The sequence below is a fragment of the Phycodurus eques genome, chromosome 2 (genome assembly GCF_024500275.1).
Source record: "Phycodurus eques isolate BA_2022a chromosome 2, UOR_Pequ_1.1, whole genome shotgun sequence".
Lineage (NCBI taxonomy): Eukaryota > Metazoa > Chordata > Actinopteri > Syngnathiformes > Syngnathidae > Phycodurus > Phycodurus eques.
The window spans coordinates 9755989-10814718 of NC_084526.1; the positions used below are offsets into that span (position 1 = coordinate 9755989).

Below are 1058730 nucleotides of genomic sequence, written 5' to 3' on the forward strand. Positions count from 1 at the left end.
AGATATGGCCTCAGTCCAGGCGATGATTCATTTTCTACACACATTTGCATACCAACGGGGTCGGTAATGCGAGTTAACATCATGAAAGGCTAGCAGCTGTGTGAAGAAAATCAAAGAAATAAAATAAAATCAACCAACATCCTCATCGCTGCACATCAAAATGGATAATTATGCACACTGACCGGCAAAACATTTACAACAACATAATCTAATGAGGTCCGACAAATATTCAGCCTCCATTATTATGCTACCTTATTTAGTGACAGGAGAGGAAATCTCAGTATAATGCTGTGAAGCTCAGCACCAGCGCAAACTACAACTACAAAAATGGTGCGTGTTTCTAATCCGACGTGTGCTGGAGCTGATCTCAGCTGACTTCACACCTATGGACAATTACAGTCTTCAGTTAACCAAACGCACGTTTTTGGAGTGTGGGAGGAAACCGGAGTACCCGGAGAAAATCCTCACAAGTACGGAGAGAACATACAAACTGCACACAGGAAGGGCGGAGCCGAGACTTGAAACAACGGCCTCTAAAATGCGAGGCGGTCAACTAACCACTTGACGGTTATCCCTCTCTCTGACATCTAACTCTAATCCTAACCCCAAACCATAATGCTTCGGTCAAATCCTGACATAACATCACATCCTAAACCTTAATCCCTAATGTTTCTACCCTCACCCTTCCTTGCCCCTCTTTCTAACCTCAAACCCTCAACTTTATTACTGGAATACAAAACAAATGCAGCTGTAGCAAAGTGGAGTACATTACAAATATTGGCCATGAAAAAACAACAATGATAGATCAGTGATTCCCAACCAGTGTGCTGTGAAAGCCCTTCAGGTGAACCTCGGGAAATTATCAAATTTTGCCCAGTGAATTTGGTCAGAAAAGTATTTATTTACAACAAATAATGTATCTTTGTTCATCTACCAAAAGTATTGTGACAATAAATACATATACATATATATTCTTCTATTAGATGGCAGAAAGTTTGCTTGGTGGTGTGATGTGCCTTGGCAGATAGATGATAGATGACACTGTATTATCACAATAATATGTTCATAAAACATTATTTTGTCATTAAAATATACCTCTTTAAAAAAAAACTCTTGCAGCGTCTCTCCTGTGTCAAATTTCTCACTTACCCCAAACCCAAAATGCATGTCTGCTTCACAGTCAATAAAATCAAACGATTTTATATTCTGATAATCAGTGACAACAAAGTCAAGATTCCTTTTGGGTCCTGAACTAAAGTTTGGGGAAAAGAAATGTTAGCAGCGACATCAGGAAAGAACACACACACACACACACACATACACACCTTGTAGTATGTGCACAACTCAGATTGGATCACACTGGAGTGTTAACTACAAAACACTTGTGTGTGTGTGTGTGTGTGTTTGTGTCAGACATAATAACCTCCACACATTTTAGACGTAGTGTAGGATTGTGCGCGTGTGCACGCACACTCTCTCTCTCTCTCTCTCTCTCTCACACACACACACACACACACACACAAAGAAAAGAGTTAATCTGGGAGAACACAGCTTCAATCTAAAATTTGCCCTGGGTGATCTCCCATTTTTTTCCCGCCCCCCCCATATGAAATTGCCACTGATTTCACTTCACCGCGTTTTGCTCTTTGCGAGAACTGTTCCCCTAACTTGCTGCCATGTTGAATATCCCCCGTCATGCGGCTCAGACGAGCAGTGGGAGAAGTGAGAAAAGGACGGAACAAACAGACAGGAGTGTAGGAGAGTGGAAGATGAGAGAGAGACTCAGGAGGCCGTGCCCTGAAGGAATCCTTCATTCGCTGTCACATGCACACACATATGTGACGAGGGAGCGAGATAGCAAAAAATTATTCAGCCACTCTGCCAACTGTGCAAGGCTGCCAAAATGATAATCGTGCCCCAATCCGTGCAATGATGCCAAACCGCGCTGCCATTTTCCAGTTTAGGCTACAGGCCAATACAATAAGTACATAATAGCATTCCAGTCTTTCCCCAAGATATGTTTTCTGGTTGTGTCAAAGGCCCCCTGAAAAAAAACATGTAGATGTGTTACTAAAGCTCTCCATTGATAGAGTTGATGAAATGCTGGGACGGCGAACCTTGTGCCAAAAAAGTTCTCCTGTTATATAAACAACTGGTTCAACCTGAAGCAGCAAAGGTTTTAATCTGTGCTGATTTTTATCATGAGACAGATGCAGCCTACCTGATAATGACTTCCAGGCGGACTCACTGCTGCTGATACATTTATTTACAGTTATTTAAAGACTCATCAACTTAACGATAGCTCTATGATAATGTTCACATCAGATAAAGATGAAGAAATATGAGCTTCACATATTACAACGTTCCACTTTTATGTCTTGTTCGCGGTTCCCCTGCAATCTTATTGTGATTAACTTGTCAATTTTGGACCTCTTCTCCACACTCCGCCACCTGGCTGCATTGTATTTTAAATAGAAGAATGTATTTACATCTACTGTCGTATGGTGGGCGGCACGGTGGCCGACTGGTTAGAGCGTCAGCCTCACAGTTCTGAGGACCCGGGTTCAATCCCCGTCCCCGCCTGTGTGGAGTTTGCATGTTCTCCCCGTTCCTGCGTGGGTTCTCCGGTTTCCTCCCACATCCCAAAAACATGCATTAATTGGAGACTCTAAATTGCCCGTAGGCGTGACTGTCTGCTTGTATGTGCCCTGCGATTGGCTGGCAACCAGTTCGGGGTGTACCCCGCCCCCTGCCCGATGACAGCTGGGATTGGCTCCAGCACGCCCGCGACCCTAGTGAGGAGAAGCGGCTCAGAAAATGGATGGATGGATGGATGTCGTATGGTGTTTGTCGGTCAGGACTAATATTCCGAGATGTTGTATACTTTAGCACTTGCCATGTCTCGTCTTTCGAACATTCTGTCGTGATTTTGGTACAGTATACATTTTTTTTTTTTTTTGGTACAGTATACATTTTTTTTTCACTATGGCATCCAATCGTAATGGAGGTGGGAAAAAAAAAAAGCAAGCGCATTAACCTTAGGATTGGTGAAAAATTGTAACTTATTAAGAAATTGGAGTCAGGAGTCTCCGTGGACAGATTAATTGAGGAATACAGCATGTAAAAAAACAAACTAATTCCAAGCTTTTTCAGTGAAGTTTGACGTGCACCCTACCCAAAGATAAGATAGGTGTTATGCATAAGCATAAGCGCATTCAAATGTGTCAAAATAGGGACCAGGAGGAAGCTGTGTACAAATGGCGTGTGCAACGGCAATATTAGACCATCACACCAATGTTTAAAGGTACTGTAAGTTTGGATAAGCTTGAAAACTTTAGAAACATTTTCAAGCTTTCGTTATATTTATTTATAAAAATGTACGGTACTGATTGTTATAAGGCCACGAAAAAAGGTGCGTCAAATTAACGGACAAACGGCTTTAACGGACAACCCCTCCTCCCTATTAGGCCGTTATTTCGAGGTTGCACTTTACGTATACAATATATATATATATACATATATAAATACAGTATATTTGATCTTTTACTGTAACATCATCTCCATTCTTTTAACCGTGAAGCAAAATCATTAGTTTTCACGACGTACTGTATCTTGCCGTCTCGTTCCTGTCGCTGTTTTTTAATTTGAATTACCAGTGGAGTAAAATGGCAGTCGGGCATTTACCGTGACAAATGTTGTCATATTGACATGACTCATCCTTTTCTAATTTTGTGCTTAAGTTAATTCCTCAAAATAATTTTCTTAGACTGCGGAAACAAATTAGGTTTAGTTATCCCTGGTGGTGGGACCCAAGTGTAAAGAAAGAAATTGCACCTTTTGATGCCAGTCAGGAAATAAAGTCTTTACTGAGGCCCAACACATGGCAAAAAGAGATGTCCTTTTGTCTTTTGACTTAATTAGACATCTGTAGGGCACTTGTAAATTATACAGGTTTTTATTTTTTTAAAGATCATTCAGATGTGGTAGTATGACATTTTCTTGTCTGCTGTCAAGGATTTTATTGAGGCTGAGCAAAAGCCAAAAAGTGAACACTCTCCATGGTTGCTCTGGCATGAAATTAAAGAATTCTACATGTGTCTCTTCCATGTTTTATCCCCAATACAATCTGTGTGTCAGATCCAAAGTTGTTAACTGATCGCCAACAAATGTCATAGTAGCACTTATCGCTGTAATTGCAGAAGCTGCTTTATGGCTGTTTCATTCATGAATGCCAACATTTGGTGCACAGCACCAAGTGTGTAAATTCAGCTTTATTTTACATTGTCGAAAAGACTCGTGTCAATTTAGTTTCATTGCTCGTTCCGTGCATCTTAATGTACTATTTCTTTTTAATAGTCTTTCCTGTTGGTGGTTGCACTCAGAAATCAGGCTGTAACTGCAAATATAAATACAGTTTTATCATGCTGTTCTACATTCCTAAGCATGCTGGAGCTGACAGCTCATGCTATTCTCAGACGGATGGAATCTCTTTACTTGTTTATTGTCTCTCAATTCTCACTGATATAATTTGTGGCCAACCTGGTGGTAACCATGGTAACCTGCTTTGGGTTGCATTTCCTTACGAGTTTATGAATGAAATGATGAAGACCTGGTTGGATCTGAGGAGGCCTTCTCGTATTGGAGTACAGCAGAAATGGTTAAATGACCGTTGACCTATTAACAGGCTTTTAAAAGCAGTTAAAAGCATATTGTATTGTATTATTTATATTGTAATTGCAGAAATGCAAGGAAACTGGCGTGTATGCCACAGCATGGCAACCCCTAAAGATACCAATTGCTAATTTTGGATTAATCATTTTAGTACATTTTTGACACATACATACTCTCCATCCATCCATCCATTTTCTGAGCCGCTTCTCCTCACTAGGGTCGCGGGCGTGCTGGAGCCTTTCCCAGCTGTCATCGGGCAGGAGGCGGGGGACACCCTGAACTGGTTGCCAGCCAATCGCAGGGCACATACAAACAAACAACCATTCACACTCACAGTCATACCTACGGGCAATTTAGAGTTGTCAATTAATGCATGTTTTTGGGATGTGGGAGGAAACCGGACTGCCCGGAGAAAACCCACACAGGCACGGGGGAGACCATGCCGGGTCCTCAGAACTGTGAGGCTGACGCTCTAACCAGTCGTCCACCGTGCCGCCTCTCATTTAAAAAAATATATATATTAAAAAACGACTCTTTATCACTAAAATGGCACGTAGTGTACCTTAGGGTGAGCAGCCATAACCAGCGGATTCAGAAGTTTAACACCCTGCTTTTGCCTGCCTGCCTGCCGGACTTGGACTGGAATCTTCCATCATGCTGCTCTTCGCGTTCAAGTTGGACGAAACGTCACCCTGAAAGGAGCAGCGGGTTGCGGGCGGCATGTTAGGGCATTACAGAAAGTGTGAATAGTTGTGTTTTTCACTGAATAGTTATTAATTAGGTTCTACAAAAAAAAACAAATTGTGAGTAGGTTTGTTTACCAATGGAGAATCACGAATCAGCGGGGGTTCACTGTAATCCTCCTTGAGCATGTTTGTCATGAAAAAAAAAACAAGTTAAGGGTGAGTACACAGTTTGTAATATACAGAGGACTACCTTCTTTGTACATTTGTATGATGTCTAAGAACATAGTCCCGATAATATCACTTCTTTGACTCCTAAAGTTTAGTTTCAAGTGAGGATTGGACTCCACCAAGGCTGCCCTGGGATGAGCCCTCCAAATCAGAGACCATGGTCGTCAGTCAGAAAAGGGTGGAGTGTCCTCTCCAGGTAGGGGATGAGAGCCTGCCTCAAGTGGAGGAGTTCAAGTATCTTGGGGTCTTGTTCATGTGTGAGCCAAGAATGAAGCGGGAGATCGACGGAGATCGGTGCAGCGTCTGTCGCGATTAGGACACTGCATCAGTCTATCTTAGTGACGGACGATCTCCGTTGCCACCCTCACCTGTGGTCACGAGGTGTGAGTTGGGACCAAAAGAACAAAATTACGGATAAAAGAAGCCTAAATGAGTTTTCTCCACACGGTGCCTGGGCTTTCCCTTCGAGATAGGATGAGAATCTCAATCATCCGGGAGGTTCTCAGAGTAGCGCCGCTGCTCCTCCGCATCGAGAGGAGCCAGATGAGGTGGCTCGGGCTTCTGGTTAGAATGCCTCATGCACGCCTCGGTGGTGAGGCGCTCCGAGTACGTCCCATCGGGAGGTGGCCCCGGGGAGGAACCAGGACACGTTGGAGAGACCTCGGCTAGCCTGGGAATGCCTTGGGATCCCCCTTGAAGAGCTGGACGAAGCGCCCCGGGCGAGAGAAATCTGGGCTTTGCCGTTTAAACGGAAGAAAATGGCTGGATAAATGGACAGTTTGACACTAGAATGCACGATTTATATTTCCTTATTTTCAGGAAAGCAGCAGAGTGTTGGGCTGAATTTGAATTTCAATTCAACGCAGACCAGAGCTGGAGTCAATCCAGGTTTGGGTCATTTGTCACAGTGCTTGCAAACCTCCATGGAGACAAACACATAAGTCCACAATTAATGTGGTGTGTGTGAACATTATCAGACTGTGTGAAGAGAGAACACACGAGAGAAGTGCAATCATGCAAACTCCACACTGGAAGGCTTCCGCTGCTTTGAATCTTGGACCTCGCTGCTGTGCATCAATCACGCACAAACGCATCACCTGATTTGTTGTTTCACATACGCCCTCTGCCGCCATAATTGGCAGGAAACTTTACAGATCGATGCAGCACACAATGCAAAAGTGGTTCTTGTATAAAAACTTTATTCTCAAATAATATCTTCAAAATAGCTGATAAAGTATGAGGCTCTTTGACAACAGGTTATGAGGCTGCATTCACACACTGTACGCTCGCACACATTAGGACTCCTCACGTTATTTATTGGCCTCTTTAAATCTTTACCAGAGGACATAAACATAGCAAACGAGCATTTGGAATATTGCAAAATAATCAAAATTCAATTGGAGCCTCCATAATCTGTTAACTTGTTACCCTCATCTGTAACCTTATCCCGTCTTAATGGTGGCTTCATGTTTGGGCAGACATGACAAATTTGAATTTGTGAGAACTGTTGTCCGAATAGCAATTACAAATGTATCACCTTGAGCGACTCTTACACAAGAACACTTTGGAAAACCATCTTTAAAAAAAAAACAAAAAAACAAAACGTTACTGTCAACTCATTCATTTTTAAGACGACACTAAAATATACAATACTGTGCTAAAGTCTTAGGTCACCACTGTTTTCGTCATCTTAGTAACCCTTTTCCACAGCAGTCCATCGTAAGCGTACCCTTATGAACGATTCTTAAATATAATATATAATATAATAAGTGTTATAAGACATGAGACCATGAAAGTATTGTACAGTCTATTTCCCCCCAAAATGCTGAGCCATAGAAAACTAATAACATTTTGGTGAGAATCTGGATGGTGACACCAATTAGCGGTGACAAATTCTTTGTTTTAACATACTGTACTTTGACAATTAAGCTTTTAAGATGAAATGAATATTTGAGTCACTATTACATGGATGAGTCCAGCCCCCAAAATTCCAATGGCACTGCCCATTTGTCCATCAGCCACCATAAAGCAGGAAGTAGTTCGTGAACATTTTCTTCCCATTTCTGTTCCCCCATCCAGCCTTGGGGAAGGTCTGTGCGCTACTGGCCGATATTCTTTATTATATATAGTCAGTACAACAACCTGTTTGCAAAAACAATGATTCTAATGGTGGCCCAAGACTTTTGCACGCTTTTATTACCCTATTGCTACTTTGTTGCACCAAATATGCTAATGCTCCCCAAAATGGATGATTTTGCAGTTTTCCAGCAAATGGTTTTCATGTTCCTGTGTAAGAACATCATCACTCATTCTGATAATTGCTCCTCACTCTGAATCACTGTCATTGGGTTATAATACTAAAAACATTTATTTCAATAAACAAGGTGTTTGCCAACCTACATCATTGATCATAAAAGGTACAGCATGTTTAATAATTTGTAGATTTTCTTTTTTTTAAAACAATCTCTCCATAAAAAATATATTTCTGTACAAAAATGTCTCATCTGTTGCACCTACTTCAAGTTAAGCGGCACGTGACGACGGCAAGGCGACAGAAAATGACGATGATGATGTGAGGATGACGCTTGAAACACGGCTGACTTCCTGAAGGACCTCCTATGTTTTAAAAAAATAATACACTCATAAATGAGCCACTGAGAATTTGTGGGTTGACTCAAATTTGCCATTTTAATTAAGTGCAGAAATGAATAAAGAAAACAATTTTTTTACAGATGACTACTGGTCTCAATCAAGGTTTAGTTCTAATGTCGTTGCACTCCGCCATTTTCCTGATTCATCAGTGCAACAACTGGGCCAACTGCTACTTCCACGACTGTCACACCCGGACACCAGGCAAGGCTTCACCTCCCGCAAAAAAACATCCCAGAAAGTGCGATTCAGAGATTGATAGAAGACCTTGGGTGCCAGTGTGTCTGTATGTCAGTCAAAGTGAATCTTACTTATCATCTTTGGCAAACCTTTGATAGATTTGATGGGTGTGTGGAATAAACGAAGCATCCAAAAGAAGTAATCATTGCAACATAAATCACCAAGCTGTAAATCCCTCAGATTTCATTGCGGCCATAAAAACAATCACTCTCCTACAAAACGACAAACACGGAATTAGTCCACTCTCGTTCTCAGTGGCTCAAATATACAGTAATTCACACTAAGAAGAAAAAAAACAAAACAAAAAAAACAAGAAAGGGTCATTTCATCGTAACGTGTACCAAAAAACAACAACAAAAAAATACAACTCCTCTTTTGCATTGATTCAGTGAAGCAAGGTTGCAGTCAGCTGATATAAAGCACACACAAGTTCGACAGTATGAGAAGCTTGTCCAAGATGGACTGCTGAAAATAAAAAGGTACAAGGAACATCTAATTCAATAAGTAATTGCATAAAGGCTGAGAAATTTGAAAGGGTTAAATCATAAAAATAAATAAAATGCGGACTGGATTTTGAATCAGTACTTTCCAGCTGGGAAAACCCAATGTTTTCTTTTGGACTACATGTACTTTTCTAATGTAACAAACCATCGGTCAAATTAAGATATCCACGTTAAAATAAATGCACATGTACCTCACTGCTGGTTATTGAGAGGAGAACATATTACTTAATTGTTGTTGCTGGATAAAACCCAAGTTTATTTTACAGAGATTCTGTAACAAGTTCAGATTGTGGCCGCAGGCTGGAGACCCTATTATGGCACGAGTAACCTTTGCGGATGCGCACACACGCTCACTGTGCATTTAACTCAAGTTCTGCGGGTGCACGACCTCCCAAATATAACCTCTTGCAGCGCAGCTCTAATCTTCTACACGGCAGGATAAACAGGAGTCACATTTTTATTTTGTGTTCGGGCGCACTAAGAGATCAGTGGTGTGCCATTAGCAGATAAAATTAGACCTTTTATTACGCCTGTGGAAACCTTGCAGCCTCTTAATTTCTGGCTCCATTACGCCCTCTTGGCTGTATGGAAAAATCTCAAATGATTTAATGAGATCAATTCAATGGAGCCACTGTGTGCATGCCAGCAAGCATGGAAAAAAAATAAAAAATAAAACCAGCTTTTGTAACAAAGTATTGTTTAGATGTCAGTAAAAGCTACTGTACACACAACAGCAATCTTGATTCCGTGCCGCTCTTTTGGGTCATTAAATTGAACATGTATGTTTGGATTTGTTTTCTGTTCATTGTAAAATTAATATCACAAATAAATGCATTTATTAATGTCATCTCACTTTGCAGGATAAATGAACAATGTTCTGATACAAAATGTTTTTTGGGGAGTAACTGAGCTCTTTGAGTTCTTAACTTTCAAGATTGTTTTCTAGCAAACTTAATTCTAATGAATGTGAATTCTGCCAGGTAGGATTTGTAAGATTTTGTTCGATGGATTGAGGCGGACTCATTTAAAAAGCAACACACCAAAATGCTGACAAAGTCATGCAGGTTAAAGAAAAACGCCTCAAGTGCCAACCCTAATGTGAGAATGTTGTGTGCGGAGTGTGAAACTAGCCTGCAGACACTGGAATACACACACTTGACAACAGTTACGTCTAAACTCAATGCAGCATCTTTGGGGAGAAAAAAAAAAAAAAAAAAAGATACTTTGACAAGCTTGCGAGTCATTTCAGACACGTGGATGATGTTAGATCGTGCAAAATATACCGTGTAAGTACAAAGTTTGGAGTTAAAATGTCAAGAAATCAACCGCATGCTTGCGTCTTTGCTTGGCACATCACTGAATATGTTGGAACTTACTCTCTGCAACACGAGCTGTTTCTGAAACTATTAAGGAGCTCAAACGCAATCTAACAACAATTGTGCATGTTGTCTTCATGTCATTTTGAAGCAACTAAACCAGTGAGTGTCAGCTCATTTCAATAAGGCTTCTGCACTACTGCTAGCAAGACACTTTATGATTGGGGTGCTTTTCTTTTCTTGGTTGTGATGTCAATCGAAATAGAGATAAGGTGCCCAGTGCATCCACTAAATTTAAACCCATCTGAGGTCGTACAATTTGCAATTTAAGCAGTCCCTGTAATTGAATGCGTCTTTTATATGTACAGTGGTGCCTTGCAATACGAGTTTCGTTTGTTCCGTGGTCATGCACGTAATTCAGAAAACTCTCAAATCATTATCCTCATTGAAATGAATCAACATGCCATTAATTGGTTCCAGCCCGCCGACACCCCCCAAAAAGCTCAGGTCCTCTGTAAGCCACAGTAATTTAGTCATTAATTACAAAGAATAAAGAATATATGTATGTGAGTATTATATTACATGCCTACATGTGTTGCTTCACAATTTGTGTTCCAATATCCTTTGCTTGAAGGGTTAAAACACAGCGACACGATGCTATATGTTAGCAAGTCTATGACACTTCCCATTATATGTTAGTATTAAGCGAGTAGACCTTAAGTTGTGTGGTTGTTTTAAGCACACGTTTAATTCTATTTGTTTTGTGTTACGTTTGAAAGTGAACTTCAAGTGGGAGTGGCTAAAAAGCTTGCAGCCTCTTTTTTGAGACATTGTTTACTATCCGCCGAACTGCTGCTTGTTGCCTCGCTCAGCTGAGTTGAATTCACCGCCGCCATCAGCGATCGTATCTCAAAATGTTGCTTCCAAGTCAAAGCAAAAAAAAAAAAAAAAAAAAAAAAAAAAAGCCGAACGACAGCTCCTATCTTGAAAAATTCACAAGTTGGGTCGCTCATATCTCAAGGCACCGCTGTATAGTTATGTATCACTCTGCACTTTGTAGTAAATGTTAAGGAAGCGTTATTAGCGTTATGTTTGTTTTAAAGCGTTATGCGTTATGTTTGTTTTAAAGTGTTTACATGTGTGACAAATAAGAATGTTAAAAAAAAAAAACGAGTGTTATGACCAATGAGAATCGAATGCGCCTTCATCAGCAAAGTTCGGGTTGCTCATTGTTGTACGTCTTATTTGCATTATTTCCATGGCAGAGTTTCCCGAATTTATAGCCAGGACTGAAAATTACTGGGATGCTATTTGTTTATGTAAAATGAGAACAATGCTAAAATGCTGCAAGCTATTTTGTTGATCATCAATCAGGCACGCAATTTCTTGTCAAAGGGGGTTCTACAGAGCCAACATGAGTTAGCCTCTTGTATTCATAATCTCACGCTCTTAATTAGTCCCCTAAACGGGACCATACCCGGAGGTGAGTTTTGGAATGAGACCTGACTGATGCATTGAGGGTTAGAGAGTTTGTTTCTCGCAATCTGTGTGGAAAATTGAACTTTTTAAAGATACGCTGCCTCGTATTGATTCAAAGTCTGAAATACAGCAATAAACAGCTTGTTTGTTTAGATAAATTGCACCTTTAAGTGATGAAGTCTCACAGACTGTGTGCTCTTTAAAGTCGTGTGTGGGGGGGAAAAAAAGTGTATTAAAAGATGTGAAATGGGTGGCGCATGACAGTGTGAGTGGTGGAGCATTAAACATCTTTTTAAAGACCTGTTTATTTTCTGAAAACTTCTACTGTCTACAACTTTTAATGAAGTAGACTTGTATACCATGTCATCTTAGTGTAAAGCATCACACTGTGTGCTATTTGGGTGAGCGTTAGAGTCGTAGCAGAGTTCAGTATGAGCTTTCAGAAACAGACATGGTCATTAACGCATCATGGTGCCATTACAACACAGGAGGTCCACAGGTAAACTCATCTCAACTTTCTGGGTGGGCTAGAACGCTGTCACGACAACAAAATAAACAGGGGTATAGCAGGTGCTCACACCTTCTGTGGGCGTTTGGCGTGAATTATAAATGTATATATACAAACACTCTGTAACCCTGTATTTAGCCATCTGTGATCTTTTCTTTGAAGATAGAAGCTTTGAAATAAATTCTCTTAATTTGAAGGACTCTTGTTTCCAAACCCATTTCAGACCCCAAAATTATTAAGATTTCTTTTTCATAACCCAGTCAGAAAAACACACTAGTGCAAAATTTGTGCGATTTAAGAGTCTATATAAAGTTTATAGTTGGAGGGTCCCCAGCAGCAGCAAATTGGGAAGTCCCATTGGGCCACTGGGTTTTGAACATAAGAGTTTGTTCATGAATATCTTCACTGAAGAAAAATGCCAGCAGAGACAATTTGCCTCGGTTTCCATAGCAACCTGTCCTTGTCCCTCGTTCCGAACAGAGAACGTCTAATTTCACGCAGTCATCTGAGTCCGTTTATCTGCTTTTGTTTTTGTGACTGACTGGTGAAAAATATCACCTGGCTGATATTCTCTTCCACCGGAGACTTGAAGTCGTTTCCTGGGTCGACGATCCTGACAGTTTATTGCTCGCAGGTCTCCCCTTGTTCAGTCAGCAAGCACGCAATCCTGGCTGATCCAAGTATGACACTCAGACAATTTGATTGTGTTTGACAGCTCTCTGGAAACCTCACAATTGTGTATAGCATCACAATTATTTGAATTTCTGGTTCATGGTAGTCTGACTGTCACAACAGGGGATTTTGCTGTGTTGGAGCTTTGTAAGTGTTTATAGGGGGTTTAAAAACAGATCTGGGACTAACGGGTTCAGGGTCACGGCAGGGGCTTAAGTCAGCCCATCTGAGGGCAAAAGGTGGGCTACACCCTGGACTGATCACCTGTCATTCATAGGGTAATTTTGTACGGGGGAATTGAGTGGGAATTTACTCCACAACATCAGCAATGTGAGCTACAACAACAGGTAGGAAACAATTTGCAAATTTGTGAATGTTTAGCGAGAGCCTGATTGTTGCCAGGTCCTGTGGAAAAGGCAATGACGTAACTCGTTGAAGGTAGCGACAATCACCGAAAATCAACTCCTGTGATTGTTTTGCTATCATAAACTGAAATCTTCTTATCCAGAAAGCCACTAATCCAAGCACCAATGATATGTTTATGTTCCGTACTTCAAGAATGCTTCAGGTAAATAAGTGAACCGGTGGAACTTCAGTCACATTTACTGGATTTAGAAGGCAATGTCACAGCAGTCTGCGTACGTTCTGAATAAAAAGCTCTTTGCCTTTAAATCCAGGTTTAGTCGTGTCAAACTCATCCCGATGCCCAGTGGGAGAAGTTTGTCCTGCACCATTTGCGTTGAGAAATATGAACCATCTAATTAGGACTTTAAGCCTAGAGAGGTGAAAGATTGGTTCCCCTGTGGGTCCAACCTACACATCAGTCAAAGACATCTGGCCTGCAGCAGTGGAGCTATTAAGCTTTTTTACCACTGTGCATATACGTGCGTATATTTGGCACAGGGCTGTGGGATTAGATTGGGGCAAACATCTATCAAGTGTTGGAGGAAAGGTATCAGAAGGCCATTGGTGCAGTTTAAACCGTTCTAAGTTGGAAGTGAAGAACGGTAGGACGTTTTGAGTTGTCTGTTTTTCCTTCATGTCTGAACAGAACACGTATCCCCTGACTATTAACTAACTTTTTAATGACATCACTGTCTAATTTTGCCGAAGGAGGAGACGGTGGATGCTCGTGTAACGTGGGACCAGAGGCACATCACTGTGCAGAGTATGCTGAACAGCATGCCACCGCGCAGACTGCTACACGTGACCAGTGTCAATCATGAGTTTGCATGTTTGTCCTGTTGGTGAAACCGCATCGTTGACAGCCCGGTTGGACTGCACCACTGCACAAAGTAGCGGCGGGTGTGCGGGACTATACCACAGTGCATACTGTATTGAGCGTGGTGTCGAATCGAACGGCTTTAGCCTCAGTGGGCTTCATGTTGGTGTCGTACATCGGGTTTTCAAATGATGCTTGACCATTGGTGCTTTCATGGCCGACGTAGCCATTGAACTGGACCTTAGGACGGCTTCTGAAAATCAGAAGAGAAAATGCCGTTATAGAAGTATCATTTACAAAATGACATACTGTACATACGTACAGTGGAATTCTGACCTAAGATGTCCTGACATTTGGAAGAATTTTGAGGAAAAAGTACATCACATAAGAAATTCTGTATCAAATTCATCCATCCATCCATCCATCCATCCATTTTCTGAGCCGCTTCTCCTCATTAGGGTCGCGGGCGTGCTGGAGCCTATGCCAGCTATCATCGGGCAGGAGGCGGGGTACACCCTGAACTGGTTGCCAGCCAATCGCAGGGCACATACAAACAAACAACCATTCACACTCACAGTCACACCTATGGGCAATTTAGAGTTGTCAATTAACCAACCATGCATGTTTTTGGGATGTGGGAGGAAACCGGAGTGCCCGGAGAAAACCCACGCAGGCACGGGGAGAACATGCAAACTCCACACAGGCGGGGCCGGTGATTGAACACAGGTCCTCAGAACTGTGAGGCAGACGCTCTAACCAGTCGCCCACCGTGCCGCCGTATCAAATTCAACATAATTAAATATATATCTGCCACAGAAACCTGGGATGCAGAAACATTATCAGATACTGTATGTTATTAAATTTACAGTATGGATCACGCTTAAGTGTTTGATGAGGAGTAGTTGTCAAGTCTACACATTTCAGAGAGAAACGTCACGCTTCAATGCTTTGAACTGCCAAGTACCCATCGTCTTGCTGTGAGTGCATGCATGTACTGTAGGTTGCAATCGTCCTGCAAATTTTAACCAAACGTTTGATTTCAAACCAATATGTCATTTCGCCATCTGCCAGAATGAGAACTGGAATGTAAATGATATTTAATGAAAGGTGACTACCCCCACCTGGTATGTCTGTTGCGTTACATTTTAGTAGAATTATGGTTTGTAATCCATTTACACAGCAACTCCAGCACTGTGGAAATACACTAGTAGGAAACCTTGTTGTACACTTTTCACTTTCATGGTTAAAGAAAAGAACAACACAATGGTCACTGAAATAACTATGGAATGTTCAAAGTAATAATACATTTTTTTTTAAGATCAGACATTGGCTTGCATTGTGGTCCAACAAGATTACATAAAAAAAAAAAAAAAAAAAAAAAAAAAAAACCTCTTATGAAACTGGCTTAGATAAAAGTGACCAATTAACCAATTATTTTGCTGCACAGTTGCACACCTTTTGACGCAATCCAAGGATTTCAGTCACTGAAACTTCTGCACCTGTTGACGTGTATTTTGGCAGACTCCTTTGAAGCATACTGCTCCAGCTATCTCCAGTTTGAAGGAGTCCAGACTGCAGATATTCAATAGGATTTAGCTCAAGACTCATAGAAGACTACTTCAATTTTTCCACCAATTTTCTTCCAAGCAATGTTTGGGTGTTTTAGCTGTGTGTTTTGGGTTGTTATCCTGTTAGAGGACCCAAGACCTGCTGATGAAAGAAAGCTTTGCGACACTGTGCAGAATAGCTCCAGAATCCCTTGACATCATTGTACATAGCGCAGAATGAAGAACCCCTGTGCCGGATGAAGAAAAGGCGTCCCTCAACATCGCCTCCTCCATGTTTCACAGTATGCACAGTCTTCCTTTCTTTGTATGCGTAGCTTACAGCTGATGTGACTTGCCAAAAAGCTCTACTTTCCAAGGACATTCTCCCAGAAGGTTGGTGCCTTGTCAATATGTATTTTGACAAATTTTAGTCACACCAGTTTCAAATTATTTCAGTGACCATTCTGTCTTTGTCTTTTTTTAATAGAAGGCTACCAACAGTTGTGCCTGCATTTGTATGTGGATTCTGCAGCTGAAACACTCTGACTCTGATCTCATTAAGTGTGTGCGTGCGTCTGCGCGTGCGTGTGTGTGCGTTTGTGTGTGTGTGTTCGCGCACTGGTAAAATCCAACCCCCGGGAGCCACAATGCCTACCTTATGGGCTAAACCTATTACTATACAAAAGTGCACACACACAAAACCTCACAACAATGACTCCCCTGCATGGCAGTAGTTCAAGTCACTGCATTAGCTTCCGTTTGTGGCTCTGTGTGCAATACTTTAATTTTATCGCTGGGATGAAAAACAGCACATGTAATTGCTTTGACAGTATTATAGGGTCTGCACAGGCATACTGGCTAAAGCAGGACAAACTGCAGGAGACACTCTCTCACTCCAGACTTTCATTAAAAATACTTTGCTGTAAAATGCAATGATAAAACACTATACTATAATGCAAAAATATTGTTTCTGTTGGCATGGCGTTATGGGAGATTGTTTTAGCATGCAAATGACCATGAACTGGCAATGTGACACATTTGGCAGAGGAGTCACAGGGCAACCACTGCCATGTGAGGTGTGTGGCATGTAATCTCACAAACACATCTTGCCAAGCTTCAAGCTGATGCGATGATAAGCCAAAGATCAAAAAGCAGCATTTGAATTGACAATGCCCAAAAATTAATACAAGGCAAAAATGCATAGGAGGGAAAAGGTCTTAAAAAACAACTTGTAAGGCATTATCATTGACAACCACAATGTACCACGTTTTCTCAAGCTTGTCAATACAAAAGTGGACACAGAGGTATATTTCGTGTAAAACCTGATCAACCATATCACAAAAACGGTCAAAATTAAAGAAGAAACATACATCTCAAGCATTTTTAATGAAATTGTAACCTGTGTTCTAGAAACAAAATGAGTGGTTGCACAAGGGTAAAAAAATGCAACCTGGTGGGATACATTTATACTCAAAGCTAAAGCAACATAATTCCTTAAACACCTAAATACTTCTGCAAACACTGTCAAATAAAATGCTTGTCTTCTTGCTGAGTTGCAGTTAATGTCATAAACTTAACTTACTGATAATTCGAACAGCGAAGATTTTCCAAAGCCAAATGGCGTTCGCACAGACGACAAATACATCCGTCCATACGTTTTCAACACCGCTTATCCTGGTTAGGGTCGCGGGACGCTGGAGCCTATCCCAGCTGACTTCGGGCGAAAGAGGGGACTACACCCTGAACTGGTCGCCAATCAGTCACAGGGCACATATAGACACGGACAACCATTCGCACACACATTCACACCGTCACTGAGTGGGAACTGAACCCACGCTGCCTGCATCAAAGTCAGGCGAGTGTACCACTACACTATCAGTGACTACGACAAATACAAATAAAATAAAATGAATAACTAAATAAACAAAACGATGGAACAATAAAACCGCAAAAGAAAACTAAACAACAACAACAACAAATGTTTTAATTTTTTTTTTAAAGCAATCATTTGCTAGAATTAACCTTAAGCAGGCTACAGACTGTTTGTTCCTGGTGACATCATGCTGACAGAGAGATGACAATGAAATTAAGGACAAAATATAATTTGCATTTCCGAGCTTCAAATGATTGCTGTTTAGACACAGTAGGGCTGCACAGCTTTAGTAACTTCAAAGCAAATATAATGCCAATAAATGTTATCCCATTTGAACAAAAGTGGATTTTATGTTTTTATTTTGATTTACTTTCAATGTATTGCAACACACATTAGACATTTACCCCCTCCCCCCCCCCCCGCATTGTGCAGCCATACTACGAAGCATGAAATAAATCTAGGAACAAGCAATGGTGAGGTTGGTGGAGGGTGTGGTGGCGAGCGGAGGTCTGGTTGCCAGTGGAAACCAGGTCAATGACAGGCGTCAGTCTTACCTGCCGCCAGGCCCCCAGGTGTCTTTTGGTCTTTCATTGTCATCTGTGTCAGCAGACAATGTCCTGCATACAACCATCAGCTTTAACATATACACTACATCTAGGCAACATGGCACACCGTGAGTGCTAAAGCAGCTACGCCAGTGATTCTCCAAGTGTGGTGTGGGTACCACTGGTGTTACACGGGGTCCCTTTAGTGCTACACAGAAAACTGATTTAAGTTTTGAGTCGCTACCGGACGAACCTACAGCTAGAAAAACTGCAGTCTACTTACATTGAAACTTCAGCTGCTGCTGCAGCCAACGTGACTGATGTCATGCACGCTGCTATCGCAGGATTACAATTTCAGCTTGTTGTGCCCTCAAACTGGTCAGCAGAAACTTTCTTACTCTCATTGACAAAGAACAACACGCAACGTGTTGCTGCTGCATTTGTGGTCTATACTGTAAATAAAATGTAGTTGAGTAAACCCACACAATACATTTCTAAGTACAGTCCAGTTTTACTTAACTTTGAAGTACAATTTATTTGCATTTAATCTTTTAGAACTGTTTGTTTTCTAACACTTATTCAGGTAACATTTTTGCTTAAGTTTAATACGCAACATATTTTCATAGAATTATTATGTAAGTAGTATTTTCCTATATTCAAGTACAGCGTTAATGTTAAAACTGCATGTTGCAGCGGCTTATAATAATATTACATATACTTTACGATAGATACTAAGTATTTTTTAGGTGGCACTTGGTGTAAAAAGTTTGAGAACCACTGGATTAAGCAGTCAAATGGGGTACACTGCAGCTGAAGTCCTATAACTTGGATTTTAAGTACATTTTGTAAAAATACAGTGAGCAGAAAAAGTGGTCGAATCACCGTCATGAAACCCAGTCAACCTCAACGAAAAAGTGTGATTTGCTTTTTCTTTCGTTGTGATGTGACAACAGCAACAACACTATCGTGAAAGCTGACAGGAATAAAAGTGCGATGTTGTATAGAAGTATGTATTGAAGTATTATTGTGACGAAGGAAAGCAGTTCACGTATCTCCGTCCTGGCTGTTCAGTGCAATATGGCTAATGGAAAAGTAATAAGTTTACTGCAAACTGACCAGGCATAGTGATTCAACCAACCCTACTTCTCTCCACTTCCATAGATACCATGGGTCAGTCACGCATCATCAAAGTTGTTTTTTTTTTTTTTTTTTTAGACTTGTATGACAGTTGCTGAAGTTGAAGTGTTGCCTGATGAGCGTTTGACAAGAAATGATAATTTATACTTTCATTATTTTCCATGGTAAATGTTGATTCCAAATATTAAAATCGAATTGTCTAGTTAAGAGGCTCCACTGTAATCAGTGGTTTCCTAGCTGTATTAAATTACTCTCATTTAGCTTAAGTGAGAAGTGTGTGAAGTCTTATAAATACGTAACAATTAATAAATAGTATAATAGGTCATACTGTTATTTTGTTTCTTTAACACAATGGCTTTTAATACATGTAATAAAGGCAGTCTAAGCTAATTTCAATTAAACAATTTCAAAGGTTCCAGTTAATACCAGACTGCTATTTATTTTTAATTTTGAAGAACCAAGTGACTGTGATAGAATGTAACGGTCAGTGAGCATTTCCTGCTTTTCATGAAAATAAAAGACAAATATGCCGCCACCTATTGAGTTAGCTATAATAGATAATAATAGTTAATTCCCATGCGATCCAGCCATTTTTGGATGCATTGTCATTTCATTGTGTGAGTCACTCCAGCTTCTTCCAGTGCTTATATTGAGAGCACCTACACAGTATTCAATGTCAGTGTCTTGAACAAAGATGTATACACACAGTAATTAACTAGCAGTCTGAAGAGACCGCTGTGCAGATGTGTTTGTAATATGGTAGAGAATGAGCTAATTTCAGGGAACTGTATGACATTTCTTATTGAATTAGACAAAACAAATTAGGGAATAGCGGTGCACTGAGGAGAAGTGATTATGGAGTCAAAGTAACCACTGTTGTGCATTTCAAATTTCCATGCTGTATTCATAAATGAGAAGTAAATGTGGATACCTTGATGTAACTGATACTAAGTGAAGGTTGTTGGTGTTAACTTTTATTTACATTGTCCTCTCACAATCGCGACACTGCTAGTTTAAACTCAACTCCAATTTAAAGATGTAGCTTTATATTCTCAGTTAGTCGTCATCTTCCCGGTGTTCACATTGCACATGTTGCCTACCTGCGCTTGTAGAGGTAAAAGGCGAATCCCGACAGGATGAGGGCAAAGAAAGGAACCAAGATGGCTGCTGCCACAGAGCTGCTGTTCGTATAGGGGTTGGATGGGTCTCTCGCCATGGTTAGAGGCCCTAACATCATAAACATTCATAAAGCTACAGCGAGCTAAAAATTCTCTGCATTTCAAGTTTGAAAACTTAAATGAAACAGAAAGTTTATTAATTCTCCAGTTAAAAAAATGACAATATTATCCATCCATTTTCTGAGCCGCTTCTCCTCACTAGGGTCGCGGGCGTGCTGGAGCCTATCCCAGCTGTCATCGGGCAGGAGGCGGGGTACACCCTGAACTGGTTGCCAGCCAATCGCAGGGCACATAGAAACAAACATCCATCCGCACTCACATTCACACCTACGGGCAATTTAGAGTCACCAATTAATGCATATATTAGCCTTATGGAATAGATAGTTGGAGGTCCCCGCAGTTATATTCACGTACCTTGCCTTGTCAGATGGAACTTGCCAAAGTCTTTATTGTGAATATGCCCTTGGTAGACAAATGTTTTCTGGTCGGATTCTGCAGTCACCTTAAAGCGAGAACATTAAGGAGTTTTAGCATTATGATGTGATCAGAAGTAATAGCTATACAAAACATACAATATACATACAAACTCACCCTCGTCAGGAAACCGGCGAAGGCAGTAACAGAGGCCTTATACATTGTGGAGGGTGTATGTTTTATAATGTAGTCTTCATTACATCATATTGTATCATAAAAAGCTTTACACTGCAATGCACAGCTATAAATTCACATTGCCTTGTGAGATTTACAACATGAAATAATTGTGTAGCATGAACCACTATTTGTTTCTATCCAGCTAATATATGTTTAAGGTGCAGTGTGGTACATGCACTTGCAATGAGGTTTTTTTCAACCTCCAATGCAATACTCAATAAAATCACGATAGCACACTTTTACTGGACTGAATGAACCACAATAAAACATCATGATCCAGCAGCCTGAATAACGTTTTATTGGACAGGCAAGAGGTGAGTGAATAGTAATGTTTCAATTTTAGTTGTTTGGGGAAAAAGAGTTAACTTCTAAAAGACTTGTGGAGAAAGAATATCTTACTTAGTCATAACGTATTTACTTATTCATGGTCAAAAATAAGCTAAGAAGTAGGGATGAGCGAATGCATTTGAATGAATTATTTCACATAGTGTAAACCCCAACATTGATTTAAAAGTAAAATCTGGATGAGATAATTTTGTGGAATTACCTGTTCTGGCGTTCACAATGACAACAAAAGCTTTTTAGTAAAGCATGGAAATCTTTCTTTGAAAAGATAATTAGACTTGATTGTATGCCATTGCAACGAGTTTGCATAATGTGACAGACAGAGGAAATGTCTGGAATTTTAATGCACTTTGTGAAGACCCAATGAAAGAGACTTATAGTTTTGGTCACACAATAATATGAGTGGACAGAGCCTATTCCAGCGGAGTTAGGGTGAATGGTGGACCACCCTTGGAATGGTCGTCAGTCAATGGCCTTGATAGATAAATAGCTACTCCAGTAACTTGATACTTTATTTTCAAAAGAAGTGTTTTTTTCTTACATATCCATCCATTGCCCAGTTGTCGTTCTTAAACTTGCTGTAGTAATGCTCTGTGGGCCCTTTGACTTGATAGACCTTCAGTAGAAGCTGGTTCTCTTCAGACTTGTAGGTACCTGTGGAAGATGTACGCAGAGGTTGTTAAAGATGCAACCAACCAATGTTACGACTGTTTTTTTTCTAAACACAATTTGTTTGGGTTATGCCGGTACTTACAGGAGTTGGGTAAAATTTGAGCTGATTTTATAATGTGTTTGATGACATCAAACATCATTGCAAATGTAGTTCACTTTGGGCACGCCAGGAATTGTTTCATGGTGCATATTTGCATATAGAGCGGCATAGTTGTGAAACGACGCACTTCTATGTGAATGCCAGATAGACTGTCAACCGGGAAGACAAAGTGGTGGGCAACCACGCAAGTTGATTGACAAACAGAGCAAAGGAGACATTTTGACATTTTCAAAACCCATATCCCATCCAAGCACCTGACAAACTGTCTGTCTGGGAATGAGAGACGTTTAGTGTCCAGAAGCACAGCTCAACTATTGTGTGCTAGCAAACGTTGTTTTATAGAACTGACAGAAAACAAACCACAAAAATAAATAAATTGAGTCTGGATATCTGCATTTGTCAGCATTGTCTGCATTTTGTTACTTCCCATGGGCTCACCGCCTGTGGGAGGGGCCACAGGGGTCGGGTGCAGTGCGACCTGGGCGGTGGCTGAAGGTGGGGAACTTGGCGATCCGATCCCCGACTACAGAAGCTGGCAATAGGGACGTGGAATGTCACCTCTCTGGCAGGGAACGAGCCCGAGCTGGTGTGTGAGGTCGAGAACTTACGACTAGATATAGTCGGACTCGCCTCCACATGCAGCTTGGGCTCTGGTACCAGTCTTCTTGAGAGGGGTTGGACTCTCTTCCACTCTGGAGTTGCCCATGGTGAGAGGCGCTGAGCAGGTGTGGGTATACTTATTTATCCCCGAGAGTACCCGCCCTTTTTGGAGTCCTTGGAGGGAGTGCTGGAGAGCACTCCCGCTGGAGACTCCATCGTTCTGCTGGGGGACTTCAATGCTCACGTGGGCAATGACAGTGAGACCTGGAAGGGCGTGATTGGGAGGAATGGCCCCCTCGATCAGAACCCGAGCGGTGTTCTGTTATTGGACTTCTGTGCTCATCACGGATTCTCCATAACGAACACCATGTTCAAGCATAAGGGTGTCCACACCTGCACTTGGCACCAGGACACCCTAGGTCGCAGTTCGATGATCAACTTTGTGGTCGTGTCATCGGACTTGCGGCCGCATGTCTTGGACACTCGGGTGAAGAGAGGGGCAGAGCTGTCAACTTATCACCACCTGGTGGTGAGTTGGCTGCGATGGTAGGGGAAGATGCTGGTCCGACGTGGCAGGCCCAAATGTATTGTGAGGGTCTGCTGGGAACGTCTGGCAGAATCCCCTGTCAGAAGGAGTTTCAACTGCCACCTCCGACAGAACTTTGCTCACGTTCCGGGGGAGGTGGGGGACATCGAGTCCGAGTGGACCATGTTCTGCGCCTCCATTGCTGAGGCGGCAGACCAAAACTGTGGCCGTAAGGTGGTCGATGCCTGTCGTGGCGGCAATCCCCGAACCCGTTGGTGGACACCAACGGTGAGGGATGTCGTCAAGCTGAAGTAGGAGCCCTATCGGGCCTTTTTGGTCTGTGGGACTCCTGAGACAGCTGATGGGTACCGGCTGGCCAAGCGTAATGCAGCTTGGTTGCTGAAGCAAAAATCCGGGTATGGGAGGAGTTCGGTGAGGCCATGGAGAAAGACTTCCGGACAGCTTCGAGGAAAATCTGGTCCACCATCCGGCATCTCAGGAGGGGGAAGCAGTGGACCACCAACACTGTGTATAGTGGGGATGGGGCGCTGCTGACATCGACTCGGGACGTTGTGAGTCGGTGGGGAGAATACTCTGAAGACCTCCTCAATTCCACCGACACGCCTTCTCATGAGGAAGCAGAGTCTGGGGTATCTGAGGCGGGCTCTCCTATCTCTGCGGTTGAGGTCACCGAGGTGGTTAAGAAGCTCCTCGGTGGCAAGGCCCCGGGGGTGGATGAGATTCGCCCGGAGTTCCTCAAGATCTCTGGATGTTGTAGGGCTGTCCTGGTTAACACGCCTCTGCAACATCGCGTGCACATCGGGGACAGTGCCTCTGGTTTGGCAGACTGGGGTGGTGGTCCACCTTTTTAAGAATGGGGACCGGAGGCTGTTTTCCAATTACAGGGGGATGGAGAGGAGGGTCCGTCAGGAAGATCCAGGAGGAGCAGTGTGATTTTCGTCCTGGCCGTGGAACAGTGGACCAGCTGTACACCCTCGGCAGGGTCCTCGAGGGTGCATGGGAGTTCGCTCAACCAGTCTACAGTCGGGAGTATGGGGTACCGAACCCCCTGATACGGGCTGTTCGGTCCCTGTACAACCGGATTCAGAGTTTGGTCCGCATATCCGGCAGTAAGTTGGACTCCACCAAGGCTGCCCTTTGTCAGCGATTCAGTTCATAACTTTTATGGACAGAATTTCAAGGCGCAGCCGAGGCGTAGAGGGGATCCGGTTTGGTGGCCTCAGTATTGCATCTCTGCTTTTTGGAGATGAGGTGGTTCTGTTGGCTTCATCAAGTCATAATCTCCATGACAATCAGCACCTCCAAATCTGAGACCATGGTTCTCGGTCGGAAAATGGTGGCATGCCCTCTCCAGGTCAGGATGAGATCCTGCCCCAAGTGGAGGAGTTCAAGTATCTTGGGGTCTTGTTCACGAGTGAGGGAAGAATGGAACGGAAGATCGACAGGCGGATCGGTGCAGCGTCTGCAGTGATGCAGACTTTTTATCGATCCGTTGTGATAAAGAAGGAGCTAAGCCGAAAGGCGAAGCTCTCGATTTATCGGTCGATCTACGTTCCTATACTCACCTATGGTCACAAGCTGTGGGTCGTGACCGAAAGAACAAGATCCCCGATACAAGCAGTGTCCAGGCTCGACCTTAGAGATAGGGTGAGAAGCTCGGTCATCCGGGAGGATCTCAGAGTAGAGCCGCTGCTCCTCCACATCGAGAGGAGCCAGATGATGTAGCTGGGGCATCTGATTCGGATACCTCCCGGACGCCTCCCTGGTGAGGTGTTCCGGGCACGTCCCACCGGAAGGAGTCCCCGTGGACGACCCAGGACACGCTGGAGAGACTAAGTCTTTCGGCTGGCCTGGGAACGCCTCGGGATCCTCCTGGAAGACCTGGATGAAGTGGCTGGGGAGAGGGAAGTCTGGGCGTCCCTGCTACAGCTACTGCCCCCACGACCAGACCTCGGATAAGCGGTAGAAAACTGGACTGATGGATGGATGGGGATCAATTTATAGTAGACATAGGATGTCAAAACTTGAAAGTATGCAGTGTGTTCTCACATACATTTTCCATGAAATTGTGGCAAAAAGTAAAGCGTGATATTACTTTGACCTGCATGCCTTAAATGATCACAATCAGTCAGGATCCTGATAATTTATGACGGGTACATTCCAAGTATGTCCCATTTAAATGTTTGCGAAAGTACACACATTGCTAATGTCATAAAAAATTTAAAAAAGGCCCTATCCTTTTACAATGAGAAGCCCTGTCTGATCCAGATTGCACATTAGAGCAGTGTAAAAAAACACAAAAAAAAAATCCATGGAACATGTTTAAAGAATGTTGTCTAATTATTCCAATTTGAATGCTATTTGTTATGTGTGTGCATGATCAAAATTCGTAATGTCAAAAAATGTTTCATCCAGATTGCAGACTGTAGCAATGTAAAGAACACATGGAAGCTGCTTTTATGATCACGCATATTATAGCTCACACCTTGAGACATTTGTAAAGGGCTATAAGAATAAAACTGAATTGAATTTAAATGAACTGGAGACTATCTACCCTGCCCAGATCTTATACGATGCAACTTTTCAACAAATCATTTTCAAAGGTGATGCACATTATTGCTCAAATCAGTAAGTAACCCCTGTAATCATGATTACAGGGGTTACTAAGAGGAGAAATTTGATGGAATTCTGGAGAGGCACAAACCTTTCAGAAGTTTTACACTTCCCACCAGTGACCATATATCAAATCACATCATATCATATCATACCATAAATTAAGCACATTAACAAACATGACTCTAGGTTATACGGTCTCACGGAAATTTTGAATATTTTTTCTGCTCTGCCTACTGTGATTGTGCTTATCAAATACGATATCACATGAGCTTCAGCCTACCATCAGTCAAGTGTGGATAATAAGTGCGAATCAATGTGGGATCTCTTAAGCATTAACACCTTGAACATCCTCTGTTCTTCTTCATGGTGGATTTAAAACATAATTTATACTAAAGACAAGATAAGTGATGCCATTTGCTTTTAAATCTCACTAAGAAGAAAACTATGGTTTTGCAAAGACTTACACAAGACCAAATGTAGTTTCCTTTTGATTCCATTCAGATACGGTGTGAATGGCATGTCATACAAAGCATCTGTCTGTTTGGGTGCATATGTTGATGTTGTTGTCTTTGCATGCAGTTAGGACCTGAACCACAATTTCTTTTGTTTTACCTGATAGTCTGATGGACACTCCACTGGTCTCCAGTAAAGTGATGTTAACCCTTCCGCTGCTAGCATTGAACCCAGTCACTGTCAATGTGGTGGCCTGTCTCTTGCTCAGATACTCGTAGAAACCTCTCCATTCTGAGTTGGGGGAGAACACATCCACTGGAACTGGGAGGAGGAAACAAGAATTCTATTAATTCCCTCTCTCTCTCTATCTATCTATCTATCTACGCTATTGCATAAGGCAGATGATAACTTTCTGTTCACGTGTGTTATTTAAGACCTTGCTTAGGAGAAATACTTAAGACACTTTTCAGCAGGATCCATCCGGGTTGTATTAAATGTTTCCTTGCGTGCAAGTTTTATCAAGTTATAGCTCTCATTTTTCTAAAAGTACTTTTCCTGTTTCTGGTCTAATATAGGGGTTAATGTTAAAAATGTCAAGCCACCAATCCAACACTGCCTGAATCCCCTCCATCATTTACAAAAAATTCTGAATTCAAAACTACTGAGAGCTACATTCGGGTTCCTGTAATAAACCAAACAATTCCTTCTTCTACGAGTCTAAATCTCCTCCCTGTCTCCCTCCAGATGCACAAATGCATCACAAAAACCTTACTTCAAAAAGAAAATATGTTGCTTACTCTTTCACCTGAAGGATTTTTTTGTTACTTATTTATTGACATGGTATGAACTTGCATACACACCGCTCGCAAGAAAAATCACCACCAGCCTATGAAATGTGCATCGGCAGCTCTTGTTTAAGAGTTTTTACGTATGCTGTACTATTAACAAACTGTAACTGAAACTGTAACAATAGAAACCATGCAAGTAGAATGAACAAATGGAATGTGTTCAACAGTGTGGCCCTGTTGATACCTCGAATTTTGTTCTTCTGGATGTCTGTCTCTCCTCTGCTTTTAGGATTGACTTTAACTCCAACTGCAATGTAAACATAATTCTGGTGAGTTGATTTGGGGTGAAAGCAATTCCATGTGTGTCAAGAGAAGAGAGCAAAATGATTAATAACTGTGAAAATTACAGTATGTTTGTGAGGGATTGCCCTGTCAATTTGCAGTGGCATTTGTCATTGGGGAGGTTTTCTTTACGAAAAGGAATTAAAGTACAAAACAACATCTTGTGTTTAACAACAGAACACCTTTTAACCGTGGTACAATTTCCACATAAGCTCAGGCGAAACTGGTAAAGAAATGTATTCATATTGAGGTTCTCCCCCAAAAAATTCTATGTAGCTTGGATCGAATATTGTCACATTTACTGTAATATGAATGCTATTTTTGACAGCTTCTGTGTTAAATTGTTTTGTAAGTGACCCCTAAAGTGGTAGTTTTATGTTAATACACATGCCTAGTCCATTTAAAGGAGAAGCAGAAATGTTCTTTTATAAAAAAAAAAAAATAAAAAAAAGAAATCCTGGCTACATCTACCTTTTTTTGTTTTTAAATTATTATTATTATTTTTTTAGTATTAAACCACAAACCACAATTATAGCCCACTAAAGCATGTGACTTGTAGTCACCCTGAAAATGAAAATGAAATGAAATGAATTTTTTTTTTTTCTTTGCTACAAGCCAGTTTACTATCAAGATGATTTGAAAGTTGTAATATTAAGGTCCAAGTTTTTACATTATGTTAATTTAGAGGAAGCAGCACATTTTATTTATGTGTCAATTTTAATACCTTTACACAGTGGTGGTTTTCCCGACCATCTCCCATCACTTTTACATGTTCTGTGTTCTGATCCTCCAGCCAAATAGAAACCATCTTGACAGGTGTAGATAAGGGTATATCCCAATGTTGGCAGATCCATGGAGCGAACATCCACATTACTGGGGGTCTCGGGCTGTCGGCACGAGTGGGCTGAGTGACGGATGAGAGACGAAGGGTTATCTTCGATAGTGATTTTTATGCTTTTTCAGTTAATAAGGGAATTTTCAAAAGCAGAACAGCAAAAATACAGTCCACAGACCAATAATTGGACTGGTTAATTCTCACCAATACATTCAGGTTGTGTTCCACTCCAGGTGAGATTTTCCAAACACGTTCTTGTGGTGGAACCAAGGATGTGGTAGTTCTTGCGGCACTTAAATGAAATCTTACTTCCAACCTAAAGAAAGAAAATATATACTGCATACTGTATATGTTTTTCAATCACTAACCAAAACCTTATCATATTTTTTCCTGTAAATAACAAATACTAATATAAGTAACATGTAAATAATAATGTGATGACTATTATTTGTTCAATTCAGAGTAAGTACATGTAAGTAATATTAAATAGACAGTGGACTATAATCTCTGACCTGAAGGCCCAGGGCTTGTACTGGGATACCGTAAACTGGTGTTCCTGGGTCACGACAGCTGTTGAATGCAGGGTCTATACACACACACAGACAGACAGATACACACACACAAACACACGTACACACACACACACACACACAATTTTTACAGTCATCTTTGGAGGACACTTACTTACTATAATATTTGTAGCCAGGAATGACATAAAAACTGAAATAGCTATGAGGCTGCTTAAACCTCATTAAATTATAAGATTGCTTTCTTTTTGTACAGGTGGTGAACCTGTATAAACAAATGTAATTCCTTAAAAGGAAAATAAACAGCCTGCTTTCTTTCAAAAGATCTTCAAAGAAATCCAATGGTTACATCAAAACTTTATCTGGGGGAAGATAACATCTTAAGCTTGCGCAAGTCAGGAATACAAATGGTAAAATGTGTCACAAACTCGATCACCGATAATGGGTTTTCATGTAATGTTATTCATTATTGCTGAAACTTTTTCCTTTGCACACAAAAATGTCGAACACATTTCTTTTTATATTTTAACTTTGATGTTTTGTTCTAATATATTATCATCAATAGTATATCTATGAAATGTATTAACTAAGATGTGAGACTATTCAATGGCGAATTATTATACTTTTATAATAGCTAGATAGTAAATAGCAAAATCATCACACCAAACTGCAATGAACATTGTGATAAACAAATTTGGGCGACACATATTTCCATATCACTATGTGATGTGGTCTTTACCTATACAGGCTGGTTGTTGGCCACTCCAAATGCCATCAGCCTGACACACTCTGGAGGTGGAGCCAACCAACAAGTAGGGAGTATGGCAGTAGAATCTGACCTCTGACCTATAGATGAAAACACCCCAACCCCACAGCAATATCAAAATCCATCATACAGCCTCCCATATATCACTTTAACTGTGAAAGATGTTCCATCCTGCTCCTCTTTAGATTTTACGCCGATCTGATCGGTGTTATCGGTATCGGCCGATAAGTAGCATTTTATGGTGATCGGCTGATCGGCTTTCATGTCATAAGTCGCCGATCCGATCAATGACGTCATTGATCGGCTCCGGACAAGACATTTAACTCCGCGTCTTTGTGGCGTATGAATCCAAAAGCTTTATTAAAAGTTTATTTTTAGCCTTGTCACCTGTCTTGTCGCGCAGGACTGTAACTATCTGACGGCTAAAGTTTTTTCAATCTTGTCAGTGAAAAAACCCGTCGTCGGTGTGGGACTATTTTGCAGTGTTTCAGACAAACAACACATAAGTTATTTGCAGTCTGTGCAAAACTGAAGTACGCCGTGGGGAATACAAATAAAAATAAAAAGTCAAACGGACTCGAACTCTGGACAACACCCGTCCATATAGCTGGGACAGTGAGAAAGTTAGAGTAAGCATGTCATGAACAGTATTTATTAAAGTAATTTAATTGCAATAAAGTAATTTAATTACAGTAAGTTGGCACCCATTATTTCTGTCATGTAATGTTGATTTGACGTAAATATATGTCAGTGGCCAATCCTTGAATGGCCCCTAGAGGTCATTGGTGTTTTAACTTTTGTCTAAAATGCTAGAGAATAATTTGAGCTGGGACGCCCGCAAACCTAGTGAGGATAAGATGTACAGAAAATGGATGGATGGATGGATGGATACAGTATACAGTACACGTGTATATACAATAAATGAACAATTCATGTAAATAGACACATTGCTCCATCTTGTGATCAGATCGGTAATCGGTTATCGTTTTTTTTAAACTTTCTGATCGGTGATCGGCCCCAAAAATCCCGATCGTGTAAAGCCTACTCCTCTTATTGCACTTCTAAACTCAATAACCGATTTTGATGAGAGAAAGAACACCTACTCGTCTTAGAGCCATATAAAAGCCCAGTTGGCCTTTGCGCTTTATACACTGTCCCAAAGAATAGCCACCAACAGTAGTGATCATGAACAAGGAACCATAATTTCTCGTGTATAATGTGCACGCATGTATAATACGCACCCCCAAACGTTGACCTCAAAATTCTAGAAAACCCTTCTACCTATGTTCAATGCATTTTAACAATGCATGATTTTGCTTCTACCTATATGATAGAAAAATATTATCTGTATTTTGTTAGTTTTCCCCCCCAAAGAATTATTATGAAGTTAAGCACTTTATTTTAACATGCAATCCCTTTTTTAAATTTACTTGCTCTTATTTTGAAATTCACAGCCCTACTTTTATTTAGTAAATTAGAAAACACACAGTTGTGCTCATATGTTTGATTACCAGGGCAGAATGTCTAAGATGGGTACAATGCTTTAAAGAAAACATAAAGGTGTCACGTACGTGGTTAAGGCGAGGGCGAGTAACGCAAGGCAAGAACATGGTGGACCCAATTGCAGGGAAGCAGGGAGGCAAGGCAGGAGTGTGGGAGTCTCAAAATAATATTTAATCTTCAAAAAGGGAAAACTAAACAAAATACCAATCAAATCAAAGTAACAAAGAAACACTCGAATATCTAAAACTGGAAACAAACTATGACCTGTGAGTAAGACGTGGAATAGAAAGGGAGAATGACACCTGACAATAACATACCACAATGATAAAGACAACTGACGACTACTAAATACAAACAGATAGACGAGACAACGAGGAACACCTGGACAAGACATGAGTGGCTGGAGAGAGCTGATTGGTCGACACAAAGCAGACGAGAACAGGTGGACACAACAACTTAATGAGCACACGACAAACATGGAACACAGGAAAACATGGAACAAAACTAAACACAACCCAAACCAAAACACAGACCATGACAAAAGGACCAGGCGAAGCACATTTAATTTTATTTTAATGGGATTCAAATTAATAATGATATAATAATAATAACATCATTTATAATATTAATAATTAGGCGGCACGGTGGACGACGGGTGAGCACATCTGCCTCACAATTCTGAGAGGGGTTCAAATCCCGGCCCCACCTGTGTGGAGTTTGCATGTTCTCTCTGTGCCTGCGTGGGTTTTCTCCGGGCATTCCGGTTTCCTCCCACATCCCCAAAACATGCATGGTAGGTTTATTGGAGACTCTAAATTGCCCTTAAGTGTGAATGTGTGCGCGAATGGTTGCTTGTTTTTATGTGCCCTGCGATTGGCTGGCAACCAGTTCAGGGTCTACCCCGCCTCTCGCCCGAAGACAGCTGGGATAGGCTCAAGCACACCCGGGACCCTTGTGGGGATAAAGCGGTACAGAAAATGGATGGATGGATTCAAGCACACCCGGGACCCTTGGGGGGGTCAAGCAGTTCAGAAAAGCATTATCATTAAACAAAACATAACCATAAAGAAATTAATAATAATGGTTGTTGTTCAGTCATCAGTCATCTATCCATCCATCCATTTTCCGTACGGCTTTATCCTCACAAGGGTTGTGGGCGTGCTGGAGCCTATCCCAGCCATCTTTAGGCGAGAGGCGGGGTACAACTTGAACTGGTCGCCAGCCAATCGCAGGGCAGATATAAACAAACAACCATTCGCGCACACAAGGTGGCGATGGCATTTTGGAATGAACGCGTACATAATTTTCATAACCACGAGCTGGCGGCATACATTTATAAAATGTGAACGTTACCCCCCACCCCATTTTCCCCTATACCCATGTATAATGTGCACTATTGACTTATGCCAATTTTTTTGGGGGGAAAATTTTTTTGCATTATACACGATAAATTACGGTACTAGTCAGTCATCAATATTGTTTACCACTGACCGGTAAGTAAAGATAATTCCTTCTCGGAATCCGCCTCCAGGAGAGCCTGGATCACCACACAGCATGGCTGGACACACCAAAGAGATCAAGTTAGATTTTGAAGGGAATGTCATTTGCATTGTTGTTCAACAAATAATACGAGTGAAAGCCAGCTGACTTACGCAGACATTGCGGTAAATCTCCGGTCCACGTTCCATTCCCCTCACAGGTCAACACAGCTGGCAAGGACAATTGGTAACCATGGAAACAACTGTAGCTAACGCTTGATCCCCACGAATATTCCGTTCCTTCTACTTCCCCATTTTGCACTTGAGGTGGAGGTCCGCACTGGATCACTGAAACACACACCCATGTTATATTGTGCATTATAGCTGCATTGTGACACCAAACGACACTGTTTTTCTTCCTTTATAATATGTACTTTATATTTCACACATATCAGGGATTCAATTGCCAGACTCGTGTATACATAAACTTTCATAATCCTTGATGTGATCTGTTTAGATATTCCTCAGTGTTCCTGCTGGGTCTCAGCCTCCTAGTTTGCCTTCCAAACAACCTTGTGGAAGTAGACTGGCGCGTTCCAATTTTTAGTCATTGGGTTATTGGTAAATACTTGCTAGCAACAGGTGTCTGAGCAAATGTGATACATGACCAGAAAAAAAATAAAAACAAAAACTAAGCATTTGTGTTGATATATATTCATCTGTCTACTTATAGTTTGATTGTAATGTTTTGTAATGAATGGAGCATAATTTTTTATGTCTGCGCCATTTATAACATTGACATTGGAAGAGACATTGGAATGTAAAAAAAAGAAAGAAAAAGCACATCAGACAGAAATAATGAGTCATGTTGTTTTCTACCCAAGAGGACGGTGTCCCGTTTCCTTTATGTTTACATGTACATGTTTACAATCGTAATAGATCCTACATCAGAGTTGAATTAAGGTTGTGTACATCTGTCTTGAGGATTATTGAGAAATGTGTGGGTGCAGATGACCAGAATGTATTCACTAAATCAATATTTCTCCAGAAATATACTTGTATCCAGTTTTTCAAGGGTCTTTAGGATTATATGTGAAGTATATATATTTTTTGCTTTATCCCATACATTCCTCCACTGGATCATTACGTCAGCCTAATATTATTTCTGTGAAAATTCATTCGAAATCATTCTCTACACATGATGTTAGGAAGGGTCGAGAGATACAGTAGTAATTTGCCGGTTGGTGCGTTCATACACGCATGTGCACAAAATGTCATAACATAGTGATAAACATCAGCAGCGTGCACACGCATGAGTGTGCGTCTCCCTAACTTCCAAAGATAATAGCTGATAACCATCTGCAGGATCCCCGGCATCTAATAAAGTCACAGCAATTCCCATCTAACAAGCAGACAGATGGCTTCACACTCCATTCACTAACACACAAGCATCCGCACAATGCATACATGAGTCATCCATCCTCACATCGCACATACATGTTGCAACGGCGAGCAAGAATCAAAGAATGGAAATAAAGCAATATCCTAACAGTTGTTGCCCACCCAGCTACACCAAGAAACACACCATATGGGCATGTTCCTCCCCGCTTGCTTTAATGAGTTCTCCTGCCCTCCCATCTCTCCACTTAGTCTACTTTTGCCTGCCTCACCACCTTGCATTTTCACCACACCAATGGGTAGCAGGAGAACAATTGAACTACAAAGAAATTACAACTTGCTCTTGTTTCATTGAGTCAATAGCACTATAAGATAAGATGCCTATGGAGACTTCCTCATTTCACCCAAAACAGTTGAGACTTCCCATTCATTGTATGTGATGCTCTTTCAAATGCATATTGGTCAAGCTCTGACACTTAAATTTAAAAAAAAATTAAATACTGCAAGCAGACAGTGTACATGCAAAGATCAAAATACTCTATGTGAGGTTGCTGAAGGGGGTGGACAATAACAGGGTGGACATTTTTGGCTCATGTGAGCATTTAATGAACAATTTCTGCTATTAAGTGATATTTCACTACGACATAGTGGACATGTCAAATTTGACAACATCCAACTACAGACTAATCTCAATAACCTGTAACTATCCGCTGTTTCAGCCTCCATTGAAGGAAGACAACATGCTTTTTGTAATTACATTGAAAACATCAGTGGGTTTCTTTAAGAGGCAGTTTACCCCATGATGAGGGGGTGGACAGCAATTTCAGGGACGTATGCAAAATGTCCAGTATGAACAGAATATAAAAATAGAATATGCATTGCCAAAATAACTTGTGGACAATAAAATCATGTTAAGAAAAATATCATTTAACCACTTATTACACACACTGTAGTTAGTGTGTGTGAAATATGCCAAAATCACTTACTTATAATGAATTTTTAAAAATATAAAATTAAGGATTTATTTATCATTTTAAGACACTTATAATTGTACTGGTACGTGTGCAATTATCCAGCCAACCTGAGAGATTTATTATGCTACAGTTACATGAAGACTGACTGTTTCTAATGAGGACACAAAGGCACTTTAAGTAATATTGACCCTTTTGTCTACTGCAAAGTCAAAAGGGTTGAAGAGTCTGACAATGTAGTCCTAAAAGCCTCACAATGCCATCAGACAAAACTACAATGCCAGGACAAAAAGGTTATTGACTTTTGGATGTAGCTTGTTTAATTTCACAAAGTCGGAAAGCTTGATAACAAAACTGTTTAGTTTAAAAGTTTATTTTAAGAGTACAATCGAAATTCAAACAACCATGACGTTGTGCAATAAGGAATTCAAACAACAATTTCCGCCACTACCATGCATGACATTATGTATGTCAACAAATACTACAAGACCTCAGTTCAGTAAACAGCCATCCATCCATCCATCCATCCATCCTCTACCGATTATCTTGTTCATCCTGCACTGTAGATTGTAGTTCAATTGAATGTACACTGTACTGCGAAAAATGCTACAGTATTTACAAAAATCTATATACAAAAACACTGAATTGAGTGCATCTCAGGACCCTCCACACTAGAGCCATTTCAAAATGCCCCGCTGGGCATCACATGATACAATTTCTCATTTATCTATTTATTTTATAAAATACAGGTCATTTTAAGCATATCTAGCTCGCAATTAAATTTTGTCCACAATGTCCACTCATAAATATGCCATTAGTGATGGACCCGCTCCATCACAGAACAACAACACATTTTTCAGATAACAACGCTTAGTTGTTTAATATTAGCCAGAAAATATTCTTCCAGATTTGACAGATTGATATTTTTTGCTTCTCCATTACTGTCTCCAGTCTCATCTTGCTTGCTGGACTACTCTCTACCGTTCTGTGACTTTTTTTTTCTTTGTTAGAATTTCTCCACATTATTTGTTCCCTCCTTTGTCTCCTTCCTCCCCCTTTTTATTGAATTTCCCTACAGCCTTTCTTGCTGGTCCTTGTGCCATGGCTCCTGTCCATTTTTAATTTCAATCTTCTCACATTGCTCTTGTGCTCTCCTTCTCAAATTATTGCTCTTCTTGCGCTCCACCCAACTCCCCCTCTTTTGTCTTTCAGGCATATCTTTCTTGGTACAATTCACCCAGTCAACACATTTTATAGGCCCATCCCTTCCCTCTTGTGTGTTTACAGGTTTGGGGGCAGGTATTGATTTGCCTCTTTTGTTTCTCCCATAATGTGCTTCCTCTCTCTCTTCCGCCTCCCTGACACGGTCTTGTTGCAGCCCCATCATGGCACCTTCACTCTTTTTCCTGTTTTATTCATCCGCCTTGGCTCTCATGTTTCCTCATGTCCCTTTTTCCCCCTCTTATATCCTCCATCACTTTGTTGTTGTGTCTTTTTAATGACTCTTTTTATTTATTTATTTTTTTTAACAAGGGTACATACACTATGGTGTTCATTATTACAGAAGAACCTCAGGGCATTCTCTGATTCCCTTGTAATTGAATATAGTTTTTCCTTACGTGAAATGGAATTTGTCTGTTTGAGAGTCAAACTGTTGCCATCATAAAACTTTTCAGTCAATGCTTTAAGTAACATTTTAATATACCTAATTGCCACACAAATGAAAAACTCATATCGTGAGTGCATCTGCTTCGCAGTTGAGAGATTCCGAGTTCAAATCTCAGCTCGGCCCTTCCAGTGCGGCGGTTGCATGTGTTCCCTGGGCTTGTGTGGATTTTCTCTGGGTACCCCGGTTACCTTTCACATCCCAAAAACATGTTAGTTTAATTGAAGACTAAATTATCCATAGGTGTGAATGTGAATGGATGTTTGTCTATATGTGTCCGGCGATTGACTGATGAGCAGTCTAGGCTGCTGATAAAAAGAAGCTGATAACTGCTTGCGGGTGGGAAGTGAATCATTTCACATAAACATTAAAAACAGTTGATTTGCCACTTTGCATATCTGAGTTGTTTTATTATTGATGTGGACTTAGTTCTGGTTTAGCCATATTGTACTGAGCAGCCAGGAGAGCGACGCTAGGTACATTTCCAGTTCTGTGGTCAGTTTTACTCTGTCCCATTACTGGTAACCCTCTGTAGTCACACATAAATAAGTAAATAAGTAAGTAAGTAACTAAGTAAGTAACTAAGTACTGTAAGTAAGTCACCAATGGTGTAGTGATACATTCGCTTGACTTCGGTGCGGGCAGGGTGGGCTCAGTTCCCACTCAGTGGCGGTGTGAATGGGAGTGCAAATGGTTGTCCATGTCTATATGTGTCCTGCGACTGATTGGCGGACAGTTCAGGGTGTAGTCCACCTTTTGCCCAAAGTCAGCAGGGGTAGGCTGCAGCACCCCCGCGACCCTGAACAGGATAAGCAGTGTTGAGAATGGATGGATGGAATGAGCAAAACTAGACTTAAAAACCATCATAGAATTAGATGCTTAGTGAGATGAAGTTTCACAAGAATTAATATGTACTGTATGTATATGTGACATAAGATGACGCACGGTGACGCTTCAACCTTTTAGTTTTTGAGGAAAATTTGTCCCATGAGCCCACGACCCTAGTGATGATATGCGGTAAAGAAAATGGATGGATGGATGGAGCTTTGGGTTTCAGGGTGTTCATTTTTGGAGGTTTTGCACCATACGAGTTTGCCAGTCAGCAGAATTACACATCATCTATCCTTGACCAGTTTTCATTAAAAAAGGCGATTTGTTTTGCGGGGCACTTTCATTAAATTCTATGTAAAATTGAGTTGGGCCTTGGCATGGGCCAATGCTCTTAGTTATCTAATGTTCATTATTGCCACGCCCCTTCATTCCTTTAATTCCCCCAACCCTTCACTTACTTACTGTATTCATTTTCTCCTCTTCCTCCAAACTCTCACTTGATTGATTTTGCCTGTCAGGCCACGCGCTGAAAATGCCTTTCTTTAGATTCTTTATTAATCCCTGAGGGGTTTCATTGAGGCGTAGACACACACGCACATGCAGAGATGTGCGCACACACAGATATGGAGGGGTGAGAAGGCACTGTCTAGGGAACAGTTGGGGGTTACATGGCTTGCTTCAGGACAACTATGAGGAGAAAAAAAGTGCTATTGAATAACAAGTCTCATCCTACCCCAATCTGTGAACACTTATGGAGAAACAGCATCTCTAAAACGTGAGAGCTTTTTGCGTTTCTTATCTCTCCTCGCTTTGCCCATTCTCCCGTTCTCCGTCTAATTTTCCCGTTTTCAATTTCCAGCCTCTCTCTCATTTTCGATCACCTACGGTATCCCCCGCTTCTCTGTTTCCCCTCTCTGTGCATCTTCTCTCTGCTGGCTTTCAGAGCTTTTTCATCTCAGTTCAAAGCCGCAGCAACTGCAAGAGCCAGCTGGAGATTTCATGTTTGTGGGATGAAATGGTGGAGAGAGATTCAGGAAACATTACTTTTAATGTTGTTGAGAACTGTGGTCCAAACTCTAAATATGGACTCTTGTAAAATCTCAGGCTCATTTGGTTTTAATGCATTCTTTTTATTTTCTTCCTTTGTGGTTGTGGAGAACACAAATTGCTCTGAAAATAAACCAGCACTTAACAATTTGTTATTTTAAGTAGCAAGATTTAATCTTGCCTCAGCCGTGATTGGCTATTGTTATGTTATTCTACTAGCCCACACAGAAAATGTCTTTGTCGGGCTTATTACTACATTTTAACATATTATATCAATGCCTAATGTTTCACTGTGTGTTTATACCACTTTTTTTTCATATCCACACATTTTGTATATCTCTGAGGCGTAATAAGTATGAAAATCTGAATTTAGTGTCTGATAAAATACATACGTTTAAACAGCTTTTTCAAGAAAAGAAAAAAATAAAAAAAAAACTGTTTGAAATACAGCCCAAAAGACTGTTTGACAGTTTCAGCACCAGGATTGTAATTTTAATATTTTTAGACTGCATGTTGAATGTGAAATGGACATATTTTTGTTTAGTTTCTTTAAATAATGGGTTTCGGTATCTCCTTCTTTTCAATGTTCCTTGCCTGTAACAATGTGTAGCAAGGTAAATGCCATGTTTCCACAAACCAGCATAACTACCGTAATAGTTAAGTAGCTAGATTTGTCACCTAATTTTGTCAATCATCATCTTCAACTTTATACTGTGGATCTAAGTAAGGCTGACGGCATTTAACCATAATACAACAAAGAATATCAAGTGGCTCTGTTGAAACTGTTGTCTTCCTGATAGAGGAAATGGTGAAGGACCTGGACTGAATTAAATGGTTAGTCACTTTTGGTTGCTAATGAACATGTTTGGAATAATTGTATTTTGAGCATTAAACATGCTGTGCATTTCATCACCATCAATGCAGTATTATTTTTTAACTTTCCTTAATACTTGATTTTTCCTGAGAATTTTTTAAATTCAAACTAGCACTAGCGTTTTGGTGTAAAAGTGTCTTACCTTTACAACTGGGTTTGGTTTGGTTCCACATTCCATCTTTAGTGCAGCGTAAAACATTGCGACCAGGTGGTTCCAACAGGTGACCCGGGCTACAACGGTATGCCACTGTGTGGTTGAAGGTGAACTCACGTCCCAAGTAGACGCCATTGGCTATCGGCCCTGGGTCTCCACAACTGATCACTGCAGGAAGTGAGAGAACATTGTGTTATGGATAGTAATGATCTGATCTGCAGAATGTTATGGGAACCCCTGATGTATCTAAAATAATTATTTATATACTTTCACTTCTTTTTTTTCACTTTAACTTCTCCTTTTACTTAACTTCCTCACAGAAACTTCTTGAGTGTCCCAGAGGTGCTAAGTTGCCTCAATTCATCTGTTCCCCCCCGCCCCTCAAAAACCTCTTTGGGCCTCTTTGTTACAGCTACAGCAGACAGTAGAGAAAATGAAGACATATTGAGACAACATGCATTAATCACTTCTTTCCCCTACCAGTGCAGTCTGGTGGTTGTCCTGTCCATGTCCCATTTGTTGTGCAGTGTCTGGTGGTCAGGCCCGATGTTTTGAACCCTTCCCAGCACGCATACGCCACTGAGCTGCCGAAGGTGATGCCGTCACTGAAGACGATCCTGCCTTGGGCTGGGGTGCCAGGGTTCCCACACGATACAGCTGAGAAGTGATGGCATATTCCACAATAATGGTTAATCTTATTAAAAATGTCAGAGTGAGCAACACTGCCTTGCTGTCACGCAAGGTCGATCGGGTGTATTGTCTGCAATAATGAGATTATCGCTGGAGCCAGATGGAAATAACATAAATATGTCCTTGAGGTAGTGAGGCTAATTAATTATTAAGGGTTGTTGGATAGATTCCCACCACTGAATAGCAGACAGTGCAGTACTTTAGCAGTGAGCTTCAGGCCAAACACACCTACAGTATCCACAGTGGTTTTAAACTGCTCCTTGTTGGTTTTGTTCAAAATACAACTATGCTGTAAATATGCATGAGCCAGTCACGCTCACTGGCGATACAACATTTTTACACCTGCATAATGTAAAATAATGCAATACAGGAGCTGTATCAAATATTCTGATTTACAATGATAATAATCCTCTATTTTGATTGACATTTTCAAAGAAAGTATTCAAAAATATGTATGTTATTATCATACTGAGGAGCGCCTCCAACATTTTAAGAAACAACTCTTGGTATGATACAATCCAGACCTGCATCATTGCAAACCACAACTACAATAATAAACATATTCTTCAATTAATAGCTCAAAACTGAGCACCGTTTATTCAGCTAAGGAGGTTATGTTTTTATCTGCATATGTTAGTGTCCTGTCTATTGTTTTTGATCTACTGTGTAAGTGTGAATTTTATGGATATGATGGCAAAGTATTGTTTCAAGCATGTTGCCATTAGTTTTTAGTGAAAATCCACAAATGGTGTCATGACAAAATATTTAATATATAATAATACAATCAAAATATTTCAAAAAGATAAATAGCATTTATAATGAAAAGTAATTCAGACGTCTTCCAAATCCTAATTAATTTGAACATATTTGTAAGGTTATATCCGTGTGAGGCATGTGATTTTTAGTTTGTGGTGATTTTGTGGCTTATTTCTTGTTTTCGCATGAATCCTGAAGAAATTCTCGATCTGGATGAAATTTTACCACCTTTACTACGCCGGTGACTGATGTTTAGGCTTTGTGTACTACTTCCTACTTTTGCAAGTACTACTACTTAGTACTACTTACTTTACTTACTTTTTTTACTTTAGTACTTACTTTGCTCTCCTTGTGAAGGCAGAACTGTTGCTACAGCTCATGTAACTATTATTGTGTCAGATAAATAAATACCACTGTATATGATTAGGGAGACTTCCCATGGGCTCACCACCTGTGGGAGGGGCCATAGGGGTCAGGTGCAGTGTGAGCTGGGCGGTGGCCGAAGACGGGGACCTTGGCGATCCGATCCCCGGCTACAGAAGCTGGCTCTCGAGACGTGGAATGTCACCTCTCTGGCAGGGAACGAGCCCGAGCTGGTGTGTGAGGTCAAGAAGTTCCGACTAGATAAAGTCGGACTCGCCTCCACGCACAGCTCAGGAGTGGAAGAGAGCGCCTCTCACTGTTGCCCACAGTGAGAGGCGCCGAGCAGGTGTGGGTATACTCATTGCCCCCCAGCTTGGGGCCTGTACGTTGGGGTTCACCCCGGTGGGCAAGAGGGTAGCCTCCCTCCGCCTTCGGGTGGGGGGACCGGTCCTGACTGTTGTTGGTGCGTATGCACCAAACAGCAGTTCAGTACCCACCCTTTTTGGAGTCCTTGGAGGCGGTGCTGGAGAGCGCTCCTGATGGGGACTCCATCGTTCTGCTGGAGGACTTCAATGCTCACGTGGCCAATGACCTGGAAGGATGTGATTGGGAGGAACGGCCTCCCCGATCAGGACCCGACCAGTGTTCTGTTATTGGACTTCTGTGCTCATCACGGATTGTCCATAACGAACACCATGTTCAAGCATAAGGGTGTCCACGCATGCACTTGGAACCAGGACACCCTAGGTTGCCGTTTGATGATCGACTTTGTGGTCGTCTCATCGGACTTGCGGCCACATCTCTTGGACACTCGGGTGAAGAGAGGGGCGGAGCTGTCAACCGATCACCACCTGGTGGTGAGTTGGCTCCGATGGTGGGGGAAGATGCCGGTCCGACGTGGTAGGCCCAAACGTATTGTGAGGGTCTGCTGGGAACGTCTGGCGGAATCCCATGTCAGAAGGACTTTCAACTCCCACCTCCGACAGAGCATCGCTTACGTTCCGGGGGAGGCGGGGGACATTGAGTCCGAGTGGACCATGTTCCGCGCCTCCATTGCTGAAGCAGCCGACCGGAGCTGTGGCCATAAGGTGGTTGGTGCCTGTCGTGGCGGCAATCCCCAGACCCGTTGGTGGACAACAACGGTGAGGGATGCCGTCACGCTGAAGAAGGTGTCCTATCGGGCCTTTTTGGCCTGTGGGACTCCTGAGGCAGCTGATGGGTACCGGCTGGCCAAGCGGAATGCAGCTTTGGTGGTCGCTGAAGCAAAAACTCGGGCGTGGGAGGAGTTCGGTGAGGCCATGGAGAAAGACTTCCGGACAGCTTCGACGAAATTCTGGTCCACCATCCGACATCTCAGTGAAGATGGGGCGCTGCTGACCTCGACTCGGGACATTGTGAGCCGGTGGGGAGAATACTTCGAAGACCTCCTCAATTCCACCGACACGCCTTCCCATGAGGGAGCAGAGCCTTGGTTCTCTGAGGCGGGCTCTCCTATCTCTGGGGTTGAGGTCACCGAGGTGGTTAAAAAGCTCCTCGGTGGCACCAGGCTGGTGGTCCCCCTTTTTAAGAAGGGGGACCGGAGGGTGTGTTCCAACTACAGGGGGATCACAGTCCTCAGCCCTGGTAAGGTCTATTCAAGAGTGCTGGAGAGGAGGGCCCGACGAGAAGTCGAATCTCAGATTCAGGAGGAGCAGTGTGGTTTTCGTCCTGGCCGTGGAACAGTGGTCCAGCTCTACACCCTTGGCAGGGTCCTCGAGGGTGCATGGGAGTTCGACCAACCATTCTACATGTGTTTTGTGGACTTGGAGAAGGCGTTCGACCGTGTCCCTCGGGGGGTTGTGAGGGGGGTGCTTCGGGAGTATTGGGTACCGAACCCCCTGATACGGGCTGTTCGGTCCCTGTACGACCCGAGTCAGAGTTTGGTCCGCATATCAGGCAGGAAGTCGGACTCGTTTCCGGTGAGGGTTGGACTCCGCCAAGGCTGCCCTTTGTCACCGATTCTCTTCATAACTTTTATGGACAGAATATCTAGGCGCAGCCGAGGCATAGAAGGGCTCCGGTTTGGTGGCCTCAGTATTGCATGTCTGATTTTTGCAGATGATGTGGTTCTGTTGGCTTCATCAAACCGTGACCTCCAACTCTCACTGGAGCAGTTCACAGCTGAGTGTGAAGCGGCTGGGATGAGAATAAGCACCTCCAAATCTGAGACCATGCTCTTCAGTCGGAAAAGGGTGGCCTGGCCTCTCCAGGTCGGGGATGAGATCCTGCCCCAAGCGGAGGAGTTCAAGTATCTTGGGGTCTTGTTCACGAGTGAGGGAAGAATGGAACGGGAGATCGACAGGCCAATCGATGCAGCGTCTGCAGTGATACAGACTTTGTATCGATCCGTTGTGGTAAAGAAGGAGCTAAGCCGGAAGGCGAAGCTCTCGATTTACCGGTCAATCTACGTTCCTACACTCACCTATGGTCACGAGCTGTGGGTCGTGACCGAAAGAACAAGATCCCGGATACAAGTGGCCGAAATGAGTTTCGTCCGCAGGTTGTCCGGGCTCTCACTTAGAGATAGGGTGAGAAGCTCGGTCATCTGGGAGGATCTCAGAGTAGAGCCGCTGCTCCTCCGAGTACGAGAGTAGCCAGATGGGGTGGCTGGGGCATCTGATTCGGATGCCTCCCTGGTGAGATGTTCCGGGCACGTCCCACCGAGAGGAGACCCCGGGGACGACACAGTGCACGCTGGAGAGACTACATCCTTTGGCTGGCCTGGGAACGCCTCGGGATACCCCCGGAAGAGCTTGATGAAATGGCTGGGGAGAGGGAAGTCTGGGCGTCCCTGCTAAAGCTACTGCCCCTGCGACCCGACCTCGGATAAGTGGTAGAAAATGGATGGATGGATGATTAGGGAGACACCCAGCAGTTCTAAACAAACCTTACACGTAATTATGGAGACAACACATATCGTCAAAGATCTTCAAAGTGGACAATGCCTTTGCATTTGATGTTGTGGCACATTGGTGTTTCTTTGTTAGCACGCTTTGTAGCCTGTAATCCTCATTAAGATCATGCTGTGTGAGCGAGGCATTAGCATCATTCAACCTCTGTTTTTGCAGGGTTAACAACTGCTTCATCAAACATCCGCCCAAATCCCCCCTGCAAGAAAGGAACCATGGATATTTAGGCCTTCTGCATTCAATTATAAGTAACAATTTTCAAAATCCATGGAGCCACACTGAACATGAAAAGAACATTGAAGAAGTAGCAAGCCACCGCAGCACATTCACTAATGAGAACATGCCAGCTATCGACTTTAACAATTGAACACCTATTGATGAGAAACATCAATTTGTGGCACATTAAGGAAGACTGTGTGTACTTTCTTTGTATTCTCAGATGGTGTCTGTCTGCCCACAAAGAGAGAAGGAAAACTGTATAAACGACAAGATGGATGTGTGTATGGATCTTTTTATGTCTCAGTGACAGATATACCAGCCTTTCTGATTCAGCTTTTAACTACCATTAGCGGAATGAAAAACAGACAAGACACAAAGAATTAGTGTCACACAAACGGACACTAGGATAAACTGGGATGGGCATTTAAAAAAATATATAATGATCCAATAAATGGCAGAAAGTGTTGTGATATAACCCACAATGTCATAAACATTTTATTGTTTTAACTTATAATAGAGCTCAACAAGATGTTGACAGGTTGCAGACACAGTATATAGATAACGTTGGGAAGGGGAACAACATTCCACCCAGCCAGAGTTTTAGGTCACATGATCTATGCAATTTCCATCCATCCATCCATCCATTTTCAACACCGCTTATCCCGGTTAGGGTCACGGGGCGCTGGAGCCTATCCCAGCTGACCTCAGGTGAAAGGCGGACTACACCCTGAAATGGTCACCAGTCAGTCGCAGGGCACATATAGACATGGACAACCATTCGCACTCACATTCATACCGTCATTGAGTGGGAACTGAACCCAAGCTGCCCGCAACAAAGTCAGCCGAGTGCACCACTACACCATCATTGACCAAAGTTACGCGACTGTTTTTAAAAAGAAGGTGATTAGCGTGGCCATTTCAGAAGGGAACCGTGCAGCAGTTTAGTAGTTCGACAGACGAAAATAATGTGATATGATGAAGAAAATCCAAGGAGAAACTTCTACCCGATAAGACTAAATGAATAAGCTAGTTATGGTGTGTGTGTTTATTTCAGAGTGGTTTTGAATGTATCGCGCTTCTTGGTGTGTGTGAACGAGGGGAGAGATGGAGAGCGATAAAGCCCAAGATAAATACCTCTCCAGTGGTCATTGAAGATGCTGCAGTACAGTTAAAATGTTATATTTACCATATTGATTATTGATTTGAATCGGTCACCGTCTTTGTTCTTTGCTAATATGAGAACTCAAGTAGAAATGCATGGTGAGGAAGCGACACGAACGTCAACATGCACACAGAGAACACTGCTTTGAAAATTCTAATAAAATACAAATGACACTTCATATTTTGAGCATGGATACAAGGAAATTGATGGTGGGTATTATACATACAGCAGGTGAAATAAGTATTTAACGTGTCACCCTTTTTCTCACTAAATATACTTCCAAAGGTGCTATTGACCTGAAAATTTCACCTGACCTTGGGAACAACCCAAGTAATCCATATATACAAAGAAAGTAGAACAAATAAACTCAGAAATTAAGTTGTGTGTAAAAATGTGAAATGACAAAGGGAAAAAGTATTGAACACATGAAGATAGGCAGGTGCTAAAAAGCATGGAAAGCCAAGATAACACCTAAAATCTATCAATAATCAAACAGCAATCCAACCCCTTGTCAGTGCAAATGAATATCAGCTGGTTCAGTCCTAATTGATGGCCTACAAAAAGATCTCATTGCCAAGGTGTAAGTCAAGACACATCTCCTGATGGGTAAGAGCAAAGAGCTGTCTCAAGACCATAGGAAACTAATTGTTGCAAATAATAATGATGGCATTGGTTACAGGTGCATATCTAAGCTTCTGAATGTTCCAGTGAGCACGGTTGGGGAAAGCCAATGATACCACCATATATTTGCCTCGATCAAGCGCTCCTCACAAGATTTCTGACAAGAGGGGTCAGAAGAGTGCTCCAAGAGCCACCTGTGAAGAGCTTCAAAAAGACCTGGAATTAGCAGGTACTGTTGTCACAAGGAAACAGTGAGTAATGTACTCCGCCGCCATGGCCTGTATGCACGCTCACCACGCAAGACCACATTGCTGAAAAAAAAACGTGTGTCAAAGCTCGTTTAAAGTTTGCTGAACAACATTTGGACAAGCCAGTTCAATACTGGGAGAATATAGTCTTGTCGGATGAGAGCAAAATGTAACTGTTTGGATGCCATAATGCACACCACGTTTGGAAGAGAAATGGCACTGCACATCCCCCTAAAAACACTATACCAACAGTGAAGTTCGGAGGTGGCAACATGATGGTGTGGGGGCTGCTTTTCAGCCAATGGTAGGGGTAAATGTCACATTATTGAAGGAAGGATGAATGGGCTAATATACCAAGACATTCTTGACAAAAATCTGATGCCATCTACGAGGATGATGAAAATGAAACGAGGGTGGACATTTCAGCAGGATAATGATCCAAAACATACTGCCAAGGAAACTCTGACTTTGAATCTAATCGAAAATCTATGGAAAGAAGTGAAACTCAAGGTCCATAAAAGAAGCCCACGAAACCTTCAAGATTTGCAGAATGCTTGTGTGGAGGAATGGGCCAAAATCACACCAGAGCAATGCATGCAACTAGTTTCTCCATATAGGAGGCGTCTTGAAGCTGTCATTGCAAACAAAGGCTTTTGTACAAAGCAATAAATAATAACTAGTTGGCGTGTTCAATACTTTTCCCATGTGTCATTTCATATTATTACACATAACTTAATTTCTGATCTTATTTGTTCTACTTTGTATGTATGGATTACTTGGGTTGCTCCCAACATCTGGTTAAAGTTTCATGTCAATAGCACCTTTGGAAATATATTGAATGAGAAAAATGGTGACGTGTTAAATACTTATTTCAGCCGCTGGATATAGAAGCGAATTCCTGATTTTGAGGGGGGTCGATTTTGAGGGTGCGTATTATACTTGAGAGTGTACTATAAATGAGAAATTACAGTATTTGTCTTGGTTCCTCAGAGAGACTTGTGCCTGGGATTCTGTCACGTGACTCTGTTTTCACCAATTTAACGTAACCACTAGCGACGTTTTGACTCATTTTCAGCAATTAAACTGAGCCAGGCAGTCACATGCCCTAAGCAGAAGCAAGGTTTCCAAAGTGCCTAATTTACATGAAGCATGGCAGAAACAACTGAGGAAACAATGGCCTACATCTTGTAGTTGTAAGAGGCACTACACTCATGGCCACAAATTCAATCTATGTTTACCCTACAGACGACAAAAAAGAACAGCTATGCGCTGTCATCTGTCTGCTCTGCCTAAAACGTTTCACATTTTAGCCTAAAAGAACTCCAATTCGAAAGTGAGAAAACAGATTGCGATTTAAAATTACATCTCTTTCTGGTGAGCCAATTGGGCTGTTTCACAAGTGAAAACAGAGAATGTTATTTTGGCAATATTTGATTCATGTATGGTTTCGTCAAAGTGATATTGTTGGGCAATATCTGAAGTTTCACAAACCAATTTTACATGTTTGTTCATGCTGTTATTAAAAACAAACATCAGAAGTTACTCACCAGTTACTCAATACTTGAGTATTTTTTTTCACTGAGTACTTCTTTTACTCAACTAATTATCTGGAGGACCACACTTTATCTTTACTTGAGTCATAATATTGTAAAGTGACAGTATTCTTACTTGAGTACAATTGTTGGCTACACCACCAAACATCTGATGGAGATACATAACACACTGTAGGTGAGATTAGGGAAATCATGCTGCTTCCTTTTTTGGGTTCGCTACAGTGCTATGAGGACCCACTTTAATTTTCTCTAAACTCTCAAGGGTTTGAGAGGCGTCTTTGGAAACTGCCTTTGTATAGGGATCCCTTTGTTAGCACATCTTGGGAAATCCAGTGCAGTCACAAGCTGAAATCCTCTATATCTAGGCCACACACGCACGCACACACCTCAGTAGTTTTTCTTCTGTTACCCCCAAAAGGAGCTTCATGCACCTGCAGCTTCATTTCAAATGACCTGCAATGGCACATGCATTTATTGTTATAGTTTTAACCCCTGTTGCTGTGTAACGTTTCAAGACTTATAGTGCAGATCGATCAATATCTCTAAATTCTGTGCTCATTTCACAATAATGGAATATGCAACAAGAATTAAAGGCCTACTGTGACTAACATGCCAAGTAGCTGGATAGCACTATATTCTTTTAAAGAAGAGATTAAGTTGCTCAACTTGGAAGCTAAGCTGATTTATTTTTTACATACATTTCAGAATAATTAAGTCCATATTTCAGAAAGGCAAAGAGGTTAACATAACATTTGCATTCCTTCCAATTTTGGTTTAGACCAGCATTTTTCAAAAGTCTGAGTTGATAAGGTTAATTTGCTCAAAGATTTGTTTGCATAAGAGAGCCACCCTTAACCTTTAAAAAAATACAATAAATTTTTTTTTTTTTTTATTATTAATAAAGTTATATATATATATATATATATATATATATATATATATATATATATATATATATATATATAGCCGGCACGGTAGAGTACATGTTAGCACATCTGCCTCACAGTTTTGGGGACCGGGGTTCAAAACCCCACCCCGCCTGTGTGGAGTTTGCATCTTCTCCCCGTGCATGGGTGGGTTTTCTCCAGACACTCCGGTTTCCGCCCACATCCCAAAAACATGCGTGGTTGATTGACTAAGGAGTCTAAATTGCCCGTAGGTGTGAATGTGAGTGTGAATGGTTGTTTGTTTCTATGTGCCCTGCAATTGGCTGGCGACCGGTTCAGGGTGTACCCCACCTCCTGCCCGTAGATAGCTGGCATAGGCTCCAGCAACCCGCGACCTATGGGGAATTTAGAGTCTTCAATCAACCTACCACGCATGTTTTGGGGATGTGGGAGGAAACCGGAGTGCCCAGAGAAAACCCAGGCAGGCACGGGGAGAACATGCAAACTCCACACAGGCGAGGCCTGGATTTGAACCCCAGTCCTCAGAACTGTGAGGCAGATGTGCTAACCAGTCGTCTACCGTGCCGCCCTGAGTTTTGATCAAAAAGTTCTATTTTGCTTTCATCTGACCATATGGCATTCTCCCAATCCTCTTCTGGATCATCCAAATGCTCTCTTGCAAACTTCAGATGGGCCTGGACATGTACTGGCTTAAGCAGGGGGACACATCTGGCACTGCTGGATTTGAGTCCCTGGCGGCGTAGTGTGTTACTGATGGTAGCCTTTGTTAGTTTGGTCGCAGCTCTCTGCAGGTCATACACTTGGATACAAGTGTATGACCCCCCGTGTGGTTCTGGGATTTCTGCTCACCATTCTTGTGATCATTTTGACTCCACGGGGTGAGATCTTGCACGGAGCACCAGATCGAGGGAGATTATCAGTGGTCTTTTATGTATTTTTATATTTAATTGCTCCGACAGTTGATTTCTTCACACCAAGCTGCTTACCTATTGCAGAATCAGACTTCCCAGCCTGGTGCAGGTCTACAATTTTGTTTCTGGTGTCCTTTGACAGCTCTTTGGCCTTGACCATAGTGGAGTTTGGAGTGTGACTGTTTGAGGTTGTGGACAGGTCTCTTTTAAACTGATAACAAGTTCAAACAGGTGCCATTAATACAAGTAACGAGTGGAGGACAAAGGAGCCTCTAAAAGAACAATCTACAGGACTGTGAGAGACAGAAATCTTGCTTGTTTGTAGGTGACCAAATACTTATTTTACACCATAATTTGCAAATAAATCCTTTAAAAATCAGACAATGTGATTTTATGGATATTTTTTCTCATTATGCCTCTCATAGGTGTGGTATACCTATGATGAAAATGACAGGCCTCTCTCATCTTTTTAAGTGGGAGAACTTACACAATTGATGGCTGACTAAATACTTTTTTGCCCCCCCCTCTCTCTCTCTCTCTCCCTCTCTCTCTCTCTCTCTCTCTATATATATATATTATAATGCATTAATCGTGATTAATTAATTACAAACAAACAAACAAATTTAAAATAACATTTTAATCACATTTTGTGTTCCAAACAACACAGAACCTGTGTGTGAATTGAGGAGTGAGTCTTTCAAATCACTGCAGGTTCCCTGTGTAAATGCTTACTGCTGGGCTTGCTCACCTTGACACACAGGTTGCGTTCCACTCCAGGTGCCGTTGTGGAGGCACGTCCTCTCTGCGGAGCCAATCAGATTGTATCCTGCCTCACAGCTGAAACGCAGCAGGCTCTTGGTTTTAAACTCTTCCCCTCCTAAACGGGCACCGTGGGGAGGAACCCCCGTGTCCCCGCACATCCCTGGACTCAGACCTTAAGTGAGAAGAGATAGAGTTAATGTTCCTAATACTCTAAAAGCTTGGGAAGGTGCACAAACAACTGGGAAGAAATAAATGCAGACAGCACATACAGAGAACCTCAAAATGTATGTTTATTTTATGTGTATGTAAATGGACAGACGTACACATGGTGTGGCAAATGTGATGTGTTGTTCATGGCCCATAGAATAATTATTACAATGGAAACCCTCCTCAAAATTTTTTTTTTTTTTACGCTGTATGTTTCAACTGGATTTTCTAAATGTAGCTTTACATGTGTATTGAAAAAAACCTTGTGTCATTATGCCTACACAAACTGACTGAACAAATTTCCACACAGCTTAGTGGGCGATTGGAACTTACAATCCATTTTGAATGTACAATATAACTTTTATGCATACTGTAGGTATTATGCAAATAAATAGCTGGTTCTCACACTGTACATATTGGGTATATTATAATTCATCATTATATCACTGTTGATATTGTTATACTTTCCGCTTTGCATTCATTGTACACTGTACTTATCATATACCAGCATTCGTTTTCCTTTTTAGATTAGATGTAAATTTCTTTATATGCTTCCTCAGTGGTCCTATTTGTTTCTTTGTAATGTGTGAATATTGCTGCTGTAACAATGGAATTCCCCTTGCAGAATGAATAAAGTATCTATCAACCTATCTAAGATAAAGGTGCAGAGCAATTTTCCTTATTTACAATCCAATTCAATAATACAAGGTGTTTTGGGGGAAAAGGCATGCATGACATAATATAATTGTATAGTCTTGATTGCAGAGATACACATACTGTATACTGGGGCTTTTATATACACTAAGACGCTCACACAAACTAGCATAACTTTAATAATTAAGGTTATGCTAAATTGTTCTAGCAGCGAGGGAGTGTGGCCCAACTTTAGGAGCTTTAATTCCACCGGTAGGGATTTGTGACTTTAAGAGCTCCCTTCGAGGCTTCCTGCATCTCAATGAGATTCTCCAGCTGCAGGATGGATTCTGTCCTGCTGAGCCTTCTGGTCCGAGGCCAGCCGAGCGAGCTTATTGTGTTCCGGTTGTGGAGACAGTTGACGCTGGCTTTGGAAATGATCAGTTGTAGTGTTATGAGGTGTGCATAATAGCTGCACTTGACAACATGAGTAGCAAACCAGGGCTCTTCCTCTTGTTCCCTTCATCTTCTTCGTTTTGATGTTGACTGGGAATCATAAAGTAAAATGAAAACGGTAGAGTTGGACATTCTTTTGACTATGCGGTATCCTTTAAAATTAGAAATAAATTTGATGACCTCTCTTAGAAAGACATCAAAAAGTCAGTCTGAAAAAAAAAAATTCTTTGGAGCAAGTATTCAATGTCCTCAATGAGAAGAGGCCTTGGAGACATTATGCCCGGGTGCAATACATATTTTTCATGTTTTGGAATGACTGAATGAAAAATTCTAAAAAGAATGACCAAGTCCTTTCAAAAAAGTTTTTCATCTCAGCTGGTTGGTATGCAAGCTGAATGCTAAAATACACAACATATTATACATGAGAGCTCAGGCATACACCAAATTCATAATACTGGCAGTATTACTATCAGTGTACTGACATTTTTTCTTCTCTCAAATGTGATTTATTCCACTTTATTTGGCTTTTTGTTTCAGTTCACCAGGTGTACAGATTCCCCCCACCCCAGAAATTTGATTCATTCCATTTTATTATGCTATTCAGTTCATTTTATTGCTTTGATTATTTTTACATTCATGAGCACTATGTGCTGGTAAAGTCACTTCGGACTTTCTCCACTTATTTATTCATTTATTTATCTATTTGAGGGGGAAAAAAAGTTTGTTTTGCTGCTTTCATCAGATCTGATACGCATCATATTTCCCTTCTGGCATTGATTTGAATTGGGGAGCTACTGGGAGATGTTGTGACCTAGTAAGCTTGTAGATTCAGAAACAACCTGCTTTGCACACCAAAAACATATCTTCATTGTTTGCTACAGCTTGTATTTAGAACAATATTTGTTACCAACTAAACATCCAAACTTATGTGCAACTTATACACATTTGGGTTGAAGCTGTATAGAGCCAAGAGACTTTACCAGTGCAGTAGGGCGGTGACCCACTCCAAGTGCCATCCTCTTGACAGTGGCGTGTAGCATTGCCCACCAGCATCCCTCCTGGCACGCAGGAGTACTGAAGCATAGAGCCATATGTCCAGGTCTGAGTCCCAGGCACGACTACATTTGGGGGCATACCAGGGTCACCGCAGGAAATACCTGGAGAGACGGTTGAGGGAGGTTGAAAGAGAGAAAAGGGGAGTGGTGTTAACATACAAGGGAACGTATCAAAGTATGGATTGCATCTACTGCTGCATTAAGTATTACAGCTGGGTCATTGCTGGAGGAAGACATATGGAAGGGAAGGAGAGAAAAAGGAAGATGGTGAGGAAAGGTGGGTGAGAGTGTGAATAATGGTCCGTGTTTTTGTGTATTTCAAGGCAATAAGTAAATAAATATGTTAACAAGCAAATATCTAGAATGAATGAATAATCATCATAATACATTTGGGGTGGCCGACTGCTTAGCACATCTGCCTCACAGTTCTGAGGACCGGGGTTCAAATCCCGGCCTCGCTTGTGTGGAGTTTGCATGTCCTCCCCGTGCCTGCGTGGGTTTTCTCTGGATACTCCGGTTTCCTCCCACATCCCAAAAACATACATGGTAGGTCGATTGAAGACTCCAAATTGCCTGTAGGTGTGAATGTGATTCTGAATGGTTGTTTGTTTATCTGTGCCCTGCGATTGGCTGGCAACCGGTTCGGGGTGTACCCCGCCTCTCGCCCGAAGATAGCTGGCATAGGCTCCAGCACGCCCGCGACCCTAGTGAGGATAAGCGGAACAGAAAATGGATGGATAGAATACATTTGGAATCAGATATGTGCCAAATCGAATCACACTACATGTCTTAAATTTAAAAAAAATAATAAAACAAATACATAAACAAAAACAAAAAATATGACTTAGAGAGCTATAATCTAACTCAAGCAAAAAAAAAAAAAAAAAAAAAAAAAACATCTTGGGATTTTTGTGGGGTGTAGGCCAAGCTAGCTAGCTAACTGCACATCACAACTGCAACAAAAAAACGCCGATGCAAACAAAGGTGCTCAATTTCTTATGTACTGGGGAAGGGGTAACTAAGGCTGGACTCAAGCACGTCACATGGCACCGTTTTAGCCACGCACACAAAAAAAAAATCAAGAAATCAAAAAGAAATCGTGAAAACTGAAATGGTGAAATAGTTTAACGTTATATATACACAATCTTAGCCAGTCTTAGCACATTTTCCCAGCAATTATCTTTAAACATGAATAATGTATTTAGAAATAAATTTGGGAATTTACTTTACAGGCTCTTTAAGGAGAAATTCTAGAGATTTGTGTCAAGAAGATACACTTGAAAGACATGTCACAACAAGTCTTAAATTGGTTAATATGTTTTTATATTGAGTGTCAATTAAGAATGCTATGAAATGAGATACACACATCTACGAGTTCTGCTGTATTTTGGGCATTGGTTGATATCTAAACTTGCCCTGGTTGCATGAAAGACAGCTACTGTATGTGTGCCCTTGTCTACAGTGCCCCCATGGAAGAATAGAATAACACTTTAGAAAAATCTCAAATTCTAGACAGGAAAATGCACACATACAAAATGACACTTATGCCCACACAACATGGTCTTTCTTCGATTTTATTCACAAAAATCGCGAGCTCAAAGCTAACACACAATGAATAAAAAACACCGTTAAAGAGCTAATGAAAATTTCCATCAAACTTGTGGCACTAATACCTCTCAAAATAATGAATATTAGTACACAAACACTGTATAAACACATACAAACAGGCAATATAACAATACTCTCTGGCATATATTCTTCAAACGCTGTGAAAAACGAGCTACAGCAACAATATTCGACTGTGACTTCTACTTTCTTTGCTACCGCAAGTGTGTATCTCATTTTGTGTACCACACTGTCCTTCAAAGGTCAAGACATGCACAGCTGTTACTTTATGTAACCCATTGGTTAATAATAAATGGGTCAGTTTTTCTCATACCTACCGTTGCTGATTATTGTTCTCTGTTTGAATAATATCACTTGATCAAGCCTTTTCCAACATTCCATTCTACAAAATAAGTTAATTATGTATGAGTATTGCTGAAATTGGATCGGACTGATATCGGTGTCGGCCAAAACTCAAAGCTGGATTATCAGGATCGGATCGGAAGTGAAAAAGTTGGATCGGGACATCCCTCGTGAGCACTAATAATTTATTTCAAATGAATTTCACTTTAACAGCAAAACTTTTAAACTTTTATCTCCTTGAAATCCTTCCATAATGTCAATGTGCGGGACATCACAGAACAACATTTCGTCTTCAATTTTGGAAAAATTTACATTTTACAGAGGTCAGGTTAGCACAGCTCTAGATGACACAGATAAGAAATTGCCCTCGATATTTCTGTTTCTGCCAAACAATTGGTCCAGTGACACCAAGCCAAAGTTGGATTACTTCATCCTCTCCTTGCCCCCCCCCCCCCCCCCCCCACCAATCTTTTGATAAGACCTTGTTCCTGGAATTGAATGCCCCATGCTTCACATCTATCTCACATTCTTTGTCCCATTCCTCATTTCTACATCCATGCTACCATGTACTCATTCTAACATGTTGGGGCTTTCAGAATAAGATATGTTCCCTCTATTACATTTCACTTTAATCTCTATTGCTTATCAGCCACATACACTCTGTTCCAAAAGTATTGGAACTTTAGATTCACTGGAGATTGAAAACAATTGGGCATGGCACCAAAACTTGATGTGACATTTCAGGGGGTGTAGTTCGTTTAAACGTTTAACTAAGAACATTATTTAAAAAGCAAGCACCAATTTTTTAGGTGATGGAAAGTCATTGAAACAGATAGACAAATAGATTAAAGTAAATACGATTAATGACATGTTTTATTACTAAGATCCCAAATAGCATGCACACACTGTGGTCTGCATGATCTACTAAGATTTCAATCTTCTTCTAAGATTTTAAATAGTTGGCACTAAATTGTGTGTGTACTCACTCTAATAGATTGCACATGCAGTTGGCAACAGGTGTAAAAGCGCTGAAACCTGCGGTATTTAAAGCAGGGTTTTGCATTCTAGGCAGGGCTTACGGTTTTTCCGTGGAACAATTGGGAGACAGAGCAACGCTGATGGATGGAATTAGAAGTGGTGGTGAAAGAAAAACAAACATATTACTGAGTTTCAAGACATAAATTGATTGTGCCAGTAATTTTGGCATACAGGCATGATTTCTTTATTTAACTCATCCTGAATGTTTGGCAATGAGATGTAGTTTGTGCTCATCATGCATAACATTACGTTTAAACAGTACACCTGAAAAACTGCTGTAGTGGAGGCCAGCACTAACTGTCACAGCTTGCTGATATGACCCGGACACATGGAATCTTGATCTCCCATACCGTATTCATCTTTTGATGTGCAACCAAAATGGTAACCAAGTCTCAAGCATGAGGGCTGTATTTTCATCGACGGGGATCCACGGCGGAGCGCAATACGGATGTACGGTATCTTGATTTTTGTGCAACCACAAGGCTCCCTGCGCATGTTTGCCAATTTGGCAGACCAGTCTGCGACAAGCTGGGCATACCAGCACAATGAGGGTGTGTCCTTCGACATGCGCCCAAGCGCGGTGACAATTTGTTGGCAGAAAGTTGGTCTAAACTTACCCCTGCCGGGACCATGTATATGTCCAACGTAGGTAGACCGCTGGTCTAACACAATTTTGGTGAATTTGATCAGGGTACAGGTAGACAGATTCTGAGCTACGCGGACAAGTGTAATGGATGTCAGACGTTACTCATTCATAAATATGTGAACAGCTAGTATTAAACCCTCTGAATCATTGTAGAAATAAATTTGTGGAACGCAGGATAAGCGGTACAGAAAATGGATGGATGGATGAATGGATTATTATTATATTTTTTACATCATCTCACTGGCCGGCACTGGAGGGCAACACGAACAATCGTAGGTGTAGGGTGGTCTTTAAGTCCCCTCTTCACGGCACAGATATTTGTGCTCTCCTTTACATCATCCGTCCGTGGAGGTCTGCTTGCAGTTCCGTTTAAACGTACATTGTGTGCTTTGACCTCCTGGACTCACGCAAATCAGTTTCTTCTGCTGACATGTCAAAGACTGTGAGTGCGGTTCTGGCCCACCACATTTAAAGGGAATGAGAGGAGCCGCTTTGATTGGACAGGATTTGAGTCGGCAGGGATCATGCTCCCGTAGCGCAAATGTCCCTCTTTTAAGATACGTTGGGGTGCACTGGTCTAAAAAATGATCAATAATGGAAGGAATGGAACCCACCTCCGTCCAGTTATGCCACGCGTTGCGCCGGACATACGCCAGTCACAAAAATAGAGCCATTCGTCTTCCTTTGAAGGTCTGTTCAAAAGTGTGATTGGGCAGAAATGTTCTCCTTTTCCAAATTGTTATTTAACCCTACCCTCACACAAAATCACACACCCACATGAACAATTCATAACTTTTCAGGCTCTCCTTTGAACCCACTCATGTTCTCAAGTCTTTTAGCTGCATCAAAAAGCCATTCATCTCAGATAACATAAATGATGAAGCCCTTAATTGGGCAAGGTAGCATATGTGATTATTTGAGTTGGTATTCAAAGAGCATAAAAAAAACCTCTCTATTAGGCAATAAAACAACCAAAAATTATAGTATGTATAATGAAAGCTAATGAAGTACAGTACAAGATTTGACATTTTTAGGAAATGAATAGATTGTCTTTTATGGTAGCCCTCTATCTACCCATTGTTTGATGATCATTAAATAAATTGTTGTGACAATTTTCTTGAGTGTTAATTGATTGAATTTGATTTTAAGGTAAAACTATTTTTAGGAGGATTAACAGTCTATACTCACCCAAGCATCGAGGAGTTGGCCTGTCCCAGCGTCCATCATGGAGGCAGGTGAGGAGCGGGGAACCGAGTAGGTAGAATCCTCGTTTACAGTGGATGGCCACGGTTATACCGTAGCTAAAGATTTCTGGGTAATGTAGTCCAGACTGCCGTACACCATTCTCCACGTGCCCTGGATCAGAACAGTTTACCACTGGCAAGAAAGGAGGACAAATGAACAAGTTAGAAAATATAATTTGATGGAACAAACCTAACAAAATAGATGTTTTCTGTGTGTGTAGCTCCTTTTCGGGTACTTTTGACTATGTCGTCATTCTTTGTGAAACTGAGTAAATTTTAACTTCACTCGAAGTATGTTTCAACTTCACTCACAGTATGTTATGCTTGAAATAATACAAATGTGTTCTCCTGAAACATTTTTCTTTTTAAAAAGTCTTGTAGTATCATGTTATATATCTTTTCAGTGTGTCCCAATACTATTTTGTATATTTTCCTGTCACTAAATAATGACACAATTAGTCATTCATTTTTAGGAGAGGTCCCTCTGATGTCCATTAGCAAAACAAGCAGTATTAAAGAAGTCTTCAAGGCAGCGGGTCCATTTTGTTCAACAGTCTTTGGCCTTAATGTCAGTAAAAAAGTGTAGTTTTGTTTTCTACATGTCACTGGGGAGACGAACATATACTCTGATTCAAGTCCAAGGGGGGAATATGAATATGAGTGTTTGTGTGTGTACAGTATGTATGGACACCCAAGGGGAACAAAAAAGCCTCTTAATTGACAGTTCCTACTGAGAGGAAAGAGATGGCGGAGAAAGCAAAATGTGAGGGAGTTAGATAAATTCCTTGAATGAAAGACATATGTGTACAACTCTGCCGTATCGATCAGCCCCCGTGATCGAGCAGCGCATCCGAGTGTTTGCATGATTTAATACATCATAACTGTTAAACCACCACAAGTTTAGTGGGGATTGGTAATGTTAAATCCACACACGGTTAGCCGAGTAGAATGTGTCTCTGGAAATATATCGTACATTATGTGTGTATGGGTGAATTTCTATGTTGAGACTCACATACGGTACCACAGAAACACACACTGGTCATAACATTACGTAGACCTGAACAACTAGTCATCCATTCTCTACACCACTTTTCCTGTTCGAGACGTAATACTACACCCTGGACTGGTTGCCAGGCAATTACAGGGTACATATAGAGACAGACAACCATTTACACTCTCATTTGCAGTCACTGAGTGGGAACTGAACCCACACTGCCTCCACATAAGTCAGGAAAATGAACCACTACACCTGCACAAATGAGGATCAACAAAAGACCTGCATTCAACTCTGAAAAGATAATAATCTTCACTGTGAGCTTACACATGCAATTTGATAATAATGGTAGTGTATTAATTATAAAGACATAACTGCATAACAATATAACACAGATAAAATACTTTTAAGGCTAAATGCATTTTCATTCTTCACACTCATATTTGATAGTGCATACATATGCATTCATTAACATATTGCTTTGTTTATCTTGCTACCTTTGCAGAGAGGTAGGGGGCTGCTCCACTGGCCATTTAGTCGACACTGAGCGCGTGCATTTCCACTAAGGATGTAACCTTTATTACACGTAAAGTTGACAACATCGTTGAGGTTGAACTCGCTGCCGTTTGTCTGCCCATTGACTGGGTTTCCAGGGTGACCACAAGTTATGGCTGAGGGAAGAGAGTAAAGCCGTGACAAATTGTCAGTGAAACGTCAATTGAGACAAATTGATACTCGGTCATTAAGTACATCTGCACAATGGAATTCAAGCCAATACAAGAGTTATACAAAAAATAATCACTCTCAGCGTCAGAAATATATTTATACCTATTCTTATTTTGACGAATAAGTAAATTTATCGTTGATATTTATTCTTCTTGGTAACTACAGGCTGATCTGCATTTGAAATATCACATACAGTACTTACGGACACAAACAGGTGTTGTTCCAGACCACCGATGGTCTTGTTGGCAGATTCTGACTGATGTGCCAATCAGGCGATATCCCAGCATGCACTGGTACACCACTGTGTCGCGGTAACTGGAGCCATCACCGCTAATGTGCCCATTGATGATAGGATTTGGAGAGTCACAGTGGCCAGCTAAAGGGGGGAAAAATCAATTAGATTGGAATTCTACATCAAAAGATGCATGCAAGTTACGGAAGTGAAAAGTCACAAAGATGTATATGTTTTGATTTATTTTGTTGACCTTGTGGAATATAATTTTTTGAAGAGCGAGTGCTCAGATGGTGGCACGTGCTATGTTCGCACGTGCAACATCCAGGCTGAAACACATTCAAATCACTTTAGATGGTCTTGAGTCAGTGCTTTGAGGGGTGAATAGGGCATTATGTGATCAAATGTGTCAGTAGTAAGTCATCTGAGTTCACTAGGGTATGTCAGCGGATTTTCGTGTTTTTGGTTGATCTAAATTTCATTGATCACATCTAGACACACACAGCTACTACTGTATGGTCAAAAATATTGCAACACCTTGCTATTCTACCTAAATAAACTGAGCTTTTCCCACTTTGCAGCCACAGCAGCAACAGGGAATTTTGGAATGTGTCTGTGGAATGTTTTGTCTATTCATTCGGTTGAACAGCGGTCACTGATGTTGGACCTGAGAGACGGCGTTTCTCGCAATCTCTGTTCATCTCAAATGTTTTTGATGGAAGGCTTCTATCACATCAAACTCACCTAAGCATGTCTTTACGGATCTTGCTTTGTGTACTGGGAACAGAAAAGTACCGTCATTTCTCGTGTATAATGCGCACCTATGTATAATACGCACACCCAAAGTTGACCTCAAAATTCTGGAAAACCCTTCTACCTATCTATATATATTACAATACGTGATTTTGCTTCTACGCATATGATCAAAACATTAAGTATTATCTGTATTTTGTTAGTTTAGAATTATTCTTAAGTTAAGCACTTTATTTGAACACATAATACTTTCTTTTTATTTATTTGCTATTATTTTGAAATTCACAGCCCTACTTTTATTTAGTAAATGAGAAAGCACACAGTTGTGCTCATACGTTTGATTACCCAGGCAAAATTTGTAAGATGGGTACAATTCTTTAAAGAAAACATGAAGGGCCAAGGTGAAACACATTTAACTTTATTTTAATGGGATTCAAATTAAACTGTCAAGCATTTCACAACAGTATTATCATTAAACAAAACATAACTATAAAGAAATTAATGATGCTGGTTATTCAGTCATCAGTCATATTTAAAAAAAAAAACAATATTTCACAAATTCTGCCAGGGTATGTAACTTATGAGCACAACTTTATATATATGCAGTCATACGTACCCCTGTTATATTGGAATTAAAGTGTAGGCTACACATTTTTCATAACCTCTAGGTGGCGGTGGCATATTTTAATGAAAGTGTACACCTTTATTATAACCTCTAGGTGGCAGTGGCTTATTGGAATGAAAGTGTACAGTTTCTTCACAACCTCTAGATGGCGGCATACATTTAGAAAATGTGAAAGTTTTTTTTTATTTTATACCTATAATGCGCACTATTTACTTTTGACAGTTATTTATTTTGGGGGGGGTGGGTGAAATGCTCATTATACACAAGAAATTACGGTACCTTACAAGATACCTTAGTTAGTAAAACTAATTATTAAGATTGAGGGGTAACTGCGTAGCGCACACCAAGTGGTGAGATTGTTTGCTTTACAGCTCTGAGGTTCGGGGGTTCAAATCTCGGCTCCAGCTTTCCTGTGTGGAGTTTGCATGCAGGGTGAACCCCACCTCACCCTAAAGTCAGCTGGGATAGGCTCCAGCACTGTTGCGACCCTAATCAGGACACGCAGTATAGATGGAAGGACGGATGGATGGATGGATGGATAGGTAACTGAGTCTAGCCCAGCCCCTGATTAACTATTAATATAGAGAGTTTTACAAATAAAGCACTGTGTGAAGTGGAGTGCTTAGTTTGGACATAATGGGCATTTGTAATTCTAACTCGTTTTATTTAGACTTACCAAGACACCTGGTCTCAGAACCACTCCACAGCCCATTGGCTCCACATTCTCTGACATGAGACCCCACCAATGTGTAACCATGATTACACATAAAGATTGCAGTTGCACCAAATGTGGTCAGTGTTCCTAGTTTGGTGCCAAACGGTGGAGAAGCAAGATCCCCACAGGATAAGACTACAAATCACAATAAGAAATTCATATTGACAATGTAAAAAAAGCCAAGATGTTAAATAATAAGAAACATGGCAATATGTAATTCATTTTAAAATACGTGAGCCTCTGGAATAGAGTGTACTGTACAATGAAATACAATTATAATTCCAAATAGAACAAAACAACTAAACCTACAATAAAACTGTGGGAAATCCTTTTCTGCAGCTACCTGTGGACACACAGAACTTACACTTACTCTTGCATGCTGCTGGGTCATCTGACCCCTCCCAAGTCCCATTGGCGAGGCAGCTTAGTGTCCGATGTCCTGCCCCGAAAGAATACCCTGTTAAGCATTCCAACATAGCCATGGAACCAAACTCTCCCAGTGTACCAGACAGCAGACGGTAGGTCACGTGATCTGACAAGGCGCCCTCAATGCTGGGACAGTGGATGGCTGGGAAATACATATAAGGTCAAAAGAGTTGAAATAATGAAGGGAGCAGTTAATGATGGTGGCTGCAGCATAGCTTTTGAGGAGCTGACTGATAGGATTTGCTTTAAGGACAGGAATGTGGCTGGTTTAAGACAACAAATATATATATTTAAATTGTAAGTGGTTGCTGGCAAGCTTCCTGAACTCCGCCGAGGTGCCCTTGAGCAAGACTACCGCGTGGGTGGTGCTAATGTTAACTGACAATAAATGACGAGAAGAAAAAAGCCTGTCCTAATGTACTCGCATTGGCCCGCATGACCGAGTATTTCAGTGCCATGCCAGCCAGAGATTATTTGACATTGAGCCAGATGTTGACTGTTGGGAGCCAAGTGGATAAGTTAGCATAGTGAAGAATCAGTGAAGTGCAGTCAACTGCTATTGTTAGCTGCTCCCGCTAGCCAACCACTTGGCTAGCTGCTATTGTTACTCGTCATCAAAAGTTCAATATGAATGTTAAAGAATTGCCCATGATTAATACAAATTTAATGATGGCAGCAGTTGGACTCAAGAAAAACTGCATTTTATTTGGCCTTGCAGGTGGCCATGTGCCACTGTTATCATGTTAGAATACTGTATTAGAAGTATGACCAATATAGCCATCAAAACGAAATCTTGCTCCTCTCCTTTTAAGGCTACAGGTTTACCTCTCTTTACTGCAGCCACCCACTAGGAACTTCATAATTTTACCATGAACAGAATATGATGAGTGTGATGCGATAGAGGATTCTGAACATTCTTGAAATAAATCACCCACATACTGTAGCACTCCCTCTTTCCCTCCAATCACAAGAAGTAATACTTACAGAGACACCTTGGGGGTGAGGCTGAATTACTCCAGCTCCCATCCTCCAAACACATTGCTGTAGCTGGAAAACTGGGCTCAAGGTGATAACCGTGTTTACAGTGGTAGGTCACCTGACTGCCCACGTTGTAATGGTAGGCATAGAAGCTGCCATTTCCTGGTGACTGGGGGATTCCACAGGAGATAGCTGCCAATCATAAAGAAAAGTGTTGTGGAACTACTCATGCAATCTATCATGTGAGAACAATTGGCCCTTTTAAGACTATTGGATAGCGGTGCCTTGAGATATGAGTTTCATTTGTTGCGTGACCATCCTCGTAACTCAAAACGAGCACATCTCAAATCATCGTTCTCAACTGACATGAATGGTAATGTGGTTTTTTTTTTAAATGAGAAAAATGGCACTCTAGACTTTATAAAACCAAACAGTAATGCCATAATTAAATAGAATCTAAAGAATTAAAAGCATTTTTTGCTACATTTTTGTTGTTCGACATTAAGCTGTATGTGCATCACGGCCACCTGGGGACAGCAGAATTCAGACATGGCGAGTTTCATGACTGACTCAGTAACTGCAGCAATATTAGTCATTTTACGCAAAGGATAAAGAATAAATGATTGTATTATGGTGCCTGTCTACATGTGTTGCTACACTGTTTGTGTCCAAATATCCATTGCTTAAAGGTTTATACAACACCATAACACCAAGCTAAAATGACTATTACGGCAAAAAGTATGTGGTTGTTTTAAACATGCGACACGTAATTCTCTTTGCTATATGTTTAGTTTGACATTAAACTTCAACTGGGAGCTTCTTTTAGAAATTTTTTTCACGATCTGCCAAACTGCTGCTTGTTGTGAGGTGAACAGAGCTGAGTTCACTGACATCGTACAGCACCTGCGTCTCAATTTTTTTGCCCGCAAATCACAGCAAAAATTCAGCCAAACAATGGCACATATCGCCCAAAACTCGCTGGGTTACTCGCATCTCACAGCACCACTATACTTACAAGTGTTTATAATATTACCTTGACAGAATGGTGGAGGTGTGTCCCATTGGAAAAGCCCATCGGGGTAGAGTCTACAGGTAGAATTTGTAGAGCCGACCAGACGGTAACCATGGTTACAGTAGAATTGGAGTCTGCTAACTGGTCGGAGTTTGGTTCGGTTGACAACGCCTCCATTTGCTGGGGGATCATTAATACTACAGTATGCAGCTGAAGAGACATCGAGAGATAAAGCCAAAACAAAGAAAGAATCAGTACGTTTTGGCATTCAAACAGCAAACCTTTTCAGGGTGGGTGGAATGACTACTCTCCCACACATGACAACGGAGTCAGTAATTATCATTTCCAAGTCGGATATTCATCCATTTAAGAAGTATCTTACATCAGCCTCTCTCAAATATGACTCATATGGCCTTTCGTCTTTCATTAACATCTGTTTGAAAATGCACCTGCTCTCTCTGCACCACGTTATACAATGCAAATCGATAGGGGATAGGTACTGGCTTCAAGTACAGTACTTACTCCAATAATACTACTGTACAGGAAACCAAATTGGAAATATTTTACCTCTACCAATCTTTACCAAATTTCTTCAAGTTAAAAAAAAAAAAATAATTAACTAGACTCTGCTACCATGGTGGCAAGGGTGGCAAGGGGATCATTAATAGATTCAGGTCATGTCATTCAAAAGCCAGTTAATAGTTCCATCATTGGAAGCTGACTTTTGATGAAGAACTCTTACCATACATATCAACTTGCAGTTAAAATTATTAAAATTTCACTGTAAATTACACACATTTTCAAATTGTGGTAACTTTTGACAGATACTCCATTTTCAGTAAACAGTGATTGCTTTGTGTTGCACTATTTCTATTGTTCTTATTTTTGTGGTTCAATGCAAATTATACATAAGTTTTTACATTCTGTAAATAATTATAATCTATCAAGGTGGTTGAGTAAATACAACTTTACTTAGACTATCATTAACAATTGGAAGGGGCCCAGTGGGATAAATTGTCTATCACCATATATTTCTACAGTATAAATAGCAAGTAGTGTCTACATGCACTTTTCTGATGGGCACGTTGATCAATCAAAAAAAAAAGAAAAAACAGAAAAAAAAATGTCTTCGCAATTTATACTGTATAGCGTATAGGAGTGCATGTACCTGTATATCGTATCTTGAATCCTCTCTTGTTGGTTGCATGGTCAGTGGACCAACGTAGGTAAAGCTGATTGGTTTTTGAGGTGAAGTTGAGCTGAGATGAATGATTTCCACTGAGAGCCACGAGCAAAGGGCTCTGCCCCGAGGATCCTGCAAGGAGCACATGAATAAAACACCCGATGAAGCGACCACTGTGGACAGAGTCAATCCTACGTTACAGATTGCATGGATAACTGCATAATTTGTTTTTTTCACCTGGGTAGCAGTTCCATTACTATCATAATCCAATAATAATAAATGTGCAATATTGTGCCAACCAAAAGAGATGAAGCAAGCCTTTCAGTATGTTTAAATTATGTGCACAAATTATTGCTATGAATGTGATTTTTGTAGTTGTTACATTGTTTTGCAGTTATTTATTCATCAAGCTATTGCAAACCTGTGACACCTATTGACTTATTGTTCTCATCTGTACCACAAATGCACAAGCTTTTTTTTGGCAGAATCAAAAATGCCATAATTGTGTTTATCGTTTTAATGTAACAGCCAGCAACCACTGAAGAAGCTTTAATAAAGATACAGTTTAATGTTGTTTTGTTCTTTCCCGAACATCATTAGTTTTTGTGTGGTGAAATTAAAATAAATTTGTAAACATCTAAAGTTATCAAATCTCTATAAAATACACATGCGAGCATGCGCACGCACGCAGGCAGGCACGCACGCGCGCACACACACACACACACACACACACACACACACCCACACACAAATGTGCTCTGCAAACTTTTAGATTTATTGTTATGTAACAGATTCGGCTCTCCTGGGGGGAAATTTTGCACATTGCAAATGAGAGCTAACTACTGTGACTCTTATTAGCGGTGGTGATGTTTTTCATGAACAAATGAAATAAGCAGATGCGTGTGTGTGTGTGCGTGCATGTGTGTGTTTGTATGTGTGAAATAAGAGATGGAGAGGTCGGCTTTGTGTACCGTCAAAAATTTCCAGCTCGTCAAATTGCTTCTCACTTTGGAACATCTCAACGTAGATATTGATGATGTATCCTGAGAGACAAGACAGCCATTTAACTATAGGCAACTATGAGCTGTAGAAAAATGAGGATTGTTTATTCAACATGTTCATGATTAAGGTTGTAGAACTGCAATGCAAATTTTGGTTCCCTCATTTAGCAACGTGATAATAGAAACACAACCATAATAAACATACTAACTTTCTGAAAACCTCAATCAATTCTGAGCACTATTATCGCTGCAAAGGTAGAAGTTAAGTTGATCTCACAGAATACAGGTGTACCTATTGACGTGGCAGGTGATTGTTAACACAATGCCTACTAGGCCAAGTGTACCTGGAAGCATGTGCAGTAGCCAGGAGCAGGTCTGACTGTTGGGATAGTTGCTGGGAAACATAGGACTCAGAATGACTCCTGATGATGAAGACCGCTCCTCGTTGGCTGGACACTGGGCTGGAAGGGTAAGTACGCACTAACATGTTATAAACCATCTCAGGATAATAAACTTTATTGTGCAAACTACATCTCCAAGTAACACGTTATGAGGTTTTCTCAAGGCTTCATTCAAGGTTGTCTTCCTTTTTACAAGTCCACTCGGTATACTTACCCAAAGTCTAGTAACTGGTTTTATAGAAATTCATTATCTGTTTACACTGGATGTGTGACAATCAAACAGTGTGCGGATGCAGTCTTCTCCATCCATTCATCAGCCTTGAGTAAAAACAAGTACACTGGAAGGACCACTCTCTATATGTGATGACTATTATAGAGGCACATAAAGAGGAGGTGAACTCTAATTGCGCCCAAGGAGCACTTCAGTTGCTTGATGCTATTGTAAGAGCACAGTGTTCCTAGCTTTTAACACAACGGAAAACAGCAACGGTGAATACCATGCCTCTCAGCAGCTCTTCTGCTGCAAAAGGAACAAAAAGTGATGCATACTAGAGCTTACTTTTCTGACGAATTCCACAAACCGCATCAAATTCCTTTCCGGTCTACGTGTTGATTTTCTCGAGACTCACAGAGTCTAAATGCTACATCATTGTCTAAATGATTAAAAGAAGATACATAAATGTACATAAGAAAATCAAAATAGTTTATTTAGCAACTGTGATGTCAAAATAATAATAAAAAAGTGTGTACAATAAACAGAAAATTGTATGTTTTCCCTCATTTTTTCAGATGTGAACGTCTGGAACAATATGTTTTGCATTTTGAGTGAAAAATCAATAAACATTTCTGGGACAAGATGTATAATTTTCACAAACTATGATCTACTGTGGCGGCACGGTGGACGACTGGTTAGAGCGTCTGCCTCACAGTTCTGAGGACCCGGGTTCAATCCCCGGCCCCACCTGTGTGGAGTTTGCATGTTCTCCCCGTGCCTGCGTGGGTTTTCTCCGGGTACTCCGGTTTCCTCTCACATCCCAAAACCATGCATGGTAGGGTAATTGAAGTCTCTAAATTGCCCCTAGGTGTGAATGTGAGTTTGTTTATGTGTGCCCTGCAATTGGCTGGCAACCAGTTCAGGGTGTACCCGCCTCCTGCCCGAAGATAGCTGGGATAGGCTCCAGCACTCCCACGACCCTTGTGAGGATACGTGGCTTGGAAAATGGATGGATGATCTACTGTAGGCATAAAACAAATCTATTTACATTCTGTTGTTTCAGTGTTGTTGTTCTTTTGAATTCCTTTGTCCCACACAGAATAATGAGAAAAAAAACACAAAGAAAACTGTTCACAAACCACTCGCACTAATGGTGATTTTGATATGACACATCATATTTTCACACTTATTGAAAAGTGTAAACTGACAACAGCCGCAAAATTCATCATTTTCATGCAGCGTACATTAATGCTCACAATAATGCATCTATGTTAATACAGGAATTCTCTGTCACTATAGCTGTACAATTGTGTTTCCTTTTCATTGTGGCCCTAATGTTCATTCTCTCACATTCACACCTACGGGCAATTTATTGTCTTCAATTAACCTACCGTGCATGTTTTTGGGATGTGGGAGGAAACCGGCCTAGCCGGGGGGAAAACCCATGCAGGCACGGGGAGAAAATGCAAACTTCACACAGGCGAGGCCGGATTTGAACCCAGGTGTGAACATTTGCATACATTAAATTTATGATTAATGTATGATTTGGAAGTCACATGCTGCCTTACCTTGACATGTTGGTGGCGGGGCCTCAAACAGTAAATGAGAGTTGAGCGTACACATGAGCTCCGCCTTTCCAACAAGTGTGTATCCAGGGAGACAGCGATAAGCCACAATATCGCCTTGAAAATTGCATATAAAGTTAATGTTTCATTCATTCATTCGGAGTAGGTCTAAACATGGGGATATTTAATGAGATGTAGTACCACAATGAGCAATGAAGAGTCCATTGAGCATAACACCAAATATGTGATCATTTATAAAACGAGTACTGTCCAATATATATATATATATATATATATATATATAATATTTTTATTTTATATATATATTTTTTTTCCCCGTCACAGTAGAGAATATGTTGTTGATTTATTCCAAGCAAAGTTGGGTCACACGTAAAAACTAATTGACGGAGAATTGAGTGCTGATGACAAACAGACACTCAAACGTGGGTAGAAATCCAAAATGTCATTGATTTCTGTGTTTGGCTGCATGTAAGGGAACAATATTCTTTAAAGTTTGAAATGTATTGAGCTGTCTTGATTAAGGTTTGCTATGTAATTCAATGTATGGCATCATGCAAAACTATTGTTGCAACTCTTTCTAAATGTGTATACCTTGATGTTTCCTTCTCATTGTTGTGTTAAAAAGTACAAATATTTCATGATATTTCTTTTGATTACCAAGTAAGCAACAGCTTTTTCTATATTAAAATCTACTGATTTTTCAAAGCAAGTGAACAGCAATGAAAATGTTTGGTCACACTTTTGATGTTTTCTTTGCGCAGGGAGATGAGGACATATTTGATCACAAAAGACTACATTCTGCATACTTCTGACAGGGAAAATTGATGTTTGCTGTCAGATTATGTTCAAAATTACACCTACGGTTGATCTAAAAGGTCACACAGGCTGAAAAGCAAGAGGCTATGAGCACATTATATAACAAAGTGCTGAGGGAAAATAGAGACCTTGACAAGTGATTATTTCCCCAAAATGGATGTTTTTCAAAACCTAAGCAAATATTTTATCACATTGAAAGTCTAGGCCCATTTGAGTATAGATGTTATACATCATTAGATGGGAAAGACAATGCATTTCAGAGAAGACAATCTGACAGTATTTAGGCTGAAGAATGAATCTTGAACTTTGATTCCCCCTCACACTTCATTACAATATTAATTGATCATATATATTTGTCTGGATCATTACCTATTAGGAAGTCTTCATCCTCATAGATTATCTCAGCATTCTTCACTATAGGCGGAGGAGGGCATTTCTTCAGACGGTAGGCTGGAAAGGTGCATAAATAAAGATCACAACTTCCCAATGTTTGATGAAAGACTATAGACACAACAATCCATTTTCATATTTTTATACCAGTAATATTTCTGAGAAGCTGCACAAATTGTAGCTACTAGTTGGATATCAAATTAGAGGCACAAGATGGGACTGATTTTTCCACAGGTCATATTTACTGTATCATGTAGTACTGTTAAGTCATAATGACTGTTTTAACAAATATAGAAAAATACGTGTTTTTCTTTTTAATTGCAAGCAAACAACCCCTTTAATACCTCGAAGGAAAAAGAAAATATCTAATGGTGGAATAACGCAAATTCATGTTGAGTGGCATAACCCGCAGAGACATTCTGGGCACGTTTTGAGCTCCCCAGAGTTTGAAAAAAAAAAAAAAAAAAGAACAACAGGCGAATGTGTTTGTGTACCATGGAAGTTGAGTATGAAGAATCCTCCAGTTGAAAAGTCAGAGTGAAAGCGGATCAGAACATTGGAGCTGGAACTGTAGGCCGACTCCAATGCCGTGTTGCCGCTGAAGACGCCCAGTTGAGGACTGGATGCATCTGGACCGTCCCTGCATGAAGACCAAGTGGGATTGCACATGTGACAAAGACACTTCAAACTGACTGCACAAGCAAAAGCATTGTTATCTCATAGACACGGCATTGTTACAGAAAACCATATGCCATTTTAATGATCCAAATGTATACTCACTCTACCATCACTCAGTCTGAACAATTTGAGCTCTTAAAAACACAAGATGACACACTGCAAACTAATTATTACCAGATGCTATTTTAGTATTATTACCTCCTCTGACATAACTTTGATTTGCTACCATTGAGTTGCATTTGCTGTCTAATTTTAACAGTATATTTACTGTTTCATAATGAAACAAGGCACATCTTGTTCTGAAGAGGAAGTAGAAAGAGAACAAATGAGAAGCTATTATATATATACTTCATTTTGGTACCTTTGTTTGCGTTTTCACCCTTTCCCAAACAAGTTCATTGAACAAAGCCCTTGGATTAAAGGCTTCATTTAGCTCATTAAATATTGAATGTTGTTGAAAGGTTACATTTTCTAAAGTTCCTAAATGCACCTTTTTTGTTTTTAATGAGCATGCATTTGGATTAAAGAAGGGTTGTAAAATTTTAATTCAAAAAGAGTGCCTGGAATCTCTTGACTGCTCAATAATTCAAGGTCCTCTGTAGGTGTTGGAACTTTAATTTAGTGAATCAAATTGTACCATTTGTCTATTTAAGTACAAATTGAATCTAGAGTGTGGTGGAGTGGTTCTTATTTTTCTGCCTGAAATGCAAACAACCACTGTATTTAATTAAACACATTTTTGGTGGCTATCTATACGCTTATTTTGAAAAGTAAAGAAATTATTCTTTGGCTCAATAAAATCTTGTACTTAGCTTGAGCTGTTTGCTCAAATCTTTTATCACGGCATATCTTCCAGCTATTGCATAGTATAAGCAGTTGAGCTAGTTTGTTGTGAGTTTGTTTTAACAGCTGATCCCAAATATTAACAGGAATGATAGTCATATAGTACATATTGTACATGTTTTCCTTCATCAAGTTTAAGCTATTTCCACACATTAAGAAAAGACAAGACACTAAGATAAATGTGACCCCCAAAAAGCATTTCAAAGTAAATTGATATCCTTCCTGGACATGCAAAACCTACATGTAAGAATTGTGACAAAAATGCTCACTGTAAAGAGATATAAAAATGTGAACAATCAGGCTAGTATTACGATCTTGCAATGTATCATGGCTGTCATCTTTTCTGGCTCAGAAGAATGTAGAGTGGAATATCTCAGTATGTGTGCCAATGTCTTGCTTAATCAACGGACAAACAATCCGTATGAAATGACTGGAGTATATTCGTCAAATAGAGTATTGTAAAAGAAGTTAACATACAATCATCATAACGAGCATGAAGGTTATATTCATTTGTTACATTGTGTTAAACATAAATAAAATCTGAATACAATTATTTGAAAATCATGTTCAACCTATGTTTAATTGAATACATGACAAAGACAAGATATTTAATGTTCAAACTGATAAACTTGATTGTTTTTAGCAAATAAATATTAACTTAAATTAATTTTATGGCTACAACACGTTCCCAGAAGACACTAATTGTTGAAGCTTTGAAGGTGGAATTATTTCCCATTTTTGCTTGATGTACAGCTTCAGCTGTTCAACAGTCCGGGGTCTCCGTTTTCGTATTTTACGGTTCATAATGCGCCACACATTTTCAATGGGAGACAGGTCTGGACTGCAAGCAGGCCAGTAAACCTCGCCCCATCTTTGCTTGTGAATGACTGAGCAATTCAGGGAAGCTCCTTTTATACCCAATCACCTGTTCCCAATTAGCCTGTTCACCTGTGGGATGTTCCAAACAGGTGTTTGATGAGCATTCCTGAACTTTCTCAGTCTTTTTAGCCACCTGTCCCATCTTTTTGGGAATGTGTTATAGCCATAAAATTCTAAGTTAATGATTAGTTGCTAAAAACAATCAAGTTTATCAGTTTGAACATTAAATAGCTTGTCTTTGTCATGTATTCAATTAAATATAGGTTGAACATGATTTGCAAATCATAGTATTCTGTTTTTATTTATGTTTAACACAACGTCCCAACTCCATTGGGGTTGTAGAACAAGGATCGAGGACTCCAAACCATGATTCTTAACAAATTTAAAACTGCTTTTGGAATAGCTTGAGTAGGCCAATATTAAGCTTCTGGAATGGCCAACCCAAAGCCTCCACCTTGGGAAAAGAACTGATCATATACATCATCAAAAGTCTAAAAGGGAAACAACATACATGCCCATGATGAGGGTTGGGAAACCTCTCAACACAACTGTATGCACTTGCAAATAATCATCTATCGCCCAATAAAATAAACGTTGTGGTGGTGTCATTCAGCAGAAAGCAAAACACAATAGGGACAGTTTGGCAACGTTCCCTGACATTTGGATGCAGTTGCTGCTACCGTTACTCAGGAGTTGATGGGTATGCCAGGCCGAAAAGCAGCAAGCACAAATCAGTGAGATATGAAGAACACAGCAATGCACAAGACGCGACATTCAGCGCTAGTATGATTAATGAGAACATAGAACAAAAGGACTGGTGAAGGGAGAAGCCAGAATCAATGCTAAAAAAAAAACTTGCATGAAAAGCAACATTAAGTTCGGGCAGCACATGTTTTTTAACCAAGTGTGCTTCCCATAAAAGTGACATGTTATGCAATTTTCTCCCTCAATTTAACTGTTACCATGTGTCTTAACATGTTTGTGGCATGCTTTTGTCAAAGTACCACACGGATCAAGAATTGTAGACATATTTTTACAGCATAATTCTTGCCATGTGAAATTGGCTCATTTTAGGGGCGAATGTGTCTCATGCAGTGCGTCAGCACTCATCCCACCCTACATATTGCTGGGATATACTTTTACTTTACCAATGGTGAGTCGAAATTTAGCTTTTGTGTATGTAGCGTGCGGACATATAAGTCAAGTAAGTGCAAAATGTTTTCAGCTATCGCTAATCTCTGCATTCAACAAAACACGTGTGCAAAATCACCACTGGCTAGGCTAATTTAACCGTAGCCCCCACACACGTTAAAAGCAAGAACCCATAGAGATCCCATTGGATTATCACATGCAGTATTTCATCACAAAGTCACAGAGGTGGGAGTAAGTCACATACAGTATGTGCAAGTCACAAGCAAGTCTCAAGTCATAACCTTCAAGTCTCAAGCAAGTCCCACGTCACTGCGGGGAATAATCAAGCAAGTCAAGTCGACTAAAGTCATTACTTGATTTAAGCAAGTCACAAGTCAAGTCATACAATCTTGCTCCAGTCGCAACATGTATCCATCCATCCATCCATTTTCTGAGCCGCTTCTCCTCACTAGGGTCGCGGGCGTGCTGGAGCCTATCCCAGCTGTCATCGGGCAGGAGGCGGGGTACACCCTGAACTGGTTGCCAGCCAATCGCAGGGCACATACAAACAAACAACCATTCACACTCACAGTCATGCCTATGGGCAATTTAGAGTCTCTAATTAATGCATGTTTTTGGGATGTGGGAGGAAACCGGAGTGCCCGGAGAAAACCCACGCAGGCACGGGGAGAACATGCAAACTCCACACATGCGCTGACGCTCTAACCAGTCGGCCACCGTGCCGCCCGCAACATATATTGGAGTGGAAATAAAAAAAAAATAATTTCCACAATTTCTTTCCCCCATAAATCATACCACTAAAAAAAGCTGAGATGATGTTTGATTGAAGTAATTGCAAATTGTATTTCAAAGTAAATTTAACTGAACTTTATTTCTCAACAAACTATACCATGTACTTTTTGGTGACAGCCGTGTAACTCCTACGGTTCATAAGAGAACACAATTAAGCAAAAGCCAAGACTGTTTTCTGTTGGTCAAATATAATTAGATGTGTACCGAATGGGCTAAAGGAGAATGAAAGAGATTCATAATTAAGGGAATAATACATGGCATAGAAATGTTGCCATCCTTCAAATATAAAAGTAATGTGAACAACATCTGCATTCGTCCTGTGTCCTTACTTTAATTAAATCACTCAGTTGGGTTTGTTCATTTTTTTAGGAGCACTGACTCTGGACAACTGGCAATTGTCAGATTAAAGGTTATGTTTGACGTTGTTGTTGTGTCTTTAATGGGCGAGTTGGAAGCCAACTAGCAACCCTTTACTGCTCAGTGACTGTTTGTTTTTTTGTCAATGTCTTTATGTCTCCAAAGTGTTCTGTAAATTGACTGTCTGTTGTCGTACTAGAGCGGGTCCAACTACCAGAGACAAATTCCTTGTGTGTTTTGGACATACTTGGCAAATAAAGATGATTCTGATGAGGTTGCCATCCTCTTTTTGCAGACTTCATTGACAATATGATCCTTGAATCCAAATTGTATTATCTTTGGAGCTCCTTCCTTCGTTGTTCATGCAGGTGGCTACGTCACACTGGCAAGTGTGTAACAGCGTAGACTGTGTTGCAAGGTTGGGATGAAAGACCCCTCAAAACGTTTCTTAATTTTTAAAAAATAAGGCAAACTGTCTCAGTTAAAATGCAGATTTCCAACTCAAAACGAGTTGACTTGTCAAGTCATGTAGTTCAAGTCAAAGTCAATTCAAGTCTTTCTTAAGTATTTGTCAAGCAAGTCGCAAGTCATAAAACTGGAAACTCGAGTCGAGTGAAGTTATTTGACTCGAGTCCCCCCATCTCTGCAAAGCCACGAGTTAATTCTTGTAGTGATGCAGCACATGACTTCGCAAAGCACAAATATCCCTCACTCCCCCGTCTATAACTTATCGGAAAGTTATTATCACATTATTTTAGACTCTAATGCTGGTAACACTGATAGATAACTCTACACTGCACCAACACCACAGCTCATTTTAGCTTTTACATGATTTTACTTTGGCCGCCGCCTCAAACTGATTCTTTCGTTCTGGAACTTCGCCGAGCCTTTCTGCCAAGTCATTAGCTTAAAACACGGTGTGGGATGGTTATTATGTTAGTTAGCCATCTGTTTGTATTACAGTGGAATGGTAGTGCGAGAACTTTTTGAGAAATAGGCAGATTTATTTGATTATTTAATTTCACATGAGATGGGTGGGCAGATACTCCAGACCTACAATTATTTGTACAACCCCAATTCCAATGGAGTTGGCACGTTGTGTTAAACATAAATAAAATCAGAATACAATGATTTGCAAATCATGTTTAACCGATATTTAATTGAATACACTACAAAGACAAGACATTTAATGTTCAAACTGATACACTTTATTGTTTTTAGTAAATAATCATGAACTAAAGCTGGGACAGGGTCATGTTTACCACTTACATCACCTTTTATTTTAACATTCAATAAACCTTTGGGAACTGAGGACACTAATTGTTGAAGCTTTGTAGGTGGTATTCTTTCCCATTCTTGCTTGATGTACAGCTTCAGCTGTTCAACAGTCAGGGGTCACCGTTGTCGTATTTTACGCTTCATAATGCGCCACACATTTTCAATGGGAGACAGGTCTGGACTGCAGGCAGGCCAGTCTAGGACCCGCACTCTTTTACTACGAAGCCACGCTGTTGTGACACGTGCAGAATGTGGTTTGGCATTGTCTGGCTGGAATAAGCAGGGACGTCCATTAGACTTTACACCGATTTTATCGGCCTGATCGGTATCGGCCGATATTTAGCATTTTATGCTCATTGGCTTTAATGTCTTAATTCGCCGATCTGATCAATGATGTCAATTATTCATACCCGGCCGGTTCAGACTACAAGACAAATATGTTCTTTCACAATTGCACTATGTCAGACTACAGCAATAAAATCTTGTATTCCGATACCACCGATCACTGGGCTTTATCTTGTCAACTCATTACTCGTTACCAAGGTGACGACAACAAGAGTGGATCGCGCCGACTATATTATAAGGACATAATCGGGAAAAATGTGTGCTGGTGGTCACCGGTGGATGAGGACGTTCGTTTAAGGCTTGCTTGAGGTATGTTTCCGTACTTTGAATACGATACAGCTCGCAAGCAGGCAACAAAATGTTATGTAGCCTAGCAAGCTAGTGGTAGCATGAACGGTTGTACGTAAACATGCCGCCGTTCTGTCGAATCATGCTTTAAAGTTTCGGTGTGGGTGAAGTAATTAAAAATAAAATAATTTAATAACAATAAGTTAGCACCCATTATTTCTGTCATGTTGTAATGTTGGCTAGACCTCACAGATTAAATACACGATCTGACGAGAGCAGTGATTTCCAACCTTTATGGAGCCATGGCACATATTTTACAATTGAAAAATCTCACGGCACATCAACAAACAAAAATGTCACAAAAAGTGGATACATTAATGACTGTATGTACTTCCTGCCATCGAATAGAAGACCAGTCATTTGTTCTGTCTGTCACTATGCCTCACTGGCATAAATAGAGGAACAAAGATACATTATTTATTGTAAATATATTTTTTTGGGAGAAATTAAGTACACAAGTATATACAGTAAATGAAAAGGTCATTTAAATAGACACATTCCTCAATCTTGTGATCGGATTGGTTATCGTTTTTTTAACTCGCTGATCGGTCCCAAAAATCCTGATCGTGTAAAACCGAGCGTCCATGAAAAAGACGTTGCTTGGATGGCAGCATATGTTTCTCCAAATCCTGTATGTACCTTTCAGCATTAATGGCGCCTTCACACAGATGTGTAAGTTACCCATGCCATCACAGATGCTGGCTTTTGAACTTTGCGTCCATAACAGTCCGTTCTTTTCCTCTTTGGCCCAAAGGACACGACGTCCACAAATTCCAAAAACAATTTGAAATGTGGACTCGTCGGACCACAGAACATTTTTCCACTTTGCATCAGTCCATCTTAGATGAGCTCGGGCCCAGAGAAGCCGGCGCCATTTCTGGGTGTTGTTGAGAAATGGCTTTTGCTTTGCATAGTAGAGTTTCAAGTTGCACTTACGGATGTAGCGCCGAACTATATTTCAGAATCAGAATCAGAATCATCTTTATTTGCCAAGTATGTCCAAAACACACAAGGAATTTGTCTCCGGTAGTTGGAGCCGCTCTAGTACAACAGACAGTCAATTTACAGAACACTTTGGAGACATAAAGACATTGACAAAAAACAATTGTGCAAAAAGATGCAGAGTCCTCTAGCACTTAGAGCAGTGACTAATGACTAATATTGCAATAGTCCGGTGCAATGACCATTGTGCAAAGGGCACTGAGACTTCAAGGAGTGTATGCGGTATAAAGTGACGAGTAGTGCGGTAATCTGGTACAATGTTGGTTGCGCAAATGTTACAGATACTCCTCAATCAGTGTGCAAATGGAACAGATGCTTCTCTGGCATGAGTGGCCAGTATATGCAAATAGTGCAGCATGGCGAGACAACTACAGTGAGTGCACGAGTAATACGTAATTGGCCCCACAGAAATGTGACAACGAACTCAAGTCAAAAAATTGCCAGCTTATTGTAATGGAATTATAGGTTAGGTGTTTAAGAAGTTGATCGCAAGAGGGAAGAAGCTGTTGGAATGTCTACTAGTTCTAGTTTGCATTGATTGGTAGCGCCGACCTGAGGGAAGGAGCTGGAAGAGCTGGTGACCGGGGTGCGGAGGGTCCGAGAGGATTTTGCACGCCCTTGTCTTAGTTCTGGCAGCGTGCAAGTCCTCAATGGTGGGTAGGGTTGTACCGACAATCCTTTCAGCAGTTTTGATTGTCCGTTGCAGTCGGAGTTTGTAGATGGCGCCTACCAGTGTGGTCGCCTCGGGAACGCGCTCTCTAGTATTGTCTTTGTTTTTGTGTTTTTCGTCCGTCTTTGGAGACCTTACACGACTCACTTACACAAGGGGAGACCTGCTAACCATCAAGGAGGCTACTCCGGACTTTCTGTCACCAACTTTCGAATATCCGCTCAGTTTTTTCCCCGAGTTACTCACCGGAGCGGCGTCCGCGGTTTTCGGCGCATGGAGACGGAAGCGGCGCCACAGAGGGAAACGAGCCGGCATTCAGGTGAAACTCCGCAAGAGAGGGCACAGATTGGGGTTCCCGTCGATCCACCTCGCGAATGTACCTTCCCTAGCCAACAAAATGGACGAGCTTCATCTTCTGTTAAAGACCAGTTTAGACTTCGGACGTTCCGCGGCCATGTGCTTCACGGAGACCTGGCTTTGCGAGGCTGTACCCGATGGCGGCGTCATGCTTCCCGGCTTCAACATTCATCGAGCGGACCGCGACATGGAATCATCGGGGAAAACAAAGGGCGGTGGGATATGCCTCCATATCAACGAAAAATGGTGTACGGACGTCACGGTGCTCAGCACACACTGCAGCCTGCATTTGGAGTCGCTATTCTTAAACTGTACACCATTCTACTCGCCACGTGAGTTTGCATCGTTCATACTGGCTGGAGTCTATATTACGCCTCAAGCTAACACGAACGCCGCATTGCTAACGCTCGCCGAACAAGTCAACGAAATTGAAAAAAAAACACCCGGACTCACCCCTCATTATTCTCGGGGACTTTAACAAAGCTAAACTCAACCACGAACCCCCTAAATACAAGCAGCACATCGACTGTCCTACCAGGGAAAATAATACTTTAGACCACTGCTACACTACGGTAAAAAACGCATACCGTGCTATACCTCGTGCAGCCCTGGGCTCGTCTGATCACTGCTTAATTCACGTAATACCGACGTACAGGCAAGAACTTAAATGTGCGAAGCCTACAGTGAAAACAGTCAAAAAGTGGACCAATGAAGCCAAGATGGAACTTCAAAGCTGTTTAGACTGCACAGACTGGAGTGCCTTTGAAAATTCAGCTGGCAGCCTGGATGAATATACGGACACTGTCACATCCTATATCAGTTTCTGTGAAGAGGTTTGTGTACCAACAAAATCATTTCGCACATTCAACAACAACAAGCCGTGGTTCACTGCTAAACTTAAGCAGCTCCGCCAAGCTAAGGAGGACGCATATCATAGCGGGGACAGGGCCCTGTATAATCGAGCTAGAAACCAGCTTACTAAAGAAATTAACATTGCAAAGAGGATCTATGCAGCAAAGTTGGAAAAACAGTTTAGCGCCAACGACTCTAAATGGCATGCATTCCAATCGCTGACTAATTACAAGCGACGATCCCCCCAAGCTGAGAACAATAGCACACTAGCCAACGACTTGAATACCTTCTACTGCAGATTTGAAAAGGACAGTTTCACACCACACACTCACCCGGCTGCACCCGCGACCACAACCACACCTCTGACTTCTGCGTTAACCATCCATGAACAGGATGCGAGACGTATCTTCAAACAACAGAAGATTAACAAAGCGGCAGGCCCGGACCATGTGTCCCCATCCTGCCTCAAAGTCTGTGGGGACCAGCTCGCTCCAGTCTTCACTCAGATCTTCAACAGATCTTTGGAAATGTGTGAAGTTCCATCCTGTTTCAAACGCTCCACCATCATTCTAGTCCCCAAGAAACCTGCAATCTCTGGTCTGAATGACTACAGGCCTGTCGCTTTGACATCTGTGGTCATGAAGTCCTTTGAACGTCTCGTGCTGGACCACCTCAAGAGTGTCACAGGTCCCCTGCTGGACCCCCTGCAGTTTGCATACCAAGCGAACAGGTCTGCGGATGACGCAGTCAACATGGGTCTGCACTTCATCCTAGAACACCTCGACAGTGCAGGGACCTACGCGAGGATCCTGTTCGTGGACCTCAGCTCAGCGTTCAACACCATCATCCCTGAACCCCTTTCAACCAAGCTTCTCCAGCTCAGCGTCTCACCTGCCATCTGCCAGTGGATTTACAGCTTTCTGACGGGCAGGACACAGCAGGTCAGGCTGGGGGAGGCCACCTCATCCACACGCAGCATCAGCACTGGGGCGCCCCAAGGTTGTGTCCTCTCTCCGCTGCTCTTCTCTCTCTACACGAACGACTGCACTTCAGCGAACCCGACTGTCAAACTCCTGAAGTTTGCAGATGACACCACTGTCATCGGCCTCATCAAGGACGGTGACGAGTCTGCATATCGACAGGAAGCGGAGCGGCTGGAGCTGTAGTGCGGCCGACACAACCTGGAGCTGAACACGCTCAAGACTGTAGAGATGATCGTGGACTTCAGGAGGCATCCTTCGCCACAGCTGCCCCTCACGTTGTCCAGCTTCCTTGTGTCAACCGTCGAGACCTTCAAGTTCCTGGGAATTACAATCTCTCAGGACCTCAAGTGGGCGACCAACATCAACTCTGTCCTCAAAAAGGTCCAGCAGAGGATGTACTTCCTGCGGCTTCTGAGAAAGCACAGTCTGCCACCGGAGCTGCTGAGACAGTTCTACACAGCGGTCATCGAATCAGTCCTGTGTTCTTCCATCACAGTCTGGTTTGGTGCTGCTACAAAAAAGGACAAACTCCGACTGCAACGGACAATCAAAACTGCTGAAAGGATTGTCGGTACCCCCTACCCACCATTGAGGACTTGCACGCTGCCAGAACTAAGACAAGGGCGTGCAAAATCCTCTCGGACCCGCCGCACCCCGGTCACCAGCTCTTCCAGCTCCTTCCCTCAGGTAGGCGCTACCGATCAATGCAAACTAGAACTAGTAGACGTTCCAACAGCTTCTTCCCTCTTGCAATCAACTTCTTAAACAGCTAACCTATAATTCCATTACAATAAGCTGGCAATTTTTTGACTTGTTCGTTGTCACATTTCTGTGGGGCCAATTATGTATTACTCGTGCACTCACTGTAGTTGTCTCGCCATGCTGCACTATTTGCATATACTGGCCACTCATCCCAGAGTAGCATCTGCTCCATTTGCACACTGATTGAGGAGTATCTGTAACATTTGCACAACCAACATTGTCCCATATTACCCCACTACTCTTCACTTTATACCGCATACACTCCTTGAAGTCTCAGCGCCCTTTGCACAATGGTCATTGCACCGGACTATTGCAATATGAGTCATTCGCACTGCTCTAAGTGCTAGAGGACTCTGCATCTTTTTGCACAATTGTTTTTTGTCAATGTCTTTATTTCTCCAAAGTGTTCTGTAAATTGACTGTCTGTTGTACTAGAGCGGCTCCAACTACCGGAGACAAATTCCTTGTGTGTTTTGGACATACTTGGCAAATAAAGATGATTCTGATTCTGATATATAGGTTTAGTGTAGTGTTCCGCGAGTGCAAGCACTCATGTTTGTGGGCCTCCCCATACATGTACCGATTGACTCTAAAGGCCATCAAAATTGAAACCAAGAGCTCACCAGTTGCATCGTCAATGTATGACTTTCCAAGTGTATTTGAACTGGTCGCTTTATGGCTTGACTCATGCCCCCATAGCAAATGGTCATGCCATTTCCACTTGATTTCAGTTTCACTCAAAGTAAATTCACCAACATTGGGCCAACTTGCAACTAGTCAGTGAGAATTGTCTTGAGGTGACCCAAACTTGTCAAATTCAGCCAAGTCCCACTGTATTTGTGATCTCAGCCCCAGTACTCCTTTCATTACATTCCCCACTCCTCACTGAATCTTATCATTACTACCAGTGTTACCGAGCCCTCCCTGGGCTCTTTTGTGGCCGGTCCACTGAGTCAGATTAAATTGGTCAGTGGTCCCATTGTAAATGCATTGCTCTCACACTCCCTGTATTACAATTTTAGCCCCACATAGAATCCCATTATAGCTCCACCAGAGCTAGGGTGTGCATAAAGTAGAGTATGTACCAGGAGGATATGTAGTAGGGATCCTTGCAAATCCACCAAAGAACAACCAGTACAAAGAGCCTCATATACTGTACTCATGGCAATAACATTTGATACACTTCAACCTCTAATGAGATGTCTCGAACATTCTGTCATAGAGCATTGCATCATATTCACAGGGTGTCAAATATGGAATATATGCAATAATTTTAGATATATGAGAAGGGAAAACATAACTCAGTATGATGCAGTACACTTCTACACAACTGCAAAATACAGCCCATAGATCAAAAGAAGTTACATTTTATTTCTATATTCCAGTGGTTTCATGCTTACCATACAGCAATGTAATCAGTGACAGGCTCAGTCTGCAACAAGGTAAAGTTGATGTAAACTCCATGTCCGTGGGGAACGGTGATGAGCCAGCTACAGTCTTGGGAGTTGGGGTATTCATTGGGGTATTGTGGCGAATAAATGGTCCCATTTTCAGCTGTGACATTGTAGCCACAGGGAGCTGTGAAGGCAGAGTCATAAAAGATTATTTATTTGGAACTAAAGGACAATTTTAAAACATGCTGGGCCTTCAAGACTTGCGAGGAATAGACATAAAAGAGTTGGAAGATGGCATCTAGCAAAAAGCTAGGCCTCAAGGAGGAATATGCATTACAATCAGTTCAAATATTCTAAAATGTGAGGAATTGATTGCTGATTAACTGTCTTAAAAGAACAAGAAAAAAGCGCATTCTACTGGTCTGCAACAAACAAAGATGCTAATCATTTTTGTTTCAATGTGGTTGCAGTCTAAAGAACCACATGACATCAGCTGTGGGAAGTGGTGCTACATCTATGTAGACATCTGCCACAAATCCTGGAAAAACACGAGAACTGAAAATGGAGGAGCGAGATTCTGCCATTTCATGAAAAAAAATCAATAAAAAATTGACCTCAAGTTAGCAGAAGACATAAATAATAGATATACAAGATTTTAAAGGTCCCGTATTTTACCAAACCCCTTATTTTTCTCGTATTTGGGATGTTATATTGGCTCTACGGTGCCTCAGTAAACATGTGAAATATGAATTTAAATCGTCCACGCATTCCTGAGTCCCACACTTTTTTTCTGCTGAGAGGCCTGAAATCAGGTCATTTGAATTTCTCAATCTTATCCACGTCACTAGCGAAGATCTCCGCCTACCTCTGTGCTCGTGAGCCAGCGCTGTCAGCATAACAAGCATGTGTGCTCTCATAAGTGGGTCTTCTACACGGAGGCAACCAATCAGAGGAAAGAGGGTGGTCATAGCCAAATATGGACAAAGCGGATACAAAACTGGGTCAAAAAGAAGTAGCTGCCAGAGTGGCCTTTTCTGGACACGCGTATGACAAAATCAAGGTGTTTTTATTAAATGGAATTGACACTTTTATACTAAGTCCATGTTAGAGAGTCACTCTATGGAGGTCTAAATAGCCAAAATATGGGACCTTTAATGCGCCATATGAGTTGTTCTTACATTCACAGTGCGGAAATGGGTGGTTCCACTTCCGGTTGGTCCCGTGCAGACATGTGAGGACTGGGTGTCCAATCAAAACATATCCAGGATAACACAGGAATGTTATTGACCGGCCAGCACTGTAGTCACTGTTGATGATGTCGCCATTGGTGAAAGGAGAAGGATCCTGGCAGTTTTGAAGTTGATAAGCTAAAAATGGACAATATATTAGTACAGATACATTATTTAAAACTGTTTCATACACAATAGTACTTAATATTGGGAACAACAAATTAAGTCAGTAAGATAAATTGGATCAAAACCATTTCAGGGTGACCAAAATAGCACTGCTGGCTATTGATAGGTACATACTGTAGTTATGTGGCCCATAAGGATATGCATTTATTCGCATCATGGGCTTCAAGAACATCTCTGGTCTATTTTGGGCATGCAACATTAAACATCATAAATAACAGCAGGGGTGAAAAAGTAAGTAACACTGTAAGTATTGCATAATGGAAGGGCACGACTGGTTAGCACATCTGCCTCACAGTTCTGGGGACTGGGGTTCAAATCCCGGGCCCGCCTGTGTGGAGTTAGCATGTTCTGCCTGTGGCCTGGGTGGGTTTTCTCCGGGCACTCCGGTTTTTTTTTCTGGCCCTACTGGACAGGGGTAAATTATATATATATATATAATTTATATATATATATATATATATATATATATATATATATATATAAATATAAATTTATATATATATATATATATATATATATATATATATATATATATATATATATATATATATATATATAATTTACCCCTGTCCAGTAGGGCCAGACAATAATCTCTGTGCGGACCATGGGAGTTAGCAGGCACATGAATCAGAGTGACAGGACTTGATCGTTGCAAATTGGGGTGAAAACAGGGGCAATTATCTCATGCCTGTAAATGTAGGTGAGCTTGTGTGTCCTTTAGCAAGCCAGGTTATGCTGGCAGGAAGGCCCACAGTGACATGTTTTGTGTTTTTGATGAGAACCACTCAAGGTTAAAAGTAAAGTAGACAAGATGTCAGCCCCTCATGAGGGCTTTGCTAACATTCCATCCCTTAATAATGATTAGAGCAAAGACATAAGGTTGCAATTAAAAAAAATAATAATAATAATTTCTCCACTGAAGAAAGTTTAAAACCTTTCATCATACTCTCCATTAATTGGACTTGGCCGCTGAATTTGGATACTAACCAATTGTAATCTATCTGTACCATTCATTGAAGCAGGTTTTTAGTTCATCATTTAAACAACATGAAGTGATCCCTAACTGGAGTTGAATTAAACAAAACAGATGGTTCACGACTGTTTGGCTTTAAGTCATTTTCAACTAAAAGCGTGGTAATTTGCTGTTTGGCGTAAACTGATTTCTGTGACTTGTTACAATCAAAGGTGAACCCACCTTGATAAGTGAGTTTGAATCCCATCCTGTTCTCGGAATGGTCACTGTAGAAGTGAATAATGGTCTGGTGGGTGGTACTTAGAAGGGAGGGTGGGACTTGCGAACCAGTGAACTGTCCAATAAGGGCTGAGCTGTGCTGTGTTCCTGACCGAACCTCCAGGAAGTCATGGTTATCTTCAGATGAAAAGTTTTGGAACTGAATATGCGCTCCTAGAATTAAAAAAATAAATAAATAAATAAAATAAAATACAACTGTAAAATTTTAATAATGAATAAATGAATGAATCTGGCTACAACAACTTTGAAATAACAAAAATATATGAAGTATGACCAATATATACACAATGAAACAAATGTGCTCACTGCTACTACTTAGCAGTGTGATTTCATAGTCCAAGAGCAAACACATTTGTTGCACACATATTCCAAGCATATATAACCAGACGTTATCGATGTCAAATTTAAAACATAACGCATCAAGCGCTTGCTTCTAATTAAACACGCGATAATGCTTTTAACCATGTGTCACTCCTGCTAATTTTGCACCATGAACTATGTCAACAGATGTACTGACAGTGCCTCATCCTTCTCCTTCAGCCCATAATGCTTACCATATCCTGTTGGCAAGATAATTTGCCAGGCGCAGTCCAGGTTGCCGGGGTAGTTGCCGGGGAAACCGGGACTCAGGACCACTCCTGTGACTTCAGACAATACCCCACCACAACGAGCTGATGGCATGAGAGAAAGCAAGGGTAGTGATAACAAGGCAACACATCCACATAAACACAAACAATATTAAATGAGAAAAAAAAACAAAAAAAGAAGCCTACTAATTCTAGTAGGAGACAAAAAATAAATTTTCTACTTCGTGTTGATGATATATAACAATATTACCCGATAAATAAGTGTATACTGTATGTCAGATCTCTACGAAAACAACTGCTAGTCTCAGACTGTTACATTTCAGTTTGTACAAAAATTAACCGAACATTTTATGTTGCAACATTATGATCTTATGTTGGTGATATTAAGACCCCTATAAATTGTCCGTAGGTGTGAATGCGAGTGTGAATGGTTGTTTGTTTATATGTGCCCTGCGATTGGCTGGCCACCAGTTCAGGGTGTACCCCGCCTCCTGCCCGATGATAGCAGGGATAGGCTCCAGGACGCCCGCGACCCTAGTGAGGAGAAGGGGAATGGAAGATGAATGAATGAATGAATATTAAGACCCCCACCACATTACATAACTACTTTATTCTTGTAATTTAATGCTTTAATGTTTTCCCTTTTTTTTTTTTTATTTCCAGTATTACAGTAATATTGGTTTATTATCTGTGACATTAGTGGACATTTCAGCAGGAGAGACACAAACACAGTAACAGTAAAAAAAAAAAAGGGAATTTCTGAGTTGCATTGCATAAAATTACTTGATAAAGTTAACATATTATGGTTTAAAATTCATATTGTCATGTTGAATGCAGGTAAAGAAGCATTTGGTTGTAGAACCACCTGATGTTAATACACACACATTGTAGCTAAGTATAGTTTGTCCTGGTCAAGGTTGATTTTAAATGGAATTGACCTGCTACAGATGTTCAGCGAGAAGTAAAGTATTAAGGTCATAACACATCCACCAATGTAATCAATTCCTTTGTGTACAAGTTCAGAAGCTTTGGCTCTTGGCTCAAAACTGCTTCCACAGATCCTCTCGTCCTCAAGTATGTAACTGCGAATCAATCAAAAAGTTACTATGCTCTATTGGTTGCAGTGTTCATGCAGGTGGATGTTCATTACCAACATTTTTGTATCTTTTATCATGCATAACACTAAACAGAAGAGCAACGGGTATGTGTTTGTGTGTGTGTATATGTACCTATGCAAAGAGGAGGAGGGTAGTTCCATCGACGCACAGTTCCAGGCATGCAGGAAATATGAGAATGGCCCTTGGAGTGAAAAAAGTAGGTGAAAACATTAAATAAATAAATTCGTATTGTAATGGTGGGTGCCGTTAAGTGTAGGTGTTACCTGTAAAGTGTATCCAGGCTCACAGGTGAAGGCCACTACCTCATTGACCATGTATCTATCTCCGGTTTTTATGCCGTTTGCTGGAATCATCGGCTCCGGACAGGTGGTGAGACCGACGGCTACAAAAGATTTAAGGTGAAAGAATAACTTTAGTGGTGCATACCCACATGGCAGTATTCACATACATGTTCACACCTACGGATAATTTTGAGTCTTAATTTACCCAAGAAACATGTTTTTGGGACGGGGCAGTAAACCAGAGCAGCTGCCAAAACACCATACAAGCACGGGGAGAACTCACAAACTCCGCAGAGAAAGGCAGGAGCCAGGAATCAAACCCCCAACCTCAGAACTGTGAGTGGGATAGCAACTACTCCTTCTGACTATTTTGATGAAGATGATGATTATTATTACAGTGGAGCCTTGAGATAAAAGTTTAATTCATTACATAACTACACTCATAACTCAAAGCACTGATATCTCTAATGATCTTTCCCCACTGAAACAAATCAAAATGCCCATTGATCTGTCCAGACTCTTAAAAAAAAAAGCTTGTAATGTTTTTTTTTTTTTTTTTTTTGCCAGCGGGGGCAGTACTCTACAGTCATGCAGACACAAATGAAGACGTTTCGCAACTACTCTAAGTTCCAGTATTAGTCATTTTTCCCCAGAGGATAAATAATATTTTTATTTACTTATTTATTAAACATTAAGCTTTATCTAGGTATATATATATAAAAAAAATCATATTTATTGTGCAAGTGTACATACTGCTGCGGGTTGTAAGCATACTTATTGTTCGAAACCAACATCTTATTCTGAAAGGCTTTCTTATGTTTTTCTTTTCCTTCTTCGCTCATTGCACAAAAACAAACAAAAAAAACCCCCAAAAAAACAAAAAAAACAGCACTCTCATTTCCAGACCAGTTGTTTACATAACACATGATAAATGAGTCTCACATTAATCACCATTATTCAACACTTATGAGTAAATTATAATACTTTGATTAATTTTTTGAGGAAATCCACGTGGCAGATAAATACTACATTCTGCTAATGTTTTTTTTGCTGTTTCTGTCGTTGACATGTAATATTACAGCACTTTATATAATACTTTTGGGATGGAGTGAAGTGACTAGGTACTGTACATATTTCCCAACACAATAGATTCACTTTGACAGTGGAGAGCTCTTTATCAAATAGCGTTAGAAGAAAGGTATCTCTGCGTATGTGTGTGAGTGTGCTCTATTTGTTTGTGTGTTTCAGTCCCAAACTTTTGCAGGAGATTGCCCTGGAGTAAGTGGTTACCATGGCAACACTGGTGCCGAAAAGGAATAAAGGGAGGAAGGGTAGAGAGAAGTGAATGTGGGTGTGTATGTGTGTGTCTCGTCTTGTTTGTTCATCATCACCTGCCTACCAGCAAAACAACGTGATCCTGCAGAGCTCACACACACTCATGCACATGCATCCACAGTATTCACACACACACATACACACACACACACACACACGCGCGCGCGCCTTGTGTACGTGCGCTGACATTTGGGCGCACACTCGCCTGCATGCATGGGATGGAGGAAACTTCTGTATGATGAGGCACAAGTGAAACAGGTGCATGCCACTTTCGCACTATTAGTCGGCGCATCAGCAGGCTGTCATGACAACTGATCAATGAAACTAGTCCATTTGGCTGACCATCCCTCTTTCTTGTGCTCGCTCTCTATCTCTCCCTATAGAGGGATATAAGCTCTGATACCATTTAAAATGCTGACAGCACGACAAAGCAAGCCTCCATGGGCACTCGGCAACAGCTAGACACTGTCAGCATTTTACTCTAAACTGACGAGATTTACTAAAAAGAGCCTTCAGTCAGTGAAAAACGAAAATATTACTTGTCACAAGTCCCCTCCAAACGTATATAACATATAATGCGTGTTTCAAGCACATTGGCAACAATAGTAGCCAATCTTTAGATCTGTGGCTAAATTTCATCGCAATTAATTTATTGGTAGCACGGTGCGTGCGTGGTTAGCATGTCTGCCTCACAGTTATGAGGTCTGTGCTTCGAAGGTTGGGTCCGTTTCCCCAGGTACTCCGGCTCCCTCCCGCATTTCAAAAACTTGCATGTTAGGTTCATTGAAGACTTAAATTGTCCATGTTGAATTTCATAATTGTCAATTTTCTATGCAGTGTGCGCCCTGTGATTGGCTGGTGACCCATCCAGGGTGTAACCCCGCCTCTTGGCTAAAGTTAGAAGAGGCAGGCTCCAGCTCACCCATGACCCAAATGAATGTAAGCTTTATAGAAAATGGATGGATGGATTTGTTAGAAATTAATTTTTTTTCTAGTTATTTTAAAATGTGCAATGAAGGAACACTTTTAGTTGATCATCTTATTCTTATATTTTGAGATCATACTCATATTTCTCTGACTGTATTTTTGTAGTATTATGGCTTTTTAAAAATTCATTTTCAGTTTGGCCCTGATACTCCTTTGTGATAAAGAAATCACATTGTAAAATGTTTGTTTTAGTCACATGTACATCAACAAGATCACCGCAGAATGTTGTTGTTTAGTAAAAATGTATGGTTTGTAATAGATCAAAATGCGAGGTAAGAATTCAACTCAATTTTCATAAAACTGAGCTGTTCCCACTAATTCTTGTGGGTAGTAACGATCATAATTTTAGCTCATCATAACAGCTTCAAGACTTGTTACAAGGAAACATCAACCTTTTTATTGTCATGGTGATTTTACAGGTCTATAATAATAGAAGACCAATCAGGACACATCTCAAGGTGGTGTTTTTATTGTGCAGATGTCAAAGTGCTTATGCCTACTTTTCTAAATAATCACAAAATGGCGTAGTGCCAAGAAATAACTGTATTCATTTCTTTAAAAGATTAAATACTTATATTCCTTTCCATAAAAGAGTTATCAAGAGTAATAAAATAGTTAATAACAGTGTTTTATAATGTTATGTATTTTACACCACATACACATACACAAAGGTATTTGGACCTCACTGAAAAGAACAAAAATAAAGACTATATGCTAAATTAATGGATTTTCAGAATAATAGTTTAGTATCCAGAGAATGTAAAGTTGTAATTTTACAAGAGTGAAATTGTTATTTTAGGAGAATAACGTTGAAAAGAATTTCAACATTTACTGTGTAAAATTACTATATACACAACAATAACTTCATTGTTGTAATACACGATTTCTAACAAAACAGTATAGCATAATATATTTACTCTCATAAAATTACAAAATTATTATTGTAACATGTAAATTTTTTTCTTTTAATTTATTTTTTATTCTATAATATGTGGGCCTAACACTCCTAAGCTAATATCACATTTTTATTATTTAAGGTTCACACCTGCTACAGTAAACAATGACTACTTTAAAAAGAAAAAAAGATAATCTGCAAAGACATATCCACAAAGTAATCCGTCCTCCCAAATTTGGTAAATCAACACAGAGGCAGCCAGCAAAAATATAGACAAAGAATTTAAAAATGAGTGCAAGTTAGCACCATGGACTCACAAATACATGTCGGCAGGCAAAAAAACCCTCACACATTTTCACAAAAGGTGACATGTTCATTGATCTAGAAATGATTCTGAGCCAAAAGAACAACAATGACCTGAAAAGCACAGCCATGACCTGACAGGTGTGTATGTGTGTCTAACTGTATGTTGTTATTTACTACTACAACTTTGTATGTGTATGCACATCCGCTAGTAACATAGAGGTCTATTATTCCTGCATGCATTATGACACAAGCATGTTGACAATATTTGTGTTATAAGCGTATGTTTTGTGTTTATGCACCTGCACCTTTAGGCATGTGTGTGTGTGTGTGTGTGTGTGTGTGTGTGTACGTGTCCTTTTGCAGAACTAGTTCAGGTCACTGATTCCTGTTATTTGATGTTGAAGGTTTGACTCTATTATGTACGCGTGTCTGCGTGTGCGTGTGCGTGTGTGTGTGTGTGTGTGAGTGATACGTCTGTGGGTGTTTTGGGCGAATGAATTCTTTCGTTCATAGGGGTCCCTGTATTCAAGCATGCTTTGTTTTCCATTAGCAGTCTGTTGTTTTTCTGGCTATCAGACATCTCTTTCTGTGTATGTTGGAAGCTTTAACTTACTTTTGTATTCAAGGTGAAAGCCTGCAGCCACAACACTAATGTCACTCTGAAAGTGCAAGAGAAGCTGATTGGATGTGGAGTTAAGAAGGGCAGGAGCTGTAGTTCCTGCAAAAAAAATAGAATAAAAAAAAGAATGAATGACAAAAGACAGGAATATTTTTCATTCTTATAAAATTCTAAGTATTACATACAAAATACTAAACACGACATTCACCAGTCACTTCATTATGTATCTGTATACAGGATTTACACAATATAATAATATTAAACACAAAAGCTGTATCCATTATTATGACAAAGATAGCGTTTGAATCAATTGTTATTATTATTATAGAGGTTGCTGTGGTGCATGAAACTGAGTGAGGTTTCTAAAAATTTAATAAATCAAAAAATAATAATAATAAGTAAATAAATGCTAACTAAATAATAAATAAAAATATGATTGCGCCTTTCCAATCTGGTTTTAAAAGACTGCACAGCACCGAATCAGCGAGTTTTTAATTACATATTTTTAGCTACTGACTCTGGTCACTGTGTTGTCCTAGTACGTTTAGATCTGACTGCAGCTTTTGATACAGTGGACCACGACAGCCTGATTACTCGTTTGAAGCAGTGGGTACAGCACTTGAATGGTTCAGGTCCTACCTGTCTCAGTGAACCTTTTCACATGAGGTGCTACAGGGTTCTGTTCTTGGCCCTCTCTTATTTTCCTTCTATTTACTCCCACTCAGCTCAATTCTCAGGAAACATGGTATTTCTTTTCATTGCTATGCATATGGCAGTCAGATATATGCCACCCTTAAAAAGTCAGACTTCTACTGAGCTAAGCCATTGCTAGAGTGCTTACATGATATTAAGGCCTGGATGTCTCTTAACTTTTTAAATTTGAATGAAAAAAAGACAGAGCCCATGGTCTTTAGTGGCACTTCTTTGACCACCCCCCCCCCCCCTAGTTGATGTGGGTCCCTTAGCACAATATCAAAAGTCCATCATGAATAACCAGGGTGTAAAAGTGGACTCTGATCTTAAGTTTGACACCCAAATGAAAGTCGTGGTTAAATCTAACTTTTTCCACTTAAGCCAGCTAGCAAAAATCAAACCGGTCCTTCAGAAACAGCACTTTGAAATAGTAATCCACGCCTTTGTGACCACTCGGCTGGATTACTGCAATGCACAATATATGGGGGTGAGTGGGTCCTCCATTGCTCGTCTGCAACTGGTTCAAAATGCTGCGGCTCGTCTTTTAACTGGCAGGAGAAAGTGTGAGCATGTATCACCTATTTTAGCTTCACTCCACTGGCTGCTGTTTGTTTTAGGATTCATTTTAAAATTATTTTACTTACTTTTAAAGCCTAGAATGGCCTTGCCCCATCTTACCGCTCTGAGCTGCTGCACCCCTACATTCCCAGCTGCTCCTGACAGAGCCCAGAGCCAGGCTTAAATTTAGAGGTGAATGAGTATTTGCTGTTGCAGCTCCAAAACTGTGGAATATTGAACCACTCCACATCAGACAAGCCTCATCACTGTCGCATTTTAAATCCTTGCTTAAAACCCATCTTTTTACCCTAGCTTTTAACACCAGTTAGGGTGTCTGACGTGATATATTTGCGTTGTGTGTGCAGGGCATTTTATTTTATGTTGATTTTACCTACTTCATTTTCTGTAGTTTTTATTTCATTCGATTTTATTTTATTGTTTTTATCCTTATTTTATATTTTTGCTGTGTTTTTATTGCATTGTACAGCACTTTGGGCACCTTGTGTTTGTTTAAATTCATCCATCCATCCATTTTCTGAGCCGCTTCTCCTCACTAGGGTCGCTGGCGTGCTGGAGCCCATCCCAGCTATCATCGGGCAGGAGGCGGGGGACACCCTGAACTGGTTGCCAGCCAATCGCAGGGCACATACAAACAAACAACCATTCGCACTCACATGCACACCTACGGGCAATTTTAGAGCTGTCAATCAACCTACCATGCATGTTTTTGGGATATGGGAGGAAACCGGAGTGCCCGGAGAAAACCCACGCAGGCACGGGGAGAACATGCAAACTCCACAGAGGCGGGGCCAGGATTTGAACCCCGGTACTCAGAACTGTGAGGCAGACACTCTAACCAGTCGCCCACCGTGCCGCCTTGTTTGTTTAAATTGTGGTATATAAATAAAGTGGATTGGATTGGATTAGATAAATCATTAGCAAGAACAGCTAATTCATTTTTTAAAATGTTCTTAGAAAACAATACAAATAATTTAAAAAAACACAACAAATTCAACAAAAAAGAAGAGACCAGTTGCCTCGAGTCAACCTTTGCGTCTTCCCATGACCTAGAAGGCTGAAAATGTACACAGACATTTAAAAAAAAAAAAAAAACACACACAACTTTTAGCTAGCGCATGCCTATTATTTATTAATATTCTAACAGGAGGTTTAAAATGACCTGCTTATGCTATTAGGCTAACGATAATACACTTAGCTAGAAAGAAGACTCAAACTAATTAAATCACCTTTCAGTATGATGCAGTACAGTTCACAATAATAAACATGCTAAAGGCAGGGTATGCAAGTTTCAAAATGCTAGCAAGATTAGAATCTTGCCTCATTTGAGTCCCTTCCCCAAGTTTATTAAACAACATTTTTGTAAAATTAGCTGTCAGGTCATAGAGACACTTTTCACATCCATCCATCCATCCATTTTCCTTCCCGCTTATCCTCACTCGAGGCGCGAGCGTGCTGGAGCCTGTCGCAGCTATCTTCGGGCGAGAGGCGGGGTACATCCTGTACTGGTCGCCAGCCAATTGCAGCAATTTTAACATATATGACAAAAAAAGTGTTGTTTCTTTTAACTGCAAATCCCAGATTTCAATTAAAACTTTGAATCTTTGATAGCTATCTTCTGTTGGACCTAATTAGATTCTCAGGGTGTACCTAATGGTGTGGCCTGTAAGTCTAGGATAGCGTTAAAATATGCATAAACTGTGGGATTCTGGCCTTAAGTGGTGTTTACATCTCAAGTCAAGCTGGGAAATACGAGGATTGTCCCTCTATGAGAAAATCCTCATCAGGCCTCACGCTCTGTGGCAAACATCAGATCACTGTGGTTAGAGTGGGCGGCTCCCCAGTGTGCCTTGCGGAGAAGGGCACAGTCATTTGCGTGTGTGCTGCCCAGTGGGCGGCATGTTTCATGTGTGATAGGTGTGTGACAGGTATGTGCTTGGGGCAGGTCACAGGGGAAACACCGCTGGGAAATTGTAAAGGTTAGATTATTCTTTACCCCTCCCTGTCCTCCCTCCCTCCTTCCAGGCTTCACTCAAAGTACAAGTGAAGCTTCTCCGCTCTTTCGTCTCCTCCTCCTGCTCGCTGTTGCCACAGAGGACTTCTTAACGCATCAAAAGGACATTTAAGATAATATCACATTTCTTGGTATTACAACTCATCCATTATATATCTCTGGTGTGTAGTGTTATGTGTGTACATGTGTGTGCACAAAGATTAATAACTGTCATAGCTAATTCATCATATATTTTCGGTGTGTGTGTTTGTGTGGGTGTGCGCATAAAGCTATAGTTTAGGAGCTGTCATATCCCATCTATCATAGACCTGTGTGTGTGTGTGTGAGCATATTGTCATACCAGAAAATGACCCTAATTTAGGAGCCGTCATGTCTCCCCCATCGTAGATCTCCAGAGAATCCCAGTTGTGCTCAGTAGCAAATGTCATCACTTGAATCTAAACAGCAAATAATGAAAATAAACACATTTTGCATCGAGGTTCCCAAGCACAGTTGGTATATAAATATTGAAAATCAAGCATTGTCACTGATACAATTATGCATGAAATAAGCACATTTTTCTTCTCATCATTTCTTTTCTTATCATTTCACTTAGCAGCTGTGGCATTGCGGCATGTCTCCCAGTGGCTCCAATGTAACTCAAATACAGTCGAACCCCGCATATTTGCGGTTCGGCAATCGCAAATTCAACTATTCACATTTGGAACGCCTTTATCTCCCTACTTGTGTTTGTTTGTGGCAAAAAAGTCTGACAATTTTGTATTTATTTTTTGGGGAGCAAAATACTTTTTACAGTCTGTAATCCATGTTAAAATCTTGTGTCACATCTTCACCTGTATCCCAGCTCCTTCGCTGACATGGATTCTCCACAGACAGTTGAGACTGTTTGGGTATGGCTCCGGAAAACCAGGAGACAATATGGTGCCGCGGCGCTCTGTCAGATTCCCACTGCAGGGAACTGAAGAGAAGACAGAAATTACAGATTTTTTTCGTAAAGCTTATTAAACAAATAGCTGGGGGGAAATGATAGGCTGTTCAAAAATTACTGTACACCCTTCCAAAATACAGTGTGCAAATGATTACGACACAGAGCCAGAGGAGACAAAGTGACTCCATCTGATCTATTAAACTGAAGTGACAATTAAAAGTATTTGCAGCAGAAATAAATGTCACACAGACATACATTTTGTTGGACAGCATTAGTATTAAAGTCTTGATGATGATTTAGAGCTTTTGAACATTGTATAGTTACAGACAAATATGAGAATAAAAATAGAAAGTGCCATAAATCTACCTTTCTCAGCGAGGTAATAATTAACAATATAGCGATTATTGAGGTTGTAATTAGCAGTGGTGTAGCGGTTTACTGTATCGTACTGATTGGATAACATTTTGATAAATTTATTTAACTACAAGCAAAGGCAAAATATTAGTAAACACCTTCTACATGCTAAAAATAAAGTCATTATAATATTTTGACTCTCTCAAGCGGCTGACTAGGCTAACCCAAATAAGAGAAACATCTCAGTACAACATGGTAGAATTATACCACTACAAAAATAAAAATGTTTTCAAATAAATACCTGTTAGACAAGGTCAGTCAAAACAGCGCATGGTTATTTTAAGATTAGATTGAATTTTTGGTGCAGCTCCTGTATTGATTCTCAATAGATTGCGCAAGTGTACCTAATGTTGTGGCCAGTGTGTGTATATCTCAGTGCTTTACCGATACAGCTTGGCGTCGTTGAATTCCACTGTGCCAGAGCACCAGGTACTGCCTGGCACCGGATTGCACTGGATCCCTTGAGCAGATATCCCGGACTGCACTCGAAACGAACCACCGAGCCGGCCGAGAACTCTGACCCGATACGCCTGCCGTATCGAGGCTCTGGCACCGAGCTACACTGACTGTCGCTCGTCCGAGGCACAGCTTCAGACAGCAGTAATTTACAGAGTATGAGAAAAAGGTGGAACAATCACAATATAACTCAATTCAATGAGCCTCATTCACCACCAGTCCTCATGAACAATTCTTTTTACGTAATACCTTTAAGGCCTTCCAGTTATTATTGTTCATTGTAGTGCCACGAACAAATCAATGGTGACTTGGATTGACTAGCAAATCCCAATTTTTTTTAAAAATCCCAAAGCAGAATTTTCGCAGTGTCAAATAATAAAATATGTTTTACTTTATTCTGACGCCGCCATTTTGACTTCTGCACACGTGTGCATTGTAGCTTCACCAAGATCTCCATAAATTTGTTTAAAAAAAACAATTGGCCCTCCGCTGAAGAAGGCTTGCGGTTAGCCAAGCTCTCCAATGAGCTCCACGGATAACATGGAAGCGCTTCAATGGAAGCCGAAAAGGAGCCATCAATGGAGAAGGCACAGCGGGAAATATAGTGGGAGGAAGTTGATCCGACACAGCGTGAAGCTAGAGTGGCTAGGTAGCCAGCAAGGTAAGTCAAGTGCAAGGTACCAATCGGTACCAAGTGCAAGGTATCGCTGTACCTTGTGACCAAGGTACAGCGAGGGATCCTGGTTAGTTGCTCCCCGTTAATTGCTACTTTCAAGGAAATGGATTTAAAAACATGGGTTTGAATGATTCTTTTCTTTAACAACTCACCATTAATCAGACAGCACTCTCAAGGAAATTAGTTGAAAAATACATTTATGATATTATTGGTGAAAGAGGCCCATTAAGAGAAAATGCTTTGGTAGCATTACCTTGGTAGACGAAGTGAAAACCTTTAGCTGGTTGGCCACTCTTGGCATTGAATCGCAGCATTATTTGATGGGAAGTTGCCAAGGGTAATGTCTCTCCTGGGAAAAATAAATGACACAAACCCTTAAAATCTTTGGTTTAAAAAAAAAAAAAAGAATATATATATATATATATATATATATATATATATATATATATATATATATATATATGCAGGAACAGTTAAATTTGACCCAAATTCTTCCAACTGCATTAACTACCTAAGCACACAACAAAGATACAGTAATTAATGCTAACTTATTTTTCTTCATCTTCCCATCCTTTGGTGTGCAACCAGGATCTGATTTCAGGCTTCAAAGAATGAAGTATGCCAACATATGCAGCTCTTCATCTAACATCTCAATGTGGCTGCCTTTTCTCTGTACGTTTTCTGAGTCACGTAAAAATGGCAAGCAGTGGCTATTCTTCACGACTACTTTTGTGAAGATCAGTGAATAGCCACCACAGAAAAAGAAGTACTATAATAACAATGATAAAGCCTAACAACATCAATTATAATAAGGACTCCTTCAGGAACATAACTTTTAAGACAGACACCACTTCCTTCTTATATTCTAGAAACCTGAAACACACAACAAAGATACAGTAAATATCGTTTCCCCCCCTCTGCCATCTACATTAGTCAAAAGGATAATTTCAAACTAAAATTAAGTCAACCATTCAATAAACTGCCAATTTTAAGTTTGATATATCACAGTTGGAATAAGTAGCATCACATGATCCCCCTTATCAGGGACTAGTCTTAGTATAAAACCTACACTTCGTATCCATGCAAATGATGAAATGACATGTAAAAACAGAGAGGTTGCACGTTTTAAAATTTGTTTTTACCCTCATGTTCTAATGAATATATTTTACAGGCTATTGCAGATTTGTAATTAATTAGATATCTACTGTTGCATCACATTATAGTCTAGAAAGCTACGGCAGAAGAAAATGTCACTGTTGAATGTCTCAATTTGTAGAGTAATATTCACAATTCCCTTTCTAAAGAATCTTCCTCGTCATTAAAAATATTCATTTTATTTAATAATCTCTCAACTGCACCACATACCTGACAATTTACCATACCGTTAATGGCTGCATAGATAGTTGGATTTTAAAGCCACGCTGAAGGTGTTACTCTGTACTGTGATGAAGTTTGCAGTATATGTATGGATTGGTATGTAGAATACAGTACAGTAGCCTACTGCTACATCTTGCACGGCCCCAGTGAGGCTGATGCCGTCTCAAAGATGAGCAATAATGGATTCTCACTAAATACATCACTGGCAAATACAGTATACTGTGGTAACACCTCCTGGTGCTGTGGTCTCACGGCCCCCAAGAGTGGCTTTTTTTGCAGGCAATTTCATTACATTCCTCTTACAAAGATGTGCTGGGGAACTCCTAAAGAGCAGAATTTATGGTGTCTCTTCCTTAAAAAAAAATAAAATAAAGAAACATCATCTTTAAAGGGTGGGTTCACGTCTGAACTGTTTGAAGCGGATTATGTTGCGAAGACTCAGATGCAGGAACAATCACACGGGTAGAGATCAGTGAGAAAGGTTGAGTTGCTTCTGTTGATTGCTATTTGATCTGGGAATGCATGAATAAGGGTATGACTTCAGTTGAATAAGTTGCACTGTACGTAGAGTATAGAATAAAGGTAAACAAATCGGCTCCAATTTAACTGTCTTTTGATAGAAATTTAATCAATAAGAAAATGTGTAATAATGTCAACAAAATTGAAGAAATCTCCCTTCTGTGTAAGAGGGGAAGAGGCGCACGGTTGTTCACTTTTGTAGCTGTGCAGATTCTCCTATCAACTGTCATTTTCATTTTCAAGTCAACACACAAACTGTCATTTTGTCATCATTTTCAAGTCTGTCATTTACTGTAGGTACCTTCATGCCAGCTATGCACTCTGGAAGGGGCAACCCTAAAATGTAGGCGCTCCCTGTCAAATCTGGCCTTCCGCATATTCTCCCGTCGACTTTCCCTCGACCATCACTTCTCCTGTTATGCGCGTCAGAGGCTGTAGTAAAGTACCCCAGGAAGATGAAACTGTCTCGACAGTTTCGGTCTCGCTGTGCAGCAGAAAGAGGCAGGCGCCCTCCTCGATAGCTGAGACGAACCCGCAGGCAGGAGGAACTGCCGCGCGCATGAACACTGGCGCAAGGCGGGCGGGTGGGGGCCGTTCGATGGTGGGTCACGAATGCCAGTCGGTCGGAAAATAATATATATTTTATTGATCATCAGTCTGAAATCGGTTTTATTTTGAAAATCACATGTGTAATATGTCTCAACAGGCTTGCATATAGGTTGGTGAAGCAAAAAAAAAAAAAAAAACTGCTCCAACAAGTACATTCAACAGCATGATGAGTTGTATATCTAATAATTTATTTTCATTTATTTCTATGCTGGTCTAGTGGTCGAAAAAAGGTTGGGGTCTGGTGATGTAAGGCCTTTCAAAGTTAAAGTGTCATGCTCCTACTCTCCTAATAATAATAATATTTATTATTATTATAATTATAATGATACAATAATTTTATTATCCATCCATCCATTTTCTGAGCTACTTCTCCTCACGAGGGTCTCGGGCGTGCTGGAGCCTATCCCAGATATCATCGGGGAGGAGGCAGGGTACACCCTGAACTGGTTGCCAGCGAATCGCAGGGCACATATAAACAAACAACCATTTGCACTCACATTCACACCTACAGGCAATTTAGAGTTGTCAATTAACCTACCATGCATGTTTTTGGGATGTGGGAGGAAACCGGAGTGCCCGGAGAAAACCCACGCAGGCACGGGGACAACATGCAAACTCCACACAGGCGGGGCCGGGGATTGAACCCCGGTCCTCAGAACTGTGAGGCAGACGCTCTAACCAGTCGCCCACCGTGCCACTAATTTTATTATTATTATTACTTTCATTATATTGTTATTATTATTATTATGAATATGTCATGTTTTGTGTAAAGTGCTTTATTAAAGGAGAGCAAGCCAAGTCTTAGGAAAAGCCCATATTCCACTGGTCGTCATTACCAAGGAAAGCCGGACTCACCATTGGCCCAGTACTATGTGGGGGGGTATGAGGGATGATGAAAACAAGCTGTTTTCATCAAGATAAGAAATATAGTGCATACACTATCATCCTTGTAGTATTTTGACAAAAGCATATCACACAAATGTTATTGAGACACCTGGAAACTGTCTAAATTGGTGCCCAGTGGTCCGCACTTTTGTCCCAGTCCTACAGGCTACCAATGGGACATTAATAATTTCAGCAACCTAAATATTGGACCAAATGTTCATAAGCTTTCTTCAAGCTCCTGCAGGCCAGACAGGAGAGTAGATCAACCCACTGAAGGTTTTCAGACAGAGCTGTTGTCTTCTGCGATGAATTAATATGACATTTCTCCATGAATAGCATTTTATACCCCCAAAAATATAGGACTTTATCATTTCTCACCTGAATGTGATCCCGCCAGAGAACTTAGCAATCGAGAGTTTTCATTGGCTCCATCAAATAGCTCCACCGAGTCATTCATCGCAGTTTGGAAAATGGCAAACTGACCAAAAACAACTAGAGAGGTGGAAAAGGAACAGACAAGAAAATGAGGACATTGTGAAGCTTTGGTTTTCGTAATTTATTAAATGCCATTATTCACATACCAAACTGTGGAGGCACTGTAATGTAGTAGGCACACATTTGTCTAGTGGTGTAGTTTAAAGGGTAGTTTGGAGACAAAACTACTCCCTCAGATCCTCCATACTGTCCACCACATGGGGCTACAAAAACAGAGGAAGAGGATTAAGGATTGCGCACGTGGAAGGATTATTCATAAAAACTACACAAGAGATTTCAATAAAACTTTGTAGTAGAACGGTAGGACATGTTCCAATCAAGAACCTGTTTGAGTCACAGCAGAAACTTAGCCTTTTCCTCATATTGATAAAGATTCATCTTTGTCTTATCAGCCCACCCCCGAGCATTTTTAAGGCTCGTCTCGTACTTTTAGGCAAATTTCGACCCTGCAAATAAGTGGTTTGTATATTGTAGTACAGAATCTGTACGATTTTTGTTTCATGTTCATGACTTTCACTTCTGACAACTGGATCTTGTTACACTAACAGTGGTTTGTTGCTTAGCTTTCACCCATAGACTGCTATCTGGTTTACATGTTGGTTACACCGCTAACATAGGTAAATTCCAAATATGAAACTGGAAATACAAGCTGAAATGTTGATCTGTCTCAGATTTAACTTTTGATGCCAAACACAAACCTTAAAATACACTTTGTCACTTATGCAAATTACCTTGCATTATCCTGTTTTTTGTCTGATTGTTAGTGAGATGCCACACACGCCACCATTTTTTTCCAATTTGGTGATGAGTTGTATCAAAGGCTAAATGGCATACTCAATTTTGGGAGATTTTGCTGAAGACTGCATTTGTATTTCACTGGTGGCTCATGGCTGCACTCTCCAACTTCATCAAGATCATGCAAAACTCATCCACCAAGTGTCCATGCTAGACTTATTGAAGGGTTGGAGAAATGAAAATAAATGTTGACATTGCATCCCTTCTAGTTTTTATATTCCATAGCCTGCATAGACCACCTTTTTGCTTTTGTATGTAGGCTAATGATGAGATTTCACATAAACATCACAGAAAGAAGGGATTTGAAACTTATTTATGTAACAAAATGATGTTGCTCATACATAGCTTTAGTAAATATTTTGAATCCCGTGTTGGACAATCCCATACCCATGAGTAATTGTAATGCTTTGGATTTGCCTTCATTCACAAAATACATTTTGTTCACTGACTGTAATATGCAACTGTTTCGCGAGTCAAATTCTGATTTTACACAGACAGCCAGTACAAATTGCCTGGGTCTGCTCGTGTCAGCCGAGTTTAACTGTGATCCACATTGCATTTGGCGAGAAACACACATTTAACACATTTTATGTCATATTAGCCCATCCATCCATCCATTTTCTGAGCCGCTTCTCCTCATAAGGGTCGCGGGAGTGCTGGAGCCTATCCCAGCTGTCATCGGGCAGGAGGCGGGGTACACCCTGAACTGGTTTCCAGCCAATCGCAGGACATATTAGCCATTTTGCATTTTTTTAATGCTACATGCAGTAGGATCAGTGAAAAAAAATAACTTCAATATTTTAAAGACAACTAATTAAAATGATTAATTCAATATTTTTACATTTATTTCAACCCTGTAAAAATATATAAAACATATTTACAATATAACATATTTAAACAAACAAATATAGTATATTAATAAATAAAGAAATCTTAAAATGTCTAAACATCTAAATGACTGCATGCTTCATAATAAATGTAAAATAAATAAAAAAAAATTTTTTGTAGCTTTTAGGGACATCGTGTTGCAATAAAGCATTCGGACAGATCTTAATTGTGTGTCTTGATTTTCTCTTTTCTGTAGCTGGGAGCAATGTACCCATTACACTCAGAGTTGGCAGACGTGGTGGTTCTCTAATCTTTTATGCTCATGTTTCACAAAAAAAAAAAAAAAAAATCGAGACAGCTGCATTTGGAGGCAAAAAAAAAAATCAGTTTGGTTTTCCAGAAAAAAATTATTTTGTAGCCACGTATCACTAGGACCCCTGTGGCCCTCAAAGTCTTGTTACATAACATCAAAAAGAAAAGTCTCCGTCCTAAAACTATGGATTTGTACATTAATCATTTCATTGGGCAGTGCAAGTTAAATACAGCCACAAAATGAATGTGTTGTTGTAAAAAGTACAGAAGGTTAGTGTTAAATAGGACAAAAGTTTGCAAACTATTAAGGCACGTTTTAATGACTGGAACTATTCTGTGAACCAGAGAACTCACAACACATTTATCATTTTGCACAAATAGTATATACTGTACTCGCTTGCTCGTACACTTGCTCACTCACCGGCTCACTAAATAAACCAACCTAACAAACAGTCCGATCTTTTGCATTGCAAAGGGAGCTACTGCACATGTCAGACTGTTATTGAGAGTCCATGGGCAAAAATTTCAGCACTGCAGACTGGAAATGTGTCATTTCAGACAACTAAAAAAAAAAACTTGACATATCATTAACTGTATACCATTTATCCTGCTCATCTAAAAAATGGTATACTTACATTTAAAGGTCCCGTACTTGGCCAAACCAAGTTTTTCTTGCATTTGGGATGTAATATTGACTCTATGGTGCCTCAGTAAACATGTGAAATATGAATTCAAATCGTCCACGCATTCCTGAGTTCCAGGCGTTTTTCTGTCTTGATGCCTGAAATCAGGTCATTCGAATTTATCTAGCTTATCTAGCGAAGACCTCAGCCTACCTCTACGCTCCGAGTTAGCGCAGTCAACATAACAAACAGGTGTGCTCTCACAAGTGGGTCTTCTACACGGAGGCAACCAATCAGAGAAAAGGGGGTGGTCTTAGCCAATTATGGACAAGACGGATACAAAACTGGGTCAAACAGAAGTAGCCGTCAGAGGGGCCTTTTCTGGAAACTCGTATGACAAAACAAATGTGTTTTTTTTAAATGAAATTGACACTTTCATAGAAAGCCTATGTTAGAAAGTCACTCTATGGAGGTCTAAACAGCCAAATTATGGGACCTTTAAAATATTTATATTTTACCATGTATATTTTCAAGGAAACTAATATGGTGCCGAGCCTGCGTGGTGGAGTGGTGTCTTCGCGCCCTCTATTGACGAGCTGCTACTAATACACATACACAAAAAGAACTGACCTCAACTCAGTTTTATTTATATAGCACTTTGTGAACAACCGCAACTGAAACAAAGTCCTGTACACACAGTAAATACAAATATACAAGAAGACAATTCAACATAACATAATTTAGAAACAATGAAACGATAACAAAGTTAAAACAATAATAATAAATAAGACACCAAAACAATGGCACATTCTCTCCTGTGGTAAATATAAAGGAATATAGAAATATTTTTTTTAAATAGGCAGTGAGGGTGCCTGTCTGATGTGCACTGGCAGGTCATTCCACAGTTTAGGACCGGCAATGGAAAAGACTCTTTCCCCTCTAAGCATTCGCTTTGACTTTCTTACCTCCGGGAGGTGCTGGTCAAGTGACCTGAGAGGTAAGGCAACACATACTGTACACATCCACACACAATAACAACAAAAGCCTGAGGGTACAAAATACATACGTATATATTGAGGTCTGGACCACAGGGACCTCCTGACTAGCAATGACATTTGTGTGGATAATGTGCATTGCATGAAGGGCTTAAAAGGCCTACCTAAAAGACTATAGGCGTTTTTCAGTGTTGCAAGGGGACATTCCTCAGTGTGACCCTGAAGTGGTCTCAAAACCTGTACACATTACTAAGCAGAAGAACTTCAGACGCATTGTTGTCCCTATCCAAGCAGTAAGCAGTGGTACTGTGTTGAGCACTCTGCATGCACTGCACCTGAGCTCCAACATGACCATTCCAAAAACTACATCACTGAGCTGAACATCTGTTAAGAGATCACAAACTTTGAATATGAATGGGCTTCCTGGATGAGGCTCACTTAGTAAATAGATACAAAAAAAAAAAAAACAGCTAAAATTGTTTTTGTTTCCATTTCCTTGCGGGCAAATGCAATGGTTGGCCTCTGGTGCCCTACTTTGCCTTCCACCCTTCCCTTTTGCTTCATAAACCATCAGAGTAATCATCTGCTTTCTTCCTGCTCCTCTTTATCTCCACACCGACTGATATTTTCTGGACTGATTCTTGCTCTGATGCTACATTCTAACCCTCAGGTCTGGAGGTGCTTTCTTGATCTACCCACAATATCCCAGTGGTGTTGCTCCAAGCTCAGGTGCTAAAAAGCCTCCACACAAATGGGCTTTAATCACTCATGCTCACAACACACTGAAACACGCACACACATTTGAGACTCATGGGCGTTCAATCGCCAACAAACGCACACACATAAACGCATAATTCTCTGCAGCAAAGTGATGATGGTGAAACAAAAAAGAAACTAAAAATGTCCCAAAGGTTAAGGTTATCTTGAAGCTCCTCCTGGAGTTGATATTTATTTATTTATTTTTAACAAAACTAGCTAACATACTTTTTATTATGACTTATATTTTCCAGGGATTAGATTCATCACAGGAAAGAAAATAACCTCAAACTCGTCTTGCACACTCACACTTTAAGAAATAGAAATTTAAAAAAATGTGTTTGTGTTTTTAAGAGGAAAAATACCACTCGATAATATTGTATATAAAAAATTATAAAATATAAATTTGGAAAATATTTATTTAGCACTGACATTCCAACAATGTATGGGTATGTTTGAGCAATATGAGGAAAAAAAATCCTATCACAATTTTCTTTTCTTATCAGTCGATATCGATACATGGCACTATATGAAAAAAGAAATACATTTTCCTAAATGTTTCCTGTTACTCTTAACCTTTTGATTTAAATATTTTTTGTCAAAAGTTGAACATGACATGGAACATTCTAAAAGTGTGTTAGACAAATAAAACATGTATATACAGTGGAACCTCAATTGAACGTACTAATGGGGGGTGGGGGGAATCCGCTAAATGTGTTGTCCGTTAAATTAAATTAAATAAAACTTTTTTATCTGTGGCCTAGAAACACACAGCACAGTACAATGATTGCAAATAAATATAAAAAGCTTGAAAATGTTTAAAAAGTTTTCAAGTTGGCACGGTGTCCGACTGGTTAGAGCGTCAGCCTCACAGTTCTGAGGACCCGGGTTCAAATTCGGCCCCGCCTGTGTGGAGTTTGCATGTTCTCCCCGTGCCTGTGTGGGTTTTCTTCGGGCACTCCGGTTTCCTCCCACATCCCAAAAACATGCATTAATTGGAGACTCTAAATTGCCCGTAGGTGTGAATGTGAGTGCGCATGGTTGTTTGTTTGTATGTGCCCTGCGATTGGCTGGCAACCAGTTCAGGGTGTACCCCGCCTTCTGCCCGATGACAGCTGGGATAGGCTCCAGCACGCCCGCGACCCTAGTGAGGAGAAGCGGCTCAGAAAATGGATGGATGGAAGTTTTCAAGTTTATCCAAACCTACCTCGCTGGTGCATGGGGGGAAGGGGGGGGGATTTTGAGTTCCAACTGGACACTATTTTCTGTCCGTTAAATCGGGGTCCCTTAATTTGAGGTTCTACTGTATTCATAAACATGAATAACCTGACCACACAAATGTTTTTAAGTTTTCCAATTCCAATTTATGCCCAGTGGAGTTGTTAACGAGGGTGCATCACTTTAAGCATCCACTTGAATGTTGTCAATAGTGCTAACTGGTAACATGTTGTTTGCGATTCAGTTTGTTTGCTTTTTTTTGGGTGGGAGATGCACGCTACTCTGTTTCCTATCAGACTTCATGAAACCAAAATAAATCCTCACTGCCAAACTTTCGGGCCTTTCTTGGGATGTCTCTCATTGTTTCTTCTGAGGGAACACTCATTTTCTTTTTCTTTAGTGCTTTCCTACGGCAGCAGCAATAGGCTACGCCTGTTGCATCTCGCTGCTAATGTGCTGTGTGCGTCAACCTAGCTTGGCATGGTTCTATTGACGCCACATTATTGGTTCAGTGCGGAGCAAATGGCATAATTAACGGCTACTCTAACTATCTGTCAAAACATGGATGAATGCGATCTATCAAAGTCTATTGACCGAGTCTCAAATATTTATCAAAGTTATTTTGAGATATGTATCTTTACCGTTTTATTATCGGTCAACCTAATTAAGACATTTTCACGGACCTTCGTAGCCACAAAAGAGCGAGACTAAGACGCCTATGAAGCACACCAACTTGTTGGTGGCCCCTCTGAGCTTTATACAGAGAGGGGCGCTTTCCCTTGCGTCATCACAACTACATGTTTTGGCCATGTTGTTTCGACAACAAAAGTCTTTCGGCTGAAAAACGAAACTGCACTTTTGGCCAATTTTCCGTAACCAAATTTACGGCGCATCTCTAGTAATAACATAATTAAATACAATGTAAAGAATTAAACAGTTTGAGCATGATGAGTTGATGCTTCTATCAATTTATTGTGCTGCACCTTCTGTTGTTTTGGCCACTAGGGGGCTGTATAATGCAGTCATGCAAACACAAATGAACAAGAATAGTAACTACTGTGACTGTAAGCTGCTGTAAAAATTTGTTGTTTTACGCAAAGGAAAAAAATGCCTACATTTGTTGCTCCACCTGTTGTGTCCAAATATTAGTTGCATAAAGGATTAAAACACCATAACTATCGATGCCAAGTTTTAGCCAGTCAATTGTGTTTTCCATTTTTTGTTAGCATTAAGCTAGCAGGGGCATTCTTGAGGCAAAGATTATTTGTTTGTTTTAAATTCACACTGTGTAACTCTTTGATTTTTTTGTTTAGTTTGACAGTAAACTTCAACTGGCAGTGGCATTAAACAGCTTGAACTCTTTTTTCGAAGAATTGTTCCTTATTTTCCAAACTGCTGCACATTACGAAGTGAGTTGAGGGCTCGTATCTCAAGTTTGCACTCGCAAGTCAAGAAATTTTTTTTTTAAATTGGCTCGTATCTCGGAAACCGCATAAATTGGGTGACTCGTATCTCAAGGCACCACTGTATTAACATAAACGTGTGAATACGTAGATTAGCCGATAGTCACACAGGTTAACTTTTTTCACATTAGTAAGATTTAGTAAGATTTGACCAAACTCTAAAGGCCTCTTTATACTGATGAGGGTTTTTTCATATCGGGACAATCTGATGTTAGCGGTCTGCGGAGGGTTAAGGCCTCTTTATACATCACGTGACTGACGCACTGGGCCGCACGGCCCTTATACGACACTTGACGTCCACACGGCACAAATTGTCGCCGCACACAGAATGCCGCAGAGATCATCTCTGCTGATTGGTCCGTTTTAATCCCATGCTGTGATGATGTACTCAGCTTTCCCCTTGGTTCCACATACCACCTACGCCGCCGCCTTCTTGATCGATTTTACAATATAATTAAACACATCATCTGGTCATCGAGGTCCATTTGTTCTAGCAGGCAATGTTCCACAGTCGCCATTGTTGTTGCTTTGTTCCCTGTTCCGGAAAGTAAAAACGGCAACCGGAATTGGCCATAAAATGCAGCGGAAACTCCACCCTGTGGTGTCTGAGCCAATACCAGCTGTAGCGACACCCCCGACTTGGAGGAGAACTGCAGCACATTTTCAAAACAGCAGGTGTGGGTTGCGCTCGAGTATAAACGCAAATTTCGCGCAGGACAAGCCGCAGTGACGTCAGCGTGGTCGCTGCCAGCGCTACGCTTTAAGGCTAGTCAAACATTGAGCATTCAGTTATCATTACTGTACGTGATCCATCTAGGTGGAATTCACAGCCCTCGTGCGTCCCACCCTCCACACACACACACACACACACACACACACACACACACAGACACACACACGCACACACACATGCCAGAGCGAGAGAGAGAGAGCGTCCATCAACGGTCACGAAGAATTCCCTCTTCCTTGCAACAGTTCTTAGTTACCATGGGAACCAATAAAAGAGCATTTCAAGATGGGAGGTCTGTGTGGTAGTGAGAGAGAGATAGAGAGAGAGAGAGAGAGACAGAGCAGCAGCAGCAGAGAGCAACAGAGTAAATCAGACAGATGAGGTGGGAGAAAGACAGTGCAGGAGAGACAGTTGGTGATAAGTCGTTACATGCAGAGGGAAAGAGAAAAGGGGCCTTGCACAGGGACGAAAGGTGAAACGAGAGGAGACGGAGGGAGTTTAAGTGGAGCTGTATTATTTAAGGGGGTCTCAACCTGTCTAATGAGCCTGGTCTAAGAGCCCCCAGGAGCTGGCCCGAGACACAGAGACAGAAAGGGAAAAAGAAGTGCCCAAACTATGTGGTGAGAAAAGTCAACGTGGAGAAGAATTGCGGCGATGGAAGTGGAAGGAATCAGTAGCTAAATGAGGAAATAGAGCAAATGCAATATTTTTTATACAACTGTTGTGTATATAACAATGGACAACTGTATTTGAATGTATGGGTGTAGCTACACGGCGCGGTGGACGACTGGTTAGAGCGTCAGCCTCACAGTTCTGAGGTGCGGGGTTCAATCCCCGCTCCCGCCTGTGTGGAGTTTGCATGTTCTCCCCGTGCCTGCGTGGGTTTTCTCCGGGCACTCCGGTTTCCTCCCACATCCCAAAAAACATGCATTAATTGGAGACTCTAAATTGCCCGTAGGCATGACTGTGAGTGCAAATGGTTGTTTGTTTCTATGTGCCCTGCGATTGACTGGCAACCAGTTCAGGGTGTACCCCCCCGCCTGCCCAATGACAGCTGGGATAGGCGCCAGCACGCCCACGACCCTAGTGAGGAGAAGCGGCTCAGATAATGGATGGATGGGTGTAGCTACTTTCGTGACTGGTAGGAGTCTAATCATTCTTGACAAAGCTTGAGCGGTTTATTCACTTACATGAGGCCTAAAGGAGAGGTTTAATATGGGTTATAACCCCATGATGTGGTCTTTCATGAATAAGCTCTGTCAAGAGTACAATATCAATACTCAGCTTCTGTTCATAATGTATCTCACGCAATACTCCACTCATATAATCTCACAAAATTAACATTTATCGAGCTGAATGCAGAACTGCTGAATGAAGCCATGCAAGGCATCAACTTGAGGAATTGTTATTTTACCTTCACTGCTGGTGGAAAAAAATAAAAAAATAAAAAAGTACATGCTGCAGCACTGTCGTCCTTGTAAACATCTTTTTTGTGTGTGCTCTTGAATTACAAATGACAGTGACTTTGTGTATGAAAGAGCCGGGTAGACAGCAAAAGCTTTTATCATGATAAAACATCAATGGATGTGAACATGATATAAACCCACTTTGGTTATTTGCTGCCGTGAGGGAGATTTTATTAAACATTCTATTGTGTTCATTTTAAAATTGCTACTTGATTGTTACCCTGCACCGATTAGCAGAGAGTAGCCAAAACATTTACTCCGGTAAGTGTACTGTTACTTTAGTATAATATGACTAAAGTAAAAGTACCGTAATTTCTTGTGTATAATGCGCACCCATGTATAATGCGCACCCCCAAAGTTGACCTCAAAATTCTGGAAAACCCTTCTACCTATGTGTAAAGCATTTTTACAATGCATGATTTTGCTTCTGGCGGCACGGTGGTCGACTGGTTAGAGCGTCAGCCTCACAGTTCTGAGGACCCGGGTTCAATCTCCGGCCCCGCTTGTGTGGAGTTTGCATGTTCTCTCCATGACTGTGTGGGTTTTCTCCGGGCACTCCGGTTTCCTCCCACATCACAAAAACATGCATTATTTGGAGACTCTAAATTGCATGTAGGTTTGAGTGTGAGTGCGAATGGTTGTTTGTTTGTATGTGCCCTGCGATTGGCTGGCAACCAGTTCAGGGTGTACCCCGCCTCCTGCCCGATGACAGCTGGGATAGGCTCCAGCACGCCCGCGACCCTAGTGAGGAGAAGCGGCTCAGAAAATGGATGGATGGATGGATTTTGCTTCTACCCAAATGATCAAAACATTAAGTATTAGCTGTATTTTGTTATTTTTTTCAAATAATTATTCTGAAGTTAAACACCTTATTTTAACACACAATACTTTAGTGACTTTTAGTGACTTGCTCTTATTTTGAAATTCACAGCCCTACTTTTATTTCGTAAATGAGAAAACACACAGTTGTGCTCATATGTTTGAAAACTTATGAGCACAATTGTACATATATGCAGTCATATGTACCCATGTCATATTGGATTGAAAGTGTAGTCTACACCTTTTTCATAATGTCTAGGTGGCATACTAGAATGAAAGAGTACAACTTTTTCATAACCTCTAGGGAGCGCTGGCATAGAGGCATGAAAGTGTACATATTTTTCATAACCTCTAGATGGCGGCATACATTGATAAAATGTGAAAGTCTTTTTCATTTTCTCCTTTACCTGTGTATAATGCGCACTATTGACTTTTGACAATTTTTGGGGGTAAAAAATGCGCATTATACACGATAAATTACAGTAGTCCTCAGTGAAATAAAACTAAGTACTGTTCTGAGTTTAAGTAGTGCATGAATGTTAAATAGACGGTGGCACGGTGGACGACTGGTTAGAGCGTCAGCCTCACAGTTCTGAGGACTCGGGTTCAATCCCCGGCCCCGCCTGTGAGGAGTTTGCATGTTCTCCCCGTGCCTGCATGGGTTTTCTCCGGGCACTCCGGTTTCCTCCCACATCACCAAGCAGATTACAGATTAGGCTGCAGTGAATATTAAAACTCTACACACCCCTGTTCGAATGCCAGTTTTTTGTTTTGTAAAATAATTTTGATCAAGATAAATCATTTGAAAACTTTTTCCACCATTAATGTGAACTAGAATTTGAGCAAATCAACTGATTTATTTTTTTATCTTTTTGAGAGGTGAGGTGAAAATAAGCAACTGAAATAAACTTGAACGTGATGGACTTGGATTTGACAGGTCTGGACAGGTCACATTGCAAAAGAAATGTAATGTTTTAACTGCTCTTTTACCTTGTTAAATAAAGTTTAAATAAAATAAATTAAAATATATCTGGTTGCACAAGGATGCAGTTCCTCTTATAACTGGCGAGTGGCTTTGTTAAGAAGTAACAAATCACATTTAAACTCATGTTCAATGGGAGTCCACACACCTGCCACCTTTCATTTTTTAAGTGGACAAAAACAACACATGCATAGGCCCTTAAAAAAATATGATTTGCTTTATCCACTAAAAGAAGCTGTTTGCTGACCAGACTTAGTGATAAAGTGCGTGTGTATGAGAGAGAGAGAGAGAGAGAGAGAGAGAGAGAGAGAGAGAGAGAGAGAGAGAGAGAGAGAGAGAGAGAGAGAGAGAAGTTGATCTACAGTCACTAAGAAAAAAGAAAGTTACTTGTGACCAAAAAATAGGGCTAATGTTACCATATGCACCGCCAAAACAACAGCAATAACATCTGCAACGTACTGCCAGGTGTTTTGTCAAGTTGGCTGAAATATCTACGTTTGGGCAATGACAAAACAGTACTGGCATGTTAAAACTGTTGTTTTTCGTAGTCTGTAATGTAAACACGAGTCTCGCGCAGCTGTCACAACTCACTTTGATTGGCCCGTGAAGCTCAATAGAAGACTTTGTGTGTGGACGTGTGACTTTCTTGTGTCATCTGATTGGTGAACTTGAGTCAAATGTCACTGTGGTAATCACGGTGGATTGGCGCAACGGCGCCCTATGTGGAGGTCGAACAAAAGTCTAAAAATAGATCGCACACACCATGATTGACAAATGAAAGTAGCGAGTGGCATGTAGATTATTTTAATGGAGTAAAAGTACCATTTCTTCATAACATTAATACTTGAGTCAAAGTAAAAAGTATGCTTCATTAAAACTACTCTGACAAGTACAATTTACCCAAACTGTTACTTGAGTAAATATGACGGAGTAAATGTAGCGCGTTCTTACCCTCCTCTGGACACAATAAATGGTTTTACATTAGCTTGCTTTGTTCACACACGTGAAACAGCATAATAGGCTCACCAGGCAGACATTATTCATTATTGTAATTTGATTATACTGAATTTTGGGATTCAACCATATTTATCAGGAATGCTGACATCTGTTTCATTCCAAACAACAACTTAAATTCTATGGACTAACATATTTATATTCAGTGCTGTGCATACCTTGTGGATTGCTTCGACTCTATCTTCCTTTTGAATGCACACAACCCTTTCTACAGTGAGAAACTCAGCGGGTCTGATTGGGTAGGAAGGACTTCAATTTGCATTCACATGCTGCGGATGAACGGCTGGCTTTATTCCTTTGCAAACACAGACTGAGACAGTCTTTTGTAAGGTTTTCACGTGAAGTTGAAGTGAAATTTTTGTACACTGAAATAATGACATTTTTAGGCAGACATAAATGACAGCAAATGGCATAGCTGTTCTTTTTTTGGGGTCCATCCATACATTTTATATACCGCTTATACGCATTTGGGTGAGCTGGAGCCTATCTGTAGGTAAATATAGATTTCTGCCATGTTTCCCATAAATTAGTGATTTTGATAACTTGGTTTTTGTGAGTGGCTGCGGTGCATAGCGCCGTTTGATTGGTCAAATGAAATCCCCAGTAGTTACGTTGGATTTGGTGAAACATCAATTTGACACATCTCCCTGACAAGCCAAAATAGATCCTGCAAGCATTAATAAATACCTGTACATAAAAATACAAGTAGCAAACACAATCTAGCTCAATGTAACATCGTAAAGGTAGCACTTCTTCCTACCAAAATTACTCAAGTAAAAGTATGTTGCATTAAAAATACTATGACAAGTACAATTTATCCCAAAAGTTACTTAAGTAAAAATAACAAAGCAAATGTAGCTGGTTATTATCCATCTCCGCTGATTTGTGGCCACAGGTCAGATTACTGTCTTACATATTTCTGAGATTCCCTTATATGCACACTCCAACAGAGACACACACTTCATATGACAAATACACTACAAATGGCCATTTGGCAGGTGTCACTGGCTGGGCTCTGTCAGCCATTAATCAAATAGACAGTTGTGACAGCTTGGCCTTCCAATCCCTGACAGAATCTGTCTCAGATGTTCACACATGCAAGCACTCATGCACACACACACACACACACACACACAAACACGCGCGCGCGTGCACACGCAGACTCACGCAGCAAAGCACTCACCAATTTGAGCACTAATTAAAGAATATACACAGGAATAGGAACAACTAGACAAAACGGATAAAACCAAGACAGAATGGTATGTATTGTCACTGGTTACTGAGTAATCTCGATATATTCATGCTGTAAATTCTCACCACATTACTGTATGAAACATAAATTGAACTTTCTTTGACAATGTCAATCATAATTGCAAATCATTACCACCATCAAGAAGGCAATTGGCAGTGTGTGTATGTCCCTGTGTGTTTGTGTGTATGTTATCAACACTTTGTGAAATCAGCTGTCTGAGGAGACCAAACTTATCTTGATGGGTTTGAGGTCAGGGCTCTTTAGTTCTTCCACAGCAAACTCCTCCAAGCATGCCTTTACGGGCTTTGCTTTGTGCACTAAGAACGGGAAAAGGTCTCCCCCAAAGTGTTCACACAATGTTGAAACCATAGAATTGTCCATAATGTCTCAGTAAGATGAATAAATACTGGCAGTCTAACAAACTGCTTGATTAATTCACTATTTTTGTCTGTATAGTATGCGTGGTGTGACCTCTTATCTGGTTCCTACAGTATGTGTGTAACAATTTGTTTAACCACAAAGCTCTCCTACCTTTACATGACGGCAGAGTCTTGTCCCACACTGGCTTCCCATCCTGCCCCATCACACAGGTTATTGTTTGGCCGCCCACTGTTGTGTAGCCAAGGTGACAGTTATAGGACACCTGAGATCCCAGTTTATAGTCATAGCCGGTCCTGCTAGCATTCATGATGTTACCAGGATCAAAGCAGGCCTCCCTTGGCTTTTCTGAAAGAATACAAAAAGTGAGTTTAATGCATTTATAAAATAATATACTGTACGATAAATACCTTTATGACAGCGATACTGGACAGAATATGTATGTTAGCTCAACAAATTCATCTTGTTAAGTTTAACATGAAAATGTGCAGGCCTGATTATTCAGCATTCTCTCTTTTGGATCACACAGTTTTGTTTTATAACTGAGTACACATTTCTGGCAACTTTTCCATTTTAGTCCATAACGTTTGCTAAATAAAAAAAAAGTGTACTTTTTCTCAGTCAAATTTACCCCGTTACTACAAAATAGCATCCGAATAAATTGTTTGTTGACGTAATGCCTGAACTGTGGCGCACACAGCTGAGGAATTGTCCTGCCGGTACTGATTTGCTCGGGATACCAGTACGGGGAGGTCATGAAAACGAGACACAGATAATCAGGAACTCTTTACAGTACAGCAGGGGTGTCAAACTCATTTTTGTCTCGGGCCGCATTGTAGTTATGATTTCCCTCAGATGGCCATTAGAACAGTAAAACCATATAAATGCTTAATCACTAAATCATATTATTACCATTACACAACAAATTGAGGGATAACTAGTTTTGAAATCAGAAGACAATGATGATAGTTTGTTCAAGTATTGTTTAAGTTACTGTAGAAGAAGGGTTTGGTAACAGAAAAATGCAATATCTCAACATTACTGTTTTATTATTATGACAATTTGGGTACAGATTTGAGCAAAAATCACGGAAGTTGACACCATGATTTGCTTTTGTGGGCCACATAAAATGATGTGGTGGGCCGCATCTGGCCCCCGGGCCTTGAGTCTGACACCTATGCAGTACAGTATATGGACACACCAGTAGTGTCTCGCTATCTCTGTTGCTCTTTCCGGCTTAAGAAGGAGGTTTGTCGGCGCCCTCAACAACGGACAACATTGTGTTTATTCATTTGAAGAAGTATCACCTAAGTCAGGGGTGTCAAACTCTTTCTTTGACCCGGGCCGCATTGTAGTTATGTTTTCCCTCAGAGGACCGTTAGAACAGTGAAACCATAGAAATGCTTAATCATCACCAAAACATATTATTACCATTACACAATCAATTGAGGGGTAACTAGTTTTGCAATCAGAAGACAAGGATGAGAGTTTGTTCAAGTTGTCTTTAAGTTATTGTAGAAGAAGGGTTTGGTAACAGAAAAATGCAATATCTCAACATTATTGTTTATTCTTATGACAATTTGGCATTTGGGTACAGATTTTAGCAAAAATCACGGAGGTTGACGAGCATGATTTGCTTTCGCGGGCCACATGAAATGATGTGGTGGGCGGGATCTGGCCCCCGGGCCTTGAGTTTGACACCTATGACCTAAGTGATTATGTGGATTTCATATTACATTTAACTGCACGTATTTATAAAAAGAGGAATAACACAAAATGACTAGCTTGTTCTCTCTTCTGTCTTGTATCCTGACATGGCCTTGCACATGGTGTGGTAATGGTCAACAGGTAAGGAACCTGTGCATTAGGAGATACAGTATACTGTACATGTACTGAAGGTGAAACTGCAAGACTGCAAACAACTGCCCCTGGAAAAGGTACAGTATGTCCGTATGTTGGCATAGCTGCAGTTTTGTCAGAACTGCACTTACATGTCTTTATTAAAACAAACCCATCAATTTCTTGACAGAAAATGTTTTACTCTTGATTGACTTAGTGGCTGCTGTCAAGCACTACGACGTTTACTCTCTATTTTTTAATCTGATTGGATGTGACAAACAAAAAGAGACCCTTTACGACACATCCTCTCTCTTACATTCATGTTGTCAAGGAAAAAGAAAGGGGTAATGAGTGTAAGCTAAGAAGCAAGATTGATGGAGTAGAAACTAACTCAAACAATGTCAAAAACTGTCTTAGCTCTAGTGTTGGTCCAGGTTGTTTGCTTTTCTGTGATTGCCCAGCAAAGAATCAAAGAAAAAAGGAAAAGGGAGAGAGATGAGAGTGTGTGTGGGGGGGGGGAGAAGCAAATGACACAGTGAGATGATTAAGGTTGCATTTTAATTAGAGTGATGGCAGATGAAAGGTAGTGAATTAATGACAAAAGTACAGAGGTGTGAGGTGGCCTTCCGAGGCAGACAACAGAGGGGGAGATAATCGTTTTTAATTACAGATAAATGGAGTGAGATAGACAGAAAAATGAAAATGGATTTTATAAAACTTGACAGAGGAGATCTAGTCTGCAGTAAGACGATGAAGTAACAATCAGCTTCGCTTTGACAATAGCTGTTAAATCACAACCAGTCAAGCCGCTTCTGTAAAACCAAGATGAGTCACAATCTGTGGCGGTAAACAACTCATGGGCTGACACGGAACATTATGCCCTTTCTGTTGAAAAAGTCTCATGATGTGATGCTCAACTGAATAGAGTTGGCAGCTTTAAATATTAGCCAGTCTGCAGATGCAGCATCTCTATATCGACATTTTAATATTCAAGCCAAGTAAAAAAAAAACAATATCGTTATGATAATACAGAAGATCACAAGAGATGTGATGTAGCTTTGATTTGTCCCACAGTTCAATGACAAATAATCCCAAATAATGCTCTTAAGCATCATGTAAAGGTGATCTGCTTTATGGATGAAGGTTTGGAAATGTCACTATTGATTGTCGAATTTCTACTGACTGAAAGTGTTTTCAAACTCACAGCCATGGCATACTAAAAGATAGTAAAATAAAAACAGAACAAAACTACTCTGGCCTTGTTATAATCCATACATAGAGAGACCAACCAGTTCATTCATTTGTGGTAAACCACCTGCATCCAAAACAGTACTAGACACATTCAGATAGGTATTAATTAACAGCATGGTTATTATTATAGTTCGGTGGACTGCACTGCATCATAATTGGAGCAGTTTCTAATGGTAGTTTCTCTCGTTTGCTATATGTACACGAGTGAAACATGCATAAATAATAAAATGAGCAAGAAGTAAAATGCCCCTGTTAATACATGTAATAATTATAGTGGATGTAAAAAGTCTACACACCCCTGTTCAAATGCCAGGTTTTTGTGATCTAAAAAAAACAAGACCGAGATAAACTCTTTCTAAACTTTGTCTCCCAATAATGTGAACTATAACCTGTACAACTCAATTGATTTTTTAAAAATTATTTTTAAGAGGGGAAGTTCATAAACAACTGAACTAATTTGCACAAATGTGTACACCAGCGTATAACTGGGATGTGTGTTTAGAATTAACCAATCACATTCAAATCCATGTTACTGGAAATGGGTCAGCAAACACCTGCCACAATTTAAAGTGCCTCTGATTAATCAGTTGTCCTAGTAGGCTTCTTTTTTAAAATTTTTAAATTTGTATTGCTTTTTGCTTTCTAACAAACATAAAAAAAAAAAAAAATCAAGGTTGAACCTTTTGGAATTTTGGCAAGGCCAAAAGGTTCAACCTTGATTTCATCTGACCATAACACATCTCTCTGTATTTGGGAGATTGGTCCAATGAAGCCAAAATTGAACCTTTTAGCCATAAATCCAAAAGGTACTTTGGCACAAACACAACACTGCTCTTTACCAAAAGGGCAGAATACCTACAGTAAAGCATGGTGGTGGCAGCACTTTTTCTTCAGCTGAAACTTGGGCTTTAGACAAGGTGGAAGGAATAATGAACCATTCAAAATAGCAGTCACTCTTAAAACAAAACCTTCAGGCTTCTGCTAGAAAGCAAATGAAATGCTAGGAAACGTGGACTTGAACAACTGAACTCTGTTTGGAGTTAATCAGAGGCATTCAAATGATGGCAGGTGTGTGCTGGCTCCCACTTGACCAGAATTTCAATGTTAGTGGTTAATTCTAAACAGCCACATCCCAGTTATACGAGGGTGTGCACACTTGTACAATCACGTTATTTTAGTTCGTTATTTTAACGTCCTTTCTTGAAAATATTTTGGTTTCAATGGAGTTGTACAGGTCATAGGTCACATTTATGGTGGAAAAAAAGTTGTGCAATGATTTACCTTGGTCTTATGTTCATATACATAAAAGAAAACCTGGCATTTGAACAGGGGTAGGCTTTACATCCACAGTATATGGACAATCTACCAGGTAAAAGTGACCCAATAGCCATATCACCAGTGCCGTGATGAAGCAGACTGTTTTGTTGCTATAGCAATACTGACTTATTATATAGCTATTAATTTCAAACTGAAGAAACAAAACATGTTTAACAGCCAATATTTAACCATGTTGGAGGTCTGATGGTCCCCTGAACTTTTAGGTGATCTTTAGCTGCACTTTTACAGACAGTCATCAGTCTGTACATTTCAGTCTTTGGCTAAGAAATATTAGACACCATTATATAAAAAAAGACAGTAATGTAAAGATAAAGGTTTACCTCTGAACTCAATGGCGAAGCCAGACATGCCCAGTGAGGCGTCCGATCGGAATGCCAGGAAAAGACTGTTACCACTGCTCTCGATGCGCTCTGGGGCTTGGTTGCCTTGGAGACTCGCCAGCAGAGGCCCATTAGAGTCTTCGCCCTCGTAAATGTGCAGGAAGTCATAACTGGGCTCCATGTTAAAACTGATAGAATGAAAACAGAGATCGATCGCATCAAAATAGGTTGTGTACACTGTTTGTTCTGGTAGGAATAATTGCCATTCATGACTAGATTTTTAGTTGTAGACATGGGAATTAAAAGGAAAATATGGAAATGAACAGTAATATTTGGTAATTTACACTAATCAATGGAACAATGCAAATTAGAGAATTGAAATATGACAGCCACATTATTTCCCCGTTTATCCCTCAATTCCATTGTCCATGTACATGCTCACATTCAACACACAACTTCCTGTAAGGTTATTGAGGCCACACCCACAGCATGTAGTCTTCATTCCTCCATCACATCTATGGAAGATTTTTATGTGAAAGCAATTAATGAAAGTATAGCAGTACTCATAAATACACATTTCATATGTCTGCTTGTCATAAAATAAAATGCTGGTATTGGTTTGTGTCCATATTACCCCCAATTAACAGTTACATCAGATGTGAACCTAGCTTTAAGGAGGACGACGAACTGTGCAACTGCACACATTGCTCATACTAGAAACCACCATGGAGTTACATTCTATAAATTCCCATACCTTCCCCAGTTAAACTTAATTTAATTTCCAAAATTCCCCTGCTAAATTTTACATGGAAAGTTTCTGAAAATGTTTCACCAAGCAGCCCAATTAACAACAGTGTGCATATCATTCTAGCCAAAATCTGAGGAGGGGCTTTGGCTGTTTTTCTCATTTTTCTTTTTTCTCATTTTCATACATTAATGAATACAATTCAAACATGTAACTGGATAAAATCATGTATAACAGAGTGCACACATACACGCACTCGCAAGCACACACACGCATCTCAAAATGTTCATCCTGGCAGCAATTATGTTAGTCTTAGCGCCCACCTGCCAGTTAAACAAGCACACACACACACACCTATACCTCTATGTTTGCATTGGAGTACACATTTATATTTGCTTTGATTCTCCACCTGTCTAGTTAAGCTGGAAGTCATGTGTTGTGTTTGAGTGTGTGATTTTGTGTGACACTTGTGAGTGCAGAGAAGGACCAGAGGGATGTTAAAGTCAATTCCATTGTCAGCTCATCATCATTTTTTTTTTTTTTATGCCACATAGCTTATGATTACTACTGCCGAGCTGATCTTTTTGTTGTAGTTTATTCGTCTGTTATTTTACAAAATTTATATTTTCACTATTCAAGTAGAAGCTATGTAGATAAATGAGAAGGATAATCAATAATAATAATTTAATCAAGACAAAATTCAGGTTAAAAAAGTGAGGCTGTGCTTGTGATTTTATAGTATTTAGCCTTATTTTGTTTGCATCAACATGCTTCTTTCTTGGTATATCACGTATAATTACAATGGTCAAGGTGTGTTTTCTTTCTGAAAAAAAAAAAATCTCACTTTTGCAGCATGCACTTTCGGACTTCAAGTGTACAGCAATGTGCATATCACAGTGTTCTTGGAAAATAATATTTTTCTACTGTAGTTTTATTCACTTTTCTGAGAGCATGATCTATTATGGCATAATACATCCCATAATCACCTAATGTAATCATTTGCAAGGTTAACATAAGCCCTGTGAATGGTAAGGCCTGTATTTATATCTGATTTTGCAAGAGCTTAACTGCACATAAGCCCCTCTGTACTGACAAAGCATTAAAGTGATCCTTACAAATACATTTTTCTGTACTGCCACATTCCAAGTGTAAATGTCATGAAATGACAAAGCAGACAGAGCTATAACATTCAATAGAGATCAATTATAATCTTAGCATAGCATTTAAGTCACAAAGGTCACTTTTAATCATTATACATGCTAATTTAATTAGCAGAAAGAAGATTTGTATAACATAGAGCATGTTCTAGAGAGAGACCAAAAAGTCAGTGTCGTAATCGGTAGGAAACACAAATGAATTTTTAAATTCATCCATCCATCCATTTTCTACCGCTTATCCAAGGTCGGGTTGCGGGGGCAGTAGCTTTAGCAGGGACGCCCAGACTTCCCTCTCCCCAGCCACTTCATCAAGCTCTTCCGGGGGAATCCCGAGGCGTTCCCAGGCCGGCCGAAGGACGTAGTCTCTCCAGCGTGTCCTGGATCGTCCCCGGGGTCTCCTCCCGGTGGGACGCGTCTGGAACACCTCACCAGGGAGGCGTCCGGGAGGCATCCGAATCAGATGCCCCAGCCACCTCATCTGGCTCCTCTCGTACTCGTGGAGGAGCAGCGACTCTACTCTGAGATCCTCCCGGATGACCGAGCTTCTCACCCTATCTCTAAGGGAGAGCCCGTACACCCTGCGGAGGAAACTCATTTCGGCCGCTTGTATCCGGGATCATGTTCTTTCCATCACAACCCACAGCTCGTGACCTTGGGTGAGGGTAGGAACGTAGATCGACTGGTAAATTGAGGGCTTCGCCTTTCGGCTTAGTTCCTTCTTTACCACAACGGACCGATACAAAGTCCGCATCACTGCAGGCGCTGCACCGATCCGCCTGTCGATCTCCCGTTCCATTCTTCCCTCACTCGTGAACAAGACCCCAAGATACTTGAACTCCTCCACTTGGAGCAGGATCTCATCACCCTTTTCGGACTGAGGACCATGGTCTCAGATTTGGAGGTGCTGATTCTCATCCCAGCCGCTTCACACTCGGCTGCGAAACGCTCCAGTGAGAGTTGGAGGTCACGGCTTGATGAAGCCAACAGAACCACATCATCTGCAAAAAGCAGAGATGAAACACTGAGGCCACCAAACCGGACACCCTCTATGCCTCGGATGCGCCTTGAAATTCTCTCCATAAAAGTTACGAACAGAATCGGTGACAAAGGGCAGCCTTGGCTGAGTCCTACCCTCAACGGGAACGAGTCCGACTTACTGTCGGATATGCGGACTAAGCTCTGACTCGTACAAACTAGTACAGGGACCGAACAGCCCGTATCAGGGGGTTCAGTGCACCATAGTCCCGAAGCACCCTCCACAGGACTCCCGAGGGACACGGTTGAACGCCTTCTCCAAGTCCACAAAACACATATAGACTGGTTGGGCGAACTCCCATCCACCCTCGAGGACCCTGCGGAGGGTGCAGAGCTGGTCCACTGTTCCACGGCCAGGACGTAAACCACACTGCTCCTCCTGAATCTGAGATTCGACTTCCCGACGGACCCACCTCTTCAGCACCCCTGAAAAGACCTTACTAGGGAGGCTGAGGAGTGTGATCCCCCTGTAGTTGGAACACACCCTCCGGTCCCCCTTTTAAAAAGGGGGACCCCCACCCCAGACTGCCAATCCAGAGGCACTGTCCCCGATGTCCATGCGATGTTGCAGAGGGGTGTCAACCAGGACAGCCCCACAGAAAGGAATATAAAGTTTATTTATTCATTTAATTATTTAAAATGTTATTGTGGGGACAGTCTAGTTATCATATACAATATCTAGTTTGCTACATGTGAAGCAGAATCGTTCACACTACAGACTGAAATAATGTAAATAAGCCTACGTTGACAAATGTTTTTTTTTTTTTGGCCATCGAAGAAACAAAATAATATTTAGTAAACTGAGAAGTACACTATTTTAATGTGTCTCAATTGAATCAGGTTAACTTACGTTTTTGTAATTTGTTCCTCAATCAGTTGAAATCAGGATCAAACATGATGGTGTCCTAGTTAAAATAATAATAAAAAAACAATGCGTGAATGAATTCGTTAGAAATTAAAACATGTTTGGCCAGGGCTCAGACAGCCCTTTGGACAGCACAATTGTATGCAATTATTCTCTTTCATTCAAAACAACTGCTGGCATCAGGATGACAGAGGAGACCTTTTGCCTTAATTTTGTTGCACAGTACAAATACTTTTCCTTTCACCACAGCCAACATACTCAATGTCATTTTGATTGAGTTTAGTAGCATCGGAAAATAATGTAATTCTTTTAAATAAGAAAAGTCATTTGAGGACAACAGTCAGTAATGTCGCTGTTAGATAGATTGTTGAGATTTGTAGGATTTTTCAGTCTCTGTGTAATGGTAACAGAATACTTTGTGTCTACAGAAAGGATCTCTTCCTAATTTTATGTGTGGATGGTACAACAGGGTAAGTTTATTGACATAATAAAAAACACACAAAAGAAAACCCACGTGAAATTTCATATAAATTTGATATAAATAAGATATCTGGAAATGAGACTGCAGTGTAAATAGACAGTGAATATACAGTATCCTGTCAATATTAGTGTGGTGTCATCGGAATGCATGATCAATGACAAATAAAACATGCCCGAGTACCCAATTGACAGTAAACGTGGGGAAAAAAACACCTGGAATTGATCAAAACTACAGCGAAAGCATGGAACATTTCAACCCTATGTTGTAAATAAGGTACATTAAAGATACATAGACCGTTAAAGACAATTAATGATTGCTGACATATATTAACCACCATTAAAAAAAAAAAAAAAAAAAAAAAAAGTGCTTAACTGCATTCACTCAAAATATGTACCATGACTCATCTTAAGGACTTCATATTGGCATTAGTGAGCCCATTAAATCTTTTAGCATGACTGCTTATTTTTAACAAATATTGGTTGATCACGACCTGTTATTATGATGTCGCAGCTAAATACGTCAAAGACATCCCTGCCTGAAGGAAACTGAAAACTGAGCTAAAAGGATGTGCAATGCTATTTCGATCTAAATATTTCATTACTTAAATCACATGTTAGAAACACCAACAGAGGTGTTTCTGCAGACTCAAAATTCCACTTGCAGACCGAGAGCTTAGAGTGCATTTTTTGACAGTTACACTTTTATTAAAAGCCACCGTGTTCACGCATATTTTGGGCCCCTACCTTTTGAAGATAAGTGCAATGACAAAGTCTGCGTTGACTCGGATTCGCCAATCACACTCTTTTCCTGGGGGGTAAGGCTGGGGGTAGTTAGGAGACAGGATCACTCCAGACGGGCCACTGACGTTACCACCACAGGTTGCTGGGGAGAAAACCCAGAAATAGAGAGATGATCATAACACAACAAGCCTTCTGCAGGGAGAATCACCCTTTGACTGAACATCCATATCAAGCCAGAGATCAAGGTAGAGTAGAAGAGGGTTAGCTACTGATGAGAGGTGTGGCAAAGGGTTGAGATGAGAGAAAATAACACCTAGTGGATGACTGATATTGCCTTCACAGATTGCTAAAGAGTGAAAAAAGGAGAGAACCAGGGCTGTGAAATTTGGAAACAGAGTGAGGCTGCGGTAGTAAACAGTAAAATCACCCCTGGTGGTCCTGTTATACTACAACAAAAGAGTAGGAGAAATATTTAGCACCAGTGATCAATTGAGGCACCGATGCACTGACATTAAGGATGACTCAGGGAGGCAAGTGGGTGTGAACACATTAGCAACGGTGAGCTCAAGGTAAACAAAGGCCTTAATCGTCAAGTAGATTACTCACACACAAACATACACTTCCCTAAATAACCTGTATAATGCTACTCCCGGGAGATGCATAATATTAAAAAACAAAGAGAGAACACAGAAGGGTATTTAAACCGTAAAAAAGGTGAGGAGAGTCAGTGGCAGCATTGGGAACAAAAGCCGTGTTTCCATTGTAGAGTGTTTGGATTACAGCGTTTCAATACAATATTATTGCAATATTTTGCCAACGCTAGTTAAAAGAAGATGAAAGTGTTGATGTGGTAATCATTATATTGGTAGAAAACCATCCACCGCAACTCACAATATCTGTGTAACTGAAACTCAATTATCATTATCCACAGTGAAACGAGAACTGTACTTCGCCAGAGGGAATTGGGGAGACAAAATGAAGGAAAGCACACCTGAAAGTTGGATGGTGTAAAACCAACTGCAAAAGTATAGCGGGAATGCAATGTGGGGTTGGTTGGGGAAGCTTTCCAGGCACTTGGTAGAAGGTGACTCTGATGCTAGTTATCATGGTGGAAAATAGCAAACACGTCGTGCTTTAAACAACAGACAGTGAAATGTTCTGTCTGAAACTTTTAGAAGAATTCCCTTCACTGCTCTCAATGGTTAGTATTGTCCTCCATTGCAAAGAACGTGATGACCCCATGTTCTTCCACCATACCTGCTTAACTTTACCCAGAGCAAGTTTTAAGTGGGGTGATGCATACAGTATTGGTACCTTCTAAAATGTATGACAGTCTGTACGTTATTGTTTGATACAGCAATAGCAGTAAAAGTCACAGTGTTGGAGCAGCTTCTGGTTTCTCTCCAGAGGAGGTTTTAAAGCTGCGTCATTTGGGCTGAAGTATTTAACTGCCTTATATGCAATATGCAATATGCCATCCAATAATTTCTGGAACTACAAGCCAACTCAGTATTCTATTTGACTAAGATAATGACTGAACATTCATGATAGCATGTCTTCAAGGTGACGTGACTGTTAATACTTCAGTCAGTCCGTGTCAGGAGAGAAAGGGGTAGAAAAGAAGATTGGTAATCCAGAGAGTTTCACTGATTTGCTTGATACAGTAACCTTCCCTACTAATAAGAAAGAAAGACATGATGCATCAAGTGTAAACAGCGACAATGACTTAGTAGCAGACAGTGATGTAAAAGTCAACTATTTGTGTTTGACATTTTTTTTAATAAGGGAAAGAATTTATTTAAAACTGTTATCAAAGTGCCAGGACACATGGCCGGTGAAAAATGACTCAATGTGGAGCAGAGGCAGCACACAACTAATTGTGTGAGAAAATGAAAAATGTATCTTCCCACAGCCTCAGCTTCAACAGCCCGTATTTCAGTAAACAAACATCATCTTGGCCACTTGAGTATAAAACTGGATGAGATCTGTAAAAGAGAGCATCTGTAACAAATCTGCGAGGTTGTTTTAGGGGCTGCTGATGAGTTATTTCTAGTGACTGCCACACCCCCTGACTGGAATCCACCCAGACACCCAAAACAAGGGCATATTTTGTCATTATGGAGCCTGTTGTCAAGAGATTTTGTACAGAAAATAATGGACTGTGATTAGTAGAAAATATTTTGGCAATACTGGATATATGGCCTAACTGAAGTTAACACCCTGGACAGTTTTGTGCTAGGACAAGGCTGGGCTGAGTACCAACAAAGTAGGTGCAAAAGAACCCTCTTTGGGAGCAATAGCACCAGGGAACCCAGAGTCTCCAATCACAGGTACAGTAAATAATCAGTGAGACTGCCCAAGCCTAGTCCAAGGGACTCTGCACTGTGTCGCTTCGTCACAGTCCTACATTGGCTGCACCAGGACACTCACAAGCCAGAGCCAGACAGCCAGGCACAATGACAATACAACCTACGGTATAAGGAAACACTGGAGCTGAGAAACAGGATAAATGAAACAAAACTGTTGCTAATGAATACACGTAGTAAAATGAATTACAATCACTACACTGTCAGTAAAATTAATGAAAGGAATAGTGATAAAAACACAGGGTTGAAGACAGGGAATGTGGGTTTTGTAAACGTTTTTCTATGTGGGCTTCAGAATAATAAACATTGTTTTTTTTAGACTTTTTTTCCTGGTGAAGCTGAAGGCTGTTTGCTGCTACCCATGATTCTTTATCTAAAATAGAGTTATAAAGGCAGTGATCACCAAAATAACGCACACCTACCCATACACGTTGGAGGGTCAGGCTGCCAGTAGAATCTGTTATCCATCCGGACACACGTGATGGTATCAGGACCTTGAAGCTGATAGCCAGGGTCACACTGAAATGTCATACTGTCACCGGGCTCCTTACTGTCCCCGTATCGAGAGCCATTTACTGGGATGCCAGGGTCATTACAGGTCGTCGCTGTTGTGGCTAGACAAAGTGAGACAAATCAAACACAACAGCATTATCTGTCTGAAAACAAAAAAACACAATTTCGAGACACACAATAGTCCATTATGTGGTGAGTCCAAAAAGGCCATACTGTCATTGTATTGAAAATGCAGACAAAAATGTTGCATATTGTGTACGGAATGTATTATCTGCCATGTCGGTTTTTGTGTCAAGCCGCAATATAACCCTGTTTAGAATGTGTTGCAAACTGCAGATCCTTTCCAAAATGCAATGAGCGATATGCCTTTTTTTTTTTTTTTTTTTTTGTGGGGGTGGGGTGGGGGGGTTAGAAGGCATCATTTAAATTTTGACAAATCAGCAGCACTGTCAACATTCAAACATGTTGGCATCCTGAATCACGGAAGCGAATAGAAATAGGGAAATAGAACATGGCTATTTCGGTTTAAAACTAAAGTAATTGTCTTTACTTTTGATGGTTCTACGGAGTAAGTAATATTTTCAACAGGCACCAGATATAGGCTAAAAGAAGACAACCATCAACGTGTAAAAAAAAAAAAAATAAAAAAATAAAAAATATTCCAGCCATGGGGTGTGTGTTTATATGAGTCGTTTGAGTTGTTTTTTTGTTTTTTTATTTTCGTCGAATACCACACCTGAGCTTTGATGTTTCGCTGTGTTTTTGATGAGTCCCTGCCTGGGACAGTGTTTTCCCATGTGGAGTTCTGTTGATTTTATTTAAAGTGTGAGGAGCTTGCGTCTAGACCTCCCCAATATAAAAAGCGCCTTGGAATAACTCCTGTTCAGCTGGTAAACTAAAGTATACAGGAAAATAAAATGGATTGAATATACCCATAAATCATTGTGTTTTCATCACATGGGTTGCTGAACTTAATATGTTGTTGATAATGCAGGTAATCTACAACTCAACTGTTCTTCCATTTAAAATGACAAAAAAAAAAAATATCCATCCATCCATCCATTTTCTGAGCTGCTTCTCCTCACTCGGGTCGCGGGCGTGCTGGAGCCTATCCCAGTTATCATCGGGCAGGAGGAGGGGTAAACCCTGAACTGGTTGCCAGCCAATCGCTGGGCACATACAAACAAACAACCATTCGCACTCACATTCACACCTACGGGCAATTTAGAGTCTCCAATTAATGCATGTTTTTGGGATGTGGGAGGAAACCGGAGTGCCCGGAGAAAACCCACGCAGGCACGGGGGAGAACATGCAAACTCCACACAGGCGGGGCCAGGGATTGCACCTCCAAATCTGAGACCATGATACTCGGTCGGAAAAGGGTGGCGTGACTTCTCCAGGTCGGGGATGAGATCCTGCCCCAAGTGGAATAGTTCAAGTATCTTGGGGTCTTGTTCACGAGTGAGGGAAGAATGGAACGGGAGATCGACGGGCGGATAGGTGCAGCGTCTGCAGTGATGTGAACTTTGTATCGGTCCGTTGTGGTAAAGAAGGAACTAAGCCGAAAGGCGAAGCCCTCAATTTACCGGTTGATCTACGTTCCTACCCTCACCTATGGTCACGAGCTGTGGGTCGTGACCGAAAGAACAAGCGGATACAAGCGGCCGAAATGAGTTTCCTCCGCAGGGTGTCCGAGCTCTCCCTTTGAGATAGGGTGAGAGGCTCGGTCATCCGGGAGGTTCTCAGAGTAGAGTCGCTGCTCCTCCACGAGTACGAGAGGAGCCAGATGAGGTGGCTGGGGCATCTGATTCGGATGGCTCCCGGACACCTCCCTGGTGAGGTGTTCTGCGAATGTCCCACCGGGAGGAGAGCCCAGGGACGACCCAGGACACGCTGGAGAGACTATGTCTTTCAGCTGGCCTGGGAACGCTTCGGGATCCCCCCGGAAGAGCTTGATGAAGTGGCTGGGGAGAGGGAAGTCTGGGCGTCCCTGCTAAAGCTACTGCCCCCATAACCCGACCTCGGATAAGCGGTAGAAAATGGATGGATGGAAGGATGTATGGATGAAAATAATATAATAATATATAATTATAATATACTCTCAATTTTATTTAAAAAAAATATATATAATTGCTGGGTCGCGGGTGTGCTGGAGCACACCCGTGACCCTTGTGAGGATAAAGCGGTACAGAAAATGGATGGATGGAAATTTCTGATGTCCTTTTATTGGGTTTGTGAGATAATTTGGGTTGAAAATGACCAGGATGACCTTTTTCAAGCTATTCTAGTTGGTATTTTATGCCTTGGCAGTTGAGATGGCCAGATTTCTCATTAGTATTTTATTATGTCAATAAGCTTTGTTCTTATTGGATTGCTGATCTCCCCAATATAAATATGGAAAACAGCTTCGCTCTGATTGGCCGTCGGTAATATCTCACCATCTTGCGGCGGCCATGTCGGAAGAATTCAACTCGTACATTTGATCTCGGCCGCCCTGAACAGTAATCCTGTAGTACATACTACACATTAAAGGTACATAAATGAGAGTACCGCCACTAACTTTATGGAGACCATTGCTGTGCCACAAACTGTGACTACTGAGGCAGTTGATGAACTTTTGGATAATTTCCCGTGTTAACTCCCAAATGTCATGAATGCTGTCGCTCCTATTAAAACTAAGACAATCTTGAGGCAACCAAGAACACTGTGGAGGAGCACAATGATGGTAAAGACCTCGGACCTAGGAAAGCAGAACGACCTAGGAAAGCAGAACGTAAGTGGACAAAAACTAAACTCCAAATTGACTTTGAGCTGTACAGGCAGTCTTTGTAATTTTAACCAAGAGTTAGTCAGGGCTCGACAGCAACACTTCTGCTATCATCAGTAAGAACTTCAACAATACTCGCACTCTGTTTGCTGTGGTTGAAAGCTCACAACCCCCCCCCCCCCAACCCTCCGAAACAGATAGCTCTAGAACTCCTAACAGCAGATAAATGCAATGAATTTGCTTGTTATTTTAGTGAAAAAATACAATCAATCAGGTTAAATATGAGCACAAATCAGCAAACTTGATAAAATGATACTACATCTGAAGCCACCCAGGAAAAACTCTATTACCATGTCAGAATTTGATACAGTTGACCAAAAAACTGTAGAGAAAACGGTTCAGCAGCTGAAACCATCCACGAGCTGTCTTGACTCAATACCATCTGACATTTTCAAAGCTATTGCAAAGTCTGTGCTAGGTGAGTGGGAGCAAATAATCAATTGCTCACTTCAGTCAGGCAAGTTTCCTAAAGCTCTTAAAGTAGCTGCCATTAAGCCTCTGCTAAAAAATACAACGCTGGGCGCTTCCATGTTAGCAAACTATAGACCCATCTCAAATCTCCCTTTCATAGCCAAGATTGTTGAGAAAGTTATTTTTAATCAACTCAGCAATTTCTTGAACTTAAATGGACTTTTTGACACATTTCAATCAGGGTTCCGAACTCATCACTGTACAGAATCTGCTCTTATCAAAGTGCTAAATTATATAAGGTTGAATACTGACTCGGGAAAGGTGTCAATTCTGGTCTTGTTAGACCTCAGTGCGGCTTTTGATACGGTAGATCATAATATACTGCAGAACAGGTTGGAAACGTGGGTAGGACTAAATGGAACAGTTCTTAAATGGTTCAGGTCCTACCTGGAAGAAAGGAGTTATTTTGTAACCATTGGAAGTGTTCAATCTCATCGAATAGCAATGACCTATGGTGTCCCTCAAGGGTCAGTTCTTGGACCCCTCCTGTTCAGCCTGTATACGCTACCCTTGGGTCAAATTCGTCAGAACTTTAATTTTGACTATCATAGATATGCAGATGACACATTTATATCTAGCAGTGTCTCCAGATGACTACAGTTCAATTGAGGTTTTGTGTCACTGTCTAAAACAGATAAATATCTGGATGAGCTAAAATTGTCTGCAATTAAACCACAAAAAAATTGAAATAATTGTTTCTGGCAATAAAGAAAAGAGAATTGTTGTTAGTAAATACCTGGAGTCACTCTTTAAAAACCAAAGACCAAGTCCGAAACCATGGTGTTCTGATAGAGTCCGACCTGACTTTCAACAGTCATATCAAATCAATTACTAAAACTGCCTTCTACCATCTGAAGAACATATCCAGAGTGAAGGCTTGCCTGTGTCAAGCAGATCATGAGAAGCTCATCCTTGCTTTTATCTCAAGTCGACTTGACTATTGTAATGGTCTTCTGACTGGACTCCCTAAAAAGACCATTAAACAGCTGCAGCTCATTCAGAATGATCAGCTCGGGTTCTGACCAAAATAAAGAGGTCAGCGCGTATTACTCCAATTCTAAAGTCTTTACACTGGCTTCCAGTCAGCTTTAGAATAGATTTTAAAGTTCTGCTACTGGTCAATAAATCACTAAACGGTTTAGGTCCTGAATACATGAATGAAATGCTAATGGGATATAAACCCAGTAGGGCTCTGAGATCGACAGACTCAGGTCAAATAGTGGAGCACAGAGTCCAAAGCAAACATGGTGAAGGAACATTTAGCTATTATGCTGCACACAAATGGAATAAGTTGCCAACAGAAGTGACATCAGCCCCAAGTGTGCATATTTTTAAGTCCAGGTTAATGCCATGCTTTCTCGAGCATTTCCACTTTTAAATGATATTTCTTGCACTGTATGCAGTTTTAATTGTATTTTTATTTGATTAGATTTTTTCCCCATTTGTTTTAAACGTTTATAAGCTCCTTTTTTCTTTGTTTTTAAATGCTTTTAATCATGTAAAGCACATTGCGTTACCTTGTGTATGAAATGCGCTATATAAATAAATTTGCTTTGCTTTGCTACACAAGCAGTATATTGTACATTATCAGTTTTATTAAACCATAAAGACAGAGAGAGATAGAGTAGCAATCGCAGATGGACCGGATTTATCAGAGGACGCGGGTGAAAATAAAAAGAGAGAAGGATCTTTTAGGAGGCTGGTCCTGCACTCCCAATTCATTTTAACATAACTGGCGTGTGATGTGCGTTGCGTCCCCACATTTTGGCGACAATGACCACAAGCTTTGCTATTTCATCCACAGTTACATGATAAATTATAAATATAGTTAAGTTCTGTTGTTAAACACAACACATGTATGCTTTATATACTGTTTGTATGGCTTGGCGGCGCGTGCCCGGCTGGGTTGCTGGCTCAAAATCCGAAAATGCACTTCCAGCGTGTGTGAAAGCTTATGTTTATGAAGTCATCCTCCACCAAATCAGCCAGAACACAGCAGAATTCTGGTTCCAAAATGGTAGGAATTTCTCCAAAAGCAAATTGAAGCCATTTATTCTGCAACGCCTCTGATGTCGGCAGTTGAAGCAAAGCCTTGCAAAAAACACAGCGCATTGTCTCTCAGCCATTTTTCCTGAGATGAGTGGGCTATACCAGCCACAAAGTGGGCAGGTACTTGAATATTAATTGATGAAACTAAAGCTATTGCAATCAATCGACAAAACCACACAGATGTCAAACTTAAACCAAGTCACAGAGTCATCATGACCTATGTTATGCATAAAACAGTGGAACAATTTGGATTTGGATGGAATATGACCTTCAATAACATACATCATTATGAAATACAATGTACACACACTTAAACTTAATAAAAATACGATTTCCATAAGGATTCCACATCTGACAATAACACTGACAAGATTATATTTTGCAAACCAGTATTATTTAGTACCGGATTAAATATCACCTTTACCTAATCGTAAATGAACATGAGGGAATAGAAGGAATTAACATACTAATGGAACAAATAACCAGACTTTGATTAGCATGTTAGTGTCAATATTTGGAATTAAAAAATAAATGTGCCTGAGAGAGAGACAGAGACACATCGTTCTGCATATAAATATTAATAATCGGCAGTAACTCAATAAAATGCAATTTAATGTGCTATTTTGTGTAGACATTGCTGCTGCACTCATCATTAGCCCTTACACACACAAAAAAAAAGTCATGTAAAGATGGGCCAATCGATCTAAAGATTGAGATATTCATACTACAATACTATTGTAAAAGACCAATACAAAATATTAACGTTTGTACCAATCTGGGAAACATGTTCAATTTATAAACCTCTAACATGATTGGAATGAAACAGGAAATCAGATCAAACAATATTTTTTTTTATAGTCTGTTTGTTTTACTAATCTGTGCACTGAAATGCACACCCATAATTTTCTCCAGTGGCTGTTATTATAGAGCAGGCTGATATCTTGGCAACACACACACACACACACACACATATACTTATGTTTGTGTGGACTGGACCACATAAGCACTGGTTTACTACACTTCATTTCCAGACTGAGCCTTGCAGCAGCATTCCTGTCAAAGCAGCCATTTCCTTCTTAACATATCCAAGATGGACATATGTCACTGCTGTGGAATTATTCTTAAAACAAATAAACAAAGAGAAAAAAACTACCAAGCATTTTAAGTCAGGCGACATGTCTGAGCCGAGGCTGGACACTTTAACAGCCTTTCACCTACAAACCCCTGTGGATTGGCCCAGAGTAATGGCCTGGCAGATGATGTTGGTTCATAACAATGCGGATCTATCAACAATTATACCAATTTGCCGCAGACATTTCATCACCCATTTACTCAATCTTAAATCTGTTTCAAGTGAACTATGTCTTTATTTTTATTTTCAGGAAAAAAAAGAAAGCATGCAGATAAATCCCTCAACCACCTCTTCAAGTAATCTGGTTCTCACTCCTTTTGGTTGAGAGTTCATGTGACGGTTATATGCTTGAACCTCACAGATAACAGGTATTACGTCTCATTGTATGCATAGAGTATGTCGTGTGTGAGAACTGTACTCGGAAAGCAGTTGATGTACCGTAATTTCTCATGTATAATGTGCACCCATGTATAACACGCATCCTGAAACTTGACATGAAAATACTGGAAAACCCTTCTACCTATGTATAATGCGTTTTTACAATGCATGATTTTGCTTCTACCCATATGATCAAAACATGAAGTATTATCTGTATTTTGTTAGTATTTTCAAATTATTCTGAAGTTAAGCACTTTATTTGAACATGTAATACTTTCTTTGTATTTGGATTTTAATAAGTATTTTAATAAGTATTTTACTTATTTTGAAATTCACATCCCTACTTGTATTTATTAAATGAGAAAACACACAGTTATGGTCATATGTTTGATTACCCAGGCAGAATTTGTAAAATGTGTACAATTATTTAAAGAAAACGTGAAGGGCCAGGCGAAACACATTTAATTTTATTTTAATGGTTTTCAAATGAAACTTTCAACTTGCAAAAATTACAGAAAAGTATTATCATTAAAGAAATCATAACCTCAAAGAAATTAAGGATGGTTGTTGTACCTTCATCAGTCGTATTTAAAAAAAACAAAAAACAATCCTTCACAAATTCTGTCAGGGTATGTAAACTTATGAGCACAACTGTACATATATGCAGTCATTCGTACCCCTGTCATATTGGAATGAAAGTGTAGGTTACACATTTTTCATAACCTTTAGGTGGCGGTGGCATATTCGAATGAATGTTTACACCTTTCTTATAACCTCTAGGTGGCAGTGGTATATTGGAATGAAAGTGTGCTGCTTTTTCGTAACCTCTAGATGGCGGCATACATTTATAAAACGTTAAAGTTTTTTTCATTATACCTATGCATAATGTGCACTATTGACTTTTGAAATTTTTTTTAGGAAAAAAAAGCACATTATACATGAGAAATTACGGTATTTCTTTGAACAGATGAGAAAACGCAATGGGGGAACAGTTATGTTCTTCGTACCCTCACATGGGACTGACATCAGGGCTTATCAACAAAGGGGTAACAAAAAACAAAAAAATAATAAAGTTAGGATGGGCGGAACGGTGGGCGACTGGTTAGAGCGTCTGCCTCACAGTTCTGAGGACCGGGGTTCAACCGCCAGTGTGGAGTTTGCATGTTCTCCCCGTGCCTGCGTGGGTTTTCTCCGGGCACTCCGGTTTCCTCCCACATCCCAAAAACATGCATGGTAGGTTAATTGACAACTCAAAATTGCCCGTAGGTGTGAAAGTGAGTGCAAATGGTTGTTTGTTTGTATGTGCCCTGCGATTGGCTGGCAACCAGTTCAGGATGTACCCCGCCTCCTGCCCGATGATAGCTGGGATTGGCTCCAGCACGCCCGCGACCCTAGTGAGGAGAAGCGGCTCAGAAAATGGATGGATGGATGGAAGTTAGGATGGTACACACCTGGAATGGATGATACCAAGGGTGAATGTTTAATTATAAAACATAACCTTCCGAGTGTGTTGTCACTAAACACTGAGCTTATGTTTAGATTTCAGAACACAAAACAGTGTGTGTGCGTGTTTATGCGAGTGAAACGAGCGCTAAAGGTACATGGTCATGACGGCGCGTCTACTTTCTTATTCGGTGTGCTTGTGATTGATTTTTGCTGCCACAGTGGATTTCAGAGACACGGATGATGATTCTAAAAGGATGGGGCAGAGACATTTTTGGGTTGAGTGGCTCATAACAGCAAAGGCCATCACTGCACTGAAAGAGCAAGTTATTGCACAGGTTAGACTTTTTCATGAAGGCAAGTCATACATTGTTTGTTCCATGGTGTAAAAGATGGTCTTTCCACAAAATTGTCAGAGATATGTATCATTTTCAAAAAAGTAAAAAACAATGAAAATGTACAGTACTTCATTAACACAACTTCTTAGAACTATGTTGACTATTTGTGGGCCTTTCCAGACAGAGGATTTCACAAATTCATGTTTCGAAATTTGGGCATGGCATGAATAATTTTGGGCTGTATGTATTAGCTCTTTGGAGGAGTTTTGATACACGAGTAAATAACTCTTATAATCAGAGATCTCCAAATGTACCATATGCACGTGTCCAATGGCGCTGGTAATGAATGAAACTGAATGATTTGATTAAAAAAAAGAGGAAAACCAATTAAAAAGTATGAGGTTATGAATGTGATAAAAAAAAATTGATTGTTGTTTATATCATTTCATTGAGAATTAAACAATTAACCTTTTATCGCTTTCACATATATTGTTCAATATTGAGCACCATAGAAGGGTGGCTTGTCACATTTTTTTAAGTCAGTCATTGATATGGTTATTTAACATTAAAGAAAAGAAGGCGAGCACACTCACTGGAAAACTGGATGGAAAAACCTTGCTTGCTGATAAAGTAGTCAGCATCAAACTGAAGTGTAAGTATGTTGAAAGTCGAATGGATATCTTCAGGTAAGGCTGGACCGGACCATTCCTTCAAAAGGATCCCGACATCCGATGGCCCAGACGGTCCATCCCAAACTCTAATGATGTCATGGTCGATCTCAGTGTCAAAGACGATAAAGTGGAGACTGAGGAGGAAATAAAAAATAATAATAAAAGATCTGCATGTTTGCTTCATCTTTGCTTTTTCTGGATTTTGGCTTTTTTTTTTTTTAAACACCTGAAGGACTCGTTTGAACAAAGAATGTGAACAGAGGAAGAGTGTGTGTAGAATATAGAATATTCACTGGAAGTTATAATGTTTTTAATATTAACTGTGATTCACTTATTTTTAAAATGTTATGATTCTTACGACGTACTAACTTCATGTTACTAGTTACCTGATAGTCTTGCCAGTATCCGCCTCTATAGTCCAGGTACAGTGGAGATTGTTGTCGTATGGGGCAGGGTATCCCGGAGACAGAATTCGTCCAGACACTGCTCCAGTTATGTGACCTCCACACTCCGCTGCAAGGACACAAGACGGTGACATTGTCAAACGCTGCTTGTATAACCTACTGTACAATTTACAGTTACTGCGGACTTTTGCTTCCATTTGTTTTATAGAAAAAAATAAATCTTATAAACCACAAACTGTTGCATTGAATTATAGTAAACAAACTTTGCAGATGCAGTTGCTGACTTACTACTGTTTCAGCTATAAATTTCATTGAAGATGTTTGAAATGTCGTGAACAAACATTAGCTGTTATAAGATTACTTCACAATGACAATAAGCCTATAAATCGTCATACTTTTAACATTGACTCTCATTATTGTGGCCACGTGATTACTGGTATCAATAATTGTAGTGTTCAAGTCTTCTTTTGCCATACTAAGCTGCTCAACTCAATAAGCGGTTTCTTCTCTATTTGTCTGTATATTACCAAAAGGTATGACGGTTGAAATAAATGAACAGTATGGACAGGCTTGACTCGTAAAATCAACCTTGTATTGCCAAAGCTCCTGTAGAGTATTTGTTTTACTTCTAAGGATCTCCCAGGAGTGCTAAGAATCCAGGAATAAATTAACGCTTAATACATAAGAGATATCCGGCATATCGTGTTTTTTTTCTTTGCACTAAATTGTCCAATATAGTAGCAAGAAAAGGACAGAATGTTATTAGAGGAGCCATTGCAACAGATCTCTTGTGATTAGAAAACAGCTTGGTTAAGAAAGAACTTAATATGTATCTAGGTATTTCTTTTCTTTAGAGGAACCACGATGCGTTCAGTAAATCAACCTACATTATTGCTTCAACTTGACTGCCTCCCAATACAGAAATGGAAAGGGAGAATGACAAGCCCACACCTATCCAGTAAATAACGGTTTCCCAAAATCAGTATGGTGAAGAAGACCACTTTGACTCAGTTTGGGGAAAGATGTGGAATAGGGACAGTATAGAAATTGTTCTGGGCAAAACCACCTCATCTACATGGCAGTAAAAGCAACAATTTTACTGAGCCAGACAGAGAGGGAGTGAGACAAACATAAATGTAGAGTGAAAAATGTTCCAAAAGAGTGACAAAGGAGGCAGATGCAAAGGTATTTAGCCCAGGGACCTGCCAGCAAGTATTCTCCTGGTTGCTGGATTACCTGAAATAAGACAGCACCAAAGCTGCTGCAAATTAATGCTGGACTGTGATGAAACAGAGAGACAAACACACACCTACAAACACACGTACTAGGCCGACAAGTGTATGCACACACATAGATTCTTTGTAGTTTCTATTAGCAACCGAATCAGGCCATGTCCTGCCTCTGGAAGCTCAGGTGTGCAAGCGGGTTAGAGAGAGACAAAGTTTGGTTCAACATTGGGGAATTACAAATTAAAATGTTCCAGAAGCCCACACAATCCCTACAATGAAAGAAGACTTTCATTTGTTGAATATGCAAAGCCACATATTAAAGTCAAGTTAAACTGAATATTCACCAAGCTGACTCTATGAACTTAGACAAGAAGGGGATATTTCTCGATGGGCTTTCTGATGACCAAATTATGTCTGACCTGGGGCATAGAAGTGACCTGATACAAAATTATACTTATTTTACAGCAGTCAACAAAATGTTCCAGTAGAACAGGGGTATCAAACTCAAATTCATGGTTGGCCAAAATTAAAAATTGGGACAACGTCGCAGGCCAAACTCAATATTTAATGAAAATTCACTGCGATGTGCATGTTTCCCTTCTCTCCAGAAATGTAGCGTTAAAGTTTATCATATGACAACAAACTTAAATTTTGCTTAAAAACTGAATCTGAAATAAACAAACTTTAATATTATAAACACGAGAAATCAAATTTGTGATAAAAGACATCAGTGGTATTTGTCTGCTATTTTGTATATAAATAGATAACATGATTTCTTCTCTCTCCATCTTCTATTTATCTGTCTCCAACTACCTCTCTTTTCGATGTAAATCTTTTTTCAAAGGCCAACAACAAAACAACCCAAAAAAATAAGAAGGTCCTTCAATAAAAATCCAAACTTCAAACTATTAACAGTCCCTGCCTACAAGTTGATAAAGGGCATTAAAAAAAAAACATTAATTCAATTATGTTATATTCTTTGTTACAGCCGCGTTGCTCTGCACACACAAACAGGTCTGTCTTTTACTTTAGTGAACAGACAATCTGCCTCCCACCTGTCTTGGAAGTTAACTGTTTTCCATCTTTCGTTTGGCCATTTTCAGGAAGGGGTAGTGTAAATTTGCTCGAGGAGACTGGTAGCATAGTTGCTAACGACTGCAACAGAAAGCGAAGGGGCGCTCACCGGTCTAGACTAATGGGCCAACACACGAGCAAAGCATTCTGGGATTTGTAATATTAGTGGCGCATGTGCTATATACTGGTGGGCCAGCTCTAATACAGATTTGATACGGTCTTCCGGGCCAAATATAATTACATCGCGGCCAAATTTGGCCCCCGGGCCTGAGATTGACATATATGCAGTAGAATCTCTGGCTCGGATTTCTTCTTGACTACAAATGGCACAAGCAATACTGATGGTTCATATTTTCACACTTTTTTTTTTTTTTTTTTAACAGTATGAATAATTCCAGGATCAATGACGTGTCCCTGTTAGGCACTGTAGTAGATACCCATCTTGGACAATGTAAGATATGAATCATAGATCAGTAAGTATCTGTGCCAGCACATTCTGATCCACAGGTTAAGGTGAGTAGAACCCCAAATGGCGATGTGTTGATGGGGCACTGAGAGCATGGTGCGCAAGAGCCGTGTTAAACACAGAGATTTTTGCAGTCTCAAGGGATTAAAAAAAAAAAAAAAAAAAAAAAAAATGCTCAGTGTCTTGGCTTTATCAAAGCTGGTGGGCACACTGGTGTCCGACTCGGTTACTTATGCACCGTGTTCCGATGCTTGCTTCGCTTCAGGCCTAAACATCTGGCCAGAAATGATGGACAAAACGTGTGTAGTCTGTCCTTGCCTTCCTCCAAAAACTGGGACTGTGCAAGTCAGGCTTGGTTAAGGGGATGTTCCAAGCTTTGAAAGCCAAACGCTGTTGTGGTGAAGGTAGAGTTCAAGAGCTAGGCATCACTCCAGCAGTAAGGGAGGTCTGTGTCAGAGCTAGAGCACGTAGGAATGATATATATCGCAAAAAACGGCAGTCCTCCACAATAGCATGGGTAGTGAGCATGTGGTCAAAGTGCTTTATCAGGAGAACAATATCAGACAAGCAAACATGGGTCAGTGGCTGACATTTGGTCTTGGCCGGGCAGTATTTGGTTCCGCATAAAAGCACAAGCCCTGCAGCCACTTGATAGAGGGAAGAATGCAAATTCACAGTGACAGTCCTTGGATGCTTTGGTACCCTTTGGTACCCAAGTCCCTTTTGGCTTGTGGTTGCCTTGGACATGAAACTACTAAAGGCCAGTATTTTGCATTCCAGGGCCGACACCACAGCCTACTTACAGACTCAAATATGTCGCTTTAATTCATGAGTGCGATACCATACCTGATGGTATTTATCTTGGACAGCACATGTTTTGAGTGAGTGTGTGAGCTTTGTGTGACGTGCACAAGAAGGAAAGAAGGCGGAAGTGTGCACAGCCAGGTGAGGTTGTGGACAAGTTGTATGTAGCCGGAGAGGCCAGCTTGGCAAGCCGAAGGTGCCAGTAATGTTAATTAATATGCTTTGATGGCGGGTGTTCGTGTTCGCTGCTGAGAAGGACACAATAAAGCCTGTAGATTGAAAGAGCACGACAACATCCTGTTCTTCTTACTGTAAGTTGTCAAAGTCACTGGTCTGAGAAGCTAGTTACGAGCTGAATGAGCCAAATAAAACAGTCAGTTTGCCCCTTATTATAACCTCGGCTTTCGTATGATTCGGGTTTCGAGGACTTTTACGCCAAAATTTGGTCCCGGTTTGCGTACATCCGCTCAGTTTTCGTACAAAAAAAAAAAGATTTACCGGAACCGATGTGCCAGGCCATGTGCTTGTGTGACTCAGTTTGCCTTTGTTTCACGTCGACTGACCTTTAACCTGTGTGTTAATTTCGTAGCATTTCGTAAGTTGTGTAATAGGGTTCAACAAATTTGTAAGGCTTACTTAAAAATGCAACTCAAGGCAATAATAACCCTCCCGCTCTGCTCTGCAACACTCGGGCAATATTGGCGTAACACATCCTGTCAAATATCAAGTCTTCAAAATAAAAGCAGGCGGCGTAAAACAGTTTCATCACACTTTCTTTGGCCCCATGGTGGCTTATTTAGCAGTCACACTCAATAAAGAAGCACATAATTGTTTGAGTGTGGCTATTAAAAAGGACAACATGGGGCCAAAGAAAGTGCGGTGAAACTGTTATTTCCTGGTATTATACTGGTGTGCTTTTACTTTGAAGGCCTGACTTTTGACAGGATGGGTTACACTGATGTTGTTTATGACTTCAGTTGTTAATAAAAGCTTGCATTGTGGAATACGACTTACCATCTGTTGAACCCTTTTTAAACAATACACCAAAGTTCAGAGTACCAGCCATTTGATAAAGAAGTAGAGAAAACAGGATAGAACTCAAGAAAGAACTAGTAGTAAAGTCTCTCTCCGCTCTTCACCATCTTCCATACGCCGTCAAGTCTTCAGTAAAGGTAAAGGTAATGTTACATGTTCATTTATGCACTTCATTAGTCATTAACATTTACTACCGGTAGTTATCTTCTGAGAAAAAAAAAAAAAATGGTGAATATTTTTGGATGTCTGGAATTGATTAACTGAATTTACATTATTTCCTATGGGAAATATTTGCTTTGTTTTCGTATGACTCAGCTTTAGTCATACTTTCTGGAACAGATTAATCAAGACAACACAGGTCCCACTGTACTGATGAAAATGTAACATATAATTTCTTATGAGTTGAACTAAAAGGTCATATAATTTTCTAATTATCTTTTAAGAGAGTAAAAATGACATACAAAACATTACGTCATCCATCCATCCATCCATTTTCTGAGCCGCTTCTCCTCACTAGGGTCGCGGGGGTGCTGGAGCCTATCCCAGCTGTCATCGGGCAGGAGGCGGGGTACACCCCGAACTGGTTGCCAGCCAATCGCAGGGCACATACAAACAAACAACCATTCGCACTCACAATCACACCTACGGGCAATTTAGAGTCTCCAATTAATGCATGTTTTTGGGATGTGGGAGGATACCGGAGTGCCGGGAGAAAACCCACGCAGGCACGGGGAGAACATGCAAACTCCATATGTAAGAAATAATTTGTGTTTGTGTTTGTGTGTGGTGATATATGTTTCTTTTCTCTTTTATCAAAAACATTATGTACATCTGTGTAAATAACTGTCTTAAGTCATTGCTATAGACGAGTTAGACTAATACAATTAACAACATAATTTTGTTGTCTTTATATACCAATCGTTTGCATTTGTATCCATTTAGAAACAGGTTTCCATAAAGAAAATGCTACATGCATTTTTTCGAAGGGATATTTTGTTGACTATTTAACTAGCTTCAATCAGACACTTGCTGAAGTGTTTCTATTGCTTTGAGTTAAGATGGAAACCAACATCAAAGCGAACTGTTGGTTGGAGTAGTATATCAAGTGAATGTTGGAGAAGTGTATTTGGAACTATACGCAAGTCAACACTGCCTGGTATCAGGAATGATGCTGCCGATATCGATAGCACTTAAATGTTTGATCAAAAGTTAACAATTTGTGATAAATTATTGTTTTTACTGACTGATCTCCAGCAATACATTTAGCTAAATTGCTGAAATGTGTGAAAGGGTAAAAGGTAGGGGGGTACTCATAGACTGAAATCGTCATTGGCATACAAACCTATACAGGATGGAAGTGGTTTGTCCCAGACACGCCGGTCCCCACTGAGACAGGTCAATGTACTACTACCATGGAGACTGTAGCCAGGGTTGCAGGAGTAAAGGACAAATGTGTTGGCATAATGGCCATCGTCTTGGATCTTGTAGCCATAACTAGGGATACCAGGCTCTTCACATCGTACCAGGTCAAAACCTAGAAGAGACAATGTAAAGAGAATGGCTAAAAAGTAAAAACACACATTTTTCAGCAACAACTACAACAACAACATTTTGAGAGAAATCAGGTTTATAGGTATCAATTACTTTCTTAAGTTACAATTCACATTAATGTATCCAGTTGAGATCATTACTCCATAATTCTATTGTAACTGGAATTACTTTTTCCAGAGCCAAGGTATAGGTATGTTCTGAAGCTATATATATGTATATATATATATATATGGAAAAAAAGTGCTAAAGGTATGTACATATTTGTCAAAAACATTCTTTATCATCTTTACTGTCATGAAATTGATTCTATGTACTGTACATATTCACAAAATGGCTCTTCTGCATTTATCCCATCACAATAGTGCATCACTAGAGCAGAGAGGCACCCATGGAGAAGGTTTTGACGAGAGTTTTGGCACCTTGCTCCAGAGCACTATGGGTGCCCTATTCATTACTCTTCAGCCTAGACTGCCAGCCACTTCACCTACGTATTTGACTAACTATTCACCCATCATTGGTGATTGTTTTACCATTTTTTTTTTTTGTTATGCAGTAATAGTTTTCCTAAAAGTCGCCTTGACTAAAATAGCAGCTGGTCTTGCCCTCTTGACATGCGGTCTTCAAACCCATTAAACATGTGGCTGTGTTTTAAAAATACTTTTTTTTTTGGCAGCTCACTACTCTTGCACTTTGGGCTCAACCCTCAGCAGAAATTGCTTGGAAATCTGAGCGCAAGACTCTTTTCGCCTGTCAGAAGTGCAAGAAATTAGTGTTTTGTTGACTGTGAAAGAGTCTCTTCAAGAGATTTATAGTACATGTCACATTTCTGTTTGTGCTGTAACAGTAAAAGGAATTACTTGACCAAGCAAGCTTACCCAATAACTAATCATCTACTTCCCAATATTTGTGAGAGGAAAAAGAAGGACTTTCTTAAAGCAGTTTTACACAAATATCATCATTGTACATTTTTGAGTAACAACAATTACAGTGAAACGTTATAATTTGAAGCTACATGTATGTACTGCACACAGTAGCAAGAAAAAGTAAGTGAACCCCTTGAAATCAACTGGATTTTTTAACAAATTGGTCATAAAACGTGAGCTGATCTTCATCTAAGTCACAACTAAGACAAACAGTTTTTTTTAAATACCCCACAAACAATTACCATTATATGCCTTTATGTTTTTATATAACAGCATATAAACATCACAGAACTGGGTGGAAAAAGTATGTGAACCATTGGATTTAAATACTTGCTGAACCTTCTTTGGCAACAATGACCTAAACCAAACATTTCTTGTCATTGTAGAGCAGACCAGCACACCAGTCCGGAGGAAAATTGGACCATTCCTTTTCATGAAACAGTTTTACTTCAGCAACATCCTTGGAATATTTGACGTGAATTGCACTCTTGAGTTGATGCCGCAGCATCTAAATTAGGTTGAGGAAGTCAGGGCCCTGACTCAGCCAATCCAGAAGGTGTATTTTCTTCTGTTGAAGCCATTCTGTTGTTGAGCTACTTCTGTCTTTTGGGCCATCCTATTGTTGCATCATGTATATTTTGTTGGGTTTCAATTCGCAGACAGAAGGCCTTCAGTCCATCCATCCATTTTCTACACTGCTTATCCTCACTAGGGTCGCGGGTATGCTGGGGCCTATCCCAGCTAACTGCAGGCGGGAGACAGGGTACACCCTGAACTGGTCACCAGCCAATTCCAGGGCACATATAAACAAACAACCATTCACACTCACATTCATACCTACGGACAATTTAGAGTCTTCAATTACTGTAATTTCTTGTGTATAATGCGCATTTCCCCCCCCCAAGAAAATTGTCAAAAGTCAATAGTGCGCATTATACAGAGGTAAAAGGGAAAATGAAAAAGCTTTCACATTTTATAAATGTTTGCCGCCATCTAGCGGTTATGAAAAATCTGTACACTTTCATTCCAATGTCACCGCCACCTAGAGGTTATGAAAAAGGTGTAGCCTACACTTTCATTCCAATAAGACAGGGGTACGTATGACTACATATACTGTATGTGCTCTTAAGTTAACATAGCCTGGCAGAATTTATGAAATATTGTTTTTTTAAAATTTGAGTGAACAACAACCATCATTAATTTCTTTATGGTTATGTTTTGTTTAATGAAAATGCTTTTCTGAAATGCTTGACAGTTGAATTAGAATCCCATTAAAATAAAACAAAGTGTGTTTCGCCAAGCCCTTCATGTTTTCTTTAAAGAATCGTACCCATCTTACAAATTCTGCCTGGGTAATCAAACAGATGAGCACAACTGTGTGTTTTCTCATTTACTAAATAAAAGTAAGGCTGTGAATTTCAAAATAAGAGCAAGGAAATGAAAAAAGTATTACATGTTCAAATAAAGTGCTGAACTTCAGAATAATTCTTTGAAAAAATACTTAATGTTTTGATTATATGGGTAGAAGCAAAATCATGCATTGTAAAAATGCATTGTACATAAGTAGAATGGTTTTCCAGAATTTTGAGGTCAACTTTGGGGTTGCGCATTATACACGAGAAATTACGGTAACCTACCGTGTATGGTTTTGGGATGTGGGAGGAAACCTGAGTACCCGGAGAAAACCCACACAGGCACAGGAAGAACATGCAAACCCCACACAGGTGAGGCCGGATTTGAACCCGGGTCCTCAGAACGGTGAGGCTGATGTGCTAAGCAGTTGTCCACCGACTCCTGTAAAATTGTTTTGATAAACGGAATTATATTTTTCACCAATGATAGTGATAAGCAGGCCCTGAGGGAGTTTGCCAGTAGCACTGTGGAACATCCAAAAGCACTCTTTTGCAAAGGTCAAACTTGTAGCATTGTTAGCAGTGGTTTCCTCCATGGTGTCCTCTAATAACTTACATTCTTGTTTAATATTGTACGTATTGCAGATTTGTCACTAGAGATATTGGAATCTGCCAGAGAAGTCTGTGTCAGAGATGTCAAGTCTTTGGACGACACTAGGATTTTTATCTCATTGAGCATCATGTGCTGTGCTCTTGCAGTCATTTTAACACAACGGCCATTCCATGGGAAGGTAGCCATAGTGCTAAACTTTCTCCATTTATCGACAATCTGTTTCACTATGGACAGATGAACATCAAGGTAACAAAGATATTATTTTTTTAAAGCAAAGCAAAAGCAAAGCAAATTTATTTATATAGTGCATTATATTCCATGAGCATTTATTTCATGTATTCAGAACCTAAACCATTTAGTGATTTATAGACCAGAAGCAGAACTTTATTATTCTAAAGTTGAGTGAGAACCAGTGTAAAGACTTTAAAGCAAAGCAATGCAAATTGATTTATATAGCACATTTCATACACAAGGTAACTCAATGTGCTTTACATGATTAAAAGCATTTAAAAACCAAGAGAAAAAAAATAAAAGTTCACTTAAAACAGCACACAGTGCAAGAAATAGTTAAAAGTGGAAATGCTCTAAAAATGCATGAGAAAAAAGAAGAGTTTTTAACCTGGAATTAAAAACATTCACACTTGGGGCTGATGTCACTTCTGTTGACAACTTATTGCATCTGTGTGCAGCATAATAGCTAAATGGTGCTTCACCCTGTTTGCTTTGGACTGTGTGCTCCACTATTTGACCTGAGTCTGTCGATCTCTGAGCCGGACTGGGTTTATATTCCACGAGCATTTATTTCATGTATTCAGGACATAAACCATTTAGTGATTTTAGACAAGTAGCAGAACTTTAAAATCAATTATAAAGCTGACTGGGAGCCAGTGTAAAGGCTTTATAATTGGAGTAATATGCTCTGACCGCTGTTTAATGCTCTTTTTGGGGAGTTCAGTCAGCAGACCATTACAATAGTCAAGCCTACTTGAGATAAAAGCATGGATGAGCTTCTCCTGGTCTGCTTGGCACATGCAAGCCTTCACTCTGGATAGGTTCTTCAGATGGTAATTTTGTAATTGATTTGATATGACTGTTGAAGGCGGCACGGTGGACGACTGGTTAGAGCGTCAGCCTCACAGTTCTGAGGAGCGGGGTTCAATCCCCGGCCCCGCCTGTGTGGAGTTTGCATGTTCTCCCCGTGCCTGTGTGGGTTTTCTCCGGGCACTCTGGTTTCCTCCCACATCCCAAAAACATGCATGAATTGGAGACTCTAAATTACCCCTAGGTGTGCATGTGAGTGTGAATGGTTGTTTGTTTGTATGCGCCCTGCAATTGGCTGGCAACCAGTTCAGGGTGTACCCCGCCTCCTGCCCGATGATAGCTGGGATAGGCTCCAGCTCGCCCGCGACCCTAGTGAGGAGAAGCGGCTCAGAAAATGGATGGATGGATGGATGACTGTTGAAAGTCAGGTCGTAATCTTACAGAACACCAAGGTTTTCGGACTTGGTCTTTGTTTTTTAAAGCGAGTGACTCCAGGTATTTACAAGGAGCAATCCTCTTTTCTTTATTGGCAAAAACAATTATCAGTTTTGTTGCGGTTTAATTGAAGAAAATTTTGGCTCATCCAGTTATCTGTTTTAGACAGTGACACAACACCTCAATTGAACTGTAGTCATCTGGAGACACTGTAAGATATAACTGTGTGTCATCTGCATAGCTATGATAGTCAAAATTAAAGTTCTGAAGAATTTAACCCAAGGGTAGCATATACAGGCTGAACAGGAGGGGTCCAAGAACTGACCCTTGAGGGACACCATAGGTCATTGCTGTTCGATGAGATTGAACACTTCCAATGGTTACAAAATAACTCCTTTCCTCCAGGTAGGACCTGAACCATGTAAGGACTGTTCCATTTAGTCCTACACATGTTTCCAACCTGTTCAGCAGTATATTATGATCTACCGTATCAAGTCGCACTGAGATCCAACAAGACCAGAATTGACACCTTTCCCAAGCCGTGGCTCTATGGTTAAGATCATCGCCTGCCACCATGGGGGACCTAGGTTCAAGACCCAGACTGGACCATCCACCAACATCCCCTGGACTCATGGCTGTGGTGTCCTTGAGCAAGACACTGATACCCTGAAATGTTCCCCGGGCGCTTCAGCTGCCCCCTGATCCAGTGTGTTCACTATGATGGGTAAAATGCCATTTCGTGTGCACGCATGCATGTTCATGACAATAAAAGTTGATTCTACTTCTTCTTCTTCAGTATATAACCTTATATAATTCAGCAGATTCTGGACTGTGATGAGTTAGGAAACCTGATTTAAATTTGTCAAAAAAGTCCATTTAAAGTTCAAGAACCGATCAGCGTTCTATTTTTTAGAAGAGGCTTAATGGCAGATACTTTAAGAGCTTTAGGAAACTTGCCTGACTGAAGTGAGCAATTGATTATTTGCTGCAAATCAGCTAGTACAGACTTTGCAATAGCTTTGAAAAGGTCAGATGGTATTGAGTCAAGACAGCTCATTGATGATTTCAGCTGATGAACCATTTTCTCTTATCGTTTTTTGGTCAACTGTATCAAATTCTGACATGGTTTTTCCTGATTCGCTTCAGATGTAGTATCCTTTTATCATTTTGCTGATTTGTGCTGATATTTAACCTGATGGATTGTATTTTTTCACTAAAATAACAAATTCATTGCATTTATCTGCTGTTAGGAGTTCTGAAGCTATCTGATTCGCGGGGTTGTGAGCTTGTCAACCACAGCAAACAGAGTGTGAGTATTGTTGAAGTTCTTACTGATGATTTCAGAAAAGGTGGCACGGTGGACGACTGGTTAGAGCGTCTGCCGAGCAGTTCTGAGGACCGGGGTTCAATCCCCGGCCCCGCCTGTGTAGAGTTTGCATGTTCTGCCCGTGCCTGCGTGGGTTTTCTCCTGGCACTCCGGTTTCCTCCCACATCCCAAAAACACGCATGGTAGGTGAATTGAGAACTTTAAATTGCCTGTAGGTGTGAATGTGAGTGCGAATGGTTGTTTGTTTGTATGTGCCCTGCGATTGGCTGGCAACCAGTTCAGGGTGTACCCCGCCTCCTGCCCGATGATAGCTGGGATAGGCTCCACCACGCCTGTGACTCTAGTGTGGAGAAGCGGCTCAGAAAATGGATGGATGGATTTCAGAAAAATTTTGCTGTCTAGACCTAACTAACTCTTGGTTAAAATTACAAACACTTTGTCTGTAGAGGTCATTGTCAATTTGGAGTTTAGTTTTTCTCCACTTACGTTCTGCTTTCCTAAACTTTGATTTAGAGGTCGTTAGCATCATTGTGCTCCTCCACGGTGTTTTAGGTCGCCTCAAGATTGTCTTAGTTTTAATAGGAGTGACAGCATTCATGACATTTGAGAATTTCCAGGTGAAATTATCCAAAAGTTCATCAACTGTCTCAGCATTCACAGTGTGTGACACAGCTAATGTCTCCATAAACTTAGTGGAAGGACTCTCATTTATGTACCTTTTATTAATAGACATACAGTAGAGGTTGTCTGAACTTTTGGGAGAATTTGTAATTCAAAGAATACACAAAAATGGTCAGAAATGGTCAGAAATAGCCATATCCTTCGTGTCAACCTTGAGTGTGGGTTGGACTCTTAATATGTGGAGAGAGGTCAAATGTGTCCAGTATAGCAGAGAGTTCTTTCGATTTTTTTCCCCATGTTATTTTCAACATTAATGTTAAAGTGCCCCGTTATGACAAAATAGTTGTAGTCAGAGCAAATATCTGACAGCAGTTCTGAAAAATCCTCCATAAATGTTCTATTGTACCTTGCAGGTCTATAAATTATTAAAACAATAACCTCTGGGTCATCTTTAACGAAAAAACAGAGATATTTAAAGAGCTCAAATCAGCCAGCATCATTTCTTTATATTGAATTAATGACTTAAAAATAACAGCAATACCACCACCTTTTTTCCCTCTTCGACACTTGTTCATAAAATAAAAATTTGCTTTTTACCCTTTCCAGGTTTAGCCAAGTTATTATTTCTTAATTGTAGGTATTCTGAGAGCTCTTTTGTGCAAAGGATGGCTCACACTGGGAAATGTTTCTTGAAAAGATAAAACAAAAATCTGGTGTGTTTTGTAACAAGGCACATATTTTATGACCACTACACTGTACCAATAGACCTTAAATCACTTTTTAACTTACTTGTGTATGTGAGGTGAAAGCCCTGATTTGTTCCAGAGGCGTTGCTGTTGAACTCCAGCCACAAGTGATTGGAGGTACTATTGATGATATGACCCATCATAACTTCCCGGGTGAAGTTCCCAAGGAGACGAGATGAACTGTTCTCACCATCATATACCTGTCAATCATAACACATGATAATCAGGGGGACTAAATGGAAGACTTTGTTGATTTTCTAACTTGAGAAATCAACACATTTTTATCACAAGTGGGAATAAATGTAAGTGATCAGTGGAGAGTTAAAACTATTTCAGAGTTTAGAATGTATCCATTCACGATTAAGTTAACATAAGCAACAACTACCAAAGAGAACACTACAGTGATACATGGTACAAACTATATGTATACATTTTGTATTTGTAAAGTAAAATAAACAGCAATCCAATTGAAGATGATCTCTAGTTTTGATTGTGTGCTAGCCTGATTCTTGATTGTGTATATACTATGTTGGCATCAGTTTGTATGTTCAGCAGTTGGATTTGGTTTTACGTGAATAAAACGACTCAAGAAGAGTCATTTTATGGTTGGACGTTCTTGTTATTTGACTGCTACTTGAAGGGAAGTATTTTCAGTCTGCAGTACCAATCCGCCATAACAGTATTTGACACTGTGCCACATACTGACAGATTAGTGATCACACATCTGCAGGTAGAGCAGTATTTCCTTCCCTATTTCTGATTACCTAAAACTGTCCCCGAAAAACTGCAGTTATCTTTACATCTTCTGTGTTACATCTCTACAAACGGCAAAGGCCTTATGAGACTGAAATTAAATCTAGAGCACAACCTCTGCCATTATGTGCGGGAAATATTACAGGTGGTACATCTTGTTGTCAAAACTCATTCTAAGGTCAACATTGGATCAGATATGTAAAAAATATATAGTAAAGCTTTCAATCAAATATTTCTGCTTTCTACTGAAACATGTTGGTAGTTGTCAAAGTTGTGAAAATAAAACAGAGGTAAATCCAGGATTTCATTTAAAACACTGCCTTGACTTCTGTGTTCATTTTGCAACCTTTGCCAAAATTAGTCAGTCACTCACTTTTCATTGGGTTGCCCTTTATAAGTAAAACATTCTAAGCAGGCAAATATTGTCCATAGGGTTCAATATGGCATCAGTCCACAGCTTTAACAAAACCTTTGTTATGGTTCAGCATACAAAGAGATTTTGGACAATTCCATGATCCCAACTTTGTGGTAACACCTTCCTATTTCAACATGACTAGTGCACAAACCAAGGTCCATAAAGACACGAATGAGAGAGTTTGGGGCAGATGAACTTGACTGGCATGGCCTACACAAGAGTCCTGACCTCAACCCAATAAAACACCTTTGAGGTGTATTAGACCGGAGACTGAGAGACAGGCCTTCTCATCCAAAATCAACATTTCTCATGAACAGACTCCTAAACCTTGTTAAAAGTCTTCCAAGAAGAGTTGAAGCTGTTATAGCTTCAAAGGGTAGAGCAAAGTCATATTGAAGCCTATGGATTAAGAAAGAGTTGTAAATTAAATTCATGTGAGTCGAGGCAGATGAGCAAAAATGTTTTTTTAAGCTCACTACCTTTTAATAATGTCACAAATGTCCAGTACTTTGCGTTAAAACCGTTTTTAGTTAATTTTCTATATAATAAATGTCTTCTACTGATTTGCTATAAACTGCCAAAAAATAGACCTGCCAAAATCCAAATCTAATCTGCTTTGGCGTAGGACTGTATAACGTTGTGACATGAGGTAACAGATCATTTCACCATGGGTAGAAACGAAAATATTTGAAACAATGGACGGAAATTAATCAATGTAGAAAAATATGTTCAAACTGTTTTTCCTTATTCCTCACAACCAACACCCTCCCATTTCCTGTCACAAGCTCCGAATTTTCCTTCTCTCTCTCACGCTCAATGCTTATGTAAAACTCAGTATGGTTGATGAAAATCCCTGCAGCTCATAAATCATCATGTCACCATCAGCCACCCCGTTCCCTCTCGGACGGAACCTTTTCTCATACAACAATTCCAGCACTTGGTTTCTGTCTTAATCTTCCTTTTTGACCTCAGGGTCGGGGTATTGGAACAGATTTTGTCAAACACATAATTATGTCTTAACAGTACTAGGGCAAAAAAGTTAGCGTTGTAATGCTCTGTTCACTTCTAACTAAATATTTGTCCTGAAGCTTGTAAAATGATAAGTGTTTCAATTATTCACCCAAAGCCTCAGCTCATTCAGAATGTTTAAGCATCCTACAATATATCTAAAAGCAAGCAACCTTGAAGCAGGAACTTTTTCAGCCTCACAACTTTTTTTTTTCTTCTTTAAGTCATTGTCCAAAGTTTATGATCAAAGTACATAAATTAGAATCATAAATTGAGAGCTTTGGCTCCTGGCTGAAATATGGACACTCCACAAATCTACCTGTATATATATATATATCTATATATATATAAATATTATACCATATTGGAACCTTATTTGAGTACAAGGGCTGAAGCGCTTTGCTCACTTAAAACCTGACACATTACTGTATGACAATTTGGAAGATGGATTATCAACAATTTTAAATTAACATATACAACATCAATATTGTCCTGTTGTACACCCAATGCTAGTAAGCCTCATCTTCACTGTTCAACTTTTGGGTAGGATATTTGCTTACAGTTCCTACAATGGAATCGCTAAAGTGCAAATTCAAACAAACTTAGAATAAAAAAATCCATCCATCCATTTACTGACGCTTATCCAAGGTCGGGTCACGGGGGCAGCAGCAGAAGCAGGGAAGCCTAGAATTCCCTCTCCCCAGCTACTTCGTCCAGTTCTTCTGGTGAAGTTCCCAGGCCAGCCGGGAGACGTGGTCTCTCCGGTGTGTCGTGGGTCATCCGCAAGGCCTCCTCCCGGTGGGACGTGCCCTGAACACTTCACCAGGGAAGCGTCCGGGAGCATCCTAATCAGATGCCCGAGCCACCTCCTCTGGCTCTTCTCGAGACGGAGGAGCAGCGGCTCGCTTCTGAGCGCCTCTCAGATGACCGAGCTTCTCACCCTATCTCTAAGGGAGAACTCATTACACTGGTCACGACCCACAGCTCGTGACCAGGGGTAAAGGTAGGAACATAAATCGATCGGTAAATTGAGCGCTTTACCTTTCGGCCCAGCTCCTTCTTCCCCACGACAAATAGATACAATCTGGATCACTGCAGAAGCTGCACCGATCCGCCTGTCGATCTCCCGCTCCATTCTTCCCTCACTTGTGAATAAGACCCTGAGATACTTGAACTCCTCCATTTGGGGCAGGATCTCTTCCTCGACCTGGAGAGGGCATTCACTCCACTCTTTGCTGACTAAGGACCATGGTCTCAGATTTGGAAACTCTTTCTGACAGGGGACTCTGCCAGACGTTCCCAGCAGATCCTTACAATACGTTTGGGTCTGCCAGGTCGGACTGGTATCTTCCCCTACCATCTGCGCCAACTCAACACCATGTGGTAATCGGTTGACAGCTCCGCGCCTCTCTTCACCCGAGTGTCCAAGACATGCGGCCACAAATCCGATCAAACGACCACAAAGTTTATCATTGAACTGCGGCCTTGGGTGTCCTGGTGCCAAGTGCACATGTGGACATCTTTATGTATCTCTGAACATGGTGTTTATTATGGACAGTCCATGTCAAGCACAGAAGTCCAATAAAAGAACATCACTCAGGGTCTAATTGAGGGGGCCGTTCTTCCCAATCACGCCCTTCCAGGTCTCACTGTCATTGCCCATGTGAGCGTTGAAGTTTCCGAGCAGAATGAGGGAGTCCCCAGCGGGAGCACTCTCCAACACCCCTTCCAAGGACTCCAAAAAGTGTGGGTACTCTGAACTGCTGTTTGGTCCAAAGGCACAAACAAAAGTCAGGACCCTTTCTCCCACCCGAAAGCGGGGGGAGGCTACCTTTCGTCTACTGGGTAAACCCCAACGTACAGGCACCGAGCCGGGGGGCAATGAGTATTCCCATACCTGCTCGGCGTCACTCACCGTGGGCAGCTCTAGAGTGGAAGAGAGTCCAACCCCTCTCGTGAAGACTAGTACCGGAGCCGCAGCTGTGTGTGGAGGTCAGGCCGACTATGTCCAGTCGTAATTTGTCGACCTCGCACACCAGCTCAGGTTGGTGACATTCCACATTCCTAAATCCAGCTTCTGTAGCCGGGGATCGGACCGCCAAAGTCACCGTCTATGGCCACCGCCCAGCTCACACAGCACCCGACCCCCTTGGCCCCTCCCACAGCTGGTGAGCCCATGGGAAGGCTATCCCATGTTGCATTTTCCAGCTGTGCCTGGACGGGCCCCATAGGTGCAGACCTGGCCACCAGGTGCTCGCCATTGAGCCCCACCTCCAGGCCTGGCTCCAGAGGGGAGCCCCGGTGACCAAAGTTAACAATGTCCTTTCGCCATCCTTCCTGTCATACTGTGTTGTGTGTTTTTGGTTCCACATTAAGGACAAAAGTCCTGTTTTTGTTTTAATTCCCCATTTAAAAAAAAAAACACCATTCAAGCAACAGGTTTTTCCTCATGTTTTTGAGATTGTAGGGTGAAATTTGGAGCTGATACTCGTGTGGACTGAATGGGTGGCAACAATGGGGAAATGAAATGCCAGTATTTTCTAGGATAATACCCCATCAGCAACATATTTGGGGAAAAAAATAACTATGAACTGGTTAATTTTTCCAACAATGAGCTCAACTTTGAGCTAGTTTGCATTAAAAATGAACTTTCGCAACACTATTATTTCACATCGCAATACACAGTATATCACAAGTTTATACAGTTTTATTAAAGAAATGCAAGCCACTTTGTATGAAAGAAATCGGTAGATAATTTAATAGCTGTACATGATGGAAACATTGAATTAGTGCTAGTACAAATGTGGGCGATTGACTGTAAATGAGATTTGTCAATATGGTCAAACATTTATATATATATACACACACGCACACACACACGCACACACACACACAATACACAGTGTAAACTCGATATAACGGACTAATAGGCACGGGGGTCATCCAATATAGCATTACATTAAAGCGTTTTTTTTTTTTTTTTTTTACTGTACAGAACAAAATTGTTTTGTAGGTTTTTTTTGTGGCCTAAAATGGCTAGTACAGTACAAAGTTATTGTAAATAAATATAAAAAAAAGCTTGAAAATGTTGGAAAGTTTAACATTTTATCCAAATTTGCCACGCCGACATTGTTAACGTACAGTACTCATCATCGGCGAGATGCTTTCATGAGCCGCGAGGAAGTCATGTGCTTCTGAGTTCCAAATCCGTTGCCAAAGGCGAACGGCTTGAAAAACAACAGTTACTCTACCAAAAATAGCATGTTCCAGACTCCAGAGACTTTTGTTTGTATTCCTCAGAGTTAACACTGCCGCCATTCCGCTCTGTCGCTCTCTCCGCTGCGAGTCTATGTACAATAGACAATAGATATATCCATCATGACATGACTGCCACTGCAAAGCCCCACATTCAACATGGGCCTCCACGTAGGCACGTCTTGGAAATGTATCTTTTTTTTTTTTTTTTTTGTATACTGTACGTATCTGTGACTCAGAAATACATCAGTCCCATGCTCTGCCTGCATTGCGCCACAGCGCCAGTAAACAGCCGGGGCCAATTCTGGAACTAACAGACTTTGTCAACGGCAGTTTAAGTGACAAATGGAAACTATTATTGGACCCTGTTCAGTGCTGAAAGTCCGTTTTATCTGATATCCATTATATCGGGGCCGTTTTGTCAACTCTGTGTTTGTGTGTGTGTGTGTTTGTGTGTGTGTCCCAGCAATGTATTGACGCAGAAATTGACATGTGGAACAAGAGACTGGAGAACAGTCAAGTACCTAATCAAAACAACAGAAAAAAAGGGTATAATAAACATGTTATGTTTGTTGTGTGTGTTTACGTTGTTCCGTTTTGTTTAGCCATCGTTGCAGATAAAAATAAATCAAACGGTAGTTCACAGAATGTCTTTTGTGTTTTTGGAAGAATTTAGTGCTAGATTCTGCCAGTTGCTACACACTAATAATGTACTTGAATGTTTGAACATTTTTTTTTAGTTAATTTACAAATGTAATCTGGAGTTCTGTATGACTTAAAATTATCCATGGTTTGGGATATGTTGAGCATGAGATCAATGTCTGAGTATTATTATTTTTAGTAGTAGTATTAGCATGATTGAGGCCAGCCACAGTAGTACCTGAGCTACTTATCTAAACATAGTTTGAGTCATTCATATCACAACATTATCATCTTTACAATAATGAGTTGCATGATGATGTTGAAATAATAGTAGTGGTGTATCTGAACTAAATCTATTTTAGTAATTAGACAACAGTTGATGGAAAATCCAATGAAGATTAAAGATAACTACGTGTTTGCCAGTAACAATTTTCTAGGACAATTTGGAGCCTTCCCCTCCATAGCACCATGAAGCTTTGGCGAATGAGGACCCAACGGGAGAGTTGAGCTATGTGCCTTGCCTTTGGTTCTTCATTTCAACCGCCCAGTCGTCGGATGAAGCAGGAGGAATCATTGAGTTACCGCAACCTTATCTAACACTTTGGTCCCTGCAAAGACAAAAACTACAAATGTGTGTATGTGAATTTGTGGAAGTAGACCTCACAAAGTCTGGAATACTAGAAACACGGCCCCACAGGTGACCAAAAAAACCTTTTTCATATTGATATTTGTGATTGGGATTTTCTTTTTTTTCCCCTGATTTTTTCCAGAGCTGTAGAACCACTGGAAAGGGTGGACCCCACAAATGTATAATTTCAGTGTGGGCCTCACAAATGTAGAAATGCGAGAATGTGTCTGTGTGTGTGTGAGCGTGTGTGTGTATATAAAAAGATAATCATATATATATTTATATATAACATCACATCTGGCCATTCTCTGTATTCACTTGTGCTTTTATTTTAACAGGGGATTTAATTCAATTGTTTGCAAAAACTCAACTACAACAACTACTACTACTACTACTACCCAAACTCATTTATTCTCAAAAGCACAATGACACTAATAGCTGCCTTGAACAGAAGATGCTAATATTATTTTAAGTACATTTTATAAGATGCATAGAAAATAATATCAGCATCTGAGGCTATTTTAGCATTCATCAGAGCTGTTTTAATCATGTTTGCCATCCTGGTGTCACCTCCCTAACAGGATTGCTTCTTTTGTACTGCTTATCCCACTGGGAACATTTCCATTTATTTTTTTTCCAGTCACGTTGAGCCTCTTTTAAAGTCAGGCAGAACCCTGTTAATACAATCTAACCACAGACGGGCTCAGTCTTTGCTTGGGGGCTAATAGTGATAATACACTCTAACCACATACTGGCTTAACTATAGCCTTAGGCCTAATACTGCTCAGAAGTTGTGAATAGAAACAGTTTTAGATGGTGTCAGTCAGAAAGTGTTGTGTGACTGTTAAATTAGCTCAGATGGAAAATGGATGGATGGATGGTCTGTTCTTAACACACACTGATGACTGTCATAGTAGATGTGAAGATTGAACACCTAGAGATGATTTGACATTTTCTGAGGAAAATAAATGGTGGTAAGTGCAGGAATTGTAGTAGGGTGGAATGAAAAGTGCATACTAGTGTCACTAAGTGCTGAACCACTGGCTCAGTGTCAGTTGACATTTCTTGATTAACCATTATTGAAATATGAATTGAAAAATAAATGGCTCCATGTTGCAGTGGTAAGATTCTAGCTGAGACATAGGGATAAAGGGGTGCTGAGATAACCCTCCAGTTCTGCAATAACTGAAGGTAATGTGCTTAGGGTCAACAGGGAAAGAATCAATCCTTTTGTGCCATTGTTTCCTTTGCGTTCATTCAGCTTTTGTGGTTATTGGAGGAGGAGCACAATACGTGTTAATTGAAACACGGATAATACATCCCTGTAGGTGTGTTGGTGCTTTTTGTACAAGCATGTTAACATATCCAAAAAGAGGGTGAACCTGGTGGATTAAGCCTGGCTATGAATTGGCAAAACAAAGATTCTAGTGGACATATTTTATTTTTTAATATTCAGAAATTTGTTGATGATTTCATCATGAATTGCATTTGTTAGTTGGTGGTTGTTAGTCATTTGGATCATGCAAAATACAAACCCCAATTTCAATGAAGTTGGGACGTTGTGTAAAACATAAAAATAATAAATACAATGATTTGTAAATCCTTTCAACTTACATTTAATCGACTACCCTACAAACACTGATAAACTTTGGGTTTTTTTTGCAAAATATTCACTCATTTTCAATGTGATGTCTGCAACACATGCCAAAAATGCTGGGACTGTGGCAAGTTTACCACTGTGTTACATCACCTTACCTTTTAACAGCACTAAATAAGCGTTTGGGAACAAAGGGCACTAATTGTTGAAGCTTTGTATGATAAATTATTTCCCATTATTGCTTGATGTACAACTTCAGTTGCTCAACAGTCCGGGGTCTCCGTTGTCGTATTTTGCGCTTCGTACTGCACCACACATTTTCAGTGAGAGACAGGTCTTGACTGCTGGCAGGCCAGTATAGTATTCACACTCTTTGTCTATGAAACCATGCTGTGGTGACATTTGCAGAATGTGGCTTGGCATTGTCTTGCTGAAATAAGCAGGGACATCGCTAAAGAAGAAGTTGTTTGAATGACAGCATAAGTTTCTCCTAAACCTGGATCTACCGTTCAGACTTAATGGTGCCTTCACAGATGTGCAAGTTACTCATGTCATGGACATAAACACACCCTCATACGATCACAAATGCTGGCCTTTGGTCTGGAGATTTTCTCCACGATTTCCAAAAACAATATGAAATGTGGACTCGTCAGACCACAGCACACTTTTCCAAATGGCGTCATTCCAATTCAGATGAGCTCAGGGGCAGAGACACTGGAGGCGTTTCTGTGTGTTGTTGATACAGTATATGGCGTTCGCTTTGCATGGTAGAGTTTAAACTTGCATTTTTAGATGTAGAGACGAACTGTATTAACAGACAATAGTTTTCTGAAGTGTTCCTGAGTTTATGTGGCAATACCTTTTACATAATGATGCCGGTTTTTAAAGCGGTGCCACCTGAGGGATCAGAGACATTCAATGTTGGTTTTTGGCTTTACTGCTTACGTAAATTGATTTCTCCAGATTCTCGGAATCTTTTGATGATATTATGGACCGTAGATGATGAAATCCCTAAATTACTTGCAATTGTATGTTGAGAAATGTATATTCTTAACCTGTTGAACTATTTTCTCACGTAGTTGTTCACAAAGTGGTGAACCTCGCTCCATCCTTGCTTGTGAATAACTGAGCCTTTCAGGGATGCTCTTTTTAAACCCAATCATGAAAACTCATCTGTTTCCAATTAACCTGTTCACCTGGGTAATGTTATAAACAGGTGTCTTTTGAGCATTCCTGATCATTTCCCAGTCTTTGTTGTGTCTGTCCCAGCTTTTCTGGAACATGTTGCTTAAATTCCAAATTACAGGATATTTGGGGGAAAAAAATTAATTAAAAAAAATTTTCAGCAATTTTAACATTTAATATCTTGTCTTAGTATTGTATTCAATTGAATATAGGTTGAAAATGATCTGAAAATCATTCTATTCTGTTTTTATTTACATTTCACGCAACATCCCAGCTTCTTTGGAATTGGGGTTTGTACTACTTGATGTACTGCATACAATGCCCTGCCACAGCATTATGACACAATTTAACATAATCCAATACAATAGCAACACTATGCATTAATTTACACTAACAAAACACTATTGATTAATAAGTTCATTATTGTGGTTGAAGACTTGCAGTTTGCAGTTGTGATGCAAAAAATATCACGCTTTTAAAAAAAATCTAATTCTAAATTTAATAATTATTTTCAATAATAAAACTGTAATATTGTGTAACGGACGCACAGACGCCAAGTGAGTTACAAGCCAGAAGCATCAAAGCGTAGTCACAGACACATGGTTTCGAACGCGGACGCTAAGTGAATTACAAACCAGGAGCATCAAAGCTGAGACACAGACAACTGGTTTCGAACGCGGACGCTAAGTGAATTACAAGCCCAAGGAGCATCAAAGCGGAGTCACAGACACATGGTTTCGAACGCGAACGCTAAGTGAATTAGAAACCAGGAGCATCAAAGCGGAGTCACAGACACATGGTTTTGAACGCGGACGCTAAGTGAATTACAAGCCCAAGGAGCATCAAAGCTGAGTCACAAACAACTGGTTTCGCACCAGAACGCTAAATTAATTAACTTCCACCACCAGCCAGCCTGAAGAGGCTCACCAACAAAGAGTTCTCCTTCCTGCTGTGTTCCGTGACACCTGCCCATGTGGGCTGGGACAAAGGACGGAGCACTAGCGACACCCACAGGTGGCGGAAAGGCACTGCAAACCCGGATTAACTAATCACAATCTTCACTGGACTCTAATGTGAAGAAATTTACATGAACGCCACTAGTGACTATTTCTGCAAAATTTGAATGTCTGATGTCAAATCTGTTGTCAACTGAACCAGATGAAATGTTTCACCCCACACAACACAAATGCCACATTGCAAACATTAGTGCTCTCAACAATCACATACACTTGAAACATTCTTTACCGGGATTAAAGATGATGGACGCGTGATAATGGTCCCGTTATCTTAAATCCAATAATTAATATTTTATTCCACTGGGTTTAAAACACAAAATAATCCTAAAATGGAAAAGTAACATTCAGAGGCGGTCCAGCTTCCCTTTGGTCCCGGAGGTGGTGGGAAAGGAAGGGGGGACCACCCCCTTTGCGCCTGGCCATAAAAAGGCTCCGAGCTACTCACGAGCGCTGCTCGTCTTGTCCGACCAACTTGCCGAAGACTGGCCCAGCCAGGACGGCCACCTCACACCACGAGGTGGCGAGGACACATCGGACCCTTCCCAACTGCAGAGCATCCCGCCAGCGCTCCGAGCTACCCCTTTTTGGGCGCCTGCGAAAACTCTGTGGGGACGGAAGCGGGCACCACACGTCCGCTCCGAACGTCTTGCGAGCAGAGACACCAGGGCTCTGGTCGTCCTGCCTGCGAACTTTTTGTGCTCCTTTTTTTTCTCTTCCTCCTTTCCGCCAAATCCACCTGTTCCCCGTGCGGACCATGCCGGCCGAACACCCAGAAGCTCGACCCGCCTGCCTCAATCGTGTTCAACACACGTAAATCCAACATTGCAGTCTACTACAAGTACAGATTAGTGCACATTTGGGTTTAAACTAACGAGAACAGGAATCCCAGCTATACGCATTGTCATTCCATGCTCACTCGAAACCTCACATCACAAGTCAGTTTCTTTTGCCAATGTTGGTCTGTTCTTTGTTTTGTTTTTTTCTCTCTATTGTTTCCCTGTAGATACGCCATGTTAGATCTCATTACATTTTCCATAAAATTCACTACCTGCATTGTTACGTGTGTTTGGGTTCAAGGAAAAAAACCTCTGGTCGTCTACAACTCTTATCTAATTCATGTAGCAACCTTCAATTACGAGACTGAGGATACAAGGTTTGTCGTCACTTTGTCCTGAAGTTTTATACATCTAAAAAGTGACGTGGCGCCCTTTACTAGATAAAATAGCTTGACATGCTGGTCAAGCTATTTTAGCTACCGGAGGCAAATTCCTTGTGTGTTTTTTGGACATACTTGGCAAAATAAAGATGATTCTGATTCTGATGTATAACGCTGTAATTTAAAATTACGCTAAACTGGAAGTAACGCAGGCGTCGCTTCCATCTTATTCTTTTCTCCCAAATTAATTAAATTTTTGTTCAACTCATATACGCTACAATTGCAAAGCACCCTTTATCTTTCATGAATAGAATAATCCAAAAGTGGAATAAATGAAATACGTAGATTATTACATAAATCAATGTTACCAAAATTAGCTATATGCAGTACACAGAATTGAACAGTATGTCTTATTTTTACTATAAAAGGATTGTTGTAGATATCTACATTTCAATACATTTGCTGTTGTTGTTCAAACAGGAACATTATGTACTGTATGTACAGTACAGTAATTGTTTTTAAGTGTGTTAAAGTAATGACCTTCTATGTCAGAATCTACATTTAGTCGTGCGTGTGCGTGCATTAGTGTCTGTGCGTGTGTGATGTGTATATTTGCACAAACAAAAGTAAGTGAAGTAAGTAAAGTACCCTGAGATAGTCTCCATCATGCAGAGAGAAGCTCTCAGCTTTCAGCCCGATTCCTTTTCCCTTCTCAGTGGTCACGCGGTAGATGCATTCGTGATTGTTGTCATAGTTGGAAGGGAAGTTCGGGGAGACAAGAACACCTTCTGGTCCCAGAGACGTGGCTCCACACTCAGCTAGAGCAACAGAATAACGGTGGGCAAGGGCCGACACACCGTGGATCAAAATGAGTGCAATTTTAGCATATTATCTTAGAGCAGTCACATATCTGGTTTGGCTTTCTGTGCGTTGTGTGAAAGACCATGACAAGAGGCTACAGGGGAGAGAGAAAACGTCGCTTAATGATAACATCAACACAGCCTACATGACAACAGTGATGACAATCAACCAACCACAAAAACTTAATGAACTTTGAATATATTTAAAAATGTATGTTTTTAAAGCAAAACAAAATCAAAGTCCAGATGACATAAAATAATAATTACAAGCACAGTCAAATGAGCTCCAATACAATAGCTGTGTAAAAATGTTGTCATTGCATTATTTGATTGACACTGTCAGAGCGTATAAAACAGTAGGTATATTTTAGGTTAATTTATTTCGCTAGAACACAGGTCTACACAACCGCAAACTACAACCACAATTAACAAATATAGACTTGGACTTCTCCTCTGACAGAAGTGAACACTATTTTCTTTTCTTTGTGAAGGCAGATTGGAGCTCATCCTGCACAGGTGTACCTAATGGTGTGTCCGGGGAGTATGGAGAAAATAGATTTACCATGTGCATGATTTATCTTTGCATTGGGTGCAGATACAGTTTTGTAAAAGGAGTAAGTCGCTTAAACTTTGAGGACTACCATTTGAACAGAGAGAAAGGCAATTGTGAACATCATGACATAAAACTGAGAAGGCCGAGCAACACAGCACGCTAGATATTTGAGGATAAAACAGTGCCATGCTCATAAAATGTAAGTACGTTAACTGATATGTGACATCGAGGACAGAATATTATAATATTGTACAACCAATAGTGCTACCATTAGTGGGAAACATTTATTGTATTAAAAAAAATAAAACATAAAAAACACTGAAGAGGAAATGACAGACGGAAGGAATGAGGTGGAAACAAGGTAAACAAGACGCTTTTTAAAAATATGCATGGATAAATTAGAAGGGGGGAAACGGGAGTGACTTGAGTTTCATAATGCTCTAATGATCTCCCCATGGAGAGTCTGTTGCAAGGCAGGAGCGCTAAAGTGAGGGACATTTACGAAGTGGTTGAACCCAGGCAAGTCCCCTGGGTCTCCTCCAAAAGTATTGGAACAGTGAGGCCAATTCCTTTATGTAAAGTAAAAAACATTTGGGTTAGACATCAAAAGATAATTATGAGACAAGAAATAAAATATAAATAAACACTTCAGATTCATCTTTACATGTCAAATCCAAATATATTCTGTAAACAGCAGAATTAAAGGAATTGACCTCATTGTTCCATTATGCTTGGAGGTGAGTGCATTAAAATACTTAGGAAAAAAAAACGCCGACTAATCAAAGATCTTTACAACTTTCACAAGAAGTACATTCAACAGTCCACCAGGAAATGAATGAATGCCCCAATTTTGGAAGCTCCCAATTTATCACACTGTGGATACACACACTGTGGATACACTTCTTTCAAACTGACATTGGAAAAAGAAAAATGCAACTAAAAGTTTGTTGCCACAACTGAAACACAATGTGCTTTTGGAAAGCTATGCAATGATACGATCTGTCTTTAATTTGCCATAATTTGGTGTGTATAGTCTTTTGTCTCACCTATACATCTGGGCAGTGTGTTGCTCCACACTCGCCTGCCTCCACCGAGACAGGTGATCTTGCTGTCCCCATCGAGTCGGTAACCGTGGAAACAAGAAAAGGCAAGCGAGTCACCAACTTGAAAGCGGAATCCTGTTCGTCTGCTGAAAGCTGGAACACCCGGATCCTCACAAGGTTCCAAATCGTATTCTACAGATTGGGAAGACATCAGGCAAAGACATAAATTATTATAATTTTTTAAATACTTAAATAGAAATACACATGACTTTGGGGAGAGTCTATCTTAGCCTCTGCATACTTTATATTCTTTCTAAGAAGACAACCTTTATTAGTTCCACAATGGGGAATTTGCTTTTTTGACAATATATATCATGCATACAAATTCTTACAATCAAAAATCTGAAAGGTGTTGTCTTACCTGAGAATGTAATATTAAATCCCTCATAACTCATGGAGAAATCTGATATGAATCGTAGTTGAGCACTGAAATTCCCAAAGAGCCCCGCTTTGACACTGGGGGGCAGCACGGAGCCAGTTAGTCGGGCAACTGGAACCAGAAAATTTTCGTCCTCTGTGATGGACAGGTAGTCATGGTTCTCCTCCAAATGGAAAGTATGGAAGACCAGGTGGACTCCTGGGAAAGACACGGTTAAATGGAGGGAGTGACGCACAGGTATTTGAATGATTGGATGACGAATGCACAGACCAAGTCACAAAATAGATAGCTAATAGCTCATGCACACATTTTGGAGAAGATAAATCAAAAATACATGAAAATATTTAAAATGCAAACATTTACAAGAGAATAAGTTAAGAGCTATGTTTTAATGGGAAACAGACCCTAATTTAGAACAGTTAGGGTTAATAGTTAGACAATATTTATTTCAACAAAGCTTGCCAGGTAACCTAAAACATTTTTTACTAATTATAGCGCAATGCGTTTCATATGTAATCCTATTGGGAATTCCGATGATAACATTATACAGTATATTTTTTTAACATCAAATAGTGTATCATGAATACAGGCAGTAATTTAAAAAAAAAAAATCCTCAATATCAGATAAAAATACAGTATGTAATCTTATAACACTGCAGCTGTTTAATTATGCGAGCTGTTTCCATTTCAAGCAAACTGTAGGCAAGGACTAGCGAATCCTATTAAAGGGCTGGTGCATAAAGTCTTGCGAATGAACTCAACCCATGTTAATGACATTTAAATTATACACCAACAAACCTAAACTGTTCCAATCTTCGTAAAACTGCTTGGGTGCATGAAGGCTCATGTTTCTCTCAAACAAATCACAATAGAATTACCATTGTCAATTTGTTCTCTTACCTTTACCATGAGACACCTCTATGGTCCAGGTGCAGTTCAGAGAATTGGGGTAGAAGTCAGGAAATCCTGGCGAAAGAATCGTGCCCATTTTCCCAAAGACATAGCCTCCACAGAGTGCTACAGAGAAACAGAAATTATTTTTAAAGGCTTAAGCAACACAGTTCTATATTTTAAGTGCAGACAGGTCCGGATTTAATGATAGATTTCCCAGGAGAAAATTTCCACTTCCTGCACCACTGCCAAGATAAATTAGATTTTATTTTACATATGCAAAATTTATTATTGTTGGACCTTTGCGTAGTGAGCTCCGAAATGTTGTGATGATCACGCAAAGAGCTAATAATCCAAGCAGCAAAGAGCAGAAGAATTGTAAATGAGAGCAATGTATACTGTGAAATCGAACATTTATTCAGTATCAGGGCACACAATATTATTTAACTGAATGTATTCTTAATGAGCACTGAGCTACCTTTTTAGTAGTGTCGGAAACATTGACTCTTTGTCTCTCATCTCTCATTGAAATTCAATTATTTTGAAGTGCTCAAAGATAGAAACACACTGCCGAGTATAAACTAAGTCAAAACAGTGAATTGTTTTCGCAAATTTTGCTGATGTATGTATACTGGAAAGGATTGGAAAATAACATTGCTCTCTTAAATGAAGATGACATGTGCAATGAAAAGTTTGTTAAATCCTTATTGGTTTATTTTTATAAAGGACGACACCTTGAAGCCATTATCTTGTCTATGCACGGAGAGCTGCTGCCTCCCCCGCTGATCCCTTTGTTTATCCACTGCTTTGCTACTATCTTCTTCCTTGTCATATTTCAATATAGCTGAGTTGAGTTGCAATGTGGAGTCAGATCTCTTTTCGCTCTTTTCCCGACAAGCAGTGATAAACCGCTGTCATGTTCGTCACTCTCCAGTCGAGATTCAGCTCAAACTAGGACGTCGTCTGAATAAATGACCCTCGTTGAAAGAAACATTTGTGTGTAGACATTATCTGCTGAGTTTGAAACCGCATACTTAAGGGTTTATGAATGATATCAGCAAAAGAGGAGATGAATTGTTGATGTATTTATGTGAGGAAAAGTGTGCTGTATGGCACGGCGAATAATAAGGAACGGCGTGGCAGACATAAAACTATATGCTTTTTTTTTTTTTTTCCTGAAACAAACAAGGAAAACAAATACCATGTCATTGCATCCTTATTCCTAGTCTTATTTTTCTATTCAGATATAATGTTCAGATAATACACCTTGATGACTTTTCCTTTGTGGATAAATGTGCCTATGAGGCTGGCCATATTTTCCACAAAGGCTACTAGCCACAATCCATGCCACTTGCGAATAGTAAATAGGATAAACAAAATATTAGAAACATCTCATACACATCAACACATTTACGTAGCAACTTTCTGACAGTATTGATCAAACAGAGTAATACTACTGTACGTATATTTGCAATGGCTGAATGTTTGATACAGCTGTTGTCGGTTAGCTTTTTAGTAGCAAAGGTCTTTCGTGATCATATAGTGGGAGTACTCTCGGGTCTGCCCGGTTGTGGTGGTGGGAGTGATCCATGCCGGACGCTGAAGCGCATTACTAGGTGAGGTTGTAGCCACGCCCAAAGATTCACAAAAAGTGAAATGCTGAAAAATGTTTAATGCTCTCGAAAATTCAGTATTATATAGTACTCATTTTTTGCACGTTCTAGTGATGTTCAAACATGTATAAAGTATTTAGAAACAAATGTCTGAATCTACTTTATAGGGGCTTTAAGGACACGCATTCAGGTATGTCCAGAAACATCAACAGCTTATGTAGTACTAGCGAGCAACATGATTTTGGGAGCTATACAATACTCGATGTAAAATGTGTTTCTTTGTGCGTATGAGGGGTATTTACTGTTTAGACAGGAATAGGTAGGAAAAATAAGGAGAGATGAAGCTGAAAAGCATAACTTTGGATGATGACATATTATTTGTGGAGATTATTTTCTCTACAAAACCACAATTTTGTGGTCTATTTACATGTGATATATGATTATTATTATTTTTTTTAATTTAATAGAGCAGAACGATGACCACAACTGCAATTGCAATCATTTGTTTAGTATTGTTCTGGTTGTTTGTGATAACACAGCGCTGTCACTACATTTGTCCAACAGAATAATTTTGCAGCAAGAAGCTTGATTATCTATAGGCAATTTAGAGTCTTTAATCCATCTACCATGCATGTTTTTGGGATGTGGGAGGAAACCGGAGTACCCGGAGAAAACCCACACAGGCACGGGGAAAACATGCAAACTCCACACATGCGAGGCAGGGATTTGAACCCCGGTCCTCAGAACTGTGGGGCGGGCATTTTACCGGCATTACCAGATAACTAGCAACCCTTAATTGCTCAGTGACTGTTTTTCTCAATGCCTTTAAGTCTTAAAAGTGTTCTCTGTCAATTGACTGTCTGTTGTTGTACTAGAGCGGCTCCGACTACCGGAGACAAATTCCTTGTGTGTTTTTTGGACATACTTGGCAAGTAAAGATGATTCTGATTCTGATTTGCTAACCAGTCGCCCACCGTGTCACCCCCAATAGTACAATTACTAAAGGTTTTAAACGTAGTGTAGCGGACATGCGCGCCGCAAAACTCAACCACTTATTAACCGCACTCCTTCGATCACTTTCCCTGGCCACGATTGGTCAGCGGAGCCTCAGCGAGCAGCTACCAGCATCCCGTACCGGTCCTACATGCCTCTGAGGGCCAGAGCTCGGCACGCCACCAGTTCAACCGGCAGGAAAGTTACGAGCGCATCCCAAACAGGACAACAACTTTCCTTTCCTATTTTTTTTTGTTTTTGTGCATCTTGTTTTTCTTCAACCAAACCTGCTTCATTTCTGCCTGAGGTCCGGAGGAAGACCACTCCCCAAAGACCATCTGATCTGCGTTCGTGAGTCAACACTCCAATCTGTACTATGATGTACAACATCAGTGCCTAATAATTTTGGGGAATTTTTTATTTTTTTTTCCCCTTCTCTCGCAAAATTAATTACATTTTTATTTGGCCAATATACGCTACAGTAGCTTCTCTTTTAGAAGCTCCACCCAAACTTGTCATTTTATCGTAGCTTAGCTAGCTGCATTTTATTGTATTTTAGCTAGCTGCATTTATCTGGTAGGAAGCTTCAGTGCAGTTACGCTACATTTATTGGAGAATAGCTCATAGCTCAGCTCACTACATTTTACAAGCAGCTTCCCCTACACTGGCTCTTGTATTGGATCGCATTAAATTATGCATGTGTACCTAATAAAGTGTCTTCTATCTCTAAATGGGATTATTGTGTAATTTGCATACACTGCTTGGAGTATAGCTCAGGGAGACATATTTCATTTCCTTCTTTCCAATCTATTTCTCAGTGGGCTTTGTAATTTATTCACCAATGGTTCATTGCTGAGTTGTGACATTCTGTTGTATCACAGCACCTTCGCCAAATGAAGAGGCACTGAGGGAGGAGAAAAAAAAAAAGAAAGAAAAAACCTTTTAAAATGAAATAATATAGTGAGGTGTCTATTAGAGTTAATGGAGCACAGTGTTGGTTTAGGCAGGGCACAAAGCTGACAAACTTGCAATCTCAGCTGAGCCAGCGCCAGCCCATTTCAGCTGATCATTCAATTGTTACCTTCTAAGCATTCAACTGGCCCAGCTGATTCCCTTCCACACACAAACTATCTTTGATCCAGGCAATAAAGGAGGGAAACAACTGAACTATTATTTGTGGTTGTGTACTAGTCTTGTGAGTTTGTTGGGTTTTAGGGTGAGGTTGTTTGCCTTTGCTTGAATCTGAAAGGTACACATAAATACAGCCATGGAAAATATTATTGGACCAGACCCTTTTTTCTTCAGCTTCTTGTTCAACTTTAATGCCCGCTACAACTACAGGTACATTTGTTTGGACAAATATAATGATGACAACACAAATAGCTTAAATAGAGCTTAATTTACGAGTTGTTATCTTGACATTTTCTATGGTTTTCTTAAATAATTGGGAATACAATTAACCTTAAGCATGTCAGAGAGGACAAAGTACATATTATGGAATAAGCTGCATTTTTGTTATGTTCATTGTATTCTTCAGGTAATATACCTTTAGTGGGACCCGACATTAAAATTAACAAGGGTGGGCTACTATATATTTTTTACATGGCTGTTTCTTTGTATAGTCTTAGTCTTTCAAGCCATGGTAATTCAGAAAAGCTGAAGGAAATTTACATAGTAACAGGTGGACTGTTTTTTGGTTGTTCATGACATTTCACCTTGAAACCAAAAGGCTTTTTTGGTTAAAAATGTTATTTCAAAACTTGGTGGGTATGTCCCCTAACTAGTGGTTACTTGGGGGCTGTTGCTGTTCCCAGGTTTGACTGGTGAATTACCATTTTGCATAACGACCAACATTAATCTGCCTGGTGGCAGCTTGATTGCGCCAACGTTTTTGGGTTGTGAAGTGCTGGCAGAGATAGATGGAAGTCTTCATACTGAAGTCGACAAAAAAACGACCTAGACAGACCAGTACCTACTATTGGACTCCCATCATCCACTGGAACACAAGCTCGGAGATGTCAGAAGCCTCATCGACAGAGCAGAGAAAAATCCCAAAGAGAGAACAGATGACAGAAGGAGGAGACACACATCAAGGCGGCTCTAACTACCTGTGGGTATTCTAACAGGGTCCTAAACCCGCCAGGAGAAGAAGGGCAACTACAACCTACCCTGGGGATACAAACAAGAGGCTGTTTTGCCTGATAAATTCTGAAGGATTTTCTCTAAACATAATACTGTATACTGATGCATTTCAAACCCAGCAACACCCTAAGACAAAAACTACTTCACCCCCAAGGACAATATTCTTGGATGCAAACTTAGCAATGTTGTTTATGCAGTGGAGTGTGGTGAAGAGTGCCGTGACCTTGACATTTTGGAGACCAACCCAGAGGTGTAGCTAGCCATTCCGGGGCCAAAAGCAAACCCAGTCATGGGTCCCTCCATATCCACATGTAATTGTAATCACATTTTCTCATGTACTGTATTTTTGTTCAATTTTGATAAAGGTGAGTATGTAATTGAGGCCACTTTGTACTGCTTTTGAGATATGTTACAATTATATATTGACTTAAGTTACTAGTTACATAGCCCTTATGTTTACCCCTGTCCAATGAATATTTATCACCACAGATTTTGCATAATAATATATATCATCAATTAAAAACCATGAATTTTAGAAAATCCACCTATATAAAGTCCTTAAAATCGTTCTTGATGATTATTATCTAATAATTAAATCAGAGCGTTTACTGTAATTGATTTAAAACTTTTTTTTAAAAAACTCATCATTTAATGTAGTTTACCATTTCAACCACTTTAACACATTCACTGCCATTGACGGCTTTAGCAGTCAAATATCCATGTTAACTGGGAAGGCTGGCAGTGAATGAGTTAATACAATTACTGCACTCACTCTACTTCTTCTCCACTGCATCCTCCTCAGCTAACACTGACCACAGTGCTATAATAACATCTGGCTCATGTAGTTGTCAGTTATGCATATTTGTCACGTGAAAAAGGTTGAAACCTTTTGTAGTTTTGATGAAACCTGTTTTTTTTCCCCACTCGCTTTGTCTATTTCTCCACTCCACTGGAGTAACGAGTCTCCGCTTCATACTCACAACTCCACTAACAAGTTTGCTTAGCAGCCGTCTTCCTGAATCAAGTCTTCATTTTCAGGAGTATGGAAATGATATGGTTTGTTGAAATGGAAGAGCAAAGATGGCAGAAATATTTGTATTCACCTATTTCCTAAAACAATGTGGTTCGGAGACCCATATTAGTTGTTTACACTCTCCAGTGAACTTTTTTTTTTTTATTAATCCTCCACCACATATCTAACCCATTAAATTGTTGCACATTCACAAGGACTGGTACTCACATTTAGGCCTGTCCAAATCAGTTTGTTGGGAAAACAAGAGGACCATAAAATTCACAGGTAGTACGTGTGTGATGGTGCATATTAGACGATTATTGTGAAACTTATTACACACAGAACAAACACACAGCTGGTGGCTGCAGGAGGTACTGTTCTAAAAAGGTAACCGTAGCCAACAAAAAGTGCTGCTGTGGATCTGAGGACTATTCGGGATGTATTGCCTTTGTTACTAAGTACTTCCACTGTTGAATGACCTAAGCAAAAGTTATTTTATATTGAGACCCTGACTCAGACTGATAAAGTTGCACATCCAGATATAAAACAACAGTGGGATAAAGTTTAATGCACCAAAAGTGGTACAATTTGGACTCTACCAACATTTTATGGAAAACGTGTCTTAAAACACATTGTATTCCAGCCGGCATCAAGGTTATATGAAATGCAAGCATCATTTTAGAGGGTTAACTCATTGTGTCTGTTTTAGATTTTCTTAGGCATTTTTTAAAAGGTTTTCTGACGCCACCATATAAGACTACCAATGCTGGCAAAGGGGAAAGGCGTGGTAAAACAATAGGTTGTGAAATTGAATTTATTGCGACATTTGGCTACTCAGTACATTATGAGCAATGCAATTATTAGAGTGAACAAAGGTTATATGATGATGACAGTTTGAGCCTGGAATTTATTAATTCACTTTACATTAAATTTAGGGCCAGGGGTTTAGTCTCAATAAAATAATTAGAGAAAAGAATAATAAAAAAAGAAGCATTTAATACCTTTTTTTTCTGTACTCCAGGCAACACAGAACTTCTCAAGGCCTTAATTCATGTGTTGTGCGGTGTGCATGTGGCTCCTTTAAGATTAATTGAGAGAGAAAGAGTGAGGTGGACAGCAGCTAAGTATGGCAGAAGTGTATCAGTCAGTGTGTGTGTATGTTGCATGTACTGTAAATAATAAAGAACTTGGCTTCACACTATCATATAATAACCAAGAAAGGAAAGAACTAAGTGAGAACTGATTAGAAGTAAGAAAAGGTAGGTGAAAATATCAAACCGTTGTACTAAGAAAAACATTTCCTGATATGACCGCTGATCTGAGACACAGTATCTTGGTTATATTGTGGCAGATATCCTTTAAATTGGAGATTGCTTTCCAGGAGGTACAGAGAAAACATGCCCTGAAAGCTTTGGGAAGGATTGTTGGAAAACTGTGTCCATCAGAGTACAGAAAAGGCTGAAGAAAATGTACCTTTCGATCAGAGCTTGGACCTCTGCTACCCGAGTCATATGGGATGTGACATCCTTCAAAAAGAATAAGAATATCTTGCTTCGACCGAACAATAATTGCACTTACCTCAAATATATCAGCCACATAACTACAGTTGTGCTCATAAATGTACGTACCCAAGCAGAATTTGTGAAACGTTGGCAACTTTTGGGAAAATATGACTAAATGGGGACCATCCCATTATTATTATTATTTTTTATTGCTATGTTTTGTTTAATGATTGTGCTATTCTAACATGGCTTATCGTTAAATTTGAATCCCAGTTAAAATTAAACAAATGTGTTTGGCATGATTACTCACAGGTTTTTGTTTGTTTTTAAATGGTATATAAGGGTCACCAATGTGGTGCATTTTGATTTTCTAGCAATGTTGTGATCATTTTAAAATGTAAATAGTTGCAGAGATTTATATATAAAAAAAAGTGCTGCATATTGATTCTTGTCTTCTAAATATTGTAAGCAATCATGAACATGTAAAATGTAATTGTTGAAAGTTTTGCTAATTTATTAAAAAAGGAAAACTGAAAAATCACAGCCCTAAGTATTCAGACCCTTTGCTGTGACACTCATATATTTAACTCGGGCGCTGTCCATTTCTTCTGATCATCCTTGAGATGGTTCTACACCTTCATTGGAGTCCAGCTGTGTTTGATTATACTGATTGGACTTGATTAGGAAAGCCACACACCTGTCTGTATAAGACCTTACAGCTCACAGTGCATGTCAGAGCAAATGAAAATCATGAGGTCAAAGGAACTGCCTGAAGGGCTCAGGGACAGAATTGTGCCAAGGCACAGATCTTTCTGCTGCACTTAAGGTTCCTAAGAGCACAGTGGCTTCCATAATCCTGAAATGAAAAGACGATCAGAACCCTTCCTCATATCATAATTACTAGTGATGTGCGGATCAATAATGACATATTGATAACTCCGACACCAGATCTTTATGCGTCAAAATGGATTCCCAAATTAAAATGGCAAAATGTTTGATACTTCAGTCTTCCGAGCAGTAATTAACCATATAACACTAAAAGTGATTAATCTGATGTCTTGTATTCTTTATGAAGCTATGATTTAAAATATACTACTTTTTTTTTATTTGTCAGACACATTGTGTGTAGTTGCACAAAGTATCGGTTTCGCCGATTCCAACTTGAATTTTTATTCAGTATCAGATTTTTTTCTTGTTTTGTGAAAATGTTCAAATATTTAACAAAATTGTGCCAAAACCTATGACCAAAGCTTTGTGACAGCATGATAATGAGCCGCAGTTAAATTCACATCAGCTGTTTACGTAAGAAAGATTATCTCTTTGCAGATCCCCAAAAATTATAAAATCATTGATGCATCCTCACCATCACAGCTGGGAAGAGCGTGATTCCACTGATGATTCTGCTCGCAAACAATGGGGTCCCGATCACTCAAAGTATATCCTGGGTCGCACGTAAACGAGACACGGGAGCCAATGGAAAAGCTGCTGCCATGGCGACGCCCATTGACTGGAATACCGGGGTCAAGACAAGAGTCTGACTCCATTTTCACACCTGGAATTCATATCACACATGCATATATATCTCAGAGTCAAGCGGGTCTTTGCATGCGTGAGCATACATGACAAAGATATCATTACCCAATCGTGACCACGGGACTTGAGCAAAACCTTGATATTTTTCAGTGCGTGTCTGCTAAATTGTAATACTCCAGCCAATTCTTACTCTCGTATCTGATGCTGAAGCCCGCCGCAGAGCGACTGTTGTCAGTGGTGAACAACAGGAACAGAAAGTTGGACGTGGAGATCAGGAAATGAGGTGCTTGGGTTCCGTGATATTCGCCGATCAGGGGGGAGGAGGATGAGGGGCCGTCCCTGATCTCCAGCGTGTCATAGTTGACTTCTGTCTGAAACCTGGATAGCCACACAAGAATAGGCAACATCATCAGGATACAAACAGCAAATGTTTATTCACAGGCAAATGTTTAGTCACAGGCTAATACTTTTCATTAGAATATTAAACAGACAGAAGATTGGGTTGTGGTGTTTATATTTTGAATGTCAACAATTGTACACAAAGTTAACAACTAAAATTGGCTTCCCATAAATAGGCAAAAGGTGACTACTTCGGGTTTACCTGTTCCTGTTTATTTAGGAGACCGCTTCCCGCCTGCTTATATTCCTATCCAAGAGACACTAACTTCTTAAACAACTTTCTTGGAGTCAAGTGGCCTTGACTTCACAAAGCTATCATTATGAAAGAGTAAACATTTTAGGGATGGACTGTTATTTGGATGCAATTAGCAATTTGCCGGGATAGAAAACAATATAGCTGACTAGTAAAAACACAAGCTGCAATCTAAGATGACCTGAATATTTTCATACAAAACCGAACACAAAGTTGTGTCTGCACAAAACATTTGCATGAATGCAATCCTCCACAAATGGAATGCCTCATAGGCTGTGCGGGCGATGTGGCCTTTATGTTTAAGTTCCAAAATAGATAGATTCCAACCATAGCAATTTCATGCTATGCTGCTTCTGCTTGAGGCTCATTGCCAGAAAGAAAAGTGAAACTCCAAAATTAATCATTTATTGCAGCACATACTACTTTTACATTTACCTGACCATCTGATGGCACCAGACTAAATGAAAGAGTGACTGAAATTCCCATAAAAAGTGCATGTGAATGCTGGGGAAAATATTTCGAAACGCTGTTGCTAAACCAAAGGCTCAAGAGAAAGATATTGACTCTATTGTTAGTTAATATAATTATAGCATGCTAGCAATGGATACTAAATACTATAGAAATATAGCCAATAAAGGAAAGAAATAATCAGGCCTAAGTGTAATGACACTATGCAAATAAAGCTTTAAGGAGATTTGGCCTCCTGGTGAGCACAACAGCTGCGGTTTTACCCAAGAGCATATTTTAAAAAATCAACTCCACTTACAGTAACCATTTTTTTTTTTTTTTTTTATTTAGTTCAAGACCAGTATTAAAACGTTGTGTTTTCAGTCTCAAAAAGCAATACTGTCATGAGAATGTGTGTGATCCTGACCAGAGGAGTTGTGTCATAGTGGCGATCTGCATGGATGTATCTTAAGTCCCCTTAACTGATGCCATTTCATTCTTCTCCATTACTAATTTACCATGTTGTCACTTTTTTACATACTGTGCAACTTCAAATGTAAAACAAACAAAAACACATATCGTGTAACACCAGAGAAAAGGTGGCTTTGACAAAAAAAAATAGATAAAAACTAACCTGTCAAAGTGTATCTTCACAGCGTGATCATCTTGCGATTCAATCACCCACTTGCAGTTGAGAGAATCCTTATAGAAAGAAGGCCAACCAGGAGAGAGAAGAACTCCTGTAGGGGCAGTGAGATGGCCTCCACATGGAGCTACAGTGAAAAGAAGTACCACAGAGTATAGAGACAAACATAGAGGGAAGACTTCATCTTTTCTTTTGGTGTCTTGTGGGATGTGCACAACACCCGTTTTTCCCAACCTCAACAGAGTCATCCTTTGCCCCATTAATTTTAACTCCTTTCAAAATGTCTACATTGCAGAAACACACAGATTCAGATTCATAAATAATAGTAATCTGAGCCAGAGTTGTACATACTCAACAGAGCCCAAATATTACTAGTTAGATTACTGGTGGTAAAAAGCAATATATATATATTTTTAAATTATTACAGAATGTTTTTTCACTTTATTTGCAGTTCAGTTGGCTGCAGGAACAAATATTTATATCCCCATACAGTTGGTATACTATACCAGTCCATTAAAGGCGCTATCATTTGCATACACACTTCATATATTTGTATGGCATATACAGGAAGTCTTCGAGTTACGACGTTTCAACTTTACGACGCCCATGCCTCGTCCACCATTTTGTCCCAAGCACCATAGTGTTTCTGTTTCGCTAGTGCATAGTGCTTGTCTGTGTTTGTGTGCCGGGAGTATCTTTGCCTTTTTCGCCCTCCTTTTTTCCACACTCTCAGGAGTAATGGTAAGTACAGCATCTAATTTTTTTATTTGAATGTATTTTTATTTCTTTATACGAAGTGTTAACCTTTCCTGCTACGGTCACCTAACCGTGGTCGGGAGACGCAGGGAAGACGCCTTCTCCAGGGCCGAGGTTGTCCTCCTCGGGGTTAACTCCCTTCTCTCGTTGCACAGCTGAGCTGGGTGGCGGCAACAATAAAGGCACGAAGCACCGATTTGCTGCTTTAATGGCTTTATTAGCTCCTCTGCACATTCGACGTCAACGGGTCCTCCGCTAATCGCTACTCTTCCCCGGTCGCCGTCACTACACTTGCCACTGTACACGCGCGCACTCCTTCCTCCTTCACAGTCCCGCTGCATTCATTGTGCATTAATTATTACTTGCACTTTTGACCTATACATTATATGTGTATTGAAGGTATGCTGTGAGTGTATCATGAATACATAGCTCTCTAACCAATGCAAATGCAAATCAAAGCGTATTGTTGAGAGTGAAAAAGTTTGCAGGCTCAAAATGAGGCTATTCGGGGGACAAGCAAGAGGACATAGTGCATGAGTAAGTTTAAACCAAGAAGGAGGCACATTTGAAAATGCTTTGTAAACTTCTCCAAGTGGTATATTTCAAATAGTAATTCATTACTCGTGCATATCAAAAACAGAAGGAGAATGTTTACCTTCACAGCGAGGCACGGCCGCAGACCAAACAACATTTCCATCTTGAATGTTGCAGGTGACCTGATCTGACCCCTGGAAATGTCATTTATGTACGCTTTACAAAGTCTTTTCAATTTAAAAGTCATTTTAATCTTATGCTGTATTGGGTTTTTAATAGAGCGGAACATTTTAATATCAATTACCTGGGTCCTGATGAATCCTTGGTCACAACGGAAAGCCACAGAGCTGCCGAGCTGAAACTGGTCCCCGTACCTTTGACCATTGACGGGAACGCCGGGATCATGACACTCATTCTGGCCAAATGCTTCAAAGAAACACAATTACAAAAAATGTTAAATACAGTAAAATCTTTGTCCATAAATATTATACATATAACATTTTCACATTCGTGACTTAACGCTGTAAAGAATACTGTGTCCCATGGCCACTGCTTATAATATTTAATGCACATAAAAAAAAAAAGACATTCATGTCCTTGCATGAAGATATTTTTTTCTGCTATCGAAAGATTACTGCTACCAGTGTAAGTCATAGAGGAAAGTTTGTGCATGTAATGTTGCCACTGAGTCAGTTTTCTGCTGCTCTTTCCTTGATGTTCTGTCTTCACATCCTTGTGTTTTTTGTGTGTGTCTCTGATCAGTTGTTGTTCACCTGCTCCTGATCTTTGCCTGCTGTATTGGAATTTTCGGTGAGTTTTCAACCTTGGAGCAGAACGTTTTTCTTCCCCTGCTGCCTCTGTCAACTTCAGTGAAGTCTTTGTTCTGCTTAGCTCCTTCCTCTATACTGTCTTTCTGCGTTTGGGTCTTTTGTCTAATACCGTGACAGATTCTACAAAAATAAGTCTATGCGATAAGAACAGGAATGCTGACTGTAAAATGTACTGAATGCAGCAGGGCTAAAATGAAACATCATAAAACTGACATTATTATGGTCAGAATTGAAACATGTCTCTGAGTAGCTTGAAAGAAAAGCCTGAAGGGCGCATACTTGTATAGCTGATATTGAAGCCTTTTCCAGTGTTGGAGTGATCTGACTGAAATTCCAGTCTCATGATGTGTCCATGTGAGGCGATTTGGGATGGCACATCCTTTCCGGAAAACGTCCCAAATGTGGTAGGCTCAGATAGACCTGAAAGAAATATATATATATATATATATATATCAGCTTGGTGACTTTATATCTATGCTATTTTATGTCAATAGTATATGTACACATTTTAGAAATTCTCCATTGTGAGTTAAAAAAAAAATATATATATATTTTAAAATACGCATCTGCAGGCTATAAAGCACGTTAAAATAAGAGCTGAAACACTCCTAAATGTTTTGCCAATTACTCACATACAGACATAGTTGGAACAAGGCATAATCAGAAGAAGAATGGAGATGTGTGGAATGATGGTAAGGTGGGAGTTACTCCTGAATGTCACACTTGAATACGTTAACAAAATAATTAATAACAATGAAGGTGAACTAAATTAAAAAAACAAACAAACACATGTGCACATCTGCTAATGTAATTTAAGAAAACAAACAATAACACAACTACCATTTCACAATCACATGATCAGTAAAGACTTCATCCCTGGAATTCATTAAAAATTAAATTAGTTGGAGCGACCAAAGCGAGTGCATACCCGGTGGCCAGTTATGACTATAAACAACGTCATAACACTTTCAGCCCATTCAACACTAGTGACTCAACAAAGGATCTGAGGTATCAAGCACCAGGCAGACATCAGTGATTCACACAACAGGTTGGATGGCTGATGACAGTTTCCACAGATGCAGCCTATGAATGCATCCTAAGGAGACTGACAATAAAGGGAACATGATGCCCTGACCATTTGAGCTACTGTATTTTACCCAAATGACTCTTCTCATATGAATTCCTGGAAAATTCTGTCTCTCTGACAGAAAGCCTAGTCCAAATTACTTCATCATGTCCTTGGAGGCCTGTGGCACAATAGCTCTGAAAGGACTGACTGTATACCTATTTCATTAAGTAGAAAATAGCGCACATCTATCACGGGTATGAGCGAATGTCTGTGCAAATTAGCGTCATTTCTGTCACAGATGAGTTTGTATCACTGCTGGGACAATTTCTATCAAATGGAAGGTATTCAGGGGGTTCTTTTCTGTACAGCGCTATGTTTCCGAGGGGAGATTGGGTTCGGTGTTGTCAGGGACTCCAGTGAACCCAAAAGAGAAACCATACAGGATTACTCTCAATTTCAGTATATAGCCTTTGCCATTTGATGTTTCCCTGTTCATCCACAAAAGGTCCTCATGTCCCATATTACAGGTAGAGTTTGTGGTCCTGATTCTAATAATAATAATAATAATAATAATAATAGGCGGCACGGTGGATAGGCTCCAGCACGCCCGCGACCCTCGTGAGGAGAAGCGGCTCAGAAAATGGATGGATGGATGGACTAATAATAATAATATATTTTAAGTTTTAAAACCCTGAGAATGCTAGGCAGATCAATTAGCATAATAACATACAGTGCATAAACTGAACGTTTTGTATTTCAAAATTATAATTTCTGAAACATTATTATCATTATTATGTATTCATGACATGTTCCTGGTTATTCTAATTAGTCTTCGAGATCAATTTGTTAAATATACAAATGAAAAGTTACACTGACCATTTACTCATTTATAACAGTTATTATAAAATGAAGCTTTCCCTGGAATCCATCCTACAAAAAAATGTATTCATAATAAAGAAATCAATTATGAGAACTGCTTTGTTCTGCAACAATTGAAATGCTATGTGACTTAAATGTTAAATGCATAAATGTGTATTGTAATAATATTACGGTAAGGGAATTATGATTCGCAATTTACGTGGGAGCCCTGAGCAATTAACTCAATTATTCCTGCCAGTGAATTGAATGCAACATTTGTTTAATTAAATTGAAATGCAAATGTTTTTATATTTCGTACATACAACTTTATCACACTGTCCAAAATGTTGCATGGCAGTATTTTTTCCAGGTAACGTGTCCTGATTAAACGAAGTGAAATGAACTGGAAGACTTTGGCGCTTTGAAACTTTCATTTCAGTTTGCCCAGTGCAACAGTCCTAATTGCCCTGCAATTTTCAACAACATTGTCAGAGAGATCAAAATCTCTGCAGAGACAAGTTTATCGCCAGTCAATTAAACCCAATTTTTAGTGTAATAACCAGCCAGTCGTGGGCCCCCGCGACTCAATTCAGTTTCAATCACTAACCTATAATACAATGGGCAGCAACAGAAAGATTCTTCTGTGTTCTGAGCATAATGACAAATGGTTTTAGTGCAACATACTGAAACAATTCTAACATAAGAATACAATTATCATGGACTTTGCCACTCAGTTATTTTAACCACTGGTTAACCCCTAACCGGCGGTTAAATTCTAAACCCGTCGTGAGCTAACCGACCGTTAAATATGCGTTGTTCAAAACATGGTTAGTCACGCCGTTACTTAACGGCACCGTCAAAGTTAACCGTGTGGTTGACGTCACTGGTCAGCGCCAATATGTCACACAATTCCTCATTTCCGGCTTAGCAAAAAAACTGTCGTGAGCAGATCCAGGCCATTTCGCACAAATGTTGGTGAACTTTCCTGTAAGATTAAACAACCATAAACTTATTATTCTTTTGGACACTGTAACATAGTCTACAGGAACAATTATAGCGTGCCTATATTTATAATCGGTATCATATTGAAATTAAATTCCCTGAATTTATCGGTACTATTAATGTTCCAAACACATACAGCTCTCTGTTTTGTACACAGAGAAGGAGCATCACCTATGACTACTCGAGATTTTATAGACGATTCATTGAATTTATGCTTCATATCAAACAATAATTATCATATCCCATGTTTCATTTTGATAAGGATGGTTTGAAAAAAAAATGAACTCATCTCTTTTATCATTATTATACTGAATGCCAGTTTATGTTTCATTGTACTCTCTATTGTTTTTTTTTGTATTTATTTATAATATTTTGAACTATAATAATCAATCTAAACAATAATGACTTTTACATATATTTATATAAAAGGCATCGTCATCGCCATGTCTCTTTGAACAAACTTTAAATGGTATTCAATGATCCGGTGAAAAGAGAAAATCAGTAAAAACTTTACAGTCGATATTTTCTCTTACTGAAAAACTGACTTCATTGTGGGACATAATCAACTATTCTTAATAAATCCATGAGCTAATTCTTTTGGCTTGATATATCTATTTTAACCTATATTATTATATCTAATTGAATCCAATTTTAGACTGTTATTCAAGTTACCGTGGACAATATAGACATTTTACGGGTACTTCATATAGACTATCATGTTTCTCTATTTCCAATATTTCTTTTTGAATTCATTATGTAAGATCGTTCACATGTACAAATAGATCACAGTCATGTCTTATTTATTGAATAAATCAATGAAATATGATATTTTCCCAACTTTTAAAGTCCAATGTCTTGAGATGATACACACCAAGTTTGAACGCCATCTTGAGAGTTAACCACACTGTTAAAATGTTAGCGGAGGTCCTTAGGTGTGTTAACTTCAACATCAAGTTAACAGCCGGTTAAAGTTAACCGAGTTTTGGACGACAAGATAATGGTGCCATTAAAGTTAATGGTCGGTTAAGTCTACTTAACCAGTGGTTGAAAAATAACCGAGTTTTGAACAACCGGGCCCAGAACATGAGAAATGCATCCACAGTGTGACAATTAAAAGACTGTCCCCCAAGTTTTGACACAAATAAATACAAATTACAACAACAACAACAACAACAAAAAACAGTCAGAAACGATATTATTAACCGGCAGTAATTAAACAATTTTCATTAATTTCATCATATGTATTTGTATAATTTTGCTAATTGACTTTGAGGCACCCATTCTTAAAACCTACTACAGTAACTATTACGGTTAATTGGCTCATAAGAGCGCTCCTCACCTTCATCTTTGACCACCAACCAGTCAAACTGTGGCTCCAGGTCAAAGTCAGAGAAGAGCAGATGAATGCGGCTCCCTGGTTCAGCAATGATCAGCCATACACAGTTGAGATTGTTCCCGTATTCCTCGGGATAGTTCGGCGACAAAACCGTTCCTGATGGGGCCGTGAAGTTGAAGAAACAAGAGACTACGAGGATAAAGGACAATTGGAAAGAAATGATGTTGTATAAAAAAGGTAATTACGTGAGAATACAGACAGAGATGAAAGGGAATGCAAAGGGGAAACAAAAAAAACAAAAACTTAATTAATTTTTTTTGGGGGGGGGGGGGTAGAGTAGAAAAGCAATTTATAAGATACCACACGAGTACTTACAGATGCAACTGGGTTTATTACCAGACCACTGGTTATTGTGCTGGCACGTAATGCTCCTCTCTCCAACTAATTCAAACGCAGACTGGCAAAAGAAGGTCAGCACATCCCCGTGTTGAAAGCCATCGCCGCTCCGACGACCAAACGCCGGCACGCCAGGATCACCGCAGCCTCCCCGTTCGATCTCTGCGTCACGCCGAGATAAATATAACCCTGCTAATTATTGTCAACATACAACACAGTGACATTCCAGGTGCGTTTACACCAAAAGAAAAACTGAAAACAACTATAACAACGTATTAAGGGGGACAAAAGCTTAGTAAAATTCCCATCCATCCATTTTCTATACCACATATCCTCATGAGGGTGGCGGGTGAGGTGGGGCTTATCCCAGTTTACTTAGGGCGAGAGGCGGGGTACACCCAAGACTGGCTGCCAGCCAATCACAGGGCACATATAGAAAAACAAGCATTCACACCCCACATTCACACATATGAACATTTTACAGGTTTAAATACGAAATACAGTACTGGGTAAACGGACACATCGAGCTTCGTTTTAGTTCCCCTTTTCATGGCAGTCATTTTGGAATAGTAAAACCAAAAAATAAATAAAAAGGCAAAATGCTTGACTGCAGATTTGGTGGATAATAAAAAGGATCTAGATTTTTAGGGTTTTGGAAAATAGCTTTTGTACTTTGAGTATATTAAGTTATTTAGCGACATGACAAGGTATGTCATGTTTCAACTAATACCTCTCTGAGAGTGTTAACCAAAAAGAAATGACCATTATAATGTGTTCAATTAATTAAACTCTTGCACTGCATCTCATTAGATGTGCAGGATAACTAAAATGTTGTACCGTGTTTATTCTTAAGTGTGCTGGTTGGTTATTTAGTCAGAAAACTATACTACTACAATTACGCAAAAAAACTAACAAACACATTGTTGCCAATTCCTACAAAATGTTGTGTCAAGTAGCCAAGAAATTAGCAAAAAAATTAAAATGCTGAGCCAAACAAAGGTCCGATTAAGAGTAAATTCAGTATTCTCTGTTACAGTCAGCTTGTATTGGAACCAAGTGGAGTAGCGAAGCAGATGGAGCTGCAATGAATAAAAGCCCGAGTGATAGCACCCATTTCTAATTTACCATCACCTACGTGACTCGAGTAGAATCCAATCACTCTGCACAATGTGATTTTCCAACCAAGTGAGTCAATCAAGCATGTTGAGAAATTATAGATTTTTGTTGTTGTTTTATTTTATTTTTTTCCAATCACATAAATCTACAATTCTGTAAACGACAGCAGTGACAGTAATGAATGCTCATTTCTTCTACTCTGGGAGGCTAATCAAAACTAGAGTGAGCGCTCCATACTTTACATGCTGACCTATGAGCTGAAGCTGCTTCATGTTAATAAAAAGGTCAACAGAGGTGCTTTGGGGTTTTGGATCACACCACGTCCACTATGCCGCCCCCCCCCCCCCCCCATGGAGATGTTCCGACCAATTCTGACTTGAAACTTCTTGGACGAGAGCCCAAATGTCCTGCAAGGTTTTCTTTCCAGATGCAGATGAGAGAATGATGTGCTTGCTATTTCGCTTAGCTTATGCCAGTGCGACCTGGAAACTATTTTATTCAACATTTACATCCCTCCATTACATGTCTGTTAGGGTTATTTATGTGAACTGAAGTCCTTGTGAAGTGAAAATAAATGGCTCTTATAGAAGAGTATTGTTAAAAACTGTGCCAAATTCAAATGATTAAAAAAGTACTTAACTGAGGCTTCAAAATGGTGATAAATCAAGGCCCAGCTCAATTGTGATTGCATGGTCATAGTTGTGTTGATGGCAAAATCGTAAAACAGTTTTGGGATGTTGATTTTTCTTCTGACAGAAAAAATAATATCTGGAAGTTTGAAGGTTTTCGATGTGCGAAGTTGACGTTTGATAAAATAGGTTATGGTTTCGTTAGGTGTAAGTGTATGTTTGTCCTGGTGTGACTGAAAACTATTAGACACCGTCGACTCAGCTAATGCCATATAGGGAAAATGAGGTCCCACTCCTCAAATATAAGCAAAAGCTACTTTCTTTAGAAGCGAGCTGACAGCATCCCTGATTGGCCTGTCAACAGTGTGACAAAAACACTGCAGGGGACACCAGCAGCCAAGCTAATATGGCTATGTCAAGTCAGAGAAAATGGGCCGATTTGCGAGTGTACGTGTGTGTGTGTGTGTGTGTGCATGTGTGCGTGTGTGTGTGTGTGTCTGCGTGTGCATTTGTATGTGTGTGCACTGCAGAGCTAATGAATATGATAGAACCTGTTAGAGGTCCATTCTAACGTGTTCCCTCTCCCGGATAAGCTGTCTACAGGGACGTTGAGGAGCAATTTAGCTTTAACTGTGGAAGGCAAAACAATAAGTGGCGGCATGCTCCTTTAACTAACAGGATGATATTTATGACAGGGAAGAAAATATGCCAGTATGCTGTAAACACACATTCACATGCCCATATGATCACACTCTTGTTTCTTTCCTGAATGTTAGTTCTTTTATCCTCCCTCTCAAATAGCCAGCATCCCTCAATTAGATAAATACTCTGTGCTTTGTTGGCCAACAATGACACATTAGCAAGACTGCAGTTGGATTCTCATTCGATGACTTTGGCAACTTTTTCCATCCCGCCCTACCTTAATTGGAAAGGTTTTTAATCAATGGCATTATTTGTATCGATACTTTTTGCATTCAAATTTGACATACCAGCTGTCTGGTAACACATGCTCCACCATGCTCCTGGAATAGCTTTGGGCAAATATACCTCAAGGTGAGCTACGCGTGAGCACGTGTGTTTTTCTGTGTGTGTGTAAGTGTGTGCGAGAGAGAGAGAGAGAGAGAGAGACAGATGTCTATTTCACTCCTTACCATTCTTTAGGTTTCTTACATTTGATTAAAGAATATTACTGGAGTGCATCATCCCAATATGCATCTCAATTCTCAATTCATATACCTTCTTTATTTTGTCTTTTCATTTTGCATCCCGATAGACTCTTATCGTGCAAATTAATCTGCATAATCAGGCAAAGGGAATAAAACACCAAAGGAATTTTTATAGGGACTATCACACCAAAGGAAATATTATGGGAAATATAACACCAAAATAAACTATGGCCAATGAATTCCAATGTTATGCAGGAAGAAAATGGATAGACAAATAGATTTTTTTCTGGATAGTTTGACAAGGTTTTTCGCCGGTTACCACAAACCTGCTTGCTTTACTGCCAATGAACACATTCACCGCCACTGACTGCTTTAGAAGTCAAATATCCATGTTAACTGGGAGGGCTGGCACTGAATGAGTTAATGAAGCCACCTGTACATGTTTTTACATAAGGCATATAGTTCAAACATCTTATTTGAACAGTCATTACTCAAAAGGGAAAATAATATAACGTATCTACACAATTGTGATGTCAAATGTAAATTAGATATTCCTAATTACCACAAATTATGTGAGAGCACACGGCTTCCGATAAAGCCATGCCCTGCTTACTTTTAGTACTTTGATCAGTCGAAAAATAAAATATATTATTCACATTGAAGCAGCCTTCGCAGCCAATTGCCTTCAGCCTGGAATGCTGGCAGTCACAGTTCACTGAAAGCCTCAGTTACTGAAATGTGCTGTGTTTCTATATGACGTTAACACGGCCTTTCTGTCTGCCCACAAACTTACAAAGTATTAATTGTTGAAATATGTTAAGTTATTCAGCAGCACACATACTGCAAACATATACAGTAGGTACACCCACTAGCAGTGCTGAATAACTCTTAGGGTGATACACGGCACCAGGTCCTTAAAAGGATGACACAATAGGATTTGACATCATGGCGGTGACACAAAAGACAAACCAAAAGCCAATCGTGTAGTTGTCCTAAAGGAAAATGTCGGCTTCAAGACTATCTCGGAACCTTAAGTGACTTCATGTAGTGTGTTTGCTTCTCTCGCCTTTCATGTTATCGCTTGTAAATTTCTGAAGTAAACACTGACTTTGTCCTGTTTGTCAGCATTAAATCAAAAGTTCAACACATCAAAGTTTTCACCAGACTGTGACAGGAGAGCAGACTTCATTACTCTTCTTGAGAACCTTAAATATTGAGAGGCGAGCTGCTCTTGGTTGTGACTCAGCTATTTTCAACTGGGCAGTCAGATTATAAAACAGTTCACCAAAATATGTTTCTGAAATATAAAACTACAGGAGTTTGAAAGAGTCTGAACTGTTTTAAAAAGGGAAGGCAATTGCGAAAGAAAACATTTAACTTGATGGATATTTGTGTTATCTATTTTGGACCAAACATATCAACAAGTCGTTAAATACATTCTGACAAAACTGCTGTTAATGGAATATCCACACTCATCTCTTTTTCTTACTGTGCCACTTCAGTCCTCCAAATAGCAATAATGGTAATTACAAAGCACCAACTACCAAACAAAAAAGCTAATAAACCACAATCTGTTTTCATAGAATTTGAGCTTTTTCAATGCTATTTGGGGCTGGGCAATTATGCAAAAAATAATAATCCTGATTCTATTAACTGATATTGAAATCGAGATTAATAAACACGATTATTCACTGATTTTGAAACTTGGTATTTAGCTACCAAAATTTAGGATTAAATATAATTTAAAAGAACAACCAGAAAATGAATTTATACTCTAATAATACTATATTATATTTCTTAAAATAATAATAAATTAAAAAAAAAAAAAAAACAATAGATAAAAATAAATACAACCCTGGTTCAAACATTGGCACACCTGGGGTAACGGTATTTTCTATTATATATACTGTATTTGTCTAAAAAAAAATCCTTCTCTCAATATCCTGGGATTTAGCTAATAGAAATCATGTTGGTATTCCTAAATGACCTAAAACAGAAACATTTTAGTCTGATTTCATGTCAGACAGCCGGGGGGAGCATTTGCGTCTTTTTAGACTGTCCAAAGCCATGACTGTATCTGCTGTTTCTGCTGTGCGCGCCATGGCCTCTTAGGGGCAGTGTCGTGTGCTGCATGCATGGAGCTGCACATTTCCAGCAAGCTATGAAAAGTGTAGAAGAAGAAAGTCACAATAAAGCTTTATTGATGTCGTTTTTCTCAGTTTAGGAAGAATATATATATATATATATATATATATATATATATATATATATATATATATATATATATATATATATATATGTGTGTGTGTGTGTGGGGGTATTTCTATATCAGCTGTCTCCATGTGTTACTACGGCGTTTGTGTGTGAATATTCGTTATTTCAAGGTAAATCGCTCCCGTAATGCTAATGGTAGCTAGCCCTTCAACAGGGTTTTCAATTGACTGTTAGCATTAAGCTGGTGTTTTCTAAAACAATGTGTGTCTTGTATTTAAACACACAATGTGTGCAATTCTTTTTGCTGTGCGTTTAGTTTTACAGTAAACTCCAACTGGAGTGTCAATAAACAGCTTAGGGAGGGCAGAAGAACATGCGTCACATGCTTGCTACATGCAACACGGAGTGCGTTCAGGGTGCGTTTACAATGCTGGAAATTGCATACACAACCAGTGCAGCAGCACAGTATGATTGTGAGTAGCCAAAATCGAAATCATGATTAAATTTCGATTAATCGCCCAGCCCTTTGTAGGCCTTGATACTGTGTGCACAATTCCATGAAGAGTGACTGATCCTACTGACTGACCCATTGTTAGCAAGAGTGGTAGCAAGGACCAAGAACACACACTTGATCTCTTTCAACTCGTCTTTGACTCGAGTAAGACATCTATAACTTCTCACTCAATTTGTCATTTTCTCCCATTCTGACAATTCTCAAAGTCCATCTCTCTTTCTGCCTCTCCCACTGCCAGGATCCAATTACCTCCATCGTTACCTTTCTGGGCCTTTCTGCCACTTGTATTCAATTTAGCTTACAGGGCTGCACTGCAAGTTAAGAAGCTGTATTTAATCACATGTATCTATAAAATGCATGAAGTGTCCTAAATAATGAATTCCTCTCCAAAAATGTGCATTGTCCCCTCTCACCTTCACTCTGTCTTCATGCTTTATCTCTTTCTCTCTCTCAGTGTCAGCTTGTGGATAATATGAAAATAACCAAGCAAAACGATCAACTGATTGACTCATAATTCATTTATTACCATCTTGTAATTCACCACACACACACACACACACACACACACACATCTAAACACAAGTATACAAACACGCACACACTGCGATAGAAAAAAAAAAAGAGGTTGTGTTTATGACTAAATAAGAGCATCAGCAATAATTTGACTTTCACACACTGTTATCTGAGCGGCGTGTGTGTGTGGCTAGAGACAAAAAGTTCAAGGTGTTCCAGGACAACATACCTTCATAGACTGCCTTGAACCCAGCAGAGCCGATTGTGTCATCTGACTGCAAATGAAGCCACATCTGATTGGACAAGCTCACAATGATGTCAGGTACAGTGGACCCAGTGAGTCTATACAGAGACACATAGATAAACAAAGGAATTTTTAGTATGAATATTTTTTCTGTGACAGATAAAATACTCACCGGGCCGACACCATTTAATGTAATCCATCCATCCATCCATTTTCTTCCGCTTATCCGAGGTCGGGTCCCGGGGGCAGTAGCTTTAGCAGGTAAGCCCGGACTTCCCTCCCCCCAGCCACTTCCTCTAACTTTTCCGAGGGGATCCCGAGGCGTTTCCAGGCCAGCCGAAAGACGTAGTCTCTCCAGCGTGTCCTGGGTCGTCCCCGGGATCTACTCCTGGTGGGACCAGGAACACCTCACCAGGGAGGCGTTCAGGAGATAACCTAATCAGATGCCCGAGCCACCTCATCTGGCTCCTCTCAATGCGGAGGGGCAGCGGTTCTACTCTGAGCCCCTCCCAGATGACCGAGCTTCTCACCCTATCTCTAAGGGAGAGCCGAACACCCTACGGAGGAAACTCATTTCGTCCGCTTGTATCCATATCTTTTCACACAAGCAGGTTTAGCTCCTTCTTCACCACAACGGACCGTTACAAAGTCCGCATCACTGCAGACACTGCACCGATCCGCCTGTCGATCTCCCATTCCATTCTTCCCTCACTCGTGAACAAGACCTCAAGATACTTGAACTCCTCCCCTTGGGGCAGGATCTCATCCCCAAACTGGAGAGGGCACGTCACCCTTGTCCGACCGAGAACCATGGTCTCAGATTTGGAGGTGCTGATTCTCATGCCAGCCGCTTCACACTCGGCTGTGAACCGCTCCAGAGTTGGAGATCATGGCTTGATGAAGCCAACAGAACCACATCATCTGCAAAAAGCAAAGTTGCAATACTGAGGCCACCAAGCCGGACCACCTCTACGCCTCGGCTGTGCCAAGAAATTCTGTCCATAAACGTTATGAACCGAATCGGTGACAAAGGGCAGCCTTGGCGGAGTCCAACCATAACCAGAAACAAGTTCGACTTACTGCCAGCATGGCGGACTAAACTTTGACACTGGTCGTACATGGACCGAACAGCCCGTATCAGGGCGTTCAGTACCCCATACTCTCGAAGCACCCCCCACAGGACTCCCCGAGGGACACGGTCAAACGTCTTCTACAAGTCCACAAAACACATGGAGACTGGTTGGGCGAACTCCCAGGCATCCTCGAGGACTCTGCCGAGTGTAGAGTCCTCGAGGACTGTGCATCAAGCCGTGAGCTCCAACTCTCACTGGAGCAGTTCGCAGCCGAGTGTGAAGCGGCTGGGATGAGAATCAGCACCTCCAAATCTGAGACCATGGTCCTCAGTCGGAAAAGGGTGGCATGCCCTCTCCAGGTCGGGGATGAGAAGTGGAGGAGTTCAAGTATCTTGGGGTCTTGTTCACGAGTGAGGGAAAAATGGAACGGGAGAACGACAGGCGGATCGGTGCAGCGTCTGCAGTGATGCGGACTTTGTATCGGTCCGTTGTGGTAACGAAGGAGCTAAGCCGAAAGGCGAAGCTCTCAATTTACCGGTCGATCTTCGTTCCTACCCTCACCTATGGTCATGAGCTGTGGGTCGTGACGGAAAGAACGAGATCCCGGATACAAGCGGCCGAAATGAGTTTCCTCCGCAGGGTGTCCGGGCTCTCCCTTAGAGATAGGGTGAGAAGCTCCGTCATCCGGGAGGATCTCAGAGCAGAGCCGCTGCTCCTCCGCATTGAGAGGAGCCAGATGAGGTGGCTGGGGCATCTGATTCGGATGCCTCCCGGACGCCTCCCCGGTGAGGTGTTCCGGACACGGCCCACCGGGAGGAGACCCCGGGGACGACCCAGGACACGCTGGAGAGACTACGTCTTTCGGCTGGCCTGGGAACGCCTCGGGATCCCCCCCGGAAGAGCTCGATGAAGTGGCTGGGGAGAGGGAAGTCTGGGTGTCCCTGCTAAAGCTACTGCCCCCGCGACCCGACCCGGATAAGTGGTAGAAAATGGATGGACGGATGGATATATGTGTATATACAGCTCGTGTATTAGCTGTACAAGTGTGCTTAATGGTATTGTATTTCCATTTCCATAATTATCAATGAATACTCATGTATTAGCTGTACAAGAGTGCTTAATGGTATTTTATTTATATATTTATGTATTTTATTTATATATTCCATAATTATCAATGAATAATACAAGTTCAGGTGTAAATTCTTACGGAGTTTGAATATTACTTACACGTAAAGTACCCGTCTAGTGTCTCCTATCTTCCCTCCATCGCCCACTGTCAGTGTATCGTACCCTCGTTCCAGGTCAAACTCTTCAAATGACAACTTTATAACCTGGAAAAATTCAGAAAAACTGTTATCTGCTGAAAGCTAAAAACCAAAGAAAAAGGTTTAAAAAACTACACCAAGACCAAATGAAAAGCATTTTAGATATAAGAGTAATGACTATAATACCGCCTTCATGACAGAAAGAAATACTATAACGTTTTGTTTCATGATGTGAAAATTGTTTTTCATTTAATTAAAAAGACCTATGCAATACAATTAACTGGATGGTGAAACCTTTTTTGATGAACATAATAAAATAGTTCAATGAGACAAAGCACGTGCTTTTATTTGGCAGCCTTCTCTTTTACATTCATAGTTCCAAAAAATGACTTTGGAGGCTAGCGACTCTTCATTGTGCAGCCTCTCGCTGTCTGAGCCAGGCAAACTGACTGCTAAATGCTTTACTTGCAGGCACAAGGCTTCAGTTGCATGCATACTGCACTGGATCATCAATCAACCATGCACTCTAAAATGCTGTAATACTGGTATTCCATTATTTGCTGCTTTTAAATTATTTATTAGCTGTAAATCATACAAGTGAGAGCATGAAAGATGGAACATTTCTGCTGTGCTCAGGAAACCTCAAAGAGAGCAGAACTGGTCTCAGCCAGAGCCTCTGGTTGAATAGAGGTCTCCAGTGAAGCATGGGTATGAGTGCATGAGAATGACTAAGTAAATCACACTACACTCAATAAAATTTGAATTGAAGTAAAATGCGGATGTTTGGGCACACAGCCATATTTGTTTAATTACGTATACACTAAGATGCACAATACTCAAACAAACAAATGTCAACATTCAAAATGCCAAAAAATAAAAAAAAAAGTTTGAAAATTGGAATCTTAGATCGATACAGTCTAATAAATGAGAAAGCATTTTGCTTTCTCATGACACACTGACTGCTACTGCCTCAGGCCATGTTTAGTCAACCAATAATGGCTCAATATAATGCATCAAAGATGCAAAACAACTTTGAGAGTTATTATCTTGTGGTAACCAACAAAACACAGGGACTGTTATAAGAAGGGCTTTCATGCATAGTTGTATCTTAGGTTTCAGGGAGTAACTTCCACAACCATGACAAAACCAAGCACTGCATTATCTCATTGGTTTCATTTGGTTTTAGCCACATCTGACTTCGAAATTTGTACTAAAGCTTCGTCCTAACACAATCATGTTTAACACAGAATTTTACCCAGTGACTGCAAAATAATGAAATTTGTTGAGCATTCATGCACAGTGTAACTTGTTAATTCAGTGACACACAACGTTGTACAGTTAAGAACATCCCAAAAGTTGCACATTGTCAAACCATCATACAGCGTGACATCATGAGATAATTTAGTTTTTTGTTTTTTGTTTTTTTTATCTGTCCTGTTCGGCTGTTAGGTCAAGCAGAATGGAAAATCTGTATCATTTTATGACAAAACAGTTTTACTGTGTCACAGTGGAATTTTTAAGCTTCCGCTGTGGTATTATAATTGAGGTTTATTGAGAACACCCAGAGTCCTAGGCGTGTGTGCCTGCGGATACATGCAAGTGAATTGATACTGTTTTACATGCACAAAGACTGACAGAAGTGTCCTGTAATTGCTATGATCGCACCGCGGTGGCTGAGGACCCCACCCAATCAATCGAGGGGCGGGATCAGGGCCAGGGTCCACCCGAGAGCAGCCCCGCAGATGGGACACGTCCCACAGCGAGGGACCCAGGGCGGTCCGCCGGCCCCACTGAGGCGCCCCGAGAACCGGCCACCTGGCGGGGGGTGTAGGGACCCAATGCCACCCGACCAACAACCCCCTCCACCCCCAGGACAGCCAGACGCCCCCCCCCCCCCCCCCCCCACCCCGCAGGGCCCGCGATGCAGCCAGTCCCCCCAGCCCGAGGGTGGGAGAGTGTACCTTGTTTGTTGGAAAGGAGAGCGAATCGGGGCACCCGACAAGGGGACGATAAGGGGGTGGGTGGGGGGGGGGGGGACCCAAGGAGCAGCCTCGGGCCATGATAATTTAGCTTAGTGAGCATTAGCTCTACAATTGTTTTGCTTTTTGTTTATGTCCATTGTTCATGTGATACCAACACAGAAGGGTACTACAAATCAATCAATGTCTTTCCTGCATATAGAATTTGAAGGTGGTTACCTCTGCCTAAATTCAGGCCGCCTCCAGCTCTAAATATAACCGCTGACAACTGTTATCTGACCAGCATTGCATTAGTTGGGTGTGACTTTGGATTTGTTTGGAAAAAAAAAAAAAATACTGTAACTTCAAGCAGTTTTCCACCTCATGCTTTCAGCTTTTTAGAGATGTCTTGTAAAATAAACTGGTATTTCTCAAGGCGAGTTGACGACGGGGACAGTCATGAGTGCAGGTGAAACCACGCAGATAATAAGGCAGTCAAAAAGGTAGAATTTGTGTTATTGATTCGAGACAATCATTTGTCAGGTCTGGAAGTAGCAAGCCTCATGAAATAAGAGTGGAAGAGTGGCGGCGAGAGTTCAGGAAAGGACACGGGTGAAGCGAGGGTATTCAGTTGAGAAGGATTTATACCAACACAAAGCCAATGACACATAACGATATATCTATAAATCAGCAACAGACAAAAAAAAAAAGGTAGCACATAAAAACTGTTTATTGTAAAAGTTACAATAAAACTTGTCGTTTAAAAAAGTGCCTTTACTCCGTAGGGAGAGCACTGGAGCAAACTATAGCTGCAGAGGTGGACCACAGAGCCCTGGAAGGCTGATTCAAAATTAAATATGAATGTCTCAAGCAAAGGTGGCCACACCCCACAAACTATGACACCCATTATTTGCTTATCCAAGCATTAGGCTGTGCTTCTTTTGATAAACTGAATATAAATTCTATACTGTAATTAATTACATGATTTTTAATTAAACATTTTAAAATAACTTCAAACTGGGCTCCTGCCTTTTTATTTTGAATTATAGTATGATAAACGTGCGGATGATTAGAATGTTAGCACCTCTGTTTCATTTTGAGACAGAAAAAAAAATGGTCATGATGACCATAGAAACAGAAATATATTTCATTGAGTATAGGAATTTAGCGGCACGGTGGACGACTGGTTAGAGCGTCAGCCTCACAGTTCTGAGGTGTGCGGTTCAATCCCCGTCCCCGCCTGTGTGGAGTTTGCATGTTCTCCCCGTGCCTGCGTGGGTTTTCTCCGGGCACTCCGGTTTCCTCCCACATCCCAAAAACATGCATTAATTGGAGACTCTAAATTGCCCGTAGGCATGACTGTGAGTGCGAATGGTTGTTTGTTTGTATGTGCCCTGCGATTGGCTGGCAACCAGTTCAGGGTGTACCCCGCCTCCTGCCCGATGATAGCTGGGATAGGCTCCAGCACGCCCGCGACCCTAGGGGGAGAAGCGACTCAGAAAATGGATGGATGGATATAGGAATTTAACTGAGTATAGGAAGATGGTACACACATCACTGTCCTGGCTACTAAGTGCACCGCTGCAATATGCCTAAAGTTACAATAGGTTGACATCAATAGTACATGAAGTTCACCATACAAACGAGAAAGTCTACTGCATTTAATCTGTATGAGACGAGACGCATCTTGCAAGCACAAGCAAGTCACAATATACAGTAGATTGGAAACATATTATGCTTGTAGTTCTATGGTTTCAAATTGGAAAATAGATTTTTCCAAATTCAATCGAATGTGAGGTTGACCAGCATCCTAGAATGGATTGTGCTCGACCTTAGAGGTTCCGCCATATTAGTTGACACACATGAAATCAACAACAACATTTATACATTGAAATACCAGCAGTATACTGCTTAAAATGTCACATGCCATCCATTTTTATCATAATCTTTAATGTCGTTTTACTGGGTTTCCAAGATAATGTGGGTTGGAAATGCCACATTAACCTGTTCCAAACAGGTGTTTTTTGAGCATTCCTTAACTTTCCCAGCCATTTTTGTAGCTCCTGTCCCAGCTTTTTTGGAATGGGTTGTTGGCATCAAATTCAAAATGAGAGAATATTTTCAAAAACACAATTATGTTAGTCAGTTTTGTCTTTGCAGTGTATTCAATTGACTATAGGTCAAGAAGGATTTGCAGCAAGTATTTGAACCTGATATTAATAAAGGCTCCGGTGTGTCTAATGCAGCTGTTGCACACTGTAGCAATGTCACTCCCTTCTGAGAGAACCTTCTCCAAAACACGAGGCAATAAATCATTTCCAACAGAAGAAATCGGATCAGCTCCTCAAAGATGTCTTAATCTTAACTACTACTAAGTTATCTGAATGCAGATGTTTTGTTTGTTTGTTTCATGTATTTTAATTTATATTTTGTTGTGTTGTGTGTTTTGTAGTGATTCTGTTGTTGTGTCACTTTAAAGTTGTGTAATAGAAAAAAGTGAAAAGCTTAAAGTATGTAGTCGTTCAACTGTAAATAGTTTGTTTTTGTATTTCGTTGTATTGTCACACCATAATGTTATCTTATTTTTGTGTAATAAATTAATTTAAGTAACCGAAAACGTGAAGAGCTGTTTGGAAACCGAAAGAGCTGGCTCTTTTTAGTGAGCTGATCCTAAAGAGTCGGTTCTGTCATGGGTGTGTGTTCCCCTTGTTGTCTTCCCCCTGTCTCGTACACACCTGCTCCTGAGAGCATCTTCCCCACCTGTGCCTTATTTGCCCTAAATACCCCATGCATTTAACCTCCTGTCACATTCTTTCTGGTCGCCAGTTCATTGTACCTTGTCACGTTCCAGCATTCCTTGTTTCCACATCACCGACTCATAGTAAGACTAGACCCTGTTCTGATTATTGACCTTGCCTCTTTGCCTCACGTTTTTTGGATACAGTTGCCTTTTCAGATTGCCTGCCTGTGTACCGACCTCTGCCCGTTTATTAAACCTCTCTTTTTTTAAACTGTCCATTTGTATTGAAGTCGTGCATTTTAGGCCCTGTCCTCTGTTCCGTTCATGAGTCTGGGAATATTAAGCCATTCATCACTCAGTGAGAACTCCACTTTGAGCTGCAGGCAGCTGCCTTCCCCACCGAGCGGGCAAAGATCGCTTTTGTCATTTCCCACCTGACTGGTCGTGCGGAGGCCTGGGCTACTGCTGAATGGAGCCGCAATTCCGCCGCGTGTCATTCTTGGGCTTCTTTCGTAAAGACTAAGGAGCAGGTTTTTCAGTATTCCACACCAGATCGTGAGGCAGCTTGCTCCCTTGTCACCTTACAACAAGGCAAGCGCACGGTGTCAGATTACGCGATTGAGTTTCGCATTCTGGCAGCTGAGAGTCAGTGGAACAACAGGGCACTACTCGATGCATTTTTTCAAGGACTATCCCCCACCGTCAAGAATTGTTTGGTCCCACTAGACCTGCTGACCGACTTGGACACTCTCATTGCTCTCGCCGTAAAGATAGACAAAAGGCTTTTAGATCACAAGCTGTACGGAAATCAGCGGAAGGATGCGTCACCGCGCACCTGGAGGACGAGCCTCGGTGACCAGCCAAACCAAGGCAGATCCCATGTTGCCGGTCTCAATCCACTGGCAAGCGTCACCACGGATGAACCCATGCAGGTTTCGTCTCTCCCCTGAGGAACGTCAATGCCGGCTGAGGGAAGGGCGGTGCTTCTACTGCGGTCAGTTGGTCATTCCGTGAGCAACTGTCACGTCAAGGTTGCCGGTGCCGCTAACAAGGGTATGGGAGCGTTGAGTCTAAATATCATTAAGGAAGACCCTACCCGGGTTCTTCCTAAAGTGACACTATGCTCTCCAGATCAAGAGATTCATACATCTGTATTGATTGACTCTGGTTCTGATGCAAATTTACTCAACTCCCTCCTTGTTAGACATATGCACCTTAGAACCTTTCAAGTAAAACGCAACCGCAAAACCTATGCTGCAGACGGCAGACGGTTTTATGGGCAAGATCACTCACCGCACCCTAACACTCACATTGACATTTCCTGATTCTCACTCGGAACGGATTACTTTTCATGTTTTTGACGCGATGAATTATGACCTTATTTTAGGGAGCCTTTGGTTGAAATTACATAACCCCCATATTGACTGGTCCTCTGGGCATGTTATGTCATGGGGCAGCAATTGCACCCAGAACTGTTTCAAGCCTCCATGTAAAGTTCAGGGATATGTTTCTAATGAAATTCCAAAGACCCCATCTGGGGATCCTGACTTATCTCAAGTGCTCACCTGTTACCATGACATTAAAGACGATTTTTCTAAGTCCAGAGCCAAATCCCTTCCACCCCACAGACCTTATGACTGTGCAGTTGACTTGCTGCCTGGAACCACACCTCTGTCAGGGCCGGAACACAAGGCTATGAAGGAGTATGTGGAAGAATCACTGGCAGCTGGGATAATTCGCCCATCTTCATCCCCTGCGGGAGCGGGATTTTTCTTTGTGGACAAAAAGGACAAGACCCTGCGACCCTGTATCAATTACCGGGGTCTCAACGAGATAACTGTGCAAAAACAGGTACCCTCTTCCTCTTATCTCCACCGGAAAACAACATTCAACACACCAACGGGACATTATGAGTATTTGGTAATGCCTTTTGGACTCACTAACTCTCCAGCTGTTTTTTTTTAACCTCCTGTCTCATTCTTTCTGGTCGCCAGTTCGTTGTACCTTGTTGTCACGTTCCAGCATTCCTTGTTTCCACATCACCGACTCATATTAAGACTAGACCCTGTTCTGATTATTGACCTTGCCTCTTTGCCTCACGTTTTTTGGATGCTGTTGCCTTTTCGGATTACCTGCCTGTGTACCGACCTCTGCTCGTTTAAAACTCTCTTTTTTTAAACTGTCCATTTGTATTGGAGTCGTGCATTTTGGGTCCTGTCCTCTGTTCTGTTCATGACAGGTTCTCTAAAAAGAGCCGGAATTCCCATCACTATTGTGACGAGGATCAAACTTACATGAAAGAAATGTGTTTGTCTCTCAAAGGATAATTGAGGCATTTTTATGTTGAGGTCATAAGTGAGCAGTAGGGCAGCGAAAGGTGGCTCAATACGCCGTTAAAATTAGTTAAGAGCATTGTGATGTCCCAACTCATGGTTTTATACCTTCATTCAACTCAAAGGTTTCCTGGGGTAGTCTCACAAATTCACAATGCAGAAAAAGAGCTTCTGCCACTTTTACAGCCATTCAAGTTCTTGTTGACTCAAAACAACTAAAAGCTAAAACGGATGATACTTGTCATAATCTGCGTTTTTATTGACCTTCGCAATTTTGGAGTGATTTTATTTCATGACATCTGGGGTTTTGTTTCCCTTTGTCTTGTTTGTACCTTCCCTGTATGGTCATTATGTCTTTGTCACCACCAGGTCTCATCATTCCTGCTCCTCTTGTGTATCAGCTTTGCCTCTCCTGCTTCTCTTCATTGGGGTCTACACCACCACCTTGAAAACCCCCAAAATCCTGACAAGACTGACTAAAACTAATGAATGGATGTTACAAATTATCTTCTATTTCATCACTATGGCATTGGTAGCAAGAGTCAAATCAACTGAGCAACAATAACTGTGAGCAACTGTTATTTAACAGTTAGACACTGCACTGCAGGGTCAGACACAGACAAGGCACAAGGTGTTTCATTATCCTGCTCTGTGGGGTTTCAGGAAATGATACATGAAAATGACCAAAAATAAGCATGCATGATAGACATACTGTGTATGGTTATGTAGGCCCAGACGGATAAGTTAAAGGACAGCCATTCTTTAAAAAGTATGATTTGTTTGTTTGGGACTTATTAAAAATGTCGGCAGAATGAGATGAAGTGACCTCCACCTCTTATCTGAAATGAATAGGACTATGTATGAAAAAGTTATATACTGTAAATAGTTGAAAAATTGTACACCTAAGTACTAAGAAACCTCTCAATTTGAATGCCTTTGATCCCACAATTGGAATTTGAAAATAAACAATGGTAAAAATATACCTCTAAAGTGGCACAACTTCAGAGTTAGAATCGCTAATATTTATTTCTTCACAAGTATTTCATTTGCAGTATAATCCAAATTATGTGTACTTTGCAACTCATTGCAGCCCAAGAGAACCCTATAAATCCTCTTTACAATGGCTCTTTCAGCCATTGTTAAATTTACAGTGGATACAAAATGCACTGCCAAGCAATGAGACACAAACATAGAAGCCAGCAGCATAGTGAAACACTGCTTGTAGTTTATGTATGATAATGTGCTTCTGCTTGTGTGAAAATGTACTTAACTTTAGCATTAACTGCTCTTCTTTCTTTTTGTTAATTTTTTCTCAGGTTCTCACTGGCTCTGGTTTAGCCACCGGCCAGGGAGCAGGAAGTGACCCTCTACGGATGGCCGTGCAATCACGAGGATAACAATTGTAACACAATCACTAATTAAGTGTCTACCTGAGTTGAAAGTCAATGGATCATGTGACAAAACGGGATCACAAAAAAAAACGAAAAACGAGGATCGAAATATATTTTTCAGCAGCTACCTGAATTTGTTAATACTGTACACTCTGGTCACAGTATTTGGTATACTTAGTTAGGTCCAATAAAAGACCTTTAGAAGCCCAAAATTATTTATACCTGAGCCAAATTTAAACTTATTGTGTTTTTTTTTTTTATATTGCATGTGAGAAAAAAAATAAATAAAAAATGTTTTGCATTTGTTTTTTCAGAACTGTAAATTATTCATATGCCTAATTTTATCAGAAAAAAACTTGAAACAATATTTTGCAGTATTCTCAAAGATCTTGGTAACGGCTGTCATAATATAGAGCATTTTACTGAACTGCCATTAATAATTTTGTGACGAATCGACTTATATAAAACAAAAATGTACCTGCTGTCCCATGAAATGTGTGTGTTTCTGGAACAGTGTGTCTTTTTTACATTTTTGGAAGAAAAATGTGGAAATACATTCATTTCACTGGAGTGATTGGAAAAATGTATAATGGAAATTCTAGTTTGCAGTGGTGTATAACACGACTGGATCACACCCAGAGGTTTTTCCAATATTTTCATTATGAGCTATGTGTTTAGCTACATGAGAAGGGAACAATATTTGAAGCAATAATGCAGGAAATGAAAAACACAATATTAAGTAAATACCTCTCGGGCAGTGTCAACCAAAAATAAGCATTATCTTTGTAAAGATTTGGATTCAGCTAATTTTGTATTGCGCAATTCGAGCTAATGAAGCAATCACTGAGTATACGTGAATTAACATCTAACCCCCCCCCTCCCAAAAAAAAAAAAAATTAATGAATGCAATTTGCATCTGACAGAATGGAGTGAAACATCCTTCCATCCATCCATTCTCTGAGTCGGTCATTCTCACAAGGGTCGCGGGAGTACTGGTGCCTATCCCAGCTGTCATCGGGCAGGAGGCGGGGTACACCCTGAACTGGTTGCCAGCCAATCGCAGGGCACATACAAACAAACAACCATCCGCACGCACATTCACACCTACGGACAATTTAAAGTCTTCAATTAACCTACCATGCATGTTTTTGGGATGTGGGAGGAAACCGGAGTGCCCGGAAAAGACCCACGCAGGCACGGGGAGAACATGCAAACTCCACACAGGCGGGGCCGGGAATTGAACCCCGGTCCTCACAACTGTGAGGCAGACGCTCTAACCAGTCGATCACTGTGCCGCCTAGAGTGAAACAGAGGACTTTAATGTAATGCCATTAAAAACTAATCACAGTAATTGACATTCATAATTGATGACCAGTGTCACCAGTCAAGCTGGCGCATTCAGCGGATGTCACCTCAACAGAGACAAAAGATGAAAGACAAGAGAAAGTTTGAGTGACTAACTTGAGATTTGGCCACGGGGGATTGATTTCCTAACAGAGGGGAACGTTTTAAAAATAATGTCTAAACTGCGCCTGAGGAACTTGTGAACAACTGGGCCAAATGTGATGCAATAGGAAACCAACCAATTGGTTGAATTCTCTCTAGTATATTTGAATGTATAAAGTATGTTATTTCATGCTTCCACATGATAACCAATACGAGCCAAGGAACACAACCCTATTTTCACCTTTCAGTCGCAGAAAGATTATGGGTGAGGGATGAGAGCGGCAGACAAAGCTAATTCAGTAAATTATGGTCTGTCAGATGAAAAATACAGTCAAAATACAGAACAGCTAAAAGCTTTGAATTGAGATAATGTGCTAATTTTGGCGCTATTAGGGGATGCCATTTTGATGGCGGTGTATTCTGATCAGTCAATGTGAGCAACCACAGTGATGTGGCCCGCATGTTGTTTCAAATGCACTGTTGCAGAAATTATTGTATCTACCTCGTGTGCATAATTGCCACAATAAGACCAAAGGAAATGCGCTCCCAAATTTACTAAAGAGGGATATTAGATGCTAGCAAAAATTGTCATCAAGTCACAGCTCATAAAATTGCATCCAATCAGCCACTCTTGTTGCACACTTGAAAGTGGGGAGGCAGCAGTGATGGCACTTAGTGCACTTAATGGCATGTAACCCACACGTCCACAGAACACATCTTCTATAAAAATAGAAAGGTAAAAGATGGGGACAAAAGTGTACCAAAGAAGAAACACGATAAACTGGCAGACAGGATGCTTTATTTCACAAGAATATTGGCTCAAAAATCCACCTGAGAAAACGCCAACAGAAACTTCCTGGAGTCCAACTTGCCTGTAGTTGAAGACAAGATTAGGTGTTCTCGTTCTTTTTTTTTTCATGAAGAAACACTGTCCAGATTTGATAAAACAGATGCTCATGCCAGCGGCATGGAGTGGGCTGCTCGGACATAAGACTCGATAAGCAGTGGAGCTGTAACTCCATGGGGCCATCAGCCTTTTTTGCCCTTAAGAGCCACCATATTTCTTGCCTGTGTTCGGCAATGAACAGGCGAGCCACATCACTGTCCTAACTATTCCATAGAATATGAGTAATATAATTAATTTCTTACTATTAATTAGTATCTGGTTTTACTAAGATTATTTTACCAAGCAGATACTGTTTCACAACCAACAATGTTGAGAATGAATTGTTTAAAGGGTACTGTGGTGGGAACAATAGAACAGAGTCCATCCATACATCTATTTTCTACAGCACTTGTCCTCATGAACCAATTTGAACGTAAAATAAATGTGTTGGTCTTCATGAAATTATCTGCCAAAATTATACGTTACAAAAATGAACCTGCTGTCAACAGAAAAAAAAAAAGGAAAAATCCAGAAAAAGTGTGCTTTTCAGTAAAGGTTAGAATAATTATAAATCAAAAGGTTTATTTGATCTTGACATTTCGTCAGAACTGGATACTTGGCATCTTGGCAACAAGTTTGTTTAGGTTTGGGGTAAGGTCCTGTGTTGTAAAAATTCTTACGAATGCAGGTGTTCATCAGTGAGGCAATACAAAGAGAGGATCTTATATATCAATATTCAAAGTACCTCACAAAAGTCAGTTACTGATAGTGTGTTTTACATTATATGTATTTCATGTCAAGTAAAAGTCCCCGCAAAGAAAGTCCAAGGTCGATTTTTGGTACTCGATCGCTATAGGGGGCAGTTTTACTCCAGAAAAAAATCCATAGTGTTAATGTGTATGTAGAGGTGCTGCTGTATCAAAATGAGTTGTTTTCCCTCAGAAATTAGGCTCATGATATGTTTATTCCAATCCATTCCTCTTTTGCTGTTGCTCAACATTTAAATACCCTTTATTAGATTTTGATGATTCAGTAGACTTTCCCAAAAAGTGTTGTGCTTCCATTGCAGAAATATGGGAATGAAATTGTGTTAAAATGTGCAAAACTGTGAAATTTCTCTTGCCTGGCCGGGAACTTAGAACCCCGAGACCTCTGATCCCCCTGATTGCGGGTAGACAATATTTCGCTAAGGTAGCTGTTGTGCGGTATAATGGGATTGTAGCATGATTTGCTGAGATCGATTCAATGCCCTGAGAATGATTTGCTTTAGTTACAATTATTACGTTTGACCGTGTGATCATGCCTAGTTAATGTGTTATTTTGTGGCGTGTCTCTAGCTGTGTGCAGTTCAATTATTTCTACTTTTAGTAGTGATGAGTCTGGCACTATAGGTTAAAAGGTTAGTGTTATTCATGACACTCTGGTCTCTTGCAGCATCAAGGAAGCACGTGTAGTTGTGTCAAATATAAAATAATTGTCTGTGAAAATAGCAAAGACACCTAATGTTGATAGTCTTTTATGATTACTATGCGGGCCTGCTCCACGCTGATTATGAAATTGATCTGTAGCCTGGGTGTTTTTGCGTGCAAAGCTAGATGTGGTTGGGAGTTTAACATGCATGGTTTAGAGTCTTGTAAGTTTCTGAATGTGGAAGAAAGCCAGCAGAAAACCCAAGCAAACACGAGAAAACATGCAAACTCCGGACACGTGGGCCTGAGCCAAGATTTGAACCTTTATTCTCTCCACTGCGGTGCAGTTGTGTTTACCAAGAGGTCATCCTGTTGCCCTGGATCATCATTGATTTCATAAGGAACAACTTGGAATCAGAATTATCAGAATCATCTTTATTTGCCAAGTATGTCCAAAAGACACACAAGGAATTTGTCTCCGGTAGTTGGAGCTGCTCTAGTACGACAACAGACAGTCAATTGACAGAGAACACTTTTGTCAATTGACAGAGAAAACATTGAGAAAAACAGTCACTGAGCAATAAAGCGTTGCTAGTCTGTGGTCATTCACCTCAATGTCTGCATTAGATACAATTTGACTTAATATGTCCTGACTTGTGATGACAGCGATGAAGTAAATGATCCATGAATTAAAGTGACCAAATGTGTAAATTTAGAGGCCCACACACTTGCGTGCACACACACACATACACACACGTACGCACGCACGCACACACACACACACACGCACACACACACACACACATTGATATGTATTCCAAAAAAGGTAGCAGTGATTAGACACCTAATGAGTTACGCCTGTGAGCAGTCAAGCATGCCTCAGACTTAAACAAAATAATTATCTTCTTGATACTGATGAATTCAGTGACTGACATGCACGCACACACTCTGTGTCCTCTCTTCTCCTGAAGTTCAGTATTCCTAACAACTACCTTAAAGATAACTATTTCCCCTTCCACGTTTTAAACATATTCTCACAAAAATGTAAATGTATATTTATTAACTCCATCCAGCCATCCATTTTCCTCCACTTATCCAAGATCGGGTCGCGGGGGCAGGAGACTCAGAATCAGAATCAGAATCATCTTTATTTGCCAGGTATGTCCAAAACACACAAGGAATTTGTCTCCGGTAGTGTGAGCCGCTCTAGTACAACAGACAGTCAATTTACAGAACACTTTGGAGACATAAAGACATTGACAAAAACAATTGTGCAAAAAGATGCAGAGTCCTCCAGCACTTAGAGCAGTTCGAATGACTAATATTGCAATAGTCCGGTGCAATTGTCCGGTGCAATGACCATTGTGCAAAGGGCGCTGAGACTTCAAGGAGTGTATGCGGTTTAAAGTGACGAGTAGTGCGATCATCTGGGACAATGTTGGTTGTGCAAATGTTACAGATACTCCTCAATCAGTGTGCAAATGGAGCAGATTCTTCTCTGGCATGAGTGGCCAGTATATGCAAATAGTGCAGCATGGCGAGACAACCACAGTGAGTGCACGAGTAATACATAATTGGCCCCACAGAAATGTAACAACGAACTCAAGTCAAAAAATTGCCAGCTTGTTGTAATGGAATTATAGGTTAGCTGTTTAAGAAGTTGATTGCAAGAGGGAAGAAGCTGTTGGAACGTCTACTAGTTCTAGTTTGCATTGATCGGTAGCGCCTACCTGAGGGAAGGAGCTGGAAGAGCTGGTGACCGGGGTGCGGAGGGTCCGAGAGGATTTTGCACGCCCTTGTCTTAGTTCTGGCAGCGTGCAAGTCCTCAAGGGTGGGTAGGGGGGTACCGACAATCCTTTCAGCAGTTTCGATTGTCCGTTGCAGTCGGAGTTTGTCCTTTTTTGTAGCAGCACCAAACCAGACTGTGATGGAAGAACACAGGACCGATTCGATGACCGCTATGTAGAACTGTCTCAGCAGCTCCGGTGGCAGGCCGTGCTTTCTCAGAAGCCGCAGGAAGTACATCCTCTGCTGGGCCTTTTTGAGGACGAAGTTGATGTTGGTCGCCCACTTCAGGAGGGAAGCCCAGACTTTCCTCTTCCCAGCCACTTCCTCCAGCTCTTCTGTGGGGATCCTGAGGCGTTCCCAGGTCAGCCGAGAGACATAGTCTCTCCAGCGGGTCTTGGGTCGTCCCCGGGATCTCCTCCCGGTGGGACGTGCCCGGAACACCTCAACGGGGAGACGTCCGGGAGGCATCCTAATCAGATGCCCCAGCCACCTCATCTGGCTCCTCTCGATGTGGAGCAGCAGCGGCTCTACTCTGAGCCCATCTCGGATGACCGAGCTTCTCATCCTCTCTCTAAGGGAGAGCCCTGACACCCTGCAGAGGAAACTCATTTCGGCCGCTTGTATCCGGGATCATGTCCTTTCCATCACAACCCACAGCTCGTGACCTTAGGTGAGGGTAGGAATGTAGATCGACCGGTAAATCGAGAGCTTCGCCTTTCGGCTTAGCTCCTTCTTCACCACAACGGACTGATACAAAGTCCGCATCACTGGGACTGAACAGCCCGTATCAGGGAGTTCGGCAGCCCATACTCCTGAAGCACCTCCACAGCAGAGGTCTACTAATTAGAGTCACAACTAGGAAATCCTATGGCAACATAATTTCCTAAAACACTGTCAAATCACCGCAATTGCAGAACTGAGCAGAAGCGGACAAAACGGCAACGACCAGGCAGTGCTACTTATTGACTAGTTAAACATTAAGGTGTTAACCAACATAGAGGTAACAAAAACGAACACACACTTCAATAGCATCATTTGGCTCAGTCTTTACACGGTAAAGATGAAATAAGTCATGTGGAATAATAGTGAGGGAGGACAAGGGACAATGACATTCAGAGGAAAGAAAAGAGAGGTCGACAGAAAGATGATTGTTATTCATCTTAATACATGTTAATTTCCTCTCTTTGAATACTTTATTATCTCCTCTGGCCCTTTCAGCACTGTCTTTCTCAAACGGATCACATAAGGACCCAGGGAGCATTTCTTCCTGGGCAACACACTTCACCGCTTTAGAAAATGCATTTAATCATCAGGAAAAGTAATTTTGATTATCCCCACAGAGGATTTGTTGCACAATATTATCATAACTATGACATTATTTGCAATGTAAGATTACCTCGGGTAATTTATTTTTAAAAAGTCATAAAATTAGGGCAAAAATTGTGCCATGAATGTGTTTTCCTGGCATCTTAAACATATGTATTGCTAAAATTTAATGGTTTGTACATGCAACAACTATGAACAAAATTCCATGGAAATCAGTGGTGAAGTTTTGTCGTAATACTGTTAACTAAGACACAATCCAACCACCAGGGGTCAAAACAATGCCTCTTGCCTTTGCCTTTCACAAAGTTAACAAAGCTTAAATGAATTTTGTTGAAATAACTACAGCCCTCCCCTCAATGTGATCTTCAAGAGTCGTGACCTTGAATATCTATCAAGTCACAGTGGTAGCTTCCAGATTAGTTTGTGGATGCTGCTCATTGAGCCAATCTCCATCATGGCTGAGAGGACATTCATTTGTTCTGGAAATTCATGTGCTCGTTGCAAATTGTTATAAATTATGATTGGGAGGGGAACACTAAGCTAATTGTATTATCTTTTAAGCTTCGAGCACATCCTGGCGCTACTTCTTCCTTCCTCCCACTTGTTTTAACCGCCACGTCCACTTCCCGTTCCATCCATCCATCCATTTTCTGAGCCGCTTACCCTCACAATGGTCGCGGGAATGCTGGAGCCTATCCCAGCTATCATCGAGCAGGAGGCGGGGTACACCATGAACTGGTTGCCAGCCAATCGCAGGGCACATATAAACATACAACCATTCGCACTCACATTCACACCTACGGGCAATTTAGATTCTTCAATTAACCTACCATGGATGTTTTTGGGATGTGCGAGGAAACCGGAGTGCCCGGAGAAAACCCACGCGGGCACTGGGAGAACATGCAAACTCCACACAGGCAGTGTCAGGGATTGAACCCCGGACCTCAGAACTGTGAGGCAGACGCTCTAACCAGTCGTCCACTGTGCCGCCCACTTCCCGTTCCCTTGCACAAAAACCTAATAACGGAACCTTTGCATCATAACTACAATTTACTCTGCAAACATTTTACAGATACAGTGCTCTCAAACCTCAAAAAAACAAAAAACATGCTGCCAGATTTACAGTAACAGTCAAAGTGAATTAAAAATGTGGCAGTACACTGTGTGCACCTTCTGCTGCTTTGTTGACAATTGAAAAAAAAAAACATTTATTCACAATTAAGTCATATTAATCAAACCCATCACACTAGCATCTGTGATGTTAGCAAAATAAACTGTAATGACAGCCAAGAGCCAGATACAACTCAGAAGTCAATGCCAGGCGTGAGTTACTGTACAAACCGCTGACTATTCTATATTCAGTATATATTGTAGGTGTGCGACTACAGTACTCTCATGCTACAGTGTTGTGAATAAGTATAATAATTATCATTTAACTGCATTTAGTGTTTGCTACTATTACTTCACTCATTTGGTCAGTAACTATCTCGATCCTTCTGTTTGTCTCTGTCTTTGTCTCTTCCGGTGTGTATATCAACAGTGACACTGTAAATGTCAGTAGCTGCGGTATTTTATAATCTGTCACTACAGCACATTCCTAATTTGTTGTTATACCGAGGTAATATACAGTACATCATTAATCATAACCAAGGCAACACATACGCAGACAGTTTTAAACGTCTGAAGCTAGGATGGGCAGAAGAATTGTATTAATTAGTGTTGCACTGTTAAGAATTGTGATGATTTCAACACATTGTTCCTACAGAGCAGGGCTGTCAAAGTTAATCGCACAGAAGGCCAAAACTCAAAGCAAACATTGGGCTCTATTATTGTTGACAGCGTAGCTGCAGTTGACCGTAAAAAGTGGCGTATCTTTATTTTCGTGCAAGCGCAAAACTTGCTGCGTGTTTTTGCCAATTTGGCAGATAGGTCTGTGCCAAGCTGGGCATATCAGCACAGCGAGGGTGTGCCTTCGGAGATGTGCTTGGCCAAGTGAGAAAGTATTTGGCCATCTTTTCTTGGCAACAAGTTCTTTTATGATTGGGGTAAGATTCTATGTTGTAGAGATGTGGATTACAGGTGTCCATCAGTGAGGGGACACCAGAAAAGCCACACAGACCAGTACCTGCTGTTTGACTCCAATCACCCACAAGAACACATGCAATAGGGCTTATCAAAACCCTCGACGACAGAGCAGAGAAAATCCCTACAACCGACAATGGAACACAGATGGAGCAAACACACATAAGGAAGGCTCTTACTAACTGTGGGAATCCGAACTGGACCTTTGTCAAATCCAGAAGTTGGAGGAAGGGCAATTGCAGCCATGCCTGAGCATAGAAATGTGGTAGTCCCTTTTTTGGCTGGTTCATCAGAGAAACTCAGAAGGATTTTCTCAAACAATAACATACAGATGCATTTCACAACCACAAACGCCCTCAGAGAAAAGCTGGGTCACCCCTAGGACAAAATCCAGAGAAGCAAACTCACCAATATCGTTCATGCAGTGCAGTATAACAAGGAAAGCAAAGACGTCTACATTGGAGAGACCAAGCAACCCTGATAATAATACATGGTACGACATAGTAGAGCAGCTTCTTTGCATGTGAAGTCGGTAGTTCATTTTCATCTCGAAAGACGGGACAATCCTTTGAGAACAACAATGTCCAAATCCTGGATAGAAAGGGCCGCTGGTTCGAAAGAAGTGTGAAAGAACCCATTTATGTCAAAAACAAAAAGGCCCTCTCTAAATGGCAGAGGAGGTTTGCACCAACACCTATCATCTGCTTACAACATATTGACCTTTCTCTCCCAAAGATTGGCTCATTCCATTGGAAGAGTGGCCACTAACGAGATGTTTTGCCACCAGGCAGGGGAACAACCAGTTGGAATGCAAAGTTCACCATTCAGGCAGATGAAAAACTGCAGAACCAGCGACACTTGGCAACAACAAACAGGAACAACCCTATTGTGACCACTCCCAGGGGACACATCGACCACAAATAGGGAGACTAAACATTTAGAATTTCCTTGTATGAAGTAGTTGGCTGAACACTTAGCCTCGTTTGGCTCATCTACTGTATACTTCCAGCCTCTTTCTTTTGTATTTTATAAATGAGCTCAATTCCATTTTGCTCTCATTTTGTGTTCCCCGTTTCTACTTAGACTATGTTGAGGTGGCTAAGAAGAAAAAAAGAAGGCGGGATATGCAGATGCTAAACGAGTGGTGCAGAAGATGGAGGGATGGGTGGAGAATAAAGGAGGCATAAAGAGAAAATGAGGCAAGTACATTGTAATGGGAACAGGGACGGAACAAGTAGAGAGCGGGGACAGGAGAAAAGAGATGGGATATGTGATCAGACATGAAGAGAAGATAATAGTGTCAGGGAAACTGGAAAGACTTGAGATGTACGGAAGCTCTATGAATTATTCATGCAGATACAACAATGACTCAACAACAAAGCTGCTTTCACAAAATTGTGGATGTGTGGTGACCTTGAGCTCAGCAATTGAGAATCATAAGGAAGCCCAAACAACACTTCAACTGGCTCTGCACTAGAGTCTAGGTCTAGTGACTAGACCATACTGATGTGTGGGTAGTACAGTCCAGTGTTGTACAGTATATCTTTATGAATACTACTTTCATCAACATTTTTTAGAATGCTTATTCAAACCCAAAAGTTCACCTATTGTTTATATAATTCTCTTGTATAAATTTACATCGCCGCCTCCCGCCCAAAGATGGCTGGGATAGGCTCCAGTAGCCTGCGACCCTAGTGAGGATAAGTGGTAAAGAAAATGGATGGATGGATGGATGGACAGATGAATTTACATTCATCAGTTACAAAATACCAAGTACCTCTCTCGTGTAAGAGAACCCACATTTAAAAAAAAACAACACAAAACAAACAAACAAAAATTCTAAAAACCCTCTTGGTGTGATGAAGTGCAGTTCTATAACCACCATCAAAATATTTCTCCTATATGATTTTTTATTTTTATTTTTTGTAGTTAGCAGGTTTACAGAAAAGGATTTTACCTTCAGGTGTATTCAGGTGGATACTTGTGAAGGCGTGCAGGTTGGCGTTGATCAAGTACAGTCGACTCGACGATATTATATCGCGACCAACGCGGCATCGGTGTTTATCTATGACATCATGCAGCGAGTGCTCAGACAGTACGACTGTATTGGCTTACAATTCAGTCATGTCGGCTCCCGATGGAAAGTAAACAGCGAGCATGAACACTTAACTACTTTGGGAGAGAAAAGGATCTGCACTTTTCCTTCAAAACTTCAATGTCCGTCAAGGAGTACTTCTCTTTCAGTGTTGCTAACTCTGCCATCCAAAGCAAATGTGCCAGTTTGTGTGTATTCCTCTAACTTCAATGGTGTATCGCAACACTTGGGACTAATTTGATGATTCAAAAGTGACTCCAGTTCGTCTGATCAAGAACAACAGCAAAAAGTGGAGGTGTGAAACCGACGACATGCATTGCCCCTTCGAGACCTTCCCTCTTGAATCCTATCATACTGTTTTTTCTCTGACCAACGGTGTGACACTTCCTGCATTATGTGTATTGATATGAACGAATTTTCATATAGGAAAGTAGAAAAATCAGTGTTTGAAATCTACTCTTGGCCAGTCCTTCAAGATGCTGCATGCTTCCATGTAGAATTGTCTGAAATCTGTGCAAAGATAAACTGTGCCAGTAACTTTGTCTTCAAGTATTTGTTTCAGCTATTCTCTGACTGAACAAGTAATTTTTTCCACACCACCACTAAATCCATGAAATTAATGAATGGCAACTAATACAAGTCAATAAAAATTATCCTGAATAAAAGAGAAATCCCAAACTGTCTCTTTTGAAACTGTCCCCTACTTGAGCATAAAGCTCAACCAGCGGACATGGGTGTTGTATAATCCCTTTACGAGTACTTTAACTAGCCTGATAGTGAACACACGCTAGGGCACTTGATTGTAGGGACAAGTCAGTTTAAAACTAATCAAATTATGCGGCAATACTTAGAAGAAACAAGTGGCAATGTCTCCCAAGCTGATAACTACAACTATCAGCAAGAGTCCAGTTTCATGCACTTCACCCTGTCAGACACCTCAAGATAACATTATCGTAGCTGTAGCTAAAACCAAGGCCACCCAAAGACGCTGATGCTTCTGTGGTATTTCGTGCAAGAATAAGCCTGGTGGCTGCACCTCACAGTCCTGTCAACTAAGAAGGAGATTCTCTTTGACACCCCAATAACACCCCAGGATGTCTTTGGCACAGCTGTCATGTCAATGCAAAAGATGTGTGAGGACAAAGAGAAGGAGGATGAAGCCCCGAAGTTGTGTTCACCAAGAAAGTCATCCATCATCTCCCCTTCAGCTCAACTCCAAACTTTCGCCTGGGCTGTGGTCTTTCCATCTTTAAACCATCAGCATCTCCACACTGCCCCAAAACATGCATATCCTTGGTCAGTCTTACCCTCCTCCTACTCCCTGCATCAGTGGCCAATAAAAGTTAGGAGTTTTCTGTTAAGGATATGAATGACACTTGTCAATGTCTTTGTCTCAAAAGTGTTCCCTGTCAATTGACTGTCTGTTGTCGTACTAGAGCGGCTCCATCTAACCGGAGTCAAATTCCTTATGTGTTTTTTGGACATACTTGGCAAATAAAGATGATTCTGATTCTGACACATACAGTAAATTGCAGTTCAGTACACAACGATTACCTTGTTCAGCAGGAGAAAGACAATACTGGCTTTAAACATGGTTGCCCACAAAACCCACAGCTCTCACAATGTTTCTGTCATCAACGGATTCTGTTTTCCTCGAGCTACCTGTTGGTTACATCTCTTGAGTAGTACCCTAGTGGTTTCTTTCTTTGGGGTATTCCAAATGGTTGTTTTACTATGGCTAATGTTCACTCTGAATGATTTTCCATCTTTCATTCCATTAAAAATTGCTTGTTTTTTCACTGATATATAGCTCTCTAATTTTAACATTAGCCTTCAAAGGCAAAACCCAAATTGGAAACTGAACATAGAAATTCAGTGTTATCTATTGTTTAAATCATAGGACACATTTAAGCAAAAACAGACATCCCCATTGCATGCTCCAATACTTTTGCTCACTTGAAAAATGAGTTCAAACAAAAAGTGTCATCTTCAAAGTTGTGTATCAAATCCAGATGTAAATAAAAATGGATACCTTTTTTCATATTAATTGTTTGATTTCAAACCCAAATGTTCTCAGTCAACAGTAAAAATATAGGAATTGGCCTCACACACAAGACATTTGGAGAGGCGTGTATGTGAGGCATTTCAGCATTTATTATTGAGGGCTATAAGGATGGTGAAGATGGGGAAAAGACTCACCCTTGCAGAATCCAGTGCAGTGATTACCCAGACACAGTGGGCATTGTTCTCATACTGGACAGGGTAGTTAGGCGATGTTATGATCCCTCTGGGCCCCCTTAAGTTGCTACCACAGGTACGGGCTAGAGGCAAAAGACAGTAAACAGACAGTCAATCGTTTTCAAAAAATAAAGAGTTATAGGATTGGCATCAGCCGTAAAAACTGTGCCAAAATAATTATGCGAGTGACCTGCTGTGGCGACCCCTGATGAGGAAAAGCTGAAAGTCACTTCTTCTTCTTCTTGTACTAGTAGCAATAATTATAATCACTGATAATAATGAAAATAATAATGACTGGAATCAAGAAGGAAATAAATAAATAAATAAAACCTGGTCATACTATACATGAGTGTTTTACCATTATTGATGATGATGATAATTGGCCGTATCAATGTTTCATCTGGCCAACATTTGTTTTGAAACCCATCCATCCATCCATTTTCTGAGCCGCTTCTCCTCACTAGGGTCGCGGGCGTGCTGGAGCCTATCCCAGCTGTCATCGGGCAGGAGGCGGGGTTCACCCTGAACTGGTTGCCAGCCAATCGCAGGGCACATACAAACAAACAAACAACCATTCGCACTCACAGCCGTGCCTACGGGCAATTTAGAGTCTCCAATTAATGCATGTTTTTGGGATGTGGGAGGAAACCGGAGTGCCCGGAGAAAACCCACGCAGGCACGGGGAGAACATGCAAACTCCACACAGGCGGGGCCGGGGATTGAACCCGGGTCCACAGAACTGTGAGGCTGACGCTCTATTATATATTATATAAAAAAGTGTTACATCCATTTACATCACTCATTTCAAGTTTTTTCATATTTTTCAAAAGAAGACTATTTACAGTTGTTGAAGTTATAGCCATTTCTGGGGGGTGGGGGGGTTAAAGTATGCCCAAAGAATCCCAAGGAGTTGCATAAAAGCAAGGAACAACTAGTCTTTAACAGAGACAGCCTAAGAGACATTTAGCAGTGAAAAGAGGCTGAAAGAAGAAAAAGGTAAGAGGAAGTGCGTGATGTAGAAAGGGCAGAAAGGTTAGCAAGAGAAAGAAAAAGGACTGAAAGAGAGGAGGATGTCAGGATGACTGCACTGCCTGTTAATTAGAAAAGGGCCGAAACTCGCTGTGGTGAATGTATACGCACGCACACGCACACACATACACACATTAATGGCTATTCATTCCACAGATCAGCTTCTAATTAACAGTTAGGTCTCAGAGGAGAATAGGCAATGCTCATGGGCTGCAGTCCCTGGAGAGGGCCAACACCAGACCAGACACACTCAGTGGAGCAGTTACAATACGATCATTTTGTATGCTTGTGTCAGCGCATCAAAGCACACAAAACTTTCTGACTCGAAAGTTCAAGAGACGATCCGTCCCTGTTGACAAAACATGCCAATTAATGACGGGCTGTGTTCTTGTGCTGATTGGGTTGAAGAAAACTGAGTACGGTGTGGCTTACTGTCAACATAAACTTTGCAGAGGGGCGCCCACTGTTAAATTCCCATTTGCAACAACTTCTGTCATTCATGATGGATCCGAAGAGGTGCATATTAAGACGTGCGTGTGTATTGTCCTCGCTGTATTAAACATGTGGCTGAATAATAATAATAATAATAATCATAATAATTGAGAGAAACAAACTCATAATACTGTATATAGCACATGTGCTTGTCACAGAGAGGCATTACTAAATTCGTCAATGAAATTCTAGCATGTTAAAATGGCAATTATGTGCTTTGTCTTGTTTTGGTGAAAGTAAGAGAGATACTGTAACAGATTTCAATTCCGAGACAGTAATATTGCAATTCAGTGAACCCTGCCATAGTGCGGTTCATCGTTCGGCCCTTGTAATAAGGGGTTTAAAATGATGAGTATTGTTGCACGCTCTGTACCGTATTGGAGCCGTACAATTCTAAGTTAATGATTATTTGCTAAAAACAATCACGTTTATCAGTTTGATCATTAAATATCTTGTATTTATAGTGTATTCAATTAAATATAGGTTGAACATGATTGTATCATTGTATTCTGTTTTTATTTATGTTTAACACAACGCAGATTTTCACCGATCACGAGCGGGTTTGAAGCATATCGCCCACAATAAACAGGGGTTCACTTTACAGTATATCTGATTACTTTCAAACGGCAGTACACAAAAGTTGTAACCCATGTAACATTTTATTTTGGTGGTAATTTGCCCAAGGCTCCTAGTGTAATATCTATTACAAGTTTAGAATGGTATTTTTGAAGGGAAAAAAAACATTCTGCATTCTTTCATATCGGTCCACATCTCACTCGCCCTCCAGCTCTTTGTCTCCTCCTGACATGAGTGGCCAGTATCATGAGGGCGGGCGGGTCTCTGCAGTCACACACTGACTTCTCGATACAAACCAGACCCCCAAACACACACAAACACAGACAGTGTAATACAATGTGACAGGGATCTTACAGTATGTGTCTGAGCACAGGCACGGCCTGTCCGTCAAACATACACACATACACACACACACGGCTCAAGGCAAGTTCTGCTGCAGAGGTGTGTGACACGATCGTTTGCTGTCAATGTAGGCGTGTGTATCTGTTTGTGTGTGTATTCTGTTTTGTGTATGCCGGCTGTCTCCCTTTCCATTGTGGAGCAATAAAGGCAAGTGGGTATTGTCAGTAACTACGTGGGCAGTGAGAGCCCCTGCATCATTGCTTTGACACTCACACAGCAACCGGTCGTGCAATCATCAACACACAACATATCATATTTTTCTGATACTGGCAAAGCAAATAGTAACAATACGCCAATGTCAGTCTCACAAAAAGCAATTGAATCCTCAGAATCCACTCCTTTTGTTAACACCTTCAATGAATGTTGATGATGCTATTTTATACACGCTAAGCATGATTTACACTCACAAGCCAATTTATTAGGTACAGCTGCACAATATAACGACATTTAACAGAAAAGCTCTGCTTTTTTTTTTTTTTTTTTTTTTTTCATTTTTAGTTACACTGCCAGAGAAGTACAAACAATATATGTACTATTGTGGCTGTTGGTTGTAGAGCTGAACTGTACTCATAAGGAGAGCGTTTTTCAATGAAATTTAGAGCAACATTTTTCAGCTAGATAAGAGGGACAAAATATTAGACACTGCAGACTATCCATCCATTTTCTGAGCCGCTTCTCCTCACTAGGGTCGCGGGCGTGCTTAGAGCCTATCCCAGCTGCCATCGGGCAGGAGGAGGGGTACACCCTGAACTGGTTGCCAACCAATCAATACTGAGAATTATTATCCTGTTAACGGCAGATTGTTGAGGTGTACCGAATGTGGCTGATGAGTCTACTTCATTCTTCAAGACAATAGACCATTTTCTCCAGGAACGTCAGACAATTTCCTTTGTGTCTTCTCTTAGAGTTCTCTACATTTCTGCTAATTATTCTCTAAGGCAGTGATTCCAACCCACAGGGCTGTGGCGTCAGGTGTTTCGCAGAAAATTGTCCAATTTCACTTAATTGGTTTGAAAATTATTATTTATCCATTCCAAATAGCAACAAAAATAAAGATATATATTTGTTCATCTGTCTATGCCCGTGACAGACAACAATTAAATGCTCTTCCACTAGATGGCAGATGGTACAATTAACCTGTTGCTATTCATCCAACAAAATAATAGCTTTGTGTTTAACTAAAAAAAAAAAAAACATATTTCACACTAAGTACTATTTGTGAGTAAATTGAGATGAGACAATCATTAATTTTTTGTGACATATTTGAATGGTGGTGTGCCCGTGACATTTTTCTATTGTAACATTTCTGCCTCGGCTCAATAAGAATTTGGAAACATTGTTCTAAAGTAATTAGGTTTAAACAAATATAACGTAAGAAATGAAAAGTGGAATTTATTAAGTCTGAATTTGAAGATGTTGTGGATAGTAGTGGAGCCATTGCAATGGTCCAGATTGCAAAGCATTACTACTCTCTCTCTCTCTTTCACAATCCATTGCAGCCCAACTGAACGATCTGACGATGGTGATCCACAACTAAAAGAAGCAGTAGACAGAGAACACGTTGACTGAGAAAAAAAACTGTGCTTGCAGACTGTCTTGCTAAGCAAGCATAAACAGTAGTCAAGCTTATTGTTTCCTATTGTTGCTGCAGATATGTACAATTAAAACAGAAGAAATCCTCTTGGTGCTTGTTCTAGAGCTCCATCACGAGAGCTCAGCGAGCATTGTTACCCCACATGTAACAGCCACCATAAATATTTCTGACAGAAATCTCCATAGCACTTTTTCATTTTGTCCTTCAAGCTGATTGTTTAGAGTACCATCAAAAAGACGGGGAAAAACTCTGCTCTCATCCTTTAGCCTTGTTATCAAGTCAGCCTCTAAGCTTTTCTACCATCAGAGAATGAACTGAAGCAGTGTGATAAGTGCACTTACCCAACACATCCTTCATCCTTGTTTCTATTTGTAGTTACAAATACAAATTAACTGTTGCAATTCAATATTTATTTTGTCTTGTTATTCATTCTAAATGACTTCCTATATCTTATTTCATTTATTCGCCCTGTTTGCTTCTCGAACAATTTCCCCAGAGGGAGGATCAATAAAGAATTAATCTTGGGGGAAAAGAAACATTTTGAAAATGTTCTTATTTGTCTTGGCTGTGGAAAACATCTTGCAACTGTAGCTGCACACACAGCCAGTGCAGTACAGTTTATCATGACATCAATTAAGATTTCACGGAGGTGACAGGCATGGCAACCTACTTCTGCAGATGGGCCTGTGGTCACTCCAGGCAGCCAGCGTGTCCGTCACTCTCTGACATGTGATACTTTTGGATCCTTGAAGAACGTAGCTGTCGTCACAACTGAATTGGACGCTGGAACCGACTCTATTTTGGGAGACAAAACAGTAATGATGTTGTGTTATCATGTAAACCAGCGGTTTCTGGCATGTGCGATATGTGTGGCCGCACAGGGCGGCATTGGGGCACCTCTGTGCACTCCCTGAATTGGTTTTCTATTGTGTGCAGACATGATCTGTTTACCATTGGTGTTTGCATGGGGAATTTGCAGCCCCTTTTAGAGGCGCCCACTGTAGGAGTACTTGGAAACATACATGGTGATGCACCGTCTCAGTATGTGGATTTGTTACAGAATGAATGTGAATTTCAGGGCTCACACTGAATTGTGGACTAACCCCCCGGAGTTACAAGTTGACGTTCACATAGCATTTGCAGCGACAGTAAGCGATTACAATTTTTTGTCAGCCACCTGCCCCATCCCTTTGACAATAGGGGATAAGGGGTACCACCTCGGGGACTTCACACTGGGCAAATTTAAGGCCAGCATCACCGCTGCTGCTACTACTACTACTACTATTACTATTACTACAGGGAAACAACAAAGAACAAAACACATCGTTCTTAAAACTATTTTATGAAATCCCGCTAGGTATGCTAGGAAGTAATAGGGGCATTAGGACTGCCAATGCTTGTCAGTTAGACTGTAGAAACAATGTCTTTTGAATAAAAATCACAATTTCAAGCCTGAATACATTTTATGTCCCTTCTGAGAAAAATTGCACACAACTACAATATTTAGTAATTGTTCACTTGTGGTTTTAATTTTAATTTGGTGTGCTACTGCCTGTTTTCCTTTGCTGTCGCTTGTCTTAGTTCTTAGTACTTTTGTATCTTGTCTCTCATCATTCTCTCAGTTCACTAATGTTTTAGACACCCTGCTGTCTTAACATGTGAGCGGGACATTCAGCCGCACGTCAGCACAAGTCCACATGACGTCTTGCCTGTGAAGCTCAATGTCTCTTCCCTGCTGAAAGACACAACAGTTTACCTCCTGGCCCAGTTTCTACACAAGCTACTCGTTGTTCAGGGGCTCCACCCCATTGTTAAACACTCAATAGTGAACACATCTCTCTGTGTGCATGCATAATTGGGTCATAACTTATGTGCAAATTACATGTATGTGGGTATGAAATTTGCAGCAATAGGAGAAAAAGTTGTGGTAAATGGAAAATGCATTGTCTGTGTCATAAAACTAATTAAATATTACACATTGTTTTTCAAAAAGGTTTTCCCTACTCTCAGGTAAGAACATATACTGGCATTACACATGTAATTTTTAAAATCATATCTAAAATATATATGCTTTGCAGCCAGTCAGTCGTACAGTATGCTAAAGTAACAAGTGACGCTATAACTACAAACCTAAGAAGGCCATTTCTGGAGGCGACAAAATAAAACTTGAGGAAATGGATACTCACACCTGTGGATTGACTATAATTTGGAGATACTCCTGAATATCAATCTGTAGGACTAACACATCAAAACAATAAAAGAGCATTCCTTCAATTGTTTATGATGCTGCATATGTATGTTTAGCATGAAATGCGTTTCACTAAATCAGGGCAGTGCTGAGATCTTCAGTACTGTTTGAAACACACACAATATAAACATGCTCCAACTGTGTTCTGTGCAAGAAAAAAATGAATAAAAAATCTATACCGCTATAAAACTATAGTATCCTAGTTTCATGAACTGTGATGCAAAGTGAACGTGAACAAGGAAAACAGTAACTTGGAACATCTTCACCATGGGCATGTTTTCAGTTTGAAGTAACCTCAAGGGGGAAGCCACAGAAAAGGGCAATTTTTTTTTTTATTACTTTGTTCTTTTATCCCCAATTTCCCAGCCTAAAAAATGTGTTTTCTTTTGCACAATATTCTTTGTTCTCTCCATTCTTTATCACAGTTCCAGTTCCTCAGTGCTTGATAATACTTAAATACAAACGCATAAGCACCCCAAATACATCCAACAAATCTATGACATGCATGCGCGTTTGGTAATGACCTCACACAAGCTCACAAACTCCAATAATAGTCAAATTACATATGTGCAGCCGTAGTAACTAATGGCAGTGAAGAACAGCAGGAGGCCTAAAGGATGATTATCATTTAAAAGTTTTTAGGCCTGAAAAAAAAAAAAACATTCCTTGAGTCTCTGGTAATTACAAGACAAGATTATCAGCTCCATATGCCATGCTCTGACGATAATTGCATCATACAATAAGATCATGAATTGTCTCCTTTGGTGTTAGTTGACACACCATCTCGAGAATGAGTCATCAAATGACTTTGTTTGTTAGCCCTTCATGTTGCACCAATCACCTTCTTCTGACACATTATTCCCTCTCACAACAATCACAAAAATACTAAGGGAGTCGGGAGGCAGTAACAAAATGGCAACGTGTCGTACGTGATTTACATCACCGTCCTCGGCCCTGTTACGTTGGATAGTATACTGTAAATCAAAACCTATAGGGTTATTGTTTTGACATGAATAAAATGATTACAAACGTGAGAAGACGAATGGGTGAATGTTGTGTAAAGATAATTTCTCTTATTTTGGCTTCGCAGTCAGCAAACAAAATAACTTTCTGTAAAACACCTTTGAGGATTGTTTATTACATACACATTACATATTTCTAACAGAAAATGCTCCTTGGACAGATCAGATCAACCATATCTGAGGATGTTTGGAATAGAATGAAAACTGGACTCACTGGAAGGCAGATCCCATTCTCTTGCCATTTTCTGGGACACCAGGATCTGGACACACATCTCCAGCCAGGCCACTTTGACTCACTGAGAAACAAAAAACAGAAAGACTGTCACGTGTGCATGCTTAATTACACACCATTTTAGCGCATTGTTCAGTGCAATGTATTGATTAGCATTAACAGAGAGCGGAATAATGCAGTGTAGCTGTTTGAAATGACAATAAAGATAATTGAAAGTGTAACTGTAACATTCAATTACAAGGGAGGCTTTTTTGGCAAAAAATATTCCTACTGATTGAGATACTTCAGATCTTCACTGAACAAAGCCTTTTGACATGATTAAACCAATTAAAACAAAATAAAACACACTTTAAATCAATTTTCTTCACCACCTATCCTCATTAGGGATCCGCACTGCATGGTTTCCAGTCAATTGTAGCGCACATACAATGGAGACCAATGACCATTTAAATTCATATTCTCTCTTATGGACAATTTCGACATTATCCTAAGATGCATGTATACAGAATGTGGGAGGACGAGAAAAACTACGCTAGCATGGGGCGAACATGCAAACTCTACATACACTGTAAAAAAAACAACCTATAGAATTTACCCAATAAATTTAGGGTAACAATTTGCAGCCACTTTAATTGGGTAAATTTAAACCAAACATTTAGGGTGAAGAATACCTTAATTCAATAGCGATAAAATACTTACAAAACTTGGATAACGTTTACCACACAGTTTTATCAAATGAAATACGCATATAGCCTGCTAACACGGTTTTATGAAATGAAATGCACATATAGCCTAGCCTGCTAACCTTACCTGACACACTCATAATCCAAGCAGAAACTAATCTAAGTAATGATCAATGCTTAGCTAAACTTGTTTTACCATATAGTGCATTCTTGTTTGTCGTTTGTTTGCTTTTATGCGGATTTGCTAGCTAACAACCAATCAGAGTGATCAGTTGTCACTGATGGGCGACACCATTTTGTGGTGCTGAGCCGATGACACGTCAGCCAATTAGTGTGGCATGCATGCGTCACATGATGCATATTGGAGTACCAAGGGCTTTTAGGTGGATTTTACTCCATTTTACACTGTTGTCAAATAGGCAGTGTAAAATTTACCCTAATTTTTGAGGGTACTTTACCTATCTAAAATGATCATGTACATTTGAGATGATTTTCATTGATGATATTTACCACTATCCAAATCATTTTTGTACAGTGCAGGTAGGCATGAGCTTAGATTCGAACACGGATCCTTTCGATTGTGAGCCACACGTGCAAGTCTTTACCTCAGTGTGCTGCCTTCAAATAAACAAGCACCCGCAATTTCAAAGCAAAAGCAATATGGAAGGCTATAAAACATTTGCCAAAAAGCCAACATGACGGTCGCAGTCAAAGGGCATGTCTTCGTCTGCCAGAAGTCATGGTGAACATGCAGTGTTGGAAAGTATCTTCGTACATTTGCCTGTGCTTGAAATTCAAAATAAACCCCATCTTGTTGTCCACAAAAGGCGTAGAAGAAGAGTTTGAGTCCCCAGCTAAAAGTAGAAGATGGAATAACTTATTGAATTGACGAGCATGAACAAATGTTTTTCAGGAGACGTTTGACAAATCTTAGAAGGGAAATCACAGCTATTTTGAACACATCAGTAATGGCGCCAAAATATTAATGTGACGGTGAGTCAGCCTGCCCAATATAAGCACTCTTAAAATGAATCCAGCCTTCATCCTTTTTTAAAAAAATGGCAAAATGGGCTACAACTGAGTGGCATTTATACTTTAGGGAATAGGTGTCAAACTCAAGGCCCGGGGGCCAGATGCGGCCCGCCACATCATTTTATGTGGCCCGCGAAAGAAAATCATGCTCGTCAGCTTCCATGATTTCTGCTAAAATCTGTACCCAAATTGTCATAATAATAAACATTAATGTTGAGATATTGCATTTTTCTGTTACCAAACCCTTATTCAACAGTAACTTAAACAATACTTGAATAAACTATTATCCTTGTCTTCTGATTTCAAAACTCCCTCAATTTGCTGCGTAATGGTAATAATGTGTGGTGATTAAGCATTTATATGGTTTCACTGTTCTAACAGCCCTCTGAGGGAAATCATAACTACAATGCGGCCCGAAACAAAAAAGAGTTTGACACCTGCTTTAGGGTATCTTTGATAGCTTGACTCTTCAACAAAACTTTTAAAAATAAATCAATGTATACAAGTAATCAAGTTTCTAATTATAATATGGAAATATGTCATGATTGCAAACTAGAACTAGTAGACATTCCAACAGCTTCTTCCCTCTTGCGATCAACTTCTTAAACACCTAACCTATAATTCCATTACAATAAGATGGCAATTTTTTGACTTGAGTTCGTTGTCACATTTCTTTGGGGCCAATTATGTATTACTTGTGCACTCACTGCAGTTGTCTCGCCACGCTGCACTATTTGCATATACTGGCCACTCATGCCAGAGTAGCATCTGCTCCATTTGCACACCGATTGAGGAGTATCTGTAACATTTGCACAACCAACATTGTCCCAGATGATCGCACTACTCGTCACTTTAAACCGCATACACTCCTTGAAGTCTCAGCGCCCTTTGCACAATGGTCATTGCACCGGACTATTGCAATATGAGTCATTCGCATTGCTCTAAGTGCTAGAGGACTCTGCATCTTTTTGCACAATTGTTTTTTGTCAATGTCTTTATGTCTCCAAAGTGTTCTGTAAATTGACTGTCTGTTGTACTAGAGCGGCTCCAACTACCGGAGACAAATTCCTTGTGTGTTTTGGACATACCTGGCAAATAAAGATGATTCTGATTCTGATGATTTGGTTGATAATCACTGGATAAATTGCTTCTCTGAACAATATCAAGAAACAAGCAAATGTGGATAGGAAAACCAGCATAAACCATGTCTTCATTACAATTTGCTCTTTTTACGTGTTGCTGTTCTAAAAGGAGCGGTTTACGATTATTATTATTATTATTTTTTGTCATACTGGTTAAAAAAAACATTACTGTCAGTATAACCTGACAGTAATACAAGGGAGAAATGATCTTTAAAATAATCAGCCTTCTCTGGCCCCAACTTGTACCTCTATTTTATCTTTAAAAAAACACTGCACCCAAGGAAAAACGACCAATCAGAGGCAGCAGGAGTGACTGATGAGGTGTCAATCATTCTCACACTCACACAGGCATACCCACAAGGCTGCAAAGTTACAATGTTACCTGTTACTTTGGGCTTGAGGAGCTTTGCTGAAACTATCGTGGAATATCCACTTTCGGCTAGTAAAAAAAGTTAAAATGTACGAATTAGACACACCCCGAGACTAAACAAGGGTGTACATAGGAGCTGCCTTTCAGAGATGAATGGGCCACAGGTAGCGGAGAGGATTCTGAACTGACGCGGAATTAGCAACATTTCTGCACGACAGGTAAATTTATCACATCTTTTTGATTTTTAATTCACTGTACATTCCCAAAAAAATAAAACTTCAAACCGATAACATTTAGAGCCCTATTTTTGTGACCGGGGTAATCCCGGTGCTGTGGGCGGCGCAACTGTTAGACTAGTGTTGGTAATTTCGTAGAGAAGCGCAACCCGGCGGATTCAAGAGTGCGTGAGCTGGGTGGGTGTGTTTACAGCCGCCGTCATTCGCGGCTACTCTCATTTTCACTAAATGGGGCAAAATCACAGGTCCTCAGAACTATGAGGCAGATGTGCTAACCAGTTACCCACCGTGCTGCCGAGACAATGTGAGTGGGTACCCTAATTAAATATAGAATGAGCAGCACCGCTGACAACTCAAATATGTCCATGGACCTCAGTATATGTCTGCCTGTGTCCTGACGAAATTCACCAAACTCGCGTTAAACCAGCTGCGCCGGCAGTTCGAGATGGTTTGAGCAGGGGTAAATTTGGTCAGACCTGCTGCCACCAAATTGTCACTCCGTTACGTAAAATCTCCAAGGACACGCCCTCTCTGCTACAGAATGCCCAGGTTGGTGCAGACCGATCTGCAAAATTTGCACAAAAATCAGGATTCGCTGGCTACGAAAATAGAGCGTGAGAGTGATATCGTAACACTCGATTATTACAAAGTCATGCTACTAACGTAGCAGCCGTGGCTAACGTGGGCTTGTTTACATTGCACGTCTCATGTAAAGTCTCAAGGGGGGAGGGATTCGTAAATTGAGGCTACATTCGAATCTTGCAATCAGTTTTAAAACTGAAAACTCCCCCTTTAAGTAACTGAGCAAGACAGCGGGATTCACTTCTTGCTATCGCAGGGGGTCAAAAATTGATCACTGCATCAACAGAAGAACAATAACAGCAATAATAAAAGAATGGCAGCAATAATAGCAACAACATGAACAAAAATGCAATAGAGGGGATGTTTTTTCTTAAAGGTGCCATATTTTACCAAACCAAGTTTTTCTAGTATTTGGGATGTAATATTGGCTTTATGGTGCCTCTATAAACATTTGAAAAATTAATTAAAATCGTCCACGCCTTCCTGCGTTCCAGATGTTTTCTGCCGTTAGCCCTGAAATCAGGACATTCAAATTTCTCGAGCTTTTCTATGTCAGTAGCGAAGATCAACGCCTCCCTCTCTGCTGCGAGCCAGCGCTGTCAACATAACGAACACGTGTGCTGTCACAAGGGGGTCTTCTACACGGAGGCAACCAATCAGAGGAAAGGTCTTAGCCAAATATGGACAAAGTGGATACTCAACTGGGTCAAACAGAAGTAACTGTCAGAAGGGCCTTTTCTGGACACTCGTATGACAAAAGCATCCATCCATCCATTTTCTGTACCGCTTCTGTACCGTGCTGGAGCCTATCCCAGCTATCTTCGGGCGAGAGGCAGGGTACACCCTGAACTGGTCGCCAGACAATCGCAGGGCACACATAGTAACAAACAACCATTCGCACTCACATTGCAATTACATGCAATTTAGAGTCTTCAACCAACCTACCAGGCATGTTTTTGGGATGTGGGAGGAAAATTGGAGTACCCGAAGAAAACCCACACAGGCACGGGGTGAACATGAAAACTCCACACAGGCGGAGTTGGGATTTGAACCCCGGTCGTCAGAACTGTGAGGCAGATGTGCTAAGCAGTCGACCACCGTGCCGCCATGACAAAGAGAGCCATTCTCTCTGACCCAAAATCCCAAAATATGGGACTTAGCACTTGTAAGTTTACTTCTTAAACTTCCTTTTCTCACTCATACATTAGCTGAAATGTACACAGGGGTGCGAAACTTTCAGAAAGCAAGGCATAAAAAAAATAATAATAATAATAATAATTTTCAGATTTGTGTGCTTGGGGTTGCGAGTGAATCGACAATTTGTATACTTGGATGTTTGTGTGGGATATGATGCAAACAGAACAAGCTGTCTTGCAGCGCTACTGTGGTTTTGATGTTCTGTCCAAAAACACATTACACAAGCATACACACATCCTGAAAACACGCACACACCCTCTCAGCCACATTCCTCTCATCCCTTTCACCTCACACATGTTCAAATGACATTCATTGGCATCCTTTACAAAGGTTCATTTGCCAAATAAAGCTCATTCGAACAACATGAGATTGTTACAGAAAAAAAGCTGGGCCGGTGACAAAAATTCTCAAACTGACATAATCCTGTATTTGCACTTAAAAGACCATTCAACATTGAAATACAAGCTTATGATGCATAATGTCGTTTCCATATCTTCAAAGTGCCTTCACCAGACCTTTCATCTTTACCCCTCAACTCTTCAGGAAATTATAGAAAGTGATTTTCTCTTTGGTGTCCATATACTGTACGTATGTTGCAGAAAACTCGCACCAGAATAACACTCCACCTGTTTAAACCTACAAAATATGCTCACCATTCCATTTGATTTCGGATAGTAGACTAATTCACCTCTGATCAGTAATAATTGTACAGTAAGAATCAATAATTGGATTTAGAGAGTAAATATACATGTATATAGCGGCACGATGGACAACTGGTTAGAACATCTGCCACAACTTCTGAGGACCGGGGTTCAAATCCCGGCCCCGCCTGGGTGGAGTTTGCATGTGGCACCCGTGCCTGTGTGGGTTTTCTCCGGGTACTCCGGTTTCCTCCCACATCCCATAAACATGCAGGGTAGGTTAGAAGACCCTAAATTGCCCGTAGGTGTGAATGTAAGTGCGAATGGTTGTTTGTTTATATGTGCCCTGCGATTGGCTGGCGACCAGTTCAGGATGTACCCCGCCTCTCGCAGGAAGATAGTCGGAGCCGAAGACCGCATGCCGGTGTCCCTAGTGAGGATAAGCGGTACAGAAAATGATGGATGGATGGATGGATATACATATATGTAATTCCTTGAGATACGAGTAGAATTCCTTCCGTAACCAGTCGGCCACCGTGCCGCCACAATTTCAGCAGAGAAGTTTAATTTTCATTTCTTTTATTTCAATTTAACGGGCCACTAAAAAAAAATATTTTATTAAGCGTGGGTTAATGTTGAATTTTCATGTGTTTTACTTTAATTTAATGGGCCACTAAATGGTGATTTTATTATGAGAAGGGTTTCCTTATTTACTGAACCATTGTCTGCTGCCAAAGCAGCAGGATTAATGGATTTATTTCTTTTGGCCAACAAGTGTTTTAAAGAAACACTATGACACGTAGTGCTAATCTTCCAGGCCACTTTGTCAATTTTACACCTTGAAAACACAAATTATGTTGAGAAAATGTGAAGAAATGAGTATGGGGCATGATGAATTTAGATGCTCATATCCACGCAGAGAGGCCATTCAAAGTCAAGAAAACTACATCCTATTACATAAACCAATATATAGGATATTGTTGTAAAGTGGAACCTAAATACAAGAAGCGGAATGAGAGCAAATTGTTATACTTGGGGGAAATTCTCACATACGTCCTACTGTATATAATCCCACATACACAACATGATTCCATATGCATTAGCCTTAGCACTAATGGAGTGAAGTTTTACAGTGACAGCATTGCACAAATGGTATTTTGCCCCTAAGAACCTTGAAGGGCTTGAGGCCACCTGGCTCAAGGGTATGCTGGGAGGAGTACCGAGTAAGTAACCCAGCATGTTTCTAGCAACGAGTACAATTTACTGTCATTTTTGTCAGCACCATCTGAACCTCTGGTACAAAACCCAAGGTCAGAAAGGAAGTTCTTATGGACTGAATCGCTACTCCAAAGTACATCAATACAAGTTGTATAATGTTCATTAACACGTTTTGGTGGTTGAAAATGTTGACATAATGGAAGTAGTAATTAACTTGAAGGCTAACCATAACCCTATTAAAGAAGTGTCTGACCAGTACAAATAATTCCAAAGGTGCTCTATACCGCCCACAAAATTCTATAAATGAATCCAAGAACACCATTTTGTGTGCCAACACCGGCAAATTTTGATAACCATGGCACAGATAACATCAATTACTGACAGTTGAAGATCTGTTGAAAAGCTCTGAAAACAACATTTACTGATTTGACCTGATCATGTCATGATTGATAGTATTAGATGAACAATGAAGATCAGTAGAGAAGAACTATGGAGTACTAACATGGATGGGTGCTCTGTGGTTACAAAAGATGTGGTGAGCCAGTGGTTTTGTGGGATGCCATTGAGTATTTATTGTCACCACAAAATAACTTGTCTGCTGAGTGGTAGTAGCTGTAGTCACATATATTTATGACACGTGAAGCTACTTTATTGGATTTTTCTATGGCTGGGATTCTTCTTAGAACATTAAGTCAGCCCAATGGTGCCAGTGCTATTTCAGGAATATTTATTCTTTATTCTAACGATTTATTCTGATGCTCATCCTTTGAATCTTAACATTTGTTGTCCTCTGGCATCAGTACAGTACAAGTATTCATTTCGTTCCTGTCTAATTAAACAGTGTTGTGTTCAATTCAGTTGTGCATAAAGGTTTTATGACTTTCCTCTATTGCCTGTCGTTCATTCACTGTGTTTACTGTAATCCAGGAAAATGTTGTTTTAAAAAATGTGATTACCAATGTTATACTGTCCTGGATTTGCATGTTTATTGGAATTGTCATCATCCCAACCCTCCACAAAGTTTCAGAGAAATTGCCATAGCTTTGCACAGTCCTAACAAGCTAAAAATAACAATGAAATATGCTTTACCTCCTTAGAGGAGGTAACGATCATCAAAATTGGCAAGAGATGGGGAAGGAGCAAGGCAACATGAGAGCTTGTGCGAAACTGTCTGAAGGTGTTTCTGTGAAGAGCTTTTGAGCTGTTCTTCAGGTAGCGACCAGATGAGAAGAGTTCTATTTGTAGTTTGGAGATGTGCTCTCTTGCGCTGGGTGCCTCTCAACTATTCTGTCATCTCTTTCCCCTTCACTGTCTCATACACACAGGTCAGTCAGGCCCAAGACCAATCTCTGCAGTCATATCTCCTCATGGAACACACAAGGCACTTCATGCCCACGTAAAAACACAGATGCACACTGAAAGTAATTTGCAATAAAGTAAACTGCATGGAAGAAAACACCTGGTTATTACACATACACGAAATAAAAATTCAATAAATTAAAAACTTTGCCCCTCATCAAAGCATGTCTTTATGGACTTTGCTTATGCACTGGGAACAGAAGAGAGCCTTATCCAAACTGTTCTCGCAAAGTTAGAAGCATACAATTGTCCAAATGTCTTATAAAAGAAGAAAGCTATAGAGGCGAACCAAGGAGATTAAAAAGATTATTGATTGATTACGTCACGGATTAGGAGGTATGTCGAAAGACGTTTGAGCATCGTAATATGTGTCAACATAATGCAACTGGCTTCTGGTCGATATCCTGGTTATCTTTTCCATAATTTACAAACACTTTCTACAGAGATGTTTAGATACTTTTGAGATTAGCTATGTCTATTATTTTCAAAATGATTCTTAAATTTGTCGTTAAAGCACATCATTTCATTAGATTCATTTGGTCAGTATCATACATGCAATGGAATCAATAGTGAGCCTTGGAATCACGAATTAATGTGACACGACACTCCTCGGCTTTTACACTTACTCTCACTCTTCGTCTACACTTATATTGGACCAAGCTCTAATGTAGGCTGAAGGCTGTTATAGTCTATTAGATTATGATTAATATGAACTCTATTCTATTGATGGCGAAAACTCATCATCTTCATTCTGTGCATTGATATAGTGACTATAAATTATATAAAGATTGCACAATAAATACTGCACATGGTTTGCTATACAGCTAAAATATTACCACAGGGAGTTGTACACTATTCAAATACTGCTTGGGGACCAAAACAAAAAATAAATGGACTTTGTCCTCTGTTTTGGAACGTTTTAATGGTGATGGTTTTCTATTGACCTCAATGCACTATGTTTGGGTAATCTCGAAGACCGCTTGACCCAGTGTGTGACGCATTATTTATACAGTTTTCATCTCCATTACAACAGTGCTAATATTTGTTTTAATGAGCAGCGATCCCACAGTGAGAAATTAAATTCCTCATTTTGTTCCGGGGCTGCACGAAGCTTGAAGCATCCCTGGACAACACGTTTAACCGTTATTATCCTCGTTCTTTGGCGCCACATTATTGCAGATAGCAAGCATGTTTTCTTCTTTGAATTTCTAATTTAGTGCAATGGTTACTCTGGGGTGTGTTTTAAAACACAAGCAGGACACAGTGGAGATCATTGTAATGTTACTTAAATATTACACAGAAATCCTCAAAGAGCAATGTTCCGTGAGCCATGGGGCAGGTGCAGCAAAGTGTTTCACAAGTCATAAGGTTAACTGACTTCTTGCGGCTGTGCTGAGCTCAGTTAGTTTTAAACATTAGTATCATATATATTTAATAGACATCCAGTGCCACTTTTCTCCAAGTCTCTTATGTATTCTACCATAATAAATTTACTATATTGCCGAAGGGAAACATGCAATGAGAGTCATGACACAAGGGTGCCTCTGTATAATCTAAACTACTCACCAGGCATCACATTGACGAATATTTAAGTCACACATGCACATCCGCTCACACGCGCACACATAAATGATAATTGCAGCAGCACATGCTTGACTGAGCATGTAAATGGACCGATTTATTGATGAGAGTTTTATGATGAAGGTGAAAGCTGAGGAACACTTGAATCATGATCTTGGCCTTTTTGTAAAATAAAAACGATGACTCACATGACCTAAATGCTGTTTCAGTGTCCCATAGCAACCACCCAATTGAAAAGGATGGTTAGTTATTATTAAAATAATGTAATAAAGTGTAAATTACTTCCTTGTAATTGGTATAGTATTTTATATGTATAATAAGTCCTATTTTTTTATGTATACAAGAGTGCCTTGAGATACGAGTGACGAGACTTACCAGTGTTTTTTTTTTAGATAAAAGCCATCATTTAGACAATGTTTTGCTTTGACTTGCGAGTAGAAAGTTGCAAACTGAGCACTGTATGGTGGCAGATAACTCAAATCAACTCACTTCACAACAAGCAGTATTTGGTAGATAGAAAATATTATTATTATTATTTTTTTAAATGGCTTTGTGCTGTTTATTGTCGAAGTCGTGTATTTAATTGTCTATTTTTATCTCTGTGAAACACTATGGGTTGCATTTTGGTATGTATGAAAAGTGCTATATAAATACAACTTAACTGATTGATTGATTTAATACAACAAAATAGTTTTGTGATAGTCCGATTAGCCAAATGCGGACAAATGATGCAAAACACCATAGATGGGCTAATGAATAGCATCTGTTTCATAACCCTTTTATAACCCTTTCAGTAACAGATATTCTAACACAAACACTGGAGCAACAGATGTAGCCAGACAATATAGCAAAACTCACAGGCATATTTTTATTTATCTTTGCTAAGAATGATTCATAATATTGCAAGTTTACCAAGTCAGTTATGAATCTCTTCTTCATGTGTGTCTCCATGTCTGTATTATACTGCCTCCAGGTGGCCAAGAGGCAAACTACAGAAAAAGCTGCACAATTTTCAATGAATTGAAGCAAAAAATGTGGCAGCAACTGTTTAATTCTTTGCATTCTTTTTAATTATGATATTAATTGTACAGTACGTTTGAGCCGATCCCCGGGTACAGAGGCTGGCTCTCGGGACGTGCAATGTCACCTCCCTGGCATGGAAGGAGCCCTGACTGTTGTTTGTGCCTATGCACCAAACAGCAGTTCAGAGTACCCAACTATTTGGAGTCCTTGGAGGGGGTGCTGGAGAGCGCTCCCGCTGGGGAATCCATCGTTCTGCTGGGGGACTTCAATGCTCATGTGGCCACTGACAGTGAGATCTAGAAGGGCGTGATTGGGAGGAACGTTAAAATGCGATGAGAGTCCCTCAAGGCTCTGGATGTTATGGGGCTGTCCTGGTTAACACGCCTCTGCAACATCGTGTGGACATCGGGGATAGTGCCTCTGGATTGGCAGACTGGGGTGGTGGTCCCCCTTTATAAGAAGGGGGATCGGAGGGTGTGTTCCAACTACAGGGGGATCACACTCCTCAGCCTCCCTGGTAAGGTCTATTCAGGGGTGCTGGAGAAGAGGGTCCGTCGGGATGTTGAATCTCAGATTCAGGAGTTGCAGTGTGGTTTTCATCCTGGCCGTGGAACAGTGGACCAGCTCTACACCCATGGCAGGGTCCTCGAGGGTGCATGGGAGTTCGCCTAACCAGTCTACATGTGTTTTGTGGACTTGGAGAAGGCGTTCGACCGTGTCCCTCGGGGAGTCCTGTGGGGGGTGATTCGGGAGTATGGGGTACCGAACCCCCTGATGCGGGCTGTTCGGTCCCTGTACGACCGGAGTCAGAGAATAGAATGGAACGGGAGATCGACAGGCGGATCGGTGCAGCATCTGCAGTGATGCAGACTTTATATCGATCCATTGTGGTCAAGAAGGAGCTAACCCGAAAGGCGAAGCTCTCGATTTATCGGTCGATCTACGTTCCTACCCTCACCTATGTCCACGAGCTGTGCGTCGTGACCGAAAGAACAAGATCCCAGATACAAGCGGCCGAAATGAGTTTCCTCCGCAGGGTGTCCGGGCTCTCCCTTAGAGATAGGGTGAGAGGCTCGGTCATCCGGGAGGATCTCAGAGTAGAGCCGCTGCTCCTCCGCATCGAGAGGAGCCAGATGAGCTGGTTGGGGCATCTGATTCGGATGCCTCCCGGACGCCTCCCTGGTGAGGTGTTCCGGGCACGTCCCACCAGGAGGAGACCCAGGGGACGACCCAAGACACGCTGGAGAGACTACGTCCTTCGGCTGGCCTGGGAACGCCTCGGGATCCCCCCGGAAGAGCTGGATGAAGTGGCTGGGGAGAGGGAAGTATGGGTGTCCCTGCTAAAGCTACTGCCCCCGACCTCGGATAAGCGGTAGAAAATGGATGAATGGATGGATGTTTTCCTTTAAAAAACACATTGCAAAAATGTTTGTTGTTTTTTTGGGGAGATGCTGGAACGGCTTAATCGTATTTATAAATCACTACAAGTACAATAATAAACATTGCTAACTGAGGACCTCTCTAATAGTGTCAATCAAAATTTGATACAGATTTATCAGGTCTAGCTAATGTTCAATGCATTTATATCCAGAGCACTATAACAAGTGGTTTAAAACCTCGCTGGAGAAACTTTTTCTCTTATCTATATTTTTTCGGCTGATTTAGCTGTTTTGCTAGTCTGTCATTGCTCCCATTGGGTCATTATCACAAACAGCATCCAGCTCATTTCCACATAAAAGGTCTTTTAAAAAAACAAACAAAAAAAAAACACTTTGCACCGCCTGCAAAGGACCAAATGGCAAAACAGACTTATTTATGGACAAGCTGATAAACATTGTGGAGCAGGCTGAGGTCTGATATTTCCCCCAGGAGGTAATAGAGACCATAAATGCAACTTAGGGAGAGGTGATATTGGACTTCCTTTCACTGGCTTAAAGGGAAACAGCTCCATTAAGTTGCAACTGCTGGGTGTGTAAATAAGCTACCATTTGGTATCAAATGGAATATGTCAAAACACAACTATTAATAGATTCCACACTTCTTGTGGGAAGGAAGTGGGAGGCACATTTCCAACCAGTACCGTATATCAATCTAAAGTAGCTATTTGGAATGTATGCATTTCAAATACTGTATTTGTGTTTTACAAGACGAAAAGACAAACTCACCTCTATTATATAATTGCTACTAATACAGTTGTCTCTTCTCATCTTTAATATGACACGAACCACAACACGCCTCCATGTTTTTGTTTAAAAAATGGAACTGTTGTCCAATATGACAATTTGTGTGTGTGTGCGTGTGTGCATGCGTGTGTGTGCGTGTGTGTGTGTCTGCATGTGTGTGTGTCTGCATGTGTGTGTGTGTGGGGGGGGGGGGTCGGATTATACTTACAGACTGCATTTTTGTGACTGGAGTCTTTATTTGGCATCATCTTCACTCCTCTGGACTTTAACTCTATTGCTTTCTTCACTGCAGGAATGAAAGGAAACGCAGCTCATTTTATTACAGAAAAGGGGTTATAATGAAAAAACTTGGTTCAAACTTATTTTGCTGATAAACTCTTGATCCGACCAAAAGCTAGTGCACCAACCAGTACGATCACTGATAAAGCATTAGACACATCAGCACTATCCGATGAGATCCAATATAAGTGCTGTATCAAAAATTCCCATAATGTTGTTAAATAGGTTGATAGAATATGGGTTAGGTGTTATGTCATTAGATTGTGGGTTTGTAGCTATTGTTGTGGCAGGTGTGTGAATGTCTGTGCATTTGGGAAAGTGTACCCATCCCAAACATGGCAATAACTATAAAGGCAGAGCAAATGAAAAGTTAGGACATACAAAGGGAGACGAGATGAAAGCAAAAATTCAGACTAGCAAGGACAAAAAGAAAGCGAAAAGTTGGACAACAGCACTGAAATTCATTGCTTTTGTATTTTTTGTTTTTTGTAGAACTGCTTTGCAGAGGACAACAATAACGTGTTGTGGTGCAACAAGGCTGCATTCCACTGAGAAATACTCAATGTGCAAAGCCATATTTCTTACTTATATGGACGCAGACGAGACAGACAAAGACAGAGAAATTTTAAATAATAATAATAATAATAATGATGAAGACCAATTGTAGGGAAAGGCAACGGTAAAAACAAAATTTGGAAGTGGACATGTTGATGCACTGGGGGAAAAAAAGACCACTTAATCTGATCCATTCAGATGTCATTTAATATGCAAATTATGTCCATCCGAGCACTCAATAGGAGCGAATGGAAGCAACAACAACATTCTCATTTTAGCCTTCTGTCACAGTAAAAACTCCAATATGTACTAAATGCAATTACAGTAACGCAAGCATATGCCTACATGCATTTTGTCTTTTCATCTGTGAATGAAAAGGTGAGCCCCCATTTACTTTTGACTTTTGCATGTGGTCGCTCAACATATTTCCTATTTTGTTATGAAAATGTCTACCCATGGTAGCCATGCAAAGCACATCTCCACCAGGTGTAGAATGCATACAGTGTGACTACATCCAGAGCAGAGAATACAACCCGTGTTGTCAAGGTCACCTAATTATACTGTGCTACTAAACTGAACAAAACAAATTATGATCCACAATATCAGTGGCAAGATCGGTCTTAGTTGGTGAAATGTGTTTTGTTGACTATTTTTCTTTCCCTGTAGGCTATGTCTATTCGACTGACCAGATGTGCACATCATCATAACATGATGTAGATCACCGTAAGGTTTTTAAAAACACATTTTATAGGCTTTCAAGTTTCATTGTGCATACAAGAGGGGAGCTGGCACATATGGAGGAGCAGTGTGTTGAACATACCTTGGTACTGAGCACTGAATCCTTTCCTTCTGTGGTTGCTGTCTGACGTAAAGTGTATCCGCAGCCAGTTTTTACTTGAAATAACTGGTGAAGGCAGGGTTGTACCAGTTAGCCTGAAAGCGAAACAAATCGAAGATTATATGGTAATGAACTTCAGATTCATGTTAACAAAGTTTTTACATTTTTTTGTGACTGGATCAAATACAAAGATATTTGCATTTCTTGGTAGATTGCATTTTCTATTAAGAACTGCAGCCTTAATGAAGCATCTCTTACAGATATGAATGAATGATGAAGTGAAACTCCAATGAAACTTGCGCAGTAGAGGTAAGCAGCTAAATAATTAGCAACAACTAGCTATAAAGCATCATGTGAGGTCCCTATTAATATGCATCATATAAAAATAGAAACAGATGTCAGTGTGCTGTTAAATACCCTTGTAAACTACAAACAAAATAATAAACATATTCTTAGATGAATGCATCTGTGACAGTGTCAAAATTGGCAATGATTATCTGCTGCACTGAAATGCTTCTAGAGTTGGAAAATAACAGAAAAATATAAGTACTGTAGTGAAAATAGTAAAAGTCATAAAAGTTCCCATCTTTCAAAACGGATCACCGCTGTGACTGTGTCGGTTGCCGATTGTAAGTCTTACATCAGCTTCAGCTACTCTCACCTTTCAGTTACCAAAGACAACTCAGGCAGGGAAGAAAAAAATTACAGAAAAATGAGACAAAGAAAGAGGTGGAATAACTCAAAAAATATGAAGTGATGTACAGACTGCACGTTGCCTGAAATTCAATGGTCTACCACCTTCCTTTGAGCAATATGAGTCAATGTAACTGCCCTTTAATATTACCACAGGTAGATAGATGGTGGCATGCGGATAAGGAACAGGTCAGGAATAAGAGGTTGTTTGAAAATATTAAAAGAACTTTATTGAGCGCTTATCATAAGAGATGCATACCTGGGAAGGTTATCAGGTCCAAAAGAAAAGGAATGAAAAAGACAGCTCAAGAAAATCTGGCATATCAAGTATGAAAACGAATGTGCCGCGCTGCCACTGTGTAAGCCTAAAGGCAGTAGCAATCTAGTACACAATGACTCCAGAAATGTTTTATCTCCTGTGTACACGTTATCAGCTGAAATATGAGCCCCATTTAAGTCTTTGAACAAAACTTCGAGGCAAGCAAAGAAAAATGCATAATAAGTGTCAAACAATCTGTCACTCTTCACATAAAGCTGGAATATGTCACATATGACATTAGGCCTGGAGCAAACTGCAGTGTTATTATCATACCCGTATAGAAATAGACATTTGTTGATTTGGCGATGTCTGTTAAGAGAACAAAAGAATGTGAAACAGCATATGAAACACCACCACATAGATCTACTACTGCATATAAACAAGAATGTTGTGCCGGGGAGGCAGGTGGTCCATCGAGGGTTCATATTACCTTGAATAATACAACAACAACAAAATAGAAAACGGCTTGCTAAAATAGAAATATCTATGTATGTATTTCTATATGGCCAGGATAAATATTATATGATTAATGCTGAGTAAAGCTGTTTTGCTCATGTGTTGTCTTGTCCGATGAGTGCCACATTTCCGGTCTGGGCCGCACAGATCTTCATCTCTCGTTTAAAATTGGACATTCACAATTGTGCCTCCTCATTACAAGCGGTTGGAGAACAGTGGGCCGCAACATTTGCTTTCCAAGGTGGCCGGCGACACATCTGACAAAGTACAGCTCGGACTCGATCTATGCACCGATGCGACACTTGGGCGTTTCGGTGTTAATGTGCATTATTCAGTTCGTCGTCAAACTCATTCAACTTTACTCATTTGTTTGCTGTTATTACCGAAAGTTCCCATCACTGATATACAAAAAAATTGTCTGGCACTGAAGCGCAACTCCGCAGAATAAACTTAAAAAGGGTGTCAAGTTTTATGGCTCATTTTATGGCCTCTGAAATGTTGGAGGTAGGTTTGCTAACAATGGTTGCTAGAACTACAGGTAGTATTTTGAAACCAAATATTTTGCTAAAAAGCCACCCCCTTGAGCTACCACTGGTTGTGCCCGTGACAGCGTCATAATGTTTGATGTGTAAATCCTGAGTTGTTGTACACCTGCTGAGATAAAATGTGCACAGCTCAGTGTAAGTTTTTTTTTTTTTTTTTTTTTCCCCCCCACTAGAAAATTCCACCAAATAATACTATGAATTTTGAAAACAACCAGCTGGCGCACCGCATGGGTTCTTCTATAAGCTTATTTGTGTCAACAGTGTGATGGCGTGAGCCAACCTGCCCATCATGAGTGTGAAAATGACAAGCGATAGAGGTCAGATAATAAAGTCATAAATAGCGCAATGCATAACCATCGTCCTATTTCCACTTCAGATATTATGAACATTATGTATCATTCGACTTGTGTTTATATTTTTAAAGTGAGGTTTCAAGTTTAGCCCGATCAAGAGCTGCTTGGTTCAAACTAAGGTTGCATTGTGTGTCTTTTCTTAATCCGTCCTTTTGCATGTTTGCTTCGTTTCAGATCACCACCTGCCCCTCTTTGCTTTGACTCTGTGTAAATAGAATTCTTGAAGGCTTTTTTCCCCACCATCTAAAATTACCAAGCAAAATCTAGCAGCAATACTTCTGGGAGAATGTGACTTTTCTCATTGGAGAGGTTCTCACTTTCATTTACAGGGAAAGCTCATTCAAAAGAAAACGACAGCAATGAATCTGACACTATTGTTTCGCTTAAGAATGCTCACAAATTTCCATGTTAAATAAAATGTGACATCTGACCGAGTGTTTTTGTTAAATTTGGATAAAGTTCTTGTGGAGGACTGTCACTGTGTACACGAGACGTTTGCACAATTGAACCATTAAATTTAAATGCCCCTGAGGTTGGCGCGGGGGTAAGATGCCATCTCATGATCACAGTGAACTCCTCAGGTCGTCCGCCGCAGTCCATGTCAAAGTGTCCTTGGGAAAGACACTCACTACTAGCTGGAAGTTTGCATGACAGCCTCCACCATCATAATCGTATTGGACAGTGGGTTTGTGTATGTGAACTGTTAAATGAGAGCATGTGGTAGACTGTGGAACAAATGATGTATTGGGTGAGGCAACCGATGCTATTCTAAAAGTGAACAAAGATTTTACATACAAAGGCATAATGCTGTTACCATTCTTTTGTATTTGGTCGTGCGTAGCCAATGTTTTAGATCACCGATTAAAACCAACCTACCCCCAAGTGAAGGATGGCCTGCCTTTATCTCAGATGCAGTGACATGATTATACTGCAGATTCTTAGGAGTTTAATCTTTCAATATGTGTAAACTTGGCAGCTTTGACGTACTGAAAAATCCAATACCCCCTAGTTTATAAATGTAAAGCATGTAACATCGCAACGTTTAAAGTTCAATATAATGTCTAAATAGTCAACAAACAACAACAAATTCATTGAAGAGCAAAGCTTCAAATGGAGACAGAAACAGATGAAAAAATGGGGGAGAGACATGCTGCATCTGCTCCATTATTCATTCGGACTGACCAGCCGCCTGACACTAGAATGAGAGAGCGACTAGAGGTCAGAGAGGAGGAGGACTGAGAAGAAGATGCAAATGAGAGGTCACCACAGATGGATCCTGCAGGGGGGAAAGAGAGGAGCAGAGCAAGCTAATGATGTGCGGATCTGTCTGAAGCCAGTCGTGATAAAGCAGGTTGTACGAAAACAGATATAAATGTCAGGTGGCAAATATATTAAAAAGAGGTAGATGAGGAGGAGATCACGAGGAGAGACGTTGAGCTCAAGGGCATGGAAATCCACTTAAATCAACAGACAGACAGACAGACAGATAGACTCAGAGAGAGAGAGAGAGAGAGAGAGAGAGAGAGAGAGGTTGGAGGAGTAACCTCAGGAGGGAGGTTACAGTGGCTGTGAAGTGTAAATGAGTTGGGACAATAACAAATAAGAGAGCAAGTAAAAAAAAATAAAAAAAAACGGAGAATGGGGGAGGCGATGTGGGGGCGGACACTACAGAAGAAGGGTGCAGAGAAGAAACAGGTGGATAAGGATTTTTTTCCCATAGCTAGTGCACACAATTGTCTTCACTGCCAGCCTCACAGTTCTGAGGTGCGGGGTTCAATCCCCGTCCCCTCCTGTGTGGAGTTTGCATGTTCTCCCCGTGCCTGCGTGGGTTTTCTCCGGGCACTCCGGTTTCCTCCCACATCCCAAAAACATGCATTAATTGGAGAGTCAAAATTGCCCGTAGGCATGACTGTGAGTGCGAATGCTTGTTTGTTTCGATGTGCCCTGCGATTGGCTGGCAACCAGTTCAGGGTGTACCCCGCCTCCTGCCCGATGATAGCTGGGATAGGCTCCAGCACACCCGCGACCCTAGTGAGGAGAAGCGGCTCAGAAAATGGATGGATGGATGGATGGATGTTACTAGTGTACCCTCGAGCTGCTGTTGTTTTGGCCTCTATCCTTCCTGTTGGCTGCAACATCTAACTGGTACAGTAAAGACATTCGTTATATAGAAGTGGAGAAAGGTTGGAGGGAATATTATCAACCACAGACGTGATCATTTGGAGTGTGGAACATAGAATGTAAAGGAGAGGAAAAGCTGACCAAATAAGAGAACAAAGGCACATTGACACTAAAAATGGATCAAAGCTGTAGAAGTCTGGACAGTGATGTGCTGGCACCATTTTGTCACCCACCTTGACATAATGCCAATGTAATGCAATGCACTTGACTATTTCCAAAAGTATACTTTTTGACCAGGTGTCATCTTGACTTTTTGATCACAGATGGATCCACACGTCTCGTCGGGATGAGTGGAACAGTCTTTAGCCACATAGCAAATAAAAAAGGCAAAACACGACCAAGGCAAACTCAAAGCAATGCTGGGATTAGAGACCCAGTTTACAAACACGGCGTCCATAAACAATGTGACGTGAATTTAACCAATGACAGCGCAGTGTGATGAGTTCAAAGAGCAACTGACTTTTTCCAGACAACTTTGAAATGGGTGATATGCTTTGGCACGCTCAAAGATCGGATTGTGGAAGTGTGAGGGCTATGTGTTGTGTCCATTTCATTGGCCTCAGCATGGATGGAAGAGGTGGGCTGGAATAAAAATACATAAATAAAACACTTGCTCATGCAAGGTCGTGGAGCATATAAACATGCCATATAATCAATGCAATTATTCCTCCCACAACTGCAACCCTACATAAGAGAAATAAACACAATTTAAAACAAGCCACAATGTAAGGAACGTTTTACAGTGTTGCATCACGAGGAAATCGCAGGGATAACTGCGCTAAGGAAGGGTAAAATGGAAATGGCCCAGTTTAAGTGCACCCTGAGAAGAGAAAGAGGGAGGCACAAGGCTGATTAAATGGTGAGCAGTCCAGGGTGTACCGCAGCTCTTGCCGAAAGTCAGATGAGATTAGTATCCTGCTCACCTGTGCGCATGAACAGGTTTCGCAGGAGAAAATGGACGGAAAAACATAACGTTTACGACATTGTAATGATGTTGGTGAGTTTCTATCATTGTGGCAATAGAGGTGGCACATCAGGACAGACCGAGTCACCAAGTTTTAACCTTATAAGTATGTTTCCCCCGAGGAAGCGTACCATGTTTACAGTACTATAATAGGAGTCACATTCTTGCTTAACCTCACAGATGTAAATTTGATTCACCTTACAAGGTGAACAGATATTCTTCAAAGTCTCGCCTTGTGTTTTGGGCTGATGTAGAATGTCTGTGCACTCCTCTCTGTGGGAGTATCAGGTCTCACAGCAATCAAGTTGTTTGAAGCAGGGAAGTGGTTGCAGATAGGGGTGTGTGACTTTCTGCTGTTTGTTATTAACAACGATGGGCAATCCGCAGGGATATTGGGTTGGTATTTCTTCTGTTTGCTGATGATGCGGTATTGTTGATTTCATTAACCCGCAATCTGCGTGTGTTGTGACTTCTGGTCTCAAAATGGACTAGAATTAATGGAGGCTGACAACCACTTCAGTAAAACTATGTTTTGATACTTATTGGTTCTATACATACCATCAGTCTTATTGGAATTGAAGGCCAAATAAAAATAAAAGTGTCCAGAGTAAAAAAAATAAATAAATAAATAAAAATACTGAGTATACTATAGGGAGCTGCTAGACTGGAATATATTATGGATAATAGTTTCAGCATATTATCAGCGGTGATCCTATTAGCACATTAATATAATAATTGGCAACCAGGGTTTTTAAATTAGGTTAAGGTCCGGACGTCTGGAACGGCTTCACTTGATGTGAACATTTAGCGATTCCATCAGCCTTTCAAAATTAGCATAAAAACTGCTGCTTATTAAAATGGTTGACTATCTCTGTGATTTTACTGTATATAAGAACATTTTTAAAATTTTAGTGCTGGCAACTGTGGTGAAACGAGTGTAAGAAATGTAGTGGACAGCGGGGAACAAAATATGATTAATTGCTTTTCCTTTCACTCCTTGATATAATGGCCTTTAGCCCAATAACAAACCATCCAGTTGAATAAAGCGACACTGCAGAAGCTTTGGGCACTGAGGTACAGGAGGAGAGGAAGATGGTAGGAAAGGAAATGAAACATTGGAATGCTTGGACATTCAATGTATTACGATCTGCTCAGTTGCTTTCCTTTTATACTGGATTCATTAGCAATGAGTATTACACATGTCAACCAAGATTACAGGTTTGGCTGTCAATATTCATCATAATTACAGTCAACAGACTTATGTAAAATATTTGTACATTTTACAGAGAAATAAATGCATTTCTGATAAAGCAGCATTAGCAGTAAAAAGAAAATTCTGACCTGAGCTCTAACACCAGCAGACAAAAAAGATTTACTTTGATCTCGATTTTCATTGTGTTGGTAGGACAAACTTTCAGGTATAGTTCCATTCCTACTAATTTGGTCTTATGAAAAAAAAAAACTACCAGTCAGTACAATTGAGCTTCTAAGACATTAACGGAGACATTCAATTATACAACTTCAGAAATGGAATTGCAGTATATGCTCACATGTATGTTAAAAGTCTGGTTTCAGTCACACTATGCCAATAATTCACTTGCTGTAATGCCATGAAAACACATTGAGGGTTTCAATGCTCAGAGGGAATAAAATACTGCTACATTTATTCTGGTGAGCAAAAGAATATCCCAAGGCCAGGTATGGGCAACACATCCATCCATCCATCCATTTTCTGAGCCGCTACTCGTCACTAGGGTCGCGGGCGTGCTGGAGCCTATCCCAGCTATCATCGGGCAGGAGGCGGGGTACACCATGAACTGGCTCCCAGCCAATCGCAGGGCACATACAAACAAACAACCATTCGCACTCACATTCACACCTACGGGCAATTTAGAGTTGTCACTTAACCTACCATGCATGTTTTTGGGATGTGGGAGGAAACCGGAGTGCCCGGAGAAAACCCACGCAGGCACGGGGAGAACATGCAAACTCCACACAGGCGGGGTCGGGGATTGAACCCTGGTCCTCAGAACTGTGAGGCAGACGGTCTAACCAGTCGTCCACCGTGCCATGGGCAACACAGATAGATTAAAAAAACAAAAACAAACAAACTCAAAATGGTCCCAGTCCAATTGCGCATGTGCGTACGTGCCTGCCTGCATGTGAGGGTGTGCAGCAGTGGGTGAGGGTGCACGTGTGACAGCCAGTCAACGTGACATTGAACCTGCCAGCTAGCAGACAGAAACATGGAACAGGAAATTGCTTTTGGGACAACCAATCAGAAAAAAAAGATGCCTTTAAACAGGAACAACCCGTCACAGTGGTCCTGTCATGTGTCAATCATCCTCACAATGACCTGCCCACATCATTCAGTGAAGCAGTCAGTCATGTTTTAATCCCACGTCTGGAGAAAAGTACTTTGTGTTACAAGGGATCATGCATAGCAGAAGCCGACTGAAGCATTTTGTGCAACCGAATTGTGTTTTCCATGCAGATGGAATCAATAACATTGTTTTTTGTTCTGGTTTTATGAGGCAATGACCAATAGTTCATTGGTTATTCCAATAACTGTTGACAAAACGAGAGTAGGATTCACTTGACATCCCTCAAGGTGGAATTGAATGGTTAATTATTGGACGCTAAGGTAACTTTGGGCCTGTTTTCATCAAGCCCAACGGTTCAGAAGGGCATTTATTTGTGTGTTTGTATTGTTAAATGTTGAGAAAGATAGCAGAATAACAAATTCCGCAAATTATAGTGGTAAAAGGTACTTATAGGGTGGAATTGGACACACGAACATTGTTCGTTAACAAATCTACTGTCACGCCTTGCCTATAGTGGACACAAAAAGACGACACACCCTTGTTCAAATGCCAGGTTTTTGTGTAAAAAAAAAGAGACTAAGATAAATCATTTTATTTAACTTATAACCTGTACGACTCAATTGAAAAAAAAAAAGATACGTTTTAGAGAAGGGAGGTTAAAACAACTGAGATAATGTGGTTGCACAAGTGCGCACATCCTCATCACTGGCGATGTGGCTGTGTTAAGAATTAACCAATCACAATTGAAACTCATGTTAAATGGGAGTCAGCACACACTTGCTATCATTTAAAAAGCAAAGTTTTTGCACTTGTTGTTGATCCAGTCTTTTTACGTAGAGCCCTGAAATCAATCTCAAGCAGCTTTGACAATTAGTGTCCCAGGTGAGCCTAATTAAAGGAAATTTACTCAAGGAGGGTGGTCTACATTGTTGAGGAAGCCAAAGGTTTTTTGTATAATGGGTAAAAATAAGGACTTGCCTGAAGGTGGGAAAATCGCAGAACAGTAAAACGGGAAGGCGCGAATGAGTGAAAAAACAGGATATTTCAATGTAATTATTGTACTGATAAATAATTTGTGTGTGAACAAACATGTTTGTTATGATTAAGGAACATTTCTCTCAGGCAAATAAATTGAATTAAGAAAGGCGCTTTTAAAAAGCCACTGATGAGCATCAAGCAGGTTTTTGAAGGTTGTTGAGACTCTCTAGAGTCTCAACAACCTCTCGATGCAGCATCCTCCAACAGCTTGCAATCAAGTATAATCGGAATCAGATTCAGAATCCATTTTATTGTCAGTGGAAGGTACATTGAAAACAAGGAACTTTTCTAGGTCCGATGGTGCAACATGAAACATGATATCTGCGCTCCAAACCAGGTGACAGCAATGCATCTTAAACTGTTTGCCCACCGCCAATAAGCAAAACACAAGAAGAAAATTTAGTGACACGGCAAGTGCAGATGAGACAGCACGTAGAAGACCCACTGGCTTAATCTAAATCGGCTGTGGGTTTCCTGTAGATTACAACGGCGATGACGTTCGAGTGCGGGATCGGACAAAGACAGTGCATCGGCGTTGTTCAATAGCTGTGCGGCATATAGACATAGACACACGCGGAACATGCAACTGCCTATGGAATTGTTGGGCATGTCGTCACCAAATGGTCACGTGGTGTGTCGGTTGGCAAAAAGGTTGTGGAAGCGAAATAGTCCAAAATAGATTTAAGCTTACCTTGCACAAAGACTCTATAGCTTACTGTATACCAAGTTATCTCAGGTATTTCTAAATGTTCTACTACTACTACTACCTGCGCTACTATCTGCTGAAAACAAATGAAAAAAAACCTAGAGTTACAAATTTGGGACTTTTTGTTGCTTTTTTTCCCATTGTACCGAACTTGTACCGAACCGTGACCCCAAAACCGAGGTAGGTAACGAACCGTGACTTCTGTGAAGTGTCGCACCTCTACTGGCATCCTTATTGTTATGCATAAACTTTGTGGTGTCTCATTATTGAAATTGCTAAATTGTGTTCTTGTACTATGCAGGACAACTGACTACTACTGTGTATTGGAAGAGTGGGGACATTACGGTATTTTCAAAAGTAACACTATCAAGTTAAAAGGGTTCAGTTGCTGAAGTTGATATTCTGAAGTTGTCACCTAATGTGCCTTCAGTAGCCTGCGCCCTGCCCACCCTCACGCCCCTTCAATTCCGGCACTGCAGAGGACTAGGCGATAGTGGTCTTTGAATGTTAAGCTTTCACAGATAAGCCAGGCGAGTTTGTGCGTGCATACGTGTGTGTGCTACCTGTCAGTGCCTGGGGACAACGAGCAACAGCTGAAGCGGGCCACTTAAGACCTGACACCGACATGCAGACATACACAAACAGTATCATGAGAATGCCACACTTGATGTGTAACCACTCAACTGGCGACGGGACTAAACATACAATTATTCTCCCATCCTTTTGTTTCCTTCGAGCGCCATCCTCTTGAGCCCCCTTCACGCCGCTCATTTATCTGTCCAACAATCAATTCCAATCCCGCCACACGCTATCAGATTTGTTTTCTTCAACAGAAACACATTGTTCTTTAACAAGGGACTGAAGATGGTGATAAATAACGATACAAGTCCAATACAGTCACAGTTACACAGCATGGAATAACCCGCTCTGCCCTTTGCATGCAAACACCTGGTCTCACTGATATTTGTATTTAATGAATGAGACAAAAAATGCCACGTCACCTTGCGCAGCTGTGAGGACGCTTCTGTAATATGAAAATAAGCCTTGGCTGAATGATTGCATTCCAGAGCATTATATTAATAAACGTTGGAGAAGAATGATGTGTATTGTAAGATTTCTTAACTGATTTAATCAATGCTCTCATGAAAGCAATTTATTTTTTATCAGTTGAACACAAAGTCATTTGTCTTACTGGAAGAAGCAGAGGAAAAAGTGGTGTCACAAAAGGCTAATGAGGTCCCTCGGGAGTGGCGGCATTTCAGCATTTCCTCAATCAATTGATTTATGAACAAACTCTAACATCCACCTCAATAAAGCCTCAAATCACCATGAAGACCAACATTACCAATGTTATTTTCTCAATGCAAATGGGCCTCACAATCATCTTTGTTGTTGACATGATGGACACAATCCTATGTTTAAGCCTTTCTACATTTCCTCAGTAACTTGAAAGTGCAGCAAGACTGCATGCTTAACTAGCAGGCAGCCTCCACCACTGCTCAAACGAATTACGCCTTTAGTGAAGACGAAGGCGTGAATTCCAACAGTGTACTAAATTAGGGAAACAAACGTAACAGAGCTGTTGGAACAAACTGCCAATTTTGAAACACAAACATTGTATATAGGAGTGGAAAAATAATCTGCCATCTTCCCTGTAGACTTTGAACAAATAAGGAGCTAGAAGACTCTACAGCATCAAAGTGGTTCTGAGGTGGAACGCACAAAATCATTTCCATTCCATCCATTTTCCGTACCGCTCATCCTTGTACAAAAAGCTATGTACTCCAAGTACTTAACAGTTATATGATTATCATATAATAGAGCTACACATATTAAATACATACAGACATAAAGTGTCTCAATATATCTATGTATAGGAGCCCTCGGACAGTACGCTCTGCACGGTATGCACTTATGGGCTGCATTTGTTTTGTTTTTTGTTTTTTTTGGGGGGGGGGTGGGGGGGGGGGTTGCAATCGGGTACGCACTCGCAAGTGAAATAAAACAAAACGTCTTTTGAGCAGTTGCTGGCTTTCCCCAAATTATTGGAGCGATCAATTTATTTTCTGTACGTCAGTACTGTTTGTTTTCCTCTTCCAGTATCAAAGGGCAAAGCCTTTTTTAACGATGGGATACATGCTGTCGGGATGTTTTGTGTGCAAAACCACGGCGTTGACAAGCTGGGCTAAGGTCCTCTTCACTATCCCTCATCACATGGCCATCCCTTATGGATCCAAACAGCTTACTACTTGAAATCACAACGCAAGTTAGACAAAGAAAAAGAAAAAAAACAGAGAAAATGTTGGGCTGATGTAGTTCGTGTTTCTTAAAGATGTACGATGAACGTATATTGAACTGGACCGAAAACCGTAACCACAAAACCGTGATATGAACCGTACAGTGGATTTTGTGAACCGTTCCACCCCTAATGTTTTGGTCTGCACAGGCACAAAGCAGCAGCTGATGGTGGTGGTACTAGAAAACAGTTCATTACAAACATGAGCATTTCAAGTCAGTCATGAAGCACCTTGTAATAACGAAAGTAATGTAATTTTGTCTTATTTACAGTGCAAGACCAGGCTGTGGGCACACTACATTTGAAATATAAATAAAGTGTGTAATTTTCTGTGGACAAATTCTCACCATATGCTGGGTGCCTCGGTTCCGCTGATTTCCAGGAAGTCATACTTGTCTTCCAATAAAAAGTCATTGAAGACAAGGGCTATCGTGTCCCCAGGTTCAGCAAGGATTGACCACGTGCAGTCCACATTGTTTTCATACTCTGCAGGGTAGCCGGGACTGGTTATTGAACCTGCGGTGCCTCGTAACGTGCCGCCGCATGCCCCCTCCGCTGGAGAGAGAAGAATGAGAATGAACAAATGCGGTGATGTGATGGATCGTTTGTACACTTGCATGTCTGCATACTGTTTTCAGTAGTTTATTTTCCCTCTCTATTGATGTGAGATTATATCCATCCATTTTCTATATCACTTATCCTCATTAAGGTTGCGGCTGAGGTGGAGCCCATCCCAGTTGACTTTGGCGAGAGGCGGGCCACTGAACGAGTCACCTGTCAGCCGTAGGGCACATTTTGACAAACAAGAATTCACATTCACATTTCCGCCCATGGACAGTTTACCCTGTGAGGCAGACATGCTAGTCACTAGTCCTCCGTGGAGCCGTTGAGATTAAAATATGAATCCGAATACATTGAGAATGACAGAAAAATAATACAGTAGAACCTTGATAGAAAGGACTAATGGGGGCGGGGTATCATCTGATATAGCCTATTGTCTGTTACATTGAACCATTTTTGTGGCCATCCATCCATCCATCCATTTTCTGAGCCGCTTCTCCTCATAAGGGTCGCGGGAGTGCTGGAGCCTATCCCAGCTATCATCGGGCAGGAGGCGGGGTACACCCTGAACTGGTTGCCAGCCATTCGCAGGGCACACATAAACGAACAACCATTCGCACTCACATTCACACATAGGGGCAATTTAGAGACTTTGATTAACCTAGCATGCATGTTTTTGGGATGTGGGAGGAAACCAGAGTGCCCGGAGAAAACCCACCCAGGCACGGGGAGGACATGCAAACTCCACACAGACGGGGCCGGGGATTGAACCCCGGTCCTCAGAACTGTGAGGCAGACGCTCTAATCAGTCGACCACCGTGCCGTTTTTGTGGCCATATGCACCCATATTACTTACTGCACAGTATACAATGATTGTTTTGTAGGGTTTTTTTCTAAAACGCCTAGTACATTATAAAGTTATTGTAACTAAATATAAAATAAGCTTGAAAGTTTCACATTTTATCCAAACTTACCAGGCCGGTGTGCTTGTTCATTGTTGACGTATAGTACTCATCGTAGGCATGTCGCTCTCATGAGCCGCGGGGAGTTTGTGTGCTTCCTAGTTCCAAGTCTGTTGCCAAAGGCAAAAGGCTTGACGAAAAAACTGTAACTGTACCAAAAATAGCATGTTCCGAACTCCAGAGACTTGTGTTTGTATTCCTCAGCGTTAACACTGCCATCTCTGCGCTTCTTGTCTACGTACAATAGACAGTAGAGATTTCCAACTGACATGGCCCCGATGTCAATGCACCACATTCAACATGGTTGCCACATAGGCATGGGAGGCAAATCCTTTGGAATTGGATCTATTTTTTCTGTGACCTGGAAATACATAATCCCATTCTCTGCCTGCATAGCGCCACAGCGCCAGTAAACAACAGCAGCCAATTCTGGGGCTAACACACTGTCAACGGCAGATTAACTGCCAAATGGAAACTATTTTTGGACACATTGTTCAGTTACGACGGTCCGTTTTATCCGATATCCGTTATATCGTGGTCCATTTTATCGAGGTTCCACTGTAATAATAATGATAATGCATTACGCTTACTGTATATAGCGCTTTTCCAGACACTCAAAGACGCTTTACAACTGCACATTATTCACTCAGTCCACAGTCACACCTAGTGGTGGTAAGCTACATGTGTAGCCATAGCTGCCCTGAGGAAGTCTGAGAGAAGCGTGGCTGCCATTCTGCGCCTACGGCCCATCTGATCCACCAAACAACAAACCATATTTATTCATGGGCAATGTGGGTTAAGTGTCTTGCCCAGGGACACAGTGACGACATGCACTCGGAAGGGGGTACAAACCATGGACCCTTGGTTGCAGAGCGTACTCTAATCCTCTGCGCTTAGAATACAACTGTACAATACAATACAAGAGTTTCATAGAAAATACTCAGTTTAATGGGCTCCCTCAGAAAAATATCAATTTATTTATTATTGGGATTGTTGTTTGCTGTAGTTTAGAACAAGGTGTGGTACGAGTACCAATAGTGGTATGCAGTCGCCCTCTAGTGGTGTGTGAAATAATCACCAAAATTAAATAATCCAACTGTGCATAATGTTACAGTGGCTTCAGTAATCCAGAACAGCATTTTTTTTTTTTTTTTTTTTTTTACCCCCCAGTATATTGTTCAAGAGGCGGCACATTCCACCACTGCTTCGCACATCTGCCTCACAGTTCTGAGGACGGGGGTTAAAATACCGGCCCCGTCTCTGTGGAGTTTGAATGTTATCCCCGTGCTTGCGTGGGTTTTCTCCGGGTACTCCAGTTTCCTCCCACATCCCAAAAACATGCATGGTAGGTTGATTGAAGACTTTAAATTGCCCGTAGGTGTGAATGGTTGTTTGTTTATATGTGCCCTGCGATTGGCTGGTGACCAGTTCAGGGCGTATCCCGCCTCTCGCCTGAAGACAGCCGGGATAGGCTCCAGTACGCCCGTGACCCTAGTGAGGACAAGCGGTACAGTAAATGGATGGATGGATATTCTTAAAGCTTCAGTACATAGCATCAGTCGCCCCCTAGGCTGGAATTCTGCCTCACAATAACGGAGCCATTGCATTGATATAACGTAGGCTATGCCTAGCCCCCAGCTCCCCACTGTGTGATTGCACAACATTTGTATTCTGCTTTGAAGGACAGCCGGTGGGGTAAAAAAATGAAGTCTTCAGAGGATCTAATTATTGTATGATTATTTTCTGTAAATGCAAAATAATATGTTTAGTTAGAATTTTACAAACGGGAGACTGCCCAGTGTTAGGTAAAATGTCTTATTTCCGGTCTGTCATTTGTGAATTATGCATGTAGGATTGAAGTAAAATAAACATTTGAGGCTTAGTTTTCCTGGGGAAGTTACTCTCTGTTTTTTGTCATGTCAGTTTAGAACACTGATATTAATCCCAGACAGATTTGAACATTTGCATCACATTTGAGCCTGATTAAAGGAAATTTATTTTAGGAGGTTTTTCCATATTATTATGCAAGTTTTTACAGTATGGGGTAAAAGAAGGTTCTTTCTGCTTAAGAAAAATGTGGAAATGTCAATAAAATCATCACACTGTTTTTCATTACATACATCTTTATGACTACAAATAGATAAAAGCTTTTATACCTCATATACTGCAAATGTGGATATATGAAACATGTACCTTACTGCAAAGTACGTAAAGGGATTTAAGAATACGGGGCATCAAATCACACTTGAAGACCTAATGAAGCTGAACCAATAAGAATTTTGCAGAGATTGCCCCTGAGAGTCTAAATCCTTCTCTGAGATTGTTCACCCGACCCGTCTCTTTGCCAGAAACATCCACAAGTTTCTTGTTGTTTGCACACTAATTAACCATTCGAAGAGCTTTGCGTCGGGATATGGGACTCCATCTGATTCATAGCATGGTTTGTTACATAGTTTAAACAAGGCTTTACTGTGATTTTAGGGACTCAATACACAGAAGCTTCTTATCCTTCTCCAGCCAGTGACCTCATGATTTTCATGAGGTCTCTCCATTCTCAAGGACCATGCAATTAGTTTTATGCAATTTTGGGGTTATTTCTGGAGTTTCCTCATGAATTACCAGCAGGTAGACAGCTCCTTTGGGAGACAGCATAAGTGCTTATTTCAGTCAAGGATGAGAAATAAAGAAAGGCAAAGTTCTCTTACCTCTACAAAATGGTGAAGGGAAGTCCCACTGTGCTCCACTGCCCGGTGATACGATACATGTGAGGACATTATGTCCCTCCAGGACAAAACCAGACTCGCAGCTGTAACGGATTTTGTCCCCAATGTTGTAGCGCGCACCATGGATGACTCCATTTGGAATGAGTCCGGGGGTGCCACATGTATGGCTGGGCAGGACTGAAACGACATTTCAAGAATGGTTTAGTGATTGCATAATATCAAACAATTTAACTTTTAAAAAAAAATATTGAGTCAAAACACCAGAAGTATCAAGCTGCCATTGGCTTCATAATCATCCAAAACTTTAATGTCTGAATATTTCATTTGAGAGCTTTTGAAATGCCCGAAGAGATCTGTGTTCCTACCCTTCAGATGAATCAAATTAACAAGATGATGTATTTGACCTTTAATTAAAAAGGTGATCTCATTGAGATCAGAGATCTCTTTTGCAAGAGAACTGGCCAAGATAGCAGCGTGGAATTACAGGAACATAAAAGGGGAAAAGAACTGAGTAAAAGCAACGTAAAAATAGAATAAAAGAAAGAGAGAGAAAAAAAACAACAACTGAATAAAAAGAACTTAAAAACATTACAAACAAGGTAAAAACAATAACGTGACTTGTTCATCAACACAGCTGAAAGGAATATGTATTGGTAATGCTTATACTGTATCTGTATTCATAACTAATAAATCAATTATACCTAATTTATCTAGCACTATGTTCTGGATGTATTCTTAACATAGTCACCAAGTTTTTTATGTATTATTATTATTGTTTTTTTTTTTTTTTTTTTTTTTTTACAATAACAAAACAGATAATGAATAAAAGAAATACAATGATGTAAAAATAACCAAATAGAAAAGCATAAAGATAGGACATGGATAGAATTTACTTACTACGGTGGTCTCTAGTTATGGTAAGGGAAGTATTTGTTTCATGTGCATCCTTCCAGCAAATAATTGAGAAAAAGTATCTATTAGAGTTCCACTATTTGAAGAAATACAGTAAATACATGCAATCTTCCCGAAGCTCTTATTGGAATGATTACACAGAATTTACAAAACGTCCATGCAACCATTTAGCCCAGTTATAATGTTAGGGCCACTGCAAAACAAATACTAACAAAACAAAAAAAAAAAAAAAAGGTATGATATTTGGTTGTGTTCAAAAGTATTATAATGATTTATTCTTCATGAGCATGTGTTGTCACCAGTTGTTGGATGACACAGTGGCAGCAGCTACAGGGAGTTTGTGTTCTAACTGGGCCAAAAATCAATCTGCGGCTGGAGCCAACATGCCTCGGCTCCACAAAGAGGGCAGCAACACGGTCAATGAAATACCAACCTGGAAAAAATCCACAGATTCTAACCCTGGTGTACACAGTGTGTTATGTGTGCTTGTACAACTAGAGCGTGTTAACTTGTTGAGTGTGTCATGTGTATCTAAATGTCCTGTTGTGTGCGTGACTGTGTGTATAAAATAAAGCCTGTCTATATTTAAGGGATACTCAGTTTAATCGGTTGGCTGTTCCAATTAAACACTGGCATGGTAATTAGACAAAGCTTCACCATGAGACCCTGAGAACTAGGACAGGAAGAAAAAGAGGGGCGAATGGTGAGGAAGATAAGTTGTCAAGAGGGAGGAAAGAGGAAAGCAACAGGAGAGACCAGAGATGAAGAGATGAAAAAGACGCGAAAAGGAAGAGACAGCTCATCAGACTTAGCTTAAATGGAAAAATGTGCATTGCAAAGGGTTGCTGTGGGCCCAAAACATATGTGTACAGTAGAGTAATATAAATAAATACAGGCCTATGCCATTGTGTCCTAAAGTCTTCAGGCCATCACTATTGTTGTTGTTTTGGTGACCTTTTTCACAGGAAGATGCCACAAGTGGGGTCTAGGACATTCCATTTTAGTAAGTCACATACTGTATCGTTGCTGTCGGGCGGAAACGTCTTATGTCCAAATATGATCCATTTCATATTTCATATTACAACTCTAATCTACGCTACTCCCTGCTATGTCCCCACATCATCATTTTTATGCATTGGTAACCAATTTAAAGTGTGACAAATAGCATGAGAACAAATCTATTACGTCTTTTGAACGCTCAACTGTCTGAGAAGCGATATAAAACTCCCCGTCTTCCTTCATTTTGTGGGAGCCGTGCGCCATTAGATTAGACGTCTGGATGTTTATTTTAGACAGTACGGAGTGAAAACGGTTAGGTTAGATACATTTGAGTAAGTCTGTTTTGTTTAAAATACATTTTGATAATGCTTCGGTGCAGAAGGAATTGGTCAACCACGGAGGTAAGTGCGTGCTCCACTGCATGGCACTAAGAAAATTGAGAAAGAGTTTGGGAAGATGACGTAACTACAGTCCTTTGCTTTTGTAAAGTACTAAAGGCTTTTAGTCTGGTCGCGGGCTCGGCGTCAGCGCAGACTTTGATGTGGACAGCTGGAGCTGGCGACATGCTGCCTTCCATTTGAATCGATGACAGCGTAATAAATTAGTTATTGAATGTGATTTTGGGGTGGTTCGAAGGGGTACATGAGGTATAATACCAACTTGAACGATGCGGTGTTCGGTAAGTTATGCAAGATGGGGTTATTTTTATTTGCAGAAAAGTAGTGGTTTTGGAGATGCAAGGAATCCGATGAGCGACGATAGAGCCTTGATAGCATTGCTTAAACACTAAATCTAATGGTGCCCTAAGACAATACTGCATTTACTATACTGTATATACTTGAGGACAGGCTAAATGACATTAATTGTATGAAGTCAAACATCTGAGCGGAGTTACGCACACTCAGTTGACCAACCATCGCCTGTGCCAACATGGCGCCTGCTTCACTCCAACAAACTCAAAGCCCTTACGGCACCGAGTGAGGCTGGGACGAGACAATAAAAGGACTCATGTGTCTCAGCCAAGTGATTAGTCACACGTCGGTGACCATACAGCCTTGTGTTTGCCAGACTGCTGCGTTTCAGGCAGTGCACAGCACAAAGGTAGTCCCTCATTTAGGCCAGTGTCTGTTGTTTTGATGCCCACTCGAACCCATTTGGATGCCCCTCCCAGGTGGATGCCCAGGGACACCGCTCGCATCTTTCTACGCCACTGGTCACAGTACAACAATAATGTGCCAAAGTACATAATGTTACATTATGCTAATTCCATTCTGACAGTGTCACTCCAGATTGATCATAATTACCTTGGTAAAAGCCAAATTTCTGGTCCACATCTTGCACTATATTATTAGATGCAGATTTATTTATTTTCCATTGAGTGTAGGCATCTCTACTTGTACAATTAAAATACAATTTCAGTGAAATACGGCAGCGTAGTGTGTGAGTGTGCATTGCTTTGGTGAGTTCATAAGAAAGGAACAGTATTGCGACGCATGTGTAAAAATTCTAAATTCCATTGAATTTGAATACGTTTTTACTGTGTTGTGAGAATGAACAATGTAGTATCTTTTGTGTTTCTCCCTGTGGGCCGTCCATAGCCTGAGGACACTTTGTGATGCTACTACAGCTCAGTATGAAGCAAGAGGTAAATTATAAAGGTGAAGAGAAAACTTTAAGACAGAAACAAATCAATTAAGGATTAAGGGAGTATGAGATAAGAGCTAGCAGACTGAACTGGATTTTAATATTAGTTATAAAGATATTTTCAAGTGTCACGGAACATGTGGGTGCACATCTGCCTCACAGTCAGAGATTTCACACTCTACCATTGTTAGTGTCCTAGAATATAGGTTTTTTTTTTATTATTATTATTAGTAGGCACTATATAGATGAAACAACAACCCGGCAGACAAAATTCAACCCCACACAGTCAACAAAAAGATGACTTCACATTTGAATCCATCTCATAATGTACAATACGATGTACAATAACCACAATGTAACGCATGTTTGGGTGTGATACAGTTATAAAGATTCTGGCAGTTCCTTTCAGACAAATAATCAACCTGACTGGGGTCATCTGCAGTACCACCACACTTTTCTTTCTCTAGGTATAAATATAAGGTGACGCATATTCGCAAAGCACATGCTAAAAATAGCTTAGCAAACAGCTTTTTGAATATGCTTTTACGGAAACACTGAGGCAGTTGCCGCCGGGTAAAAGCCAACCTGCAACCTGGATGGCTTCTTAATGCAGTCACCCCACAGCACATAACACATGAAAAGGCAGGGCCATTCTACATGAGTAAATCTGTCAAACTAAGCCAGCAGAGGAGCAATTATCGCCTTTTCATGGTTTTTGGTGTAATCATTGGTGGAGAAGGTGAATGCAAGGAAGTCAATCAAGTCAGGTAAGTCATTATCGAAAGCTTATATCAACACAGTGTATATGTTTGTGAAAATGTGTATTTCTATACACTTGGCAAACTGCTTTACCATCATAACATTGAATGCAAAGTAATGCATCGTCTTGAAAACTAAGCAGCTAGAAAACAATGGCAGAACAGAAAGAATGTCATTTGTAATTAGCAGCAAGGACACTAGGTTGAAAAATACAATGCTGACCTGGACTGACTTTCATATCCAGCTATGTACGTAAAGCTCGGCTTTTGGGGATTTTTCTCTTTTTTTGGACAAAGGCTTCACAAATGCGTTGTTTAAGACTATACACTGATACATAGCAAAAACTATTGATTTGACCTTTATCTTTTACCATTTTGTTTTAACATCATTAAAAATAATGTTCCTGGATAGGTTGAAGCAAAGTCTGGACACACTGAACTCACCACACTCCTTTGTCATTGGTTAAATAGGCATCACAGGGTTTATAGGCACCATGTTGTTGCACGGTGTCTACATTTCCCTGATAGGCATGCGGTTAACTCAGGTGACTCCTGAGGTGGTTTTTGGATTTTTGTCCAAATGGTTTGTTGAGTGGCTGTATCATTTCCAAAGAAACCCAGAAAGACTATGTATTAGGCTTTACACGATCAGGAGTTTTGGGGCCGATCACTGAGCAGCAAGCTTAAAAAAATGATAACCTATTACCAATCCGATCACAAGATGGAGCGATGTGTCTATTTGACACATTGACATGGATATACTTGTGTACTGTCTGACTTGTTCATTTATTATATATACTTGTGTACTGTATACCGAGTACTGTATCTTCAAATTTATTCTCTTGCATTTTAGACAAAAGTTAAAACATCAATGACCTCTAGGGGGCATTCAAGGATTGGCCACTGACATAACTTTAGTTCAAATCAACATTACATCATGACAGCTATAATGGGTGCTAACTTACTGTAATTAAATTACTTTATTGCAATTCAATTACTTTAATGAATACTGTTAATGACATGCTTACTCTAACTTTCTCACTGTCCCGGCTATACGGACGGGTGTTCTCCAGAGTTTGCGTCCGGTTGGGCTCGGCGAACTATGGCATGAACGCCGATCAGCCGATCAGCATAAAATGTTAATTATTGGCCGATACCGATCACACCGATTAGATCGCCGTAAAGTCTACCATGTATTAGTTTTAAAATTAAAATATCGTGGCTATTTCTTTTTTATATATGAGGCTGTTTCTTTATGGTGAGTACGAGGTCGTCGCTGTCAAATATTGCTCACATTCAATTGTTTTCGATTGTTTCAGCATATTAGAAATTAACTCGTACTGGACGTACTTCCGGCGGCACGGTGGACAACTGGTTAGAGCGTCTGCCTCACAGTTCTCAGAAAATGGATGGATGGATGGACGCACTTCCGTCTTAGCTGTGACGGCATGTTTACGTTTATTCAAACCACATACAGCAACCAAAAAAACATAAAAAGGCATGTATTAAATATATAATTTCATATTGTTTAACATTATGCACTATTAAATAGTGAGATTCCTTGAAGTGAAGTGACCATGAATACTGGTAGGAATAAGCTGACAGTAAGATAATGCAATTATACGGCCCATGCTGGTATAAGGTGGGTAACAACATAGTGCCCGCCCACATACAGTAGCTGGCCAAATTTTCTTTATATACAACTTTGGGTTGAAGGAGATTAATGTAAGTGTGTGACTGTATGAGCATGTTACATTTGCCATATTTGCTCTGATATAGAACAAATAAATAGGCTTTATGCCAACACTGTAGGCTTGCAACATGAAATCAGTAACTCTTCCAAGGCTGAAAAAAGGTAGATATTCAACATCAAAGTTTAATCCATCTGTTTAATCTGTGTAACCTGCCATAAATCAAAGTTGGAGCAGATGTTGTGTTAAATCTACCCTCATTCGCCTTTGCTGGTAAAAATCACAAAAGTTCACGTTTGGTTTCCCAGGGCTGTAAAGTTAACACCAAGCAGAACCAGAATAAATGTCAGACTCAGAGCACGTTTTCCCGAACTGGGATTTGACCAGATGCAAGAGACAATTTATCTTTCAGAATGATTAACACCTTGCCAGACTGAAGCTACACCGCAATCGTTATTACATGGCTTAGCACAAAATCCCTCGCAAAGAAAATCATCTCGAAATCTTAAAGATTTTTCTCTCTCTTTCTCTTGCATTCAACTCATTGAGCATGTAAATTTCAAGTGCCAAATAAACTACAGTATATCCTTAGGAAACTACAGTATATCCTTATGCTATCATCTAAAATTCAGATTCTGTGATGCTCTGCTGTGACGCTTAGCAGCAAAATCAATTCTAAAATCTAAATGTCAATACTTTTGATACTTCAGTCATTTGAGAAAAAGTACATCATTTACAGGAACACAGTGGAAAGCAACTTAACTATTGCCCTAACCCCTAACCTCTAACCTGGTGGGTGTGAACTCAACTTGCTTGTTGTCAGACGCCAACAGTGGTTGCTCACGCTAACTGTGTCATCCAACAAAAACCTTTTGAAGGTCTGCTTATCTTTTGGATTTGATATAGTGTGATACACTATGGGCGGCACGGTGGACGACTGGTTAGAGCGTCAGCCTCACAGTTCTGAGGACCCGGGTTCAATCCCCGGCCCCGACTGTGTGGAGTTTGCATGTTCTCCCCGTGCCTGCGTGGGTTTTCTCCGGGCACTCCGGTTTCCTCCCACATCCCAAAAACATGCATGAATTGGAGACTCAAAATCGCCCGTAAGTGTAAATGTGAGTGCGAATGGTTGTCTGTTTGTATGTGCCCTGCGATTGGCTGGCAACCAGTTCAGGGTGTACCCCGCCTCCTGCCCGATGACAGCTGGGATAGGCTCCAGCACGCCCGCGACCCGAGTGAGGATAAGCGGCTCAGAAAATGGATGGATGGATGATACACTATGTCACATGAAAGTTCTGACGTCAAAGGAACATACAGAGAAATAGGCAGATAATCAAATATTTAATCCCATGCTTGATGGGTGGGTAGGTACTCCAGATACCCAAATATTTATATACATGCAAAAAGATTCATAATACAGTTTGTAATAATTCCGTTTTAAATGAATGCTTCTCCGACAATTTTTGTCAAAACTGAACATTACATTCTTTGTAAAGGCAGAATATTTGACATCGTTCTTGTGTTGGATATTTTGTAACATTAACTAACTAATTAATATTACTCCAATTGTAAATATTTACCCTGGCTCCCAGTCAGCTAAAGAATGGACTTTAAAGTTTTGCTTCTTGTCGACAAATCACTGAATGGAATATAAACCCAGTATGGCTCTGAGAGCTGCAGACTGAGGTCAGATAGTGGAACCCAGAGTTCAAACAAAACACAGTGAAGCAGTATTTAGCTATTATGCTGCACACAAATGGAATAAATTGGCAACAGAAGTGAATTAAGCCCCACGTTTGAAAGGTTTTAAATCCAGGTTAAAAACTTTGGGGTTTTTTTCTCCATCATGATAACGATAAAGTTGTATTTATAACATTTAAAGTAATTTGAAAAAATATTTTTCTTGCACCGTACATTCGTTTAGTCATTTTAGATGTCTTTTATTTCTGTACTTTGTTTTTAAATGTATTTTGCGCTTTGTTTTTTAAATGCTTTTAATCATGTAAAACACATTGAGTTACCTTGTGTATGAAACACACTTTATAATTAAAGCTGGCTAATTAATTACCAGTATGGGGCACAGTGAATGAATAAGAGTTTCCAACAAATCGACGTGAATGCTCACAATTTGAACAGACAAAAAGAACTTCTCTCCACTCTCAGATTTTTAATACTAAACAAGCCTTGCTGAGAACCTGAGTTCATTCAGAGCGCTCAAAGGCTTTAGGGAGATCATCCATTGACACCGCATGGGTGTGCAGAGATGTTGGAAATATGCCAAAGCGCGAGAGCTAAATGGACTCCTCGACGTCAATAGTGCTCCCAAGGAGTAAATGTACAATGTATAAACATCCTCACTGGGACATCATATCACTGACAAAACCAACCTGAACAACCTCGGCTTACCAAAAAGTGTATTGACAGTGCTATGACATCTTCAGCCCTACCACCTGTTAAAAGCTTAGCTCTTTTTGTCTGAAAATGTAATGTACGAGACTTGATGCGAGACAATGAACAAAGTTTTGGGAGCACATCACCTCACAACACCTTTGCTCTTGAACAGAAACACACACCTGACATGCAGGGTTATTAACAGCTCAATTACAGTACATCACGGTTGCATCTTGTACAACAGAAACAAGATGTGAGAAGATAAATATGACAACGATGTTATTGTACATTTGGTCTGTTTAACACTAATCAAACTTGTCAGTTTCTGAGTATTTGTTTTATATTTGATAATAATAATCAGAGTTTATACTGTAGAATCACATGTACGATGGTAAACAAGACCAAAGGATTAGCAATCTAAAGGCTTTTTTATACTCACGGTGACCGCGGTAACGTCACTGCGGCTATCCCGCGCGCAGTTTGCCTTTATACTCGAGCGTAACCCACGCGCGCTGTTTTGAAAGTGTGCTGCAGTTCTCCTCCAAGTCTGGGGGTGTCGCTACAGCTTTTCTTGGCTAGGACGCCACAGGGTGGAGTTTCCACTGCATATTTTGGCCATTTCCGGGAGCCGTTTTTCATTTCCTTTCCGTAACAAGGAACAAAGCAACAACAATGGCGATCGTAGAACAGTGCCTGCTAGAACAAATGGACCTAAATGACCAGATGATACATTTAATTGTGCTGCAAAATTGATCGAGAAGGCGGCGGCGTAGGTGCTATGTGGAATCGGGAGGAACGCTGATTACATCATCACAGCATGTGACTAAAACGGACCAATCACGAGAGATGATCTCCGCGGCATTCTACGCGCAGCAGCAATTTTTGCCGTGTGCGTGTCAAGTGACGCAGAGGGGCCGCGCGGGCCAATTCGTCGCTCACTTGATGCAATGCGGGTGTTGTCGTTGCATATAGAGGCCTTAACACACTGCATTCAAAGTGGCTGCCTAGTGCCTATTGTTGTAACCTGAGCAGCGTGTAAAGGCTACATTACTGTGTTACCACTACACTGTAAATTTATTAAAATGTCCTAACAATAGTTTCTCTATGTTCCCTTGGTGGAAATATATTAGCAGGGCAAGTGACATTTCCAGCAGTGCTTCTCATCAATCACCCACTAAACAAAGTAATCACTGTAGCAGCCACAGTCTGTTAAACACCCACCCTGCACAACCTTTCCAGCTAAAGTATAGAGCTCAGAAAGGGTCGCTAATATAGAAAGTGGCCCCATTTTGATAGCCAACAGTGGTCACAGATTGACCAGGTGTATATCAGACTTTCGGAGCAGAATACATAAGTACAGAACAAGGGTGATTTCAGATGTATCTAATAATTCAGCTAGACATTTCTTCTATTACTGAACGTGATTCCAATTACTAGAGTGTTTGAAATTAACACTCTAACCAGCTAAATTGAAATGCATAATATGCTAAAATAATTCTAAGAGTGGTTTAAAATTTTTTTTTTAACAATGTCAAAAGGTTCACGCACAATAGACAGTCACCTCTTTCATATACACTGAGTGGGTAGCACAGAATGGGATGTGGTGGATGTTACTGTTACATCTCTGCACATCAATTAACACTCATTTGATTAATGAGGGCAATTATCATGTTTTGATATATTATGATGGACTCTTTAGGCCAGCTGTCCAGGTGATATGCTACCTGTGAATCATCCAATAATTGGGTTATCACATACAGTAAGACATCTAATATATAACATTTAATTGTATTTATTTATTTTTCTCCTGGGAAGGGGTGAACATATTGCAGCAGTCAATCAGTGGCTGCACGGAGCAGATGCTGTCTGTTGCTTCTAATGTTAAAAAATGTATGTACGAGCTATTGTACCTTACCGATGTACATATATCATTTTGACATACTTAACGCAAAGCAAAGCAAATGTATATATATAGCACATTTCATACACAAGGTAACAACTCAATGTGCTTTACATGATTAAAAGCGTTTAAAAACAAAGAAAAAAACGCTTATAAACATTTAAAACAAAGAGAAAAAAATAAAATTAAAACAGCGTACAGTGCAAGAAATATCATTTAAAAGTGGAAATGCTCTAAAAAGCATGGGAAAAAAGAAGAGTTTTAAACTGAACTTAAAAACATGCACACTTGGGGCTGACGTCACTTCTGTTGGCAATGTATTCCTTTTGTGTGCTGCATAATAACTGTGTGTCATCTGCATGGCTATGATAGTCAAAATGAAAGTTCTGAAGAATTTGACCCAAGGGTAGCATATACAGGCTGAACAGGAGGGGTCCAAGAACTGACCCTTGAGGGACCCCATTGGTCATTGCCATTCGATGAGATTGAACACTTCCAATGGTTACAAAATAACTAATTTCCTCCAAGTAGGACCTGAACCATTTAAGGCCTGTTCCATTTAGTCCTACCCACGTTTCCAACCTGTTCAGCAGTATATTAAGATCTGCCATATCAAAAGGCGCACTTTCCTACAGGCCTTTACCATCATTGTGCTCCTCTACAGTGTTCTAGGTCGCCTCAAGATTGTCTTAGTTTTAATAGGAGTGACAGCATTTATGACAGTTGAGATTTGACAGGTTTACTGTCTCAGCATTCGCAGTTTGTGGTACAGCAATGGTCTCCATAGACTTAGTGGTGGTACTCTCCTTTCTGTACCTTTTCTTAAAAGACAGACATTGTCTGAACATTTGGAAGAATCTGTAACTCAAAGAATACACAAAAATTGTCAGAAATAGCCAGATTCTTAACGTCAAATAATAGAATTTCAACATCCTTAGAGATGACCAGGTCTAAGATGTGACCTTGAGTGTGGGTTGGACTGTTAATATGTTGAGAGAGGTCAAATGTATCTAGTAGAGCAGAGCAGTTCTTTTGATTTTTTTTCCCATGTTGTTGTCAACATGAATGTTAAAGTTTCCCATTATGGCAAAATAGTTGTAGTCAGTACAAATAACTGACAGTAGTTCTGAAAAGTCCTCCATAAATGTTCTACTTTATCTTGGAGGCCTCTAAATTATTATAAATTAAAACAATAGCCTTTGGGTGGCGGCACGGTGGACGACTGGTTAGAGCGTCTGCCTCACAGTTCTGAGGAGCGGGGTTAAATCACCGACCCCGCCTGTGTGGAGTTTGCATGTTCTCCCCGTGCCTGCGTGGGTTTTCCTCCCACATCCCAAAAACATACATAGTAGGTTAATTGACGTCTCTAAATTGCCCCTAAGCGTGAATGTGAGTGCGGATGGTTGTTTGTTTATGCGTGCCCTGCGATTGGCTGGCAACCAGTTCAGGGTGTACCCCGCCTCCTGCCCGAAGATAGGTGGGATAGGCTCCAGCACTCCCGCGACCCTTGTGAGGATAAGCGGCTCAGAAAATGGATGGATGGATGGATGGATAGCCTTTGGGTCACCTTTAACTAAAAAAATAGAGATATTCAAAAGAGCTAAAATTACCCAGGAAAGGAATATATTGCATTTTTCAAGTCAATGTCAGGAGCTTGGCTTGTTACATCACCTGGACTGATTAATTGCTCAGAAGGTGTTAGGCTTTTCCAACAAATTCTTACTTATAATGCATAACAAACTGACATAATAAAGGTTGTCATAAATTTGAAATATATTTGAATATCTAATGTCTAGCTGGATTTTGTCACTAAAACTTGGGGTCTTTGAGAAGCAACCAAACTAATATCTTGTTGTATGTGAAATAATAATTAAAAAATACAATTAATAATTACAAACAAAAAAAAAGATCTGATCAAACATTTTAAAGCTGGGCAAGCTAGGTTTAGGCATCAGTCAAATCAATAAGCAGCAAGGTACCACAAGCTTGCAAAAATTTTTATTTAGATTTTTTTCAGTACATGTGGGGGCTGTAATGACCGAATTAAGTACTGTTGCAATTTGGTGAGATAGCTAAAAGGTCCCCCCCCAATATATTTTCATTTCTGCTCAGACTTTTGGAAAGACAGCACCTTGAGGCACCGTGAATGATTAGCGGCCAGGGCTTTTCGGTTGCTTGAGCGTCTGCCGGGGATGTTGAATAGGAAACCCTTCACTCTCTTATCAACTGTCATGTGCTCTGCGACAGAAAAGAATGAATAATCAAGGCTTACATCAGCTTTCAGCCACCATGATGACAGTGACACACGCCTATTTCCCCTGAAGGGCTTCCAATAAAATATATCTTGACTCGACTTGATTTGAGGAGCTCAGGGACGTGAGTTCGAAAGCAGCTGTGGACCGAACTCAACTACTACTCCTGCTCCTACTACAGATTTTAGTTTCATTAGTGATGTGCCCTTGAGCAAGGAACAGTATCTACAAAAACACAAGTAGGCCTACAGTTGAACCTTCAAGGTAGACACAATCTGTTCCGGGACACTTGTCAACCTCCAATTTGTTTCGGATCAGGAAGTAACTGTTGTGCCCATAGGAAATTCAGTATTGAAAAGGGAAATAATCCATTCTAGGGGACAACCTTTACCGTCAGAAATGCTTAATGGTAAAAAATTAAGTAAAATGTTACCATTCGTAATGGTCTGTGTTCTAAAACATAGAATACAATACTGCTGCCACTGTCTTTGATGACAAGGGCATAATGCTTGTTGGCGTCACAGTATAGATAAACATGAGGCATTGATTTTTTAACATTTTCAACTTTCAAGAGTAAAAAGAAGTAAAAGAACAACAATAAAACATTTGACTTTAATAACTGATGAGGTGTGTCGAAGTCGACTCAGCTCAAATAGTAACTTGCTGATGACTGGGGGGCGGCACGGTGGGCGACTGGTTAGAGCGTCAGCCTCACAGTTCTGAGGACCCGGATTCAATCCCCGGCGCCCCCTGTGTGGAGTTTGCATGTTCTCCCCGTGCCTGCGTGGGTTTTCTCCGGGCACTCCGGTTTCCTCCCACATCCCAAAAACATGCATTAATTGGAGACTCTAAATTGCCCGTAGGTGTGACTTCAAGTGCAAATGGTTGTTTGTTTGTTAGTGCCCTGCGATTGGCTTGCAACCAGTTCAGGGTGTACCCCGCCTCCTGCCCGATGATAGCTGGGATAGGCTCCAGCACGCCTGCGACCCTTGTGAGGAGAAGCGGCTCAGAAAATGGATGGATGGATGGATGATGACTGGGGTCTCTCTCTCTCGCTTTCTCTCTCTTCTAACTCTTTTGTTTTGTTTTGCTCTAAAGACATTTTTCATGTAAATTGCCATTTGTCCTTTTGGCATAAAAATATATTTAGTTCAGCGAAAATTGAACTGGGCTTTAAATGCATCATTGAAGACTCTAACTCATCCTTCGGTGTGAATTTGAGTATGAATGGTTGTTGGTCTATACAGTATGTGCCTCGTGATTGGCTAGAGACCAGTCCATCGTGTACCCCACCTCTCTCCCATCAGCTTGGACAGGCTCCATCAAAATGAAATAAACAGTTCAGAAAATGGATGGATAGATGCAATTGATTCATTCTTTTATTCCGTGTTACATCTGTTGTAAGAAAAACAATCTACATTCAAGTATACAGTGTCATGGGTGTGTGTTGCGGTTTTTGTCTTTCCCCTGTTTCACACACACTTGCTCCTGAGAGCATCTTCATCGCCTGTGCCTCGTTCACCATAATTACCCCTTGCATTTAACCTCGTGTTTAATTCGTTCCTGTCGCCAGTTCGTTGTACCTTGTCGTCGCGTTCCAGCATTCCTTGTTTCCACGTCAAAGACTCACAGTAAGACTAGACCCTGTTCCGATTATCGACCTCGCCTTTTTGCCTCATGTTTTTGGATACTGTTGCCTTTTTTGGATTGCCTGCCTGTTTACCGACCTCTGCCCGTATATTAAATCTCTCTTTTTTTAAACTGTCCATTTGTTTTGGAGTCCTGCATTTTTGGGTCCTATCCTCTGTTCCGTTCATGACATAACGAACTGGCTATAACGTGGACCCAGCAGACACAGACCCGGTGCGCAAAGCCCTTCAAGCGCAGGGGCAACGCCTCTCGAAGCAGGATGAGCAACTTGCTGCCCTCCACCTTCATCTAGATGGACTGTCAGAACATCAAGACAATATGATGAGACAGGTGGCCTCACAGTTTGCAGTTCTTATGAAAATGATTCTAAAGAAGGAACCAGGAACACCCGATACCGCCACGGTACCAACATTTCCATGTGAAGCAGTCACCATGCAGCCACCTGCCACCTCCGCTGCTGTCTGCCCACAGCTCTCTCGACCGGAGAGGTTCTCTGGAGATTCTGGGAACATTAAGCCGTTCATCACTCAGTGCGAACTCCACTTTGAGCTGCAGGCAGCTGCCTTCTCCACCGAGCGGGCAAAGATCGCTTTTGTAATTTCCCACCTGACTGGTCGTGCAGAGGCGTGGGCTACTGCTGAATGGAGCCGCAATTCTGCCGCGTGTCATTTGTGGGCTTTGTTCGTAAAGACTATGCAGACTAAGTTTTCCACACCAGATTGTGAGGCAGCTCGCTCCCTTGTCACCTTAAAACAAGGGAAGCACAGGGTGTCAGATTACGCGATTGAGTTTCACATTCTAGCAGCTGAGAGTCAGTGGAATAATAAGGCGCCACTCGATGCATTTTTTCAAGGACTATCCCCCGTCGTCAAGGAACATTTAGTCCCGCTAGACCTGCCGACCGACTTGGACACTCAGCGCTCTCGCCGTAAAGATCGACCAGAGGCTTTTGGATCGCGAGCTGGACGGAGTTCGGCGGAGGGCTGCGTCACCCCGCACTTGGAGGACGAGCCTCGGTGACCAGCCAAACCAAGGTAGATCCCCTGTTTCCGGGCTCAACCCACTGGCTAGCGTCAACACAGATGAACCCATGCAAGTGTTCGGATTCCGTCTCTCCCCTGAGGAACGTCAACGCCGGCTGAGGGAAGGGCGTTGCTTCTACTGCGGGCAGTTGGATCATTCTGTGAGCAACTGTCATGTCAAGGTTGCCGGTGCCTTAAGCAAGGGCACGGGAGAGGTGAGTCTGAATTTCATTAAGGAAGACCCTGCCTGGGTTCTTCCTAAAGTGACACTATGCTCCCCTGATCAAGAAATTCATACACCTGTATTAATTGACTCTGGTTCTGACGCAAACTTACTCAACTCCCTCCTCGTTAGACGTATGCACCTTAGAACCTTTCAAATAAAACGCCATCGCAACACCTATGCTGCAGATGGCAGTTTTATGGGCAAGATCACTTACCCCACCCAAACAATCACATTGACATTTCCTGATTCTCACTTGGAACGCATTCGTTTTCATGTTTTTGACGCCATGAATCATTACCTTATTTTTGGGAACCCATGGTTGAAATTGCATAACCCCAACATTGACTGGTCCTCTGGGCAGGTTATGTCATGGGGCAGCAATTGCTCCCAGAACTGTTTCAAGCCTCCATGTGATGTTCAGGACTATGTTTCAAATGACAATCCACAGACCACATATGGGGATCCTGATTTATCTCAAGTGCCCTCCTGTTACCAGGACATTAAAGATGTTTTTTCCAAGTCCAAGGCAAAATCCCTTCCACCCCACAGACCTTATGACTGTGCTGTTGAGTTGCTGCCTGGAACCACACACCCACGAGGGAGGTTACTCTCACAAGGCTATGAAGGAGTAAGTGGATGAATCACTGGCAGCCGGGATTATTCGCCCATCTTCATCCCCTGCGGGAGCCGGATTTTTCTTTGTGGACAAGAAGGACAACACTCTGCGACCCTGTATCGATTACCGGGGTCTCAACGACATAACGGCGAAGAACAGGTACCCTCTTCCTCTCATCTTCACCGCCTTTGAGTTCCTGGAGGGAGCCAAGATTTTCACCAAACTGGACTTAAGAAATGCGTATCATCTAGTTAGGATAAGGGAGGGGGATGAATGGAAAACAGAATTCAAGACACCAACGGGACATTATGAGTATTTGGTAATGCCTTTTGGACTCAATAACGCTCCAGCTGTTTTCCAAAACCTTGTCAATGATGTCCTGCTTGACATGTTGAATGTGTATGTTTTTGTCTATTTGGACGTCATTTTGATATTCTCCCTGGATGAGGAGACTCACATTATTCATGTCCACTCTGTATTGCAGCGGTTACTGCAGAATCAACTATATGTCAAGGCTGAGAAATGTGAGTTCCACAAGGCGTCCGTTTCTTTTCTGGGTTTCGTGCTGGCTCAAGGTGAAGTCAAAATGGACCCTTGCAAAGTCGATGCCGTGATTAATTGGCCTACTCCCACGTCACGCAAAGATGTACAAAGGTTCTTAGGGTTCGCAAACTTCTACAGAAAATGCATCAGAAATTTTTGTTCTACAGTCTCGCCTTTGCATGATTTTCCCTCGCCACACAGACCCTTTGTGTGGAACCCGGTTTCTCAATCAGCTTTTCAGAAATTAAAATCAAGCTTTACCACTGCTCCCATCCTCACTTTGCCAGATCTCAAACAGCAGTTTGTGGTAGAAGTTGATGCGTCTGATGCCGGTATAGGAGCAGTGCTCTCCCAGAAATGTCTCAAGGATGGTAAATTACATCCTTGTGCTTATCTCGCTAAAAAACTGACTCCAGCCGAGAGAAATTATGACATAGGTGACCGTAAAATGCTGGCGGTTAAGGTGGCTTTGGTGGAGTGGAGGCACTGGCTCGAGGGGGCACAGACTACGTTTTTAGTATGGACAGATCACAAGAACCTTGAGTATATTCAATCTGCTAAAAGATTAAATGCGAGGCAGGCTAGATGGGCTCTGTTCTTCACGAGATTACATTTCATGTTATCCTACCGACCTGGTTCTAAAAATCGTAAGCCAGATGCTTTATCACGCATTTTCTACAAAGAGAATTCTTTGTCCAACCCTAAGACTATTTTGCCCAAGTCATGTTTCATTTCTGCTTTTGTTTGGGACGTTGAAACTGCGGTTAAAGAGGCTCTGAAGAACACTCTTACCCCTGAAGATTGCCCTGAAAACAGGCTTTATGTGGTTCCGACCTTAAGGGGAAGAGTCATCCACTGGGCTCACACTAACCGTACCGTATGTCACCCGGGCATTGCCGAAACGCAATCTGTGGTCTAACAGCACTTTTCGTGGCCTAATGTTAGGAGGGATTTTAACGATTACATCAATGCTTGCCAGGTATGTGCTGCTAACAAGCCCTCTCGTCAACGTCCTTCTGGGGATTTGCGACCCCTGCCAATACCACAACGTCCTTGGTCAGACATTTCTGTGAACTTTGTGACAGGATTACCGACCTCTCAAGGTAATACCACCATTCTCACAGTTGTTGACAGGTTCTCTAAGATGGCACACTTCATTGCACTTCCGAAACTCCCCTCAGCTAAAGACACTGCCGAGTTGATAATTAATGAGGTATTCAAGTTACATGGTTTTCCCAAGAATGTGGTATCTGATAGGGGCCCCCAATTTATTTCAGGATTTTGGAAGGAGTTTTGCAGTCTAATAGGTGCTACCATCAGTCTGTCATCTGGGTTTCATCCTGAAACCAACGGACAAACCGAGAGACTGAACCAGGACCTGGAGACTGGGCTCAGAAGCTGGTTTGGGTCGGGTGCTCTCACAATTCCCTCCTCTCTGCATCTACTGGTCTATCGCCTTTTCACGTTGTGCATGCTTATCAACCATCTCTATTTCCTGCCATAGCCCCAGAGTCCACAGTTCTAGCGTCATTGACCTTGGTGAGACGCTGCAGGAGGACCTGGGAGCGAGCCCATCAGATGCTGCTATGCCAGGGACGGTCCTACAAGACTGCAGCTGATCGTAGGAGGACACCGGCCCCGAACTACAAAGTGAGTCAGCGAGTTTGGCTCTCCACCAACCATATTCCACTCCGAGTGGAGTCCCAGAAGTTTGCTCCCAGGTTCATTGGGCCCTTCCCCATCACAAAGATAATCAACCCTGTCACCGTGAAGCTTAGGCTCCCTAAGTCAATGCGGGTCCACCCTGCTTTTCACGTCAGCCCGCTCAAGCCCGCCCGGGAGTCCCCTCATGTTTTTGGATACTGTTGCCTTTTTTTGATTGCCTGTCTGTGTACTGACCTCTGCCCGTATATTAAACCTCTCTTTTTTTAAACTGTCCATTTGTTTTGGAGTCGTGCATTTTTGGGTCCTATCATCTGTTCCGTTCATGACATACACTGGGTACGTAAAGTTTTCAGATCCCCTTAAATTTTTCACGCTTTGTTATATTGCAGACATTTGTTAAAATCATTTAAGTTAATTTTTTTACTCATTAATGTACACATAGCACCCCATATTGACAGGGAAAAGAAACGTAATTGTTGAAATTTTTGCTGATTTATTGAAAAATAAAAACTGAAGTATCACACAGCCATAAGTATTCAGACCCTTTGCTGTGACACTCATATATTTAACTCAGGTGCTGTCCATTTCTTCTGATCATCCTTGAGATGGTTCTACACCTTCATTTGAGTCCAGCTGTATTTGATTATACTGATTGGACTTGATTAGGAAAGCCACACACCTGACTATACAAGACCTTACAGCTCACAGTGCATCTCAGAGCAAATGAGAATCATGAGGTCAAAGGAACTGCCTGAAGAGATCAGAGAAAGAATTGTGGCAAGGCACAGATCTAGCCAAGGTTACAAAAAAAAAAATTCTGCTGCACTTAAGGTTCCTTAAGCACAGTGGCCTCCATAATCCTGAAATGGAAGACGTTTGGGACAATCAGAACCCTTCCTAGAGCTGGCCGTCTGGCCGAACTGAGCAATTGGGTGAGAAGAGCCTTGGTGAGAGAGGTAAAGAAGAACCCAAAGATCACTGTGGCTGAGCTCCAGAGATGCAGTTGGGAGATGGGAGAAAGTTCTAGAAAGTCAACCATCGCTGCAGCCCTCCACCAGTCGGGGATTTATGGCAGAGTGGCCCGACGGAAGCCTCTCCTCAGTACAAGACACATGAATGCCCGTATGGAGTGTGCTAAAAATGACCTGAAGGACTCCAAGATGGTGAGAAATAAGATTCGCAGGTCTGATAAGACCAAGATAGAAATTGTTGGCCTTAATTCTAAGTGGCATGTGTGGAGAAAACCAGGCACTGCTCATCTCCTCTCCAATACAGTCCCAACAGTGAAGCATGGTGGTGGCAGCATCATGCTGTGTGTGTGTTTTTCAGCTGGAGGGACAGGGAGACTGTTTGCAATCGAAGAAAAGTTGAATGCGGCCAACTACAGGAATATCCTGGACGAAAACCTTCTCCAGAGTGCTCAGAACCTCAGACTGGGCTGAAAGTTCACCTTCAAAAATGCCAATGACCCCATAAGCACACAGCTAAAATACTGAAGGAGTGGCTTCAGAACAACTCCGTGACTGTTTATGAATGGCCCAGCCAGAGCCCTGTCTTAAACCCAATTGAGCATCTCTGGAAAGACCTGAAAATGGCTGCCCACCAACGTTCACCATCCAACCTGACAGAACTGGAGAGGATCTGCAAGGAGGAATGGCAGATGATCCCCAAATCCAGGTATGAAAAGGTTGTTGCATCATTCCCAAAAAGATTCATGGCTGTATTAGCTCAAAAGGGTGCTTCTACTCAATACTGAGCAAAGGGTCTGAATACTTATGGCTGTGTGATATTCCAGTTTTTCTTTTTTAATAAATCAGCAAAAATTTCAACAATTGCATTTTTTTTCTGTCAATATGGGGTGCTGTGTGTACATAAATGAGGAAAAAAATTAACTTAAACTTAAATGATTTTAACAAATGGCTGCAATATAACAAAGAGTGAAAATTTTAAGGGGATCTGAAAATGATGATGATGATAACCTTGACAAGACCTTGACAAGATGATGAAACTTGAAAGCCACTCATCCAAAATAAATAATAAACAATATTGTATTTTTCCAAATCCGCTCTTCTGATGGCATGTGTAACAATGAAACTTTTCAGCAATGGGCTCCAGACCAGTGGTTGCTATGGAAACAATGACCTTGCCTGGGGCTAGAGCGTACAGCAGGGGACAACCTGGGGAGACATCAGTCAACCTCCTCCAAAAAAATGCACCTCAAACAGACAACAACACAAAAACACACCCAATTATTTGCATTTAAAAGACACATGCACCAAAGCACATTTGCATTTTTATATATTATATGTATATTTATATATATCTAGGAAGAGCACGTTTCCCATTTTACTTCAAATAAAATTTTAAAGACTTACATTGTAAGGGGGAAAAAAAGTGCCGGTAGTTGAGTTGCTCGTGGCTTGATGTTAATGTAATAAAGGTTAAATTCTGCGGACCAACAGGCTATGGGCAATGAATCAGCAGGTTATCATATGAAAGTTTTTAAACTGAGTAATAGTTACGATACAACAGAAATTGCAACATTATTCAAGTTGATTTTCTGCTCATGTTACTGTGTATGAGCCACACGAAATGAAAAGGCTAGACCTCCAAAACCCTAGAGAATAACTCCATACATTCTCAGCACGGCAGACAGTACTGCTCAGGGGAGCTCTGGGAGATAAAACAGCAACTGAAGCTTTAAAATTGCATCCCTTCCCACTGTTCCTTATCACTCCCCCCAGCACAAACCCCGACTTTTCAGTCACTGTGACACCTGTCAGTATTGCTATGAAAACTCTGACCTGAGCGGCAGTGGGCACAGTGAGAGTGGTCTGCCGTTGGGCTGTGCTTCACAAGGGCTGATCGCTTCACAATCACATGCCATCGGGAGTATGTGATATATACTCACCTTACATACAATGACATACAGCTGTAACTACTGAGATCCAATTCAAAAAGCTTCATCAAATATGCATTTGATATATACAAAGTGACAAGAAATGCAGGGTGGTAGATGGCCACAAGGCAAGTTGATATTGTTCCATATATTCCACGATTATTTATTATTTTTCTAAATTACAATACCTTTCTATGTATTTATTGAGTTAAACACTATAATATGTTCCAGTAGTCTGTAGTCCTCCAGTATTACAATAAATGATGAAATTGAGTAAAGTGGTAGGATTACATATATTTATACTTATTCCTATTCCTTTTAGAGGATAGGATGAATGCAATTTGCAATTAAAAAAACAAACAAACACTTTTTGTCATTTTTGTTAAAACAGTCATTATGACTTGACAGTTGATAGTAGTACATGATAAATAAGATCTGGGCCCATCTTCCATCCATCCATTTTCTTTACCGCTTATCCTCACTAGGGTCACAGGCCGCTGGAGCCTATCCCGGCTATCTTCGGGCGGGAGGCGGGGTACACCCTGAACCAGTCGCCAGCCAACCGCAGGGCACATAGAAACAAACAACCATTTGCACTCACATGCACACCTACGGGCAATTTCGAGTCTTCAATCGACCTACCACACATGTTTTGGGATGTGGGAGGAAACCGGAGTGCACGGAGAGAACCCACCCAGGCACGGGGAGAACACGCAAACTCCACACAGGCGGGGCCAGGATTTGAACCCCGGTCACCAGAACTGTGAGCCAGATGTGCTAACTAGTCATCCACCATGCCAGCTGATGCCATCTTGTGCCTCTAATTTGATATACAAGAAATGAGTTGTATGTAAAAACAACAGGAAATAGGAAAAACATCAAATCAGAGACAGAAGGCATGACTTGCGAGGTGTCAATCATTTGTGTCGCACTCATGGGCACACTCATTGGGGGCACAACCCTCTGACCTTACGCTGACCTGTTACCTAGTAACCTCAGAAAAGCACCTTATTCATAATGAAGTGTTACTATAGTAACACTAAGGGCTCTATTTTCGTAACTGACGTAAATCCAGTGCGGAGGCGGGCTCGACCCAATGTGGGTAATTTCGTGGACCAGTGCACCCTGGCACATTTAAAAGAGTTATTTCTGCACTACAGGGGACATGATCACAGCTAACTTCAATCCTGTCCAATCAAAGCGGCTCTTCTCATGCCCTTTAAATATGGTGCCAGAACAGTGCACTGACAGTCTTTGATATGGCAGAAGAAGGAACTGATTTGCTTGAGTCTGGGAGGTTGACGCGCGCAAAGTAAGTTTTACAGAACTGCAAGCAGACCTCTACGAACGATGTGAAGTTGGCTTGGGAAGATATCACAGATTTATACCGGCAAGTGGGCATTGAAGACCGCCCCAACCCCGGTCATTCGTGTGGCCTCACATACTGGCCAGTGGGATGATTTAAAAAGTATAATAATGATGATAAAAATAATCTGTTCAATGAATTGATTTCTACAATGATTCAGAGGGTTAGATGTTTGCTGTTCACACACAGTATTCATAAATTGATTCTGTCTGACATCCACCACACATGTCCACGGAGCTCAGAATCTGTCTGTCTGTGCCACGATCAAATTAGATGAAGAATTAGACATTGTCTCAGCAGGCGTAAATTGAGACCAACATTCTGCCACCAAATTGTCTCTCCGCCGGGCACATATCAGAGGACACACCCTCGCTTTGCCTGAACGCAAAGCTTGACATAGACTGGTCTGCCAAATTGACAAACACACACAGTGAGCCTTGCGGTTGCATGAAAATTAGGATACGCGAGCATTTGTGTTAAGCGCAGTCTACAAAAATAGAGCCCTAAATGTTATCGATTTAAAGTTCAACTTCAGTGCAGAAACTGAAACCACAATAACATTGTTGAATGAATACCTCACTGACAGTGTTGAACCTTTTACCATTAAGGTGGAATTTTTAAAACAGCTGCTATATGGTCGTGGAGTTGTACATAACGTTGTGGGTGCTTAGTGCATGAAGACGTGTCATGAGGCTACCCGAGCATATTCAAGCACTGTGTAAAAACAGATTATTGAGATATTATATGTGCAATGCATTCATTAGCATGACAGATTTATACAGTACCGAGCAAGATTTACAACACTAATGACACACGCTTGGAGGTGAACAAAGTAGAGCATATCAATACAATAGGAACGCATGTGTGCATTGCTCGAATCCTTAAATAGACATTTATCATCGCCAGCTCTGCTGCTTGAGGCACATCTCGCTTGCCTAAACGCACACAAACACGCATACACATGCACAAAAAAACAAGGTCTAATGCATCTTCATTTAGTCTTGCTGTCCTCTGGGCACATTTACATCTGTCAACTCACTTTGCCGAATGGATGGATGGCCTTCTGTGAGTGTATGTGTGTGTGCCTTTGTCTGCCTTCCTTCTACATGCATGTGTGAATCAATGTCTTCCTTTTTGTTTTTTTATTTTTTAATGGCTATTAAGGACGGTTGCATCTCTCTGTCTGTATACACTTGCGAGGACCTGAATGTTACTCGATCTAAGTCTTTAAACACAAAAAACTGTGTGTGTGTGTGTGTGTGTGTGTGCATGCATGTGCGTGTGTGTGTGTGTGTGTGTGTGTGTGTGCGTGCGCAAAACAGTCAATTTCCGTGTTAGGTGACAGTTCATGGTCCTCTGGGCAGCGTAGAGTTGTGTGTAAACTCGAAGTCACAACTATTCCCATTTATCATGACGCTGACAGGAGGTCCGCACACACATAAACAAATTGTACACGCAATATGTGCACCCATGCAAAAGTCACATTGTTTTTCTACTAAATATAAAGGATGGGCCAGTGACAAGGTCCTTTTCAACCTACTCACCACCACCTCATTCCACCCTCATCATTCTCAGTCCGTAGTCTTTGTTAACACGAGAACCTCCTGCCTGCTCTGATACAGCATGTGATATGTCTCATCACAACTTTGTGATAAGAGACAATGGAATATTGTCTTATATACAGTACCTGTAACATATTGGCTGGATTGCTTCAAGTAACACATTTTCGTTTCACCAGAGTGCCCCAATTCACACGTAAAATCAGATATCCACAGATCAGAGTCACCCCTCTTCTAAAAGGGGCTCAAACATGGATATCAGAATCAGAATCAGAATCAGAATCATCTTTATTTGCCAAGTATGTCCAAAACACACAAGGAATTTGTCTCCGGTAGTTGGAGCCGCTCTAGTACAACAAACAGTCAATTTACAGAACACTTTGGGGACATAAAGACATTGACAAAAAACAATTGTGCAAAAAGATGCAGAGTCCTCTAGCACTTAGAGCAGTTCGAACGACTAATATTGCAATAGTCCGGTGCAATGACCATTGTGCAAAGGGCGCTGAGACTTCAAGGAGTGTATGCGGTTTAAAGTGACGAGTAGTGCGATCATCTGGGACAATGTCGGTTGTGCAAATGTTACAGATACTCCTCAATCAGTGTGCAAATGGAGCAGATGCTACTCTGGCATGAGTGGCCAGTATATGCAAATAGTGCAGCATGGCTGCAGAATTATATGGTGAAAAAAGGTTTTAAGAATTTATTCAAGAGTGGTAAACATGAAGTTAGCCCTTTGTCTCCCCTTTAGAATCCTGAATGTTGGGACAGTCACTCAAGATTTTAACTCAGTGGACAGTAAAAATTGACAAATGTCAGTACAAATAAATGAATAATAATAGGGCCCAAAAGATGTGACAATACAAACAATAAAATTTAATAATATATTAATCAAATCAAAACAGGTAGCATTTGTTTGCAGAAATTGTATCCCAAAGCTCCCTTTGCATGTCAGCATCTGCATTTTGGGAAATTGATTGTACTCCTATTATATTGTTATTACTGAAACCATTAGACCTGTCTATGAGTCCGATTTCTCCATACAGGAATATTGAATAAAGTTATTCACTCATCCAAGCAGACAAAAACATATAAAACAAATAATAATAATTTCATAAATTAACTTTATAGTCAGCAAACGCTCAGTAGTTATTTGATCTCCTAACTGACATACATGCATTTGAGTCTACTACAAAATGTAGTTACCTCCCAAGTAACGATGTTGCAGTACGCATGCTAAGCCAGTAGTCTATCATGTATATGAATGTGAGTGAGAAAGTGTCAGTGTGTGGCTTTTCTGTATCAATATGGGCAGTGTTTGGGGAAATAAAGAGCCCCTTTAGGGTTTTATGTGATAAATCTGAGCATGCACACATTCCCTCTAAGGGAACTATAGTTCAGTGCTCCAACATACAGTATTTTTGTAGGATAAGTGGATGACTTGTGGTGAAGAGTGTGAAGCTGTGTGTATGTCCATCTCAAAGGGTACGTGTGTGTGTGTGTTAGATGCATCTATGCACCTACTGTACTGTATAAGAAACACGACGGTGCCAATAAATAAAGCTGCCGTGTCCCAGATTCTCAGATTTGCATCACAATATCGAGCCAGAGAAGAATGACAGAAATGGTAAATTAACATGAACCATGCTGTGCCGGCCTAAAATAAACATCAGAAATGAGAACACCAGTAGCTGCCTGGTCACTGTATCCTGCATCACCTTGTCATAACAATACCACAATAAAAGAGCATACATTAAACATGCTCGGCACACCCTTGTTTATTTGTCCTCTTCTTTGCATTTATACTTCCTTTCCCACAAAGTATTTTTTGTTGTAATTTTGGTTCAAATATTTTTTTAATACAAGTTCTCTAAATGTGTTAATAACAAATGTATGGATGAAAGGTCATCACTTTGTTTCAAGAGCTTTGTTTACAGACAGAAATAGTAGATGAACTCCTCAGAGTATGTCTGTGCGTGTCAGAGAGTACGAAAAGAAGCTGGTTGTGGATGTGACTAATTGTTAGCGACGCTAGGTTCAGATATTCCGATCGCCACTAGTCTTAAAATATTCATACTCGCGGGACGACGGCACTTATGGCGAGGAACGAGGGCAGCGGTTCAAAGCGAAGCGCCATCTTTGTCCAATAATGTATGAGCACCAACTGTATGATAACATGAACTGTGTCTCGACATGCACCAACAGCATCCAACTTGTGTCATTTTGCGACGCTGTGTGGCAATACTTGTCACAATACGGCATACAGTATGCTGCAAGCACGTGGAAATATTTTACCAAAGATTAATAGACCAGAAGCAGGGTCACTAGCAAAAAGATGCAATTATATCCTCAAATACAATAAAAACACAAGTACAAATAGTGAAAAAGACAAATGCTTACTATTTTGGAGCCTGGCTACGATGTCCCGTCTTACAATACGCTATGCTATGGAACCCAAGATGAGACAGGCCAGCTCTTTGAATAGAAACACATGCGCAGGGCTCCCAGTATTTACACCAACCACCTTCAGCATAATGATGCGTTTTATTTTTAATCATTTGTTTATTTTGTTCCTATGTCACAGCCGACCGGCGCTGTGGCCATAAGGCGATCGGTGTCTGTCATGGCGGAAATCCGTTGGAGATGCCGTCAAGCTGAAGAAGGAGTCCAGTGGACCAGCTCTACACCCTCGACAGGGTCCTCAAGGGTCCATGGGAGTTCGCCCAACCAGTCTACATGTGTTTTGTGGACTTGGAGAAGGCGTTCGACCGTGTCCCTCGGGGAGTCCTGTGGGGGGTGCTTCGGGAGTATAGGGTACCGAACCCCCTGATACGGGCTGTTCGGTCCCTGTACGACAAGTTTGGCCTGCATATCCCGCAGTAAGTCGGACTCGTTTCCGGTGAGAGTTGGACTCCACCAAGGCTGCCCTTTGTCACCGATTCTGTTAATAACTTTTGTGGACAGAATTTCGAGGCACAGCCGAGGCATAGAGGGGGTCCGGTTTGGTGGCCTTAGTATTGCATATCTGCTTTTTGCAGACGATGTGGTTCCACACCTCCAAATCTGAGACCATGGTCAGTCAGAAAAGGGTGGCGTGCCCTCTCCAGGTCGGGGAAGAGATCCTGCCCCAAGTGGAGGAGTTCAAGTATCTTGCGGTCTTGTTCACGAGTGACGGAAGAATGGAACGGGAGATGGACAGGCGGATCGGTGCAGCATCTGCAGTGATGCGGACTTTGTATCGGTCCGTTGTGGTAAAGAATGAGCTAAGCCGAAAGGCGAAGTTCTCAATTTACCGGTCGATCTATGTTCCAACACTCACCTATGGTCACGAGCTATGGGTCGTGATCGAAAGAATGCCTCCCGGAAGCATCCTTGGTGAGGTGGTCTGGGCACGTTCACCGGGAGGACACCACAGGAACGACCCAGGAAACGCGGGAGAGACTACCTCTTTCGGCTGGCCCGGCCAGGAACGCCGGAAGAGCTGGATGAAGTAGCTGGGGAGAGGGAAGTCTGGGCGCATATATGGCGGTAGAAAATGGATGGATGGATGTTCCTATGCCAGTCCGTAGAAATGTGTCTGATGAAACCAGCCCATGGCGCAAAAAATGTTGGTGACCACTGTGTGCTAAAACAATATCATGATGTGACGTCATCGATTAATCGACTTAGACTCGACTACAAAAAATCTTGTTGTTTAGCTCCTACTGTTTGTGTGTGAGTGCATGTGGTCCATTCGTGTGTGTGTACGTGTGTACTGTATATGTGTGTGTGTGTGTGGGGGGGGGGGGTTATGGAGCAGTGAAAATATTCTCAAAAGATTGACAGTGCAAGTCTGAACCTTGACCCTACTGGTCATTGAACATACCTTGGTTTTACAGAATATGTATGTATGTATGTGTGTATGTATGTGTGAGTGTGTGTGTGTATGTGTGTATGTATGTATGTATATCCTGTTGTTGCATGGTCTTTCAGAATGGTGGATCTGTATGCCTTTGCGCTGGAACAGTTTTGCTGTGCTGTGGAAGGCGGGGCTCAAAGGGGGAGGAGCGACCCCCACCCATCCGCGGTCCGACAACTGGAGGTGCAAGCCCCAGGAGTCAAGCCAAGAGAAATGTGAAAACCTACTACCCACCCTATTACTATGGTTAACAGGTCCCCGACTGGCCACTATTATCCCTGTACCGTGATTGTGTGTGGTGGGGTATAGTTCATTAAAATTAGAGAAACTGTTGAGGGTGAGGCAAGACGGTCACAGGGCAATATTGACCTGCATTCGTCACCCCCACCCAGACCAACCAGCACCCCAAAGATTTGCGAATGTATGTAGTGCATTAAAAATCTGCAGGAGAAAGGCATGGTGGGCCAGAGAGCAGGACACCTGCCCGAGTGTCCTCCCCAGCCCGACCCTGCCCTCCTCCCACAGATGGGTGTATGATGCATTAAAACTGGAGGACCGGCAGAGCTGTGAAGGGGGCGAGCGACCAGACCGGAAACCAGCACAGATGTGCCAGCACCCGGCCTGGCGCCTGCCCCACCATACCTAGTGCCAGTCCCCCAGGGGACCCTGAATGAGATATGAGTGTGCCCAATGTGCGGCACATGTACAGTGTGAGTACTAAAAATGTGCAGTGTGTGTGAAGTAAGAGGCTAGACTCTTGCGAATGCGGACAAATTTCAGAATATTATAGACTTCTCACTGAAATTAAATACGCCCGGAAAAACTCGTGTCTCTGAATTTGCATACAAGCCCATACATAGCTCATACATAGGTGCAATGACCCCTGAACATGGGTATTAATGATGTAAGTCTCACGGTAAAACGAGACTGGGATAAATGGCACCCAGAATCAGTCACTACACTTTTTCACAAATGCATTAGAAACACATGCAAAGAGACACACAATGGCAAATGACGCACACATACACAAGCACACGTCCACCTTCTCTCATACACACATACATCAAAAATCACTCATTCTGTCATTAACCTCTTTGCTTCATTAATCCATCTCTCAGTGGAGGGTGAATGATGGCTGGTGCAAACAAGAAAGAGAACAAACACAAAGTCTTCATGGCATTGAGGAAGAGATACTGTTTTCCCAAACCAAAAGGAGAGAATATAGTATTTATTATGCCAACGACGTAACAAAATGAAGTGATGGAAATGTGGATACAGGTGTGTATTTCAGAATTTACACTTTAACAACCGGCTTGCATTGGGTCCGAGTGGTATAGTGACCCACCAGATTCAGCAGGTGGTGCGGTGGTGAAATAAGTCTCAGTGTGTCTTTAGGTACAAAGTTGGTCATGTATATTCCTGCCACTTACATTACTCGACAGTGCTAGTGTAGTTTTAATTTCAATATGATAATTTAGAAGGAGATAATAAAAATGTAGATGGGATGGATGGATGGAGATAGATGCGAGGAAATGCATCTGAAAGTAATTTTATCATAGGTGTCATTGCATGACTCCTTGTTGTGACTGGCTCCAAGTCAGCCCATAGATCATTCAAAAGCACCACAGTTGCTTTGCCGAATGATATTTCTTAACTTTTGTTTCTGGTACTGTATTTCAAAACATTTTACAGGTGAAGAAAAAAAAACTGTTCTACCCGTCATCTCTCATTTTGCCAGCACCTCTTAGTCATAGTTAGGCAAAGCAGTGGAGTTTGCGCCTGCCTTATAGACGCAAAATCAGCCAGCCTCCCAATTCATCTCAGGGTTGATAAATCACATTGGATGTAGTAAATTAATCTTTTATATATATATATATATATATATAACCCCTCCCATAACTCAGAAAATGAACTGCATGGAAATTTTGCATATATGCAATCTGAGTATCCCAAATGAGTATCCCAAGTGAGATCAGCTTGCGTCTGTTTTTGCATATGCAAACCTCTAGTAAATCAGAACCTGAGAGTGAGAGGAGTTGGGATGTAAAACAGAAAATAAAGGAATGGTAAGGTCATAGGAGACACAACGATGGGACCTTACGGATATTCCCACTGGCAGGGTGGTGGTGGTGGGGATGATCAATGTAACTCAATAAACCAACCAGCTCGTCGAGACAATTCACATGCAGGCACTGCGATTGAAAACAAGCAAAATATAAACAGTCCAATCAAGAGACCCCATACAAACTGGGAGCGCCTCTTATCCATTTCTGCAGATGACATTACTGACAACATCTTTAATGAGACACAAAACAAAAGACAAACACAAGTGAATAGGAGGAGTGCTACCCATATAAAGGCTAATAATTATACAAATACGAATGAGATTTTAAACCCCATGAAAATAAATTACATTGGGCCTCCTAAACCAGTCAATACTATGCCATAATATTTATTGTCTAAACAGGGAATGGTCCAAATGTCGTAATTATTCATCTTAATTATCAGTATTATGGTCTCTTCTTTGTAAAAGAGACCAGTATCATCAATATACAGCACTGAACACGACAACACACTGGCAATTTTATTATCTATTTATCCCTTTTCTATTTTCTTATCTTCTTTCTTATTATCTCCAGTTCTAGGTCACAGCAAAGGCCTCCATTCCCAGATTTTTGCCTCACAACAAGAAGGTCCCCAGCTTGGACTGCCCCTAAAACCTGGCATTGGGGCCTTTTAGCATGCAGTTTGCATGTTCTCTCCACGCCTCAATTTTACCCTTGTCCTCCGGTTTCCCCCACAAAAACATCTACGTTTAATTTCTAGTCAGTTCTCATGACCAAGGCGCTGATGCAAGATATGGATCTGTTCCCTGGACGATACAAGACTGCTGTCCACTGCTCCCCAGAGTAGGGTCCGCTGCTGAGAATAAATGTTGCTGTACATTCTACATATGACAAATAAAGTACATTTACCTTTTATACGCAAGACTGGTTGTCAAGTGAATCATAAGCCAATTCAGCTCTAAGGGGAACTAAACCCAAGATGTAAACATTTTCTCGTAGTTTAAACGTGCATACCTTCTTAATCCGCTGCTGTTTACTTAATTCTACGAAGCATTTATTCTCAAAAATACTGAAAATCTATATTTTTTAAATATTGCATCTGCCTTTGTGTACTCACTTATAAGGGCTGCCATGTTTAGGTCTTTTCACTCTTGCGCAAGTGCGAATTTGCGAGAATGTGACGTGAATTCGCCAGTTCCTTTTTTTTAATGCAGATTTACTTACAAAGAAAACCATGCAGAGTTAGTAAATATTCAGCAAGAACAAGCTAGTTATCATCCCTATCGGCCGGAATCCTCGCATCTCCAAAATCACTACTCTACAGGAAATTAAAAGAAGCATAATATTGCTTGAGTTACTAAAGACCTCATCATTCAAGTGGGTACATTTCATCTTTATATCATATTTCGTTGTGTACCAACATCAACAAGACCTAAAAATAGAGGGAAAAGGGACAAAAAAAACAACCAGCCGGGGACCACTGATTCGTCTGCCTCATAGTGCACCATGGTCGGCCACAAGTGCTAGCACGCCTCGGTGAAAAGGTGCATGGTGTGTGGTTGGTACCATGCCCATAATATGTAAAAATAACAGATGACATGGGGACAGAGCAATAGTATACTACCTGCAAAATCCATCGCACTCTGTAATTTGTCATTTGATACACTCCAACTGAGCACTGTGATAGCAGGCAACTCTCTAATGACGCTTTGTCGTCACTTATGGTCTGCAGCTGATAATGATTTCGCCCCACATGCCACCCCCCCAATGCTGATGAACCTTTCTGTTGAATTCTTATTCCACAAACTCTATATTAATCGGAGTACCGTGTTTTGACTAGTGCAGGCATATAACATGTATTCCTGCTTTAAAAAGATTGGGGTTTAGTTCCCCATTAAGGCAGTTAATGGGAATCGATCTTGTGCTAGCAGTAGGCCTTCTCTCTGTGATTTGTTTTGGGTTTTTTTTCATTTCTAATTCATTTTTTATGTTAATGTCATATCAACCAGTCGCCACTCTCTATCTTGGCAAAACATTCTCAACAGCTCTTACAAAGTCATTCCTCCCACTCCTCATCAGTTTGTTTTCAGAACTGACAAAATTATCCAAATTAACTCAAATCTAAAGCAGTTTATGTGAACAAAAAACCACACACAGCAGGCACTAGAAATGACAACCAATCTGATTAATGGATATACAGTAGCATACACAACTACCAGCCAGGGCAGAAGATATATTAGAAGAGAAACCACCCACCATATTAATTGTGCAACACATTGTGCTCAACATATCAGTAGACGAGAGACAGATGTGGTGTTAGCAGGTTAATTTGCAAATAGTAAAAAGTAACTAGCTTTGAGTGCACTAATTGCATGAAAATTAATTTTAAACTGTGGGATACTTCCTTGCCTATGAATCACATCATATCAATTCTTTTGTTCAACTTTCACTCTTACGATATGAATAATTCTGAATGATGGATGGTGTCCAACTGGATCTCTAGTGTTTTAATTATGCAGTTTTTACCTTTGGTCAGAATATTTCCAAGGAGTATTCTTTCCAGGGGCTTAATTTTCTTTGACATTTGTAGCCTTCTTGAAACTTACTCAAATAAAAGTATTCTCTCCCTGAGGAGATGCATTCTACTTGTGGCTGCATTGCAGTGACACTGGAGCAACCTAGGTTGCAACGCAGGTAAACAGCTGGAAGAACATTGCTGTGGTACTTTCAATCTAATTATCAGCCATTGTTCTTTTCATTGCTGCTGCTAATCAGTACCAGACAAGCCCTGTGGCACTGCCACCAAATAGAGGGGACAGAGTATATGATTCCTCATTTCATATTTTCTTAATTACATTTCATAGCTCAGGGTCAGCTGCTCATGTCACCACTGACCAGACCTTTACACAGTGACTGAAATGTTTCTTAATTCTGCCAAGGAAGTGGAACTAATTCATTTGTCACCAGGTTGTGGGAGCAAAATCATTTCTCCAGACAGCAAATTTCACACACAAGTAAGAAGGACATTAAGACTAAAGATAGTACAAAACCTTAGCTACTAGACTGGCTTATCTGAGTAGGCTATTTTACTGTTCATCACTGGTTGTTTTGATTCATATACAGTATACTCCAAGTACATGGTCAATGGTATGGCAATATATGACATACAGTATTTAGTAAATGTGGTTCCTGAGGAGGGAACTCTTTCTAATTTGGGTCTATTTTATAAACCAAGGTGTAGTCTGCCTGTGAATATTCTCATTCATCCGGGTCAATTCATTCTCAGGGCATTGAATCAATCACAACTCGACAACCAGAGCATTCCAGTTGTGATTAATTCAATGCCCTGCGAAAGAAGGTGTAGTTTATTGTTATGGGTTTGGTTTATTAATTCTAAACTGCATGTTGGGAATTATGGACGTGTTACAGCCAAATTTTCTAGTTCATTTGTTTTACCAAAACTGAATGAAAACTCAGTTGTAAACAGTGTCAGTGGTTGCATTGCTTTACCTGTACTTGGATGACAGGTGAGTAGCTGTGGAGACACTACTTGTACTTGAATGCAGAATCCCGAAAACATTCATTCAACAGCATGCTGAGAAAAGTAAAAACACTATGACTGCTCCTGCATGAGGCCAGGCGAATGTAAAAATGAACAACTGTCAAAAAGAAAGGTTTGACTTTTAGCAAGCAGAATTAATCAATAACCACTGTTGACACATGATTGCATGGTGAGTTGTGTAAAAGGGGAATCTTATAGTCATGAACCCACAGAGGATTATCATTGACTGCTTGACTTCCCATCAGCTGTGTTTGAGACAACATTAAATCCACTCTTGTTTTTTTAGGCCTGCAGCTAAATGCGAGATTTTTCAGTTATATGTCAATAAGAACCCTATGAATTGTAAAGTGTGTCTGAATAATATTGTTTGTGGTATCTGAACCCAATGGTCAAATTTGAAGGCAACTATTTTTTTTGTGCACCACTCTGTGTAATGCAATGTTTAATCATTTGAGAGAAAGATTGATTAGTTTTACAGTAATGCCTCAACTTACGAGTGCCCCAACTTATGAGTTTTCGAGGTAAGAGCCTTCGCTTGGTCGATTTTTTGCTTTGTGTTGCGAGCCTAAATTTGAGTTATGAGGGACCTTAAGATACGCCGCCACTTGAGATACTGTACGTGAGAAAAAAAGGAGAGTCACTTTCACCGATGTACTTTCAACAGTTTATTAAATGGGGCAAACCATTTAAGCCACACATCAACACGAGTGCGTGTGGCGGGGGGCGGGGCTTTTGGCTGTATTACACTTTATAAAACCAGTTTATTTCTTTACATACATTTTTCTTTTTTCATATTATTATTATTATTATTATTATCCATCCATCCAGCCATTTTCTTCACCGCTTATCCTCACGAAGGTCGTGGGCTGCTGCAGCCTATCCCAGCTATCTTCGGGCAGGAGGCGGGGTACACCCTGAACTGGTTGCCAGCCAATCGCATTCACTCCAATGGGGAAAATTTATTGAAATCCGAGTTAAGGGAGTTACGGGCTGTGTACTCGTAAGTCTAGGTACCACTGCATTTGTATGTCAAGATAGGCACCTTGTTGATTTTGAAAAATACCATGCCAGACGCAAAACGTTTGATTTAACACATCAATTTGGTAAATGTTCAATGTCAATAGTGACATTATCCAATAAAACCAAAACACACCTGTACACTGACACCAAAAAGCCACTTTTTCACAATCTGCAAGACTCCTGCTAATTTTGATTGGCATTTGTCAGTACCTGCTCTGTACTGATGGAAAGTTAATGAGGTAGCTTGGGTAATTAAGAAGACGAGCCGGTTGCTATTCGTTGTAATCTCTACACTTGGATTTTTTTTTTTATACATTTGTTGGGTGGGTTTGTTCAACAGATAAAGATGAAGCCTAAAGAAGGGATGAAAGATTTGTCTGTTCCCACAGTGGTTACCTTAAAAATACATAAGGACAAGAAAGCTAAGAAAGCTTATGTCTTCTGGATGAACAGCTCGTCCCTGTAAGGTAAAAATCAATGTCTTTTAAATTTGACACACCCCAGAGTCTTCTTCACAACACTACCAATTTGAATAGTTAAAAACATCGGCAAGTATATAAAACGAAGCTTCGAAGTTGTGAAAAAGCAAGACATTATCTCTGCTCTCAAACACTATAGGGTGTCCGCTGAATGGGTAAAACCATGCCTCGTTGAAAAATTGATGGACGGGCAGCTGACTTGTCCACAGCATTACGTCTTCGGTTCAAAATCTAAATAACAACACCGAGCTGTTCTGTAAATTGTGTCATCCTTGGAAGATCAATTTGTGGTGTTTAGAAATACTGAAGCTAGCTAGCTAACTGCATGCTGTAGTGATATAAATGAGCCTAGTCATATTTACTCAGTAACTCAACAATTGCGCCGGACAACCACTGATGCGACCGATTGCACTCAAGTTCTCGTATTGTGGAGGACAGGGGGATTATGCCGGATGCCCAAGTGGGTCACTGGGTGCCGTTTTAGCTGTGCCCCCCTAGAAAAAAATCAGGAAAACTGAAATGGTGAAAAACAGTTTCACAATATTTCGCCGCAATTTTGTACTACAGAGTTCTCATTCTGCAGATGTTTTCAGCAATTATCTTTGAACATATTTAATATTTATATATATATATTTTTTTAAATCTCTGAATTCATTTTACATAGCCTTTAAGTAAAACTAAAATCCTAATGTTGCTCATTTTTGCAGATACTTTGCTTTATGTTTGGCACTGACTTAATTTTTAGGAATGACAGGATATCAATGTGCTGCTTTGTGTTAGCTACACAGAGGATGCTTAACCTCCTTCGAGGCACTGCACATTTAAGTTACGTTCATACCGATACGTGTCAAAGTGAGGGTGAAGAAGACGTTGATGAATGACGAGGATTTTAATTGCTTGCAGCATTACTCAATGTATGGCGCTTTTATATTGCTTGCACGTAAAGCTACACACATTTCAAAGATAAAAACACGCACAGGTATGCACACCTAATTTTATACTGACCCGGTTAACGAAGGGAAAGAATGGCAGCACTCATGCCCATGCTTTCATTTTTTTTGTCTCCTTTTTCTTCGATCCACTTCCTCTGACCCTTTTCTTCATTAACAATGTCATCCTCACCCTTCCTCATTTTCTTGCCGTTTCTCAGTACTCAGTTCTTGCATTATTGTCTCCACCCACTCGTGCATTATTGCCCCTCCCACATAAACACCCACCCACACACACACACACACACTTTTACACACGTTTCTGAGTCCATATTAACCTTTGAAAGCTTTACTTCATCTCTCCATTCTTTGTGGCTTCCCCATCTGCCCTTTGTAAAGTGCCTTGATGTATTAGCTACCTCATGATTGACACTTTTGCATTTGCATCACTTTATCTCAAGTTCTTACCTTCATAGCGTATCGGAGTAGCCCGTTATCTCTGCAGAACCTATACATTCTCTCAAACCGCCATTTCATCTTTTTATGCATCCATCATTTTGTGGTGGCTTATTCAGCATTTGCAATTTAATTTCAATAATATCCCCACAGCACCTGTGCATCACATGTTTTCCATTAACTGCATTTCATTATCCTCTTTTTCTTTGGAGTTACATTCACCAGCTCACCTCTGGCATTGGTCTGATTTCACCTCAAAGTTTGGTATTTAGTCAATATGGTGTTTTGGTAATATACTATCATCTTCAGTACAGGTATGTGACTTCAAATATGTTGAATTACAATCATGTCGTGGCTTGACAAAAAAGCATTATACTTTTTGCATGCATTTTAATGGCCCTTTAAAGGTACAATTTGAAAAAAAAAAAAAGTAATATTTGTGAAAGGTGTCTGTATGACCTGACAGTTAAATATGATGAAAATGATCTTTTGATAGCCCAACCCTCTCTGGCCCCATCTAATGCCCCAAATTTAATTTAATTATTATTTTAAAACTTGGCACAACAGGTCAAGAATAACCAATCAGACACTGTACAGAATGAAGGCGTGACCTTGGACTATGTTGATCATTTTCTTATGCACGCACAGAAACGCCAGCGGCTCCGTGGGAACAATGGCTGTCAGATACGGAAGCCCCAGATAGTTTAAGAAAATGTCTGATCTTATTTGTTCTACTTTCTTTGCATGCATGGATTACTTGTATATTTAGTGATAAAAAAATGGTGACGTGTTAAATACTTATTTGACGTGTTAAATACTTATTTCATATATATATATATATATATACATATATATATATATATATATATGACTAATACCACCTCCTTTCTCTCTAACTTTTAACGGCACACACAGTCCTATATGTAGATTAGAGCGACATTCTTCACACTCTGATCCCTCTCATGCATTACAGATTGTTATGTTTTCTACTGAGGTAGTACTGTGTGATGAGTTTAAGCACTCTTCCCCAGTTCGTTCTACCGATGACAAGTCGAGAAATAACTACCAGATTCCTGCAGCATTAATCTCTTGCCGCACCCACAGCAACTCGAAATATTAATACAGGTTCTAGACAATGCAATCTTAATAATATTACTACCATGAATACTCTGGGAGCAAATAGCACCGATCAGCCCACTTTAGTAAAAATCTGTTTTATAAAATATGAGATCACTTTCCTCAAAAGCTTTGCTATGCAAATATCTTTTCGGAGACCGTAATCTTAATATGATTGGTCTTTGCAAGAAACCAAATGAGTTTTTACCACTTAACGAGGCATCTCCCCCAAACTTTGTGAGTTCTCATATTGCACGTCCTATTATGAAGGGAATGGGTATCACCCTCATCTCCGAATCCGTTTTCAGCCTTATTACTAGGCCAAACATCGACTTTAAAACATTTGAGGCTCTCATAATGCAATCTCCAACACCAGTGTCATTCTATCTTGCAGTTTTTTTACTGCCCCCCCTGGCCCTTACTCTGAGCGCAAATAGGGTGCGACTAAACTTCAGGTCTTCCGTCAGGCATGGCGGGATAGTTTATTGAAATACAAACAAGCTCTCGTTACAGCTGAAACTAATTATTTTTCCTAAAATAATTTCTTCATCCAAATAACACTAAATAATTCCATACTGGATTGGTCGTCGCCCGGGTTCGTTAACCTGCATGGTGCCGTTGGAAATTCAGCTACTGTGGGTCGAAGTCAAAGAAGAAGAAGAGGTGGAAAGCGGGTTCTTCTGCAGAAAGAGAAGAGGAAAACACAGAGCCTAGAACTGAATGTGGGGACTTTGAATGTTGGGACTATGACAGGAAAATCTCGGGAGTTGGTTGACATGATGATTAGGAGAAAGGTTGATATATTGTGTGTCCAGGAGACCAAGTGGAAAGGCAGTAAAGTTAGAAGTTTAGGGGCAGGGTTTAAATTATTTTACCATGGTGTAGATTGGAAGAGAAATGGAGTTGGGTTATTTTAAAGGAAGAGTTAGCTAAAAATGTCTTGGAGGTGAAAAGAGTATCAGATCGAGTGATGAGGCTGAAACTTGAAATTGAGGCTGCTATGTATAACGTGATTAGCGGCTATGCCCCACAGATAAGATGTGACCAAGAGGTGAAAGAGAAATTCTGGAAGAAGTAGTTCTGAGCATCCCAGACAGAGAAAGAGTCGTGATAGGTGCAGATTGTAATGGACATGTTGGTGACGGAAACAGGGGTGATGAAGAAGTGATGGGTAAGTACGGCATCCAGGAAAGGAACCTGGAGGTACAGATGGTGGTAGACTTTGCAAAAAGGATGGAAATGGCTGTAGTGAACACTTTTTTTTCAGAAGAGGCAGGAACATAGGGTGACCTACAAACGCGGAGGTAGAAGCACGCAGGTGGATTATATTTTGTGCAGACGATGTAATCAGAAGGAGGTTACCGACTGTAAGGTAGTGGTAGGGGAGAGTATGTTAGAATAATACAGGACATGTGCGAGGGCAGCAGAACAGTGGTGAGGTGTGCTGTAGGTGTGACAGCGGAATTTAAGGTGGAAGTGGGACTGCATCAGGGATCAGCCCTGAGCCCCTTCCTATTTGCAGAGGTGATGGATAGGCTGACAGATCTGCCGTGAAACCAGGGAGCAGGTGGAGGAACAGTTAGAAAGATGGAGGCATGCACTGGAAAGGAGAGGAATGAAGATTAGCCGAAGTAAAACAGAGTGTATGTGCATGAATGAGAGGGATGGAGGGGGAAGAGTGAGGCTACAGGAAGAAGAGATAACAAGGGTGGAGGAATTTAAATACTTGGGGTCAACAGTCCAGAGCAATGGTGACTGTGGTAAGGAAGTAAAGAAACGGGTCCAGGCAGGTTGGAACGGGTGGAGGAAGGTGTCAGGTGTGTTATGTGACAGAAGAGTCTCTTCTAGAATGAAAGGCAAAGTGTATAAAACACTGGTGACCAGGTTGGATAAAATTAGAAATGAGCTCATCAGAGGGACAGCCAAGGTTCGATATTTTGGAGACAAGGTTAGAGAGAGCAGACTTCGATGGTTTGGACACATCCAGAGGAGAAATAGTGAATATATTGGTAGAAGGATGATGAGGATGGAGCTGCCAGGCAAGAGAGCTAGAGGAAGACCAAAGAGAAGGTTGACAGACGTCGTGAGGGAAGACATGAGGGCAATTGGTGTTAGAGAAGAGGATGCAGGAGATAGGCTTACATGGAAAAGGATGACACGCTGTGGCGACCCCTAACAGGACAAGCCGAAAGGAAAAGAAGAAGCAGCAGCAATGCTCACACAAAAGCACCCTACTTCCATCAGCTCCTCCTTTTCAGTTGATGATATAATGCATTTTTTTTACTAAAAAAAACCCAGCTCATCTCATTAGGAATGAGATTCAGGACATCGTGCCTCATGCCCAGTTGAATTCTTCAATCACTGAGACAAATATGAGCACCATTGCGGATACCCGTGCGGCTATGCTCTGTCATTTTGAAGAAGTACCCCTTGACAGACTCACGAAACTCGTTAGTGGGGCAAAACAGACAACATGCTTGCTCGAGCCTCTTCCTGGGAAACTCGTTGAAGAGATGTTTTTAATCTTAGGACATTCAATCTTAAATAATATACTGTAAATGTATCAGTGATGTGAGCAGTACAATTCTGTTTTTTTTTTCATATCCGACCCAGGCCTCCTTCATATGTGGATATAAATCGGATATGTATCGGACACGAGTGCAGTATGGCTCATGGGACACACATCCAACCTGTTCGTCATCAAAAGGCGTCAAATGTCACAATTGTTGGACAAAACAGACAAACAGCAGACAAAGGAGAAGAAAAATGTCAGTGGCCAAAAGAAGATACTTTCGAACTGAAAAAGATAAGAAAATGTTGCCTCCGGTTGCACAAAATCTTTGAAATTACCACAAATGCGTAATGGCGAGACCTATGCGAGGGGGCATATTTACTTCTCGGCCTCTCGTGGCCGTGAGCAGGTGCAATGTGAGGTCCTGTTTTATGCGCAGGCATGTGACGTCACTGACCCGTTCCGTCCTCAGCAGAAGCCGTAGTTGGTTTTGTAATGTGAACAACTACATAAAAAGATCGGATTTAACAAAAAAATCCAAATTCGGCATCAAGCAATCCAGTGTGAACCGAGCCATAGATAAGCTTGAGAAACTCAAATCACCTGATTTCAGGGCTCTCGGCAGAAAAAATGCGTGGACTACTGAGGCACCGTAGAGCCAATATAACATCCCAAATAATAGAAAAAAATGGTTTGGTAAAATATTGGACCTTTAACAACATTGTTACAATTTCAGTTCATAGAACAATAGAGTATGTGTTTCTTCAGGTACAAACTGTGTTTTTATTTATTGTTTGAATCATTTTAGGTGAAGAGACTGTTGAAGTTGCATTATAATTTATAAGGAATTCACATGCTATTTTGTTTGAACATGGAAATGAAATCTTTTTTCACTAACAACTGGGAGAATGAGACATGAACAAATTTAAACATGTACTGCAAGAAAAATGTGTGTTTCTCTGAAGAAGTTCTGTTCCCCCCCCTGAGGTGGTGCAAAATGGCTGCAGGCTGAATGGAGCCGCGTGGTGTTAAATGGATCACAATGACTAAGAGTACTGTATTATTAAGAAAAATAATTTCACAAAGAAATGGCTCAACTACATAATTACTTGGGATGAGACTGAGAATAAAAGTCAGTTAATTTAGTATACTCGTAATATAAATTTTCACTGACTGAATTGTAGTCCACAGAGTCTTACATTTATTTAGTATTGACTGACCTTTGAGTTTAAAAATACCAGCGTCTAGAGCTGAAATAGTAATATATTACAACCTTTGCAACTGTGACAAAGCAATCCTTTAAAGGCTGTTTCACCTCCCTGACATGATGTAAAAATGAGTAAATGATGTAAAAATGTAAGAATGTCTCAGAAGGGAAATGTGTGAGGCTATCTGTTCATGCTTCTCATCCTGAGCATCACTCTCTTGGGATTTGAGCAAGATGAGGTGTGACAAAAAGATACATTTCATTTCATATCCAGGAAACACTGGACAGCTACAGTATTATCTGCTATTCACCCAAAACAAAATCAGAAAGAATCTGTCTAATATTGCAAGTGGCTATCACAGCTCATTTTGACACAAATGTATACCATTTTTTTTTTTAAATGAAAAATAATGTATAGTAATTAGCCGAACATTAACTTGAAACTACATCCAATTCTTGATAAAAGAAAGTTGTTGTTTTGTTTACTGTTTTGATCAACATGATACATAATGCAGTGGAACCGCTATGTTGAATGCCCGTATGGTGGTACAATTCAGGAAAAGTCAAGGTTAACTCTGTGCATGTTCGGATTTTTCTTCTATTTCCTTTCAACATTCATTCCAAAATAATTACCATTCTTCTTTGTGTTACGTGAGGAACATGATAAGAAAAGAAGAAGAATATAAAACAGTAAGACTCCAGCTGTGCCGCAATAATAGTTTCACCATGTGTGGGGGTCACTTTATTACAAACTTCAAAAAGTCAAGCAGAACATCTTTTTACAGTGCAGGTTAACCTGTTTGTACACTTTAACACAATGGTGTAAAATGGTGACTATTGCACTGTCCAACCCAAAACTCTGTAAACCGAAATAACAGACAATTCTAAATCAAAGTTGAAGTTTCCAGGCTTTCTTAGGCCTTTTTCAAGTCTCCAAATAAAAAGACATTAGAGAGCCTTGACTCGAACAGCACAGAGTAATCCGAGACCTTGGTTAAGATGAATGTGCTGCGGTGGTCCTTTAAATTACGTTGCGCTGTTATTTGTCCTCCGACTGTATTTGCTGCATGTGTGTGTGAGTGTGTATTTGTGTTTCAGAGTGGAAATGTATTTAGATCAAACTGCATGGCCATCCTGCACACTCTTATTGCTGTTCAGGAGAACACTGTATTGGTTAACAAGCATTATTTCCCCCAGGGAAATGTCGGTGTTACAGTGAATCAGTGCGTTGTTCAACACCAAATAGCCCACAATGATTGGACAACACTGACACATTTTATAGAATGTATTTAAAAAAAATAATAATAACAAATAAATAAATCATGATGTTAGAATGTTTAACATACACATTGAAAGCTGTTTTACAAAGCCACATTAATGATATAGTACTCTTTCTAATACAGTTTTGATTCAGGGTGAAATACAGTCATACTAGGTGGCCTATAAATGACACTAAAGGAATGAGGTGAATTAAAAAGGTTCAGATGAAATATAAGTCCAGCTGAAAGCAATAGTCAAGTGCCATTACAGAACTGCATACCTTCCAAGTAGTTTGATAGTGAATCCCATCTGTGGGTCTATTTACCAGCTACCTCATCTATTACACCTTTGAGACATATACTTATAGATGTAGTAATAATCTAAATGAATAATGTGCGTATGTGTCTCTATGCGTGGAGGGAAAAAAAAAAACTTCTTTAATTAGCTTAAAAAAACTGATGGGATGTTTAAGGCACTTAATCAATTTGACTTTTTATTTGTATTTTTTTCTACTTGCGCACCTATGACGCAAATCACTTTTGCATGACATCATTTGTCATTAAAAACTGTCTGTTTTGTACATTTTTAGACTAACACTGGTTAACTTCTTTTGTAAATCACAGATCACAGACGTGCACTGACTGGAGGCACTTACTCACTGAAAACAATTAATAAATGACGTTATCAATTAGTCGACATTGACTCGACTATCATCCCCTTTGTCAACTACAAAAAAGTCGTTCAAAATCCTGAAAAATCAACCCAATGTCTCCTCTCTCAAATGCTATGAATGTTTCAGCTGAAGGTGTGAAACCAAGCCCCACTGAAAAATGGATGCTACTTTGTCTACCATCTTTTATATGTCTACACATTCCTACGTTTGAATGTAAAAATAAGCCTCCGGTGGCAGGAATATATTACACTGGTTGGTCACGGGGAGTTCCACGACGCGCTGAGAGGCGCTAGCCACCAGCTAGCTTGCAAGCAAATGGGCTTCCGGGGCTCATCATCGGTCGACAGACGGGGTTCGTGGGCCGGATCAACTCCTCACTTGGGAATTCAAATAACAACAACGAGCTGTTCTGCAAATTGTGACATCCATGGAAGATGCATTTTCGGGGGTAGGCATAGCTAACTAGCTAGCTAACTGCATGCTGTAGTGGGCCAAGTAGTCATAACTAACTTGCAGTTGCGCTGGATAACCACTGATGTGATCGAAGGAACTGAAATTCAGAAGTTGTGGCGCAGGTGGGACTCATGCACCGAGACAGTGAAAAACTGTTTAACACTGTATCTCCATAATATTAGGAAAACCACATAGTTTTCAGTCTTTAAACGTGTTTTCAGCAATTATCTTTGAACATGTATAATGTATTTGGAAACAAATCTCTGAATTCAATTTACAGAGTCATTTGTTTTAATGTACTTAAACATCCATCCATCCATCCATTATCTGAGCCGCTTCTCCTCTCTAGGGTCGCGGGCGTGCTGGAGCCTATCCCAGCTATCATCGGGCAGGAGGCGGAGTACACCCTGAACTGGTTGCCAGCCAATCGCAGGGCACATACAAACAAACAACCATTCGCACTCACATTCACACCTACGGGCAATTTAGAGTTGTCAATTAACCTACCATTCATGTTTTTGGGATGTGGGAGGAAACCGGAGTGTCCGGAGAAAACCCACGCAGGGACGGGGAAAACATACAAACTCCACACAGGCGGGGCCGGGGATTGAACCCCGGTCCTCAGAACTATGAGGGACGCTCTAACCAATCTCCACCGTGCCGCTTACTTAAACATTGTCAGAATATTTAAAAATAATTTTATGACTGCACAATTTGACCCTGTAACATATTTTTGCAGATTTGTATTATTTCCTATGGAAAATTATTCCAAATCCGAACAAAATGGGAGGATGACCAGCTTCCCAATATGGGTTGTGTTCACTTGATAACCCAATGAAGGGCTCCAAATGATGTTTTCTGCATCTGTGATTTAGTTAAAATTCGGTTGGATTGAATAATGAATGCAGCAACTTAACCTTTAGAAAACAAAGAGGCTTTGTGTGCTAAAATATGACCAAAAGCACACATAACTTGAACTATTACACTGTGAAGCTGAAGCAAATAAAGCCTCGGGCCATTAATGAAGGGAGTCATGTAATTATCTGAAGACATTGATGAAGTTCCCTCACTAAAAGTTTGTTTTTCTTCCATGGAGGACTTTTCTTCACTGGCTGCCGGAAAGCTATCATTAGTGCGTCTGTTGCAGGGGACCTGACTCTCAGGCTAGCAAGCACCGCTCTTCAGCTTCTACATATATAGTGTGTTTATAGAGGTTGTTGGCCTCCTCAGCTGTGCCACTTTGCATTATAAACATTGTTGTGTTGTGTTTTCCATATATTTTTTTTTAAGTCTAACCACACTTGTAATTGCTTTCTGCTCAACTGTCACCATCACACATGACTAATGTTCCGTGAGAGGTCACCCAGTTGTGCTCTCAGGTAAGTTGCAGACAAATTCATTACCTCTGCCAATGAAGTTTATTTTCTCTGGCGCGACACTCAGTCCTCACTTCTCGCCAACATTTATAAATACCACATGCGTGATTTTGTTGCTTGGGTTCCTTAGGTCATAGTTCAAACGGCTATGCGCAACTTTAGAGGAATTTTTGGGGGCTGTAAAATTTGAAAATCAGGGCATTTATCTCATAGTAAACTATATAAGGCATATGATTGCACTGTCTGATGAAAAGCGAGTACCGTATTTTCCGGACTATAAGTCGCTCCGGAGTATAAATCGAACCAGCCAAAAAATGCATAATAAAGAAGGAAAAAAACATATAAATCGCACTGGATTATAAGTTGCATTTTTGGGGGTAAATTTATTTGATAAAATCCCACACCAAGAACAAACATTTCATCTTGAGAGGCAATTTAAAATAAAAATATAATAGAGAACAACAGGCTGAATAGGTATACGGTATGCTAACGTAACACATTCAGCTAACGTTACATGACGCAAAAACAACGGACTGAGAACCTGGCTGGTATGTTAACGTAACATATTAACAGTTATTCAGATAACTATAGCATAAAGAACATGCTAACAAGTTTACCAAACCATCAGTGTCACTCCAAATCACTAAATCCAATGAAATCTTCATCTTCAGTGTCACTTCTAAACAACTCCGCCAATTTCGGCGGTAGACGATGCGCCGCTTCCTCTTCTACGTCGCTTTCGTCAGGCCTAGAGTGCCCTCTTGCGGTTGTCAGTGTGAAAATAACACGTGAAATGATACAATAATGTCTTAATAATTCCGCATATAAGTCGCTCTGGAGTACAAATCGCACCCCCGGCCAAACTATGAAAAAAAATGCGACTTGTAGTCCGAAAAATACGGTACGTTCAAACAGTGTACAGTATTTCTCCGAATACTAGAACAGTTTGCAATTCTGGACATAGATGGAACTTTTCCTACTCTAAGCTATTAAGATCCTAAATTTAACTAACCATCCATCCATCCATTTTCTGAGCCGCTTCTCCTCACTAGGGTCGCGGGTGTGCTGGAGCCCATCCCAGCTATCATCGGGCAGGAGGCGGGGTACACCCTGAACTGGTTGCCAGCCAATCGCAGGGCACATACAAACAAACAACCATTCGCACTCACATTCACACCTATGGGCAATTTAGAGTTGTCAATTAACCTAGCATGCATGTTTTTGGGATGTGGGAGGAAACCGGAGTGCCCGGAAAAAGCCCACGCAGGCACGGGGACAACATACAAACTCCACACAGGTGGGGCCGGGGATTGAACCCAGGTCCTCAGAACTGTGAGGCAGACGCTCTAACCAGTTCCGACCATGCCGTCTAAATTTAACTAACCTATTATATTTTGACAAATGTTTAAACCTTGGCAGATGTATGCATACTCTACTTACTAGAATCCCGAATGGTGGTTGTTTGGTAGAGTAAAAAGTAACCAGGATCAAGATCACTCTTTTCTCAATATCGTAGTAAATACCATACATCTTGACATTCACAAGTATTAATTTACACCTCTTTAAGAATAAAAGACTGAGGAATGGCATCCGCTCACATATTCTGACAGCCCATTATGAGGGATGCCCTTATTTTCTTCTTCGAACTCGCTCCTCCTCCTTTTCTTCAACGTCTTTGCTTCTAGATAGCCCCAATGACTTCAGAACAGATTGAACGGAATATTAATTGCCCTCCTAATTTATGTTAATGTAGGCTAATCTACACGCTCAACGACTCTCAACGGGCTCGTTATCCAGATCATTTAGTATAGATAGGATGGCATTCAGTCTGTGTGACCCTGAAGGTTGCCAGTTCAATTCCCAAAGAGCGGAGCCTGGGGGCTTAGCAAGTCTATTTAACCCTTTGTGCACTGGCTTAAAGCTCTCCTCCTAAACTGGGTGACATACACCTTTAAATATCAATATTCAACTGGAATACACGTACACTGTAACCACATGCAGAGAAAGACTCCATTCATACAAAATGTCAAACGGAGGTTATGTGGAAACTCAAAGAAAATAGACTTACAAAACACGAAAAGGTCTGAGAAATTTTACACCTGCAAATCATTGAAGTACTTTCATCCAAGGCAACATTTAATGATTTATTTGACAGTGCTGAGGAGAAAACAGCATATGTCATCGTGAGCCCCATGGTGTGCATTTAAAATGTTTTAATAATAATTACAGAGATACCAGAAAGCTGTGGAAGACACAGTATTATCAAAAAATATTGCTGAAATCTGCTAAATGTTTTCTTACTATCTTCCCTGCACAAAAATATTATTTGACCACCAAGGTTATTATTGTGGTACTTACTGCCACCTCTAACCACAATTATAAATACATTGTTGAATTAATACCATTCAGTCAATACTTTTCAGTCAAAACCGAGCATTTTTGTCTTTTTAAAGGCAGATTATTTGAGAGGGCGGTTGTGTTAGAATGTCCAGTGTACCTAATGAAGGATCTAGTGAGTGGATATTTAGCTTTTCTGTGTCAATAGCAATCTCTTCAGTTGGCCAGATCAGTCTCTCATAATAAAGGAAGTGTCAGCATGTCCTTGAGCAAGACTCTAAACTGCTAATTGCTCCTGATGTACTGCTGATGAGTGGCTGCGCAATACCGTGAAGCGCTTTTGTCCAGAAATATCACCACCTCAAAGAAATATCCCTCAGAGTGAAAAAGCAGTGATATGTTCTACTTAAAGCATCTCAAACTACACTGCACGGACAAAGGTTCTGAGACACGCCTCTTAATTAATCAATCAGGGGTAGACGACTTACTCCACCTTGAATCTTAATCTTCGTCTTAAAGACACATTTTGAATATTTACTTCCAACGTTTTGGAAAGCCATTTATGTTCTCATTTGATGTCGATAAACTTTGAGCCCCGACCTCAACCCCATCAAACACTTTGAACTAGAACAGAGATGGTGAGAATGTTGCATGAATGGACAAAAATTCCATGGAAAATCCCCCACAAATCCTTCCCAGAAGTGTGGTTACAGATGCAAGTTAAGTGTAACCGCCACACTTTCTCCACAAAATGTAACAAAGGAAGACTTAAAAGTTCTAAATAAAATACACTAAAGCAACCCACAAATACTATTAATGCTATTATATGGTTATTTTTCATGTATCACTATGAAAAACATCCTGGGGAAAAAAAAAAAATTAAAAAAAAATCACAAACCAATGATTTCTCATTTTCAGATTTAATGAACCCCAGAGCAAGGCACCCACTCTAACACTTGCAACAAAACAAGTTCGAACACTTTGGATTTGGAAAAATAGACTGGAATTATACAGATAACATGCTTGCCCTTATGTGTGCTTTTTTGTGTGTGTGTGTGTGTGTGTGAGCGCTGCACTGTGAAGATCAAGCGGCATTGAAACAGACGGAAGCGTCGTAGCGTGAGAGTGTTTCTGTTGTGGTTTTGGATGATGGAAGATTCGGAGAAATCCTGTTGCTCTGCAAAGAAAACAAAAATGCTTCCAGAAGCAGAAATCATGGCCAACACTGTTTCATGTCAAATATGTGAAAGCCCTAAAATGTGCTGGACACACAAAAGACAACAGAAACAAAAGGATTGCAGGTGTAAAGTTGAGGTTGGCTGCCAAGTGCACAAACCCACACATTTTTTATTAGTGACTTCCTTTGATTTGTTTTGGCTGGATTCATACTGCAGCATTAATTTCCTCTGAGATTGTTGGACCTTAAGTGAGAACGAGGCTGGTTGATTTTGCAGAGCAGTATAATGAAAAAACTCACTGTTTTCAAAATGTGGATATCTATAGATTTGTAATATACAGTTTTCAGTTTCTTGTTACAAGTTTTAGGTTAGAGGCAGGTGGGGAACTTCCACACCAGATCCAACAGATGGCACTGTGGTGAAAAAGGGTGATAATTAATATTGGGTTGGGAGCAAAACCGTACAACACGTTTTTCATCTAGAGTAGTGCCTTAAAATAAGAGTGACATGACTTTTTTCGAGATACGAACCGTCATTCGAGCAGCACAATTAATCATGATGTACTAACTGTTTATTTCTTTATATTGTGTTTCATTTATTACTATATGTTTTTATGAAGTATAATATAGTGCTATTTTCCTCATTACAAAAAACACGTTAAAAAATGTTTGTTGTACAACCCCAATTCCAATGAAATTGGGACGCTGTGTTAAACATAAAAACAGAATACAATGATTTGCAAATCATGTTCAACCTATATTTAATTGAATACACGACAAAGACATTTAATTTTATTTCATGTTCAAACTGATAAACGTGATTGTTTTTAGAAAATAATCATTAACTTAGAATTTTATGGCTGCAACACATTCCAAAAAAACTGGGAAAGGGTCATGTTTACCACTGTGTTACATCACCTTTTCTTTCAACAACATTCAATAAACGTTTGGGAACTGAGGACACCAATTGTTGAAGCTTTGTAGGTGGATTTTTTTCCCATTCTTGCTTGATGTACAGCTTCAGCTGTTCAACAGTCCGCGGTCTCCGTTGTCGTATTTTACGCTTCATAATGTGTCACACATTTTCAATGGGAGACAGGTCTGGACTGCAGGCAGGCCAGTCTAGTACCAGCACTCTTTTACTACGAAGCCATGCTGTTGTAACACGTGCAGAATGTGGCTTGGCATTGTCTGGCTGAAATAAGCAGGGGCGTCCATGAAAAAGACGTTGCTTGGATGGCAGCATATGATTCTCCAAAACCTGTATGTACCGTTCAGCATTAATGGTGCCTTCACAGATGTGTAAATTACCCATGCCATTGGCACTAACACAGCCCCATACCATCACAGATGCTGGCTTTTGAACTTTGCGTCCATAACAGCCCGGATGGTTCTTTTCCTCTTTGGCCCGGAGGACACGATGTCCACAATTTCCAAAAACAATTTGAAATGTGGACTCGTCGGACCACAGAACACTTTTCCACTTTGCATCAGTCCATCTTAGATGAGCTCGGGCCCAGAGAAGCCGGCGGCGTTTCTGGGTGTTGTTGATAAATGGCGTTTGCTTTTCATAGTAGAGTTTCAAGTTGCACTTACAGATGTAGTGCCGAACTGTATTTACTGACATTGGTTTTCTGTAGTGTTCCTGAGCCCATGTGGTGATATACACATTGATGTCGGTTTTTGATGCAGTGCCGCCTGAGGGATTGAAGGTCATGGGCATTCAACGTTGGTTTTCGGCCTTGCCGCTTACATACAGTGATTTCTCCAGATTCTCTGAACCTTTTGATGATATTATGGACCGTAGATGATGAAATCCCTAAATTCCTTGCAACTGTACGTTGAGGAACATTGTCCTTAAAGTGTACGACTATTTTCTCACACACTTGGTCACAAAGAGGTGAACCTCGCCCCATCTTTGCTTGTGAATGACTGAGCAATTCAGGGAAGCTCCTTTTATACCCAATCATGGCACCCACCTGTTCCCAATTAGCCCGTTCACCTGTGGGATGTTCCAAACAGATGTTTGATGAGCATTCCTCAACTTTCTCAGTCTTTTTTGCCACCTGTCCCAGCTTTTTTGGAACGTGTTGTAGCCATACAATTCTAAGTTAATGATTATTTGCTAAAAACAATCAAGTTTAGCAGTTTGAACATTAAATATATTGTCTTTGTAGTGTATTCAATTAAATATAGGTTGAACATGATTTGCAAATCATTATATGCTGTTTTTATTTATGTTTAACACAACATCCCAACTTCATTGGAATTGGGGTTGTATTTTTGGGGTGTGAGACTGGAACAGAATAATTCCATACATTTCAATGGGGGAAAATTATTCTTATTATTTGAGATATGAATGTTTTAAATTACAGGCATTATCACAAAACAAATTAAACTCGTATCAGAAGGCATCACTATACCTCACTATACATCACTATTTCAACGCTGGAAAAGACAATATTGCTGTCACAGGTGCAGTTTTAATAAATAACCTTGGTTTTCTAGTGTAATGTTTTGAGCAAATGATTCCCAATAACCAGATAGCCAGATATTGTACTCAAGTGAGAGTACTGTTACTTGACAATAATACAACTCAAGTAAAAAGTAGTCATCCAAATATTTACTTGAGTTAGAGTAGAAAGTACTCAATGAAATTTGTAAGCAACTTCTGATTTTTTATTTTTTATTTTTTGGATCAGAGCACGAACATAAAATTTTAAAAAATAATATATGGGAGTCGACACACACCTGCCACCATTTAAATTTTTAAATGCCAAAAAAAACAACACGTGCATTGGGCTTTACAGAAAAATGATTTGCTTTTGTCACTTAAATGACTTCATGAAGAAGCTGTTTGCTGACCAGACTTAGTGATTGTGTGCGTGTGTGTATGTGTGTGTGGGTGCGCATGTGCTAGGTTTGCCACATCCACTGCCAAAACAACAGCAACAACATCTGCAACTTACCGCAAGGAGTTTTCTCAAGTTAGAAGTGGGCTGAAATTTCCAAGTTTGGGCAGTCACAATTTAAGAACTGAATGACAAAGCTGTTGTTTTTTGGTCTGTAAATACACTCATGCGGCTGTCCCCCCCTTAAGTGAGTCATTTTAATTGGCTCGCATAGGCTCCATGCATGGTCATGTGACTGCATTGTGTCGTCTGATTGGTGAATTGGAGTCAAATGACATTAGTCACAGGTTCACATTTGATTGGCACAATGGGCGCCCTTATGCAGAAGTCGAAGGTGGACTCTAGAAAAAGATGCGCGCACACATGAATGGCCAAATAAAAGTAGCGAACGGCATGTTGATCATAGTAACGGAGTAAAAGTATCGATCCTTCTTCACATAAATACTCAAGTAAATGTCAAGCTTTTAAAGTACTCTGACAAGTTCAGTTTATCAAAAATGTTACTTGAATAAATAGCGCGTTACTACCCACCTCTGCCAACAACACACAAGAATCACTGTGAAGTATGATGCTAATTTGTGGAAATGTCAACACATACCCACATACACTACACACACAGATGGTTTTGAAAAGATAATTTATATTTCTGGTGCTAAAGCTAATACTAACAGTTATTCGTGAAACGCTTTCATGAATTAAATGAAAACAGAAATATGACTGTACAATTGCCGGGCTGTATATTGTAAAAACATAAACGATGGTCCAATGAACTTCAAAGTTGAAAAATACTGCTCTTCATGGCAATATTAAGTATCTTAAGTAATCTGCCTACAAGACCGCAGGTTTGCCTTGTTAAGTTCCACTGCAAAATGAGGAAATTGAGGAAAATACTGTCTTCCTCCCAGGTAATGCAGTTGTGCTCTGGAGCAAGGCATGAAGCTCTCAAATACTCTGGGCACTTGTCTCTGTGCAGCCTCCTCACTCCTTAATGTATTCTCTAAGTGCATGACGTACACAGGAGTGTATGGGAGTGCATGTTTTTTTTATGTCTGGCCCATATGTCTAGGGCATGTTCATGATCCATAATGGTATGGGGGGGAAAAAAATTAAAGCAATGTTCTTGACACACACACATTTAGTGTCTTTCTACCACTTTAATTAAGATAACTTTTATATTCTGCATATTCTCTTTTACTTTCCTTGTTGTACTTGACTTTTCTTCTGTCAGTATATCTTAAATGGACTCACACACACTCACACACACACCTAAACACCCACACAAACAAAGGTTCGTCCTGTCTTCGGGCTAAAACAAGGATTGTCAGTGAGTCATGCAAGGTTTCAACTCAAGAACGTCAAGCAAACACGTCAGATTAAGGCAAGGCTGGCTGCACTAGATAGCACACACCCAGACACAGACTCACACGGGACTGTTCGCATGTGTACGCATCCTGTACATACACCTGCGCAGTCTCAATGACACAAACACTTGCTAAAACTTAGGCTGAGTGACACATCAGGCAGGAGTGAATGGCAGTGAGGGAAAGGAGGGAGAAATTGGGGCGAACATCTGGGAGAAAATGTTTCAAGACAGAAATGTTAAAGTCAAAGCAATAATGACAAAAATGAAGCATAATCGAAGCCAAAATCACTGTAATTACATAATATAGCACCGCTAATTGTACTCCTGCAGGAAGACTGTATGGGCAATTACTGTATATTGTCAGGTGGTGCTTATGGGAGATGCAATGATGAAAGCTTTTCATATTTGTATACAATGTGTTGCATGTGAAAGCACAGCATATTCTTTACTGCAATCGTTAAACATATTGTCCCCTTTAACAAACGCATATGGATTTTGTAAAATAAAACATTCTAAATAAAAAATAAAGTGGGATTCAAATTAAATGGTCAAGCATTTCAGAAAAGCATTATCATCAAACAAAACATTACCATAAATAAATTAATGATGGCTGTTGTTCAGTCATCAGTCGTATTTAAAAAAATCTATATTTCACAAATTCTGCCAGGGTATGTAAACGTATGAGCACAACTGTACATATTAAGCGACACCTTTTTCATAACCTCTAGGTGACGGTGGTGTGTTAGAATGAAAGTGTACAGCTTTTTCATAACCTCTAGATGGCGATATACATTTATAAAATGGAAAGTGTTTTCCCCCTTTACCTATGTATAATGTGCACCATAGACTTTTGACATTTGGGGGGCCGGGGGGGGATATGCATTATACATGAGAAATTACGGTATGTAAAATCAATTTTCGCCAACCCTACCTAACCCACGAACACTTTGAAATTTGATTAAAATCAGGCACCCTTTGGAGAGTGTTGCAGTGGTTTGTGCAAACAAATTAGGAGGGGATCACCACACACATTTATTGCATTTAAATATATCAATGAATAGAAAGTCATAGGTGCGCATTATATATATATATTTATATAAGAAAGGTTTTCCTGAGTTTGGAGTCAATTATGGGGGTGCGCATTATACTCGAGACCGTATTATACAGGCGAAATTGCTGTAGTTGTGATACCTCTCTCTGTCTGTGACAGTAAATAGCTCAGCTCAGCTCAGTTCTACTCCTCTTGGTTTTCCATTTCAAAATAGTACGGTGGGATACTGTGAAATCCATGCGGCATTAAAAGTATCAGTCAAAAGGAGACTCAGTCACAAACAACAATCGTGAAGGAAAATGAATCTTCTGTATCTGCTTCTTGGAATGCAACCAAGATGAGGAAACAGTCTCCTCATCTTGGTCACATTCCGGGAAAGAGACTGAGGGCAGCAAGAAAATAGAATTCTGTAGTAAAGTGGAGACTCCACACCAATATTACACACTCAAGGGCTTAAGCCCAGTAACAGGGTAAGCTATTGCTGGTCGAGTGGGTAGCATGCTGTTGAAAGGGGACATAGTTAAGTCTTATTGAAGGTGTTGCTAGCTACATTCACCTTTGTTGAACCGTTTAGTGTTTTGAATGGACAAAAAGAAATGTTGATTATTGCACTCACAAATGAGTATAAAAATAATGAGACCAAGCCATTGATTGATTGACTGATTGATGGTGAACTACCCAAATATCTTGCCAATACATGTGTGGATCAGTGTATGGGGTCTGGAATCTTTGCATTGAACCCTGTTAAATGCAGTACTTGACCGCTGCCCGCACCACGTACTGACTTTCTGTCTGAATATTGAAAAGCTAACAGCATTGTGGACATTAATATTAATACCTTCTATGCAAGTATAATAATCTCTGGTCATCATGAATTCAGCGATTCCTCTGGAGGGATACTATGACTTGATGAACAGTGAAAAATATCATTTTTAATCACCTCAAAATTTAACCAAGGTGAGTAAAATTTTGCTTTATGTCTTGCATTTCAGTCGTATGTTGTCGTCTTGTGTACACCGTGCTTTGCAGACACTCGTGGGGTTGAATAATTGAAGTTGCGGGTGCACTGGGTCGCATTTAAAATAGAGGTGATGTTTTCAGTGGAGCATTTGATTTCTGACCTCTTTAACCTTCCAGATTGAAGTCTGGATAAATCCTCTTCACAGCGTTGCCAAGCTGAAGCTTGCAGAGTCGTTAATAATGCCAGCCATCATTTATGTCAAAGTGAGTTCCCGGGAATTTCCAGACAATGCCATGTCAAATTTAGTCATTCCTCATGCTTGAAACTTGTTGCATTTTGGGGGTAAAAAAGTTCTACCCTGTTTTTTTTTTGTTTTTTGTTTTTTTTCCTGCAAGCTAATTGCTCTTGCCTCCCTGCCCTCCAAACCCCCCCTCCAGAAATACAGTTTAACAAGTGAAACACTGTCATCATGAAGTGTGCAGACAAGAGCTGCCAGCAGAAGTGGAGGGGAAAGTAGCGTAGAGTAGATCCTCCTGGCCTCAGCTGGCAGTCCTGTCTGGACATCAACCTTCTCACATACTTTCACACACATCCATACCCTTAATACACACTGTTATATAAAAGCCTACATACGCAAAGAGAAGCAGTCGAAGAGGCTAAAATCCCATACTGCATACTGCAAGTGTTTGCTTCTAGACTTTAAGACGATCTGATCGGTTTGATTGGTATCGGCCGATTATTAGCCTTTTATGCTAATGATCGGCCGATCAGTTTTCATGTCATTATTCGCAGATCCGATCAATAACATCATCAATCGGCTCCGCAAAAGAGATTTACTCTGCGTCGCATTGCGTATGATTCCAAAAGCTAGTTTATTTTTTTACCCTTGTCACGTGTCTTGTGGCATAGTACTGTAACTATCTGATGGCCAATAAAGTTTTTTCAACCATGTCGGTGAAAAAACACGTCATCGGTGTGGGACTATTTTGCGGTGTCTCAAATGAAGTACATGGTGGGGAACGTCATCTAAATGCTTCAACACAATAAATTTTATCGGGCATGTGAAGAATGTACACAAAGAGGAGCATGCCACAGTCAAGCAAAGCAGCATGGTAGTAAAAAAAAAAAAGAAAAAAAAAAAAAAGAAAAGCCAAACTGACGCAAACTCTGAACAACACCCGTCCATATAGCCTGACAGTGAGAAAGCTAGAGTAAACATGTCATTAACAGTATTTGAATTTAAATTTAAATTTAATTTTTTTTTTTAATTTAAAGTAATTTAATTGAAATAAAGTAATTTTATGACAGTAAATTAGCACCCATTATTGTTGTAATGTTGATCTGATCTAAACTTATGTCAGTGGCCAATCCTTGAATGCCCCCTAGAGGTCATTGATGTTTTAAAGGCTGTTTTAAAGATGTTTTTAAGTCTAAAATGCTAGAGAATAATTTTGAAGATACGTACTCAAGTATACAGTACCCAAGTATATACAATAAATGAACAAGTCGTGTAAATAGACACATTGCTCCATCTTGTGATCGAACCGGTGATCGCTTATCGGTTTTCTAAACTTGCTGATTGGTGATCGGCCCCAAAAATCCTGATCCTGTAAAGCCTATTTGCTTCTATTGATTATTTACAGGACTGCAACAGACTACTGGCCGGCATCTAAATTCAAAAAGATGTGTTCATGTGGAATATTCCTGTGTGTGTATGTGTACGTGCACCAATAGCATGACGAAGGTTGACTGCCAACACACACCAACATGTCCTACAACAGCGATTTCCTCTGGAATTTCACCTGAAACTGTTTCTGTCACTTCTGTTTGACAGCAGTGTTCATCTTATCTTTTAGTAAACAAGTCAAGTTCACAACTCTGCACGCTAAAGCAGTAAGACTGCTGCACGAAATAGGGACTTATTCGAGTAAGGAGAATACAAAAGACAGTAAGTTTTATTTTTTTTAATGGGCATATATTGTTGGTGAGCGTGGCTTGTGCGTGCTCCTAATATAAGACCTTCAAAACGGCATGTTTTCATGTTTTGAAACATGATATTTTAAACTAAGTAAGGCAGACATATTTCTGGGATTACTAGAAAAGTAAAAACCCCTCGTTTAGTGTTCTCATATATTCACGATTCATTGCTGGCGAATTCACCTATTCTAAAATTTCTGGGGGGAACCTATACTCCTTTATTTGCTGAAAAACTCAAAATTTTCTCTGTTTTTGTGCTCAGCCAAAAGTATTGTCTAATATAAAAGTTGTGACTTGACACCATTTGGCCGCGTCAAAAATGCAATTATTGGGCGGGGCGTCAATTACTCAAAGATTTTTACTATTTGCAGCATGGCTCGGTCCGTCTCCCTATATACTGTATAGTAAAAATAATATTTAAAAATAAATGTTAATGCCATCCATTCTTTCTCAACATCGCTTATACCAGCTGACTTCGGGCGAAAGGTGGAATACACCCTGAACTGGTCGCTAGTCAGTTGCAGGGCACAGAAATTATAATCATCTTGTAAAAATATATTATCATGTTAATAAGTATATTTTCCAGTATTATGACTTATATATAGATTCATAGAAATGTTGCCATGTGTTTCATCCAAGCTTCAGAATGGGGTATTTACCTGGCTTTTATTTCACTTCCCACAACCTAAAGAGTTCATCTAAGCACCTAAGCGCTAAGCTTTTAGATTTTTTTTTTTCAGTTCTGTAACACTGAAGGTAGTTTTTTTGTTTTTGTTGTTTTATCTCTGCTTACTCAGTGACTCTGATAGCAGAAGTCATGGATAGACATCTCTGGTAGCTGACTGGATGGAATTTGATTTGTTGCACTAGCAAGCAGAAAGCAACCAAAGCTCCCACTGCTCTGGTTCCCACACTCAGACACACACAATTGGAGAGTAGTCCTTGACTGATGTCAGCTAAAGCCACAACTGGACTACTTTACCAGCAGAATACTATTAGTGTGTGTTTGTGTGTGTGTGTGTGTGTGTGTATTTAGTTTGATGTGGACAGTGACTTTGTTGCACACCAGTTGTGGAGAAAATTTGACTGCCGATGCTCATGGCAGCCCAAGGTGAAGCCAATAAATGTGTGCGCGTGTGTGTGCATGTGCGTGCGTGCGTGAGTCATTGGTGGTGAGAGAAAGCGACATTTGGGTGAGCAGCAAGTGACCTGTACCGCAGACGGGGAAAGCACAACCGGTGACTACACTTACTCAAACTCAAAGGCACACAACAAATTTCATGGTTCTTCCATGCTTGGATGAGTTGCAGAGGAAGACCTAAATTATCAAGGGCATTGGCATGGAATATATCAAATATAAAAGACAATTAAGGTGACAGTGAGGACTTTTATTTAACTCTACAAGAGTGTGCAACTATTGATACTTTTACCCCACTTTAAAAAACAATCAGTTGTGAGTGGCATGCTGCTTATGTGCCGCTATCTTAAATAAACTCAAATTCCCCGTAGTAGAAAATGTCAGCCGCACCTAATTTGCCATCATTCCAAATATGTGAAAAATAATTCAGCATAATGTTTGTTAAATCCTCTCGCGGATGCTCAGACAGTCACATCATAAAGCAATATTCATACCGAGTTCCCTGGTCGAAGGAATATTGTCTTCTGTAATATTTCCAGCCCTTCAAACAAGCTGGTGGCCAATGCACAAATCAGCGAGGACATAATGTGCAATCAGTGGAACCCTCGCATGTTTCTAATTTCAGGAGACGTTCTCGCCACCTCAGATTGCTAAGATCTGAGAAAACCTTAAGGCAAGGCCCCTGAGGGACATAAGCAGCCATGATAGCGCACATTGACAAGATTATACAATGGAGAATGAAATAATTAGCTCATTAAAGATGATAAATGGATTATGAAGCATATTTTGCACAAATATTTATGGTAACTATTTCTAGTTCCACACCATTGTCTTTGTCGAACAAATTTAAATTGGAGGAGAAATAAAGTGATATCAGGCAAGAGAATGGAGGACACGTACTCATACACGCATGTCTTTGTCCAATGCTACCTATAGTATGTGTGCTAGTGTGTTTTGATCAGTGAGGTGACCATGCAGTTAGCATTGTTAATGCATCCGACTGGAAATGATGCTCGAGGTGCGAGAAAGGGACAAAGGCATTATAGGGAGAGAGAGCAAGGCAGAGGGAAGGAGACAGAGGATTCAGGAAACAGGAGAGAGGAGGGCCATGTTCAGACCAAACTCTGACTCCGGTTGTACAGGGACCGAACAGCCCGTATCAGGGGGCACTCCCGAAGCACCCTCCACAGAACCCCCCGAGGGACATGGTCGAACGCCTTCTCAAAGTCCACAAAACACATGTAGACTGGTTGGGCGAACTCCCATGCACCCTCGAGGACCCTGCCATGGGTGTAGAGCTGGTCTACTGTTCCACGGCCAGGACGAAAACCACACTGGTCCTCCTGAATCTGAGATTCGACTTCCCAACGGACCCTCCTCTCCAGCACCCCTGAATAGACCTTACCAGGGAGGCTGAGGAGTGTGATCCCCCTTTAGTTGGAACACACCTTCTTAAAAAGAGGAACCACCACCCCAGTCTGCCAATCCAGAGGCACTTTCCCCGATGTCCATGCGATGTTGCAGAGGCATGTCAACCAGGACAGCCCCACAACATCCAGAGCCTTTAGGAACTCTGGGCGAATCTCATCCACCCCCGAGGCCTGGCCACCAAGGAGCTTTTTAACCACCTCGGTGACCTCAACCCCAGAGATAGGAGAGCCCGCCTCAGAGAACCCACACTCTGCTTCCTCATGGTAAGGCGTGTCGGTGGAATTGAGGAGGTCTTCGAAGTAATATCCACACCGACTCACTACGTCCCGAGTCGAGGTCAGCAGCTCCCATCCCCACTATACACAATGTTGATGGTGCACTGCTTCCCCCTCCTGAGATGCCGGATGGTGGAACAGAATTTCCTTGAAGCCATCCGTAAGTCTTTCTCCATGGCCCCCCCGAAATCCTCCCATGCCCAAGTTTTTGCTTCAGCGACCACCAAAGCTGCATTCCGCTTGGCCAGCCGGTACCCATCAGCTGCCTCAGGAGTCCCACAGGCCACAAAGGCCCGATAGGACTCCTTCTTCAGCTTGACGGCATCCCTCACCGTTGGTGTCCACCGACGGGTTCGGGTATTGCCGCCGAGACAGGCACCGACCACCTTACAGCCACAGCTCCGGTCGGCCGCCTCAGCAATGGAGGCGGGAAACATGGTCCACTCTGACTCGATGTCCCCCGCCTCCCCCTGAACGTGCGCAAAGTTCTGTCAGAGATGGGAGTTGAAACTTCTTCTGACAGGGGATTCTGCCAGACGTTCCAAGCAGACCCTCACAATACGTTTGGGCCTGCCACGTCGGACCGGCATCCAGGTCTCACTGTCATTGCCCACGTGAGCATTGAAGTCCCCCAGCAGAACGATGGAGTCCTCAGCGGGGACGCTCTCCAGCACCCCCTCCAAGGACTCCAAAAAGCGTGGGTACTCTGAACTGCTGTTTGGTGCATAGGCACAAACAACAGTCAAGACCCGTCCCCCCACCCTAAGCCCTTGGAGCCCCACCACCCTAAGCCCTTGGAGCCCCAGCCTGGCTCCAGAGGGGGGCCCCGATGACCCGCGTCCGGGGAACGGAAAACCTAGATCCATTTGTTTCTTTCTTCATAGGGGGTTTCGGAGCCGTGCTGTTGAACAGCAGAAGCTTTACATCAAGCAAGAATGGGAACGAATTCCACCTACAAAGCTTCATTAGTGTCCTCAGTTCCCAAATGTTTATTGAATGTTGTTCAAAGAAAAGGTGAGGTAACACAGTGGTAAACATGACCCTGTTCCAGCTTTTTTGGAACATGTTGCAGCCATAAAATTCTAAGTTAATGATTATTTGCTAAAAACAATAAAGTTTTAACATTAAATATCTTGTCTTTGTAGTGTATTAAATTAAATATAGGTTGAACATGATTTGCAAATAATTGTATTCTGTTTTTATTTATGTTTAACACAACATCCCAACGTCATAGGAATTGGGGTTGTAGTTCGATAACAACAAACAGACAGAAGTGGTGCCAAAGAAGCTAAAAAATGTATGATGTATAATGTATGTAATAATGCTGTGGAGTCCAGTCTGTTCGTTCATGTCTGTATAAGCTGTCTGTTTTTGCCAGACTGTTGAACTGATTTGAAATGAAGGCCAATCAGGGAGTTGGAACTGACCTCTTCTTAGATGTATGTCCAAAGTTGCTTAAGAAAATTGGTGAAATGTAACAAGGAATGTAATGCTAGAGGGGTTCCTTGTTATCTCAAAAGCAACACATGCCCACATCCCTTTGATTGATGTGTTTAATGCTACAAGTGAAGACTTGTCCTCAACTCAACTGCCAACAAGGTGGCAAAAATGACTCATCCTCAAAGAAACGTAATATATAGCACATCTTTTATTCATTAAATGCCACCACCAGACACGCTGTCAGAATACGAAAATCAGCTTTTGCCGTAATGTGTTAGGGTGTCAAGTGGAAATTGACGGCAACAATGTTGAGGCAACTTTACAAATTGCATGTCCTGAATTTTAGCTGCAGTCCAAAGAAGGTTTTGCCTACAGTGACGAGGGAAAAAAAGAAAAAAAGTTGTAGTGCTTGAATACAGACACTATATTCAACCCCCGTTAGTATATATGTAACATGTAAGGACATGGTAGCCCCTGACATTAAGGTTTCTTTCACACCGACTTACTCTCTGGTCCAAATATGTGGATGGCTTCTTACTTGATTAGGTACTACAATTTGGTCTGTTTCCCTCCTGGTTTACACTATCTAGAAGCTCTTCCCTTATTGGTTGAGGTGAGTGAAACAGCAACACAACATACTGTATTGAACTGGTGGTTATTGTTAACATTTCACACAGATTATTGTATTAGAAAAGAAGATGCACTGCATTCCTATCTTATACAATATGGTAAACAGTGAAAGACAACAAATAGTCGGGTGAAAAAAAAAAACGGTCTTTTAAGACCAACTGCAATAGCTGCCTAGGATCAGCTATAATTAACGCTGGTATTGTCCTGACATACAGTCGAGGCAAAAATAAACGGGCATTTACTTAATATTTGAGCTATAAGCCATCGCTGTCTTCTTGAATCATTCACTGCTAATAGTGTAAGTCTGGAAGGTAACTGGATGACAACTTCAGCAAGGAACAAGTACCTATATGACCTAAGACCTTATTTACCTGACACAAGTACTGACCCTAGAAAGACTGAAGAGTTGAAGATTATGACTGGTTGACCCCTGAAATGAAACCTCAAATGGCTGAAATGACTGATTGGCAACACATTAATCCTATGAAAATAATTGAACAATATATCATGAGTCCATGCTTATGACTGTGCATGAGCATAAAAAGGCTACAGTATGAAATATATTCCAATCAGTGAATCTATCAAATGTAGAGCAGAGGAGGCACGATCATTAGTGTCTACCTACTCATGGACTTACCATCCATACCGCCGTACCATTTATGCACTTCCTGAGCTAAGTCATGATTTTTCGAAAAATAACAGCCAATGGCCTGACAGCATTAGTACAGTGAGGTAATAAAGTAGGCCCGTTATCTTCAGCCCATTAAGAGTTCCTTGTGAAAATAAACTACTCAGACATGGAAGACAGGCAGCGCGATGAAGAGAGGGTGTGAAGGGAGGATGGCAAGTTACGACTCTTAGTGATAAGGCATGTAAAAGAAAGCAGGAAGGCTGCAAGTTGACAGCAGTTGACTGTCTTTGCTTCATATCACTCGCCTCGCTCATTATCTGCTATTTATTGGATAATGAGTGCAATTAAGCCTTTTTTCATGGTCGTATTAAGTCGAACCCATAACCCAGACAGCATGTGACATCTGTTTGCTGCAGATGTAAGGCGTGGTAGTGTAACAGATCTTTCACAGAGAACTCTTTGATTTTATATTTGGAGTTTGTTGTTTTTGTTATTTTGAACAACTAATATGCACAGCGGGCGATCAGGGGGAACAGTGTTAGCTTGCAGCTACAGCAGCAGAAGGCAGGTAAATTGAAATAACCATGTGGGTATTATTGTCCTCCTCAAGTCCAAAAAACATCCCACAACAACAATTAAGGACTTAGACTATACAAGAATGTTTTCTAAATAAATCAACTAAGATTTGATTGAAGCAAGATGAGTTTTAATACTCGGGTGGAAATCGATGGGGGTCAATTAATGCCTCAAGGAAGGGTCACCAACATGATAGCCCCCAAGGACCACATAATTTAAACCATTAGGAATAATCGTCAACATGATCAGTGTCTTTACATAGATGAATATTAATTAATTCCAATAACATACAGTGGGTACGGAAAGTATTCAAAGCCCCTTAAAATGTTTACTCTTTGTTATATTGCAGCCATTTGCTAAAATCATTTAAGTTCATTTTCCCCTCATGAATGTACACACAGCATCCAATATTGACAGAAAAAACTGAATTGTTGATTTTTTTTTGCACGTTTATGAAAAAAGAAAAACTGAAACATCACACAGCCATAAGAATTCAGACCCTTTGCTGTGACACTCATATATTTAACTCGGGTCCAGTCCATTTCTTCAGATCATCCTTGAGATGGTTCTACATCTTCATTGGAGACCAGCTGCGTTTGATTATACTGATTGGAATTGATTAGGAAAACCACACACCTGTCTCTATAAGACCTTACAGCTCACACTGTATGTAAGAGAAAATGAGAATCATGACGTCAAAGGAACTGCCTGAAGAGCTCAGAGACAGAATTGTGGCAACGCACAGATCTGGCCAAGGTTACAAAAAAGAATTCTGCTGCACTTAAGGTTCCTAAGAGCACAGTGGCCTCCATAATCCTTAAATGGAAGACGTTTGGGACGACCATAACCCTTTCTGAGAGGTGGCCGTCCGGCCAAACTGAGCAATCGGGGAAGAAGAGCCTTGGTGAGAGAGGTAAAGAAGAATCAGAATCACTGTGGCTGAGCTCCAGAGGTGCAGTTGGAAGATGGGAGAAAGTTCTAGAAAGTCAACCATCACTGCAGCGCTCCACCAGTCAGGTCTTTATGGCAGAGTGGCCCAATGGAAGCCTCTCCTCAGTGCAAGACACATGAAAGCCTGCATGGAGTTTGCTAAAAAAAAAAACACCTGAAGGACTCCAAGATGGTGAAAAATTAGATTCTCTGGTCTGATGAGACCCAGATAGAACGTTTTGGCCTTAATTCTAAGCGGTGTGTGTGGAGAAAACCAGGCACTGTATACACATTTCAAAACTATATGTGTATAATGCGCACCCATGTATAATACACACCCCCAAAGTTGACCTACAAATTCTGGAAAACACTTCTACCTATGCATCATGCATTTTTAGAATGCATGATTTTGCTTCTACCCATAATCAACAAGTATTAGCTCTATTTTGTTAGTTTTTTCAAAGAATTATTCTGAAGTTAAGCACTTTATTTGAACACATAATACTTTATTTTTATTTGCTTGCTCTTATTTTGAAATTCACAGCCCTATTTCTATTAGGGCTGTGAATTTCTATACTTCTATTTCGTAAATGAGAAAACACACAGTTGTGCTCATATGTTTGATTATCCATCCATCGATTTTCTACCGCTTATCCGAGGTAGGGTCGCGGGGGCAGTAGCTATAGAAGGGACGCTGAGACTTCCCTCTCCCCAGCCACTTCCTCAAGCTCTTCGAGGGGATCCTGAGGCATTCCCAGGCCAGCCGAGAGGCGTAATCTCTCCAGCGTGTCTTGGGTCGTCCCCGGGGTCTCCTCCCGGTGGAACGTGCCCGGAACACCTCATCAGGGAGGCGTCCAGGAGGCATCCGAATCAGATGCCCCAGCCACCTCATCTGGCTCTTCTCGATGTGGAGTAGCAGTGGCTCTACTCTGAGATCCTCCCGGATGACCGAGCCTCTCACCCTATCTCTAAGGGAGAGCCCGGACACCCTGGGGAGGAAACTCATTTCGGCTGCTTGTATCCGGGATCTTGTTCTTTTGGTCACGGCCCACAGCTCGTGGCCATAAGTGAGGGTAAGAACGTAGATCGACCGGTAAATCGAGAGCTTCGTCTTTCGATTTAGCTCCTTGTTTACCACAACGGACCGATACAAAGTCTGCATCACTGCAGACGCTGCACTGATCCGCCTGTTGATCTCCCGTTCCATTCTTCCCTCACTCATGGACAAGACCCCAAGATATTTGAACTCCTCCACTTGGGGCAGGATCTCATCCCCGACCAGGAGAGGGCACACCAACCACCCTTTTCCGACTGAGGACCATGGTCTCAGATGTGGAGGTGCTGATTCTCATCCCAGCCGCTTCACACTCTGAATTGGAGATCACTGCTTGATGAAGCGAACAGAACCACATCATCTGCAAAAAGCAGAGATGTAATTCTGAGGCCACCAACCCGGACCCCCTGTACGCCTCGGCTGCGCTTAGAAATTCTGTCCATAAAAGTTATGAACAGAATCGGTGACAAAGGCCAGCCTTGTTTGATTACTCAGGCAGAATTTGTAGTATCTGTACAATTGAAAGAAAACATGAAGGACCAGGCAAAACACATTTAATTTTATTTTAATGGGATTCAAATTCAACTATCAAGTATTTCAGAAAAGCATTATCATTAAACAAAACATAACCATAAAGAAATAATGATAGTTGTTGTTTAATCATCAGTCGTATTTATAAAAATAAATAAATAAATAAAATAAAATATTTCACAAATCCTGCCTGCGTATGTAAACTTATGAGCACAATTGTACATATATGCAGTCATATGTACCCATTTTATATTGGAATGAAAGTGTACACCTTTCTCATGACCTCTAGGTGGTAGTGGCATACTATAATAAAAGTGTAGACGTTTTTCATAACCTCGAAGGGGCGGTGGCAGATTGGAATGAAAGTGTACAGCTTTTTCATAACCTCGAGATGGCGGCATACATTTATGAAATGTGAAAGTATTTTTCATTTCCCCCTATAACTATGTATAATGCGCACTATTAACCTTTGACAATTTTTTTTGTGGGGGGGGGTGCCCATTATACACAGGAAATTACAGTAATCTTATTACTGTACAGTAAGTAGTCACATCACCAAAAAATACAAGTGAGTCCATTGTGTTAGACATGTTGAGCTGTACCTTTCCTTCGCCATCCTACTTGTCTTCCCATTATTTTTATTCAAATTTACCTTGGCTTCATCTGTTAAAAAAACTAAACAAAACAACGCTGCGGACGGCATAGCGATCGTGGTGGCAGTTGAAGCACTTTTTGTGTTCGCTCCATGAACAGGGCAGGATAGGAGATAGCCGATCATGAACGAGATAGAAAGTGCTTCACCAGTTGTTTACGGTAAAATTAGCAACCAGCTTCGTCGAGTGAGCGATCACGAAATAGTTTCACAGTGGGCAGCCATTGCTGTTTGAGCTACGTGTTCCAGAAGTTGGGTTTGGTTATTGTGGTATTTTTAAGAATCAGTCTCTAGAGGTTGGCAGCTCTGTGGTCATAGCCATAAATGCAGTTTTTCTAATAATTGGCATAATAATTTCTTTCTGTTTCTGGCCTTGGGTTTGTCATTTTCGTTTTCTGTCAAGAATTTTCATTATGGTGCATCACTAATTTTGAGATCATTATACCTATATTTTGAAAAACTTACAGGGAATAGTAATGTATTTCTGTGTGATGTTTATAATTGTTAAATAAACCTACTTTATAGTGTAAATCAACTTGGTCAGGTTGCCCTGCGATTGGCTGGCGACCAGTTCAGGGTGTAGACCCCGTCTCTTGCCCGGAGATAGCTGAGATAGGCTCCAGGACGCCCGTGAGCCTAATGAGGATAAGCGGTACGGAAAATGGATGGATGGATGGAACTTGCTCAGGTCCAGTTTTTTTACATTTATAAACTTCAATACAATAAATACGGAGTCATATTGAATATTGACATTAGGGGGGGGGGAATATGATTTCAAATTTAGGCCATATCGCCCAACACTAAGTGTCTAATATACTACCGTAAATAAACCCTTTTTTTTCCCGACACACCCCCCTTTTTCTGATTTTTTTTTGTAGATGCTGTCCTGTACCTTTCTGTCTTAACTTGGGAAGTTGCTAAAACTAAATTACATTCAATTTTCGAGCCTCTAACATTTTACTGTGATTTAAAAAAAATAAAAAAAATAAAGTACTTGGGTCGTGGACGTGGAATGCAATGTAATTATGCATGTTTACTCGTGAAAACATAATCAGCTATTCCTTCACTGAGGTGAAAAAAAATGATCTCTAAAAATGTCAGCCCAATTTCAAGCTAAACAAATATTTTGTTTTTGTGAAATCCAAAAGGTTGGTTGATGCTTTTTACATGCTCTTTCCCTTGAAAATGTGTCTCAACTTGCATTATTCATTCAGATTACTGCAAGATGTTTGTGGGCTCTGAACTAATATACTGTACGTATTTTACACGTCCAACTTCACTTCAGAGAACGTCGTATTACTTTTTCAGACCATTAATTAGCAATCGGTGTCTTCATTTGCCTGCAGACAATCTCCTTTTGTTTTCATGTGTCTCCTCTTGCTCTGGATAGATACAAAAATATATATAAAATAAAAAACTACTTGTGGCGGTTAGTTGTGTGCGCCTGTATACGTGTGTAGCTTGTCTGTAGTGTATACGTCTCAGTGTGCATGACAGTGAGTCCACCTCAGGGAGAGGTATCTGCATTTGTGTGTATGTGGTCTATTTTTAGGCATATCTCAAACAGAATGCATCTTGGGAAAAGGTACAAGTTCAACCAAGTGAGTATGATTCTTTAGAAAATAAATACATATTTTTTTCCCCATTCTTTGCTCTCTCTGTACTCGTTTTATTCTTCATTCCTAATGTTCCCACTTGAACTAATCCTCTCATTAGTATTTTTCTTCCTGTTCGCCTGGTGTTCCATTGAGGAATGAGTATTTGAAGTAATGCCGTTAATAGCTTACCAAGGAAGTTAACAGCCAATGATTGAACTTTTTTTTTTTTTTTTTTTTAAACAGCTATATTATATAGTATTACAGAAAGGGTGTCTTTCTTCCTCTGATCAGCACAGTGAAACATTCGGTTGCATGTTCACTCGGTGCCTCACAGTCATATGTTCTGGGTTTGAATCTCAGCTTGGACCTTTCTGTGTGTATGGACTACCAGTATATCTGTTTGCATTTTCTCCCAGTGCCTGCATTGGTTTTTATCCAGAAATATGGTTTCCGCCAACATACAAATACAGTGGTGCCTTGAGATACGATTGACCCGACGTACTTACTTACAGGTGTGAATGGTTAATTATCTACAAGCAGGGGTGTCAAACTCAAATTCACGGTGGGCCAAAATAAAAAAATTGGGACAACGTCACGGGCCAAACTCAGAATTTAATGAAAAATCACTGTGATGTGCATGTTTCCCTTTTCTCCAGAAATGTAGCATTAAAGTTTATCATTGAAAACAAACTTATATTTTGCTTAAACACTGAATCTGGAATAAACAAACTTTAATATTATTAACACGAGAAATCAAATTTGCGATAAAAGACATCCATGGTATTTGTTTGTTGTTTTGTATTTAAATAGATCAAATGAATTATTCTGTCTCGCTATCGTCTATTTATCTATCTCCAACTGCCTTTCTTTTTGATGTAAATCTTTTTTCAAAGGCCAACAACAAAACTGTCATGGGTGTGTGTTCTGGTTGTTGTCTTCCCCCTGTCTCGTAAACACCTGCTCCTGAAAGCATCTTCCCCACCTGTGCCTCGTTTACCATAATTACCCCATGCATTTAACCTCATGTCTCATTCTTTCTGGTCGGCAGTTCGTTGTACCTTGTTGTCACGTTCCAGCATTCCTTGTTTCCACGTCACCGACTCATATTAAGTCTAGACCCTGTTCTGATTATTGACCTTGCCTCTTTGCCTCACGTTTTTTGGAAACTGTTGCCTTTTCGGATTGCCTGCCTGTGTACCGACCTCTGCCCGTTTATTAAACCTCTCTTTTTTTTTTAAACTGTCCATTTGAATTGGAGTCGTGCATTTTGGGTCCTGTGCTCTGTTCCGTTCATGACAGAACAAACTGGCCATAACATGGACCCAGCAGACTCAGACACAGTGCCAAAGCCCTTCAAGCGCAGGGTCAACGCCTCTCGAAGCAGAATGAGCAGCTTGCTGCCCTCCACCTTCATTTAAAGGGACTGTCAGAACATCAGGACACTATGATGAGACAGGTGGCCTCACAGTTTGAAGTTCTAATGAATATGGTTCAGAACAAGGAACCAGGTGGCACAGCACCCGATGCCACCACTGTTCCACCGTTTCCATGTGAATCAGTCACCATGCCGCCACCTGCCACCTCCGCTGCTGTCTGCCCACAGGTCTCTCGAACGGAGAGGTTTTCTGGAGATTCTGGGAACATTAAGCCGTTCATCACTCAGTGCGAACTCCACTTTGAGCTGCAGGCAGCTGCCTTCCCCACCGAGCGGGCAAAGATCGCTTTTGTCATTTCCCACCTGACTGGTCGTGCGGAGGCGTGGGCTACTGCTGAAAGGAGCCGCAATTCCGCCGCGTGTCATTCTTGGGCTTCTTTTGTAAAAACTATGGAGCAAGTTTTTCAGTATTCCACACCAGATCGTGAGACAACTCGCTCCCTTGTCACCTTACAACAAGGCAAGCGCAGGGTGTCAGATTACGCGATTGAGTTTTGCATTCTAGCAGCGGAGAGTCAGTAGAACAACAGGGCACTACTCAATGCGGTTTTTTCAAGGACTATCCCCCGCCGTCAAGGATCATTTGGTCCCACTAACCTGCAGAACGACTTGTACACTCTCATCGCTCTCGCCATAAAGATCGACAAAAGGCTTTTGGATCGCGAGCTGGACCGAGCTCGGCGGCAGGATGCGCCACCGGGCAATTGGATGACAAGCCTCTGTGACCAGCCAAACCAAAGAAAATCCCCTGTTGCCAGTCTCAATCCACTGGCTAGCGTCACCACGGATGAACCCATGCAACTGGGCAGGTTCCATCTCTCCCCTGAGGAACGTCAATGCCAGCTGAGGGAAGGGCGGTGCTTCTACTGCGGGCAGTTGGGTCATTCCGTGAGCAACTGTCACGTCAAAGTTGCCGGTGCCGGTAATAGAGGCTACGGCAGCGGTGAGTCAAAATATCATTAAGGAAGACCCTACTCAGGTTCTTCCTAAAGTGATACTATGCTCTCCAGATTAAGAGATTCATACATCTGTATTTATTGACTCTGGTTCTGACGCAAATTTACTCAACTCCTTCCTCGTTAGATGTATGCACCTTAGAACCTTTCAAGTAAGCCACCGCAACGCTTATGCTACAGATGGCAGTTTTATGGGCAAGATCACTCACCGCACCCAAAAACTCACATTAACATTTCCTGATTCTCACTCGGAACGCATTAGTTTTCATGTTTTTGACGCTATGAATTATGACCTTATTCTAGGGAACCCTTGGTTGAAATTACATAACCCCCACATTGACTTGTCCTCTGGGCATGTTATGTCATGGGGCAGCAATTGCGCGCAGAACTGTTTCAAGCAAAAAAAAAAAAAAAAAAAAAAAAACAGGTACCCTCTTCCTCTCATCTCCACCGCCTCTGAGTTCCTGGAGGGAGCAAAGGTTTTCACCAAACTGGACTTACGAAATGTGTATCATCTCATCAGGATGAGGGAGGGGGCTGAATGGAAAACAGCATTCAACACACCAACGGGACATTATGAGTATTTGGTAATGCCTTTTGGACTCACCAACTCTCAAGCTGTTTTCCAAAACCTTGTGAATGATGTCTTGTGTGACATGTTGAATGTGTATGTTTTTGTCTATTTGGACGATATTTTGATATTCTCCCCGGATGAGGAGACTCACATCACTCATGTCCGCTCTGTGTTGCAGCGGTTACTGCAGAATGAACTTTATGTCAAGGCTGAGAAATGTGAATTCCACAAGGCGTCCGTTTCTTTTCTGGATTTCGTGCTGGCTCAAGGTGAAGTCAAAATGGACCCTTGTAAAGTTGATGCCGGGACTAATTGGCCCACTCCCATGTCACGCAAGGATGTACAAAGGTTCTTAGGGTTCGCATATTTCTACAGAAAGTTAATTAGAAATTTCAGCTCAATAGCCTCGCCTTTGCATGATCATACCTCGCCACACAGACCATTTGTGTGGAACCCGCTTTGTCACTCAACCTTTCAGAAACTAAAATCGAGCTTTACTACCGCTCCCATCCTCCCTTTGCCAGATCCCAAACAGCAGTTTGTTGTAGAAGTTGTTGCGTCTGATGCCGGAATAGGAGCAGTGCTCTCCCAGAAATGTCTCAAGGATGGTAATTTACATCCTCGTGGTTATCTCTCTAAAATACTCCAGCTGAGAGAAATTATGACATAGGTGACCGTGAACTGCTGGCTGTCAAGGTAGCTGTGGTGGAATGAAGGCACTGGCTAGAAGGGGCTCAGACTCCGTTTTTAGTGTGGACAGATCACAAGAACCTTGAGTATCTTAAGTCTGCTAAAAGATTAAATGCTAGGCAGGCTAGAAGGTGTCTATTCTTCACAAGATTTAATTTCATGTTATCCTACCGACCTGGTTCTAAAAATGGTAAGCCAGATGCTTTATCACGTATTTTCTGCGAAGATAATTCTTTGTCCGACCCTAAAACCATTTTGCCCAATTCATGTTTTATTTCTGCTTTTGTTTGAGACATTGAAACTCTTGTAAAAGAGTCTCTGAATAACACTTGTAGCCCTGAAGATTGCCCTGAAAACAGGCTTCATGTGGTCCCGAAGAGTCATCCACATTCCCAAAATGCAATCTGTGGTCGAACAGCGCTTTTGGTGGCCTAATGTTAGAAGGGATGTTATCAATTACGTCAATGCTTGCCAGGTATGCGCTGCGAACAAGCCCTCTCGTCAATGTCCTTCAGGGGAGTTGCGACCCTTGCCAATAACAACGTCCTTGGTCAGACATTTCTATATACTTTGTGACAAGATTACCGGCCACGAAAGGAAATACCACCATTCTCACAGTTGTTGACAGGTTCTCTAAGATGGCACACTTCATTGCGCTGCCGAAACTCCCCTCAGCTAAAGAAACTGCGGAGTTGATGATAAACCAGGTATTCAAGTTTCGTGGTTTTCCCAAGAATGTGGTATCTGATAGGGGCCCCCAATTCGTTTCATGATTTTGGAAGGAGTTTGGCAGTTTAATAGGTTCTACCGTCAGTCTGTCATCTGGGTTTCATCCTGAAACCAACGGACAAACTGAGAGGCTGAACCAGGACCTGGAGAATGGGCTCTAATGTCTCGCTTCACAGGAGTCACAATCCTGGACTCGGAAGCTGGTTTGGGTCGAGTTCTCTCACAATTATTTCCCCTCTGCATCCACTGGTCTATCGCCCTTTCACATTGTGCATGGTTACCAACCATCTCATTTTCCTGTTATAGCCCCCAACTCCACGGTTATCTCTGTTGGTAAGACCCTGCAGGAGGACCTGGGAGCGAGCACGCTGAATGCTGCTATGCCAAGGAGAGTCCTACAAGACCGCAGCTGACTGTTGGAGGATACCGGCCTCGAACTACAAAGTGGGTCATTGAGTTTGGCTCTCCACCTAGCATATTCCACACAGCGGGTCCACCCTGCATTTCACGTCAGCCTGCTCAAGCCCGCTCGGGAGTCCCCTCTGGTCCCGCCTTCCAGGCCCCCCTCCTCACCCCCGTTTCGTGGACGGGGGCCCTGTCTTCATGGTGAGGCGGCTGTTGTCGTCTCGTCGGAGGGGGTTTCAATATCTGGTGGACTGGGAGGGCTATGGGCATGAGGAACGTTCATGGGTGCCGCCTGGGTTTATCGTGGATGACTCAGTCATTCGGGACTTCCACATTGCGCATCCTGGCGCTCTGGGGCCGTTTGGGGACGGCCATTAAGTGTGTGTGTGTGTGGGGGGGGGGGGGGGGGGGGGGGGGGTTACATCCATGGGTGTGTGTTATGGTTGTTGTCTTCCCCCTGTCTCGTACACACCTGCTCCTGAGAGCATCTTCCCCACCTGTGCCTCACTTACCATAATTACCCCATGCATTTAACCTCGTGTCTCATTCTTTCAGGTCACCAGTTTGTTGTACCTTGTTGTCACGTTCCAGCATTCCTTGTTTCCACGTCACCGACTCATAGTAAGATTAGACCCTGTTCTGATTATTGACCTTGCCTTTTTGCCTCACTTTTTTTGGATACTGTTGCCTTTTTGGATTGCCTGCCTGTGTACCGACCTCTGCCCGTTTATTAAAACTCTTTTTTTGAAGCTGTCCATTTGAATTGGAGTCGTGCATTTTGGGTCCTGTCCTTTGTTCCGTTCATGACAAAAACAACCCAAAGAAATAAGAATGTCATTCAATAAAAATCCAAACCTAAACCTAACAGTACCTGCCTAGTGGTTGATGAAGGGCATTAAAAAAAACATTATATTATATTTTTTGTTACAGCCACATTGCTCTGCACACGACAAACAGGTCTGTCTTTTACTTTAGTGAACAGATATTCTGCCTCCCACCCTTCTTGGAAGTTAACGGTTTTCCATCTTTTGTTTGGCCATTTTTGGGAAGGGGAAGTGTAAATTTACTCGAGGAGACTGGTAGCATAGTTGCTAATGACTGCAACAGAAAGGGAAGGGACGCTTGCCGGTCTAGACTGATTGGCCAACACACTAACAAAGTATTCTGGGATTTGTGATATTAGTGGCGCATGTGTTGTATACTGGCGGGCCAGCTCTAATACACATTTAATAGGTCTTGCGGGCCAAATATAATTACATCATGGGCCAAATTTGGCCCCCGGGCCTGAGTTTGGCATATATGGTCTACAGCATATGTCAGCCCGTGATTGACCAGTTACCAGTCTAGGGTGTACACCGACTCTCGCCCAGAGTCAGTTGAGATAGGCTCAAGCTTACTTTTGACCCTGTTCAGGAGAACTTTCATTAGTGGATTTACTGTGGGTATGGAAAGTATTCAGACCCCATTAAATTTTTCACACTTTGTTATATTGCAGCCATAAGCTAAAATCATTTAAGTGATTTTTTTTCCCTCATTAATGTACACACAGCACCCCATATTGACAGAAAAAAAACGGAATTGTTGAAATGTTTGCAGATGTACTAAAAAAGAAAAACTGAAATATCACACAACCATAAGTATTCAGACCCTTTGCTCAGTATTTAGTAGAAGCACCCTTTTGAGCTAATACAGCCATGAGTCTTTTTGGGAATGATGCAACAAGTTTTTTACACCTGGATTTGGGGATCATATGCCATTCCTGCTTGCAGATCCTCTCCAGTTCCGTCAGGTTGGATGGTGAATGTTGGTGGGCAGCCATTTTCAGGTCTCTCCAGAGATGCTCTATTGGGCTTAAGTCAGGGCTCTGGCTAAGCCATTCAGGAACAGTCACGGAGTTGTTCTGAACCCACTCCTTTGTTATTTTAGCTGTGTGCTTTGGGTCATTGTCTTGTTGGAAGGTGAACCTTCGGCCCAGTCTGAGGTCCTGAGCACTCTGGATAAGGTTTTTGCCCAGAATATCCCTCTACTTGGCCGCATTCAACTTTCCTTCGATTGCAACCAGTCGTCCTGTCCCTGCAGCTGAAAAACACCCCCACAGCATGATGCTGCCACCACCATGCTTCACTGCTGGGACTGTATTGGACAGGTGATGAGCAGTGCCTGGTTTTCTCCACACATACCGCTTAGAATTAAGGCCACAAAGTTCTATCTTGGTCTCATCAGACCAGAGAATGTTCTTTCTCACCAACTTGGAGTCCTTCAGGTGTTTTTTTTTTTTTTTCTCTCACCAAGGCTCTTCTCCCCTGATTGCTCAGTTTGGCTGGACGGCCAGCTCTAGGAAGGGTTCCGGTCGTCCCAAACGTCTTCCTTTTAAGGATTGTGGAGGCCACTGTGCTCTTAGGTGTGTGGCTTCCCTAATCAAGTCCAATCAGTATAATCAAACACAGCTGGACTCCAATGAAGGTGTCGAACCATCTCAAAGATGATCAGAAGAAATGCACATCACCTGAGTTAAATATATGAGTGTCACAGCAAAGGGTCTGAATACTTATGGCTGTGTGATATTTCAGTTTTTTATTAAATCTACAAAACTTTCAACAATTCATTTTTTTTCTGTCAATACAGGGTGCTGTGTGTACATTAATGAGGAAAAAAATGAACAATGATTTTAGCAAATGGTTGCAATATAACAAAGAGTGAAAAATTTAAAGGTGTCTGAATACTTTCCGTACCCACTGTATGTGTCACTAGTAGGAAATACTAGTGACACATTTTGTCTTTTGGGGGTAGAGGGGGAATCAAATGTAAGACTTTTGTAGGATGCGCAGCCAGCCTGCATCAAGTGGTATGATTTTGGCTCACGAGCTGTTCATTTCCTTCTCCATACTTTTCTCATCCCATTGTTATGATTCAAGATGACCTTGCTTTCATCTGTCCAAAGAATCTTGATCCAGAACACTCGAGGCGTTTTTTTATGTTTTCTGGCAAAGTCTCATCTGGCGTTCCTATTCTTGAATGTAACTGAGTACTGCCAGGGTCAAACAAAAGAAAAATTCCAGTATTCCTCACATTGCATCAAGACTACTAAACAACAAAACACACCTGACATGAACATTAAGTGACATTTCTATTTTTGACTACAAGCAATACTTTGGGTATAACGTGCAAATATCTAAAACACCTCATCATGTTTATTCTGTTTGGTATTCTGTTGTTGCCCTCTACTTTCTCTGCAAGCGCTCCTTTCGTCTTTCTCTCTCAGCTAGAAAAGTGTTTGGTATTCTCGGATTGTCTGCTTCTCGCTTCTTTCCTCTCCACTCTGCTCTGTTGCTCAGCTTTCCCTTGGCTCTTTTTTTTACTCCTCTTCTCCAAACACCTTTCCTCGAATGCATCATGATGCATTATCGTAGTTCTCACCGCTTCTCCCTCGTCTTACCCCGCTTTTTAGCATCCTCCGTTTTATTTAAAGAATGCATGGAGCAACATTCAGCCCTGCTAATGTTTTGTAGACACTCCCAATGACTGGTTGTTATTCTATGGTGCAAGTCACATATACTCATCTCATATACATGCGCGCGTGCCTTACTATGCATCCCCTGCATTTAATTATCTGCTTCATCTGATCCAAGCCAAAATTTCACTTTATAGTATACAAACTCATAATCATGTGAACATATACATGCGCCCACTTGGTCAGGGTCGAGCATTACACACAGATGAAGTTTAATGCTGGCATGCTTGACTGGAATTTTTCACTCTGTAAAGAAAACAAAGTGTTCTGTGTTGTGTAGTTGTTTTAAAGATATTGGCTCGGGAAAATGATGTGACTGATGGAGGTGGTTTTATAGTTTAAAATGACTTTGTATTGCAAGTAAAATCACATTTTGAAAGTTTTTGCAAAACATAAAATTGGATGCAAATAATTGTTGTACAATGAAAAGCATGTAACTCCAATGTTTAGTTAACACGTTTTTGTTTTTTTTTAAAACAAAACTCACAACTTTTTAAAATGTTTTTGTACAGCAACTACATAGGCAATGCATATAGTCATGCACTGGATGTGTAATGGGAATTCAAAGATAACTTAAGCCAGAATCAAACTTTGTCTTTCTAAGGACTCAACCTCATTCAGCCATCCATTTTCTATACCACTCGTCCTCATTAGGGCCGCAGGTGAGCTGCAGTCTATGTGCAGCCGCATATCAAGTGTGTTTAGTCATATCAGGTTCCATTTTGAAAATGTCAAAAACCTTGCATGTACAGTATATCAGTTTCTTCTGTGAAAAACTAAAATACTTTATCCAATAGGAGTGCTGCAGTGAATGCAGTTTATCTCCTACTAAATTGAGGAAATAATGTTACTGTTGATTTCAGCGCCAATATTTGGAAGGTTTTAGGAGACTGAAGACAAAATCAATCTGAAATGCTGTTGACTACGGTAGCAGTAAAATAGTTTTGTGACTGAAACAACAGCACCTCTACTACTTGCACCCAAGTAGTGCACTTAATTCCACCTCAATTTATTCTAGACATTATTCATAAATACGCAATTGACCAAAATCAATTGGCCAAATGTTTAATGATCAAATAGTCAATGAGTTTACCCAGCTTCAGCGATAGTGGAATAGGCACAGTTAATAAAGCTTGCAACTTGAAAATACTTAGTATGACATGTTAAGTTCTGTTGTCTATCAGAGATGCACAGCCCTCTATTAGCTCTTGACTAAGACCTGACACAGGAGGATAACCTCAATTTGAAATTTGCCAAGGGAGTGATGACCAGGATGTCAGATTGCATATAGATAGTTTTTGAATAGTCTCAGCCTGAACTTGATAATAAGAATCTTCCCTTGGATGGGAGTTGTGTTAGAGATTTAAGGTGTGAGACAGAGCCAGAGTTAGAAAGCCAGAGATAAACGCCAGGGGGGGGACAGAAAGCATGCACAGAGAAAAGGAAACGAGTGCGGCTTAAATGGTGGAAAGCAAACATTTTGTTTCACCAAGATTTCCACACTGATTTGATGAACTTTGCTTATCAAAGAGAGAAAGACAAAGTATAAAATGGGGACACACAGATATGAAAAAGCTTATCTCTGTCCTCCAACTCTCATGGAGACTATTATAGTGAAACAAGTGGACTGAATTATAACTGGGGAAGATTACTAAAAAAATATCTTGTCCAAAAATTCTTCACTACAAGTATGTGTAGTTTCACTGGGTTGGCTCAAAACAATAACAGGATGATGGACTTACAATGGGGCAGCACGGTGTGTGACTGGTTAGCACATCTGCCTCACAGTTCTGAGGACCCGGGTTCAAGAAGTATTCACACCCTTGGCAAAATATGTTTACCTTTGGCAGCAATCACAGCCTCTAGTCTTTTTGGGTATGTCTCTACAAGCTTGGCACAACTGTTTTGGGGCATGTTCTCCCATTCTTCTTTGCAGATCCTCTCAAGGTCAGTCAGGCTGGATGGGCAGCATCTGTGGGAAGCCATTTTTAGGTCTTTCCGGAGATGTCCGGTTGGATTCAAGTCCGGGCTCTGGGTGGGTCACTCAAGGACATTCACAGGCTGCTTCTGAAGCTACTCCTTTGTTATCTTGGCTGTGTGGTTTGAGTCATTGTCGTGTTGGAAGGTAAATTGACGCCGTAGTCTGAGTTCCAGAGCAGTCTGGAGCAAGTTGTCTTGAAGAATTTCTCTATATTTGGTAGGTGTCATCCTACCCTGTATGCCAGGAGTAGGTTTTGGCTCAGGGCCCACATTGACTTTAAACATTTCCCAGGCGGGCCAAGCCAGAACCAGATGCTTACATATAAAAAATAAACAAAAAATAAAAGGCATTGTAGTGTTAATACTTAGATTTACTTTTAATGGGAAGAGTACAGTGTTGTTTTGTTGATCACCGTTTTTTGCCAGTGCATCAAAGTCTGGTGTTAGTTTTGTTGTGGCATTTCTCAGAACACATCTGAGGTGTTCATCACTCAGCTGGGATCTGTAGGATGTTTTGTTAGTGTTCGGCACACTAAAAGACTGTTCACGCACATGTGTAGAGCCAAACAACACCAGCATCCTCTATACCATCTTACGGATTTTTGGAAAATTGCACTTAATGAAGCATAAACCTCATCCAGTTTGAGAGTTTAACTTCTCTTTTAAGACAGTATGACACAGGAGATCAATCAGTTCCATCTGCAGCTCCCGTGGTGCTGTTTCTGGGTCTTGTGTGACTGAATCTTTGATGGCAGTTTGTTAGATAAAGGTGTTTTGCTGAGACTGCAAGCTTGATTTTAACCACTGAGCCGTAGCCATCAGTTCCTGCGTTGATTGGCTGTTAGCATAACCAGCATGCTTGTTAGAAAAGTGACGGCTGATGTTATATACCTCTAAAACCACAATGGTTTCTTAACAAATTAGTCATACAGCCTTTGACCTGACTTCAGTGAAAACGTATTTAGTAGTCCATTCTATATTAAACACTTGGCAGTCACTGTCGACTTTTCTGTTCTTTGGCCCACTCATGGTCGAAGAAGGGTTTAGAGCAGTAGCAGAGTAAAAACAGAGCAGTCAAGTCAATGTATCACTATACCTACTGCGCTTCCTGGTGGAACCACTGGGCATCACAGGACAACCTGGTGGAACCACTGGGCATTACAGCACAACCTGGTGGAACCACTCGGCATTACAGGACAAGGTCAAATGAATGTATCATGATTTTGATATGATTTGGGCGATTCTGTACCAATCTTTGGCGGGCCGGATTGAAATGATCAACAGGCTAGATGTGGCCCTACAGCATGATGCTGCCACCACCATGCTTCACGGTAGGGACGGTGTTAGCCAGGCGATGAGCAGTGTCTCTTCTTCTCCAGATATGACAATTGCAATTCAGGCCAAAAAGTTGAATTTTGGTTTCACAGACCAGAGAATTTTGTTTCTGCAGGTCTGAGAATCCTTAAGGTGCCTTTTGGCACACTCCAAGCAGGCTGCCATGTGCCTTTTAGTGAGAAGTGGCTTCCGTCTGGTCACTCTTCCATAAAGGCCTGATTGGTGGAGTGTGTCAGCAATGGTTGAGCTTCTGGATGGTTCTCCTATCTCCGCAAGGGAACACTGGAGCGCCGTCTTAGTGACCCTAGGGTTGTTATTCACCTCTCTGACCAAGGTCCTTCTTCGCTAGTGACTCAGCTCGTTCGGACGGACAGATCTGGGAAGGGTAATTATGGTTCAAAACTTCTTCCATTTCCGAATAATCAAGATCACAGTGCTTTTCAGGACCTTCAATGCTCCTGAAATAATTTTGTATCCTTCCCCAGATTTGTGCCCTGACACAATCCGGTCTCTGTGGTCTGCAGACAATTCCTCAGAATTCATTGCTTGGTCTCTGCAATGATTTGCACTGCCAACTGACTATACGACCTTATATGGACTATTATGTCCCATTCCAAATGATGTTCAATCAACTGAATTTACCACAAGTGGACTCCATTCAAGTTGTAGAAGCATCTCAAGGATGATCAGTGGAAATCAGATGCACCTGAGCTTAAATTTGTGTCTCATAGCAAAGGGTGTGAATACTTATGTATGTATCATGTTTGAATGTTTACATTTTTTGATAAATTTGCACATATATCTGAAAATATCTGATAAATCTGAATATCGAAATATCTGAAAAATTGCTATGGGATAGTATGTAGATTTTTTAAAAAGAAAAATATACTCAAATTACCTTTAGAATGGGTCTGTATCATAGGAACATGTAGAAAACGTGAAGGGGTGTGAATACTTTCTGGTGGCACTGTACATCGGTTATAGGGCTGTGGACCAGATATCGCAAGGCTAGGAATCGGTTGCCTTAGGCTTTATGGTTTTTATCTCGTAAAACAAGCGCGAGAGGTCTCACGCTGTGCTCAGTAGGTAACGTTATGTTTTCAACTAAGCACAGCAGTAGTGGATACTAGCGACACTACTAGTTAAACTACATTTCTCCGTAGCCTCACTATTTCAACATCAAATAGCTTTTCAGTAGTTAAGCTACGTTTGTGGTCACAACAGTAGCAATGTAGCGTTCCCCCAGTATTGGTAAACATTGAATGCAACGTCACTTTACGTAGATTATCACAAGTCCGCTGTCGACTTCGACGAAATGTGCGTGACAGGTTGTAAACAGGGAGACAATATGGCAAAGGTAGGTAAATCTCGGCAATTTCTTTGGGCTGTAACTCAGCAAACTAATGCTTCTTCTCGAGTCCTCACGGTCCACATATATGTTAGTGTTGGTCCAGTTTTCCAAATTTTACAGTGCCATAAAGCAACAATGCACAGGATTAAGTGGTCTTTTACATGTTTTAAAATAGGGTTTGACAAATGTCATTTTATAGAATTGGGTTAAGTCAAGGTTCTTTATGATGAGCACGTGCAAATGTTAGCGATCACATTATCGCTCCCATACTAAATTGAATCGTATCGAATTGTTATGCCCGTAAAGGCTGTGGATCTAGATATGTATATATTCCGCCTCCTGCCAGATATTCCCAACCCCAGTTTCCTCCTAAATCCCAAAAACATGCATGGTAGGTTAATTGAAGACTCTAAATTGCCGGTAGGTGTGAATGTGAGTGCAAATGGTTGTTTGTCTATAGGTGCCCTATGATTGGCTGGCGACCAGTTCAAGGTGTAACCCGCCTCTGGCTCAGAGTCAGCTGGGATAAGCTAGGCTCCAGCACGCCACCGGCCCTAGTGAGGATAAGTGGTTCGGAAAATGGATGGAGTGATGGACGGAATTACAATGTCACTGCCATCCCATGCTCGACTTAATAAGGTAAATTATCATAACTTTAATATGAACATTACTCGATTTGCCTCTTTGCTAATTTTACAATGTCCAGTAGGAGTACACCTTGTCCTAACATAATATATAATATACACGTATTATAAGATATCCAGCGTGGGTCTTTGTGACTTTGAAAAAACTATTTCCGGAAGAATATTAAACAGGAAAATCAATAGTACCACAGCATCTTTAGCCTCACATAATCTCCTTCATGCATCATTAACTTAAGTGTTCAACGACAAGTACGGCATTCCACTCATCTGTGTGGGCAACCTAAGGTTCACCACTCCTTTTAAAGTAGGGCCAGCAGCATCGGAAGGCGGAATCGAGGCCTACGGTTTTAAAAATCAATGAACCAACCTTGAACCTGATTGCTTGGCCATGAATGAGACATTATCTGTTTCCTAAATGAAGGGTTATATCTTCTCATTTTCTCACCTACAATTCCTAACTAGACTGACACGCTTCAGTGGCTAAATTGTCAATACCTGTACGAAATTGGTGTCATCTGACCAAAACACAATCGATGGCCGCGTGAACATTTCCTTCCTATGAATGTCACACAAACAACAGAATTAATTAATTACTGTTAATAAGCTTCCCTATGTTCAACACAAAATGCAGGGCTCCCTTTTGATATTCAGTACGAAGCTATAAATAAATCATGTGATACCACTACGCTTTGTGAGACTCTCAGAAGGGTAATGGGACCAATTAATGTTTTACACTGAATGCATTTGATTTCTTGTTCAGAAGAGTTGATCATTTAAGGTGCATTTTGAGGAGGTGATCTGGCAATGAGAAATTATATTGTGATGGGAATCATCTGAATCTAATAATAAATGCAAGAGGTCATGCATTATTATGACTGTAGAGGTAATACTGTAGTTCATGTATGCATGCACATGAAAATAAAATAGTCCTAACAAGGTATGAATGTGTTCACGATATTAACTTTTCAGGTTCTGAAATAGACTTTTACTCCAGCGCGTAAAAACAGCAGCAGTCCCGTATTGGTCCAAACAGGCCAAAAAAACTTAAGATGTCATATTGATTTCACTACATGGTCAAAGACGGCTGATTATCACCTCATCCTTCTAGCTACAGGGTTAGTGTTAATGCGTCTGTGCATGCGTGTGAGAGATAGAGTGGGAGTTGGCACAGACCCAAAACGCAGGTCTTACGGTCACCTTTGGTCTAACATAGCCATACACACACACGCGCACGCACAAACACACACTCACACAGTAGGACGGTTGACATTGCAGCCTTGATTGTTGTAACCGACTACTGCTGGCATCAGACACAAAAGTAATGTGACCCGGCCCGCCGTGCATGGCACCCAATGATGTTGCAGTCGATACGGTTTAGTGCTGCAACTGTCCGCCAACACAGCCAGACATACACAAACATAGTTAGACAAATATGTAGTGGGATCTGATCATCAAATTTCTCAAATCCCTTTATACTTTTTCCCTCAGGTTTAACGATCTGTTTGCGCCAAGAAACCACCCCTGCTGACTCCGCTGGCATGGACAACACATGTTGTTGGGTGTGTTAATATAACCAACTGCAGAAGGGACCAGACGTACCGTGTATAAAACTGGATTTGTCATAGTCTGCCATGTCAGCCATCACAGTCTATCAGCCAATCACAGTCTGTGAGCCACAGTCAGCTACACCCCCCCCCCCTCCCCCATTTAAGGCTTTGCTGATGACGCAGTCATTATCAGATTGTTTTGGCAGCCGTACATGCAAGACGCTACAACGCTATCCCATGAATTCACTCCGCTTTCCACCCATGAGCACCAATTCTGCCATATCAAGTTTGTCTGTTTCTGTGGCTGTTTGCCCAGCCTTCTGCTTCCGAACTCGAGTTCTGCTTGTGTTTTGATTGTTTCCCCGTGGCTGGATTCTGCTACAAAGACAACAATTTTGTGAGTTTTCCTGTCCTGCGCTCTGTAAATTTGGAATTACCACAATGAAGTGTGACCATTCCTGGCATGCTGTCTGTGGATTACGGAGCATTACATGACTTTGGCCCAAGACCTCACCAAGGCCTCACCCTCTGGACTGTGAAATTGATGGTTCTGTATCCCGGCTTTGAAGTGACATGCAACAGTTGATCTTAAAGTCATAATTAAAGCCATTTCCAATGGGGATCAGTGTGCTGCATTTGGGCCCTACACCAGACTCGCCTCGTGTCAGGATTTACACTACACTACATGGTTGAAGTGACAAAATTCAAATGTCCTTCTGTTAACCATTCAGATATGTGTCATGAAAGCATAAGGCAGTTTTTTTTTTTTTAATTGAGCCACTTTTCCGACCCCTCTCGCGGCTATTGTAAGGCCACCCAATCGGACCCCCTCTACACCTCGGCTGCGCCTTGAAATTCTGTCCATAAAAGCCCCCGGGGCCTTTCCACCTCGGTGACCTCAAACCCAGAGATAGGAGAGCCCGCCTCAGAGAACCCACACTCTGCTTCCTCATGGGGAGGCGTGTCGGTTGAATTGAGGAGGTCTTCGAAGTATTCTCTCCACCGACTCACAACGTTCCGAGTCGAGGTCAGCAGCGCCCCATCCCCACTATACACAGTGTTGGTGTTGGACTGCTTTCCTCTCCTGAGATGCCGGATGGTGGACCAGAATTTCCTTGAAGCTGTCCGGAAGTCTTTCTCCATGGCCTCAGCAAACCCCTCCCATACCTGAGTTTTTGCTTCAGCGACCACCAAAGCTGCATTCCGCTTGGGCAGCTGGTACCCATCAGCTGCCTCAGGAGTCCCACAGGCCAAAAAAGCCCGATAGAACTCCTTCTTCAGCTTGACGGCATCCCTCACTGTTGGTGTCCACCAACGGGTTTGGGGATTGCCGCCACGACAGGCACCGACCACCTTACGGCCACAGCTCCGGTTGGCCGCCTCAGCAATGGAGGCGCGGAACATGGTCCACTTGGACTCAATGTCCCCCGTCTTCCCCAGAACATGAGCAAACTTCTGTCGGAGGTGGGAGTTGAAACTCCTTCTGACAGGGGATTCTGCCAGACATTCCCAGCAGACCCTCACAATACGTTTGGGTTTGCCATGTCGGACCGGCATCTTCGCCCACCATCGGAGCTAACTCACCACCGGGTGGTGATCAGTTGACAGCTCCGCCCTTCTCTTCACCCGAGTGTCCAAGACATGCGGCCGCAAGTCCGATGACACGACCACAAAGTCGATCGTCGAACTGCGACCTAGGGTGTCCTGGTGCCAAGTGCACGTGTGGACACCCTTATGCTTGAACACGTTATGGACAATCCATGATGAGCACAGAAGTCCAATAAATGATGAGCACAGAAGTCCAATAACAGAACACTGCTCGGGATCTGATCGGGGGGGCTGTTCCTCCCAATCACACCCTTCCAGGTCTCACTGTCATTGCCAACATGAGCATTGAAGTCCCCCAGCAGAACGATGGAGTCCCCAGCGGGAGCGCTCTCCAGCACACCCTCCAAGGACTCCAAAAAGGGTGAGTACTCTGAACTGCTGTTTGGTGCATAGGCACAAACAACAGTCAGGACCCGTCCCCCCACACGAAGGAGGAGGGAGGCTACCCTCTCATCCACCGGGGTGAACCCCAACGTATAGGCGCCAAGCCAGGGGCAATAAGTATACCTACACCTGCTCGGTGCCTCTCACCCTGGGCAACTCCAGAGTGGAAGAGAGTCCAACCCCTCTCGAGAGGACTGGTACCAGAGCCCAAGCTGTGTGTGGGGGCGAGTCCGACTATATCTAGTCGGAATTTCTCGACCTCACACACCAGCTCGGGCTCCTTCCCTGTCAGAGAGGTGTCATTCCACGTCCCTAGAGCCAGCTCCTGTAGCCGGGGATCGGATCGCCAAGGTCCCTGTCTTCGGCCACCGCCCAGCTCACACTGCACCCGACCCCAATGGGCCCTCCCACAGGTGGTGAGCCCATGGGAATGGGGACCCACGTTACCCTTTCGGGCTGTGCCCGGCCGGGCCACATGGGTGCAGGCCCGGCCACCAGGCGCTCGCCTTCGAGCCCCACCACCAGGCCTGGCTCCAGAGGGGGGCGGCTGATGATGAGGTAGTTTTAATTGGGCACACATCATTAAAGCTGATCGGCTTCCCAGTGATGAGGACTGGCTAAGTGTGGCTAAAGGTTTAGCCACATGAACACACAAGATGTTGTGGCTACCTGCACACAAGTGTGGCTAGGAGATTTGTATACTGTTTAGTAGGGCTGCACAATTAATCAAATTTGAATAGTGATCATGATTTTGGCTGCCACTATTATGCTGCTGGTTTGAGCATTATTTTCACCTGAAATAAAAACCTTCAACCACACACGAGAAATAACTAATGCATCTTGTGCGTGCCTTCAATTATGTCTCACACATGCATGGGTGTGCATTCTTATACTCTCACATATATCAAAGCAATGATCATGGCCAGCATATGATGTTTACAGCCAACCACTTCAAGGAGTTATCATATTTGTACAGATGACCACTTGCATCATTGCGCACACACCCTCCAGAATTCCCTCAACAAGCTAATCAAGAGCAACTCCAAATGAATTTATTTTCCCTCACACAGATGGAGGCTGTGCTGCTGCTGACAAATCTACAAGCTTAATAATTCTCCTGCCTAATGAAGGTTGTCATCATTGTGAATCGTTAAAAGCTTGACATAGAAAAGTAGCATTTAACGGCACCAGTACTTAAAGGACTTTCAGAAGTAGCCAAGGCAATAATTGTGGCACCTATAGACTCGATATGTACAAATGTAGTGCTTGTGATAATTTTGCCTCTCTTTTTTTGTATTTAAAAACCCATTAGAATTATTATTATACCAGTCGCCCGCCGTTTGCACACGGCGGGCGACTGGTTAGAGCGTCTGCCTCACAGTTCTGAGGACCGGGGTTCAATCCCCGGCCCCGCATGTGTGGAGTTTGCATGTTCTGCACGGGGTTTCTGCGGGCACTCCGGTTTCCTCCCACATCCCAAAAACATGCATGCTCGGTTAATTGATGACTCTAAATTCCCCCTAGGTGTGAATGTGAGTGTGAATGGTTGTTTTTTGTATGTGCCCTGCGATTGGCTGACAACCAGTTCAGGGTGTACCCCGCCTCCTGCCCGATGTTAGCTGGAATAGGCTCCAGCACGCCCGCGACCCTTGTGAGGAGAAGCGGCTCAGAAAATGGATGGATGGATGGGTTTGCACACAAGAATGTGGCGATTCTTGGGGAATTCACATATTTTCAATGTATTAGTAAAGAATGGACAGTTTATTTGAAGGTCGAACCGACCTTTGTTATGCTCAGAAGAGGGGAAAAGTCACAAAGTGAAATTTCATATGAAGAACGTGCGTTAAAAAACAAAACAGCTGATTGAGTTCCAATTTTTATTGTGCTAGATGAGATAGTTGAGCTTCAACGTTAGGAATTCCAGTCATTGCTAAATATAAGATTTTTAATCAACGTTTTAACACAACTCCATTGTAAACTAAACACAAATATATGACCATTTTAATTTGCTTGACCAATAATACACATAATTCAGTAGTTGCAGTATTTAGATTATTATGAATTGTTGTTGTTTTTGTTTTTTTTCCCATCCACTGGCTAAATTTAAAGACATGCTACAGACATACTGAGGACAACCACAGTCAGCTGATCTTTGGGATTCATGACAACAATCTGACTTCCACAATAGTAGAGAGCATATTTAAATATTAAAATATTAATAATTGATGACTCGAGGAATGGCAGACTCAGGACTATACCTTGAATAAAATAATGCTGTTGCATGTAACACTATTATAAAATACTTTCCTTAGAAAGCCTTAATCAAAGTATCTCCTTTAGATATCTTATTGTCAACATCCCATATATTTTCTAAATGATGTTAACAAATACATTTAAGTATTGCAATCTTCTGCCATTGCTATTTGCTTCCTATTTCCTATTATTCTGTGCTTGTTATTTGAGTGTTTGTGAAGATGAAACTGTAGAATAAAGACACCACCAAGGAAAAGATGTGGCTGGAGGCTTCAGAATAAACTACAGATGAAAAATATTTTACTTGGCGTAACAACATGTCAAAGGACCTAAATTCCCTCAGCAGAAATCTGTGATCCCTTTGCCTCCAAAAGTCGTGACTGTGCTGGGCTCTTGGCAGTGTTGGTGCAAAGCTCTACATCAAGACGGCAAGATTATGGAAGCTGTTCCGAGTGGGTGTTTATGAGTCCAGACTCATGAAAGAAAGTGAATAATACTGTAACGAGTAATGGAGGGGGAAATAAAAATACTTAATAGACTAAAGTTCTCAGTCCAATACTCAATTAAAGTATGATGTAGAGGAACTTGAGAAATAGCCCTGACCTCATCCCCTAACAAACATGTTTGGGATCAACTGCAACAGAGAGTGTGCATCACCTGGCCCAAAGTCACACAAACCCACTCCAAAATCTTGGAAGAAAGTTGATCCAGAAGAGTGTGAGCTGTTTTACAGTGGCTGCAAGGACTGGACCCCATTAGGTTTTACTTCCTGTAGGTTTTGTAGCGACATAATATTTTTGAGAACTGTATGCTGGATGACTCTAAATTGCCCTTAGGTGTCAATGTGTGTGCGATTGGCTGGCGACCAGTTCAGGGTGTACCCTGCCTCATGCCCAAAGATAGCTAGGATAGGCTCCAGCACGCCCGTGACCCTTGTGAGGATAAAGCGGTACAGAAAATGGATGGATGTATACTGGATAACTGTACACACCATAGAACAAGCTACATTGGGGCAAAAAAGTATTTCATCAGCCACCAATTGTGCAAGTTCTCCCACTTAAAAAGATCAGAGAGGCCTGTAATTTTCATCATACCTCACCTATGAGAGAGAGTATTAAACACCTAAGTTGAATAGAAAATGCAAACAGGAATGCAAACATCTAAGAAATAGCTTGCATAAAATCAAAAGCTTAGTTTACAAAGTAAATCCCGTTTTTCTCAAGATAAAATTATTTTATCATCCATCACCGAACATGCTCAAAGATGCACATGAAATTAACTTACAGCCATTGCTTTCTGAAGGATGAGCAAAGGCTGCAGAATGCAATATTCTCACAAATCTTGAGCAAAAATGAAGCTGCACTGAATTACTTCCTATATTTGTTCTTCTTCTTTGGTCAAATGTATACAGTGTCAAACAAAAGAGCATGGCAGCTATTGAAGGGAATATAGAATACTTTATATTCTAATATGTAATTATAACTAGTTTGGAAGAGAATGTGTATTGGAGTATAGGAGTATATTGCAGGAAGGCCCCCATCGGGGGGTATTTGGCCCCCATCAGGGGGTATTTGGAGACAGATGTCAAGGAAGAAAGGAACGGCAGGGAGCCACTATAAACATTTAATGCAGGAGACATCTGCAGGCGGCGTCTGGAGCCAGATCAGATAGTCATCATTCGGCCGAACAACGATGACGTCAGATTACGGACCAATCAGACGACAGCGATTCCATACCGGCCTGTTTGAAACATTGTATAAGTCTGGGGTAGAGTCAGATAGTTTTTGGTTCGACAACTGTATCTGCTAAGGATAAGATAGGGTAGTTACGAACCCAGAGCTCTGCAAAATGTATAGACTCCTCTGTCAGGAATAAATTGGTTGTTTTTTATACATTGTTGTGAATGAAGTTCTTTCACGAAAACGAGCACGCTTGGAACCACGGAAGTTAGGAGATTTTAAAATACAGGTTCCTTTACTACCATCTAGTGTTTAAAATTAGAATTACACCTAAAATACAAAAAGATGGGGCAGAATATCTTATGTCCTCTTATTTGTTTTCCCTCTGTAGAATTCCTAAGTAATCTCCATCATTCACCTACAGTATGTTTGCATGTGTGCATGTTTGTGAAAATATGTTGGAGCAGGTTTGACTGTATGCATGTGTTTAACATCCAAAGCTTCTCTCATGGGCTTCCAAGTCATGTTGCATTCAGGTTCCAAGAAATTCTGCAGCAAATTGAGGGAATAGAACAAATACGAATTTACAGGCGCTTTCTTAGGCTAAAAGATGGTGATAGGAGTAATTGTATTTATTTTTTCTTCCGACGGAGATGCCTCCCACACAGTGAAATGCAGCTACAAAATTACGGATGATTTGTAGTTATTAAGTCTGACAAATTCAGGCATCTTTGTGCAAATGTAAAATGACAATTATGAAATGTACTTTGTGGTAATGTAAATTAAACCACATTTACCCATACAAACAGCTCCTAAATTTCAATTAAATATGCTAATAGTCATTATTTTGGAATTATATATTATTCTTCCTCATGTATAGTTATAATTGAACACAAGGAATGTGCATTTATCTTTTTCGATACAATTGGGTATAAGAGGCAAAATGATAAATTTTACCTAAAATTACGCTTATTTTTAGCACATCAGCCTCAATTCTGAGGTTTCAGGTTCGAATATTGGCTCTGACCCTTCTGTGTGGAGTTCCCATGTTTTCTCCGTACATGCGTGGGAGCTCTCCGGTTACTTTGACTTCCTCCCACATTTCAAAATCATGTATGATAGGTTAATTGAAGACCATAAACTGTCCCTAGGTGTTAGTGTAAATGATTGTTTGTTTATCGTCCACTGACTGGCAACCAGTCAAGGGTATACTTTGCCTCTCCCCCAAAGTCAGTTGGGATAGAATCCATGACACCGAAGAGGACAAGTGGTATAGAAAATGGATGAGGTGATAAATTGTGACCTATATAAAACTATTTTGGTCCATTTTGGGAATCTGCAGAAATCTGTCCTGTGTGAAAACAGCTTTTAAATTACCAGCAGCACAAATAATGTCGCAAGTTCCACAATATTTCCTCAGTGTGGGACAGTCCTGGCGCTGCCTTTGCACTTTCACGTAGCAGCACTTAAAAAATGCTCAGGGGAAATTCTGGCACTGGTCCTTGTTGCTAAGCAACAATTTGAAACTCATTTGAAGAGAGGCAATCTTTTACTAAAGGTATGTATACGTTTTAGCATTTGGCACCATGAGGGCAAAACAAGCATTTAAGCTTTCAGCTTGAACTTGGGAAACAGTGGAGGGACACATGAGGCAAGATACAGTTACATCTCAATAAACTAGAACAGTGGCAAAAGCTTGATTTAGTTAGGTACACTAAGTCAATTCAAAAAGTGAAACTCATACTAAAGAGATGCACAACACATACTCACTCTGGTTAGAGCGTCATCCTCACAGTTCTGAGGACCCGGGTTCAATCCCCGGCCTCACCTGTGTGGAGTTTGCATGTTCTCCCCGTGCCTGCGTGGGTTTTCTCCGGGCACTCCAGTTTCCTCCCACACCCCAAAAACATGCATGAATTGGAGACTCTAAATTGCCCGTAGGTGTGAACGTGAGTGGAATGGTTGTTTGTTTGTATGTGCCCTGCGGTTGGCTGGCAACCAGTTCAGGGTGTACCCCACCTCGTGCCCGATGATAGCTGGGATAGGCTCCAGCACGCCCGCGACCCTAGTGAGGAGAAGCGGCTCAGAAAATGGATGGATGGATTTTTAATATACTGTTTATGTATAATTTTGATGATTATAGTTTACAGAAAGCAGAAACCTAAAATTCACCACCTCTAGAAATTAGAATATTACTTAACAATCAAGAAACAATGAAAATGATTGTTAATTTAGAAATTAGGCGGGAATTTGCCCACCCAGGAATTTGAACACCTTCGACTGCAGATTTTAAAAGAACACTTTCACACCCCTCACCCACCCAGCCGCACCATCAACCAACATCACACCTCTGGGTCCCCCTCCTGGGTTGACAATCCACAAACAGGATGTGAGACGTATCTTCAAACAACAAAAGATCAACAAAGCGGTAGATCCAGACATTGTGTCCCCATCCTGCCTCAAAGTCTGCGCAGATCAGCTCGCTCCAGTCTTCACACAGACATTCAATAGATCTCTGGAACTGTGTGAAGTACCATCCTGTTTCAAACGCTCCGCCATCATCGCAGTCCCCAAGAAACCTACAATCTCGGGTCTGAATAACTACAGGCCTGTCGCCCTGAGGTTATGAAATCCTTTGAATGCATAGTGCTGGACCACCTCAAGAGCGTTGCAGGACCCCTGCTGGACCCTCTTCAGTTCGTCTAACCGAGCAAACAGGTCTATGGATGACACAACACCTCCATGGCGCGGGGACCTACACGAGGATCCTGTTCGTGGACTTCAACACCATCATCCTCGAACTCTTCTCCTCCAAGCTTCTCCAGCTCAGCATCTCGCCTGCCATCTGCCAGTGGATTTACAGCTTCCTGATGAGCAGGACACAGCAGGTGAGGCTGGAGGACACCACCTCATCTACATGCACCACCAGCACCGGGCCACCCCAAGGTTGTGTCCTCGTTCCACTGCTCTTCTCTCTCTCCACGAATGACTGCACCTCAACACACCCGGCTGTCAAACTTCTGAAATTTGCAGATGACACCACTGTCATAAGCCTCATCAAAGACGGTGATGAGTCTGCGTATCGACAGGAAGTGGAGCGGCTGGAGCTGTGGTGCGACCGACACAACCTGGAGCTGAACACGCTCAAGACTGTAGAGATGATCGTGGACTTCAGGAAGCATCCTTCGCCACAGCTGCCCCTCACGCTGTCCAACTGCCTTGTGTCAACCATCGAGACCTTCAAGTTCCTTGAAGTGGGAGACCAACATCAACTCCGTCCTCAAAAAGGCCCAGCAGATGATATACTTCCTGCGGCTTCTGAGGAAGCACAGCCTGCCACGGGAGCTGTTGATGCCGTTCTACACAGCAGTCATTGACTCAGTCCTGTGTTCATCCATCACAGTCTGGTTTGGTGCTGCCACAAAAAAGGACAAACTCCGACTGCAATGGACAATCAGGACTGCTAAAAAAAAATTGTTGGTACGCCCCAACCTACCCTTGAAGACTTGCATGCTGCCAGAACTAAGACAAGAGAATGCAAAATATATGTCAAAAACACACTTGACAAATAAAGATGATTCTGATTCTGGATTTTCTTTCAATTTTCTTCCCATTTTTTAAACTACTTTTCAATATATATATATATATATATATATATATATATATATATATATATATATTTATTTATTTTTTTTAATTCTTTTGGGGTTTTTTTCTTTTCCTTTTTTGGGAGCAACCAACCCTGAAAATGCTTTGTGGTGTTTTATCCCTGCTATTTGAAGATTTTTTTTTTTAAATAAAGATGATTCTGATTCTGAAAATTATTTTCCCAAGTGTTTAATCAATCTATTCAGTATAATGTATGAGTACAGAAATAAATTGACTTTTCGACCATATTCAAAATTATTGAGATGTAGCTGTATATGAACGTTACAAATATACAGTATGACCCTTATTAACTTCAATTTATTTTCCATTTTCCAAGTCGGCGGCACGGTGGACGACTGGTTAGAGCGTCAGCCTCACAGTTCTGAGGACCAGGGTTCAATCCCCCGCCCCACCTGTGTGGAGTTTGCATGTTCTCCCCGTGCCTGCGTGGGTTTTCTCCGGGGACTCCGGTTTCCTCCCACATCCCAAAAACATGCATGAATTGGAGACTCTAAATTGCCCGTAGGTGTGAACGTGAGTGGAATGGTTGTTTGTTTGTATGTGCCCTGCGGTTGGCTGGCAACCAGTTCAGGGTGTACCCCACCTCGTGCCCGATGATAGCTGGGATAGGCTCCAGCACGCCCGCGACCCTAGTGAGGAGAAGCGGCTCAGAAAATGGATGGATGGATGGATTTTCCAAGTCTTCTTTTTTTAAAGAAAGAGTTGATGAGCTGAGTGAGATGGGAGGATTGCATGTGACACAAATCCCTTTTGGATCTTTGTATCCATTACATCAGGATACAAATTTGCTGTTACTTTTAAGTTTGATGTTGACAATGATGGTGAAGTTCATACCATTTCCCCCCTCTGATCTATTAATATTGAGTTTTATCCCTAATGTCTGATTACAGAAAGATACATTCCCCTCTATGCATCTCCATGCTTCCCTCACGTTCCCAGTCATCTCCCTTCTCATTTTAAATGTCTCCATTCACACCTCTCTCCCGCTGCTCTCCTCTGGCTTTGGGGCCAAATGAATTGATGATTATCTTGTCTTTGCAGGGCTGCTTTGGAAACTTGGCTTTTTAGCAGCAAGGGATTGCTTGCCATTACTTACAGGATGGCTTCATTTAAAGCACTCATCCTTACTCTGTACCTCTTTTTTCCGCAGACTATGTACCTCTCTTAGGCTTCATCTATTAGCAGTGTGTGTGCACACCTGTAATTCAATTTGGCCTCCTTTCATAAAATCATGGACTTGTTTAACTAAAGCAGAAATGTTAAACAAGAAAGCCATTCAGTCGAGGTGAAAAAATGGTGACTGGAATATCAATGCGAATAATTCCTGTCAAAAAATTTTAAACAAATATTTGTATGAACATTGGTAATTACCCCTCCTTGAGCCGTCACCTTATCGTGGTGGAGGGGTTTGTGTGTCCCAATGATCCTAGGAGCTAAGTTGTCTGGGACTTTACGCCCCTGGCAGGGTCACCCATGACAAACAGGTTGTAGACAAAGCACGGCTTAAAGACCCTTTATGATGACGACAAACGATGGACTTGGTTTTCCCTTGCCCGGACGCGGGTCACCGGGGGCCCCCTCTGGAGCCAGGCCTGGTGGTGTGGCTCGAAGGCGAGCGCCTGGTGGCCGGGACCGAAAAGGGTAACGTGGGTCCCCCTTACCATGGGCTCACCACCACACGTGCACTTGGCACCAGGACACCCTAGGTCGCAGTTCGACAATCGACTTTGTGGTCGTGTCATCGGACTTGCGGCCGGATGTCTTGGACACTCGGGTGAAGAGAAGGGCGGAACTGTCAACTGATCACCACCTGGTGGTGAGTTAGCTCCGATGGTGGGGGAAGATGCCGGTCCGACATGGCAAGCCCAAACGTATTGTGAGGGTCTGCTGGGAACGTCTGGCAGAATCCCCTGTCAGAAGGAGTTTCAACTCCCACCTCCGACAGAAGTTTGCTCATGTTCCGGGGAAGGCGGGGGACATTGAGTCCGAGTGGACCATGTTCCGCGCCTCCATTGCTGAGGCGGCCAACCGGAGCTGTGGCCGTAAGGTGGTCGGTGCCTGTCGTGGCGGCAATCCCCAAACCCGTTGGTGTCCGCCGTCAAGCTGAAGAAGGAGTCCTATCGGGCTTTTTTGGCCGGTGGGATTCCTGATGCAGCTGATGGGTACCGGCTGGCCAAGCGGAATGCAGCTTTGGTGGTCGCTGAAGCAAAAACTCGGGCATGGGAGGAGTTCGGTGAGGCCATGGAGAAAGACTTCCGGACGGCTTCGAGGAAATTCTGGTCCACCATCCGGCGTCTCAGGAGAGGAAAGCAGTGCACCACCACCCTCAAAAAGGCCCAGCAGAGGATGTACTTCCTGCGGCTTCTGAGAAAGCACAGCCTGCCACCGGAGCTGCTGAGACAGTTTTACACAGCGGTCATCGAATCAGTCCTGTGTTCTTCCATCACAGTCTGGTTTGGTGCTGCTACAAAAAAGGACAAATTCCGACTGCAACGGACAATCAAAACTGCTGAAAGGATTGTCGGTTCCCCCCTACCCACCATTGAGGACTTGCATGTTGCCAAGAACTAAGACAAGGGCTAGCAAAATCCTCTTGGACCCTCCACACCAGCTCTTCCAGCTCCTTCCCTCAGGTAGGCGCTACCGATCCATGCAAACTAGAACTAGTAGGCATTCCAACAGCTTCTTCCCTCTTGAGATCAACTTCTTAAACACCTAACCTACAATTGCATTACAACATGCTGGCAATTTTTTGACTTGAGTTCGTTGTCACATTTCTGTGGGGCCAATTATGTATTACACGTGCACTCACTGTAGTTGTCTCGCCATGCTGCACTATTTGCATATACTGGCCACTCATGCCAGAGTAGCATCTGCTCCATTTGCACACTGATTGAGGAGTATCTGTAACATTTGCACAACCAACATTGTCCCAGATTATCGCACTACTTGTCACTTTAAAACGCATGCACTCCTTGAAGTCTCAGCGCCCTTTGCAAAATGGTCATTGCACCGGACTATTGCAATATTAGTCATTCAAACTGCTCTAAGTGCTAGAGGACTCTGCATCTTTTTGCACAATTGTCAACAAAAAATAAAAAATGTCCCTGCATTACCAGATAACTAGCAACCCTTTACTGCTCAGTGACTGTTTTTTTTTTGTCAATGTCTTTCGGTCTCCAAAGTGTTCTGTAAATTGACTGTCTGTTGTCATACTAGAGCGGCTCCAACTCCCGGAGACAAATTCCTTGTGTGTTTTTGGACATACTTGGCAAATAAAGATGATTCTGATTCTGATTTGTATTCTTGCTCTACTACAGCAGAAGCACTGCTGAGTCATTCTAAAGTACTGTAGTTTGTTCCAAAATAAGACCAACATGACACCAACATTAGGAGATTGAGCTACAGCCATTCAGACCCTTGCTATGACACTTCTCCTGGCAGCATTATTCTGCTCACTACAACATTGGCATCTAAACAGGAGTTCAGAAATGCTGCTATTTGTTGGAGTGTTTTCTTTTTTTGTTTTCACCTGATTTTGCAAATGCTAAATATAATGACTCAGTTACGCATGCATGAAAAGTATGACCTACACAGGTTAGAGATTATCACTGTTTTACTGCTCAAGCAACATTCCATTATGGAGGAAAGCTCTAAAGGTTTATAAAGTATGTTTTTGTCCAGGATGTGTGTTTCTTTTGGTAGGAGGTCAAGGAAGGTAAGCAGTTTTCCCCCACGTGCACCGTGGCTACGTAAACCAAGGACCAGATGTGGGTTGTAACGAGCAGAAGTTGGTAGCAATGCGTTTACTGCATTATATTTACTCTAGCAACATTTTGGATAAATTGTGCTTGTCAGATGGTTTGAATGCACCATACGTTTTACTTTTACTTGAGTAGACCCTTTCCAAAAAAATTACAATATCATGGAAAACTTTATTTACTTCCCTAATTCCATTCAAAAAGTTTCACTTTCATAGATTATAGATTCAGGGCACACAATTTAAACAATTTCAAGTATTTATTTGTTTATTATTACATAGTTGGGCCTCAAGCTAAGAAAATCCACAAAATTAGGAATTCAAAAAATTAGAATACTGTGAAGAAATCAACCGAAATTTTGCAGGGCATAAATGTTTGAAACTGAGTGTCACACAACAATCATCTACTAAACTCAAAGCACCTGCACGTTTCCCCAGGTGTCATTAAATTGCTTCAGTTTGGTTCAATTGTCTCAGTTGGGTTCAATATGACGAAGACTGCAGATTTGACAACTGACCAGAAGACCACCATTGATACCCTCCATAGGATGGTAAGCCACAAATGTTCATAGTTAAGGAGGCTGGCGGTTCACAGAGTGCTGTGTCCAAGCATATCAATGGAAAGTCTAGTGGAAGGACAAAATGTGGCAGCAGAAGATGCAACGGAAAAAGAGATGACCGTGGGGTTCAGCGGATTATCAGAGTGGAATGAGGCGGGAGTCACAGCTTCAAAAACACATTTCGATTCATCCGGGAGATGGGCTACAACTCTCGGGTTCCTCGGGTCAAGCCACTTCTGAGCCTGAGCCAATGGAGGAAGCCTCTCAACTGGGCCAAGGAGAAGAAGAACTGGAGTGTTGGGCAGTGGTCCATGGTCCTCTTTTCCGATGAAAGTAAAGTGTGCCATTCATTCGGGAATCAAGGTCCAAGGGTTGGAGGAAGACGGGTGAAAAACAGAAACCAAGCTGCTTGAGGTCCAGTGTGAAATATCCACAGTCAGTCATGATTTGGGGTGCAATGTCCAGTGCAGGTGTTGGTAAACTTGTTCTTAAATCCAAGGTCACCGCAACAGTCTACCAGAATGTTTTAGACTTCACGATTCCTTCTGCTGAGGATCTGTATGGAGATGCACATTTCATCTTCCAGCAGGACCTGGCCCCTGCCTATACCGCCAGAAGCACAAAAACCTGGTTTGATGCCCATGCCATCAAAGTGCTTGACTGGGCACCCAACTCGCCGACTCTAAACCCCATTGAGAATCGATGGGGTATTTTCAAGAGGAAAATGAGTGGCACCAGACCCAAAAACAAAGAAGAACTGAAAAGGAAATCTGGGCTTCCATAACTCCCAGGCAATGACACAGGCTGATTGCCTCAATGCCACAGTGCATCAAGTCAGTGATTAAAGCAAAGGGATTACCAATCAAGTACTGAAGATTAACATATCGTTTTGAAAGTACCATCCATCCATCCATTTTCTGAGCCGCTTCTCCTCACTAGGGTCGCGGGCGTCCTGGAGCCTATCCCAGCTGTTATCGGGCAGGAGGCGGGGTACACCCTGAACTGGTTCCCAGCCAATCGCAGGGCACATACAAACAAACAAACATTCACACTCACAGTCATGCCTACGGGCAATTTAGAGTCTCCAATTAATGCATGTTTTTGGGATGTGGGATGAAACCGGAGTGCCCGGAGAAAACCCACGCAGGCACGGGGAGAACATGCAAACTCCACACAGGCGGGGACGGGGATTGAACCCCGCACCTCAGAACTGTGAGGCTGACGCTCTAACCAGTCGGCCACCATGCCCCCTGAAAGTACCATATTTTGATTAATTTAATGCGACCCTAATTTCTCTTTTTTTTCTACAAAAACTGAGAAGTAAAAGGTGATATCTTTTCCATGATATTGTAATGTTTTTGGGAAGGGTCTTTATGTATGTTAAGAAGAATCGATACTTTTACTCCGAATCGTTACTTTTACTCCGTTACAATGATCGACATGCTACTTTTATTTATCCATTATTGCATGCATCTATTTTTAGACTTCATCTTCGACTTCTGCATAGGGCACTGTTGCGCCAATCCAACGTGATCACTAGTGTCATTTGACTCCAATTCACCAATCTGACAGCACAAGGCAGTCACATAACCGCACACAAAACCTTTGCAGGATGACTCTTTTTTTGGGGGTGGAAACAGCCGCGCGAGTGTTTTCTTCACAGACTCTGAAAAACAACAGCTTTATGATGCAGATGTTGATTATGATGACGGAGTCTTGCGTCTGCCCAAATGTGGATATTTCAGCCCACTTCTAAATTGAGAAAACACCTTGTAGTAAGTTGCAGATGTTTCTATTGTTGTTTCAGCAGTGCATATAGCAACTTTAGCCCTATTTTATGGTTATTGCCATGCTGTAATATCTCTCTCTCTCTCTCCCTCTCTCTCGTTCACAAACACACACATTCACACGCTCACACGCTGACACACTCACACACACACACAGACACACATCTTTGCAGTCATATTGAACAATTTAAAGTATAAAGAATTTTAGAATTGCAATTGATGGCGATCAGGAAATTGGATGCTACTGCCCATCTCTGTCTGCCACCTGCGTGTTCAACGTGTGTTTGTTTTTCTATGAGTGGCCTTTAGGGACATAATTCAGGATTGGCTCTCACACAAAGCTTTTGAAACACTCTCATTCACATGACTGAAATGCTCTCACACCGAATCCAGATTTAGTTTTTGCTTATAAACACGAGTTAAATGCTCATACACAATACTTAAACACTCTCATACACACAACTGAATGTCTTTCACTCATGCAAACTACTGAAACGCTCTTATACACACTACAGAAACACTCTCATGGCCACTACTGAAATGCGCTCGTACACAAATCTGACACACACTCTGGTGAGCGAGCACATGCTGGCGACAATATTTACATCACGCCGCCATTTCCCCCGGACACGTCACGGAGCACATTGTAACCTGGGTCTCGTCACGAGAGCGTGTGCACCAAATGTATTCTTAGTATGTGTGTAAAGACATGTATATATACACATATAAATGGAAATATATGTCTTTCAGTAGTGTGTATAAAGCGTTTCAGTAGTATGTATAAAAGCATTTGAATCGTGTACAGTATGAGAGCATTTCAGTAGTGTGGATGACGAAAGCTATTCAGTCATGTGTATGAGAACGTTTTAGTATTGTAGATGAGAGTGTTTGTTTATGAGTAGAAAAAAAAGTCAATACAGTGGACCCCCCCACACCCGAGGTTCGGCATCTATGGATGCACCTATCTGTGGATTTTCTTTCAATTTTCTTCCCATTTTTTTCAACTTCTTTTCAATTTTTGCAATTTTTCTTTTTCTTTCTTCTTTTGCAGTTTTTTTTATTTTTTGTCAGGGAACCAACCCTGAAAATGCTTAGTGGTGTTTTATCCGTGCTTATTGAAGAATTTTGTGGGGGGTTTTCTTTTTGTTTTTTGTTGTTTTTTTTCCCCTTTCTCAAAACAAATGTTATAATGGGTGTCAAATATCCACGAGTTTTCACTATTCATGGTCCGGCCCAGTCCCTATCCCCCGTGGTCCACTGTATTGTGTATGAGAACATTTCAGTCATGTGAAGAGTGTTTCAATAGTAAGTGTGGTGGTAATCTTGAATTATGTCTCTAATGGTCCCTCATAGTTTTCCTATCTTCTCTTTAAGTAGCTATACCTGTTTACAATGCTGATGATCAAGACTGGTTACAGGGAACAAGACCTGTGCAAGAAATCTCGGCTGACTTTGGACTGACTAACTATAATGACTTAACTAGATACACAGACATCCACACTGCGTAAGTATGCATATATGGTCATTTTTGTCTTTGATATTTGGAGTTAATGATTCATAAATGAACTCCTGTGATACAACCCTGTGTGTGTGTGTGTGTTTGTGTGTGTGTATGTGCGTGTGTGTGTGTTTGTGTGCGAGTTTGCATTTGTATGTCTCCAAAATGTCAGGCGCAGCGTCCCAATAGGCATGCCAATATCTAACTATCTATCTATCTATCTATCTATCTATCTAAGTGTTGCTGCTTGCATAGAGAAGGAAGTCAACACACGACAAGCACTCGCGGTGGTAGCTGATGCATATCTCAGTGCAGCAATGAAGAGTACACGAGTAAATGAACAGATAGCCTTACATTTACACTGTGTAAACACTCACACAAGCTCCAACTGATACTGGGGAGACCAAGACAGCAGCAGCGAGCTGTGAGTCGCCCACACAGAACCATTAACAAGGGCAGCTTTTCTCATAAATCACCAACAGAGCCCAGGCTTCACTTGCATCCTCCACCTGGGAAAAATATGGCCTATTCAACACACAAGATGCTGCCCTCTGATTTGTCTGTTCTAAAGACTGACACCAATGCCATATGCAGTGTACATACTGTATTTCTTGCCCTTTTTCCCCAGGCAAACACAGGAGGATTCCTAAATGATATTCTTAAATATCCAGTAAATTGCAGTGGTGTTGAACTGGGGGCACAAAGGTTGCCTGGTGATCCTAGTAATAGGGTGTGAGGTGGGTAGTCACTACTAGGCTCATGGCATGGCATGGCGTAGGGGGGGGCACCCACCATACACCGGGAACACTGCCTGGCTCATTATCTGGTCCCATGGAGTCCTATTTTGTTGCTTGTTGTGTCCCTTTCTCACGGGGTGTAACACTGCTTTTTCCCAGTCCACATATGGATTAAAAAATAAAAATAAAACTAGGTAATGTCATTCTTGTACTGTTGTGATATTGTTATTGTTGTCTGTTGTTTTTACTCAGTTTTCTCTTTTCTCTCTCTGTCTGTCTCCGCTCACACCTTGTTCTGTCCGCCTGCATTTCTAATAAACATTAATCTCAAAACAACAAATAACAACAGAGGGAGTACATCAAACTCTCATGTAGCACAGTAAAACTGTTCTGGCATGAAAAGGCATGCAGATCCACCATACTGCACGACCAAGCAGCTGAGCAGTACAATCCATCCATTTTCCGAGCCCCTTCTCCTCACTAGGGTCGCGGGCGTGCTGGAGCCTATCCCAGCTAACATCGGGCAGGAGGCGGGGTACACCCTGAACTGGTTGTCAGCCAATCGCAGGGCAAATACAAAGAAACAACCATTCGCACTCAAATTCACACCTACGGGCAATTTAGAGTCGTCAATTAACCTAGCATGCATGTTTTTGGGATGTGGGAGGAAACCGGAGTGCCCGGAGAAAACCCACACAGGCACGGGGAGAACATGCAAACTCCACACAGGCGGGGCCGGGGATTGAACCCCGGTCCTCAGAACTGTGAGGCAGACGCTCCAACCAGTCGTCCACCATGCCGCTTGAACAGTACAAGTTAAAATAAAATAAAATAGAATATATATAAAATAATAAAAAAATAAAATATTAAAATATTACCAACATCACAAACTGTGTTACAATGTGGTCCAGTTAAACACTGATGCATATTACAACCACAATATTAAAACTCATTGGGAATCTAAACTCTGCATTATTATCATCATAAATCATAATAACGAGAAGGTGCTCTTTCTTCAGAAAGGAGAGCGTGCAGGTGAAGGATTTTGACTAAAATGGTGAAAAAGACGGGGACTTTCAACCGCCATGTCTTGTATAGTGAGACTGTGTCAAGGGATCATTGAAACATGCACTCGCAGAAGTGCGACCACATGAAAGCTTTACTCACACACACTGAAAAAAGGGTCGCATATCCGACCATTTTGGTCGCAGTCACAAGCCCTGCTCAGTGCTATCAAACAATGCACACTAATACCAACGGACATTCTGCTAGCTTATTCCCTCTTTCCATTAACTTCTTACTAACTAACAATTTCATTCTGACATGTTGTCAATTTTGCACATCTATGTTGGGACACTATTACATGACATTATTACTGTACACATTGTAGTAGCTTCGTCACTCTGTTATACAATTGTCAAATGTATCAGATTATCGATTTAAATTGCTTTAAATTGCTTGACGGCTGCATCATTTGCACAGTTGTCATTGTATCAGCATTAGTACATTACTGGTATCCTTTTATGGCTCAATGACTCTCCGTACGTGTGTTTTTATGTCCTAAATGTATATTTTGTCACAGTGGATGGGTTTTGTCGTACTAGAGTGGCTCCAACTACCGGAGACAAATTCCTGGTGTGTTTAACATACTTGGTCAATAAAGATGATGCTGCTTCTGATTGGGCCTGGAATGGATAAATAGCATTTCCATTCATTTCAGTGAAGGAAGATGATTTGAGATGTGAATGCTTTGAGTTATGAGCATGGTCACGAAACAAATTAACATATCTCAAGGCACCACTGTATATTGTGCAATTGTACCAAATGTTGTGGCCACCACATTTATTATGGTATTATTTGTAGGTGATATTTGGTTCCCATGTCCGATAACCAGACAAATTTCGCAACCCAGTTGGATCAATAACCGGGGGCCTCATGTACAAAAGGTGCTTACGCACAAAAACGTGGCGTCCGTTCTTTTTCACGGCAAAGTTCAGCTGTATCGAGAGTGACATGACGGTGGAAATGTGCGGTGCATTATTGCAGCCTTTGGTGCTTTGCTTTGCCACTTAAGAGGTGATGCTGGGAAACTGTTCTCATAAATCTGCACACCAGAGACACATGAATAATTAGCACTGATGAACAATTCATGCCCGGCAACATTTGATTTCAACAATGCAATTGAGGCAAGGACTGAGAATTCATTTGTTAACCAGTGTATTTAATGAACCAATGATATTTGTGAGGACACCTATTAATTGATCGAGGCGATCATTTATGCCGCCTATTGCCCTCCCAATCGCTTTGTGACTCTAGCACATGCACTGAAAAGAGTCCTTTGAATTTACTTCATTTGAACATGTGCATCGGTTGCACATGATTAAAATGTGTTTAAAGTGACATAATTTACCCCTCTTCTCCTAAAAAAAAACCACATGATTTTTTGTCAGTGTGCGTGTCCTCTCCTGTGTATTGAAATAATAAATTGAGTAATCAAAAAGGAGTCAACATTTTTGATATCCTCTTTGATATGCTAATGTGCTTCTATTTGAATTCAAAAGATTTATTACAAATACCACACATACAACACTTACGCATGAACCTTTATCTCACAGGGCTGAGTGTAGGTTACTGTATGAACACATTTGTAATGAGTTCTAAAAATACATGCTATTAAGCTTGTGAGGTGATCATAGTCAGCCACGTCCTCCCATCACCCCTGAGAGAGCAGCGTCACCCATGATCGCAGCGATTCTCTCCTCGAACGGGGTGAGGCCCTCCGCGCCGGTTCTTCCGCCTTTTTTTGGCCACACTTTGGCAGTGGGCAGCTGTCCTCCGCTTCACATCCACCTTAATGTCTGACCATTTCTTTTTTAGTTCAGCGTGTGCGCGCTATTCGGTCTCCACAGCATTGACAGCCGCACACGCGCTGCAGGTTCATTTAAATATGATTTGCATATTCAAATGTGGGCGTGGACAGGGAGAAGTCGGCTACTCCAACATGTGCGCTCATTTCCACATTGATTGGAATGTACGACGGAAATGTGCTTGGATTCATGAGTATGCAGAGTTTCATACATCTGAATATTTTTGTGCGTACGACGTTTTCTGGATTTGAGCGTACGCCATTTTTTAGGAGGAAATCCATGCAAGTCTTTGTACATGAGGCCCGGGGTGATTGAACAACCAGACCATACTCACGCACAGTTCAAACATGATCTTACCTTCGTAGACAGCTTTGAAGCCTTGTGCACTGACGGCAAAATCGGTGGTAAACCACAAGGCCAATATAGAGCCAGTGCTGACTATAGGAGAAGGCAGCATGAACCCCGACAACCTACAAAACACAGAGGAAAATGTTGAAATTATTTTCAACACAGCAGGATCACCTGGTAAAATACAATTTGAAAACGTTGAAGTGCAGTATAAACTATTTGGGCTTGGGATTCAAACTATTATGAAGGGAATTTTTGCATGGAAAGCATTCAAAGGTAACAGGAAGGTTAGATAACACAAACAAATAAAAGCAATGTACATAGAAACTGCATTGAAACTGGTGTAACGGACACGCCATTAAAGACGATACCAGCACCCCCAGTCTTGTGCTGTTCCGCGTACCTTCCTCGGCTGCCCCGTGGAGTCAGTCTGTATACACAAAAGACATCTAAATCAAGTATGGCCTAAGCATCAAAGCGGATACACAGACATATCTTTTCGAACGCGGACGCTAAGTGAATTACAAGCCAAGGAGCATCAAAGCTGAGACAAAGACAACTGGTTTCGCACCAGAACGCTAAATTAATTAGCTTCCACCACCAGCCAGTCGGGAGAGCCTCAACAACAAAGACTTCTCCTTCCTGCTGTGTTCCGTGACACCTACACATCTGGGCTGGGACAATGGACGGGACACGAGCGACACCCACAGGTGGCGGAAACTCACTGCAAACCCGGATTAACTAATCACAGCCTTCACTGGACTTGAATGTGATCTAATATTTTAAGAACTTTACATGAACGCCACTCGTGACTGTATTTCTGAAAATTTGAATGTCTGATGTCAAATCTGTTGTCAACTGAACCGGATGAAATGTTTTACCCGCCCCACAACACGAATGCCACATTGCAAATATTAGCGTTCCCAACAATCACATACACTTGAAACATTCGTTACAGGAATTAAAGAGGCGTGACAGTGCCAAGTTGGAAAATGGTCTCATTATCTTAAATCCAATAATTAATATTTCATTCCACTGGTTTTAAACCACAAATTATCCTAAAATGAAATGTGATTCTAGAGGCACGGTCTGCCTTCCGTTTGGTCAAAAGGGGCCGGCCTCACTCTCTGAAGTGGATAAAATGCCGAAGCTCCTTTGTCTCGCTCTCTCTCACTTGCTCTCTCACTCTCTCGTTGTTCCACCTGCCAAAGGTCTGGCCCAGCCAGGGAGCCCCCACCTCTCACCACGAGGTGACGGAGGCTGGGAGACACCGAACTTCCCTGCTGCGCTACCAAGCGTGGACCGCAGGAAGCACCTGCCAACTCCCCGAAGCTACCCTTTTGGGTGTGGGGCAGTTTACGGACGAGAATCCGTTGGGAAGTAATTGCGGTGCCAGCTTTTCCCTAACCGCGTAGCAAGCATTGCCCATGCCAGCGCTCCGGCCAGCCTGCACTTGAAGTACGTCTTTTTTCTTTTTCTTTCCTTTTTCTTCAAACCATTTCTCGTGAGCGCTCTTGCCAACCCCCTGTAAGGTCGACCCACCTGCCTGAATTGGTCAACACACGTAAGTCACTACTAAAAGTAGTGACTTACTAACAGATTAGTGCAGATTTTAAACTAACGCGAACAAGAATCCCAGCTATAGGCATTGTCACCCCATTTTCACTCCCAACCTCATATCACAAGTCAGTTTCCTGTCAATGATCGTCTGTCCTTTGTTTGTTGTGTTTTTTCCTCTGTATTGTTTCCCTGTAGATTCCCCATGTTAGATCTCATTACATTTTCCATAAAATTCACAACCTGCATTGTTGTGCATGTAGACAAATTATGTACACTTGCCTTGCATTATCAGGTGATGAGTGCAAAATTGCTGTCATAAAGCAAATAAATGCTCAGTATTGAATGGGTTATATCCATCCATCCATTTTGTGAGCCGCTTATCCTCACAAGGGTCGCGGGAGTGCTGGAGCCTATCCCAGCTGTCTTCGGGTAGGAGGCGGGGTACACCCTGAACTGGTTGCCAACCAATCGCAGGGCACATAGAAACAAACAACCATTCACACTCACATTCACACCTAGGGGCAATTTAGAGTCTTCAATTAACCTACCATGCATGTTTTTGGGATGCGGGAGGAAACCGGAGTGCCCGGAGTAAACCCACGCAGGCACGGGGAGAACAAGCAAACTCCACAGAGGCGGGGCCGGGGATTGAACCCCGGTCCTCAGAACTGTGAAGTAGACGCTCTAACCAGTCGGCCATCGTGCCTGAATGGGTTATATATTTATATTATTTTATTTGATTACACAGTGTACCTATCGACGTTCTTTTATATAAAATATATTGTTGGGTAAAAGGTAGTGGTGTATCAGCACCTGCAAATTTGAGGAACGGTGCCCAGATGTGGTTCACTTCAAGTATTTGGAAGTCAAATTACCTCTGCAGATCAACAGTAAGTTGTAATCATTGCTACTATTCTTGTAAGTCGAAACTGTGTGACTGATTGATTGAGATTGTTTTCACTTAAAAGATTAGTGTAACCATTTAGAAGGAGGTGGGGATAAGTCCGCTCATCATAAATGTATAGTAAAGATACAGTTGGAGTGATTCTATATAATATATATAATATTCTGAAATAGATGTAGTAACCTAAATAATTTTTTTAGAATACATTTAATCTTTAACACAGTGCTTGTGTTACAGTCATCAAGTAAAACACTGGTAGTATTGCATTGCATGAAACTGCAATTACAGTGGTGCCTTGATTTACAAGTTGAATTTCTTCCATGACCATACTTGTAACTGAAATACAAATGTATTGCAAATAATTTTCCCCCATTGAAATGAATGAAAATACCATTAATCCAGTCCAGCCTCACCCCCCAAAAAAAGCTTGAAAAAGAAAGAAAAATAGCAGTCTGTAGAATTGTACTTTAAAAAACATTCAATAGCATAATTAATTACAATATTGAAAAAAATATTAGTCTGTGCATCACAATTAAATCATCGTGTGGTTCCTTCTGGTGTGCGCACCTTAGACACGATGAGGCAGTATACTAGGGATAAACATGGTGACGGTCATAACTGCTCAGTAAGCTGCAGTAATATTAGTCATTTTTCACAGGGAATAAAAATATATGTACATGTTAGTGTTGTTATATTGTATGTCAACGTGTTGCGGCACCATTTTTGTTAAAATAGCCATTGCATAAAGGGTGAGAGCACAGAGACATTGATGCTATTGAGTAGCCCGTCTATGGCATTGTTTGTTAGCATTAAACAAGCAGATTTTCCCAAGGTAAAGTTATGCTTTGAATACACAACATGTAATTCTTTGTTTCATGTGTCGCTTAAACTTCAATTGGGAGTCCCCCAAAACACTGTCAAGCTTTTATTGTGTTCACCATGTGCCAAACTGCTGCTTATTGTAAAGTGAGTTGAGTTTGGTAAAGTTTGGTAAATTCTCCCCATTTTTCAAAAACAACGGGTGATCAAGTTGAGGTATATCTTTACGCTGGAAATCCAGTTGTCTTTGGGGGGTGCTGCTGACGAAGATTTCACCGTTCTATGCTGCTATAGAGTATATGCTACATAAGTGATCTATATCTATTTGCATTTAACCAATTTGACACCTGAACTATATTACGTCATTGTTTGGGAAGACATGTAAATGTGTATGTATCAATGAGGGCCAACAACAAATAAAATACAGGAAAGGAACAATACACATTATTTCATCTCACTCTTTGCTGAAAGACAAAAAAATAATCTGAAAAATACAAAGGGAAATTAGAATTTTAACAAAAACATAATTTAAAAGCTAATAGAATAAAAGCGGTGAGAATAATGATAATCAAACACTATGAATTGATCACTTAGAGTTAGCCAATGGGTGACAAAGGCAACCTCTAAAAAAGTACATACGGGGACAAAGACAAAAATCAAAGTCATCAATCCAAAAGTAACATAGAGGTCTACGAAAAGAGAACAGTGGAAAAAAATAATGATTTGGCCTCAAAGCAAGGTCAAAAGGGACAGACAAAGAAAGAAAGAAAAAGATCTTGTGGAAAGCAACAAACAAAAAAAAACAAATTGAAATAGAGTTAAGAGACGAAAAGGGGGAAACTGACAAAGGGCAGGATGAAGGGGAGTGACGTATGTGATGAGGATGGCAGACACAATGTCTTAAATCATTTTGTTCAGTTGTACAGTTTATAATGTACAGTATACAATTAATTATACATATAAATTGCAGTAAATGTTTCTAAAACTGAATAAACCATTTCTGGATCAATGTGCGTAATAGTTTAAAACTTTAACAAGCAATAAAGAGAAATGTCAAGCAATTGTGTACGTATGCAATCTTGTGTATAATATTATTCTCAAGTGCAATATCCAGAGGAAATCAATTTTTACCTTTTAGTTGTTTTACTTGCAATAATGCCACCCAAAGGGTGATGCTGTGCCACAACAGAGGCACAACGTAACATTACATTTGTATTTAACAAGTACAAAAGAGCTTTTACTCGGCGGGATTCTACATTCATCTTAATTAAACTAATTAACACAATCATTTGAAATAGCTGTCAACCTAGTATAAGGTCATTGCCCAATTCAAGCAGGCTTTTTGTATCCCTTACAAAGTTATTGGAAGATTTTATTTAACTGTTGAATTATTGCCACTTCATTCTTAATTACAGCTAAAGAGTCCTGCCTTCAGAGAACAAGAGAAATGCTCCTGTACCATTTAAACACGAGTTATTTTTCACACTGGGACAAATGGGGGGAGAAATAAAAACATCACAAAAAGTAACATAACATCAAACATGAATTTATGTAATACCATGTTTCTGTTGTTTTCATGGATTAAATGGGATTGGGTTTGCTTCAGTCGGTTGCGTGATGTATACTTTTGGAGCCTGTGCTGAAATTCTGTGAGCTTTTATTTTTCAAAATCAAAAAGGAAACTAGGGACAGCAGTTGTTTTCAGACAGGAATGCTTCATTTTCACGTTAAGCCAAAAAGAAGTAGAACATTGGTTTTAATCCCAGATACACTACATTGCCAAAAGTATGCGCTCACCTGCCTTGATTTTTATGATTTTATGTGATACCTATTCTAAATCCATATGGTTTGATATGATGCTGGTCTACACTTTGCAGCTGTAACAGTTTAAAGTGAGTTTATGGGATTTGTTTCCCCTTTCCTCCAGGAGCATATTTATACACAAATCAAGTTTCATTAAGACATGGATGAGAGAGTTTGATGTGGATGAATTTGACAGGCCTGCACAATCCTGACCCCAACCCCATAGAGCACTTTTGGAAGATTTAGAGCGGAGACTGAGAGCCAAGCCTTCTCGTCCTACATCGGTGTGTAACCTCACAAATCAGCTTCTGGAAAAATGGTCATAAATTCCCATAAACCCATTCCTAAACCTTGTGGAAAACCTTCCCAGAAGAGTTTAAATGGTAACTGGACTGAACTTACATAGCATTTTATCTACACCATCACAGTGCCCAAAGCACTTTACAAAGCCCCACATTCACCCATTCACCCACACATTCATACACCAATGGGCAGCTGCTGCCATACAAGGCGATGCCAGGCCCACTGGGAGCAAATTAGTGTCTTGCCCAAAGACATTTCGACATGCGGACAGTTGGATCCGGGATTTGAACCGGAAACTCTTTGGTCACTGGACAACCCCCTCTACCGACCGATGTCAAACCCTACGGATTAAGACTAGGATGTCACTTAAATTCATACATGAGTCAAGGCAGGTGAAGGAATACTTTTACTTTTACCAATATAGTTTACCAATATAGTGTATGTACATACATTCAATGCATCCATCCTACTGCTTATCCTGTTCAGGGTTACGGGGTGCTGGAACATATCCCAGCTGACTTCAGACGAAAGGCGGACTACACCCTGAACCGTTCGCCAGTCAGTCGCAGGGCACACACCCAGACAGATAACCATTCAAACTCATATTCACACCGTCACTGAGTGGGAAGTGAACCCACACTGCCTGCATCAAAGTCAAGCAAATGCACCACTACACGATCAATGCATTTTTTTCCCTCTACTTTGGAGTAAATCAGAGCAATGAACTGTGTACTAAATGTAGGCCAAGACACACACACACACACACATATATTCTTCATGGCAGTACAACAAAAACACAGCCCTCATTCCCCGGAGGCCAAAGAGCCTCTGGCTAAGGCAGAGGGTGCTAAGAATCACCGGGTTAATTATGGCTGCTTACGGACGCCGGACTTGGCTACGCTAGACCAGAATACGGTTACTCCTACAAATTTTTTTTGTCAAACCAAAGGACAAGCTTTTGAAGTAGCAAGAAAGAAGCAAAAAAGACATAACGCACGAAATCTTATTTTTGGGAAGCTCAAAGTGCGAACGCTAAGGGACGATTCTCGATTAGAAGAGCTACAACATGAGCTCAAAGCCATCAAATGGGATATAATTGGGCTTGGTGAAATATGTTGGAAAGATTAAGCTATGTTGACTCTCAATAATAGCTATTTATTTTATTACAGAGGATCAGAAAGCGGACGCAATGGTGGAGTTGATTTCATTATTAATAAAAGTATCGCCAATTACGTTACCAGCGTCAAAAGTGCTTCCGATAGAATCGCCACATGTACCATCTCTATTAGAAAGCGTTACTCTCTTCAATTGATGTAAATATATGTGACGACCATCAGCCACACCGACGATGAGGTGGAAACATTTTACGAGGATTTATCCCGTCTTTATTGCCAATCGAAGCACAAATTTTGAATAGTCATGGGTGACTTTAACGCCAGGATTGGACTCAACTCAGCCGAGAAATCAATTGGATCCTACGGAATGGGATCAAGAGACGAAAGAGGAGAACGCTTAATAGAATTTGCTGAACAAGAAGGCTTATACTTTATCAATTTGTTCTTTAACAAGAAATGGAACAGAAAGTGGACATGGATAAGCCCCAAAGGTAACACTAGCATCATAGATTACTTCCTGTCCACCGACAAAGGGGTATTTACGGATTGCACCATCCATCTATCAATCCATATTCTGAGCCGCTTATCCTCACAAGGGTCGCGGGAGTGCTGGAGCCCATCCCAGCTATCATCGGGCAGGAGGCGGGGTACACCCTGAACTGGTTGCCAGCCGATCACAGGGCACATATAAACAAACAACCATTCGCACTCACATTCACACCTACGGGCAACTTAGAGACTTCAATGAACCTAGCGCGCATGTCTTTTGGGATGTGGGAGGAAACCGGAGTACCCGGAGAAAACCCAGGCAGGCACGGGGAGAACATGCAAACTCCACACAGGCGGAGCCGGGAATGGAACCCCAGTCCACAGAACTGTGAGGCAGACGCTCTAACCAGTCATCCACCGTGCCCGGATGACACCACCCTAAACAAATTTGACATTGGAAGTGACCACAGATTGGTTCGGGTCAAAGTGCAAATCAACTGCCAACTTGAACGAAAGAAACTTCTAAAGAGCAAGCTTACTAAATTAAACTTAACTCAAGAAAGAAGTGACAAGTTTCAAATACGTTTGGCTAATCGCTTTAAAGCTCTTCTAATGCTGAAAGACACAGATCTGTCAACACACGACGAAATTGTAAACGGGACTGTTCAAACTGCACACAAAGTAGTGCCATCAACGAGAAAGACGACAACATTCAGAATATCTAAAGCTACTCTCAACTTAATGAAAAAGCGACAAGAAATTAAGAAAAGGGGCAGCATTATCAACAAAATTTAATATGTTGAATTGTGCAAGACGATTCGGAAAAAGATACGAGAAGAATACAGAAAGCTTACAACGTTCGGCTTGTTCAGAAAACGCTTGAAGCGGGACTTAGAATAAAAAACGTAAAACGTGCATTAATTCACCACAAGAAAATATTTTTTGGTTTGGAAGATAGAACGATACTTCACAGCCGCCAAGAAATCGTACGAGTTAAATAATTTTATACCAACCTATACAGTGACCCTCACCGAATGATTACTGAAAAGCTAGAAGCAGACCCAGTTCCATGTATCCTGAATGAAGAGTTTGAAAATGCTATCAGTTCACTTAAAGCCGGAAAAGCTTGTAGTCTGGATTAAATTTCTGTTGAAATGCTTAAAGTAGGAGGGAACGAACTTAATAAAATCCTTGTAAAACTATTTAAACGCTGGGCGATAGAATGGATCTAAGAAATTATCTCCCAATAAGCCTGCTCTCAACGATTTATAAAGTCATTGAAAAGATATTGGACAAACAAATTGGAATCAAATCAATCAGTGAAGTACAGCCGATAGAACAAGCGGGTTTTCGTAGCGGTTTTAATACAATGGGCCACATACAGACAGTTCAACAAATAATCGACGACACAACGAGTACGAAATTTCTCTGTGTGTAGCCTTCATCGACTATGAAAAAGCGTTTGACTCAGTCACCACCACTTCGATATTGGAGGCGCCAGTAAATCAAGGGCTAGGGCCGACCTATATCAACATTCTACAATCAATATACAACGATTCTTCAGGTTCAATACGAATTGATGGTGAAAGAGTGCGAATAAGTCTAGGAAAAGGGGTCAGGCAAGGCGACACACTGTCTCTGAAGCTATTTACAGCTCGCCTTGAAGAAATATTTAAAAAGCTCAATTGGGAAAAAGAAGGACTAAAAATTAACGGCGCTTATTTGAGCCATTTTTGTTTTGCAGACGACATCATTTTATTCTCCTACGATGCTGAACAACTACAGCGTCGTATTCAGGAATTAGAGTTAGAAAGCCGTCGCTCAGGTCTGAAAATGAACAAAAGCAAAACAAAGGCCAAGTTCAATCGTTACTGTCCACAAAAAGATATCAAAATGGAGGACTATGTCCTAGACGACGTCGCCAACTACATCTATTTAGGACAACTTGTAACAATGGATTGAAATATAAGCACTGAAGTTGAACGCTGCTTAAAGCTTGCCTGGCAGGCTTATGGAAGGCTTAGTGTTATATTCAAGAACAATCTTCCCATTTGCTTGAAAAACAAAGTTTTCGATCAACGTATTTTGCCAGTCCTCACTTAAGGTAGTGAAACTTGGACTACGAATGCCAAAGTTATACAAAGACTACGTGTAACCCTAAGGAACATGGATCGCCAAATGTTGAAAATAAGCATTCGCGACAAGAAACGATGCAGTTGGATAAGACAGCAGACGCGAGTTACCTAAGTCATTCAAAAATATAAAGCCTTACATGGAAATAGGCTGACAAAAGGTGGACCACAGAAACTATCAATTGGACACCACTGGACACAAAGTGACCACGGAGAATACCTAAAAGTAGATGGATAGATGAAATCATGAAACACACCGGAATACACTGGCAACAAATTGCAAAATGTCGTAGTAGTTGGAAACGTGAAGAAAAGGCCTTCATCCTGCAGTGGATAGATAATGGCTGCTGATGATGATGATGATGATGATACACACACACACGAACACACACATACAATTGTCACTCAGGTAATGAGCAGTAATCGCCCGTACAGATGGGCCATCTTGGCTTTGTCATTTCTCTCTCTCACCTTCTTCGTTTGTTCTACTGCACACTGCCTCATAATCAGGACTACACATTGATCCTGAAGCTATTTGACATCCATTCAAAAGCTTGCTTTTAAATATGGGACAGATGAAACCGTCGGTCAGCTGTCCAGTCAGTCATCCAGCTCATGCGATGAGACAGCCGCTCCGTGAGAGTTATCTTTAGCTTGCCTGTGTGCTTTTTGTTGCTGCAGCCATCTGTCTTGACTGCCCAAATGCATCTTCTGGTACATCTCCAGCTCTGAGCGTCTTCTTTTGCATCAGTGGTTATCCGACACAATTGCTACGTGTGGTTAGCTAGCTAGTAATACCTAAACCTCGAAAATGTATCTTCTCTTCCGACTGTCCGCTGGCGTAGCCGCTTTAGAGCACCTCGTTGTTGGCCATGAGTGTGCGCAGGTCACAGAGAGAAGGTGGAAGAGAGAGAGAGGGGGGTGGGGGGTAAACGTCCGACCTGACAGCCAGCTTGGGGACGGAGACTTTGCGCTGGCATGCTCGCTTTAGATGGGATATATATGGGATATAAATATATATAGGCTTTAAGTGGATATATTTTTGCGGTGCAAATGTGTAGTTATATCTTGGCATAAACAAGATGCTAGACGAAGTTGCATGTATTTTTCCAGGTCTTAGTAAAGGTGTTTGACTGACAGTTAGTTGACAGAGGCATGGTTTCAAGCGCATTCAGCAGACATGCCCTCAGCATCTAAGAGTCCAGATAAAGACTTATATGATTTTGAAGCATCATTTTATATACTTGCCGGTATTTTTAATCATTCAAAATGTGGCAGGGTTGTTAACATTCTTCTCTGTAGTTGTGTCAAATTTAGAAGACATTTATTTTATACAGGGACTTTAACTGGAATAAACATTACATATCTTACCAGGACTTTTTAAACAATTCCATTCTTACAAATTTACAAACATTCTTGCTTGTTTTGATTTAAAATAAGGTCCATAAAGGCATACGTGGAAGAGTTAAGTGTGAAGAACTTCATAGGCTCAACCACATCGGACACTACTGGGATAAACGAGAGAAGAGATTGTGTAAAGGCCCTCTCTCAGGTCCAATATCAGTGACCTCTGACCTCATAAATGTTACAAGACATGCCAACATTTTGCATAAAAATATTCTCAGAAAAGGAGTTTATGTATACAAAAAAAAGTTATTTATCAGAATTTATCTACCACAGTCTCAGAAGCTCAGTGTTTCATCTAAATATAAAAGAACGATGTAGCAAATCTTGTATAAGAAGTGTGCAGGGTTCTGGTGAATAACTAGACAGAAGGGTGAGGCTGTGCTTCAAAATAGACATTCCCATTTTGGAATCAATGGTGCTTTAACAATTGAGGGAGAATAAGTGAGTCGTGGAGTTCAAACACCTGGAAAAAGACGCAACTGGCCCACAAAGGCAGACATTCACAATTCTCAATTGATTAATCAATTTTCAATAATTCATAATTAAATAGCATAATACTGGCTGAACAAAAAATCTTTTTATAGTAATCACTATACAATTCCATTAACTTTGGGCTGACAAAAACTCTTATTGAGTTTATTGAGTCTTATTGAGTAATAGTTACTTATTGAAACTATTATTGAGACATGTCATGGAAATCAGTTATTCATTGGTGCTCAGCCAGAGGTGCATGCAGCTTCTCCTCGTAGCTCCTCGCCATCACAGTGAATACATATTTAAGATATGCAAAACTCAAATCAGCTAAACTATGAAGTATGACAACATTTATCTCAAATTTGGACTGGCGGTGACTGTGGCTTCTCTGAGTAAGTAAGTACACATCACACGTCTGTGACGTCACAGCACGGCACAGCGCCTCAGCTTTCTGCATTACTGCATTTTAGTCATATTTAGTGTTTTGTGGTTAAACAAAGAGGAATAGTGAGAGGAGAAGGAGCAAAACAGACACAAACACACAAGATTAGAGTAATCTAGCAACCAATGTTATCAAAACTTGCCTCTAAAGATTGCAGCGCCAAGATGAAACATAAAACTTGTAACCATTTTTACGTTTACACTGAGGAATTGCACTGCAGGGCCGGACAATTCTTCATATGAATTCATAGTAACTTTCAGTAATTCCAGCAGACAGTATAATACAGTACTGTATTGCAATCCACTGATGGATATCAACCAAGAAAAGCAGCAAAAGCTTATCCAGGCTTACAAATGTAATCATTTTACACAGGAACATGCCTCGAGGAAACTACGGTTTTAATGTTCCACCTTAATTTCATGTTACTATACAAAATTTAATGACAAATGGAGCCATTGAATCAGTTTTTGTTTTCAATGACACTTCGCAGTGACACTTCTTAATACCAGACAATACATTTTTGTCAGTCACAAACTAAAAAAAAGAGCACCGAGCAAATATAACCTCTCTGCTCAAGTCTTACAAAGCAATCGGTGCTTTCTTGCCAAGAACACTTACAGAGTAGATATATGTCCCTAGGGTGAAAGTGTTTGTTTTAACGTGTCATTCTGAAAATGTGGTCCATTTTTTAAGGTCTATCTAGGGGAACTAGTAGTTTATCAGTGACACTACACAAGAGTGAATGGATGGACGGAATGTGCTTGTTGGAGACAACTGACTTAGAGACAGTGAAAAAAAAATTGTAAGGGAGTTAGCAGATAAAATATATTGAACATACTGAAACACTTAAAAAATTTAACCTAATTAAGCAGTGAACTAGATTAAATTGTAGATGAAGAAATTCAACTGGCGGGGATTCATGTACAAACTTGTAATCTGTATACAGGGCATTATAAATCATTGACAAGGCTACTGTTCATTTTGGGATATTTTAAGACCAGCTGGGCAAGACACACAAAAATGGGAGTAAGAGGTATTGAATAAATGTTTCTCCACTTTTAAATGTCCATTTGCTAACACAGAACCTTTGTGACTGGGACTAGGGATATGGAAAATAATTAATTCATTATTAAGGATTGGTTTGATTGTGTGGTATTGGTCGTGGGTGTAAAATGCCGTGCACTACTTGGCTGCAACCAGCAGAGACGCTGCTGCTCAATACAACACTGGAACTAAACCAGAATTTCAGGAGTTCAGAATTCTCCAGTCCCTATAGAAATAATAATCAAAAACAACAATTCATCGATTAACTGATTATACATTTTCTCCACAGTCATTTAGGAGAATGAAGTCGAACGCTCCTCCCAGAATGAGACAACATGAAATCATGTGACATGACAAGCAAGCTGTCACAGCTTCAGAGATAAGAGTATTAATATGGAATCAGTGGGGGGAAAAAAACATCCATCCATCCAACTCCACACAGGCGGGGCCGGGGATTGAATCCCACTCCTCAGAACTGTGAGCCTGACGCTCTAACCAGTCGTCCACCGTGCCGTATTTACCACTTTGAAGACACCTCGTTTTTCGGGACAATTACTGTACATTTTCTGTTGTAGACTAGACAGAAGGCTATGAAATGTAGGCCACATTAGCCCTAGGCAAATTCAATTTTACAAGAACGATATTGTAAGTACTCTATGTAACAACATGGGTTATTCTCAGAAAAAAATACAGGTACAGGTATTTTGCCTCAAGTCTAGTCTGCGTGACCCACTGAGATACTGTACAAAGGGAATTGGAAAAGTACACAAGATCACAGATCAGTGTGGAAGCTGTGCTTCAAGGTTTAGGAGTTAAGTGCCACACTCTACACTTGACGTATATGAAAAGTGGTTTAGAGCCCTGTGATTCCCTGGTGTCCTTAACAAACAGAGCAGTGCATTCTACTTATATTCAAACAAGCACTGAATCAAACGAACACAGTTCATTGTCAAGAGCTTTTTTCACGAGGTGTTAAATGTTAAAAAAATAAAAAATCACCACTTGAGATCATGTGAGACTTCCTTCTTATCCAGTGCAAATTCCTAAAAGCTCAATGCAAATAAATAATATGAAGGTCTACAAACGGATCATGGTTTTATTACATTGATTTGTTGGTTTAGTGCTTTATTTTTTAAATGTACTTCAATTTTTTTATGCTGTATGAATTAAAATAAATACTTATTTTCTTCTTGTAATGAAAAGAAATACTTATTTTCATTCATACCGCATGAATATTATTAATAATAATAATAAATTGCTGCATTGCTTTGACAATCCTAGTTTAGGCAACCCCTTTCAGACACATTGGCCAGTTTTCCTCCCTGGTAATGGTTTTTGGTCTGGGGACCTGCAACAAGGGAGACATTTTTCCTTCTTTTTTTTTTTTCATAATCTTAACGCAAATTAATCGCACGGTAACAACAGTGTGTACCCCTGAATGCCATAGTAATTATTTTTGAAACATTTCAACCTCAACATCTGTATTTTCTCAGTCCAGCTGGTTTGGATTTTAGGACCACTTGATATATTTACAGTAAATGTTCATCCATTGTGAGTAGCTAGAAATGTGCCAAGTGATTCACAAATAAAGTGACTGATACAGGGATGAAGAACTTTTATGATTAAAACTATGTAAGGATGTTTTAGTCACCAACCAAGAATTCAGGTATGGTAAAACGTCAGAGTTGACTGATATCAATTTTTACTTTATTTAAAACTCCTTGAACTCATTTCTTAAAGGTTTATAACACATACATTATTTTATTAAATCATTATTAAACAATTTAAATACATTGAGCTTCACCCCCCCCCCCCCCCCAAAAAAAAAATAAGGTAAAAAATAGAAAGACAATTTGTTCCAAATATAGACTGTTGTTAGTTTTGTGCTGACACTATTTTTAAGGTACATTTATCGAGAGCAAAGCCCTGGTGAATCTTAACTATTTTGGAGGGATTTATGATCTGTCATAAGCTCATAATAAAAAAAAACTTGCCATATATTCAATGTCATCTTTAACATACAGTATGGGGTTTCATCACACTTTTTGGGTTACGGAAATGTTTGCGTGCAACAGTGTATGGAAATCTCACAAGAACAAAGCTGTGTGAACTCAGGCAACAGCATGTTGAAATTAAGCTCCATCATCGACCAGGATGCAAAGCATTTATTTCGTCGCTGTATCGAAAGATCTGCTTTCATAGGAATTAGTTTAAAACCCCGGTACAGTTTAATTCAGTCAGTCATGATTCAGTGGTGAAGAGAACAGTTCAAATGTGACAACAGAGTTCTAAATATTCTTTCGAAAATTCCATTGTGCTTGGCAGTAGCAAAGGTATGTGGGTAGTCATACTCATGGCTCAAAGCCAATGCTCTTTTTGTGCTTCAGGCTGATGTATTTGATAAATCTCTTCTTCCTTTTTTTTAGCACAGACCTGTTTGTTTTGTCGATACAGGCGTATTGGACTTTACATACTAAACATCTCCTGAACTTCATCAAACACTGGAATATGACAAACAAATATTGTAGGTTGCATAACATGCATCTGTGAGCTAACACGGTCTTATGTATGTGTACGTGTGCATGTCGCAGACAACCATATTTAAAATACTTAAAAATATATATTTTTTGAAAAAGTCCCTAAATGTGTTGGTTTTCATGTACCGGTATCTGATGGTGGCATTTAATGCTATGTCCACACTTACACAGATATTTTTAACAACTTATATGTTCTTACCTCTCAGGGAAAAACACTTTCAAGCACATTTTGGCCACTCAAAAGAAAAAACAACCTCAAGTGAGTCATGTATTTTTTGACCTCCATTACTAGATGCACATCATTCATCCATCCATTTTCTATACCACTTATCCTCATTAGGGTCGTGGGTCTGCTGGAGCCTACCCCAGCTGACTTCGGGCAAGAGGCGGGGTGCATCTTGGAGTGGTTGCCAGCCAATCCAAGGAATATGAAATGAATATGAATAGGAATATATACGCTCTCAAAACTGTCATGAAATTCTATGAAAATGAAATCAGCACAGATAAGCTGAAAATGTCATTAGACATGTTACATTTTGAAATAGCATTTAAATAAATTAGGTCTGAGGTCTGCCAACATTTGATCAAGTAAATGACAAAGATTAAAAATACATTAACATAGTAGGTTTAAGTGTTCGTTAAGGTCATCATGTCTCAATTTTTTTTATTTTAATTTTTTTTTATTTTACATGCCTGGCTTGCACACCTTCTCCCATCCAGACTTCTGACATAACCACTGTACATAACCTGTAAATTTGTGCGCAGCCACAGAAGAGGCGTGCCTCATTGAAGTTTTCCTTGGACTTGTGAATGTCCTAGAAATTCATTTGGAAAACATAGTACAGTTTAAATACAAAAATACAATGAATGTAGTGGGAAAGATGCACTTTAAAAAAAAAGACTCCAAGACTGCAGCAACATATTTTAAGCAGGAAGGCTCCTGGCAGGTGAAAAACAGTCTGCTGGTGCCGATATTTTTTGCCATTTGATATGATACATTATGTCGACCTTCAACCATTACAGCCGTTGGGCGATCGGTGCGCATTATGAGCTAGGTGTTTCCTGTACCGTCAGCACGAGTCTGGCTCAAGTCTAACTGGCTCAAAACGTGCAATGTGATGTTTCATCTTCATGGGGCGCTGTACTTACTACAGCCTCTAGAGTGCGGAAGAGAAAAAGTGCTTAAGTCCACAAGAAAATGCGCACAGCAACCACACAGGGACAGTTTTGACAGAGAGCGCCCACATTTTAGAGTTTTGCTCCACCAAGGGTGCGTACCTGGCTTGTGGGTGCATAGAATAACAAAATTGAGTGGAAGGGAGAATGTGCACAGCAAGAAATGCACGCAGCTATGCTCCTCTTCTGACTTACACAAGAGAATAAGACCCTAAAAGTGAGAAAGAGGTTTTATTCCATCCATCCATCCATTTTCTGAGCCGCTTATCCTCACTAGGGTCGCGGGCTGCTGGAGCCTATCCCAGCTATCTTCGGGCGGGAGGCCGGGTACACCCTGACCATTCGCACTCACATTCACACCTACGGGCAATTTAGAGTTGTCAATTAACCTACCATGCATGTTTTTGGGATGTGGGAGGAAACCGGAGTGCCCAACCTACGCAGGCATGGGGAGAACATGCAAACTCCACAAAGGCGGGGCCGGGATTTGAACCACGGTCCCCAGAACTGTGAGGCAGATGTGCTAACCAGTCGCCCACTGTGCGTTTTATTCCAACCATCCATCCATTTTCTGAGCCGCTTCTCCTCACTAGGGTCGCGGGCGTGCTGGAGCCTATCCCAGCTATCATCGGGCAGGAGGCGGGTTACACCCCGAACTGGTTGCCAGCCAATCGCAGGGCACATAGAAACAAACAACCATTCGCACTCACAGTCATGCCTACGGGCAATTTAGAGTCTCCAATTCATGCATGTTTTTGGGATGTGGGAGGAAACCGGAGTGCCCGGAGAAAACCCACGCAGGGCACGGGGAGAACATGCAAACTCCACACAGGCGGGGCCGGGGATTGAACCCGGGTCCTCAGAACTGTGAGGCTGACGCTCTAACCAATCGTCCACCGTGCCGCCGTTTTATTCCTAAAAGGAATATTTATTATTATAAGCCACTGCAACATTATGTGCAGTCTGAAAATTAACATTGTGCTTAAATGTGCAAAAAAAGAAAAATACTTAAAATGGTTTAATTAAAATTGTAATGGTCATTAAAGTTCAATAAAATTGTACTTCAGGAAAGTAAAGTGAAAGTACTAATTTTAAATGCAAATGTTTTGTACTCAAAAATTAAATAAAACTGAACTGTAAAATCTAAAAAGTAAAAAATGCATAGTGCATTCAAGCAAACAAACAAACAAAAAACTACCGTTCTTTTTTTTTTTAAGTGTAAACAGGCTGCTTCATTTTCAGCTTCCTTTTAATGTCTCAATGCACATCATACATGTATTGTATACATGTATTTAATTCAGTGACTCTTTCACATACCACGAGGAGCCCATGCACCACTACTGGTACTCGCACCACACTTTGAGAACCATTGCATTCGATAATGCTGAACATTTAAATTGTCTACACAAATGCTGAAAAAAGGATTTTTGGAAAGTCTGGAGTTTTCCAAAAACTCTGTTTTTATGGACATAAATCTGTTTATGTGTGGGCAAAAGGCCAAAATCCATATAAGATATATAAAAATATACATTTTTGAAAACATCTGTCTACGTGTGGAAAGTGTCCTGGTCTGCATAGGACATTGGTTCATAAAATAAATTAATAGGAACAAAATGGAGCCTGGCCCAAAGCCCAACACTGGCTCTTTTCCATAGCTAATGTGTGTGGGACATTAAAATGTTGTGAATGTGAGAATTGGGTACAAGCCAAACACCGTCACTCTTGGCAAAACTAAACATTTATAGTAATCACCAAAACTAATGGTCCACCTAAACAAGAACGTGTTAAATCCAAAGCAGCTAAAAAAATTATTTAATTATGGCCAATGGTTCGTCAATCCAAAACTGAGTTTTGTGACCTGTAACTTTTGAAAATGTCTGTAAGTTTTGAAAATAATAACCTTTTCCTGCTAATTACGTAGTCTGAACATGCAAGTTAAGTGTCCAATATGGGCAGGTGCGAATATATTACAGCCAAAACCACAACTGTGTAACACAACAATGTAGTGCTTGTAATGCTTCTTTAGCAAGTGTACATTTAAGAAACCGTTACAGCAGCGACGTGCGGTCAGGGTAGGCAAGTGAGGCAGAGGCCTTACTGCCCCCTGGTGGTCTTTCCTTTCCACTGCCTGTGAATAGTAAAAAAAAAAAAACCTTATGATTACATTAAATTGTTCCATTTTAGTTCTATAGTCTGTGCTTTGCAATGATTTTCTTTTTCAATCCAATAATTTAAATGATGTCATCATTAAAATAGCTGAATTTCCATATTTCCTGTTCAAATGCATAGGAAGCGCAGCTACGAGTCACGTTGAGTCATCGCTCCCATGATGCTTCAAGAGACCACGAACACTTCCATTCAGGCAGGCTGTGATTGGTCCGTGGCTTCACACAAGAGACATTGGTGTTTCCTCATTACACCGCCAATAATCAGAATCAGAATCCGACGTTAATATACGTTTTATCACACATGTACTGCACTTACTGACATTTAACAGACTGTCTAATATATTTAATTAAAGTGTGTAACATTTAGTCTTTCTTATCGAACAGAAAAGCCACTAAATGTGCACAGTGGAGTCTGTTATGTACGGTGCCACAATCAGCATGTGGCAGTGTTCAGTTGACCTTCATAGAGCTCCAGAGGTCACATGACTAGTCAGTGCCTCACCAATCATGAACTTCACCGCACGTCACAGCGTTACAGTATACAGCGGAGTCAATTTTCTTACTTTGGAGCGTCTTTGTTGACACATACATAATACACCAATGAAGAGTATGCCACACGCGTGTAGTATTACATAATACTATTGGCATGGCATGCATATTAGTCATCAGTCATCTTTACAGCTTCAAGCAGAGGTGTAGACCCGAGTCATAAATTTTATGACTTTTGACTCCACAATATGTTAAAAGACTTGCAACTCAACTTGGACTTGAACAGCAGTGACTTGAAAATACTTTGACCCAGCACTGAAAAACCAACACAACATAGCTTTCTTTATTTGTAACTGTATGTACAACACACTGTGTTATTGTAGGATTACATAATCAATGTCAGAATTATGCTAGGATGTGAGAATTTTGACGTGTCCAACCTCATTATTACTAATGTGGTGCTATTTCTCATTATCTTTCAACAGTCCACACCCTGTTGGGCAGACCTTAGTAGAGGAGTTTGGCAAGAGGTCATTCTTTCACACTACCTAAAGTGATTATTTCATTTAAAAAAAAAAAACATTCATCCATCCATCCATTATCTGTGCCGCTTATCCTCACTAGGGTCGCGGGCGTCCTGGAGCCTATCCCAGCTATCTTGAAGCGAGAGGTGGGGTACACCCTGACCCGGTCGCCAGTCAATCGCAGGGCACATAGAAACAAACAACCATTCAATACAACATACATCAACAATAAAGGTGACAGCTAAGTAAAGGTACACATTGCAAGAGCCATTGTTAACATGTACAGAAACGACGACAGTTAACGTAATAAGGACGTTGACTATTGGAAAAAATAAAATCCACATTGCATTGTGGGAATCGCGCGGTTTGATGTCACGTATGCATGTTTATGTTAGCATTAGCAGCTAGCTTTGTGCACGATCACGCAAATAGTTACACGACGGGTCGGCCATGCGCTGTCTGGGCTTCCTTTCTATAACAGTCTGGTTTAGTCAGTGTAGTGTTTTCAAGAATCAGTCTTGTACTGTATTTCTTTTTTTATTCACTTTATTTACTAATCGATCGGCACACATCGAGCATTTATTCAAGATGAAACTACATTTTTATTCGTGTCCTTTTCTTTGCCTCTTTGGACGTAATATTTTACATAGTACCCCCTAGTGTTCCAACTGAGATACCACAGTTGGATAATATTGTACCTTTATAACAACATGACAAACTTGTGTTCCTCTTGTTTAATTTCATGCCTTATGTTTTTGATACTCACAAGAAATACCAAGTTTAAACTGAAATCTATTTATAGTTGTGTTTGAAATTGCCTCACAAGAAAGTTTGGAGACAAGAAAATGCAGTTTCCTGTTATATGTACAATGTGAATTTAAGAAAAATACTGATGATCTAAAAGAGGAAACCAATTGGTCGTTAATCATTAAGTGAATGTCTTATTTTATCTTGTGTATTCTGTTCTTTAACCAACCAAAAATATATTTTATCCTTCATACTTGATTGTTTCGATAGACTTTGTTTGTTTATATGTGCCCTGCGATTGGCTGGCGATCAGTTCAGGGTGTAACCCGCCTCTCGCCCGAAGATAGCTGGAATAGGCTCCAGCACGTCCGCAACCCTCGTGAGGATGAAATGAATGAATGAAAGTGAAACCCTACTATCAATTGGTTTTGAAGGGACAATAAACTAATAAATATATAAATGCAGTATATAATATACACATACATTACGGTAAACAAATATCGTTTAGGACTTGCGACTTGATTCGGGACTTTAGCGCAAAGACTTGTGACTTGCAAAGCAATGACTTGTTCCCACCTGAGATTCCAGTGAGTGACGACAAAAACTTTCCTATTTTACTAGGTCATTGTGGTCAAAAATAATGGTAAAGAGTATAAAAAGATTATTCATTATAGACCAATAACACAGAGTGTAAGAAGAAACTCAGTGTATGTATGGTACATTATTCTTAATCTTGCTCACAGAGACAGTAAAGCAAAGGTAAAGGTTAAGGTAGTAGGCGGCAACCATGTAGAACCAGGGGACAAATCCAAAGCTTGTTGTCGTCAGCCCCTTGGTAAATGGAGCTGACTGGAATATTAGATTTACATGTAGAGTAGTTGCGGGAGAAAACTCCAGAACACCTGCTAAGAACTCACGCAGGCATGGGGAGAACAAACAAGCATAACAAGGACCTCCTTGTTGTGAAGCAGAACTCTGTCACCATGCCACCCTCCAGTAAAGTTTCAGTTTTTAGGCTTGATGTTAGGTAATTTCACTGTTTTGTTTTGTTTTTAAATATGTCCTTGCGCGCTCTCAATAACATGGTTCCTTAACATCGACTTGGCCTATTTCTTCAAACAGGGGTGGGCAAACTATTGCCTGCGGGTCACATCTGGCTCGTTCCTCTTTTTAATCCGGCCCGCTGAAGATTGGTCCAGAATTGGATAAATCAATTCATATCATGAATTGCAGTGCATTCATTTGCCCTTCTCCTCTCGTGCCTGCCGGTCCAACAGGTGGCACATTAGGCGCAGCGATACATTGACTTGAGTTTGCGGAGACTGGGCTACTCTGTTACTACTCCGCAACTGCTTTGAACTGCAACAATGACTGGGCCAAAGAAAAGAAAAGTCTACCGTAAGTGCAGAAGGTTTATGAACGAACAACTAAATACTTTCTCAGTGTAGTCCAGTCAAAGATTGTATATCTTATTTGCCAAGAAACCGTTGTGGTTTTAAAGGAATACACCAGCCGTCAATTTCCCATCACACATGCTAATTACGCTAACAACTTGTAAATGCAAAAATGGAAAACTAACCCTCATCTTTTAATTTTTAATCACACAGATTAACTCATTCTCTGCCGTTATTCATCAACTGGTATCCAACCGCCTACTGCCTCCGAATATACTGTGTTTGTCAGGAAAGTTTTTCAAAGGGTAGGCTTGGAAGAGGGTCTCGCCCAGCTTGTCTGTGAAATTCAGTTTTGTATACTACTCGAACTCTATTAATCCCAGTTGACGGCAGCGTTGTACCACTTTGGATCAGCGAAGCTTTTGAGTTGAAGAAAAAGATTGTGGGTAAGTCTCAGCTTGTCACGTCAATTACGAGGGAGGGAAAGGTCACGTTGGAAGTCGGACAAGTTTAGGCACCTGACAGTCAAACAAAGAATACGTATATAGTATAAAAACAGTTTGGGTTAGTAGAAAGTGTGTGTCAGGATTGTGAGAAAGGATGACGCAGTTCATGGAGTGAATGCCATATAACAAGGCCTTACTCACACCATGCGGTAAGTCAGCATCGCTCGCGGCGTGTTTCTTAGTTGTATATCTGTATATAAATATGTTTTTTGCCATTGAAAGTCCTTTCTCAGCATTGTTTTTGTTGTTTATCAGAATGAGTTGTCACAAAAGAAACACATATTAGCATCAAAGTCAGTGTTCTGCTTGACATGTTTCTTTTCACAAAAAAAGGTCCTTTTCTTCACTTTTTGGTCAGTTTTTAGTGAAACCAAGCCATGATCTGCAGCTGGTTACTAAAAAACTGAAAAATTTAGAAATTTTCGGTGCATCTATTTTCACAGAACATTATATTCTGTGGGTTTTGAAAAATCGGTCAAGTCAAAATGCTCTAAAACAGCTGAAACTGGGTAGGCTTATCATGTTTGGTCCCATGTACAGTATGTGTGTAAACAGACTTTTAGTGTGATGACCGCCAACAAAACGCCCCACAGATTCCAGTTAAGTGATGAAGACCTCAGAACTGTTCTGAGAGTTGCCACAAAAAAATCTAAGACCAGACTTTCATATAATTGCAAAAAAAGGGTGATCAACAATAAAGTCAATGTGACCCCTAAGCCAAAAGGTTTTCTCACCTCCCTTACACCCAATTCACCCAATCTCAACATCTCACCTCCCATTAATAAATCAGATGTGTGAATAGTTAAAGTTGACATAAATTGCATTCATTTAGTGGATTTTTTTAATGTCTCACACTGTAGAGAAAGAAACACATATCTCCACAAACCTTGATTTTACTTCTGTCTGTCAACCTAAATTACTCACTCTGTCTGAGCAAAAGAAACATCCATCCAATTGCTTATAGATAAACTTCACACGAGTGCGCACACAGATATATGTATACAAGCTTGAAAGTCATTGTTAAATGTGTCAAACCCTAACCATGAAATACAATCTACAGGGACACAGCTCAACACAGCTGTCGAACTGGAAAGCTTCCATTGTAATCAAAGAAAGCTGCAATGTTAACCATGTGAGACTCACCTATCCACGCTGCAAATGTCTCCTTTTCCTTTCTATGCTGCTTTGTGGTCCTCCAGGCACAAACTTGGCAAAAACCTCCAAATCTGTTCGTGGCAGGGCAGCTGTGCAATGTTCTGTCTTTCATTACATTTAAATGAATCGCATCAATGTGCATCCACGACCCAACGTGATCGAGTTAATTAATTCAGAACAAATTAATAAGGCCTACATTTCAAAACCCTGCGTAACTGGATAATCACTTGGCCAAAGTCAATATGCAAGCAATGATGCTGAACATGTGGATGAATGCTGGGAATGTAAACAGAAGTTGCCTCCCAGGTGTCCTGCACAAAGAAATTAAGAAAACTTTTAAACATTGAAGACAAACAATCAAATTAACACACTAGTAAAAGCACATGAACACATAGTGTACTGTGTTTATTCAAGCTCCAATCAAAGAACTGAATCCGAAATTCTGCCTTTACAAGGAGAACAGTTTTGATTGACACTGTCTGTCAGAGAGTTATGAATTGAACAATATGTTTGTGACTGTGGTTGAAGTATGTCCAAAATACCATGAGCATAAAAAGTAAATGTTACATAAAATAAACAATAACGATAACGATAATATAGAATGAAGTCATATTACTCTAAAAATGAAGACGACAATAAAGTTGTAATTATTACAAGTATAAATTTAAGCCTGTGTTAAAATGAAAACTGTCAAGTTTTACAAATAAAGACAATTTGCTTTATTTTTGTGACTAATGCAAATCAAGCGCGTCACTTGGCGTAACTCTCTGAGGGGGGCGGGCCAGACCCGGTTTTGGTAATTTTGTGGCCTGGCGTACTCCGAGCACTCGTGTGGGTGTCACAACAACCGACTTCAATCTTGTCCAATCGAAGCGTTTTCTTTCATACACTTTAAAAGCAGCGCAAAAATCGCGCATGGCAATGTCGCTACCGTATATGCGGAAGAGGACGCAGCGATCCGTGCGTGACTGGAGCAATGAATGGTTCCCTTCGTAAATACAGAATGAGCAGTTGAAAACTGCTGATAACTTAAATATGTCAAGTGACCTCATGTACCTAAGTACCCTCCAACAATCGTTTGTTTCCACCCCCACCCAATGGATGCGTGCCGACCAGTACGTGGGATGATTTAAAAAATATAATGATGATAATAATAACAATAATAATGCGTTCGATAAATACATTAGCTTTCTACAATGATTCAGAGGGTTCAATGTCCGCTGCTTACATATTTATGAATTAAATACATCATGTCTGTCTGCCTGCACCTCGATCAAATTCACCAAAATCCTGTTAGACCAGCGGTCTACCTTGCACCAAAAGTTAGATGTGGTCTGAGCAGGTGTGAGTATAGACCAACTTTCAGTCACCAAATTGTCACGTCCCTGGCGGATTTCAAAGGACATACACTCGTTATGCCTATCTTGGCACAGACCAGTTTGGCAAATTTGTAAACACGCGAAGCGAGCCTTACGCTTGCACGGAAATCAAGATACGCCACCATATGTGCTTGGGCGCATGTTGTGCATTCTACGAAAATAGAGCCCTTTGTCAAAGTATTTGCCCATCAACACCTAAACTATGTAAATAGTCATTATTTTATAATAAGTATACATCGTTTAATTTGCTCATGTGCAATGTGCGAACATTCGTCTTAGTTCCTAAAAAAAGGCATGCGCGGAAATCAACTCTTTTGTTGGCTTTGTTTGAACAACAACCAGAACAAGTATTAAATAATATTACTTGTTTTAATTGTCAGGTGTCTAAAGCGAGACAGAAGCTCCAGGCCTAAAAGTGTTGCCCTTACAGCCATGTGGGAATTTTGCCCATTTACCTTGCATTCAATTGATTAAAATATCATTGCAATTTTTTTCATAATACTACGACCTTATTCTTTAACTTTCTCTTTAAATACCTTTATACTTGTATTTTCACGATTGTTTACTTTCCGGTGTCTTTGTCATCACCTACACACGCGTGTATGCGTGCTTTTGCTGTGCTTTTCTGCATTGTTGTAAATGTGTGTTTCGGTGATTATGTGTCAGATCACAATGAAAAGCATATAATCCGTTGCTATGGGCAATATCAACAGAGGAACGACTGCACTAAAGTAGGGCAAACTTCCCTTCCACACACACACACACACACACACACAGACACACAATCAAGGCATCACCAGTCCACTGTGGGGGGAAAAGCATTTTTTGACAAACCGTTCAAATGAATTCTCTTTGCTTCTGAGAGAGAGCAAGAGAACAGAAGAGATGGGGGGGGGGTGGGGGTTAGAGGGAGGAAATGAGCATCAGGAGAATCCCTCTTACCTCTATGTTCTGTCCTCCACGCCCCCCACCACTTATATCAGCCTGTCCCCTGTGTCAGGTGTGGTTTACAATCCCATGACACGTGTCCTCTTCATGCAGGTAACAGCATGTCTATCTATATGTGTGTGTGAGGGTGTATGTGTGAGTGAGCGTGCATGGCTGCATCTGTGCATATTTCTGACAAGGTGTGCACATTAAAAACCTTTAAAGTCAACTACATATCCCTAAAGGCCATAAGGCAAGGGCACTTTTGAACACTCCAGTAACACACATAGTACGTGTGGACTTCATGCACTTTGATGTAAACTCAACCACATACAAGCATGCCTATGTATTAAAACCATAACAAAAGCCCATGTAGGTGGCTTTGCTTTATGAATTTAACGCTGGTAGTGTATATTGTTTGGAGACAACCAAACGAAGCAGTCTTGACAAATGTTAAAGCTCAGAATACTGATAATACCACAATACTGTTTACCATACTTTTATTAGACATTAACAGAACTGTGTCCTGAACCCCTAAAACTGAAGGCACAAGGGATTGTATAATTCTGACAAATTCAAGATTAAGTTTCAGGAAGAACATTGCTCTTAAATTCTTCCATACGTACATCCATTCATTCTCTTTCCAGCTTATGCACACTAAGGTCGCGGGTGTGATGGAACGTAGCCCAGATGACTTTTGGGCGAAAGGCAGGATACACCCTGAACTGGTTGCCAGCCAATCACAGGGCACATTTAGACAAACAACCATTCACACTCACATTCACACCTACGGACAATTATGAATTTTCAATTAAGCGACCATGCATGTTTTTGGGATGTGGGAGGAAACCGGAGTACCCGGAGAAAACCAACAAAGGCACGGGGAGAACATGCAAACTCCACACAGAAAAGCCAGAGCCTGGTTTGAACACACAACCTCTGAACTGTGAGACGGATGTGTTAACCGGTCACCCACCGCCGGTTCTTAAGTTTGAACCGCTATCATATATATGACGTCATGAGAGACATGACCATACTGTGTCACTACGCTGTATCTCACAAGACCTCATTTCAGCAAGCATGAAACAAATTCTGTGAAAAAGTATTTTCCCCCTTCTCAAATTCTTATTTTTGTTTTTGCATAGTTTCCCCACTTTAATGATCATCAAGTAAATATCAGACAAAGTTAAACCAAGTAAACATAAAATGCTGTTTTTAAACGGTAATTTTATTTAGTAAGGATACAAAACTATTCAAAGCTACCTGGTCCTGTTTGAAAAGTAACTCCCCCCTAAACCTAATAACTGGGTGTGCCACCCTCAGCAGCAACAAATGAAATTAAGGGTTTTCTATAACTGCTATTGAGTCTTTTACATGTCTGTGAAGATATTTTGGCCCACTCCTCCTTGCAGAATTGTTTTAATTAAGGAACACTGGAGGCTTTTTCGAGCATGAACGGCCTTTTTAAGGTAATGCCACACCATTTCAATCGGATTCAAGTCTTGACATTGACTAGGCCACTCCAGAACCTTAATTTTTTTTTTTTTTTTGGAGAACCGATGGTCGAACATGCTCCTTTAGGATTTTCTGTTGAAGAGCAGAATTCATGGTTCCGTCAATAACAGCAAGTTGTCCAAGTCCAACAACCCCAGACCACACTACCACCACCATGTTTGATTGTTGGTGTAATTTTATTTTTCTGAAATGCTGTGTTACATTTACACCAGATGCAACAAGATACACACCTTCCAATAAGTTCGACTTTCATCTCGTCAGTCCGTGGAATAGTCTTCCAAATGTCTTGGGAATCATCCAGATGTTGCAAAACTAGGATAGCCTTTATATTATTTTTGTTCAGCAGTGGTTTTTGCCTTGGAACTCTGCCATGGATGCTATTTTTGCACAGTCTCTTCCTTATAGTTGTGTCATGAATACTGACTTTAACTGAGGAAAGGGAGGCATGCAGTTCTTTAGAAGTTGTCCTGAGTTTCTTTGTGGCCTCCTGGATGAGTCATTACTGTTCTCTCCTAATCCTGGGAAGTAGCCGGCCTACTGGAAAGTAGTAGCAATTCTCCATGTTTTCTCTATTTGTGGATAATGGCGCGCAGCATGGTTAGCTGGAGTCCCAAAGCTTTAGAAATGGCTTTGTAACCCTTTTCAAACTGATAGATATCAGTTACCTTATTTCTTATCTGTTCTTTAATTTCTTTGGATCGTGGCATTTTGTTGCAGCTTTTTGCCATCTTTTGGCCTTTATTTTGTCAGACAGGTTCTATTTTAGGCGGCACGGTGACCAACTGGTTAGACCGTCAACCTCACAGTTCTGAGGACCGGGGTTCAATTCCCGGCCCCACCTGTGTGGAGTTTGCATGTTCTCCCCGTGCCTGCTTGGGTTTTCTCCGGGCACTCCGGTTTCCTCCCACATCCCAAAAACATGCATGAATTGGAGACTCTAAATTGCCCGTAGGTGTGAATGTGAGTGCGAATGGTTGTTTGTTTCAATGTGCCCTGCGATTGGCTGGCAACCGGTTCAGGGTGTACCCCGCCTCCTGGGATAGCTGGGATAGGCTCCAGCACGCCCGCGACCCTAGTGAGGAGAAGCGGCTCAGAAAATGGGTGGTTGGATGGGGTTCTATTTTCGCTATTTCTTGATTGAACAGGTTTGGTGGTAATAAGGCTCGGATGTGGTCAGTGAAAATTAGCTCATCTTTACAAAATGTGATTAGCCACAATTTATTCATAATTTAACAAAGGGGACAATAACCTTTTCAGTGTCTAATACTTACATCTGTTTGAGCTGAAACATTAAACTCGGGAAACTATGAAAAAAATATAATAATTTGAGAGGAATCTGAGCTTACAACCTTGTTCTTCAGAGATTTACTATTCAAAGGTGGCATTTTATGGAAAGCTGACTTTAATTTATTGAATACAAATAACTCTGGAGTGCCTGCCCACCCATGAAGTGTGAAAGTCAGAAAATCTATCTGTGACAGCACAGTCAACCCCACACTCTAGTCAATGTCTTGGCAGGAACCTGGCAAAAGCTCCGCCAAATTTTCTTTTCTCACAAGTGATGCAGACTACACAGAAACACTATGTCAGCAGTGGGCAGCTGTGGCCAAGCAATTAAGAACAGCACCTACCAAAGTGGGAATCCCATTTCACAACCAAGGCTGTGGTGCCCTTGAGCAACGCATAAAAAAAATAAAATAAAATAAAATCCTCCCCAGGCCTTACAAGTCGCCCCCTGCTCCTGTGTGTTACTGCTGTGCTCACGGCTGTGACTGGGAATGGAAACAGTTTTAAATGTGTGGATAATATCTCTCCTTTCAGTAAGAATGTTAAAATTGTACTTCAAAAATTGACAGTTTTAACCTACGTTGAATTATTTCGATTTCTATTATTATGTAAGGGACGTTCAAAGCCCTAACCCTGCATCCAGAAACAAATAGTTTCAACCACGGAGGATCCATTTTATATGAAGATTCTGACATGAAATCACAAGTTGCTACATCTACTGTTTATCTCTTACCTTCGCAAAAAAAAAAAAATCACCGGTACACCCATATCATTATCATTGATCATACTTACTTCATAGATCTTTTCCTTCACTGCAATTGTTACTTTCAAAGAAGCACGTGACTCAGCACCCTGTTATAACACCTCCGCTAACTGTCTTCTTTATTTTTTGCACTTGTACACCATTTTTTACCATTTATTGTTCATTTTGCATTGGATTTTGTACTATTTTACAGCCTTTTAGCCGTGAAGTTGTTTTGGGTGGGCGCTTGTTGCCATGTATGCCTGTGGATCAGAAATTCATTTACAACAGCCATTGTCTAATTTGTTTGTACTTTGCATCCTCTTTATTTTTGTGTCATGGAAAACAATGTATTCTTAACATTAATTATTACAGGGTTTTAGCCGTGAGATTTTATTGAGCAGAAAATATCGTACAAATTAAACAAAGTGAAGCGAGAGAGATGACTGAATGGAACTAGAGATTTTAAACATTCATTCTGCGTGTGTGCTACTTGTGAACGGACAAACTAACGGCTGCTAGAAAACTGCATTTGATTGTTTACATTCAAACTTCAGCTTGCAGCTATCATCATGAGTGACATCATGCACGCCCTTGTCTATCGATCTATCTATCTAGCTATCTAGCTATCATTATTCCTCTTATATTTATTGTGTTTCATGTTTGTTTTATCTTTTTATCTTACAGTATGTACAGCTCTTTGTACAGCTGTGGTTGTTTTTTAATGTGCTATATGAATAAATTTGAGTCAAGCTGAATGGAGTTTACATGTATATTATGTAAGCCAGAAAAATCTATGATCTATAAAATTTTCATAAGCAGGTTATTAATGTGTTTGTGCGTTATTATGATGAATACCGTTATTGACCGTCATACTGTACATTCTTTAATACACAACTTTTATTAGATTAGACTTTGCTGCATTCCTTAATTGAGCTGCCAACAATGAATGCAAGGTTAAATGTATGGTTTAAAGACACAACTATGTGAAAAATAAATTCTGTCTGTCCCCACCCCACCCCACCCCCCCAGGTATGAAACCTGATTGATGTGGGATAATTCGTCCTGCAGCAGCACCACCAGACAGAGTGCACATCCCAAGTACCCGTTTTGAATGTTATTACTCTGTGAAATGGCCGCAGTGTTGTTCTCCAGACCATTAGAATGGTTCAGATGGGGAATCCAATAGGCCTAAGGTTGTAGGCACTACAATGAAATGCCTTCTGTTTCGCAGAAAAGGTTGAATTTGTACTTACTAAATAACCAAATGCACTCGAATCTGCAGGATTCCAATTAGACTAACACCCCCATCTGTGTCTGTATTGTAGTTCATTTGGCATTACGACAATACAAATCTACATGCTCAGTCAGCAGTTGAGAGTTTATTTAGGAGCCAATTCATTTTGGTAACAACTGCAATTAAGGCTCTTTTATATATCCTAAAAACATCCGGAAGGATTATTGACTGACAACATACATAATACACAAGAGCTGTGATGCATAAAGATGGAGGATACAGATGGTGTCTTCAAAGTCTGTAAAAAAAGAAAAAAGATTGAAAGGAATTTCAGTGGCAGCAATCCCAGCACCTGATAACGTAAGTCCAACATCATTTAAATGTAATTGGATAGTAAAAGATTTGATGTCATTTTAGAGTAGTCAATTTTATCCAGGTCGTCAAAGTATACAAAACTGAACAAATAAATGCTTTGTTTCTCAGGTTATAGTAAGAAATTAGTTTTTTCTTGGGGCATAAAACTATATTTGTTCTTAGAAAAATGTAGCACTGTATATATTTACATATGTTTACCAATTTTGGGTACCAAAGTTGTTACTAACAACGGATCCACTTCCATCCAGAGCTCTTATCCTTTTTACAATCCATGTGAGCAAAAGGACGGCGCTCCACTATGCCACTTCAGTGGTTGAAGAATCAAATGTTTTTATCGTCACTGAGTACTACAGCACACATGAAAGCTTAGCTCTGCTTAGCTACGTTTGGGTTTGGTTGGTTTCCACTTCAAAATATAACTCCAGCAAACTGCAAAAAACACACCCCATTGAACGCATCACCCTGAATGAGAAATGCTAACAAACAATAATGGGGCACAATGAGACACTGGTAGTGACACGGGGCACACACATTCCAGTGTTAAACCTGAGCACAAGGATTTGCAATCGTAAATACAGCATTGAACAGGTTTAACATTCATGACTGTCTCCCTCGACAATGTGGATGCTAAAATCCGAAAAAAAAAAAAAAAGAAAATTATTTTCTGTAAGTGAGCACCCCATTTTAGCTAAGGAGGAAAATTTAATTTTACAGGAGACGCCGTATAAATAATACCGTGTGTCCATGCCTCAGACACAGCAAAATGTTGGGACCGGAATTGAACTTTCAAGACAATGTAGTGAAAGTAATGTCTAAGTTGTGCGAGGACGGTGCATGGTTGGCCTTCTCCTGTGGCAGCGGACCTAGTTTTTATTATTTATTTATTATTCTGATTTATGTGAACATCATCTTCATCCTAGAGTTTGTATGGTCTTTGCCAGGAAAGTACAGATCCTACTAAAAATGGACTTAATAGTGTGACCAGCATTATCTTTGTGTATTTTCCAGGACTTACTGTAAATGGGACTTTGCATATTGAAACTCACAGCAAAGAGAAGTTGTGTTTCAGAAAGATGATTATACCTTACTGCAAATGTGGCTTAAGATTGTCTCGCATGTTGAAGCTACTTCTTGCCGTCTAAATCATGACTCCAATCTGGACCGATTCACATCCAAAATAAATTGCCTTTTTGTATCATTTTTATTCAAATGATATCCGAACATAAGCCCCAAACCTGACATGATACATAATTGGATGCAAAGTTGATATAAAGAGAAGTTAATTGAGTCAAAAAAAATTTTTTCAAGGCATGAAAAACATTTCTTTAAATGATGCCATTAGCATTTGACATTTTTCCCATTCTAAATTCATTCTTTTTCCATCATTACATTGGATTTTATCTTCGCTCCATCCATCCATTCATTATCCTCCGCTTCGCCGAGGTCGGGTCACGGGGGCAGCAGGCTCAGCAGGGAAGCCCAGACTTCCCTCCCCCACCCACTTCATCCAGCTCTTCCGGGGGGAACCCGAGGCGTTCCCAAGCCAGCCAAAAGACGTAGTCTCTCCAGCGTGTCCTGGGTCGTCCCCGGGGTCTCCTCCCAGTGGAATGTGCCCAGAACACCTCACCAGGGAGGGGTCCAGGAGGCATCCTAAACAGCTGCCCGAGCCACCTCATCTGGCTCCTCTCAATGCGGAGGAGCAGCGGCTCTACTCTGAGCCCCTCCCGGATGACCGAGCTTCTCACCCTATCTCTAAGGGAGAGCCCGGACACCCTGCGGAGAAAACTCATTTCAGCCACTTGTATCCAGGATCTTGTTCTTTCGGTCACGACCCACAACTCGTGACCATAGGTGAGGGTAGCAACGTAGATCGACCGGTAAATTGAGAGCTTCGCCTTTCGGCTTAGCTCCTTCTTTACCACAACGAACCGATACAAAGTCTGCATCACTGCAGACGCTGCACCGATCCGCCTGTCGAGCTCCCGTTCCTTTTTTCCCTCACTCGTGAACAAGACCCCGAGATACTTGAACTCCTCCACTTGGGGCAGGATTTCATCCCCGACCCGGAGAGGGCACTCCACCCTCATCTGACTGAGGAGCATGGTCTCAGATTTGGAGGTGCTGATTATCATCCCAGCCGCTTCACACTCGGCTGTGAACTGCTCCAGTGAGAGTTGGAGATCACGGCTTGATGAAGCCAACAGAACCACATCATCTGCAAAAAGCAGAGATGCAATACTGAGGCCACCAAACCGGACCCCTCTACGCCTCGGCTGCGCCTAGAAATTCTGTCAAATTCAGAATGGGTGACAAAGGGCAGCCTTGGCGGAGTCCAACCCTCACCGGAAACGAGTCCGACTTACTGCCGGCAATGCGGACCAAACTCTAACTCCGGTCGTAGAGGGACCGAACAGCCCGTATCAGGTGCTTTGGTACCCCATACTCCCGAAGCACCCCCGACAGGACTCCATGAGGGACACGGTCGAACGCCTTTTCCAAATCCACAAAACACATGTAGACTGGTTGGGCGAACTCCCATGCACCCTCGAGGACCATGCCGAGGGTGAAGAGCTGGTCGCTTCCAATCCAGAGGCACTGTACCCAATGTCCACGCGATATTACAGAGGTGTATCAACCAGGACAGCCCCACAACATCCATAGCCTTTAGGAACTCCGGGCGAATCTCATCTACCCCCGGGACCTTGCCACCGAGGAGCTTTTTAACCACCTCGGTGACCTCAACCCCAGAGAAGGAGAGCCCACCTCAGGGAACCCAGACTCTGCTCCCTCATGGGAAGGCGTGTCGGTGGAATTGAGGAGGTCTGCTTCCCCCTCCTGAGACAGGAGGGGGAAGTTTTTGCCTCAGCGACCACCAAAGCCGCATTTTGCTTGGCCAGCCGGTACCCATCAGCTGCCTCAGGAGTCCCACAGGCCAAAAAGGCCCGATAGTGGTCCACTCGGACTCAATGTCCCCCGCTTCCCCCAGGACGTGGGTGAAGTTCTGCCGGAGGTGGGAGTTGAAATTCCTTCTGAAAGGGTAGTCTGCCAGTCGTTCCCAGCAGACCCTCACAATATGTTTGGGCCATCTTCCCCCACCATCGGAGCCAACTCACCACCAGGTGGTGATCAGTTGACAGCTCCGCCCCTCTCTTCACCCAAGTGTCCAAGACATGATGCTGCAAGGGCAGCCGTGGCCCAATGGTTAAGATCATTGCCTGCCACAGTGGGGGACCTAGGTTCAAGACCCCGACTATACCATCCGCCAACATCCCCCGGACTCAAGGCTGTGGTGTCCTTGAGCAAGACACTAATACCCTGAAATGCTCCCCGGGCGCTTCAGCTGCCCCCTGCTCCAGTGTGTTCCACTAACATGTGTATGTGTTCATTGTGATGGGTTAAATGCAGAGAACAAATTTTGTAGGCATGCATGTTCATGACAATAAAAGGTGATTCTAATTCTAAGTCCGATGACACGACCACAAAGTCGATCATCGAACGGCGACCTAGGGTGTCCTGGTGCCAAGTGCACGGGTGGACACCCTCATGCTTGAACATGGTATTCGTTATGGACAATCCGTGGTGAGCACAGAAGTCCAATAACAGAACACCACTCGGGTTCTGATCGGGGGGGCCGTTCCTCCCAATCACGCCCTTCCAGGTCTCACTGTCATTGCCCACGTGAGCATTGAAGTCCCCCAGCAGAACAATGTAGTCCCCAGCGGGAGCGCTCTCCAGCACCCCCTCTAAGGACTCCAAAAAGCGTGGGTACTCTGAACTGCTGTTTGGTGCATAGGCACAAACAACAGTCAGGACCCGTCCCCCCCACCCAAAGGCGGAGGGACGCTACCCTCTCGTCCACCGGGGTGAACCCCAACGTACAGGCAGTGAGCCGGGGAGAAATAAGTATATCTACACCTGCTCTGCGCCTCTCACCGTGGGAAACTCCAGAGTGGAAAAGAGTCCAACCCCTCTCGAGAGGACTGGTACCAGAGCCCAAGCCATGTGTGGAGGCGAGCCTGACTATATCTAGTCGGAACTTCTCAACCTCACACACCAGCTCGGGCTCCTTCCCTGCCAGATTGGTGACATTCCACGTCCCTAGAGCCAACTTCTTTAGCCGGGGATCGGATCGCCTTCGGTCACCGCCCAGCTCACACTGCACCCGACCCCTATGGCCCCTCCCACAGGTGGTGAGCCCATGGGACGGGGAAACTACGTTACCCGAAAGGGGCTCTGCCCGGCCGGGCCCCATGGGTGCATGCCCGGCCACCAGGCACTCGCCTTCGAGCCCCACCTCTAGGCCTGGCTCCGGAGGGGGGCCCCCTCTTCACTCCATCAGCCATTTTTCAACTGCTTTCTCTCTCTCATCCATATCGGCCTAATTGATCTCTATCTCTCTCTCTCTCTCTCTCTCTCTCTCTCTCTCTCTCTCTCTCTCGCTCTGTCTGTCTCTCTCCTGTGTTTTTCCCTGCAGTTTTTCCCTTGACCTTTGAGTCTGTTCTTTCTTGATGTTCTGCCTGTTTGTTAGCCTACATGTCCCAGCCTCTCCTTCATAACTTTAGGTTTAAAAGGGTCATAAAGGTGTTCTACCTTTCAGTCGGATATTATCACCATGGCTGCAGACCCGATATCCTCCGTAGCAGGAAAACATGTTCACTGTATACTGTGTCATCTTTCCCAATCTTCCTTCAATAAACAAACATAACTTTGTCTTCTTGCCAGCCCACACCAAGCCTGCCTTCATTCCCTGTTCTTGTGACATCGCAATAAATTATTAGACACTTCAGCAAACACATTCAACTGTTATAAAAAGGAATATTCTTTTTTTCATGAAAGCATCAAGGTATTGAAAACATATTCATGTGATGTTTTCACAAATGTTCCCTTTCCATGGACAAAACTGAAAGGGGGAGTTACCAATTTAAAACAAAGACACTTTTGGTCATCTTTGTTAAAACTGTCACTATAAAAAATGGTCCCTCTCTGGCCCCATCTTGGAACTATGCTTTGATTTCTAAGATGCCACCACACCTGAAGAAAAACAACCAATCAGAGACAGAAGGTGTGACGGATGAGGTGTCAATCATTTGCCGTACACTCGCAAACACACACCCCCAAAGTCACGCTGACTTGTTTCCTTAGGCTTCAGGAACTTTGATGAAAACAATATGGCAGAATATCAACTTATGGTTAGCAACAAAAAGTTAAAAAGAAGGAATTGGATGGAGACAAAACAATGGCGAATACAGAAGTTGAAGTGGAGGGGCCACCGGCAGGCAACCTACAAACTGAAATGACCTCTTTGTTAGATTTGAGTTTTTTTGATAAACATTTAAGTTATTACCTGATAGAGAGAGAGAGAGAGAGAAAGAGAGAGAGTTGGCAAAGACCAAAATGCAGGTCTGACAGCCAGAATTGGCCTAACATAGCCAGACACACACAGAAAGTACTTGTTCTTCGGGACATGGCCTTAAGTTTCCAGTGTCTGCTCCAATTCAATGATTGCACATGAGAATCTGATATATTGCTCTGTGGACTAGTACTAACTAGTTCCTTGGATATGATATCTGCAGCAGTGGCTCTCCAGTGAAGTGATTGTTTTAACACAAAAGTGGCAGCTCTAAAGGTTTGATGGCCAAGGTCAGTAACGCAGCCAGGAGAATGTTCAAGATGCCATTACCTTAGCCTGCCAACATCCAATCTCCATTTGCTCTTAATAGTAAATACGTTTACAAGCTCACATCAATCTTCGCTCTATGTTTTCAAGCTAACACCGCCTCAACACATAACCTACATTTTTCCTTCAATTGTTATCTCTCCTTTTCTCCTCCATGTCAGTAGCCCCATGAAACTCAACTAAAACAAACTTTTTTTCAGACTAACTCTGAAGTAGTTTGCGATGTAAGAATTCTGGAGCAAATAGAAGATGGTCAGTTTGAAGATACTTCCTGAAATAGTCATTCGAGGTGAGTCACGCGTGACAAATCACCCTGACCATTCCATTGGATCTGGCAGCTGTCAGTCATCAATCATGACTAATTTCTCTTCTACTATAGCAGTGATTCCCAACCAGGGAACCGTGTCACACCTAGCGTGCTGTGAGAGAGCATCAGTTGTGATGCAGGAAAATATAAAATTTCAGAATGATGAAATGTTTTTCCATGAGATGGCATAAGGGTACAATTAACCAGTTTATCCACCTGTTGCAATTCAAGCCATGGCTTCCTGCGAGTATACAAGCTGTGTATTAAAGCTAACAGGCCCAGATTTCACACAGACTAAGTTCATTTGTGAGAAAAACATTATCATATATATATATATATATATATATATATATATATATATATATATATATATATATATAGTATTATTTTTGTGATGTTTTTGTTTGGTGGAGTGCTGTGAGATTCTTCTCATCTAAAATGGGTGCCTTGGTCCAATAAAGGTTTCAAAACAGTTTTGGTTTTTTTTTGTTTTTTTTTTAAAGACAGCTGACTTATTGGCCTATTCCAGTTTTTGGGTGGTAGGGCAATATTATACTCAGACTCAAAGAACAGCAAACTCATGTAAGCCTTATGATGTAATTTGGTTGCTCCCTTCAATATAAAGTTGAATATTGGGTTTACCGTATTTTCACGACCAAAAGGCGCTCTTAAAAGTCTTAAATTTTCTTCAAAATGGACGATGACGAGCACTGACATCCGTATTATTGGGAAGCTTTTATTTTGAAGGTGGCTTTCGCCTCGAGTTGGCGACCTATTACCGTAATGCCTAGTATGAACAAAATTAGGGGCGGCTGGCTTGACCTCAGTTGAAAATGGCACCTACGAAGAGACACGCTTACGAAGCACAGTTTGAACTGCAAGCTATCAGTTACGTGGAGGAACACGGGAATCAAGCAGCCGCGAGAGAATTCAAGATCAACGAATCCATGGTTCGCAAGTGGAGGAAGCAGGAAAACGAGCTTCGCCAAATCACGAAGACGAAGCTGAGTTTCCGCGGAAACAAGGCGAGGTGGCCCAAGTTGGAAGACCGACTCGGACAATGGATTAATGAGCAAAGAACAGCCGGGAGAAGCGTCTCTACAGTCACCAGTTGACTGAGTGCAATAACTCGGAGCTTGACGAAGGAACTCCAACCGCTGGACATCAGTGTAAACAGGGGGTTCAAAGTGAAGTTGCGAGTGGCGTGGGAGCCATGGATGATAGATGGCAAACACATCTTTACTAAGACTAGGAGGCAGCGCCGGGCGAGTTACGCCACAATTTGTGAATGGATTGTGGATGTTTGGGCTAACGTGTCTGCTTGCACTATTTGTTCGAGCTTTCGTAAAAGTCGGCATCATTTCTGAGGAGTCGCACGGCAACGAGACTGACTCCGACAATGACAAGAGGGAACCTGCCGTGTTTGATGGAGAACTTGCCCGGCTGTTCATTTCGGATACAGAACGTGAGGACTTTGATGGATTTGTGGATGAGGATTGATCAAAAAATACAGTACAGTTCATTGTTAAATACTTCAATAAAGTACAACCGAACCCAGTTTTGCTCCCGCTGCCTTTTTAAAAACATTGTTTTAGCATGCATGCATGCTACCGTATGTTTTAAGATACCATATGTTTTACCATACCTGCGCTTAATAATACGGTGCGCCTTATGTATGTGTTAAATGCAGAAATAGACCCCGTAACTGAGACTGCGACTTTTAATACGGTGCGCCTTATGCTTGTGAAAATACGGTAGTGTCAGTGAAATGCCATTTTCTCATGAGATGAAACAATCTATATCTGTTGACCATAATTTTAAGAGACATTATGCCTCATAATTTGCCCTAAACTTTAAAGTATGAACCGCTGTACTGTGTGACATTAGAGGGGATTGTGCTCCACCTAAGCAGTTCCAATTGTACTTCTTCCTGTTTATCTGGGAACTTAGCCAGCAGATGAGCGCTACACAGATATAAAAGCTGGTGTCTCTTTTGGTTTGCTGATTATGGATCTGCCATGCACACAACATCGGTAGAGTCATGAGAGAACAGGTCATCAATTTGTTCGATTCAAATGTGAGTCGATTTAAGGAACACTCACATACAGTATAATAATCTCTGAAAACAAACCTCAACACCTACTCACACACAAGTCAATCACAGAATAGAATGTTCCAATTTTCCACAATACAAGCAGCCTACACAACCAAATTTGACATTTCAATACACCCACTATAATGTAATCCAGTTCCCTAACATTCATACAATTTGCATATTAAACCACTCTTTTTTTTTCTGCGCAGGAATGAAAAAAAAACAACCAAACATTCAGAGTTTGTCAGAGAACATGCCCGTGAATTTGGTTGCTTTCGGGTGGTGAGAAACAAGATAATGTCAGCAGCATGACAGATGGAAGAAAATTGGATGGTGCAAAAATACAGTGTAACACCCTGCACTCATCTTTATGGATTCCCTGACATGTCATTGTTGATAATAGCTTATACATTCCCTGTCCGTAGTCTCAAAAAAAGGTTCTGCTGCTCAGTTGCTCATGTTTTCAAGTTAAAAATTGTTTCCGCAGGCTAAAATGTAATGTAAGACTGATTCAAAACTCACCTTCAAAAAAATCGTTAGACTAAAAACATCAAAACTAATCTTAAGATTCACTTTGCTCAAAAGAGGTTTCCAACAGAGAAAAAAAAATATATTTTGGTTCACCATTTAGCAGAGTAGAAGCTTCTGAGTGGAAATTACGGAAACATGTTATTTCCTGGTATATGGCTCTCACAGAGTGCAAGAAAAGAAGAAAGCATCTATTGGTTTCTGCCGGTGAGATGAAAGTGTTTCCTCTTTCTATTTCAATGCATCGCCAGGAAAAAAAAAAAAAAAGAAATTTTTTTGTGGAGCACTTTCAAACTTTTTTCCCCACCTTGATGTGACTGAAACAGGCAAACATATCTATCTGTATTTTCAGGGTGTGTTCGTTCATATTCACACCATGCACACACCCAAAGCGAGGGGGAAAAAACTGGATAAATCCCAGCTCAGATGTTCTAAAAATGACAAGCAGCTATTCAGTCAGCCTGTTAGTCAGCCAGTCAAGCAGTGTGGAGAAGAGCGACAGTGGCGTGGTGTCTAAATGCCTGTGCACATTACATCTTGTGATATATAGGGTTTTGAAATGCAAAGTAGAAATCAATTGCTATGCCCAACATATTGAATTAAATAAGAGGGTTGAATTCAGGTTGTACAATCAATGTGACTGAGCCTTACAAACTCCTCCCCTGTCACAGTTAAATTAAAAAAGCTGTATAATGTCATGATGTTTTTGCTTTCTGACAAGTAGCAGCAGTGATTAAAGATTAGCTCGCTGTTGACTAATGTACACACAGCACCCCATATTGACAGGAAAAAAAATATTTTTTTTTTGCAGATTTCTTAAAAAAGAAAACATTTTAACTCGGGCGCTGTCCATTTGTTCTGATCATCCTTGAGATGCTTCTACATCTTCATTGCAGTGCAGCTGTGTTTGATTATACTGATTGGACTTGATTAGGAAAGCCACACACCTGACTATACAAGACCTTACAGCTCACAGTGCATGTCAGAGGAAATGAGAATCATGAGGTCAAAGGAACTGCCCGAAGAGCTCAGAGACAGAATTGTGGCAAGGCACAGATCTGGCAAAGGTTACCAAAATAATACTGCTGCACTTAAGGTTCCTAAGAGCACGGTGGGCTCCATAATCCTTAAATGGAAGACGTTTGGGACGACCAGAACCCTTCCTAGATCTCGCCATCCGGCCAAACTGAGCAATCGGGGGAGAAGAGCGTTCATGACAGAGGTAAAGAAGAACCCAAAGATCACTGTGGCTGAGCTCCAAGAGATGCAGTCGGGAGATGGAAGAAAGTTCTAGAAAGTCAACCACCACTGCAGCCCTCCACCAGTCGGGCCTTTATGGCAGAATGGCCCGACGGAAGTCTCTCCTCAGTGCAAGACACATGAAAGCCCGCATGGAGTTTGCTTAAAAAAAAAAAAACACCTGAAGGATGGTGAGAAATAAGATTCTCTGGTCTGATGAGACCAAGATAGAACTTTGTGGCCTTAATTCTAAGTGGCATGTGTGGAGAAAACCAGGCACTGCTCATCACCTGTCCAATACAGTCCCAACAGTGAAGCATGGTGGTGGCAGCATCATGAATGATGTGAAATGTCTTTCTGTCATCACTACTCCATTATTAAAGTTAGGAGAGTGTTAAAGTGTTGTTCTCTTTTCTTTTTTTTTTAACAGACAAAAATAAGATCGGCTTACTTCTGTTGATGACAACTGATAACATTAACATATAAAACATATTTCATGAGTAGGTAAAACTTGATTGAATTTCATTTTGGCACATTTATAGATACAGTATGTTTGTGTTGTGTGTGCAGTGTGGAATAAGAAACTTATAGGATCAAAATAAGGATTATATACATCAACCAGACAACCTTGAGACAAGCAAATCTCAGCAGGAGCACAGCCTTAGTTTTCAATAAATTGTCAAATGGTGTATGTGGTGCGTTTTACCTTATGTAACTCTGCTTTCTCTTACCTGATCCTCACTGCTGTCTCTCAGCACTGTTGCGTGTTGGTGTTTAGTGCAGTAGGAGGCCTGCTGACCTAAATATTCACATTAGTCCTACAGTCGACTACAGCTGAATCGCTTCCAAGCCAGCCCCCAGTGACCCTCTCTGTCACAGTCATTCAATATCACGCCACACGTTTTAGGTGTTAGAGGGACTACCTGGAAAATTAGCAAGCAGGGATGTTACGCTATGCATCCTAAACAACTCTTCCGTCAAGAAAAAAAATACAAACTAGCGACTGATGATAGTACACATTAACGATTGCGGATTGATCTGATTTTTGACAATAGTTAACCGAAAGGTGAAATGAGCCGATCTGGTTTTGCAGTGGATGAAACTTACTCATTACTGATGCTAGTACTTGCTACAGATTCTTGGAGGCACGACATATCGCACCTGGAGTTTGCACGATTGACCTTTCAAGCATGCAATCTTAAAAAACAGTCAAACATAAATAAAAACCATGGCTGACCATCGTGATAAACTAGGATTTGCTATGTTCATGAAACAGTCTGACTGACTGTTTCATGAAACAGTCTGACTGAGATCTTGACAATAAATCCTTCATGCAGAGACAGTTACAGTATATCTAAACCCTAATTTTCATGTAAAACAATTTGTCGTCAATGACATTACTAAAAATAACCCATATACAGTATACTGACAAAAATAATTCAGTTAATCTTTAGGAACTCCAAGGGTTCTGCCATTGCTGTCTCGTGTCATCAGGCTACTGTATTTCTGGAAAGTCGGGTTAGATCAATTTACCAGCGAATGATGCTGATACACATTGATTTTTATTTATTTTTTTTCTGCCTCCTTGCTAGTGTCTTCCCATTTTTAGAGATGTACAATACAATGACTGCCTACACACATTGATTTGCACCGGACTATTGCAATATGAGTCATTCGAACTGCTCTAAGTGCTAGAGGACTCTGCATCTTTTTGCACAATTGTTTTTTGTCAATGTCTTTATGTCTCCAAAGTGTTCTGTAAATTGACTGTCTGATGTACTAGAGCGGCTCCAACTACCGGAGACAAATTCCTTGTGTGTTTTGGACATACTTGGCAAATAAAGATGATTCTGATTCTGATCTACGGTTTCCCAAAAATGTAAAATATATACTTGCAATTGATGCTATGGTACATGGCATTTAGCCACCTTAAGAGAGTTACTAGCGACTGATGTGAGTGGACATTGATTTTAGCCTCCTTGCTAGCACTCATCCAACAGATGCACGCACGCACGCACACACACACACACACACACACACACACACACACACACACACACACACACACACATGCACGCACACACACAGCCAAAAGTTTACCTGACAAAAGCTATTACGTTTTCAATTCTAATAGATGGTAAGAGGGCTTACCATCGTAAGGGCGTATTTGAAATCATGGGTTTAGAATTGGAAGCATACTCTATGTTAAAATATGTTCAGGAAACTAATTCATATGTATATATATTGATCAGAATTCATGTTTACTTTTCCGGCTCGTGTTCAACTCTTAACATAATGTGGAAACTGCACTTTACTTTGTGATGAGCTGGTGACAAGTCGAAGCAGCTTAGAGAATTATCAAGAACACAATGCGACACAGGCAGACGGACAGAACTACCAACCGCAGAGGGACTTAGTTCAACTAGCTTTAGCATCCTACTTGTGTGTTTGTGCGCGTTTATGTGTGTGCATGCGTGTGTTTAAGTCTTTCTTTGGCTCTGGGTCTCTTTGTCGGCATGCTTCTGTCTCTCCCTCCTCACCTCAAGCCCTCACCCCCAACCATCTTACCTTCTTCCCTCCCCACACTCTCTCTTCACGTCGCTCCTTGCTTCCCTTGCGGTAGTGTTGGATTAGTTCCATTGCCTGGTTATCTAGTGTTGCCCTATTTTTCACAGGAAAGCGTAAATTTTACACTGCATTCACAGGAAAGAAGTGATGGGGTAGTGAAAGTTTGACTGTGCTTGTTCCGAAGTTGTTGACACGAAGCATCTCTGACAGGTTAATCTGGGATTGTAATCAGACATGCAGAAAGACAGACAAGCATCATTTTCTCTCTCACACACGAACACACCCCTGCGGTGCCAATATTTTTATCCATGACTGTATGTCTTTATTTTGCTCTGCTCAGTCTTTCCCAAATAAGGACAAACAGGGTTTACAACAGGCAGGAGGTATGTGCTCAAATGTCAGTCATTGTGAGCCACAGGCTGAATAATAACCTGTGCCACTGTGTTTATTAAATGATTAACTTTCTCTGAGGTGTCTCTGTTATGTGGACACACATTGACACAACACCAAGCGACGTGGTGATGTACTGGACGAGCCTGCCGGTCTGCAATGTCCGGACGCCTGTTATTCCGCTAGCTAGCTGGTGGCTAGCACCTCATCGTGGCATGGAAAAGCCCCTCGTAGTTCCCTTGGTTTACTTCCCCTTTAAGTTCGTGGTGGAGGAAGCCAAATAGCTTTCTTTATATCTTATTAAAATATGGAAGGCAACATTTTAATACATTATAATACTTAACTTGCAGCAGAGGGCAAAGAATGACTCCAGGATGATTTACTTGTTACATGTACTGTAAATAAATCTTTTGATATAACCTTCGATGATGATGATGATGATGATGAACATTTAATGGCATTTAATGATGCCATTAAATGTTGGTGACTTGGTGCAACAATACAATACTTTGAAGCAAAGAGGAGAGATGGATGTGACTTAAATTGAGGTGTCAGAAGCAAAGGCCAAACCATAGACAACATTGATCCTTAAGACATAATTTCAGTGGAGGTAGCATCCTACTTGAAGATATATAGAATAAGCTAATTAAGGTTGTGTCATGTGTGTTCAATTCACTCGTTACCGTCGTCACAAGCGTAAAAGATGAGGAAATAATAAAAAAATTCAAGATGATACTCCCTCCTCGTGTTTACACGCTGCTGATGGGTGACAGAGGAGGTGAGGTTACATGCATCATAAAGCTTGGAAAAGCTATAATACCAAAGCAGGTGATACCTGATACTAGTATATGACGGTACATCCATGGGTAGGCTATAGAAGCTTCTAAAGCACTTGGATTCAATATAGCGTTACTTAAGATCATAATAGCCGCTCTACATAATTATCTGCGTCATCAAACAAGGAGCTTCATTGCACGTGGATAAATGTGCACACATACTGTACAGCAATGGAAATATAATATTCATTTTCAAGTATTTTGAAGCAGTGACCACCTCAGAACTTACATCTCAAAAATAGTGTCGATATTATTATTTATGTAACCAATCTGCTTGGTTAAATGATTTTATACATGTAATATACTGTATACAGACATGCAAACACCAAAGGCATGAAAAAGGTGACCAAAAAAAAAAAAACATTGTTGGGTGGGGGGGTCTGGGGGATCCCCCAGGCCACCGCAGAGAATTTTCTTATTTTAACATAAATTAAGCAATCTGGAAGACTCTGACGAGTACAATAGGGCAAAATCTACCAATTTTCTTCACGCAGAAAAACTTATTTACACCACTCAAGCACATGTTGATGTACAAATTTAAGATTAAAATTAAATTTGCCTCATTTCTTTGCTTTTTTGTTTTTGCCTCCAACTTGAGCCAGGCCCATCTCCACCTACACCTGATGCCTGCTTCAAGCAGTGCCACATGAATAGCATCCTCCTATTTAAGCACTCATTCTGGAAAAGAATTGACTTTCACCTTATTTTTCACTATTACCAACTTCAAAGGCTAATCCCTAATGGATCCTCCAGGAAAATATTAAGTACAATATTTTTCTGTTTTTATTGGCCATTTCTGAATTTGAAGTTAGTTCATTCTGTGTTGTGACATAATCCCTAACATCGCTCCTTCGCTTAATATATTTAACATTAACATCCGTAAAATAATTAGATAATTGTAGGCGCATCTCCTAATTAATACAAAATGTACCAGCGGATCACCTCTTGTCGCTGATGTGTGCTTCATGGAACCGCTGGGACCCGCAGCACAACGCGAAAATACAAAAGACCGGTGCAACAAATACGACACTGGCTGATCTGATGAGCAAAAATGTTGCTTAAACGTAAGAGTAGCAATAAAGGATGTCCGCTACAGAGGTGGGTAGAGTAGCCAAATATTGTACTCAAGTAAGAGTACTGTTACTTGACAATAATGTGACTCAAGTAAAAGTAAAAAGTAGTCCTCCAAAAAATTACTTGAGTAAGAGTAAAAAGTACACAGTGAAATAATTACTCAAGTACTGAGTAAATAGCGCAAACAATAAAAAAAAAAAAAAATTTAAAAAACATTTGCAATTTACTGTATGGTGTTTTCTCAAGTTATAGGTGCGCTGAAATATCCACGTTTTGGCAGACAGTGTCAGACAAATACTACAATACATGAAAGCTGTTGTTTCTGTTTGTCTAAATGTAAACAAGAGTAGCGCGCCGTTGCCTTCATGGTAATGACAACCTTCCCAAATTGTGGCCATTTAGGTATGACGATCACCTGGGCTGGCTTAACTAGTGTTAATACCTATGCCCGGGAAACCCAATAGAAGACGTCATGTGAGGTCATGTGACTTTCTTGTGTCGTTTGATTGGTGAACTAGACTTAACCGTCACTAGCGCTTAAACTGGATTGGCGCAAACAGCGCCCAATGGGGAAGTCGTAGTCTCGCGAATGAAATAGTTGATAAATAAGCAATAATTGATAAATAAAAGTAGCCAGCGACATTCAGATCATTGTAACGGAATAAAAGTACCATTACCTCCAGCTGCCAGCATTCAAGGAGTACGAAACAGCTTACGACAAAGGCGACAGCGAACCCCCCATCGATTCACGTAGATGCCCTATTTTGAGTTCCAAACGGCGAAAAGGCAACTGTATGTGTATATTTATGTATTCATTACATTGCTCATATGCAAGAAAGAAAGAAAGAAGCTCGGCCCTTTTCTATGTCACAGTATCTTCCATTTCCAGTTCTATGGTTATTTTTTTCTTAATAATTATTTACAATTACTTGGACCCTTTTGAGGTGGCAGCACAAAAACAAAAAAATTCTAAATTTGATCAATTATGGGGTATTCAATTTTGGAGGTCGTGTTGTACCTTGGCTTTACCTTGCAACCTAATATACTTTGGTGAAACATACCATTGTCATAACTACAAGTACCATGCCAGAGAGTGTCAATATATCATAATATATGCAAAGATTTCTTATTTTACTGTCTAAATTTTCACTAAGAAAGATGTTTAGATTTCACAGTCAATCATAGGTCATTGATAGTCACAACCCAATTGTTCCTGTTTGGAAATGTTTGTTTGTACTGTAATATTGTACTCAATAATGGCAAATGTGCAAGAGGAGAGTTTTTAAAAAAACAAAACAAATAAATATACTGTACTTGTAAAGAAAGGAAACCCTGTGGTTGTGCTCGGGCTCCCCCTTCATCCTACGGCTAATACTCCCCCAAAACTTATAGCAGTGAGCATTCAGCATTCTGTACACAAATGAACAGTACTTTTAGAATATGTTAGCATCTGTGTTAGCACTAACATACAGTAACTAGAGTGTATCCAGACAATATTACGTATCACAAAAGTAGGTGATCTGACACTATTCTCTGTAATACAAGCCAGTGTAGCAGTATAACATGATTACCAAGGACACCACAAGTAAATCAAATCAATATCAATATCACTAAACATTTTACAAACACAGCTAATACATGCATTCTTCAGCAATAGACTACATTTTCAAAGGAACTGAAAAAACTTGAGTCCCCACTTAAAGTTGCCCTTTCAATAATTCACAGTGGGTAAGTATGAGAAACGGTGGCAGTAAAAAGTGTCTACGGTCAGCTGGATTTCACTCAACTGCATTTGATTTCGGTGGCGACAAGCTGCAGAGTGGCAATTGAAAAGTAACTTGTTAAACATCTTCCTCAGCATATTCTAAAAAATGTCTGCCTATCCACATACGGCATGCTCCAATAAATCAAAGTTTCACCTCAACTCCTCATTTGACAATACTGTACAGACTTAAAAAAAAAAATAAAAATTCCATGCCTCTGTCTCTTTAAGATGCCATGATCCATATCTGAAATAAGACACATGGGGGGGGGGAAATGTTGAATTGTGTCACTTGAATCATATTGTGTCGATCCAGCCTTAGTCATTATGCTCATTGTTTGTGTCGACATTTGTGTCGGCTTTTGTAGCTGACTTGATTTCCCACAACCTTTTATTTATATATTTAGATTGATTTATATATTTAAATGTAGGTTTTGAATCCATCAGTCTTTTACTTAAAACCTCGACAGAAGTGACACCTGGAAGTATAAAAGGATCATTATTATCACTTAATAATTAGAACTATCAGGATGAAAATGCTGCTTTCAAAGGGATGAGAAAATAATGGAGTCAAAGAAAAGAGCATCAACGGCAAGAGATGCTCAAATTGCTCAAGGGGCTAAGCACAAGTCAGCTGCTGGTACACTTGACTCTCCTGGTGTCTCGACACAGCTGCACTTCACTGGAGATTGTTGGCACAGCTGTCAACTCACCTTGTGTAAGGCCTTCACAAGGAGCAATGATTGTGCCAACAAGCTTCACAACAGACAGAGTCAAACATTTTTGTGACTGTGTTTTGTTTTTCACGTTCTATCACTATAATTGTATTTAATCATAATGATGACGATATAATGTATTTTTGTCTGTTGTAATTTCTCATGTATAATATGATTTTCTTGTACTAAAAAAAAAAAAAATCATTAAAAACAGCGTATCCTCACTAGGGAAACGGGTGTGCTGGCTCCTATCCCAGCTGACTTCGGGCGAAAGGTGGATTCACCAGCCAATCGCAGGGCACATATAAACAAACAACCATTATTACTCACGTTCACACCTATGGACAATTTACAGACTTCAATAAACCTACCATGCATGTTTTAGGAATGTGGGAGGAAACCGCAGTACCCGGCAAAACCCACACAGGCACGGGAGAACATACAAACTACACACAAAAAGGACCAATTTGAACCCAAGACCTCAGAACTGTGTGGCGGATGTGGTAAACAGTCGACCACCAGTTCCACCGTCATTATAAATCGAGGGTGCATATTATACATGGGTAGTAAGGAAAATGAAACAAAGTGTAAACACATTGTTTAGATTTATACCGGTACCGCAGGCTTGTGAAAAAGGGGTACTTTCATTCGAATATGATATGCAATGTCTAATGTTACACATTGAGACATAAGGTAACGTAATGTTCACTGCTCACCTAGAATCATGTCTTGCGGGTCGACAATCATCTCGTCTTCCAAGTGGTCAAATTTGCAAAGGCTAGCCAACCACGGTGGGTCTGGTTCGCCCCTGAGTTGCCATCGCTGGCGAAAGGTAATTCACCAGACCATAACACTCTGTGGAGCAGTGAAGTGTCCGGCCAACAAGGCGACACAGTATTCGTGCGTGTGCGCGGGTACGATAGTACTAAAAATCCGCTTGCCCTCACTGCCCAGGTTGTGGATTAGCATAGCAGTTAGCTGTGCATCGCTAGCCTCGGCTAGTCCGATCGCCATTAAGTACGTCATAAAAGAGTCATGCCAGCGAGACCGGGGAATGCGAGGAATGAGGGGGGCGGCGCAAAATGAAAATCCCATCCACGTCGCCAATGTTATGTCCAATAAGGTGAGTACAACCATTTATTTTAACTGCTTGTTACACGTGTAGGCATTCACTGAACATGCCTTTTGCAACATTGCCGTAACCCTTGTAGCAGTATGGGATACAGCCGTATGCTACATATACCAGCAACACTGGAGTGCGTACTATACACAAGTAGAAGAGAAATCCAGCTGCGGGGGTGCATAATATACTGCAGAGCATACTATACATGAAAAATTACGGTCATTTGAAAACACTTCCAATGCCAAGTGTTAGATGAAGTACTGTATTTATGTACTTCATGTCTCTCTATATGTTAAAAGCCTAACAAAAAAACAAAAAAACAATATTGTGATAAAATTTTGTGGAGGTGGATTGCAGTAAAGTTGAACACCCGTGAAGTCTTATAATAAGTAAGTTTTCAGCTAAAGAGCCTTCAATATGTCAACTTCAATTCACAAGCATGTAATGATTGCCTACATCTTCAATATTTGACCTGAACATTAAGATGGAGCGTTTTATGGATTAAACATTTAACTAACAGTTGATCATTTATCTTAAATGTGTTTGACCATTAACAATGTTAAAATATTACTTAAAACATTGCCTGTACAGTTAATAATAGTTGTATGATGGCAACATTTGACGGTGAGACTATTTCTATATCCCTTATTTCCTATGGGAATTTTGTTTCTAAATGTGTACAAATTAGAGATTGATGGATTGTTTTGGGTTTACGTATTTTTCTTGTGTGACTGTATGGATTTGTTTTCTTCACAGATTACTAAAGATAACTGTTTCAGTGTCTCACAGTGAGGTGTGCAAGGTTCATTTTTAACCCAAACGAATGTATGTAGACATTAAAAGTAAATACGGCTCCTTTCTTTATTAGGGGGTCTACATATTATTTCTAGAATATCCTGGTGAGCGAGCGAAGCATGCATAGTACACTATCATTGACAGCTGAATCATCAGCCAGCTGCATCACCCTGTGTGAAAAATATGTGTATTTGGAGAAGCTCAGGAACGTCAGCAGTCCTTTTGTCCTCTCCTAAATAGGTATTCTTCTCACTCAGAGACATAATAAAGCTGCTGGATATAACGTTTTAACAAAAAATAACACTGTTATCCAAAACCGCGCCACCTAGCTCAAACACTACAGTGCGAGCTTTCCCAGCACATCCCTCCTACACACAAACTCTGTGATGAATAAGCTCCCGACAGCGGGCCAACTCTGTGGACGCTGTTGTAACGACCCTTCCTGCACTGCAACAAATCACCAAATACTGATGCTGCCAGTTCAGCGATGTACAGCATTTTAACTTGCTTGGCAATCTGGCCTGATCATGTTAATAATGACAACATTGGCACATCTTTATGGTTTGATTATTGTATATGCAGAAGAAGTCAAATTTCAAATGAAAATGTACAAGAATTCGATTGAAGAACAAAATCAATGTGTGGGTAGGCTACATTGTAAAAAATAATTAATTAAATAAAAGTAAATAGCATTTTCACTCTCTTTCAGGGTCTATAATATTGGTGGACCAGCCAGGACCCCTCTCGTGTGTCAACATTAGTATCAGTACAAATGCCACAGTGTATAGTTATTTACAGTTTTGTTTTGTTTTTTAATATGCTGCCTTGAAATACAAGTTTAATTGTCGTAACTCAAAACACTCAAATCAAATCATCTTTCGCCATTGAAATGAATGGAAATGACGATCTGCTCCAGCCTCTCCAAAAAACAATAAAAATTAAAAAATATATATTTGTAATGTGTTTTATAATAAGGAAAATAGCCCTCTAGAATGTTGTACTCCATAAAAGTATATATCAATAACATAAATACATAGAAAGTAAAGAATTAAATAGTATGCATCATAACTCTTCATGACTGTGTGGCCCTTCTGATGTGCACACCTTGGCCACCCGGGGGCAATATAATACAGGCATACAGATATACATATGCGACACAGATCAGTAAGCTGCAGTAATATGAGTCATTTTTTCAGAGACGGTATATAAAATATGGGTGTGAGCATGGTTCATTGTCTGTCTACATGTTTTGCTCCACCATTTGTGCTACAATATATGTTGCTTAGGCGACAAGACACAAATGTTATTCGTTAGCCCGTCTATGGCATTTTGCATTGTTTCTTCAGTTGATGATTAGTTTGACAGTAAACCTTAATTGTGAGTGCCATTAAACAGCTTTAAGTCTCTTTTTTAAAGTGTTCACTCTCTGCCAAACTGCTGCTTATTGTGAAGAGAGTTGTGTTCATTGCCATCATACAACACTTGTATCACAAATTAATAATCGTAAGTCAAAGCAAGAAATCAGCCGAAAAACTCATTCCTTGAGTCGTGTCACTTGTATCTCAAGGTTGAAACTGCAAATCAATTCACCCATCCTGAAAATAATGTTAATTAACATGCCACTGAGAAGCTACTGTTTTTTTTCCTATATGTGACCTTAATCAAATCAAATTCTGTGTTGATTGCGAATTATGGAGTTTATTTTTCATGCCCGCGACTACTAAAAAAAACTACAGAATAAGTGAATCTGCTGTCACAGTGACCCATAAGGAGGAGGTGGGCTGAATAGAGGAACAAGGGTTGGATTGATGTTGTATAATAAATACAGTATTATACTTAATAATAATTCCTAATGAAATATGTTAATTCACATTATTTATTTTTTTATTTCATTGACTTCATACAGTATTGATTTCATTTTGGTAAACAAATAAATAAGGCATAGTGCATTGTTGGCATAGCACACTGCCAGTAAAATATAAAAAATAAAAGCATTCTGCCATCCATCCATTTTCTGAGCCGCTTGTCCTCACTAGGGTCGCGGGCATGCTGGAGCCTATCGCAGCTGTCATCGGGCAGGAGGCGGGGTACACCCTGAACTGGTTGCCAGCCAATCGCAGGGCACATACAAACAGACAACCATTCGCACTCACATGCACACCTACGGGCAATTTAGAGTCTCCAATTTATGCATGTTTTTTGGGATGTGGGAGGAAACCGGAGTGCCCGGAGAAAACCCACGCAGGCACGGGGAGAACATGCAAACTCCACACAGGCGGGGACGGGGATTGAAGCCGGGTCCTCAGAACTGTGAGGCTGACGCTCTAACCAGTCGTCCCCCGTGCCGCTATATATATATATATATATATATATATATATATATATATAGATATATAGAGAGATATATATATATATATATATATAGAGAGAGAGAGAGATATAGATATAGATATAGATATATATAAATATATACACACACACACACACACAGTGGCTACTGAAAGTTTACAGACCCCCTTACATTTTTCACTCTTTGTTATATTGCAACCATTTGTTAAAATCATTTAAGTTCATTTTTTTCCATCATATACACACAGCACCCCATATTGACCGGAAAAAAAACGGAATTGTTGAAATTTCTGCTGATTTATTAAAAAAGAAAAACTGAAATATCACACAGCCATAAGTATTCAGACCCTTTGCTGTGACACTCATACATTTAACTAGGGTGCTGTCCATTTCTTCTGATCATCCTTGAGATGGTTCTACACCTTCATTGGAGTCCAGCTGTGTTTGATTATACTGATTGGACTTGATTAGGAAAGCCACACATTTGTCTATATAAGACCTTACAGCTCACAGTGCATGTCAGAGCAAATGAGAATCGTGAGGTCAAAGGAAGTAATTGAAGAGCTCAGAAACAGAATTGTGGCAAGGCACAGATCTGGCCGAGGTTATAAAACTATTTCTGCTGCATTTCACGTTCCCAAGAGCACAGTGGCCTCCATAATTCTTAAATGGAAGACGTTTGGGACGACTGGAACCCTTCCTAGAACTGGCCGACCGGCCAAACTGAGCAATTGGGGGAGAAGAGCCTTGGTGAGAGAGGTAAAGAAGAACCCAATGAACACTGTGGCTGAGCTCCAGAGATGCAGTCGGGAGATGGGCAAAAGTTCTAGAAAGTCAACCATCGCCAGTCGGGGCTTTATGGCAGAGTAGCTCGACGGAAGCCTCTCCTTAGTGTAAGACACATGAAAGCCCGCATGGAGTTTGCTAAAAAAAAAAAAAAAAAAACTGAAGGACTCCAAGATGGTGAAAAATAGTATTCTCTGGTCTGATGAGACCAAGATAGAACTTTTTGGCCTTAGTTCTAAGCGGTATATGTGGAGAAAACCAGGCTCTGCTCATTACCTGTCCAATACAGTCACAACAGTGAAGCATGGTGGTGGCAGCATCATGATGTGGGGGTGTTTTTCAACTGCAGGGACAGGATGACTGGTTGCAATCGAAGGAAAGATGAATGCGGCCAAGTACAGGGATATCCTGGACGAACACCTTCTTCAGAGTACTCAGGTTCTCAAACTGGGCTGAAGGTTCACCTTAAAAAAAGACAATGACCCTAAGCACACAGCTAAAATACCGAAGGACTGGCTTCAGAACAACTCCGTGACTGTTCTTGAATTGCCCAGACAGAGACCTGACTTAAACCCAATTGCATCTCTGGAAAGACCTGAAAATGGCTGCCCACCAATGGTCACCATCCAACCTGACAGAACTGGAGAGGATCTGCAAGGAGGAATGGCAGATATTCCCCAAATCCAGGTGTGAAAAACATGTTGCATCATTCCCAAAAAGACTCATGGCTGTCTTAGCTCAAAAGGGTGCTTCTATTAAATACTGAGCAAAGGGTCTGAATATTTATGGCTGTGTGATATTTAAGTTTTTCTTTTTTAATAAATCTGCAAAATTTCAACAATTGCAGTTTTTTTCTGTTAATGTGGAGTGGTGTCTGTACATTAATGTGGGCAAAAAAATAACTTAACTTATTTTGGCAAATAGGTGCAATATAAAAAGGAGTGAAGAATTTAAGGGGGTCTGAACACTTTCCGTACTCACTGTATGTATATATATATATATATATATATATATAATATATATATATATATATATATATATATATATATATATATATATATATTTTACCTCTCCATTCAGGATCACAAGGAGGTTGTGTGCGACATGGAATGTCAGTGTGTGAGGTGACAAGTTCTATCATGTTAGAGTGACAGTATCAACAGAAAAGAATCACCATTTAAAAAAAAATAATAATAATCTAATTTTCCAACCTCATTTTTAAGTTCCCAGGCGAAGGTTGTCCATCATATACAGACACCATATCAAAGTCTTCCTCTAGTGCGAGCGTGATGAAGGTGAGCTGGATCCTGTTTCGCTCCCCTGTTATTATCAGCCACGTACAGTTGGCGTAGTTGGGATAGCCGTGGGGGAAACCAGGCGATTCTATCGTTCCGTTCAGGCCTTGAATTACACCACCACATGATTCAGCTGGAAGAAAAAACACACAAAATCAGGACGTTTGGATTTAAGCTTTTGGTCTTCAATTGGTATTTCATTCCTTCCATACTTCACACTGATACAGTCAAACTCAAGTTCTATAAATTGTCTAGTTCTTCAAGTTCGAGTTCTTCATATCTTGACATACATTGCCAAAACAGTGGTTCCTTGAGATACGACTTCCGTGACCTCGCTCAAAACTCATAACACTCGTATTTCAAATTAGCTTTATACGCTGAAAAGAACGTAAATGCCAGTATCCATTCCAGCCTCCCAAAAAGAAAACTAAATTTGTGTATTTTTTTAAGAAAGAAAATAGAACTCCACAATATTGTCATTTGTATAAAACAAACAGTAATGACATAATTACATAAAATGTTCAAAGGCCATTGAACTGCTCCTTCTGGTGTACACGCTTGGGCCATCTGGGTAAAGTATAATACAGATATACGGATATCCATGAAGGAGACGTTCACAATTGCTCAGTAAGCCACAGTAATACAAGTTGTTCTTCGAATTATCCAGAGGATAAAGAATACATGCCTGTGAGTATTGTTATATCTGTGTATGTGTGTTGCTTGACCATTTGTGTTCAAATATTTATTGCCTTGAGGGTTTTAACACTGCAACAACAATGCTATTCGTTAGCCAATCTATGACATTCTGCATTGTTTGTTAGCAGTGAGCTAAAAAAAAGATACAGTATGTGGTTGTTTTTAAATACACAACTTTATGATTTTTTATGATTAGTTTGAATAACTGGGAGTGACAATTATTTTTGAAGAATGGTTCACTATCTGCCAAGCTGCTGCTTGTTGTGAAGTGTGTTGAGTTCACTGCCACCATACAGCACTCATTTCAAATTTAAGCTCACCAGTAAAACGGAAAAAAAAAGTCCAACAACAACTCGTATCACAAAAAAACTAGTAATTTGGGTCACTCCAATCTCAAGGCAACTCTGCATATTGGATTATGCAGAAATATAACGAACATGCAGTGCAGAAATGCTGTACCAGCAAGAAAACAATGCTATAATTAGCCCTGATTTCTAAGCAGTTAGGGTTCATATGGTTGTTAAACCAGTTGGGAGTTGCAGAACTCTTTTCACTTGTACCCTGCACGGCGTTTGTCGCCAGTGCACAATACAAAAGTTTAATTTGCACAGCCTGAGTGTGTTAAATTACATGGGATGAAATCCAGCCGCCCCGCAACACTGAACAGAAGAGGCAGAAGAGGTGGTATTGAAAATGAAGTGATGTATATACAGATGGAATTCAAGAATACATCCACATACAATAGCATAGACATAACATTAGGCTGGACTAGAGAGGATGTCTCCACTGCCACTGAGCAACAGCGGTGCTCTTGCATATAGGAGGTTCATTTAGAGGCTTTATATGTTAGAATGCAGCCTGAATGCTATGTAATATAATTTTGAAGATACAATGTACCCTTAAGTGTGGAATAGAGGAAAGGCAGTTAATTAGTAATAAATTACACTGGAAAGTTGATACTGTGGGATCTATTTTCTTAGACAGCGCATCAGCGACGGGGCAGAAATGCTGGCGGATCCTGTTTTTCGTGCAAGCACGGTGCTCGCTGCGCATGTTTACCGATTTGGCAGACAGGTCTGCGCAAAGCTGGGCATTCCGGTGCAGCTAGTTAGTGTCCTTGGAGATGCGCCCGGCAGAGTGACAATTTGGTGGTAGAAAGTCCATCTAAATTTGCACCTACTCAGACCACGTCTAAATCCTGGAGCAAGGAAGGAGGCTGGTCTAACGCGATTTTGGTGAATTTGTTCTCTTCCTCACAGAAAACATATTTTTGTTGAGACTGTCACTTGTGCTTATATTTAAAGGCAATGAGAGAAGCCGCTGTGATTGGCGCTGAGTGAAGCTCCCAGCCCACCCAATCTCAGATCCACCGGGCTGTGCTCGTCTACGAAAGTACAAACACTGGTCTAACACGACTCTGGCGCTCAGTTGCACCACCTGCCGTGCAGGATTTACACTGTTCACAAAAATAGAATCCTTCATGTTACAGAACAAGTCTGCATGGACATTTTTCAAACATTTATTTTCATATACATTCATGTATTCATTTAAAATTATTTTTTTCAGAACTTGTTCCTTGCAAGTGTACCAGATGTTCCCGCTTGCCCGGAGCAACACAAACCACACATAACTAACTATACACTGGCAGCAAGAATAACAACACATGTGCATGAGCCGTACAGTATATGCACACACAAACAAACATCAAACCATCTGGAATGTCTAGATTCATTTCAGATTGTTCTCCGCTTTCTTTCCAACCCAATTCACCTCTCCCTCTCAGCACTTGTTATGTATGTCTTTCATTGCATCTCCAGTTGTCTCACTCTTCTGTCCACACTCTTTGCTGCTGCCAGATCTTAACTTTGAACAGATGGGATGAGTAGGAATAAGCAGATATTTGCATCACATCACATAACACATTGGAGCAACATACTCAGAGCAGTGCAATAAAATACTGTTTTGCTTTGTTGAGTTCACCCCAATTGGTTTTTCATGCTTCGTGTAGTGTAGCCTCTCTGTTACCAGATTGTCTAATGGCTGAAAACCATATGGTCGGTTCAACTAAGAGCAGCATACTTTGTCCATGTAAGAAAGAGGCCTATTGAGAATGCACATGGATAAGGAAAGGAGTGAAACATCCGGTTATTCAATTGCTGTCATAAAGAAGCACAATTGAATACCAAATGTCAAACACAATTCATTTCAGGATGCCGGTCGACCAATTTATTCGCATTTTGGAAGAAGAACAATCTTTATTGTCAACTTGTCCTCATTAGGGTTGCAGGCGTGCTGGGCCTATCCCAGCTGACTTCGGCCAAGAGACGGGGTACACCCTGGACTGGAGGCCAGCCAATCGCAGTGCATCTTTATTGTCATGATGCACGTTTTACAGGCGTATTCAAGAGATGTATCCTTTCCATTTAACCAATCACAATACTGAATACAGGAAACACTATAGAAACACTGGACACCGGAATAGAGGGTAACTTAAACACAGTGTTGGGCAAGCTACCTGTACAATGCAGCGAGCTAAGCTACAAGCTAGCTTACATCAGAGGTTAACACAACACGACGTGTCAACTTTGCCACTCACTCCAGAAAAAGTTTTATAGCTTGAGGTCAACTAATCGCCACTAATGTGTTTTGGACACAGAGTCTACAGACGCCTTGCTGAAATCAAAAGTGGGTTCGCGCAGAAAACTAGAAGCGGAGCCTTCAAGCATGCATGAATAATTTATTCAAAATCAATTCAAGATCCGTAGCATGGTCACTTGCTATCCTCTATCCTCAAATACAACAAAAGCACAAGTGCTATGCACGCCTATCTGAAAAGGCACCCGCTAACGCTAGCTGACGAGCAGCCTTAAATCCGTATGTCAGCTGTCAGTAAATTCACCAAACGCCCTCCTGTAACAGTAAAAAGACAGATAATATACTGTAGCGTCTGCTTACACAATGAAAAGGAGACACGCCATGGTTGACGATAACCTCTTTAAAAATGAACGGGTGGTGTCGTCAAACAAAACATCCAACAGGTGTTTCTCTCTAGTGCCAGTCTAGAGTCGGAAGGTGGACCAGTGCAAGGAGAGATGATGGTGTGCTTACTGCTTCAGTCCATAGAACATGACTAAAGGTTTGCTACAATACATTATTGAACAGCATTCCCCACTCCTTTATTTTCTCCCAGACTAGATTTGATTCTTATATACTGTAGCAAGTAGCGACCTTGTAGTGTCACATGAATTTGAGTTAGAGTCCCGACTATACCCTGAAGGTATCTGAATGTGATTGGATGAACGAGTGTCTGAATATGATGAGATGAACAAGTTGAGGAGTGGGGTCTGTGCAACTGGGGACAGCAGGGAGAATGCATGAGTGAGCGAGCGATAAACTGCATTCTTCCATGCGGCCCTGCTGTGAGACTACCACGAAAAGACGCCTGGTGGGCCCTAAACTAATTAACATCTAACCTAGAAATCTGAACTCCCAAGCATCAAAGGCCCCCAGATGTGTTCACCGGACCATCTGTCTTTGAATAGGAACAATTACTGGGACAAGGCGACACCTGCTGGCGTTCAGAGGAACTGCAAAGCCTAACCGTGGACTCTCATTTGATGTTTAACCAAAGGAAAATTTCTGTTTTGATATTTTACGAACTCTGCCGAATTATTCCAAATGTATGCCTTGATGTCTGTGTCAGTGTGTCAACTTTACAAGCGCAGCTTGTTAATAACTGTTTTTCTTGGTTTGACTCTAAGCAGCATGAAATGTGATTTGAACCACAAGCAGTTCATTTGCCAAGACTGAAGTATAAACAGCCAGTCTATATGCTTGACCTGTGAGTAGAGAGCACCAAGGTGAGAGTATTTTATGTTAATATATGATTTTAAACCCACTTTATGGGTCAAAATTGTAGACTAGATTCAAGCTGATGTGTGTGGTCTTGTCTGGTCCTCGGTCGTCTTCGACACGCCCCTGGGGTATTTAACTCTTGACTTCCCGCCTTTTTTGCTCTCTCTTGTTTTTCTCGCTTCGTGTCCTGGCTGGCTAATCTTGCCGGGCACGGGCTGGCCTCAGCCACCCCTCTTTCCTTTTGTTCGGCCAACGCGAAGGCCAGGATTGGAACAGACTCGGCTTCCTAGCCTCCACATGGGCCACCGCTAGGCGATCAGACCAGCTGCTACTAAAGTACCAGGTACGCTTCCAGCCAAGCATGATGGCTCTGAAATTGCTAACAAGTCCCTGAGGAGGCAGGAAGAGAAACAGTCGTAACTTCCCACAGAATGCATGAAGAACAACTTCTTTCCCTGTTTCCGCATCTTCTTTGTCAAACAAACCTACCTGCTCGCGTCCCAAGACGACTGAGATAGACCCCCACCACCCACCAGCTGATCAACGTTCATGAGTAACAGACCAGTGTTTGCCAGACTGTACAATATCAGTGCCTAATAATTTTGGGGAACATACTAGCTTCACACCAAATCCTAACTTTGTCCTCTCTCTCTCCCATCCGGACTGGACACATTAAACCCTCGCGTTTTCAACTTTAGTCCAACACATGGTGTTCTATTTCCCTTTTCGTACGCCTATTTTTCTTCTTTTTAGCGTTATAAGTGTTATTTTTTTTCTTTAGTTAGACCCCTTTGTGTGTTTTCCTCTTGATCCCTTGTAGATGTCATTAAATATACAAAAAAATCCACTCTTGGTGGTGTTTTTTTTTGTGCGTTCTGAGTTTAAGTAAGCCTCTTTCATCTAGAACTCGTATTTCATAAAATGTAGCAACCTTAAGATTACAAGACTGATAAAAAGGTTTGTCACTTTCCCTAAATTTTATACATATAAAAAGTGACGTGGTGCTCAAATTTGTTTGATTTTAATGATTAAATCGTAAATTGGAGTAACCCGGAAGTGAACGCAGGTGTGTACCTTCCTTCATATCGTTTTCCAAATTAATTTTCATTTCAACCAATATACCCTACACACCATTGGGGTATAAATGAACACTTAATTGTAAAACCTTTGGATGGTAATGCTTCTTACTACTACTGCAATATCAATATGATGAACTAATGCAGTGATAGCACTGTGTTATTAGTATCATAACGGTGTATTTAAAAAATAATGTACCGTAGTTTCTCGTGTATAATGTAATAAATAATAATCATATATGATGGCCTCATATTATTATACATACACTACAAATTGATGGAGAACTTGTGTTGAAATCAGAAGCCAGTAAAACATTGCTTGTTATACTATTAATCAATTTATTTTGATGCTTGCAATATCTTAATGTTATTAAAAGTAAAGACAATTTGCAGTTTTGGTATTTTAGCAGGCGGCACGGTGGACGACTGGTTAGAGCGTCAGCTTCACAGTTCTGAGGACCCGGGTTCAATCCCCGGCCCCGCCTGTGTGGAGTTTGCATGTTCTCCCCGTGCCTGCGTGGGTTTTCTCCGGGCACTCCGGTTTCCTCCCACATCCCAAAAACATGCATTAATTGGAGACTCTAAATTGCCCGTAGGCATGACTGTGGTCCAAACACATGATTTGCTCACGGGCCACGTTAAATGATCCGCCAGGCCTTGAGTTTGACACCTATGATCTAGAGGGTTATGAAAAAGCTGTACATGTGCATTCCAATATGCCACCGCCCCCGGGAGATTAAGAAAAAGTTTTACTTTCATTCTAGTATGCCACCGAGAGGTTATGAAAAAGGTGTAGCCTACACTTTAATTCCAATATGACAAGGGTAGATATGACTGCATATAGGCAATGTGCCCCCTCCTCTGCCATTGTCTTTAGTTGCACACTTTCCATCATCCATGCATTCAACAATTTATGGGCAACGTTTAAGGCGAGCATCAGCAGGAGGGTTAGGTACGTAATATGATGTTAAACGGAAGGGAGGCGTTTCAGGTTTATAAATGTGTGGGGAAATGTAGCTTCTGTGGATGCTATCACGCTATATGATGATCAAAGTAGTTTCACGACTGAACAGCTCTCAGATGTTGAAAACCGCAACGCTCCACCAAGCTTCTAAGAAATGTGGTAAAGTTGGTAACCCCGCTAATGCCGCTGCTGCCCAACACTGCTTATGAATAGTAGCAGGCAAAGTGCTTCACCAAAACTGTTTTTCCCATAGGAAATTATGGAAATACTGTAGTAATAATCAATTACAACATCAAATTGTCAACATCATAAAATAAAATGTACAAGCATTTTGTAAGTAATATTTTTGCATTAGCAGAGATGTCAAAAGTACTGGTACTTAAGTAAAAGTACCGAAAAACAACTCTGGTAAAAGTACTGAAGCCACTCCGTTACTTAAGTAAACGTATACAATGACACATTTATAAATGTACTTCAGTGAAAAAGTAAATCGAAATTTTTCAACCCAATAATAAAATACATACAGTGATATTTTTTTTCATCCCTTCTCTGGGAGCAACAATGAACAAAAACAAACAAAATAAAAACAGGTAGGCTTAAATTAAAAGACAAGCATTTATTTGTACTATTAAAATAAGTATATGCTTGGGCGGAATGAAGGCCGGCTCGTTAGCACATTTGTCTCACGGTTCTGAGGACGCCGGTTCAAATTCGGCCTCCTGTGTGTGGAGTTTGCATGTTCTCCCCGTGCCTGAGTTTGTTTTCTCTGGGTACTCCGGTTTCCTCCCATATCACAAAAACATGCACGGTAGGTTCATTGACGACTCTAAATTGTCCGTAGGTATGAATGTGAGTGCGAATGGTTGTTTGTTTTTATGTGCCCTGCGATTCGCTGGCAAAATGTTCATGGTGTACCCACTCCTCCTGCTTGCAGTTAGCTGGGGTAGGCTCCAGCCTACATGAAGGATAAGCGGTGTAGAAAATGGATGGATGAATTATATGCTTAGACTCAAATGTGACATAATTTACTGCTAGCGAGCTGAACTTCAACAAGCTAGCTTTCTAAACAAAACTAACGTGGTACACCCAAACTACTGCAGCACTTTTGAAAAAAGAGCCAAAAAATATTCTTACCCATGAAAGGTTATTCCCAGTTCAGAGTTCCCTTTGTTGTGATTGTACGAAGTGTGTGCAACCGTGCAGGCATCCCTGTAATTTTGGTTTCCGACTGTGCCATCCACAAACGAAGAATGCGCCGATACATTGCCCCCGCTAGCTTAGCTACATGGAATGCGCCAACACTTTGCCACCACTACCTTAGTGTCGCAGTAGACACGTGGCTCAAAGAATCAATGGGCCCGACTCGCGTATTTCCCATTTCAGGTTTTTTGGTGTTCTGCTTTTTATGTCGCGTCGTCGCTAACTTAAGGTTTTAAAAGCAACAACCGCATTTTTAAAATGTAAGGGGTAGGAAGTACAGATATTTGTGTTTAAAAAGTAAATGGTAAAAGTAAAATGTCACTACAAAAATAAATACTCAAGTACAGACACCTGGAAAATATACTGAACTTCCTACCTCTGAGCATTAGTAACTAATATTATGAAAAAATACAATAGAAGAACATTGTTTATTTCACAGAAATTTCTCAAAACAGGTAGTGTTACTATAAGGTTATGGTTTAAATAAAAACTTTTACTTACTTAAAAACAAAAGATGATACCTATCGAACAAAATATTGTTGTCCCACACACTGCCAATTCCAACAAATGTATTGATGAGGTTTGATCCATTCCCTTTTCCCGTTACTTCTTTATTGTCTGAGAAACGTGTCACCTGTTAAGATCAAGAGTGTACATATGTTGACATGTTGTTACATGAATTAACACGCATGTTTGCAGGAGTAGAAACAGCAACAGCCACGTATGAATCCACACAGATGCACGCAATCCTAACGCGCACACAGTCCCACTGTGTCAGTCTTCATTAAAGCGCCACACTAAATCAGGTTGCCTTTGATTTATATCTCATGGGCTTTGTATTTTTTCTGTGGCCTATTTAATATGCTGTCTTTTGTCTCATACAGAGCACAGATGTATATCGTTGGATTCCTTGTACATAAGAATACTGCAATCATTTCGGGATATAAAGTCAATCTTGCTCATTAATAAAGGGGGTTAAACAAAGAGACGAGCAGAAAGGTGCACTGGAGTAGAACCTGATCAGAAGGTCCCTAGCTCATAAATCATACGCCGTCCCCCTCGTTCCACGGCACACCAGGCCACAAATCAAATGTATCTTTCTAAGTTAAGCTGTGTAAAACTATTGACTGCAGCGATTCAATGACAGGAGGAGGAGGTTTTTTTTTTCTGTGACATCTTTTCTTTCAGTAACCAGCTCTCTCCAATGCATCACCCCCTCCTCCTCTTTCATTATGTCACAAACTGTCCATCTATGCCACAGTGGGTTTGTCTCACTGAAAAGCTCAATCTTTGCTCTCGATGGCTCCATACTTCTTCCATATGTCCATCCCTCTTGTCGCGTTGTCAGGATTACCAGCATCCATGCATCTCTTCCTCCCCCTCCTTGCTCAGGCATCCTCTTCCTCGGTCATCCACTCATTGTGTCATCTCCCTGGCTCTCTTTTTACCACGATTATCTCAGGATTAGCACGACTAGGTCTCCTGCTAAAAGTTATTAACCTGGCTTCCTTACTATAATTATTGTAATGTCCTATCATATCGCGCTCTCTCTCTCTCTTCTGTTTTCATTTCTGTCATGCTACATCCCTTCTTATCTTGTTCGAATGTTAGCTTGTTTTCAATCCACCCACTCATCGAACCCGCAAAAAAATACCAGACCCTCTCCCGGTCTGTCTGTCTGCTTGTCTGTCAAGGGAAAGTAAAGTAAAGTAAATAGGACTTTAGTCAGACTGAAGCCCTGCAGGCACTTTTGCTAAATCAGCAGAATAATAGAGGGTGTCTGCTAAAAAGGATGTGAAACTTTTGTGAACTTTTTCACCAGTGTGAACTCACTTACCATTTCATCTTTCCCTCAAAACTGTGAAGTGCAAAATATGTTGCTTATTGTAATTTGTTTGGTGCAAAACTATGTTTCAAGATGAGATACATACCCAGTCACTGGTCACCATGGCAACCAAGGAAGGACGAGATGAGACATGTATCATTTCCCACACACTCATGGGAAGTATTGAGGCAATGTCCAGAATAAACCCCAATGACTGTCAGCAAAAAAAGGAGCAGCTTGGACCGACAATACCAGCCATAGGTGGGATCGATGGTGTGTCTGTGTGTGTGCGCCTGTGCGTCTGTGGGTGTGTGTGTGTGTGTGTGTGTGTGTGTTTGTGAGTGTGTGAGTTTGGAAAAAAAGACATGATCAAAGAAGCAATTAAGTATGAAGCCGGGATGTGTGCAGGAGAGAATTGCATGTGATTGCGTGATATCCGCATTTGCATCTCTGTCTGTGTGAGCAGCAGAAAAAACAAGCTTCATTTTTCTTCGTTCTTACTTTCTGCAGGAGAGGCACCACTCTATAATCAATCTACCACCGACCTGCAATTGGAATGCTTTATATTTTGAATGATGAATGGGGATGTGTTGGAGTGCTCAAAAACAAACCGTGCCGAGAAACGAAATGCAAAACAACCTGAAGAAAACAATGATTTGACAGTAAACAGAGGCTGTCACTGTCATATCCCTGTTACTTCCTATCATAATTAAAAAAATGAAAATGTTTCGCAATCTACATTTTTTTTTTTTAAACAGTGATGGATGTGTTTTTCACTGAAGATATTATTGTCTCTTGATTGTTTATAGCCTGTAACTCCATAAATCCATTATTTGTATGCGCTTCACCATTTTGAGCAAAACGGAGCTCGCTTGTTTGTTTTGTGCTTTGGGAGCTGCAGTCATTCCAGTGATGGTCGAGCACTGTGGGCGGTCTTATGGCGTGATGGCGAATTGGGAGTGCTGGACCTACATCAGGTGTGCAGGCTAGCCGTTTAAGGGGTCACACAGTTACAATAACCGACATGACTGAGCCAAAAAAGCAAAGTACACGCGGTTATTTGTCAACGCCTACAGCGAGGGAGGCCCGAGGAAACATATTTAAAACTCCCAGTGCGGCAGCTCAGTCAGATTTCAGCTGTGGGGTGTTAGCATGAGAAGTGAGGTAGCGAATAGATGAAAAATGTTATTCAGTAGACTTTTTTGACTTTCATTTTGTTTTATTTGAGGTAGAGGCTTGGGGGTGTGGTTTGTCCAACCGATGAGATTATTTGTTTATGTATGATCATCAAGGCTTAAAATTAACACTAGCCAAATGCAGGTGGATTTCAGCAGTGGTATGGATTGCCTCTCACACTAGTCACTTTGGCGGGTTGAGTTTTGTGTATATTTTAAAAGAAACTCACTGAAGTCTGTGTGGTGGTTCAGATTCAGAAGTCCGATATATATGGTGGTTCTTGCAGTCTTATTTTGGGTGTGAAGTTGTGCACAAGGTCATTTATATTTCAATAAGTTGTAAATCTAGTTCTTTAATCTAGCTATAATAATATGAAACATAATTATCCAACAAAACTGTGGCTAGTGAAAATGCTTAGTGGTTAGTAACTCTGGGAAACCACTTGCTCCAGTGGCTAGTGATCATCATGATATTGCATTGAATTGTGAGGAGTTTGTCAGTTTTCAACATGCAAAACATGCACAAGCCCAGGTCTATCAGAGTGAAAAAGCTGTACACTGATCCTGACACCGGACAGCATGTTTCGTTGGCGTGGTAGCCTGACAGCATACGCAACCTTTTCGATGGCATTCTCCCTTACAACTGTGCTTATAATGAGGTTCTACACTGGCTGCCAAAAGTGTCAATCAAACACATACTATCACTATCGAGACAGAACAAAAAGTTCAAAATTTGCTGTCAAAAACAACTGCAACAGATGTATGGAGAAACACAAATACCCGTGCCCCCAGCCACGTAGACACCTTGATACAGGGGTCACCAACATGGCGCCCGTGGGCACCAGGTAGGCCCCAAAGGCCCCATGAGTAGCCTGTTCTAAAAATAGCTTACCAGCGATGTTCATTGTGATTTACTAGGAATGTTGTAGAAGGGATCATTTGAAAGTGTAAACACCTAAAATTAACATGTTGCATATTGATATTTTTCTCTTCCTATCTTGTTAAATCCATCCATCCATCCATTTTCTGAGCCGCTTCTTCTCACTAGGGTCACGGGCGTGCTGGAGCCTATCCCAGCTGTCATCGGGCAGGAGGCGGTGTACACCCTGAACTGGTTGCCAGCCAATCGCAGGGCACATACAAACAGACAACCATTCGCACTCACAGTCACACCTACGGGCAATTTAGAGTCTCCAATTAATGCATGTTTTTGGGATGTGGGAGGAAACCGGAGTACCCGGAGAAAACCCACGCAGGCACGGGGAGAACATGCAAACTCCACACAGGCGGGGCCAGGGATTGAACCCGGGTCCTCAGAACTGTGAGGCTGACGCGCTAACCAGTCGGCCACCGTGCCTTGTTAAATCATTTTTGATAATTAACACATTAACATATTTGTCTTCACATACATATTTGTCTTCACATACAACCCCAATTCCAATGAAGTTGGGAAGTTGTGTTAGTTGAGACTTGGTGTTAAACATAAATAAAAACAGAATACAATGATTTGCAAATCATGTTTAACCTATATTTAATTGAACACACGACAAAGACAAGATATTTAATGTTCAAACTGATAAACTTTATTGTTTTTAGCAAATAATAATTAATTTAGAATGTTATGGCTGCAACACGTTCCAAAAAAGCTGGGACAGGTGGCAAAAAAGACTGAGAAAGTTGAGGAATGCTCATCAAACACCTGTTTGGAACATCCCACAGGTGAACAGGCTAATTGGGAACAGGTGGGGCCATGATTGGGTATAAAAGGAGCTTCCCTGGATTGCTCAGTTATTCACAAGCAAAGATGGGGCGAGATTCACCTCTTTGTGAACAGGTTCGTGAGAAAATAGTCAAACAGTTTAAGGACAATGTTCCTCAACGTACAATTGCAAGGAATTTAGGGATTTCATCATCTACGGCCCATAATATCATCAAAAGGTTCAGAGAATCTGCAGAAATCGCCGCTTGTAAGTGGCAAGGCCGAAAACCAACATTGTATGCCCGTGACCTTCGATACATCAAAAACCGACATCAATGTCTAAAGGAACACTTCAGAAAACCAATGTCAGTAAATACAGTTCAGCGCTACAACCGTAGGTGCAACTTGAAACTCTACTATGCAAAGCAAAAGCCATTAATCAACAACGCCGGCTTCTCTGGGCCAGAGCTCATCTATGATCTACTGATGCAAAGTGGAAAAGTGTTCTGTGGACTGACGAATCCATGTTAGTGCCAATGGCATGGGTAACTTACACATCTGTGAAGGTACCATTAATGCTGAAAGGTCCCTACAGATTTTGGAGAAACATATGCTGACATCCAAGCAACATCTTTTTCATGGACGCCCCTGTTTATTTCAGCAAGACAATGCCAAACCACATTCTGCACGTGTTACAACAGCGTGGCTTCGAAGTAAAAGAGTGCGGGTACTAGACTGGCCTGCCTGCAGTCCAGACCTGTCTCCCATTGAAAATGTGTGGCGCATTATGAAGCGTAAAATACAACAACGGTGACCCCGGACTGTTGAACAGCTGAAGCTGTGCATCAAGCAAGAATGGGAAAGAATTCCACCGGCAAAGCTTCAACAATTAGAGTTCTCAGTTAACAAACGTTGATTGAATGTCGTTAAAAGAAAAGGTGATGTAACACAGTGGTAAACATGACCCTCTCCCGGCTTTTTTGGAACATGTTGCAGCCATAAAATTCTAAGTTAATGATTATTTGCTAAAAACAATCAAGTTTATCAGTTTGAACATAAAATATTTCGTCTTTGTAGTGTATTCAATTAAATATAGGTTGAACATGATTTGCAAATCATTGTATTCTGTTTTTATTTATGTTTAACACAAGATGGATTGGAATTGCAACTTGGATTGGAATTGGGGTTGTACATTAATATTATTAATTATTAATAATAATGTATAATTAAAGTCAATTTGAGCAAATGTATCAAACTCGTAAAAGAAGTAGGTCTCCGTTTCAAAAAGGTTGGTGACCCCTGCTTAAATGAACAATCTAGCATGCACCTTTTATTAGAGGCTAACACTGTTCGCTAAAGCTAATCTTGTTTTTATGTGTTTGCATGGATTTGCACCATTTTATTATCTTTGATATTTAAGTAGTACACACATAAAGTATTTAAGATCACTGAACTTTGATAGCCAGATTTTGCTAGAGGTCCTGAAGTCCAGATTACAGCACAGGGGGGACAGAGCTCTCCCTCATTTCCTTTTATACAGTCTGTTCAAACCAGATTTTATCTGCCTTTTTTCTGGGTCACCATTCTGTATAAATGCCGCAGACGTGGGATGAAGGATCAAATCAGAGCTGGTTTGCTGCTGTGTGAATGAGCTAGGTTGCTTCACTTCCCCCGCCCTGTTGTGTTAAAAGCACTGTGCCGTCTATAGTGGCTTAAGGCAGGACTTTCTATGGCTCTGATGCAGCTAATTTGCAGGATCTCAGTGTAAAACAGGCTTATTCCTGCCCCCGAACTGTGCAATAACCTCCCGCTCCACATTGCCTCACAACGAGGAGACTTTTTTTTAATGGTTTCCTTGGCTTTTAAATGAGATGGTATTTTGAAAATGCTGTTGCACTTGTCTAATTTGTATTTATTTTATGACTTATGAGTGTCTCTACTTATGAGTTTTTCAAGTTACGAGTCATCATTTGGTTGATTTTTTTGCTTTGTGTTGTGTACCAAAATCTCAGGTACAAGTAGGGCTGTTCGATACCACATCTTTTTCAGAGTGATATCAGAGTCGTCACTCTTGAGTACTCCCCAATACTGAATACTGATACCACTAGTACTTTTGATACATACACATTAAATTAACGTAATGACAAAAAATTGTGAACAAATACCGCTTTCTTTCTTTCTGATGCACATGATGATTCGCCGATGTGTTACACGGCCTACTGGCGAGGAGGACATACTCAATATCAGATTTTTTTTGCCTTAAGTATCGGTGGCTGGTATCAGCAGCATTCTGGAGTACCCGATACCTGTAAATAGTACCTGGTATTGGTACTCGCCTATCCCTAGTTATGAGTGAGCTTCAGAGACATCAACGTTCAAGTGAAGTCAAAAAAAAAAAAAAAAAGGATAGCAACAGTCGTCAATGCACTTTCAGACGTTAACCAAACAGGACAAACACACATACAACATGAAAACACTCACAAGGATCATGGAGCAGATGCTAACACTTGAACTAACTGCATGGTAAATGGCCCACCGCATTGACTGCAGTGTCTGATGTTACTCACTAGGCCACGTCGCTCAAAAGGAACACATCAACACATGACTGTATGGTTAGTACATCCACCTCACAGGTCTGAGGTTGGGGGTTCGAATCCAGACTCTGGCCTTCCTGTGTGGAGTTCGCATGATACCCCCCCATGTCTACGTGGGTTTTCTACCAGTAATCCAGATTTCTCCTACTTTCCAAAAACATGCATGTTAGGTTCATAGAAGACTAAATTGTCCTTACTTGTGAATGGGAACATGAATGCATATTTTTCTATATGGACTTGGCTTTAGGTTTTCTCGACAGAGCAGCGGTGTTCTGAGTCAATGAAGAGGAAACACACATACACTACACAAATCATCAAATGGAAAAGATGCACCGATGAAAGTCACTGATGCCTCACTGGCTTGGCAATGCATTCACTAAAAAAAGCAGCAGCATGCTCAATATTTAACTTCCCCTTGGGGTGAGCTAAAAAGAAAAAGTGTATGAGTTGCATTCTTGAAAAGTCAACCTGTAAATTTGATAGCGAGCAGAGCGTCGGCACAGAAACACACACAGTGACTTTTCCATAAATGGACTGCAGCAAAAAATTTAAAAAATTAAATACATTAGGATCTTTTTCATTTAAAGCTAAGTAAATATGAAATCCACTCAGTCAGCAAAGTGCACAACGTGTCAAATGTAGCCATAGTGAGCACTCATCCCTATATACAGTAATTTGTGTTTATGAGTCTGGTTGCACACGTGTGTGAGAGTGTTTGTGGTTATTGTGTGATATAAACTGCAACCCTGGTCAGTACTGGCTCACAATGAATTAGCTGACACACAGTACACACACAAGCCAAAAGTCACACAGTTTAATCACTTTCTGCTTCATGTCGCTTTCTCCCTCTCTAATCTTCTCCTCAATAAAGTTATTTCCCCCTGACAGTTCAATCAATTTCATCCAACTATAATGTATCTTTTATTGCAACGCAATATTTACTTTCGGCTATTTCTCTGAATAAGACCAAAAGAAAAAAAGAAAGGCTATTCATTTTTATTGTCTTAAGTGTCATATTGCTGTTCCAATGCTTTAAACACGCCTTCAGTCTCTTTTTCTTTTCTTGTTGCTAAAATGTCTTGGTGATTGTGATTGATTTTAGCAGCTTCATATTATTGTGTATTGCATCACACTTGGTTGCATCAACAGAGACAAAAATAAGACAGGTGTTAATATTGTTCTTTTTCCCCTTTCATTTTTGTCAGGAGAACAGGAGATTTTAAATGTTCCAAACAACTTATGTTTCCACAGACCATATTATATATATATATATATATATATATATATATATATATATATGTATGTGTGTGTGTGTGTGTGTATATATATATTAACATTTAACACTTATTTTTGTCTCTGTTGATGCAAGTAACCAAGTGTGATGTAATGCACAATAATATGACGTTAATTACACAGAAATTCATTCATTTTGAGTTGCACAAAAAGGTGTGATTTTAATGGAATATTACTACCTCATGCTCATATTAGTTAGATGGGTTGCCATTGACAAGAGAAAATCTGTAATCTGGTTGATTTTAGTCTTTTATGTATCTATATTTACATGCATATATCTATACCTTTATGTTTCTCAGTAAGTCTTGTTGAAATGTTTATTTGGTGAATATTTTGTGAACAATCACTTCCGGCTTGGGTCACGCATTCCAGATGCCGTGAGAGATATCGACAGAGAGACAGAGACGAGAGACTGGTGGACTTTGAGCTTCGATTCATCAACTGCTGCTTTTTAAGGCGCACACGTTATGTTATTTTTTTTGTTGTGTTTATTTATTGAACACGTGTTAAAGATATGACTGTCAAATATTGACGATGATTCACTTAAATATCTTTATTATTTCTAGTTTTCACGGTGTTCCATAATAACAGATGAGCAATAAAGCGATAGTGAACATGAGTACGAACTGTTCTTTGTCATGTTATTTTTTTATATGAATATTTAATTTAGCTTTTAACTAACATTTAATTTCTTATTTCCTTTTTAACTTTCATTTATTTTCATTGTTTTCTTATTTATTGTCTTTTATCATTATGCTATTTTTTGCATGTTTTACCTCTGTTATGTTTCATGTCAGAATCAGAATCATCTTTATTTGCCAAGTATGTAAAAAAAAAAACCCACAAGGGAATTTGTCTCCGGTAGTTGGAGCCGCTCTAGTACGACACAAGACAGAGAACACTTTTGAGACATAAAGACATTGACAAAAAAAAAGCAATACAGGGTTGCTAGTTATCTGGTAATGCCGGTTATATTTTTTTTGTTTTTTGACAATTGTGCAAAAAGATGCAGAGTCCTCTCGCACTTAGAGCAGTTCGAATGACTAATATTGCAATAGTCGTGTGCAATGACCATTGTGCAAAGGGTGCCGAGACTTCAAGGAGTGTATGCGGTTTAAAGTGACGAATAGTGCGATCATCTGGGACAATGTTGATTGTGTGCAAATGGAGCAGATGCTACTCTGGCATGAGTGGCCAGTATTAGTATATCATTCTAGTTTTCATTGAATTTGGGGTTATATGCCAGTATCTATACTGTATGTGTGTGTATGTTTATGATTATTTTGTGATTGGGCGTGGCCATGGTCCTGCCTCTTGAGCTCCTCAGCCGCCATAATGTGGCTCCGTGACGCTGTCTTGTGGCCACGGTCTGCTGTCTGCTGCTGGTGCAGATGGCTCGCTGAGATGGTGTTTCCTCACTTGGATTCTCTTTGCCCAATCATAGGTTGCTACGGTATTATTTTTAATGTGTATGTATCTGTCGATGTGGACCAGTGTCAGGAGGTCATTGATCTAAAGCACTCGGAGTTGATTTTTACTGTATAAAACTTCATGAATGAAGCTTGATTTATGGATTGTAAATCAAAACAATAAGGCTAAAGTAATGGAGGAAAAAAAAGTCAAACAGAAAACAACTACAATAATTGCAATCTGTTTATCTACACATTTGGTGGCTACACCGTATAGTAGGTAGAAAGTCGCTTACAGTATTGATGGCGAGATGAAGCTTCATGAGGCATCGTAAGACTTCAGCCAATTGGTTCGAGTAATGGTTCATTTCTTGATGCATCATGTGCACATGTAACCACCTGCTGGCCATCTATATAATCACAGGCAGCTGTATCTTAACCACATAACGTGTGATGCATTGCACTTTTGCATCTGTTTTGGCTCTTGTCAATGACAATGTATTACAAAAAAATGTTTGACCAAATAATTTCTCGACATAAACTGTATAATAAATTATTTTTGAATGTATACTGTGTGCATAAAATGTTTCTACATGGTCGTATCATATGATATGTCAGGTTCTATAATGTTTTTCTGTCACTTTAAGCAGCTAGAGCTAGACTATGAAAGTGCTTGTGGAACCAGGAAAAGTTTTTATTATTATTATTGAGAAAAAATATTTTTGTTTTTAAGTGATTCATTAAACAGCAGGATTCTATAAATTGGGGTACAGTAATTTTACTTCTCCCAGTAAGGTGTTGTTTATTGTACCCTACTTCCTTGGAACACAATAAACACCTCACCTTTGAATAAAATAAGTAATGGTGGAAAAAACAGTTCTTGATAAACATAATTAATACATCTGAAGTAATGATAGTTATTTATCCTGCATGGTCTTGCCTGAGGTTCAAACTCAGGCGACCACTGAATGACGTCTGGCACCGCGCAAGCTGTAATCTGTCACAATCGCTCGCTCTCTCCACTGTCCAAGCTATCGCCAAACTCAAACTCTCTAAACTCTTGTAGCCTCTACAAACTATACAATATCCAAACCCTGAGCTGACTGCAAATCTATATAAAAAATAAAAACATTTTGAATGGAGCCTGCATGAAGGGTTTATATTGCTGTCAAACCTTGCAGCAAAATCTGAGCGCTTCCACAATCAGTCACGTGCTACAGCCGGGCAGCGAGCCTTCGAACGTCATAATTTCCGGTTCCTCCCGTGAATGAAGCAAGTCTCTATTCGCGCCTTGCGGAAATGCGCCCTTCATTACCCGCCACAACCTTCAAAGACTCGGCGCATCTTGTAACATCACTAGCTAACACGATTAGATTTTGGTGGCGTTGACATTCATACAGTATGCAGTGCCTCACGTCAAAGTTCACAAATTAACTAGGTCAATTTCCAACAAACCACTTGAGTCATACATTAAATTTAAGCTCTTAATGAATGCTTTTCCAGATATGTCAATGTCTATGCCTTGTATAGTCTAGAAAGGAAGCACCATCAATTGCTCTTCTAGTAGATGGTAGAAGGTACAATACACGTGTGTATCCACCTGTTGCCATTCATACAACAGAATAAGTGACGGCTTCCTGCAAGTATCTCAACTTTGTGTTCAGTTAAATAGGCCCAGATTTCCCACTGAGTAAGTAAATTTGTGAATAAATTGAGACAAGATTATAATTATTTCAGTATTTTTGGTGGTGAGCCGTGCGATTTTTCTTGTGTAAAATGAGGGCCTTGGCTCAATTAAGGTTGGGAAACATCGGTCTAAATTGAGAGAAAATGCACAAGTTTTTATGAACGAAAGCACTGCGAGCCAGGAAAGGAAAAAGGGCAGACAGGCCTAGAAATAATCACACTGTAAATGATTTAGCTTTCTTTCTCCAGTGAATTAATTGGGTTCTGTCAACTCTAGTATTTACCTTTTTAGTTACACCTAAATTGGCGCCATGTCTTTTCCAGCCAGAGTTCCACTGGAGGCAAAGCTGACTTAGCAGGAGGGCAAAGAACATCCCTGCGTCACTGTACTGCATGCGGAGGTCTACTTCCTATTTTACTCAGCCTTTTGTGGAACTTATTGCTCTCTGTGGAGTTTGGGAGCTGGAAAGACAAGAGATGAGCGAGACAGACTGAGATGCTCTGCCGCACGATTTGGTTAAGAATTGTGTGTCTCCCTGTGTGTGTGTGCCTCAATGAAAACACTAACACTTGCTTTGTGTGATAAGAGCCAGAGGATACACAGAAACACACACACAGACGCGCGCGCACACACACACACAGTATAACAATCTAATTTTGTGCCTTGTAGAAGTCCATTACATAATAACAGCCCATAAACTAATTAACTTCAAATTTATTAGGCCCATTATGTAATAACTGCCCAATAATGTAATAAAAGTCCTAAACCGATAACTTAACACCTTTTGGCCAATAACGTAATAACTTATCACTATAACCAGCCACTAACTATATTATTGGCTGGTTGTTACTAGACTTTACACCGATTTTATCGGCCTGATCGGTATCAGCCGATAATTAGCATTTTATGCTGATCGGCTCTAATGTCATAATTCGCCGATCCGATCAATGACATCATTGATCGACTCCGCAAAAGACATTTACTCCGCGTCGCCATCGTGCACAATATATTTGAATCCAAAAGCTAGTTTATTTTTAGCCTTGTCGCGTGTGTTTTGACGTAGTACTGTAAATATCTGACGGACAATAAAGTTATTTAAAAAAATAAAACATGTCGGCGGTGTGGGACAGACAACACGTCTGAGACAGAGAACACCTAATGGTCAGACTACAAGAAAAATTTGCTCATTCACGATTGCACTATGTCAGACTGAATTCGCGCCGACTGAATTATAAGGACAAAATGGTGAAAAATGTGTGTTGGTGGTCAGCGGTGCTCAGGACAGGAGAGGACGTTCGTTTAAGGATTGCTTGAGGTATGTTTACGTACTTTTAATACGATACGGCTCGCAAGCAGGGAAGAAAAACGTTATGTAAAGTTTCGGTGTGGGTAATTTAATTACAATAAAGTAATTTAATTACAGTAAGTTAGCACCTATTATTTTTGTTATGTTGTAATGTTGGTTTGACCTGACTGATTAGAATACATGATCTGACTAGAGCACTGATTTCCAACCTTTATGGAGCCAAGGAACATATATATTTTACAATTGAAAAATCTCACGGCAAACTAACAAAAATGTCACAAAAAGTACATACATTAATTACTGTATTTACTTCCTGCCATCTAATAGAAGACTACTATTTTTTGAGCAATTCAGTACACAAGTATAGACAGTAAATGAACAGTTCATTTAAATAGACACATTGCTCCATCTTGTGATTGGTTCGGTGATCGGTTATAATTTTTTTAAAACTCGGTGATCGGCCCCAGAAATCCTGATCATGTAAAGCCTAGTTATTGGACTGGTAAAAACAAAAACAAAACTAAATATCTGCAAATCTGATAACTGAGCACAAAATGTAAGAAAATACTCATATAACTTCTGTTTACTTATTATTTTTGGATATAACTATAAAAATGGATACTCTCTCCATCTCCATCTCTGTCAGTCGCTCTCACTCTCCCTCTCCCTATATATATATATATATATATATATATATATATATATATGTGTGTGTGTGTGTGTGTGTGTGTATGTATTGTATATAAATATATTTACATATATAAATATATATATATATATATATATATATATATATACACACACAATACAATACATACACACACATATTTTTTCCCTGTGTCACTTCACATTATTCACACAACTTAATTTCTGAGCTTATTTGTTCTACTTACTTTGTATGTATGGATGACTTGGGTTGTTTCCAACATCTGGTGAAATTTTCTATCGTACCTTTGGAAATACAGTATATTGAGTGAGAAAAATTGTGATTACCTCACTTTCGATGTCAAAAGGGTTTTGTAGCTTCCAGTGTTTTTTTGTTTTGTTTTGTTTTGTTTTCTTCTGACCCTGGTGAAGATAAGCGGTAAAGAAAATGGATGGATGGATGTTTTCTTCTGTGGGAGATGGTCTAAAAGGCTCTTTGAGTATTTAAGGTTGTCGGCACCTGGTATAGTATGTCGATACTATTCCTGTTTACCTATATTAACTCATTCACTGCCAGCCTTCCCAGTTAACATGGATATTTGACTTCTAAAGCCTTCAATGGCAGTAAATGTGTTAAGACAAGCCAATTAATTGTTATAACTGGATAAAATTAACTGCTCAGCAAATGACTGACGACCAGTTCAGGGTGTAGTCCGCCTTTCGCCCAAAGTCAGCTGGGATAGGCTCCAAAACTCCGTGACCCTAACAAGGATAAGCAGTGTTGGCAATGGATGGATGGATGGATAAAATTAAACTTTGTAAAATGTTCAGGTCTGGGCGAATATATGTCTTTTCTAAGAATAATCCAAATGGATTCACAGCATTTTGGAAAAAAAGAGCTCTTAATATGCACAAAGGAGCAGATGAGGGAATAGCGATCAAAAGAGAGATATTTCAAGAAATTACAAGTGACTCTTAATCCAGAGAGGGGAACAAGAAAGACAACAAAGAGGCAAGGATTAGTTAAAACAATGTGTGGCGAGTCAGAGAGAGAGAGAGAGAAAAAGAGGGAGGTGTTCTTTGCATCTTATATACTGGCCCTTGGGGCTCTGATCCTCTATATGCTGCAGTATAATTTGCTATTCATCTGTTGGGATGATGTTTGATGTTTCACATGAGCTTGCAGGTTGTGCTTGGGAAAGTGAAACACACACACACACACACACACACACACGCAGACACAGACGCATACACAAAAATATACTCCCATATAAGTTAATTTGCAGGGATATGATAAAAAAATAGGAGGCGGGGATAAACAGTAAGATGGAAAACAAACAACAGGAATGAGGGCATCCATTGTCATTGTCACACATTAGATGAAGACAAAAGCGGAAGGTCAGCCACAAGGCCGACAAAAGCCAGGCGTCATGTATTTATTACCAATATTGTTTTGTTTTTCTTTCATTCAAGAGTAAAACAGATGAGTTAAAACATATGAAATTTCAAATAGGGAAAACGGATAAAACAATCAATAAACAAGGACAACAACATATAAAAACAGTTAACAATTGAATTTAAAAAAACAAAATGATGATCTACGCATATTCTAAGGTAAGGTATTAAAGGTAATAAGAGTCTGGCACATCGAGATAAAAAGGCAAAGCTTTACAATTTTCAGTTTCTTACAGGGACATTTCGCAGTGCAAAAAGTGTCAAATGTACGTCATGATTTTGCATTATAACAGGTCAGTGGAAACACCTTGCATGTGACGTTGTTACATTGTGCTTACTGTATCGTTTAAAAACTGCTTCACAAGCAAGCTTTGTTGTGTGCGCATTAGCAGTAATGCCCAGCGGAGTCATACAAACTATATTTATAACAGGAAGAGTGTATATCTCAGTTGTTTCTCACCATTACATTATAGTGGGTGAGGCAACCTAAAGTAGATCCGTAGTTGCAACAAATGGAGCTATGACTGTACTTTGTTTGTTTTTTATCAATCTGGGTCCAGGGTCTTGTCCACCTGGGATGTGCTCCAGTGGTACAGAAAATGGATGGATGAGTGTGGATTTTTTTTTTCCTCAGTATGGGAAATCTTGCATATTCCACTACATGAGTTGAAGTTGGCAGAGTAACCTGCTGGACTTCTCATGCGAAGGCTGTTTCGGTAATAAATGATTATCACCATGTTGCCTTGCAATATGGGTGTGCAATATTTTGAAGGTAACATTCCAAAACTGCAACATTTGAGTGCTTTCGATTTAGTTTTAGTTTACTTTGCCATTGTTGTTACGATAAATGAGATTCTTTGTATTTTGCTCTTGTTTGAAATCAGAAAGAAACAAGCAACTATGAGTTGTGTTAGTGATCATAATAATATGAACCCAGTGGTTCAAGCTCAGGTTCACTCGTTATGGATATACATACAGTACATTACATATTTGTTGTCAGTTCTGTGTTGCATTACACATCACAATATGCGGAAGTTTATAGCATGCCACCTTGCCATTAGTGGATCAGAGCATCTCACTCACATTGTGCTGCAGTAGTCCATTTGCTTGCTCCAAGTGTATAATTTCCCACCTGCATGTTGTCAATGATGCTGTTATTTGGAGTGGCATCATGACCCATGAGTAAGGGCATGCTGGATATGGAACTCAACAAGACCCTGCGTGGTCATAGCTGTTCTGTATTCAATATTGAAATCCCGCCTGTGTTTACTCTGACCACAACATTTTTTTCGAAAATGCTTTTGTTTGTACTTGAGTGTGCTGACAAAAGTGCACTTATCAAGTTGTGTCATGCTGCACCAGAATATCAAACATATGAGAACTGTAAACAGTATCTCACAAAGATGGTTCTAATTAGAATGTGGCTTCAAGCATATTCTATGTATTTATGCTGTACAGTTATGTATGAGTTGTTTTCCATTTAGTTATTTTTTTTTTTTTTGTAGTCTTACTTCTTCATCCCACCAAGAAAAGGCATTTTCTTGGTGGGATTTCAAAAGGCATTCATTAATGACTTTGGTGGAGAAAGAAGTGAGAGAGCTGACCTGTAACCTTATCAAGCATTTTAGAGGTGAATTACAACAGAGACTGTGAGCCAGGCCTTCTTTCAGGTCAATCGCCTCTGACCTTACAAATGTTCTGAATGGGCTGACAATACAACCCCGTTTCCAATGAATTTGGGATGTTGTGTTAAACATAAATAAAAACAGAATACAATGATTTGCAAATCATGTTCAACCTATATTTAATTGAATATGCTCCAAAGACAATATATTTAATCTTCAAACTGTTAAATTTGATTGTTTTAGCAAATGATCATTAACTTGGAATTTTATGACTGCAACACGTTCCAAAAAAGCTGGGACTGAGTCATGTTTACCACTGTGTTACCTCACCTTTTCTTTTAACAACATTCAATAAACGTTTGGGAACTGAGGACACTAATTATTGAAGCTTCTTAGGTGGAATTATTTCCCATTCTTGCTTGATGTACAACTTCAGCTGTTCAACACTTGTCGTATTTTACACTTCATAATGCGCCACACATTTTCAATGGGAGACAGGTCTGGAGTGCAGACAGGACAGTCTAATACCCGCAGCTCTATTACTACGAAGCCACACTGTTGTAAGGTGCAGAATGTGGTTTGGCATTGTCTTGCTGAAATAAGCAGGGCTGTCCATGAAAAAGTCGTTGCATGGATGGCAGCATATGTTTCTCCAAAACCTGTATGTACCTTTCAGCATTAATGGTGCCTTCACAGAAGTTACCCATGCCATTGGCACTAACACAGCCCCATACCATCACAGATGCTGGCTTTTGAACTTTGTGTCCATAACAGTACGGATGGTTCTTTTCCTTCTTGGCCCGGAAGAGATGACGTCCACAATTTCCAAAAACTATTTGAAATGTGGACTCGTCAGACCACAGAACACTTTTCCACTTTGCATCAGTCCATCTTAGATGAGCTCGGGCCAGAGAAGCCGGCAGCCTTTCTGGCTGTTGTTGATAAATGGCTTTTGCTTTGCGTAGTAGAGTTTGAAGTTACACTTACAGATGTAGCGCCGAACTGTATTTACTCACATTGGTTTTCTGAAGTGTTCCTGAGCCCATGCGGTGATATCCTTTACACATTGATGTCGGTTTTTGATGCAGTGCCGCCTGAGGGATTGACGGACACGGGCATTCAATGCTGGTTTTCGGCCTTGCCGCTTACATGCAGTGATTTCTCCAGATTCTCTGAACCTTTTGATGATATTATGGACCGTAGATGATTAAATTCCTAAATTCCTTGCAATTGTACGTTGAGGAACATTGTCCTTAAACTGTTTCAATATTTTCTCACACACTTGTTCGCAAAGAGGTGAACCGCGCCCCATCTTTGATTGTGAATGACTGAGCAATTCAGGGAAGCTCCTTTTATATACAATCATGGCACCCACCTGTTCCCAATTAGCCTGTTTACCTGTGGCATGTTCCAAACAGGTCTTTGATGAGTATTCCTCAACTTTCTCACTCTTTTTTGCCACCTGTCCCAGCTTTTTTGGAATGTGTTGCAGCCATAAAATTCTAAGTTAATGATTATTTGCTAAAAACAATCAAGTTGATCGGTTTGAACGTTAAATATCTTGTCTTTGTAGTGTATTCAATTAAATATAGGTTGAACATGATTTCAGAATCAGAATCATCTTTATTTGCCAAGTATGTCCAAAAAACACACAAGGAATTTGTCTCCGGTAGTTGGAGCCGCTCTAGTACGTCAACAGACAGTCAATTGACAGAGAATACTTTTGGGACATAAAGAAAAAAAACAAAAAACAGTCAGAGCAATAAAAGGTTGCTCGTTATAATGTCTCCAAAGACGAACAAATCACATCTGTTTTATCTATGTTTAACACAATGTCCCAACTTCATTGGAATTGGGGTTGTACATACACAGGAAAAATCTTGAGAAAACATTTCCTTCAAAGGTCGTTGCTGGATAATTCCATAACTGCATAATATCTTGTATTTTTGGTTTGTGTTGGTGTTATAGCCAGATGTCTGAATACTTTTTTTTTTTCCAAATAGCATATTTGATCCATCTTCGACATACAATGAATTCTAAGGTCCAACTAACGCCAACTCCTTTCATCCCTTCATCACAAATCAACACTTCCAGATAGACATATAATTTCTCCTCTGTACATAATGCATTTGAAATCAAGTGGAGTTGATCTGATTGTTTATGATAGGTGCCAATAATAACCTTCTCCTAATACTGCCTCTCTTTGATTTACACTGCCGGTGTGCTGCTAAAGTGATTACAGGCTGTCATCGTGAAATTTGCTAAAATCTCTGTCTTTGCCAAGCGCGGTGGAAGAGTGGGCAGTGAAACAAACTCATGAGAGTGGGGCCTCTGAGGAAGTAGAAGGGGAGGTTGAACTGAGGAGAAGAGGGAGGGAGAAGCGGAATGAAAGTGGAATGTAGAAACCTGAGAGAGAAGAAAAGTGTTGTTTCAAAGAGAGAAACTGGGGAGAAAACGAGGGAGAAACCAGCCCCCCGCCCCCACTAGACCAGAAGAAATGAACACTTCTGTTGTTAACAGGAAGGGTGTTTAGCATAACTATAGAAACAGTATGGTTGTGTGATCCCTTTCTTCTGTCCCTAAGGCCCGCCCCACACCAGGCACCGGTTTCCATGAGTGGCCAACTGTCGGCCTCTAGTTTTGCTGCAATTTGAAATTTGAATCCCAGATGAAAGTAGAAACATCGCAGATGTAACAGTCAATCAAAAACGTCATGTCAAATCACAAACATGGGCTTTCACAACTAAAATTCAATTTCCGGGTATAAAGCCAGATCCAGCTGGGTGCTGCGATGCCATACCAATACAGTATATAAAGTATTTATATTATTTGACAATAATACCTTCCTATTTTACAATAAAACCTTACTATATATATTTATATTTACAATTTCATAATGTATGTACTGTACGCGGGTAAAAAAAAAACGCTGTCTCTGTAATACACATGTGCAGTCAATGAATGGCGTGATCATTGCCAAGAGCCTCTCCAATATCCATACTTTCTCCTTTATTTCTCACCCGTTACCTCGCTTTGTATTATCAAAATAAATCTAGAGGGGCCGGGGCAATTCCTTTCTTCCTTGGCAATCATGACATGTTGTTTTTGATTCAATAAAAAAAATAATACAATAGTAAATATGGCAACTCAAAATAAGAACACCAGGGGACTAAGTTTTTCCGTTGCAACGACTTGGTTATGTGTGCGAGGGTCAATCCCCTAGTGTGTGGATGTGAGTTGCCGACTGTATTTTTATTTATTTTTATTTATTTTGTGATTGTCCAGTTCAGTCGTGTTCCACCGCGTCGCTAAGTTTGCAACTTTAATGCAAAGACAAATGCAACATTCAAATACTTAATGCATAGTCAAACAGGGAAAGAAAAGCGGCTTTTCACCAATATCCAGTTTAGACCTTCTTCGCCTGCCACAAAGACTGGTCCGTGACCACTGTCTACACACTGGTTGAGTTGAGCGGCAACTTAAAATTATAAACTAGGCATATAGGAATCCTGCTCAATGTTATTTTTATTCACTGACATTGCCAAGTGTGCCATACACATCATGTTGATCACAGCTAACATTAATTTCTACAACAAACATGCAGTCGGAAGTTAGAGCCCTTGACTGTTTGGGATGGGAGAATAAACAGTCTGATTCGCCAGCATCAGCCACTTGATAAAAAAAACACAATTAACATCTTCTCAGGACAAAAGACCATCTCCTCTTGGATCATGACCTTAACTGTGAGATTTTACTAAATTTATATTTGTATTATATTCTCAAATTCACCAATCGACGAAGGACCAGTCCATCTCTCAGCTGATGTCAGCTGGGATAAGGTTCACCTCCCCACAGCCCTGATAAGTGGTATGATGATAAATTATATGAGACATGGATTTTTTTTATCCATCCATCCTTCCATTTTCTGAGCCGCTTCTCCTCACTAGGGTCGCGGGCGTGCTGGAGCCTATATCCCAGCTGTCATCAGGCAGGAGGCGGGGTACACCCTGAAGTGGTTGCCAGTCAATCGCAGGGCACAGACAAACAAACAACCATTCGCACTCACATTCACACCTACGGGCAATTTAGAGTCTCCATTTCATGCATGTTTTTGGGATGTGGGAGGAAACCGGAGTGCCCGGAGAAAACCCACGCAGGCACGGGGAGAACATGAAAACTCCACACAGGCGGGGCCGGGGATTGAACCCGGGTCCTCTGAACTGTGAGGCTGACGCTCTAACCAGTCGTCCACCGTGCCCCCGGATTTTTTTTAATGCATTTCCCGAACAATAAAAACTGTCAAGCTTACCCTGGATGATAAGCAGGGAAGACAGGTCTTACTGGGGAAGTTCCTCCAGAAGGAAAGCAATGTTTGACCGCTCTTACCAAGGTTGCAATGGAAAACCATGTGACGGCTGCATATAAAACAGCAACTGTGCAAATACTCCTGATGCTGCAAAACGTTTGCGAATGAATCTCGCTGAAATCGTGAATCAAGGATTAGTTTGCTACCATGGCAAAATGTTTGAACATTTTCACAATTAATGATACATGGAATAATGGCTATATTCATATGCACAAGGTTGGCATCGATGAAGGTTTATTTCGGAGGTAATGTACTGTACTCTACAGAGTGCCATTCTACTGTTCATCCGTGCTGTTTTATTCCTGGTTTCTTTTGAATTCTGTATGTGACGTAAGAAGTTTTGTCAAGCTTTGTGTATATTCGTCTACTTGCATAACTGTTTGTGAATCTACACTGTAATACAGTAGACTTTGAGGAGAACATTACTGATAACCCAAGACATCAATCTTCTTGTGTCAGTGCATACATAGGTGTACAGTATATGCAAGTGCGCATAGCCTTTCCATAAATTACATCATATTGATGCATGATTAGGCAACGGATATTAAACACATACCCACATATGCAGGATCATTTAACTAATCGGATGCTGACTCTCGCCTTTAGCACTTCCCATGACAACGGAATCCCAGCAACACTTGCCTGTAACCTTTTGCTGTGGTAGTTATCACTGATTAAAATTCTGTCAAAAAGACAAAAAAATGCTAAAAGAACAGAAAGTCTAATAAGTGGAGGGAATAAGAGTTGGTGAACAAATCAATAAAGTAGGAATGGAGATGCAGACAATATAGCCATACAAAGACATGTTTATTGGCACCGACTCAGCATAAATGACTTAAGATGAAAGCTCTTTGTAATTTGTCAAATTTACAACCCTTAATTATGTGAGTAGGAATTGACGATTTTCAGATTAGACAAGATATTTTGCACAGTATGTAGACTGGGTTTGAGGAATTGATAAATGTGCATTGCAGCTTCAGCAATGCATGGAAAACAAGAGTGAAGTAAAGCCCAAAGCAGCCAGCTGCAATCTTGCAATGAGTCTGGTCTCAGAGGGGTGCGACTCCCAAGAAGCATGACATCCTGTCACCATCGCCTTAGCATTATGCATGAGCCCCTCTCTCCATATTTCATTGGCACACACACACATACACAGACATTCAGGGAGGAACTGCTGTTTGTATGGTGGATGTTATTTCTATAAATGTGTTCAAAAGTGTGGCAAAAACATTTTCTGACCACCTAAAGTACAATCGAGCCAAGCATAACCCAAAGCATGAACACGAATTCAAAATTCAATGACAAGAAGCAATGAAATTATGCATGTCACTCTCTGTGCATTTAAGTTAGGATCACTCAAGAAAGAAAGAAAGAATACAGTGAAATATCTAACATGGGTATCATGGTGCAATTTCAGCTGATAGTTAGCAAACATTAATCATGCAATTAACCATCGGACTCAGGAGTAAAGTTGAAGATGTGTATTTGTCTTCAGGATCGATTTGTACTCATTGTCCATTTTGTAAAACTGGTAACAAACATGAAATAGACATCACAAAACAATGCAATACACAGCTAACACTGCCCTTTAGCAAGTTAGTCTAAACTGAGAAATAGCTAAGCAAAACTTTGAAATATTTGTGAAGTTAAATGTCTTTGTTATGTGGACGAAGTCAATCTGGCGAAAGCACCTTTAGTACCATACAAGTAAAAACTGTTTATATTATGTGAATGGAGCCTATTTGGCACAACTTCACTTCTATAGCCCATTTGAGTGCATTCACCATCATAATAAACAGGGTGCACATAACAATTATGGTCTTAATTTCAAAGGAGCGCCAGAGGTTGTTGTTTGGTGCTCATTTTTCTCCCAACCCACTGAATCTCACGGTAACTGTAATATAAGTGTATAAATACAGTAGCTTAATCGATGGACAGTTAAACTAAACAAATCAACAATCATTATTGACGTGTGGCAGACACGGTGACAAACATTCAGGAAGGACCACTTGGGAGGAGCCTATTTACATTACCACTAAACAGAACCAACTTTTGCATCACCTTGTAAAAAAAATTAAATTGCCACTGTTCAGTTGAGTTGAGTTGAGCCGACAGGGCAGAGAGATTTTATAGCATTCCTGTGTAACTATATTTAATTTTTCTGTTCTATGGTCATCACACTTTTTGCAGTTTTCCATTACTGGCACCCACCTCCATGATTAAAAGATCAATTTAAACCATCATGAAATGTGTATTTTTACTTAGTGTTCGTTTAGATAATGAATTTAAATGTTGGTTGTGCTTTTATGATTGTGAAGCTATCACACAGGTCATTCTTTAATGTAGCTTTTATCTATTGTTATTTCTACCATAAATCACTACATTATTGTTTGGAAGTTAGGATCACGTTATGTTATTGTTGTACGTCATTGTACTAATTTCATGAGTTTAGGGAGAGGAACCAGCTGCAATGTTAGCGGCCAATGTCACAAACATGCGTGTGTCAGTGTTTTGTAAGAGTGTTTTTATGCCAATACCCAGACAAAAAGAAAACCCAAAATAAGACCTTGCCTTTGTCCAGGCTGTTTTGTCTGTGACATAAGCTCCAATTAAACGACAATGTGCGATTTGGTCCTCAAATGTAATTCCGCTCCAATCCAACTTCTGAGAAATAACCTCCTGCTTGTCTGGGCCGGATGCTAATTTGAGATCTTCAAATGGTCTTTCTCCTTAAATTGCACTAACCTTCCTTTGTCTGCAATATTCAACATTTGAAGGGCAGCATGATGTGAGATGAAATGTGATTACCTATTACTCGCAGATGTATGGTTCATTAACACTTGTGCAAAGGCAGCAGGTTAGTGTTTACAAATTGCACATGTAATAAACGAGAATATTTTAGAAGTATATTGGTGGTGTAACGCAGAAGCAGCGAGAGGAGCAGAATTGGAAAGAGGTTTACGCAGCCGTATAAATGATTAGATTCATAGGAGTATAAAGCCATTGTATATTTTAACGATTCTTGATAGTGAGGGAGAGTGAGATGAGCAGAAGCAGGAGGGGAGGAAGGGAGAGAGGTACTGGTACTTAAAGAAATGAAAAAGTCACCATAGTAGAGTTATGAAATGTTCAACCCACATCACCGTGATATAGGAGAGAGGGGAATGGATGGTGAAAGAAAAGAACGAGGCGAGGGCTGTGTTCTCATCAGGTAGCACAAGCATCTATGCTGTACACAAATATATGAAAATGTGAAAATTAGTATTCATCTGCCAAAATCACAAACCTGAGCCCAAAGAGGAAAAGCCAATATGATACAGTTTTAAGTCTGCGGCCTAATTTGTAACCACACCCACCACAAGCAATTGCATACAGGTAAGGAAATATCCTTCCTCATTATTAGCAATTCAATTATGAGTGCACATTATCCCATCTTATATTCTACCTTCAGTCATTTTGTACTAACGCCACAAATCGTAATTTAACAAAGAAAACAATTCAATTTGATTTTGTGATTGACTCTGTGAATATAAAGCTGTATTGCATAATTGATTCCTCCCTGATCACCAAGCACAAGTATTGCAAAGTAACAAGACTCCAAAAGTTGCACTACCTTATGATGTATGTGTTGCACGGCGCAGTAAAATGTCTGTTCTTGTTAGGAATTTATAAACATTGTTACCTGAATTATGTTTGCATACAATATTACATCATACTGTACAATTATGTAATTTACTGTCAGTTATTTGGAACTGGTAACTAGAATAGTAATCGCCTGAAATGACACATTCCACATAACACGGGATAAGCTTTAACACTACCTGGTTAAGGTGACGCGATAAAAAAAAAAAATTCGCTATCAAGTGGCCCACGCCAAAAACACACAGAATCGAACACATCCAGATTATATATTACAGTATATTATATCCAGGCGTCTGATACGTTTCAGATAAGTACCAATGCAAGTGAAGCATAAACATTATGTACACAGTATCCCCTCAATGCGAGTTTGATGACATCAAAATATATGCGCACACCTGCGTCTGCCCAAAGGACACAAAAAAAAACACATACAGTATATCAAATCTACACCAAAAGCATTGAACATTAAATATGGTCTAAATAGGCTACAGTAGAGTTGTGTTGCTCAGTAAATACCGGTATGCAAAATAATTTCAGATGGCAACCAGTGGCATAAAGTGGTGGTTACTCTCATTTAAAACAATGTGGGGAATGACTCAATGTAAATAGTATGGAACTTTCATTATTTGTTTATTTTTTTTTTTTTTACCTCTGTGTCACTGCCCAGTGTTGACGCTTGTGGAGTGGTTTATCTGCAATTTGGACATCTGTGCATGCAAGTTGTTTCATGTGTTCCATTAATGTAAACACAGTCATATCGGATATACAAGATGTCACCTTGAAATGCTTAAAATAAATTCGGGGAAAAAAGTAAAAAATAAGGATTGAATCGGAATTTGGCACTTGGTCCTGCAGTGTACATCCAGCTTTTAATACTGTGCCTTAGAGAACGTTTACTTGCCTCGGTAGGCGCTGCTGTTTTTGTTTTGCTCCATTGAGTTAGGAACAAAGTTCAAATGTGGTCACTTGTTAACTTGAATGTGAACAATATATATATTTTAAACATATTATTCCCGAGGAGTGAAAGGAGGCATCTCTTTGAGGGCAAACAGTTTTTTTGTCTCTGATGACAATAATTACATGGGGTGTTTTTGTTTTAGGAGGCCGCTATTAGAGAAAATTTGAGGATTTAAGGTTAAAAATAAGCCATGAAAAAGCCCATCTTACTGGTAGTGGGGGGAACATTAAAGAATGATGTATCAAAATGTGTGACCTTGTATCACCTTTTATGGAACTTTGTGGCGGGGGTTCAAGATTCAAGGTTTATTCATTCTCTTTCAAACGCCCATCGACTCAAAGTGCAGACTGGCTAACCAGAGGTAACAAAAGCCTACTAGGGTCTCATTGGCTAAAGCACACGTCACTCACCAGACCAGGCCCCACCTTTTAAAGCCATTCATTAATTCTTCATCTTCCGTTCCGCTTATCCTCACTAGGGATCGCGGGCACACACATCTAAAGTTACAAATACTACAGTGTAGAAAGTGATGATGGTGACCCCAAGTGGACAAAAATAATACCTGTACCTAAACTGCATATTTTGCATTGTTACCGTTGTTTAGTAACGTAAAATGTTTACGTGATTACAGAATGTGAATAATCGATGGGTTGAATGATCATCACAATAATCATTTTTAGAAATATTCAATAGCTCCAGCCCTAAAAACATACTGTCTATTGTAATACATTCAATTAATAAGCTTGACATACACATTGCATCTTTTTATGTGTCCTCAACCCCAACTAACTCACAATGCATAATGCTGAATTTTAAAGCCAGAAAGTAACTTTTCATCAAAGGCTGTCAAGTATCAACCTACTTTTCATCATAAAATAAATAAAAAATGACTGGCAACTTTCTCAGCCCAGAAAACGATCCAAACCCACTCTATCTCTACATTTCAGCTTACACAATCTCAACTTCCTCAACTTCGAGATTCTGTTGCATGATACACGTGTGAGTGGATGTGTCTGTATTGATAATCTCTCCACAGGATCCTGCTCTTGTCGGTCGATTGGCTTTAAGTTTGGAGACCGCCTCATCCCTGTTCACTGAGCCAAGAAGCCAGGCACCCAGTTAGAGGCTCCATCAGCCACCCAGAAAGTCAGTCAGGCATCAATAAGCCTGTCAGCTAGTTATGTGGTCGGTTAGTCAAGCGACCTGGGAGCCAATCAGTCAGTCAGCCTGTCTGACAGCAGGGCAACCAATTAGTAAAAATATTTGGTCTGGTCACTGGGCATGTGATGGTTTGATATGATCCTTTCATGAGAACGGCCTTCCATGTTTGATGATTAAAACCTCAACGTACTCATAACATGCTGTTTGTAGATCATTAGCGCACCACACTGGTTTGCGCTCATTATTAAGGTTGTAAAACCTAACTAGAATGGGACTCAGTCAAGCGCAGGCACAGATGGTCAAGGCCGAACAACCCTAATTTGGATCAGCACCAAATTGTGCAGATACCCACCTCTTACATGTCTGACTGTTGTCATCAAAGACGGATGCATAATTCAGCGAGACATTAAAGAAAATGCTAGAAAATGGCTCACAATGTGCATAGGACCCACAATTTGTGACCTTCAAAATAAATGGAATTATAAATACAGGACACCATAGTCGCTACGAATCATAGTGTGAAGGAGAAGAAGGGAGCAACTAAGATTGGTGTTTGTTTCATTTGGTTGGACAGCTTGTTGACAGCTTTGCCTTAATTTTGGTGCTGTCAATTATTCATTCGGCGGAATCCAGTTTGGACCACAAGGCCTCTTGAATTATAGACATCGAACAGAATGGCTCCACCGGCACAAAGGCTGGTGAAAGTGTGTGGGCATGTGAGTTGGTTTGTCTCAGTTTAGGCTCACAGCTGTAGGAGGCGTTGGGGTGTGCACTACATCTGCCTGCAATGGGGGGTACGGGGGGGACTAGAGGGGGTGATGAGGAAGCGCTAAATCATGGATGGCCTCAGATGCTGTCACTGGCCTTGAAGAGCACATTTACTATGCAGGCTGTCAAAAGTGTAATGCATTAAAAACCAAAATGACTCTTGCAACTTTAGCTGCTAGTACTATGAAGTGGAAGCATATTTCATTCAGGATTATTTGGGCTGAAGAAAGTGATTAAAGATCAAATGAACGAATTTTGTTTTAAAGCTATGTTTTGATTTGTATGTCCAGAATTGTTACTGTGGTTGCTAAATCATGTGGTAAACTTGCAGTCAGTGTAATTTATTTTATTTAGTTTTTCACAATTTAAGCAATGAAATATTTGTCTCCGCTTTTGGAAAGGGAGCCTGCGCACATGCTCAGTGATCTTCCACAACTAGGACTGTAACCATACACCAAAGTTAAGATTTGATTCGTATCTCGATTTATGAGCTACATTTTGATACAAAGTTAGTTTTTGGGAAATAAATTAATACAATAAATATTTTCATGAATAAATGAATGTAGTAAATATTATTGAAGATATAATACTAATATTTAAAATGTTTATTATATCAATTGTATTTGAGGATATTATAGTCATCATATTTACAATATATATAATTTATTAAGGGCAGCACGGTGGACAACTGCTGAGCACATCCACCTCACAGTTCAGAGGTCATGGGTTCAAATCCGGGCTCCAGCCTTCCTGTGTGGAGTTTGCATGTTCTTCCCGTACATACCTGGGTTTTCTCCGGGTACTCCAGTTTCCTCCCAAATTGCTAAAACATGCACAGCAGGTTCATTGAAGATGCCAAATTGTCTATAGGTGTCAATGTGCGTGTGAATTGTTGTTTGTCTATATGTGCCCTGCGATAGGCTTTGGACCATTTCAGGGTGTACCCCGACTCTCATCCAAACTCAGCTGGGATGGGCTACAGCACAGGATAAGCAGTACAGCGAATGGATGGATAATTTATTTATAAATTAAATAATCTGAGTTTTATAAAGCACTTAAGGCAAATGATCTTGTCGACTACTCTTTGTTCTCAACTGAGTAACCGAAATGCTCACACAGTGATCTAAATGAGTTTGGAGGGTCCACAACTTCAGGGTTATTAGTCGTACTAGGCATGTTTCCTGCTATTCTCTAGTTGAACTAGCGTTAGCATTGGCGGTTGACACAGTTTTGCTCACTTCGGTCAGATGACCGTCACTTGGAAAAAGTAGTCACATGACATGCAGTTGGAGGAGGCTTGCTGAAGAAATGTATCTTCAATTTAGGGTTATGTTTTTTTCTATATTAAGTTAAAATAATAACAACAACAATAATAATAATATTTATAGTAGTAGTATTATATATATATATATATATATATATACAGTTCTACCATTTCAAAGGCAACAAAGGTTTGTGTCTTAAGAGTATCATCATTCTCGGTTTTGATACTGTATTGTTACAGGCTCATCCACAACAGGCCAAGAACATGGCAGACCTGATTTTAACAAGCCAGGAATTGTGTTTTGTGCAAAAATTGCCAACAAGGTGAAGCTTAACTTCTTCTTTTCCTTTCCGCTTGTCCCGTTAGGGGTCGCCACAGCGCGTCATCCTTTTCCATGTAAGCCTATCTCCTGCATCCTCCTCTCGAACACCAACTGCCCTCATGTCTTCCCTCATGACATCCATCAACCTTCTCTTTGGTCTTCCTCTAGCTCTCTTGTCTGGCAGCTCCATCATCATCATCCTTCTACCAATATATTCAGTATTTCTCCTCTGGATGTGTCCAAACCATCGAAGTCTGCTCTCTCAAACTTTGTCTCCAAAACATCGAACCTTGGCTGTCCCTCTGATGAGCTCATTTCTAATTTTATCCAACCTGGTCACTCCTAGAGCGAACCTCAACATCTTCATTTCCGTCACCTCCAGCTCTTCTTCCTGTTGTCTCTTCAGTGCCACTGTCTCTAATCCGTACATCATGGCTGGCCTCACCACTGTTTTATAAACTTTGCCCTTCATCCTAGCAGAGATTCTTCTGTCACATAACACACCTGACACCTTCCTCCACCCGTTCCAACCTGCTTGGACCCGTTTCTTCACTTCCTGACCACACTCACCATTGCTCTAAAGTCCTCCACCCTTGCTATCTCTTCTCCCTGTAGCCTCACTCTTCCCCCACCACCCCTCTCATTCATGCAGGTGGGGGACGTTGTAAACCACGACCGATCCGGTATTGAATTCTTTGGATGAACGCTCATATTTGTTTGGCAAAGATTTAAGCCGGATGCCCTTCTTGACGCAACCCTCTGCATTTATCCGGGCTTGGGACCGGCCAGCAGTTTGCACTGGCTCGTGCCCCCCAAAATTAGGGATATCAATTTTGTGCAAAGACCAGAAACGGTTTTCTATTTGTGAGTCAGGAGCTAGACGTGGTCATGCGGCTTTTTACAGCAAAAACGTATCCCAATAACCCCGAATAAGGACAGGCCATCTGGAAGACAACTGTATGTATGAGGCTGCTGTGTTGCATTGGCATTTGAACTGATTCCCTGTTTCTTTCTGTTACATACGCTGTACTTCTGTAAGAATGTGAATTGAATGAAATGTGTTCAGATGCAATGCATTTCTTTTGGCTGTGTATACTTCATCAGTAGCATCATGTTAACCTTTGCACCAGTAGGCTGTAATTCCGCCATTTAGTGATTGCGTGCAGCCAAACATTGCCTGTGCTCGTATGGAGAACAACAACTGTTCAAATTAGCTGCAATTCAAATCCCTTTTCAAAGCGACAATGTATTTACAGAATGAAAAAAATGTGCTGGCAGATTGCTGTTGTTGTGAAACTACAAGCATGTAAAAATGGCACATTATCGAAAATAGAATAGAAATTCGTGAAATAGCGGATTTTCTTGATGACTATTTTAAACCTCTATAAACCTCCCCAGACACGTACTAATCTTACCCACACTCCTATTAACCTCTACCATACTCAAACACTTTCTAGACTCTTAAAAAACCTTTTGAACTCTTATTAAACATACAGTAATGCACAGTATTACTGCACACTATATTCATTTTATTCCTTGTAATATGGGTTTTCATTAATTTTTCTGTAGTTTTATTTTAATTTTGCAATGTTAATGTGGTAAGCTAGGAAACGTTTATTTTACCACCCAAAAAAATGACAGCATAGACTCAAAATGTATTTAATTATGTGCGATATCGATTCGTAAAAACATTCTGCAATGCGCTGAATCCCCAATAGCTGAACCGGGATATAGCGAGGGAATACTGTATATGATGGTGGAATTGTATGTGAATAAACTTTGACTACTCTTCTTTGACACTTTCTGCTTGCTGTGCCTGGAGTGTGCGCTCCCTCTGTGTTTTTTGCCCTGTGGTTACTGACACACCACATTCACTTGTGCTTTGCTCATGTGAGCTGCACGCCGGCTGCCCTCCGGCTCTAATAAAGCTTTTAAAAACCGGAGTGAAAAAAAAATAATTATAGTGACGATGACATCAGATGTTGAAAATTTTATTTATAACCCAAAATATAACACCCTCACACAGAGCCAGCTGCTTAAAGCCAGGCTATCAATTTGCTACGAGGCACAGCAAAGGGAATTTCAGTGACTAAACTTAATTTGGAATGATGGATGGTCTGAATAGATCTTTTAATTTGTTCGAGCACTGAGTTTCATGTTTCGAAACAGTCAAACCCTGAAATCTCCTTCAGGGGATGTATAGTCCACCTTCAAAGATATCATCTTTAAGTGTTGTTTAATGCTTGGTCCTAAAACATTCCAGCACAAAGGCAGCATTGATCTATCTTGCATTATTTCTCCAACCTTGGGGATTCTTTTTTGTCTTGTAATTTTAGCTATTTGCAATTATAGATATTGAGCAGCAGGGGAGCGCTGGAGTGTGAGTTGTGATAGTGACTCCCCGGGGCTGCTGCTGTAATAGTGGACCCTGATTGCCCATGAACTTCTTTCATCAGAAATACAAATTAGAAACACGTTATTTGCGTGACACCTTACATATAGAGCTATTTGTCTTTGTGATAAAAAAAAAAAAAAAAAAAAAGCTGTGCAGATGCAATAATATAAAACTGAAAAAAAAACTGTTGAAATGGCATACAGGAAAAGTTAATCTAGATAAACCTACAGTGGAGACTCACTCGGGAGCCTCAAGACATGCATAGAAAATGGGGAAGTTTTGTACATTTGGAGTGAGGAGCCATTAAGAGCAGTTAATCTACAGTTGGCGAGCAGTGCACTGTGGGTATCTAATCTCCCTCTAACACACACACACACACACGCTGACATAAAACACACACTTTAAATGTACATGAAATAGACACAAGTGGGCGGACAGTATTGTATGTGAGGGGGCAATCCAATGACTGTACAGTATATCCACCTAATTCTATTTGCAGCCAAACTGATCACACACAGGAATAGCTGTTTGAAACTGTGGGTATATGCCAAAGAAGGAGGGAGCGAGGGTGTCTGCTTGCTTCTGTGTGGGTGCAGAAAAAGCAAGTTTGAAGAATGAACGCAGAGAGCTTGTGCATGTGTGTTTATGGTTGAGGTGTGTGAATACAAGCAAATTTGAGCAAAGTTTCAAAACATTTGCTTAAAGGGAGTTTGCAATTTGCCCCCAAAAAAGAACACTTTTTATCATATTTGTTAAACTGTCAGTATAAACCTGACAGTAGTCCATTAGTGAAATGATCTATGGAGAAAAATCCTCATCTCATGATGCATTTGTGGAAATTTGATGGAATTCGTGCAAAAGTAGCCAACACACTATGTTCAAAATCATCTTCTTTTCGCCACTGAGTGTTTTCTGCTGCTTCATACGCCATTGCTTTTGTTTCATCTGTTTTGTTGGATATTTGTGACGTTTGTCGCCTTTTGATGACGTACAGGTCAGATGAGCGTGACCTATGCGTCCATACTGCACTTGCATCGGATACTTACCCCATTTAGAGCCCCATACGAAATAGGCCTGGGTTGGATTTCTAAAAATCTGAATTGTAATGTTCACATTGACATAAAAATAACAGTGTAACATTAGGCCCCAAAAATATGAATTGGCCTATAGTCATCCAGTAGTCACTGTACACTACAATGCTGAAGAGGGCAAGGGCACTGAGGGAAAAAAAAAGAATGAACAGTAGCTTCTTGTATCTGGGTTTTACTAATATTCCAGTAATAAAATAAAAATAAATAAATACAATTTAAAAAAAACAGGTGTATAAAACGACAAAGTATTTTTATTTTTTCTGGGGTGAGTTTTGTGTGTGTGGTCTGAAAACATTTCATTTCAAAGAACAGCTATCATTTGGTTGTTGACGTTACATAAACCACACTTTACTTTGGGAACACTTTGAAATTCATCAGAGCACAATGAAAGAAAAAAGCAGAGTGAAGGAATGAGAGGTAATTGAGAGTGTGGAAGTATGTTGCCCTGCATATTAAAATAATGAAAAAAGTTCTGGGAGTGGAGTTTGGGTGGGAAAAAAACAACAGAAGAAAGTGATCCTTTGTAAAATAGGACAAACTTTCACTGAGAACATTGCACAAACGTTTTGAAGCTACACTTTAATATTCACATTTAAAAGTTCAACGCAAATGCTAAAAGTTGGTGCAATCAGCGTTTTCTGAATCTTAACTACTTCATATGTTGTATTTTTACACAGTCATAAAGGACACAGAACAAGATAGATGGACTGGCAGGAAATGTCATACTAGCATGTGTCTTCTTATGGTTCCCATGTTTTTTTTTTTTTTTGAGGTGCTGTTATTTACTCTTCATAGGACAAGGCTGCTGATTATTTTAGACATTTCTTCTTTTGATTGATTGACTAGCTACCTCCACTTCTCAAAGCAATTTCCATTGGCACCATTTTGTACAACAATGCCCAAAGACAGCTAGGATGGCCTCCAGCTGAAAACTGTTTACACTGCAGAAAATGAATTGATAGAGATAGACAGATCTGGCCCACAAAGTTAGCGGAAACTACTTGGATGTTTCCATGAAGTGGTTTGCTGGCTGTGTGAGACATCAGCAGCCTAATTGATGCAGTAAATGACCACCTGCTACTTTCACAGTTTTCCAGTTACGAGCTGAGACGCTGCTTGATTGTTTTTGTTTTTTGTTTTAGTTTGCGTTCCAAGCCAAAAGTCCAGAATTGGCCGCAGTTGTTTAATGGCTCAATCAGCAGACACAAACTGGTAATCGTATTTTCGGGTTGTGCTGCTGTTATCACAGATATGAAGTAGGCATTACACGATCAGGATTTTTGGGGCCGATCACCAATCACCGATCAGCGAGTTTAAAAAAAAAAACAATAACCAATCACCGATCCAATCACAAGATGGAGGAATGTGTCTATTTAAAGGACCTGGTCATTTACTGTATATATTTGTGTACTTAATTGCTAAAAAAAAAATATTCACAATAAATAATGTATCTTTGGTCCTCGATTTATGCCAGTGAGGCATCGTGACAGACAGAACAAATGATAAATGGTCTTCTATTGGATGGCAGGAAGTACATACAGTAATTAATGTATCCACTTTTTGTGACATATTTGTTTGTTGGTGTTCCGTGCGATTTTTCAATTGTAAAATATGTTCCTTGGCTGCATAAAGGTTGGAAATCACTGCTCTCGTCAGATCGTGTATTCTAATCAGTCAGGTCAAACAAACACTACATGGCAGAAATAATGGGTGCCAGTTTACTGTAATTAAATTACTTCACCCACACCGAAACTTTAGAGCATGATTCGACAGAAAAGCAGCATGTTTACGTCCAACCGTTTGTGGTACCACTAGCTTGCTAGGCTACATAACGTTTTGTTGCCTGCTAGCAAGCCGTATCGTATTAAAAGTACGTGAACATACCTCAAGCAAGCCTGAAACGAACATCCTCTCCTGTCCTGAGCACCGGTGACCACCAACACACGTTTCTCCCCATTTTGTCCTGATAATACCGTCGGCGCGCTCCACTCTTGTTGTCGTCGCCACGGTAACGAGTGTATCGGGTCACATTTGAGTTGACAAGATAAAGCTGAATGATTGTAAAAAACGGGATGCGGTGGTATCGGAATACAAGATATAATTGCAGTAGTCTGACGTAGTGCAATCGTGAAAGAGCAAATTTGTCTTGTAGTTTGATCCGGGCATTACGTGTTGTCTGTCTCAGACGTGTTGTCTGTTCATGTTTTTTTTTTGTTAGCTCTAAACCTCAACTTCCCATGACTGATGTTGTGTTGTTCCTCTTTAGACCACACTTGAGAGTGAATTAACAGTGGAGATTGCTGGATATGTTAGGGTACGGGACCTCCTACCCCTAATACAGAGTCGACATTGGGCCCATTACAGTATCTACACTGTACAAAGCTGTTAGTCTCGAGAAAAAGATCTGGTAACACAGTTGTGTGATGGCAACACAACTTTTAAAAGCAGTTCAATGTTTTAAACAGTAATAGTTGAGTGCAAAGTCCCTCGCCACACACACAAAAGCACACAAAAACGGCACACAGGACACACACATACACCCCATCTGTCCACCAGCACTGAAGTCAAGGATGCTCGTTGACAAGTAGATTAATGCCGCTGTCGTCAGCGTGTATCTCTCACTCTCTCCGAACCATCAGGAGTAATGACTTGTGGTCCAGATGCCCACTAAGTTTTACCGCAATCCGTCTGTCAGTCAAAGGCAAACAGGCATGCATACATGAAGAAGACACAAACAAACACGTCACTAACACACCTGGCCAAATAAAGCAAACATCGCAATTTAAAGGATAAAGAAAAAGCAGATGTTTTTTTAGTGTATTTATGGATGTTCAAGTTCCACCAGGAGTTCATTTGTAATGCACATACGCTTGCTAGCTGCTCTCTGCAGAAAATTGACAATGATCACCAGATTAGTGCCATGAGCAACATATGGCAAGGAACATGATCAAAGGTTTGTGGAGGATAAGGATGATGATAAGCGGTGAAAAAAAAAAAAAAAAAAAACACGACTTTGAAATATGTTTTTATATATTCGAAAGTGGCGGCACGGTGGACGACGGGTTAGCGCATCAGCCTCACAGTTCTGAGGACTCGGGTTCAATCCCCGGCCCCGCGTGTGTGGAGTTTGCATGTTCTCCCCGTGCCTGCGTGGGTTTTCTCCGGGCACTCCGGTTTCCTCCCACATCCCAAAAACATGCATGAATTGGAGACTCTAAATTGCCCGTAGGTGTGAATGTGAGTGTGAATGGTTGTTTGTTTGTATGTGCCCTGCGATTGGCTGGCAACCAGTTCAGGGTGTACCCCGCCTCCTGCCCGATGATAGCTGGGATAGGCTCCAGCACGCCCGCGACCCTAGTGAGGAGAAGCGGCTCAGAAAATGGATGGATGGATATTCTAAAGTAATTGTTTCTAAAGGCATTTTTTCATTTATTCATTGAATAATTGTTAGTCATTATTCAATATTTTATAAACAACATTGCTCAGATAGTAATAGATGGGGTATGTCGTCCACACCAAAAACTTGGCTAAATACTGGTCGTAGCAGTAGTAGTAGTAGTAGAAATAGCAGTACTTTCAAAAAACATTTTATTTGGAAAAGACCAAAGTGGCAAGTTAGGATTCACAAGAGCAACTCCACAATGAAGTAAACTGTAGGAATTGTCATTCATATATTTTCAAAGCTCCGTCAATCATCAGGATTTCAAATCATCACAAGGCTTTGAACTACATGAGGATGTTTTAAAAATTTAAACAAAAAAAAGATAAATGATCTTTGCCAGAATGGACACAAAACTCTCTCTGTGGATTAAACAATTAGCATATTTGAAGATACAGTAGGTACAGAAAGTATTCAGACCCCCTTAAATGTTTCACTCTTTGTTATATTGCAGGGTGTGAATGTGAGTGCGAATGGTTGTTTGTTTATATGTGCCCTGCGATTGGCTGGCAACCAGTTCAGGGTGTACCCCGCCTCTCGCCCGAAAATAGCTGGGATAGGCTCCAGCACACCCGTGACCCTTGTGGGGATAAGCGGATTGGAAGAATGTTATATTGCAGCCATTTCCTAAAATCATTTAAGTTCTTTTTTTTCCTCATTAATGTACACACAGCACCCCATATTGAAAGAAAAAAAACGGAATTGTTGAAATCTTTGCAGATTTATTAAAAAAGAAAAACTGAAATATCACACAGCCATAAGTATTCAGACCCTTTGCTGTGACACTCATATATTTAACTCGGATGCTGTCTATTTCTTCTGATCATCCTTGAGATGGTTCTACACCTTCATTGGAGTCCAGCTGTATTTGATTATACTGATTGGACTTGATTAGAAAATCCACATACCTGTCTATATAAGACCTTACAGCTCACAGCGCATGTCGGAGCAAATGAGAATCATGAGGTCAAAGGAACTGCCTGAAGAGCTCAGAGACAGAATTGTGGCAAGGCACAGATCTGGCCAAGGTTACAAAAAGAATTCTGCTGCACTTAAGGTTCCTAAGAGCACAGTGGCCTCCAAAAAATCTTAAAGGGAAGACATTTGGGACGATCAGAACCCTTCCTAGAGCTGGCCGTCCGGCCAAACTGAGCAATCGGGGGAGAAGAGCTTTGGTGAGAGAGGTAAAAAAGAACCCAAAGATCACTGTGGCTGAGCTCCAGAGATGCAGTCGGGAGATGGGAGAAAGTTCTAGAAAGTCAACCATCACTGCAGCCCTCCACCAGTCGGGGCTTTATGGCAGAGTGGCCCAACGGAAGCCTCTCCTCAGTGCAAGACACATGAAAGCCCACATGGAGTTTGCTAAAAAAAAAAAAAAACACCTGAAGGACTCCAAGATGGTGAGAAATAAGATTATCTGTTCTGATGAGACCAAGATAGAAATTGTTGCCCTTAATTCTAAGTGGCATGTGTGGCGAAAACCAGGCACTGCTCATCACCTGTCCAATACAGTCCCAACAGTAAAGCATGGTGGTGGCAGCATCATGCTGTGGGTGTGGTTTTCAGCTGAAGGGACAGGACAACTGGTTGCAATTGAAGGAAAGATGAATGCAGCCAAGTATAGGGATATACTGGATGAAAACCTTCTCCAGAGTGCTCAGGACCTCAGACTGGGCCGAAGGTTCACCTTCCAACAAGACAATGACCCTAAGCACACAGATAAAATAACGAAGGAGTGGTTTCAGAAGAACTCCGTGGCTGTTCTTGAATGGCCTTGACTTAAACCCAATTGGGGATCTCTGGAGAGACCTGAAAATGGCTGTCCACCAACGTTCACCGTCCAACCTGACAGAACTGGAGATGATCTGCAAGGAGGAATGGTAGAGGATCCCCAAATCCAGGTGTGAAAAACGTTGCATCATTCTCAAAAAGACTCATGGCGGTATTAGCTCAAAAGGCTGCTTCTCCTAAATACTGAGCAAAGGGTCTGAATACCGTATTTTTCGGACCATAAGTCGCAGTTTTTTTCATAGTTTGGCCGGGGGGTGCGACTTATGCTCCGGAGCAACTTATATGTGAAATAATTAACACATTATTAGATAATTTCACGTTATTTTCACACTGACAACCACAAGAGGAGCACCATTTCCATAAAAAAAGATGGACTCTTGTCTTCCTCCTTGTAAAAAGATACGTATACATTTTTGTATAAACATGACGTAAATTTTAATTTAGGATTGCATTGCCAGACAGAGCCATGTGAAATGGGTCATACCTTTTTTCTGCATGTTATGTAATGTGCTACCCTGACAAATACTGGGCCAAAGTATATCCATGTAAGCATTTTGATAAGCGAATGACAATCAGAAGAGATATTATGAAAATGCTGATCCTCTGTTAGTAATGATAGCCTCCTGAAATGGCTAAAAAACTGTGCAATTGTTTATTGAAGCAGAGAGAGCAGGTGGAAAATTAACCCAATTTTAAATTGTGGCATGCGCGCACACACAGTTACGCTAATGGAAAGTTGACATTAGCAGTTAACCATGTAATGACTTAATTACAGTTATTTCCTTTCTTTGTAATTAATAAGCATAACTGTTCTACTAATGTTTGGGGTGTTGCTCATACACTCTCACGGTGTGTGTTTGTTTGTGTGTGTGTGCGTGCTGATGTTTTAGAGAAAATATACTGTCTCAGCAATGGAATATTGCCCATCGCACCGTGTTCAATTATCCAATTCCTTTTCGTAATACACCAGAAGTCGATAGATAGATGGGATAGATAGATGGGATAGATTGATAGATATCCTCTTACTCCACTGTGCGTCTGACTGGTTGTTTGGTCTATTAGTTCCTTTAGCAGCTAGTGTGATTGGAATAATAAATATATTACTGTCACTTGTCTACCCTGTGATGAACAGACAGACAGACGCACACACGTGCAGACACGCACTTGCACACACACCATTTGCCTCTGCTTACCCTTTCTCAGTCTTTCGGCCTATTGTTAATTTCACTGATTTTCTCTTCCTCCTTATTGAATTCTTATTCTTTGTCTCCCATCCCCGTGCCACTCTGGCTTCATCAGTCTCAGTTGCCATCTCCTAACTACTCGCCGCCATTTAAATACTACATTACGGCTCATAAAGTGTCTATCATCTAGACTATAAAAGAGGACAAAAGGCTATACTGCCATATTAACCGTAGCATGTGGAGTACACTTTAATGCTGACTGCTCCACATTGTTCAAATCTAGACAAGGTTCCCGAAGCGACAATATTTTTTCTATTGAGAAGTCAAAAAGCGTCATATAAAAAATACCTTATTGTCTGCTTCTCTCAATTAATCACAACATGTCGTCGGACTGAACAAAATATGCCTCACAAATAGAAATGTAATTTTTTTCCATGAGGAATAAAAATAACAGGTGGTGGACAAAAGGACTAGACAGAAGGCACACTGCCTATCGATATGGCATCTGTAAAGCTGAAGTTTAGGGTGCGGATATGTGCAACAGAGCAATCCTAAACAAAATCTGCCAAACATTTTGACATTGACCCAAAAAGTATTTGTCTTGTTGAATCTCCATTAGCTTCCATCATCATAGTCATTAATCTAACTGGCTCCTCAATACAATAATATATTTCTACCTTATTTTAATTTGAATTCAATTAATATCAAATGACTGGCACTCTGCAGTTAAGTAAATAAATGCCCCTTGCAACTACATGAGAAAATATTTTAAAACTACATTTCAAACCCAACACTACAAACAAAAGGTTACAGCTATTTCCTTTGTGGTTGCATTAAAATATTTTCATCACAGTAGTCAACAATGTTCTTGGAGTGATGCACTATAACTAGCATAAAATGAGCATAACGGATTCTTCACATTTTCAGTGCTGAAATGAAATGTTTAGCAGACAGCTAAATACATGGTATTATTTTTGAGCGATTTATAAATATATATGAATTTTTAGAAGTGTAGGAACTAATGCAGGCGGAACAGTGGGAAAACTGGTTAGTACATCTGCCTCACAGTTCTGAGGACCAGGGTTCAAATCCCAGCCCTGCCTGTGTGGAGTTTGCATGTTCTCCCCGTGTCTGCATGGGTTTTCTCCGGGCACTCCGGTTTCCTCCCACATCCCAAAAACATGCATGGTTGGTTGATTAAACAATCTAAATTGCCCATAGGCTTGAATGTGAGTGCGAATGGTTCTTTGTCCATATGTGCCCTCGATTGGCTGGTGGCCAGTTGAGGGTGTACCCTGCTTCTCACCCGAAGATAGCTGGAATAAGCTCCAGCACACCCGCGACCCTAGTGAGGATAAGCGGTACTGAAAATGGATGGATGGATGAGGAACAAATACATGTCTTTACCGTGACTACGAGTGTATAAAGACAAGAGTGTAATGGGTTAAATAAGCCGTTAGGATCATCTATGCACTTGTATTCGCAGAGTTTGAAGGGTAACACGTAAATTGTGCAAGTCACATGATTTTTATGAAGCTGTTCATGTCTTCACCGTTATACACTTTTGTCTTTACCGTTATGCAAGAAGTGTATTTCAGTGGGCCACCACCATTTGCTCCATCAATAAGGATTGCCTTTACTGTCAATGCTTAAAATGTTCAAACATCAATCACTTTTTTAAAATTGTACCTGTGGCTGTTGCAGCATGTGAGACATTTACCCACATCAGAATCAGAATCATCTTCATTTGACAAGTATCTCCAACTTGTCCAATTTGTCTCCGGTCGTTGGAGCCGCTCAAGTACGACAACAGTCAATTGACAGAGAACACTTTTGAGACATACAGACATTGAGAAAAATATTCACGGCGCAATAAATGGTTGCTAGTTATCTGGTAATGCCGGTACAATTTTTATTTTTTGTTTTGACAATTGTGGAAAAAGATGCAGAGTCCTCTAGTACTGAGAGCAGTTTGAATGACTAATATAGCAATAGTGCGTTGCAATGACTGGCCACTCTGGCATGAGTGGCCAGTATTGGTCAACAACAGATATGCAAATAGTGCAGCGTGGCGAGACTATTACAGTGAGTGCACGAGTATGTATAATTGGCCCGACAGAAATGTGACAACAAACTCAAGACAAAGGAATTGGCAGACAGGACACACACACACACAGAGAAGAAGAAGTTGTTTAAGAAGTTGATTGCAAGAGGGAATAAGTTGTTGGAATGTCTTTCTAGTTCTAGTTTGGCATTGTTCGGTAGCGCCTACCTGAGGGAAGGAGCTGGAAGAGCCGGTGACCGGGATGTGGAGGGTCCGAGAGGATTTTGTACGCTCTTGTCTTAGTTCTGGCAGCGTGCAAGTCCTCAATGGTGGGTAAGGGTGTACCGACAATCTTTTCAGCAGTTTTGATTGTCTGTTGCAGTCGGAGTTTGTCCTTTTTTGTAGCAGCACCAAACCAGACTGTGATGGAAGAGCACAGGACTGATTCGATGACCGCTGTGTAGAACTGCCTCAGCAGCTCCTGTGGCAGGCCGTGCTTTCTCAGAAGTCGCAGGAAGTACATCCTCTGCTGGGCCTTTTTGAGGACGGAGTTGATGTTGATGGCCCACTTCAGGTCCTGAGAGACTGTAATTCCCAGGAACTTGAAGGTCTCAAGCCAGCCACTCCACTTCCTGTCTATAGCAGACTTGTCACAGTCTTTGATGAGGCCGATGACAGCCGGGTGTCTTGAGGTGCAGTCGTTCGTGTAGAGAGAGAAGAGCAGCGGAGAGAGGATACAACATTGGGGCGCCCCAGTGCTGATGCTGCGTGTGGATGAAGTGGCCTCCCCCAGCCTCACCTCCTGTGCCCTGCCCGTCAGGAAGCTGTAAATCCACTGGCAGAAGGCAGGACGACAGGCCTGTAGTCATTTAGACCCGAGATTGTAGGTTTCTTGGGGACTGGAATGATGGTGGAGCGTCTGAAACAGGATGGTAGTTCGCGCAATTCCAGAGATCTATTGAATATCTGTGTGAAGACCGGAGCGAGCTGGTCCGCGCAGACTTTGAGGCAGGATGGGGACTGGAATGATGGTAGAGCGTTTGAAACGGGGTTGTACTTCGCACAGTTCCAGAGATCTATTGAAGATCTGTACAACCGAACTCAGTTTTGGTCCCGCTGCCTTTTTAAAAACATCAGAATCAGAATCAGAATCATCTTTATTTGCCAAGTATGTCCAAAACACACAAGGAATTTGTCTCCGGTAGTTGGAGCCGCTCTAGTACAACAGACAGTCAATTTACAGAACACTTTGCGGACATCAAGACATTGACAAAAAACAATTGTGCAAAAAGATGCAGAGTCCTCTAGCACTTAGAGCAGTTCGAACGACTAATATTGCAATAGTCCGGTGCAATGACCATTGTGCAAAGGGCGCTGAGACTTCAAGGAGTGTATGCGGTTTAAAGTGACGAGTAGTGCGATCATCTGGGACAATGTTGGTTGTGCAAATGTTACAGATACTCCTCAATCAGTGTGCAAATGGAGCAGATGCTACTCTGGCATGAGTGGCCAGTATATGCAAATAGTGCAGCATGGCGAGACAACTACAGTGAGTGCACGAGTAATACATAATTGGCCCCACAGAAATGTGACAACGAACTCAAGTCAAAAAATTGCCAGCTTGTTGTAATGGAATTATAGGTTAGGTGTTTAAGAAGTTGATCGCAAGAGGGAAGAAGCTGTTGGAATGTCTACTAGTTCTAGTTTGTGTTCCAGCGCCTACCTGAGGGAAGGAGCTGGAAGAGCTGGTGACCGGGGTGCAGATCGTCCGAGAGGATTTTGCACGCCCTTGTCTTAGTTCTGGCAGCGTGCAAGTCCTCAATGGTGGGTAGGGGGGTACCGACAATCCTTTCAGCAGTTTTGATTGTCCGTTGCAGTCGGAGTTTGTCCTTTTTTGTAGCAGCACCAAACCAGACTGTGATGGAAGAACACAGGACTGATTCGATGACCGCTGTGTAGAACTGTCTCAGCAGCTCCGGTGGCAGGCCGTGCTTTCTCAGAAGCCGCAGGAAGTACATCCTCTGCTGGGCCTTTTTGAGGACGGAGTTGATGTTGTTCACCCACTTCAGGTCCTGAGAGATTGTAATTCCCAGGAACTTGAAGGTCTCGACGGTTGACACAAGGCAGCTGGACAACGTGAGGGGCAGCTGTGGCGAAGGATGCCTCCTGAAGTCCAAGATCATCTCTACCGTCTTGAGCGTGTTCAGCTCCAGGTTGTGTCGGCCTGTCTATAGCAGACTTGTCACAGTCTTTGATGAGGCCGATGACAGCCGGGTGTCTTGAGGTGCAGTCGTTCGTGTAGAGAGAGAAGAGCAGCGGAGAGAGGATACAACATTGGGGCGCCCCAGTGCTGATTCTGCGTGTGGATGAGGTGGCCTCCCCCAGCCTGACCTGCTGTGTCCTGCCCGTCAGAAAGCTGTAAATCCACTGGCAGATGGCAGGTGAGACGCTGAGCTGGAGAAGCTTGGATGAAAGGAGTTCAGGGATGATGGTGTTGAACGCTGAGCTGAAGTCCACGAACAGGATCCTGGCGTAGGTCCCTGCACTGTCGAGGTGTTCTAGGATGAAGTGCAGTCTCATGTTGACTGCATCATCCGCAGACCTGTTCGCTTGGTAGGCAAACTGCAGGGGGTCCAGCAGGGGACCTGTGACACTCTTGAGGTGGTCCAGCACGAGACGTTCAAAGGACTTCATGACCACAGATGTCAAAGCGACAGGCCTGTAGTCATTCAGACCAGAGATTGCAGGTTTCTTGGGGACTGGAATGATGGTGGAGCGTTTGAAACAGTAAGGAACTTCGCACATTTCCAAAGATCTGTTAAAGATCTGAGTGAAGACTGGAGCGAGCTGGTCCGCGCAGACTTTGAGGCAGGATGGGGACACATGGTCCGGTCCTGTCGCTTTGTTAATCTTCTGTTGTTTGAAGATGCGTCTCACATCCTGTTCATGGATGGTTAACGCAGAAGTCAGAGGTGTGGTTGTGGTCGCGGGTGCGGCCGGGTGGGTGTGTGGAGTGAAACTGTCCTTTTCAAATCTGCAATAGAAGGTATTCAAGTCGTTGGCTAGTGTGCTATTGTTCTCAGCTTGGGGGGATCGTCGCTTGTAATTAGTCAGCGATTGGAATGCACGCCAGACAGATTTTGAGTCGTTCGCGCTAAACTGTTTTTCCAACTTTGCTGCATAGATTCTCTTTGCAATGTTAATTTCTTTTGTCAGCTGGTTTCTAGCTCGATTATACAGGGCCCTGTCCCCGCTCTGATATGCGTCTTCCTTAGCTTGGCGAAGCTGCTTAAGTTTAGCAGTGAACCACGGCTTGTTGTTGTTGAATGTCCGAAATGATTTTGTTGGTACACAAACCTCTTCACATAAACTGATATAGGATGTGACAGTGTCCGTATATTCATCCAGGCTGCCAGCTGAATTTTCAAAGACACTCCAGTCTGTGCAGTCTAAACAGCTTTGAAGTTCCATCTTTGCTTCATTGGTCCACTTTTTGACTGTTTTCACTGTAGGCTTCGCACATTTAAGTTCTTGCTTGTACGTCGGTATTAAGTGAATTAAGCAGTGATCAGACGAGCCCAGGGCTGCACGAGGTATAGCACGGTATGCGTTTTTTACCGTAGTGTAGCAGTGGTCTAAAGTATTATTTTCCCTGGTAGGACAGTCGATGTGCTGCTTGTATTTAGGGAGTTCGTGGTTGAGTTTAGCTTTGTTAAAGTCCCCGAGAATAATGAGGGGTGACTCAGGGTGTTTTTTTTCAATTTCGTTGACTTGTTCGGCGAGCGTTAGCAATGCGGCGTTCGTGTTAGCTTGCGGTGTAATATAGACTCCAGCCAGTATAAACGATGCAAACTCACGTGGCGAGTAAAATGGTTTACAGTTCAAAAACAGCGACTCCAAATGCGGGCTGCAGTGTGTGCTGAGCACCGTGACGTCCGTATGTTTTACGTATGCGTATGTTTTACCATGCCTGCGCCCAATAATACGGTGCGCCTTATGTATAGTGTTAAATAGAGAAATAGACCCCATAACTGCACCTTTTAATACAATGCGGCCGTGGAAATACGGTGTATCTTTTATCTTTTTGAAAGTGCGTAGATGGATGGCTCAAAGGCACCGAAGAATCGTTTTGTGAGCGGCCACCTTTCATTGCTTTGCTTTCAAAAACATTTTCTGAGGCAGGCATATAGCAGAGAACCTGGCACAAAAGTACTGAGCCAACTGACAAGTTTCTGATTCAGTGCCTGGTTCAAGGGCACTTTAACAGTGTCTCCCTCACAAAAGCCATTTTCTAAATTGAGGCCGAGCCTGAACTTGCAACCCGTAAGGGTTTGTGTCTGTAAAGAACTGAATGCTACTTAAAGACTGACTGAAAGCAACTGAATGAACATTTAGACAGTCCTGATGATCAGGCTGCTGGTATAAAATCGTTTAACATAATTTGTGAATTCAGTTTCCATCATATAGATCAATACAAAAAGTAGGATGCCCCTGTAGTTTGGTGTTTAATAGTCAAGCGTATTTCAGTGACTAAGCCTACAGCAAATGAACATACAGTATTTTCATATGGCTGTAATAAAAGAGCTACTTTTCTATTCCTTATACCTACTGTATCTAATGAGGAATTCACAGTGTGGACATAATGGCTCTCATTGCCAATTCTGTCATTTAGAATTTAGATTTTTAGATTTAGATGTGGCCGAAGGTGGGGACCTTGGCGATCCGATCCCCGGATACAGAATCTGGCTATAGGGACGTGGAATGTCCCCTCTCTGGCAGGGAAGGAGCCCGAGCTGGTGTCTGAGGTCGAGAAGTTCCGACTAGATATAGTCGGACTCACCTCCACACACAACTTGGGCTTTGGTACCAGTCCTCTTGAGAGGGGTTGGACTCTCTTCCACTCTGGAGTTGCCCACGGTGAGAGGCGCCGCGTAGGTGTGGGTATACTTATTGCCCCCCGGCTCGGCACCTGTACGTTGGGGTTCACCCCGGTGGACGAGAGGGTAGCCTCCGCCTTTGGGTGGTGGGACGGGTCCTGACTGGTGTTCGTGGTTATGCACCTAACAGCAGCTCAGAGTACCCACCCTTTTTGGAGTCCTTGGAAGGGGTGCTGGAGAGCGCTCCCGCTGGGGACTCCACCGTTCTGCTGGGGGACTTCAATGCTCACGTGGGCAAGGACAGTGAGAACTGGAAGGGCGTGCCACCCCCCGCCTTCGCCCCCACCCCTGATCAGGACACCCTAGGTCGCAGTTCGATGATCGACTTTGTGGTCGTGTCATCGGATTTGCGGCCGCATGTCTTGGACACTCGGGTTAAGAGAGGGGCTGAGCTGTCAACTGATCACCACCTGGTGGTGAGTTGGCTCCGATGGTGGGGGAAGATGCCGGTGCGACATGGCAGGCCGTGATCTCCAACTCTCACTGGAGCGGTTCACAACCGAGTGCGAAGCAGCTGGGATGAGAATAAGCACCCCCAAATCTGAGACCATGGTCCTCAGTCGGAAAACGGTGGCGTGCCCTCTCCAGGTCGGGGATGAGATCCTGCCCCAAGTGGAGGAGTTCAAGTATCTTGGGGTCTTGTTCACGAGTGAGGGAAGAATGGAAAGGGAGATCGACAGGAGGATTGGTGCAGTGTCTGCAGTGATGTGGACTTTGTATCGATCCGTTGTGGTAAAGAAGGAGCTAAGCCGAAAAGCGAAGCTCTCGATTTACCGGTCGATCTACGTTTCTACCCTCACCTATGGTCACGAGCTGTGGGTCGTGATAGAAAGAACAAGATTCCGGATACAAGCGGCCGGAATGAGTTTCCTCCACAGAGTGTCTGGGTTCTCCCTTAGAGATAGGGTGAGAAGCTCGGTCATCCAGGAGGATCCGCTGTTCCTCCACATCGAGAGGAGCCAGATGAGGTGGCTGGGGCATCTGTTTTGAGTGCCTCCTGGACGCCTCCCTGGTGAGGTGTTCCGGGCACATCCAACCGGGAGGAGACCCCGGGGACGACCCAGGACACGCTGGAGAGACTACGTCTTTCGGCTGGCCTGGGAACACCTCGGGATCCCCCCCGGAAGAGCTGGATGAAGTGGCTGGGGAGAGGGAAGTCTGGGCGTCGCTGCTAAAGCTACTGCCCCCGTGACCCGACCTCGGATAAGCGGTAGAAAATGGACGGATGGATGGAGATTTAGATATTGACTTGCAGTTTCCCCCTCACTCAGCATGTCTATTGCACATCATTAAAGACGTAGTAACACAGTATATTGTTTTTAGGACATATACAGTTTTAATTTCTATTTAAAATTGCATGTCCACAATGTTATTTAATAAAGGTTTTACAGTTTTCCTCTGGAATTTTAATGATGTTTTTATTTATTTTATATATAAACAAAATCAGGGCGGTTTACCAACATCACAGAATAAATTTAGTTGCCCTTTAGGAGTGTCACTCGTTTTGTCACAGCCATGTTGTAGTTATTGTTTCCCTCAGAGGGGTGTTATGACTGTGGAACTATATAAATGTATACCGTATTTTCACGCCCATAAGGCGCACCGGATTAAAAGGCTCAGGCTCAGTTACGGGGTCTATTTCTGTATCTAACACATACATAAGGCACACCGTATTATTCGGCGCAGGCATGGTGAAACATACGCTAGCTTAAAATATACGGTAGCATGCATGCACGCTAAAAAAATGTTTTTTTTTAAATGCACCGGGAGCAAAACTGAGTTCGGTTGTACTTTATTGAAGTATTTAACAATGTACTCACGTTATCGTTTGATCAATCCTCATCCACAAATCCATCAAAGTCCTCATCTTCTGTATCCGAAATGAACAGCTGGGCAAGTTCTCCATCAAACACCCCAGGTTCCCTCTCGTCACTGTCTGAGTCAGTCTTGTTGCCGTGCGGCTTCTCTTTTACGAAAGCTCGAGCAACAGTGGAAGCAGACACGTTAGCCCAAGCATCCACTATCCATTCACAAATTGTGGCGTAAGACGCCCGGCGCTGCCTCCTTGTCTTAGTAAATCTGTGTTCGCTATCTGTTATCCATTGCTCCCACGCCGCTCACAACTTCACTTTGAACGCCCAGTTTACATCGATGTCCAGCGGTTGGAGTTCCTTCGTCAAGCCTCCCGGAATGATGGTAAGCTCCGACTTATTGCACTCAGTCGAATGGTGACTGTAAAGACGCTTTTTCCGGCTGTTCTTTGCTCATTAATCCATTGCTCGACTTGTTCTTCCAACTCGGGCCACCTCGCCGTGTTTCCGCGGAAACTCAGCTCCGTCTTCTTGACTTGGCGAAGCTCGTTTTCCTGCTTCCTCCACTTCCGAACCATGGATTCGTTGATCTCGAATTCTCTCGCGGCTGCTCGATTCCCATGTTCCTCCGCGTAACTGATAGCTTGCAGTTTAAACTGTGCTTCATAAGCGTGTCTCTTCGTAGGTGATATTTTAACGTCCGCATGCTGTCCTCAGTCACGTCCGCCTTTCCTCTCTATAAGCAGCATGTCGGCAGGAAAAGCTCCCAGTCAGTCAAGCGGAGCGCTCATCAAAGTCACACAACAACATTTTCAGATTTTGAAACTCTGTGCACACATAAGGCGCCCCGCATTATAAGACGCCCTGTCCATTTTGGAGAAAATGTAAGACTTTTAAGTGCGCCTTATGGTCTTGAAAATACGGTAATCACCTCATCATACAATTACATATAACGTTTAACCTCTGTTTTCATATGCGCTAGTTTTTGTGTTTGTATGTATTTTATTAAAAGTGAAGACAATTTGAAATTTAGGTCCAGAATAACATGAAGTAGATGCACATGATTTGCTTAGGCGAGCCACATGAAATGATATGGTGGACCGGATCTGGTCCCCCTGCCTTGAGTTTGACACCTGTGCCTTAGCGGTTCAACTGTACTTGAATGAGGTAAATTCTAAAGAAAACTATGCAATATAATGACATTTCCCGGAAGTGTTTTCAGTCCGTATTTACACCCACCATTGCTAACCATAGAAATCCTTTGTCGTTTCGCTACATATTTTCATATTCAGTTAGACGTTAAAGTGAGTAACAATATTTAATCATAAAAGGTATCTTGACGAGTGACATTTCTAAAAAAAAAAAAAAAAAAAATTAAAAAAAGTTTGTTTTTTTTAACGTAATGTACAATCTTATTTGTCTTTACTAACTCAGAGGTCAACTGTTAGTTAACAAGGCATTGAGGGCTGTAGAAGAGGGGTTAATAATATGCTAATTATCGCCATGGAAACACTATCACAGTCGGAAGTGAGAAAGCAGTGACTAATGGCCCATTCAATTTCACCCTTTTTCACTGTTTTTCCTCCGTCCCTGCCATCTTTTTCTCTCTCCCTACTGAAATCGCACTCTTCTCTCCACTTCGCTGTCCTTCCAGCTGTCACACACTTCTGCCTCTTCTCGCTTAGTCTGTGTCCTTCCAGCTCACTTCACTTTCTCTGAGCTTTTAAAATAAATGTTTGCATTTCTGAGAAGTCAAAGGATTACACAATGAGCCAAAAGTGATTCTCATATTGCATCAGCAAATAAAAACGGTTAATAATGTATTAATTCAATCTCTTAGTGTCTCTGGTGCCCTCTCACTCCCTTCTTTATCAATATGACGCATGTCTTCAGACGCGTTACCGGGTCTTCGGCAACATAAAGTGACAAGCGAGCCTCTTTAAAGTATAAATAAAATCCCACGTGCACCTGCCTGCTTGTTATCATATGTCCCTCCAACTTTTTTTTTCTCTCCAGTGATATGACTCATTGCTTTTTTTGACAACTGTCAACACAAAAGAATAGGAGACAAGAACTAAATTACGAGGGTGCTCAACACATAGACAAGAGTAACATCCTCTTTATATTCCGTGGAAGGGAAAACAACTTTGATGTTGAAGGCTCACAATGCTCAGCAAAGCTTTCAGGATCACTGTCAACCACTAAGTTGTTACCTCACTTTACAAAGGCACATGATCCAAATTGGGAATATCATACCAAGCTAGGGCTGCAGGATATTGGAAAAAAATTACATTGCATTTTTTTTTTTTTTTAACTTACGATATATATTGCGATGTGGAAAAATACAGGATCAGTGTTGGGAAAGTTTGTTTTCTATGCAAACGAATTCAAAGTTCAGTTCATCATTCCTAAAATGAACTACACCGTAGTTCAGTTCAAAGTTCATAATTCATAATTTTGAAGTTCACCAGTCCAAAAATGAACTTGTTCATAGTTGTTGTTTTTTCTAATATTTTGCTGACGGGCTATTACCCTCAAAATACTGGCATTTCATTTCCCCATTGTTGGCACTCATTCAGTCCATAAGAGTAGCCAGCTGCAGCTTTCACCCTACAATCTCAAAAATATGAGTAAAAACCTGCTGTTTTTTTCAAAATTAGGAATTAAAACGAAAACGGGACTTTTGTCCTTAATGTGCAAACAAAAACACGCAACACCATATCACAGGAACGATTGTGAAAGGACATTGATAACTTTACATTCCTCGCAGCTCTGGCTGACTATATTAACAAAATCATGTATCTACTCATGTGAAAAAACAAAATAAATTCCCTATTATCAAAGTGTGCTCGTACCGTGTTTTAACTAAAGCATTCTGACACAAATAATAATTTTCCTCGTAATCCATTTTTACAATTATGTACTGTGTTACAAAAGAACACATTCACTACCATTTATGCAGTGTCTCTGAACGCACCTCGCCCACTCGTGCAGCTGCCTGGTTTCATTTTGAACAGCAAAATAGAAATGCAGTGACTCCTTTAATCTTTTGCCAATGTCCAAACAGGTCCCTCTGCTGGTCACCTCTAATATTACAGTTGATTCACTGTATATTACAGTTAACGAACATCGCACCAGACCCAGCGATGTGACTATTGTGCACATGATGACAATGTTCAAACTAAATATTGTGCAGTCCTACACCAAGCAAACATTCTGTTTATTCCTCTCCATGTGTTTTACGACTGACGATGAGTTCATTTGTGCTTTTGTTCTCGTTTTCAATCCGCAGACTGTTGACGATCGCCTGCAGCAGGCTACGAAGCTGTTGTCAATTTCTCTAACCCCTGTGTATACAATATTTGATGCATGTGTTTGGCAGTAATCCACTTGCGTTTCTTGCTTACACCAAAATGGCCGAACTAAGACATTTTTCAAAGTTGTGACTGCTTCTTTTTTGGAAATGCATGTTGTATCCTTTAGAGTCCGATTCTGATTCAGTGCCTTTAATCAGATTTTTTTGACAATTTTCTTGTCTATTTACATCTCCCTTTAAATGAAATCATTTGCACAACCAACATTGTCCCAGATCATCGCACTACTCGTCACTTTAAACCGCATACACTCCTTGAAGTCTCAGCGCCCTTTGCACAATGGTCATTGCACCGGACTATTGCAATAGTAGTCATTCGAACTGCTCCAAGTGCTAGAGGACTCTGCATCTTTTTGCACAATTGTTTTTTGTCAATGTCTTTATGTCTCCAAAGTGTTCTGTAAATTGACTGTCTGTTGTACTAGAGCGGCTCCAACTACCGGAGACAAATTCCTTGTGTGTTTTGGACATACTTAGCAAATAAAGATGATTCTGATTCTGATGACCCATATCCAATATCACTATGCTTACATACACTACAATGTACAGCACACCACCAGATCATGAGTAAATAACACAACATAAGAGGCAGTAAAAACACAGAAGTAAAGAATCACTTTGTTGAACATTATATATACTGTTTAGTGTTGGCCAGGACTGACTCTTCATCCCCAATCCACACATTTGATTCATCACGGATGTGTCATGTGTGACAAACTCAAAAATATGTGGTCACACATATTGTGTTGGCAGGAGCATATTTTCAGAAATAATTTTCATACCAAATGTAAATATATGTGAACATGTCTCTCAAATTCGTGTTGATAAAAGTGTGTAGGAAACAAAAGAAGAAGAAAGAAGAAAAATGTGTTGTTGTGCCCAGGTTTCCTGTTAGTTAAGCATAGTCACTCCCCCTTCCCTCAGAAAATTTGGGATGAAACGGGTTGTGTCTTCACTCCTTCACCACATTACCTGTGTTTTCCTGCCACTTAGGCACCTTTACAAAACTTTTTTGCTAGCCGGGATTTTAAGCTTTTGAAACAACACGTGCAACACTAAAACCAAAAACACACAAGAAACAAGAGACATTCTCAAGAGACACAATATGTTGTTTGTATCCATTGTATTAAAAAAAACAATATTTCATTTGATGAAAGATGACAACTTAAAACTCCTACAAGGCCACACTCACGCAAGCCAAGTCATCATAATTCTCCAGAGCCAAATTACATTAGATGTTTTTATTACAACATCATTAACTCAAAATATATGACACACGACAGTGTGTCATCTGTGAAGCCATCGCTGATTAGCAGTGAAGAAAATCAGTGGAAATTCGCAAGGAGCAGACCTAACAAAATCATATGCTAGGATGGCATTTGAAACCAGCAACATCAAACTTTTTGTCTCACATATCGTGCTTTGACATACAATTACTCCTGAAAGTTTGAAGGCGATTGAAAAGCAACACAGACTTACTCAATCAAGTGACATTCATGGAGAGCTAATTACTATTTAGGGTTGGGCCTTTAGAACCTCTTTACTAAACATGGACTGTGCTTTATCTGAGTATTGTTTTCTCTTATCCCAGGAAGATGGTCTTGTCTGACTTCTTCATCCTCTGATTTAAATAAACAGGGTGTATACCCTCAACCACAAACATACTCAACGATGTAATTCGTCATTAGTCAGTATTAAGTTAGCTGACTCATTTGTATATGAACAGCATTTGTGTATTTGTGTAAAATCCGTCAGGGTTCTTCTCTTCTGACATAGAACAATCACCACAGCAATTTTAAAGCGCGACTGAAACCAATGAAGTGCATTGTAAAGTAACATTATATTGACTTGGATTGAAGATAAATTGGGAATCAAGAGGTGGATATCATTTAAAAATAATTAATGTGCTTGGTACGGTAGTAGGGGAAAAGGTTCAAAGAGAACGCTGATATTCTCGCATTAACAACAAACGAGATGGATCATCAAATAATCAACAACATGTGACTGCCACTTACATGTGATTATGGGATGTCTGTGTTGTTTTTTGATTGTTGTCGTGTTCAACATGTATGCAGGCCATGTTTGCAACAAAATGCCTGCCTAAACCCGTAGCTTTACTTGCTAAATGTTTAATTTCTTTAGATCTCTTGGAGAGAAAATGAGTCACCCCCCTGAATCCATATGTATTTGCAAATGATCGTCTTGGACTCTCTCAGACGCTATGAAGAAGTTAAAAGTGCTGTTGATTGTTCTGCCTTTCAGCTGCAGGCAGATGGTCCCGTTCAGCTCTGTTATGTACCAGATGTTGAGAGCTGTACGATTCTGGGTGCCAATGCGACCCAGCTTTTGATCCACACATGGCCCACACTGTCTGTGGCACTGCCAGGAGTGTCAACGTCTGCATAAAGTCTGCTATTTCATTAACGTCACACTAAATTGAGGGGATAAAATCAGAATGTTTCTCAATGCCGTATTTCAATAACAAGTACAGTAAAAAACCTTCAACATAATCTCTACCATTGAAAAAGAAATAGGTCGTTCTAAGTGTAGCATATATGGGTTAAATACAAATGTTATTAATTTAGGAGGAACGAATTAGCTGGAAGCGACGCCTGCGTCACTTCCGGTTTATCGTAATTTTAAATTACAGCGTTATAAATCTATCTATTTGATTTATAATAGGGGCACCACATCGCTTTTTATGTGAATATAATTTAGGAGAAGTGACGAGAAACCTTTTTATCAGTCTCGTAATCTGAACGTTGCTACACTTTAGATAACTTTGATAAGAGTTCTAGACGTTCCAGAGGTTGTTGGTTTTTTTCAAACCCAAACACACAATGCAGGTAGTGGATTTTATGGAAAATTTTATGATCTAACAATGGTGGAATCTACAGGGGAAGAACACAGAAACACACAAAGCAAACAAAGTACAGATGAACATTGGCAAATGAAACTGACTTGTGATGTGAGATTGCTAGAATGACCGAGTAGTGAATGCATATAGCTGGGGATTCCTGTTCTTGTTAATTTAAACCCAAATATGCACTAATCTGTACTTTTAGTAGATCGCAATGTTCGATTTACGTGTTTTGAACACGTTTGAGGCAGGCGGGTCACGCTTGCCAGTGTTCGGCCGACCCGCTCCGCACCGGGAACAGGTGGATTTGGCGGAAAGGGAGAAGAAAAAAAAGGAGACCAAAAAGTTCCCATGGCAGGACTTCTCTTGGGCGTCTCTGCTCGCCAGACGTTCGGAGTGGGTGCGTTGTGTCCGCTTCCGTCCCCTCGCAGTGAGCTCATGCCCCCAAACAGGGTAGCTCGGAGCGCTTGCAGGATGCTCTGCAACGGGGATGCGGGGATCCGATGTGTCCTCGTCACCTCGTGGTGAGGTGGACGTCCTGCTTGGGCCCGTCGTCGACAAGTTGGTCGGGTGAGACAAAAGCTGACCCCAGACCACAGCTCCGGCCCTTTTTATGGCCGAAGCAAGACAAAAAAATGGGGTGATTTACCCCTCCTCCCTTTCTACAACCTTCGTGACCAAAAGGGGAGGCTGGACCGCCTTCGAGTGTTATTTTTCCATTTTATTATTATTTGGTGGTTTAAAACCAGGGGAATAAAATATTAATTATTGGATTTAAGATAACGAGACCATTTCCTCACCTTGCATTGTTACACGCCCATCCTCTTTAATCCCTGTAACGAATGTTTCAAATGTTATGTAATTGTTGAGATCACTAATGTTTTCAATGTGGCATTTGCATGGTGTGGAGTGAAACATTTCATCTGGTTCAGTTGACAACAGATTTCACATTAGACATTCAAGTTTGCAGCAATACAGTCACTAGTGACGTTCATGTAAAGTTCTTAAAACATTAACTCCCACCCAAGTCCGGTACAGACTATGTTTCCTGAACCGTGTCTGTAATGTCGTTCCGTCGCCCTTGGGTGTCGCTGTTCCCTGTTCAAACTCCGAAGTGGCGCGGTACTCAACAGGATGGAGGCGCCTTTGTTGGTGAAATCCTCCGGGCTGGCTGGAAGTTAATTAACTTAGCGTCCTAGGGCCCGTAATTCACTTAGCGTCGGCATGGCAAAGCAAATGTCTGTGTCTTGCTCCTGTTGATTATGGCTGTTGATTAATTTGGCAGTCTGTATGTAAAGTTACGTCTCGCCACTCCGTGGTCGTCTATCTCGGTGGGAAGAGCAAGTATTGCCGGAGACCGCGGCGCTGGGTATCATCTTTTCATGGCGCGTCCGCTACATAAGGATAAACGGCTGTACGAGAAAATATTTTAACTATTATACTATCATAAAATAAGTTAACCTCTGTTATACAGTATATTAAAATATCAAAACAATATTGTTTGTATTCTATTGTTTTATGGATAAAATACAGTCCTCACTTTTAGGGGAGGTGTTACAAAAAAATATATGCCTTTGCACTTATAAATTGTATTCAATGTTAATTATAACCTCATAAGCTTTTGTTTAAGTGCGAGGATGAGAAAGTAGCTCTTGTTCCTCTCGTACGCTGATATTGTATTATCACTTTGCTGTGAGAAAAAGCAAGGTGTCTGTGGTAGGACACGGCGGTTGCATGATAACTGCCTGTTCATGTGTGTATATATGACCTTCATTTAAGGAGAAGTAGGAAGACATCTCTTAAAAGCAGACATCATGCTGTATTTGAACTTTCTCCTTGCATGCAACTATTTATTAAATTGTATCTCTGATTAAAAATTATGAAGTACTTAAAGCATAACGCATCTATTGCTAGCATTCACAAGAAATTTGTGTTAAACTAGCTCGATGTTATTTGTGGAGTATTAGAGGTGACACATTCCTTTTTTGTTGCTGTCCGATTTTCACCAGGGCTTTACAGATCTTACATTAGCATTGAGTTTTGTATTAGTGGTTCATTTTGTGTATTAGTGGCTCATTTTGATCAAATTAAGGCCTTTTTTATGGATACTTTGTCATGTCCAATACAGTATGAAATCATTCACTGCCAGTCTTCCCAGTTAACATGCATATTTAAAGGTGCTTTTGTGCTGAGAGCATTTTCATTGCTTCTTCCATCCATTGCCACTAGTTTCGGTAGAATAATGAGGTTGTCTCTTATTCTTTTTCTGTTTTATGTGGAAAAGGAAATACCACTTAGAAATCTCTATTTTGATAAGACAAGACTTGTTACTACTGCTGTCTTGAAATAATAGAGCTGAATGCTGTACAGAAAGCTTGTTAGTTGAAGGAGGCGGTTAATTGAGACACAAGCAAAATAAGCATGTTAAAAATGTCCACACAAAGAGCAATGTCAAAACAAAGCTGTGATGTCAAGGGTTCTAGCGCATGAAGACAGAAAGTCAAGAGTACACACACAACCATATATACACGCGCACACACTAACTTCTCCCTCTCCGCCTTTGGCTACATCATGATAATAAAAGCGAAGGAATACCTTAGAGTTTTCAGCCCCTCTATTTCTCTCTGGCCCCTTTGGCCTGCCATTATATCACACACTCACCAGCACATACACACACCAGTCCACTCACAGTGACATATACAGAACACAGAAACACACACACATCAGTATATCAACTTGTGACTGAATTACAATTTGACTGATAGTGCTCCTGAGGGCAAAGCAATGATAACTCACCTATACTGGGGGGGGTGCACATACAGTAGACACAAGGTTGCAGGAATTACTTACCGGTATATACAGTGTGTGCGTGTGTGAATGCAAGTTTGCATGGGTATGTTAGAAAAATATTTCTTTGCACTTAGAAAATGTAGGCTACGGTATTCAGTTAATTATAACATCATATGCCCCTGCGACCGACTAGCGACCAGTTCAAGGTGTAGTCCGCCTTTTGCCCGAAGTCAGCTGGGATTGGTTCCAGCACCCCGCAACCCTAATCAGGATAAGCGGTGTTGAAAATGGATGGATGGATAACATCATATGCATTCTGCTCCACTACAGAGGAAAAATAAGGTAATTTTGCTCCTGTCTCTTTCTTCCTCTCTGATTTTGTAGAAACAAACAACCATTCGCACTCACATTCATACCTACGGACAATTTAGAGTCTTCAATTAACCTACCATGCATGTTTTTGGGATGTGGGAGGAAACTGGAGTACCCAGAGAAACCCCACGCAGGCACGGGAAGAACATGCAAACTCCACACAGGTGAGGCCGGATTTGAACCTGGGTCCTCAGAACTGTGAGGCGGATGTGATAATCAGTCGCCCACAGCGCTGCCTGTGATTATTTAAACAATAATAATAATAACAATAATAGTAATGAAATAATAATGCAGCAATATGGGGGCCACAAGCTCGTGCAAACTGTAGGCCGGTCCCAAGCCCGTATAAATGCAGAGGGTTGCATAAGGAAGGGCATCCGGCTTAAAGCTTTGCCAAACAAATATGAGCGTTCATCTAAAGAATTCCATACCAGATCGGTCGTGGCCCAGGTTAACAACCTCCGACCCCGGCACCGTTAACCTGCAGGGCGCCGGTGGAAATTCAGCTACTGTGGGTTTAAGACGAAGGCGAGGTGGAAAGCAGGTTCTTAGGCAGAAAGAGAAGAGGAAAGCACAGAGCCTAGAATTTAATGTCGGGACTTTGAATGTTGGGACTATGACAGTAAAATCTCGGGAGTTGGTTGACATGATGATTAGGAGAAAGGTTGATATATTGTGTGTCCAAGAGACCAAGTGGAAAGGCAGTAAGGCTAGAAGTTTAGGGGCAGTGTTTAATTTATTTTACCATGGTGGAGATGGGAAGAGAAATGGAGTCGGCGTTATTTTAAAAGAAGAGTTGGCTAAGAATGTCTTGGAGGTGAAGGGTATCAGATCGAGTGATGAGGCTGAAACTTGAAATTGAAGGTCTTACAGTGTTCTCCTCGCCACTTTCGCGCTTCCCGTTTTGCGGCTTCAGTGCTTCGCGGGTTTTTCCAAAATATTCATAAAAAAATAAATATATACAGCCATATCGGCAGCTATATTGCGGAAAGACGCGTTGTTTCATGTTGATGTGCGCGAGAGAAGGTTTCCCTGCATGCCAAACAAAGAGATGAGTTGACTCAAAGGCTTTGTACATGCCTGTACTGTACGGGCACTGCCTCTGTATGGTGAGGCTTCCTCTGCTAATAACGATGCTGCTCGTCATTACGTGGAGGAAGAGTTTCCTAACCTCATCAGTGAGGGAGGCTACCTCCCTGAGCAAGTTTTTAACAGGATGCCTTCGCGTACATTCCTCTTCAAGAACGAAGTGAAGAGGCCAGGCTTCAAACCCCACAAGGACCGTGTGACTGTCATCATGTGTGACAAAGCTGCAGGTTTTATGCTTAACCCAGGCCTTATTTATAAAGCCAAAAATCCATGGGCATTAAAAAACAAAAATAAGGCTCTCCTGCCCGTGTACTGGATGCATAACTCCAAAGCCAGGATAACGAAAGCTCTGACCCTCGAATGGTTGCTTCATTGCTTCATTCGCCAGGTGAGCCTGTATCTGGCTGAAAAGGGTCTCCCCTTTAAGGTCCTTGTGCAGGAGGCCATGCAATGGACCTGCAATATGACGGGGTGCAGATAGAGTTTCTGCCCCCGAACACTACATCACATCTCTAAATCAGCCGATGGATCAAGGTGTCATTCGTGCCTTTAAGGCACTCTACACTCGCTCCACGATGGAGGGCCTCATCTCGGCAGTTGACGACAATGAACAATTCACCTTGAAACCATACTGGCATAGTTACGACATTGCCTCATGTTTGTCTAATATCCAGCAAGCATTAAAGGATATGAAAAGTGAGACGATAAATTCTAGCTGGAAGAAATTATGGCCGAATGTGGTGTACGACTATCCAAGCTTCACTCCTGACAAAGTTCATCATTCAGCGGTGGAGAAGGCGGTGAGGCTGGCTCGCATCATAAGGGATGAAGGATTTGTTGACATGATGGAAGAATCCTACTTGGCGGTTTTTCACCTTTCGCGGGGGGTTCTGGTCTCCATTAACCGAAAGAAACAAGGGAACACTGTATTTATAATGTGAAAATGCTATGTCCTACAGGTAGGATGTGACCTAGAGGTGAAAGAGAAATGCTGGAAGGAGCTAGATGAAGTTGTTCTGAGCATCCCAGACAGAGAAAGAATCATGATTGGTGCAGATTGTAATGGACACATTGGTGAAGGAAACATGGGTTATGAAGAAGCGATGGGTAAATACGGCATCCAGGAAAGGAACTTGGAGGGACAGATGGTGGTAGACTTTGCAAAAAGGATGGAAATGACTCTAGTGAACACTTTCTTCCAGAAGAAGGAGGAACATAGGGTGACCTACAAGAGCGGAGGTAGAAGCACGAAGGTGGATTACATCTTGTGCTGACGATGTAATCTGAAGGAGGTTACCGACTGTAAAGTAGTGGTAGGGGAGAGTGTGGCTAGACAGCATAGGACGGTGGTGTGTAAAATGACTCTGGTGGCTGTGAGGAAGATTAAGAAGACAAAGGCAGAGCAGAGAACCATGTGGTGGAAGCTGAGAAAGGAAGAGTGTTGTGCAGCTTTTCGGGAAGAGGTAAAACAGGCTCTCGTGGAGATGAGGAGCTTCCAGAAGACTGGACCACTACAGCCAAGGTGATCAGAGAGACAGGCAGGAGAGTACTTGGTGTAACTTCTGGCAGGAAAGGAGAGAAGGAGACTTGGTGGTGGAACCTCACAGTACAGTAAATCTTAGAAGGAAAGAGGTTATCTAAGAAGAAGTGGGACACTGAGAGGACCGAGGAGAGGCGAAAGGAATACATTGAGATGCGACACAGGGCAAAGGTAGAGGTGGCAAAGGCCAAACAAGAGGCATATGATGACATGTATGGCAGGTTGGACACTAAAGAAGGAGAAAAAATTTCTATACAGGTTGGCCAGACAGAGGGATCAAGATGGGAAGGATGTGTAGCAGGTTAGGGTGATTAAGGATACAGATGGAAATGTGTTGACTGGTGCCAGTAGTGTGCTGGACTGATGGAAAAAAATACTTTGAGGAGTTGATGAATGAGGAAAATCAGAGAGAAGGAAGAGTATAAGAGGAAAGTGTGGTGGACCAGGAAGTGGCAATTATTAGTAAGGGGGACGTTAGAAAGGCATTAAAGAGGATGAAAAATGGAAAGGCAGTTGGTCCTGATGACATTCCTGTGGCGGTATGGAAGCATCTAGGAGAGGTGCCTGTGGAGTTTTTGACCAGCTTGTTCAACAGAATACTAGCGGGTGAGAAGATTCCTGACGAATGGAGGAAAAGTGTGCTGGTCCCCATTTTTAAGAACAAGGCTGATGTGCAGAGCTGTGGGAACTAAAGAGGAATAAAGTTGATGAGCCAAACAATGAAGTTATGGGAAAGAGTAGTGGAGGCTTGACTCAGGACAGAAGTGAGTATTTGTGAGCAACAGTATGGTTTCATGCCTAGAAAGAGTACCACAGATGCATTATTTGCCTTGAGGACAAGTACAGCGAAGGTTAGAAGGCGCTACATTGCGTCTTTGTGGATCTAGAGAAAGCCTATGACAGAGTACCCAGAGAGGAATTGTGGTACTGCATGCAGAAGGCTGGAGTGGCAAGAGATGTTAAAATAATACAGGGCATGTATAAGGGCAGCAGAACAGTGGCGAGGTGTTTTGTAGGTGTGACAAAGGAGTTTAAGTTGGAGGTGGGACTGCATCAGGGATAAGCCCTGAGCCCCTTCCTGTTTGCAGTGGTGATGGATGGCTGACAGATGAGGTTAGACTGGAATCCCCGTGGACCATGATGTTTGCAAATGACATTGTGATCTGGAGTGAAAGCAGGGAGCTGGTGGAGGAACAGTTAGAAAGATGGAAGCATGCATTGGAAAGGAGAGGAATGAAGATTAGCCGAAGTAAGACAGAATATATGTGCGTGAATGAGGTGGGTGGACGGGGGAAGAGTGAGGCTACAGGGAGAAGAGATACCAAGGGTGGAGGACTTTAAATACTTGGGGTCAACAGTCCAGAGCAATCATGTGTGTGGTAAGGAAGTGAAGCAACGGGTTCATGCAGGTTGGAATGGGTGGAGGAAGGTGTCAGGTGCATTATGTGACAGAAGAGTCACTTCTAGGATGAAGGGCAAAGTTTATAAGACAGTGGTGAGGCCAGCCACAATGTATGGATTAGAGACAGTGGCACTGAAGAGACAACAGGAAGCAAAGCTGAGCACTTTTGCTCTCTGCCGCAGATGCAGCTTCGATTATCTCTTATCTATTAAAGGATTCACATTTTTCCTGTGACAGGTTACAATCATAAAGGGAAAGAGCTAAGCCAAAAGCCCCCCAAAATATTACTGCACTGTTCTGCCGCAAAGCTCTGCTTAATGCAATGCACAGGCCAGACAGGCTCAAACCTCCGGGCACAGTGGCACAGTTTCCTTCACTTTGCCCTATATTTTCCATTTTCTCCATCGTTTCCCGCCCACTCCATCTCTTCCTCCCTATCATACTAACACAAAGCATTGATCTTTGCATCTGAATAACCATGCATGGATCTTTTCCTGATCACTTTGAAGTGATCATGACAACATAAAATGTTACACATTTTCTTTCCTGCTATACTGAGATGCTCTTTTATTTCAATCTGTTTGTATGTCTTGAGGCGGCACGGTGGCCGACTGGTTAGAGCGTCAGCCTCACAGTTCTGAGGACCCGGGTTCAATCCCCGGTCCCGCCTGTGTGGAGTTTGCATGTTCTCCCCGTGCCTGCGTGGGTTTTCTCCGGGCACTCCGGTTTCCTCCCATATCCCAAAAAACATGCATTAATTGGAGACTCTAAATTGCCCGTAGGTGTGAATGTGAGTGCAAATGGTTGTTTGTTTGTATGTGCCCTGCGATTGGCTGGCAACCAGTTCAAGGTGTACCCCGCCTCCTGCCCGATGACAGCTGGGATAGGCTCCAGCACGCCCGCGACCCTAGTGAGGAGAAGCGGCTCAGAAAATGGATGGATGTATGTCTTGACAGTGAGTATGTATGAGGTGTGTCAGAAAGATTCCAGGACTCATTCCTCAATTAAACACAGAACCTAAAGACAGAATCCCATAATGCATTAAAAAATATGCAATCAAGAACAGCGCCTGGCTCAGACGGAATTTCGGTCGAAGTTATCAAACACTTCTGGCCAATCCTAGCGCCTCTATTTTTCAGAACAGTCAAGGAGATAAAAGATAAAGGTCAAATTAGTAGCGATATGAACACAGCTACAATCAAATTACTACCCCACTCGTCCGGCTAATTATCGGCCCTTATCACTGATTAAAGTAGATATCAAGATTATCTCGAAAGCCCTTGCAGAAAGACTTGAAAAGGTACTCCTGTCGATAATCCACTATGACCAGACAGGTTTGATTAAAGGTAGAATTTCCACAAATAATGTCAGGTCTATTAAATTTAATAAGAAACTTTGTTCTGTTCGACTGATCGACTCTGATTCTCAATAAACATCCATTATAATACTATGAAACTACAGCGACAGCTGAAAAACTCCACTGTGACGCAGTAAAAATGTTCCGGCATGAAAGGGATACAGATCTTCCATTCTGCTTGACCTAACAGCCGAACAGGACAAAAAAAAAAAAAAAAAAACTGTACAAGTGCCCTGCGATTGGCTGGCAACCAGTTCAGAGAGTACCCCCCCCCCCCCCCCCTCCCCCAGCCCAAAGATAGCTGGCATAGGTTCCAGCACGCCCGCGACTCAACTGAGGCTATGCGGTACAGAAGATGAATTAATGAATGAATAAACTGTACAAATAAACAATCTATTAATAATAATCACTGGTTAAATCTCATTATATAGTATATTGCATTAGAAAAAACATCTGCGGAATGAAAAAATCTATTCCATAATTACAGAGATAGCTGGTCACCCTTGTTCAAGTGCTGAATCTCGATCTTTGATTGCCTGGGTAGAGTGCCATCTGACAATAACAATACTATATTGTAAATATAAAAGTAAACTACCTTCTGTATTCTGTGTTGCTGAGTTTGTTGTTGCTTTATTTTTATTTATTATTTTTTCTTATTTATTCATTTACTTTTTCTCTTTCTCACACTTTAGACTGATTTGCATGATGAAAGGAAATGGATGGGGGATCTTCTCTACTTGCGATCTTGGGGTCTGTGGGGGGGATTTCTTTACTCCTTCCGTACCTCTTCTGTCGGACCGTGGGGCCTGTGGTTGTCCCGCCGGATGGGCACTGACTTGCAGGAGCCATGCCTCTTAATCACTCATTGAGCACACACTCACACCATTCACTGTAAACATTGTTTTCGGACACTGTCTCGCCTTTGGGCTGGGTGGAGACTGGCTACATTGTGGGCCTCATGCTGGTGTTGGGGCGCGTGGGGTGTGGTGGGCGGGGTGGGGTGTGGTGGGCGGGGTGGATGGCATTGGTTCCCTGCGGCCTCCTCCGGGTAGCCGGTTTTCAGGGGACCTCGGTGGGGCCGGTGGACCACCCTCGATCCCTCGGTGTGGGAGGTGTCCCGTCCACCATGCCGCTCTTGGGTGGACTCCTAGGCCCGACTCCACCTCTCTTTCCTCAGCCCCCGCGGTGCAGGCACAGCAATTACAGGACACGTCTGATGGTTATTGTGCATACAGAACAGTGTCAATTCACTTGCATGTGTCTGCAGACACACACACCTGGGACTTATTCACTATGTGTGGGGCCGCTCACTCATTGCGACAAATAACTGCGAATTTCTTAGGAATCCCCTCACTTACACTTTGTTCCTACAGATGTTTATAATTTACATAGCCACTCCCACCACATTTCATTTGTACAGCCGGTCCACGACCCCTGTCCTGCATGCTTCCCCTCCTGTCCAGTCCTGTCTTATTTTATCCTGTCCTTCCCTCAAAGGATGTAGCACTACTGACCCATACAACACTTGAATCCAATGTATCATTGTACTAGTTGTATGCTTTACTTTCCTCATCTTTTTTTACAGCTAGTGCTTTGTCTTGTCTTCTTTTCCTATATTATTGAGTTACCTTTTCACTCTCTCTTCTTTGTTTTTTCTGTCACTCCCCTTTAAAAACTTTGTTTTGTTCGACTGAACGACTGTAATTCTCAATAAATATCCATCGCAATACAAAGAAACCACAGTGGCAGCTTAAAATGTGTGACACAGTAGAACTATTCTGTCATAAAAGGGATACAGATCTTCCTTTTTGCTTGACCTAACAGCCGAACAAGACAAAAAAAAATTAAAAAGTTCCAGGACCGGTGTCTCAAAAGATATATTTCAAATCCAAACTTCAAGATTTTAATTTTGAAGTAATCCCCCTGGAGTCTCACACACTTTCGAAGCCTACTCTCCCACACCTTAATGCACTCCTGGAAGGATTCTTCCAGGATACGTCACAGCTATCTTGAGTTTGTCCACGTCTTCAAAACAGATCCCCTTAATGACGCTGTTGAGCTTAGGAAATCAGGTTAGCCTGGTTAGGTGAGTAGGGAGGTTTCCCCAGCATGGTGAGGTTGTTGGCCAGGAACTGTCAAATGCTCAGGACATTGAGAGCAGGGGCGTCTTCTTGGTGAAGTATCAACGAGCTGTCCTGCCACAACCCTCACCAATTCTCACGCACTGAACGAAGCAAACGCCACAGGATCTCTGTAGATGTGCTTGCTGATTGTCTGGTCACATTGCAGGGGAAAATGTGTAGTTTTCGTTTTGAAATGTACAGTATCTTTTGTGACACCGGTCCTGCAACTTTTCTAACACACCACATACGTTTGGTTCGATTAGCTTTCAGTCAATCAATACTTTCAGAAAACCAACAAAGGATAAAGTAAACCGAAATTACTGATAACACTATAATACGACATTCCAACCCCCCCTCAAACATGACCCTGTCCCAGCTTTTATGGAACGTGTTGCAGACATAAAATTAATGATTATTTGCTAAAAACAATAAAGTTTATCAGTTTGAACATTAAATATATTGTCTTTGTAGTGTATTCAATTAAATATAGTTTGAACATGATTTCACAATCATTGTATTCTATTTTTATTTATGTTTAACACAACGTCCCAAGATACTTGAACCCGTCCACTTGGGGCAGGAACTCATCCCCGACCTTGTATCGATCCGTTGTGGTAAAGAAGGAGCTAAGCCGAAAGGCTGAGTTTCCTCCGCAGGGTGGAGTTTCCTCCGCAGGGTGTCCGGGCTGTCCCTTAGAGATAGGGTGAGAAGCTCAGTCATCCGGGAGGATCTCAGTGTAGAGCCTCTGCTCCTCCACATCGAGAGGAGCCAGATGAGGTGGCTGGGGCATCTGATTTGGATACCTCCCTGACGCCTCCCTGGTGAGGTGTTACGGGCACGTCCCACCGGGAGGAGACCCCGGGGACGACCCAGGACACGCTGGAGAGACTACATCCTTCAGCTGGCCTGGGAACGCCTTGGGATCCCCCCAGAAGAGCTGGATGAAGTGGCTCGGAAGTGGGAAGTCTGGGCGTCCCTGCTAAAGCTACTGCCCCCGCGAATGGATGGATGGATGGATGGACAACGTCCCAACTTCATTGGCATTGGGGTTATATAACAGCTTAAACTCTTCTGAGAAGGTTTTCCACAAGGTTTAGGACTGTGTTTGTGAGAATTTATGACCATTTTTCCAGAAGCACATTTGTGAGGTTACACATTGATGTTGGACGAGAAAGCCTGGCTCTCTGTCTCCGCACTAATTCATTCAAAAGTGTTCTAGAGGGTTGAGATCAGGATTGTGCAGGCCAATCAAGTTGATCCACATCAAACTCTCTCTTCTGGGTCTTTATGAATCTTGATTTGTGCACTGATGCACAGTCATGTTGGAAGAGGAAGGGGCCATCTCCAAACTGTTACCACAAGGTTAGAAATGTCCAAAATATTACCCCCTGAGCTTCAGTGAAAGGAATACTGAATGCTTATGATAAAAAGTCCTCAAAGGTCATAAAAACTAACTTAAAAAAATTGATGGAAACGCACATTTAAATTAACACTGTTTTCAGATCCACTGCATCCATGAACTTTAGTGCCCTTACCTTAATAAATAATGGATTGGTGTGGTGATTTTATCCAACATTGTTGACAATTTTTATAACTCTTTTTTGTATCTTGCATACTGTACTAAGCGTGGTTTTACAAGCATTGCCCTTTATGTCAACAAAATATCTTAAATAGGGTCAAATCAATGCACAGTTTTCATCGTTCTATGGTTAAGAAAGCGTCTCACACACCTATGCTTCTGGAAATGGTGGACATTACTTGATCTACATAGGGGTTTCCAATTTAGTTTGTGGCCAAATATTACACCCATTTTTTTTTATTCAAAGAAAGCTATTTTATGTTGACCCACAATTTCAGTTTCCCCAGTTCTTACTGTACCTTCTCCATCAAGCTCTTTAAGCTGACATCTTGAACAGAAAATCTTTGTTTTCTGAAAAAAATACTTCATAACATACATACATACTTCAGAATCTTGGAAGAACCACAGATGTCATTTATGTACAGAATTTACAGTCCTCATATAGAACCTTGTGGGACGCCACTCTTTTAATGTCTATTGGAATATAAAACCTTTATTGATTGTACTGGCAATGTTTTAGGTGCATTTTAGTGTAAAAAAATAAGTTAACCACTGTTAATTAAAAGACAATGCACAACAACAACAGAAACTCAGGATTTACATTAGATGCTTCGTAAATTGTATCATGTGTTGAGTAAATGTAAACACAGGGTTGCACATACTGTACATCTACATGTAAATAGATTTGGGCACTGAATAAGAAGTCTTACCTTGAGGAATGGCAAAGGCGCCGTGTCATTTGTGTCCTCACTGACCTTATTTTATAACATTCTAAACTACCAAGTGTAAAAATAAATTAACTACTGTTACAGTTTGTACATAAAACAATAAAACAACTTAAAGTTGCAATGCATACGGTGTCTCTAGTGTAAATTTGTGAAGTGTCACAAAAAAGCTAAAGAGAAAAGCTAATAACACGGACAGAGTGTCTGTTGGAACTCCAACGTTTTGTGAGGCTTTAGGGCTGTTATTTTTGGGTCAGATTCTGAATTGTACAACCTCAGGGACGCTCACTGTATTACATCTAAACACTAACCTTTGATACCATAAAAAACAAAGACTATCTACTACCATTTGAGGGGAACTAATACCTCTGGATCACAGCTGGATAGAGGTTGTGATAAAAGATAATAGTTGAACTAAAGGAAGACAATGGTGATGAGGATGCAGAGGAAAGGGAAAATGAGAAAGTTGTAAAGCCAGGTGAAAGATCATATCATATTGTTATGTGTCACGGGTGCTACTAATAAACTTATATTGGGACGAGACACTATTTGATTTAAATCCAACCATGCACACTCATTGCCAGTTTCCGTGTCTACTGTCACCAAATGCAGACCCATTAAAAAAAAGTGTTCATGCAGTTTAAATTAGTGTCATCGTGTTTTGGGCACAACACCGCTTCCTGTTAGTCCTTGAATTAAATCAAAAATGGCAGTTTGCACAGCTTGTACATGCAGCTTTTATGGGGAAGCTTTGTAGTGTCTTGTTTTATAAGTAACCACGTATTCTTTATATGGAAAGATACTTTTCAATAAATGAAGAACAGTAGAATTTGTTGTTTTCCATTCATCAGTGAATGTGAAAATGCATATTCTTGTAAATAAATATCTCAACAAATGTATATTTAAAATAAATTAATTAATTAAATAATAATAATAATAATAATTCAAGAACAAATATAGGATGTGTTTGTTCAAAATTCCAGTGAAGGATTTTCATTTTATTTTACTCATAAGCAGGAGAAAGACCACCACAGGATGTTGTGCTTGATCTGCGATACATTCACAGATAATCCATCCTGTCAGGCAATTTATCATGTATTCTACGGTTTGATGGCATTTTCTCCTGGGGAAAAGACTCAAATGCACAGTACAAAAAACACACACAATTCTATTTCATGTGTTATTTACTCATTTAAATGTGTTTCTGTTGGTAAATTGTTTTTTCACTTATGGGCAGTCTTTTACCCCAGTGGAGTATTGTGTATTTATCTGTGCGTGCATGATGATCAGCCTTCAAAATAAAACTGAATAATAATCACAATGGTGACGGGATTTGTGCCGCTGAGATTTAATGGAAAACATCTGATTCTTTTCCAAGTGAAAGTGACCTCTTCCATGAAAGCAGCCTTCAAGTGGCTGTGCACCCTCCAACAGGCCCCTGCTGTACATAATTGATGTCGCTTTTGGTGTTGGGAATATGAGAAATGAATTTAGTTTGGTTGGACAGTTTACACATTCACTGCCATTGACGGCTTTAGAAGTCAAATATCCATGTTAACTGGGAAGGCTGGCAGTGAATTAAGCATGGATGCTAAATCAGTCTGCCAATAACCACAACATAAACATCCACCAAATGGACAAAATCGATCAATCAATCTTTCCAAAAACTGATCAAGGGTTGAAGTAGACCCTCTGAATCTTAATTGTTCATCTACCAAGACATTTTGGAGAATCGTATGCTTCCAGCTTTGTGAAAGTTGCACAGTGAAGGCCCAATTATGTTGCCAGTGCACAAAGCAACATCCACGAAGGCATGCTTGGATACGTTAGGTTTGGAAGAACTTGACATTTGGGATGAATTCAAGCAGAGACTGTGAGCCATCGTCCAACATCAGTGACCTTTGATGTCGCAGATGTTCTTCTAGTCGAATGGACAAACACTTCAAAATCTACTTTCAGAAGGTCTTCCCAGAAGACTAGAAGCTAATATAGATGCAAAAGAGGGGGCATGTTTTTTTCAATTAAATACTTTCTTATTGGTGTCCTAATAATTTCGTTCAAGTGAGAAAGCCAACCATTAGGTGATAAATGGTCAAGCCACCAAAATAGGCTGAGATTTAAAAAAATCTGCATATTCGAGGCTCTATATTAACAAATTCACATATTTCGTTTTGTAGATATTTCGTATATTTCGTAGATTCTCAGCTATATGCTGTTTTTTATTTTTTGCACAGGCCACAGTATATTTTGGCGCCATCTGGTGGAATATTCTAGTTGTTAGGTTTAATTCATTGACTGTGTTTTCTACTCTGTTTAGTTGGTGGTCGATGAATGCACTGCTTGGACTGTGAAAAGTAAAACTAAAGGTGTGTTTCTGCTTCCCTCCTGATGCAGCTACTAGTAGCCCATGTACTCTCCTTTGCTGTTACAAATTGCCATTATTCCCTACTATTTATTATTGTGTGTAAATTCCAGAAAGTGAGTTTATTGACTAAATAATGTTTGTGTGATGTGCTAATACATGTTTGTTTGTTTTTTTGCTTGTGTGACATCAGTTTGTACTAGTGTGTTATTAAGGCAAGTATGCTACCTCATACTATTGATGAGCCTTCATGTGAGGGCGTTTGTTTGTGTTGAATAATTTAATTATTGGATGCAGTCATTTATGTAACATGGGTTCATGACTGTGTACATTCTGGAAGCATAGTGTTAATGTTTTATGATCCTCTCCGTTTTAAGTGCTTTGCCGTCATCTTGCGGGGTCTATACGCAGTTACAAACGTCAAATGTCAATTATTTGCAGATTTTCACTATTGCACCAGTGCTCAGTCTGTGAACAGCAGAGAGGTTCACTGTAAGTGGAAAAACCGAGAAGTGTGCAGACTTCAAAAGGTATTTGTCGATGAATTCATCATACGGTTTAAAATCAAAGTCTAACAAGCCTCAGGTAGGACACACCTTCGTCAAGCCTGGTGCAGGCAGCACTTGTTAATGAGGATGAGTGTGGTACAGGAGTTAGGATCCAGGTTCCAACACAGAATAGCATTTAAATATTTAATACACACGCGCGCACACACACACACACACACACACAGACACTTGTTTGCCTTAATAGGAATGTCATTATGTCACACTAAATCAGACTGTCACTAAGCCGCATATCTCCATTCCTTCAGATATATTGGGAGAGAGATTTAATTACCTTACATACACTCGCCACAGGTAGAGACATGGACCTAGATTAAATTATTACTCTCTTCCTCACACACACAAACACACCGAGACACACACACACAAATGCTTGTATTGTGACTTCTGCTGTATTTAGACCAAAGCTTATTGTCTTTGTAACCCAGATGTCATCTCACCCCAACTCAGTTCACAGATTCTTGCCAAAACCAAAGACATCTTTAACAAATATGTAAAAGACACGTAAACACACCATACACAAAGATACTGACCCCTCCACGTTTAGCCTTTTAACATTTCACCAGCACATATTACACTGCACCTATGCACAGAAGACACTCTCAGCCACTAATGCCTTCCGGCTCTTCATCACAAGTCAACAGAACGCCTAGCTTGTAAAGAATCCCAGAGAAGGATTATTAACTTGGACCACTTTTAAGCCCGATGACTTTAGAACCTTCGAAAATGTGCTGGTTTGCTGATGCAAAGTAAATAAGACAATGGTGTATCATTTATAATTTCTAGTTCATCATTAACAGTAATTAGAACACTGTTATGATTTCAGAGTAGAGAAAAGTGTTCATAGGCTTAAATTTTTCACTTTTTTTTTATATTGCAGCCATTTGCTAAAATAATTTAAGTTCATTTTTTTCCACATTAATGTACAAACAGCACCCCGTATTAACAGAAAAAAAACGGAATTGTTGAAATTTTTGTAGATTAAAATAGAAAAACTGAAATTTCACACAGCCATAAGTATTCAGACCCTTTGCTCAGTATTGAGTAGAAGCACCCTTTTGAGCTAATACAGCCATGAGTCTTTTGGGGAATGATGTAACATGTTTTTCACACCTGGATTTGGGGATCGTCTGCCATTTCTCCTTGCAGATCCTCTCCAGTTCTGTCAGGTTGGATGGTGATCATTGGTGGGCAGCCATTTTCAGGTCTTTCCAGAGATGCTCAATTGGGTTTAAGTCAAGGCTCTGGCTGGGCCATTCAAGAACAGTCACGGAGTTGTTCTGAAGTCATGCCTTTGGTATTTTAGTTGTGTGCTTAGGGTCATTGTCTTGTTTGAAGGTGAACCTTGGGCCCAGTCTGAGGTTCTGAGCACTCTGGATAAGGTTTTCGTCCAGGATAGCCCTTTACTTGGCTGCATTCATCTATCCTTCGATTGCAACCAGTCGTCCTGTCCCAGCAGCTGAAAAAACACCTGCACAGCATGATGCTGCCACCACCATGCTTCGCTGTTGGGACTGTATTGGACAGGTGATGAGCAGTGCCTGGTTTTCTCCACAAATGCCACTTAGAATTAAGGCCAACAATTTCTATCTTGGTCTCATCAGACCAGAGAATCTTACTTCTCACCATCTTGGAGTCCTTCAGGTGTTTTTGTTTTTTTTAGCAAACTCCATGCAGGCTTTCATGTTTGTTTTTTATAACGTTGGCCAGATCTGTGCCTTGCCACAGTTCTGTCTCTGAGCTCTTAAGGCAGTTCCTTTGACCTCATGATTCTCATTTGCTCTGACATGCACTGTGAGCTGTAAGGTCTTCCATAGACAGGTGTGTGGCTTTCCTAATCAAGTACAATCAGTATAATCAAGCACAGCTGGACTCCAAAGAAGGTATAGAACCATTTTAAGGATGATCAGAAGAAATGGACAGCACCCGACTTTAATATAGTGTCACAGCAAAGGGTCTGAATACTTATGGCTGTGTGATATTTCAGTTTTTCTTTGTTAATACATCAGCGAAAATTTCAACAATTTCGTTTTTTTTCTGTCAATATGGGGTGCTGTGTGTACATTAATGATGAAAAAAATTAACTTAAATGATTTTAACAAATGGCTCCAATATAACAAAGAGTGAAAAATTTAAGGGGTCTGAAAACTTTCCGTACCCACTGTATAAAAGGTGTAAGTGTACTGTAGGTCAAGTTCACACACAACATTATAACGTAATACATATTCATTATTAAAATTGCTTTAATAGCAAATGTGTGTGGGGGGGGGGGTTGGTGCTTTGCCGTACAACCTGCATTAATTTATATATAATGAATTAAACTTGGACATTGTGTTCTTTGTTTGAGATTAGGTGAAATTAGTTTTTGAGTGTCCACATTGTCGTTATTGGCAAAATAAAGACAAATTGATTGAATGATTGATTGACTGCAGTGGATAAAACCGCAGTCTTCCTGAGTACATTTTGCTGTTGGTCCAAAAGTATACAATTAGAAAGACATGTACATCAGTTATTTTGGACTATTATTGTGCAGTGTTATCATCTGCATGGTGATTGTCTCGCAAAGCTATGCTATATGACTGGAATTAGAGAGTGGAGGACAGAAGGAGAGCTCTGAAGAGAAGACTGCACACAGGGAAAGGAGAGAGGAGATGATTTGATATCACAAATGTTGTCCCCGGAACATCATAATTAACTCGCCCCCATCCCTTAGCCTAGCCCCAACCTCTAACCTGACATTAATGAGGATGTTCCAGCAACAACACCAACATGGCAATATCAGATAAGCCACTGGAGAGGAGTATCTCGAACCAAAGGATGGGGTGAGGGGTCTGCAAGGGGTAAATGATAGCATAAAAGCACATAATTTGCACTGAATGAAGCCAAAATGTGTGTACTTGTAGATTAAAATAATTTGCTAGAACTTGACAGACATTATGGTTGCATAATTACTCATTGTTCCAACATGACAAGATTTACCAAAAATTATAGCCTGTCAAAATCCTGAATCTGGTTGGATTAGTCACTTCAACCACCAGGAATTTTATAAATCTGACGATGGGTTCCGGACAAATTGTGTTTTTTGTATGCGTTAGAAAAATTTGGGGGGAACGCTTTTGTGTGATGGCACCTTTAGAAAATGTGGTTAAAAAAAACTTCAAATTAGATTAAAAACAATTAAACATCATTATTTCTCAACATATCTTCTCAACACTTTTATTTCATCTGCGACTTGAGGATCTTTTTGTCAGATTGGCTGATAATTTTCAAATAAAAAATATCCACCAAGAAGTCCATACAGACTGAAACTCCAAGGACCTCTCGAAGCTGACACGTCAAAATTACCGTCACGTTTCAAACAGCGTCACTTGCCCTAAAAGCTCCACTTAAATTGCGCTAATGGAACATCATTTGTGAGAAGTTAGTGTGTGCAGCAGACTAGGTCATGTAAATTAGCAATCAATTGTTTCTTCATGAATGTATTTGTTATGGAGGATGTTAGGTGTTTAGAGTGCTAGTTCCATGTTTTTTAGGAAATTCCACAATAATGGCGGGCACTTGTCATGTTGCTAATTTCAGAGTGACAACAGCACAACGATGAGCCTAAACTCCCCCAGATCCTGTAGTAAACTACTGTAGATGAACCCATACCCTCATTTTAGCAGCACCACGGGCGCTGCGCAATCAGAGTACAGTGTGTAAACCCCTTAACAGGTACCAAGCACAGAACATACAAGCTGTACAACATGCAAAAATTATCCCTTTACAAAGATGATAATGCTCATTTTTATTTGAGTTGTACTGGTTGTAGTTCACAGTGGTGCAACCTGTACTGCAATATACTGTTATTGTTCCCTAATATTTAGGCTATTTCGTGAACACGAGACACCTCACAGTTAAGAATAATAATAATAATAATAATAATTTTAAAAAACAGATTCTCTGTGATACATCTCATGCATGCATGCATCCAAAGGTAAGAAAATCAAGAGACATCTTTGACATCATTTAGAAATTAATAAACTAATAATGAATCAGGCATTGAAAGGGGACATACATTGTTGCACGGTCCATACAGCTTCCATAATTCACCATAAGATATAAGATCAAAATGTTTGAGGAGAGTCTCAGTCATCCAGGTCATTGAAACGAGGCAACTAGACCTGTTCCTGTTTGTCAAAGATGTTTCACCTTTAATCAAAAAGGCTTCTTCAGTTCTAGCGTGGTAAGAGTGGCCCTAAGAAGATGTTTTGTTCCAAGGCAAGTGAACGACCGATTGGTATACAAGACAGTCGTTTCACAAACCACGCCGGGCAAAAATAACAAAACCCTATTGTTGACCACCCCCAGGGGACACACCCACTGAGGTATTACCAGGGAAACTCCACACCTAAATATTTTTAACTGAATAAGTATTTTTGGTTTAAAGGTGAAACATCTTCAACAAATATGAACAAGTCTAGTTGCCTTCATTCAAATTTTGTGGATATAAGACCAGAGTTTACCTTAACTTGTATTATTACGTGATCGAGTATCCTATTGTTGTGAATGTTTCTTTATGTCAAACATGAAGTTTCAAACTGATGATTGACATCAATAGGACTCGACGTGTGGATATGATCACATCTTTGTGATTAGTGATTGTTAGTGTGTGCAATGTGGGTAATGATGAATATTGCACAGCGCATGCATCCTTGTTGTTTCTTCCCCTTATTCATTCTCAGACTATACAGCAAGAAGCCTGGGTGTCAAAATGGTACTAACAAGCACAGCTCTACTATTTTCCCTTTTTTTAGATTAGTGCTGAGAACAGATTGTTTACTAGGGAAAAAGTAAACAACTAGAGTAGGAAAAAGAATAAGGTAAATTAGGATGTTGGAGGGCAGGTAACAAATGGAGGATTTGTTTGAACAAGGCGAACAAAGGGTAGGTGAGCTGATCTATGAGCTGAGCAAAGGTGCGTCTTATCAGTATGGGTATCCACCTCACGTGTAAGCCCTCAAAATCCCCTTTAGTAGTGAAACGGAGAAAAAGACAGGCGCTGAGGGAGAAAAAGGGTGAGAGAATCCCTCGCTCAAGTAATTAGTCTGCAGAAAGTGAGCTGGACTGTAATTCGGTCAGTCAGATGGATGTCTGCCCTCCAGACATTAGACTTAGCCATTATCTACACTCACTCTTTCACCATCCATCTATCCATCTCTTTCTCCCTCTGTGCCCCATCCATCCTTGCACCATCTCCCACCATCTATCCATTTGCCCCCTTTTCTTCTCCCTTCATGTCCTTTTACACTCCTCCACACATTACAAGCCACTCATTTACAGTATGTTCAAGCTTTGCATCACACTTATACCTCCATCTCGCCGTCTTCTTCTTTCTCCTGACCGTCTGCAGACATACTAGTGCTCACTCTGCTCAACCCACCAGCCAAACATGCTCTTCCTCTCCAGACATTACCTAGATCAGTGATTCCCAATGAGTGTGTGACGTTGCACATTAGTATACTGTGAGAGATCATAAGCTGTGCCACGGTAAATTTTACTTGGTTGGTCCAAAAAGTCTTATTTACTACCAACATTTATATAATGTTGTTAATCTATCTATGTCAGCGACATATAGTGACAGCCAGAACAACTGTGCTTTTCCACGAGAGGGCAAAAGTTACTAATAACATGTATCTACCTGTTACCATTCATACAATAAAATAAGTCATTGCTTCTTCCAAGTAGATCAGCTTTGTGCTGAACTAAACGGGCCCAGATCTCACACTGAGCATGTCAATTTGTGAGTAAATTGAGACTAGATCATCATTATGTCAGTATACTTTGGTACATTGATTTATGAGGGCCCCAACTAAGTTATTTTTAGTTATGAGCCATTAAGCTTCAGATACGCCACCATTTGTGTGAAGTGGGTAAAAAATGAGAGCAACAGTCAGCTGTGCTCCTTCAGGCATTCATTGACCTGTACAAAAACACACAAACAAACACAAAAACACAAATTCAATATGAAAGCCAAAACACATGTCCAGAAGCTTACACGAAACCTAACTGGCCATGTTCCTGATGTCACTTCCTAGCCCACCCCCCTTAAAGGCACACATACCACAATGCAGCTGTTGTTGTTGACTTCCAGCTTGTCCCATTGTAGAGTCATTACACCTTATCCAACCGTTTATCTCTTTACATTCTCTTGGTTTATATTTTTACACAACAGAGACCTGTCTTTCTTTATTAAAAACACATCAAAAAAGAAACTGTGGTCTTTTGGGGGGCAGGAGGCTGGAACAGATTAACATTTCGATTAATTTCAATAGGTGATATTAATTTAAAATACAGTAATCTGTAGCATAGTGACTAAATATTTATTATATTAGTCTAGAGAGAGAGAGAGAGAGAGAGAGAGAGAGAGAGAGAGAGAGAGAGAGAGAGAGAGAGAGAGAGAGAGAGAGAGAGAGAGAGAGAGAGAGAGAGAATAGCCCATGCAGAAATGGTGCAAACAGGCGATTTCCTCAGTTAACCATTTGCACTACTCCTCACACTGATGGTCCTGGAAATGTAGTTAGCATAAAGCATTATGAGTATTCATTGCGATGTATTACACGACAGTACTTTAGTTGTAGAAAATCAAGCTAAACCTTGCTAGCTTTTGGAAGGTAAACAACACATTTTTCCTTAGGTATTCATCAAGATAAGGTTGGTATTTGTGAATTGCTTAATAAAACTCTGACTGTGGCTTGTGTTTTAATTGGATAAGGTAGTCAGTAAGTTTGTTTATCTGCTAAAAAAAAACATTGGCCCAATTGACCTGTGAATCACTGCAGCCACATTTAAAGCAATTGGTTGTGCGTGAGTAATTCCAGTACATTAACCTTGAAAAAAATCCACCATGCACTCGATCCACAATAAATGAACCGCGATATCGCGAGGGATTAGTGTGCGCGTATATAGTGTTATGAGCTTGGTCATGGAACATATTAAACTTGTAAATCAAGGTACCACTATACATAATTTTTGTGAAAGTTTTGTTTGGTGATGTGCCATGAGAATTTTGTAATGTAAAATATGTGCCTCACCACAATAAAGGTTGAGAAACACTGACCTACATTATATTAACCTATATGAATCAAAGTATTGGGACAGCATGCCCAAGAGCAGGTCTTTGCCATGTCGATCATACACCTGAATGCTAGGGAATCTTCCCTAGTGACCACCCAGACTTGACAACAGCCTGACTAACGTACAATATGTGCCCTCACCTCAATAAAGGGTGGAGGAAACTGACCTACATTATATTAACCTATATAAATCAAAGCATTGGGACAGCATGCCCAAGAGCAGGTCTTTGCCATGTCGATCATACACCTGAATGCTTGGGGATCTTCCCTAGTGACCACCCAGACTTGGCAACAACCTGACTCATCCCATCAATACCCAAGGAATTTCCTCAAGCACTTGGTACCTAAGTCTACTACTAAGTCTAAGGTCACAGGGTAATGTTGACGTCTCACAGCTTTAAAGCGCCCGGACTTTAAAGCCTCTGACTTTCATCCTCGGTTCAGGAACTCCATTACTCATCACACTCGGCCCAGACATCTGTTGACTTCATGAGCAAATTCGCCAGAAGAGTGGATGCCATTACCAAGGTAAGGGATTTTTTCCTCCACTCAGCCAGAAGAAATGGAACTGAAAGCGGGCCTGTCTCACATTCTCTGTTCTCGCCCATCCAAGAGGTGTTAAAAGTTCAGAGTTCTTCCACAGCAAAACCATCCAAACATTCGTTTTTTGGATCTAGCTTTGTGCACAGGGAACAGAAAAGGGCCTTGCTCAAACGGTTTCTACAAAATGTTGCAAAATCACATCCTTCTAAGAGAGCAACATTTAAATTATGTAGGTCATTCTGAGACGATCACAATTGGCAGACAGCAACAGACAAGTGTCAGCAAACAACAATCAATCCATACGGCCAACATGTATGAAGATAGTGCCTTCCTGCTTTCCTGTTCATTCATATACAGTATTCATTTTCCTTATCTCTCTACCCTACAGGCATTAGATAGAGCCCATTATCTATACTCATTGCCCGACTCTTGCACACATAACCGCTCGCGCCATGCAGTCCCTGTCACTCCTTCCAGATATTAGATCTGAGCCCATTATCAGTGTCCTTTCACGCTTTCTATCCATCCATTCATCCCCACGTGTCCCCTTTCCCTCACTTTACCTGTTGTCTCTCCCCACCCCGTTCTTCCTCTCCAATCCCTCATCTCTCCACCGGATATTATGTCGAGCCATTATCTACACTCCCACCGCTGCTTCAGACCATCCATCTAACCTCTCTCGCTTCCCGACCGTGTCCATGTCTCTCACCTCCTGATAGTCACCCATTATCTGCACCGATGCCTCCATCTATCAATCTATTGTTTCACACATGCAAAGATTCACACAGGGTAAAGTCAGGCGCACACATTTGCGAGTAGCAATTAAATGCAGACAGGGGATGATGACGTCTTAACCAATTAATGACCAATCATTTGACTTAAGTTTGCACAGAAACTTGTGTAAGCGGGATGGGAATAGCTGCATGTGTTATGTAAAAGTGTGACATCATTGAAGCTCAACATAATCCGGCAATACATTCAACACTGTAAACAACAGAGGACAACCAGCGTTTTTGTCTTCTTTCTTTTGGAATGTGGATATTGATTACAAAGCGGATTTTGTTTGAGAAGTGCATCCTATGTACTTTCCAATCTATTTCCATTATGGGAAAAATGCACTTAAATCTTCTTAAATCTTAAAACTAAATCTTCTGGGCTTGACCTTTGACACAAAGTTGACTGAGCTTTAACGCATACGTTTTGCTCACAGTTATATTGCTATTGAGTCCAAATGCAACTTTGACAACAAAATAAAACCAAAAATGAATAAACAAAGAGGCTGTTTGCTGTGATGGATTGCACATATTAAGCAACGCTCAAATTTTATCAAGCGCCTTGTAATTGAGTCCCACGTTTAAATGAAAACAAGTCTTATTGGAAGTTAAGAAATTAAATTACAAAGCGTTGGCTTGTTTTGCAAATGGAGGGCTGTAATTTCAGTTATTAATTATTTGCAGTTAGTGGAATGAAACTTTTCTGGTGCTTTGTTAAAAGGAGGAAATGTTGCTATGTTTATCTCAAATTGCAAGTTGCTTAAATTACCGTATTCAATAATGACAGACACCATGCTTTATTCTTCACTGCAACCTCAGTTCGTTAACTTCTCCTTTCTGTCACTTGTCTCGTCCATCAGTGTCATCCTTCTCATTCTACATTCCCTCCTTGTGACCTTCCCTCCATCCTATCTGGAATCTCTTCTTAACTGTCTTTTCCCATCCCACATCTGTCCTTCCTTCATTCTTTGCCGCTTTGTCATTTATCTTGTTGCCTTGATCCTCTCTGTCTTGCCCTCATCTGCGTCATCTTCACTTTCTCAGTGCCCTCATCCTTGAAGTCCATCATAGCTTTCCTACTGCCTCCTTGTCCTGCTCTTTTGTCTTCTCCACATCTCTCTAGTCTCCTCCACAAGCACTCGCTTTTTTTTTTTTTTTTTTGCACAAACCACTTTTTGCCGTTTCTGCTGTTCTCTCTCATTCCTCCTCATCTAATTCATCTTTCTGCACCACTTTCACTCCACTTTCCTTTTGCACATTATCAGTTCTCACTGCAAAGGGAAATGTTTAAAAAAATCTCATCTGTTTTCATGCTCATGGAAAACAGGAACTCCTGCATATGATTTTGACTTGAGTGCAATACTTAAAGCTCGCAGTGTTTTCTGAAGCTGATGGAGACCACCCTGCACTCTCACATGCACACAGCCAATGTCATTTCTCATTGCAATTCCCTACGACTCTTGGGATAATCATCAAAACAACCGAGGGTTGTAATATTATTACATTTAGAGGTTGACATGATTGATATTAGCGACCTCTAAAGGCTAGTGATTGGCTACAGTTCTGAAACAATATAAAAGTAAAGTGCAGACTTCTACCAAGGTTGAATCGTCCTAAATTGGATCAGCACCAAAATTTACTCTTCATAGATATACCACCTCCCCCTTTGTGAACGTTGTCATTAAAATGCATGCATTATTCATTGATAAAATCAAGGAACACACATTGAAACATCTTCCACTGTTACCAAAAGTGCTTTCTTTTTATTTACCACTTTATCGGAAACAACAAATGAGTATTAGGGGGCAAAATTATTATTATTTTTTTTTATTCTAAAAAAGCAGTACAAAAAGTAAAATTACGAGAATTAAGTAATAATATGAGGGTACGAACATCACGTTTGGATTAATATTTTTCCATTTTAATTGTGCCTTTATGCTTAATCCAAACATTGCACACGAATGCTCAGTGACCCGCATACATGAATAATGCAATTTAAAAAAGTTATGCCGTCCCTCGTTAAATGAGTTTTGACTAATTACGTGACACTTTCCATAAAACAAATGCATTATCATTGCTTTTAATGTTGCAAGGCCATTGGAATAATTTTTGCTTTATTTGAAAAACTGGAAATTTGTGAAGTTTCAATGTTACGATAAAAGGCTACATTCAAACTGTACAAACAAGCTTCATTAGAAATAGTCAGAAATATTCGTCTCTGATGTGATTTACATGGATGCAGCAGCACCATACACTGAGCATACACAGATGCCACTTGCATGCTGTTTATCACAATGAACTTAGATTCATTACAGGTGACAGTTTTAGAGCACATCATTGTATGCGTGGAGAAAAGAGGAAAATATGGCCTGTTGTTTACTGACAACGTTGTATCTTACAAACTACATTTGTAAAAGTCATCTTTTTTAAACATTCTGAATGATAGAACAGTGTATTTAATCAATGGGGATATTCCACAAGAAGCAGGACAACAAATGCTTATTTGTTTGCATTCATCCATCCATCCATCCTCTGAGCCGCTTATCCTCACAAGGGTCGCGGGAGTGCTGGAGCCTATCCCACCTATCATCGGGCAGGAGGCTGGCTACACCCTGAACTGGTTGCCAGCCAATCGAAGGGCACATATAAACAAACGACCATTCACACCTACGGGCAATTTAGAGTCTTCAATTAACCTAGCATGCATGTTTTTGGGATGTGGGAGGAAACCGGAGTACCAGGAGAAAACCCACGCAGGCACGGGGAGAACATGCAAACGCCACACAGGCAGGGCCGGGAATTGAACCCCGGTCCTCAGAACTGTGAGGCAGATGCTCTAAACAGTCATCCACCGTGCCGCCTATTTGTTTGCATATTTATTTATTTATTATTTGCACCCCCAGAGTCTTAAATTGCACACAAACAAGAATAAATTTAATTATTTCTCATTTAGTCACACACACTTCAGTGGGTGGTCTACAAATACATAGTAATGAACAGCCATATTGTGCAACACAAGTAAACCTTTCATGTAGATTCGGTGTACTACAAATAAATAGATCACCTAGCGGGCAGAAGTGTTGCAAGTCTGAGTCTGGGTCAGTAGGCGTAATTTTTTGTTTGAGAGCACAGACGTGTGTCACGCTGCGCGAGCTGGTTTGGGCTGATGAAAGCACAGGGGGTATATGCTCACTATCATCATCAGTCGAGCCGGGGAGCCCATCACGTGATCCGGGTCTGCGGCGGATCCTAAGAACCATGTTTGTGGCTTGCCTGTTATTTATTGGGTTACATTGAAGGGGTGGCCTATTGCCTGCTGGCACTTGTTGTAAATTTCCTATAGCGGTTAACATTAGTGTCAATGCCGTATTACGTATTGCACCCTTATTGGGGCGGACGTTGAGATGGACACCAGCATCCCATCTTGACACTGCGTAGCGAAAAGCAGCAATAGAAAGTTGATGGATGGATGTGCTTGCTGTGGACTTAAGGTGAGATGGAAAGAAATGGAAAATACTTGAGGTGAATGAAGGTTTTTTATTTTTGCTTGGCAGGATCAGTTACAGCCTTGTGGATCAACAATTTATTTTTGTTTTTTGTTTTTTTTTGCATTTAGACTGCTCGGGGCGGCACGGTGGCCGACTGGTTAGAGCGTCAGCCTCACAGTTCTGAGGACTTGGGTTCAATCCCCGGCCCCGTCTGTGTGGAGTTTGCATGTTCTCCCCGTGCCTGCGTGGGTTTTCTCCGGGCACTCCGGTTTCCTCCCACATCACAAAAACATGCATTAATTGGAGACTCTAAATTGCCCGTAGGCATGACTGTGAGTGCGAATGGTTGTTTGTTTCTATGTGCCCTGCGATTGGCTGGCAACCAGTTCAGGGTGTACCCCACCTCCTGCCCGATGACATCTTGGATAGGCTCCAGCACGCCCGCGACCCTAGTGAGGAGAAGCGGCTCAGAAAATGGATGGATGGATGGATAGACTGCTCGGGATATTAATCAGAGTATGAATGAAGAAGTCCTTGATTGTGTTGTCAAGAAAGAACCTAGAGTATTATCGAGGATATTGCTCTGAAGGCTATGAATGCATAAAAAAAAAAGTACACCTGCTAGCTCACAAAATAGTTCACAAAGGCTTCTTAAATCTGCAGTGCAGACAAAGGCTGCATTTACTCAATGAAGGTGAAACAATTTTAAAATACCTGTTTATTTAATGAGGGTTTTCTTTAAGGTTTGACGTGGCTGTACATAGTAAGGAACAGTTCTGGTATTACTGTAATTCTCAAAAAGTATCCGGGAACCTCCAGTAGCTTATGATTCTATACTCTAATTGTGAATTGTCATGTTCTTTTATTTGATGTATATTTCTGAAGGAAAAAAATGATTTCTGCATGGCTTCACAGACTTTGAAAACTGACTAACAGTTCATATGCATTTATTGTCATTATTGTCACACTTTTACTCAATAATACTTGTATATGCGGTTATTTTTGCCCTAAAACAAAACTCAATGAGGCAATACCATACATTTTAGGGTTTTTTTTTGTTTTGTTTTTTTCCCCACAAGATATAATCTAAAGTGTGAAAAATTGGAGGTGACATCTTTGCTTCCTCGGAATGGATCAGAAGAGGGCTAAAAGGGTGTGAGTAAGGGTGTGCAGTCACCACAAACCGATGTACAGATGATCAGTTGGTACAGCAATTTGGTTAAACCATTTCTGGTTTGGTCACAGCCCATTAGGAAGTATATACAGTACATGTACTTGCAGTATTTCTTACAGCATAGGTACATAGATTCACATTCACACATGTGATTTTGCAGGCTAAATCACATTTTCATTTTGCTGAAGTTGTAATCTGTTGTATTCATTGAAAGACAACCTGCAGTCTTTATTCAAATGAGTGTAGCTGAGCTGAGAGACAGAAATAGTCGAGTGAAAAATGAGTGCGAGAGAAGGTGTGAAGTGGGGAGAGAAGGAATTTAAAGAACAGACAGGAAGTCACAACGCATCACCTCTTTGGCTTAATTTAACCTTTTTATGCCAATAATCTAGTGTGTGTGTGCGTGTGTGTGTGTGTGTGTGTGCGTGCGTGTGTGTGCGTGCGTGTGTGTGTAAGGGACATCAGGTCCCCTAATGCGTTCTGACAAGTTGGTTCTGTTCTTTGAACATTCTTGCAGCAGCCCTAATCGTAATGTCAGCATACTCAAGCACCTCGTTAGCATGCAGTTTAGCATAACCGTGCCATGCAATGTGTAGCCCATGCAATAAAGTTGCAGGGTATCTTGCTTGATAACCCCAAGCAAAGTAGGTCCATGTCAACACTATTTGTGGAGCGATAATGTCTAAAAGCATGCACGCCAATGTAATGTTTCAAAAGGGAGAGCAATAAATGTCAGACCAGCAGAAGGACCTGGTTGGACATGCTAATAAGTAGGCTTCACACGATCAGGATTTTTCGAGGGGGGCTACCGATCAGCAAGTTTAAAGAAAAATGATAACCGATCACAAGATGGAGCAATGTGTCTATTTAAAGGACTGGTTCATTTACTGTATATACTCGTATACTGTATACTGAGTATCTTAATATCTTGTCAGGTCATGTACCGTATTTCCGCGAACATAAGGTGCACTGTATTAAAAGGTGCAGTCTCATTTACGAGGTCTATTTCTGTATTTAACACATACATAAGGCGTACCGTATGATTGGGCGCAGGCATGGTAAAACATACGCTATCTTAAAACATACGGTAGCATGCATGCACGCTAAAACATACGCTAGAATGCATGTTTTTATAAAGGCAGCGGGAGCAAAACTGAGTTCGGTTGTGCTTTATTGAAGTATTTAACAATGTACTCATGTTATTTTTTGATCAATCCTCATCCACAAATCCATCAAAGTTCTCATCTTCTGTATCCGAAATGAACAGTTGGGCAAGTTCTCCATCAAACTCGTCTCGTTGCCGGGGGGCTGTTAAGCAATGATGCCAGCTTTCGCGAAAGCTCGGACAACAGTCAAAGCAGATACCTTAGCCCATGGATCCACTTGCGAACCATGGATTCGTTGATCTTGAATTCTCTCGCGGCTGCTCGATTCCCATGTTCCTCCGCGTAACTGATAGCTTGCAGTTTAAACTTTGCTTCGTAAGCGTGTCTCTTCGTAGGTGCCATTTTCGGATGTTGTTTTGCACAATACACACACTGGCACTATATACCTACTGCCTTTAGCGTCCTATTTCACGCGCACCCTTCCCCCTTTAACGTCCGCATGCTGTCCTCAGTCACGTCCGCCTTTCCTCTATATAAGCAGCGTGTCGGCAGGAAATGCTCCCAGTCAGTCAAGCAGCGCGCTCATCAAAGTCACACAACAACATTGACAGATTTTGGAACTCGGTACACACATAAGGCTCCCAATCCAACCCGGACCTCTCACACCGATCTCCAGAAAATTTAAGACTATTAAGTGCGCCCTATGGTCGTGAAAATACAGTATTCTAATCAGTCAAGTCAAACCAACATTACAACATGAATGGGTGGGAAATAAAGGTGCTAACTTACTGTATTTAAATTACTTTATTGTGAATAAATTATTTCACACACCGAAACTTTAGAGCATGATTCGACAGAATGCCGGTACAACCGTTAGTGCTAGTACTAGCTTGCTAGGTGTTGGATTTATCTCACCAAACATTATAATGAATAAACACAAAAGGAATGAAGACGTTGGTCATTTTACTCATGAGGAGGGCGCATGGGAGATTGTTCAGATTACAGCCTCTCAACACGCTCTAAACAATCTCTCCCGTCGCTCCTGCATTTATTTGAAAATAGGGAGGTTTCTAAGTTTACAAGACATAACGTACTAAGCTACAAGACACAACACACTAAGGGTAGGGTTTCAAGGTGAAAACATGGCACCTGCCACGTCCCGGCCACGTCCTTCTCTCAGATGATTCCTGCTGAGTCATCTTCTTGAAGGCGAGACATCTTTCTTTCTAAACATTGTCCATAATACTAATGCAAGCTAAGCAAATAAATGATAACTTCTACAATATATCTAACACTAGGCTACATTACATTTTGTTGCCTGCTTGCGAGCTGTATCAAATTAAAGGTACGTAACCATACCTCAAGCAAGCCTTGAATTAAAGTCCTCTCCTGAGTACCGGTGACCACCAGCACGTTTTTCCCCATTTTGTTCTTATAATACACACAACGCGATCGATTGTTGTTGTCGCGGCCGTGGTAACGAGTGTCTCCGGTCACGTTTGAGTTGACAAGATAAAGCCCAGTGACTGTAAAAGATGGGATGCGGTGGTATCGGAATACAAGATTTTATTGCAGTAGTCTGACATAGTGCAATCGTGAAAGGAAAGCAAATTTATTTATATAGCGCATTTCATACACAAGTTAACTCAATGTGCTTTACATAATTAAACGCATTTAAAAACAAAGAAAAAAACTGCTTCTCAACATTTAAAACAAAGAGAGAAAATAAATAAATACAATAAAATAAAAATACAATTAAAACAGCATACAGTGGAAGAAATATCATTTAAAAGTGGAAATGCTTTAAAAAGCATGGTAAAAAAAGAAGAGTTTTTAACCTGGACTTAAAAACATGCCCACTTGAGGCAGACATCACTTCTGTTGGCAACTATTCCATTTGTGTGCATCATAATAGCTAAATGCTGCTTCACCATGTTTGCTTTGCATGTCTGTCGATCTCGGAGCCCTGCTGGGTTTATATTCATTAGCATTTCATTCATGTATTCCGGACTTAAACCGTTTAGTGATTTATAGACCAGTAGCAGAACTTTAAAATCTATTCTAAAGCTGACTGGAAGCCACTGCAAAGACTTTAGAATTGGAGTAATATGCTCTGACCTCTTTGTTCTGGTCAGAACCCGAGCCACAGCATTCTGAATGAGCTCTTTTTAGGGAGTCCAGTCAGAAGTCAAGTATAGTCAATAGTCAAGTCTACTTGAGATAAAAGCTTGGATGAGCTTCTCCTGGTCTGCTTGACAAATGCAAGCCTTCACTCTTGATAGGTTCTTCAGATGGTAGAAGGCAGTTTTAGTAATTGATTTGATATTTGAAAGTCACGTCGGAATCTATCAGAACACCAAGGTTTCGGACTTAGTCTTTGGTTTTTAAAGAGAGTGACTCCAGGTATTTACTAACAGCAATTCTCTTTTCTTTATTCCCAAAAGCAATCATCTCAGTTTTGTTGTGGTTTAATTGAAGAAAATGTTGTCTCATCCAGATATTTATCTGTATTAGACAGTGAAACAACACCTCAATTGAACTGCAGTCATATGGAGACACTGCTAGATATAACGGTGTGTCATCTACATAGCTATGATAGTCAAGATTAAAGTTCTGAAGAATTTGACCCAAGGGTAGCATATACAGGCTGAACAGGAGGTGTCCAAGAACTGACCCTTGAGGGACCCCATAGGTCATTGCCATTCGATGAGATTGAGCACTTCCAATGGTTATAAAATAACTCTTTCCTCCAGGTAGGACCTGAACCATTTAAGGAGTGTTCCATTTAGTCCTACCCACATTTCCAACCTGTTCAGCAGTTTATTATTATCTACTGTATCAAAAGCCGCACTGAGGTCCAACAGGACCAGAATTGACACCTTTCCAGAGTCAGTATTCAATCTTATATCATTTAGCATTTTGATAAGAGCAGATTCTGTACTGTGATGAGTTCGGAACCCTAATTAAAATTTGTCAAAAAGTCCATTCAAGTTCAAGAAATTGCAGTTGATTAAAAATAACTTTCTCAATAATATTGGCTATGAAAGGGAGATTTGAGATGGGTCTATAGCTTGCTAACATGGAAGCGTCCAGCGCACTATTTTTTAGCAGAGGCTTAATGGCAGCTACTTTAAGAGCCTTAATTCTCACCTGACTGAAGTGATCAATTGATTATTTGCTGCAAATCAGATAGCACAGACTTCGCAATATCTTTAGAAAAAGTCAGATGGTATTGAGTCAAGGCGGCTCGTTGATGGTTTCAGCTGCTGAACCGTTTTCTCTACAGTTTTTCAGAATCATCTTTATTTGGCAAGTATGTCCAAAATACACACAAGGAATTTGTCTCCGGTAGTTGGAGCCGCTCTAGTATGACAACAGACAGTCAATTGACAGAGAACACTTTTGAGATATAAAGACATTGACAAAAAAACAGTCACTGAGCAATTAAGGGTTGCTAGTTATCTGGTAATGCCGGTACATTTATTTTTTTTATTATTATTATTTTTTGACAATTGTGCAAAAAGCTGCAGAGTCCTCTAGCACTTAGAGCAGTTCGAAAGACTGATATTGCAATAGTCCATTGTGCAAAGGGCGCAGAGACTTCACGCGAGTAGTGCGATAATCTGGGACAATGTTGATTGTGCAAATGTTGCAGATACTCCTCAATCAGTGTGCAAATGGCGCAGATGCTACTCTGGCATGAGTGGCCAGTATTGGTCAACAACAGATATGCAAATAGTGCAGCGTGGCGAGACTACTACAGTGAGTGCACGACTAATGTATAATTGGCCCCACAGAAATGTGACAACAAACGCAAGTAAAAAAATTGCCAGCATGTTGTAATGGAATTGTAGGTTAGGTGTTTAAGAAGTTGATTGCAAGAGGGAAGAAGCTGTTGGAATGTCTCCTCGTTCTAGTTTGCATTGATCGGTAGTGCCTACCTGAGGGAAGGAGCTGGAAGAACTAGTGACCGGGATCTGGAGGGTCCAAGAGGATTTTGCACGCTCTTGTCTTAGTTTTGGCAACGTGCAAGTCCTCAAGGGTGGCTAGGGGGGTACCAACAATCCTTTCAGCAGTTTTGATTGTCCATTGCAGTCTGAGTTTGTCCTTTTTTGTAGCAGCACCAAACCAGACTGTGATGGAAGAACACAGAACTGATTTGATGGCCGCTGTGTAGAACTGCCTCAGCAGCTCCTGTGGCAGGCCGTGCTTCCTCAGAAGCCGCAGGAAGTACATCCTCTGCTGAAAGTGTCCTTTTCAAATCTGCAGTGGAAGGTATTCAAGTTGTTGGCTAGTGTGCTATTGTTCTCAGCTTGGGGGGATCGTCGCTTCTAATTTCTCAGCGATTGGAATGCATGCCAGACTGATTTAGAGTCGTTGGCGCTAAACTGTTTTTCCAACTTTGCTGCATAGTTCCTCTTTGCAATGTTAATTTCTTTAGTCAGCAGATTTCTAGCGCGGTTATACAGGGCCCCGTCCCCGCTCTGATATGCGTCCTCCTTGGCTTGGCGAAGCTGCTTAAGTTTGGCAGTGAACCACGGCTTGTTGTTGTTGAATGTGCGAAATGATTTTGTTGGTACACACAGATCTTCACAGAAACTGATATAGGATGTGACAGTGTCCGTATAGTCATCCAGTCTGCCAGCTGAATTTTCAAAGACACTCCAGTCTGTGCAGTCTAAACAGCTTTGAAGTTCCATCTTTGCTTCATTGGTCCACTTTTTCACTGTTTTCACTGTAGGCTTCGCGCATTTAAGTTCTTGTCTGTACGTCAGTATTAAGTGAATTAAGCAGTGATCAGACGAGCCCAGGGCTGCACGAGGTATAGCACGGTATGCGTTTTTTAGCGTAGTGTAGTAGTGGTTTAAAGTCTTATTTTCCCTGGTAGGACAGTCGATGTGCTGCTTGTATTTAGGGAGTTCGTGGTTGAGTTTAGCTTTGTTAAAGTCCCCGAGAATAATGAGGGGTGAGTCCGGGTGTTTTTTTTCAATTTCGTTGACTTGTTCGGCGAGCGTTAGCAGTGCGGCGTTCGTGTTAGCTTGAGGCGGGATGTACACGCCAGCCAGAATGAATGATGCGAACTCTCGTGGCGAGTAGAATGGCTTACAGTTCAAAAACAGCGACTCCAAATGCGGGCTGCAGTGTGTGCTGAGCTCCGTGATGTCCGTACACCATTTTTCGTTGATATAGAAGCATATCCCGCCGCCTTTTGTTTTCCCCGATGATTCCATGTCGCGGTCTGCTCGGTGAAGATGGAAGCCGGGAAGCATGACGGCGCCATCGGGTACAGCGTCACAAAGCCAGGTCTCCGTAAAGCACATGGTGGCGGAACGTCCGAAGTCTTTACTGGTCTTTATCAGAAGATGAAGCTCGTCCATTTTGTTGGGTAGGGAGCGTACATTCGCGAGGTGGATCGACGGGAACGCCAATCTGTTTCCTCTCTTGCGGAGTTTCACATGGATGCCGGCTCGCTTCCCTCTGTAGCGCCGCCTCCATGTGCCGAAGACCGCGGACGCCGCTTCGATGAGTAACTCGGGGAAATCACTGAGCGGATTTGCGACAGTTGGTGAAATAAAATCCGGAGTAACCTCCTTGATGGTTACCAAGTCTCCCCTTGTGTAAGTGAGTCGTGTAATGTCTCCAAAGACGAACGAAAAACACAAAAACAAAAACAATACTAGAGAGCGCGTAACCGAGGCGACCACACTGGTAGGCGCCATCTTGGAATTCTTTGGTCAACTGTATCAAATTCTGACATGGTAACAGAGTTTTTCCTGGGTGGCTTCAGATGTAGTATCATTTTATAATTTTGCTGATTTTTGCTAATATTTAACCTGATGGATTGTATTTTTTACACAAATTCATTGCATTTATCTGCTGTTAGGAGTTGTGGAGCTATCTGATTTGGGGGGGTTGTGAGCTTGTCAACCACAGCAAACAAGAGTGCGAGTATTGTTGAAGTTCTTTCTGATGATTTCAGAAAAGTGTTGCTGTCTAGCACTGACGCTTGGTTAAAATTACAAAGACTTGTATGTAGAGGTCATAGTCAATTTTAGTTTTTCTCCACTTACGTTCTGCTTTCCTACACTTTGATTTAGGAGCATTATGCTCCTCCACGGTGTTCTCGATCGCCTCAAGATTGTCTTAGTTTTAATAGGAGCGACAGCATTCATGATATTTGAGATTTTAGAGGTGAAATTATACAAAAGTTCATCAACTGTCTCAGCATTCACAGTTTGTGGCACAGCAATGGTCTCCATAAACTTAGTGGCGGTGCTCTCATTTATGTACCATTTCTTAATATACATAGAGGTTGTCTGAACCTTTGGAGGAATCTGTAATTCAAAGAATACGCAAAAATAGTTAGAAATAGCCATATCCTTTATGTAAATTGATAGAATTTCAACATCCAGATGACCAGGTCTAAGATGTGACCTTGAGTGTGGGTTGGACTCTTAATAGAAGAGAGTTCTTTCGATTTTTTTTCCATGTTATTGTCAACATGAATGTCATAGTCTCCCGTTATGACAAAATAGTTGCCTCATTTAAAATGGTATTACAGCTACTTTCTGTTAACCACCTTTCATTTAGTCACAAAAAGTCCAGATCATAGGTTGTAATGATGTAATTAATCAACATTGATTTATTACCCAGTGACCTGATATTGAAAAGAGCAAGTCTCGCAGAGATAACTGGAGACAATGGTGAAAGACCAAATTTGTCTTGTTGTCTGATCCAGGCATTACGTGTTGTCTGTCCCACACGTTTTTTTTTTTAATAACTTTATTGGCTGTCAGATATTTATAGTACTACGTCAAAAGACACGCGATAAGGCTAAAAATAAAGCTTTTTGATTCAAACATACTGTACACGATGGCGATGCGGACTAAATGTCTTTTGTGGAGCCGATCAATGACGTCATTGATCAGTTCGGTGAATTATGACATTAAAGCCAATCAGCCAATCAGCATAAAATGCTAATTATCGGCCGATACCAATCAGGCCGATCAGATCGGTGTAAAGTCTACTAATAAGATTAGCATCGATGTTACGGTAAATTATAACCCATCAAAGAACAAACACGGAGTGTTATATACTTGCTTTTTTAGTATGATAACGATTACTGAGGACGCGGGAGAAAATACCGGTACATCCTTGCATTTGCTGTATCTTCAGAATGTGATGAACAAATGTCACAACAGATTACAATTGGGGGGAGGGACAAGAGCCACGGTATTATTGAAGGTACAAACTTAATGTGTTCACAAAAATGTGTTATACTCAAATTAATGCACTCAAATATAGAAATACTAATGCATATGTTAAAACATAGGTGTATAACTGATTAACCCTCCTGTTTTGTTTGTTCATGGATTATTGGGACCCTTTGCATTCGATAAATATATACAAATCCTATTTAAAAACAATCGTATTAACCAAACTGCTGTGCAATTAGATGAAAAGACGTAAAATTACAGAACTTAATATGACACAAATTAAACACTGAAATAAAGAAAGAAATAAGAAAGAAATACATAAAACACAAAGCTGGCAACTATGCATGGAAGGAGAACAATATATAAAATATGAATGTATATATGATTTTTTTTTTATTTTATTTTTTTAAACAAGGCAAGCAGAAGATTGTTTTGTTTTCAAAATAGTAACATGGGTCAATTAGACCAACAACATAACAGGAGGATTAAAAACAAATGAATAGCGTTAGAAATGTGCTAATGACTGCACTATAACTGGGAATGAAAAGAAATGATTCAAACTTCATGTCTGGCTGGACTATTGCTCAATACTGGAGTGCATTTAAATACAGGTAAACCTCATGCAAATGACGCCGTACACTTTTGTACTCTACTAATCATAGCTTTTCTAGAAAGGGAAATATTTTTATATTTTTTAACATTGCAATATTGATCACAGGGTAAAAGATTTTTGTTCCCAATATGGTGCCTTAAGTTTAATTTGCTCGTAATTCAAAACATGCATCTCAAATCATCTTTCACAATTAGTGAACAGAGATATGATTACTCTGTTCCAGCCTCACCAGAAAACCCACATTTTTGTAATGTGTTTTAATAAGGACAATATAACTCTATAATATTATACTTAATACAAAATAAACATAAATTAACATAATTAAATAGAATGTAAGGAATTAATCAGTTTGTCCCACATGATTAATTTATTGCAGTGACTTCTGTTGTGTGCGACTTGACCACTGTGGGGCAGTATAATACTGTCATGCAGACACAAAACAAAGAGGACTTTCACAACTACTGTAATTGACTTAGTAAGTGCAGTAAGAGTAGTAGTTTTTCGCAGAGGATAAATAACAAACCTGTGGCTATTGTTATACTGTCTGTCTTCATGTGCTGTTGCACCGTGTGTGTTCAAATATATTTTGCTTGAAGTGTTATAACACTGCCACATAGATGCTATCCATTAGCCTGTCTATGGTGTTTCCCATTATATGTTAGCATTAAACTTGCGTATTTAAAGGCAAATTTATGTCGTTGTTTTTTTGAATACACAACGTGTAATTCTCTCGCTACAGTGCTCATATCTCAAATAATCTCAATAATCTAAAAATAAAAATAAAAAAATAATCGGCCCAACGACAGCTCATATCTCAAAAAACTCAAACTGGGTCACTTGTCTCTCATGGCAGCGATGTAAAGTATATTTTGTTCAATCATAATTTCATTGACATCTTGCAATTAAACACAGTTTGAAATATATCTAATGCTCCCAATGCATTTTTTAACACCATTGCTATAAAATACTGCACAGAACATATGCATCAGAGGGGAGGAGTGATAGCAGCAGAATAAAGGCTGCAATGTTGACAGAAAATGTAAAATATGCAGCAATAAATTAAATAGTTTTTTTTTTTTCTCCTTTCGTCAAGTGACGTGCCAATGAATTGTTGGCAACAAGCGAGAAGATCACAGTGAACTCTGAATCTCCGTTGCTTCTACGAGCTCTATAGTCAAGGTCGGAGAAAATGGGTGAACGCCCCCTCAAATAGCAGGTACATTACGGGGGAATCAGAGCTTATACAAGGACGTGAACATTGTCTCCTTTTCTTCCAGATCCACTTGTCCTCTCTGCTTTTTTCTCCGTTTGTGTCCTTTGTTCCCAGCCACGTTAATGCTTTTGCACTTAGTCCATATGAGCCAGATTTACAGTAGTGGTTTACATTTTTGTTAGTCTACTGTGTATCTGCAGTTCAGACTTTATTCTATCCCCATCCATGCATTTGCATTTTCCATCTTCCACAACTTGATCAAAGAGCTGATTTGCCAGCAAGTCAAAGTAAAGCTTTTTTGTCCCTTTTGTTGTAAATCTCTACAAAAGATCCTTTCCTCTAATTAGTGTAGGTACTTTATAGGTATGTTTGTGTCTCATTAGAGTTTTTATCCTAAAAGTAAATTTGAAAAGAAACACCTCTCATTTGCCTCCGCTTGCCTGTTCTCTTCTCCTATGATATTGCTATTAATTTTACTTCTTAGCCAGACCAGCCTTCTTTCTATCCCCCATCCTCCTCTTTTTCTCTTCCTGTATCTCACCTTTAGCCCTGGCATCTGCAGACCTATTTGCATTTGTGAAATGGAACTGTCTCTGCTTATTTTCCCATTTCTAAGTAGCGTAATGAACCAAAAGGCCTCTGGATGCAGTTGGCTACACCAGCAGCCCAACATAGAGACGCAGCATATTTGCAGCTTTACTGTTGGCATACATATTATGAGAAATATGGCATTTATTTACTTTTTTCTGAGGAAAATCTAATTGGCAAGATTGCAAATCAAACAGCCTGCTCCACATCAGCATCAATCCTGGGCTCACTGTTGTTCACGCTCTCATGTTAGTTAAATGGTTATCACTGGCTTGTACAGTTTCAGGTTGTATAGAAATCTGATGCTACTTTTCCACTGCACAGTTCCAGCTCTGCTCAAATCTCTTCACCTCATTTTTAGGCAATTGGTTTTTCTCTTCAAAATTGTAATTGCAATTTCTCTGCTGCACAGCTTCCCGTACGTGTTAGATTTTTTTGGTCCTATCAGATTCTAACCACTGCAGCCATGTAAATGTAATCTGCAGAGGGCCTTCAGAATCAGTCGTGCAGGCCAATGTTACTTAAACTATGTGTTCATTTGGTTCTGCAACCTGAACCCATTAATACATTTAATAATCAGCAGCTTTGGTAAGTATGATGTATTTTATTTAAATATTTTTTCCCCCTGTTATTAGATAAATATTTCTTTGGAACTGCTTCCAATGATGTATGTATTGCGCCTTTGTCTATTATTGATGTTTTCAAAAATTGCAACGCGATAGTGGTGGTTTTAAGTTGATTAAGTCGGTCGGGTAAGACACCACTTAAGGCCCACGTACCGAAATGCATGGCGCATTACTGCGTCAACCATATGGTATTGATATGCAGTCTTTTTGCTGTGTGAAGGAGGATAATTTTCCCTTTAAAGTGCACTCAGCCATTTGCTGGTGTACTGCTGCTTGGTAGATTTTCCAGACAATTATCTAAATTATTAACAAAGGACAGTTTTTCTCTATTTTGTGTTTAGTAGCCGTGTTTAACTCCCTAATCAGTAAAGCAAACCTTCTTCCTGTTTATGACCACTAAGGGAAGAGAACAATCTCCGTAGTTTGTGACTAAACGAACAAACCGATCAACATTTTCAGACCAAAGACATAGCAATCTATAATACTGTGCCAAATGTGGTTTTGAGTTTTTCCTTGACTGATTGGGGTTTAGTTTAGGGGATGTCGTCCACCTTTGCCAGCTGTGGGCCTGTGAAGCCCTTTGAGACTCTTTTGTGATTACCTCCTTTACGAGCTCTTGTTTTAATGTTATTATTATTCACAACACATCTTACTTTTGTTTTTAAATGAGTTTCATGTTGTGTTTTGTTTTTTTAATATACTGTACATATGTCAATATCTCTGTTTTAGTGCTGTCTGTCTGTTGGTGAGCCAAAGACAATCTTCCATCTCAGCTGACATCCATCCATCCATTTTCTGAGCCGCTTCTCCTCACGAGGGTCGCGGGGGTGCTGGAGCCTATCCCAGCTGTCATCGGGCAGGAGGCGGGGTACACCCTGAACTGGTTGCCAGCCAATCGCAGGGCACATACAAACAGACAACCATTCGCACTCACAGTCATGCCTACGGGCAATTTAGAGTCTCCAATTCATGCATGTTTTTGGGATGTGGGAGGAAACCGGAGTGCCCGGAGAAAACCCACGCAGGCACGGGGAGAACATGCAAACTCCACACAGGCGGGGCCGGGGATTGAACCCGGGTCCTCAGAACTGTGAGGCTGACGCTCTAACCAGTCGGCCACCGTGCCACCTCAGCTGACATTAAAGAATTATTCCAAAAGGGTTTTACAAACAAACTTGACTTAACTATAAGTGTAGAAGGACTTAAAGATGAGTTTTAAGAAGTTACAAGGTCCAGGCTTTTCCCTCCTGTTTCTGCCTTCCTTGCTTCACAATCATAAAGGGGTTCGCGCGTGTGCGTGTGCGTGTGTGTGTGTGTGTGTGTGTGTGTGTAACTATAAGTGCATGCTTACAATTCATTTAATATTCTCTTTTATTCGCTCTCCTCTTCTTTCATGTCAAGGCACTGTCAGATTGTGCATCTGTGAGTGTCTGTTTTTATGTCTTTCCAACACTTCACTAGACCTCCTCTCTTTCGGTATTCCCAACCGCCTATTTGAAAAAAGGAAGAAAAAAGCAGTCTGTCTTTGACCAGGTCTTGTTCTCCCTTCCTTGCTCTACCTTCTATGTCAACATATCCAGCACACTGACAAGAAAACCACTGGAGGTTATTTTCTGAGGTAAAAATCTCACCTGGAAGGAGAAAAACTAATAGCAGTTTTGGAAGGGAGACTGAAACTCACAGCTCAGTTTTACCACGCAGGCTGCCACAAGCATAATAAGCACAGTCCAAGGCAACATTATTTTGTGACTTGCTTAAATCAAACATTATATGTGCAAATGCAGCATACAGAGAAAAAATATATTTAAAACATTGATACCCTAGGTTTGGTGTGAATGGTATTTTTTTTATGTTATACTATATATATATATATACACAGTATATACAGTATTTCATATTATAAGTCAGGATTTCAATGAGAGCATTTTCAGTTAGGTTTTCTGCATGTTATTGTTTAATCCATTATGTGGTGTTGCCAATAGGTCCAATCCAAATTGTTCGAAGGTATCTCTGATGTGGATCCAGTTACTTTTGAATAATCCAAATGGCAAAGATATTCTTGTGAACTATTTTTATAGAGAAGCTTGCTAAATGTGGTCCACCAGGATTATTTATCCAACCTACATTTTGTTCCACAAGTGTACCTGTATCTTTAATGTGCTAGAGTAACAGGGTTGAATGAAAACCTAGGGACACGACTTTAAGCGTGAATTACAACTAAATTGTTCTTCTTTCTTGTAATCAACTTATAGTTGGGATAAGGAGTAACACAAATACTGAAAGAAAATAAAATTTCTGAAGGATTTATCCATCCATTTTCCTTCGTTTATCCGAGGTCGGGTCGCGGGAATAGCAGATTTAGCAGGGAAGCCCAGACTTCCCTCTCCCCTGCCACTTCCTCCAGCTCTTCCGAGGGGATCCTGAGGCGTTCCCAGGCCAGCCGAGAGACGTAATCTCTCCAGTGTGTCCTGGGTCGTTCATCCCTGGGGTCTCCTCCCGGTGGGACGCCTTTTGGCTTAGCTCCTTCTTCACCACAACGGACCGATACAAAGTCCGCATCACTGCAGACGCTGCACCAATCCGCCTGTCGATCTCCCGTTCCCTTCTTCCCTCACTCGTGAACCCAAATATACTTACGTTTTTAGGAGGAAAATCAAATGTCCAGTCAGACTAAATTGGCAGGATTGCGGATTAAACAGCCTGCTCCACCTCAGCATCCATCTTGGCCTCACTCCTCCACTTGGGGTAGGATCTCATTCCTGACCTGGAGAGGGCACTCCACCCTTTTCCGACTGAGGACAATGGTCTCAGATTTGGAGGTGCTGATTCTCATCCCAGCCGCTTCACACTTGGGTGCGAACGGCTCCAGTGAGAGTTGGAGATCACGGCTCGATGAAGCCAACAGAACCACATCATCTGCAAAAAGCAAAGATGCAGCCACCAAATCGGACCTCCTCTACGCCTCGGCTGCGCCTAGAAATTCTGTCCATAAAAGTTATGAACAGAATCGGTGACAAAGGGCAGCCTTTTTAAAAAGGGGGACAACCAACCCAGTCTGCCAAACCAGAGGCACTGTCCCCGATGTGCACGCGATATTGCAGAGGCGTGTCAGCCAGGACAGCCCCACAACATCCAGAGCCTTTAGGAACTCCGGGCGAATCTCATCTAACCCAGGGGCCCTGCCACCAAGGAGCTTTTTAACCACCTCGGTGACCTCAGCCGCAGAGATAGGAGAGCCCGCCTCAGAGAAGCCGTTCTCCATGACGTCACCGAACTCCTCCCATGTCCGAGTTTTTGCCTCAGGGACCACCAAAGCTGCATCCCGCTTGGCCAGCCAGTACGGGTTTGGGGATTGCCGCCACGACAGACCTTACACCCACAGCTCCGGTCGGCCGCCTCGGCAATGGAGGCTCAGAACGTGGTCCATTCGGACTCAATGTCCCCTGCCTCCTCCGAGACGTGCGTAAAGTTCTGCTGGAGGTGTGAGTTGAAACTCCTTATGACAGGAGATTCTGCAAGACGTTCCCAGCAGACCCTCACAATACGTTTGGGCCTGCCAGGTTGAACCAGCATCTTCCCCCAACATCGGAGGCAACTCACCACCAGGTGGTGATCAGTTGACAGCTCCGGTGGTGCATCGGCAGAAACAACAGTCAGGAGCCATCTCGCCACCCAAAGGGGGAGGGAAGCTACCCTCTCGTCCACTGAGGTGAACCCCAATGTACAGGCGATGGATATATATATGTAATATGGATATCCACACCTGCTTGGCGCCTCTCAGAGTGGGAAACTCCAGAGTCGAAGAGAGTCTAACCCCTCTCAAGAGGACTGGTACCAGAGCCCAAGCCGTGCATGGAGGCGAGCCCGACCATATCTAGTCGGAACTTCTCGACCTCACACACCAGCTCGGGTTCCTTCCCTGCCAGAGAGGTGACATTCCACGTCCCTAGAGCCAGTTTTTGTAGCCGGGGATCGGATCGCCAAAGTCCCCACTTTCGGCCGCCGCCCAGCTCACAATGCACCCGACCCCTATGGCCACTCCCACAGGTGGTGAGCCCATGGTAAGGGGGACCCATGTTACCCTTTCGGGCTGTGCCCGGCCGGGCCCCATGGGTGCAGCCCGGTCAGGTTGGATGGTGAACATTAGTGGGGAGCCATTTTCAGGTCTTTCCAGAGATGCTCAATTGGGTTTAAGTCAGGGCTCTGGCTGGGTCATTCAAAACCTGTCACGGAGTTGTTCTGAAGCCACTCCTTCGGTATTTTAGCTGTGTGCTTGGGGTAATTGTCTTTTTTGAAGGTGAACATTCGGCCCAGTCTAAGGTTCTGAGCACTCTGGAGAAGGTTATCCCTGTACTTGGCCGCATTCAACTTTTCTTCAATTGCAACCAGTCGTCCTGTCCCTGCAGCTGAAAAACACCCCCATAGCATGATGCTGCCACCACCATGCTTCACTGTTGGGACTGTCTTTTGTTGGGACTGACAGTTGATGAGCAGTGCCTGGATTTCTCCACACATACCACTTGGAATTAAGGCCAACAGTTTCTATCTTGGTCTCATCAGACGAGAGAATCTTATTTCTCACCATCTTGGAGTCTTTCAGGTGTTTTTTAGCCAACTCCATGCAGGCTCCATGCGTCTTGCACTGAGGAGAGGCTTCTGTCGGGCCACTCTGCCATAAAGCCCCGACTGGTGGAGGGCTGCAGTGATGGTTGACTTTCTAGAACTTTCTCCCATCTCCCAACTGCATCTCTGGAGCTCAGCCACAGTGATCTTTGGGTTCTTCTTTACCTCTCTCACTAAGGCTCTTCTCCCCCAATTGCTCAGTTTGGCCGGACAGCCAGCTCTCAGAAAGGATCTGATCATCCCAAACGTCTTCCATTTCAGGATTATGGAGGCCACTGTGCTCTTAGGAACCTTAAGTGGAGCAGAAACTTTTTTGTAACCTTGGCCAGATCTGTGCCTTGCCATAATTCTGTCTGTGAGCTCTTCAAGCAGTTCCTTTGACCTCATGATTCTCATTTGCTCTGACATGCACTGTGAGCTGTAAGGTCTTATGTCTTATATAGACAGGTGTGTGGCTTGTCTAATCAAGTTCAATCAGTATAATCAAACACAGCTGGACTCCAATGAAGGTGTAGAACCATTTTAAGGATGATCAGAAGAAATGGACAGTACCCGAGTTAAATATAAGTGTCACAGCAAAGGGTCTGAATACTTATGGCTGTGTGATATTTCAGTTTTTCTTTGTTAATAAATCAGCAAAGATTTCAACAATTACATTTTTGCTGACAATATGGGGTGCTGTGTGTACATTAATGATGAAAAAATGAACTTAAATGATTTTAACAAATGGCTGCAATATAACAAAGAGTGAAAAATTTAAGGGGGTCTGAAAAAATTCCGTACCCACTGTATATCAGACATCTATGGGAAGAAGCAGTAAGCTTACTATGGTACTTGTACATCTTTCTCTTCAACGCAAGACAGGATATGATATGATAGCATTTTACACTCTGGTGCCTCGGCTTGGCCGCGCCTCTGCTCCGCCTCCGTAGCCGTCCTCCGATGAAATCTCCCGTCGACGCAGACGACCCTCCTTCCTCCGCCGACGGAGACCTCGCGGCAGGACGTTCTTCGAGCAACGTGTTTCTCCAAGAAGTACTACGGAAGTTATATTGCTATAATGTTCGTGACTGACTGGGGTGTTTTGTTTAACAACTATGCTTGAATCTTTGGTTCAACCGAGCATACACTAGCATGATTTAACAAGGTAGCCTTAAAAAGTGGGATACCGAAACACAAACTGTTGTAATACCATTTACCTGATTTGGCTGTAAATACCCTAAAATTAAAGCTGAAAGTCTGCAGGAAGCCCATCTTGTTATTTTCATTTCAAATTCATTGTGGTGGTGTTGGAGACAAAAAGATGACAACTGTGGTCATGTCCGAATACTTATGGACCTGACTGGAAGCATACAGTATATCAATGCTCCTCGTAACATAAAGATGAAGTTTATAGAGTGAACTTTATGCATAAGCCAAGCTCATTCTCATATAATTGTCAACAGTCAGAATCAGAACCATCTTTATTTGCCAAGTATGTCAAAAACAAGGAATTTGTCTCCGGTCTTTGGAGTCTTGTGCAAAAAGATGCAATTAGAGCAGTGTGAAATGACGAATAGAAAAATTGTCCGGTGCAATGACCATTGTGCAAAGAGCGGCTAGACTTCAAGAAATGTATGCAGTTTAAAGTGACTAGTAGTGCGATAACCTGGGACAATGTGGATTGTGCAAATGTTGCAGATGCTACTCAGGCACATGAGTGGCCAGTATTGGTCAACAACAGATATGGAAATAGTGCAGCGTGGCGAGACTACTACAAAGAGTGCACAAGTAATATATAATTGGCCCGACAGAAATGTGACAACAAACTCAAGACAAAAAATTGGCAGTATGTTGGAATGGAATTTTAGGTTAACTGTTTAAGAAGTGAATGGCAAGAGGGAAGAAGCTGTTGGAATGTCTGCTTGTTTTAGTTTGCATTGTTCCGTAGTGCCTACCTGAGGGAAGGAGCTGGAAGAGGTGGTGACCAGGATGTGGAGGGTCCAAGAGGATTTTGCATGCTCTTGTATTAGTTCTGGCAGCGTGCAAGTCCTCAAGGGTGGGTAGGGGGTTATCGACAATCTTTGCAGCAGTTTTGATTAGTTGAAAATGTATATATTTAAACCAGAGTGCCTGGAGAAAACCCACGCAGGCATGGAGAGAACATGCAAGCTCCACACAGGCGGGGCCAGGGATTCAACCCCAGTCCTCAGAACTGTGAGGCAGACGCTCTAACCAGACATCCACCGTGCCGCTAATACAAAATATAGAAGACATAATTCATTTTTCTTCAGAGTCAACATATACCGAACCGAACCAAAAACCGTCACCACAAAACCGAGATACGAACTGAACCGTGGACTTTGTGAACAGTTCCACCCCTTGTTGAATCTTTTAAATTGTGCTTATTAAATAAACAATTAGATATTTGTGAAGGACACCTTTCTTAGTTAAAAAATTTTTTTTCCCCAGGTAATTTTAATGTGCATTTAATGTGCATGAAGTCGCAAATGGCATCAATTCAGTGGCGTCTGATCATAAAATAATATACAGTATATCCTCCCTGGAGCATCACATTCCGTTCATTGCAGGCAATGAACTTTTGCACTGTGAATTTTAATTGCTTATCACAGCTAAAGTAAGAAACAAGGTATGTTGTCAAAATAGGATTTCCTATTTATAATATGCAGATGAATATACAGTGAGGGACAAGAACTAGAGAATACACACCCCAGAAAGGAGCCAAGTTACATATGTTATGCATGCACACAGCCTGCAAGGTGGCACAGGCACAGCAGGGTGCATCAGCTGTATAATTCATCTACATATGTGCGCACACACAACTCCACATACAGTACACACACCTCAAGATGAAATGTCTGCATTTTTAACAAGGCCGTTGTTGCACTTCTCGCATTGAATATTCCTCAGTGGCTCAGCGAGGTAGTTACAAGCTCACAATCACACAGACAGATCCAAACCGAAAGAATTGAAACTGCTTGAAGCGTTGTAGTGTTTTATAAGTTTCCCAGACAACACTCCACATGCGGAAAGAGCTTGGAGAGCTAAACAACCTACACACCTTCATCAGAGGGGACACAGCCAACTGTGCAATGGTTGAGTAAAAATGAAGCTTATTAAAATGGCCGAACAGAATCCCAAAAACATGAAGAAATAGTAAAGCCGCAAACCACTATTTTGCTTGCCACTGACTGCCTCATTGCTATAGCGTTCTTAACAAAGGTTGCTCATCATAAAATGAGATGTGTGAGGTCTATCAGCCATGAAATTTTCATTGCATCATCATTTCATGACGGAATTTTCATTACATCCTCCTCAATCACCATTATCAAGTGATTAAACTGTGTTTTTAACACTTTAATAATACTTATAATACAAAGCGCTCCACTCTTGTTGTCGTCGCCACGGTAACGAGTGTATCCGGTCGCATTTGAGTTGACAAGAAAAAGCCCAATGATTGTAAAAAAACGGGATGCGGTGGTATCGGAATACAAGATTTTATTGCAGTAGTCTGACAGTGCAATCGTGAAAGAGCAAATTTGTCTTGTAGTCTGATCCGGGGCATTACGTGTTGTCTGTATCAGACGTGTTGTTTGTTCCACACCGACGTGTTTTTTTTTGTTTTTTTTTTGTTTTTTTAACTTTATTGGCCGTCAGATATTTCCAATACTATGTCAAAAGACACCCGACAAAAGTAAAAATAAACTAGCTTTTGGATTCAAATGTACTGTGCACGCGGCGAAGCGGACCAAATGTCTTTTGTGGAGCCGATCAATGGCGTCATCATAAATCAGCCCGATCAGCCCGATAAAATCGGTGTAAAGTCTAATATATATATATATATTCACATACATACACATACACACACACACACACACAGACACTGGAGTATCCGGAGAAATCCCACGCAGGCACGGGAAGAACATGCAGTTGTCCATCCATTCATTTTACATACCGCTTATTTTCACTAGGGTCGCAGGCATGCTGGGGCCTAGCATGAGCATGTCAAGCAGGTTAGACATGCTCAATAAGACAAAGGGGTCTTTTTAATGTTCAGGTTTGTGCTTACTGTTTTTCTCAGACATCATCAGTATGTGAAGTTGTGATCATGGCGATGCATGAGCATTCACCCCCCCCCCCACCCACACACACAGTATCTTCTTTGTATTCAAGCAGCATCAGCTGTCTTTCAAGTCACATAAATGATTTAATGCATTTTCCTATGTGACATAATGATATCTTAGTGGAAAAATATATACACTTTATCACATTTATTGGAAAAACTTTTCACTCATTATTGTTAGTTCCTGCGTCCCGCCGCTTCATTATCTAGTGATTCTCTTATTCCCTGACGCCCTCCTCATCCTTCTATCCATCTCTACCGCCCTCTTCGTCCTCACCTTGTCCCAGCGTGTCAAGTTATTCTGAGGGGCAAGGCAGTAAGAGCTGAACAATTCGATGTCTTTGCCCTGCCAGACACTCTTTGATGGAGCTGCAGTTATTGATTAAGCTGTCTGAGAGCTCCAGCCTTCCAAGCCCCCAGACACTAGCTCTACCTCGATTTTCTCTTTCGCCCTCTAATTTGCTCGTTTGCTTATAAGACAAGCGGATCGCAGCCTGGCAAACACTATGTGTGAGCCCCAATGTGGTTGCATTCAGGGTCTTTGGACCATAATTTGTCATCTGAATTGCTTTTTATTAGGTTTTCAGTCGCTTGTCCTCTAGGTTAGTAGGAGTCATCATTTTTGGGACATTTAGCTGGATAAATGTCCAATTATGAATGGAATATAATGCTTAACTTCCAAAACTCTTCCCTACTAAATTCTCATTAGAAAACCTGCCTAAATATGTTTCCACACTTAAGATATCTTGTTTCCTTTAATTGCTCCTTCTGTAGTTTCTAGTACGGTACATTTTCTGACACATAGTAAGTGAGCTGAACTGTCATTTGCAATAGGGTGAGTCACCTAATTACATTAGATTGCATTTTATATCTACTGTATGCTGGTAGTTAATGTCTTGTGGAAAACAGTGAAGTGTTGTCTAGATGGCCACTCGGATTAAAAGAAGACATGAAATAGAAATAGAGGGCCCTATTAGGCAATTACCAGACAAAGATTGAAAAAGAGGTGAACTAACATGGAATATAGGGTTCACAGTCAGTATAAAACACTGGTGAAAATTTTTAAGTTGAATATCTCTAAAGTTGTGGGAGTTCAACCAACAGTTTCTGCTGTTGTGTAATTTTTCTGATTTCAACACTGTCGGGTTTGAGTGATGGCAAAGAGGAAAAAAATAATAAGCATCACACTGGATATGGAACTTAAAGGGAAGTTTGCAATTTAAAAAAAAGAAAAAAAAAAACTTTTTGTCCTATTTGTTAAAACAGTCTGTATGTATAACCTGACTATAATACCATGACTAAAATGATCTGTTAAAAAAAACGGCCCGCTCAAGCCCCATCTTGTGCCTCTAAATTGATTTACCAGAAATCACCACACACTAGAAAAAGCAACCCATCAGAGACAGAAGGCATGACTGATGTGGTTTCAATAATTTTTTTGTGCACTCACAGGCATACTCACACCGGACTCATCCCCTCAACCTCACGCTGAGAGTTGCGGAGAGACCTCAGGCAGCTGAGAGGATTTAGAAGCGGCGCATAATTAGCACCATTTCTGCTCGACAGGTAAAGTTTATCACACCTTTTAGATTTTTAATTGATTGTAAATTCCAAAAAATAAAACTTCAAACAACTAACATTTAGCATTATCGTAAAACTCAATTATGAATACCTCATGCTACCAACGTACAATTTACTGTTTTACTATGTCAAAATGACTGCTTAAAAAACAGTGATTAAAACAAAGTCGGTGATAACCTTTTGCACAGCACCGTAAAAGTTGTCTGCATTTGTATTGCGAACGTACTGGAAATCTCTGTCACTTTTAATGTACTCTTATGAATGCAAAGTTATATGTTGATAAATGGACTAAACATTCCTGCCGGCCCGGGCATGCAGTGTCAAAGTGCTGTTGGTTAACAAATGCTGAGTCAGCATTCTTGGATGCATCAAGGGAGGAAGTAAAGCTCATTTTAGTGTATCCATCTATCCATCAATGACTGATGTGTTGCTCATATATATCCAGCCATTTTACTGTATATTTTGCTGTCTCTTCTTATTTGGTCTCTGTCACGATTTTGCAATGATTCACATCATATTGTACTATACTATACAATCCCTTCAAGTGTCTATAAAAGCCTTTGCATTTTAAATGGCGGTGGAATTTTAACGCACTTGGTCAGCTCCAGAAAATTACTTCCTTGCATGAAAAGTCATATTGGATACAGGAACAATTTGGCATTTATATCTGCTCCGTCTGCTGTCAGGTATCAAGCACCACAGGGAACATGCTACAACTCAGAGTGGACACTGACTGTGTTGTCTTAATTCTCTAGCCTGCTTAATGCCTTACTTATAGAAGCGCTGCATGAATGAGCTCAACATGACACCCATGAACTTATGAGCGATTGGAAAAGTTTTGCAAGGTTTTCATAAAGGATTTGCTTGAAAAATGTTTGCAGCAAAAACAATGACAAAGACTCAACTGCACACTTTAACCACCAGTGATTTAACCAGTCACGTTAAGAAGGCTTAACACAAAAAAGCTTTACATTTTACGACTGAAAATGTAAACTTAAACTACGACTGAAAATTTAGATTATTAGCTTGTTTATTATTATTATTATTATTTGATCACTTGCATGACACAGGACCACCCCCTAAAAACAAGTTAATTTCAATAAGACTAAAATGTGTTTTGACGAAAGCAAGCCACAGACATGTTATTAAGAAACTTGTGAACTGTTTTCATCTATGGAATTTTTTTTTTATATTTCTTGGTTAAGGTCTGGCGGCACGGTGGACGACTGGTTAGAGCGTCAGCCTCACAGTTCTGAGGACCCGGGTTAAATCCCCGGCCCCGCCTGTGTGGAGTTTGCATGTTCTCCCCGTGCCTGCGTGGGTTTTCTCGGGGCACTCCGATTTCCTCCCACATCCCAAAAACATGGATAAATTGGAGACTCTAAATTGCCCGTAGGTGTGCATGTGAGTGCGAATGGTTGTCTGTTTGTATGTGCCCTGCGATTGGCTGGCAGCCAGTTCAGGGTGTACCCCGCCTCCTGCCCGATGACAGCTGGGATAGGCTCCAGCACGCCCGCGACCCTAGTGAGGAGAAGCGGCTCAGAAAATTGATGGATGGATGGTTACGGTCTGCTGTGGAACTTTACTGCTGTAACGTCAATGTGAAAGCTGCTTGTTGAAGTGAGTCACATTGTGAGCCTTTGATCACTTACCATCCTTGGAGCAAATTGCACTTCTTCAAGCATTTGCCACTCAGGATTATGATTACTAGCAGACCATTCCTTCATATTTTTTTTTTTTACTTCACAACTTTTAACTACAGTACAACAACTTTCAGAAGCTCACCCTAGTAATCTTATTAGGCTAGTCAACATGACAGTCTTGTCAGCATGTCAATATATACCACACTTATCGTGTGCTACAAGGGCCACAATACAGAAAAAAAATGTACTGTCACAGTCTGCTGTCATGCTATAGATATAAAGAATACTTTCAGGAGCTGAAAATGAGAGAGAAGGAAGAGTTGAAGAGCCGATTGTTGGGGACCAGGAAGTAGCAATGATTAGTAAGGTGGGAGTGAGAAAGGCACCAAAGAGGATGAAAAATGGAAAGGCGTTTGGTTCTCATGACATACCTGTGGAGGTATGGAAGCATCTAGAAAAGTTGGCTGTGGAGTTTTTTACCAAGTTGTTCAATCGAAATCTAGAGGGTGAGAAGATGCCACAGGAATGGAGGGAAGAGCAACGGATATGTGCAGAGTTGTGGGAATTATATAGAGCAATATATATTTGATGAGTCACACATTGAAGTTATGGGAAAGAATAGTGGAGGCTTGACTAAGGACAGAAGAATTTTTGAGCAGCAGTATGGTTTCATGCTAAGGAAGAGTACCACAGATGTATTATTTGCCTTGATGGTGTTGATGCAGAAGTACAGAGAAGGTCAGAAGGAGCTGCATTTTGTCTTCATGGATCTACAGAAAGTCTATGACAGTGTTCCAGAGATGGCACTGCACAAGGAAGCCTGGAGTGGCGGAGAAGTACGAGCATGTTAGCACAGGGCACGTATGAAAGCTGATGGACAATGGTGAGGTGTGCTGTGGGTGTGACAAAGGAGTTCAGGGTGGACATGGGACTGCATCAGGGATCAGCTCTGAGCCCCCTTCTGTTTGCATTGATAATGAATAGGCTGACAAATGAGGTTAGACTGGAATCCCCTAAGTCAATAAGGGTCAAGATTTTACGTGTTGTTGAATCAGAGTTTCAAACATTCTTAATCTTTATCATATTTTCAAAAGGGTAGCCTCATCAAACCTTGCTAAGCAGTAACTGACAACATATAATGAATGATGTTAATTATTTTTAATGAATTAATTTCAAAGTTAAATTAGAACATTTGGCACTCAAAACATGCATAGAAAAAATTAAATAAGAGCTGAAAATGTCCAAGCACCCCATAAATTGTTAGAGTACATAGTAAGGAATACATTTAGCACAGTAAAGAGGCATTTGTTGTTCTCATCATCACTACTGGTATATAACAGGAAGGAAAAGAATGAAAACGCAGTGAAACACGGAATACAGCTGTTCGATAGCTCTTTATGTTGCGGAATCAAGCGTGTACCTCGACGAGTGACCACTGCCAACAGCCAGCCAGCCAGCGGTTTAACACAATTAAACAGTTACAGAATGGGTCTGTGTAATCAGCTGATTTAGTCCAGTTCTCTAGGACAGCTGTGGACAATCTTTTTTGCACCACGGAACAGTTTCACGTAAAGATATTGTCGCAGGCCCTCTGTGCTTGTGAGCCACCGTGTGGCGCCATTTGCAGGGGGAGTCTCTGGTGTGGCACACGCTCACAGCTGAACTCAACTGAACTAATAAACGAATCAATTCAGGAAGTGATTCCATTCAGTCCGTTCACTGAAAAGTTACGAGACGACAGGAGGTAGAGCTGGAGGTGACAGGGATGAAGATGTTGAGGTTTTCTTGAGGAGTGACCAGGATATGATTAGAAATAAGATTATCAGAGAGACAGCAAAGGGTTGATGTTTTGAAGACAAAGTGAGACAGATCAGATTTAAATGGTTTGGACATGTTCAGAGGACAGATAATGAGTATATCAGTAGAACGTAGGCTTTACAGTGAGTTGAAAAAAACGATAACCGATCACCGATCCGATCACATGATGGAGGAATTTAAATTATGTGTTCATTTACTTTATATACTTGTGTACATAATTTCTAAAAAAATTATATTTACAATAAATAATGTATCTTTGTTCCTCTATTTATGCCAGTGAGGCATAGTGACAGACAGAACAAATGAATGGTTTTCTATTAGATGGCAGGAAGTAAATACAGTAATTAATGTATCCACTTTTTGTGACATTTTTGTTTGTTGATGTGCCGTAAGATTTTTCAATTGTAAAATATGTTCCTTGGCGCCATAAAGGTTGGAAATCACTGCTCTTGTCAGGTCATGCATTCTAATCAGTCAGGTCAAACCAACATTACAACATGACAGAAATAATGGTGCTAACTTACTGTAATTAAATTACTTCATCCATCCATCCATTTTCTGAGCCGCTTCTTCTCACTAGGGTCACGGGTGTGCTGGAGCCTATCCCAGCTATCATCGGGCAGGAGGCGGGGTACATCCCTGAACTGGTTGCCAGCCAATCGCAGGGCACATACAAACAAACAACAATTCGCACTCACATTCACACCTACGGGCAATTTAGAGTTGTCAATTAACCTACCACGTATGTTTTTGGGATGTGGGAGGAAACCGGAGTGCCCGGAGAAAACCCACCCAGGCACCGGGAGAACATGCAAACTCCACACAGGCGGGGCCGGGGATTGAACCCCGGTCCTCAGAACTGTGAGGCAGACGCTCTAACCAGTCGTCCACCGTGCCACCTAAATTACTTCATTTTTTATTAAATTACTTCATCCACATCGAAACCTTAGAGCATGATTTGACAGAGCGGCGGCATGTTTGCGTACAACAGTTCGTGCTAGCACTAGCTTGCTAGGCTACATAACGTTTTTGTTGCCTGCTTGCGAGCCGTATCGTATTAAAAGTATGTGAACATACCTGAAGCAAGCCTTAAACGAACGTCCTCTCCTGAGCACCAGTGACCACCAACACACGTTCTTCCCCATTTTGTTCTTACAAGCACACGGCGCAATCCATTATTGTTGTCGTCGCCATGGTAACGAGTGTATCCGGTCGCGTTTGCGTTGACATGATGAAACCCAGTGATCGGAAAAAACAGGATGCGGTGGTATCGGAATACAAGATTTTATTGCAGTAGTCTAACAATCGTGAAAGAGCAAATTTGTGTTGTAGTCTGATCCGGGCATTACGTGTTGTCTGTCTGAGACGTGTTGTCTGTCCAACACCGCTGACTTGTTTTTGTTGTTGTTGTTTTTTTAAATAACTATTGGCCGTCAGATATTTAGAGGACTAGGCCAAAAGACACGCGACAAGACTAAAAATAAACTAGCTTTTGGATTAAAATATACTGTGCACGATGGCAACGCGGAGTAAATGTCTTTTGCGGAGCCGATCAATCAGCAAATTATGACATTAAAGCCGATCAGCTGATCAGCATAAAATGCTAATTATTGTCCGATACCGATAAGGCCGATAAAATCTGTGTAAAGTCTAGTATAAGGATGATGAGGATGGAGCTGCCAGACAAGAGAGCCAGAGGAAGACCTAAGAAAAGGTTGAAGGCTGTCATGATGGGATACACTGTCCAACTCAAGGTATGTTTGAAATGGCATCAGTCGTTCTGATGAGAAACAGTCATTTACAAGCGTCATTTAACGGTCCTAAGATTGAATTATTCACCAATACATTTGAACTTGGCCAAAATAATCATTGTCATCTCAGTATTTTTCAATTGCTAAAACACAAAACCCTCTTTTCTGAACCAAATGCTCAGTGTCCTGAACCCAGCGTTTGAGTTGGTCACCCTTTTGGTAAAACCTCAAGCATTTTCCACCTAGTTAAACTTGTAAACATATTTTCACCCACTGAAATACATTTTGCACTCTGATGCCCTTTTGTTGCATAATGGTAAGCACAGGTAAGCAAAAGTGAAACTCAAATTAAAGCACAGGTGTCTTAACATAAACAAAGCAACTTAAAACTGATCTAATTCTGGATAAAGATGAAACCTGAAACCTATCAATATATGTTAGTTGAGTGAGCACTGTTTGTTGAAGTTGCACGATGGATAGAGACAATCAGTGAGACAGAGGCAGAGTAAGAGGTGGTCATGGAGGAAGAGGAGAGCGAGGAGGTATAAGACAAAGAACAATTGGATATTTCGGATGAAATACGGGCAACTTTTGTAGACCATGTTCTTGTCCACAGTTTGATAATGAGGAAAGCGGGAATGCAGCAAATGCAGCCCAACCTAAGCAGATTCACTGTGTCCACCATAATCTGAAGATTCAGAGACATGAACAGGTATTGGTGTTTTTCATTACGTACATGTTTACAATATCACTCCACAGTACTGTACACTAAAATGTGTTTCAATACATCAATTTTCCATTAAAAGTATAGGCCTAGTAGTTTTTTATATTTATTTTTTTTACTGAAACTGCTAAACAGGGTTTTTGTTTTAGTTGTCCAAAATGCTTTATAAATTCATTTGAAACCGTGATGCCTGTATCGAGATGTGCTGTGTGCTGTTTCTACCCCTTGGTGTCAGTGAAGCCTAAGGCAGTGAGTTCAATGCCTGGATGATGTCGGTGTGATATGTCCTTTCCTATGTTCAAAAGGAAGCACCTTTCTTACCTCTTTCTGACCGTATGATGCATTCCACAAAGGTTAAGGAAAGGTGGTATAAAGGTTTAAATACTGTCGCTGGTTTGAAGATTTGACTCTCCGGAGAGTCCCTATGTCACGTGATAAAAAACGAAGGCGCTGATTGGCCGAAGACAAGATCTTATTTGAAATTTAATTTGTCCAACTGAATCTGAAATGATAAAACTGAATGTGAAAATATATAATTAGATTTTTAATTGTAGATTTAAAAAAAATCTTATATTCACTTTCAAGTTTATTGGACTTCAGTTTAAAACTAATAAATTCAATTTCAAATTATACTATTCAGATTCAGTTTTTAAATGCAATGTTTCAAATGATTCATTCATTCATCTTCCGTTCCACTGCTCCTCACGAGGGTTGAGGGCGTGCTGGAGCCTATTCCCAGCTATCTTCCGGTGAGAGCCGAGGTACACCCTGAACTGGTCGCCAGCCAATCGCACAGCACATATAAACAAACAACCATTCGCACTCACATTAACATCTATGGGCAATTTAGAGTATTCAATAAACCTACCCCGCATGTTTTGGGGATGTGGGAGGAAACCGGAGTACCCAGAGAAACCCCACACAGGCACGGGGAGAACATGCAATGCAAACTCCACACAGGCGGGGTCGGGATTTGAACCCCGGTCTTCAGAACTGTGACGCAGATGTGCTACCCAGTCTCCACCGTGCCGCCTGTTTCAAATTAAACGATACAAATTCAAATTATGTTTTTCTATTCAGTTTTTTAATGCAATTATTCAAGTGTAGAAATTCAAATATAAATGATTCAAATTCAGTTCCTGCTAGCACATATTTCAGCCCATAAGGGATGGCCATTTTGATGTTACACGACAAATAGCCGGCCCATCATGTTATGCTGCATATGGATAAAGGCTACACATATTCAGTCAGGTTTTCTTTGATACGTTTCAAAGAAACCTAATTTGTTTCTTGTCACTTTTGAGAATTGATGTCACTGAGTGGATGTGCAGCTCGTCCATAAAGGATGAATAGAGGTTGAAGAAGAGAAAAGAGAAGCGAAGACAGAAGAGGAGGGAAGAGGTGAGAAGACAAGGAGAAGAGGAAACAAGAAGAGATTATCACATGGGGGTAACAAAACTATTAAAATAATAAGGTATTATTGCAGTAATCCACTACAAACCAGGGAATGTACTTTTAATCCGAGAGATGAGATAGTGCGCTGAATATTTGTGAAGAGATTACTGTCGCTGTCGTGCCCATAGTCCATGAAATATCCTGCCTAGAAAACCACAACAGATGACTATTTCCGGCAACATGCTATAACATTTAGCTATTTCAGTCCTCAAAACGGTGCTTTCATTGTTGTTTCTATAAATTGGATTTTGGTCCATATTCATGAAGTTCATGTTTATCAGGAAAATATCTGACCTGAGATGATGTGCAATCCATTTCAAGAAGGATTTGGTGCTGTCGGTTTTCTTTTCCTCAGGCCACAGGCATTAGCAACTGAAGCAGCATCAGCCTCCAGTCAACATCTACTATTGTCCAGCTATACATTGTGCTGATTGTCTGCTATTCAAAGCCTCTCCATGGTGGCTAGTTGAGATTTGCAGAATGCCAATAATGCCCTCAAGCAATCTCATAGAAAACCTAGATAAGTATAGGGCAACACTCACATCACTCCAGTTCAAGACCTCTTTATATTTGTTTCTTTTTCCAAGAGAATGACCAAATGAGAAAATCAATCCATCCATCCATTTTTCACACCGCTTATCGTCACTAGGGTCACGGACGGGTGAGCCGGAGGCGGGGTACACCCTGAACTGGTCGCCAGCCAATCACAGGGCACATATCGACAAACAACCATTCACACTCATATTCACAGACAATTTAGAGCAGACATGCCCAAAGTCCGGCCCCCGGGCCAAATCCGGCCCGTGTTCATATTTCCACTGGCCCGAAGCCTCTGTCATAAAACCAATAATATGTGGCCCGGCAGTACAAAATACACGCGCAATTTTATATTTCACCACAGGATGGCAGTAAACTTGTGGCTGAACTCTCGCGGGGCCGTTTTGCGCATGATCTCTGTTTTGCCCATTTCTAAAATGGCAACTGGAAGTAAGAAAAGGAAAGTTGATAGCGAGGGCCGACGTTTCCAGGACAAATGGAAGTCTGAATATTTTTTCACTGAGTTTAGAAACAACTGCGTCTGCCTAATTTGCCAAGAGACTGTGGCTGTGTTCAAGGAGTTCAATATAAAGAGGCACGACCGGACGGAACATGCTAATTACGACAAGTTAACTGGGAACGAACGCAGTGAAAAAATTGAAGCAATTGGAAGCTGGTTTAACGGCACAGCAACACTTTTTCACAAGAGCCAGTGAGTCGAATGAAAATACAACAAAGGCAAGCTATGAGGTGGCAACGCTGATTGCCAAGCACTGCAAACCTTTTACTGAGGGTGAATTTATTCAAGACTGTGTGATGAAAATGGTGGAGAACATTTGTCCTGAGAAAAAGCAACAGTTCGCCAATGTTTTCCTGGCTCGTAGCACTGTGTCACGAAGGAGCGAAGAAGTTTCTTCTGATAGTAAGAGAGAGTTGGACGCAAAAGGAGGGGAGATTGAATTGTTTTCGTGAGCCTGTGACGAAAGCACGGATGCATCCGACAGCGCTCAGTTACTGATTTTTTTTTAGAGGAGTGGACAGTGAAATGTACATGCGTGAAGAGCTACTTGACCTCCAGAGCCTTAAGGACCAAACAAGAGGGAAAGATTTATTTGCTTCTGTTTGTTCCGCCGTAGATGACATAAAATTAAAGTGGAATAAAATCACGGGGATTATTACGGATGGCGCACCTCCCATGGTTGGCGAGCACAGTGGATTATCAACCCGAGTGTGTCACAAAGTAAGCGAAGAAGGAGGTAAAGCTACAAAACTCCATTGTATTATTCACCAAAAAGTTCTATGTGCCAAACCGTTTCCGTGGATCTCAGCGACGTTCCAGCCCACCTGCAGTTGGAGCTCATTGAGCTGCAGTGTGACACAGAGTGTCGCAGCCGGTACCAACAACTCCCTCGTCAACCTTTACCAGCAGCTGGATAAAGACAGGTTCCAAGAGATTCGTACATTTGCTAAGAAAATATTGAGCTTGTTTGGCTTGACATACTTGTGTGAGAAGACATTCTCAGTCATGAACATGAATAAGAACCGCGTGAGGACAAAACGAAGTGACTCCCACCTGCGTGACATCTTGCGCATTAAAACCACCGCTTTTGAGCCAGACCTGCCCCATTTACTGCAGTCAAGATCTCAGTATCACCCTTCACATTAATGCAAACATGTTGTTTGTTGATTCTGATGAATAAAGTTTGCGTTTGAGTCAAATTTCATAAAAATATTTTATTTTGCATTTCATTAATTTTTATTTTAACCTTCATTTATCCAGGTCAGGCAGTTATAAGATCTACCTAGCAGCAGACAGCATAGTAAAACAGTAAAATAAAAATACAAAAAAGCATTCCCCTCGTCGGTAGCATGTAAAATTAATGCTGGCCCGCATGACAATGTTTTTACGGCAATGTGGCCCCTGAGCCAAAAAGTTTGGGCACCCCTGATTTAGAGTCTTCAATTAACCTACCATGCATGTTTTTGGGATGTTGGAGGAAAGCGGAGTACCCGGAAAAAATTCACAAAGTCACGGGGAGAACATGCAAACTCCACTCAGGCGAGGCTGGATTTGAAACTGGGTCCTCAGAACTGTGAGGCAGATGTGCTAACCAGTCGTCCACCGTGCCACCCCAAATGTCGAAAATATTAATCCTGTGTCATATTTTCATAACCATGTGCAATTGAATTTTCGTTGATCGAGGTAATGGACTGGGCATCTCTTCTTTTCACCCAACTGTGTCATAGGATTACAGATAAAGGCTCTGTAAGAACCAAGACTCTTCTATGGGTTCATATGATGGCAAAAGGTGGTCTTATTGTTAAAAAGGACACAAGAACCAAAGGGGTGAGCTAACAATCTCTACTGCCACCACTGAGAAAGCATTACACAGAAACGTCATGTGGAAAAATTTAGTGATTTTAAATAGCTAGAATACCCAGTGGAAAAGGTTGTATAGCGTATGAGATACCATTTGATTCATACCAAATCACTTTTGGGACCCTTTGATTGGCATATGAACCAAACCATGTACAATGTTTGCTGGTCTGAGAATTGTCAGTTGTCACCATGCAACAACAGGAATGGCACCATAAGATCCTTTGTTTTTTGTCATAAACATTCACATACCAAGAAGTATTACTCTATTATCTTTTTTTTTTTTTTTAATTGATTGCCACGTTATACTGTGCCGACCTGCTATAATGTTAAACTAGTCATGATTCTCACCGAGCCGTCGCCATCACTTCTGTATACCCAGTGGCTGGATTGATGTGAAATTATTCAAATTTTGGGGAAACCCCCATTTGTCACAGTTTTACAGATACATCACATAAGTGAGAAAATGCATAGAATTTCATCAGGCCTCTTTCAAATGTGAATAAACATCTAACATAAATGGAATATCTGCCAATGTGACCAGTGAATGTATAAGCGGACAGATCGGATATACCCTGTCAATGCAAGCCTGATATCTTCAAAGGCGTAGACGCTGAGCTGTCTACCCACAGTAAATTAAGAAAAACACACACGGATATGCACAGACTTAAATAAGGAAAACATCATCATGCCTGCAGCAATGAATGGGTTTAATGCTAAAGTCAAGTAATCTGTTATTTAAACCAACAGGGAAAATAGTCATTCCAGACCAGAATAAACAGTACATAACGTTTAATATTTGTAATATATATATATATATATATATATATTTGTATCATTTTCTTTTGCATTGGCAGTGATTTGACTTATAATTCTTTACTGCTGTGTAGTTGTTTCCCAAAGTTTTGGCTGTGTGCATGTGCAGGTTGTTTCAAGTGTTCAGTAAATATGATATGGGTAATGGGTTACTTCCAAGTAGATGTAACTGGAAACAATATAATTGGATAAATCTGACCTTACTGGTCCAGAAGGACTTTTTTTTTTATCTGCCTGGTAGATCCAGACAAGCCTGGCCATATCAGGTTTTACAGAGGCCAGCTGCACTGAACGATACCACTCGGTGCAAACATGTCTCTGCGAACCCAACCGCTGTGTGAAGTGTTTTGACTCATGCACCAGCGGCCACTTCTGGATCATGTCATGTGTGTTAGTGATACATTGGTGTTACAGCTTGTGAAAAGGCCGGGGGTGACATCATAGCTAGCAGTGCGTGACTTCATGCGGCTGATGTTTGGATATACCGTGAACTAATCATGGTGACCTCATGTGCGATGTTGGCAATTGCAAAGGTCACTCTCGATTATATCATTGCTGCTCTTGAGAGGTTTGAGAGGGCTGAGAATGGGAGATGAGAGGGCAGGGAGGATATTGGATACGAACACATGATTCAGAGGTTTTAGACTCGTGTCAAGGTTGTCAATACCCACAACATGCAGGGAAAACAAAATTTGCTGATAATAATGGCACTGTGGGCCTAAAGATTAACTTTGCACGACCCTAGTGAGTATGGTTGGGTAAAGTAAACCTAGACGGCAAGAAAAAGAGTAATGAATGGAACCAAATACTATAAAGCATTGATTCCTTTACCTGCCCACCGATGAGGCACAAGGTTAGTGTTTGTGATACTGTGAGACAACATTTACCGTAATTTCTCGTGTATAATGTGCCCTGAAGTATAATGCGCACCCCCAAAGTTGATCAGGAAAACTCTGTAAAATGTGCACCATCGATTTGCTGCTATCCATATGCTCAAAACATGATGAATTATCTGTATGATGAATTATCTGTATTATGAATTATTCTTTATTCTAGTGCTTTTATGCATACATATATATATTTATATATCACATATATATGTGTGTGTATATATATGTATATATATATATATGTGTGTGTGTGTGTATATGTATATATATATATATATATATATATATATATATATATATATACACACACACACATATATACACATACATGTATATACACACACACATATACATATATATATATATATATATATGTGTATATATACTCACAATTACACATACATATATACACACACATATACACTGGCCACAGGGCATGCTTGATGTAAAAAAAAAAAAAATAATAATAATAATAATAATAATAAATTAAAAAATAATAAAAAAGCTTACCGGTCCTGGTAATTGTCAGAACAGAATCCCTCGACCGACTACAATAAATGCTCAATCATGGTATAACATTTTATTTGTACTGTTGATAAGACGTACTACAGTCTTAAATATTCAATAAACAATTTAACACTGTTTAACTTAAGATACCTTTGTGCAAGAAACATTTTTTGCATGAAATATTTGTGCATGAAACATTTGTGCATAGTGTAGTCTATCCACTACATTACACATCCTTCAAAAGAAGCATCTGACTCATCTCCACTCTGAAAAAGAAGATCCATTGACGACTTGGTCAAGTTTCTCTTGCTCCGGTGCCTCCTGCATTGCATCATGAACAGCGGTCTCATCCTCCTCCCACAGAATGTCATCCTCTGTTCCATCCATGGCGTTTGTGAGGCAACATTTTTTTAATCCCCTTGAAATTATGTCAGGGGAAACTGCATCCCATGCATCTTTTATCCACGCTGTTATTTGCAGCAGTTCGGGTTTCCTTACATTGCCACCTGCAGTGAATGTATGAGTCCCCGAAGTCATCCACTCATTCCATTTCTTCCACATGTGCTTTTTAAAACGGCGATTGCACGATATGTCCATTATCTGCAAGTGCGCAGTCATGCCACCAGGAACAATCACTTGGTTCCCTTTATTCCTCATTATTCTCAGAGCTTGGAGACGAAGTTCGACAGTGTTGATAGTGCAGCCACTTGCCCTCCGTTCGGCTACAACCTGCAGCAGCTCTTCCTCCATGTCTGGGAACCGCGCGACTTTCCCACATCCCAAAGCTCTTGCATGTGCTTTTTGCTGGATGATTTTCGCCTTCGTCTTCCTCCAGAATCTCACGTTCGATTCACCCACTTCGAACTGCCTCGCTGCTTCGCGGTTTCCCATGTCTTCGGCAGCGGTGATTACTTTTCTTTTAAAAGCGGCTGCGTAAGTAGCCCTTTTCGTCGACATTTTCTATCTTAGTTGAAGTTAAAACAAACTCACGGGTAGCCGTTTCTGTTGTTTCGTGCAGTAGCAACAACTATGCTACGGTAATGATCGTAACATGGCAAACTGCCGCGAGCAGGTCAGGAATCTCAGATTGGCGGCGCACATTACCGTAATATATATAAATGTGTAACATTAGACATTGCATATCATATTGGAATGTAAGTGTACACCTTTTTCACCATACATTGTGATTTTCTTTTTATTTTCTAATGTATACCTAAATATAATGCGCTCCATTGACTTTTTGAAAATATCTTGGAAAAATTTTGCACATTATTCACGAGAAATTACGGAATGTGAATTTTGTCACATTTCATTGTGTTGTAAAGTTGTTAGTTCGACCATGGTGAAGTTTTAGCTCAACGTTAACTCATTTAGTGCCAGCCGTTTTCAGAAAAGAAAACCCCATGGGTGCCTGCCGTTTCTGAGGATTTTGAGTGACTTTTAAAGGCTTACAGAATATTTTGTTCGATGATTATATTCATAACAAATCTACCAAATTAAAGGATGAACTCTCTTCTTTCAGCAGCAAAAAAAAAAAAGCTAGATCCTACCCTTTTTCGTTCTTTAGTTATGTGTCGTGAAACATAGGTAACTTTTAAGTTTTTTGGTCACGTCTCAGATTATGGAGATATCGGTAATTAGATTTTTGTGAAAAGCAGAATGTATGCAACAGCAACATCGATGCTTGTAGATTTTATTTGCTTTTCGTCACGTTATGCATTTTTCATTGCATAATCCATCTAAAACAACATTTAGGAATGGCTTATGGTTGCAGAATAATCACGTATTTAGCCATATAACGCGCTGCGAGTGACGCGACCTCACCAGATATCACATCAGTCATGACGATTCGAGTTGTTTCCTGGCTGTTGACATGCCGACCGTGATCCTCGTCATACAAGATCTTAATAATAATACATTTCTGACATAAACACACAATTGTGCTAACTACCACAATACATATTCTGCGAATACTTTACATATACTTTTGTCTCTGAGTGTAAAAATGCTTCAGCTCGTCCGACTTCCAGCCTGTCCGCGCCGCTCAACAGCGCATGTCAGGCTACTGGGCTGTGTGTCAAATCTAAAAATGGTGCATCGCTGCCCTCTGCTCGCGGTTTCGCTATTAGAAGGCTGTTGAATCTTTGTAGGGAGGTACATCAAAGTGTGCTCTATCACTTCCCGTGAAGAAACGGAAACTACGTATTAATACGTGCTTGACACCCAAAAGATGGGTTTAAAAGTATGTATTAATACGTGTTAGGCACTAAATGAGTCAGGCTTTTTTTTTTCTGTCATCAGCTCTTACGTTGGTTTGAAGACTAAAATAAATGCTAAAAAAACATCAGTGCAAGAGTGCAACCCACTGTTTAACTTGTTAGCTGCCTCAATGTTGGCATTGATGTACTTTACTGTTTCACTCACCCAATTGACTTCACTGAAGTTCCACGCGGTGTAGGCTGAGGGTCTCAGCACGTCAGACTTCTACACATTGTGAAAGCCTCCTTTGCACAATATAATCTTATTCCAAGTGTTGCACTGAGGTGACTGCTCTTTTACGTTACTAAAAAGTTAAGACACACTTGTTCGTTGCGCACAAACCCGTCTTTTTGCGCGTTCTTCTTCGTTATTTTTCGCCACTTTCTTCTTCAGGGTCGGCGGACTGTCGGCATCGAAACTGGAAACCGGAATGTTAGTCCCCGTTCCAATCGGTTCTCGGTTTTCGATGCCCAACTCTACTAGTGAGGATAAGCAGTTCACAAAATGAATGGAATGTGTATAACTTGTTGATTATATGGTTTTTTGTGTCAAACCTTGTACACTAAAATGTGACTATGGAGCATTATAGTTTCTACATTTGTTGTCAAAGTATTCATGAGTAATACAGTGAAAATGAGAGGAAATGTGAATATTTACTTTGCAAGTCGATTTACAGTGTACCCCCCTACATTTTCTGCTTGCACCCCTAAAATTTGAAGTCAGGGCCCACTCCTAGTATCAAAAGTTATTCTGGAGTCCTTATGTTAGGCTAATTGAAATTGCCCATCGTGGGAATGTGAGTCAGATGGGATAGGCTCCACCCGTCTCCTAATAGAAATGCGGTTTAGAAAAATGGATGGATGGAATTTGAGACTGAATCAACAGCTTTCACTCCATGTTGCCTTAGTTGCTTCAAGATATAATTAATCAACAATCAGTTGCACACAATCAACCCAGTTATTGATGATCAATTAATTATATTGCGCATCCCTAGTTAATCAACAAGCCTGGTGTGCATCATATAATTTAGCCCAAAACAAATTCACATCAAAACTTGTTTTGATGTTTTGGTCTAAATTGATGAATCGATTTTTGATTGTTAACAATTATGCCAATCAGTTGGAATTAGTTAAGTCTGTTAGTAGCAACAGATCTTCGCTACGCCTTAAAGCAATGACACCCTAATGACTTGGTCTGGTCGCAATTACTTCAGGTCCAACTCAATTGCTGCCTCAACGGCTGTAGAGAAATTGAAAATCAAAACAAATTCACAATTGCATTTGGCATGTGCATCGATTTTCATTGTACGGTTTCCGCAATTTCATTGAGAAATGCAAATTTTCTCTTGTATTTTCTAGCCTGTTGTCTAAAATATTTTGCATATTAGTACGGTTAAGTGGTATTTGATGTTAATAATTCAAAACATTGATCAACAACACTTTACCTCATCCCTAGGTGGAATACTTTAGGGAATTAGATACTAACAAGGCTGCTTGAACAGTCTGTGTTGATTTTTCATGCATATCTTTTTTCCAACTCTTGAGTCTCCGTGGTTAGGCATGACTACTGATCTGGGGCTATTTTATTTTCACATTGAATTTGAACAATTGATGGCTAAATGTTTTGGAAAGGAGAACAAATCTCATGCTTCAGGTGCAGCCAAGATGCACTTTACGACTTTGATTTTGAGAAGTGCAATTTTCAGATGATAAAAAGTGTCTGCTACATTAAATCACCTTTAAAAAGTGAGTGCATGATTTATTGTTTCTGCTTAAGGCAGTTACACAGCAAAAGTAACTCATAACACAGATATCCAATGCATTTAAAAACCAGTTCTAATTAGCACGATAACTAATCAAGTTGAATTGTAAATAACTTTGATTAACAGATCAGTCAGGCTGAGCAGATTGAGCTGATATAAAATTGGCTGCCAAGACAGACTTTGCAAATTGCCTCCCAGGTGAGGCAATCTGTATCCCCCTATGGAAGTCATGCATATATCAACCTGGCTTTACGGAAGGAACATGCTGTATCTCAGCTGCCGTTATTGAATCCTTTCTTGAAATAGAAAAGCAGAGCTGCCAAAGCTTTTAACATCTGAGATGTTTAAAAAAAAAAAAAAAAGAAAATGGCACAATCCTCTGGTGTGAAGGCCGGAATGTGAAGTGAGGATGTGTTCTAGTGAAGTGAGGATGTGGAGAAAAAGTGAGTCGGTTTGGTGATGTGTTTAACTTGAGCATGCTGTGAGTCTGAAGGTACAGTTACTAAACTGGACCAACGGAACAGGTGAAAGGAACATGCCAACTACCAAGTCAAAACGGAGAACAAATTCCGTTAGGGTTGGAATAGTTGTTGTCAAAACACACCCTGTTCACACAGACCAGTAGAAACAACTAAAACACTTAAATGTCCAAGCACCAGTTTGGCAGGTAGTAAACAAATCTTTAAAACAAAAAAAGAGAGGCTTCAAGCCACTTAATGGCACTGCAAGTTACAATTTACTGTCAAAATAAACATATAACTAAGATAATTACACGTGTAATTAAAAAAAAAAAACACATAACTTTGTCTTGAAGTCTGCTATCTTAATGCTATCACGTAATGGGAAACTCCATAGACGGGCTAACAAATACCATCTATGTGGTGGTGTTATAATAATTAAAGGAATGGATATTTGAACATCAGGGCACAGTGGGCGACTGGTAAGCACAGCTGCCTCACAGTTCTGAGGACCGGGGTTCAAATCCCGGCCCCGCCTGTGTGGAGTTTGCATGTTCTCCCCTGTGCCTGCGTGGGTTTTCTCCGGGCACTCCAGTTTCCTCCCACATCCCAAAAACATGCATGGTAGGTTGATTGGAAACTCTGAATTGCCCTTAGCTGTGAATGTGAGCGCGAATGGTTGTTTGTTTCTATGTGCACTGCGATTGGCTGGCGACCAGTTCAGGGTGTACCCCGCCTCCCGCCCGAAGATAGCTGGGATAGGCTCCAGCAGACCACGACTCTGGTGAGGATAAGCAGTAAAAGAAAATGGATGGATGGCTATTTGAACACAAACGGGGCAGTAACACATAGATAGACAATATAACAATACTTACAGGCATATATTCTTTATCCTCTGCAAAAAAACAAATATTACTTTTTGTTTCTTTGTTTATCTGCGTAACTTATACTGCCACCTGGTGGCGCATTCGCGCACACCAGAAGGAGCCTCAATGAAATAATCATGATGCACACACTGTTTAAATCTTTACATTGTATTTAATTATGTTTTTAACACATTTTTTTTATGAAGTACCATATTATAGACTGTTAGTTTCTTGATTAAATACATTTTTTAAAATGTGTTGTTTTGGGGGGGAGGCTGGGACGCATTAATGCCAATTCCACACATGGAATGTATGTTTGTTTATTTTGGTTTGGCAGGCCCCACAATGACCATGAAATATAATTTTTGTTTTTAGTCTGTCAAAGGATAGCAATTGCTTTGTCTTGGTTAGTGGTTATGGTTAACAAGAACAGATGATACTGATGTTGCTTTGACATTAACTACACTTACCAGCTGTAGGGGGAGCTATGAACATCCAACCATCCATTTTCAATGGTTAGGGTCGCAGGGCGCTGGAGCCTATCCCAGCTGACTTTGGGCGAAAGGCGGACTACACCCTGAACTGGTCGCCAGTCAGTCGCAGGGCACATATAAACACGGACAACCATCCACACTCACATTCACACCGTCACTGAGTGGGAACTGAACACACGCTGCCTGCGCCAAAGTTAGGCAAGTGTACCACTACACCATCAGTGACAAGCTATGAACAAATAAAACCAATTCCTCCTTCCTGGCTTTTTTAAAGCAGAAGTAGAAAAACACAATTGTAAATTTATGGTCTGTTATTAAGAGGCAGGTAATTTCTTGAAATGTTTTAAATTCTATTGATCAAAGCAAGATGAAATATTATTTCTCAAATGTCAAACTACCGTATTTTCACGACCATAGGGCGCACCGTATTAAAAGGCGCAGTTTCAGTTACGGGGTCTATTTCTGTACTTAACACATACATAAGGTGCAACGTATTATTGGGCGCAGGCATGGTAAAACATACGCTAGCTTAAAACATACGGTAGCATGTATGCACGCGAAACCAATGTTTTTAAAAAGGCAGCAGGAGCAAAACTGAGTTCGGTTGTACTTTATTGAAGTATTTAACAATGTACAATGTACTCCGCTTTTCCTCTGTGTAAGCAGCATGTCGGCAGGAAATGCTAGAGATGCTTTATAAAAAAAAAAAAAAAAAAAAAAAAAAAAAAAAGTCAAGCGGTGCGCTCATCACACAACAACATTTATAGATGTTGGAACTCGGTGCACACATAAGGCACGCCGCATTATAAGGTGCCCCGTCCATTTTGGAGAAAATTTAAGACTTTTAAGTGCGCCTTATGGTCGTGAAAATACGGTACTATTGACTCAACTTCAACTCGCACTTTGAGTCACAAGCTGTCACCAATATCAATAGCTTTTGTCATTGAGGTTGGGGAAAAAAAATCATAACAGCTGAGAAATACTGTAGATAGCAGTATACACTCATGCTACATTTAGTAAAATAACTTTGGTGGCTCAAAGGATCTATTAAACAGCATGTTTGCAGCTAAAGCTTTTTAATGCATCACATCACCTTGAGTAGTTATGTAGGAATCAGAAACGTGTGAATAACCGGCTACCACAAAAAAAAAAAGAAACGATGTGGCTCCAACCAAACATATATTGGATTGTGACTTAATTATATAGCAAGCGAACACACGTGGTAATCTGATGAGTGATATATAATTCAGCAGTGCTGCAGAGTGGTTGTTAGGGAATAATTACAGCTTCACAAAGATGAGCTTGTTGGTGTGCTGAGTCACCACTGACGGATGATTTTTCACACTGTTCGCCTCGTCCCATTTTGTGACCATAAATCTCAGGTAAAATGTCTACGCTCTAATGAATTGCAATTTCCAGTCAAAGCACATTAGTGAGGACAGCAGACATAAATGCAAATCAATGGGACCGACACAAATGCAATTGCCTGTATGTAACACTGAAATGAATAGTCCGACAGATTCCACCACAGAACAAGCTGATAGAGTAGGAAAAGACATTTTGCAGAAAACGCGCGAGATAAGGAGTGGGCTAATTGAGATCAATAAAAATACGTAAATAAGCAGGAGATTCATAGGAAAAGGAGAGAGAGAATTTGAAATGATAGCGTGAGAGAGGAAGGAACGAGAAAAGGGGACAGCGTTAGCTGAAAAGGATGAGACAGTGAGAGAAAGACCCAGAGAGAGGAAGAGCAGGGGGAGAACATTAAATCAGATGTGAGAGGAGGAAGTCATTTAGTTAAATTTAGCCGTCGTTTAGAAACGACAGCTCAGCTCAGCACCAGCTAGTGGATGCCAACGAATGCCTGCTGACATCCACCCAAGGAAATGACGAGGAGAGGAGAGGAAGGATACAGAGGGGAGACGAGGAGACAAAAAGGGAGAAAGGGATGGAAAGGAATGAGAGAGGTGAGAAAGCAAATGAGAGAAAAGGGGATAAAAGGAGGAAAGGAAATAAGGGAATGGAGAGCATAAGAAAGGAAATTAAAGGAACGCAGAAGAAAGCAAAGTGGAAAGTGAAGGAGAAAAAAGAACAGCGGAAAAGAGGAGAGATTGAAAAGCAAAGTAGGGAAACAAAACTAAGCAAAGGAAAACAAAAAGACAACATCAATTATAAGAAAGGAAGAATAATTAGGAGAGGAAGAGAGGAGCTGTGTGACTTCTCAGTGTTGTGTCTTAGTCAGTCCCGTGACGTCAGCTTTTTAACAGGATTGGTGTCAAATCTGGCCTCCCTCCTGTTTCTCACACAGAAATTGCCAGAGAGTTTATTCGGGAAAATGGGGATTTTTTTTAAAAAATGTTTTATGAACCTCTAATTTATATGTCAATCGCTTCTTGATGTCGGACAAAAAAAAATGTATCCTTCGAGGTAAGAGCAATAAATACCACTTTTTTATCACAGTTCAGTCCATTCTTCTGTGTGTATTATTATATACACTATTATAATTATATTATAAATTTTACCAAGCAGTCATTGTGATTTACAGTGTTCCAAATTATTATGTACAATGTGTGAAAAATGGTTATAAAGAACTAAAGTAGTACAGTGGTGCCTTGAGATACGAGTTACAGTATATAATATTTTAAAAAGTATAGGAAAAAATATATAGCATTTGCTTCACATAAACTTTCCTTAATACTGTACGTCTTCATCGGAACAAACCCGTTGCACACAAATTAGCTAACAGTACTGGTACAATGATTTTCCTGTGCGCTTTTTTTAGCAGAAAGACTTGCTTTAATATTGTAGGGCACGTGTCAAACACAAGGTCCGGGGCCCAAATCCGGCCCACCACGTCATTTTATGTGGCCAGCAAAAGCAAATCATGTGCATCAACTTCCATGATTCTTGCTAAAATGTGTACCAACAGTTGAAATTTTCGTATGTAATAAATAATAACGTTGAGATATCAAAACCATTTTTCTGTCATCAAAACCCTTTTTATAGTCCTTGAACAATACTTGAACAAACTATGATCCTTGACTTATGATTTAAAAACTACTTATCTATCAATTTGTTGGTTATATATTATAATACGATGAGTCACAGTCGTAACGGCCCTCTGACGGAAACCATAATTACAATATGGCCTGCAACAAAAATTTGTTTGACACTACTCTAGGGGACATATTATAGAAAATGTATTTTTAATGTTTGTACACATAAAGGTCTCTGGAGTGCCTTCCCACCCATCAAGTTTGAATATAGTATAATAATAATTAGTGGTAGGTGATGAAATTCTGCACCCACCAATGATAATGCAATGCAATCTTTATGGGCGGTTGCCTAAAGTGAGATAACAGCTTTAGCTTCTTATAAACAACACACACTTATCTGCTAAAAAGTGCTAAGGGTACTCGCTTATTTTCCACGCTCTTGGATCTGCTTCCGCTAGTAGACAGAAGATTCTGAACAACTCGTTGTCAATCTAACGAAAAACAGCAGAATGTGGGGCGGGATGAGGGCTGGCTCACTGCATGAGACAGCCACTTAAAAAAAAAAAAAGAGAGAGAAAATGAGCTAATTCCAGCATGACAACAAATATTCAGTAAAAATATGTCCAGAATTCTTGATCTTTCATGTATTTTGAAAAACGCATTCCACAGACATATTATTAGAACCCCTGGGAAGCTTAAAGAACATTTCATTTGATTGGCTCACCAGTGAAACAAATAATCATAAATCGTCGTAAATTAGTAATCAGTTACCTAAATAGACAGTAGAAAAAATGTGAAAAAATTAAAACCCCCAGTATTTGTAATAATGTGGAGTTGTAGCTTATAAATGCCTGTTTATATTGGAAGAAAACAAAACTGTAAAGGGGCTAAACAAAAATTTGGGGTGTCATTTGGTGAAGCCCAAAACAAACAAAACCTAAGACTATAAGTTTAAACCAAATTCGCTCTGTGTAAATGACCATGCAGCAAGTTCAGAATTAAATATTAATTGAAATGTTAAGCTTTACAGCTCTTGATGCACAATGTTGACTACATTTATGCAAAGCCTAATATAAAGGGCAATTGGAAAACACCATTAGTTTCTCCAGTGAGCAAGCAGGACCTCTCGTGCACAGTCACAAATGACAAATCACTTTTCCCTGAGAAAGAAAATGACTGGAAAGGGTATAAATACAAGAGGCCAAATTACCTTTATTGTGAGATGTGGCCTAACCACTGTGGTAATTATGCCCAGGGCAAAGTGGGAAATCACAGCAAACAGATGGCCATTCCATTACAACCCAGTGTTGATGGCCGCCTAATTTCAAAGAGAGAAACCAAGCCACCAAGAGCTACATTGCCGTAAGGGCAGTCAGTTTGGATAGCTGTTGTATGTAAAATAATGTTACGTTATACTCTACCAAACATTAATGACTACACTAATACAAAACTAAAAAGGGATTGGCTGGCTTGTGTTTTATAATTATCTTTGTTAAGAAAACATTCTACCAGTATATGCAGCCAAGATTGTGTCACATATATTTTCGGAAGTATCAATATGAATAAAGGTATACCGGATGTAAAATGTTTTATATAAATTATGCTTTTTGAGAAATAATTTTTAGAAATGCAAAAAAAAATAATACAAAATCTTGAAACATGAGGTCAATTCACGATTAATCGAGATAAGCGTTAATTTCATTGTCGTTTCATCATTCATTCATTTTTTATGCACTTATAAACGTACGCAACTGATAATATATATATATATATATATATATATATATATATACATATATATATATATATATATACACACACACACATATTATTAACTGACCATTTGGCCAAATTAGGAATAAATGTGGGTGTGAAGCCTAATGTATATCTGCATTAAATGGCACAGGAAGAAAAACATAATGGTAAACATTGTAACTTTGACGAATAATATTTTACTAGATTTGTCAGACTTGAGCTTTGGTTTCGAATTATAGGGCACTTATGGTAACGGTAGATATCAGACACAACAGATGTTAAATATTACACTTTGTAGAAACAAGTACCGAAAATGTGTGTTTGTTATAATCACAACGTTGTTGATATACTGTCTTGATAAAGTATTTGTGTGTGGGTGTTGGTGCATGGAGGATACATAAAGGTGTTGAAACCTGCTTTTGTCACGGGCATCATGCTGCAGCTAAGGCTAAGTCTTAGATAATGGCATATTGTGTGCTTCCCCTCAACCATCAACAGATTAGAGGCATATAGACAGTCTCTCCTTTCTCCCCATTTACCTCCACAGCCTCCACATTTCTACTCCCACCTGTCGCCCCCCCCCCACACACACACTCCTCTTATCTCATTTTTCTTCTGAATAAGCAGACTCATTTTCTCACACCGCACACACTCGACTCTCCGCCCTCTCTCTCCATCCCACATCATTTATAAACATGTCCTTTATATTCCCCAGACATCGTCTTCTCTCTTCCCAATGCTAGAAACACATGGAAAGTGCGACGTTATCCCAGATTCCACCACTAACATCACACGCACACACAAGAGACTGCATTCTCTCTTCCAAGGCCCCACTCTTCATAGTAACCTGGTCAAAATGTTTGTTTTGTGTTGTTGTTTTTTTGCCGGTGACATCTGACATTTAGACGAGGAGAAACTGGAGAGCAAATGACAAATGAAATGACAGCTGAAAGTCATAACGAAAGAACGACTCAGGCAAATATAAAGAAAGCGTGGTGTGCAATATTGTGAGGAAATGGTGATAGGGAGGCGGTTCGAGACTGAATGACCGAGGTGGGAGGACTCTTTGGATGGAAAAAGAAGGATAGACATCGAGGTGTAGGACACAGGGTCCAGGGGGAGGAATGAAGAGACCAACAGGAGGGAGTACATAGAGGGCAAATTGTGACAGGAGAGTTATTTTGCTGCTCATATAGACATCTCAATGAAAATGCCAACAACCTAATCAAAGGATTGGAAAGAGCAGAGAGAGAGAGAAAGAGAGAGACACTGCGTGCAAGCGGGGATGAGAAGAAGCTACGGTGAGGAGGAGGAGGTTTACGAGAGGGGAAGTACAAGAAGGGATGAAGAGATGGGCAGCCGAGTACAGACGTCGACAAGGAGGAAGAAAAGAGTTGGGAGCCATTAAGCGAGAGCGAAAGGACAACCGGGATGAATGAATGAAAACATGGGGAATGATGAGTCATGAAGGGAAAAGCTGCAAAAGACATGACAGGGGAGAGAAAATTGACGATCTAAAAAGTGTGATGAATGTGAGGGAGGTAATGTGGTGAGAAAGAGGCGCAGGAGGGTCTCTTTCAAGAGGTGCTGCTTTTAACTGAAGAGCTCGCAAAGTGCAAGGAAACAATCCATCACAAAACACACACGGTGTGAGGGAAGTAGAACAACACACCCAGAAACACAATACTGGATTGTCTGATAATCCGAAAATGTACAGTGCTCTAGTTTTTCACATTTTCTCTCAAGAATGTAGTAACTCCTATGAAAAGATAAGCACACAATTACATTCAAACTACTTACCTGGGTCAGTTTATCACCATCATAGCTGCAGTCATGTACTTTTAATACATTTCTGCATTCGCGCAAAAAGTACAATTACTACTCTACTTACTCCCAATTACTACAATTACTCACAACGCTGGTGATAACGGCTTTCTTTGTCATCAAGAAAAAATGATCAATTTTATGCAAGAACAAATGTTAGGTTTACCAAGTGACCAATCAGACATTGTTTGTTGCTAAGATACTAGTTTCTTGGGTCAGTTCACTTTTTTCCTTTGTGTTTGTGATTACAGTTTTGTGCCTCTCTGAAAACAAATCACACTGAGCTTACTATTCCAAAACGCGGGGTTTGAGAAAGGCAGCACATGTGTTATTTGGCCATCACTTGTCAGACTGTAGTAAGCATTTAGATTTAATGGCCTGTAAAGGACACAGCAACAAAGTGTTTGTGTAAGATTTAGATTGGTAAGATTAGTTTTCTGTGTGTGTGTGTGTGTGTGTGTGTGTGTGTGCGTGTGTCTTTTCAGGCATTTTCTGGACAGCTTCTTTGCCATTTTGATGGTCAGGATCTGACAACTGTTAAGAGACACACGGGTGGGTACGTGCATATGTGAACCTTTAACAATCTTTTCTTTACAATTTCTTACAAATCGAGAGACTGTCGCACCTTCAATCGGCATCCCTAAATCCTTTACTCCATCATCTTTGACAAGGTGATAATACTCAGGCTTGAGACATCAGCCGGGCATGAAAACCTCGAAAAGGTTCCATTTTAACGGATATTACTTTTATTACTAGTATTTTTTAAATCACCCCCACCAGTCATCCAGCTATCCCCTTTTGACAGCGTATCCTGTTCAGGGTCATGGGTGAGCTGAAGCCTATCCCAGCTAAATTTTACAAAGACAAACAACCATTAATGTGCATTAATGCTCTCATTCACACATGAGTCTTCAATTAACCTTCATGCTTTCCCAATCACACTTTTGGAATGTGGATCTTTATTATTCAATTTTGTTTGAGTTTCTGCATACCTGTATGCAATAAAGCATGCAGAAATACAGTGAACCTCATTTATTGCGGGAGATACACTCCAGACTACTCATTATTAGGAAAGTCCACGATGGAGAGACCAGGTAATTTTTTTATACATAATACCCCTCCCACACACTTTAAACAGTCTAAATGCTCACTTAGTCAAGAAATCAGAGATTATTTTACAACAACACTTTGAGGAAATGTAGGCATTAATTTGACAGTAATTCTAAACCTTCAAACAACTGCTACTTCGACACAAACGGAGAAGCAACACATAGACAGAGCATTAAACAAAAGAAAATTAAACATTATATAAACGATTCAGAAAATGGATGGATGGATGGATGGATGGATGGATTGATGGATATTTAAACACCATCATTAAAGCCAGCTAACGTAACGCTAACACACACTATATTGCCAAAGGTATTCGCTCACCACGTTTCTTGACTCACATATGATTTTAAGAGATATCCCATTCTAAATCCATATGGTTGATGTTGAGCTACCCTTTGCTGCTGTAACAGCTTCAACTCTTGTGGGAAGTCTTCCAACCAGGTTTAGCAGTGAGTTTATGGGAATATTTGCTCATTCTTCCAGGAGCATATTTGTGAGGTCACACACTGATGTTGGACAAGAATGCCTGGCTCACTGTCCACTCGAAATCAAACCAAAGGTGTTCTGTCAGGTTGAGGGCAGGACTCTGTGCAGGCCAGTCAAGTTCAGCAACACCAGATTCTCTCATCCCTGTCTTTATGGACCTTGCTATGTGCACCGGTGCACTGACATGATGGAACAGGAAGAGGTAATCCCCAAAATGTTTGAATGTCCAAAATCTCTTGGTATGCTGAAGCATTCAGAGTTCCTTTCACTGGAGCTCAGGAGCTAATATTTGGGGATTTTCCAACTTTGTGGGAACAGTTTGGAGATGGTCCCTTTCTGTTCCAACATGAGTGTGCTATATTATTCCAATATTATTTTTTTTATGTATAGGGACTATCCTATACATTTCTGCACTGGATCACTTGGTGGCGCTCTAAAATGACATTGCGGAAATGATGTATTTTACCTACGAACAGGGAGGCCCGACTGAGCCATAGAGAAAGGAGAAAGCAATTGAAGCAACATGTCGGAGGGGAACCCCCAAAAACGTTTGACACTTGATGTAGGAGTGGATCCTAGCACAAAGAAAAAGCCTGCTTGTCGTTCAGCTGAAGGATTTTTAGCAAAGAAGGAAAGTGACAGACATTTTAGACAAACACGGATTTGTCTTGGCGCCAATTTTCCTCAGTGGAGAGCACTGAAGAAAAAAACTTCGGCTGAGAACAGACAAGGGTGTCACCTTTCAGCTGTTGGATGAGTAAGTAACCTGCTTTATAAGATATTTCAAGTAGGATGTGTTGCTGTTACATGTACCATAAATGTGCTCTTGAAGACACGGTGGGCGGAAGGGGGGTTGGAAGGAGGAGGCCGGACAAGCATTTAGCATACGTCATATGGAAACGATGAAGGATTTTATGTAATGCTGATGTCCAGCGTTAGGGGGCGCCAGAAATCACGGATTATAGCTTGAAACCCTAAGAATGGGATGACGCTTAAATTCATATCTGAGTCAAGGCAGGTGATCAAGCACTTTTGGCAGGTGAGCGAACACTTTTGGCAATATAGTGTATAAAGTGACATGCCAGAGACACACTAACAAAAATTAACATAGGTTTTACTGCAATTATAAATCAGCTACTTTAATACATGGAGAAGCAGCACATACAGACAAGAGCGCACAGTACTCACAGGCATACACTCTCTCTGTTCGGTGGGAACAATAACTATCCATCCATCCATCCATTTTCCGTACCGCTTATCCTCACTCGGGTCGCGGGCGTGCTGGAGCCTATCCCAGCTATCTTCGGGCGGGAGGCGGGGTACACCCTGAACTGGTCGCCAGCCAATCGCAGGGCACATATAATTTTTTTATAATTTTCATTATAGCAAGGGTTGACCCTAAACTTGAAAAGAAACATTTTAACAACTATAGCGCGCAAAGTACATTTCTTGGCCTTTGGAACCTTAAAACTCATTGCAGATCCTTCTTGTAAACACAGTTAAAATAACTTTTTCTATCGCCTTTACAAAGTCAGCAAATCCCTCCCTTAGTCACATACCCGGTCTGTAACACAAACAATTCAGTAAGCAAGTCAGTCAATCAACTGAACCACCTGTCCATCATTTAGTCAGTAAATCTGCTCAAAGTCAGACAGTAAGGGACCCCGTGGGCAGGATTCTTCCTCTTCCGTGTAGGCCTCCACTGCTGCAGCACAGTGTACCATGGGATCTTTTCAGTAGCGCCGCCAAGATGTTTTCACAAGCTAACATCTATTAACACCCTCCTGCTTTCTACCGCTGCCTCCATCACCCTCTTTCTGTTTCTCTCTCACGCTAATCACATACCATCCCCACCCTCACTTTGTGTACAGTAGATGTTTTTTGTTGTTTTTTTTGCTGTTTCCTCCCATCGTCAGTTCAAGACTGCTAGCGACCATTACCCATCATTAAAAATGGATAGAGCATGAACGACGCTCCTAGGAACGATTGGCTGTGGCTTATGCCTTTATATGGAGATGTACACTACTCACACATACACACACTCAGTTCACAAACAACACCGCCGCTAATGCAGACATGCATTAAAATGATCGCGTCACACCTCCAACAATAAACACTTGTTTTACATGCACGCATACAAATTGGAGAAAGCTCTCCTGAGAAAGCAGTGCGTCAGGTAACTCTCGCTGATGTCATGTTGTTTTTCTTTAGACTACAAACTAGTTGATACTGAATCAAAAGTGCCTCTGTTGTTTTGAACTAAGTACTGCACTTCATTCTACCTCAAGGGCGTCATGACATGATTAGCCTAAGGGTTAAATGATTAGCCTAGAGGGATTTTCCGTACGACATTCTCACTCTCAGCTTGTTTGTACATACGAAGCAGCAGAGAAATACACACGACTTCCTCTACATTGGACTGGTGTATGAATGTTTTTTGGAAACAACCACCCAACACTCACATAAACAAATACAAATTACAACTTGCATGGATGCACTCGGAGCAGAAGATATGCGTAAAGCTTGCACATGGTCGTTTACACACACAAAAGAGCACTCAAGCATCAAACAATCCTGTAACTATTCCCTTCCAACACACACAGACACACACACACACACACACACACTTACACACAGATCCAACCCTGACCTCAAGCACTTTGCCTTTGAAGATCGAGGTAAACACTGATGCTTACAGACTGCCTGTCCTTTAAATGATTCATCTTCTGTCAAAAGTTTCACCTTTTTTTACACAGAACACTAACAAAACACTCTGCAGTCCAGTGAAGCAGATAATGTGAGAGACAGCTGCATTAAAATACTGGACAATTCAGATAAGTGGAGTCCACAAAATAATTTTTTTTTTTTTTTTTTAATTAAAGTGTGACAATTAACCGCGGGGAAGATACAGTATAATAGTAGATGATGGGAGGTGTTTGTCAATGACCACCTAGATAGAGACACTCTGAAACAATAGCAATACTCTGCGAACCTGGAGTGTAATAATTACTGTAACTCCATGTATTTCCATCTGCATGTTGCACCGTCTCGCTTTCTCCCTAAAATCACATTAATGGATGAAAGTAGCTTCTGTTGCTGCTGACTCATTGCTTTGAAATGGAAATGTAACTTATTACCTCCATATGTGGAGTGCAGACACACACGCACATCCACACGCATGCACACATACACACACACATTGCATAGGTGTGCTGTATAGTGTTTCTCTCTCTCTCTCACACACACACACACACACACACACACACACACACACACACACACACACACACACACACATGCCCTTAAACCATGGGACTAAGTGCGGGAAAAGCTAAAATAACACTAATGTGACATTAACAGACACATTAGCCTGCTTAATGTTAGCCCGCGAGCCAGCCATTACCGTACAGCTTACACAAAATGCCACACTAACAAAAGAGGCAAAGCACGGCGGCTAAAGCAGCAAAAGTGCTTCATGAACAAACACATCAGCCCTCGCCTTCAGCTCCACCGAACAAAGCTGAAAGGTGATACCACTGTACACAAAATCGCACGCACAATGGATCTAAAGTGTCTTTTGGCAAAGCACTGGTTCCCTATCGCGTATGAGCAGTTGACCCCACACTCTCATCACTTGATCAGTAACTACCAAATTACTTTTATCTGTGTTATTTTAGCAATGTGTCCCTTGGACAAATGACAGCAATGGATGGCTAACAGTTGATAATGGCATATTTTAGAATGTCTGACATCATTGACAGTTAGGGCTCTCATATGCGTGCAAATTACGGTAATTTGCACCTTTACACAGTACGCAATGGATATGCCCATGAGCGTATCAGATAAGATCCATATGTTCTCGGAAAGTCTTACAGGTGTGAGCAGTAGCGGCATGAACAGTTATCTTTGCTGATTCTCAGAATTACCTTCCTCAAGGATGTTTCTGTTGGTTGTATGTTCTGTGTGTGTGTCAGTATTTTTTAATATAAACACCTTCTGGTTTTATATGGAGATATTCTTACTGGCGGCACGGTGTATGACTGGTTAGAGTGTCTGCCTCACAGTTCTGAGGACCGGGGTTCGATTCCCGGCCCCGCCTGTGTGGAGTTTGCATGTTCTCCCCGTGCCTGCGTGGTTTTTCTCCGGGTACTCCGGTTTCCTCCCACATCCCAAAAACATGCACACTAGGTTCATTGAAGACTCTAAATTGCCCGTAGATGTGAATGTGAGTGCGAATGGTTGTTTGTTTATATGTGCCCTGTGATTGGCTGGCAACAGGTTCAGGGTGTACCCCGCCTCTTGCCCGTGTATAGCTGAGCTAGGCTCCAGCACTCTTGCAACCCTTGTGAGGATAAGCAGCTCAGAAAATGAATGAATGGATGGATGGATGGATGGATATTCTTACTGCTACATTCTAGCGAAACCCCACAGATAACACAACAAATGCATGAAATACATACAGTATGTCACAGACATACCACAATGTATCTTGCTAGGCATCTTTTGCATTTTCACATGCATTCCAATATAACATTGCATAAAATCACATTAGGGCGTACTGTCAATAGCTCTTCCTAGAGGTGAAATTGGTAAATTATAGTGCCATTATTCTTTGACAAATATCCAAAATCTCCATTTAAGAATGAATGATGGTTACTACTTTCACAGGCCCAAGGTTACTACTACTACCTCGTTCCAAATCAATTAAAGTTTAATCTGGATCTGAACCAAATTGTGAATTTGGTAGCAAAGTAATTTTTAAAAAAAGACAGAAAAACCGATACCGAAAGCCGATACCTGTTGGCTGAAAATTATGTGATGGGCCCCGAATTCCGACAACTCTACTGACACATAATGCACACAGTAAGTAAGCAAAAACACGGGATAAGGACCATGCCGGACCACGGATAACTGAAGCGCGTTATAAGTGCATTGGAAAAAAATAATAAAAACAACATTTTGTTGTTTATTTTAACCCCCCCCCCCCAAAAAAAAAAATAATTAAAATGATAATAATTGGGATTTTTTTTTTTAATCTGCAGGTTAAGGTTCCATTCATCGAACTATTATTATTATTATTATTATCATTGTTATCATTATTATTATTAACTTTTATATGGGCTGGCAACATCGTGTTGAGCACAAGTGCACTCATAACTCCATATTAACATTTCCACTTCTATCTGCAATCAATTTACCACCCAAAATACAAAGTGCCATTTCTTCACGCCAGAATTTATTGCAGCCATCAATACTGTGGGGGAAATGATGGCACTTGCTTTATTAGAACTGGTAAAATACACCATAGCTGTTGATGTTCTGGAGCAATTTGTCAAATTTAATTTGGATATTAGTTTTCATGGCTATCGTGTAGCCACACCAAGCAATCTTTCATTATGAACGCCAGTCGAGAGGTTCATTTCATGCTTATTTTTAGAGCTGGCTGAGTAATCCTGTGTTATGAAATAACTGTCCTCTCCCACCACAGCGAGGCGTCAGCACCAAAAAGCTAGAGAGAAACAGCAACAAACTCTTGTGTCAAAGAGGCAACACTAAAAGCTCTGCACCAGCCAATAACAAGAAATTTCAGGGTTTTGATGTGAGCTCGCAATTTACAGCTCACCAGACATACATTTGGGGTTTTGGACCCTATTTTTAATACTTTTATTTTGATGCTGGAGGTAAGCAGACATTGCATTGAGGCAAAACAATCACATAAGGTCGACACAATAGGACTGGCTATGCAGGGAGATAAAGGATGTCCTAAATAACAAAGTTTTCTCCATACTTGGTAACTTTTGATGAGAACCCACTAAGGATTGGCATTATAACAGATTAATTGATTAATTGATTGTTGAGTTGAGAGTTGTGATGATTGCTTTTGATTTCTGATGCACCCAGGTTCATGATTCTAATCTTGAGTCAGAAATCGTGAGAAAAGATGATGACGTTCATGTTGTGAATGATGAATGTCACTGATGTTGAAACTCAAGCCAGTGTCGCTCATGGTGTGTTTCTTAGTTGTATACTGTATCTGACTGTAAAAAAAATATTTTCCCATTAAAAGACAGTTAGTCTTGTTTTTGTTGTTTTATAGTTTGAGGTGTCACAAAAGCAAAAAATATTTGTGTCAACGTCATTGTTCTGCTGCTTTTCATAAAAAGCTCATTTTCTCCACTTTTTGGTCAGAAACCAACCCATATTCTACTGATTACAAAAGAACGGTGAAAGGAAAGAGTCGACTCTTTCGTTTAGTAGTTTCAGTGCTTATATTGTCATGAACTCTATATTCTGTGGGTCTTGAAAGTTCAGTGAAAATGCTTTGAAAACGGCTGGCAGTGAATGAGATAGAGTAACCCAAGTCGATAAAATGAACCAATCACCAGTACCTCCTACTCTCTTTTGAACCATTTTTACTTCTCTATCATTTTTTTTCTTCTCATCATATGGATTATTATTATTATCCAATCTAAAATAATCCAACTTTATTTATTAAGCACTTCAAAAGCACGCACAGTTCACCAAATTGCTGTACAAAGCAATAAAATACATAACACAGACTAGACACGAATGTCAGTCATAAAAAGACCAATACAATCAGATTTTTTTTTTTATGATTATTTATTATTCTTATTATTAATTGAGACAAAATGGAGAACATTACTTGGTTTTCATGTATTGCAATATGCAACAGGATAAACAAAACCCTATACCCTTGTTGGGGAAGTTTCTTTCACACATTGTCATACTTTCTACATCGAGCTTCTTCTACTAATTCATATCATATATGCACACTCGACAATATTTTGATGTATTCAATTCTTTAATTTTAGTTGACAGATACACAACATAATCTGCTGGCTGTCATATAGCATTGACTGCAAACATTAAACAATTGTACCCCCACATTAATAGCAACAGATGTGACAGGCTCGCTTGCTGAGGCTTTAGGTCACGTCGGCGTATTTCCCTACAAATCTGAGGTATAAATTCAGGATGGACAGGGTTATGATGTCATTATTTAATTCCAGACATTGCTAGCAGAGCATCACAAGATGGAAAAGTCGTTTGCGATTAATGGTATCTGCTGAGGAATACATTTTCATTTTCTCCTTCAGTTTGTCTGTGCCACGGTCCCAATCTCTCTTGCTAACATACTTGTTCTCGCTCTCTTTGTCTTCACACACACACACACACACACACACACACACATTCTCGCCTCCCTATACCATCTCGTCGTTATCCTCTACTGTATGTAGGCCATGGCTCTTTTAAAACTTCTGTCAAAGCACTATCTCATTTGAAAGCCCGCATGAAGCACCAATGTGTCTTAGAGAGCCTTTCATCATTACATGCTCAATGTCCCCCATACAACATATTAAATGCAGTTAATCCCCATGTTACTGTTCAAATATTTTATAAACTATATGAGCAAAAGCCACAGACCTTTTAATCAATCAGGGGTTAGGCTACACACCCCTTAGCTCCCCCTGAATCTTAATTCCTTATATTTCTACGACATTTTGGAAAATTTGATGCTTCCAACTTTAGGGCAACAATTTGGGGGAGACCCTTTTTTTGTTCCTAGCAGACAACGCAAGGTCCATAAAGACATGCTTAGATGAGTTTGACATGGAAGAATTAATGGCAGTTAACCACATCAAACAACTCTGCGAAGCAGTGGAACATACTAATACAAATACTGTAGATTTTGAGTAAGGCACTCTTGCAGGTCCAACATCAGTGACCACAGACCTCACAAATGTGTCTTTGGCCAAATAACTTTGAACATATAGTGCCTGCTTAAATAAAGGTTTGCACACACAAAAATGGGCGCAAACATGATCACGGACGCAAACGGATGTGGAAACTGATCGACTACTACTAACCAGGTGCAAAACAAATGAAAAGTGGTTCCAGCATATGGGAGGCAAAATAAGAGGTGGCGGAGAGAACTGTTTTCGCTTGTGTAAAAACTGCATTTTGAAATGCCAACAAAAATGATTGCGACAGTGTCTATTCAGCAAAGCAATTTTGGCGCTTTTGAATGGTCTAAGGCAGGGGTCAACGAAATGGTGCCCCTCTGGACCGGATGAGTCGCCCTCGGGCCTGTTCTACTGTTGAATTAGCCCACCAGTGATGGGACATTGTGATTTTCTAGGAATGTTGACAAAGTGACACTTGCAGAGATTTACAGAAATAAAGTATTGCATATTGATATTTATTTTTCTATCTTATAAAATCATTGTTGATAATTATTGTGAGCGAAGCAAATTAGTATATAACAGGTAACCAGAATTAGTATATAACAGGTAACCATTTGCATTAATTGGTGGCCAAGAAGTACCTCTCGGTTTCAAAAAAGTTGGTCCTTACACCCCTGGTGTAACAAACCGTTCACAAGATCTCAGTGTCTACAGACATTGATTACTGGGCACAAATCTGTAGAAACACATTCTCAATGACAAAAAAACACTAATTTACAGCTAATCCAGTACAAAGTTCTCCATAGATCACACGTTACACAATATAGTATGCATAAAATGGGCTATTCAAAATCAAATATATGCACTCATTGTACTGAAAACGCTCCAGACACTTATCTGTATGCTCTTCGGCATTGTACACCCGTACAGCGCTTCTGGTCACGAGTTACACGGAAACTTTCCTCAGTTTTGAACTGTAGGATTCCGATTTCTCCTAATCTTTGTCTCCTGGGTGATTTAAAAATTATAGATCTTCTAAATAAACAACCTCAACCAATACTTGTAATTCTATCGCTGAAAAAACAATACTATTAAACTAGAAAAATAAACAAGCAATCAACATTAGCCAATGGAAAAACCTTGTCATAGAGTATATAACACAAGAAAATACCTCTGCCAAACGTAATAAGCAAAAGGATAACTTTAAGTTGGTCACTGTCATTAAAATGGTGAACCTCAAGCCTTGTTTCTGTTTGCCTGGGAAATAATGTCATACAGAAATGTAATGTAAAGTGTAATGTAAATCCAATGTAACTCCTGTGCACATCATATGGTCACTTGCATACACTTTAATCCTATCCTTCTGCATCTGCAAGGTTGGCCTCTGCGGATGCTGGGCCTGTTCCCCCCTCCTGCTCTTGGGTCCGGTCATGTCCGTGCTGCCCTCCTGGGAGATGCTGATCCTGGGGCTGCTCTCCGTCCCCGGTTACCGGGGTGGCCCCACTCCGGGGGTCTCGTCCTGGTCTCCTATGTCCTCCTCTTCCCTCCCTCCTCGTTTTTTGTTTTCTTTTGGGGGGGGGGGGAAATTAGCTGTGCGGTGGGGGTGGGGGGCGTTGGGTTTCCCCCTGTGGCTGGGCGTCGGGGTTCGGTTGGGTCCGGGGATGGCGTTCCGGTTCTCCCGGAGTCATTCGGGTTTGGAGAATTCGGTTCCCGGTTCCGCCCCGGAGAGTGGATGGCGGGGGCGAGTCTTGATTTTGTTGAGGTTGGTGGCCGGTCGCCTCGGTGCGGCAGTTGGGGTGGGATTGTGTTGTGCGGGCGAGGGGGCTTTTGCGGTGTGTGGCGTCTGGCGCACTCGGGGCCTCGGCCTGCGCCGTGCGGGGCTTGGGTGCGGTTGGCTTTCGGTCGGCTGGGTGGGTGAAGCTGTGGAGTGCATTGGGACAGCTGGCGGAGTGGGCGGTTGGTTGCGCTTTTGCACTGATGCTTTTTGGTGTTTTGGTCTTCGGACCGGTGTGGGCGGTGATGGCTATGGGTGACTTGGCATTGAGCTGGAGCTTTCAACTCACAAGTTCTTACAGGTGTTTAGACACTTAAAAAAATAAAAAAATTAAAAATAAAAAAGATTCCCACCGCAACACTCAATAGTAGCACTTCCTTGCTCATTTTCCCACATCCTGTCCTGCCCTTTTCTGTCCTCTCTTATCTGGTTCTCTTGGTTAGTTATTGCATATCCTCACCGGGTGCCCCCCCCACCCCCCCACCCCCCCCAATCTACAAATAACTGTTGCAATGTTACTTGTGTTCAAATATCTAGACTGTCTCACTATTGTTCTGCTGTGGTTTTCACCCCTAGTCCCCTTGTCCACTCTGTCCCCTAAAACCCTTTTCTGTCCGGCTGCATTTTCAATAAACATCAGAATAATTAAAAATTGTGTTCCAGCACAAAGGCATACAGAACCACCATTCTGCAAGACCATGCAGCTGAACAAGACAGGTTAAAAAAAAATAAAAAATAAAATAAAAATAATGAGAGAGCGAATCACTGTGTTAGAATGAGTGAACACGCAATTTAGCACCTGCTATTTGGGAACTTAGTAAAAGATTGCAATCATAGTCAATCACGTGCAATCTGTTAGAGCGAACACGTAATTTAGCGCCCGCTATTCGAGATATTAGTAAATTATGCACATTAAGTATTTCAATTGCAGTGCAAGTGAAAACGAAAAAGCAGAGAATCGAAATACACACAGATCCGCTATGCTCTACGGTAGTTTAAGTCAAGTGTGTTTGTTCTTGTGAGAAAGATGCTCAAGTACCTCGCACTCACTCACTCAATGAGATTCCACACTCTTTCCTGCACTTGGAGATGCTGGGTCTCACTTGTTTTTCTTGCACAACTACCGTAGTTCATTGTTGGATTTGTTAGCTTTCAACTATCATACAGAAAATACAGAGAAAATGTTTCAGTATGTGTGAGACATGATACAATCATGGGCCATGATATGAGTTGCGGGGCTGCATCAAAATGGTGCCGTTACAAAGAAAATTTGAATAATTTCTTTTCGACATTAGACAATGAGTAATGCACTATAATTCATAGAAAACCCCCATATTCTGATTCTAATATTTTTAGGGTGACTTAAAAAAGTTGAGATTTTATTTATGAATCTGAAAATAATTCTGCACTGTATATATTATGGCCTTTACCCTCAGCATCTTCACACTAAGCTTAGACTCAGGCACAGTAAAACTCGACGAACATTGGACTATCAATTAAATACAAGCCATTTCATACATTCATGTGGAATTTTATGCTTTGGTTTTTATCTAGTTGGTCTTGTTTTATTTATGTATTTGTTTGTTAGTTTGTCTGTTGCTGTACTGTTACAATACAATTTAATGTTGGTTTCTGGTACCAGTCCTCTCGAGAGGGGTTGGACTCTCTTCCACTCTGGAGTTGCCCACGGTGAGAGGCGCCGAGCAGGTGTGGGTATACTTATTGCTCCCCGGCTCGGCGCCTGTACGTTGGGGTTCACCCCGGTGGACGAGAGGGTAGCCTCCCTCCGCCTTCGGGTGGGGGGACGGGTCCTGACTGTTGTTTGTGCCTTTGCACCAAACACCAGTTCAGAGTACCCACCCTTTTTGGAGTCCTTGGAGGGGGTGCTGGAGAGCGCTCCCACTGGGGACTCCATCGTTCTGCTGGGGGACTTCAATGCTCACGTGGGCAATGACAGTGAGACCTGGAAGGGCGTTATTGGGAGGAACGGCCCCCCCGATCAGAACCCGAGCGGTGTTCTGTTATTGGACTTCTGTGCTCGTCACGGATTGTCCATAACGAACACCATGTTCAAGCATAAGGGTGTCCACACGTGCACCTGGCACCAGGACACCCTAGGTCGCAGTTCGATGATCGACTTTGTGGTCGTGTCATCGGACTTGCGGCCGCATGTCTTGGACACTCGGGTAAAGAGAGGGGCGGAGCTGTCAACTGATCACCACCTGGTGGTGAGTTGGCTCCGATGGTGGGGGAAGATGCCGGTCCGACGTGGCAGGCCCAAACGTATTGTGAGGGTCTGCTGGGAACGTCTGGCGGAATCCCCTTTCAGAAGAAGTTTCAACACCCACCTCCGACAGAACTTTGCTCATGTTCCGGGGGAGGCGAGGGACATCGAGTCCGAGTGGACCATGTTCCGCGCCTCCATTGCTGAGGCGGCCGACCGGAGCTGTGGCCGTAAGGTGGTCGGTCCCTGTCGTGGCGGCAATCCCCGAACCCGTTGGTGGACACCAATGGTGAGGGATGCCGTCAAGCTGAAGAAGGAGTCCTATCGGGCCTTTTTGGCCTGTGTGACTCCTGAGGCAGCTGATGGGTACCACCTGGCCAAGCGGAATGCAGCTTTGGCGGTCGCTGAAGCAAAAACTCGGGCATGGGAGGAGTTCGGTGAGGCCATGGAGAAAGACTTCCGGACGGCTTCGAGGAAATTCTGGTCCACCATCCGACGTCTCAGGAGGGGAAAGCAGTGCACCATCAACACTGTGTATAGTGGGGATGGGGCACTGCTGACCTCGACTCGGGACGTTGTGAGCCGGTGGGGAGAATACTTCGAAGACCTCCTCAATTCCACCGACACGCCTTCCCATGAGGGAGAAGAGTCTGGGTTCTCTGAGGTGGGCTCTCCTATCTCTGGGGTTGAGGTCACCGAGGTGGTTAAAAAGCTCCTCGGTGGCAGGGCCCCGGGGGTGGATGAGATTCGCCCGGACTTCCTCAAGGCTCTGGATGTTGTAGGGCTGTCCTGGTTGACACGCCTCTGCAACATCGCGTGGACATCGGGGATAGTGCCTCTGGATTGGCAGACCGGGGTGGTGGTCCCCCTTTTTAAGAAGGGGGACCGGAGGGTGTGTTCCAACTACAGGGGGATCACACTCCTCAGCCTCCCTGGTAAGGTCTATTCAGGGGTGCTGGAGAGGAGGGTCCGTCGGGAAGTTGAATCCCAGATTCAGGAGGAGCAGTGTGGTCTTCCTCCTGGCCGTGGAACAGTGGTCCAGCTCTACACCCTTGGCAGGGTCCTTGAGGGTGCATGGGAGTACGCCCAACCAGTCTACATGTGTTTTGTGGACTTGGAGAAGGCGTTCGACCGTGTCCCTCGGGTGGTCCTGTGGAGGGTGCTTCGGGAGTATGGGGTACTGAACCCCCTGATACGGGCTGTTCGGTCCCTGTACGACCCGAGTCAGAGTTTGGTCCGCATATCCGGCAGTAAATCGGACTCGTTTCCGGTGAGGGTTGGACTCCGCCAAGGCTGCCCTTTGTCACCGATTCTGTTCATAACGTTTATGGACAGAATTTCTAGGCGCAGCCGAGGCGTAGAGGGGGTCCGGTTTGGTGGCCTCACTATTGCATCTCTGCTTTTTGCAGATGATGTGGTTCTGTTGGCTTCATCAAGCCGTGACCTCCAACTCTCACTGGAGGAGTTCGCAGCCGAGTGTGAAGCGGCTGGGATGAGAATCAGCGCCTCCAAATCTGAGACCATGGTCCTCAGTCCTCCGCAGGGTGTCCGGGCTCTCCCTTAGAGATAGGGTGAGAAGCTCGGTTATCCGGGAGGATGTCAGAGTAGAGCCGTTACTCCTTCACATTGAGAGGAGCCAGATGAGGTGGCTGGGGCATCTGATTCGGATGCCTCCCCGGTGAGGTGTTCCGGGCACGTCCCACCAGGAGGAGACCCCGGGGACGACCCAGGACACGCTGTAGAAACTACGTCTCTCGGCTGGCCTGGGAACGCCTCGGGATCCTCCCGGAAGAGCTGGATGAAGTGGCTGGGGAAAGGGAAGTCTGGGCATCCCTGCTAAAGCTACTGCCCCCGCGACCCGACCTCGGATAAGCGGTAGAAGATGGATGGATGGATGGATGGATGTTGGTTTTATTTTATCCTTACCCTGAACTGTTACCTCCAATAACTTAAGAGAAAGGTGTGTGTGAATGCAATTAAAACATAAATTAAGAGGATTTACTAAGACTAATGATACACCAAAGTTAAGGTTTGATTCGTATCTCGATTTGTGACCCACGGTTTGATATATGATTTTTTTTTTTTTTTATAAATAAACAAATATATTTTTAATTAGAATATAAATATATTAGTATTATATTTACAATAAAATTATATACAAATGTTTATCTATTTTTTGACGTTATTATTTAAATTGTATTTTTAATATATATAATTTTTGAATAAAATAGATACATACTGTACACAGGCAGAGCTGTCTGTATTTTCTTCCGTGCCCCACTGAAAATAATTTTGGGATGGTGTTTTCTAAGGTGCATTAACATGTTTGACGTGACTTGGGGAAGTTTATTGAAGCACTTAAGGCAAATAGTCTGGGTCTAGTCGACTAGATGATTTTCATCTCAGCTCTCAACACGAAATGCTCCCAAACTGCTGAGCTAAATGAGCTTGGAGGGTACACAATATCATGGTTATTATTCGTCCCTTCCACCAGTCTGCTTCACATACTTGAACAGAAATAGCATTAGCAGTAGCCACAGTTTTTCTCACTCCGGCCAGAAGACCATCACCAGAAAAAGTAGTCACCTGACGTGCAGTTGGAGATGGCTTGCTTTATAAATTTACAGTATCTTCAATAAGGCTTAACTTTTTTTTCAAAGATTTGTGTCCTACAGTGTCGCAATTTCAGTTTCAATACATTTATCGTTACAAGCTTCGGCTTTACTAGTGATTGCATATGCTAAGAATCATCAGGCGAAAGATCCAGCATAAGGTTGCACATGCACACGTCGTACTAATGGGAGTACAACACGTTGTCCAGAGTGTTAGACCTGTTCATAATGTAATCTGTCTGCATACAATGACTTTTTCATGATACAATGAAGTTAACAACTGGATGTGTCCTACACCTAGGTCCCATATCGAAGTCAAATCCATATATCATGTGGAATTTGGTGTCCATTTCACAAGAATTTTATCTCATTATTTCTCAACGTGGGGACATGTGGTAGCCTCGGTGGTGCACACATTCCTCCAATTTGTCACATTTTAGCATGCAGTGACTTTGGACTGAAGTCAAAAGAGTCTGTTTCCCGTGTGTGACATTAATATGCCAGTGGAGCTACACACAAGAGACGGACATTTTGCAATGTCTTGCTGTTTGGCATTGACTCAATGTCAATGAATTGTCACTTTGTGCATATTTATGTGTGTTGGAATTGGTGGTCTTCCCCTTAAGTTAGTAAGTAATTAAATTTGTGTGTTCATGTGTGTGTGTGTGTGTGTGTGTGTGTGCGCACACGCGTGTCTGTTTGTGAAGCAGCTTGATAAGTAATAAAGGTTAACTACAGTTATTAGGATGTTACCATTAGTAAGGCAGTGATGGATGGATGTAGAGTTATGTTCAGTAAATATTTAGAAGGATCACAACCACTGATATGATTGCTTCCCAACCAAACAAGCTAATCACCAGCATAATAATTATATAATAATAGCATAGGAATGATCTTTCTTAATCTATTTTGACATTTGATCATTTCTTCCAGCTATATCCCCACATTTTAATGTCACCAGGATAGTTAAGGTTTCTTGACTTTTCATAACATTTTAAGTGACATTTCCAGACAATCAATAATTAGTTGCATCTTAGAATTTATAGTGCATCATCCACATTTAAAGGTGGCAACCAGCTGGGGTTTGCAGACGCACAAAATAAATTATTGCCATTCCCCGTCTGTCTTTCCAGATGTCTGTTTGCCCTTTAATTTCCTTTAAGTCCGTCCCTGGGTGTGTAACTCTTAGATAACTAACTGTAACTGCTTATCTGCTGCAGAGCAGTGCAATAGGTTGACCTCACGTTTTATTTTGTGTTTATGTTACAATATGCAACACTGTCTGATCACTTTATCATGAGGCTCTACAATGTAAGGGGAAAGCTGAATAGTGAGGGACATAAACGTGCAACCACAGATTGGAGATGAATCACAGATGAACGGATAGCAGCAGTTGCTTCATCACTAAACCGCTTAAACGAATCAGCAACATGATCATCATATGCCCTCTTCTTACATGAAGTGGGGTAGCTAAATCAACCAATAGCGCCCTCTAGCCTGTTGGACCTGTAGCGCCATGGGTCCACAGGTCTAGTGCTGAACCTTTTTGACCATTTAGTGCACAGTATTTCTTGGTCTAAATGCAGCTGAAACAAGTCAGTGTATGCAATGAGCAGTGGTGGGCAGAAATTCTAATATTTGTTCCATGAAATGGTATTAATTTATTCCCAACAGTCTACCGTCATTATTTCAAAAATGTTTCTATTGGGTGCACTGCCTCCAGAACAAAGATGTAAAAAAAAAAAAAAAAAACAATTGTCCAATCAGATTTCAGTCTGAATGTGTTGCCTTGTCAATCTTATCTTCTCATTGCCTTCAGAATCAGCAGTGCTGGTAAATGAAGTATATTAACAATGGGACTGTTTCTTTAAGCAATCAGATTTAAAATTCATCTTCACAGGGCCAGAACATTGGTGACGCATTTTCAGTCCTCTGATTTGTTTGTTAGGGAAATTCTGTTACAGCCAACTTTGCCGAGCAAAACACATCTATAGCAATCTGCACGCATTAATACATTAAATAATCTGCATCTCTGGTGATGACAATGTATTTTATTTACAGTTCTTATTTTTTGTCAGATTAGATCAATGTTGACTTTGAACTGTTCCAGATGATATACAGTACATGGCACAGTTGCACGCTGTTATATTGCGCGTCTGTATAGTATTGATGTTTTCTATAGTGGTGGAATTAAGAGGTGGATTAAAATCCCAATGAAGGCACAGGTACAAAATGCACGGCTCGCCACCGGGAACAACCCATCCTGTCAGTGGCATAATGCAAACGTCACTCTGAAAAGAGTAATGGAGGGTTTGCCAGCCAAACCACTATGATACTTTTACTGCTATTACTATATGATTTTTCTTTGTAAATCTTGCATTCCAACAAATATTGCACCCACAGGCGCAGTCTATTGAAACCATTTCACTTCCAAAGTGCATGCCTGTCAGGGCAAATGGAGTTAAAAATAACACACACAAACTCGGGTTCAATACACTTATATGCATAAAATCACTGCTCCAATAGAAGCCCCCTTTTGTGACAGGTTGGTGCATGCGTGGTAGAGAGGTCTGACAGTGACAGGCATGAGGAAAGGCATGGCGCTCACGAGGCACAAGACAGAGAAGCCATTGACGAACAAAAGTCAGCTCCCTGCACCAAAAGGAGAATGTTAACACTTTCCTCACACCGAGCTGCATCCACGTTGGTCACCAACTTCCTACAAGCACTACAAACAGCAGCATCACTGCAGGCCCGCGGACATCCCCTCTCAGGGCATCTCCGCAGCAACGGAGACAAACTCCAGGAACATGAGAAGCAACTTCCCCTTGCAAGTTTGACTGTATGCGATTTTAAAGTCAGATCCCCCCCACCGCACCCCCAGAGGTGAAGTGCACATTTGGGGTAACGCCACGAAGTGAAGGGTGAAGTCTTTAATGATTCATTTTTGAACTACTTTGCTGCAATCAGGGAGAATGTGCTCCTAAAAAATGAACGTGCATGCACACTTCCAAGTTGAGCACTGCGCACACACGAACACACACACACACACATACACATTCATACACATTTCTAAGCATGAACGCGTCGTTCTTTTAAGGGGGAAACTCGCTATGCAGAACACGCACACGCACGCAAGTTAGGCATGGCACGATCTCGCATTTACTTGCGCCATCCGATTATTTAAGCGCACACACAGAGACTTAAGAACTCACCCCCAGAGGATGAGAAATCCCCGACGAGGAGCCCCGTCAGGAGGAGAAGCGAGAGGTCGCGTCTTAGTCGGGCCATTTTCTTCACCATCAGCCTCCTCCGCTTCATCACCATCATCGGCATTTCCAAATCCCTCATGTTGCCGTTCAATAAATCCAAGCTGGCTGCAAGCCTTCCCCCCTACCTTGCCGCTCTTGCTTGGCTGAAGGGAGCGGAGGGGGTTAAAAGATGACAGCCGCCCCCCTCCTCCTTTTCTTCTTGTGTTGTTATATCTCTTCAAAAAGCAAAACAAAAAACAAAACAAAAATATAACGTCACCCGAGGATCAATCGCGGCTATTCCAGGCGCACATGTCCATGTTGGAGGAGCGGCATCGGGCTGGCGGAGGCAGCGTGCAGCTGGTGTGAGATGTCATAGCAGAGGAGGAGGAGGGATGGAGCGGCTCAGTGAAGGTGAGGAGAGGAGAACGGAGGAGAGATACGATGCTCGCGAGGTCCTCACAGCACACTAAGCAGCAACGACTGAGAGGCAAGACAGAGAGGGCGAGAGAGAGAGAGAGAGAGAGAGAGAGAGAGAGAGAGAGAGAGAGAGAGAGAGGAGACAGAGGGAAGGGGAAGGAGGAGAGAGACCTTTAACACAATTTATTGGGATACAATTGAATAAAAGTAGGCCTTATGCAGTCATGCAGGTGTGTCAGAAATGTTCCAGGACTAGTGTCAGAAAAGTGATATTACAACGCCAAACTATAATCTATGAGTATCCCCCTGCCTTAAGTATGGGCCAGATGATCAACCAACACATCTACAAAGATCCTGCAGTGATTGCTTCGCTCAGTGCACAAAGAGGTGAGAGTGATTGCAGGACAACTCAAGGCTGCTCACAATGCCCTGAGCATCTCACGGTTCCTGGCACAGAAGAACATTGTCGCTCTGCCGTACCTCCCAACTCACCCGAACTGTCTCTGTGTGATTTTTTTTCCTCTATGCTAAGTTTATGAAGGAGACCTATTTTTAAGATGTGGACGACGTTATTATGACTTGAAACAAAACAACAGCCAATTAGGAAGAAACATGTAGCTGTCGCTGTTGCCCCGCACGAAGAGAGAGGCAACCAGAAGTGTTGAGTATTTCTTCTTCTTTGTATTTTCCGGAGGTCCGTGGCATGATGCTGCCTCTCACAGGCCAGTCTTGGTACTATCACAGACATTGTTGCATGTGTAGTATGCTGTGTTGGTCATCTCAAGGACACCGCACACTATAAAATCAGTAAGAACACACATGGGGATTTTTTTTTTCTTGGGTATGTGTGGGGTCTTAAACATGTATTAAGATTTGAAACATAACACCTTTACACTTTATTTTGTAATAAAAACTGCAACAACTTAATTTTGAAGTTTCTGTTACAGATGACAGAAAATTCTGTAATACGCATGCCAGGCCCATTGTTGGCGATTGCTTGTCATCCCTCACCTTGAACATCCATCACAATTAAGCTCGGATTCACTCCAGCTCACCCCTGACCCTAATGAGGATAATGTGTACAGAAATGGATGGATGGATAAGCACATTTGAAATTTTGAAACCTACGGCTCGATGGGTCGAATATGGTTAGTTCCAACCATTATTAAGGATAACCACCAATCACGATATAAATGAACAGAAGGAATGGAAACACACGACAAAGTCAGAAAAGTTGCTGTAATGCAGTGTTGTATTGTGAGGTGACTGCAGCGCAATGTGTGTGCAGGAAAGGTCAAAGAAGAGTCATCACGCACAAGCACGGTACAATAAAATTCTCCCATAAATGCGCTCTGATGTCATCTGCTCAAAAAAGTACATTCATAACCCAACATCATCAACACTAGGTTCACTAAAACAAAGCATTCCAATGTGTTGTGTGTCCTCACTACAAAACAAAGCTAATGCAGAAGGTGTGTATGATGCGGATGTGTGTGTTTTATAAGCCAGTGTCTGCCACCAAATGGAGAGATTCGCTAGAAATATGACTTTCTAAAACACATTTTCATTGGATGTAAAGTTGCACATTTTTAACCATATATGAAATAATAGACAGTGAAGCTACACTATGTATGTTAATGATGGCTGTGCTCATGACGCAGTAAATATAACACTTTGGTGGAAAGGGAGTAACGTCATCATCTCAACCAGCACAAACACAATAACAGCATGATTGTTAGCCATTGTTTCGGTTCTGTCAGTGATGTGGAAGCCAAAGCAGAACGATTAACAAGCAAGCGCATTGCTTCAGTCTTCAGAGAGGAAAATAGAAGTGTGCATCTTTTTGGCTCCATAATGTTTTTTTTACATAGTGCACTACTGCAGTCAGCAGCCCTACATTTGGGTGACAAAGTGATACAGTGCAGACCAGTTATTTTGATACCCTTCACTACTTTTAACAATGGAAACAAAGGATTTCTTGGTTTGACTTGCAAGTAAAAATTTTAGATACAAGGTTTGTATAGTGGCAGTGGCCTCAACTCACTTCACAATGAGCAGCAGTTTGGCAGATAGCAAATACATTATCAAAAAAGAAGCTTCAAGCTATTCAATGCCACTCCCGGTTGAAGTTTACTAATCAAACTAAACATAAAACCAAGAGATGTTGTCTGCTAGCTCAATGCTAACATATAACGGGAAAAGCCATAGACGGGCTAACAAATAACCTCTACAGTATGTGGTGGTGTTCTAACGCTTTAAGCAACATATATTTGTTCATAAATGGTGCAGCAACACACGTAGACAGCCAATATAACAATACATCTATTCTTTATCCGCTGCGAAAAATTATTAATATTCCTGCAGCTTACTGAGTCACTTACAGTAGTTGTGAAACTCTTCTTCGTTTGTGTCTGCACGAATATATTATACTGCCCCGCGATGGCTAAGTCATGCACACCAAAAGGAGCTGCAATCAATTAATCATGATGCACAAACTGTTTAATTTTGTATATTCTATTTATGTAACTACTACATGATTGATTTCAATTCAAGTACAATTTGATAGAGGGACGGATTAATAGCATTTCTATTCATTTTTTAAAAAGCTGAGTAGAGATAAAAGCGTTTGACAAAAATACATTACTTTTAGTAAATAAATAATTTTCAAACCATTCATTCATGTTCCGTTCCGCTTATCCTCACTAGGGTCGCAGGCGTGCTGGAGCCTATCCCAGCTATCTGGTCTCCAGATAGCTGGGATATTATTGGACTAAAAATTTAACTTTCGTACCAAAGCCCAAAAAGGTGCAAAATATGTATAAATAAGTAGTAAGTGCAAGTAGAGTGGAAGCCCCAAAGTCAAACGTAACCCGTTCGTTGATGCTGGCTGACTTCCAAGTTGTTCAAATTCCAAAATCCATCCAAATCCCATCGGAAATAATGTTAAGTGAATTCACTTGTTCCGTACACAAACTGTTGCCATCATAAATCCTTCATGATATTATAATAACTGTGCAGGAAAAGTCACAGTTAACAAAAAAAGCGAAGTTAAACAGTGTAAAATAAAACTAAAAGTAAACTTAGTCACCAGTGCAATATCATTCCCATGTGTTGGGATTAATACTTGAATTTGCATCAGCATTTGATCAGTTTAATTATTCATGTATGTATCTAATTGGTATTTATTTAATTGTATTGCTTGTATTGTTTTGAGAAGCAATACCCTTTTCTGTGTTTCAGTAAGTTGAGTTTCTGGTTCTAAGGTATCAACGTTTCCTATTTGCCAGCATTTATCTTTTAGATGCTCACTAAATTCAAGTCTCACGATATCTGAAGACGTCTCATGTGACGTAATGCCTGATGATGGTGTTTTGCTTGGCATATTTTGGCTAGTGGACTGAAAAGCTTATGCATTTCTCTGAAGGATATTTATATAGACACTTTCCAGCAGGGTGTCAACAAACCAAACCACTCTCAACTTTGATTGACAATGTCACAGTTATCTCACATCGGGTGTTCGCTGACATCTCACAAAGGTCCAATAGTGTGAATTCTGCATTATTGTAATAAAAGTACAATGATTCAGAGAGTGAGAGAGACAAAGACTAGTCAAGAAATGAGAGCAAGCTAAAGCATCAGCAGCTGAAATGATGGAGCGAGAGCAGATGAGAAAAGTAGGAGGTGAAAAAGGGAATAGTAAGCTAATGGGGTCTATACTGTAGAATAGCTGGAAGTAACGAGGGAAGAAGGGGGGGGATGTATACAAAGAGACAGCGTGGAAAGAAGAACATGGGGAAACATGACAGGAGAGAGTGGGAAGAGGGATAAAAGGAAAGACGCTTCCCATGTGAAGGAAGAGTGGAAGACGGACGGCAGGAGGCCTTTAGAAAGGAAGGGGTGAAGGCAGGAGGAGGTGATGATGATAAAGACAACTGGAAGACGGGAGTAAAAGCAAGACTAGACAGCCACAAAATTAGGTACACTTGCACTATTTGATGAGCCGTTTGATGTACAAGAGCTTTGTCATATATTAGACCTTTACCATGAACTACTACTTTGTCAGTGATGGTTTTAAAAAATATGTCATTTTGATGCAATTTATTGTCCTGAACATGTGAAGTTAATACTCTGTCAACCAATGAATCAAGGTTGTTGTTTTGTTTAATGTTTTGTGTGCTGTGTTGGGCAGAACTTTGTCTTTTTTTTATTTATTTTTTTTGTCCCAGTGAAGCTTGGAGGCAGAAATATTGCATCAACCTATTTTTGAAGTCCATTTAGCAGAGTTATTTAATTATTTTTTCACCCAGCCCTACAGTAGACACATTCTACTTTATCTTCTTTTTATATGTGTGAAATGATCCCAAACTTCGACCATTCTCTGTGTTTTACGCACTTTCCTCCTGGATCGTGCTCGTCGCTACATGAGTTTGCACTAACATTCTGTGTGAAAAAAATATCAGCACAAAATCCTAGCAACAAATGTGCAATATAAAATTACATATGGGATATGGTGACAGACGACTGTATAGGAAACAATCTCAGTGTAATGCAGTGTAGTGCAATTACAATAATAAAGATATTGTTAAATTAATACCTCTGACAGTGTCAATCATTAGCATTACAGCATTTGTAAAGGCAACATTTTGATACTCTTGTATTAGCTGTGCAGGTGTACCTAATATTGTGGCTTGTAAGAAAGAGGGAGAAATGGAAAAATACTGTAGAAGCACTAAGAATCCAGGAGAAAGGAGGGGGAACTTTGTTGATGAGACAATGGAGGCAAAATGGTAAAGAGATATAAATTCATTTTGAACATGTCATTATTTGATTTGAGGTTGCATGATGCTAGACATCATCGTCACCCTCCGGTTACCACAAAAGATGTCCGCGAGGGATCTGTGTGTAATGCATTCGCACCCTACAGGAGCCATAAGCCAGTTATTGATCCATGATTCCCGGTGGTATGTGGGGCGGATCACACTAACGAGATTACAATGCTGCAAACGCGACATGGAGACTTATTAGCCCACTGAGCCAACGGGCAGCTGCGGCAGTGGCAAATGCAAAATGCTTGTCACCCCAAAGTGGTCCGTTACAGTTTTTCACAGCAGGTGGCATTTAATATTTTCACTGCCAAATTAATGGGAAAACACTTTTGTTCCGGTAGGTTTAAACAGTAGGTTTAAATTGTCGATTTTAGAATATTTTAGAATCTTCCATCATTAGGTCAGCTCAGCTGTTAGAGAAGTCATAATTTGTTGGAATTTTTATTTGTTATTAATTCTTTTGGCGGGGGGGGGATTCATGACACACATGCTGTTGACACATGCACTGCAGCAGCTTGCCATTTATTTTTTATTATTCTCTCATCACAGATTTGTTCCTAATCTGCCATCATGGTATTCCACACTGTATTTGTTCCACTTGGAAACTCCCGCCCTACTCTTATGAGTACTTAACCACCTTAACTTTGATAATACAGCTCATGTGTGTGTTCACGTGTGTTTGTGTGTGCGTGTGTGTCATTTCACAGCATTATTGTGAGTCATTCAAGCTTCAAACTGGTTGCTCACTTTGCATCGTGCTGGTTTAGTCAATTTTATATTTTTATAAAAACCATTTGTACATCTACTGGTGGCAGGAAGTCCATGTTAAAGCAAACAAGAAAAATAAGCGAGTCAAGCTGTCGATAGCAAGGCTGACCGACAGAAATGCCTTCTGAAGAGCTTGTTTTATATTGCTGTGTAGTAATGCTGCCATCCACTGGTGAGAGTGGTCATTGCAGGGTAAAATGACACGGGAGAACAGAAAGTTGAGATGAAAATAAAATACACTGACAAAAAGAAAAATATTTATTACGCAAAATTAGCACTGACAAAAACTATTCTCCTATTCTTTGGAATCTCCCAAAATGGAATAATATACCTTTAGAGTCGCAAAAGAAGGATTCAGAGAAACGCTGTCATACATGACACCACACAAAACCTCAAGCAATATGATACATGATTTTAAAAAATTCATACAATGTACATCATATTAACTGTCTTCTGTCTACAACCGGTACTGGTCACCAGTCAATTTGACACATAGACAAAAAAAAAACATTCAGTCACATTCACACCTGGGAAATGTTTTTCAAAAATCCAAACAAAGGAGCAATGTCTAGGAATGGATTGCATTAGACCTTCAAGGTTCCACTGTACAGTAGTGTTTTATATTGTTTTACAGTATGTGCTGAATTCCTTGCCTGGGGTGCCTGGCTTTCCTGCAGATAAATGGTCACCTAAAAGCAAAGAGGAGGACAAATGGTTTCCAGTGATTTGTTTGCATCAACATTAAATGAAAACAAAAGCATTTTGCAGCGAGGAAAGCATAGGACTGCAGATGTATTTGTTTTCTCTTTGACCTCATTATGCAAGGACTGAAAGTACACACAAAGCTATACTGTATGACGTTTTAATGAGAAAAAAGATTGGTGGCATTAATACGGCTGTGAGATTTCTCCATATGAGCTTTTCCCCTTTTCTTTTCATCCCATTTGCATTTCCATTTTTCAACTGACAATATTTTAGCCCATGAAAGGCTTTCCCCAAAAGTACAGCGTCTTTACCTGAATCATTTGTTAAAAGAATGACAACTATACTAGGACAAGTATAAACACATTAAAGAAGTATCAGTGCTGTATGTAATGTGCTGTGCTGTATTGAAATGTGACATCATTTATGAGTATATTTTATTGATTTATAGCATCTATCCATTGTCTTCTGCTTATCCGAGGTCGGGTCGCGGGGGCAGCAGCCTCAGCAGGGAAGCCCAGACTTCCCTCTCCCCAGCCATTTCCTCAAGCTCTTCCGAGGGGATCCCAAGGCGTTCCCAGGCAAGCCGAGAGACGTAGTTTCTCCAGCGTATCCTGGGTCGTCCCCGGGGTCTCCTCCCGGTGGGACGTGCCCGGAACACCTCACCAGGGAGGCGTCCAGGAGGCATCCTAAACAGATGCCCGAGCCACCTCATCTGGCTCTTCGCAATGCGGAGGAGCAGCGGATCTACTCTGAGCCCCGATAACCGAGCTTCTCACCTCATCTCTAAGGGAGAGCCCGGACACCCCGCGGAGGAAAGTCATTTCGGCCGCTTGTATGCGGGATCTTGTTCTTTCGGTCACGACCCACAGCTCGTGACCATATGTGAGGGTAGGAACATAGATTAACCGGTAAATTGAGAGCTTCGCCTTATGACTTAGCTCCTTCTTCACCACAACAGACCGATACAAAGTCCGCATCAATGCAGATGCTGCACCGATCCGCGTGAACAAGACCCCAAGATACTTGAACTCCTCCACTTGGGGCAGGATCTCATCTCCGACCTGGAGAGGGCACTCCACCCTTTTCTGACTAAGGACCATGGTCTCAGATTTAGAGGTGCTGATTCTCCTCCCGGCCGCTTCACAGTCTGCTGCGAACCGCTCCAGTGAGAGTTGGAGATCACGCCCTGATGGAGCCAACAAAACCACATCATCTGTAAAAAGCAGAGATGCAATATACTGAGGCCACCAAACCGGACCCCCTCTGCGCCTCGGCTGTGCCTCGAAATTCTGTCCATAAAAGTTATGAACAGAATCGGTGACAAAGGACAGCCTTGGCGGAGTCCAATCCTCACTGGAAACGAGTCCAACTGACTGCGGGCAATCCGTACCCGGGACCGAACAGCCCTTATCAGGTGGTTCGGTACCCCATACTCCCGAAGCACCCCACACAGGACTCCACGAGGGACACTGTCGAACGCCTTCTCCAAGTCCACAAAACACATGCAGACTGGTTGGGCGAACTCCCATGCACCCTGCCGAGGGTGAAGAGCTGGCCCACTGTTCCACGGCCAGGATCTGAGTTTCAACTTCCCGATGGACCATCCTCTCCAGCACGCCTGAATAGACCTTACCAGGGAGGCTGAGGAGTGTGATCCCCCTGTAGTTGGAAAACACCCTGCGGTCCCCCTTCTTAAAAAGGGGGACCAACACCCTAGTCTGCCAAGGCAGCGGCACTGTCCCCAATCTCCACACGATGAGGCGTGTCAACCAGGACAGCCCTACAACATCCACAGCCTTGAGGAACTCCGGGTGAATCTCATCCACCCCCGGGGCCTTGCAACCGAGGAACCTTTTAACCACCTTGGTGACCTCAACCCCAGAGATAGGAGAGCCCGCCTCGGATACCCCAGACTCTGCTTCCTCATGGGAAGGCGTGTCGGTGGAATTGAGGAGGTCTTCGAAGTATTCTCCCCACCGATTCACAACGTCCCGAGTCGAGGTGAGCAGCGCGCCATCCACTATACACAGTGTTGATGGTGCGCTTCTTCCCTCTCCTGAGACGCCGGATGGCGGACCAGAATTTCATCGAAGCCGTCCGGAAGTTGTTCTCCATGGCCTCACCGAACTCCTCCCACGCCCAGGTTTTTGCCTCAGCGACCACCAAAGCCGCATTCCGCTTGGCCAGCCGGTAGCCATCAGCTGCCTCAGAAATTCGTTCTGACAGGGGATTCTGCGAGACGTTCCCAGCAGACCCTCACAATACATTTGGGCCTGCCACGTCAGACCGGCATCTTCCCCTACCATCGGAGCCAACTCACCACCAGGTGGTGATCGGTTGACAGTTCCGCCCCTCTCTTCACCAGAGTATCCAAGACATGCGGCCGCAAGTCCGATGACACTACCACAAAGTCGATCATCGAACGGCGACCTAGCGTGTCCTGGTGCCAGGTGCACGTGTGGACACCCTTATGCTTGAACATGGTGTTCGGTATGGACAAACCGTGATGAGCACAGAGGTCCAATTACAGAACACCGCTCGGGTCCTGATCGGGGGGGGCCGCTCCTCCCAACCACGCCCTTCCAGGTCTCACTGTCATTGCCCACGTGAGCATTGAAGTCCCCCAGCAGAACGATTGAGTCCCCAGCGGGAGCGCTCTCCAGCACCCCCTATGAGGACTCCAAAAAGGGTGGGTACTCTGAACTGCTGTTTGGCGCATCGGGAGAAATAACAGTCAGGACCCGTGCCCCCACGCGAAGGCGGAGGGAGGCTACCCTCTCGTCCACCGGGGTGAATTCCAACGTACAGGCACCAAGCTGGGAGGGAATAAGTATACCCACACCTGCTCGGCGCCTCTCACCGTGGGCAACTCCAGAGTGGAAAAGAGTCCAACCCCTCTCAGGAGGACTGGTACCAGAGCCCAAGCCGTGTGTGGAGGCGAGCCCGACTATATCTAGTCTGAACTTCTGAAACTCACACACCAGCTCGGGCTCCTTCCCTAGCAGAGAGGTGACATTCAATAGATCTCTGGAACTGTGCGAAGTACCATCCTGTTTCAAACGCTCCACCAGCATTCCAGTCCCCAAGAAACCTGCAATATCGGGTCTAAATGACTCCAGGCCTGTCGCCTTGACATCTGTAGTCATGAAGTCCTTTGAACATCTCATGCTGGACCACCTCAAGTACATCACATAACATCAACTCCGTCCTCAAAAAGGCCGAGCAGAGGATGTACTTCCTGCGGCTTCTGAGAAAGCACGGAATGCCACAGGAGCTGCTGAGACAGTTCTACACACCGGTCATCGAATCAGTCCTGTGTTCTTCCATCACAGTCTGGTTTGGTGCTGCTACAAAAAAGGACCTTGAGTATAGCACACTGCCAGAACTAAAACAAGAGCGTGAAAAATCTTCTCGGACCCTCCATATCTCGGTCACCAGCTCTTCCAGCTCCTTCCCTCAGGTAGGCGCTACCGATCAATGCAAACTAGAACTAGCAGACATTCCAACAGCTTCTTCCCTCTTGCAATCAACTTCTTAAACACCTAACCTACCATTCCAATGTAACATGCTGGCAATTTTTTGTCTTTTTGTCTTGAGTTTGTTGTCACGTTTCTGTCGGGCCCATTATATATTACTCGTGCACTCACTGTAGTAGTCTCACCACGCTGCACTATTTGCATATCTGTTGTTGACCAATACTGGCCACTCATGCCAGAGTAGCATCTGTTCCATTTCCACACTGACTGAAGAGTATCTGCAACATTTGCACAATCAACATTGTCCCAGACTATCGTACTACTCGCTTTAAGTCTCGGCACCCTCGACTCTTGCAATATTAGTCATTCGAACTGCTCTACGTGCTAGGGGACTCTGCATCTTTTTGCACAATTGTCCAAAACAATTAATAAATAAAAATGTACCGGCATTATCAGATAACTAGCAACCCTTTATTGCTCAGTGACTGTTTTTCTCAATGTCTTTATGTCTCAAAAGTGTTCTCTGTCAATTGACTGTCTGTTGTCGTACTAGAGCGGCTCCAATTACCGGAGACAAATTCCTTGTGTTTTTTGGACATACTTGGCAAATAAAAATTATTCTGATTCTGATTCCACGTCCCGAGAGCCAGCTTCGGTAGCCGGGGATCAGATCACCAAGGTCCCTGCCTTCGGCCACTGCCCAGCTCACACTGCACCCGACCCCTATGGCCCCTCCCACAGGTGGTGATCCCATGGGAAGGGGGACCCACGTTACCCTTTCGGGCTGTGCCTGGCCGGCCACCAGGCGCTCGTCTTCGAGTCCCACCTCCAGGCCTGGCTCCAGAGGGGGACCCGGTGACCCGCATCCGGGCAAGGTAAACTAAGATCCATATATTTTGTTCGTCAAAGGGGTTTTTGGAGCCGTGCTTTGTGTGGTCCCTCACCTCGGACCTGTTTGCCATGGGTGACCCTACCAGGGGGGTGAAGCCCCAGACAACTTAGCTCCTAGGATCATTGGGACACACAAACCCCTCCACCACGATAATGTGACGGCTCAAGGAGAGGTATTTATAGCAATCTGGTCTAATTGTGTTTGCACCAAACCCACTTTTAACTCGCCAATAACAGTAATCTGAGTTTATGGAGCAGCTAGAACCAGCATACCTTTATCAGATGATGTAAAGTAGCCCTAAATAGCATTATTACATACAGTGGTTGTCATTGTACCGACCATTTAGTTTATCCTCCAGTAACTCCGCAGCCTGAAAGAGGAACTTCGACAATCGTTGAAACTGTCATTTAAAGGATAATGGGCTTTCACTTGTATTGCGCTTTTCTACTTTTGAGGTACCTAAATCGCTTTAACACTGTCGTCTCATTCACTTACTGATGACACATCATCAGAAGACACTAGGGGTTCAGTATCTTGCTCAAGAACACCTGGACATGATCACAAAGGCCGAGGGTCGAACCCGTAACCTTCGGGTTGATCATCCCAGTTATAAGAGAGTGCACACTTGTTTCACTTGTTTATCCCCTCTCGCTTTGTCCATTTTTGGCTAAGACCGCCCCCTTTCTTCTGATTGGTTGCCTCCATGGAGAAAACCCACATGTGAGGGAAAGCTATGGCGGAGATCTTCGCTGGTGACGTTGATAAGCTTGAGAAATTCGAATGACCTGATTTCAAAATGTGTGGAACTCAGGAATGCATGGAGGATTTGAATTCATTTTTTATGTTTACTGGGGCACCACAGAGACAATATTATATCCCAAATATTCGAAAAAGTAGGTTTCACGAAATATGTCCCCTTGAACAGCCAGCCAACTCTAAATTATCCTTCGCTGACTTTGTCACTCAATAAGGCAGGCACGCCTTTTAAAGGAACACGCACAATCAATGTCACAGATTCTACCGTTTAAAATCTGAGGATGGTGACCCCAAGTGGACATAAGTATCGGTATTCTGCATAACGCTTTAAATATGCATAAATAATAAAATACAGTAAATGTTCACTACTTCTTGAAATTCATCTGTCGCACGAGTGGTCTGGAATGTAACCCTTGCGATAAACAAGGGATTACTGTATACTACATGAAAAAACACTGCTGGGGTAACTGGAAAAAATATTTAAATAGTTTTTTTTAATTGTATATAAATATAAAAAGGTCAAACCAAGACTGTGAAAAAACTAAGGAATATTATGACAGAGTAGAAAAAATTTTATATATTCTTGAATAAAGTCGAACTACTATGAGAGTAAAATTTTATTTTTGCTAGAATTTTTCATACTATTATTCCTGAAATTATGTGAAAATTCAAGGCAGGTTTAAAAATAGTCATATTTTTTAAATTAAATACACTGGTACTACAAGCAGAATCTCCGTAAACCGTAAAAGATGTATAAGTTTCACAAATAATGAACAACAATGTTTCTGTCTGTTCCTGAACCTGGTGTTTTTAACAAATATTTAATTACCCTAATTCTGTGGGAAATAGTGACTTTTGCATTTAGATTTTATTGGGTGTTGTGACAAATGAATAAAATTGCAACTGTAGTCTTTCTTGCAAGATTTTTTTTTTTAAGTTTCTAATTTTTCTTTTGAGTGTGGCCCCTTTACATCGTATGACTAAAACATTTCAAATGAAAAATAGTTCTTATAGTTTTGTACAGTTCTCATCTTTAGCTTAGCTACAGGCAATGCAGGTGTGGGATGGGCAGCCAAATGACAAAAAGTCCTCTGTATTTGTCTAGAATTCCTATGAGTCGTAGTAACATTTAATCTTACTGAGGCCGGCTCAGCGCGGGAGACTTACCGTAATTGACTCAATTGGAGTTGTCACAGGTCAGAAAACCAGCACATTTTAATGAGCACCGGTCTTAATGTAAGACTCTGTATTTATTTAACTTGACTTGTGGGGGGAACAAGTTTTAAGAAGTCTAATTCGCAGTAGAGTGGAATGTTGAACTACTTGTACTTTGCTGTGCTGGCCTAACCCAAGACGTCCTCTGACAAAAGCACAAGGCCTGTCTGGAGGTGAATTATGTTCTTTGTGGAGTGTATGTAAGTGTATTTTCTTTGTGTGAGTCTGTGTACGTGTGTGTGGGATCTAATAGAGAACACACCTGTTCTCCTTAGAGAGCTGAAAGTCAGACAGCATGAAAATGAAAGAAGGGCAGAGATGATATAAAGGAGGCAAGTGTACACAGGCAGAAGGGGTCGGGAACATAAAACGCCAGAATTTGTGTCGGAGATGATCAGGACTGGGGAAAAAGCTCAGGACAAGGGAAGGCAAGAGAAGAACCATCAACTTGAAATACAGTTTTCATCCAGGAAAATCCTGTTTTAATTTGAAAGCATTTACTGCCCATAGTTATTGTTGTTTTGCTTTTTACTTTTATGTTTCTCACTCTTTTGCCTGCCACCACCAGCCTGACAGCCTGGTTGTGATACTATAATGGCGTCTGAGGTAGCATCAGAACAAAGACAGCTCCTGTGTTAAAGGGCATCAATAGAAGTCTCGTGCAACAACATGCTCCAATATGAGAGAACATTTGGAGAGTCAAGCTGTGACAAAACCAACACAACAATACACGTCACCATGACTAAGCAGATAGTTTCCCTGTTTCTTGTTTGCTTTGGGAAATAAGAGAGAAGAAAATATGTGACAAAGATAAGGTGAAGTACGAGGAAATCCCTTTCCAGCAAGCTCATAAAAAAATAAAAATAAAAAAATAAAAAAATAAAAATCACTGGCTTCTTGATTAAAACTTAAAACAGCGATCTGCTCTGTTCTTCAACTTTCTTTTCTTCCAGCCAGCAATAAAATTAGTCCATTGTGACTTATCAACCTTGGAGACACCTGCTGATTTTAAATCTGACATAAAGTCCCTAATTAACCAAGGGGAGGAATTACTTAGATTTGAAGCTGGTGCTCCCTGTTGAATTATTTTTGCCCTGTAGGTTTGGTTTCCATTAATATTTGGTAGCTCGGGTTTAGCTTGCTAAAGATGAGGCGTGGAGTTTGCCTGTATTGTGTACAAAATTGGATGTTACTGCCAAAATGTATTAACTACTGTAATTTAAAAGTAATTAGTAATTACCAAAGCGTAATGCCTTACAGTGCCTCAGCGTTACTTTCACCAAAACCAGTATTTAAGTATGACAATATTTACAGTACATGACAATTAATGTGAATATACCTCCTTTTTTATTGATGGGCCTCCAAACATGCACTCAGTCATGAGAACAAATATTCTGATTAAATTACTTGTAAAGGATTTTTTTTTCTTAGAGATTTTTTATTTTATTTTTTTTAAATGCTCTCCTTCAAAGGTCAAGTATTTTCAAATTTAAAGTGTGGAAATTTCTCCTCTTGGCTTTCAATGACATTCACAAATCTCGGGAAAATTCCATGCTCCATGACTGACAGCCAACCTCATAATTCAGTGAATCACACCTCTTTGGTGTTTGCGCATTCATTCCCAAGTCTGGATGGGAGAACATGCATAGATGAATAGAGCGTAAGCCCAGGCACATAAAAAGACAGATAATAGCACTAAGACTGCAAATTTAGCTGAAGGTGGAGCTCTTAATTGAATCACATTTTTTTTAATAAGGCAATGTTGTATGTCTTGTCCCTGTTAAATAAACATCATCCATCCATCCATTTTCTACAACACTTGTCCTCACCTCATCGCGGGTATGCTGGAGCCTATCCCAGCTATCTGCGGGCAAGAGGCGGGGTACCCCCTGAACTGGTTGCCAGCCAATCGCAGGGCACATATAAACAAACAACCACTAAGGTGGAATTCTTTCCCATTCTTGCTTGATGTACAGCTTCAGCAGTTCAACAGTCCGGGTTGTCCGTTGTTGTATTTTACGCTTCATAATGCGCCACACATTTTCAATGGGAGACAAGTCTGGACTGAAGGCAGGCCAGTCTAGTACCCGCACTCTTTTACTACGAAGCCATGCTGTTGTAACACGTGCAGAATGTGGTTTGGCATTGTCTTGCTGAAATAAACAGGGGCGTCCATGAAAAAGACGTTGCTTGGATGCCAGCATATGTTTCTCCAAAACCTGTATGTACCTTTCAGCATTAATGGTGCCTTCACAGATGTGTAAGTTACCCATGCCATTGGCACTAACACAGCCCCATACCATCACAGAGGAACTTTGCGTCCATAACAGTCGGAAGGTTCTTTTCCTCTTTGGCCCGGAGGACACGATGTCCACAATTTCCAAAAACAATTTGAAATGTGCACTCGTCAGACCACAGAAAATTTTTCCACTTTACATCAGTCCATCTTAGATGAGCTCGGGCCCAGACAAGCCGGCAGCGTTTCTGGCTGTTGTTGAAAAATGGCTTTTGCTTTGCATAGTCGAGTTTTAAGTTGCACTTACGGATGTAGTGCCGAACTGTATTTACTGACATTGATTTTCTGAAGTGTTCCTGAGCCCATGTGGTGATATCCTTTAGACATTGATGTCGTTTTTTTTTATGCAGTGCCGCCTGAGGGATCGACAGTCACGGGCATTTAATGTTGGTTTTCGGCCTTGCCGCTTACATGCAGTGATTTCTCCATATTCTCTGAACCTTTTGATGATATTATGGACCGTAGATGATGAAATCCCTAAATTCCTAGCAATTGTACGTTGAGGAACATTGTCCTTTAACTGTTCGACTATTTTCTCACGCACTTGTTCACAAAGAGGTGAACCTCGCCCCATCTTTGCTTGTGAATGACTGAGCAATTCAGGGAAGCTCCTTTCATACCCAATCATGGCACCCAGCTGTTCACCTATGGGATGTTCCAAACAGGTGTTTGATGAGCATTCCTCAACTTTGAGCGGAAAGCTATGGCGGAGATCCTCCATGCATTCCTGAGTTCCACACTTTTTTGCCACCGGTCCCAGCTTTTTTGGAAAGTGTTGCAGCCATAAAATTCTAAGTTAATGTTTATTTGCTAAAAACAAAGTTTATCAGTTTGAACGTTAAATATATTGTCTTTGTAGTGTATTCAATTAAATATAGGTTGAACATGATTTGCAAATCATTGTATTCTGTTTTTATTTATATGTTTAACACAACGTCCCAACTTCATTGGAATAGGGGTTGTAATATGATAATTGATTGTTGCATATGCATGTATAAAAGAAGCTATAAGGTTACTGGAAAATGGAGCCTTATAAAAGGAGTGCATTGGAAGATGTCAGGAATAATGTGAGATAAGAACAAAGCACTTAAAAAGAAGTTTGGGAGGGAAATAAACGGTTCAAGCTTTTGCAACAACTACAGAGTACCTCCCTAAGCTACAGACTAAGACTCCCTCTTGCGTGTCGATCCTTGAGAGGGACAAAGTGTGAATCAGCTGCACTCCTCATGAAAGGCCTTTTTGTTTTTTTGAAAGGGATGTTCTCAGATTCTGGTTTTTGTAAAATAAGCACTCACACAGGAGAAGAAAATGGTGAAAGTTAGTGAGTCCGGATGCTACAGAAAGCTGAGCAGAGTAAACCGCTCACTGGTGAAGGTGCTTGGTCTCCAGAAGGCCTACGCCTTCTGGTGACCAAGCACTGTAGGTAATAAAGAAGAAAGATACAGAGGAGTGTGTATGGTAATGATGATGGTATGGGCCGATGGGAAGATGGAGCTAAATTAGAAATTGTTGTCAAGATAAGGAGGTAAGGTGTATCTTTTTACACGTAGATGTGGCTTTTAGCATGGAGGAGGAGCCTCAAAGAAAAGAGGATGTTGGGGGAAATTAATGGAGAAGGAGTGGCAGCGGGGCAGAGGACAGTGGATTGTTTGAGGCGAAGAGCCGAGGGTAGCGCGAGGCATATGAGCACACACGACGTGCTATTGACTAAAGGCTTTTCCTGTTAATTGCATATTCGCTGTGATTGCACTGCAAATCGCTGAGCTGAATGAGAATAACTTCCTCTTGCACTTTTCCTTCCCAGACCGGGAGACAGCAATGAAGGAAAGGGGCCACTAGCAAACCTTTGAAAGGAATGGAAAGGGAATAATATGGCAACTTTTACAAAATGGGGATTAGACAAATACAGTGGTGCCTCGACTTACAAATTTAATTCATTTTGTGACCACACTCGTAACTCAGGACACTTGGCTCGCAAATCATCTTCCCCAATTAAATTAATGGAAATGCCAAAAACATACAATCTCACGACGATTGACAGATTTCCATAACCGTGAAGCATGGGTGTAAGCAGAGGGATAAAATGCCCAAATAGCATGCATGATGCATGGACATGTTTCACATGATCTTGAGGCATCTGACCTCAAGACAACCACTGAGAGCCATGGGCAACTGTCGCATACTGCCCACATCCTCATTTAATGCGTCCCGCGAGTAGATGGATGTTATATGAATCATGTCCAATTTGTAATGATTCCACTCACACACAGCCGGAGATCTAATTATTTTGAGCTGGAAATTACTTATTCCTATTTAAAAGAGCGATTGATAGATGATTTTAAATTTATATCTTTGCGTGACACTACCAAAGTCATGAACATTGTTCAACATGTAATAGTGTTCTAAAGAAGTTTGTAATTTTACATTTCCAATTTATGGATTTGACTTGGACTTGGGAGTGTGCGTGTTCAGTTTGACCCTCGGAGGCGTATGCATGATAAAACATTTGTTGCCATCACCGCTATCAAAGTTGCCGATCCCTGAGCACTGACTCTCATGAGTCACTTTTACCATTTCTGAAATGCCCGGCATGTGATGCTGGGCTTCATTATTTTATTTTAAAACAACAGTATATTCATGTTGAGATCATCACCACACAGTCACACTCATTTGCCCACACAATCAGTGCACAGTTAAAGTCAGGGAGGCTCTATGTGGGGTGGATTTCAACATGCATATAGAAACCCAGATCACGTTCTTTCCCTTTCCTTTAGATGCGCTCGAGAGGAAGTGAAGTTCAGCCAGAGTTAAAAACATTTTTGACCCTGCAGTTGAAGTTTATGAAACTCAATCAAACAGTATGTGACCCAGCAGTAATGCCTATTTGAAATTATTTGACCCATATTAAAAGAGCCTCTGACTGAAATGCATTAGTGCGTGATGTTCTGCCTCTGCCTGTTTTTAGTTCAATCAGCCTCCGCTACCTCTCTATTATGGCTGCATGGACACACAGCACGCAGACACAGTTTATGCAAAAACACACAATAGTGCCCCCTTTAATCTTGTGCAAGCTGACAGGCCACACACACATACAGGTTGGAGATCAATTTCAATTCTCCAGTTAGGGAGCAAGTCAGCAGACAGCCTTTCATCTCCTCAGCCTCCCTCGCTTCCTCTGGCTCTCACTTTGCCCACTTCTCCCTATTGATCTCTGTCACTCTCTTGCTGTATTGCTCTCCTCCACTCTCTCTTTCAAAACTCCTCTCTCTTTGCACGAGTCTTTCTCTCAATCTTTCGTCCTTCGTCGCCACTTCTCTGATGTCCATCTCTGATCCCTCCAAGCGCCTCGTCTTTCACCACTCCAACGTCCTCACTCTGTTCGCCACCACAGAGGAGCATGCACCGTATTGAGTCGAGTTGATTTCTAAGCCATGAAAAGTTATTGACCCACCACTATACCCCCCACGGAGGTTGTGGACATTTGTCAGTTAGTACTGAGCAAGCATCATCTGTATGCGTGTCCATCTGTCTCTTTGATCATCCGTCCAACTGTACCGCTGCACGTCGGCCTCGATTAACGCATGCCTCACATAGTCTTATGTCTGATTCCTCGTAATTGAAGTATAATTTATTTACCTAACCGTGCTAATCCCCAAGTCTCTGTTCGATTTGGGCATAATTTTAGGTGATAAGCTGTCATCGCTGTGATGTTTACTCACAGCAAAGCCTTTAGATTACCTATTAGTCAGAGTGCTGGTGCCTCCCCCAAAATGCCCAAAGGGATTAATGTGATCCACACTCCTTTTGCAGTTGTCTGGATGAAACCTTCAAAATCCTTCATCTCAGGACGCCAATTTTAAAAATGAACATCAGAAGAAAGGGACACAATGTCTGAATGTGAAATTAAATGTTAGTTAAGGTCTAAATGGATGACCAGACATTGTTTTTAAGAGAAGGAAATGCAGTGATTGAATGTCTGTTTGCGGAGAAAACAGAGAAAATTATACTGATTGAAATGGGATCTGTGTGCTTTCAGTGAGTATTTTACAAAAAGGATTGATATGTCTAATACTAAGTGACATTATTGTTGCGTGAAACATATTTTCCCAAATCAATTAAAAAAATTTTACCTCAGTGTTTATCATAAAAACCACACCACAAATGTCCGTTATAAAACATACATACATCAATGTTTCATCCCTCCATGTTGTATGTGTACATTCATTTTGATAGGTTATTTTTAAAAAATGGCCACAAATAATAATATCGAACAAGGCATGAGGGTTAAGACTTTAAAATTGTGGGGAAAACATCTCATAATACAAGGTTGTCAACTCTTGGTTCTTCAAAACTTGTAATGACATCAGCTTTCCTCTTCAGTGTGTTGTGTCTCCAATACAACGTGAATGGAGGGAGTGTGGTCTAATGTGTAAATTTGTCTTGAAAGACAGTTCTGGTAGTGGACACTCGCTAAGAACTCGAAAATAAAAAGGTTTCCATTTGTTTTTTAGCTACAAACGTTTGACAGGACGTGCAGGAGAACACAGATTGTGTTTAAAAATAATAATAATATTATAAAGTGGATGTCTTGTTTTTTCGCTGGACAGCAACAAAATCCTTTGATATTCCCATATAACACAAAATCCCAGAATATCACAAGCAGTATTATTTGCATATACAAACAAGTTACAAAGGTACTGTATTTTACTTGCGGGTAGGTTTTTTAAATTTCTGTGTCACACTAATAAAATATTCCTCTTGAATATTTGATAGACCACTGCTAATATTTGTGCTTATTGTTTCTTCCAAGCAGTGGAATGAACAGTCCTAGGTTCCAATGGAGGTGAAAACATTATTTTATCTAATTTTAATGTGTAATCTAACTTTGGTCGATAAATCATCATACAGATCAAAATGAGGGGGCTCAGTAACCTCCTGAACCTCCTCGGGAGCTCACTGTAATCATGCTCTTATCTGATCTCGTTCTGTTGATCAGAAAGCAATTTACACTCGGCTATGAAATGGCGAGTCAATGAGTAAAAAGTGACTGTATAATGAAAAAGGGTGGTTGTATTAGATATTGGCTTTCATGATGTGGAAAAGCTGAAAGCATTTCAGAAGATGTTTATTATGTTGACTTTTGCGGGTAGTCAACTGAATAGAAGGAACTGAGTATGAAAATGAAGCAGGATGACATTTACTTGAAGACATAATGAAGCCTCAAGAGGAACAAAAGTTGAAACATTTGCTGTCACCTTTTCATAACCTTTTTAATAATTAAATCAATAATAATGTCATTTTTGGCAAATCTTGTCACGTTGCTACTAATATATACTGTATTATTTGATTATTTTCGAGCAAAAGAGGGGAAAACTATATCAGTTTACCAGATTTTGATCATGAGCAACCGAAAATACTTTGGTCATTTTCCTCTCGGGTGGTCTCTGCCACAGTATTTGCAGTCATGTATCATGTTTTGTTGCGTGAGGTTTTAAATGTTTTGAAATTTTCCATGCGCTCCCGTTTGACATCACTGATGGTACAATCCGCAAGTGCATTTTGCCCATTTGCATGCTGCTTGCCTAAGCGGCACGACATATACACATAGCCTTGATTAAATCAAAATCCTCTGTTCTCAACAACTCGGCTCTTATTTGTTCGTTTCTTAGCCCCACAACTATTGTCTTTTGTTAGACTGTCACACATATCCCCATACTCGCATGACATGCCTTTAATCTCAAGTTGGTAACAAACTGATCAATGTTTTCACCAGAGCCTAAACACATCTCTCAAATATTACATTTCTGTGGAGTGCAAAATGTTCTTCGAATTTTTCAAGTAATATTTTTAGCTTTATTTGTCTTCAGGTTCCTCAAATTCAAATGTATAGTATGTATTTCTTGTATTATGTATATTGTATTTCAAGAGCCTCATCACCGAAAACGTGTATTCATGTGCGGCGTTGTACCTTTGGAGGCTTTCTTTAAATGAATCGGGCCTTTGCTGCCTTTGTTGACTTCTATCGCAAGGGAGGGGAAATGCTCAAATTTGTCCGAAAGTCAGTTATGTGTGTTCCCTTCTTTAGCTAATCCGTAAGCGTGCAGGAACAGATTGACAGGACAAGGTAGACTAAAACTGGGAATACATTGAACAATTAGAAGTGACCTTTTGAAATTCTTCTTACCAACTGTTGCAAACTGTCGAATTCAAGAAGACATTTCAACCATCTGTGAACTGTACTCTGAATTCTATTGCTGAAAATAATAATAACAATAACGTATATACTAAAAAAAAAATGTTAAAAAAGAAAAGAAAAAAAGTGACAAGCCTTTACACAGTCTTCCTAACATGACTTTAGCATGCGGAGTAAGAAGAGAGAGTTAGAGTTTGGGAAACCTTCTCCCTTAACCTGATTCAAATGTGTTTGATCATTTTTGGTGCCCGGCAAAACTTCTGACATGCCAGATATCCATCTGATCTTGGGCAAACACTCCTAATTCTCCCCTGTAGATAGCCATCCTGAACACAAGCATGAAACTGGCCTTATTCATGTAGTGTTGTGGAAAATGAATTTCATTTGGATGCAAGTTACTGTGCATATTGTTTCGACCAGGGGTAACCAACCTTTTTTGAAACAGAGCTTGTTCTTGGATACTGATTAATGCAAGTGGCTACCAGTTTCATTACACTTCTGAAATAACAAATTTGCTCAAATTACCTTCAATTGTTTAAATATTGATAATGAATTGTATTTATCAATTTAAAGATACTCATGTTCATGATTTCGCATAATAAATATCAACAATCCCCTCCTTGAGCCATCACCTTATCGTGGTGGAGGGTTTGTGTGTCCCAATGATCCTAGGAGCTAAGTTCTCTGGGGCTTCACCCATGGGTCACCCATGACAAACAGGTCATGGGTGAGGGACCAGACAAAGCACGACTCAAAGACCCCCTATGATGACGACAAACGATGGTCTTGCTTTTCCCTTGCCCGGACACGGGTCACCGGGGCCCCCCTCTGGAATCAGGCCTGGAGGTGGGACTCGAAGGTGAGTGCCTGGTGGCCGGGCCTGCACCCATGGGGCCCGGCCGGGCACAGCCCGAAAGGGTAACGTGGGTCCCCCTTCCCATGGGCTCACCACCTGTGGGAGGGGCCATAGGGGTCGGGTGCAGTACGAGTTGGGCGGTGGCCGAAGGCGGGACCTTGGCGATCCGTTCCCCGGCTACAGAAGCTGGGTCTAGGGACGTGGAATGTCACCTCTCTGGCAGGGAAGGAGCCCGAGCTGGTGTGTGAGGTCGAGAAGTTCCGACTAGATACAGACGGGCTCGCCTCCAGACACAGCTTGGGCTCTGGTACCAGTCCTCTCGAGAGGGGTTGGACTCTCTTCCACTCTGGAGTTGCCCACGGTGAGAGGCGCCGAGAAGGTGTGGGTATACTTATTGTCCCCCGGCTCGGCGCCTGTACGTTGGGGTTCGCCCCGGTGGACGAGAAGGTAGCCTCCCTCCCCCTTTGGGTGGGGGGACGGGTCCTGACTGTTGTTTGTGCTTATGCACCAAACAGCAGTTCAGAGTACCCACCTTGGAGGGGGTGCGGGAGAGCGCTCCCGCTGGGGACTCCATCGTTCTGCTGGGGGATTTCACTGATTGAGGAGTATCTGCAACATTTGCACAATCAACATTGCCCCAGATTATCGCACTATTCGTCACTTTAAACCACATACACTCCTTGATATCTCGGCGGCCTTTGCACAATGGTCATTGCTCCGGACTATTACAATATTAGTCATTCAAACTGCTCTAAGTGCTAGAGGACTCTGAATCTTTTTACACAATTGTCAAAAAAAATAAAAATGTACTGCCATTACCAGGTAACTAGCAACCCTTTATTGCTCAGTGACTGTTTTTTTTTGTCAATGTCTTTATGTCTCAAAAGTGTTCTCTGTCAATTGACTCTTGTCGTACTAGAGCGGCTCCAACTACCGGATACAAATTCCTTGTGTGTTTTTTGGACATACTTGGCAAATAAAGATGATTCTGATTCTGATGCTCACGTGGGCAATGACAGTAAGACCTGGAAGGGCGTGGTTGGGAGTAGCGGCCCCCTCCCCGATCAGAACCCGAGCGGTGTTCTGTTATTGGACCTCTGTGCTCGTCACGGATTGTCCATAACGAACACCATTTTCAAGCATAAGGGTGTCCACACGTGCACTTGGCACCAGGACACCCTGGGTCGCAGTTCGATGATCAACTTTGTGGTCGTGTCATCGGACCGCATGTCTTGGACACTCGGGTGAAGAGAGGGGCGGAGCTGTCAACTGATCACCACCTGGTGGTGAGTTGGCTCCGATGGTGGGGGAAGATGCTGGCCCGACATGGCAGGCCCAAACGTATTGTGAGGGTCTGCTGGGAACGTCTGGCGGAATCCCCCGTCAGAAGGAGTTTCAACTCCCACCTCCAACAGAACTTTGCTCATGTTCCGGGGGAGGCGGGGGACATCGAGTTCGAGTGGACCATGTTCTGCGCCTCCATTGCTGAGGCGGCCGTCCGGAGATGTGGCCTTAATGTGGTCGGTGCCTGTCGTGGGGGCAATCCCCAAACCCGTTGGTGGACACCATCGGTGAGTGATGCCGTCAAGCTGAAGAAGGAGTCCTATCGGGCTTTTTTGGCCTGTGGGACTCCTGAGGTAGCTGATGGGTACCGGATGGCCAAGCGGAATACAGCTTTGGTGGTCGCTGAAGCAAATACTCGGGTATGGGAGGAGTTCGGTGAGGCCATGGAGAAGGACTTCCGGACGGCTTCGAGGAAATTCTGGTCCACCATCCGACGTCTCAGGAGAAGAAAGCAGTGCACCACCAACACTGTGTATAGTGGAGATGGGGCGCTGCTGACCTCGACTCGGGACGTTGTGAGTCAGTGGGGAGAATACTTCGAAGACCTCCTCAATTCCACCAAAACGCCTTTCCATGAGGAAGTAGAGTCTGGGTTCTTTGAGGCGGGCTCTCTTATCTCTGGGGTTGAGGTCACTGAGGTGGTTAAAAAGCTCCTCGGTGGCAAGGACCCAGGGGTGGATGAGATTTGCCCGGAGTTCCTAAAGGCTCTGTATGTTGTGGGGCTGTCCTGGTTGACACACCTCTTGACACACCTCGCATGGACATCGGGGACAGTGCCTCTGGAATGGCAGACTGGGGTGGTGGTCCCCCTTTTTAAGAAGAAGTGTTCCAACTACAGGGGAATCACACTCCTCAGCCTCCCTGGTAAGGTCTATTCAGGGGTGCTGGAGAGGAGGGTCCGTCGGGAAGTCGAATCTCAGATTCAGGAGGAGCAGTGTGGTTTTCGTCGTGGCCGTGGAACAGTGGACCTGCTCTTCACTCTCGGCAGGGTGCATGGGAGTTCGCCCAACCAGTCTACATGTGTTTTGTGGACTTGGAGAAGGCATTCGACCGTGTCCCTCAGGGAGTCCTGTGGGGGGTGCTTCGGGAGTATGGGGTTCCGAACCCCCTGATACGGCTGTTCGGTCCATGTACGACCGGAATCCAAGGCTGCCGTTTGGCACCGATTCTGTTCATAACTTTTATTAATTTAAAGGCGCAACCGAGGCGTAGAGGGGTCCGGTTTGGTGGCCTCAGTATTGCATCTGTCCTTTTTGCAGTTGATGGGGTTCTGTTGGCTTCATCAAGCCGTGATCTCCAACTCTCACTGGAGCAGTTCACAGCCGAGTGTGAAGCGGCTGGGATGAGAATCAGCACCTCCAATGAGACCATGGTCCTCAGTCGGAAAAGGATGGCGTGCCCTCTCCAGGTCGGGGATGAGATCCTGCACCAAGTGTTCAAGTATCTTGGGGTCTTGTTCAAGAGTGAGGGAAGAATGGAACGGGAGATCGACAGGCGGATCGGTGCAGCGTCTGCAGTGATGCGGACTTTGTATCGGTCCGTTGTGGTAAAGAAGGAGCTAAGCCAAAAGGCGAAGGTCTCAATTTACTGGTCGATCTACGTTCCTACCCTCACCTACGGTCACGAGCTGACCGAAAGAACTATCACAGGTATTTTCCCAGATCGGGCCCAACATATTTTCTTGTCGTGTGACATAATCCATGACCAACGATTTGGTCCTATGATAGCCATACTATGCCAAAATGGAAAGGATAGCATGTTTGATTTTTTGGGATATCTTCCGTGTAGTGTGACATAATCAACGACAACTCTCCGACAGCGCACCTTGACGTCAACCAATAGCATTGCGTATTGTGACCGGCGCATCACCTCCCATGTTTGCCATTGTCAACATACTTGGGTCACCATTGTCAACATGTATTCCCGACCACAAAACAATGTTTCCTGAAGCTTTAGAGAACGCCAGCATGTTTACCTACAAATGTTAGTGCTAGCACTAGCTTGCTAGGCTACATAACATTTTGTTACCTGCTTGGCGAGCACGATATGGCTAGAAGTATGTGAACATACCTCCAGCAATCCTTGAATAGATAGCCCAAAACGTCATCTCACGAGTACCTGGTGACACCAAGTTTTTTTTTTCCTCTTTTTGTTCTTTTTTCCCAACATTGCTGCAGCGATCCTTTGTTTGATAACAACTCACTGTCATCTTGGCAACGGTTGTATCCGGTTGCGGTGAAAGGTGACAGGTTTTCTGGTCGCGCCTCCTCGACAGTGTTTGATCGAAATACATGTCCTGTTGCCCCTATCTGACCGAGATACGGCAAGATTTTGTGGCAGTAGTCTGACAACATGCAATAGTGAATTACCAAATCTGTCTGATCAGGCATTACAGGAACAATGATCTGACACAGACTGTACAAATCCAGGGAAGTTAATACAAATTGACGAGACAATGAGGCACACCTGGCCAAGACACGATTGGCTGGAGGGAGCTGACTGGTTGACACAAGGTAGAGGCCTGACGAGACCAGGTGGAGACGACAACCAAACAAGCAGACAATACATGAACATGGGAGATAGGAAAACTTGACAAAACATGTAACAAAGTAAATTTAATCAAAACCAAGTCAACAAAAACAGATCATTACAACTTTATTCCTATAAATCAAGTAAACTCAAGCAAGTGTTTAATTATTCAAATGATCACTTCTACAACATTCCTAAGAAATAATGTCCATGTCCATATTGGTGACCCCTGGTTTGCGGACCTTCTCTGATATAACAGTTTTTTAAAGAACTGGGACTGTAGTCTTCAATAGCTGGCATTATTTCAACTAGGCCTGCAAGAGCTGAGCGGCTGCCCAGCCTACAGTAGTGAGCCAGACCAGAGGAACCTGCTGTCAAACAAGAGAGAAAAAGCTAAAATTGGGGTAGTCTGAGGGCAACAATCAAGAGAGTAAAAACAGAAGGCCTACAAGGAGAAAGAAGTAGGAAGGTAAATTGACTTTGAGGAGGTTAAACTCTGAGTCTATGCCCAGAAGAGGCTGATTATGATAAGGAGGAAAAAGGAGAAGGGACACACATATTTCATTAAGGAATGGCAGGCAGGAGGAATGAGGAGAGGGTGACTGTTTGTCTTTTATTCCCATCCTTTTCTCAGCTGCGCTGTTACACAAGCTAATTAAGTTAGCAGCTAATTAGCATGTTGTGGTGCACTAAGTCACCTTGACTTAACCTTTAACTTACTTACCAACATAATGGACACACAAAAAGAAGCATGCAACAAAAAAATACAAAGACAAGCATGATTCAAAAATATATATACAGGAAGTCCTCGGGTTACAACGCACTCGACCTACGACGTTTCGACTTTACGACGCCCGTGCCTCGTCCGCCATTTTGTCCCAGCACCATAGTGTTTCTTCTTAGCTAGTGCATAGTGCTTGTCTGTGTTTGTGCGGTGGGAGTATCTTTGCCTTTTTCACACTCTCAGCAGTAATGGTAAGTACAGCATCTTTTTTTTTTTTTTTTATGTATTTTAGTTTCTTTATACGAAGTGTTAACCTTTCCTGCTACGGTAACCTGACCGTGGTCGGAAGACGCAGGGGAGACACCTTCTCCAGGGCCGAGGTTGTCCTCCTCGGGGTTAACTCCCTTCTCTCGTTGCACAGCTGAGCTGGGTGGCGGCAACAATAAAGGTACGAAGCACCGATTTGCTGCTTTAATGGCTTTATTAGCTCCTCTGCACATTCGACGTCAGCGGGTCGTCCGCTAATCGCTACTCTTCCCCGGTCGCCATCCCGCCGGACGACGCCTGCGAAGGCCCGTCTCACTCACACATCGACGCACATGCCCACACACACTGAGCTTGCTGTCACAATCACGTGGGACAATACCCGTAACAGAAGTATTTCGCCGCAAATTTCGACTTCAACGGTGAAATCCGACTTACGTGGAAAATTGTGTTACGTCGCTAGCGTAGGAACGGAACTCGTTCATAAATCGAGGACTTCCTGTACAGTAATCCCATACATTCATACACAGACAAGCCCACAAACACTCAAGATGGAATAGCTGATAAAGGTAGATTAGAGTCTGACATTTACATTCTGTTTATTCGTTGTTCAGAGCCAGTGAAATTCTTCTCCACATGTGCAACTTAACATGCAGTTCACACTGACCATTTATTATTTCCTGACTGACTAGTGTGAATACATACAAACCCCTTACTACAATACACAGTGGGTACGCTTTGCTTTAGGGTACCTTAACACATGCAAACAAGCATCTTTCAAACAACTTGCAGAAATGAAAGCCCAAGTCCTTACAGATGAGCCACTGTGCCTCCAATAAGTAACATTTTAACATTCTTAACTGACTTGTAAGTGTGAAATGAAGTTAGCCCCTCTTAATGTCAAAACAGTCTTAACATTCTTCATTTCGACACAAGTTAACCACTAAAAAGAAAAAACCTGAAAACTTCACAACACTCAACCTTAACTTTGATATTTCCTATAACATCATGTGTATATTCTTCTTCTCTTCTTAACGCCAACCTTTTTGAGACTGCTCCTTCTTTGGAATAAGTGTTGCGGAAAAGAGAAAGACTTGCAGAGGGCTCACATGATGTCATGCATGGCCGCAGTTGGGGTTCCAAATATTGTGCAACTATAATTTTATTTTTCCCGAAAATGTGGAATGCATTTCAACTTTAGCAGCTCCACTATAGCTTATGCCTTTAAGGGTTGCTTCATTTATATGATAGGAACATCGGGTGCATCAAATTACATGTAAGCATCCAAGTCTGAATCCATCCATACAACCCACGGTCAGCCCTTCTCTGCTGCCCTAAACACTCTCAGAAGCACTGCACAACCTACATTTACAACTTTTTTTTTGTATGGTACCTATAATTGCGACATGATCATGGTGTTAAGAGGTGAATTAACTCAGGTAGTAAAAGAAAAAGAAAATCAAGAAGAGAAGGAAAAGAAAAAGATAATTTTATTGATTCCACAGCGTGGAAATGCACAGGTTGTCCCGACTGAAGGTCGAGGTCAAATGCACCGCCCCCCACTGCTACAACCAACTTGATCACCTATCTGTCTCTCAAAATTGTGCTTTTGAGCAGAACCAATAACGAACTAAACTATCTGTGTCAGATGTTAAAAATCATGACAATTGGTGTGGGTCTGTGATGACGTGAAATAAACAGTAAGGCTTCAGTTAAAGTGTCCTACCCCAAGAAAGACAGGAAGAGCTGCACCAGCCTATATGTCATACTACTTGAAGCACAGCTGTGGCCTTTATGCTTTATTTCAGACTTAAGTTATCGCAAAAGAACCTACTATCACATCCCAAAATGAGCTAAAGTAAACCTCCTCTACACGCTTGTATGATTTATACACTTGGGTTTTCAAGGTTGACCATAAATGCTCTAGGGAAAAAGAGGATTGAACTAAAATGGGACTATTCCTCTTCATCCAGAGCAAGTCATGCTTTCATACAAGGTTATGCCAAGGCCTGACACATGACTGACTGGGTTCGTTTTCAAAACTCCTCTTATTTTCAGACTGCAAGAGAGTTGAGCAAGATACCTGAGCCACAGAAATGCAGCGTATAAACCATGTATCATATAGACACAAAGTCCTCTCTGATCCCCACTGTCGACTGCACTTTGCACCTTTGACATTGCCAACCAAAATCTTTCAAGTCACGATGGCCATCAACCCCCAGTCGCCCTCATTCCAGCATTTCAAAATAAAATGTAATTGCTGATTAGGGAAAGGAACTCAATTGCATTTTACTGTATTCCAGTTTTATTGCACTTAAACAAGGTTAATCCGCAAGTAAAGTAAATGAAAGTAAAATGTAAATAGATCAGCATATCTTTTTTGTGCATCAAAGCAAAAGTACAAAGCAACAAACAAAACTAGGCAACTCACGTCTGAATGTTTACTTAACGTAATTTCTCGTGATAATGCACACCCATGTAAAATGCGCACCCCCAAAGTTGACCTCAAAATTCTGGAAAACCCTTCCACCCATGTATAATACATTTTTACAATGCATGATTTTGCTTCTACCCGTATGACCAAAACATGAAGTATTACCTGTATTTTGTTATTTTTTCAAAGCATTATTCTGAAGTTAAGCACTTTATTTGAACGCATAATACTTTTTTTTTTATTTACTTGCTCTTATTTTGAAATTCACAGCCCTACTTTTATTGAGTAAATGAGAAAACACACAGTTGTGCTCAGGTTTTATTACCCAGGCAAAATTAGTAAGATATGTACAATTCTTTAAAGAAAACATGAAGGATGAGGCAAAACACTTAATTTTATTTTAATGGGATTCAAATTAAACTGTCAAGCATTTCAGAAAAGCATTATCATTAAACAAAACACAACCATAAAGAAATTAATGATGGTGGTTGTTCAGTCATCAGTCATATTTTAAAAACTATATAAATATATATATATTTCACAAATTCTGCCTGGGTATGTAAACTTATGAGCACAATTGTACATATATCCAGTCATCTGTAACCCTGTCATATTGGAATGAAACTGTAGGCTACACCTTTTTCATTACCTCAAGCTGGCATACTAGAATGAAAGTGTAAAACTTTTACATAACATGTAGGGGGCGGTGGCATATTGGAATGAAAGTACATCTTTTTCATAACCTCTAGGTGGCAGCATACATTTATAAAATGTGAGTGTTTTTCATTTTCTTCTATACCTATATATAATGCGCACTATTGACTTTGGACAATTTTTTGGGGGGGGGATGCACATTATACATGAGAAACTACGGTAATTCAGATGTAAAAGCATCAGGTTCCCATTCTTCGATTTCAGGGGTTGGCTACCCTAGGTGTTAACCAATGGCACACAGGGTCTAAATTTTCAAGAGGAATTTTGTGTAATATTGAAAATACCCAACCATATCGTCCGTCCATATTGCCCGTCTTTGATTTACGGTAGCTGCCTCCACTCCTCGCCCGTCATGCTCAGTATCTGATTGGCTAAGTCTTACTGACTTCCAAGTGGGAAAATTATGTTGGACACAATGATAGCATCAAAGCAAGCAAAATGACTGTAAAATTATACCCCCATGAATAGTAGAGTGGGGTTTTGTAACCCAGAATAGCGCTGTTTGTTCATTATACTGAATTAATTTAATGTTTACATGCTGTCATTGCAAGACTTTGTTAATGACAAACTCCACTGAAAGTGGAGTGTTAAAGGGGACAACGATAGTAACTGACTTTTTTAATTGCTTGTATACAAATAGTTTGGTTTGGGTGGGAACTTACATAACCAAGTGAAATCTTTTGTAAGCTACTGTTAAATATATTTTAGAAGTTATCATTTATTTGCTTAGCTTGCATTAGTATTATGGACAATTTTGAGAAAGGAAGACTCAGCAGGAATCATCCGATGGAAGGGCGCCTTGACCAAGGACGTGGCAGGTGTTGGTCCCATGTTTTCACCTTGAAACCCTACCCTTAGTGTGTTGTGTCTTGTAGCTTAGTACGTTATGTCTTGTAAACTTAGAAACCTCCCTATTTCAAATAAATGCAGGAGCGACGGGAGAGATTGTTTAGAGCGTGTTGAGAGGCTGTAATCTGAACAATCTCCCATACGCCCTCCTCATGAGAAAAATAAACCAGCGTATTCATTCCTTTTGTGTCTATTTTTTATAATGTTGGGTAAGAAATATCCAACATTAAATTGGTCCTTCCAGCCGGATGTCAATATACCCGAGGATTCCAGTTGTGGAGCCGACATCCAGTTAAGAGACCGTGGCCACGGCAATTGAGACCCTTTCTGGGACTGGTCTTCGTTCTCCTCCACAGGATTGAAGACAACTTTGGTGAGTTAAATTTATAAAAAATTTAGGAAAAAGGACGGCGGAGTCCGACAAATTCCGCGAGGACGGCGGAGTCCTGTACGAACTTAAATTCCGTGTTTAATAAACCCTGTGAATACTAGTCAATGGCGGGTAAAATAAAGAAACTAGGAAAGTTTCGTGGCGTCGTAGTTAAATTCCGTACAGGACTGCGGAGTCCTCTAACGAGCGGTTGACAGACGTAGTTTAATTCCGTATAGGACGGCGGAGTGAATGAGAGTGTAAATGGGAAACCACTAGGTTTTTCATTCCATACCAAAACAGTGGGAAAGTAAATGGTGGATGCAAAGGCAAGAATTCTCCACTCGAAAGAGTTGAAGTGAGAATTACCACAGAAAGTAAATTTGAATCACCGTCCTACTGAAAAGAAACAGTGTTCTAGACTACCCTAGGTAGTAAAATAAAAAACAGGGATACACTGGAGTGTAAAGGTTGGAAGTTCATTAAATTAAATTTATTAAAAAAAAAAAAAAAAAAAAAAACAGTAGTAAAATAAAAAACAGGGATACACTGGAGTGTAAAGGTTGGAAGTTCATTAAATTATATTTATTAAAAATAAAAAATAAAAAAAAAAACAGGATCCTGATCAAATTTAATATTTAGAGACAGGGATAACTGAACACGGCTTTAATGGTTGGTTAAATACACAAAAAATAGCCGCGTTGCAGGAATCAAATTATATAAAATAAAAGAGAATACGGACAAACTACTGCATGACTAAGCCAGCCTGCTTCCCAACTCAACAAATCCTCTTGTGTAATCATTAAAGAGAATGAGGAAGTGGATTTCAATTTACAGGACATTCTGAGTTTGGACACTGAAAAACCAGAAATAACCTTGTCAGTAAATGGGAAAGAAATTAAATTTCTTTGCGATACAGGAGCATGTAGGACTGCATCTTCATTCCTTTTGTGTCTATTTTTTATAATGTTGGGTAAGATAAATCCAACAGCTACTATCATAAATATGTCTGCGAGTGAGTCGTTTGGAATTTAGCCCGATTTTGACATAATAGGGCGACTAATTTACACAAAGATAAGTAAACCTGCATTGCGAGCACAGTATAGCAATAGCTAACACCGTTACCACTGGCTGTGAACAAGTAGATCATAGGGGTTGTGTGATTATTCAGTTTTAGCGATTAAATCAAATGCATTTGTCAGTATGATTTTTTTTCAAAGTCTGGCCCTGCTGAGGTACACTGCCTACGCTAATGACATGGCTGTGAACAGAGAAGAGCTTAAAAAAAAAAAAAAAACATTTTTATCAAAACATTTAACAAAAGCAGAGTCGGTGTTGCGAAATTATTGACTTTTCTGACACCTATTTATCAAAAAAAAAGGGGGAAACAAACCTCAATTACCACTAGAAAACAAATATGAGCTGAACCATTTTCACATTATTTCCTGTAGGAGCCCGGTGGAAGGCAATCACGGAATGGACTCAACCACGCCGAACATTGCCATATATATATATAGAGCCTATTTATAAATTGCAAAAGCATTGATTTATCCACCTGTTGGAAACCTTTGAACTCAGGAATGTGCTTTCCAGCCACAAATATTTTGCTGAGGTTGCCGCGTCTCTACTGTACAAATCTACATCAAGAAAAGACGGTGAGAGAGAAGGCAATAAAAATGCACCAGCTGAGCCATGATGCTTTGCTTTATCTTTATATGGGTTCTATTTTCTCTTCAGACTCTGGGCTGCTTGAAATCTAGCAGCCACTTGCCTCATTACATTTTACTAGCTCCTCCCTTTGTTGTCATGGTAATGAGAGCAGTACTTAGCATTGGCTCCACAGTACATGGGGGCTGGGTTAACAAGAGCTCATTTGCATGAAACAGAACCGCCCATCCAAAACTGAGTGCTTTCAACCAGTATGGAATAATTCTTTATTCTTTTGACATTTGTAAATGGATGTAATGATCCTTAGGGATTTCAATTTTGACATTGTGTATTCATTATAAAGTTGTTATTAAGAAAAATGGTTGTTATGGGACTTTATTTGGTAGCAAAAAAAAGTTGTCTATTTCATTTCTCTTGTCAGTCTTATTGGATCATAAATAACAACCCAAAAACCTGGTTGGAAATGTGTCACATCACCTGCTGCTGTGTTAAAGATACAGTACATCACCTGGACAAGCGAGCCTTTAACACAATACTTGGTCCCCAGTCCAAAACCTACTAAACCCTCAGCTGTGTCCGGCAGGACTGCCAGCTTCTGTATGGTGCACCTGTCTGTGCCCTACTCCATAGATCATTCTCTGACATCTCATTGAGCCTTTTTGGGAGGAACATTATGACAGATGAGATCGTTTGCGAATGCAACTGCCATATCAAGTGACTGCCAGTGGTCAAAAATGAATTATGGGATACATAGAAGCGCTCGAACAATTAATGCTGAGCCCAAAACTACCCTACCATATGTGTTTCCACATGCACTTCATCATCAGAATAATCTCCATTCTTAAAGTAAAAGGAAATGTTTTAACGACTGTGTATTGACGATATATAAATTTTATTCAGGTGGAAAGTCCGTCTCTGGAATCCACGTGGACCATGATGTTTGCAGATGACATTGTGCTCTGCAGTGAAAGCAGGGAGCAGGTGGAGGAACAGTTGGAAAGATGGAGGCATGCACTGGAAAGCAGAGGAATGAAGATTAGCCGAAGTAAAACAGAATATATGTGCATGAATGAGAGGGGTTGTGGGGGAAGAGTGAGGCTACAGGGAGAAGAGATAGAAATGGTGGAGGACTTCAGATACTTTGTGTCAACCGTCCAGAGCAATGGTGAGTGTGGTCAGGAAGTGAAGAAACGTGTCCAAGCAGGTTGGAACAGGTGGGGGAAGGTGTCAGGTGTGTTATGTGACAGAAGAGTCTCTGCTAGGATGAAGGGCAAAGTTTATAAAACAGTGGTGAGGCCAGCCATGATGTACGCATTAGAGACAGTGCCACTGAAGAAACAACAGGAAGCAGAGCTGGAGGTGGCGGAAATTAAGATGTTGAGTGACCTCGGAGTGACCAGGTTGGATAAAATTAGAAATGAGCTCATCAGAGGGACAGCCGAGGTTCGATGTTTTGGAGACAAAGTTAGAGAGAGCAGACTTCGATGGTTTGGACACATTCAGAGGAGAAATAGTGAGTATATTGGTAAAAGGATGATGCGGATGGAGCTGCCAGGCAAGAGAGCTAGAGGAAGACCAAAGAGAAGGTTGATGGATGTCGTGAGGGAAGACATGAGGGCAGTTGGTGTTCGAGAGGAGGATGCAGGAGATAGGCTTGCATGGAAAAAGATGACGCGCTGTGGCGACCCGTAAAGGGACAAGCCGAAAGGAAAAGAAGAAGAAAGCCGTCTTAATGAGGATAGTAATGTAAAGTAGTGTAGACACCTAACATACTGTACATGTAATGAACAGTTCTAATTTTGAGATGTTTAAATTGCATGCGAGGCGATTATAAATGGCAATAAACAATAAATCGTACAAATTGACAGTCTGTTCACAAACACTGTAGACACATTTGCTGATTACAAGCACAATTTTCAACAGTTCAACAACGCAAGAGTTGTGCTGTATTTTTGTATGTCATACCTAAACTTAAAGGCAAACAAATGTACGAAATGTGCATACAAAACATGACCGTGTGGAGCCAGAAGCATGTAAACGCCAATTCAACTTTCTACCTGGATGAACAAGCGAGGCATTTCCATCTGATTACACATTTTCATTGTATCCTTTTTTCCCTGGCTCACTTTAATTTATTTTGGGGGCCTACCTCTTTCCCTCTTTTTGTTTCTCAAACACACTTGCTATTAAGCTTCCCTATTTCCCTTCACTTGCATTGCTATTGATAAAAAATTCAGTTTAAGATTTCAGTCATTGTGTGTAGGAGAACAAAGCCGGAAAATGGACAACAGGATGTCAGCTATGGTTGAGATTGATTTTCGTGTTAAATAAATTAAAAGTGAAGCTTGTCAAAGTGTCCCGAGCATCTGTTAGGACTGGGCATTTTACAGGGCGAAGTCCTCCTGGGCTCTTTTATATTTCTGTATTTCTGGAACCATTATCTTAGATTGGCTTATGGCTCGTATAAAGCTGCCGGTTGTATATCAGCAGAGAATGTGTCTGATTGCAGTAAACATTTATTTGGTATAAAAATTATTAGTTGGAGCCTTTGGACTCATTTGGAGGATTTAAAAAAATAATAATAATCCATACCAGGAGTAAAGTTTAAAATTCCATTCACATGCCTGCTTCCTTATCAGCTAAAAAGCTTGTCCATGAGTAAACAGCGAGCTTTGCTCTTAACTTACAGTCAATATGGCTCCCTAATTATAGCTTGGCACTGAACAATTCAGTTAGCTCACACCAAATCCACGGGTAGCTACCTTGTTACTGACCTTTCTGTAGATCTGAGAGGCATCAGCTGCGTTATAACAATGCCCTCTGTGACATTATCATTGTGATGTGAACAACATCTCACAGGCACTGGAGCAAGACTCCACCTCATATGACTGCGAAATGAAAAGTGCCCAACTTTGGTCACACACATCTTCTGCGAGCGTGTTGTTGCTTCATACACCTCCATCCATGAATGATTTGTAGTATGTTTTTGATTGGCTTTCAAATGACCTTCCTACTACACATTAAAGCTAAAAACTTGCTCTATAGTTGCCACTTTTAATTATTGTTGGACTGCTCTCAAAATGAAGGTGGGGGGAGATAATACCGCCACACTGACCATATGGCCAGTTGATTATGTATTGGCAGCACATTCTAATGAGGGTCCACACCTGACAGAGACATTCTATTTGGTACACAACGACACGTGCACAGCAGCATTAACGTGTGCGTCCATGCCTTTATACATTCAATCATGTACGTTAGTTGGACTATGCCAAATTGACACCCAATGACTGATAAGAAGCACCAAAATGAAATTTGAATGTACGAATTCGGCTGGCTTGGTGATATTACTACAACACACTGAAATGTGAAATTCAAGGTTTTGCCATGAGCCAAAGCCACAGCTCTGTACTGACACCAAGTGGTAACACCAACATGCACAAGACCTGACCTATAAGGTCTTTCCCTTTGAAGAGATTATTTTGATACAAATCCAAAGGATGTGGAGCCTACTGTAAATGAGAGGGTTATTCAAACGTGACAGTTATACAAATATATAAAATGTTTATACAACATCAGAATGTTACAGCAAAGAAGCAGTTTTAGATTAAGTGTGACAGAATAACATTAAATTCATATATGACAACAGGGAAACTGTTCCTATGGTACTACTGGAGTTTATGGTGTTGCATTTGCTTTATAGCCACATTGCTCGATAAAGAACAGATAAAACAAAATAACGCCATGCCCTGCTTCCATTTATAATGTCTGTTTGTAAAGCGACTCAAGCTGGAAATAAAAGCAACATTTTGTCACATTTAGCGTCAACTGGTGAGAAATTTTGAGACACTTTTTGGGGACATTTTCAACAATATTTGTCAATTTAAGTAGTTCAATCCAAATATAAAATGCTACAACTAAATGTTAAATCAAAGTGTTAGATATATATCAAACTATAACCTAAACAAGCTTATCCTCACTAGGATATATATATATATATATATATATATAGAGAGAGAGAGAGAGAGAGAGAGAGAGAGAGAGAGAGAGAGAGAGAGAGAGAGAATTTAGATTTTTTTATTGTATTCAGATACACGGAAGTATACTTGACCCTTATCTATTTACAAAAAAATACCAAGATCCCTCTGGCTCCACAGAACCGGCATTACAAAACCATGTGTTGTTAAAGTGAGTAATTACAGGAGAAAATGAATCAGCGCGTCTTTCTGACATACGTCAAACACAATTTAGCATTGCTCAAGATTACCTCTGCTCGAGAGCCCGAAGTAAGGTGTTGGTTCTGTTAATTAAAAACTATAAAGAGTCATAGAAAGGGCGTGTGTATGTGCATATCAATAAATATGATCCTTGTACCTTTTTATCGCCTCTTCCATAAAAACAGGAGAGATTACATTAACACTGAGATTTTGTTTGTTTATTAGTCACGCACAGTGAAGTGGCGTTGGGTGGTTACAGTAGAAGCTTTTACAGCTTTTATATCACGTGGTTATCTAACAGTAGGCCTATCGTTCAAAGACAAGCACACTTCCTTGACCGCAGCACTTGCACATGTACGCACTTGTGGGAGTTACATGGCGATAGTTTTTCTCTTTCTTTTTTAAACCAGTGACAACAAACGGGTGATTAAAAAGCAACGTAAAAGAGAGCCAGAGTCTTCGGAGGAGTCAGGTTGGGGGTGAATTTTATTTTTGTGGACACAACTTTGCTGATTAAGACCATCATATTGCTAACCAGTTTGGTTTTGTTGGTTGGCATTGACTTGATTGGAGAAAACGATAGAAAGCTACACAACAACGAAAAGTAAGCTCAAAAGAAGGTAAAAAAAACATTACTCAAATTCTACTATTTTTTCCTCAACAGATCCAGTACCTTTCTCTTGTGGATACATAGTTTTCTTGTCCCCAAAGAGACAAGACTAAACAAGCAAGATGGAGGAACTGAAAAACAGAGGAAAGAACAGAGAGGAACGACACAAGTAAGAAAGTCATCATGTTTAATTTTTATTTTGCGCCACTTTGTGAATCCATACAAATACCACATTTTTGTGGACGGTAGCATGCTAAACTACAAGCCTAATAAGCCAGTTTCTAAATTATACAAAGGGGGAAGAAAATTGGTCTCGCTGACTTTTTTTTTCTTAACCAGAAAAAAAGACATGGTGAAAAAGCAAGTCCGGACTTCAATTGTCCTTATCATACCTGCCATATGACAGCGGAGGTCTAAAATGTCCGGATTTCCATTTTTACTATTGGACAGTGCAGCTCAGGTCCATGACATTTCACTACTCTGTATCGGCAGACTAACCACACTGGGTAGTAATGGAAGGTCAAGGACTGAACACCTTGACCTCCATCATACTTATACTCAAACCCAAATGAAAAATTACTGAAAAACACAAACAAAACAAATTCCTAAAAATATGATAAGGGTAAGGGAAGACCCAAATAATCTATCTATATTCAGCCCAATTTGGAGCAGGCAACAGTTAAACTTGGCAGAGCAGATGCTACCTTTAAATTATGGTACAATAGCAGCATAGAAACAATCCAAAATCTGTATTTACCTGAGTCGGAGGTGCTAATGAGTTTTCAGGAGCTGCAAAATAAATTCCACCTCAATAAAAAATATTTTTTTAGATACCTTCAAATCACAAATCCTGAGTCAAAATAATCAGCTGACTAAACCTACCCAAAAAACATTAGAGAAGAAGGACAGGCAGAAAAAGGGTATAATTTCTGATTTTGATGACTTTATGGTATCCCAAATTTCTGAATATTCCAGCGACAGATTTAAGGCCTGGAATTATGATTTAACAGTAGCTTTGTCAGAGGAGGACTACCAGGAAGCATGCACTCTGGCTCACACTTGGTGTATTAACACACATCTGCAATTGATTCAGTTTAAATTGTTGATGCGGGTATAGGAAACACCTGTGGACCTGAATAAATACAATGGTGATATTCCTGATGTGTGTCCAAAATGTACAGAGCACAGATGTATACTAGTTGGCAGAAAATATTATTGTTTTGGAAAGAGATTAACTATGTGATGAAAAAGATTATCTGCAAACTTGTAACAGTTGACCCCAAGTTGTCCTTGTTTGGCCTTTACCCTGAGAGACAATTTTTTCCATAATGAGCAGACACTTTTGGACCGAGGCTTGCTCGATGCCAAACGATATATACCTCTTTCCTGGAAAAAAAATGTCATCGACCAACATTAGACCAATGGTTACGTCAAATGTCATCAACTCTTCCATTAGAAAGAATCAGATGTGTTTTAAGGGCAACGTGGAAAACTTTAAATCTATATGGAAACCTTTTATTTCATTCATTAAAAATTGAGGACATAAATAGACTAGATTTATGGTTATTGACGTTGTAAGGGAATTAGTAGGGCAGTTGAACGTTCGTGTTTGTGTTAATGTGAGTAGTTTATGTTTGTTTGTTGTATACTATGTAAACCAGACATGTCCAAAGTCCGGCCCGCGGGCCAAATGCGTCTTCTGTCATAAAATGTAATAACATCTGGTCTGTAGCCCTGTTGACCAGCATATAAAATACACGCTAAATGCAATTTCACATTTACCCACAAGAGGACAGCAGCATTCTGTCCAGTTTCACAACCATGTGTGACCCTTTCCGGACAGTTTGTAATATGGCGACAATGAATAAAAAAAAGGAAAGTTGACAGCGAGGGCCGACAATTCAAGGAAAGGTGGAAATTTGACAATTTCTTTCGCTGAAATACGCAACAACTGTGTCTGCCTCATTTGCAAAGAGACTGTGGCTGTTTTTAAAGAGTTCAATGTCAAGAGATATTACCAAACAAGACATGCTAACACCTACGACAAGATTACAGCGAACGAACGCAGCGAAAAATGTAAGCAACTGGAGGCTACTTTAATGTCACAGTAGCAGTTTTTCACAAGAGCCCGAGAGTCAAATTAAAACACCACAAAGGCCAGTTATGAGGTGGCAGCGCTGATTGCTAAGCACTGCAAACCTTTTACTGAGGGTGAGTTTATCAAAGACTTTGTGATGACCATGGTGAAGGAAATCTGTCCTGAGAAGCAGCAAGATTTTGCCAAGGTTTTCCTGGCATGTAACACTGTGGCGTGTAGAATTGAAGAAGTGTCATCAGATATCAAGAGACAATTGGGAGCCAGAGGAGATGAGTTTGACTTTTTTTCTTTAGCTTGCGACGAAAGCACGGACGCATCCGACACTGCTCAGTTACTTATTTTTTGGAGGGGAGTGGACAATGTGTGCCCTGCGATTGGCTGGCAACCAGTTCAGGGTGTACCCCGCCTCCTCCCCGATGATAGCTGGGATTGGCTCCAGCACTCCCGCGACCCTTGTGAGGAGGATAAGCGGTTCAGAAAATGGATGGATGGATGAAGAGCAACTTGACCTCAAGAGCTTTAAAAACCAAACAAGAGGAACCAATGTATTCTCTTCTGTTTGCGCCGCCGTAGATGACATGAAACTCCCGTGGAATAAAATTTCTGGTATTATCACGGATGGCGCACCTTCCATGACTGGCGACCGGAGTGGATTATCAACACTAATATGCAACAAAGTCAGCGAAGAAGGAGGTAAAGGTGCTCCTTTGTAACTCCATTGTATCATTCACCAGCAAGTTCTATGTGCCAAACATCTCAAATATGAACATGTTATGAAAGCGGTGATGAAGACTATTAACTATATCCGCTCCAAATCGCTGTGCCACCGTCAGTTTCAAAGGTTTCTAATCGAGATCCATGCTGAATATGGAGATGTTGTCTATCACACCGACATGAGATGGCTCAGTCGTGGCTCTGCACTGCATCGCTTCTACTCTCTTAGGCAGCAAATCGGAGAGTTCTTGGCAGAAAAGGGACAGCCTATGAGAGACCCAGTTTGGCTGGCTGATTTAGGTTTTCTAGTTGAAACAACAAAGCACTTGAACGTGCTGAACACAGATGCAGTCATAAGCCAACTTTATATTCACACCAAGCTGGAACTTTTCGAAAGATACCCGTCACAACCCCAGCCCAATACCACACACTTCCCAGCGCTGCAAGAAATCATGACCAGTTTCCATCCATCCATCTATTTTCCGTACCGCTTTACCCTCACAAGTGTCGTGGGCGTGCTGGAGCCTATCCCAGCTATCTTCGGGCAAGAGGCGGGGTACACCCTGAACTGGTCGCCAGCCAATCGCAGGGCACATATAAACAAACAACCATTTGCGCACACATTCACACCTAAGGGCAATTTAGAGTCTTCAATCAACCTACCATGCATGTTTTTGGGATGTGGGAGGAAACCGGAGTGCCCGGACAAAACCCACGCAAGCACGGGGAGAACACGCAAATGCCACACAGGCGGGGACCGGATTTGAACCCCAGTCCTCAGAACTGTGAGGCAGATGTGCTAACCAGTCGTCCACCGTGCCACTAATGACCAGTTTCCCACAGAGCAATATCTGTGCGCAAACGAGGAAGTATGCAGCAGACATTCTATCTCTAGCTGAAGAGTTCCGGCAACACTTTCGGGATTTTGCAGCCGTTGAGAAGGAGATCACGCTTTTTTTCCTCACCTTTCTCCGTGGAACCTGATGATGCTCCTGACCAGTTGCAGCTGGAGCTCATTGAGCTGCAGTGTGACGCCGAGAGCCACAGTCGACACCAGCAGCTCTCTCTCGCCAACTTTTACCGACAGTTGGATAAAGGCAGGTTCCATGAGATTCGAACATTTGCTAAGAAAAAACTGAGCTTGTTTCGATCGACGTATTTGTGTGAGATTCATTCTCGATTATGAACTTTAACAAGAGCCGCGTGTGGACACGACTAACTGACTCTCACCTGCGTGACATCTTGCGCATTAATACCACTGCCATTGAGCCAGACCTGACCTTTGTTCTGCAACCCAGATCGCAGTATCACCCGACACATTAATACAGGCAAGTCGTCTGTCATTTACACTGACTGATATAAAAATCTCAGTGGATTAATTTTTGTTTTATTAGGATCAAAACTTGAACTTGAACTTTAAAAGTTCAGTGAACATATATTTTCAACAATATGCCATGTTTCAAATAAACCCTGCGCTGGTCAATATGACTTTTTTACATATTTCCCTGTTATTGAATTAAAAAGTTCAGAGAACATTTAATTGCCAGTGATGATATTTCATGTTTGAAAGGTAATTTGCACTGGTGAATACTGTTACTTATTTCACTGTTTTTTAACTTTAAAAGTTCAGTGAACATTTATTTTCAAAGATATGCCATGTTTCAAATGAACCCTGCACTGGTCAATATGATTTTTTACGTATTTCCCTGTTATTGAATTAAAAAGTTCAGAGAACATTTAATTGCCAGTGGTGATATTTCATGTTTGAAATGTAACTTTCACTGGTGAATACTGTTTCTTATTTCCCTATTTTTTAACTTTAAAAGTTCAGTGAACATTTAATTGCCAATGATATGTCATGTTTCAAATGAACCAAAAGACATGTTTAAGTATCTTGAAATTTAAATTTAAAAAGTCTAATATGAAAGACAGACTGGTTTGCTCAAATTTGTTTAGATTTATTGGTGTTCCATGTAAAAAAGAATGTCAGGCTAAATGGTCGGCACCCCACATTTCCACCTCACCAAATCTGGCCCCTGATGTAAACGTATAAAATCCTATTTCACATTTCTATTTTCGTAAAATAATAAAAACAGTTATGGCGAAAAAGAGGTTGTTTCTTTTTTACAATATATGTAATAAGTATACAGTAACAGTTTATGAAAGGTGGAAAAACTATTCTGTGTTTTTGAACAATTTATGATACATATATAGCACATATCTAGACCAGTGTGTTGCACAATGGTCGACTACAACCATACATTTCTCGTTATAATCCGGAATACAACTTTGCAACTTTATACATGCTGTCTGGGTCACATGCAGGCAAGATGTTTTAAACTCCATTGCTTCTACATCTCTTCTAAGTAAGTGAATTATCAGAATACAACAAATTTCTCCTCCGAGGACGCAGGCTATGATATAATGCCCTTATTTTACCCCAGATAATTGTGCAGTAATAATAGCACAACCACGGTTCATTATAAAAGTTATAACATTAATATGGCCTGTGTGCATGACTCAGGGAAAGATGGGATCCATTCCAACTCAACCCAATAGGAGCTGAGAAGGAACAGAAGAGAAGGTGCTTCCAATTGGCCCAGTACCTGGTGGCTGTTATTGTAGGTATAGCTGTCCTGACCAGTGCCGTTGTTGCTAAGGTATGATTAAAAAATGCCAATTTTGTTTAAATGATACTCATCAGTGGCTTTATTTTAGATTTTTAATATGCATTGTCAACTATGGATAAAAATAAAGTGTCAGGATTAACGTGTTTTGGTCTGGCCAATCAGGGCTCTCTTTTGGTGCTGTCAACGTTATCCAGTCCAAAATCCATGCGCAGCCCAAAGGAAAAACAGTTCTACATGCTGATGTTGGTGTTCTGCCTTGTTTGCCCAAACTTTCTGGTGTTCATAAAATCACTGTGGAAGTGTGCCTTCAAGAGCTTCGTACAGCCCAACCTGAAGACCATGTCATTTGTAAGTGACATTTATTACTCGATTCTGACTTTTTGCGTTTATGAAAGCTCTCTTGCTGCTGTTTTCTGACAAATACAATGACTGATGAATTGAATGTAATAGTGTCATTTTTCTTTTTCAGATTTGTGCCATTGAATGCCTGGTGTCGATTGGTACCTCAATCTTGGTACTTGTGGTGATGCCTCAATTTGACGTACTGACAAATCTGTTCATCAGTGGGGGTGTCAGTATTATGTCTGCACTTCTTCAGATCACCTTTCAACTACAGGCAGAAACTTGGAAAATTATATTCCCAATCTGCTCCCTCATTCTAACATGTGCTGGTAATTGTAATCTATATCTATGGTTTTCTCTTATTTTCTAAAGACTAGGTGACTTTAATTACAGTACAAGCAGTGCACTCTCTTTCCACTGTTGGATTTTGTATCACTACAGAAGGTAATTTGGAGCTATAAAATACAACAAAACTAAATTCTGAACAGCTGTAGCCTCACGGTTCCGAGTCCATCATCATATTCGTTAAGAAAATTCTTATTTTATTCTTCTGTGCGAGTGAAGCCAAAAGTTGTTTCTTATAAGCATGTCAGCTCACATTTATTCATGTGTCCCAACAGGATACAGCCTGCTGGGAATTGACTATTATGTCCGTGTATCATCATTTGTGGATAGCCAGAGTGCGGACTGCTTTATCTATGTAGGAATTGGAATTCTTGCCTCACTTCTTGTCTCTTTGTGTTGGTGGGAGAATCCAATGCAAGCTACAAATCGCCTTCAGGTAAAGTCTACTTTTCCATAATGTTGCCCGTAAATAATAATAATTTAATGAGTTCATTTTAATTAGTCTTTTCACAGTTCATCTAATATCAAATTATTTAACTTTTCATCACAGAAACGTGTAAGCATTTCTTTTTTATTTTCAGTTTTATGTGTTGAACCCTTTTTCTTCATAGCACCCTTAATTATGGAAATTAGTTTTTTTTTTTATTGCTTGTATATGGGGGATTTTGACTCAAGCATGCCACAGCTGTTTCCATTAAGACACCCAAGAACTGTTATGGAAAAATCGCATATCTGTATTTTCAAAATACGACATGTAATAGTAGTAATTATATGGAGATTTTTTATTTTTTTTTTGGTGCGTTTTGGTGCGTTTTACTCAGGTTGAAGTGGCCATTCCAACCGCATTTAGTATTTTGACAGACTGTCATTTTTGGGAAATCTTGTCACGTTGATACTTAAGTAACTGGTGCAGTGTCAGGTCGCTTTCTCCTATTGCTCTGTTGGCAGAACAGTCACTTGTCAATTCTTGTGGATTGTTTGAACAGAGTGACACAAGTTGGTAGTGCAATATTAGGGTTAAAACATACGTTATCATGTTGTAATAAAAACTGTATCTGTCACAAACTCAGGCAAGTCCACTTGAATTATTGTATTACCTAAGCTCTTGAGGTCGCCACGTATGGTCTTCTACACTACCATGATTTGCACACCAAACTGGATAAATTGTGTAACATTGAATGAGACTTTACCTCCAGTTTCATTAACCAAAAGTTCAGCCTTCAAGAGTTCAGTTATTTAAAAAAACTGAGTTTATTGTTTATTTTGAATATTTTATTATTTTAGAATTACCTGATAAACCTATACAACATTGCAGAGTGTATTTTATTGAATTGAAGTTTTCCAAGTTGAAAATTATTTAAACAACATATTCCACTATTCGTGAATGTTTTTTTGTGTTTCCAAATGTCCTGTGTGCTTGACATTCAATACTTACATTTCTGATCCTAGATTAACCCATGTTGAACTATTTTGTATTTGGACTTTGTAATTATAAAATACCGAGGCTGTTTTGTTGTCTTCCTCAAGGATACATTGTCAGAACTGGATGGTTTCAGGGACTTTGTGTTTGTCATCAGCAGCATTCTGAGGATAATTGTCATAGGTAATTATCTGCAATCACTGTCTGGAACAACACTCACAAAGAATCTGCTGACAAAATTAAACAGTTTTTGATAACAGGTCTTGATATCAACACCCTTATGCTTTTTTCATAATTTGTGTCAAGCATCAACTATAGAGATCAAATATTGGCGTAAAGATGTTTTTAGAAGTGCAATAATGCTTTCTAGATTAGGTATAAAATGGCATTATGGATACATTTACATAGTTTTCATCAAGTAGTACAGTTTTGTTGCAGGCACAACACAGTGTAACGCGCTACCTCCATTGTTGCAGTCATGAAAATGACAATCCTCATCTATTCAAAGAAAGGCAGTGTCTTTCAATTCCCATATTAGGCTCAATACCACTGTGGTTATTTTGATATTCTTCAAAACCACAAGACAACTGGTAGTGTTAGGTATTGTATTCACCCAGTGGTTGGTTGGGTGGCTTGTTAGTCAGCAGGATCACACAAAATCTACACAACCAAAATCCATGAAGTGAAGCAGCACATATGTCAAGCAATAATACAATACATGTTGGTGAAAATCAAGTGAATCAAACTCAACTGCTTGGTATAAAAACAGGCGTGCTGCCGGCTATCTCAGCTAACTCTGGGCGATACGAGGGGTACACCCTGAACTGTTCGCCAGTCAATTGCAGGACACATATAGACAAACAGTCATTCACACTCACATTGACACATATGGGCAATTGAGAGTCTTTAATTAACCTACCATGCATGTGTATTTGAACCCGGGCCCTTAGAACTGTGAGGCAGATGTGCTAACCAGTTGTCCACCGGCACTGCCGCCTTATATTACAACCTATAATAATTTTACAGTTAACTATAGCTGGTATAGTTTACCTACTGTCATTTTTGTCATCATGTGATTCAGTTTTGTAAATAATTTACAGATTATTTTAATTCCTAGGGGCTGTATACCTGTTTCACCATGTCCTTATTGAAAACTCCATCAGCTGGTCAGACTTCAATTTAAAGAGTGAAGATTGGGAATTGTTACAAGTAGGGCTGGTGCTGTTTTTCTTACAGGTAGGTGGTGGTTAAAAGCAGGCTAACTAACCCTTTATACTGCACTTGTTGTCAAAATTGATTGATAAGATCAATTACATCACAGCGACAAATAAAGAGTCAATGTCTTCCCAACAAGCCTATTCATTTTATATTGACATTGCTGGCACTAACCAGCCCATTGTCTCTTGCCTAAGGCCTTCTGCTCAGCAGCATGCCACTGGTTTGGAGTGGTGGCCTGTAAGATTCACGCTGTCAGGATGAGTTTTGCCTTGCCCTTGTGTTGCACAGGACCTTCAGTGCTTCTATTGGGACTGATACTTTTCATAACTCAAGCACAAAAATTGGACGGCGCACAACGTGAGAGCATCACAGGTGAGCTGTTTGAAAACTCATAATTTCTTACAGAAAATTAAAATGTGTTTTCCATTTCAGAGTTTTGCGAAGGCTTGTTCTTCTTGAGCCAAAAGAACACAACCCCTGTGATCTTAGTAGAACTCACAAGGAGCATGTGCCGGACATCACTTAACAGGTACTTACACATTAACTGTGTATTTTAATGTTTCATGACATTACATTAAGTTATATGCCAATGTACAGTACAGTATAATATGCATCTACTCCCTCCCAGATAATAATTGGTAATTTGATTGACAGCTATTACTTGCAATGGCCTTTTTCTATGCTGGCACTTGAGGGAGTATGTATGTGGTCAGGAGTGGTCACATGCACTTATTACGTATGGAAGATAAAGGTAGGCACTTACTTTATACACGTTTTGTAATTTGTATGCAAGGTGTGTGCATGTTTTAAGAAAGAGAAACAAATATATCACAGTTTGAATAAACATATACAGTGGGTACGGAAAGTTTTCAGACCCCTTAAATTTTTCACTCTGTTATATTGCAGCCATTTGTTAAAATTATTTAAGTAATTTTATTTCCCTTATTAATGTACACAGCACCCCATATTGACGGAAAAAATTCTTATTGTTGAAATGTTTCCTGATTTATTGAAAAAGAAAAACTGAAATATCACACAGCGATAAATATTTAGACCCTTTGCTGTGACATATATTTAACTCGGGTGCTGTCCATTTCTTCTGATCATCCTTGAGATGGTTCTACACCTTCATTGGAGTCCAGCTGTGTTTGATTATACTGATTGGACTTGATTAGGAAAGCCACACCCCTGTCTACATAAGACCTTACAGTTCACAGTGCATGTCAGAGCAAATGAGAATCATGAGGTTAAAGGAACTGCCTGACGAGCTCAGAGACAGAATTGTGGCAAGGCACGGATCTAGCCAAGGTTACAAAAACAAATTCTGCTGCACTTAAGGCAGTGGCCTCCATAAGACGTTTGGGACGATCAGAACCCTTCCTAGAGCTGGCCGTCCCGCCAAACTGAGCAATCGGAGGAGAAGAGCCTTGGTGAGAGAGGTAAAGAAGAACCCAAATATCACTGTGGCTGAGCTCCAGAGATGCAGTCGGGAGATGGGAGAAAGTTCTAGAATGTCAACCATCACTGCAGCCCTCCACCAGTGGCCCGACGGAAGCCTCTCCTCAGTGCAAGACACATGAAAGCCCACATGGAGTTTGCTAAAAACACACCTGATGGACTCCAAGATGGTGAGAAATAGGATTCTCTGGTCCGATGAGACCAAGATAGAAATTGTTGGCCTTAATTCTAAGTGACATGTGTGGAGAAAACCAGGCACTGCTCATCACCTGGCCAATACAGTCCCAACAGTGAAGCATGGTTGTGGCATGCTGTGGGTGTGTTTTTCAGTTGCAGGTACAGGGAGACTGGTTGCAATCGAAGAAAAGATTAATGCGGCCAGGGACAGGGATATCCTGGACAAAACCTTCTCCAGAGTGCTCAGAACCTAAGATGGCCAGAGGTTCACCTTCAAAAAAGACAATGACCCTAAGCACACAGCTAAAATACCAAAGGAGTGGGTTCAGAACAACTCCGTGACTGTTTTTGAATGGCCCAGCCAGAGCCCTGACTTAAACCCAATTGAGCATCTCTGGAAAGACCTGAAAATGGCTGCCCACCAACGTTCACCATCCAACCTGACAGAACTAGCTCAAAAGGTGCTTCTACTAAATACTGAGCAAAGGGTCTGAATACTTATGGCTGTGTGATAATTCAGTTTTTCTTTTTTAATAAATCAGCAGAAATCTCAACAATTACGTTTCTTGTGGTTCTGTGTGTAGCCATTTTTTTAACAAATGGCTGCAAGATAACAATGAGTGAAAAATTTAAGGGGGTCTGAAAACTTTCCGTACCCACTGTATCATGCATGGCACATGGTAGATGACACGGCTAAATGCATCTCTTGCTTGCTACCTCTTAGGTCCAGCGTATAGAGAGAACCTCTCAGCTCTTTGTTCGGCGTCTCTATGAATCCGCTTTCATAGACTTATCTTTGTTACTCAACACCAAGATGAAGGTGTCTCGGGCTCGAAACCAAGAAAGGTGAGAAAGTCTCAAGCGGAAGGATTCAATAACAATGCACTGAGTATTACCAAGTTACCAACACCAAGTGTGAAAATGCAAGGGTGAAAGGACTTTTTTTTTTTTTTTTATCTTCAATCTTGACAGTTATTACTTGCGATTGCGAGGGCAAACCACTACATAAGAAGGTGGAGGAGGGTGTGTTACAGCAAAACAAACTAATTAAAATACTTTACCTACAAAACACCCAACAGGGCTGTGTGATCAGTGTCAAGAGAAAAAAACTCAAAACACTTGACTGTATATTGCCAAATATACACACGGGCATACCCGTTATTCAAGTGGGAGCTGATGACCTTAGTGGGGTGCTTCTCAATTATTTTCTTTTACGCCCTCCCAGGAATCAGAAAACATTTCCCGCCCCCACTCCACTCTCCATATATAAATAGTATCATGTCTATAAAATTGTTATAAGTAAACCATCAATCCATCCATCCATTTTCTGCGCCGCTTCTCCTCACAAGGGTCGCGGGCGTGCTGGAGCCTATCCCAGCTATCATCAGGCAGGAGGCGGGGTACACCCTGAACTGGTTGCCAGCCAATCGCAGGGCACATACAAACAAACAACCATTCTCACTCACATTCACACCTACAGGCAAGCTCCCTGGGGTCAGACGTGCCCCCGCCCACCTTGGCTGTGCTCTATAGAGTGCCATTCTACTTTCGTTAGGTTTGTTTGCTGATATGCAAAACTTCCTTTAAGTAGTCGTGATTAATTTGAAATGTGCATTTGTATAAATTATGCTTCTTAAAGTCAGTACATTGATGGATTACAAAATTATTTGTAATGGTAATGATTTGATCTGAAATACAGTACTTAACACTACAGCTCTTCTGTCTTTTGTCTGCTACAGCCAAGACAACATCCAGAACTGTGTGCTCTATCTATGTGCCACCATGTGGCATGAGACCTATGATGAAATGCTTAAGATTCTGACTTCCATGTTCAGGTTCGCATTGCAGCAACTCATGAGACCACTGAGAGCAGTAAAATTATCAATTGTCAGGCCTCTGCAGCAGTAATAATTTATTTTTTGTTTTAAGGTTGGACCGTTATCGAGGTGATCCAAAAGAGGAACATAAGGACTGCTTTGATTTTGAGTGTCACATTTATGTGGATGATGGGTTTATGACTGAAAAAGACACAGGGAAGAGGCTGGTTAATTCATATGTTAATGACTTGACTCAGGTTGTCATCGAGGTTTACAGGTGAGGTCTCACCTTCATTGTAAGCAGTAGTAATTGATAATTGATCAATCGATTGTAAACAATTTGTCTGTGTGTAATTGATTGTTGATTAATGGCATCTTGAAAATTGAGTGCTCTACTTGGCTGCAACCAGCAGAGGCGCTGTGGATTCAGTCTCAACTAGTTTACAGCTTGAAGAAATATATGTATCTCATCAAAACAATCACTTTTCATCCAGGGTTTTTACCAACAAAGAGCCTGATGATGTATCTATTGTGGAAACTCCATATGGTGGCAGACTTGTATTTGTTATGCCAGAAGGCAACATGCTCTACATTCACCTTAAAGACAAAGGTCTTATCAGGAACAAGAAAAGATGGTCGCAGGTATGTACCGTGAGAACATGGGTTTATCACTACAGCAAAATTAGTGGGGGTGGTGTTCTGCTCATACGGATTAGGAATATGTGTGGCGATTCTGGCGAAGTCTAAACCGACATGGCTGAAATTTAACTTTGGAATGTTCTTCAAGAACAGCACTTACTGTAAATTTGTGACAGAACCTTAGGCATGGAGCTGACCGACATTTAAGGCACACAAAGTTTTGCTTGTTGAACTAAACAGGCAAGAGGGATATACAGTAATTGTCTTCCAATCATCAAAGTAAACAAATTTGATACAATTAAATGCACAAAATTAACAGTTAACCAGGAACCTGAAAGTGGCTACCCTACTTTTACTTGGATACTGTATGTCCAAGAACATATTTAAAAATACATATTATATTTTTGTAAATGACATGTAACATTTTTGTGTTTTAGATTATGTACATGTATTATCTACTTGGCTGGAAGGGCTATATTGCCAAAAACCCTCAGACCAAAGTAAGACTTTTTTACTACCGTCTATAATTTTTCAAGTGTGAAATGCAGTTTATGTAAACCAAATGTTTTTGTTTTGTTTTTCTAGCGCCAGAATAACCTATGCAGAGAGTCTTTAATCTCTTTGGATGGTGAGATTTTCCTCATGCCCCAGTATGACAATGACAACAAAAGAAGATTAATCTCAGATGACAACGTATACATCCTGGCTCTGGACGGAGACACCGACTTCCAACCTAAAGCTGTGATTCTGTTAGTCGACAGGTCAGTATCAGACAAATGTATCCTATCGCAGCTTTGGGGAATCCAGTAATCCAGTAATATTTTCCACACAAAATGAATGACACCAAAGGAAGATTATCCAATTAAGTTTGACACTTTGTTTAACACTGGAGCTTTCTGGTTTTTATTCAACAACACAAATTATCAAAGGTAAATTAACATTCTGATTGATTACAATTAACACTTTGATTGGCAGGCTGAGGATGTATGAAAATGTAGGGGCAGCCTGTGGACGAATCCATCCTACCGGAATGGGTAAGCAAAGAATTTTTGGCAAAGTGATTTTTAAAACATCTTTTTTGTAATAAACTGACTTAAAATCAGTGGCAGCTAGCCAATAGAGAACGCTAGGTCGCCGCCCCGCCAATCATCAGATTACACACGAATAACACAAAATAATGAAATGAAAATATTTAAAACATGAATAGTAACCTACTTTTTAGATCAGAAGGATAAACATTATATAATTAATGATGGCAGTGTTCACTCGCCACATCGCCAATGATGAATTGAAACAGGTAGTGGCGATACAAAGATTTTCCTCATTAGCCATGCTGGCGAAGGGCAGATTAGAGTGAAAAATCGCCTGTATCATAAGCCCTGTCTGAGGAAAGTAAAGTGAGCGCACTCATTCTGACGTGTGTGAGCGGCATTCTCTCACGGTTCCTTTTCGTTAGCGTGCCAGGTTTCAATACAGACTTCCAGGCGTACGGTACGTAATTGTCGTTATTGTAGATTTCCCTCTCACTGCAACCGAGTGGTTCAGTTTTTCCTCATATATATTTTAGTAAATTGAGGTCCAGTTTAGAAACAAAATTTCTACGCTCTGTCTCAATAACCTTCAGGTCCAATGGTGTGGTACCAGAAGTTTGAGTATGCAGTTGGTCACTGGCTACAGAAGACAGCAGAACATGTGTTTGGGTCTGTGCTGTGCAGCCCAGGATGTTTCAGTCTCTTTCGAGCGTCGGCCTTAATGGATGACAACGTGCTGAAGAGATACACAACGACTGCCACAAGAGCTGCGGAATACGTACAATATGACCAAGGTCAAGATTGTGCCATAACGTTTTCCTCAATATCAGCTATTTGCAATATTTTTGCATGTATTTGTATTGCCTAAATTATCTAGGGGAGGATCGTTGGTTGTGTACTTTGCTACTGCAACAAGGGTGGCGTGTGGAATACAATGCTGCATCTGATGCCTACACCAACTCACCACAAGAGTTTAAAGAATTTTATAACCAGAGGAGACGGTGGGGACCATCCACACTAGCTAATACACTGGATCTCCTGCACAGGTCAGTGGGGTTTTTTTATTAAGAGATTTTAAAACGCTGAAATAAAATGTCACTCTTTGAGACTTACACTCTACTGTAGTTAAAAGAATTAGCTCATTTAGTGCCATCAGATTAATATGAACTCTTTTGTACTAATGATCACAGTGGTGCAGAGACGGTGAAGAGAAACTCCTCCATATCCAGACTTTATATTTTCTACCAGATGTTCACTGTTGGTTCCTCGATTCTTGGACCAGCCTCTGTGACTCTTATGGTGGCAGGTAAGTTATAATTGGCCAGATGTCTGTTTTGAAATGTGTTTTTTTTTGTACATGTAATTCCCATAACACAAACCTATTTTGTATTCTGTTGTTCTTTCCTGCAGGTGCTTTCCAGTTTGTCTTTAAAATCGCTGGTACACTTTCCATCGTCATTGCAAGCATTCCCCCTGTGTTCTACATCATCATTTGTTTCATTGCCAAACCAAACAACCAGATAACTATCGCTGCTATTATGAGTGTTCTGTATGCCTTCCTCATGACGGCTTCCTTGTTTTCTATAATCGGTGAGCATATATCTGGATTTTTGTGACTTTATTTTGATGTTTGCAACTCCTGTCTGTGATTCTTTAGAGAAGGTTTTTTAGGCTTCAATGTGAGATTAAACATCACTCTGCCTCCTAGGTGATATGGTGGTTCAAGGCACATTCCTGACCCCAACTGGTGTCTTCCTTGTTTCTATGACAATCATGTACTTAGTGACCGCTATCCTCCACCCCGAGGAATTTGGTACGTAAAGATGACATTATTATCAGCATTCTCACATTGATATTAGATGATGTCATGTTGTGCATTGTGATGGTATTTTTCTCTTGACAGGAATGATCATCTATGGCCTGATGTATTTCATCTGTATTCCTAGTGGCTACCTTCTACTGACCATCTACTCACTAGTTAACATGCACATTGTAACCTGGGGCACGAGGGAATCCAACAAGTAATGTACTGATTATTAACATTTGAACATTCAATACTTAATGCATGCCCAATCTGTATGCATTTTTTTTATGATTAAGAAATACTAAATTATTCAATAAACATATTTTCTGAACTAGTCTAAATTAATCTAATAGGTATGACAGCGTGTAGGTATTTGGTATTGGCAGTTTAAATGATCAGACCTTAGGTCTTTATAATTTTGTGTTTCATCTTTTTTTTCTCTGTTTAACCTGTTAGGGGAGGAACAGAGATAAAGAAAAACCATAACATCCTGTGTGATCGAAACTGCAGACTCTGCTGCTGGGACATGAAGTTACAGGTGACGTGAACATGCACCCTGTGCACCCAATGGATGCGTGTTTCTCACCTTCTGGTTTGAATCGACAGATAACTCAGGAAACGGAGAACCTGATGATTCAACAAATCACAGGACAGACTGGACACAAAGCCTCTCCCCCTCCAATCACGGCCGTGGAAACAAATCAACAGGCTGCTTCAAACGTGGAGCCACAAGCTGACACCAACAAAGCAGCAGAACAAGAAGGAAAGAAACCTCTGACTGATAAAGACAGGAGGGAGTTGAAAGTTTTCGACACCATCTCCAAAAACACGTAACTCATTTTTTTTTTATTCACCTCTTTGTGAATTACAGTGGCCCTGAGTAACCTAACATAATTCATTGCAATCAGCTGCTCAAAGTTCAGTTATTCACCCCACACAATGAATGAAATAGAGTTGAACCATAACTAACATTAACTAGAAGTTAAATGTTCACAATTTTAAGTGTTAGGCAGGAGTACATAATTTGACTTAGCACTGGTCCCCTTGGGAAATACTTTCCATTTACACATTATAGGCGCAATAAAATGGGGGGACAAAACAAACCATTGCCAAACCATTTGAGTTCTGAAGGTCAACTGTATTTTTCTTTTGTAAAATTAGTCAAACATGTAGATGATGTGTAGGTGTGTGTGTGTGTGTGTGTGTGTGTGTGTGTGTGTAGTGATGATAGTGTGGAAAAACAGAGTATTTCAACAAGTCCATCTGATGATGATGATGATGATGATGATGACGAGTATGACGACAAACAAGACAGTGAAGACCTTCCTATTAGCGGTGAGAAGCCCTATAACTGAAATGGTTAATTTACTGTGTATACAGTATTCAATGACATTTGTACAACAAAACAGAGACTGAATGCCTGTAAAAAAAAGAAAGAAAATCCATTCATCCATTTTCTACCACTTATCCGAGGTCGGGTCGCGGGGGCAGTAGCTTTAGCAGGGACGCCCCGACTTCCCTCTCCCCAGCCACTTCATCCATCTCTTCCGGGGGGATCAGCTGAAGGATGTAGTCTCTCCAGCACGTCGTGGGTCGTCCCCGGGGTCTCCTCCCGGTGGGACGTGCCCGGAACACCTCACCAGGGAGGCGTCCGGGAGGCATCCGAATCAGATGCCCCAGCCACCTCATCTGAAACAGCGGCTGTACTCTGAGATCCTGCCGGGTGACCGGGCCCGGACACACTATACACAGTGTTGATGGTGCACTGCTTCCCCCTCCTGAGACGCCGGTTGGTGGACCACAATTTCCTCAAAGCCATCCGGACGTCTTTCTCCATGGCCTCACCGAACTCCTCCCATGGCCGAGTTTTTGCTTCAGCGACCACCAAAGCTGCATTCCGCTTGGCCAGCCGGTACCCATCAGCTGCCTCAGGAGTCCCACAGGCCAAAAAGGCCCGATAGGACTCCTTCTTCAGCTTGACGGCATCCCTCACCGTTGGTGTCCACCAACGGGTTCGGGGATTGCCGCCACGACAGGCACAACCACCTTACGGCCACAGCTCCGGTCGGCCGCCTCAGCAATGAAGGCGCGGAACATGGTCCATTCGGACTCGATGTCCCCCGCCTCCCCCGGAACGTGAGCAAGGTTTTGTCGGAGGTGGGAGTTGAAACTCCTTCTGACAGGGGATTCCGCCAGACATTCCCAGCAGACCCTCAAAATACGTTTGGGCCTACCACGTCAGACCGGCATCTTCCCCCACCATCGGAGCCAACTCACCACCAGGTGGTGATCAGTTGACAGCGCCGCCCCTCTCTTCACCTGATCATCGAACTGCAACCTTGGGTGTCATGGTGCCAAGTGCACGTGTGGACACCCTTATGCTTGATCATGGTGTTCGTTATGGACAATCCGTGATGAGCACAGAAGTCCAATAACAGAACACCGCTCGGGTTGTGATAAGGGGGGGGGGGGGGGGCGTTCCTCCCAATCACGCCCTTCCAGGTCTCACTGTCATTGCCCACATGAGCATTGAAGTCCCCCAGCAGAACGATGGAGTTCTCAGCGGGAGCGCTCTCCAGCACCCCCTCCAAGGACTCCACAAACGGTAGGTACTCTGAACTGCTGTTTGGTGCATAGGCACAAACAACAGTCAGGACCCGCCCCCCCATCCAAAGGCGGAGGGAGGCTACCCTTTCGTCCACCGGGGTGAACCCCAAAGTACAGGCGCCGAGCCGGGGAGCAATAGGTATACCCACACCTACTCAGCGCCTCTCACCGTGGGCAACTCCAGAGTGGAAGAGAGTCCAACCCCTCTCGAGAGGACTGGTACCAGAGCCCAAGCTGTGCGTGGAGGAGAGTCCGACTATATCTAGTCGGAACTTCACGACCTCACACACCAGCTTGGGCTCCTTCCCTGCCAGAGAGGTGACATTCCACGTCCCGAGAGCCAGCTTCTGTAGCCGGTCCGGTTGGATGCAGCTTGCACTGCACCCAACCCCTACGGCCCCTCACACACACACGTTACCCTTTCGGGCTGTGCAGGCCCGTTACCCTTTCGGGCTGTGCAGGCCAGGCCACCAGGCGCTCGCCTTCGAGCCCCACCTCCAGGCATGGCTCCAGAGGGGGGCCCCGGTGACCCGCGTCCGGGCAAGGGAAACCTGAGTCCATTTTTTGTCATCATCATAAGGAGTCTTTGAGCCGTGCTTTGTCTGGTCACTTCACTCAGGACCTGTTTGCCATGGGTGACCCTGACAGGGGCATAGAGCCCCCGACAACTACGATAAGGTGACGGCTCAAGGAGGGGAGAAAGAAAATCAGCAGTTGTAATCAGAATTCAAGTACCAAATGTTTATTGATTTGAAATGCAAGCAGTGTAATTGCATCACATGATTATAGATTATAATTAAGATTAGAATATGTCTTTTTTTTTAAAACGCTGTTTGTATTTGTGTGCATGTCTTCTTAGAATGGGTAAATCCAGTCAAAGAAGAGTTTCTAAAAAAGTTGAACTTTGCCAACTTGAAGAGGAACTTAAAAGAACAAATACGGTATGGAATAGTGTTACAACAGCAAAAATTTGAATTTTATTCATCACATTATGTCCGTCAAATGTTGCAATGACTGTAAATGTACACAGAAATGTTCTGATTCATTCTTTGAAAACCAGGTACTCCCTCCGCAACAAGAATCAAGAGGATGTGTGTGAGGAGTTGATATTAATGTTAACAGACACTCTCAGTGGACAACTGTATGGAGTAGGACCTGAAGACGTTCTGACAGAAAGCCAACTGGAGGAACTACAACAAGAATTGACGGAGCAGGTAGTAATAATGACAGGCAAAACAATGAAATTCATGTTCTGAAATTGACCTTTGTAAAACCACATAGAGAATCCATTGGGCTCCTCCGACCCACATTCAGAATAAAAAAATATTACTGTATTTTCCATGACAGATTTGACCAATGTGTTGCCTTTATCACATCTAAACTGTCTCTTTGATTACCGGGCTCTTAACTAGCCAAATATAATAGGATTCTGATTCTCCGCGCATGTGTGTGTGTGTGTGTGAGCGTGTGTGTGTGTGCGCGTGCGAGTCTGTGTGTGTGTGTGTGTGTGAGTCTGTGCGCGTGCGTGTGTGTGTCTACGTAGGCTCGGCGTACCCTCAAAACCAGTCGCATGGAAAGATTAGAGAAAAAAGTCAAGAGAGCTATCGAGAAAACTCTGACTGCCCCTCAGGTGCAGAAACTCGAAGAGGTAAGAGGCTGATTCAGCCTTTAGGTCTGAAAGATCATAGTTAGGCTGAAAGAAAAAAATAAATAAAAACTTAAATTAGTGCTCAACTGAAGCAAATACATCTGCTGTATGTATGTGCATGTAGGATGAGCATGACTTCTGGAGAAAGCTGCTCGAGCGTTATTTGAAGCCCATTGTAGACACTAAAGCACATCTAGAAGAGGTCACCAGAGAGCTAAAGTCCCTACGCAACAAGGTCAGTAAACTTCCCTTCCTGTTGGGGAATCATTGTATGTACAGTGGCACCTAAACTTACGAGATTTTCAAGATATGAGCTGTCGCTCGGACGATTTTTTTTGTCTTGAGTGGCAAGCAAACCTTTTTGAGTTACATGCACGAAACGGTGGTAGGGAACTTCACAACAAGCAGCAGATAGTGAACAATTCTTCAAAAAAGAGGCCAAATTCTTGCTTCAAGCTGTTTATATTTAAATGACATGTTCATACTGTATATACTTGTGTACTGTATACTGCGTATCTTCAAAAATATCTTCAGGTCATGTATTCTAATCAGTCAGGTCAAACCAACATTACAACATGACAGAAATAATGGGTGTTAATTTACGCTAATTAAATTACTTTATTGTTACTGGATGAAGTGACTGGGGAGAGGGAAGTCCGCGAGCAGACCTCGGATAAGCGGTAGAAAATGGATGGATGGGTAATTAAATTACTTCACACACACCAAAACTTCAGAGCATGATTCGACAGAACGCCGGTACAACCGTTAATGCTAGCACTAGCTTGCTAGGCAAAATCACGTTTTGTTGCATACTTGTGAGCCGTATCGTATTAAAAGTACGTGAACAAACCTCAAGCAAGCCTTGAATTAAAGTCCTCTCCCGAGCACCAGTGACCACCAGCACACGTTTTTCCCACGTCTAGGGGTCTGTCCATACCGCCAACATGTTTTTTTTTAAATAACTTTATTGGCTATCAGATATTTACAGTACTACTACACGCGACAAGGCTAAAAATAAACCATCTTTTGGATTCAACGATACGGAATAAATGTATTTTGCGGAGCTGATCAATAACGTCATTGATCAGATCGGCGACTTATGAGTTCAAACCCGATCAGCATAAAATCCCAATTATCGGCCGATACCGATCAGGCCGATCAGATCGGTGTAAAGTCTAATTACTGCAGCTTACTGAGTCACCCAGTTGTGAAACTCTTCATTTATTTTGAATGTCTGTAGTATACTGCCCCTTGGTGGCCAAGCCACACAAACCAGTAGAAGCATGATGTTAATAGGCATTGAAGCATGAAATCATGATGCACAAACTAGCTCACAAGAGCTCAGTTCAGCCAGTGTCAAAGGATTCATTTTAGACTGTCTTGATACACAATTTTTACAACCCTTTTTCCAAAATAACAACTGACTGGCTACCAGCCATACGCCTCATGACTTATCAAAAGTAGACTTTTTGCTTTAACTTCATTTTACCCCTGGGTGACAGTTGGTGTTAGAAAATTACTTTGTCCTTAAACTTAAAAGTGTTTAGTGGTGAACTTGATTTTACAGTTGTCTTACAATTTAGAATATTTACATATGAAAATATTTGCCTGTACAGTTGATTAAGACAATTATGAAGACAACTGTTTGAGTCTGAAATTGATTATTTATATTTCCAATATTTTGCATGATAACAATGTTTAGATCTGTCCAAATCATTGGTTGGCCACAGTCCCACAGATGAAGATTCCACTCCATTTCAAACTGAAGTGATTGTTTCAAACTATTCCTGACTTCTGCTTTTCAAAGGGCTTTCCTTCCAGTCAATGAGACAGATTAATTAGGATACAAAAATCAGTGGACAAATACTCAAAATGTATTAGTACTAAATGATTGTGTTAATTTTTCCTCAACCCCCAACAGGCAGTATTCCTCTATTTTATCGTCAATGTGCTGTGGGTGGTTGCTACCTTCTTCCTGCAAGCCATTGGAAATGATGTCATAAGCATCAAGATCCCTAAATACTATTCAAATGGAACACTATCTGGAGACAACCTCAAGGTTTGGAAAACACATTATCATTATTATTATTCGTAGTAGTAGTATTAAAGAACAATTCAGAATGTTTGTTGTCAATATACTTCTGGGTCGCAGAACGCGCAAGTAAATGCCACTGGCCTGAACTGAAACGATGACAAAAACATGTTGTCTTTGGGGTTGCACTGCCATATTTACCCCAAAAGGTTGTTGTTTTTTTATTGTTTGCTTTTTTCATTTCATTCTAAAAAATATCGAAATTAATCCAGTGGAACATCAGGTGAACGTCATGAATAATTCTACAACCCTAATTCCAATGAAGTTGGGACGTTGTGTTAAACATAAATACAAACAGAATACAATGATTTGCAAATCATGTTCGACCTATATTTAATTGAATACACTACAAAGACAAAATATTTAATGTTCAAACTGATAAACTTTATTGTTTTTAGCAAATAATCATTAACTTAGAATTTTATGGCTGCAACACGTTCCAAAAAAGCTGGGACAGGGTCATGTTTACCACTGTGTTACATCACCTTTTCTTTTAACAACATTCAATAAACGTTTGGGAACTGAGGAAACTCATTGTTGAAGCTTTGTAGGTGGAATTCTTTCCCATTCTTGCTTGATGTACAGCTTCAGCTGTTCAACAGTCCGGGGTCTCCGTTGTCGTATTTTACGCTTCATAATGCGCTACACATTTTCAATGGGAGACAGGTCTGGACTGCAGACAAGCCAGTCTAGTACCCGCACTCTTTTACTCCGAAGCTACGCTGTTGTAAGACGTCCAGAATGTGGTTTGGCATAGTCTTGCTATAAAAAATAAATAAATAAATTGTACCGGCATTACCAGATAACTAGCAACCCTTTATTGCTTTTTCTCAATGTCTTTATGTCTCAAAAGTGTTCTCTGTCAATTGACTGTCTGTTGTCGTACTAGAGCGGCTTCATCTACCGGAGACAAATTCCTAGTGTGTTTTTTGGACATACTTGGCAAATAAAGATGATTCTGATTCTGATAACCAGGGGCGTCTATGAAAAAGACGTTGCTTGGATGACAGCATATGTTTCTCCAAAACCTGTGTGTACCTTTCAGCATTAATGGTGCCTTCACAGAAGTTACCCATGCCATTGGCACTAACACAGCCCCATACCATCACAGATGCTGGCTTTTAAACTTTGCGTCCATAACAGTCCGGATGGTTCTTTTCCTCTTTGGCCCGGAGGACACGACGTCCACAATTTCCAAAAACAATTAGAAATGTGGACTCGTCGGACCACAGAACACTTTTCCACTTTTCATCAGTCCATCTTAGATGAGCTCGGGCCCAGAGATGCCGGCGGCATTTCTGGGTGCTGTTGATAAATGGCTTTTGCTTTGCATAGTCGAGTTTCAAGTTGCACTTATGGATGTACCGCTGAATTGTATTAACTGACATTGGTTTTCTGAAGTGTTCCTGAGCCCATGTAGTGATATCCTTTAAACATTGATGTCGGTTTTTGATGCAGTGCCGCCTGAGGGATCGAAGGTCACGGGCATTCAACGTTGGTTTTCGGCCTTGCCGCTTACATGCAGTGATTTTTCCAGATTCTCTGAACCTTTTGATGATATTATGGACCGTAGATGATGAAATCCCTAAATTCCTTGCAATTGAAGGTTGAGGAACATTGTCCTTAAACTGTTTGACTATTTTCGCACGCACTTGTTCACAAAGAGGTGAACCTCGCCCCATCTTACCCTGTGAATGACTGAGCAATTCAGGGAAGCTCCTTTTATACCCAATCATGGCACCCACCTGTTCCCAATTAGCCTGTTCACCTGTGGGATGTTCCAAACAGGTGTTTGATGAGCATTTCTCAACTTTCTCAGTCTTTTTGCCACCTGTCCCAGCTTTTTTGGAATGCGTTCTAAATTCTAACCCAACTTCATTGGAATTGGGGTTGTACAAAGAAGATACTGTCGCAAGACTGCCTGGTGCTGAAGTAGCCACTTCTAAAAAGCTCTATCAAAGCTGAATTTGGGCGAGAGGCGGGGTACCCCCTTCCCTGGACCAGATTTTCTATAGGCGATAATCACATAAAAACATTTCCCAAAAAGCTGAATTTGGGCAAAAGGCGGGGTAGCCCATGAACTATACCAGATATTCTATAGGCGATATCACATAAAAACATTTCCCAAAAAGGCCATTTTTTCTGACACACAAAAAAAATATATACATTTCTGCGGAATCAAACATCCGATTTTCAAAATTCTTGCTATGTTGTACTCCGGTTCAAGTGGCCATTCCAACCAGACTCTACATTTTTTGGATAATCTTGTCACATTGCGAGTTAGAGTTTTACCAATTTTGATTGTCAGCGAGACAATAAAGGTGTCTGAATGTGATTGGAGAGTGAGTCGAGGGGTGGGGTGACTGCACCCAGGGACAGCGGGGAGCATAGTGTAAGGGAGAATGAGCTTGTATTTGGAGGCTGAAAGCAAACACTTGCGAGTTGACAACTTATGAAATATAAATAATGTCCTTGATGAGTCGACGATGAATCTACTTTCCTCACCTGAGTATTGACTACAAAAAACAATTACGTTGTTTAACCCCGAAAATCCACCGTCTATTTCAGCATCCGGAGCACACCTCTGCCAATAATCTGGGCAACAGAAAACTAAAATGATCATAGCATTCTTAGTTAGCTAAAAGGGAACAAGACCACCTACTATAGCCTAAAACAATTTAAGTAAAACAGCATCAGTCAACAAAAGAACCACTCAAATGGTAGGCTTAGCTCATTTACAAATTATGTTAGTATGCGAGCCTTTAGGCTACATCTACCATGACCGAGGTTACGGAATTTCATTTATTGCTACCTCCTGAATTAATAAGCCAGTCCCTCAACAATATTATGTTAACTATGTCTGAATTTCCATATTGTCTAATGAATTCCTGAATCAATTTACCCGTTTAAATGTAAATTAAAGCTAGTGTTGGGTCTCCCACCCAAGCAGTTTACCTCATGTAGCAGAGGTTGGAGTAAGTCAAATATGCGCAAGTCACTAGCAAGTCTCAAGTCATAACCTTCAGGTCTCAAGCAAGTCCCAAGTCACTGTGAGAAAAAAAATAAATCATGCTAGTCAAGTCGCCACTAAATTGGGGTGGTAATAAAATGTTTTTTCACAGTTTCTTTCCCCATAAATCATAACACTAAAAATAGTAATCACACCTTCTAAAAGTAAGATGAACGATAACCGAGAGTATGATTGAATTTATTGCACTGAATTGTTTTAAAGTTGTTTTTCAAACTCAATTTAACTCTATTTCTGAACAAACTATGCTGTGTACTTTTTGATGACAGCCTTGTAACTCCTACGGTTCTTAAGAGAACATAATTAAGCAAAATCCCAGACTGGTTGCTGTTGGTCAAATATAATTAGATGTGTACCTAATGGGCTAAAGGAGAATGACAGAGATTCATAATTAAGGAAAAAATGCACGACATAAAAATGTTGGCATCCTTCAAAAAATAATGTATGTGAACAAAATCCGCATTCCTCCCGTGTTCCTTTTATTAATTAAATCATTCAGTCAGATTTGTTCGTTTGTTTAAAAGCACTGACTTTGGACAACTGACAATTGTCATTAGATGAAAGGTTGTTTCATATGCTGTGGTCTCAATTTTTAAAACATAGTGCAGACAGCTTTATCACAGTGCCGACACAACAGATGACATTTTGAATGGTGACACTTCAAGAAACACGTTCAGAAGTATGAAAATTATATTCACACGTAGCTGCTCCTAATTTGTACTGTACTGAGTCATATTGGAATGCATTTGCTAACAAAATTTTTGCACTGTGATCCGATACGGTAGACCTATAACGCACCTGGCATCTTCTAGCTCTTTCGTCATGGCCGCAAACGCCTCCGCAACTTTTTTCGAAATCTCCACTACATTAGCAACGCCGCTTCATTTCTGCATTCAGCGGTTGGCATTATATTTTAGGGGCTATTTTCTGCCCTAGAGTGCCTGAGAGATAGAGAGCGAAAGAGAGACTTTTGCGTCCCTACGAACCGAAACGAAAGGTTCCGACAATTATCATCAAGCGTACCACCCCTAGTAAAGTTACTTAGCTGTACTGAAACGTTCACTATGAAAGCATCTTTATTTTTAATCGTCCGAAACTAGTTTATGAAACATGTTTTACCAGCTAGCTAAACTGATAAATTAGCTTACCTTTGTGAGTTTTGTAGTGAAGGATGAAGTTCGACGTCGTTGTTGTCTTTAATGCGCGAGTTCCAAGCCATGCAGGTTGCCATCCTGTTTTTGTATACTTCGTCGTCAATATAATTCTTGAATCCAAATTGTATTTATCTTTAGAGCTGCGTCCATCGTTGTTCATGCAGGTGGCTACGTCGCACTGCCAAGTGCGTAATAACGTAGACTGTGTTGCCAAGTTGGCACGAATGACCCCCCCACCCACACCCAAAAAAGAAAAAAAAACGTTTCTAACTTTAAAAAAAAAAAAAAGAGGCCTACTGTCTCAGTTAAAATGTAGAATTCCAACTCTAAACGAGATTACTTGTCAAGTCACGTAGTTAAAGTCAATTCAAGTCTTAAGTATTTGGCAAGCAAGACGCGAGTCATAAAACTGGACACTCGAGTCAAGTCATTTGACTCGAGTCCTAACCCATCTCTGTAATGTATGTCACGACTGACACTTCACACATTCAAACTTAAGGCAGTAGAGTATACTTCCCATACCAATTCCCCCCAAAAAAGAAAATAGTGCATTCATACCTTGTTTTTTTTTTTCACTCTGCCTTTGTCAAATGACATGGAAGTAAACATGTAAACTAGTAGTGTCATCAGAGAACGCTTAGTGTTTTGCCACCTGGAAGAACACGTAACATCATGGTGAGCTGTCCTATTTAATGCCATTCTATGCCATTTTTATCTTGACAGGTGGAGCCTCTCAGCTTGATGTTTCTGTTCTCTTTTGCAATCCTTCTCCTCGTCCAGTTTATTGCCATGTTGTATCACAGGTACACACAAACATACACGGTTCCTTCTCAACACCAAACATTTTGTATTGTTATTTACATTTTTAAAAAGGGCCTCAGATATGGTGGCAAGCACTGATCTAATTGAGTTTCATTTGATTACAGGGTCTACACTTTGATCCATGTGGTGTCATACCGCAGCACGGAGAAGGACTACAAATCAAAAGACGATGTAAGCAAGACACGCAATTACAACCCCAACATCCATATTAACTGCCGTCTGATTAGATCAGTGGTTTGCAAAGGTGTGTTGTTGCACATTAGGCTTTGACGAGGCCCCTTGAATACTAATCGTCGACGGTGGGGCGGATGGAAATTTTATCGCCTCGAATGACGTACCCCCTACCCCGAGCGAAATTCGGGTCAGTGGGTTGCGATGCCCACCCATACCCGTTTGGATTTACGTTTAGTTTTTTTTTTTTTTTTTTAAGAGTTCAGCAACTGTTAACAAAGACACAGTTCGTTGTCGTTTTAAACTCAAGAAAAAAACATTTTGCAAATGTAAAAAAAAGGCTACACATCTTTTTACAATTTACATGGTAAATTAAATGTAGTATTGACAAGGGTTATAGGAGGGTAAAAATATCCAATTTACACAATTGCAATATAGACAGTATACAGTGCAAATGTTATACAACAAATATTTCACATATAGTTAGGATTTTCTAATAATCACAGAAATGTTATGATTGAATATACGCTGCAGGTCACATTGACCCATGGACCTTTTTTTGTGTACCAAAAACATAAGGTTAATTCAAGTGTAATTATGAATAAATGAAAATAAAAGTTCAGGAAAATTATCATGGGCGGCACAGTGGACACCTGGTTAGCACATCCACCTCACAGTTCTGAGGACACGGGTTCAAATGCGACCTCACCTGTGTAGTTTGCATATTCTCCCCGTGCTTGCGTGGGTTTTCTCCGGGTACTCCGGTTTCCTCCCACATCCCCAAAACATGCATGGTAGGTTAATTGAAGACTCTAAATTGCCCATAGGTATGAATGTGAGTGTGAATGGTTTGTATGTGCCCTGCGATTGGCTGGCAACCAGTTAGGGTTGTACCCCGCGTCCTGCCCGATAGTTAGCTGGGATAGGCTCCAGCATACCCATCACCCTAGTGAGGATAAGCGTAGAAGAAAATGGATGGATGCATGGAGGGAAAATTATCATTCAATATATTGTTAAAATAATTTTAAATATTGCATATTCATTTCACCTTTCTTGTTTTACTTATTTTTTAAATGACCTAGCCCATCTGTCTGTTTTAAAAATAGCTGAAGCATTTGTCCACCCCTGATCTAGATTTAGATAACATTATCATTTTTAGATCAAAAAAGTGACATTGTCATCTGCTCATTTTATGTCTTTCTGTGTGTTCATGTCTCTTCGTGTGCCCAGGATGAAGACGATGACTTGACTCTAGAGAACCATCACACCAGTGGACTTAGCATCACAAGTGATGACTTGTAGTTGACAAGGACTGTCTCACGGGATTGTACAATATTTGTTACTCATTGCTGACCTTCTTTGCTTTACTCTGTTATCAGAAGCCAAAGTCGAAAGTTCTAACAAGCATTCCGAAATAGTTTCATCTGATATACAGTATCAACTTTGTACCCTGAGTCACAGATGGGAAAAGATACATTCATACATAAACATGCATAGAAAAATCAGTGTGACTTCATCATTTGTAATATACTTCTGTTTGAGTCTAATGTGATTGTACTTAAATGTTTAGATTTTTCTGGGACTGTGAAGTGATTCATTACTCACTGGAATCTCAAGTCCACTCCTGAAAATGGATTTAAAATGCAACTTTTGCACATAGGTGGGAGAAATATTTGACTTTTACTGTTGAACATAATCTAACATTGTTTTAAACAATTGTTTGATAAGAGATTGTTTTCAATGTAATGCAATAAAATATTAGAAAACAACTTTTTTGAGTTTTTGTTGTTGCCATAAAAATATAAGGGTTTACCCTTTATTCATATTCATTTAATTTGTTAAACTATATAGTAGGAGGGGGGGAAACCTCATTTTTGTCCCCTTAATATTGACACAAAATGAAAATAATATTTTCTTGGGCCCTCCAATCATATACCACATTCTTCTACTTTCATAAATGTTTGAGACTTATTCCAGTAGATCATATAAGGCCACTCTTAGCCATTCTCAGGTCTTTTCATCTGTTTTGGGACACCACCCTGTTACGAGTTGGCACTCTGCAGCTGAGACCAAGCTTTCTGTCACTTGGCAACCCATTTTGCTCCAGAATGTCTACGTAGTGTTGAGATTTCATTGTATACTGCAGATTCAATACACCCAGTGCAAAGCATCCTCAGAACACACCACAACAGCCTCCTCCAGGTTTCACAATAGGTAAGTGTTCTTTTCGTCACACCTCATTGTCTTTCACACAGCGCTGATGTGCTTTAACTTTGTGTGAAGGTCCCAGAAGCTAATGGCTTGTCAGTGTATTTTCGGCAAATTCAAGTTCTATCAGTTGCCGCGGAATCCATTGTGGGGTTTTCTTTCAAAGGCTACTTACAATATTGCTGTTGTCAGTGTTGTGTGTTTGATGTACAGTATGTATGTTGTTACATTTATTGAAGAAACAACTGTGGTTGACCTTTTTTAATGAACACTTCACTGAAATTAAGAGGAGCAGTCAAACACAGGCAGTAAAAAGAGGCAATTGCAAAGCAATCATCCAATATATTTTGGGGAGAATGTTTTAGTTGAGGTAGGGCAGCACAAGAGACTCCACCACTATAAAGGTTGATAACCATGATCACTCCTCCCCAAGGGTGGGGGTACAAACTATATACCTCCCACATGAGAGCCCCTCGACGCCACTTTTCCCCAAATGCTAAGTAATAAGATGTTCCCGTACACTTAGCGTTCACTTCGGATTTCAGTAAGATATTGATTTGTAAAGTGAACTTTCAATTGTGTCAGTTGAGTTGGAGCTAAGTCTTATAACAAATGGGTGCCATTGGTCCAATGTGAGGTGCTAGTAGATGGTAGTTACTCAGAAAACAGGCATTGCAATTTATTTTCAAAAGAAAGAACCTGCTTATGTGTTATGTTGCACATATGCTTTAAATACATTTTATGAATACCTCACACCATTGTATCATCAAGGGGAGTTTTACCGGCTAAATATGGCTCTTAATTGACAGCCAATAAAAAACACTGCCAGCCCCATTAGTCCAAATGTTTGGCGGTTTAGCGATCAAAACGCTTGGCTGAAACTGCGTTTCTGTCCGCCTCTGTTTCTGCCATTACCGCCGCTGCCTCTGCGGAACCCATTACCACCACGCCTACCGCTTCCCCCAAAACTCCGGCCACCTCGGAATCTTCCTCCTCTTTCTCCTCCTCTGTCGCCGCTATTGTGCTGCTTCTCCTCCAGTTCGGGGAGCTCTGTGGCCACTGTCAACTGCCAACGGCGACAATCTTTCCAGCCCTCCTATTCGACCAACAAGAGGCAACAAGAAAATTGTGAATATGACCACAACTAAACCACTACACAAAATACAGCGGTGCCAAGTTTAATTCATTCCGTGACCACATTTGTAACTCAAAACACACTTACAAATAGAATACGATTACCATTATTCTGTTCTAGCAACCCCCAAAAGCACAAAAAACATGTATAAAGTAACAGTTATAGAATATAAAGAAATAAACCGTGTATAATGATTTCATGCTTTAATCCCTGTTGAACATTGATCCCCTTCTGGTGTGCATGGCTTGGCCACCAGGGGCAGTTTAATACAGACACACACTACCTGAAGACAAAACTGGAACCAATTTGATGACATACCACAAGACCACGGCACTAAGATGCAATATTTATTGCTTTTCCCAGAGGCTAAAGAAAAATGCCTGTGAGTATTGTGGAATCTGTCTAGATGTGTTCGTAACACTTTCTTAAAATAAGTTGTTCAAAGGTTTCTATTATAATTACTGCAACATTGATGACAGTTTTATTAACCAGTCTATCATATTTTGCATTAAGATAGCAGATTTTTGTAAAACAAAATTAAGGGAGTTTTGGTTGATTACACGATTCCCTGTCTAATGTTTAGTTTTCCAGTACACTTCAACAGGCAGTGGAACGCAAGAGCTTGAAGCACTGTTTTTTTTTAATTGTCACCATCTAGCCAACTGCTGCTTGTTGGGAAGTAAGCTGTCACGACAGCTAGCGCTCATAAGTAATTTTTTTGCGCAAACTCAAGAAAAAAAACAAGCAAACAAACAATGAGAGGTACCACTGTACCATAACATTTAAATCATTTTCTATCCATTAAGCTCTTTTAAAAAAATTATGTGCTGGGCGAATCGTTATGACATCCTTGAAGGGCATAGAAATGGGGAATCATCACTGATTCATCTTGAGGAATTTAGTAAAACAATGTAATCCATTAATCATCAAAAAGCTAATTTATAGTTCTTGGCGCACTTGATTGATTTAACAACTTGTGCATCCTAAAAGCGCTGCGAGAGACAAAGTAAATAGGAAGAGAATAAAGTTTGGGCACCTTGAACAAAAAAAAAAAAAAAACATAAATAAGTAAATATTGCACACAGTCGTGGCAAATGAAATCAGTAAGGTTCCCCAAGGCCCCACATTGGCTTTTCAACAACTTTAGTACTTTCCCAGAAGGCCTTTTTAGTGACTGGACTTTACTGTCTTTAGCATGAATTTACATTTGCCATATTTCTTCATATTTTTCAGGCAAAATAGGAATCAGTCAGACAGCGTTATTTTATTTTGTTACTGTTGACCTGCCCACTATTATGTCAAATAGAGCTTCAGTACCTTCATATTCAGACAATTTTTTTCCTGTTTACACAAGGTATTAACAGTGCAATTCTACCCTGCAGGAATTTAACATTCACCATTTTTCTCCTAATTTGTGTGTCGTATGAGAATATATCTGTTCTTACCTGAATCTCCTTGACTTTGTTAAGTGGGACGTCAAAGCAAACACCCTATTGGAAATACATTTGTTAAAATGATGACTTTTTGCTTTTAGGAGGAAAAACCAACATTATTAATATCATCTATGTCAGTGGCTTTCAAAGCGTGGAGACTTTAAAAAGATATTTGAGGAAGGTTGCAAAGCACTGAAGTACACGATATGTACCATTCTCCCTTTGATGAAGGTCATTCTATGGATGTGGTTTTCAATATCCTCTCCGAGCTGTTCTTTGATGTTTTTCCAAGCATAACCCAGATTATGCATCTCCATAGAACATACCAACTGTATGGTGGTGTAACCCTGGAGGAAAAAAAACAGGAAACAACATAATTTCGGAGCTAAACAAGTAAAAAGATTATTAAGAATCACAAATAATTTGCGTAAAATAATCTTCATTGTTCCCTTCCGCTCATCCTCACTAGGGTCGCGGGCGTGCTTGAGTCTATCCCAGCTATCTTCGGGCGAGAGGCGGGGTACACCCTGAACTGGTCGCCGGGCACAGCCAATCGCAGGCCACATAAACAAACAACCATTTGCACTCACATTCACACCTATGGGCAATTTAGAGTCTTCAATTAGCCTGCCCTGCATGTTTTTGGGATGTGGGAGGAAACCGGAGTACCCGGAGAAAAAACATGCAGGCACAGGAAGAACATACAAACTCCACACAGGCAGGCCGGGATTTGAACCCCAGTCCTCAGAACTGTGAGGCAGATGTGTTAACCAGTCGTCCACCATGCCGCCTGCATAAAATAAATACATACATTTTAAAAAGACAAGGTCTGCAGTCTTTATCAATCTCAAATTGTTGCTACCCTCCCAGTCCGCATGGTAGCAGAAACCATCAATACTGATTTGCAGGCTACAAAAGCACAGTAGTTTCATATGCAGTGTGTCCATTTTAACTTACAGCATCAGAGGTGAGCAGTGACCGCTGCTCCAAACTTGTAGCTCCAGAAATGTGTGCCAAGGCAGCAGCCAGCGCGTCCACTGCTCCTTTCTCCTCTATCAGTTTCTCGGCGGACTCTCTGAAGTATTCAATGGCTACCGCTGGAACAGAGTCTAGCAACCTGGATAAAATAATAAAAAACTGATTCAAATATGACAATTCCACATGAGCAGTGTTATATTCCAAAAGACAACAGAAGGAAGTCATTGTTTGAAAATCTCCAGATGCAACACATTTGCCTCCATAATTTGCACAGACTTACTCCTATTATGCTCCGAACACACCTTAGAGCATCCTTGCTCGATGACTTGATGATGTCATTGGCAGTGGGAACACCAACTCGTCTGAACGTGATGCCCTGCATCAAAAGCAAATACATTCACTTTTAACTTCATAATCAACATCTCAGCTTGCCTTGACACAATCAGCAATTGTTTTACTGGAAGTTTCCATGTAGCATCGCTTCTCAAAGCTATTTTGATACTTTTTGGTCTAACGGAGGACACATACAGCTTTGTTTTCCACATAGCGTAGCTGATCCTCCTCTCTCCTCTGGTAGAAACAGATGCACATTCCAGTCCTTCCAGCTCTGCCAGTTCTCCCTGAGCGATGAATGTACGATTCCACATCCTGACAAGTGTAGATGAGATGATGAAAACAGTTTCATTGAAATGTGTAATGGGACAAGTTTACCATGAAATGAAAGTTCAGTTTAACAGCATGTCACACCTTGGGTGGAGAACACTGAACCACCAGGTCAACTTCAGGGATATCTAAACCGCGGGCCGCCACGTTGGTGGCCACCAAAACCTCAAAGGATCCGTTCCGGAAGCCTTTCAGTGTCATTTCCCTCTGTTTCTGAGGAATGTCACCATGGAGGGACTGGGTACTCTGGAGAGATGTTTTATACACACACACACACACACACACACACAACACATGAATATTATACTTCTGAAACAAGCTTAACACAGATGCAAATGGTTGATGAATAAAATTCAATCAGCAATAACTAAAACAAATGAGCTGAGCATCCAAACATTTTTTTTTTTAATGCTGTCACATGACCCACATGGAAAAGATCCAAAACATGACAGTTTCTAACCATTTTGACAAACCAAAATTTCGTTCAAATTAGACTATTGAATTGCATAAACTGTGATGTGGACAGCTCTTAAAACACTCAATGATTCTTGTTAGAGTGAACCCCTTCACCACAGGGAAAGCATTTCACTCACTCGTAGTGTGAAAATCTGCATTAGAGTGACGATATAAAATAAAATTTTAAAAAAATAAATACATTAAAAAAAAAAAAAAACACCACTCGCTTTACATTCATTTAAATTCATTTACACAGTATTTGACATACATACAGTAGTGTCTAACTACATCCATGTGCCTTTAAGAGACAGGGTCTGGTGGGATGGTGTAGGACATCAGCCCACAGCTCATTTTGTGTATGTTTTATTCTTCTCCCAGCATTAAAAAAATGACTGAAAAGTGCATTGGCGACTGTAGCTCTCTTTTCCCACATTTCAGGGCATTACAGTAACTAAATGTAATGTAAAAAACAATACAAAAAGACTGCTTAAGACAAACAAACAAACAAATATAGCAGGGGAACACAGTATTCAGCATAATAATTATGAGATGCAAACTAGTGGCTATATGTTAAGTGCACATGGCTTACCTGTTTGATAGATGTATTCATGGAAAGTTCATTGGCCTCTTTCTTGGTCTCACAGAAGATGATGGTTCGGCCCTGGCTGCCGCTGTACACCTGGATCACGTCTCCTATCACTGCCGCACGCTGTGACCAATGGCAGGCTATGGCCAGATGCTGCATAGAGTAGGCCATGTATATGCTGTTTAGTGACAGTTTATATTTCTGTTGTACAGACTAGGGATGGGCATCTGACCATAGGGAAAATTAAATCAATCAATTGTTTAATGGGAACTAATTAAAATCTTCATCTGAACTCGTTGAGCAGACAAGTTGCCATAGCAGAGGCCTGCGTCGCTGTAGCTCATGTTGTCCTACAGACCGCAAAGTATGACCCTCCTAACCCACAACACTTCACTTGCTTTGACTATATGGGCACACACCCACACTTACTTCCACAGTTGTTGCGGTTTTCTGTGTTTTCTTGCCAATCAGGTCAACATGCTTGCAATCGGGCCTCATGTATTTCTTGGCCACATTGTAGACCCATGGGGGGCAGGTGGCCGAAAACAGGAGAGTCTGGGGGTTGGAATCGCCATCTGGTGTGGAACGCACACACAATAGGCACTGTTGTCATCTTCAGAAAACAATTGCTTTTTTACATCTCAATTTTAATAGTGGTACACTTACTTTTTCACTCCAATCTTAAAATGTTACTTTAAAATTGCCTTTAAAGCTAAGAAATTTTGATGCAACAGGTTAAACCTGAAACTGATCAACTCCATTAAAATATCTGAGGTGGAAGAACATCTCAAAATGGACTGTTCATCAATGTAATCATAAAAAGGGCATGATTACCATGTTTTGGATGTAATTATCACTAATACAATTCATGAGACAACCTGTATTGGTTACACTGTCCTCAACTAACGCTGCAAACATTTACAGCACTAAACATGACTACTTGCCTTTTCAAAAACTGTTTTTCATATCTCAAAGAACGAACAATTTTCTGAATGCTGAACATCAGATTTTCTCATGGTTGAATTTAAATTCGCTAAACTTTCATTTCAGCATTTTACATCTAAATCAAACAGTAAACGAATACCTTTCTTATAGGAGGAGGCTAGAATTTCTTCCACTTGCTCAGCAAATCCCATGTCCAGCATTTGGTCCACTTCATCCAGAACCACATGCTGCAGTTTTGTGAGGTCAAGTTTATGATTCTGAATGTTATCTTTAATACGACCAGGAGTTCCAACCAAGATATCAATCCCATTACGGATAGCTTCAACTGTAAGAAGGGAAAGAAAAAAAAGAACATTCATAGCTGTTAGTAGCATAACAACAAAAGACCTGCACAAAATAAGTATTTTTTTTTCATTGGTGTCTTTTTTTAGTTTGCTATTGAACTAGTACTTCAACACTTTACACCCAACTAGATTTTAAGTGTGCGTGCATGTTTGCAGAAGACTTACTCTGTGGGTTGTACGAGCTGCCTCCATAGAAACAGCAAATGTTCACTTTCCTGGCGACGTCTTTGAAGTCCTTAGTGACCTGGATAGCCAACTCTCTGGTGGGCGCTAACACCAACACCTGCAGACGGATGTGGGAAAAAAATCATTCAATACAAATATTTTAACAGGTTCTGATCTCTCTGTGATAAGGTCAAAGGACACGATAACAGCAAAATAATGTTTTAAAGTGTGCACACCTTGGGAGGACGGCCTCTTGCCCGCTCCAATCCATCCATCTGGAGCTTCTCCACCAGTGGGATGGCAAAGGAAAAAGTCTTTCCTGTTCCTGTGCGGGCTTGGGCAAGTACATCATGCCCATCATATACAGAATCAAACGTCTGGACCTGAATGTCAAAAAGGTAAGAAACTCCCCGAGCTGAAAGAATGAGAGAAATGACAGCATGAAGGCCAAGAAAAAAATGGGATGGCAGAGCACAGAAACTGATTACCAAGTGATCGTAACAGACAAGCAGTAATGAGTCTTTGGTTCGTTTCCACCGCAAGTTAGTGTAACTCCTAGGGATGTCACAATATTCACTGTATCACAATATCGCTGCCTACTGCCTGTCAAGTGGGTTTGATGGGCGAGAATAAGAGATATACATTGCATGATGCGCACAGGGGAACAGAAGTGCCTGACCAGTTCAGGGGTAAACCGCCTCTCACCCAAAGTCGGCTGGGATAGGCTCCAACTCACCTGCGGCCCGAGTGAGGCTAAGTTGTTCAGAAAATGGATGGATGGATCCTTTATTCAAAAACTAACTTCTGGATCAAATACAGGCGCCACGCAGCCATGCAACAATTCACACTAGTTTTTGACAGCAGTTTTTGTGTAGTGCATGAAAGTAGACGGGATTGGTACCTTTAAGTTTTTGAATGGTGCCTTCAGAGATTCGGAAGTTGGAGAAGGCTCCTTCTTTCTGCTCAGGCGTTTCCTCCTAAACAATTAGAAACCGTAAATTAAATGAGACAGCTTTCGAAATGAAGAAAAAAAAAAAAGACTAAATGAGAAGGTCAATGATGTGAAAATTAAATGACCTCCAGTTAAATATTTAGGAGAAAACAAACTATTAAAGACTACTGTTACTTCTGTACAAGTATGACATCTTAACAGAAATATATAGAATTACCAGTCTTAAAGTTTCTTTTTCACTCTCACTGGTTGAGTCGTCTGACTGAGATGGTGTCTGGTTGGGGGTTGGAGCTGGTGTCTCTGGCATGGAATGTCCGTTGATTTCAGCTTCAACGACTGCTTTCTTTTGCTTCTTTTTCATCTAAAACCAAGAAAATGTAAAAACAAAGAAAAAAACAGGATTACAATTTGGTTTCGTTACACCACTTTGTAAGACTACACCAGTACTAACCTCCTCCTTGACTGCTTCTGTGCTCTTTTTCTTCTTTTTCGTTGGTGGCTCAGAAATATCAGTGTGGCCATTCGCGTCGGTGGCTTCATCTATTTGGCCAATGACTTGGTCCTCTGCCGGCTTGTCTTTTTTCTTTTTCTTTTTTGGTACAGGACTTTCACAGTCCGGCTCTTCTTCTTCCTCCTGCATCTTCTTCTTCTTCTTCAGTTTCTTGCCATCCTTGGATTTGATCTTTATGTTTAGAAAATAGCATTTAATTGGTTAAAGATCTTTAGTCCACATTCTTGCATGACTATGCTCTTTAAAAGGTGCAGTAAAAAAAAAAAGGAAAAATAATAAACGTAAAATAAGCATAAAACGGGTAACACTAATAAAGTCAGCAAATAAGTTCACTGATCAATTTAAAGGACTAGACTAACCCACGTTACCCTTTCGGGCTGTGCCAACCAGCCACAGAGAGGGGCCCCGGTGACCCGCGTCCGGGCAAGGGAAACCTATATCCATTTGTTTCTTTCTTCATAGGGTTTTTTGGAGCCGTGCTTTGTCTGGTCCCTCACCTAGGACCTGTTTGCCATGGGTGACCCTACCAGGGGCGTGAAGCCCCAGACAACTTAGCTCCAAGGATCATTGGGACACACAAACCCCTTTACCACTAAAAGGTGACAGCTTCCAGGAGGGGCTTTAAAAGAAGAAGAATCACCTTTATTGTCATGAACATGCATGTATGCATGACAATAAATGTGATTAATATACCTATAAAAATTTTTTTTTTTTTTTACAAGGGTGACAATAGAATTTTGGTTTGTTCACAACATAATAGAGTAATCTATCACTAATGCAAAACAACAATTGGTTTTATTCTTACTAGAACGCGTTTAAGGTCAGACTTCAAGGCCAGAAGAAATACACAGCATCATACTTCTAATGCAAAATCTCATCGTTATTGTTTTGATTGTTTTACAGTTTAAAAAAAAAATGTTTGTTTGCAACATAAAATAGACTAATTTACCACTAATGCAAAACAACATGGTATTTTTCTTTTACCAGAACTCTTTTATGGTCAGACTTAAAAGACAAAAAAGTTTGTTCACAGCATAATACTGTAATCTACCCAATGAAAAAAATCACGGTTATAGTTTTTTCTTAGAATAAAAACATGCTTCACGAGGCTGCCAGTAGAAATTAAGATTGTTTGCAACAATAGACTTCAATCTACCTCTAACGCAAATTACTATGGTTATGGCGTTTCAGTTACAAAAAAAACAAAGATTTCACAAATAAAATTTAGGCAAATTCCTGATAAGCATTTGTTGCGACATACCGCCATCGCAAAGATGTGACAAATGCTGATCTTCAATAACCACTAAAATTACAAATACGTATGTCCTACTTCCTATTTTTTTAATGGGTCGTAACGGTAACGTCCTCAGAATGCGACGAAAACGCAGCTCCACTGTGCTCGTGTACGTTGAGAAAGATTTTCCGCAGTCGACTTCCGGTGTCCGCATGGTTTAAAGATCTGCTCTTCACTAGGCCTTTCAACGTGATCTTCTTGCTAGGCTACAATGCTAATGTGTGTGCAACCCTAACTCGGCGACAAAAAGACGTTTTCTGACTTTATATTGTTGTTATGCGCAATACTCAGAACATTTGGTCTAATAGCCGCGTTTTTTCGAGAGCTAATTCTGACCAAACGTGTCACATTTTGGCTGGCCGTTAATCCAAAATTGTATGTAGCATGCCGCACCACATGTTGTCAAGTGTGGAAGCAGTCGGGAACACGACGCATTCACGAGCTATTTGGATTTAAAAGTCACCTTTGACGGCTTAAGGTCCGCGGCGGTGTCAATCTCTTCGTCCATGCCTTTGATAACTTCAACAACGTCTTTAGACTTCATTTTTTTCTCCCAGGTGGAATCCTGCTTTGTGAACACACGCAAACCCGCGGCCACGCGGATGGAAAAGAACGAGCAGGGTCCGCGCGCACGAGAAGCTGAGCCGAGCATAGAAATAGGCGCGATAGATCGCCTAAAGCAAGGCAGGGGAATAACTTGTAAAAGGAAATAAAAACAAGTGATCCCTTGGCTACTTCAAAAGAGCCCTCAAACAACTTGCTCAGTTACACACCAATTTGTATTTATTTTAATTATCTAATTTTGGGTCATTTTAAGTTATTAATAATTATAAATCGCTCTTTTGCAGCTGCTGCTGCCATTGTTTTTCAAGCTCATGCGCCTGAAAGGATTTTTTTTTATATATATCATAGAGTAAATAGTACCTAAATAGTACCTACAAAACACTGATATACTGTATAATTAAAAATAATTGGACAATTAATATTTCTATATTGTATACTTTTCACTTACTGAACACAAAAGTAAAGGTATCAAGAACCACAAACAAGGAGTGAGTGAAGGTGGATGCAATGAAGGCCTGGCAAAGCATCTCCTGGGAGGAAAACATAAATTGGTGACAGGACGTCCATGGATTGCAGCCTTAAATTCAGAGCACCACAAGGATTGGCCACATAAAAAGCTTGGCTGATGTACAAATGTAAAGCATTGTTCCCTTCCAGATGTATCTGTAAAGTGGAAATTATGAAGGCTGGTATGACCCATGTAAAATGCAAATTACTGCACAGTACAGTATGTGATGTAAACGTGGTGGTGACGTCTGAATTTATTGAACATCACAAACATGCACTGTTTTCACACACATTTAATTATCCTGCTTTAGTAACTTTTTTAGGGGGCGGGGGTTGTTGTTTATAATACACCTGCATAATAAGAAAATAATTCTATTTTTTTAACATCTTGTCGCCAAATATGTCACAACATTTCTGTATTTGGTTATAGTTTGCGCTCTGCACTGCATTATACTGAGAGTTGTTTCTAATATTATGTCTTTGGCAACTAAAGGTCATATAATATATATGACAATAATATATATATATACACAGTGGGTGCGGAAAGTTTTCAGACCCCCTTAAATTTTTCACTCTTTGTTATATTGCAGCCATTTGTTAAAATCATTTGTTATATTTTTCCCTCATTAATGTACACACAGCACCCCATATTGACAGAAAAAAAAATTAATTGTTCAAATGTTTGCTGAAATGTTTTCAGAAAAACTGAAATATCACAAAGCCATAAGTATTCAGACCCTTTGCTGTGACACTCATATATTTAACTCAGGTGCTGTCCATTTCTTCTGATCATCCTTAAACTGGTTCTATACCTTCTTTGGAGTCCAGCTGTGCTTGATTATACTGATTGGACTTGATTAGGAAAGCCACACACCTGTCTATATAAGACCTTACAGTTCACAGTGCATGTCAGAGCAAATGAGAATCATGAGGTTAAAGGAACTAACTGAAGAGCTCAGTGACAGAATTCTGGCAAGGCACAGATCTGGCCAAGGCTACAAAAAAATTCTGCTGCACTTAAGGTTCCTAAGACCACAGTGGCCGCCATAATCCTTAAATGGGAGACGTTTGGGACGATAAGAACCATTTCTTGACCTGGCCTTCCGGCCAAACGGAGCAATCGGGGGAGAAGAGCTTTGGTGAGAGAGGTAAAGAAGAACCCAAAGATCACTGTGGCTGAGCTCCAGAGATGCAGTCGGGAGCTTGGAGAAAGTTCTAGAAAGTCAACCATCATTGCAGCCCTCTACCAGTCGGGGCTTTATGGCAGAGTGGCCCGACGGAAGCCTCTCCTCAGTGCAAGGCACATGAAAGCCCGCTTGAAGTTTGCTTAAAAAAAACACCTGAAGGCCTCCAAGATGGTGAGAAATAGGATTCTCTGGTCTGATGAGACCAAGATAGAAATTGTGGGCCTTAATTTTAAGTGGCACTGCTCATCACCTGGCCAATGCAGTCCCAACAGTGAAGCATGGTGTGGTGGCAGCATCATGCTGTGGGTGTGTTTTTGAGCTGCAGGGACAGGACGACTGGTTCCAATCAAAGAAAAGTTTAATGCGGCCAAGTACGGTGATATTCTGGATGAAAACCTTCTCCAGAGTGCTCAGAACCTCAGACGAGGCTGAAGGTTCACCTTAAAAAAAAGACAATGACCCTAAGCACACAGCTAAAATACCAAAGGAGGGGCTTCAGAACAACTCCGTGACTGTTTTTGAATGGCCCAGACAGAGCCCTTATTTAAACCCAATTGAGAATCTCTGGAAAGACCTGAAAATGGGTGCCCACCACCATAGTTCACCATCCAACCTGACAGAACTGGAGAGGATCTGCAAGGAGGAATGGCAGATATCTAATAGATGATGATATATATATGTGTGTGTGTGTGTGTATATATATATATATGTATATATATATATATATATATATATATATATATATATCTAATGCTGTATTTTTGCTGACATTGTTTAGTTGACAGAGACAAAATATTAGACACAGCTCTCAGTGTAATGCAGTGCACATTTAGAGTTGATACACATGCCTATTCAAAAAGTTCAACCTTGGTGTAATCGGACGATAACTTGGCCTTTATTCCAAAAGGTATGTTTGGCACAAACACAACACTGCTCATGATATATTATAAATCATTCATCCCTCCATCCATTTTCTGCTTCTCCTCACTAGGGTCGCGGGTGTGCTGGAGCCTATCCCAGCTATCATTGGGCAGGAGGCGGGGTACACCCTGAACTGGTTGCCAGCCAATCGCAGGGCACATACAAATAAACAACCATTCGCACTCACATTCACACCTACGGGCAATTTAGAGTTGTCAATTAACGTACCATGCATGTTTTTGGGATGTGGGAGGAAACCGGAGTGCCCGGAGAAAACCCACGCAGGCACAAGGAGAACATGCAAACTCCACACAGGTGGGGCCGGGGATTGAACCCAGGTCCTCAGAACTGTGAGGCAGACGCTCTAACCAGTCGTATACCATGCCGCCTATTATAAATCCAGCCATTTTGAACACCGCTTATCCTGGTTAGGGTCGTGGGGCGCTGGAGCCTATCCCAACTGACTTCGGGCGAAAGGCGGACTACACCCTGAACTGGTCGCCAGTCAGTCGCAGGGCACATATAGACACGGACAACCATTCGCACCCACATTCACACCGTCACTGAGTGGGAACTGAACCCACACTGCCTGCACAAAAGTCAGGCGAGTGTACCATTACACCATCAGTGACCTATTATAAATCATATAAATAAAATTAATAAAATACACAACTGGCGGCACGGTGGACGACTGGTTAGAGCGTCAGCCTCACAGTTCTGGAGACCGGGGTTCAATCCCCGGCCCCGCCTGTGTGGAGTTTGCATGTTCTCCCCGTGCCTGCGTGGGTTTTCTCCGGGCACTCCGGTTTCCTCCCACATCCCAAAAAACATGCATTAATTGGAGACTCTAAATTGCCCGTAGGCATGACTGTGAGTGCGAATGGTTGTTTGTTTGTATGTGCCCTGCGATTGGCTGGCAACCAGTTCAGGGTGTACCCCGCCTCCTGCCCGATGATAGCTGGGATAGGCTACAGCACGCCCGCGACCCTAGAGAGGAGAAGCGGCTCAGAAAATGGATGGATGGAAAATAAACAACTGAGATATTGTGTGTGTACGCACGCTCATAACTGGGGATGCGGCTGTGTTCAGGATTATCACATTCAAACAGAATCAACACACACCTGACACCTATAAAGTGCCTCTGATTAACACCAAATACATGTCAGATGTTCTAGCAGGCTTTTCCTGAAATTGTTTTGTTTACTATCAGGGGCCTAAAGGTTTTGTGTTAATACTGACTGCTATTGTGAACTGTTTATAATTCCATCTACCATCACTCAGCCTTCAGTTCCAGTTGAAGAAAAACAACCCCAAATAATGATGCTGCCGCTACCATGCTATACTTTAGGTATGGTGTTTTTTTCGTTTTTTTTCTTGTCATGAGCAGTGTTGTGTTTGTGCCAAACATTCCTTTTGGAATAAAGGCCAAAAACGTCAACCTTGGTTTCTTTGGACCATAACAAAATCTTCCAGACACAAGTTGGAAAATGTGTTATTGTCCAATGGAACCAAGGTTGAACTTTTTGATAGGCATGTGTATCTACTCTAAATGTGCACTTGGATGTTGCACCAAATGTGCACTGCATTATACGGAGAGCTGTTTCTAATATTTTGTCTTTGGCAACTAAATAAAGTCAGTAAAAATCCAGTATTAGAAATATATACAAATGGCGAGCAGGTGTGGGTATACTTATTTCCCCCCCGGCTCGGCGCCTGTATGTTGGGGTTCACCCCGGTGGACGAGAGGGTAGCCTCCCTCCGCCTTCGGGTGGGGGGACGGGTCCTCACTGCTGTTTGTGCCTATGGACCAAACAGCAGTTCAGAGTACCCACCCTTTTTGGAGTCCTTAGAGGAGGTGCTGGAGAGCGCTGCCGCTGGGGACTCCATCGTTCTGCTGGGGGACTTCAATGCTCACGTGGTCAATGACAGTGAGACCTGGAAGGGAGTGATTGGGAGTAACCCCCCCCCGATCAGAACCCGAGTCGATGATCGACTTTGCGGTCGTGTCATTGGACTTGCAGCTGCATGTCTTGGACACTCGGATGAAGAGAGGGGCGGAGCTGTCAACTGATCACCAGCTTGTGGTGAGTTGGCTCCGATGGTGGGGGAAGATGCCAGTCCGACGTGGCAGGCCCAAACGTATTGTGAGAGTCTGCTGGGAATGTCTGACAGAATCCCCTGTCAGAAGGAGTTTCAACTCCCACCTCAGACAGAACTTCACCCACGTCCTGGGAGAGGCGGGGAATATTGAGTCCGAGCGGACCATGCTCCGCGCCTCTATTGCCGAGGCGACCGACCGCAGGCTGGCCAACCGGAATGCGGCTTTGGTGGTCGCTGAGGAAAAAATCTGGGTGTGGGAGGATTTCGGTGAGGCTATGGAGAACGACTTCCGGACGGCTTCGAGGAAATTCTGGTCCACCATCCGGCGTCTCAGGAGGGGGAAACAGTGCACCATCAACACTGTGTATAGTGGGGATGGGGCGCTGCTGTCCTTGACTCGGGACGTTGTGAATCGGTGGGGAGAATACTTCGAAGACCTCCTCAATTCCACCGACACGCCTTCCCATGAGGGAGCAGAGTCTGGGTTCTCTGAGGCGGGCTCTCCTATCTCTGGGGTTGAGGTCACCGAGGTGGTTAAAAAGCTCCTCGGTGGCAGGGCCCCGGGGGTGGATGAGATTCGCCCGGAGTTCCTCAAGGCTCTCTATGTTGTGGGGTTGTCCTGGTTGACACGCCTCTGCAACATCGCGTGGACATCGGGGACAGTGCCTCTGGATTGGCTGACTGGAGTGGTGGTCCCCCTTTTTAAGAAGGGGGACCGGAGGGTGTCTTCCAACTACAGGGGGATCACACTCCTCAACCTCCCTGGTAAGGTCTATTCAGGAGTGCTGGAGAGGAGGGTCCGCCTGGATTTCGAATCTCAGATTCAGGAGGAGCAGTGTGGTTTTCGTTCTGGCCGTGGAACAGTGGACCAGCTCTTCACCCTCGGCAGGGTCCTCGAGGGTGCATGGGAGTTTGCCCAACCAGTCTATGTGTTTTGTGGACTTGGAGAAGGCGTTCGACCGTGTCCCTCGTGGAGTCCTGTGGGGGGTGTTTCGGGAGTATGGGGTACCGAACCACCTGATAAGGGCTGTTCGGTCCCTGTACGACCGGAGTCAGCGTTTGGTACGCATTGCCGGCAGTCAATCGGACTCGTTTCCAGTGCGGGTTGGACTCCACCAAGGCTGCCCTTTGTCACCGATTCTGTTCATAGCTTTTATGGACAAGGCAGCCGAGGCTTAGAGGGGGTCCGGTTTGGTGGCCTCAGTATTGCATCTCTGCTTTTTGCAGATGATGTGGTTCTGTTGGCTTCACCAGGCCGTGATCTCCAACTCTCACTGGAGCGGTTCGCAGCCGAGTCTGAAGCGGCTGGGATGAGAATCAGCACCTCTAAATCTGAGACCATGGTCCTTAGTCGGAAAAGGGTGGAGTGGCCTCTCCAGGTCGGTGGTTTGAGATCCTTCCCCAAGTGGAGGAGTTCAAATATCTTGGGGTCTTGTTCACGAGTGAGGGAGATCGACAGTCGGATCGGTGCAGCGTCCAAAGTGATGCGGACTTTGTATCGGTCTGTTGTGGTGAAGAAGGAGCTAAGCCAAAAGGCAAACCTCTCAATTTACCGGTCGAGCTACATTCCTATCCTCACCTATGGTCACGAGCTGTGGGTCGTGACCAAAAGAACGAGATCCCGGATACAAGCGGCCGAAATGAGTTTCCTCCGCAGACTGTCCGGGCTCTCCCTTAGAGATAAGGTGAGAAGCTTGGACATCCGGGAGGGGCTCAGAGTAGAGCAGCTGCTCCTTCGCATTGAGAGGAGCCAGCTGAGGTGGCTCGGGCATCTGTTTAGGATACCTCCCGGACGCCTCCCTGGTGAGGTGTTCCGGGCACGTTCCACTGGGAGGAGACCCAGGACACGACCCAGGACACGTTGGAGAGACTACGTCTCTCGGCTTGCCTGGGAACGCCTCAGGATCCCCTCGGAAGAGCTTGAGGAAGTGGCTGGGGAGAGGGAAGTCTGGGGTTCCCTGCTGAGGCTGCTGCATCTTCCGCTTATCCGACCTCGGATAAGCGGAAGACAATGGATGGATGGATATACAAACATAAATAAATATATATTTTCAAATATGCAGCTTCTCGTAGTTTCTTTTTCCACCTGTTTCTGTATAAATCTATTTTCTGGTCCATGTATAGATTATTTGAAATCAGTTGGCCACAGGGGAGGAGTCGTTACTTTAATTAGAATATTATATACATTGAATTTATTCCCTGTTATGGCCAGTGAGGATTAATACACAATAACAGTGTATATTTTAGCATATATCAATAACTACTAACAGTACAAAACTACAGCCATTTCTAACAAATAAATAAAATGCTAAGGAATACAGTAAACAACATTCGTTAAAGTTGCTTAAATTTGAAACTTGGAAGTGATTTACTTGTACAGATTTTGCTCTGCATGTACTATGAGTTTACTGTGTGGCCATAGCAGACTTGATGCTAAAATACCTTAAGTGGTGGAGCCTCCATCTTTTTTTGTTAAACTGTATTTATGTATGTACTAAAGGAAATATTCGCTTTTAGTGTCAAGTAAAAGTGGCTTTTAACTTGTGGGTGTTTCCTGTTGCCCTGATGAACTAATTGGACAATGAGTGGTCTCAACTAATATATCTTTTCTAAGGATTATTTTGGTATTCACTATTTTTGTACTAGTATCTCAATAGATGACATTGTATCAAACAATTGTTTAGTGTGGTAAAATCTCTTTTGTGTATAGTTAGCCTCATAGCATAATTGCCAAGGTCATTTTTGAACATTTCCAGAAAACAGAGAAAAAACAAAGAGTCCAGTTGCCTCAATCCTTCAGCATTTGCAGATTAACATGACCCAGATGACTGAGAATCTACAAAGAAAAACAAAAGTTTTAGCAAGCACAATGGTACTTTTATTAATATTGTGAGAGTAAGTTAAAAAATATACTTGGGCAACAATGCTATTAGGGTGATGATATCAGTTGTAAATTCCAGTTTTTTGTTTTGTCAATCAAGTAATAACTAGGCACCGCGGTAGACGAGCGGTTAGCACGTCTCATTATTCTGCGGTTGGGGGTTTGAATCCGGGTTTCGACCTTCCTGTGAGGAGTTTGCATGTGCTCACCACGCTTATGATACGGGAGCAGCATGGCTCAGGTGGTAGCGTGGTCGTCTCCCAACCCAACGATTATAGGTTCGATCCTCGGCCGTGGTGACCATGTTCAAGTGTCCTTGAGCAAGATACTGAACCCTCAGTTGCATCTTGAGGTGAATGAGGAGTGTTAAAGCGCTTTGAGTACCTTGAAGGTAGAAAAGCGCTACAAGTGAAAGTGCATTAACATTAGAAGTACTCCACATTCCCAAAACATAAGTTTGGTTAGAATAAACTCCTAATTGTCCTTAGGTATGAATCTGAGTGTGAATGGTCGTTTGTCCATATGTGCCCTGTGATTGGCCAGCGACCGGTCCAGGGTGACCCTCATAAGCAATATAGAAAATGGATGGATGAGAGTAATAACTAAATCATACACAATATAATTGACAAATGGAGTCATTTTGTGAATGCAGTACTTGCTTCACAACTAGATTGTAGAAAATATAAAAGAAACAAAATGCTTTGTTTTCATGTCTTTTTATTAACTCTATGGTAATCTGCTGTAACAAGTGTAGAGAATGCCACAACTATTTTCACAAATCAAAGACTACTTCACAAACATGAACCCACAGTGTCCTCAAGCGTAGTACTGCAGATTGGCCTTCTTCTTGGCTTGCACCTCCAGGATTCCCTCCATGTAATCCTCGTGGTTCAGCTCTGTGGCTCCACGCCGCAGCGCGATCATGCCGGCCTCCACGCATACGGCTTTGCACTGGGCGCCGTTGAAGTCGTCGGTGCAGCGCGCCAGCTCTTCGTAGTTGACGTCAGGACTGACGTTCATCTTGCGGGAGTGAATCTGCATAATCCGTGCTCTGGCCTCCTCATTTGGCATGGGGAACTCGATCTTCCTGTCCAGGCGGCCTGAACGCAGCAGCGCCGGGTCCAAGATGTCCACTCTGTTGGTTGCAGCGATCACCTGCAAATGTGGGCAAGATGATGTAATTATCCCTCTATAACTATTATTAACTAGCTAAAAGGTGACATGGCATTCATACTGAGAGGTGTTTTAATACTTAGATGCAGTGTACACTACTGCCTGTCTAAATAGGAAAGTAGTACAGAAACTAGGCCAAGGAAGTATACGAAATTTTCACATGTAAAGTGGATAAGAAAAAGTCTACACACCCCTGTTTAAATGTCATGGTTTTGTAATATTAAAAAAAATTAGACAAATAATTTCAAAAGATTTTCCATCATTAATGTGACCTACAGTATAAATAAAATTAATAAAATACATAACTGCGATATTGTGCCCAATGATAGCTGGGATAGGCTACAGCACTCCTCTAGTGAGGAGAAGCGGCTCAGAAAATGGATGGATGGTAAATAAACAACTGAGATATTGTGGTTTCACAAGTGTACGCACGCTCATAACTGGGGATGCGGCTGTGTTCAGGATTATCACATTCAAACAGAATCAGCACACACCTGCCATCTATAAAGTTCCTCTAATTAACACCAAATTTCAAATGTTCTAGCAGGCTTTTCTTGGCATTTTTTTGTTTTCGATCAGAAGGCTAAAGGTTTTGTCTTAATACCGACTGCTACTTTGAACTGTTTATAATTCCTTCTACCATCACTCAGCCTCCAGTTCCAGTTGAAAAAAAACCCCAACCCCAAATAATGATGCTGCCGCTACCATGCTTTACTTTAGATATGGTGTTTTTTTTTTCCCTTGTCATGAGCAGTGTTGTGTGTGTGTGCCAAAGATACCTTTTGGAATAAAGGCCAAAAGCTTCAACCTTGGTTTCCTTGGACCATAACAAAATCTTCCAGACACAAGTTGCAAATTGTGTTATCGTCCGAAGAAACCGAGGTCGAACGTTTTGAATAGGCATCTGCATCTACTCTAAATGTGCACTTGGGTGTTTTTTTTTTCCTATTCTAAAAAATAATCTGAAAGCCATTCATTTATAAGGGTAATGTATGACGAGTTAAAAATTATATTAAACTGTTTTGGAATCGTTTGCATGTTCTCCCCGTGCCTGCGTGGGTTTTTTCCGGGCACTCCGGTTTCCTCCCACATCCCAAAAATATGTGTGGTAGGTTAATTGACAACTCTAAATTGCCCGCAGGTGTGAATGTGAGTGCGAATGGTTGTTTGTTTGTATGTGCCCTGCGATTGGCTGGCAGCCAGTTCAGGGTGTACCCCGCCTCCTGCCCGATGATAGCTGGGATAGGCTCCAGCACGCCCGCGACCCTAGTGAGGAGAAGTGGTTCAGAAAATGGATGGATGTTTTGGAATCATAGTATGTGAAAACTATTAATGCCGCCCGCCAATTCTAAACTTTTTCAGGGGTGAGGGGGAATTGCATTTTCCGCTATTTATATATTATATATCCCTACTGTAAAATTTTTGCCAAGGCTAAATTTTGGATGCAGCTTTTGTTTTGGATTGTACAAGAGGTCCTTCTGTTACTTTCTGAATGAACACCATGTTTCCTAAATACTCAAGAAATTCCAGATCTAGTGTCTCTTCCAAAATGATGGATGGGATCAAATGTATTCCATGCTACAAGGAGAGCATTTAAAGCAACTACCAACATAGTGCCTGAAGTGATAATTTGAAAATGTAAACATTTGGAGAGATTTATAGACAAAGAGTTGCATGTTGATATTTATTTGTTTCCTACCTTATTAAATCACTGCTGATAATTATTGTGAGATTTCATTAACATTATACGTGTCGTCAGACTGATGAATTAATTTCAATAGTAACATACAATTGAAGGTAATTTGAGCAAATTATTTTAAAGTGTGTATCAAAACTGCCTTTGCACAAATCAGTAACCATTAAGTAGCTCACAGTTCCAAAAAAGTGAGTGATCCCAGATTTAAAGTGTTCCAGCCTGATTTACGTTTTGGAGAAGCATTACCTTGACTTGCATGTTGGGTTGAAATCCATCCAGCTGATTGAGAAGTTCCAGCATGGTCCTCTGCACCTCCCTGTCTCCCGCCTTCTCACTGTCAAATCTCTTGGTACCAATGGCATCCAGCTCATCGATGAAGATGATGGATGGGGCTTTCTCTTTGGCCAGGGCGAAGGCATCTCTCACCAACTTGGCTCCATCACCAATGAACATCTGCACCAGCTGTGGGCCAGCCAACTTCAGGAAGGTAGCTTTCGTCTGAGCGGCACAGGCCCTGGCGAGGAGGGTCTTCCCTGTTCCCGGTGGTCCATACATCAAGACTCCCTTGGGTGGCTGGATGCCCAGGTTTTCAAACTTTTCCTTGTGGTTCATGGGCAACACGATTGCCTCCACCAGCTCTTGGATCTGCTTGTCCAGACCTCCGATGTCGCTGTATTGCTCTGTGGGGCGCTCGTCAACCTCCATCGCCTTGACTCGGGAGTCATACTCGGTGGGTAAAGTCTCCAGGATCAAGTAGGAGTCTTTGTTGACACCCACCAGGTCTCCGGGCTTCAGCTTCTCGGCGTCCACCAGCCCGATCACCGGCAGGAAGTAAGTCTGCCGGGTGGAGGTCTTGATGACGGCGCATTTTCCCTTCCTCTGGGAGTCCAGGTCTACATTTGCCCCGTCTTCCTCTTGGTCGTTGGGGTCCACATCGAGCAGCTCAATCACGTTCGACACGAGATACGGCAGGGTTTTGTTCACCTTTATCTTCTCCGTGTTTTCCTTGATTTTATCCTTCATGGCTTGAAGTTCGTGGGTCACCCTCAGAACCTCGCTCTTCATGATCTTTATCTCGCTGTCGAGGAGTCGAGTTCGCTGAACTATCTCATCCGTAGACATTTTTAAAACTTCTTCACCGATCCCATCTTCCACTTCGTCCCAAACTGATTTGTCACTCAGCGACGCCATCTTGAGTCTTTCTGCCGCGACCTATGACACCGGAAGATAAAGTTTCCTCTTCCGGACATTGCAGCCGTGCAGGAGTTAACATACATATCTAAGGGAATGACACAAACTGCAAGCTGAAGACACTACGTTTGCTTGTCGCTCTGCGTGTAAGTTGGCAGTGGTACATTTGGTGCACTCTCACGCTTATGTTAGGGCTCGTGTTTGTTTTTCTGTGGGTTGTGGCTGGAGTACGTTTGTTGTAGTGACTCGTGTTAGCGCATGTTGCTAACAGTATCTCGGCGGTTAGCTACCGCCACCTGACCGGTGTCAGCACACATATATAGTGTATGTTCATATTTGGCATACTATATTTGCGTCTTCTTTTTTTGTGGTTGCTTCTACCAAAACGACGTCAAAGTAATTGTAATTAAAAATAATTCCGAGCGTTCGATGCCAAATTCTGTTGGTAGCAAGCTTTCACAAGTCAGTACTTTTTTGGGAGGTGCCGCTGTAACGTTTACGTGTTGTTATCACAGGTGGCAAAAGTACTCTGTACTTGAATAAAAGTACCGGTCCATGTATGACAAAGTGGTAGATTTACTGAATCAACTGCTTACCCGAAGTAAAGGAAAGACTGAAATGTGCTAAAACAACAAAGTAAAAAAAGCTAGCTAGTGTTGGCTTAACTATTAAAAATGTGTTCCCGTAATTAGCAAATTATACCAACTCCAACTGTATGTTTTTTTCAGATGGAAATTTTTTACCTCTTTATGCCTTTTTTAAAGATTGTGTAATCATCCACCCAGTTTGAAAAAGTAATAAACCCATTTTGACAAAATAAGGAGTAGGAAGTATAGATATCTATTTTCAAGCATTGGGAGTTAAAGTAAAAATACATCAGAAAAATAAATTACAAATATGTACAGGAGGGGAACTACCATATCGGGTCAATATTATTAAATGTAGGGTACTTGTGAAGAGTGCCGATACCAATCCACCAACTTTTACAGCAAAAAAAATCTGACATCGAGTAAGTCCTCCTTGCCAGTAGTCAGCGCTAAACTGTGGTGGTTTGAGACTTTGGCGAATCAACGTGTGTCAGAAAAGTGTTATTAGGAATCCCACGTGTGGGTTCCTGGCAAGACACGCCCTGCTGCAAAACTGTTGGCTCCTGCATTTGCGGGAAGGGCAGGCTATGCAGATGTAACGAGATGACCATCCCAAACATGTATCATTAGGATGGGTGAGGGTTAGTGGGTTTAATATTAACGCCGCCATACATAAGTCACATACTTCTTTTCCCGTCTGGAAGCAGTTGGGCACGTTCTACCAGGATACAGCAGGCAATCATAGTGCAGGGGGGTGCGTCCTGCCAGGAATGATCGTTGGATTCATAACAACATGTCAGAAACAAAGAGAGGTGTTCTTGTTCACAAATGTCTGTTATCGTGTTTATTGAAATTTCATACATGAAAAGTACTAATGGTATTATGTACTCAGAATCTGTATCGGTGAGTACACGAGTGAATACTCATACTGGTATCGGTCTGAGAAAAAGTGCTCCTCAGCATACCTAAAGAAATGAAGAATTTGCACTTTGTTACTTACCACCACTGTTTGTAAATGGTTCTTATTGAACATTTTCATGCAGGGTTTAACTGTCACAGAGAAGAGCCAAGAGGACATACGCCTATTTCACCCAGAAAAGTTTCTCCTGCTAGCAAGCCACTGGACACGCAACCGTTGAGCATTTGCCACACAAGCTACCAAGCTGGTGTGTGTATTTCTGCTCGCTCGGGTGATTAGTTAACGCGATGGATCAGAACAACAGCATACCAGCCTTTCAGGGGCTGGCCTCCCCTCAGGTAACACCCACACAATTTCACCTGAAAATATATTTTCTCAAAAGCTTTATTATGACACACTGACTTATGAATTTCTACTCCCGCACATATATACAGTATGTGTTAGCAATATTGCTAACACATACATTTGCTGACCCATGTGCTAACTTTACTAGCCCGGTAAAGTAATTCTATTAATTTTAATTAATTAATTAATTCTATTAATTTTACACTTGAAAATCCCTGTGAATATTCTTAATTCCTGTTTCCATGCCAGTGTTATATTGCATATCAGTACAGCAGCCACTGCAAATTAGAACCACAATAATAAAGTTATTCTTAACTGAATACTGATAAACTGAGCGTTATCTTTGTTAATGGAGATTTTTTTATTCAACTCCTTTACTGGATCCCATTAGTTTATGGTAATGTAATAATGCTGAGTATGGTTGATAACTGGAATACTTGCCTTGTCCTCGAAAATGTGCCCAGATTAATGGCTGTATTGGCAGATTACAGTATTTACAAATCTCACCTCATTGACAGACATCAGATATAGCTCATGCTAAATTTAGTTTATGCTCCAAACATTATGATTTGTTGTCTTTAGCATAACCTTAAATCCATGCAGCTTAAATGTTTTTTATTAAATTTTTTGTAGGGTGCCATGACACCAGGAATGCCAATCTTCAGTCCCATGATGCCATATGGTTCAGGCCTGACACCTCAACCTGTTCAGAACACAAACAGTTTGTCTATACTGGAGGAACAGCAGCGACAGCAACAACAGGCGCAACAAGCACAGCAGGCAAATGCAGGTACATGTGATCATTTTGATCATCCCCTTAAAGATGTGCACTTCTTTAGTTAAGCAGACAATGAACACGAAGAATAAAAATATTTGTTTGTACTTGTGTTAAGAGATTTTCCTAATGCTGATAGGAGAAACTATTTTCCAGGCCTTCCAGGAACGTCGGGGCAGACTCCTCAACTCTTCCATTCCCAGGCAGTCACAGGTTCAACTACCACAGCACTGCCAGGGAACACCCCACTCTACAACACCCCACTGACCCCCATGACCCCCATCACACCAGCCACGCCAGCCTCTGAGAGCTCCGGAATAGTTCCACAGCTACAGTATGTATCAAAATTAAGAGAAGGAATTGAGGGACGCATCATAATTTCATGTATGCATGTTGGAAATATCTAATTTCAGTTGTGAATTAGTTAAATATATGACCATCACTAACATTACATAAACATAACAAAAACTAAGACCAACTATTAACTGTCTGCTCTTTAAGCTCCAACCATTTTCTCTCTCGTCGTCGTCAGAAATATCGTGTCAACTGTAAATCTAGGCTGTAAACTGGATTTGAAGACCATTGCATTGCGAGCCAGGAATGCAGAATACAACCCAAAGGTAAATCTAGTTTCAAGATTACTGTAGAGTAGTGCTTCCCAACCTTTGTTGTGCCATGGCACATATTTTACATAAGAGAAAATCTTACAACACACCACCAAATATGTCACAAAACGTGTATGTATACACATATATATAAATAATGATGATCTTGTCAAAATTTACTTACAAATTTACGTATTCAGTGTGTAATCTGGGCCTTTTTAATTGAACACAAAGCTATTATTCTGTTGCATGGATTGCAACAGGTGGATACACGGGTTAATCGGACCATCCGCCTTCTACTCGGCTTTTCCATTGCGGCGCTGCGGCTCGAGTTGAAATGCTTTGTTCTTTTTTTAAACTATCTTTATTTAACAACATTTCAACGATACACTAGAGTTGAGTAGCATTGCTGCGATGTCTGACAGCGCATCCAATAATAAAAAAGAGCCCAAAAAAATTTACCCTTACCTATGAACCCTTTTCGAGGATAACATAAAGAAAAGAAACATATTTTGTTGGGAATTTTCACAATGAAGTCCATTCCTCTTGTTATGAGGGTGGCAAATCAAATCTCCTGCCCCATTTCGGTCCTCTCTGTCTTTACTTTATTGCTGGCTCTTGTCCCTCCATATCTCCTCCATGATGTATTCCTCACTGTGTCTAGTGGAAGAGCATTTAAAAGTCTCATATTTTACCAAACCAACTTTTTCTAGTATTTTGGATGTAATATTGGCTCTATAGTGCCTCAGTAAACATGTGAAATATGAATTAAAATCGTCCACGCGTTCCTGAGTTCCAGGCGTTTTTCTACCGAAAGACCTGAAATCAGGTCATTCAAATTTCTCGAGCTTATCTACGTCACCAGCAAAGATCTCCACCTACCTCTCCGCCCGCAAGCCAGCGCTGCCAACATAACACAACACGTGTGCTGTCTCAATAAGTGAGGGTTGGGTCTTAGCCAAATATGGACAGAGCAGATACTAAACTGGGTCAAACAGAAGTAGCTGTCAGAGGGACCTTTTCTGGAAATGAGTATGACAAAACAGATGTTTTTTTAAATGAAATTGACACTTTTATACTAAGTCCATGATAAAGAGTCACTCTATGGAGATCTAAATAGCCAAAAGATGTGACCTCTAATTGTTATGCCTGTCACTATACATCGCTGGCATAGAAAAAAAAAAACTTGATTATTTGTTGCAAAAATAAAAAATCAGACCAAGTTTGTGAAATTGGGTAATTTCCTAAATACACTTGATGATCCCTCATGGCACACTGGTTGGGAATCACCAGGGGTAGAGTAAAATGTATAATAATACCACATTAGTCAACATTGTTGAAATTGTGTTTTAGCGTTTTGCTGCAGTTATCATGAGAATACGAGAACCCCGCACCACAGCTCTTATTTTTAGCTCTGGAAAGATGGTCTGCACAGGAGCAAAGAGGTTAGAAGAGATTATCTATTGACATGCATCAATCACCTTTTCATATTCCTTCATCTGAATCTCATTCATTTTTGTCATTACCATTGTTATGTCTCTGAAACTGCTGTTCTATTCCTAGTGAGGACCAGTCACGGTTAGCGGCCAGGAAATATGCTCGTGTGGTGCAAAAGCTCGGTTTTCCTGCCAAGTTTTTGGACTTCAAGATACAGAATATGGTGGGCAGTTGTGACGTGAAGTTCCCCATTCGTCTGGAAGGCTTAGTACTCACGCATCAACAGTTCAGCAGGTACGTTAATGTCAAACATAGTAAGTACATGACAAATTAAACCAGCAAAGCCTCCCAATACTGAATCATCCGACAGGCAAATCTACTTAACAGTTGAGGTGTTTGTTCATTTATTTGCTTTGAGCCTTTTTTAATTGAACTGCTACTCAAATAAATAGTTTTATTTTCTTGCAGCTATGAACCTGAGCTGTTTCCAGGGTTGATTTATAGAATGATCAAACCGAGAATTGTCCTGCTCATCTTTGTTTCTGGAAAGGTCGTATTAACAGGTAAGATCTGCTCTTTAGCAGTCATCTTTCATTTCAGAACGACACTAGCTAATCTGAACAGTCGCACACTCCACTGGAGATTTAGTTGAAAGAGATGGTGAAAGTGTTTCTGTTGACATGTTAGTCATTTAAGTAGACATTCAAGTGTTCCTCTTGTCAAATTGTTTCTTCTGCATTTATGTCAAGGTGCAAAGGTGAGAGGTGAAATCTATGAAGCATTTGAGAACATCTACCCCATCCTGAAAGGTTTCCGTAAGACGACGTAGAACCTCAAGCACCTTCTTCCTCAACTATTACTTTTTTCTTTTCTTTTGTCTTCTGACCTGGCCCTCTACCAGTTAACTGCAGTTAGGACGGTTGGGCAAGATTGTGACTTTTATGATTATTATTTTTTTTATAATTCTATTTCCAAATATGTTCCTGTGATAATTTCCAAATAACTGTTCCACTTATATCCACCAGTTTTAAAGATTTTTCCAAACCCTTGTACATAAGTCTGAAAGAAAATGTAATTTTTATTTTGTCTTCAAGCAGTTTTAAATAGTTTTATACATTGCTTTTTTTAGTAAGGTAAAAAGTAAAGTAATTTCTTTGCCTCCTTTTTATGCTTATGTTTCAGGTTATGATGTATAGTTGCTGGATTGATGTTAGTTTGGAAAAGTCCTATAAAATTGTTCATTATGTATCAATAGTAATTTAACCACAACCACCAGAAGTTACAATTTAAATGGTTGAACTGTTTTTTTTAATGTATTAATTCTTATGATTGATCATCTGGTGGTTAAGGTGATGTACAGACACCTTTTCAGGTAGACTGTTCCTGTATTGTCTAAAATCACCTATTTCTTTCTCGGTCTATTTTAAGACTCATTGGTAGGCAGCCTCTCAAACACTCGCACAGTATATTATACAGTGAATAGTGTGCCTACACTTCATGTGAGCAGCCTCTCTCAAAATGTTAGCAGTTAAAAAATTTTTTTTTAAAACTGTCAATTTGCTCTTAAGATGTTTCAAAAATATGTTAATGCTTCATTTTAAATAAAAAAATACTATTGAAATTTGTAAATTACAATAAATCTGTACATACTGACTCTTGTGAAAACTTCCTTTTTATATTTTAACTGAACACATCTGATGGCAATTTTTCATATATATTTTTTAAACTTTGTTAGCAGGTCTCCCCTGAGCAGTAAGCAAATGAGCTCCAGTCAAGTTCTGTATCGTAACTAGGATGTATGTGCATATTCTGTTTGGCACGCACTGGAAATTGCAGGTAAAGGTCTTGTGTTCTTTTCAGTAAACATTAACTTAAGTTGTACAAACAGTATCGTGAACCTGGAATGTAGGCACTGGTAAACCATTTGAGAAAGAGGAGAGACTGGTGTAACTCTCATTCACAGCAGTACAAAGGCACTAATGCTGCTTACTTACCACCATGTCCAAGTCAGATGTACAGAAGGTCCTCAGAATAATAATCAACTAATAAATGTACTATTACCTTTCTGGCGCATGCCTGTTAAAATATTTTTCAAATAAAGGCAAGCAACAAATTTCACTCTAAATAGGGTCCTCAGCTAACAAGAGTTCCACTCCTACAAATGTTTACATATCGCAATGTGTCAGTCTACCACTAACTTACACTAATGCAGTGAAATGTGTAAATTACAGTAAATACAGTACTTGTATGAAAACCCATGAATGTAAAATAATCAAATGAAAAACACCAAGTCGTATATGGGTACTGTCATAACCCAAGGACAATCTTTAATCTTGAGCTTCCTGTCTGCGACCCACCCATCTGTGAGCCACTTTTGGGTCCCAACCCACCAGTTGAGAAACACTGCACAGTCTATCACTAACACTGTAGTAGAGTCAAAATGAACAGTAAATAAGAAAAGCTTCTAGGTTATAAATGAAAAACAGTAAGAAACGAACCAGTTTATTACAGAGATCATTACTTTGAGGCACATGTCAGTACTGTCGAGGATCCTCTGTATAATACTATATTATACTAGTAGATAGAAAAAATACATTTAGCTGTGGGAAAATAATGCACCAGTCTCATAGAAATGTACATTCGCCAAATCAGATGTTATGGTTGATTAATTGGACTTTGCTGGTCTGAGCTGAAGTCCTGCTTCCAAATGAACTCAAGGCAGTATTGGTCACCATGGTTACAGCTGACAGAGCAGGTGTATATAGCCAGAGTCCCCCAGTCAATACTGGCACCTGTTGAGTCCACACGCAGACTGTTCAGCACCTGGGGCATCACCTTGACAAGCGCAGACAACCCAAGGGTGAGGAATTTGAAGGGGCTAATTAATATTTTTTTACTTTAAAGAAAAACAAACCTGAAATTCAAAATTTCTCTTGGCGCCACAAGTGCATGCTGGGATATCTGTATCTGAAGGGACGTGCTGCAAAGAAACCCACAAGGGAGAGCCACCCCGACTGTAGCGCAACACCTGTGCGGACAGCAAAGGGTGACGAAACTGTGACCTTTGTCTAACGTCAATTGCAGTCATTGCAGAGAGCTTTAAACCTGCTGTGGCTCAGGTGCAATCTTCTTTTTAAAGCGCTGGAACACTTTGTTGTCCTCGGTGTCATGCATAGCCATCTCCTCCAAGTCCGTTTCTGCAAGCACTTATATAAAAAAAAAAAAAAAATCATTTTGACTGTTCAGAATATTAAAAGAAAAAAAAGTATTTTTTTACATCACTGAAGGTGGTTACGGCTGAAGAAGCAGAATGATATTCAGTCGGGCTTAGTACGTAAGAAACAAATGATTGCCCAGAATTTAGTTAACTTGTTTTGCTATTCCAGTAGTTAAAAAATAAAAAAGCACCTGATCATAAATTGGAATGTCCTCAGCTAAGGTCAAAAGTGTGACATTCCAGTCCTGTAGGTCACATCCATTTATGCCAAAGTGAGGATACGTGGCTAAGAGAATGGATGGATTGATATTGACAGGCAGAACAATGAAATGCTCTTCCACTAAATGGCAGAAGGTCTAATTAACTGGTGTACCCACATTGTAATTCATACATCTAAATAATAGCTTTGTGTTCAACAGGCCCAGATTTCACACTAAGCACATTACAAAGCAAATAGAGACGAGATCATTATTTCAGTATACTGTATATGCTTTGTGATATTTTTGTTTGGAGGTGTGGCATGACATTTTTCTAACATAAAATAGTTGCCTTGGCTCAATAAAAAGTTGGGAACCACTGCTGTAGGTGGTGGTACAGTGCATTACAAATTAGTCTGTAACACAAACAAAACAAGCCAATGAGTGGAATATGACTTAGCTGTGACTACTGTATAGCATTAACGGTTTAATTGTTTAAAAAAAAAAAAAAAAAAAGCTTAAAAACATTCTTGAAATTGTTATCTACAGTATTTGGGAAAATCGCACTTTACTAAGTATTTTCTGTCAACAAAAAATAATACAAAATGATATATGGTCAGCGGCACGGTGGCCGACTGGTTAGAGCGTCAGCCTCACAGTTCTGAGGAACCGGGTTCAATCCCCGGCCCCGACTGTGTGGAGTTTGCATGTTCTCCCCGTGCCTGCGTGGGTTTTCTCCGGGCACTCCGGTTTCCTCCCACATCCCAAAAAACATGCATAAATTGGAGACTCTAAATTGCCCGTAGGTGTGCATGTGAGTGCGAATGGTTGTCTGTTTGTATGTGCCCTGCGATTGGCTGGCAACCAGTTCGGGGTGTACCCCGCCTCCTGCGCGATGACAGCTGGGATAGGCTCCAGCACGCCCGCGACCCTAGTGAGGATAAGCGGCTCAGAAAATGGATGGATGGATGGATATATGGTCAATAGTCAAACTACCTACATTCTTGGCAACTGACTCATCACTCATTGTAGCCCGTTTCTCTACGCCAGTGATTGCCAAGCATCGTGTCATGCGAGATCAGGTGCGCTGCGGAAATCATCTAAATTCACTGGATTGGTCCGAAAATGACTTATTACTACAAATAATGTATCTTTGTTCATCTATCTATGCCACTGTTTTTAGTGACAGGTAGAACAATGACCCATATGCACAACAACACATTACCGGTAAGCATTTCCGGTGGAAAGGTGATGAGGTGTACCAGTTTCCGCTGTCTGCTGGTTTCAAGCTACTGCAAAACCACCAGAAACAGAAAATATTCTCATTCTCTGTGTGTGTTAACATTGGGCTGTGTAAAAGGTGTATTCAATAGTTCGGTGTTAGTACTTTTCAAGGTCGAAATTTCATCAAGATGGAGATCCTCCAGCCAATACTGCTGTGTGCCACTATGTTCAGTGTCAACTCGGTTTTGAGTTTCATCATGTTTTCTATGTTATCGCTATGAGTTTGCCCTGGCAACCGGATGTTACCCGGCCTCAATACCCCAAACGCCGAATAGTTGCTTGCGTCGAATCCATTGAATGCTCTTCCACTAGATGGGAGCGGGTACATAATCAACCTGTGTATCCACATTTAGTAATGTAAAATATGTGCCTTGGCTCAAAAAAGGTTAGGAAACAGTGTGCTACACTTCACAACAAAACCGAACTGTGACTACATATATAGCACATTTTTAAAGTATTTCTACAAACTTAGAATGATCAGACTTTTGTAGTGTTTACTTTCTGCTAAGGAGGGACAGTCTGCACTGGTCTCAGTGACGACCGTCTCATCATTTTCTTCACCACCCTTGCCATTATCCTCCTCTTCTTCTGGCTCAGTTATAAGCTCAAACTCCGGGAAGAGAAACGAGGAGGCCTCCATTTCTTTTCGGCCCCCACACTCCTTCTTGTGCGCGTGCTTCCAGTGGAGCGTCTGGTGGTGCTTGCCACAGTACCTGACGGTGTGGCAGCGAGAGCAGGCTTTGTTGCCGGGGCAACCGCACACCCAACACAATTTAACTCCAGACACGGGCAGCACGTGCTGGTCTGGGTCCAAGTCTCTAGGAGGTTCATCTTCTGTAGATGGCCAAAAGAGGAGGAGGGATGACACAGATGATTACCGTATTTTCTCAAATAGTAGTTGTGCCTCTAATAAACACGTCAAGCTCAAGGCCGGGGGCTAGATCCGGCCTGGCCCATTATTTTTAGTGGCCCCCGAAAGCAAATAAGGTGCGTCTTTCTTGCAAAATGGATTTGTTCTTTCAGTTTGACAGAAAATCGGTACCAAAATTGCAATTTTCTTTGCTTTTTACAAGTATTGCTGATTTCAAATTCAATTAGGTGTTAAAATATTCACAATAACAATAAAGTGCAGTGGCAATTGTGTCTACGTATGATGATGCGGTGATTATTATACATTTATATGGCATTCATAGTCATAACAACCCTCTGAGGGAAATCAGAACAACGATGTGGCCTAGCCAATTGGGATAAGGCATAGGACTGCATGATATTGGACATTGCCATAACTGGAAAGAACTGCCCTCAACCATTTTTTTGTGGAAATAAGGTGTCTTCTGACAAAGAAAATGTGTTTCAAATAACAATTTGTCAAAACATTTCTATCAGACGGCGATTAATAATACAATAGCCAGTTTAAAAACTGTCTAAACACACAATTGACTTTGCAATGACAATTCACAAACCTGGTGGTGGCTTATACGAATAGAACTCATTCCTCCGAGGCAGTTGACTTCTGAAAACTACACATGAAGAGAACATATTGTAGTTATTGCTCTGGGAGGTGATCATAAATGTAGCCTCACTATCACGTTCACGTACCTTTCACACAGCGGCTGTCATTGTGAGTGTAGCACTCTGGCGTTCTACAGCAAAACACAAAGAGGGTTCTGTGGAAACTTCTGTCCTGGCCGGAGATTGGAGCGTACACCTGAGGAATAGAGTGACATCATTTCAACTTCAAAGTAATAGTCGAGTGAATCCCTCATATATATGGGGTGCAGTTTGTAAGCGACTCATGCTGAAAATAACATTTTCTCACATTTAGCTTCAACGTATTAAAAAAAAAAACTGTTGTGAATTATGGAGTCACTTCTTTGCACATTTGCAACAAGATTTGTCACTTTAAACAGCTCAATGTAAATATGAAATGAAACAACTAATGTTAAATCAAAAATGGCAGATATCTAAATGTTAAAAACATATCTAAATATGAATGTTAAATCTAAATGTGAAACATTAAAATTATACATGTAAATGTTAACAAATGTTAAATACAGATATTGACTCCATATTTAAATGTTGAATATGTAAATATTTCGGTGAATAGCAAAATAGCTAATATGCACATCCGAACTGCTGATAAACAAAATTACCCAAATAGTTAACATTAGATTTAACATTTAGGTGCCACATTTATTTTAATTTAACTATTAAAGATGACAAATATTTGTTTTAAATGTGCAAAAAGGTGACTCATAAAGATTCATAGTTTTTCTTTAAACATTGTTCGAAGCTAAATGTGACAAAAATGTTGCTATCTTCAGCATGAGTCGCTTTACAAACAACACATCATACTCATATTGGCAGTTTTGGTTTAAAACATTACACTCAGATGAGAAATTTGAATACAAAAAATTCCCCACCGGCGACTTAAAGGCACTTGGCCGCCGCCTCTGGGTTACAAACCTGCAGCAAAAAGGCCATCGGCAGGCGGCATGTCTCGCACTCCAGCCGTGAGAGCGAGGGCGGGCCTCGCTGGCAAAGCCACGCCGGTTTGCCACCGACTTTACTGGGGAACTGCGGGGAGCGAAGCCTCCATGGCTCCGCGTCGTCCAGAAAACCCAAGACGACCTCCGATGAAGACATGTTGCCTATTTGCGACCTTAAAAACTGCAGGGGAATCACGGCGCTTATCAACACATGCGTGGCCCAATGCGGAAGTACGTCCGTGTAGAAACACTAGTAACATTTATTTTGGTTCCGCTATCAAAGCTTTCGCCGTTGAATTGTTATGATGAGTCAGGCACACTGTAAAATCAATCTCTGTATAAGATAATTGTATAATTTAGTAATAAGGCCTAATTAGCCTAATCGTGGCGATAGGTATGAAGTCGGACAGTCCCTGTGTCCGCTAGGTCAGATTTTCTCAAATTTGTTGGGTCCAAATTTGTTTCAAGCAATTATTTGATTTTTGAACGTTACATTATATAGGAATGTAACATATGACCTGTTGAACAGAAAGCAATTTAACCAAATTCAGTTGAACTAAATTCAATATGGGATTGGCTCCAGCACGCCCGCAACCCTCGTGAGGATAAGCAGAACGGAAGATGAATGACTGAATAAATTAATCTATCCATCGTCGCTTGCTGATGTGCATTGCTCCCACTAACAACATAGAGAGTAGTTTACAAAAGCACATGCAGTCATTTTTTGCCAAACTTGCGAAGTTAGTTATTTGGGCACAATATTTAATGACTTGTCTGACTGCTCTAGCGTCTCGCGAGTTTAATGACCGCTAAGAAACAGACAAAAGCAGGATGATTCTCCCATTGTTTTGCATATTGCGAGAAATAATCCTGTGGATGGCAATAGTCAAATTTATACGTTGCAAAAGGAATGATTTGCTGATATTTTGAAAACTTTTGCCCCGAAGTACGTATGTGCTTCTAAGCCGCAAACATTGTAAAAATATATATGAGAAAAGGAGTGTCTTATGTAGGTATCCACTTTAACAAATATATATAACACTTTTTTTTTCCATATTATTTTGCTGACCCCCAAATTACCCATTTTGAGCACCATGATGCTATAACTGGTTTCACAAGCGACAGTAAGAAGTGTCTCTTTTAACCCAATTATAGTTTACGATTTAACACGTATTTAACACCTATGTGTGTTAAATATACCAGCGTATTTGATCTTTAAAATGGATCCAGGTCCTTCTTAATCGATTACGATGTCAAATTGTCGTAGAATCTAGAACAAGAACGAAGTTTTATGTCCGTGCAACCACCATTTAATTTCAGAGGGAAAAAAAGTGAGGAAAACAAAACAAAACATTGAACACAAATCAGCTGACAGAGGGGAATTGTTAACTAAAGTTCCTCTTCTCTCTCTCTCCACACACACACACACACGCACGCACGCACGCACACACACACACACACACACACACACACACACACATACACGCAGACACACACACGGAGTGATGTCATGTGAAGGGGAGTTCAGTTTGGGGCTGTGGACCGGACCAACACTTCCATTGAATCTCTTCACTTTCAAATGGACGCTTGACTTTTCAAGAAGCCACAATGTTGCTGAAAATGGACGCGTTGCCATTTCACGACCAGGAGTAGTTTTGAAGTTGTCGTCGCCCAGTCATGGAAAGTTAAACAAGAGTATATCGTCAACGCGTCCCCGCCCGGAAGATAGCAGAAAAATGGGCCAAGCGAAAAGTGGCCGTCGCCCCGGCACTCAGTCTTCTTAGGGCGGCTGCATGTCTCCCTCCTCCCCGTGCCAGATGCCTGCGAAGACAGCGCCCGTGTCTCCTGCTCCGCCCGTCCCGCCGAGGAGGCTCAGGGGTCGGGATGGGGGCTCGGCCAAGACGCGGCGTGCGGGAGGAGCGGAGAGGCGGGTGAAGTGTGTCCTGGTCGGGGACGGAGCTGTGGGCAAAACCAGCCTGGTGGTCAGCTACACGACCAACGGCTACCCCACCGAATATGTCCCCACTGCTTTTGACAACTTCTCGGGTAAGAATGATGGCTCGATGTCGGCTTGAACCTGCTCCAATTAAAAAAACAAAAAAACAAAACAAAACAAAACAAAACAAAAATTAAAATACATGTATATATATATTTATATATATAGCACAAACTTGTTTCCCTGTGTATGTGTAAATTCTTCAACGTTTTACAGTGCCTGTAATGTAATGGCAATGTTTCAGTTTAAGTATAAATAAGTAAAATATTTCAATAAAGCCTTTTTGCTTTAGTTTAGCTAATTTCCCCTCTTTTTTTTTATTTCTGTGTCTTTCATGTACCTTTATCATATAGGGTGGTTTGCTTACTTGATAGATTAGGTGTTAAACGCAACTTTTATTTCACCATAATTAATCCCATGTAAATTTGGCTGAAGGGTTTAATGTTCTCTTTCACTGGTTTAACAAATGTCTAAATGCCTTAAATTATCATTTGCTGCCATCAGATTTTGTTGTATTCTTTTTTACATTTTATGATTTTAAAGGCAAAGCTCTGTTGTATGTGCTTTATATTGATTTTCCAATTCAATAATGTCAATGATTTTATTGTCCAAATTGCTGAATTTGCTTATTTCCTGTTCATAGACGCGAATGTGGCATTGAGCAGCTGAGCCTGCCCTCATATTGCGCAGTCCCTCACTAACTGGTTGATGAGGCTTGTAATTGCCAAGTGCCTGTTTGTCTCCTCGAGTCTCCAATTTAATGCTTTCAGACACTTTTAATATACACTGTAATTTTCCATTATCAGGCTAATGTATTTAATATTTGTGTTACATATTTAATTTTGGGCAACACGGTGGACAACTAGTTAGCACATCTGCCTCACTGTTCTGAGGACCCATGTTCAAATCCGGCCTCGCCTGTGCGGAGTTTGTATGTTCTCCCCGTGCCTACGTGGGTTTTCTCCGTTCCACCCACATTCCCAAAACATGCATGGTAGGTTAATTGAAGAGTCTAAATTTCCCGTAGGTGTGAATGTGAGTGCAAATGGTTGTTTGTTTATACGTGCCCTGTGATTGGCTGGCGACCAGGTCAGGGTGTACCCCGCCTCTCGCCCAGAGTCAGCTGGGATAGGCTCCAGCACGCCCGCAGAACCTAGCGAGGATGAGCGGTACAGAAAATGGCTGGATGGATGGATATTTAGTTTTTCTAAATTATTATTGTTTTAGTCTTAATTCACCCACTTCAAAAAAATCTAATTGCGTAATCTTTCCTGCTTTTTTCGACTGACACCCCCCCCCCCCCTTCTCATGCAATGGAATATTCCATCTTCTTCCTGCGAATGTGCAGACTTGATTCAGGAAGAGGATACAAGCTTGTTGGCACGATTTTGATACTTTGCTCCAAATGAAAGCTTAGGAATATTATATCTAACCATAAAAGTTTATTGAAAACTGGGCTTCTAATCGAGATTTGATTTAATTAATAAAGGAGACCAATGCCGTAGATTAAATATCTGCTTCACACATCAGGTCTGAAAGTGCCAGTTTACCAGCTTTTAATGTCAGGCTGCTAATTGACTGGCAAATATGCCGATCTGTTTGATTCATCCATCCAGCCATCCATTTTCTGAGCCGCTTCTCCTCACTTGGGTCGTGGGCGTGCTGGAGCCTATCCCAGCTGTCATTGGGCAGGAGGCGGGGTACACCCTGAACTGGTTGCCAGCCAATCACAGGGCACATAGGAACAAACAACTATTCGCACTCACAGTCATGCCTACGGGCAATTTAGATTCTGTTTGATTCATAAATTAGTAAATATAAAAATAATGTCAGTGGATCACCAGCCATGATCCACAGCACATGTCAAAGGACTATTTTACCCATCCATTTTCTGAGCCACCTCTCCTCACTAGGGTCGCGGGCGTGCTGGAGCCTATCCCATGAGGCGGGGTACACCCTGAACTGGTTGCCAGCCAATCGCAGGGCACATACAAACAAACAACCATTCGCACTCACAGTCACACCTACGGGCAATTTTGGAGTCTCCAATCAATGCATATTTTTGGGATGTGGGAGGAAACTGGAGAAAACCCACGCAGGCACGGGGAGAACACAAACTCCACACAGGCGAGGCCGGGGATGAATTCGGGTCCTCAGAACTGTGAGGCTGACGCTCTAACCAGTCGTCCACCATGCCGCCACTATTTTACCCTCTACGTGTAAATATTTTGAAGGCGTTGTGTGAATACTAGTACTGTTTGGTGCTTCACACTGTGTAAAACTGCGTGCGTGTGCGTGTGTGTGTACAGCGGTGGTATCAGTGGACGGGCAGCCAGTCAAACTCCAACTCTGTGACACAGCTGGGCAGGTAATGGATGTCAACACACACACATACACACACTTGCACATGCACGCACACCCGCATGCACACGCATACATCCTGTAGCTTTATTTGTAATCAAGACAATGCCCTTGACAGTGAGAGGAAAACCCCAATCCGTCTTTCCTTTGTTCCAAAGCCGGTCTAAACTCATAGATTGTCATCTATTTTCCTGTTGTCTTCTAATTTTGTATGAACATATTTGTTAATACTGCACATATTTTTAAAGTTTTAACATGACATTAGTAGTCAAGAAGATTTGAGTGTTGGTCTTTTCTCAGGAAACCAGCTGATGATGTGTGCTTTTGCCAGGAAATAATTCTCAGGCCTGGCATTTGCAGCTGTTTTCCTGACATCAAGTATCAAATAGCATCATAGCATGCCAAGTATTCATTGTGATTAGCTCAAAGAGGAGCTGCGCTAATCTTCCTCATCCTCGCTCTCAATGTGACCACTGAAGGGACAAAAAGAGAGGAGAAAATACGATTTTAACCACTCTTATGTCAATATGTTTGATCTATCTGTAAATAGCAATAGGCCACACCTCTTTCTCAAATACCAAAGGAGGAAGCTCATCATCATCCTCACCTTATTCCGCTTCCTCCATCTGTTCCTGCGTCTTCCTCCCCTTTTCAAAACACCCCCAAAATTACTGTGGCACTCGTGCATGACCTTCCCCCAACTTGTAACTTCTCGCCTCTCAGTGACGCTGTGCTGGTGTCCCCTCCTCTGCAGGATGAGTTTGACAGGCTGCGTCCGCTCTGTTACACCAGCGCAGACGTCTTCCTGCTGTGCTTCAGCGTCGTCAGCCCCGTCTCCTTCCAGAACGTCCCTGAAAAGTGGATCGGCGAAATACGGAGGCACGCCCCCTTCGCGCCGCTCGTTCTTGTTGGGACTCAGTGTGACCTCCGAGAAGATGTCAAGGTTGGGCCACCGTGTTCATTGAACTTCAGTTGATGAAATTGGGAAGCATACAGAAAAAAACTACATACCTTTTACTGTTTATTTGTGATGTTAGGCTGAGGAACTAGTGTATAACATATGTGAACAATACACACAAAAATGTCAAAATATTCGGCGTTCGCATCGAATTTCAGGATGAACGTAAAATTCACCATGACCTTTACAAGTAATCTTGACCTGCTCTAAACTTTTGAATGCACATATCCAACTCTTTGATGTTTCTGTACCTTTTTACTTTTCCCCCTGAGAACATCCTGTTGGAAGCCTCACAATGGTAAGGAACTGTTGATGAATTGTTTGGTGTTGTGTTGTCCTGGTCTCATGATTTCAAAATGTGATGAAACGGACTGTTTAAACACCAATTCTAATAGAACCATGAAATGTATTGGTCCGTTCATCAGACACCTGATGTTAATTTTGGCATTCAGCTCTTTGTTGGAGAACAGCTAATTGTGCAAAAAGTACTGCAACGTGAACACTGTGCATTAAAAAGTATAGAGAAAGTCAAATTGGGTTAACCTGTAAAAGATATACTATAGTGCACTTTAGGTTCATCCTGAAATTTCCCCTGATAGCCAAATAGCCGTTTTGAGTAGTGTCTATATTACAATATATTTAACATGAAAGTCTCAAACACGTACACACCCACTTTCTTCTTACATACAAAGCATTTACCCAACATCAGCGGAAACACACACTTTTCAGTAGCACACTTGCCAAAAATACTAAGTGTGAAATTCTGCTCCGTGCTTTCATTGTGGAAAAAGTAGTGTCCTTTGGTGGATAGATATGAAATTAAAAAATGGATGGTTGTCAGCAATGCTCAGAATCTGCACAGAAAGTTATGATACTGTTTTTTTTCTACAGATTTTGATAGACCTGGCAAAGTACCGAGAGAGACCAGTGGACCCAACGGATGCTACGGATTGTGCTGCTGAGATTGGTGCCGTGGCCTACGTGGAGTGCTCGTCGCTGACCCAGAAGAACCTGAAAGAAGTTTTTGACACGGCCATATTGGCCAGCCTGCAGAACCACAGCTCCCAGAAGCACTCGAGAGGGAAGCAGAAACGTCGGACAAAGCAAATGCAGACGCCTGACAAGATGAAGAGTTTGTCCAAGTCATGGTGGAAAAGGTACTGCTGTGTGGCATGAAGCACTCCAGATTGCTATCCCGGAACACTTTGACTCCAACCAGGACTCTCTGGTAACCTTTAACGGAGTCTGAGTCAAACCTTTTCAGGATGGAAATGGATGGAAACCAAATTTACATTTGTCTTATCACATGAAATGGGACGTGCACTGAAAAAACAAGAGGACATTTGTTTGATAGAATTGACTCAACCCTCGTGCAGCAAGAACCTTTGTTGGGATGTACTGGTCTTGACTTCCTGACGCAGCAGACAGATGGTGGATGAGGTTGATTTGAACTAGAAGAGAAATATTGAAAATTCTCTTCCTGCATTTGAATGTGAAGAGTTTCTTTCGGACCCCCTTTCAACACTTGAGCCGCACAGTATGTTTACATGGTGTCAGAGCTCAATCCAGTTATTTGGTTGGTCCGGCTGAAACTGAACATTTCTGACAGTGATCGTACCAAATAGAATTTTTTTCAGTTGTCGCATGCAAACAGCAAATGGGATTGGACCAAACTAAGACACACAGTTCTTACACCTGTTCTTTGTCTCTGAAGTGGACTACAAGAAGCCGGTAGACCAGGTCAGTTGGAAAAAGCCCAATATTAAATGCTAAAAGTGGTCGTAGCGCCACATATGGTAGTTGAATGGAGCGTTGAAGAAGATCAAGAAAATGCTCATCCAAGAGATCGTAATCAGTTTTATCCTGTAACGGGAAGTTAATTGTGTAGCTGCATCTGTACCGAGGATCTCTAATGTGCGTCTCGTGAAGATAGCCGTAAATCCTCTGCTTGTTGGCATTGCGCTTGACCATGACGCTCAACCATTTCCCTATTTAGATGTTTTGCTTCTCATGAGATCAGTTATTTTCAGCTGCCAGGTGCAGACTGTTGAGGCTTTCTTTATCTGTTGGATTGTGGCGCACTGTATGAACAAATGTATGCGGACATTCCACAGACAGGAAGTGAACACAGGAGTTAGTCTCTTAGCAACTATACAGCTTGCACTCTTCTGGAAGACTTTTACAAGATGTTGGACTGTGTCTCTGGGATTTTTTTTTTTTTTGTCCGTGCATCCAGCTGTGATATCATCAATGTTGGAGCAGAGAGAGGGCCTGATGGCTCACAATCTCTGCTCTAGTTCATCCCAGTTGTGTTTGGTTGTGCAATTGAGAACGTGTTTGTAGAGCGTGCCATCATCCATGTCCACAACAGAAGTGACAACTACTTTGTAGCTTCTTATGCAACGCATCCAGCTCCGTGTTATGTGGAGTTGTAATCAAAGACACACTGAAACGTAAAGTGTGCATCATCCACACCTTCTTCTGTGCATTGTTGTTACCAAAGTCAGATCAAAAGCCAATAATTGTATCTTTTCTCCAAGGTCCATTTGTAAGAACAAGTCTTTGTGTTTAGTGTGTCAGCATCAGAAGGGATAAGGGTGTGAGCAAGTTTGTAGTACGGAAAGATTTTGAAGGGCTTATTATTGACAACACATGTTAGAAGGCAAGCATAGTGACCTCTGAATATTGTTAATGTGTCCTTTCTGCACAAATTAAGATAATATATTAAGATAGAATAAAACGGTTTGCATTTAATCCAGTGTTCATACAAACCAATCAATCATACAAAGGTTTTTATATATATATATATATGTGTGTATATATCCTGACATACATTTTTATCAGTGGCACCAACAGAAAAAAAGTGCCCATTAAGATCTTTTCTTAACACAAGCCCCCAGTTTAGTCACAAGATGTAAATCAATATTGACAAAACCAAGTTTCAATTTGAGTATCAAACTGTGATTATATCATTGGGATTGTTTGGTCATTCAGATGTTCCAGCTGCGAATGAATGGATCCTCTGTGTCCATCTTGATAGCACTATATTGTTTGTTGGCGGGGAAAGGGCGCACAAAGAGGCCTGTCTTGCAGTTTGTGTGCACATTCGCAGGGTGACGGCGCATGGAAGTAGGCCAAAGGTCACAGAGACCCTCATGTTGGTTGACGGCTTTCCCTGTCAGCCTTTTGCAGTTTTATTCTGTTTGTGTTGATGATTTAATGACAAGAGAGAAAGACCTGTAATTTTATGGTCTTTTAAAGTGATGATTTTTTGGCATTTAAACAACTAAGCAAACAGTTCACATGGTCCTCACAACCCTCTTAAAAGGCTTTGATTGACCTTTGTGGATACAGTTATGACATTTCAGTGATTATTGTCAATTTGTCACTAGACATACCATTACAGTAACAGACAAGTGTCCTTTGAAGGGATGTGTACTTTTCAGCTGTTTGCTCCACTTAAAGCATTTAAAAATGTGGTTTGCTTCGTAATTTCTTTTTTTAACAATATGAATTATGTCTCATCGACTTGAACACAATGTTTTCCCTGTTATTATTATTATTATTATTATTTTTGCAATGAGATCCATAAAGCTCATTAATACAGAAGCAGGCCACCTCGATCGGTGCTTTATTCAGGCTGAGGTCCCCCAAAGCCCTCCTGAGCTCATTTAACTCCATGTACAGAATGTGTGTTTTCTTTGTTTATCATATTAGCAGTCGGTAACAAATATAAATTGTTGCTGCAATTGTTTGATACCATTTTGTCTGGACTCCAATCAAAGAGGACATTTGTACAAAAGTTTTATATTTTGAGAAATAAACGACATTTGCTCTCATGCATTCTTGGTTTAGAGGCTCTATAGATGCATGGCTACTGTATGTGTGTGTTGCAAATTTCCCAGTAGTAGTAGAAATAATTATTTCAATTAAAACAGGAGCGTGCTGCATACACTGCTTTTTTGTTTTGTTTTTTTCTTTCACTTTTTTTTTTCAAAATGGACTCAAAGCTGAACATGTCTCTTCATGTACATGTGAATGAGGTAATGTTTTGGTTTGGGCTTCGTGATAACCAAGCACAACAACAGCCATGATGTACCCAGCTGATGCACGACAGGAGAGTGGCGATGTAAGCCATGTTTTCTGAGGGGCATACACACAAGTTCTCCATCTCCCAGCCAGATCATTGTAAACACTGCTGCTGCCAGAGCCCTCAGCAAGTTATGCAAGCGCATTATTTTGAAAGATGTCATGTGACACCTGCTTAGTGGCTCTGTTCTTAGGTACAGTGTGGCAACTTGCTATAAATGAATTCTGTCTGGGAAAATCAACCCTACCCCTTGGCTCTGGAGTGACGTTGTTCAGGTTAGATAAGATGTTCAGTTTTGAAGCTGGACAATTACACTATTACACATCTTAAGTCACAAGATTCTGGCTGTGAAAATCACCGTTAGCTAAGATTAAATATGATGCAATTCTCTCGCAGTTGTGGCATTTGTGGAAAAAAGCCACCACTATAGATGTTGTTTTTAATGGCCTCACAACAGTCATTTTGACACAATAGAATAATATATAGAAGGACGCAAACAGTTTACAGGATTACAAAAAAAAAAAAAAAAAACGAAGCCAATTCCACACAAGTCTGTAGAGGGGGGAACGTGGGCAGGTCTATTTGCTCTCAGGGTCTATATCACTGACGTCAAACCTTTTTTCTTTCTTTTTTTGTTTTTAATAACCTGTCCTGTTCAGCTGCATGGCCTTGCAGAATGGTGGATCTGTATGCCTTTGGGCTGGAACAGTTTTTCTGTGCAACAGGAGAGTTTGAAATACTCCCTCTGTTTATTTTTACATTTTTAATTATTCTGATGTTTATTGAAAATGCAGCCGGACAGAAAAGGGTTTTAGGGGGGGGACAGACAGAGGGACAGAGTGGACAGGAGGACTAGAGGTGAAAACCACAGCAGAACAATAGTCAGACAGTCTTGATATAGGAACATAAGTAACATTACAACAGTTATTTGTAGATTAGGGAAGGGGGGGGACACACACCTGGTGAGAACCAGCTAAGAGAGGACAGCATGTGTGAAAATGAACAAGGCAGTGTTACTGGCGACTAGCGTTTTGCATGTTAGTCAATTGGTTTACGGAGTTGCTGTGCCGGCGCATCGAGGGAGGGTGAGCCACGTGGGGCGGGTGGGGGGTCAGGGCAGCGAGCCCGTCCACCAGGGGACCCAATCCGGACAGCATGGGGACTCCAGACATCAACAGGGCCCAGTATAGGAGCCAGCCACCACCCAAAAAATAAAAATAAATAAATAAAATAAACGGTCATAGCTAAGCGCCCGTCATGAGTAGGGCTGGGCATTGAGAATCGACCGCAACTGGAACCGACGCCACGGCCAAATCTAGCCATAGAAATGATGATAAACTAAAGCAGCAGCAATTATGTACAGTAATATGATGGGGCCATTATTAGGATCCCCACACGGAATATATTAGACCACAAACAAGCACACTAGTGCAGCTCAGCTTCTAGCTAATAGATGTCAAAGAATGCCCAAAAATGTAATAATACAATGAAATACCAGTGGGGTACAAACGCAACTACACACGGCATGTAAAAAGATGAAGCCAAATCCATTATTTCTGTTAATGTTGCACTTGTTTGTATCCTTCATGTCCTAAAAAGAAGACTAATTATTTCTGTAGCACGATCCTAAAAAATAATATTTCATTGAATCTGTTTGTCTATATGTAAAATATAACTATCTTGTTCACTTACTGTACCATATGTGAAGCAAATTGTGACTTTAAAGTCCTTGTAAAGTGAACATTAATATGAGTTCTGAATTTGACACACCAGAGAGAAGAGCGTTGTTAACAACCCTGCCAAATTTGAATGATTAAGAAAATTAGCCAAGTGTACAAAATGAGGCTCCAAAATCATGGAACATCAAGTTGTTCTCTCTTCTCTCAAACGCTGTGGGCGTGTCTGCTGAATGCGCTGAAACCACCGTGTCAACGCGGGGACGAAAGCGCCCATGCCAGCAAGAAACCCGTCCACACACTAGCTGACACGTCTGACTTTTTTTACCCCTTCCTCTACCGCCTTCTCTCCTTGACGTGTCACTCACGGCCGACAACGAGGCGCTAATCCGAAGGGAAGATGCATTTTCGAGGTATAGGCGTAGCTAGTTAGCTAACTGCACGCCGCAAATGCGTCGGATAACCACTGATGCCAACGAAGGCGTACAAGTACACCTCGAAAACTGGTTCTCTTTCTTTGCATGTTTTTTTGCTATTAGGCTCAAATAATAATTTATTTAGAAACAAATCACTGAATTACCTTTACAGGATCGTTAAAACCAATGTAAGTATGTACGTACTGTGATTTTTGGAGTATCGTTGCACCTATAGCGATTCTATATGTGGTTTCCGTCTAACAACCATTACCGGCCCCCTGACGACAACCAGAAATACAATGATCTAAACAAGTGACACCCCTGTTCATTATAAACAGCAAATCTAGTGGTGACAAAAGGACTTTTGATCAGTTATATCACCATAAAATGTGCCCATATATGAGGCCTCTGGATAATGTGTCATCATCTTCAGCCAGATTACTTAAGGACTTAGTTACCAATTGCATGTTGTTTGTTTGGACATCAAACGATGGAAAATGTGTGCTATCCAAACAACAAAAAAACTATTCAATTTCCACAGAGAAACAAGAAACAGATGCATGTCAGAAATTTACATTTTTGTTTTGGTGTTTATTGCTGCAAGATGTCACTTGTGCACATAAACACTTAAAGGAAAGCGTTTGTGTTCGTAGCCTGTGTGTGTCTTGGATATTTTTACTGGAGCAAAAGTGACAACAGTTCAGGACAGAGAAGTAATTAAGCCAACTTTTGAACAAACTATAAACTTTACCAGTGTATGTGTGTGTGTGTGTGTGTGTGTGCGTGCGTGTGTGCGTGTCTGTTTATGAGCATTATCATTTTAACAGCTAAATTGATTGACAAGTGGTCACACGTCACAATATCGATGTATATTGGCGATTCCAATGAATCGGTGCCATTTGGGTCCCCACGAAATAAAATAACAACAATAACTGTAATAACTGTAATTGTATTTTTATTAGGCAAACTCTCAATCACATTGATTTGATTGCATATTTAATAAATACAAAGATTGTGTTAAACTACTGAGAAAAAAACATTTGTTGCCTATCCCCAATTCATAAAAATAAAAAAATAAAAATAAAAAAAGACATGTTAATTATCCCAAATATACTTTGTTTATTTTCTTCAAAAAACAATTTAGTTTAAATTTCCCACTTTAGTCGTGTCCCTGGGTTTTCACTCAGTCCAGTTACCCAAACACAATATTCTTTCTGAAAATGGAGTATTCCACAAGTCACATGGTCCTCAGAAAGTTGAATCATCCTCTGCAGGCCATTCCAAAACCAAAAGTAAGTTCACTCATTTATTTTGCTGTATATTTGATTATATTTGAACCGTGACTAAGGGGTTCAAATCTGGGCTCAGTCCTTTCACCTAAATGTTTTTTTTCTTTGTTTTTAATAAAATAAAATAAAAAAACAATAAATAAACAATAAAATTTGGGGGTTTAGTGTCAAAATGCTATTAGCATAAATGTCATGTGGCTCTATTTCATGTATTTGTTAGTTGTGTTGTTAAAACGCACTCTTGTTACTTTCAGTCCTGTTACTGAAATGAAGAGTTTCAGTACAATAAAACAATAACATAAAAAAAATTAAGTTGCCTGAGCTGGGCCAATACACATTTTCAGTAGTTCAATATAAGTTCTATCACATTTAGATAAATGTTAAATTTATTTTGATACAAGTTAATGGCACCCAATCTGTGGAATGGCCCCTATATTAGACTTTTTTTTGTCTTGTCCTGTTCGGCTGTTAGGTCAAGCAGAATTGAAGATCTGTATCCCTTTTATGCCGGAACAGTTTTACTGTGCCACAGTGGAGTTTTTAAGCTTCCGCTGTGGTTTCTTAGTATTATAATTTAAATTTATTGAGAATCAGAGTCGAACAGAACAAAGTTTCTAGAGGGGAGAGAGAAACGAAGACAAAAGACAAAGCACTAATTTTAATCAGGATGAGAAAAGTCATTACATTATCTACAACAATGAAACATTAAATATGAGTGTTGCATGGGGCGGTAGTGCTACACCCTGTGAGGGAAGGACAGGACAAGCTAGAACAGGACAAGGACAGGAGAAGAAGCATGCAGGAGGGTCGTGAACCCAGCTGTACAACGGAAGTGTTCCAATGAATGAAGTTGGGATGTTGTGTTAAACATAAATAAAATCAGAACACAATGATTTGCAAATCATCATTTAATTGAATACACTACAAAGACAAGATATGTAATGTTCAAACTGATAAACTTTATTGTTTTTAGCAAATAATCATTAACTTAGAATTTTATGGCTGCAACACATTTCAAAAAAGCTGTGACAGGGTCATGTTTACCACTGTGTTACATCACCTTTTCTTTTAACAATATTCAATAAACCTTTGGGAACTGAGGACACTAATTGTTGACGCTTTGTAGGTGGAATTCTTTCCCATTCTTGCTTGATGTACAGCTTCAGCTGTTCAACAGTCTCCTTTGTCGTATTTTACGCTTCATAATGCGCCACACATTTTCAATGGGAGACAGGTCTGGACTGCAGGCAGGCCAGTCTAGTACCCGCACTCTTTTACTACGAAGCCACGCTGTTGTAACACGTGCAGAATGTGGTTTGGCATTGTCTTGCTGAAATAAGCACGGGCTTCCATGAAAAAGACGTTGCTTGGATGGCAGCATATGTTTCTCCAAAACCTGTATGTACCTTTCAGCATTAATGGTGCCTTCACAGATGTGTAAGTTACCCATGCCATTGGCACTATCACAGCCCCATACCATCACAGATGCTGGCTTTTGAACTTTGCATCCAAAACAGTCCGGATGGTTCTTTTCCTCTTTGGCCCGGAGGACACGACGACCCCAATGCCGCCTCCCATCCTACCCCCCCTAACCCCCCCCCCCCCACACACACACACACACACGCCCAGCCCCCAGGAGAGCCTGTTTACACATTCATTCATTCATTCATTCATTCATCTTCCGTTCTGCTTATCTTCAATAGGGTCGCGGGGGTGCTGGAGCCTATCCCAGCTATCTTCGGGCGAGAGGCGGGGTACACCCTGAAATGGTCGCCAGCCAATCACAGGGCACATAGAAAACAAGCAACCATTCACACTCACATTCATTCCTATGGGCAATTTAGATTCTTCAATTAACCTACTTTAACTTTTTTTTTTATATAACTCATGTATGAATGAATGGCCCATCTGACCGTTTTAAAAGTCAAATGTGACCCTTGAGCGTAAAAATTTGCCCATCGTGACAAGTACTTATCATAAGAAAATCTCTCCCTCAATGTCACACATTTTCCTTCTTAACCTACTTTTCCTTATCACTGTTCCATTTCCAGTATGCTCCCATGAAACTCCCTCTTCTCCGCAGACCATCACCTCACCCCTCATCCATTGATGAGTTCTGTGTGAGTGCATCTGGCTTGTTTTATTTATGATGTCATACATGTTTGCATGCGTGTTCAAAGTTCACACAGCGTGTCATGTGACATTTACACAGTTGTGAAACAGTGTGAGGCGTACACTTGAACCATTCCTCCCCTACCTCCTCTGTCTCGTCTCCCGACACATCTCCTCCCTACGGACGCCTAACGACAGCTGACCACTGTGTTTACATAAGCACATTAGTGCGGCACATAGCACTGTAGACATGACCGCCAGGGTCAAAATCTACTTCATTCTGCTGACTGCAACGCTATACACATGCACAAACAGAATTTAGTAAACATTTCTCCCAAGTGTTATTAGTGAATTCCCATTTATCATGGGGGATACATTCTAGACCCACGCAATAAATGAACATCTACAATATAGAGATCATATACTTTTAAAATATGTGTATAGTTTATCCCTCCCAGATGCTTTAAACACATTTAAACAAACAAACAAAACAAACACGAGTTTTTAAGTATTGCTTACTGCCTGTTCGCACTCTCCAGCTTGGATAGTTCTCCAGACAAGAGTCAAAGTGTGCTTGGTTTAATCAGTTTATTATTATTATTTTCGGTACATAGTGAGCTGGGTGGCAGCCAAAGGTGGGGACCTTGGCGGTCCGATCCCCGACTACCGAAGCTGCTGTTTGTGCCTATGCACCAAACAGCAGTTCAGAGTGCCCACCCTTTTTGGAGTGCCTAGAGGGGCTGCTGGAGAGCGCTCCCGCTTGAGACTCCCTCGTTCTGCTGGGGGACTTAAAAGCTCACGTGGGGAATGACAGTGAGACCTGGAGGGGTGTGATTGGAAGGAATTGCCCCCAACCCCACCCGAACAGACCCCGAGTGGTTATTGGACTTCTGTGCTCGTCATGGATTGTCCATAACAAACACCATGTTCAGACATAAAGGGACGACTTTGCGGTCGTGTCATTGGACTTGCAGCCGCATGTCTTGGACACTCAGGTGAAGAGAGGGGTGGAGCTGTCAACAGATCACACCACCTGGTGTAGAGTTGACTCTGATGGTGGGTGAAGATGCAGGCCCAACCTGGCAGACTTAAACGTATTGTGAAGGTCTGTTGGGAACATCTGGCAGAGTCCCCTGTCAGAAGAAACTTCAACTTCACCCGGAACTGTGGCCGTAAAGTTGTCGGTGCCTGTCATGGCGGCAATCCCGGAACCCGTTATTGGACACCAGCGGTAAGGGATGCCGTCAAGCTGAAGAAGGAGTCCTACAGGGCCTTTTTGGCCTGTGGGACTTCGGCGGCAGCTGATGGGTTCCGGCTGGCCAAAGCGGAGCGCAGCTTTGGTGGTCGCTGAGGCAAAAGGGAGGAGTTCAGTGAGTCCATGGAGAACAACTTCCGGATGGCTTCGAGGGAATTTTGGTCCACCATCCGGCGTCTCAGGATTTGGAAGCAGTGCATCATCAACACTGTGTATACTGTGTACATTGTATATATCGGGAATGGCGCGCTGCTAACATTGTGAGTCGGTGGGCTGAATACTTCGAAGAAGTATCTGGGACAGTGCCTCTGGATTGGCAGACCGGGCTAGTGGTCCCCCTTATTATGAAGGGGAACCGGAGGGTGTGTTCCAACTACAGGGGGATCACACTCCTCAGCCTTCCTGGTAAGGTCTATCCAGGGGTGCTGGAGAGGAGGGTCCATCGGGAAGTCAAACCTCAGATTCAGGAGGAGCAGTGTGGTATTCATCCTGACCGTGGAACCATGGACCAGCTCTACACCCTCGGCAGGGTCCTCGAGGGTGCATGAGAGTTCGCCCAACCAGTCTACATGCGTTTTGTGGACTTGGAGAAGGCGTTCGACTGTGTCCCTTGGGGAGTTCTGTGGGGGGTGCTTCGGGAGTATGGGGTGCCGAACCCCCTGATACGGGCTGTTCGGTCCCCGTACGACCGGTGTCAGAATTTCCTCCGCATTGCCGGCAGTAAGTCGGATTGGGAGTAAGTCGGATTGGGAGCCTCCTCCCATTCCTGGGAGGAGGCTCTGGGGACAGCCCAGGACACGCTGGAGACACTATGTCTCTCGGTTGGCCTGGGAACGCCTCGGGATCCCCCCCCCCCGGCTTGGGAGAGAGAAGTCTGGGCTTCCCTGCTTAAGCTGCTGCCACCACGATCCGACCTTAGATAAGAGGGTGAAAATGGATGGATGAAGGTGTTTAATGCTCTTTTTGGGGAGTCCAGTCAGAAGACCATTACAATGGTCAAGTCGACTTGAGATAAAAGCATGGATGGTTTTCTAAACAAACATATAAAAACAATCCCAACTACTGTTTTGAATAGACGACGGACCTCCATCTTAATAAATGACGTGACGTTGATGACGACCCATGTCTCCGATTAAATGTAGTGCATATCATGTATACACTCGATTGGAATAGATCACGTGACATGTAAACAGTTGACCAGCGATCTTCAATCGGAATGACAAAAAAAGTCTCCATGTAAACCCGGGTACTGTGTGGTTGATACGCTGAAGATGAGCCCTTCACCTGTCAATCAAATATACGTTGACATTCGCTGTAATCAACTACTGGCAGAATAACATGTGCCACTGAGGTTATGCTTAATGAACAGTTAACGTTCCTGTGTTTGTGATAATTAGGGATTGTTAATTGGGAGCAAACACAACAACTCGGAGAGGCACTTTAAACGACAGTTAGCAATAGCTCGCGGCTGGGCTAATGACCACAAAAAACAACTTTAACTGTCCCTTAAGTGTCTCTGTTGTGTGAATCTATGTGTTGCACATGGAGCAAAGCCGTGGAGTATTGGACGGAGTCTACACCGGCAAGAGTGTACCGGTCCGCTGGCGTTCCATGACCCCACTAGCAGCTAATGACACAGCTGTCCAACTCTGTCGGCTCACTGTGTGATCTGCACGCAGGCTCACCACAACAATGACCATTTATCAAGTCCCGAAAAACTAAAGCAAAGCAAAGCAAATTTATATATATAGTGCATTTCATACACAAGGTAATTCAATGTGCTTTACATGATTAAAAGCATTTAAAAACAAAGAAAAAAAACCCAGTTTATAAACATTTAAAACAAAGGGGGAAAAAAACTAAATAAAAGTACAATTAAAACAGCGTACAGTGCAAGAAATATCATTTAAAAGTGGAAATACTCTAAAAGGCATGAGAAAAAAGAAGAGATTTTAACCTGGACTTAAAAAAATTCACACTTGATGCTGACGTCACTTCTGTTGGCAATTTATTCGCGTGCAGCATAATAGCTAAATGCTGCTTCACCATGATTGCTTTGGACTCCACTATTTGACCTGAGTCTGTTGATCTCAGAGCCCTACTGGGTTTATATTCTATTAGCATTTCTTTCATATATTCAGGACCTAAACCATTTCGTGATTTTTAGACCAGTAGCAGAACTTTAAAATCTATTCTGAAGCTGACTGTAAGACACCGTAAATACTTTAGAATTGGAGTAATATGCTCTGACCTCTTTTTTCTGATCAGAACCCGAGCTGCCGAGCTGAAGGTGTTTAATGCTCTTTTTGGGGAGTCCAGTCAGAAGACCATTACAATGGTCAAGTCGACTTGAGATAAAAGCATGGATGAGCTTCTCCTGGTCTGCTTGACAAAAGGTAGTTTTAGTCATTGATTTGATGATTGTTGAAAGTCAGGTCGGAATCTATCAGAACACCATGGTTTCGGACTTGGTCTTTGTTTTTTAAAGAGAGTGACTCCAGGTATTTACTAACAGCAATCCTCTTTTCTTTATTGCCAAAAACAATTATCTCAGTTTTGTTGTGGTTTAATTGAAGAAAACGTTGGCTCATCCAGTTATTTATCTATTTTAGACAGTGCCACAACACCTCAATTGAACTGTAGACATCTGGAGACACTGCTAGATATAACTGTGTGTCATCTGCATAGCTGTGATAGTCAAAATTAAAGTTCTGAAGAACTATCGTTGTCCATTTTATTCATCGAACGATAAGTCGATAGAGTAATTATTGCGACAGACCTAACAGTACGTGAGCTTTACAATGTTATCTCAGTCTGCATAGACTTTACTTGGGCCCAGATGATTGCAACTTATTAAAATCTGGATCCACATGACCCACATGTGAGCAGCCCAAAAAAGATGCAAGCTATCTTTAACAGGATATGTGATCCTTTGACCATCAGTGTAACATGAAAAACACATTCAGAACAAGTGAGCATTTCCAGCAGGGAGAAACTAGTCATAGGGTGTTTGTCTTGGGTCTTAAGTGTATCTGATTGAATGAGTCTTCGTGTGTGCTTGTGTGAGAAGATAAACATTCTCAGTAAAAACGCCCTGAGCGAGTGGACCCAGCTCTGACTGAAAAAAGTAACAGATCATAAATGACATCACTCAGCTGATAGTTTCCTCAAATTAAACACATTTCTGTGAATGTGTGCAGTGTTTTGCTCACACTTTTCCGATCTAAAACTAATGTTATCGTAAGAAGCATTGGAAGCATGCTAAAAAGAAAAAAGGCATCCATATTTTGAGAAGTATAGGTCACAGAAAAAATAAGTCATAATTTACCATTTATAGGTCGTTTCTCAACATAAATGTTTGCTCATCAACCAGATGAGTTTATTTTTAACAAACATTCAATTATATTACCTGATTGATAACATCCATCCATCCATCCATTTTCTGAGCCGCTTCTCCTCACTAGGATCGCAGCCGTGCGGGAGCCCATCCCAGCTGTCATCGGGCAGGAGGCGGGGTACACCCTGAACTGGTTGCCAGCCAATCACAGGGCACATACAAACAGACAACCATTCGCACTCACATGCACACCTACGGGCAATTTAGAGTCTCCAATTTATGCATGGTTTTGTTGGGATATGGGAGGAAACCGGAGTGCCCGCAGAAAACCCACGCAGGCACGGGGAGAACATGCAAACTCCACACAGTCGGGGCCGGGGATTGAACCCGGGTCCTCAGAACTGTGAGGCTGACGCTCTTACCAGTCGGCCACCGTGCCGCTGATTGATAACAATGGATTTAAAAAGTCTACACACCCCTGTTCAGATGCCAGATTTTTGGGACATAAAAAAAATCCATCCATCCATCCATCCATTTTCTGAGCCGCTTCTCCTCACTAGGGTCGCGGGTGTGCTGGAGCCTAGCCCAGCTATCATTGGGCAGGAGGCGGGGTACACCCTGACCTGTTTGCCAGCCAATCACGTGGCCCGATGGTTATGATCTTCACCTGCCACCGTGGGAGACCTAGGTTCAAGACCCTGACTGGACCATCTGCCAACATCCCCTGGACTCACGGGTGTGGTGTCCTTGAGCAAGACACTGATAACCCGAAATGCTCCCCGGGCGCTTCAGCTGCCCCCTACTCCAGTGTGTTTCGCTAACATGTGTATGTGTTCACTGTGATGGGTTAAATGCAGAAAACAAATTTTGTGTGCATTTATGCATGTCCATGACAATAGAAGATATATTCTTATTCTTACATATAAACAAACAACCATTTGCACTCACATTCACACCTACAGGCAATTTAGAGTTGTCAATTAAAGTTGATTTAATTTAGAGTTGTCAATTAAAGTTGAGGTAGACATTCTAACCAGTCATCCACCGTGCCGCCCAAGATAAATCCCCCCCCCAAAAAAACAAAAAAACAAAAAAAGTTTTTTTTAACCTATTAATATGACCTATAAACTATACAACTCTTTTTTTTTAAAATCATTTCGAGAGAAGAACTGAAATAATGTGGTTGCATAAGTGTGAACACCCTCTTATAACTGGGATGTGGCTGTGTTCAGAATTAAACAACATTCAAACTCAAGTTAAGTGGGAGTCAGCACACACCTGCCACCATTTAAAGTGCCTTGGATTAATCTCAAATAAATGTCAAATGGTCGAGTTGGCTTTTTTCCCTTTTAACTTTCTAGCAGAAGACTGATGTTTTTGTACTAACACTGACTGCTATTTTGAACTGTTCATATAATTCCATCCATCATCAACAGTACATCTAAGGGCCCACTTCCAACTTAAGAAAAACATGATGCTGCCACCACCATCAAATGGTGTTCTTTTGGTGATGAGCACTGTTTTGTTTGCACCAAACATACTGTTTTAAATTTTGGACCAAAAATTGTGACTTCATCGCACCATAACAAAATCTGACACGTGGGAAAAGATGTTATGGGATGTTTTTGGAATGTGGGAGAAAGCCGCAGGATCTGGAGAAAACCCACGCGCGTGAAGAACATGCAAACTCCACACAAGAAAGCCAGAACAGAGATTCAAACCTTGAAACTTTGTATGCCAGATGTGCGGACCATATGTTCTACCGTGCTCCCCTAATATTATACCATGCCATAATATTGAAATATTGTGCTAGGGACCATAGTATTCTGCATATTTTATGAGGTAGTTTGTCTACTCATAAATTAGGATTCCATCGTTTTTACAGTACATGACCGTGACTGATGTGGTGAGACACGGATGAATACTTTCTAAAATTATAGTACAGTATTCATGCATTTTACTTATGAACTGAGACCATCAGTCACATGTTATCAGACTGTAGGCCATATGATCCAAGAGATGTTCGCTTCCTATCTACGTCAGAGCTGCTTGTGGAATCACCGCGGCCGCCGTTTTCAATCCGGTCATGCCACAATTTCCCACTATCGCAAGATTATTTTTCCAAACAATCAATTTCCAAACCATGTTTCTATTTGTGGCTCCAGATAGTGTTGCAAAGTTAAAGCTTCTTTCGGAGTCAAGAAACACTCTAGTTCAAGACAACACTGGGCTATGTGTGCCATGGTTACATGTGACCGTGGAACAGCTGCTCTTTCACTAGTAGAATGCACACATGTCGGTCACCTTTTGCTTCGGAACCAAATAGTCTTATTAATGTTCCCCGGTATGGAAGCTCCCGCAGTGACAGTGGATGTTTTGTTTGGATTTAGATACCGAAAGTGACAATGTGTCATTTTACAAAATGATTAGCTAAGGAATGAATGGCTGACGTGTTACATTTGTGATGATAAAGCTACAGAAAAAAGGTAATGTACATTGAAACTATAAACCAGCACACCCACTCCAATGACCAGTGATTAAACACCATAATGTGCATGGCATTTTCTCTCCTTGCTTGTGTGGATTTCGGCCTCCTCCCACATTGCAAAAAACACACGTTAGGTTCAATGGAGACTCTAATTTGTCCATAGGTGCGAGTGTGGGTGTAACCGAGAGTGTATTTGATTCCAGTTCCTCTCAACAGAACAGCTTGCGGAGCCTACGCCGCGTGTCGAGGCGAGCCCGACTATATCTAGCCAGAACCTCTCGACTTTGGACGTTCCTAATCCCTGCAATCAACTTCGCCAAGGTCCCCACCTTTTGCCGCTACTCAGCTCAGATTGCACTCGACCCCTTTGGCCTCTGCCATGGGTGAGCCCGTGAGAAGGACAACGTGTCATCAGTTCAGCAAAAAAAAAAAACATGAAGCCACGACTGAAGGCCGCAACAGATTCCTGTGAAGTTTGTCTTGGTCTTTTGGCACATGAGCATTCCAAGATTTTATCTTAATCTCAAAGTAGTGATGAATGACAGCAATAAAATGATGATGAGGAGGAGGATATACCCTGAGGATGAGTGCAGAATGACAGGAGGGATGACAAAAACTAATCCTAACCCTAAAAACTAAAAAAAAATTTCACTGCCGTGAATGCACACTTGCCACTGGTGCAGCAATATCAGTGCATAATATTTTACTTGAAAAACATCTTCTCTTATCAGCCTGTGCTGGAGTGAGTAAGAGAACTCTGAGTGAAGCCATATTGTGAGGAAAATAATGCTTTTTTTTTTTTTTTTTTAAGGCTCCAAATCTGCTCCGTGACAAACAATATAAATAAGATGAGGGGACAAAGCCATGACAGAATCATGTGCAAATGATTACAAGTGTAAAGAGAGAGAAAATGTTTTTAATCAAATGTTTTTCTCTTGCAATGAAACACATCCCCTCATGTGGCACAAGCCATGTTTTTTTTTTTTTTGTAGCAGAGTTTCGAATAAGAGTAGGGCATTGTTTTTCTTTGAAGATTTAATACTTTTTTCTACTGGGCCTCTACTAATCTCCCACAAAAAAAGATGAACCATTTTGCTTGTGGCTCTTATTGTATTAGATTAAACTTCAGAATAGTTTGGAGAGGAGTCACTTACTCGACAGTGAGAAAGAAACCATGATTGAACGAGACGCTGGAAAAAAATAAAGTGATGTAATCTTACAGCAGTACGTCAAACAACTGCTTGTTATGTCTGAGTGAGTCTAAGGCAAGTGTGTGTTTGTATTTGTACCTGCATGCACGACTTTGTCCTACCGGCCCCCTCCCCTAAATCTAGACAAATTTTGACGACAGCACATTATTGCCCTTAAGTACTGACAAAAATATCCTACTACTACAGCACTTTTTGTGAGTTTGTCAAACGTAAAGTCATCCACGTCTGTTACATTTAAATTAATGCTGACATTAACAACAGTTGCTTGGTACGAAGAAGGGTTAGGGCGACAGTGAGAGGGGAAAAAAATGTTAAGGAAATACACCATAGTGGATCCCCGAAATATGGGACTGGGATAGGGACTGGGCTGACCACGAATAGCAAAACTCTGGCTATAATTGCGGCTAATTGTAATTGCCGTGATGTTTTTTAATTTAATTTTTGGGGCGGAAACGTGGGGAATCGTGTGGGGAAAAAAATGTGAAGAAGTGGGAGATGGGTTGAAAAAAAAAAGGTCAAAGACGAGCGCCTGGTGGCCAGGCCTGCACCCATCGGGCCCGGCTGGGCACAGCCCGAAATGGTAACGTGGGTCCCCCTTCCCATGGGCTCACCACCTGTGGGAGGGGCCATAGGAGTCGGGTGCAGTGCGAGCTGGGCGAGCTGGGCGGTGACCGAAGGCAGGGACCTTGGCGATCCGATCCCTGGCTACAGAAGCCGGCTCTAAGGGACGTGGAACGTTACCTCTCTGGCAGGGAAGGAGCCCGAGTTCTAGTGGAGGAGCTCTAATATCTTGGGGTCTTGTTCACGAGTGAGGGAGATCGACAGTCGGATCGGTGCAGCGTCCAAAGTGATGCGGACTTTGTATCGGTCTGTTGTGGTGAAGAAGGAGCTAAGCCAAAAGGCAAACCTCTCGATTTATCTGTCGATCTACATTCCTACGCTCACCTATGGTCACGAGCTGTGGGTCTTGACCGAAAGAACTCAGAGTAGAGCCGCTGCTCCTCCGCATTGAGAGGAGACAGATGATTTGGATCGGGCATCTGATTAGGATGCCTCCAGGACGCCTCCCCTGTGAGGTGTTCCGGGCACGTCCCACTGGGAGGAGATCCCGGGGACGACCCAAGACCCGCTGGAGAGACTATGTCTCCCAGCTGGCCTGGCAACGCCTCGGGATCCCCTCAGAAGAGCTGGACGAAGTGGCTGGGGAGAGGGAAGTCTAGGCTTCCTTGCTGAGGCTGCTGCCCCCGCGACCCGACCTCGGATAAGCGGAGGAAAATGGATGGATGGATGAGGTGAATCTGCGAATGCCAACCTTGAATATAAGGGGGTCCACTCTATATACAGTACTATAACTATCCTATACTATTACTACCCTATACTAGACTACACTAGACTAGATAAAACGAGACTATATAGGCACAAGGTGGTTCGGGTAGACAACATTGTAGTCAAGTAAGGGTATTGTTACTTTAGAATATGACTCAAGTAATAGTAAAAAGAGTAAGAAAGTACTCAAGTGCTGAGTAATTTATGAGTTCCACCTATATGACTATATTGGTCTAAATTTTGTTTTCTTGTATTATGACGTTTTCTTACAAAATTAAAAATGTATAATCATAAATTCCAATTTTATTCTAGTAAAAAAAAAAAACATATATTCACATTATTTCTCAATTTTATTTTTGTAAAGTTATTTTTTGTATTCTGACTTCATTCTCATATAATTTTGACTTTTTTTGTAGAATCATGAAAAGCTAAAAGATGTCGCAAAATAATATCTTTATTCTCCTTATATTTGGGCTTTTTTCGTACTATTTTTCTTCTTTTCCACATGACCCTAATTGTCTCTCATCTCTCTTTATTTTGGAGTCGGTATAATAAGAATTTGTTTCACACATCAGTGGTGTTCCCCAGACATTGAGCAAACAATTATGATCATAGTCTGTTCCCGACATTGGGTTATTTACCCTTCGCAAGGGGGACAAAATATGTAAGCTGCTTTAACATGTTGCTCTTCCGTACACAAGAATGAGAGGAAGTGCCACAGTGAGAACAGACAAAGGCATCACTAAGGATGGAAAACATCATAGGCCACGAGTACGTCTTCAAAAAATGGGAGGAAGAAGACAGGAAACAAGGAAGTGGTACTTTTCCTGTTTTAGATCGGAGAAACACACACACACACATGCATAAGGGATGTCTGGAGCCGATAGTTGCTACATCCAGTTAGCAACAGCTGACGTTGGCACGTGTGTGTGTGTGTGTGTGTGTGTGTGTGTGTGTGAGTTGTGGGTACACATTTAGGCATGTTCTATATGGCTATTTTAAAGAAGGTAAAAGTGACATCAATAGCAGCAGCGTTTTTTTTGCACACAACACAACTCAGTGGTCACTCAATTAATGTTTGGTTGAGCACCTTTCATACTAAAAGAGCAACGTGATGTGGTTCGCAGAGCAGGTAACAAGCAACACTGAATAAAATGCAAATACAAAACAACCAATAAAAACGGGTTTTATTACACCATACTTTTCGTAGAGAGTGCGCATTGGCTGCCTTCTTGTGATTATCTTAGTCAAGTGTTGCTGGCTTTGTGTTTTGTGCATTTATTATTATGGGATTCAGTGTTTTATTGATTTGTTTTGAGCGTCTTTCATTTGATCTAGTTTAATAAATAGCCTGTGTGTTTTCAATGAATCGTACAGCACTTTGGCCAACCCTGTTGTTTTGAAATGTGCTCTTTAATTCTGTCAATTGTTCATAAAAATTGGTTGTTAATCAATTGTGTCTTGAAGCATTTGAGTTCAAATGGAGCACACTACTTGGCTGCCAACAGCAGAGGCACCGTTGATTCAGTCTCAAGTAGTTTGCTGTCTGAAGTACAACATGATGTCATATAGGGGCGGTTGAGCTACAGTACATCTGTGCAGCATTTTGTTTTTCAAGATTTCAAGAGAAGTTCAGAACATTGAGACAGTTTCCCTTTCCTTTAGAAATAACATTAAACAATAATTAGGGATTAATTCAGCAGCATGGTGAACCATTGGTTGGCACATCTTCACGGTTTTGGGCTTCTGGGTTTGAATCTTTGTTTCAGCCTTTATGTCTGGAGTTTGCATGTTCTCGCTGTGCTTGGGTGGCTTTTCTCCCCAATGTCGCTGATGTAATGGCCAATGAAAAATGGCTTGTCCTATTACACGAGCCTTCAGAACAAAAAAATCTGCTTCTGGGTATGAAGCGAGATCCAGCCAGCCAATACAGTATATACAGTATATATACAGTATATTGTGTTTTCCAATGATACTTAACTATGGTTATAATTTCATTTGTACCTGTACCTAAAACGTAAAGCGTGGAGAGTCTCTGTCGCTGAAATATACAGTCAATGAAGGGGTGATCATTGCCAAGAGTCTCCAAGAGCCCATTTCCTCTCTTTGTATTATTCTAATATTGCTACAGGAGGCAGACCAATCCGCTTCTTCTTTGACAATGTTATTTGTGGTTGAATTAAAAAATAATTGAATAGGGTAGTATATGTGGTGCCTCAAAACATTGTTTCCCAATAAGAATACCAGGTGTTGCGGTTTTGCCGTTGCAGTAAGTTGGGTTAGGTCAATTACCTTGTGTGCAGGTGTGACCAGTTCAGCCGGTGGGCCTTAGGTTCATTGAAGACGCTCAACTGTACATGAATGTGAGTGTGAACGATTGTTTGTCTATATGACTGTCTGGCAACTGGTCCAGGGTGTACCCCGTCTCTCGGCCAAAGTCAGCTGGGATAGACTACAGCCCGCCGGCCACCCTAACGAGGATGATTCATCGATCGTTAATCTTCCCCATAGTCACAAAACTTGAGTCAAAATGCTTATCCCGTGACAGAAGCTTTTCAGTCCATATTGATTTAGGTTTAAGAATCTGCTATAAAAATGTGTATCACGTGTTCATACAGTATAACATAGCAGGGGTGCAGATCAGTTTGGTTTAAAAAATACACAATATGTTGAGTCATCTATTCTCGTTCGCAGCTGGTATTTAGACTGCACGTCCTCGACTGCTGGAATTTGTGTGTGTGTCTAGGGGTGTGTCTGTACGAGTGTGTGGTGAGGTGTGTGCAACGCAAGGACAACGAGGCCGGCAGAGTTTGACGAACGAGAGCCGGTGACCAAAAAAGAATCTTGATGAATACTCTCACTGTCTTAACTACAACCTGCTATTGTGGTCTATAGCATGCAATATTGGACCGCGCCACACACACACACACACACACACACACACAGATATGTACAATTGTAGGTCTGGTTGGACTCTTTCCCTCAGCAGCCATCAGTCAAGTTTAGGATCTTTTACAAACAAACACACACAAACATACACACACACGCACCTGGACAAGGTGGCTATTGAGCTCCAAAGTAGCCATTAGTAGACAATTTTTATAGTCTTTTACACTAAAAACCAGACCAACTGCTTCATAGCATATACTCAATATTTCACTGCCTAGTACATCTTCAACATTTTTGTGGTTTTAAAGATACTGTGGACTGTGTGTATTATGGCAGGACAGTGTGCACTAAACACATTCACTGCCATTGACGGCTTTAGAAGTCAAATATCCATGTTTACTGGGAAGGCTGGCAGTGAATGATCCATAGGTGTTTGTCGATATGTGCCCTGTGATTGGCTGGTGACAAACCTAGGGTCAGCCTCTCGCCCAAAGTCAGGTGGAATAAGCTCCTGCTCACCTGTGACCCAAGTATGGATAAGTGGTATACAAAAAGGACTGACCAACGTTACACTCACACCGCCACCCCTGAAGGTCGTTGCTCCAGTTTGGAAGTCCTTTGTATCAATGAACAAGGTCGGCTCAATGGAACCACCATTAAAGCTGCCAATCTGCACTGTGAGCACAAAAAAACATCCTTCCTGCTTAAGTCAAGGACAAGTGTGAATGTAGAAGTCTGAGTGTGTGTGTGTGCGTGTGTCCATGCTGACATTTTTAGATTCCAAGGACAGTAGGTTTCCTCTCACGCTTTCTATTTTTCCTGCAGTAAGAATGATCCTTGCAAAGGGGAGGAGCAGAGGGCAATTGGAAGACTGCAACAAGCATGCTGAACACTTGAACACTTGAACTGAAAGTAAGGTGTGAAGCAGAGGAAGGCAAACTTGTGTGCTCCTGGGCCACGTATGAGTTTCAAAACAGACAGACGGGCCAGTCATTTGTAGATGAGAGTTAAAAGAATTATTGAAAAAATGACATGTATATCAAATATGTAAAAAATTGAATTTTACTTAAATACATTAAATGAATGTTTACCACCACATACAGTGTGTTTATTCTATTTTCAAATAATTCTAATTAAAATAAATACATTTTAATTAACTATATTGTAATTGAATTATTTTATATTTATATGACAAAATGTAGAAATTAAATCGACAGTATATGTATTATTTGTTTTACAATAAATATATCAATTAATTAGATAAAGAACTGAACAAATACATTTTAATTACATTTTTAAAGGGAAAAATAGACAAATTAATGCAACAAACATGGTGACGCTTTGATCATGTAGTTGCTGTGTACACAACTAAAGTATGGTATTTGCTCCCCTCCAAACCATAATTTGCCCATCCCTGATGTAAAGTAAGGAACTTTTTAATACTCCAAGACTTTTTACTGTTGTAAACTATCATTTCCTTTTCAGTCACTGTGTCCTTTCCGAATTAAAATTATTTGTATTATCGAAACACAAAGTTGTTTTTCCGTATACAGTAGAAATTGTTGCTGTCCGATGAAAAGTGTACTGCAGCTCCAAAACTTTGTCTTTTCCCCCTTTGTCTTGTGTTTGTCTTGTTTACTTTTTCAAAAAAGGTGCATGCAGTCTATGGGATGAGCAGTTGTATGTTGACGTTGGGCCCTCATGAGCATTCTTTGCTTTGGGAGGTCATTCACCTTGGTCACCTAAAAATATTTCTGCCCTCTGCAGGACTTCTATCTTCTATCCCACTGTGTGCTGTACAGTATTTCAAACCAGGCCAGGGGCAAGGAAACTATTTCTCCATTCATTTTCTATAGCGCTCGTCCATTGGAGGCTATATGCAAGCTGACTTTGGGTGAGAGTTTAGGTACAGCCCAGTAGGGTCCCCGGCCAATTGCAGGGACAACTAATCATTAACACTTAAAGTCACACCTGTGAACAGTTTGGAGTTTTTAATTAACCTAACATGTTTTTGGTATGTAGGAGAAAGCCAGCCTACGCAGAGAAAACCCACAGGGAGAACATGCAAACTCCACACAGGAAGGCCGGAGCCATGATTTGAACCCACGACCTCTGATCTGTGGGCCAGATGTGCCAACCACTATACTTGCGAGCTGCCCAACATTGTTATCCATCCATCCATTTTCTGAGCCGCTTCTCCTCACTAGGGTCGAGGGAGTGCTGGAGCCTATCCCAGCTATCATCGGGCAGGAGGCGGGGTACACCCTGAACTGGTTGCCAGCCAATCGCAGGGCACATATAAACAAACAACCATTCGCGCTCACATTCACACCTACGGGCAATTTAGAGTTGTCAATTAACCTACCATGCATGTTTTTGGGATGTGGGAGGAAACCGGAGTACCCGTAGAAAACCCACGCAGGCACGGGGACAACATGCAAACTCCACACAGGCGGGGCCGGGGATTGAACCCCTGGTCCTCAGAACTGTGAGGCTGACGCTCTAACCAGTCGTCAGAGGAAATCATCAGAGGAAATTGAAAACTTTTTTTCCTTATAGCCTTTACCTTTAAGGTACTCATCTATGTTTTTTTCTAATCTCCTGAGACAACTCTCTCCTTCGCTTCCTCTGGTCCATGTTTAGTGTGGTACACACCTTGTCACCAAAACAGCAGTGATTACTTGTCACATGTTAAATAGGCCGATTGACTGATTACAAGTTCGAAGACACCAATGATGCTTGTTAAGGGCCTTGTTTTAACATGTTCCTATGGTCAAACTATTTTCAATCTTTTCTAGGGGTGCCATCATTTTTCTCCAGGTGTGTTACATGGATTTGTTTTCTCAAATAATTCTGTTTGAACCACAGTTCAAAAGTAATGTCTGGTTTTCATTGGTTGATTTAAAAAAATATATATTTGTGTCAGATTCAAGTAATTTCTGTGGTTTTTATTTCATTAACAGAAAGGTATCAACAATTTTGTCCATGTGTGTATATTATACATTTGTTATTTGATAAATAAAACACCCGATTACATACATATTACATGTTTTGCTTCCCATCTTTAACTGAAAGTTTTTGGGTGAAAATGTAACTGATGAATTCAAGATTTTGGTCAGTTTTCCATGAGTTAAAAAAAGAGACTCTTGCTTATTTAAAAAATGTTTTATTTGAACGTACTTACATACTGGTGTCAAGAGAATGCACCGAAAATGTTACATTGACTTACAATTACAAAGAAAAACGACCTTTTATCTTCATGTACAAGGACTGGAAGTGGGGGAAACTATGTACAGGAGTAACCAAGCTTACAGTCACAATGAGTGGAGAAATAACTAACAAATTCTAAACTCTTGAAATCAAATCGTACCACTCAAAAACCAACTTGGTGCTGTCTCCACAGATCACAAAGATCTTAGAAAGAAATACCGCTATGAAGGTAAAAATTGTCTTTACTTCAAATAAATCCTAATCTAAAAAAAATATTTTGGAAAACAGTATTGTGTAATGTATGTCTCTGGATGAAAGTCGAAGGTTTGGGGCGATATAAAATATTTTTTTACTTCCAGAAATTCTGGCAATTAAGCTGCATTAGACATTTAAACAATGAAGACGAAAAAAAGAGGGGGGCAGGGGCAGAGTAACGTTGATGTACACGGAAGAAAACGTATCCAATGCGGCACTGAACTCAAAACACGCACTTGGTCTCATCACTGCCTGTGAGAGCAAACATGGCCTCTGCCCTCTGCCTCCAGACAGTCTAAAGATGTACAAATAGATACATATCGCAACTTTTATGGCACTTGGCAGAGGCGTTGACCGCTGTGTAACAGCCGAGGAGCATCGTGCAGGTGTTGGAGAAAATTAAAAGTTGTGAACAGAAACAAGAAGTAAGATCACGCTTCCAAGAAAACTAAAGTGTACAAAACCCAGGTAGATAAAAGGGGGCAGGAATCAACCAAAAGCGTGCTACAAATGTAGCTTGGGAAAAGACGAGATGCTCTAAATGCCAGTGAACGGCGGCGGTCTTTCCAATGGGAGTGAAGGACAGAAACAACTGAATTGGGTGAGTTGAAAGTAAGGATCCACCAAAAACAGAACACATTCTGTTTCAGTGTGAAGAGAGCGTCGCGTGAGCTCAGGACTTCATTTCTGGTGACCAGCTGCTCTGCGCCCCAACAGTTCCTCCTTAGCTTTGGTCACTTTTGGGCTTTTTGCTGTCGCTCCCGTTTTTCTCGGGCTCGGCGCCCCCGTCGGCCGCCTTTTCCTTTTCCTCGCCCTCCTCCTCAGGATGCTTCCTCTTCTTCGTGTCGTCTGACAGGGTCTGAGCGAGGCAGGAGTGTGGTCGGAAGGTGACGATCATGCAGGTCATGTTGTCGCATCCTGTCCCATCTCCAGATGTGTCTGGGGCCAAACAATGGTCCAACAGCTGAGAAGGGAAACATAAATCATAACAACAGTTTGATTTAAGATTCTCAATTTTCAGCTTTATTATCTGGGGGGAGGGGCCACATCACAGCACACAATCCATCAAACCATCCATTTTCTATAGCAGTGGTTCGCAAACGTTTTATACCAAGTACCACCTAAAATACTCAGCTCTCCAAGTGCCACCATATTTACCAAGATTCAAGTACAGTAACGTAGCAGGCCAAAGTGTTCATCAAAAACAAGAAAGAGGTTTTATTCCTAAAAAGTATATTTATTAGTTTTGAACATTAACACAGCGACTAAATATAGGAAAATAAAACAATGATTACATTAAAAATTTATTGCACAAAGGATTGTGTGTGTAAAAAAAAAAAAAAAAAATTGTACTTCAATAAATTCTTAAAAACAAGCAGTTCAATATTAACTGCAAATGTATTCTACTTTAAAGTTAAATGAAACTAACCTGTACTTGTAGAAATGTACTGTACTTGAGAGTAAATGTAATGTACATGAAAAGTAAAAACTGTACTGTACTGGATTAAAAAAAAACATCTTGAACAGGCTGAACACCAAGCTACAAGCTACATTCTAATACATTTGATTACATTTTGTTTCAAACTCACATTCACGCCTATGCGCAATTTAGAGCATTTGATGAACCTAATGTGTTTTTGGAATGTGGGACGAAGCCGGAATCCCCGGGGAAAACCCACACAAGGTTGGAGAGAACATGCAAACTCCATACATGAGTGTCTGAGCCGATACTCGACCCAAAAGCCCTCGACTGTGAGGCAGAAGAGCTAACCCCATGTTCCACCATGCTGCAACAGCATACAATAATATGAATGTTATTATTGCGTTTGTATATTGCAGTGGTGGAAAGCTACACTGCATCATACCAGGTGGGGCAGATTACAACTGTGATTGGCTAATGTGTGAAAAGAGGCGGGTTTTAGGGTTATCGCTAACTACAGATTTCACATAACTCTTGTAAACAATGAGCAATGGCAAAGAGGACTATCAGTGCTTACTTTCTCCCCCCAAAACTCAGTGTGCCAGAGAAAACAAATCCTGATTATGAGTCAGACTTGTTTTGCGAGGAAACAGTTGTGGATAAAAATGGATAAAAAAAATTCTGTTTATGGAATGAGTGGCTGCCCGGGTTCACCTGGCTGAAGTATTTCAGGGAGACAAATTAAATTCTCCTGTCGATACCCACAACATGTGGGGAACACAAAATTTGCTTATAATGCTGGGACTGCGGCCTAAACATGAACTTTATCTTTTGAGCAATTAAGCCGCATAACTTGTTGATTGTGTTTGTGTCAAAACAATTCTCAGTATGATGTAGTACAGTTTTGCAACACTGCAAACACCCTTAATAATAACAACCATATTATTCAATTAATACCTCTCGGACAGCCTCAATCAACATTTATTGGACTGGATTAGGTCATGCTTGTGTGATGTGTTATTAATGCATCGAATCACCTCCTCCACAATGGACGAAAGAGGTCTGGCAATGCCGTTCTGGTCTGGTTTGATCCTCTTGCTGATGAAATCGACCACCTCCTGACTGCTCAACACATTCCTGCACGCACGTATGAGAAAACGAGGCTCAACGACAGGTGAAAAGAAATAGTTGCAGCGATCTGAGGCCTTTTTTCAGCAGAGATCATTTCAAAGCTAAAGCTTCTCACCAGATGCCGTCGCAGGCGATGACCATGAAGTCATGTTCATCGTTGAGGGTCAGAACCTTCACGTCGGGCATGGCCGAAATCATCTGCTCCTCTGGGGGTAAAACCTTGTTCCTCTTGTAGAAATGATCACCTGAGGTCACAGAAGACAGCAGAAGAGCAATATTGTCCATTGATTAATTTAAAACTATTTCAAAGTGGATTTTATATGATTTATTGCGGTTCTATGGCAGGTAGCTGTTTTTGATTATGAGAGTGGGGCGTTCAAAATGGACCCACAATGACTCACAGAGAGCCAGTAGAATAACATAATTGCTCCGAATCAATCCAGTGAAACAGAATATATATATGATATGCTCACATACAAACTCCATTTCCGCTCAAAAACGTTTTTTCCTTTTTGTTTTTCTAAGGTTCAGGGTTAGAATCGGGGGTTGCGACTTCCTGTGGGGAGTTTGCATGTTCTCCTCGTGTTTGTGTGGGTTTATTACAGGTAGTCTGGATTCTTACCACATTCCTGTTAGGTAATTAAAGACTAAATTGTCCAGGTGTGCTTTGGGCTGGCAACAAGTCGAGGCACCACCCCACCTTTTGTCCAAATATGATAATGCAGGTGACAAATGTTTAGGTCTGTGCTTTCTTGAGTGCGCTTGCACTAGTGTACAGCTGCACTGCATCATACCGTTACCTTCACAATTGTCCTTGTTAGCTGTTATGGTAACCAACTACATACTGTACGGTGCGAATGACAATAATATACATTATTATTATATCAATACAGCGTGAAAAAAACAGAACCTTGTAATCTATTATCAGACATGGTAATAGTACACACGCTCTGTACTTACGTAGAAATACATGTGTTAAAAAAAAATACTCTTGTAAAGGTAGAAGTACGGATTCGCCTCCTTTGAGCAGAAATTAAAAAAAAAAAAAAAAAAAAAAAAATGAAATGTACTTTAGTACAAAAGTAAAAATTTTCATTTTTGTGTGTATTACAGTTTTAACGTCTAAGTTGCATCTTTGGAAAATTAATGGATTTATGCAACTGTTACTGTTAAATCCCATGTCTGCTGTTATATACAACCCCAATTCCAATAAAGTTGGGACGTTGTGTTAAACATAAATAAAAACCGAATACGATGATTTGCAAATCATGTTCAACCTATATTTAGCTGAATACACACACTACAACGACAAGATATTTAATATTCAAACTGACAAACTTTATTGTTTTTAGCAAATAATCATTAACTTAGAATTGTATGGCTGCAACACGTTCCAAAAAAGCTGGGACAGGGTCATGTTTACCAGTGTTACATCACCTTTTCTTTTAACAACATTCAATAAACATTTGGGAACTGAGGACACTAATTGTTGAAGCTTTGTAGGTAGAATTCTTTCCCATTCTGCTTGATTTACAGCTTCAGCTGTTCAACAGTCCAGTATTTTACGCTTCATGATGTGCCACACATTTTCAATGGGAGACAGGTCTGGACTGCAGGCAGGCCAGTCTAGTACCTGCACTCTTTTACTACGAAGCCACGCTGTTGTAACACGTGCAGATTGTGGTTTGGCATTGTCTTGGTGAAATAAGCAGGGGCGTCCATGAAAAAGACGTTGCTTGGATGGCAGCATATGTTTCTCCAAAACCTCTATGTACCTTTTAGTATTGATGGTGCCTTCACAGATGCGTAAGTTACCCATGCCATTGGCACTAACACAGCCCGATACAATCACAGATGCTGGCTTTTGAACTTTCCGTCCATAACAGCCCGGATGGTTCTTTTCCCCTTTGGCCCGGAGAACACGACGTCCACAATTTCCAAAAACAATTTGAAATGTGGACTCGTCGGACCACAGAACACTTTTCCACTTTGCATCAGTCCATCTTCGATGAGCTTGAGCCCAGAGAAGCTGGCGGCATTTCTGGACGTTGTTGATCAAATGGCTTTGTAGAGTTTCAAGTTGCACTTACGGATGTAGCGCCGAACTGTATTTACTGACATTAGTTTTCTGAAGTGTTTCTGAGCCCATGTGGTGATATTGTTGACACATTAATGGCAGTTTTTGATGCCGTGCCGCCCGAGGGATCGAACGTCACTGGCATTCAATGTTGGTTTTCGGCCATGCTGCGAAAGATTTCTCCAGATTGTCTGAACCTTTTGCTGATATGGACCGTAGATGATGAAATCCCTAAATTCCTTGCAATTGTACATCGAGGAACATTGTCCTTAAACTGTTCGACTATTTTCTCACGCACTTGTTCACAAAGAGGTGAATCTCACCCCATCTTACCCTGTGAATGACTGAGCAATTCAGGGAAGCTCCTTTTATACCCAATCATGGCACCCACCTGTTCCCAATTAGCATGTTCACCTGTGGGATGTTCCAAGCAGGTGTTTGATGAGCATTCCTCAACTTTCTCAGTCTTTTTTGCCACCTGTCCCAGCTTTTTTGGAACGTGTTGCAGCTATAAAATTCTAAGTTAATGATTATTTGCTAAAAACAATAAAGTTTATCAGTTTGAACATTAAATGTTTTGTCTTTGTAGTGTATTCAATTAAATATAGGTTGAACATGATTTGCAAATCTTGGTATTCTGTTTTTATTTATGTTTAACACAACATCCCAACTTCATTGGAATTTGGGTTGTAATATAAAAGCATTACACAGTGTTTTAAAGTTGTGTACGTTGCGTCTTTGTAAAATAACACAGATAAAGCACTTAACTGCTGCAGCTACAACGCAGTGATGATTGCAGATGCCGCCTTTAGACGTCAGCATTATTTTTAAAGCCAAAACATTCATATACGGGCTTACAATAGTTCTTCATCTCAATGTGCCTCAGCTGCGATGGCTCAACTTGAATTACGCTTGTAAATACCCAGTGGCTGCAAATGGAAATTTTCAAAACCTAGTAAATATGACAAATTGATATTGCTAAGATGTTTTTGGGAATTAGTAGTGTTCTGCTTCTTCGTTGTGAATCATATTTTGGGTATTTTAAGAATTTGTGTTCAAGTAATAGTATACATCCTGTGTCTACCAATGTTCTTTTTTCATATATCGGCTGAAATTTGAGTTATTGGCCATTACATTAGATATGGGTCGATATATCGGATATCTGCTTTTTGTTTTTTAGCCCTTGATATCGGCATCAGCCTCAAAATCCTTGGTCGGGTTCTAATATACAATACCTGTTTTGCTAATTTAATAAAATAATTAAAAACATAATAATCACTGCACACAAGTTTCTCTCTTTTATTAACTTGCATACTGCTCACTGACTTAACAGTTCTCCAGTTATACCTTTTTTATATTGTATCATTTGCAGAGGTTGAAAAAAAGTAAAACCTATTTTGACAAAGTGAGGAGTAGAAAGTACAGACATCCGTTATTTTTATTTATTTTTTTTAATGTAGGGTGAACAATTTAAAAGTTGGCAGAAAAATAAATACTCAAGTGCTGCTATCTGAAAAATCTGCTTAAATACTGTAACAAAGTATTTATTCTTCATTACTTTCCACCAATCACTGTCTATTGCAAATATTAGTATTGGGTGTCATAGACGTGCATCTGTACCTAATTTCGTGGCATGTGTGTATAGATACATTGGCTCATGTGCACATACATACCAATGGCTCTGGAGAGGTTCAGTCCACCGTTGACCCGTCCGTCCATTGTTACTTTGCCTCCAGCCTTCTTAATGCGAGACAGTTCCAGCTCATCCTCAGGCTTGTGGTCATAAGACATGTCCACAGCTTTACCTGTGGCAAAGCCAGATATTGTGTTACATTTGATATGCTACAGTCATAGCAGATACAATTTCAAACAGTCTGGTTCTTAACATATCAGTTGAAACATCATAAGATCCACAAATTCAAGTGTTTAACCAATAACACAAAAGCAAAACTTTGTGCCATAAAGGTTAGTTTAATTAACTTTTACGTGACACTAACCTCGCTCAGAGACCACGCAGCGAGAGTCTCCGGCGTTTGCAACAATCAGCAGCTTCCCTCGGATCAGAGCCACAACAGCAGTGGTGCCACTGTCTGAGCCCGGCTGGAACCCCCCCGCCCGGGTAGAAAAAACAAACAAAAAAAAAACAACAAAAACAAAGGAACAGCTTAATTATCAATTTAAAAACTTCTTAATAAACTACAAGGACAATCAGCACCTCAATTCTTGACATTCATTTTGGTACATGTGCCCCAGTAAGGGTTGTTTAGGTTTGCCGCACACCAGGCGACACTGCCAAACGTGACTGAACTGGAAAAAACTATGTTTTGAGGCTCCACCTATACTGTACTGTATTATTTTTTGTCGAACCACAAACATGCCGTGACTGTCATGGAAGAAGTCGATTGCCCTGGCCGCTGTAGCTGTATTAAAATAATACAAAGAGAGGAAACGGGCGAGAAATAATAGAGTATATAATAGGCTCTTGGCAATAATCGCCTCATTCACTGAGTGCATACATGCATTTCAGTGACAGACTAGGCACGCTTTGCTTTTTAGCAACAGGTACATAGAGTGCCATGAAAAAGTGTTTGGACCCCCCCCTCCCTCTTCCCTCTCTTGGCGCCCTCGCCCGTCCATGCTCACGATAGGCGCTTAACATGGGCTCGCTTTAGCGGGCTATGACTGTTTTTGGGTGGCATGCTCTCTGCGGGAGGTGGCGGCAGGGGGGGGCTCGCTGGGTGGTGGTCCGGTGCCCGTGCCCATCCCTTTGAGACTGGTCGGGGTCAGGACCTCCCTAGGTCCTGAGGGGAGGGGGGGGGGGGGTCAGTGGTGTCCCCCTGGGTGCCCCCCACCGTCCCGTTCTGTGTGTGTGTGTGGGGGGGGGGCCTCATCATTCCTCAATATGCCCGCTCAGCAACTCCTCACACCAGTTGACTAACATGCATGTGATATGGTGTTCATTCACTATTAAGTTCGATATACACACTATAGGCTTGAATTACTTGTGTTGGGATCACTAACAACACAGGTTATACTAACATATCAACTCACAGGTTCTTACAGGTGTTTAGACACTAAAAAAGAATCCCACCGCACCGCTCGTCAATAACACTGCCACGCTTATTTTCCCACATCCTGTTCTGCCCTTTTCTGTCCTCTCATCTTGTTCTGTTGGTTAGTTATTGCATGTCCTCACCGGGTGTCTGTGTTTATGGTGATCGGCTTTAATGGCATAATTCGCCGATCCGATCGCTCCGCAAAAGACATTTACTCCGCGTCGCCATCGTGCACAGTATATTTGAATCCAAAATCTAGTTTCTTTTTAGCCTTGTCGCATGTCTTTTGGCATAGTCCTGTAAATATCTGACAGCCAATAAAGTCGGCGGTGTGGAACAGACAACACGTCAGAGAGACAACAGGTAATGGGTAATGCCCGGCCGGATCAGACTGCAAGACAAATTTGCTCTATGTCAGACCACTGCATTAAAATCTTGTATTCCGATACCACCGCATCCCGTTTTTTACGATCATTGGGCTTTATCTTGTCAACTCAAATGCGACCGGATACACTCGTTACCGTGGCGACGACAACAAGAGTGGATCGCGCCGACTATATTATGAGGACAAAATGGGGGAAAATGTGTGTTGGTGGTCACCAGTGCTCAAGACAGGAGAGGACGTTCGTTTAAGGCTTGCTTGAGGTATGTTCAAAAACGTTATGTAGCCAAGCAAGCGAGTGGAGGCACGTACGGTTGGACGTAAACATGCCGCCGTTCTGTCGAATCATCCTCTAAAGTTTCGGTGTGGGTGAAGTAATTTAATTACAGTAAGTTACCACCCATTATTTCTGTCATGTAATGTTGGTTTGACCTGACTGATTAGAATACACCAGGCATGCCCAAAGTCCGGCCCGTGTCCACATTTCCTCCGACCCGAAGCATCATGTCATAAAATCAATCATGTGTGGCCCGCCAGCACAGTTTACCACAATAAACAATACACACATACAAAAAAAGCCATTTTATATTTCACCAGAGGGTGGCAGTAGACCTGTGGCCGCACTCTCGTCGTGTGACCCCTGTGTGAACTTTTACCCCTGTGGTATGTTTTTACCCCATTTCTAAAATGGCAACTGAAACTAAAAAGAGGAAAGTTGACGAGGGCCGCCGTGTCCAGGACACGTGGATATTTTTCCTGACATATGAAACAACTGTGTCTGCCTAATTTGCCAACAGACTGTGGCTGTTTTCAAAGAATTTAATTTTAAGAGGCACCACCAGACGAAACATGCTAACTACGACAAGCTAACGGCGAACAAACGCGGCGAAAAACTGAAGCCACTGGAAGCTGTTTTGATAGCACAGCAGCGCTTTTTCACAAGAGCCTGACTCAAATGAAAATTCTACAAAGGCGAGCTACGAGTCTCAGTGAATTTATTTTTTGCGATGATCAAACCACAGTTTTGTCAAATTTCTGTCATCTGATTTGACTAAACTATAGTCAAATCAGATGACAGAATAGTATTGTCACTATACTATTCTTTGTCAAAATGCACTGTGATGTGATTAGTTAAAACAAAATGAATAAATAAGTTTTTAAAAATTTCAGTTAACTTTCATAAAATAGTTCATTTGTATTTATTATTATTTTAACCTTTAACTAACCTGGTAATGCAATTGAAAACAGATTCTCATTTGCAATATCGACCTCGCTGCAGACAGCAAAGTGATATAGTTACATGTTAATTTACAATGGTAATGGTCCGAGGAATGTCAGGCCGAATGGTCGGCCCCCATACATTTTCATCTGACCACATCTGGCCCTCTTTGCAAAAGGTTTGGGCACCCCTGGAATACACGATCTGACTAGAGTAGTGATTTCCAACCTTTATGGAGTCAAGGAACATATTTTACAATTGAAAAATCTCACGGCACACCAACAAACAGAAATGTCACAAAAAGTGGATACATTAATTACTGTATTTACTTCCTGCCATCCAATAGAAGACCATTCATTTATTCTATCTGTTGCTATGCCTCACTGGCATAAATAGAGGAACAAAGATACATTATTTATTGAAAATATAATTGTTTGAGCAATTAAGTACACATGTATATACAGTAAATGAACAGGTCATTTAAATAGACATCGGTGATCAGTTATAATTTTTTAAACTCGCTGATCGGTCCCAAAAATCCTGATCGCGTAAAGCCTAGTTACAAAAGCCATTTCTAAAACTTTAGGATTCCAGCGAACCATAGGGAGAGCCATCATCCTTACATGGCAAAAACACGGAACAATGGTGAACCTTCCCAGGAGTGGTCGGCCTACAAAGATTACCCCTAGAGAACAGCAATGACTCATCCAGGAGGCCACAAAGGTACTCAGTACAACTTCTAAAGAACTCCAGGCCTCCCTTGCCTCAGTTAAGGTCTGTGCTCATGACACACAAGAAGGAAGAGACTGGGCAAAAATGGCAATGGTCTTGGCCTGCTTTGCTCCTGCAGGACCTGGACAACTTGCTGTGATTGATGAAACCGTAAGTTATGCTCTTTAACAGAAAACCCTGAGGTTGAATGTTCAGCCATTAGTTTGTGACCTCAAGCTGAAGTGCACTCGGTTTATGCAGCAGGGTAACAATCCAAAACACATCAGCAAGTCCACTTCTGACTGGCTTAAAAAAACAAACATGAAGGTTTTGGAGTGGACTAGTCAAAGCCCAGACTTGAATCCGATTGATATGCAGTGGCATGACCTGAATTTTTTGCTGAATTCAAACAATTATATTCTGCAAGGAAGAGTGGGCCAAAATATATCTACAGAGATCTGAGAGACTGAAGAAAAATAACCGACGGTTGGCCAATCATAAATAAAACTACTGGCAGAACCCCACACACACTGGGCTACAGTTTAGTCGCATTCGGCCACATTACTCTGTGTGGGGCGGGCCGAAGAACGGGAAAGGAGAATATACATGAGAAGTTATGTTAAATGTGACTCATATTCACATGCACTTTTACTTTTTTAGTGTTTTGTTATTTATTATTAGTTTTCTCTTGTTACCCCCCCCCCCCTACATACACAAGAATTATGGTACTATCCAGTAGATCCAATATAGGTTTTACGATAGCAACAGTTTGCTTGTCATTACAAATTGTGGAGTGGTCTTCCATTTGAGCTAAGTGCTGCCTCCTCTGTAGACATTTTTAAAAGTAGTTTATATTTGTTTAGGCAGGCATTTCTATCGTCTTGATTGTTTTGATTTGCTTTTTGTATTAACCGTATGTTTGTGACTACATCAAAAAGCACTGAGTTCTTTTCATGAGAAGTGCTATGCTAAGCAAAAAAAATTTACTTGTTTCCTATGAGAAAACCATAATATGAACAACTAGACAACCAGCCCCAAACAATTAGACTGAATGTTAGAATAATGATAATAATGCAGTTGTATTTCTTTTTCATTGTGCTCCTGACTTTGCTAAGCAAATTGTTCAGGCTTGATGGGGTCTATTTTGAAAAAACAAGAAAACGACCTTGATAAATCTCAACTACACAGACAGAAAAGACAATAAGTGTCAGTTACAAACTCCAGTTACAAACTCCAATTCCAATGAAGTTGGGATGTAGTGTAAAACGCACATAAATACAAACAGAACACAATGATTTGAAAATCCTTTTTGGCCTATATTCAATTGAATACACTCCAAAGACAAGCTATTTAATGCTCAAACTGATGAACATTGTTTTTTTTGCAAATATTCTCTCATTTTGAATTTTATGCCTGCAACACTTTCCCAAAACGTTGGGACAGGGGGAACAAAAGATTGGGAAAGTTCAGGGATGCTAAAAAACCACCTGTTTGGAACGTTCCACGGGTGAACAGGTTAATTGGAAACACGCGAGTGTCAAGTATGGGTATAAAAGGAACATCCCTGTAAGGCTCAGTTTTTCACAAGCAATGATGGGGCGAGGTTCACCTTTTTGTGATCAATTGCAGGAGGAAATAGTCCAACAGTTTAAGATCGTTTCTGAACTTCCCAAGTAATTTAGGGATTTTATCATCTATGGTCCATAATGTCATAAAAACATTCAGAGAATCTGGAGACATCTCTGCATGTAAGTGCCAAGGCCAAAAACTAACATTGAATGCCTGTGACCTTCCATCCCTCAGGCAGAACTGCATTAAAAACTGGCAAGTTAAAACTCTTAATATGCAAAGCGAAAGCCATTTCTCAACTACACTCAGAAACGCCGCCGCCGGCTTCTCTGGGTCAGAGCTCTTCTGAGATAGACTGTCGCAAAGTGGAAAATTGTGCTGTGGTCTGATTTCAATTGAAGTCCACATTTCAATTTGTTTTTGGAAATCATGGACGTCATGTCCTCCAGGCCAAAGCGGAAAAGAACCATTCATTCGTTCAAAAGCCAGCATCTGTGATGGTATGGGTGTGTGTTAGGGCCCATGGCATGGGAAACTTGTACATCTGTGAAAGCACAATTAATGCTCAAAGGTACATATTGATTTCAGAACAACAAAAGGTGCCATCCAAGCAATGTCTTTTTCAGGGACGTCCCTGCTTTTATCAGCAAGACAATGCCAAACCACATTCTGCATGTGCTACAACAGTGTGGCTCCGTAGTAAAAGAATGTGACTACTAGACTGGCTGGCCAGCACTCCAGATTCGTCTCCCATTGAAAATGTGTGGTGCATTATGAAGAGCAAAATATGACAACGGAGAAGCTGGACTGTTGACCAACTTAAATTGTACATCAAGCAAGAACGGGAAATAATTCCACATATGAAGCTCAATAATTACCGTCCTCAGTTCAGTTGTATACATTTCTTAAAATGAAAGGTGATGTAACCAGCTTTTTTGGAACGTGTTGCAGGCATCAAATTCAAAATGATCAATATTTGCACAAATTTTTTTTTAACGTTTATCAGTTTGAACATTAAATATCTTGTCTATGTACTGTATTCAATTGAGTATAGGTTAAAAATAATTTGCAAATCATTGGGTTGTTTGTTAGGGTTTGTGCTTTAAAAAAAATAACATGTCCTCCAGGTACACACCTCCTCCTTGCCGTCTATCCCAGGGAGACTCATTTCCTCCACATCTTCATCATCAGAATCCTCCTCGCCCTCTTCAGTATCTTCCTCTTCTAGCTCACTGCTGTCAGCCTCCTCCCCCTCTTCACTGCCATCCTAAACAAAAACATCAGCGTGTGCTTCTACTGTCTCGACTAACCCAACAACTGCACCTTGATCCCTCACCTCTTCATCACTGCCCTCTTCCTCGTCCTCCTCCTCTTCGTCTTCCCCTTCCCTCTCAGACTCCTCACTGTCATCGAAGAATCTGGACTTGGAATCGCCTTCAGTTTTGGAGGACGAAGAACATGAGGGGCCAGCGTCTACCTCAGTTTTAGCGGCCTTTTCTTCTCCATTGGAGCTTCCTGAGCTGTCGGCTGCTGTGGAGGTGAAATAGGGACAAACGTTATAAACATTGAAATGACCCAAAAAGATGGTCGAGATCAGGCTGTCCCACCTGCACCGCAGCCTTCATCGCTGACCATTCTGCGACACGCCCGCAGCTTGGTGCATGTCGCTTCGTCGCCGTCCTTCTCCATCCCGTTGCTCTCCTCCTCCACCTCACCGTTCACAGCCTCCTCCTTCTTTGGTCCTTCTTCACCTTCCCCCTTGTGTCCAGAGGCCTTCGGAGACTGGCCTGATGCCTTCTTTGCGGACGTGCTTGAAACAAAAACGTAAGAGGGAATCAGATCACATCAATATGGGCATCTAAATGGACACCAATTATATGTATGCTGAGATGTCACATGCTTCAGTAGAGGCGTTAAGTAAAAGAGGAGACTGAGGGGAGAAACCCCCAGAAACAAACAAGAACCAAAAGAGGCTGCGGTAAAGGCCTGGAAAAGAATTTCAAATGAAGAATGCAACAGTCTGGTGAAGTCAATGGGCATGATGCAGTGATTGCAAGTAAGGGTTATGCCATCAAATATTGAATGCTATTCACTTTAAGTTACTTTAATCATGTGTGTTCCAATAAATTTGCTCACTTGAAAAGTGGGTGGGTTCAAACAAAAGGTGTTCTGTCCCGAGTTGTTTAACACATCTCGATGTAAATACCATGAAATAAAAGCTGGAATTCTTAACTTTTGTCTCATATTCATCTTTTGATCTGAAACCAAAATGTCTTCAGTATATAACAAAAACAAAGGAATTGACCTTGCCATTCCAGTACTTTTGGAGGGGACTGTAATGTAGGTTGTCCTGCGATTGGCTGGCGACCGGTTCAGGGTGTACCCCGCCTCCCGCCCGAAGATAGCTGGGATAGGCTCCACCAGCCCGTCACCCAAGTGAGGATAAGCGGAAAAGAAAATGGATGGATGGATGTTATGTAGGTATGTGTACCGAGTCCCGGTATTAAATTGACTCTGGGGCTAAATTATTAAAGACCAGATCATCGATAAACTCCAAGGAGAAATTACTCAAATGTATTTTCAATTTATTTAGGCTATATCAACGTTATTTTGCACCTTTCACCTACAGATCTAATTTCTTACTTGCAATAAAATTAAAAGGTCCTCTTCCATCACCTTTTTCATTTCATTTTGACGAAATTTGATGTACTTTTATTGGCTTTGCATGATAATTATGGTTAGAAATGCCATGTCCTTTTTCAAGTTATTCTAGATGGTCTTTTCCGTCTGGCATTTGAGACGGTCGGATTTCTTATTATGTGACGTGAATGAGCTTTCCTCTCGTTGGATCGCATCCTAATTTAAATATGGAAAACCGCTTGGGTCTGATTAGTCCATATCATGGGGTCTGCTCGATGTCAAGTCCTTCGATCCCTAGTTAAGACTAGAATCTCTCGCATGAGTTTGATGGTGGGAACTATTTATACACACAGAACACGCTTAAAAAAAAGTCTATAAGTATACATATGTAGTGTTTTACAAAAATTCATAACTATATTTTATAACTTTTAACATAACTGTGGCGGACGAAATCGTGAAGCTTGCATTCATTGTCGCCAGCGATGGCTCATCCCTCAAGTTCAATTCACAAGAACGGGAGCGGATGAGTAGCTCAAAATAGCCCTTCTTTTTATTGTCACCCACTTCCAGCCTAAATTCACATTCCGTATTAGTGGGCCGACAATCCAACGTTTGGTGAATTGTGTTTCACAATGATTTATACACACTGAATTGGCACTTGCACCACACAGACATGCCTCCACCACCTCGGTCCTCTTTAGCGGGTCATCAGCGGCACGTGTCTGGCAGCGAGAGAGTGCTCCAGCACCCTCACCGTGCTGTGACCGGCTGCACGGGACGGGCTTTATGAGTATTGAAGACTGCTTCAATAGTCATAAATTTAATATTCCGAAGACAGAGAAGTTGAGCTTACCTGCTAGCAGCAGCTTGCTTGCTAGCATTCTTATTCTGTCCGTAGCGGACAAGCAGCTCCTCGATGGTCATGGTGGCCTCCTCGTGGAGTAAAGCTGCCTCCTCTGTGTCCACTGGACAGAGAGCAGAAAAGACAGTATAGAGAGAGAGATATTAACATTAGCAGCACTGTCGACAATAAACAGGGAGCTGAAGGTGCACTAACCATCATCCTCGTCTGCCACTTTTTTAGCGGATAGCTCCTCTATGGGACGCCCGGCGATCTGCACCAGCTCTTTAATGACGTCCTCTGTGGTGATTCTGCAGTCGATGGCCAAGAAGGCATCCTCCAGCGCCTGGCAAGAACACACACAAACAAACTGTCAGTGAAATCAAGTGAAGAGCCCCCGTTTCAAAATGTCATTTTTGGAAACCCGCAACCTTCTGTAGTTTGCCATCTTTGTAGTTCTTCTGCTCCTTGATGATATCAGGAAGGTATTTTGAACAGTAAAGAGCTACCTCTTCTCCTAAAAGGGAAGAACAGGTCATAAAATCTCAAGAATGGTGATAAAAGCAAGACAAAAGTAAAAGTTCTACTAGGCATAGACCGGTTATCGGCCTCGCCAATTATCGGTGTCAATATTTGGCATTTTGACGCATATCGGCGGCATCTGCAGTTTTTTTGTTTGTTTGTTTGTTTGTTTTAAATCAGACGGTCGATCAATTTATATCTGAGTAAACTTCAGGGAACTATTTATTTAAATTTTCAGTTAACTTCATAAGACATGCTGCTGACCCTGGGAACTCCCTCTCTTTCTTTTTCAACTTAAGAAGATAAGAGAAAGATTACCAATTCAGTTATGAAATTTTTGAAAACTATTTACTGAAGAAAACTTAAGGGAGCTATTGATTTGTATTTGTTTTCATTTAACTTGATAAGACACGATGCTGAGCCTGGGAGCTCCCTGCACTCTCTGTTAGAATTTTAAAACAAACATGTCATTTGCCTAAAATAAACACAACCTTTAACATGTTGCAAATATGAAAATAATTTTAATAATCACATGCTTAAAACAAAGTGTTGGAGTTTGTATTATTAAAAATGTTGACGCCAATATTTTGCCTTTTACTGGAAATGAATATCGGATCGGCTACAAATATCGTTTATCTGCCTCCTTGACTAATAACAGCCCAGGAAAAAATAAACATCATCATCATATTGGTCTATGTAGCTGCCCCTGGCCCGAATGAAGAAAACAGACTACCTCAACGAGTGCAAAAACCTCTTCTTTATATACTCTGTACTGTGAAACTAAACATCCAGAAAATATATTTCATTCCAAGATGATCCATAGTGAAAAGCAATCAATTACGTTAAAAAAGCCTTCTTATTTAAATTTACATTACTCACTATTTTCCACTATACGAATTAATAAATACATGATTTTTACAAGTCTAGCTAAACAACAAACACATACCTAACTGCTGATCAAGGGTGCAAATTAAACTCCAATGTGTTAAAAGTCCATCAATTACAGTACATACCTATGTGTTCATTCATGAGTTATGTCTCTGAATGAAATGCAAAATGGCTAGCACTTAAATCCCACCCCAATAAACACAGCTTCCGGCGGAAACAAACAAATTGTAATGGTCCAAAGCGGGAGGAAGTTACAGTTTAACTCTACAAAGTAAACGTAACAATTTGGTACTAATTTAACAATATGATTATCAGTTGGGTGTATAACTGCACTGAATCCTATTAAGCAGTGTTTCTAACATTTCAGCAACCAATTTCATTGTGGTGAGTGTAAATGAAAACAATGTTTGGCAACACTTACCTCCATGTCCATCATACACAGAAAACATGGCGGTGTCCTCGTCAAACTCTGGGATACAATTGTGAGCATCCTGTTACACACACAAACAAATATTAATTAAGTCAGTCTTGAATGCTGTGTACATTATTGGATATCGACTGAAAGACTGTATGTTGCAATCTGATGGTAAATCTATTCAAGTACCCTGAGTGTATCTATACTTTTGGTAAAAATCACAGCAGTTTATATTAGAAAAAGAGGGATTTACTGTATGACCCTATTGACAAGGTTAGGCCACTCACCTCCATGGAAACCCGCCAGCCCTGCATAGCGGAGAAGCCGTAGCTCATGGTGCTGTTGCCGCCATCTGAGGAGGTCTTGGTCGTGTTCGGTTGCGACAGATAAGCCCCCATCCTTGCCGGTTTCTCCGTCTTCACACCTGAAGAGAAGACGGCACGCGATAAGCATTTCATTTAGGTTCAAGGGTACAGTTCGCCGCATTAAGTCTTGCCCTTTTCGCGGTTGCTATCTAGCTAGCGTTAGCAACACAACAACAGCAAAACAAAAGTGGACGCTCGTCTGCTAGCTAGCATCACGATGTTAACAACAGCCGGCTAAACTTCCACAGCGCTATCTTCTTTGCCCTCTCCTCGTGCGAGCAGCTACGCACTTAGCACGGCAGAGCTGAAGATGACATACAATGGCACAAAGTATTGTGGCAACGGGGTGAGCTTACACGCGGATTCAGGAGAGCGAGATTCACATAGGAAAGGAGAAAAGACTACACGTGTGGAAGCCAAAAGCCGCTGGTAAGAAGAGACTAGCCGAGAAAAGGAGCACGGACAGTGTAGGAAGTGACACCAACCGCGCATGTTCCTTTTCCGGCCGAGAGGGGGCGTGTTTCACGTCTACGTCATGCGTGACGCTTTTAATCTTTTTTTAAATACTTTATTGAACAAACAGGATAATAAATATAGATTAAGGGCACATTTTACTGTTCAAACCGTATAAAATAGGTATACAACATTAAGCATTATAAAGCAGGTATGCCACTGTGTGTAATGGGTAAATTAAACATATGGCTTAGCTTTCGAAGAGCTGAGGCAGCATGTGGGCATTTTTGTTTGCATTTTTGATAGTGTCCTGCCATCACTTACAGTGCATTTTCCAGTCACATCCCTCAAATTCCAGCTCAACCAACCGCCCTATTGTTTTTTTGGAGTATTGTGGTGCTAAAAAAATATATCTCGACATCAAAGGACAAACCTGAGAACAAACACAAAAGGAACTGATGATAAAAAGGGAAATAAAAGAAAAAGAAAACTCAGACCCGAAATCATATGGACACTAGCAGCTTGACTGTAAACGTGATTATCATATTTATAAATTAAACAAAAGAAAGCAAAAAAAAAAAGAGAGAAAAAGCAATTATTAATCCATCCATCCTTTTTCTTAGCCGCTTATCCTCACTGGAGCCTATCCCACCTATCTCCAGTCGCCAGCCAATCGCAGGGCACACATAAACAAACAACCATTCGCACACACATTCACACCTACGGGCAATTTAGAGTCTTCAATTAACCTACCATGCATGTTTTCCGGGATGTGGGAGGAAACCGGAGAAAACCCACGCAGGGAACATGCAAACTCCACACAGGAAATAATAGTTATTGTGGTGAAGTGCTATTTACTAAGAACTAATTGGGAACCAAATGTGTGAGGAAATAGTGAATAGAATAAAAAAAATTGGATAAAAAAACAATAAACTAAATATTAAATATAAAAATGCATTATTATGGGTAAATATTTAAATGAGAAATGAAAACTACTGAATTGGAATTAAATGCTAGGTAATTATGAAGTATGAAATATGAGAGAGGAGTTATATAAAATTGTAATCAAAGAAGAATAATTTAACCAATAAGACAATATCAGTACAATTTGCTTAATGATATAGGTTCAATTAAAATGATATAGTTTTATTTTTTATATATATATATTTTTTTCTTTACATATATAGATATCGTCACAGCCTACCAAGTCCCTTTGCAAACTCCTGTACAGTAGGTGGCAGTATGTTCCAAAGAGATGTAATCCGCCAGTAAACTAAAAGAAGAAGAAGAAGAAGCAGAAGCGGGAAAGATAAAAAAAGATGGATGTCGGAGGAGAAACCTGTGAGGAGACAGACATGCTCCCCACGTCAACTTTAGAATTATACGAGTCTCAGTTTTTCGGCTTTACGCCGCAAACGTTCATGTTTCGGCTCTCCAGCGCGTTTTTGGATTGTCTGAGCGACATTTTGAGCGTCGTAGAGAAGGTATGCGTGCGACAGCTGTGTAAGTCGGAGTCTGAAGCGACGACGGAGGAGCAGCTCATCGTCAGAGTTAGAGAGAGTAGCCGCAAGTTTCAAGCGTTTGTGGGGGAGCGCTTTAAGCAGCTGTCGGAGCGGATAGAAGAGCTGCTGGTCACCCGTTGTTTCTCCGTACCTCCCAACGTCCTGTTGAAGGAGGACCAATGTCACAGAAAACGTCCTCCGGACACACAGGTGAGCCATGGGAAGTCAACGCTAGACTTAAGAGATTCAAGACTAGATGGCTGTTGTGTTCTCTGTATTTTATTTATGTACAGTAGTTTCACTTGTCCTCACGCCCCCCCCCCCACACACAAAAAAAACAGTCATTATTTAACAATTTGTATATTGTAATATTTAATTGTTAGTTAAACAATCATTCACCAAAAATAGGTAAACATTATATAAACATAAAACATATTTTTAAAAATCATAAACATGCCAGGGCTCACCAGTAAAAAAATAAGATAAAGACACTAAAGTGGGAGCTCATTGTTAAGGTTTTGTTAGTTAAAATGTCTTGTTTTTAACAGCAGATATTGACATAAAATACTGTTCCAGTTCTTTCATGAATGCACAGACAATCGGTTTTTATCCTTAGCAAATTTACATTTGTGACTATATAGCTTCGCAGGAAAAATTAGATTTATTAGATGATACTTCTTCAAGTGAGGTGTCACAATTCACAAAGTAAATTTTGCAAAACAAGCTCAAAGTTACAGAAGATCTTATCAAAGATAAAGCTACAGATACTTTGCCACAATTTGCGGGTATGTGTACATTTCCGGAACAGATAGATAGCAGTCTCAGTTAGAGTATGGGAGTCACAGAAGGCACACTTCAAATCTAGATAAAAATTAAATTGAACAAAGATTGAGGTCAAGTCGTTGTTTTGTTCTATCGTCCCATTCCTAACCGCCAAGGTGGCCGACAAACAAAAACTGATCATGTGATCGAAAACTTTTCTGTCTGTGGCCAAGCTCGTAACTATTATTGCTGTTATATCAAGTCAATATTCCCCATTGGATTGAATTTAAATAACATTAATCAATCCCAGCCCCCTAAAACCAAGTTTTTGTGTTTTTAATGAAGAAAACTAGCCCTGTGTTGTATAAATACTTATATAAGGAAATAAACTAGTTATTTGAAGCATGAAACGGGAGTAGCTCATTGTGGGTTTTAATTCATTTCTCCACTGATACTTTGATGACCCTGCATTGTAAACTATTATACTTTCCCCACATCCAGGAGATGCTCAGACTGGAGTCGTCCTTGACGGAGCTCCGCAGTGCTCATGAGGCCGAGGTGTGTGCTAGACATGCTCTGCAGGCTGAGCTTGAGGAGCAAGCGGCGGTACAGAAGCAGCTAGATGAATTCCTGGTCTGGAACAGAAAGCTACAGGACACTTGGGTCACAGAGGGAAACGGCAGCTTCCAGGAAAGGTTCCAACTGGTGGCAGCCTCTGTAAAGAAATTGCAGGAAGCCGTTGTGGAGGTGTGCAACAAAGCGCAGAGTTCTCACTGAACTTACTGTATGATTAAAGTTAATTACTACTCAAAGACTTTTGAACAGCTTTCTACTCTTACATGTCACATAGAAAGCAAGGTGGGAGAGAAAGATTCTGTAAATTTTCTGTAAAGTATTACTGTCTTCTTAGTAGGGCTGCACGATTATGGCCAAAATAATAATCATTATTATTTTGATCAATATTGTAATCATGATTATTAATCACGATGATTCCTCATTCATTCATCTACCGTTCCGCTTGTCCTTACTAGGGTCGCGGGCGTGCTGCAGCCTATCCCAGCAATCTTCGGGCGAGAGGCGGGGTACACCATGAACTGGTCGCCAGCCAATCGCAGGGGACATAGAAACAAGCAACCATTCGCACTGTTAGGAAAAAAAATATTTATTTTTATTGCACTACTTTTTTAACACGATATGTAACAGCGTTCAGTTCAAAACTAATCTTTAAGAATAAATGATAATGATGATGATTGAAAAATAAATATACCCAAAAAGTCTTCTTAGCAAGGGCTAGCTGAATAAATGGGCTTTTAGAAAGTCCAATCATGAATTGCAACGTAATGGAAGCAAATACAATTTATGCATAGAAGGCAATAGCATTCGATTGCAAGCACTGACATTTCATTTGAAAATCCCCGTCATCAGAATAGTGACTTGTCAAGGACAGTACGTCTCCGTTGTTGTGCTTGACCATTGGTCAGTCCTGCATGGTCACAAAATGCAAAGAACAGTTGTGAGTTCCCTCCCTATTTACTCCAGTTTTTTTTTTTTCATTGCGGTCAGGCCAGCCGCTACAACGATTGAAAATTGTCTTACCGTGACATGCCACCTCTCTGCCAACGTGCTGTGAGGTCGAACTTCAAAATAAAAGCGTCATATTGTACTACATTGGACATCAATGCCATTTCAGGCTTTTATTTTTAAGTTGGCCTCGGAGCGCAATGCGTTCGCCACTGGTGGCTGGCTGACGAGGTTGCGGGCACTGGTGTAATGAAGCGCTTCATATGCAGCAGTGCCGGCATTTTAAATGTAATAAATTGCTGACATCAGACTCATTTGATCGTGGCAACAAAAAATTGCGATCACGATTGAAGTTTGATTAATTGTGCAGCTCTACTTCTTAGCAATAACAATTGAAGATCATATGGACATGTTAGAGCAGTGATTCCCAACCAGTGTGCCAGGGCACATTAGTGTGCCGTGAGCGCTCTTCAGGTGTGCCGTGGGAAATTATAAAATTTTCCGTAATTGCTCAAGAAATTATTTATTTACAAGAAACAATATATCTTTTTTCATCTATTTATGCCAGTGAGGCAGTGACAGACAGAACAAATAAATGCTCTTCAATTTGATGGGAGGAAGTACATAGAGTAATTAATGTATCCACTTTTTGTGACGTTTGTTGGTGTGCCGTGAGATTTTTCAATTGTAAAATATGTGCCTTGGCTCAATAAAGGTTGGAAATCACTGTGTTAGAGCCCCCAAACTTTTTTTCCACCACAGACAGTTTTCACGTAAAGCAATATTTTGACGGACTGGCATAGAAACAGATAAAAACAAATGATTTCAAATATAACTCACTCTTTCGCTGAATGTAGTTGAGTCGTGTCTCTTCAAGAACCTGTCCTATTTTGGGATACCTGAACTTTGCGTTACTGATGTCCAGTCTACTCTGTAATTTTGGTTCTGTCTTCATCACTGCAGAAAATCCTGCTTCGCAAAAATTCAATGTTGGGAATGGAAACAAGGTATTCAGAGCTCTTGGCATTTTTGAAGGCTTCATTGTCTCATTTGCGATCCTGTCACCACAAAGCCGGCTTGGTGCTTGAGAATCACTTGGAGTGATAAACCTGTATTTAAACTATGACTGCTCATTTTGTATTTTAAATGCAGCTTTCCTCTTCTTGGAAGTTTTAGGCACTTCTTCTGTCTCATCATTTAGACGGTTCCCCATTTAAAAGAAGCTCTCCAAAGACATTTGTGTTTTACTCATTTTCGTTAGCTTGTTTTGACTACTGTTTCTTGTGACCGAGATGAGCGGTTTAACGTGTACAGACACACAGTCGAATGCACCTGATTTTAAAAATAAAACTTATTTCAGACTGATAAAAAATGAAAGCGTTTTTTGTTCAGTCTCTGTGCGCACCTGTACCAAACAACATGAATCTTTTTTAAAATTTTATTGATTTTTATTATTATTTTTTTTTTTAATCTCCCCAGGAGAAAACCCACACAAGGATAAGGAGAACATGCAAACTCAAATCCAGAACCTCTGACTGTTAGGCAAACATGGCTATCAGTTTAAGACTACAATTAATCAAATTGGGATTGAGTTCAGTCAAAAAATCTTTGGTGAAATAGCCACTTCCAAGATGCTTTGCCAGCAACACATTCAGTTCAATTGAAAGAAAAAAGATTCATCATTACGACCACAAATGAAGAAAGTTACATTTCTTGGAAACCAAGGTTGACTAAGCTAAATAATAATACATCTATATAAAATAAAACTGCTAGAAGGTCAACTGAAAACTCTAGAGGAACATCACTTTCATCACTGGCCACAAGTTTACTTAGTGTTTTTTCTAAAATAGAATCAATGTGAGGTTTAGCGGTGAAGAATATGGATAATCAATGTGGTTGTAAACCTGCATTATATAAAAATACCTTATTTGGCATTTTAAAAATTATATAGGCAGTGTCACTTCAGTCACATTTCACATTTTTTTGTTATTTGTCTTATACTTAGTGTAAACCAACTACCCATTTTCTATACTGTACATATAGAGTCTTTCCTTCTTTCCTTTGTGGCCAGTGCTAACCACTGTGCTACGCCCATTTTATTAGCTACTTTCTAATGCATACTTTGACACTACTTAGAATGGGGTCCCTGTTATTGACACAATTCTTTTAAATAACTGTTTCCATTTGGGTTCTCTCAGTCTAACTTCCAATTTCACATCACCCTCATTAAACCTAATCCTCCTACAGACTTTAAGACTGATAATCACTATTACACATGATGAAATTTTCTGGCCCGAACATGGCAAGAGGTAGCACAATCAGCAGATAGGGAGGGGCATGTTTTTTGCTCACGGTCCACATTTGATTTTTGGACCAGGTTATACATAGATGATGTGTGTAGTATGTAAATGCAGCCCTATGGGGGGCACAAGCCATTGCAAACTGTAGGCCGGTCCCAAGTGGTGTCCTTGAGCAAGACACTAATACCCTGAAATGTTCCCCGGCACTTCAGCTGCCCCCTGCTCCAGTGTGTTCCACTAACGTGTATGTGTTCACTGTGATGGGTTAAATGCAGAGAAAAATGTTTGTGTGCATGCATGCATGTTCATGACAATAAAAGGTGATTCTTCCTCTTCAAGATAAATGCAAAGGGTTGCGTCGGGACGGGCATCAGGTTTAAAACTTTGCCAAACAAATAGGAGCGTTCAACCAAAGAGTTCCATACCGGATCGGTTGTGGCCCGGGTTAACAACGTCCGCCACCGGCGCCTTCAACCTGCAGGGTGCCGGTGGAAATTAAGCTACTGTAGGTCGAAGTCGATGGGGAAGACATGAGGGCAGTTGGTGTTTGAGAAAAGGATGCAGGAGATAGGCTTACATGGAAAAGGGTGATGCGCTGTGGCGACCCCTAGAGGGATAAGCCGAAAGGAAAAGATGTGTGTAGTATGTATGTACTGTAACACAGTACATTATCGCTAAAATGTGTGTAAAATATTTGAATTTAAAAATAATTATAATTTTAAAATTATACTTAGTTAATTGTTTAATAAGAATAAATAAAATGTGTTAAACACAAATTTTGGCCCTCGGTCCATGCTTACCTAAATAATATTGCTAATAATAATAAATTGGCCTTCCCAGTTTTTCTCAGTGTAGTTTAATTGTATCAGTTTGTTCAATGCCAAGTGTTATCTAACAGTAAATATTTATTCCATCATTGACCACGATATATTTTTTTATATTTTACACTTTTTATGGATTATTTTTAGATTGTTTAAAAACTACCTAATATAACTGCCTTTTTTTGCTTTTTATCGCCATTGAAAGAAATTTCCCCTTTTGGACACTGGGGGGCAGTATCTATTTGTGATTGGTGTGCTAGGCGTCATCCATCCATCCATCCATCCATCCATTTTCAACACTGTTTATCCTGGTTCGGGTCGCTGGAGCCTATCCCAGCTGACTTCGGGCGAAAGGCAGACCACACCCTAAACTGGTCGCCAGTCAGTCGCAGGGCACATATAGACACAGACAATCACCCGCACTCACGTTCACACCGTCATGAAGCTGCCAACACTATGCTCCAGTGTAAGAATGGTGTTTTTGTTTTGTTTTTCCGGGGGGGGGGTGAACAGTGTGTTTGCACCAAACACACCGTTTGGCGTCATGGCCAAAACATTCAGTTCTGGTTTCAGCTGACTCTTCAAAACACGTCTATGGTCCCATGAAACGGAAGTAACATTTTGGCCATAATTCCAAAATGTACTGTATGTTTGGTGCAAACACAACATTGTTCCTCACCAAATTATGACCATACCTACTATGAAATATGGTGGTGGCAGCATCATGCTTTGGGGCTGTTTAGCTCTTCAGCTGGAACTGGGGCCAATACACAAGGTGGAATTAGGGGAAATATAAATAGGCTTTACATGATCAGGTTTTTTTGGGCCGATCACCAATCAGCAAGTTTTTAAAAAAAAAGATCACCGATCCAATCACAAGATGGAGTAATGTGTCTATTTACATGACTTGTTCATTTATTGTATATACATGTGTACTTTATACTGAGTATCTTCAAAATTATTCTCTAGCGTTTTAGACAAAAGTTAAAACATCAATGACCTCTAGGGGGCATTCAAGAATTGGCCACTGACATAAGTTTAGGACCTAAACTTATGTCATTGGCCAATCTTAAACTTGAGGTGGGGGTGCTAATTTACTGTAATTAAATTACTTTATTGCAATTCAATTACTTTAAAAAATACTGTTAATAAAAAGCTTAATCTAACTTTCTCACTGTCCCGGCTGTATGGACGGGTGTTGTCCAGAGTTTGCGTCCGTTTGGCTTTTCGTTTTTCCTCCACGCTGCGTTACTTGAATGCGGCATGCTCCCCCTTGAGTACATTCTTCAGGTGCCCGATCAAATTTATTGTGTTGAAGCATTTAGTTGACGTTCCCCACGACATACTTCAGTTGTGCACAGACTGCAAATAACTTACGTGTTGTTTGTCTGAGACACCGCAAAATAGTCTCACACTGACGACGTGTTTTTTCACTGAAAATATTGAAAAAAAATTTATTGGCCGTCAGATAGATACAGTACTACGCCACAAGACACGTGACAAGGGTAAAAATAAACTAGCTTTTGGATTTATACGCGACGGCGACGATTAGTAAATGTCTTTTGCGGAGCCGATTGATGATGTCATTGATCGGATCAGCGAATTATGACATGAAAGTCGATCGGCCGATCAGCATAAAATGCTAATTAACGGCCGATACCAATCAAACCGATCCGATCGGCGTAAAGTCTAATTATGAACAATTCGAAATAGCAGTCAGTGTTAGCGCAAAACATTCAGGCTTCTGCTGGAGAGCAAAAATAAATAAATAAATAATTGTCAGGAAAAGCCTACTAGAACATATGACTGGTTAATTAAGAACACAGCCACATCTCAGTCATAAGAGGATGTACACACTTGTACAACCAAATTATATAATTCATTTCTTTTTAACTTCCCTCTCTAAAGCATTTGTTTTTAACTAATTGAATTGTAAAGGTTAAAGGTCACAATGGTGAAAAAAGTAGAATAAATGATATATTTTCGTCAATTTTTTTTTTTATATCACAAAAACCTGGCATTTGAACAGGGGTGTGAAGACTAATTATATCCACTGTAAGTCATAGTGCCTTGAGAATTGTCATCACCTTTCTCCCCCTTATGGCAACCCTAGCCACAGAGACAGGAGCTCGTGCAGAATGCCGGATGGGAATGCTTGCGGGAGGAATTTGGGTTCCAATCAAATAGCCTGAGTGTGTTAATCCAGTTTTTAAAAAGTGGAACACAGTCAGATTGAGGTGTTTACATGCATTCTGGTTGAAATCGATTAAATGCAAGAATCACCAAAGTGATTGCTGTCCTATCATTTGCTTGAAAGTGTTCATCATAATAGCATTGCTTCATTTATTAAAGTAGATGAACACATACACTCGCCCCCTTACCTTTACATATTTAGAAATATTTTTCAGTATAATGATTTTGACCAACCATAAACCTTTTTTAAAGAAAATTTTCCCAGGCAGAACTGCGCATTATTATTTTAATCAAGGAATAATTTTTGCATTGGATATTTTAGGTCTTTATAAGATACTTTTAAAACATTCTAGTACAATGTTTTTTTTTTTCTGGAACTGCTTAAAAGAGTCCCAACATGTGTTCAAACGTATTCATCTTTGTACCATAAAAAATGAGTGAACACAGCTGTCTTCTGTTGCTCCTGTTTTGTGTGGGTATATGAAGATATCACAGCTGTATGCAGCTGTCTTCCAGCCAGTGTCGGCTCACGTACTGAGAAAATGAAGCGATCTGGCAATAGGTTCAAAAGTAAAAGGGTTGGAAATTGAGGGGAGGTTTGGAAACAGAAGGTACAAGAAGCAAAGTTTTGACACTTCAAATGTTCACACCACTGTTCTAAACAGCTTCGGCACTTACGTTAAGTCCACACTCTCAAAGCTGGTCCTCTTGGGGGGAAGAGTTGTTGACATGTTACAAGACACCCAGGTGATTAGGCAAAAATAAAAAAGAGGGGTCAGCCATGTCAGGTTCAGTTCAATGAAAAATGTGTGAATATTCTGAACGAGACTGACCTGTGAGGTCCAACATGGTGCCACAGAAGATTGAGACTGCCAGAAAATAATAAAAAAAAGAAACAGGAGTAGAACAAATAGGTTTGGCTAACTGTTTGCTTCTCTGGCAGCCACATTGCGGTTGCAAACTGTCATTTTTATTGTGGTTAGTGACTTGGGAGACACATTATACAAAGACTCAACACAACCAGTTGCTTCTCTGTATGTCTCTGGCAACAGTTTGGGCTTCAGGTTGTTTCTGGATGAGCTATCATTCCATTTCTGCGGCTTGCCCCAACTTGGTGTTGTCCACATGCTCAAAATTTTGAGATAATAAATTCTGAGCAGGTTTAACTATTACAAATATTGGCCCAAGCCATTTTCCAAGCAGGTTGGGAAGAACAAATGATTCCTAACACGCCCCACACCACAGGATCATCCAGCCATCCATCCATCCATCCATCCATCCATCCATCCATCCATCCATCCATCCATCCATCCATCCATCCATCCATCTTCCGCTTATCGGGGTCAGGTCACGGGGGCAGCAGCTTAAGTAGGGAAGCCAAAACTTCCCTCTCCCCAGCCATTTCGTCCAGTTCTTTCCCGGGGGCTCCTGAAGCGTTGCCAGGCCAACCAGGAGACATAGTCTCTCCAGCGTGCCTTGGGTCATCCGCAGGGGCTGTGGGATGTGTCTGGAACACCTCACCAGGGAGGCAATCAGGAGGCGTCCTAACAAGATGCCCGAGCCACCTCATCCAGCTCCTCTCGTACTCGGAGGAGAAGCAGCTCTACTCTGAGCCCCTACTGGATGACCAAGCTTCTTACCCTATCTGTAAGGGAGAGCCCAGATACCCTGCGGAAGAAACTCATTTTAGCCACTTGTATGCACGATCTTGTTCTTTGGGTCACAGCCCACAGCTTGTGACCATAGGTGAGGGTAGGAATCTAGATCGACCGGCAAAGTCATTTACGTCTGGTCCCTCACCTAGGACCTGTTTGCCATGGGTGAGTCTACCAGAGGTATAAAACTTAGTTCTAGGGTCATTGAGATACACAAGCCTCTCCACCACGATAAGGTGTTATCTGAGGGAGGGGACCACAGGATAATCGATTAGGATAATATTTCAGAGACATTTGAGAATCCGGCCTTTGTTGACTTTGATCGCAAGGAGGTGAAAATATTCAAATTTGGCCCATTTTTTGGTATGTGTGTACTCCATTTTATGGACTTGTTTACATGACATTGTTTTCAGAGGAGAGTTTGTTTGCAGAACATTCATTCATTCATTCATTCATCTTCCCTTCCGGTTATCCTCACTAGGGTCACGGGCGTGCTGGAGCCTATCCCAGCTATCTTTGGGCGAGAGGGGGGGTACACCCTGAACTGGTCGCCAGCCAATCGCAGGGCACATATAAACAAACAACCATTTGCACTCACATTCACACCTACAGGCAATTTAGAGTCTACCCTGCATGTTTCTGGGATGTGGGAGGAAACCGGAGTACCTGAAGAAAACCCACGCAGGCATGCAGAGAACATGCAAACTCCACACAGGGGTTTGCAGAACAATCTAGTGAAAATGGTAGATGTTTCTTTGCATTTTTGAAAAATCAAAATCGGAATCAGAATCTTTATTTCTCAAGTATGTCCAAAAAACACACAAGGAATTTGTCTCCGGTAATTGGAGCCGCTCTAGTACGACAACAGAACACTTTTTGAGACATAAAGACATTGAGAAAAACAGTCACTGAGCAATAAAGGGTTTCTAGTTATCTGGTAATGCCGGTACATGTTTTTTTTTTTTTTTTTTTGACAATTGTGCAAAAAGATGCAGAGTCCTCGAGCAGTTCTAGTCTAGAGCAGTTCGAATGACTAATATTGCAATAGTCCGGTGCAATGACCATTGTGCAAAGGGCGCCGAGACTTCAAGCGAGTAGTACGATAGTCTGGGACAATGTTGATTGTGCAAATGTTGCAAATACTCCTCAGTCAGTGTGCAAATGGAGCAGATGCTACTCCGGCGTGAATGGCCAGTATTGGTCAACAACAGATATGCAAATAGTGCAGCGTGGTGAGACTACTACAGTGAGTGCACGAGTAATATATAATTGGCCCGACAGAAATGTGACAACAAACTCAAGACAAAAGACAAAAAATTGCCAGCATGTTGCAATGGAATTGTAGGTTAGGTGTTTAAGAAGTTGATTGCAAGAGGGAAGAAGCTGTTGGAATGTCTGCTAGTTCTAGTTTGCATTGATCGGTTGCGCCTACCTGAGGGAAGGAGCTGGAAGAGCTGGTGACCGGGATCCGGAGGGTCCGAGAGGATTTTGTACGCTCTTGTCTTAGTTCTGGCAGCGTGCAAGTCCTCGAGGGTGGGTAGGGGGGTACCGACAATCCTTTCAGCAGTTTTGATTGTCCGTTGCAGTCGGAGTTTGTCCTTTTTTGTAGCAGCACCAAAGCAGACTGTGATGGAAGAACACAGGACTGATCAAAATGTTCCCAATTTACACAGCTGTATGTACAGCAACTGCTTTCCCTCCCTGTCATTTCCACAAACTTAATCCATTACTTGGTATATATTTGGGTTAAGAATTTTAGTTATAAGACTAATGTGTCGCCACTGTCCCTGGAGTAGAATTATCAAACTCAGGACATTGAATCAATTGCAACTGGACTGTTCTGGTTGTCTTTGAAGAGGTTTCGCCTATCAACAGAGCAGGCTTCATCAGTTCATACACATAGACTAGATAGGACAGCTCTAGCCTGAGTGTTATGTGGAAACTCAACTATTTTTCACTTAGACGAACACCCCGAACATGAATGTTATCACTTTTTTGGGCTGCAAAATGGCAGTTGTTAAACTAAATTGGAGAGGCCTCTTTCTGCCAATGACAGTCGTTTGGGTGGAATCACCCTTGTTAATATATAATAATATAAAATTGCTTTCAGTTGGGACAATGGTTGTGGAGGCACCTAAAGGTCAAAAGTTGGTTCGTTGTTAGAGGCTAAATTATTGAATCTTTTCAGAAGGGATGAAGGAAAGCATTGTATGTGGGGGATAGATACTGTCATATGCTGTTTAGAGATGGTTCAACCTTAATTTAGATGGCCTCTCTCCCTTCTTTTCTGTCCAGAATATGTAAGGGTTTGTGCTCAAAAGAGTGCAGTTTTTCTTTGAGGTGTGGGTAGAAAGCTGAATGTTGACCTGAAAAGTTAGCCCGTCTGTGTTGTGACATGCGCCTGCTCATTGATTGATTGATATATTGATCCCCAATATATAAAGTATATCAGTGCCTGATGAATGATTGTCCCTGCTCGGAAAAGACGTGAAACTTCTGAAACAATCAGAACAGTCCAGTTGTGACTGATTCGATGCCCAGAGAATACACCCATCTGGATGCATGACAATTTTTTAAAATTTATTTTGTTTTCACAGCAATTATGAATGAATATTACAGCGCACGTTTCCTATGATTTTACACTTGTTTACGTGGCAATAGTGTTTCTGAGTCCTAAAATGGATATCAAGTAAGTTTGAGTCTGTTAAAACAAGAAGAGATGTGTGTGCAGTCAAGGAATTCAGAAGTATTGTACATCACAACCAAAACGTTCATGGCAGAACTAGGGCTGTCACTATTGAATCTTTTTAGAATCGATTCTCCTATTGATTATTGATTGAATAATAATCCCCCCACACACTATTACTAATATATATATATATTCTCGTTTATGAGGGATGGACTTCAATCCTTAAACGGGTTATGTTGCTACTGAGTGTATGGTATAAAATTGGTGTACAGAATTTGAGAAAGCAAAACGCTAAATGCTAAACGGTTAAGCATTCGCGCGCTAGCGATTACCAATTTAGGTCAGCAAACGCTAACCACCATATTGCTCACTCATACTTATTATGTTATATGTACATTACACATCTAACAGTGTCTTAAAAATCACTTGCAGACACCCCTTTGGTCTTTTTTCCAAAATTTATCATAGGCCCAATACTGTGTCTATCTGCTATAAATGTCGGTGTGAAACATAGGTTCCGGTGTAGCACCGTTCCGGGCGGAACCTTTTTTCGTTTTTGTTTTTTGGTTGTGGTGCAGCTGCGAGGGAGAAATTTTGTGTCGATTTTGTGCCTATTTTTGAAGTCGACTTAGCCAAGTTATTCGATTTTTTTGTTTGTTTGTAATTTTCTTTCCCAGCCCGAGTCAGAACACATCACCAGTTTGTTTCAATCATGTTTAATGACTTTAACACTTCTCCAGCATAGTGGAGAATTATCACACGTTTCTAACAAGAGTCACAATAATGGAGGGCCACAATCCCAACATACGCGGTTTCAAGGTTACGAAAATACAAATGGTGCACAATGAACTAATTTGTGCAGCAGCTTAAGGATATGTTGTCATGGGGCACAAAAAGGCACACTCAGTTACCGCAGTGCATTAATTTTTTATTGTTATATATTTATTGCCTAGAGGTGTTTTACATCCAAATAGTTACTGTAATGACTTTACTACTGCATTAGGGTATCTGGTCTGGCATGCACATTTCAGCCATCTGTGTTGATCGAGCTGTATGTGAAGCGTTTCAAAAATGTAAAGGTTTAAAACAAGCGTTATGTGTAATCATACCCATTCATCTGCTTTTTCAATTGGCAGCACTTCACATCCCATTCAACATCTGGCTGCCTGGACAGCGTGCTGTGTGTGCTGGTGAAGGCTCTGATGTGTACCTGTTGGAATATGTAAGTGCACTCGTGTGTGTGTGTGCGTGTGAGTGAGTGAAGACAGCATATGGACAGTGCCCTCCCTTCCTGTTAGGAGGGGAACAACGTGGATGTCTGTGAACTGCTGCTTGACCCGTGACCTCATCGGATCACACATACACAAAGAAAGAAAGACGCACATATAAAGCTAGATACTTACACATGTACACTCACACAGCCAGCCAGCTGTCCCCTCTCAGCCACTGTCCGGCATTGAGACAGTGAGGAGCGAGAGTGACACCCAGCAGAGCCGATGCGATTGTTTTTTCAGGCTGCGTGAATAAGTCTGGAATTCCCTCAGATTCTTTTAAATCCACGTGTTGCCCAGCAGGGAAAGTGACACGCACACAGCGTACTTCTCTTCCTGTTTCGATCGTCTTTTCCAACTGCTGCTCCCTCAGGAGGGTTTAGAGCGTGTCACTCAAAGCAGCTGTGAGGGGCTCACACCTCAATGCCACTTCAATCCCTCAAAATTCTTCTGTTGATATGTTTCTTAATTTCTATTATGATACAAACATATACTGGATATTAATAGTATAATTGGCTAAGTATTAACATTTTCATAAAAAAAGAAAATAAACAACAAAGAGTCCAGCTGCCTCGATTCAATCTTTGCAGATTACCGTGACCTGGATGACTGAGGATCTACACAGACAGAAAGAAAACACAATTTATAGCAAGCACATTGGAATTTTTATTGATATTGTGACAGTCAGTTAAAAATGTGTTAGTTATTATGTATACTATTAGGCTAACGAAATGTCATCTGTTGGCTGAATCTCCAAAAATACCCTTTATAAAGCATGCATTAAAGAATGGCAACGTTACAAACATGACTAGAATTGATGGAAATAATAATTGATTGACTTATTTGATCGTGAACGTTTCCCAGCCTTTATTAAGCAAAACGTATATACTCTACGCTGAACTAATGATGACTTCGTCATAATTTACTCACAAATGAACTTACTCAAATGAAATTTGGATCTGTTTAGTTCAACAGAAAGCCATTATTCTGTTGTATGAATGGCAACAGTTTCACAGGTTAATTGTATCCCTTCTGTCATCTACTGGAAGAGCATTTAATTGTTCTGCCTGTCACTATACATAGCTGTCATAAATAATAAACAAAGATGCATCATTTGTTGTAAATTAATAATTTTTAGAGCAATGAAGTAACATTGGATAATTTCCCATGGCACACCTGATGATCTCTCAAGTGGTTGAGAATCACTCTGTAGATGGTGTGGAATTGATTTTAAGTGTACCCTCTTGATTGTCTTCACTAGTTTGAGGTAAGAACAACAACAGGACATCAGTTAAGGCCTACATGATACTGTAGCTTTATTCTGTTCAATACAGCACTGACATAAAAACAGGAGTTCATAACATTCACAGAGAGATTCTCCATCAAAATACAATTTAAATTTTATTTCAACCATCCATCCATTTTCTGAGCCGCTTCTCCTCACTAGGGTCGCGGGCGTGCTGGAGCCTATCCCAGCTATCATCGGGCAGGAGGCGGGTTACACCCCGAACTGGTTGCCAGCCAATCGCAGGGCACATACAAACAAACAACCATTTGCACTCACATTCACACCTACGGGCAATTTAGAGGTGTCAATTAACCTACCATGCATGTTTTTGGGATGTGGGAGGAAACTGGAGTGCCCGGAGAAAACCCACGCAGGCACGTGGAGAACATGCAAACTCCACACAGGCGGGGCCGGGGATTAAACCCCAGTCCTCAGAACTGTGAGGCAGAGGCTCTAACCAGTCTTTCACCGTGCCGCCAATTTTATTTCAAATAAAATAATTAAATTTCCCCATAGTCTATCAAGGAGATTTAAAAAATACCCATTCCTAGTGTATTTAGAATGTTTAGAATCATAGATTTGTCCGATAGCACCCGGGCACCTAATTGTCTCACTCTTTCAGCGTCACAGATTCTCCCTCCTCCAGGTTGAAACGGATCCGCCAAATACCTTTAGCACTTAACAGTGGTTAAAAGAGGAGTACAAAAACAAAGTGAATTGAACATCGATTGTGTCAAGGAGGAGATAAGGAGAAGATAGGTTAAAAGAAGAAAGTAGGTGAAGAAGACAGAGCAGCAGCTGGTAGGTGTCAGGAGTCACAAAGGACCATCTGTCCACCGAGTGCCATCTCCATATACACAGACACATTTGCACATAAACACATGCACAAGCACACATTCATAATAACTTCAGTTTCCCTGTGGCAATAAAATACAAGTTTGAGTTCCAGTCTGGAACAAATCTGCACCTGGGTGTGCTATATGCGAGTGTGTGCACGTGTGTGTGTGTGTGTGTGTGTGTGGCATGTAACTCTTGCTGTGAACTCTTAAAACTTCCTCAACTACTAACCAATACCTACACACACACTGTGTTGACCCCTGACATTTCACCTCAAGCCCGCTCCCTGGGGAGCTTGTATGAGAGCGAGCGCTGCCTGGATGTCAAACATCCACGCAGCAGCGTGGACGGTGTAGTGAAGGGGTGGGGGCAGCTAGAAGCCCTTTCAGAGGTTTTAATGGGGTTAAATGCTGTTCAGATGACAATAAAGAAAGCCTTATTTGAGCTATTGCACAAGAAAAAACAAACTTTAGAGTTTAGAATTATGTGTTCAAGAAATAAAATTTACCGTTAGCTTCAGTTAATTTTGGTGCTATTCCAGATGGAAAATATTGTTTTCTATTTTTATTGTTCAAGTGACTTTGGAACGGTTCCTCCCACACCAGATTGCAAATAGTGGTCCCGTCTGATTAATATGAATCCGACATGAACCAGAAATGAACCTGCAAACTAACAAACATGCAGCCAGAAAAACAAACAAAAATTATATATTTTTAAACATTCAGTTTTAGGATTTATTTTTCCCTCGTTTTGCTTTTCGAGCCATGGGGGATGTCTTCTTCCCACCCAGAATAAAAAACAATAGCGTCCCATCATCCAAAGTTATTCTGCATCAACCACACAATATGATTTGCGAGTGAGGCTTGTGTTGAAATACGCTATGTTGCACCACGAGTTACTGGAACAAGCTGTAAACGGAACACAGATGCCTATTGTTTGTGTTTTTTGTAAAGGCCAGTAGTTGCATCTGTTTTCTCGTTCTTGTCAGAGCATACGCTCAGTTTGATCACAATTCAAACTTGTTTTTGTTTGCTATTTTGATGGACCGATATTAGCAGGTTGATTGAACGGTATGTATTAACTGACAAGACAATCAATTACACTGTCTTGTTAATGTGTAGATTATGGTTTTAAAGCACATTTGGCCCGCTGCAGTCAGCCAAAGCGACAGAATTCGAAAATAATGAAAAAATCATCAGCTCACAACTGCACACCAGGGGCCTCATGTACAAAAGGTGCGTACGCACAAAAACGTGGCGTACGTTCTTTTTCACGGCAAAGTTCAGATGTATCAAGAGTGAAATAACCGTGGAAATGTGCGGTGCCTCACGCCAACATCATGGCTGGCGTACGCACGTTTCTACAGCTGTTGGTCCTTCGGCGACACTTAGAGGGGATGCTGGGAAACTGCACATAATAAAATAAATAAATATATATGCACATCAGAGACACATGAGCAATTAGCATTCGTGAACAATTAATGCCTGGCAACATTTGATTTCAACAGTGTAAAAGAGGCAAGGACTCAGAATTCACTTGTTAACCAGTGATATTTATGAAAACACCTATTAATTGGTCAAGGTGATCGTTTATGTCGCCTATTGACCTCACAATCTCTTCTTGTGACTCCAGCACAGCACGGGTGAGGACACAGCCAGCCGGTTGTTGGAGCGTAATTGCGTCGAAGACACAATTACGCTGCTGGAGAAGACGCCAGGAACGGTGGACAAATCCTCCGAACATGTAGTACGTGGCTGCGACTGCGCCTCTCCTGTGTATTAAAATAATAAATTGAGTAATCAAAGAGGAGTCAAAGTTTTTGATATCTTCTTTAATATGCTGACATGCTTCTATTTGGATTCAAAAGATTGATTACAAATACCACACATACAACAATTACGCATGAACCTTTATCTCATAGGGCTGAGTGTAGGTTACTGTATGAAGACATTTGTTGTGAGTTATAAAAATACATGGTATTTACATTGCGGGGTAATTAGAGTCAGCCACATGTGCTCCCACCACCCCTGAGAGAGCAGTGTCACCCATGATTGCAGCGACTCTCTCGTCAAACTGTGAGGCCCTCCGCGCCCGTTCCTCCGCCTGTTTTGGGCGCACTTTGGCTATGGGCAGCTGTCCTCCACTTCACATCCACAATGTCTGACCAATTCTTTTTTAGTTCAGCATGTTTGCGCTGTTCTGACCCCACAGCATTGACAGCCCCACACACGCTGTCCCATTCACTCCTCTTTCGCTTGTTGTTAATGCCGGAGGACAGCGTGCCAAAGAGGATTTTCTTGCGCACCTCCACTTGATTGAGCAGCGTCTCAACTTCACACAGAATTTTTTTTTTCTTCATTACCTGCTCATTTTCTTTTTTTTTCTGATCATGTAGAGATTCAATCTCAGGTCCATGGTTCATTTAAATATGATTTGCATATTTAAATGTGGGCATGGACGGGGAGGGGTCGGCTACTCAATCAGTTTTTTGTTGTGAAACAACAAGGCATTTGTGATTGGCCATTGCAATGTTGTGATGCCGTTCAGCTGCGTTCACTTTCGATTTGCAGCAAACCTAATCGCCGACAATTGGCCACTCACTAAAATTAGCTGTAGAACCCAGCACAATTCGTGACAGTTCAGTGGGGTTCGGCCACGTCGCTCGGCGTGCAGCTGGCCTTCATCGTATTTTATCGTGTTAGCTTTCACTTATAGTATAACATTGAGGTTGAACTATGATGAGGAAATGCTTGACAGTGTTAACATTTTGGGAGAAAAGCAAGAGGTGACCTCTTTTTGACAGTCACATGCAGGAATGTTTGAATCCAGCTTGTACTGTACATAATATGCAGGGCATTTTTTTCAGTTTCTCTTTTTCCTAACCAGATCATTTTGCCCCCCTTTTAACTGTCCCTTCCCCCTCCCTCTCCTCTCCCCTTCCTTCCACATCCAGTAGACAGAGGGCGGATGCAGGCAAACACTTCCTCTCTCCACGAAGTTACTTCCTGTCTCTGGGAATCCATTTCCTGCTCGCTGTTACTACAACAGCTCTTAGGACATTCCTCGGGACGTCGGTGAGTGTATGTTTTCCTTTAAGTGACAGACATTACTGTGCATTGACCGTTACTCCATTCTCAGCATTGGTGACTGTATAACTAATCTACAATGTTTGTCCAGACAAAATTGTGGAAGAAAGGTTAGACAGTGCATTCAGTAAAATGTATTGTTACTCATTTGTACGTATCTTTAGGTAGACATAATCTACCAATGGAGTGAAATTATGTGTAACTTTAGTAAAATGGTTAGAATAAATGAGCCGATGTGAAACTGGAAAACCAAAACTGACATCTGAACTTAGTGAAGAGAATGAGGTAGAAAAAGAGTGATAAATAAAAAGCAAACTTGGCAGGAAACAGGCACTGTTTCCTTTAGCGTTAACGCGACCAGGCTACATGACATACATATACACAGTAGTCTCGCTTCTAATCAGGGGCATGTTATCAGGGAGGTATTTGTGCTTATTCAGAGGGTTGGACCCTAAAACACTGACACACACACGCACACACACACACGCGCACACACACACACACACACACACACACACGAGACCCAAGACATAATACTGTATACAGAATAAACTTGAAACTTTTAAATATTGTGCTAAAATGTATATTCCACAGCATCTTTCTGACTATGACAATCAATACATTATCATTATTTTTATCATTTACTGTATCTCGTTTCATTCAGTTCTTGTATTGGATCTCAGATTTTGCAGGTGTAGCTTATGTTGTGGATGTTTGGTTTATGTAGAGTAGTGGTTCTTAACCTGGGTTTGATCGAATCCCAAGGGTTCGGTGAGGCTGTCGCTGGGGTTCAATGGAGGACTTGACACACACCGTTTGTGCGTGCTTGCATGTATCCGTAAAAGCCTTTTATGCCATTCAAAACGCAACTCAGGTGGGCATATCAAGGTGGGCATTTACCATTGCGGGGCTGCGCCTCGAGTTGAAACGCTTTGTTCTTTATTTAACAATATTTCAACGATACACGAGCTGAGTAGCATTGCTGTGGGGTCAGACAGCGCATCCAATAATGAAAAAGAGCCCAAAAAATGTACTCTTACCTATGAACAGTTTTCAAGGATTGTAGAAATAACAAAGAAAAGGAAGAGATTTTGTTGTGAATTTTCACAACAAATTCCATTCCTCTGACATAAGAGTGGCACTTACCAAGGGGAATGGCAACATAAAAATTCACATTCACTTATAGTAAATTTTCAGTGAATTGAATGTTTTTTTTTTAAGTGTGAAATTCAAGTTTTGTTCTTTTAACACAATGATTTTGTGTGTAACTGATGCATGGTTCATTACAGTTAAATGTGATCATTAAACTCCAGTTTTCAATAACTCTACAGCAACATAACATCCACACAGCAGCAACAAGCTGTTACAGCTGTCAAAAACGGTTTTATCCTTCCAGCGGGAACACCTGAGCAGGTAAAGCAAGGTGCTTACCTAAATTGATTACCAATTATCCATTAACACCTTACATGTTGTGAAACCATGCTCCTGCAGTTAATATCAGTCATAAAATAAAGAAAGTAGCAGATAAGTCTTCATATGGAAAAACAATAAAATAAAATACTGTGCATAAACAGCATGCAAAAACAACCATTCGAAGTATTGAATGGCAAATTTCCATAGTACCTATAAAATAAAACTGTTCTCTTCACTGTTTGCTATCAGCATATCCCAGCATGTACATCAAATATAGTTGAGAATGGTCGAGTAGAACCCTGTAATCATCCAACAGGAGCGTCTGTAGTAAGACTGCTGGTGTGTTTGTTCATTGTTGGTGCAGCCTCCTCTCTCCCATCTGCTGCTACCCATTAGCATGGAAACAGGACCCGAAGCATTTTCACACATACACACACTGGCCATTAATCAAGGAGTCAGACCCTAAGTCCATTCCCACACATACACACCATACCGAAGACAAAGAGCGTACACAGGGATGCAAGCATCTAATCAAGGAAACATCCCATTGCACACTTTACTCCATCACGACCACACCTCTTCTTTCAATAGAGCCGACCTGGCCAACCCAATTTACTTTCTTAGTCTAAGGGACAACTGTTCCCTTGCGGCACTGTCGCAAATACAAGGGGATTTGTTCCCATCAGCTGTTTTGGTGTTTTTTTAATTCTGTGACTGTGGTGTCTAGTTGGTTGCGACATCGTGAATGGGCACATTGAAGAGCAGAGTACATTTGAAAGGAAAATAAAAATGCAGATGGTGAACATGTAAAGCCTGAATTTAGATGCAGGAAGTTATCGCTGTTACAAACGAAAGAATAAACAGGAGACATTCCATGAACACAAATAGCAGGGTTACTTGGCCATTACAGGAAGTGAAAATGGAAGAAAATCTGGTGTTTGTCCTCGTTTGTAGCTCTAACAGCTTCCTGGCTTCTGGGAAGACTTTATACAAGATGTGGGAAGTGTGTCTGTGTATCCATCCATCCAGAAGAACTTTTGTGAGGTCACAACTCACAGATGCTGGATCTGATAGTGGGCCTGGATCAATATCTCTGTTGTAGTTCATTCCAAAGGTGTTTGATCTCACACGAACCTCGGCCACGCATACCGTAAAACCTTTATGAACCTAGCTTTGTGCAATGGTAACAGGACGGATAGACAGATAGATAGGTAAGTAGGTAGATCGATACTGTATATGGATAGCTCGATCGATACTGGAGATAGATACTGTAGCAACCTTGGGAGGAATTAAAGGACAATTAAATCTGATCAGAGTAGGCAGAAAAGGGTACAGAAGATTATGGCGTTTCAGGTTGTTAGCTGGTAATTCATGCAGATAGTCCAATTATGCTACAGCAGTATTTAAACAAATCCACCCATCCATCCATCCATTTTCTGAACTGCTTATTGTTTTGTAATATATGGTAAATAGTATAATATTGGTAGTGATCTATAATGACCTATTGATGAATTATGTCTTGGTAAGATGAAGAAGCAAGATTTAAGGAGGATTTGGAGACTTGATATATTGTTTGTACTTAGTACTTAAGCCCATGTAGCTATTTTAGAATAATGTTTCCCAACCTTTATTGAGCCAAGGCACCCATTTTATATTAGAAAAATCCCTGCACACCACCAACCAAAAACTTCAACAACAACAAAAAAAGATCATCTCGTCATAATTACTCACAAATTTACTTACTCGTCTAAAATCTGCCTCTTTAATTGAACACTAAGCTGATATACCCGCAAGAGGTCATTACTTATTCAGTTTTATGAATGGCAACAGTTGTAAACATAGGTTAATTGTGCACCTTCTGCCATCTAATGAAGAGCATTTAATTGATATATATTTCAATATAAGTCACTGGCATAGATACAGTAGATGAACAAAGATATATTTGTATTTATTAAATAATAATTTCAAGCAAATTAAGAGCAATTGGATAATTTAACTTGGCACCCCTGATGATCTCTCACAGCAAACAAGTTTGGCATGACACACTGGTTGAGAATCATTGCCCTAGAAGTCCAAGCCTTCATTATAGTAACAGATTACTGTATAACTGTGACAATAATAATGATGATGTTTATTTGACCATGAATGAACACTTGGTAAGCCTCTTAGTCAGATGAAGCTTTACATTTAGGAGTAACTGAGTGGTCTAACTCGATCCTTGAATGATTAATTAATTGAGAGTTACGTCCCAATATTTTTGTCAGTTTTGATTGTAGATGCTTATATGACTAAAGAGTGCTGGCTAGCGCCGTTCTCACACAGCAAATATATTCCATCTTGAGCCCCCTGGTCATAAATCGCACCGGCACTTTTGTCACGGCTCTACCACTCCACTCATTCATGACTCCACCCACTCCGCCCGGCTTAATTAGAGCCTAGATGGGCTCTCTTTTCGATGTGACACTAACCTCCATTTAGATGTGGGCCTGTCGTCGGTGGTCAAAGTGCAAAGGTTAAAGTCACTGTGGTCTCGCAAAAAAACATGTTTTTGGCCATAACTGACAAATTCATACACTGATTATGAATATATTTTGCATTAATATCTACTAAGGAAAAATGATGAGGTGATCGCATTGTGTATCCTAAAGTTCAAAGGTCAATTTGACTGTGACATAATAATGTTCTGGACATTTAGGGCTTCTTTTCAAACCTTGACCCACATAAAGTACTATTGCATGAATTCAAAATGTTGCCTACATATATTATGGATGTAAAGTGCTTTTAGGGTCTCATGTTCTTATTATTCCAGTAACCCATCATTTTAACAGCACCATCTTCATCATAAAAAAATATAAAACAAATAAATATATGGGCGGCACGTTGGCCGACTGGTTAGAGCGTCAGCCTCACAGTTCTGAGGACCCGTTCAATCCCCGGCCCCGCCTGTGTGGAGTTTGCATGTTCTCCCCGTGCCTGCGTGGGTTTTCTCCGGGCACTCCGGTTTCCTCCCACATTCCAAAAACATGCATTAATTGGAGACTCTAAATTGTCCGTAGGCATGACTGTGAGTGCGAATGGTTGTTTGTTTGTATGTGCCCTGCGATTGGCTGGCAACCAGTTCAGGGTGTACCCCGCCTCCTGCCCGATGACAGCTGGGATAGGCTCCAGCACGCCCGCGACCCTAGTGAGGAGAAGCGGCTCAGAAAATGGATGGATGGATGGATAAATATATGTCCAAGTATACAAAAGTTATGCACATTCATCTTTTGCCTTTTATGGTCAATGCATAGACCTGATGAGTGAATAGGAACATTACATATGTCAAATACTTGAGAAAGATTTAAACAAACAAACAAACAAACAAACAAAAAAAATTTCTTTGCAAGATTTTACACAGGAGTTAATTAGTTGGTTAGTACGTTCCACATATTAGTGCAAGATCCAAATGTAACTTGCAGTTTTGAGTCACAAAGGCATGAATGAAACATTCCACCCCAGAAACAAAATAGCACTGTCTGTCAATTTATTCACTGCTGTCCCAGTTCATGGGCTACATCCAATGGAGGCTGCATTTGAAGGCCGATGACATCATAACATACAAAATATACCCCTGCAGTTTTTCACAGACAACCCATATTCCAAGATTCTACCACATCAAACTCATCTGGTCCAACTCCTGATTGAATGATTAACTGATTAAGAAATGTGTCTGGATACATTAATCATATCAATTTGTTGTCTACCTGTATTGAATATCACCTTGTCATGTGATCCACCAGTTTTTAAGGAACAAAAAAAAAAACATCTCAAAGGATAATTGTGAGTGTAAGTTGCCAATTTGTGTATACCTGTATGTGCAGACTAGATGGCTTAAAATAGCCAGGAAATATTCCACACCAATGAGAAAGTGGACCACAATCCAGATACCAGGCAGGTATACACGTCCCTTCTCACCTGCTGCTCACTAAGAAATAAAAATATAAACTATAAAAGATATCTATAATATATCTATAAACTATAATAGACATCTGTTGGCTCTCTCGCTCTCTCTCTCCCCTCCTGTGTGTCCTCTGTGGCAACATCTGCTTCCTCCACTACTCTTTCCCATCATGCAGTGGGCGTGCCCTTTGTGTTGCCTTGTGCAGCCTCATTGTTCTAGCCAATCATTGTCCCTTGCCAAGCTGTTCCCACGATGCACCACTAATGGCCAGAAGGCACTGATGGAAGCTGGTGTCTCTGAAGGAATGAGTCTGTCTTTACAACCACTTTAATCCCCCAGGGAGAGATGACAATAAACAACACTTGAAAAATGTTGAAAAAAACGAAGAAATTTTATCACCTCTGACACGGACCGACTCACTAGAAGGTTGAGATGCTGATCGTGTAGGATGGGAGAAAAAGAAATCATTAGAGTCATATTCTGCAATTATTAGCCGAGTTTGAGTACAACAAAAAGCAAAGGAGGAGGGGCAGAATCAGTAAGTCAACAAGAGAGATGGAGCTCTGGGAAAAGATCAGAGTCGAATCCCTGGGGAATGGCGACAGATGAAGTCGCTGAATAAGCTGTCTGTCATTGTGCTACTCTGGCTGCCGTGGTCACTTCGTTTGTTCACGGGTAACAATGGAGCATGGCTGAGAGAAAAATCCCTATTTTCCCACAAGATTTAGCTCTAAAAATCTGGAGTCATTGATGCTCTGCATGGGGATTTGACCTGGTGACAAATTGTAATGCTAATAAAATAGTGTATAGTGGAGCGAGGTGCCCGGTCGGTGTGATTCTGCATTTGGGTCGTCCTTTCTGATGACCCAAATGGCAAACAGGAAATGAAAAAAAAAAAGCTTAAATAAAGAAAATAGAGGATTACACAAATAGATTACTTTAAGTAATTCCTAATAATCAACTTAAAGATAGTGAGAAACACTGTATGAAATCCATCCATCCATCCATTTTCTGAGCCGCTTCTCCTCACTAGGGTCGCGGGCGTGCTGGAGCCTATCCCAGCTGTCATCGGGCAGGAGGCGGGGTACACCCTGAACTGGTTGCCAGCCAATCGCAGGGCACATACAAACCAACAACCATTCCAATACATAAAATGGATCAAATTACAGTGGTCAACAACAATATTTATTGTTGATTTCTTCGCGGATTTAGGACGATTTTGATGTGCTGAATCCAAATATCACACTGGTTTTCCTCAATCAGGTCAACTTTTTGAACTATGGCGAAATGTTTTTGTTTACATGTACAGGTGTTTTTGCTTTAGAGGTTCAAATAAACAGAGCTTCATGCCTTGAGTTTTTAACAATGATGACGTAACATTAAATTTACAGGTACTCACTGTTAAAAATGTCTACGATTCAATTTACAGAAAGCAATGTTTGTAACATTTGAGTTATAAACAACTTGGCATCCAAACTTGACCTGAACGAGTACAGTATTTCATTTTCGGATTCAGCGATGCAAAATTGTCCTAAATCAGTTGAAAAAACATAGACAAGTTAAAAAAAATATTTTTTGTAACCCAGTGTTATTTACAATTGCATTGAATCTAACCCTGGCAGAGAACCGTCCAATTAAATGTCACTTATACACAATTTCCAATAACACTGTCCCAGACATTGCTTTAGAGCAGTGATTCCCAACCATGTGAAATTATCCAATTTCACTTAATTGGTCTGAAAATCACGTATTTATTACAATGAATGGTGTTAATCTATCTATGCCAGCGACTTGTAGTGACAGGCAGAATGATTAAATGCTCTTCCACTAGGTGGCACAAAGGATAATGAACATGTGTGTCCTCCTGTTCCCATTTATACAACAGAATAATAGCTTTGTGTTCAATTAAACAGTCACAGATTCCACACTCAGTAAATCTGTGAGTAAATATATATTATTTCAATATATGTACTTTTTGGGACATTTTTGATAGGTTTTGTACTTTTCTAATGTGCATGATGAGTGCGCGTAGGGAGTGGCATCACGTGACCTTGCATATAGGATACTGACTTCGCAATATACATTCCATTATTTTTCTTTTATTATAATTATTGTCAATTAATGGAGTTGGGTGTCTTGAACTGAGGAGTCTCGATAGAGATCAGTCAGTTTACGGACATTTTATGTCAAGTATCCATTACCTGCTTTGGGGGCATCATCACACATTTCCCTCTTATTCGTCATTCACCGTTGTTTGTACCCTCGTGAAATGTGCAGAGTTCTCACAAGGTAATATTTCTTGAGTGATGTCACTTTTTCTTGTGGATTTTTTCTATAAAAAACTCGCGCGGACGGCGACCAGGCTGACGTCACTGCGGCTATCCCGCACGCAGTTTGCCTTTATACTTGAGCGCAACCCACGCACGCTGTTTGTGTGCTGCAGTTCTTTTCCAAGTCAGGGGTGTTGCTACGGCTGGAATTGGCTAAGACGCCACGGGGTGGAGTTTCCTCTGCATTTTGTGGCCATTTCCGGTAGCCGTTTTTACTTTCCGTAACAAGGAACAAAGCAACAACTATGGCGACCGTGGAACTCAGTCTGCCAGAACAAATGGACCTTGATGACATGTATAATTATGCTGCAAAATCGATCGAGAAGGCGGCGGTGTAGGTTCTATGTGGAACCGGGAGGAACGCTGATTTCATCATCACAGCATGTGACTAAAACGGACCAATCACGAGAGATGATGTCTACGGCATTCTAAGCGCAGCAACAATTTTTGCCGTGTGCGCGTCAAGCGACGCGCGGGCCAATTCGCCGGTCACGTGATAAACGTGTTGTCGGCCGCGCGAGCTCGGGAGTATAAAGAGGCCTTTATTCCAAAACAACAAGGCTGACAGTCATCAAGAGAAAAAGAACAGTGGCAAAAGGTGTGGTGCTGCCAGGGGTAAACAGTTTCCCGATGGGAAACCATGCGTCAAAGGGGTTATTTGGGGATGGGGTTTGGGGGGATGATGGAGTTTCCCTATTGGAAACCATTTGGTGGGGGTGGGGGGAACAGTTGCACTCATCGAAATTTAGAAATCGCTATTGTCATTCACACTCTGATTGACTGCCTACCACCTAATTTGGATGCCCCCCAGAATTTGGATGCTTGGGGCCACCGCCCCAATAGCCACACCACTGGAAGTAGACTAACATTCGAAGTACAGTGGTGCCTTGAGATAAAAAATTTTCCAGATGTGAGCTGCTGTTCAGCTGATTTTTTTGCTTTGACTTGTGAGCAAAAATTTTAGATATGGGCATTGCATGATAGCAGTGAACTCACCTTGCTTCGTAACAAATAGCAGCTTGGCAGATAGAGAAAATTCTTCAAAAATGAGGCTTTATGCTTTTTAATGCCACTCCCAGTTGAAGTTTACTTTCAAGCTAAACATAAAACAAAAATAATGACACATTGTGTATTTAAAACAACCTCCTAGAGCAACTTTGCCTTAAAGTTACTTACTGGCATATTTTCTTTATACTCTGCAAATAATTATTAATATAACTGCGGCTAGCTGAGGAGCTGAGAAAGGCCCCATGTGTATTATATCCCTATGTCTGTATTATACTGCCCCCATGCAAGGTTGGCCATCGAGAATCGAGAACCAATTGGAAAAGGGACTAACATTCAGGTTCTCCTGGAATCGTTCAAATTAAAAAAAATTGTACTCCGAAGAAGAAAGTGGCAACAACCAACGAAGAAGAACGCGCACAAAGATATGCTTGTGCCCAAGGGCAGCGGCGAACAAAAATGTTAACTATATTAAAATAAATGACCAGTCACCTCAGTGAAACACTTGGATTTAGATGATATTGTGCAAGGGAGGCTTTTATCATGTGTAGAAGTCTGACTTGCTCCCTCCCGCTCCGAGCCTCGGCCAACACCGTGCGAAACTTCAGTGAAGTTAATTGGGTGAGTGAAACAATTAAATACATCTATGACAACATTGAGGAAGCTAGCAAGTTAAACAGTGGGTTGCACTCTTGCACTGATGTTTTTTTTGCGTTTATTTTAGTCTTCAAACCAACGTAAGAGCTGATGACAGACACAAAAATAAAATATAAAATACTTTACCCATACTGGGAAGAAAGTAGAAACAGTTGGATTACACATTGAGCTAAAACTTCACCAAAGGTCAAACAAGCAACTTTATATCACAATGAATTGGGACAAAATTCACAAACACGTCTCACAGTATCACATACATTAACCTTGTGTCTCATTGGTGGGTAGGTAAAGGAATCAACGTATTACAGAGCATTTGATTCTATCCATTACTCTTTTTCTTGTGTTTTGTTTTACTTTCATTTATACCGGTGTCGTGTGAAGTTATTTTTCGTGCCAAAATTTTGAGTTCCGGTGCGTACCCTTCAAAATAAAAGGCTACATGCTTAAAACAAGGCGGCACGGTGGACGACTGGTTAGAGCGTCTGCCTCACAGTTCTGAGGTCCGGGGTTCAATCCCCGGCCCCGCCTGTGTGGAGTTTGCATGTTCTCCCCGTGCCTGCGTGGGTTTTCTCCAGGCACTCCGGTTTCCTCCCACATCCCAAAGACATGCGTGGTAGGTTAATTGACGACTCTAAATTGCCCATAGGTGTGAATGTGAGTGTGAATGGTTGTTTGTTTGTATGTGCCCTGCGATTGGCTGGCAACCAGTTCGGGGTGTACCCCGCCTCCTGCCCGATGACAGCTGGGATAGGCTCCAGCACGCCCGCGACCCTAGTGAGGAGAAGCGGCTCAGAAAATGGATGGATGGAAGCTTAAAACAGGAAGTCAAGTTAAAACTTGCACATAAACCATTTGATGTGATATAACAGTCACAAATAACTAGTTTCACTAGTTTTAGTTTATATCCGACTTTTAGTTGAAACAATAATTAATGAATATTAAGTCAATTGGGTTAGTTACACACACATTGCCTTTTAGTTCATAGGTTTCATATTGATACTGGTTATAAAGAACCCCGAGTCAAATGTTCATTTTAGTTTATACTGCAGGCTGCTAAGAAAATGGATGCTCATAATTTGGACACCCTTTATTTAAACCATGCAAACTTTTTTGACCCAGCCCCCTAAAAGAATCAGAATCGAGAATCGTTTGGAATTGAAATAAGGAACCGGAATCGCTCAAATTCAAACGATGCCCAACCCTGCCCGCATTTGGCCACGGTATGTACACCACAAGGAGCAGCACAGTCCACCGAATTGAGGCAAAAAGTGTGGCAGTTTAATTCCTTTAAATTCTGTTTAATTATTACTCTTGAGGTGTGAGTAATTTTTATTTGGAACCTTTAATGAGCACTTTGGTTGAATTTTCACTAAGACGTAAGTTTTAAAAAAGAAAATAGATATAGATACCGTAGGGTAGAGGACACTGTACATATGCATTCATTCAAACACAAATATAATCATTTCCCCCACCCTTTTGCATTCAAATTCCCTTTACAAATCCAGTAGAAATGTTTTTCTGTTCTTCTAAATTGACAATGTCAAATACGAGCTACTGAATGCAAACATTTGTCTTTTCTAATTGACCCTCCTTTTCCTGGGACATAGTCCTTCTTTACAGCCATATGCTTTTTGTTTTACTTGATTTGTCTTATAAATAACGTCTACTTTGTGTGTGTGTTTTTCTTCTTCTTTTATTTTCCAATTTCAAGGGAGAATAGAAAAAAGAGGTACATCTGAGCCAGAAGGTGTTGCACTGTTCAGGGGAGGAGTTCTAAGATCTTTTACAAACATTTTGTGGTTCCATTTTCAATGAAAGTAAGAATCACAATGTCAGGCAAATGTAAAAAAAATGTCATTTAAGATTTTCTTCAAGGAGTGGCACATGAATGGAGAGTTTAATCAGATTATATCAGAGACACACCTCAACGGCCTGTTCTCTGGATTGGATACGGTCCTGCTTACTACCCTCCACAATAAAAGGCATGTGTGAGTGAGTGAGTGTGCAAGAGGGAGTCACACAGGCATTTTTTTTAATCATACTTGTTGTTAACTACTGATGCTCAAAATTAGTGTTAATGAACATGAATATGTGCATGGTCTACATCCCCAATTCCAATGAAGTTGGGACGTTGTGTTAAACATAAATAAAAACACAATACAATGATTTGCAAATCATGTTCAACCTATATTTAATTGAATACACTACAAAGACAAGATATTTAATGTTCAAACTGATAAACTTTATTGTTTTTAGCAAATAATCATTGACTTAGAATTTTATGGCTGCAACACGTTCCAAAAAAGCTGGGACAGGGTCATGTTTACCACTACGTTACATCACCTTTTCTTTGAACAACATTCAAATAAACGTTTGGGAACTGAGGACACTAATTGTTGAAGCTTTGTAATTGGAATTCTTTCCAATTGTGCTTGATGTACAGCTTCAGCTGTTCAACAGTCCAGGGTCTCCGTTGTCGTATTTTACGCTTCATAATGCGCCACACATTTTCAATGGGGGACAGATCTGGACTACAGGCACGCCAGTCTAGAACCCGCACTCTTTTACGACGAAGCCACGCTGTTGTAACACATGCAGAATGTGGTTTGGCATTGTCTTGTTGAAATAAGCAGGGGCGTCCATGAAAAAGACGTTGCTTGGATGGCAGCATATGTTTCTCCAAAACCTGTATGTACCTTTCAGCATTAATGATGCCTTCACAGTGTAAGTTACCCATGCCATTGGCACTAACACAGCCCCATACCATCACAGATGTTGGCTTTTGAACTTTGCGTCCATAACAGTACGGATGGTTCTTTTCCTCTTTGGCCCGGAGGATACGACATCCACAATTTCCCAAAACAGTTTGAAATGTGGACTCGTCGGACCACAGAACACTTTTCGACTTTGCATCAGTCCATCTTAGATGAGCTCGGGGCCGGAGAAGCCGGCAGCGTTTCTGGCTGTTGTTGATAAATGGCTTTTGCTTTGCGTAGTAGAGTTTCAAGTTGCACTTACGGATGTAGTGCCGAACTGTATTTGCTGACATTGGTTTTCTGAAGTGTTCCTGAGCCCATGTGGTGGTATCCTTTACACATTGATGTCGGTTTTTGATGCAGTGCCGCCTGAGGGATCGAAGGTCACGGGCATTCAATGTTGATTTTCGACCTTGCCGCTTACATGCAGTGATTTCTCCAGATTCTCTGAACCTTTTGCTGATATTATGGACCGTAGATGATGAAATCCCTAAATTCCTTGCAACTGTACATTGAGGAACATTGTCCTTAAACTGTTCGACTATTTTCTCACGCACTTGTTCACAAAGAGGTGAAGCTCGCCCCATCTGTGCTTGTGAATGACTGAGCAATTCAGGGAAGCTCCTTTTATGCCCAATCATGGCACCCACCTGTTCCCAATGAGCCTGTTCACCTGCGGGATGTTCCAAACAGGTGTTTGATGAGCATTCCTCAACTTTCTCAGTCCTTTTTGCCAGCTGTCCCAACTTTTTTGGAACGTGTTGCAGCCATAAAATTCTAAGTTAATGATTATTTGCTAAAAACAATAAAGTTGATCAGTTTGAACATTAAATATCTTGTCTTTGTCGTGTATTCAATTAAATATAGGTTGAACATGATTTGCAAATCATTGTATTCTGTTTTTATTTATGTTTAACACAACGTCCCAACTTCATTGGAATTGGGGTAGGTTCAGTAAGAAGAAAACTGTCATGTGTGTGTGTTCTGGGTTTTGTCTTCCCCCCTGTTTCACACCCCCCCCTGTTTCCTGCTCCTGTGAGCATCTTCACCGCCTGTGCCTCATTCACCCTAATTACCTATTGTATTTAACCTCGTTTCTCATTCCCTCTTGTTGCCAGTTCGTTGTACCTTGTCGTCGCGTTCCAGCATTCCTTGTTTCCACGTCACAGACTCACAGTAAGATTTGACCCTGTTCCGATTATCGACGTCGCCTCTTTGCCTCATGTTTTTGGATACTGTTGCCTTTCTTGGATTGCCTGTCTGTGTACCCACTTATGCCCGTCTATTAAACCTCTCTTTTTGGAAACTGTCCATTTGTTTTGGAGTCGTGCATTTTTGGGTCCTATCCTCTGTTCCGTTCATGACAGAACGAACATAACATAACTGCTGGGTCCATAACATGGGCCCAGCAGACTCAGACCCGGTGCGCAAAGCCCTTCAAGCGCAGGGTCAACGCCTCTCGAAGAAGGATGAGCAGCTTGCTGCCCTCCACCTTCATCTAGAGGGACTGTCAAGGCATCAGGACAATATGATGAGACAGGTGGCCTCGCAGTTTGAACTTCTTATGAAAATTATTCAAGAGAAGGAACCATTTGGCACCACACCCAATACCGCCACGGTATTTCCATGTGAAACAGTCACCATGCAGCCTCCTGCCACCTCCGCTGCTGTCTGCCCACAGCTCTCTCTACCGGAGAGGTTCTCTGGAGATTCTGGGAACATTAAGCCGTTCATCACGCAGTGCGAACTCCACTTTGAGCTGCAGGCAGCTGCATTCCCCACCGAGCGAGCAAAAATCGCTTTCGTCATTTCCCACCTGACTGGTCGTGCGGAGGCGTGGGCTACTGCTGAATGGAGCCGCAATTCCGCCGCGTGTCATTCATGGGCTTTTTTCGTAAAGACTATGGAGCAAATTTTTAAATTTTCCACTCCAGATCGTGGGGCAGCTCGCTCCCTTGTCACCTTACAACAAGGCAAGCGCAGGGTGTCAGATTACGCGATTGAGTTTCACATTCTTGCAGCTGAGAGTCATTGGAATAATCGGGTGCTACTCGATGCCCTTTTTCAAGGACTATCCCCCGCCGTCAATCAGAATCAGAATCAGAATCATCTTTATTTGCCAAGTATGTCCAAAACACACAAGGAATTTGTCTCCGGGAGTTGGAGCCGCTCTAGTACAACACAGAACACTTTGGAGACATAAAGACATTGACAAAAAACAATTGTGAAAAAAGATGCAGAGTCCTCTAGCACTTAGAGCAGTTCGGATGACTAATATTGCAATAGTCTGGTGCAATGACCATTGTGCAAAGGGCGCCGAGAAAGGATCATTTAGTCCCGCTAGACCTGCCGACCGACTTGGACACTCTCATCGCTCTCGCCGTAAAACCGACAAGAGGCTTTTGGATCGCGAGCTGGATGGAGATCGGCGGAGGGCTGCGTCACCGCGCACTTGGAGGACGAGCTTCGGTGACCAGCCAAACCAAGGCAGATCCCCTGGTTCCGGTCTCAACCCACTGACTAGCGTCCCCACGGATGAACCCATGCAACTGGGCATGTTCCGTCTCTCCCCTGAGGAACGTCAACCCCGGCTGAGGGAAGGGCGGTGCTTCTACTGCGGTCAGTTGGGTCATTCCGTGAGCAACTGTCACGTCAAAGTTGCCGGTGCCGGTAGCAAGGGCATGGGAGAGGTGAGTCTGAATTTGATGAAGGAAGACCCTACATGGGTTCTTCCTATAGTGACACTATGCTCTCCTGATCAAGAGATTCATACACCTGTATTAATTGACTCCGGTTCTGACGCTAACTTACTTAACTCCCTCCTCGTTAGACGTATGCACCTTAGAATCTTTCAAATAAAACGCCACCGCAACACCTATGCTGCAGACGGCTGTTTTATGGGCAAGATCACTCACCGCACCCAAACACTCACATTGACATTTCCTGATTCTCACTCGGAACGCATTCGTTTTCATGTTTTTGACGCCATGAATCATGACCTTATCTTAGGGAACCCATGGTTGAAATTACATAACCCCCACATTGACTGGTCCTCTGGGCAGGTTATGTCATGGGGCAGCAATTGCGCCCGGAACTGTTTCAAGCCGCCATGTGATGTTCAGGGCTATGTTTCTAAGGACAATCCACAGACCCCATCTGGGGATCTTGATTTATCTCAAGTGCCCACCTGTTACCAGGATATTAAAGATGTTTTTTCCAAGTCCAAGGCCAAATCCCTTCCACCCCACAGACCTTATGAATGTGCTGTTGACTTGCTGCCTGGAACCACACCCCCACGAGGGAGGTTGTTCTCTCTTTCAGGGCCAGAACAGAAGGCCATGAAGGAGTATGTGGAAGAATCACTGGCACCCGGGATCATTCGCCCATATTCATCCCCTGCGGGAGCAGGATTTTTCTTTGTGGACAAGAAAGACAAGACCCTGCCACCCTGTATCGATTACCGAGGTCTCAACGAGATCACTGTAAAAAACAGGTACCCTCTTCCTCTCATCTCCACCGCCTTTGAGTTCCTGGAGGGAGCCAAGATTTTCACCAAACTGGACTAAAGAAATGCATATCATCTAGTCAGGATAAGGGAGGGGGATGAATGGAAAACAGCATTCAACACACCAACCGGACATTATGAGTATTTGGTAATGCCTTTTGGGCTTACTAACGCTCCAGCTGTTTTCCAAAACCTTGTCAATGATGTCCTGCGTGACATGTTGAATGTTTATGTTTTTGTCTATTTGGACGACATGGCTGAGAAATGAGAGTTCCACAAGGCGTCCGTTTCTTTTCTGGGTTTTGTCCTGGCTCAAGGTGAAGTCAAAATGGACCCTTGCAAAGTCGATGCAGTTATTAATTGGCCTACTCCCACGTCACACAAAGATGTACAAAGGTTCTTAGGGTTCGCAAACTTCTACATAAAATTCATGAGAAATTTTAGTTCTATAGCCTCTCCTTTGCATGATCTTACCTCGCCACACAAACCTTTTGTATGGAACCCGCTTTGTCAGGCAGCTTTTCAAAAACTTAAATCGAGCTTTACCTCCGCTCCCATCCTTACTTTGCCAGATCTCAAACAGCAGTTTGTGGTAGAAGTCGATGCGTCTGATGCTGGAATAGGAGCTGTGCTCTACCAGAAATTTCAAGGATGATAAATTATATCCTTGTGCTTTTCTCTCCAAAAAACTGACCCCAGCTGAAAAGATTTATGACATTGGTGACCGTGAACTGCTGGCAGTCAAGGTGGCTTTGATGGAGTGGAGGCACTGGCTAGAAGGGGCAGAGACTCCGTTTTTAGTATGGACAGATCACAAGAACCTTGAGTATATTAAAACTGCTAAAAGATTAAATGCGAGGCAGACTAGATGGGCTCTGTTCTTCACGAGATTTAATTTCACGTTATCCTACTGACCTGGTTCTAAAAATGGTAAGCCAGATGCTTTGTCACGTATTTTCTCCGAAGATAATTCTTTGTCCGACCCTAAGACTATTTTGCCCAAGTCATGTTTCATTTCCGCTTTTGTTTGGGACATTGAAACTGCGGTTAAAGGGGTTCATAAAAACACTCCTAGCCCTGAAGATTGCCCTGAAAACAGGCTTTATGTGGTTCCGACCTTAAGGGGAAGAGTCATCCACTGGGCTCACACGAACCGAACTGTATGTCACCCAGGCATTGCCAAGACGCAATCAGTGGTCGAACAGCACCTTTGGTGGCCTAATGTTAGGAGGGATGTTATCGATTACGTCAATGCTTGCCAGGTATGTGCTGCTAACAAGCCCTCTTATCAACGTCCTTCTGGGGAGTTGCGACCCCTGCCAATACCACAACGTCCTTGGTAAGACATTTCCGTAGACTTTGTGACAGGATTACCGGCCTCTAAAGGCAATACCACCATTCTTACAGTTGTTGACAGCTTCTCTAAGATGGCACACTTCATTGCACTTCCAAAACTCTCCTCAGCTAAAGACACTGCCGAGTTGATGATTAATCAGGTTTTCAAGTGCCATGGTTTCCCCAAGAATGTGGTGTCTGATAGGGGACCCCAATTCATTTCGCAATTTTGGAAGGAGTTTTGCAATCTCATAGGTGCTACCATCAGTCTGTCATTTGGGTTTCATCCTGAAACCAACGGCCAAACAGAGAGGCTGAACCAGGACCTGGAGACTGGGCTCCAATGTCTCGCTTCACAGGAGCCGCGATCCTGGTCTCAGAAACTGGTTTGGGTCGAATTCTCTCACAATTCCCTCCCCTCTGCATCCACTGGTCTATCGCCTTTTCACGTTGTGCATGGTTACCAACCATCTCTGTTTCCTGCCATAGCCCCAGAGTCCACAGTTCCAGCGGCATTGACCTTGGTGAAATGCTGCAGGAGGACCTTGGAGCGAGCCCGCCAGATGCTGCTGCGCCAGAGATGGTCCTACAAAGCCGCTGCTGACAGTCAGAGGGCACCGGCCCCGAACTACAAAGTGGGTCAGCGAGTTTGGCTCTCGACCAAACATATTCCACTCCGGGTGGAATCCAAGAAGCTCGCTCCCAGGTTCATTGGGCCCTTCTCCATCACAAAGATCATCAACCATGTCACCGTGAAGCTGAGGCTTCCAAGGTTGATGCGGGTCCACCCTGCTTTTCATGTCAGCCTACTCAAGCCAGCCCGGGAGTCCCCTCTGGTCCCGCCTTCCAGGCCCCCTCCTCCCCCCCGGTTTGTGGATGGGGGCCCTGTCTTCTCTGTGAAGCGGCTGTTATCGTCTCATCGGAGGGGGAGGGGGTTTCAATATCTGGTGGACTGGGAGGGCTATGGGCCTGAGGAACGTTCATGGGTGCCGTCTGCGTTTATCATGGATGATTCGCTCATTCGGGACTTCCACTTTGCGTATCCGGGGGCCCCAGGGCCGTCTGGGGCCGGCCGTTAAGGGGGGGGTACTGTTATGTGTGTGTGTTCCGGGTTTTGTCTTCCCCCCTGTTTCACACACACCTGCTCCTGTGAGCATCTTCACCGCCTGTGCCTCATTCACCCTAATTACCTATTGTATTTAACCTCGTGTCTCATTCCCTCTCGTTGCCAGTTCGTTGTACCTTGTCGTCGCGTTCCAGCATTCCTTGTTTCCACGTCACAGACTCACAGTAAGATTTGACCCTGTTCCGATTATCGACCTTCCCTCTTTGCCTCATGTTTTTGGATACTGTTGCCTTTCTTGGATTGCCTGCCTGTGTACCGACCTATGCCCGTCTATTAAACTTCTCTTTTTGGAAACTGTCCATTTGTTTTGGAGTATCCTCTGTTCCGTTCATGGCAACAACATCCAAAATGTGCTTCTTGTTGTCTTGTGAATAATTAAGTGTAAAATAAAGTACAGGTCTAAATCCAATTTATTTGTTAAAAAAAAAATAAATAAAAAAGATGTCAAAAAGTTTTTTACCATATAAAGACACTCAAGAAAAAAAACAAATTAATGTCGCGATACACCGATGGTGATATTAATAGAATAGAAGCCGTTACAAAATAGTATTATACTTTATTGACATTGTAGTTTGTACAAGTACAATGAAAGTAATGATAAATAAATCTAGAAAAAAAGTTAAAAAGAATAAAGTAACACATAAAAATGGCGGTGGCCTTAGTGGTAATGCTGTGCTGTTTTGGAATACGCCATTCAAACAGTCTAGTAGGCATAGCAAGCATATGCTGCACAAACGATTGTGCTCCACAAATTCTGTCATTACAATTGTATGATGTGACCAAAGAAAAAAACTATTTCTCAAAAAAAGGAAAAAAAAAACTCACTCCAGTAGATGCATACTGCTGTATTTCAGTGACGTTTTACAATGATTCACGAGTGATTTGTTGAAAAATCTGTTGAAATTTTAGTACATTTACACTAGTTTTCCTGGTATGTTGCCTACCTGCAGTGCCAACTCTAAACGCCTAAAAAGTCTAAACACCCCTGTATTAACGACAGGATTTTGTGTTCTAAAAAAAAATCTGACCAAGAAAAATTATTTCAGTGTTTTTTGTTTTTTTTTAAATATACTATTAATGTGACCTATAACCTGTAGAGCTCAATTGAATTTAAAAAAAACAAAAACAAAACAAAAAACTTTGAGAGGGAAGGTAACAATAAACAAGTGAAGTAATGTGGTTGCACAAGTGTGCTCATCCTGTTATAACTAGAATGTGGCTGTGTTCAGAAATAACCAATCACATCCCAGTTATAAGAGGGTGTGTTCTTGTGCAACCACATTATTTTAACTGTCTGTTTTTTTACATACCCTCTCAAAAAGATCCCCCCCAAAATTTCAAACAAGTTGTACAGGTTATACATATGTTCACATTAATGGCGGAAAAAGTTTTGAAATAATTTATCTTGGGGTCAATATATCACAAAAAAAATGGCCTTTGAACAAGGGTGTCCATACTTTTTATATCCATCATAGCTAGTTGGCATGCCATTTTTTAAAATTGAAATTCACTACTGTATACCCTTCTGTGTGAATTTTAGCATGAAGGACTGAGGCTATCTCCCTCAGAAGTTCAAAGAGGGCTGCTCTCTACGAAGCATATGGCATCCAGTGACCAGGGCTTTGCGAGACTATTGACACCAGGGGGAGGATACGAGTGTGTGTGGCTGTTCAGGGCCGCAGGACAGCCTAGTGGCAACAAAGGACAGGCCCTAAGCCTGTCTCCTGTGATTTTCCAACTCAGCGAAAAAGCTATTGTGGCAATGAAAAAAAAGTTAAGTTAAAAAGCTTACCATGGTATGTGCTAACAACCGCCTGCCGGTTGTGTAATACAAGCAAATACTTTTTGAGCGGTCACAGTCGCAGTCTTTGAGAGGGAAAACATCCCACTAGTGCCCATAAACGCTAGGCCAGTGACCGCTTCCGCCTGCTGCTGGGCGTGGTCATTTGAAATGTGTCGCATGGATCGCTTCATTGTGTAAATGCTGTCAGAGTCCAAAATATCTTCTTAAGACAATTTCACACAAACAGAAGTTGTTTTCTATGCATTTTGGGAAAACTCTCACCACAAGATGAACATTGTACAGTATGTAATGTATGTGTTCTTTAATTAGTAATGTTTGTGTGTTGAGGGTAAAAAAGATTTGCATTGAGTTATGTTTTTTTAAAACCATCAAAACATTAATTTTCTATTATTCTTTTTGGGTTTTGTTCTTTGAAAACAGTGAATTTGTGTGCAACTGATGCATGTTTCATTTTGTGCCCTAATAAACAGGTAATGTATACCTGTTTTTGTTCTGAATTAAAAATAAAAAAAAATCATATTTTGTTTTTCCAATTACAGAGGGTTCGGCTAGTGTGCGTATGAAACTTGTTGGGGTCAGTACCTCCATCAAGGTTAAGAACCACTGCACTAAGCATGTTTTTCACTCACCGAAGTAAGAAGGGAAAGAAGCAATACGTATCCTCAAATAAGTCGCCATTAATTACAAATGATTTTCACCCAAGTGAAAAATGTGATTACACTTTATTTACAGTTACGCTAATCATCCAAATACTTTAACTGAAAATGTTGGTACTCTAAATAAAATTTCTGTAATTTCAAAATCATCAATGCTGAAAAACTACTGTCCAAATACTTCTGGACCTAACTGAATAAGTGTGCATTTTGCTCATCCAATTTCTTCACCACATCTTTATGAGTGTTTTAAGACTTCAAGTCAAATTAGTTTCTTTGATGACTAATTCTATACACTCAGTGGTCACCAAATGGCACGTATATACACACTGATGCATTAAGACACACACACACACACACACTTGCACATCATAGTCAGACAGGGGCCACCGGGACTAAATCCAGACTGTGGTTTCCCTCTCGAGCTGTAAATATCCTTCTGCTTTAAACAAGATCTCACACACATACACTCACGCGCACACACCCATGCAGACACACACTGTGATACTTAAGACATTCTTCGGACAAAACCTTCTTTGACAAACCTGTCAAGACACATAATTAATAGAATCATAAGCGATCTCTGAGTCATATGCATACACATTCTCACACACGCACACACACACACACACAAACACACTCTCTCTCTCACACACACACACACACACACACACACACACACGCACAAAGAGATGACTCTGGGCTTGCAAATTGGTCCATGATTATGGGGTGTATCTTTGTCTCATTTAGTGGTTCCACAAGGAGACAGTCTTCTGCCCTGTTACACACACAAACACACGCACATGTACCACGACACTATCACTTGGCAACAAGAAATCCCTCTACTATTTGTTGGATTGTCTTGACTCAAGCCTAAAATATCTCGTGGGAAATAAATTGTTTCTATTTCTCATACATTTTTCTCCACGTATATCGACAGGAGTAACTTCATACGATGTCCTGCGATTCCACTTTAACCAAATAATAATACAAGAATTCCAACACAGATGTACTAATATTTCCTCTTTTATTTTGGAAAAATATTGCGCTGTTTTCCAGTAATAAAAATGACAGGCTCTGTACATACAACTTCTCTTTTAAATACAACACAGTCACAGTGGTCTCAAGTGCCGAAAACATTCATTCATACATACATACATACATACATACATACATACATACATACATAATCTGTCAAATAAAAAAAACAATCAAACTTAAATTATAACAGAAATATCACACCAAATTGAAACACAAATAACAATAATTAAATTAAAAGAACATCTTTGTTTCAATAATAAAGAATAAGATTAAAAACATGAATCGCATGATGCTAACCAATGATGAGCAGGCAAGCGTGCTGTTGGCTAAATGATGACTGGCTAACAGTTGAAGACTCAAGTGACCTCGTCTGTGCTCACACACTCTCATAAACACGTTACACACATACACCCCCATAGTGCAATGAGGTCTTGGCAGTTTGGACGACTCCTTCATAGCTTGACATGCACAACAGCATCAGAGGTTGGGACAAACAACTTTAAAGTAGTAATAAAACAGCCCATGAACTGTGTTTAATTACTTTCAGTGAGTTTTTGCTTGTAAATTCTGCTTCTAATATTAATGAATATTTTTCCAAAAACATTGCCCCGCGAATCCAAACCTTCGGGGTCAGGGGCCAGTATGGCCCAACAGGATCCATGTTGGATCGATTTGCAGTCGCTACTAGAATCTTCAGGTCTTTAAGTTCTGCTGAGAACCAGCTCAGCCGGAATAGTCTGTCAGTGCTGCAGACTTAAAGGTGTAGTCGGCCCACTTGAGTTCTTAAAACTTTTCTGTTGCCATTTGGGACATTGGCTACAGCTGAGACTACTGAGCCATGGAAAGACTTCCACCCTTGCGACTCTGTCCTCTGCAGCACTGCACAGAACATGCACTGTCATCTATGACAGCTTTGACACTGTAGTTTAATAACAATAGTACATAGCACAGTACTACAACACATAAGTTCTCAGTACTCCAAAGGTACTACTCTGTTCATTCAATCAGTACTCCACGGTACTACAATTTCATCATCCAGGTCAATGCTCCCTTGTTACTCAAGAGAAAAGGAATGGAATCCACCTTGATGTCAATATTTCAGTCTGTAGCTCCTCCACTGTTCTTCAACAAAAGTCACAAGATAGCATGAGTGCTTAGTCCATCATTGTTTCTAATTTGAACAAGGCCTGCATTCGTTCAGGTGCTTGGAAGACTCTTTGTAGCACTGAGCATCAAGTATGAGACCCACGTCCTCATTTGAGATCACCATCGTCTAATATTCACTGACTCAGTGGCGCTTTGGCACCAAGATCCTTCTGTAAATTCCAGGGAACAGCAGCAAACCGCAGGAGTAAAACCTCCTGGAGACAAGCTGAGCTGTACTGCTCAGGGTTAGCGAGGACCACCATCATCCAGAGGGAACTGGTCCAGATGAGTATCATACCTGCAAGACAAATTAGTTTTTTACAAATGTAAAACATTTCCAACCCATCTTTTAATTCCACACTGACAGTATAAGTTACGTGTACTCAGTTTTCAAGAATTGTGTCTCACCTCTGTAGCAATTAAACACTCATCCTTCTGGTCCGATATGACGTACACAGACTGGTATTTGGTGTCTGTGGTGCACTGGTACTTGCTGTCACCACTGGCACCACAGTGATATTCAACGTCACAGCTTGACTGGTATTTGACATCACTGGATGATTGGTATTTAACATCACCGGCGGCATGTTGGTTCAGATCGTAGGATGATTGATACATAGCTTCGCTGCAGCTGGGCAACTCTTCTAGTTGTTTCTCTTCTGATGCATCACTACAGGACAGAGATGAAGGCAAATTAGAAATTGAAGTAAATGCAAAGAAGGGTACATGGGTATTTTTATTCCTTTCTGAGCTTGATCGTATAGTATATTACACCGCAATGTACCTGTTTTGTCTTTTCCTGCATATTTCCTCGGTATCAGACTCTTTCGGTATCTCACATTTCCCCTCTGGCCCATCATGCTCCTCCTGTTTGCACAGCGAGACCTCTTCAGGCCGCAGCTCATGGACGAGATTGTACTCCACACTGGAGTAGCGAGTCTTAAAGCCATGCTTCTCCGATCCACCAAGTCCATTAAGCCCGCTGATCCCACTCAGACCACCAAGTGAACCAGCCAGTTCAGAATGGTAATCTGCCTTTTTGTTGATGTTTTTAATGGATGCTGTGCCCAGCTCCTTGTCACTGCGGAGGCAATTATTGGTGGTTGTCAGATTGTTCATCGTCTCGTGGCTGTCGCTACGGACGCTGTCACTGCGATGACTGTGCCGCTCCTGCAGTTTGACTCGAACATAGACCACCAACACAGAGCAACCAATGAGAATCACAAGAACGAGGAAGACTCCAGCGCACACAGCTGTCCAAGGGAAGCCACTGTCGTCACTGTCGGCATCGTCAAAGCTTTCATTTTCGAGTGAGGAATATCTTTTGTCTGGTCCATCTACCACTGGCTGACCCTTTGGAACTTCTGGTAAGAGGAATTGGCAGTTATGCCCCCCGTAGCCTGGCACACAGGCGCACACGTAGCGGCCACCACGCTCATGGCAAGTGGCTCCATTGTGGCAGGGATTGTGAGCACAACGGGAGATGGGGGAACTGCAGTTTTTGCCAGTATACCCTGCACAAGAATACAGTTTGAGGAGTCTGATTGTGGATATTATATAGGTACTCTAAAACAACACAAGGAAGTCATCCTGAAAAGGAAGTCATACCTGGAGGGCAGGTGCATGTGTAGCCATTTGCTCCCTCCTGGCATGTCCCACCATTTTGACAAGGAAACGACAGACAGTGTCCAGGGAAGCTGCTGCTATTGGCCTCACAGTTGGTCCCCGAAAACCCTTCAATACACTGACAGAGGTACGAGTTCACCAAATCCACGCATTCTGCATCTGCAGAGGGAAAAATCATTGATATTTCGCTTGTCAGCGTCTGTGTTGTTGATGATACCACAATAACAAGCAAGCAGAGGAATACCTACCATTTAAACAGGGGTTGGACAAGCAGTGGTCAATTTTTTTTTCGCAGTTGAACCCAGCATATCCCATGGGGCACTGACAGAAGTAGCCTCCCTCTGGGTTGTCGACACAGCGTCCGTCATTGAAGCAAGGCCCATCCGCACAGCTACTTGCACTCAACTCGCAGTTGTTTCCATAGAAACCAGGTGGGCAGGTGCACTTGTATCCACCGTCATGGTCCTTTATTAGAAAAAAGATGACTTATGTCCTTGTTTCACTTCACATTTTTATTGACAACTCTTTGATTGATACTCACAGAGCAGCTGCCACCATTACGACAGGGGTTTCCAGAACATTCATTAACCTCTATCTCACAGCTGGCGCCTGTAAAGCCAGGCGGACAGGAGCATGTGTAGCTGCCCTGGCCAGTGTTGGTACAAGTGGCACCATTGAGACAAGGCTTGTGGTGTGTACAGTAGTTTAGATCTGGAAACAGCAGTAACAAATGATATTAAATAAGTATTTCATAGCACTTTTTTTTAAGTTCAATCTTTTAGCATGCACCATAATTGCTAGAGACTCACCCTGGTTGCAGAAGAGGCCGCCCCATCCCTCCTGGCAGTTACACTGCCAGGGTTGTTGGCACGTACCATGGAGGCAGCCCGGGTAACGGATACAGTCATCACAGTAACGACCACTGAATCCCACACGGCATCTGGAACGCACCATGAATCAAATGATGTTAGTAACAAAGCCAGGTCAAACACACCCGAGTGTGTCTGTTAAAAAAATGGGGGACGACGACTTCAACTTACTTGCATTCTCCAGGTTTCTCACAGAAGCCATGATCTTCGTCACAGCCAGGAAGACAAATTGCTGCAGAGGAAAACGACACAAAACGGTGAGTTAAGCAAAATGTACTTGTCACCTCAGCTGCCTTATCTTTTTGATTGTTCAGTGGGCTGTTTAGTGGCCTTCCTGCCATTTTCTTTACCTGCTCACCTGTCTCTCACTCTTTCATTCTATACTTTGACCCACTGATAGGAGACCAATAAAAACGCAGCTGCCACAGTGCAAAAAAAGTCAAGCAGCGGGAGGAATTAGGGTCATGAGGCCATTCTTGATTAAAGACCACTTACTGCAGAGTATTAGTTTAGACTGGGCTGCATAATTTGCTGGACTGTTTACCTTCAGGACTTAGCAACTATGGTGGCTTTGGACATCAAAGCCCCCCCTTCACCTCCCACCCAAAGTCGCCATAGCAGCCAACAGGCCCTCGCTATTAACATCGTTGCTCTCCAACACAAAAGCATCCCACACAAAGCCGCCTTTCTCCCTCTTGACTGTGGGTCTGAAGTCTCTTTTTCTCACTCTTGCCCGCCACCCCCCACCTACCAACCACCACCTATACGACTGCACACCTATCGTGCACTTTCCAATCTGTTTCTCCTCCCTCTCCCATCATTCTGTCCTATTTCTGCTTCTTTTTCTCTCTACTTCAGCATCCCTCCTTTCCTCCGCCCATCACCCAGCTCCCATCACCCCCACCCTCCTCCAACCACCTCTCTCCCAGGGCCAGCTGGTCGGTGTGGAGCTAACCACCAGACAGCTGCTCCATTGTCTCCTCGCACCGAGCAGCTGCCCCCTGCACAACAATACACAGCCCCGCTTGGCCAATCACCGGCTCAGGCCACAACAATGCAGGACCCCCACTTGGCCAATCGGGGAGGAGGTTTGGGGGTGAGGAGGCCCCAGTGGTCTAATGGAAGGCACGCGGCGTGTGAATTACTGAGGAGCCACTATGGCTCATTAGAATGGAGGCCTCTGGTGCTTGGGGATAACTAACTGACGCCTGTTGCACACGGGCCCTGCATTAGGACATAGGGTGGGGGGCTGGGGGTCCCTGAACAGTAGCAACAGCCGAATGACTGTTGGGGTAACTAACTTTATAAATGACTAATGACGGGATGCCATTTGAAGCCATTATCATCGGTCAAATTTTGAGGCATGAATGAATATGGTGTATTTTGCCTTTTTTTCTACACAGACAACTATGAGTGATTTTAAATATTCAGTAAATTAATAACGGTGACACAAGGATCAGTACACCATTTATATCCCATACATGCTGTATGTAAACAAACCAATAGAGCCTTACGTTCAGTGCAGTACTGTCCCTTCCAGCCAGAGTTGCAAATGATCTCGCCACGCTCTCCACAGGTGAAGTGTCCGAAGGCATCATCTCGGGGCCGACAGAACACAGAGCAGCCCTCGCCGTAGTAGTGCTCGTCACACAGGAAGCGGTAAGAGTAACGTAACTCCGTCCTGCCTGCTGTCTGCATGTCTTTAGACCATTCCTCTCCCACTGTTAGGTGGCGCTGAGTGGTGATGCGGCTGATGAAACGCTCTGGGTTGTCTGTAAAAGTCAACCAAACGGGAACTTATTGGTCACTTGTTTTTAATACACCATGTTATGCAGAGTACAACACTATCATCACCATTCACAACACAGCAGTTGTTTTTAGATACATGCACATCTGTGTGTTCACAGCAGATTTTCCTTTATCTCCATACTTCTGAGCTGTGGTCAGTTGGTCATCATTAGTGCTATGTGATAAGATAAGACTTGCAGGTGACACCTGCCCAAAGTGTGTCCTTTATCTCACATCTTGTTACAACCACCTTCATGTTTGCCTTACTAATGTTACCCAGTGAGTGTGCCTTTAAGATACAGTCATTATTATATTTCCAACACTAAGTAAGTCGCACTATCCTGTTAACGAAGAATTAAGTTATTACTAGTACAGCACTACCAGTGTAATTATCTTGAATAGCAGGAATAACACGTCACGTGTTATTCTTTCCAGCTTCAATGACTAAGTTAAGTGGAGAAAAAAAAAAAGCCATTTAAAATGCCACTATTAGCCTGATGAGGTGTCTTCAGGTTACACTTGTGCTTCTCTAGCTGTCACCCACCTGTTGCCAGGTCGTCCAGGGAGTCTGTGTGCAGAGCCTCAATGATCAGTGAAAATGTCCCCTGGGGCAGGAAAAAAAGAGAGAGACAAGGAGAGTCAACAGCTGCTCAGCCTGCAGAACCGCATGTAGAACGGGGGGGGGGGGGGGGGGGCAATATAGACGCCTCCTAGTAAACTTCATAGCCCCATTGAACGGTCTTGATTGGAGACCTAATAAGCCTCGCGACTCCCTGCTCCCCTTTCACGGCCCTGCTACTATCGCACTAGGACTCCTTCGTGAAGCAAACGAGGCGGAATTTCACGCTGCGCTGCCAATGATGTGCCAACTCGTAGGATGTTAAATTTCCCACCACGCCTGGTAGGGAGAGAGGCGTTTGGTGAAAACACCTCCCGACGGAAAAAAAAAAAAACAAAAAAAACTCCCTCCACCCGCGACAGCCCCCTCCCCAGTACCCCCAACCCCCTACCCCACAAACACACACACACACTACTACAATAGACCTTCTCACACACTGCTGACAAAGACCCTCACAATTTTGGGAGCATCTGCTGCGTTTTACACCCTTTAGAGCAAACGTGTTCCGAAATAGACAGTAGGAAAAATATTGAAATGACATGCGTTCAACTCGAAATTGCGTGGTCATCCCCCAACAATGACAACAACAACAAACAAATCAGAAATGATTAAACCTAATATCCCCACTGCCTGAGTCACTCACCGGCCACGTAAAGCCGAAATTGAAGCGGATCGGGTTGGTGAAGGTGTCCGCGTTGGTCTCCGGCACCTGGAAGGAGTTGGAGCCCAGAACTGGGGTGACCGCTCCGCCGTATGTGCAGGGCGGCTCGGGGGACACGTTGGCCTGGTAATGCTTCAGACAGATCCGGAAGAAAGTCTTGCACTCGCACTGCTGGTGGCCGGCCTGGTGAGACGAGGCGCCGCCGCCGGGGCAACAGTTGGCGTTCCCGGCCACCCCTTTCTTGTTTAGAAACTCCTGCAGCTTCAGCTCAAACACCCCGGAGCACAAAACCTATAACCGTAGCACACATAGTTGATTTTACAAACAAGCAGGCCAAAACAATCGTGTAGGATTCTCTCAATTTAGGCGCGTTGATATTTCAAATCTACAGCTTATGGATTCGTAAAAACGCAGCCAAACGCGCGCCATTCATTCAAATGATTGCTACAATACCTGGCAGGTGAAAATGGAGAGAGTGACAACCAAGGGCAGATACAGGCGTCCCATTGTGTTGACAGCCCCGTTGAAAACAAGCGCTCAAAGCTCCACAGGTTGGTGCAGCTCAACTCAAAAAAACATGGGGAAAGTTTGATGGACTCTTCCTACTCAGAATTCACTATATGATTACCTTCTAATTTCCCATACGAGCCTCTGTTGTTTATTTTGGGAGATATTCTTTTTTTTTGTCAATAAATAATCCGCAACAGAATGATCCTTGGAGGAAATCCTCGTATCAAATATTTCCAAATAATCTTGCGCAAAAAAAGTGGTCGTCCTTATATGTTTTTTTTTTTTTTTTCCCCCAACTTGATTGATGAAATGCGGGTCCCAAGCGAGGAAAACAAGTCTCTCTTGGTCTGTCTCGGGTTAACAGTGCGTATGTCTGATGGTTCTACGCTCCTGCACAGGGTTTTATATCGGACCAGTACGCGCAGGGTAATAAGATGCAAATAAGCCCCTCTGCTCCTCTTATTCCCCTCCCTCCACCACCGCAAGTCCGCCCCGGGGCCATCACAAAAAGCGGGGTTAGGGGGTGCGCACAACTTTTTGTTTTTTCTAGGCCCACCCCCTCCTCGCTTTTCTCTCTTTCTTTCAAAGGGACACCAAATGGCTGTAGAGAGCTGTTAAATGTACAACAACCCGATTGCCCCCCCCTCCTTATAACCCACCCCCTTCTCCATTTACATTCCGACAAATTTTTGGTGCCCACGAAACCATCGCGCACGCCAGCACCAAGCTGAACCGGGATGGGCGGATCATGGACCCCGAATTGGGGTTATACTGTACATGCATTAAGCCGGTCCCGGTACAGCCCCGGGGGCCAAGCTCATGGTGCAAGCGTTAACCCCCGACCATCTGCCTGGCCGCATTCCTATAGTGTAAAACCTGGCGCATGGCCTCTTTTAATTGGCTTATCTTTCGTTCGTGGCAACTAGATGCACACACAACTTTCCACCTCGTCAAATGCATTCACCCCACTGACTGAAGTCACCATTTTTATTATTATATATATATATGTTTTAAATTCCGCTAACGAATGAACGCTTGCCTAAATACGCCAACAAAAACTGCGCAAATACATTGTCCCAATAAGTGCGCAAGTGCGCCTCGGTGTCGACTGCGTCTCTTTTGGTGCAGGCAGTAAAAAGAGATTTGGTAGTGTGTCACTCGCGTGGCTGTCATTAAGGGACTTTGAGGGGGAGAAAAGGGGAACGCGAGCGTGTGTGTATGTGTGTGTGTGTGGGGGGGGGGGGCACATACAGGGAGTAAAGTTTTTCTCTTTGTGCTTTCAGCTGTATGGTAATTGGGCCAGCAGCACCTGCTCTCCCACAATAACAACACCAGAGAGAGGGTCTGATCAGGTTTGATAATATCACCGTTTCTGCATGCAATCACATCACAGGACCCAATGCAAATCTCTACACTGCATTTGGTGCGTGTGTGTGTGTGTGTGTGTGTGTTTCCTCAGAGACTTTGCACGCGTTTCCATGATGTTAATAAGAGCTTATGGCAGCCATTTTTCACCAAAGACATCATTTAACATGAGTTACTGCTTTGTGGATCATCTAATGAGCTTTACCTGACCTTTGATTTATATAGTATAAAAACCATGGCAGCCTATTAAATGTCAGCATGTCCCCCCCCCCCCCCCCCCCCCCCCATGGATTCATGCTTGTACTTATTGAATACAGTTACTTGCGATTACATTACACAAGCTGTATCATAAATTATGCCAAAACACAGATAATGATGTCATTTTTATTTACACTCTCAGAAAAGTATTACTTGGACAATGTGTTAATTATTGTTTTAGCTTATAATAGTGTAGAACTGCAATGTGTCATAGTCATACTGAGATCTGTGACCCTCCCATGTAGCATAATTGAACTTTATTGTCTTTGTAGAATTTTTGAGACATCTTTTATGTTGAATCGCAAGATTGCGCAGTGGTACATAATAAAGTGTCCAGTTTACAGTGGGAGGAAAAAGTATGTGAACTCTTTGAAAATGCTTACGTCTGCATGAATTGGTCATAAAATGGGGTCTGATCTTCATCTAAATCAAGAATAATCAAACAGTCTGCTTGAAGTAACACTACACAAATAATGATAAGTTTTCATATGTTATTGAAAATAACATGTAAACATTGACAGGACAGCTTGACAGCTCAAAGGAGGATGGGTGATCCAAAACATAGAAGCAAATCAACAGAATGGCTTTAGAAGAAAGAAAGAAAATACGTGTTCTGGAGTGGCCCAAGTCAAAGTCCTGACCTCAACCTGATTGAGATGCTGTGGCATAATCTCAAGGGAGCTCTTCTCATCAGACATCCCAGGAATCTTTCTGAACTACAACAGTTTTGTAAAGAGGAGTGGTCCACAATTGCTCCTGATTGTTCTACATGTGCGGCACGGTTAGAGCGTCAGCCTCACTGTTCTGAGGACCCGGGTTCAATCCCCGGTCCGCCTGTGTGGAGTTTGCATGTTCTCCCCGTGCCTGCGTGGGTTTTCTCCGGGCACTCCGGTTTCCTCCCACATCCCCAAAACATGTATTAATTGGAGACTCTAAATTGCCCGTAGGTGTGAATGTGAGTGCGAATGGTTGTTTGTTTGTATGTGCCCTGCGATTGGCTGGCAACCAGTTCGGGGTGTACCCCGCCTCCTGCCCGATGATAGCTGGGATAGGCTCCAGCACGCCCGCGACCCTAGTGAGGAGAAGCGGCTCAGAAAATGGATGGATGGATGTTCTACGTGTCTGAGCAACTACAGCAAATGTTTGGTTGAGGTTATTGCTGCCAAAAGAGGTTCAACCAGTTGTTAAATCCAAGGATTTACTTACTTTTTCCCTGAGGTGGGAAGTAATTAAGTACTTGTACTTCGTTACTGTACTAAAGCAAATTATTCAGGTATCTGTACTTTACTTTAGTATTTCTTTTTTTGGTGCCATTTTACTTTTACTCCTTAATTTTTAAACACAAATATCTGTACTTTCTACTACATACATTTTTAAAATGAGCTTGTTACTTTTTAAGCCTTCTAGAAAAAGGTAGCGACGACACAACATAAAAAGCAAAACGCCGAAAAACCAGATGTAAGCGAGCCGAGTGCATTGATCATAGACATCGTCGATACGACACTCCCTTTGAGCCGCATCCCTGTGGCAATGCTAAGCTAGTGAGGGCAAAATGTTCGCGCATTCCATATTTAGGGACGCCACAGTCTGAAACCAAAATAACAAGGATACCTGCACATTGTGCTGCATACGGTTGCACATGTCATACAATCACAACAAGGGAATGCTGAACTGGGAATAACTTTTCATAGGTAAGAATATTTCTGGCTCTTTTTTCAAAAGTTGCCTGCAATGAACACAATTTTGTTTTTTTTAGAAAACAAAATTGTTGATGTCTGGCTCGCTGGCATTAAATAATATCACGTTTGAGCGTTAACGTTATGTAGCTAACACATTTATTTGCCCACTGGCAAAACAAAACCGTAAAAAAAAATGATCATTTGCTAATTTTTTACTAGTTTCAGTTCACCCGACCCCCCCTACTTTCATTTTTCATGGTAGAGTTATAACTTGATATGGCATCAAACTGTGTTAACTGACAATGGTTTTCTGAAGTGATCCTGAGCCCACGTGGCAATATCCTTTGCACAATAATGCCGGTTTTAATGCAGTGCTGCCTGAGAGATCGAAGGTCACAGCCATTTAATGTTGGTTTGTGGGATTGCCGCTTAAATGCAGAGATTTCTCCAGATTTTCAGAATATTTTACTGTCACCGTTGATCAAATCCCCAAATTCCTTGCAACTGTACATTGAGAAAACTTGGATGTGTTGATGTTGCATGGCTTTGTAGTAAAAGAGTGTGAGTACTAGACTGGTCTGCCAGCAGTCCAGACCTGTCTCCCATTGTAAATGTGTGGCGCATTATGAAGCGCAAAATACGACAACGGAGGCCCCGGACTGTTGAACAACTAAAATTGTAAATCAAGCAAGAATGGGAAAGAATGCCATCTGCCAAGTTTCAACAACTAGTGTTCTCAGTTCCCAAACGCTGATTGAGTGCTGTTAAAAGGAAATGTGATGTGACACAGCGGTAAACATGCCCTGTCCCAGCTATATATATTTTGGAACATGTTGACGGCATACAATCCCAAATGAGTGAATATTTGCAAAAATAAAAAAGTTTATCAGTTTTCAGATTAAATAAATACTTTGTAGTGTATTCAATTGAATAAAGGTAAAAAAAAAAGAAAAAGGATTTGCATATCGTTGTATTGTGTTCTTGTTAACATTTTACACAATGTCCCAACTTCATTTGAATTGGGGCTTGTAAAATAAAATACATTATACTCACCAGAGATGCTGATTATTAAATGTAATGTGTGCAGATCATGACAGTTTTGTTTGCAACTTGGCTTGCTTTGACCAACCAATAAGAGGGAGAAATGGTGGCGTTATTGTCGGCCAGCTAGCTGGTCCTCGGAGGCGAATTTGAAATCCGATTGGTTAAATAAACTGTCCTATTGTTTGTATAGTGCAAATCCCCAGCACTACTGATTCTGAAGGCTTTGGGAAGATTACATTGAGATGACAACACATAGAGGCTAAAATCTGATTGGACACGACAAAATATCCAACATCAACATACAGTTGTGGAAGCAATGCAGCCAAGAGAAATGCTAAAAAATGGAGAATAGACTGTTCAAAATAAATTCATATAATTTAATTGGGAAAAAAATATAAGAATTTAGTTTTTCAAATCAATGTTTCTGATCGGGTTAAGGCCCGTAGAGAAGAATGTGCTGGCCCTCACGGTTCACCACTGCTGAATAATAATAATAATAATGTCATTGACTAAGAAAGCGGGCCATTCCGGGTCCGCTGCGGACCGATTCAAGTAGGCAAATACGGTTCCTTCCTACCATTGCTCAAGGCAGATAATCAACAACTGCGTGTTTGTAATGTGCCCTTTCATGCGACTTCAGGGGCCTTTAACCTTGAGCCTTAACACCATTGTCCTTGCCTGACATGGCGCTTCCATGCAGATACCAGTGTGTATTTAGCTATATAGGACGCTGATTTCATTTAACCAGTTGATTTCAGCCTGCAGCATTGTAGAGCGCCTCAATGGGTTACAAAGCTCCTATGTGGAGTGTCTTCAAATCCCCCTCTGGAGACCTTTTATTATTTCACCTCATCGCAACTATCGGAGGCGCCCTGTGCACCTCTCCCTCTGCCTCCATATACCATCAGTCATTCATCACCATGACGTGGCACACATTTTGCAATTAAGCCTGCAAAGCGTGACTTGGGTGTATGGTGAGTTGGAAAGTACAGCACACCCCCCCCCCCCCCCCACACACACACGCACACACACCCCTCCCCGCTTGTCTGACCACGTTTCTCCACCCTCAATTTTCGCCGCGAGATTCTGGAGTGGTGTACTTGTAGGTCCGCCCACTTCGCGCTCTATTACGCGCTTGCATGTGCACGAGTTTGAGAAATTGTTTAACTGGATATCGATTGTTTAACTGGAGTGCTTAGCACATTGTCCTTTGGTGTGCGCGTGGAGCTGCGTGTGCGTGTGTGTGTGTGTGTGTGTCTGTGCCTGTGCACGCGCGCGTGTGTGGAGCAGGGGGCTCTGTGACACGCACCAGCACAACAAAGGAAGAGGTCTCGCGCCCCGCCGCCCATTCATCCCTTTCTCTGGCCAAGTAATTCCCATTGATTCTTACTGAAGGACGAGTCGCGAGCCCCTCCGGGGAGAACTGTGTGATTTGTGAAGGGTCGCAAGGACAAGACACGCCCCTCCTCGAGCCTGGCCATCTGCTCCCCCAAACACCATAACACCAACTACCAAATGGTAACACCCCCCCCCCCCCCCCCTTCATCTCTACTCAAATAATTCCTCTCTTCCAATTTACCTCTCTGAATCTGTGTTTACTCTCTCTACTATTTCATTTTCCTTCACTGTGATTGAATACTTTCTGCATTGGAAGCAACCAGTTGCATGTTGGGCAGATCAGAGTGGAGGCATGCAGTGGTTATGGGATGGCCATATGGTCTGTGTGTGTGTGCCAAGAAATGGATGGATGGCTGCCGTGGGAAACCCTGCATCATTGCCATCACACTCACACGTCAAATGGCAGCCTGCGGAAATCAAAGTAAGGCCATTATCACTTGACCACTGTGATGATGGACTGTGACTCACTTGAATTGTTTTGTTACTTTTTGAATGGGTGGGCTTGATACGTATACTCACAGGACATAACATTCGCAACACCGGCACAATCTAATGAGATCCACTCAAAGCCTTACAAAGGCATTAATGCTAGGTTTTGTGTTTATTTTTTACTTTGCAGTAATGTAGAATTATACTAGACCAGACTGACTGCTGCTGTTTCCCGGAAATATTAGGATCCCCCTCATTACGCAGTTCTAGATCACTGCAAACTCCAACCAAAAACATGTTTAGTTCCTGGAATATCTCTGCGTGACAGTGTCAGTCAAAACTGAGCATTGTTGTCTTTGTATTTTTGATATAGAGTCATTGCTGTGTTGGATGTCATTAGATTGGTGCATGTGTACCTAATCAAGTGACCAGAGAGTGTCCTTATTTAACTGGTTCAGTTTAATGAGCATGTGTCAGCCTTTGATACAGCTCTTGTGTTGGATCCCGAACTGCACAATAATTCATATATAATTGTAATAAGTAATTGTGTAAAACATTGTCATCTCAAAAAACAGACTTGTCTCCCTTTATTTTTAAGGTGCGAAGATCCCCAGATCACCTAGGAATGTACCAACACCACCCATTAACCCGAATGTACAGCAGGACTGTGCAAGGAGCATCAAATCAGGTGGGTATTTTTACATTTTAGCTTTTACTGTACAGATTACATTATTATATCATTTATAATATAATGAGTGGGGCTCATTAAAATAGCTGTAGGCCTAATATTGAATCGAATGCCAGGATTTGTTTTTTTGTGTTTGGTTTTAGTTTTATGGCAAATAATGTTAATGTTTTCATTTCAAAATACTATTGTACAAGTTTGTAGTGTGTGTGTTTTGGAGTGTGTATTAGCACCACAAGTGAATATCAATCTGCTTTTAACGATGATTTAAAAGTCCATGATTGAGTTTACAACTCCCACGAGACATTATTTCACAGTATAGCCTAGGATATGATGTTTGATTTGAATCCAAAAATAGCCCAAAACAAACAAAGCCCCCTGCATTGGGAACAAATCGCACACTGCCTTGCTCACTGAGATCCCTGCGCTGCGGCCCCCTGGGGGTCCTTGGCCTTTAGTTTGAGAACCAGTGGCCTCCAGCAGCAGGATTAGCCAGGCCAGCTGCCCAGAGAAACCCCAGGCTCTGGACGCTGACACAAGGCCTGACCCCAGGGTAGCTACTATCAGGGACCCTGAGTGGGATTTGGACAGCTCTCGGTGTGTATGTATGTGTGTTGTTCATTGAGTTGGACAACTGTTGAGCCAGCGCAGATTTGGGCAGCGGAGGTTCTTTGTATGTGTGTGCGTGCTTGTATGGTCAATTCTTTCCGGGGGTTAACTGCTGATCCAGTACAAATGGGAGTTGTGGGGGTGGGGGGGGGTTTGCTGTCGTGTGCTCCTGGAACATCTGCCTCTGTTTCTCCTGAGTCAAGCTTTGGTCAGGAGAGGAGGGGTGGGGGCACACAGAGGGGGTTGAACAGAGGGAAGGAGATAGAAGATGAGAAAAGCAAGTCTGTAGAAGTTTTAGGAGAAGGAAGAAGACGACAACGTCCAATGAGAGCTGGCCATGTGCTGGCTATACATACCCCCTCCCACTATTACACATAAACAAACAACCATTCGCACTCACATTCACACCTATGGGCAATTTAGAGTTTTCAATGAACGTACTGTTCATGTTTTTAGGATGTGGGAGGAAACCGGAGTACCCGGAGAAAACCCACGCAGGCACGGGGAAAAAACATGCAAACTCCACTCAGGCGACGCCGGATTTGAACCCAGTTCCTCAGAACTGTGAGGCAGATGTGCTAACCAGTCGTCCACCATGCCGCCTCAACAAAGTATACACCTTAGTAGTCACCCACCTTCATTTTGTCATAAAGACTCATAGATTATTCTTTGGCAAATTAGAATATGTTTCATGTTTGTAACCATCAAGTAAAAGTGGGATTTGTGAAATTTCATGTATTGACATTTCCCATTCACCTGAAGATGGAAAACATGATATGCATGCCAGGCTAGAAGTCACTTCGTACAGACACTGTACGTCCATGTGCACCAATCACCCACATTATAGAGAACTGTCACATGTACAGCTGAATATTTGTATATGTATGGGTTTAAGATGACACATGAATAGTCTATTAGAGGCATTAAAAAAACAACAACAGCGGTGTAGTCCACCATTGTTGCTGATCGTGGAGTACTCACACATGCCTGCCTATACACTGAAAACCTAAGATGCATTACCTCCATTTTTAAGATAACCATTTTCAGCCTTAAGATAGAAACATAAACTTTGTTTTCATTGATGTCCACTTTGTGAACCATTGGCAAATATTTTCATTTTCCGGTTCCAAAACACTGTTGTCATATAAATGGTCAAAGGGACAGTTTTCATTCTTTTTCAGCTGAAAAGAGCCAAACTTTGTGGAAATTGTATTCGTAATTTCAGCGTAATTCTGCAACCTAACAAACAAATGGTGATGAATTTTTTTTATTGCAACATAAGCTCCAACAAGATACCAATAAGATCCTGTCTGATGATGACAAGCTTAACCTGTTAACATTTGGACCCGAGTACAAATTATGAATGACTATTCGTGGGTAGTAGTGATGTGCTGATCGATACTGAAATATTGATACCTTCAATACCTTTATGCTTTAAAATCAATTCTCAAATCAAAATGTCAATATCTTTGATACGTCAGTGATTTGAGATAATGTATATCAATTATAGAAACACAGTGAAAACTATCTGTTGAGACCTTGACTAAATGGAATGCGGTTGGTTGAAACTACTTTTTCTTCCGCCTGGGTAAGTGTGTCAGTCTCAGTCTGTAGACACAATGGCAGAGAACAGCCAAGACGCAGTTGTGTGATGTTTGTGGAAAAATGGTAAGGAGTTGTGACAACATAACAAACCTTGTGAAACACCTCATGTTAAACCACAACACAGAATATGAGGCATTTATGATGAGGGAGACAAATGAGGGGAACACATTGTAAGTTTGCTGCTAGAGCAAGGCAGACGTATCTGATGGAGTCCTTCGGTGCTGGAGGCAGGCAGTATCCAGGTACAGAGAGAGAAAATATGGAGCTTTAAGCGCCGCTAAGCACTGTTAGTGCTGGAGTTGTTAAAATTAAATACATTACAAACAAATGGCTGCATGAGTTTAGTTTGGGAAAATACTGTTTGTGTATCACTGAAGTTGTCTCACATCAGCAAAAAGCCTCGATTTATTCAGGTATGGTTTGTAAAGAACTGATCATTTAAAGTGGGTCACATAGACTAAGGTGCTGTTAAATTATACAGAGCAATTGTGATAAAACAGGCATTGTGAACATGGAAAATATACTGCATACTCGACGAAATGGATACCAGATTGAATGTTACTCGGTATCGGATCAGAAAGAAAATCTGTGGTATCGAACATTACTAATGGGTGGGAGTGAGATAAACGACTTGTCCCCCAAAGTTCATTTGGCACTGAATTACACATTCTCATTTGTTTACAGTACTTGATATAACCGTTTTACTAGTACAATGACTGTAAGATTGAAAAGTTCGAGTCGAAGGATGAGTTGAAACCTCATCAGTCCTGATCATCAGCATCTGTTCTGACCCCCTAATGTCCTTCTTTTGTCTTGTATTGTTAAAGTCTTGAAGTGTGACTAACTCTGTTTCCTCAGTCATGTTCATTCTCTTCTGTAGTGTACAGTATTGATGTGTCTGCACAAAACACACCTACGAGCAATGATTGATATTAAAATGTTTTCTTGATATGTCATCATGGCCAGAATTTTGAAGTGCACACACGGGGGGCAGATTTACAACTGAGCTCATCCCTACTCGAAGATCAGTGGACTGTGGTGGATTGCCCTTCTAGTCCACTGAGCATCTGGCTGGGGAACGACAGATGCTGACAGCTGGACTGACAGCCAGCATATGCCGCTTTCTTTATTTCTGCTAAGATCAGACAATAGAGTCGAGGGGACGGGGGGTGCATTGTGTGGAAGGTAGACCTAATGGCTAGTGACTTCAGAAAAAAAGCTCCATTCTCCTGGAGAGCAATTAGTCTGTCTCTGATCCCAGCCTGGAGAGTTGATGGGTGGACTGATGCCACAAGACCACAATGGGCCAGTTATATTCATGCCCCCTTAAGAGGTTTATATTTTTTTAAATGTAATATATTCCATCACCAGCTATTCTCTTTTATATTACGTGTGTATGTTAGTTAGGTTTGCATGGTGTTTTATCTGTGGATTGGTAGCAATGATTCGGATCACCCGTTTCGACTGACTGGTGTGGCTGCATGCGCCAAGAACGTGCGCTTTGTTTTGCAGCGTCGTGACGTCACTGTGCGACACAGGAAGTGATAGTTTCATACCAAAACAACCAGGAGACTCTGCCTTATTCTACGTCATATTTAGAAGTAAGTTGTTCGCTAAATGCGAAGTTAAATAGTAGCGGCGACAACGTATATAACGTATTGAGTCAGTTTCAAATTGCAAGGAGTGCGGCTATACCGTATCGAGTAAAACTTGCAAATGGGCGCTAAGCTAATCGCTAGCATAAAGAAGAGACGAATCCTAAACAAGTAGCATCCCATCTCGTTCTTACGTGACAACATCAACGCATATCAAACAAACGCCTTCTTGGTACCTCCAAATGAATGTTGTTGTTTTATTCCTGCTCTCCCTCTGTAGAAATGGGAGTAAAAGGTCTCCAGTATTTCATGGAGCGCTGCTGTCCAGAATCCTGCGTAACTGTCGACCTGAGAGAAATGGTCAAACAACATGTTCCCAAAACATCTGACAACACTTCCAGTTGAGTGCATTTGTAACCCTCGTGTATTTCTATATGTACATAGTGTTCTTAAAGTCTGGACACGTCGCCAATTGCATTTCTTACAGAAGTGACATTTTCAACATTTCCTTAAAGTGGAGTATTAACATATAACGTCATCGATATGATTTTTAACATTACAAAGGTTGAGGTGCTTGGCAAGATTCAAATGAACTTGATGCAGGTACTCCACTTTGCCGTCAATTGACCATGTGGCTAGAATTCATTATACTTATTATGGTGTTTTCTTCAGGTACACTACACTTCTTCCCATGTTCCAAAAACATGAATCTTAGGTTAAATAAAGACTTAATATTCTCAATTGGTGTTAATCTGACTGTTAATGGTTGTTGGGTCTATATCTGCCCTGCGATTGGCTTTTTTTCTGCAACCATTTAAAAAAATCTTCTGCAACCGTTAACTGGATCCAAAACCATAGTCCTTGCAGATGAGCTTCTGCCTTAAGGGACATCCTGCATATTCACTGTATCTATAGACAAGTTGTCTCTTTGTAACACAATTCGGTTGAAGTGGCCCCCAAGTAATACAACCTCTGTTTTACTAGTAGTCAAGTGCCACCTAATACGTCTAAATAATAGCAATATTACTCATCCGTTGATTATGCAGGCTGTAGGTACGAGGGATGATTGAAAACGTTTGTGGCCTATGTTAAAAACATACTGACAAATTGAAACATTTATACAATATTTCAATAAATTCTCTTTGTACGTTTACACACTTATTCCAGCGGTTGTGGAGTTTACAGATGCCCTGTTAATAGCAGCTTGAGTCTTGGCCCCCCGGAAATACTCCTCTACGTCATCAATGACATCATCATCTGTAGCGAAATGTTGACAGCTAAGATCTTTTTCATCTTGGGGAATAGATAGTAGTAATCTGAGGGAGCCAAATCAGGTGAATCATTGTACATCCGCTATATTGACCGGAATATGGTGGTGCCTGAGTATGCCGGGGAGAGAGCTCGTCGGCCGCTTTAGGGTCTCAAAATGTGTGAAAAGTATGTGCAGTTTCTGACTGACCACTTTCTTCCATGGTACCAAAAGAAAAGCAGAATCTGAAGTAACAAAAGCATCTTCAAGCATGGCAGTGCACCATCTCAAAAAGAAATTCAAGACACTCTCCAAAAACTCACAAGTTTAATGGATGTAAGAATTGTGAAGCTGGTGTAGTGGTACACTCGCCTGATTTTGGTGCAGGCAGCGTGGGTTCAGTTCCCACTCAGTGACGGTGTGAATGTGAGTGCGAATGGTTGTCCGTGTCTATATGTGCCCTGCGACGAGTTCAGGGTGTAGTGCACCTTTCCCTCGAAGTCAGCTGGGATAGGCTCCAGCGCCCCGCTACCCTAACCAGGATAAGCGGTGTTGAAAATTTGGAATAGTGCATTTTAAGCTATCGTTCAAAAAAATACTGTTATTAGGGTTAGGCTTGTTCACAAAAATAATTATGTTCTGACGGTTGATGATTTGAAAATTATGCAGACTGTCATTTGTATCAGCCAATTAAGAAAATCTAAGAAAAATATAATTTGCCTAATAATTTGGAACAGAGTGTAGTTCATCTGATTAATCCCAAATAAAGTTCAGCTGTTGGAGTAGGCATTTTTTTTTCTTATTTCTAGCAAAGGCCTGAAGGTTTTATGTAATAATTTGCAAAAATGCATGAAATGTTTTTTTTCCCCCAAAAAAATACTGTTATCATTGGGAGGTAGAACAAAAACTTGAAAAGATGTCAATTATTTTTCAATTGAGTTGTACAGGTAATAGGCCACATTGATAATGAACCATTTTTAAATACGTCTCATGGTACGTCACTCATTGGTAAAAAAAAAATTATACCACAAAAATGTGCGATTTGGGGTGTGTAGACCTTTTATATCAGCTGTATATGCAGAGAGAAGATTACTGCGTGTGTATGAGGTGAGTATCTTCGCATGACCACGAAATTGCTTCCTGAACGGCCAGGAAGGACAGTGATCCGTTTACCACTTTCCTATGTCACGTTAAGTTACATTTCTGGTTCTATGGTCATCATTATATATGTTGCCATCACTGGTACCCTTCTGCGTCACATAAAAACACAAAAGTCAAAGAAAAAGCCAAACACTCTTTTTGTCGTTCATTGGGTTGGAGTCTCAAGAGAGTATGCCTGATGTCTCATTTCACTAAGGTTTCAATTGAAGGTTTTGCTGTACGACTGCATGTGTTCATACCCTGAAAATTGTATACCATTTCATTCAGGTCCCACACTTGTTGTGGATGGGATGGCCTGCCTGCGCCACTGGTACTTGTGTAAAGACTGGGTGTGTGGGGGTCAGTGGAACGAGTACATGAGCATCCTGAGGCGCTGGGTGGAGACATTCACGTCTGTAGGAATTCGTCTTGTCTTCTTCTTTGATGGCTTGGTTGAGGAGAAGAAGAGACATGAGTGGGTGAGTAACACAAGCTTGTGAGGTGTGAACATACATGAATTGTTGTAAATTCATTGATGATTGAAGTTTTGAAAGCGTCAATGAAACGTTACTTTCTTAGGATTTTAACACCTTGCTATTTCACTTCCACCTGTTCATAATTAGGCTTAAAACTATTGTGTGATTATTGCTTACAGGTGAAGCGAAGACGAAGAGTAAACGGGGAGGTGTCTAAACTATTCCGTTACATTAAGTTACATGGAGAACAACCAGGCAAATATCTCTTCACTCTTCCCTCTGGCTTGGCAACATTCACACGCTTTGCCCTCAGGTTTGCAGGTTTTCACATATCAATGTGCGACTAAAACAAGTATTTTTATCTTTTTTTTTTTATCTTGATTGTTTTTATCTTTTTTTCTTAGTCTATTTTTATATCACGATTCTTGAGACTTATTTGGCTAATCTGGGATCTTGGGTATAGGATTTTATGCCGTATGTGTAAAAGTCCTTGAATCTTTGAATAATAGTATAATAATAATGATAATATTGATGTATTTTTTGGCAGGACATTAGGTCAGGATGTATTTTGCTCAGTGCAGGAGGCTGACTATGAGATTGCCTGTTACGCCCGTCGCCATGGCTGCATGGGCATTTTGGGACAGGACTCAGACTTCGTCATATATGACAGGTTGGTTAAGTTGAGGCCGTTATTTTCATTTAAATTTAAACATGATATAGTCATAATAACGTATGCCGTATTTCAATATGAATATGCATGCCATGGTTATTCTGTTGTCTCAAATATTTCCTTCCACACCATAGTGTAACAAAAATGTCTTCTACTTCACAGAAAAATACAAAGATAAAAATGCTGCTTTGATTTCAAATAAATGTACATTTTTTTACATCACATAAAGGTTTTTTTCCCCCCTTTACATCCTTGAAAGAAGGAGAAAGATTTTCTTTATTGCTCAGATAAAAAGGAAAATGTCCCAAAATTTTGAGAAACATGCATTTAATCAACAGTGATGATATGAATGAATTTTTTAAAAAGCCAGACGTCAAACGGCATCATTACAAACATACCAAAATTCCAATAGTAGCAGTAATTAGAAAAACATGGAGTGCGACTTACAAGAGTTGAGTCTTGCACAAATGGGCCTTTAGTTTGACTTTTGCAACTTAACTACCTATGGTCACAGATTCATCCCTTGTGTCACTAACAAGTCAAATTGACTGAAGAAAATGCAGACTGACAGATTTAAATATGTAATTGTTGTTCTTTTTCAAGTGTTCCTTACTTGTCAGTGGCAAAACTGCAGTTAGACCGCCTCACCACCGTCCTATACGACCGAGAGAGGCTTTGCCGAGCCATTGGATTGGATGTTTCTCAGTTACCCCTACTGGCCTGTCTACTCGGTAACGATGTGGTGCCAGAGGAGCGCATGCAAGCTATCAGGAACAGTGCTATGACAGCATACAGGTGTGTGGCTAATTGTCTATCATTATATGTAAGTGTCACAATTAAAATGTAAATATAATAAAAGAAAACAAAAATTCTAAGATCGTTTTGTCAGGAAACCGTATGACACAGCCCACTCTGGAGCTCCCCAGAGGCAGATGGTGTTAGCTGTATCCCAGTTTGTCAGCTCTTTGTGGGGCAGAGAGGAGGAAGAGAGAGGGCTTATTCCTCAGACTCTGAAACTAACAGTTGCAGACAGACAGCTCCTGGAAAAAGGGATTTGCTCCTATTTACTAGCTGGACCGGAAGCTTCTCAGCGGGATGCCCTACCTCCTATAACCTCTACCTTTGAGAAACGTGTCAGTCCAGAAATATTAAAGGTATATCCTGTACCACACCTACAAATGTATGTCTTTATTCACTTTGTTGAGTCTCAACCATGTTTCACTGTTTGGTTCTTCTGTAGGCTTGTGTAGAAAAGCATGTGTCGGCAGAGGGTTTCATGGTTTACAATGTCGTGTGTGAAGGAGTGATTGACTGTAGCAATAGTCTGGAGGATGAGGAGGATCGTGAACTGGTGCCGCAGGCTGTTGTCTACAAGTCCTGCAGACAACGGATTTATGGTTTGCTACTGCTCAACAGGCATGATGGTAAAATAGCACACACAAAAGACATGCAGAGTAGACTCGCACCCTTGGACTCCTTCATGTTAGAAAGGCATTTTCTAAACTTTGTGTTTTCAGACAGCACTGTGGAACCTCCTGCCATCAGAGAGTGGTTTGTCTATCCAGGCAACCCTTTGAAGGAGCCCGACATGGTCCTCCCCATCCCAATTTGTATCGCACGTACTGTATCTACATTCATTGTGTAAACAGTTGTTATGTCCCCAGTTAATACAGTTTCATTTTACAGTGCTCCTGTGAAATTACATGCAGTCTGGTTCAGTGGTCTAACCTTTTCCATTTTAAGACATTCAAATTCCATAGAGATTATGTTTTAGTGATGGGGAAAAAAGGCTACAGAAGTCACTCTTGTGTAGCGTAAACCATAAGTAACTTTTAATAATAAGTAAGAGTACTTTAGTTGATGCGGATGCCTTTCTGCACCTTTCTTAAGGTCTTTGTCATTGCCATGGTTCTGTTAGTTTTCCCCATCATCCCTGCAACTCTTGTGTTATACACGGCCAAAAAGCCCCCCAAAAGACAAAAAATACTTTGAGAAATATAGACTGGAAGGTGAGGGAGACCAGCTTTATCTTGTCTTATCACATCTCACACCCTGTTTTCATTCAGGCTTTTCCTTAAAATTTAGGATTGAAGTCGAACTTGTTCCACTACCTATCCGTTCAGCTGTAATGACAGTCCGAGTCCACTGTAATCACTACAGGCTCAGTTGTTCATGTCCAACATGCCACATGCACTCAAATGTTTCTGAATCCCGAACCAAACACCTCACTATTTTATCTGTCTGGTTTTGTAGGTGAACAGCCCAGTCTTGACTTGCTGTGGTTCAGCTCCGGGCCTGAAGTTTCCGCCCTTCGGCTTATGAGCTTTCTTTCAATATTTGACTGCCAGGAGCTTGCAGAGATGTATGGAGTTGTTGAAGACTTTCTCCTGGCTGCTCTTTGTCTGGTCACCTACGTTGCCCTCCAGGTAGTGCTTAGTAGTAGATTTTAATAATTTTTTAGCAGTAATGTCTAAAAGCCAAATTAATGTTACTTTCATTTGTTTATTAAAAATAATTGACTTCGACAGCAAAAGCATCACCATAATTTTACAAGGAGTATTAGAGCCACAGTTGTACATGTGTGTGGGCTTTTAGTTTGGAATATGACCAACGTACCACAAAAGGGGGTACCAGTTGTACCCCCTTTTGTCACCATATGATGTGATGTGATGTTAAACATTTCTCGGTAACATTGTGTACTGCAGTGTTTTGTCTGGCTTGATGGCCACCATTATCATCCAGATTGACCAGTTTAGCCATAGACACGTCAACAGCTGTTCTGATAACCACCCCAACACTTTATTTCTTAATTTACCACACTACATTGTGTCTTTATTATGGGTAAAGTGTTGGGCTTTTTAAAATACAGTATATGTTTGTGCGACATCATCGGTAGGCCATCAAAATATGTTTTGTCTTTAATCACATACTATTTTATTAAAATTTTTTCCTAAAACAAATGAAGTGTTAACAGGATAACAAGCCTCTAGTGTCCATCATGGGGACAATTCAGTTTATGTTTTTTCCTCAAGAATTTGCATATATTTAGGTCCAGAAATATTTGGACAAGGACTATGAGCTTTTTCATTTATATGCCACCACAGTGGATTTGAAGACTAGATGACTTTCATGTGTAAATTAGGAGGCTTCGCCCCCCACAAATAGCATTTATTATTTAGAAATTACAACCATTTGTTACCACTTGTAATAGGCTCAAATGTACATATTTGGGCTATTGTTAATTGGTGAGATGTAGTCCGTCTGTGGGTTATTTCAAACCAAAAAAGCAAATAGAGGTCTGGAGTTGCTATCAGGTATTGAGTTGGCTCACTGTTTACATACTTATGGATCTAAATCTGCATTAAAAATATGATATGGTGAGCAGGCTCTGTAAACTGTCATGCCATGTGAAAGTAGGGCTTCTGTGCCTTCCTTAAGGACACCCACGCTCCATATTCTTATTAGTTAGGTCTGTAGCATTGTGCTAAACATATCCATCTAAAATTAAGCAGAAACCCAGAAATCACACACTAAAATGAACAGAGTAGTCTATTCTATTTTTTTCCTGTCGTAGTTATACTTTTACTAAAGGTCTCTCAGGCAGGAAAACTTTGCTTGTTTCCAGATAGATTTCTGGCACAGCTGTCTGATGCTTCCTTTGCGACCGCGATTGAAATGGTCTCAAAAACAAAAAAGCATCACAACAGAAGGGCAACTTGTTAGAGGGTCCTTTAGATGAGTAGACAAGCAAAGAGGAGCAGACGGGCCGACAGACAACAGTGGCTGTTGTTGTCTGATGCCCGCTGCATTCACATTCGCTCGTCACTCGTCTGTTGAAATAGCTTTAGGGTTTGTTTGTTTTGAACATGCCACACACACATTAGACACACACACACATAGACACGCACACACTGGCTGCCTTTGCTGCATTCAGCTTTGCTGCTTTCCTTGTTGAGGGCAGACCAAACAAACAGATCCCACTCAGAAGACACACGAAGATGGGATTAAATTTGAAAGCCATGTATTATAACCATAGATTTCTTCATTTTCGTATCGCTCTCTCACTAGGTACCATCTTTATGTTCAGAGGACGTGGATGCTTACCTGAGTCAGGCTGTGTGTCTGAGGCTAACAACTCTGCAAGAGCTTCAACAGATAAAGGTCAGCAGAGTACGCACTTATTGCAACTACTTCAATTTGTGATGCGTTTCCCAATGTATGAGAACAATGGCCCTGTATACTTTACAGTAAACACGCTTCCAGTCAGGGAAAATATAAAGCAAAAAACATAGCGAAAACCTAAGTAGGCTCTTGAATGGGAATCTCTTAGAAAAAACAAATAGCACAATTAGAAGTGGGCTTGTTATGTAAATGGTGTTGTTTGTATTTTTCTATTTTCTATCTGTCTATCACCTATTGTATCTATCTGACTGTCTGTCTAGACTATTACAAACAGCTGTCACGTTGATGAAGAGCAGTTCTAGTTCACTATAAACCCCAATTACAATGAAAAAAAAACTGTTTTACATGAATTTTCCTTTTAACAACACTCTAAGCATTTGGGAACTGATAACACTAATTGTTGAACCGTTTTAGATGAAATTCTTTCCAATTCTTGCATGATTTACAGCTTCAGTTGCTCAACAGTCTGGGGTCTCCAGTGTCATATTTTGCACTTCATAATGCGGCACACATTTTCAGTGGGAGACAGTCTCGGACTCGCACTCTTTTACTACGAAGCCACGCTGTTGTAAGAATAAGCAGGGATGTCCCAGAAAAAGACGTTGCTTGGATTGCATGTGTTGCTCCAAAACCTGTACGGTATGTACAGTGGGTACCGAAAGTATTCAGAACCCCTTAAATGTTTTACTATTTTTTTGTATTGCAGCCATTTACTAAAATAATTTAAGTTAATTTTTTCCACATTAATGTACACACAGCACCCTATTTTGACAGAAAAAAACAGAATTGTTGAAATTTTTCCAGATTTATGAAAAAGGAAAAACTGAAATTTAAGTCTGAAAACTTTCCTTACCCACTGTACCTTTCAGCATTAATGGTTCCTTCACAGATGTGATTACTCATGCAATGGGGACAAACGCACACCCATACCATCACTGAACTTTGTGCTCATATAAATCTGCATGGCTTTGACCCGGAGGCACGACGACCATGATTTCCAAATACAATTTGAATTGTGAACTCGTCAGACCACAGCACACTTTTCAATGTTGCGTCAGTCTATCTCAGATAATCTGAGTGTTGCTGAAATATGGCTTTGCATGGTAGAGTTTTAACTCGCATTCCACGAACTGCGTTAACTGACAATGCTTTTCTGAAGTGTTCCTGAGTCCACATGGGAATGTCCTTTACACAATGATGCAGGATTTTAATACAGCACCACCTGAGGGATCAAAGGTCATGGGCATTCAATGTTTTTCTCCAAAATATATTAATTTTATGACGATATTATGGACAGTAGATGATGAAATACCTAAATTCCACACAATTGTATATTAAGAAATGTTGTTCTTAAACTGTTGGACTATTGCTCATGAAGTTGTTCACAAAGTGGCAAACCTCGCTCGATCCTTGCTTGTGAACAACTGAGCTTTTTAAAACAAATTCACTGCCATTGACGGCTTTAGAAATTCAATATCTATGTTTACTGGGAGGTTTTAAGGGATGCTCCTTTTATACCCAATCCTGACACTCACCTGTTTTCAATCAACCTGTTCCAAACAGGTGCTTTTTAAAAAAAAAAACATTCCTCAACTTTCCCAGTATTTCGTTGCTCTTGTCCCATCTTGTTTGGAATGTGTTGCAGGCAATTCAAAATGAGAGAATATTGGCAAATGAAAGAACACAAACAAACAAAAAAAAAGCTTATATAATATTCATCAGTTTGAATATGAAATATATTGTCTTTGTAGTGTATTCAGCTGAATATAGGTTGAAAAGGTTTCTGTATTATGTTTTTATTTACATTTTACACAGTGTCATTGGAATTGTGGGGTTCGTTCTTCAGTGATATTTTAATGCCATTGTCAATCAAAACAGAGGGTTATCTTAGCAAAGACAGAATCTTTGATAAGGCTCTTGTACTGAATGACAGATTTTTCCACTGTACCTAATGTGTGACCGATGACTGTAGGTAAAAAGCATATTTGACCTGGTAAAACTTGGTGTTGTTGTCATTGGGTCAATAGCGATCCTTCCTGTTGACTCTTTTTAAAAGTTAATGTGACATTTTAAATCTGTCAATCAATATTTAAATTATGTGATTTTCTCCTTATAAGTTGTGAAAATTAAATTTATTTATGGAGTTGGTTAAAAAGTTACTGTTTTCCTCAGAGAGGGAGCTTAAAGTGTCTCAACAGCTGTTCCCGAAACCAGTCACTGCCTTTTTGTTGACCCTTTTATTTTCACCGCTTAATTACCATACTTATTTTGTCTTTTGCCTCTTCATCTATTTGCTGCACAGTAATTAGGGTAGTGTGTCGTATTTAATAGGTGATGTGGGAGAGGTTTGAGGCTCTTGGAGGGTGTGGGTCTGCAAATGATCAGTATAGATTTACCTGCACAAGCACATACAAATAAAAAGAAGAATAGACTTATCAGCTCTCCATTGTGGCAGGTGTGTGTGTGTGTGTGTGTGTGTGTGTGTGTGTGCGTGTGTGTGTGAGAGAGAGAGAGAGAGGGATAGAGAGAGTGTTCTGGGGACGATCGCCCGTCTGTCCCGGCTGACGCTCACCACATGGGGTTATTTACATCAAACACGCGTCTCCCCATTGAGAATGGACACACGCACACAAACGCACACTGTTTTCTGTCCTTTGTCACACTTTGTGTGTTCTCATATTCTTAGTCTTTTTACTCTTTCAGTCTCCTTTTCCTTCTTTGTGTCAGTTTGTTTGTGCGCTTCAGGGTTTTTGTGCGTCTGTCCAGTGCGTCATTGTTTTCAGTGTGTGAAGCTGTGTTTGACTGGAAGCAGGTGATAGGCAGAGCTGTGTGAGTGCTGGTGTGTGTGTGTGTGTGTGTGTGTGTGTGTGTGTGTGTATGTGTGTGTGTGTGTGTGTGTGTGTGTGTGTGTGTGTACAAAATCACAGTTATCAGCGCTATCTGCCATGGGACAGGTGAGAGCATAACATATGCGCACACAGTGAACATCTGCCTTCTGTCATTGACTCTGCTCTTTGCCTCAGTGGTTATTTACAACATAATGCAACATTCTGGAGGAACACATAGGAAACCGCAGCAAGTCACATTTGTTTTTTTTACCTCAAAAGAATAGGCAAATTTTCTTTGTGGTTATACTAAGGCTCATATTCATGATCTGTATCTTCAGATTCTATTAATTCACTAAGATGAATGTAAGTTATATCAATGGATGGCCATTTTCGCCCATGTGAGGATAAAAAAGTAGCAATTTTCATTTAAAAAAAAACAAAACATAATTTTTTAAATAAATCTTTATATATAGTATCACAATTTGAAATAAATAAAATAGGACCAATAAAATACATAAATATAAATTAATAATATATGGGACAACTGCAGTAATTGAATGCTTTTGTTAGCTATTATTGTCATAATAAATACATACGTTTTAAGCAGGTTAAGCAGTATAAAAACAATTGAATTTTTGCATGACATTTCTGTTTTATCTTCATTTTTACTCTTTATGCTATGATAATTGTGTTTGTTGTAAAATGATATAGAAAAACAATGATTGATTTGACATTTGTATACATATGTAACATACCCACTGTTAAGATGTTTGTAAAACTTTGAAATATATGAAGCCAAAGGCCTGGTACACACATAAAGACAATCGGCCTCTTTCTGTGCCGATTTTGCCCCTTCCCAACCAAACATGTCAAACGCCGGTCAATCTTAATCTCTTGTCCTCAGTCTGATGTCTGTCAAGAGTAGATTCGTCCCGATTTTAGGGTCCGAAACAGGTCGGGCCGACAATCTTAAATAATGAAGACGTTCAAAAATTATGACCAAAAATCATCGTGTGTGGGGGAGAGCTGACTTGTCCAGAGTCATGACGTTGTCAACCGTGATGGAACAGAATATAGCCAATCATGAAGCACCCTGACTCAACAAAAACAGTCATAAATAAAAACAAACATGTCTTAACCGATGTCGTTTCTTTGTATAAAAGTGGGCTCCCCAGATGGCAAGAAGTATTTTCCAAAGCAAGTTGTTGTTTTTTTTTTTTAAATAAAACGCCATTTTACAAGGCTCTCAGCTCCAGTAACCTTCAGGACCATTCGGGAAACATCAGTGCAAAGTCTTTCGTCTTTTTCGGTTTTGTGAGATCACGTGTGATCACGCGAGATTTCGAGATCACCAGTGGAACAATGTGTGTGGTGTTCTGTTATTATCGGAGCACATCTCACATAATACGACAAAACTATTCAATGCCAAAAAAATTTCTGTATGAGTGGGATCTGTCGTAGATAAAATAATCTTGTAAGAGTTGAAAAGTCCTTCTGTATCTACCGGGCCTATGATCTATCCTCAGTGGACTTTGGGCCTCTTTGAATGGTCAAATCTCCTAACCTTTATACCACCTCAGGTCAAGGTGAGATGAAAAGGTGCTTCCTTTTTGAACATAGGAAAAGACAACTGTTTGAAATAAATTCTACTCCACTTTTCCTAGCTGACACTCACTTAACATATTGGTGCCGTAATGGATTATGGATAACATACCTCCTTTCGTAAAGGTTTGTCAGGAGTAAACTATTCTAAAAGTGATTTGAAGGTTGCGCCGAGGCATCTCTCTTCAGCATTTTTAGAATTCAAACAATCTTTCCTCCAAGTAACTTTGGGTCATCTCGCTCAGACAGGGAAGGAGAGTAAAGTTCCTCAGCAAAAAACATACTCTGAAGAAGTCTATTGTCTCCGACTGAGCTGTGTGTTGCAAGAATGTAAAGTGAGATGGCGCAAGTTCACGTTGCTTCTTGTCCAAGTGCCGTGACAGTTGATCAAACAAAGCATCAGCCATCTCAGTAAAGATATGATGTGTGTGACCAAGCAAGTATAATTCCAACCTTCTTTTCTCTCAGCTGCCATTCCTCAGCAGTCGAGCAGTCCAACTGGGCTCTCTCTACGTCCGGGGACTGAGCTACCTGCTTGGGGCCAACTGTGCCAGTGGCTGCCCACTGCCCAACACTGCCCTCATGCCTTGGCAAAGCTTCGATGGACAGCTCTTCCACTCTAAGTACCTGCTGGCACATAGTGGCACTGAGCAAATGGTGCTTCTGGACAACCTTGTGAGTGGAAAAGGGGATACTAATAGTTGAAATACACTCCTTTGCCACTTTATTAGGCACACCTTTGAGTCCTAAACACATCCAGGACTCAAACTTCTGCCTTTATGAAGTGTATGCCCAGTTTTGAGTGACTCTGTTAAATGTTATAAACTCCATTACCCCTGCAACCGCGGACAGGACAAGCGGTATAAAAAAAATAATGGATGGATGGGCAACTGGGCTGCACGGTCAAATCATGGTTAGCACGTCTGCTTCACAGTTCAGAGGCCCCAGGTTCGGATCTCAGCTCGGGCCATCCTGTGTGCAGTTTTCATGTTGAATACTAAATTGTCCTTGGGTGTGAATGTGTTTTTTTTTTTTTTTTTTTTTTTTAATGCAGTATGCGTTATGATTGATTGGCTAGTCTAGTGCACCCGGTCTCTCACCCAAAGTCAGCTGTGATAGTCTCCAGCTCACCTGTCACCCTAGTGAGGGCAAACATTGTAGAAAATAGATCAATGGATGTGCCATTATTGCTGCATCCAGTACAGTGATGTGGAGAAATTGTGCAATATGGCTGAGCAAAGTTTGAAATCAGTATAATAGCTAAGGCAGCACGGTGGCCGACTAATTAGCACATCTGCCTCACAGTTCTGACAGTTCTCCCAGAGTTCTCACAGTTCCGGCTTCTAGTGTGTGGAGTTTGCATGTTCTTCCCTTGCCTGCGTGGGTTTTCTCCGGGTACTCTGATTTTCTCCCACATCCCCAAAACATGTATGGTAGTTTGATTGAAGACTCTAAATTGCCCATAGTTGTTGTGAATGTGAGTGCGAATAGTTGTTTGTCTAAGTGTGCCCTGTGATTGACTGGCGACCACTTCAAGGTGTACTCCGCCTCTCGCCCAGATTGAGCTTGGATAGCTCCAGCACGTCCGCGACCCTAGTGAGGATAAGCGGTATGGAAACTGGATAGATGGATATACAGCAGCTGCAATAAGTATTTAACACGTAACTGTTTTTCTCACTAAAAATATTACCAAAGGTGCCATTGACATGCAATTTTCACCAGATTTAAGGAACAAGCCAAATAATCCATACATACAAAGATGGATGGATGAAAAATGGTGATGTGTTAAATATTTCTTTCAGCCGCTGTAATATCTAATACAGTATATGACTGTACTGTTCAATGCAAATGTCAAACAAATGGCAACTTCTATACAAATGCAAGTATAATGTAAGTGGAGGTCTCACTAAATACTGTACTTACAAGTTTAGCCTTGTATGATTTTTTTTTTCAAATTTTTTTACATTTTTTAAAACATATTTTATTGAAATAAAAATGACAAACCAATACTGTAATATTGTTGCTAAAAACAAAACAAAATTAATGAAGACTTGAATACAAATATAATTGGATAGGCTCCAGCACGCCCGCGACCCTAATCAGGAGAAGCGGCTCAGAAAATGGATGGATGGATGGATGGATAATTACATCACAATGCAAACAGCTCTTTCAAACTACAACCCCAATAATAATAATAATTTTTTTAAAAAACAACAGCATTCAACAATAATGTTGACGTGTTAGAATGGATCTCATTAGATCGTTAAGGTGTGTTCAATGATGTGGCTGGTGTATACATGTATCAGTTTTACTTTGAAGGAGAATGTTGTCACAAGTCGGGCCCAGTTAACAGCAATGTCTTTTTGTTATTTTCTGCTCCCCTTCCAGCCATCCAGTCTGGCCGTGTTTCTCCAGCTGAGAGAAAAACATGTAGAAGTTTGCATGAAGAGAAACAGAGTCTTGCAGTCGCGCCCCAGAGCTAGTTTGCTTGAACGAAGTCATAGTCCCCGATACAGAGACGGACACACAGGTGACTCACCTATTTCACATATTTATCTTCAAACAATTTTCTCTTTCTGAAACAAATTTGTTTCTGTGTTGGTTTCTGTTTTATTATTATGCATTTTGACTTTGGACTGTTGGAATAGTGTAGCTCAAATACAAGGTAAGCATGTCAAAAGAGTCTCATAATAACTGAGTTTAATTCCATATTTTTATTTTGAAAAGGCCCCGTGTTTGAGAATAGTATGATGATGATGCACATTGGGGTTGAAAATACCCATGGAGCCAAATGGAGAAACAGCATTTTAATCTGACCATTGATCGGTGGTTGTAGTTCTCTGGTGCCCCTCAATGAACCACATTACCCAGAGGGCCGTGCTGTAACCAGCTCCATGTGTGCAGTGGTCTTTTACACACGCACACACACGACTGCAAGGACGTGCACGTCTGGATCTAACACTTGCTTTGTCAGTGCACTAGTAATAGCATGTTTCTGTTTATAGGCTGGGAGCGCTCTATTTTAAGTCACACAACAACAATGATTACAGGCTTCTCTCTCTGTCTCAAACCCCCCATTAAGCCCCACTCGGCTCTCAGCTCCCCTTTACCTCACTTGTTCTCATACATTAACCCTTTTATCTTCTCTGTCCTCTCTTTACCTCCTCGTTTCTAGCAGCATTTTGACACCTCCCCATCTTTTACCTTCTGTCAGTATAATTAAAAAAAAAAAAACAGCAGACAGTTTTAACCCCCATAATGATACAAACTGTTATTTTGGCAGCTCAATTATTCCTTCCAATTGTTCATGATACTGTTTATGTACCTTTCTCAACACAAATGAATCAATTTTTATCAATCAGTGAAGACAAGAAGACTGTTCAGAATTCTCATGATGATGAGACTCATCTTTGGTTCAAGTTTTGTGTGGGGGAATACATACCGTAATTTCTCGTGTATAATGTGCAGCCATGTATAATACGCACCCCCAAAGTTGACCTAAAAATTTTATACCAATGTATAATGCATTTTTACAATGCATGATTTTGCCTCTACCCATATGATCAACACATGAATTATTATCTGTATTTTGTTAGTATTTTTCCAAATAATTATTCTGAAGTTAGGCACTTGGTTTGAACACTTAATCCTTTTTTTTTATTTACTTGCTCTTATTTTGAAATTCACAGCCCTACTTTTATTTAGTAAATTAGAAAACACACAGTTGTGGTCATATGTTTGATTACCCAGGCAGAATTTGTAAGATGGGTACAATTCTTTAAAGAAAACATGAAGGACCAGGCGAAACACATTTAATTTTATTTTAATGATATTCAAATTAAACGGTCAAGCATTTCAGAAACGCATTATCATTTAACAAAACATAACCAAAAAGAAATTAATGATGGTTGTTGTTCAGACAACAACCATATTAAAAAAAAAAAAAACAATATTTCACAAATTCTGCCAGGGTATGTAAACTTATGAGCACAACTGTACATATATGCGTATCCCTGTCATATTGGAATGAAAGTGTAGGCTACACCTTTTTTATACCCACTAGGTGGCGGCATACATTTATAAAATGTGCAGGGTTTTTTCCATTTGCCCATATACCCATGTATAATGCGCACTGTTGACTTTTGGCAATTTTTGGGGGAGGGAATGCGCATTATACACGAGAAATTACGGGACTCATTTATGTTGACCCCGCATACCTTGTTTTTCCAAATTTTTTCCAATTGTTTTTGTTTTTTTCTTTTTGTTTTTCTTTTTTGGTTGGAAAACACTTACTGATTGATTATTCCCGCTTTTATTTTTGTGTTAAAAAAAAATAAAAATCAATGCAATTATAGTGGGTGTCAATTATCCATGGATTTTTGCGATTCGCGGTCCGGGCCTGTCCCGTTCATGGCGAGCCACTGTATACAGAACATTATACCATAAAAGTTCCTCAGTTTCCAACAGTATGGTCAGAAAAACTTTCAATTTTATTGTTTTAATCCTGTCCCTAGCCCCGCCCCAAAATTCACATAACTGCCACCAACAGCTCAAGTGAAGCTCAAATGAAACTAAGTGGAAAAATAAGTCATAACTTCTGCAATCCAAATAAAACTCTGAAGTGTGTTGAGTATTCAACAATATTTGCAGATGAAGATTGTAGGACAACAGAACAGATGAATATTTTATTTTTATGCTTGTCTTTACTATAGTTGGCTCCTTGGTGCATTTCAAATCCTAAAGTTTGTTGTCAAAGATTTAAAAAAAAAAAAAACTTATTATAAACAGACTTGAACTCTCCACCACTTGGTGGTCAGTCATCGAGCACGAGTCAGCAGCAGCCTCGTGAAATATGAACCCGTCGTTTTCATGAAACCCTGTGACTTTTTGTAATTTTTTTTTTGAGCTGCAGCATGTGCCAAGTTGGTTTACCCCAAACTGTCTGCTCTTTACTCAAGACAAGCCCTGTGGGTCTTCGGAGGAAGTTTCTGCTTGCACAAGATGGAGGGCTGTACCCTCGCTATTTCAATCATTACTTCAGATGTGTGTGTGTGTCTGTGTGTGTGTGTGTGTGAGCTGTGCTTTGTGGTGTCATTGCAGGCCTTGTTTGCCTCGTGTTTGTAATCAGCTTTCATGTTTAGTCTCCTCAGCAAATATCTCTCTGCATCCCAAATTACTCTTTGACTATGAATCTACTGTTTAATGGTAGAGGAAACCTTTTGTCCAGAAAGAACAAAGTGGCATCCATATCAATAATTGTCAAAGATATATTGCGGAGTACATTCGCATACCTTGACTCTCATTCGACAGCCTTAATTTTATAGCACCTTTAACTCTTTAATCTACATTGTACCCAACTTGGCCTTAAATATTAGTACCTGGCTTTTACACCTACAGTATGTGAAAATTGAAGAAAATTTGAAATTGGCTTCCAACATTTCAAATGATGATGTCCATTTTTTATGTACAACCCAAATTCCAATGAAGTTGGGATGTTGTGTTAAACAAATAAAAACAGAATACAATGATTTGTAAATCATGTTCAACCTATATTTAATTGAATAAACTACAAAGACAAGATATTTAATGTTCAAACTGATAAACTTTATTGTTTATAGCAAATTAATATTTACTTTGAATTCTATGACTGCAACACGTTCCAAAAAAGCTGGGACAAGGTCATGTTTACCACTGTGTTACATCACCTTTTTCTTTTAACAACATTCAATAAACGTTTTGGGAACTGAGGACACTAATTGTTGAAGCTTTGTAGGTGGAATTCTTCAGCTTCAGCTGTTCAACAGTCCGGGGTCTCCGTTGTCGTATTTACGCTTTATAATACACCACACATTTTCAAAGGGAGACAGGTCTGGACTGCAGGTAGGCCAGTCTAGTACCCGCACTCTATTACTACGAAGCCACGTCGTCGTAACACGTGCAGAATGTGGTTTGCCATTGTCTTGCTAAAATAAGCAGGGGCATCCATGAAAAAAGACGTTGCTTGGATGGCAGCATGTGTTTCTCCAAAACCTGTATGTACCTTTCAGCATTAATGGTGCCTTCACAGATGTGTAAGTAACACATCTGTGAAGGCATGGGGCACACAGCCCCATACCATCACAGATGCTGGCTTTGGAACTCTGCGTCCATAACAGTCCGGATGGTTCTTTTCCTCTTTGGCCCGGAGGATACGACGTCCACAATTTCCCAAACAATTTGAAATGTGGACTCGTTGGACCACAGAACACTTTTCCACTTTGCATCAGTCCATCTTAGATGAGCTCGGGCCCAAAGAACCGGCGGCGTTTGTGGGTGTTGTTGATAAATGGCTTTTGCTTTGCAAAGTAGAGTTTCAAGTCGCACTTATGGATGTAGCGCCGAACAGTATTTACTGACATTGTGTTTCTGAAGTGCCCATGTGGTGATATCCTTTACACATTGATGTCGGTTTTTGATGCACTGCCGCCTGAGGGATCGAAGGTCAACGGGTATTCAGTGTTGGTTTTCGGCCTTGCCGCTTACATGCAGTAATGCCTCCAGATTCTCTGAACCTTTTGATGATATTATGGACCGTAGATGATGAAATCCCTAAATTCCTTGCAATTGTACGTTGAGGAACATTTTCCTTAAACTGTTCGACTAATTTCTCACGCACTCGTTTACAAAGAGGTGAACCTCGCCCCATCTTTGCTTGTGAATGACTGAGCAATTCAGGGAAGCTCCAATAATACCCAATCATGGCACCCACCTGTTCCCAATGAGCCTGTTCACCAGTGGGATGTTCCAAGCAGGTCTTTGATGAGCATTCCTCAACTTTCTCACTCTTTTTCGCCACCTGTCCCAGCTTTTTTTGGAACGTGTTGCAGCCATAAAATTCTAAGTTAATTATTATTTCCTAAAAACAATAAAGTTTATCAGTTTTAACATTAAATATCTTGTCTTTGTAATGTATTCAATTAAATAGAGGTTGAACATGATTTGCAAATCATCGTATTCCCTTTTTATTTATGTTTAACACAATGTCCCAACTTCATTGGAATTGGGGTTGTACATTCATCCAGACAAACATTTGCTAAGTCAGAGGTCTCTGATATTGTCAGTCTCTCTTGTAGTTCATCTCATATGTGTTCTCCCACACCAAACTCCTGAACAAAGGGGTTGAATCCATCCCGATTAAATGAATTGATTAAACTGTGTGTTATTACATCCATCCATCCATTTTCTGAGCCGGTTATCCTCACTAGGGTCGCGGGCGTGCTGGAGCCTATCCCAGCTGTCATCGGGCAGGAGGCGGGGTATACCCTGAACTGGTTGCCAGCCAATCGCAGGGCACATACAAACAAACAACCATTCGCACTCACATTCACACCTACGGGCAATTTAGAGTTGACAATTAACCTACCGTGGATGTTTTTGGGATGTGGGAGGAAACCGGAGTGCCCGGAGAAAACCCATGCAGGCACGGGGAGAACCTGCAAACTCCACACAGGATTGAACCCCGTTCCTCAGAACTGTGAGGCAGGCGCTCTAACCAGTCGGTCACCGTGCCGCCTGTATCAAAAATGTAATTTTTTATTTTCTTCACACCTCAACTGAATAACCTCACTACTAATCTGAGTTGTTGTTGCATTGGTAAGGATTATATCCACTTGCCCATTGAAGAATTAAAAAGATGAGAGACAATACATGTTTCTATAATTGCACTTGAACCTTCAGCTGGTGTTGACAACTGCCCGGATAGGGGCGAGGCGTCAGGAGGATGGAGGAGGGGGAGCAGACAGCGCGGTGGTGGAAACAACAGAGTCAAACTACAGGAGAGACCTGCACACAGAGGAAGAGGAGGAGGAGGCCAATATTCCCACCCTCGCTTTCATCCTCCCTCCTTGGATGGCAGTGGTCAGAACTTGAGCTCTCTGTCAGAGCATACCCGGAGTGGATGGCGTCCCAGCAGAGGGCGATACCAGCTGGCTCCCAGGTAACATCACCAGAGTTGTTTAACGGAAGAGTCATCCCGTTATTTCATAGTTACGCATTTAAAATTCCTCTTCTCTGATGGTGTCAGCCTCCTGCTCCCGGAATGTAACTCCACCCTGACAGTGAGGAGAGGAGCAGAGGATTAGAGCACAGGACTTGAAGAGTTAAGAGGGTAGGAAAGTGCTGATGAAAGGAATCACGGAATCAAGTTTCTCTGAACAAACTGATTAGCTGTCAAGAATGTTTGTCTAAAGGATGCTGAAGGTGAAAATAGGGGGATTAAGCAGACAGATTTGATTAAGAACTTGGAAATGAATTAACAACTTTTGAAATTTGTCACGTTGGACTTTTTTTTTAAGAAAATGAAAAAGTTGCATCTTTTGTCACTGTTCAAACTTGCTGTGACAGAAAACAAAATAGAACGGAAACAAATGAAGCCACTTGAAGCATATTTTCTTCTGAATTTTAAAATTAAAATTTAAAAGCATGCACTGAAAAGAGGATTCATGCTTAATCCTCAAAACTGTTTTTAACGTTGAGCGGGACGCATTACCACATAGAGTCCATTAAGTCCACCTAATTGATCAACTTAAACTATTCCAATAATTTGACAAACACTTTTAAATTCATACTAAAGATGATTTTTGGAAAATATTTCATTTGGGCACTGATGAACAAAATCACTTGTATGGTACAGTGACAAAACAAAATGCGAAAATTTAATTGTTTTTTGTCAGATTGGTTTGATGCAAAAAGCAATGCACTAGAATTTTCAAAACTGGTGTAATTTGAGGCAAGCGTAGTCCCTAATGTTTAAAATAATAAAAGTTTACTTTCCAAAAATCTATTTCGCCATGCTGAGGTGCTTTGTGTGCTGGCAATGACTGATCACCGTAATTCGTGTCTGCGGTCATAGGAACGGAACTCCATCCCCCCGTCCTGAATGACCGACCTGTACTACAGAAGAAAAATCAAAACAGTATGTGGGTATGTAGGCTAGGGATGCCACAATACAATATATGGAATTCCCGAATTAAACTCCGCTAGTAAGCACGTTAACACAATGGTCAAATGAAACATTTTAATATAACCAACAAGTAACTGACATAGTCATTTTGAAAACATTGCTTCTGGATGAGGGTGGGGCCTTGGAGAATCAAATTGATTGATGAAATGTAGTGAAACGTCACTACTGGTTCCATTGGCTTGGTGAAAGAGAGTAATGTGACAGCGCCTGAGGTGGAAGTCGCTTTGAAATATAATAGTCTCGCCGGTCAATAAAAGATGGATACAAATACACATAGCGAGTATATTAGCGTAATGTAGCTAAGTGTGATGGCGTAAACGTAGTGTTTCTTCTTAACATAAATACTCATGTATAAGTACACAGTATGTTGCATTAAAAACTGTTCTGACATTTTTTCCAAAAGGTTACTGAAGTAACTAATGGAGTAAATGTAGCACATTACTACCTACCTCTACTCTTTGAGAGACAGAGGGTGATAGGTGGGGTAGGCTAGACGCCTACATAACTAGAGTGAAGTGGCTCTGTTTAGCTACTAACTAATATGAAGAGACAGGATGTATTCTGTGGTGAAGCAAATGAGAGAAGGCTTAATCAAAAAGAAAGGGGGGGGGGGGGGACAACACAGAAAGGGAAATTGAGTACTGTTGGAGAGAGGGCAATTATTAGGTATGAGAACAGAAGGGGGAGAAGGTGGAATGGAGGAGCTACTAAGAATAGCCAGACCAACAAAAACAGGAAGAGATGGAAAAAAAGAGGTGAAGTTGAGAGAGAGGCGAAAACAGACAGGTTTTGAGCGGATGGTCTGTTGTGTTGTTTCAACCACAGGAAAGCCTGTTGGCTTCCTCTCTATATATGTGTGTGTGACTGTGTGTGGGTGTGGTTCCTCCAGCAGCAGGGACACAAACATTCAGTCAAGCCCATTTGAGTCTTCCAGTCTGGGATTGCTTAATTCGACTGTTTCCCCTCCTTTGGTGGTCATTCCATACGTTGTTTGCTGTATTTTATTAACATATTCTCTGTGTTGTCTAAACATTCTAAAGCTTTTGGAGCCAAGGCAACCACCTCTTGAATGGAAAATGGAACGACAATGTAATCAAATACTACAGTGACCATAAAAGCATATAGATTACACATACAGTATTTACAAATGCCATTGTTAAATGAATTCCTCTCTGACCGTGTCAGTTAAAACGGGGCATTACTATCTAGTTGTTATCCTGATGTCCATGTGCTCACACTGGTAAATTGTCCCGGTAATAGACACACTCTCTGTTATTTTGGATTATTCTACAGACGCACGCACAACGGTGACACAGGCATCCGAAAATGTGAGAGATTAAGCGAACAAGTATAAACCGTCTGTATTTGCAGCATACATCTAAAAGTACAAAGTGCTTTCTTTAGCACAGCCCAAAACTGAGGGTGCAACCCCCATGGTGTGTTTGTGTGTGTGGTTAAAAAAAAAAAAGTTTAGTTAAATTGATGTGATGTAATAAGTACGGCCTTATATAATATGCCTTATATATAATTCTATAATACATGTCTATTTCAAAATAAATAAGTTAGCTTGTGATGGATTGTTAAAGTGTGATGAATAATGAAATCCTCTTTCCTTACCTGTGTCCGTGCTACCCTCCCTCCCTCTCTCCTCCCTCTTTCTCTCTTCCCTCTGTCTTTGAATGAATGCACTTTGACTAGTGGAACATATGCTGCTGGTTGTCAGTACCCTCCCTCTGTGCAGGAGCACATCCGTGCACACGTGTGTGTGCGTGTGTGTATGTGTGTGCGCGTGCGTGCATGTGTTAGAGAGAGAGAGAGAGAGAGGGACACACAGAAAGAGAGCACGTGTTTGTGTGAATGATTGTTGTGAGTGTGCTTCTGTGTGTGGGTGCGTGCGTGCGCGTATATGTGCGTGTATGTTCATTGAAACATGTGCCTCCTGTTGCACATCGGCCATCTGTTCCTTGAATGGACTGATGGAGTACTGCTGTAACCATGGCGATAGGCCATTCAGTCAAATAGCACCATCAAACCACCCCTGGCTGTTTTGTGTTTGTGTGTGTGTGTTTGTGCGTATTTATGTTGATGTTCAGGAATGGAATTGACTGGCAGAGTGGAGGAATTCCCATGTGTTGATGAAAGCAGGCTGACAGTGTATAGGAACTCTACTAGATTGTTTACCATTAACCCAGCAAAAAGAGGCAACAATGTATTTTTTATTTGCTATGCAGCGTTATTTTATTCATTTAACTGATCCAACCATTGTTGATTGTAACATAATAGAAAGTAAAAATACTCTTTTACAGTACGTTTTATTTTTTTATGGGAGCGGTACGGAGGCACTCAAAAATATGTGTGGTGACCGGAAAGGGGATATGGACAAGAAATGCCCTCACAATCTGACAAATTTTGAACTCAGTCAAGTTGTGCACTTGCACAATGCTTTTATTGTGAATTTGCAATTTTTTATTGTTTCCCGCCGAACAAATTTGGTTCTTTTTAAATTGAATTGTACGGGTTATTTGTATTTTATTATTAGACAGATTTTTACATGGGTTAGCGTTAAGCCTACCCACTTGTATTTTAACAGGGATGTATTCACGTTCTACTTGGTTATAACCACTGTAATTCCATCTCTTGTCGGTTTGAACTTTTAGTAGTAAAAATTGCGTTAGTACATTTGGTTAATTTGATTTTCTAAATTGTCATATGATGTAACAAAAAGTATTTCAGTTAAACCTTGATTATGATACTAATTATTTAGGATTATAGGAACATACACGCACAAACAGGATCAGGGCAACAGTGAAATGAATATTGAGTTTCAAATGTCTCAAATCACTGGTCTATTCATCTGCACCCTCAGACCATTCAGCAGCCCCGCCCTTACTTACACGCACACACACAGCGGCAAACCCCACTTACGCACTACAGACATGCATATATACACACCCTGCTCCACCCAGTGGTCCGGGGTCTGCTGGCCATATGTCAGCCCATCTCTTGTGAGACACCTCTCCTGAGACCCTGAGCCCTCTTTTGTGTGCATGCATGTGTGCGCGCAAGCATGCACTAATGTGTTTGCCATCTTTGCTTACGATCCATTTCTAAACCGCTGTCGTCTACCAAGTGTTTGAGTGCAACTGACCGCACCACATCTGCATAGAGTCAATACTTGTCCAATCGCCAAACACTACTCACCAGTGTTCACATTTGAACCTTCAGGGTCTACAGTATGTCTTGCAGGCTATCCGTAAAATACAGTAAAACCTCAAATGTCGAACATAATTTGTTCTAGGCTGCTGGTCAACCTCTAATGTGTTCACATGGGGCCAGTTTTTCCCCATAAAGAATATTGGAAATAGAATGAACAAAAATGGTCAAACTGTCAACTTAAAAAAAACCTTTGTTACCTGTAGAGGTAACAAAGGTTTTTTTTCAGTAACGTTTTAACATTATTATCTGTCTTGCAAATATAACACTGTAGCCACAATCCTTTGAGCCTGCATGCAGAATGTGGCGACTTAAGTTGTGATGCAAGTTTCTTCACATAAAAGCATTTTTCCGTCCGAACAGTATCTGTTCGTCTTGGCTCTGCTATCTTCTTCTTTTCCTTTCGGCTTGTCCCGTTAGGGGTCGCCACAGCGCGTCATCCTTTTCCATGTAAGCCTATCTCCTGCATCCTCCTCTCGAACACCAACTGCCATCATGTCTTCCCTCACGACATCCATCAACTTTCTCTTTGGTCTTCCTCGAGCTCTCTTGCCTGGCAGCTCCATCCTCATCATCCTTCTTCCAATATACTCACTATTTCTCCTCTGGACGTGTCCAAACCATTGAAGTCTGCGCTCTCTAACTTTGTCTCCAAAACATCGAACCTTGGCTGTCCCTCTGATGAGCTCATTTCTAATTTTATCCAACCTGGTCACTCCAAGAGCGAACCTCAACATCTTCATTTCCGCCACCTCCAGCTCTGCTTCCTGTTGTCTCTTCAGTGCCACTGTCTCTAATCCGTACATCATGGCTGGCCTCACTACTGTTTTATAAACTTTGCCCTTCATCCTAGCAGAGACTCTTCTGTCACATAACACACCTGACACCTTCCTCCACCCGTTCCAACCTGCTTTGACCCGTTTCTTCACTTCCTGACCACACTCACCATTGCTCTGGACGGTTGACCCCAAGTATTTAAAGTCCTCCACCCTTGCTATCGCTTCTCCCTGTAGCCTCATTCTTCCCCCACCAGCCCTCTCATTCATGCACATATATTCTGTTTTACTTCGGCTAATCTTCATTCCTCTTCTTTCCAGTGCATGCCTCCATCTCTCTAACTGTTCCTCCAGCTGCTCCCTGCTTTCACTGCAGATCACAATGTCATCTGCAAACATCATGGTCCACGGGGATTCCAGTCTAACCTCATCTGTCAGCCTATCCATCACCACTGCAAAAAGGAAGGGGCTCAGGGCTGATCCCTGATGCAGTCCCACGTCCACCTTAAATTCTTCTGTCACACCTACAGCACACCTCACCGCTGTTCTGCTGCCCTCGTACATGTCCTGTATTATTCTAACATACTTCTCTGCCACTCCAGACTTCCGCATGCAGTACCACAGTTCTTCTCTGGGTACTCTGTCATAGGCTTTCTCTAGATCTACAAAGACACAATGTAGCTCCTTCTGACCTTCTCTGTACTTTTCCATCAACATCCTCAAGGCAAATAATGCATCTGTGGTACTCTTTCTAGGCATGAAACCATACTGTTGCTCGCAAATACTCACTTCTGTCCTGAGTCTATCCTCCACTACTCTTTCCCATAACTTCATTGTGTGGCTCATCAACTTTATTCCTCTATAGTTGCCACAGCTCTGCACATCACCTTTGTTCTTAAAAATGGGCACCAGTACACTTTTCCTCCATTCCTCAGGCATCTTCTCACGCACTAGAATTCTATTGAACAAGCTGGTCAAAAACTTCACAGCCACCTCTCCTAGATGCTTCCATACCTCCACAGGAATGTCATCAGGACCAACTGCCTTTCCATTTTTCATCCTCTTTAATGCCTTTCTAACTTCCCCCTTACTAATCATTGCCACTTCCTGGTCCACCACACTTACCTCTTCTACTCTCCCTTCTCTATCATTTTCCTCATTCATCAACTCCTCGAAGTATTCTTTCCATCTAGCAAGCACACTGCTGGCACCAGTCAACATATTTCCATCTCTATCCTTAATCACCCTAACCTGCTGCACATCCTTCCCATCTCTGTCCCTCTGTCTGGCCAGCCTGTATAGATCCTTTTCTCCTTCTTTAGTGTCCAACCTGCCATACATGTCATCATATGCCTCTTGTTTTGCCTTTGCCACCTCTACCTTTGCCCTGTGTCGCATCTCAATGTATTCCTTTCGCCTCTCCTCGGTCCTCTCAGTGTCCCACTTCTTCTTAGCTAACCTCTTTCCTTGTATGATTTCCTGTACTGTGAGGTTCCACCACCAAGTCTCCTTCTCTCCTTTCCTGCCAGAAGATACACCAAGTACTCTCCTGCCTGCTTCTCTGATCACCTTGGCTGCAGTGGTCCAGTCTTCTGGAAGCTCCTGCCGTCCACCGAGAGCCTGTATCACCTCTTCCCGAAAAGCTGCACAACACTCGTCCTGTCTCAGCTTCCACCACATGGTTCTCTTCTCTGCCTTTGTCTTCCTAATTTTCCTCCCCACCACCAGAGTCATCTTACACACCACCATCCTATGCTGTCTAGCCACACTCTCCCCTACCACTACCTTACAGTTGGTAACCTCTTTCAGATTACATCGTCTGCACAAGATGTAATCCACCTGTGTGCTTCTACCTCCGCTCTTATAGGTCACCCTATGTTCGTGCCTCTTCTGGAAAAAAGTGTTCACTACAGCCATTTGCATCCTTGTTGCAAAGTCTACCACCATCTGTCCCTCCAAGTTCCTTTCCTGGATGCCGTATTTACCCATCACTTCTTCATCACCCCTATTACCTTCACCAACATGTCCATTACAATCTGCACCAATTACGACTCTCTCTCTGACTGGGATGCTAAGAACTACATCATCTAGCTCCTTCCAGAATTTCTCTTTCACCTCTAGGTCACATCCTACCTGTGGGGCATAGCCACTAATCACATTACACATAACACCCTCAATTACAAATTTCAGCCTCATCACTCGATCTGATACTCTTTTCACCTCCAAGACATTCTTAGCCAACTCTTCTTTTAAAATAACCCCGACTCCATTTCTCTTCCCATCGACACCATGGTAAAATAATTTAAACCCTGCCCCTAAACTTCTAGCCTTACTGCCTTTCCACCTGGTCTCCTGGACACACAATATATCAACCTTTCTCCTCATCATCATGTCAACCAACTCCCGAGATTTTCCTGTCATAGTCCCAACATTCAAAGTCCCCACATTCAGTTCTAGGCTCTGTGTTTTCCTCTTCTCTTTCTGCCGAAGAACCCGCTTTCCACCTCCTCTTCTTCTTTGACTTCGACCCACAGTAGCTGAATTTCCAACGGCGCCCCGCAGGTTGACGGCGCCGGTGGCGGACGTTGTTAACCCGGGCCACGACCGATCCGGTATGGAATTCTTTGGATGAACGCTCATATTTGTTTGGCAAGGTTTTAAGCCGGATGCCCTTCCTGACGCAACCCTCTGCATTTATCCGGGCTTGGGACCGGCCTACAGTTTGCACTGACTTGTGCCACCCATAGGGCTGCATTCGTCTTGGCTCTGCTATATTCGACCCAATTTGTGTAGTTCAGGGCGGTCATTTTTCTACCTCAAATTAGTACTGCGGGAAACTGCGACAACCACACCTGTGTGAACGCATCAATAAGAATGAGGCACACTAATAAACAGCAACATCGATGGAGGTTAACTAGGCTCTGCTGTATTCACGTTTAAGTAGACACCTTTTATTCAGAAGGAGACTGAGGGCAGCAAGAAAACAGAGTACTACAGTAAAATGGAATCTATGGAGTATAATTCTGCAGCATTTGTAGCTGAGGTGAAGCAATGTGGTAAGATAATGTTGCATATTTATTGCTGTGTATCCTCAAATATTACATTAGTCACAGGATGAGCTGCATTTTCCTCTTTGTTATTGCTGACTTATTGCCATATTGTACTGAGCAGCCAGGTCATAAATGTGTGTACTGTTTTCTTACATTGCATTAATGGTCAACATCACAGTTCATCTCTGCCAGCAGTCTTACCCTTATGCGGTATCACTAAAAAACACAACAAGCCAAAGAAGAAGCACAATACAAATCATTTGCATCTTAAAATTAGTCTTGACATCAGGCAGATTGACAGAGTGACACTTAAAAAATTAAGACAAAATACATTAGCTATGTTTATTAAGAAGAATCACCTTTTATTGAAATGTGTTCTCTGCATTTTACCCATCACAATGAACACACACACTTGTTAGTGGAACACACTGGAGCTGGGGGCAGTTGAAGCGCCCGGGTAATAAGTGTCTTGCTCAAGGACACCACAGCCATGAGTCCGGGGGAGGTTGGTGGATGGTCCGGTCGGGGTCTTGAACGTAAGTCCCCAACGGTGGCAGGCGATGATCTTAACCTTTGGGCCATGGCTGCAGAACATACATAACCTAAAGACCTACATTAGCTACTAATATGATAGTCACCCAGTAGCTTTCCATGAAAAGCTGTCATATTTTAGCTAAAACACAAACAATGAATCTACAGTAGTGTGAAAAAGGGTTTTCCCCCTTCCTGAGTTCTTATTTTTTGCATGTTTGTCACACTTAAATGTTTCCCATCATCAAGCAAATTTAAATATTAGTCAAAGACAACACACATAAACACAAAATTCAGTTTTTAAATGTTTTTTATTATTAAGGGCGAAAACAAATCCAAACCTACATGGCCCCAATTGCCCCTAAACCTTACAACAGGTAACAACCTTGAGCAGCAACAACTGCAATCAGGCAGCAGAGTGGACTACTGGTTAGCACATCCACCTGAGGACAGAGGACAGTTCTGAGGACCAGGTTTCAAATCCCGGCCCTACGTGTGTGGAGTTTGCATGTTCTCCCCAGGCCTGAGGTTTCACCGGGTACACCAGTTTCAGTAGATTCACATTCTGCAGTTCTTTGGATGTTGTTGTAGGGTCTTTTGCAAACTCTTGAATGAGTCGTCGCTGCGCTCTTGGGGTAATTTTGGTCGGCTGGCCACTCCTGGGAAGGTTCACCGCTGTTCTGTGTTTTCGCCCTTTGTGGATAATGGCTCTCATCGTGGTTTGCTGGAGTCCCAAAGCTTTAGAAATTGCTTTATAACCTTTTCCACACTGATAGATCTCAATTACTTATCTTTCTCATTTGTTCCTGAATTTCTTTAGATCTCAGTCTAGCTTTTGAGGATCTTTTTGGGCTACTTCACTTTGTCAGGCAGGTCCAATTTAAGTGATTTCTTGATTTTCTCCCTTAATCCTTGTAAGCACGAAGAGAACCAGAGAGCCACACAAAAAGGCCTTAGCTGATATTTGAACCCAGGAGGCGGCCATGGGAACCACTAATCCACATACAGCGGCTGAAATAGGTTTTTAACACGTCACCATTTTTCTCATTAAATATATTTTGCATGTATTGCTCTGGTGTGATTTTGGCCCATTCCTCCACACAAGCAGTCTTAAAATCTTGAAGGTTACGTGGCCTTCTTTTATGGACCTTGAGTTTCACTTCTTTCCATAGATTTTCAATTTGATTCAAGTCAGGTGATTGGCTGGGCTTTATTTTTTTTCCTTTGAAACCAATTGAGAGTTTCCTTGGCAGTATGTTTTGGATCATTATCCTGATGAAATGTCCACCCTCATTTCATTTTCATCAGATGTGCACCAGATTTTTGTCAAAAATGTCTCGGTACATTTGCCCATTCATCCTTCCTTCAATAATGTGAAGTTTACCAGTACCATTTGCTGAAAATCAGCCCCACACCATCATGTTCCCACCTCCGAACATCACTGTTGGTATTGTGTTTTTAGGGTGATGTGCAGTGCCATCTCTCCTCCAAACATGATGTGCATTATGGCATCCAAAGTGTTAAATTTTGCTCTCATCAGACCAGACTATATTCTCACAGTATTTAACTGGCTTGTCTAAAGTTGTTCAGCAAACTTTAAACGAGCTTTGACATGCTTTTTTTTTCAGCACTGGGGTAATGTGGGTCCCCCTTCCCATGGGCTCACCACCTGTGGGAGGGGCCATAGGGGTCGGGTGCAGTGTGAGCTGGGCGGTGGCCGAAGGCGGGGACCTTGGCGATCCGATCCCCGGCTACAGAAGCTGGCTCTAGGGATGTGGAATGTCACCTCTCTGGCAGGGAAGGAGCCTGAGCTGGTGTGTGAGGTTGAGAAGTTCCGACTAGATATAGTCGGGCTCGCCTCCACACACGGCTTGGGCACTGGTACCAGTCCTCTCGAGAGGGGTTGGACTCTTTTCTACTCTGGAGTTTCCCACGGTGAGAGGCGCCAAGCAGGTGTAGGTATACTTATTGCCACCCGGGTCGGCGCCTACACGTTGGGGTTCACCCCGGTGGACGAGAGGGTAGCCTTCTTCCGCCTTCTGGGGGGGGGCCTCGTGTCATCGGACTTGCAGCCGCATGTCTTGGACAGGGGCGGAGCTGTCAACTGATCACCACCTGGTGGTGAGTTGGCTCCGATGGTGGGGGAAGATGCCAGTCCGACGTGGCAGGCCCAAACGCATTGTGAGGGTCTACTGGGAACATCTGGCAGAATCCCCTGTCAGAAGGACTTTCAACTCCCACCTCAGACAGAACTTCACCCACGTCCTGGGGGAGGCGGGGAACATTGAGTCCGAGTGGACCATGTTCCGCGCCTCTATTGCCGAGGCGGCCGACCGGAGCTTAGGCCGTAAGGTAGTCAGTGCCTGTCGTGGCGGCAATCCCTGAACCCGTTAGTGGACACCAGCTGTGTGGACACCAGCTTCAAGCTGAAGAAGGAGTCCTATCTGGCCTTTTTGGGCTGTGGGACTCCTGAGGCAGCTGATGGGTACCTGCTGGCCAAGCGGAATGCGGCTTCGGTGGACGCTGAGGCAAAAACCCGGGCATGGGAGGAGTTTGGTGAGGCCATGGAGAAAGACTTACGGGCGGCTTCGAGGAAATTCTGGTCCACCATCCGGCGTCTCAGGAGGGGGAAGCATTGCACCATCAACACTGTGTATAGTGGGGATGGGGCGCTGCTGACCTCGACTCGGGACATTGTGAGTCGGTGGGAAGAATACTTCAAAGACCTCCTCAATTCCACCGACACGCCTTCCCATGAGGAAGCAGAGTCTGGGTTCTCTGAGGTGGGCTCTCCTATCTCTGGAGTTGAGGTCACCGAGGTGGTTAAAAAGCTCCTCGGTGGAAAGGCCCCAGGGGTGGATGAGATTCGCCCGGAGTTCCTAAAGGCTCTGGATGTTGTGGGGTTCTGTTGGCTTCATCAAGCCGTGATCTCCAACTCTCACTGGAGCGGTTCGCAGCCGAGTGTGAACCAGCAGGGATGAAAATCAGCACCTCCAAATCTGAGACCATGGTCCTCAGTCTGATAAGGGTGGAGTGCCCTCTCCGGGTCGGGGATGAGATCCTGCGCCAAGTGGAGGAGTTCAAGTATCTTGGGGTCTTGTTCATGAGTGTGGGAAGAATGGAACGGGAGATCGACAGGCGGATCGGTGCAGCGTCTGCAGTGATGCGGACTTTGTATCGAACCGTTGTGGTAAAGAAGGAGCTAAGCCGAAATGCGAAGCTCTCGAATTACCGGTCGATCTACGTTCCTACCCTCACCTATGGTCACGAGCTGTGGGTCGTGACCGAAAGAACAAGATCCCGGATATTAGCGGCCAAAATTAGTTTCCTCCGCAGGGTGTCCGGGCTCTCCCTTAGAGATAGGGTGAGAAGCTTGGTCATCCGGGAGGGTCTCAGAGTAGAGCCGCTGCTCCTCCGCATTGAGAGGAGCCAAATGAGGTGGCTCAGGCATCTGTTTAGGATGCCTCCCGGATGCCTCCCTGGTGAGGTGTTCTGGAAGAAGACCCCGGGGATGACCCAGGACAGGCTGAAGAGACTACGCGCTAGAGGAAGTGGCTGGGGAGAGGGAAGTCTGGGCTTCCCTGCTGAGGCTGCTGCCCACGCGACCTGATCTCTGATAAGCGGAAGACAATGGATGTATGGATGGGTCTTGCGTGGTGAGCGTGCATACAGGCCATGGCGGCGGAGTGTATTACTCACTGTTTTCCTTGTGACAACAGTACCTGCTAATTCCAGGTCTTTTTTAAGCTCTCCACAGGAGGTCCTTGGCTCTTGGACAACTCTTCTGATTATTCTTTGCACTCCTCTGTCAGAAATCTTGAGAGGAGCACCTGTTCGAGGCAAATTTATGTTAGTAGGATTGGCTTTCCACTTACGTATTATTGCGCCAACCACAGTCACTGGAACATTCAGAAGTTTAGATGTGCGCCTTTAACCAATGTTTTGCAACAGTTATTTTGTGTTGGTCTTGGGACAGCTCTTTGCTCTTATGCGTCATGAGATGTGTCTTGACTCACACCTTGGCAATGAGACCTTTTTGTAGGCCATCAATTAGGACTAAACCAGCTGATATTAATTTGCACTGACAAGGGGCTGGACTGCTAGCACCTTTGGAAATATATTTAGTGAGAAAAATGGTGACGTCTTAAATACTTATTTCAGCCGCTGTACAAATGATAATATATTCCTTTAAATAATGATTTGTCACTTCAAGAGACACTTTCATGTGTCATTGTGCGGAATAGAGAGTTTAGTATGTGACTGATGGGATCATCCCCAATGCTTGGCAGACTGAGGCCCATTCCATATTGTGGTGTTTTGTTTTCAAGTCGTGTTATGATCTTGGTTTTAGGGTCAACCAAGCTAAATTCTTTCCGATTTTGTCAGCCTTTCTCACCGCTGTCTCCAACACAGACGGGCAGATCACACACAGATCTGGCTCCAACTTGCACTTTTGTTTTTATTTTATTGATGTCTGATTTGTCATTGAAAATTGAGTAACTATTTTGCAAACTTGCCTTTTTATGCCTACAGCCTGTATAAAAACTTCTGCTTGCCTCATCATAAAGCCTTTTTGGCCATTTTCATGGACCAACCTTGTAGTTGATTTAGTTGAATGCATTTGGTAGACAACAACTCCACGACACCCTGACCCGCATGGCATGACTTTTTCCTAATCCTCATTCTTTCCACACCTTTGATATCACTTAAGCAGTCACTCTGTCTTTGTTTTTGGGGATGTTCTGTAAACAGAGAGCCACAGCGTGCATGCACACAAACATTTACCATTTGCAGCAATTTTGTGCTCTTCCTTTAAAGAAAACAAACATGGCATCCTCACAGATGTCTTTGGGCTTAAGCTCCCACTGTTGTATTGCATAAATGTGTGCAAGTGATCTTCATTCTCCTCTCGTAAGAGGATACCATTGTGAGGAAATATGTTGACACTATAACCTACAAATTGTGTTTAACAGCCTCTCTTAATAAAAGCAAACAATACGTATTGTAAACATGACTTTAACAAATAATGATATAAATAAAAAAATAATTTTTTTACAGTATGTTTGCAAGTAACCAATACAATAGACTATTAAAATATTTAAATATAAACTAGTGTGTCATTCCCTTAAAAAGATCAATCTTGCCATAATATATTCTTTGCACATATTCTGTGCTGAAAACTGTTTTGATACAAAAACAATATATTTTTCTGAAAAGAGTACATTATTTTGAGAATTCATTAATTTGAGGAAATAACCCGTCTTTCAGCCTACTTGGGTAGGTAACAATTTTTAAAGACAGTATATTGCCCCAAAACCTTATCACAAGAAATGATAATCCATCCATTTTCTGAGCCGCTTCTCCTCACTAGGGTCGCGGGCATGCTGGAGCCTATCCCAGCTATCATCGGGCAGGAGGCGGGGTACACCCTGAACTGGTTGCCAGCCAATCGCAGGGCACATACAAACAAACAACCATTCCCACTCACATTCACACCTACGGGCAATTTAGAGTCTCCAATTCATGCATGTTTTTGAGATGTGGGAGGAAAACGGAGTGCCCGGAGAAAACCCACGCACGCAGTTTTTTTTAATGTGTCTGAAATCATGAAAAATAAGGCCCGCCCTTATTATTTTGTATTGTTTATTTTATTAAAAGTTGTTTTGCTTTTAAATTATTATTATGTCCTTTCTTGTTTCTCTATTAAATTGTTTTCTTTACTCTGTGTTATGAATACCGTTGGGTATGAAATAAAGAATAAAAAGTTGCAAGACCAGCCTGGTTTACATGGAGCCTTCTATTACAATTGTAATCGCTTAAGAAGCCCAAACCGAATGAAAATGCTCTAAATAAACACCTCAATCGAAATATGCAGGCCAAATCCAAATGGAATTTCATTCGGTTTCACAGGGGTGGCATATTCTTTTTGCCAAACCGATCAGAAGTAAATTTTTGCCATGTATGCCATCATTTCCAATAAAGCCGGGAAGCACTCTTCATGCTTCATCTCGACGTGAATGCGCAGTGACGTCATCGCTTACGCATGGCATAAATATGGCGGGTCCCGACGGAGCTCGTATGTGACGAAAATCTTGTTTTAACTACTAAAGTTTTTTTTTTTTTTTTATCAAGCATTTTTAATATATATAAACGTATAAAAACACTCCCAACTACTGTACTGAATAGACGACGGACCTCTATCTTGATAAATGACGTGACATTCACGACAAAGTGTGCATGTCACACGGCTGCTTCGAATAGTGCACATGTATACACCCGATCGGAATAGATCCCCACACTTGTAAACAAGTGACGTGAGATCTTCAATTGGAATGAGAAACAAAAGTTTCTGTAAACCCGGCTACTGTGTGGTTGGTGAAGACACTGAAGACAAGCCCTTCACTTGTAGTCAACTATTGGCTGAATAACATGTGCTACTGAGGTTATGCTTAATAAACAGTTAACGTCCCTGTGTGTGTTAATTGGGTACTAACACGTACAACGACTCAGAGTGAAGCTCTGATGTTTAAAACGACATTGGCCCAGTGGAGCGAGCTGTTTAGCTCCTTAACTCGTAAGCTCGCAGGCCAAACGTTAGCTCGTGAGCTAGCTCCTTAGCTTGCGAACACATCAACAACTTTCACTTTGGTCTCTGTTGTCTGAATCTAGGTATTGCACATGGAGTAAGGCTGTGGCGTATTGGACGGCGTCAACACCGGCAAGAGTCTACCGGTCGGCCGGCGTTCGATTAATGACACAACTCGCTCACTGTGTGATCTGCGTGCAGGCTCACCGCAACAATGACAATTTATCCATCCAAGTCCGAAAAAACTATTGCGTCCATTTTATTTATCGAACGATAAGTCGATATAGTTATTATCGTGACAGGCCTAGCCTGAAGTAAACCACAAAACATGCATCAAATATTACAATGCATTGTTTTTTTCCCCTCTTGTATGAAACCCTACTAAATTCTTGTTAAAATCGATTCATGTACAATAATATTTCTTATCTCGATGGTCTCCATTTTTTTCTCAACATTTTTTTTTAGACTATTTTTATATATTTAATAATTCATATGTAATCAATGTATTTTTTTTTCTCTCAGTAAAATGCATCACGTGCAGAGAATGAATATACTGTAGCTACTTTAAATATTTCTGAAACCCAGAAGATCATCGGTACAAAAGCACACATGGATCCTGTTTTTCTTTGGATTCTTCCTTTTAACCAGATCAATCAGTTTCACACACCCAGCCGATAGTGCTGTGGGTGTGCCACCTCTCAATGGCATTCCTATGTTCATGCATGAATCATGACACTTTGAAACCGTGTGTCTCTTTCTTCCTTTCCACTTGGGCTCTGGTTCATGTCCCTCTCTCTTTCTCACTTGTCTCTCTAGCCCGGTAACGCTCTAAAGCTCCACAGATGTCTGTCTGCTGCTTCGGCCCCTGAAGTGCTCCTTGGGTCACATGCATGAAGATCCAGGTTAACAAAAAGACAGATTGGGGAGGTGGCTACAGAGGGTCATGGTCAAAGGTCGGGATAATAAGGAAATCCCAGAGCTGGATGCATGTAACCACTTTTCTTCCTTGTGAGGTGACTAAGAATCTTTGGATCTTGTCCACGTGAACATCTTTATGTTGTCTCCTGACTACAATCCCTCCCACACTTGATTGTCCCCATCTACACTAGTTTCTCAAATTATGGCTTACACTTAAACGTACTTACACTCTTGCACTCACTTCACTTTTCCTCTTCAGAGAAACAATGAATTAATTTCTGTTACATCAATACTGATTCTATTTAAATTAAATTAAATTAAAACAGCAGTGCGTACCGAGTCACATTACGAAGTGTAGAGTACAGTTGTCACCTACAATACGCTTCTGTGTAGATTTTCTGCCACTCAAGTCGTCTTTTTACTCACTCCGCTGTGTTGTGTGCCCTTTTATGTTCTGTAGCGTAAGGTTACTTCAGATTACTCCCACCCAGTCTGCCTTGGTCCAGCCTGCTTAGGTTCAATCTCTTTACATGTTCTCTAGCCCCTATAAATACTGTATATAAGTATAATTATTTTTTCTCGGGGGAAAAAAACTAACTCCACCAGCCACAATATGAGGACATATGTTTCTACTCCATCTCGTGTAAAAGAGATTTACATGGTAGCTATTAGTATCTGCAATTTACAAATTAGAATTTAAAACAAATCTAATATCTGAAGGGAAGAGCTATAGTTGACATTTTGGTGTAATTACATTGCTGGTAATTGAATTAATAATAAAGAACATATAATGGAGAATTACAACTCATACCTATTTGATCTCCAAAATAATAATATACACACATATTTATGAAACTGAATGTATTTAAATTGTATTTATCGACCGATAGAATATGATTATGGATATGAAGAGTAAAGTAGAGCAGTGATTCCCAGCCAAGGTGCTGTGGCATACTAGTGTCGTCAGAGATAATCGGGTGCCGTGGGAAATTATCTAATTTCACTGTAGTTGTTATTCAGATATTAAATTTTTTTTATTTTTTTAACCTATCTATCCCGGTAACGTGTAGTGACAAGTAGAACAATTAAGTACTCCTCTACTATTAACCTGTGTAGCCACCTTTACCATTCATACAACAGAATATGTAATTGTGTCGTACGTGTATATCAACTTTGTGTTTACACACTGAGTTAGTAAATTTGTGAGTAAATTGAGACGAGATAATCATTATTTCAGCATTCATACTTTTTGTGACATTTTTGTTTGGTGGTGTGCCGTGAGATTTTTGTTGTGTAAATTGGGTTCATTGGATCAATAAAGGTTGGGGAAACGCTATAGAATATCATGCAGTACACTTCTTCGCCACTGCAAACTACGACCATAACGAACATACAACTAAAATAAGCATAGGAAACATCCGTAGCTGACATCAGAATCATCTTTATTTGCCAAGTATGTCCAAAAAACACCTAAGGACACACATCTACCTATAAGTCTGTTCTGTTCTTCACCCCCACCCAACACCACATTCCCAGCTCAGATGGCCCTCAGCGAATAACCTAAACACTGAGCTCCCATTTTGAGAAGACACAACAGTAAATACCGTCTTGTCAGGCAGTAGTACAGTGCAAAGAGACTGTTCTCCATACATCACTTTAAAGTACATCATTGGAAAAATGGCTTCTTTGAGGCAATCACAAAAGAGTGCCATTTTCTTCTTCTTGTGTAAATCACTGTCATGGCTGTAAACATCTGACTGGTGGCGCTTTGATCACAGAGGACAGAAGAATAAAAGAGACATTTCATTTATGAGGAGCACCTCAGGTTGGTCACCCTTTTCCAACTGGATTTTCCATCTGTTGGACCACAGGCTTTTTACATTATACCCACCATTCTTCATTATGACCAGCACTTTTGTTGCCATCTTCAAGTACTGTATAATACTCTGTACCCACACATTTAGGTTGGCTGGAGTTGGGCTATTAATGATCCAATGTAAGAGCTGAATTTAAAAAAAAAAACAGCCTTTGCAAAGTGCTTTTAAAGTTGTATTTACACTGTCAGGGATGGATTCATAACTAATGATTAAATGCGGTATTGATAATAAAATCCTAACATTTTCTTTGATTGGAAGTCGGTTGTGCAAGTGTACTTAAGTTGTTTAAAACCTTAGACAGGCCTCCGCCAACTGATTTCTTTGAGGGCCCGGGGAAATTCTTCTGCAGAGCCTGGTATGTTATTTGACCTCTTCACACGCGAGCGCACACTCACACACACACACACACTAGTGCAAGGTAGGGGGTCACAGCCTAGTAAAATAGGTGATAATGCTTCAGCAGGTACATGTCACCTCATCCTGCTCTTTGATTTGCACAGACACTTCCCTTTAGCATAGGACTGACAAATACACACACAAAGCCACACTGTCTTTGGTGCATTCATAAAATAACCCTAACTTGTGTTTGTAGCATGATTGAAATGCCAGATTAGATTTGGCAGAAGGTATTTAGTTTCGAACTGGTTTTGCAATTTGTAATTGTGTATCCCTCCTGAAGTCGATCGATTAGGATCCTCACAGGAGGAACTGGGACTTGACACAGAAGCCTTAAATAGTACAAATGAGCGCCAGTGTCTATTTAGCATGTAACTGTCAAAAAAGGAACAGGATGTACAGTTTGTTTGTGTGAATGAGAAAAAGGAGCTCAAAATCATGTCTTGAACTCCAATACTGTACTGTGCTTACAGAAAATATAAAACATTTATTATATACATGCATAAAAAAGCAGGTCTATCTAAAAGAAAATGTACCGGAAAACATGAAATATTTCTGTTTGTTGCCATAGACACGATGTTGATGTTGATTGTCCTGGTTCATTTAAAATCAAACTGAACAAATCTGTGTCAAATGTGTCTGTCTTTTGTCTAAAGCGTTTTAATAATAATGGCAATATATTTTGTATTTTAATACACTGGGATTGCTAGGATGAACCAAATTTCCCATTTGAGTGTTGTGCTGAAAATGTTTGGGATTTAAATGAATAAATTCTCAGTGTTTGATTTTAACCTAGAACCATATTTGGTAACTTAGAGTCCCCATGCCTCACTGGCAGTAAATAAATTAACTACTCCCAGTTAATCTTAAGAAATGTCATAATGATGATACTATGAAGTTGACATGTTAATATGATAATGAGAGCTTTTTTTTGTCTAAAATTGAAAGAAGTCATTTTCTGGTATTTAAATTTTGATGAGTGCCATATAAAGGATTAATGTCATATTGTACCAATATTGTTGGAAACAGCCAATTCTACAGTAGATGCCTGGAAGTCAGGTAACATACAGTACAGTGCTCAACATACAGTAAACCTCATTTGCAATTACGGCACTGCCTTAGAAAATATTGATTCTGAAAGGAAACAAGGTTTTCTAGCAAATCTGGTGGGGTGACCTAATTTATATTGAGCACTTCAATCGAGATAATTTACAGTATGTTAATCCAAGTGGCCATTGTTTCCCTTGAGACGGTGTGTTTGCCTGTGTATTAGGAGGTTAGTTAGAGGATCATCTCCTACTGTCAATGAGGTGTGAAGCCTGGATTTTTCATGTCCCCCTACACCTCCCCATCTCCCCTTTTACACCAGACCAGGTGTCAAAGCCCCCACTGAGGTGACACTTTGCACTGGTCTGGGAAAGAGCTGCACTGGAACAACACACACACACACGCACGCACACAAATAACAGGACGAGGGACATGTCTCCCCTTTTCGTGTCAGATCAAAACAAGAACTTGTACAGAACGGAAGAAGTTGGGACCAACTCAAATAAGGATGTCTTTTAGCACATCTTCATTTTTAGTACCCACCAATAGTCTGACTTAGGGATGGTCTCCTCTGAGATTGATACATTCACTGAGCATTTATCACTGACTACCTAATGGGTGTCTGTTTTTAGGAAGCTTGTCTTGCCCTGTTCTTCCTCCTCATTTCCCTTTACAGATAAATATGTCACTCACGCTGTAGAGATGTGTGCATGTGTGGCTCTGGGGGGATGTTAGGTCACCCTCAATAGGGCAAACACCGTTTTGCATCAAGACCCCAAAATGACTTTTAAGGGCTGAATTGTTTATACAGGTCTGTGTGAATAGGCATTATTTTGATATCATCTCTACATGAACGTTTTCAGAATGTAGTTTCGAAGTACTCACACTCTGTACTTAAGTTGAACGACAGATACTTGCAACGTGTAAAAAAAGACTGGTAAAAGTAGAAGTACTGATTAAACTCCCGTACTGAATATAGATTCTGAAATGTCAGAATGAAATAACTTGGCAACTCAACTCAAAATTTTTTTGTACTCGACTCATAATGAAAGTCGATTAATCGAAGACATTATTGATATTTTTCCAGCGACGCCCAACCTTTTTTGCGTCACGACAGGTTTCACATAAAGCCATATTTTGACTCACAGGCATAGAATCAAATAAAACCAATGATTAAAAATGCAACTCACCAAAGGTCCTGCGCATTTTTCTCTTCAACAAACCGGCCGGTCTCCTCTTGTGTTCCATAAAGCGGACTTTCGACCTGCCCGTCTGGTGCTGTCGCTCTGTGGAGCAGGAAAATGTCCAGCCAACAAGGCGAAACAGTAGTCATAAATCTGTGCATGTTTGAGAGTACGAGAAAAAGGTGGTGGGGGATGAGAATAGCGACCAGCATTAAAACACAGTAGCATAGTAGCCACATTATGCACAGTTTGAACATTGAATTCAGTGATTATTTCGCCTACCACATACCTTTGTATAATCCATCCATTTTCCGTATCCATCGCTTATCCTCACAATGGGTCGCGGCCGTGCTGCAGCCGATCCCAGCTGACTCTAGACGAGAGGCAGTGTACACCCTGAACTGGTCACCAACTTATCGTAAGGCACACATAGACACACAACCATTCACACCTACGGGCAATTTAGTCTTCAATTAACCTACCATGCATGTTTTTGGAATGTGGGAGGAGGTGTGAAGGAGTCTTATAGGCCTCTGGATGCCAAATAGAATTATCGTGGACCACACACATGAGGTAATAGTAGCTGTATCTGCAGGTGCAAGCCACGTGACATCCTTGTGATAATAGCTAATAATAGATGTCCTCGTCTCTCCTTCAAGTGTGTCTTGTCCTAAGTGGGCGGGTGGGGGGCATCCATGCGAGTCCCTGCACCACAGACGACGTTTGATGTTTTGCCCCCTCGGCCTTCACATGTTAATGGTATTCAAGCACTCTTCACACCTGCTTGGAGTCTTTTTGTGGTTACCATTTAAAAACTATTCAAATCACACTTAATTTCAATGCTAGCCTTTGATTATGCAAGCTATGACCCAGTCGGACGTTGCACATGCATCCATTTTTCATTCCATGGCATGTAATGCATAGTACTACTCCCTTTTATTGTAAGTTTTTTCGCACAAAAAAAATATATTCAAGGCAAATTGAATATTATCCAGCGCCGCTCGTGTGTGCGGACCACTTTTAAGTTAGCGGTTCGAGGTCCTGCCGATGTGGTGTTGGCACAGAGAGTAAGTACGCCATCTGGCGTAGGTTTTGCAGAATCACACCACATTATTTTGGGATTGTGTTGATTTTCAGTTGTAAGATTTGATCAGACATTCTTTATCAGCTAAAATTTATAATCAGCATTTTTTATGTATGTATTTCCTGACTAAAGGAAGTAGCACATTTATTTTGAATATAAGATGAGTGTTTTTGCCGGTTTTGTGAAAAAACATACTGTTCATGTTCACTGTATGCTAACATTGTCCATTATACATTGTAGTTTAAAGAACTACTGCTCAAAACTGTAGCAGTCTAAACTTGCAGCCAATAAAGAGCTTTACTGCTGCGAAAACTAAAAGCTAATCAATACTGCTGACGCATCTGCAACACCTTATCCGGTTCTGTTGCGCAGCACTAACAGAAAATATCAAAACAAAACAAACAATCTGTATTGAAATCCACATAAGAGCTTGATTTGCTAAATAGTATAGAAATGTATATTATATAAACAGTCGTGCTCACCATTATTGGCACCCATGAAGTTTAAGTACTAAATGTGGAACATCTCCTGAATAAAATGAATCAAGTGTAACAGCATTTTTCGAGAGAGAAGTTGTTTGATACAAAAGAGCAAACGATAAACAATATTTTATGGACAGATGAAACAAAAATAGAGCTTTTTACCAATGCACACAAACAGTATGTTTACAGACGGCGCAATGAAGCCTTTAAGGAAAAGAACACCCTGCCAACAGTCAAGCATGGTGGAGCATCCATAATGCTGTGGTGCTGCTTTGTTACATCTGGTAATGGAGGCCTGACTGTATCACAGACATCATGAAATCAGAAAATTATCAAGAGATTTTAGAGCGAAATGTCTTGCCTAGTTTAAGAAAACCTGGTTTGAAGTGACAATCATGGGTTCCCAGCAAAACAAAGACCCAAAGCACACATCCAAATGCACACAGGAATGGTTAAAGGGGAACAAAATTGACTTATAAAAAATGGACAAAATATCTTATAGATGGATACAAGAAACCTTTGGAGGCTGTCCCCGTTGCCAAAGTGTGTCAAATTGTGTATCAAAGTGTATCAAATATTAAGGAGTGCCAAAATTGCTGCACATGCTGTTTTCTGCCCCCCCCCCTCCCCCCTTTAAATTACAATATCTAAGTTTAAAAAAAATAAAATAAATGTTCTTTGTTAAATTACTTTGGACCTCCAATTACAAGATCCTGGTGATATAAGTTTGGTACATTTCCATTTATTTCTGCAGATATTATACAAGTTATGCACAAAAAGGGGTGCCAATAATAAAGAGCACGACTGTAGACTACAGAGAGAGAGAGATTTGAACATGAGCAAACAAGGGTTTTATCGAAACAGTTTAAATTATATTTCATGATTTATGATGGCCAGTTTTGAATGACACTGTCAGAGAGGTATTCATTTAACAATATGTTTATTGTGGTTGTAGTTTGCAGTGATGTTGAACTGTACTGCATACTGAGCATTATTTCTACATACTGGTTGCTAATTTGTATCATCTCTCCTATGTAAAGCTGCGTTATTGCGTATCCTTTATTTTGCCAGTCTGCAAGTCATTCATACATACAGGGTGCTTCCTCTCAATCATCAGTCAGGGATTGAACTCAACATTACTGAAGTTCTGTTCATGAACATGCATTTTACACTCATTCACATCTTCGTGTATTTATAGCACATGTAAACCTATCCACCTCTCTGCCCCTTATCTCCCTGAGTGGATGGATTTTGCAGCCTCCCGCCCTCCATCATCCCACATCCTCTCGCATCCCTCCCTGATTGTCCCCACCCCCGTACTACCATTGGGTACTGTGTGGGGTGATGGTTGTGGTTTCTGTCCGTGATGTCTCTGCCACAGCGTGTACCGGCCTAAACCTCCAAAACAACTGCATTTCATAGATAGATAGATAGATAGATAGATAGATAGATAGATAGATAGAGATAGATAGATAGATAGATAGATAGATAGATAGATAGATAGATAGATAGATAGATAGATAGATAGATAGATAGATAGATAGATAGATAGATAGATAGATAGATAGATAGATAGATAGATAGATAGATTTTTTTTCCCCACAGTCATTGCAAGTGTGGAACACAGACTGAACATTGCTGAGCTTCTGAGGTAAGAAAAATTTTGTTTATGGAATGATGGCATGATACATAATGTATTTTTGGTTGTGTTTACAATCAACAAATCTGTTTAGGTTGCGTTGAGACAAATATATGCATTATTCAGTAACTTGCAATATTTATCCACGACAATAAGTTGCATTCTTGCACTGCTGCAGAGAGGGAGGCAGCCTATACTGCCATGAAACAGCACCCTGCCCCTATTGGAGAAAAGAGCTTTGACTGAGCAATGTGAGCATTATTGATTGGTTGGTTGAGCCATGTGTTGGTGAAGGCTGTGTCATGCTCTTACAGTATAGTGCTAGCACATTACTGTAGTGTACATGTGGTTTCAGCATGAATGGGCTTTATTGGGGCAGAGGACAGAGGTAGTGAAGTAACGGACATTGTTTTTGTCACGTATGTATTGACAAAACAAATATATTGGAACCTTCAAAGTCGAGCACAATCCTTACTGGTTGATTTACAAGTGGTTCTATAATTTCAAATCACATTTTCCCACAGGAGCTCATGTAAAGTGAATGAACTCATTCCAGACCCAAATTGTCACCATCATAACACCTCTACCAGTCAATGTTTTAGGTAATATTTTAAAAATATTAAATGTCATGCAAGTATACTGAGAAATTAACCACTGTCTGCAAATAGTTGGGTCTCAGGTGTGAAATTAAATAACCAAGAAAATCTTTTTATTTGTCTATTCTGGAATTATGTGTCCACAAGAACACATATTGGTTTTGTATGCTCCTAATTTACTTAATAAACCTAACCCCACACGGGTTTCTCCGCCCATGTGCATGTGTGTCAACATTGAGTCATCAGCCACTTTTTTTCTCTGCAGGGACTTAACACAATGAGACAATATCTGGAAGTAAACCAGTCATATGATCCATGGTCAGCCATAAGCTATTAGGGAGAATGGGGGAGCGAGTTTAGTGCACAGTGGAAAATGCAAATGAAGAGGGAAAGGGTCACTCTTGTGTACTGTTGCCTCTCCAGTCAAATATTACGTGTTGTAATGGACAGACCATAGGGTGTGTGAGCAGACATATGGAAGCAAGGTCTGCTCGTGGATGCTTATTTCCAAAAGTACAGCTTCAAGGTAAACTTTGATTTGATAAAGAATTCATTGCTTAGATTGCTTATAAGGGCAAAAGACCCACTGTGATGTACTTTATCTTTATTTGCAATAGGGATGATCCAGTTATAATAAAGGTCTGCAAGACAATGTTGTGTTACATCGGAGTCATTTTGCACTAAAAGTTGCAACCTGAAGCGTTGTCGATTTTGTACAGATAAAAGTTCGCGCCTGGAAATATATTGGTCTTACATGCTTCTGATCAAATCTGCACATTCTCTTCGCAAGCACACCACCGCGTGCCATTTAATATCTCTGGAATCGGCGTGACTCTCTAATCACATTGGCACCGAGGCGCCAGATCAAGGAGGCCCCCGCCGGCAATGTATTCCCCTCAGAGCCTCCATCGCTGGGGAATCACTCACAGCGAGAGTATGGAGCGCCTAGCCTACAGCCAAGGTAAGCACCCACTGCAAGGAGCTCTCGCTATTGCCTGAAACAACACTGCACTGCGCTACTAACATTCATACAGTGTATTCATTCCTTTAAGACCATGTTTGTTCCGCAACATAGATTACATAAAACACAACAGTAATACATAACATTGATTGGGTACTCTTGTTTCCTTCCACATTCCAAAAACATGCATGTTATGCTAACTGAAGGCTCCAGATTAACCATTGGTGTTAATGCTCATTTGTCCATATCGCTGGCGTCGGGCGGAAATCTTGCGTCTCCAAAACCATCACAACTTTATTCTGATAACCTGAAAAATACGTGATTTCCGTACAAATTATAGCGCTGTTTAGCATCATCGTACATTCTCGCGAGAACTAGTTTTTTTGGTTGGGGAATTGGGGGGGGGGGGGGGGATCATGCAGTTGTCGCCTACAGCCAAGAGGGGGCGGCAGAGCGACAGCCATGACGTAGTGTTTCCTATTGTGTGTCTCGTGATTGTGTTGTTGACACCGCCCCTACAAGGCGGGCGGCACTGTCACAAGCCGACTGCGGCTCACTTCAGCTCCCAGCAAAAACATCTCCACGGCGACACCATGTACGAAAAAGAAAGCGTCTCCGAGGAGCGGCACCTCTGTGTTTTGCCACCGCCGACGGTACGAAGGTTGAGCATGTAGACTCCCGAACGACGAGCCTCGCCTCTTTTATCATAATTCAGCCGATGCAATTGCTGCTATTTCTAAACCAGGGTTGTCCCAGCGGTCTTCGGGTGTGCTAAGCGTCAAGCCCACCGGCCGAGCAGCGGCACGCTTAGCTCCAGGGACGTAGCCAAACATGGCATCGGCCGCCGAGCACGACCTGGCCCTTTCCGAGGCCGACAGCAGCAAGGAGAAATCTCAGGTGTTCGGGATTTTGAGGTTACAGGAGGAGAAATCTACCGTCGGTGAGAAATCTATCCCCACCGTGAGGGGAGGAGGAGGAGACGGCCGGTGGCAGGCGCCCATCTTCGCGTTAGCCAGGAAAGCCTCAGAAACCATTTCAGGGAGCATTCATGTCCTGCCTAAAGTGTCGGAGAACAGAGCATCCATGGCTGGAGACTGGAGCGTTCAAGGTAGATTATCTCCATCCTTTCATTTTCTGTAGCGCTTGTCCTCATGAGGGTCGAGGGTGAGCCTTAAGATCATCTTGGGTGAAAGGCGAGCTACTGGGCGACAAACAAGCATTCACGACCACATTCACATCTATGGACAATTTTAGAGTCCCCGATTAACCTAAGGTGCATGTTTTTGGATTGTGGGAGGAAGTCTGAGTATCTGGAGAAAATCCAGGCAAGATCACGCAATCTCCTAAAAGCAAAAAGGAAGGCCCTAGCCGAGATTCAAACCTAAAACACCAAGAACTGTGAGGCAGACGTGCTAACCACAGTGCCATGAATTGCTATTTATGACAAATGTACAGTATTTGTGTTCATCTGTCTATGCCAGCGACGTATAGTGGCAGGGAGAACAATTAGATACTCTTCCACTGGATGGCAGAAGGCACATAAGATACTTCAGTGAAGGAAATAAAATGTGAGAATTAATCTTTGTATCCACCTATTGCTGTTGATCCAACACAATAAGTCATGGCACGCACACACTGAGTCAAGTAAATTTGTGAGTAAATTGAGACTAGCTCATCATTGTATTTCAATATGTACTGTATACCTTTTGTGACATTTTTGTTTGGTAGTGTGCCGTAAGATTTTTCTAATGTGAGATGTGTCCCAATGTGGCTCAATTAAGTTTGGGAAACACTGCACTATGCCAACGTGCTGTCTGCTAGAATATTTAAAAATTCATAATCGGTTTAACACTCTATTTATGGTGTTACCACTCTTCATAGCACCTGATAAATGCAGGTGATGGGTAAAATGTTTCTACACAACACAAAGGTGTTGATGGGACAAGCTGAAAGTTACAAATTTGCAACAACAACATGATTATGATTAATAATAATGGTATTAATTGTAACAATAATTATGTTACACATTTGTTTTAAAATATCTTTTCGACAGGCAATTATGGGATTAATAAGCATGAGGAAGATTAGCGCCATTGTAACGTGAAAACAAAAAAAAAATTGTAGTTAAATTCAATTCCACATTTTTCTATATCTTATTTAGTAATGGTGTATCTTTATTCGTGTAAAAAAAAAATCTCAGAAAATTTCAGCCGTTTGTCGTTATGTCATGTCTTTATTCTACTAGTATTGCAACTTTACAAAAGTTGCGTCTTATTTCTTGTACTATTTCGCCTTTATTGTTATTCTACGCCATTATTGTTGTAATATTACCGTCTTGTGTCTTATCATTGTGGCCCTGATACGGCAGTGATAAAAACAGCAGAGATGATAATTTAGCTTTGTCTTTTGTTTGATACTCACAGACGTCACACAGTGAGAAAACAGTCAAAGGTTACAGTTTCTTCTCTCTGGTTTACTTGCACACATACTGTACATACAGTAAGTAAAGCACCTGCTACGATTACTGTTGCTCCCTTAGTGTCTCCACCTCCATGCCAACATTCAATTGTCTGCTAGACCTGCTGAGAATGCAGTCGAGGTGGTTCTTCATTTCAGAAATAAACATTCTCCTCTGGTTACACTTTAACTCAGCGATCCAAGTGGAAAACATTGAAAGTATCCCTCTGATAGGAGGTCACAGTTGCTTAAGACATGCTGAACATTACAGCCATTAGTTGCTTTAGGTTTAAAGTTAGTTATGCTGCAAAGCCAAATGTTCTACGCTGAGTGAGTAATTCATACAAAGTCATTAGGAGTGCATTCTATTTCAGATGTCATAACAACTTATTAAAAAAATCTTGGGATGGGGCAAAACCTTAATGATGTGTGTGTTTGTGTGTGGCAGCTCTGCGGGATCCCATGGCCATGGAGCGAGCCAACCTGCTCAACATGGCCAAGCTGAGTATTAAAGGCTTGATCGAGTCGGCACTGAGCTTTGGAAGAACGCTGGACTCGGACTACCCGCCTTTGCAGCAGTTTTTCGTTGTCATGGAACACTGCCTCAAACATGGTCTTCGAGGTAAGACTACTGCGGCTTCATGTATACAGGTATGTTGTACCTCCCTTCTCAATAGATGGTGTGTGGTCTAAAATGTTTTCTTGGCTTATATTTTTCCAGTGAAAAAGTCCTTTCTGGGATTTAATAAGTCTCTTTGGGGTCCTCTGGAGCTGGTGGAAAAACTGTGTCCGGAAGCAGGAGAGATCTCAGCCTCTGTACGAGATCTGCCGGGACTCAAGTAAGGAATAAACATGGTCCAAAGTCGATTGCCCATGAAGCGTACCATTTGGAATTCAAACAGACGTTTCTGTCAAAAAAAGTTTCTCACAAATAAATCATTCATCACTTAAGATGTATTTTTCACGAGACTTCAGCTCAGTGCGTAAGGCTTAACTCCACAAGTCTACTTTGCTTTGTTTTGTCTCATATATTTGCCTCTCTACTTATGGCAAAGAGTGAAATTGTGATCACAACCGTCGAACTGCAAATCAATATAGTAATGAAAGCGGTACGTTCACCAACCTTTTTGAAACTGAGAGCTACGTCTTGGGTTCGGATTAATGTGAAGGGCTACCAGTTGCATACACACTTCTGAAATGACAAATTTGCTCAAATTACCTTTAATTATGTTATCTTTAATAATAAATGATATTCATCTGTGTGAAGACTGATCATGTCAATTATTTCTCACCATAATTCTCAACAATCATTTGACAAGGTAGGAAACACAAATATCAATATGCAACATTTTATTTAAAAAAATCTCTGAAAGTGTTTACATTTTCAAATGATCATTTGTGCAACATTCCTAGGAAATCACAATGTCCCATCACTGGCAACCTAATGCCCACAGGTCATTTAATAATGCTAATCATTTTTTTCCTAATTCAGCGGTTCCACTCCACATTCATGGAAGCAGACACAACATACTACTTTAACAACTTTCTTTCACTTCCCCTTTGACCTCTTTACTGTCTCTCTCTATTTTGTATTGTATTTAGCACTGAATATACATTATATAGTATAGTATATATTTCAAGTTAGTTAAAAAGCCACCAAAGAGCTTTGGTTGAAGACCAGGAATTAAACTATTTTGGCTACTTGTCTGGGCCAACAAAGGTGGAACCGTGTCTGTTTCCTTTGGTTGTGTTGAGTCAGACATGAAGTCCAGTGTCGTTTCCAAATGCTTGATTTACATCAAAGTGAAAGGAATGAATGACTAAATGATGAAGTAACCTTTTCTCTGCATTTAGAACTCCTTTAGGTCGGGCCAGGGCGTGGTTGCGACTGGCCCTTATGCAGAAGCGGCTGGCCGACTATCTGCGACTCCTCATTACCAGAAAAGATTTACTATGGTAATTGCAAACCCACTCACACGCACAAAAATGCAAACAACATACCTTTAATAATAAGAGTTTTGTAAATATGACTATTAGAATTGTTCATCTTCAGCATACAGGATGTGAATGTAGCGAAGTAGAGCTTCCCGGGCTGTTTCTGAGAGAGAGTTGTCATTCATCTGCAGTGATTTCTATGAGAATTCAGCTCTAATGCTGGAGGAGGAAGGCGCCGTGATTGTGGGCCTGCTGGTCGGTCTGAACGTCATTGATGCCAACCTGTGTGTAAAAGGTGAAGACCTGGACACTCAGGTAATCGCTCCCCTGAGAAGGTTCTCCTCTCAGACCTACAGTCACTGCTGTCCACTTAGCGCATCTTTAGAGCCCACATACAGTGAGCATGTTGAGCCAACGGGAAATGAAAGCGGCCCTACTTACTCAACCTTGCCTATCGACGTGAAACTACATTCACCCGACTTTTAGGAAGCAAGAATTCTCAGTTTCTCGTCAGGCAGGTGGAGAGCAGTGTTGGTCATTCTACTCTGTAGGTGGAGACTTTATCATAAACCAACATCTTCTAGCTAATATTTGTTCACTTGCTGTGCTTGTATCTGAAATCATCTTTCCCCTTGAAATGAATGGAAATGCCACTAATCTGTTCCAGCCCCCCTGAAAACACCCACGAATGTTTTTGTTTTTTAATAAGAAAAATAGCACCCTACTGTATTGTACTTTATAAAAAATATACTGTAATAATAATGTTAAGTAAAATGTAAATAAGCAGTTTCTGCATCATGATTTCAAGCTTTAATACATTTAGGGGCCCGTGTACTTTGCAGGGGGCAGTGAATGTGCGTGTGTATGTATTGTGTGCAAACCTTGTAAGACAAAGTTGTGTAATTCTCTGACTCTGTATTTTATGTTTAATGTTACAATAAACTCAACTGTGGTTCGCTGGCACCATCTAGTGCTCGTAACTTTTATTTTTAACTCGCAACTAGGGACACAAAAAAAAAACTCAACCGAGGTGATTCCCTCACTAATTTGTGTGAATTTGTGAACGAACCTACTATTTACTACTCTCGTTCACTCATTGCATCTCAGTTTGTTTTACCTCCCTCAGTTAATTAGAAACGTAGATCCTCATCGATTCTCATCTGTTTTTAGGTCGGGGTGATTGACTTCTCCATGTACTTAAAGAACGACATTGATGATTACAGGAGCGAAGAGAGGTAGGCTTTCCGATTGTTTATGCCCATGTTTCATGGAGTCCCCTTTCAACGTGAATGCTTGTTTCCATGACCATAGGAACAGCCAGATAGCATCCATCTTGGATCAGAAAAACTATGTGGAGGAACTTAATCGGCAACTAAAGTAAGACTTTACTTCTTACCTTAAATTGTGGATTTTCATCCATATACAAGGAAATCATCCTCCGTTTTAAATTGTTGTGTCCAGTTCTACAGTTCATGGACTTCAGGGCAGAGTGGACTCTTTGGAAAAGTCCAACTCTAAACTCATAGAGGAGGTGAGTCTTACTTTGGCATGTGTGGTGGTAATTGTGAAGGTGAAAGACACGACTCAACTTCAGTGTCTGTCCACTTTGTGTATGTGCGCGCATGTGTGTGTGTGTGTGTGTGTGCGTGTGTGTGTGTGCGCGTGTGCGCGCATGCGTGCAGTTAGCTATAGCCAAAAACAACATCATTAAACTGCAGGAAGAGAACCAGCAACTCAGGAGTGAAAACAGCCTGATTCTTCTGAAGGCACAGCAACATTTAGAGGTACTTACACACAATGGCTTCACAAAACTGCACTCAAAAAGCCGGTTTTGACGACACTGTCAGAGTGATGTTAGTTTAAGTTAACGATATGTTTATATTTATTGGGTTCACAGTCATCCGCTACAAATTCTTTTCTTTTTTAATATTTTAACATTTTTTGCACAAGTCACATTTTTATTTGGATCACGATTACATTTAGCATGTTTGTTTGAGATCTGAACTTATTACCAATTTCCTTGGGAGAAACTCAGATCTCAAAAAATAGTATAATAACCTGTACTTCAGATCTCAAAAATAGTATTTTTTTGATGAAGTTGAGATTTTTCTCATGGATTTAACCCATTCACAAAGACACATTTTAATTTGTGAAAAGGCTGTTTTTATGCAACTCTTGTATTGCAGCTCATTAGGCTGTTCAGGTGTACCTAATGTTATGGACAGTAAGTCTATGTACAGGTCTAAATAAATCTAATGCTTCAGTAAATCAGAATGCAGTGGAGCCTCGGTTTACAAATTTAATCCATCCTGCAATGCCGTTCACGAACAGAAACGTTGGCGAACCGAAGTAATGTTTCAAATGAAATGATTGGAAATGCAATTCATCCGTTTCAGCTCCAGAACCAAGTTATCCATCCATCCATCTATTTTCTGAGCCGCTTCTCCTCAATAGGGTCGCGGGCGTGCTGGAGCCTATCCCAGCTATCATCGGGCAGGAGGCGGGGTTAGGGTTACCCTGAACCGGTTGCCAGCCAATCGCAGAGAACCAAGTTATGTTTACTGTATTTTACCGAGGTGTTCGTAAAGCGAGCCATTGCTTATCTAAGGTTCCACTGTATTGTAGAAAAGTTCATTTATTTCAATAGGCCAAATCAAAAAATATAATTTTATAATAATTGGATTCATTAAACATAACAAAATATATATTTTATATATTTTAAATATTTTTTTTTTATTTAAAATGATTTTGATTGTTTATTTTGTAATATTCAAATTTCTAGAGATGCTGCATTATGGGGTTTCATTTTCTGTAAAATATAATCGACAAAATTATGAGAAATAATCTCCATATATGAGTTGCACTTTCTGAATTGACTTACTGGAAGAATTTCAAGTTTTATATGGTATTCAAATTTATTGAAATTCAACTGTTTGATTCTTAGTTCAGAGAAGTAGCTTGAGCTGCATTGGAGCCAAAAGGTTGTGCAATAGCGGTGGACTTCAATGCCATTATTGACCAGAAAAGCACAGCACAACCTTGGGGTTCTTGTTCATTGTTTTATGCAGGTGTCTCAAGGTGACGTGTCTGTGGAGAGAGACACGTACAAACAGTCTCGTCAAGGTTTGGATGAGATGTACAACGAGGCGCAAAGACAGCTGAAGGAGGAGTGTCAGCTCAGACAGGTTAGACTGCACCTCCACTTCACACATGCACTTGTGTCTTGTGTGACAACATCAGCGCTCATGTACATTGTGTGCTTTATGGTCAGGATGTGGAGAATGAGCTCGTGGTCCAGGTGTCAATGAAGCAAGAAATGGAGCTGGCCATGAAACTTCTTGAGAAAGATATTCATGAAAAACAGGTGCAGAATGCATCTTACAAAAAGTGGATGTGTACACCAAATAAATGTTGACTCATTTGTGCGACTGTTATTGTCTGCAAACAGGACACGCTAATCGGTCTCAGACATCAACTGGATGAAGTCAAAGCCATCAATGTAGAGATGTACCAGAAAATGCAGGTACATACGAACACACACTCTGCTAGTCAACTATGATAGATAGATACATACTAGACAGAAATGTTCTGTTAGAATAAACTAGCAAACAGCTTCTGAGCCAAAAGTTCTTGTCTCGTAGTCATCTGATGATGAGATGAAGAAGAAGAACAACATGATCAGTCGTCTTGAGGAGAAGACCAATCAGATCACTGCCACGATGAAGCAGTTGGAGCAGAGGTGAGGAACACAGAATGTCACACAAGCTAATCAGCACAGGAAAATCATTTTTCCTCTCTCATGTCCTCCATCCATCCAATGCCTGGTAGCTGTATTTTCTGTTTTTATATTTTACGATCAGGCGGTCCTGATTAGGGGTTGTACAGACTTGTCGACTTTACTACTCCTCAATGATGTTCAGAATGTAACGTCAACTAGTCGCTAATCACGCTTTCGCTATGCTTGAGGAGGAGGCAGCCGCTTACGGCAACAGATGAGTGCGTTTTTCACCTTGAATTATTTAAATTGTTTTCAATTTCCGAACGTGTCACTAGAAGTGAGGGGAAACCAGTAAAAGGGCAAAAAGCTAGGCTTGAACAACTATTTTTCAGTCCACACTATCAAGGCAAGGCAAGTTTATTTGTATAGCACAATTCATACATAAATCAAAGTCCTTCACAATGGCAAAAATAAATGCATTCAGTACAGAATTTGAAGATGATTTAAAGGTAGACAATTAAAATCAGATGTTAAAAGTTGTAAAAATAAAACAGTTTAAGCAATACAAGTGCGTTAAAAGTCGAGAAGAAAGCTTGAGCATCTAAGAGAAACGTAGTAAACAATCAGGGGAAGGAGAGCGGGGAATCATCCCACCGCACACGGAGAGGTCGCTGAGACCCCACAAATACCAACCATGTTGATGCACTTGTGTTCTAACCTGTATGTTCTACGCTAATTTGGTGCATGAGTTGTCCATTGTCGGTAGGTTATTGCAAAGCATTCCATCCATTCCATGTTTTTTTTTTTTTTTTTTTTTTTTAAATTACTGTTCTGAAAAGGTATCAACAAAACTGTCAGCAACTAGTTGACAACTTATATCATATTAAGTATCGACTCAAAGGAATCTCCACTCATGCAACCCCTAGTTCTGACTAGAATTATGCTGAGGAGATATGGATGCAAATGATTTGGGTCTTCATTCCAGTTACAAGTGTCAGAGTTTCTCCCAAGGAAATTGGTAATAAGTCTCAAATAGAACATACAGTATTTCCTCACTGAACGCATTGTCATGGCAACATGATGCACAATAACATCTTGACATTAAAGTGTCGCAGAACTTGATCCTGCATTTCAAGTTTTGTCATCTCTTTGCTCACCAGATAGCGTTATCTCTAGTTAATGATTCAATATATGGACTTTATGTGCGAAACAACTCAGTGAGTTTCGAAGAATTCTGTCATTCCATTCCTGTCGTAGGTCCTGTTGGTTCTTAACGTTCCCTGCTGCCTTTATGTGGCAAAGAGATGATATGCTCAATTTTTATTTTTTAATTTTTTTTACGCAAGATCAATTTTCACAATTTTGAGGATGATTAGAGTCACCTGTGGTTGAATTCTTGTGAATGAGAAAAATAATCTATTTTTGCAAAATGAAATGATTTTGTTTGAAAAACATTTTGTGTGTGCACATTAACAAATCTAATTTGAAATCACTACCCACTTTTGTGAGGGTATTTTGTCGTATAATATTTATTGATTCTCTATTCATTTATGTTGAGCACCATGCATTTGGATAAAAATGATTGAAAAAAATACATGTACGATACGCTGGAGTACATTGCGCACCCCCAAAAATTAATAACCACACACAGGATCGATTAACATTCACATTATTACAGCTATTTATGGGATTAGGGGACTAACTGATTTAAAACAGCATTTCAACAACTACACAACGGTACTCAACACTCTGGGACATCCTCTGACAGCAAACCGCCATGACGACGTCAACAGTGGCGTCGTCATTAAAACATGGCGGCTCGCTATCAGAAGATTTCCCAGTGTGCCTTGCCGTCGTTGAATAGTTGTTAAAATGCGGTTTTATGGCGGTTGGTCCCCAAATACCATAAATAGTTGTAATAATATGAATGTTAATCGATCTTGTGTGTGGTTAGTACATTTTGGTGGTGTGCATTATACAACCCCAATTCCAATGAAGTGGGGACGTTGTCCATCCATCCATCCATTTTCTGAGCCACTTCTCCTCACGAGGGTCGCGGGCGTGCTGGAGCCTATCCCAGCTGTCATCGGGCAGTAGGCGGGGTACACCCTGAACTGGCTGCCAGCCAATCGCAGGGCACATACAAACAGACAACCATTCGCACTCACATGCACACCTGCGGGCAATTTAGAGTCTCCAATTTATACATGTTTTTGGGATGTGGGAGGAAACCGGATTGCCCGGAGAAAACCCACGCAGGCACGGGGAGAACATGCAAACTCCACACAGTCGGGGACGGGGATTGAAGCCGGGTCCTCAGAACTGTGAGGCTGACGCTCTAACCAGTCAGTCACCGTGTCGCCAGTTGGGACGTTGTGTTAAACATAAATAAAAACAGAATACAATGATTTGCAAATCATGTTCAACCTATATTTAATTGAATACACTACAAAGATGAAATATTTTATGTTCAAACTGATCAACTTGATTGTTTTTAGCAAATAATCATTAACTTAGAATTGTATGGCTGCAACACGTTCCAAAAAAGCTGGGACAGGGTCATGTTTACCACTGTGTTACATCACCTTTTCTTTGAACAACATTCAATAAACGTTTGGGAACTGAGGACACTAATTGTTGAAGCTTTGTAGGTGGAATTCTTTCCCATTCTTTCCAAAAACAATTAGAAATGTGGACTCGTCGGACCACAGAACACTTTTCCACTTTGCATCAGTCCATCTTCGATGAGCTCGGGGCCAGAGAAGCTGGCGGCGTTTCTGGGTGTTGTTGAGAAATGGCTTTTGTTTTGCATAGTAGAGTTTCAAGTTGCACTTACGGACGTAGCGCCGAAATGTATTTGCTGACATTGGTTTTCTGAAGTGTTCCTGAGCCCGTGTGGTGATATCATTAACACATGGATGTCGGTTTTTGATGCAGTGCCGCCTGAGGGATCGAAGGTCACGGGCATTCAATGCTGGTTTTCGGCCTTGCCGCTTACATGCAGTGATTTCTCCAGATTCTCTGAACCTTTTGATGATATTTTGGACCCTAGATGATGAAATCCCTAAATTCCTTGCCAACTGTACATTGAGGAACATTGTCCTTAAACTGTTCGACTATTTTCTCACGCACTTGTTCACAGCTTTGCTTGTGAATGACTGAGCAATTCAGGGAAGCTCCTTTTCTACCCAATCATGGCACCCACCTGTTCCCAATTAGCCTGTTCACCTGTGGGATGTTCCAAACAGGTCTTTGATTAACATTCCTCAACTTTCTCAGTCTTTTTTGCCACCTGTCCCATCTGTTTTGGAACGTGTTGCAGCCATAAAATTCTAAGTTAATGATTATTTGCTAAAAATAATAAATCAGTTTTAACATTGTATATCTTGTCTTTGTAGTGTATTCAATTAAATATAGGTCAAACATGATTTGCAAATCATTGTATTCTGTTTGTATTTATGTTTAACACAAGGTCCCAACTTCATTGCAATTGGGGTTGTACGTGTTTATCTGCTCTCTGCAGCTTTTGTTGTGTCTTAACCTTTTTTTTAAATTATTAGTATCATCCATCCAGCCATCTGTCTTGCACCAGGAGTGAACGTGTTATCCTGGCACATGACCTCTCTAACAGCTACTATGTTGCGCAAACTGGCTGATGTGGGAGGTGAACAATACAACTGTGAAGCCGCAGTATCAGAACTAAACAATAGGGTGCATCATAGCCTCAATATTTACACACAATACAAAAGTAGACTAATTATAACGCTTTAAATGTGTACCTAAATATGATGTTAACTTATAAATCACAAGATTTAAAACAAATTTTTCTAAACTTTTCCAAAACGCATATCTACTCATATACATAATTTTACTGTGACGGAGTTGTCTACCTGTTACTATATTTATGTACAATATGCACTATTGACTTGAAGATTGACATTGGAAGAATTATTGAGTTTATTTTTTTTGGTGTGAGAAATCCACTCATGTATTTAAGCTAATCCTTCCACGCATGGCGAGTTTAGTTATTGTTGCACCCGGTCTCACTTGCTTCATGACGAATTCGCCTCACTGCATCAGTGAGCGCCTGCCATACCTCTTCCCCACCCCTAGTCACCCACCCCTCAGTTTAAATGTGCTCCGTCCTCTTTGTGAAGGTTTTCCTCTGCGCTGACATAGTCATGTACTTTTTGCTAAGCTCAAAATCAAGTTTTGATTTGCATCCAAATGAATCGGCAAGTATATATTGGGGAGCCATCAAGCTGTCCTGTGATTGTAGTCATTTTCCTGCTTCTCTTCACGACTTATACGGTGAAAAATAACCACAATGTACAACTTTGACATGAAAAATGTCACTTTTTGTCTTGCTGACGACTTCAGTCACTTCCTGCCTTGAGTGTAATGGGGGCCAATTAGAATAATGATGTATTGACATCCTTTCTTCCTTCCTTTTCTTTCTGATGTTTTTTTTCCCTTTTCCTTCCTCCCGCCTGTTTATCTCTTTTTTTTTTTTTTTTGCCATGAAATCATCCATTGATCCATTTTACCCACATTGCTTTGTGATTGGTTCCTCCTCCTGTGCGCAGCGATAAAGATCTGTTAAGTCAGACCAGAACTCTGGCCATGTCGTTTGTCAAGTGTGCCAGCGCAGACACCGAGCACCAGTACAAGCTAGTCAAGGACATCTCCTTCTGAGCACCGACACATACTCAACGCCGCTTTACTTTAATATCCTTGTTTTCTCCTTTTTCCACTTGTTTTTGTGGACTGTACAGTTTGGGGAAATATTATTATCACTGGCCTTGTGGGCGGATTTTCATTAGTGATGATCAGCCTTGTGATATCTCATTTGCTCTCATTGTCACGCCACCTTATCTCATTTTAACAGCTGTTGAAGATAATAGAGAGAAACTGTGGGAAGAACATTTGTAAACTTAACAGTTATCTTTCTAACACAGGCATGCCACTTTACATGCAGGCGTGCTGATTTTAAGATGATTGACATTGATGATAAGGTTCAGACTCTGATGTATACAGAACAGCCCCATCTCAGAGCAATAACTTACACAACACACAGGTGAACTTTTCTTTTTAGAAATGATGAGGCACCAACCACTTATGTAGGCTACATAAATTAACACGTAATAACTTTTTTTTATTGTACAATCCGTGTTGTTGTTATTCCTAGTAGTATGTACATCTAACCCATCAATAAAAATGCTCTACTGTCGTCACATGAGGAAGAAACCACTTTAATATGGTGGACGTGTGTGCTGCATTAATACTGTCACAAACCGAAATGGAGAATGTTACATTTAATCCAACTCAGAACAGGGCTTTATGCAAAAAGCAGATAGCTCAGCACCACCAAAGGTCACAACATTGTAAGGATGGAAATCTCTCGCCACCTCACTATCCGATTATCGATGTATCTTGAATCGATGCATATTTTTTTCTATACTATCTTTTTTCTTACTGTTTGACTACTTAATACGTTTGAAATAATTGGAAACGATCCATATTTCCATGATTAAACTAAATGACAGCCACATTTACTTCCATTATCTTTTATTAAAACAAAATGGAAGAGGCGTATGAAATACTGTATGTGCCAGTAGCCCTAGCAGAATCCTTTTAGCACTGTAAATTAATCGACCTGAATCACGAACATAAATCTCGGGTGGAAAAGGGCCATGTGATTCGTCATGTTTGTTGTGTTCCCAAAATATTTTGAGTTTTGCCTCACCTAACTTGCTCGCACTGCAGCACTCTTTTTGACGGGCCCCGCATTGGCTTCCAAGTTCCCCTTACGTAATTGATTTATTTCATGATTTCATTGTATAAATCGATTCGAAATGGTTTACATCTGCATTGCGATGCGTTGAAATGAAATCTATTTTTTTCCTCCCACTCCTACAACAACAAAAAGTGACATAATCCAGTCATCCTCATTATGCGCCAATCAAAAAAATTATAGTAAATAAATAAAAAAAACAATTCTGCTGCAGCGCCATCTGCTGGATCAGGTGAGTCACTTCCCCTCTGAAAATGAAAATTGGCCACTAGTTAGACCGCTGTTAACTATTAAAAGGTTTAACTAAGGAAGCTGAATGTTACATAGTTGTAAGGGCTTGACGTATTATTTATTGACTGTAGTGATAGATTGGGATGTACTAAATCCATGTTCATAGAAGCTTACCTGTTGAGGAATTTGTAAAAGCCCGTAATATCACTGTTGTTTACCACCTTGATCAATAAAGTTTGATGTTTTCAAAGTGCTTTGGAGTGTCTGCGCAGGAAGCTCACTTGATGATCACAGGTCCGCTACGCCATCACCGCCTTTCTGCCTTGGTTGCACTTTTTGAAGTTTTTGCCTTTCATCCTCAATTGAACGCCTTTTGCACGTCATCCTGTTTTTTTCCTCTCCTTCGCCAATCGTCCTCTCCTTCCACCTCCTACGCCACTTTTTTTCTCTTCACGGTCCTGAGTTTGTCGCTGGTTGTAATGGCGCAGATTACAGGAGGCCGAGAGCCACCGCACCACGGCCGAGGAGGGCACCAGACGCTTCAAGGTGGACTTTGCCAACAAGGCCGACAGCCTGCAGCGGCAGATCGACCACAGAGAGAAACAGCTGTAAGCCCAGCAGACACCCTCTTGTTGTCAATGCAGCCCGGAAATATTCAATAGTACTCAATCTTCTTGTTGATGAGAACGCTCACATTGCATTGAGCAGTCGTCGTCGTCGTTTGTGCTGATTCTTGTATGGCCCGCAGACTTCAGCTGGAGACGGACCTGAAGATCGAGCGGGAGTGGAGGCAAACGCTGCAGGACGATCTCCACCGGGAGAGAGAAACAGTGGCTCAGCTTAGGACACAGGCGCTACAGATCAACGGCCTCAAGATGGTAATGAAAGACAGAAAGAACAAGAGACGCGCGCCCTATTTGATCATGTCTGTAGAAACTTCCGCCTCACAGTTCTGAGGTTCCTATCTCGACTGCGGCATTCCTGTGTGGAGTTTGCATGTTCTCAAACTTGGACAGTGATTTTAAAGTGACATCGGCAAACTTTTGCAGCTGCAAAAGGTGAGGACTTTTCTTACACGGCAGCACTTTGAAACAGTAAAACATGGCTTCAGCCCATCTCGGCTCGATTACTGTAATTCACTTTACTTTGGAGTCAGCCAGTCCTCCCTCGAACGTCTCCAGTTGGCTCAAAATGCTGCCGCTCGCCTCTTAACTGGAACATGTAACATGTAACATGGAGCAAATACTGCAACTCCTATTGTGGCTTCCATCCCCTGGCTGCCTGTCTCCTCCAGACATTCTGCTGTTTGTTTTTAAATGTCAAAATGGTCTCGTCCCGCCCTACCTCTCGGAACTGCTCTGTCTCTGCACTCCTTTCCTAGTCCCTCAGGTCAGCTGACCAGCTGCTACTGGAGCGGAAGCTTCGGGGTTTTTCTGTTGGCGGTCTCAAACTATGGAATGACGTCCCAGTGCACATTAGACAAGTCCCTTTCCTTTCTATTTTTGAAAGCTGCCATTTTTATTGTCTTTTAAGTGCACAGCATGAAACTCCCCTGAGACTCTGCCCTTGTTTTTAACTTTGTTGATGTTTCAGTTTTCAAATAATGTTCAGTTGTCCTATGTTCAATTTGTATTTGTTGGAGCTGTGGTTGTTTTTAAAGTGTATAATTCAAAAGGAGTTGAGTTATTGCCGTGCTCGCGGTTTACTTTGCCTAAAGTCAGCTGGGATAGGCTCCAGCTCACCTGCAATCCTAATGGGGACAAGCGCCATAGAATATGGATGGCTTGATACTATCATATTGGTTTACCTAATGTAGCAAGTGTAATTGAATACACCATAAACCATGAATGTGTTTTTTTCCGCCCCAGGAGTTCCACCGACTCCAGGACGAAAACTTCCAGCTGAAGAGCATCTGTGAAGACCAAGAACAAGCTCTTGAGGAACTTGGCTCCAAACTTAGCGAGTATGTATGCTATCTAACACAGGCTCTACTTACGTGTAGGTTGGCATCCATGACATGGCTGACAGTTCAATTGGAATTGAATTTTCAATAAAAAATTCAATGTCTCACTCAAATAAACGCCTCTCTTTACACCGTCGGAGGAAAATGTATGGTAACTAATTACCTTAAACAGAGGAGTGGAGAAATACCAGAACAAACAAGTATCCTGCACAATATTAAAGATCTTGCATTATGTCTGAATTTCGTTCCGGGAATCTGCACAATTTATTTACCCTGCATCTGTTCTTGTTGTTTCTTTGCGTTTCTCATTAACTCCAGGTTCACTTGACATGAAATGTAAAATAGTATTGTCTTTAATATGATTACAAATATCCGTTTACAGTGAACCACCACTATTCGAAGGTGTTCGGGACTTAGCCCTGCTGCAAATATTGAAAATCTGCAAGTAATCTTGTGTATATTATTGTGTATAGATGCCAAAAGATGGCGATAAAGCACTTAAAATGAGGACCATAAAGCATTAACTCCATGCATCCAGAATGTCCACAATCATTGAACCCATGTTACATAAATGACTGCACTCACGAGTTAGCCTATTTAGCACAAACAAACAATAGCATCAATAGCATTAGCTTGCTTGCATCACACTTGGGCAAACAAATAGGTCCAGTAGCACAATAAATGTTGGAGAATAGAGGTGAATTGTAACAGCAGGCTTTTAGAAGCTGCAGAGGAGCAGAAACGTAGTTTTCACTTTTAACTGCGCGAGGTGCATTCAAGGACTGCCAACAAAACAGGCGGCGCATTCTCATAATCAGATGCGTGACGCCGGCATCTGGCGGCGAGTGGTGACAATTGCTTTGTCCTCATCATTTTGTCATACAGATCCAAAATGAAGATTGAGGACATCAAAGAAGCCAACAAAGCACTTCAGGTAAAATATAGACGCTGTGTATATTGTCCAACTGCATTGAAGTCGAGTGAGTTATAAGAGTTAGTGTGGCTGCTGCAGGGCGGGCAGGTGTGGTTGAAAGACAAGGACGCGAGCCACTGCAAGCTGTGCGAGAAGGAGTTCTCCATCTCTCGACGCAAAGTGAGTCTCGAGCAATCACTGACGGCACTTTACTCGCTTTGCTTGCCTGCGTTGTTATCGTCGTCGTGTGTCCAGCACCACTGTAGGAACTGCGGCGAGATCTTCTGCAACAGCTGCTCGGACAACGAACTTCCCCTGCCTGCATCTCCCAAACCGGTGCGGGTGTGCGACACCTGCCACGCTCTCCTCCTCCAGAGATGCTCATCCAATCCTTCCTGAAATGTTACATCTGCCCCCAACTCACAGGACAACCTCCCATCATCCCTCTGCAAGGTCCATCTCTTTAATGCTGCTCCATACTGATTATATGCATGCACATTTGACATTATCTCACAGAGATATAATGCATTCATTTTTATTTTTTTTTAATTAAGCACATTGGTATTTTTTCATTAACATCGTGACAGTAAGCTAAAAATGACAATTAGCCTATTTATAAATTGTATATATTAAATTGTAATTCACCAACTTTCCTGTTAGGTGGGGCAACTACACACCTATGTATCCACTTGTGTATTACAAATTCATGTGATGGGGTAGGTTGTGGTCATCTGTGTTCATGGATGTGTACGTTTCCTCAACCTTTCTACTGGATGTCGCTGCTGTTGTGCTGAAATATTAGACACTCAATCAGTGCGCTTTAGCAAGCATTCAGAACACGTCGAAGGCACTAAAAGATGATGGACTTCCCCATCGAGGCTGTAAAAGGCACATAACTTTACACTAAGAGAAAGCACTGAAGACTAAATGACTGCACAATGATGTTAGTATCAAAATCAGATTAGAGAAGTGCCGCTTTGTGTTTGATAAAATACAATCATGCTTGAACTCAATTGAAGATGTGCACTGAAGGAAAAAAACAAGTACATAAAGTTTACTGTCATTCCCCTCAAGGCTGCTGCTCAATGTTCAGTGTTAGTCCCACTTGAGCTTCTGTAAATACTCTTACGGCGCTGATATGAACCAAGTATTTATTAACACTTTTGAGGTTCATTATTGAAAACAGCCCGTTATCATTTTTTGCGGTTCAACAAGTGTTCGATTTACGGCATGTCACTGAAGGTTCGAGACAAACGCAGCAGATGCTACTTCAAGCACCACCAGGTGTTGTTTTTCTTTTGGAAATGTGTTCTGTTCACTTCACTGACTGCTTGAGGTTGCTGAGACAGACCTATGCCAATTACAGTATGGCCTTGAATTTTATTTAATTTATTTACATTTTTGCTACATGAGTTTTATTTTTGTTTTGTTGAATGTCTGAGGCCAATACAACTACATTGACTGGTCCCAGGACAAATAGAGCCGAACAGTCTATTTCTAATACCTTGTAGACTCTACATGCTCATCTGCACACCCTGGTTTTGTACTTAATGATGCCGACAATTTGGAAGTTGTCATTTTTTTCTAATTTATTCCAGTGTTAAAGAATAACACTTCATAGGTAGTAAAATCTTTTTTCTAATTAGCACCTGGGCCTCATTTTGTATAGTGTTGCTCTTAGACAATCCTCGGTACTCGAGGATGTGTACAGTTTTTGTTATTGTTTATATTGTTAATCAAAGTGAACTTTATAATCACATTGTTCATGATTGCCAACAGTATGCTGCGTTGACGAAGCAGTTTTGATTAAATCTGATCCTGCCATGGATTCTTGTCATTACATCTTTTTGCCACAATGCAACCAACAAGCATGCACAACATCTAATAGGTAAAGATCATTTAATAAAAAAATTATTAGGCAAAATGTACAACTGCTGCAAACAGTAGACTACAGCTGAAATCTGAGATACTCAACTTAGATTTTTGTCATAAACTGGGAAAAGATACAAACACACAGGCTCACATTTGTTAAACGTCAAAGCAAAACTCATCCGGGACACTCAGCCTCTTAATGCATGAAGAGGGAGGCAAAAAACAAACTGACACTTGTTTTAAAAGTTGTACAAATTTAACTTTTAAAGGATGTTAATCAAATCTACCTGTTTTGCCAAATGTTTCCTACAGGTGAGGGGACAGTGGCTCGTCTTGACAATGCAGCACAAATGAAAACTTTTTTTGTGTGTGCAATTTGCCCCCACCGAGGATGACAAACATAAGGTTCCTATAAAATCAGACCCTACACACATCCAGCTTCTTCCTCTCGAGTCTTGCCAACAGAATAGAATAACTAAATGCACTTTACTACTGTACTTTATGCATTTTTAAATGAACGAGAAAGGTCAAAAACCAAAACAATCAATGTCAGATCAGCTTGAAGACAAAATGTTGCCCTTGAGGACCATGAGCAAGGAAACGGTTTAATAGTGTCATCAGTATACGCCTCGCAGCCCGCTGCTCCGTGAGCCTCCTCCTGAATTACCATAGTAACCACCACGACCTAAGAAATGTGGAGTAATGTGTTACTTTTTTGTCTACAAAGACAACTGAACAGAAAGGGATTTGACGGACACGTACTCGTTTCAGCTCCGCTGGAGGTCGAGTTGAGAAAGAGCTCGATGTAGCGGTGCTCTGTGGAGAAAAGGTCATTTGTAAGAAATTATAGCATTGTAAAAAGCGCATAGGACACTTGTGCAGCAATAAATCAAACCACATCAATTATTCCTCCCTACCTCTGCTTTGGGCCAATTAAACGCTCTGACATGAGTGAGAGGTATCATCACATCGCTTTTTTTTTTTTAAACAAAAGGTTAAGTTGGTCGTTCACTGACTGCAGGGGTCCACAGTTCGAATCCCTGCCCTGACTGTCCACCGTTTAAGTGTTTTTGGGCAAGACACTGACCCTTAAATTGCCTCTAGGTCAGCATTGTAAATAAGAAACTGTTCTCAATTGGCTTGCCAGGTTAAGCAAACAAAATTCGTTCATTCATCTTCCGTTCCGCTTCTCCTCACTAGGGTCGCGGGCATGCTGGAGCCTTTCCCAGCTATCTACGGGCGAGAGGCAGGGTACACCCTGAACTGGTTGCCAGCCAATCGCAGGGCACATAAACAAATCACCGATTGCACTCATATTCACACCTGCATATTTTTGGGATGTGGGAGGAAACCTGACTACCCAGAGAAACCCCACGGGGAGGACATGCAAACTCCACACAGGCGGGGCCAGGATTTGAACCCCGGTCCTCAGAACTGTGAGGCAGATGTGCTAACCAGTCGGTCATCGTGCCGCCCAAACAAAATGATTATAATTACTATTACAGAAATATTTTTTTTTTTCAAGAAGGCATTTTAAAAAAAAGTTTTTTTGTTTTGTTTTTTTCAATGAAGGTGTCCTTTTTAGAATAAAAGGCACAATATAAAGTTGCTTTTTGGAAATTTACTTATCACCGTTTTCTCTTGTTAAACTTTGAAGTTAATATAATAAAATTTTGTCTTGGGAAAAATACAATTTTATTCTCCTAAGATTCTTTTTTTTTTTTTTTACCCTGAACAATTTTTACCTTGGAACAATTTCTCCGCAGTAAACAAGTTTGACAACCCGTGCATCGAATGACTGCGAGGGCAGGGCTTACGCATGTGGTTCTTGTCTTTGGACATGGCAGCCACGGCGTCCCCGTGGGAGCGAAACTCGACGTCGGCCTCTCCTGTCAACTTGCCGTTGAGAGCGACATCGATGTGGACTCTCAGTGGGTTCAAAGGTGAGAAGAACTGAAAAGAAACCAATGATGTCACCCAGATGTCAACACAAGGCCAATGGAGCATTTGCGAACCGAGTTCTCACTTTGGCGACGTCCAGCTCGCTGGCGCGGAAAGGCAAACCCCTCATGTGGACAAAATGGCCGCCGTGGTAACTTGAGCCTCCTTCAGCCTGACGACTGTAACTGTAGCCTAGCAACAAGCACACACCTACGCTAAAACTAATATGATAACAAACTCTACACAAAATATTAATGAACAGGTTTATTATTCCAAATTTGACTGACAAAGCAAAACTTAAAAACGTTTATTATACAAGACCCAACAACACACCTAATCAATTGTTGCTTTTTCTTTTTTTTTCTCCCTTAACTGTCATCACAGTTCGTTCAGAGCCATATACTCCCATTCACTCAATCAAAAACAAATCATTTTAGCAGTGGTGGGAAGTAACAAAGTTCAAATACAATGTTCTGTACTGTAGATTTTTCAAGTATTTATACTTTGTATTTCTTTTTCTAACAACTTTCTAGTTTTTTGTCTTTTTCTTTTTTTTACTTTTACTCACCACATTTGAAAACCGATATTTGTACTCTCTTCTCCTTACTTTGCTAAAATAGGCTGCTTGCTTTTTTCAACCTCTGCGGATGACGATAAGTCACAAATAGCAAGACGTCAAGTCAATCCCGGTTTATACCTTGATTGATCGATTGAGATCTTGGTGTCTTTTAAGGCAGGAAAAGAAAACAGGGACAGCAGCAACATGGAGGAATGTGAAGCAAGACCATTTTACGACGATGGCAACAGATTCGAAAAAGCAAGATACTAATCATTCCATGGTTTTATTTAGGAATAGCTGTTTTAATGGTGGATGTGTTGTGTCTTGTGCCGGCCTAAAAACCACTGAGTGCAATTTAGACCGGCCGAAACCCGTTTCGCAAAAGAAGTCAGAAGACATTACCTCTTGCTCCTCGCTCTTCTCTTACACGCTCATCCAACATGCAGTTCCCAAAGCCGTAGGTATTTAAACCATTGTAGCTGTCAAAAGTATGTCCGTAACCTGGGGACACATGGCAAGAATCATTTGAAAAGAAGAAAATAACTTCGGATTTTGTCTCATCTACGTTAGACGAGCTTGGAGGGCAATGTCAAACAGGAGCGTCTTTATGCAACATCCTCCAACAGATGAGACGAGTGGTACGTCAGCTCCCTCTGGTGCTCATTCCACAAGTACAGTTCAGTTGTATTTAACTTTTGTTAATTACATTTTTGAATGTTTGTTCCTAAACATATATTTAGTTATTTTCTTTTTTTATTTTAACTTTTATATGCAATATATATATATATATATCTTTTTTTCCTATATTCCTATATTGAAGCTCGTCTTGTTTTTAACGAACACTGAGTTCGAGCCATCATTTACGAGCGACGTCTTGAGCTCAGTGAGCATCTAAAAAGTCACTTACCTCCCCCGTAGCCCCCTCCGCCCCTCATGGAGTCCATGAGAGAACCGCCACGATTGGGACCAGAGCCAAAGTAGCCTACCCTGGGGCCCTCCATCACGGGTCTGTCGTATGGCCCCGGCCTCTGGCCCCCGATGGCCCGCCGGGGTTCGTCGAGGTAAGATCGGATCTCGACGCGACTGCTCTTAAAGATCTCTATGTACCTGCAAGGAGGGAGGCCCGCCGCGGTGAGTGGTGGGGGGTGGAAATGGCTCATGTCGGCCAGCACACATACACAGAAAGATATGCACAGAAAAGACAGATATACCTAATAGCTGTCTAGCTGAGAACAGCCAGGACAAAATGTCTTTAAATGCACTTTCTCTACCTCAGACTCATCAAAGTGCCTCTAAAAAGCCCAATGCCCCCATTATACTAGGACTACATGTAGGAAATGACTGTTCTTATACAGTAATTAAAAGCTGAACACACATTACTGCTAAACATTTCATTGTATGACACCCCCAATTAAAACAGTCATTATTCTAGCAGACCCCCCCTTCCCCTTATTGGCAAATTGAATGTAACAGAACACATCCCCCAGTACAGTACAGTGCAGTGCAGTACAGTATAGACTAGATAAGAAGAAGCCCAACCCAGTCCAACCCGTCCCCTTGCCGTCCGTCCCACCTGTGCCCTATCCTTTCCTTGTGTTTCCCCCGAGCCTTTTCTGTTATCTCCTTTGAGGCAAACTGCACGAAGGCTTCCCCTGTGCTTCTCCCCTGGTAGTCCACTGGCAGAGTAATCCCATTCGGCACGATTCTCAACCCTTCAACCCAAGCACACAAATACATAAGTCGGTAGGTAGACAACACCCACTGGAGTTTTCAGCTGGAGGACATGTCATGAGGGCCACAAGCGCTCCAGTAGTACTGTATAGCTTTAACATGCCTACATTCAAACTGACTGCGCTTTAGGGAACAGGGCCAGAGGAGAGGGGAATGACACAACAACTGGCCTGGAGTCAACGAATGCCAAAAGAGAGATCAATTATCGTGTCGTGGGACTGAGTAAACTCACTGAAGCACTAAGGTCAGCTCGAATGAATGCGTTATTAGTCTTTTGAACATTATAGTACATCACTTGTGAAGGGCCGTAGAGCTGACCCCAGATCAGTGTCACGCTTCATTCCTTTCCCCTGACCCAAACAAGCTCAGCCCTTTCCATTGTTTTACCTCCGTATTATAGATCATACAAAACAACACATTCATTTGTTAACAACATAGTAATATATTATATAACAAGTCAACATACTATAAGAACAAACAGACACTGGCCCTTGTATGCAGACATGTAATCCTGGCTGTCACAAGGGTTAAAGTCGACTTGGTTATATTGATCTGAAACATTGTCTTCAATTTTGACGTAAACTACATACAGAAAAACAGAAAGAAAATAAGCACAGTCAAAAACATATTTGGTTTACAGTGGACCCCCGCTATTCGCAGGGGATAAGGACCTGGCCAGACCGTGAAGAGCGAAAATATGCGGCTAACTGATGCCCATTATAACCGCATTGAAAAAAACTTTTTTTCATTAATAAACCCCATAAAAATGGTGGTTAAGCGGGGATAACACACCAATAAGTGTTGTGGGGGTTGGTTCACCCCGAAAAGAAAAACAAATATTAATTACAAAATACTAAAACAAATATGGGAAACATTTTGAGAAACAAATTTGAAAACAATTTTACCACGAGTATACGGGGGTCCTCTGTACGACAAAACGCTGGTGTATATAACACCATTAGATGTATTGATCTGATCCATTGTTCATTTGAATGATTTTGCTTTTTAGATGGGGTGGGGGGAGAATATAAAGCAATACATAAACGTGTGTCAAGACTTGTAAGCTAGTGAGAGTGTATTACGTTGACGTACCTGAAAAGAATTGAACAATTTCCTCCTTGCTGCAGCCAAAGGGCAGGCCTCTGAGTCTCAGCATGCAGCCACTGGAGCTGTCATAGTCAGCAGGGCCACTACGCTTCAGCACCCAGTCCATCTCACTACGGTTTGACTTGAACACTGACGCACACACAAAAGACCGTTGGCGGGTCACTTGAAAGTAAAACGGTTCCTTTTTATTTGAATAAACACATCTATACATGCTTGGAAATAATTGACAAAAAAAAAAAAAAAAAAAAACAACAACAACACAGTGAAACATCTAAATTCCAAACCACCAGAAGTAACGCACAACTATTTCTTACCCTCAATGTATCGGTGTCCCATGTATTTACGATCTTTACAAAGAGCATTCTTGAAATCCTCCGAGGTTTTTACTTCAATAAATGCCTCTCCACTGGGGCGTCCTTCTTTCGAGTAGGTGAAACACACGCCGTTGACTTTGCCTACGATGTCACAGTCTGCACACAAGACATTCACTTACACTTCCTTATAAAAAGGACAGGCCCAAACATGTTCTGTGCTAAAGAAAAACACACATTTAACCATTTATAGCAATGGATCTCTACAGACTACTTCAAACAAATTTGAAAGCATCCATAACTACCCAGCTAAGTGATGTTTTAAAGCAGGAGGATAGACGATGCACTGTATTGTCTCAGAGCCCTCCACCCCAATTGCATTGCATCTCAATTACCTCACAGGATTTGGTTATTTTTTATATTCAAGGGTGCTTCATGCCTTCAGATATCTTCCATCCAATCTGCCTTTGTTCTTCTCATCTCTCTCTCTCTCACTCACATTCACATCGACGGACAATATTAAACTTTAACAAACCTAACTTGCATGCTCTTGGAATATGTGAGGAAGTCGGAGTACCCGGACATTAAAGACTCCACACAGAAAGACCCCGAGCAGAGATTCCAAACCGGGACCTCTCAACTGTGAGGCAGATGTGCTCTCATCTCTACTCCGCCTTGCTGCCCAAAAATACATTATCCAAAATATATATTTGTACAAATAATAAAGTGCCTTGATATAATTTCTGTTGTGAATCGGTGCTATATAAATACAAATTTAATTGGATTCCAATTTGATGCATTTTTATTAAGTCCCAGGTCGTGAAGCTGTATATGCTTATTCTCACCAGAGAAGAAACTGGCCACCTCCATCTGGGTGCAGGCCCAAGGAAGGCCTCTGATCTTGACCACGTAACCTTCTTCGTTGGAAGACATCCTCACTAGCCCACAAGAGTAACAAGTTACTGTAACTTAAGCCTTTTAAAAAAATATATATATCAATAACTGACACCTGTTGTGTGTAAAAAAAAAACAAAAACAAAAAAATAAAAAAATCTAATTTTGCATTTCTTTTAAATGCCATTTTCATTTTATGGGTAAATGTTTCCCTTGCGTAAACTGCCACACTTCTTATTTTAAAAAAAAAAATATATATATATATATATATATATATATATACACTTCTTGTAGAACGGTAAAGACAAACAGCTTCCTAAAAATCGTCTGAGTTGCACAATTTATGTGTTGCCCTTGAAACTCTGCAAATACACATGCATAAATTAATAATAATAAAAAAGGAACTCTGAAGCCACTAAGATGCATTTGCGTTAGTTTTCATGGGAAAGGCATACATTAAAAAACAAAAACAAAACATTTTGCATCTTCAGAAAGCATGGTCCAAAGTATCAAACTTCATTTGGGACACATAACGGTAAAGACATACGGCATTAAAAGTTTGAAAAATATTAGTTCAGAGTTTATTTCTTTTAAAGAAACAATTATTACTGTTTGAACGATATTAACTGCCAATAATTCAAATACTCGTATCAGCAAAATGAATTGATTTTCAAACGCAAATTCAGTGGGATGTCTGAATTGTTACTGACGAAATCATAAGAAAATGACTCTTATCGTTCACAGAAGTTGTCTTGAGTCAGTCACAATCAAGTTAGGTGGAAATCAATTTTGCATACACCGATATAAAATGTATGCCATTTACAATCTTCAGACTCTATTCCCAACACGATTAACATTTTAAGTTTCTGTAGACACAAACTGAAGCATATGCGAAGGACTAACTATTGGTAGTTACCGAACTTGAATAGACCTAGAATTCCTCCTCGCAACAGCGTTGTCCGTTTCCAGCAACACTTAGCAACAAGTTCCTATGGAAACCTTAACAACAACAAGAAGAAAACTGACTACATTTTACAGCACAATTATTTCTCGTAGCAGAGAAAGCCTTCCCAGTCGCCCCAAGCGAGACGTCACGTCGACAGTTGTTTGATTTTTCTTTGATATAAATACGAAGACATTCGGAGTCGGCACGCGAGGCCAGCGCTTCTCTGACGCGCAAATGTTAGCTCGATAACGTTAGCAGTTAGCTTCGGCTAACACAGCGGTCAAATGTACAACGCGAGCTAGCTCAATTTAACCCCACCAAAGCGTCGCATTTTATATCATTATGTGTCACTGAATATAAATGTACACCGAGCGCCCGCTTATAAGTCCGAAAATGGCGAAATTGTCTCACAATCACCTCTCGTGCTGCCGGTGTTTCCCTCCTCGTCGCAACAGCCTTCAGGTGACACTTCCTGTAATAGCCCTCGCGCTGTCGCGAGACTGGAACCCCCGCAGATATGACTAGATGCGCCAGCATGGCTAACAGATGTGCCTTTGTGGCGGCCATATTGGCGGGGGCAACGTTCCCATCAAAGACAATGCATGGACATTGCAAATAAGTCACAACTTGCTCATTTCTCAACCAATTTTCATGAGGTTTACTTTTTTTTTTTGTAAAATCCTGTGCTATTTACACATAACATTTGAAAAAAAAGAGCCATTTTTTTAAATGGATGACGCTTGTCTTAAGTATGTTAAAACATTCCTTGTGTGTTTTAACATAGCATTTAACATAGCATTTACATAACATTTTAACACAGATTAATTTGGGTTTTGGGTTAGGGTTAGTCACAATTGTGGTTTTCTCAAATATTGTTTCTGTCAGGAGCTGTGTGATAAATTGTATCAGAAGATAGCAGCAGAGATAAACTTATCAGAAACTGTCTTCGTCTCCACAATCAAGCCTTCTGAGGATTTCACAAAGGGTCAGATGCAAAAATGATTTGATTACACACACACACACACAAAATAAAAAATAAAACTAAATGAATGATTTTGCAGGAACAGATGAGCATATCACAAAAAAAGGAATTAAAACACAACAAATTGAATCATGACTCAAGATTTAATGAGGCTGAAACAATGTCAAGGATTTACAGTAAACATAAAATGTAGCACAAACAATCATGCAATCTGTATATTGTACTTTCCGCAGCAAATGCTAGAGGAAAAAAATGAATTACTCAGTATGTAAAAAGCAGCACTCATTGAAACACCTACTTTAAAAAAAAATAAATAAATAAATAAAATCTCATTATTCTCATTATTGTCAGTATGATTCTTTTTCTATGTTAAATGATTGATTTACTTAATTTTGGACAGGTTCGAGGTTCAGGCTCCGTTGGTTCACGCCGACCACAGAGGTCAATCTGTGTGGTCATGCTACTCTGGCCTCTGCTGCTATGCTCTTCAAACACAAGAGTAAGATACTTTTATTTATTTTTTTAAAATCCATTGTCAACTCGAGCCCAATATTCCACATCAAGCACACAACAGTGGTGAGACGCTAGAGCAGTGGGCAGCTATCCAGCACCCACATTAACAACACACATCTGAATTATTTATCAAGGGCAATGGCCTTTGGTGGTCATAAAAATCATCTAATAACACCAATATTATATTCTTTTAGAATGTATGTTTTTTTGGGGGGTGGGGTTACCTTTCAGAGAACTTGAATTCTGCTGTGGTGTTTGAGACCAGGAGTGGAGATCTGTCTGTTGTACAGCAGGGAGAAGATTTGGTGATGGATTTCCCCCTCAACACACCCACCAAGCAGGTGCAATGTTAGAAAACATGCTCAATCTCTTCTAATGGTCTAATTTGACAAAAGCAACTATAATCAAACTCCTGAGCCAAGGTTCGAGGGAAAAACCTCTTTACTGTGTGGCAGATGCGCTCACCACTGCTGTCTGAGAAGTGGACAATACTGCCATATTACTAAATCATCTGTCACTGTCATTCGATGATAAAATACAATGTAATGCAGATGAGGGATGGTGATAGTAATCCATCAATTGATAGATAAGCATTCTGTTGAAAGTTACGTAAACTATTTTTTCATAAAAACAATGAAAAGATCCAATTCTAATATAATATAAAACTTGAAAGTTTTTTTTCTGTACTTTAGACTCCAGATCATTTTAAAGACCTGATCAAGGTGAGTGAAACAAGCGCATGTTGCAGTGTTTTTTTGTTTTTTTTGAATGTGATCATGTGAAGTGTGTCCTCCAGGCCGCAGTCGGTGACCATCCAGTCCAAGATGTTTATCTTAGCTCCAACACTAAAAAACTTCTGCTCCGACTGCCTGACACACGTGACAGGTTCCAATTCACACACACTCTCACAAACACAAAGTCACTGACATACGTCAATACAATTTGGAGGCAATAATATTAAACAACGACCATCCCAAATTTCTCAACCGAGTGGCCAAACATCTCTACCTACTGTTATCACTGAATTCAAATGACAGAGTTTATATGGTGAGGCGCATATAAAGCACAGAGCTCCACCAACCATTAAGTGTGTGTCTCTCCAGGTCAACGCTCACCAGTCTTCAAGTCAACCCTGAAGCCCTACTAAGCAGCGACAAGAGCGGGCAAGTCAAAGGCCTCATAGTCACCGTGAAAGTTTTTTTTTTTTTTTTTTTTTTACGAAACCTCACTAAAGCTGACCGGGGCTGCTCACTGACAATATGTAAATGGCATCATGACTTCATTTAGTTATGATTATTGCAGCATCATGGGGAAATCTTTGTCACAACACAAGGTACCCCAACAAAGAGATCCAATTTAAGAGCTGTATCAAGATTTCTTTCTTTTACAAAGACAATGTTCACTTTTGATTGACACTTTGTCAAACATATTTAGCAATATGTTTGTGACTGTGTTTGTAGCTTGGAAGCGGTGTAAACTATTAGTGAGAGCTATTCTAGTGTATTTTGATTGAGCGGGGAAAACTATTCTCTTCTGTTCTACAAGCACTAATTGAGACAAGATCATTACTAGTTCTGTATGGTTATATAATTTTAGTGACGTTGTTTGGCAGTGTGCCGTTAGAGTTTTCTCATGTAAAATATGTGCCCTGGTTCATTAAAAGTTGGGAAATACTATGAGATTGTCCCTAATGAAGTAGCCTGTGAGTGGATTTCAAACTTTTGCATAAATCAAACTCATTAAAGTCCATAGAAGATCTGTTTGCCAATATTTTTTTTGATTTTTAATGAATCCGTTTCTATTGAGGAATACTCTATTGTCTAGAGTAAATACTTCTACGCATGTATGCTTGACTTCAGGATCTCCAGACTGCCAGCCACCATATGACTTCTATTCCAGATATTTTGCCCCTTGGAATGGAATCCCAGAGGATCCTGTCACTGGTTGGGATTCTCACTACTACAATGTGCAGTTGTCATGACTGCTGCTAAAAAGTTGTGCAAGTAATCGCAAAATAATCGATCACAAAGACGTTTAATGTTCTGTAAAATGACACTTTTTGCACACTTTGTTATGCAGGTTCTGCACACGCCGTCCTGGGTAGCTACTGGTCGAAGGAACTGGGAAAGAAGAAAATGCTTGGTCTTTAATTTCACATATTCAGTCATCAAATCTTGCTTGCATAACAAAGTCACAACCACCTCACTTGTGTTGACATTTCTTCTTTCTCCATCCTGATGCGTGTGCAGCACTCCAGTGTTCCAGGCGAGGTGGAGAGCTACAGCTCGAGGTGAAAGAAGATGGAAGAATCAACATAGCAGGAAAGAGCGTCACCGTGCTCCAGGGAACAATCGCACTGTAGACACCTGCAGAGAACAACACTTTTACTCTGTACCGCACTCTAATACTGTACAATCCACATGTATTTAAAACACCACTCACACTGAGACGTTATATATTCATCACGTTTTATTATTCACGAAGGCCACAGACCAAAAAAAAAAAAAAAAGACTACAGAAAAAATACAATCACAGAGAAACATCCAATAAAACAAAACTGGGCAAAAGGTAAAAATCACAAGTTAAATGAATAGCGTCCCATTTGGCCCAGAGATTCAAAGTCAGTTTAGTGTATCATCACCACATTAGCTCTAAGACTACCGGTAATTAAACCTTCAAGTTTAACCAAAAGCGTGTCAGTTCCTATTGTCCTTCCTGTTTAGCATTCGGTTGCTATTATTATCTAATCGAATCACTTCTGTGACTCAAAAATGTTCTTTGATCAAAATAGTTAGGCTGTTCATTTGGAGCAGTTTAAATTACAATATACTGTACAAAACATAGCAGTGTGACAGTTTATTTTGGGTACTTAAGTTTACAAATGACTGTCACTCAAATGTATAAAAATATGAAATTATGTTAGATTAACAGGTCAATTACATAACACAGATAAAGATTAAAAAAAAAATCAATTACTCAGTTAAATAAGTTGACTAAAAACCGATTAATCGTGAGCAGAAATATAACAGCTAAACCAGTGTATGATATTTCGAACAAATAAAAATATATTTAATTGAAGACGTGTGGTAATGTCAAGACGTCTGGGTTGCTGCACCGTCTTCACGCGGCGTTCAATCGCTGCGGACGTCCTCGTGATCACAGGAGCATCATGGGTAAGGCTCTGTCGGCTGACGGAGGGAGTTGGATAATGTGAGGATAATTAAGGAGGGTAAGGGGAGCAGTAAGAATAGACACCTTTTAAAGGCGTTAAATGAATTTTAAATGCACAGTTGGAGAAGTTGTGCATTTTGCCCTTCAGCTTCTCGTTACGAAACAGCAAGTTGTGCAAAAAAGATTAGGACACGTGCTTTCAACAGTTTAGAGAAGTTCAAGTTAAGGTCACATGTAAAGGTTTTAGTGCATTTTAGATTCATCCTAAAATTTCACCCCAAAGCTGGATATCGTTAAGTTAAAAAACTTCTTGATCCACTATCAATTAAATAATTGCACCCTGACGAATTCATTTGATTTTGGAAATAACAAACCCTTAATAACAGTATATTTATAGTTTCATCTCATAAACAAATTGATATATTGTATACATGGGCAAAACGTGATCTCAAGTACTGTTATAAAGCCAAAATAAGGGAAAGGCTTTTATTTAAAACAGAAAAAAAAAAAAGTCTGGTGTTTCTCATTAGTATTATGTTTATGCCCATATAAAATAGAGTCTGTGCATAATAATTGTTCATGCATTTGGGAGGGGGGTGGGGCACATCACATAAAGCCTTGGGTCATAGATTCTTGAAGACCCATCTTAAGCACTATTACGAAAACCATGATGAACATCTTTAATAATAAGACTATGAGGAGTGTTGCGCTTACAAGCGCACACGCACGCTGGCAGATGAGGCAAACAACCAAGTCAAAACCAAATGAGACATTCTCAGAGAGAGGACGAAGGATATCATGTTCTCCTGCTCCAGATGATTGAGAAGTTTCTCCACGGGAGTGTATCGTCTGAGCGTGGACGCGGAGCCCACCATGAGCAGTTTGTGTTTAGCCCTGGTGATGGCGACATTCAGGCGGCGCCAGTCCTTCAACAGCTCTCCTAGCTGGGAAGCAAGAAATGGGTCAGCTTGCCTTTTTACATGTCCAAAAAGGGTAACCCACCCCCCAAAAAAAAAAAAAAACAACTTACATTTTCGTCTTCTGTGGTACTCCTGACAAAAGAGAGCACAATGAGACTCTTATCCCGTCCTTGGTATTTGTCCACCGTGTTCACCTCCACGCCGCGAAAAGCAGACGACTGCAGCAGAGCCGAGACACTCCTCAGTTGTTGCCTGTAAGGGGCGATGACGCCTACATCGCTGGCCTTACAGCCGGCCTGAAAGACAGAAGTGTAACCCGGGTTTGGTATCGAGAGGTATTAACTGAGCCTTAATGTCCCGTTCCTGCAGGCATACCTTTATCAACAATGACAGAAGAAGGTGGATGATGGCCGCCTCGGTGCGATTGCTTATGCCTCCCTGTTCCACTGACTCCAAAGCTGGCACCTTCAAGGAGAGACGCCATCTTTGAAAACTCGTGATGGCCGCTTGGTTGTTCGACGCAACTAGTCACTGGTGACTTCTGATTTCAAAACTAACCCAAATCAATCAATTTCTCGTGTATAGGTAATAATATAATGATGCAATTATAAATTTGTATGATTACACAGCCATAATGGCCATCTGGGGGGGGGGGGGTGACCCTGTGACACCTCTGCTGTACACAAAACAATTAGGTTCCCATAAGGTCAGCTAAAATGAAAGTGTCTGTTGGAAAACATTGACTATGAGGAGAACATTTCATAACTTCATCAAAATTGAAATTGACCTTGAAAATACAATAATAGAAGGATGATTGAGAATTTCACTCAATTGTAAGGACCCTGTTAAATAGCTGAACGTTAAACCTGAGCTCTGTTTCCTAACTCAACACATTTTCTATTTCCTACATACCATTGAGCAATCCAGGAAGCAAACTGGTTTGCTAGGTATCAACACAGCCTGTATCCATGCCAGATCGTGGCGGGGATGCGCATCAGAATCGAGCTCCGACTGGACGGACGTCAGCGAGGGGAGAGAGAGGAGAGCCGACGCCGTCCTCTCCGAGCCGCACACCAAACGGCCGTCATACATCAGACAGTTGCTCAGGGACATGATCTGCCTGGAAACACACTGTAGCTAGTAAGACTAGTCTTATGCACAACTCAAGTCTTTGGACAGAGTCCTATTTAATTTCAGTTGTCACATTTGGTCTAAGCACCACTGACTTTTAATGAGTCCTGCAAGCAAGCAGTAAGGCATACGTACCTGTTCATGCGGTACTGGACGTTGAGGTGGACCACAGCTTCAGAATGGCACTCCAGTCGCTTAAACAGACTCTCATTCATCCCTAGTGACCTGTTGAAAAACTCAAATATATTAATAACTGGTATTTATGATTTCAAGAAATTGCCCATTGGAAACTGAAAAGTATTTACTCCCGTCTCTTTTGTGAATATCTATGAGTTTCACTTTGTGACTTGCACTACTGAAATAAATGCGCCTTGGTATATTCTAGGTTATTAACAATAAATCATGACGGTACAACGACAAACAAAATGCACAATTAAGGTTGTTCTTCATCCAGAAATGGTACCTTGCTTCCTTATCATGCACTATTGGGGACAGCTGTTGGTGGTCCCCAACCAGGACAAATCTGTTGGCGTAGAACAGCGGGCCCAGGCAGATGGGTTGGCTGATCTGTGACGCTTCATCCACAATGCAGAAGTCGAAGCGCCGCCGTGTGAAAATAGGATGCTTGATGCCCATGCAAGTTGTTCCCACAACCAGCTAGAAGGGGGAAAAAGAGAAACACCTTTAACAGGTGACCAGTTTGAACTGCAAAGCCATCAATAAGAAAACATATGTAATGATAATACAGCAGAATCAGTAGTGTGTGGAGTTTGTTCTTCCCGTGCACATTTTCTGCAGGTACTCTGGCTTCCTCCCACATTCCAAAAACATGCATATTAGGTATAATATATAATAATGTGCGGCACGGTGGCCGACTGGTTAGAGCGTCAGCCTCACAGTTCTGAGGTGCGGGGTTCAATCCCCGTCCCCGTCTGTGTGTAGTTTGCATGTTCTCCCCGTGCCTGCGTGGGTTTTCTCCGGGCACTCCGGTTTCCTCCCACATCCCAAAAACATGCATTAATTGGAGACTCTAAATTGCCCGTAGGCGTGACTGTGAGTGCGAATGGTTGTTTGTTTCTATGCGCCCTGCGATTGGCTGGCAACCAGTTCAGGGTGTACCCCGCCTCCTGCCCGATGACAGCTGGGATAGGCTCCAGCACGCCCGCGACCCTTGTGAGGAGAAGCGGCTCAGAAAATGGATGGATGGATGGATGGATGGATGGATGGATATAATAATGTATACTCCACATTGTCCTAAGTTGTGAATGTGAATGCTTGTTTGTGTCCATGTACAGTGTTTGGCTGGTGACCAAGTCCAGGATGTACCCAGTGTCTCTTGCCCAGCGTCAACTGGCTTAAATTCCAGCTAACCCATGACCCTAATGAAGACAAGCTGTATAAGAAAATGGATGATAGATTATGACTGCATAAACATACCATAATAAGAAACATGTTGGTTGACAATGTATGTTTGAAAAATACCAGTACCAAGTATTTAAGTTCTTTCTTCTTTTTTTTTTTGGTCCTGTTTGGCTGTTAGGTCAAGCAGAATGGAAAATCGGTATCCCTTTCATGCCGAAACAGTTTTACTGTGTCACAGTGGAGTTTTTAAGCTTCCGCTGTGGTATTATAATTGAGGTTTATTGAGAATCAGACTTGATCGGTCGAACAGAACTAAGTTTCTAGCTGGGAGAAAGAAACAAAGACAAAGTACTAATTGTAAACAGGATGAGAGAAGTAAACCATTACATTATCTACAACAATGAAACATTAAATATGAGTGTTGCATGGGGCTGTGGTGCTACACCCTGTGAGGGAAGGACAGGACAAGATAGAACAGGACAAGGCCAGGAGAAGAAGCATGCAGGACCAGGGCCGTGAACCCGGCTGTACAACTGAAGTGTGGTGGCATTAATTATATAAATTATAAAAGTGTAGAGGACGAGAGTATAAGTGAGGGCATACACGAGTGATTTGCATATTCATGAGTTATTTGTTACAGTAAGGGGTGTGCGCCTGCAGATACATGCAAGTGAATTGATACCGTTTTACATGCACAAAGACTGACAGAAGGGTCCTGTAATTGCTGTGGCCGCACCGCGGCGGCTGAGGACCCCACCCAATCAATCGAGGGGCGGGATCAGGCTCAGGGGTCCACCTGAGAGCAGCCCGGCCGATGGGACACGTCCCATACAGGCCACAGGGACCCAATGCTACCCCGCTCAGCCAACCACCCCACCATGCCAGGCACAACGATCCGACAACCACACCCTCCCGATCCCGTACCAGGCCCCCAGGAACCCTTTGATATGTGTATGTGCCCAGATGTGATTAGTGAGAAATATTTAGTAAGTATTTAAGTTCATTTGTTGAATAGGTATCGTGTTCGTTTATTCAAAAAAACTTTGTTACATTTTACAATTATTTCAGCATGTATATTATTATTGATGTTTTCTTAATACAGGTACATCAACTGTATCAAATCTATAGCTGGTCATAATATGCCAAACTTAACTTCTCAGCATCCTTTAGAATTGTGAAAAAGCAAAGTAAAACATTTTCATTAATCTCTCACAGAGCAAAAGTCCTTTGACACTTCTGTGCATTTCCTTGATGTAGCCCTTGAAAAAAAAGACACTTCAACACCAATTTTTTTTAGAGGATGTAGAAAGAAAAAAAAAAAAAAAAAAAAAAAAGAAATGAAATGACCATTGTTTTTAGCTGCTGATTAGATTAGTATCACTGGGGGCGGGGGGTACTGGTGAGATGATATGAAAGTGGTTAACCTCTTTGCTATAAAGCTGCTCCAGTTCTGACAGAGTATGAACTCCATTCTTCCTGACAGTTTCCTCCGTGTACGGAAGGATGTCTGGATGGACCTGTAGAAAGCAACAACATTTTTATCATTCTGACTAATAAATCGGTCAATAAATTTGACTTTTTGGACAAGACAGCTACAGTACAGCAAACCTTTTGGCCTTGGCCAAGACGCAGGAAGCTGACTTTGAAGCGCTTAAGCTTCAACAGGATATTGTCGACAGCGGAGTGCGTGTAGCTCGTCACCAACACGCTGAAGCCAGACGCGTGTAAGATGCGAACCTGCAAGGAAGAGAAGTGAAGAGATTGTGACATGAGTCAGGTGAACGGGAGCATCATTATCGTCAGCTGTGTTTATCGGGCTACCAGGGTGCAGATGGTGGTGGTTTTGCCTGTCCCGGGCATGCCAACAATCAATGTATAGTCTTTAGACAACAACACTTTCTTCATGGCCTGCTTCTGGGGTTTATTGAGACCTGCAAACAGATTACTAGAATTACTCTAGTACCACTTGGTGTTTCTTGGAGACCACCGGTTGTCCACAGACCACGCATTGAAGTGATTTACTTCACGTTACCTCTCCTTGCAAAGCAAACCTTTTGTCCGACGGCTATTCGCCAATGGTTAATAAGTACGTACTAAATAATAAATACTAAAATGCAGCACTGCAATATTAAGGCTGAAATGTTATGCAACGAGAAAGAAAAACCTTTGAGGATGTTTGCCACTGTGTCCTTGGCCTCTTTGGGCAGAACTGAACTGAGATTGAAAATAAACTCCGGAGGACGAAGACCCACAACCAACTCTCTCAGACGATCACTGCAGAAATTGAACACAGTGTGATAGATTTTCAGGAGACAAGTCAGAAGGACAACATGTATGAATGGCAAAATACGAAAATCTACCTATCTTGACTGCTTTCCATCAGTCTGGAGAGATTGGTCAAGTGAGTGCTGAGGCCCATCACGCCTTCATCTGCATCCAATCGAAACACTTCCCCGCTGAGCTTAGACACGTCCCTGTGACAGATAATCGACTGTTATTTCACTGGTAGGCATGTAGACAGACAGACAGACAGACGGACGGATGGATAAGATGAATCATCCTTACCTGTCCAAGGTACAACTGACGGAGGTCCTGCTGACATCACACAGGTAGCCTGTTGCCAGGGCAACAAAACGACCTCCCTGGTCGCTAAGGACAACGCGATCCCCGCTGGCCAGGCCGCAGCCGTTTGAATCGTGCGCCTCGTTAGCCCGCTGGAAGCGATGAAGGAAAACGCCCTCCGACTGGACGCTCGCAGGGCCGATCAGCTGCAGGTTCCCGATGCAACTTCCTTTCTTCTCGCTAGATGAAAGTTCTTTTGAGTTGAATCCAAAACACCGCTTTCAATTCATGGCCATCCAGCAGATGGCGCAGTATTCCTTTCTTGCCAATAACCTTTTAGAGAGATGTGATTGATACCGTAGCTAAACTGCATAAAAATTCCATTGCATCTTTCATGACGATTGTCCAAATATTTTCGAGTCCCTCCCAATCCTAAATGATCAGAATCAGATTTTATTGTATGCAACGGAAGCTGAAAGTCAACTCTTACATGCACCGTTTCAGTGTGGTGAAGTAGAAAAGCAAAAATCATGAAAACTCCCTGTCTCAATAACCCTGGACCAAAACGTATGACTAAATGCAGACCCTTTCCAAAAAAATGGGAATATCATCAAAAAGTTTATTTATATCCATAATGCCATTCAAAAAGTTACACTTTCATGGGTTATAGATTCCGGGCCCACCATTTAAACCATTTCCAGTATTTATTTTATTTATTTATTTATTTTACATAATTTGGGCTACCAGCTCATAAAACCCACGAAATCATGATATTCTCATTTTTTGGAAAGGGTCTATGTCTCATTTTCTGTTTTGTACACTACAGTAATTTCCTGAGCTCCCATTTTTATCATTCAAATAGCCTCGTGAATGGCAATGCCAATTGTTTCATTTGGCTTTGAGCTATATATTATTTTTGCTCCATGTATTCTGCCTAGCAACGAGTGACTGCTCGAAAAAGGTGCTGTGATCATCAATTCTGTTGATCTATATTCGTCTTTTCCCAACACTGAGTTAAGCTGAGCCACACAATATTTCACATTAGAAAAATACAACACAGCACCACACCAGAAATGTTCACAAAGCAAATAGTCTCAAATAACGGTGATCCGTTGACTCACAAATTTACGGCACATTGTGAAATCTAGGCTCGTTGAGTTGGGGGGTTTAGATCAGGGGATGTCGTCAATCTTTTTCAACTGTGGGCCCGTGAAGCCCTTTGAGACTCGTTTGTGATTAAGGGCTACTGTATATAAATAAACTTGTCTTGAGTTGAACACAAAGCTATTATCGTATTCTGTTGCATTAATGGCAACAGCAGGATACAGATTAATTGTACGTAGGTCTGTGTAGATTTTCAGTCATCCAGGTCATTGTAAATCTGCAAAGGTTAGATTAACTATACTTTGTGCCTTTAAGTGGAAGAAGAATTTAACTGTTCTGCCTGTCACTATACGTCGCCGGCATAGAAAGGTGATCAAATATAGATTATTTTGGGTAAATAAATAATATTTTGGACCAATGAAGTGAAATTGGCGAATTTCACGCAGTATACCTGATGATCTCTCATGGCACACTAATGTCTCACAATGACATTGTGGTTGAGAGTTACTAATTGATCCGTTGCTAGCTATTTAGTGGTGCTCCGTAACGCGTCACAATTCATTTGTGGTATCTGGGCTTTTTCCAACATTGATGTTGGAAACTGAACTTCATGACAAAAGGAACCTTATTACCTTTTCTCAGGCGTCTGGAGCCACACACGCTTTCGGCCATTCCTGGCCTCCATGCCGGCGGCCTCGAGACTGCAGAGCAGCAGCCAGTGGGCGAAATAGTCCAGGTGCGTGGCGGTCAGGTGCCCCGTTTCCTGCTGCAGGAAGTCATCACTGATGTCTGCGGACGTGCCTTCCAACACCCTGGTGAAGCGACGGGGGAAGACAATGACATCGTTCAAGGTAGACGGAGAGAAAATCGTAATTATTTTAGAATTTCACAAGCATGTACATGTGTACCTTTCATACAGAGCACAGTTTCTCCTTTGAGGGCAATAGTGGCAGACCTTTTTGTCTGTTACAATGTCAGGAAGTCTGGCTAGGCGACTTCCCTCCACGCCCTTCTGCACGGAGTTGTGGACGTAATGAACCATGGTGTTCCTCAGCTTCAGCAATTCTATAATGAACCAAAACACCCTTTTCCAGGCTCACCAATGTATTTATGGAATTTAAGCAGTGTCGGGTATTTTGTAATAATCGGGGCCAAGTGGTTCTAATCGCTGCTTGCCCCCGTGGGAATCCCGGTTCAAGTAATCGGCCGGCTTGAGAACGTGGGCGGAAAATGTCAGCTCAGGCAAGTGCGGACAGAGCTAGAGAGGATGCGGCAATGGACCACACCAGCTGTGGTGTCCATAAGCAAGACCACCGACACCTTGAACTGCTCGCCGGGCGCTAAACTAACTGCGTTGTGTGCCATAGCTATGATGTATAAGAACAATGCAAGCTTCCAAATCCATAAAGATGATTCTCTCGCGCGCTCTCCTCTCGATTCACTCAGCCTTCAAGTGTTTTGTGCGGCGACACAAGGAGTCCATCACCATAAAAGAATGTGTTCCGTGTGTCCAATTTAAAATCCTATTTTTTAAATAATAAAAAAACTGTGATTCTAAGAGGGCCGTCGCAACACCTGGTGCTCGCTTCCTAATGTCGAAAAAGTAAACAAAGTAGACACTTCATTAGGAACACCAACACAAAGCCAATGAGATCCAATTCAAAAAGAGAACTATATGAGAAGCATTTCTAAAAATTACAATTTTGGACACGGTTCATGTACTGAATCCTAGATGCAGATAGAAAAAAGTTAAAAACATTGCATGCGACAATGGCAGCTTGCTGGAACGTAACGTACCTCTGCGGTCCACGTGGCTGGGGACAACAGGATAAAGGTTTCCGGTCTTCAGGTAAAGCAAGAAACCGGCTGGAGGACCGTATCTCTCCAACGTCATCAGGGTGTACAGAATCACCTTGACGCATACGACAATCGACATGATCATTGATGATCAATGACACCACAAATACAAGCATGTATATTATCGATACGAAACCTGACTGCGATGTTCTATCGAGTTGGACTCCCTTCCAGTTTTCAGCTCCAAGGGGATGGTCATCACTTCAGAGGACCGTTGGCTGACATTTCGCGTTCTTTGGATTCGAACCCGTGCCGTCAGGTCGATTTTCCCTTTGAGGCCGAACCGCGGCGACCAGACGTTCTCTTCGATGTCGGCCAGCTCTGTAATCGTAGCGGTGGCGGAGTCCTGCGCCCTGCCCGTCACCCCACCACCGCTGGGGCTGAAGTCACATAACAACCAAAAAGGAGAGCAATTCAAGAAGATATTTGTGCACGGAGCGTATTGTTTGGTCAGTAAATGCGCAGTCCCACATTTTGAGCCTGATGGCTTTTGGCATTGGCGATATGAGGTATTCCTTTGCCCAGAGCTCCAATGAGGGCAGGTAATCATGCAGCTCCTGCTTCATCTCATCCTGAGTTACACCCAAACTGTACCTACGCACACAAAAAACACAACATAGTGAGACTTGTCTCTTTCATCTCATTTCATACTAAAAAAAAAAGCCAACAACAACGCAACTCACATGTCCCCCAGGTGCTGGGGACTGTGCAGAGCCTCCTCAGCCATGTTGGACAAAGTGGCCAAAGAGAAATCTTTAGCTGTGGCTGCTCTCTGGAACACTTTGTGGATGATGGTGCCGTTTAGCATCTGCTTGGAGCCACCATCAAAACTCTACATCCCAAATGAAAAGGGAGCGGACACTTGAGAGTGGAGAGGGAAAGGGAACATATTGTAAAGTCAAACCCACTCACCACCGACCTAATTTGGCCCGTCACACAATTTTATGTGGCCCACAAAAGCTAGAAAACTATGATTCTTTTCTCCTTTTTTAACAATGTCCATTTGTCATCCAGCCAGCAAATGGGGGCTTTTTCTCCTCCCTAAGAAGGTCGGGGCCAGTGGTTCTCTAACGTTTTACTAAGTACCACCTCCAAACATACATGGCTCTCCAAGTATCCCCACCATCACCAACATTAAAATACAGATCCATAGTAGGCGTCAAAAATGACGACAACTGTTATATTCCTAAAAAGTGTTTTTAATATTATGGTAAGCCTCTGTGACATGATGCACAGTTTGAACATTAAGACTTCGCTTAAACACACGAGGAAAAATTAATTAGTCAATTAAAATGTATTGCACAACAAGGTTAAATATTTAATTGTATACACATTTTCTAATTTCAAATACAACCCAGGAACTTCTTTTTCCATCATTCTAAATATTTATATGGGATTATTTGCTGCAAGTAAAATTAAAGTTATAAAGCATGCTTGATCATTTTTGACAAAAAAGGTTTAAGATTTAGTAATCTAAAAAAATAAGGATTTGTGTGAAATTTATGTCACTTCACTACAATAAGTTCAAAAAGTAGCCATTCATCAACGTGACACTACAATCAGACTAATCGAGTGCGAATTGTGTAATTAAAATAATGCTGAGACATCATTTTATATCGTATTAAAATTCCCATTGCCCTGCTGAGGGCAACCATATATTGATATGGTAGCCTCGGATCTGAAAATTAGCTTTAGCGGGAGGATATTTGAAGACAATCAATTTTGCTTCAAAAGACAAATAAGATTTGACCTTAAACATCTCCCCGAGCACGGCCCGCCTCATACAGCGGATGGAGCTGGAGATGCTGGTGCCTGAAACCAGATAGTCTGGAAGTAAAACCAGCAGGCCATGTTCTCGGTCCACCACCCAGGATCCAGCGTCGGCGCAGCCCTCCAGGTGGACCATGTCGCCGCGAACAACAGGCGTCATCTCCCTGAGAAAAAAGACGAGGTTGTGGAATATTGCCCATCGTGTTGGCGAGATAAAGGAGATGTGAAGGTTCATGCATGAGGGGGGCAGAACAGGCCCGACCAGCCATCTTTCAGCAGACACGTCTCGGTGGGTTGCAGAAATTTGAAGTGTGTGATTGTCAAGACTTTTTGAGTCGGACTCTCCTCCACGTTTAAAACCAAGTAGCGGTTGTTTGGACCTCCACGGAGGATCACGTGATCTGGTAACTTACTGCAGAGAAAAACAAGATGACTGTCAGTCAAAAGTAGTCTATCTATACCTCTTTTATTTATTTATTATACATTTCTCATGAAAGGATGTTATTTTATATACAGTGGTATTTTGGGGGTCGGTTCCACCAGCCATAAAAAAAACAACTGTATATACGTGTACATACAGGGGAACTTCATTCGACTGCCCGGTGCCATAAGAGACCGCACCAGAACGTGACTGGCCGCGAATGACTGTACTGGCGTCCGTGGTAAACCGCGGGCCGAAACGTAATGCGCCTTTGAGCCTCCGCGACTCAGTAAGCCCCAACGGCGCGTCACGGATACCGTCACAGAACGTGAGAAAACTTAGCAAGTAAGAGAAAACAAATGGCCAAAATTCGACATCGAACGGGGCTGCTCGGAACATAGCGTTAACTGTACACGTAGCCTTACTGGGGTTTCTCCTTGGGCACGAGACAGTCACTCGGCTCCATCTGCTCTGTGAACCAACGCCCATCCAAACTCTCTTCCACAGAAAATGGCGACGTGGTCCCAGTGTTCCCTTATTTGAAAGAAAAAGAATATCTCTTTATTGCCTGTAAAACTTGCTCTGATATGGCCTAAAACAACACAGTTTGTACTAATCATAACAATGACCCAAGTAGCAGAACGTACCTCCTGCTGGGTTCTCATCGGATGATTTCACTTCGTGCTCGACCCCGTCAAAAGATTCTGACGCTGTTTTTTGAGCATCTTTCTCCACTGAGTGGACGTCTTCTTCCTCTACACATGCCTGCGCTGCAGGTCGGGCAGCTTGCTCGTCAGGGGTGTGCACGTGGAACGCTACGCTTTTGCTTTCTGCCGTCTTCTGCTCTATTATGGCGGTAAAAACAGTCTCTCCTTCATGTTTGCGTTCTCTCTCGGGACTGGCCTCCAGTGCATTTGTGGTTCTTGGTCTCTTAGGTTCATGGAGCTCTTCAGAAGGACTAAAGGCCCTTTTCAACAAGCCACATCGCCCCCGTTCGCCGTCTGACATTACACTCAGCCCTTTGGAACGAGGACTTCGATAGAAGGGGGACGAGTTGACAGGTTTCTGTCCAGGAGAGGTTTCTCTCCTGGTCCCAGGGCTCAGCTCTTCATGGCCTCTAGAGGATGAAAGTAACATCTGACTACTTGGGGTCTCGGGAACCATGAGGTCTGGTGAGGAGGGAAGAACGGTTCTCAATAACCCCGAGGATGCTCCTCTTTAAGGGAGAGTACGATCCCGTGGCCAAGACACCTCCATTTTGGACCTGCGGGTCGGTCTTGCAGCGCACACCGCTTACTGGTGACTTAGGGGGTAAACCCTAAAAGCAAGCAAATGCATTTTATTATTGTTAAAGAAACAAATTAATAAATATTTGCGCATGAACAGTGGTTCTAAAATGTGTTACACCAACTACCACCTTTGTCAAATTCGATGAGATTTTATTAAGTCAGTGATTTCCAACCTTTATGAAGCCAAGGAATTTTATTTTTATTTTTATTTTACAGTTGAAAAATGTCACAAAATCCAGATACATTACTGTATGTAGTTCCTCCCATCTAATAGAAGAGCATTTATTTGTTCTGTCACTATGCCTCTGGCATAAATAGATGAACAAGAATACATTATTTATTGTAAATAACTTTGAGCAATTAAGTAAAATTGAATAATTTCCCACAGCACACCTGAAGAGCGTTCAGAGCACACTAATGTGCCCCGAAACTGTATTTACCGACATTGGTTTTCAGAAGGGCGGCACGGTGGCCGACTGGTCAAAGCGTCAGCCTCACAGTACTGAGGACCCGGGTTCAATTCCCGGCCCCGCCTGTGTGGAGTTTGCATGTTCTCCCCGTGCCTGCGTGGGTTTTCTCCGGGCACTCCGGTTTCCTCCCACAACCCAAAAACATGCATGAATTGGAGACTCTAAATTGCCCGTAGGCATGACTGTGAGTGCGAATGGTTGTTTGTTTGTTTGTTTGTATGTGCCCTGTGATTGGCTGGCAACCACTTCAGGGTGTACCCCGCCTCCTTCCCGATGATAGCTGGGATAAGGCTCCAGCACGCCCGCGACCCTAGTGAAGAGAAGCGGCTCAGAAAATGGATGGGTGGATGGTTTTCTGAAGTGTTCCTGAGCCCCGTGTGGTGACATCCTTTAGACATTGATGTCGGTTTTTGATGCAGTCAAAGGTCACGGGCATTCAATGTTGGTTTTCGGCCTTGCAGTGATTTCTCCAGATTCTCTGAACCTTCTGATGATATGATGGGCCATAGATGATGAAATCCCTAAATTCCTTGCAATTGTAAGTTGAGGAACATTGTCCTTCAACTGTTGGACTATTTTCTCACAGACTTGTTCACAAAGAGGTGAACCTCACCCCATCTTTGCTTGTGAATGACTGAGCTATTCAGGGAAGCTCCTTTTATACCCAATCATGGCACCCACCTGTTCACCTGTAGGATGTTCCAAACAGGTGTTTGATGAGCATGCCTCAACTTTCTCAGTCTTTTTTGCCACCTGTCCCAGCTTTTTTGGAACGTGTTGCAGCCATACAATTCTAAGTTAATGATTATCTGCTACTTCAAACAAGCTTATCAGTTTGAACATTAAATATCTCAGTCTTTGCAGTGTATTCAAATAAATATAGGGCGAACATAATTTGCAAATCATTGTATTCACACAACATCCCAACTTCACTGGAATTGGGGTTGTATTTGACGAATGAGTAAAAGAGGAAAAAAAAAAAACATCAAATTGTTGAAGCAAACTTAACCAACAACAATAAGCATGCATTTGCATTGATCTTTTCCTGCACCTTATCCCACTAAACTGCAGCGTTGTCTGCCCTCGTCTTTAACCTCCAGGAACACCTGTTCTGAACATCCACTGCTTTTACTTAAGTAGGGCAAATCCTGATGTCCATTTTATTTCCATGTCTTCCTTTCAATCTCTTTCCTTCTAACTGCAGATTCATTGCCTCCCTAACAGGGTCACCTCCCTCCATCCTTATCACATGTCCACACCACATCATTCTGATCTCCTTCACCTTTATCATTCACCTCTAGCTCCGTCCTGACGACGCGTTCACTTCTCTTCTTATGCTTCAGTGTCATTCCCTTGATTCTTCTTAGCATCCTCATTTCTCCTGTTGCTGCCCCCTACCACAGCACCGATCGTATGACTGTGTTGTTGCTTATATCTACCTTGTTTCCAGAGGTAAAGAAGGTAGAGATGTCTCTCTGTGCTCCTGGTGTCGCCTGAGAGAGCAAGCAACAAAAAATTTACTTTTAGAATGTACATGTTTGTTTTCCACCAGTGTGGCAGGTTAAAACAGAACATGTCCGAACAATAGCGCTAGCACACCCGTCTTGGTAGAACACGTAACACGTCGCCTCTCTGTACAAAAACTACGAACAGAATCAGACCAGATCAAGGCTGGAATTGATGTTGATAGCAGCAACGTGAACTCACCTTGGGAAGCTTCAGTTTGGTTCTTTTCATATTGGCCAAACGTCAACAAAACAAATACGGGCAGGCTGAATAAACCACAAACGACTATTTCCATGCCAAGTTAGCCAACATCATCGCTAACGTCCGCTGGCTTCGGTCGGCGGTGGTTCACTTTGTACACTTGTACTGACGACGCGACAACCCAACAAAACTAGACGGGAGCAAGTTTCTGCTCACGTCCATTGTCAACGTCCATCTCCTTTCAGTTCACTTTAGCGCGCCAAATACATTTCGCGCAGCGGAAATGACGTCACGCCGAGTGACAAAATCGTAATATTCAAAAATTGAAACCAATGAAGAAACAATTACATAAATAAAATACAGATAGCACCATACTAATACAGTATATAATAAGACGAGCAATAATAAGCTTTTGAACGTAAATGAACGCCGAAGAAAATTCACGTTATTCTGCACCCAAAAAGTTGTTTTCCCTAACTATCCTCTCCGCATTTTTTTTTTACCTTCTACTCCTTCCACATTTCTTGACTGATTCAAAAGTCTAAATATTCACAAAATTCTGCACATGCAGGGAGCTATTTTCCACATTTAAAATATGTCTACTTTTCCCAAAATTACGCAAAAAAACAAAGACAAAAAAAAACAACAACATTCAAGTGAATTAGATATAAAAAAAGGTTCTCCATCTTACAAATTCAAACTGTTTCATTCAGCACACCTTGAAGCTGTTTTTCCCAAAATGTCACACTCTTCACAAGAAAATTCCCGAAAAGCTATCTAACATATTTCGATAGAGATTTAATTAATTAGATTTACCTCCTCCTTCCACGTTTCTTGACCGATTGAAACCATCCAACTTCCAAGTCTCACATTTTACATTTTAAAATCACATTTCACAACATTTCACTTGGCGGCACGGTGGATGACTGGTTAGAGCATCAGCCTCGCAGTTCTGAGGAGCGGGGTTCAATCCCCGGTCCCGACTGTGTGGAGTTTGCATGTTCTCCCCGTGCCTGCGTGGGTTTTCTCCGAGCACTCCGGTTTCCTCCCACATCCCAAAAACATGCATTAATTGAGGACTCTAAATTGCCCGTAGGTGTGAATGTGAGTGCGAAATAGTTGTTTGTTTGTATGTGCCCTGCGATTGGCTGGCAACCAATTCGGGGTGTACCCCGCCTCCTGCCCGACGATAGCTGGGATAGGCTCCAGCAGCAAGATTTCAGTTCAGCGTCAGCTCTTGAGCATTCACACGCAATTTCTAGAGAAATTTCATTATCCGTTTTATTTATGGTGTTCGCTTTAATTTAATTTAGGAACGTAGATCGACCAGTAAATCGAGAGCTTCGTCCCTTCGGCTTAGCTCCTTCTTTACCACAACGGACCGATACAAACTCCGCATCACTGCAGAACCTGAACCGATCCGCCTGTCGATCTCCCGTTCCATTCTTCCCTCACTCGTGAACAAGACCCCAAGGTACTTGAACTCCTCCACTTGGGGTAGGATTTCATCCCCAACCTGGAGAGGGCACGCCACCCTTTTCCGACTTAGGACCATGGTGTCCGGTTCAATCAACCTAGAACATTTAAGAAACAATAAACAAGAAAGGAAGACAAGAGATGGTTTTTATACTCACGAGGAGAGCAATTAAGAGTTGTTCGCAGTTTACAAACTCCTACCGCTCTGAACAAATTCTGTCGATCCCTCTCTTTTTATTTTCTTAGGGCGGTTCGTAGTTACACAGCTGTTGCTGCTATAAAGTTGGGGGAGCACATAGCAGCAACGTAAAACAATCACATATATGACTCATTGTGGAGATGTGTTCTTCCTCAGCGTTGTTTGCTTCAACCTTTGACCGCAAAAATGTTCCTGCCGCTATCTTTTGATGAGGGCACAGTCCTCTTCACAGACAACGTCAACTTTTATGATACAATCAACATACTGCTAAATGTATGCTTTGAAAATACTACAAGAGTAAATATGGGATAACGATGTACTTTTATTCTAACACATGGTCTCAGATTTGGAGGTGCTGATTCTCATCCCAGCCGCTTCACACTCGGCTGCGAACTGCTCCAGTGAGAGTTGGAGGTCACGGCTTGATGAAGCCAAGAGAACCACATCATCAGCAAAAAACAGAGATGGAATACTGAGGCCACTAAACTGGACCCCATCTACGCCTCGGCTGCGCCTGGAAATTCTGTCCATAAAAGTTATGAACAGAATCGATGACAAAGGGCAGCCTTGGCGGAGTCCAACCTTCACCGGAACGAGTCCGACTTACTGCCGGATATGCAGACCAAACTCTAACTCCGGTCGTACAGGGACCGAACAGCCCGTATCAGGGGGTTCGGTACAGTTCGTGAGCATTGAAGTCCCCCAGCAGAACATCGTTCTGCTGAAGTCACCAGCGGGAGCGCTCTCCAGCACCCCCTCCAAGGACTCCAAAAAGGGTGGGTACTCTGAACTGCTGTTTGGTGCATAGGCACAAACAACAGTCAGGACCCGTCCCCCCACCCGAAGGCGGAGGGAGGCTACCCTTTCGTCCACCGGGGTGAACCCCAACGTACAGGCGCCGAGCCGGGGAGCAATAAGTATACCCACACCTGCTCGGCGCCTCTCACCGTGGGCAACTCCAGAGTGGAAGAGAGTCCAACCCCTCTTGAGAGGACTGGTACCAGAGCCCAAGCTGTGCGTGGAGGCGAGTCCGACTATATCTAGTCGGAACTTCTCGACCTCACACACCAGCTCGGGCTCCTTCCCTGCCAGAGAGGTGACATTCCACGTTCCCTAGAGTCAGCTTCTGTAGCCAGGGGATCGGATCGCCTAATGTCCCCGCCTTCTGCCACCGCCCAGCTCGCGCTGCACCCGATCCCTATGGCCCCTCCCACTGGTGGTGAGCCCATGGAAGGGGGACCCACGTTACCCTTTCGGGCTGTGCCCCATGGGTGCAGTCCCGGCCACCAGGCGCTCTGCTTCGAGCCCCACAACCAGGCCTGGCTCCAGAGGGGGGCCCCGGTGACCCGCGTCCGGGCAAGGGAAAACCAAGTCCATCGTTTGTCGTCATCATAAGGGGTCTTTGAGCCGTGCTTTGTCTGGTCCCTCACCCAGGACCTGTTTGCCATGGTTGACCCTGCCAGGGGCATAAAGCCCCATGACAACTTAGCTCCAAGGATCATTGGGACACACAAACCCCTCCACCACGATAAGGTGACGGCTCAAGGAGGGGAGTTATTTCAATGTCAATCGTATTAAAAAGATCCAAATATATATACACAGGTACCAGTCTATTATGCGCATTTAGTCCACATAATATGTTTGTTGATACCTGGCAATCCGAGTTAAAGATTATACGGTTAGCTTTTCCTTGTCATGTGGTGTCATAAAATGTCATATTTTAGGCTGATATTGAGACAACTTAAAGCTGCATTTAAACAACCACTCCCGCGCCAAAGCAATAACAAATGTCTTGACGTTGAATCACACTGGGGCCTTGAGATAGTTTTATTTGTTATCTGACCACACTCCTAACTCAAAACACTCGCATCTCAAATAATCTTTCCTTGTTGAAATGAATGAAATGCCATTAATCTGTTCCAGCCCCCCCCCCCCCCCCCAAAAAAAAAAACAATAAAAAGTAATGTTATTGATAAGAAAAAATAGCACTCCATATGATTTGTAGTGAATAAAACATATAACAAAATGTGATAGACTGCAAAGAATGAAACAGTTTGTGCATCTTGATTAATTCATCGTGACTCCTTCTGGTGTGTGTGACTTGGCCACTGGGAGCATTATAAATAATACAGTCACGAAAACAAACAAAGAAGATTTTCACAACTACTGTAACTCTGTAAAATAATAAAGTAATATTAGCCATTTTTCACAAAGGATAAAGCAAATATGCATGTCAGCATAATTATAATTTCCATGTGTTGATGCACCGTTTGTGTTCAAATATCCATTGCTAAAGGGTTACAAAAACACGACTATTGATGCTACTTATTAGCTTGCCTGTGGTGTTTAATTTAACTAATTAACAAACGTTTTAATTTGCTCACTGAGATATTTGTATGATTTGTCAGGGCTGGCACCTGTTGCAGTAGCAGCAGGAAATGATTGCTCCGATGTGTGCTCATGATCGGTGTTGAATTGTCAGCAAGACTCACTGCTGAAGGTCAAACACAATGTTTCCGGGATGCTAGTTGAGCTTTTGTTCAGATTTAAGCCGTTTTCTAGGAAATAATCAGGTTAAGGGCCAAACTGTCACCATCAGAAATCTTAATTAATATTACGTGCAACGTTCTAAGATGAAACAAGTAGATAAATGAGTTAGGCACTGTTGGTATTAAGGTGTAACAACAATTTTAAAACATGATTAACGAGTGAAAAATGACTATATATATATATATATATATATATATAAATGTTGCCAATTCACCTCACACATTCTTAAAGGACATATGGAATGTTGACTTTTGATGATATACAAATACAAATAGTTATGCGACATTAAAGCAACTAAGTAAACTTTTTGTTGAAATGCGTTCAAAGAGGTCACGAGTAATGCTACGAAATGAAGAAAATAGATTTCAGACGAACATCATTTAATGGACAAATATTAGAATTTAGGAAGTAAATGTACAGTTGGTCAGTTCCACTCAAGTGCGGTGAGGTTCTTGGTCGGTGAGGCACTGACAGAGTCCATTGACACATTTATGAACCAAGCAGAGGGGCATGGCGGCTTGACATTAAAAACTGGTTAAAAAAAAATAAATCATCATTCTTTTCACAGGTATGATGGTTGATCTCGGGATATTTCCGCATAACAGGTGAACAATTGTGAATCAGTTTAACACAAAAAGAGGACATTTTTGTCAGGAAGCTGAAGTTGTCCTGAGTACACCACATGGTAAAATACAAAATATGAACAGAATATGAACACTTAAATATTAATTATCCTGGACAGTGCAAGAATGTTCCTGATTGCTCTGTGTATTTCCTGCAGCCTGCACATGCTAATCTGTGCCAGTGACAGCGCTGTTGCACCACTTCTGTCATAATTTAACCAAGAGTGGATAGGGACCGGGTGGCGCAGTGGACGACTGGTTAGAGCGTCTGCCTCACAGTTCTGTGGACCCGGGTTCAATCCCCGCCCCCGCCTGTGTGGAGTTTGCATGTTCTCCCCGTGCCTGCGTGGGTTTTCTCCGGGCACTCCGGTTTCCTCCCACATCCCAAAAACATGCATTAATTGGAGACTCTAAATTGCCCGTAGGTGTGAATGTGAGTGCAAATGGTTGTTTGTTTCTATGTGCCCTGCGATTGGTTGGCAACCAGTTCAGGGTGTACCCCGCCTCCTGCCCGATGATAGCTGGGATAGGCTCCGACACTCCCGCGACGCTTGTGAGGATAAGCGGCTCAGAAAATGGATGGATGGATGGATGGGGCCTGACCGCGAATGGCGAAAATTGTCGAATAAGTGACGTCCATTACTGTTGTCATGATTTTTTTTTTTTTGGAACGAAATGGGTGAATACGTAGGAAAATACAACTAATAAGGAGTTTCCGTGAAAAATAGGGGGAGCCGCACCCCGCACCCCCCAAAAAAAAGAAAAAAACCAGCGGCTTGACCTGCAGTATTCACAGATCTTTTCTTTTAAATATATTTTTTATTTGTCAAACTGTGAATATGCACGGTGTCCACTTCACATTTTACTTGTGTCGGAGAAGCCTGGCATCAACGTGAACCTGTGTTTTCTCGTACGCCCCCTTCAGTAAGGCAGAGTACTGTCTGCCTCACCTTGTGCTTTTTTTAATCTGCGGTATCATGCGACCAGATGAACCAAATATGTAATTTACAAATATTGAATACATTAACCTGACTAAGGAAAATTAGAGTGCATAAAGTTAAGAGGAATGCAGAATTGCAAGAGCGTGTATAAAAGTGGGTGATCGACAGCAATAAAAGACAAGCTATTCTCTTCATTACAAGACAGTGTGCCAATTCGAAGGGAATATCAAAATTTAAAAAAAATGTCGGGTGCCAAAATCTTTAGTGACAAGGACACAAGTGTGCGTATAAAAGCACAATGAGACACAAAGTCAGGGAGAACAGAGTTTGTGATCAACCGCCTCATTATTTTTGACACGCAGCCTTGGGAAAAATCAGTCATTATAAACAGAGGGTGACAAAAGGTCTTTTAAATAGACTTTCTTTTGATGCCAAAACAACTCCATCATAATGACATTTAGTATAGAAAATAATACTGTAATGCTGTTGCAGGGCCCCAGGTAATATTGGTTCAGCAGGCCTTTGATCTGAATTTGACATTCTCAGTTCAGTTTGAAAGTTAAACACGTTTATCTTTTTCGCCAAAAGAAATATTTCAACTGCTGGATTTTTAACCTTCGTTGTGTTCAAATTCAGTTCAATTTGTTTGACTTTTTAACTGTTTTAAAACTTTACATCAGTGTTAAAGTACACATTGTTATTTTTTAAATAATACTCCATATTTTAGCATTCCAATAGGCCATACATAGTAAAGTGCAGTTTTTCTGCTTACTTGTATCTGCTCACCAACATTTCAAAGGAATGACAAAGTAGCATCAAATCTAATATGCATATCAGAAAAAAATACATGTATATTAAGCATATATGGTAGTAGACAACATGTACCGTATCTTTCAAAATGAGTCTTGTAAATAACAGACAGTAAAAATTCATTTTGACTTTTTATTTTTGTTCTTGAGTATCAGGTCTCCTGCCTCTCCTCGTGAGCCAGACTTATACCGTCATTGAGTCAGTCGCATCCAGCTTGTATTCATGCACTCTTGCCTTTATTTTATGTTCCTGCACCAGCATTCTTCATGTAAAGCTGCTTTGTTCGCTTCCTCTCTCGCCCGGCACAACTTGAAGTTTAAGGGAATTTTAGATCACTCTTCCAGAAGTGCATTTGTGGGGTCACACGCTGACGTTGGACGAGAAGGCTCAGTCTCCGCTCTAATTCATCCCAAAGGTGTTTTATCGGGTTGAGGTCGGGACTCTGTGCAGCCCAGTCGAGTTCATCCACACCAGACTCTGTCATCCATGTCTTTATGGACCTTGCTTTGTGTACTGGTGCACAGTCATGTTGGAAGAGGAAGAGGCCAGCTCCAAACTGTTCCCACAAAGTTGGGAGCATGAAATTCTCTTGGTATGCTGAAGCATTCAGACTTCCTTTCACTGGGACTAAGGGTCCATTGAATTCAATATTTCACGAAACGTCCTTTGAAAAGTTTCTGGAAATGTTTCTTTCATTTGGCTGACTTAAAATGTAATGGACTCGCTGCAGCAGTCTGTCAGCTACGGTGGTAAAACAACAACATCAGGGAATCAGATTTGATGTGTGGTTGTTCCATTTGTTTCCTTTCGTGGCATTGTTTCAGTTCATTCATTCTGCTAGTTTTTCTCTTTTTGTTACCCTAATGTCTTTTTCGTGCCACAGGTGTAGACGTAAGATCCAGCACACAAAAAGAGACCCAGTCAAGCCAATCAAAGGAGTGCCATTTGCCGATCTGATCACAAATGTACTCGGGCTTCAATTTCCGTCGTCTGATATTTATGTCAGATTTAAAAAGTAGCCAGAGAAGAAAAACGAGCCCTCAGAGGGCAAGCGTGACAGGGAATCTACTGTACATATGCTCACGAAAACATTCATTATCCTCTCTCCTTTGCTCCAGCCTCTAATTTGCCGTTTCGATCCTCTCCATTTCTTTCTTGTATTCTGAACTGAATATCAAATGACACGCTTCACGTCTTTTTCTTTTGTGTCTGCTCCTTATTATAAAGACCTTGAATCATATTGATGCCCATCCCAATTAACGTGCAGAGACTTGTTCCTTCAAATGTAACATAAATTGTTCAACCATCTTCTTAAATAGCAGACACTAGCTCCCAGACAGTCTGCACCATTTTAACCATGCAAGACAGATGGATTAGGGAGAATACGATTCTTTTTTTTATTTTATTTATTTATTTATTTTTTTTAAAGCAAGCACATTGGTATTTTATGGATGGATACTATGACAAGTTAAAAATGACTCGCTCAACCTTGTCGTGGAGGGCCGTGCTGCAAGACAAATCAATCAGTCAAAAATCAATCATCCGAACGAATGATAACACATTTACAACAATGATATATATATATTTAAAAAAAAAACAATACGATATTTTTTCAATGTGAATTTAGATGACTTTAGCCTGTAATAACACGTTTCTAAGCAACACACCCATGCCTTGCCTGAACATAACACAACCCAGCTCAAATTTGCTATAAAAGCCTTTGGTTTCGTCCATTGCTGGTTTGCAAGTTGGACCAAAAAGTTCACCTTCTGGGGAAAAGAAAACCCAAACATCTGGTAACTCCGCCTTTTGTTAAATTGTGACATTAAAGAGAGCCAACCGATTTCTGCATCAGCAAAACAGGTCAAAGCACTTCCTTCCGGTTCATGTAACTGGCCGAGTCTGATGAGAGGACACCGTGACAAAGCACCGGTAGAAATATTTAATAGTCTACACTGTCGTTTCTTTTACACAAGATGTGTTCAAGAGTTACCAAAGATGCCCATATCTGATGTTGTTTACATATATCAAATCATATTTGTATGAATAAATGATACACCTTTACTTTAACTTTGCTCCGCAGATGGCAGCAAGAAAGAAAATAACATTTTTGCAAGTTTGGGTTTAAACCATGTCATCAGCCCGTAGTTATATCATAGTTATCGTAGAACATACAGGAAGTCCGCTAACCTGTTTTCCGGGTTTGGTCTCGTGATATTCTCCCTAAACTGGGTTAGCACCACCTCAACCGAACACATGCTTCATTCTTGGATTTCAATAATAAGAAAATAAAAAAGGATCAGCTGTAACAAACAAAAGAAAAAACAACCATAAAAACACCTAGAGCTATATAATACACATAAACATACAACTATTTTAAAAAATGTATTTATCGTCCCATATAGTAACAATAATAATTACTACTCAGTGCCTTGCCATCGCTCTACACTATTGTTCATTGCGTGTGTGTGTGTGTGTGTGTGTGCGTGTGGTAAATTGTGTGTTTTTGTATGTGTAGATGGGATGGGTGGTTTCTTGTATATTACTTGCTATTTAAATTTGTTTTTGTATCTCTCCGTAAAGCCGTTACTGTTGCATCTTAATGTATGAAAAGTGCTAGATAAATGAAATTGATTTGATCAATATTTATAATGATACTACCTCCTCCTCCTCCTCCTCCTCCTCAAATTTCATAAAGTTCATTTGTTTGTATTTGTTTTTGAACTGGTTGATGTTTGGAAATTGTTTCAGCTCCACACTTCAGTCTGTTTCATAGTCATCATGTTCAGTTTCAGTCTGTTCCATAGTCTCACTCCATGATTTGAGATGCAGATTTAAAAAAAAACATTTTTTAATTGTGGTTCTGCATTTTTGGATCGTAAAATGTTCCATCGCTCTTAATGTATACCCCCCTTCTCTTTCTTGAAGCATTTTCTGTAAATTGCTTGGTAACAAACCTCTTTGCTTTGTAAAGGAGTTGTGCTGTTTTACAGTAAATTCTAGAATATCATTATTATTATTTTTTTTTTCATTATTTCAGAGTTGACAAATAGTTCATTCTAAAACAACTCCTTCTATCCGCGCTCATGCTTGAGGATTTCTTTATTTTTGCTTCTGATTATCATATTTTCTCTCTGAGAGAAATTTAAATACAGCTTATTTCTGTTAAACCAGTTTTGGATTTTGATTCCTTCTGAAGTGCCGCTAGTAGTTTTTTTTAATGAATAGAATATAGGAGTTTCACGATTCGAATTGAATTACTGAAATAAATAAAACTTTTCCACAATATTCTAATTTATTGTGATGCAGCAGGATGGGATAAGCAGGAGCTTTCAAGACAGGTGGGATATAGATCATTTGTTCACGACAGATTTTAGATTTCAGATCTACAGGTTCATTCTTGGGGAATGTAATAATTTATCATAAGCATGGAGAAACTATAGTGCCTTCCTGGTGATTTTGACAGTTTTGGGTTTGGATTGATGTTGCTGTTCTGGATCAAGTCAAAACAATCCCGTGAGCAATTTCAAAGGAAAGAAGAGGGAGAGGAATTTGCAATTTTATGGGCAGAGGCAGGGATTCCAACTTGAAATAGTCAAAAACCTGCTGCAACATTTATTAGTATAGTACCTTATCTTTTACTTTCCGCTCGCTAGGATGCATGATTGATTGCTCCAGATACTTCTTTTTCATTTTCTTCATTTGCCCGGGGAAATGCTGCAAGAAAGCCTTTTCTTTCTTAAGGTGTCTATATGTTAAGGAGGCATCATCTTTAATGCTGCTAATCAACATAATGACCATCCTGGCCTGGAGTATTTCTCAAGGTCATTTGGACCTGGTTTATTAAAGAGCCAGTGACCTCTGATCTTTGCTGCAATATACCATATTACAGTTTTGCTGGTTCGGGATTTAAAATGTTTTTTTTTTTTTCTGCGCCATGAACTTTACGATGAAAGCCATACGGCCCTCTCAGTAATCAGTGTTCTGTTTCAGTCACTGCACTCAGAGTGTGATACTGAAAATGGGATCCGATGTATGAGGCAGCTGTTTGGTAACAACTCAGCAATACAATTTTAATGGAACTCTACAAAGAGGACAAAATCTATGCAAAAGGGGACCCCCGCACATGCCCTTCCTTCCATATCATTATCCCTGGATAAAAATGAATTGAACAAAACAATTTGAAAGTCGTGCCCATTTGCATCTGTTTCATCCATCCATCCATCCATTTTCCGAGCCGCTTCTCCTCACGAGGGTCGCGGGCGTGCTGGAGCCTATCCCAGCTGTCATCGGGCAGGAGGCGGGGTACACCCTGAACTGGTCGCCAGCCAATCGCAGGGCACACGTAAACAAACAACCATTCGCATTCACATTCACACCTACGGGCAATTTTAGAGTCTCCAATTCATGCATGTTTTTTGGGATGTGGGAGGAAACCGGAGTGCCCGGAGAAAACCCACGCGGGCACGGGGAGAACATGCAAACTCCACACAGGCGGGGCCGGGGATTGAACCCCGGTCCTCAGAACTGTGAGGCAGATGCTCTAACCATAAAAACTGAAATTATTCATGATAACATTACATAAAGATATCAAACGATCACATGTACGCCCCTGGAAGTGCACTGCAGTCTTTAGTGTATATTCACATTTTGTTTGCATATGAAATGTAGGCGGCACGGTGACCGATTGGTTAGCACATCTGCCTCACAGTCCTCGCCAGGTTCTCCCCGTCGCTGCATGGGTTTTCTCCAGGTACTCCGGTTTCCTCCCACATCCCAAAAACATGCGTGGTAGGTTGATTGAAGACTCTAAATTGCACATAGGTGTGAATGTGAGGGCGAATGGTTGTTTTTTTTACATGTGCCCTGCGATTGGCTGGCGACCAGGTCAGGGTGTACCCCGCCTCTCACCCGAAGATAGCTGGGATCGTCTCCAGCACCCCCGCGACCCTAGCGAGGTACAGAAAATGGATTGATGGATGGTAGCTGGATGTTGTGTAGTTTGCTGCCGCCATCTAGTGGTGGGGGTCTGAAGCACACACACATCGCAAGACAAAGAAATTGGCCGTGAAAGCTTGTATGTTGAAAAACTCCAAAGTTAAGGTACTTGTTTCTCGAGGCACCACTGTAGTTGGCTTGCAGATGTAATGTCAAGATAAAAGTAAAATCCAATTTAACCTTTACAAGTGAACTTAATTGACCTCGAAACCTTTGAAAGGACATGTTCAATGTTTCAGGACCTTTTGCACAACTTGTCCTCTAACCTTTTGTGAATGGTGTACGTCTATTTTTTAAAATGTATTTATTATTATAATTTTTTTTTAACTTTTCAGCACACATCAAGACATGATAAGGGAAGCACATACAGTAGCTTTGGTGTCTTCATTGTTGGTATCATTAGCATTCTGGTCACTTGTTGATTTCTTTGACAGTCTTCAACTGCTTGAAATGGGCCTAAATGGAACAGCAGTAACCCTAATGACCATGATGACAAGTCGAATTACGACTCTCTCCGTTACGTACTGTGCGAGTATTATGGGATTTGAACGCGTGCATTTAAAAAGAACGCTTCTAAAGTCGTAGTGCTTGCTCAGCTCAACAAACTATTATTGTTGAACACGAACGGGTGTTCTAGCAAAACATACTTCAGTGACAGTTGATTTCATTTCGATCTTTGTGTGTTAAATAAAGTGTTTATTTCCTCTTCCTTCTGCTAATTCAGCTTCTCAAGGTTTCCATTTTCAGGCTCATTGGTTTGGAATCTCTTATTTGGCACCACCCATACATGCACTGTGTAATTACAGTCTGTCTCTTGGGCAGAATACATACAGTATAGACTGAGGACAGTTGTGATAGTGGCTTATCTCATTTCCACCATTTTATGTCCTGTATGAGCTTATATTACCTTTAGACGTAATAAGGCTTACTTCTTTGACAGGTGTAAGAGTTGATTGGAAATGTGATTTTCGAAATGATTGCATTTTTGTTTTGCTCTTACGCTTTGTGCATTCAATCTCCCCATTTTTTTTATGGAGTGTTTTCCTCTCGGTTAAATGCCAGCCCCGGACTGCAATGATTAGCAGACTAATGTATGAGGCCAAAAAGATTTCGGTTGTCATTTGTTTGATAGAGCCATATCAATTGACCAGAAAATTGGGAGCATTGGCCTCCTGCGTAGGTCCTACGACACTCCTGTGTAACTCATCCAGCATGACCCCCGACATCAATCTCAAAGTCTCCAAATAAGTAGAAGAGTTTATCACAATATGCAATGAAGTTAGGCACCAGACCTTTGCTAAAGGGATAGTAGGCTCCTATATTCTAAATACAGTTTTAAGATGTTAAACTTTAAATAGATGCCAAACACAGCAGCAGATTTGTAAAACCATAAATATATACTTTAATTTAATGTTAATGTGATTTTTCATGTGTTATTATTTTGTTATTTCTAAACGAGATCTGGTTCTTTCATGCATCATTAGATGTGGAAAAAAAGCATTTACTCCGATTTGATTTGAATATCTTTCAGGCGACTAAGTCAGATGCAAATTAAGATCATACAACCCCAATTCCAATGAAGTTGGGACGTTTTGTTAAACATAAATAAAAACCGAATACAATGATTTGCAAATCATGTTCAACTTATATTTAATTGAATACACTACAAAGACAAGATATTTAATGTTCAAACTGATAAACTTGTTTTTAGCAAATAATCATGAACTAATTGTTGAAGGCGGCACGGTGGCCGACTGGTTAGAGCGTCAGCCTCACCGTTCTGAGGACCTGGGTTCAATCCCCGGTCCCGCCTGTGTGGAGTTTACATGTTGACCCCGTGCCTGCGTGGGTTTTCTCCGGGCACTCCGGTTTCCTCCCACATCCCAAAAACATGCATTAATTGGAGACTCTAAATTGCCCGTAGGTGTGAATGTGAATGTGAATGTGAGTGTGAATGGTTGTTTGTTTGTATGTGCCCTGCGATTGGCTGGCAACCAGTTCGGGGTGTACCCCGCCTCCTGCCCGATGACAGCTGGGATAGGCTCCAGCACGCCCGCGACCCTAGTGAGGAGAAGCGGCTCAGAAAATGGATGGATAGATAATTGTTGAAGCTTTGTAGGTGGAATTCTTTCCCATTCTTGCTTGATGTACAGCTTCAGCTGTTCAACAGTCCGGGGTCTCCATTGTCGTATTTTACGCTTCATAATGCGCCACACATTTTCAATGGGTGACAGGTCTGGACTGCAGGCAGGCCAGTCTAGTACCCGGACTCTTTTACTATAAAGCCACGCTGTTGTAAAACGTGCAGAATGTGGTTTGGCATTGTCTTGCTGAAATAAGCAGGGACGTCCATGAAAAAGACGTTGCTTGGATGGCAGCATATGTTTCTCCAAAACCTCTATGTACCTTTCAGCATTAATGGTGCTTTCACAGATGTGTAAGTTACCCATGCCATTGGTACTAACACAGCCCCATACCATCACAGATGCTGGCTTTTGAAATTTGCGTCCGTAACAGTTCGGATGGTTCTTTTCCTCTTTGGCCCGGAGGACACGACGTCCACAAGTTCCAAAAACAATTAGAAATGCGGACTCGTCAGACCACAGAACACTTTTCCACTTTGCATCAGTCCATCTTAGATGAGCTCGGGCCCAGAGAAGCCGGCGGCATTTCTGGGTGTTGTTGACAAATGGCTTTTGCTTTGTATAGTAGAGTTTCAAGTTGCACTTACAGATGTAGCGCCGAACTGTATTTACTGACATTGGTTTTCTGAAGTGTTCCTGAGCCCATGTGGTGATATCTTTAACACATTGATGTCGGTTTTTGATGCAATGCCGCCTGAGGGATCGAAGGTCACGGGCATTCAATGTTGGTTTTCGGCCTTGCCATGACATGCAGTGATTTCTCCAGATTCTCTGAACCTTTTGATGATATTATGGACCGTAGATGATGAAATCCCTAAATTCCTTGCAATTGTACGTTGAGGAACATTGTCCTTAAACCGTTGGACTATTTTCTCACGCACTTGTTCACAAAGAGGTGAACCTCGCCCCATCTTTGCTTGTGAATGACTGAGCAATTCAGGGAAGCTCCTTTTATAGCCAATCATGGCATCCACCTGTTCCCAATTAGCCTGTTCACCTGTGGGATGTTCCAAACAGGTGTTTGATGAGCATTACTCAACTTTCTCAGTCTTTTTTGCCACCTGTCCCAGCTTTTTTGGAACGTGTTGCAGCCATAAAATTCTAAGTTAATGATTATTTGCTAAAAACAATCAAGTTTATCAGTTTGAACATTAAATATCTTGTCTTTGTAGTGTATTCAATTAAATATAGGTTGAACATGATTTGCAAATCATCGTATTCTGTTTTTATTTATGTTTAACAAAACGTCCCAATTTCCTTGGAATTGGGTTGTATTTCAGCTACCTCCGACATTCCCCAAAAACATGCATGTTAGGTTAAAGACTAATTGTCCATAGGCGTGGAAATGAGTGGGAATGGTTGTTTGTCTGTATGTATATTGGCTGGCAACCAGTCCAGGGTATACTCCATCTCTTACCCAAAGCTAGCTGGAAAAGGCCCTAGCCCACTGGCAACCCTATGAGGAAATGTGGTATAGAAAATTAGCATGTTCGCAGATGATTGTGGGGAAAACATTAAAATACAGGGTGCCTCAAAACGTCTTGATACACTTAATTTCATTTCATTTCAGGTATTATTTGGTCAGATGTGAGGCCCTCAGCATTTGACAGTTTAAGGCCAACGATGTCAAACAAATTTTTATCATAGGCTACATTGTTGGAATGGTTTCCCTCAGAGGGCTATTATGATTGTGAAACCATATAAATTTTTTATCACCTCATCATAGCAGAGGATGTACTTCCTGCGGCTTCTGAGAAAGCACGGCCTGCCACCGGAGCTGCTGAGACAGTTCTACACAGCGGTCATCGAATCGGTCCTGTGTTCTTCCATCACAGTCTGGTTCGGTGCTGCTACAAAAAAGGACAAACTCCGACTGCAACGGACAATCAAAACTGCTGAAAGGATTGTAGGTACCCCCCTACCCACCATTGAGGACTTGCACGCTGCCAGAACTAAGACAAGGACCCTCCGCACCCCGGTCACCAGCTCTTCCAGCTCCTTCCCTAAGGTAGGCGCTACCGATCAATGCAAACTAGAACTAGTAGACATTCCAACAGCTTCTTCCCTCTTGCGATCAACTTCTTAAACAGCTAACCTATAATTCCATTACAGCAAGCTGGCAGTGTTTTGACTTGAGTTTCGTTGTCACATTTCTGTTGGGGCCAATTATGTATTACCCGCACACTCACTGTAGTTGTCTCGCCACGCTGCACTATTTGCATATACTGGCCACTCATGCCAGAGTAGCATCTGCTCCATTTGCACACTGATTGAGGAGTATCTGTAACATTTGCACAACCAACATTGTCCCAGATGATCGCACTACTCGTCACTTTAAACCGCATACGCTCCTTGAAGTCTCAGCGCCCTTTGCACAATGGTCATTGCACCGGACTATTGCAATATTAGTCATTCGAACTGCTCTAAGTGCTAGAGGACTCTGCATCTTTTTGCACAATTGTTTTTTTGTCAATGTCTTTATGTCTCCAAAGTGTTCTGTAAATTGACTGTCTGTTGTACTAGAGCGGCTCCAACTACCGGAGACACATTCCTTGTGTGTTTTGGACATACTTGGCAAATAAAGATGATTCTGATTCTGATTCTGATATATACAATAAATTGATGGATAACCTGTTTTGAAATCAGAAGTCAAGGATGTTTGTTTGTGCAAAAATTACTGTTAAAAGTGTCTTGGTAACCAAAAAATGTGTTGCAATATCTGAACGTTATTTATTACATACGATGACTGGAAATGTTGGTACAGATTTTAGCAAGAATCATGGAAGTTGATGGAAATGATTTGCTTTCGGTGGTCACCTAAAATGGTGCGGTGGGCCATATGTGGCCCCCGAGCCTTGAGTATGACACCTGTGATTTAGTCTTTGCAAGCATATCATTCCCTTGCCCATGGCAACTGACATTGAAGCAGCGCTGCAAAACCCCCGCCTGGCAGGAAGCTTTTCTTTCCTGACTGCAGTTAAGCCCCAGATTGACAAGCTTAATGGATATCACTCTGCTATAACGGGTAGTACAAGTTACGTTATCCATGCCGAGCTGCTTAAAATGAGATCTGCTCTTGACAAACCACGCAGCGGAAGGCCTGCTATGAGCACCACTAATGAAACCACCAAACTGCAAGAGCACGTATTTGCACAAAGCCAGGGAAAGTCTATTCGGAGGGCTGCACTGGACTGACCTGAACTGCAGTCAGCCACAGAGAATGTTCTCGGCAGGCGGCAATTTTGCAGCGCTGCTCCAGTGTCGATTGGCAAGCGGCGGGGAAGCGAATGATGCGCTTACAAAAACTGCAACGCCTAGGATGTTAAATGCTGATGGCCTCACATTTGTCCAAATGAGACCTGAAAAAAATAGGAAAAAGTGTATCATGTCTTTTGGGACAGTGATGCTTTTGATGCTGTTGCCCTACATTAGTGGAGAAGTTGTTCTCCACTAATGTAGAGCAACAGCATACATTTATTCCCAGCGATTCTTTTGTGTATTGGACCGTATGAGACGCTGGAAGTCTGGTGGCACACATTGTGGTTGTCTTTGAACACACATTTCCTATTTTGTACAGGAAAGGATGCAATCAAAACAACGACACACTGAATGAGTGTTGTGGTTAACACGTGGTGAAACTTCTGATATCATATGCTCTGTTCATGATCACATTGTCTTCTGGTGACTATATGACTATCTAGCACATGATGTTTTGCATTTTGCAAAGCAGAAGGTTGGACTATCAACCAAATTTCATTTGGACGCGTCACGTGCAGGAAAAAAAATACCTTGGACCCTAAGTACAATAACTGGAATATAATACATCAACAGAGACCAAAGCCATCCATCCATCCATTTTCCGAGCCTGAACTGGTTGCCAGCTAATCGCAGGGCACATAGAAACAAACAACCATTCGCAGTCACATTCACATTCACACCTACGGGCAATTTAGAGTCTCCAATTCATGCATGTTTTTGGGATGTGGGAGGAAACCGGAGTGCCCGGGGAAAACCCACGCAGGCACGGGGAGAACATGCAAACTCCACACAGGCGGGGCCGGGGATTGAACCCGGGTCCTCCAAACTGTGAGGCTGACGCTCTAACCAGTCGCCACCGTGCCGCCAGACCAAAGCCTAATACATAAAATAATTGTTTTTGTTATTTTTAACTGTGTGCTTTTAGAGCAGCCGGTCAATACAACCTGTCCCTCCTTGTTGACGATGTAGAATAATTTCCTTGTTGCATATGCAGTGCTAAAATATTGACTAAAACTCCACTCTGTGGGAAGCCCTCTGAGCAGCAGTAGTGGGAAAAAAATTGGAATATAAAATAACCACTATGCACCTGTTACAACCCACTCGTACTGTTGCACAAAAGTCAGGTGACGTTTACTGAATAATCTGTATTAGATATTTGATTTTTGCACATATATCATGTGCGACTGTATGAGTGAAGGACTGTAATCTTGAGCCCCATTGGATAAAAGATGTAACATAATACAATATAATTGAATTATGTGATTGCAATAATGGGGAATATCTCGTTTGCAACAGCTCAGCCCAACAGCTTGGTTAAGCGATGTTTCATTCTGCATGAAGTTTAAGCCAAGCGGTTTAAGACTGCATCTTTGCGCATGCAGCATGACGTTAGACCTCATTTATTTAGCCTCCCCCCTCACTACCAACTACATTGACAGGAAGTATTAAAGTCAAAAAGACACAAGACAGCTCATTTAATTTCAATTCATTTTCTGCAATAAAACAACAAAAAAACAATTAGCAACTTGCACACATCATTACTATTATTATACAATTACATACTATGCCTACATGATTAAAACTCTTTAGAAAATGTATGAACAAAATGGGAATAACAATTGGGAGGTATATAAATTAAATGAATGCAAGATGAATCAATTTCAAGTAGAGTATTACATTCTGGGAGGGTATTGATATAGTGCTGTCATGCTATAAAGGGATGATTTAAGATGGAAATGTGGTAAAAAATAGAAAAAAAATACAGTTGAGGAAACAGTCGAGTTCACATGAATTTCAGCAGTATGTCAAAGGCATATTATTCAGTAGTGAGTTGCACAATCAGCCAATCCCAGCTAGACTTTGTGCATGTTTTGTCCACACAACATATTATTGTGTGCACAGATTCAGATGACCCCGTCTCGTAACTACACTTTGTTCTAGTATGGAGATTCTCAGTGTGTGGTACGGGTACCACTAGTGGTATGCAAAAGATTCACTGCCCAAGTACAGTTCAGTTGCAGTTAACATGGAAGTTAAATACATTTGCATTTCCTCTTTAGCCATTTGTTTTTAAACATTTAGATTTTTTTTTTACTTTTGTGCAGTACATTTTAATTGAATCATTAAATTATTATTATTTTTTTTATTTCAGCACATTGTTAGAGATCCCATGCCATATTTCTTTTCATAATCTTCGATATCCTTTGATAGAGTATGCAAGATCATTTGGGTTGAAAATGCCCAGGATACCCTTTATGAAGCTATTCTAGTTGGTCTTTTACACCTAGCAATTGAGACGGCCAGATTTCTTTTTATTTGATATGTAAATAAGCTTTGTCCTGATTGGATCTTTATTAATAATTTAAATATGGAAAACAGCTCTGCTGTGATTGGCCCTAGTGATATGGTGTCTTGTGTCAGCCAAGCCATCAGAGCGAAGTCACCTTTGGATCCTTCTATGTGGGGTCTTACTATCATTGTGAAGCAGAATTCGCCAAGCGTTGGATTATTGTAATAGTGAAGTTAGCTCGTCTTCACTAATAGTGACTAATAGTGACTAATAATCACTAATAGTGAAGACGAGCTAACGGCGGAAGTGGGTGAAAAAACAAATACAATTTGAGAGGCTGGTCCTACACTCCTATTCATTTGAATATCGACGTTCATCACTCATGCACATTTTGACGACAATGACCGCAAGCTTTGATATTTCATCCACAGTTACATTAGAAATTATAAATATAGTTAAGTATTGTTGTAAAACCCAAAATATGTATACTTTATAGACTGCATTTGTCTGGCTTGGTAGCAGCTGAGACTCACTTGCTTATAACCCAGAAACGCCATGTTGCTGTTCAGTTCAGTTGAGTGCGTGGGTACTGACCACGAAGTGGGCAGGTATCTGAATAATTAGTAACTATCTACATCACAAACACACTGAATGCAAAAGGCAAAAAATGACATAAGTCTTGCAAAGAGACCAGATCAGATTTCCATCAACAAACCACATAGATGTCACTTAAAACCATGTCACAGACTCATTTTGACCTATGCTGTGCATAGAACAGTAGGGAAAAAATTGGATTTTGATGGCGTGGGACCATTGTTTAAATTATGCATAATTTTATAGTGGTTTCGAATAATATTAAACATATTTTAGCAATAAAACCTTTGTCTTGTTTTTGATGAACACAGGCTACTACACTGCTGTTCATCATGAATTGTACTTCGAGAGCAAAGTACTGTATTTATTTTAGGTGGTACTTGGTGTAAAAATGTACAGAACCACTTTCAGTTAATACCTTTATTACCCTGCAATTTAATCAAATTATATTCACGATTTAAAAGACCAACACATTGAAACTTCACACTGCTTGGTTTTCACTTATCACACAGGTTCAACGGCAGAAGAGCACAATCTTAAAACACTATTGAATATTTATAAAGCAGAGGCCCTCAGATACTTTATCTTGGTCACTTAATGATAATCAGAGCATTGAGTATCACATAACATGGACACACAAAACTGTGGCTGGGCAATGAAAATAAAATTGGCAAAAGAAAATGATTTAGCATTCCTACAGGTTCACGTAGTAAAGAAGAAGAAAAACAAAAAGAAAAAAGAAAAAAAAAGGTTTCATTTGGATCCTGAAATCCCCAGTGTGTTTTCAGCTCTAGGCTCAACTCATGACATGAGCAGCTTGTGGAGTGCGGGGCTGCATATTTGTTGAAGTAGTATGACATTTGCATTCATGTCCCGCTCGGTGTTGCCATGAGAAGTGAACACTTGAAGGGGGGGGGGGGAATCTTGATTTGTTCAGTGTATCACTTCATGGTGTTTGTCCCCGAGTGGCGAAAAGAAATAAGTTCTGTAGACATTTGAGTCCAAGTTGAAATTTTTTGTCTGATTGAGGGGATTCAAGTAAGCATTAGCTGTCAGCTTGTTGATCTTCAGTCGAACTCAGGCATACACTTAAACCACTTGGCCATGTGGCCCTGCCTCCTGAGGTGTCTGTCCTGCATGTTTGAGTCCAGAAGGCCGTCCGTGTAGTGACTGTACTCGCTGATGGCGTCTTCCACTCGAGTGATGTACAACCAGCTTATGGCTACCCCAAAGAACTAAGGAGACAAAATGAAGGGAAGGGACAAGACAGCCACATGTTATATATTGCACATTGACAATCCCAACTTTGTAGGAACAGTTTGGAGAAGACTCTTTTCAAATTCCCAGCGCACTTCAACATCTGGTCAAGTCTTCCCAGGAGAGTGGAAGTCCAATTTAACAAATTATTATGACCAAATGCTAAAGGTATCTCAAATCAGAATTATGACTAGTCAGAATCAAATTGTAGATATCTCAAAGCGGAATTACAAATATCTACAATTGAGTGGCAGATATCCGTTATGGTTAATAGTAAAATGGTAAATGGAGAGCGGTTATATACCTTCACATCATTACGGTGCCCAAAGCGCTTTACAGAGGCTCATATTCACCCATTCGTGCACGCATTCACACACCAATGGGCGGGCTGCTGCCATGCAAGGCGCTGCCAGTGGCTGAGATTCAAACCGCTGACCCTTTGGACACCGGACACTGCTCTACCAACTGAGCCACCGCCACCCATAGCTATGGCTGCAAAGGGGACACCCTCCTTTTGCAACTACAACAGGTGTCCCAATACATTTGCAGAGATGGGATGGGATCAAGTCACACACGTCTAAGTCAAAGCCATTATGTCTTGGGAGACTCCAGTCGAGTCACAGGACAAGTCAAATCCTGTGATAAGTCAAATCAAGAGAAGACCAATAAGGTCAAATAATGATATTGGCCAATTTATCAAACCTGTATACATGTACAACACCTCATGTCTCAAGAAAAGTCCTGAGTCTCAAGTCTCATTTCTTTTGTCATCAAAACAGTTACAAGTCGACTCGAGTCCAAGTCACAATGACTCAAGTCCCCATCTCTGCCACATAGTGTATACAGAATAGTTTTTTTTTTAAATATGTAACAGATCCAAGAGACAAATACTAAATCTGACATTTAATTAAAGTGTGTGTTTCCTGTTCAATGTAACGGACTGACCAGTCAAACACTGTTGAAACGTACACGAGTCAGAAATGAATCAGATGAGCATGAAATCAATTTCACTATACATAGACGTTCGTCGGTAGGACCTGGGCCGAAGCAATTTAAATCCAATCCCACAGTCATCAATCAGCTTTACAAAGACTGTCGAATCAGGAAGCATGCTTGAAATTAATATGCGCCAAACTGCCAAGAAAGTAAAATTTTCTACTGGTAGTTTGGATTTAGCACAGCAGGCTTCTTTGTCAGATTTTCCCTGACTGACACTTTGTGATCCGAGAATGTATACACAGTAAATGAAATGAAAATATTGATACGGTGTAGGGTGTGTGTGTGTGTGTGTGTGTGTGTACCTGAGGCAGCAAGATCCCTAGCAGCAGCACCGCCATAATCTTGTAGTTGTCTGTCAGCCAAATGAAGAAGGCGTCGGTGCAGCCTCTGATGTGTATCATGTCGACCAGGTCCAAGCGCTAACGAGGCAGCGACAGCGAACGAACGAAACCAAAGAAAAGAACATCAGACGAGGAGGACAAATGTGCTGGCCCCCCAGTGCCTTATTATTTTTAGCTTTAGATAATATTTTAGTACTGTGTTCTTACATTCAATTAAATTTATAGATCCAGACCGGATTCCTCTTCATTGATTTGGCCAATGGCATGCTAACTTTTCTAGAAATTATTTTTCTGATTGGATATAATTACCTTGGTTCAAGCACCAGCTGTTACACCACATGATGCTTTGGCACACAATCAACAGCCAGCAAATACATTTCAATGAGAACACTATTGTTGTTTTTCACGCTGTAGTGATGATTTTTTTTATTTTTTATAAGTTCAGGATTGGTGTCACAAAAGATACAGTTTAAATCCAAACAAGTTTTCCCTTGCAAAGTAAACCCCCTGCAGTCTAACACTTTTCCAACCTTTTCTCTCACTCGAAGGTTTCTTCAGGGATCGTCCGCAGCTCTGTCGTCACAGCCATCTTGATGATGTTAACATATTGAAAAATGGTCACCTTGATAATCCCTTTAACTTGGGAAAGCGTTAACAACAACAACAACAAACCTGTCAGCTGCTCGGGCCATTGAGACCAGGTGCGTTGTCATGGTGAAGTCGCCACGAGTTGTCCTGCCACAACTCTCACCTCTTCTTGTGTACTGAACAAATGCAAAAGCCGCAGGATCTCTCTGTGGATCTGCTGGTTGATCGTATGGCCCATATTGAAGTGGAAAACTCAGTTTGTAGTTTGGGTTTGAAATATATCTTTTGTGACACCAGTCCTGGAACCTTTGACACACCTCAAATATGTCCGTAGTCTGAGATAACAGATCCAAAACTAAACTAAAAGTGCCACCAACTGATCAAATAATTCTCTTGAAAAGTGTTTGTCAGAAAGAATGTGTGGGCAGCAACAGACATTGAGCACATTTCAACAAGAGTAGCAGGTGCAGTGTTTCTGTGGCACTTGAAAGCTAAACACACTCACTGCATGACTGCACGCTGACTTAATGATGTTTACCTTTGGCTGACACTTTTAAATGATACTCCTGCTGCCAACACATGCAATACCACATCTGTAAAAATAATGGTTTTACATTCATTTGTCAAATTCATCAGCCGTACCTCTTGTCCCAACACCTTGTGGCCGCACAGTGTGTTTGCTACTTCATTTGGCTGCAGAGGAGAAATGAAATGAAGAAAATGAGTACACTAAACATTAATGTGAGAAAATCTTGTTAAATAGAAGGAAAAATGTCTGCCACAAAGATTCAAATCTACTGTATATCCCCAAGATGAGCTCCTACCAATCTGACCGTCTGGCACAGAAGAGGAGATGATTAATCATTTTGTCACACTCGCTTCTAATGGGTTTAATCATCAGACCTTAGCTGCATCACTTTGAACAATAGGATATAATTTGGAGGAACACAGGCCAAAATAATATTGCATACAATATAATTAGCTTCAGTAAACTCATATGAAACACTGATTAGAAAACAAGTGGGAATGAGCATCATGTCAACTGAGCTAAGAGAAAAGACCATCTAGGAAACTCATCGAGCTCGTTTTTGAATCATTTCGTAAAACAGACGGAACATAATTGCAATGATTACAAAGCACAATTCCTGACAATCCGCCGACATCCCACGGAATCACAGCTGTGGTGTCCTTGAGCAAGACACTGATACCCCGAAATGCTCCCCGGGCGCTTCAGCTGCCCCCTGCTCCAGTGTGTTCCACTAACGTGTGTATGTGGTCACTGTGATGGGTAAAATGCAGAGAACAAATATCGTGTGCATGCATGCATGTTCATGACAATAAAAGACTCTTCTTCTTCTATTCTTCTTCTTCGACTATGGCCAGAACATTTCAAAGGGCAGGATTATGGTTTGGCAGCCCACCCTTGACATTTGAGTAGCAGGAGTGTGAATATTGCATTTGCTCATATCAATGCCCCACAAGGGGATACTTGAGCAAATTGGCAGTCCTCCAGACTTGGGACTCATATGTGCTGAATATCTGCACAAATTACTCGGTAGGGTGATGAATTTCCAGACATATGGTTATCAATTCAGCATTTGACTGGCCGGCATGCCTGCACAGAGAGCAGCTGCCTACACGTCCTTTGAGTCGAAGTGTGGGAGTGCCAGCTTGTAGTAACAGATGGGATGAATTTCCATGTGGTGGTGTGTGGCTTTTATTTATTACTCCGCATATGATGGTCATTTGTGCTAAGTCTCAGGGCCATGAAAATTGAGTTTTAATGGATGAAAACAACAAAAGGAAAGGAGGTGAGAGTGGAAGTGATAGCCTGAGGACAGTGGTTCTTAACCTGGTTTCGCTGAGGCAGTCGCTGGGGTTCAACGGAGGACTCGACGCACACAGTGCGTGCGTGCGTGCATGTATCCGTAAGAGCCTTTTTACACTCCATTTGGAATGCCGTGTTCATGCCGTTCAAAATGCCACACTGTGTCAAGGTGGGTGTTTACCATTCCGGCGCTGCACCTTGAGTTGAAATGCTTTGTTCTTTTTTAAACTAGCTTTATTTAACAACATTTCAACAATAGACTTAAGTTGATAGCATGAACATTTATCTCACAGGGCTGACAGTAGGTTACTGTATGAACAAATTTGTTATGAGTTCTAAAAAATACATGATATTAACCTTGTGGGGTGATCATAGTTAGCCACATGTCCTCCCATCACCCCTGAGAGAGCGGCGTCACCCATGATCGCAGCGATTCTCTCCTCGAACGGGGTGAGGCCCTCCGCGCCGGTTCTTCCGCCTTTTTTTGGGCACACTTTGGCGGTGGGCAGCTGGCTTCCGCTTCACATCCACCTTAATGTCTGACCACTTCTTTTTTAGTTCAGCGTGTGCGCGCTATTCGGTCTCCACAGCATTGACAGCCGCACACGCGCTGTCCCATTCACTCCTCTTTCACGTGTTGTTAACGCCGTAGGACAGCATGCCAAAGAGGATTTTCTTGCGTGCCTCCACTTCATTGAGCAACTTCTCATTCAGAGAAATTATTTTTCATCATTACCTTGCTCATTTTCCTTTTTTTCTGATCATGCAGAGATCGGCATCTCAGGTGCAGGGTTCATTTAAATATGATTTGCATATTCAAATGTGGACAAGGAGGAGTCGGCTCCTCCAACATGTGCGCTAATTTCCACGTTGAATAGAATGTACGAAGGAAATGTGCTTGGATTCATGAGTACGCAGAGTTTCATACATCTGAATATTTTTGTGCGTGCAACATTTTCTAGATTTGAGCGTACGCCATGTTTAAGGAGGAAATCCGCGCAAGTCTTTGTACATGAGGCCCCTGGTGTTGATATTACAGAGATCAAATACCATTTGTTGTTTTGTGTGGGTGAAAAATGCTTGAGAATGTGTCCTGCATGGCAAAGGCGTAATCATTATCATGATCCATGAGAAGCACACGATTATGGCCGTGACTATAATGGTATACACAAAGTGAACCATAGGTTCTGGTCTTTGCGGACACGTAAATATATGTTCAGGACAGATGAAATTATGCCCTTTCCGACCACTTTGGGAAATGTTAATAGCTTGAAATAAAACAGGGGTGTCAACTTCTAGTAATTTTCTCAAGACTGACCTTTGCTTCACTTGTACCAATTCCTTTCCTTATGTTGGTTTGTGTTCCACTCACTAATACAAAATGACCACCATAACTGTCTGCAATTAATGGCACTACAAAACATTACACAGATTCACAGCGATATATTGCCTTGGCGTGAATGTTAAGACTAGAAAAAGAATGTTAAGACAAAGAAACAAAGTATACATTGATGCTCATTACTTTAAACTGCTTGACCCTCCAGTGAGACTGAAAATGGCCAATCGTGGGTGCCCCAGCAGCGCTATTCCTTTGAAACAATCAACTTAGTGGGTGAGGTGAATGTAAAGGGCTTAAGATAAGCTTTATTAGTCCCGCAATCGGGAAATTTGCTTTACCCAGAAAATAACGACGCACAAACTAGAAGGAAGCACTGATTTTCAAAAATTAATAATAAGGTAAGGTAAAGTACCTGTAGTATAAGGACTTGGCCTTGGAATTGGTGTTTTCGTTGTTCCGTTTGTTCCATGAGTTAAACTTCTGGAGATTACTTTAGCTTCCACAACTTTTTCATTTCTGAAGTTTAAGCACATTGTGATGTAACAAATTTGTGTCCATCCATCCATTTTGTGTCCCTCTTATCCTCACTAGGGTCGCGGGCATGCTGGAGCCTATCAAAGCCATCTTCGGGCGAGAGGCGGGGTACACCATGAAGTGGTCGCCAGTCAATCACAGGGCACATATAAACAAACAACCATTCGCACTCACATTCACACCTACGGGCAATTTAGAGTCTTCAATCAACCAACCACACGTTTTTGGAATGTTGGAGGAAACCGGAGTGCCCGGAGAAAACCCACGCAAGCACGGGTCGAACATGCGAACTCCACACAGGCGGGGCCGGGATTCGAACCCCAGTCCTCAGAACTGTGAGGCAGATGTGCTAACCAGTCGTCGACCGTGCCAAATTTGTGTCATGTTGCTAAAAATATGTCATTTAGCTACTCACCTTGGTATTGCAGCAGGTATAAGGCACCCCACAGGCCAGTGGACCCCGTGCAGAACAGTTATGGTACATGTTGACTGACCAGTCTTTATACTCTTGGCCGCCACAACACTTAAACTTTGAGAGAAAAGACAGGGAAGAGAATGTTCAATAATCAAAATACTCAGGAACAAACTGATTGAGAAGACAAATTGAAAACAGAAGGCTTCTGTACTTATGTACTTGGCACGATACCAGGAAGATTTTGGGCTGAAAGGACATATACAGTTAATAACAAGACAATTTGCATGCAATTCTGAGCCTGTGTTTGGTCTCTCTATGAAGTGAAAAATCAGCCACATTACAGCCAACAACACTAGATGGCGTGGAACACAATTGGTTGGAAGCGAGCCAAGCAACTAAGCTACCAAGGACAGATCTTAAAGATCTGCCCCCGGAGGATTTATTGCATATTTATGTGGATGGCTCATCACAAAAAAGACCAAATGGTATGAATGCTACGGGATATGCTATAACTATGACAGAGTTTTAAAGGCAGGACGATTACTGCCAAATTATTCAGCACAAGCAGCTGAACTAGTAGCATTAACAGAAGCATGCAAATTGATGAAACATAACGGAGTGACTATTTGGAAAGATAGTCAATATGCAGACAAAGTAGCTCAAGAAGCAGCTGTCGGTATGCACGACACATTTTCAGGAGACCAAAAAATAGATGAAAACACACGACTCTAAAACACAATATTAAAAGAAAAGAAAAAAAAAAAAAAAAGTGCACCAGAAAAAGAAAAAACATTTTGGAAAAATAAAGGTGCAATAACAAATTATGACGAAATAATTTGTAGAGAAAAATGTAAACCCATCCTCCCGAAAGGCTTGTTTAAGTGGGCAGCAATTATGAGTCATCAGCCTTGCCATGTCTCAAAAGGAGGGATGGTACAGATAGTGGAACAACACTTTGTAAATAATATTGTTGAGAAAACAGGACAAAATTTAGACATCCAGTTAAAGCCCCAATGTTCATATCATCCACAAAGTGCAGGAATGGTGGAAAGAACGAATGACACTGGGAAAAAAAAAAATAATTTTTTTTTTTAAATGCATGACTGAGACAGGAAGGTCATTGCTGGATTGTTTGGATCTGGTCACAAATGTACATGAGAATTGCAGGACAGTTAAGTTCGTTTGAAATTCTGTACGGAAGACCATTTCAATTACCCATTGTAGATAGCCCGTTAAGTCCTGAGCAAATGGAAGAAATTGATTTAAGTGGCTATATGAGGGGTGTTATTTAATGACAAGGAAGTGACTGTCTAATCAAATGCCAGATGAATCGCTACCAGAAGGCCAACCTCCCATCGAACCTGGAGACTGGGACCTGATCAAAGTGATCAAACGTAAGTGTTGGTCCAGTTCGCGGTGGGAAGGTCCATTCCAAGTGTTGTTGACGACCCCAACTGCTGTGAGGATTGTTGAATGATTTTCTTGGATCCATTTGTCACACTGCAAGAGACAGGTACCACTGACAAGCAGCTCGCCCGGTTGTGGGGCGGAGTCTGACTACAAAGGGGGTTAGGCATATAGAGCCTATCCGTCTCAACGTCAGTGAAGAGAGGTGCTTGCTCCATAGAACTCCCCCAACTTCTTAGGAGCTGTGAAGTTGCAAGCATCGAGCAGGAAGTGACAGAGGGTATCCAGCGCCCCTCCCGCATAAACCGGAGGGTAAAGTGCGATCCAAACCACCGGGGGCCGTCCTTCTTTTGTCCTTCTGAAGGGGCAAGAGTGAGAAGTGGCACAGAAGCAGAATAACACACATTTGGTCAAGAATGGGACAAGAATACTGTTGCAAAAAGAGAAGTGCTAGGAACCTCTCCCTCTCAGAAGATAGAAAGATGATTGCTTTTTGGCTTAAGAGGAAACCAGGAATTGAAAAGACCATGTGTCATCGCAAGAGCAATATTATGTATAGTATGTTGTGTGTGGTGTTAATGATTCCACCACTGCTATGGCTCTTGCACAGAAGGGAAGAAAATGGTATTGATATTGGCAAAAGACCACGATTTGTGGCCAAAGAACATCATGACATACTCCATGAAGGTTGGAATGTATCACATATATATTTAACGAATACATGGTACAGGTACGTTTCAATGATTGTAAAAGGAAAAAAATTATCCAGTTGTTACGGATGTACAAAGATGCCTGCTTCCTCAATGCACCCTGCACGAGATGCAATGTCTATTTTTATAAATACTAGCATTAAAACATGGGAAACCAATAATGAAGAAATGAATGACATGGGGATTATAGTTTTATAAAATCAAATAGTTCTTGATATTAACTGCGGGATAAGGAGGAGTTTGCGCCGTGATCAATGAAACATGTTGTACACATATTTCTGGAAATGCTGGAGACAGACAGGTAATTGCTGATGTCATAAAAATAATGTAATATATATTATATATACATATATAAATGCTCAATCCCAAGATTAGGTCAACAAAAGTTGGAATCCTTCGACATGGTTTACATCTGGTAGATGGATAAGTGTATTGGGGAAAATGATAAATAATTGTTATATTGTTGTTGTTTTGTTTATTTGCTGGATGTATCTTGCATGCCTTTGTAACATGATGTCCAAAATCGTACATGGCACTGTCACTGGATTGATATTGAGTGATGAATATATGACTTTGTTGAAAGAAGAACAATATGATGATTGTGAGACAAGAACTTGAAGTACATCAAGGATAAAATACATGTTAAGGTTATTGTCATGAAAATCATTGTGAAATGTGACAGTATGATGAGTAATGTATTTGTATTTGATAAACAGGAGGGAAATGATGGGGAAAATGGTATATATTATTGCATAAAAATATAGTGTTGCTGTAACTGCATTAAGATGATAGCACACTTGCTCACTGGGAACTAGAACAGTTTCGAAAAGTACTACAATGCAGATTCCGCAAGGTAATAAACCCCCACACCCCCATTCAGAAACCAGATCCTGAAAAGGTAATAAAATGTGAAACCACCTACTCAAGCTTAATAAAAAGGGCAAGAGGGGAAGCAGATGGCAGAAAGGGTCCTGCTCGCTGAGAGAGAATGCTTTCTCCTCTTGCGCAAGAGAAAAATCCTGGCTCAGGTTGTAGGTTTGTCTCTCTATAGTCTCTTTGAGGTGCATGCTAAATTGAGAATATCTGTAGGATTACAGATTAATTGACAAAAAGGTGATGTAACAGTGGTAAAACTCACCCTGTCCCAGCTTTGTTGCAGCGATAAAATTCTAAGTTAATGATTATTTGCTAAAAACAAAGTATCAGTTTGAACATTAAATATCTTGTCTTTGCAGTGTATTCAAATAAATATAGGCTGAACATTGTCAACCTATATTTGTATATATATATATATATATATATATATATATATATATATAGTCTGCATGACCACCAGGGCATTGTATTATGTTTTCATTTATGCTTAACACAACATCCCAACTTCATTGGAATTGGGGTTGGAAAACAAAGTAACTCGCACTTGCGCCGGCTAACCACTGATGGAACAAAGGTGCTAAATTCTGTAGAGTGGGGGAGGGTGACTCATTTTGTACGCCCAACTGCGTCACTGGGCGCCATTTTAGCAACGCCCTCCCAAAAATCTGGAAAACTGAAATGGTGAAAAGGTTTGACACTACATCGCTACAGTTGAATACTACATAGTTCTCAAGTTATTGGCAATTATCTCCAGACATTGACAATATAATGTATTTAGAAACAAATCTCTAAATTCACTTTATAGGGTCTTTAATTAAAATGTATTTGCGAGGAGACCTTAATTTGTACAAATGTTTTGCATGCTTTGAACATTGAACATTCCTTCCACATTACAGTGGGCCTCATCAACTATTCGGGTTTCAATTTATTCTTCATTTCGGTCAATAATGCAGTGTAGTTGAAGGCGGAACTAATTGGTTTCGTACTTGTAGTAGATGACTTGAAAAAGTATATTTTAGAAAACAGTCAACTTGAAAATTGAAAACGAAACTATTTATGGCCCATGTTGAGCACTCAAGTAAAAAATATATGTGGCAGACACAGTACTGGCGGATGGCCTATTCCCAGGCATCTATTTGCAGAGAGGCGATGCACACGGAAATTAAGGCACATGAATTAGAGCGGACGCCACTTTTTGTGGATACAGTGTTTTATTTATCTAGTTATTCATTAAAATGCTCCTGCGATTTATTGAGGAGAGAAATAGGGGCAGTTTCAAACATTTATCCTACATTCAAGCCCTTTTCAAGCCATCTTATACGACCCAATTCCAATTAAGTTGGGAAATTGCATAAAACGTAAATAAAAACAGAATACAATGATCTATATATCCGAAAAATTATTGAATAAGCAGGGTTCGCCCCCAAAAGAGAAAAAAACAACAGGAAAGAAAAAATGGAAACAAACTGGAAAAAAGAAGGGGAAAACATCTGCACAGATGTAAATCCGAGGGTGTCGGGGGTCCACTGTACAGTCAGTTCTAGTTTTGTTTAGACAACAAAAGACAAGACAAATTCATTAACAGCAGAGGTCACACACTGTGAATATTGTTCTAATGGGACAAATTGAGAACAAATTGAATCAAGCAACACCTGCTGATTTTTGATAAAGTGTGTCTGTCAGTAAGTGTGAACAGCGCAACTTGGCAGCCACAGTACAAGCTGTGCTTTGTTGCCCTTTTACCAGATGAATATTTTAACAAGTGGGAAAGTGAGCTTAAGAAAACAGAAATGAGATAAAAAAGACAAGAATGAAAGGAATAAGTCTGCTCCGTTTAGTACATGCTTTCTCAAGTGGTGTGATCAGTATGCAGACATGATGCCATGAAGTTGAACTGATGATGAACTCTGTTAACTTATCCTCCTTCAAAACACTGTTTTGTTTTTTTTCTAGCTTATTTTTTCCAAAACTAGGGGGCAGTGGAGGCCAAAACAATTCTGGTACAATTACTTTCTGTGACTGCAGCATAAGAGTAAAAAGAAAGGGAAAAAAACAACACTTTCACTGTATACTGCATTGTAATCAAAGGCTGTATTTCTGCTGTTAATGACAATGTAAAACGATTTGTGTTCATGTAGTTGAGGGGATTGTGCTGCCGCAGAAAACCAAAGTGAGATTTTCACTCATTAATTTTCCATACCGCTGATCCTCACGCGGTTTGCGGGCATGCTGTAGCCTATCCCAGCTACCTTCGGGCAAGAGGCAGGATACACCCTGACCTGGTCCCCAGCCAATCAAAGTGCACATATAAACAAAAATACCATTCACACTCACGCTCACACCTACAGGCAATTTAGAGTCTTCAATTAACTTACCATACTTGTTTTGGGGATGTGGAAGGAAACCGGAGTACCCGGAGAAAACACACGCAGGCACGGGGAGAACATCCAAACTCCGCACAGGCGAGGAACCCAGGTTCCTCAGAACTGGGAGGCAGATGTGCTAAGCAGTCGTCCAACGTAGCACTCAAAGAGAGATACGGTATGTATCTCTTGAAACTAACATCAACACAACCAAGACTTGATTCCCTGAAGAATGACTGGACAAAGAGTTTATTTACTGATGAAATGACTCTTGACTATTGTTCCATTCATGGTTGGATTAATCAAAATGTCCTTTCCTGGGAGACAATCCTCGGACGCGCTTCTGCACAGGGAGTAAATTATTTTCTTAAGTACACTGCCAGGCCACCCGCCTAACGGACTGAATGATGACTGGCTGTTCACTAGCAGCCGGAACGACTAACTGGGCCGCTAATTGCCCACCCGGCAGCGTGTTCGGCATGAAAATCCATGTCATCCCTGCCTTTGTCAAGTTAAATCACCAGAAAGTAAAAACCTGTTGTTGCTTCCATTTTAATAAATTGTATATTAAGATATTGATTTATAAGGTTTGTATAACTCATCGAGGCGTATGGTGGGCATATTTTGTGGACATTCAGCTGGTAATCACAGTGCAGTCGAATTGGCAGTTATCATATCCGATTCTTATCCACACGACTGAGGCCAAACTCAGCTGTTGGGATATCCAATTCAGTTTTTTCCCCTGCTGCTTTAATGCTTACCTGTGCCACTTGGGGGAAAAGTACAATATAAACTGCATCACTTTAACCATGTTGTACTAGGGTTAGAGAATCTTGGAAATAGCATTTTACTGCAAAATATGACAAATTGATGGGGGCCAGTAAAGGTGAATGAGGATTGAGACATACTGTTCACCTTTAACTGTGAATGTGTTTAATGGAGGATACCAGAAGAATGTAGTACAAAGGCACAATCGTCATGAATAATTATTCATTTTTGTGTGCATATAAATGTTCTTGTTGCTCACACTGTTCCAACCAGAAAGATGGTGCTGATAGACAAATCAGTACGAGCACATAATGAAATGTTAGTAGACCAGTTCTTGGAAGAGTAATTTTTTAGTGGGAATTACAGAAATGGATTGAGATGAAACTATGACATGGACAGGCCAATTATTATGTTCATTGTGAGCTGTAACAGCTTAGAAATAACATATACACAGTATGTATGTGGGGAAAAAAATTATCATAATAATAATAACATTAAAAAAAACGCAGAATGGGAGCACCAACAGTCGTGCAACTGTAACAATATATCAGAACAATGAATCATATGATGTGATGAATGGATTCTTCCCACCTACGTTGAGGCAGCCTACTCGCCTACTCTGACACACTTAGCCAACGACTAATCAATAACTCAAGGCGTATGTAGCGGATGTGCCTGAAGCAGGAGAAAGGCACAGTGACTGACCGGCTCCTCTACAAGGCAACCAGTAACCACACACTTGGACCACACTTCTGATTTACTCATTAAATTTACAGTCAATTGGAGGAATAAATTATATATATTAAGGCTTCTTTACACTCACGCGGGCGGCGACTGCGCTGACGTCACTATGGCTATCCCGTGCGCAGTTTGCCTTTATACTCGAGCGCAACCCACGCGCGTCTTTTTGAAAATGTGCTGCAGTTCTCCTCCAAGTCGGGGGGTGTCGCTACGGCTGGCACTGGCTAGGACACCACAGGGTGGACTTTAATTCGAATTTTATCGCCAATACCACTGGCCGTCCCTCATGAGTTTCCACCTTCGCTGGCATGCCAACGCCTCTAAACCTGCCGCCGCGGAAATTTCACGCCAGGAGATCGCTGACATTTGTGCATCTTTGTAATTTTTAGTGCTCGCATCGTAAATATGTGCATCTTTATGATGCGAGCACTACCTCCTTGGACAGCCTCTCCTCAATCTGTTCCATGTTTTGTATTTTAAAGATGGTGGTATTGAGGAACCAAGAGGAAAGCTGAATACATAATCACAGCATGTGACTAAAACAGACCAATCACGAGAGATGATCTCGGTGGCATTTTGCACGCATCAAGTGTCGCATAGAGGCCATGCGGCCCAATGCGTCGGTCACGTCCTTGAATGATCTATTTACATGTTTATATGTGTAAACTACTGAGTGTTAGATTCATTTGTTTACAAAACATTTAAAGTGCTATTTAAACACTGCAATGCCTAAATGGCATTATTGGGGCCTATCCTACTGGCCTGGAGACTAGGTGGGGACCTGATGGTGATTCGTCTCTGCTGGTTGTAGAGATGTCTCCTGGAGACAAGCCGGGTTCCCGGGTTGTCACAGTGAAATCTAACATGTTCGATTTCATTGGAGACCTTTTGGTGACTCCTCTATACTATGTAGCTTAATGTCACAAAATTGCACTCAATTGTCACCAAAATGGACGCTAGCATTTTCCTCTCCATATGCTCACTATATAGAAAAAGCCTAACGTTGCTTCATGTCACAAAACTGTGATCAATCGTCACAAAAATGCATATGTACATCTCTAACTATGCCCATTTCAAGCTCTGAAAATATCAGAATGATCGCCCCAAATTTTTTTATTTTATGGACGTTAAGTTTTCCTTATTAGAGGACTGTCCTAGTGTCCATGCTTCACCAAGCTAAGTAAGGCGCACGCTCACTGCACGCAAACATACATTATATATTTTAATTTAAATAATATATATACTTTATGGAGGGCTATTTTTGCGTGAATTGGCTGTCACGTTGTCTGGAGACGTCTCAGACATCTTCCAAGTGAGAGCGGTAGTATGTTTTTAAAAAGGCAGCGGGAGCAAAACTGAGTTCGGTTACACTTTGTTGAAGTATTTAACAATGTACTCACGTTATTTTTTGATCAATCCTCATCCACAAATCCATCAAAGTCCTCATCTTCTGTATCCCAAATAAACAGCTGGGCTCGTTGTTGTTTTTTATGTTGTTAAATTTATTTTGGCCCTAAAACAGTATTCCTCAGTGAATGCAGAGTACAATCAGTTTGGTTTAATATGTCAGGAAGAACCTATTCTAAAGGTGGGTTAGAGTTTGCATCGAGGCACCTTTTCTAAGCATTTTTTAGAATTCGAACAACCCATGCTCCAAGTACTTCCGAGTCAGATAGGAAAGTTCCAAAACAAAAATCGGACTGAAAAAAGGCAGACAAGTGCTTTCTTTTTCTTTGGCACCATCTTCATGATATGCATTACAGACACTGACAGAACAGAAGTGGAACACTGTCACCGGCATATTTGATTAACAGAAAATCATTTTCCTCCAAACAAAATTGAACGAGGCAGGTGTATGCTACAATATTAGTACATTACTTGTATTGTTAGCTTTTCTTCAAGCAGCGAACCTGCTAGAGAAGGGATTACCAACATGGTGCCTATGAGTACCAGGTAGCCCCCAAGGGTCACATGAGTGGCCCACAGGCCTGTTCTAAAAATAGCTCAGCAGTGACAGAACATTGTGATTTCTGAGGAATATTGAAGTGATCATTTGAAACACCCGGACTCACCCCTCATTATTCTCGGGGAATTTAACAAAGCTAAACTCAACCACTACCTAAATACAAGCAGCACATCGACTGTCCTACCGGGGAAAATAACATTTTAGACCACTCCTTTTCTATGCTAAATAACACATACCGTGCCAAACCTCGTGCAGCACTCGGCTCGTCTGATCACTGCTTACTTCACTTAATACCGACATACAGGCAAGAACTTAAATGCGTGAAGCCTACAGTGAAAACAGTGAAAAGGTGGACCAATGAAGAAAAGATAGAACTTCAAAGCTGTTTAGACTGCACAGACTGGAGTGTCTTTGAAAATTCAGCTGGCAGCCTGGATGAATATACGGACACTGTCACATGGCATATTAGTTTCTGTGAAGATGTGTGTGTACCAACAAAGTCATTTCGCACACTCAATAACAACAAGCTGTGGTTTACTGCCAAACTTAAGCAACTTCGCTAAGCTAAGGAAGGCACATATCAAAGCGAGGACAGGGCCCTGTATAATCGAGCTAGAAACCAGCTGACTAAATAAATTAACATTGCAAAGAGAAACTATGCAGCAAAGTTGGAAAAACAGTTTAGCCCTAACGACTCTAAATCAGTCTGGCATGCGTTCCAATCGCTGACCAATTACAAGCGACGACCACCCCAAGCTGAGAACAATGGCACACTAGCCAACGAAAAGGACAGTTTCACACCCCAAACCCATCCGGCCGCAACCCTGACCACAATCACACCTCGGACTTTTGCGTTAACTATACATGAACATGATGTGAATCTTCAAACAACAAAAGATTAACAAAGCGGCAGGCCCAGACCATGTGTCCCCATCCTGCCTCAAAGTCTGCGCGGACCAGCTCGCTCCAGTCTTCACACAGATCTTCAATAGATGTCTGGAACTGTGCGAAGTACCATCCTGTTTCAAACGCTCCACCATCATTCCAGTCCCCAAGAAACCTACAATCTCTGATCTAAATGACTACAGGCCTGTCGCTTTGACATCTGTGGTCATAAAGTCCTTTGAACGTCTCGTGCTGGACCCCCTCAAGAGTGTCACAGGTCCCCTGCTGGCCCCCCTACAGTTTGCCTACCGAGCGAACAGGTCTGCGGATGATGCAGTCAACATGGGACTCCACTTCATCGTTGAACACCTCGACAGTGCCTTGCTAGCCTTTTTTTTGTTTTTGGTATTTTCAGTGGACTTTTTGTAGTCTGCCTAATCTTAATGCATGAGGGGTCTTTCTCCAGACTATTCATCGCAATGTGCTTTGATTAAAGCTGGTGAGATCTTCTGCTTCAGGCCGTTTAATGGTGCATAAGTATGGCACAGTTGGAAGCTGGTACAGAGTGACGGCTGCAACTAACGTTCCAAGTTTGCAAAAAGTAAAGTTTACCCTAGCATGTATTGGTTCTGGCTTGTAATACTCATTGCTTAGTAGTATTGTTTATGGTGTTTTATCATAACCACCGCTTCAAACACAAGTTTTGATGCATCAGCACATGAAAATCTGACTGTACCTTTATCTGAACGTAGTCCATGATGTTTTTGAAGTCCAAGTCATCATAGTAGTTAACTATGCCTCTTCGTATGTTCTTGTTCAGCAAATCCACAGTCTGTCAGCAAGGGAAGGATTAAAATCAAACAAATTTAGACTTTAACATAGAGATGTGAGTGTCATGTTTCAATCATTGTGTCAAATTTAAGCCAGAGTGACAGGCTTGTCTAGGTAAGTCCTGGTTTGTCAAGGTGACTGATCCAATCAAGTGGAAAAGGAAAAGTGACAGTCTCACAGCCCACATCTGCCAGCTGCAATCTGGCGTGGCATGATTACATCAGGCTAATGTGTCCAAAATTCCAGAAAGAGAGAGTTCTGTGTGGAAGGTAGTTCACGTCACTTTTCATTTGTTTCCATTTAAAAACAGTCCATTAATTGTTTCTGATACATCAGAAAGCCTTGTCAGCAGTGGTGCGTATGTGCACGCATGTGTCTGCACGAGAGTGTGTGGGGTCCTTGCAGAGTTCTAGCAAATAAAAACCTCAATTCCAATGAAGTTGAGATATGTAAAACGTAAATAAGAATACAATGATTTGCAAACCCTTTTCAACCTATGTTCTAGGGATGCACGATAACTATCTGACTGATAAATATCGCGCTGATATTGGATAAAATGACTTCACACCCCTAAGTCTGATATAACAAAAGGAACTGTCCCATTCAGTGGCATGCTGGTCACTGGAGGCCAGCAAAGTGGCTGCTGTTTCTTTGGCAGTCATGAATATTTTGATTAAAATTCTTCGACGACAACACCAAAAATAGTTAATATCCACAGTAAATTAGTATATGATCACAAGCACTTGCTGAAATTATGATAATTCACTGACTTTTGAGTTTTTAACTTAGATGCCCCCGGCCATTTATGTCCTCGGAGCGCAGCTCTCAGCAAGACTCAACAGCCGACGAAGCAGCAGACTCGCGTAGCAGCTCAAGCCCACAGAGGAGCAAGCGGGGGCAGTTTGACCACATGCAAAATCACGGTTGTTGCAGTGGGCTAACAACTAAGGTAAAAGGTAATCCATGCATAATGCCACTCCTATCCATATTCCTTTCCAACATTCACTCACTGGACAAAAAAAAACCAAAAACAATAATCTATAAATGGAATTAACATCATAACACATAACGGCCCTCCATCGTCTGAGAGAGCATCCACTACGTGCGTCTGCTGGCTTCGCTCAACACCAACACTGCACCCTGCCGCCGGCCGTCTTCACCCAGCCACAAATTCAAATGTCTTTAAATAAACATGAATGAGGTACATTTATTGTACCAGCGTATAGTGACAATAAAAAGACATTATAGCACCAGTTCAATTATATATAATATAAATACATAGGGGGTCCCTGCTAGAGCTTTCTAGCAGTTTATTATTAATATATCAATATAAAAAATTATATTGTTATCGGTTTCGGTTTGGAGAATTGGATTGATATTGTTGGAAAAAAAGTTATTGTGGATTCCTACTATATTCAATTGAATACACTAAAAATGCAAGCTATTTAATGTTCAAACTGATGAACTTTGTTTTGTTTTGCAAATATTCACTCATTTTGAGTCTGATGCCTGCAACACGTTCCAAAAAAACTGGGACAGGGGCATTTTTTACCTGTGTTACATCACATTTTCTTTTAATAACACTCAGTAAGTGTTTGAGAACTGAGGACACTAATTGTTGAAGCTTTGTAGGTTGAATTACACTAAATTAAGCAAACTTCAGCGGCACGGTGGACGACTGTTTAGAGCGTCAGCCTCATAGTTCTGAGGACCCGGGTTCAATCCCCGGCCCCGCCTGTTTGGAGTTTGCATGTTCTCCCCGTGCCTGCGTGGGTTTTCTCCGGACACTCCGGTTTCCTCCAACATCCCAAAAACATGCATTAATTGGAGACTCTAAATTGCCCGTAGGCATGACTGTGAGTGCGACTGGTTGTTTGTTTCTATGTGCCCTGCGATTGGCTGGCAACCAGTTCAGGGTGTACCCCGCCTCCTGCCCGATGATAGCTGGGATAGGCTCCAGCACGCCCGCGACCCTAGTGAGGAGAAGCGGCTCAGAAAAAGGATGGATGGATGGATAAACAAACTTCAGTTTCTCGACAGTCCGGGGTCTCCGTTGTCATATTTTGTGCTTCATAAATGTGCCACACATATTCAATGGGAGACGGGTCTGGACTGCTGGCAGGCCAGTCTTGTACTCTCACTCTTTCACTACACTGTTGTAACACGTGCAGAATGTGGCTTGCCATTGTCTTGGTGAACTAAGCAGGGACGTCCCTGAAATAGACATTGCTGGGAAGGCAGCATACTGTATGTTGCTCCAAAACCTATAACTACCTTTCAGCATTAATGGATGTGCAAGTTACCCATGCTATGGGAACGAATACAGCCCCACACTTCACAGATGCTGGCTTTTTAACTTTGCGCGGATAATGTGGATGGTCCATTTCTTCTTTGCCCCAGAGGACATGACATCCATGATTCCCAAAAACAGTTAGAAATCTGGACTCGTCAGACCAAAGCACACTTTTCCACTTTGCGTCACTCTATCTCAGATGAGCTCAGAATCAAAGAAGCTGGCAGCGTTTCTGGGTGTTTTTGATGTATAGCTTTCGCTTTGTATGGTAGAATTTTAACTTGCATTTGGAGATGTAGCAATGTTCTGTGTTAACTCACTGACAATGGTTCCTGAGCCCACATAGCAATATCCTTTACACAATGATGGCGGTTTTTAATACAGTGACGCCTGGGGGGAATCAAAGGTCATGGGCACTCAATGCTGGTTTTCGGCCTTGCTGGTTACGTGTAGAGATTTCTCCAGATTCTCAGAATCTTTTGATATTGTTCACCGTAGATGATGAAATCCCTAAATTCTTTGCAATTGTATGTTGAGAAACATTTTTAAACTGTTGGACTATTTCACAAAGTGGTGACCCTCACCCCATCCTTGCTTGTGAAAAACTGAGCCTTTTCAGGGATGCTCCTTTTATACCGAATCATGACACTCCTCTGTTTCCATTTAATGGGCTCACCTCTGGAGTGTTCCAAACAGGTGTTTTGTGAGTATTCCTCATCTTTCCCAGTCTATTGTTGCCCCAGTCCCAGCTTTTTGGTAATGTGTTGCATGCATGAAATTCAAAATGACAGAATATTTAAAAAATAAAAAGTTATTCAGTTTGAACATTAAATCTTGTCTTTGTAGTATATTCAATTGAATATAGGTTGAAAATGATTTGCAAATCAATGTATTCTGTTTTTCTTTACAGTATACACAACATCCCAACTTTGGAATTTGGCTTTGTACTATTTTAATTAGGCTTAACATTTCAGTGAATACCACTGATTAGTAATTTTAATGGGATACCTTACATCAGCGGTGTCAAACTCATTTGTGTCAAGGGCCACATTGTAGTTATGGTATATGATGGCCTCATATTTCATATACACTACAAATTGATGGATAACTTGTTTTGAAATCAAAACCCAGTAAAACATTGCTTGTTCTACTATTAATAAATGTATTTTAAAAGGGGGATTGATAACAAAATATGCTTGCAATATCTTAATGTTATTAAAAGTGAAGACAATTCGAAGTTTTGGTATTTTAGCAAGATACAGAAAGTCCACACACATGATTTGCTCTCGCGGGTCACGTTAAATGATCCGGTGGGCCTGATCTGGCCCATGGGCCTTGTGTTTGACACCTGTGCATTACATTCTTACGAAATCTTTCTTTTCACAGAGATGAGAATTTGTGGTGGGGATTGAATGACATGTATGGTGTAGTTAACCAGAGAAAGACCGATCAATTGAAGTCATAGTTAAAAATAGAAAGTCACTTGTATGAAACTTTCCTCCTAAGTACTCACCTGGTTGCGGAACACCAGTGCCAGAATTCCTCCCAGCAGCTCCAGAATGAGGCACACCGTCAGTGTGTACATAAACTGTATTGAATAAGACAGCAATTATCAGAACAATAGCGAAGGTGAGAGTAATGCCAAGTTCAGACTACAAAAATGCAGCCCGAGTTTGACCCGACAGATACGTCGCAGACAAACATTCACTGTCGGGGCCGATCATTTGAGTTATGAGTCCACGTTAAAGCTTTGTTAGCCTGTGTAGTGGCACATAATTAACGATTGCCAATCTGGCATCTAGGACCCCTCACAACAACGGCGTAGAAAGTCTGCCGTGTCAGAATTTTTGTTTTTCGGCAGTGTGACATGTCCTACATAGTCCTATAAATGTTCACAGACACTGACCAATAGTGTGACGGCGTGCCCAAACAAACTCCCTGACCCGCACGTTCGCGCTCTCTTTTCTGCTAGGTGCAGGTGCCGGGAGCGTGTCCCATGCGCTTGCTGTTCCTGTGGAGCCAAGCCTTCCGCACTCAGAGGTAATTCGGATTGACTCGCGTATCCCAATGACAAAACGAATCCCGAATATGAATTCTCGCATTCAAATCAAAATGAGTCAAAGAATACAACAATTATTTTATTCAGACAAGCGCTGCATTGCTGCCCAGGGGCACTGTAATTTTGGCTTAGTGCGCACTGTAGCTTCAGAGAGATCTCCATAAAGTTTGTTTATATATAAAAAAAAATTTTTTTAAAAAGACCTCTCCGCTGAAAGAGGCTTACTTTTAACCACGCCCTCTAATGAGGTCCATGGATAGCAGGGAAGTACCACAACGAAAGCGAAAAAGGAGCCATCGCTGGTGAAGGTGACCACAGCATGTCAGCAAATTTAATGGGAGAAAGGTTATCCAACACAACGTAAAGGTACAGTGGCTTGGTAGCCAACAGGCTAAGTAGTAGCAGGCTAGCTGGAAAAGCGGAAACCTGGTCCAGTCCACGAGGATTTATGGCACCGACGAGCGCAAAATAGACCGGGGAATCTACCTGTGGCCAAGGTACAGCGGATCTTGGTTAAAGTAAGACTCTGTGTGGAGATGCGGCAGCTAAAACACATCAGTCAAAGCGTGCCTTACTGGTTCAATAGATGATTTTCAAATAATCAAATTGGATTTTTCCATTTAATGGACTATTATTTTGGATTAGTACAAGGCGTAACAATTCAATTGGGATTCGCAAGTCATTCATTACTGTCAATACCAATAGCGACAACTACTACTGACCATTTTATTAACATAAAAAATATAAACTACCTAAGGGGCCAAAGTTCTTAGGGCACTACTCACCACCTTCAGCAGAATTAGATTATCCCTGAGTGATGCCAAAACGCCAATGAAGGAAACAATAAACATCACAATTCCCAGGAGGATGAGAATCAGAGCAGGGGCCAGAAACACCCCCTCTAGAGTCTTGAAGCGCTGCCTTTCCACCTCAGCATATATACCAATTGCCAGGATGAAGGCACCTATCAGCTGAAAACACAAAAGACATACACTAGAATTAGTCTAATACCTGGAATATGATGCAAATGTGTTCCTAGTTGTGTGCGTGTGTGTGTGTGTGTGTGTGTGTGTGTGCGCGCGTGCGTACATGTGTTTGAAGGGGACAGGGAAAAAAAACACTGCCACCCATCAAGTCTGAAATTTAGGGCTCCAAGTAATGATTATTTCAATAATTGCTTGATTGTTTTTCGATTTGTCGAATCGGATAAAAACATTTAATTTTCAGTCCTTTATCCACATAAACATTCACATATTATACACATACATATACACTTTTACACACACACACATATCCTCTCTCATTGTCCATTTGAATACACATTTCACTCAAAAGGATCTTACATACAGTAAACACAGAACATTAAGTGTCAATCGGCCATCTGTTTATGCACAAATAGCCTGTTAAGTTGTCTTTGAAAGACAACAGCTGCAGTCTTCGGCACAGAAGATTTTTCTTTGTGTGAGAGAAAATGAAGCCATCTGCGTGCTATGTGATATGGAATTTATCTCAAGGGACTTAATAGCAAAGTTTTGATCATTGAGAGTCTTAAGTTAGGTAGTTTGGTATCTCACTGTGACTTTCCTCCTCCAAGAATAAAAATGACCTATAAGTGAGGTTATTACTGCCAAAAGAGGGTCAGCCAGTTATTAAATCCAAGGGTTCACTTATTTTTCTTCTCCCTGTCCTGTGAATGTTTACATGTTATGTGCTACAAAAATATGAAAACATATAATTGTGTAACTCTCTTAATTCTTGTGATTTAGATGAAGAGCAGACTACAATTTGTTGCCAATTTACACAAAAAGACCAAAGAGTACACATAATTTTACTGTACTATACTGTACAATGTTTATTCATGTGATTGTGGTTTCCAGTAGTGTAAAATTGCATCCTAATCAGAGCTGTGTCTATTTTTAGGGTTAATAACATTACTAGCCACATGAATCCTCATGCTGTAGCCAGTCTATGAGAATTTCCCATTATGTGTCAGAATTAAGCAAGCGACTTTAAGGCCTAGTTATGTTGCACAGGTGATTCTGTTCTTTACAGTATTTAGTTGTGCAGTAAACTTCCACTGGAAGATGCAATGAACAGCTTGAAGCCTCTTTTTTTGGAAAAAGTGTTACTACACTCACTATTCGCTATCTGCCACTCACCAAACTGTTGCGAAGTGAGTTGCGTTCGCTGCCATCATACAGTGCTCATGCCTCTCATTTTTACTCGCAAGTCAAAGCAACAGGGAGAAAACAAACAAACAAAACAAAACAATCGGACGAACGACAGCTCGTATCTCCAAAAAAACTCACAGGTCAGGTCACTTGTATATATAGGCACCACTGTACAATGTTATTATTGCGATTATTATTATTATTATGAACAGTTCTTAATATGATGCAAAAAAGTTTGACACCACTGCAAACTACAGGGCGTTTGGAAAGTGACTGTGCACTTCCATTTTTATTAACCAAATAAAGTGCTCAGTGACTTTGCAAACACCCTTGTAGAACCACATGCTGACAGGCTCGAAACTGAAATCTTGGTAAACACTTATATTTATTTAAAGATAAGCACACTTCACAAAACAGACATAGGACCAATCTTGTTGGTTGGTAGTAAAACAGTTGACGAAACTGATGTAAAAAGTAGGGATAAGCAATTTCTCCTCGTGTTTACACTGAACTTCAGGTGATAGCAGCTAGGGTAAAAGTGTAGTAGAGGGTGTGGCCATTTTGTTGTGGGAAACCGTTGGAGAGTAATTCTCTCGCTTACTACTTACTGTTGATTGGGGGGGGGGGCACTTTCGACAACTTTTCTTTGTAGACACAGCACGCACACGCCAAAAAAAACAAAAAAACTCAGCAGCCGGGAAGTTTAAAAAAAAAAAATCCCCGACAACATTCAGAATGACAAAAATGACTTACCCACCAAAGGATGGCGTAGGAGAAGAGGATGAATTTGAGAACAACGTAGGAGAATCTGTGACAGTAGCGGGTTTGGTCATTGTTCGCCATTGTTAGTGGAGACGACTGCGCGGGTCCCTCGCTGTTCTGTGTCGTTGTGGCCACTCACTTCCGCCTCTGCCCGACTGCACACCTGGAGGCGCGTCCACGCTGATGGACACGGGGGCGTGTTCACGGTTGTTACACACTTTACTTTTCAAAGTAAAAAAAAAATAATAAGAATAATTTTTAAAAAATCTTTTAAAGCAGGGATGTCAAACTCATTTTACTAATATGGTTTCACTTAGATGGCTGTTATGGGCGTGGAACCATAAATGTCGCTTCATTCTTACATGTACGCAACAAATCTGCGGATAACCAGTTTCGAAATTTGAAGTCAATGAAAATACTTTGTTGAACTATTGTTACAGTTTTATTCTTTTTTTTTTTGAAAGAGTTTGGTAACAACAACAACAAAACATTCAAGGCCATAATGCAATTTCGATACACATTTTCAATCTGTAGTAATCTAATAAAGTAAATAGAAATGTTGAACCTATATATAAAGTTTTTATTTTACGAATATATTTGCAACCTTATTATGTACAATAAATCAAATAACCAATTATCTAACTAGATAAATGAATACAAAATTAATACATATATTTTAATCAACCAATTTAAGGGACTTTTATGGTACTCTGACATTCGGGTACTCTGCCACATTCCAAAAATATGCTTCTTAGGTTAATTGAAAACTCTAAATGTTTTGTACTGTAGGTGTGAATGTGAGCGTGAATGCTTGTTTGTGTATATGTGATTGGCTGGTGACAAGTTCAGGGTCTACCCTGCCTCTCGCCCAAAGGTCAGCTGGAATAGGCTCCAGCTCACCCGTGACCCTAAAGAGAATAATCTATACAGAAAAGTGATGGGGATAGGTGATTTTTGAATTGGACGGCAGGGGTGAACTAGTGCTTAGCACATCTACCTCAGTTCTTATGTTGGGGGTTTCAAGTCCAGGCTCCGGGCTCCCTGTGTGGACTTTGCATGTTCGCCCCACATTTCACAATCACAATTATGTGATGTCAGATTTCTTGATGGTGAAATTGCGGTACATGAACTTCAGTTGGCGAGTACGCAAACAGCAACCGTCAGTAACAAAACTGTAAAACATCGTATTGAGTCGGTGCTGTATTGTGTCTCTTTGTCACAAATCGCAGTGAAGGCACTTGAAAGGCATGATAAACTTAAAAGTCTAATGTGGTATTTTGAAAACAGGTTGAGTACGAATGGGGTCAAAAGACACAAAACTGGTCATGAACATGTGAGCCTACAATGCAATAAAAGGAAGTGGAAACACACCACAACAATGTACATACAGTCCATGTACGTGAACAGAAAAACAAAAACTCCACACTGAAAACTAGCAATGCAAACTCATTTACAGGTTATTGTCAAACATGTAAATGTTGAAATGTTTGTAAGGTACATTCAGGCACAGTCTATGATAAAGACTATTCAAATCCGGCTGACTTGAACCTTTTAGTTTCTCATTCGTGTTCTTCAACGTGCTCTTCTCAATGCCTTGACACTAACAAGGGATCAATAAATCCGACTGGGATACAAACACGAGAGGCAAAAGGTCAAAAGAGGCATCAGTGGCCGTAAACGTCAGCTCACAAGGAAGGACGATGAACTGTAGAACAGAAACATGCTTATTTGAACATACTGAACCCAAAGACAAAGGACAACATCCCCGAGTTACTATAAATCGGTTTGTCTTCCACATCCCGTTTGAATGCAATCGTAACACATAACGTGGGTATGATTCTCCTCAAGTTGATTTGACACTTCCCTGTTCTCAAAGCCTTATCAGACAATATATTTGTCAACACGGAAAAGTACTGTTCACACTGCGTGCACACACACACACAAAACACAGAGGGAAACGAAGAGTTAAGCTGAAGTCAGCAGTCTCCACCTCAATGCATTCATTCTCTGTGCAAACACATCCAAGCTCATACAGCTGATAGCAGAGACAATGAGGCGTAAAAAGATTCATGTTTGGAATTACAGACATCAGGTTGTCAAAGTAACACAAAAAAATCAATCAGAAACAGAAGCAGAAAAGAGCAGCCTTACTGCGACTGGCATCACCTATAACCTTTTTTTGTTGCCTCCATGCTGCAAATCCAAAAAGAAAATCAGGTACTTGTGCCTTTTCAAACATTTATAAATGTTGTCCTCTCGCAAGTTGAAATGAAAATCATCCTTTTAGTTTGCGATCGGCAAACAAACAAAACTCAGCAAAACACTCATCAGCGCAGTCATTATTTTGTCACATTTCAGATGCAATTTATCTGAGCAAATGTACAAAAACACAGCCAGCTCTCGGAATGCTAGACAGGCATTAACTGCAAATACAGAGGTATGCTTTACAAACATGCCGCTGAATGGAGATTCGGATCCAAGCATTGCTGCCTTCAGGCTGACTTTATTGTCATTGTGTTGAGCATCTTGGCTTTGTAATAAATAAAGATACAAATAAAACAGCGGAAAAATATATAAAATACAGTGGAACTTCTAAGGCTGAACACAATCCATTGAGGAACATGGTTGACCCCCCCCCCCCCCCAATTTGTTCTCATTGGAAAATAATGGTTCCAGGGTCAAAACGTGAACTCTAAGATCTAAGACTTTTTCCACGTCAACAAAAGGTTTCATTCTCTCAAGTATTATTCACAAATATGTCTAAATCTTTGTTCATGAGCGCTTCTCCTTTGCTGAGATAATCCATAATTTGGATTATCTCTACAAAGTGAATATGTTCGCTTGCACAGATTCAGATAGATTTGGGAGTAATTAATGAGGAAAGTGGGCCTTTCGTGTAGATAAAAGAAGATCTTTGAGCTCAGCTCATCAAAAATGGGAGCACAAACAAAAGAGTTGCCTTTTGATTTTTGCTGAGTATAAAACTGGACAGTACAGGCAAGGTTTTACTCCCACAAGCCTAAACATAAATTTACTACTAGAATTAAATAATAAAACACTCTTTAGATGAATCTTTCTGAACATTTTTAACATTCTTAACTCTCATACATGTGTAAAAAGAAGTTAACCACTGAATTGGAGGTTCCTGCCTAGCGTCTTCAGGTGTTGTCGGAGCATTATTTGTTTGCCGTAGTGGGTGTGAATGGTTGTTTGTCTATATGACTTGGCTGGCGACCAGTGCAGGGTAAACCCCGCCCCTTGCCCAAACTGGGATGGGCTCCAGCTCACCCGGACCTAAAGTCCCCCGTTAAGTGACAATAAATGTCTTGTAAATTGTACAACCACAAAGACGAGTGTTACTAACAACCCTGACAATTGTTTTTTTTTTTTTTTTTTTGTCCTGTTCAGCCGTTAGGTCAAGTAGAATGGAGGATCTCTATCCCTTTTATGCCGGAACAGTTATATTGTGTCACAGTGGAGTTTTTAAGCTGCCGAAGGTAGACGGGACACGACATGACTGCCCTGCCAAATTTTAATGATGAAAAAAATCTCAAAATATCCCCGCGCTCTTCTTTATTGTTGCCCGTTTCTTCACATTGTTACCACCCGCTTCCTCCATGACAGTCGTGCCATGATTTGGCACGGTTCAATACATAATAATACAGTACAGTAGTATGGTAGCTGTGCGCAACCGCTTATGTGCTCGGTATCTTGGACTGTGTGAGTGGTCGAGGGTGAGGGTTGTGGAAGATAGTGAAACTCTTCAGATTGAACTCAGCTTGACATGAAATTAGTGTCCACACACTAACGAAGTGCCCGTGTCATGGCCCTCACCAGAGAAACAGAAAATGGCGCATATGCCTTTTAAGTGCTTTTCATGATAGCTACAGCAGACCAAAATTGAAGGCACAGTGGAGGCAGTTTCATGAGAAACCACCCAGAAAAGTGTTGGCCCGAAATTCATCACCGATGAAATTATAGTGGTTTTCACTCCTTTTACATCATTTCTTTCAGTTACTTTCTCATAACTTCTTGCAGCTGTCAGCCCCTCTGTCCAGTCTTCCTGCAGATTGAGCATCAATTGACCCTCAATATTGGTCTGTGTCTGTGTCTCATGTTTTGATGACACCGCCAACCTCATGGTTTTGTGGATGTAGCTCGAAAATTGGCCTTTGTGTTTACAGTTTAGAGAAAACGATGGATAATAATGTCTTAGCATTTGAGTACAAACTGTGACAATAGAATCACCAAAATATATATATTTTTGCATTCATCCATTATGGAAGCTTGGCCCCTTCCCCTCACTCCCACCCACCACCTGTGGACAGCTCAGCTCCATTTTTACACACACACACACACACACACACACTATAATGTCTACAAATGTGTGTGTGTGTGTGTGTGTACCACTGTCACTCTCAGGTAGATGTTCAGCAAGTTGCACATTCCAGGAGAGTGTCCGTGTGTGTGTGCGTGTGTATGTGAGAGAGAGTGAGAGAGAGAGAAACAGAGACAGAGAGAGAGAGAGAGAGAGAGAGAGAGAGAGAGAGAGAGAGAGAAAGAAAGAAAGCGAGAGCCCAAGAGAAGCAGAGTGGGGGCGTCTTGATGGATTGGACCTGGTAATCCATCGCACCAAGGGACATTTAATTCTTGGCTCTAATCTGGAACCAACTGAACACATGAATGACAGACTGCCCTGTTCCCCTGCCTAAATACAGAGGTAAGAATTTATTTGCTCTCTTTTTGTAGAAGACACTTTGTGTTGCATTGCACTAATTCATCATTTGCGCGGATTGCTACCAAATAATTGTTGGGAGCGTTGCAAAGACTTCATACACACAGGGGATAGTACATTGTAATGAAGGAACGGATGCGGTTTTGAAAATGTGATTCTATGTCAAATAAATGCAACTGACATTTGTCTCATAGACAGAGTGTTAATTTAATATTGTTTATATTTTTGTTTTACTATCCTAGCTTTTTTCTACTATTATGGGTGGCAAAATATGAGACATAACCTCAGTATGATGCAGTGAGGTTTTGCTCGATTGTATGACTACTATTGTGAAGCAAGATGTTGGATACAGCTCTTGTATTGAAGCTAATTAAACAAATGTACCTAATATTGTGGCCAGTTCTTCATTCATTTTCAGATGACCAGATGGGAGCACACACACGAATATTCACCACCCAAAGAGCATCGTTGAAAGAATTCCCAATTAGGATGGTGGTTTTTTTCTTTTTACTCATCAAAGCCCAAACCAAATAATTGATATTCTATCAATTCATTTATTCATTCATTTTCTATGCCGCTTATGCTCACAAGGGTTGCGAGTGAACTGGATCCTACTCTATCTGATTTTTGACGAAAGGTGGGGAACACTCTGGACTGGTCGCCAATTAATCACAGTGCACGTAACCAAAGAACCCTTCACACTCACATTCACACCTATGAACAATTTCAATTAACCTATCATGTTATAGGAATGTGGGAAGAAGCCGGTGTCCTCAGCGAAAACCCACACAAGCAGTAATCCTTGATTTTCAATTTGTATTCAATTCTATTTGTATTACAATTTCGAGTCATTGAAATATGATATTGGCCAACTGCCTGTATTTTATCAGAGGCGGCTTGTCGTTGCTGAATGAGAATGAGATAATAGGTTGTAATGGATTATACACTCGAGTTTAATAGACCATATAAATTGACGAGAACAAAGTAAATGCCTTTCGAAACCAGTCTACTATTTAAGCACCAAGGAGAGCGCCGTGCGCATCCAGTGGTCTCGCCAAAGTCAAATGCCCCTTAAGCAGTATGGAGTTCAAGAAAAAATTCCGAAAAAAAGAATAATCATAATCATGCACGACTCAGTGAACAAGATTAACAACTGCTTTGGTTTTTCTATAGCTATCTGACACTTAATTATTTCCCACGATACCCTTAAAATGTCACTGGATGTCAGTACTATCATGATAGCCACTTTGGCCTGAGCGCCACTTGATATACTGTATTCGATTCTTTCTCCATCGTCAGAAGCTATAAATGCTGCCTGCCAGGTGATTCATGGGTAAAATGCAGGGATGACAGATTTACGTGACACATAACAGTCATATCAGAGCTTTTAATGGCCCAAAGCTAAGGTAGGCAGGAGTAATTATTTCAGTACAGTATGACTGTTTTATTGGCGTGCCGGTCCCCATATGTACTGTAAGTATGCACTTTTTACAATGACACGACATAATCCGTTGCAAATTAGGACCCTAAATCTACGGCTTGGAGCCAATTTGAGAATTCCCGTGTTAAATGACTTCGAAGGGTGAGCAGTTGTATTTTATTTACATTTTTATTATACACTGGTTAATTGTTTTTATTTTTTTGTATTGTATGGCTGTAAATAATGCCAAAAGGTTACTTTAAACACTGGCTGTACAGTCGATGATGTTTTATGATGGTGATAGTTTGAGCCTTTAATGAATTGGGTTACGCCAATGACCCAACTGCCATGATTAACGATAGAGGAGAAAAAAAAACATTCATCTGTTTCATTCATCTATTTTCTATACTGCTCTGTTCTGGTTCACTTCCTCTTGGCCAACACTAACCAAAACCAGTTAGAGCGATACAAAATTATACATTTGGAATAGATACCCACCTTCTGCAGCTGCCTGAATTTTGTTATTACGATGTCATACATTATTCAGTGAGAAAGTAGCGGAAAGAGTACCAAACTATCTATCTATCTATCTATCTATCTATCTATCTATCTATCTATCTATCTATCTATCTATCTATCTATCTATCTATCTATCTATCTATCTATCTATCTATCTATCTATCTATCTATCTATCTATCTATCTATCTATCTATCTATCTATCTATCTATCTATCTATCTATCTATCTATCTATCTATCTATCTATCTATCTATCTATCTATCTATCTATCTATCTATCTATCTATCTATCTATCTATCTATCTATCTATCTATCTATCTATCTATCTATCTATCTATCTATCTATCTATCTATCTATCTATCTATCTATCTATCTATCTATCTATCTATCTATCTATCTATCTATCTATCTATCTATCTATCTATCTATCTATCTATCTATCTATCTATCTATCTATCTATCTATCTATCTATCTATCTATCTATCTATCTATCTATCTATCTATCTATCTATCTATCTATCTATCTATCTATCTATCTATCTATCTATCTATCTATCTATCTATCTATCTATCTATCTATCTATCTATCTATCTATCTATCTATCTATCTATCTATCTATCTATCTATCTATCTATCTATCTATCTATCTATCTATCTATCTATCTATCTATCTATCTATCTATCTATCTATCTATCTATCTATCTATCTATCTATCTATCTATCTATCTATCTATCTATCTATCTATCTATCTATCTATCTATCTATCTATCTATCTATCTATCTATCTATCTATCTATCTATCTATCTATCTATCTATCTATCTATCTATCTATCTATCTATCTATCTATCTATCTATCTATCTATCTATCTATCTATCTATCTATCTATCTATCTATCTATCTATCTATCTATCTATCTATCTATCTATCTATCTATCTATCTATCTATCTATCTATCTATCTATCTATCTATCTATCTATCTATCTATCTATCTATCTATCTATCTATCTATCTATCTATCTATCTATCTATCTATCTATCTATCTATCTATCTATCTATCTATCTATCTATCTATCTATCTATCTATCTATCTATCTATCTATCTATCTATCTATCTATCTATCTATCTATCTATCTATCTATCTATCTATCTATCTATCTATCTATCTATCTATCTATCTATCTATCTATCTATCTATCTATCTATCTATCTATCTATCTATCTATCTATCTATCTATCTATCTATCTATCTATCTATCTATCTATCTATCTATCTATCTATCTATCTATCTATCTATCTATCTATCTATCTATCTATCTATCTATCTATCTATCTATCTATCTATCTATCTATCTATCTATCTATCTATCTATCTATCTATCTATCTATCTATCTATCTATCTATCTATCTATCTATCTATCTATCTATCTATCTATCTATCTATCTATCTATCTATCTATCTATCTATCTATCTATCTATCTATCTATCTATCTATCTATCTATCTATCTATCTATCTATCTATCTATCTATCTATCTATCTATCTATCTATCTATCTATCTATCTATCTATCTATCTATCTATCTATCTATCTATCTATCTATCTATCTATCTATCTATCTATCTATCTATCTATCTATCTATCTATCTATCTATCTATCTATCTATCTATCTATCTATCTATCTATCTATCTATCTATCTATCTATCTATCTATCTATCTATCTATCTATCTATCTATCTATCTATCTATCTATCTATCTATCTATCTATCTATCTATCTATCTATCTATCTATCTATCTATCTATCTATCTATCTATCTATCTATCTATCTATCTATCTATCTATCTATCTATCTATCTATCTATCTATCTATCTATCTATCTATCTATCTATCTATCTATCTATCTATCTATCTATCTATCTATCTATCTATCTATCTATCTATCTATCTATCTATCTATCTATCTATCTATCTATCTATCTATCTATCTATCTATCTATCTATCTATCTATCTATCTATCTATCTATCTATCTATCTATCTATCTATCTATCTATCTATCTATCTATCTATCTATCTATCTATCTATCTATCTATCTATCTATCTATCTATCTATCTATCTATCTATCTATCTATCTATCTATCTATCTATCTATCTATCTATCTATCTATCTATCTATCTATCTATCTATCTATCTATCTATCTATCTATCTATCTATCTATCTATCTATCTATCTATCTATCTATCTATCTATCTATCTATCTATCTATCTATCTATCTATCTATCTATCTATCTATCTATCTATCTATCTATCTATCTATCTATCTATCTATCTATCTATCTATCTATCTATCTATCTATCTATCTATCTATCTATCTATCTATCTATCTATCTATCTATCTGATATCATCTACATAGTGTAGAACTCCACCAAAACTTCACGCGAAAACTTTGGACCACATTTCCATTGTAGGTTAAAAAAAAGTCTCGCAATGTTAACACATATAATTCCAGATCTTTGCTACCCTGGTATAGGTACTGTTTTTGTAGCCTTGGGAATCCTAGTGGATGTCATATAGCCTATTGGCCACAGGAAATAGTACACCGAGTTCAACACTGATGTACATCGTACCTCCAGGGACAGTAACGGACTTCCTGATGCACTCCTATTTCTGAAAGTCAGTTTCCGATGTCAACAGGTGACGAATGACGTTAACATGGACACTGACAATTCGATTGAGCGTATTGAACGAGACTTGAAGACCACTTCGCTGCCACTGCTCGTCACCAGCGACTCGCAGGAGGATGCAAATGAGACCACAGGGAATCAATTTCAGCAGCCTGACTGGCAGGTACGAGGCACTTCTTACTTCAGCCCATTCAAGTTCTATACATGTCGTAAAAGGTATATTGTGTGAAATCAAGCTTCTTCTGACCATTGCCCCCCCCCCCCAGGTGGCTCTGTGGGCTTTGGCGTACTCGCTCATCATCCTGGTGTCCGTCACCGGGAATGTGACGGTCATCTGGATCATTCTGGCTCACAGGCGCATGAGGACTGTGACCAACTACTTCATCGTCAACCTAGCTTTCGCCGATGTTTCAATGGCAACCTTCAACACTTTGTTCAACTTCGTTTACGCACTGCACAACGACTGGTACTTTGGCCTCGGCTACTGTCGATTCCAGAACTTCTTCCCCATCACCGCCATGTTTTCATCCATTTACTCCATGGCTGCCATCGCAGTGGACAGGTAAGGAAAGGCTTTGGTGAACTTAAAGAATACTTAAGGCACCCTGACATGGTCACACATGATACAGTTAATGTATCACAAAAGCACAGAGAGAGAGCATAAGGTGTTCCTCACCAAATGATACAGTTTCACATAATTGGTTTGAAAAGTATTTTTTGTATTTACTACAATTAATGTATTTTTGTTCATCTATATATGCCAGCGACATACACTATAGTGACAGGCAGAGCTATTGAATGCTTCTTGTGACATTTGTTTCGGTGGTGTGCCGTGAGATTTTTTGAATGGTAAATATGAACCTCGGCTCAAGAAAGGCTTTACGAGGTGAATAGCGAGTGATTTTGTGCTGATTTGCGGCTGTAAAAAGCAGCAAATGATGCAGACAACCCTCCACAAACAAACAGACTTGCCAACACACCTTTGGTGGGACTGACAAGGTGAGCTTCAGACAGTTCAACAATGAATTGCTGAAATAGAAGTTGATTTTTTTCCCCCACAATTTTACTCAGTGCAATAACTTCATGTCAATTTTGCATAGTATTTATTGATGTTTTTAGTATTTACAACTGCTGGTGGTGGTGCTCATTGTTCGCATGGTGTATGTTTTTCTGTTTTATTTTGATGTAGTTGAACCTTTACTTATAAGTGTGACATTGGTGATGTCTCGCTATATCGATGTTTTGGAAGTATTCCCGCTCTCACTACACTAGTCCGTTTTCAGCCATATCTCATAAATCTACATACTAAGATAAAGCATTTATGGTTGATTATTGTTTGTGGGCTAAATATATGCCCTCAAATAACATTGTGTAATTAGTAGCTTGCAGGAGGTTCTTTTTTTCCCTCTTATGGATGGCATTTTTTTTTTGCTCACATATTTGAATTAATTCCAATATGCCCACTCTGTGGAACTTGTGGTGCGAAATGATTCACGATTTGATTTGTTAGAAATCTAAAAGCGATGTCGGTTGCCACTATATATAAGTCTGTGAAAAGAGTTATTGCGATATATTTGCCATTTGAGTAAAATAGAAAGATCATTCATAATGATCACTTAACCACATCATTTCTCTCAGCCCATATATATTAATACAACATAATATCCCAAGCTGGTATAAAAAAACGCTACGTAATTCAGCAATTACACTGTCGCAATGACTCAATTCTCAGTCAATGTTCAAATTCATTCAAAACCAAGTAAGCCACCATTCATCATCGTTTGCATGAATGACAGTGGAAAATAAAATGGACCTTTCCATAGCTGTTAAATAAGACGGACCATTTAGATAAATGTGGTTCTGAGTTGGAACTGGTAACCATGTAAACAAGTCCCTCCCGGGTAATGGTCGGCTAGCCGTTGACTAGAGCGGCAGCCCTTTGAGGTTTGCCTTATCAAAGGAACAACTCAAAGGTGGATCGTGGAAGAGGTGGCACCTCTGTGACCTTATGACTCTTTAGGCAAACGAAGTCTACAGCAGTCCTTCAATCTCAATCATCAATGAGATTTCCACATTAATCAAAGTCTTTTGCAAAAGATGGGTCCAGAGTACCATAACTCAGCAGATGAGCACTGGGAAGACCTAAAAACTGCCGTTATCGACACCTGTACAGAAGCACTCGGTCACCAAAATGAAGAAACATAAGGATTAGTTGGACAAGAATGATCAAGTGCTGCAACAAGGAGCTAGGCTTTTCTTGACTTTCAGAAAGACCCAAATCCAAGGACGAAGAAGGCCTGTTACCCAGAATGCAGAGAGGCACTTCAAAATGAGATCCGAAAATTAAAAGACCAATGGTTGGAACAGGAAAGCCGAGGAAAACCAAATGCTCGCAGACAGGTTTCTTAACGACTCGAAAAAACATTTGTGGTCCTTCCAACACAAGGAGAAGCCCCACTCGGAATCAAAGATGGCTCCACCCTGCTGAGGACAAAAGATGGCATCTCTGCAAGATGGAGGAACACTTCGAGGACATCTTGAACAACCCAACCCCACCGTTAGCGAAGAATTACCAGAACAAGACATAGCCAACAATCTCAACGCAACTCCTTCCCTTGAAGGAAGCCAGCTCACCATCAAATTAAAAGACATAAAATAAACAAAACATAGAAGACCTTCTCAAGTCCATGTTGAAAAGCTCCTCCATCAGCTGGAATAAGTGGGAAGAGCTGGCCAAAGACCGCGCTAGCTGGAGACAGCTGATCCACAAATGAACCCAAACATTTGAGAAAAACAGGACCAACAACATCCAAGAAAACGCTGAAACCGTACAGAACAGCAACGGGACACAGTCCACCAGAGGCTGCCTGACTCCATCATCTGCAACAACTGCAGCAGACAATTTTAGACTGGGCCTCCTTCCACATCAAAAGACTTAACTGAGACCATTATCTTCGACTCGAGGGATAGCTAAGAGAGGAGAAAATGATACAGTAGGTTACATTTTATAGATGAGTATTTCAAGGTTGACTAAGAAATGAATGTTGACCATTAATGCTCCCTTACAGTCTTGTGTGTGGGTAGTATCTGATGATTAGAGTGCCAATGACTTCATTAACATTTCACTACTGCTTTAGATATATGGCCATCATCCACCCTTTGAAGCCTCGCCTCTCCTCCACCTCCACCAAGGTTGTGATCGCAATCATTTGGATTGTGGCTGTCTTGCTGGCGTTCCCGCAGTGCTACTACAGCGTGACCAGATTTTACTACCCCAGAACTGTTTGCATGGTCGACTGGCCGGATGACTACGGAGGAACACACCAACTCAGGTGCAAAGTGATGTGATGTACTCAGAAGCACAAACCTCTAGAGCTAAGATTGAACTGTAAAATAAGGTGGAAAAAAAGTGTTTGTTTTCTGAGGCAAAACTGAGCCAGTGAATTGAAATTCAGTACAACAAACAAACAAACATGGATTTCTGCCCTGCTAGAAGCCAGTAGCGTGGCGTGGGGAAAAGGCCAAGGTGGTCAAAAATTTAGGAAACGGGCACGGTGCAAAATGTTGATTGAAATAGACGTGATAATATGTCAAGAAGTAGCGGTCGACTGCTTCGTGGCCCACTCACCTATCCATTTAACCGTGTCTGTTGGTCTCTGACTATGCTCGCTGTCATTACAAGTATTGGACCAAAGTTGTTTTTTGACTTGGATTATATATACAGTACAGACAGACAGACATGCTACAGGTCATCCTAAGTGCCAGTGCCACTTAACTCATAGTGAAATGTGACGTCATTAAACATCTACAGATGTCATTATGTCAACACAAGATGACTGGACCGTACCGTTTTTTGGATTCAGGGCAGGAGGAACATTTCCATTGCGGCTCAATGGCAACAATGGAAAATAAGCAGCATTTTTAACTCGATTTTAACGAAAATCTCATATGTTCTTGCATGATGCTTCTGCTGAACCTTCACATTGATGGAAATCAATTTAGGTGTAATCTTGTTGACGTTACCTCATATCTTGTAGCTACCAGTTTGCAGTGATACTGCTGATCTACTTGCTCCCCTTGCTGGTGATGATGGTGACCTACAGTTTGGTGGGCCAGACCCTGTGGGGGGGCCACATCCCCGGAGAGGCGACGGACCACTACCACAGCCAGATCACTGCAAAGAGAAAGGTCACCTTTTTCACTTTATTACTGCCATTTATTGTAACTGCAGTCGAAATTAAATTTGTCAGCTGGGTTGACATACGCAAGCTTGGTCTCTAAGGTCGTAAAGATGATGGTTGTCGTGGTGGTGACCTTCACTCTGTGCTGGTTGCCCTACCACCTCTACTTCATATTGGGATCAATCAACAGAGACATTTACAAGCAACATTACATTCAACAGGTCAGCGGGGTTTCCATCATATGTTGATGTAATGATCCATATATAATGTATTCAAGTGTGTGTGTGCGTGTGTGTGCGTGTGCGTGAGTGCATCACCCACGTGTGCATGCCTCTGTTCGTGGTGTGTATGTGTTTTTTTTTTTTTTTTTAAACAATAATTTAGTCTAGGTTTTTTTTATATATATATAAATATATTGTAAATGGCTTCACTGCACAGGCAGCAACTACTGCAGTCCACTATGTGATTAATTTAAACGTGAAGTTGACCTCCAAAGCCAAATTGTTAAGTTAAAAAGTGATTGGCTGCGATAGCATTTTCATTCTGGACGGGTGAAATAAAGTCGATATTGCTACATTTGTAACTAACTAACCAACAAAGTAACTAACCAACTATGTACAGTAAGTAACCGACTAAACGTAAAAACATTTTGAGTCAGAAATTTGCGAGGCTACTTCAGATTCAGAATCAGAATTTATTTGTCATTGCACAACAGCACAATGAGATTAAAATCTCAAACTTAAAATGCAACCACATAAAATACAAGACACAAAATAAACAACAATACATAATGACCATGCACATCAGTGCATGTTAATATAAAAAAAAGTGTCAGTGCAAGTGCAGCGATGACTAGCAGCGGTCTGTCAGATCATATTTACATTCAAAATGGTAATGGGTTGGGATTAAAACTGTTTTTCAGTCTGTTTGTTTTGGGCTTGACGCACCTGCAGCGACGCCCAGAGGGAAGCAGGTTGAACAGATGACGGCCTGGGTGTGAGCTGTACTGAACAATGTTACTAGCAGTGGGAAGTGAGGATGTTTTGACCACCCTCTGAAGCCTCTTTTTGTCAGGCTCAGTGCAGCTAGCATACCACACTGAGCTACAGCAGGTCAGGAGGCTTTCAATGCAGGATCTGGGGAAGGTCTCCAGCAGTTTGCCTTCCAGGTTTTTCCTCTTGAGCACCCTCAGGAAGTCGATGCTCTGTAGGGCCTTCTTCACCACCGCTGTGGTGTTTGAGGACCAGGAGAGGTCATCCAAGATGACAGTGCCCAGATTTTTAAAAGTCATATTTAACACATTCACTGCCATTGACGGCTTTAGATGTCAAGTATCCATGTTAACTGGGAAGGCTGGCAGTGAATGAGTTAAAAGTGCAGACCCTCTCCACACAGGCACCGTTGATGTACAGAGGGGTGTGGTCAGGTACTTGTTGCTATGTAGAATTCATAGGGGGCAGTCATTCACAACGTAAATCATTAATCCACCCAGTCTCTGTACAGCTTATCCTCACGAGGGTCACGGGTGTGCTGGAGTCCATCTCAGCTGACTTTGGGCGGCAGGCGGGGTGCACTCTGCTGGTCACCAGCCAATTGCAGGGCACATTCAGACAAACAACCATTCACACTCACAGACAATTTCGTCTTCAATTAACCAGCCATCCATGTTTTTGCAATATGGGCCCACGGAAAACATACAAACTCCGGAAGACCAGAGCCCAGATTTGAACCCGTGACCTCAGAACCGTGAGGCAGATGTGCTAACCAGTCATACAACGTGCTGCCTTTAAACACCCTCCCCCCTCACATTTATATAACTATGTTATTATATCTTTTCATGGGACATGACACACTTTTACAATAGTGTACATCTTATATTACAGTGTAAATTAATACTCCCCTCAAAATAATGGCACACACAGCCATTAATGTCTGAACAAAAGTGGGTACACCCCGAAATGATAATGTTTAAATTAGGTTTCAATTAGCCATTGGCCCTCCCCAGTGTCATGAAAAAAGCACACACTAGGGACCGAAAGCATCAAGATTAAAATGATGAGACAAATGTATTTTACACAACTGTTCACCAGCGAATCGCAACTACACTACAGTATTACAGTGGAAACACAGAAAACGGCATCCTCTATTGGATCTGATGAGGCACTATATATTAAAATAAAATGAAATACAGAATAGTCTTTCTATTTCTTAACAGTATGTGAGCAAATGTGAATAATGTGCAAGTCGTGTTTTTTTACATAGTTTCTTATTCTTGAAAGGTTTACCTGGCCATTTTTTGGTTAGCGATGAGCTCGACCATGTACAACCCCATCATTTACTGCTGTCTAAACCAAAGGTAAAGCTGTATTTGCAGTCCTGCTTTAATAATAAATTCTAATTGAATAGTTGGAAGGAAAAAATAAAGTCCCTCCTCTGTTGCAGGTTCCGTGCTGGTTTCCGGCATGCCTTTTCTTGGTGTCCCTTCATCAAAGTATCAGAGGAGGACAAGATGGAGCTGCAGCACACACACACCTTTAGAGTGACCACGACACACAGCCTACGCAAAAACAGCACGCGCGCCTCCATCCATGCAAACAACTCAGGTGATGCAAACAAAAGTTGTGGGCAAGGATGATGCAAAGTTGCTGTGGCTGTTCGCAACGACTACATGGACGTTCATTGTGCAAAAATTGTTGTTTGTGCATACTCGCGTTAAGGCTCATAATAAATACAAGAGAAGCTGTTATCATTCTTTCCTGTGAACAACAGTGAGTATATGAATGGAACACTGTGTTGCAGTGATGTTTCTGATTGTGTTTGGTAACCTAATGATTGTTATTTCCTGCTACTGTACAACTGGGGGCCACAGCAACTATACTTTGCTAGTAGGTCAGTGCATATTGCTGTTGAACCATTTACCTCTTGAGGTACACACAAATGGTCCAAGACTACACTATACTCCCACCTATGAATGATCATATAATACACAAATAAACAATAGCCCTTGTTGGCCTCAAAGGTATTTGCAGTATCACAAAAGTGAATACACCACTCACATTTTTCTAAATACAATATATCTTTTCATTGGACAACACAGAAGAAATGACACTTTGCTATGTAAAATGTAAAAGTCAGTGTACAGCTTGTATAACAGTGTAAATTTACTGGCCCCTCAAAATAAATCAAAACACAGTCATTGTTTAAATTACTGGCAACAAAAATGTGTACACCCCGAAGTGAAAACCTCCAAATTGGGCTCATTTGCTATTTTGCTATATCCTGGTGTCATGTAACTTAAGTGCTATAAGGTCTCAGGTATGAATGGGGAGCTGAATTTGTGAGCTAAATTTGATGTTATTGCTCTCTCATACTGGTGACTCGAAGCTCAATATGGCTTATCATTATGGCAACTGGATTTAACATTTGACTATCCAGAATTAACATTGTAGATATCAACATCTTTCTGACTTGTTCCAATTACATTTTGAACAGTTGGAGTTTTTGTTCAAGATATCTGTAAAGTAATTGTGAGTTGTCAAAATGACACACCGATCTCTCTAATACAGTTTTGCCGAGTCAAAACTGAATTACAGATGTCATTTTTGCCATTCATGTGTCCTTACAAATGTCTACAACTCAGTTGCAGATGTCTGCTAGTGAATTATGTTAATCTACAACTAAATACTAGATATCTGTAAAATAATGAAGCTGTTTTGACGAATTGCCAGCTAGGTATTCATTGAGCAAAATGCTTATTATTGTGGTTGCAGTTTGTAGTGTCAGCACGGCAGATGAGTGCTTAGCATGTCTGCCTCACAATTCTGAGCTTTGGGCTTCTGCAATGGGTCTAATTAGATGTGGTGCAGTTGTACGTAATGTTGTGGCCATTGAGTGCAAAATTTATAAAAAAAAAAAAAAGGTATTTTTCATTGCTGTGATTTAATTCATCCTTTTTCTTCATCTGTAGGGTATCTATATATTTGAAGCGAGGTGCAGTGTCCACTGCCGTAACAGTCGGCAGAATACATTAAATTCTATCATGCATATTCACTATAAGAGAAAAATTATATTGCAAGCATTAAAAGATAAAATGTGAAAAGTATTCTCAACCAACTTGACACTGTAGGATACACGGACATACGGTATAGTTTCAACTACCCTTCATCTGTTGCATACATCTTGTTTCTGTCACTTCAACTTAAACAGTGTTCACTCACTTGTGCACTTTTATGTTTTTGGCAATTTAAAAGAAAATGCAATTAAGGTAATATAAATGCAATTGTTTTGTGATGTAAAAAATATAAATAGTAATCATCCTGAACTGATTAAAAACCTTACTATTTAGTATGAAGCAACGTCACATTGTGAACGACCCGTTTGTTGTCTGCACAAAACTGTCAGTTGTTTACGGTCTAAATATATTCGTATCAAATAAATGTGAGAATGGTTGTTTATTTTTCTTTTGGTTCTCACACACTGTGACCACAACACAAATGGCAGATACATAAAGACCAAAGCATCAGTCATTCTGACATCGGTTTGATTTTATTTAGTGAAGGATTGACAGTGTTGGACACAGAGAGCAAAGCAATTCAAGTGTTTATGCGATAGATACTGACAGTTATAATGGAGTGATTTATTTAGGCAAAAAACAGTGTTTCCTCTGCCATTCATTAGAGTTCTTATTGGTATTTGAGATTCTCTTGCCCACATAAACCAGATTTCTAACTTATGTACTATTAACACTAATCAGCGTTGTCTACTCTAAAAGCTTGTACATTGCAGGGATGTCAGTAAGTCTCCTATGTCAAAGGTACATTAATTTTTACATTTGTAATACTGTACATGTTCTCCCAAAACACCATATGGGATGCAAGAATGTTCAAGAACTGTTCTTATTGAGACAATAGAGTGTCAGAGTGCAACCGGATTTGCCAACATCATAACATTTTAAACCCCATATGGCTGTGTACCTAAGATGGAGCCCTGAAGGACGCCAGGAGTCAACTTGGAAAGGATTTCCTACTCATGCATGACTATTTGCTTTTTGGTACACCTAAAAATAAAAAAAATAATTGAATGATGTTACTTTAGATACCTTCATCCTGAGTTTTAAGGAGCATTTATCATACAGGAAGAGAGAACATTTAAAAGCCTCCTCAGCAGAGTGAGTCAAATTGATTAAAGTTTCAGCAAGTGTAATATTCTTCCACAGATTTGGGCCAGTGGTGCTCCAACTGACACGCATGATAGCGCTTCACGCACTTTCATTGCTGTTGTTAACTGATGGATTCACGCAGCGTAGGCAGTAGCATACCTGGATTGGTCCAAATACTTCGCAAAATACAAGTATTCTTTGGACATATTTTACAGTAGAGTACAAGAGAATAGAAGAGAATAGAATAGAATAGGAGCACAAGCACATTTAGTCAGCATGTTTCTCTAGCAGAGATTAGATGTTTGTTCCATGTTCATGTTTACAGGACTGAGCTGATTATAAACAACATCTTTTTCTGTGTGTTTGCATCATTATTGTAGCGTTTAATCATCTCTGGATAGAAAAATAAAATAAATAACAACGCTACATGTGAAATATATTTTATACTGGAATAACATCTTAAAAGCTTTAAAGCAACGACAACAGAATTCCATTTCACATATCGTGTTTCCTTTTTTCAGATGCATTCTGCTGACTTTGGTACAAAATATATTTTAAGGACCCTGTAGCTACTAATCATCATGGAGGAACATTGATGCACCTTTGCAACTGCAGTGAGACATTGTATATTCCTGTAGACACCCTGCAGTCACTAGGAAAATCCTGAGGGTGGCAACATTACACACAACAGAGCAACGTTGCATGCAGGAGTGTGTTATTATTATAGTTAAAGCATGAGTTATGACCATTTATAATGTTATACTTGTTTTTGGTGATTGTGCTAGTTATCGTTCTTCAATATGGAAACAATAAAGCCGCTCCTGGAGTGTGGGACAGAGGAGTGGGCAGAACACTGGAGGGGCCCGTTAGAAGTCAAGAGAAGAAGACTGCGACAGTTATTAGGTGTTGATCTCTTGTCTCAACCGGGCGCCCACGGCTGTGATGAGCGCTGCCCCTTTGCCACTGCCGTCCTCCGACAGCAGGAAGTTGACATTGCAGTGAGGGGACAGTTCCTTGACAGTGTGGTGCATGATCCGAGAGAAGCTACACAGACAAGATATTTAGTTGAGATGATGTTAAGTGGAAAGTTTTGGGTACACAAAGCAACAGATTAATTTACAAATGCATGGGAGTAGAAGACCACCAGATCCCTGAATTTCCTCATAGACAGTAGAACCTCTTAGGTTGAAAATAATCTGTCCCAGGAAGCTGGTCAATGCCAATTTGAACCAAATTTTCCTCACGTGACATATAGTGAACCCTCGTTCATCACGGGAGAAACGTTGAAAGGTTTTCCCCTTTCCACACACTTTAAACACAATTAAACGTATTAAAACACATTGTAAACACACCAAAAAACAATGCAAGCATATAATTTACAGCGAATCCCCGCATATTCACAGTTTGGTATTGGTGAATTGCTCTCTAGGCTCATTTTGAATATCCTATCTGATATATATGACATATTGTTTGGTGCCATCTTCTGGCATCTAGGGGCGAAGGAACAATATTGAAGTGAGAGGAGGAGCCTCATTTTGTCAGGCCATAGCTTTGTCTAAAACAAAAAAAGTGCGTTGCCCCATCTTGTGGCATCTACAGGCAATTAAAAACCAGGCATATTTTTGTATAGTTTTACCCCTTCCACATTATTTGAACACATTTAAACTAATTGAAACACATAAACACATTTGAACACCCACACAAGGATTGCAAACATAAATTTGTGTGATATGTGCCTTTGAAAGTCAGGGCCAGCTGGAGGGAAATTGGCAGGTTGGCTCAAGTAACTGTGAATATGTGTGTGAGTGTCTTGTGAGCTGTGGCTGACAGCAGCTCCTGCATGAGTGTGCTCTTGTGTTTGTGTATTAGTGTTCTCCTGGCATTCAATAAATGGCTAATATGTGCATAGGCGACTGTGGCTCTCCTTTTTTGTTAATATTTTAATATATACTGTACATATGTATAGTGGGAGGACTTAATTTCATAGGTTTTGCTTCTGCCCTTTAATTTGTAACCTGTACTCCCCCCCCTTTGTCAATGGGTAAATCTCCTTTTTTTGATTGGTTGAAATAATTGTTTTCTACTTCAACTTCTACATTCTTATTTGTCTCACGGGTGTATAATGAAGCTAAGCACTTTAAAATGTTAAAAAAAAAACACTTTGCCTTTAAAAATTGAAAGTTTCAATTTAACGACCTTAAGCTTTGAGAGGTTGCACTGTATACCGTTAGGCAAATGCCAGAAAGCACAATTACAATGTACGTTGGTGTGCTGACTTGTAGTGACATTGGTAAATTACCCTTTAATCAAGCATGCAAAGTATAGAAGAATATGTACATCATATATTTGTCAAAGGAGACACTTTTTACAATGGGGATAAATTTATCTTATTTCTCACATCATAAAGCAAGCCCTTAAGTCTTCCTCAGGTCTCCCCACGACCGATTTATCTGCATTTTACGAGGCACAGAATTGTTTAGTGTTAAATAATAATGCGATATCGTGGCTTACTGTGGATGTAGTTTGTAGAGCGTGCCATCCACCCCTACGGTGATGTTAAAATAGTCCAATCCACGGTTTTCTCTGATCTTATCAACCACTGCCGCCATTCCTGCCCCACAGAGCTGAGCGGCTCGACGTGACACTGCTCCACATACCTGTATAACAATTAAAAAAATAAAAAAACAACATCATCATCGCGACACTACCACACCACTTCACGCGTTATTGAATCTCATATCAGTTCACAAAACCTTGAAAGGAGACACACATTTCTACATCCGAAATTCCCCAACAGTCACACACAGAGCGCTTTCGCAAATCACAGTTGTGCAAATGTTATGCAAGTTTCAATATTTCCTCACAAATGTGCACGGACTGCATTTTCTCCTAAAACCCCAGCCAAGATGCAATAAAGTTCAAGAGTTTTTTTTGATAACCTTCTCTGTTGAGACTCGTAAGGGTGTGAAATGCAAGTAGAAGCGGTACAATGTTAAAATGCATATGTAAAAACATAATTTTCAAAATAGTATCAAACTCAAGATTGACGTTTGATACTATTTCGTATCAAACGTCAATCTTGAGTTTGATACTATTTTGAAAATTGGAGTCAAATATTGGGAAAAAAGATGAGGAGAGATTTACAACACACCAAGTGTGTTTTAGAGCAGCATGGGCTATAGTAGTCCTACTAGTAGTATTAGTAGTAATAGTACGTGTAGAAATCATAGTAATAGTAACTGAAAGATTAACAGATTAACAAAAAAAAATGATTGTGTGAATGTTGGGTATCAAGCAATCACATTAATGTTAAATCTAGTTTGTTTTAAATGACAAATGGTAAACATTTACCATTTAAACATTTCTCAACAGCTCCAAAACAAGATGGTACGTATATTTGCTCAGTATCGGGATGATGCATTAGTGTAAAGGTCCTCGATTCATTTCAAGCTTTGGTAGTTCAGCCCGTGACTATATTCATCAGCAACCACACACATTTTCTCAAGTGAGAAGTCACATTATTATTCAACATACCTCTTTGACAATGATACTGTCATCACAAGTGCTGTCCAGCCCTAAGTGTTGCAAGATGGACCTCACTTGAAGTAATGCCAATCTGTCACTGGAGAAATACACACAGAGTCGCCAGGATGAAGGAAAATGAAATTTTTTTAATAAAGTTGAGGGACTAAAATAACTAGGGAAGTGAATTTGGCAAAATGTAATTAGTAACAAATTAAATCGATTGTTATTCTCTGGCGGCACGGTGGACGACTGGTTAGGGCGTCAGCCTCACAGGTCTGAGGACCCGGGTTCAATCCCCGGCCCCGCCTGCGTGGAGTTTGCATGTTCTCCCCGTGCCTGCGTGGGTTTTCTCCGGGCACTCCGGTTTTCTCCCATATTCCAAAAACATGCATTAATTGGAGACTCTAAATTGCCCGTAGGCATGACTGTGAGTGCGAATGGTTGTCTGTTTCGATGTGCCCTGCGATTGGCTGGCAACCAGTTCAGGGTGTACCCCGCCTCCTGCCCGATGACAGCTGGGATAGGCTCCAGCACGCCCGCGACCCGAGTGAGGAGAAGCGGCTCAGAAAATGGATGGATGGATGTTATTCTCCCTGAATGTTCTGACTTCTTGTTGCAAAGTCTCGTATTGAGCAGGTCGAATATTGCTGCCCGACAGAGATTGATAATAGATTTTTTTGGTCACTTTTTAAATTGGACAAGTGAAATAAAACAAGTTTCCCATTTTCAGCTAATATATTCCAATGCATTGGTTGTTGAACATTGAATCACCAGCCCCTCTGCTGGTTGCATTCAAATACTCCAGTTTGCCTCCACTGCTTTAAGACACAATTAATCAACAATCAATTCCACATAAAATTGTGAGAATTTCTAATGATCAATTATTATTAATGCGTGTCCCTACTGAGAACATCAATGATGTAAGCTAGCATCTTGCAAAGGATGTTGCCAAATTAAAACGGACCACATTGAGGCGGTGTCTTACCTCTCAATCTGAGAGAGGAACTTTGTTTCAAAGATGCCTCTGGTTTTCAGCGTCTCTGAAATCTGCCCTCTGAAGAGGTAGCCCCTCTTGGTCAAATCTATTAGGATGTTCCGCACTATTTCGCCGAGGTACATGCCGCTGCACATTTTCTCATATCTGTAGTGTACAAACACACACAAACAAAGAAAATTATAAATACATCTACAGCGCATCCAGAAAGTACCGTAATTTCTCGTGTATAATGGGCATTTGTTTCCCCCCCCAAAAATGTCAAAACTCAATAGTGTGCATTATACATAGGTATAGGGGAACATGGAAAAAAAACTTTCACATCTTATAAATGTATGCCGCCATCTAGAGGTTATGACAAAGCTGTGCACTTTAACTCCAATATGCCACTGCCACCTAGAGGTTATGAGAAAGGTGTACACTTTCATTCTAATATTCCACCACTACCTAGAGGTTAGGAAAAAAGCGTAGCCTACCCTTTCATTCCAAAAGGCAGGGGGTACGTATGACTGTATGACTGATATGTACAATTGTGCTATGTTTACATACCATGGGTGAATGAGAATTTGTTTTAATTAATTTATTTATTTATTCATTTGTTTTTAAATACGACTGATGGCTGAACAACAACCATCATTAATTTCATTATGGTTTTGTTCAATGATAACGCTTTTCAGAATTAATTAATAGTTAATTATTGTATTTTGTTTTATATTTAGGTTTTACACAACTTCCCAACTTCATTGGAACTGGGGTGTGTATATGTGTTTTACCTCTGTTTTCCTGGATTGAGAGAGAAGTCATCTACAGCGTGGTCGTATTCCGTTCTGATGTCGTCTAGGCATCCATTATCGCCAAAGGCCCCCCACTCCATGTTGACGCACATTCGTCCTTTGTCAGAATCTATCATCTCAATGTTCTTCATCTCCTCCATGTAACACGCATTACTGCCGGTGCCTTCACGCAAATGTCCATGTTACATTGTTATTTGGATCCTCTCATAGAAGTTGCATTAACGAAATGTAACTGACCAGCAATGAGCCCAATCTCACATGTGGGCTCCTCGTACGCGCAGGTCATCATTGTGCCCACTGTGTCATTGACTATAGCCACGACATCCAGATCAAACTCCTTTAGAAAAAATAAATAAAAAAAATAGTTACATTGATTCTGAAGTCAACCAATTTGCTGCTTCAACGACCCTGAAGTTGATCAAAATTCAGACAAAAAACCACAACCCAAAACTCCACATCACCTTACCAGCTAGTATAATCTTCATAAGGGGGTTGTGCTTTTTCTTTGTTTTCAATCATTTTATTCCACCAAACAGGGGTACGAATGATGACAAAGAGTAAAAATGTGCATGCCAAGTAGGAAAGTAGTACATGTGCTGTCCAGGCAGCCAAGTACAATATGGCTTAGTTGACAATTAGTGAACTTTAATAACAGCGGAAGAATGAACATGACACAAAATTTCAGTTTCAATTTCACAATTACTGGAAAATTTCGAAGGCAATAAATTGACATTTACTGGAGAAAATGTTAACCATCAAAGGTACCTTAAGTCTTGTTGCGAAAAATTATCTTGCAGCATAATCTACTAAAATTAAATTAGTAAAGGTAATAAGTCAATAACATGAGAGACAAAAAAAAATGAAGGGGGTAGAATTTTGGAAAAACTGATTCTATTTAAAAATATGAGTTTCCATCCATGTCCACATATTGCAAAAATTATCTGTTAATTCCCATGCATTCTCATTAATGCCCATACGAAGTTTCCAAAATTATTTATAATAATCAAAGATAATTTGAGCTAAGGTGTTACTGATGGTTAAGGTGGGTCTACATTTTATCAACAACTATGAGCTTTTTTTCTTTTTTTTTTTACTTTGTATCTGTCGTACACCTGTAAAAAGAAGAATGTTAAAAAGTTTCTTAAAAGGATTCCCTGTACAGTTAGTATAGGTGTTAGGATGGCTAAATTCTCTAAAGATCATTTCTATTTTGATTATTTCTTAATTGGAAAAATAAGTTGTTATTATTAGTACGATTAGTGCCCTGGAAGGAGTTGTGTTTGACTATAAGTTTCAATTTACCCATTTCCTCTCTTCCTACCTCTCGCCTTTTAATGGCCTCTCTCAAAAGTCCCACCACATCTTCTCCTTCACAGTCTGTCGCTTTAAACCCTTTGGTCCACGTCACCAGGATGCCCTGTGTAGACGCACACACAGGCTCAGAACATTTCACTATTAGGCATGTGTAGAGACAACTAGAAATAGACAGGTGCTCACAGCATCCAGGCTGGTCTGAAGGCAGGGGAACGAGAAGGTGAAGCCCAGAGGAAGACGAGCGTTCTTCATTCCCATGTAGTCCAGGAAGTCACTTATACAATGCACAATGTGATCAAACAGCTGGAAGAGGAAAGGTATGATATGCTTGTAAAATTATGAGCAAGTGTGGCTGTGTGTTGATGCACACAAGTACAGTATTCGGAAGCCGCATCATGGTGGCATATATGGAGGTCATTTAAAACTATGATAGAGACTTTCAAGGACATTGTAAAATGTGACCTTCTTATACATCACTTAAACAGGCAGGTCAAGAGTTCAGAAATTATTTAAAAGCAATTCATGCACTTGGTGGTGAAAATAAATAAATAAATAAAAAACAAGAAGCCCTAATCTCTGTGATCTTAAAGTAATCATCCATTTTCTATAGCGCTTGTCATTAGGGTCACAGGTGAGCTGTCGACTATCCAAGTTGACTTTGGGCAAGAGGTAGGGTACACCCTGGACTGGTCGCCAGTCAATCGCAGTGCACATACAGTGGTGCCTTGAGAGACGAGTGACCGGACTTACGTGTTTTTGGGGATAAGAGCCATTGTTCGGACGATTTTTTTGCTTTGACCTATGAGCAAAAATTTGAGATATGAGCACTGTTTGATGGCCGTGAACTCAACTTAGCTCACTTCACAACATGCAGCAGTTTGGCAGATAGTGAAGAATTCAGCAAAAAAAAAAATAATAATAATAAAGAGGGTTCAAGCTGTTTAATGCCATTCCTAGTTAAAGATTACAGACAAACATAAATCAAAGAGAATTCCGCCTTGCGTATTTAAAACAACCACAAAGCTCAGCCTTTCAGTCCATTATCTGAATGCTAACGTTAAATAGCATCTATGTTGTGGTGCTATAACCGTTTAAGAAACTGACTGAACACAAACGGTGCAACAACACATGGAGAGAGACAATGTAACAGTTCTCAGTCATATATTCTTTAGCTTGGGCAAAGAATGACATATTAGTGCCTTACTGATGAGCTGTGAGGAGTGAGGATGTCTCAATGCACAGTTTATCCATCTGTTTTGTCTTATACTGCCCCCAGGTGCCCAAGGCGGGCATACCAAAAAGTGCCGCACAATGGCCATTCAACTTCTACAGTGTAATTGATATTAATATATTAATTAATATTAATTATGTCATGTATGTTTTAATACATCCATCCATCCATCCATTTTCTGAGCCGCTTCTCCTCACTAGGGTCGCGGGCGTGCTGGAGCCTATCCCAGCTAACATCGGGCGGGCGGCGGGGTACACCCTGAACTGGTTGCCAGCCAATCGCAGGGCACATTGACACAGACAACCATTTGCACTCACAGTCATGCCGACGGGCAATTTAGAGTCTCCAATTAATGCATGTTTTTGGGATGTGGGAGGAAACCGGAGTGCCCGGAGAAAACCCACGCAGGCACGGGGAGAACATGCAAACTCCACACAGGCGGGGCCGGGGATTGAACCCGGGTCCTCAGAACTGTGAGGCTGACGCTCTAACCAGTCGTCCCCCGTGCCGCCTGTTTTAATACAGTACAATATTATTTTTCAGCATGCTCACATTAAACTTGTATCTCAAGGCACCATTGCATGTTACTTAAAACATTATCTATGCTGTAAATAAAAGCTTTATGGTTAAGCCAGTTTGAGTTTTAACTTTTCAGGTCAACTTTTTTTTTGTTTTGTTTTGTTTTGTTTTTGTTTTGTTTTTTTTAAAGTGAAGCAAAGGTCTAAAGGTAATAGACAGGATTACCTTGACAAAAAGGGTCAAGTCACCACTAATCCCAAACACCACGCCAGCCAGTCTACATTAAACCTGCTACTGAGCTGATTACAAGCTTACCATTGAACTGGCAGGTCTCCACTTTCTAGCTGCCACTCCCACCTTTCCCTCATCACCAAGTACAGTTTATTCAGTTTCACTTACATTCTCAGACTTTCACTTTTGTATATTATTTTAGCGAGTGAGTACCTTTATCTTCACACCAGCTCTGAATGCGAGTACTTTCCACACACTTTACATCTATTTTGTCATGTGATATGCTGCCCCCTAGTTGTTTGACATGTAATGCACAAGGTTTTCATTTGGATGACAAACCCACCTCCTCTCCTGTTCCCTGCATCACTTCGAGGGGAATGGCATAGATCTTGTTGTGCATCTCCACTGTTCTCTTCTTCCCAGAGCGAATTTTGACCATCAGAACTCTAAAGTTGGTTCCCCCTAAATCCAAAGCCAGGAAATCGCCATTTTCTGAAGTCAGACAGAGACACGTGTAGACAAAATAATCAGTGCAATTCAAACTTTAAATGTGCTTTAATGTTCATGGCTTGCATTGAACTGAATAAACTAATTAGGTTTATATATTTTTTTTAAATATGCAAACACCTCGAACGTGTTCAAAGTGGGAATTTACAGTAGGTGTGACATCTTATCAAAAACAAATCCTGGAGTGAGGAAGCTGGTCTGGCTAGCATAAAACTTTCTCACTGCAGACCGCTGTTTATATGAAAGTCAGGTCAGAATGTGCGTGAGAGTACACGGTGACATGACATAGCTCCTTAGGCTGCAGATAAAGCCTTCACCGTTTGCTCCTACTGTTCCAAGTCATGTACTTGGTGTTTGGCTGTTATCTAACGTAAAAAGCTGTCTGACAGTGCCAAACACCAAAAAGCACTGTACAGAGACAAATAACATATGTCCATATAGGGCATTTATGCACCTTGTCTGTTGAGTCCTCACAAAAAAATGGGCAAAAGAATAATGTTTTGGTTGTGTCTAACCTGAGCCATCAGGAGTGCTGCACACAAAAGTTGGCAACATTTTGACTGTGGCGGACTCCTGCGTGGCCTTCGAAAGGCCATTTTGGATCTCAGTCCTCATTCGTCTCTTTACCTAAAGAAACATACAACACCTTCATAAGTACAACAGAACTTTAGTCTCACACGGACACGAAAGAAAACACTTTCATTCATCCCTCGTCACCTCCAGCAGCTGATCAGTCATGAGGCGGAACTCCGCCAGAGTTTGTGCAATTTGCCGCGACTGCTCGGCGAGTCTGTAGGCCACGGCCGTCACCATGGCGGCTCCTTTTCCACTGCCGCTCTCTGACAGAAGGAAGCGCACATCAGAGTCCGGGACTAGCCGACGGACTGTCTTATGAAGACGACGGGCATACCTGAAGTAGATTTGTCAAAGAGGTAGTCATTGTGAAGTTCAGAAATACTTGTATTATTGTGGTTGTGGTGTTCCATTAGATTGTGCACAAACAGACCAAAACATATAGATTGTGCAAGCAATAATAGATTAATAAAAATACAAATAGTGAGCAGAATCTAGCTCAATGTAATGAAGTACAGCTTCTTCTTTAAAAAGGGGAACTAAACCCGTTATGTCAAAACTTCCTATGATATTGTAAATGTGCATATCTTCTGTATCTGATGCTGTTTACGTAACTCTATGAAATATTCATTCATTCATTTTCTGTACCGCTTATCCTCACTAGTGTTGCGGGCATGCTGGAGCCTATCCCAGCTGACTCTGGGCGAGAGGCGGGGTATATCCTGAATCGGTCGTCAGCCAATTGCAGGGCACATATAACCAACCACCCTTTCATTCACACCTACAGGCAATTTAGAGTCTTCAATTAACCTACCATGCATGTTTTTGGGATGTGGGAGGAAACCGGATTGCCCGGAGAAAACCCACGCAGGCACGGGGAGAACATGCAAACTCCACACAGGAGAGGCCGGATTTGAACCCGGGTCCTCAGAACTGTGACACAGATGTGCCAACCAGTTGTCCTATGAAGTATTTATTCGAAAAAAATATATGCTTAAAACACTGCATCTACTCGCCTACGGGGGCTGAAATTTTTACATCATAACGTGTGCCAAGTCGCGTGAATGTGACGTATAGCAGTCAATCCTTCCGGCGTTAGCGGCTAACAGCTAGCTATGTTGGCCTTTCGCCCACAGCACTCAGGCCTTGGCCAGTGTTGATGTTGGTGGCAATGGTAGGCTTATATGATGGTAACATAAAATGCGGTCAGGACAGCCTGCAGTCAAGAAGTCAAGCCAGCCCCCAACAATTGTTCATACTAAGCATTACGGTAACACGTCGCCAACACGCGGTGAGGGCCAACTTCAACTTAAAAGCCTAACAACACATTGATCTCTAATGTATTACTGGTCACACTTTTATTTTGAAGGCCCTCGCAATGCGTTGTGGCGGATGCTGAATATATATAACTCTGTCTGGTTTTGTCAGTAAACAAAGCGCCCTGGAAGGAAGGGCTGATACACGACAGCATTCTTTGCTGTGCACCTGGAAGTGCACGGCAAAGAATTTTCATAACTTCCACTAACCGGGCTAAATTTACTGTAGCTCCTCCCCAACATACCAAGATGTTAGTCTCTCAGTCAAGATGCATCAATTCAATACTTCCTTGACACCAATTAATATACTACTTCTCTATTTAGATAAGGCTTTGGCAGCATCTTAGAGTGTTTTAGAAAGAGCACAAAAAGCGCAAATAGGTGAATTCTATATCGTGACCTGCGAATAAGTAGGAGATTTCTAATTATGATTTATTACCTTATGTTTTGGATGGTGGATGTAGTGTAAATAAATGAATGTGTTTCCATGAGTGTTTGTATGACTCACTGTGGGTGCATCTTGTAGAGAGATCCGTCGATGCCAACAGTGGTGCGCAGTCGGGCCACACCTTTGTTCTCCTTGAGTCTCTTGAGGATGCCCGCTAACACCGCTGCTATCAGGTTGGCAGAGCGGAAAGACACAATGGTACAAACCTAAGGGAGCGGATGAGGGAGGGATAACACATTTTTAAAAATCCATCGATCCTTTTTTCAAACCGCTTATTAAAGGGTCATGCAAAAGTGGAATCTATCTATCTATGATCTGGTGTAGCAGGCGAGGTTACCCCTGGATTTAATACCTGTTAATCACATGCCTAACACATTTAGACACAACCATTCAAACTCACTTTCACAGCTATGGTCAGTATTGGTCTACAATTAACCGAACAAACATTTTTGACTGTGGGAGGAAGCCAGACTAGAGGGTAAAAGGTACCAGAATTAGGCCAGACTCCATTCCAGGAAGGATTCTTTTATGGTCTATTTTGGCAACAATACTCACATGTTGAACGGCGAAGCAGTCGTCATCTGAGGGCTCTACGCCAAGTCTGGTTAAAATCTCTTTGGCCTTGGTTAATCCCTCCTTACTCCTAAACAAGACAGACTGTGATGTAATCTTATAAAGCAGGGTGTCCTAAACTTTTTCAGATCAACTCAAGGGTGGCATTATTCAAAGTTGGAACCTTCCAATGAGAATAAATGGGAATTAATGAGACTACAGAGAAAATTATGAGATGAAAAATTGCTGATATTTGAGGTTTGATTATGAAGGAAGTAGACAATGTTGAAGTGAAAAAGACATCTTGCAGCATAAACTTGGCTACTGGGGTTTAGAGATATTTATTCTGTCAAACCAAAGATCAAGGTTTAAGACATCAAAAATAAATTAGACAATCCATTAATAATGGCAGAGTCAACCTCTGAAAAAAATTGATTTTAAAATGCTGCCTGCTATTTTGTGAAAATGCACATTATTATCAATATGCTTGTATATAAATATATATATATGTTATACTGTATCCTGTTAATTCCCATGGACAATGTCCAAGTTGCAGCCAAATTAGAAATTCAGTTCGTTGCTGTGACATTAAACTTACTTATATATTGCCTTTTGGTCACAATCCTATACATTTAGGAATGGCTTCTATAAACTAACAGATTACAGTTCATAGTCCCTGTGAAGAGGAGCAGAGCATGGACCCCACTAGGGCTGCAACGAATACTCGAGTATTTCGAGGACTTTTTTTCTGCCTCGGGGATCCGCTTATTTAACTCATTGACTGCCCGCCCTCTCAGTTTGATACGGTTTGCATATACAGTAACTACCTGTTAATAGCAGGAAATAGTTAATTGTGAAGCTCAGCAGAGCAAACGCACGATGACAACATGCTTACGTCATCAATGCTAGGTCCTCATATTTGACTCAAGGAGTGGGAAAATGGCGCAATTACACTAGGCCACTCAACTGCTTCCGTACAAAAACTACAAATTACAGAAACCGCAATTGCGGGCTAATTTGCCTCATGGCATTGAGAGCTCGAACTAATCACTGAGCAGTGACTGCAATTGACTCGTTACACTGCCATATTTGGATTTGTCCAGCACTGCCGTGATCGTGTGTGTCTTTGAACCACAGTGAGTACTCTTTTTAGAGATTTATGTTTGTATTATGCTCAATTGTCATGCCGCTGTGTTTACTGCCTTTTTCTGTGACTGTTTTTGGCTCCTTGATGATTTGATTACATTCCGTTACATACTTAATGACAATCCATAAGCGCAACTTTGGTTAATAATGTGGTTACATTTCGTCTATTGGTTCATGTTGTGCCATTGTGTTATTTGTATAATGTGCACTTTCTCTCAAGGTGTCTTCATTTGAGTTCAGTCAGGTGGTCTATAAACTCATAAACGGCACAGCCATGAACCTATACTGCAGTGTCACATGCTAAAATGCTAGCTGCTCAAGTCAATGTGCCATTTATAATTAATGCCGTATGTTTTTTATACTTACAAAAATGCTCAGCTTAAATTCATCCATCCATGTTCTGAGCCGCTTCTCCTCACTAGGGTCGCGGGCGTGCTGGAGCCTATCCCAGCTAACATCGGGCGGGCGGCGGGGTACACCCTGAACTGGTTGCCAGCCAATCGCAGGGCACATTGACACAGACAACCATTTGCACTCACAGTCTCCAATTAATGCATGTTTTTGGGATGTGGGAGGAAACCGGAGTGCCCGGAGACAACCCACGCAGGCACGGGGAGAACATGCAAACTCCACACAGGCGGGGCCGGGGATTGAACCCGGGTCCTCAGACCTGTGAGGCTGACGCCCTAACCAGTCGTCCCCCGTGCCGCCTCAGCTTAAATTGATTTATATATATATATATTTTTTTTATATATATTTGTGTTTGAAAATGCCTCATTGAAAATGTTTAGAGACAAGAAAGTACTGTTTGCTGCTCAATCTGAATTTAATTTTCTTCTTAATTTTTAGACTTTAAACACTAAATTGAATTTTATTTAAATTTAAAATATATATATATATATTTATCCCAATACTCGGTTATTGGATAAGATTTTTTTGGGGACACTCTAATACTAAAATATTCAATAGCTGCAGCCCTAGACCTCACAAACATAACGTAACAATTTAACCTTTAACCCCTACAACCATGTTCCATATCATTTCAGGCCCAATGGAGGACACCTTTGTGCAACCTGAGAGCATTCTCTATTGGGTCCCTACCTGCAAAAATTAGAGCAGCTACCGCTGTAGAAATATGCAGATCTCTACTCAAGACTTATTTCTCCACTCTTGCATTTGATTAAACCACACCTAGTATGCAATTAGTCTCTTGCCCTGGGTCACCCCCTGACATCTGGATTTTGGCCTGTTTTACTGCCGCTTCTCCGCTCTGTCGTCCTTAAACAATCTTTTATGATAAAGGGCAATAAAACATTAACTTGATAAGGTACTGACTGGAATGAGCAATTGAATCATTCATGATGCACATCAAGTTTGCCTTTTGAAATACGACTTACTTCTCAATGGCAGAAACGTGCTTGGTTTCAATCTTCCCTTTAGTAAGAAGCTCAGCAGTGATCCTTCCCTCAAACAGCAGACCCTCTCTGGCCATCTTGACCAGAATGAGACGGACCAGCTCGCCCATGTACATTCCGCTAACCATCTTCTCAAACCTACAGCCGTAACAAATTATAAAAAGAAAAGTAACAGTAAGGGTTGAAATTTGTTGTCCCTGAATATTAAGTTCTTCATCATATGAAGACATTTTGGACAATTCTATTGGATTCTATATTTTTTCAAGTGTGTAGAATGACTAGCAATGAAAAGGCATTTGTAGAATATTCTTGTCGTTTATTTAGCAGGAGCTGGACTACTGACTTAATGTGTGTCACGTCGCAGACAGTGTGCATATTGAACATTGAATTTTTCAACATGAACCCTATTTCCTTTGTTTGCCTGGGACAGCGGTTTTTTTCTCTTTTTTTTTTTTTTTTTAATACACCAAGAACTACCTAAAAATCCTAAGCTCGCCAAGCACCACCATTATGGACAACATTAAAATACAGTAGGCGCCTGCGTTCATCAGAACCCCCCTATATTTAATTTTATTGTAAGCAACTGCAACATTATGCGCAGTTCGAACATTAACACTGTGCTTAAATATTGAAAATAAAAACTGTAGTTAAATAACAAATAAATAAAAAATGCATTGCACATAAAAGTTACAAAAAAATGTATCTAAATAAATGTTTAAAAACAAACCGTTCTTAAAGATTAAATGCAAATGCAACAAACTTAAAAATTAAATACAACTGAACCATACTAAGACAGTGATACTTTCCTTGTGCTACTTGAGGGAGCCCACATACGACTTGTGGTACCAGTGCCACACTGGCTAAGGACGTACTCAGATATTTAAATAAAACATTTTGGAACACCTTTTATTTTCTTCGATGAGCCATGCCAAAGAGGATTTTCTGTTCTATTTTCACTTCATATACAGCATACATCCCAATACATTTATTCCCATCCATCCATTTTCCGTACCGCTTAACCTTTCAAGGATTGCAGGCTTGGTTGAGAGGCGGGGTATGCCCTGAACTGGTCGCCACCCAATTGCAGGGCACATATAAACAACCATTTACACTCACATTCACACCTACGAACAATTTAAAGTCTTCAATCAATTTTTGGAACGTGGGAGGAAACCGGAGTGCCCAAAGAAAACCCACACAGGCACGGGGAGAACATGCCAACTCCACACAGGCGAGGACGGATTTGACCAGGGACCTCAGAACTGTGAGGCAGATGTGCTAACTAGTTGTCCACCGTGCCGCCCATTTCTTCCCATATTGTAAAATATATATCGTCGTCTGTGCCTCAAAAGTACATAAAAAAAAAGAGTATACAAATGTAATACTGTTCCAATATAAAAACAGCCGCATGAGTGGGCCAAAGTGACGTACAGCTGTTTGCCGGGGTTGAGAGAACCTCGGTCAATCTCTCGGTCAAACTCCGTCCGGATGTTCTCCAGCCAGCCGTCGTCTCCAAATGCGCCCCACTCAGTGTTCACACACATCCTGCCTTCGTCGCCCTCCACCAGGTCGATGTGACGAAGCTCCTCCATGTAGCACGCATTGGTGCCAGTTCCTAAAGGAAATGTAATCATGAATAAATTCCTGTATGCACTCAGCTCTCGTTTGGGAACAAAGTGGACACACCGATGATGATTCCGACTTCACAGCGTTGGTCGTCGAAGCCACACGTCATCATGGTTCCGACGGTATCGTTCACCACAGCCATGATGTCAGCTTCATAGTCCTGAGAGAAATGGGAAAGACTTCAGTCATGGCAGCCCTTCATGATAACATGCTGCTCTACAAAAACTCCAGTGGCGGTGAAGACATGGCTTACTCCTCGTTGTTTGATGGCTTTGTTGAGCAGCTTGACGACATCCATGCCCTCCACTCCGCTCGCCTTGAAGCGCTTCGTCCACGTTAACAGAGTGCTCTGCAGACAGACAAAGCAAAGCCTGTCACTGAAGCTGCAACAACACTACAAAAAAACATCTGAGGTGTCTGATCGGTAAGAAATACACATTTAGCCCCAAAAAACTTCTCTTATTCAACAAAACCCTTTTACTGCTCTAAAACCAAAAAAACTCATATAGAGGGAAAAAATGCAATTGTCGCAAAAACTCAAATGCCGATTGGTTCTGCCATGCAATAAGTTCCTCTCTCAGCCCGTTGCCTGCGCTGAGAGGTTTTTCTGTACGTTTCTGTATGAGAGGTTTCTCCAATGAGCGTGACAGTTTCTTTGGGTGAGCATGAGAGAATTTTTGTTGGGTGTAAGAGGTTATTTCGACCACTAAAGCATCTCATAGTTTAGCACCACGATTGACACGGAGACATTGGGAAACAAGATGGCTGTGATAAATGAAGAGGAAATTGTCAGGTGTTTGGAATAGTTTTACCTCGTCCAGTTTGGTTTGCTGGCAAGGGAAGGAGAAGGTGAACCCAACTGGCAGCTTCTTGTCTTTAATCTTTTGTTTTTCCATGAAGTCACCCAGACACTCTGCCACATGGTCGAATAACTGGAACAAGGTGGTGACGGAGGTGTGAATGAAAGTGTGTGTGTATGTGAATGTGCATGTGTGCGTGCGAACACACTCTTGCTCCGCTCCCATGCATGATGTCCTCTGGTGTGTCATAGATCTGGCTCTCCATCTGAACAGTCTGCTTCTTCTCGTGACTGACTTTGACGCGAAGGATCCTGAAGGCACTTCCTCCCAAATCCAAAGCAATGAAGTCGCCTTTCTCTGTGGAGAAAAAATAAGTCAAGAAAGAGCTGGAAGGAGATAGTGGGAGCAATGTAAAATAACAGCTTCAACATTATTGTGATGATATATTTTACACCATCTAAGAATGACCTTGCCGATCAGTCTATTTTAAAAATGTGGCCCAGGGCAAAAGTTTGCGCACCCCTGGTATGGAATAAGGTCAATATGTTTTCCCTTTTTTTCCAATGGCATGAAATCACCTATTTTGGTACTCTATAAAATTGCTGGGCCAGCCAGAACACCTCTTGTATTGTGCATCCATGATAGGATAACAGTTGAAAGTTGTGTGTAGTGTTCATACAAACTTTGCTACACACTACACTACAGTGGATTTCATCATCTACGGTCCATAATATAATCAAAAGGTTCAGAGAATCTGGATAAATCACTGCATGTAAGTGGCAAGGCCGAAAACCAACATTGAATGCCCGTGACCTTCGATCCCTCAGGCGGCACTTCATCAAAAACCGACATCAATGTGTAAAGGATACCACCACATGGGCTCAGGAACACTTCAAAAAACCAATGTCAGTAAATACAGTTCGGTGCTACATCCCTAAGTCCAACTTGAAACTCTACTATGCAAAGCAAAAGCCATTTCTCAACAACACCCAGAAACGCCCCCGGCTTCTCTGGGCTCAAGCTCATCTAAGATGGACTGATGCAAAGTGGAAAAGTGTTCTGTGGTCCGACGAGTCCACATTTGAAATTGATTTTAGAAATTGTGGACGTCATGTCCTCCGGGCCAAAGAAGAAAAGAACCATCTGGACTGTTATGGACGCAAAGTTCAAAAGCCAGCATCTGTGATGGCATCGGGCTGTGTTAGTGCCAATGGGATGGGTAACGTACACATGTGTGAAGGCACCATTAATGCTGAAAGGTACATACAGGTTTTGGAGAAACATATGGTGCCATCCAAGCAACGTTTTTTTTCATGGACGCCCCTGCTTATTTCAGCCAGACAATGCCAAACCACATTCTGCATGTGTTACAACAGCGAGGCTTCGTAGTAAAACATCAAAATGTTGTTCTGTCTCGCCAGTCTCATCCACGCTGTTGTGTTTGCAATAACTTTTTTTTGTTTAAGCGATACATTTTTTGATTAGTTAAGCAAACCCTTACAATGCCGCCGAAGCACTGTGCCCCTGCGAAAGCTTCCTCCGGGGTGCCCAAGAGGAAGAAGATGATGACCATCAGCGAAAAAGTGAAACTTTTAGATTTGATCAAAGAGGGCAGAAGTTATGCATCTGTACTAGACTGGCCTGGCTGCAGTCCAGACCTGTCTCCCATTGAAAACATGTGGCGCATTATGAACCGTAAAATACGACAACGGAGACCCCGGACTGTTGAACAGCTGAAGCTGTACATCAAGCAAGAATGGGAAAGAATTCCACCTACAAAGCTTCAACAATTAGTGTACTCAGTTCCCAAACGTTTTTATTGAATGTTGTTTCAAGAAAAGGTGATGTAACACAGTGGTAAACACTTTTTTGGAACATGTTGCAGCCATAAAATTCTAAGTTAATGATTATTTGCTAAAAACAATAAGGTTGATGAGTTTGAACATTAAATAGCTTGTCTTTGTAGTGTATTCAATTAAATATAGGTTGAACATGATTTGCAAATCATTGTATTCTGTTTTATTTATGTTTAACACAACATCCCAACTTCATTGGAATTGGGGTTGTATGTTTATTTTTTTTTAAACAGTTCATCATCATTCATCGAACAGTGAGTACGTGGGGTGAGTAGGTGGGGCTCCACTGTACTTTTTTAGCTTGTCAACAATTCCACTTCTAATTGAATGTAGGTTGAAAGTTAATTACACAACATTTCTTCCGCACAACCGTCCGGAAGAAATCAAATATGTTCCTCAGTCCCAAAACAAAAGTGAAGATTCCAGGAAATGACTATGAGTCAGTGTGAAGGCGATTTTTACAATAAGGTTTCTAACATTTGTATAGTCTCTTCAGAACTGGTGAGTTTCAACAGCAGTATATTTACAACTGTTTTATGGCTTTCAGATTAGATAAAGTGCAACTGTCTTAACAATATAAAATCTAATTTCAAGCTCAAGGTCAGTGATGCAGGTAATTCATTACACAGTAACATTTTGAGTAACGAGCAAAGTAACGCGTTACTTTTCCCGGAAAAGTAATTAGACTACAGTTACTTCTTCAAGCCAACAATAGTTACTTTTGCATCATCAATATCTCTCACCAAACAGTAATTTGTAGCTGGTGACTCAAACAAAGAGCAGTCCAAGTGTGTGTTAGCATTTAACTGAGACCACCCTTTTTTCCAACGAATAGAAGAAAGCAATTGGGAAGTGATTGTTGTTTCTACAATGCACAGTGACGCAGTGCAGTACCATAAAAGTGCAAAGAAATGCACGCTTTCCTGCCGCCACACTATTTTTGTTATTTTGCTTAGTAAAAAGTGTATTTGATTATTGTTGCTTTTTTAGTTACACATTAAGAATAAATTTTTACTGGCGTGTTAAACGCCCAATGCATTGTGGTTTAATTATTCATACCAAGTGCATGATCATCAGTCAGTAATGTAGGGTAAGGACTGACTCACTGAAGAACGTACAATACTTAGCTTAAATAATATTTACAATGAAAAGTGAGAAATCTCAACTTCGTCTGTGAGCTGGTTGAACGCGATGCACGGCTGACGTCACGTAGTAAGGAAAAAAAGTGTTCTCGCTCTTCGCATCAAATTTACTGTGGTGGGAGCAATCGTGTGTGTGTGTGTGCGTGTAAATGTGTAACTCACTTTCATGTTTACGTACACGTACGCACAAAGGCGCACGCACTCACACACACACACACACACAGTTGCTTTCATGGACCACAATCGGCAGTGTACTGAGAATAGTGCGCTTGTTTACGTTTAGGAACTTACTGTCGGTTGAACTAATGCTTTTTTTGTAGTGTGGATAAGTGACATTCCTGCCACTTGGCAGCTGCCAAAAGTAACTAAAAAGTTAACTTAGTGACTTTTGAAATCAAGCACAGTAACTATTGTTACTTTTAAGATCAAGTAATCAATAAAGTAATTTTTTTCAAAGGTAACTGTAGCTCCACTGCAGTAGTTACTGTAACTCATCTTTGATAAAAGTGTTCCAAAATTACCTGCCAGATGCACTCCATTTAACTGTTTGTTCATTCTACTCTGTAATGATGCACAACATACAAAAACCGCAAATACAGTACAGCAGTTTTCAAAAGAGTCATAGATACGGCATATCTTACAGTTTGGCATTGGGGTGAGGGGCAGTGTGAAACAGACCGGTTGATTCATCTGTGTGAGTCATCAGCTGACAAACAGCTGATTTAAAATTTAAAATGAGCAGACCTAAAGAGTTGGACCATCAGGGAACATTTGGGCTCGTTGTAAATACAATATCTGCAAATTCACTGAAACACTGACCTGAGCCGTCGGGGATGGAGCGGACAAATGTCGGCAGCATCTTTAGAGATGACGTGCTGCAGGTGTCGCGGCGCAATCCTTTGACCAGCTCCCTGCGGAAGCGCTGCGTGATGTCCAGTAGCGTCTCATCGGAGAAGCGCATGGAGTACAAGTACTTGTCGATCTGACGAGACATACAAAAGCAAACGTTCCTATCATAACAATACAGTAAAATATAAAACAGGTGATTCTAAAGTCAGATTTTTTTTTTTTATTTTTTTTTTTTAAACAAAAAAAAATCAAAAATAAAAAAAATCCCCCCAAAACATTTGTTGCATCACATCCATCCATTTTCTGAGCTGCTTCTCCTCACTAGGGTCGCGGGCGTGCTGGAGCCTATCCCAGCTGCCATCGGGCAGGAGGCGGGGTACACCCTGAACTGGTTGCCAGCCAATCGCAGGGCACATACAAACAAACAACCATTCACACTCACAGTCATACCTACGGGCAATTTAGAGTCTCCAATTAATGCATGTTTTTGGGATGTGGGAGGAAACTGGAGTGCCCGGAAAAAACCCACGCGGCTGGGCCGGGGATTGAACCCGGGTCCTCCGAACTGTGAGGCTGACGCTCTAACCAGTCGGCCACCGTGCCGCCTATTGCACCACATTGCTTCATAAATATGGCTATTGGCGTTATGGGCCAGTTCACCGTCAATGAACAAGTACACTATCATAAAAGTTAAAACAATAGTGGTTATTTATACAGTGTTCCCTCGCCACTTTGCGCTTCATGTTTTGCGGCTTCAGTACTTTGCGGGTTTTTCCAAAATATTCATTAAAAATAAATAAATCGATACATTTTATCAATATGGCGGAAAGACGCGATGTTTCATGTTGATGCACGCGAGAGGTTTCCTTGCATACCAAACAAAGAGATGCGTTGCCTCAGAGGCTTTGTACATGCCTGTACTGTACGGCCACCCATACAAGGCACGTGATTGGTTCCCGGCGCGACTTCAACCAATGAGAGAACGAGTGGATTTATCCCTTGAGCTGATTGGCTTCGCATCGTCGCAGCCTCACCCAGCATCTTCCCTTGTTCTGTCTCGCCAGTCTCATCCACGCTGTTGCGTTTGTAATAACTTTTTTTTGTTTAAGCGATACATTTTTTGATTAGTTAAGCAAACCCTTACAATGCCGCCGAAGCACTGTGCCCCTGCGAAAGCTTCCTCTCGGGTGCCCAAGAGGAAGAAGATGATGACCATCAGTGAAAAAGTGAAACTTTTAGATTTGATGAAAGAGGGCAGAAGTTATGCATATGTGGCACGCCATTATGGCGTGTATGAATCTACAGTGCAGTACATAAAGAAAGACGAAGCAAACATCCGCAAAACGGCTTCAATAAGGAAGCGAAACGTGTGGTAACTCCGCGTAATAAGAGACGGTCTTATGTCCTTGTACAGGGGAATTTTGAAGCAAAAGAAAAAACAAAGACAACAACTACCCATCACCATGTTTTTCTCCAAGGTAAAACCCTAGCTACACCATCAGCGCTTCCAGCAGAAGAGTCTCCAAGTGAACCTAAAGCCTCTACGAGTCAAGTGAGAGCCTCTCCTCCGCCACCAACGCAAGCCTCTACGCCTCTCTCAGAAGGCAATGTTGATGAATGTTAATTACTGTACAAGATTTTATAATACGTGTATTTACTTAACCCCCCCGCCCTGCATATGTGCGGTTCGGCATTCGCCGATTCACCTATTAGCAGAATTGGAACCTGAACCTCTTCTCTGTTATTTGCGGAAACCCCCGCTAATTTGCGGTACATTTTTCCCGATCCCGTGCATAGTCTTTTTTTTTTTTTCAGGAAAAGAAAAAAACAAAAAAACATTTGCATGCATTTATAATGAGCGTCAATTATTTGAGGATTTTCCCTATTCACAGTCGGCATAACCTCTCACCAATCTCAGTCACTGACAATGTTCCTTGGCAAAAGAGGGACCATTAGGGGATCTGCTCATGACTTTACAATTCCACACCCACATTCTGAATCAATCTAAGGTCTGAAATGAATCATACTGTTCAATCATTACCATCCTGTCCCCTTACAAAAAGGAAGTGAATGACATCAAACCAGTCCTGTGACGACATGCGTCATTGCCACAATTTATAGACTAGGTCAAAGTTGCTACACACTGTAAGTGTACTTGCTGTAACGTCTCTCTATTTGTTGAAAACTTCCCATAGTGTTGACACACTCACGCAACCTGTGTCCCATTGTGTGGTGTTGAACAGGATGTTCAACAAACTAGTGTTGCATCATGTCAGAGAATGAACAAGCGTACGTCTAATTCTCACTTGATTTAAGACTCTTCTTTTTTGCAGAAGATGTGGTAGAAGTGCTCTAACAATGTTCAATCCATAATATATTCAAAACATACATTTTAAGTAAGATCATACAAGTGTTATTCTTTATTTCATTACCCCTTACAGACATCACATTTCCTGGAAGCCGCTTGTCTTTGTGTTACAGGGTTATTGTGCCTGTGTGAAACTTTACAGGAAGAAATTTTGACTATTCAGTAGAAATTGACTGGATCCAGTATGTAGACAAACAGATGACCATTTTGAGACATTTACAGTATTCATTCTCTTTTAAATAAGTACTTTATCAATGGTTAAGTCAAACAGGAACTCATTTGTTTAAAAGGTGCTAAGGTTTCCTCATGACCCATGATTACAGCTTCAAAGGAATATAGGTACGAGATAAGAGGCCAAATCAAATTATAACCAGATGCGATGAGATTTCAGATACAAGTCTTTCCATAATCTGGATCACATATATGACTTGGCATTACCATGTTTGACCTGGAATATTTTATTCAAAATGAGCTATGGCTAATTGTGGCTATAGTAAAATATAAACATTTGTATGTGGTCAGGAATTCTGAGACGCATCAAAATTCAACACGAACATTCTTTGAAATAAACGCAACACAATTAAAATAAATAAATAAATCCAAGCTAACCTTTTGGATGGGAATAATAAAAAAAATAATAATAGAGAGTTAGTAAATCTGTCCATTATGTGGAAATGAACCTTGCAGACCTCTGCAATGCCTCAGCTTTTCCGGGCAGTATTAATCTGCTTAATACAGACTTGGAAGCAGGAGTTCAGAACACATTCTCCCAGTCCATTAAAAATATCTAGAAAGAAAATACATATGATATAGTTACTGTAAACAACGCAAACAAGCCGTAAGCAACCTGATGGGCACTGTTTACAAGTGTTTACAATAGTGTGCAGGTGTTACATTCCCTATAACATTCCCACATGTGGAGTCTGGCATAGAAACTCATTACCTCATGCTCTTAATTGTCACTTGTGAACCCTCACGCCAGTCACTTACTACTTATTCAAAAATCACACCACAATAAATAAGACAAGCCAAAGTGGTCCACTTTGTGTTTTGCAATGTGTGAACATCCTTAATTTGACATTTTAAGTCGAGTTGCATGTTGGGTCTTGACAAAGCTGATGTTGCAGCACGACACTGCACATTACACCTTCTGCCCGTGACAACATCACAGCACAAATGCAATGTCCTCGGCATGTTGACGTCCATCTAAACAAAGCTACGGCTAATTGAAGCACTGTACAGACTAAAATACTCCTGGAACATTCCACCGAATCAGTGCCATTTGTGTCCCTAGGAAATTAAATGCATGATAACATTAACTGTAAAGCACATTTTTTCAATTAAGCAAAGTGTCCTGCACAATGAGTTGATTGAATATAATTTAAAAGATCAATATGAACTACATTGAACACTGGAAACATAGCATTCGTTGCCTCTCCATTCTTCCTAAAAGTCAATTTTACTATGAAATATAATAATTTAAATCCTGTAGATGTTTTTTTTTTTTTTAACTTATTTGTGTTACTTTTTAACCCACCTATCTATAGCTTAAGTTTATCTTAAAAAAAAAAAAGTACAAATGTACACTTTAGTCATTTCTCTGGGTTTTCACTCAGTCTTCTTACCCTAACGCAATACCATTTCAGAAAAATTTTGAATATTCCACAAGTCGCATGGTGGTTCCATCATTCAGAAACTCTGCAGGCCATGGGAAGGCCAAACTTCACTCATTTATTTTTCTGTATGTTTGATGATATTAGAACTGTGACTGAGTGGTTGTATTCTCGGCTCAGCCCTGTTACCTAATTTTGCTGTTTATTTTTTAAAATAACATATTTTGTTGAACTGCTGTAATGTGCTTATTGTCAACAGGATCCTCAGTGCCTTGCCATGTCTCTATATTATTAGTCCATAGCGCTGTGTTTGTGAGTACGTGCAGGTGTGTGCAGGTGTGTGTGTGTGTGTTCGTATGAGTGCGTTTGCATTCATATGTGGGGATGGGAGGGGTGGGTTTTTGTATATTTCCTGATTTTTGTCTCTTTTTATCTCTGTGAAGCATTTTGGGTTGCATTTTTATGTACGAAAAGTGCTATATAAACACAATTTGATTGATGATTGAGTTGAACATGCCAATTGAATGCAAAAAAAACCCTGACTCCTGTTACTTCCAGCCCTGTTACTCAAATGCTTTCAGTACAATAAAACAATGACGTCAAAAAATTAATCATTACACATTTTATGTACTGTAGTGGCCGACTGGTTAGCACATCCGCCTCACAGTTCTGAGGAGCCTGGTTCAAATACGGCCTCGCCTGTGTGTAGTTTGCATGTTCTGCAAATGCCTGCGTGGGTTTTCTCCGAGTACTCCGGTTTCCTCCCACATTCCAAAAACACTATCATCAGATTTAGAGTTGAAAAATAACCGAAATTTAAGTTTATTTTGAGTGCGTGGCAACAAGCAAATGGCCCCAATTTAGTGGAATGGTCCTAGTACACACAGACAAAATTACCTTCTGTTAAAAAAAGAAATGATTTTCACTGAAATAATGTGAAACTGACAAAAACAATAAATAAAAACGTATTTCAAGACACCCTGTGCCAGATACAGCAAGTTCATGTCTTGGACAGTGATCTCTGGTTCGTTCTATTTCTATTTGTATGTTGTTTTTTTTTAAATGGCAAACGTTTTAAAACCAAACATATCATTGGGCTTTCAGCATCACAGAACAGTGATCAACTTCAGAGGTTTCAGTGTGTTTTCACTCACCCTGCCTTTGGATTCTTATTCATGACCTTTTTACACTGATAGTGTGCTCCTATTTCTATTTAGAGAACATCTTCAGGCGACCGGCTTAGATGACAGTGTGTGTTTCAGTTGATCATGAGAGAAGGAAAAATTGGGCAGTTTACATTTTTCCCTTCCTCTGGTGGCATGACAGGTTTAGCTCCTGCAGCAAGATGAGAGATGATGTAGCAGTAACATCATACGACTGCCTCTGCAGCAGGAAACCATGACACAGCACTTTATCTGAGCTGTTAAAGGGAGCCGCTTCAAAAAGGAATTGAATCTTGATTCAAGCTAGAAAATTTTACATTAAAACACAATTAAAAAAAATAGGGGGCTGAAACGTATTACTAGTATTTCAATTAAGTTCACTGGGGACAATTGATTCGATAGACAAGTAAATTGCGTTACGAGCTTATGGAACGAATTGAACTCGTAAGTCAAGGTACCACTGTACAGTCTTTTCCCATTGAAATGAATGGAAATGCCATTAATCTGTTCCAGTCCTCCATAAACCCTCAAAAGATGTTTTTTTTCTTTATTTTTAAATAAGAAACATAGCACTCTATAGCATGATACTTTATAAAAATGTATAGCAATAATGTAATTAAATAGAATGTAGAGAATTAAACAATGTTTGCATCATAATTTCACGCATTCATTGTGCTGCTCCTTCTGGTCTGTGCCCCTTGGATACCAAATAAAGAAGATGGTCACAACTGCTCAGTAAGCTTGAGTAATATTAGTCATTTTTCCACAGAGGATAAAGAATATTACACCTGTAGTATTGTTATATTGTCTGTCTTTGTGTGTTTCTACACTGTTTGTGCTCAAATATGTGTTGCTTAGAGGGTTATAACACCGCAACATCAATGCTAGTTTCAGTTTTGTTAGCCTGTCTATGACGTTTTGCATCGTGTGTTAGCATTAAGCGAGTCGACTAACAGCAGAAACACTTATGTGGTGTTTGGTGGAATACACAATATGTAATTCTCTTTGTTTACATACACCCCAGCAGGAGGCACTGGCAAACAGCTTGAAGCAAGCACTTGGCCTCTTTTTTGAAGAATTGTTCACAAACTAGTTTCTAGTGTTCACAAGTCACATTTTTGCTCGCAACTCAAGACAAAGAAAAAAAAATCGTCAGAGCAACACTCATATCTTGGAAAACATAAGTCAGATCACTCGTAAGTCGCAGTACCACAGTATATACTTTTTGTGACTTTTTTTGGTTTGCTCGTGAGCTTTCTCTAATGTAAAATATGTGCACTGGCTCGTTGAAGGTTCGGAAACGCTGGTATACATATCACAATCACAGTTATACGCCAACATAGGTGTGACTGTCATAGTTGTTTTTTTTCTTCAGGTCTTTGATGTCTTGTCCACTGTAATCATTCATTTTTATATATTGTATATACACTACCAGTCAAAATGTTTGGCACATTTTCTAGTGTTTTTGAATGAGAAACTGTCCAATATCCATATTTTAAAAATATGTGATTATTATTTTATTTTTATTTTTTGGCCTAAGGGTTGGTTTTTACTCTCTGTGTAGCTCTCTTCCCCCTCACTGCCTCACCCTTCCTCACACACCCTCTACCTGCCAACAACGTCCTGCTCTCCTTGTCACAGGCTTGGGGGAGCTCTGAAACCTGACGCTGTGGTGTTTGTATATGTGTGAGCACACACACATACAATGTGGCAATATGGAAAACTACTGTCCTCTGGTCTGCCCTCTGCCATCTTGCCTTGATCACACTGAAGCACACATACAAAAATGCCAACAATGTACAGTCAAGGACACTGCAGTGGACAGAGGGGCGATACGGCAAACCCTAAAGGTCGAACGGAATCGGTTACGGGGTGTTGCTAAAACTCCAATTTCCCAATGGAAATATAGTGGTACTTGCCTTACGAGTTTAATTTGGTCCATGACCAAGCTTGGAATTGCAGCTTAGTGAATGCACTACACTGACCAACAACAACAAAATCTGCAATAAACTGAATCGGGAAAAGTGAACCACGAAATTACTGGATATTTGTTGAATTATGATGCTTAAGTCAAGGGCCATCATGTGCTCACTAAATGCTAACATTAGTTAAAAATCTCCACCTTTTCACCAAGCGTGCATATTTTGCTGTTTGCATGTTGTCTGCTGGCTGTTAGTAAGAACGACTTTGAAAGTGGGGAAGCACAGTACTTTTAGGGCACTTTTTCCCACTCCGAAACCAATCATTTAACATTTTCAGGGGCACTTTTTGCCGCTCTGTTTTTTTTGGGTTGGGGGGGACCGAGGACCCCCCTCTGCAGTTAATATATTTTTTAAAAAGTGTGGGAGTTTGACCAATATGCATTTCTTACAACATACCTTCTAACCGACAATGAATATGACTTTCAAAGGAAAATCGTAACTTTTTGGGGGTGAATGGTGACATTGGCTCATGACACTGTGACGAAGTGTGGATGCTCACAATGGATTAGCATTTTTTTTGCAGGGATATGTTTGGCATAAAGGTCAAAAAGACAATCCCTCACTGCAGAGGGGAGACACAACTTCCAACCTGGCTGGAGTCTTGCAGGAGTGTGTGCGTAAGCCTTCTGCGTGGCATTTACAGTCACATGGCTCAAAGCTGGCCTATTTCAGGGAGTCTGAGAGGACAGGAGAGAGACAGGGGAGGGAGGGAGATGCGCTGCATTGCATCAGACCGCCAGTGCTGTTAATGTTTTTATCACCGCAGAACGTTGTTCCATAGCGGCATAGACCCACACACACAGGGAGAGGGTGGTTAGAAGAAGGAAGCCTCCATTGCCTCCATTTATAAAGGAAGCCGTGACTAAAAGAGAATCTGACGACGTCATCAGTGAGCGACGTAAAAGGGGCCCCCTGCTTCATTTGGGAATCACGAAGCACATGTTGGTGGAAAATGTGAATACTGTACATTAATTCTGATCTGGGGAACAAAGATGACATGCCGTCTATTGTACCATGAGATAGGAAGTCGTGGCAGGGCGTTTCAAGATGGTACATTCCTTTAACGGTGCCCTAAGGCCCATGAAAATAACATCAGTCACGTTTTACCAGGAATCTGAATTAGGGCAGTGACTGGGTACTGAGGAAGTAGTGAAAGGTGAACATTCATGGTGTTCAACTCAACTTGTTTATTGCAGGGGTGGTCAAACGTTTGTGCTCAAGGTCCACATCGGATTTGTTTTTCAAATGCATCTATAGAATTGTTTATTTTACAAATATTTTATCATTTATAATGAACTGTAAGGTGGCTGTGCTAATCAGTCGGCCACTATTTAATGAGATAAATGAATAAAAATGATAAATGACAAATCTGGAGAAAATAAATTCATGTCACCTTTTAAAATCTACTTTGAGCTGTCCCTAAATTTTGGAAACTCTGGATTAGATAACACTGATAAAACTGAAAATATATATGATTAAATTTTCAGAGAAGAAATGTGCTGATGCTTACGGAAAGCCCTTTGAGTATTTATTCAATATCCTTGATCTCCATGTACTAGTATGCAAACATTTCAGCATTCAAGCAGAACCACTGAGCCTTACTAGTAATGTTTTTTTTCCACGACTAGTGTCACTTTTGGCCTACCAGTATGCAATTCAACCACACTAGTAAACTGCTGTGCTGCACTAGTAAACACGACTAGGCCCAATGGAAGGAAGTACGAGTTGTGGAAAGAACATCACTTGTAAAACACATTTCTATCTACGTATTATACTAATGTACTGAATTGTCTTACTAGTGAGGACAAATAGCGTACTAGTACATGGACATATGGCTGGTTGTCAAAGATATCGAATTGATAGTACACTCTTCACTAGTAGGATAAACTTAGAATAGTTGTTAGTAGGACAACTACATTATTCAAGTGAGGGGAAAATGTGTAGTCGTTCACAAATACCTGCCTGTAGTAGTACTTAAAGCAGTTTGAGAATGTATTCGATATCCTTGATAGCCAGCTTAAGGTCAATGGACTAGTACGCTCTTTTTCCTCACGAGCAGGACAATTCAGCACACTAGTACAATGACTTTATCTTACTAGGAACGTTTTTTCCCACTATTGCCTTCCAATGGGCCAATTGTTACAAGTGCGGCACAATAGTTGTCGAGTAAGGTTGAATTGTGTACTACTTGGCCAAATGTGGCACTAGTAGTGGGGAAAAAAAGCATTACAAGTCACAATTTTTCTACGAGTGTGCCGAATTGTCCTTCTCGTGTACAAAGAGCATACTAGTACATGGAACTTAAGCTGGATATTAAGGATCTGCTGGATCTTAAGGAACGCTCAAACGGCTCCATCCATGGATGCGCTTAACAACAACTTTTGCTCGGTGTGGTCATTTGTCCTTCCATGATCTTTCGTTTCCTCTTCAAACCAACAAGGAAGCACCAGTGCCAGACTCCTCCTGGGTCACGTCATTTACTACACACCTTACAAGACAGAAATAGCAGTGCAGTGCGTCTCATATACACGCTGCCAGGTAACAGGGTAACAGAAACAACAAGTGTAACTAACACTCACCAAAAAAATAAAATAATACATAAATAAACAAACAAACAAACTGCCGGAGTGAAAATGGAGCACTCACCTTTTTAACCTGGTCATCCTTGAGTTCAGTGAAGAAGTAGGCTAGTAGCTGGGCTGCAATCATCCTGCTCCTCTTCTTCCCACACACAAGAGATGGAATGGGGGGCGGGGTTGGGGGGGTTACCCTCCTGGGCGCCTACTTCATTCAACACTAAAAGCCTATTACTTAGAGCAAGAGACCAATAAATATCCACAATGGAGTCGAGGCAGGTATCAAAGTCGTCCGCCGGTTCATGTGTGACACTTCTTCTGCTCTCAGCATGTGGTTAAAGCCAGGAAGCAGTACTGAGGGGAGGGCGTAACAACTTTGAGGCAGCAAGCCACGCCCACCATCTGACATCCCATTGGATAGAAGTTGTGTGCGTCTGTGCGACGAAGCCCAAAATGGGAGAGTTGGCCTGCTGCTGGCATACGAGACCACGTTCGCCATATTGAATGTGTCAATGGGCTTCAGAAAGCGACACGCTACAAAATGGGCAAAATGAATGCCTCTCATTCACCCATTCGCGCGCGCACATACACTAATATAAATGGGAAACAGATACGCACCTTAAACAACGTATGCACCTTTTAATCTGATGATTGTCAATGTTTATTATTATTATTGTCGCACTTTTCTGGACACTCAGACAGTGTACAGTACATACTGTACAAAACAGAAACGCCAATATATCAATATTCATCGTCACAATAACAGTGAGTAGAAAAATACATAATTTTGTTGTTGCTTACATACTGATTGATACTGTAAATTTTAGAACATAAGGACCCTCAAAACAATCTATTCATCTAATGTTTTTTTAACACTGAATATTGAATCTGTAAATCTTGAAGATGTGACTTTTTTTTCTGAATAAGAAACACTCATGTTTACTTTTAATTGATTTTGTTTAATCACTTTTGATATTCAGGAAAAGCCTTTCCTTGCGATTGCCTTCTCGGCTCTTTATCTTTAGTAAACCTACATAGTATGAGGGAAAAAATAGTTAAGCAACTCATAGCAATCAAAGTACTGTAGTATTTAATAATGTCTTCACCTCTAAGCACCGAATACAATCGCTTCATTTTGACACATTCAATATGGCGTCGACGTATACGTAAGATTTGCAGTCTAAGGTTCAGGAGGAGAAATGCTCGCCTCTGATTGGCTGCTCTGCGGACACGGAGACAAGCCCAAGGGTTGGTAGAAGAGGAGGAGGGAGAAGAGCTCTTCTAATTAGAAACAGAGGCCTGGGGGGTTAGGTAACCGGGATAACGACAGTGAGTTCCCCTTAGTTCCTGTTCTACTGGAAAGTTAGAATTTCCAAGTTGTCTGCCGTTAAATGTGGGGTGGGGGGAAGTTAACAGAACGCCGCGTAAAGTCAGTCGTACTCGAGAGGGCTTTCAACTTTCGCAACCTGCCCACGTTAGTTACTAAGATGGCTGCACCTCTTGCCATTGACAAATTATGTGCAAATTGAGTGTTGTTACATTATGGTTTTCATTTTATTGGGACTGTCGTGAAATACAGTCCCAATTTATATCTGTCTGTGTCCTACTTCTATGTATGTGTTCAACTGCTATTGAAAACAAAAACAAAAAACAGCTAATAAACTACCCGCAAATTGCGAAAGGTTTTTTTTGGCTCCAATGGAAATTTATAGTTGGAGATAAAAGTAATCTCGCCAACTTACCTTTAAATTTGACAGCCTGAGGTAAAGTGTATAGGTGATTTCCTGAGCCGTTTCTGCTTCTTTTTTCGAGATCGTGTGCATGTGTTCTAACGCTCTCGGCTCTTTCATGTCTTTGATGTTACGGTGCACTTTGTGTGGGTGTGCGTGTGTGTACTTGTGGGATATATTTGGAAGACACCGTGGATGAATGAAACATATATATCCTCAGAACCAGCCCACACTAAGAAAATGTGAGCAGTTTGGGGCATTTTATTTGTGCCACTTATAATGATTATTGTAATATTGATGATTGAAATAGGCACGTTTCACCCTTGCTTTTTCGATTTTGTTTTTGTATTATATTGTTGTATAAGTGTGAAATGATAACAAATTTTGGACATTCTCTTGTCTTTAAAGCAGCCTTTCCTCCTGGCTGGTGCATATTGCACTCCAGTAATAGTCCATGTGTAAAAATTATTAACCGCAGAATCCTGCGATATAGCGACGAATCCGTGATATATAAGTACAATTAAATTATTATTATTATTTTAATCTGTAATGTACTGAACTAACAAAGAGTGAACCGCAGTATAGTGAGGGATGACTGCATCTTGGTCTTTTTTTTTTTTTTTTTTTTTTGAATAGAAAAACAGCCTGGCATTTCAACAGGGGTGTGTAGACTTTTCTAGCCACTGTTCATAGATCACATTATATGTTGATTTTCAGTAGGGGCTGTTGCCCTCATTGGGTGTCGACTTTGGGTTGGTGTATTTAAAAAAAAAAAAACTGTTGACACCATTGTGAAATGTGCCCCTCATAAATAGTACAGAAGGATTAAAAGTAAAGTGTGATTCATGTACATGTCATGTTATTGTCTAAAATTATGGAGCAATTATTCACCAGTTACTCTACCGTAGCCAGAAGCAAACACTTACTCCACACAGCATTGAGTCACAAGACCACACACACTAAATACAATATTTCCTTCTTGACCTCATATGCTAACCTACATGCTTGTGTTTTTGTTTGTAGTTTTGTGGCCATCAGCACAAAAGATGAAGATGAGAGAGAGAAAAAAATGTACAGGTACAGTGTATTTCTTCAGTTGTTATGCTATCATTAGCGAATGTAGTGTTTTTCATTAGTCAGTTCACATTCATTAACAAAAGTCTGTCAACATTTTTGATAGCATGTCCAGTGATTTTGTTTTATTTTTGTAATCATCTCAGATAGCTGGGATAGGCTCTAGCACGCCCGCGACCCTAGTGAGGAGAAGCGGCTCAGAAAATGGATGGATGGATCTCAGTACGAGCACTGTGTAAATTTATTAAGAGGCAATCTGGGTTAATCCTCCCCAGATTAGCTACTATTTCACCCCCGTTAGCACGCAATTTCTATCTCCACGCTTCTGTCCTGTCTTCCTATAATCCCTGTCTCATTTGCCTTTCACTTTTCCTGGTGCGAGTACATTTGTGACACAGTTCTTGTATCAGATCGCATTCATTTTCACATCGGTGTCTTTTAATCTAGTGCACTCCATAAAGCTTTACATTTTATTGGATTTGTCTGTGTGTGTGTGTGTGTGTGTATACCACGCAAGCAGACACGTGATTAGACAGGCATGGATCCAGTCTGGCAGATAAAGCAGAAGGACTAAAATAGAGCAGACAGATAGACAGACAATGCAGAGAGATAGACAGACAAATATGAAATGGCAATCCATAAGTATTGAAATGTTGATTTTCATTCACAACCTGGCATTTTCTGATGTTCTTGTCAAGGGAAAACATGAAAAACAAGATAATTAGATTGTTTTTGTTTGGTCCCATAGTGATAACCTTGAGGAAATTTGCAGGGTATGTTTTGGGATATGACTGAGCTATGTATGCATGTCTATTCTGGTTAGGCGATGAAGAATGAAAACCACGCAAGCATGTGATGAGCTTTGTTTCAAAGTATACTAAGTTCAAGTCCAGGAAATTGGATTGTTAACATGTTTTTAATGTCGGTTATCTATCAAGTGGCTTTCATTCTTCGACAACATACTTGAAATCTCCTAATAGCAAGTGAAGAAAATGTGTCATGGTCCGATTGAAGCAAGAATAAACTTTTTGGTCATAATTCCAAAAGAACATCATACTGGCTAGTGAAGGATTGTGTTGGCAGCATCATGCTTTAAGGCTGTTTTTCTTCAGTTGGATCTGGGGCCTTAGTCAAGGTGGAAGGAATTACAAACTGTTTCAAATAGCAATCAGCGTTAGCACAAAACCGTCAAGCTTCTGCTCCAAACCTAGAAAAGCCTATTAGAACATCCGAACTTTATTTAGGGTTAGTCAGAGTCACTTTAAATGGTACCAAGTGTGTGTTGATAAAATGAAATGTGATTGGTTATTAAAACAATGAAAATTGCTAACTATTTATATTTATCCATCCATTCATTTTCTGTACCGCTTTATCCTCACAATGGTCGCGGGTGTGCTGGAGCCTATCCCAGCTATCTTTGGGCGAGAGGCGGAGTACACCCTGAACTGGGTGTCAGCCAATCGCAGGGCACATGTAAACAAACAAGCATTCACACCTATGGGCAATTTAGAGTTGTCAATTAACCTACCATGCATGTTTTTGGGATGTGGGAGGAAACCGGAGTGCCCGGAGAAAACCCACATAGGCACAGGGAGAACATGCAAACTCCACACAGGCGGGGCCGGGATTTGAACCCCGGTCCTCAGAAGTGTGAGGTAGACGCTCTAACCAGTCGTCCACCGTGCCGCCATGTATTTGTCAGTGAAATCTAATTACTGATGTGTCCTTGTCCATTATGTCGAGGGGCAACCTTACTAAGTGACCAATGAGATTGCTGCGAAGTCATCAGGTATGCTATGATATGGTGTCATGTATTTCTTTCTTTGGCATTTCAGTTTTCTGTTGAAATCGCAGCGTCTGGTTAGATACAAATAATACTGACTTTTTGCGAACACATTTTGTAGACACAAATGGACAATCCAGTTCTTTTCTGGTCCCCATTGTTGACGCACACAGCTAAGCTGCACGGTGGCAACAAAAGATTTATCGTTATTGCAAAAATGACAGAGTCTGCTGGCGCCAAGCAGTGTCGTACCGCACGTCACACAGTCTCACCAGTCAGGTTGCAACATGAGCGACTGTGGGACACTGGGTCACAGTTTAAACTCTTCACCACCTCTTGATATTAATAAACCATGGGGATACTTGACATTTACTTGATTAGCCCTGCGGACAAGCATAGGTAGGGCATTATTAACATTAATTAAAATATAGCATAATATTATCACGAGCATGACTTAGTATTGCATATTTATGAGTTAGTTTCTCATTATAGCTTAACCATTTTTTTTTTAATCTTTACTTTTTTCTATTCTTATTTTTTAATCATTAAACGGACTTCCGTACTTGGCCCATCAATTTTTTTTAAAACGCAAATGTGGTCCTTGAGCACAAAACAATTGCCCAACACTTAACTAAAGACATCCAGAACAAAGACAATGAAAATAGGATTTAATTGAGCATTAGAATTATTTACACACAAAGAACTATGTCATAATAGCTATGTTTCGACATTACAGTTTTTATTCTGTGGGATGTATCCAAAACGCAATGCTCACAAATAATGTCCAGAAGTGCCACATATGATTTCTGCTATACTGTATGTCCTTCCATCCATTTTCTTTAATGCTTGTCCTCATTCGGGTTACAGCCAGTCAGGACACACATATAGACGGGTTACACCTACGGGCAATTAAGTCCCCCATGAAGTTACCGTGTATGATTTCTGGAGGGTGGAAGCAAGTTGGAGTGTCTGAAGAAAACGCACACAACTCCAACAAGCCGAAGGCCAGAGCCGAGATTCAAACCTCAAGCCTTGAGGCATATGTGCTAACCACTATGCACTGTGCTGCCTCTGCTGTATGTATGAAGAATACAAGTCCAAAAAAAAATAAAAACCTCAGAGTAACTCTTCTAAAATACCCATAACATTCAACCAGCTGATGCTCATAATAGAGTGGTGCCTTGAAATACAAGTTTAATTTGTTCCGTGACTACGCTCGTAAATCAAAACGTGTATTTCAAATCAAATATCCTCATTGAAATAAATGGAAATGCCATTAATCTGTTCCAGCATCCCCCCAAAAACAACAAACGTTTAGTTTTTTTTAATAAATAGCATTGTATAATAATTGCACTGCATAAAAACATACAAGTAAAAACATAGTTCAATCGTATGTAAAGAACAGTTTGCGCATTAATTCATTGCGGCTACTTCTGGTGTGTGTGATTTGGCCACCAGGCGGCAGTATAATAGTCATGAAGATTATCACTCAACTACTGAAAGTGACTCACTACTCTGCAGTAATATTACTCATTTTTCACAGAGGATTGAAATTATATCTGTATTATTTTGTCTGTCTATATGTATTGCTTCATTTGTTGTCAAAACTTTAACGGTTATAACTCCGCCAATATCGCCGCATGCTAGTAAAAACAAAAAAATAAAAATAAAAATGCCTCACGACAACTCCTATCTCGAAAAACTGGGAAGTCAGGTTCATTTGTATATCAAAGCACCACTGTATATAATAAACATTTATTGGATCACTGCAAGATTTTTCTCAAATTTAGTTTGGCTCTCAGAGAACTGAAACTGGGAAAAGGTTGTGCACCTTTGACCTATAGGCAAAGTGAAACTGACCTTGCAATGCTAGAAAATGTAAGATTTTAAATCGATACCTTTGCATACAAAACAAGACCTTTATCAATTAAGTGACTTTATTCTAAATACTGTATTACCTTAAACATAACATTTTAGATTTTAGGGGTAAATTACATGATACACATTGTATGGTCCACCAGTTTCTTCTTAAATGATGATTCATTTCCTCTTTTTCCTCTTGTTGTCTTTGTTGCTGTTACTGTTAAGTTTAATATCCAGTGCGCTCTGATTGCTGGACTCTTTCTTCTGTTCTTTAGACCACTCCCTCTGCAGCTGCTGCAGGATCTCGGACGTCAAAAGTCCGTCTCGCACCAGGCGGTTAGCTAGCGAGCTGTCCACGGTCTGTTTCAAGCCTTTTGAAGCGCTCAGACTTCTGACTCCTGACGAGTGGCTACCGGAGGCACCGGTTTGGACGCGGTTTCTCTGCGCCTGGAGTGGGCCGGTGATGGCCGGGTCTGTGGCTCGGATGAGACGCGTGATATTCCGTACGCCCTCTTGGATGGTGGCGTCCAGTTCCCGTTGGATTTCCCGCACAAAGGCAGTGTCAGGGAACATGTCCAAGAAACGGTAACTAGACAAGAAACAACATGAAGGGTTAAGTAGTGAAGGAAATATAGCCAACTATAAGAATATAGTAAGAGTACAATCATAGCAATAATAGAGCCCCAATTAGTGCGCGTCATCCATTTAGGAAAAATAAATGCCTCTCAAATAGACAACACACTTTGATCCATCAAGAAAACAGTAAACAATCTTTCAGATAAAGTGTGGAGACTTCTCATGTTGTAAAATAATTCATTTTTACCACGATAAAACAAATTATACTATAGGAATGTATAGAATATTACAGCACAGTGGTGCCTTGAAATACGAGTTTAGTTCATTTCGTGACCACTATTCTGTTCTAAAAAAAAAAAAAAACTGTTGTAGTCTGTATTTTAATGAAGAAAAATAGCACTCTATAAAAATATACAGTAATGACATAATTAAAAAGAATTACACTATTTCTCACACTGCATCAATTGAATAGTAGTAGTGTGGTGTTTTTTTTCTGGTGTGCTTGCCTTGACCATCTGGGGGCAGTATAAGACTGACAGATGGATATACTGTTCATTGTGAATTTGTGACCTCGCTCATCAGTACAGCACTAATATTAGTCGTTCTATGCCGAGGATGAAGGGATATAGCACCACAACATAGATGCTATTTAGCATTAAGCTAGTGGACTAAAAGACTGGTCGTTTTAAATACAATAGAAAATTATACACCTATACCTATTTTATGTTTAGTTTGACAATAAACTAACTGGCAGTGACAAAGAGTTTGAAGCTTCTTTTTTGAAGAATTGAAGACTACAGTATTTGCCAAAGTGCTGCTTATTGTGAAGTCAGTTGAGATGAGTTCACTGCCACCAAGCAGCGCTCATGTCTCAAGTCTGCAGCTCGGAAGTCAAAGCAAAAATAAATACATCGACCAAACAACGGCTCGTAGCTTGAAAAACATAAGTCGAGTCACTTGTATTTCAAGGCACAACTGCAGTTAAATATTTACTGATTTTTTTCCTAATTTTTGATTCACTCTTACAGCTAATGAAAACAAAATTCAAGAAATATATATATATTACATAAGAAATCGTACAACCACAACTTGTATAGTTACAATTTCATACAGATTCAAGTACTTTTTTAACTTTAAAACGTCACTGATGCTCATGATCATTTGGCAGCTGCCAAACCATAATTCCATCCGTCACAAAATTACCTTAACCAGAGGTAAAGATCCAACACGTCGTGAACAGCCTCCAGGTGAACCAGGTCTTTTATGTTTTTGGGCGGGGCCAGAGGCCAGTTGACATGCCGACAGACCCAGTCAAAGGTCAAGGGTTCGTCTCGGCTGAACTGACGGGCGAACTGAAAGAGAAAGAAGTAGTAGAATCAGTTCACATATGTGACATTGCATGAAAAGTTTTCAAATGATTTATTCAAAAAAAATGTTCCCCCCATAAAAACCTAAAATTTGAACATGGGTGTGTGTTTTTTTATTCAGGGGACCTGAGGACGGTGAAGAATAAATCATTGGGGGATTAAAATGGATTTGTGTGTGTGTGTATGTAATCATGTTACTGACTATGCTTTGGTGGACAGATGGTGCTTAAGGAGCACACCAGCATCACAGATTTTAGTTTTACAAGGCAATGTCTCATTCCTCATTTTGCTGTATTCAGCTTCAAACTAGAATAAAACATCATAAACCAGCAGTCCATTGCCCATTCTTACCTTTAAGAAAGATGTGCATACAAAAGGCTGCTTCTTATTGATGGGAGCCGTGCAGAAAACGTAGCGTGACCTCAGGTTGAGCGGGATGTGCTGAATCATGTCAGCCAGGAACTTAAAGTCATCGATGTTGCAGACAAAATAGAGGCCGTCCACCTGGGAGAGGCTGACAAAAATGTCCTGTTAAAAAATATATATATATATTTATTACAAAAATCAGACCATCAAAAAATACTAATAATATCCAATCTGGGCTTTTTGTCCACTTCCTGCTGTCACTTACAATGAGGTTAGAGAGAGTAGCATCGGGTAGATGATAAGCAAACATCTCAATCTGCTCTGCAGTGGGATGAAGACCTGCAGTCTGACAAGAAACAACAAAAGAATCTTATCGTCACTTCCTTGTGGAGATTAAAATAAAAACACTGATCATCTCTACATTGTATATGACAATTGAAGGCGTGATCACCTCAATGGGCTCCACAGTGTGATTTAGTATATCTTTTAGGACTGGAAGATCATCTCTGTGCATGGTGGTTACCTCTCCCTCTTTGAACTTGGAAGAGAACCTGCAGGAGAGGGCATTGCAGGGAATGTAGGTGTAGTCTGACAGAAGTATAAAAAATAAAAATAAAAAAAATGAGAATGACCTTCCGGCTCGCCCGGCGATCTGGAGAGCCTGCGACGTGCTGATGGTCTCCATCTGCTTCTCCCCTTTTTCGTTGACGTTCGGCTTCACTAGACTGTTGAAGATGATACGTTTTATGCTCCTGGAGGAAAGAAGACAAGTGAGCGACAGAGATCTAGAGTGGGCTAACTCAATTTTTGTCATTTTTAAGAAGTGCAGAAATGAATAGCGAAAAGGCCTATCTTTCAGATGAATACAGGTATAAATCCTTGTTTAGCTCCAGTTTTGCCATATGGGGCAATCCATTATTGCACTTCATATGCACTGTACATACATTTTAATTCACCAATTTAGGGGGAAGGTGAAATTAATGCAGTGTGGCTCAAAAACATATTGTTACTGTAAATGAATACCTCTGACTGTGTCAATCAAAACTGATCATTAAGGTAGAATATTTGATAACTCTTGTATTCGATGCCAATGGATAGGTCATTGAACCCAACACTGGCTGTTGAGTGTGCGTGTAGGCTGGCACTTACAAATTAAGGCCCATCCCAATAGCATCTGTTGCTACCAAGATTTTGCAGGGGTCATCGGGGTCGTTGAACTTCTTGGCCTGAGAGAGTTTGGTGCCTGAAAAACAGGTTTAATCTGAGCCAAAATGTTTTCTAACTTTTAACTAAACATTATTTTTCTTGTCCGTGCACTGTGGTGTAAAGAGAACAAGGGACATGATGCACATTCCTCTAAATCCACCACGCACATGCTCACCTGGAGGTAAACTTCCATAAATGACAGCACATTCAAGCCCCCTGGCTTCAATCTGCCTGCTTATGGAGTAGATGTCATTTTTACTGAAGCACACGATGCAATCCCCTGCTCTCAGGTTGTCTAGAGACTCCACAGCGCTATCCAGGATGGAGAACGGAGTTAGACGTTGGTAAGTATGGACCTGGGAAAAGAAAGAGACACTTGATTACCTGCGAATCCAACTAATTAATCCAAGTGATGTATCAAAACGTGTTTTAACAGCGTGTAATGTAGTGCAGTTCTACACAGTGTACACTAAAACAAAAATAATGAACATACTGAGCATTATTGTCTTTTCTTTTTTCCTCGTTAGATTTTGAACGTGTCAAGTGAATGTATAGTGTATACCGTATAGATGTCATAGATGCAGTATAATGTAATTCACCTCCACCTCCTCTCCAGTGCTATACATCAGCTCTCTGACGAAGTCAATGGCTGCAGGTTCACCACACACATGAATCTCCTCCGCACAGAGACCTGCACACACACACACGCAATCACCTGTTTAATTAAATGTGGGACCCTGGGGGGAACAATTACCACAGAACAGTGTTAAAGTACTGAATAATAAACATGAACACACTGACAGGCGAATTTAAGCAGTGATATGGACATTTTGTAAACTGAATGAATGCTAAGTTTAGTTTTCATGCATACATGTTTGTGTATGTGTGTGTTCTTGCGTGTATGTGTAATTTTGTTAACTGAATTAATGTCCATGGTAGTTCAAGGGCTGTTTGTGTCTTTTTATGCATGTCTGTATTCGTGCGTGTCTTCGTGCATATGTGTTGTCATGCGCGTTTTCATGTGCGTGTTTTCATGCTTGTGTGTTTTCGTCCTTGTGTGAGCGACCAACCCAGCAGAGCTCTGGTCCAGGCCCAGCCTCGTGAAGGATCTCTGATCATTTGAATTTCATCGATCACAGCCACTTCATCTACAAAACAATGGTAAACACAGTCACTTGAAAAAAATAAGACAACTTTTGACCGTGTGGCTAAACTTACATTTGATGCGACGAGGCCTGTCACGATAATTACTATATCAACTTATTGTAAGATAAATAAAATGGACAACTTCAGTTTTTCCGGACTCGAAAAAACTGACTGCGGATCACACAGTGAGCCGATAAGAGTTGAGCAGCTGTGTCATTAGCTGCTAGTGGGCTCATGGAATGCCAGCAGACCGGTACACTCTTGCCGGTTTTGGTTCCATCCAATACTCCACAGCCTTGCTCCATATGCAGCGTGTAGATTTACACAATCGAGACACTTAGCAAACACTTGTTGTGTTCGCTAGCCCAGCCGCGAGCTAGCGAGTTAAAGAGCTAAACAGCTCGCTCCATCGCGGAAAAGTCGTTTAAAACGTCAGTGCCTCTCCGAGTTGTGATGTGTTAGTCCCCAATTAACACAAAACGGGAATATTAACTGTATATTAAGCATAACCTCAGTGCCGCATCTTATTCAGCAAGTAGTTGACTACAGCAAACGTACATTTGATTGGCAGGTGAAGGGATCGTATTCAGTGGACCGACCACACGATAATAGCCGGGTTTACTTTTTTGTAATTCTGACGGAAACATTCCTATTGAAGATAGTACACTGGTGAACTGTTCATTGACATGTGACGTGATCTATTCCAATTGAGTGTATACATGATGTGCATGACATTTAATCGGAACAGCCGTGAGACGTGCACGTCATCGTGAACCTCATGTCATTTATCAAGATGGAGGTCCGTCGTCAATTCAGCACAGTAGTTGGGATTGTTTTTATAAATTTACATTAAAAAAATCAAATTTTGGAGGGAAGAATATTGCCTTAAAAGCAAAACTTTTGTGACCAACAATTCTATGCATTTAGAAATGACCAAAGATGTGGTCTCTAGCAGTGCAATTGAATGTGCATATAATACAAGTGTCTTTCCATATATAATGTGCTGCTGTGCACAAACACTCACATGGAGTTGTGACGCTGCACATCTCGATGGTGCAGGCCACATGACCAGACGCTCGACCCTCCGCGTCCACAAACGTCCTTTCCTCGCCAGTAACCAAGTCACATGGTACATCCTGAAAATAGACAACACATATTGAGAGCCCAGTCTCAATACATGAATTTGAGGAACAGAGAAAGGTGCGTACAGCTTGGTTGGTCTTTTCAAAGATTTCGTGGGCGAGAAGTTTGAGGGGTCCGCAGTAGACCCCCGACTTTGCCGCCAGGTAGCGTTGGATGGCGTTGTAGGTTTTGCCGCTGTTGGTGGGGCCGGCATGGAAGATCACCTTCCTCTGGATGGCGCGGGCCTCCGGGTACCTAAAGAACACATACAAAGGGCGCATTGCAACATATTACAATATTGTGAAAAGCTTTAATTATTTCAGTCATTCAATTCAAAAAGTGAAACCAATAAAAAGATTCACACAAAACAGAGTGAAATATTTTAAGATTTTACTTTTTATAATTTTGATGGTCAGAATGTACTACCAATGTTGGTGCTGTTGCTTCTTCTGGTTTCTGACTGGCTAAATAGGACTTGAGAGCAGACAAATGTGTTTTCATGTGGACTGATTTTGTTCAAAAGCCATTGCGTTGTGGATGGAGATTTTTTGTTTGTTGGTCATTCCATGCCATGCGTCCATTTTCTATAGCACTCGTCCTCACTAGGGTTGCAGGTGAGCTGGAGCCTATCCCGGCTGATGGGGTACACCTGGCCTGTACCAGACGAACAACCATTCGCACTCGCACACAGATATGTCTTCAACTAAACTGACATGACTGTTTTTGGAATGTGGAGGGAAACCGAACTATGTTTTTATAAAGTACAATATTATATATTATACTTTATAATATATATTATCCCTCATTAAAAATGTTTGTCTTTTTTTTGGGGGGGGGTGAAGGTTGGAACAGATTAATGGCATTTTTATCCATTTCAATGGGAAAAGAGGATTTGAGATACAAGTGTTGGCCACAGAATGGATTAAACTCCTATCAAGGCACCAGTGTGGATAATATTTTCAATAATACAACACAATGTCAAACATTCTTCTGCCACTTTCATTTGACATTTCCAACCAGAAGACACCCAAGCAAGAAATACAAATTCCCTTTAACTCAACATTTCACAAGGATATTAATCATTTTGGCCTTGACTGTGTATATGGTCCAGTTACCAGTTAGCAGGAACTCTGAGGTCAGAGATCTTCCTTAGGTCGTCCATACAGTCAAGCATGGGAAATATCTGCTTGGCGTGTCGCATGAAATATGGGTAGATGTCATCTATGTGACCTTGACGTCAACAGAAACACAAAATGATTGCAGTAGAACTTCTCATTCCATCCATCCATTTTCTAGATTTACATTTTTGGGGGACAAACCTGCTCCGCAACAAATGTCACTGAGAATGATGTGCAGATCAGCAGGGAGTGATGGCACCTCTAGGATATATTTCCTGAAGTTAATAAAGGCCTGGTGGAAGAGTCGTGCTGCATAGACACAGAAACATATACTATGAGAGCTAAGCGTGCACACTTTTAACAACAAGTAGTGCGACATGGTCTTTCGCTTTCACTGTAAATAACTGTATTGGCATTATTTGAATATGAAGTTTGTATTGATAAATAAGCAAAATTAATGCTTGGAACAAAAGTCAAAATTTTACTGCAGATTAATGTCACACAACTGCATTCTATTGAGTAAACTAAGTCTGACACTTTAGGGGAGGTTCTCATTTTCCTCTCCCGGTGAGTGTAATATTTTGACAGTTTAATAAAATGAAAATTCAAATTTGATGAAGTGGTCATTTTTTATTACTATTATTCTCACCATCCAGTCCGTTATCTGCAGCCAGCTTCTGCATCTCTTTCCTCTTGTAAAACCGGTTTGCAATTTTTAAAAGCTCACCTAAAAAAAGGACACAGAGAGCAAACACAATTTAACATTTGAAGCAATGTCATTCAACAGCGGTAAATAAAATTATCTTACAAAGAAATGAAATGTTTTCATAAAATGAATGGTTCATCTATTCATTGTAAATAAAATAAAAAACATAAGTAAAATGAAACAATTCACAAAAACACTTAGGTGGCACAGTGGGCGACTTGTTAGCAAATCTGCCTCAACTTCTCCTGTGTGGGTTTTCTCTGGGTACTCTGGTTTCCTTCCACATCCCAAAAACATGCATGGTAGGTTAATGGAAAACTTTTGACTGTGAATGCGAATGGTTGTCTGTTTCTATGTGCCTTCCAATTGGCTGGCGACCAGTTCAGGGTGTATCCCACCTCTCGCCCAGACTCAGCTGGGATAGGCTCCAGCATGCCCGCAACCCTAGTGAGGATAAGCGGTATGGGAAATGGATGGATGGACAAAAACATTTAACAAATTGTTACATTTATTGTAAATACTTAAAAAAAAATTTTTTTTTAAGTTTTTAAATTAATTTCACAGATACATTTAACATCCATCCATTTTCTGAGCCGCTTCTCCCTCACTAGGATCGTGGGCGTGCTGGAGCCAATCCCAGCTGTCATCGGGCAGGAGGCGGCGTACACCCTGAACTGGTTGCCAGCCAATCGCAGAGCACATAGGAACAAACAACCATTCGCACTCACAGTCATGCCTACGGGCAATTTAGAGTCTCCAATTCATGCATGTTTTTGGGATGTGGGAGGAAACCAGAGTGCCCGGAGAAAACCCACGCAGGCACGGGGAGAACATGCAAACTCCACACAGGCGGGGCCGGGGATTGAACCCGGATCCTCAGAACTGTGAGGCTGACGCTCCAACCAGCCGTCCACTGTGCCGCCATTTAACATTTTTACTAAATAATTGGTTTAATGTCAATTTTTAAAAGAAATCAATGAAAATATATATTTTTTAAAAACAAATACAAAAATAAATAAAAAAAATTTCCATGCAAACTTTAAAGATAATAATATTATTTTGACAGTATTTAACAAAACTATATTAGTTGAATAAACAATTTTACATATACATTTCACGTTTTTTTTTTTTTTTTTTCCCCCCCCCCCCCCCCCCATTAAATAAGTGTGGCACGTTGGGCGACTGGTTAGAGCGTCAGCCTCACAGTTCTGAGGACCAGGGTTCAATCCCCGGCCCCGCCTGTGTGGAGTTTGCATGTTCTCCCCGTGCCTGCGTGGGTTTTCTCCGGGCACTCCGGTTTCCTCCCACATCCCAAAAACATGCATGAATTGGAGACTCAAAATCGCCCGTAAGTGTAAATGTGAGTGCGAATGGTTGTTTGTTTGTATGTATGTGCCCTGCGATTGGCTGGCAACCAGTTCGGGGTGTACCCCGCCTCCTGCCCGATGATAGCTGGGATAGGCTCCAGCACGCCCGCGATCCTAGTGAGGAAAAGCAGCTCAGAAAATGGATGGATGGATAATAAATATTATATTTACATAATATTAATTAAATAAACTATTTTACAAAAAAAAAAATGATTGAGTCTATTTCATGGAAATAAATAAATATTAGTACAATACACAAATTTACGCACACCCCAGCTCTACAGAGAAGCGTGAGTGCAGCCGATTTTACTGACTTTTATCCAGAGGCTGGGTCAGCTCCGCTCCCACACTCCCTTCAGCAGACAGGTCCGTCTTCAGCGTGAGAGGGAGAAAAAGAGACGTGTCCGGAGGTTTAGAGGATGAAGAACAATTCCTGCTGCGAACCACGGTACACACCGGGTGCTCTCTATGCAATGAAACGGGGCCCGAAACCGCATGACGGCTACTTCTGACCAGGCGAGCTGTTCGAGTGTTAACATTGTGACGAAGGCGAGAAATTAAATACAAACACACGTTCACCGACATTGTTTTTTTTTCCCCTCTCAAGTTTATACTATCCAACTGGGACCGCGCCAGGACACGACGTTAATGTGTCGCCATAGCCATGAAAGTGTGAAAACACAACGCTAACTTGACTAGAGGACGGTCTCTTCTCTTTTTCTCTTCCTGCTTTGCGCCAACGTGGGGCAGGACCAGTCTAAGGGTAGCTGTCCACAATAATGCCTGTTACCAAAAATACAATGGCAAATGACCTTACCTCAATATTTATGACGACATATCCCTAATATTAAAACGCTATATCTGAAAAGTATATTTACAAAATAAAATGTTGGTGTACTGTACAGGTTATACATAACTTTGTTTATATATATTGGCATATCCAGAATCGTCCCCTAAAGTAATTCATGTATATTAAATCAAATGGGCCTTCAGCACAGCCAATCGAATTACTGCTCTCCAAAAGAAGGCGGGACCTTCTCGCGCAACCAAGTACACTACATAATACTATTGTAATATTAAAATATCATTAGGGTTTTCAATTGTGTAAATACTGAACACCCATTTGTATGAATCAATCACCCTGTTAATCTTAACACGTATTTATCTCATGGTTCCAAATAAAATTGGATCAAAGGATTACCGATCCATAAACTAGTTTTGGAACTAAACCTTTTTCCTTTAACTAGAATACATGACTCAATATATTGTCAATATAAATTCGCTTTATTAAGGATTGATTTTCAGTGTTTAAGGATTTAATGTACATACTGAACATATACACACAAAAGACCTCTGTTTTCTTGACCTCTGCAGTTTTTAAGCCCAAACAGCCAACATGATTAGAAAGACAAATGGAGTCTGGCAGCAAGAAAAAAAAATTCTGTTTCTTGCACATAAATAATGCACATTCAACTGTTAAGTGAAGAAACATAAAATCAACGGTGGACATGAGTGTTTATGAAACTCGTGGAGTCATAATTTACACATGAAAGAGACAACAACAATTACAATTAAAACACATAACAGTATATAAATGACAACTGAGTTAAAGTGGCCATTTTAGCACCTTTTTTAATGACAAAAAGTGCAACACAGAGCTTATGAGCTAATTTCCCATCACATGGGTTTACTGACATCATATAACCATTTAAATGTCACAGCTGTGGATTTATAGGTGATGCGCAGTGCTTGCAACAGTAGACTTCAGCAGAACTATTACATTAAATGGTTTAACTGAACACATCATACCCACAAACAGGTATGTCTACAGTATGAGCAGATGCAGATAAAAAATGTCCAACAAATTACTAATGGACATTCATAATCTGTGGCTACTGAGAAATAACTCCAGACAAACCAACTAAAAACTGCATCAAATGCCTTTGAAACCTTGAAATTTTATTTATCTATAAAGAACTGTGATCAGACAGAACATTGAGGTCTACAATGTGGAAACAAAACAGAGGACTAGTAATCAACGATGAGCATTTGTTTCTCAGTTCCAAACATAGACGACATCTCCGAAGTAAGAGCAGCTTTTTACAAAATATACTAGAGAGAGTGTCCCCCGACAAGATGGCTGAACAAGAGTGCTGAAGTGTCATTGTGGGTGCAAACAAATATTGTAAGAAAGCACAGTGTATGTGTGCACCCAAGCGGAAAAAAATCCTGTGAGCAAAGGTGTACGTAGTGGCCGGCTTCTTTGTCCTTGTCATGTCAGCAGAAAGTGCGCGTGTCCAAATGAGAGTGTGGTGGTATGCCCGCAGAAGGACCGCTTACGCGTGAGGCTGAGGTGAGGAAGATGTCATCGTGTGTGTATTCATGAATACAGCCCAAGCAGAGAGTGGGACAGCTGTCACACCTCTGTCTGCTCATCAGTGAAGAATACGCTTGTGTGTATCTGTACGTTTGTTTTCAGTTCATGGCCTCGCTTGCCCTCACATCTCCGGCTGCTCCGCATTAACAGGCTGAGTTTGGGAATCAGGAGACTCGTAGCGCTGGTGGAAGTTTCGTTTTCTAATCTTCTCTGGGGCTTTCCTCCACAAAACAATCTCCTGAGGACACAGACAAATAAATTCATTGCCGGGATCTTGTGACAGATGTAAAAACTTTGCACAAATGAGTTACCTGCTGCTTAAAGTATCTTCTATCTTCTTCGTCCACTAACACCAGATTCAGGAAGTAGCGTACAGAGAACTTCTTGTTGACGTCCCGCATGGTGGTTGTCAAGTCATACCCTGGCCAAAAACATGAAACGCAAAAGCTCATATATAGTGAAGACAGGCATAAAAATATATTAGCTGATTAATGTCTTCCTTATAGTTCCTGTAAAGATAAAATATGTCTGGTAAATTTGATACACCACAGCAAGTGGTGATATTAACTACCCAGCTAAATTAAAATGATTTTTAAAAAATTGCGAAGTATATGAAATGAGGGTTCAAAACTTCCCTCTTCGTGTCGGGGCTTAATAGTGAAGATTCACTGTAGGGCGTTATGTTTGTTGTCAGTTAGTTACATCTTGAGGCATTGCTGGCAAAACTGAGTGCAAACAGCAGAAGGCCCTGTTGATTCAGGCTGGTTTAAAAGGACATTGCAATGAAGCCTGATGCAACCAGACACTCACTATTCATCGGATTTCTTGCTCAACAAGGCAGTGGCACAGAAATAATCCCGTGATTGAACGCTGAAGACTGTAGAAAGCTAACAGACAGAACGCTGCCTTTTCAAGCCAGGATTTATCTGGATTTTTTTCCCCAGGTTGCTGTTTTGTAAAAAATCAGAGCCTTATCTGAAAAGCTCAGAGCCTTATCAGTGCCTGAAGTTGGAGTGTAAGGGAATTCAAGAGTGTGATGGTTAACACCTGAGACTCGCTTCTCCCACCCTGTTGTGTTTGAAACGAAACTGTCGCTGAGCGGCAAATGGCGTATAGATCACACAACCAGATGCTTGGGCTAACATTACACTTTTAATTTTTCCATCGCAGGATGCCGTATCACTGTGTCAAGGTTGCTAATATCTCATTTCACTGTGTTCTGTGTAAAAGGCTGTTTTGTGGCAACAGGGTAAAATGTTAGCTGATCACTCTCTACAGCTGTACACCTCATGCTCATATTCCTCAATTATTTTATTTGACTTGGCTTATACGTTTAATGCCAAGAGGTTTACCACTAATAAAAAAAAAAATATTTCATCTGTATGCTTGTTTCTTGCATTATTTGCTCCATCATCCATATTTTTCTTTTGTTTGTTTGAACAATACATTTGATGTTTAAGTGTTAAGACAATGATTGGGAAAATATTCTTGGAATAAAATGTAATTAAGTTGAATAAAAACGTACTGCCATCTAAAATATCTATTAAAATAATGTTAAAATGTAAGTCAGGCAATTAAATAATTATTATTTTAATTTTCCGAGTGGTGAATCAATACTCATTGATCACTGAGACCAGAACTATTCTCTGAGCTGGACTGTCATCATTGCGTTTGCATCAGGTGATGTTTTCATTCAAATATTTACTTGACTTTTAAGGTATTTTTCAGATGTTCAGAAGATATTGAGAGCTGGTGACCAAATATGTTTTTTTTGTCTTCCATCTCTTGTGGAACAAGAAAGGAAAAGAAAAGTGGATATTGATATTACCTGCTAGAAAGAGTCTGATGGGAATAGATTCGCCTTTAACCGGTGCTCCATCCATAATCTCATACTTGGCCACTGTATCCGTCTCTGTGGTCGTACTCGGACCTAAAAGGGTAAACAAGAACATCATACACAGTGGACAGAAAACAGAAAAATGAAGTCAGTGCAGCAACGTGACTGTGTTAAAAAGTCGGGTTGAATATGGAGCTCTTCAACAATGAAGCTTTATTAATGTTACACTTTTCATACCAAAGAAACTGGCATGCAAGCATTAAAAATACTTTATTTTGCCCTGAACCTTGGATGCTAACCTATGCCTGTTATCTCCTTCTTGATGAGCTGCAGCTCCATGTGTTGGATCTTGATCCTGACCAGCAGGAAGTAAATCTTCCCAACGATGACGTCCTTTAGGTGGTACCTCGCAAGGAGACACATTGACAGAAGTTGTTCAAGCTTTTTTTTTTTTTTTTTTTTTTAAATAACCAAAAAGCAAATATAGTGGTGCCTATCTTACTTGGATTTATTGTATTCAAACTCGATGTGAAGGCAGTCTTCTATGCCGACCTCCATCTTGATTGAGTTGTTGACGTCTGGGTAGGTGGCCAGCTGATGGACAATCAGCTCATACTCCTTCACCAGATCTGACAATCGACGAACTATCGTCACCCTGAGAAAATACCTACATGAACACGAAGGAGGCGCTACATTAATAATCTGATTCGTCATTCATTTTCCAATTTAGAGAAAACAGATGTTTACTCAAATGGTGCCATGACACTACCTTAGCCTGACGTTGGCGCCAGTATACGACTCGTAGGGCTTCTCCACCTGCATGAACTCAAAGTCGTAGCTTCTATTCTGGGTGAGCTCTCCTGGCAACGCCAACTCTTTCACCAGATCCACAAACTCGTGGGTGTTGCTTTTGTCCGAGAAGAGCTCTGAAATAAAGAAGAAGAGATCCAAACAATCATGGACCATTTCAAATGTTTATCATAATAGATTGTGAGTGAAATGTTTTGAGGCTGTTGATAATAGTAAGTAGGAAACTGAGCTCTCTCTGTTTCGCTGCGGTTTTATTTGTTTTTCAAATTCCCTGGCAGGCGCTGATCAAACACTCCCCACCTGATTTAAAGACTAACTAAAATGTTTTGTATTGAAGTTTGTCAATCCGTATGTTAGCAGGCCACTTCCGCTGGTGCCATGACAAGAAGACAGCACCTTTTTTTATTCTGGGGCGGGGTGAACAAAAAGGAAAACACCAAATCATGCTCACCGATCTGTCCAACAAACTCAATGCGGATGCCCTGGTGCTCCAGTCGTTTTCCTCCCTGCTTGACATTTAGATTCACCTGAAGGACAAATATTTATTGTGATGGTGTAATGACTGTAAGACATATGACACTTGCTGAGGATGGCAGCACCATAAATAAATGTCACATTTGAAAGAAGATGGTGCCTACCAGTGTGGTCGCCTCGGTAAGGCGCTCTCTAGTATTGTCTTTGTTTTTGTGTTTTTCGTCCGTCTTTGGAGACCTTACACGACTCACTTACACAAGGGGAGAACTGCTAACCATCAAGGAGGCTACTCCGGACTTACTGTCACCAACTTTCAAATATCCCCTCAGTTTATTCCCCGAGTTACTCACCGGAGCGGCGTCCGCGGTTTTCGGCGCATGGAGACGGAAGCGGCGCCACAGAGGGAAGCGAGCCGACATTCAGGTGAAACTCCGCAAGAGAGGACACAGATTGGCGTTCCCGTCGATCCACCTCGCGAATGTACGCTCCCTACCCAACAAAATGGACGAGCTTCATCTTCTGTTAAAGACCAGTAAAGACTTCGGACGTTCCGCGGCCATGTGCTTCACGGAGACCTGGCTTTGCGACGCTGTACCCGATGGCGCCGTCATGCTTCCCGGCTTCAACATTCAACGAGCGGACCGCGACATGGAATCATCGTGAAAAACAAAGGGCGGCGGGATATGCCTCTATATCAACGAAAAATGGTGTACGGACGTCACGGTGCTCAGCACACACTGCAGCCCGCATTTGGAGTCGCTATTCTTAAACTGTAAACCATTCTACTCGCCACGTGAGTTTGCATCGTTCATACTGGCTGGAGTCTATATTACGCCTCAAGCTAACACGAACGCCGCATTGCTAACGCTCACCGAACAAGTCAACGAAATTGAAAAAAAACACCCGGACTCACCCTTCATTATTCTCGGGGACTTTAACAAAGCTAAACTCAACCACGAACTCCCTAAATACAAGCAGCACATCGACTGTCCTACCAGGGAAAATAATACTTTAGACCACTGCTCCACTACGGTAAAAAACGCATACCGTTCTATTCCTCGTGCAGCCCTGGGCTCGTCTGATCACTGCTTAATTCACTAAATATCGACGTGCAGGCAAGAACTTAAATGTGCGAAGCCTACAGTGAAAACAGTCAAAAAGTGGACCAATGAAGCCAAGATGGAACTTCAAAGCTGTTTAGACTGCACAGACTGGAGTGTCTTTGAAAATTCAGCTGGCAGCCTGGATGAATATACGGACACTGTCACATCCTATATCAGTTTCTGTGAAGAGGTTTGTGTACCAACAAAATCATTTCGCACATTCAACAACAACAAGCCGTGGTTCACTGCTAAACTTAAGCAGCTTCGCCAAGCTAAGGAGGACGCATATCAGAGCGGGGACAGGGCCCTGTATAACCGAGCTAGAAACCAGCTGACTAAAGAAATTAACATTGCAAAGAGGATCTATGCAGCAAAGTTGGAAAAACAGTTTAGCGCAAACGACTCTAAATCAGTCTGGCATGCATTCCAATCGCTGACTAATTACAAGCGACGATCCCCCCAAGCTGAGAACAATAGCACACTAGCCAACGACTTGAATACCTTCTATTGCAGATTTGAAAAGGACAGTTTCACACCACACACCCGACCCGGCCGCACCCGCGACCACAACCACACCTCTGACTTCTGCGTTAACCATCCATGAACAGGATGTGAGACACATCTTCAAACAACAGAAGATTAACAAAGCGGCAGGCCCGGACCATGTGTCCCCATCCTGTCTCAAAGTCTGCGCAGACCAGCTCGCTCCAGTCTTCACTCAGATCTTCAATAGATCTTTGGAAATGTGCAAAGTTCCATCCTGTTTCAAAGGCTCCACCATCATTCCAGTCCCCAAGAAACCTGCAATCTCGGGTCTGAATGACTACAGGCCTGTCGCTTTGACATCTGTGGTCATGAAGTCCTTTGAACGTCTCGTGATGGACCACCTCAAGAGTGTCACAGGTGCCCTGCTGGACCCCCTGCAGTTTGCCTACCAAGCGAACAGGTCTGCGGATGATGCAGTCAACATGGGACTGGACTTCATCCTAGAACACCTCAACAGTCCAGGGACCTACGCGAGGATCCTGTCTGCATATCAACAGGAAGCGGAGCGGCTGGAGCTGTGGTGCGGCCAACACAACCTGGAGCTGAACACGCTCAAGACTGTAGAGATGATCGTGGACTTCAGGAGGCATCCTTCGCCACAGCTGCCCCTCACGTTGTCCAGCTGCCTTGTGTCAACCGTCGAGACCTTCAAGTTCCTGGGAATTACAATCTCTCAGGACCTGATGTGGGCGATCAACATCAACTCCGTCCTCAAAAAGGTCCAGCAGAGGATGTACTTCCTGCGGCTTCTGAGAAAGCACGGCCTTCCACCGGAGCTGCTGAGACAGTTCTACACAGCGGTCATCGAATCGGTCCTGTGTTCTTCCATCACAGTCTGGTTCGGTGCTGCTACAAAAAAGGACAAACTCCGACTGCAACGGACAATCAAAACTGCTGAAAGGATTGTCGGTACCCCCCTATCCCACCATTGAGGACTTGCACGCTGCCAGAACTAAGACAAGGGCGTGCAAAATCCTCTCGGACCCACCGCACCCCGGTCACCAGCTCTTCCAGCTCCTTCCCTCAGGTAGGCGCTACCGATCAATGCAAACTAGAACTAGTAGACATTCCAACAGCTTCTTCCCTCTTGCGATCAACTTCTTAAACACCTAACCTATAATTCCATTACAACAAGCTGACAATTTTTTGACTTGAGTTCGTTGTCACATTTCTGTGGGGCCAATTATGTATTACTCGTGCACTCACTGTAGTTGTCTCGCCATGCTGCACTATTTGCATATACTGGCCACTCATGCCAGAGTAGCATCTGCTCCATTTGCACACTGATTGAGGAGTATCTGTAACATTTGCACAACCAACATTGTCCCAGATGATCGCACTCCTCGTCACTTTAAACCGCATACACTCCTTGAAGTCTCAGCGCCCTTTGCACAATGGTCATTGCACCGGACTATTGCAATATTAGTCATTCGAACTGCTCTAAGTGCTAGAGGACTCTGCATCTTTTTGCACAATTTTTTTTTTGTCAGTGTCTTTATGTCTCCAAAGTGTTCTGTAAATTGACTGTCTGTTGTACTAGAGCGGCTCCAACTACCGGAGACAAATTCCTTGTGTGTTTTGGATATACTTGGCAAATTAAAGATGATTCTAATTCTGATAAGTGAGTTTGCATTCACTCAGATAACACTATAAATATTTGAAGGAATTAAAAACTATTTGTCATTTCATTCAGGATTTATTTGGCTGTAAAGACACAGATCAATAAAAAATAAAAGTCACATTAAAGCTCAGTTGAACTCAGTTTACCTTCCCAGACACAGACTCTCCATCATAGAACATAAAATGTTTCTCCATCTTTCCATCTTCTGTCTTGAGTTCAGCCATCTTCCGGCTCTCTGCATCGTTCAGCAGGACATCAATCTCGCACACCGGCCCGAACAAACCCCCCAGGAAACTCTGGAAGTACAGCACACGGCGGTAGTGACGATACAATAAAAATGAAGCGGAGTACCGAGACAGGTGTTGGGACAAGGAAATATCAGTTAGAGGTTTACAAAGCTAACAAATACCTATTTTTTGCTGTAGAAAATAGACATTCATATTCACCTGTTCAATGATGTCATGTTTCTGTATGTATCTATCTATCTACTAGGAGTACACATGGTCACCCAATGAAGAATCCTGGTTCTGCTCAAGGATTCTAGAAGGAGAAGTGCCACCTCCAGAAGTGAAAATATAATCATATCTTTAGGGGGTCTTCATGGAGGCTCGCGCTTTGTTCCCCGAAAGTAAAATTCTCAAAGTGCCAACCCTTGTGGTCATGGTAATGCACAGCTTTTAAAATAAACTGTGGTTAACTTCTTTCTACACTTGTATGACAATTACCAATGTTTAAATGTGAGTGTACAGTAAATAGGGGTTCTTGATGGTGAAAATTTGATCCTGGAACAGATTGAATCAATTTCCATGATTTCCCATGGGAGAAAAAGTGTTCCGTTGTATAAGGAGTATGGTTCTAAATTGTATCCATATGAAAAATGTCTTGGCTTCACTATGCCTTAAAATCAGAAACCACTTCAAATGAATAACGTGAGTGTGTGGAGAAGAGATTTATTATAATTATTTTTTAAAAAAAAATTTTTTTTAAAGACTAATTTTAAGAATGTGTTAATTCCATGACAGTCACACTTTTCTTAGCAATTTACAACATTCTGGCCAAAACAACAACAACAACACGCATCACTGCCACACGAAGACTATTTGGAGCATTATCATCCCTCCTCCACACCAACCACGCAATGTGTCACCAGGATGTCAGGAGTCCACAATCACTGTCTCAGAAGAATGGGAGGGGGCGTGGTTATTCCCCCAGCTAAGATCCAACAGTCCATCAAAGATTTTGCAGTGTACATAGCACTGAACACAACCTTCAGTGGGGATTGGTCCAGGGCGCGCATGAAAAAATGCGTCTACATTTCAAGTCGGAAAAGAAATGACGGTGAACCACATATCGGGAGTGACATTTCCAACTTCTGCACAGCTCACAACGTCACCACAAGTGACATTAAGCGAACACTCGCGGGCAGTCCAACCTCTGTGAACTCGTTTCGTTCTTAACTAGCAGTAGCGTGTTACTTTACGGCAAGCAACCACCACAGACGGCCTCGCACTTTGCTAACTCGAGCAGCTTCGAGCAACCCCGCTAGCTTCCCTGTCAGCTTTTTTAAAACACCAACTAGTCGCTTTCAAGCCACACCGGAAGCGCTTATCCACGCTGCACGTTTATCGATAAAAGACCTTTTTTGTGGGGGGGGGGGGGTGCAGAAAAGCCAAAGCCCGGTAGTCGTTTTCCACTCACCATGTCGGCCGTGTAGCAGACAGTTGAAGCTAACAGCTTTAGCGTCGCTGGGTTGTAGCCCGTCCGCGTGCGCGTGCGCGTGAACCGAGCGACACGCTTCTCTCGAGACTGGCGGTCACGTGATGCGGGTCAGGTGGCCTGTGGGCGGGGCAGGGACCTCACGTGATCCTGGACCAGAATCTCTCAAGTGTGTTAATTTCGCACTCCCTTTATTCCAGTGATTTTCATTTTGGTGAATCATGTTATAATATTTTACTTCTGCATTTACATTCCTGGGTATGAAGATTTTTGAAAAAGCAATACCAGTCCTGTAAAGGTGTTCAGGATGCCACATTTTTTCATTTAATTTCTTCATTGTACAAGGGCCATTTCACCAAATTGTAGCCATTTACTTTTTTGTAACTCTCAAAATACGAAAGTCTGTCTTATTTTAACTCCTAAGGTGCATTCAAACTCGCACGACAATGATTACATATAAAGTCAATGCAAATGCGAGAATAGGCGCCAATTCGTGCCGGGCGAGGAGAAAGATGTGTTTGACACGACACAAGTCGGGCATACACGTGAAAATTCCCTTCTTCACCGATTTGGTCCAGTTGAAAAATGTCAACTTGAGCCATAAATTTGCGTGACGCTCCGTCCCGACAGCCAGTCAGCGTCGAGAAGATTCTGCGTCACACACAACGTCCTAGAATCGTTGAACAGAACAATGGAGGGTGAAATTATCATTGCTGTTTGTGGGCACTCGGAACCTTTTGCTAACTCCTGCTATCCATCTATCCATTTACGAAAAAAAGAGGAGGCCTGGAGAATGGTGAGCGAGGAAGTTGGCGTATCTGGTAGCCTGTATTTATGTTACTTATTTACAGCTGTCGGTTGTACTTAACTTTGAACCAAGTTAGCAATAGCATTCGCCAAAGTTTTAGCACAACCAATGCCCACCAGTGATAACAACACTGATGTCGGATTGACTAGCGATGTTCAAAGAATTGGTGTTGGTATCCCCGTCTCCGGTTCCGTATGGCACGAAAGAAGCGAATTTCCCGTTCGGTGTGTGCACAACTCTCGCATTCAAACTTGCGTGAGTAACGCAAGGCGAAAGTTCGCTTCGCGTCCGGTGTGCACGCAGCATTAATCTGATATTACACATGAACTACAGTACTCAAAATATGTATTGACCCATCTCAGGCAGCACATTTTTTATGTCATTGTTTTATTGTACTGAAATTCCTCATTTAAAGAACAGGACAGAAAGTAACATGAGTGAGTTTATAGCATAGTATTATCAAGTACATGAACAAAGGTCACGTGGCATTGATACTAATAGCATGTTTTTTAAAAGTATTTTTTAAAAATAAACAAATAAAATAAAATATTTAGGTAACAAGACTATGCCAAGATTTCAACTTTATTTTTGAATATACAAGAAAATAAATCTTACTTTTGGCCTTCCAATGGCCTACAGAGAATCTGAATGATGCAACTACTTGTGGACCATGTGACTTTTTTAGAGGAGGTAATTTATTACCTCCTCTCTTATTAAAATTATATATATATATATATTTGTATAGGATTTAAATGATTATATTTCATGGTAAAGTCTACTTTCAGGAAGCGGGAACAGGCAACAAATGCTATTTAAAGCTGAATAAAAATATATATTTTACAGTTTACTTTATCATGCATTTTATTGCCTCAGGACTCAAATGGAACCGATTCAATGAGAAAGCAAAGTAGGCACAGATTTTATTTGCAGACTTTTCTTCTTCTTCTAATAAGATGCAGCCTCACATTTTAATTGAACGTCCTGCATCCTTTTTTCAATGACCTCACCATCTTTATAGTTGCTTTTAGCTTTTTGAATTGACAGTCCAACAGGTTCAGGCGAATGGATCTTTGTCCAGCACCAGGGTTTTTTTTTATAATGTACATGGAGAGATGTAGAAAACAGATGTGAATACCAACGATACCAACTCTTTATTGTTAGGATTGAATCTTGTTTTAAGACTCTTGTTTTTTTTTTATATGCACATAATGCATAATTTCAATAGGACTCAACACATCTTTTCCTTGAGGGTATTTATTGTGTTGGGCAAGATTGTCATGTTGAGTCTTGCACAGCTGAAATTCCCTTAAAAGTATTACACAATCCTTTCTGGTGATCTAAAGTGACTAAAGCCTCAAAGGAGATTGCAGTGTGGGGCTGCCTATGATATGTTACAGGTTTAACAAGCTGATTTAAAGTGTTAATTTAAACAAATATTCCGTTGTATATTTATTTCACATAAAGCACAGCTGCAGGCAGAAGCAGAGGTGCAGCACCAACCAATACAATTGTGGCCACCAGGTGGTAATGCAGTAGATCTTTTTTAGTATGACGTTACAGTGTGTAAAGTAGAACACGTTGTGAACTCTACAACTGCAGAAGATGGTCGTCCTCCATTTCCTTGTCAGCTGCTTTGTCCTTCTCCTGCCAAAAACTGCTGAGGAACCTCCTGAAGGCCTGTGAGTCTACGCGTCCAACTAGAAGCAGACAAGTCAGAAATCAACTGGATGAAATTACAATTAGATGGAGAAGTTCCATGCACTTGAAATTCACCTTTGTATTGGTCCATGTCTGTCCAGGAATCGCCAGAACCTGTTTCGTGTTCGGCATTCGTATAAAACGCATAGTCTAGCCAGAGTGGACCAGCAGAGCCCTCATAAGCAGAACCGTCCTCAGGCTGTAAAACCTCAGCGGACTCCCTCATTCTTACTGGACCCTCTTCCTTCACCGGCTGGGCCTCACTGGGATTAACAAAGACAGTCAAATATCAGAAATTAAAGAGATCACATGTCCTTTTTAGAGTACTTTGTCAATTATAGGGAGCTAACTATAATTGCATTGTAATCTCATTGACCACCGACTCCGTCTCTTGCGTGGGTGGGGTGGGGTCCTCAGTCCCCGCGGTGCGGCCGCAGCAATTACAGGTCACTTCTGAAGGTTATTGTGCATGCGAGGACGGTGTCAATCCACTTGCATGTGTCCGCAGACTCTGGGACTTATTCGCTGGGTGTGGGGCCACTCACTCATTGCGATAAATAACTCATAACTATGCAAACTTCCTGGGTAACCCCTCACTTGCACTCTGTTTCTAAAGATGTTTAGAATTTGCATAGCCACTCCAATCACACTTCAGCTGTACGGCCGGGTCCACGACCCCTTGTCCTGCATGCTTCCCCTCCTGTCCTCGTCCTGTCCAATCATTTCCTATATTGTCCTGTCCTTCCTTCACAGGGTGTAGCACTACTGCTCCATACAACACTTGAATGTCATGTGTCATTGTACAAGGCATATAATAATTTATTTTGCTTATCTTTCTTACAGCTAGTTTCCTGTCTTTTTTTTTCTTTTCTTCCTACTGTTTTATTTAGTTATTTTTTTCACTGTCTCTCCCTTTTGTTTTCTTCTGTCACTCCCCTAACTTTGTTCTGTCTGACTGTAAATTTCAGTAAATATTCATCAGAATACAAAAAAAACCACACAGTAGCAGCTTAAAAACTCCACCGTGGCACAGTAAAACTCTTCTGCTTGACCTAACAGCTGAAAAGGACCCCCCCAAAAAAAGGGAGGAGGGGGGGGGAGTGCCAAAAAGGTGTTATGTTTAACAGAAAGATCCACGATATAGCGGAACCACGATTAAGTGGTGGAATCCTGACTGGGCAAACTGAAGTGCAGAAATGAATAGAAAAAAATGCCAATTTTTCTCATGAATACTGGTCAAAGTCGTGGTTTAGTTACAATAATGGGATAAACCTGCATACATTCGGGAGCTGCAAATGTGTCATATTGAAATATATATATATATATATATATATATATATATATATATATATTTTTTTTATAAACTTGGCTAAGGTCAGCTTTGTCCTTATTCTATTATAGTTGTTTTAAAGGCATAATTGTTGATACAAATCTCTCATTGCAAGTGGTCATTTGTGTATATTCTTGTTATTCATCTCTTTGTCCTCATTCATAGACTTTTAACTACCATGCCGTCAATCTACTCTTTTGTTCTTTACAAGATGTTTAATCAAACTCCATTTGCTCGAGTCTGCCGCATACACTCATATTAAACAATAGACCAGAAGCAGCAGCCCACCATGCGTCACAGTCCACTTCCTGTCGACGCGTCCCTTTGGTTTCCTGTTCAGGGCGAGCTGACAAATGTGAGCTCTGCTGATTTGTGTTTAGAAAAAGCCCCCAGCATGCCATATAAGAGAACTGCTGGCGCCGCCGGCATTTGGTAGAAAACTATCTTGACCTCTACACACCAGGTCACAAACTTCACCAAATAACTAGCCTCTAAATAGACCCTGTACAATAAAAAAATATATTTTACATGATAGTTCTGTGTACGTGCTTCAGTGATTTCAGCATAGGAGCAGCTCGATGAAATGCGATTTGATTTGTTCATGTCATATTTTCCCTCTGGAGGTGATTAACGGATGCTATCTGCATCATTTCAGAAGAACCCGAAAGAGGAACTGAGAGAAATAAACACAGACCCAGTAGACACACATATACACACACAATGAAACCTCAGGTTTTGCACAAATGCCACATGAAACACACACTTACACGCACAATTTTGTGGCTAATTCAGCTTTTTTCATGTGACAAAAACCGACAAAATGTAGACTTATTGCAATGAGTGCAAAAAAAAACACCCACTTGTGGCTTAACTACACACAGTGGTAAGTGTCCTGAGATATGAGTTTAATTTGTTCCGTGACCACGCTCGTCTCTCAAAACACTCAAATCATCTTTCACGACTGAAATGAATGGAAATGCCATTAAACTGTTCCAGCCCCTCCCCCCACCCAAAAAAACAAAAACAAATGTAATGTGTTTTTGATAAGGAAAATAGCACTCTATGTTGTTGTACTTTATATAACGTAAAGTAGTAACATAATTAAATAGAATGTACATTTTTAAACAGTTTTCACATCATGATTAATTCACTGCAACTCTTTCTGGTGTCTGACTTGACCACCGGGGGCAGTATAATAAAGTCATGATGACACAAACGAAGAAGACTTTTACAACTACTGTAAGTGACTCAGTAAACCGCAGTAATAGAAGTTTTTCACAGAGGAAAAGAATACATGCCTGTGAGTATTGCGGTCTACGTGTTGCTCCATCGTTTGTGTGCAAATAGTTGTGCTTAAAGGGTTATAACCCCGTGACTATGGATGCTATTCGTTAGCCTGTCAATGGTGTTTTGCCTTGTGTGCCAGCATTAAGCCTGCGGAAGGCAGCAGCTGTTGAATAAATAAACAGCCTATAATTCTGTTTTATGTTAAGTTTGACAGTAAACATGAACTCAGAGTGGCATTGAACATCTTGACGCTTCTTACTAATTGTTCACTACCTGCTTAACTGCTGCTTGTTGTGAAGTGAGTTGAGTTCACTGCCACCATGCAGCGTATTGTATCTCACGTTTTTACTCGCAAGTCGAAGCAATTAAATTGCTCGAACAACTTAAAAAAAACAACTTGCAAGTCGGCTGAATCGTAGCTCATATTATTTCTATGATGCTAAAAACCACAAACATGTATTTTCACTGCCCGTGTTAAACCTGTCCAAATCAATAGAATCAATATGTTTGATTGTTTTGCTTCTATTTTGCTACACAGTATGCTAAACTCCGTGAAATCCAACACGAGCTGTATCACGTATATGCCCTTCATATGCCTGTAGACACTCTTCACAACCTCAAGGCATGCTCCTGAAGTGGTGCAGAATTTTTGCCCCACTCATGTCGTGCTGCTACACCACCACAAATTACAATAATTAACACATTGTTAAATAAATACCTCTCTGACTAAATAATACTTACAGGTATTGTACACTCGAAGGAGGCAGTTTGGTCGGCAGGTCAGGACTCCACTCCATCTGTGGACTTTGTTGAGTCGCACAGTTGGCACGGTCGCCCTCAGGCCGACACTTGACAAAGTTATATACCGCAGTTCTGGGCGCTCCTAATACAAAAAAAAGGATCATATGTCTCAATATTATTTTATTTAACGCGACAAGTGGAATGGTTCAGGAGATTACAACATGATTCTGCAACTGGCTAAAGTAACGTCAGCTCGCTGGTGGAGGAAGTTATGGCGACATGGCATTTTCTCAATTCATTTGAGCTCATCAGTAATGTACATTAACATGTAACTCTTATTTATCAATTAAAAGCATCGTCACTCTTCACGCAAAAGAGTAAGGTTACCACTATTTCTGACTGTATTATCTGGAAAATGTGGGCGTTGGAATATTTTGTGTTCACACCCATTGACAGTTGAAGCCAAAAACATAACATGATGACATGATCGTGTATCTACTGAGGATTATATGCCACATGTCTGACTAGAATGACAAATTTATGTTGGAAGACCCACAATAAGAAGTTAAACGTTTTATCACCTAAGTGCAGGCCTGTATCTTCGATTACATATATTGTAGTTCCTCACCGGGAGCTAAACTTAATAAAATACATGCTATATTTTCAATTCATACATAAACTGAATGATAAAGGACACAACAGACATGAATTACTATAGGGATTAATCAAAAACTTTAAATAGATTATAGCGCCTAGTTAAAATTGATGAGGCTGATCCAGTGGAGGGGGGGGGGGGATCATTAAATCGATATACCTGAACAAGACAACATGAACAAAATATCACATACACAATCACACACAACTACAACCAACTACAATCAGCATGCAGGCAGCCCATTTGATAATTAATGTATTGTATAGTTATCATTAAAAACCTATTAAGAATTAATAAAAGGTCATATGGATTTTGGAAGGGAACCTTTCAAAAAAAAGTGATACACAAATATATGGCTTTTAATACTGCTTGGGCAAGAGGTTTCTGTAGACAGGAAAACATTATACATTTGTCAAATGTATCTTTTTAGGGTATCTGAAACATAGTGAATATGTTTGGAAAATTTTTAACCTTAATTTTTTATAATTGCAAATCATATCGTCTGTATGGAACCTTACGGCTCACCCTCTTTTAAGGGAGGTGAATCAAATTAAGGAATCAAGAATTTCATTTTGGATATTTTCTTCTGCTCTATCAACTTTCCTTCTATCCCAAATTGTTACCTTTACGCTCTCAAAAAGCACATTATTGTACCTTATGGGCTACGATGGCTGTTTACTGGGGCGCTGCTTTTTGTACCCTGAACTCTTGACACCTTTCGGAACAAAACTGTCACCATTTGGATTCAAATTATTAATCCAATGGGTTACATTCATGTTTTGTGCATTTTGGGACACAAATTGGCTACAACTGTACCCTTGTGAGTGAAAAATGGCATTTGTGTTCACTGTGAAACTGAAAAAAACCCCAACTAATTTCTATGATTTGTCATCCTTTGAGTTGTCTGTTATTTATTTATTTTGTTTGTTTGTTTGAATGACAGTTGCTCATGTTAACATGCCAGCCACAGATGCTCACAAGAGAACCCTGGCCAGTACCAGGAAATTGCCTGTTAATATGAAATACGTTTCTGTCAAAATAATAGCATTCACTGTCATGTTACCATCAGTAGTAATTCCTAATTACCTTCAGCGTGTAAGGCGACGAGGCAGCAGGCCGCGATGAAGAAGGTCCAAGCCATTCTTAGCTTAAGGCCACAACAATAAAAGAGAACAAAAACACTTCTTTCCAGAGCTGAAGACTGAGTCCAAATGCCTGACACATCACACTCATATACATACATACACACACTCCCCAGACTGAGCTCAGCCCTCTGCCTGCGTCACGGTTTCCTGAAGTATTCGTGTGTTAAAAAAAAAAAAAAGTCTGTGAGCATCCTCAGTGGAAACTTTTACTTTCTCAAATCAAGAAGATCTTATGTTTATCTGACTGCATGAAAGGAAATACCACCAGACTGAATCTGGCTAACTAGTCTCAAGTAAGCTTAATTGGCCTGATAATGACAAGGATGAGGGGAGGAGAAGATCAACAGTGTGTAATATCCGCTGAATATGTTGGCATGTTACACAGGTGAAACATCCATTTTCAACACCGCTTATTCCGGTTAGGGTCACGGGGCGCTGGACCCTATCCCAGCTGACTTCGACTTCGGGCGAAAGGCGGACTACACCCTGAACTGGCCGCCAGTCAGTCACAGGGCACAGGTGAAAACAAAAACAACAAATAACCATTGATTTACAGTACAATTATTGTGACCTCACTTGACTGGAATGTGTGCGCGTGCTGCCTTACGTGTCAGTGTTAGTTTGCGTTGAGTGCCAACATGTTTAACTTCACAAACGTGTACTACAGTGTATCGCTAGGATGCATTCCACTTCAATGTTCATTTTCTCCAAGCCACAACACACCAACATGGCACAATCTTGTGATACAGGTGCTGTATCAACATAGATCTCAGTATCACGCAGTGCATTTGTACAACTGCACAAACTACAACCACAATAATAAACGTGTTGTTAACCAGTGAGTAATGACTAATTAAAAACTAAGGAGTTTTTGATATTTATAGAGACCGAATATATTGTATTGGATTGTTGCGGTTGTCACGTTCCAGCATTCCTTGTTTCCACGTCACCGACTCACAGTAAGACTACCACTGTATATACACCAACTAAAGTATATAAATATTTTCAATATTATTCGCATATTCTGTTATGTGGAAAAAGCCCATTAACTCACTGACACTCAAAATGTGTGATCATTATTTCCTTAACCATGATATGGCAGTTTCATATACATTTCTTTATAACATTTACTGTAATTGTCAACTGTTGATTGGCGAAGAGAAATCACATGGTTCTACCAATGATATCAGGAGTTTGAGAGGTGTCTCACAGCTGAATTCATGTCTCACTCTAACGAGAAACGTAGATTACTTTTCTCTGGAAACATCTATTTGCTGTTGGACAATCTATTAGTTATTAATAGTAATTGAATTGTCATACAGTTAGGCCCAGATGTCTTGAGCAAATGACTGACGGTTTTATGATGCCTTTCTATAACACTGCAATGCATTTACATAAAAAAAATTATTAATTTTAGACTCCCATCTATAATTTGAGAGGTTTTACAAAGTTAAGTGAAACGCAAAGCAAGACCCACAAACGAATCGTTGCAGTTAAACTCCCAATTTGGTGATGTCCATCCATACCTCAGGCACACATTGACTGTTAAGGATTTTTATGCGAGAATTAAATATTATGGTTATTACAATTATGTCAAATGTCCAAATACTATTGATCTCCTGGAAAGAAAGGTACTCTTCATAAAATGCATTAAATGCTAAACCTCTGAAAGTGTAAAGTCTGTACTTTCACCACGTGTCTATTGTTTTATTTCAAATCAAGTGTGGGTGTGTACAAAGGCAATACTAAACCGTCACTGTCTGAAATACCTTCTTGTCATTTAGTCACAGTCCAAAATGAGAGAAAATTGTAACAATTTCACAAACTGTTTGCCTTGGTAGTTTTATTCCTAAAAAAATATATTACAGTTGCATTTTGAAATTTAACACTGCGCTTAAATATGTGGAAAGAAAAATGTACTTAAATGATTCAATTAAAATGTATTTCACTTAAGTTAAACATTTTACCTAAATGTTTAAAAAACAGGATGTCAATGCAAATGTATTGAACTTTAAAGATAAATACACCTGAACTGTACTTTGACAGTGATTCTTTCACGTACTTTGGGAATCAGTTCTCATGTGTTCTTATTAGCTGGATTAGTGCAGACACAGGAAAATATGATAATTCTTTATCCTCCAGATTTCCACCAAGTCTCTTTCCACCTGTCCATGTTTCTTACCATTCATCAATTAGAGACCCTTTGCAAAAAATGTTAATATGTTTTTTTTTCAGTTTATTTATTTCCATAATAAAAATGTTTTCAGTTTATTTATCCATCCATCCATCCATCCATTTTCTGAGCCGCTTATCCTCACTAGGGTCGCGGGCATGCTGGAGCCTATCCCAGCTGTCATCGGGCAGGAGGCGGGGTACACCCTGAACTGGTTGCCAGCCAATCACAGGGCACATACAAACAGACAACCATTCGCACTCACATGCACACCTATGGGCAATTTAGAGTCTCCAATTTATGCATGTTTTTGGGATGTGGGAGGAAACCGGAGTGCCCAGAGAAAACCCACGCAGGCACGGGGAGAACATGCAAACTCCACACAGGCGGGGACGGGGATTGAACCCGGGTCCTCAGAACTGTGAGGCTGACGCTCTAACCAGTCGGCCACCATGCCGCCCAGTTTATTTATTTCCATAATAAAAAATGTCCATGATAATACCCCATCGATTCTCAATGGGGTTTAGATCTGGCGAGTTCGCTGGCCGGTCAAGCACTGTGATGGCATGGGCATCAAACCAGGTTTTGGTGCTTCTGGCGGTATGGGCAGGGGCCAGGTCCTGCTGGAAGATGAAATCTGCATCTCCATACCGATCTTCAGCAGAAGGAATCCTGAAGTCCTCTAAAACATTCTGGTAAACTGTTGCGGTGACCTTGGCTTTAAGAAAGCAGAGTTTACCAGCACCTGCACACGACATTGCACCCCAAATCATGACTGACTGTGGATATTTCACGCTGGACCTCAAGCAGATTGGGTTCTGTTTTTCACCAGTCTTCCTCCAAACCCTTGGACCTTGATTCCCAAATGAAAGGCACACTTTACTTTCATCGGAAAAGAGGACCTTGGACCACTGGCCAAAAGTCCAGTCCTTCTCCTTGGCCCAGTTGAGACGCTTCTTATGTTGGCTCAGGCTCAGAAGTGGATTGACCCGAGGAACCCGACAGTTGTAGCCCAGCCCATGAGTCTGAATGTGGTGGTTTTTGTAGCTGTGACTTCCGCCTCATTCCACTCTTTCTGGATCTCTGCTAGATTCTTGAATCTTCTCTGATAATCCGATGAAGCCCACGGTCATCTCTTTTGCTGCTGCATCTTTTTGTCCTTCCACTAGACTTTCCATTGATATGCTTGGACACAGCACTCTGTGAAAGCCAGCCTCCTTAGCTATGAACTTTTGTGGCTTACTCATCCTATGGAGGGTATCAATGATGGGCTTCTGGCCAGGTGTCAAGTCTGCAGTCTTCCTCATATTGAACCCAACTGAGACAATTGAACCAAACTGAAGTGATTTAATGACACCTGGGGAAACCTGTGCAGGTGGTTTGAGTTTAGTAGATGATTAGTGTGTGACACTCAGTTTAAAACATTTATGGCCTGCAAAATTTAGGCTGATTTCTTCACAGTATCAACATTTTTTTGAAATCCTGATTTTGTGGTTTTTATGAGCTGGAAGCCCAAATTATGTAAAAATAAACAAATACCTGAAACGGTTTAAATTGTGGGCCTTGACCCTATAATCTATGAAAGTTTAACTTTTTGAACGGAAGTATGGAAATAAATTAACTTTTCCATGATATTCTATTTTTTTGGAAAGGGTCTGTAGTCAAGGAGGACAGGTAAGGAGGGAGAGAAGAATTTGTATCAGCTGACACATCAATACCAAGTCGCAGGAAGTGGTAACATCAATCTTCTTCAGGAAATGACACATTACCTTCTATCAGTCACACACATTTACGCATGTCATAGCTTTACAGGACTAAACCACTACTCATTAAATGACAAATAAACCGCTAAATGTTAACCATGGCCCCAAAATGACTTTGTTTTACACCCCATTAGTGTTGACTGGAAGTGACACAAACCTTCAGAGCATTACAACACATGCAGCTGCTGCTCCTATCTTCCTTCAAAATAATCAAGAAGTTTAAATATATCAGGTGCTACACAGGCTGATGTTCTAATAGTTTTGTTTTCGTCAGTTCTTTTTTTTAAGTTTCCACTCACACTCGTCATTTTACGTGAGAGTTTGTCTTTTTTCACCATCAACACGTTGAAAATGTCCCCAGGATACATTCACCAGTCTAGTGCTCTTCATAAATATTTGATGCTAAGTTAATTTACTTTTATGTAACCATTAAACAATATGTGGCCATTTTACAGCGATGGCTTCACTACGAAATCGCAACCATCGTAAAAGAGGAAGCAGCGTGAATTTGGTCAAAAGCCTTGCGGTCAAATGAGTCTTATTCATGCGTCTGACTCTTTTGCAATCAATTCCACTCACAATGACAATAAGATTATTTTGTACGTGTACAAGTAAACTTTTGACTTCTGTATTCTTTGTTGTCGAGCTTGTTGTTTTATAATTATTTTGTTTTCCTTTCTCGCAGTTTAGATCAATTTGCATGGTGTAGAGAATCTTCTTCTCTTGTCCCTGTGTTTGCAGTTCCGGCGTGTGTGTGGGTGGGACTTTCTTCACTCCTTCCCAATCTCGGTTGGCGGAAACCACTGGGATGACCGTCCGGGGAGCATTGATGGTGACTCGCCCATGTTCCGCGGGTGCTAGGGCGGTGCCAGCTGGTGCCCGCCTGAGTCCCCCGCTCTGGCTACTGGTGGGGCCCCCGTCATTCCTCGGGCCTGCTTCCTCCCTCTTCTCTCCGTTCCTTGCGTCCTGCCGCGGCCACCTCTCTTCCTCTTCCTCTTCCCGTGGGGGAGCCAGGTGGTCCCCTGTGGGAATGTGGGGCCTGCTGTGGAGTTTATGTCCCCGCCTGGTTTTTGGTCACCTCCCACACTCGGGGTCATTATAAAATGAAATTGGAAATTCTGAGTTAAGCAGCCACTGATGATGTAATAGTTCACTCGCCTAACTTCAGTGCAGTCACCATGAGTTCATTTTCCACTCAGTAACAGTGTGAAAGGACGTGTCCGTCTCTATATGTGCAATGTGATTGACTGTTGACGAATCCAGATTGTGATCACCTGAAGTCAACTGGGATAGGTTCCAGCTCCGTGCAGCGCTGAAGTGGTTTTGAAAATGGATAGGTTAATAAAAGCAACGTCAGAAAATAGTCATTCTACTGTAGGTGATAACTGCATGATTTATTACCATTGCATACATTATCTACATTGACATGATGCTATTAAGATGGGGGGGATCTATATCATGACGTTTGAAAAGGCAAAACATAGGAAGGCTTTTAAGTATTTTACATCGATCCAGGCATCACATAAATACAATCCACTGGTGAAGTGTTTGACCCTCAAAGTTGTTCATCAATCAGCAGAGAAAGAGTAAGAGAAGGGCACATGAATTCCTTCATCATGACTAACAAAAAAAAAAACATGACAAAAGGACTTAAATAGTGTTGTATACATTAAATCTAGCTATTCAGTTGTGTCTTTCCACCACTGTGATTTGTGAAGGTTAGGGGTAGAAAGGTTTACAAAACACATCGTTCGTACCTCGGTTTTGTGGTGACGGTTTTCGGTTCGGTACACGTTGACTCTTAAGAAAATTATGTTGTGTGTCATTTTGGATGATCATTACATTTTTTAATTAATCAGAAATACATCTTAGTTCGTCTACTCATGCCAGTGGGATTTAGTGACAGGCATAACAATTAAACGCTCTTCCATTGGATGGCAAAAGGTACAATAAAGCTGTGTACCCACCTGTTGCTATTCATGCAACACAATAAGTTGGCTTCCTGCAAATATATCAGCTTTGTCATCAACAAGCCTAGATTTCACACTAAGTACATTTGTGACTAAACTCGACGAGCTTTCAGTATTCAGACATTTTATATTTTTGTTTGGTTGGTAACCGTGACATTTCATTTTTCAAATGTAAAATAGGTGCCTTCGCTCAACAAAGGTCTACTGATGATACGTGAATGAGCTCAGCTTATGCATAAAGTTTACTCAACTTCATCTTTATGTCACGAGCAGCATTGATATGGTTCCAGTCACGACCATAAACACTTAGGAAATGAACACAATTGTCATCCTTTTGGTTCTAAACACCACCACAATGGATTTGAAACGAAATGAACAATACATGTTTGCTGCAGAATTCAGCTTTGAGTGGATTTACATCCAAATCAGGTAAAATGGTGTGGGAATTGCAACAGTTTGTGTTTATGCCTCCCTCTTTTTAAAGGCTAGCTCGCTACATGCTAGCATCGCGTATCCTCGGGTGAAGCAAACTTTCCGTGTTAATCAAAACACCTCAGTGAGTCATTATAGCGATATCATGACCGTGGTTTCTTGGAGAAACTTGTCGCGCTACCGAGTAGCCAAGCCGAGGAACCGGAGATATTGCGTTGGAAAGAAAAGACACGATAGTACCACCGTGAACTTACTGCTTCTCCCGGGTCTGAATCTGTTCTCTCCAAAGCAACATCTCTGGTGATGCGCCCCGTTCAATATTGTTGGCAGCTGCATCGCATTACCCACATGACGATCCGCACCGCCATCTTGGCTAACTTGCTACTGTGCTTTGGCGTAACACCGTCGCCTCATTGGAAAAAGGTGAGTCGCACGTTATGAACCGAATGGGAACACATGCGGACAGAGCCAAAACAGTCGAACCATACAGTTTTGACAGTTTTCAAAAAACTTTCCATCCCTAGTAAAGGTTAGGTTATAGTTTATGTTAAAAGGAAAATGTTTTTCATATTTTAACAGTTTTTAGACTTTCAATGGTGGAATTTGTTAATTTTAAGAGCAGATCTGTTTCGTGCAGTGCACCAGGCCTCACACCACCTCGAATAGTGCTGAGCCAATGACAAGCCACAACAATTTGCAAACAAGATGTTATAAAGTCAGTCTTCCATAATATGTCCCCTTTAAGCTGTACTGAAGGGAATATGTATTCTCTGTATGTGGCCACACACTTGATTTCACACAGCATGCACACACGGCACGAACGAGGAATGATAAATTCAAATACTGTACGCCCAAAATTCAGTTGTTAGCAGCCATCCTCGCTTTGAGGCGGTTGATTTTGAGAGGAAGCAGGCCCACCATCTCCTTGCTCAACTCCAGCTCAGACTCCGCGGCGCCGGCGGCCTCAGGGTGAGCTTCGCAGTACTGAACGATGTATCTGGATGAAAGGCAGCAGGAGATCATCATCATTATCTGGGACGTATTATATTCCTTTTGGGATGTTTACTTAGACCATAAATCGCTCTCTGGCAAAAAGCATTACCTACACAATCCCAAGAGAGCCAATACAAGAGGTCAAGGTCAAAATATTGGCCTTTACAAAGACAATAATGGTTAGTTTTTTATCTTTATAATGCATAAGCAATAACAGTCTTTATTTGGAACCAATGGTGGCATCTTGTGGCCAATGATACAATTTGAAGTGAGTTGGAAAAAAAAAAAGAAAAAGAAAAAAAGTGAGTTGAAGAGTCTCCTTTAGATAAAAGTAGCTCTTTGCTGCCTTGTTGTGACATCTATAGGAAATTACAAACCTTTTGGGGGGAGTGAATAACGAAGATGTTTGCTCTTCAGCAGGGTTAGGTCCCCAACCCTCACTATTTGCTGCTTTTCAAACTATAGTTCGCCCACTAATTCAAAAAAAAAGCACTGACTTTCCTAAATATTTTTATATCATGTTGTTAACATCCATTTTCTATACTATTTCTCGTTAAGAATGTGTGTGTGAGTGGGTGAATGTGAGGCTTTGTAAAGCGCTTTGGGCACTGTGATGGTGTGGATCAAGCGCTATATAAGTGCAGTCCATTTGCCATTCGTTAGAGTTACGAGTATACCATCTAGAGCCTAGCTCATCTGATTTTGCGCAAGCGATGGTGTACACCCTGTATTGGTCACCAGTCAATCGCAGGTAACGTATAGACAACAACACATTCACACCAAAAGACAATTGGGACTCTTCAATAAAACTGATATGCATGTTTTGGGAATGTGCGAGGAAGTCGTAGTACCCAGAGAAAACCCACACAAGCAAATGGAGAACGTGAACTCCACAAGAAGTACAGAGTTTCAAACCTCAAACCTCAGAATTGTGAGGCAGAAATGCTAACAAGTTTTTCAACTTACTTATATTGTTTAGTTATAGTTCCATTTAATTCAAAACAGTGTCTGAGCTGTTTGTGTCAATCAAAACTGAGCACAATTGTATCCCGCTGTGACACATATGCTTTGTAGTTGCTTTTTAATCGTTTTTCAAACTATGCTGCCAACTTGTCCACTAGGTGGCACAAATAAAAATAAAAAAGCAGCATTGGCTTACCTAAGAACTGCATTTTTATACCATGCTATAAACTAAACATTTTTATTTTACCCAACAGGATACAAATTTATGGAACTCATTGAAATACTCAATAAGTTGGCAGAAGAAATAAGTTGGCATTCATGAGAAAATTTAAAAATGGCACATTGAGGTCACCTGTGACAAGTTTGTAAAGGCAAAAGTTTTACTGCAGCCTTCTTATTGGCTCTCCCTAGATTGTGCAGATGTGACGGATGAAGTGTGCGCTGGGTGCGTATCGACATACTTGTAGTTTTCCAGTGAGTTGTTGAGGTTGTCCAGCTGCATAAGCGGGAGAGAGCAAATCAGGCGGCTGTGCAGTCGGGCTACTCTGAAGCGGGCCACCAGGGCCGGTCTGAGCACCTCCTCCTCCAGGTGCTCGGGAAACTTCCCCTCCGGAGAACGCAGGGAATCTAGGAACATCTGGAAGTACCTGGAGAGGGGAGGGTTCAAAGTTACTGAGTACAGTAAACCTTCACCTATTAGCCGATGAGAGGAATCAAGCCCTGCCTTACACAAGTAATTGACACCGCACAATAAATAGTTGCCTATATTAGTAGTTTAAATTAAAACAAATATAACACATCATAATCCCAAAACACTTGCACTTGCAAATGATTCGATTTACGTACACATTTGGTGAATACTGTCTGTAACTTCCACTAACAACCTAGGCTAAACTTTACTCCTTCCTGACATACAATGATTTGTCTCTCAGTTGAAAAGTATCACTTCAACATACTTCCTTGACACCAAGTACTACAGTCAAATATACCAGGGCTTTGTTAACAACCTGATTAATCGAATAACTGGAATAAAGTGATTGCCATAAAAGCTCAAAGCAAAATACGTTCCTTGAAGCTTCATAGAGATTATTTTTTTCCACATGGACTGATGTTACTGCAGTCTCATGCACCACTGAAAGCACAAGTGGTCAAGGATAGACACAGGCACAGGTGCACTTTATTAAACAACTAAGAATTAAAAAAACGAGTAATAGGCAAATTCATAAATGAGCTGCCAATGGCCACTGACGCAGGTTGAGTCACTCAACATACAGACTGGCTAACAGGTTAGTCCTTTAAAACTTAGCCAAATCTACACTCTCATTCACTGATGCCTACTTCGCTCACCACGTCAGGCCCCGCCTTTTAAAGCCATACACACTCAAGGAAACAATAGTGGAACATGAGGATGCAGACCCCAGGTGTACAAAAATAATACCAGCACTTCACATACATGTTACTGTGTTTAATACAAAATATTTCTTATACAATTATTCGATGAATCAATGTGGTAATCAGTAGAATGCTCGATTCTAACAATATACGAAAGATGCAGCCCTACTTGTTGATTTGTTTTTTTCCCCCCCTTGTGCTAACTGTAAAATGTAAACTGCTGTGTTACTCTGTATTCTATAGATGTATGACTGTGTTCTACATCTATGTGGAGGATTTTATGAGCCCTCTCTGTGAAAACTGCTATACAAGCAAAATTTACTTACAGCATTTTAGGGTGTTACAAGGGGGAAAAAAAACAAAAACAGTGGTGAGGTGAGGTTTTTTTTTTTTTTTTTTTTTTTTTTAAGCAAGTAGCTGATAAGTTCCACAGAAAAAAAAAAAACCCACAAATAAATGAATTTGTTGGCTGGCAACCAGTTCAGGGTGTACCCCGCCTCCTGCCCGATGACAGCTGGGATAGGCTCCAGCACGCCCGCGACCCTAGTAAGGAGAAGCGGCTCAGAAAATGGATGGATGGATGAATTTGTGTATATAGCAAACCGCGACGAAGTGTGGGTTCCCTGTATGTGGAAAGCAGGGATGGGGAACCAAATACACACGGGCCATATAAAGCTAATGTATGTATCACCTTTGGCGAACTTTACAAAACTACAGTGAACCTGCTATAGCTAAATTTACACTCACTTGGTGGAGGCAGAGCAGAGGCTGTTGAATTTCTTTATGGTGTGGTTATCAAGAGACTGTGTGTCAGCTTGTCTGTTGGCTAGAGTCAGTTTCAGGTCCATCATTTCGTTGTAGGTCTCGGCAAGCTCAAACATCAGCTGTCTGCGGATCATGAGGTAGTACTGGGCGTTCAGTTCTATAGAAAGGCGGGCATGAGCATTTATGTAAGATAGCGCTACAATTGAATGAAAAAGCAGCATAGTAAATGCTATTCAAGTGAGAAGAGTACCAATGCAGATGGTCTCCAGCATGTCAACCCGTCGTTTGTGCATCTTGCAGCGTCGTTCAACATCCTCTTCAAAGAAGGCTAGAGCTCTGAAGAGAGCGCTATGATCCTGCAGGATCTCAATGTGGTCCGTCACATAGCCATCCATCTGAAAGTACTCCTTAGCCTGAGAGGTACACGCGCACACAGAAAAAAAGAAAGAGCACTGATGAAGATTTTACACGGCTTCCAACACTTTCCCACATATTTCCCAGCAGTTTGGAAAATCGTGTCTGACGACCTACCGATTGTCACAAAGTATTGCACACAATCCATTATAGCAGCTTGGGAAAAAAAGGAAAACACTAAATATTCAGAGTTGTCTAATCTAAAGCCTGGTACAACATACATTTTCAACTCTTACTAGATTTTTTTATCTATGACATACCTCACATATAATTATTTTTTAAAAACTGGCATTTAACAGTTTTGGATGTAATGTAGGTGGTACGCTCCGATAATCTCAACCAATAACACCACACACGTAAAGATTCTCTTCTGCTGCCGATCTCGAAATCTCACGTGATCACGTGTGATCTCACAAAAACTAAGACTGGGAGACACTTCCAGGTACGTACCGATCTTTGCCGCGTGTTGCCGAAGGGAATGGAGGTGGGACTGTTTTAGAATGCCGTGTTGTCAATAAAAATACTTGTTGCTGTCTGGGGAACGCACTTTTATTTAAAAAAGAATATGTACATATAGAACATCGGGAAGACAACTGTTTTCATTTACGGTCGCTTCGTTGTTCCTGCGTCAGGGAGTTTCATTTGCTACATTCCGATTCAGATCACAATTGATGGCATCATGACTCGAGAAACACACACACGAAGAGTTGTAGTCTTAAATATTGAACACGTTTCATTATTTAAGATTGTCAGCCCGACCTGTTTCGGACCACTCTACTTTACCCCACCTCAGACAGGGATAATTATATAGGATAATCTTATAAGACATAAAATAGTCTGGTGTTTGACGTGCTTGGTTGGGAAGTGGCAAAATTGGGATAAAAACAGTCCGACGTCTTTATGTGTGTACTGGGCCTAAACTGGTTTCTTTTTTGCAACAAAATGGGAACAGTCTCTGTGTATTGGTCCTAAAAGAGATTTCTACAACAGTTGTGTAGTTCAAGTCATAAAGGTTGAACATGTGTCCAAAATAAAAAACGCTCTACCTTTAACACATCTAATTTGTAACATTGGCACTCCAATTAGTGCTTTAAATGAGTGAGTCCACTTACTTACAAACGCACATGAACAGACACAAAAAGCCTTTTGATGAAGTGTAGGTCGGCTGAGCGCGACCTGAGCGTCCTTACTGCACTTGCATGCGATACATATCAGATTCATATCCACATACGAATTGAGATCACATTGACATATTCACATACGAATTGAATCACATTGACATGAAACAAAATCTGGTATATGTCACATTGTCTTTCGCTTCAGCTGCCATCTGCTGCAGTGTGTTCCACTAACGTGTATGTGTTCACTGTGATGGGTTAAATGCAGAGAACAAATTTTGTGTACATGCATGCATGTTCATGACAATAAAAGGTGATTCTTCTTCTATTCTTCTTCTATTGGGTGGGACTATTGGATTTCACCTGGAGTGTGAACAGAGCCACAGAGACATGCACAAAGAAGTGTTTCACAAGTGATTCAGTAAGCTGCAGAAATATTAGTAGTTTTTCGCAGAGGCTAGAAATAACATGAGTGTATTTTTATATTGTCTGGCTAAATGAGTTGCTGCACCGTTTGCGTTCAAATATCCGTTGAAAAAAAAGTTACAACACCATGACATCAATGCGATTCCTTTGCCCATCTGTGGCGTTTTGCATTGTGTGTTAGCATTAAGCTAGTGGACTTAAGTTATGTAAGTCAAGCTACTACTGTAATATTTAATAAACAAACACACTTCACTCAATTTCCACTCCCATCATGAATTACTCTTTCTAACCCAGTAGGTGATTGTTTGTAGTACACGTTGATCTTGAAGTTACGGTACCTGCGTGACAGAGTTTTGTCCCACCAAAAATACATTCCTGGCCTCGGTAAAGTCCAGCGGGAGCAAGCAGCTCACCTGGAAATCCCAAATGAGACACCATTATCATTTTCAGTATTAATGTTATTTATAACATTTTAACCCTAATGGATTGAATTTAATTAGATTATGCAGGTGAAATAATGTACATGCATATACACAGCATAGTTTAAAAGTATCACAAAAGCAGATTAATATTGTACCACAGTATTTTCAATAACATGATATTTTACACTCATCCATCCATCCATTTTCTGAGCCGCTTCTCCTCACTAGGGTCGCGGGCGTCCTGGAGCCTATCCCAGCTGTCATCGGGCAGGAGGTGGGGTACACCCTGAACTGGTTACCAGCCAATCGCAGGGCACATAGAAACAAACAACCATTCGCACTCACAGTCATGCCTACGGGCAATTTAGAGTCTCCAATTCATGCATGTTTTTGGGATGTGGGAGGAAACCGGAGAACCCACGCAGGCACGGGGAGAACATGCAAACTCCACACATGCGGGGCCGGGGATTGAACCCGGGTCCACAGAACCGTGAGGCTGACGCTCTAACCAGTCGTCCACCGTGCCGCCTCTTTTACACTCATAAATGCAAAAATAGAACATAATATGCACACTGACCTTCTCCTCCAGGCTAGCGATTGAGTCAAAAGTGTCCTCAGAGCCAAAGAGCAGAGCACTCTTCCTGCCCTTTTCTTCTTCCTCCACCTCAAGCCTCCTCTTCCTCTTCAACTCCTCCTGAAGATCAGTATCAAGCTCACCGATGTTGTCCTGCTCACACAGGAGAGCAACCACACACAGAGAGACAGATGAGTATGCAACAGAAGCAATTGTCATGGGTTTGTTTGGACACAGGAGGTCCCTAGAGTCGTGAAAAAACAATCCATCACCTCAAGCGCTTTCTTGGCATCATCAAGGATGATGAGACAGTATTTGATCCAGCATCTTGCTATCTCAGCTCTCTTCTGCCTGAGCTGATCCCGACGCTCACGCTCTGTGTCACCTGGAAGAGCGGGAAGGGACTTTTAGATCAGTTTGTTTGTATTTGAATTTGAAACTAATACACTTGCACATGTTGATCAGAGGTTAGTTATAGTATTTGACTTCTAAAACAGACAGATGGGCCAGGTCATTTATAGATAAGGTAAAAAACAATATTGACGTATAGTAAAAAGGTTTGCAATAACGACAGTGCCGTAGAAAATTATTGGCCCCCTTCAAATTCTTCTATTTTTGCATAGTTTCCCCACTTTAACATTTAAGATCAAACCCAAGTGGGCAGCACGGTGGACGACTACCTCATAGTTCTGAGGACCGGGGTTCAAATCCCTGCCCCGCCTGTGTGGAGTTTGCATGTTCTTCCCGAGCATGCGTGGGTTTTCTCCGGACACTCCGGTTTCCTCCCACATCCCAAAAACATGCATGGTAGGTTAATTGAAAACTCTAAATTGTACCCCGCCTCTCACCCGAAGATAGCTGGTAAAGGCTCCAGCACGCCCGTGACCCTAGTGAGGTGAAGCGGAACGGAAAGATGAATGAATGAATGAATAACCCAAGTGAATTTAAAATGCTGTTTTTAAATGGTGATTTTATTTATTAAGGAAAAAAAACTCTTCAAAGTTACCTGGCCTGTGTGGAAAAGTAATGACCCCCCCTTGTTAAATCATGAATTAATTGTGGCTAATCACAATTTTTGGTTTGGTTTGGTTGATCACACCCAAGCCTGATTACCTCCAGACCTGTTCCATCAAGAAATTACTTAAACTGAATCTGGTAGGTACACAAAGTAGATGTGATGTCAACTAGTACACGGTTTTGCCTCACTAGTAACATGTAGTTGCCCTACTAGTTATAAGTTGTCCAATGAATGTGCTGAAATGTCATACAGTAGTGGAAAAACATTACTTGTAATCCACAGTTGTTCTACTCTATGTTCTGTAACATAGTCGCTTGCTGAATGGGCTTACTAATGAGGACAAAAACCATACTAGTACATGGACCTTAAAGCCTGGATCAGACTACAAGACAAATGTGGTCTTCACGATTGGCACTACGTCAGACTACTGCCATAAAACTGGCAACACGACACGACATTTATTACAATACCACTGTATCTCGTTTTTTACTGGGCTTTTATCTTGTCAAATCAAACACTGTTAGGGAGGCGAGACCAAAAAACGTGTCACCGGTCAACTGGACCGGATACACCCATTACCATGGCGATGATAACAACAACGGATTGCACCAATGTATTGCATTGTGTTGGGGGGGAAAAGAACAGAAAGCGGAGAAATGTGGTGTCGTCACCGGTGCTCGGGAGTGGTCTGTCCTCAGACTTTCAGAAACTCAGAACAAAACAGCTGTGTGTGCAGCGAATGTGACCCGAGGACGAGACGAGAACATTTAACTAAATGGTGAACACAAACACTCACTTTCTTGCGCAGCAGCCTCAGATGGAACTTCTCCTGCTAAACCAGATATGACGGTGGCTGCTGAGAGGCAGTGTCTGCCCTCCATGTATCGCCCCTGAGGATATACCACACACATACCTTGTGACTCACACTGACAAGCCGACAACTATGCTTGGGATGCAGATCACATAACCCCAACCAATTGAGCAAGTATGATCTTATAATCCTTGAAACAACTTTTAGAGGCCAATTCACATCCAACCGTGCCTCACCTTTGTGATGTAATACTGTGACAGTGTAGCGGCGTTCAGAGCCCACTCCATTGGACTGAACTGACCTAACTGCAGCTGTCTCTGCAGGGTGCTGTGGCAATATGCAGCAGCTCGCTCTGTCTGACCTTTCAAAACACTTGTTTTGTTAGTTTCCACAACACAAAAAATTGATGTCACCCTAATATAAGGCATTCTGATACAGATGATTGTCAGTTTCAGAAACATGCAGTAATGCATGCAATATCAAGATATTACAGTCATGGATGAAAAGCATTGAATTCTTTAAATATCTGGGTCAAAGGAAATAGACTCACCAAGGTTTTGATAGACCTGAGCAAGGTAATACATAGTGTGTGTGTAGGCCAGCTCAAACCTGGTACAAGAAGAGATTAATATAAAAATGGAAGGCAAGAAAGGAGCAAACTGTGATAAAAAATAAACCTACTTTTTGTTCTTTTCCTGATGTGTCAGCAGCTTCTCATTGGTAGCAAAATACTCCACCAAATCAGTGGGAGGACTTCCATCCTGCACATGATTTTTATTTTATTTGAAATGCTGTAATGGTGGAACCACAATAAATCTTACCTCCTTCATGTAGCGCAGGTAAATGGCCTCAGCAGTTTCCAGGAATCCCTGTGCCATCTCAGTCTCCTCCCGACCTGCCCAGAGGATGCCCAGCTGGTTCTGGAATCACACAAACAAGTGGTTATCACTTTTGGATCACTTAACACATAATCATGATTCAGGACAGCAGAAATATTGCACTCTGTCATCTAAATTACAGTACGTATTATATTTAAAGAAAGTAGGGATGCACCAATACAACTTTTTCCAAACAGAGTACGAGTGCAAGTACTTACATTTGAGTACTCGCCTATACCTAGTACATATACTTGATAACGCCATTAAATCTTGCAATTGTGATGATAATTGTTTTCAGTCTGTAGCGCTGTCATGTCTGCACCCCAGGGCAACACAACCAATACAATTCATCATTTGAAGTTCAGTCATGAAATTGTCTATGACCAAGTGATAAAAGAGCAAAAGACACCAAAAGTGCAAGTTCATCAACTTTAGCCAGTGTCACCACGATACAGTCCTCCTTTAAAGGTAGTTTGCAGTTTAAGAAAGAAAAAAATAATAATAAAATTAAAATTAAAAATAAAAACCTTTCCGAGTAGCAGACGAATCAAAGCGTCGAAGGGATTTGTTGAGAAATAATTACGTTATACTGCTATACTCTCAGGCGGCACGGTGACAGACTGGTTAGCACATCTGTCTCACAGTTCTGAGGACCGGGGTTCAAATCCCAGCTCCACCTGTGTGGAGTTTACATGTTCTCCTCGTGCCTGCGCGAGTTTTCTCTGGGTACTCCGGTTTCCTCGCACATCCCAAAAACATGCGTGGTAGGTTAGGAAGACTCTTAATTGCCTGTAGGTGTGAATGTGTGTGCGAATGGTCGTCTGTTTATATTTGCCCTGCGATTGGCTGGCGACCTGTTTAGGGTGTACCCCACCTTTCACCCGAAGAGAACTGGGATAGCCTCCAGCACGCCTGCGACCTTAGTGAGGATAAGTGGCACAGAAAATGGCTGGATGGATGTTATACTCTAATTTGAAAGCTTTTTTTTTTTCCCTTCTACATGATTTTCTATAGGCAATATTGTACAAAAACATTCCCCAAATAACCCCCCCCCCAACCCACACACACACACACACACTAAAAACTCATTTTTTCCGGAAACCATCATCCAATTTTCAAAATTCTTGGTGTGTTGTTTAAGTGGTTATTTCAACCAGACTTAGCATTTTGACAGACTGTCATTTTGGAGGAATGTTGTGACACTGCTAATTGTATAATAACTATAACCATTCTGATTCTGACTTCATATAAAATACTGTGCCACCTTTGCACTGTGAATACAGTACTGTGAAAATGAATACCTCCAGTAGAAATATTTTCAGAGACTGAATATAGCAAAATATCAATCAACAGCTTCAGCTCAAGAGGATGGTTTGGTGGAATCCTTTTGCTTTGTTCATGTACTGCCACAAGTTGTACGTATACAGTATGTATTCATTTACAACGGCACCCTCATTCTGAAATTTTCCCACTTTATAGTTTCTACGGTGTGAGGTTAGTCAAGATTTCCAGACGTGTAAATGTATTTAAATTTAAAACGATATCTAGTTCATAAGTTTTTTTTTTTAAATGTACATACAGCATATAGTTCTCCCGTCATCTGTGAGTTGCGCGTGTAAATGAAAACACTGATTTATAATATGGTTTAAACTGCACTAATTTTGTTAAAGAATTTCAGATTGTTCATATAATTTTAAACAAGATTTCCCACAACATAATAATGTGAATATTTTCCAAATGTACTTCTAATTATTTGCAGCACACACCGACATTTTTTTTTTTTTTTTTAAACACGGAAACTGTGTTATTGTCCTTATTTATGGCTTATTAGGCAACAAATATACTGGTCCGGCACACTTGAGATCAACTGCTATGAAATTAAGAGACTAGACTGTTGGGAATAAATGAATACAATTTCATGGAACGATTAGATTTTAGGTTGTAAATGTGGTTGAGAGACGGCCCATAACTGGCATCTTCACGAGTGAGTTATTTACCCGGACATGAATGAATAACGACACATTCTCGGTAGACACTCTGCATTTCTCCAGCAATTTCATGCAGTTCATGAGGTGCTCCTGGCCGGCCGACAGCTCCTCCGTGTCCACATGGTTCACGCCCAGGTAATATTCCACCGCCGCGAGCCTCGCGGTCCTGTGTCCGCTGGGCGAGTCACCGTCGAAGCCCCGCTCGAACATTTCCTCGAGCTGGCCGTCCACCGGAGCCTCGGTCGGCCGCTGGTCGCCGCCCTGCGCCTCGCCGTCTTCCTCCCCGTCACCGGCTTCGAAACTCTTCAGCGAGCAGTGTATTTCTCGGAGGAGGTCTCTGGCTTTGTACTTGGAACGAAAAGGGTCATTTTCTGGGTCGTTTCGAGATGTGACTTCAGTGAGGTTTTGGGCGATGGTATATTTATCGCAGATTGCTGTCCACTCGTCGCTGCTGAGGGACGCCATGTTTGTTTTCTTCTTTTGACGTTATCTGATTCAGAGGTCGATATATATATATATATATATATATATATATATATACAGTACTGACACCTACTGGTGGAAACATAGAAGGAGCTACAAAAAAATTGCTCACAATCTTTGTGCTGTACGACGTACAGCATATTCCTCCTTTTGTCACGTGAAGGCACTTAATGGTTGATTTGGACGTGCATTCAAAACTGTCGCGAAGGTCAAATTATGTCGATCTGTAAAGGTTATAGTCGTCTATTTAATCAATGGCAACCGGTGGATAAGCAGGTTATTTGTAACTTCTGCTATTTAGTGGAAGAGCATTTAATTGTTCTGTCACTTGATTGACTTAAATTAGTTTAATGCAAATCTGCAGAGAGTGGAACTGACATAAACATGCTTAATATAGTTCATCAACTATTTGAACAAAAATTTGTGCTGGATGTAACAATAATTCAGTAATTTCTCTGAAATTAAATCCATATAGCAAAATATAAAAATACATTAAAATGCTAATAAACCACACAGTATTTTCAAGTTGGTTTTAGACTTTATTTTTTACAAACCCAAACAATCAGATAAGGGACATTTTGATTTGGTTATACAATAAATTAGAATAACACACAAAGTAACACACATTACAGGCTTTGTCAGCAGAAACAGACGCGGGACTGAAATATTGATATTTGCTAGCCGAATAACATTTGGCAACATTCAACTCTATATTTTATTTTCATTGCCTGAGTAACAGTCTATTGCTTTTCTTCACTCTGTCGAACAGAGATACAAGTCACCCAAGTTCAGACTTTAGTTTCAGTGTAACATTGTCAATAAGATGGTGAAAAAGCAATAAACATTATGTCTAACAATCCTCCAACGGAATGTTATTAAAAATGAAAAAAAAAAAATGCGGAAAAAAAACTGGAACCTTCGGCTCTAGAACGCAAAGTGAATTATCAGAGCATACATTCACTCATGGTTAACAATGCAAATACAAATCAAAGCTGCATATTCATGGGGGGAATAATCTGTTTTATTTTGTAAAACGTGAGTATAATTTAATGTGGATGATCAATCATTGTTAAAGGAGATGGAAACACAGCAACAGCTTCTGTGATTAGAGGAACACACACATTTGTGTAGCTTCTTTCATCAGTGTGGTGGAACAGGGAACACTTCACTTTGCCACTAATTTGTCTTCTTCTCCAAGCTGAAACACAATACAGAAAGAGATTGTTTTGTTCTTTACAGATACAATAATGATCAGGTTAGAGTAAAATAGAGCAGTAGTAGCATGTTAATTATTGTGGTTTTCATAACAACTGCACAATTCTAAAAGCTTTTTCAAAAATGTGGGTTACGGCGAAAAGGCTGCTTCAAAACAAAACGGGCTTACTTGTACTTGATGAGGCGACCACCCTGAATCAGCTGTGCAGACTCGTTGGTCAAATGGCAAGCAAATAGCAGCCAGTTGCGTGGTTGTACCTTGTAGGCAAAACGCATGAAGAGCAGCGAGTAACAACAAAGAGCTGAGAAGAGAAGAAGAAAGGTTGATTGCAGCCTCATTGACATTACAGTGGTATGAAAAAGTGTTTGTCCTTTTCTTGATTTCTTATTTTTTTTTGCATGTTTGTCACACTATGTTTTCCTTTGTCAAACGGAACTGTCAACTGATCACCACCTGGTGGTGAGTTGGCTCCGATGGTAGGGGAAGATGCCAGTCCGACGTGGCAGGCCCAAACGTATTGTGAGGGTCTGCCGGAAACGTCGGGCAGAATCCCCTGTCAGAAGGAGTTTCAACTCCCACCTCAGACAGAACTTTGCTCATGTTCCGGAGGAGGCGGGGAACATTGAGGCCGAGTGTACCATGTTCCGCGCCTCCATTGCTGAGGCGGCCGACCGGAACTGTGGCCATAAGGTGGTCGGTGCCTGTCGTGGCGGCAGTCCCCGAACCCATTGGTGGACACCAGCAGTGAGGGATGCAGTCAAGCTGAAGGAGGAGTCCTATCGGGCCTTTTTGGCCGGTGGGACTCCTATGGCAGCTGATGGGTACCGCCTGGCCAAGCGGAATGCAGCTTTGGTGGTCATTTAGGCAAAAACTCGGGCGTGGGAGGAGTTTGGTGAGCATGCCTGGGAACGCCTTGGGATCCCCTGGGAAGAGCTGGAGGAAGTGGCTTGGGAGAGGGAAGTCTGGGCTTTCCTGCTAAAGCTACTGCCCCCGCATCCCGACCTCGGATAAGCAGAAGAAAATGCATGGATGGATGGATGGATGGATGGATCTATGGATAATGTCATGGTCTGGGACTGTTTAGCTGTTCAGGACGTCGAAGACTTGCTGTGATAAATGGAATCATGAATTCTGCTGTCTACCAAAGAATTCATAAGGAGAATGTCCGGCCATCTTTTCGTGACACTGGAATGTATGAATTCCATCAGTTCCTATGACAACAAACTGGAGGTCGACCAGCGTCCTGGGACAAATTGTTCTACCTTAGAGGCTACAACGTAAGCTATGACAAAGTAGATTATGCAGCATAGTCGTATACTTAAGCATGCTTAATAGCGTGTGCATGAGTCGCACCGAAGGTCATTCTGCCACTGATGATCTCAGGGCTCTTTTTCATGTCGCTGAAGGCGGCTATAGGGAGACCCCAGTTTGCTATTGGACCCCAGAAATGCTGTAAGCACACACACAAAATGAGGCAATTAGAAATATCATGTCATAAACTCATCAAATGCTTCTAAAGCTGTACTAAAATAACAGTCATATAATAATCGATTATGTTCCAAGTCTGTAATTTTAACAGCAATAAAATTACAAAAAGCAAATTCTGAAATACATTTCTAAAATATTACACCCATTATGCTCTCATAATGGACAGAAAAAGAAAAAAATTATCAAACAGTAGGGCCGAAAAACAAAGAAGACTTACTGTGCTGGTGAATGTTTTTCAATATTCAGGGCCGCATGGAAGAGAGGAGGAAAAATAAAAAAATAAATAAAAAAAAATAGTCAAGACAAAAGTTTTATAGGTTGGTCATAGAGTATGTGCCATATCAAGTAGTCCACGTCTGGTTGTACATATGAATCACACATCTACTGTATATATGTTTGAATGTGAAACAGTTTGAAGTCCTGCTTTCAAAAAATACTTGCATGTCTTTGAATGTTTCTCTATATTTAAGAGGTTTAAGTCAACATGTTTGCCATAAAACTGTAGTGTGTGTTTAAATAAAGGCGAGCAAAGAAATGCCAAACACTCATCAACATCAATAAGAAATTGCACTTTGGAACCGGAGGGTCACAGTTCAGGGGCCACTGCAAACAAAAATGTAAAACTGCAACTACAGTGGTGCCTTAACTTACGAGTTCAAGTCGTTGTGTGACCAGGTTGGTGACTTGAAATACTCGACTCTCATATCATCTTTCTCCTTTGAAATTGATTAAAATCTGATTTATCCATTCCAGGACCATAAAAAATATTGTTCAAATATCCATTGCTTAAAGAGTAATACTGCAACCTCAGTGCTTGTTTCGTTAGCCCATCTGCTGTGTTTTGCATTGTGTGTTAGCATCAAGCTAGAGGACTTTCCTACGGCAAAGTTATGTGGTTGTTTTGAAAACAATGTATAATTCTCTTTTTTATTTTTCAATAAACAAAAGTGTTTGTCTTTTTTTAAGACATATTCAATCTCTGCCAAACTGCTGCTGTTGTTAAATTTGCTGCCACCATCTAGGGCTCATAATGCATTTTTTTTTGCAAAGCAAAAAAACAAACAAAAAAAAACTACCAAGAAACGCCTCGTATCACGAAAAACTATTAAATTGGGTCATTATAGTCGGCTTCCGGATTACTATTACTGCCTTTGAGCAAGGCACTGACCACACCCCTCCCAGCTCAAGAGGTGCAGCACTGTTTGCCTGCATGAGTGTAATTTGGTTCTCTGTGTGGTGTTCAACACAAAAATACAGCAGAGTGTGAGATGAATTTCCTCTTGAGGGCTTATAAAGAGTATATTACATTTTCAATATTTTTTTTATTAAAACCGAAGCCTCCTGTCGGTACGCATTCCAATGTGCAGAATACCTGTTTTAACAATATGTAAACAACCAAGTTGTAGTTATAATCTAGGTTTCAGCCATTTAAATGTTGAGTTTAAATAAAGACTGAGATACTAGTTGGTCCACTTTGTGCTGTCTTGTAATTTCAAACTGGATAAACAAGGCGACCCCATGTAGGTAGAAACCCAAAACGTGGTTCGTCCTTCAATGAAAAATAACATGCAAGTACTGCAGTTCGAAGACAGTAATTTTCAGATTCAAAGAACAGTCTGTTAAAAATTAGCTATTGTCACTGGCTGTCACTTGTGAGCGATGTGCAGTATACTATAAACAGCGAGCTCGGTACATTAGCACATCTGTTCATAGCAGCTTTTGTTACATACCTCATCAAGTAGTCTCTGAATTCTTTGCTCTTCAGGTGGTCTATAGCTTTCCGTGCAATTGTCCCAGCCATTATTTAACGGTTGGCTACTATCTATGATGACCGATAAATGATTAAATTTGTTTTGAAGGGCAATGAGTTGAGTGGAGAATTTAGACTAGAGGACGTCCGGTCAAATTTCCAACCAACCACGTCCACAACAGTCTTCTTCTTCCACATATCGGTGGATTGCAAACAACGTTAAATGCTTACCGCCACCAAGTGTGCAAGAGTGTAACCAACCACAACAACTACAACATTTTCGCTTTACGACACAGTCGCAAAGTGGGGTCTTAACGGCAGCATTCTGCTTTGTCAGCAGGGCAGCTACGATACGTCCATTTCCCTTTGAGGTGCGTGCCTACGGCGAGGCTAAGCTAGTCGGGGCAAAGTGTTCGTTTTTGTAGACGACACGAAAACGAAAAATAACAAGAATGCCTGCGCATTGTGCTGCGTACGGTTGCACACGACGCCGTACAGCCGAAACAAGGGACGCGGGAATAACCTTTCATAAGTAAGACTTTTTTGGGGCTCTTTTTCATGATACAATATTGTTGAGAGCTCCCAGTCTATGAGAGCGTTAGTAACTGAAGTAACTGGCAGCCTTATAACGGAGAGATAGTTTTACATAGTTATTTTAAATCCGAAGCATTGATGCCAGTGTATTTATTGGTAAGGCTCTTATTTTTGAATTGACTTCGTCTCTTCGAGTAGAGGCTGGCGGCCTGACCGCAGTCTCCTAACTAAGCTACAAGCAAAACTAACCCGAGCTAGCTGCTTGATCGCCAAAATACCAGACGATTAACTCATTCACTGCCAGCGCTTGTCAAAACAATGGGTACAGTCGGAAATTCAATCTGACGCCCCTAACTCCAGAGTTGCGAGTGAGAGTGGTTTTTTTTTTTTTTTTTTTTTTTTTTTTGCGAACGACCGCCTTTTTTGAACGTTGTCCACGCTCCTCCTGTCAGACGCTCTGACGTTGTCTCTCCCTCGTCAGAGCGACCAGGGTGCGCTCTGGTGATCTGGTGAGAGTTCCCCATATTACCAGCCATTTTTGAGCATTTGACTCATTTTTCAATACCCACAGAAGATTGTGTACTGTCAAAATATGAGCACTGTAACTAACCAAAAGAAACAGACTATCTTCTTTCAACAGAAAAACAAGTTGTTTTCTTCCTTTTTCTGTTCTTTAGTAATTAGAACATGGATTGGTGTAATCTAAAACACCTTTCTTTTTCACCAAACAGTGGAGAAAACAAGCTTTTTGTGAAAAGAAACGTAAAGCAGAAACATGAATTTGACGCCAATATTTCTTGCTTTTGTGACGTCTCAAACTATAAAACAACAAAAACAGAGACTGAGAAAGGGCTAATTAATGGCGAAATGATTTATTTACAGATGTACAAATAAGAAACGAGTCAATAAGCGACACTGACTCACTGCATGGGTTTGAGTTGATCATCAGGGGCTTTTCATAATGCCGTTCCTCATTCACACAATGAATGGCATCTTTTTTCACAATCACAAACACACTTTCTACTACTTAATATGACACACACTCTGTTTATACCAAACATACATATACTGTACATATTCTGTTCGAGTGGCAAGCACCTAAAATAGTCCGACTCCCTTTGTGTTGGTGTTTCTCTCCCTCATAACTGACTTAACAAGCTGAGATTCACCCCCAAATCTATAGCTTGTCGCAATCTAGTGGCACCTGTTTGTGATTACAGTTATGTAGAAGCTTGACAGAATCACTGGGCAGAGCCCCTTATCCACACCTACCCATTGAAAAATGTACTTTGACGAATATATTAGTCAGTGGATTCCAGCTGATGAATATACACATCCACGGCAGTGAATGAGTTAATAGTAGCTTTAGTATAGTTGTAGAAGCATTCCAGGGCATTGAATGAATTCCAACTGGATTGTTCTGTTTGTCTTAGGCCCGATTTTCATGGAAAGTTTTTGTCATTCCGATTGAAATCATTCTCATTGAAGATCTCAGGTCAACTGTTTACATGTGACGTGAGCTAACATTTAATCAGAACAGCCGTTTTATAGACGTGTGACATGCACATATCGACGTAAACATCACGCGATTTAGCAAGATGGAGGTCAGTCGTCCATTTACCACAGTGGTTGCAATTGTTTTTACACCTTTATTATAATGCTGTTTTGTATTAAAAACAAGCTCTCTGTTGCAGACCGGTTCTGTATGCTCTATTTTATTTTCAAGTGCGTAAACGACGACAGCACTGCACGTTTACAGACAGAGCATGCGCAGACAGAACGCAACCTGACTATTCCAACCGTTTACATAACTTTTGATCGGTTTGGGGAAAGGAATATTCCACCTCTGTGAAACCAAATGAAATGACATTAATGTAATGTCCCTTCATTTCAATGGACAATAATGATTTTGAGTTGTGAGCGTGATCAAGGAACAAATGAAACTTGTTTCTCAAGGCGCGGCTATACAGTAAATCCAGATTCCCCTCTACGACTACATTCTACCTCCAAACCAATTTTATGACAAACCCTCCATGTGACTGACATTGCGCAAGAGCTAGCAAATAATTTTAAATATTATCAGGTTGTAGCATACAGCACTGCTGTTGGACCAAGGCATTTTACACACAGTCTTCATCTATGTCATTGAAATATTACATGCTAAGAAATGTTTCATGGATCACTCGCTGTATTGCTAAATGCTGGGTTTACAGGCAATTCTTAAGGACTGCTCTCAAATCCTTGAAATGTTAGTAAACAAGGTTATAATTATCAAATTAAATACATTTGGTCTCCAGTATATTGGCTAATTAGGTTCTTTGCCCTTAAGTTATTGGCATGATTTATTTTAAAATATATTGTTGTGTACAGACTTATTTACTTCTGTCTACTTTTCTTACCTCGTATAGGTTTCCCAGAGGTGATGAGATCAGGAGACAGTGGGAAAAAGCTCTGAGGAGAAAGGATTTTACTGCGACTGATGAGACTGTGCTCTGCAGTCAACATTTTATGAAAGATGATTTTGACAGGACTGGGCAGATTTGCCGGATTAGAGTTGGTGTCATTCCATCAGTGTTTAACTTCCCGGATCGTCCAAGAAAAGTAGGTGCATCATTTACAAGGGTGGAGCAACTCATTTTTTGAGTTTTATTTTTTTGGGGAGTTTTATTGTTTTTATGAAAATGACACCTTTTCTGTTACTTTAAAGATGACCAATTGCGATCCAGTGCACACTTATTTTCACCCTACTTGTGTTTGTATCACTGCTTTCATGCTATTAGTATTTATCTGCTCACTGTATGTCAATTGCGTGTATTTGAAAGTTGTTTTTGTCATACCTCATGACATGAATTAGTCAGAATCAACAACAATGCTGTGACATGCTAAAATCTTATTTTCTTTAAGCTTTACACATGTCTAAGTGTTAGGGCGTCAGCTGTGCGCAAACACACACACAGAGGATTGTAGGACAACTGGTCCTCAAAAATGCATATCTCGGACACCTGGGTGGTCAACTGGTCCTCTGGTAAGATTCAAAGAAACTTTGTAATTTACTGTACTTCTGAGGACCAGTTGTCCGAGGGTCAGTTGTCCATTCTCCCATATACAGTGGTGGCTGACTTACGAGTTTTTTCCGATCATCATTCGGACGATAATTGCTTTGACTTACAAGCCCAAACTTGAATTATGAGCGCTGTATGGTGGCAGTGAACTCAACTCGTGTCACAGTTTGGCAGATAGGGAACAATCCTTCAAAAAAGAGACTTGAAGCTGTTAAATGCCACTCTCATTTGAATTGTACTGTCAATCAAAACAAAGAAGTACAGATAGCATCAATAGTCGCCGTGCTATAACCCTTTAAGCAACAGATATTTAAATACAAATGCTGAAGAAACACACGTAGAAAAACTATCGCAGGAATATATTCTTTATCCTTTGCCAAATAACCGCTAATATTATTGCAGCTGACTGAATCCCTGGCAGTAGTGGTCACTCTTACTCATTTGGGTCTGTATGACTTTATTATACTGACCCCTGGTGGACAAGGTGGGCACACCAGAAGGAGCAGCACAATTAATGGAATTTAAACATTAAATTGAGATGCACAAACATTGTAATCAATGATGTTATTACTCTGTTTTTGTAAAGTATAACATATTAGTGCTTTTTTTTCTTAATTATCACAAATATTTGTTTTTTGGGGGGGGGGCTGGAACAGATTAATACATTTCCATTCATTTCAACGGGGAAAGATAATTTGAGATGACTGTTTTGAGTTACGAGCATGGTCCCAGAGCGAATTAAATTTGTATTCGAAGGCACCACTTTAATGCTGTGTATTCCCCCATGGGATTAATATTCAATCTAATCTATATTTCTTTTTTCTTTAGGTTGAGAGAAAAAGGACGCCAAGAACCACAAGAACGTCAATGAAAGCTCAGGAGGGCCTACCATTACCCAGCCCTCACAAAGCCACCAAAAAGGAATTCCAGCTTAATAGTGACCTTGTAAGTATTTGTACTTCTAGGTCCGTAAGAGGTCTTATTAAAAAACACTTTAAATGTTGTTGTTGTTTGGGAGGAGGCTGGAACAGATAAATAGCATTGCCATTCATTTTGAATGGTGAAAGATTGTTTGCGGTATGAGTGTTTTGAGTCACAAGTGTGGTCACAGAACGAATTAAATTTGCTTTGCAAGGCGCCACTTAATATGTATTCCCTCGTGGGATTAAAAAATATTTTATTTTTCTGTAGCCTGAAGCAGAAAGGACCACGACAACCTCAAGGAAAGGTAACAGTCTACCATTACCCACCCCTCAGAAAGTTACCAAAAAGAAGCATCAACTTAATATTGACCTTGTGAGTATTTATTTGTACTTGTATTTTTAAATCCCAAAAAGGTGAGAGGATTATGGGATTGGTCTCAATTATCGCATGGTGCTCGCAGCAGGATCTATAAACGACTGTCTAATTGGTGGCCAACCACACATTTGTCATCCCTTTTTCTACCAGGACCACAACTATTCGCTGCCCAGTTCTCCCGCTGCTCTGAAGGTCAAGTTTAGTCAGGCTGCAACTAGAATTTGGAACCTGGAGAAGGAGAAGAGAAATGCGCTGGTACGAGAACGAAGGGCAATGAAAAGTCTAATAGCTGTACTGCACAAGCCCTTGTGCAAGTCTTGTGTCTGAGGCTATAAAATCACCACCGTTCAGCGAGAACTATTATCTTTTGAACCTGAAAAATAGTGGCTTGGTGATTCCCTTTGATAGCTCTGTTCAGGTTGTGAGAGCTGCCGTTCGCTATGTAGTCCTGAGCAAATACCATAAGGATTCTGTGTTCACACATTATTCCGGGAAGAGATTGGCACAAAGTATATGTTTTCACTCGGGGAGCACATTGAAGGAATCCATTTCAACATAGAGAACCAGCAGTCTCCCTTGATAATTACTTACAGGTACGTTTCACTAAATTAGAATATCGTAGAAAATTCCGTTTATTGCAGTACTCACACATTATATAGATTCATTAAAGATTTGGAAAAAATACTTTGAGGTCAAAATTCCTGCCTAATTTCTACATTAAAAATAATTTTCATTATTTGTTATTTAATATTCTAGTTTCTAGAGACAGTGAATTATGAATTTTCTTTTGCTGTAATCATAAAAAAATATACATATTACAGAAAATCATGACATATTTAAATCTGTGTGTAGTGCATCTCTAAAGTTAGTTTCGCGTTTCCAATTGACCTATACACACACACACAAACTATTGAACTAAAGATTTTGACACTATTCAGATTTATTGAGCTGTACCTGTACATTGTGTTCAGTGTAAAAAATTAAATAAATAAATAAAATAAGGTTTTAACATTGCCAGACTTACTCCCCTCGATTTACAAGGTGCATGTATGAGGAAGAATTCATGCAAAACAGTCCTCATACACCATTAGGTTGTATAATTCCGAGGTGATGTTAAGTGTTTTGATTTACTCGAGACACACAACAGTTTCATTGTTCCTGTTTCTAACTTGTACAAATGTCAATAAATGTCATTCTATTTTATCCCCACGGAGTCTTTGCCACATACGTGCATAGATAGTCCCTTGAGATACATACATACGAGTGACCTGACGTTCAAGTTTTTCGAGGTACAAGCCGTCATCAGCCTTTTTTTTTTTACTTGCGACTGTAAACTTGAGATACGAGCAGTTTGGCAGATAGAATTAGTAAACAATTCTTCAAAAAATAAGCTTCAAGCTGTTTATTGCCTTTCCCAGTTGAAGTTTACTCTCATACTAAACAAAACACGCTTTTTACTAGCTTAATGCTAACACATAATGGGAAACCCCATAGACAGGCTAATGAGTGTCATGTAGCATATTTGTGGTCTTTATACTGCCCCAGGTGGCCAAAACACACACACGAGGAGCGCCACGTCATCCATTTAATTGATGCAAAAAGTGTGACAAAAACTAATTGTTTACATTTGGCTTGTCATTACTCTATGCGTTTATAATAAAATACAATACAAAAAAAAACTGTGAGCCTGGAATGATGGCATTTCAATTCATTTCATTGAGGAAAGATGATTCGAGATACTTCTATTCACTATTGACTTATTATCCAAAGAACAGTTAATGTTATGACCTAATATGGTAAGTGTATTTTATACAGATGTACTGTATACAGTTAAAATATTAAAATGAATGAAAAATGGCAAATGCATTCAAGGGTTCAAACAAAATGACTTTAGAACCCAATGTCATAAGATTGCTCAGCACCAATGCACCAGTTTTCAAGCAAATGCCATTCTTTAGTGGAAATAAAATGCAACCATCTTAAATTGAACGTGTGCAAAGATCTCATTTTAAACGGAACCAGCCTTGTGAAATTCAGTCCAACTCTTGGAATTAGGTGATACAATGACTGAAGTGAAGCATTTCCCCTTTTCCAACTCGAGGGTGAAGTTTAATTATGCAAAAGAAACAGGACACTGAACAAGATAAACTGTGGTTTTTCAATTCTTTAAATTTATTAAGAATGTAAAAAGAATAACAGAGTATGGTGCCTCTCATAATGGGAACTTTTCAGGGCAGACATATAACAACAGGAGTGTTGATCAAGGATCCTGGTCATGACAACAGGAAAAATAAAGCCATGCGTTAACTTGGGGGGGAAAAAATAAGAGTTACAGGTATCAAAAAATTTAATGTGTGTTTCCTGGTTCAAGTCTAAAACAAATTCCTTATTTTCTGGATCAACACTCCTGTTTGATAGAATCTGACGTCAAGCGGCCAAACCAGCAGATTGAATTTGAAAAGAAGCGTAAGTGGAGGGAAGAAGAGGAAGAAGGAACAACGTCGTCTTCAGTCCTTCCTCAGTGTGACAGTCTCCTCTTTGATTCCGTCCTTTGTGATAATGCAGATCTGAAGGGCATCTCCGGTGTAAACATCTCTTTCCGTGGCCGAGATGAAAACATCTTTGACCAGCTGAACTGACTTCTCGAGGCTCAGAGGAATACGTGTCACACCTTCCATGTTTTTGAAACCGATCTGAGAAGGAGACGTGGGTCAGTGCAACGCAGCAATGGTTATACTAGAAAGTAGGGCTGGAGCTATTGAATATTTTTAGAATCAATTATTCTATAGATTATCCTATCAATTAATCCAGTAAGAACTGATTTTGCATTGTTTCAATAGCAAAATGAGGACGTGAGATGCAGGTATTATATTTGTCCACTTGGGGTCACCATCTTCAGGTTAGAAATGATGGGTGACTGAGTGTGTGTGTGGCTTTCAAAGGTGGGGCCTGGCCTGGTGAGTGACGTGGGAGTCAGCGAATGAAAACGGAGAGTTAGCTGTTGTGGGCTCATGTTAGTGGCTGGCTGTCAAATGGCCAGTGGCAACTTTTTCCTTGTAATTGAATTATTCAAGTTATTCAATTAATCGTTTTATCCCTATTTGACAGCAACATCATAGTGTGTACCTGGTTGTCGAGAAGTGGTTGCAGCATAGCACTAGCTGATCCCCCAGCCATGTAGCTGTTCCTCTGGTAGGATCCTACTGGGTCAAAGCTGTAGACTGCACCCTTGCCTACATTATAATTGTTATTATCAATCTCATTATCAAGAACACACTGAGTGTTTTGAACAATTTCAATTTGAGACCATGTAAAACACCCATATTTACGTGTCATGAATGTTAGATGTTACAATGTTAGATGTGTGTGTTCCAGGCCCCCCCCCCCCCGTACCCTCGTCATCAAGGCCTCCAATGATATTGTAAACATAGTAGGGGAAGAATCTCCTGCCGTACAAGATGGTGGACAACATGGCAGCGATGGCTCCACACGTCATGGTCTTATTGTTTGAGTGTTTGTACATCTGAAAGGAAAGAAGGCTCCATCACTTTGATATGCTACTACTAAAATTTGACATGTCATATGATACCAACTATAAAATACAGTGGCGATAAACACACTTGTTTTAATTTCATTATTCAGTCTTTTTTGGATAGTTTTTTTAAAGCACAGTTGTACCTCGATTTACAAGAGACGAGACAAGTTTTTTGAGATACAAACTGTCAGTTGGTTGATTTTTTTTTTCCTTGAGTCACACACAAACATTTGAGTGATGAGCACTAAATAGTGGCAGCGAATTTCACCTTACAACATTTTTTTAAAGAGGTTAAATGCTTTAAGCTGTTTATTGCCATTACCAGTTGAAGTTGAGCCAAAACAAACTGAATTACTCATGTATTAACCAAACCACATACTGTAACTTAGGAACGTAAATACAAAATTGGCGCAGATGGGCTACTGAAACAAGCTTCAATGCTGCAGTAGCTATAATGCTTTCTGCAATGGATATTTGAACACAAATGGTGCAGCAACACATGTAGACAAGCACAGGTTTGTTATTCCCTGCGAAAAACCATTTATACTCCTGCAGCTTACGGAGTCACATAGCCTCAGAACTACCACGTTTCTACCACATAATTAGCATTTTGTACGATCCGATCATCTCCGCAAAAGACATTTACTCCGCGTCGCCTTCGTGTACAGTATATTTGAATCCAAAAGCTATTTTTTGCCTTGTCGAGCGTCTTTTGACGTAGTACTGTAAATATCTGACTACCAATAATGTTAGTTAAAACAAAAAAACATGTCGGCGGTGTGGGACAGACAACACGTAATGCGTGGATCAGATTACAAGACAAATCTGGTCTTTCACGATTGCACTATGTCAGACTACTGCAATAAAATCTTCCATTCAGACACTACTGCATCCCGTTTTTTTAAGATCACTGGGCTTCATCTTGTCAACTCAAAAGCAACCGGATACACTCGTACCATGGCGACGACAACAATAATGGATCGCGCCATGTATTTAGCAGAACAAAATGGGGAAAAACGTGTATTGGTGGTCACCGGTGCTCGGGAGAGGACGTTCGTTTAAGGCTTGCTTGAGGTATGTTCACGTACTTTTAAAACGATACCGCTCGCAAGCAGGCAACAAAACGTTATGTAGCCTCCGCACTAACTAGCACTAACACTTGTACATGAAAATGCAGGGATTCTGTCAAATCATGCTCTAAAGTTTTGGTGTGTGTTAATTACTTACAATAAAGTAATTTAATTACAGTAAGTTAGCACCCATTATTTCTGTTTGAGTTGGCTTATTAGAATACAAGATCTGACTAGAGCAGTGATTTCCAAACTTTATGGAGCCAAGGCACATATTTTACAATTGAAAAATCTCACGGCACACCAACAAACAAAAATGTCACAAAAAGTCGATACATTAATTACTGTATGTACTTCCTGCCATCTAATAGAAGACCATTAATTTGTTCTGTCTGTCTCTATGCCTCACAGGCATAAATATAGGAACATAGATACATCATTTATTGTAAATAAAAAATGTTGCGCAATTAAGTACAAGTATATATAAGTCATTTAAATAGACACATTGCTCCATCCTGTGATCGGATGTTTTTTTAAACTCACTGATCGGCCCCAAAAATCCTGATTGTGTAAAGCCTCATTTCTTGTGAACAAGATTCACGGTATTTCAGAATCAGAATCATCTTTATTTGCCAAGTAGGTCCAAAAACACACAAGGAATTTGTCTCCGGTCACATTTCCATTTTAATCGAGAAAGATTATTTGAGTATTTTGAGTCATGAGCATGGTCACAAAAGAAATTAAACTCGTAAGTCAAGGTACAACTGTATTATGATCACCATCTATATCCACCGCATGTATTTCTGAATGCATGTCCTACGGGATATCAGATATGCAGCCAAAACACAAGATGCCCGTTATATTTGCCCACCTTGAGTCTGGCATCAATGATTTTGGTCAGAGTCAGACAGTCACCATGGAAACCACTGCAGCCAATTACTGTTGTGTCTGTCCTGGAAAAGACAACAGGATAACCAAAACCAAGTTTTGCATTAAGATACATTATAATATAAGTCCTTTGTGATCACTTATTTACAGTACAGTGGAAGTAGCACTTACAGCTTGTAGCATTTTGGCGACTCTCTGCTGTGGATTGAGTAGCCCTCACTCAGCCTGGTGTCGGAAGCTACAATGACAAAGTCTTCCCCAGCCACCGCTAGAACAGTCCTGTAAAAAAACGTATGACATGATTTTATACATCCATTTATTTTTTGGAGGCAACTCTTGCCGTGACCTACGAAGCAAGTACAGTATATGAACAGAAGCGGCGTTATTGGAAAGTGAAACCGTAGTTGACAAAGGTGATCTATCGTTGACCATATCAAAACCACGTTCTGCCACTGTGGTGTCTCCAATTAAAAAAATAAAAATAAAATACATTTTAAAAAAAGTTATAGCCTAATGTGTGTATCGAAATGATAATCTTTCGTCAAGCCAAAGCATTAGCTGACCATTCACTTGAGAGGTAAATGTTAGCTTGCTGGCTAACGAGCTAGTAGGTGAAAAGTAAACCTACCCTCCGTTGAATGTATATGGGGAAAAACGGTGCTCAACCGGACCCGTGTAGTGATAGTCCTTCATCTTGCCAGGGTCTCCAAAAGCTTGAGTTGAGAGCATTTCTTTAAATTACAGATACAAAAACTAAAAAAAAATCCTTTAATGAGCACTCTTCTAAAGTCGCTGTATCACTGCAATATGGCAGCTTCTTCTTTGAGGGAAGATTCCAGTTGGCCCTTCTACGCGGGCGCCCTCTCTGGCTGTACAATGCCATGACTTTGATTGGCAAACTGTTTTCAGTTTAGAACTAAAGGGTAACTTGAAATTTGCGTCCTTCTCCGTGAGTCATTCTTGGCAATCGGTAACTTTTTCAGTGTGATTGACAGAGGCACCATAATATATAATATATATATAATATATATATATATATATATTATATATATATAAAATATAAACTCATATATATGTGTGCGTGTTTTCAGTATACAACAAAAACAAAGGAATTAACCTTGCTGTTCCAATACTTTTGGAGAGCACTCCCTCTCTCGCTCTCTCTCTATTTTTTTTTACCCCCCAAAAATATTTTGTCTACTTTCATCGTAATTGGGAATTTAAGAGCAGGACATTCAGGTTAGAATTCTAAAGGTTAACCACGAAAAAAAAAAAGGCAGACAAGTTTACACTCACCTCACTTTGCTGATTTAAGTTCCCTCCCAAAAAGTAATGTTACATCTAAAATGTGGATTCATGGGGGGGGGAATAAAATCTTCACAAGGGCAAAACGACCTGACTAACAGCATGGAATGCAATATTGGAGACACAACATAAATTATATTAAAAAATATATACATATGAAAACCAGTTTCTACTGATATATATTTAGATATAGCTGCCCAATCCTGGGACTTTTACATTTGCATCTTTTACACAAATCACACACTTAATTAAAAAAAAAAAAAAAAAAAGAGTGACATACTGATATATTTCTTATAAGTACAGTTTAGTTTAAAAAACAACAACAACATTGTTCAGTGACTAAGACTTCAACAAATTACCATTCCGTACCACTACAGAACATGTTTAGAAAAGTACAAAAATACTTTTTCAAGACAAATCCAAAAATACGAGCAGATTTACTATAGCTGTGATTGACATGCTTGTTGCAGTCAGAGGCATTATTACAAGAGAAGTACGGTGAAAATATTATTTACATAAAGACACTTTTGTTAATGAACAGGACAAAAACTTGACACTAAATTTCAAAAGATCATTAGCACCATGACAGAATTCAAGAAACATTTAAATAAGACTGCACAACAAAATAAAATGATTTGAAATCTACGAGCCTGACCTTTGCTTTTTAACAACTAGATTAAAAAAAAATAATAATAAATACATTTAAATAGCACCATTTATTCATCCAAAACAGATTTATCCCTTTCACATGTTTTGTTCCAGAAAGACACACTGTTAAAGAGTGACACTACCATCAATAGTCAGATGGAGTTTATAAATTGTGTAACATTGCTAACAAACATCCATCCATTTTCTTTACCGCTTATCCTCACTAGGGTCGCGGGCTGCTGGAGCCTATCCTTGCCATCTCCGGGCGGGAGATGGCAAGGACACCCTGAACCGGTCGCCAGCCAATCGCAAGGCACAGAAACCAACAACCATTCGCACTCACATTCACACCTACGGGCAATTTAGAGTCTCCAATCAACCTAACACGCATGTTTTTGGGATGTGGGAGGAAACTGGAGTGCCCGGAGAAAACTCACCCAGGCATGGGGATAACATGCAAACACTGGTACTGTAATGCCATAAATGGTGACACCAAAGAAAAAACACTGTTAAATAAAAAGGGAGTGGGGGGTGAAAAAAAAAGTCTACAAAGATTCATATCATGGGAATCTAACAATATTAAACAGTGTATTATCTTCTTTTCATGTCATCGTTGTCTCGCTAAGAAGTTAGCGCTTCCTTGTTTCTTACCAGGTGTGGATGCTTATGATGGGCATAATAATGAATTAATGTGGAATTGTTCATTGATCTTGAAGCAATTTTGGAAAAATGGAGTGCAGTACTTGGCTGCAAACAACAGTTTCAAGATCAATTAGTTTGTGGCCTGAAGAACAATATGACCAAGTTTAGCTACATCCAGACATACCTCCACTACCTCACAACTCCAGCTATCATTATAGTGTCCAAGATGACAGTGGAATTCTGAACAATCAGATTATCCCATCCCATAAATAAAAAATAAAAAAAACTAATAATTAAAAGATCACCTTTCTATCTCTAATGGATACTGAAAGTCTGGAAATATACGTCTCCCTCTTGGTTAGTAGTGGACAGTAAGACACTAACCTGACTTTTGTGTGGTCATCTTTGCATTTACAGGTACAGAGGCTGAAATAAGTATTTAGCACGTCACATTTTTTCTCACTAAATATACTTCCAAAGGTGCTATTGACCTGAAAATCTCGCTAGATGTTGGGAACAACCCAAGTAATCCATACATACAAAAAGTAGAACAAATAAGATCAGAAATGAAGTTGCGCATAAATATGTGAAATGACACAGAGAAAAGTATTGAATACATGAAGAAAGGGTGGTGCAAAAAGGCATGGAAAGCCAAGACAACACCTCGAATCTACCAATAATCAATATCACCTGGTTCAGTCCTAAATTATGGCCTACAAAAAGGTCTCACTGCCAAGGTGTGAGTCAAGACACATCTCATGACGGGCAAGAACAGAGAGCTGTCGCTAGACCATCGCAAACTAATTGATGCAAAACATATCGATGGCATTGGTTAAAGGTGCATATCTAAGCTTCTGAACGTTCCAGTGAGCAGAGTTGGGACCATAATACGAAAGTGGAAAGCCAATCATACCACCATAAATTTGCGTAGATCAGGTGCTCCTCACAAGACTTCTGACAGAGGTGTGCAAAGAATAATCAGAAGAGTTGTCCAAGAGCCAAGGACCACCTGAGCTTCAAAAAGACCTGGAATTAGCAGGTACTGTTGTCACAAAGAAAACAGTGAGTAATGTACTCCGCCGTCATAGCCAGTATGCACGCTCACCACGCAAGACCCCATTGGTGAAAAAAAGTATGTTAAAGCTTGTTGAAAGTTTGCTGTGCAACATTTGGACAAGCCAGTTAAATACTGGGAGAATATAGTCTGGTCGGATCAGAGCAAAATTGAACTGTTTGGATGCTATAAAGCACACCACGTTTGGAGGAAAAATGGCACTGCACATCACCCTAAAAACACCGTACCAACAGTCATGTTGTGAGGTGGGAACATGATGGTGTGGGGCTGCTTTTCATAAAATTGTATTGGTAAACTTCACGTTATTGAAGGAAGGATGAAAGGGCAAATATACAGAGACATTCTTGACAAAAATCTGCTGCCATCTATAAGGATGATGAAAATGAAACGAGGGTGGACATTTCAGCAGGATAATGATCCAAAACATACTGCCAAGGAAACTGTCAATTGGTTTCAAAAAAAAAATAAATAAAGCTGACAGAATGGTCCAGCCCATCACCTGACTTGAATCCAATTGAAAATCTACGGAAAGAACTGAAAGTTAAGGTCCATAAAAGCAGCCCACGGAACCTTCAAGATTTGAAGACTGCTTGTTTGGAGGAATGGGCCAAAATCACACCAGAGCAATGCATGCGACTAGTTTCTCCAAACAGGAGGCGTCTTGAAGTTGTCATTGTAAACAAAAGGCTTTTGTACAAAAGTATTAAATAAATATCAGTTGTCGTGGTCAATACTTTTTCCGTGTCATTTCACATTACTACACACAACTTAATTTCTGAGTTGATTTGTTCTACTCTCTTGCATTCATGACAATAAAAGGTGATTATTCTTCTTCTTCTTTGTCTGTATGGATTACTTGGGTTGTTCCCAACATCTGGTGAAATGTTCATGTCAATAGCACCTTTGGAAATATATTTAATGGGAAAAATGGTGACGTGTTAAATACTTATTTCAGCCGCTGTATATTACTTGCCAATTGGTAACAGCTTGTCAAAAGTTGGTCATGAGATTTAGTTGGGGTGCTTAAATTGAAATTGCGGATCCCCAAACAGCACTTGCGATTAAATATCATCATTCAGTCTAGCATGGGGGTCACCAATAATGTGTCCACGGGCACAAGATAGGCCCCAAGGACCACATGAGTAACCCACAGGCTTGTTCTAAACATAGCTTACCAGTGAGGGGACATTGTGATTTCCTAGGAATGTGGTATAATTGATCAGTTGAAAATGAAAACACTTGTAGAGATGATAGTTGTTGATCTGACTGTTGTTGTGCCCATTGTTCTCTCGTCCCTTTTGACTTGATCTTAAGTGTTGCCCCACTAAGTCGCTTTCAGTTTCAAAAAGGTTGGCGACCCCTGGTTGTGGTCTATTGGAGTTCACTGAAGTCACTTTTGCACTGACTTGGGTTTCTTTGGTGTTTTCGCTCCACCTTTCTTCTTGGGTGTGCTGAAATCTTTATCGCACACCTCACACAGCCAAAGACCTGTACCATCACAAATAATTACTTAATGCAATGAAAAGCACATAAACAGCAACGTTCTGGGAGAGACAATGACCTGTGGGGATGGAGCCCATGCCAACACAGAAGGTGTGGAAGCCTCGGTCACACTTGTCGCAGAACATCATCTCGTCCTCATGGTGGGGCTGCTGGCACACGGTGCACGTTTTACACTCCATGCACTGCCAGCGGTATGTCCGGATCATGCACACCAGTTCCTCGCTCATGTCCAAACAGGACGGGTGGCCTGCGTTTAGTGAAACAACACAGAGATGAGACACACACACACATGCATGAGGCCATTGACAGAAATGCACAGAGCACTCTCTCAAAGGGAACACTTCAAAGACTCAACTGTTTTAAGGTCTTATAATTAGGAAATGAATCTACTAACATCTAATTTTCAGGCAGCTTAAACCAGTGATTACCAACCACCGTGCCGGGCATGTTAGTTAGAAATTATTTATTTAGTACAAATAGTATGTCTTTGTTTATCTAACCTAAGCCAGCCATGCCAGGTGACAAGGAAAAAAATGAAATGCTCTTCCACTAGATGGCAGAATGTACCTGTGTATTCATCTGGTACCTGTCACGCAACGGAATAATAAGCTTTCTTAACAAGCCCAGATTTCAGTAAAATGTGATTAAATTGAGACACGATCATCATTATTTCAGTATACAGTATATGCTTTTTGTGTCAGTTTTGTTTGGTGGTGTGTTGTGAGATTTTTATCTAGTAAAATAAAACTGAAACCAGTAACTTTAACTATTGCTTGGTAACATTGACTAGGCGATTGGCATCGTAGCACTCAGGGTTTGTCCCTCAATGACACCTTAAACAGTAACTGAACAACGTTAAATATGAACTAATTATGTGTAACTTGTCTTCAATTAATATTCTTGAGAATGACATGCATTACCTGAACTTTGCACATTTCTCAAACGGTTAAACAAGAACGTTTAAATATTAACAATAGCATGAAATTAAATTGAAAAAAAGATACAATTCCTGATCTTTGGTAGCAACATCAAAAGCCATACTTGTGAGAAACGCGTGGTTAGAGACAAGTACTACAATAAATATATATCACTGGACTGCTTCTGGGATTTTCTCATGTTCTAATATATAGCACAGTGGAAATAAAAAGTCTACACACCCCTGCTCAAATGCCAGGTTTTTGTGAAAGAAAAAATGAGACCAAGACTGACTGAACTTTATTTGGGGTTGATTAGAGGCACTTTAAATGTTGGCACGTGTGTGCTGACTCCCATTTAACATCGGTTTGAATGATTGGCTAATTCTGAAAACAGTAACATATCAGTTATAAGAGGGTGCCCAATTGAGATGAAAAGGTTGCAGGTTAATGGTGGAAAAAGCTTTGAAATTTATTGGTCTTTTTCTTTTTTTTTTACATTAAACTTGGCATTTGAACAGGGGTGTGTATACTTTTTATATCCACTGTAAGTTCTTTCCATTTTCTAATGTGCTTATCTTCATTAGATTAATCACCGTTTGAAGCCGATCAGCCTTAGGGTTGCCGAAATGTTTTGTCCTTACAACCCAAACTGAAATTTGGTCACTCCTCAGGACATCAATGCCACACATTGCCCTAACACCAACATGCATTGTGCATAAATTAATAATAAAGAATACAATAATTTACCATACTACACAAACAATCATCATTTTTAAGAAATTATGTTATGAGTCACATTAATTTATATAAATAATACAAATTTAATATATAAATATGCAACTGGCGACAACCAAATATGGGTCAGGACCATTGGTTTGGGAAACCCTGTTGTACTTAGTGGGAAAGTTGCTTCATTACAGTTTCATCAACCATTCAACGGATATGTCTTGAATACACAAACTTGCATGACCCCTTGTCTGCACACACAAATAGGACTGTAAATCCCCAAATTTAAGGTAAATTCAATACATAAAAGGGAAGAGTCTGGGGGAAAAAAAGTGTGTGTAAGTTTGTATACTTACCGCTGTTATCACACTGGGAGCAGTGAATGAGCGCCTCAGGTTTGCCTCTCTTGTTGGCCTCTTTACCCTTCTGGCAAATGCCACATATAGCATTGGGAATGACCTTAGGCTGCAAGGCAGAACAATGCTATAAACACCAGTCACCACAGCACACTCAACTCATGTTCAATACACAGTACAGCCCAGTTGATAAGTGTTGAGAAAAGGCCAATGAATTAAAAATAAATATATTTAAAACCTTAATTGTATAAGATGACTGTAGAGCAATTTTCTAAAAAAATGTTTTCTAAAATATATTGTAACAAATGTGCAACATACTAATAGACTAAAATATGGCAGAGTTGAAAAATGGTGTCTGGCTGACCCCATTACAAGCACCAAAGATCAATTCTCACTTTGATGTCTGATTTCAAGAAGTCCTCAATTTTGTTACAAACACATTGTTTCCCATGTTGGAGAAAATCAGAGCTCATTTCTTAAAACCGGAATCTATCACCAATATACTGCAGAATACAGCTTTTAATGTGACTGCAACTTGACATGAATTCTGTAGATTTGCACACCTACCTACCATTATTCCTCTTGAGATAATTCATTTTAATTTTATAATTTAAGAAACACTGGAATGAGAAGAAACATTAATAGCACCTGGAATGCAAGTACAGGGAATTACTCCATTTAATATCAGTTTTGTATCATGACTTGAATTTATTGATAGGCTGCATTGTGAAAATATCACATTATTCAAAACAGTCAAAAACCATTGCATATACTTCACTACCGACTGGAGCCAGACCAGAACTAAGTGGCGTTAACCAGCCTGCAACAATCACTGTGATATACAAAATCTGGGGATAGGGAAATATTTCTAAATGAATAATAACTATATAAATGTATATATACATAACTCAGAAGAAGGTGCACGTTACTTTGGAGTTACAAAAGTAAAGCGTCACTTTTTGAAAGACCTTTTTTAAATAAATATTTTGAGTTACTCTAGGTCCTTTTTGTACTCATTTAAAATAGTACATGGACACACAAATTGTAGCTGCATGTCACATAAATAAACTAAGAAAAACGTGCAAAAACATTTCCTCATACTGTAATAGCTAACTGTTAACACACTAAAACACTAGGAAAAGAACCATGTCCTCACTGCAGAGCCAGACTGGACACAAAAATGGTTAGTTAAAGGGTAAATTAAAGACAACTGAAAACAACTAATTTTAGTCCAAATATAATGTCTTAATTTGATTATAATGGTGCCTTGAGATACAAGTAAAATTCCTTCCCTGACCTTGCTCGTAACGCAAAACACTTGTATCTGAAATCATATTTCCCAATTGAAATGAATGGAAATGCCATTAATCCGTTCCAGCTTCCCTCCTAAAATGAAGAAATAAATTGTTTCAGTTTTTTAATAAGGAAAAATAGCACTCTATAATACTGTATTTTATAAAAACAGAACAACAACAGTTTGTACATATTACTTCTACCAATATTACTACTATAGGTGACTGAGTAAGGTGCTGTCATATTAGTAATTTATAAGGAACATTTATACCTGTGAATAGTGTTATATCTGTCTACATGTGTCGCTCCACCATTTTTGTTCAAATATCTGCTGCTTCCAAAAACGAGTCAATCAATGCTAACCGTTAGCATGCCAATTGCGTTTTGCATTGTTTCTTAATATTAAGCTATAAGTGGACTTTCCTAAGGCAAAGCTATGTGGTTTTATATACGCAACATTCTCTTTGTTGTATGCTTGGTTTGACAGTAAACTTCAACTAGGAGTGGCAATAAACAGCTTGAAGCCTCTATTTTGATGAATGGTTCACTACATGGCAAATAGCTGAGTTGAGTTGAATTCAATGCCACTGTACAGCGCCCATATCTCAAGTTTGTGCTCGGAAATCAAAGCAAAGAATCAGCCGAATGACAGCTCGTATTATGAAAAGCACGTAAGTCAAGTCACTCCTATCTCAAGGCACCATGTTCTATTAAAAGCTTTTATTTGGAGTAATTATGTGATGTTAAAGACCAGGGGTGGGGAACCTTTTTCCTATTAAGGGCAATTTCGTTTTGATAAAGCGCTTTAATAAAGGCCATACTAAATATGTAATAGATAAAAATATGATGCAACGGTTTAATAATTTTTCATTATTTATATTATGAGCACTTGTTGGTTAATGTTTTTGGTCTACTTCTTTTGGAGGTTCTATTTGTTTTTAAAACTGCATGCCAGGCCAGATCAAATGCTCTCGTGGGCTGCATTGTGTACGGTAGGTTCCCTGCCCCTGATATGGAGAGACAAGCTAATGTTTTGGTGTCCAGCATTTGAGCTCAGTGTGAACAAGGTTAGCATGTTGTCGCTCCACTGATGCACTTATGTTGTAGAACAGCGCGCTCTGATATTTACCCACAGACCAACAGTACACCACGTTAATACATAGCATATATCTTTAACACCAACAAACACAGTAAACATTTGTGTTGCAATCTTCAGTTATACATGGTAAAAATGCTCTCTACTTTTAACATCGACTACTTTTTAAAGCAACCACAAAATGAATGTCTGTTGTCTTTATCAAAAATGAAAATGTAGCAGCCAAAGGATCATATTACTTGTCTTGCAAATATCTTTTTTTGACAAGTGAGGTGAGAAACTGAAGACATTCAAAAAGGAAAATTAATTTGTTCTTGCTGGAAAAAGTAAAAAAAAAAAGTGCAATGCAAAACAAACTGAGCTTTTCCTTTCTTATTGTTCTTATTGCTCACAGTCTGGTTGAAGGAGAAAAAAAGAACGATGTAGTAGTCCTAAAAAGAAAAAGTGAAAACAGGAGTCTCAGTGGGAGTGTGTGGGCAAATGTGTGTGCTGGTCCCTGCTGAGACAAACTGTAGAAGCCGGAGAACAAAGTGAAGAAAGCTAAGGGAGGGGATGTCGGGATGTATGGAGTAAGGAGGCGGTCGTAGTAGTAGAAAAGGGAGGAGGAGCAGGAGGAGGGGTAGAAAAGTGCTGCTGCTGCTGCTGTTGAAGAAGAGTTCAGGTGGTTTTGTCCTCTACCTTGTACCCGGGGGTGACTTTGTGGGAGTGGCGGTGGCTGCCATCTTTGCCCAGCGTGGACATCCTGTCTTTGGGCTTGGACTTGTGGGCTCCTCCCTCCTGACTTTCACCGTCTGATGTGTTGCCTGAAGAGCTGTCCTGCAGAGACAGAGTGACGTGAGATGACCACAAAGTTATGTTGGTTCAATAAAGGCTGGCATAAAATAAAATATTGTTAGCCTAATAGCATTATTGCGATTTTTAACTTACTGTCTTCATAACACCACCAAAAAGTTTTAAATATTTTTTTTTCTTTAGCTTATATAAATATAACTGCTTCCTCTTGGGAAACTGTCAGTTAAGTCAAACACGATAAACATGATACTTAATTAACATTAACATCAAATTCCATGGCTCAGCCAGCCCATAAGTAAATGTGAGTGTAACGCTGCACCCCTCTAGCTCTCTCATACGTTTGTCTCGACCGTGGCAAAATATTTGCAACTTGGAAGCACATACCTCAGGTCAAAAGTTTCAAACATGAATAAATCAGTGCGTTTTCAACATTTAAATGGGGACCATGTATTTAGCAACACTCAGCGCAATTGACTCCTTTTGCGTCATATGCAAAACAATGTGAAAATGAGTCTGCTCATGTCCCTTTCTTAGTGGTAGTTAAATTCGCTTGTTGCATTTTTGAAACAAAATTGCGAGAAGGGTCGGGAGAAGTCTCTAAATACAGTGACCAAATCGTTAAGTTGGCACCACTGACTCTACGCCTCTGTCTTCGCAGCCATGTTGTTAGTGTAAGCAATGCACACCAGATCGGATGCACTTTGAACTACGGAAGTCCCTAAAAAATGTTTTATTAAAAATAAAAAAATAAAAAATGTCCTGACAAATGAACTAAAATTCATCGATAATTTTGACTGATTGCCCGGCCCGAGGCACAGTTTACAGTGGCCACTTCCTACTCCCTCATCCACAACAGACTGGATTTGGTTATGTGTCAGGACGGGAGTCGGCACTGTTGTGCCCCTCCAAATGCCTTACAGAGGAGTTCTTGTTCTTTTTATCATCCTCTGCATCATCCGAGTCAGGTTCTGAGTCCAGCGCAGGGAGTTCTGGATCCAGCGGAGGCTCAAACAGGGCTGTGTTCAAAGGCAGGTAACGCAGCTCATTGGGAGAGTACCTGTTAGGCACAATACAGTTATGACTCAGAGCACAACAATACATATAATGAAGTCAAACCTCAAAAGTAGAACACAATCTCAAGACTGCATCAGACTGTGTTCTACTTTTTCATCTCCAACTTGTGCAGATTTTGAAACAATTAATTACAGGGTCAAACTGTCACCATCTTAAATTTCTCTAGTCTCACAAAATTAAGCTGTGGTGTGTGACTTTAGTGTGTGAAAATGTTGGTTGAATTCCAAATTATATGACCACATGGGAATTCAATTTTAAGGGTTGGAGCAAAATAAACATTGCCACACATGGAGTTAGTTAATGTTAATTCATGTTTCTATAAGAGTAATCTACCTTTTGTAGTAGTCTTGGAACTGCCCTGGTATAAGAGCAACTGGGTAGGGCCCCGTCCTGGTCAGTTCTGGGGCAAGCACCTTGAACCGGCCCTGGGGCACTTGGATAACCTGAGAAACAAAATAAAGTCAAGAATGAGGTTTTACACCAAAAATGATCGCATTCATAGCACAAACCAAAATGTTGGAGGTCTTTAATTATTACAAGTGAGAAAAAAAAGTTACATTTTGTGTACAATAAAATTAGTAATGATGTTGTGGACTGGGAAAGTAATTAATGGGAAACACTGGCAATCAATAACAGTGGGATTGTAGGTTTCTTTATGCAGGACGTCATCCTGTGGGTTTTAGCTATCAGGTGTATATTTCTCAAATAGGGCTGGGGAATTTATATTAAAAAAATAAAATAACGAATAACTTAGCTAAATCGACTTCAAAAATAGGTTGAAGAAAAAATTGTTGTTCAGCTCCGCCCGCCCGGGAGCAAAAAAATAAATAAAGCTCCTCCCGGAACCATGTTTGCGCTGGCGGAACCCATGTTTCACACAGACATTTATTGCAGACAGCTGCAGTGTTGGGTTAGTGAAAACCTTTGCCAAAAATGACAGTGGAGACTTTACAAGTGATTTTTAAGCCACTGTTTGATGTGTAATCTACATATAACATGATGTATGAGTGAGCTGAATGTAGTTAGCGTTTTTTTTTTTTTTCCTAAAATGGTAATCGCTAGCGTGCTAATCCTAATCACAATTGCTAACCGTTTAGCATTTAGCATTTTGTCGTCTCAAATTCTGTATAGCAAATGTATACCGTACACTCAGTACCAACATGCAGTTTAAGGAGAGAAGTAAATCCCTCATAAATGACAATTGAATGCATGTTAGCAGTTAAAAAAAAACAATGATAATAATTGAAAAACAAATTCTACAAAGCCTTAACAATATTTATGAGTTAGATAAACCATTGTGTGCCATCATTATTTGGGCTAATGCAAAATTTTAAAACATAGACTTACATGTGTCTGGAGGTCAAAATAGGCCCTCCTCTCTTCCATTCGCTCCCTGTTGAAGTTACTGTTGAACTCGGCCGCCTTTTTGGCCGCCTTCTTAATGTACTCTGGAACCTTGCTGGCCTCCACCTTCTGAGGGTTCTGCTGCTGCATTTGCTTTAACACAACAGTAGACGTGCACAGTAAACATATGACTATTGTGAAATACACGATAACATTTTCATTTGAATTTATGTACTTACAGAGTACTCTTTAGCTATCCTCTGTCGCTCTCTCTCCTGAAGAATGACCGAGTACTCTAAATGCTTGGCAGGATACTCTTTTATCATCAGGTCTATGACCTCATCACTCCGCAGAGCTGTTAGACCTGGAAACAAACAGATCACATTTACTTTAACCACATCAACCTCACACCGTCATTCCTTGACACCAATCCCAATGTTGGTCTGACTAAGTTAGAAAGGGGATGCTTCCTACCCAGAGTGCACTGTGTCTCAGTGATCACGTTCTGTTCACGTAGGTAGAGCTTCTCTTTATGTGATAGGTCCCTTCTTTCCATATCTAGAGTAGTAGAAAAATAAAATATGACACACCTACACCTCTTTGCTTGTAAAAGCTATAAACATTTTCTCTCTTCTCACTTTAATTAGTTTTCTACTAAATTATCCACAACATTTTATTTTTTTTCCAAAAACAGAGACTCCAGTTCATACCCGGGTACTTCCTCTTGAAGGATGTGACTCCCAGATACTCGCTGACCTGCTCTTGCAACATGTAATACTCTCCCGTGTCATCTGCTGGCCACTTGTACTCGGTCAAATTCTCTGCTGGGAAATATGTTGGCCTGGAATAGGTGTGTGGGAGAAACAGCATTCTTAAAACGTATCCATATTTAGCCGAGATAGATAATTTCTAAAAACTATAAGCAGACCCACCCAAGGTCTTGACTGGAGGTGTCACAACTTCTTGAACTGTCCCCTGAACCCATTCGTCGCCTTTTTGGAGGTTGGCTTCCATCATTGGACTCATCTCCTGTTATGTCCTCCTAAAGACAATTTCAATTAAAAAAAATGTAACCATAGGCTTTAGCAGTGAATCGTAACCACGATGCCACTGGAAATGACCCAATGTCTCTTAATTGTTATGGCCAAAAAGTTCAACCTAGATTTAAAAAAATATGTACAAAAATAAAATAAATTCATAATTAAAAAAAAAAAACAATTAAAAAAAACACACACTTGAAATCACTCAAAATGCAAGTGAAAAATGTGTTGTGGTCCAATTAAGCTTTTTTTTTTTTTTTTTTAATCCCAAGAGCATTTTAAAAGGGGTGTGCAGGCTTTTTATAGCCACTGTATGTGAGGTGGGCATTTCAAGGATGACTACCAAGCATAAAAATTGTTTTTAAAAAAAATGATAAATTAGTTTATCAGGTTTGTCTTCAAATAAACAATCCCAGATTTCACACAGAGTATAATTGTGTGTAAACTGAAATGAGATCATTATTATTTCAGTAGATACACTTTTTTTGACTTTGGTGGTGTGCCATCAAATTTTTCTAATGTAATACATGTGCCTTTGAGATGTGTTTAGGTGCGAACCAAGTGGTTCAAACACAAAAAATAAAAAATAAAAAACAAGGATAATCACAACTGGTAACAAATATATTTTAACAAACGTCTCAAACAACTCTGTAATGCAGTATAACGTAATATATGTAGTGGTTCAAATTTAATAATGGGGAGGTTATTAATTGATTTATTACTAAACAGAACAGACAGCTTCGTAAATCAGTGGACATACTAAGACTTGCACAACTTCAGTAACTTATAATAACATCTATATTGTTACAGGTACGTATCACTGCATTAACGGCAGAAACAACACAGTTTGTGTGGAAAAGTAATAGACTCTAATCACCCACTGTTTAGTAAAACATCAGACGCTAAGAACAAAATTGACATATTGTAGTCCATTAAGTACAAAATATTGACATTAGCCAACATGGCACAATCACGTGGAGATAAAAACAAAGGCATACTACGAGCAGATACTATACGTCAACAGTGGCAGCCAAAACGGTGCTAATTAGCTTTTAGCGTAGCATGGGAAGAAGCAGACCTCCCGAAACAATTATATTAGTAATTCCCCTTTTCTCAGCAGAACCGCCGCTACCTTTAGGGATTGTGCTCCGGGCGTAGCGGGGTTGCTGTCGCACGGTGGTCTCGGGGGGAGCACGGCAGCCATGTTTCGCTAATTTGAGGTTGCTGCTGGGCTAGCTGGAAGCTAGCAAAACTAGCCGCGTTATGTCTTCGTTCTCTATGTTTTTTATGGGCGGTTCATGTATGATAGCCGAACCATACTGCCACCTGGTGACCCGGAGCTCGGCAATATAATAATGTATAGTATAGTATGGTATAGTATAGTATAGTATAGTATAGTATAGTAACACAGTGGTTCACCTGAAGTACCACCTAAACAAATACTTAGCGCTCCAAATACCACCATCGTGATCAACAACAAAATACTGTAAGATGGGAAGTAAAATAAAAAAGACAGATTTTAGGTTTTATACCAAAAAAGATATTTAATATTATTGTAAGCCATTGTAACAGTATGCACAGTTTAAACATAATCACTGTGTGAATATAAGAAAAACGGGGGAAAAAACATGCTTCGATAATGATTTGATGAAAATGTATTGCATATACAGTAAGTTAAATCAAATTCTTACATAAAATAAAACTAGATAAAAAAGTTTCTAAAGATTTAATGCAATTGTATTGTAGCAAAACATTAAATATGCATAGCACTTAGGGCCACGTATTCCCAAACATGAGAAATATTATGTAATGTAGTCTTAGGGCCACATTTGATTTTTAAACAGTTAACAGTGTGTGTGTGCGTGTGTGTGTGTGTAAAATGCGTACAATATATATATATATTTTAAAACTTGAAATAATAATGCATTTTCATTTTGTAAATGTATTATTTCAAAATCATATTATTATAATTAATTGACCAATTATTTAATAAAAGAAAAGAATACAAATTAAATAGAACATGACTAAAAATCTGGAAAAGGTAAATATATGAAATGTATTATTTTATTAATATCCTGTTATTATTCATTATAAAACTTTAATTATAATGAACTGGCCATTCTTTTAATAATAAAAGAATGTGTAAAAATGTTCCTTTTACAAAACTATTTTCTTTCACTATGTACAATAAATCAACTTAGCCATTATTTAATGAGATAAATGAATAAAATACAAATACAAAATTAATATAAATAATAAATACATATATTTGTGCATTGATGTTATTATAATTATATTATTTTATATAATTTATCAATAATTGTTATTAATTAAAATTATTAAATCCATTCTAATTAACCAGAGAAAATGGAACATTAATGCAACAAATATGACAGGACTCCAGGTTATGATCTGTTATTTTGAAGTAACACAACACGAACGGAAAGCCATGAAATTTACATACACGCTCGTATTTCTATAACACACATGTATAACCTAGTCTTTTTAACAGAATAGTTGGACTCGCCATATTTTTAACTTTGGCTTTTGGATAAATTAAGGTTTGTGACGTAATACAATTTGTAGCTACTACCGAGACGATAAGCTTTTATTTTGAAATAACAAAACACGTACGGGAAGTCGGTGGGGAAACTCAGTTGCAATCCGCGGAAATCATCAACGGGACTATTTTCCTTACTTAGCTTAGCTCTCCATCTGTCAAGCTCTATCCTCACTAAGAATTACAATAGCTGTTACAAAACGCCACACCGGCGATGTCGGAGTCTTACGGTAAGGTGTCCGTTTTGTCAAGTCGCCACAGTCGACGCCGTCATGTAGTCTAATAGATGGGAAAGGGGGCAGGTGTGTCGAAGGGGCAATTTCTTTTCTCATTGTAAATAATTAGCTGGCATGCTAACCTAGCTGCTGGCAAAAGGATGCTGGCCTGAAAGATACCATGGCAACAAAAGTCACAGTTAAATACGTCATTATATGCATTGGTCTGAAGACTTCACGTATGGAGCCCATTTGTTTGGAAATGTCAGCCTATCCATGACTCCTGTCTTTATTTATAGATTACTGTGCCCTTTTTAAGATCATGGATGTTAGCTTCCTGTATTCTTCCTGCATTATTATTGTGTTTTAACTTGTGAATTATATCAGCTAATGATGATGCATCACCATTTACAGATTACTGGATATGTCTTAAACTGTCCTCTCGGCAGATGTAATTTCGTTAACAATCATTAAAAGCAACATGTTGACTAAGTGGTCAGTACATCCGCCTCACAGTTCTGTGGTTCTGAGTTCGAGTATCGGCTCATGTCTGTGTGGAGTTTTCATGTTCTCTTCCACATCCCAAAAACATGTTTGTTTAGCATTAATGGTGCCTTCACAAATGTGTAAGTTACCCATACCATTTGGCACTAACACAGCCCCATACCATCACAGATGCTGGCTTTTGAACTTTGCATCCAAAACAGTCAGGATGGTTCTTTTACTCTTTGGCCCTCTTTCTCTTGATTTGCAAATCATTGTATTCTGTTTTTATTTATGTTTAACACAACGTCACAACTTCATTGGAATTGGGGTTGTACTATACCTCAAAAGTGACTGAGGCACTTGCTGTTGTGTTAAAAAAATGACCACAAACACGTGTAGTATTGTTTTTCTTTCTTTATGCTTTTAAAGATGTACAGTATTAATGAACCATAACAATGTACTTTCTGCTGGATTTTAAGGATACTAGCATTAATAATAACTAAAATAAAATTCTTCTCAGATTTCCTGTTTAAATTCCTGGTGATTGGGAATGCTGGAACTGGCAAATCATGTTTGCTGCATCAGTTTATAGAGAAGAGATGTAAGTAGGAATTTTTTTTTTAATTTGCCATATGTTGCTGTTACATTATTGTGATATTGTTTGAAATAGCTGGAAAAAGCTAAATTAATCAGCACAACATGAATATAATATTAAATATGAATATTTTAAATCAACTACAGTTACTCTTCTCTTTTGCTCTGAACCAAGCATAACACATACGTATGTATCATTCATTTTATTGGTTTGATAATTTGTCATTTTGTATTTTCTTTTTTTTTTTCAGTTAAGGATGAATCAAATCATACCATTGGAGTAGAGTTTGGCTCTAAAATCATCAATGTGGTCAACAAAATTGTCAAACTGCAGATTTGGGACACAGCTGGACAAGAAAGGTTCAGGTAGGTCATTTTCCATTATTTTGGAACAAACCTACAGCACAGTGCTCTCATCGAGATTGAAGAGAGACAGACACAGCAAATTTATCCCCAATCCTCTTTGGGTTAGAAAACAATCAGGATTTGAAACACTATAATGCATATGTAATAGAAACAACTCATAGGAAAATAATATGTTAAATTATAACTTTGTTTTTAATGACACTGAATTAATTTTCATTGTTTTTAGTTCCATTGGGATGGTACTGCATTCTAAATGTTCATTGTGCGTTGAAGGTCAGTGACCAGAAGTTACTACAGAGGAGCAGCAGGGGCCCTGCTGGTCTATGACATCACCAGGTAAACAAGCCTTTGTCTATCATTTAATTTAACTAATTCCAAGAGCGACACACTGGACAACTGGTTAGCACATCTGCCTCACAGTTCTGAGGACCCGGGTTCAAATCCGGCCTTGCCCTGTGCCTGCGTAGGCTTTCTCCAAGTATCCTCCCACATCCCAAAAACATGCACGGTGGGTTAATTGAAGAGTCTAAATTTCCCGTATGTGTAAATGTGAGTGCGATTGGTTGTTTGTTTATATGTGCCCTGCGATTGGCTGGTGAACAGTTCAGGGTGTACCCCACCTCTCACCCAGAGTCAACTGGGTTAGGCTCCAGCATGCTGCGACCCTAGTGAGGATAAGTGGTACGGAAAATGGATGAATGGATAATTCAAAGACATCACAAGCTTTTTTTAGAGTATGATGTCTGCTCGCTGAGTTCATGTGTCACTCCCCCCTGCAGTCGTGAGACCTACAACGCTCTCACCACGTGGCTGAGTGATGCCCGAATGCTGGCCAGTCAGAACATCGTCATCATTCTGTGTGGAAACAAGAAGGATTTGGATGCTGATAGAGAGGTGACCTTCCTGGAGGCGTCACGCTTCGCTCAGGAGAACGGTAAATTGATATGACAGAAGTAACTTTTGATTGTATATACATGCTCCTATTGCATTCAGCGGGAGAGTGCTACATCTTTCATGAAAAAATTTGTGTGTATGTCTATCAGAGCTGATGTTCCTGGAGACCAGCGCTCTGACTGGGGAGAATGTTGAAGAGGCTTTTGTGCAGTGCGCGCGCAAAATTCTCAACAAGATAGAATCAGGTAGGAGCTCTCATCCTCATTTCCAGGCGTAAATACTGACGTTACTGCAGTGACCCTCCAATCACCCTCCTGTGACCATCTAATGACCCCCTCAATGACTTTACAGTAGCCATACAATGAACCTCCTGTGACCATACAGGGGCCCCACATGCAGTAATCCTGTCATGATGACCCTGCCAGCACAGATGGCAAAATTACTCACACTCTGTACTCAAGTAGAAGTACAGATGCTTAATTTTTTTTTTGTAAAATTAGAAGTGGCGGCACGTTGGACGACTGGTTAGAGCGTCTGCCTCACAGTTCTGAGGACTGTGGTTCAATCCCCGGCCCCGCCTGTGGGGAGTTTGCATGTTCCCCCCGTGCCTGCGTGGGTTTTCTCCAGGCACTCCGGTTTCCTCCCACATCCCAAAAACACGCATGCGGGTTAATTGAAGACTCTAAATTGCCCGTAGGTGTGAATGTGAGTGCGAATGGTTGTTTGTTTCTATGTGCCCTGCGATTGGCTGGCAACCAGTTCAGGATGTACCCCGCCTCCTGCCTGATGATAGCTGGGATAGGCTCCGGCACTCCCGCGACCCTTGTGAGGATAAGCGGCTCAGAAAATGGATGGATGGATGGATGGATGGAAATTCAAAGTCCTGATTCAACTTTTTTTTTTTTAACTTTTACTAAAAAAAATACAGACTTCGAAATGAATTTATGTATAAAAGTAAAATGAATTTTGACTGCCGATTATATACTGTAACTGCCCCACTATTCACGGGGGATAGGGACTGACCCCACGGTCATTTCCGAAGGGAAAAATCTGTAAATAATTGATGCTCCCCACCAAAAGGGGTTTGTGATTGCGTATAGTTTCCACAAGATGGTGGCAAAGCACTTAAAATGGAGAGGATTATAAAGCACCAAGGCCATGCATCTGGCATGTACACAATCATGAACCCATGTTACATAATAACTATTCTGTAGTTATTATTTTTTTAACACAAACAGGCGTTTCATTAATAGTGTTAGCTAGCATACTTGCCTGAATGACATCATAGCACAAACTGATGTGCCATTATACATCGGCTGCCCTGTGTGGTCGCACACTTCACACATGACAATTTCCGCCACTGCCCCCACATAACAGAGACACGGGAAAGTTCCTTGTTTATTCAGCATAACCACAGTGGCACACATTATTCAGCCAGTCTTTGTCTACAGACACTTGAGCACACAGCGTACAAATGCAGTTGATTGACAGGTGAAGGGGTGTCTCAAGCGCCTTCAGCGGACGTGCCCACACAGTTTTGCAGCTCATGAGCGGGAGGGCCCTTTTCATGATTTCAGACCCTTACTTCACATACATAGTGATTTCTTTATTCATTCAAATTAGGCAGGCTTTTAAAAAAAATACATGACAGACATTTTTTGTGGCATTTTTGATGCAACTTTAACTTTCATAGTAAAAAATACACCTTAACCATATGCATTTTTTAAAATTTTCTTTCAGATTGGTGGTGTTTTGGCTGGCACAAGACTTGACATATTCACCACATATAGTTTTTTCGACTTTATGAGTCCTGAAGATATCAATCAATCAAAAATCTCACCTGTGGTTGACTTTACCACTCTATTTAGTATTTACATCTTTTTTACATCATTACATCACATTGTCTTCTATGCAGTTTGAAAAAAAGTAACAAACCTATTTATAAAAACGAATGAGGCAAATAGGTGCATGTTTCAGAGAATAGTTTTAATTATGTTCTACAGAACAATTCACAAGTAGGTGAGAATGGCAAATCGGCGAGGGTTGACTGTACAGTATATCAGTTAATGATTCATGTGATCTTGATTTGCCGCCGAGGGGGACAACTGAAGTGCTTCTTGTTCTTATGTTCTTATGTGCGGGAAGATCCATTGATTTCTTCTCTCTCTTTTTCTTAGGGGAGTTGGATCCAGAGAGGATGGGATCTGGCATCCAGTACGGGGATGCTGCACTGCGCCAGCTCCGTTCCCCCCGCCGCGCTCAGCCACAGGGCACCCAGGAGTGTGGCTGCTAGTAAGCTCCCAGGTATTGTATTGCTCTACTTGTACTGTAAGCATGTACAGGGAGTCCTCAATTTACAACAAAGCTCCATTTCACATGAATTTGTAAGTCCGATCATAACTGTAGCCTGTCACTAACCTACACTAATGCAGTAGTAAAGTCATATTTGTTTGAAAAACACTTCTAAGCTTTGAATATACAACCCCAATTCCAATGAAGTTAGGACACTTGTTTGGAACATCCCACAGGTAAACAGGCTAATTGGGAACAGGTGAGTGCCATGATTGGGCATAAAAGGAGCTTCCCTGAATTGCTCAGTCATTCACAAGCAAAGATGGGGCGAGCTTCACCTCTTTGTGAACAAGTGCGCGAGAAAATAGTCGAACAGTTTAAGGACAATGTTCCTCAACGTAAAATTGCAAGGAATTTAGGGATTTCATCATATACGGTCCATAATATCTAGAATCTGGAGAAATCACTGCATGTAAGCGGCAAGGCCGAAAACCAACATTGAATGCCTGTGACCTTCGATCCCTCAGGCGGCACTGCATCAAAAACCGACATCATTGTGTAAAGGATATCACCACATGGAACACTTCAGAAAACCAATGTCAGTAAATACAGTTCGGCGCTACATCCGTAAGTGCAACTTGTAACTCTACTATGAAAAGCAAACGCCATTTATCAACAGCACCCAGAAACGGCGCCCGCTTCTATGGGCCCGAGCTCATCTAAGATGGACTGATGCAAAGTGGAAAAGTGTTCTGTGATCTGACGAGTCCAGATTTCAAATTGTTTTTGAAAATTGTGGATGTCGTGTCCTCCGGGCCAAAGAGGAAAAGAACCATCCGGACTGTTATGGACGCAAAGTTCAAAAGCCGGCATCTGTAATGGTTTGGGGCTCAGTTAGTGCCAATGGCATGGGTAACTTACACCTCTGTTTAGGCACCATTGATGCTGAAAGGTACTTACTGGTTTTGGAGAAACATAAGCTGCCATCCAAGCAACGTCTTTTTCATGGACACCCCTGCTTATTTCAGCAAGACAATGCCAAACCACATTGTGCACGCGTTACAACAGCGTGGGCTTCGTAGTAAAGGAGTCTCTGTACTAGACTGGCCTGCCTGCAGTCCAGACCTGTCTCCCATTGAAAATGTGTGGCGCATTATCAGAATCAGAATCATCTTTATTTGCCAAGTATGTCCAAAACACACAAGGAATTTGTCTCCGGTAGTTGGAGCCGCTCTAGTACAACAGACAGTCAATTTACAGAACACTTTGGGGACATAAAGACATTGACAAAAAAACAATTGTGCAAAAAGATGCAGAGTCCTCTTGCACTTAGAGCAGTTCTGAAGTGTAAAATACGACAACGGAGACCCCGAACTGTTGAACGGCTGAAGCTGTACATCAAGCAAGAATGGGAAAGAATTCCACCTACAAAACTTCAATATTTAGTGTCCCCAGTTCCCAAAACGTTTATTGAATGTTGTTAAAAGAAAAGGTGACGTAACACAGTAGTAAACATGACCCTGTCCCAGCTTTTTTGGAACGTGTTGCAGCCATAAAACTCTAAGTTAATGATTATTTGCTAAAAACAAGTTTATCAGTTTGAACATTAAATACCTTGTCTTTGTAGTGTATTCAATTAAGTATAGGTTGAACATGATTTGCAAATCATTGTATTCTGTTTTTATTTATGTTTAACACAACGTCCCAACTTCATTGGAATTGGGGTTGTAAGTTAAATCAAAAGATAACTGAGCCGCATGTTGACGTATTCTTACGCCACTGCACAAACTAATTTATTGCACGCCGTCCATAACCTCGTAAAATGAGGACCCACCTTGAAGTGGGAATATGTATTTGGTTTTTATGTGCTTGCTGTTTACAGTCATGCTCGTTGTCTATGTGTTTGTGTGTTTCAGAGAAGTTACTGAAGACACCAACAGCCGGGTGGGACCTAAAACTCTTCTGGTGACTCCTTTACGCGGAACCTTTGTTTGCCATGGCTGAACCAGCCAGGAACCCAAGAAGCCTTCCCAGCCGGCCACTCCCATTAACAGAGCCCCTTGGTCACCGTACTGCGTCCATTTTGGAGCGAACCCTCTCTACGCCTCTTGCCTTTGAGGTAGAACAACTGGCATCTTTGTAACTGTGCCAGCTCACCTGTAATTGGCACATGACTCCTCTCTTGCTGTTTACATCTCACTCCCATTTCCACTGACCCATATAACTGCACCTCCCTTCGTGGAAGCATCTTCTACACTGTACAGTGAACCTGTATATAGAGCTTGACGCATGTTTTCCTAAACTATCAGATGATTTAATTATCAAGTTATTCATGCGTGCGTCATTGTCCCATGTATTGTTATCATCATATCAAGCTATGGTATGTACAAGCAGTATGGATGGACAGCCGATTGTATATTTTGTAAATGGTTGGCATCGGGTGTAGATGCACTCACTAATGTACTTCTATCCTACTACACCTTATCTAACTGATGTGTAGATTAAATACAGTACATTACTCAATCATTATTTAGCATAAGCAACATATCTGACACTGTAGCATGCTTCATCCATAGAATTTAAACAAAAATGTCCCTCACTTTCTGTGTTGCTTGATTACATGACACCTGACTTGACTGTTGCGGGGTGGGGCGACGGGGCAATCAATCAAATCAATCAATCAAATGTATTTTTCATCAATTGTTTGCAAAATGGCTCACTGCCTGTTTGCCTGAGGTGTTTAAATTTGCCCCCAAAGGTGTTTTTTGTTTTAATTTTCTTAAGATTTAATTTGAGTTTAGCTATGGCCTCTTATATTTTGATATACATGCTATTTGATTATCAGCATTTTTTGTACATTGACCCTGTTATGGAAACTTTATAGCACACCAAGAAGAGAATTACAAATTAAGAGTATTATATAAATGTTGTCAATCTGATGGTGGCATTGTCTGCTCAATACCAGGTTTTCTTACATTTGTGTCATCGATTAATTTCCTGAATTTATATTTTATTCACGTTGCTTTTCTCTCACTAGGAATATCATTAATTTTTAATTTATTGTGTATGACAAAGCATATGTTTTTAAAATAAAAAAGTACAAATCTATAATTTACTTGCAAATTCTGTTTGTTGTTTTTCACTGTAAAAAACTATAACCTGGTGGGTACACAAAAACACGACTGGTGTAAACAGCATTTATTGAAAGTTTAAAAGGTAAACATGACAAAAAATATGGAACTTTTACGTGTTGTTGTAACATTGCTTTTATCATGAGTAAGTTGTATTAATGTCAAGAAGATGGAGAAAGGAAAAAAAGAAAACATCTAACTTGTATATTAAACCAAACCTTTTAATGCAGACTGAATATCTGCTGCTCTATTTTACTACTGTAATATAAATGAACATTCTTCACTGAAAAAAGAGCATCTATCAACAAGAAGTAAAGCAAAAGAGGAACAAACTTTAAGATTCAGCTTTGAGATTGTCCAACTTCACACTATTTCCAGTGTCTTCATATTGCACAAAATTTCACATCTTTATTCTAAATTATATTTATAGAATTATACTGTTTCAGTTACATTAAACGTGCAGTAAAACCTAATGCTCAACAACAAAATCACAATTATTTTGGCCTCAACTCACTTCAATTTCATTGTATGGCACAGATCTGAGTTAGCCCTTCAAGTGGGCTAAATGTTTTACCATTAGAGATTATTTGGCCTAATATCCACTTTATGATGAATTTGATTCAATTTTGGCCTCATAAACCTTAAATGTCTTAAATTACAATTCTGATGAATCAATTCAACATTCGTGGTTGAAACACCTGATAAGCTAGTACGTAAAACAGCACTGAATATAACCACTGCAACACTGGCAGTATCTCTCACGCACAGTCATCAGATGACCTTAGGAAAAAGTGGGAGAGTGATTAGCATCCATGCACATTACATCAATTGTAAAAATATCACCAGTTCATCTACAACAGCAATGGGTAAAACTGTCAGACATTTTTGTATGTCAAACACAAAAAAAAAACAATGGTCTTAAAACGTTTTCGATAAGGGATGCACATTTTTTGTGTTGATCACATTCTAATGACAAAGTCACATTGCAATCAGTCTTGGAGTATAATTTTCTAGAGCGCTGATCCTATTAGGGTTGCGGGTGAGCTAGAGCCTATCCTAGCCGACTTTACACCCTGGACTGGTTGCCATCTATCAGAAGGCACATATACATAAACAAGCATTTACACTCACATTCACACCGATGGACAATTTAGTCTTCAATAACCCGAACAAGCATGTTTTAGGAATGTGGGAGGAAGCTGGAGTAAACCCACGCAAGCACGGGGAGAACATGCAAACCCGACACGGGAAGGCTGGAGCTGAGAATCAAACCCTAAACCAGGCATGCGAACCACTACTAGTCCATTAATAGTAAAGAAATAGTCGCCCCCTCTTATTCAGCATGTGTTTAAAGGGACTGGATCCAAGTATGGCTTTAAGATTCCTAAAGAGCTGACTCTACATCTAAATTTCTAGATGTTTCCATTAGGATTACATTGTCACCGCCACTTTTTAAGTCTTTCCGAGTGACTTTCAATGATAGCCTACTAGCCAATTAATGTGTTGGCCAATAATGGCTTTGTGTTGTTAAGTGTGTTTGTGTTTCATCGAGAGCGTGCAGAGAAGCAGCGCATGTACTCAGTGAGCCAAGGGTTAAACTCAGGCTGAACCGTCTTTCTGGCTTTGTCTATATCGGCCGACTTGGTTCTGCGCCGCCCGTATCGCTGAGTCTGGACCTGTCGCTCTGCCTCCCGTCTGGACTTTGCCCTTAGAGCGGACGCATGGATCTACAAGGAACATAAAGGGCAAGTTCTGCATCTCTAGCTATATGGTGGAAAGTCATTGGAGCATTTATTTAATATCATTTATATCCACCTTGACATCCATGTAGTAGTACGCTCTTTGTCTTCACTATTTCGACAATTCAGTGCACATGTACAAGCACTACAAGTTAACTGGGGGGCGGGGGGGGGGGGGGGGGGGGGAATAGTAGGCTCTTTGATATCACCTAGTAGGACCAGTTTGGCATACTAGTACGTTAATTACGTTACCAATTAGGAAAAACTGTGCACTATTTGACATCTGTGCAGTACTACCACAAGTAGTTCACATTTATCGGTTTACTAGTAGTATTCGTCAACATCTAGTCACTTCACTAGTAGTGCTAGTAGGAAACAGTTGTCAACTAGTGCATAATTTTGCCTCACTAGTAACATGTTAGTTGTCCTGCTACTGTAGAATTGTCCTACTTGTCAGGTCATAGTGCCGACGAGTTAGGTTTCTCTTTTCTTCTACTATGTTACACTATTGTACAACATTTCTGCATTACTAGTGAAGTCAAAGAGTGTACTAGTAAATTGTTCAAAAAATATTTTTCTTTCCACGTAGAAAATTTATTCTCTGTTAATTATAACCTCATATAATATTTGGTTTTAGTTTGAAGATAAGAAAGTAGGCCTTGTTCCTCTTTCGCTCAGCTATTGCATTACCAATTTGCTCTGAGACAAAGCAAGATGTCTGTGGTTGGGGGCGTTGTGGACCACAAGCTGGATATCGAAGATGTCAAAATCAATGATTAAATAAATCATTGATTTTGGATTACCTGATCGGTCGAAGCAGCAGGTCGGACGTTGTGCGTCTTTCTGCCCGCAATGTCTGCATCCTTCTCACCAGAAGCATACAGAGCAAAAGGATGATTGCTGTCCTCAGTCGGAGGCCGCGCCAGTGCAGGTTTGACCCGTCGGCCGCATGTAAACCTGGAAAGTCTCTGTGGCTTTGTCTGCTGCATCTGTGAACCTGCAGGTTCTTGTTCTGGCTCAGGCTTAGACACTTAACATATAGAAGTAGCATAGAACGTCAAATGTTATACAAGTAAAGTTCAGTAAAAAAAAGAAAGAAAAGATTGGCCACATTTTGAGTCAATTTTCATTTGTTGAATGGTTAACTTCTTCGTCATTTGTGACTTTTCTTGTGTCATTTCATTTCCAGACCGAAGGTATGAATCATTTTAATTGTATCTGAGATTCAATCCAAGATCTTGTATCAAATCAATTATTTTTTCTTTGGTTATTACTGAGGTGGCAGCTTTCAGTGGTGTACAACTGCACTCAATCACACTGGGAGCTGTTTGTAATATTTTGGTTAAATCACTTAGCCACAAGGCAAGGGGGTGAAATGTTAAAAAAACGGTATGATGCAAGGCAGCTCAGTACCACAAAAATCACAAGCAAAGTAACAAACTTGTTGCATGTATACCTCTCTGACGGTGTCAATCAAAAAATAGCTTTTTTTCCCCCTACATATTGCATGTCAGTATCTTGTGTGGGTCATGAACGAGTATATGATCTCTTTAAATACCCGTTTGTGGTTCCCTGTGAGCAACACTTTTGTGTTTACTGTCACTCTGCTGGCCTCTCTCCTTCTCTGGTGCACATGACTCTCTGACCCCCTGAGCATGGCGATCTAACAGAAAAGATAAACCACTTAATAATGTGTACACTGACAGCAATCATACATCCCACTTCTGAGGTTTTAATCCCAATATTACCATGTTCGTCCTTCTCCATGACAGGAAGTCTTGGTACATCAGCCTCGGCCGCCTGGCACTCTTCCAGCTGGGTCCCTGCAGGGTCATCACCTTTCCCACAACACTGAGCCTGACTCCTGCTGGCCTGAGGTGAATTTCCTCCCACGGAATCCGAGTCACTGTCAGATCCACTCCAGAACCAGGGGTTGTGTGATTGCTCCAAGAGTCTGCGAGCCAGCCTGTACTTCAGCATCTCTTCGTAACATTTCGCGTAAGTCTCCCATTTGGGGTCTTTAAATTTCTTCATGTACTCCGAGCGGATCCTCTTGGTCACCATCTTCTTCCCCTGCGCCGATAGACGGTCGAGCAATTAATCACGTGCGATTCCTTCTTATTCCTTCTTGTGTCAATTGCGCTCGTAGAATAGAAAGCGGAGTTCGTATTATTATTATTATCGCTGTCGTTGAGTCGAGCTTCGCAGCCATTTATTTAAACCAAAACATTTGGGAGGCTTTCAACCAATGACGGAGCAGGTTTGAGATGTAGGCCCCGCCTACTTCCGCCTTTGACCGGATATAACCGTGAGTCTGAAAATATTAAATGTCTTAGCCTGAAAAAAATAATAATATCATATGTGACTATTAGCAACTATAACATAATAGAATGAGTATGAATTAAGAATAGTAGAAAATAATATGACAGGCAACGCGTCGCGAGTGACTAGCGTAACCGCCACCTCCTCTGATTGGCTACTGATTTAAATGGCCAGCTAAAGAATTATTCCACAATACAGTAAAAGCCGCATTCTGTAAATTAATACATATTTTATACTGCAACGCGTCGTCTCCGACAAAACATGGGCAATGACGCAGTTATGCGAAACAGGAAGAACTGAATGTGAATGCGTGCCATAATAAACCGTGTATCTACAAATGGCCTAAATTTGGGTGTTCGTGGTATTTATAGAGATCTCAGTGCAGATTATCACCTGACCACGTACGTTTAAAGAAAATAAAAATAAATAAAGAAGACATGCTGTCAGTCTCGTTGAGATCGTATTATTATTTCTGGCAGCACCCGAGAACATTACAGTCGAAAATCCGACTGGCTAAGACTCTAAATCGGTGCACGGTTGGTTATACTTACACTAGGCTAGGGTTTCACGGAAGCAGGGGACAGATGGCGTTCATGTCGATCCCGCCTGCTTGTAAAGCTCCTCCTTAGCACCGCCCAGTCGGAGTCGTCTCTTTAAAAAAGCCAAACACACCCCAGCAGCAGCAGCAGCAACAACAGGTGGGCGAGGTGTCACTGTCAGCCATGCATGTGGCCCGAGCAGTGATAATGATTTGGAGTGGTATAAATAAAGCAGAATAAGCACAGGGGTTTACAGTGGTTACATGCAACAATTGGCTTTGGTGCTCGTTTAAGCAATATAAGTTAAGTGTGAACGCAACAAATGAGAACAACTGCTACCTACTGACTGGCTACAATATAAAGTTCAATTTGTGTACATGACGTGTCCCTAATCTATACATGAATGAATGAATACACACAGAGCACGTTTTAAGTATATTTATATTTAGGTATTTAAATATTTAGGTCTAATGTTGACCTTCCCTTTCAACATTTGCATGAATCCCTGATTAAAGTACTTACGCATACATGTATCAGTCCAACCATAGCTGTATACTGTTTTACTATGTCAAGTTAATTAAGACAGGAAGCTACCTACTACTAACTACTGATATGGTGTGCATTAATGTGTAGGCTAGAACGAGGCTGTTTGTGCAGCCTGTTGTGAAAGCGGTGAAACTGGTTATCACATCTGCCTCACAGTTCTGAGGACCCGGGTTAAAATCCGGCCTCCCCTGTGTGGAGTTTAGATGTTCTCCCCGTGCCTGTGTGGGTTTTCGCCGGGTACACTGGTTTCCTCCCACATCCCCAAAATTGAAAACTGTAAATTGCCCGTAGGTGTGAATGTGAGTGTGAATGGTTGTGCCCTGCGATTGGCTGGCAACCCGTTCAGGGTGTACCCCGCCTCTCCCCCGAAGATAGCTGGGATAGGCTCCTGCACGCCCGCGACCCTAGACCCTAGTGAGAATAAGCGGTACGGCAAATGACTGAATGAATGTACCTCCGGCCGTCCAGTGGAATCACGTTAAATTGTTCAGCCTGTCACTATACGTCACTGGCATAGATACTGGATATCTTTACACCCCCCAGTGAGTCCATCCAATCAAACCTGTAGCTAAAGTTGTGTACTTTATAAGGAGTATAGGATTGGTGGGTGGCCCCGCTGTGTCCTACAGGTTCTCTTTTTGCC

General features: G+C 41.1%; 26 protein-coding genes and 2 long non-coding RNA genes across 40 annotated transcripts; 10 read left to right on the top strand and 18 right to left on the bottom strand.

Annotated features, from left to right (window-relative positions):
• Positions 1 to 11263: 11263 nt before the first annotated feature.
• LOC133396537 (CUB and sushi domain-containing protein 1-like) lies at positions 11264 to 631739 on the bottom strand. Of its 3 annotated transcripts, XM_061666517.1 has the most exons (76): positions 631522 to 631739; positions 567144 to 567662; positions 410400 to 410616; positions 356303 to 356415; positions 252205 to 252399; positions 248324 to 248531; positions 236084 to 236196; positions 234638 to 234715; positions 221165 to 221246; positions 218351 to 218475; positions 213549 to 213670; positions 191858 to 191961; positions 189543 to 189655; positions 183141 to 183323; positions 182769 to 182954; positions 178780 to 178920; positions 177975 to 178096; positions 177792 to 177864; positions 176369 to 176507; positions 174826 to 175013; positions 174466 to 174654; positions 165850 to 165966; positions 164932 to 165147; positions 164514 to 164702; positions 162703 to 162872; positions 150443 to 150599; positions 143133 to 143324; positions 137165 to 137291; positions 136701 to 136912; positions 127378 to 127569; positions 124593 to 124731; positions 119567 to 119754; positions 114972 to 115166; positions 101274 to 101390; positions 101071 to 101184; positions 97556 to 97651; positions 96555 to 96758; positions 95662 to 95786; positions 95169 to 95265; positions 91540 to 91644; positions 87386 to 87504; positions 87234 to 87303; positions 85972 to 86088; positions 85361 to 85570; positions 83929 to 84117; positions 82757 to 82934; positions 70553 to 70698; positions 70038 to 70118; positions 68835 to 68948; positions 66996 to 67112; positions 66622 to 66693; positions 65636 to 65782; positions 64489 to 64677; positions 63462 to 63647; positions 62422 to 62619; positions 62013 to 62186; positions 59929 to 60102; positions 59498 to 59671; positions 57951 to 58139; positions 53036 to 53212; positions 50746 to 50931; positions 40099 to 40275; positions 39607 to 39786; positions 32852 to 33025; positions 32691 to 32757; positions 29670 to 29776; positions 28916 to 28989; positions 28608 to 28719; positions 28293 to 28472; positions 27471 to 27533; positions 26598 to 26759; positions 21992 to 22104; positions 20869 to 20956; positions 20377 to 20503; positions 18149 to 18211; positions 11264 to 14427 (listed from the first exon to the last, which is right to left on the bottom strand). In XM_061666517.1, the coding sequence occupies exons 2-76, from the start codon at positions 567277 to 567279 to the stop codon at positions 14268 to 14270; spliced, it is 10833 nt and encodes a 3610-aa protein (XP_061522501.1). In that variant the 5' UTR covers positions 567280 to 567662; positions 631522 to 631739; the 3' UTR covers positions 11264 to 14267. The 3 variants fall into 3 exon arrangements, with proteins under 3 accessions (XP_061522501.1, XP_061522508.1, XP_061522515.1); XM_061666524.1 differs by lacking the exon at positions 18149 to 18211; XM_061666531.1 differs by lacking the exons at positions 191858 to 191961; positions 218351 to 218475; positions 221165 to 221246; ... (6 more) ...; positions 567144 to 567662; positions 631522 to 631739 and having other exon boundaries at positions 213549 to 213628.
• On the top strand, positions 605030 to 634289 carry chs1 (chitin synthase 1). Of its 4 annotated transcripts, none has more exons than XM_061666553.1 (35): positions 605030 to 605049; positions 605360 to 605474; positions 610642 to 610777; positions 610910 to 611095; positions 611217 to 611418; positions 611710 to 611870; positions 612962 to 613037; positions 613972 to 614090; positions 614267 to 614444; positions 614505 to 614601; positions 614727 to 614823; positions 616432 to 616553; positions 617447 to 617542; positions 617637 to 617801; positions 618019 to 618166; positions 618601 to 618663; positions 618749 to 618924; positions 619139 to 619197; positions 619788 to 619988; positions 620072 to 620240; positions 620385 to 620500; positions 620605 to 620784; positions 620903 to 621007; positions 621098 to 621215; positions 621455 to 621536; positions 621605 to 621828; positions 622221 to 622333; positions 624465 to 624546; positions 624666 to 624819; positions 625149 to 625253; positions 625378 to 625488; positions 627175 to 627312; positions 632251 to 632330; positions 632454 to 632520; positions 633751 to 634289. In XM_061666553.1, exons 2-35 carry the CDS (start codon positions 605428 to 605430, stop codon positions 633820 to 633822), a joined length of 4245 nt encoding a protein of 1414 aa, XP_061522537.1. In that variant the 5' UTR covers positions 605030 to 605049; positions 605360 to 605427; the 3' UTR covers positions 633823 to 634289. The 4 variants fall into 4 exon arrangements, with proteins under 4 accessions (XP_061522537.1, XP_061522544.1, XP_061522529.1 ...); XM_061666560.1 differs by having other exon boundaries at positions 605041 to 605315; positions 605407 to 605474; XM_061666545.1 differs by having other exon boundaries at positions 605041 to 605167.
• A 685-nt stretch (positions 634290 to 634974) lies between these two features.
• ddx21 (DEAD (Asp-Glu-Ala-Asp) box helicase 21) lies at positions 634975 to 644808 on the bottom strand. Its single transcript, XM_061666581.1, has 16 exons — positions 644654 to 644808; positions 642837 to 643067; positions 642603 to 642746; positions 642335 to 642410; positions 641670 to 641848; positions 641434 to 641551; positions 641064 to 641249; positions 640409 to 640554; positions 639983 to 640132; positions 639022 to 639183; positions 638803 to 638922; positions 638577 to 638650; positions 638254 to 638413; positions 637509 to 637643; positions 637309 to 637353; positions 634975 to 635824 (listed from the first exon to the last, which is right to left on the bottom strand). Exons 1-16 carry the CDS (start codon positions 644732 to 644734, stop codon positions 635591 to 635593), a joined length of 2241 nt encoding a protein of 746 aa, XP_061522565.1. The 5' UTR covers positions 644735 to 644808; the 3' UTR covers positions 634975 to 635590.
• Positions 644809 to 653050: 8242 nt separating this feature from the next.
• psmc3 (proteasome 26S subunit, ATPase 3) lies at positions 653051 to 656433 on the bottom strand. Its single transcript, XM_061666590.1, has 2 exons — positions 655466 to 656433; positions 653051 to 653505 (listed from the first exon to the last, which is right to left on the bottom strand). The coding sequence occupies exons 1-2, from the start codon at positions 656408 to 656410 to the stop codon at positions 653167 to 653169; spliced, it is 1284 nt and encodes a 427-aa protein (XP_061522574.1). The 5' UTR covers positions 656411 to 656433; the 3' UTR covers positions 653051 to 653166.
• tbp (TATA box binding protein) lies at positions 656085 to 662722 on the top strand. The gene is made up of 9 exons (XM_061666602.1): positions 656085 to 656556; positions 658041 to 658254; positions 658895 to 659051; positions 659193 to 659370; positions 659569 to 659656; positions 660995 to 661086; positions 661205 to 661372; positions 661547 to 661641; positions 661828 to 662722. The coding sequence occupies exons 2-9, from the start codon at positions 658204 to 658206 to the stop codon at positions 661905 to 661907; spliced, it is 909 nt and encodes a 302-aa protein (XP_061522586.1). The 5' UTR covers positions 656085 to 656556; positions 658041 to 658203; the 3' UTR covers positions 661908 to 662722.
• A 654-nt stretch (positions 662723 to 663376) lies between these two features.
• Positions 663377 to 668495, bottom strand: pdcd2 (programmed cell death 2). The gene is made up of 7 exons (XM_061701372.1): positions 668243 to 668495; positions 667376 to 667484; positions 667240 to 667296; positions 666275 to 666610; positions 664184 to 664284; positions 663993 to 664106; positions 663377 to 663913 (listed from the first exon to the last, which is right to left on the bottom strand). The coding sequence occupies exons 1-7, from the start codon at positions 668420 to 668422 to the stop codon at positions 663734 to 663736; spliced, it is 1077 nt and encodes a 358-aa protein (XP_061557356.1). The 5' UTR covers positions 668423 to 668495; the 3' UTR covers positions 663377 to 663733.
• A 1268-nt stretch (positions 668496 to 669763) lies between these two features.
• rhoua (ras homolog family member Ua) lies at positions 669764 to 677423 on the top strand. The gene is made up of 4 exons (XM_061666614.1): positions 669764 to 670311; positions 672571 to 672629; positions 673377 to 673565; positions 674472 to 677423. The coding sequence occupies exons 1-4, from the start codon at positions 670059 to 670061 to the stop codon at positions 674754 to 674756; spliced, it is 786 nt and encodes a 261-aa protein (XP_061522598.1). The 5' UTR covers positions 669764 to 670058; the 3' UTR covers positions 674757 to 677423.
• Positions 677424 to 698819: 21396 nt separating this feature from the next.
• Positions 698820 to 716863, bottom strand: ppm1g (protein phosphatase, Mg2+/Mn2+ dependent, 1G). Of its 2 annotated transcripts, none has more exons than XM_061666635.1 (14): positions 716727 to 716863; positions 716293 to 716429; positions 716012 to 716081; positions 714612 to 714697; positions 714397 to 714526; positions 714193 to 714304; positions 712307 to 712509; positions 712036 to 712226; positions 711835 to 711966; positions 705760 to 705862; positions 705436 to 705567; positions 701801 to 701930; positions 701592 to 701691; positions 698820 to 700098 (listed from the first exon to the last, which is right to left on the bottom strand). In XM_061666635.1, exons 1-14 carry the CDS (start codon positions 716860 to 716862, stop codon positions 699859 to 699861), a joined length of 1902 nt encoding a protein of 633 aa, XP_061522619.1. In that variant the 5' UTR covers position 716863; the 3' UTR covers positions 698820 to 699858. The 2 variants fall into 2 exon arrangements, with proteins under 2 accessions (XP_061522619.1, XP_061522612.1); XM_061666628.1 differs by having other exon boundaries at positions 712036 to 712229.
• A 1277-nt stretch (positions 716864 to 718140) lies between these two features.
• Positions 718141 to 721950, top strand: mis12 (MIS12 kinetochore complex component). Its single transcript, XM_061701387.1, has 2 exons — positions 718141 to 718535; positions 719589 to 721950. Exons 1-2 carry the CDS (start codon positions 718143 to 718145, stop codon positions 719862 to 719864), a joined length of 669 nt encoding a protein of 222 aa, XP_061557371.1. The 5' UTR covers positions 718141 to 718142; the 3' UTR covers positions 719865 to 721950.
• Positions 721951 to 759751: 37801 nt separating this feature from the next.
• Positions 759752 to 765529, bottom strand: LOC133399421 (delta-like protein D). Its single transcript, XM_061671001.1, has 12 exons — positions 765476 to 765529; positions 765005 to 765313; positions 764287 to 764347; positions 763469 to 763726; positions 762126 to 762186; positions 761895 to 762025; positions 761627 to 761796; positions 761334 to 761550; positions 761068 to 761244; positions 760244 to 760973; positions 759868 to 760129; positions 759752 to 759757 (listed from the first exon to the last, which is right to left on the bottom strand). Exons 1-12 carry the CDS (start codon positions 765527 to 765529, stop codon positions 759752 to 759754), a joined length of 2436 nt encoding a protein of 811 aa, XP_061526985.1.
• A 10591-nt stretch (positions 765530 to 776120) lies between these two features.
• On the top strand, positions 776121 to 797933 carry fam120b (family with sequence similarity 120 member B). Its single transcript, XM_061666648.1, has 15 exons — positions 776121 to 776205; positions 776480 to 776599; positions 778877 to 779067; positions 779244 to 779377; positions 779612 to 779734; positions 780338 to 780529; positions 780624 to 780888; positions 780975 to 781158; positions 781252 to 781353; positions 781988 to 782160; positions 783803 to 783895; positions 788815 to 789021; positions 790735 to 790876; positions 796063 to 796321; positions 796409 to 797933. Exons 2-15 carry the CDS (start codon positions 776482 to 776484, stop codon positions 796464 to 796466), a joined length of 2241 nt encoding a protein of 746 aa, XP_061522632.1. The 5' UTR covers positions 776121 to 776205; positions 776480 to 776481; the 3' UTR covers positions 796467 to 797933.
• On the bottom strand, positions 790360 to 799008 carry LOC133396626 (uncharacterized). Its single transcript, XR_009767394.1, has 3 exons — positions 798965 to 799008; positions 797213 to 797277; positions 790360 to 796436 (listed from the first exon to the last, which is right to left on the bottom strand). It is a non-coding gene; the product is annotated as an uncharacterized LOC133396626 (long non-coding RNA).
• A 23163-nt stretch (positions 799009 to 822171) lies between these two features.
• Positions 822172 to 840526, top strand: rufy2 (RUN and FYVE domain containing 2). Of its 2 annotated transcripts, XM_061666668.1 has the most exons (20): positions 822172 to 822340; positions 822433 to 822795; positions 824593 to 824766; positions 824866 to 824983; positions 825999 to 826100; positions 826271 to 826394; positions 827250 to 827314; positions 827391 to 827456; positions 827541 to 827610; positions 827762 to 827863; positions 829148 to 829264; positions 829351 to 829443; positions 829528 to 829602; positions 829721 to 829818; positions 836311 to 836430; positions 836571 to 836700; positions 837691 to 837785; positions 838671 to 838719; positions 838798 to 838878; positions 838954 to 840526. In XM_061666668.1, exons 2-20 carry the CDS (start codon positions 822519 to 822521, stop codon positions 839095 to 839097), a joined length of 2100 nt encoding a protein of 699 aa, XP_061522652.1. In that variant the 5' UTR covers positions 822172 to 822340; positions 822433 to 822518; the 3' UTR covers positions 839098 to 840526. The 2 variants fall into 2 exon arrangements, with proteins under 2 accessions (XP_061522652.1, XP_061522662.1); XM_061666678.1 differs by lacking the exons at positions 836571 to 836700; positions 837691 to 837785; positions 838671 to 838719; positions 838798 to 838878; positions 838954 to 840526 and having other exon boundaries at positions 822173 to 822340; positions 834384 to 836404.
• Positions 840527 to 840580: 54 nt separating this feature from the next.
• Positions 840581 to 848536, bottom strand: hnrnph3 (heterogeneous nuclear ribonucleoprotein H3 (2H9)). 2 transcript variants are annotated; one of them, XM_061666690.1, is made up of 11 exons: positions 848477 to 848536; positions 847065 to 847157; positions 846223 to 846378; positions 845894 to 846037; positions 844644 to 844782; positions 843978 to 844177; positions 843473 to 843571; positions 842597 to 842703; positions 842388 to 842523; positions 841333 to 841386; positions 840581 to 841255 (listed from the first exon to the last, which is right to left on the bottom strand). In XM_061666690.1, the coding sequence occupies exons 2-11, from the start codon at positions 847150 to 847152 to the stop codon at positions 841188 to 841190; spliced, it is 1191 nt and encodes a 396-aa protein (XP_061522674.1). In that variant the 5' UTR covers positions 847153 to 847157; positions 848477 to 848536; the 3' UTR covers positions 840581 to 841187. The 2 variants fall into 2 exon arrangements, with proteins under 2 accessions (XP_061522674.1, XP_061522683.1); XM_061666699.1 differs by lacking the exon at positions 847065 to 847157 and having other exon boundaries at positions 848477 to 848520.
• Positions 848537 to 852073: 3537 nt separating this feature from the next.
• Positions 852074 to 867563, bottom strand: dna2 (DNA replication helicase/nuclease 2). The gene is given in 26 exon segments (XM_061701401.1): positions 852074 to 852764; positions 853523 to 853669; positions 853756 to 853941; positions 854021 to 854110; positions 854558 to 854765; positions 854912 to 855001; positions 855240 to 855433; positions 857563 to 857655; positions 857747 to 857875; positions 857960 to 858069; positions 858303 to 858412; positions 858499 to 858612; positions 858704 to 858940; positions 860437 to 860616; positions 860713 to 860869; positions 861602 to 861716; positions 861798 to 862041; positions 862133 to 862255; positions 862345 to 862493; positions 863412 to 863595; positions 863694 to 863843; positions 864278 to 864386; positions 864500 to 865040; positions 865042 to 865170; positions 867051 to 867104; positions 867319 to 867563. Coding segments are annotated over 26 exon segments (3927 nt in total). The 5' UTR covers positions 867349 to 867563; the 3' UTR covers positions 852074 to 852710.
• Positions 867564 to 885825: 18262 nt separating this feature from the next.
• tspan15 (tetraspanin 15) lies at positions 885826 to 912475 on the bottom strand. The gene is made up of 8 exons (XM_061666762.1): positions 912326 to 912475; positions 910187 to 910372; positions 908856 to 908930; positions 904955 to 905050; positions 894503 to 894616; positions 891029 to 891079; positions 889760 to 889876; positions 885826 to 888436 (listed from the first exon to the last, which is right to left on the bottom strand). The coding sequence occupies exons 1-8, from the start codon at positions 912413 to 912415 to the stop codon at positions 888269 to 888271; spliced, it is 897 nt and encodes a 298-aa protein (XP_061522746.1). The 5' UTR covers positions 912416 to 912475; the 3' UTR covers positions 885826 to 888268.
• A 4524-nt stretch (positions 912476 to 916999) lies between these two features.
• tacr2 (tachykinin receptor 2) lies at positions 917000 to 929510 on the top strand. Of its 2 annotated transcripts, none has more exons than XM_061666739.1 (7): positions 917000 to 917054; positions 921727 to 921879; positions 921983 to 922278; positions 924854 to 925048; positions 925754 to 925904; positions 925999 to 926118; positions 928177 to 928257. In XM_061666739.1, exons 2-7 carry the CDS (start codon positions 921745 to 921747, stop codon positions 928255 to 928257), a joined length of 978 nt encoding a protein of 325 aa, XP_061522723.1. In that variant the 5' UTR covers positions 917000 to 917054; positions 921727 to 921744. The 2 variants fall into 2 exon arrangements, with proteins under 2 accessions (XP_061522723.1, XP_061522732.1); XM_061666748.1 differs by lacking the exon at positions 917000 to 917054 and adding an exon at positions 928340 to 929510 and having other exon boundaries at positions 921731 to 921879; positions 928177 to 928253.
• A 910-nt stretch (positions 929511 to 930420) lies between these two features.
• On the bottom strand, positions 930421 to 961954 carry hk1 (hexokinase 1). Its single transcript, XM_061666714.1, has 21 exons — positions 961666 to 961954; positions 951864 to 952026; positions 948255 to 948403; positions 948059 to 948178; positions 947500 to 947595; positions 947307 to 947406; positions 947052 to 947235; positions 945603 to 945758; positions 943063 to 943150; positions 942568 to 942713; positions 940888 to 941080; positions 940686 to 940797; positions 940007 to 940155; positions 937866 to 937985; positions 937690 to 937785; positions 936606 to 936705; positions 936348 to 936531; positions 935566 to 935721; positions 934590 to 934677; positions 933567 to 933712; positions 930421 to 932099 (listed from the first exon to the last, which is right to left on the bottom strand). Exons 1-21 carry the CDS (start codon positions 961726 to 961728, stop codon positions 931955 to 931957), a joined length of 2754 nt encoding a protein of 917 aa, XP_061522698.1. The 5' UTR covers positions 961729 to 961954; the 3' UTR covers positions 930421 to 931954.
• An 880-nt stretch (positions 961955 to 962834) lies between these two features.
• LOC133396680 (uncharacterized) lies at positions 962835 to 970160 on the top strand. The gene is made up of 3 exons (XR_009767397.1): positions 962835 to 962924; positions 964349 to 964402; positions 968321 to 970160. It is a non-coding gene; the product is annotated as an uncharacterized LOC133396680 (long non-coding RNA).
• supv3l1 (SUV3-like helicase) lies at positions 966834 to 977734 on the bottom strand. The gene is made up of 16 exons (XM_061666727.1): positions 977334 to 977734; positions 975596 to 975673; positions 975148 to 975255; positions 974944 to 975058; positions 973915 to 974083; positions 973731 to 973842; positions 972631 to 972708; positions 972160 to 972251; positions 971736 to 971916; positions 971504 to 971597; positions 970987 to 971106; positions 970806 to 970905; positions 970620 to 970700; positions 970340 to 970516; positions 969825 to 969973; positions 966834 to 968634 (listed from the first exon to the last, which is right to left on the bottom strand). Exons 1-16 carry the CDS (start codon positions 977602 to 977604, stop codon positions 968223 to 968225), a joined length of 2337 nt encoding a protein of 778 aa, XP_061522711.1. The 5' UTR covers positions 977605 to 977734; the 3' UTR covers positions 966834 to 968222.
• Positions 977735 to 978282: 548 nt separating this feature from the next.
• On the bottom strand, positions 978283 to 987584 carry vps26a (VPS26, retromer complex component A). Of its 2 annotated transcripts, XM_061666784.1 has the most exons (11): positions 987486 to 987584; positions 985934 to 986083; positions 982868 to 983006; positions 982682 to 982767; positions 982495 to 982570; positions 982003 to 982159; positions 981736 to 981900; positions 981533 to 981639; positions 981225 to 981326; positions 979708 to 979817; positions 978283 to 979634 (listed from the first exon to the last, which is right to left on the bottom strand). In XM_061666784.1, the coding sequence occupies exons 1-11, from the start codon at positions 987486 to 987488 to the stop codon at positions 979518 to 979520; spliced, it is 1212 nt and encodes a 403-aa protein (XP_061522768.1). In that variant the 5' UTR covers positions 987489 to 987584; the 3' UTR covers positions 978283 to 979517. The 2 variants fall into 2 exon arrangements, with proteins under 2 accessions (XP_061522768.1, XP_061522776.1); XM_061666792.1 differs by lacking the exons at positions 982682 to 982767; positions 982868 to 983006.
• Positions 987585 to 999644: 12060 nt separating this feature from the next.
• Positions 999645 to 1013753, bottom strand: kifbp (kinesin family binding protein). Its single transcript, XM_061666804.1, has 13 exons — positions 1013277 to 1013753; positions 1011223 to 1011321; positions 1011083 to 1011162; positions 1010952 to 1011010; positions 1010638 to 1010762; positions 1010387 to 1010480; positions 1008845 to 1008957; positions 1008576 to 1008725; positions 1007915 to 1007989; positions 1005869 to 1006031; positions 1005601 to 1005775; positions 1003923 to 1004108; positions 999645 to 1002502 (listed from the first exon to the last, which is right to left on the bottom strand). The coding sequence occupies exons 1-13, from the start codon at positions 1013730 to 1013732 to the stop codon at positions 1002364 to 1002366; spliced, it is 1914 nt and encodes a 637-aa protein (XP_061522788.1). The 5' UTR covers positions 1013733 to 1013753; the 3' UTR covers positions 999645 to 1002363.
• Positions 1013754 to 1014268: 515 nt separating this feature from the next.
• mpc1 (mitochondrial pyruvate carrier 1) lies at positions 1014269 to 1018408 on the bottom strand. Of its 2 annotated transcripts, none has more exons than XM_061666860.1 (4): positions 1018181 to 1018408; positions 1016320 to 1016416; positions 1015135 to 1015267; positions 1014269 to 1014948 (listed from the first exon to the last, which is right to left on the bottom strand). In XM_061666860.1, exons 1-4 carry the CDS (start codon positions 1018253 to 1018255, stop codon positions 1014927 to 1014929), a joined length of 327 nt encoding a protein of 108 aa, XP_061522844.1. In that variant the 5' UTR covers positions 1018256 to 1018408; the 3' UTR covers positions 1014269 to 1014926. The 2 variants fall into 2 exon arrangements, with proteins under 2 accessions (XP_061522844.1, XP_061522837.1); XM_061666853.1 differs by having other exon boundaries at positions 1018185 to 1018406.
• A 152-nt stretch (positions 1018409 to 1018560) lies between these two features.
• LOC133415387 (THAP domain-containing protein 6-like) lies at positions 1018561 to 1024721 on the top strand. The gene is made up of 5 exons (XM_061701412.1): positions 1018561 to 1018736; positions 1021147 to 1021339; positions 1022629 to 1022745; positions 1022992 to 1023096; positions 1023250 to 1024721. Exons 1-5 carry the CDS (start codon positions 1018657 to 1018659, stop codon positions 1023424 to 1023426), a joined length of 672 nt encoding a protein of 223 aa, XP_061557396.1. The 5' UTR covers positions 1018561 to 1018656; the 3' UTR covers positions 1023427 to 1024721.
• Positions 1024722 to 1025248: 527 nt separating this feature from the next.
• Positions 1025249 to 1029416, bottom strand: psmb1 (proteasome 20S subunit beta 1). The gene is made up of 6 exons (XM_061701425.1): positions 1029221 to 1029416; positions 1028764 to 1028871; positions 1028576 to 1028657; positions 1026493 to 1026622; positions 1026226 to 1026332; positions 1025249 to 1025792 (listed from the first exon to the last, which is right to left on the bottom strand). Exons 1-6 carry the CDS (start codon positions 1029319 to 1029321, stop codon positions 1025607 to 1025609), a joined length of 714 nt encoding a protein of 237 aa, XP_061557409.1. The 5' UTR covers positions 1029322 to 1029416; the 3' UTR covers positions 1025249 to 1025606.
• Positions 1029417 to 1032838: 3422 nt separating this feature from the next.
• phf10 (PHD finger protein 10) lies at positions 1032839 to 1043672 on the bottom strand. The gene is made up of 12 exons (XM_061666872.1): positions 1043536 to 1043672; positions 1042296 to 1042405; positions 1042074 to 1042204; positions 1041838 to 1041921; positions 1041603 to 1041727; positions 1041367 to 1041516; positions 1040353 to 1040462; positions 1039864 to 1040002; positions 1038832 to 1038969; positions 1035765 to 1035873; positions 1033824 to 1034012; positions 1032839 to 1033750 (listed from the first exon to the last, which is right to left on the bottom strand). The coding sequence occupies exons 1-12, from the start codon at positions 1043605 to 1043607 to the stop codon at positions 1033653 to 1033655; spliced, it is 1455 nt and encodes a 484-aa protein (XP_061522856.1). The 5' UTR covers positions 1043608 to 1043672; the 3' UTR covers positions 1032839 to 1033652.
• Positions 1043673 to 1045061: 1389 nt separating this feature from the next.
• On the top strand, positions 1045062 to 1052937 carry rab4a (RAB4a, member RAS oncogene family). Its single transcript, XM_061666908.1, has 8 exons — positions 1045062 to 1045193; positions 1046185 to 1046265; positions 1046510 to 1046624; positions 1046898 to 1046960; positions 1047404 to 1047558; positions 1047668 to 1047763; positions 1049696 to 1049822; positions 1051727 to 1052937. Exons 1-7 carry the CDS (start codon positions 1045178 to 1045180, stop codon positions 1049809 to 1049811), a joined length of 642 nt encoding a protein of 213 aa, XP_061522892.1. The 5' UTR covers positions 1045062 to 1045177; the 3' UTR covers positions 1049812 to 1049822; positions 1051727 to 1052937.
• Positions 1052335 to 1057641, bottom strand: ccsapb (centriole, cilia and spindle-associated protein b). 2 transcript variants are annotated; one of them, XM_061666886.1, is made up of 5 exons: positions 1057554 to 1057641; positions 1056429 to 1056753; positions 1056239 to 1056343; positions 1055484 to 1055710; positions 1052335 to 1054668 (listed from the first exon to the last, which is right to left on the bottom strand). In XM_061666886.1, the coding sequence occupies exons 2-5, from the start codon at positions 1056742 to 1056744 to the stop codon at positions 1054486 to 1054488; spliced, it is 831 nt and encodes a 276-aa protein (XP_061522870.1). In that variant the 5' UTR covers positions 1056745 to 1056753; positions 1057554 to 1057641; the 3' UTR covers positions 1052335 to 1054485. The 2 variants fall into 2 exon arrangements, with proteins under 2 accessions (XP_061522870.1, XP_061522879.1); XM_061666895.1 differs by lacking the exon at positions 1057554 to 1057641 and having other exon boundaries at positions 1056429 to 1057018.
• Positions 1057642 to 1058730: the final 1089 nt, after the last annotated feature.

What these genes read in the sequence shown, in the direction of transcription:
- LOC133399421 (XM_061671001.1), bottom strand. Translation starts at nt 765,529, where the DNA reads ATGGGACGCCTGTATCTGCCCTTGGTTGTCACTCTCTCCATTTTCACC. An exon ending in TCTCCATTTTCACCTGCCAG is followed by an intron (nt 765,314 to 765,475) that starts GTATTGTAGCAA and finishes CTACGGTTATAG; the next exon opens with GTTTTGTGCTCCGGGGTGTT. An exon ending in TGCAGGAAAAGACAAAACAG is followed by an intron (nt 760,130 to 760,243) that starts GTACATTGCGGT and finishes TCTGTCCTGTAG; the next exon opens with TGATGCATCAGAAGAGAAAC.
- rufy2 (XM_061666668.1), top strand. Translation starts at nt 822,519, where the DNA reads ATGGCATCGGCCGCCGAGCACGACCTGGCCCTTTCCGAGGCCGACAGC. An exon ending in AGATGTACCAGAAAATGCAG is followed by an intron (nt 829,603 to 829,720) that starts GTACATACGAAC and finishes CTTGTCTCGTAG; the next exon opens with TCATCTGATGATGAGATGAA. An exon ending in AGATCAACGGCCTCAAGATG is followed by an intron (nt 836,701 to 837,690) that starts GTAATGAAAGAC and finishes TTTCCGCCCCAG; the next exon opens with GAGTTCCACCGACTCCAGGA.
- mpc1 (XM_061666860.1), bottom strand. Translation starts at nt 1,018,255, where the DNA reads ATGGCTGGGACAATTGCACGGAAAGCTATAGACCACCTGAAGAGCAAA. An exon ending in GAGACTACTTGATGAGGTAT is followed by an intron (nt 1,016,417 to 1,018,180) that starts GTAACAAAAGCT and finishes GTGTGCTTACAG; the next exon opens with CATTTCTGGGGTCCAATAGC. An exon ending in CAGTGGCAGAATGACCTTCG is followed by an intron (nt 1,015,268 to 1,016,319) that starts GTGCGACTCATG and finishes TTCTCTTCTCAG; the next exon opens with CTCTTTGTTGTTACTCGCTG.
- psmc3 (XM_061666590.1), bottom strand. Translation starts at nt 656,410, where the DNA reads ATGGCGTCGCTGAGTGACAAATCAGTTTGGGACGAAGTGGAAGATGGG. An exon ending in AACCCAACATGCAAGTCAAG is followed by an intron (nt 653,506 to 655,465) that starts GTAATGCTTCTC and finishes CCACATTTGCAG; the next exon opens with GTGATCGCTGCAACCAACAG.
- phf10 (XM_061666872.1), bottom strand. Translation starts at nt 1,043,607, where the DNA reads ATGGCTGCCGTGCTCCCCCCGAGACCACCGTGCGACAGCAACCCCGCT. An exon ending in TGAGACACAGTGCACTCTGG is followed by an intron (nt 1,041,728 to 1,041,837) that starts GTAGGAAGCATC and finishes GTTTGTTTCCAG; the next exon opens with GTCTAACAGCTCTGCGGAGT. An exon ending in CATGGGCTCCATCCCCACAG is followed by an intron (nt 1,033,751 to 1,033,823) that starts GTCATTGTCTCT and finishes GTGATGGTACAG; the next exon opens with GTCTTTGGCTGTGTGAGGTG.
- ppm1g (XM_061666628.1), bottom strand. Translation starts at nt 716,862, where the DNA reads ATGCGCGGTTGGTGTCACTTCCTACACTGTCCGTGCTCCTTTTCTCGG. An exon ending in GAACCTCTCCAGAGCCATTG is followed by an intron (nt 701,931 to 705,435) that starts GTATGTATGTGC and finishes CTGTGACCTCAG; the next exon opens with GTGATCATTTCTACAAGAGG. An exon ending in TTTCGTCCATTGTGGAGGAG is followed by an intron (nt 700,099 to 701,591) that starts GTGATTCGATGC and finishes TTCCCTTCTCAG; the next exon opens with CTGTTGGACCATTGTTTGGC.
- chs1 (XM_061666553.1), top strand. Translation starts at nt 605,428, where the DNA reads ATGGAGGAACTGAAAAACAGAGGAAAGAACAGAGAGGAACGACACAA. An exon ending in GGCACGAGGGAATCCAACAA is followed by an intron (nt 621,216 to 621,454) that starts GTAATGTACTGA and finishes TTAACCTGTTAG; the next exon opens with GGGAGGAACAGAGATAAAGA. An exon ending in GCTGGGACATGAAGTTACAG is followed by an intron (nt 621,537 to 621,604) that starts GTGACGTGAACA and finishes TTGAATCGACAG; the next exon opens with ATAACTCAGGAAACGGAGAA.
- psmb1 (XM_061701425.1), bottom strand. Translation starts at nt 1,029,321, where the DNA reads ATGCTCTCAACTCAAGCTTTTGGAGACCCTGGCAAGATGAAGGACTAT. An exon ending in TGGAGGCCTTGATGACGAGG is followed by an intron (nt 1,026,333 to 1,026,492) that starts GTACGGGGGGGG and finishes ATTATAATGTAG; the next exon opens with GCAAGGGTGCAGTCTACAGC. An exon ending in AACCACTTCTCGACAACCAG is followed by an intron (nt 1,025,793 to 1,026,225) that starts GTACACACTATG and finishes TCTCCTTCTCAG; the next exon opens with ATCGGTTTCAAAAACATGGA.
- fam120b (XM_061666648.1), top strand. Translation starts at nt 776,482, where the DNA reads ATGGGAGTAAAAGGTCTCCAGTATTTCATGGAGCGCTGCTGTCCAGAA. An exon ending in TCAGTCCAGAAATATTAAAG is followed by an intron (nt 780,889 to 780,974) that starts GTATATCCTGTA and finishes GTTCTTCTGTAG; the next exon opens with GCTTGTGTAGAAAAGCATGT. An exon ending in ACTGCTCAACAGGCATGATG is followed by an intron (nt 781,159 to 781,251) that starts GTAAAATAGCAC and finishes TTGTGTTTTCAG; the next exon opens with ACAGCACTGTGGAACCTCCT.
- vps26a (XM_061666784.1), bottom strand. An exon ending in TTACCGAGGCGACCACACTG is followed by an intron (nt 982,571 to 982,681) that starts GTAGGCACCATC and finishes TTTGTCCTTCAG; the next exon opens with GTGAATCTAAATGTCAAGCA. An exon ending in GAAGGAGATAACAGGCATAG is followed by an intron (nt 981,327 to 981,532) that starts GTTAGCATCCAA and finishes TTACCCTTTTAG; the next exon opens with GTCCGAGTACGACCACAGAG.
- rhoua (XM_061666614.1), top strand. Translation starts at nt 670,059, where the DNA reads ATGTCTCCCTCCTCCCCGTGCCAGATGCCTGCGAAGACAGCGCCCGTG. An exon ending in TCTGTGACACAGCTGGGCAG is followed by an intron (nt 672,630 to 673,376) that starts GTAATGGATGTC and finishes CCTCCTCTGCAG; the next exon opens with GATGAGTTTGACAGGCTGCG. An exon ending in ACCTCCGAGAAGATGTCAAG is followed by an intron (nt 673,566 to 674,471) that starts GTTGGGCCACCG and finishes TTTTTTCTACAG; the next exon opens with ATTTTGATAGACCTGGCAAA.
- pdcd2 (XM_061701372.1), bottom strand. Translation starts at nt 668,422, where the DNA reads ATGTCTTCATCGGAGGTCGTCTTGGGTTTTCTGGACGACGCGGAGCCA. An exon ending in TTGCACCTGAGCCACAGCAG is followed by an intron (nt 664,107 to 664,183) that starts GTTTAAAGCTCT and finishes CTGTCCGCACAG; the next exon opens with GTGTTGCGCTACAGTCGGGG. An exon ending in AGAGAAATTTTGAATTTCAG is followed by an intron (nt 663,914 to 663,992) that starts GTTTGTTTTTCT and finishes GCGCTTGTCAAG; the next exon opens with GTGATGCCCCAGGTGCTGAA.
- supv3l1 (XM_061666727.1), bottom strand. Translation starts at nt 977,604, where the DNA reads ATGTCGGTGAACGTGTGTTTGTATTTAATTTCTCGCCTTCGTCACAAT. An exon ending in TGCAGATAACGGACTGGATG is followed by an intron (nt 975,256 to 975,595) that starts GTGAGAATAATA and finishes GTGTCTATGCAG; the next exon opens with CACGACTCTTCCACCAGGCC. An exon ending in CTACTCTCTCTAACCTCATT is followed by an intron (nt 970,517 to 970,619) that starts GTAAGTGACAGC and finishes ATTTTTTAACAG; the next exon opens with GACATTTTTGTCAGCCTCTC.
- LOC133396537 (XM_061666517.1), bottom strand. Translation starts at nt 567,279, where the DNA reads ATGAGGGATTTGGAAATGCCGATGATGGTGATGAAGCGGAGGAGGCTG. An exon ending in ACCGAGGCACCCAGCATATG is followed by an intron (nt 236,197 to 248,323) that starts GTGAGAATTTGT and finishes TTTCGCTTTCAG; the next exon opens with GCTAACTGGTACAACCCTGC. An exon ending in CTTCAGCATCAGATACGAGA is followed by an intron (nt 174,655 to 174,825) that starts GTAAGAATTGGC and finishes TATGAATTCCAG; the next exon opens with GTGTGAAAATGGAGTCAGAC.
- hnrnph3 (XM_061666690.1), bottom strand. Translation starts at nt 847,152, where the DNA reads ATGTCTTCCAACGAAGAAGGTTACGTGGTCAAGATCAGAGGCCTTCCT. An exon ending in GGGACACCGATACATTGAGG is followed by an intron (nt 846,038 to 846,222) that starts GTAAGAAATAGT and finishes TGTGTGCGTCAG; the next exon opens with TGTTCAAGTCAAACCGTAGT. An exon ending in AGAAGAGCGAGGAGCAAGAG is followed by an intron (nt 842,704 to 843,472) that starts GTAATGTCTTCT and finishes GCTTGTTGCTAG; the next exon opens with GCTACAGTTACAGTCGTCAG.
- ccsapb (XM_061666886.1), bottom strand. Translation starts at nt 1,056,744, where the DNA reads ATGGTGACCAAGAGGATCCGCTCGGAGTACATGAAGAAATTTAAAGAC. An exon ending in CATGGAGAAGGACGAACATG is followed by an intron (nt 1,056,344 to 1,056,428) that starts GTAATATTGGGA and finishes CTTTTCTGTTAG; the next exon opens with ATCGCCATGCTCAGGGGGTC. An exon ending in CTGCTGCTTCGACCGATCAG is followed by an intron (nt 1,054,669 to 1,055,483) that starts GTAATCCAAAAT and finishes TGTTCCTTGTAG; the next exon opens with ATCCATGCGTCCGCTCTAAG.
- tacr2 (XM_061666748.1), top strand. Translation starts at nt 921,745, where the DNA reads ATGGACACTGACAATTCGATTGAGCGTATTGAACGAGACTTGAAGACC. An exon ending in GCTGCCATCGCAGTGGACAG is followed by an intron (nt 922,279 to 924,853) that starts GTAAGGAAAGGC and finishes CTACTGCTTTAG; the next exon opens with ATATATGGCCATCATCCACC. An exon ending in AGCAACATTACATTCAACAG is followed by an intron (nt 926,119 to 928,176) that starts GTCAGCGGGGTT and finishes TATTCTTGAAAG; the next exon opens with GTTTACCTGGCCATTTTTTG.
- mis12 (XM_061701387.1), top strand. Translation starts at nt 718,143, where the DNA reads ATGGATGTCGGAGGAGAAACCTGTGAGGAGACAGACATGCTCCCCACG. An exon ending in AACGTCCTCCGGACACACAG is followed by an intron (nt 718,536 to 719,588) that starts GTGAGCCATGGG and finishes CCCCACATCCAG; the next exon opens with GAGATGCTCAGACTGGAGTC.
- hk1 (XM_061666714.1), bottom strand. Translation starts at nt 961,728, where the DNA reads ATGATTGCAGCCCAGCTACTAGCCTACTTCTTCACTGAACTCAAGGAT. An exon ending in CTCAACCCCGGCAAACAGCT is followed by an intron (nt 945,759 to 947,051) that starts GTACGTCACTTT and finishes TTACGGCTGTAG; the next exon opens with GTTTGAGAAGATGGTTAGCG. An exon ending in CTCAATCCAGGAAAACAGAG is followed by an intron (nt 935,722 to 936,347) that starts GTAAAACACATA and finishes TGTACACTACAG; the next exon opens with ATATGAGAAAATGTGCAGCG.
- rab4a (XM_061666908.1), top strand. An exon ending in GCTGGACAAGAAAGGTTCAG is followed by an intron (nt 1,046,625 to 1,046,897) that starts GTAGGTCATTTT and finishes TGTGCGTTGAAG; the next exon opens with GTCAGTGACCAGAAGTTACT. An exon ending in ACGCTTCGCTCAGGAGAACG is followed by an intron (nt 1,047,559 to 1,047,667) that starts GTAAATTGATAT and finishes TATGTCTATCAG; the next exon opens with AGCTGATGTTCCTGGAGACC.
- tbp (XM_061666602.1), top strand. Translation starts at nt 658,204, where the DNA reads ATGGATCAGAACAACAGCATACCAGCCTTTCAGGGGCTGGCCTCCCCT. An exon ending in AGGGGCTGGCCTCCCCTCAG is followed by an intron (nt 658,255 to 658,894) that starts GTAACACCCACA and finishes AATTTTTTGTAG; the next exon opens with GGTGCCATGACACCAGGAAT. An exon ending in AGCACAGCAGGCAAATGCAG is followed by an intron (nt 659,052 to 659,192) that starts GTACATGTGATC and finishes ACTATTTTCCAG; the next exon opens with GCCTTCCAGGAACGTCGGGG.
- LOC133415387 (XM_061701412.1), top strand. Translation starts at nt 1,018,657, where the DNA reads ATGCCTGCGCATTGTGCTGCGTACGGTTGCACACGACGCCGTACAGCC. An exon ending in GCGGGAATAACCTTTCATAA is followed by an intron (nt 1,018,737 to 1,021,146) that starts GTAAGACTTTTT and finishes TACCTCGTATAG; the next exon opens with GTTTCCCAGAGGTGATGAGA. An exon ending in ATCAACTTAATATTGACCTT is followed by an intron (nt 1,023,097 to 1,023,249) that starts GTGAGTATTTAT and finishes TTTTTCTACCAG; the next exon opens with GACCACAACTATTCGCTGCC.
- ddx21 (XM_061666581.1), bottom strand. Translation starts at nt 644,734, where the DNA reads ATGAAGTCTAAAGACGTTGTTGAAGTTATCAAAGGCATGGACGAAGAG. An exon ending in GCTATGTGGAAAACAAAGCT is followed by an intron (nt 638,651 to 638,802) that starts GTATGTGTCCTC and finishes CTTTTGATGCAG; the next exon opens with GGCATCACGTTCAGACGAGT. An exon ending in CCTTCATCAAAGGGAGAATG is followed by an intron (nt 637,354 to 637,508) that starts GTACATATCGTG and finishes TATTTCCAATAG; the next exon opens with GGTGTTTGCTTTGACGTCCC.
- kifbp (XM_061666804.1), bottom strand. Translation starts at nt 1,013,732, where the DNA reads ATGGCGTCCCTCAGCAGCGACGAGTGGACAGCAATCTGCGATAAATAT. An exon ending in ACCTGCGCTACATGAAGGAG is followed by an intron (nt 1,011,163 to 1,011,222) that starts GTAAGATTTATT and finishes AATCATGTGCAG; the next exon opens with GATGGAAGTCCTCCCACTGA. An exon ending in TCGCTAGCCTGGAGGAGAAG is followed by an intron (nt 1,007,990 to 1,008,575) that starts GTCAGTGTGCAT and finishes TGGGATTTCCAG; the next exon opens with GTGAGCTGCTTGCTCCCGCT.
- tspan15 (XM_061666762.1), bottom strand. Translation starts at nt 912,415, where the DNA reads ATGGCGAACAATGACCAAACCCGCTACTGTCACAGATTCTCCTACGTT. An exon ending in CACTGGTGTTCCGCAACCAG is followed by an intron (nt 905,051 to 908,855) that starts GTGAGTACTTAG and finishes CCTTGCTGACAG; the next exon opens with ACTGTGGATTTGCTGAACAA. An exon ending in TGGACTACGTTCAGATAAAG is followed by an intron (nt 894,617 to 904,954) that starts GTACAGTCAGAT and finishes TTTCTCTCAAAG; the next exon opens with TTTAAGTGTTGTGGCGGCCA.